The sequence below is a fragment of the Corvus cornix genome, chromosome 5 (assembly GCF_000738735.6).
Source record: "Corvus cornix cornix isolate S_Up_H32 chromosome 5, ASM73873v5, whole genome shotgun sequence".
Taxonomy (NCBI): Eukaryota; Metazoa; Chordata; class Aves; order Passeriformes; family Corvidae; genus Corvus; species Corvus cornix.
The window spans coordinates 35,245,108-36,254,147 of NC_046335.1; the positions used below are offsets into that span (position 1 = coordinate 35,245,108).

At 41.3% G+C, this 1,009,040-nt stretch overlaps 9 protein-coding genes and 4 long non-coding RNA genes across 50 annotated transcripts in view; 6 read left to right on the forward strand and 7 right to left on the reverse strand.

Moving 5' to 3' along the window:
- Positions 1-75,685: 75,685 nt before the first annotated feature.
- Positions 75,686-282,720, forward strand: SIPA1L1 (signal induced proliferation associated 1 like 1). 7 transcript variants are annotated; one of them, XM_039551749.1, is made up of 24 exons: positions 75,686-75,784; positions 142,751-142,841; positions 148,541-148,616; positions 158,770-158,843; positions 209,035-210,850; positions 219,081-219,211; positions 219,810-219,998; positions 226,196-226,370; positions 233,565-233,668; positions 234,860-235,017; positions 238,612-239,188; positions 240,290-240,564; positions 244,101-244,376; positions 252,856-253,005; positions 257,940-258,064; positions 260,748-260,866; positions 263,179-263,618; positions 269,471-269,710; positions 270,785-270,950; positions 273,583-273,826; positions 276,803-276,949; positions 279,181-279,295; positions 279,782-279,863; positions 280,616-282,720. In XM_039551749.1, the coding sequence occupies exons 5-24, from the start codon at positions 209,353-209,355 to the stop codon at positions 280,757-280,759; spliced, it is 5,355 nt and encodes a 1,784-aa protein (XP_039407683.1). In that variant the 5' UTR covers positions 75,686-75,784; positions 142,751-142,841; positions 148,541-148,616; positions 158,770-158,843; positions 209,035-209,352; the 3' UTR covers positions 280,760-282,720. The 7 variants fall into 7 exon arrangements, with proteins under 7 accessions (XP_039407683.1, XP_039407686.1, XP_039407682.1 ...); XM_039551752.1 differs by lacking the exon at positions 158,770-158,843; XM_039551748.1 differs by lacking the exon at positions 148,541-148,616.
- Positions 282,721-321,307: 38,587 nt separating this feature from the next.
- On the reverse strand, positions 321,308-324,070 carry LOC109144994 (inositol 1,4,5-trisphosphate receptor-interacting protein-like 1). Its single transcript, XM_039552929.1, is given in 2 exon segments — positions 321,308-321,947; positions 322,987-324,070. Coding segments are annotated over 2 exon segments (1,716 nt in total). The 3' UTR covers positions 321,308-321,315.
- Positions 324,071-330,878: 6,808 nt separating this feature from the next.
- Positions 330,879-336,403, reverse strand: LOC104683365. The gene is made up of 3 exons (XR_750807.2): positions 336,326-336,403; positions 333,645-333,767; positions 330,879-332,684 (listed from the first exon to the last, which is right to left on the reverse strand). It is a non-coding gene; the product is annotated as an uncharacterized LOC104683365 (long non-coding RNA).
- Positions 336,404-336,436: 33 nt separating this feature from the next.
- RGS6 (regulator of G protein signaling 6) lies at positions 336,437-611,530 on the forward strand. Of its 9 annotated transcripts, XR_005601920.1 has the most exons (19): positions 355,869-355,940; positions 502,397-502,496; positions 527,510-527,654; positions 535,980-536,030; positions 537,426-537,532; positions 539,810-539,861; positions 542,294-542,358; positions 545,283-545,359; positions 548,260-548,341; positions 548,848-548,922; positions 550,279-550,377; positions 551,407-551,468; positions 555,833-555,943; positions 559,109-559,234; positions 566,747-566,933; positions 582,615-582,704; positions 590,440-590,493; positions 600,850-602,267; positions 607,107-611,530. XR_005601920.1 is itself a non-coding variant. In XM_019282554.3 (18 exons), exons 2-18 carry the CDS (start codon positions 355,857-355,859, stop codon positions 598,066-598,068), a joined length of 1,656 nt encoding a protein of 551 aa, XP_019138099.2. In that variant the 5' UTR covers positions 336,437-336,530; positions 355,836-355,856; the 3' UTR covers positions 598,069-600,942. The 9 variants fall into 9 exon arrangements, 7 of the variants coding, with proteins under 7 accessions (XP_019138099.2, XP_039407985.1, XP_039407986.1 ...); XM_019282554.3 differs by lacking the exons at positions 527,510-527,654; positions 607,107-611,530 and adding an exon at positions 336,437-336,530 and having other exon boundaries at positions 355,836-355,940; positions 597,835-600,942; XM_039552051.1 differs by lacking the exons at positions 527,510-527,654; positions 607,107-611,530 and adding an exon at positions 339,675-339,939 and having other exon boundaries at positions 355,836-355,940; positions 597,835-600,942.
- LOC120410013 lies at positions 541,315-550,601 on the reverse strand. Its single transcript, XR_005601922.1, has 2 exons — positions 550,476-550,601; positions 541,315-545,171 (listed from the first exon to the last, which is right to left on the reverse strand). It is a non-coding gene; the product is annotated as an uncharacterized LOC120410013 (long non-coding RNA).
- A 24,070-nt stretch (positions 611,531-635,600) lies between the features above and the next one.
- Positions 635,601-829,499, reverse strand: DPF3 (double PHD fingers 3). 9 transcript variants are annotated; one of them, XM_019282288.3, is made up of 13 exons: positions 829,423-829,499; positions 737,572-737,732; positions 732,352-732,459; positions 708,608-708,735; positions 704,606-704,701; positions 703,539-703,577; positions 699,841-699,919; positions 699,496-699,537; positions 688,725-688,862; positions 676,651-676,779; positions 650,786-650,898; positions 649,403-649,484; positions 635,601-648,380 (listed from the first exon to the last, which is right to left on the reverse strand). In XM_019282288.3, the coding sequence occupies exons 2-13, from the start codon at positions 737,594-737,596 to the stop codon at positions 648,310-648,312; spliced, it is 1,050 nt and encodes a 349-aa protein (XP_019137833.2). In that variant the 5' UTR covers positions 737,597-737,732; positions 829,423-829,499; the 3' UTR covers positions 635,601-648,309. The 9 variants fall into 9 exon arrangements, with proteins under 9 accessions (XP_019137833.2, XP_039407858.1, XP_019137836.2 ...); XM_039551924.1 differs by lacking the exon at positions 829,423-829,499 and adding an exon at positions 804,511-804,673; XM_019282291.3 differs by lacking the exon at positions 829,423-829,499 and adding an exon at positions 794,136-799,704.
- Positions 659,752-673,292, reverse strand: LOC109143796. The gene is made up of 2 exons (XR_002044157.3): positions 672,432-673,292; positions 659,752-667,766 (listed from the first exon to the last, which is right to left on the reverse strand). It is a non-coding gene; the product is annotated as an uncharacterized LOC109143796 (long non-coding RNA).
- A 183-nt stretch (positions 829,500-829,682) lies between the features above and the next one.
- DCAF4 (DDB1 and CUL4 associated factor 4) lies at positions 829,683-843,550 on the forward strand. Of its 7 annotated transcripts, none has more exons than XM_039551921.1 (14): positions 829,683-829,725; positions 829,993-830,109; positions 831,734-831,831; positions 833,412-833,566; positions 834,901-834,983; positions 835,615-835,717; positions 836,505-836,648; positions 837,310-837,359; positions 838,650-838,729; positions 840,306-840,401; positions 840,514-840,611; positions 841,294-841,470; positions 842,084-842,198; positions 843,145-843,550. In XM_039551921.1, exons 2-14 carry the CDS (start codon positions 830,000-830,002, stop codon positions 843,336-843,338), a joined length of 1,503 nt encoding a protein of 500 aa, XP_039407855.1. In that variant the 5' UTR covers positions 829,683-829,725; positions 829,993-829,999; the 3' UTR covers positions 843,339-843,550. The 7 variants fall into 7 exon arrangements, with proteins under 7 accessions (XP_039407855.1, XP_039407856.1, XP_010388443.1 ...); XM_039551922.1 differs by having other exon boundaries at positions 829,685-829,725; positions 829,998-830,109; XM_010390141.3 differs by having other exon boundaries at positions 829,706-829,797.
- Positions 843,551-850,903: 7,353 nt separating this feature from the next.
- On the reverse strand, positions 850,904-878,842 carry ZFYVE1 (zinc finger FYVE-type containing 1). 4 transcript variants are annotated; one of them, XM_039551919.1, is made up of 13 exons: positions 878,442-878,842; positions 877,617-877,817; positions 876,944-877,480; positions 863,293-863,797; positions 860,121-860,335; positions 857,974-858,080; positions 857,056-857,164; positions 856,379-856,476; positions 856,163-856,280; positions 855,652-855,822; positions 854,697-854,877; positions 854,096-854,209; positions 850,904-853,036 (listed from the first exon to the last, which is right to left on the reverse strand). In XM_039551919.1, exons 3-13 carry the CDS (start codon positions 877,439-877,441, stop codon positions 852,804-852,806), a joined length of 2,349 nt encoding a protein of 782 aa, XP_039407853.1. In that variant the 5' UTR covers positions 877,442-877,480; positions 877,617-877,817; positions 878,442-878,842; the 3' UTR covers positions 850,904-852,803. The 4 variants fall into 4 exon arrangements, with proteins under 4 accessions (XP_039407853.1, XP_039407852.1, XP_039407854.1 ...); XM_039551918.1 differs by having other exon boundaries at positions 877,617-877,839; XM_039551920.1 differs by lacking the exon at positions 877,617-877,817.
- A 3,522-nt stretch (positions 878,843-882,364) lies between these two features.
- On the forward strand, positions 882,365-916,042 carry RBM25 (RNA binding motif protein 25). Of its 2 annotated transcripts, XM_039552345.1 has the most exons (19): positions 882,365-882,479; positions 889,152-889,272; positions 892,985-893,034; positions 894,484-894,654; positions 894,960-895,017; positions 896,181-896,341; positions 898,963-899,145; positions 901,343-901,396; positions 901,648-901,731; positions 905,293-905,573; positions 906,438-906,654; positions 906,962-907,051; positions 908,612-908,685; positions 909,396-909,546; positions 909,905-910,229; positions 911,259-911,533; positions 911,970-912,068; positions 913,378-913,425; positions 914,477-916,042. In XM_039552345.1, exons 2-19 carry the CDS (start codon positions 889,167-889,169, stop codon positions 914,567-914,569), a joined length of 2,520 nt encoding a protein of 839 aa, XP_039408279.1. In that variant the 5' UTR covers positions 882,365-882,479; positions 889,152-889,166; the 3' UTR covers positions 914,570-916,042. The 2 variants fall into 2 exon arrangements, with proteins under 2 accessions (XP_039408279.1, XP_039408281.1); XM_039552347.1 differs by lacking the exon at positions 901,343-901,396.
- A 3,017-nt stretch (positions 916,043-919,059) lies between these two features.
- Positions 919,060-962,674, forward strand: PSEN1 (presenilin 1). 4 transcript variants are annotated; one of them, XM_039551808.1, is made up of 13 exons: positions 919,060-919,123; positions 921,755-921,898; positions 923,620-923,658; positions 926,515-926,771; positions 928,101-928,242; positions 931,859-931,926; positions 933,534-933,754; positions 935,588-935,686; positions 937,002-937,085; positions 937,924-938,097; positions 940,116-940,234; positions 952,135-952,230; positions 962,588-962,674. In XM_039551808.1, exons 2-13 carry the CDS (start codon positions 921,815-921,817, stop codon positions 962,588-962,590), a joined length of 1,386 nt encoding a protein of 461 aa, XP_039407742.1. In that variant the 5' UTR covers positions 919,060-919,123; positions 921,755-921,814; the 3' UTR covers positions 962,591-962,674. The 4 variants fall into 4 exon arrangements, with proteins under 4 accessions (XP_039407742.1, XP_039407740.1, XP_039407743.1 ...); XM_039551806.1 differs by lacking the exons at positions 952,135-952,230; positions 962,588-962,674 and adding an exon at positions 940,575-944,777; XM_039551809.1 differs by lacking the exons at positions 940,116-940,234; positions 952,135-952,230; positions 962,588-962,674 and adding an exon at positions 939,749-940,089.
- Positions 948,973-959,974, reverse strand: LOC109143498. Its single transcript, XR_002043698.3, has 3 exons — positions 959,680-959,974; positions 954,263-954,500; positions 948,973-949,514 (listed from the first exon to the last, which is right to left on the reverse strand). It is a non-coding gene; the product is annotated as an uncharacterized LOC109143498 (long non-coding RNA).
- Positions 962,656-1,009,040, forward strand: part of PAPLN (papilin, proteoglycan like sulfated glycoprotein) — a 48,474-nt gene continuing 2,089 nt past the window's right edge. Inside the window, exons 1-27 of one of the 3 annotated variants that reach the window (XM_010390058.4) lie at positions 962,656-962,732; positions 974,490-974,552; positions 983,243-983,358; positions 984,828-984,888; positions 985,184-985,286; positions 986,163-986,293; positions 986,626-986,749; positions 987,474-987,554; positions 988,553-988,725; positions 989,301-989,424; positions 990,527-990,653; positions 991,328-991,393; positions 993,427-993,634; positions 995,354-995,530; positions 996,819-996,975; positions 997,604-997,690; positions 998,223-998,526; positions 998,649-998,766; positions 999,456-999,585; positions 1,000,805-1,001,456; positions 1,002,224-1,002,361; positions 1,003,748-1,003,872; positions 1,004,592-1,004,730; positions 1,006,149-1,006,286; positions 1,006,930-1,007,057; positions 1,007,622-1,007,730; positions 1,008,868-1,009,040. The exon at positions 1,008,868-1,009,040 is cut by the window's right edge and continues 3 nt beyond it. In XM_010390058.4, coding sequence (XP_010388360.1) covers positions 962,724-962,732; positions 974,490-974,552; positions 983,243-983,358; positions 984,828-984,888; positions 985,184-985,286; positions 986,163-986,293; positions 986,626-986,749; positions 987,474-987,554; positions 988,553-988,725; positions 989,301-989,424; positions 990,527-990,653; positions 991,328-991,393; positions 993,427-993,634; positions 995,354-995,530; positions 996,819-996,975; positions 997,604-997,690; positions 998,223-998,526; positions 998,649-998,766; positions 999,456-999,585; positions 1,000,805-1,001,456; positions 1,002,224-1,002,361; positions 1,003,748-1,003,872; positions 1,004,592-1,004,730; positions 1,006,149-1,006,286; positions 1,006,930-1,007,057; positions 1,007,622-1,007,730; positions 1,008,868-1,009,040 — 3,961 coding nt within the window. In that variant the 5' untranslated portion in view covers positions 962,656-962,723. Of the gene's footprint in view, positions 962,733-968,679; positions 968,906-974,489; positions 974,553-983,242; positions 983,359-984,827; positions 984,889-985,183; positions 985,287-986,162; positions 986,294-986,625; positions 986,750-987,473; positions 987,555-988,552; positions 988,726-989,300; positions 989,425-990,526; positions 990,654-991,327; positions 991,394-993,426; positions 993,635-995,353; positions 995,531-996,818; positions 996,976-997,603; positions 997,691-998,222; positions 998,527-998,648; positions 998,767-999,455; positions 999,586-1,000,804; positions 1,001,457-1,002,223; positions 1,002,362-1,003,747; positions 1,003,873-1,004,591; positions 1,004,731-1,006,148; positions 1,006,287-1,006,929; positions 1,007,058-1,007,621; positions 1,007,731-1,008,867 lie in introns of those variants that run through there. The other 2 variants (XM_019281109.3, XM_019281118.3) reach the window with 2 other exon arrangements.

The window sequence follows — 1,009,040 nt, forward strand, 5'->3', positions numbered from 1 at the left end:
ACACCCACCCACCTAATTATTTTCTTTCACTATCGCTGATCCCATGGCCAGGGGAGTGAGAAGAAACGGGAAACAAACAGCAAGAAAAAGGAAGACAAAGATGTTGGGGAAAAGACACAGGGAAAGAGACCGCTTTTGTCTTTCCAGAAGCTGGAAGAGATGGAGTGGATAGCTCCACTATAATTTTTCAGCCTCTTTCTAGTAATTCCCCTATGTGAAAGTAAACCAGAGGTGAATTCCTCAAAGTGCAAATTAATTTTGAATGTAATTCTGATTTAGTAGACATCAGTCTTAGCAACTACTAAAAGAGTTATAATAGGCCCCTTTCATTTACTCAGTGTATTGTATATATTATGGTGCATTGTCACACTCAGGCAGAATTGCAAATTAAGCCTTGGTTAAAGGGCAGAGTGTTCTTGCTCCTTTGTGATGCTGGGAATGAAATGGCTGCTGTTTCCATATGTGGTTCTTGGGAATGCATGCGTAACTCCTGTAACCCAAATAGGTATCCGTACTCCAACTGCAGTAGGAATGTCAGCTGATGAGGATCTGACTAGCCTGTCCTGCTTGTTTGGACCCCACATCCATTCTGCTGGTGTGACAGGCATTACAGGGTGTCTCAGAGCAGTGTACCATGACCCTACACAGAGTTCAGTAACTCTTTTTTGCTTCAGCTCTGGAAAGAAATGCTTGGGACCTGTGCACTTGTGAAGCTCTCCTGTGAGCCTACCTGCACCATCTGATGCAGGTGCCAGAAAACACAAGCAGCACATTGTTGTCAGGAAGTCAACACTGTCTTTGTAGAAAACAACTTTTACCTTGCTGATAAGAGCACATTTTACATGTCCCAGCCGTGGCTAACAGGGACAGGGTGACCTTCGCAATGTTCCCCAGCAACAGGAACTGTTCCAGCCTTCCTCTTTTTTCACCGTGGGAATATCAGAGGTTTGGAACAGACCAGCTCCCCCTCCCCTGCACTGTCACTGCTGTGGTACATTAACTTTTTCTCTCTTGCACTCTTTGTATTTAGCAGCACCCGGAGCAGTCAGCCCTCTGTGCTCCCTGACATCCTCTGAGGGAGAAAGCCAATGCCCTTTGCATCATCTGTCCTTGCTGGCACATTTGCAAGTTCTGTCTGTCACTCAGAGGTATGGAAAGCAAAACCAGTAGCAGCTCGTCCTTCTACAGGCAACAAGACAGCAGCTGTCTCTGGAAGAAGCAGTGCTTGGATATATTCAGGGCAATTATATACCACAGTTCCACGCTTCTTGTCATTCTTGTTGTTTGCTACTAATGGAGAGTTCTGGTGCATCAGTGTTGTGTACATCTGCAGCAAGACTGGGCTTTTTTCCTCCCCTAGAGCTGCAAAGGCATCCCTCCCAAGCTCTCTTTTGTAGCCATGGCAGAACTTAGAGCTTCTGTTTCTTGCCTTCTCCGGATCTTTCCTATGAATAACAAGGTAACCACCTTGCTGCACCCTGGTTTTAGTACTCTTCACTTACTTTTGCCTAAGGCTTGGAAACCCCTGGGTTGTAGCTTCCTGCAGCACTCTTGTCTTATGTCACTGAATCTATGAAAATGATCCCTGAAAATAATTCTTGGCTGTGGTCTGCTTTCCTGGTACCTTACTTATTGAAAAAAAAAAAAAAAAAATTGTATTTGGAAAATGCCTCGTACTTCAAGGTAGGTTGGTTGCTGTCAGGGAAGTACCTGGGTAAGATATGGCTCACTGCCCTCCAGGGAGCCTGCTGCTGTCCCACACCCCACAGTTGCGCATGCTGTATCCACCTCCCCCCTGACCCCTCTGCTTGTACTGCCCACCAGCAGACTTGACCACAGTGCCTGCCAGCCCAATTTGCCTGCTGCCAGCTCACAGGGAGCCACGTCTGAGATCTGAGACACGTTTTTTTTTTCAGTTTGGCATGATGTAGAGTGCATTAGGACCAAGGAAGGCAGCACCTGTGAGAAGAGACAGTCCTAACATCATATAAAAGTGCATCTACTGGTGATATTTGAGTCAAGTGGGCACCCTGTGCATGGACAGGTCTTCCATCTGTTGTATGAACCCTCCAGCCCAGGTAAGGATTAGGTGCCACCTGGGAGCTTGTGCCTGGATAACCTGTGCTGGTTGGCTCCCCGTGTGGGGTAGCATCATAGGCTGGCTTGTGTTGGAAGGGACCTTCAAAGATTATCTAATCCAACACCCCTTCCACAAGACCAGGTTGCTCAGAGCTCCATCCAGCCTGGTGCTGAACACTGCCAGGGATGGGGCATCTGCAACTTCTCTAGGCAATCTATTCCAGTGCCTCACCACCCTCATAGTAAAGAATTTCTTTCTAATACCTACTCTAAATTATCTTCCTTTAGCTGAAAATTGCTGCTTTTCCTCCTTTCATTAGGGGCCTTGGTAACTTGTCTCTGTCATAAGCCCTCTTAATACAATGAAAAGTGAGGTACCTGCTGGACGTGAGAAACTGGGGGCTCTAGACGTCAGAAACAGCATTACCCACTGCAGAGCTGATCAACAACTAAGACTGATGGCCAACAACCAAGCAGGACCCACCTGAGGGGTGATTCGGTGAAAGCCCTGTACATCTCTGCCTGAGCCTCGCCACCACTTCAGCCTTGCTGTTGTAGCACCTTGGAGCCCTCTGTGTGTGCCGGGCGATCCCTGTGAGCACGCAGCCGCTCCACAGCCTCGCCCCATTCTGTGCAGCCTCTCGTGTGTAGTGAGAGCTGCAAGGGACCGTGTAACGAGTAATTGGCTCGGAGCGCAGCGCTGGCCGTGACTATAAGTTCATCTGTACGCGATGTTGCACTGCACCGCTCCCTAACTATTTTCAACACAATTGATTTTCATTACGGAAAATGCTTTCCCTGAAGGAGACGGCAGCGGTGATGCGCAGTGGCACAGCAGAGCTGAACTTCATCTTGGGCACGAAACGCACCATGTAAGTATGTATCAGTGTCAAGTCTGGGGGAAATGGTGCTTTTTCCATTGCTGTTCCAAGCCCCAAAACCCATACTCACCCTTCTCTGGGGCCGAGGAACTGCCAGCACCAGAGGAAAAAGGAGGAGGGGAACAGCCCCTTGCCTCTCTCACCCCTGGCTACTGCAGCTCCTCAGGGGAGGGAGCAGATGGGCCCCTCTGAGCTCATTGTCACCCTCTTCCACCACTGGTACCCCCATTGCAGGAAGGGGGTGAATGCTGTTGTGCTGCCCCTGGGAACCCTTGACATAGGCATGTCTGGAAAACTGTATGGGGATCATCCTCCAGCTGCCTGCTCAGGTTTTGGAGGCACATAACTTACTGCTAAGGTATTCTCTTTTTTACTAAGTATTTAGCAGTGGCTGTTCTAGAGATTAGTAGAGAATGACAGGGGAAAAAACCTAAACCCCACAGATGACTTTTACAGTCAGGTTTGGTATACCAGTACTCCCACGCCTGTGTTTCTCTCCCAACAGGAGCCGAATTGCACAGCCTTATGTAACCAGCTATATAAAGAGTGCCTTGAAGGAAAGTGAAAACGCTGCCTACCCCCCACCCCCAGCACCGTCACCCCCAGCACCTCCTGCTCTCCTCCAGGTGTGTGGGCTGCCCATGGCTCAGCTGCCCCCCCCAAAGGCACCTGAAGCCTGAGTGCTGCTGCTTAAAGATGCCCAAGTGCCATCTCCATGCCTGATGTGCACCCAAATGCCCAAGGTGCATCTGTCCCTGTCTGTGCCTCGGGAAACTGCCTCTAGCTCTAGTGTGTCACTGGCTGAGGTGTTCCCATGGTCAGGGGTGGGGGGATAGAGGACAAGGAGAGGGAGTTTACACACACCATGCAATGCAAAGCATAAACTGGGCAGCGTGCTCAAGCCTTTGCTTGCCCAGCTGCAGAGGGCATTTGAGGCAGGGTGAGCAATCATTCAGCCTTGTGGTTTGTCTCTGGACCTTTCAGAGTAGTGTGGGGGCAGTCCTGGGTTTGCTAAAGTGCTCCCGGGACCTACTATTCTGTATAAGTGTGTGCGTATGTATCTATACGGACACTCACTTCTGAAACAAAGACTGCCTAACGGAGCTGTGACCTGGGATGTCTGCAGCAAACCAGGCATCACACAGAGATGTAGGCACAAAGCACGTGGGTTGCATGAGCAGGAAGCTGGAAGAAAACTGGAGCTGTAGCTCAGTGTTCCTGCCTGAGCCCAGCTTGGAGACTTCCTACAGGGCGCTCACACCTGCGCTGTAACTGCGTTTTTATTTTCATCCTGAAAATGTTTTACAAACAGTGCCTGGGGACAAGCATGGCTTTGCCGGGTCTCTCTCTCTCTCTCTCTCTCTTTCATAAACATGCAGATGGCTCACCTTTCCTAAACTGTTCTCTAAATGTTTTCCTCCCAGCTCTAAATGACACTTGGGAGGATGCGAAGGGCAGCAGTGAAGGGAGCTGTGCCTTTGTTGTGCACATAATTCCAAAACAGTCATGTAAAATACATAATTGCTGGGGCAAGAACTGCTTAAAACATGAATTCTAACTCAGCTGGCAGCTGCTGTAGCAGGGACCAAGGATGCTGTGGGAGAGGGTGTCTGTGCAGAGGTTGAAGCTGAGCAGCAAAGCACAGGGTGCAGGATTACTGTCAAAACCCTGCTGCTATGGTGACTTTTGGTTATTTTTAATTGTTTCCACCTCCCTTTTCATGCCTTCTCATAGATGAAAGCAGTTTTATCCACCTCATGAGAGAGAAGTGTTGTGGGAGGCAATTCACATATCTATATAAAAATATGTCATGCTATAAAGGTTTTTCTCATACTGATGTAGATGGAAGCTTCAGATTTTTCTCATTTTTGGGGGGAGGCAGGATTTATGAATTAACTCGGTCAACACTGAGCTAGAAGCCAGCCAGGAAAGCAGCCCAGCTCCATAAGCACTGCCATGCCCAAGGAAAATCCAAACTGCAGTTGTAGCGCCTTTCCGTACAGAGCCACAGCTCTGAGGTGGAGGCCTCTTTGCAGCCCATGCACTTCACAGGGGTCAGGAGAAAAGCCTTTGGAGTGATATAAACATGCCATGTGCCAGCATAAGTCAGGTTGCCTGTAACAGGGCTGGGGATGGGAGAAGGGTTTTCTGTGAGAAATACCTGCCCAGGGGAAGGGGAGGTGCTGCGGTTTTCACCACAGGAGCACTGTGTCTCATGAACTCTTTGCTCTGGACCTCCTTCCCTGTATAACTGCTTCTCATTTTTTCCTTCACCTCCCTTATTGTACTTTGCCGTAGGCAACATTCAGCACACAAATCTGTTTTTTTATGTTTGTACAGCTCCTTAGACAATATGTATGGCCTTTGAACACTTATGGTAACATGATTATTTTAGGGCATTGACAGCTGTTCAGATTTCCTTTATAGTATTGTTTGGATCCTTTTTCTTCAAATGTGAAAGTATTGCTAATGCAGGCTGTGCTGATAATGTAGACTCAAGCTAGCTTATTTCAATATGTATGAGATTTCTTCCTATGCAATACGGGAACCTTCCTGAAGTTGAAATGAGTCATTACTCCCTCATAAACCTGCTGCAGACAGTCCCCTCTGCTGGCAGCTGCTCAGAGCCTTCTCCGTGTTATGCCACTTGCAAAGAACTGTCTGTATGTGTGTGTGTCTCTCTGTTTTTCTTCTTCTCCCCCCTCTGCCCCTGGCTTTCCACAGTAATTGCCATTCTCCTCCATTCCCACAAGTACAGGGAGAGCTACGGGAAATTATATTGCTAATTAAGGTATGGAAGAGAATACAAAGCCGTAAACTATAAATACTCCATCTGTGTTAAAAACCGGTGACATGTATTGTCCTTGCTGGTTGGAAGCCAAGGAAGTAGGCAGAGACTTCAGGAGCAGGCAGTGCAGGCAGCATGCTCTCAGAGAGCCTCTGACTGCTGCCCCCAGACTCAAGTCACAGCATTGCTGCAGCAAGAAATCAGGATCACAAGCAAAGCCACGATTCCATGTTATCCAGGTTTTCTAAATACAAGCTGCACCAAAGTACAGGTGATGCCTGTCAGGATTTTTATATAGTGTCAGGCTTAAAGCAGCAGCTTTCTAGCAGCAGCGTAGCCCATGGTGATGGGATGAAGCTGGAAGGCTGCTCGCAGCCTCTGCAGCAGCACCCCAGCGAAGGCATGCACTGGTGCATTAGTGCACCCCAGGCCCCCCTGCACGGACCTGCTGCAGCTGCCTGGAGCATCGCCCGGGGTGCAACCTGCTGGTGCCTGTAGCAGCTGTCTGGTGCCCAGCTCATCCACACCCAGTGCCTGCTGGTCCTGCCTGGCTGGTGGGGCTGCGGGGCCTACCAGAAGGATGATGCCTCAGGGCAGGGGTGTGGAAGAGGTGTCTTGCTGGGAGCCATTAATTCCTTCTGAACACTCACTTTCTGCCTGGCACTGTCAAGCCACGATGTGCCTGGGTTAATCTGTACTTCATGTCATGGGCCAAGTTCCTGCCTGTAAATCCTGGATTTGTGCAGAGGTGTTAAAACCACTTTATGTTATTTTGTGGCTGAAGAGGGAGAATGAGCACTGGGAGTGGTGCCTTCTGCTACTGCACCCACAGACTGCACCCCAGGTATGAGTTTTTCTTTACAACCAAATCAAGTTAGGTTTGGAATAATCCACACTTTCTTGGTTCTGATGGAATTTAAGATGTTCCCATTCTTGACAGGCAAGAGATTTAAGAAAAATACTAAATATTCAGAAAAAAACAATAAACTTTGATACTTGGTGATGCTGGGTATGCACAAAATTCATGTTTTCTAGGTCATAAAAATAGGAATGGGAACAGAGATCTGATCCACAAAAGTACTTATATGATACTACTGGTCACTACAAGTGCTTCAGTTCAAAGTCTCAGTTTTCAAAACCTGTGCCAAGATGCTGAGTTGACACATGTGAAGAAGTTCATACCCATTAACCAGAGCTACAGGAGGTGCTGGCAGCACTCCTTGGCCCTAAAGTGGTGCAGGCAGCACAAGATCAATTAGCTAAAACACCTGACTACCTGACTGTTTATCAGACAGAGGGGGCCACTCCGCATTGGTTTGGTTTGGTAAATCATTCTGTTTGAGGCAGTTTTTCACAATTAAACCAATATTACACTCGCAACTATATGCAAAAGGACATATTTCCCAATGGAAGCACTCTGAGTTCAAGCGCTTACAGAAATAAAGTTGTGCTTTCCTCCTCAGCTTTGACAGTCGGTGCCTATTTGTTACAATGGTGGTTCATTACTTAATGGGGCCCTTTGGCCCATGTTTCTTGCCTAACATGCTTCATGTTGTGCAGTGAATGAAACAGAGTTTTGAACAGCCCATTCTGCCTAGAGAATGAGGCAGGTGTTGTGCGAGACAATAATGCCATAAACAGCTTTATTGTTATTTGTGTATACCAAGAAGCTAGATCAGTGTTTCAAGCAGGTTTCATCTCACCTCTGTTTAGCACCAAAAGGAAATTTGCCCCTTGGAGCTGATGTGATCCAACAGCTCTATGCTCCCTTCCCTCTGCCATGGCTCCCAGTCAAGGGACTCCCGGTTTCTGCTACCCTGGGACTTAGGGACGTTGCTTCTGCCAGCTCAGGGAGCAGAGCCCGCTCAGAGGGCTGCCAGGGCTGGTGTCAATGTAGAGAGGGAAAAGTTGGACTCCTCTCCTTGGCAGCAAGCTGTTAGATCAATGCAAGCCATAAATAATATCAACCACCCTTTCTAAGGAACAAGCACATTGCCTGAGGAAAAGTGCTCTCAGTTCTTAATTAACTGCCCAAGCTGCAATACACAAGCTCTCTTCTGCACAAAATGAAGTGCCTGTAGAATGAACTGCCCTGCTTACCATGGCCTGTTCTGGGTGAGAGAACTGTTTGCCCACAGGGCTTCTGTGTGCAGCCCGGGTGCAGCAGGATAGACACTCACCAGGCACTGATGAAGAGCAGATAAACCTGCTCACCAGGAGGTTGTTTCTCCCTGAATGCCCCCTCCCTCCCCAAGGAAAGGACAGCAAGAGAAGGCTTTCGAAACCCAAACCTTCTGGAGAAAATCCTGTGACTGCACTGAATAGTGCAGGCTGTGCCTCTTCCCCAGTGATATGAGAGGGACCCATCTTCCCCTGCACACCATAGGCACCAACACCTTTTTTCTGGGTAGCAGCCTCTGGTTATCTGGTTACCCAGTGAAGCTCAAAGCTCACCATGAGCCACTAGATTGCTGCAGTGAGCAGTGATACGTAGTTCTGCAGGGTCCCTCTGCAGTCAGTGGTGGGGGATAAGCAGAGCAAAGTCACAGAATCACAGAATAGTTTGGGTCATCTAGTCCAGCCCCCCCAGAAATAAGCAGGAACACCAACTAGATCAGATTGCTCAGAGACCTGTCCAACCTGAGGGAATATTTCTAGGGATAGGGCATCTACCATGTCTCTGAGCATCCTCTTCCAGTGTCTTACCACCCTCATTGTAAAAAACTTCTTTGTTATATCTAGCCTAAGGACACCCTCCTTTAGTTTAAAACCATTAGTCCTTGTCCTATTGGTACAGGCTTCAGTGTAAATCGTGTCCCCATCTTTTTTGTAAGCCCCATTCAAGTACTGAAAAGCAATGAGGTTTCCCTAGAACCTTCTCTTCTCCAGGCTTTCCTCATAAGAGAAGTGCTCCATCCCTTTGATCATTTTTGTGGCCCTCTTCTGAACCTATTCCAACAGATCCGTGTCCTTCCTGTGCTGGGGACCCCGGAGCTGGATGCAGCACTGCAGGTGGGGTCTTCTCCACACCCCAGCACCTCAATGTCTTTCTTGTTGGAAGGGGCCCAGAACTGAACACAGGATTTGAGATGCAGCCTCACCAGTGCCAAGTACAGGAGGATGATCACTGCCCTGGTCCTACTGGACACACTATTGTCCTTTATGTCCAGCTTTTCTTCCACCAGCACTACAAAGTCCTCCTCCACAGGGCTGCTCTCAAACCCTTCACACCCCAGCCTGTATCGATACTGGGGGTCACCCCAGTCCAAGGGCACGACCTTGCACTTAACCTTATTATTCAGCCTCATAGAAGCTCATGAGGTTGACATGGTCCCACCTCTTGAGCTTATCCAGGTCCCTCTGGACAGCATCCTGCCCCTCAGGCATCATGCTCTTTACCTTCCCACAGATGCAATTTAGTTGAATATGCATTTGCTGAGCCCTGTGTACTTTGCTGTCACGACCCTTTAGCACTTCTGGAATATAACCAATATTTCCTTAGGGTAGTGCTGTAAAATACTTTCCCTTTTTTATTTGATGGCTTATAAATGAGTTTTAACTAAACTGGATAGAAGGATAGGTGTTCAGTCTCATGGCAGCCTCCATGCTCAGGCTGCCTCCACTTTCAGTACAAACCTTTCTTGTGATTTCTCTCTTTGAGAAGCTCCCAGCTGTGCTGTGGAAGGATGAACAAGCCCTCACTTGTCCCACACAATTCCACTTTGGTAGACTGAGCTTGTTGACTATTTCCTTGCTTTTCTTTGCATATCTTAGAAAAATTATGGTCTCCTAAAAAACCATATGTGCTTCCTGAGGGTAGGAAAGCATCCCCTCTAAAGCAAATGCTGTTCAGGCTGGAGGGAAAACTAGGGGCTTCCTAGAGCAATTGCTAAAGCTTTTTCCTCTCTCTGGAGCAGCAGAGCACCAGTAGCTCAAACCCCAACCCACCATGAGCTCAATGCTGAACAGAAAGCATGTCAACGTGAGTAACTTTATCAGTCAGAGCCTTGCCCGGCAGTTTTCTGCAAGCCAATTTGAGGGACCCACAGCTGTAAGCAGGGAGGGAGATGAGAATGGTTCCCATGACCATCTTCCAACATCTCATTCTCTTAGAGAAGGGGCTTTTGGCTTCTGGGTAACACAGTTGGTCTTGCAAGGCACATGGTGTTAGTCCAGGCTGAATAGCTGTCAGGACTGGATTCTGCCTGTTGTCTGTGCACCGAGACATCACATTTTTAATGATACAGTTGGAGATGTTTTGGGGTTTTTTTTCCCCATTAGATCTTTGCTTCATTAAAAGTCTCAAGACATACACTAGGAGAAAGAATTATGGCAACACAGAAAGCTATCAGCTCATTCCTGTGCAATTTTCACATGCATGCACCTCTGTTAACTAACCTGCGTCAGCAATGCTGCATCTGTATATACATCTGCATACATACCTATATATGCATACATTTTGCATAAAGTGTTTATATCACAAGGCAAAGGTTGGAAAAAATGTGCTTCTTGTGCATGAGGATGCTTATACTGTTCTGCTAATGGAGAAGTGAATTTGCATGAGCCTGGGCATGTAATTGTATTAGGATTTGTAAATAATTTATATGCATTTTGTCAATTTAAACTAAATACTGTATCTAATACCTTATAGGTGAAGTCATTAGGCTTCATCAGGCAGACTCAAACATGATGTTAGCATAATGCAAGCTGTACATGAACAGAATAAGGACTCTGTTCCCTCAGACTGGGCTGTAAATGAGCCTTACACGAGCATGCATTTGTTTCATTTGATGGGAAGATTTAAACCTATTCGAATGTCTTTATTCCAGATATCAGGGTCTTTTAAAAGGTCTTTTATTCTTGTTGTCGTGTTTTGTACTAAAACAAAATGCCAATGAGTAAGAAAAATAGAGGCCATATGCACATGTCAGGTATGAACACCTCTAATGAGTAAGTCTGTATGTCTGTCAGGCTGGCTGTAAGAGGTTCTTCTTTCCCTCGCTCCATGGTGACAGCTTATTTGGAAAGTTGGGCTAATGTCTTCCATGTGGATAAATGCTGAAGGTGTCATTTCACAGCTGTGCTCTCTTGAGAGCTGAGGTTGGAAAGGGATGATTTATTTCCACCTGTAAATTCCTGGGTTTGCTAACTGAGATTGTACTTCTTCTCACTGGTAACTGAAATACTTATGCCACTTGTGGGTGACAATGGTGTAGCCATACATACCTGTGTGATTCATATCTCAAATCATATGAAAATCCTTTCGAAAACCCCCAAGAGTAACTTGTCAGGGTGATACGCAGTGCAGGTCTCTTAGAGAGACACTGCTGCCAAGGGCTGGATCAAATGCTAGTGACAGTTTCTGAGAAATTAAAGTTTACAGCATGTTGATGCCAAGAAAAAAGTAAAGCATTTGGCAATAAATCTTTTGGGAAAGGACGTGGCACAACTAGATAGGAAGGGATGGTATCGTGCTGGCATAATTTATGCCACAAGGTGCAGTGAGAAGTGCAAGATTGGAGCCCATGTATTCATTGCTCCACATAGGCAACCCGCTGGAGCTGCAGAGGTGATCTGGAGCTGCACTGGCACACCCCAGGATGAGGCAACCCAAGGACTGCAGGGCACCAGGTGAAAGCAGCAGTGCAGGGTTTTCATGCTGCAGGGCCAGCTTCACCCCATGCATTCTTTTGTACAGGAAGAGCAGGAAATGCTCTGCTCTCCTTGCAAAAGGCAATGAAGTTTGCATCTAGTGGGTTTTTATCATAAGCTTATCATCAAGCCTCTCACACAATTTAAGGTTCTCCCACAAAATGACAAATTTGTGAATGGGCAGGAATTCTATCCTGAGTTTTTACAAAGCAATTACTAAAATTTGGAAACTGTTTGTTCTCTGGATGACATTATTAAAACGCATTGACCTTCATGACAGTCTTGCTGACGAACTAAAATGGGCAGGAAGCAGGCAGAAATGCAGCATTCCAGTGTTGCTGGCCAGTTTTTGTGTCAGATATATTTCCTTTATTGCTCTAAAGTGGTGCAAGGAAATACTTTTTTTTTTTTTTTTTGCTGCTTTAGATATCCATCCATCACCTGAATTTTTCTTGATATCATTGCACTGCTCTGGGGGGCATCTGGCATCTGTTTATTCGTGTGCTGAGAGCTTGCTTCAGTGAACTGCTGATGGAAGAGTTCAACATCTCTCTGCTCATCAGAGCTGGTTTATTTGTTTAATCAGCAGCTCTGTGCTCTTGGTTGTCTGTACCCTGTGAAGCTGGGACTGTGCCTCCACATCAGTATTAGAGGAGGATTACATTGCAATTCAGCTTGATCTTTCCATTCAACATGCAGCTATGCTTACTTTTTCATTTGTGTTAGGCCAGACCATCACATTGCAACAGAGCTACATCAGTTTATGCTGGGTGAGGGGCCCTGCAAATGCTGTGTGCTTCAAAGTGCTGCCAAAAGAAGCCCCTGATAGATTAACTGCCCACAGCACCCAATGATCAAAGCAAACACTCTCAGGTGATGCTGTGAAGAGAAATAGGGGAAAGCCATCCTAACGACACCATTTGTTGAAGGAATAACATGTGTGCTTCTTCCTTTTCCTTGTTGCCCTCTTTGGGGTGAGCACTCATCCCTGGAGACTTGTTTTTGTAATGGCAGAAAGTTGGATAGGGAGTGTAGAAAGATTTATTGCCGGCCCTCCATTGCTTGCTTGCTGTATTTCAGAAGTCATAGAAGGAGGTGATGGTGAAGAAGAGTGTTAAGACAGGATGAAGAAAAAGATCTATTACTACCAGTGAGGGTGCATTTTTAATGGATCTTGCAGCAGACATATTAAAATGCATATATTAAAAAAGGCAGTACTGGCTGTTTTGTCTTTGTAGAAGGAACAGGAAGAAAATTACCTTCAAGAAGAACTTGAATGCAGAATTTTTAAAGGTCCAGAGAAGTTATTTCAGACAGGACTGGTAATGCCATGCAACCATAATGGATACACCCTTCTAGATGAAAATAAATAGGTCAGGCCACTTGGAATGAATATACAAAGGTTGCCAGAATAAGTACAAATAAGACAAAGATGGCTGAGGCCCATCTGGAATTAATTGCGGGCATGGATGTCAAGGACAACAGGAAAGGTACATCAATAACAAAAGGAAAACTAAGGATAACATGGGCCTGTTGGTAAATGAAGGGTGGGCAGTGATAGCACAGGCACTGAATGCCTTCTTCGCATTGGTCTTCACTGACAAGACCAGCCATCAGGAACCCCTGACCCGGGAGCCCAGGGTAAGGGAATGTTGGAAGACTTTCCCTTGGCTGAAGAGGATTGGGCTAGAGGACATCCACAAGTCTGTGGGCCCAGACAGGAGGCATCCACGAGTGCTGAGAGAACTGGCAGATACGATGCTGGGCCACTCACCATCATCTTTGTGGCAATCAGAAGAGGTGCCTGAAGGACTGGAAGAAAGTGAGTGTCACCTCAGCCTTCCAAAAGGGTAAGAAGAACCCAGGGAACTACTGGCCATCCAGCCTCACCTTAGTCCCTGGAAAGGGAAAGAGTACCTCATTCTGGAGGCCATCTCCAGCCACGTGGATGACAAGAAGGTGATCAGTAGTCAGCATGGATTCAACTAAAGGTAAGTGATGCTTGACCAACCTGATTGCCTTCTACAGTGAAACAACTACCTGGATGAATGAAGGGAGAGCAGTGGATATTGTCTACCTCAACTTGAACAAGGCTTTTGACACTGTCTCTCACAGCATCCTCATAGGCAAAGTCAGGAAGCGTGGACTGGATGTGTGGACATTGCGGTGGACTGAGACCTGGCTGAATGGCAGATCCCAGAGGGCTGTAATAGTGGCACAGGGTCTGGTTAGAGGCCTGTCCCTAGTGGTGTCCCCCAGGGTTCTATACTGCACCAAGTGTTGTTTAACTTGTTCATCAGTGACTTGGATGAAGGAACTGATGCCTTCTCAGCAAGTTTGCTGAAGACACAAAGCTGTGAGGAGTGGTCAATACCCCAGAGGGCTGTGTTGCCTTTCAGAAGGACCTTGACAAGTTGGAGAGATGGGCAGCGAGGAACCTTCTGAAATTCCACAAAGGCAAATGCAGGGTCCTGCACCTGGGGAATAATAACTCCAGGCACCAGCACAGGTTGGGGGCTGACCTGCTGGAGAGCAGCTCTGTGGAGAAGGATCTGGGGGTGCTGGTGGACAACAAACTGTCCCTGAACCAGCAGTGCCCGTGTGGTCAAGAAGGCCAATGTTGTCCTGGGGTGCATAAGGAAGAGCATTGGCAGTAGGTTGAGGGAGGTTATCCTGCCCCTCCTCTCAGCCCTGTTGAGGCCTGACCTGGAGTGCTATTGTCCCGTTCTGGGCTCCGCAGGACCAGATGGACATGGATCTCCTGGAGTGAGTCCAGCAAAGGGCTATGAAGATGAAGAGGGGACTGGAACATCTCTCTTTCAAGGAAAGACTGAGGGAGCTGGGCCTGTTCAGCCTGGAAAAGAGACAACTGAGAGGGGACTTCATAAATGTATTTAAGTATCTGAAGGGAGGGTGTCAGAGGATGGAGCCAGGCTCTTCTCTGGGGTGCCAAAGCAATAGGACAAAGAGGCAATGGGCAGAAACTGATGCACTGGAAGTACCAGAGGAACAGAAGGAAAAAATTCTTTACTGTGTGGGTGAGTGTGCACTGGACCAGTTGCCAGAGAGGTTGTGGAGTCTCCCTCACTGGAGATACTCAAGAACCACCTGGATGCAATCCTATGCCATGTGCTCTAGGATGACCCTGCTTGAGCAGTAAGGTTGGACAAAATGATCCACTGTGGTCCCTTGCAACCTGACCCATTCTGTGACTCTGAAATTCTTTGTGCTTCATTAATAATTCTCACATAGATTTTTGATGTCTGATCATTTTACTGTCTGATATTTTATTAATTAATTTTGTTCCTAATTGAGGCTTTCTATTGTCCTAGAGGATGGCTAGGGGACATGGCATGAATAACAGGGTCCACTGGGTTTTCTGTATTCATGAGGCTTCACTTGCATGAAGAGCAACTGAAAGTCCTTTTCACCAGGGGTTAATGTATGAGGCTCAGAGTGGATGAAGTTTGTGTGCTCTTTTTAATAAGAGCTGCTTTTCTTTGCATAGACACTAAAACTCCCTGAATTAGAGCGCTGCCTGAAGGGACAGGTATTATGAAAAGAGCTGCCAAAGCCTTTGTGTGTCAGTGGGAAGCCCCTGATTATCACAAGAGGATCTAAATGGAAAGGTGACATTCAAAAGACCATTAAGATAAAAGCCAGGATGGATTTCCTTCCAACCTCACTTAATATAAACTTTAGTTTAAAATCCCCTTTCCTGAGAGAATGTGTGATTTCATATACACAGCTTATTCCTTAATTGGGTACAGTCAGCTGCTTCAGAAAGCAATTGCTTAGCCAGGAGAGGTAATGAGATTAATTGCAGAGGTAGTAAGAATGTCAATATATATGACAAATATGTACTTCTAATCTTTCAGCCATGAAAGCCAAGTGGAAAACATAGTACCAGCTACTTCCAGATGGTTTTTCAGGAGAACAAGCACAGATCTGATATGGACAAAGTTGCCTCTACTACATAAACCAGGTTCCCTCATGCATGGTTTTGTGGAACTTCAGGAAATTGAAATGAAGGGTGTTTATGGTGAATTTTTGTTGTTCTGTTTTCTTGTCCTCTGAACTCTCTTCAAGACTGTTGCCTACAGTGTGCTCTCCAAGGCTCTTCATAACCTAGTTTTGAATGAAGCATGAAACTGGGGTCTGTCCTTTCTGGCTGAAAACTGTCCCATAATTTCACAGTTCTCCCTGCTTGGCCAGGGCTTGCAGCTGAGAAATGTTTCAGTTTTGTCCCATTTTCCCTGTTACAACTGTGCGATTTTTCCCAGGAAAATACACAGGAGTGTGTGTGCGTGTGTGACTGGTTCTCCCTTCTGAGCATTAACCGGATTGCAGTGTGAGCCTGAGACTTGGAAGTGTGGATTGAGGAAAAAGTGATGACAATAACTGCTAATAGTTACCATTTGTCAAGCATAAAATATACTTCCATTTTGACAGTCGTTGCCCTGTAAATCCAGTGATGCTGTCAGCCTGGCTGGCCCCTGGGAGCTACTGCTGATCAAAGTTATCCTGCAGCTTTGGGGTGACTCTGGCCAAGATCTCAAGACCCAGACTAATATCTAAACAATGCTCCTCCTGTGATAACAGTCATTGTCATCTCAGGCATCAGCAGCAGCACAAATCCAACTTGCTGTCTTTTCACTCCCATCATGTACTACCCATGTGCAAGTCCCAGTATTAGCAGAAATATTCAGTAAATGGATTGCCTAATTTGCACAGCTGGGCCTTGTAGTTCTCAGCTGTTGTTGAAGGAAATGCATGAAATGAGCAGGTCACTTCTGTGCCTGTTCAAAACTGTCACTGTCTTCAGGAGTTATGGCAGGCTTTTTCAACAACACTTTCCTTTTTTCCTGAGGGTTGTCTCTGTCTTGCAATGCAGGATCAGGGATCCACCAAACCTGCAACAGGTACAGAGCCAGACCCACAGTGTATCACATCCTGCCTTCAGTCAGATGGTGCAGTGAGCTGTTGTAACAAGCTGCCTTTGACCCTGCCTCCCACCCAACTTCTTGGCTCGCCACCGTGTTAAGGCTGCCTAAACTCAGCACCTGGCTGAAAAGCTTTGCAAAGGAGCTGTTTTAGCCTTCGAGAGTTTAAATAATTACATTAAATTCTCATTATACTAGGCTTTGATTTTGCTGACCACACTAAAGTGAAGTCCCTGTTTCTGTTCATGACTAATATTTAGCCCAGATGGGAGAAGTTTGTGTTCAGAGGGATTTGAGCAACAGGCATAAGATGAAGCAAACTTGGCAAACAGTTCCATCCACTGTTGTGTTATCAGGGTTACTCTGGGAAAGGTAGAGGAGGTGACTTTGTGTTTTGCAGGAAATCAGTGATAGAACCCTTCACAGCCCAGCCCTGACTCTCCTGACTTGCCACAAGAGTGCAGCTTTTTTCATCATCTCCTGTAATAAATTGCCTAAGTTAGGCTGCCTCCAGAAAATACTGATGACACATCTCTTTTTCAAGGGAAAGTAAAAAAGTACTTTTAAATTTCTCTCTTGCACATTCTTTATTTCAGAATTTTGTTTTGTGTTTGATTTTTCTGGATTTAGCATAGAGTTCAAAAGCAGTCTCTGTCCTCATGTTTTTTTCCTGTTCTTCATACATCTGTCTGGCAAACTGTCCTAGAATTGCCAAAGCTGGTAGTAGATACAGGCATAGCTCTGCTACCTGCTGCTCTGTGAAGACTTTTAGTTTCCTGCTTGGAAACAATCATTCTAACAGCCAGCTCCAAGGAGCTGAAGGTGAAAATAGCCTGAGTTTGCCTTCCTGCTGGACCAGAACTGTTATCTCTCATTCACTCACTATCACTTTGTCCAACTTAACTGTAAATGTACCAAGCAGTAGAGCTTCTGTCACGTTACTTTTGAGAGATAATTTTGTATATCTCACTGCCAAGAAGTCCTTCCTCCAACTCCACATTTTCCCTTCCTATCTTTACCCTTGAATGTTAATTCTATCTTGGTCTATTTTGCTAATTATGTCCTTGCTCTTCATAATATTTAAACCCTCTCAGGTCTCTCCTGTCATCACTTGACTGTGCTACAAGCATTAACCCCTTGAGCCTTAGTCTTCTGTTTGTAAGTGATTCAAGTTTTGCCATCAGCTTAGGAGACAACACCACAAATCTTCAAACCTGCTTCATAGGCAGAGTGGTGGAAGTTATTCTTCGAACCACCAGTAAAAAGAAAAAAGGAGAAAAATGTCAGCACAGAGAAATTTGCTTCCTTTGGAGAAATAATGTGTAATCAATATTAGTTCTGATGAGAAATTGCAAAATAAACCTGTTTTGTTTTTAGCAGTCCACCTAGACCTTTTTTGCAGTTGTTCATTGCATTCTGTTTAGTTTGTTCATCTACCTCCACTAACTTCCAGCTACATTAGCTAATGAAAGGTTGCTTAGCCAGGCAGATCTTTAAATGCTTGCAGCATCCAAAAGTAAGAAGGTTAATAGTCCAAATGCTCTAGCATTTGAAGATGCTTACAGCATGAAAGCTTCTTTTGCATTTTTATTGATTTAGAAGCCACGGTAGATGATTGTAAGTACTTCAAGGACATGCTTTTGGCATGTGTTGAAAGACACATCCCTGCAGTGGTGCATGTGCCATGTTTTTTGGGGCAGGGGTGAAAAGCACCAGGGTTCTCAGAACCCAGGAGCTCCTATTAACTACTCACTGCAGGAGGTGGTTGAGAGAGTTGGTCTTTACCTACAAATCTGCTTATTCAAACAGAATCCCCTGAATTGCTCTAGGGGAAAAACAGAGGACTTGGGGGTATTTAAAAGGTCATCTTCCATGACTGTGGTACATCACCAGTTGCTGTCTGCATGGAGACAGATTCCTTTTGTCACTAATTGTTCACCCTTACTGTGTTCAGAATCTGAGTATTTTTTGATCTGCTCTTCTCTATCAATAAAACACCTTTCCTTCTGCAACCCTCTCAATCTTTCTATTGCTTCCCAACTGGGATACCCACATTCTTGACAAACCATGACCTTGCATAGTACAGAGATACAGGAAAATCTGCAAATGTGGATACTGGCACATGGAATAGATTGCAAGGGTCAGGGATCAAACAGAATGGTGTTGATTGGGAATCTGCAAGGTGAGGGAACTGCAAGGCAAACAAATACCTCTCACCTTGTGGGGTGTGCAGCTGCCACTTCAGCATGCATGTACTTATGGCCAGCAGCCCCTGGGCTAGGACCTGCCATGTGTTTTGATAATGTGCTGTTTATATAGCCTAAGTCATCCATTATTCCCGTCTGTTCTGGTATTTCTTTACGTCTGGAGAGGTTTTTGAATTGCGCTACTCCCTGAATAACAGATTTTAAAAAAACAGAGAAAAAAGCTCCAAAATAAAATCTTCAGCAAGGCTGAATAATTCATATTTTTCACTTATTTATAGACAGTCCAAACCTTTTTCCTAATATCTTAAGTGCTTAAAGAAAACAATGCATGACTTCTTTGGCATCAGATGAATACGTTAGAAAACCATCCATATAAATCTGCACGCTAGTCTTTATCCCACAAGGCAGGTCCTCTGGATGCTGCCCATCTGCCTGACTTGAGCTCCACAGCAGTTGCCAGGGCTGGGAAGAAATCAGATATTCCTGTAGGACTCTGGCAAGGGGAGTATTGGGGCTGGGACCTTACAATCAGGATCGACTGACCACAGAACAGGAGTAGAAGACAGGAGTCTCTAACACGCATGCCTGTGACCCATCAGAAGGCAGCATGAAGTTGGAGACTGAGATGAAATCGCTCGTAATGAAGGAACCGCTGCAGGGGCTGGATGTGAACTAAACAATTTTGGACTTTGGTCTTCAGACTTCCCAGCAACAGAAGCTTGCCTAAAAGGCAGTTTCCTCAGAGTATAGGATAAGCAGTCTAGCAAATGTATATATGCCTCAGCAAAATGAATTTTAAATGAATCTACCATGTAGAATTGCAAGCTTAGTAGATTCAAGGAGCATCTGATATGGTGGAATATATTTGGGTCTCAGTAAAACATTTAAAAAGAGTTCATCAAAGATGATGCAAAGTGCCTTGGTTCTGACATAGACTTAGCCATTTTTAAAAGTGCCCAATGTTCTGCTAATAAAGGATAGTTGGCAGCAAGGTGGAGAGCACAAGGGAATCGGGAAGCAATGATGAGATATGCAATGTTAAATAGTCTGCAATCTATATTCAGAAAAATCCCCATGCAGGAACGAAATGAGGGACTAGGCATCACCTGGATGCTGTTCCTGGAGAGTACTGGACAGGGAGGAGCTGTAGGTTCAGAGAAAGGAGAGATGGTTAGAAACAATATGGTAAAATCAGTGGAAAATGCAAAATGATCCCAAAATATGTCAGCTTACGGGGGCAAGCCTGGGGGCAGAAACCCAAGAGTTTTAATCTTGGCAACAGTAAATGATACATAAAGCTGCAGTGCAGCAGGCTCACTATGATATTATTCTTTACTAATTTCCATGGTATCTGAGCACTGCAGAGATTATATAAATAGACACTTTCTGAAGAAACTCTTCTCTCTACTAGGATACATTAGGAATTTTATTTATCAGCTTCTGTGTTTTGCAGTGATGGGGTGGGGTATATTGAGAAGAAGGGCTTGAATTCAGGCTTGGTTACAGCGAGATTATCCCGTTCCTGCGAGAGAAAAAAGAAGCTATACTTGTAATATTGCTGGTGACACTCCTCTGTCCTGATCTCCTGCAGGGTTTGCCCTGATGCAGAAATGACCACTACCCCTGATAAATGTTGCTGATGTGAGTGCCCATCTCTGAAGCACACTCACGCTCAGGAGTTGGAGCTTGAATCTAATCTGCTACTGAAGGAACATCCTGAGGACTGCCCAAAGCACTGATATGGTACCTTCATAGCAGCGTGTGTGGGAGAACATGTGGGCTGCTGAATCTTCAGGCAGATGACATGATATTTTATTTCACTCTATTTCTAGAAACCCCAAACCTTCGTTCCTAAGTGGTGTGTGGTGCATTAGTGATGGTGGGAGGTGGCAAATGCATGATTCAGTGCTGCCTGGGTCTTTATCCTTCAGTACAGGCCCATCATAAACAGTGGGAAGAGCTTCTAACTGAGGGCTGGAATAGGCTATTTGGCTGTGAGGGCGGTCCTGAAGGATGCCCCTGGAAGAGGGGCATGTGCTGCTGCACATGCTCTGTCTCCGTCTTGTAAACCTGCCCTACTTTCTAACACATCACACTGCACCTAATTTTAGGTATGTTTTAGACCTGTTTCTTATGGAACTTCCATGGGATCTTCTGGACTACCCTCTTTGTCAGCTATATGATTAAACTTGTTAGCCAATTTCAGCCAAAAAAGGGGCTTCAAAAATAGCACTGGTCCTCTATGTTTCACCAAAAAAATTGTGTGCAGGAGAAAAGAGAAATTGTTCCCAGGATTTCCTCTGAGAGTCCCCAGTGCTGCAGCAAATGCCAGCTTGCATGTTGTCACCAAAGTAGGCTTCTGGGGAGAGCTGTAAGGCAGAAAAGCTGAAGGGCTAGAAGGAGAAAAGAGTGAATCCTACTGTGATTCACTTAGAAAGCCAGTTAACCCCAAGGCACAAACCCAGAGAGAACATGGCTGGTCACTTCTGTTATTCACTGGGCTGCTCCATCCTTGCTCTGGATTTGGCCCAGCCCCAGGCAGCTGGACAGTGCTGGCCATGTAGTGTCGGGAACTGAGGTTAGGGACAGCTGAACAAACCCCATATTTCTGCACAAAGAGATCTAAATGCAAGGAGGAGAAAGCATCAGCTGTGTCCAGGACATCCCCAGACAGTACCCTAATGTCCATGAATCATAAGTTGCTCTGCAATCACAAGGCTGAGTCCTGTCCTTTTCCCCCAGTATAATCCTATTAAAGATCACAGGGTTACAGCTCATCGTGCAAAAAGAATTTGACCTGTGCTTCCCCCCAAGCTGCCAAATGAGGTCTAGTCCATGGCGGGGGTTGTTGCTATGCTGAGGGGAAGGCAAATGAGGCAGTTGTTTGGGGAAGACATTGTGTTTTCTTAGTTTTTAACTGCTAATAAGGCAGCAGAGGAGAACAGCACATTGATTGATTCAGTGCGTCTTGGGACTGGAAACACCCTCATTTGCAGCTGCAGGAGCTACTCAGCTCTGTTAGCTGGAAAAAACCAGGACATCAGCTGTAGAAGTGCAGCTTCTGCATGTTTCCTTTCACATAAAATGACAGTGGTGGGCTTACTCTGTGCTGCCTTAGTCTAGCTACAGTTTAAGTGCCTTAGACCCCCACCCAGGAAGAGGTTGAACTGGAGCTGAAACATGAACACTTAGTGGCACAGCAATAAAATTACACTCCACGGTGTGATGGCCCTTCACAGGCACAGGCTCTTCTCAGAAGCAGCACAGTCTGCAAGCCAAGATCCCAGCAGAGGGAGTGTTTGTCGGAGAGGACTGTGCAAGTTACAGCACATCAGTCCATGAACATTAGAGGTCAGATAATACTGAGGCGCCTTTTACCCCCAAAGGCCCTCAAGTTTCCAGCCTCACAGTCAGATGCCTGCAAGGTTGTCATGCTTCATGGACACTGCCACCTGTGGAGCAGGAAAAAAGGGAGAAATCTGCCAAATGATTTGCAACCACAATAATCTAGAGATGATAAATGATGAGCAACAGCAGTGTCATCAGCTCTATCCAAACCAAGCATTAACTGTTCCTGTGAGTGTCAATAAAGGAGAAAAGATAATATTTTATGCTATCCAGGGACATTCTGCTTGCTCTTTATAAACACTGAATTTCACTTGACTTCCCTGTGTGAGGCAGCTTGTGCTATTGCTAATTCACTGCCCAAGAGCCTGGCAGGCAGCATCATAGTGCTTTGGCTAAGGCTGTGCACCCTCCAAAAGGAGGGTCTTCTGCACAGGGCCCTGTAGCAGCCACTGGTCCCCTCCCAGACACTTGGGAAGGCCAGCAGTTCATGGCATTCTCAGGGGATTTTGAACAAGTATGAAGCCCTTTAAAGCACACCTCAGCCTCTTAGAGCAGCACAACTCACAGCTACTGGGGAAAAAATGCTGTGCTCATAGAAAGATGTAGCTGAGTTAGTCCTGGTACATTTGTTTTAGGTGCATTAAAAAACTCATTAAAAATATTTTGCTTTTACCCCTTTCTGTATAGCTCCCACTCCCCTGGAGAAGTGCTAGTGGTTAAGCTGGATTGAGAAGATCCCCCACCAGCCTGGCTAGGCAGGCAGCATCAAGCATGGCAGGGAACATGTATGTGCATGTGCAAAGGGCTGCTTGAAACTTGGGGACTACTGTTCATCTTAAGCCCTTGTTCTTGGTTTTGTTCTAATGCATAAAGGAAGATACTCTTTCCAGAAATCACAGGAAACACGATGGCAGACATAGCTACTTTTTTGCATTCCCTTTGGTGAGACACCGCTCACAGACCTGGGGTAGCTGCTGCTTTGAAGTGATGGGACCTCTGCTGTTACAGTGAAGCAGTCTGGGTGCACATATTAAGCTGCAGAGAGTGGTAGAGATGACGAGGACCACGCCAGTTTTAGTAAGCAGTTGTCAAGGGCTTCCTGAGTCCATATCTCCCAGGAAACACTTTATCAGGGAGAGTAAAAGCCCTTCATTCCCAGCTATCACATCTCTTTCAGTGAAGGGCTGGGAAAGTGTGGTAAATTCTGGTGGGTTCCTGAGGAGCCAGGAAACTTGTGGGGAAAATCCATATGTGGTACTGATGCAATGCTGCTTGCCAAGCACCTTTGGAAATCTTCCTTCATGTTTGAAATTCCGTGGAAAATAAGGTCTGAGAGTTATTAGCAACTTAGTATTTTTCCACTGGAAATCATTTTCTTGCAAAATTTACTACTGTTTCCCCTTATGTCTATAGGGCCTTTATTTGGTGGAAAATGCATCTTGCCCAGTGTTATTTTCAAGTGGAGACAAACAGCTTCATGTCTTCTTAACATGACCTAAGGTTGAATCCCTAGGTCACTGTAGGTGCAGAAAATTCCTGTTTAGGACAGACCCTTGCACATGGCAGCATTTGCAGACAGAGCAATTTCAGGCTCTCAAACCAGTCACCAGCACAGAGGTGAGAGTTGTCCTTCTGCTTTTGTACTCAATTTGCTGTCTTACTGAATAACTTGGCTGCAGCTAAACTTGGGTCTGCTATCCAGACTTCTTTTAATAAACTTAAGTCTGTCAGAGTGCTCAAGAAAGTTTGATACGACATCACTGCTGAATCAACAGAAACCAGTGTTGAGTGGATTTGCTAGTGAACGCATTCAAGACCTCAGCTATAATGCCAAAGTTTGGAGTCATTCAAAACACCACAGATCCCTTGTGATTTATAACCATCTAATTAGTGCTTTAAAGCAGTTATGGACAGAGAAAGCAAGGGTGACATCTCACAAGAAGTATTTGCCCATGAGAATAGAAAGAAAATACAATGAGGTCACACCAGTTCTGGAAGCCATTTAAAGCCCTGATGTGCCTCTAGATACCATTCTGAAAAGAGATGCCCCAGAGCCCCAGACTTATGGGAATATTTGTATTCATTTTAATGGAATGGGCTCCAAAGCAAACACTCTCCTGTGCAGCCCTTACTGCAGCACTAAACCTTGGCCAGAACTAAGACAAGTCATTTGTAATTAACTGCATCACTCTTTCTCCCCTTCACTGCCACCATGTGACAGCGTCTACTCTTCCTCCAGCTCCAGATGATGTGGGCAACACTAGGCCAGTTGTTGTTTAAATGTTTCTAGGTTGTCCCCAGGGGGAAAAGTTAATTGTCATCTGAAAGAGGAAGCTGTCTTTTGTGGTTGAAGCAGTATTTCCCAACCTTGTGGTTACCAGAGTAGTTCCTGAGGGCCCACAGACCAGAGGAAAAGTGCATGGCAAGTGTAAATGGGTAGGGGAAGCTGTGTCTGATGAATATATGCTTCTGTTACTTGAATGGTAAAAGGATCTTTGTTCTTTCTCTGCCTCTAAAACACGTAGATACAGGGTTATCACAGCAGGCTGCTGCCAAGCAGCTCCCTGGGACAGCACCGTGGGTGACTGTCTTCCAAGCTGCCTTCAGATGGGGAGTGTAGGAGAACTTACCACTGGAGGAAGTGTCAGCAATGGGGAAAGAAAAAGGAACAAGATGGGGTGGGGAGGACCAAAAATAAAGGAAAAAATGCTGGAAAGTAAGAAAAAATAGAGGGGAGGTTTACAGGAAACTGAACTGAGGACGGAGATGCCAATGAACACAAGACACAGGCCAAGCAGCCAGTGATGAGGTGCTCCAGTAGGGACTAAAAATGGAATGGCACTATAGGACTGAGGTGGATGCCTGGGAGATGTTGTTCCCAGCTTACATTTGGTATCTAGGGTCAGGGTGTGTTGGAGCAGTTCACAGAGAGGAGCTCTAACATGATCAGCATCACCTGGCCACATGGTTGCTGTCTGAGAAGCTCCACGAGCAAGCTGTAAAAGCAGCAGAGGCAGGTCAGCAGCCAGATATCCAGTCCTGCTGTGTCCTGAACTGACACAGCTGCCACACATGCCAGGTCTGCTGGCAGCTCTGACAACAGCAGGGACCTTCTTTAGCTCAGGCTCTGACCAGGTGCCCTCATTGTGTTGACTCTCCCAGCACCAGCAGCTGGCTCCAGCCCCAGAGCACCTGAACACTGCACGACTTCTTGCTCCAGTGAAGCAGAAAAGAGTTAACTCCTCCTCAGTTCTCCTCCAGAAGAGAGAAGATGGAAATGTTTCATACTGTGCTATTTTTAAATCGTTCAAGAAACATATTACTAACAGAAGAACAGCATAACTGACATTTCCCAGAATCAGCTGATGAAAGTGCACAGCACAGCTCCTCTTGGGCAGTCCAGGGAAGGTAGAACAACTTAAAATAGCTTCCAAATAGAAGAAAAATATAGGAAACCATTATAGAGCTCTGTAGGAAACACCCCGAAGTCCACTTTAGCTATTAGCCATTGTACTTAAGGCAATAGAGAGAAATTAAGCAATGAGACCACTGGAAGGTTTGTTTCCCCATTGAATCCTAAAGTAGCTTCAACTCATTGCTAGTGAAAGGCCTCACAGTAACAGGGCCAAAGACCAGAGGCATCTACCCAGATGTTACATAAACCTCTGTAACAAGGGTCTTATTTAAAGGAGGGGTCCCCAGCCCTTTAGACTGTGGGATGAACACTTGGGAGCAACCTGTGACATTGATATCTCTCCACTGTGGGCTGACTTGAGACCCACAACTGGCTTCAGATGATCTGCCAAATGACTCACATTTTCCTTATGGAAGCTCACTTAGGGACAGGTAGGACAACTCATAATAGCTGCATATGCAAGGATCTGAAATGTATCGTGTAATCGAATAATTACTGCTACTCTTAAACAGCACAGTGAACAGTGTCTTTCTGAAGGCTTTTTATTTCTGAGGGCAGTTAAAGATAAAATTTGCAGTGGTTAGTCCAGACTAATTTTCATGTATAATAAATTCAGATATGAAAGAACTCGAGCTCTTATGTGGACTGCAGGAGGCAAGATGTCAGGCAAAGAAATTACTCTGGCCTCATCTGAGTTTATAGTGTCAGAAGGAACGAAGTTCCTTGTCAAAACACACCAGTGAGCAATGGTGGCAGCACTGCTGGGAGGTGTGCTGCAGTGAAAAGGTGTCCTAAAGAGCATGTGAGGAAATGCTCTTCCTGTTGGAGTGAATAGTAAAATGTCTACCCAGGTCATAAACGGGGCTTCCCCACTTCCCCTTTGTTTTCATTACAGGTTAAAAAAAAACAAACCCAAGCCTTTCTTCCTTTGTTTAAAGGAAGCAAAAATGAAATGCAGTTTTTGTGCTGCAGCTGGCTGTGCTCTCATCCTGAGGAGTGAACAGACTCTAAGGTGAGAGCCTCCTTCCAGCTGAGGAACACAATCCTTTGACAGTGCAGGATACCCCAAAGTGCTTTTGGTGCTACCTTCAAACCTGGCATATGCAGCAGCTCCCAGCGCCGTGCTGTGCTTGTAATGTCCTGAGCCCAAGCTGGGCTTGCATCATCTCCCTGCCGTGCTGCTGCAACGGTGGATGCCAGAGACAGCATCTCCCAGCCTTTGAAGAGTTTGCAGAAGAGAGCAAGCTAACAAGCCTGGGAGCAGTACAAGCATATCTACTGTGTGACTAGTTGTGCCTTCCTCACTTACAAGCCATCTTCTGTAAATATTTGTGGAGGTACCTAGCAGGAGGCAGGCAAAATGCACAGAGATAGGGAATTTTTTTCAGTCATAAGGAAGATATATTAGCAGCTACCAGTGGTAGCACAGACATGCCCTTGGACAAAATACAGGCTCTAGGAACTGCCGGGGGACATCAGGTTATACTCTGAACAGCTACTGTGCACAAAGTCACAGTTACGTTTTGATTCAATCTTTTCACTGCAGGGAACCTTTTAGATACAAGGAGCTTATCTTACTGCAGGGCAAGTGCTGCAAGTTAGTTAGAGATGGTTGTTAAAAGATCACTAACATGCTTTGTTCTCCAGTTGAAAGGTTGCATTCATCTCATGAAAGAGATCCAGGAGCCCAGTGGTGACATTTGCAGTCTGGCTGTGATGGTACTGCATGTGGAGAAAAAAAGTACTCCTGCAAGAGGGTTTAAGATTTGATGCTCTCCTTTCAGGAGGCCTCTCTGTGCAAACCCCAAGTTTTCTTTCATGGTGAGATTCTCTAAAGTGTCAGGTAAATTTGTACAAAAGGACTGGGTCAATTTTCCTGTGGTCTTCTGTTCTTCTATACGTACTCTGCCAATGCAGGCCACCAGTGGCTCCCTGGTATGATCCTGCACCTTTGATCAGGTGGTGGGGTCATGCTGTTTGCAGTTCCCCTAAGGCAAGGGTTTCAGAGCTATCTTATCCAGGGAACGGACCAGCAGGGCTCTGGCCTGGACAAAGTCTTAGTCCTTTTCTATCTAACATCTCCTACTAAAGGAGGTCTAAAACTGCTCTATGAACACTTAAGCAGTGAGAAGAGTGACAGGGTGGGAGGACACTGCTTGTCTCCTGGCCATATAGATGAAAAAGCTGTCTCAAAGAGGGGTTAAGATATTTATCTGGGGCTGCAAAACAAGTAGGCAGAAGAGTTAGGAGCTGACTCTCAAACTTCTCTGACCCAGTCACTAGAGTAATCTTCCTTCCTGGCAAAAAACCTCTAGGAAGGACAGTTCGGAAGGAGTGAGTGAGTGAGTGAGCGAGTGAAATTCTGTGTGCAGGGTAAAAATGAGCATATCCATTGTTATTCTATGTTTTGTGTGTGCAAAGGGGGAAGAGGTGGTGCAGTTTGCCTAGAGGGTGGTTTCCACAACTGGAAATATTTAATTAAGTGAATTACTTTCCTAGTAGTACTTTAGAAGGCATTAGACCTAGCCTGAGCCCCATTTTGATATGCTCAGTGGACTGTGAGGAATTTACTGTCAGATTAAGAGAGACAAAAAAGGTAGAAGTCAAATTGGTGGCAAAATGCAGTTTCTGGCTCCTTGTCAAAGCACCCACATGCCTCATTACCTTGGTTTAAATCCAACAGACTAGCTTAACAGGGCTGTTTATTATTCCCTCCCCTTCCATCTATACCAAAAATGGGGTTTCAGCTACAAATCCCCCCTTTACTAAGTTGCACTTTGCTTTTATTTTTTTTGATATATGCCGTTCCTTAGAGCGCCTCACGGAAGCGCGGCGTTTGCATACAGCTGATAAATGCCACCTGCTGAGGACGCCTCTCGGGCCATTTCAAACAATATCCCATCCCCATACCAGCTGTTTCTGCTGGGAACATTATTGTACCCTGCTGCCAGTCTTGGAGCCAAATGATCCTGGGGAGGAGGGGAGAGAGTGTTAATGAGATAATAAAAGTATACACTCACTGTTTTCTACTGCAGCATCAATGTGGCTTTTCCTTGACTTTAAAACCTGTTTAGCCACTGGAACATGGCTCTGTCAAAAAGAAACGTTGATTCCTCTTTTTATTGCAGCCCTCACAGCACTGCACTGCATGAATTGTCAGCCTTTTCTTTCCCTCTTTACCAGAAAGCATCTGTCCTGTTTTCCTTCATGTCCCATGTAGCACAGACACCCAAGCATGGTGCTCAGTTCCTTTGCACCAACCAACCTGCCATAAAGACAGACCCAGGAGATGAGTATAAATGAGGGACATAAATGCCTCTGCTACAGCAGTATCCCTTATTGCTGAGGGGATGGGACCTGATGAGTGGCTCCACAGAAAAACACAGCTTCAGGAAAGGAATTAGCTGTAACCAGTCCTAAAATTGTCTACCCATATTAGGTACAGTAAATGTTCAACAGGGAAAACAAAATCCTGAAGCACAAGTGCCACATCTGGTGCTGGAGCTGCTCAACCACAGCCCTGCTCCCATCCCTTTCTTCGCTGAAAGGACAGTTCCACACATGGGAAGGGGTCAGAAAATGGGTAGAGACAAACAAATGGCCTTTTTTTCCTGCTCATCACTCACTGACTGAGAGCTGGACTTGCACCTCCAAACTGCCAACAGAGCCATTGGCTATTGACCCCTGGGTTTTTATTCAGCTAAGTGGTTTCTCCTATAAGGCTGTGCCAGGTCCCCATGGCCAAAGCTTCTCCCTTCTCTTTCAGCAGGCTCTGCTGAGGAAGATGTTACTTAGCCTGTACCTACACCCTACTACACAGTGTTTCACAGTGATTCAGCTCCTGGTGTGCTGAAACCACTGCCTGCTGTACTGACAATACAGTCTCAGCAGTTTGTTGCAGCCTCATTCATATCTGTATCTTTCCCTTCTTCCTATCTTATCCCCAGTGTGTCAGCTGTTTGCAGCAGGAACCTTCCATGTAGGTGTCAGCCACCTCCACCACCAATGGCTCCTTAATCACAAAATACTAAAAGTTAGCAATAACAGGGAGAGTCATCTTAGGGCAGCAATATTTAAAACGTCAGAACTAGGGGTGAATAAGCACATTATTTTGTATTCAGTAATCCTAAACTTTAACAAAGCTTTGGTCTGAACAGTACTACTGTTCCTACAGTCTTTCCTATCCTGAATGATCCTTCTTCATACAAATGCAAGCAGAGCTCCCAGAGAACCAGCCTGTGAATTTAGCTAATTAGTCAGCTTGCTTGGGGGAACACAGATTAACACCTGGCTTCATCTCTGCTGATGAGCTGTCTTCAAAAACCTGTTTAGGAGGCAGGGGAGCCCTTCAGCTGAAAGGAGGTTTTAATAAGGTCTCTGCATGCTCACTCAGAGCAGGGAGGTGAGGATTTTGCTCAGCACCTGTACTGCCAACAATGTGTAAGTGGGGATGTGCGGAGCGGGATGGGGTGAGGGGCTCCAGCATCCTGGTCTGTTGTTGTCTGGCAGAGCAAGCAGCACACAGAGGTTGCTTTTCCATCCTCACCTACTTCTCTTTGGTTTTAATAGGGATTTGTTGCAGCTGTAAGTACTACTCCAGTTCTTCTGAAGCATTGTGAAAGAATGTGATGATGTAGCTTTATTATTTTTAGCCTGTGTTCCAAAGTGAATTATGCTTACACAACTATGTCTCTTCAGCCCTTCCCTCCCTGCCCCTCACACGCAAGCACTCGTAGTTTTTACACTCATATGCTAATTTTAAACAAATTTGAGAGGGAGCAGAGGTGTCAGAGCTGTGAAGGATAACTCCCAGGGCTGGCATGTGGGCAGGAGAGAGGCACACACAAACACACACACGGCTCACGAGCTTCCTGCCTGCAGGTAGGCTGGAATAGCTTGGTCCCGGACTGTGTCACAGGCGGCTCCCAGCCCGCCTGACCTCACAGGCGTTAAGGGGAGGGTGTGGAAAAAATCGGGAGGGGTCAGGCGTAGGACACCAGGGAAATTGCGGGGAAGGCTGAAGGATATAGGATGTCAATCTGTGGACCTCAACAGTGCTGGCACTGAGGAGCTTCCTGCTTTGTCCGAGAGCGATTGGCGCCCTCGTCACAGGTCTGAAGACACTTGTCTACAGTATTCCTCAGTAGGACTAAACTCTGCTTAAATGGATTAAGGAAACGGTGGTAGAACCTGCCTCACCATGTTTGCTGATTCTGGTTCTAGCTTAGACGGGACAAAAACTAACCTGAGTTGAGGGGAAAATGACTTGGGGGGGGGGAGCATCATTCACTCTTTCTATGAAGAGTAAGCCTGAAAATGTAAAAGGAAATCCAAAGTACCAGGCTTTATCCTTCCAGGTGAAGATCATTCTCCCTTATAGTGCAAGGGCTACCAAAGCTCTGAGACGTTTGTTAAAACCCATACAAAGCCCCATCCAGGTGAGAAATACTGTGCACAGCAATTGTAAAAAGGGTTGTGTGAGTGTGTGTGGGAGCTACTGTCCTGCTGGGTAAGGGCTCCTAAGCCCTGTATGATACTAGGCCAGCCTGGCAAAGCAGAGATGCTGCTGTATCTGAAGTACCTCCCAGGGATATCAACAACCTGTCTCTGGTTTTTGAGGCTTCACAAGCTGGGGTGAATGGCTGACAGGACTTTTCTGGGTAGATGCAGGGTATGTGGGTGCCTGTGTCACATGTCCTAGGCATATGATACTCAACATCCACCTGAAAAGTGATAGTCATTAGACATAAGATTTATTGTGTACAAAGGATGAGGAGATAGTGAAATTCAAAGGGCTTATGATGAGTACGTGAGGCAGTTTGGCCTTTTATTTCTGTCTGAGCATTGTTCTCCCAACATTTCCCCAGCAGAGTAGTCCTGCTGGAGAACTGGGCTCTCTCAGAGGGGTATTTCTTTGATGGTGCTGGGTACAAGCTGATAATTAGAGGCAGAGCCACAGCTAACACTGTCTGTTTTGTGGCACTAAAGTCAGACTATGTATAAGCTTATTTTTTCTATAATTCAGACTCTCTTTAATTTTTTATAGGTACTATGTTCAGTAGCCAATCTTTCAACAATTAGAACATTCTTTCACTCTATCAAGCATAAAGTTTAGAGGAAACTCAATTCCATCTGAAGTACCATAGTGTAAGAGAAAGAACCTCTTACCTTGAAAATGAGTACTACTGACTGTCAGGAGACCTGAGCTGCCTGTGGGGTCAGCCTGCCTATGCCCTGGAGAGTACTGGGATCAAGCTCTTTTCTGAGTAACCTTTCATTTTCAAAGTCTCACTATTTGCATGCCTCTCCTGAAGACTTTAATTTCTGTTGTAGAGCTTGCTGACAGTTTTCAGCTTCCATTATTTGTGGTTGCATCCAGAAATAGAGCATGTGTATAATCCTTTTATTTTTAAAATTTTATTTATTTATGATTTTTGGCTACACCAGCTTTGCATAATTATGCTCCCATGACTATATTACTGTTGGCTTTTATAATCACAAGAAGCTTGCAATGAAAGAGAAATGTAAAATTACTAAAACATCAGCTTAACTCTTATTTTTAAATGAATATGTGTCTTATATGAGACACATACTTGAAAACAGTCAACTTCCTCTGACATTGTGATTTCACAGTAGGTCAGATCCAAACCTTATTACAAATCTATAGAAGATGATGCCTTGGCCACATAAATCAGAAGTGCCATTTCACAGGAGCTAAGTGGAGTTCAAAGGCAGCCCTTTCTGCATTTGAAATGCCGAAGTCTGATATGATAATGTTTAGACTACTCATCAAAATAAAACAAATCCGCTTTCTCCACCATGACTGCAAGCTATAATAAGTCTTTTATATTTAGCCCACTTAGATGGTAAACTGCCTACCACTGGGCAATGCCATTCCAAGGGAGACAAATAAAAGCTACTAAAATCAAACCAGTCAGGTCATCAATGATTCAGGCAGCTAAAATGAAGGAATTAACTGAAAGCACAATAGCTTTTAAAGCCATAAAGCACAAGGATCAGTTTCTACCTGTTGTAGAGTATGGTAAAGGTCAATAGTGTCTTCTGCTATCATTCCTTTGCAAAAGGGGACATTCACAAAGCACCCAGGTAAGTGGGGTGTTCAGGGATCTCTTCAGGTAGTGAGGGGAGCTGCGGAGGAGCAGGTGCTTGGCCAAAGCTTGATCCTGCTGTATCCTACCCATGGTGGTTGGACCATAAGGAGCCAGCTGTGCCAGCTGAGTAGTTTCCAGGCATGAAGAAAAGGCAAGCTATTACTGCTGGAGTTGGAGCATCTGAGCTCTGTATCTAAAGTCTTTGCCTTTTAATGTGCAGGGAAAACATAATAGAAAAACTGTGTTCCTCTTGCCCTGATCTGTCCACTTGTTCCCATGCTTTGTTGAGACAGCATGGCCAGATCCAGAGACACCACTTCATGTCAGCGAAACATCACCTCTGATAGTCCTTGTGGCAAGTCCTTTGAACCAGAGTTTAGCTTCCCTGTAGTGAGGAAAAGAGGCTTATTTCTTACTAATGGGGATAACTTCACTGGAATGATATGTACTCTGTGTTTGAATGAAAAATAAGAAAACCCCCCTATAGACCTTTCCCCTTGCAACCCACATAACAAGTTTGTCTCTCTGTCCCTTTGCAATTATAATCCCACCAGTAAAGGAGCTGTAGGCTCATCACCTAGCTGCTTAATGAAGCACATTAGCAGGACAGATGGATAGTTGGCAGCAGAGGCTGAAACAGGCTAAAATCCGAAGTGCTCTGAAATATGCCCTTGGGCTTTCTCTGAAGCCTATTTGCTTTTATAAGAGGATTTTAACATTCAGGAGTTCATAAGAAGCTTGCTTGCTTCCAGAAGTTGTCATTGTCCATGGCATAGAAGCCCCAACTGGTGCTCAGAGTCTTCATTTGTGAGCTAACCCTGGTAGTTGTTACACTGCCCTAAAGATTTTAAAGTTGAGTCACCCAAGAAGCAGCACCATTAGTGCCATGGGTTGCACTTTCTCTGTCAGGAGTGGTCCTGGGGAATTCCATCGCAGAAACCCCACAGAAACCAACCACCCTTTGGACAGAATCTTCTGAAAATTGTCCTGTGGTCCTCAGACCTCAAAGTAGTAATTTTAAAAAAATTCTCTTTTCCCACAACTGTTCTGGTGGCCATACCTCTTTCTGTGTCAGGAGGAGAGGAATGTCTGCACTGATAGTCCTGACAAATACTGACATACACTGACAGGCAGCACAGGGCTATGTACTGACTAGTCAGGGGAGCTGAATCTTGTCATCCTACACATCCAACAGTCTCTTTGTTTAATATTTTCCTATAGCACATGCTGATATCCTTGGATATTTTTAATGCACAGAAATTGTCCGTAGCAATTTTTCTGCTTGCTATATAGTGATATTTCACATCACTGGCAAAAAACCATACTGCTGTTGGACTCTGCAGCAGGTGCCTTGTACAGAGATGTATGAGGTATCCTTCCACTGCCTACAGGGGCATGATGTGCTCCCTTGGCAGAGCCAGCTTTCTGCACTGTGCATGGCAGGCTGGTGCCTTCTGCCAGGAAGGGGTCTGGCTTGTTGTGGCAGTGACCGTTTCTGATGTGTATTAACTAGTAATGCCTTAAGTTTTAACTTTAGTATTTTTCAGATCCTGTACTGTTTAGTATGTAACTCTGAAACTTCATAGAGCCTGTTAGCTACTGTTCCCTCATTCTGGTTAGACATAACAAACCCTCTCTAGGTTTGCACTCCAAGGACACCTTGTTGTCCCAGGCCCTGAAATATGTAAACTAAAGCCTCTGAACGGGGGGCAAACTTGGGGTAATTACTTCATTGCCTGAAATTGTAATTGGAGAATTAACCCTGATATGCAAATGGACCAAACTTATAAAAGTGTGAAAAACTCATGACCCGGGGTCCATCTTGGGTGTAGCCTCTTGACTGCCCAAGGTGTACCTTTGAGGGCCCTTCAATAAATACCTGCTTTTATTCTCTTAATCTTGTCTAGTCTCTGTTTTCAGGTAGCCACTCCAAGGCATCAGGGACACAAAACTACTCTGCTGAATCACATGAAGCTCAGAGGCTACAGTTCAGCTCCCCAGGACGTTGTTACAAACTGTCATGAAAATAAAAGAGCAAGTAGCAGAGACAAGCTGGTAGCAAAACAAGTCTTACACAAATTCGTAAGAGAATAAGGTAGGGATAAGCACTACCCCTAGCCCCTGAGGTTGTCTTGAAAATGAGAAAGAAAACCTCAGCTTCTCCTTCAGATTTCATGTGCTATTGGAAGAGTGGTGTCCTTTGGTGTGGTTCCATCATGCAGACTCCTACTGGTTAGGCTATCTACTCCATGGCTGTGCTGGTGTGAGGGAACAGAGCAAAGGCTTGTTCAATCTCCTCTCGGTGTTGGAGCCTGCCTGCTATGGTGGGGTGAGTAGGCTAGGAAGAGGTGAAGCCAGCATCCTGTACTGATGAAGTGGAACTGACATTTGTCATTGAAGAGAAAGCACCATCACTTGAGGCTACTCATGCATATGATCTGGCAATATTGAGAACAGGAAAGAGCTGTTACGTGTGTCAGAGTGCACCTGCCACTCCCAAGGTTTCAAAAAGATTTACAAATCCTGCATTGCTGTATTAGCCTTCCCTAATTACTCTGCAAGACAAGCAAACACGACAGCACCATTCTGCAGAACACTAAAGTAAGCCATGTGGATGTTCTCCTGTAACTCACCAAGCCACGTCCCACTTGGGGCTGATGATGGATAATCCAAATGCTATTACCCAGTTCCTTTGTCATCATTTGACCATATGGCTTCTCAAACTTCCTTTATCTATTACTTCAAAAGTGTTTCTCTTTGCAATGTTAACTTGAGCTAGAGCACAGGTGTTGCCCTACTTTAGCTGCCATCTGTACACAAAACCCTGCTGTAACTTGGATCTCTTGGCTGAGATGGTCAAGTGGGCATCCTACATACACTGGGTAGGGTAGCTGCAGGCTAATGCCTTAGACCACCTGTGATCCTCCATGGCCATCCCAGAATTCCCAGCCAAGCATCCAGAAAGGATTAGGATATTCTCCCACAGTCCTATCAAAAGCTTATTACATATCTGTGATTTGTGCTAGTTCTTGTATTGCATGAAAAGGAGCTCAGGGCAAGTGTGGATCGTACAGCATTTCTGCTGTAATGGGTGCCAGGCTCACTCAAGGTCAGCAATATGACCATAAGTAACTCAAATTGCGGCCGCTGGGAGGGTGTTGCAACAATGCAGAAGGCAGAAGAACAGAAATATCGTCATGAAAGGTTTGTGTTATGTAACTTTCTTGACAAAAAAAAAAGGAGGAAATTAAGAAAAATTGTTAAAAACAAGACCACAGAGTGGATTCCTTGAAACCACAGTTCTGTAAAATACTGTATTTATTTAACCCAAGCTTACAAAAATACTAAATAAACTGAGGAGCTTGGCCTTGGAGTTTTAAGGAGTGTCTAGGGCATTTGTCTCTCTGCCAAGTGTTTGGGTGAAGTACTGAAATAACATATCCAGAAAAAAATGGAGAACTCTGTTTTACTTAGGGAGGAGGAGAGTCAGAGCAATTAATCTGCCAGAGGCCATCGTCTTCCTTACAATGAGTAAGTGTTTACTGCTCCTGAGTGGGGTACAGGTGATGTGTACTTTACAGCGACAAAGATGAATTATCTGGAATAGATAGCAGACATCTGAGCTTATGAAGGAGGTGAGGGGTCTATTCATTTTATCTGCAACTAATTCTCTACTGGGCTGGGAACACACTGGCCAGAAATTCAGTATCATGCTACCTAATCCAAAAACAGATTAACTACTTTTAGCCCTTATTAAGGCAGTAGTGTGTAACATTGGGTTGAATGTTGTCAGGAAGGCAAGGGTATGACTCATGGTTTGGGTTTCCCCCCCCTCCTCTTTCTTTGTGTGGATTTGTTTCTGAAGGAGGTAGCCATGTTGTAATCTCCTTGTAATAAACATGAGGATAGCAAGCTAAAAACAGTTTTAGGGGAGTATTTTGCAGTCTCTATAACAACAAAACATATAGATATGTCACAGTAAAGCTTTTCTAAAGATGCAGTTGTTCATGATCTAGGAAGGGACAGGTAGCAATGAAGAACTGAATGCAGTCTGTATTTTTGAAAGCAATACGTGTTTGTAAAACAGAGGATGTACTGATTGACCCTTTCTGATTTGGATCCAAAAGTTTACATTTCCCTCTGTTTCCATTAAACCTCCCACAGAATATGACCTGGAAACAATACATTTAATGTCTGGCCTTTTTTTTTTAATTGCTTGTCTCCAAGTTTATTTGAACATGGACATGAGTGAAGGCAAAATGCAACGGCTCAGACAGCAAAGAACACTATGCATCTTGTTCTAAGACTCTGTTAATTAAGCCATTAAAGATTGCTGGGGTTGGCAATACCACGTCTACAGGGAGCTAATTACTTGTGCAACTGGTAAAATACCATGACAACAACAAAGAATGGCATTTTGTAGACAAGTAACAATGACAAACTCCTGCCCTGCAGCATGAAGTTGGTAGGGTCAGCCTGTACCCTCCCAAGTCAGAGGGATGTCTCAAGTGAATAAGAGCAACTTAGAACCCACATTTTTGCTGAGAATGTGATTAGAAAGAATGCAGGACACTCTACCAAATATACAGGCTAGAGATGTGTCAGTCAGTGCAGGTATGCTGCAGCTATACAGTGCTTATGGTCGTATACTGCTTCAACAGCACAGTGGCGAGCCCAGGGACCTGCTGATTCACTTTTTCCTGGTTTTCATTTTACACCTTCATGGAGATTGTGGGTTTGGTTTAAAAGTCTCTCCAAGGGCATCTGCTTTGGTGTTCTTTTTTTATCTTTTCTCACCAATACCCCCAAAGGACTTACACTCATTTCCCTTTCTGTGCAGCAACAGCAGCACAGGGACTCTAATTTGTTTGCTGGAAGCATGTTTTTGTGTTGAGAATTACGTGCTTTTCTCTGAGACCTTTCAAAAGAGCCCACCTTGTGTAATTGCAGGATTTCAGCTGAGGTCTGACTGTTGAAGGATCTCTTTTTACTCAGTAACCTATATCATTTACTTCTTTCCCTAACTATAAGAGCCTTGATTTTTAATTAATTTCATTTTCTCATTAAGAACAGAGACTAGTTGGGGCATCTGCTAAAATCTATTCATGTAGTTTTTTATAGGAAAATAATTCAAAGCAAATTTTTGTGAGGTGGAAGCTTAAAAGCCTTAAGGGTACTGGCATTAAAACATGGGCAAATACATGGATTGAGAGCAGCCCTGAGGAGAAGGATTTGAGGGTGTTGGTTGACAAGAAGCTCAACATGAGCTGGTAATGTGCTGGCCAAATTAAAGACAACTATATCCTGCATCAAAAGAAGTGTCAGCAGGTCAAGGGAAATTATTTTCCCCATCTACTTCACTCTCATGACACCCCACTTGGAATAATGGATCCAGCTCTGGGGGCCCCAACATGAGAAGGACATGGGCCTGTTGGAGCAGGTCCAGAGGAGGGCCATGGAGCTGGAGCACCTCTCCTGTGAAGACAGTCTGAGGGCTGGGGTTGTTCATCCTGGATAAGAGAAGGCTCTGGGAAGACCTTACAGCACCTTCCAGTACCTAAATTGGGCTCAAAGAGAGTTGGAGATGGACATTTTACAAGGGCCTGTTATAGGACAAGGGGAAATGGCTTTAAACTGAAAGAGTATAGATTTAGATTAGATATTAGGAAGAAATTCTTTACTATGAGGGTGGTGAGGCAGGAATAGGTCACCAAGAGAAGCTGTCTACACAGTTTTATAGGCCTTGATCACCTTCACCCTTGATTTTCTCTCCAAAGAGAGGAACACAAGTCTTTTTGGTCTCTTTAAGGCAGCTTCTCCATCCTCTCAGCTGTTCTAGTTGCCCCTCTCTAACTCTGCTACATCCTTCCTGAGATGTGCAGACCTAAGCTGCACTCAGCTGCTGTGGATCAGGATATTACATAGCAGCAAAACAGTACCTTTTGGCCTTGATCTCAGTCCTCTTTGTGATGAGACAGAAGCATTTCATGGTACATGGTGGGTGTCTGCATTGCTATATATATATATATGTCAGGACTAATGGTACAAAACTGCAAAACTGCCTATCCAAACAGCACAAAATTCCCTGAAAAATCTATCAGGGGATATATGGATATTTCTGAAGACTGAATTAGCCATTTATTCTGGTGACTGCTGTTTTTCAAATGAGGTAAAGGGGAAAAAAATATCCCACAAAATTGAAAACCTGCCTAACACTTCTGTGGTCACCCATTTTTTTCAGCATTGTGGAAAAAGAGCACTGAACAGGGAGGGTCTAAACTCTGAATTGATGCAAAATTGCTAGGCACAATTTGAAATGAGGAATTTTTAAGTCTCTGAGGCCTGGACTTTGGCCACCTTCCTGCAGCTCTCCTTCCTTTTCCTACCCCCACTGGGCAGAATAAGGCATCCAGTGAAAGAAAGAGCTGTGGTGACTGGGGACCTAACTATAGGCTCCTGTTTGTGGACACCAGCTGGGAATCTGCTTCAGATTAATACCACTGTATTTTTCCTCTTAAAATGATTCTCCAAAAAGGCAGGAACCAGAAGCAGAACTCATGGCAATCCCACTCCACTGAAAACCTGGCTTGTGAGCCTCAGGAGGGAGGGAGAATGGTTCAAAATTGTGAGAGAGAAAGCTATTGCAGAAACCACACAGTTTTCCTGGCCTTCTCCAATGGATTTTTCCACCAAAAAGAAAAAAGAATGCTTTGGCCTAGTAGCGGTAACTTGAGGTTCTGTATGCCCAGCAAGGAGTTTTCCACACCCAGCTTCCTGTGAAACTCACAGGAGAAGCTGATCTGTTTCACACAGGCACACAGGGGCAAAGCTTGCAAGGACAGAAACACAGTGAACTACTACAAGAAGCACCCAGGTGGGAGTGCTCACAGTGCCGATTCAGCATTGAATTTCAACCACATTGCTTACTAAACTTCCTGTACCTTCAGCATGAGATGCTGTTGGTGCTCTGGAGGTCGCACGGAGGAGGATGTTTGGCTGTGAGGGTGCCGTGGCTCCCCTGCTGGCCTGTGTCTCTCTCAGTGGTGGTCAGCAGGGCTGGCTCAAGGTGAGAGAATGTTCTTCACTCCTCCACATGACTTATAAGGCCTTGCTGTGGAACTAATCTCAGCACTCCTCACTTTGCAACCTTCTTACATGTTATGCTACTTTTGGCTGGGATAGAGTTAATTTTCTTCACAGTAGCTTGTGTGGGTCCATGTTTTGGATTTGTCCTGGAAACAGTGTTGGTAATACAGGGATGTTTTGGTCACGGCTGAGCAGTGTTCACACAAAGCCAAGGCCTTTTCTGCTCCTTGTATCAGCCTGCCAGCAAATGGCTTCAGGAACACAAGAAGTTGTGAGGGCACACAGCTGGGAGAGCTGAGCCCAACTGACCACAGGCATATCCCACAGGATATGGCACCATGTGCAGCATGTAAAGCTGTAGGAAAAGGAGGCAGGGGGTACGCTTGGAGTGATGCATTTGTCTTCCTCAGAAACCATTACACATGATGGAGCCCTGCTTTCCTGGGGGTGGCTGAACACCTGCCTGCCCATGGGAAGTGTTTAAACAATTCCTTCTTTTGCTTTGCTTACACCCACTGCTTTTGCTTTCCCTATTAAACTGTCTTTATTTCAACCCAAAAATTTTCTCGTTTTCGCTCTTCTGATTCTCTCCCCCATCCCATCAGAGGAGAGTGATCAAGTGGCTGTGTGGGGTTTAGTTGCCAGCTGGGGTTAAGCAACACATATATATGGACTGGTTATACAGTCCAGGCTTTACATTCCTGCGTAAGGTGTGTATAGTGCATGTCTTACTACTGCAGGTATGGAATTTACAAATTTTCAAATGGCCTTTCACTACACAAAGGATGGATGGATGGATGGGGCTCTGCATAGCAATCTGCTAGAGACTGGTGGACATGATATTGCTTACATTAGTCATTTACAGTGAGAATGTGCAATAACATCATGAAACCTCTCTGGCTTTGGAAGGTGACTTTCATGCTACACAAGGAAAAAGGGTTTTTTTGTTTGTTGTTTTAATTCTGCAGAGTTTGTGTCTCAAAGCTTCTCCTAGTTCCCTTTCCTGATAGATCCCCATTTCTAATAAAGGAAAGGATACAGCTATTAGAGCAAAGATATTTTTTGTTGAGCTCTTTCTTTTTCTATTGGTCAGAAAGGATCAGCACTGTCTATTTAACCTTTGTGCTCAAAGACTATACCATATTTCCATACACAGAGCTCTCTCTTGGTGCTTTTTTGCCCCTTGATGATTGGCTGGTCAAAGGGATTCCCTTAGACGTTTATAAACATGTGTAAACACATTTTAGACCAATCTGGTCCATCTCATCCTGTCTTCTTTCTATAATTGCCCTAAGTGAATGCTGCAAGCTCCCAGTATCACTTTACGAGAAGCATATGAGCCTTGCACTGTGCATGGGGATGGGAGAACCAGGTTCAGCAGCTTTGAAGCTTGCAGACAGCTGAAGGAAGACAGCCATATGAAAAAGAAATCATACGAAAGAGCATATAATGCAAGAAAAAGCAACCATTAATGTTTGAGCTAAAGACTGGAAATTAGCCTTCCAGAAAAAACAGTGAAGAGAATCGAACAGAAATTGAACTCAAACTTCAGTTTTTCTATTTAAAAACACTTTTTCATTAGTTTGGAGATTTTTAACCCAGCACTTACTAAAGGAAGAGCCTTTTTGCATCCTCTCTTTTCCTATTCAAGTTGAGCACTGCATCCTGACCACAAACTACTAACGTCACATTGATTTACCTTTCTGCCAGTAGTTACGGCCTTTGCATCCACTTCTAGCTTACTAGGTGGACAGTTTTGCCTTCTGACATTTAGGGGGATAGTCCAGTGAACATAAGTTTCAGTAGATGTGAACACAAACATAAAAAAAAAAATTAAAAAAAGTAAGGAGAAACTTTAAAAAGGGAGGGGAATCATCTGCATTTAATTTCTGTGTATGAGTTTTCAGAATTCACGTTATGTAGTCTGTCCTCATGACTCTGAGGGCAAAGAATGCAGATTTTAAATTCAATCCAACTAAATCTACATGATTTCAGAACTCACCTTAAAATGACAGTGCAAACCAAAACACCACTCTTTGTTCCTCAGCTTCATTTCCAAAGTCTGTAACAGCATTAGTGGTTATTTGTAGATGCCCATAACTGTTTCATCACACAGTAACTGCAAAGAGCAGAGCATAGTGTCTCCTGGGAGCACTAGTGAGGCACTGCAAACAGCACAAAATCCTTTTTTTTTTGTGACAGCCTCTAGCACTGAAATCCTGAGAGTAGATGAACAACTGGTGAGCAACGTTCCCACGGCTAGCAAGTGTGATGAGAAAGTGGTCCAGGCATCTTAATGCCTGATTTTGCAGGGGACTGAGCAAACAGGAGAAGCTAAGTCCTTCCCAAAAGCCCTGGATGGTTGGAGATTTGGGAGAGATGCTGCCCCATCTGCTTGCTGCCAGCTCCCTGTAGTGAGGGCAGTGGTAACAGCTGTGGCTGGGGCTGGGAGCTGGGAGCCGGGATCAGCTCACCCTGGAGCCCCTGGGAGCCTGGGTTGCACAGGCACGCAGCTGGTTGGCCCTGGGGTCAACAAAGCTGTGAAAATGTTGGACTTTGGAGCCTATCCTTAGGGAGTGAGCATATTGATTGCTGTAGCATGCGAATGTGTAATTGCACTCTAGTGGCCTGTGGACAGCAATAGAGCCAGGACTGTGCAGATGTGATTACAAATATTGTCTACATGGGCAGTTACATTTACTCACAAACTCTACCACGCTTTTATATTGAATCCTTATTTTAAGGTCACCAGAGCATACTAAGCTTGAGTTCTGTCCTGCTGGAGTGTGGGGGCAGTACTCTTGCTTCCTTGTGTTCTTTGTGGGTCCTGTGTACCATAAGGACAGAAAAAAAGAGCCAAGTATTGAGCTGGTGTATTCCTATTAATACTAATCCAAGAATCATAAAACCCCCAACTTATTCTAATGTCCCTTTACTCAGTCTTATAAATGATCAGAAACTCCTAGTTTGCTTTCAGAGGCTTTTCAGAGTTCTGTTGGACTTTTCTCTAGCTTTTTACTTTTCATTACTGCCTTGTTTTATCCATCCCTAGCTCTACTTTTGTCATCGTGTGTTTACTCTATGTACATTTTGAAAAAGTTAATCTTACCTGCTTTCAAAATCTTCTTCACATGGATAAACAAAAAGAAGCCTCTTACTCGTAGTCATGAAAAGCCACAGAGGGGACTAAGTAAATCAGGGAGTTTGCTTGCTCAGAGTGTTGTGTGCCACAGAATTTGTGCCCTGGCAATGATTTGGAAAGATACAATATATACAATAAGCAAAGAACAAGCAATGGGAAGAAATGATGTTGTTTTTGTAGACATAGTCAGAAATAGTCTGCAGAATTAATTACTTTAAATGGTTAGGCAAGCTGAAACAATTTAACATCTGTGGATTTATTTTTTTTTTGCCTGCGTCTTAGGAGAGATAGCAGTGATTGGCTGGGCGTAGCACGGCCATGTGCATGTCAACTAAAGGCAGAACAGTTGTTAGCTCCAGATATTTGCTGAGGATAGGCTTTCTGAGCCATAGAAAATGATGCTGACACAAATGTAGTATGCATGAGAGAGAGATGTGTGTTCAAAGGATAGGACATCATGCCCACGTAGGACTTGCCATAGACCTTTTTTTAACTTGGCAACTTGAGGCACCAGTCTTTTGTTCCTTTTGGTAAAGAGCTTTGGGATCTCTGCTATCTACCCATGAAGTATATTGTTACAAAAGAGTTCCCTTGATTGCCCTTTCCACAGGCAGACTTTGGCCTTTTTCCAAAGGCATATTGTATTTGCATTGATCACACTGCTGACTGTATGACCTTGTCATTAGGAAAGCATGAAACATAAAATATGAGTTAGTTGGACTCCGTCTTCTAGTATTATTCATTGTTTTAATTTTTGATATCTGAAAGAGATTGCAGAGCCAGCAGGAGGTCTGTTTGAGACCCGCTGAGACCATGGAATTTGTGGTACTTTAATTATCCAAATGATCTAAACAAAAGAAGTTAAACACTGGGTAGTGTATGACGGATTGTTAGCTGTAAACTGCAAAAATTAATTTGGCAGCTGGAATGGTTACATGAAACTCTGGAGGCTGTTCCTCCAACACCCCGACTAGGGCATCAGATTAAATGTGCTGGATGAAAATAAAGCTGGAAGCATTCACAGAAAATTGTTTCTATACTCAAAAGCACTCTTTTTTCTCTGTTATATTTCTCGCAGTCATTATGGTGGGCGTTCTCATTGTTCTTCAGGTCAGTTCACAGTCCCTGCATCCCTCTTCCCCTTATGTTCCTGAGTGTTTACAGTTTTGTATTCATTTAACATGCAGACTGATGCATCAAGCCCAGCAAGGCCACATGTTCAAGAAGTACAGAGAACAGTGCTTTCTGCCATAGCACTTTAGTCTGTGGCTGTGAGGTCTGTATGTCCTGGATGCTAAAAGAAAGTCCGCATATAAAAAAACCAACCAAAACCAAATTTCTTGACTATATTTGTGGCAGAAAGGTCTGTCAAGGGTGGTTTAGTGGATGTGATTACAGCAAGGTTGAAGGAGTCCTTAAGCTGCAGCTTGCTAAAGAGTATTCTGGGAAGAATAACCCTGTGCTTGCCCTTTGCTGAGCATCCTTGAGTGGCAGTAAGACAGTGGCCTTTTCTGGCACCCTCACCTTCTTCCAGTTTTGTCCTGAAGGTGGAAGGAAGGATTGGGTCACAAGGACTTTTCCCCCTTTCACATCACTGCCAGCCTGCTCTTAGGAGCCACGTCAGGGAGTGTTAGGAAATGCCATAAACCCAAATGTAGCAATGTAGCTTGCAGCTTCTAGTAAAGTGGTCTTCTTTTTTCCCTTGAAACTGTCTTTAAGAAAAGCCACGCAGAGCTAATTACCTGAGTGCTTGCAGCAATTTTCCTCACACTCAGAACATGCAAAGCATCCTACCAAAAAATCACAGAAAACTGCCATAATGGAGCACTTACAACTATATTCTGTAGCAGGAGTTGATCTCAGTATTTATTTGTGTATTTTTAGCATGTAAACTTACGTTTGTCAAAATCTGCAGTGCTGCCAGTACCTGTGACTTTTAATTCATCTCACAGTACCAAGTATTTTTATTAGCCAGGATTGCTACAATTGACTTCTTAGGAGAATCTTCATCTTCTGAAAATAGAAACAAATGGGCGATCATGAAAACTGAATCAGAGGAGATGGGGAAGAGGAATCCGAAGCCGACATGGCAAAGAGTAAGTATTAGGAGCAAGGAAGACAGAGCTTACAAGAAATCAAGAGGCAGTGTTCCCATGGTTTAGGAACTAAACTAAGAAACTGGCTGGGATGACTAACAAAATTGTACAAGCTTCCCTAGATGGGAAACTGGGCATTAGCCAGAACATGGGTGAAGCTGACAACAGGAGCACACTTAAATTCAGACAGAAATTTGGGCAAGGAGAGGGAGAGGAGGAAGTGTACAGACAATTTGGAAAGAAGGGACAGAGGGGAAAAAATGGGTAAAGAATCTCATTCTGTAAGCAGTCACCTTCCCTGAGAAGGCAAAAATTTCTGTACCTTCCCATTGCTCCACATCACAAGGGTGAGGATTATCATCACAGTCAGTTATTTCCATAGTCTAAGTAACAGAGGTCTATGTAGGGGGACCTAAGCGTCACAGATGATGTGTAACAGCCTGATGCTACAACATGGAATTTCTGCTTTTATAATCTGAATAACTATGTACTGCACTCTCTCTGTTCTCACCAGCAAGATTTCAAAGTCAGGCCTTCAATGGTTGGAAATAGCAGGGTTAAGAATGCCTGGGTGTGTGTTAAAGGGCCACTGTTAATTCTATGGTCACACAGGACTCCACAGGGCCTTGCTTTACCCAGTGCACAAGATGGATGATGCTCATTTAAGGAGCAGCTGCTCAGTACTTTTTTCCTTCATTGTTCGGAGTGTGTCTCCATGCCTTACTGACTGCATACTATCAGCAAGCAATTACTCTCCTCATGAGTTTTTCTGTGCTGCTTATTGCTATAGTAACTGTGTGCCTCACAAATACTAACTCATCTGTTTTTCTTCTTCCCCTTGGAGATTGCAGGGCACTACCTGTGTTTCATGAATGCAGAGTTCTGTATTTCATGAATGTAGAGCTGAAGAATGGAGAGCAGAAGCTGGAGTCACTCAAGTGTCCAATACTAGAATGCAACTTCATGTTCCTTGGTGACTAACAGCACTTTGCATGCTCTAGCTCCAGCTTGCTTTACCTTTAGTTCTTCACTACCTCCTGTAATCTCAAAGCCTCGATTCAGGCACCTGGAAAATAATGAACTACTGTCCATTATTCTGAAAAGTCTGAGTGACTTAAGCTAACATCATATACAAAATCTGTGTCTCAGATTGGGACAGCATCTATTTGTGCAGCCTGATGTTCTTCCACCTGTAACCATGACACCAGCCAGTCCCTCATCTCACTCATCATGTACCATATGTTTTAGGTACATTGCCACAGATTACAGAGGCAAGGAAAGCATCAGCTAATAAAGTAGTACAGTGAACCGAAAAGGTATTGCCAAATTAATCTTGCAAACATTACAGAACAAGCCAGTAAGTTATGCATTAGCAGTGTGAGTGCTCTGTGTACTTGCACACTGTCCTTTTTCTCTTCTCTGTTATTTGTTTTAATTCTTTCTGTATCACACTCCCCAGGGTTGAGACTGTTATTTTCTGTATTTGCAAAGCACCCTTCATATGCTCAAAATTATTTGAACAGCCTTTGAGATAGGTAAATACCACCATTTTAGATGGGAGAAACTTAAAGTAAGAGGCATAAAGTAAAAGAAATAAAAGGAAGTGTTATAATGATTGCTATTTCATATTTGTTCAAGAAAAGAGGCCATTTATGAGCTTACAACTCTACTCCTGTGGCAGTTTGAACAAACAGATGAGCACAAGAATGAGGTTTTTGGGCAATTATGTGCAGAAGGTGTAAATAATTTATTGCATACCTATTTAGGAGGGTATAGACATATGTGAGTCACTCAAAGTAACATAGGAAGTCAATCAATCTTGTTATCTAATCAATACAACAAAGGAAAAATATGTTTTCCTAAAATAGCAAGCAAATAAGTCATGTGAGAGATAATACTTTAAATTTTGCTGAGAGTCTGTAAATTCCAATAAGCACCAATCTTTCTCACTTAATTAGCCTCCTTGGGGAGATACATCACAGCTGTTTTTCATTATTTTCAGCAGAAGTTTGGCAATTTCTCTTCACTTGTCTTTTCTCAGGACTAACCTTTGCTTTCCAGATGGGGATAGTTTTGTTTCTAAATTGTTTCTCTCTTTATCCCTCACACACCATTGGAGAAAAAAGCACTTTCTCCTTCCTGATCATCCTCATGTACTTTCCTGAAGAAGAAGCAGCAAATGTAGGCTGGGGAAACAGTGCTGCTTCCTGAAATCTCATCTGTTTGGATGCTAAGCACAAGTACAAATCAATGAAGGAAGTGGATCCTTTTTTCATTATTAGTAATAGCACACTCCTGGCCAGATGCAAGGGAAAATAAGAGTTTCTCGTTAGAAGGTTCGACCAATCCCCTGAAAGATTATATTAAGCTGTTTTCAAGGGCTTATGTCTTATTTTATCAAGTCACATACTCATATGCTCAGCTGCCCCCCACTCACACAGCTCTGGGTTGGTCAGTTTATCTAAATGCCAAAATGGGAGTGACCTCTTGGCTACAGAAAATACTTGGAAATGTAGTTATGTGGAACAGTCAGTCACAGGCTTTCTATGGGGTGGTTCTTCAGTTCAGGGAGCATTCAAACTCCGAGGCTGGCTCTGGTTTTTGTGATTACATCCTCTAGGGTGATTACATGGCCTTGAGGGTGGATCTCAGACCCATATTGTGTGCATCCATTCCTTTCCTCTCAAGATGCTTGGGAGTCGAAAACTTACAGCAACATTTTCTGTAAGAAAGAGTTGAAGAAATTAATGCTTTCCTTTGATGTAGGCTGGAAATTGGGTGCCTCTGAAATGCTACTCTATGCCCTGTGTTTCTAGGCATGCTGAATAAGTGATTTCTAGACACTATGGGACTTGAAACTACAAAAATATTAACGGTAAATTCAAAATACAAACATAATCCCAGCTCTGTAGCTCAGGAGTCTCTCTGAGACCCTTTGCAAGGCAAGTGAATCTCCAGTGGCGGGCATGAAGGACTATGAAGGTGGGTAAGTGTGTAACAGAAGACATAACTGTAGTCTTACAGTTAACAGAAATAGTTTTCCTTTCTGGCAAGGCCAGTGGCAGAAGGTCTGTTCAGTGAACTCCCCTGGGATCTGTAGCAGGAGGTAGTTTGGAGTGGGGTTTATCAGCTTTATCTGCAGGCACTCTTCAGTATTTTAACCCACTGACACTCTGTAAGGGAAGATTTGTTATGTTACCAGATGCCTAACTCAGGCCTTGGAGCAGGGCTTTGCATTTACAGTCCTTTCCTAGCAGGAAAACTCTCACAGCTTGTTGATTAATTAGGTTGTTTGGATTTACAGAAACACTAAGCCCTGATTTTTAAATCTGCTGTTGAAATGCTGCCACTGAAACGTCCTTGCCTCCACCTCCAAGTTTGCTTCTGCCAGTGTTAGGCGTGACATAAATCAGTGGATCTCTGACTAGCTGTCTCTTAGCCGTTGCTTTAATATCTGCATACAGTTTGGCGTGTGGGAGTGGGCGAGAGAAGACGTGTGCCTGGGATGTGTGAGCAGAAATCTGGCGTGCCCTGTTTGTTCCCCGAGGTGGGCAGGTGCACAGCTCGCTCCTCTCGGCTGCGGGTGGCTGCCACCGCCCCACACAGCCAAAGAGGCCCCAACCCTGCCGGGCACCTATGTCCCCATCCCAAGAAGGCCACGTGGGCAGATAGCAACCTGCCACCATGCTCGGGTGTTTCCAGGGCACTCCAGGTCTGGGAATCTGGATGGAGCCCAGCTGAGCTAGCCTGTAAAAGAGCCTCCTTGTTTACCATGTAATGCTGCATGCTGGTGCTCTCCTGTGGTGCTGTGCTGGTTGAGACCTGTCAGGGCCAGAATGAAACACTGCAAATTGATCACATCCACTTTTTTGAAATGGTGACATGCTTTCCTATCACAATGGAAAGAAATGGTGACTACAGCTTATTATGTACCCTTCGCCTGCCCATGGAGACAATTTGCAGCCTCTACCCTAAAGGTAAAGATACACCCCTACCCTAAGAAGAGAGATGCACATGTAAAGATACAAGTTCAGCCCATAACTACTTGATAACTACTTTGTAGTAAGGAAGTGGAAATGCCCTGAGGCAAGGTACGAGCTTTTTGTTTGGTACAGCCATTCACAGGAGCTCATCCCAGCTCTGACCTGACCCAACAGTCTCTCCTCTCTTCCTTGAGAAGTCAGAGAATCCTTGATGAAATTGGAATAAAACGCTAATCTTCATTCCTTAGCTTTTCTGGTCTTAGACTGAGCCTTTGTCACTTACATTTTTGTTCAGATTTTTACAATACATCTGATGCTAAAACCCCTTCTGGATATAACAAGACTCTTAAAAAGCAGGTAGGAAATGTTCAGGAAATTTCTGTATGGCGTTTTCTAGGTCATTTTATGGTGTTGGTAAGTACAGTGGGGAAATTAGCACTGGATCCCTCTTCGGCATTAACTGTTCATTATACAAGTAATTGAAAGAATGTATACAATATAGGGAACATATGTATGTTCACATGTATATAAATTAAGATGTACACATGTTAAATATGAAGTTAATTAGTAACAAAGCAGCAACGTTTACTTCAGTTTTCAAAATCTGTTTTATGGGATTTATTTAGGACTGTAGCAGCAGCCAGTCTACAGCAGTTAGCTTCCAGTCATTTCTAAATGAGTCATTTCCACCTACACTAACACATGTCAAAATGGTTCCTACTGTGTGTCTACCTATTGGAAATAAACAGAAAATAACTATGTTAGTCTGAACTTCTACAGCTTCTTTTATCTTAGGGTCTTAAAGAGATGTAGAAATGGAGACCTCCCAGCCCTGCTGTTGTGTTAAGGTGTTACAATTATACACATTGAGACATTTTTTAAATGGGGAAACTGAGGCAAAAAAATAGTTCATTTGCCTAATGTCACATAGCAACTCTGCAAATAGTGTAAAGCTAGACACAGCCTGCTCCCATAGCTTTGCTGCCTACCCACTGAAAGGTACTGTGATTAAATCCCAGAAATATATTTTTTTTGCTTTATTTCCAGCTGGAAGTGATGAAGGTTTTTTCCTTTCTGTTGCTTAGCTACCCCCTGACCTTTGGATAGTCTTTCTCATTGGCTGGGTGAATGCATTTCCCTCCAGCTGCCTGGACACACACGTGTCTCAGACCTCCCCCTCTGGCAGGATTTCGTCAGCTGCCCTGTCTCAACCATGTGTTTCTCTTCCCATCTTGCTGGAAGAAATTTTGTTATTTTGCCTCTAGCACTTATCAAACGGTGCTAGAAAGAATGCAGGAAAAGCCTTTGTGACTGATGTCTATTTTATCGATTCATTGTATTGCTTAACAACATGCTGTTAATTAATGCTACCCCACTAAATTCTGCTTCTCTGGACTTTTCCACGACCTACAGACCAGTGGATGTAGTAGTGGGTTGACCCTCACTGGACACCAAGTGCCCACCTAACAGCTTATGTACATTCTTGTCTGGAAATATTTTGCCAATTATCACATTTGCTGGAAGTGGAGAAGCAGCGGTTGGAACAGAAGACACAAAAGAAAGAGAAGAAACATGCCTTGTCAGGCCATTCTGTAACTTTTGTTGAATTATTTAATCATGGAAGATGACATCAAATAGACTGCATAAAATGTAGAGCCCTGTGTTAGGCATGAGCATCCTACACACAGCACAAGGCCAGAATTAAATTTTCCTTCTAATGTGACTTGAACAAATCATAGAATGGAGCTTCCTATGTTCAGCCTTTGATGAACTAGCCAAGAGCCAGCCAGGAAATGCTGAGGATACATAATCCTTAAATCCATTTCTTTGGGAGTCTTCCAGGAGGCATATTCATCTGTTTGGGATCCATTATGTATGGCTTTCCCTTTAAGAGTTGAGAGGAGGTCACCCTTTTCTTTTCCAAACTGCCAGAAGGCAAGCTGGGACCTCATTCTGCTGCAGAGCCAACCTTTGCAAAACACTGGGCTCCTGGGATCAGTTTTCACCCCAGTCAGAAGTGCTCAAAACTGTCTCTGACCTCTTACTCTTGGGAAAGTGTCCTTGCTACCAGGGTATTTGGTATTTATCAGAAATAGCCCACATATGAGAGACTGAGCTTAATTCACAGGAATCTGTACAAACAGTTGAGATCTTCTGATGGAAGGTACTGCAGAACTGCAAATTATTGTATTTAATCATAGAGCTCTTGAGACTCAGCCCTTTGGAGCCTGGAGGCTTTCATTAGCAACATCGTCTTGTAATGCCAAGCTCTTAGTTGAACATAATGAAGATATGCTCAGGATGAGGGGAGAAAAGAAGCACTGGATTTCCTCCCATGGGAGGGGGCATAAGAAGTAGATATGCAATCCTAACAGATACGTTCCTTCAGGAGAGATGAATTTGTGTATTTCTTCCAGCACCAAAAATGAATTTACCAGAAATTTTAAGACAACCTTTCCCCCCTGCTGATTAGGCTCTCAGGTTGTTTTCCTCTTTGTAAGAAAGTGCATCCTGTCTTCCTAATAGACTATGCCAAATCCCATCTGCAAGCATCCATAAACACTAGGAAAGTTTCAGTCACATTTAAATTTAGGCTCCCATGCTAGCATCCATTCTCTGGAGGGAATGTGATGCTGTAATGCTTTCTTCACGAGGATCTGCTTCTCAGCTTTGAACTGGGCTCCTCTATGACCCTACATGTTGCAAATATCTGGTGACCAAAATGGGCTCATTATTACACCAGAATCTTAGATCTGTGGTGCACCAGGAGATGAGGAAGGGACCCAGAGGCACAGTTTGTGCTCTAACCTACTCAGGCCAGAAGCCAAGCAGATGGGCAGAGAGCTGGAAGTAATCAGCAATGCAGAAGTGAGAACTATTCTCATTTTTTTTGGTGTGTACAATTGAAAAATGTGGATTTAAAGCCACTTTGCTGCAAAGAGCAAAGTGAATAAAGGAAGGTATACCTGGAGTGCCATTAGAAGTGCTGGCACAGCACAGGCAGGCACAGCAAGTGCTGGTAGCAGAGCAGCTGTAACAGCATGGCCTTCATTCTGCTGACATAAACCTGCAAGTTTTTGTTTTTCCTTAATATTTGTCATCCATCCATTCATCCAAACAAAAGAAAAAGGCTGCAAAGGATTGTCAATTGCAGCATATTTGCAAATTCTTCTCCTATCAACTAATTTTACTTCTGCAAACAATTTCTGTGCATTATTAACTTTTAAAATATAGTACACATGGAAAAATCATAACTAAAATGCACTAGTTGGGGAACTAGTCCCAAGGACACATAAATATCAATAACTCCTTTCAAGTTCAGCTGGATAAAAAATTATTGGACTAGCTATGAGCGTTCTCCTGGAAGGAAATCAGCTAGCAGTAGGACAACGAGGGAGGCTTTGTGAAATTTTTGACCTTGTAGGGGTTCTGGAAAGCAATGTATTTACTTAGGATTATTTGAGGGGCTTGGCGAATTGAACAGTCAGGGTCTTAGTCATCTTTGCGTGGGAATGGTGTATGCTCTCTGTGTAGCAGCCTTGAAATGAAAAGCCTGCCTGCCTGTCTGCCAAGCAATGGGGCTGTGAGCTGATTCAAGATGGAGGCATTGTTTATTCTGGGTCCAGATTTCTTTCTTACTTCTTTCTTCATTCTTTTGGTTTTTGTTAACCTGCAATAAATCATCCACTCTGGAAACACATATTTTTCCCTTTGCATTTGGAAACTGTTACTCTCGAGACCTCTACTTTTAACACTGAGCCACATAAGCTTATGTGTGTGCAAGTGTCACAAATTATTAAAAGTTCAGGAGATTATTTATAGGGTTTGGGGATACCTGTAGGCATATGGTCTAAAAAGATAGGTGAAGTGGCAGTATTTCTACTTGATCTTTCTGGGTGGAGACTTAGTGAGTTGAGTGGTGGCTGGTATCCCTGGGGCTGTAGGCAGTGTGCTGATGGCAGGTCTGCCAGCCCCCCATGCCCTGCCCTCTGCAGTTCTTCTTCCACTGCAGTGCTTCTGGCACCCTACTTTAAATCTCAGGGATATATTGGTTTGACAACTGCAGAAAAATTATTTCCATGGCATTACAGTGCACATGCAACTGTGTGTCCAATTTAAACTAACTTGCCTGGCATTTTCTTTCATACCTCTCTGCAAGTTGTTTTTTTCTGATTTAACAGCACAAAAGTCATCTCTTCATTATTTTTTATTCCTTAAATTGGAATGTGTTGGCTATATAATTAATAATATGGACAGGGCATGAGTATACTAACCTGACACACTTTGCTTTATATATCCCTGGCACCTGCTGGAATAAGCCTTCCCAGAATGCAAAGAAGAAAAGAGGTCTCTGCCTCCTCTGCCTCTCTTCACTGGCTGTTTTTCCTTCTTTCCTTTTTTTTTTTTCCCCTTTTTTATTTCTTTTTTTTCTTTTTATTATTAAGTGGTAAAAGTAAAGTAATTGCTCCTGTGATGCCTCTGAGATGGGATGATTTATCAGCGTTGTGTAAGGATTAGATGAATGGGTGGGTTTAGGTGTTATAAATGGGACGTGAAAGTCTGGATTCCCGGCAGTAAGCTTGGCAGGGTTAACCCGCTTGGCCCTTTGTTCTTGTTAGACAAATAAAATGAGCTTCCTCTGAGTGGGTGGTAGAAGGGTGTATTTTGGATGAAATCTCAAACATGAGGTTCTGTGTGGATGTTTAAATACTCTCTGGCATGTTGCATGAGAGGAGGGATGGGCGAGGGGAGGAGCAGAGCTCTGTGGCTGCAGGAAGCAGTCTAGCCCAGCTGCTGGAAACAGCTTTGGAAGCACCCCACCAGGCAAATATTTGACTGCTGAGAAACCCAGGCCAGTGTTGTATCCTTGTACAGTGAAAACAGAGTTTGGTCCTTCTGTGGGCTCCATCCTGCCTTTCTTTATGTGAGCAGGGAGGTCAGGAAGAAGATGCCTGAAGTTTTCTGCTCTACAGCCCACTCAGAGCAAGGCCAGCTGGGGCTGTGATTGAACACCCTGCTGTTGGAGAGGTTGTACCTGCGCCTTTTCCCTGGCTCTGGAGGGGTTATTCAGCTTCCTGCTCATCATGCTTTCCACTTGGCATGCAGCAGCAGGGACTGGGGATCCTGTGTACTGCTCCTTCCTGACCCAAGGAAGGCAGGTGCATGTATTGCCCTCAGGGCCTCTAAACCACGCTGCACAGCTGAGAGATTAAGAAAGTCTCTAGGAACCTCTGCTTCACCACCACAGCTCTACCCTCCTCATTGCTCTAGGTGACGGGAATGGGATTAGGGTAATGGGACCAGTGGCCTGGGAACAAGGACTGGAGCTTAGTCTGGTCAGCTTGTAAGAGAGTTTTTGCATGGCAAAAATGATTTTTAAAATGGGAACAAGAAGAAATGTGATAAAAATAATATTAACAATGTGCAAATCTTCCTGTAGTGTAAGAAGAAAGGGAGGGGGAAGGGGAACACACCCACAGAAGGAAGAAAATATGACGGAGAACTGAAGAAGATGGACTGTAAAAGCAATGCAATCAGTAGCTAATAATTAAGATCAAAGAGAAACAGAGTAATGTTTAACTTATTTGCAGCATGTAATTGAAGCCTAATCCTTCAAATGAAAGGAAGGCTGAGCAGAGTTCAACCTCCTAACCTTCATATATGGTAACTGGAGCCAGAAGTAAACCAATTTCTGAATTTTTCCCTAAGGGTTCACTGATTTTAAAAAACCCCAAACCCTCTGAAATCTTATTAAATATTTTGTAAATACTATGAGGCTCCTACAGCCACTGTAAAGCTTTCTTCTTGCTTTAGTTCCCAGGTGGTGCTGTATTTAAAGGAATGAGGAACCTCTGAGATCCTGCCAATCAAATGGAAACCTCCACACCCTACTCATGATGAGCTGTACGGAAGAGGAATCATGGCAGAGTTAGGCCATTTCTGTGTGCTCAGAGGGTATCAGTTTTGTTTCTGGCTCTCTCATCTGACGAGAGGGGCTCAAGCCCACTTGTCTTACTCAGAGTTGGTGCTTGAGTCAAACCAACAGTATGATCTGTGTTTCACTGCATCACCAAGTAAGTTACAGTTGCAAATTATTTATCCCAATTACAAATGAAAGAGCACAAATTGCTTCCATTGCTCTTCATCCTTAACAGCCTGCCACATTTTACTGCTGAGCATGCATGGGAAGAAAAGATGCACAAAACAAGCAGCTTAATGATTACAGCAACTAAGGGAAGGTCAGACCTTCCAAACGTGTTATCAGATGCAGTGCTTCTCCACTTCATACTGCCGAGGTTTCCTCTTGCAATGGCAACAAGCACATGAAGAGTCAGGCATTTCCTATGGCTTTTCTAAAAAGTGCATCTGTATCTATTGAATCTTTGGAGTGTTAAAAAATTGATGCTAAGCCAACTGCCACACACTTTCCCAGCAACATCAAATTAAAGGAGGGCACGGTGCCATAACTTCCCATAGCCGTTTTAATCTGTTACAAATAGAAAGCCCACTCATTATTCAAAACCAACAAAATTATAAAATATCTGAATCTCTCACACAGTTTTTAACACATAGATTACCTTTTTAAAGCAAGGCTGTAGTGTAAGATGAATGATGATCACTTCTCACTATACTAGCAATTACTTCACCAATTCCTCTCCAAATGCGTAATATACTAATACGTGAAGATCATATTCAACAGCAAGGTAGACTGAATGCTGCAAGGGAAGTAATTGCTTTTGAATATAATTTTGCAGACATAATGAAATCTCTTTTAATTTAGGAATGTTATCAGAGCTCACGTAAGCACGTCTGTTATCAGCTTTGTCTAACTACATGCAAACTGCTTAGTGATACTGCTTATACCAACAAATATTTAAAATATCTGCAATTTTACAAGATTAGTTTTGAAGAGGTACCAGCACAGTAATAAACTTTTTCAATAAAAGGCAAAACTTTAAACTACCTATTTTTTCTATTGTCCCAATAATTATTGCTCTGTGTGGAAGACAGAAGAATAAACGCAGTCATGCCTTAATAGAAAATGTCTGGCTAGAAGAGACATATTTATAATTCTCTTGACTGGAAATCTAATTTTAATAAGGGATTTGGATTTGGCTAAATTTCTTAGGAAAGTTGGTATGCTAAGTTAATTTTTTCTCCAAAATTAAAAACAAACTGAGAGACTGTTGGTCTGTGGAAATAAAAGCTCTCTTACACAATAGAGTCACAGAAACCTGTAGTAAGTTAAGGTAAGGAAATTTTCCTAGAATCATAGAGTATCCTGAGTTGGAAGGGACATACAAGGATCATTAAGTCCAACTCCTGGCCCTGCACAGGACACTCCAAGAGTCACACCCTGTGCCTGAGAGCATTGACCAAATGCTTCTTGAACTCTGTCAGGTTTAATGCTGTGACCACTTCCCCAAGGAGCCTGTTCCAGTGCCCAACCACCCTCTGGGTGAAGAACCTTTTCTTGATATCCAACCTAAATCTCCCCCAACTCAGCTTCATGGTATAGTTATTCATAGTCATATAAAAATGGTGGTGTCTACAGTTCAATTGTTATGCTACAGAAATAATGAAAAATATTTGGTAACAACACAATGAAGATTTCATCCCTAGCAGTGTGAGCTGTCACCACCCCAAGCTTTAACAAACTAGGTAGGCTCTGGCATGGTGACTGCTCTGCCTAGAAGATCCTTCAAAGAGTATAAATGAGTTGCTCAGGTGAGGTTCTGAGGGAGCTCCAGTGTGAGCAATGGCTGAAACCACTTCTCAGCTGATTACTCCAGGAAGAAGATTAAATAATGAGGTGTCTCTGAAACCTGTGTGTTGGGTTCTTCAAGTAGCCCCTTCCAGCCTGATATTCCTGATTCGGTTTTCCCTGCACAGCCCTGCTTAACAAGGAAGGAGGTTTATCCTTCCTTTGTTTTTATGAACGAAAGAGGCAGTTTACATCCTCCTTACATTCTCCTGAACAGTTCTGTCTGGGTCTCCTGAGAGCAAATTATGGCTCATGTTGGTGGAGGAGACTGCAAACCAAAGGAGAGGTTGCAGCTGGTAAGCTTTTCCTAAGCTTATCTGCAAAGATTAATATTTATTGCAACTAATTGCCATAGCACTTTGACCAAAACTGCAGCAACTCGTGCTTTTATTTCTGGAGTTGTGTAGACCAGCTGTTCTCTGTGTTGGCCAAATGTCCTTGTGTGTCTCCACTGTTTTATAAGAAAGCAAAACAAGACTGTCATGTAAAGATGTTACCTGAGCACTTTAGATTTCTGCCAAGACATATTTGTAGCATTAAATTTTGTGTTAGATCTTTTGGTAACTAATCCACACTTGCTGTGTTTCCTCTGTGCAAACAAAATATATTGAAAATAATAGAACTGTATTTTATGGGGCTCCTGATATTCTTAGGGGCATTACTTTTCAAAGAAACATAGAAAAAAGGAAATCTTTAGCCAAGTAGCTGCTTAGGTGGTAGCTTTGTGCTGAAGTCCAAAAGACTTGAACTCAGACTTCATGAGTCATCTATAATTTGTTGCATGTTGAGGTATATCTCACTTTTGGGCTTTGGGCTGAAATGTGAGCTTTCTAGTATAAATAAGCATGCAGGGATTGGCTTTATAACTCACAGGTCTTAGACTGTCACTGGCTTTGGATTATGTCCAAGTGTGACATACTGTCGGGAGCTGAATGCTTTTGATAGTTGATGTGTGTACCAGCACCACAATACTAACAGGCTTCTAAAGGCCCACAGTAGTATATTTTAACCAAAACTAAGAGGATATTCTGTCAAAATATCTATAGCAACTGCCTTAGCTCCTCACTGCTTGGCTTCCTTTTGCTCTTACTCCACTTCCTCCCTCCATTCTGCCTGTACAGCACTGGTGTGCTGGTACATCCGTAATGTCCTCCTCCAGTAACGGAGAGAGAAGCAGGCAGATGAACTCCTGCATGTAGCAGGCCACCGGGGGTCTGTAGGCCCTTGAGGAGGGCTGTGCTGGGGAGGTAGATCTCATGAGGTGGGATAGTCTAGGAGGAGAGCCACCTCTTGCTCCAGCCTTCTCCAAGGAATTACATTCTCCCAAGCTTCAGATCAGCTGGAAAGTTACCATTAGGGAGAGGAAAGGGAGAAATTCCCCATCCACAAGATCCACCTGTGAAAAGTTCACTTATTCCATCTGAAAGAGTTAATAGCATTGAGACAGCTAGTGGTATTGTGATACCGTGTTTTGTGAATTGTTACTGGGAAAGATGTTACTGCCTGTCATTACTTCTCTGTCCCTGGCAGGCAACACTCAGCACATGACAGGAAAAAGACCAGTGATTCCAGCATGGAAACTCTCCAGGACCAATCTTTCCCATACAAGAAATAGAAATCCTAGCTTGAATGCCTGAGATTACAGTTTCAGACAAATATCTCTAGACGTTACAAAAGTCAAGAGACTGACAGAAAACATTCTTCTGTGTGAGACATGCTGTTTTCCATGTGGTGAGGAACAGCATCTCTTTCCTCATCAAACACCAGGACATTTTGAGGCATACCCATTGATGCTGTTCATGGCAAATAAAGTGATGCTAAAGCAACAGACTCGTGCATACATTCAGCACTGGAATTTTTTTCCAGGCTCTTGCAGCTGCTATGGTTACCAGTCACGCGGTTGGCTGCCTTCTGTAGTGGAAGTACAGAGTGATTATGCTGTACATTGTGTGAAGACATCGGGTAGACCTTGGGGGTGTGAGGTGGGTGTGAGTTTCATACCCACTGCAGAAGGATCTGGAATCAAACTTCTCTGAGAGAAAAACATTTCAATGCTAATACTGCCTAAGTGTTTGTAAAGCAACTGTCTTTGACTTTTATATTACTTCTAAGGGAAAGAAGATCAACTGCAGATTGGTCTTCAGGAAAGGAGCAAAGCACTTTTTGCTCAGACATCATAGTATAAATCACCATGCTAATGAAAGAGCTGTTCATTTTGCCTACCCCGGGATATTCTTCCTGACTTTCAGCTGGCAGTATGCCATAACTGACAGAAACTTGAATTTCTTCTTCTTGATGACATTGCAGCTGTTTACAAGATAGGCTATTTCCATGTAGTTCAACATCCTGCCTTTTGTTGCCATGAACAAATGGTGCTGACACTTCTGCAGCTTTGATTGAGTTTTCACAAAAGCTGTCACTGTGGATGAGACCGCCTTTGACTTTTCCTTTGTTTGTCAGTGATGTCTGCTTGTGGTTTTGTCTCCAGCCTATAGTATTTCTTTGGGCTTCAGTGGCCTCCACCCAAGATTTACACCTGCCATGACCTAAGTTCAACTGCTGGTGCTGGCTCCTGTGAGCTCATTGCTGACAACAAACCCTCCAAACCTTCTCATGTTCTTTCCAATTCACTCTTCCATTTCCCACTCCTTTACTGGTATGTTAACTGGGTTAAAATGGTCATATTTTTTAGAATGTCTTACACATAAGATGGCTAGCAGCAATGGCTTGAAATCTTAATGTTTCCTGCTTTCTTACCCTACACAGAATTCTCTCTATGCATGCACACCCACATGGGCATGATTTTACTTGCACTTCTATCGCTGCCTGATATTCAGATCAGTCCATGGAAACTTAAGGTGTCCTTCCTGCAAGTAATTATGTTAAAGAAGCAACAGGGGTCCTATATATAGAAGTCCTAAATATCCCTAAAGCGGATAAGGGAAAACATGTAGAATTATGTCAACAACAATTTGCGAGGCAATAATATAGCATATAAAATGTTGAGAGACAAATGGTAATAAATCCAGAAGAGGTTTTTTTCATTTGTGAAATATTCTCATGTATTTATTTTGTCCACTCTCCCCTCTCCGTGAGGGTAAGAAAAGTCCTTCATTTAAGAAATTTTATTCTGCAAGTTTATTTTCAAAAGGGCTACTGGCAAATTGTCACAGACAGGGAACATTATGATTAAGCGAAATGTCATCAGCCTGTTATTCTCCACAGAAGACATATGAATGGGAATTAGGTAATGAACTTCTGCAAATGGACGATAGAGAAGCAGCAGTAACAGGCTGATTTCTCAGCTAGTGCAGGGCTTTGCTGAATGAATGGAAACAGTGAGATTTTCCTTTTAACTTCTTACACCTCATCAACTCCTATTATCCAAAAAAGACAAAACTCTGTCTTGTAAAAAAAAAAATCTCCAAGAGCATACAGAAAGGAAGAAGTAAATTCCTCTTTATTTAACCAAAAGTCTTGTATTTCTAAGCTTTGGGTTTTCTATTAATATTGCTGTGGCATACATGTTGCTGATCCTTTTTCCAACATTGCAAGATTAAATCATTGCAATGGTAACTGATGCATTTTCCTTTACAGTGCTAGCAGAATGCTGATGATTTTATCCCACGGGAAGCTCATGCCTGATTCAATCAGTCATTCTTTAACTTTTTAAAAATTGTTTTATCAAAGGAAAGACAGAGCAGTACATGTTAGTCTATTAAGTTATACATTATAACTTAGGATGAGTTCAAGCCATAGAATCTGCATATGAATTTCAAATACATCCAGAAAGGCCATGTCACTGTGGTGATATGGGTATATGGATGGTGTTTGAAGTGTTCAGGGGTTTAGAGGTGAAGTCTACAGAACAGTCTGCCATCCTTTATTGAACAAGATACCAAACTTTGCCAATGCAGCAACAGAGGCAGTAATCCAGCCATGTAATACACAATGGGGGAAAAGTCTCCTGTCAAATGGCAATAAAACTGCCTTCTGTCCAGAGGTTAACATATCCTTGTTGACAAGTCAGTTCCTCTGTATGTGAGGGACCAAGCTGTGCTTCAGCACCTTTTGGAATCTCTGTCCTGCATGAGGGGGCCAAGCTCTTTGTTGTGTGACAGTTGCAGGCCAGGGTCCCAACAGCCATCTGTTGGGCACAGAAGCTTTGCTGCGCTGAAGGAGCCTTTAAACTGGCTGTGAGTTATGGTTGAAAACCACCTCAATGTGGCAATGAAGTGCTGGACTGAAGAGAAAAGGCTGCAAGGCCATGGGTCAGATTCCTCCTCACATTCCCATCCTTTAGGGACACAGGCAGGAGAAACCATCTGCAAGACCACTGATAGCATTCTCAGAATGTAGTGGAGAACTCACACAGCCAATTCTTGTGACTGTCCTCATTTTCCTGCCCCTCCCAAGCAGGTGCTGAAGAAGTGGACTGCCAGCCACACACAGCCAGCTCTACAGTGCGGAATCAGTTTCTCTTTGTCTAAAAATATTTAAAAGACATGTAGATGTGGCATTTAGGGACATAGTGGTGACTTGGCAGTGTTAGGTTAATGGTTGGGCTTGATAACCTGCAATGTCTTTTCAAACCTAACTGACTCTAGTATTCCTTTGCTCCTTTTCTTGGTTGTTCTGTGGGAAAAGCATTTGCCCTGCTCTTAGCCTAATCAGTTGGGTTTCCATGTTGCTTTTTGTAAGATCTCTGTACATTATATGGGAAGCAGCCAGCTGAGCGGTCCATCATTGCCCTTTCCACTCCCCTGGAGACACACAGAGCGGTCCACACAGGCACAGGAACCAGCTACAACACAGAACAGATAGCTCCAGCCTGCAGCATTGCTGGGTTACATCCAAGCTGCTCCAGGTAAGCTGGCAGTGGTGGAGCTTTGTGAGGGGTTCCACATCTCCAGCATGTTGATGAAGTGACAAGATTAGTTGAATCATGCATTTCAAAACCTTCAGCACAAAGTCCAAGGACATGTTGCCATCTTGTAATAATAATGTAATATTTCTTCTCTCCAGCTGGAAGTACATAATTTTCCAAGATCAGAAGTGGCCCTGTAGGTCAGAGGTAATTCAGTGGTGACATCCATTGACACAGCTAAGGGAACTTCGGTCTAATTATTTAATATAAAAAGCTAATAATATTATTTTATATAATAAACTCTTAAAATAACACTCTCAAACCTTACTGGATTTAAGTGCCAAGATTCCATAAAAGGTCACTTTTTCTCTGTCAATTGCTTTCTTTTCTTCTAAGCTGTGATAATTAGAATCTAAAGAAACTCTAAACTGAATAGGGGAATTGAAATCTTGCAATTTCTCACAATCACATATCTTAGTGCTTTGAATAAGGCAAATCAATTTTTGACAATGTTGTCTTTGTGATCTCTCCAAAATGCCTTCCCCCAACCCCAGTGTAACTCTCTTCAAATATTTGTCTTTTTTTTTTTTGTCTGATAAGTAATTTTACATTCATTGGCATTGCTTGCTTGTAATCAGAGAACCATTCCAGCAGCCAGCAGATGTTTAAAGACAGTGTCTGCTGTTTTTATTCAAAATGGGGAGAGTTTGATCCCAGGAGATGTTCTACCAAAATCAGTGGGGCCGCCTGTCTGCTGTAAAAGAAATACTCAGTGGCAAGATAGGTAGAACTGAGCTGCAGAGCTTTCAAGGGAATTGAGCAGGTATTCAGAAATAATTGGTACTAGCTGATTTTGCAACAGTAATTCCCTTGATGGTACTGATGCAGGAAAGCATTTCAGATGTGTTGTGGAACAAACGGAATGACCGGCAATATTCATTGCTGCCTCCTTCCTGTATGCTGCAATGAGAGCAAGACTGGTTTGGACAAAGAGCTTCAGTTTCCTATTTCTACTGCGGTTCTTGTAATATGATGAAATAGAGTACACTGTAGCCTACAGAAAGACCAGGTGTGGAGATGGTGGAAAACAGAGATAAGCAGATCTTTGTAGAAGAATGTGGAGCTCAGATGCTACTTTATTATCTTCATGTGGTGGTGGGCTCCCAGCTAGCTGACAGCCACATCACTTCGTACTTGTGGCTGAAGTTTGTAATATGTAGCACATTGCAAAGAGGTGCTTATGTACTTCAGCTGTTGGTAAAATACATGACACAGCAGAAAATTTTAAAGATGTCCCACATAAATATCTAATGAGGGATTTTCAGTTGCAGTAGTTGTGACAATTAAACAGCAGAAGGAATGAAATGCTATCTGCTCTAGAGAACCTGCTGTGATATATTTAAAGCCTCTGCTAATACATTACAGAGGGGCCTGTTCCAATAGTTTGTAACAATCCCCTGTGGCCAATAGCACCACTCTTCAGGATTGTAATGCCCACAAGAGGCTTTCTTTAGGATGAACAGAATTTCTCTTAATCTAACTTACTATCACAAAAATATCGTTTGCTGGTAGTGTAGTAGATGCCAAATGAATAATCACTGAGTAAATTTTACTATCACTAGGTTTTAATACACAGTTTCAATTCCCTGTTTATTCAGGCTTACTACTTTGATATTTACTTGTTGACAACTTGTACTGTGATAACCAATCACATGCTAGTCTTGCTCTTCCTTCAAAGGTGTTTTATGTCCTATTAGGTCTTACACAATTTTCAAATCTCACTGCTGCCTTTCCTGTTTTCCCATATTGATTTAAGACATGATATTAGATGCACATTATGCACATGACTCCTTGTAAACACTGAACTGCCCCTTTTACAGCACTCTCAGAATGTCACTTATTTCCACTTTTCAGGCTATCAGAGAAGCAAAGGCATTTTTCTGTAAGTGACAATCAGGCCCCAGGAATCTAAGTGTGAGATCCTCTTGGCTATAGCTGTGTTTTTTAGGAGTATGATAACGGAAATAACATTAAAAAAAAAGAGCAAATATTGGCTAATCTAGTGGCACACCAGCAGTACTTTGGGTTGCCGTGCAAAAAAAAAAAAGCAGGATGTTGGGGAGACAGAGTTTCAGAGTGGTGGGAAGCCAGGCTCATCAGGGAAGACAAGTGATTTAACATGGCCCTTCACAGTAAGTGCCTCCCGCTAGCTGATTGCTAAAGCAGCATTGAGAGGATCTGTCAAGGAGATTAAACAATCAACCAGGCCAGCTAGCAAAAAGGATGCTGTGATGGCAATAGCCGTAGCAGTTTCCATTGGAAAGGAGGCTGATTCCTGCCAGTAGTGCTCTTAGCTCTCTGAAGATCACCTAGAGTAAGCATTCCTTGGTTTAGTATGCATTGCTCGGTTTACCTTGTTTGTAAGCTGTTTTAGTTTGCTGTTTGTCTGCCCTTAGAGGATTATATGAATTGTTGCTCCTTCACTTGCCTTTCAGCAATCCTTAAGGCTTTCCATTTCAGGTGCACACAGTGACTTGAACCATAAGCATGTGAATTGTAGGACAAATACTAAATTTTGTGAGACTATTCACACGTAAAGTTAAGCCTGTGTCTGTTCTCTGAGAAAAGAGATGGGAGGGGATATCCTGTCATATTTGATCAGCCAACAGAGACAGCTACAGAGTAGTTGCTCCTCAGGTAGCATTCCTAAAATCAAATAACTAAAACTGAACTTTGTGGTAGCTGTACAGGATGCTAACTGCAGACCACGAGGCAAATCCATAAAAGTATAGTTAATGACAATACATGATTTTTTAGGATAACACTTCTCAAACCACCATCCATAAAAGATAATGATAGTCATAAAGAATAGCAGATGGAGAGTGTCTTGTTCTCACCTGGTCCCAGACTTTGATATTGGAGTGACTGGCAAACACTAAACCATAAAAGGCTTGCACGCAGTTTACATGAAATACTCTGAAGGTGTCAAGATTGATTTCTGAGTAGGTTCATCAGCAAGGTTACTTGTGTCATGTAGCTTTACCATGTCACCTAGAAATCCTTCTACTGCTAGAAATTACTCTATTAATAGTAAAGGTGTGCCAAGACCCATAAAGCACTGCACAAACCTGATCCTGCTCCTGCCAGGGCTCAGATGAGTAGTAACTCTCGCTGATCTGAGTTGCGATGTGCATTAAGCTGTGACAGTATGTGCATACTGACACAAAAAGGATCTAGATCAATACAGCCACTTGCAAAATGAAAGGGATACATTGATATGGAACTAATATTAGGCAACGTAAGAGAGGAAATTTGAGCCAAAGACATTAGAGAAAATACTGAAGACAGTCAGAAGTGTTATGGGAAGTTCAGTATCCACACAGAACACAGCAGTACAGGGCTTAAGCTCTCATCTGGAAGATAACATCAGGAATATTTTACTCTATGTGCTTGCATTAATTGCATGTTTACAGTTTTAGAAGGGCATCAGGGACCTATCAAAAGCAGACAGAAAAGAATTTTCCATCATATCTTACTTCTAACCAAATGTGTTTCTCTGATGTTAGAGCAGGACTCTGATTTCTATTAAATCAGCATAAATCTCAACCCCCCCCCATCAATCTAATTTTATGTTGGTGATGGATTTCACTGAACAGTTTTTGTCTCCCCATTTCTTAGAAGTAATAAAGATAGACGAAAAAAAATGCTGGAGGATTTCCAGCAGGAAAAACCTGCTAAATTATTGCCTGTACATTTTCAGTTATAATGATCTCATACAATCATAAACTATTTGGTTGCTTGCAAAAATGTGTGGTGTTATTTGTTCCTTACATAATTGTTGAACTTGTTTCATCAAGGCTTAACATTTCTAATATAAGCAAATTTTTAGGCAGTGACAAGGTAGAAAAATAACGATTTTTTAATGCTATTTGTCAATAAATTATAATGAAGAGGTGATATAGGCATGAAATAAAGAGTGGAAAGCAAATTAGAAAAAGGTACAAAAAGTATTTGTATACAAACCCCATCTCTTGTAATTCTGAAAGTCCAATCTCAGTAAAGGCCATTTGAGTATTTAGGCAAGAAATACCAGCTAGGAAAAATGCACTGCTGCACTTACACCTATTGCCTTCAATTTGGAGAGTATTGCCAACACCATCACTTACAAGGAACTTGAGTCTGCTTGGATATAGATTTTCTAATGACTACCCCAGGGCAGCTACCAGAGAGGATGGCCACATCTAGGATGTCTAGACAACTAATGCTTGCCTATTTTTACAGTACACTTACATTTCTATTGAGCCTAAAGATCACAGGAGGCCAGAACATAAAAGTTACTAACCCATTAATGTTCCCTGTTTGTTTTGTGGGAGGGTTATGAATTCTTTCAGTGTTGAAATTGAGTGACTTCAGGGGTTATCAACAGATGTCTCAGATTTATGAGTCATAGTTACTGTAATTCAACTAGGTTGTGTTTTGGGGTTTTTTTCCAGAGAAAAGAAATTAACTCCACCAGACAGTATTACAGAAAAAATCACTGGAAATTTAACAGAAATATCTGCCTGCCAGGGCAAGAATGGAAGCTCTGTGTGTATTCTTAGTATGCAAATAAAACACACAAAATTGAAATTGTGGTGGGAAAAAAGGCAGAAATCATAGAACTTGCAAAGACTCGGTCAAGACAGGAAGTCCTGAAATCCATGTGCTTCATAAATAGATCAGCAGACCCATCGGTGTCATTAGGTGACTTAGGGGACGCTGAACTAAAGAACACACATTATTTTGCTAAATGTCATGTGAACTCCTAGGGGGTTTTTTAACACAAAAGCTTGAAATTTGTAAAAGAAGAAATTTGTTGAAACTCAAAATACCTTTCAGTGCTGAAAATATTAGGTTTTCAGGCCATCCAGAGTGAGGGGAAATGTAAAGTAGGTCTGGAGATGCTCTGTGTGTGTGTGTGTGCGCGCAATGATGTCTCTAGGATGCCTCATTAAGACAGACAGACTGACTTAGATTTTAATCTCAGGAAGGCTTTTAGAAAACTGAGAAAGAAACATAAGGATTTATTCACCAGAAAGTGGGACAGGGAATTCTACAGTTATGAAAACAGCCTGAAGTACGAGCATATCAGCTGCTCTTGATCAGAACTGATAAGAATGTCATGAACTCTTCCTCCAGGTTTTAATTGAGGGAAACATACACATACATGTAAAATAGTCCCATTAATTTCTGAATAGGTTTTGTACAGTATTATGTAGGGCCTTTATCTTCTCTTGAATGAAGATTGAAGATAAGCTTTTATTCAGTTTAAAAATCTTTTCACTCTTAAAATCAGTTTCGATAATGGATAACACTGAAATACATTTTTTCCCTGCTTTCACCAGAATGAAATGCACATTTTGGCTTTGGCTGGCATTCTGAGATATAGTTCATCAGTCCCTTGGAAACTGCAGAAGATTTTTTTCTTAAAACAGGGGTCTCCAGGTCACTTTTTTCCTTATCTCCCTCCCCCGAATAATTACCCAAGGTCCCATTTTACAAGCTCCCATGTATTTTTTTTTTCTGGTGATTCTAATACCACTGGGATTTGATAGTCTTAAAACACTGACAGTACCTCAGGCTCTCAAAGCCCCAGCTTGGTATTCATGCTCAACAATGTCCGTAGCCACATCTATCTAAAGTTTATGCAAATACACTTGGGTTTCTTCCTGTAAATAATTTTTGTGGGATTATATAGGTTAATTTAAAAACCATTAAGTGCTGAATGAACATTTGTATTGTGCTCTGATTTCTGTGCTCTGAAACCACAATTTACAATAAAAAAATTATCTTATTGATTCTGCTTGTGAAACTGCTGTGAAACTTGAAGAAGGACATATATGCAAGACTGCATTTTCGACCCTTGAGAAGAAAACATTTATTAAGTATCAAGAGAATCTTCCCACAGAATATTGTTTTCAGGCCACAGGATACATTCAAAGCTTTCAAGATTTAGCGGAGTAACCCTGGGCTAGGCCAGACACTTCTATTTTCTACCTTAGCAGCAAAAATAAATCTATATTGGAGCATTCATATTACTGAAAAGTAATGCATCATATTCACATCCTCATCAATTTACTTTAAATAACTCCTTAGTTTCTGCAATTATACTGGGTATAGGTTGATATAGGTACTATTGCAACATAACTAGTTAATAAAAAGCTTGCAACTTGTATTTGTAACTTTATGACATGTTGAAGAGTCATGGTAAAGAAATTCTATGGCCCAAGACAAGACTGCAGTTCTTCCTCTTTCATGTATTTAATATGAAATATAAAAAGCAAAAATAAAAAGGAAAAAATAACTGTGTATATACCTGGCACTTTGCCTTTACAGATCCTTGCACTCGCCCTTTAAAGACTACTTCAGTTTCCTACTTGCTCTTAAGCTGAATTCCAGATGCAGTTGTAAGTTGAATGGCAGTTGCAGTTCTAACATCCTCCTTTTTCAGTGCAGGCTTCTTAGGCAAAATATCTGGAAGATGACTTCAAAGCAGCTGAAACCTTATGTACACACAGCAACAGAAGAGGAAGGTGAACATGGAGCTTTGGATGGCACAAAGTGGTCTTATGAGGTCTTAACTTATCAGTCGCTTCTAAGTAACCTTGTAAATCCCACAACAAGATTTTCAGACCCTGTGGAAGCAGAAAGGCCAGTCAGAACCTACACATAAAAGGGTGGTGCCTGGAGCAGTCACACTCTCCATGAAAACCCTATGGAATGGATATCAGAGGAGAGGAAATTCTGACTTCCACACCTCTCCCTCCCATCCAAATCTTTCTTATGAACAGAGTGGACACAGGATGAGAAGGACTATTCCCAGCAGAAATGTTAGAATTCAAGCCTGAGATCTACAAAAGAAATCTGTTGGCCCAAAGAGATCTAGGATGAGCCATGAGGAACTGAATAACCAAAAGAGAAGTATATCTACTCAGCATAACTTGCTTCATTGAATTAATGTACTCTGTGAGTATAAATATACTTTCATAATAGGTATAGTAACTATAGGTGGCTCAGCTCTTTCAAAATAGTGTGGAAAATAATTTCATGTTTTAGCCATGCTCCAGAATCTTTTTGTCAGTTTTTGGACTTCAAAAATCTCAAAGTGTTTTTTTCCCTCTTCGCTATATGAAATCCTCAGACAAACAACAGAGTGACTAACACCCTTTGCTATGGAAAGAATGAAACTGAGTATTCAGAGAGTTGCCAAATGCAGAATAAACAAACTGATACAACCATTTCCCGTCTCTATCTAATATGGTGATCTCAGTTTGAGTTTCAACATCAGTACTGAAATCTTCAGACAGAACAGTCTTCCAAACAAATAATATCTCTTTGAATGTCATATTAGAAGAAGCGACTTACTCTTCTGAAAAGTGGAAGCTGCTGATACCACAATATTATCCTCTCATGGTAACAGTATCATCTCTTTTCATGCAAAGTAACTGTTTCTTCCATAATAATTTAAGCCGTGGAACCCTGCGACTGCAATTTGTGATTCTAAGAGAGTTCTCGGAATATATCCCAGCACTCTCAGTGATTGGCAGCTCTGTAAAAAGCAATGGCTAGCCCAACTATCCATCAAACAAATGAGTGGTAAGTAATTTGGAATTTCTCCCAATGCTATTCAGTTTTCTGTAGAATTTAATTCTGTTGTGTGTAGGAGAGGTTTCCCAAAGGTTAATAACTGTGTCATTCTATATTTTGCTCAGAAAACTGAGAGCTAGAAAACCATATTTCAGTCTAATTGTGTATAAAATACTTTAAAAAATAGTCACCTTGAATTATGGAAACACAAAAATGAAATGTATCTGAGGGCTTTTTATTTTGTATTTTCTTCAGAATGAATCATTCAAGTTTGTTTAAGAATGCTGCTCAAACTTTCTAGAAATTTCTAAGGATACTGAGTTTTGTTTTCCTCCCCTTTTAAATGAGTCTACTGTTAACATCAAAGACAGGACTAGGATATATCTCCATTCCTCAGCATTAACAGCCTAGAACTCTTTGCTGAAGAGAAATGCTTATTACAAGTAGAAATGAGAGGGCACGCTTTCATTTTGAGATGTTGCCAGCAGAAGTGGTGCTGCTCTTTTCTGCCTGGACTAAACTTTCCTTGAATACAGAGCACTCGGGTTATTTTCTCTTGGGACCATATCGATCTCCAGCTACCAGTTCCACTTCCCAGGCACATGCTATAAGCATGCTATTGTGAGCTGTTCTTGGTGGGAATGTTCTCCATGGCTGCTGCTGAAATTTTGCCATTTCCCAGAAAGGAAAGGAAGGACTTCTGGTGCCAGAGCATAGAAGTCAGTCCTGAGACAGTTTGGACTTCACATGAATGTCATCCAGAATGTGTTCTTCAAAAAACATAGAAACAACCTTTGGGCAAGAACCAAACCACATTTCCTCCTTCCAGCTCACTTGTCTTAAATATTACACTCATTTGCAGAATAAAACGGACCTCCTTCTCTGCAAAGTGCTCAGAAAAGCTACGAAGAGATGACAATTTAAATATTGCATTTGAACTCATTGTGTGAGCCCCATCAGTGAAGAACAGTCCCACAGTCCCACAGAGAAGGAAAACTCAAGGGAAACAGGCAGTCAAAAAAAAGAGTTCAGCAGTCTCATGGTAAAAGGGCAGCTGAACTGCAATTGTGTCCTTTCCACCGCTACCACACTCTCTTGCAGTGGTGTCTTTTCCTTTTAAGTCTAGTCCTTGAACAAAACTGACGTGTTTGTGCCCCTAATTCTGAAGTTCAATGAACACTTCTATCCAGAGCAAGCTGACACTGCCATTGAGCAAAGGAATCCTACCTACCTGCCCTCTTGGCTGTCTGTTTCTGTTCCTATATTTTGTCCTATCTTGTATCAAACATTTATGAGGCCACAGTATAAACTGGAAACCGATATGGCTGAACACTAGTGGTCATTTTTCCTGCTGGGTTAGTTTCTAGCTGGAGCAGGTCTCTGAGTTAGTTGGCTGTAGAGTCACATGAACATCTGTGCAGCACAAAGGTTGGGGCAGCACAGGGGCAGGAACAGGCAGCCAAGAGGAAGAAGGAACAGAGTGTGGAGTATACAGATCTACCTCTTCCATTAGCAGTGCCTGTGTATGCCATCTTGTAGTGTTACTTATGCCTTACTCCGGGGAGCCTGGGGTTTGATTTGCAGAAGTATTCACAATTACAAGTGAATTCCTGGGGAAATGTGCTTCTGGAAAAGAAGAGCTATCCCTTCCTAACTGCATTGGAAAGTCAGGCGCTAGCTATTTGATCCGTAAAAGGAGATAACAATATCACCTTACAGGAAAGGGGTAAAAAGGCATTCGTTGCTGTTTGTGAAACATTCTGTTCTGATGAACACTCCAGATCAACCTAGTTGGCAACACATCCACCTGTCTTCAGAGCTAGACAACAACAGTTTGCAGAAAGGAAGGCATGGAACTGTGCTCTGGTTTTCCAGGTTTCAGAGAAACTGGGGAGAAAGTTATACAATCATGTAAATGCAGTTTATATTGTAGAGTGTCTATGTCCAAGAAATTTCAAATAAAGGTATAAGCAGATGCTATTTGGGATTTATTACTTTTGAGTATTTGAATTTTCATCCCTAATCTTTTAATGCATGGGAAGGGAGTTTTTTATTGAATAAAGCAGTGAAATTCTGCTTATGTTGCTTTTAAATACTTGAATAGTATGATTTAATGTTTGACGTATCACATCACTTGCAAATTTGAAGCAAAAGAACCCTCTCTCCAGAAACATCCCTTTTGCTTTACCTTCTTGTCAGGCAAGGACAATTTCTAATTTTCCTTCTCTTTTCTTGCACTTTCTCCTAAGCCTGTAGCACTGTGACTACTTGACACATTATGCTGAATTAGTGTACATGGGTCTAACCGGCCATGTTCTTGCTCCAGGTACTAAATTAAAACCAAAAGGTAACATCAAAATAATATTTTTAAGTATTCTGATGTGCATCCAAATAAAATGTGGGGTTTTGTCACAAAAAACCTTTCAGCCAATGTTATTAACTGTGCCTTTACTATTGAAAAGCCTTCTTGATTCATAAAGTTAATGGCTATGTACATACCTCTGTAAATGCAGACTTGAGACATGCTCTGAATGTATGTTTTGCAATTCTTTTCTGAGGAATCTATAGCTGTCTAGGTACTAAGTGGCTGCCATTAGTACAGTTTCTGGGCTTTTTTCTCTGTTCCAGTGGTTTGGCAGACCATCAAAATCCATAAGAATAACGCAGATCCTTGCAAATTGTGAGAAAGAGGCAACTGACTGCAAAGCAGGACAGACAGGCTTGGCAGGAGGAAGCTGCAATGTGGTTGGGTGCCTCTGTGAGCCCATGTATAGCTGAGAGGTCACAATTCTGGCCTGTCAGGCTTGACACTGATCATTTCATTTTGTACTTCTTACTTGACAATCTCTTCACACCAGCCTTCAGGCACCCCTGCACACTTTGCTCCATGTGCTGCTTTGTTGCAAATGCTCCTGTATGCTTTCTTTTCAAATCCTTTTTGAGAGGAACCCTTCAGTATTTCTACTATGTTAAATATATCAAAGTCTGAAACATTTCCTTGCATTTATAAAAAAATATATTTTTCCTACTTCTAGCTAACGTGTATTTCTCATACTGAGTTTTAATGACTTCAAATACTTTTATGCCCTATTAGTAATTACCCATGCCAATTAAATGGAACAGATTTACTTCAGGATGAACTCTTATAAACTGCAGAGAGCATTGCTTTAAAATGCCTCTGAAGTCCCTTAGAGAGTTCAAATAACTGTACGAGTTGCCTAGAATTATAACTGGTGAAGTCAGGGAATGTTTATATCTACTTGATGTCAGAAAAGACCTGTTGATGAGTGAAAAAAAAGAAAAGAACACAGAAGTTATAATTCACAGGACGCTGCCTTTCCTGCCAAAGCTGGCTAAAGAACTTGCCTCTTGTCCCTGTCCCCCATGCCCAAAGCAAAACTGGCCTTTTCTTATGGCAGTATAACTGTTTATGTGCTATAAACTGGATCACTGAAATGATCCATATGAAAGACGGTCCTCTAATCCCCAGGACAATAATGCTAGAAAGCACTCCAAGAGCCTAAAGCCTTCCCCACATATAGAGACATCCTAAGAACATGAATATCCTGGAATGCACTGATCTTGGGCTCTATCAAATCATTGCTATGTGAATTGCTTCGTCTGTTTTTCTGGGGAGTTGTATATCCAAATTGTAATGCTTCTTGGAAGGGTGTGCTGGATACAAACTTTCACATGTTCATTGTTCATCAATGAATATGCACTCAGTTTCAGGGTGGTTCAGGTTCTTAGTCAGATTTTCCCTGTGCTTCCAATAGCTCCAGCCAGCTCTGCTCAGGAACAGTCCCACTATTTATCCTTTCATAAAGCCAAATTTTCAAAGAGCAACATAAATACTAATTAGTTTACACTCACCTTGCTCTTCTGAGGTAAATAACTGTATCATTTTCCCTTTTTGTTTAGAGGACAATACTAGAACAGAAATTAAGTGACTTGCCTATGGTAACACAGCAAGTTAGTGGCAGAAGAAGAGTTGATGTTCAAAATCACTGGAGTTTTTGAGGCTTGTCTCTACAGAGGGAAACCAACTGTGCATCCTTCGTTCTGTAACAGCTAGTTAAGCAGAGACTGGTGTGTGAGTACCCTATAAAAGCGAAAAGAGTATTTTTGTTCTGGAATTAGTTGTGCATTATTGAGGCAAGATAATTATTTTGGAGTAAAACCCCTGTTATCCCTCTTATTTTAGATCACCTATTCTGATGACTTTATTACACAGCCCAGGGGTAAACTCTAAATTCTCCTTCTCTCCCTGCCTCAAGCCTAATTAATAACTGCTTATTATAAAGACACAGAAAAGTTTGTAATTCCACAAAAAGAAAATAAATGAGTTCTGGATATCCTGACACCTGTGAGAACACATATTGTTCTTGAGCGCTGCTTCCCCCCTCCAATCACAGCTCTTGAGAGCAGCATCTCACACCAGCAGCCCTCACACTGGGACCCCTGCACTCCCAGATGTCAAGCTCTCTGGCCTGGGATTCAGGGAGAAACTGCAGGGGCCCAGGAGCAGGAGCCAGCTGCAGGCTGGACTGCAGGCAAGGGTGTGTGCCTCCATGGTGGCCTCATTGCAGATAGCACGTAGGCTGGGCTGGTGCTTGGTGTCAGAGCCTCTCCCTCCCTGTGCACCCCTTCTGAATATCTTCCTCATCTGAAGATCTGACACAGCAGCAGTGTGTGAAGGAAGATCATACAAACGGTTTGAGAATGTGCTAGCCTCATTAACCTCATTAAAGAACTTGCAAGCCACAGACTCACTATCTAAATTCCTCTGATGAAGGCAAATTCTGTAATTGCACACCACAGTTCCTAATGCTGCAGTCACATCCAGCGCTGTTGTGTGTATGAGCCTGAGGCCTGTAAGCTTCTTTGGACTTCCTTTTATAGGACTGGGACACCAGCTGCCAATAAAAAAGTTTTCATTTAATTAAAAACCAAAAAACCCCACATTTTTTAAAAGTAAAAAAAATCACTTCAGGTGGGTGATACAAGATAAACATATTTAAATACTGAAACTGTCCCTGTTTTTTTCCTAGCTTGTCAATTCTACTTTTTGTTCCATGCCAGAACAGCACTGGGATCAGTTCTTCATCCATCCATAATGTTTCTTCTTCTCAGGAAAATGAGATCAGGATTGTTTTTTCTGACCCCGTAACACCTGCAGGGGTCATGATTTCAAGTTGAGAACCTGTAAGAGAGTGATTGCTCTCTGGAAATCTGGGTATTTTTACAGTACCAAATACTGTGATATTTAAATATCCGTACTGAAGATCCATTAGGAACATCTTCAGAAGTTGTCAAGCCACATGGATCCGTATGTAAGTTTTGTTGGTCTTTGCTGTCCGGACATTTCTGGAGAGTGAATGGGGTGTGAAGCGAGCATCTCTGCGGCAGAGCAGCCGCTCAGCAGCGCTCGGTCTCTGTAGCTATCACCATGCTGCACACTGCTGGAACATTGCCAGTCCAAATCAGAGTGTCCTAATTTCAGGGAAAGCTTCACTTGAAGTGGTTTGACTGAGATCGTTAGCGTTCTGCCAAGCCAAGGACGGTAACAACCACCAGCAGAGTATCCAGAATGGGTTATCCATAGCTTGTTTTGTTCAAAATTCTGGCCATTTGAAAACAGAGCAGTGTTCCTGCAGAACAAGGGGTGATGTTGACGCATCTTATTTTTTTAGATGTGCCTTCCCACATCTTTAATTTGTTATCTGTGATGGATATCTAAGGGAGAATCCATTTTCATTTGACTGGCAGCAAAAGAGCTCAGGATATACTATCCGTACGGTACTGGTAGGTTTTGACTTTGTGTTAGCAACTACAGTGACCTTCTCCCTACAGGTCTCCAGGAGGCTGGAAACTGATGTAAATACCAAAATGGTAAGAAGTCAATCAAAACGCAGGTAGCTCGGCGCGGGCCTGAGCCGCCCGCTGGGCCCGGCGCTTGGCTGTTGCCACGGGAACGCCGCCGGAGCGCGGGCGGGCTGCGGGGCGGCCCCTCTCGCGAGAGCGGCGGCGGGCGGAGCGCGGCGGGGCGGGCGCGGGGTGAGCTCATCCCGGGCTGCGCGGGCGGGGAGCACCGCGCTCAGCCCAGCCCAGCCGAGCAAGCGGAGCGGAGCCGCCGGCAGCCGCCGCAGCAACTTTGTTGGGTGAGTTGCGAGCAGGAGCGCCGAGCCGAGGCGGGCTGCGCGCCGCGCCCCCTTCTTCCTGCCGCGGAGCCGACCGTGGGAAGCCGGCGTGCCGCTGGCCGAAGGAGGTGTGCGGCTGTGAGTGCGGGGGAAGGGTATCGGCCCCCAGCCCCGGGGCTGCGCGGCCCCCAGCCCGACAGCCGCCGCCCCGGGCTTAACGGAGGCGAGGGCAGCGGGGTGCGGGTGAAAGTGGCCTTCTGAGCTCCCTCCCGCCGCAGCGCCCGGAGCCGGGCGGGGGGCGCCCGCCGTGAGCCCTCCCGGGGCAGTGGGAGCCCGCCGTGCCGGCAGCCCTGGGGCGGGTCGGGCGTGGGTCGCCCCGCAGCGAGCCGTGCCGGGTGCTAGGTTCCGGATTTGTGTCTTTTTTCTCCGCAGGAAAGGCAGCCCCGAGCGGGAGCAGCGCGGCCGGAGGCGGCGGTGAGCGGCGGCGGCCCGGCCCGCTGCGTTCCGCGGCGGCGGCTCCCGCGCTGCGCGTCCGTGCGGAGGCGGCCGCGCCGAGGGCGCCCTGCGGCGGGGGACGCGCTCCCCCGCGGCCCGGAGCGGCACACGCCGCTCGCCTTCACGGCTCGCTAGATAACTTGTCTCTTGTTCGCCGCTGTAAGTTGCACTTAAGCCCTTTTTTTTTTTCCCTTTTTTTTTTTTTTAACCCCTTCTTTACTTTTTATAGCCAGCGAGGGTGTAGTCGGACTGGTTTTGTTCCGAGCCGGTGTTGAGACCGCAGTAATGATAACAATTAGGTGATTTGGTGGCAGTGCCGGTGGGGATGTTCTGAATGCGCTGCTGGCGAGGGGGGGGGTGGAGGAACAAAATGTTTGCGGGTGGTTGATTTCTTCACTGGGAGCCTGGAGAAGTGGGAAAACAGGGAATGCCTTAAACTGAATCTTATGGGAAGGAAAGAGGAGGTGAAGAAGCAAGGAAAGGTAGATGAGAAGGCGACCTTCCTTAGCCGAGTTTCTTTGCTCTTCCCCCGTTTTGTATTGCATGAAGTCCTGATGTTAACGTTCTCATGCTGTATTTAAAAATAACTGTGTTATTTGTACTGGATAGCTGTGATGCAGCTTCACTTCGTTTAATGAGGAGTGCACTCATTCATGTCTGGTAAAGCAGTGATACAAAATGGGAATTGCTCAACTTAGTGAAGATCTCCTTGTATAACCTTGGCCACAGCATCTGTATGTTTTAGATTGAGGAGGCACGTTTTAACCCGTGGAATAAAACAGAGGCATTTTTTTGGATAATATACTGCTTACCAGATCGTGTTTAGAATTTTTGCTTGCAAAATCGCTTTACAAAATTTTAGTGGTGCTGCTTTAATGATTCCGTTACTGCTTGCTGAATGAATGAGGTGCATCTGTGAGCACGGAGCCCTAGTTGATAATACAATGCAAATTTGTCTTCAGGGTAAAGGTGTCAGATTTCATTCGGTACCAGATCTGTATGGATGAACCAAGATTGGTGTTTTCTTTAGAAAGCACCCCTTTCATGGTGGAATTTTGATTGATAGTTTTTTTTTTTCTTCTTCTAACTATGGGAATTAAGCACTTGTTTCCTTTAAATTAAGGCATAAACCAGTTTTGTAAATGGGAGAAGAGTTTTTGCTGCAGGTACTAACTGGGTAGCAAGTATCTGTGTTCTCTCAGGTGGAGACTTTGGTTGTTATTTATTCGGAATGTATTGCTGGGCTAGACTCCATTCCTCTTCAGCCGAAGTGGTGAGAGAGACGTGAACGTATTAAGGTAGAAGTTTGTGGCAATTGTAATCATAGAGAGAGATCTCTAACTTGTGTTTCAATGTCAGGGCTTTTATGCCTTAGGCCATCAGATGCTGTACCAGTTATTAATGTAGAAACAGTGTGGGAACTTCACAGTAATTTTTTCTTGGTTTTAAAAGAACAACCCCATAGGTTCTATTTAGGTAAAGCTAAAAGGAGAATTTTAATGATTGAATGTTTTGTGTATATACTATGTCTCATTTTGGTGATAGGAAGCTAGGGACAGAAGATTTTTTTCACCATTTTAAGTGTTTATTTATGGCCAATTGATTAAAGGATGTGCACTTAGTTGCTCAACATTGCATTAAGAAGGTATTACTGATGCTAATAAAATGCTTAGTTTCATCATTGCTATTTGGGATAGGCATACTTAGCTCTCAGTTGTGGTTCATAAAACCTCTTAGATCATGAAGTCAGAAGCAAAATGGGATGTCAGCTCTGACTGTTGTAGGGCTGCAAAAATTTGCTTGATGAAAAAGGCTAGCAGGTGTAGAGGCAGGCACTGACACAGACCTGTGAAAGGGTGGAGCTGCAGCCATGACTGAAGACTTAATATGGGGACATGTAATTGATAATCTATTTTTTCTACAGTAAAAGGTATTATTGTCATTTCAGTTGGACACCATTGGCTCTACTTGAAGAGGTTCCCCCCCCCCCCCCACCCCCCCGCCATGTTTATCTGAAATGTTATTTTAAGGTTTGGGATTAACTTTTGGATAGCTGTTGTTTTAAAAACCATGTCCAAATGTGGCCTCTTCTCCCTTCTGCAGGTTTTCAAGGAGTTCTTTTTTCTTTCATCATGCTTATAAGCATTCTTCTGGCACTTCGGGAGCATTTTGTTCTTGTTTAGCTCTTGCTGTCTTCTCAGTTTTGTAAATCTGTCTCAAATATATCCTTTAAAATGTCTATTTCAGATCTATTAGTTCTGCTACAGTGGAGGCATTTTTTATTTCTAAGATAGGAGAACAAACCTTAAGAACATAAAATATTCCAGCTGGTTATTTTGAATTTCAGTAAGGTCATGAGGATAATGTTAGAAATACACTGGGAAAGTGTGAGGTAGGCTAGTAAGAGAAAAGGTTGAGGCCCAGTTGAATTTCTTTTCTATTCCTCTATTTTGTCCTATAGCATGTCTATTGTAGAGAAGAAAAAAGAACAGTTTTCTCCATATCAGTAGTTTAATCCCTTCAGCAAGGGGATTGCTACAAGCTATTGAGTTCTTACTGCTACTGGTTAGAAATCCTGGATGCCCTACTGGGGTAGAGAAGCAGAGCTTCTGCCTTCATCAAAATTTCAGTCACACAAGTTGATTTCCCTAATGCTGACATTTTCAGAAGTTGAAATTTATTCTCATTGACCCTAAGTGTTGGCTATTTGGCAAACATGTTGTTTCCTTGGCTTCAGGCAGATTCCTTTTATTTCTCACCAGCTCTTTAATTTAAATATTTTAGAACTCAATAAGGCATGATTTAATTATCTTAATTTTTTTAATATCTGTGCTCTGTTTACTTCTTTATCTGTCTTGTAGGTTTTATTTTATTCATTTATTCTGAAAGCCATTTGTTTAACTTGTTAATAAGTTATGACACGAATACAGCAATAGTAAGTGCAGTTATTTCTTTTATCAGTGTAAATACACAATTAAGAACTGCTAGGTGAGGATTTGTTGATCTGGCATGTAAAATTAATCATATGTTCAGTATCTTTCTCTGAGTGAAAAAAAGTGTTATATTGTTCTGTATTTTATGTTTCCAGGGAGATTTGACTTCAGGGACTTGATTTAAAGTATATCTCTCTAAATTGCAGCAGCTTTTAAATAGTCTAAGCTTTATATTTCACAGAGTGCAGTGAAATGTTTGAATGAGGACTCTCAAGCTGGAGGTTTATAAAGTGGGATTTGATGGCTCTGTGTGACTTGAGATATTCTCTAATGAATGGCAATCAATGTTTTTTGGGGGTGCAGCCTTGCCAGCAATGATGAACTGAAGGCTCAGTTGTAAACCTGCAGATTATGGCCATTGGTGAGGGTGAATGACAATAATTTTGTGGTTTTGACTAATTTTGATTTTTAATTCTTATGCAGCTGGCAACACAGTCTGTAGCAGTTTTGGTGTTAGCTTTGATAGTAGTTTCGCACTCTGGCCTTTGGGAAGCCTGTTAGGAGTTGCAGAGACTAGAACTGTTTGGTTTTTTTCACTGTGTTTTTGAATATGAATCAGCAGATAAAATGGTTTTAGGTATCTGTTTTTGCATATGTAAAGCTAAGTTATGTCGTCGTCTCAGTCTCTTTAATATTGCATTCTGTGGCACCAGTTTACTGGGTGAGTTACTTGATTTAGTTCTGCCACATGTCTTTTATGTTAAGTGTTAAGTGAGGCTAAGTATTTACAAGTCTTTGTTTTCTTTATGGAAGCATGTTTTAAAGAGCACTTCTTTTGAATGCAGAGACAGAACACTTTTCATAATCTTGATAACTTCTGAATTGTATGATTGCTAACCAGATATTTGTCATGGCTCTTTCAAGAGTCTGAGTTTGTAAGCAGAGTGGAGTTCTGCAAAGCTGTGTCTTTGTACTACTTGAGCTCATGCTGGATGCTGCAGTGCAGTAGTCATAGCTCTTGTTCCCTGCAGAGTGGATGGATGTCTCTTTTCAAGAGAGATCAAGTTCCTGAAAAATGCATGGCTGAGTAGAACAACTTTTCTGAATGTGTATAATAGAGAAGGAAGAGTTGTTACTGGGACTAGTGGTTCATGCCTAGGCCTGAGAGGCACTTAGAATTTTTTATGGTTTTTTTGATGTTTTAATACTCTTTTACTTTTGGTCTTAGGCTCTGTAGAATGGGAAGAATGCTTTCTTCAGATGGATTGTAGTGATTAGTGGAGTGATTTTTGAAGACCAAATTTTATTTTACAAGTTTTCAAAAGTTAAGAAGCTACTGGCATGTGTCATATAGTTGGTTTAAAGTTGGATTGTTCTTCATTAATCCATATGGTTTACCTTCAGTGCTCAGATGGCTTTTGGGGGTTTTAAAATTGTGTTGTTTGTTTACCTTTTGAGGTAACAGGAATTGTACCTCAAAATACTCACATAAACCTCGGAGAGACTGGTTGTTACTTTATTACTGCAGCTGTGAGATATGTGTTGACTTTGAACTTGTGCTTTAACATGGACTTTTAATTTAGTGAAAGCTTCTTCAGTTAACCCTAAAATATATCCTATTTTTCCTAATTGGTGATGTTATAGTGGATTAAAAACCCTCAACTGGCTATCGTCAGGAAACAAGTTCTTCCAGGCTGCTAGGAGGTATGGGTCAGAAGTTGAGCATAACTTCGAGAAAAGCTGTGTGTTGGGTCTGCCTGTGAGACTTAGTTATGTTTAATGTACTTGGCTGGATTGTTTTGTGGATTTTAAGGTTTACTTTTCTGGGTGGGGGAAATTGCCAAGCTTCTTCCTTTGCTCTGTAGCCTGCCTTGCTGCCTGTCTGTGTGCAGTGGATGGTGGGGTTCCAGGTGGTGCCAAGGGCTCCTTGCATAGCATGGCTCTGCTCTCTGAGTTTCTCGAGTCATGATGCGTTTTACAGCACCATCAGCTAAATCAATTGTCTTTTGACTTTTGAATAAATAATGACAGGCTTATTGTATGCTGATGTGATGAGAAATAGGATTAATACAGAACTTTTTTTAAGAGTAGCAGATAATATCTGTAAAACGATTGCTGTGGTGGCAGAACTTTCCGTATCCCGGTTGTTCACGTCAGCAGTTTTGATAGATATCTGGGGTTTTCTTGTTGGTGGTCATACAGACAGCTTTCTAGAGACTCAGACACTTTTAAGACATGCCTTTGTATATTTGACCAAAGGTTGCTGTTGTGGTTTAACCCCAGCCAGCAACTGAGCACCACAGCTTAGCCCCAAGAACATTTTTACATTGTTCTTGGAACTTTTTCAAATGATTGCAATTTTATTTTTGTGTTGTTTTTATTGGAAACTACTGGTCTTACTTGCTCACTCAAAATGAATTCACACTGTCATTGGAAGTATTTGGTGCAGATCTGTGACGATTGGTGTTTATATGAGAGGCTATTTCCTGGTATTTAACTTTTTTTCCTTTCTTTTTGTTTCAAACAGTACTTTAATTTGATTTCAAAAGTGCTGTTTATATGCATGGTTTTGTCACTTGGTCTTACTATAGCAACTAATTTGGCAGAGTAGACATGGGTCTCTGGCTGAAGGTGGGGGCATCAAGTCTCCCAGATCAAAATTTTTTGTATTTGAGTAATTTTACTTCAGACAGAATTTGGCCTCCTAAATTGGATGTTCACAACACAGATGTGGTTTGTTGGCTTGAACCTCTGGCCGTTAAGTGTTGGGCCACATTTGGTGAACTTCTGGACAGGGATTTTTAGCTTCGTTTTCTCCAGGAGAATTCCAGTTTATACACACCAGAAAAACCTATAGAACATTAACATAAATCATTCTGAGGGTGACAAAGCATTTAACAGACCACCCCGGAGTGATTGGTGAATGTTCATCATTGGAGACTTTTAAAGCTTGACAGGACAAAGCCATGAGCCACTGGGAGCACTGTGGCAGCCAGCCCTGCTCCAGCAGGAGCTTGGACTCCTGGGTTAAGCCTCCGTGGGCTCTGCAGGCTGCTAGCTGGTGTTAGCTGGAGGGCTCCTCAGAGGGCACTGCTCTTGGAAATGCTATTGTAGGTACAGGTTAAACAACTTCAAAAAAGGAAAACCATCCGTATAGCAAGCTCTTTTTTATACTAATGTGAAACACTTTTCCTTTGGTGTCCAGCCCATTTTGTGTCTCTTGCAGGGGTAGCAGCACCACCGCTGGTGGCTCTCAGGTTGCAAACCTGCAACAGGAAACCCTGTTTCCTTTATCTCTGGACATGCAGGGGGGGCAGTGGGTTGTGTGTTTACTTATTTATTTATTTTCCCTCGAGAGTCTCATGTAAGCAAAAACATAAACCTCTTGAACGTTTGCCTTTTGGCAGGGCCACAGCACAAATTTCCTCTTGCTGAAGAAACTGTGGCAAAGATCAGACTTTATTTTTTTCTTTTTTGCATTTCTGAAGTGTAACATAACTTTGTCTGCATGTTTAAAAATTAAAGAAGACAATGGGTGATGAAACGCAGACTGCAGGCTTAAACGTGTTAGTGCTATATAAAAGTCATTACAGTTCTTATCTCTGAACTGTTTAAAGATCTCTTTCGTTTTTGTGAACAAGGCTTCTCTCCTCACTTTTGGAATTACCAATCATAGTTGTTTTTTAATTTTTAAAAGCTAAAATGTTTGATACTATTTTTGGAATATTTTTGTATGTGTCAAATAGACAATACTAAACCTAAACAAATAAATCCTAGAGGGCCTTCCCTCCTTCTGCTGGATGCAGTTGAGATTTCTAGAAGTTTTTTCTTTTCAAATTGGAAGGGCTGAAATAGGATTTTATGCTTTCAGTCCATGCGGAAGAACTGCATAATTGTGCAGAAGAAAGTTATGGTTTAGCATTTTAATGCCTTGAAAATAAACATATCTTCATGAATGACATGGTACTGGCACTGATTATCTACTTTCCAAATGTGTTTAACAGCTTGTTGTATGAATCAGAATAAAATAGTTCAATAGACTGCACTGTATTGATTATACAGCAGCTGGAGGAAAGAGTGAAACATGATGCTTTCCCACAGCTTTTGTGAAAGAAAACACTGAGAAGTGAGGAAAAAAGGAGATACTTATGTAAAAGCTATTAACATAGTTTATCCTTTCCTTGGATGTTTTTTTTTTCCTTGACTCTTCCCCTTCTTTTGCCTTTCTTTTGCAGTCCTTGAAGAAGGAAGTATTGACAGAAACTCAGTTCTAGTTTTGTTTAACCCCCCCTCCCCCACCCTGACTTCTGCATTGTCTTGCAGGGTAGTCATTGACTGGTACTTGACATAGCTCTGGGAATTCCCAAATCTAGTACTGTTTATTGCATTGCCATACAGAGATGGTAGGAGAATCTTTGCTAGGATGCCTCTGTTAATATACACAAAAGGAAAATGCTAATATCATCTTAAAACATGCCATCCATTTCAAGTTGAGAAGGCTTTTTTTAAAAAAAAATTAGGTTCTGTGGGTTTTTAGGGCTTGCCTGTACAGTGCATGAATGGTTGTAGTAGTCTGGAGAAACACCTGCCACAGACAGTTCCACTCTGCTATTTGAACTGTGGGGTATGCACTGCGGAATAATTTGAGAGCTTTAAGTTAATTCTTGCCTTATTATACAATTGTCTCCCTATCCAGGTAAAGCCAGAAGATCTGCAGAACTTCACAGGGTTTTTTATCATGTGCTAAAATCATCAGGACTTTATTTGAATTCTGTACTATTGTACTTCTGTTTTCAGCTGGAAATTTTTTAAGGTTAATTAATGTGCTAGATAGCATTTGAGAACAAGGAAATATTATTCTGTGTCCAAACAACAGTATTGGAATTGGGTGTGAATGTGCAACAGTGTACTGTGTATTCTAGATTTAATCACTTGTATATGTAGTGTTGATGCAGTAAAGACTTTCAAATTTGTTGGTAATTTAAAGTACATCTCCTGTAAAACAAAGGTGTGATAATAACCAGTAATTAAATGTTGCGAAGGGTGCTCATCCTGGTTATTTTAACAGAAGTTAGTCATTATCTACTGATTGTTGACATCATTAAATATAATTTTTTAGCATATAAGTTGGTACTTTACATACCTGAGCAACTCAATTGAGGTTTTCCATTCTTGCATTGTTGAAGTATCTTTTTGTTTGTGCATGTTAAGTGTAATGACTTGCCTCAAACTGCCAACAACTTCATGCCTGCCGAGGGCAAGAGGGCACATATTGTGAATGTGCTTTTTAACTGAAATATATAATGCATCAGTTCTGAAAACAGGGGCAGGGGGAAGCAGTCATTTTAATTCATTTAATTGTAGCTGTGTAGAGCTGGCTACAGGCAAGATAATTATAGGCAAGGTAAACACTGCCTATTGCAGAAACACAGAGAGCCCAGAGATAGAAAATTTCTGAAGTGCTGGGTGAGGGAAGAGAGCTTAACTCTTCCTTATTTTTGTAAACCTGCACTTCACTTAAAAAAACTCACAAAGGAATTGATAGTAGTCATCAAATATTCCCAAGTATGGTGCAGTCTTAACTGTAGGTGACAGGTGTCTTTATGTTCTTGAAGTGGGGCTATAAGTGACTTAGGGCTAAATAGACAGACCTCACAAACTGATACAAGTACCAAAATTCAGGAGCGGTTGAAGGAATTCTTAGATAAAATCCTCATTTAATCTTTCAGTTATGAGCAATAGGAAAAAGTAATTAGAAGTAACAAGGGTCAAACTTGAAGAAGTAATTGGTGAAACAGAGATCTAGTGGACAAATTCAAATCAAGTAATGCTTTGATCACTTAGTTGTTTGGAACATATTGGAAGGTAGTGTTGTGAACAGCTGGAGAGGATAAAAGCAATCCAGAAATATCCAGAGTTAGCATGGCTAGTGCTTTTTGGTAGAGAATAGTACTGAAAAAGCAGTTTTTACACTTGTGTTTAAATACCCTAGCTAAAACTGTATGAACAAGTGAATTATATAATCTGTTTCTGCCTCTCCCTTCTTCTCTCCCTCTCTTCCCTAAGTGTTATAATTTACAAAAGAAGGATCCAGAGATGTCTCATTTTCTAGCTTTAAAAGTGAGAGAAGAGTTGAAAATCCATTTGAAGGGAGGTGGGAGAAGAATCAGCACAACTCTATAGAAGTGAAGCTAAATGCTTGAAATTCGGACTAGTTTCTTAGGTTTGGATCCTGCTTTCTTCCAGAATGCTTAGCTTTTTTTTCCCCAGGTATTGTCAGAAAACAGAACTAAATGATTGAATGCTTTTTTGAAACTTAGCTACAAATTAGAACTTTATTCCTTGTAACAGGGAAGTTACATGAGGGTTATATGAACATTGTACCTGCTTGTATGGTTTTTCATGTTCACATTTTTACATGGGGAAAAAAGAGGACTTGTGAAACAGTGTTCTCTATTTCAGTGGCATTTTACGGGTTCCAATAAAAACTCGGCTCTGCAGCAGTATGTGGCTGTTATGTGCTTGCAAGTAAAGTAATTTTATGTTAGTGTTTAATAGTACATTTGAAAATGAAGTAATGGTATATGTAGTATAATGCAAAATACCCCTAAATAGTGGTTGGTTTCTGCAGTACAGTCTTTTCCTCTTGTTGATGAAGGAGGTACAAAAACCTCTTTGTGTCAGATGTTCAAAGCTATTTTGCCGGGTTGAAAAATTCTTATGAAGGTGGTGGATTTTTTATTTTGAATCTAGTGTTAGGACTGAGTGACTGTTCTGTTGGCTTAAAAACATTAACAGCAGTAGCTATCTTGTTTGCTGTAACCTCTCTTTGTTATCACCTTAGTACTTAGCTGAGATGCCAAAGCTCTTGAAATACATTGCAACTTCAAGCAGGTTCAGTGCTTGAATACTGGCACCGTGGGTTGCAAGTCAGTGTGTTTTATTATCCCTGTGCTCAAAATTTTGAACCAAAGACTTAGGATACTATTGAAGTGCCACTGCTGTTCAGTTTATAACGATGTTAATTAGCACTGAACGTCATTAAGATGAACATATGCAGTGTTAATGAAACTACTTGTGAAATTGAGCTGTTGTCATTATGTCAGTGAATGGTTATACCAAAAAGTTGCTTGACTGCCCCATGAGAAAGATAATTGAGAGGGGTTTACAGCCTGTAGCTGTCCTTTGGGAATGGATCACCTGGTCTCAGTCACCTCTTCTGAGACACTGGATGGTCAGAGACTTGTCTGCAAGGGGAAGGACTGTTTTAATAACAACAAACAGCTTTGAGCATACTCTCTTCTCAGGGCCTTAGCTTGTCTTGTGAACACAAAGACTTGTCCCGTCTCATGATTACATGTGAGGAGCAGACTGTTGCTTCTGGTTAGGTTAATATCATCTGATCTGCTCCTTTTTTGCATCTAGGAAAGAAGGTATTTGTGTGGGGAAGGATCTGTAAATGGTTTCTACTAGTGGAAAAAACAATTACTTTTGGGATGAAGTTTGATTTCCTTATATCTCATTCCTCCTTCTCACTTAGTTTTAAACTATTCTACCTGTCTTGATTTTTAAAAAAATGAAAATGAATCAAACAGGATAATTACAATATTGACATTAGGTAAGTGTTTTGTACTTGTGTCTGTACTTTCACGGAATGGAAAGGGCCAAAGCCCTAACTGGACATCTTAGACAAAATACAGAATCATCTAGATAACTAATGTGGTGCAGCACAGTTGCATGATAGTTGTGCTGCTCTGCATTGTGTGCACTCTATTTATTTATGGGTAGTAATGAGATTGTATTTTGATGTGACATTACAGTAATTGTATTCATTCATTAGTTTACCTCACTGACTTTGTGAAGTAAGGAAATGCAGGTGCCCTTGAGAAAGTTGTTTTAACACACACATGAGAAATCTGTAGTAGTGTTCAGAGCAGAAGCTTCCTTGGGCTTTAGATTTCATCCTACTATGGACAAATTTATTTATAACTAGCTGTAAAGCTGTGCTGGAGACTCTTGAGCTAGCTCAGAGGAAGGCAGGGACTACATCTGCACTTGTCTGCGGCCTGCTTTTTTGCTCCCAAGAGTGGCTCTGCCCAGCTCAGGCTCCTGCTGTTTACTGTGAGCAGTCCCTGGCCTCATGGGATCTCGTGTACATCAATGGCCCCGTAGTAAGCTCGAACTAAACCATGGCAGTTACGGATTAGTGCTCAGACCTGTGCCCTGGACTTATTTTATTTGTTATTATAGCTTTAGCTCTCAGTGCCTACCTGGCACAATGTAACGCTCTGCTGAGTTTGTGGTTGCACGTGTATAGCATTTAATAGCAGTGGCACAGCACTGCATGTGAGCTAACCAGCCTTCCCCTTCAAGCTTAGGGACATTGTTGGGCTAACGTGGCTGTCACCTTTCTGGTTCTGGCATAAGTCCAGAAGTTTTAGCTCAAAGGGCAGAAGATCAATGGTACCAGCATAGTACCTGGCATGCTACAAATTAGAGTAATGCTGGAATAGATTGCCTTGGATTTTAATTGCCTGCTAGATATCTGTTTTAGTGAGCTCTTGAGCATCTTGACCTGTAGCAGTACAGAATGAGAAGGTCTATAAAACTGCAGAAGGAATCAAACAGAATGCATGAAAATGCATACAAATTGTCAAATCTAAGGCCATTAAAATGTATTTTAAAGTATTCCTTTAAATCTGGATTAATACCTGGTGTAGGCTCTCGAGACATCTTCAGAAAGAATTGTGTTCGAAAGTTACATGTGAAGTACTGCCTGGCTGTACTTCAGAGAATGTCTTTGCTGACACTGCACCGTGTGAGAGTCAGCCAACATGCCTCGCATTGTCACTTGCAGCTTTTCCATTTTAGTCTTTGTCTGGTTCTAGCAAATGCATGGATAGTGCATGTGCTCAGTGCTAGCTTGGGTCTCTGTGCTGCATGGCAGTCACTGCTGAGATTGCAGTTGCTGTATCCTACATTTCCAACAACAGCTTTGAGGCAAGGTTGCCCTCAAAGTTTTTGGTTTAGTATGGAAGCCAGCTGGGGTGGTTATGCTCTGTGTGTTCCTTCCAGTTTGCTTTTTTTCCTTAACACTTCTCTCTCCTCCCCTACTTCGTAAATATTTTGAATTTGCTGGGTTTTGGTTTAGCCCCTTAGATGTCTAAAAGTGTCCGACAGGTCTTTGTAAAAGCAAACTAATGAGTGGATGAGATTGAGTCCTAGCAGTGGTGAGAGCTGTAGCACACACAAGGATGTTGTAAGCTGCCAGAGAAGCTGTGTGATGAATACAATTTCATGGGAGGAACTTCAGCTGGAGTGTATGTAGTTTTATATATCAAGTCTGAGAGATTTGAAGGTACCAAGACCTTGTTAGTTCATGTAATTGCTTGTTCGGTATAGATTTCTGTCAGGTCTTCCTTCTGGAAAATGCACAGAAGATAAAATATAGTGGGTGCCTGTAGTGGTATCTGTGTTTAGGTTGCTCAGTATTTTCTGTAGTTAAATGTCTTATGAGATCTTTTTCTTTCTTCCCCCCCAGTATGGTTAGCGCTACTGCTGTGTGAGCAGCTTTTGTGGCTCTTTTGGTAGAAGAAATCACTTTGTATCAGGGAAACGCGTTCTTCCCCCTGGAGTATCTTGAAATACCACTCCCTGCCCCCCAAGTGTTAGTGTTGAAAATTGAAATACCGGTTACCAGAAACTTTTTCATACTACCTTTCCTCAAGAAGGATATTTTCATTGTGCTACCGAGATGTATGAGTGTTTTAAGGCTCACGCAAAATTCTGCGAACATCAGAGGAGGACGAACACAAACGGGATCCTGCCCTCCCACTGTCTTCCCAATTCACTCTCACCAGACACTTTTGGCTTCCTTCTCACTGCCTGTGCTTATTGGCAAGTGCGTTGTAAGGCTTGGTTGAATAGAGCTGATGTAATGAGTGTGAAAGAAGGTTTTGTTCTTGCTTTTGCTTGTCTGACCAAAACTTCAGTATTTTTTTCCTTCAGTTTTTTTTGTATTCTGTTTGAGAAGTTAAACAGGTTCATTTTGTACCTAGACAGGAGATGCAGAGGCTAATTGTTTTGGGTCTCACTGGACAAGTGGTATGAGACAACATCCAAAAAGGGCACCCTGACTTTGAGAGAAGATTGCCTCTTCTGCCCGTGTAATGCTTTTGATTGTTGGGCAGTAAGGCTGCAGGTAAAGCAGAATTTTTAATGTCTTAGTTTTCAACTCGAGATTGACTAGAAGATAGGTTGTAATGTGAGGTTCCTCCTGTTGTACAGATGCAAAACTAGGTGCTTATAGCCATCTCGGAAGGCAAGATCTTTGAATAAGCTGTGTACTGACTTTGGTTGCCTGGGACAGTGGCACCCTGTGGAGCAGTAACAGGGCCAGACTCCACTTGCTGCCTCTCGTAGCCCAGCAGCTGCCCTATGATGTGCAGTCTGGGCTCAGTGAGCTCTTGCTTCCCTTCCATTCTGTTGCTCCTGAGATTAGAGATCTTTGATCCTTCTTTCCTTTAAGAGTTGTGGAGAATACTTGTTTCTTCACCTGCACTGACTATTTGCATGGCCTAATACTGGATGACAGTGATTCACAGATCTTCTAGGGTAGCTTCTTTTTGGGGCTGCCATAACAGTTTTGCAGTTTAGGTCACAGTATCTGTCAGCCTGACCCTCTTTTAGCCATTCAGCATCAATCAGCACTGGGCTGAAGAAGTGCTGCACCACACAATGCATTTAAGTTTCTTCTTAGTAGGAGGAGAAAAGAGCAATAGCACAGAAAACCATGTAAGTTGCTGTGAAGAGTATGTAATAATATATATCCAAACTTAAGGTTACAAAGTTAGAACACTGGTTCAGTGATGCTGTAAGCAGGACTTTAGGACTCCCAGTACTGGGTCAGAAGTACAGTGGTCATATGTGAAGTGTCAATCTCATAAATTATTCTGTTGGCTATAATTAAATCAAAATACTTACCAGGTAGCAGCATGACTTATTTGCATTACACATTAATTATTTAGACAACTATGATTTTATAGTGAATTAGATATAATGCACTTTCCTACCACCGATACCACTTTGGTATCGTGTTCTGCCACACTTGATAGAATTTGAGCTTGTGCCTGAATCTCATTTGGATCAAATTGATCATGTTTGGTGATGTGATAGTGCAGAGATTTGCTGTAAATGCTTGTGAAACCAGTATTTCATCTCCTGTAACTTCTTGATGACTTTATCTCTACAAATATTTGAGAAAGTGTACTTTTCAACTTTTTTTGTACCTAACAAATAACTGATTTTATTCAGTGTTTGAATGGTTATAGATGGGTTGGTCTTTGCATGCACTGTGCAACCACTGTTGTCTAAAGTTATGAATGGATGCTTTCAGACATGGTAAACTGATCATCATTGTATTTGTCTTTTTGTTCATCATCCATTCTCAGTGTTATGCTAAACCCAAAGCCTATTTCTAATTTCATAAAAAGGAAAAAATAATTCAGTCTTAGTGAAGCAGGTTCTTTTTTGAATTCTCTTTAATCTTTTTGATAGATATGAAACCACAAGTCTTTTTATCTGGAGAATGCTAAAGAAAAGAAGGGGCCGTTAGAGGAGATGATTTTAATGGGATCATAAATGTTCTCTTTGGATCTGTCTTATTAGACATTGCTTGGAAATTTAATCTCCTTCTGAAGACATTTACATGTTCCAAGTTTTCAGTATTTGACCTGATTCTATTACGAGCTGCTATTTTTGTTTCAAGACATGAATTGGGCTCTTTTAAAGTCTTTTGACCTTTCTCTTGCAAAAGGGAAAAACATACTCTTCTAGGCTTTTGACTAAGCATATTTTTAAAAACTAAAAAAAAATTCACATAGGATCTGGGGTCAATTTTCTACGGAATAGGAGATGCTGAGGTTCATAAGTAGTGTCATGAGTGCTACAGAATGTGTCTGAATCTATGGTGTCCAGAAGCACAGGATGAAGAGATTCAACTACAACAATGTTGGGAGGTTTTTGACAAAATATTTGTTAAGGGCATGGGTTAAGGTGATTTGTTTTTATTTTGAACTATGGCAGATTTAAAGAAATTCTAATTATTTTACTAGAGATTGCATTTAAATGTTCTTATTTTTAAATTCCCTCCTCTCCCCCCAATAGTGGCATTTATCAATAATGTTTAGAAAGAGGAAGGGATATTTCTATTTCTTTCAGTGTTTCATGTGCCACAAAACAGAATTGTCTTCTGTTTACACCTCTTGCAATGGAGGAGTCTTTCCTTGCCCTGATTATTGAATTTCAGTAACTTACAGTACCATCATGTCTAGAGGCATCAAACAAAAGAGGTAAAATACCGTGCAAGTGTAGCTCAGATTGTGAAGACAGATGTTTCTGTAGAGACCCTCCTGTTTTTATGGAGGCTAGTTTTCACTGACTCTGCAGATGCAGATATTTTAATGGCTCTGTGTTCTTAGTGGGCAGGGATCTCTGGAGCTCTTCTCGTTCAACTCTGCTGCTCAAAGCAGGGTCAGCTGAAGCTGTTGCTGGGGTTGTTGTCTGGTTAAATTTTGAACATGTCTGAGGATAAGAACTCCGTAGTTTCTGTGCGACTTGTTTGAGTGTTCAGTTGCCCCTAGAGTAAACTTTCTTGATGTTTACAGGATATTTCTGATCAACATGTTGCAGTGCCTGTCAGGAGTCAAGGGAAAAGATTTTCCTGGATACTATTCAGAATTTGTTTCACTGTTTGATTTCTGCTCTTTGTCTGTGAGCTACATAGAAACCGTAAGCTAGAGCTGCTCACTGGGCCTCTCTGTTAGGTGAGGAACAGCGTGAGAAATTCAGTTTTGGTCAGATAGAACTCCTACCTGATGTGTTAGGCTTTCTGAAAAGCTTTCAAAGGACATTATCTGTGTAATTGCTGTTTTGCTGGCTTGTAGAAGCAGGTGACATAGTTCTTCTGCAGGTATGCACAGATTCTCCAGTCCTTCTGTGGAAGGCTGACACATGATTTAGATGTGAAACTTGCAGTTAAAGGGTTAATTTTGATCAATACCTGTAAGTCAGTCTGCTAGAGGTCTGTTTTTGTATATTCTGGGAATGCAGCATCTTTTTTTGTATGAAGATGGGGGAAAAAGGCATAAAAGACAATTTAGTGCTTGATTTCTGTACCTCCAGAAGAGCTTGGTATCATAGTCTGAACTACACTTCAGGGGAACTGCTATTTTGTATGCCTTGTACATTCCTTTATTTGCCACAGTTGTAGTGGTTGCTAAAAGCACAGCTTGGAATTACAGCAAAATTTACAACTTAGTTTTAGGTGATGGTTGTTTTGTATCAAATATGATGCTGTGCACGTGGTTTTGGAAACCTCACTTCCGCATGAACCTATTATTTTGTACATGTTTCTCCCTGTTGTACTATAGTAAGTCATTAATTTGAGTAATTGGAAAGCAGCCTCAAAAATTTGGATGAAAACTTTCTTGGATATTCTCAGATTTTTAGACTCATTTAGGCTAAAAGGAACCTCTGGAGGTCATCTACTGTAACCTGCACCACTGAAAGTTTGAACAGCATAAATTTTGGTGTACAGTGATATTGACTTTAGCTTAGTCTTTGCTGTAATCTCTGTGTAGGTGGAGAAAACAAGATCATCCCCCAAGTCTTCTCCAGAGTAACAAGCACAGGTATCTCAGTCCTTGTTCCTCATGTACTTCAGCCTCCAAATTGCTTGGTGGTCTCTGCTGAGCTTTCTTTAGTCTGTTTTTGTTACACTGGGCAGGCTAAAACTACGCGTGCTCATTTAGCTGAGATCTCACTGGTGCTGAGCAAAAGTCCGTGTCACTTACTGGGTTTAGACAGAGCACCAACAAGCACTCCGAGGCAGATATTTTTGACTTTCTCTTATCTAGAGCTTGAGATTGTGCATTTTCAGAAATGTCTATTTTTATGCTTAGCTGCATGAGGAACTTTGAATAATTTTTTACTGTATTACTGCTTTCAGAAAGGGTTATTTGCATTGTTTAGCTTGAAATAGACTTTCTAATTCGTAGCCAACTTGTTTCATGCAGCTGCAGATGTAATCAATATATTTCTCTGCTCTTTGAAGGTTTTACCTGTCTAAAATGAACTGGTAGTTGCACATCATTTTGGTTACCCTACTGATGCATTTTGCCTTGTGTGGCATGTTAGGTTGCATTTCTTCAAGCTAGGCATCAAGCAAACTGTAGTGGTCGTCTGACTTTGAGTGAAAAAGTAGTTTTCTGCCCTCTGTATTCTTGGTGTCAGCTTCCAGTTTATAAATTACTGTTTGTGTGATCTGCATGCAGGGATGCCCTTTGCATCATGTTTTAATGTGTCAAAGTCAGTAAAAGTCATGCCAGAATAAATGCTTCTGGGAGAAAAATGAAAGTGGGCATTCTCAGAAACACTGAGTAGGGAAATGAAGTAGTGGCAGGGAACAGAGAAGACAGTAAAGATATTTTTGTCTGATGCAAATCAGTCTTTCACATGGCCCAGTAAAAAAAGATACTTTGCCCTTGCTATTTGTATCTTTTATCATATTGCTTGTGATGTCTAACAGGCTGCGTGATGATGCCAGAGCAGAAGCAAGCTGCAATAGAGCTCTCTTGGTGCAGAGTCCAGGTCATCCAGAAACTGGATTCTTGGTTTAGGTTCAGAGCTCTCCTATGGTAATATTTTTAGTCATATAACTTTGAATTTTGCCAAAGACTAGCTAAAACTTGCTAGGACAGGACCTGCACAACATTATTTTCTGGCAGCTGCAGCTCTTGTGCCATGGGTTCTCAGCAGGTTGGATCGCTTGCTTCATTTATAAGATAGCACATAGTGTTTCAAGACATAAGGACAAATCAGTTTGCAGCCTGTGCTTGTCACAGGTATCTTGCCTTACACCTCATGGGAAAAGATTTATCAGGTATAATTATATCTCATTGAGACACTCTTGTTATCTTGCCAATGTTACTTTTTTCTGTTAATTTGATCAGTGGACACAGATGAGATAAAAATGTAAACAGTGCCTATTTGAATGGCTTTGTGCTTCTTGGATTTAAATGATTCATTTAATCTGGCATGAAATTATGTGGGTTGTCACATGGAGATTCAACTAACTCGAGTTTTCTACCTTTTAGAGTTTATTTTATTTCCGTGAGGAAGGTTTAATATTTTTAATCACTTGTACAGGATGAACTTATTTCACAATGCACCTGCAACTTGCTTTCTGTAGTCACAGGCATGGACTTTTTTAACTGCAGCTTGTTCTTTGTAGAACAACTTTTAAAAAAACCCACAGTGTTCATGGTTATCAACATTTTCAACCTTACTGTTGAAATATTATTTGTAGTAGATGTAGGTCAGTTAAACCTTACCAGACTTGTAGGAGCTTACCTTTCAGTCTGTATGTGTAATTCATGAATGCTTCAGGAGAAAGCAAGGCTGTATTTTAGGGTGGGGAGTCTCTGCCTTAACTTGAGCAAAATTATGGTGGCTTGTAGGGGGATTACTGTAGGGAAGCTGTAGAGACATTATTGTTTCTGGGTGAAAGTCTGTCTGGTGTCCTGGAAATACAAATCTTGAAATAGAAATGCTGAGGAATTGGGAATGAAAAGAGGAAAGGAAATAGTTATTGTTACTTCAGACTTGAGTTGCCTTTATGTGTGAACTGTTCTGTATGTGGAATTACCTGTTGGATAAGCTGAAGAAAATTGGGGTATAGTAAACTTGAATTAATTTTTCTTTCTTTCCCATAAAGTGCATTATTAAGCTTTTATTCTCTCCATTAAAAAGTGTGTGTTTTCAGTGGCAGAAATATGGCTAGAAATATTTTGATTAGTACCCTAAGGCACTCTTTAGTTGGAGAGGGAGGTTTGCCTGTGTGTAGGAATTATTCTAAAACTGCTTTCTGTTACTATAGACAGTGGGTCTATACCAGATAAACATTTAGAATGTGTCTTGACTGGAATATGGGAGTTAATGGCTCATTTTTGCTTTTGCGAAGAAGGTTGACTCTGCATACCTTGCTGGCTGTACTTGGCTTTCAGTATATACCAAATGTGAGTTTAATTATGGAAACTGAACCTGCTTTAAAGCAGCTGTGGCCAAGGTGAATGCAGTCCTTTTAGTCCCTGTCTTAACTGGTGAAATCAAAGAAATAATCTAGTACATGTAAATTTATTTTAGTTTTTGATTTCCTTGCCTTTAAAAAATGCCTTTCAAAACACCACCCTCTTTCCCAAAAAGCTGACAGAAAAAAAAAAGAGAAATGCCTGGCAAAATGCCTTTTCTATCTTAGCAATCATACAGAGTGGTGGTGCTGCTCTTCCCATGCTGGCGTGCTTGTGGAAGATCCAGCGTGTCTTGCTCTGACTTCATGTGCAGTGCTCTGTCAGGGAGTGCCTGGAGAAGAAGGGCTCCCAGGTGGTGATAAACCTTCACAGAAAGTACTGCACTAGCTTGGGTTGTACTGAATGCCTTCCCTCTGCATCATGCATGAAACTGTAAGGGATGCCTGTGTTTCAGGTTTCCTACACTTGTTCATAAATTTGTGTTCTTGGTTGCTTGTGACTTCATCAGACTGATCTAAATTTACTTGAGCAGATAGAGGAATTTTGGGTAGCATTGAGGAGTGGGAGGCACTGGTGGGGCATTAATACTTTTCTGCTAAGGCAGCTGGACACTCAGAGGGCAGGTAGTCAGCATTGTCGATTTTTAACTTTTTTTTATTATTTATTCATTTTCCCCCCCAGCTGACGCTTTTGAAAAGTTGTCTAAGAATTGCTTCAATTAATGAGCTTCATCTTTTTGAGAAGCCTCTCCTTTTCACTGGTGGGAGAATAAATGATAGAGTACTTGCTTGATTAGTCTTTGTTTTCATGTGTTTCAGTAGATAAAATGAAGACTGTTCTTAAAAGCTAAGCTCCACTTTGCATAATTACAGCAATACTAAGTAGTAGATCAAACAGTAATTAGCTGAATGACCGGCTAATGACCACTGGAAGAGGAGAGAAAATGGGCAGGAGGGGTGTGCTGCTGTTGAACCTGTACCAGATTGTATTCTTGTTGAGAGTCTTTGCTAGGAAAAAATGGTGCTGATTTGGCAGACTGCTTTTTAGTGTGACCCTACTGATGACCATGTCTCCTGAAAGGTAATCCTTAACTCCAGCCTGCAAAAGAAGTAAAAACTGGTACTAGAATATGTGTTCAAGGTATAATCAGATCTCAATATTTGTATATTGAGGCTAATAACAAATGTTATTAATGTTTTCACTTTTTGTACTTCATTGTCATAATAATGGCTTTCATTGAAGGTGTATGTAAGAATCCTCTTGATGTGTGCACTTGCTGGGACATAAATATTTCATTTTTAGAGTTTACTGATTTGCAGCTCTGGCTGTGTGTAAAGTAAGAAGTAGATTGAGAACTGAGTTACGAAACTTGAAGTAGCTGTGTACATCCAAGGCTGCCGCTCTACCCTGCTGAGAGGCATTGGTAAAGGTCACCTTAAGTATCAGAGGAAGGTTAATTAAGGAAAAAAATCACCACCAAGCAAAACCCCACTGGTTATGTCTTCTAATAAACATACGGATCTGGCAAATTCCTGAACCATCTTAATGTATCTGCTCCTGTGGCAGAACCAGGTAACTCCTGTGCTTGTTTAAGGTGCTGTTGCTACTGTGTGAAGTGAATGGGTGATGTTTTCAGCAGGGAAGTGTTCAAACTGTTGGTTCAGCTGAAGGATGATCTTGCCAAAAGGGCTTTCTGTGTTTTGAACAAATTGCACAAATTGATTCTTTTTGTGTACCTAAAGCATGATGGAGGCATATGGTGCATCCATAATTGAACTTGCCATGTAGTCTTACTCAGTTTATCAGTTTGCTCTGTGAATTGCTTATCTGGCTGCAACTGTAACTAAAATTTTGCTTGGTAAGGCTTTTACAAAAGAAGATAATGAGTTTAGAATGCTTATTTTGGGGGGAAAAGGGATTTTTTGGGTGTGTATCTCTGTCATGATGCTGTTGACATTAAATGAAATCTTCTACTTTTGATATATTTTAGATGCAAACTATTCTTTGGACTTGAACAGATGTTGATTCTGACAGGAATAAAAACCTGAAGATTTTTGTGAACCCACAGCTATCTAAAGGAATTGATGAGCAGGGTAAGAATTCTCTTACCTTGCATAAACCCCTTGTGGGTATCTGGCTACTGTAATGCAGAACATACCACTTCCTGCTACATAAGTGGTAAAAACAGAGGAAGTTATGAAGGATAAAGACAGCAGTCAAATTCAGTCTGTCTCTCTTTCATTATAAGGCAAAATATTACCATTTGGAGTAGTTAAACCTGGAAAATGGCAGACATGAAGTGCTTTCCACAGTACAGGTATATGGTGGCAGAATACTGTTGAGGGAAAGGAGGTAAATTTTTGGCACCTGTTTATTTTGAACCGAAGTGCCGTGTTGACAATGCAGCTTGGAGGAAGCAGTTTTTAAATGAGATTTAATATATTGAGGTCATTACTGTTACTCAGGGAGTTGCTTTAGGTCTGAAATATTCTAAAATGTATTTAATTTGAATTTAAAAACTTCTTTTCTTGTCAGATATTAGTTTTGCCTGATAATTTTTTGGCATGCAGTAGAAAGCTCACATTGTGAAGAAGTTTGAACAGAAGTGGTTGAGAAAGAAACCTTCTGTTTCTTTTGAAGGTCTGTTACACTGTGTAGTTAAACTATATCTGGATTTTTTTGTGTTAATTTCTCTTGACTTCTTTAGCTGCATAGCTATAGACTATTCATTGTAACAGTTTCTGACCTTTTGTTCTAATTGTTAATGGAAGTAGAATGACTTTTTAAAAAGTGTTGTAGGAATGTAGAGGGATTTGGATGGACAGAAAGAATCATCCTGTTGCAAAACTTGACTTTGTACAGTGGCTTTATACTTTGAAGCTCTTGTAATTTCTGCAGTGCAATACTAACATGGATTTGTCTCAGTTTTTTCTTTTTAAATGTGACTAATGTCTGTGCTTGAGACAAGTGGAATAAGGGGAATTTACCTGTGTGCAGGTAGATTTTTTTTCCATATTTCTTACAGGCAGCTGAGGAAAGACCAAAGGTGGTTGAAACATACTGTGCTGTTACAGATAAGCCAACAATAGTTGCAGTCCTGTTTGTTCCTTGCAGGTTAGAAAATTATTGAAGATGTTAATAACTTTTTTTCATTAGTGTTATCTTTAGAGGAGTACTTAGGAAGGCTCTTTAGTGTAATGGGTTCAGTTATTTTTCCTGAGAATGATTTAGACTTTGTCTTTAATTGCAGTTTGGACTGTTTTTGATGGAAGGGTATTTTGTGAATTTTTGAAGTTTCTTACATAATTACTATGTAAGCTAAATTATACAGAGATAGCACTTGTTACCCTGTTGTGTGTCCAGTGGCCCTCTTTTCTGAATATTTGTGAGCCATTCTTACATGCCCACAGGAGACCTACGTGGTTAAGATAGAATAGAGTGGGGAGCTTTTGTTTGACTGATTTTGGTGTTTTTTAATTTTTAATTTGAAAGCTCTAAGCTTACAAAAGCACCAAGAACTGGAATGTATTTTAAGTGCAGATTTTCATGGGGCCAGGGTTTCTTTCACTCTCCTTTGAAGTTCTGATATTGAGGGATGTCTCTAAAAATTTTGTTTTGACAGCCTAGGAAAGGGACTTGAAATATTACCTCATATACTTAATGATGAACTAGGATGCCTTATGTGTCAGACTTACTCCTGCAACTGCATTATGACTGGCTTCTCTTACTGCTAGATTTTGCTTGTGGGCCCCCCACCCATGTAATGTCACTGCTGCGCAGGTCATGGGGTTATGTTGCTGTCTCAGTCCTCCTCTACCTCATACATAAAATTGCGAAGACCTTAAAAGGGCAATAAGCTGCACCAAAAGATTTGCTTATGAAGTCACATCCTGAAACTAAGTGTGGTTACTTTAGGTGCTTCTGGGTGCTTATATGTTGCCTTTTCTGAAGGCCAGCAAAGCTAGCAAATACATTTTTAAAGATCTGGTATAACTTTTATCTGTAAGCCAAGAAGAACACAGGTTGTAACAAATGCAACTTTGCAAGTATAGTGCAGCTGCTGTCTCATTCTGAGAGAATTCACAGCCACAACAATTCTTTTGTATTTCTTTTGATTTTATATCCCTCTGCAATGAGGGTGTAAATTGAGACTGTTGTGGGTTGTTTTGGACACTAGAAACTGGGATGAGACAAAGTCTTTCTTTACACAATACACAGCTGTTGGATGAGAATAATCCAGTTATGTTTTAAACAGTACTTGAAATCTATAGGTGACAGATCCCTTGATTTCCTTTTTTCTTTTTTTTCCTCCTGTTGGGAACGGGTCACTCCTTTCATTTCTGAGTACAGTTCTGACCTATACGAAGCCAGTGATCTGAGGTATTTATGAATCTTCTGTGTGTTCCTGTTATGAAATGTACATTTTGTAAACTGTTTTTTTTCCCCTCTCCTCTTTCAAATCTGTATTACAGGGTGTCACTGCCAGCTCTCTACAGGGCAGATTGCTTCTGTGAATGTATTCCAACAGGTGTGTTATTTTTGTTTTCCTGGCATTTGTTTTGCAATTTAGTATGAGCATACTTTACATCTGTATTTCAGTCTGGTTCAAACAAGTTTAGCTCAAGTAGTGGTTGAGTCGTGGTTTTGATGGAATGACTGTTTGGCAGGCATTGTCTGTAAATGCTTCGGTGCTTTCAGCACATAATATTTTGGGACTGCCATAATGCAATTGCATAATCTTAAATTATGTGCTTACAAATAAGAGATGTTTTCAAGGATTGAATCGGAGCCCTGAATTGAAAATTTGGTGCATGAAAAAAAATCTTAACTTCTGGTTATCACAGGCTTTATTTTAAAAACCCCTTCTTTTTTCCTTTATGTGCAGGTTTCCACCTGTTATGAATCTTCTGATGATACAGGGGTGTGTGGGATTTGTTTCAGGTTTTATGGGGGCTCCTTAACAAAGAAGTTTGTCCAACTTTTCTAGTCTGTAGTTTCAGGTGACTCATTTGTAACCCTCGTGACATTCTCCCTTCTCCTCTGTTACAAATGGTGTCTAGAAAACTTTGGGTTGATATGAGATTCTGGAAATGCTGCATATATGTACTGAAAAATGAGAGAACAATTCTTTTCATCTTTTGAGAGTGACTTAGACACATATTAATCAACGCTGTTTTATGTCTGTCAGTTTTGGGGACTTAGATTTAAGCCTTAAACACTGCAAAGAGTGTATGTAACACACCTCCACCACCCCCGCAGTTGTTTCTAATAATATAAGAGGAAAATTGTAAGAAGTTATTACAAGCCATATACAAGATGCTACAAGCAGTTTTTACAGTGTTCTATTAGTTTAAGGACTGCCAGCATTGTAAATGACAGATTTAGGGTCTTATATTAAAAAATGCCTGATCTTTAGTGGATTCACTTCATGAATTAAACTATAATTCTGATCTTGATGTTGTCCTGTGGCAACAATTATATATTGTGGGTAAGAAAATTGCTCTTAAATTCCTTGTTCAAGTCTGGTTATCTTACTGAGATTTCATGAATCCTTGTATATAACAGATAACTACTTCCTGGTTATGTTGCTGATTTTTAGCTCTTTTTAATGCCTCCAAAGCCATAATTATCCATAATTCTTGTATGGAAGCCATGCCAGATGTTTGTCACTTTTTCTCTAGTCCTTCTGTCTTTTTGAACAATGTAAGTAGTTCAATAGTCAAGAAACAGTAGTCAAGAAAAGAACCGTGGTAGGTTGTATGGGGCGATGATTTTAGTTTTATTTTTGCTTCTACACTATTTCAGTTGTTACCACTTGAGGTTATTTTTCCCTTCTATTGCATTTATTTATTGCAATGGATTTCATCTAACATTTATTTCACAATCAGCCAGTTGCTGTCTAAACCTTCTGTGGCTATCCACCGTGACTTTCAGACAAGATGATTCTGATTGGATATCAAACTTTTTAGCTTTACAAAGTTTATGAAAGTTTCTGTAGCTGTCAGTTTATTCCATATTTATAAGTATAGGTTAAAGTGTATATCCTTGTGGAAGGAAGGTTATCAGTGCACCATCCTCTTCCCTTCTTTTCTAATTGTTGGATCAGCATTTAAAGAAGCTTACTCTTTCTGCTTGTCTCCCACTTCAGATTTGTTTATCAGTTGGAATTGCAGGTAATTTGTTGCTCTCATCCTATGAGGATTTGGTTTCTTCAAGACCCTTCGATGAGAGATCTTAGTATTCTCCTAAACCTCCATGTATGTTGCTGAACTTTCCAGATGTATTGCATCAAATAGTTTTTGTGTGCTTATTGTCTCTTTAGCAAATGCTAAGTGCTTGGACTTCTGTTTATGGAAGTCAGGGTGCTTTACTACATACCGTATTGTAAAGAAATGATGGATGTTTTTCTTTGAACAGGCAAGCAAAGTAAGATGAATAGTAAAGAGTATCTCTAGAAGAGCCAAAAGGCACACCTTGTAGTTGTGGCAATGGCATGAGAACTCTGAATGCGTTTTAACCTGTTGCATTATGCTGCCTTAGACCCAAGCTGCTGTACGGTAGAACTGGAAATATTTGACAGACACATGTTCCCTGCCAGTTTCGAGGCAACCACACCCTGACTTGCCTGCTATGCTTACAAAGGTACATTTTTGATTTGTAAACAGTTCCTTATTTTTGCTGTGTAATAAGAAGCTGATTTAATGACCTTTTTGAAAGGAACGAGAATGTAAATCTCAGCTTTTCTTAACGGGTTCTTTTGTTTGAACACTTGAAGCTGATGAAGAAAATGTGTGACTTCAGTTAAGTTTTACCATGTGTGTAGTACTGAGATAGAGCTGGGGCAGCTCTTTGTGCCTGTTCCCTGCGCTCAGGTGGTAGGGAGGTGTCCCAGGATGCTGCCTTGCCTGAATTTTCTTCCTTGCCCCCTTGCTGGCTGGGTAAATTGGTATGCTGCAAATACACAGGTGTATTTTAGAGCTGTCAGTATTCCAGTGGCTAACAGTCAGAGATGTTCTATGTGGAGAGGTATCTAGCAGGCAGGATTTGAGAGCCCGTATAGTAATGTAAAATAATCATTTGCACTAGATTTTGAGGTTATTTGAAAAATACCATGTTATGTTTCAGATAGTAAGGGGAAGATGCTCAGAATATTTCTAGTCTGTTTGCCTTTAGAAGTATTTCTGAGACTTGTAGATAAGACATAAAAGTAAATTTCTGTCTGGGCTCTGGCATTGCAAAATGCCAAAGACAAGACTTGTGAAGTATTACGTGAACTAAAATGAGTTCTGTTACTGTTGCCTTCTGTAAAAAAATGGCTTTTCACTACTTTTTACAAAAAGATAACCCATAACCATAAAGATGATCTCATAGTGTTATGACCTTTTAAGTCCACTTGGTGCCACAGAATAATTGCATGCAAATATTGCATGCAAATATGCAGATATTTACACAAGAAAGTTTTGACTTGATGAGCGTTCTACATGCATAATGAGCACAAGGATGGTTTTATGTGTAATACAGTTGTGGTGACCATGAACATATGCTTTGAGCTTTTATTTATTGCCCTAGTTTATAACTCTTTGCTTTCTCTTTGTGGGGAGCACAGTCCTGTGTTTTGTGTGGTAATTTCTTTTGCTTTGTAGTATAGAGTAGGGGTAGAAGATCTTTTGGAGCCAAACAGTTTGATCCTCATTCAGTTAGCTTGCAGGTGCATAAAAATCTGGTATGAATCTAAAACATCAGAGTTCATTTAAGAAAGAGAATGTGCTGGGTTTTTTTTGTTGTTGTGTTGGTTTTTTTCCAGTTTTTAGAAAAAAATTATAGAAATAGGAACAAGAAGTAATACAAAACAACATGAGAGAACTTGGTTCATGTGTTAAACGTGATTCCAGTAAGACCAGCTTCTACATTATTACCAAGTATATTATTATAAGTGTGCATAACCATGTATTTTATATATGTGTATATGCATATTTCGGTGTGCTTGTGGTCCTCGTGGTCCAGACAAGTTGCTGCGCACAGTTCCTGTAAAGGTTATTTACTCTCACGGCTGGTTGATGAATCTGTTTGATCGAACAAGTCCATTAGCTCCTGAAAATACCTGCTCATAGAAATCTGAGCAGCAAAGTCCATCTAATAGCTTGAGCTATGAGTTAAGCTTGCAGCTGTGTCAAAGTACTGGATTTCAGGGAATCAGCTTTTGAGGAATTGGGAAATAGGTGCGTCTCTTACTGTGTTTCATTTAATGTTTCCATACCCTGCTACTGAGTGTGTTACTCTGCAGAAGATGAGCTGAACTGAAAAACTTCTGTTGCTTACTATGCATTTATAAGTGAAAACTATTAATGTAGAGACCTTCAGTGCTGTTTTTTTATTCTTCATATGAACCAATTTTTCTGCTTGAGATACAATTCCTCATCTGTTTCCAATGTCAAAGGACAGACAAAGGGCTTTGAAAGCAGTAATTACTTAAAGGCATGTGAGAGTAATGTCTTGGAGTCTTTAGGCTATCTTTGCTTGTGCCTTCCCATGTGTGCTTTTTCAATTTCCTCTACTATTTAGTGGTTTTTTTCCAGTTTAAAATGAAATGTACAGACAAACTCTCTACTTTATTTGTTTCTTTTTAGTTACAAGGCCTTTAAAGACTTTGTTATTCGTCAAGAGAAATGAATTTTCAGAGTATGGATTCTGATGCTTGCATATATTTTATATAATAGACTTCAGTTTGGGCTAATATTTTACTGGCATCAACCTCTGTATAGCACAGAGCTGCTCTGTGAGAAGCACTGACTTCTCTGTAGCCTGCCAAAAGCTGTATGTGTGTTGGCAGCATGAATGCCATCCTTCGGATGAAATTTTTTGATGCCAGGATTAAGCCACAGAAAGTAGAAGGAAAAAACAATATTGAGTCTGTTATCTAAAAAAAAAATTGAATAGGTTAGTCTTTCAGTATAGAAGTGGTGAAAAATAAAAACCAACAGTTATGTGATGTTTCTTCACATTTGGATACTTAATACCTTTTCCAGAATGTTTTGAAATTTGTGGGTGATTTCTTTCTAAAAGAAAACAAGATTAACCATTTAGGTAGAGTTCTGAGTAAGCAGGAAATTTGGAAAGTTTTGGCTACTGTATTTAAGAGGAATTTTAGAGGTATTAGATGCTTTGCAATTCAGAGTTTGGCTTGATATCTCCAGAGGGAATAATATTAAAGTCATTGTGTTCCTAGTCCTGAAGCTTTGTGGTAATTGTGTAAGGTAGTTAGATATTGTGAGCAGAAAAGACAGCGTGAAGGGCAAATAATTTTTTTTTTCTTGAATGCAGTGGGATTTGAAATGTCTGAATATGATGTTTTCAATAAATGCCCTGTTTCCTACTACGTATTTGTCTAATACAGATTCCCCTTGTGAGGGGAAGAGGAGGTGACCACCAATGACAGGAGCTGAAGGAATGACCTGAAGCTGAAGCTGTGTCAGGGAAGGTTTAGGTTGGATATCTTCACCCAGAGGGTGGTTGTGCACTGGAGCAGGCTCCCCAGGGTAGTAGTCACATCACCAAACCTGGCAGGATTCCAGAAGCATTTGGACAATGCTCTCAGGCACAGGGTGTGACTCTTGGAGTGTCCTGTGCGGGGCCAGGAGTTGGACTCAATGATCCTTGTGGGACCTTTCCAACGCAGCTTGTTCTGTGATTTCCCTCATGGAAATGCATTTTTCTGGTACCATAAGCAAAAAAGTAATTCATGTAAAATTTGGTGAAGAGTCCTAAAATTAAGTTTAAAACCTGTATTGAAAAGGAAAATTAATCTTTGTGTAAGTTACAGAACTGACTGATTCCAGACATTCTTTAAATCTGCATCTTGTTCAAAAGTCAACTCCCACAGTGCCCACAGTTGGAGAATGTCCTGTGTAGCTGTGGTTTCAGCCAAAGGTACACCAGGGCTAAAATTGTACCGCTGCTACATAATTTCTTTCTGCTGAAGCATTCTACTTAACTTCCTTGCAGTAGTATTAATAGATGGCCATAGACAGTGAATCGCAGAAGCTCATGGATCTGCACAGATTTTTGGGTTTTGACTTTTTGGATTTTTTTTGCTTCTCAGCCAGAGGCAGCAAAGTTATTCAACTTGGTGTGGACACAAGGGAAGATCGAGGTTGCGTGGCTGAGATGCTGAATCTTCTGTCAGCTATGTTGGGTGGTTCCAATGGAGTAGTGAAATGTCAGTATTTTACTGTTAATGGTGTCATTGAAACTTGCTTTTGCATATCATCTTAATATAATAATCTCTCTCTATAAAAATTTAGCCTAGTTAGTTTCTGTGTTATGAAATCTCTTTAGAAAAGCTTCCCAGTTCTGAATAGCTCTTTGCCTACCTGCCTTCCTTCCTTTTTCTCCTTTATGAAAACAATCTGAACAATTTTCTGCAGTTTTGTTGCATCAACTTCTTTTCTGTATCCGGTCACTATTTCCAAAAAGCAGAGAACTCAGATAAGTTGGTGTATTTTTTTGATACAGAAAAATTTGTAAGACAAGAAAACCTTCTCTTGGTTGACAAGGCCTAGGCAATTAAAGTAAAGAAAAAAGTTTTTAATTTTAAAATAGTGAGAAGGTACAGTATAGCTGCATGAAAGCTCTCCTATTTTATTCTGATTACAGTGTATTTTTGAAGGGATGTATTCAAGTAAAAGTAACATTAAAAAAATCGAAATTGTAATTGCTTTCAAAACAACATTTTCTGCATCTTGAATTATTTTCTTTATATTCCTGTTTGCTATTTTGTTTTGCTTCCTATACTCCATAAAAGATTAATTGTATTGTGCCTTCTCTAAATGTTCCTTTCTGTAAAATGCGTTATGTAAGTTGTTTGTCCCTTGGCTTCCTTATGGATAGGATGTCCTGTAGTTGTTTACACTTGTGGATTGCCATACTTTCTTGTCAGTTTTGTGAATGGTATTGCATTTAATATTCTCATATATTCTTATGATAAAGAGATTTGATGATAGTGAGTTATTGGACTGTTCCATATTACAGATGGTTTTAAATGCGAGCTAGACTGAAACTGGAAGTAAGTGCAGCTAGCAATACTTCTGAAATGCGTGTTAGGATGGAGGGTTGTTCAGAATGGGCATGCATCAGCTGTGGGAAGTAAGGTGTAAAGAGGATAAAAGCGACAGCTTGTACGTATTCTTAAGGGAAGGAGTCCTTTTGTGGGGCCCTGTGTGACTGGGACTAGGAGGTGTAACAGTGTTGTGGTATAACATTGAATGTATATCTTCCTCCTTTCCTGTTTGTGCTTAAAAAAAAGTTATTTGCCTATTCAGGAGAGCTGTTTTAGGAACTAAGTATGCTCATTTGGAAAGTAAGAACAGCATAATATCTCTGAATTTGTGTTGGTTTCTCTATCCCTTCATTCCAAGTGGGTGGTTATCAAGAAATCTTGCAATTCTGTGTCTGGTAGAGATAAGAATAAAAAGCACGAGTGCTGGGAAACAGTTTAAGTCACTTATGTGAAATTTAGCTTTCGATTCTGCTTTAGAAAAAATGGCCATATGCTGAAAAATGTCAACACATGTTCATAGAAATGAGTAATTATGAAGTAGAACTTGACCTAGTCTCCCTTAGTACTCATATTCATTTAAAAAACCATAAACTTACTTTTTCTAAAGTAAATTGCTAAAGTTTGTTTGTCCAGCTCCTTAGATAATCAAGTCTTGTGGTTGATACCGAATAGTGAAATAGAAATACTGTGATTTCTAAATGAATATCTTAAAAAAACTCCCAACAGTTTTCCAGAGTACGGACATGCGTGTTACTATGAAGATGATGCAGATGCTCAGAATTGGATTATTGAATATGATGTATTCTTCTCCAATTAAAAAAAAAAGGCAATGAAATGTGCTCAGTCACTGGTGTTGAATGCACTGTTGCATTAGGAATTCAGTTTTCTCTCTCTGTTTTGGAAGATCCAGGGCTTTCTTTTGTCCTGAGGCTAAAGAGACTAAAGTGACTTTTGGATGGTGTGGGACAGATAGGTGCTTATATCCAGAGTTATCTGGCCTCTGTGTTGGTGTGGAAGGATGCCAGTAGCTTCCCCCCCCCCCCAAATTATTTGTAACAGACAGCGTGCTCTCAAAGCTACTGCCTGTTCTGGAACAGGAGGCAGGAGGTTCGCCTTGGTGTAGTACCTCACTCATAACTGAATGTTTGCATTTTCTACAGGTATTGTGAGACTCTGCTGTGAATAGATAAGGAGCAGTGAGGAGTGATGTAAGGACTGGATGCTTAGGCTTTTTCTGAGATGTCCGTGTTCATAAACATTTCCTTTTTCCTGGGGTTTCTCACGGTTTCTGTTTTAACTGCATTTTGATTTGTTATGAAAGGTATTCCTTGGGTCTCCAGCTGCTATTTAGTAATAGCTTGGAATACAGTGTAATGAATGTTGTAAATTTTTTTATGTGGTTTTTAAAGTTTTATTTGTTTTTTCACTTTGTCGGGTCACCATAAAGAAAGGGATGTTGCCTTTTAATTTTAAGTTCAATATCTGGTAAATTATGTCTGGGCATGTAGGTTTTTTAAAGTATAAAACATGATAGGACAGTGAAAAGGGGAGTTAGTCTATAAAAAGCCTTATTAGAGACTACTTTCTGCCTGTCTTCAGAAAGCTTTATGAAGGTGGAAGGACGGTACGTGGTTCAAAGTGTTGGATACTTTCATTCGCATTACCCTACACTTCTTCATTTTTTACCTTTGTGCAGGTGAGAGAGATGTCTACACCTGTTGGTTCATTCCTTGGCAGATTGTCTTCTCAAATTCTCATAAAAACATTGTATTGAGACAGACCAAAGGCATGTTTGAAAAAGGGCCTGTGCTTATCCCACCACCCAATAGCTCCCCCTCCCATTTTCCTCATTTCAGCTGCAGGGACTGTGTGAGTGCTGTCTGGGGCTGGCTTGGCTCTCGTCCCAGCCTGCCCTTATAAGTGAGACCGAGCTTACTAAGGGCAAATCCTTGCCTGAAAGCAAGTGGTTTGGGATGTTAGTATCTCCAGCTACGCTGACTGTGTACAAAGAAGTTTGTCTGGGACTTGGGTTTGCACAGTGAGGTTTGGTTTGGTTTTTTTCCCCTCTCCTTTTCAGCCCTAAGTAGGTTCTTTTTCAAATGCCTGCTCTTTATCACACAATGTGTCAACCAAAGGTCTCTTTGTTATATGCAGGTCTGACAATAGCATGTCTAAGGAAGAAAGCAAAGTGCTTTGTTTTCAAAATACAGTGTTAGGCTCCTATTGTTTTCCCATACCAGGAGATGGATTTGATGTTCCTAGTTACTAATTTTATGTAGTGTAAATTGATTAGTATTAGAATGGTTCAAGTAATGGTCAGAAGTGACATTTAAAGGTCTCAAATATTAGTCGGAATATTGCTGAAATGTGGCTTCGGTTTATATTTGTTGTACAGGTATGTTTTCATTGTGTGCGCTTTTAAGGAACAGAAGGGGCTGACATCTTAACATTCTCTTCAAATGAAGCTCATGTCCTTTGTGGCATGTTTAGCTTTTGCATAGCTTAATGTGTATTCCCGGGATAAAGAGCTTGTTTTAGCAGCACTGTTGTTAGATGTAATTAGAATGCTTTGTGTAATATGCTTTGATTGTAATACAAAGAAAACCCTCCAGCTCATTTGAACAACAGTTTTTCTGCAGTTAGATTGGTCTGATAAATAGTTTTAAAGTATGTGTTTAAATGTATATAGTAAATGTTTTGAGAGCTCTCAGAGGGAGACCCAAAAGGACACCCAGGTGGGTCCTGGGCAGTACAGCAGTGACGGCAGTGCAGAGTAGATGCACAGGTTCTCTTTGAGACATGGCATTGTCTTGGATCAGATCCCTGTCTGTAAGTCTTGTTTGGAAAGATGGAAATTACTGTTTCTTTTATAAGGCCTAACTAGATGTTTGTGAAAAGCTTTGAGAAGCTTTTGATTAATGACTGTGTGTAAAGTGATTATATCACACAGAATAATAGAGGGTAGGAGGAGTAAGAACAAAGCCTTAAGTTTTCATAATGCTTCAAGAACTACATTGCCAACCTTTTTCATGTGCTGTCTTTACATTTAAATATAAATTTTTCTGCTGTTTCCCCCTTAGTTTTTACCTCTTCCAGATCAATAACAAAACACGAGAGAAACAGGTCTCTCTTTAAAACAGGAGGAAGAAAAAGTCTAAGGTAGGTAGTTTGGGCTAGTTGTGTTGGTTTGTTTTGTTGGTTTTAAAAAAATTTTGAACTGTTTTTTCTATATTTTGTTTTTACCAAATTTGCAGTTGGTAATGCAATCCATGGAAAAATTGCTGCTTTTTAATCCTCCTTCCTCCCCCCCTCCCCCCCACCCCTTCATTTTTTTTAAGACAGCAGTAGCTGGTGAAATGGTTTGCAGGCTTTTCAGTATTGGTTACTTAACCTCATACAACTGTAGAGCAATACTGTGCCCTTCTAAGTCTAAAACTGAGGGGGTTTGAACCTTAGACATTTATATATTCTCCCTCCCCCCATTCTTTTCTGACCTTTTTATTATCCCAGTAACCTCTTGGCTGCAGTTTTAGTTGCTCTTGCATTTAACAGGCACCCAGCTCTTTCTGCAACAGAAAAGTGGTTTCTGAGTGGGTTATCTGAGGAGGTGTTTCTGGCAGCTGTGGAGGACAGATTTGGAATTTGGTTGGGAACTTGTTGGAGGTGTGGTGGGAAAGACTTGCTTAGGAGGACCAAGGACACTGCGCTCCAGAAGCTGGCTAGAAAAAAGCAGCAGGCTTGGAAATGGCTGCTCTGTCATCCATTGCATCCTACAGGGTGTGCAGTTGATTAAAATGGGCCATCCCAAATAAGAGCAGTATGTGAAATTCATCCAAAACTCTTGTTTCTAACTTCTTGTATTTAAAAAAAAAAAAAAAAAAAAAAAAAAGAAGGCATCCAGTAGGTGCAAATAACATGCTGGAGGCATGAGCCAGTGGGGGAAGTTAGGAACTTCTCTACCAAGGTTCTGACCATGGAGTCCTTACCTTGGCAAGAGTTGTCAGAGAAATGTGGTTTGTTAGCTGAATGTGGGTGGCTAGCAAGCATTTAGTCTAATGCTAGCAGTTTTTGTCAGTAGTAATGCTGGACTATAATGGAAAATAGTAATAATGGAGAGCCATCACTTTTTATGGGAGCTTGTGTGGGAAACTCATGAGAAAAACGAGACTTTGCTCTTCAGAGGTGTTATTAGTATATACTAAAATATACTGATGAAAGGAAGCAACAAGTATATGAATCTCTTGGGGAAAAAAAAACCCCCAAACCCAAACCCTTCAGCTTCTTCCTTAGCACATTAGAATTGTCTGAATGAAATGCATTTTGGTCTGGTGGTAAAATGTTCAGCTCCATTACAGTGGCACAGGTTCATAGGCTTTCTCAAAGGGTGTTTGGGTAAAGGTTGAAATCCTGTAACCTAAACACGAATTGCAGGTGAAGTAGAGGCCAATAGGCAGTTATAGGTTGTATTTTGGCAATGTTATTTAGTTAAGAAAAATCTAAATTATAGGCTTAGACTTACATCTTTGAAGATGTTTCACTGGCATTTGTTTTTTTTCTGTACTCTTTCTTCAGAGCACTTAAAATTGTTAAAAAAATAATTTAGCGTGAAAGAGACACCATTTAGCTGGAAGAGATACCATTGTGCTTTTTTTCTCCAAAGATAAGACTCCATATATATCTGGATATACTTTTGCAGGCCTTTATAGTATAAAATACACCTTTCTGCTTGTTTGGAATGTATAAATTGCAATACGTAGAATGTGCAATGAACATTTCTCTTACCAAGGGAAAAAACCAGTGAAACAAGAATTTTCAAGTAACTGCAAAAAATTAAATGGAAAATGCAACAAAAAGGAGAGTATGAGGAAAGCAGAGGTAAACTAGACTGTAAAGGTGTGGCTTGAACTGTAGTAAAGCCAGCTTTGTTTGGAATGTCTGTCTTTCAGGTTGTGACAAAAGGGCAACAGCAACAACAGGGTTATTTTTCTCTTTAAGGAACTCCAAACCTTCCTTAAAACTTGTCCATTATATTAGTAATGGAGTGCCAAGACCTGCTTTTTCTTCTGTGTTATCATTCTTACTGCCTGCATGGTTAAAGGGTTAAGATGGTATATTTCTTTCAGTGGGAGGTGAAATTCAAGGGTAGATTCACATTTTGATCCATTTAAAATTTATTCTGTGTTGCAGTAGGACATAGGACTAGTTTTTCCTGAAATGATCAGTACATTCATCTGTGATGGACGCAGCCTGTTCCTGCTGGAATTGACATGCAGAGATTGCTTTGCTGTGAAAATATGCAGGCCTGCTATAGTAAGGAAATCTTGTTCAGTGGCAGGACAATGTGTACAATAATTACAGAAAACAAAAGGTGTATTAATTCTTGATGAAAGATGTAGCTGATTATGTTGGAATTGTTTAATACAGAGACCAACAGCAATTACCAAGTCACATTTCAAGTCGCTGTATAGTTGTCAGTGCCGAAGTTCAGAGGCTGGTGGCCAAAGGACAACTCGAAGTTTATCACTTCATTTCATTGGATTAGCTTTCTGCTTTCTTTCTGACTCTTGCTAGTTTTTAAACTGAAACAGGAATAAATTGTGTGAAATTAAAACAGTGTAGCAGCCTGTTCATTTACATTGTCGTTCTCGGTTTTCTTGCTCCGTGTTTTTTTCCTTTTCTGGGAAACAAAGGAAAAAAATCATATAAGCTTTGTTTAGTTAGCCAACAGAGATACAGTGCTGTAATTTCAGTGTTGAGTTTTGTCAATTAACATATTCAAGATTGCTTAAGTCTAACTGATGTTAGCATACCAAAGTAATTGTGTACCACATTGAAAACAAATGAGTTGCAGCCATTTTTGGATGGGCAAGTCCAGGTTAGGCAGAAAACAAAGGTCAGAAAATATAATATCATATGAAAATTATTCACAGTCTTAGCAACTCGACAGTAAAATCTGTTTTGGAATATTTGGGCTTTTTCCACTTTATGAAATTCAACATAAGCAACATATTTAATAAAAGGGTGGCAGAAAATGAACTTTGTGTTTTAGCTGCTTGATACATGCTTGACCATAAACTTCAGTTTGGGCAGTAGTGGTCAAAGCTATGTGGCCAGGGAACAAAAGCAACGAGATGCAGCAGATGGTTTAATACTTCTTGTGTAATGATGAGAAATTGTCGGATTGTTTGTACTGAGAGATGTGCTTCCTTGTAAACTTCAGTTGTTTCATAGGCCAAAATTCATGTCCACCAAAATCTACCAGATGGGCTTTTAAAAAAATGAAATATTTGTTACATGTTAACAGGGAAAGATTAGATCATCCTCATGAGCAACATGGTTAGTATTGATATAATTGTAATGTGTCAATTTTCTTCTTCACTGTTAGAAACTTCTTGGAGCCCATTTGGAAAATTCGTTACTTCTTTTTATTTGGCCTTGTAGTGTTTTGCCACGTTTTGGAATGAAAAGGAGTTATTAATTTTGTCTTCTTTTAAAATGCATGTCTCCTTTTATTAAGCTCCAAGCTAGTCACCTGAAGCTACTATCACAACAAAAGCCTGAGACTCAGAGTCTGGAAAACATTGTGATTGTGACCCCTGAAACTAACTTAGTTAGTTAAAAACTAACTCTGAAAAAAACTAACTAAAAAAAACCCAACTCTGAAAGTTGGACTTGTACAGTTTTAGCTTTCTGCTTTGGAAACCATTGCTGCTTGTTTTTTGGTAAATACTTTTTTTGAACCCCTGCATGTGTAGGCATTGTGTATGTTGGTCCCTTTTTCCTTTATATGTTATGTGCTTTTTGCAGTCTGTCAGGTATACTTGTTAGGTAATATCCGAGAATCCAGTATTTATCTATTTCATATCAAACAACATTATGAGGGAATTGGAAAACCCTGCCATGACTACTACTCCCGTATCTCATCTTTCTCATGATGTTAGTCTGGGTCTGACTTGACTCTGTGCAGGTCAGCTGGGGCCAGTACAAAGATAACTCAAAAAGATGGGGTGGAGGAGAAATAAGTTGTCTGTCAGGTTATGGCTTGTGGTGATACCCAACTCTTGGGTAATGTGGCTATGATTAATCTGACTTCATCTGTTTGGGGGCAGGTGTGTGTATTTAACTGATGATATTTCATTCAGATTGGTTTTTTTAAATGTCTTCTCCAAGAAAGGGTGGTAGGAAGGAGTGCTGAAGCATTGAGAGGAGGGAATTACAGCTCTGTTGCAACAGGTGCCTGCAAACTCAGGGGTCTGGCATTATCGTTATTTTTTTCAGTTTTTACGGTTAACAGCTGTCTAAATATTGCTAGATCTTGCTAGTGTATATATATATATATATATATAAAAGATATATCTAAAAATTATGCAGTAACTTTAAGGAAATGCCACCTACCTTCATGGTACTGGGGCCAGCAGAGTATTTTGCTTAACTGAGGTGCAGCAGTACAACCATGAAGCTCTTCCGCCAGGAATTTCAGTGCTTATCACTTGGCCAAATGACTGCCAGGTGGATGTGATTTTTGTGTCTTAATTGCAGGCAGTAGTGCCTTAGAGAGGGGACTGTGTGTGAGATGGCAACAGGTAGAGGGAAGTCTTTGTAGAGGTGAAATATAAGTATTTGAAAATTCAAAGGGTGACTTTGTTGAAGTGTAGGCTAATCTGTTATTTTCCCAAACTGTAACCTCTCTTTCTCTAGTTAAATGGAATTAGCCATCAGTGTTTATGGGGATAAGCTCTAAACATGAAAGTTCTGTATTGTTGCTTTTAGATGTTACTTTCTGATGCTTATCTTAAACTGTTAAAGCACACAGTCTTTTCATTTTTTTTTTCATTTAAGTCTCTTCAAAATGCATTCTTCTATTCTGTCAAAGTTTGTGTGTAAACACTCCCAGTGTGTAATAAAAAGCCTGAAAGATAAATAGAACAGCTGCTACTTACAGTAGAAGGAAGAAAATGTGCTTTATAATTCTTGCATACATTTAAAAATTGGTTCACTGGGATTTTTCACTAATTAATCTTATAAAATAATTTGGCCCTTGGGATGATTTTAGGAGGTTGTAAATACTCAGAGTATTGGAATTTGAAAAGGGCATGTTTCATGTGTTTGTAGAACTAATTCATTAAATGTTCTTCTGACAGCTCATTTTTCACATCGTGAATGGTGGTCATAATCAATATTTTGCCTTTCACAGGTACTCTGCTGGACCCTCTTTGGGGAAGCTCCCCCACACCTCAGTTGGAATAATAGAATTGAATTGAGAGAGTCTTGCTGAGAAATTGTATACTGGTTGTTGGGAAGGAAGGTTTCTTTTTTTCTTTTTTTTTTTGTCTGTCTTAGAAAAAAATAGAGTTCTGTTAATTGGCTGGATGATGAAAGAATCTCTCTTCTTTCTAGAAAAAAAAAAAGCTCAGTTTTGAGTATTAGGACAGAGTTTGATTAGAAGATGTGTTGTAACTGATTAAAGGTAAGATATTTGCATATAAAAAAAACCCCTTAGCAACATCTGTTTTGCTAGGGAGTTTGTGAGTGGCAAGGCTTCCCAACAGCAAAGCAGAAATCATCTGAATTTTTTCCGTATTTCTTGTTCCTGTTCTTTTTCAAACTTCGTATCTAGCAGCAGGCGCTGTCACTTCCGAGGCCTGTTGGATGTGTTGAATGTGTTGCAGTCCTGCTGCATCTTTTCAGGGGAGGTGTTAGCTTTGAAGGAGTCTATCTTCAGGTGTCATAATGAGTTGCATGGCATTTGATCTCATGGTGGCCCTGGCCTCAGCTGCTCTCCCTCCCTGTTCTCAGTTAATGTTAGATGAAGTCTGGAGACATTAAGGACTTGAATGTTCTGTCTGAATGTTGGCAGCAGTATTTATTGGTGTTTATACAGGGTCCATCCTGAAATGGGATGTGAGGTAAATGGCTGCTTCTGGTATGGAAATTGGGCTGTGAGTTGGAGCTGCAATGATGCTTAACAGCCAGGGCAGAGGATGGCACTGTCCCACAACATGGTCCATTTGGGCAGTGCTGCTTGAGGACCACCAGATTACAGTGTGCTGAGGTAGCTCCTAGCGGTGCCTCGAGTTAGCCCTGGGTAACTCCTTGCTAACACGGCTCCTGGTGTCATTACAAAGTTGGTTTAGTTTGGTTTTTACCATTGCCAGGCAATGATGCCTATGGTATTTGGCTTAAGATTGGTGAAATGCACTTCTGAACATGATTGGATTGGAGGGCCCTTAAAAGCCCGAGGCTGTGAATTTAGTCATTTGGAGCAGATTTCCTCTGCTGGTAAGTAAGGTACTTTTAAAATTGCTTCCAGAAATTGCTTTTGCCTGCCTGTGTTGCTGTGCCTGAATCTTTTCTGGATCAGGTGTGTTACTAGGGAGACGATGAATTCCTGGGTTCTGACTGCAAGAGCTTAAACCAACTGAAATACGGAGATTTGCGTACTGCATAATTAAATAACTTTATAGAATTCGTGCAGATCAGATAGAAACAAGCGATCCAAACAAGGATTGCACAATAGAAGATGAACTTGTACATCCTTAACTATATGGCATCTTTCCCTCTGGCAGAAGAGCACAGTTTCAATATTAATTGCCCAATGCTTGCAGTATGACAAGTAGTTTAGGTAATTATCTCAGGAACTGGCTTTGTTTTTTCTGCACCTAGTACAAAGTAGTCCTATTTTTATTTTATTTGCTATGCACTGTGGTAATAGGAGTATTTAATAGTGTTTAATTCTTACTATGTGTGCTTTAAAATCACAATCACAGAGAATTTTCATGTCCTTTGAGGAATGTTTTGATACTCTTACTCCAAAAATCTAAGTACTGTGTTTCACAAAAAGACTGAATACTTTTATGCTACAATCTGTTTCATGTAGCTATTGATCCTGAGCATGGTGTTCACATTACTTAATTGCTCTGTGACTCTTCAGACATAACCCTTGTGCGCTTTGCTGTCTAAATCATCTGGAGGGTGGTGGGGTTTTTTTGTGGAATTCTGTATGGCATGTGATGTCAACGCATTAATTTACCACCTGACTGGCTGAAGACTGACTGCACTTTGACAGGCAGCGTAACTTGTTACATGAGAATTTGTAGCTCACCAGAAGAAAGAATTGTGATGTGCTGTATTTATTCATATACACATCCTTCTCCTGATGTTTGCCAGTGTGACTACATAATGCATTTCTTGTATTTCATTGACGCATTGAGGGGTAGTTGGGCACATCATTGCCAATGGGGTGGATTTGAGTAATAGCCAAGCCTCTCTCGGGAAGGGACCTGCAAGCTAAGCTGTTCAAAGCTGAAAGCAAATCTTCCCCCTCATTTCAGCTGACACCTGAAAGAAATAAGATTAACTGGCTCTTCAGCCCCCTTTTTTTGATTTTTAGAAATAGAATACATGAAGAAAATCCTTCATTGAACCAAAAGTCCCATAAAAAGATTCTTCTCAAGTAACACGTCATCCTTGCTGTTTCTGTTCTGTGCTTTAATGGTCAAGGTGAAGGTAGAAATGCCAAGTGGAATGGCCATTTAATGTAGTTCGTTCTCATACCCATGGGAACAAGGGTTTATGCAGTAAATTTAGCTTTGTCAAATAAGAGAGTCTTTGGTTTTATTAATTCATTTGAGATTTGAAAATAAGGGTATATGTTTTTAGAAGGTGAACCAGTGGTGTTAATTTGGTGCTCAAAGAAGTGATTTGAAACTTTAAGACATAATATGAAACATTTTTCTAATGAGCCTTCAGCACAAGAGCCTTTTAAATACAAGCACACCCTATGTTCAGGCCATAAATGGCTATGTCATGGAAAGGGAGAGAGGTAATAACTGATGCATGAAATGGAAGGTGAAATTCTGTGCTGCTCCTGATGGCTAAAAGCATCTACTTAACTGTGAGTTTTGTTTAGGATGGCTGTGCCATTCTCTGGATATATAGGAGGACCCCCAGTAGAGCATTTCTTATTTCTAGCATCTCTTCACAACAGGTAGATGTATAAAGGTAAGCTAAATGTGCTGGGAATCACAGATGGGGGGAACACTTCCTTTTCAGACTGTTTTCAAAGTCTCCCGTGTACCTTTCCACTTCTGAAATTGTAATTATTTTTAAATATTTATAATGTCTATCCTGTCTCTCTTCTGGTCTTTTATTCCAACTTGGAGAAAGAACACCATAGTTCTGTTCTTAGGATCCTCAGAATGGATACTCTTCAAAATCTCACATGGCTTTGCTTTCTGTTGTTTTCTTTTTAGAAGGCAAAATGCTTCTGCCTAGTGGCACAGCCGCACTCATTCGGCTGCAAGACTTACTTCAGGTTTGAGAGCAGCCACATTGATCTGATCTAAGAGGAAGTGCAAACACTGTCAAAACATCTTTTTCTTCTGGGACGGGCTGTTCTTATGAATTTGCAGTTTGAATGTAATTTTGTATGGCTTAGAGCTGAAGTGTATGGTCATAATAAATGTGGCACATCAAGGCAAAGAAAGTTTTATTCATAGTTGCATGCTAAAATAGTATTGTGATTTGGCACTGGAGTAAGGTACCCATTTGACATAAAGCTTCACTGCAGAGGTCATATTTCCAGAATTGTTTTGGTCTTGTTCTGTTTTGCATGTTACAGAAAGTATGCTTCATTGGTAATGAAGAATTATAATACAGTAAATGTAGAGAAAATTAATTAGGAATGGTTTCTTTTCTAATTAGTTGTGATAGAAATCACTTGACTTGAGCCTGAAAGTAAGAAGTCTAGATTTCCTTTTTTTCTGTTCATATCTTGATCAACACTTTATATTAATTAGATTGTATCTAATGTTGGTCTTGCTTTTTGGATGTATACTGGTGTTGTCTAAAGAAGAAAGTATCTGTTAATAAATGCCGTAACTTTAAGCTAGGAAAACCCATTGATGTGGTAAAACTTATAACTAATGGTTGTAGCAATAAACCTAAAACAGTTTTGGTTGATAAAGTCCAATTTGCTTTTTTCCAGGTGTTGATCGAAGAAAATCAAATAGATTATTAAGTGTAATTATATATGAGTTTACTCACAGTCCAGCTAGTATAAAGATTTGGCTTGCTGAAAATATATTTCTATCATGTGGACATTTGAAATTGAGTATGTTCAAGATGCTGAAAGAATAATGATTTTAAAGGCCCACTAATAGTCATTTAGTCAGATGCTAGGATGAAGTTCATCTGGGTTGCTCAGGACTTTCTCCAGATGAGTATTGACTGTTTCCAGGGGTAGAGTTTCTACAGACTCTCCTGGCAGCTTGTAGCTGTGTGTTCCACGTTCCTGTCCAGTCCAGGAAACAAGTTGCTCTGTATTCATTTTGGCATTTTGTTTCTGTATTCTTGCGGTCTGTGAGAACTGAATAGCTCTGGACCTCTTGTAGTGTTGCTTGTTGGGATGCAGATTTAGAAGACCTTTGGATCCGCTGGAGTTGTGGAGAAGGCAGCTGGGACTGAACCTTAGAATTCATTGGTTTGTTCAGTGCTGGTAATGAAAGTCACACCAGATCCTTTTATGTACAAAACAGTGCACGAATGGAAAGACACAATGGAGTAGTTGACTTTGGATTGCCTGTGGAATGACTTGTCAAGATTAAGGATTCCTTGTACTCTAGCACTCTTTCCACTTCACCTGAGACACTCATTTAATTCTTTACCTCATATTCTCCTTACTTTTGGTAAGTCAAGATGTATGTGATATTTATTATGAAAATATGTATTTCTTCTTATGATATATGAAAATGCAGGCTATATATTTTATTTTAGTCATAGTTGCCAAATTTACTAGTCCTCTTTCTCCTTTTACTTTGATACTTAACATCTGACTACATCTAGAAACTTTCCTGGATGCTTGTCTCTCTTCTAATGAAAAGAGATGGAGCAGCCAAAGTAAGACTGCTTATGTCAAAAAACCATATGCCTAATTATTCACTAAATGTTTCTTCAACTTCAATCTAAGCGTACGTATCTGGAAAGAGTCATTGTCGTAATACTGTGCTATTCCTTGGGTGATTGCTCCTAACATTTGGTAATTTAGTAGTTGCAGGAAGGCAGGAATGCCTACTATTTAAAGAAATGAAAAGTAAAAAGAAAATCTAGTTGTCTTGTTTCAGTAGTACTATGCTTCTCTTTACAAAACAGAAGGGGCCCTTGAGCAATATTAAGTTGCTAAGTTTGCGTTCTGGGTTGGTGGCCAGAGCATACTTGGACGCTGCTGGAGACAATGTAGAAAACCGTGGCATTCCAGCTGTGAACTCCCAGTAATTGGCTTCCTTCTTGTGTCCCAGCAAAGTGCACTATTGAGACCAATTTCAGTAGGCTGTGCTTCTTTCTTTGGGTTGTACTTTGCTGAGGAATGACTAGACTGGTGGATGTTCCTGCCCAGCAGGGGTTGTCTGTTGGTTAGAAGAAAAGGGCTTGCAGTAAATTGAAGAATGATTCTGCTATTTGACATGTATCCTATTCTTTGATTTTTATAATGCTCAAGTTGAAGATTGCTCCAACATAATGCCATTCTTAACCTTAGCCTAATGCTAAAAGTCACATGTGACTCTTCATGTATGTTGCTATTTTTGTGTGTAAACTGGGCCCTTGCAACAGAGGAGAATACTAAAGACTTTGCATCCTTTGCAACAGAGAACAGTAAAGATTGTCTAGATTGCAGAGCTGTTTAAGTGTGACTGTGTCAATGGTAACAGCCAAGAAATATTCCAAGAGAAAGGCAGTTGTTGAGCTGAGGAACAATATTTAATTTGGCAGTAAATTTAATGTTAGTAGTTCTTGGGAGCTATTAGTTCATATTGTGGGGAAAAATTGTAGTCCAGGAAACATGTGAGGCTTTGAAACTTAAGTAATGGGAGAGAGCAGATCTCCTCTGTGACCAGATGTGGGTGTCCAAGCCTGGATTCAGACCTTGTTTACAAGGTGAAAGAACCTGTCTGTCTATAACCAAGATGATTTAATCACACCATTACCTCATTTCTAGAGCTTGTCTTTTACAAGTGACTGTGGCAAAGCTCTTAAGCACTGTCTTTAATTTAGTATTACAAAAGTTTTTATAACCCACGTTCTATAGATTTGTTAAGCTTGTAATACTGGGCACTGCATTCCCATCTCTTCATGTATCTTTGGAAGCCAGAGATGTAGACAGTAAATTTAAAGAAGCTTTGCTGGTAATTAAGTCTTTAACTGTTAATTGGTCCTGTAGTAGGTAAAACTGTCTGTTTGATGTGATATATTTTTTCATGAAAACAGGATGTCTGAAATTTAAAATAGTCCTCAGTTTGATTTTTATCCCCATGCCCCCCCTTTGTAAGAGACGTTTAGTCATTTTCCAAATGTGGCAGTTCTCAAAACTGTCAATTCTCCCCTCTTTTCAGTGAGTTTCTTATTGTCGAGACTTCTTGCAGTCCTTTGTGTTAGTGTTGGACACACCACTGCAAAAGAAATGTGCAATTTAGTTTTAATTAAGAAAACGTCTTCTAGAGTGTTCTAGTCAGTTAAGATGCACGTTAAAATATAAAGGTGTTGTGTTGGATTTCCCATTTTGGCAAAATTTTTTTCTAGGAAATATTCAAAAATCTTCTTGTACTGAAATGCACATAAAAGCACTTGCATATCAAAATGTTAGATCTCTTGTGAAGGGCTTCCCTGTAATACCCTTGTTACGGAATTCCCATCTCTCGTGGAAACGTACCTGCATATACTTGCATTTCAAAAATTTTTGGTTTGTTTTTGTTATGGATGGGCTGTATGCTTGGTCTACAGACTAATTGTTTGTGGGCTAAATGCTCAAACATTTATATTTGTGCTGGGGTTGGGGGCTAGACTGACCTGGTGGTTTACTGGCAGTTTTGGAAAGTATCCAATTCAAACAACTAAAGCCGTATGGTGTTAAGGTCTTCAAGACTAAACCACAGAAACTCCATCCCTTTTCTTTAGTATCTCCAAACCCAGTTTGTCTTTATACCTTAGAGTAGCTGATTGTAGATCTTTTTCTAAAAGAGTTCTGTAATTTCTAAGCATTTTGTCATTCTTTTCAGTGAATGCTGCTGTTTCCTCTGCAGTCTGCATGTGCATTTTTTTTCTCCAGGTGTGTGTTCTCTTACATAATTGTTACAAGGGATAAAACGATGCAATAACACAGGCAGGAGTAAGCTTGCTTACTGCTCTGTAAGGCCTCTTCAGAGGTTTTGCAGAAATGGCCATAGGAGAAGGAAATCTACGATAGTACAGCAGAATGGTCATAGGGTTGTGACTGTGAGCAAAATAAGGTCACATGTAGGTTACTCCTAAGTGAAGAAAAGCATGATTTCTGAGAATTGGGGCAAAAACATGAGTGATACTGGAGCTAAAATCATCCATAGTATGATAGCACGGAAAGAATATGAAGGCTTCAAACTAGTTAGCATTAACTTGCCTGCATTTTTGGGTTTTCACAATCCAGATCTATTGGATTGTTTCTCTTACCTGTGTTCTTGTAGTCTGATCACTATAATTCTCATGTATATACTGATATAAGTATTTTGATGTAAAGGATGTTAGAAGGACCACAGCAGTTACCTTTTAATATGTATTTAAATCTCAATTCTGAGAGAAATTGTTTCTAAAAGGAGAGTGAAATACAGGCACTTAATATTTAGCCATGGGTTTATTTTTGTCCAGAGTTATATTTATTCATCTCTTTGACTTGTTTGCTTTCTTCTCATGGACAGGAAGGGAGTTTGGAATGCACAATATCTCAAAGAATGTGATGATTTCAGTGACTCATCTGTTTACTCTAAAACATACTAAATGGGTTCCATGCTAAGTGGATGTGGTATGACTTCAATGAAATACTGGTTATTTGAGAGTCAAGATCAGAAAATACAAACCCCATATTAGATCAGTCTGTGTCTTGTATGTTCCATTTCTGGAGTACACCAGAGGGAACTTATTCTGGCGCAATTATTAGGAGCACTCACTCATCATATCCTATAGCTCTGTCTTGCTACAAAATCTTCTAAGGGTCACGTGAGAAAAATGAATATGGCAGTTTCTATTTCTTCATTTCCATCCAACCACAACAGTTTAGCTCATGAATCTGAACTGCAACCATAGGGAGTGCCAGGTCTGATTGATGCGATGGACACACCCAGGGTGTATGCTGAGGGAGTATCTGGGGTTTTGGAACTCCTACTCACTATGTTTCATTAGTTTATCTTAGAATAGAAGAATTATCTCCCAGCTCATCTGTTTGTACCCTTAGCTGCCTTGAACACAGGACTGAAAAGGAAACTGTAGTTATCTTCTACAAATGGAAAGTCTGGAATCAATTACCAGGGTAAAATAGCCCAAAACAAAAAAGCAAACCCAAACTTCAGAATATTAACTACAGTGACATTTAGCTAAATTTTATTTATACAGGGCTGGGTGTAGCTGCCAGCCAGGAGGGAAGAGGGAGAGGTGCAGCTGTGCATATGAGAGCCAGAGCAAATAACTGCCCTGGTGATCCCGGTGAGACCGTGTTAGCCACACGAGCGGACCAATACTTGTCTCTGAACATACACCTGGGATCAGTAGCAGCTTGGCATCACTGAAAATAGGCTGTTTATTAATAAATTTCATCTTATTTAAGAAGTTGTTTTCACACAAAAAAGAGCAGTGCTCATTTGGACTGGTATAACTAGTGGATTTCTAAGGTCAGCCAGGAGAGATTTGGATGGCAAAGGGATGTTCCTTTGTTTGTTGGTTAGCAGTTACAAAAGGACTCTTTTATTGTCAAAACAAGTTAGAAGGTTTTAGCTTCTCATGAAAAACCTACCATAAGCTGTTTTTTAGACAGGGTGAGGTGATGTTTTCCCTGCATTGCACTGTAAATTTTTCATTTCCAATTTGTTTACTTACTAGTATTTTTTTACCAAAATCTTATGCTTATAAGGGGAAAACGAAACAATGTGCCTGAGATGTGGGTTTTTTGAATTGGGATTGGGACATAGTTTTCCACCAATGCTTTAAATGAAGTAGCTGAAATCAGTGTAATGCATTTCTCATTTGAAAAAATTGAAAACAGATTATATTGAAAATACACCAAGTCAAAAGAGACTTTGCATTCCTGCTCTAGATTAAACAAAACAGCATAAAAAATTGAAAAGGTAGGTTTTATGCTCAAAGTGTCTTCTTACAGATAGTGTTTTCCAGTAGAGCCACAGTTTTGAGAACATTCAGATTTCTATAGACAATTTGCACAATCTCTGCCTTCTTACAGAATTGGGACATCCTGGGAATATTTTTATGTATTATACAGAGCTCATTAGTATTGAGGGAATGAGTGATTATGTATTCAATCATGTTGGCAGTGCAGAAAAAACATTGCAGTGCAGTTGCAGATAAATGCCTCTTTTATTCCTTGCACACCTGTTGATGCATTGTTGTTTACCTGAAATAGTTAATTTTGTGAATGTGACTTTCTTTGTCCTGCAAATATACTTTTGGCTATACCTCTGATACCACTTCTTGTCACATGTGACTAAATACCATTGTGTTAGTACAATGTAAGTAAAAGTGGAGAAAAGAGGAAGAACTCATTTAGGTAAATTATCTGATTGATTTCTAGCTATAAAATGGCAGCCTTTTTCCTCAGGTAGTATTGCCTGAGTAGAGCATCTGGAAGTCGTTCCAAATTCCTAATATTTGATAATATTGTAATTATTTAGGGCTGACCAAAAGCAAAGATGCTTTCATTTGGCCAAACAGGAAAAAGAATTAATCTGTTTTAAAAATACGTTCCAATTTGTAGCTTAGCAGAAATTTTAATTTTACCTTAAGAGTCAGCAGCAAAGTTTAGCTAGAATTACAAGCCAGGAATAACTAGTACACAATGTATTAAGAACAAGTGAATGTGTTAAAGGTGTGCTTCAGACAATATCTGTGACCAGGTTTGCAAAATAAAACTTGATGAGGGTTTTCTCAAGTTGGATATTCATATTGTTACCTATTGTCCATTGATTTGCAGGTATTTTTTGTGAGGAGGTTGGGATCTGTTTTACACAGCGCATACTTAACATGGTCAGTCTCCAATATGATAATTTTGTGGTCACCTTTAATATTTGCTTATAATGAATGAGTCAACTTGTGCAAGACGAATGCATGAGCAGATGGGATATTGTAAGGATGTGTTCCATTCTGGATTTTTTTGTTTTAAATTTTTTCCCAACTGACTTGTTTTAAGATTATGGAGAAGTTACCAAAAGTACTTTTTTTTTTTTTCCTCCTATAAGTAACCTGCTGTGAGGCTAGAGTTAGTTCCCACCTGTAACAACATGAGGGCACTTAATCTGTGGGCAGTCCAGTTAACTTCAGCAAGAGTATTGCTGTAAGTAAAATTACTCAAGCATTTGGGGGGACTGCTTTTTAAAAAATTTTGGTTATATTATGTTTTAAAGTAGTAGTAGCATTGTTACCTAAAGTTTCAGCAATGAAAAATTACCTGAATATGTTCTGTTTGAGGAAGCCAGCGTGAGACCTGTTAGAAGCTTGTGTTCTATTCAGGTTTTGAGACATTACTGAGACGCTGAAGAACAACTGGCAAGCCTCTTGTGGCACTGCCTTCTCTTGTTGCAAAGCAGAGAGGTTATGAGGTTATCTGTACCTGACGCTTTTATTTCATTTTAATCTTGCATGAGCTGAGTGACCAGTTCTTCCAGCCACAAAAGCCAAAATCCTACAAGAACCTTTAATTTATGTTCAGACATGCAATTCTTGTTGTTGTTTGCCTCTATCAGAGGTTCAGTACAAAGCTTTCCATAGTGCATATCCTTTTCTCAAAAGACATGGAAACATTGCCTTTTGTAAAGGTCTTTTTGAAGTAGGTATTGTTTCCTGGGGTGTACCTTTTATGAGCCTTTCTTAAAAGCAGTAGAACTTACCTATGATTTTGTTGTCTTTAGCCTTACATAGCAAGTGGCTCTCTGTGTACTGTTTTTCAGCTTCCTCCAGCTGAACCTGCGTTTTCCAGGCTTCTCATCTTTACTCTGAGCTCAGACTAGCTCTTAAGGTGACAGCATGTAGCAGGTTATGAGTTGGGGGCAAAGAAAGGTCAGGCACTTGTTTCAAAGAAAGGTGTTTATGGGAACATTCCAGTGTACCAAAATACTTGATCTTTAAGCTCCAGTAGCCCCCTTGAGACCGGATAAGATTTTCTTCATTGAGCTTAGTTTGCAGAACTGTTTCTTTGCACTTCTTATCTCTTTCTTATGTTAAGATATTCCTGCTTGGCTTACATTGCAGTATTCACTTCAGTGGCTTGGTGGGTAGTGGCAAGATCAGCATGTGGTAGGTGGAAAGCTCCAGAGGTGTGGATATCAGTCTTACACAAATAGAAGTAATTTTGGTAAATGCACCCCTTTCCTTCCTGCAGATGTCTAAAACCAGGGAGGGTGACATGCCTGATTTACTTCTGTTAGTCAACATAACTGGAGTTCCATGTTAAGTTGGTTGTAAGTTTACTCCTTGTCTACCATTGTTTACCAAAGTCCCCAATTATCTCTGCTTAGTTAGTAATAACAATTTTGTTCCTTTCTTTGTTCAACTCCCATAGACATTAATGTATTCATATGTTTTATTTTCATTTCTGGTCAGCTCTCGAGAACTGACATCAAGCTATGGTTGCTTGCAAAGTCCACTAAATCCGGTGTTTACTGCTATGATTTAGCATTCTGATGTAGTTCTAGGATTTTTCTGCTTTCTTGTGGGAGGAAAGACCAAGATCACCAGCTCCTCTAATGCCATTTTTTTTGGAGTTTGGAGTTAGGAATATTATCTGTGTGGCAGAAGGATGCATTTTGAATTAATATGATTTCTACATTTCTGATTAAATATTAGAATGACACAATCAGCCTGATATCAAAATAATTTTGTGTGATTTAACTTTTTGCTGATATTTAGCCTTTCTCCCTGCTTTGACAGTAATGGCTGTATTAATGCGCATATTTGAGTCAAACTGATTGGATTGCATGAGAATTCAAATAATTATTTCCCTTCTTTCACCTTCCCAAAAGGAAACTATAAATGAGCTACAGCAGTGTCCTACAATGCACTTCAGAAATCAGTCACTTTCTGAATGTTTCTGTTTTATGCTTTAGGTAAAAAGGAAGATGCATTGTGGGTTTTATTCATGTTTGAGGAAATCTGATAAAGCTAGATAGGAGCATGGACTTAAGTCAATGTAACGAATATTTGGTTATATGAAAAAAATTGGGGGGGGTGGGGTTGGAGAAAAGTCTATTTATAAATAATTTTTTTGGATCTCAGAAATAAAATAATGTAGGAAGAAACTTTGCTTTTTCAGTGGTGAAGTGGTAGTTGACCAACCTGTAGTTTGAAATGTGGTGAGAATAGCTTGGTTGGTATAAATGGATTTGTGCAGCAGTGGCCACATGGAATGGCCATGGGCACAAATGAGAGCTGTGAATGAAATGTCTGCAGAATCTGAACTGGAAATAACCCACTGTTCCTGGACCAACTTGTCAGCATCTTGTGTATAAATATTTTTATATGTGGGTTTACAAATGTGAACAAAAGGTATTTGAGCGAAGCATGATTGTTCCAGAACAGCGAAGTTAGACAATGTTCTTCCCGCAGAATATACTGAGCGCTTCACCTCCAGCAAGAACTGAGACCACAGCTGAGCTGCAGCCTTTGTCTTGGCATGAAGGGCAAGCATTCTTCTTGCCAACAGCAAGCAACCAGGACAGCGTACATGGATCTCCTTGGCAATGTTTGTATTCGAGTTTACAGAGCTCATCTGGTGTCTTCTTGTGCTTGGTACAGACCCTTAACACTAACTCCCTGTATTTCTTGCCCTGAAACCAGAATAAAGCAAATGCTGTTTCATCAGCAAGCACTGAATATGAAACATTTGGCAAAAGGTTAGAAGTATAAGGAATAAAATAGGAAAAATGCAAAGGTTTGGGGATCAGTTTGTTTTCTATGTGCTATAGCCTTTGCACCTACAAGAAACCTATTTTTTTTCCTTGATTACTCTGGATTTGTAACTTCTATCACAGTGGTGACATTTTGTATATCTTTTAATGCCCTGTTTCTTAGATGACTTCTTTAAAGTAGTTCTCATATTAGTGTGCCCCAAAGTGTCCCTTCTATCTGGATGATGTACAATCTCTGCCTGTTTCCTGGAATCCAGTCCTCTGTCCTGGCCAGTTGTGCTGGAATAAGATGCCGTGAACACCTAACATGGGAGTAACATAATGCAGGAGTATATATTTTGATCCATGGAACATATTTCAGATTTCTGTATCTCTGATACAGTGCATCTGCTGCCAAGGTGGCCTTCTGTATCTGTGTTGCTGTTGTAGCTGTGCTCTCAATTCTTTATTTTACAAGGCTTGAAATGTGCAGATATTTGGTTCCCTTTGTAAAACCAAGTCACTCTTTAAAAGATGTAACTTGCTGTCACTAACTTCAGAACTGATAATGTCTTCTATATACTAGGAGGTTGACATGATGTGACCTGCATGGAAACTTTAAGAGCTGTGTATCTTCCCAGGGAAGCCTGCAAGTCATTTACCTGTTTCATCTGTCCTTTGCTGGTGAAACTGGTGATAGCATGCTGTTCAGGAGCAAGTTGCAATTCACTGACATAGTGTATTCTTTTTCCACCTTCCTTCTCCCCCTATACAGTATCAAGTCACTGCATACCATTACAAATTTATGACCTCTTCAGGGCATAGTAGTCACTTGATAAGATCTGCTTTGGTCTACAGGGAAATTACTGGTATTTCAATCAGTAAGAACGATACCCAGTCAGCAGTATACTAGTTATCTTGTCTAGGTCACAGACAATTAAAAATCCTTAATAAGCTTTTGATTTCCCGTATTTTAAAAACATGAATTTGTTCCCTAGAGCAAAATGTATTAGGTATTTGCAATTAGTGTGTTGTATGTGTGTGACAGCTATACTTACAGTCCAATTTGAAAGTTGCTAAAAATGTCACCTGTATCATTATTTGGTAGTTTTCTGTAGATGTTATTTTTATTTTAAAAGTAATATTAAGCTTAGAAGTTATTTAGAAATTTCCTTTTAGATATATATTAATATAGTTATTACAAAAATGTACAAAATTAATTAATATTTGGGTGGTTTTAGCAGCTAAAATGCAATTTAATGTCCATTTTAAAGGCGAAAGCCTTCAGTAGACAGTTTTGTGAGCAGTCATTTTGTGAATGGTCAACTCAGTATGCAGTAAGTCTTAGTTCATGTATTACAGTTCCTGGATCTGCTGATTAAAAGAACAAGTATGGGGGAGTGGAGGCAATCAATTGCAGTGTCTCAAATCTGAGAAATGCTTATTTGCCCTTTATAACCAGTACTACCACTCCCTTCCTGAATTCTGAACTAGCAGTGTCTGTATTGAGTGATGTGGATCAGAATCCTGTTGTTCTGCGTGAGAGGCATTTTTATTACGCCCTGCTTTAATGGTTGGATGTGCTCCGTTAGGCTCTGGTGGGGTGATGGAAGAGGATCTTGTTTGAAAACCAGATTCACTTTGGTGGTTTAGGTGGCACTGGACATAAGATGGTAAAGATGCTCAAGAGGAAGAGGAGCTTTGGAAAAAGACAAACAGAAGTGTAGATGTTTAATATTGTAGCTCCCTGGTCAATTTTAATCCAGTCTGAATTTATGCAGAAAACTGAGGTCTTGTAATCCTCTGCAGTTTTCCATATAGCCCCTTGCTAGTCTGGGAATTCTGAGAGGCATTCAGCAGACTTGAGTGGCAATTGCTTTTTCTGTCAGAGCTAACCTGCCAGAGCAGATGTGTCAGGTTCCAGCTGAGCTGGCTCTCAGTGGATCTGGATCACCACATCATCAGCTGCCAATTGATGACAGAACATGAAAGGACTCAGCGAGTGGGAAAAGCCAAGACTCCTGCCCTCTGCAGCTCCTGCTTCTTCCAGGAGCAGTATGGTACTGGGCTGTGGGTTGGCTGCCTTGGGGAGGCCCTGAGAGCGCCACAGATGCCCAGTGAGTGCCTCTGACCTTCAGTTTGCCTATCTCAGTTATGTCTCTGAAGTGGCATCATTTTTTCTTCACAAAAGGGTGGTAAGGAGGAATGTTTGAAGACTCCAGTAAGGAAATTACATGTTGAGTATGGATTAGTCCTGGCTTGTAAGGTTGAACAGTGTCTTCTGTAATCCATGCAAATCCAGTATGCTAACATAGCTTTTGTGTTTCTGTGGTTAGCCTGGTAAATTTTATGCAATTCTGACTTGCGACCTGGTTAATAAGTTGAAGACAAAATGAAAGTTTGGTAAAAAGAAGAGGATGCTTAATGAAAATTGTAGTCTGAGGACAACCAGGAATTCTTAAATATTTCATTCTCAAACCTTTGAGTTGCTGGAAATGGTTTACTCCATAAGAGTTGTTGAAACTTGCTGTGAATTACAGGAGTGTTTAAATATGACAGAGGTTGAAAGAAGGTTGTATTTTGGGGATTTAGACCCACAGAGGTATAGTATAAAAAGCAGCTTTACAGGTGTGAGTTCAGGATCAGTATTTCCCAAGTATTTTTAAAATACATTTGAATGCATTTCAGTTGAGTAGTTTGGTTGCTAAAAGGCATTGTCGAATGTTTTTATTAAGGCACCAGCTTCTCTAACGTATGAAAGTTGGTTAATAAACATCCTCTATTACTGTAAACATCCTCTTGACCGTCTGCCAACTCAGGCCTAAAAGGAAAGAGGAGGAAGGTGGAACTTTTTACTTGAGCTTGTTTAAGGGCACATATGCCCTTATGTATGTATTTTACTGAGAAACAAATGGTTTATGAAATAAGCCTAACAGAAATACAGCTGCAAAAACAAAAAATAGATTTCTGAGTCTTGCCATGTGGTATTTGTGCTTTGAATATAAGTATGCTTAACAAAATATTAACAACTGTAGTTAAAGGTAAATTGTTGGAAATCCTTAGGCTGTATTTCTCAGATATAAGGACGTATTTATAGATTTATTCAAGTCCACAAAAAATTCTGAAAAAAAATGAGGAGGCTTTAGGCAGTAATTTCTTTAAGTAATGGGTCTGGCATCTAGCTGTTCTCCCATTTTTTCCCTTTCATTCCAGATCTCTGCACAATTTTTGGTAAATTAGTGAATGTGAACCAGAATTTGGCTTGATGGAAATTCAAATGTAAACACAGCACACACAGGCTAGTAGACAATTTCTAAGAGGAGAGTTCCTATAATGTTTTCTCAATTGCCAGAGTTTTGTGTTCATTACCATACAGCCAAATTAATCTTCCATTAAGCTAAGCATGTTTTTTCTTGGTGTGAACTGACTTGGAATAGTTTGCCTTGGTTTTGCTTAGAGGGTAGGGTCCTCCAAAGAGCCTCACAGATGTCTCTGGAGTTTCTTCTCCCTGCCTTCTGCAGGGAGGAAAGGTTTCAGGACTTGTGTTGAGTGGTGAAATCATGAATCTGAAGGGTTTTTTTGTTGTTGTGTAGGCTACCTTTATTTTCAAGGACTATTTTCTTTTAGTCACATTGACATTATTTATGTCTGATGTTCATAAATTACAGCTATTTTTTTTTCCTGAAATGGTCCTTTTGTATGTGCTCTAATAGTTTTCCTCTTTCCATGCACAGTTAGTTAAGATTTGATTTGCAACATATTGGGATTTATTTTTATCACTTACTTAACTCAAAGTGTGACATGCTTGAGTGAGAAGATTGAGTCTGTGCGCTTGTGCTATCCTGGTGGCACGCTTTGGTGAAGGTAGTTTTCCTTTGAGCCTTGTACAGTGTTGATATTCCTGCCCTCTCCTCAGTGAAACTGTCTGCAGTCTGCTGCCTGGTGCAGGGATTACAAGGAGCATTCTTTTGCCCAAAAGCAAACACTCCTATCTAAAGAAGTGCACTCAGGTGACAGGTGGGTTTTCTTTTGAGGCTGATGATAGGAGAGTTTTTCATTTGTTGAGTCTTGATATGAGGAAAGGCCCTTACTTTGGCTTTGTTGAAACCCAAATATTTCAAAAAGCCAGGGAAGTGTGAGGAATACTTATGATCAAGGTATGTTGGTGTTGAAAGCAACCTAAGACTGTAAATTGAGACTCTATTGTACTGTAAGGAAAGAAGTGAGTGAGCAGCATGATAGGAGTCCCTTCTCCTCTAGAGTAAGCTTTGTGTTATTACTGACAGCTGTTCTCGGGTATCTTACCAGCTATTTTGGGTGTTTAGTGTGCAACCAATCTGTCTGCAGAGAATGTTTGTAAAATTCTTCAAAATGTGTTAAAAATTTATGCATCTTAGAGTACTGTACGGTGATTGCAATCCTGTGCTGCACATGGGTTTGTTGTGTGGTGTCCCCCCTCTGCAGTGGGGTTGTTTCCTTTGCACTTTGGCTTTACGTGGCTGTGGTGCTTGAGACTGTGGTGGTGGTGGTGGTGGTGAAGTCCTTTTAGGCCATCATGTTAACCAAGTATGTAGTGCCCTCTAAAACAGTGTAAAAATACATGTCTTCAGTTTTGCAAACATATCCTTCTCAAGTGTAACCTTTCTGTTTACTAAGCCCAAACTGGAACTGCTAATTATTCTGTACCCAGACGCTGAAGTGAGATATGGGATAGTGGATCTCTTTATTTTGGAGTCCAAACATCTTTTGGTTTAACATGTCAGTAATGCTGTGGTCTGCAAATATTTGAAACTGAGCTGAAAAATGTTAATGTAATTGCCAGATTATAGTTTCTGATCTTTCTTAAAATTTAGTTCAGGTTTTTTTAATGTTGGAAATCAAGCAGACAATGCAGAAGGCTGGCTTGGCTGAGCATGGATCAGAAGATTAGAGCTCAGGCAAAAAAAGAAATTGTATGCCCAGTGGAAGCAGAGTCTGCTGTCATGGGAGGAACACAGAGGGGCTGCTTGCCACTGTAGGGAGAAAATCTGTGTGGCCGAAGCTCAACTGGAGTTGAAACTGGGCAGTTCTGTGGGTGTCTATAAAAAGAGAAGGGTTATAGTAAATGGGGTAACATCAAGTTGGTGATTGGTCACTAGTGGGGTTCTGCAGGCCTCCATTTCAGGCCTAGTTCTCTTCAGCATCTTCAAAAATGACTTGGATGTAGGACTTGAAGGCATACTGAGTAAGTTGGCTGATGATGCTGTTGATTCCTTGAAGACAGGGAGGTCCTGCAGAGAGACCAGGACAAATCACAGGGCTATGCAGTCACCAGATGGACAAAGTTTTAACAAAGACAAGTGCTGTGATGAGGCAACCCTGGATCAATGGACAGACTGGGGAGCAAGAGGCTGGAGAACAGCACTGCAGAAAGGGACCTGGGGCTCCTGGTCTCTGGCAAGTTGGATACGAGTCAGCAGTGCCCTGGCAGCCAGGAGGGCCAACCCTGTCCTGGGGTACATCAGAACAACCGGGCAAGGGAGGGGATTGTCCTGCTCTGCTCTGCACTGGGGTGGCCTCACCTTGAGTGCTGGGGGCAGTTTTGGGCACCACAATATAAAAAACATACAAAGCTATTAGAGAGCATCCAGAGGAGGGGTAGAAAGATGAAGGGTCTAGAAGGAAAGCCATATAAGAAGCAGCTGGAGTCAGTTGGCTTGTTAGGCCTGGAAAAGACTAAGGAGAGACCTCATTGCAGGCTATGACTTATTCAGGAGAGCTACTGAGCTCTTCTCTCTGATGACCAGTAACAGGATCCAGGGGAATGGCATGAAGCTATGTTAGAGGAGATTTAGGCTGGATATTAGGAAAAGGTTCTTTGCCCAGAGGGTGGTTGAGCACTGGAACAGGCTCAACTGGAACAGGGAAGTGGTCAGAGCACCATCCTGACAGAGTTGAAGAAGCGTTTGGACATTGCTCTCAGGCACTTGGTGTGACTCTTGGGGTGTCCTGTGCAGGGCTGGGAGCTGGACTTCAGTGATCCTTGTATGTCCCTTCCAACTCAGGATACTCTATAACTCTGTGGTACATATGAATGGTAGGATTTGCTTGCTGCAGGTCAGGAGAAGGTCCATTAACAGAGTGCTCCAGTCTGGGCTTGATTTGTCTCCAGTCTATGGGACATTAGGGCTGCAGAAATGCGTCTTCCATTCCCTTTACATCAGTCACCTGCTAAATTTTTTTCAAATGTTTCTGCTGAATCTCTTGGAATAAGAGTTAAAAGTGCATCCAAGCCTAATTTTGGAGTGTATTAACAGATTTTAAGTATGTTTGTACCTGATAAAATTGGTATTTCAGCTAAAGTTCAGGGTTTTTTTTCCTCAAAGCGATGAATATTAGTGTGATGTAATTAGTAAAGCAAATAGGATGAGATGTTTCATTAGTGTGTCTTGGAGCTTAGCCCTCTCGTGGCAATTGCTGTTTCAGCAGTATTGGATGGGATCTATATTTTCCTAGCAAAATCGAGAACTTTTTGTCTGGGAAGTTCAAGGTGTGGGGGGCAGCTACACCAGCCTGGCACAAGCCCATGTAGCCTCTGGAAGGGCAGATGGTGCTTTTGTACTCCCCCAGCCTGGCTGGTCCTTCCTACCTCCTGTACTTAAAGATGTGTGCAGCTGCAGGGTGGGCTGCGTTGAGGGATCAATCCTGCCAAAAGCCAACACTCCAAAAGAAGGGGGAAGAGAGCCCTGCCCCTCCCCTGCCAGCAGCATGTACCTGCTTTATAATGGGTTTGACTGGCCCTGTATGGCCTTAGTAGGATGTTTCTGGGATCGGCTGACACTTACGGTATGTCTGGGTTTTTTTATAAACAGGATTTGTTAAAAATGTGGTTGTGCCCTGTGTTCTTGCTCTAGATTGTTTCAATTCCATGTAATGTATTACTAATGTTTTCTTTCCCATGCTTTTCCTAAGTCCATCAGAAGCCAATCATTGTGTGTTTGTAGTAATGATGCTGTCATATTGTCAAGACTGGATAAAAATAATTTAAGACCTGCCATAGGCTCTTTGTAGACACTGTCAGTGGCATCATATAACCCTATGGATTTTCATAGTGGGTCTCCAAATGTGTAGGGAAAATAAAATGCTGTTAGGTAATTCAAATTGCCACAGTGCATCTGAGCTGGTCTTCTCTACATTTTCCTATTTGTAAAACAGTTTGAAGCTTTGTCTGTGTGCTCTCTTGCAATGGAAAAATTTTAAGTAAAGCTTGTTGGATTTTACTTCAGGCATCCAGGAAAGCTTTCTTAGCTGAGTATGATGTGGACAGCATTTCAGAATGACTTCAGGTTTGTTATTATTTGGTGTAAGAGAATAACTTTTTTTTGCTTGAGACATTCCTTTATCTATGTATTTGAAGGAATGTCATGTGGAGTCCATAACTTCTACCTAACAGCATTGACATCTAACTCTCCTGTTACTGTAGCTCACTGAGTTGTGCAGCTTTCAGTTGTTGGATATAAATGGGCAAATACTTCTATGAAAAACTAAAGAAAAACGTGTTAATTTTTTCCCCTCGAGATTTATAGCCACTATGTATTTTCACATTCAACTGGTGGAATATAAACCTTTGCTGGCATGCTTATTTGGGTGAACTACTCAGACAGGCTCTTCTCAAAGCCTTTATTTAGAAGAGTGTTTATGTTCTGCACTAAAGGACATAGGGTAGCAGATGAAGAATTGATGTGTTCCTATGGATTCTTGACTGTGGTGGATTATGACTCAAATGGACTAAAGCAGAAGATGCTATTTGGATTGTGAAATTACTGAAAAAGAAACGTTCATTTGCAGTATCTATGGGTTTTACGCTTGTCTTACTAATTCTCTTTTTACATTTGAAATTTTTAGCCCGGCAGAAGATTAGAGTTTTCTCTTTAATGGAAATCTCTGACACACAGAGTGTACTGGATAAAGAACTGGATGTGGATAGTGGGTGCTTCTGGCTGGGTGAGTCGGGTTCTTCTGTGGCTGAGCTGAGCTGCTGAAAACAACACGACTGTCTTCTGGAGGAGTGCAGCTGCTGGTGGAGGTGTTTGCACCTCCTCCTCCATGGTTCTGTGGCTTGAAAAAAACCACAGACTCCCTTATTGCCAGTGTTACGTTCTTCACACACCGTTTTTAGTTTTATGTTCTTTAACATCTGTAGCTTCTGCAACTTCTGTGATTTTTTTGGTCAATTACACTGGCCTGGTGCTGGAGGTCTGCAGTTTATAACACTGGAGAACTTTCCTTAAAGAGTATCTTTTTGTAAAGGAAAAATAAACTCTGGTTTTTTACATCTAAATAAACAAAACTTACATTGTCATTATATTAAATCACTCTTCTGCTCTTGTATTTCTAGGTTATGTTTTTTCCCAGCATGAATGAACTATTACTGAAGTGTAGAATCTCAGATTGTGGTCACGTGGAAGTGTTTCATGTACTCCATTAGGAATGGATAGCCTTACTGTTCTGTTTCTTCATAATCTGATTTCTCATATAAATAATTTCCTTAGTTTGTTTCCTAGAATTGCAGTTTCATTAGAAACAAGAGTGTCTAGTATTCCTCTTACAATAAAATTGTGAGTTGTTCAGCAGTGTATGTTTTTCTCTATCCTAGGGTTTTAGTTACAAAGTGTTTTGACTGCAGCATTTGTAGATAAGCAAGTGTGCTATTTTAGGCCCCTTCCAGTCCAAAAATACAGCAAAAGACCCCTGACTTCCTTGTAGCTCCATCTCCTAACTTGGGTTCAATGTTGCGTCTTGTAATTATTCATTTGGCTTCAGACCATGGTACTTCTAAAGGTTACGGATCTAGTGTCAGGGTCAGTATTGGTGTAGTCCACTGACACTGACTGGGTAATTTTTCTGGCCTTGAGTTGAACAGTTGAAACTGGGAATGAACTTTCATGGGTTCATAACAGTAAGCTGTAATGATAGTCTCTGGATTCACAAGGTACTTTCCTATATTTCTCTTTTGGTTTGGGTTTATTAAAAGTATTATACTCAGTGTTCTGCAATTCTCTTCACTTTCTTCCCATGGATAAATGAGCATCGAGTTCCCAGAATGTAACATCTCCTTTTATTAATGAAATGGCAGCAGCTTTGAAATGGGCAAGAATCAAGGCAGATTCCAAAATTTGTCTGTTCAGATAAAAATCTGGTGTTGAAGAGTCTGCTGCTGTTCATGGCTGGGCATGCAGTTCGAGAGAAATTATATTAGCACTGAGGGGTTTTTTAATGTGCAATTTTACTAATATTCTGTGGCTGATTCTGCTGCAATTCAAATATTTTCTCATTTGAAACTGAGTATAAAATCTAATTTGTTTTTCCTTCACCCTTTCTCCTTGGAGAGCTATCAAATTATCCTCTGCTTTAAATTCAAGCTCTTCATGGAAATCAATCGTTCTGACCTCCTGTGAGGTAAATATTATTTTCATTAATAGGAAAATTGCAAAGCAGACAAGTAAAATTGCTTGTCTGAATTATGCAGAGCTTGAGACATGTGGTCAAATTTCTAGACTGCCTGTTTTCAATAAATTCTTTACAAAACTTTTTTAATGTAATAATATTGTAATAATATTGATACTGTCTAATCAGACAGAAGAATACTTTGGTTCCTGAAGCATTGTGTGACCAAGAGGACAACTATGAAATATTGTTTTGAAATGTGGATAAATGAGCTGTCTACTGAGAAGAGTACAAAACAGTTTGCAGTTTTCCTGGGGAAACAAACAAAGAATCCTTTTAAATGTTTTCTTAATCTGGCAAAAAGCATGAAGGTCCTTGAATGGGCAGAGAAACTTCCACTCTAATGGTAATGACCAGGTCTGCCAAGTGAATCAAATGGGGATGGAGATGTAAGGTGCTTGTGTCTTATAAAACAACAGATTATCAGTTCCTGTGAACTGCAGGAGAGAATATCTTGAATATCTTACTTCTGGCTTTTTCAGTAGGATGGAAATAATGAGTTCTGCTTTATCTCAAAAGCCCTGTAGATGAATTTTTTTTTTTTTTCCCTTGAGCGGATGCTTGTAACATAGCAGAGCAGAAGTTTGGTTACATATGCAAAAAGCTTTCTAGCTAAAGAATTGTCTTGTTATTATAGTTGAATTTTCAGTTAGGGATAGAAGATATAATTTATGGAGTGTGAAACTTATAGATTACTTGGATTTTCAGTTTGACACAGTTTCAAAGCTTTTGAAGACAAATTCTCCTTAACAGTGGAATTTTTCATATTATCTTGGATATTTTGAAACTATAGTATGTAGTTAATACCTCTTTTAGTGAATTTTACAGGCAGTAAGCATCTATACAACTTTCTACTGTGAAGCTTCCTTCTGTAGAAGGTGTATGTTTCTGGTGTGCTCTGAAGGGGACTGGAGGCTCATAGAAGTGATGCTCACAGTGCATTTGTGCACTGTAACCGGAATCTACAATTGGATATTCCTGGCTGAAATGCCTTTTGTAGTAAAGGGTCAAGTAGTGGAGCTTCTGCAGTATTGCAGTATGTTGTGAAGGATGGGGCAAATGTGATTTCACGTGTTGTTCAGTGGCACTTCATGGCTTTTACTTTGTTCTCTGTTAGGCAGTTCTTTGCCTTCTTGTTTTGGACACCTAATTTGTGTAGCTGATTTTGTGTATTATCAGTTTATCAAAGTGTTGCTGAAAACCCTTTATATAAAGAGAAGTCATTATTATTGGCCTTTGCCATGGGTGCTAGAAGCTGGAAGACCAATATTTTTGATGAATGCTTGGCTGCTGGATGACTGGCTCTCATTGTCCTTCTCTTGCCTTGATTTCCCTTTCTTTACATTTTATTTAATGGTATATACCTTATTTGCTAGGCACTTTGAACACATATCAGCCTGTGAAAGCATCCTAACAGCAGCATATTCTCTATGGTGCTTCCTCTGTTTTTATTGACAGCTTTAAAATTCCAGAGTCAATTAAGACACCAGCTCAGTCTTTCTTTTAACGGTAGTCAAATGGATTAAAAATATATGGGGGAAGGGATGGGAAAGCAGAATGGAAAGCAGTGAGTTTTCAAATTGGGAATGTGCAAATTCTGTGTTGAATTTGCCCTTTCTAAATGTTTCTCCAGTATTTTCTGCCGCAGACAGATTATTAGTTCTTTCTTTGGCAGCAGTAACTCATTTTATGATGTAAGATCCTGTCCATATCTTGTAGCTTAGCTGTGACAGCTAGGCTGAAAAGTAATAGAATGACTTTTATGAAGAGAAAACCTAACTTTTAAAGAAGTAATATTAGTATGAAGAATGGGTCATTACCTAATGTAAGGGGGGGAAGTGGACTCCTGGTATTTTTATATGGGTTTCTTCATTACAAACTGATGTATTTGCATTCCTTGCATTAAAGTGCTTACTGTTACCAGGAGTAAGTCCAAAGTTCACATGTTCATGGTTGTGCTCTGTAAACTCAGTGTTTCACTTCAGTTAGTCCAAGTCTGGACAAAAGCATTAGTTCATAGACAAGGAGCTCTTTTGACTTGGCAGCATCCTCTCTGTGTAGGTATTTTACATGTGCAGTTAGTAACGGTAAACATAAAGCCATTTGTGTGCTGTTACAGTCACATTGTAGAAAAACTAGAGGCTAGAAAAACTGGCCTCAGCATGGAAATATGTAAGCCATGGTGGCTGTGAATAATCAGGAAGAGTTACGACATAATTCAGGAGAATGATGTTGTGAACGTCAGAAGGCGGCTTTTCCCATTAAATTAATTTAAATGAAATTTTGTTTCGTTACCACTTTTGAGAAAAATGTTAAGAATTCCACTAATTGACTCCTGTTGACATGGCAGCAGAGTAGTTAATGAACTTAATGCAGCAGTGGTAATTTTGATTGATACTGTGTAATTATGATGTCAAAGGTATTTAACTTTGTATCAGGCTGTAAATCTGCATCAGACTTCTAGTCTACCCTTGAGAGAAAAAATGCATAAAATGGGAAAACCCAGACACTCCCCCAACCTGAGCTATTTTACAAAAGAGTATGAGAAAGTAAAAAGGTTTCACTAGTTCAGCCTACTTCCTTGTCAGTAGCGTATCTCTGAGAAACTCCTGAATGTCTTAGTGTCTGAAAAGCAAAAAGTAAATGTTCTCTGTGAATTTTGATGTCAGCAGCAGCAGTGTCCTCTGACAGTCCTCTGTGCTCTTCTAGCTTTTTTTCTTTCCTAATATCTTTAGTCTAACTGGAGGTCTTACAGCCTGAAGGTAGAAGACAGCCTTCCAGACTTCCTTGAGCTGCTCTGTTCTCACTAAGAAGAAACAAAACTTCATTTTTTTATCTAAAAGGGAAATTTATGGAGAATACAAGAGATCTGATTATTCTGGCCGTGACTCTTGAAGCAAATGTTCTTTAGCTTGACAAGCCAAGCATGAAGAGATATGCTTTCTTTGGATGTAAATTCTGTGTGTGATTCATTTGTTGTGTAATATTCTCATGTATTTTTGGTTTATTAGAATTATTGATTAGTATTGAGAGAGGTTTTATTATTGTCAGAAATAGTACTTCACTGTTCACTAGGGTGAAAGTCAAGATGGCTATGATTTCAAAGGTTAGTAGTAATCTATACACCTTATTTTATTATAAACTACTCCACCTTTTCTAGAATAAGGGATTTCAAATCTTAGAACTTTTTATAGACCATTACTTTTTGTACTTGTTTCTATATCACACTATTTCTCTTCTTGTTTCTATGTTTTTTACCATTTAATATTCATTGTTTCAGATCCTCCTTTTTCAGGAGGTTTTCCTGCTGGTGAATTTTGTAGCTCCCTATCTGTCTTTCTGACCCAGAAGTATTTGTGCTACCTTCAGGAGCATTTTATAAGTAAATTTTAAGAACTTAGTTGTGTCTATTTTGAATGTGCTCCTTTTGTTTGCCTTGTAGTTTGGGGTAGGTCAGGCTTGGTGCTTTTCAAAATCCTGTCTTGCCTCTGTGTTTCTGATGTGTATGAGTAATAGGCATTAGTCCTTAACAATCATATAGTTGGAAAGTTGTAGAAGAATTGAATTTACGTTGTAGTAACATTACTTATCAATTTCTGTCATTCAGCATCTTCAGTGACAGCATGTTTGGTTGGAGATGAAACGTAGGGACCCTGTGGAACCTTCAGTTGCAGATGGCTTCTCAGGAGTGCTGCTCTGTGGGCTGTTCTCTGTTGTGGCAGTGTTCTGTGGGTGCAGGAATTCAGTCATCTGCTAGGCACAGGGCTTTGAAGTTACCAGCCCAAACACTCAGGGGAGTTAGGTGCTGAAGTCCTGTGTCCTTGTGACTGGTGTTTGCAAAATAGGTTGTAGGCTGGTGTCCAACGCCATGGGAGAAGCAGCATCTTTTTCCTGCAGTGAATCATCTCGTGTTTATTGAAGTTCACTGGTGAAACTTGTCCTGGCTGTCTTCGTTCCCCTGGTAGTAATTGCGGTAATAATCGGCCAAAGCACGTATGTCAAAAGCCTTTTGTTTTTATTCTGAAGGGAAAGACAGAACTATTAAAAATATTTTCATAGGTTTATGATGGCACAAGAACACTTTATGTAGGCTTCTTTATTTAGAAATTATAATGCCTATAGGTGATGCCTTCCTAAGGTAAACAGAGAAGGATATTTTCCATTGATGCTTGCTCCTTCTTTCTTTTGAAAATCTGGGTTCATTAGTAAGACATCCTGAAAGACCTGCTTACTTCTCTTAGGAGATGAAGGGTATGTAGGGTAGGGAGGAAAATATTTTTTTGTAAGTCTCTATAAGAAAGATATGTCTGAACTTCTTGTGGTTATTTTTTCAGCACTTTTGAATGCTGTTAGATTTTGCTGAGATTAAATGCTAGCTATTCTCAGTGTTTTCAGACAGCACTCTCTCTCTTTATTTTTTTGAACAAGCTTTGTCTACAATTTCAGTACTTCCTAATGTTTATAATTATATAAGGCTTTCAAAGCTTTGAACTGCTGTTCTGCAGGTGACTTGCTCTTTTGTGAGAACAGCTTTGCAGGTTGTGGCGGAGAAGTGGGGGGAGTGAAGCATTCCTTGGGTAGGTGTCAGATTCTGAGATCAGAGGGATGAATCTGCAAGGATTCCTCATCTTGCTCGTCGTACTGCATATTGATAGCTGGAACACAGCAAGCAACCCCTGAATTGTCTTCAAGTAACACGTTTTGGTTCTTTCAAGGATGATGTCAGAAAATAGCCTTTTTCAGTAGAACCAAATTCTTTCTTCCCTCCCTCCTTACATACGCCTACAGTGATGTTTTTTCAGCTCTACAAGTGTGTGTTTTCTCACTCTCTCTGCTGTGTAGGCGGCCTTCCCAATCACAATTGAGCTTCACAGGCAATCTTTAAAAAAAAAAAAATCATCTCTACACAGCAGGTCTATAATTTAACACCAAAGGAAATGGAGAGTTCTGGGTTAGAATTGTGATGCGTCTTAGTAATGCTTGAATTGGCAAAGAATTTCACCCTAAAAAAAAAAGGAAATTGTTTTCTTGACCAGAAGGCCACTACCTGTGGAAGTTTTCTTTTTACATTCTACCCAAATGATTTGCCAAAATGTCAGTAGCAATCACAAACAAATAGACTTTAAATTTTATACTTGCTTCATTAGGTTTTGAGCTTTTCTATCCCGGAATTAGAATGTGATTCTAATGAAAAAGACAAACTCAGTTTGTTGACAATATGAAAGTTAAAATGCAGTTTTTCTGGGAGTGTTGCCTTATTTTAAACATGATTTTAGTTCTCTCTGCCTTTTAGAAACTGCTTTTGCTGCACTGCATGATTATTTTTTGTGTACTGCAGCTCTTTTGCTGATGCTTCTCATTTTTCCAAGGTCTTAATTTCACACAATATTTTGTAAATAAGCCTAAACTTAACTCGCAATAAAAAAACCCCCTCAGCTGTATTTTTAATTGCTCAAAAGAAGATAGCAATAATTATTTTCTTGAGCTCTGTTGATAACACTATTTGGCATTTCTTAAATAATTTTTGTTGATGCTAGTGTTCTTGCCGCCAGGTAGGTATGCTAAGTTTGTTCAACTCTGTAAAAAAAGACTTCTGGGAGGGTAGCATGGGTGACCTAAAATTTGCTTATAAACCTATCAAATTTCAGCAACGATTATTACAAATAGCACTTGTACCATGATTTTATGTGCAGTTCGTGCTGCCATTGTAGCTGAAAGGAACCAGCCTTATCTGCTTATCCTGTCTGATACCTTTTCTGCCTCATGTCAGCACAAGTGCTCATGTAGCTGTGCAGTGAATTGGATTGGAGAAAACCAGGCTGGAGCATAATCGAGGCCTTCTTCTTTAGTCTCCGTACTTAAAGTTGGATTTTAATCTCTCTTTGATATGATTCACTGTACGTCTCCTCTAACACGTGAGCTTGGTGGGAGTAGAGTAGGACAAAAATTCATTGGCAGTATGTGCTCTGCCTCCAGCTTGTGCCTCTGCGGAGTTCTCGGGACTGCAGCATAAATCTCCATGGTTACATCTGTTTGCCTGGTCTAATTTTAGAGGACTCCTATCATCTAGAGATGCAAGCCTTTTGTAGCAATAGACAGAGGTCAGATGTTAAGGGTAATTCTGAAACAATGCAGATTATATTACAGGACCTGGTAAATAGGAAGGACCAGCTTTGAAACCTTTTTTTTTCCTGCTACACTCAAACTTCTTAGGGTACTGCAGCTGGTGACTTAGATAAAAACTCCTGCTCTCCCTTGTGCTTGACATGTGTTACAGACTTTATGTTGAACAGTGAGGAAAAAAAGTGGGCCACAGCACTGCTAAATGTCCCCTTTCTTTCAGGCATAGCCAAATGTGTGTTTAATCTCTAAATGCCTGGCAGAATGCGTTCTGGAAGAAAATAACTTGATTCAGAGAAGAGGTGATAAAAGAAGGGTTGGGATTGTTGTAGTGAGAAACTTATTATACAGGCTTTCTCAGATGTGTGAGTTATGTGCAAAAAATCAATTGGTTCACAGTTTTATAAGCCTTCATTGTTGCTTCTGGCTTCTTACAAGCACATTTTTCAGAATACCCTTTACCTTTGAAAAGTATTTCATTTGATTATTTCCCACTCAAATTTTGTTCATGCCAATGATCTTTTTGCTTCTAGGTTTCACTGTGCTATGAAGTGGTTGGTTGTGACATCCACTGGGTATTTTTGCTAAAGCTGCATGTGTCTGCTTTCTCAGGAATTTGGATAGGTAAGAGTACATGTTCTGCTTTCTGTACCTTCTGACCTTTTTGAGTACTGCTAGTTGTCACAAACTGAGTGCTGTGTTTGACTGCTGATAGCGTGTAACGTTTCATGCAATGTGTAAGGGGTGGTCTCCAGAAAGAAGGTTTACCCGGTAGGCTGGCTGCCACAGAGTGCCAGACTGTATCCCAGTCTGTTGCTGAATGCTTCCTCTATACATGAGTGTTTTTCCAGGAGGGAGATGCAAGGGAACGAGATGGCTATTCCCTCCCCCCCTTTCTACTAGGTATGTGTAGAAGTGTTCGTAAAAGCAGGTTGGACTCTGTTCAGGCTGTGACAGAATGCCTGCTTTTGTCACATTTTGTGAAACACAGCAGTTCTTGTAGGTGGTTTCTTTTAATCTACTTGTGAAACTAAACTCAAGTTGTTAGGAAGAAAGGGATGATTCTTCTGGATGTGCCTGATCCTTGCAAAAGATGGCTTTTAGTACATGATCTGTCCTTTCACAGAGTAATGTAGTGTATTGAAAGGTAAAATGGATGTGGCAAGTGTGAGATGCTGCGGTTTTGCCCATGCAGCCTTGCCCTCTGCCTTGTACCAGATGTGAGTCCTTTGCAGGTGTGTAATAACCTGGTTCAAGATGGTATATGCAGAAGGCCGGAAAATTGCAGTGTGTGGGTTTGGGGGTTGGGAGGAGGTGAGATGGGGAGCAGTGGTGTTGGTTTTGCAAAGATGGGCAGGGTTGGATTTGTTTTCAGCTTCCTCAATTAACAGGTTGTGCAAGCAGTAGTGCTGCCTGAAGGGAGGTGACCAGAACTTGCTACAGACTGCAGGGAGAACAAAACCAGAGATTTCAATTGAGATCAGTTGAAACAGATTTGCAACCAGGCAGTAAAAACATAACCCCCTCCACTGAACAGGTTTTAATCATGTGTTTATTAACACATATTGAAACCTGTACGTATAGGATATGCAAAGGAAGTCCAGTCTGGAAGCAACAGTGTAAAAAACATTGCTGCCAAAGGAGAAACCCTCCCTTGTAACATTGGTTCGTCAGTCTGTTGGATGTCAAAAGAAACAAATAGGTTTCTTATGTGAGAGAATCTGCCCTGTAGTTGTTGCAGTTGCCTTGAAGGATGTTGTTGTATCAAAAGTGTCAGTTTAAAACTTCTTCTGAAACACTGTCAGCAAAGCTGCATTGTGTTGGCAGAGATTTAGCTTCTGAGATTTGACTTATGCTAGTGACAAAACCTTTCCTTCAGAGGGTGTATATACTGGAAACAAATATGTTTGTTCACAAATCTTGTGGAGTCCTTGGAAAAGGCTATTTTAATTATTTTGTCTTTCCCCTTGAATCATTTTACCTTTTCATTTGGCATCATCTTTAGTGTTGATTTTTACACACAGTTGTTATTGGGGTTTTCTTTGATATATAGCTCTCAAAGTTACTGACAGAGGAGAAAATAGTGTCCATCTCTTTCCCACTATATGAAAGTTTGTTTTGTTTTTATTTTTTAATGAAGTTTGTGGTTCTAAGAGGCTATTTTGAATCACAATATTAGTAAACACTGTAGTGGGGCACAGACAGCGAAAAAGTTACCACTTGAAGTAAGAGCACTCTTAGCTATCAATTTAACTTACTGGTGGGAAGTAAATGAGCAATTTTTCCCCCTACTATGTTTGGATTCCACAGCCTAGAGTGTTTGTCACATATTTTTCACAGAGAATGATCAGGTAATTAAACTTCATTTTGCCAGTGATGGTGTCGTCATGCTACACCACCCAAACACCAAAAGTGGTAAAATCCTTTTTATTATACACGTGCAATTTTTGAGTGGAAATTTTTTCTCAGTGGAATTTTAAAAATTTTTAAATTCCAGCCTGTAGAAAATCCATTAATATTAAATTATACTTAAAACCTAATTTATTTCACCAGTAGCAGTTCTGGTTGCTGGCTGTTTACGAATGTGTCAGCTCATGGTCCTGTAGACCCAGTCTTGTTTGCTGAAATTCTTGAGCAGGTTTTATAGTTGGGAGTTGAGCATAGCCCTATTAGCAGGCAGCTTTTTTTAGGAATAGTATCATGCTCCAATAAAGCTGATGTTTCTTTGTGTCAAATACAGAATCTTAATTGGATTTGTAAAGATATTTAGGGGTAAAACATTCAGCAGCATAAACTCAGTTTTGTTAATTTCCCACATTCTTCTGTAGATACTGACAGAATAAAATTCTGTATGAAACTTAACCTCAGACTGCTTATTTCTCCTTGACTTGAACTGAAAATGAAGAGGAGGACTGTGGGGTGGGAAGAGGAAGAGATGGCCACTGTGTGCAAGTGGCTGATGTTGACCTTAAGTTATATATGGTTGGTTTTATCTGTACTAGTCTTTTCCTGTTGACAGGTTAAAGTCCTGTGGCTTCATTTGCTCACTAGTAATAGAACTTTGTTGGGTGGGGATGGGGTTGAGGTGAAAAAGGTTTTGCCTCATGGATTCTTGCTTTTTCTCGGGGATGTGGTATGTTCCTAGCAAAGGAAAGCTGGAGCTATTTGGGTACTGTTTCTTTGAATGGCCAGGAGGAGAGATGTACAGAGTTGTATTCCTTCCTTACATTTGCAGTTTTTTTTTTTTTTTTTCCCCAGAGATGTCCCCAAGGTTTTGTTGGTGATTACACAAAGGATTTCTGTTATTAGGACTGCATAGGTTTGTAGTTCAAGTTCCTTCCCTGAGGAGTCTGCAGAAAGTTAGGAAAAACCCATGCAATTAGTGCTTACAGTCTTGGCCTCTTTATCAAGAAAGGAAGGGTGTTCCTTGAGGAGTGCATGTATATATTTCCAATGCATGTAACTGTGCACTCATGTACCTGTGAGTCAAAGGATATGGGTGTATTGGATACATGTGTGTTCCCAAGTTGGTGATTGTCTCGTGTAATGTTTTTGTACTGTGGTATTTCAATGATAAACTGCAGTAATAATCTTTAAATGGAAAAGAAGTAGAAAGTGCTTAGTCTGTTTTTATGGTTTTTTATGTTTAAAAACAGTGTGGTGAATTAGTAGAAGTTGGTATGTGATAGTTGACAGATTAGTTAATGTATTCAAGAATTGCAATAAGATTGTTCAGCAAAACTGGATAATATTCTTAATAGCTAACTATGTCCATTATTATGGGAAATGGGTGTTCATGATAAGTCTCACCTTCATTTCATTGTGTATGAGACTGAAGGAATTGGATATTCAGAAGGTAAGCGTATTTGAGTGAATGAAGAGAGGAAAGCCTGGATCCCATTAATTTTTATCTTTAAGCTGGCGAGGGCTTTATGCTTTTACACCTTTTTTCTTAGTCCAAAATGACTGATTATTTAGTGATATGGATTGTAATGATCCGTGCTCTTTTCTGTTACCTGTTGAAAAGGCAGGCCAAGAATGAGGCATGCTATGTCTGCAAACTTCCTGATTTCAGAATGGTTAGGCACACCCAAGCTAGCATTAATCTACCTAGCCTGGATTAAAAATGGATTGCAAGGATTTAACAGCATGGATTTTAGTATAGCCTGTTTGAGCCTGACTAGAAGTCTGGGTGCTTAATCACTGCAATCTTGTGCCCTGGAAATTATGAGGGTTTTGTAAAACTGAGTTCTGTCGCTCATACATGTGGAGAGCTGTTGGTAGATTAAATACGTTGGTTATTCTGTGTATGAATTTTTTCCTAGCTCTACCCTTAAAGTGGTAGTAGTGTAACTTAGAACTAGTAACTATGTACTTAGTACTTTGTATGATTACAAATGTATACTGATTAATAAACAAGATGTTTTCTGTTTATTAAACAGAGAAGCAGTTGATTCTGCTATATTAGCAGTTGATTCTGCTATGTTAACATTTTATGGGACTGGCTGGTGAAGAATGAGCAATCCTCATGTTTTGATTTTTATGCGTTGTTCAGCTTGCACATTGCTAAAGTACATTGTGCTGTGCTTCTTAAACTTGAATAGCAATACAGTTTTGCAGTTAAATATTTTCATAATTGCAGGTGAATAATAAGAATCGGCAATTAAATAAATCTCAGAAATTGAACGGAAGTGGAATCTGTGAAGCATTAAAAACCCCCTAGTAAGTTCATGTACTGAATAAAAAACCAAAATCCAACAAACAAAAAACCAAACTAAAACAAACCAACAAAAATAAACAGTCCCTCTCCCCAAATGCTCCCCATCCCCCCAGAAAAATGCACCTCAAAACCAAAGAAGCAACAAGCAAAAACCAGCAAACCCCTGACTGAAGAGAAATTAGAGTAGCAAAATTTGAACTGCTAGTGTTATTTCCTTGCTTTGTTTTTTGCCTGTAGAGAGCAAAATACTTTGTTCCTTTATAAAATGTTTTGAGAACATGTGGAACTGATACTACAACTGCACTGACCATGAGGTTTACTAAATTTATGCTTCAGAACAGAGACATCAACTCAAAATACGAAAATGTTTCTGGGAATTCAGGGATGAAGAATTCTTAAATGATTCCATCTACCTAAAAGCAAAAGGTGTCCAGTCACTGGTAGTCCTTTTATAACTCCTTGATCAATTTCCTTCCTTCTCTTGGTCTCTTCCTTCTTATATACATTTTCATTTTTTTCCTCCAGTTTTTCAGTACCTTTCTTGAACTGTAAAACCAAGTTTCTCTGTGCCAGACAAAGTAAAATAACTGCTTTGCTCTCTTAATTGGTATTCTCGCTTGTTTAAATATTAGTGGCTTGCATAAGATTAGCCACAGCTACGTGTTTTGAGTTTCCTATTGGGTACACAGATTCAGGGAAGCTGACTAGTAAATTGGAGTGATGCTCAGAGCTGTCACCTGTGAACATCAGAATTCACACTTTCCACTTGAGATCAGAGAAGATCAGCTTGCTTTTCAGCCTAATTGTATTCACTACTTATGCATAATGCAAACCCACAACTTAACTCTGTTCCATTTGATGAAAGATAAAGATCAGTGCCTGCTAGACAGTGTGATGTTAGCTTTACAGATCCCATCAGCATCAGGCATTAGTCATGAGTTTTTATGTATAAAACATAGCATGCATGTCTGTACACATCATAATGGGAATGTATAATTTTAGCATAGAATACCAGGTTGGAAGGGACCTCAAGGATTATCTGGGCCAGTCTTTCTTGGCAAAAGCACAATTCTAGACACAATGATCCAGCACTCTGTCCTTCCAAATCTTAAAGTGTCTAATGCTGGGAAATCCAGTACTCCTCTAGGGCGATTATTCCAATGGCTGATTGTTCTCAGTGTGAAAAACTTTCCTCGTGTCCAATTGGAATCTCCCTAGGAGCAATTTGTGCCCATTACCCTTTGTCTTTTCCATGTGACTCCTTGTAAGATGGGAGTCTCAGTCGTCTTTGTAGCATTAGTAGTAATGCAATTAATAAGTAGTGGTTCTTAATAATCTTACTGTGTGTAGATTTTATTGCATGTTGATCTCTTTAGTCTTATGCCCTATATGTGTAGATGAATTTACTAATATACAGCCCTTCAGTACCTCAAAGCTATGCTATTTATTATATTGACTTTTAATACCATTAATATGTCATTCTTCTGAGTCTTTTTCAGCTTATAGAAAAAAATTGTTTTTTAAGCAAAGGAAGCTTTCAATTTTCTAATTCATCAGAGTAGCTGAAAAATCAGCTTTGACTTTATGCATGGTATATTTACAGGTGCTTTATGTGTTTGAGCTGCAGTCTCTCTGATGCCTGCTGATCTCCAATAGAAAATGAAAGGGGAAGAGGCAAGGTTTGTCATTAAATCTCATCAAGTTACATTTTTGCATCTATATATGTATATTAGAAAATATACAAGAGGAGAATTTTCTCTAAACTGGCAAGTCTAGGGTGGCAAAGCCTTTGAAAGTTGAAGAATTGCTTGGATAGAATTAAATTGGGATGTGGCATGGTGAATTTTTTGGGTCTATTTCTGTTGGTATTTTGTGTGTGCACGCAGACCTTCTGAGGTCGTATGAGAACGGTCCTCTCCTTTAACCACATCAGTGTCCTGTAGTTTGTGAGGCTCAGTGTTGGGATGTGTCACATGGTCAAGGCCGCACCTAGAGCGTGCTGGCCTGGCCAGCCTTTAGTTCCGTCATTCCATCTGCACACAAAAGAAAGGCAGGAAAGCCGCTTCCTCATCTGGTTGTTGGATCAAGGTGTTTACTTTGCCGTGCACACTTGGAACTGTTTAGATGCTTCTGGTTGCTGTGACACAAGAAATGGTGGAGATGACAACATATTTTTCCTTTTCCCCCCCCTTTTCTGCTATTTTTTTTTTTAACTAGCCTTGTCATTATTGGTGTAGCATTGCTCTTAAAAACCTTGATTTCTTTGTGTGATGGTGATACCTTAGGGGGAAGCAGCCACAGTTGTTCTTGCTTCCTCTTGTTGTCTATGTTCTTAGTAAAGTGTTCGTAAAGCCTGTAGACAAGAGGTGCAATAAACTTGTATGTACATGTGGTAGTATAGGTATCATTTTTCAGATTGAGGAAGCACCGAACAATCGTGGTTTGTTATAATCTTTTCCTTTATGCTATTTCCTCTTCTATTTTCTTACTCTGCCCTTTTTGCCTTTATTTTCTCTACTGCTTTTTGGCATTTATTTTCTTCAGCATATCTTTCTTTTTTTATTAGTCTTTTTCTCTGTTCTGATACTTGTGTTAGAGCTCTTTGCAGAAGTTTGCTGGGGGGAAAGGTTGAAGTTGAGAATCAGAGTACCCTTCCCTTCTCTGAGAAGGGAGAACTGCTGCTTTGGCCTCTCTTCTCTGAAATAAGTTACTGTTGGGAGGAGGTTGTGTGGAAGAAAGATGAACTGCAAAAGCCTGAGTTAGAATCAGAAGCTTATAGCATTTTTTTAAACATTCACATGCTTAGGTGTGAGGGAGTATAAGGGGACAGACGTGTACCTTGGAGATCTTTGCTTCTTGTATCTGTTCTTGACTATAAAAGGGAAGCAGAGGTACATCTGGTTAGATTGAAAACTTGTGAGAGAGAGAAGAGCAGCTAAATGCAGGGACTATTTAATGTTTTTGCTTTGGAATTAAGTTGTGAGCCAAGTCTCTTTCTTGGATTATTCTGCAAAGCAATTGTCATTTTTTCGTTAGTAAAGGTTAATCTGGGGTTTTTAGCTTTGCTTTTATTAAAATGGCTTTGATATAAAAAGTAGTGTTGAGGCTCCTGACCATCTTCAGAGACACAACAGAGGTATTCAGAAGAGCTGGTTAAACATTTGGACAAGTTGGATACATTTTCTCATACATTGAACTTTAACTGTTGTCTTTCATCCAGAAGTCCAGCGTTACAGTTAGCTTACTCTGTTTGGTCAAATCAAAGTTCCCTCTCCACAGGGGTGTTGCTTCTGGCAGAGCACAGCAGCAGATGTAAGTGGAGGAAGATAGGATGGATTTGTAGCTGTAGACTTAATGTCTTCTAGCTCACGACTTTCTGAATCAGGAAATCCAGTACCTTTTTGCTCTTTGTTGCCTTTCTCTTACACTTCCTAATTCTGCAATAGCTTTTTTTAATTGGGACGAGCAGAACTGCATTTGGTACTGATGGCAGAAATCTTACATAGTGATATGATAGAGAACCAGTGTTGTTTTCAGAATAATTCCTAATGCTGTCAGTGTGTGGGTGTTGGTTTTGTGTTGTAGGGGATTTTTTTGTGAGTGTTGGGGGTATAATTTGATGGATACAAATATCTTCATAGTCTTCAATATAAAGAATTCTACAAGGAATTGAGAAATGCCAGGTAGTATTTTAATGGGTTTGCTTTTCATATTTGATTACCTGTTTGGTACAGTCACCTAGCAGTGGGTGCTTCAGAGCTGTAAGTCATTGCAGCATGTGAAGTATTTCAGAGTTTGGGTTCCTGTTTTCATGGTTAGGACTTAAACTTTCCTAAGCTTACTCCAGGTCAATAATACCTCTACTGACACGTCCAGAGGCATGCCTACTGCATTTTTGTTACCCATTTCAACTGTTACTCCATGTTTGCCATATGACCCTTCATTTTTTCTGGGGTAGGTGTGCAGTTACATACCTTGAATCCATAAGGGCCCCCAGAGAATAAACTAAATGATCTCGATACCCTGAGGACACTTCTGGAATTGTTCCTTTACAGAGCAAAGAGGATTGTGGCTGACCCTCTTCTAATGTTTTTATATAACCAGGATTTAAGCTGTTTTCTAATTTTGCCTATTAAATGAAAGTGGAGATTTAGCTTTTCCCTTGGATGAGTAGATTCTGAAGCAAATCAATGTAGAAAACCTTTTGAGACCCTTAAAGCTTTATTGTGCATGTGGGAAATTGCAAGAGTGTATTGATACATACTTTGAAATTTTGGTATGAAAGGGTTCAACAAACATGACTGTTACACAAAATGTGAGGGTGCTACAGAAGCTGCTTGCCCTTCTGTGACCAAAGGACTACAGTTACTGTTTTTGTTTTTCCCTGACAGACTGTTTTTGTCCAGAATGCCATTATGGCAAAAATAGGAGATGTTTCTTGTCCTTTGGTAAGCTGCCAAGAACTGACACCTTTCTCTTCCCTTTTTCAAATGAAACCAATCCTTGAGGCTAAGGCTTGGGTTTGGTGCTGCAGCTGTGAGCCTTACAGAGACTGCTGCATGTTCTATCATCCCACCTGAAAATACAATTTATCTGTAAAACAGTTTTATTCTGTGTTAATACCTGTGCAGGGCTTATGCTTCAGTTCTAAATTGACCAGTGAGGCATTGAAACAGTACATCTTGCTTGGCGTTTGGGATGTTGGTGCAGCTCAGGATCATTCTAATCATGGCTGATACGAATTGAAAAATATCCTTTTTTAATGACTAGACAAATCAGCTGAAATAAAAACGGTTTTCATGTTTTTCTTATTTAATCTGTATTTGATTGCTTTTTTACAGTTTGTGGCTTACAGTACTCGTTCGGTTTAGCACAAATGTATCAGGCCTGCCATTTTCATTTAGTGTTTGAAAAATAGTGTTTGTACAGTAACTGCTTCTGACAAGGAATTACAGAACTATATTGAAATGGTTTTAGTAGTAAGTAGTATAAAAAATGAGAAACAGGTATGTCAGAATGTGTTTGTAGTTTGTGGTAGAGGATCATACATGACTACGTGGGGTTTCTTTTCAGTTTCATAGGACCAAAATTTAAAATGTATTAAAGCACAGAAGGCACAGAGATACTACTTTTTATCTTGTGTAAAATACTCTATTTCATATTATACTGATGGTGGTCATTTGGAAAAATCTTTCTTCTGGTTTGAGCAGCTGATAAGCTCCTTTATATCTCTAACGGTTAATGTATTTTTTATCATCAATTAGATTTAATAATTATTTTCTGAAGTCTCTTTTATTAGCCTGAGGGGTTTTGCAGTGTGTGTTTTAATGCGTGATTTATATTGCTAAGAGTATACAGGGTAATGATAGAGCTGACGAGATCAGGCAAGAACAGGAGTGACCTCAGAACCATTTGCCTTTGTAACAGTACAGTCAATATAAAATGCGACACATAGACCAATATTTTTTGCTTTTCTTATAGACCACATGGAACTTTCTTGTATTTGGATAGGTACACACTTACAAATCCAGTAATGAACTAAGTTTTTTTTTGTCATAAAGGGTCTAATGTAAAATTATCTTTATTCTAACAAAATAATTTCAAAAAGAAGCTTGACTAAAAAAAGCAAACTTGAGTACTAGGGAGTTTTATTTCTGGCACTCTGAGGCCACTGGCTAATCTTTTCAAGACTGAAAACCCTCACAATGATGTAGGATTTATTTTCTGGACTTCAGTAAATGTTTGGACAGCTGTTTATTCTCTAATACAATGTTTTTCTGTTTTCTATGTGTTTTGTGGTTAAGGGAGAGGATTCTTAAAGATTTACCTGATACATAGATAACCTGTAGTCTGAAAATGGAAGTGTTGGACCAAGAGCCATGAGCTTTAAATTTGCTCTTTTAATCGCTGGGCTCTCTGCATAAAGTACTTCTTTGCCTTTTGGAGGCGTAGGGGCTTCACAAATTTCTTTATCATACCTGGGAGTTGGTTGTGAAGTTGGTCAGTAAGATCAGTGTTGCTATAAGTAAGAGCTCACCACTGTTTGTTCTGTCTCACCAGTTCCCAAACAATAACAAAATGTAGGACACAAATACTTTTGAGAATTGTTTCCTGATGGAAAATACAATGTTAGGAGAGAGGTCCGCCTTCTGTAGGGCAATGGTTTAAACATCACTATTCCCTATTTTCAATAGCATTCTCCCTTTTGTTGTAATGGTGCTGCCCTGTTCAGGTGGATATGATAATCTGTGGGGCTAACTTGTTTTACTTTTATCATGTTGTTTTATGTTTTTCTCCAATTTGTTTGCCAGATTCCTTATGTTTTCTCTTGAATGCAGATGTGAGGTTTGCTTTTAAAGCTTTACAAAATCTGCATACTTGCTGATAGGTAACTGGAGTGTTTTGAGTTCTGTTTCTGAAAATGGGAGCTAGTGCATCTGAAAACACTGCATGCTGTCCATAGTATCAGGGAAATAGCACTTTTTTTGTACGTAGGCCAGTGGTTACTTTCTTTCCTCTTGCAGTACTGCAGGTACGCTCTCTGTAAGTGGAGGAGTTTTGCATTCCTTATCATGCATGACTGTTGGACCTAGGCCTCACAATCTGGTTTCACAGATGATTTGGAACAGCCCTGGAGATGTAATCAAAGTCTTGTTCTGTCCTTCAGCAAATATTTTCACATGATATGTAAGGAGTCTTGGGTTTTCAGACAGCTTTTTTGTGTTATTCTGGCTTTTAGATCTCTGAACTAGTAAATATCCATACACATTTCTAAAGGAAAAGGAGAATACTGCCTGTTTGTGGCTTTCTGGCTCCTGTAAGAGTGTGTGTGTGTGTGTGTGTGTGTGTGTGTTTGCCACTAAGTTTCAACATGGGTTCATAGACACAAATGTGTATATGTGAAAAATGTACTATTCTTAAATTTCTGGCAGAAAAGAATATTACTGAAGGCATTGGCGTGGTGGTCGTCTAAAATCTAAACAAGAGTTTCTGAAAGTCAGTTTTTGAAAAGGCTGAAAGATGGTGTCATATTTTGGTATGTGCTGTTAACACTCCACCTCCGGTAATTGCTCAGAGTCTGATGTAAATATGTGCTGGATTTTGGTCAAGTATGAGTTAGAATATTACTGCTGTTTCACAGGACAGCTGAAAAATAAAATCAAAGGTCAAATACATGCATGACAGAGCCAAAATAAGTGTGTGCATACACAACCATTGGTAAAGTCTAAATTGTTTTACATTAATGGTGTAAACACAGTGTACGATACCAGCTGGACTCAGAATGTAACTGCTGTCTGGAAGGAAAAAATCCTCACATTGAACCTTGTTTTAAAATTTTAACTGCATTAAAAACTAATTGCAAAGTGTGAATTGCAAAGTAGAATTAGTACAAATATCAGTAGTACTGTTGAGTATGAAATTAATTCTATTTTAAAAATTCCATGTTAATAAGAGGAAACTGAAATTGGAAGGAATTTTTCTGTTTGTGGAGGGAAGGTGAAGGGGAGGAGAAATCTATTCATGTGCACTGTCACCTAAAATAAGTCGTAAAAACGAGTTCATACATAATGACTGCTTTTTTTTCTCATTTACTGTGGACAAGACACCCCTTGGAAAGTCAAATAACTATATTAAGAAGATGAGGATTTTCTCTTCCAGTTGTTATCAATCTCTTTTTAGTAATCTTAGAACTAGATTTTTAGGATTTGTTCCTTAGAATACATGAGAATGAATGTGGTATTTCAAAGCTAGGACAGTGGTGTTGACTAGACTTGAAACAGCTTAACCTCATGTGCTCAGTAGTCTTAACACCTTCCCAAATTATATTTGGCTTTCAAGATGAATATCAGGTTTATGACTCTTCAGTCTGTGATCCTATACAGCTTCTCTTTTCTGATTTATTACTTTTAATATGGCTGTTTCTGCACGTGTGTGGATTTTAATTTGTCTTTTTCAGAGTTATGATATTTTGTTTTGCTCTCACCTGCATGGATTTTACCAAGTGTGTTTTAGAATCCCTGATTTCTTAAGCTCTCTTGGAATCAGGATCATCTCCTTGATATTCCTTGCAACTTCTGCCCCCTTTCCCCCTCTCCACTGCCCCCCTAGTTTGGTGTCATTTGCAGATTCTTCAAGGGGGCCTGTGTTTGGTCACCAAAATTAATAAACTAAACAAAATCTGCTGCAGGTCAAGTACTAGCTGGACCAACCCAAAATTCTTTCTGATTTTGTTTATTTTTTTATACTGAACCATTGCTTTGGTTTTCTGAAAGTGAATTTTCCAGTAGTTACCCTTATCTACACTAATTATTTTGGATTTATAGTCTCCAAGTTATGTTGAACAGTGTCAGAAGCATCACTTACATAAGCTGCACCTGCTGCTTCAATAAGACTTTTACCCAAGAGAGAACATGACATTGTTTTGTGGCTTCCTGACTATCATTCATCTTTCTCCCCTAACTTAAATCCCTCTTCTTTTTCCCCAGCAATATGTCCAGATTTTTCTAAGCATCAGATTTACATTGTTTGTCTTGCTATTTAAGTAATTTCCCACTTCCCTAGTACTGTTATTAGACATATACTCTGTTTCATATTGCTCTGGGATCCCTGTCTTTTACTGGTCCTCAAAGCAAATCATTAATACCTTAGAAATCATTTAGACTAGTTCTTTTATGTATCATAGTGTGCATTATTGTAAGTAGCTGGATTAAACTATGCATTAATTATTCTAATTCAAACATCAGTTTGGTTTTTTTTAAGGAGAATTTATTTTGAATGTTACATTGCTGACTTTCTGGCCTCTTCCATGTGGAGCCCTAGAGTATTGGGCTCCACAAGGAAGACCAGATTCTAAAACTGGCTGGCAATGGTATGTGCCACCACAATTTTAGTTATCTTTGGAGGCTCTGACAGCCTGGGTAAGATCCAGAATCAATGTGTAGGCTGTCCAAGCCAGCACACTATTGAAAAGCTGCCATTAAGTAACTCCTCCTTAATGAACTGGAGAGCAGTGTTGGTATTTCTCAGAATTAGAGATAATGCTTGTCCTTTGTAGTGTTGTGTGATTTGTAGCCCACCGCCCCCAGGGACACCTTGCAGAGCTCTGCTGGACTGGTATTTCACTCAGGAAGGCTTGGAGGGAGTAACTAATTCTCTGTTGGTATTGCTAACCACCTACTTGTGTGTATGGTGTTTTTCTGCAGCTCCTATCTGGGCAAGACTAGGACTGACTTAAAGGTCTACTTGCCTTAGTCACATCAGTATAAAAGAGCACAGAGAAGGAGGTTCTTGGCTTGCAGAGATACAAGGCGCTGCACAAACGAATGGCTTTTATGACTATTTTTGTTGTACTATATCTGTCATTTGAGCAGACTTGCTGTAGCTTCAGGAACAAAGAGTGTTGCTAGGTATCTTATAAATGTACCCTGTAACATAGACCTTGGGGCTGCATTGCTCATAGGTTCCAGCCCTGTACCTGGCTGGAATCACTTAGTGAAGGACCGTGCTTGAAAATACCTGTTCACATAACCATAAAGCAGCTACGTGTGCTGAGAGCTGAAGCTGTGGAGACCAGAGGTGATGCAGAAATCTCTAATGACTCTTTTTCTAAATGGTTGCTGTCTGATGAATTTCTTCGTGAATTACTGAACCAGCATTGAACGTCCTTTGCTGGTGGTGCCAATTACGCAGCTCCAACAGAACACTCAAAACCCCAGCCCCCAAGTACGATACTGTATCTCTTCCTTTACTTAGTTCTATGAAATAGACTGTACGGGTAAATTTAAGACATTAAAGAGGAATGGAAGACAAACAGATGCAAATTCAATCTGGTTTAGTGCTTTTTTTTCCATGTAGGTTTTCTGATAACTTCTGCTTGACACATGGGCTTCTGTTTAATCTGTCATGTCTGGGAAGGCATTTTAAGTGAAAAACAAGTAGAAAATAATTCCAAGTGGCTGGAGGACTGAAAAGGTAGTTCTGCATCAGAGTTTTACATTACTTTGCCTGTTTTAATTGGAAAGAAAGTTTAAGGATATTTGCTAAAAATAACAATTGCAAGACCTAATCAACAGAATTATGTTACTGATCTTAGGAAAAAGTTGCACTTTTCAGTGAAGGTTGGTTTTTCTTTTTTATTTATGTTTTTTCCCCGTTGTTAATGGAATTAATCTCACTTATGAACAGCTGTTGAAATAATTAACGGTGCCACTCAAGTTGTAGTTGTTCTGTTTCCTTGAAAGTCCCAAGCAGATTTAAAATTCAAAACCCAAAGCCGCTGGAGGGTAAAGTAGGCAGCTTACACAATAGAAATTGCAAATGGGGGAAAAAAAACTAACTTGAGCTTAGCCTACATGTTCATTCACTGAATTCTTTTAAAGTGATGTCCTTTTGGAAGGGGTGGTCCTGGCTTTCCCTGTCTGCTGATTTGATGGTTGTTTCAGGGTCTTTCACCCAGGAACAGTGGGAGATGATGGGTGCATGAAGTCTGAGCTGCAGTGCACAGCACGTGTACTTGTATTGCCTTGTTAAAGTCAGAAGGCATCTCTTAGATGTCTGTCTTACTTCAGATAATCAAATATTTCATGGTGGCTTGTGTTGCAGTACAGGTTCTGATGCATTTGGAAAAACTGTCCTACAGTGTAGCTTTTGAAGCTGTTGGGATTTGGTAGAGATGTTTTACTACCTAAAATTTGTGTGTTTCTAAGTGACTCTGCCTCATGAATGGAGGTAATGTATTTTGTGTTGGCTGCCTGCAGCCGTGTGCCCTGCTGAACCGAAGACAGAGTTGCTTATCAGTCAGTCCTTAATTTTCTGAGGTTTGTATCTTAGTGTTGCAAGTCAGGTCTGCACAGGGTGGTGGTTTGTCGTAATTGCTATTCTGGAAACGTTAGTCTCAAAATCTTGACTCATCAGTCAGCTTTGGGATTTGCAGTGCAGGAAAAATACCCAGTATTTTATTTAGCTTACTCTGCAGTTTAGATTAATAACTCTAGCAGTCCTGTCACCTGGAAGGTAGAGAGGGGCTGTCATACTGTGAAGGAGCTGTCCCAATTCAAGCTTTTGTTGTCAAAGATTTTTAGCTTGGACAGATTATACGTGCTCATTCTGTGTTTACTGTTCTGGTAGCTAATTTTGCTGAAGGACCTTCATTTTGCCTCGCTCATGGTTTATAACACTGGTGAGACTTCGCAGGATCTGATGAGGCACCTGAGCTTCCCCCGGCGCCTGAGCGTGTGTTCCTGCATTGCTCCCCTCTGCAGGATGAGCCTCCGTGCACCGTAGCTCTCTGAAATGGGATGCAGGGACAATCTGTTCAGTACTCACAGTACCGCCTGTGCTGGCATCCAGTGCAGAGCGGAGGGAGGAAGCGGCTGTGATTCAAATACCAGCGGGCTGAGGAACGGAAAGGAAGGAGAAGATGCTAGGCTGGGAGACAGAGGGCAGGCTCTCAGAGGAGAGGAGCAAAGACTGGAAAAGCCAGAGGCTGTTTAAGAGGAAAAAGGGGCTACGCAAGGGAGCAGGACAAGGAGCAGTGAGGGGAATTGATTTATAAGCAGCAATGAGTAACAAAGGGAGGTTCTGAGGACAGGAAAAATGCAAGTAATTACTTGTTTGGGTTTGAAAAGTTCTGGATGGCCTGGACCAGGCTTCTGGAAAAGTACTGCAGTTTGATACTGCTGAGATTTTGTGGCAGGTGCTCTCAATGGAGGGTTTTTTTTTTTCAGGTATATCATTCTCCAGCTCACTGGCTATTTAGGTCTTGAATTAGTTAACTCTGAACAAGAGTATTTTATCTGCATATTTTGTTTAATTTTGTTTCTGTTTTACTAGCTGCTGCTTCTTTGAAGAGAGATTACCTGTGTCCTTCAAATGCCTGTGGTATTTTCAAGAGGAACCATTTTTCTGTAAGTGGAGGTCTTTCCTATGAACATAAAATTCAAAACATGAATTAGTGGAATGCATTAATAGGAATGTGGGTGTGCAGGGAAGTCTGAAATATTTAAAAACTGGATGGTTTTTGTACATAGTATGGTTTTCATGATTTGTAATTGAGAATAATGATCGATGCTCAGGGGAAGCTACTTTTTTTTTGGCTTTGGTCATTTGAAATGAATAGAATACTTCTATTATAAGCTTAGACAGTGATGATAAAAGCAATACTTGTCTCTGTCAACATTTGTGAAAAACAAGTCTCTGGAGATTTCTGAATGTTTTATTTAATGATGAGAATAGTAAATCTGTCCTGCGTAGTGTCTGGATGAGCTGTCTTATATCAAAACATTATTAATTGATTTTTATACTTTACAGCTGTGTTTTGGGAATAAGTACTGGAATGAAAGCCAAAAGCTCCGCTCTGGATTTTAAGAACCATACTGGAAAAGAGTTAAGGGATTGATTTAGTGTTCTGGTTTAGAAATTTTGAGGAGGAGGAAAAAGGAGGGACTTCAGCTGCCTATTATCTTTGTTTGCCAGCAGTCTCGAACTTGTTTGATCATCACAGGAGTATGGCTATCCATTTCTGTGCAAATATTTAGCTTTATGAAGATAGGCACCCAGTGGGGCCTTTATTTTCACTTAAACGCATTATTAACATTAAATTGTGGAAGTAGGGATTTACTGGGATTGCTGAACTGTAGATTTGCTTCTTCAGATATGAATACTGTGAAGGCCAGTTGTCAGCTTTTCTAGAAATATTGCATTTTACGCTCTGGACACATCATGTACATTAATCAGTTCCTTAAACATTGTGTTTTGTCTTTATTCTGAAACTCATAGTGTAATATCAGATGGTACAGTATGGATAAAGGACTGTGTGTGTTTGTAACAAGGCTTGCTTCAGCATGAGTAAGAGAAATTGTGAGAGTTTTCTCCCCAGTTTAGAAACACATTTTCAGGGAAATAAACAACAAATAGCTATGCAACAGGAATTGGTGGGGTAATTTGACCCTTACATGTATTTTGCCCTCACAAGGGGACATTTCTATGAAGGTTCTAATGCAGGCTAATATCAGTTTAGTTGAGCCATGAGTTTTCTATATGCTTGTGTTATATTTGCTTTTTCTTCTCCTTCTTGGAAAGCATACACTCATTCTTAAAATCTTTAGGATATAGTAAAGTTTGTTCTACTGGTTTGGAAGCTGAGTTGCTTGTAATGTGAGGAGATGACTGTAGGCCAGAAATAGAGAAGATGGGAATGGAGATGGGAGGGTTCAGTCTCCATGTTCCTGGCAGTGGCCAGCTGCCAGCTGGGCTGAAGCTGTAATGTTAAACTGCAGCTCTGGGCTCAGTGTGGGCCCCCAGCACAAGTTCTGTGGCTTCAGGGAGGTCAATGTCTGTTTTGTCCCTAACACAGATTGGATAGATCAATGGAGAGGCATTTAGATGGCTTGAGAGTAGAGAGACACATACACAATGCTGTTTTGCAGTGCAGAAACATATGGAAGTCTAGGAGAACACAGCTGTTTATTCTGGTGCTGTAAAATAATGCTCAGAAATCCTGTGGTACAACACATTTTAGGGGACTATTCAGATGAAGTAGTGAATTCTCTGGATTTGAGGCTATTTAAAGTGAGAGCTGTGTCTAGTACCATAATTATTTCCTTTTGCATGCCTGTTTTGTGATGTACCCATCTCCTGTTTCCCCAATTGCTATATGCTCACAAGGAGTCTTCCTGCTAGGACCCCTCTGTGGGCTCTTGAAAATAATAGCATTTATCTGAAAAAACAGTAGTTCCTTTGTGAGGGGACAGGCCTGCTGAGGACATGCAGCATGCACTGGAGAAGGGTTTTTCCCTTTTCACCTTTCTTCTTTCTGAAAGCCAGAAAAGTGATGCTGAGACAAGGGGAACAGGAGACAAGAGGAGTCAAATTTGGAAGGAGGGAGTTGGGTTAGATGCAACCAGAGCTGCTTCAGCTGGCATTACTGAAATTGGGGTGGGGGAGATAAAAGGGGCACAGAAGGCTGTTGGCCTGTTAAATTGGGAGGGATTAGGGTCTGGGGGTCACAAGTCAGTAACAGCCACTTCCACTGTGGCTGTGACAGGGAAGACAGGTCTTAATGTGAAGTTGTTGGGAAGTGCAGTGGCCATGGATTGATGTTACACTGCTTCTTACTTGGATTGAAGTATCTGTGGTTGTGTACTATTTTTATTCCTACCTTTCAGTAATGACTTGTACCCAGTTGTGGTTTTGTACATGAGCTAATCTTTGGAAAGAATTGTGTGAATGAGTTCTTCTTTTAATAAATAGTGGGTATTCTTTCCACTAAGTTTTGTGTAGAAAGAGTGGAGAAATGTTCGTCTTGTACTAAAAACAGGGCCTAGTCTGCTAATAGGAAGGATTTCCATCTAATATAATGTAACTGTATAAAAAAAGAAACTGAACAGTTTGTGCAGCACCTATAGTTAAAAACTGCATCTAGGTGGCCCAGACAATAGTTAAGGACTTGCCTCTCTAAAAATCAGAATCATTTGCAGACTACTCAAAACAGGAAAAAAATGGATTATCTGTACTAATAGCCCTTTGAGAGGGACTGTCCTGTGGTTATGAAAGCAGGTGTAAGAATTTCATAGTCATAGCTGTGGTACCATAAAAAGGCCAGTCATTTATTGCTTTCTATATAATTCAAATTCTAAAATTCTCATCAGGCTTTTTTGGTATATAGAATGAATGACAAATAGAGATTGCATCAACCTTCGGTGGTGAAACCTACAAATAATAGAAGCCCCCAACACAAATCCTTTGACCTTATGTCCCATCTGAAAAAAACTAACCCACCCATGCCATGAGTGACAAAAAAGTTGAAGTCTTAATTATTGGCTTAATTGTTCATATTTTTATAGAGGGACTTCACAGTATTTCAAGTGGTCTGGTTTTCAGATGTACAACTATAGGGAGTAATTTGTGAAGGATTTTGAACTAGGAGATGATTTTACAAAAGATTATTTTTAAGGTCCATTCAACAAAAACTTGAGAGCTTCTTTTTTCTTCTGCCTCCATTATGTAAACATCAGTATTTACTTGTACCAAAGCTATTTTGTTTTCCCAGTTATAATTATTACCTGCAGTTTCATCTAATCCAGTGTTACGGTCAGTTTTTTAAAAAAATGATGTAGGAATTTGAAGGGTTTTTGTAACAAATAATATATAAATATCCATCTGAAACAGCAGCCAGTAAAAATTGCTACTGTAAAGTTTATTTTGGTAAGATTTTTTTCCCAATCAGCCTCCTACGAAGTTTTGAAACATTTCAGAAACTCTGGAGTGAATCTGCTTTGTGTGTCATTAAACTTTCAGTATTTACAGCTGTGTTTAATGCTTGCAGAAGTTGAATATGGTAGGTTTATATCAAACTCTCAAAGCAGGGGTCAGTAAGAACATTTGTACCTCATGTACCTCCTTGATGCTTAGCAGCAGCATTTTAAATTGTTACAGAAAATGAAAGCAACTTCATCATTGCATTATGACAGTCAGGTTAGCAGTGATTCTAAGTAGGTATAACCAAATATTCCAGTTGTCTGGATATTTTCATATATTATCACTTTAAAATAATGTCTTCTCTTATTTATGAAGGACTACTGGCTGTCAGTATCTTTCAGGTGCCTGTCAACATATCACCATAGCTCTTTTCATGTGTACACATTAAAAATTACCATATCCATAGGGAAAATATTTTAATTGGAGAACTTCTTTTAAATTTTTTATGAGTCAAAATGTAGCCACAAAAGGCTTCGTCCTTTAAAATTGCAAATGCGATAAGATGTAGGCTAAATCAGAAATGTGGACTTAATTCACCTGAGCAATATTTCTATTTAACTGTGATATAAAATATATAAAATTTACCCTTTGAGACTAGTGCAGATTTGAGACACAGTAAGAATTTTCAAATGCAAGTTGACACAACTTGTGTCAGCATAACAGTGTGTTTTAACTGAGAATGCATTTGGTCTGTGTGAGCGGAGAACCTCAGAAAGCCTTAAAAACGACAGAAAGGACAGGACACAATCTCATTAACATACAGTGATCTGTATACTAAATGGAAGATTTATAAACGAGGGTGGTGTTGCTTTTTATTAGTTTGTTACTGCCTTACGGATTTTTGTTTTAATTTTAGTAGTCTTAAGCATTGCCTGAAAGAAGGTGCTGCATACTTCTTGTTTTTCTCCCTTTTGCAGATGTTTATTTTCCTTGGTTACATCTAGAGGGCTTCCTTGTGTCCTAGGTAACTTCAGAACTGTGGTATACAGTGTCAGTTTGAAAACATTTTTATGGGGGGAGAGTGTAGTTGCTATCAGAAAGGTGCTTGGGTTCAAAGGGGAGTCTGTGATGGCTGCAGGTCTTTTTATTTTCTTATAATTGCAATGAACTCTTGAAATCTGCAATCACAGCTTTTACTTTTCCACAATACTTCCCTTTTTATGAATTCCAGTAAAATTTTCTGGTTTGGATGCTTTAAGTTTGTTTACTTTGCTTTTAAGCTCACTTGTAATTCTTTTCATAATTTCAGAAATGTGGCATTATCAGGCCTGTTTTTCTAATATTATCCAATAATTCAATACTTTAATGCAGGTATATTTAGATTAATACAGAAATCTATAGGCAACCAGTTGGTCTGAACCAAGTATTTTCTTCAGCTTGCATAGGTGTAGAGTTGTGTGTCCATGCTGGGAAATGTCAAATCATAAATCCACTGTAGAAAATACTTGAGAATCTCTAGTGTCTTTTTTCCTGCAATTTAGAAAATGAGATCAGTCCTGAAGTAAAAATATTCCTGGTAAATAACAAGATAAATTGAAAAGTGGCTTCACCTTATGTAAGAGTAGTCATGTGCAGGGGTGGCAGTGGTTTAACTAAGTCGGTGCAGCATGATTTCATATATTCAATTGCTGTCATTTGTGTGTATTGAACTCACTTTCCCCCAAGGTACTTTCAGATAACATTTCAATTAGTTTTTTCTATCAATTTTTCCATGTTTAAGAGTATCTTTGAATATTTTTCAATTAATGAAATTAAATAATGGCTTCAAGCCAAATGCTATTATCTTTGATCTGTTCCTCCCCCTGCATGTGCACCCCAGCACACGTGCACAAAGGAGATGCTTAGCTTCATACAGTGGGATGGATTTTTGTTGTATTTGGGGTGTTTTAACTTACATATGCAGTAGTAAATGATCCTGTGATCCTGTGAATTGTGCTTTTTAACTGGCACCTGAAAGGGTTACCATCTTCAGTGCAGAATCTGTAGCTCTCCTAAGTGTGTCAGGTAACCAAATGATGGGGAGGTTGACTTAAATCAGCCACATCTAGTGGTTTTTCATGAGCTGAGAGTACACTTCAGAGTGACAGCCATACAAAAGTTAAGCATTTCACAGCTTACTAGTTGTGTTAGAAGTTGGTTTTAAAATATTAGGAGAATAATGACTGACAGAGTAAGTGACTGGTACATTGGACTGAAAAGGAAAATGGCAGTGGGGGAGGAAAATAACTTTCCTTATTGTATTTTCAGGCTCTATTAATATACAGTCTAAAAACCATAGATCTATAAATTCCAAGATTGTGGTGAAAATTACTTTTTTTTAAAAAAAGGCAGAGAAATGGGATTAAACACGGTGAATGGCTTGAGCCCACCTTCCCCTCTCAAGTGCTGAAATTTTTGTGAACTAACAAATGCAAAAAGTTGTGAGCAGTTTTTCTGTGATGCAGGTTAATGATGTTCATGTTTCCAGAAGGAAGAGGTGATGGGTATGAGAGGAGCCTTCCTTTCTCCATCTTGGAAATCTGTAACATAAGAATGTATTTGAGACTTAAGCTTTCATTTTTAGGAATTTTCTGGTGGTTTTTTCATTAAATTCTCCACGTACAAGAAATCAGCATGTTTGTCTTGTTAATTTAGAGAAATTTAAGATTCATATGAAATGCTCAAAGTACTTTCCTTTCCTTGGCAATGGCCAAGAACTGGATGGGCTGTGGAGGAGGTGCTTTGCTGGCATGGACTGGGAGGAGGCCTCTCGTTTTGACTAGCTGCTGTTACCAAAGTAATCCTGCTTTCGAGTTAGGCTGAGGAACATCTTTCCTGTCTTCACAGAGAATGCCCTAGTAACCAGCTTCCTTGTTCCTTTGGTCTCTAGCAGGTGACTCAATGTAAGAATGGGTATTAGCTCGTTCCCTGTCACTGGCTCTAAGTGGAAAGGGAAATTTTCATTTATGTTGGTTCAATAATAGTATTTCCTGGCAACATAATGAGCTTGATCATGCACATTTTCAGAATGTAGGCTCATCAGAAGTTCCTGTGATTCATGAATATAAAACTTTTAATCCAGTTCAATTTTTTTCCAACAGAGTATTAAAAAAAATACCCATACAGGCATATGCTACTGGAAGTTCCCTTTTTTACCACTTAAGCTGGAAAGATTTCTTTAGAAAATGTAGAAGGAGGGATGTTACTCACTTAAGGAAGTGTGCTTTTTTTCATATGTTATTCCTGCCTTATTGGTCAGTATCAGTCTCACTCACATCCTCTTCTTGTGCCGATTAATTATTTCAAGCTGTCTTCTCCATCTGTTACCAGATTCGGGAATGCAGCTTTCCACAGTTCACCTGTGTGTTTTTAGCCCACACTTAAAACATATAGGCCAAAAAACCCCTAACCCTTCTTAGGCTTTTTATTTCCTTTGTCTGTGTTGTTTTCTTTGTTTATTTTCCTGGTGTGTGCAGTGATCTTATCAGGAAGTTATACTGAAAATTACCTCTAACTTTTATGTGAACGTGCTGACTTCTTTCACTTTCACAAATTTCACTGTACAGCTGGAATAGCTGTGCTTCACTAGTTTAACATGAAAAAGGACTCATTTATTATCTTGATAATCTCTGCATTTCTGGAGTTAAGTCATATTTGCATCTGGTGGAGTTTGTGGAAGCCAGTTTTTCTCAGTACAGAGACCATGGAAAATGCATTGTATGAAATCTTCAAGAATATTTTTTTCAGTAAGTGTCATATACCAGATGGCTTTGAGACCTATTTAGCTATCTGTTTTTGTTAATCTTGCTTTGCTGCTTCAGACCTCAGAACTTAATTTCCCCACCTGCTGATAAATACAGGGTCATAGGAATTGCCTTATTGGGTCAGACCATCTGTTCTTTAATTAGGAGTAGTAACAGATGCTTGGGATGATGATGCAAAAAAAAAAAAAATCTACAATAGGCATTTATGACAGTAATATACTCTGGGGTGTATCTCTGGGATCCTGTTAATTTGACTTGTGTCAAAAGACTCAAAGACTTTGGTATCTATTCTAGCTCTTTGTTATTCAAATATTTTTTGTTACAATGTAATTTTATCTTCTGTTCTTCCCTTTAATGCTGCTAAACTTCTGGCTTGCAGTCCCATATCTCTTAACGGTATGTTCCCTAGGTAGAGGTATGAAGAAGAAGCAGCCCTTTTTGTTGATGGTAAACTTGTCAGCTTTCATTTGGCTGAACATCATCTCTTGTTCTTGTGGTATTCTGGAGAGGAAATGCCTCTCTGCTTTTTGTGTGCCGTTTTCTATCTTGGTGGGGCAGGGGAAATCTTAGTCTTCTTGATTTTCCCCTTCATATTGATATTTCCATGCTGCTTGTTATTCTTGGGACGTCTCTCTGTATGGCTTTTAACTAAATGGCAGTAACTGGATGATTCCGATTTCTCACCTTGTTTCAATTTAGAAAACACTGTTGGTTCCCGGGAGAGAGAAGAGAACTTTCATGCCTTTGAAAATGTATAATTCTTAGGAAGCACCTTCAGAATTTTAGCTTTTAATTGAGTTGTAATGCTGAAGATGGCTTTGCAAGGGGAATGTTGGCTAAACCTGAAACATTACCACAGGGAATTGCATGGCTGGGGCAGAGTCCCTTTTGGGGGGCTAAGAGGACGTCTATGCTTCCCTGGGTAGTCCTACATTCAAAATGAGAAGCAGCACTTTTCTTTTTCTTGAACTGAGGTGGTCAAATGTTGGGTTTTGGTAGTAGCAGCAGCCTTATTATCTAAACAGCAATTCCCAAGCCAGGGACTGTGGCAGCTACAGTGGGGCATGGAACACAATAGAAATTCATTGTTGTTCTTTGGTATCTTGTGCTGATCAAGAGCACTTGGTATAGAAACCAGCTGAGGTAGATCCAGATTATAAATACTGCTGCGAAAGGGGCTTTAGTTCATTTCATTCTTACCAGTTTTGAAGGGGGAGGCTTACTTCTTAGTGGAGTATTTTTTGGGTATTGCCAGCCTCCTTAAATTGCTTACAATAGTCTGCATAGATGCTTAGAAAACTCATTAAACCTCAAGGTGAGTGCAAGTTAGTAGTGAAGAAGGGGATAGGATTTGAGTGAGTGGCTGAGAAGGCAAGTAGGAAATTTAATGGTGTGGGGAGAGACAACTTCTTGTGAGATACATTAGTAAAGAGAAATGAAGTGTTGAACCCTGTCCTAACTAACAAAGGAATGCAGTTGTTTTTCTAACCTGCTTCTAAGCATTAGAGCCAGCTGTCTTTGTTGTGCTGTATTCAGGTTTCCAAGGAGATGTGAGATATTTTTATGAAACTGAGAAATTGAGAAATCATGGGAAGCAGAATTTTAAATGCATGTCAAACCTGGAAATACAGTGGCAGGAAGGACCTGTGTAATGTGCAATATTTTAAGGATACAACTGAAATGCCATATGACTGAAATTGTCTTTTTCACCAATGGTGATGACTTTAGTGTTTAACTGAGAGCTATTTTAGGATGATAAACAACATTCCTTTCACTTTTAACTGCTTGGAGGGGAGACCAAGTGCCTTGTAATAGATACTGTTTATTCCAAAGTGTGCAAGAATTCTTTATTCAGGATCAGAAACTCTAAAATGTTAGTGAGAATTTGTTTGTTTAGAGAATCTGCATCTCTAGTTCTTGAGCAAGCTGTTTGGGTTGAGAGCGTTCAGTTAATAGATTCTCCATGTTGAGCAGCTTGGGGATGTTCTGTGCCTAGAATGCTGAGAGCGATGTAAGATTGTATGAAATGCTCAAGTCAACTTTGTGAGGAAATTAGGGATCTCCAGTTGACAACAGCATGTGTGTTGTATATGATTGTTTTGCATGTAAAAGGTACTCAGATGCAGACTTAGAGTTCTTGGTGGTTGCAGGGAGTCCCTTGGAGCTGCTGGATGAGTGGGCTAATTTTGCTAATTGTGAAGACATGCCTGTGTTTTGTGAAAGACCTCATGAATTAGTAATCAAGAGATGGACTTCTGTATTGGTGGTGGCATTACAGTATTTGCTACAGAAAGTTTTAAGGCAGCATTGTTAAAATTAGATAAATGGAATTGCAGCAGACTTAGAAACCAAAGGAGAGACCGATTATCATTTGTGCTGCACTGCAAATTATCTATGTGCTGCTGTATGGCGTGTTTGAATTTAAGATTTATTCTAGTCATACACTGCTGTAGATTTGTGGTGGTTCTGGCTGATTTTCTATTTTTTCTGTTTATTTCAACCCTTTTGTGATGTCACTTTTATGCCCATGCTGTCGCTAAATGTGCTGATCTCTATTGTTGTGGTTACAGCAATACTATTTGTGTGTCTTTGGTAGGGCTGGCAGGTTGAGTGGGGCAGGTAGGGCATGTAACAGGAAATCATGGGGAATTTCACTATGAATCTCTGAAAATTCAGGAGAAGGATAAGCAGAAACTAAAAATGCTACCATGTGGATACGATACGCTGCTAGCAAGAATTTTTCTTGCTTCTTTCCAGTCCCCTGAGATATTTTTCTCTCTCACAGAAGATATTAGCAGAGTTCTATAAACTGTGAACACCTGTGACCTTGCAGAGCTTTGTTTATGGTACAGTAGAAAAATATTTTGATAATGGATGTTTTAGGATTTTAGCCAATCACCCCAGGGGTGGCTGATCCTTTGACCAATTAGACTATGAAGAAAAAAGTCTATAAAAGAGTTGTAAAATAATTAAATAAAAGGAATCTTGCTGCCCAATTCCTGCCTGTTGGATCTCTCTTCTCCTCCCTACCACTGCAGGACACCGTGATACTGCCATGTGGATTAGCATCTGAGGTGGAAGCCTTGGGGGGACTGTAGTTCAGGCTCTAGGTAATATTGGGGGAGGAATAGATTTAATGAACATAGGTAAAAAACATTGGCTCCAACTTTGGGATAACTAATGGTAAATCAGTCAACAGTGAACTATATGTCTATTGGAAATCAGTCTGCCTCAGACTTACCTGTTTAGGGAAGCCAGCAACCCAGAGCATTGTTGGGTCCCCAGCTGTGATAGTTCTTGTTCTTTATTCCATAGGTTAATGAGGATTTTATTTGCAAGCAGGCAATAATGGGACTTTTAAAAATACATGGAACACCTCATTTAGTTAAAAAAAAAACCCAACAAAGTATGAATTTTTTAGAATTTCACTAGAGAAAAAAGAAACAAAAAAAACCCCCAAAATGCAAAGCACTGTCTTAAACTTTTTGGTAGAAGAGTCCTCCCTTTTATATGTTAAAAATCTCCTTTATAAAAGGCTTTTAGTTGTAATATCTCTTGATGATGGTTTCATGCTGATTTTTACTTTTAAGACACTAGGTTTTGTTTTATTGAATACTCTAGGAAGGAGTTACCTACATTTACTTAGTAACATGTCAAACCTTAATTTCTTCCTGTCACCAATGAAGATATTTGAACTTTGATGTAAACAAGTGAGCTGAAAACTTTGTGTTAATGGAAATATTTGTAATAAATTTGAAAATACAGTTTTTCTTGAGAAGTCACAGAACATAATGAATTGCAGAAGTTTTGAAGAGTATGAAACTGTTAAGAGACTTCATTGATGCAGAAAACCAGATGTCTTGAAAAGCTATCACCAGTTGTGGTTTTCAGTTAAACATGCTGATTTCTTAAAGTAGGAGGCCCCTGAAACTGCTCTGGTGATTTGAGTTCTGTCTTTGCTTGAATAACATATGCTTGAGAGCAAGATAATAGAAAAAAGCTTGAGTAACTTCAAAAATGGACTGAAAACGAAAAAGTTTTGGGTTATAGTAACAAGGTTACTATATGAATGTAACTTAAGGAAAGTTACATTACCTGGAGTAGGGGAGCAATTAAGTTGTTTCTCATGATTGTGATGGCTTCAGACTTAGAGGCTAGGTTTATATTATGTATTAGGAGGAGATTCTGTGCCGTGAGGGTAGTGAGGTGCTGGAACAGGTTGCCCAGAGACTTTGTGGGTGTTCCATTCTGGGAAGTGTTCAAGGCCAGGCTGGATGGGGCTTTGAGCAAACTGACCTTGTGGAAGGTGTCTCTACCCATGACAGTGGAGTTGGACTAGGCCATCTTTATGGTTCCTTCCAGCCCAGACCATTCAATGACTTCGGCTTTATATGTGTAGAAAAGGTGAAAGTGTGAGGGGTGAATTATATAGTGGTCAACTGATGAGAAGAATATAGGGGTTTTTTCTGTTGGCATCTTGAGTGCAGAGAGTGCTTCAGTGAGCACTTCAAGTTATGCAGACATACTTTCCCAACTTTACTGTTGAGAGCAAAGTGAAGATTTTTTTTTTTTTTTTTTTTTTTTTGCAGTGAAACCTCAAAGCTAAGAGGAGTTTCAAAATGAAAATGAAATGATCATCTGTCAGGAGAGATTTATTAGCTGCTGTTCAGTACGGAAAACTGAGCAAAATGCTTCTGGCTAGCTAAATCAATATGAATGTGTTAATTTTTTTTTTCCCCTTGCATACATAATGAAACATGTCTAAATAATTTTGATTTAGGCATGATTGCAGTTGGTTAATGTCCACTTGTATTTAAAGCTTTTATGAAAGAAAATGATGCTTTTCTGAGAATCAGGGTTTTTTTAAGGAATGATAAACACAATTTTTTACATAGATGACATGAGTTCTGTCTCTTCAGTTATCTCATACAAAACTGACACCAAGTTTCATTAAAGGCGTGGTTTGCTGCTGTGAACATTTAACTTGTTAAACCTTGTGCAGACTGCACTTCTTACCTGTAGCTCTTTAATAATTTTTTCCTTGAGGATACTGCATAGGGAATCTAAAATTGCACGCAACTTGCCTAAGGGAAGGTCTTAGTTGTGGTGCATACTTTATTGTAAAGTCAGAAGAACTAGTGTCTATGGTAGGTTTAGTAATCAAAATAGTAGAATTCTGGCTACAGGAAAATGCTGTGGTCCCATCATAGGGTGTGTGTCAAGCAAATCTTCTGACTTTTTTTCTCTGATGTGAGAGAGATCTCCGCTCTTGCCTGCATGTAAGCATCATATGGCTGAATGAAATTTGGTACTCTGAATAATGATTGCTACTTGTGTAGTAACACATCAGCATCCCCAAAATGGGCCTGTGAGGTGCTGTCTCCTGTGTCTGTGTTTGCAGGCAGACTCACCTGCCCTCTGGTGTCAGAGCTGCATGCAGGGAATGCAGCAGCATTCCCAAGGAACTGTTTAATCTCTGAAGTTAGGAAGGTGGTTATGCACTCCACCACAAAACGGGGTAGAAAGGAGGTCTCTCTGTAAGCAGTGTGTTTAACATGCACAGTAGCTGTGACAGTACAGGCCTAATGCTTTTCCCTTATATCTTTTGTAAAATACTGTGTACCTTTGCACAAGCTTTCATCTTCTGTTTTCATCTGAGAGCAGAGGGAAGGCAGCATGCTTTTCACCTAATTATGTTTTACACTTTACGTGGGGACTTTTGTTTCCCGTCCAGGAGCATTTCAGAGTATTGCTGTGGCTGATGACTTCTCACTTCCAGCACTGTTGTCTTCTCTGAAATGCTGCCAGTGAATATAGATTCGCAGAATTCTTAAGTTGGAAAAGACTGCTAAGATAATTGGGTCCAACTCTTAACCTAATACTGCCAAGTCCATCAGTAAGCCATGTCCCCAAATGCCTCATCAACATGTCTTTTAAATACCTCCAATGATGGTGACTCCACCACTTCCCTGGACAGCTTGTTCCAATGCTTGTCAACCCTTTTGGGGAAGATACTTTTCCTAATATCCAGTCTAAGCAACTAGTACAACTTGAAGCCACTTCCTTTTGCCCTGTTGCATGTTACTGTGGAAAAGAGACCAGCCCGCACTTCGCTACAATCTCCTTTGAGGGAGTTTTAGGTATTCAAGGAAATGCAGTGGTGTGAGTCAATACTATAAAAAATGCCGGTGAAACAATGTTGTTAAGTAATAGGACACAATCTCCTCATGGTCTTGAATTTGGCCCTGACCGTGGGGGCACAGCATTTACATCTGCTTTTTACCTTGAGACTTCTATTAACTGTGCAGTGAAGAAACCACCTTTATGGCGCTCCATGTATAAGGTTACCTGTGCTGTTTGCATTATTCAGTTTGTAAAATGAGTGGATGTCTTTGCTGCTAATTAAACATCATCCTCCCTGGAACCAATTATCCGTAAGTAGAAACAGCAGACGCATGATCCTCCCAGGGAGGATGAAACATTTCCCTATCCAATGCTTCTGCCTTAGCTAACAAGTTATATTCATTTTATCAGTTGCGTTTACATGTGAGAGCTCTAAGCAGAAACCTCAGAGCATAGTAGTGCTTAATGTATAATAAATACTATTTGGTTTTCTTTAATGGCTAAATGAAAATGCATTTTAAGCTTTTATCAAGAATCTTTGTAAACATTTTATGAAACTTTAAAAACACATTAAAGATTAGTTTTAAAGAAGTCTGGCTAAGAAAATTTTTGTAGTAATGTTATCACTCATCTAAAGGGGGAAAAATGACTGCAGCTGAAAGCTGTTTACCAGTTTCTTAATGGAATGGTTCTAAGAAGGAAACAAGAGTAGTCTAGTAGTACAGACCTTTGGTAGTTTGCAGAATGAAGTTAATCAGTGATGCCAAATTCAGAAGGTGACTATATGCAGGTCAAGACTGAGGCATACTGATGGGTCTCAAACTGTAGTATCTGTGCACTGGTTCCAGGAGTCTGTTTCCCATTAAGTGAATCAGATGCTTACAACTTTTTACAGCTGTTTAACCTGCAAAGAGCTATTTTAACTGCACTGTGATGTACAAGAGGCATGTCACATGGTGCCCTCATTAGTTCTCATCTTTACAAGAAAATTAGTGAACTATTTGTTTCTTTCTTAAGTATTCGAAATAAATATTCTAATAAAATGTTGAATAAAAAGCCCTAAAAGCTATCCCTTGGCTATTTAGCCCATATATTTGTTTATAGCCCATATATTCACCCATGTATTTTTTTTCATCAGATCATTTGATATGGTCTCTCAGCTGCTAATATGAATAGACAGTGGAGAAAATCTGTTCCTTGATCTGCATCTGTTCCTTTCTTTACCTGTAAAGAGGTGTTAAGATCTCTATCTGTGTTTCATGAAATTTTAAAAAAATGCATGAGACCATTGTTTCTCTGTGGGAAAATGGCATTTTCATTTTCTGCTTTTAGCCCCTTGGTATGCTGCTGTTATGATTACTCACTGTTAGCCCCGCAAGGTGCACTGGTGAAAGTGTGTTTGCAGAACTTTTTAGTGCAGCTTAAAGAAGCTGCTGGAGAGCATAGTTCAGGTTTGAGGTTTTTTAGTTTCCCCCCACTAAAGATACCACATGCCTTGTAAGTGGGGGTTTTCAGCATTTGAAACAGTAGATTCTAGCAAACAAATTGCATTACTTCTGTAAAGTGAATAATCTCTCTAATGGATGGCGCGTGTTATGTCACGGTGTTAAGGAAATCAATTCCACCAGATGCACAGCTGTCTCCCAGCCTCCAGCTGCTGCTTCCCTTATGCTTCACACCCGAATAGCTTGGAAAGTGTTTATGCTAACAGGGAAGGTGGATTTTGGTGCATTTTAGGCATCTTGAACTAAAAAAAGAATTTGATGTTTTTGTGGATTTTTTTGCTTTAGAAATTGTTTGATCTGAGTCCATTTTTAAATTGGACCAGCAGCATTAGACTACAACCAGTAGCAACAGTCAAAAAGGTTTTTTTTTAATCTAGTAATGAATTTCTCTGACACATAGGATAATCCTTTTATTAATATGGTTCCTCTGTATTCTGTAAAAACTCTACAAAAGTTGTCATTGTCTTTAGAGTTTTGTATGTGCAGTTTCCCCGTGGAGCTTAGAGTGTTCAACAAACTTTTCTGCAAAATAATTTTTTTTTGCTTTCATTTAAAACAGTTGAAGCTTCTTATTGACATTGAAGCTCTCTTGTGAAATATCATTTACTTTTTTATTTACATCCAATAAACTATTATTTTAATACAGTGATGTCTTTAAAAAAAACCCAACCAAAATTATGTCCTGATTCTCTGTTACTGTCATTCTCATTGGTGGTTGTGAGGAGTGGTGCAGTAAATACTTTAATAAATTAAATGATGGCTTTAATGATAATACTGCATAGGCAATTTTTTTGCAAGGAAATTCAGTGCAGTAGTAGTGGTGTTATAACTTGGTCTTTTCATGTTATTTTGCACAGTAAAATTCACAGCACAGTGGAAGAATGAAAAGTGACAGTTGCTTGTTCCAATTTAAATGCCATAATAAAAATTATGATCCGTGATAGAACTTTTAATTGATCTTTTTATACACAAGTATTATCTTGACAAACTGCCAAAATGAAGGTGCATATGAATGAAATTACTAAGTGTTCTAGTTAATTGCATGGATTTATTTCTCAGACTCTTCTCCTTGAAACAACAATTCTGTAGAAGGCTGAATTTTAAAGATGCTTACCGGATTTGGGGATTCTTTTTATTTAAATACAGTAATTTTACAGTAGTTTTATGTATGTATTATTAGAGAGGTTCTTAAATTGGCTTTGTACATTAGATTTTATATATGGTAAAATCTGCCACCTTTTTCCCTTTTCATAATATATTATTCATTACTTTCTTTGGAGTCTTTGCCAATACTGTACTGTACTGAAATTGTTGTAGAATGGTTGCTGTATGGTGATGTTTAAGGCCTTCCTCCTGGTGGAAGTGTTCTTCTAGTTGTCCAGTGAGTTATGTAGATAATTGATCTAACAGCTACAAGGATATACCTACATAGATACATCTGTGCAGAAATATAATTGTAGATATTATGTCTCTGATACTTATAAATAGCTTTTTTTCTGAAAGTTCTCAAATTGACATCTTCAATTATTAGATTTGTCACCTGCCTAGTCTTTTCCCAGGAGTTGCAATAAATGTCAGTATCTGGTGTGCAGGAAAATGGGATGTGACAAGAGTAATGTATAGAGAATATTTTTTTAACTGCTATTACTGTAACATGTTCCTTTAATGAACAAGAAGTTATAAGCATGTCTGCTCAGACTGGAAGTTAAAGTCAACTAAAATGAGGTTTTGTAGTAGAAGTTTTTGTTGGGCTTCATGACAGATGGTGTTGGTATCCCAGCTTTTAATGCTGATGATGTATTCTTCAGAAGCCCCTTCATGATGAGCTATCCATAAAATCTTTGCTTAAAGTATTGATATGTTTGGCAGTTGACAAAGCTAGATGGGCACGCCAACATTTCACACCTTGGACTTTCAACTGGAGGAATCTTAGTTTTAAAGAGAAGAGTGTATTTGAAGTTTTGGTTGCTTCACAGTTAACTTTTGATTTCATGGTTTTGAGATGCAGATGCTGAAAATAACTATAATGCATTTACCCCTATTTCTCTTCTGCTGTACTAGTCACTTGTGGAACTTCACAGTTAACCTGAATGTGTCTCAGTTTCCTATGGACACTGTTTTCTGATGCATATGGATTGTTTTAGTGTAGCTCATGTTGCATGGAAAAGTCTTGGAAGGCAGCTAGAGACAGGGTGAAGTATGTCACGTTGGCACGGAAGTAATGCTGTATGTGCTAAATAAATAGCCACCCAGCTCATTTATCATCTTCTGCTGTTTGATGGCTCTGTCAGTTAAAACAGAGAAAGTACCCCTGGTTAAGTCTGCTGCTTTGGATACACTTCTGCCCTGTTCTTTGTGTGTTAGTCTTGTGTGCCCTTTACCATGGCTCTCTGCATTTCTCCTTGAAACACTCTGCTTGTTTCTCTGCTTTTTGTGCTTTATCTCCTGCTGCTGCTCAGGACTTTTGCACGGTGTAGAGTTACGTACCCTGATATTTGCTCACTGTTTGAATGGATTCAGCTGCCCACTTGGAACATCAGCTGTCTGAGCTGATCTGTGATGACTTTTCTCAAAAGGATTGTGCTGTGTGGTGCTTGTGTCTATGCACATTTTGAAAAATCAGTAAACTAGTGAATGGTATGCTGTGTTATATTTCAAATGTCAGTCATTTAATTTTTGTTTTGTGTTCAGATTCATTTTTATAATTAATTCTTGATGTAAACTGTTGGTAATTTGGCATCAGTTAAAAGAAACATTTGTGCTGATGGATTTAAAAGCAATTTCTATTCCTGCCTTGCTGTGCTAAACATCATAATTTTTCTGAAAATAGGGATTATTTTCTTTTTTTTACATTAGCAGTACTATAGTTCTGTCTGTGTAACTGCTTATTGATAGAGAGGATTTTGGTTTCAGAATCCTTGCACTGTATTTTGATCTTCAAACTGTGGTTTGTACTTAGTACCTTTTGTGGTCCTGTCTGGAACCTGGAGTTCTGTATCCATCTGGAAAGAGGTGGCCTAACATGGGTAGATGGACCTGCACTTGGACCTTAGATACCTAAGGCGTGTAAGAGTGCACTGTCAGGACAGAGGAGGGGAGGAAGACTCTAGCCACCTGTGATTCTTCTCCCAGAGTGTGCAGTTACCCTCAGCATGGTCACTTTTCGCTGCTGCTGTGATTAACAGAACTGTTGGCTGCATGAACACAACTGCATGCACCCGATCCACGTGGCAGGGTTTTCATCAGGACAGTAGTACATCTAGTGAAATGCTCAAAGCTTGAAAATGCAGCTTTGGTATACACCATTTTTCTTTCCTGGGTGTCCTTGCACATCATTTAACGTCTAGGGGAAAAGACCACTAGAATGAATAGAAATGTCTGTACCAAATGTCAGGAGGCTTGGGAGGAGAAAGCTCAGGCATTTCACATGCTCTAACTTTATTACTCAGGCCTTTCCTTGGGGGTAATTTCTGATTTTTTTATGGGTTTCTTAACAGTTCAGTTGGCTGGTGTCTGTTGTGATTTTCTTCCACTGTCAGTGAGTCTGCTTATTCCTGTCCAAGACTGTATCAGATGAAAATATTCCCAAACCTACCAATGTGATGCAGGAATTCAGTGTGATCTGGGTTGACAGGTCTTTGCAATGAGCAGAAGGGTGTAGAGCAGAGTCACAACTTCAGTTGTCTAAACAGGGTTGTTACTACTCTTGATGTTTTAGGAAGAGACCTATTATGAGTATTTTTATATGCCTCAAATCACCCCTTTTTTTGTCCTTCTCATACTTCAGCATCCTTTGATTTGGTGGTTTGTTGAAGTTTCTGATTTTAATCTAGTATTCCAGTAGATAAGAGTCTCAGAAATATCATGGGAACCCCTGCAACGCCCCTCACCCTCCAGGCTGATGGGAGGTGTTTGCCCTGTCACTTCCTCTCGACAGGAGTTTATTTTTGCATAGAAGGAGCTGTCATAACTTTCTGATACCTCACAGGATGATGGTGTTACACAATGATGGCTGAAACATCAAGCTAACTCTGGTTCCCTTTCGAGTCACTCTGAAAGCTTTGCATTAGAACTGCTGGATTAATGAAACTGGTTTTAATTCAGAGGGATGACTGAGTTTATGGGGGCTCATTGATTCTTTTGTGGTTTGAAGAAATGTCCTTTGCTTCAAATGAATCACAGGAATTTCCACCTTCTTTCTATCTCCCAAGGATTTCTCTCGTCTCTTTGATATGCTCTAAGCATACTTGAATCCTACATTTCTGCCCTGGTGTAGACAAGCCAGTTATGCAACTATTGCTTTATTAATACAGCTTTAGAAAAATCTGTTGTTTAATCTCCTTAAAGCTTGTGAGACATTAAAGTTGTTGGAAGCATCTCTCTCTATGATCATCATAGGTAATAACCCTTCCAGTATTTCATGAATAGAAATTAAATGACATGCCTAAATAAGATGTGTCTGCCCCAGGAAATCTGTTTTGTCATTTAGCAGACATTTCAGTTTCCATTTCAAATATTTGGCTTGTCTTGCAGAAGACCCTCCTGGTCTATTCTGCCAGCAAAGTAAATCAGCCAGGCTGTTTTAATATGTGTGAATTAAAATAATATACTGGAGTTTTTTTCTGATCGCTAGGGAAACCTCTAGAGTCAATGAAAATTGATGAGTTGTTCCAGCTTTTGCATTTTTAACAGAAGAACAAAACAATTTTTGCTGATTTTTATTCAGCAAATTCAATGCCACTATTTGACTAACAAGTGTGGCTGAACTTAATGACTTTTCCCAGCTTCTGCTGCATTAGGCTATGGACAGTTCTCTTCACATTTGTATGAAGGTATTCTAGCAAATTAGGAAAACTCAGGGGTCACCTGGGAATTGTTGCTGAAATGTCTCTCTTAATCTGATACAGGAATCCTTAGGACTTCTACTAAATAGTATTTTTCCTTGACAAAGATCTGTTTATGCCCTTGAGTGGTATACTCTGTTAATCATTTAATGATCTTTTTAGAGTTGTCTTGGCTTCTTGATCACTTAATAGCATAAGGTAAGATTCACTGAGGATAGCAGTGGATAATCCAGCTACAGTGGTTTGGGAGAAGCTGTATGGGCCAGTTCAGAGTTTAAATGGCTTAACCTTTTTTGCCAATGGTTGTTTGTATTAAGAAGTAGGTAATAGTGATGAACCTGTTCCGCCACTTCTGGTGTTTACTGTACCTGTTTCCCTAAAGAAAAAATAGTTAAATGGTCAGAGTTAAGAGCTCATATTTGAAATGTGATTAAATGAAAAAGTCAATCTCTTTCCAAGTGATAGGGGAAGGTAGTAAGATATTTGTGTAATCTGGAACATGTTGTCTGTAAGGGGACAGACAGGATGGTGTCTTCCATGATTAAATGATGAGCAGAAACTGTTTTGTTGCTTGACGTCATTTCTTGGTACACTGATTTCTGAGAGCTTTGAGAAGCGCCTTAGTTCTTTGAAAATAACTGCTTTATAAGGTGGTGCCTTTGGGAATATTGGGTCACTAGTAGTAATTTAAAAGAATGTTAAAGTTACTGGGTAGCAGTTTAATGGAATGAGTGACATCCTTAATAATTTGTGGGCTTCATTTAATTTACCTTATGTGATTTCATGTGTATGTAATTGCTTGGGCCACCAAACTGGTGTCAAGATAAACACTAGCTTCTCTCCATCCTTCACTTATGTGTAATCTAGCTGTGCTACCAAAGAACCTCAGAATGCTAGCTTTTAAAATGTATAGAAAGTACTATCTGGCAGATCTAGAAGGGTATCCAGAGCTCTGCCTAATTAATAGTTTTAACAAAATTTGAGATAATGTTATAAATAGATACATGTCAGTGGTTAAAGATTGTCTGTCTTAACAGCTGAGACACTGTTTGTAATCTTGTAAGCCCCAGAGGCAGAGAATGTCTGATGCTTTCTGTTCTTCAGTTCTGGATCCAATAATGTGACATCTTGGCTGAAAGGTGAAAATTTGAAAAATACTTAGAAATGTAATAATAAACCTTGCTCTCAGTACCACTGCTCTTAGTCACACCTGAGTCACTAGCCTTTTCCTGAGTATCTCCTTGGAAGGTAATTAGGATCATACTGAATATAAATTGTGAGCATATTTGTGATCTCATAGTTTTGCAAGGTAGTTCCCAGAATTTGTACATTTTGCTTAGGATTAGGGTTGTGTGTTGTTTTGCCACGATGACACGTGGTTTGTTTTCACTGTGGTCTCCAAGAAGACAGGAAGAAAAAAAAAAAAACTACTTTAGTAGTTTCATCAGGAACAAAAGCAAATTCTCTTTGGTCATGTCATATTGTCCTTAAGTGCTGCTTTCAAAGGCCTGAAGAATAAACTCTTTTAGAGACAAAATGCTTTAAAAATGCTGAGAATTTTTCATACTTATTATCAGCTGAGATGGAGCTCTCAAGTACATTGTTGATGTTAGTGAACTTTAATTTTTACTGCAATTTTCTGTATTATGTGAGGCAAGACTGTAGATTAGCCTTCTATTAATAGTTGTCTCTTACTGTCATGTTTCAAGGTTGGATTTGTTATTAGCATTTTTCTGTCTGAGCTACACTTGCTGAAGTGTCCTTAAGGGTCACAACTACAGATGCTGTCTTCCTTTTTCATGATTTAAATATGTTGTATTTTATCTACAGTGAGCAACATTATGCTAATGTGTTTTGGAAGAAGTTGGCTGAAGCTGTACCTAAAGTGGTGGGGCAGCGTGAATTGCCTAAGCTGCAGATATGCTGTAACCTTTCTAAAATCCTGGGTGGGTTGGAAGATGGTACATTTGGAAATGCCTTTTTTTTCCCCTTCACTGATGAATTATATTACAAGTTTGCAAAGCACATGCCGTGTACTAGGTTAAGCAGTTAAAAAACGTAGTACAAGCGATTTATTAATCAAATATTTTCCTTTTCATTTTTAATGTGTAAATTTGAAAAAAAAGGGTATGTACTGTTCTTTGAACCTAGACTGTAAGTGCTTAAAACCTCATGTAGGAACTTATCGTTTAGAAGATGCTGTTGGGGATGGGACCTTTTTCTCACTTAGGCAGATTTTTCCAGAAAAGTGATCTTAATAAGCCCCAAAAAATAGTTTGCATTTACATGAAGGGTCTCTCAAAAGTTGAAAAGTTTATCAGCAGATACAATCTCTATATACTCCGTTTCCTACTATTGTCCATACTATTAACCTGATTTCCCTTATGCAGAAGAATTGAGCATCTTTCATCATATATAGTCATGCAGATGTATTTGTTAATAATTCTCTAGTGAAAATTTTTCTGATACTTGCTATAGAGATACTGAAATGAAAGGAGAAGACATCTACTTCCAGAGGAGGTCCACCACCCCAGCCCCCGCTTCCCCAAATATTATTTATTGGCTAAAAGTCTATGGTTGTCACTTAAAACCATAAATTCCTGTCCCCATCGGTGAATCGATAAATACAGATATAGTCAAATAAATCTCCTTGACACTTTATCTCAAATATTGCAAAACAGACTCTTGATTTGTATTGTGTTAATTAAGTTTTTGGTTTTCATAGATATCAGTTAAATTGGGATATCTTTACCAAAACTTTTTAGAGCAGGGACACAGAAGGTGGAAAGAGTGGTCTTGGCTTGTCCCTCTCTTTTCTGTAGAATCCTGCAAGAGAACAGTTTTGTTCTCTTTTAGCTGTTCCAGGGGTTTGACATTTTTCCAGCTGTGGGTTCCAGAGAAATTTCACAAGGAGTTTGCTTGGGGCACAGCAAGCAAATCTGTCCTCTTTAAAGACAGATTTGGGAATTGAATGGTCTCATGGAACAGTTGATTTGGGCGACCATCCTCCTTATAGAAGAATCCAATTTTGCATCAGATCCCTGCTTCAGGATCTCCAATAACATTTTAAAATGTTTACCTACATTTTGGGGAGGAGGGGCAAGGGAAAGGAGGGAGAGAGAAGGATATGGTGCTTGGAGCAGTACTGCACCACATTCATTTGAATCTGCAATAGAGAAAAAAAAAATAAATACCTCCAGAACTTTGCTGTGGGATTTCCCCCCCCCCCGCCCCTTTTGGTTCTTGCTTCTTCATAGATACTTAGTTTCCATAAGAACACGAGGTAATTGTTAAATGCATGCTAGGGGCTCAGTTTGCTTTTGGTTTTTTTTTTTCCTTTTGCTACTTACGTTTGAAATGTATTACATGTAGAGTAAAAACCTCGAGAGCAATATGGTAATTCTGTTAATGGCTTTTGTTCTGAAACTAAAATATTAAACTGATAAATATAGTGTAATATTTGGGAATGGCATCTTGTTTTTATTACTTTGAAGCTAACTTGCGATGCAGTGTTTGTAAATGTGCAAATCTGGATTTGAGGCTAAAGGAGGACTTACAAAATATCACATCTATTGTCAGTCTTTAAAAAAAGTCAAGTGGTGAACCATCCAAGATGTTGTTAAGGCTTACACAAAGGTAGCATTGTGATAAACTGCAGCTTGAATACTTACCTCAGTTGCAACTTGAATGCTTACCTGAATGCCTTCCAGCTAATTCCAGAAAATTGCTGGTCTGAAATACCTACCCAAAACCAGGGATGAAACGGACTCTAAATTATTCTGGTTTCTGGTGCATACTGTCTGCTTTTTTTAGTGTGTTAGGGTAGAAACTGCAAATAATTGCCTTTAAGGACGGTGAGCATATTGTTGCTGATGAGAAGCACTGGTGTTAGTTAATATGCTGGACTCTGTGGCACTGGCTTGTGAGGGTGAGGGAGCACAACTGGTTACAGCACTTAACAGTAGTCGGAGCAATCCACCGTGTAGCTGAAGGGAGCGGGAGGTGACGGTGGGAAATACATCTGTTCTTCCTTGTGTGACTTTCTGGTGGGCAGTGTTGCATTGGCTTTACTTCAAACTTGCAGAAAGGACAGAGCTATTGAGAATCCAAGCCAAAATGCTAAGTTATAAAAGAAAGCAAACGTTGTGCTTCAATTTCTGCTGTGTGCTGAAGCTGAGGAGCTGACATTTCAGCAGCAGAACGATGTCTTCATAGAGATGATGAGTACAGGCTGAGTCATGTAATTTTCTGCTTCAAAAATTAAAATTAATCTGCTGTACATAAAGTTTTTCATTCCTGCCAGCTCACTCTGAAAACTTAGTTATGCCATATTGCCAGTGTAATTGCAACAATTTTGTCTGTCTTTTCTGGTTTTGTTTGGGTTTTGTTTTTCTTTTTTAAAACAGAGAAATGTATGTAGGATTTCCAGCAAACTGCCAACAGTTTGCATCTAAACAGCCACAATGTCAGCGTCTCTCTGCATTACTGTGCTAGTCTTTTATGAACTTGAGGCTTTTCCTCATAGCAAGTTTGATTGATTGTCAAAGTCCAAATGTAGGTTTTCTCTTTGTAGGTCAGTTACAGTCACTTAAGAGGTTAAACAGCAATGTGGATTTTCTTTTATCATTCTGAGATTTTAATTTTTAGTATTTTAAGCAAATGGGCAGTAATATAACGTAAAGTTTTAGGGTGTTTGATCTTTGCCTGAAATAAGGTACACCCATGGCTTTAATGATGGGATAATCACTTTGGGAAGGGGGAAATATGTTTCTTTGAGCCATATTCTATGAGCTGTAACACCTGTTGATCTGCTGTTTCTGAAGTGGATTATGTAGTGTCTTTGTACCAATAACATCAGGGTCTGTTAGAGGAACAGTTAGGGCATGATGTGGAGCTGTGTGGAATACCCTTGAAATCTGGGTGGTAGAGGGAAATAAGGGAAGATAATTCAGTGGTTTGAGAATCTCCAGTGTAGGAAGTTAGTTGCTTGTTGTGTTTCCATCATAGTTTTTATGAACAAAAGAAATTATGGGGAAAAAAAAATCTGGAGGAATTTCTAGCCATAAGAGTCAGTAATATGCAAGGTTGCTCTTAAATTCTTTTGTCAGCATTTTGGTTTATTTCTTATTCCACTTACTAAAGTGATTCTGTTTCATCTCAAGTTATTCAGAGGTTTCAAATTGCTGATGGTTCCATGTAGTGGTGGTATATGAATTTCTTGATACTTCCTTTGTGCCTGGATGATGATTCCAAATTCTTCCATGTGTCTGCCTGCTTCTGCCTCCTGTATAGAGTTTTATTTTGCCCTGGACTCAATCAGGACTTTACTATTTAGCCAAAGGTGTCTGTTTCCCATAGCACCTTTTCCAAAGTCCAGATCTGTGTGCTGTACTACTCTCTGTCGTTTCCCTCAGGTTCTTGAACCCCTCTCTTTCTGGTCACTGTAGCCAAGGCTCCCATGGCCATCCTCAGCCCGGCCAGCCTGGTTTGTGAAGAGCAGACCCAGCTGTGCATCAGCCTTGATTGGCCCATGCAGTACCTGTGTCAAAAGCTTCTCTGTGTTGCTCCGCAGTACTGCAATCAAGTTTGAAATAAAAACGTGTCTTCCACTGTGTTAAATACTAAAATGAGTCCCATTTGATTAAAAGAAAATGTGATATTGCATATAAACTGATACATTTAGTAGCCATTTGCTTTCCTGTGTAAAACAGAAATTGGGAACACTTTTTGAATGATAGTAAAATAAAGGGAATTTCTTTGCACATATCATCAGTATTTTGTGAGACAAAGGCAGATTATCTGCATCAATGCAAGCTTTAGAATCAACAAATTATTTTTCACATGTGCCACATAATCATGTGGGAGGCCTTCATTGTGAACAAGCTGCTGATATTTTTCTTCACACAATTCTGAAAAGAAATTTCTGTGGTAACAGTGACATTTGCCAATTTGGTCTTAGTTATTTCTTTCTCTCTGGTAAAATGTAATTTTCCCTAATAGGAATTAGTGCGTACAGGTCGTTTTTAAAGAGATGCAAGTCCACCTTGCAGACCATTTAACTAATTGTTTTCTGATGTTCTGGTGGTTTCCTTATTTTATCTCTGTCAGTGGAAAGTATTTCAAGAGGAAGATCATGAAGTGTAAAAGCTAGCCTTAAAAGTTGATTATTTTACTGCTTCAGTTTATCGCCTGATTTACACAAGAATTGTGTGTAATTTGTGCTTTTCAGTTTCAACTGCAGCTTCCTCTGATGTCTTAATGGAAGCTGAAGAGATCAATGAAAAGCTCACTGCCAAGAAGCGTTAGTATGGTACTATGGCAGTTTATTTGGTGGGTCTTGCCTAAGTGTAAATGCTGAGGCATAAACAAATAACCTAATGGTTCCTGTGGGATTGAAACCTTTAAGTCCTTTTTTGAAAACTTTACATCCATATCATGTGATACCAACATTTTCCAACTGAAGCTTGCACATAATGAAAGATCTCCTCTTTATATGCATTAATGTTAAATTTTAATTATGGTGCTTCTGGTGATTTTTGAACTGTTTTCTATTTAATAAATATTTCTATTGGAGATAGTTAAAAATATTTGGTAGGTATGAGACCAAATAAAAGGCACTAGAGAAAATGTTACTTGAAAGTGATGGATGTTGTTCCTAAGTAATGATTGTTAAATGTTGGTCATTACATCTCAAAGCTGAAGGGAAGGAACTTTTGGGCTGCAGTTCTCTTGACTCTTAGCCATGAACCTTTCTCTTTTTATGGAGTTGGCTGTATATTCTTCAGGTGTTCTGTCTCATCTCACCTGACACCTCCACCTATGATCTGGTGGTATCTTACTTGTACAGGAAGATGTACTTGTTGCAAGTGGTCTCATCCATGATGCCTCCTTTTCTTTTTAAAATGTAAGTTTTTCACCCAACTGAAAAACAAATGGAGTTTTGGCTGTTGTTATCCTCCTAGGCAGACAGAAATTTCCTTTTTATATTTGAGGGGGAAATCCAGACCTGTAGTTCTTCATGTCTTTTCTTAATCTAACCCACTTGACCAGGTAAGACAGTAATCGTTTCATATGATGGCTACTTTCTTTTGAGAGCAACTGTAATTAACGTAAAGTGTTTCTTCTGTGTGACACAAGTATCTTGTAGATTTGAAGGATGGAATTAATTTGGCTTGCTTCCATGAAACAAGGTCAAGGTTGTTTGTGGGGCTTTTTTTTGCATACAGTATCTTACTCATCACATGGAGCCCTTTTTTTCCTTCTGTATTTGACAAAAGATTAAATTTTTCTCACTGTAAATTTAGATTGTTTTCTTAGTATTTAACATAAGACAAAATATAATATGTATATTTTTATGTTGTAGAGTTAGACATTTTCTTACAAAACTAAATAAGTATGTGGTTTCAAAAAATGCTTTCTTTTATATATTGGCTGCCTTTGTGGTCTGATAGTTCCTGTATTTTAAAAAGGATAAGAGCAATTCTTTTGGAAGACTGATATGGTCTTTGTTACTTGCATCCTACATACAAGCTATTGATTGATGGTTTTGACAACGATATTATAGATCATATTCAGAAAAATTTAAAAATATATTTTCTGCTCTTTTTCCCATCCTTCCCTGCCATTGTGACTTGGTAAGTCTTGGTCTGCTTGCTGAAGATTCACATACTAGTGAAAATGTCACTAATTGCTGGTACAGCTTGGGGGGGGGTGTTTTGCTTTGTCATCTTAGGTTTCTTGGCAACTTAAGCTTTTAGCAGCTGCTGTACACAAATTGAGGTTGGTACTGATTATTCCCCACTGCATAAGTACGGACATTATTACTGTGTGCTAAGATACAGGCTGTAGAAAATAATAAAAGAACAAAAAGTAATATTGCATCCTGCCATTTTAGCCAGGCATCCAAATCTCTAGATACAGGATGAAATCCTTTGAAGTCTGGACATGAACTCGCCACAAGGTTGATGAATATCGCCTTCTGTCAAATAGCGGCTATCTCGGGCGGCTCGCTGTAGACGCTAATCTCCGTTTTATTTTTAGCAAACCATTAGTCTCTCACAGGGGAGTGTGGGAGTAATTGTCAAAGCTACTGAAGGACTGCTATTAAACCGAATTGCTGTAGCAGGTGTTGGGTGGGATCTCCTCCATTCTTACCAATTAGCAGCTACTGGCTTCACGTTTAAAGACATGTGAAAAGCAGCCCTGTCATGTGAAGATTTTCTAGCCTTCCTTGTGCACTGTGAGATTGGGTCTCTTGACAAGTACTCCTTTTGAAGCTTCTGTTCTTTGTCAACATACAAGAATTTTCACTATGTAAATCCTTTCCCTAGCCTGTTGGTTTAGTTTTCAAGAGGATCTCTTGTAGGGGTACTGCATTTAGTCTGCTTGCTAAGGAAGTGAGGCTTTTGTGACTAGATTTGCCTATCCATCAATCCCTTTTTTTAACTCCTCCTTCCTCACTCCAAAAGGGAAAAAACCCCCACCCACCAGCATTTTGAATATTAACTGGCTGCTGAGTTCCATCAATGAGGGGTGTAAAGTTCTTGGTATGGAGTAAGTTGTTGTGAAATTGGTGCTTTAGTGAGGAGTAGTCTAGACATTCACTGAGAAACAGCTGGGTCAAATCTAAGCCTTAGCAATCCTGGGTGGCTACACGTGCTGCTTCCCCTTGCTCTGCCAGGCAGTGTGCATCTGCAGCCTTGGTTCTAGCTCTAGTGCTTCGTGTACAGAAAGGATATACGGATACTTCTACCGGGGAGAGGAGAGCACCAGGACTGTACCAAAAAATGGCGCCTGTTGGTCTCAGCAACTACTGGTAATGTGAGTCAGGGCTGCAGGGTGGGAGGTGATGGTTAAGTTTCTTTCCATCCTTTGTGTTCTCTTCTTACCAGTGTTTGTTTCGTCCATCTTTTTTAGCCCAGTTTGTTCCACCAGTGGTGTTTCAGGAGTTTGTTCTTTCAGTTACCTTGAAAGTTGGGAGCCTACAGCTTGGTTTCATAGGAACTCCTCAGTTACTTTGGATTTATGAATGTTGGTGTGCAGTTAAAAAAAGAAGCCAAACGAACCAAAACCATAAAACCCATTGAATTTAAGAAAGACAAGAAAAGAGAGGAAAATACTGTACAAGGCAGAACACAGGTTCCTTATTTGGTGTGCTCCTAATCCTACCCAAACTGTTCCTCCTTTTGTGAGTGCTATGATCAGTACCAATTATTTGACAGGAGACTTCTGTAATGTTACTGATTCCTTTATTCCAGCCTTCTCTGAGAAGCATGTTACAGAGATGTGGATATGCAAGAAGCACAAAACAAGAGCTCAAAATAAGCAGAATTCCCAACAGGGGAGCTCCTAAGCACTGAGTTGAGAAATCTTCAGCAGAGTGATGATCCAGCTCTTTTTGGTGATGGAATCGAAGCTAATTAGAATTAATGCTGTCCTCCAGCTCATAACTGCCTTAACTTCTGTAAACAAAAAGCAGTTTTTAAAGCACATCAGCATTGGTTAAATAGTTGGTCTGAGGAGCCAGCTCCAGGACCGTGCAAATTATCAAACTGTGAAAGTTTTCAGTTTGTAAGGAATCACAGAAACAGCATTTTGTTTGGAAAAATTTGAAAGTGTAGGTGATGCTAGTACATTCTATTTATTTTTTTCTCTCTGGTTGTTAGAGCTATGGGGTATCAGATAAGAGCTGTTGCTCTGTTGTAACCTTCAACATTAATTGGATGGCCAGCACAAGTTCTGTGCATTACTGGGATTTCACACATGAATGTGCTCAGTAGGGTTTTAATGGTCCACAGGACTTGTGCTTCTGTCTCCTGAATCTCTATAGCAAATTCTTTCTCCCTTACTACCCCAGGCCAAAGAATAACCTTTTGCAAAAGGCAGAGAAAAGTTTGTTTTATGCTGTTCTCCAGTTTCAACTGGGTTTTTCCTTCTTGCTGCAAGTTCTTCATTGACACAGCCATAACTACTTGAAATATCACTGTCTTTTGATGACTCTCTTATTTCCTGCCACTGACATAGTAGATAGAGCTAGTGAAGAAAATGTAGTACAGGAATACTAAAAATTGAATCTAAAAATGGACATGGCATGATGTGTAGGATGATTAATGCCCCAATTCTCATGCATTCTAGCACCTTATGTAGCAGAATAAAGAAATTAATCTCATAATTTGGAAGTAGTAGAGGAGAAGGCTATTTGCGACTCATTGCTTCATCTTTTAAATACTTGGGTTTTATGTTTGTATTTTCCGTTTTTACTTGGTAAGTTAATCAGAGTCATTCTGTTGTCTGTTGTGAAAATCTTTGCTACATTTCAGTATGCATCCTTAGGAAGGACCGTGGAAGGGAAACCAGTTGCTGTGCAAGTTGGTAGAGCCAGTGACTAAAGTTTGTCTCTGTTTTACAGGAAACCCTGTAGTATTCTTGATTTATTTATGTAGGTGCACTTGTGTATATCAAGGATATAGAAATCAACTTTGGCCCCTGATTTTGGAGAAAAAGGAAATAACACTGAGATTTTGAGGTAATGGGAAAACAATTGGAAACAAATGTATGTAATTATATTGAATATACCTGCATGTTTTCTTCTTAAATGGAAGGTGAACTTGGGGATTGTTTCACATGGATTTTTCTCAGTCTTCCGTTACTGGCTGACAGTGCCTTACTTTCTTCCTATATATAAAAAGTAAAAAGATACAGAAGGGACCCCTATCTTGAAGAGAGATCCACACTGCTAAGATGGCTATTTTTATTTTGACTAGTGACTTCATCAGAGAAGCAGTGCATACCACACTGCATACCCCACTAATGTGTTCTCTGGCCAAAACTGTAGCTTGTTGATAATGGAAGCTCCTTAGTGATGAAGTGGTTTTTTTCCATTTGCTTAAAGAATCTGCAGTGGAGATTAGTACCTCACTATTGCACATCTTCTGTGGCACAGCCTGTTGTACTGCTTGGTTTGGTTGTGTACAAAATGATTATTTTGTAATTATTTTTACAAATTTTGTAAATTATTTTTACAAATAAATGATTATTTGTAATTATTTGACTTACAAGTAATTTTTGTTATATTAGCCAAAAAAACCCCCACTTAAAATGTGATCTTCATCCTATCCCTGCATTTATTTTATAGGTGTAACAAGAGGATTAATTATATTAATTTGTTCCACCCATAAGGGTTTTTTATGCGTAGTAGTAGAGGGAGTTTTGGTTGAAAACAAATAATTTTTTTTAATCCGGGTGCTTATGAGCCTGAAGTTTGATTTGTAGTTCTTAACCTGTTAGTTCTTAGATACTTGACATGATGATCTGCTCTCAAAAGAGCATTGAGTTGTTGGCAGCGTGTGACAAATGAGTTTGATTAAAAGGATCACCAAGTCATAATGAAGGTCTGAGTATACCCAGAAAGAGCAAAGAGAGTCTTTGTATTTTTCTTTTCTTACCCAAATCAAGGCTTTTAAAGCCACTTGTAGGAACTCTGCATTTTTGTTGAGTCACTCAGCTTGGCAGTTATAAACCTTTTGCCTGACAGCATGGAAGTGTTTGAAAAAGACTTAAAAAATTCTCAAAGCACCTCAGAATGCAAAAGAGTAATTTTTAAGTTTCTGCTACATGTGAAATGACTTTAACTGCAAAATATAGTAGTACAGTACTATCTGTTCACTTATGTTCTGCTTTGAATAGTGACTTGGATAATAAATTACTTATACTGCCAGTTCATGCATAAAAGTGCTGTTTCTTACTAAAGGGTTGTTTTCTTCCCATTCTCGTTACTACGTGTTTAATTTTGCGCAAGTATTTCAAGGTATCTAGTAATTCTCTGTATGCACCAGTGGCTTCTCTCTGCCTATTTTCTCCTCTGCTGATTAACTATTGATCATTAGCCGCAGGAATTATGTGCTAATACAGCCTCTCTGCTGGCAGTTGGGTTGTTGATTTAAAATAATACTTGTAAGGATCAATACCCTAGAAATACAGCACTTTCCTGCTGCCTCTTCTTCTCATTATCAGTCAGCATCTGTTCAGACTGCTCACCAGATTGTTACAGTACTACATATTACCAGCAAGTCAAAAACAGTACAGTAATTTGTTACCTGCTGACTCATTTCCCAGAAATGCAGGTCTAATTTTTTTGGCCTATCTGTATAGAAATTCCTGTATATCCGTGATGATAAAGGTGTTTTTACAGTATTTTAAGTACATACTAGTAGCTGCTGTGCTGATACATAACTCAGTTAAGAAATAATTTTCTTAGTAGTATTTTAAATAGTTTTCTATTTATGAACTTTTCATTGTAGTTTTTAAAACTGGAAGATAGTCTTTCTGAGTGTACTTGCAGTACCTTCACACGTAGGTCTCATGACTGCTTCTGTTTCTCCAACTTTTACTTAATCTCTGCACTGAGCACTACCTTCTGTCTTTATGAAGTTCAATTTTAGGTCTCTGTTGTTGATACTTTTGTTTTCTTCTGTGGACATACCTTAAGGGAGCTCTGACCATTTGTTTGAGGGGATGTGAGGTAGGGAGGAATGTGTTACTCTCAATGTGAGCTGAGTTCTGTTGGTATATCACTAGAGCTGTGGGTTAATGTACTGCAGCAGGAGGTGTATCGAAATAAAAATAGTGTTCATACAGTGGAAATAAATGAAACATTTGAATTTTGACTGTGTGTTGTGGTTTAACCCCAGCCAGCAGCCAAGCCTGAGGCAGCCGCTCGCTCACTCCCCCACCAGTGGATCGGGGAGAGAATTGGAAGGGTAAAAGGTAGAAAACTCGTGGGTTGAGATAAAGACAGTTTAACAGGGAAAGCAGAAGCTGTTCACACAAGCAGAGCAAAACAGGGAATTAACTCAGCACTTCCCATGGGCAGACAGGTGTTCAGCCATCTCCAGGAGAGCAGAGCCCCATCACACACAACAGTGACTTGGGAAGACAAACACCATCACTTGTAATGTCCCCCCTTCTTCCCCCAACTTTGTATACTGAGCATGATGCCATATGGTCTGGAATGTCCCTTTGGTCAGTTGGGGTCACCGGTCCTGGCTGTGACCCCTCCCAGCTTCCTCACCAGCATGGCTGTACAAAAAGCAGAAAAGGCCTTGGCTCTGTGCAAGCCCTGCTCAGCAATAACAAAACCATCTCTATACCATCAACCCCTGTGTTCAGCACAAATCCAAAACATGTCCCCATACCAGCCACTATGAAGAAAATTAACCCAGCCAAACCCAGGATACTGTACTTCAAAATAAACATTCCCATTATAATTTAATTTATTCCTATTTTCAAATGCTTTAGTAAGATAGGACTGCATTACTTTGGGTATGTAATTTAGATGAAAACACAGTGCTATGTAAGAACTGTAAAATTAAAACACTCTTCTGTTCCTCAATTTTTTTTTTCTTAATCTGTACTTGGAAAGTGAATAGTTTTCACAAAGATTTGAGATGTAACCAGGATTGCTGAAACTTACTTCTCACAGCAGCAATAGTCGTCATACTCAGTCCAGGAAGTGTAATGAACGTGAGGATTTTAGCATCATGTAACTGAGATTGTTACATGCATCCAAAGGGATGTTATTCCATGATTCCCAGATGCTTTAATCTCTTAAGTGATAGTTTGCAGGAACAGTGGAAAGAGATCCATTGATGTAATTTTCATATGTATTAGCACTAATGTAGCATCATCCCAGTTTCTTTGCATGTGACTTTCATGCAGCCTTATATTCTACTTTTTTTCTCTCACTGCACTTTCCTATTTTGCTCACATTCCATATATACTCACAAGTAAAATATTTTCTCTTGGCATACTTTGAACTGATGACTTTTCTCCTTGAAGGTAAGTAAAATAGAGTTTGTGGGAGTTGATGCAATGACTTTGTATGAGTGCGAAGTTATGATACTGACTCTAAAACAACGTGGTTTGAAAAATGGCAATACTGGTCTGTTCCTGGTGCCCTCTTTGCACAGTTCATTTAGAATATGTCAGTATCACAAGCTGATTTTTTTAAAAATTATCAGTTATACAGTACTGTTGCATAGTAGCAGTGCACAGCTCTAACATCTCCCAGTGTATGCAGATTTTTCAGTTTAAGGTAGGTACTGTTGATGGTATATAATGTACTTTTCACCTTGAAATCAAAGCTTTCTCTTCTGTTTTAGAAAGCAGGCTTTGTAGTAGTTTCACTATTAGCTGTGATGAATGAATGGATAAATAACATTAAGGAAAAGAAGGTATTAGGTTTCTTGTCTTTCCAGGCACACCCTTTTCCTTCACTGTTTATTTTCTTACTATTCAGATCCTCTGACTGCTAAAATAATCTTGTGCCTTTCCACTCATCTGTTTTTGATTTCCATTGTCCTGTTATCTCCCATGGGTTTGTCAAAAGGTTTTTTGTCTGAGAGCTGTGGGTGGACAGTGCCACTCTAGCTAATTAATGGTAGTCTAGAGAGTGTGGTTTTGTAGACTTGATCTATAATCAGTGAGGGCAAACCCAAAAGTCTCCTTTAAGGGGCAATTCAGAGATGACTTGTCTTAAATGCTTGTGTTTCAGGTTCAATAGAGTAAAGACAGGGCTTTCAAGGAAAGAGTTTTTTGTTAGAGCAATTACTGTGACAAGAGAAGTCCACAAGCTCGCCTCTAAAATAACCTGTTAGATTGTAGTCCTCATTCTCTGATTACATACACTTGCAAATTGCCAAAACATGAAAATGCTCATTTTTTGTAATTTGACAGGCAGCCTTATGAATAGCTGATCTCTGAGCCATAGGTCTTAAATGAGGATTTTGAAGTCAGTTACTACTTTTGACAGTAATTAAGTTTTCAGAAGCTGCATTAGGCTATACTAACACTCCCCACACATTTTCTGTTACGTTCCTTGCCTTTTTGTTTGTTTGTTTGTTTCAGTTTATTGGCTATTCTGACCTAATTTTCCTTTTTAAAAGCCATTCCAGTAGAGTAGCATGCGGATTTTGGGAGACAGATTTGCAATATAGAAGTAATAGCCAAGATTTTAACTGAAACTTTGGGCCAGTGTGAGTCTTAAGTCTTCAAGGGCTTTGCTCCTGCTTTTCATCTGAGATGGCAATACAGAAACATCTATTCCCTTAAGATAATTTCTGTTATTAATAAAACTTGATACTTTCATCTTAGATAAGAACATAGCCAAGAGCAGTTCTGAGTCAGGCAAGTGCTGCATCTGTTTGTATGGAAGAGAAAGGTAGGAGCAAACAGTTGTGTATCTCATGCTATGTTTTCCTAGTTTCTAGAAGTCTGGCTAAAGAACTTCCCCAACTTTGTGTTGAGCTATTTTCACTTGAAACCCCTGATGACACTTTTCGTATATGAACTTACCTGACCACTTTTTAAGCTAAGGTTTGGCATCCATACATCATGGTTATGATTTATAACTAAGTATGTGTATTTGTTGGTTGCTTTATAGAACTTTTCTGTTTTTATGGTAAGAGAACAGTGTAATGTTTCAGTGGACACACCATGATTTTCTAGCACATAACTTGCCCCCACCCACCCCTTTCAGAACTTCAAACACAGTCTAAAGATTCAAAAAGCTGGTTTGTTTCACTGTAGAATTTCTTCCAGTAATTGTATTTTTTTTTTTCTAATAAGAAAGAAAAGATTCACCAAAAATTTACTCCCTCTTCTGAAGTGAACCACTCAGGACTATCAGAAATTTTATGTGCTTCATTTCAGAGAGATTTTCAACTAGGATGAGTGCTCATTCTCAGTGGAAATTCTGGCAAGTCTGTATTAATGTACAGGTGAGCAGAAACTGATCCAAGTACTTTACTTGGAAGGAAACCAAATATTTTTATTTTAAAAGTTAGTGTTTTGAAGCAGTTCTGTGATCTTAGGAAACTGTGCTCATCAGGCAGATTTAAAACTGTGATCTTATTTTGAGCCGTGTCTCACTACTTCAAAAACTGACTTACTGATGATGACTGTATGGTTAGCATGAAGTACAAAGTAGTGAAAAAAAGAAGTATCTGTAGATTTAGCCATACAGTGCTTTTAGGTGTAACATCTTGTTTTGTGTGTGACCAACTCCAAATAGATTTGTCTGCTCTAATCTCATTGCTGTGCTCATGGTAGGCTTGAAGAATGGTTTCCTGAGGGTTACAATGCCAGTTGAACTGATGGGGTCTGATTTTTTTTCATTTTTTTTCCTTTCCCTACAGCCCTGCTCCAAACACATATGTGCACATAAGACAGCTTAATTATACTGGCATCTTTCTGTAAAATCCTAGAGACTTAAACTTGTGTAATTATTGAAGAGGATTTCTTTAGTGGGAGGATGAAGTTTTGCGTTATGATGAAAACTTGAGTAGTGCTAGCATCAGACTGTTCACTGAATCAGCTACTGAAATTGGCATAAAAACCAACCATTTTTCTGAGAGCTTCTCTCTAGGAAAAACTCCATGTTTCAATATAGAAAGATGAGTTGCTTTTAACAGTGATGGTATCATTGAGCAAAGTTTCTTAATGGAAGGAGGTTCAAAATCATCTGGTCTTTACAGGGTGAAATCAAGACCAAATTTATCTTGAAATGTAACAAGCAGATTGTGGAGCACAGGTACAATCCCTTTCTCATCAGAAATCCAACTGAGAAGTATTGCTGTGCTTCACAATTGCTGATATTTTCAAGTAGTTTTCAGATATTGATCTGGCTAACAGATAATACATGATATTGATAAAATCCCCATTTCGGAGTAATAGAAGAGTAGACACAAAACCAAAAAAGAAATTCTTAAGAAAATGCAGCCCTGTGAATCAAAAAAGGCATATTTGGCTTCAAAGTAGTGTTTGTATTCCTAAACACTCCTCAGAACTCCAAGCAGGGTCTTCAGCTTGTGAGCAGGAGATTTGTGGCTCCAGCTGATGCAATTGGAATAATTTTGACTATGTGTGAGCAGGGGGGTGCATTAGCCTTCAAACTCTGCTTTTTGGGGAGAAATCTGCAAGGACCTGGGGGTTGCAGGAGCAAGTGGAGCTGAGGAGGAGTCTGCAGGAGTCTCCATACTCAGTATAGGGAGGAGCCATAGCCTTTACACTGATGGAGAGTTCGAGCCGATTTGTGTGGTTTACAGTTGGCTGTCACGGCTTCTACAAAGTCAGGGGTGGCTGGAGAAAGTCACTCCCACACACACAGACATCAACAGTGAAAACTGGTGCAAGAATGATACTTCCCTTTTTCAGAAAGGGTTAACAAACATTCTTGCTGAACTGTTATCAATGTGATTTTATATAATGAACCATAATCAGAAATAGTATGCAAGCCTGATTAAGGCTGTTGATGCAGTGATACAGGAATACACCCACACATGTACTTTCTGTAGGTAATTTACTTTTGAAGGTTTAGTATTGGAATTTAAATGATTTCAAATCTGTTTTCATTTTATAAAATGTTTTTCATGCGTGTGAACCAGGAACAGATGTAGAGATTTCCTTTTACTTGACCATGACTGGGGGGGGAAAAAAAAATCACATAAGGCAAAAAGATTTTTCCATCATACTTCCGTAGTTTTTAATGAAAAAGCCTCAAATAGACATGCTGGACTATGTTTGGGATGTTTGGCTGGAGGCTTATTTTTGTGGTATCTGTGAGTTATTGTAGCCCAACTTACAGAAAAGTGAATAAATCATGTAAAGAGTAAGTTGGGTCTTGGGCTGGAAAGACAGTTGCTACAAGACCTGCCTGGACAGGTGGGCAGGTCAAACACACAAAAGTTTACTTACACTTTGAGACAACTGGTAGTATCCAACCATCCACCTAAATTTGCTTCTTAGGTTTAAAGATATCTGGATGGCATATGTGTGCTTGTAATAGACTGATTCTTATTTAAATTGCAAAGTGTGTTTTTAGATGTCGCTGCCACCTTGCTTGCTCTTCTCAGTTTGTATCCTGGTTTGCCAGCTTGACTGGATTCATGACTTGAATTGCTTATTTGCTTCTCCCTGGTATTGCAATTTGGTGTTGGTTGCTTCACACAATGAGTTGTGCACACTTTCACAACCACTGCTGAAGTGTTGATGTATCTGGCCAGGTAGGTGTTATTTTCCCTTTGTGGTTGCTGGAGATAACTCTCTGCCCTCAGTGGGTGACTTGTATTGCTGTCTTTAAAATTTAAATACTGTCTAGTTGGATGCTTTCAGTTGCTTTGACTGTACAGTCTATGGAGGTTTATAGAACATAATGTACTGACATCATCGAACCTGAGGGTGTCATCTACATGTTGTTCCCTGCTGAGATATCTACACAAGAGAGAATTTCTGAGTAACCTTTCTTGGTTTTCTGCATATGAAGAGTTCTTCTGTTTAAGCCTTGTGAAATCCAGCCTGAACACCCACTCCTAGCACAGCACTCACAAGAAATGAATCAACTGAAATATTTTTATCTAGCTTTATTATTTTCCAAACCATAAATGTTGCAATCATTCAGGATGCAGATTTCTGCTGAGTAACTGCAAGTTTTGGCAGGTAGGTTTTTGTCCTTTTCTACATTGTTTTATTCACCATTATTAGTACTTGAAGCATTTTAGATGTAGAATAATACTTTATGTATGAGCAGTCTGGCTTTTGCCTCATGTTTTTGTGTACATTCTCATATGGAAAAGGAGAGTGCCATTGGAATATTTGTTCATGTCGCAGAGTACAAGGTTTCTGTAGTTGTTCTCTGTTCTCTGCTAGGTTTTTAGAGCTATTTGCAGGTTTAGATGTCATTCTTTTGCATTTCACATTGTAAGCTTGAGACATCCTTTTCAGTTTTTGAAGTGGTATCATTAATGGATGTAGCACACTCATCTTTGTCAGCTGGTGATGGAACACCTAGTGCTCATAAATTCCTGTCAGCTGTTTACAGGTCCCATCCATATTTTTCTGATATATTTTCATCCCCCAAAACCTGGTGAAGTCTTATTTAAAACGGTGGGTTTTTTAGTCTTAATTTTAAATGACATTTTAAAGGAAAATTAACAAAAAAGCTATGTACAATCCTGTGTGGAGGTTGAACTCTTTATTCTTTTCTATCCATGAATATGGTATTTTGCAAAATACATGTGTAATGCATACATTTGGAAAATAAATGTGGTCGTCAAGGACAAAAAGCTTGTTGTATGTGTTTTGTCAAAAACAGGAAAGTGAATTATCCCCAGGGATCTCTGATGTCATGCCTGCTTATGTTATATAAGAGTTAGAGAAGCCTAAAAGTTGTTTTTTTATTCTGGTGGATTTATGGTTCCTCATAAAGTTAGATTTACACAGCATGTGTGTCAAATGGTAATTTAAGACAGTTTTCTTTTTTGGTCTGTGGGATGACCCTGTCTTTAACTCTGAATGAAACCAAACTAGTAAATAAACATCTTCCTTGGACAAGGGCCACAGCCTTTTTAGTTTAGGAGTATCTGTTACATTGGAGCATTGGGAGGGGTTGCCATAAGCACTGCTCTAAGAATATGTGACTTACTGACGCTGTTACCGTGCCTTCTATGTGAACAGTTTAATTGTCTGAAGACATTGTCTGGTTGTCATTTTTATTCGCTTGTATGGATAAAGTAGGCTTCAGAAAACACCAAATGTCGTTCCAAAAAGAAGGTTGCACCCAGTATTCAGTTCCCCACTTTGGGGTGGAGTATATTGGAGAACTGCAGCATGCAGTAATCCATCAATATCACTCTCATAGTGGTCTAGGCGTTTGCTAGTGGCAGTCATTTTAGAATCCTTTGCAAATTGATACATAACTGATTTTGAAGCCTATTTCAGTGTTCCACTGAAAGGACACCAGAGTTTGGCTGGTGGATGGGATTGCACATTTGTGAGTTAAATGATGGCAGGCAAAGTATGAAGCTGATGGTCTAAGAGACAAATGAAGAAAATGGAAAATACTCAAAAGTGAAGAGTTGCTGAAAGTTATTCTTGCTTTCCTATAAAATCTCTTGCTTACTAATTTTTTGTTTTGTCTTCTAAGATCAGTATCTAAAGAAACAGTTAACTTTTTAAAAAAACCCTTTATTTTAACCTACTTTTATATGGGGAACCTTATTTATTTTTACTTTTTGTTTATCGGCACTTTTAGATTAAGTTCTTTACACTGATAAGTCAGTATGTTTTCAAGAGCTTAGCAGTATAGTAATACAAAACTTGCAATTTAAAGAAGATAAGCTTGGCATATCAATGAAAAGAATATTACTGAGTTGTTAGTTTTTTTCCCAAAAGGATTTTTAGTGGAAGGCTGTGGAGGGTTCAACTGAGTGCATTTCAATTGGATGTTGCAGTTGTTCACAATCATAGCATTAAAAAAAAAAATTAAGTTTTTGCTACAAATTCATATCTTCCTTTAAGGTTTCTAATTGACTTCCTTTCTTGGTGTTGCACACTGGACGGCATATGGCAGTCATTTGAAATGGAAGCTGCTGTACTTTTTGCAAGGATTGTTTGAGAATTACATGCTTAGCTGTTCAAACATGTGAACTATTAAAAGAATCTTTCTTGCTCTCTTTAGCCCTTGTATGACTTTATAGTCTGGACTCTAGTTTTAAATATAATTATTTTTATACTGTCTTTACTTGGCTAAAGTTTGAATAATCTGAATACCTAAAAGATTTTTGCTGCAGAGCCTATTCCAGGTTATTAGAGTCAAAATTTCCTGTAGAAACATACAATGAACATTTGATGGCTTTAGGTTTAATTTTGTTTTCTTCACGTAGCAGTAGTGAATGCAGATTCCTTAAGCTCATTTACTAATGTAAAACACTAGTACTTGTGGGAAGTCTTTAAATGATATGAGGGTTGATTACCATGTTTGCTTATGTTATATTTAAGTACTTCTGTCTAGAGAAGCTTTGGAAAGGTAACATGAACATCTTGTGTGTAAATATATGTAGATGTATGTATACAAAAATATCCATGGTGTATATCCCTACACACAAAAGCAAAACATGTATTTTAGGGGGAAGATACTTCAACTTTGTGTTAAAGTCTTTGTCATAAAGGAATACTATTTAGATAGTTCAACTGACATTTTAGATAAGTTATTTGGAAGAGGAAACCCCTTTTTTGGGTGTGTACTTTTAAATGTTGTATTTCAGTAGTAGCTTAAACTTGTTTTTCACTTTGCAGGCATAGTGTTTGATTTTATCTGTAGAACTTCCAGTTGCCTTTTTTTTTTTTTTTTTTTAAATATACAGGAACTGTAGTAGATTCAAGTAATGATCTACTTGGTATTTTCACATTAGCAGATAAGGAAGCAAATTCATTGAGCATTCATTCATAATTCATTCATAGTTATTTGGAAGCTTGAAGAAACAATATTTTGTTTGATGAGATGCTCAGCTGTCTTTTGAGTGGCTTTTGTTGAGGGAGCAGATGGAGGTCTAAAATTCCAATCTGACGGGGTTTGTTCTATCCAGCTGGGGGCCATGGCCAAAGAGGCTGCATGGCAGAAGGGTCCCAGGGTTGAGAAGGAAGGATTGTGGAGGATGATTGCTGACAGTGCCATCAGTGTGGCAGAGTGATAGGAGTCAGTGTGTGACTGGCTGCTGAAGGGGCCTGGGATGTAAGCAAAGGAGCATTGGTGAGGCAGGAATGGATGAACACCTCGGGTGTGGATGTCTGGAAATAGTCCCTCTGCTTGTAATTCTTCTGTCCAGCACTGCAGCAGTACCTTTAAAGCCCAGAGCAAGAGTTGCAAGAACATCTTCAGGAATGTGTGTGAATATGAGAGGCTCTCTAGATTATTAATATCAGGGTTGTGGAAACAAAGCCTATTAATTTTAGGTAAATTTTAACTTTTGCTCCTGAAAGCTGCTTTTGTTTCTCCCTTAAACACATGACTTCATGATCAGCCAACCTATGGAGAAATAGTGCTCTGTGGACGTTTGAGAGCTGGATGACTTTCATGAAGGCAGCAGAACAGCTCCTTGCAATTCTTTTACCAAATCATTAATTTTAGGGAGAAGCAATTGCAGTGATAAAGGAATATTAATGGTGTTGAGAAAAAGGTCTTAAATGCTAGCAAAATTAGGGTTTATATTTTTTTAATAATCCTTTTATTGAATTAGTGACACAGTCTGTAGGTTTCGGGGGTTCTTGGGTCCAGTCGGGACGGCCGGACGTAGACGGTAACGGATGGAGACGAGAGATCTCTATAGGCAGGTCTCGGGACACAGCCAGTTTATTGTAAAGGGCGTGGGTATTGGGGCACTGCTCAGAGCTGCTAGACTCAGCTCTGAGCAGGCCCAAGAGAGCAAGAGAGTGAACGGGTGAGAGAGAGAGAGAGGGTGTAAGAGCAAGAGTAAGAGCAAGAGTAGAAGTGGAAGAGAGAAGTATGAGAATCGAAGTAGAAGTAAGAAGTGAAGAGAGAATGAGAATGTCTGAAGTCCTGGTTACAATACAATAAATCATCTTCTGTACTGAATATTCTAATTGTCACTAACCAATCTAATACAAGATACAAATCCTATAGCATTTACATACAGCCTATAAGAGTTCTTATATTACCATAGAGTGTTACATCTTAACTTCTAAAAACTACTCTTTGGACCCCTTCTGCTGAGCTAGTAGGGTCTGCTCTGACCCTTGGACCTGCCTGGTAGCAGAGGGTATTGTTCAATCAAAAGGGGATTACTTCAGTGGCCATACCATTGTTTTCTAGTTGTTTAGTAACTAAGACCTGGTATTTCAAAAGTGGCTTTCATTTCGATGTTGCCTGTAGTTTTCATATTCCCAAAATCTTTTGTCAGGCAATCATATTTCCAAGGCTTTCCTGTTTCATCTTCCCCAACAACAGTCCAACACCCGTTACAAGAAAAATTAAATTAGTTTTGAGTTGCACTCCAGACTACTTAGAAACAACTGGAAGTTTAGCGATAGTAGGTTAAATACCCTCTTCCTCCCTCTTCCAAGCTGAGGTCTCTCAGTCAACTCTGATGTTTGTAGCATGTTATGAGACATGCTGATGACTGTGTACTGGTTTGCCAAGTATGGCCAGCATGAGTGGAGCCAGTGGAAGCAGCTCAGAGACCACAGGCTAAGTTCTATCTCTGTTTTGGTACCAAAGTTATGCTGGAAACAAATCATGGCCACGCTGGAGGAGAAAGGATATGCACGAGCCTTTGTGCTGTGCATCTATGAGCAAGGATACAAACCTCAGGAAAGGGTATCCTTGGTACTTACTGGAATTTGCAGCTCCTAATGCTGAGCTGTACCTAGGCCAGGAAGTATCAGCCCATTTTTGGGGAGGTTGTTTCTTGGTATGGTTTTTTTGTTTCGGTTTGTGACTCTTCATAGGTAAGGTTGTCGCAGCATCAGATATTAGTCATTGATTAACTTGGACACTTGTCAGTAAAGCAACTTTTTCTAAGAGTCCATACACCAGGAAGAACAGTCTGTTTCTGGAACCATTACCTGAGAATGCAATATAGCAACAGCTAGAAACTGAGAAAGAAACATCTCTTTAAAATAAGAAAAGTGAGGGGTATAAATCAAACTGTTTCGTAGTTGGTAAAGGTTCACTTTCTTGAGAGATGGTATCTGTGAGCTAGAATAATTTGCTCTCCTGTGTTGCCACTGGTGTAGACTTGTTTCCTAGAGAGCAAGCGCTTCTTTCAACAGTAAATTGTTATCAACAAATTTGTTCCAGGAATAGAATACAGTATAGCGTGCAGTTAGACTTCTCATCATCTCTCTTTTAGATCCTGTAAATTAGCTTCCAGGAAAGGGATTCTACACTTAACTAGATGAGTGATATTGTGAATGTTGAAGTAAGAATGACCATGTGCAGTCCTTTTCTCACTCTTCTGTCTCAGTTAAAAGGAATTTTAAAGTATTTGCTTCAGCAACAGTTACTTGTACACTTGAGAATTGTGATACCCATGTCTTGATTAATGCGTACAAAATGGATGTGAAAACAGAGGATGCAGTTCTGGCTTTGAGATGTTGTGTTTGCATGATGAATAATGAGTAGGAAATCATAATGGAGCAAAATGTGCTAAAGTGCACAGGTGGGAGATTAGTGTCCCCTGTGTTGCTATATCTGTCTCAGTTTGATAGCTTTTATTATGCTTCATTTACCATCCTGTTATGTCACAGGCATTTACCACTGACTGCAGGAGATTATGATTATTGAGTGTGACTTCATGGTCTTCTGCACAGGGAGGCCAGATGGTTCACGGTGCTCTGAGCCAGCTGATGGTTTACAGCCATGGTTAGCAGGGCTCGAAACCTGGGGGAGCAAATTCTGCTGAGTGCCATGGTGGATGTGCTCAAGTCAGCACCCTTTTGTAGTGACTGCACATCCTCCGGTTGTTCTGCCATGGAAGCAAAGTGAGCTTGGCTTTGTCTGTAGAGAGGCATACTGCAAGAGTGCAGAAGTTGATGGTAGTTACAGTAATTACTATTACATCCTAAAATCAGTGTAACCTTGCCTGAGTTCATGTGTGTTTGCATCAGCTACTTCAGCAGAGAATGAAGCTAAGAATAAAGCACTGTTAAATCCTAGCAGATCAGTGCAGGTGATACTGTATGTATGGCAACAGATGGCACTCGGTGTCCTCAGAGCAAAGGTTTTCTTCTGATGGTTAGGGTGCAAGGAAACATTCAGAGAAAAAGGCAGAAACACAGACCTGCTGACATGTGAATCAGTGGCAAATTTTTTAGACACATAAATTGGTGGAGAGACAAAAGGGAGGTTGAGGGAGTGTCTGTCTATGCAGAGTTGGCAGTTACCTCAAACTTAGGTAACACAAAGCCAGCAATTACCCTAAGTTTGAAAAAAACCCAAAACAAACAAACAAAAAAAACCCCAAACCAAAAAAACCACGGTAAGTTAGTAAAATACTAAACACTCTTCTTCAAATAGATTTTCAGTTGGTAAAAACTTCCTCAGAAAGATGAACCTTTCAGCTTTCCTACAATTATAATGATGAAAGTAATCCTGGGAAGAGAAGGATGAAGTTAATAATAGGTAACCAGATAAAGTATTTCAAAAGGCTAAATTGAATTTTTCTCCTCTGTGGAATTAATTTTATGCAATTAGACATTATTTTGTACATATAATAACTTAATTGGCTGATAAATTAATATTCCCTCCTGGGGTCTGATCTGTTATAATTCAGTTAAGAGTTTGTGACACAAATAGATAGGGTTTCATATATAAAATATTTTTCCTTGTTCTCATTTATTTTTCTAGTTTTAGAGGAGCTGCTAGTTTTCAGGGGCTTATGCTGATGCCATTTCTTTTCCAAGTAAAAGTTAGCAAGGGTTGCTGCCAGTAATGTGTGTGTTGTTGCACTGCATTTCCTAAATTGACTGTATTTTAGTAAACCCCATGGAACAGAGATCTCAGTTAAGTTCTTAACAACTGCTTGCTGTTAAAATGTTACTCTGATCTCCTTATCCTACAGTTTCGGTGATTTGAAAGTATCCCTGGCAATATTTTGCATTTACCACCCTCTACTATATTTTACTGTTTGGAGTGAAGGGAGCGTGTGGTATGGAAGCTTGGCAAAAGTGAGACTTCCCTAAAAGTCAAAACTGATTCACTCATTTCCAAATTTTTAATTTTAAAATGCCACTTTTAAAATCCCACTTTTTAATGAGGGGTGATGGTGAAGTATGAGGTCTTTCCTTTGGAAATGAATCATGAATAATTTGGTGCCCCCAAATCTATCTCTGTCAACATCAGACTATTAGGATCATTAGCACCCGTGATTCCAGAATCTGGAGTCTCATCATGTTCCCAGCAGATAAGAGTAATTGCTAAATCTCATCAAGTAAGACTCAGTTGTGGGTAAAGTCACTACATCGCAAGGAAAAAGAGCATGATTCCACATAAACTAAAGCTAGGAAAAACTAATAGGTCTCTGAAATGATGTGTCAGGCATGAGCTCCTTTTCTCCACTCACCTTAACTAGCTGTTGAATTATCTTCTTTGTCTAACTGGATCCAAGATAGAAACTGATTACTGTGCAGTAGTTGAGGGTTTTTTACTACCCTGAACTGATTTGAGTGAGACATTTCTTCTTGATCAACTGCTTGTATTTGTTGCTTTGTATTTCAAAAGGTCTCTAGATGAAATCTTGACTGGTAGGTCTTCATTTTTCTGGGTGGCTGACTTCAGGCATGACAAATAAGAAATCAAGATCCTTGACTTCTCTGCCTTGTAAGAATGATGGAGTCTGCAAAACTATCTTGCAGTTCATCTACAGGGACCTTTTAAGTTTTATAAGAATGGTTCTTTGTCCTACACCTGAAACTTTGGCTTTGGAGGAGAGAGTAAAGTGATTTAAACAGATATAAATAGAAATCATAAGAATGAAGATAGGTTTGTGCTCATTTTGAGTTGAGATTAGATACACAGTCATCTGGTACTGGTAAAAACCTAAGAATAAAATTTGTCCTAATGATCTGAGACCCATTTTGAACAGATCCTTGGACTGCTTAACTAATTATTGTATGCAATCTGATAAGCAGATAATTGGTTTTCTGATTATTCTCTTAACTCTCTGTTCAGGTTTTTAATTGATAGAATCAGTACTAAATTTTCATGTACCCTTTCAGTAGTTTTTGCATGTGGTTTTCATGTACAGCTTTTTATATGTAGCGGTTCATCTGATTATTTCGTTGGCCTCCTCAGTAAGTTGAGATGAAGTGGAAAAGTGTACATTTTCATGGTTATGCGAGTTTGTCCTTGCCATATTCGGTGTGCACAGATATTCATAGCTCTGCCTTATTCCTATATTAAAATAGGAACAAAGTATGAATTGTTACTCTTCACAAATGCTGCTCTTGGCTTTAGAAGTAGGTACCATACTGCCTATCTTGTAATTGTAACTGCACTTAATAGATTGCATATTTTGTGTCAGCAATTTTGCTGCTTAATATTTAACTTCTGGCAGGTTTTTCAGTTCAAAATAACAGCTGTTACTGGTAACCAATGGTCATTTAAATCAAGTGTGATTCGCCCTGTCTCTGATGCTGTCATGTTTTGTAAATAATGAATACGAAAAAAGGTTAAAGTACAGATTGCTGTTATTGTTTATTTTCATTAAAGCTGATAACCAGTGTACCCAGGACCTGTGCTTTAGGAGTTTTTAATGTTATCAAATGTAATGTTTTCACATTATTTTGATTGGAGCTAATCAAACCTTTTACACCAGACTGTTAGGTCTCAAATTAGACACCGAGGTGGGAAGGTCTAGAGAAATAAAAATTGACAGGTGGTTGCAGTCTCAAAAAAATTTGACTTAACAGTGATTTAATTCATACAGACACAGTCAAGGGTGGAGTTCATTTCTTCAGAGTATGATATTAACTATTGCCATAATCATTTATGGCCTGTATTCCAGCTGCTACAGCAGATGAAGGAGGACAGCTGCCAAAACCTGCAGAACATGAAACAGCTGGTCCCCAGAGTGAAACATCTGTAAAGCTCAGTCAGGAATAGAGAATTTCCTTTGGAAAATACAATATGTGGTCATGTAACTAATGACAAAACCATGTATAGAATAGGTCAAGAATATGTTACATAGACCTTAGTTGTATTCTTTCATATATGATTGTATATATGTTTGTGTATCTATAGCCTTCCTTAGGATTGTTGTCCTGGAAAATTTTAAGGGAAAAAATACAATTTGGAGAGGTAGGGAGAACTGATGGTGTTTGGATGCTTATATGGTCAACACCAAGCTTGGGAATTTTTAGAATTGCTGTGTGAACTTGTGCCCTTAAGTTAATGAGAAGCCTGTACTACTAGGTTATCCATTTCTCTAGAACAGCATTTGTGGGGGAGGAGGTGTACACTTTGCTTTCAGAGATACTGATGGTGGAAGGGGAACAGAGAGGGACAAATCTTGGCTTTCACTGCAGGCTGTGGGGAGGAGCTTGTGGTAGTACATGTTTGTACTTCTGTATATTTTGTGTTCAACTCTCAGCTTGACTTTTCCCTTACGATCCCTTTTAGCCTGTTCTCCTGCCCTAAATCCTTATCAGTTTTCATTCTGTTTTCCTTCTGTCCTGCCTATAAAAACAAGCCTGTATAGATCTTTAGGAAGTGCTATGTAGTGTTGCCATTTCATGGAGGTTAATAGTGCTTAAACACTCTTTGATATGCAGTGTTGAAAAGCATGGGCAAAACATTTAGGTTATGTCATGGCACACTGTGTTTGCATTTTCCCTTCCTTGATCTGATGGTGCACAAAGTTGTTTCACCAGCCTGATTAGTTCTTAGGCTGGAGTGTGTTTGAAAATCATGAAAAGTTATAGCTGAATATTCAGTAGTTTTGCAACAGCAGCATGGGTAGACTGCCTTTCTAAAGTTTTTCTAATTATTTAGCTAGAAAAAAACCCTATTATTTCGGCAGTATTATTGACAACACGAAGCTGAGTGCTGCAGTTGACACAACAGAAGGAAGGGGGATGCCATCTAGGAAGACATTGACAAGCTGAAGGAGTGGGTCTGTGAGAACCTAATGAGGTTCAACAGGCCCAAGTGCAAGGTGCTGCAGCTGGGTCAGGGCAATCCTAGACATGAGTACAGACTGGGAGATGAACTTGTTGAAAGCAGCCCTGTGGAGAAGGACTTGGGGGTGCTGGTGGACAAAAAGCTGTACAGAAGTCAACAATGCTGCAAGTGCAGCCCAGCAAGCCAACCATATCCTGGGCTGCATCAAACTCAGCAGGGCCAGGGGGCTTGGTCTCTCCTTTATTCTGTCCTTGTGAGACCCCACCTGGAGTACTGTGTCCAGATCTGGATTCCTCAGGACAAGAAACATGTGGAACTGTTAGAGCACATCCAGAGAAAGGCCATGAAGATGGTAAGAGGGCTTGAGAAAGTCTTCTTTGAAGACAGATTGAGAGAGCTGGGATTGTTCAGCCTGGAGAAGTGAAGGCTGTGAGGAGACCTCATTGCAGCCTTCCAGTACTTAAAGAGGGCTTTGAAAAAGATGGAAAGAGACTTTTTACCTGAGCAAATAGTGATAACACAAGGGGCGAACAGTTTTAAACTAAAAAAAAGTAAAGATTTAGATTAAATGGTAAAAAGTTCTTTTCTGTGAGGATGGTGAGGCACTGGAACAGGCTGCCCAGAGAAGTTGTGGATGGCCCGTCCCTGGAGGTGTTCAAGACCTGATCTAGTGGGTGGCATCCCTGCCTGTGGCAGGGGAGTTGGAACTAGATGATCTTGTAGGTCCCTTCTAACTCAAACCATTTTATGATTCTAAGATTGTAGCAGCATTACAAGGAAAAGAGCTGCGTTTATGTAAATGGCTGTGCAAATACAGTAGTACCCTGGGTGACTCGCACCGTTCTTATGTGTGATGCAGTCAGCTTGCATTTTAAGTATTCCTCATGTGTTGAGATTTATATTAAGAGCCGCTATTTTAGAGGTGCTGTATATGGCAAGTGAAGTTTAAACGTGCTGCCTTTGGAGGCAGAAAGTTCCCTGGCTTGGTATTTAATTAGTGTGCTGCAAAGTACTGTAGTTCTGAGACTGCAGAAAGTGCTGGTTTCCCTGGAAGCATCAGAAAGCCTTGATTTTAGACAATGCTGTATTGTCAATGCCGTGCTGGTTCAGCAGCATCTCTGCACACATTTGGCAAATATTTAAAGGACACATTCTGTGTAATTGGTTCAGCCTTTGAAAATTATTAACTTCTTTGTGTTAAAGGATGTACACAGCAATGCAAGATTTTATCTTGACAATCCCATGCTTTTGTCTTCTACCAGCAAGGATGTATTTGTGGATTATTTTTTTTTTAGCTCCTCAAAGGGCAGTGTACTAAAGGCTTTGTAATCACTTCTGTACTGATGAAGTATGGGAAAGCATTTAATTTCTGTGACTTTGTGAAGTTGGATAATACAGGAGCTGTGGTAGACAAAATTTTGTTAGCCAGGGAAATAAATGAAACTTTTCATATCGAGTTACTTAAAAGTATGTGTTTCTATTTAGTTTTAACCTTCTTATATGTTGTAAACTCTGGACAGAAGTAATACATGCTTTCTGGACTATGCAACTAGTCTGCAACTAGTCTGCAAAGCACAGAATGAATGTTCTTGACAGCCATTCTCTTAGAATTTTTTACACTTTTTGCTAATTAGCTGCTTTTTTTTTTTTTTAGTTAACATACCAGCTATTTACATTAACAGGAAAGTTGAATAGGTAGTGTTAATACCTAATAGCAACCAAGGATGTATGACTTGTAAATGGTAAATTCTTTAAAGTGTTTATAAATAAAAATTGGAGTCCTGATCTGGCTCTTACATCATTTCTCTGGGAATTGTATGCTGTATGTGTCCTTAGCTGAGAAGCTCCCTACTTGTACTTTGTAACACTGTTCACTAACCCAACTAAAAAGTACCACTAATCAATTCAGAAGGAAAAATTTCTATTTGTGTGGAATCAGAATCCAGAAGTATTTTTTCAGAAGGCAGCCCAACAATATCAAGAACTCCTCACCAGCATGTAACACAATGCTGCATTTTTGAGATGATCAGTGTGATTTAAAGCACGTTTGTTAAAAATATTAATTATGTGTAATAATTACCTTAATAGTGTCAGTTACCAAAAAACGTTATATATTAAAGAATTAATGATTTTATCTCTGTTTTCTGTTCTAGGCTTAAAAGAAGCGTAAGCGATTCAATTAAAACTCTGATATTTTGGAGCACAAGTTGAAGCAATTTGAATGTATTGGAGCATGGCTACTTCTTAAAATGCAGAAGTTAAAGGAAATTACTGCTTATCAAAACCTACTGAATATCTGAATTTTCTAGACATCCTGCATTTAACTGTGTCCTTAAATGTCCATGATTAAGATCTCATGCAACCATTGTGTATTTTGGAGACTATTCTCCAAAAGAGAACTGTGCATTTAAAAAGCAGAAATGACTGTGTTTTTCCTTGGAACTTACTAAGGTTGAACGTACTGAAAGACCATGACCAGCTTGAAGCGGTCCCAGACCGAAAGGGCTGTTGCCACTGGGGTATCAGTCGGAACAGATGGCACCTCAAAAGTCCACTCGGATGACTTCTACATGAGGCGCTTCAGGTCACAGAATGGCAGCTTAGGATCTGCAGTCATGGCGCCAGTTGGACCTCCTCGCAATGAGAGTTCCCATCACGTTACCTCTACCCCTGGAGTCCCTAAAATGGGGGTCAGGGCAAGGATTGCTGATTGGCCCCCAAGGAAGGAGAACATCAAGGAGGCAAGCAGATCTAGTCAGGATATTGAAACATCAAGTTGCCTTGACAGCATGTCTTCTAAAAGCAGTCCTGGGAGTCAGGGAAGCTCTGTTAACCTGAATGCTAGTGATTCTGTCATGTTAAAGAGCATCCAGAGCACACTTAAAAACAAGACCAGACAATCTGAGAATCTAGATTCCAGGTTTCTTACACCCGATGGCTATCCCAGTTCCCCAAGGAAAGCTCTTCGCAGAATACGGCAGCGCAGCAACAGCGACATTACCATAAGTGAGCTTGATGTGGATAGTTTTGATGAATGTATTTCACCTACATTTAAATCTGGACCATCTCTGCACAGAGAGTATGGCAGCACATCTTCCATAGATAAGCAGGGAACTTCAGGGGAAAGTTTTTTTGACTTATTGAAGGGCTATAAAGATGAAAAGTCTGATCAGAGAAGCCCAGGCACAACAAAACTCGGTGAGCTCCTGATTGCCAGTGGAAGCAAGGGTTCAGGATTCTCTCTAGATGTGATAGATGGACCTATTACTCAAAGGGAAAACCTGAGACTCTTTAAGGAAAGGGAGAAGCCACTCAAGAGACGCTCAAAATCAGAGACAGGAGATTCATCTATTTTTCGTAAGCTGCGCAATGCCAAAGGTGAAGGGGAACTTGGGAAGTCTTCAGATCTTGAAGATAACAGGTCAGAAGATAGCATTAAGCCTTGGACATGTCCGAAGTGTTTTGCTCATTATGATGTACAGAGTATTTTATTTGATTTAAATGAAGCAGCAATCAACAGGCATAATGTTATTAAAAGAAGGAACACAACGACAGGTGCATCTGCTGCTGCTGTAGCATCACTTGTCTCTGGACCTTTGTCACATTCTGCAAGTTTCAATTCTCCAATGGGCAGCACTGAAGACCTGAATTCAAAAGGAAGTCTCAATATGGACCAGGGGGATGATAAAAGCAATGAACTAGTGATGAGTTGTCCTTATTTTCGTAATGAGATTGGTGGGGAAGGGGAAAGGAAGATCAGCCTTTCCAAATCTAATTCAGGTTCCTTCAGTGGGTGTGAAAGTGCCTCATTTGAGTCGACTCTGAGTTCTCATTGCACAAATGCTGGAGTTGCAGTTCTGGAAGTTCCCAAGGAGAACCTGATTTTACACCTAGACAGAGTGAAAAGATACATCGTTGAACATGTAGACCTTGGTGCATATTATTATCGAAAATTCTTCTACCAGAAAGGTAGGTAAATTTTATTTCTCCTTGAGTTTTAAGAATGATTCTTTGTTTTCCAAACACGTAAAATTCAGTTGATGCTTAATAGTATTTGCAAGAATTATGTATTTCTTTGATGGTATATTTTACTGATGGTATGTGCTATATCTAATAGTCTTTCAGAGTCTTGGAATATAAGAATATTGAGGATTTTATTGCTGATAGATGTGGTAGCGATGGCTACAAATATAAATGTCTTGAAACACAGCTTTGGGTACCCATGGAAGTGGACAGGGGTTGACACTTGAAAGATGAAAACAAGAAAATCCTAAAATATGGGAACTTTCTTCCCACTGTGCCAAGACTTGATGTACTGAGGATTTAATTGAATGTACATCTTGGACAGTTAGCATTTATAATAATCTTTGGACATACTAATAACTTAATAATCCATTTCTAAATTTTTCAAAGTAGATAATACATAAATAAAAATAAAAATCTGTCTTCCTCACTCACTGTTTTCATTATAGCTGTCACTCTAGAAAGAAAATTCTAATTTGTCAGATTTTGCAGGCGCAAACTAACACTATATAGATATAACTATATATACACACATAAATACCCATGTTTCAATGACAACAGTGTATCTGAAAAACCAGAGTGCAGTTCTCTTATCGCATGGTTCTACTCTGAAACCAAGAATGATAATTTCCATTGGATGTGTATGGGAGGGAGAAAAAAAGCCCAAAGCAACAGATCAAAGCCTTTTGACTTACAGAAAAGAGCAAATCCCAAACATTACCCAGATACTTCCCCTCTTTGTCCCCCCTGTCAAAATAATACTGGCACCATGAGATGCAGATCTCCCTCTGTTCTTCATTATTCTAAAAATGTTTTAAAAGGATTTCAGAAAAAAAGTCCTTTAAAAGAGTTCTGTCTGCAGGATGGTATTGTATTTCCTGATGGACGGAGCTGGTCTGATGACCGACCTGGAGAGTGCTTGTTCCTTACCTTCCAATGATTAGGGTTGAGTTTCTTCTCCTTAGCGAATGCAGGTCAAAAGAGCTTGTTTCTTACAGATAAAAGCAACAGGGATGCCTGGTTAGAATTAAGTTGATGGTCTGTTAAAAGAAAAACCTTCAGCTTCTTAACTGCGTGTTACTGCTAATAATCTCATTTCCCATTTCTCTCTTGCCTTCAAAATATGTTCAGCTCCCAACTCTTCTTCCCTGCATTGTCCATTGGTTGGATGGCTCTTGTTACTCTTTGCATAGTCTCCTCTTTCTGCATTCTTTCTAGGGCTGAGAGGTAGCCTTTGGTCCATGTTTTTTGAGAATGCTGGTTGCTATCCTTCGAAGACAGAGGAGTTAGGAAAAATAATGGTTTCCTGGGGAAAGTAAGCTAGATGTGTGATATAGGATAAGGTATGTTTCGAGCAGAGAGCCTGAGGTTTGTGACCTTTGTTTGCAATTATATTCTTCTCTGTCTCCCTCTGGAACAATTTGATTACCTATCAGTCTCTAGTAAGTTTTTGCAATCAACGACTAAAGTTTCATGTTACAGCTGACCTGATTTACAGCATTTAAGCACTAAGAGGGGGAGACTTAATTCCTCCCTCTTCCTTGTACCAGTTCTCTTGTTTTCAGAAAACTTGATAAGCCAGTTGAGTTTACTCAACAAGCAAGCAGAAGTCTTGCCATCATGATATATTTGGGGTTTACTGCTTGGTTGTTTGTCTCCAGTTATGGTGAGGGATATTATCTTTCCTTGCAGTCAGAGTAAGTGCCAAAGTCCTACTGCCACGTAAGGGATGAGAGTGAATAGCAGAAGAGGAAGGAAGTGTAAGTGGAATTTCAGCCCTTAGGCAACAATTTATTGATTTGCCTTCTCCTTAAGGGAAGCCACACCCTTGTGCTACTGCAGATCCAGTCACAGTTACATTTCCATTTTTTGTAGATATAATTAAGATGAATTGATAAAATCGACATAATCTAGTCCTAAGGGTACTGGTGAGGAGCAACCAGATATAAAAATGTGTGTTATGGAGTAGGTGTACTAGTTTGAAAACAAACCAGTAGGAGACACCAAGTCAGAATAACAATTTAATAGGGAAATTAAAAAAAAAAAAAAAAAAAAGGCAGAAAACTGGTTTAAACTGACAGAGTCAGGATACAACCTGACACCCTGTTAGTCAGGGTGGCGGTAGCAGTCCAGTAAGATGGTTGACTGCCGTCCTCCTGAAGCGATGGATGTGGTTCTGTCGAAGCGGTGATCCTATAGAAGGGTCTGCTCTTCCTCAGAAAGTCCAGTGGTGGCTATGTAGCTCCTGTCCTCTGGAAATCCAGTGGAAAGGGTGTCTGTGGTGTTCGGAATCTCAGATTATATCCAGGATGGAATGCTTGGTTCCTCCCTCTGGGTGGAGCATCTCACAATGGGGTAACGAGTCATGAGGCCAGGTGTTGATTAGGCTCATTAACAGAAGATAGTCCAGAGGGAGTTATCTCTGAGTCATGCAGCAGGGCATTGATGGGCAATTAACAGAAAGATAGTCTGGGGGGAGGAGGCAAGGAAACACACAGCTCAAGAGGATGGTAATAGAATACACTGCAACCTAGGACAGTAGGATTGAATGGGGAGAAGCAGCTGCAATTTTTTTTTTTTTTTTCTTAAGGAATAAAATTGGGTTTTAAATTCACTTTTCTTGTGTTCAGTCCAGCGGAGTCCAAACCAGGGGCATTGTTTCTACCAGAGATTTTTATCTGAAAAGCTGTACTTTAGAAGCCTCATTAGATAGCCCAAACCCCAATTTTCTACAAGTACAAAACACATTTTGTTGACCACCCAGAGTATCATCATTCCCTGAGCAAACTTTAGACTAAGCTGATGAGGTGGAATAGTGATAAAACTTAAAGCAGCATAATAGGGGGAAAAAAATCTGGGAAGTCAGTTGTAACTGAATTTTTTATGTAACATGAAGCAAGTAATGATGCAGAATTTTTTTTGCTTGAAGAGGATGTTGCATTTTTATGATGTTACAATTGGAACAGACTGTGCCAAAAGACAGTTTCAGTGGGATCAGCTCATCAAGTCAGTAGGCTTTGGATAATTTTATAGTCTTAGAAGTATTCTTAGAAGAATTCTGATTCAACAACAATAGCTTTTAAAGATCTCAAACCAGGAAAATTTCACAGACTTAGAGAACCCCTAGTTATCCTAGAGCTTGCAAAGAATAAAAAGCAATGTTCCAGAGAATTGTAAGCCTGAGTTAGTTTTCATTCCAACTGGAAATAAAAAAGAAGGTGATTTGGGACTATATCAGTAAATAACTGCCAGTTAAAAATTGTCAATGATGCCAGTCAGCATGATTTCATGAAAAATAGATCTTGTCACATAAAAGAAAAGAAAAAGCATAGTTAATCTTGTGTCTTTAAAAAAAAAAAAAGATGAAAGCCATTGCGTTCATGTAGTCCCTTTTAATTTCTTCAAAGTAATGTGGTGAAATGCTGATGGTGACTTGTCTGAAGTCTTCAATTATATGTAATCAATAGCTCATTTTTTACAGGTACTGTTACTTAGATGATGGATCCATCTCAAATTTTAGCAGTGTATGGAGGAAGTATAAGTGAGCTTGCACTATTACTAGCATGGTCCAAATTAATTAAAATATTTTCATCTCGTTAGTGTAAAATATTTGCATGTGACATTTATGGATGAGTCTTGTATAAGTTCAATGAATGCAAATGAATGAGTTTTTGTATGTAAAGGAAATCGGTCCCTCTACAGAGCAGTGGAATTGATAAATAGTATTCTGGCCTGGTGTCCAGACTTCTAAATGTGAAAATACTGGTGGAGACAGTTTAGTGGAAGTAAGAGAAATGATACTTACAAAAAGATACTGGGAAAAGAACTTTATAATGGTACTTCCCAAGGCTGGATTCAGCTTTTCTACTTTATATCTGGGCTAATTGTGCAGACTCCCTTTGTACTCAGTGGAGAGAAATGAACCTTGCAGGACCATATGAATTGCACTCTTTTCTCTCAATTCACTAACAGAAGCTCATGCACAGTGAACTCACATGGAAATGTTTATCCTTATAAGAAATGAATGCTACTTATGATGCACAAGATGTATTTACAAGGTGATTAAATAATGGTGTGTTTTAAAAGGTGTATTTGATAGAAAGACTTAACTAAATGTTTGAAGTCTAGACATTTGTAAGTTAAGCTAGTGCATAAAAAAGAAGGGGAGAGGACAAAGCCAGTGCAAGAACCAATTTGTGAAAGCTGCACAGAGATATGTTTACTAAAGACTTATTTATAATCAATATTAAAATCGCAGGGAGAGAAAAATTTGTTTCCATCAGCTTGTCCGAGTGCAGTTCAGAAAAGAGAGCCTATCACTCCAGAGGAGCAGTCTGTTTTCTCTGTGCCTGTAATTGCATCTGGGAATTACAGTTCTCATGGAAAGAACCAAGAGCATCTGTTTTGCTTCCATCCTCCTCATGCAGTAGTTGCTAATGTTACCATTTAGGACAAATATTAGTTACTGGCTTAGGTTGAAAGGCTTGACTGAGAAGTAAATAGTTTCCTGAACTGGTTTTATAACAAATGAGCTGTTGGTCAGCTTTCCTTTAACTGTTGGCAGCCAGTAAAAATACCCTTTGCTCTAATGCTCTAAATTGCTGCATATTCTGTCCAAGAGTTAGTTGGTGCCTTTCAAGTATATGGCTAGACTTGCAGAGCTCTCAAAATGCTGCCTGCCCTTTTGTCTCCAGAGGACTACTGAGCAGAGTTTTCCAGTACTGTAAATGCTGAGCTAGGATTAGAGGAAAATGCTTGATGCTGAGTTTCATTCAGAAGGGAAACGTTTGGGATTTTTATTTCTAGTCCAATTACACAAAATATCAGTTGAACTTGATACCTAAAGAGAAATACGATAAAAGCACAAAAGAACCTTTTCAGTCAAAATCAAGTGCATTTACTTGGCTTTCCTTTGCAAAGGAAACTCATAAATATCTGCTAGGGAAATAAATATTTTAGTTTTGGTTCTTTCACTGGAAGTATCTTTTGAGTGACATAATAAATATTTAACTATTTTTAAAAGTATGTATAGTTTGTTTTAATGACCAGGTACAATCAAGTTATTATTTCTTTTGGGTGTGGATTTATAAATTGATTTGTGGCTGTCGCTAGTTATCCTGATTGTTAATTAAGTCATTTTTCAACAGTAGTTTAAATTAAATATCAACCTTGAGAAATGTTGCTTCCAATGAGCTTCTGTGTGGTGTGGAGAAATAAGCTGTCTTCTATGGTATTCATGTTTGACATAAAGTTCTTGAGTTATGATTGTGACATAGCCCTTGTTTTCCCAATAAAATTCCTAATTAACTCCATTTAGATTGGATATTAAGCTTTTTTCACTTTAATTCTGCTACTTCTTTTCGTGCACTGGAAAGAGAAAATTGTTGGATGTAAGGAGATTCAGGATGTAGGAGAAAATCAGGTGGAGGTGCGAGAAAGTGTACCAGAAGGAAAAGTAGTCAGATACAGGGGTATATACTGTATCTTGCAGAATGAATACAGAGATGGGGTATAGGGGAGGAGAAAGAATGAAGGTAAAGAATGAACAATCCTGTAGTAAATGTGAGTAGAGGAGAGGACTAAGGATGTGCATAGGACAGCAAGAAAGACACTGCAGTGCTGGCTGAAGGAAAAGAGAATAAAAGACATTTCCTCTTAGCAGAGAAGTGTAAAGTTCCACACTACTTCATGCATTTTTCCAAAGCAATAGGAGCTAATTAAAAAGCTTAATCAAATGATACAGAATTGTATGTGTATTTTGTGTATGTGTGTGCAGCTTCAAACATTCCTCTTGCCACACTTCTTAAATGTGTTTTCAAGATGTAGAATAATTTATCCTGAGAAAATTCTCTATCTGAGTTGCAGGCTGGAATGGTTGCAGGTTAGACAAATTTTACTGTGTGGCTCTCAATATAGAAAACTAATGTAATGTTTGGACCCTTCTAGTATGCATGACCACCATAACTTTTTTCTGTAAGTTTTTCTATTATAAAAGCAAATCCACATCACTGTTTTTAAGTCACTAAGCAGTTTAGTGTGGAGATGGCCAAGTTATCTCAGGTTTTGGAAGCTATGTAATAGGCTGATTAAAAAATTAATCTTTCTCAAAGACTGTGCTGCTTCTGCATTGACCTTGTTGGCCATAAACTGTTTGGTGAGCTGTAAACACTGAAAAAAAAGCAAGCTACTTAATGCAGGAAGAAAATAAGCTAGAGTGCTAGTAAGGTAGTTTGAAATTTTAAACAACAGAACATCTCTGGCATTTACAGGGCTCATATCTGTGGGCTACTGTAAAAATGTAATTAGGCTTATATGGATGATCTAATCTATTAATAATTTGCCCACTCACAGTTTAGTCACCCAAAATTTAATGACAATATTTACAGAATATTCCACAAGATATTAGAAGAATTTTGAATTTTAATTACCTTTATGTATAGCATTGGCTCTTCATGACTTGCAGAGGGATTTGGTAGAAAGCAAGTCTTCTAATGCTGCAAGCATGTTTCTTTTATGTCATGCATGCTCTGAAATCTTTAAACAGAAAACATTGAGTGAGGGATAATAGAATACCAGACACTGAGGTATTGACTAGAGCCCCCAGGGGCTTGAAGTGCTGGACAACTGTGTGAAAGCACTCAGTATGTTGGAGGGAGGTTTTGCAAGGACCAGTAAGTATAAGTTTTAAAAGAATTACAGTAAAAATGAGGCTCTCAAATTTTTAACAATATTATTAATTGGAAAAATGATTACCATTCACTTTAGATGGAGTGTATTTCAATATCTATTTTTATTATCTTTAAAGCTGCAGTTCTTGATGATGATGTTAAAATATTTTACGTTTTGTCTCTATAGTAGAATAGCTCATATTAGACTGCTCCTAAAGTTCTTATTTAAAATTCTGGTTGTTTTAACAATAACAAGTAATCTGTATGTAGTAAAGACAATGTGGTTACATTTCCTGTTAGGGCAGTTATGTCTCTTTTTCATTCCATCGAATTTCACATCTTTGAATTGCTGAATTTTCAGGTGGTTCTAACTTTGTATTTTTGTGCATGTATAAATTCATTCATACATGCAGCTTATGGAAAATGATTACATGGGACTTATTTTTCTTGTACAGTGCTTGACTCCTTTTTTTTGAACTTTTCCCTTAAATTTTCTTTTAGGGAATATGTGTTTAAATTCAGCAGTCACTTAAGATATGTGCAGCTTTGTTTATATGTTGCTTCATTAATGGTGATATACCTCTGTCATCAGTCAAGATAAGTTCGTAATGCTCAAAAGGTTGAACAGAAGAGCCTTCAACACCAATCTTTAAAATCGTTGAGCTTTGATTTTTGTAAATGTGCTTTTCTAACTTTTTTTCATGTAAAGCTTGGCTTTACATGTCTATAGTTAGACAAATATAAAAGTGTTTCAAAGAATCTGCTGTTAAGCTAGTGAGTGATTTCACCAATCCTGTATTCTCCTCTCTGCTGCCTTCCCCACTAGACTGGTTTTCAACTCAAGTCTTAGCACTTTAAATTCACTTTTAGGGCTGTTGAACACTTCACTGTTAAATATGTATGCTAGTTATTTTATTCTTGTGCTTTACTTTTCTGTGGTACTATGATTTGATACTTTTACTGTGAACAAGCCTTTAACTTCTTTTTCAGCTTCATCAGTTTTTCCCATTTTAGAACTGAGTAACGTGTATGGAAAAAGCAAAAAACAGTCAAACAAAAATAAATAATTTACATCCTTTGCTAAGTACAGTTATTTGACATTTCTATTTTAACGTAGGTTGTTGAGTTTCCCACTTTGGTGCATTTGGCTTCCTTCCCTTTATTTTTAAGGAGGAAATTGGTTGTACTTACTTAGCTCAACGTGAATGAAACAGATGGCAATATAAAAGCTGATGGAAGAGGTGTATCCTGTTTTAGGCCTATTTAAGCAGAGATGCCATGTTGAATTTCAGCCTTTTTGCATAAATGGAGCTCACAAGAGAACTGAAGCACGAGAATGACATCCCGGTACCACTTGAAGACATGCTCTTATTGACTCCATGGAGCTGGCAGTTTATTTCCAGTGTAACAATCAAGCATGAAAATATAGAAATATAGTTGAAATATAAGAAGTAAGACAGACTTCTTCTTTTCTTTTTTTTTTCTTTTTTTTTTCCCTCATATACAAGAGCACTGGAACTACTTTGGGGCAGATGAGAACCTGGGTCCAGTAGCTGTGAGTATAAGAAGAGAGAAGCCAGAGGAAATCAAAGAAAATGGACCTCAGTACAACTACCGGATCATATTCAGAACCAGTGAGGTAAGCAGTTCAGGGGTGATAGTAAAAGAAACTAGAAGTGAGCAGGCGAAACCAGGTGTCATGTGTGGGGTTTATGTGCTTTACAGCACTGATAGTAGATTTCTGTATAATCCAGGAACCTCCTGACAGAATTGTGCCACATGTTTATCTGGCACAGAATGTATGTGAGTTATTCCATAACATCCAATACAGAGGAAAGCAAAGGTTGTTTTGGTTAAATCTTGAGAAACTTACAGGAGCTGTATTAGCTAGAAGCAAGCAAAGAGGAGGGAAATGGCTTCCTTCACTTTTATATGTGGCAGTGGGCAGACCTGAGAACTTTAAATGCTCTGCTAGAAATACTATACTAATACTAATTTTTCCAGGTAGTAGTTTCCTGTAAAACTTTAATCAGATGAATCATTTTAAATAGTCTGACTACTTTTAGCTGTCACTGAGTGACATTTTGTGTATCAGTGTTGGTCTTATGCTAACAGAAATTCCTCAGTGTCCTTGATCTTTATTGAGAATTGGAAAAGTAGTATGTTTAGTTCCACTGCTATTGTTAGTCAATCTCAGTGCATAAGTCAATATATGTGCTGTTCTTTTGTGTGCACAGCTCATGACATTAAGAGGCTCTGTGCTGGAAGATGCTATCCCTTCTACTGCAAAGCATTGCACAGCCAGGGGTCTTCCCCTAAAAGAAGTGCTGGAGTATGTGGTTCCAGAGCTGAATATCCATTGCCTAAGGCTCGCCTTCAACACTCCAAAAGTCACAGAACAGCTTATGAAGCTTGATGAGCAAGGGGTAAGTGCAGAGTTACAGAATTAAACAAATGATCTTAATCTGTCAGATTGTTGCCATGAGTTGCAAAATTATCTTTTAGCTTTATATGATTAGAGTCAGTCTGTCAAAATGCCTCATTTAAACTAAAACTCGTCATCTATAGGGAGAGTCACACTGCATTTATTTCCCCCAAGTTTTGCAGAATATTTGGTATGTATGAAATCAAGTTCATTTCTCTAGGTAGCCTGAAGTTTTAGATTGATGTTATGGCAGTTGTTCATTTAAATTGACTTTAAAAGAGTCTACATTATTGTTTTTCAAAGACTGTGGGAAGGAGGCAGTTCTGTTTTTCTTATTGCTGTTACACTAAAAAGAAAAGTCTCCCATGTTTCGTTGTAATACTGTATTGGCTAAACCACGACCAGGGTGCTGCCCATATCTTTTTGTTTTGTTGGCGTTCTTTTTTTCTTTCCCCTGGAACAAACTACATGGCAAAATATTCTAAGCCTTTCTTTATACAAATAATTTTCACTTAGGTGATAGTCTCCTGGTCTTTTAAAGATGGAACCAAGGCTCATCAGCAATACAGCTTAGACTTAGCAAAATGAAAGTCCTTGACCGAAGTGAATTTTATGATTATAAACTTCAGTAGTGACATTTTGTAGCTGTGTGCATACCTCAGTCTTCATTGGCAACCTCTCTTTCCATGCTTCTTGAGTGGATGGACCCAGGACGGGACTGGGTCCCTCCCACTGTAAGAGAAGATCAGGTTCACGACCACCTGATGAACCTGAATGTACATAAGTCTATGGGACACAATGAGATACATCCCAGAGTGTGAGGGAATTGGCTGAATGTGGTTGCCACGCCCTCTCTGAGAAGTGGTCAGGGGAAATCCCAGGAGACTGGAAGAGGGGAAACATCATACCCATGTTTAAAAAGGGTGGAAAGGAAGATCCTGGGAACTACTGCCCTGTCAGCCTCACCTCTGTACCTGGGAACCTCATGGAACAGATCCTCCTGGAAGTTGTGCTAGGGCACATGGAGGAAAGGGAGGTGGATCTGAGACAGTCAGCATGGCTTCAACAAGGACAAATCCTGCATGACCAACCCAGTGGCCTTCTGTGATGGAGTAGCTACATCAGTGGACAAGGGAGGGGTTGCAGATTTTCTGGACCTCTGTAAAGCCTTGGTCATGGTCCCCCACAACATCCTTCTCTCTGAATTGGAGAGAGATGGATTTGATGAGTGGACTGTTAGAGGGATAAAGAATTGGTCGAATTGTTGCATCCAGAGAGTAGTGGTTGATGGCTCAGAATCACAATGGACATCAGGCACAAGTGGTGCCCGTCAGGGGTCCATATTGGGACTTAGTATCTTCATTAATGATACAGATGAAGGGATTGAGTGTACCCTCAGCAAATCAGCAAGCTGAGTAGTGCAGTTGCCATGCATGAATGATGGGATGCCATCCAGAGGGACCTGGACGATCTCAAGAAGTGGCCCCATGGGAATCTCATGAGGTTTAAGAACACCAAGTGCAAGGTGCTGCACTTATGTATAGGCACAGGCTGGGGATGAACACATCGAGAGCAGCCCTGCCCAGAAGGACTTGTGGGTGCCAGTGGGTGAGAGGCTGGACATGACCCAGCCGTGTGCACTCCCAGCCCAGAGAGCCAATGGTGTCCTGGGCTGCATCCAGAGCAGCGTGGGCAGCAGGGAGAGGGAGGGGATTCTGCCCCTCTGCTCTGCTCTGGTGAGACCCCACCTGGAACACTGCATCCAGCTCTGGGGTCCCAGCAGAGGAAGGACATGGACCTGCTGGAGTGAGTCCAGAGGAGGGGGCACCAAGGTAATTAGAGGGATGGAGCACCTCTGCTGTGAGGAAAGGCTGAGAGAATTGGGATTGCTCAGCCTGGAAAAGAGAAGGCTTGGGATGACCTAACTGTGGCCTTCCAGTACCTGAAGGGAGCCTACAGGAAAGATGAGAGGGACTTTTTACAAGAGCACAGAGTGACAGGACAAGGAGGAATAACTTCGAACTGAAAGAGAGTAGGTTTAGATAAGATATTAGGAGGAAGTTCTAAGCTGTGAGGGTGGTGAGGCACTGGAACAGGTCACCCAGAGAAGCTGTGGATGCCCCATCCCTGGAAGTGTTCAAAGCCAGGTAGGATGGAGCTATGAGCAACCTGGTCTAGTGGAAGGTGTCCCTGCCCATGGTAGGGGGATTGGAGCTGGATGATTTTTAAGGTCCCCTACCAACCCAAACCATTTTATGATATTCTAACAAAACTGTGAGGTTGAATTATCCTTAGTTCATATCCTGTATGTTATTAAGCTCCCATAGTATGGTTTTCTAATACTTAAACTTTGGAAAATCATTAAGGATGAGCGATAGTTAAATTTTTATTATCTGCATCAAAGTATTTTCTGTTTTTGTGGTAATGAAACAGTTTGACACTTCTAGCAGAAAAAGATAAGCACACTCTGTACTAATTAGAAGCTGCATTTTTTCAATTCTAAGCTAACAAAAATTGGGTAACAGCTGCTCTACTAATTAGGTACACAGAATGTTGATCACTTCTTCTTGCTGAGTGTCACACTGTTTCGTTACAGCATGAACAGGTGCCTGTTTGATATAACAGATAAAATGTTTTGTAAATTTAAGAGTTAAGATTATAAAGTCACCTTAGCCTGACTTAGCCATTGAATTTCACCCAGGAATCCCTTCACTGAGCCAAATTTGTATGCATCAGTTTTCATTAGAATAAGATGTCTTTTCTATATTTGAGTGAGGTCTTAAAGCAGTTGGTTGTTTTCATATTTAAGAATTTCCACTTCTTTATTTAAATTTATCTGCCTTCAGCTTTAAGACTTCTGATATTTTTCTCTGCTACATCTTAAAAGTCATTTTGGTGTGAGATTTTTTTTTTCCAGCAAAGGTTTTTGTATGCAGTGATTAAATCATCTGTTGGTCTTGTTTATGATAAACTGAACAGATTGCACTTTTCAAGTCTTTCAGTGCAACATATTTTCTCTGAATTTCATATCACTCTTATGGCTGAGCTCTGTCTCTTCTACTCTTTCAATATCTGCATATGTCATTCAGAGTCAGAATGGGAATATTTTTCTTGCCCTAGTTTTGTACTGGTGGTGTGTGCTCGTTCCTTACTTCCTCTGAGATTGCTAGAGTGGTAACATCTGCTGTTCTGTACATATGGTCCACACTGCTTGTCACCTAGCTGTTCTTTTATTGGATTTATTAAAATGCATTCATTTGAATGGTTCTGTGTTAAACAGCAATCCAGTCATTTCCTAGGGCTGCACTGGCTTCTTTGCTAATTACCATCTACTAATCTTTGTCTTGAATGCAGACCTCTTGGTAAGTTACTCTAAGTTTACTTCCAAATATGATTTAAAAATTTGAATATTAGGGCAATTACTGATTTATTTCAGTAGAAGTTAATCTTTATGGCAATTCCTCATTCACAGAAATACTGAGAAACGTCACTTGGTTCTTAATATAATTCCCAGTTCATAATATAAACTTGCTGACTGGTTAAATCCAAGCCGTACTTTCTGCTGTCTTGACTGGGTGCTAGATAAATCCTTAAAATGCACTTTTTGCACGTATATGAATACGTAAATGCTTTCGGATTATTAAAATGAAGATGCTACTTTAGTAGTTTTACCACAACAGAATTCATGCTTCAACTTCTTTTTTAGCTTTTTCTTGTAGTTTATACACTTCTAAGGACCGTAGATTTATCAAAAGGAGGTCTAATAATGGGGACTACATGCCTTTCTCCAGATCTGCTCTTTTTGATTCAGAAATGCCAACTTGTGTTGTCCTTAGGGAAACTTTTTTTTCAAAATATAGCAAATCTAAGAACACAGCTAGAAGGCACACCCTGCTCTCTGCATAGTCCTTGTTTAGTTTCTTAGGCTGACATTTTCAAAGCAATAAAGCATGGTGGTTTGCTTGCTCATTGGTGCTGCAGATCCCATTTATGTTTATGCCCTTGAAAATACTTCCTTCACCTAAAGGTGAAACTTAAATATTGCAAGTGTGCTTCATGAGAATAATTTTCCTTGTCCTAACTTGTTTTAAGTGAAATTACTAGAAGCTATTATAATTAGCAGTACAGTTAAGGTGTTGTGGTTCCACAAAGCACTTGCATCCATCCTGTTTCTGTGGGATGGAGAAAACACATCTGAGCAGCAGATGCCTGAATGGTCCGAGACAGGACCTGCTACTGCTGGTATGGGAAGTGCTGGCAGTTGTTCCCACAGGAGCAGCAGCAGTGCCACCTCTCACCACCCTTCCTCGCTCCCCTCCTTTCTCCTCCCATACCACGTGTCTGCAGGCGGCACTTCAACAGGTTGCCAAGCTGGGCATGTCCCATCCCTGAAAGTGTTAAAAGTCAGCTTGGATGTGGATTTGAGCAGTCTGGTCCAGTAGAACGTGTCCCTGCTGCCCATGTCAGGACTTTAGGAACTAGATGATCCTTAAGGTCCCTTCCAACCCAAACCATTTTATGATTTTATGCTGTATGTGAGTTTTGTCATAAGAAATTTGGACATATTTAGAGGATGCAAATCATGTAGTGTGTCAGGTGATAAAATAAGGGATAGTCTGTAGTGGGGAAAGACTAGAACTGTGACATATATATCTGACTTCTTCAGCAGGAGTAAACAAGCCAGGTTATCTTTACCCTTCTTTTTCCCTCCTTGTTTTCCTGCTGCTAATACTTTTATCCCCATCATCATTCATCTTTGGTAGTAAAGGAAGAATATGGTAAAGTTGCAATTTCCAGAGTTTTTAAATTTTAAAATCTACTTTCTTTAGAGACAGAGTAAGACCACTTCTGAGGACCTTTAAATTATCCCATCATAAATATAATAGGTTAAAATTAATGAATTTCTGTTTCATTATGTGTCCACATCATCCTAGCAAGTTCAAAATCCTTTGCCTCATGGCTTGGGATAGAATCTTCCAAGAGCAAATCACAATATATTCAGATAACTTTCCTTCCAGTGCCCTTGCAGTAAGTCTTTTCACTTCCCACTAACCTGTAGCCTAAACTTGTAAATCTCATGCCAGCTTTGATAGATTTTCTTATGGCTTCATTCTGGTGCATGTGGTTGGTGTTTATTTGAAACTGAGCCTTTGCAAAAATTCATGTGTGGGAGGAAAGATTATTTCATGGGCAATAAGGATGCACTTCTACTGGATGAATTACGTGCATAAACTCCAAGGCTCTCCCTTGAGCTCCTTCAATTAGAGTTCCTGCCTGTGAAATTGGTTTTGGAGACAGCAGTAAATGGCTGTGGATAATGCCTTCCTTCTTCCCTTCTGTAGCTTGTCTTTCTGTAGTCCAGATGTAAATGATGCCAGTGTACTCCTTTTGTGTGTGCATGTATCAATTTGGAATTGGTGGAAACAGTTTGCTTTGAAGAATCACAATTACGGTTGGGTAAAAAATTACTTTATTCACATCTTCAACTTCTGCTGCATTAGGAAACATCAACTATCAAATTAGAGGGAAAATGGAAATAAAAAGCACAAATGTATTTGAAGAGCTATGCTAATAAATAGTATCTTCAAGGTTTCTCAATCTTCAGCATTTCTCAATTTAGCTGTTTTCTTTGTTACTATCATCATATTTAAGTCAGGGAAGACGACCAACTGAATGTCACGGAGTCTTTCAGCATTGCTCACAGGTGAATGTGCTAATAGGTGAAAAATTTCTATCCTCTCTTCGAAATGAGAGCATGTTCATTTTGTCACTTGTTTTAGAAATGAGCACATGATGTGCCCTACCCTTCTTCGTGGAAGGCTTAGCATAGGATGGCAGCCATGGTACCAGCCTAATTGAGAGTCAAGGTCCTGGCATTACTCAGCCAGCACTTCCCATGTGGCTCAGTGTTAGACATTCACTTGCAAGCTGCGGTGTTCTCCTGGAAATAAGCAGCATTCATGTGTGTTTCACTTCAGAAAACATTTTGACATCTTCAGATTAAATCTGCAATCATCGAGGCAGTTACAATAGAAAACAGTGAGAGTATTTGGAACTACACTAACTTTTGAAATTAGACTGATAATCAGGTATTCATTTGGGAATTATGGGTTTATTAAATTGTGGAAGTGAATTCAGTGCATAAGTTGCTTCATCACTTGGTATACACATAAAATTTTAATCTTTTTCCTTTTGCAGTTAAGTTACCAACTTAAAGTGGGTATCATGTACTGCAAAGCTGGGCAAAGCACTGAAGAGGAAATGTATAATAATGAATCAGCAGGTCCAGCCTTTGAGGAGTTTCTTCAGCTCCTGGGAGAGCGAGTTCGACTCAAGGGATTTGACAAGTACCGGGCCCAGCTGGATACAAAAAGTAAGACTTTTTCAGTGTTTTTTTCCCCCCCTTAAGTGAACAAAATGCATGATATGGTTGCTAACTGCCTTTTTGAAGAGAATTCTTAAAAACAAGATCTTTGCTGCAGTTGCTTAATCTAAGTGAAAGCAGAGCATGTGTGTAATTTAACTGTACTCATACGGTCTCTCAACTCAGACAATAATTAGATTTTTGTACTGATTTGGTATGAAATTATCACTAAAGCTACAACAAGAAACCAGTAATTGTGGACCAATTATTGGTATTGCAAATCCATCATCAGTGCGTTGTCTTAAGACTAATCAATACAGCTGGTATATTATTTTTTTTTAATGATATGCTTATAGATGGTCTCCAAAATGCTTTGAGAACCCACCTATGTAACTTCACCTTGAAAAGTTGATCTGCAGTTTTTCTGATGTCTGTTGCATGCAGTTTTTCTTCTAGGCAGTTTTGTCTTAGTCATCCTGTCAAATGTATTCCTCCCTCTGTGCTTTTTCTTTTTTGAGTTATGGAAATTAAACTGGATTTGGCAGCTATGTTACAGCTTTATGTTATCAGCTTTAACTGTTAAACATATTGCAACAAAATGCAGTGGTAAGATGATCTTGGGTGACCGTAACTATAAATGAAACTCCCTGCATTTGGAATCAGTCATGTGAAATACCTGTTTATCAGCTAGCACATGCTGTATTCAATTTGTAGATCTGTTTAAATTACTCAGGGAAATTTTGTCTTGTATTCCTTTTCTTTGAGTACTGGAGCTATCCAGTTCCTATGGAGATCTTTTGCCATTTTTATTTTTAGCAAAGGAAATGAAATAAGGAGTTTGATTCATGAAAGCTGAAAAGCATTCATCAGCTTTAGTGCAGCAGAAGCTGTGGTCTTGTCATGGGTCTCCTGGCACAAATAGAGTACCTTGCTGTGCTTTTATGCTCCATCATTCTGTGTATTGCCCTTAATTCCTACAGCAGTTGTGTTGCCATCTCCTCAGGCTGTTCTTGACCGGTTTGATCATCAATCTTCAGAGGGTTATAAAACCTACTTTGGTTTTAAACCTAAATTAGCACCTATTTTGCCCATTTTTAACGTTGAGCCTGCTTTTTTTAACTTGCAATACTTTTGTTCCCTCTGTTGTAGTTCCTCCCTTGAGTGCATTTCATAGAAATATAGAATGGTTTGGGTTGGAAGGGACCTGAAAGATCATCTCATTTCAATCCCCCAGCCATGGGCAGGGACACTTTCCACTAGACCAGGTTGCTGAAAGACCCATCCAACTGGGCCTTGAACTTCCAGGGATGGAGCATCCACGGCTTCTCTGGGTGACCTGTTTCAGTGCCTCACCACCTCACAGTAAATAATTTCTTCCCAATGTCTAATATAAACCTTCCCTTCTTCAGTTTAAAATCATTCCCCCTTGTCCTGTCACTACACGTCCTTGGGAAAAGTCCCTCACCAGCTCCCTTGTAGGAAATACATATAATTCTCAAGGTGAGTCTTCCTTTTGCACAGCTCTGAACTGTCATTCTATTAGTTGTAAAGATAAGCTAGGTCAAAAAGGAAACGTGTATGGAAAACAGAGAAAACATTTATTTAGCTTCTGGTTTTATATTGTGACCTTGTTACTTTGAGTAGTTAGAGCAAAATCCTCTCTACCCTTTCTTCTGGATTAGTTAAGATGTGAATTGGTGTCAGTCCATGCACACTGGTTTCTAGTACGTGTAAATGCTGTATGATTGAGTTGATTCATCTGCTCAAATATACCCAAGAAAGCTGTGACTGACTTTTAAGTACTCGTTTTGCATTTTCTTCTGAACAGCAGAATTTTCCGGAAATGTTTTGAATTCCTTTTTGTTGCTTCTGAGTCGAGGAAAGAGTTTTGTCCAGCTTTGAGTTCATGTCCTATAATCTAGCACCTACTGAATGGAACCTTTAAGTTGACTGAATCTCTCCTGGTTTTGAGGGTTATCTTCTAATGAAGGGTTCTCCTCCATGTTGAGAGCTGGCACATCTTTTTCACGTTGCCCAGTAGACTCATTCAGCTCCATTCTGTATCTAAAAACACAAGAAGTCTTTATGTGAACACTTCAGTATGAGCATAGAGGACAGGAAATCCTCTAAGTGGAAACTGCTGCTTTCATGAAGGATTTCCTACATTTTCTCTCAGTCAAGTTTTACAGGCTCACATCTGTAGAACCTCATCAGCCAGAACTGCTTAGGAACTCAAGTTGTCTGAAATCTTTCAGGTTAGAGTGCCTGCAGGATTACTGAGAAAACACATCACTACATGTGAGCATGCATGAGTTCTTAATGAGTAGGTTTAGCAGTAAATGTAAACAATGGCAGCAAACATTTCTAATTGATCTTGATGGTGGTGTGTTTTCCTTTCTGCCAGTGTGCAAAGCACAGACTGGAGATGCTGAAAGAGAAGGTGCTTTGGGGGCACAACACTCAGCTCTTTGGATAGCTGCATTTGGAAACACTTAAAGCATATTCTACACTGGAAATGGGAAAAAAAGCCACTTTGTGGTAGGGGAAATGCTGAAGACCCGAGATGGTCACAAGAGCTGCATCTCAGGTGTGGGGAATATGTGAACAGCAGAATACAGCCAGGCAGTACATTTTCCATAGCTACCCTAAGTAACCAGTTGGTCCTTTTACCTTAGCCTTAACACAGACACCTGCAAAGGAGGGGGTTGTGGTTTTTTACTGTGACTTAGGTTTACAGGCTTTGTTGAAACAGCTAGGAAGTGAGCTTCTCCATCTTCCAGCTCTGTGCTCTTCTGTTGCTAGAGAGCCCTGTCTTGAAATAGTTCTTGCAGTCTCGCTACTCAGTAAATTTTCATGTGTAAGAATTCTGTTCCGTGGCAGCACAGCTGATTGCAAAGATGTGCTTAAATCAAATGTCTGTTCACTGACTTGTCAGAAAGGTCAGATCTATATAGACTACTTTGCTAGTTTCTGTACCTTTGACAATACTTTGCAAGCTGTGGAAAGCAGTTGCATGATGTAAGACGTGGAAAGGTTTTTCTCTGTGTGGAGATGAGCTGATTTGTATATGTACTCTGGAAATATTCACAAAATTTTTAATTTATACAGATTTAGAAAAGTAAAGTTGTTCTAGCAAAAGGCAGTTTCAGAACAGTTATTCTTAGAAATTTTTGGAGTTAGGGCCCTAATTGGTAAGTATCCATGACAGAGCCAATTCCTTAAAAAGAGGAATCTCATGCATCCTATTAACTGGCAGCCTATTTAAGTGTATTGGATCCTTCAAAGGCTTTAGTTTTGGATCTCTGCCAGTACCACTGTGAAAAGGAGATGCTACTTTTCAAGTTTTGTTTGTTCATTTCTAGAATTACCAGAGGGGAAACAGTCTATCTCCTGGCAGCCTGCAGACTTTGGATAGGAAATAGAGCTTGAAAATGCCACCTATCCCAGAGTGACTAGGAAGCTTATGGGCATCACTTTAAAGTAATAAACATCACAGTGATCTTTCAAATTATCACTTCAGTCACTTTATTTTATAGTTGTAATGCATGTTTTATTTCCCTCCCCCTCACTTAGTCTTGCATCTCAGTATTTTAAATTGGTAAATGGGATCAGCTTGATAATGCTAGGCCTGGTAACATGGCATGTGTGTCCAACAGAGTGGTGGTGTGGTTGATGCAGGAAATAAGGGAAGTTGATTAATATGAGTTAGGAATTCTATGATTTATCAATTTGGTAAGATTATAAACTAAGCTAATAAAGGTAGATTTCTCTACTAGATGTTTATATACTGCATGGTTTTCTGATTAAGACATAATAGCTTCTGTTTTTATATTCTTAAGTAGATAAAAAAATCTAGGGAATGAATGGACTTCGAATTTCATTTCATTTCATTTCATTTAGGGGTTGTCAAGAAACCCCAATGTTTGTAATGAATTAATACAGATAGATTACCTTCTTAACTTGCACTATATAACATCTTTCCAACCTTGTGGAAATAATGATAGACTTACTCTTGGATCTGTGACTTTTGTTGGGAGACCAACAAATTTTAAGATGTTAAGTTGCTTAAGAAGCAGAAATAGGGATGGAGGGAAGTCCATCTGCATTTCTCTGCATTTGTGTTACTCATGTACTGTTGTATGTTACAAAACAAAAGATTCTGTTCTCATTTCTGTCTGAAAACAACTTTGGTATTACAGAAGTTCATCATGAATGCTTGGTGTAATCCTTGTATATGACAGAAAGAAGAGTAGTGTTGACAGCTGCTAACAAAGCAAAGGTGGAGGAGAGCACCATTAAGCTCTGAAAATATTTCTTCTCATGCTTCTTATTGTGAGCCTTACTGCAGTTTGTAGTAATGGTTGTCCTGCCTTATCAGTGTAACTTATTTTTTGTTCTCCTACAATTCCTTGCAATGTTTCTCTTTGAAACCAGGGAGTCAGATTTTCTACTGTAATGGTTTTTATACAGTTTTCCAGCACAGAGGTTAAGCTGCTGTAGAAGGAGGCTGAAAAAGTCCAGTGGATTCAGTGTGGTGAATTTGTCAGCACTGTGCTGGTGGTATCAGCCACAGTTTTGAGCACTACTGGTTTTAGAAACAAACCACTTCAAATGTGAGTCTGTTAATCCTTGTGAATATAGATGAGAATCATTGGAAGGACAGAAGACTAAGGTGGATTTTTAGAGATGATTAATGATGGAAGGAAAATAGGATCAGGTAACACCTCAGTTAAGTAGCCAGATCCAGTAATGGAGCAAGGCTGGGAAAGCATCGTTAATAGCTATGCCATAAACTGGTGGCCAGAGGGGATGTCTTCAGTGTAAAAAGGTGCTAATGAAATTGTAGATCTCTCAGGCTTCTGTTAAATAGAAGGAAATTGAAGTAGATTGCAGTGCTGGCTTGCAGTTCTGACCCTGAAATGATGGATATTATTCCAGTGCACAGTCTTGGATTTTATTGCAATAGCTGTGATTCGATTTAAAGCAAACACCTGTAATTATGGTGGTGTACTTCAGGAACAGTATTCTGGACTTTTAAAAATCTGAATGGTGAGAGATGCACAGTCTGTAGTGGGTGTGGACTTCTGTTGGTAGCTGGATTTGACTAGGAGAGATTTAAACTGTAAAGTCCTTGGAAATAATTGAAATTATGGAACGTGTCATTTGGATTGTAGTCTGATTATTTAGTTTGCAGAATCAGTGCTGTTCTCAGAAAACTTTTTTCTGCCTAAAATTAAATCCTGCCAGCAAAGTTGGAAATCTAGCTTAAATATGTAGGTGTTCTAGCATATTTTTGCCAGAATTGCTTTGTTCTAGTCCCCCAATACCTTTTGGGGCCTGCCTTTCCCTGTCTCACTTCCCTATCTCTTTGCACCTGCTCCTCCCCCTTTCCAATTATTTGTAATATTTTTGTATGCTCTATTTCTAAAAGATGATGTACAAATCAGTGTATTTACAGTTCAACAGATGAAGCTGTTATGAAGTTATGTTGATGTTTAAGTGACTTTTGGGTGCATCTGCCTCCTTGGGTGTGCACTGCAATGATCAGGCAGAGGACAGAGGCTGCTGTGAACACAGTGCAAGATGAAATGATCCCCTTTCAGCTGTCCTGCTCTTCTAATTAGCATTAAAAAGAAAAAAACTTAGCAGTTAACTGGTTTATCCTACTGGCAGTGTTGAGTTCTGGAAAAGAGAGCCCAGTCTCCTTGAAACATTAACTGAGAATTACTTTTTTTTTTTTTTAAAGATTGTAGGAATCTTTTATTTCTAATTCCCTTTTTATTCTAGATAAGTGATTTAGAAGTGCAAGATCTCTATGTGGCTATAATACAGAAAACTTTCAATTTCATTTTACAGATTATTTTGTGTTTCATTTGTGGTAAAGCTACCTCCATTTTATTATTCTGAATCTGACAGGAAACAAACTTCTCAAAATCTGGGTAAATAAACTGTATATTTATGTTACTGTAAATGCATCACAAATCTCAGATCTGTTGTCTTCTTAGTAACATGATCTCTCTGCTAATAAAAACTCCAAGATATAGTTTATAAAAGCTTTTTAAAACGCATTGTTATAAATAGCTGGGATTATATAATTTGGTAGCATGTTTATATATAACTTCAAATAGCCAGGATGCTTTTTTCCATATATAAAGCTAGTTATTTTTCAAATTGTGTTTGAAAGCAGGCTTTTTGCACTGTGGGCAGAAGTTGTATTTAATAGAATATACTCACTATTTTATCTTTAAATGTGTTACCACTTAAATTAATGAAACATTTCTCAAGGTCACTTTTTTTTAGAGTGAAAGAAAGTGAAAACAAGTTCACAATTCTAATCAAGTGTTGTTTTCAACCAACACTTTGTAAACTGAGTAATAGCCCCCTCTTCTTTTTTTCTTTCTAAACTTCATAATCCTAGTTTTTATCATTTTCTCTCCACATGGAAATCTCTCCATCCACATGTAATTATTTCTGTGGCCTGTTTCTGGATCCCTTCTCTTTCTTCTGTAACTTTTAAAATAGGGTGGCCAGAACTCAAAACAGGTGAGATTACCTTAGATTAATATACCAGCATCATAATGTCATTTTTGTGGGCTTTTTCCATCATCGGTTATAAGCATGTTGGCATCCTATTTGGGGTTTTGACTGTACCTGCCCATAAAGCAGCTGTTCTAGTGAAGGTGTTGCCTGATTTCATTATGGTTAATTTCAAGTCCTGATATTTATGCTTAAGAGAACTCATCCTGTTTTTATGGTGGGTTATAGGTCCTTTGCTGTTTAATTATGCATGAGCTCATGGTACTCATTTTCAGTATCTGTCTGCCTTCCTTTCTGAAGTTCTTTTCACATTCCTTACAGTTCAGTTTCATTCCAAGATACTGGGTGGTACTTGAAAATTATGTCAGACTTTGTTGTCACTATTTATGCTTAAGTAGGCTTTCTTCAGGGTCTTCTGGTATAAATTCCCTATTCCTAACAATTTTTTTTGGGAAAAGTGTGCAAAAGTGCACAGGCTCTCTTTATGCGACATTTTCTTTGGCAGGTGAATAAACTCTGAACAAGTTCTTACTTGCTGATATGTCAGCTAGGATTGAGGATGAATAAGAATTCTTGTCTTGGCTGATTTTTTTTTTAATAATAATGAAACCTAATTTTAATTTTTTTTTTTAAATAATGCTTTTATTTTGTCTTCTTTAACTGCAGCTGATTCAACAGGTACTCACTCTCTATACACAACATACAAGGACTATGAAATCATGTTCCATGTTTCTACGATGTTGCCATATACTCCAAACAACAAACAACAGGTAAGATGGGCTATGCCTATTTAGAAATTTTTCCTCCTCCTCAAGAGGAGATGAACTCTTGAGTATTTATGACAACTTTTATTTGTTACTAGCAAAAAGACACTTAAGGAATCAAAAGTGGCCATCTCTGTGTCAGGGAGATGAGCAAAGTAGATGACTGGTAGGTACATCACAGATTTTTCTCCATTGGACTATTTATTGGTTTTCTGTTTAATTATGCATTACTTTGATGTAAATAGTATGCAATGATGTCATTAGCACATGTCAGAAGGACCACAGTGTACCTGATGATTTTCAATTATTTTAAACCTTCTACAGCTAAGTCAACTGCCCTTTAGGGATTGTGTTCAGCAAATTCTAATATGCACAGAGATAATGAGTGGGTGGGCCAGTGCACTACCCAAGAATACATGAGTCAAAATCCTTCTATCAAGATCCTTTATTTTCCCTTTTTTTTTTTTTTTTAACTGTGTTATACTATTTAGGCTGAACTCCTTTGTCACACTGAAGTACCTGCTGTTGTTAAACTCTAATCCATATTGTTTTGTATGATGGATATGCATTTTATTCTAGAAATGATGCTTTGTACTTCTGCAAATAAAATAGAGATTTTCATTTTACAATAAAAGTTAACATAGAATTCTTTTTAGTTTGCTTTTGTACACTAAATGTTCTACTGTTTTGTAGCTTACCTTCTCTTGTACTGTAGTCTTGTATTTACTGAAAGAAGCCTACCGGGACATTATTTGTAGTGTGTCTTAAGGACAATGACAGCTATTTTCAACTTGAAATAGAACCTACCATTGGCTTGTAAAAATGTGTGAAATGGGGGATGTTTTCCTGCTTCCATGTATCACTGATTACTCTCGATACTAACAGAATTTGTTGTTTTTCCCCTTTGTTTAGCTTAAAAGTTTCCCTTTTAAGTTCACCATCTATGCTACATATAAAAATGAAATTCTTATGAAAACAACCATGCCTGAAATTTATTAACTAATTTATTAACTAATTCTGGTACTTGTTATATAAATCCTCAGTTGTTCAATTTTCAGCTTGAAGTATCACTTGGGGAAAGAAATTGAGCAATAGTAGTTTATAATATTGAGAAGTAAATAATTGGAAATTTATGTAAAGTCTGTGTTTTAACCTATGGGGTTTTTTTTCCATTTTCTTTTTTTTTTCCCATTAAAGCTTCTGAGAAAACGACATATTGGAAATGATATTGTGACAATAGTTTTCCAGGAGCCTGGAGCACAACCATTCAGCCCAAAGAACATTCGATCCCACTTCCAGCACGTCTTTGTCATCGTGAGAGTGCACAGTCCCTGCACTGACAGTGTTTGTTACAGGTAACTGTTGCTGGATTCGCTGAAAACATGGAATTGGAGTGCAAAGGCAGCTGGCATTCTTCTCTGAAATTCTCAGTAGGGAAACGTAGTGAAAGATGAGGGGCAGGGAGGTTTTGAGTCATGTGCATTTCAAACACTTTTAGTAAGTAAATAGACACATACAGACATGTAAATGAAACACGCCCAGTGAGGAGACTGCTACTGTCAGATGCGAGCGCACACACGTGCGTATCAAGCACTTGGAGATTATTTTAAAATTGCCTTCTCACTTCCTTTTCTTCATTAAGAATATGCTAGAAGAATATTTTTACATTGAAAGAAATAGAACAAAGGAAAAAAAAAACTCCAGTTTTTGCTCAATTAATTTGGTTATCTGAGGTTATGCTCCATTTTTGAAATTAAGACAGTTAAAAAGTGTGACTTAGCCTTTCAGGAAGAAGCTAAGCTCTCTGAAATATCTTCATGTCTTATGTCAGTCCAACACAGAAATGACAGAGGATTGTGCAGGAAAAAATCAAGTCTTAATGTGACTTTAAAGTCAATATGATTAAAATAGAAAATGGTAATTGATAGTAACATATAATAAAGAGTTGCAAGAGGAGATTCCTACTAGTAGAATTTTTAAACTAAGTTGCAAGCATATAGAAATAATGTTTTTGAGTTACACTTCTCTTTACTGTCAGTGAAAGTTCTTACTTTGTTATATAGTGAACTCTTAAGGTATTTTCATTTTTTAATGTTGACTGATCTCAGAAAACTTCTATAAAGCCTTTTAACTTAAGATACGAAATGTCAGAGCAATGGATTTAGAGCATGTATCTTGAAATGAGGTAGCCTTAGAATTAACTTGTTTTTACTGAAATACAAATATTCACGTAAGTATTTTATTAAGGCAAGTGCTTATTTAGAGAAAAATCTAAGACTGCAGTGTCTGAGTTGGTGTATTCATTGTTTTCAAGTACATATAGAAGGTTTAAAGGCTTTTCTCTCCTCAGAAGTTTTTGGTGAAGTTCACAGAGCATTTCTGAAATTGATGCTGAGCTTTGTACATGTATTAACTCTCCTGGACTAGGAATGTTTGTGTTGATACTCATTTTCCGGCAGCTTATTGAAATATTCAACTGTTGCATAATTTATGTGAACACAGCTTGTTCTTAAACTCTTAGACATATGTTTCAGGCCTTATCCTTATCCCCAAAAATGATTTTGAAGCAAAGGGAAGGTATGAAATGCATCCACAAGGGCTGCAGATGCATTTTACACTTGAATTACATACTAAAATATAGATCTGCTTTGGTCTGTTACTTCAAGTAATATGACTGCATATATTTCTTCCTTTTAAAAGGCATGGGAAAGATTTATGCTTGCTAAACTGTAGTAAATTTAAGTATCTGAGTGTTCTGTTTTTGACCTTCAGACTCCTGAATCACCTAATTTTTCAAGTGTTTACAACTACAAGGGCTGGAACCTCACTGGTTACTTAATAGTAATTTTGGCTTTAGTGTTGGTACAGGCTCAAATTTTAAGGGGAGGGGAAACAAATAGGAAGAATAGTTGGGAGAATGTCAGTGTTCATTTTGATACACAAGACCACCAGAACATCGTATGTTCTCTGTACTGTCTTTAAGATTGAAATATTTTCCTTTTCTGTCCTCTCAGTGCAAACCCTTGATTTAAATTTGTAGAATTCTATTATGAAAAGTTTTTCTAGGAAACTTTTCAAAGTAAGTTTGACCTCTTTTTCACTGAATTATTTGGAACAGTTTCATGGATTCATAATTCTAGACAAAACAGGAAACCATATAGCATAAAAACGTACTGGAATTTATGTTTAAAAACTACATAAAAGGAATAAAATCAAGCACTGTCTTGGCCAGCAATTCTCCCTCCCAGCTAAGATAAACAATATTTCAAAAGTCTGGCATCTCTGAGCATTGCTCACTTTCTGAAAACTTCTCTAGCATGTGTTAAAGATTGAATTCTTATCCCTGTGATCCATGACATTGAAAACTGAACCAAACAAAGTCTTACTGGTAGTTTCTGGTCAGTTTTCATTGCATCCAGTAATTGTGTTTAACACTTAGGTTTCCATTTCTTAGTAACAGACCCTTCAGGACCACTAAAGATGAGTCAGATAGTTGCTTCATGAGCACCCCCTGTTGCATACTTTGAGATATACTGGCATGTATTTGGAGGAAATATGACAGTAATGACATCTTTCAATATCAGTTGCCAGAATATATAATAATTAAAAAATCAAGCAAACAAACAAAAAAAAAACAAAGGAAAAAATGCCCCAAGCAACTCAGAACAGCAAAAGCAAAACAAACAAACAAAACACCCTACCACTCAAAACCAGAAGATATGGTTATAGATTGAGTGACTTAATTTTTATTTTTGGTGTTCCTATATGCCCCCCTCAAAAGATTTACTCTGAAATCTCAGTTACTGATTTTTTGGGGGAATTTCTCTGATTATGTTTAAGAATTCAGATAAAATCAAAACGTGAAAATTATACCAGCTAGTGTTCTAAGTGAAACACCACATACTTTTCTAATGTGATCAAGTTTTATCCTATGCTTCTTTATTTCCATTACCATGGTATTTTGGCCAAAGTTAGTTAATGCTTTCTCAGATCTAGTTACGGATATGTGGTAAATTCTATTTGAACTGTTGGAACATTTCTTGTCACAAAACTATCGAAGTAGAGTTGTCAGTCTCTTAGGACAGGTTGCCAAGTGAATGATACTGGATTGGAATGTCAAATCTTCAGTGGTTCCAAACAACTCGCATCTGATCTATATTAAAAGAGAATTGGCAATTGAGAATAGCTAAGCTGGCCCCTGTTGCCTAAGGCAGTCTTATTCTTGGTCCATCACTTGGTACAGAAACTAAAAGGAAGCGTTGAAAAAGAAAGTATCTGTTTCTGCTGTGTATCTGAACTTTTCAGGAGTTTATTTCTGGTATTTTTGGAGTAGTCTTCTATCAAGGGTATGCAATATCAGCTAGTGAGGTTTTTCAGTCCAGAAATGTAAAACTTAAACAGTAGTGGGATGTATACATGCATTCAGACACCAGATGATTTTCACAGCAGAACTGGCCTTGTGAGATGACTTCATTGCCTTTATCTTTTTAATGTGTTCATTTAAACTCTATTTCTAGTCTTGATCATACACTTGGCATTACTTTCAGATGAGCCTTTCACAGCATTAAGTAGCTAAATTCTAAGCTAGCCTTTTAAATAGTGTGAGTTAGAAAGTTTCTTTTTATACCAAAACCAAACAAAATTCAGAACTGCCATACATGAGGGATTACTTTATAAAAAAAAAACCCCTACAGTTTTGTACTTGAAGCTCTTTTTAAGCTGTGGTACTGGGAACGACTCAAAAATGCATATATGCAAAACAGTGGCCTTCTGTTTCTACAGCAAGGGGGGCATAGTCTCCACTCTGTCAACATTAATATGTAAATTTAGGCATATTGCTGAGAAAAAAAAGAGAAAATTTGAGGGAATGTATTGTCTGTAAACAAAAACTGCTGAATTTGCCTAGAGTGAAACACTGTGTTTCTTCCTTATTCTTTTATTTCATTTAGTGTTGCTGTGACAAGATCCAGAGATGTACCATCCTTTGGCCCACCTATTCCAAAAGGTGTGACATTTCCTAAATCAAATGTGTTCAGGGACTTCTTACTAGCCAAAGTCATCAATGCAGAGAATGCTGCTCATAAATCAGAAAAGTTCCGTGCGATGGCCACCAGGACCCGGCAAGAGTACTTGAAAGACTTGGCAGAGAAGAATGTCACCAACACACCCATTGACCCTTCCGGCAAGTTCCCCTTCATCTCGCTTGCTTCAAAAAAGAAGGAAAAGTCCAAGCCTTATCCAGGAGCAGAGATCTATAGTTCTGGTGCTATTGTCTGGAGTGTCCATGCAAAAGACTACAGCAAGGGTATGGAAATAGACTGTCTTCTAGGCATCTCTAATGAGTTTGTAGTCCTCATTGAACAGGACACAAAAAGCGTGGTGTTCAATTGCTCCTGTCGAGATGTGATAGGGTGGACTTCAACGGACACAAATATCAAAATATTCTATGAGAGAGGTGAATGTGTTTCTTTGGAGAGCTTCATCAGCAACATTGATGACATCAAAGAGATCGTCAAGAGGCTGGAGGTTAGAATGTGTTCTCTTGTTTGGTTCCCCTTCTTTGCTCTCTCCTCTCACCCCTTGGCCAAGTGAAACTTCAATTTAAATAATGCCTGGGATTCCTAAAACCGTTTCAATTGTTTATAATGAAATTTTTAAGGACTTCCCTGCTTTTATTTCTTGAACTTCAATATTGCTTTCACTTTTATCAGATATCAGCCAGCCTCAGCTGGTTGTGTGTGTGTGAAAAATGTATTAATACATTAAAAAGACCAGGTCCTTCAGATGCATAAGTTGCTCCCACACAACAAATACAGAAGTGTCATGTTATTTCTTCTTGTTTTCCTTCCCTTTCCCTGTTTTATAGGCTTGCTGTATCTTGTTTCAAATGAATGTGCAATATCTTTGAGACTGACTTATTATGTTGCCAGCAGGGTGCAGTCCCAATCCCCACCGCAACCTTCAGATATTCTCTGAATGTGTGTGATAAACTAAAAATGCAGTGAATCATGGTATCTCCCTATAAAACATCTGTCTGTGCTCATTTTATATTCAATTAAGTTACGAAAGCATGCGCTACATTTCACTGTTTTTTCCTGTAATATCACCACTGTAGTTGTGTAACAACCAGAGAAAAAGGAAATCTAGGCCCTATTAAATTGCTCTTGATGGTATTCATGCTCATGGTACGTGGAAGAGTTGGCCAGTTTACTGTGCTTAGTAGCTGCATGCTACCACATTCAGACTGAAAAGTAATTTTGCAGTTTCCAGAAACAGCCAGAAATGGAGAATGGTTTTTGGTTACTAAAGTGTAAAAGACAGAGATGCTTGTGTAACTCCATGTGTTTTTCTGTTGTGTGCTGCCATGTATCTTCTAAAATTCCTGTGGTTGCAGTAAAAATTCCAAGGCAGAGCTTGAGTAACCCAGATTCTACTGAAAATATTGGTTTGAGCAACAAGACCTATTTCAGCTGATTACGTACCTAGGACTGCAGTATATATCCCTTGATCATGTCCCACCATTATCCTTGGGAGTTGGTTGATTGTTCAAAAATGGAGCCCCCATAACCTCTCTTAGCCCTGGAGGTGTCTCAATACATTAAATGCTGTCTTCATTCCAATTCCCAGCTTGTGACCAAGGGCTGTGAAACGGTGGAGATGACTCTGCGCAGGAATGGCCTGGGCCAGCTGGGTTTCCACGTGAACTACGAGGGCATTGTGGCAGACGTGGAGCCCTACGGCTATGCGTGGCAGGCAGGGCTGCGCCAGGGCAGCCGCCTGGTGGAGATCTGCAAGGTGGCCGTGGCCACCCTGAGCCACGAGCAAATGATTGATCTGCTCAGGACATCGGTCACAGTGAAGGTCGTCATTGTCCCTCCATATGAGGATTGCACACCACGGAGGTATTGTGCAGTAGCTCTGAAATTGTATCTTGTTTTGTGGGAAGAACCATCACAGAGTGTTAGCCTCTAAAAAAACATGGTATAATTATGATACAGCATCCAGTATTTTCAGGTTGGAAGAGGAGAGCAGGAAAAACTGCCCATATTCCGTCTCCATGCCCCCCAAATATTCATTGAATACCATGTGTGAAGAAGTTCATGTAACCATGGAATTTAACATGGAATTCAAACAACTTTTTTGTCATAATTGTGTGTTTAGGATGCATCAAAATTGATCGTACATGTTCCTGCCTGCTTTCCCATTTGTTGGTAGTTTATAATGCCTGTGGATATAATTCTTGGAAGCTAGGAATAGACTTACATGCTTCTATTTTCACAATAAGCAAGGCTGTAAATGATAAGGGTTTATCAAAGGTATGGATTTGGCTGGAGAAATTGCTGCAAATGGTAATTCTTCTTTACTCCAGAAATCCTGTTGCATCTCTCTCACTTCCCCTCTGTATTAAGCCTGAAGCTCATGTCAATTATAGTGCTGTTTTTATAGTTTAAAAATGTTGCTTGATCAGAAATAAGCAGTAATGTGTGGTTTTTTTCTTAAACTGGACATTAAGTCCCTCCATCTTTCCTGAATTCACACTAAAGCTTTTATAATTTTTATGAACTCAGCGTTGTCTGTAGCCTTCAGCCACATCACCAAGTTTAATCCCCACATTCCTGACATCCTATATTCGTATCCTAGAAATGCTGCTATATGATTAAAATTGGATGATGTTTAATAGAACAAATTTGCCTGCAGGCTAGCTGAAGGCTTCTGATAGGTTTGCCAAGAAGCAAGTACAGTTACTAAAATTCAGAGGGTTCCTTGGAGTGAGAAATCGAGAGAGCATTTTGCACTGCTGTTTTTTAATCAGTCAATACCTTTGTAGGGGTATATGCTAAATCTTTGCATACTTAAAACTGGAGCTGAACTTTAACACATTTATTATATTGAGATGAAATCATGTTTCTGAGAAAAGACCTGGTACTTGTATAAGAGAAAAATCTGTGTTTGTTTTTACTGTAAGCAACATGAACTCCTTTTGTAAATGCTAGGAAAAGAGGAGCAGAGAGAAAAGGAGTTTTATTTGTCCTTTAGTTGTCAGTGGAAAATTGAATACATGTCAGGGATTAAAATGAGCAGTGGCATAAGGTCACTCATGAGGTATTTGGAAAGCTTTTGTGCAGTATTTAGCAGCCCGAGCAAATGGAAAGTTTAGCTGCAATCATCGTGAAAGGATTAGAGCAGAAAAATCAGTGTGGAAAGCACAGATCCTATTATTTCTGAACTAAATTAAGTACAGCCAAAACCAGGCTTACTTTTAGCGTATCCAAACCCATAACAGTAAGAGAAATGACTGCACTTTTTGAAATACTGTACTCAGTATCAGAGTTTTGTTGTTGCCTTGTAGTGAGCAAATGTTCATGGTGGGTTATTGCTAGTTATAAAATTCCATAAAGCAACTCTTGATCCCCCCATTTGCTCTATCCAGAATCATAAAGGCTCAAGAACTGTGTCTTGAATTTGTAGCTATCCTACATCTATTACTAGAGACTACAGTTAAGTATTTGCACAAAGCGGTTTTTCTTTTGGCAGTCAGTTTTCTGCAGTCGGAGTCCTTTTGTTGTGTCCTCTGGAGGTCACTGAGTATTTCTACTACAGTAACTTCTGCAGACCTTAACTAAAATGAAGATCTGTTCTGCTTGGAATACTACATTCCTATGGGAAGCAGTCCCTATTCTAAGAAATTGATTGGCATGAAGTTGGAGGAAGATCAGGGTGCAGTTAGATAAGCTGACTTGGCAACAGGCACATGTACAAGGTCAGTAGGAGATGCAAAAATATATCCAAAGACCCCAATTCATGTTCTCATGCCCTACGCAGAGGAAGGCCTTGTTATGGTTCAATCTCTGCTAAACCATGGTTATTAAAACACTGCCACTGAACTCATTTAGTGGACTGATTGCTGACCGTGAAGCTAAGGACACAGCATCAAGAGGAAATTGTGCATTCCTGCTTGTTAAACTGTAATTACATTGGGGGTAAAAAAAGAGAAACCCAAACTAAGTACATAAACACTAGGGAAAGAACAGCAGAGAATAAAATACGAAGAGAAAAGAAAAAATGAAGGCTATCAATACTGTAGTTCAGTCAGGAGTGGCCTTATTTCCTGATCATCCTTGTCTACCATGCAGTGGATCACATCAGAGTGGCCTGGGAGACTTTCAGATGAACTACATGTGCTTCAGAAGCTCACCTTGTGCCTTCCAACTGATGATTTAATTTAGACATCAAGACTAGAAGGTAGACCAAAGTAAAACCACAAAATGAGTATATTGTGGGCAGCAAGACCTCAGCACTGACTGTTTCACTTTATTCCTATTAGACTCCACAACTTGCTTATTTCAGTGTAGCCAGATAACAAGTTCTGTCTTGATTTTTGTTTTTGCAGGGAAGAGGTACTGATATTTCTCACCCCAATGGTGTAATTGCTTAGAGGAAGAGCTTTGGGTTCAAAGTTTTGCACTGATTTTTTATTTTTCTTTGCTTTAGAGTGTGATGTATGTTGATAAAGTAATCATGATTAAAAATATTCACTTAGTATTCACTCAGAGATATGTACATTTGTCAAGAGAAATGCCAAAATTATCCTTTCTGAAGCTGAAGATCACATCTTGTTTCCAAATACGTCATTGTATGCAGAAGTTTGCCTTGCTTCTTATGTAGACTGCATTAGCTTATGCCCTGTTCTAGTCCAATCTTTATGCTGTGCTATTCCCCAGAAAGCAATGGGCAGCTTTTGGGTTTGGAAACTACAGTTTCTAGCAAGTCTTTTCACAATGTGCAGATTTATCAACCAAGGCACTCCAAAGCCAAAGATGTTTGAAAGTTATGTATAGTTAGTACCTTATTTCATGTGACTCTTGTCTTTTAATGTCTGTGCATCAGAAAGGTATGTCTCAAAAAGACCAAACATTTCAGGTCTTATTTGTCTGGGTGCAGGTAAGTTCTAAAGCCCATGGTTTTTTAAATTAAGAAGGGGAGATACCCTTCTAAGATATCTTTTTAGCTTTTACAGCCCAGTAATTAGATGAAGAGTATCAACTTGACCAGCTGGAATGCTGCAATGGATGGCTATAAACTCTTCTGAAGGGATAGACAAGGAGAGGCATTGGGTTACGAAGTGTTTGATTGTCTAGGGCTTAATGATGGTGACAACAGGGTTGTTAGCGGGTAAGAATCAGGGGCAAGGCCAACAAGGCAGATTCCATGGTAGTCTGTTGTGGATCACTCTCCAGGACGAAGAGACAGACTCTCACCATCACCAGTCCTTTTTCTTGCGTGGGCCTTCTAAAATTTGTTAAATACATGTTTCTAAAAAGAAAAATCTCATACTTTCATATAATTGATTCAGCTTGTCTTCAGATTTCTCTTATTGTGAACAGGATATATTTTTTAAAATTTTTTATAGCTACATATTAAATTTCTTCATTTCCAGGAGTTCTTCAGAAAACTACCGTATGCCAGTGATGGAGTACAAAGTGAATGAAGGAATGTCATATGAATTCAAATTTCCCTTCAGAAATAATAATAAATGGCAGCGAAATGCGAGCAAAGGACAGGGACCTCATGTGGCTCAAGTACCATCTCAAATCCAAAGTCCAGTACCATCTAGGATTAGCTCTGGAAAAGGAGAAGGAAAAATGCCACCCACAGAACGAGCCAACATTCCCCGAAGCATCTCTAGTGACGGGCGCCCGTTGGAGAGCCGGAGGTATGTGTCTTCTTCACAAATGGCTTTTCATTGCTGCTCTGAATCTTGCCTGGAAAAATACACAGGAGTTTTATCTAAGTATCTGAAGACTGCTTTTAATCATGGCTTTCATTAGGCAAAAGACAGCATGACTATGAGTGAAACAATAGCCAAAAGGAAATACCTTTCCTGGCATGATTAACCACAGAACGAAGTATTCTGGGATGCCTCCCTGTGTTGGATGGTATTCTGAAACTGCTGTATTGTTATTTAAGTTTTAAATGAGTTACAGTCAAAGTTTTAGAGCTAAATGTTCATGAACAACTGCATTTTGAAAAAGTAAATCAGAAATTTATCTTGTTCATAGGCTTGGTGGAATCGCCTAAAGCACCCAAGGCAGAAATAGTATCCGACACAGTTTTTAGCAGGAGAATTCTGACTAGTACAGAAAGCAAATTTATCTGATTAGGAAGTGCTTAGACATTTTAGGCTAGAGGAGAAATTGTTCTAAGGGTGGTTTGGGGTTTTTTGTTATTTTGAGTTCTTTAAACAAGAAGGTGATTATTAAGATAAAAGTATCAGGTCCACCACATCACAGTATTTTCATTCTTTCTTGGAAAAATATTTGATAGCGTTTGAATGAACACTCATTGTTTTGATTATTTATACAAATCTGTCTCTGCATCTGCAATGAGATCTGTGGAGGGGAACAAGTTAATAGCTTGTATTTCTTATTTTGGACAATTCCTTAGGGAAAAAAAAGCTTTAGATAGTTTCTGATCATCTTTATGTGGATGAAAAATATGAAGCAGTGGCAATAAGATGCATATTGTAGAAAATGTAAAAGAGTTCTAATGAAACAACTTAAAATCTTTTTCACGTCCTGAAGAACTGGGGATGAAAAAACATGTTCAAAGGTGGTACAGCCAAGACCAAGAAACCACCAAGGTGAAATTGAAACTCCTGTGTTGGATTCCTTGTTTAAAATTACAATGGTTGCTAAGGACTTAATGTTCTTACTTTCTTTTGCTTAAATATATACTTTAAAAGCTCCCATCTGTGGGAGTTGGAAAAAAAATTCACAACACTGAAGGCACTAATAATTTCACAGACAACCTGACTAGATTATCTGTTAAAACAAGTTGCAGAAGCCAGTGAAATGCTGGACTTGTCTCTCTGATGATATATTTAGACCAACATAAAAATTGCATCAGGCCGTATGTGCCCTGTTAGAGCTGAAGACAGGCAGATGCTGAACTGGAAGGAATAGCAGCTGAGCTGATGGGGTTTTCTGCTCTCTCCAGTGCTGTACAATCTCCTTATGTCATTCAGAAGGCATAGTAATACCTGGGAAAAGCTTAAGGCAGTGACAGAGCATCAGATTCTGTTGAGTTGCTGGTTTTTTCAGACACTTCCATCTCATCATGGTATTAACCAGAGAGCTTAGGTGGAGTCTCAGGTTGGCTGGTGTCAAAGAGCGAGCCTTTGGCTGTCTGGAGAGAGGGGTATTAACAACTATGTGTTCCTTGTGTGTAAAGTGGTATGCAGGCATCACACACCTAAGGCATTCAAGATTTATCCAGTCTCTAGAGGCTTCGAGAGGGGTGTTATGACCTGATAAATGTTTGCAAAGTGAAAGTTACATATTCTTAGTCAGTATTTGTTTTCAAAAAGTGAAACTTTGACTTTTCATTTTCTTCATTTTCAGGGCATGTAGCTGTTTTTTTTTTTTTCTTCTCTAAGCATTCTTTTAGTGTTCTTTTTATTATTATTCAAAAAGGGTTCTTCTATTGGATCTTTCATCCTTAAAAGTATAATATCAAAGTAGCTTTTAAATTTCACTGGGAATTTTTCCAGATGCCTGAAAAATGTCTTTTCTCATCTTTCTGGTCTGCTAAACATGTTAGTCTTGGGTGAATCAAGTTTAAATATATCATCAGTTGCATAAGGTTAATTGTGGAAATGCTCACATCTTTTTACCGGCTAGGCTTGTAGTTCAATGCCTTAGAAAGTCTCGGGCAGCCTAGAGAGGTAGCACGGGCAATCCGGCATTTTAGTAGCTCTGAAAGCGCCAAATGGTAGCTGCAAAGCTGATACCACCAGCAGAAGCAAAGAGGGAGAAATATAGCCTTCGGTTTGCCGAATTCCTGCAATTAGAAGAAGCTTTCAAACAGAGACAGACACACAGATGTTCGCAGAAGGATTGCAAAGCCAAAGAGGGTGGGCCCACTCTCGGGTCCTTCTTTTATTCGGAGAAGGGGAAAGGGGAGAACTGGGGGCGGACCAGGGGTGACCGGCCAATCAGACCCTGCTAAAGAGTTTGAGTTACATTTGGTTTTGCCCGTGCTTGGAACAAAGGAGCACATGGCAGAGGCAAGTCCTGGCTTGTTTTGGGGAGGGGGAAGGGAAGCTCGGAACAGGCAGCAACAGTTAATGTCTTTCCAGTTATTGAAGAAATACATTTTTGTAATTTTAAAGAAATACTGGAGGGAGAAAAACCCCAACAATAAGCTCACTGCAAGACTTGTTTGTCTTTTCTCTACATGGTAAAAGAAAGCTTTGTTTTTCAGGAAGCTCAGATACTTCTTATTGTGTAAAGTCTTAAAATCAACAAAGATGGGATTTTCATGGCCCTCTTAACTACTGTCTAATTTAGTGTTTCACCACTAGCTTTCATATTTACCCTAAAGAACACTGAGGGGGAGGTGCTGGAATCTGTGCATGTTTTTGGTGCAGGCAGCAGTGATGGTGCTCTGCTGTGCTTTACTCCCTTTAGCCCATTTAAATATGTTAGAAATAAATAAAATCTGCATTGCCAGTCTTGAGAGCAGGAGGATTTCACTTCATATTCATCAAAACATCGTCTCCCCATGGAGGCCGCTATTGTAGGCGGGAGAGTAGGTTGCTTGACAATCCCTCATTCTGAGAAGGCAGACAAATGCCCAGTCCTGTGTCTAACCAACAGAGTACTTAAATTTTCTTTATTTGGATTGCCTTTATATATCCAACTTCTTAGCTTATTCTCCCTGGTTTTCACAGTATCCTGGATCCTTGAATGTAGCCATTATTGATGTGGGTGGGTATTTGTAGGCAGGAAAAACAACCCAAAACTTTATAAATCTTAAAATAAATCTCTAATGTTACTGCAATATTAAGACTGAAAAATCTAATAATACAAATTTAATAAATCCCACGTTACATCTTATTTCACTATATTAATTAATCCACATGGGATACTATATAGCCTATAACCCAGAATGAATATCAGAAGGATATGTTAAGGAAAAAAACAAAAAAAACAATAAACCACATACGTGTGAAGTAAACCAGAGCTAATGTTATTGGAGAACATGTAATCATAGAGCTTGTTTTTTTTTTTTAATTCCTTACCCCCTCCCCCCCAGTTTTCAGTTTTTTATTTTGTATACTTGGTTTCCACACTCTATCAAGAAATAATGTGCAAGGTAAGGAGAGGAGAATGGTAGATAATAATCTGTTCTTCATTAATTTGTCATAAACTGGAACCAGTTTTAACTAAAACTTGATTTGACAGACATTTGAAAAAGTGTGGAAATCAGTGATCAAAGCATGTTGCTGGACTTGAGCACTTCAGTCTGCAGTTGCGTACTGTTGGATAAAAGCTCACGGCTCTTAACTAGAAAATTTCTGAGCACAGTCTATATTTTAAACCAAATGGAAAACTGAATTACAGCATGACTGCAGTCACACACTGGCAGTAAAATTCCACGGTATGGGAGTATTAGAACAATATCATTGACTGGTTTTATGTCATATTGAGAACTTTGAAGCACAGTCTGTAAGACTCCATACTTACTTGAATGATGCCTATGTCGTCAGTGATAGTAATTGTGCCAGTAGTAGTTTATAGGTTAATTCCTGCAGATGGATCTAGTGTCAACTGTTTCCATATTACCTAAAAATCCTAATCTGCTGCAGTTTATCTCAGCTCAGTGATATTTTTCTGAATATAAACAAACAGGTGTCTGTGCTCATCTTGCCACCCATCAAGTCAGCATTGTAGTACACACATTGCCTGCCTCATGAGGTTTGAAGATTTGTTATTTAAATGCTCTCATGACATTCTTCAAATTAAAACGTGTACTAACATGATATTATATACCACACGCTTCCTACCAGCTCTGGGACCTAGAGCTGGGTGTAGCAGTGGAAGAATCAAAGGTTTGTTGGTATGCATGGTTGTGTGGCCAAACTCTTGTGATGTAAAAACATCTGAGAAGAGCCATGCTGTGTCATGTCATGAGTTGGTCTTTCTTGTTTGACATGGGCCAGCAGCAGGGACCAGGGAAAAGCAGAAGAAATGCTTACAAGTGTAAGGGAAGACTCTCTGCCAGGGCTGACAGTCCCCTGGCTGTCTGCTATGTAAGATTGCCTGGAGCTGGGTGCACCTGTACTGCTGTGGCTGGTATCTCTTCATCCAGGTCCCTGCTAATTGGTCTCTTGATAGTTCTAGACCCACTTGTTCTTTTGTCATGAGGGATAGTGAGTACTCATTGTTTGCTTGGTCCAGTGTGATTCATGTTTGGATGAATTGGAGCAGAGAGGATAAGTTTCTCTATAATCTCTGGAGCCATAGAACAGCCTGTTCAGTGCGTCTTCATATACAAACTGTTCTGCTGTCCCATTGCTTGCCTCTATATCTTTTCTTGTTACAATATGTGTTTTCTGAAAGGTGATGATCAAATTGAAAAAAAAACTTGAGAAGGTACAACATGATGGCACAATTGCATTTTCTGTTTCATTCACTATCCCCTTCCTCAGAATGGCTGGGGTTTTTTTCCTTTTTGAATGGAATGGATTGGTTTCCTTTAAAGATGAGACCATTTGAGACAGCGTTTGCAGGGAACTGTCGAGGCTTGCAGTATTACTAGGATTGTAAAACTCAAACACATGGAAGGTAAGCATGCCAGAATTAAGATTTGCTGTGCTTTTTTTTTCAGAACTCTTGTGTAACTATATTCAGATGCTTCTTTTGATTAAATTACAAGAATTTCTTTTAACAGGGGAATCTGCCTCATTCAGTTCACACAGTGGATGCAGCTCATTAAAGAAGAGCTATTTAATATTTTATTTTCCTCTTCATTACTCTGTCCCTTATTTACTGGATGACATTCAAATCCTGTTGTAAAGATGCCATTGCTAATTCCCCTCTAAGCTTTACAGTGATGCCCATTACTATAGTTTCTGAATGCTTCATGGGTATTAATTGAACTTACTTTTCAAAATTCTTTGTGAGAAGAGATGTCTTTGGCCCTCTTCAGATTAAGAACAAAGGTAGAGATAAATTATGTTCTAATGATTTATTGTGCTTATTTTGGCCATCTCATACTTGGAATTGTGCCCAGCATTGTTAATATTTTATATATTCAAAGGATAACCTCAGTTGACTTCAGCTGCTTTAGGAAGATTTCAGCTCAGAGATACAGTTGGGCCTTGGAATCAAGCAAGGCCTTTGAAAAATGAAAATTAGCAACAACAAATGAAAAATTGTCATTAACAGATATGGCAGTAGTCATATTGGAGTGCTCCAGCAAGTGCAAAGTAAGAATTCAGTTTGCCAAGTCAGCACTGACTGTAAGGCCGTTTTTCCTCTTCTGCCAGCCTGAGCCTCTTTTGCTTCTGACCTCTTTAGCTCTTGCAGGAGAAGTTGTAGCACAGTATAGGACCTGTGCCTGTACGGATCTACAGAAAAAGGCACCTGTGTATAATCTTGTAATTAGACTGCCTTAGGCCATAGGCACAAAGTGAACTAGACTGACATTTTTCATATGATGTGTGTACTGCATACCTATGCATGCTGAAATACATGGGGAAAATTACAGCTAATGACATGGAAATTAATTTATTAAGAGCAAGATGGATACTTTCAATGTCTGTCATATTGAACAAAATAAATGTATGCCCATTTTACTCACTGCCTTCACAAAAGATGATGTCCTTCCCATACTTGGCAAGACTCAACCAGTTCTTTCAGGATGAGCTAGATCTGTTAGAAGTAAATCATGCGTGGTATAATCCCAGTTCAATTGACTGCAATGTAATTGTATCTGTTTAATGTAATGGACGCTTGGCCTGTTTTTAAATTCAATTGTGGGACTCATGCACTTAACCATTTTGGCATTTCGTCTTAAAACTCCCTTTTGAAATAGATAAGAGCTTGCTTTACTATGGTTTTTAATTATAAATAAAAGACAGGCTCAGATTATCGTAACTGTAGGGGCATACTGCTAACACAACACAATACACCTTCTGTCTTGGGAAGTGCCTTTCATCAAAAGATTTCAAAGCAGCTCAAAAAGTCAATTTGTACTAATTTGCTCTAAAGTTCTTTTCCCTTATATGTTTCACACAAAACGAAATATCTTAAACTATTAGTGCATTTTAGTGCAATTGTGAACTGTGCTAACAAAAATATATTTCTGCTTTAAAGAAAAGCATGTCTTACCTGACTGGTTATTCATTTCTATTGTTCAGACCACATTTATAATGCAATTTTGTTTGCCCTCAAGGTCGTTCATCTTTGTAAATGTGTAACTATGACATAGTTCTGAAATCTTGGTGTTACTGCTGAACAGTGCTGTCACTTTTCGGTAAGGCATAGGAAGTAAAGAAAAGGCATAGCTGACTCTAAAATGAAAATGTAAGCATTTTTCAACAGGAAATCATTTTACAGAAATTATTTGAGAAGTAATTGGTTTCCTTGCCATCAATTCTAATTTAGTATTGGGAAAAAAGATCATACTTTTAAACTGTGTATTGCTCTGCAAGCATAACTGAGTTTAAATGTGTGTGCCTTTATAGGTGAGCGAATGCTAATGAAAGTGCATTTTTGTGTGGCCAAACTATTTTTTTTCTTTTTATAGGAGTGCTTCTGGGAAAATAAATTGCTTGCTTATGGGTTCCCACGTTTTTAAGTCTTGAACCATGTTCTTTGCAATCAAATATTTCAGAATCTTTGCTTGATAAATGTGGGATAAGTTAAAAGATGTTTGGTAGACTAGAAGGGCATTACTGGATTTGGTATAGTACTTACCATGGTCAGGCCTTAGATAATTCCTTTTTTGTCTCAGAAATAGAGCTACTGTTAGTTATATGCACTTCATGAAATTCCAGATGATCAATATGTTTGTTCCAGTCCTACTGCTCTTTCCATATTAAGATTTGTTAGTTTTCTGCTTTTTTGCAAAGTACTTAGGAGGACAAATGCACATTTGATGTAAATGTAAGTACAAATATATATACACACACTGTTTCAATATATACACATACATAAGGAACATTAGTCAGTTCAGTGGTGTTTTTTTAATTTTCAAAAGATTTTTTTAACTTTTCAAGTTTTTACAGTGTTTTGGTGAGAGCTAATTTAAAATCTGCCATCCTTTAGAGATATGGATTAAATGGCTAGGCTAAGATCTTCTAAATCCCCAGACCTGAGTTTGGTGCTGAGCAACTTATCTGTATGTTTCACTGAAGTCATTATCTATTTTTCAAATACTAAATTATTTAACTTGTGCAAATTAGTGTTTTTCCTAGATAAAATGAATAAAGGTTTTTGTTCACAGTGGGAGTTTGATGTTTGTGAATGGCATAACTCAAACTCCACTTAAATCACTGCAAAAGTTTTAAATGGCTTCAGTCATGACTGAGTAGAACAAAGAACCAGCTAGCAGCAGTGAATTCTTCTGGGGTTTGGGTAACAAAATGCACAAAGATGACAGTTATCTAAAAAAGCTTTTGACTACAGAACAGGATATGAGTTGGGCAGCATAAGCCTGCTGCTTCCAGCCATTCTGCCCAGCTGCGTGTGTTGCAGTTCTAGACTATTTATTTGCTGTATGGTTATTCTGACAGGTGAAGGCTTCATATGACTCAGGTCCGTGTTTTCAAAGAGAGTTCTCAATACGTTGAGATAGTTTTATATTAGAATGTTAAGTTTTTAGGGAGAATTTTAAGGTGGTATGTATAGATAGCATTGCATTTTTTTAGTCCTTGTGTTTTAATGTGGACAAGTTTAGTGGCATAGAGACAAGCTTGCTACTCTTCAAAGAGTTTGCATAGGCAGCCCACTACAGTTAGTTTAAATTCCAGGCAAGAGTTTGCTATGAGAATTAGGAATATTTTCTTCTATTTGGTATTTTGATGAGGAATGTCATGTTTTGTTATTCCTTACAATCAATCTGTAGCAACAGACTTCAGAAACCAGAATGTTTTCCTAGTGTGTGCCAGTATTTTCTTCACACACTGGCCTTTCTTTATTTCCTCCCATGCATCCAGGTTTTTAGAGTTGATTTTTCATGGTTTTCAGTAGATCAGTAAGGGGGAAATGTCTGATTCTTCAACTGACAGGATTTCTGCTGTCTCCATGATGCCATTCCTTGCAGCTGTGGCAGTTTGCAGGGTGTTGTTGAGCGTGCCTCGCAGTGTGATCCTGCTGATGTGATCCTTCCCTTGCTCTGAACAGGCTGTCTCCTGGCTCTGATGTCTACGTCACTGTTTCATCCATTGCCTTAGCAAGATCGCAGCAGTGCCGTAACTCTCCAAGCAACTTATCCTCCTCGAGTGAGACTGGCTCTACTGGAGGCACGTACAGACAAAAATCTATGCCAGAAGGGTAGGCACCAGACTTTTTACATATTCTGTTTTGGCAGATTTTTTGTACTCTCTTCCATTTGTCGTAATGTGTACTCAAGGAGTGCTTACGCAGGCTCCCATCAGCTGTTGTTTACATGCATTAAACCATGTCTGTTTTCAAATTTCACTGTCATGCTTCTTGAAAACTCCAGTTTTAAAAAAATCCCTTGCTTCCGCTTTTACCTTGCAGCCTAACCGCTCTCTCTGATCCTAGTCTACAGCTGCTCAGGTTACTACACAGAGGGACCTTTAAATACTTAAAAAACCTTCGTTAAAAGTGCTGGTTTCATCTGGCAAATTGCTTCCTTTCACAGGTTTACATTCTAAAATAAAAGAAGTAATAGCTTTGGGACTTTGCAGTCAGTTAATAGTTGAAGCAAAGTAGTATCGAGTGCAACTAAGACTTAGATGTATAGGCACAAAAGTGCTAATTAATCCACAGCTAGCTTCTTTTTCACATATTCACAGTCATTCTGTCTTAAGGCTTCCAACTTTCCAGAAATCTTCAAACTCTCTGAAGTGTCAATGTAAGGGGCAGCTTGCAGAGGAAGAAGTTAAATCTGTATCGTTTTCAGAGAGCACCGAAAGGACCAATAAATCAAAGATCTCCAAGCAGAGAAAAAGATAATTGGCAGCAGAAGAGCTATCTACTGCTTTCCAGATTACTTCCTATAGAGAAGATAAAGGGGCAAAACTGCTGATAGTTCACACTGCAAAGCTTCTCTCTGAAGTATTCTTGAGTACTTTGCAGGTCATTGTGTGTAATTCATTTTGGCTTGTGTCTTTTATAAAGTAGAAATATCTTTTTCTGTTTTAAAAAATATATTAGTAGTAGTATTAAATGTTGTTGTCAGGAATCGCTTAGTACAAGGCACTGTCTTTTGCCTTTAGGTCCTCTGTGTCTGTCCAGAGAACACTGTTCTGGGCATGTGTTTGAAAAAGTACTGCTTCTTGCTCCACAGCACTGAAGATTTGTCCTCCCTGTCCTTCCTGCAGCTCAGTTTGAGGTGTTATGAAGAGTCGATCTCTTCTCTGCCACACACCTTCATGAAGGCTTTGGTTTGTGACACTACCAGGCCTGTTCTGGTCATTGTTTAAGTTTGTGCTTAAGTCCTACTGACATTAGGAGATTTGCTCTTAAACTTGTTAAACTTGGCTCTAAGGAAACACTAGATACAGGTGTGTCCAGGGCTCTGCAGCTGGAAAAAGGCACTTAACCTCTTTGTCCTCTGTAGACTTTCTGGCTCATTCACATCATGCCAGCAGCATTTCTGTGTTACCTTGAGTTCTGATGAGCAGCTTGTGCTCCCTATATCGTCTGCTCTTTTCCAACTACGTCATTTGCACTACAAAAAAGGCATTGCTGCCATATGTCTTTAGACCATCACAACCATAACTGCTTGAGTAAGAAAGGATTTTCAGACACACTTGAAGGTTTGTTTTGAATTGTCCTCAGAGCACACCAGCACCCATCCCAACCCTTTTCCATCTTTTAAGTTAATTCTACACATATGTTCGCTACAGCATTCTTCAAGCATTTTGCAATTTCAGCAAAGAGATGTGTCCTAGAAACCTTGACTATACAGTCGTTTTGGGGTTGAAGTTTTAATTCAGTGAAAGGAAAAACAGTTTAAATGGAATAATGGAAGAAATAATTAATAGTGAACTTTGCATGTTCTTTATTGAATGCTCTTTAAAAACCCCCCAGTTGCTTAACTCCAATTATTTTACTATTATGTTCTATTCCTTTAAGAAAAGCAGTTTGCCTCTTATACTGTCCTTGTACACGTGAATCGTATTTACTCAGGACTTCCCAAGCATCTTCTACCAGGCTAAATGGAAAGCATGAAAAAGGCAATTGTGAAGGAATATTTTCCTTGCCTCAATAAATGATTCAATGTCTGTCAATAAAAACCATTGCAGTTCCATGTGCATCTTCTGCTGACATTGGTCTGAAAGAGCAGGTTCAGGGCAGCTAAGTAGTGATGTTTGGTGTCCCAGGTAGGGCTGGTCAGCATTACCCTGGATATGTTGTTAAAATAGGGGAGACAGATTGTAACATTCAGCTGCTAAGATGTTAGAATGATGGGCTGGAGTAAGGGCCAAGGGGGAGCCATGTCCTGAAGGTAATCTTCCAGAGATGAAGTTCCAGTGTGCTCTAGGTATGCCAGTCCCTGAGATTTCCCAGTGTAGGAAATCTCAACCTCACCATTTGTGTAGATGTTTCTTTCTTGTTACACAGTGTGACAGATTTGGAAAGTTTGTGAAATTTAACTGACCAGAAGAATGGGTGAGTCCAGCCCCTGTCAGACATTGGCGCGAACACTAATTGCTGCCTCTAGATTATTGATCCATATCCTAAGCTGGGTGTAGGCAAAACCTTCACTGCCTTCAAGAATATCCAGATTGATCTTGGTGGGTATATGTGTGTTCTGGATACTTATGCTGTGTTTGCATGTTCACTATTGCATCTACAGTAAATGGTTGTAGAATGTAAAATTTAATCCAAAACCACCAAAATAGTAAGTTTCTTCTTATGACAGATAAAAGCGTATATTTAAACAATTTCACTGTTCTTTTAATCCAAGTTGATTTCTCCTTCCTTTTTTTTCTTGGGTTCATTCCTTCATACCCTAATGGGCTGTATATTTAAGCAGTGTAGAATAGAACACCAGTTTCATTTAATATTTCTGCTTTTAAATAGATTACTTCATGAAAAAAAAATCTAAACACATTTTTTGCAGCTCAGTTAGTGGAGCAGTGACTTTAATAAAATAAAATTAGAAACATGGTGATTTTGTATACTTCTAACCTCATAAAAAAGATCCTGCATCATAAAATATGCCAGATGGAAGATTGACAGCTTATATACATATGAACGTTATGGAGGTTAGGTTAGAGCACATCACAAGAGAAAGAAAAATATTGATGTGGTGCAATTGCAATTTCATTGCACCAAGATTTGTTTGGGGCTTGGCTTTCTCTTTTAGATGCCAGCTTCTAGTTATTTTATCATGAAAATACGTTCTTCCCATGGGAGTTTACAAATCTTAAAAGTTAGACCATAGATCAGTGTTTAAGAAGTCAATCACCTTTGAAATGCTGTGTTTAGACTTTTTATACGTGTCTTGAATTGGTATTGAATTCATCATGTTTAATTTAGGTATTTGATGAGGTGAAATCCTACTTAGTCTGTGTGAATACAAAAGGAAAAACACTACTCTCTTTGCATAATTTCAGTGTAAATTGTTTATATTCAGAAGGCAGATATATACAGGTTTTACTCACTTTTTTTAATTCATCAAAATGTATGCTGGCTATATCAGGGAGCGGTCAACAAAAGGGAAGTATGGTCATGTTAGGGTGAATTTTTAGAAGGCCAAAATTTCAATATGTGCAGCATGTTCCAGGCATGTTCCAGCTTGTCTTTGAGGATGGGAGTGGGATTTTGTTGTTCTGAGTCATATAATGTTGCTGTGATGGGTTCATTTGAGTTAACAAGTGTGTGAACTTCAAGTGGGATAATCACATTGAACTTGTTCTGACAGCTGGGAAGGTGTCTCACGTCGGAGGTTGTGTGGGGCAATCTGTAGCTAGTAGAGTGAGTAGACAGCACAGTTGGGGTATTTTATTTTCTGTCATTTTATTTGACATTACAGCTAGAGAAACTCATCAATATATAGATGATATATCAGTTTGTAATTTTGTGTGTTATGCTGTGCATGTAGAGTTTGAGGATTTTCTTTTTCCTTCAGGGTATGTCTGATTTAAAAAAAAAATATCTCAGAAATGCATTATTCTTGATGAATTCTTTATCATTGATCTGCTATTTCTGAACCCAGCTATAATTCTTACAGACTTAAAAGTGATTTATATGTAACTCAGAACTGTAGATTTAAAGTTTAACAGCCTTTTAGGCATATAAGGCATGTAGACTTTGGTGTGGCACAGAGACACTGTGTGTCTCCTTTGTCATTAGCTTGTTCTCCTTGAGTTTACTCTGTTGATCTTTCTGAAATCCATCTGACTAATCTGGCAGGATTTACAAAGTCCATTGAACAGTGTTTTCATTTTGCTCTGTATGCTTTCTTTTGCAGCAATTGGTGTATGTCTCACTACTTTCTTACAGCTATATTTAGTTTGCGCTAATCCCCTTAGATTATTTTATGATCAAAGAACTTAATAATTTACGGAATTTATAACCCCCCAGGATTTGGGAATCCATAATCAATAGTCAACTTTATAGAGGCTTATTTAAAATATTTGGCAGCGTTAATATTGTCCCAAACAAATTTATGATGTTGGCATATATGTCTGCATGACCCAGAGGTATGACCTTACTACACTCTTGGTTAGAACCCAGGGAAGCAGCTGAGATGCATGGGATTGTCCTAACAAACTTTCTGATGCTTTCTTTGAGTAGTTTGAGGTAGTGCTTTGAGGTAGTTGAAAGGATCCGATCTTTACCCTATAAACAGGCCCCATTTCCCTATGTGGTTTTTATCCAGCCCTTTACATTTTACTCACTGTGGTGAATTTTCTATAACCAAGTCTGGTCACCTTTTCATGTAAACTTCTGTGTAAATAAAACCTCATAATTTTATTTCTTGATGTTTTGATCTAGTTTTTTTCTATTGTATCATTGTAACCAGCTGTTCTTGATCAAAGATGCTCATTAAATTAATATATATTGTAATCTGATGCATTAAAGCTGATAAATGGGTCTGCAGACCTACCACAAAAATGTAATGGTAAAGCATTATAAATCGCTCAAGCATTTGTGCTATGCATTGATCTGCCCTGTTGTTTGACACTGGCTTCTTAAAAGTGCTTTTTTTTTTTTTCTTTTTTTGTCTTATGTGAGATTTATGTATATTTAACATCATTATCTGCTTTGTGTTTTGGGGAGAACAGGTTTGGAATTAGCCGTAGATCCCCTGCTTCCATTGACAGGCAGAACACGCAGTCAGACGCGGGCGGCAGCGGCAAATCCACACCCAGCTGGCAGAGGAGCGAGGACAGCATCGCTGACCAGATGGGTACGTACGGAGCTCTGCACGGGGAGCGAGCGCTGCTCACCACAAGGTGACTTTGGCAATACCTCTCCTGGCAGGCAGATCCCTCTTAAGTGCAGTGTTTTCAGCGGCTTTGAAAGTTAACCTTGTTCATCAGGATGAATAATTAGGTCTGGAGCATGCATTGAAACTTCTGCAGTCTGCTTCCTTGAGACCTATGAGTATCATCTGAGGAAGAACTGATTTCATTTCCTTATTTGATTGTGGGATTAAATCTGCCTTAATGCTCTTACCTTGAAACACTCTGTCCTTTTGTAAGTGGTTGGGCAGACACGCTTATTAATTTGTCTTGCTGTTGAGGACTTGTTTGACCTTACCTACTCTCCCGAGTGGCTTGGCTTAGTTTAATTTTTGCTTAGTTTGTCTAAAGTGCTTGTGATGCTTCCTTTCAAATGGTGCTATATAAATGCAAATTGATTGTTTGATCATTGAAGCTATAAAAATACCATGTATAAAATGGAAAAACGCCAATTAAAGTTTAAATAGTGAAGTAAATCTATAGGTAGGTAATCACCTTCCACAAACATACATTTTCATTGCACGTGGCAATTAAGCTGTCAGCTGAGGGAACATATTAACTACATGAAACAGTGAGGTACTGAGAATTTATATTGTTAGGCCTTCATTGTAAATTCTTGCACATAGACTTTTTGCTACAGCTATGGCTTGACTTGAAAGGATTACCAGTAAGACTGACACCTGTAAAAACGTCCTATCTACGGACAGCATTTGTCCAACGTGATGACCCTGGCCAAGGTCGCTAGATTGTGTTTTTCTAACTTCTTTTACCCTAGATTAAACAATTCCATACATTTTTATTGCATCACTGTACAAATGTACTAGTGTTCAAGATAGAATACACTTCAGTGAGATAAAGAATTTAAGGCACATGCCGCCAGCCTCTGGTTCTGAAGATGTTCTTGGTTCACACACCTTAACAACTTCAGTAAGCTGTGCCTTGTTATCAAAGCCATCTGTCAGTCCCTCCCTCATAACTCCCCCCATTCTTCTCAATAAAAAACTGATTTTACTGATCTGCAGTTCTTGTTTTGACAGAACAATTTTAATCGCTTGTGTTTTGAAACTGTGTGACGGTAACGACACGTAAAAATGATCTTTTGCTCAGCATTACTTTTGCAGATCAACAGTTGGGTGTTGGTGCTGGCACTGAGTGGAGCTGCCAGCAAGTTCTGTTCCGCAGTGTCAGGTGTCAACATATTAGCAAAATAAATCAGGCCAGAAAGAACAGGAAAAGTTGCGTGGCCGGAGAGATGGCTCCGGCATTTGGCAAAGGATGAGAAACACATATTGACATAAAATCCCTGTGTTTTATCTCTCGTGTATTGTCCTTCATTCATAGAGTTGGAAGCTGCATCTCCAATTGGAGACTTTATTGCCAATCTGGTGAATCTAGGTGAAAGTTTGGTTTGATGACAAATAAGTACATTTCCACTTGGGATAATCTGTCTCAAGGTAAAGAAGGCTTTAGGTGTAGTGAATCCACACATTGACACCTTCCTGGTGTATCCTTCACTGCAGAATACCTTTGTTCTTTGTTCACCAACACTGCTTGCTACCACTTGCCAGGGGAAATCAAGTTTGATGATGATATTGCTGGTATTATCATTATTATTCTTTAAAAAACTCAGAACTTTTATTTGTTTTTTAAAGAGCTCGTAATGCTGCAGATCAAGATGAATAAACTGTAGCTGTGTTGGAGAAAACACTGCTGTTTGCCATGGGTATTGTTAAGTACTTGATTTTTGTAAGCATGTATTCTACTTAAGAGGAGCATTTTTAGAAGTGCAGATTGTATGTAGAAGTACATGTAAAAACTCATAACTGAGAGAGATTATTTTAAAATACTGGCCTTGGACTCTGAGAAGACAATTACCTACCTAACAGGCTGTGTCTGAACACCCTCTAGACCTCCACAGTTATCTCCTAGGAAAATAATAAGTTTTATTGGCAAAGTGCACTCCTCTGAGTGTCCAGTAAATGAGTGATTTGAATTCCATTCACTTTTGTCAGGTTTAGTTTAATAAGTATTCTTTTTGTACATCTATGCAGTTTCCACATTCACAGCCAGCAATGTTTAAAATGATAATATGTCAAGGGATTTTTTTTGCTATCTCTTCAATTAGAAAATGTTTATTTCACTCAACTTTGATAAGAAATACGTGTAGTATTTTCCCCAGTTGTACTGGGGAAAACGGCTTCATTTAAGTGATCACTGTAGACTTTTGCTATTGTCTGGCCTTGCATAGAATGCCATTTAAGGAAATGTGGGTCTTCGGTCTTTTAAATCTCTTGTCAGCAGGTATTGCGCATTTAGAGATCCAATGTCAATACCCTGTGAAAACGAACTGTTTCAATGTTCTGATGTAGTGCTGTTTGGCAGTGGGGACGTGATACCATTCAGGTTGTCCTAACAAAAGTCAGGATGGTGGCAGCTGGTTTTTGACAAAGCCTTAATGATTTATGCCAGGCAGGAATGGGCCCCCACTTCCTCACCTGTGTTTTGTCACAATATGTCCATTTTTGGCTAATGGTAGTATTGGAAAAATTGCAATGTAAAATCAGGTTACATGTTTTCTTAGCTTATAGCACTGCTCCCTTCAGTCCATGGTTGTGTGCTGTGTTGCAGAGCCAACGTGCCATCTCCCAGCAGTCTCAAAAGTATTGCCGTCCTTCAGAGAGAGCCCCAGTGGAAGACTAATGAGACAGGATCCCGTGGTACACTTGTCTCCAAATAAGCAGGGTCATGTAAGTTATCCTAAAAAAGGAATTATTTAATGTCTCGCTTTTGCTCCACAAGCTCTTGATATCAGAAGTGTTGTTCAAAGTTGTATTTAGAGTGTCCATTAAAAAAGGGAAGGAAAAAAAATCCCGTTCCCTACGCGAACATGGAGGAAGCAGTAGAGCAGGCCTGTTGTTGCCTAAATCCTACAGCACAACATATTGAAATATTTATTAGTTAATAAAGATTTGCTGCCAGTTGAACAGCAACCTCTTGTCTGTTATCTTGTGGGAAGTAAAGGATTTGTGAAAATTTGCAAAGCTATTCCTAGACCTCACATGTAAGTCTTAGAGTTTAACTAACACATTTTCTAATGCAATGCCCAGAAAGCTGCTGCTTTGAGACAGAATAGTGATTTTGGTTTTGTATTTTTTCCATTTTCATAACGTACCTTAGCCACTGTTGGAAGTCTGTTTGAAAGGTCTCCTGGAATCCTGCTGAAAAACCTACTTGTTTTATTTGTTTTGAAATTCTAAACAGTAAATTCTGACTTTCTGTCTCTGCAGAGTTAACTATTCATGCTTTTGTGGAGACTGTCACTTCCCAATTTACATACAGAGAGATAGATAAATACAGTAATGTTCATGAATTTAAAATGTCTTGAAAATTATTGAAGTCACTGTAAAAAAAGAAGCACCCTTTAAGCTTTAAATTACTCAATAAGCTGTATCACTTGTTTTTTTATTTGTGCAACAAGCTAAAATATAGAGTTGTGTTGCATGATGTTACTGAAAGTATTACTTGCATTTATTGAGATGTGAGAAAGTCTTTAATTGGTTCCAAGTCTTTAATTTGCTCCTGCTTGCCAGCATTATTCTTTCAATGCAATTGGCAGTGTTGCTTTTAGATTATTAATTCATAACAACGCATACTTATTACTTTAAAAAGATAACACCAAAGAAACCCAAACAGTAACACACCTGTCTTCATATTCTTAGAAGGACAGACTAGATTTTAAATTTAGATTGACCTGTTTTTCATGAGATTGATTTGACTGGATAGTGATGTAATAGATAACTCATTAGCTTGAGTGCAAAGTGCGACACTGGAGTTATTAATGCTTGCATTATTCTGGTTTAGTCATTGTTAAAGTAAATCTTTATTATGTGGACAGATGGATGGGGGAGTGATGAAGTTCTTAATGAAGAAAAGTAACTTTAATTGGAGATAACTAGGAGTCCAGATCATATTCCCCCATTTTCCTGTCAATTCTTGCTTTAGTATATTAAAAAACATGGATGCTGATGATTTCTTGTTCTCAATATGCATCTGTTCTCTATTTCGTTCCCTTCTGAAAACAGAAGCAGTGTCTGTTTTTTTTATATTTGTCTGTCTGTTCAGTCAAATAGGAAACTTTTAAGTCTCCTTTCCATCAATTCCCTTTTTCCCAGGCCATGTGGTCATCCAACAGATCTGTTCCCTGCTGCTTCAGTTCTGATTCTGTAGATGATCAGAACTTAGATAACTTCCATAGAATTCAAATGGTTATAAATACCTCATTTATTGCTACTAAGCAATAAATGTATGACAAGAAATTCTTCTTGAAATGGGATATTCCACCACTTTGAAATTGAGGACATCCAGTTTTTTTGTAATAGTGGGCTGTAACCAAGGACAGGACAGGACATACAAACCAGCCAGGCACTGGTATGCCCTTATGGGATAGTTTAAGAGCATTACATTAAAGCTTCTTTTCATGCAATTCTGCTTGTTGGAAAACAATTTCACATTAGTTAAATGGTGTTTCACTGGTCGTTTGCAAAGGACACTCCTGCTGAGGAGGAAAGACACCCTACTGCCAGGAGGAGGAAGAGCAGTGGTTATGTTCTTCTTCGACTTTTTGATGGGCAGTTGGATTACTAAAATAACGTGCACTTTCTGTGGATTGGTTGTTTCATGTTCTAAAACATGCAGTCTTAAAATTAGAGTATTTTTCATTATCATAGTTACAAACCAAGTCAAAGTCTCCATAGCTTAGCCAATTTCGTTGGACTGGGCTGATGAGCAGAACTATGCTTGAAAGGAACCACCACAAGGTATTTTTTGACAAAATACAAATAACTCAGGCTTTTCTGGCTTCCAAATCCATACGAAAAGTTTTTTTATGTGCACTCAGAACAGAGGATGTGCATTGTGTTGGAATTAAATTTTTAGAGCTTATTAGTCTCCTCTGTGTATCTATGCAATACCTCCAGGTAGGAGAGCTCCTATTATGCAGTGGTGGCTTTTGTAACCTTTATTTCCTCCTCTCCATTGCCATAATTTTGTTACTCTGTAGTCTGACAGCCACTATTCCAGCCATTCCAGCAGCAATACACTCTCCAGCAATGCCTCCAGTGCTCACAGCGATGAGAAATGGTATGACAGTGGAGAGCGCACGGAATCGGATCTGAACAGCTACAACTACCTTCAAGGGACTTCAGCTGATAGTGGCATAGATACCACTTCCTACGGACCCAGCCATGGCAGCACTGCCTCCCTGGGAGCGGCGACATCTCCCCGGACAGGGCTGACCAAGGAGAAGGTGGCACCGCTGTGGCACAGCTCCAGCGAAGTGGTCTCCATTGCAGACAGGACATTAGAAAAGGACAGCCACATGGACCGGAAAGCTGAATCTTCACTCAGCCTGGATATTCACAGCAAGAGTCAGCCAGCCTCCAACCCTCTCACAAGGGAGAACAGTGCTTACAGTCTAAGTGATGCTGTCTCACATACAAGGTAGTTTTCACCTCTTGTATGATTGGCTCCCCCACACTCATTTTCCCATTCTCACTCCCTAACCTATCAAAAGTGAGAAATGAATGTTGAAGAGAGAGTGTTCTACTTACGTTAATCAATATTTTGAAAAATTTCACTGTGCAGAATGCTTGAAAATTAAGACCACCTTAAGTCTTCACATCTGCTCCTGCTTATAGTATTAAAAGTCTTTAAGAGCATATTCTGTACTAAACTGCTGCTCCTAAACTATCCGTAAGACAGACATGTCTGATGTATTTATGGGGAATATCTTGCAACAACTGCAGTTCATGTGTGGATCAGAAAGGAGATCAGTCCATGTTATTAATGAACAGTTTGATATGGGGTTCATTTTTAGTCTTGCAAGTACCCATTTTAGATGTTTTGCATTTTTGCCCCTGGTCTTTGTTTAGAAATCTGCTCGCAGTTGGTATGATCAATACTGAGAGCAAGTTGCTTGGGAGTGCTAGCATGTAGATCTTAGTCTCATTCTGCTGCAAGCTTGTGGGCATGACACATTACCGTCACCTTCCCTCTCCCCTCAGTTTTGCCACCTGTAAAATTGGCAATATCAAGTATGTGTGTAATGTGCTTGAACCCCTCAAATGGAAGATACCCACTTTACAAGTCAATCAGTGCTGCTAGAAGCAGAAAATGTTTTAGACCATTTTCCTAACCCATTTTCCAAGAAGTATTCAGTGTACTTTTGAAAAATATTCCTACTCTGTCATACTAGCAACAAGAGAAAAAACATAGGTCTTTCAGGGAAAGATGTGGGATCATCATAGTTTGTTGGCCTTGTGGAGCCTGACTGTTGCATTTTTATTCTTAAGGCACGTCTGTTTTGAGAGTGTAGCTAAAATACCTGCAGACTGAAAGTCCAAAGCAATTTCTGATAATTGTCTTGAATAAAGCTACTTTGCAAGACTAGATGTTTATGAGAACAGTTCGCTAACTCCTCATACAGTAGTTGTAAATAAGGAGTTGTCATAGAGACTGCAGTGGTCTCCATGTACTTTGTTATGGTGATTCTGACTTAAGTAATCCATTAATGGTGGTCCCACTGTGGTTTACTGCATCTCTTCATTGGCCATTTTTGGCACCAAAGCTCACACTTGGTTGATAGAAATCCCACCCAAGGTGTTTGAGGCTGGTGTGTTTCCAGTAGCTGTGCATGCATGAAGGACTTGAGCAAGTCTGGAGAAAATATTCTGCAGAGGGACTTACTTAGACTCCTGGCATATTAGCATATTACCCTTTCTTGAAGATAAAAAGTCTATGTAATGGTTGTCTACATTGTTACACCTTTTATTCTATGATAAGTATGTGTATGTGCATTTTTTAACATTGAGTAGAATTTACCATGTGTCCTGCAGTACTTGTCTGAATGTAACTGGCAATGACATTAAATGTTGAGATTCTTACACAAAATGCTGATTGCAATAAAGTCAGCAGCATTTTCATCTGGAAGGATTATTTCTGAAGCGACTTAAGGAATCCTGGAAAATGTATGTAACTCTTGGAAGCTTTATCGTGAAGCCTAATGGAATGGCATCTTTGTACATCTGAGGTTCTGGTTTCTCCTTTGAGCACCAAATAGGGTTAGTTCAGTAGAAAAACTGAGAAAATTTTATAGAAAGCAACACTTAGCAGGGCAGGCACACCCTGACAGCTCTCATCTTCCATGGATATACTTTGCAACTTGACTGCAAACTGAAGTCTAGGTTGTTGTCTCATTATTTATTGTATTATAACATTGTGTCTCCAGTTGGCTTGGATTAATTGGTACAGTGTTTCTCTGATGGTATTGGAATTGCTCTCTGCTAGTAATTTTGGGGCTGTCACTGAAATTTCCAGATAAAGGTTTCCTGGCCTTTATTCTGGAGAAAACAGTTGAGGTTTCTTTTTGCCAAGTTTCATTTAAAACTCAGATGTTAATAATGCAACTCTTCACAACAAGGAGTAGTAGCAGTTTATAGAACACATGGGGCATGATACTTGAGAAATGCAGCAATGCTTGCACATAACATCATTTCTTGTGGTGGATTAAAACCAGACTTACTCATGTTCCTTCTTTATTATTTCTTATTTTTGAAGACCAGAGCATCTGTTTGATGCCTCACAATAAAACAAAGGCATAGTCTGGGATAAAATACTTTGATTTTGTTTCCTGTGGCATCTTCAGTTGGTGGTTGCACACTGAACAGCAGTAGAACCCTGGGTCATCCAGCTGTTTGCTCCCAACTCTCTTTGCTTCCTCTGTGGAGGCACAACAGCTTGGAAGTGGAGGCTGGTTAAACTGGCACTTCCAAAAGACAAGCACAGATTATGGAGATTATTATGAAGATGCCTGCTTCAAGAAGGTGAAGGAGGGGAGACAAAAGAAAGGTTCTGAACAGGCTACTTTTCATGAGAAATGAACAGCTTAATTGGTGTGTTTCTCTATCAGTTTCTAAATTGCTATCCTTTGTTGCTTCTCACTTTTTTATCTTTTGCCTGTAGATGCCATAATGTCTGTAATGTCTTTAAAGTTGGGTTTCTGAGCAAGAAGAAAAGGAATATGGCCCTAAAAAGTTCTCTGTGACAAAAGAAAAGAAAATAACTACAAATTAGAGTGTTTGTGTCTATAGAAGACAAGAGTGATAATTACTGCTCAGATCATTTAATGGTGCATAAAAGAACTTGTACCTGAGAACTGGTGGCAAAATGTAAATTATAGTGATTAACTTTTACAGCAGAGCTTCTGGCTGGGTTTTATTTTTCTTTTCCACCCCCATTCCCTAAGTCCTTCCTGATGATTGTGCAGATTTCTCATAGCATCCCAGGAGAACTGCATTATGTAGGCCAGTAATTACACAGAATCATTATAGCTGAATGTCATTAAATGAAGCAGTGTGTGCTGATGGCATGAATTCCTTACAAAAAATTTAAATCAAACTTTCATTTCTACCTAAGCTATACAGTTTCTTATCATCTTCTTACCAAAATTAAAAGGGTAGTTTTGACTATTTGTAATCAAGTACATTTTTCATTACTTCTGATAATTTTAAGGTTATTATTTATTGCAGAGTGCTTTTATGAATGGCTCATCTGTAATTTTTGCAGACAGTCTTGTAGTATTTGAATGTTTTCATAATTCAGTCCTTGGTGTCTCAATAATTGAGCTGGGAGATAGGGGACCAATAGTGACTGTGTCCTGAGAAAGAGGACTGAGTCTCTTCCAGATAAAACCTAAGCTGGTCTAGGTATCTGTTACGGTATGATGAATTCTCTGCATGCTTCCTGGTGTCAAATGTTCTAATAACATCCCATCACTACCATAGTGCTCCAGCTCTGATTTAGTTTTCCTAGAGTTTATCCAAAGTGTTTTGCTCTCCAAATATGCTCTCACTTAACAAGTGTGTCTCTTTGCCCGTCAGTATTGTGTTGGCCTGCCTGTGTGCACTGGCAGGGTGAAAAGCTTGAGTCGTAGTCACAGTTCTGTGTGTAGTCCCAAAGCAGAATATCCTCCCAAAAATACTCTATTGTAAAAACCACAGCTCAAAATATGCAATTTACCTTAAAGAAAACCTTATTTATAACTGTGTGCTAATTTCACTTGCATTTACCAGGCCACTCTTGGCATCTATTATATGATGCATATTATAATAAATATTCAAGTAATAATACTTAAAATGCACAATATGTATTTATAGCATCTTATGCAATAAATATTATATATCCATCTGCATCTTATATAAATTTTATGTCAAGCATAATTAATATCAGTTCTTACTGTTTCCCCAGTAACATTGAGGAGCAACACCATTAGCCTGTCTAGGAGCTGTTACTGGTTTTAATTAACAAACTGTTTTCTCACAATTAACGCTTCCTTGAGCAATACCTAATGGGTTAAAGAATTCTAAATGTGGCCAGAGATTCCTTTCTCCTTTTTCCCTACACTGAAGCAAAAAGACTTTTCTGCTTCTTGAGTGTATTTAGAAGGAGTAAAAATGGCAGTTTATGCTGTGGTAGTGATACCTCACAGATGGGCTGGTTTAACTCAGCATGTGTAGGAGATTTTTTTCCGTATTGGAAGAGACAAAGGGGGAATGAAGAAAAATTTACTGCCTATTCCCCTAGCTCCTTATCTTCTCTGCTTTCTTGCTATAAATTATGCTTACTTGTATCTGTTACAAATATGAAGGTTGTGCTGTGCGGCACCAAATATATGGGATGGCTGGACAGGAAAATTATCTTCCTGTGTTTTCTCAATCTGCTGTCTTTTGTATAGGCCTTTCAAATGTACAGATGGAGGGAAGGAAGAAATATAATTCTATAATACAAAATCTGTATTACTGTAATTGGATTTGTGTGCATGTGGAGAGGTGCATCTTGCCCCTGATGTGATGCCCCTGGGCTTGCAGCAGACAGTAGAAGGCTACAGTCCACCCAAGCTCTTCATCAAACTCACAGCACTTGGCTGCTGGGAATCTTGGTGTTTAAATTGAGCCACATGAAAATGAAACATATTTCAGGGTGATTCTTTAGACTCCCATATGTTGTCAATGAAGAGAGAGAAGAAACTCCAAAGCATTAATTCTCCCTGCATATCTGAGATACCTAATTTAAGACAAGCAGAATCACCTCCTTAGGATATATCTTCATTGACTACAGCAGGAACCAGACAAGTGGCATAGATTAGGTAACTGACTGCTTGAGACTAAATGTAGGTGGTATTGTTTTCCCAGGTGGCAACACAAATTTAACCTTAAATTCTTCGTTCTGTTTCAGTAAAAGGGATAGATGTGAAAATGCATTGTTTTATTAAGTTATGGAAAGATTGGTGAAGAATTTTCTGCTAAGCTAAGGAAGAGGAGATTATTCAGTGACTTTATTTAGCCTTCCAGCTAATTTTTATTTCTCAGTCAGAAACTGTTCTTTACCATGGGGCCATCTGTTTCAAGTTCCTTCACTGCAGTGTTGGATACAGGGATGAAAATGTGGATAAGTTGTGTAGAGAGCTGGTAGAAAACTGGTCTCCAGATATATAATGCTATTTCAGCATTAAAGCTAGATGTAACGTTTTCCTGTTATTGTGCTTATAAATGACTGACCTTTTAAGGTTGTTATAGTAAATATTGTCTAAGGCCTAGCACTCCTGATAGGAAGCTAGTTCCATCAGATTTGAATATCAGCATAACTAAAGAGTATCTTCCATCTAAAGCCCCTCTCCTTCTCCCATCAATAAGCTGCAGTTGGTCATCCTAGCTCCGTTTTCTGTCTTGACGAATAGTGATATCTGTTAGACACCTGCTCTAACTTCTCAATCTAAGTTTTTGGGGTTTTTTCCTTACAAATGCTACATAACTGCATTTCAGGTGAAATTCAGAAAGCCCTATTTTCAAAGCTGTATGGGTTTCTTCTTTAATTTGTTGTGGGGTCTTAAAGAGATGTTTCTTGTTGCTTAAGTTCCTTCAAAATATGTTTTCTTTAAAAGGCAGGAATTCCAACAAGAGTTTGGACTTCAGTTCTTTTTTGCTAACTCAACTAAAATCTCATGTATTACTTTTAAGCTGCCTAATGACAATGAACCCTAGATTTCCCCTTTTGTGAAGGGTGGTTATATCGTATCCTTTAGAGGTTGCTTGCAAAATTTTTCTGTTACTTATGTGAGATATTTTTAATGAAACATTGGTGGAAGGCCCTTAAGAAGAGCAAACTGGTTTTGCTACTCTATCCGCTGTTGATAAGAATAACATCTTCTGCCTAGAGTTCTGCTTAAAAATCAGGTAAACAAGACCCATCTATGCACATTTGAGGCAATTTTTGTCTTTCTTATGTTCTTTTCCTAGTACCATGAGCTCACGACACTCTGCCAGCCCTGTTGTTTTCACCAGTGCCAGAAGCTCACCTAAAGAAGAGCTTCATTCTGCCACTTCTCCCCAGCTCGCACCTTCTTTCTCCTCCTCCTCTTCCTCCTCATCTGGTCCTAGGACATTCTACCCTCGCCAGGGTGCTACTAGCAAGTATCTGATCGGATGGAAAAAGCCAGAGGGGACAATAAACTCAGTGGGGTTTATGGATTCAAGAAAGTAAGACTGTTTTTTTGTTCTCTTGTTTGATCATTTGCTGTAATTGTAAAAGAAACATTTTGATCTTTGACAGTTCTCTGTAGAGAAGAGCTCAAAACTATTTAATACAATGCTTCATTTTCTGTAGAACTTAATCTCTAATCTAGTCTTCTGGACTAGGGTTTAAATATTAGATAGTTGGCTAATCTCATTCGCTGTTAACTTGTAAAAGTTAGGGGTTTTATCATTTCTAGAAAGCTCTATGGATTTCAGTCCTATTAAAGCTTATCTTTTCTCGGGACTTTTTAAAGGTGACTCAAAATGCTATTTGAGCAAATATTAAAAATCCTCTTATTGTAGAGCCTGAGTTTTACTTAAACCTCTCATCCGTGTAGTAGTACCATGCATGCCGTGCATTAACTCTGGCATTCCACGTTGCCTTGTTAAGATTGCTGCCAGTATCCAGTCTAACCGTCTTAAAGCTTAAAGCAAGGCAAGATAGCTCAGCATTACAATATTCAAGCATCTCTTTTGGAAGAGAAATTGAGAAAACAACTTACTAGTGAAAATATTGTTAAGTATGACTCAAAAAGCAAGTAGTTCAGAAAGCCTATTTCAAAGTAATTTATTCAAACCTTCTTGACTGTTACTGAGTCAGGCACAGTATCCCTAGATGATACCAATAACTGGCTGTCAGAAGGAAATGGTGAAACTTTGTGATAACTACATTATAAAAAGCCAGTTGAAATATTAAAGAAACTTGGTGATACGCTGCTTTCTGAAGACATATTTTTTTAGCTTTGTACAGAATGCACCTTATTTTAATGGATTCAGTCCATTTTTGGGAAAATGTATTACATTAACCTTTGAATTATTTTAATGTATTGCTAGTTGATGTTTTTAAACAAGGTTAGTGCTTCCACAGGCATCCACTAAGGTGAGTCTCTGCTGTAGTAGTGAAACTTCTCCCATCCTCTGTGCCCTCTACCTAGTTTTTTTCTTTTAAAAACTTGAGGGTGCTATAATTCTTGTTTCATTCATGCCTCCTGCCCCAGGGCTTTGAGACCTGAATGTGTCTGTTCCATTTCATTTAAGACGTCACCAGAGTGATGGCAATGAAATGGCCCACCCTCGGCTGCGGGCATCGGCAAGAGACCTGCGAGCATCCCCAAAACGAGCATCCAAATCCACTGTCGAAGAAGAGCTGAAGAAATTGATAGATCTTGATAGTCCAACGCCTGAATCCCAGAAGAATTTTAAGGTATGTTAAAGAGAGAGAGACAGAATCTCTTCTATTCTCACCCATAACAGGAAAATAAAATGCGAGGCATTCCCTGAATTCTCATCATGGACAGAAAATAATCTGTTCGTAACTGATTGCTGGAGAAATACATTTGGTGAAAAGTTTCATTATTACAGTCTCTGCAGTATTAGTACAACTTTGTGTGCAGGTTTAAAGAGACTAATATGCCAAATTGCGAAGAACATTTAGTACTGCTGGGTTATGGAAAATCCTGTAGCGTTGTCTTACATATTTTAACTGTTCTTCTCTGCTTGCACCGCTAGACAGTGACATACTAACAGTATTGAAACTCCCTGCAAAAAGCACATTTTTATACCTCACTAATCCTGTTATCAAAAATGATCCCAAAACTTAAACAGATATTTTTGCAGAATAGTTAGAAACATTTCCTGATGTGTTTCAAAATACACTGAATAACGTGTAAGTGCATATATTAATTTTTAGAATCCTTAATTTGGAAGAGAATGTCTTGATTTCTAGTCTCCATGTAAAGCCAGTGCTCATCATCCAGAGCCCAAATTGTTTCCACAGCAACCATGCAGAAGAGAGAGCTGTAACTTCTTTTTTTGCTAGTAAAAACCTGAAGTGGCTTATTAAAGCTTGTAAGTGTGGGTTCCATACACAGATTATTTAAGATGTTGCTTTGAAGGCCAGAGATAAGAAAACCTTGTCATTGGCAAGATACCTTTTTCTTAGGTTTGTGGTAGTTCTGCGGGGGATTGGGACATGGGTGATGCAAACACCTCCTGTTGGTTGTTTAGAGCAAGAGAATTGTTCTCATTCCAAGATATCTTCCTAGGTTTGCTGTTTTTCTGCTTTGGGGTTAGTGAATCAGTTCTTACCCTGGTCTTTATTTCCTGGTTGCACTTTTGATAAATTTCAGCAAGTTAACAATGTTCTGTCACACCAATAAATGGCATCTTTTCCATTTTAAAAGTAACTTAATTTTGCCCACTGTATGACTTAGAGTTCATCTTAGAGAAGTAGTCTTACAGCACAAAATTTTTTGACACTTTAAAAGGAAAAAAAAAAAGAAAAATAATGATAATGGCCTGCATTAGTTCACTGCACCAAAAATCCTCCTCCTTTCTGTCTGTTGCCTGACATAGGCTTTGTTTGCCAGTAGAATTTGTTCTAGGCTGTGATTTTGTGTGTCTTGTACATCTTTGTATTATCTTCCCGGCCTTTCTTATCTCCTTACCTACTATTTGGGCACTGTATCTTCTCAGACAAGTAACTTTTTCTCTTTCCCCTGCTCTGGTACCAGAACTTTTCATTAGCAAAAAAAAAAAAGGCAGTTCAGTCTTCCATATGCCTTAGTAACAACTGTGTACCAGAAGTTGTAATTTCTGTAGTGTTAATGGTATATGCAGGTTCATAATGTGATGGGCAAGTCCTGAAGGAGGCAACACAGAGGGGAGGATTTGGTAATAGAAAACTGGCATGAGAAATGGAAAGTTGGCTTCTTTATTTCCTTATCTTCTGATGATAGCTGGGCTTTGGAAGTAATCTTAATAATTCTGATTCTTAATCATAAAACAAACATGTCCAGCAATGTTCTTATATTAAAATTTGTAAGAGGTGAGGGGATTGGCAGGTTGTCTTCTACAGTACCAACAGTCACTCTTCCATGCTCTTCTCCCACCTTGTAGTGTGGGATTTTGATCACAGGAATAGAATACTGTCTGTTTAAACATGGTTTTTCTTCTCCCCGAGAAGAGAGGACTATTTTTATGTGCAAATATGCAACTCTGTTTTTAATCGCTCCTTCTGGAAAACCCATTTTCTCCTTTTTTTGGTTTAAACTCTCTTACAGAGCAAATGAGGCTCTGTAAAAATTTCTCCATGAAAGCCTTTGGACCAAATTTCAACCAAACTGTAAAGAAATACTATGCCTTAAAGATAGCTATGTTGCTACAGGTTTCATGAAAATCAGAGTCTCTACTGGTGGGAATGGTCATGATAGCAGCTCTCTGGCACTAGCCTGGAGTTACACTCCAGGCTGCCCCAGCATTGCCTTCTCCTTTGTGGAGCATGGAGGAAGCTGGGATGATTGTGGGGGTAGGACACAAGTTCTTCCTATTCATGGGACCATTTACTTACTTTTGATGCAAATATTTCTGGAGACCCACAGCAGTAGTGAGTGTTCGTAGTTGTTCAGTAATAGGAGACTTCTAATTAGCTGGCATTTTCTGGTGCTCTGCCTGCAGGAAGGCAGCCTCCCCCAGGCAGTGGGAAAACTCTGGTTTGTGCAGCATTCAGGCTCTTTCTGTATCCGTTTCTCTGCTACACTGTCAGCTCTGGAATCAGCAAGGGCTGCCTGGGATTTCCACTTTAGGAGAAATTTGAAGGCTGTTCAAAAGTTAGAATGTGAGATAGGCAAAAAAAAGAGCTCTGTATATATATATGTTACCTAGTTACAATCTCCTTAAAAGCTAATTCCTTTAGTTTTTTCTCCTGTCCACTCTGAAAAAATGCTATGTTAATACTCAGTTTCTTATTTAAAAAAAGGTTTTAAAAGTTATTTCAAAAGCTTCTTTATTGATGATTTTTTTCTCATTTCTTTTTATTTGTGTTTATAAATGTATAGTCACACACTCTGTCCTGTCAGTCTCCCTTTCCCAGCACTCCTACCACAAGGCGTGCCTTGCAAAGGACTTTGTCAGATGAGAGTATTTACAGTGGTCAAAGGGACCACTTCTTCACCTCACGGGCCTCGCTCTTGGACCAAGCCATGCCAAATGATGTACTATTCACCAGCACCTACCCTTCTCTCCCAAAATCGCTGCCGTTACGGAGACCATCCTATACTTTGGGAATGAAATCACTACATGGTAAGTGTATTTCCCATTTTTCGACTTTGTGAGGAATCCTTTTGGAATCATCTTGGGGTAAAATGTTTGTTACAGCAATTAGTAGTTCCATCTTGGTTTTGCTCAAATTAAGAGAGTCCAGTCACATGACTGAAAATATAAAATTTATTTTTTTTTTCCCTCACTTCAGTGAGTGCAAAATGGCATGATTGGTCCTGCATTTGCCTTGTGGAGGGAGCACAGAAATTTGCGTCATTGGCTGCAAGTTTCTGCCATTTCTTCCAAGAGTCACCTAGATCAGTTGGACCAATGGACAAATAATGTATGCCTGGTTATTCACCAGAGAGAACTTCAGGTGTCAGTTCCTGTAGTGTGGGATTATGGGAACAAATTGTGATTAGGAAAATAATGATACAGAAGTGGATAAATGCTAGTGGACATTTGGATACACAGCTACAGCAGATACAGCTTTTATTGCACCAATTGTTTTTAGATTCATTTCCTTACCCTATCTATTTTACAGCACTTGAATTACTTATTTTAGTCACACAGCTAACTGGAAAAAGTTATTTGTAAAGTGCTGTCAAGAAGACACTCAGCTTTCCCCCATTAGTTTACTGAAAAGTCTCAGTATGATTATTTGATGGGTTGTGTGTTGCTGCATGTGAATGTCTCAGTTAGTGAGAAAGGGAATTTTCACAGGTTCCCACTGTACTTTATAACTGAGTTTGTTTTCCAGAGATAGAGGTAGATCTCAGGGTAGGATTGTGCAATATTTTTTGAAGTACATGTCTACACTGATTTATTCATGTTTTAGTATGTTTCAAGAGGAAAATGCAAGGCTATCAATAGATTCAACTCACTATAGTGGGCCCTAAGCACAGTCTGTATTTAGCTACACAGGCTACATTTGACAGTGAAGGCTGATCAAGAAATCTATTTTAAATTCTTTTCATCTGACTGTGATCACCAGGCATCAGTTTTCAGTGTTGAACCTGACATTTTCTTGAGCTGTTGTGTCTGTATAACGTGTTTCTTGCATAAGAGGAAACGGAGCTCTCTTCATTTCTGTTTTTTATATGCACTAAAATAACTTCGCAGACTTGGTTGTACTTGTAACTGGATGGAGGATTTGGCTTCTGAGGGCTTGGGGTCAGAAGATTAGTGATGCCATCTGAGTACAAGTGGGAAGCGGCACTTGGTCTCTTTTCATTGAAATGCCTGTATTTTCCAAAAAGAAAACTACTAAAACCTTCTTTTGCTGTCATGTTCTCTTCCACACCAAACTGATAACTCCTCCTAGCACATAGCCTTTCTACCTTTGTCAACAAAACAAGATTTTCCATTTTCTTCAAAATGTAGGGCCTGCATGATAAAAGGACCAGCTATTTGAGTGGCACACAAATTGTCTTCCCACATACACTTTGCTGAGGAAAGGATTAAGTAAGCTAGATATTGAGTAGCACAAGTATTTGTTGGCTTCCAGTTATTCAAAATTCTTTAAATTCAAAGCTTCCAGAGTACATCCATTTTTTCTAAAGAGGGAAAATGGTGAGATAAAAATGCTCATATTTACTCATCCGCCTTAACAATCCAACTCACATTTTAAAACAGGTAGCTTTTCAAATAGTTAGGTTTTAATCTAATTCTGTGTATCTTTTCACTAATTGGAAATATTTTCATGTTAACAACTTGCAAAATAACTCTTTCGAGAGCTAAGAACCGAATCCTCAGTGTTAATATTGAACCAAAATTACATTTACAAAAAGTAAATACGCACAGACACACACGCCAAAAAAAAAAAAATCAAGATTTCTGAGCAAAGAAGTGAATGCAGTGTAGCTTTTCTGGTCACTATTCCCCAGGCAGCAGTATGATTTAGCTGAAGTTCTTACAAAGTTAATTTAGTTAGTGAAGTTATATAGTTTAACTAGACTATCCGGGGGGGGAAAAAAAAAAAAGGAGGGGAAATAACACAACTCATGGCATTTTGGGATTATATCCTGCCTGTCACACTGTCTGTTCTCTCTGATCCAAGCAGATTCTTCACTATAATCTTCTCAGCAGCCTCCTCCCAGGTGCCCATTCCATCTTCTCACCCCTACATCTCTCTGTTCTAATACTACCTACAAGGTTTTCAAAACTTTTCTGATCGAGGGCATGAGAAAGGAAGTTGTTGCTGCATCTGAGCTCATACATGTGACCAGGCATTGCCCATTTTTTGATTGTCCAGCCAGTAAACTGAAATAAAGTAGATAATTCTTGTTTGACAGTTTAGTCTTGCCCTAATTAGTGATAAAAATCTAAGTGTTTCGCTTTTGTTGTTTTAATCTGCACAAAAATGATAAGGATTTTGTATCCTGCTTTCAAGCTTGCCAATGTTTTTTTTCCATAATGAGCCATGCACCAGCTTACAGGTGGGTGTGGCTATTTTTTACTAATGATCTGAAGGTTTCACTAAACTGCTGAGAGATGTGCAATGCTCTGAAAGGAATATTAAGGTTTTCTTGTTCTGATTTGTCTTGGTAGATTTAAGTCGGCTCCCATTGGTTTACAAGGTTGTAAAGAGAAAGGAAAAAAACCCCATGGTTTTGTTGCTTTGTTTTGGGTTTTTTACAGAAGCAAATAGGTTCCAGGGCTTGTAGAAGCCCCAGCAAGAGGCAGAGCCCTCTAAAGTATTTTCAGCTTGTGCAGAGGCAGGAATTGTTGGGTAGAAGAGTATTGCTCCCAGCTCCAGTGCTGAGGAGTCAGAGCTTGACTTTTGAAGTGCTCAGCTGCAAAGATTCAGGCAGGTTAGAAAGGAGCCGAATGTTCTGGTTTTAGAACACTGCTTTGTAAAGGGCTGTATCTGGTCAACTGCAGTTGATCAAACATTCTTCTGAATTTTGGTTACAAAGTGCTGTGCCAGAAAAGTTAAGAATAGGGTATGCAATAGTATTAAGAAAGGAATTTTGGGGTGTTTTTATGGAGTTTGTAATCTATTCTGCATCGCTCCAGGAGAGTTTTCTGCCTCAGACAGCTCCCTCACAGATATCCAGGAGCAAAGACGGCAGCCCATGCCAGACCCTGGTCTTATGCCATTGCCTGATTCTGCCTCTGATCTGGACTGGTCAAACTTGGTAGATGCTGCCAAAGCTTTTGAAGGTAAGTTTTCAGAATATAACACTTAGGAAGCTGGTCTTTGTGCATGTTTCTTTAAGGGCTGTGGGGTTTGTGGTTGGTTGGGTTTATTTTAATCCTGATTTTTGTTTCTGTTGTTCTTAATTCTCTACTTAGTCTGACTCTTAAGCTCATTTAAAATACCAAGTTAAGTGTTAAGAGCCTGAAACTTTGTATGTAATACTCCGATACCATTTCTTCATACTGGAATTCCTCAGTGCTATGGTTTGGCCAAATCTTTGTGAAACTGGTCACTTCTCATTTCATGTGAAGCAGTTGAAGATATCACAGCTGGTGTAGGAAAGGCATCCAGCACAGAAGTGCAAAAATAAAGTTATGTAGTAGGGAAAAAGCACACTAATGATTGCTTACTGCACTAGCAAGAAGTATGTGTAGTGCAGCTGAAGTTTGCTACCAAGATAATTTGGAAAACAGGCCTTGTTGGTATATACTTTTTCATTGCCTTCTTGCCTCTGCATACCCCAAAGACATAGATTTGCATGTAAGTGTTGTTTCATCCTATGGTATTTTCCATCTCCATGACACTTAGTAAACTGAAGAGAACTGTAAACTGCCTAGATACATTTGAACTTAAAATTAAATGCAGTTTAGACAAAAGAGAGTTTACATTACTAGAATCCAATGGAAAAGTCTTCTAGGTGTGTTAAAGAGAAGTTCCTATTCCTGATACCTGTATATATGCTGTCCCACCTTCATGGAAGTGTTTTTTCACTGATCCTGAATCTTTTAGACCTTATTCAGCATGGTTGGAGAAGGCTGTGAAGTAACTTGATTTCTTGGCTGTTTTCTGGTAGTAGCCTTACATATCATTAAGACAGTGCATGTCTCAGTGGGTGTTCAAGAGGTACTCGTGTCCTCTGCTCTGTTGCCACAGGAGTTGTAGAAGCAGCTTGGCTCATGTCTCTGCTGTGCAGTCTTGGGGAAGAGTATTCAAAGTAAGCCATAGTCCTCAAGAGGAGATGAATTTGTAGTGATGGTTTTTTCATCACCACATATGGGTGAAACTCAGGTTTTAACACGTTTCCCTGTGGTTGGTAGTTTGTCTTTAAAGGATCCCCTGTTTTTTGGTGAGATTTATTTGACTGTCCTCATTAACCTGAATCCCTCGCTTGGTAAGCCCCAGAATGACTTGTGTTTCTCTTTAGAAGTGTGAACACAGTCACTGTGGTCAAGATAACAAACTGACAGCTCAGATGAAGAAAAGCTGGAGTAATGTGTTAGCTGGCAGCTTCATCTCACTGCTGTAAAAATATATTCAGATTTGACTTGGAGAAGGATCTCAATATAATTCCATTGGTCTTTGGTTGTCTGGTCACAGTATAATCCCAGTCTCTAATCTCTGACAGGTGGCAGTAGGGATTGACACATACCAAGGAGCCTAAATTCTGATTTGTGATCCTGAACACCTCTTCTACACCACTGATTGGTGTCCTCAGCACAAGCACCTGAAGTTACAAATAGCAGTATCTGTACCAGCTGAAAGAAAAACTGCCTGGATCTCTGAGCTATACCAACCTCTAGTATAAAAATTTGCCAAACAGAAAAAAACAATGCTCTTCGGCTTCCGGTGAGAGCCCAGCAGCTGCTACGGTTAATTTATTAAGCTAAAAGTCTTTATATTTCTGTTTGTGCTAGGAGACTCTTGAGGTAGGAGCAGTCAGTAGTTTACAGTCACAGCGCACGTGACAGTGATATAGAGATGTGTAAGAACATTTGAACAGTTACAGGACAAGAGATACACACACAAGGCAGGAAAGAGGTTTCATGTTTCAATCTGGAAACATTTTATAAAGCATAAGGAAAAAATTTCAGGTTCTGAAAAATGACATTGGTCAAATTATGCACAGTGAGCTTTTCTTTCCTCAAGATAAAGGCATTCTTTATAGAGTGAAGGAAACTAAATAAAGTTGCTAAGTTATTGGATGGTATCATGCAGTCATACCCAGGATGATCTGCACAGTGCTGCTTGTGCCAGAGCCGGTACTTCTTGAATCCAGTACAGTGGAAAACCTGGTGCAAAGACTTGCACTGGCAGTTTGCATCTGTCAAGGGGACATTGGTATGTCATATCATCACTTTATCTTGCTTGAAACAGACTGAAATTGCTGAGATCCTGCAGCATAGCTCTTGTGCTGTGCATGAACAAATAATCATTACTGCTGCCATTGTTTTTCTCTGTGTGGTTGCCTTCTCAGTTCAGCGAGCTTCATTCTTTGCTGCTGCTGATGAAAATCACAGACCTGTGAGCGCTGCTTCCAGTAGTGATCAGGCTGAGGACCAGCTTACTGCACAGATAAAGCCTTATACAGGGTAAGTAAATACACCAGATGTGCAGGCTTTCCCAGCTACAAACCAAAGCAAAGAGTAGGGATATCTTTATCTGGAAGCCGTCTCCAGGCTTCATGCAAGAACTCTTCACAAGATCTCATGAAGATGGAATTAGGAGGTGAAAAGAAAGGAATTTCAAGTCCTGTTGAACCTATTTGTAAGTTTTTCTTGTCTGAGATGTTCATGAACCTGTCCAAAACAATGGTAATTCAAGGCACATACAGTAAGTTCCAAGTAGAAAGAAGTCAAGTGATGGGATGACCCCAATTAATCATGAGTTAAATTTGTTCTTTTGTTTAATGTGCTGCACGTGTTCCAGGTACTCTTTATTATGTTAATTTTGTGAATTCGTGGTGTACCCAAATGCATACCTTCATAAAGCCACTTGGTATAGACAAAGCTGTTAGCTACCCCGTGTGAAGACAGTAAATCATATCAATACCTGTTTTTGTTTTCTGCTTTCAACAGTAAAGAATCTCCTCCAACTCTCGCCTCTAAAGTGGACCAACTGGAAGGTTTGCTGAAGATGCTGCAGGAAGATTTAAGGAAGGTAAGCATTTCATCTACAGAAGGATTTGTAAGACATGTATTCAGTGCTTGGTGATGCTAATAACTGTGTAAGCCTGCTTTGCCATGCCTGAGCCTGTGACAGTCTCATCCTTGTATGAGAAAGAGACATTTCTTTGCTACTTTTCTCAGGCTTCTAATTATGCACGGCTGGGATGGGGTGTCTGAATTTGTAGGCGTTTGATTCCTCTGCTTAAATTAGGAGGGTGATTCATAGTACCTCCGCTCCTAATTCAGGTGACACTGCAAAAGGCTTGAAGTTAGTCCATATAAATGTATCCTGCTGATGAAAAGTTGACAGTGTTATCTAAACATGTAATTTCTGCTGTGGAAACTTCCCGTATTGTTTTAATGCCTACTTGGTCCAAGAAGGATCTGCTGCAGTGAGATGAAGTCTCTTAGCTGGGAAAGTGGTTTACAGGAAGATTCCCTGCCTTTTGCTTAGTTAACCATCAGGACTTGTACATTCAGAACAGGTCATGTCCAATTTTATTGGACCACGTCGGTAGCCAGCTTCTGTATTAGAATCTAATACAGAGAAATCCTGTTCATGCAAGCAAAACATGAGGAAGGAGATGTCACTAATGTCCTTTGGATATAAACCCATGTGTTACTGCACATAAAATCCTTAAAAAGAATGAGACTTATGCTCTCAAGAGATTCTCGCTGCTCTAGATAGATAGGAAGCATGACCTAAAATGTCCACTAAGATCTGTATTTTTCCTTATGCCTAAGGAAAAAGAGGACAAAGCCAGCCTTCAGGCTGAAGTGCAACATTTGCGGGAAGACAACTTGAGGTTACAGGAGGAATCCCAGAATGCAACCGAAAAGCTGAAGAAATTCACCGAATGGGTTTTCAACACAATTGATATGAACTGAGAACGGTGTATGGGGAAGGAAACTATCTGTTATGAATATTATTACTGGGACTTAAGCTTTAATGCCACCTTAATTATGACATGTGAAAGTATAGTCAGAGCAATTCCCTGTTCTTCATCCTCCAATAACCCTTTTTTGCATCTCTGCGCGCACTCAGAACAATTGCAGATCAACAATCAATGTCTGCCTTTTGTAGAAAAAACAAAGTAAATAATTTTAAAAAGGTAAAATAAAAGTTTAACTGCTAAAATGTGAATGTCTATTTTTTGCACATTGTCTCTTTATCTGTTATGTACAAAATGATTTGGAGGCCAGGATCAGGCTTGCTGTTCCATCTGCCTCTGTTTCCATTAACTCCTTTTTCTCTGTTTCAGGTAATCTGCTTTTCCTTGCAGCTTTGACAAATATTATGACATCTAGAAAATTAGAAAGAAATGTTTACTTTACTGCTCTTCTAACATTGTTTTCTGAAGTATGCCACAGACAAGGGGATGTAATGCAATGTTTTAGATGTCTCCTTAGCAATTTGCGCTTGATTACTAGTGCTACCTTCCCATACATTGCAGAGAGCGCGTGTCCATAGTGTATGGTACAGTACAACCAGCACCACAGCTTAGAGAGAGACTAGAGAGGTGAGCCATGGGTGAGGCATATTATCACACATCTACTGCATTAGCATTTCTGGTGGCCTTTGTTTCCTGTGGAAACAGTGGCTGCAAGTACCTTTACAAACAGCAAAACTAGGCATGCTGCAATTCATACCCACATCAGGCAGGCTGAGACATAAGCGATCCAGCAACAGTGCTCAGTTAAGTACAGCCCCCTTCCCTTCCAGGGGAGTCTGTTGCTTGCATATGTGCAGGAGACTTAAGCTGAAGTTGTAAAGAGATTAAGATTTTTTTTTTTCCCCCTGAAATGTCTCCATGAAAAACCACAAACCATCACTGTGTACCTGCCCTCCCATTCTGTTTCTTTGGTTTTCTCAAATCACAGCAGGTTTGAGAAAAGTTTATTCAAGTTGTGTTTTATTGCATGAGAGATCTTATAAATCCTTTACTATGGAAGATAGAGGAATATGTAAAGGGGAATTAGAGAAGTGTATTTTTTAAAGCACTGGGACAGGATTGGAGCTCTGAAATCCCCAGTCCCCAATGAAACTGTCTAGCACGAGATTTCCCAAACTGCTTCATGCCAGCAAAGTTAATTTCTTGTTCTTTGAAGGAACAGCTAACTTGCCACAACATGTTACCTCTACAGAAAATACCTTTTAGGTGTCAAAATACAACTTTTAAGCACTGCAGTCTGCTCAGTCATTGAACTGTGCAGTGTGCTGAGAAATCTTTTCTACTCCCTTCTGAGGATATAGTTACTACCTTAGTAAATATTGCCTTCCATAAAGTGCAGTGTATTTGGGGGTTAATTTCGAGAGCATCCTCTCACTCCCCTTTATCACATTCTCAAATACACAGATTAAAATCACTGGCACAGTCTTGTCACAGACTTCCATGCTCTCTTCAAATCCCTTTTTCACGCTCTTTAATCTTGCTGCACACAAGTACACACTACACTTCAACCTCAAACTTCATTTGTGATGCTAATCCCCATGGAGTTCTTCTCTAATGTTTTGTCATGGAAATGGATCTCTTTGGAACTATTTCTGGAGTGCTTTTGTAAAGGTTTAGAATGTCTTGGGTTTTTTAATGACTTGTATGAAGGAGATTTATATAATGCCTGATATTATTTGTAAATGGGAAATATTGCTAACATCTCTGAGCATCCCGAAGTCTTGCTTTTATTCTCTTTTATTTTTGTTTGGTTTTATTTTATTTCAAAAAATATTTTGGGACTTGGGGCAGACTATTTATTAGAGTTTTGCAACAGAGTTCTTCTTGTATGATGCCACTGAAGGCTACTTGTAAAATTCTGACAATAAAACTCATTTTAAAGGTTCTTCTAAACCATTTTCTGATTTTGTTGGATTTGTTAAGACTTTCCAGAGTGTCCATTTCTTCCTGCTTTCTTCTTGTACCACTTTTCTTAGTGCTTATTTGTACACGAGTTCCATTCTCTGTTAGATTCCTAATCTTTATCACTTTGAAGGCCATTACTTGTTATGTAAAAAACACTTCATCCCTTGACTTTCTACTTGTATTATTGCACAAATGTATCTTCTTCCCCCATTTACAAGGGTTTGCTGCCTTTAAGAGTTACTCTGGGCTTCACCAGAATGATGTAAAGGAGAGGCAGTGGTTTTTTATAATTTATCAGTGTTTTTGAACTTGCTTGGACTGAAGCTAATTTAGGTGAAAACCAAACTGTCCTGGCTCATCTGCCCAAGGACACACAGAGCTTTCAGTGTCCCAAAGCCAAACCTGTGAGCATGCAACATCAGGTTTTAGGTTTGGGAGGGTGGGGCAGATAATCCATTTGTTTTGTTTTCCAGATCTCCATCTTTCACTTGGGAGATGACCTTGGAAGTGTTTTTGAACAGATGTTTTTTTTGGCCCACTGGATCAGCATTCCACACAGCTTAAAAATGTGGAACTAGGTCAGTCTGCGGGAAAGTGTCTTCCAGTCCACTGAATAAATCCCTACAAGGCATGTGGGGAAAGCAAATTCATCTCTTTCTAGCAGTGAAGTTACCGAACCAAGAGAGCTCTGAAGCAGCAAGAGCAAATGGAAGCATCTGATGAAAAATTGAGGTTGAATCTTGGAAAGAAAACTAGCTGTCTTACCATTTGTAATTGGATCCTGGTAATTGAGTTGAAGGAGAAAGCTTCCTTTAGGTCAAGGAGTTGCCCTGTCCACATTCATAATGAATTCATGCTAGAGGTTCCCATGCTCCACCACACACAGCACTAGGTCAGCCTAGACCAGGGCAGGATCCAACTTGCAGGCATCTCCTTGCAGCCTCAGCAGAAGGTGAAGGTGGATGGCTGTGGGAGCAGTGTGGGTAATAGGGGCCGCCTTCCTGTTTCATCCATTTCTCCCACAGACTAATGTTTTATGTTGCTGGAAACAATTTTGTGTTCCTTGTCTACATTCCAGTGCAAAGGTGCTGTTTCCCTGTGGCAGTTTTTTGGATAGCTGGATGTGGCTGGTACAGCAGCAGCAATCTGCCTTCTCTCAAAATCCCCAATCAGGGTGTGGAGGTATCACCAGAGAGGGGCTGCAGCTTGCATGATGGATAATACCCTTCTCAGAAGCGGTGCTGGGCTGGGTAACAGGTCAGAGGGTGGTAACTGGGTGTGGTAAGGGGTGAGCTGTGAGGCACACGGTAGCAGGGATTGTGGGGAGAGGCTGGTGGGAGGGGGACTGGGGGAGCTTCTTGTTGTGGTGTTACGGGAGAGGAGATGGGATGAAATGCAACACATTCAGGTTTTACTCACCTGAAAGCGTGGTTACTGTAGGATAGCTTCTTGTTTCTGTGGGAGATGTATTCCAATTCAGTGAACAAGTATTGTGAGAGCTTTTTCCCTAGCTTTTCCTATTGAGGGAAAGGTCCCTATAAACCAGGCACAGCCTGGGAGGATTGACTGGTCTGCTTTTAAAACCTTTGTGTAATACTTCTCTCATCTCTTAGTGCCTTCCTTTGGGCTGACAGCTAACAAATCCTCTTTTAAAGCAGTTGGTTCTCTCCTGGCAGACAGTTCAACATTAGTCCTGTATGTGAGCAACTTGCTTTGCTGCAAGACAGCAGGGGAACAGAAGAGGTTGCAGTTTATCTGCTGGTATGGCATCCAAAGCTGGATTCCCTGGAGGAGAGATGGTACTGTCCCTTCTCCACTGCTGCAGCTGTAGCAGAGACATGGTGCTGAGGTGGTTACTAATGGATGGGAGCTGAGCAATGAGATGATGAGGCTTGTTCAGATGTCTTCACCTCTTCCTGATAATGGTAGTGGTGAGGAAATCCTTGCTGGGCTTTTTAAGGCAATGCTACAGAGAAAAGAAGCTCATAGAAATATTCAGAGCTCTGCAGTAAGGTCCCCTTCCCCAGCAGCTTTGGGCTGGGAGTTTGTGTGAGTTGGACTTGCTGGAGCCCCAAGGCAGGTTGTGGTTGATGGCAGCCACTTACACCCCCTTTCTGTAAGGAAGACCAGCTGCAGCCACTGTCTGGGAAAGGCAGATCCTCTCCCACTTTGTACAGCAGAAGCCTGAGGAGTCACAGTTAGCTTTGGGGAGACAGCTGCTGGGCACGTTGTGGAATTTTGCCCCACTCAGTAAGCAAGGTGTCAGGAAGCAAGTCCCTCTCTCCAGCTTCTCCTGTGCTTTCATGGACGTATCTGTCTCCTTCAGAAGGTAATTTCAGTGTATCACAACCAGCTTGGGTTTTATGTCGGTGATTTAAAGTGGGCTGGTCTGTTTGTGGCACAGCAAAGTGTGGACAACTGGAGAACTATGGGAAGTAAAACCAGGGTACTGCAGTAATCTGCACATCTTTACCAAACTGCAGGGCTTGGGGATGCAGAATTTATGGTTTGTCACAAGATAACTAAGGTTGGAAGGATCTTCATGAAGTCTCTTGTCCAGCCAGTTGCTCTGGAGTTTATCCAGCTGGGTCTTGAAGAAAAACCTCTGAGCATGGAGGTGCGTGGTCTCACTGGGCCATGTATTACTTTCTTCATCATGAAAAGGTTTCTGTTAGGGTTATTAGTAGAAAGGTGTAACCTCAGCAACAGTTGCAGGCTGCGTTTTGCCTACATTCCACCAAAAGCTCACGACACAGGAGTCTGTACCCTCCTTGAAAGCCCACAGCATGTCCTCTGCCTGGGGCCAGCAGCAGAGCACCCGCATTTGCCATTTTCCCTTTGGTGAGCCTGGCAGAAAGAACACTGCAGCTTGGTGGATGCTGAGCATTGTTTGCTCCACTCCACTGATCAACTTCCTACGGTCCAGTTTTGATTTGTTTCTAGGGATTTCTCTTTTCTGTACTCGGTACTGCTTATTCAAGCTTTAATCAGGGCCTAGATTGAGCCCCCTGGTTGTCCTTCACTCTTTGCTGCCTGCAAGAAGGACACATGTGCTGGGGAGCCACAGCTGCAGGCAGAGGATGCTCCTGGCAGCTGAAGAAGCCCATAAGCTATTGACATGCAGAGAAGTCAGAGACTGAAACTAGGATGTATTCAAGGACTAGGACTAAACGTAGTTTCCTACCCTCATGTTGTAACAGTGACAAATGCCACCAACTAGTAACTAGAAAGATTTCACACCACAGGGGCAAAAAACCAGGGACTTGTCCTAGTGCTGTGTTAAAGTTCATTTCTGTTCTTTCATCTTGCTTCCTCCCACCTCTCCTGCACTTTTCCAGCAGTTTGTTCACTTTGAATGGTGGCTGCTGACCGCTGTTTTGCTGCCCGGGATCTGATGCAGCAAGAGGGGCTGCTCCAATGGTCCTGGCAGTGAAGCTGTGTCTGCCTGTGGCTGAGCTGAAAGGCAAGACTGAGTCGAGAAACTGAAGCATTTGGCTGAATTGAAGAGCTTGACTGCTCACTTATTTTGTGAAAGGAGCTGAGGCACATTTGCATCTCTTTGTATCTCACACCCAAAAGAAGTTTGCTTAGCTGGAGCTGGGAGGCTCAGTGATAACTTCCCTTGTATGGAAGGAACAAGCTATGTCATGCTCAAATTGCAGTGTGTCAGAGATAACACCTGGGATGCCTCTGTCCACACACAGCAGAAACAACCCCTGTGTTCTTGCCTGGCCCTTCCTCCCTCGAGGCTTCTGGCTCAGTCCGGCTCTGCCCGGAGGAGCAGCCCAGAGCTCTGCAGTGCCAGCTTCTGCTACAGGCATAGCACGGATGGGAGACGGAGAACACTTCACTCTCTTGTTTCCTCCCTGACCCATCAAATTTGATCCTAATAGTGGCATAATAGATATCTACTTGCTTTTAACATTCTTTGCAGTGCCTTTATTTTTTTAGAAAAGGTTAGGTGCTTTCAAGCTGTGCACAAGCATTTGACAAATGCCATTCTTCCATGTGATGCTTCATGTCAGTAGACTGGTCAGTCACCACAACCTGCAAGTCCTAATAGCACTACTGACTAGCAGATTGTTTTGTGACCTCCTTTGCTTTATATTCTTCCTCAGGTCAGGCTCAACACACAGCCTGTTGAAAAAGAAGGGGCAGAAAGGAGTACATAGAACAGGCTACTTGCCTACTGAGTATTTGCCTCATCTTGCTTGCTTGTGTTCTGCCATACTTAGGGCTGTTGAAACTGAGGATTTTTTGCATGTGTGAAGTTTTCTAGCTGATCTAGTCAGCTAGAAAGTCCCTCATGGAGGCCAAATATCTGAGAGCTGCACCGTATTCTGCTAACTGTTCAAGCACCAAACAAGAAATTGCCTCCTTGATGAAAGCTTGATGAAGTTATGCCTATAGCATGGAAATGTGAGTCTCCCTCTTTGTGATTTTTCTTTCAGTGCTTCCCTGGCCTAGAAGCAACACTCCAACCAGCATTAGTTCCACAGCTATGGTTTGTTTGGTCTGCTTTTGCAGTTAGATCTCAGTTCCCCACTAAAACCCTGTAGTTTTTAGTCATACTTGTTTTTTAAGTGAGCCATCTTTATTACAGTCAAAATATGGGTCATAGCTTACATAGGGGAGAGTCATTGGAATCACAGCATGTAGTGTGGGTCTCTGGTCTGCTGTAAGATGTCCTCCCCAAGTCCTGCAGTCTCAGGCATGCTACCTACATCCACAGTCTTTGTGGCTGGAGTGGGCAGAAATGATGGGAAGGGCCTCAGATAAAGGTGCTGGCAGGCAAAGACATCCCAGTCTTGAGTTCAAGAAAAGGCAGACAGGTTCTTCACACAACAGTCACTGGAGGAGCTGCAGCAGTCCTGGACAGGAGCCCTTAAGGTGTTTTCCCAGCAATCTAGGGGCCAGCAGAACAGGAAAAACCAGGGCTGCTCAGTGTGAGATGCCAACCATTTCATGACAAAAAAAGAGAGAGACGGAACGAAACTGCTTGTAAGTGCACACCAGTCTCTCTCTTACTGAAGTTTCTCAAGTAGGAAATGGCAGAGTAGTCTTGGAGCATGCCTGTGGGAAACCAGAAAATTTTTCTTAAACTTCATGAGGTATTGGGGTTTTCTGGTGGGGGAGGGAGGTTAAGGGATACTCTCAGTTGAATCTGTTTTAAAATTTTTAGTGCTTATTTACAGGGCAGATTTGAAAAGATCAAGTGGCAGTGTCTAAATACAGAGATAAAGGCTGGATTGGTTTCACAAGGTGCTGAAGTGGGTTACATGCTGAATTTCTGCTGGTTTCTGAACTTCACCTCTGGCCTCACGTGAGGGGGAAAACCAGCAAGGTTTCCCCTTACATAGCTTTGTACTTATGGGCTTTTAGCCACAATGAGTTCTAATCAGGAGGTCTGAAGGGAAGGGGCTACACTTTCTGAAGTGCATCTCTTTGGGTTGGGAAAGAAAACAGAAGAATTCGAGTCCTTTGGGACCTGAGAAAAGGTTGCAAAACAAGAAAATGGGCCTGGATTTTTCAAAGCCACCACAGAGCTGGGTATGGAGGGCTGGCAGAGATCTCCCCAAGGGCCTGGAACTTGTGGGGTGCCCAGATGGCAGCAAACCCGGCAGGCCTGCGAGGAGCACAAGGCAGCTCTGTGCTCCAGTGGTCCTGGGCCAAGGCTCCAGACTGATCTCAGGAAAGGCTGGCTGACCTGCTTTTTGTCCCATTGCATCAGGTGCTGTGGCTGTTCATTAGTTCTGAACGCCCAATCTTCAAGGCACCAGTGTTCATCATGTAACTGCTACTGTGTACTCAGAGATATCCTTGTATGTAAGCCTCGTATGTAAGGCATGACCAAAAATTTCTTCCTGCAATGACTTCACAGATCAAGGCATTCAAAATTAGTAGCAACTTTTGAGGACACCTTAATCTTAGTGCCATCCACTTTTCTCCAAGTTCTCTATGGTCCTGGTCTGGTAACACACACCTGAAGCTGACAGGCAAATTGTGGGCTGTACAGCAATCCACTATTTTTCCGTACACGGCCATGGTAATCAAATTATTCAGTGCCTTGTAAAGGTATTTATCAGCCAGTCATGCAGATTTTTCTTAAATCCTAATACTGTGTTTGCACTCCTGCTATGGAAAAATGATCCAATGGATTTGTTTCCACATTTGCAGGGAATGATGTTGCATCACAGACAGACAGAACCAGGATGCTTCTGAAATAATTTTTTTTTAAGAAATCAAAATATAGAGACGTGAGATGTTACGCTTCTGGCCTGTCTGTAGCCATCTGTATATTTAACACTTTTTTGGATGGCAGCTGAAAGTTTCTGCTCCCACCATATCTATGCTGTGAGATAGTTCTGGTTTAATTTCTGAGACCAGATATATCAATAAATTAATTCTTTTTAAACTGAAAAATCTTTGTTATCTGGACATTAATAAATCCCAATAAAATAATTTTGTTTATTTGATCTAGTACTCTAGTTGATCTGAAGCAGTATTCCCCATCTGGGGCACATCTGAGCTTGGGGTTTGGTAGTACTGGATGAGGTGGAAGCCTGGTTCAGTGCTCAGCACTGGGCATCTAGGTACAGATCCAAGAACAGGGCAGGCAGACAGGGTTATTCCCCTAGAATACACTTGCAGTAATTTGGTTTAGGGACTTCTTGACCAGAGGAGTCAGAATTGCATATAAAAACCTTCAGTTGTCTCTTTTTCCATCTTAATCTGGCCTTAATCTTACTTTTTGTGCAGAAGCACTTTTAAATCTTTCCCACTGCTCTTCTCTGGGCCCAGTACTTTCTGCTAAGGCCTTCTGCAGATGCAGGACCAGAAAGTGCAGTGTCTTTGAGATGCAGATGCACTGCTGTGCTATCCTCACATTCTCCATTGTGTTCACTACCCCTTGCCAAAGTATCCCTAACACATAATTTTCTAACTGCTATGGAACATCAGCTAAGTTGACATTATTTTTAAGAATAGGCCCAAGAGCTCATCTTGATATAATGAGGTCAGCACTGTTTTTCCCGTGTCCTTTATTTTGAATTTCTAGGTTGCAGTTTTCCTGCTGTCTTCTCACCTTGTCATTTGGTAGCATATGGTTGTTTTGCAGCTCTTCATAGATAACCCTTCTGTTTTACTCAGCATATCCTCATTACACCAGGAGGTTTGTCACATTTATTACTCACTCATTTGCCAGGTAATTTAGTAAGTTCACCAAACACCGCAGCCTTCAACACTCATCCCTCTGATACTGCCCTGGTGAGCTTCCTCTGTCATGAAGGTTTGCTCCTTATTTCCAGCTTTTAATTCCTGTCCTTTAGTCATTCATCTGCTCATTCTCCTGTGAGTTTATATTCCTAGGGAACGTTTGGGGAAGCAGCTTGCTTCATGACCCTTCAGTAGGATAAGCAGGTGCTTGTATGCACTGAGCCTTTTTGTCCGTGCACTTCATAGCCACTTCAAAGGCTTCTGGTAGAGTTTTCAGCAAGAAGACAGCATGGGAGGTGGAAAGTGAGAGAGACAAGGAACATGCCAGTATTACCTCTCTTCTACAGACACGCCAGTGGGTACAGAGTTCATCCAAGATGCTGGAAGACACTGCTTCATTGCCTCCTCTCTTCAAGGGGATTTGATGTTGCATCTTCCAGGGAAGCATCCCAACTAGCAGACTATTAGCCTTGCTTCTATTTTCTCCCAGCTTTTCTTGGTAGATATCCTTCATTTGGCTTAAAATATGCATTGACTCAGGAATGGGAATTCATAGCCTGGTGACTGTCCTTTAGGTTCTATTTTATCCACTGCTGTTTCAGTGAGTATTTAGTTTCTCCAGTTGAAAGTGGAACCAATGGCAATGAAAATGACTGACAGAATTGCATGCAGCCCACACATGAGGATGATTGAGAGTGAGAGATGTAGAGCTGAAAAGGCTTCTTTCAATTACCTCCTTCAAAGTGAAGTCCCAGTCTCCATCATCCACCTGCTCCTTTTCCTCCCAGAGAACACCTAAACTATTGAAGAGTCTTACAGTGTCTTCAGACACTTTGATGCATATGGGGAAAAGGTTGGAGAGAGAACCACTGGAGTGGGACAATGCAGATATGTGCATGCCCAGAACTCCCACTATGGGGAAAGGGATGGGGACCTAACATCTAGCAGGTAAGTTGGAAGGAGAAACAGGATTACCAATCCTGTGCTGCACTTTGAGAAGTTGGAAAATCCAATTAAAAAAAACAGCACAGGGAAAAGGCAGGTTTGAGGCACACACAGTTGTCTTGGGTGCAGGACCTGCAAGCAATCCTTGAAATCAAGAACAGGCCAGCAGGCAGAAAAATAGGTGAGGAGGTGCTGAGAGGCATGAAGAGCTCCCAGCTGGTGTGATGTCCTGGGAGCCCCCTGTTAACCCCTCACCATGTCTGAGACCCCACAGTGCTCTGACAAGCTGCAAGCCAGTTTCAGCTCCACTTTTTGGCCAGTGCCTGGGCTAGATCTTCAGACCATTTCCCTTTCTTGTGGATGTCACTGCTCTGATGAGCACGTGTCTTGTGGATATTCACAACCTGCAGAGGAAGGGAAAGCAGGGATGAACACTACCAGGTGATGGGGAGGACAAGGATGTGGCTGAAACCAGGTAGGTACAGGAGGGTTACAATCAAGTCAAATGACAGCTGATCAGCAAGGAACTGTTTTACCTTTAGGTTTACAGTAATGGTGTAAAGCTCTGGACAGGGGCCACTTACCCAGCTGAGCCCGTTGGCACTTCTGTCCTTAGAACCTTGCAGATGCAAATCACAGCACTCTCTTGCCCAGGTAAAACAAAGCACTTGCACTTATTCCTGAGAGACTAATCCTGCTGTGTTCCCTAAGGATGAGCTAGGCATAATGAGACTTTTTTTGTAACTATTGCCTGTGATAAAACCAGAAACCCTTCGTAGGTTATTAGCAGATACAATGATACTCTAATGCACTTTGTAATTCACTTTTTATTCATGAGGCCTGACAGCTATTTCCACAATGTGCTTCAGGACTGTGTGGTCTCCATGGAGAGGTTTCTTCTTGCTGTGTCAGGTACTTTAGATATTGAGAGATGATTAAAAAATGTTTGTGCGTGGCAGCTTTCCCCCACGTTTTTTAAAGAGGTAGAAGAAAGCAGTAAGATATTGCCAAGGCAGAGCCAGGAACTTGGCTTCAGGACTCTTTTATTCTCTTTGGCCTCGTAATAATTTGGACCTAGCTGCTTCTCCCATCACTACTATGATTTCTTCAGATGTACTCAAAGCTCTTGGAAACTGCCAGGTCCAAGTGGCTTTTGGAGTGCCACAAGGTTGATTCTGTTTCACATTCCAGTCACTGCACTTACCAAGCATCCAGTTCTGGGAACAGCCTTGTGATGGCTGGGAGCTGCTCAGACAGTGGCAAAAGCCCCTAGACTTGGAGGATTTTCAGCAGTGGAGAGGATTTCTGATCCATGCTGGATGAAGCTAGGAAGATCTGCACTGAATTCAGGATGTGCTGGCTCACATTGGGTAGGATTTTGGCAGCTTGCATGGCTGTCAGATTGCAATGTTGTATGCCTTCAATGGCAGACAGGAACTGGGAGAAGAGCAGATTGTGGCCTGCCAGGCAGCTGGGAAGTAGACTGATGCAGTAGGAGGGATCACACATGGCTGAGAACACCAACTTGTGTAATGATGAATGGGAGGTGAGTAGGAGCCATGACATTCTAGCCTTGTCTTTAGCATGTTGTTCTGACCGTGGTCTGAAAAGGAAAAAAAAAAAAACAAAACAGGCCACTGGAAAGATAAAGAATGTAACACCTGAGAAATGCTTGGCAATCTTTGCCAAGCAATGTTTGCATACAGGGTTGAAGAGGTGTTAGAAGTATTTTTTCTGTGGCAGCTTGGTTAGGACTTCTTCTAGCTGAACACTGATGTCCAATGAACACAGATCTTTAACCTTGACCGTAAGAAATCAGGCCATATTCTGTGTAAGTGCATGTCACAGAGTGTGACCATAACGTGTTTTTAGTGCATCTCGCAGCTGCTGTATTTTAGTGGGACTGCTGCTCTGTAACAGGCTACTTTCAGTTGCTGCTTATTCAGCTGCCCTCAAGGTTTCAGGTATCCCTAAAGGCTTTTCTAGCTGGCGCTGCAGGGCACTCTGTCCTCTCCCTGCCGCAGGTAGCTGAAAGTACATGTGGATGCAGACGTGGAAACTTCTCAGTGAGACATGCAGCACTTGACCGGGCAGCAGGCTCCCGGTGGGATCAGGCGAGCAGTCCCTCCCTCGCTGTGCTTCGCTGCCCTGCGGTGGGAAGTGCGGGGCTCCTCTTGCTGTGGGTCGCAGAGTGTCTCAGGAGCGACGTGGAGAAGCCCGGCAGGGAAGATGTGCAGAGCTTCTTGGCGGCAGGGAACAGAGACCCTGGTAAGCCACGTGGAGGCCTTTTTTCCTTTCCCACGAAGTACAAGGAAAGAAAAGGGAAAGGAGGCTCCTACAACCTTCCCTGCGCTGGGAAGGGCCGTGAGGGCTGGGAAGGGGCGGAGCGCCCTCTGCTGGCGCCTGTCGCCAGCGGCAGCGGGGCCCGCCCGGCCCGGCCTGTGCCGTCACTTCGGGGGCGACAATCTTGGACACGCCGTTCCACGTCCCTCCTTCAGATTCCCGGTGAGGGCAGTGGGCACAAGAGCTAGGCTTTGTGAAGTGTTTTTTGAAACCTTCTTGTAAAAGATGTCGTGTAGGAAGCGTGCTCTCTGCTAATAAAAACCACTGTGCAGGAGCACGTTGCTGCTGGAATGATGAAAAGAGGTGGTGCAGCCACACTTGAGGACTGCGTTGAAGCCCGGGTGCAATAAATTGCTCTCCGTTGCGGACCTAAATCCTATCTGCTGGGAAAAAGATCCCGAAGCCTACAATTAGCATTTTTAATCTGTGTGTCCACATGTTACTTCCAGAATAAATGTTGCATTTTCTTTAAGAAACCAGGGCTGATTTATCTTTGTTTTTCAGCTGTGTTTCTGAGGGGTAACTGTGTTTTCCAGCAAGTAAATGCTATAGATATTACATAGCTGTCATGAGAAAGAAGATGACATGCTGGTAGTTTGGCAGCAGTTCCCTGGTAAAAGAAAGCATATAATGATCTTATTGCATGATTTCCCTCTTTTCCTCTTGTTCCATATCTTCCACAGATGCAGGCTGGAGATTAAAAGAATTTTAAAACCACGTAATGGTTTTCTAGCAAAACTCACTTTCCTCAAGAATGCTCCTTTCACTTTCTATAAGTGGCAGCTCTGCTCAATCCCTGTTTCTCCTCCTACCTTTTTAAGGCTGTAAGGAGTTTTAGATGTGTAGTGTGATTGTCATAGGCCATTTTCCTCCTGCTGTGCTGAATCAAGGCTGTAGACAGCAGAGTTTCTTCTCAGATGGTAGAATCAGGTGTCAAGTGATAAGAAATGTGCAGTTTCTGCTTTTTACATCCGCTGTTGTGGACTAATGGATGTGGTTGCTAATCTTAAAGCAGCAGCAGAAGCAGAACATACCCCAGCTGCACTTCAATGTTTCTTGGGATGAAGTTTTCTGTTGTTCAGCTGGGTATAAAGTGGAGGTGGGGTCACTTTAACCAATAAGCATTGTCTGTAAAATTGCTGCTGCAAATGTTCATCAGCTAAAAGAAAATTGCTGACTGTTTTATGATGTTTTTCAGTTATGTAAGTAAGGTAAGCATACAAATAATGCTGGAATGCTGCTTCTGTATATGAACAGCTGATTTGCTTGCAGGGTTTATGAAACAGAGCTTTTGCCTGATTAGGAGGCTCTTTCCTAGGGGCAGCTGGGTGCTGTGTGTGGCTGCCACTGCTGCCTGGGACCACAAATTGGGAGCCACCCCAAGTACATTGATTAAAAAGAAAGGGCAACAGGAGTAGGTATATCCTCTGTAGGCCTGTGCCCCAACAATGTCCTGAAGGCCAGCCTGTCTACGTCTATTGCTATCACCATCAAATTCTTTCAGCCCTTCTTCTACATAGGCTCAGAGCTGAAGCACTCAGCTGTATTGAGCTGAGCAAGCTGAAAAAGATCAAGCAGTTTGATGAGTGGCGAAAAATTTTTCCTTACAGATCTGGCTGAAGAGCATTCTATCTCTGTGGTCCCCTCCAGGGCAAGAGGAGTAAAGGCAAGACAAACAATTTAGTAATGAAGTTGTTTGTAGTGAGCCCTAGCATTCCTGGCAACACCCAGCAAGAATGGAAGACAAAACTTAATTCACCCGCTGCTGGAAGCTCATCCTTCTGCACCTATCTCATTTCTGCTAAAAGAAAATGTGGCTCAGCAAAACGAGAAGTATTCCCAAAAACTGACTTCTTTCCTACCTTCAAAAAGGAGGTGAAAGAATGCCAACAGGTAACCTGCCAAGCTACTATCTTTCTCTGATGGATTTGCTTCTTCCATCCTCATTATCCTTCTGCTTGTAAGAAACGTTTTGAGAATCTAATTCTTGGACTATATGAGAGCAAATGCAATTCCCTGATGTCCTGCTAATGCTGTTGTGGGGAAGAGACCGTATAATACCTGTGGCAACTCTTGCAGAGACCTTCCTGTCCTCCTGGAAGCTGCAGCACTTCACATCATCACTACTGCCACGATGACATGAGTTGGTCCTTATCCTACATAGTGTTTGCTGCAGCCCAGCAAGGAGGACACAGGGTATTTAAACACAGAGGTGTTTCTCTCTTCTCAGAAAATGCAAGATATTTCAGGTCCTCTAGCTGTTCTTCTTGAGCAGACCATCAGGTGCACCATGAGGAGCCAAGGGGCCTGTCAGAAGGCTAAAGGCTATATGGTCCGTAAGGCTGGTCCAGAAATCACATTGTCATTCATGACAACACATCATCTCATTTTCCTGCTGGGCTCATCCTTCCGATCAAAATGACCTCTTTAGCCACCTCTGATGGGTCATGTTCCTCTTCTCCACAGAATTCTCAGCATTTGAAACCAGCTTGAAAAGGCTCATCAGTCCCACAAGTACTTTGCAGTCAGAGCATAGCCAGCACTGCACAGTGTTACAGAGCAGAGAACAAATACTTGTGTCATTGCAATTGGGAATCTTTACACCTTCCTACAACCATTTGTTCATCAGACCAGCAGCTGTGGAGCAGTTTCATAAAACTTAACACCATAGGTCTGAAATAAACATACTTTTTGTACGTCCACATTGCCAACTGTGGATAATTATTAATTATGCAAAAACACAGTCAGTTGAGTGAATGGTCCATGCCAGGCCAGCTAGCCCAAGCTGGAAGAACTGTTCAAACCTGATGTGAATTTGGAGACGAGGAGTGGAGAGCGGCTGCCCCTGCTTAAAACTTTATTTTAATGAGGTAGTCACAGCGTGCTTGGGGATGGGTTCCCCTGGCTCCTTACCCTTCTCCTCTAGACCAGGTCCTCTCAGGGGTAAGAAGCCTTTTGTGTGGGAAAGTCTAATCCTGAAGTGATCCCAGGCTCCAGTACTCCCCCAGATCTCTGCTATGGTGTGTTCAGCATCTTTTCAGAGGCTTGGGGGAGCAGAGAAGTTGCCTGATATTGACACACCATCTATGCAGTATGAGAGAGCAAAGCATCAAAGAGCTCCAATCTCAGTTTCTGGTCAGAGAACAATTCTTGCCATGCTTTGTTATGCACCAAACTGAACTGCCTGGTGTAAGGCATTGGGGATGCTTCAAGGAGGCACCATCAATTATAAATCTGTGCAGCACCTTGTACAGTTCAGATGAACTTCCCTGATGCTCTCACAGCCATTGCAGTGTAAAGCTATCAAATAATAATAGTAACAATACTCTCCTTTAACACAGGAAACAGAATAATGTTGTGCACTCTTGGCTAAAAATACAAGGATTAGATCATGAACTAAGAGCTGTTTGGCAGAGGGTGGCCTGGAGTCTTTCTAGTCTCCTGCAAAGTATACTTGAGAGTCAAGCCTTAATTGGCTGTTTTGCATGAGGAACACAGAAGTCTTCTCTTTACATCCAGGGCTGCTAGTGAAACAACACATTTTTTAAAAATATCTCCCTTAGGTTTATCCAGTTGTAGAAAGGGGTAGGCAAAAATCCAGCTAATTCTCAGTAGCCTCTATTGTTCGGTGGTTTATTGCTCAGGCTTACTTCCTCCCAAAATAGTGCTGTACTTAGTTACAACCTTAAAGTATTTCTATAAACCGCATATGCTCTGACCTTGTCCCTCCTTTGAGTTATTATCCTCCCCCCAAGGGACTCAGCAATTAAGGTTTCAGAGCTGATGCTCATGAGACTGGCCTGGACTGCCTGCTGGGGTGAGTCAGCAGAGCAGGAGTGCTTCTGCCCCAGCTTCGCATCATCTGTTTGCAGAGGCCCCGGTATTGACTGATACAAAAGCCTGCCTGGATGTGTCTGGTGCCAAGCACATGAGAGGGAAGGACCAGGGCATGGACAGAAGCAGATTTTCCTGGCCCTCATCTATCAGTATATTGTGGTGATGTTTTATGGGAATGTGCATTCAACACACAAGTTTTGATATGCTGTACTACTCAAAGTAAGGACTTCTTTGATTCATAGCCTGGTTTCATGTGGTCAGACTAGCTCAAATATATTTGCACTGTGCTACTTTTGGTGTAACAAGCCCTAGCTGCCCCCAGCTGTGGCAGCCCTATCATTGCACCATGTCCTCTCAGCTGGGTTGGCTGACTGGGGCTCCAGGCCCAGTGGTATCAGCTTGGGGACCCTCAGGTGTCCAGGACAGGGACTGTGCAACTGTCCAGCCTTTGTAGACAGGCTCAAGGCAAGAAGCCAGCATCCAGCATTATGAGTAACACTGTACAGGGTGCAGCTCTTGTGTGGGTTCAGATCTGATTTCCGAACTGCATCGTGTCACTTGGAGCAGCTGAAGACGGGATGTGATAGGATGTGATCTCCCCCAGGGACAGGGGTATGCATCCTTTGCTCAAACACCTCCACGCTAGGTTTCCAACGCTTTTCTAAGGAAGTGTGTGGTGCCCGCTGCTTGCCCCCACTGGGTGGAGCAGCTCCCTGCTTAATGTCTGCTGCCTGCGCATCCCCGTCCTGAAAGAGTGAGTTCCAAAAAATCACAAGGAAAGGAGCGGCAGACAAGAGGCAAGGCAACACTGAATGAGGAACTGCTTCTGGCCAGCTAGAGCAAAGCTAAATTTTACCAGAAAAAAAGGCTAGCGTATAGTATAAAAACAAGGTAGGGAAAATGCCTCCATGAACAGCTATTCATTAATCAAGAGCCGGTACAGGGCTCTAAAGCCCCTTTAAATCTGTCTTTAAGAACAAGCAAGCAAACATAAAAGCTGAAGCCCTCACAAATGTTACTATTGTAAGCCCCATGACCACGTTAACTAAGTGCTGTAGCACTTAAGGAAGGGCATCAGCCACAAAGGGTTCCATGGCTATGAAAAGAACTAGTCAAGATGGTTTAATAAAAATAATTTTTTGTAAAATTTGGATATTAAGGTGTATATTTAGGAAAGTTTTACATTTTTATTTTAGCAACGAAAGTAAACAAAGCAAAGAAAATTGAAGCAATTTGAGAGGTAATTTTTAAAATCTGAATGTAGGGAGGTTGCTTTATTTATTTGCCTAATAAACCCCTGATTCCTCCATTTATTCTCCTCTTCAGGCAAAAGATTGCAGGGAATTTTTTTTAAATGTTGGCTACCTAAAAATGGCAACTTGGAGAAATTTTCTTCATCTTTATTATGATTACCACAAAAGGAATGAACAAATTCAAAACATATTTCTCCTTTCCACAGTAGGGTCAGGAAGACATCCCCACATGCATCCTGTCACAGACAGCAGCATTTAAAGAATTCTCAGGAGCTTTTACAATCTCTTCTCTTTCATTTCCCCTGAAATTGCATGAAGCATCTAGAGAAAAACCCCACAGGAGTGAATGATGCTGCAGCTACCAACAGCTCCATCCCATGGAGAAGGTGTCCAGAGAAAAAAGACCCAGGGTCCTCAGGGCTTGCTGAGCACTCTAGGATCAGTGGTAAGGAAGTTCACCTTTGGTGTTGATAAAGAAATTACTCTCCCCTTACTCTTTTCTTTTTCTGGGCAGCAGCTCTACATCTCATATCTACAGATCTGTTGAACCAGTTGTCTCTTCTTCTAGACCTTTCTATTGAAGATCTAGCTTAACTCTATCCCAGCCAAACCTAACACAATATGATAAAGCTCTTCTGATGGAACCCCATGAACTCGGCCCAGCTAAAAGGTATCTTCATGTCTCATTAAAAAGGTATAGGTAACAAGGTCTTTGAGGTGCTATGGGTCTTCATTAACAACAGTGCACATTCTGGGTCCAGAGCAACTACTGTTTCCCTGTTATTCCCATGGCAGAAGGACTATAAAAGATGAGAGAACAGCTGTAACTAGAACATTAGCATCAGGAGTGCTGCTGCTGCATTCTTCTGGCCTAGCAGTAGAAACAATAGAGAATCATATTCTCTTTGTTCAACACTGCATTTTTTTCCAGTGCCCAGGGCAAGCCAGAGAGCTGTCAGTTCCTTTCTCAGTTAAACTTCCAGCTTTAAAACTGGATTAACCTATTTGCTATCTTTTATGCTGTAGGAATTTCTAGTAACATGGGAGGAGGAAATCTAACCCACCTACAGTTCTGATTTAAGCCCTTTCAGAGCAGGAAAAAAGCTAAAAGCATTTCTTTAGCTGCAGAGATCAATGTGGAGACCATGGCAAAGGTCCATTCTGTGCTTTGAAAAAAATATTTCTTGTAACTTAATTGTGCACTTTTGTACTGTAACACATTTTAACTTCTGGAACTAGATTTTCCTGATGTGGGAAATAGGAGGTAGACATAACTCATGAATGGTCTTTACAGGAGTGAATGGAGTTACCCCAGAGTATGATGTCATACGCATGAGTAGAGAGCAGCTTCTATTAACATATAGTTGAAGGAGGCAGAATATGCAGAAATCAAAGGAAAAGGCATATCAGGGTGCTGTGTAGGAGCTTGACTACCTGGGACAGGGAGTGAGATGGGATTCTGGGTATTGGGCAGTAAAGAAGTAATTAGGAGATGTACTTCAGGGACAAGCTTCCCTTATGGACCCAGGGCAGCCACTGTGTCCTGTGCAGGGAGTAAGCAGAGACCCTCTGCATGACACTGAATAATCTTCTGGCAGTTTAGAAATGCATTTCTATTGTCACAGAACGCCTGCGTTTCAACACCTTCATCACTTATTCAAGTAATTTGGTTTCTCATCAAATCTTCCTTGAAGTGTGTGGTGCAGGCAAGGGAGGACAGCATGTTAAAATTCTTTTGCTGCCTTGTTTCCTTCAGTGGATCCTTCCCTGAAGAGCTTCTAATGAGACTGACCTTTATTAGCTAATTAGGCTCATTGAAATGGCACAATCACATTTAGATTTTTTTCCTTCTGTGCATACTCCAGATTAAGTTCTCATCATTAGGCAGGTCGGAAGGGGACTTGTAACCATGTGTGGAGGTCAGCAGTGCATAGTCCACCTCATCTCCGTGCCACAGCTACTAAAATTGGCAGGAAAGCTGTGCCACATGGTGCCAAATAATGGGTTTGACTACACAAGCGATAGTGTTAACTTAATTCTGTACCTATTTTTAGTGAGTTCTATGCTTATGTATGTGCAAAACAGTTGCTATATGGCAGAGACCAACCCAGATTTTACAAACAAATTCAGCATTAACAGTGTGGTACAGAAAAATCACCCTGTTACAAGATCAGTCCAGTTTATCAGGCTGTGCTTTACTGTCCTGCTTGAACAATGAAGTTCTGAAGGTTTAACAAGTATTGGAGTCTCTTCAAGTTGTTCTCAGTCCAGCTGCCCCACGGGCAGGCTCCAGGTTGGTCATGGTGAGCACTGCTTCCAATCTTTGATAGCTCTTCCAGAAGATTCCTTCCTGATTTCATCCATCTTTTCCCATACCCAGAGATGGAAGTGGCACACACAGTAGGGTGGCATGTAGTACTTGCCAGCTGGAAAAGCCGTATAACCATGGGATGATACTTGATTCCCACATCACCCTCTTCTGATCCGGGAGCATCAGTGTACCATGTACTGTACCATGCTTTACCACCTTACAGGGAGCAAGAAAATCACAGTGTCTATCAGATGAAACCAGTTCCACATGTATCTGCTGTTTTAGAAAAGAATTCTTACAGGATTGCCCCATGCTGAGGAAAAAAGGAAAGAAAAGGTAACATTTCCTTTTGATCATCACTGCTAACTGAAGTCTTCTGATGCTGCTATTGTTGGTTTCTTAAAGACTTGATGATTTCCTGAGGGTCTAAGCATGAATCAGTTTTATGATCCGACCTTGGCACCTCTTACTGTTGAGAAGTTTGAACTGTGCTGTAGTTTGAACTGAACACTGTCACAGGACCCCAGTGGTTGAGTTCCCCTTAAGGATGAATGGGAAATTTTCCTGTGCTAAGGCTCAGACCCAGTAAATTGGGGAACACTTCAGCCATCCACGCAAGCACTTTAAGCACACATTTAACTTAGGGGCATTGTAGTCCTCTTACCTTGCACACTTAGCTATCTTTTTTCCTTCATGAGGACAACTTATAACAATCAACTGTAATAGGAAAGTTTTCCAATAGCAAATCCATTAAAAAGAGGGAATTACAGCAGTGTAAGAAAAACTTAGTAAATACTTTGCGCTTAATAGTATGTGCCTCAGCTGTGACATACACATTAAGTCAGTCTTAAGGGAATTATTTCTCCAAGGTCTCAGTTTTTTCTCTTTTGTGCAAAAGCAAACTGTGTTTCATAAACCTTTTTGTATGTGTAGGATTCCCATACTGCTCAATCCCTTCTTTTTATCTTGTGTACTGTGGGCTATACATGGTGTTGCTTCATCAGCCTACCTTCCCCTATGCTCGTCTTGAGCTGCAGGACTCGCAGCATCCCCTTTGAAGGGCCAACACCAGTTTGCAGCTAGTCCATTCTGCCCACATGTGGCTCCAGAACATCTTCCCTGCTCTCTCCTTTTTAGGGGGTTTGATGTGTTTCAGCAGTGTTTGCCTGCTGACAGTAAGTCAGATTTATATTTATATGAATTAGTGTAGTAGAGAAATGAATAAATGTAGCTCCCAATCTGCTTTCTCTAGAACATTTGCATTGTTAATGTCATTCCCTTCCTGCTGTGTCCGCTCTTCACCTCTGGAGCATCATGCCAAGAGGGATAAGGATAGAATGTCTGAACCTCGTGTCAGCTAATGACTGAGGAGCAAGGCAGGTGGCAGAAAACCCAGGGTGTTATGGTGAGGTGACTTACAGTGTGGTTGAATTACTGTGAGTAACCGTGGTAATGTGCAGTTAGTGCAACAAAGTTACTTAGAAAGATTCTGTTAAATTTCTCTATTAGACTGATTGCTATGATTTGCTGGGGACTAGATGTACTTATGGAAGCTTTCCCAGCAATTTCCTTGCTTAGCAGCTCTACTTTTTGGAAAGGCAACAGGAAGCTGTGTGTTCAAGGAGAGGGCTGAAAGCATTACAAGGCGGACAATAAATGCAGGCCTTTTCATGACATAATCTACTAACTGTAGAAAGCACAAAGATTTCCAAAAAACCCTGGCAGAGTTCTCCCTCCATGAGGTGGGGGAACTACAGTTTCTGCCACAGCCAGTGGCTAATGCAGGTTCCTGGCAGAGCTGAGCAGCTTAAGAACATTTTACTTGCTGCTGGCTAAACCAGGGAATCATTCCACATTTGCACGTGTCCACTGGGAACAGAGAGGGATGGATTAAGGCACAGACATAGTACCATTTCAAGCACGTTCCCATTCTGGGAGTGATGTTATTTGCTCTGAATTAAACCAGCTTGGAGGCATCCTGCTGGATCTCCCTAACAGAGCCAGGAGAGCTGGGCACTGTCACACACAGATGTCCCAATGCGCACACCTTCAGGACCAGCAGCTGCCTCAGCTCCATCACGGGGACTCCTAGGGGCATGGCACCAGCTCATTCCTGACTGATGTGACATCACCTGGGAACCCCCAGAAATGTTTACAACATAGGTTGTTTTTATTTTCTTTTCAGATTTGGTATAAAATTCCTTTATACGGGCATTTGAACTCTGATATGCACTCTTAATTTACTGGCCTTCTTTATACTTATCAGAGAAGTGGAAGACATTTTCTTATTTAATGTGTGACCTGAAAGATATTCCTGCTTCGCCAAGAAAGTTTATGGAAATGGTGCTTCCTAAAAACACCAGGACAATGGCATAGACTGTCTTTATAATTTATACTCTGCACTCATTCTAACTCACACTAACCCCTGCAGCAAAAGAACTCATTTGCCATAAAACCAGATTAGATATCAGTTTGTTTCCATGTTCTCTTGGTAACACTCTACTGTGGCTATAATAGAAGTTTGTTATGATCTACAGTTTAAATTATTACCCATTCCGCAGCTCATCTTGCTGCTGTTTATTTGTGTCACCAAAATCGTAGAGCTATTTCCTGAATATCATCCATCGGTGAACCTTCTTAGTAAAAGTACCAGAAGGCAGTTAGAGATGCCATTCACCAGAGTTCAGGGGTGCAATACGTATTTTTATTACCAGGGAATACCCTGTTCACACTGAATCTTCCCGGTCATTGTTGGCAATGATGGTCGTAGCTGATTTCTTAAATGTAAGTTAGGTTATCTGCAGTAACATCCCATTGGCTTTGTTGCTTCAGTGGAGCTCCCTGTAGGAGCAAGGGATGACCCCCCTATGAAACTATGCTCTATCAGCGAGTGTTTCTCCTGTATGGAAAATTTTCTGCATGGATCTTCTGAGATCCACAACTACCAGATTACTGCTAAATATTGCTTGGGTAAGGAGGAGGTGAAGCAAAGAATCAGGCTAAGGGACACTTGTAAGAAGAACTGACAGGACTTGTGTTGGGGTTTGTATTGCTCATGTTGTTACTGCAGTAACTCCCACTTGAATGTATGTAGATTTTGGAGGTGATAGCCTTTATCTTGCTCCCTTCCTCAGTGCTCCTTCACAAAATCTGTTTGCACCGAGCTCCAAAATAAATATAGCTGATGACTGCAGGTTGACAGCAGGATTTTGTTTCTCTTTGTAAACAGACCAAGATGTGCACATGGTTCTATCTGAACATAGAACTTGGGACACAATGCAAACAGAGCTCTGCAGAGATCTTAAACTTCACACTTCACAGCATCCCTCTTTCCATCCTTTCTGTTTTAGTCTCACCACTTTTGTATGATTATTTCTTTGCTTTTTCATCTGGTTTATTTTGTATGAGTGCTAAGATTTTTGTTGTGGTCTGAAATACCTGGAAGTTAGTACTTCAGCTTAGTATATTTGCTATCTTTTATATTTACAGCACTTCTGGATGCATTCTGAAAACTGTGTTTCAAGGGTATGTGTTGAAGGGGTGGTAGAGGGTGAATACCAGAGATTCTGCATCAAACAGCTGCAGTCTTTGCCCAATGTTTAAAGAAAAGCTGTAGAAAGCCCAGGGATTTGTTCTGAGAATTGTGAGCAGCCATTTCCAAGACATATAGTCTTATGGGTTTGACCTGCCTGAAATTTTTTTGAAACTGGTTTTGAGGTCAAACTATAAATAAGCCACTCAATAGTTCAGTAAAGTGTTGGAAAAGCACTTTAGCAATCTGAGGTAAAATACAGAGCTTTGAGCTAATAAAACCTATGATGCCTTTGGGTTTTGTCACTGGAGTAACAGTGTAACACTCTCTGTACAAGCAGGTCTGGGCTACTTTCAGGGTCAACATCTAGGTCTTGGATTTTGTTCTCACCTAGAGGAAAACCTGAAATTCTCCATCCTGAGATGTCATGTTAGCATCAGCCATGTAGTTTCTGAGGTCTGGTGTTGTTTAAATAGGATGATTTAGTATTTGCTCTCTACCTGCAGTATTTGGCTACAGCACCAGTTGCACTTTTCTTCGTGTAAGAAAATGACTTGGCTCCCAGGGCAGAGAGTGCAGGTGGTGACTGGCTGGTGCACATCCTTTTGCTGCAGGAAGGCTGGGCCACCACAGTCCTTTTTCACAACAGCTCAGGGAGCAATGCCAGCCCTGGGCTGACTATGGAGCAACTCAGTGCCAGTGTGATGGAGCTGCCTGCCAGCATGTGGCTGAGGGGGTAGAAGTTCTCTTTGTCCTTTGCCATATTTTCCACCCTAGAAAGGAAATCTGGCCCTAAAAGTCAAGGATATTTGATGTGCCAGTGGTGGCAGCTGAACTGAAAGCTGGACACGATCTTGGGATAGGGCAGATAAGCTGTCGCTTATCAGACACATAAAGAGGCCCTATAAACCCTCCTTCATCCCATTTTCTACCACCGGCTGGGATAACACAGAAAGAAACGAACAAAAAAAACTGCGAATCATTTTAATTGGGGCACTAATGCTTAATAAAATGTAATGCAGAATAAATTATCTTTAGGTCACCTCTTAGAAGAGCTCACAGGTGTTCCCTGAACTGGAAAAGCATGGCTGGACTTTTTTTTCCCTCAATACACTGCTTAGCCCTGCAGTCCTAATGGGCAGTTATCTTCTCCCAGCTATCTGGGAGCAGGCTCTGTCTTCTTTCCAGCACTGGCAATAGCAGTGGCAGCTCTTAAATGTCATGAACAAATTCAGCAGGGGAATGCAGGGAAGCAGTTTTAGGGCAGCATGTGCCTGCTCTGCCTGTCTCTGCCCTATTATTTCATCTTGTGTGTTGCCTTGCTCTCAGATCCTGTGCTTCCTATATCTGCAGCAAACTTGCTTCAGAGTGGATCCCACCAGCTTCATCCCTCTGGCCAGTACTTCTGCTTTATGGAGCTCTTCCATGGCGGTTTTGCTATTCAGATAATTCTCTGAAGGGAGAGCCATCACTTTCCAAATTCACCTGTCTGCCCTCTCTTCTTTTCACACTGTGTATGTATATGTGTGTGTGTATATATATATGAATACACACACGCATGTATACATGTGCATATGTATATTTGCCCTCTTCAAATATACATATATACCCTCACCGAGGTTAGGAGCAGAAGTTTGCCAGTGTTTCAGCTGGAGCTTCCTTCAGGCCAGTAAGTCCTGGCTGTATTTTCTCCTTGTGTTGAGGAAGAATCACAGGATTCACTGGCTGAGGATGATGTTTATAACACACTGATTTGAGCAAGGGGAAAAAAAAAAAAAACAAACAACAAACACCCACAACATTTTTCTAATCTTCACCAATCAGGACTAATGTACTCTGGTGAAATGATGAGGGAAGCTGGAATGCTAAGGAACACTAAATTCACCAATAAATATTTAAAAGTGGATGTGAAATGTCATTTTTCTCAGAAGAAAAACAAATCTTTGCAGCAGTGGGTAGAAGGGGGGAGAGGGAAGGAGGAGGAAAAAAATGCATTTGTGTTCCATAAAATTTTGAGCCTTTAAAGAATATATTTCCTGTTGTGATGGGTAGGACACTGGCAGATAACTACCTCAGTGCTTTAGTTAATTGTGCTGAAAGTCCCTTCCAGTATTTACATCTTGGGTTGTATATGCATTCTTTGGTCTCTGCTTTAATGCCCAAAGGGAAATGCCTGACTCCACATGCTCAGTTTGCTGAATGGTGTTACCTCATTCCACAGTTATGACTGTAAGGATGTGTTTTAGGTAAATAAAGAACTGATTCTGTAGTCTTCATAAATCCCCTCTGTTCCAGTGTCTTGGCCAAGGGTCTTTAAGTTAAGGTGATGCAGATAATTCGTCTGTCCTGGCTTTACAAGATAGATACAAGCAAAAAGTGACAGGAGCATGTTTTATCCAGTAGCATACCATTTTACTTTTACACAGCCCTAGAAGGTTTGTTGACTATAAATATGACATGTTTTTTCCCAGTTAGCATGTGTGTGTGCAGAGTGGCACTTTGATCTTTTTTGTTCTTGGTTTGATGTCACTTGAACTCTAAACATAAAGGCATTAACTCTTTTTTGTCATGTAATCGTTATATTTGCTTATACTTATGGAAAATAAGTTTTGAGCACATACATACCTATTCAGTGTTTTCCATTCACTGCAGATGGAGGTGTGTTATGTGCTCATTTTGAAATCTCTTTGGCAAGACAAATGTCAGCCAAACACTAAAGATGATGGAGAATCAAATAGTAAAGCGTTTTTGCATTAAACAGCTTCTGTCAAGACACTTTATTACTCGGTCACCCGTACACAACACACCCCACAGCTGAAGCATGTGATCTGCTTGCTGTCTTTAGTACAATTTCTGCTACATGTTTTAGATCCATAAATCAGTCAATCCTTACCATCAGCACCTCACTTTGTGAGACCTACCTATGCTTTGTGACAGGCACACCATTTTTACCAAAAGGATTGGTCTTTCTTTCAGACCACCATGCATGCTTTTATATCTACACACTCCAAACCTGCAAATGGCTGACTTTGATCATGCTGGCACAGAGGGTTGTGACCTGCCCAAGAACTTCCCTTCTATGGTATCAGTACTGCAAAAAATTAAACTCCTAAAATTTTTTATTTCACTTTTCATTTTAAATAAAACCTCAAGCTGACAGTAGCAATGTTTTTTCATGAGTGCACGGTCTACTTTTTCACTCCCAAGTGCAATTACACATCCCTCTTTGAATATATTTTTGTGTCATCTGAGCACATGTTTCTTCAGTAATTTGTTTTGGATCTTTAAACTTGATGGTATCTGATGAAGGCAAATGACAGAATAACTGCCAAATTTCCACTACTGGCTATTTTCTGAGTTTCTAAGTATAAAATTACAGGCAGGAGGAAGGTGTGCTTGGAGGACACAGGGTACATTTGGAGACCTCCAAGGCTATTAAGGAATTAGAACCTGGCATGGTGTCAAAGAGGATGAAAATACCTTCAGGCCTCCAGAAAGGAGAAGGATGTGGAAGGTGAGAGACTGTTTTGAAACAGGGTGGCAGTGCTGGCTGTTCCGGGAGAGACCACAGAGGACCAGCAGGGTTTGACAGCAAACTGGGCAAAACTGCAATGGAGAGTGTTCTGCCTCAGCAAGTGTTTGTACCCAGAAGCAAATAGAGATGTTTCCCCACAAATTTAGACTAATCCAAGCCTCCCTTTCTGAGCCTGTGCTAGTCACACACACAGATCATGTCCAGTACTTCCTAGCACCACACAATGCCCATGGGAAACACTTCTGGTTTGCCTCCCTCGTTCAGTTCAACTTAAAAAAATTGTTAAGTGAATAGATGGCTGGAGCTCTGATATTGCTGAGTATTATGTTGCCAGGCTAGGTGCAGGAAGAGGGTTGTGTCCTGGAACAACTTGGTGGATGAGGAATAATATTTCCCTGCATATTTGTATTTCCTTTTGCGCAGCAGCACAGGATTAGCAGAGCAGACATGAGCCCTGGGATGTTTCAGCTTAAGACCACAAATACCCAGTGCATGCCCCTGTTCTACAGACAGCTTCAGGTAGCAGTCAGGTAATTTGAGGCTCTTAGTGAGCATACAGTAAGGAGATAGACTTCCTCCTGCAGCTCTTTAGCTTTCGTACAAGACAGATGACTATCTGATAGTATCCCTTCATGAGCAGGGAGTGACAGAGAGAACTGTGATCTGTAGGGTGGGAGCTGTGGCTGTTAATTACCACAGCAGGTGAGATGATAATCTTGTACCCTCATCACACCTGGTGTCCTCTTATCTGGTCTGTCTTCCTATAGCTTCTAGGGGTATTTCTTCAGCTTGGTTTCAAGTAAGTACACTGTGCAATGTGACTGAGACAGTGCAATTACTCCCATTACTAGTGTATATGCATAATTAAATCCAGAGAGCTAATTTGCTGCTTTGCTAGCTTTTTATTACCCAAGGGGGAAAATAGTATTTCCAGGCAAAGATCACTTGCAAAGTAGAGGCTGAGTGATGCAGAAAACTCAATTTTAGTGCTGCAGTGCTGAGCTCTTAGGTACCCTGATGCCCAGTGAAATGAAAAGCCTGGCTAAGTGGATATTTAGGTGCCTAATTAGAGCTACAAAAGCTACCACACAGTCAGAGACTCACTGAGATGGTCAGCAACAAATGCCAAGAAAGGACCAGTAGCCACATGTATAATTTTGAATGATGTGGGCACTTCCCTTCATTCATGCTGCTCATGCCAAGCAGCAGATTACCTAGGCAGCTGGCCCAGCTGTTACCCATCATATTCACTGGTTAGGTGAAATCCTCCTGCAAAAAAATCCCTACCAGGATTTGCTGGTACATTCAGGAGTGACAGAAACACACCACAATCACCTCTTTGGAAATCCTTCCCCTCTTTCTTCCCCCATCTTCCTTATTGTAGCAGTGGTAGTTTATAACACACCACCAGTCGCTTCCTGCAGCTCTCTGCTAGCTCTGGGTTGTTGAAATTCCCATGGGATCCCAGTTAGCAGATACAGCTGAAAGGGAATGCCTTATCTGTGAATCCCTATAGGACTGATCTTCAGTGCTGTCAGAACTTGAGTATATTTGGGCAGGCCCAGAAGCAGAAATTTAAGCAACCAGAGAGTTTTACTGATGGAATCTTAAGTGTCATGGGGATACAACCAGTGCCAAAGTCAGGCAAAAGCTGGAGAAGAGACTCTGAGGACTTGCGTTTTGAATGAAGGAAAAATCTCTCTGTAGATTTACATTGCATAACTATGCAGGATGGGAGACAATGGGGAGGCAGCATTATATTATATTAATTGTCTGAGCAAAGTGAAGACTATACTTCCCCTCAGTGCTCTTCTGTCTGTCAGGCTTCTTGTTTGAAGTTTGAAGACTGTTTAATCTACAAATGCATGTGACAAAGTCTTCCAAGATGCACTGTGGGTAGCATTCCTTCCCTGGACCTCAGAGAACTGACTGATGGAAATGAACAGGACTTCCCATTATGACCCTCCATGTCTCTGGGTCGAGATACAAGATAAGCACTACAAGTAGTTGAAATAAATAAATCTTCTGCAAATTGATTCCACTTCAGAGAAACTTAGTTGCTTTCCTTTATTCCTGTGTCTTTCAATGTAATTGCATTATTGAACTGGGATCATTTCTAGTACCAAAAGAATTTAAAGGCTAATATAAAGATGGAGTATTAAAGTCTAGATTCCTGCAGGACATAACTGTGGAGTATAGTGCTATATTGGGAACAGTGCAGTGGTGGGAAAAGCAATCAATGCTCCTTGGAGGATGGCAAAAAAAAATGTGTCTGCGAAAGACTCATTTTTTTGATGCATTTGGAATACCACCAGTTGGCTGAGGTAAAAAAAAAAGAGATTTTAGTAAATTTTTTATGAAATGAGGATTAAAGCAGATGAAATACCCGTTAGTTCCCATTAGAGATATCCATGACCAGGGCTGGCTCAAGGTCAGTGACTTGTACAAGGCTTGGCTTTGCTGTCACAGAGGAATAACTTTTTCTGCTGATTTATCTGGCAAAGATGGGCAAAGCAGGCTGAGCAGCTGTGGAGGTCAGGGTAGCTTGTTTGGTCCTGGTATCCCTCTGCCTGGGAAGCCACTGGAGCAGCACCCTCTGGCTGCTGTGAGCCTTGAGGATGTCCCCCTCGTGGATGTATGTTGCCCTGGGAAAATACCCGACTTGACCTTTCCTTAAGGTCAGTCTTTGGGGCATCCTACCACTTGTTGTCCAGCTGAGCTGTTTCACACACCAGACTTTTGGAGAGGCACTGCTTCTGTTAATCAGGTCTTACCTAGGTACTGATGTTTGGAACCTAAAAAGAGAAGGGCCCACCTTCACATTAAAGACAAAATATTTCTCTATCACATTTCCTAGCAGGGATAAGGAAGCCAGCAATGGTGGAAACTGAGCCAGCAGGTTTCACTGCCCACACTGACAGCAGTGCAGCAATAGACTGATACTAGCAGGGATCAGCAACCCTCTTCAACACAAATGAGTGTACAGTTTCCATTTCAGTCCTTAAAGATGAGCTCTCTGTGAGTGAGGATTTTCACCTTGTCATTCCTGTGCTTGGTACCACACACATTTGTATCCAGGATCTGCTGTTCTTCCATGTTGCTTTTCTTGCAGTTATGAAGTGTCAGGGGTCACTGTGCGCAAGTGGCTCTTTCAAACTAAGAAAACTAGGACAGTGACCCTCTGGCATACTGGGAGTAATGATAATTACATTTTTTTCTAACTGATTACTCAAAATTCTTGGAATAGCGTTTTCATCTGTCATATATTGTCCTCATCTGAATGTGGCTGGGTTGGTGAAGCAGAGACCATAATCTATGTATCCAAGATGAGGTTGGTGCAGGAAGCACATCACAGCTGATGCTCAGTGCTGTGGTCCTTTGCTATCAAACACTAGAAGAGGGGTATTTCTGTATTTACCAGAAATAGGAAGTAATGGCTGAAGATTATCAGAGCAGGTGGAAGCAACGTAAGTAGATTAGGAAAAGCCTGGAGGCTGAGGAAAGATGGGAAACTGAATATCCTGAAATCTTTTGATTAAAATCTTTTACCTAAAAGATTTATGGTGTTTAACACTCTTCCATGGATTAAGCCAAAACTAATGCCCAGAAGCAGCATAGAACCAAATCCAAAATCTGGGGTTTGCTTTTTGAGGTTAATGTAATAATTACTATATCTTTCCATCTACATCAATCAGTAGTTAGGTTTTTCTCATAAACAGTGTTATTACTCTGCATATTCAAGAAATTTTATTGAAAAACCTGAAGCATAAAGAAATGGAAAATACTGTGTGCTATCTACTTGGCTTCAGGTACAGTATCTGCTTTAATTAATAATGATGTATCTGCAGATCAAGAATAAAAATACCATCCCCACTATCAATCCTTACATTAAATTTTCAAATCATCAATATTAACTAAATATAGCTACAGTAAAATAGAGAAGAAGCATTTGTTTATTTATACAGGACATTATTCTGTGTGTTGTATCAAAGATTTCCTTTCAAAGTCACCTGATTTGAAAGGCAGAATTTCTCCTGACTATGCAAGTTAGCAGAGAAAGTGGCTGTATTTTATCAAATTCAGCTGCACCCTTCTTGCTGAAGCATGTTTAAAAGCTAACGGATCTATTTTTATGATTCATTGCAGTCCATTCTGCTGCTGTTCAGTTGAAGGAAGCTATTTTTGTAATTTTGCTATTTTGTAGCAAATTTACCAATTTAGTTAGTAGTGAAAAAGTTCCAGACATCTGTGGTGAAAGTTGATAAATCCAGAAGAAATCTGTTCCTCTACTAAGGGGAGCGAGCTGGCCTGGGAGACACTTGCACAGAGTTCTGAACTAGCATCGCGAAAAACAAAAGCTCTGCTTTGAAGCCACAGAAGGACAAAGACTGCCTTTTGCATATGCTGAGGCGTTTGCATGTAAGTTATTTGGTATTGTATTAATCAACCTATTGTATTTATTATAACACAGATCTTGAAATGGGTCTCCAAATATTAGTCTGTGTGTTTTAGCAAGTTCAAAGAAAAAAGCAGGGCCACTCTGAAAAATGTCTAAGAGTATCCCTTCTGGCTGCTTGAGGGACATGAAAATTTTTATTTAAAAAGGAATAGGAAATCTGCCTCTCATCAAATTTAACTACGGTGACCATTAGAGCAAAACCTAACCAGCATCCTCATGGTTGTTATTCTGTCTCCCTTGTGGGCTGAACAACCATGCCCCTTTCCCAGAAGAAGGACACCAGTTACATCACAGTTCTCAAGCCCAAGAGCAAGCAACTTGTTATCGTTCTATTTATTGAATAAGAAACCTTCCTTCTAGAGTTGTTAAAAGACTGGAGAACAGGGGTAAAAATATGTGGATGGGTTCACCTTTTGAGATGATGTAATCTACAGTGCTTCAGAGGTCCCAGTGACTGAAGATAGCTGTGCCCTCCAATTCTCTCTGCTCCCAGTAGGTTAGAGTCATGCCCGGACCTCCACAGGTAAGGGAATACAGCTTGGAAAATTGCCTTAAGGATGGTGATAACTGGCCCCTGCTGAGATGGTGGCCTTGCTCTCGGATGGGCTAGCTCAGGGTGCAGAGATGGGGCTGCAGCCTGGGGCACACCAGCAGCACTGGATGGCAGTGTTACACAAGTTCAACCAGCTTCTTTTAGGTTTAGAAATAAAGGCAAAAGCATGCCATGCCTGTGACTGGAAATGTGTGGTGTTTGGAGGGGGCATCTGTAAGTCCTGTTGGGATGTACTTGACCAGATTCCCTTCACTTCCTTCTCCTGTCCTGTCTCTATTCTTTGGGGACTACTTTCCCATGCTTGCTTTTCTCCCAGTTCTCTTTCTCTTTTTCTTAGTGTGTATTGAAGTGTTTCCCATGCCTCTTCGGAGCTGGCTGGGTACTGAAAGGTCAGAGATAAACAGCAAAGCTTTGCTAATGCAAAAGCAATATATAAAACCCAACAATCACAAACCTAACAAAAACAATGTCTTTCCCTCCTTCCAGTTCTTTATCTTTAGGCAGAAATGACCAGGAGGGGCAGAGTGCCTTGACACTAGCCCAGTAAATGTGCACTTAAGCCTGATAAAACCAAATAGACTGCAGGGAAAAACCAGAAACTGTGCAGCCAACAGTTTACTCCTGTTATGGACTTTGCCTGTCACTGCTAATAGCTCAGGGTAGCAATTCCAGGGATGATACTAAGCCAGAGCAATGTGCATGTAATCCCAGTGCTGATACACACACCAGCACTGTCCCTCCAGAGGTGTGTGGAACATTCTTCTGGCAGGGAGATGGTAAGGCAGTAAAAGCTGCTGAATAGGTATCATTGTGGCTTTGTTCCACCCGCTTGGATCCTGAGCTGGGATTTTTCTTCTGCTTTTCATCTCATTTATCAGTGTAATACCTGGGTCACCCTTTCATACAGCAAATATAATTACAGTGCAGTTACACAGTGTGACTCTGTTTCATGATATCTATAATTACTGTTCATTCATGTAGCTAGGAGGTTAGTTAATTCAGTGAACATATTACTTATCAGTCTGCTTTGAGTTACGATCTCACATTTTAATTGCAATTGTACTTTTTGTACATACATCTGAGGGTTCACTGTGTGACAGTCATTTGTATGAGGTTAAACTTCTGATTGAATTCAGCCTGTCTACAGCTACATGGGGTTTTTTTGTGTGGCAGTAGTTTGTCAGGTCAAAAAAATAAAAAAGTTGAATCAATATCCAGACTGGTAAAGCAGACTTATCAGTCCTACATGAAATTCATGCCCAGCTGAAACATGAGTGGTATGAAGAGCTTAAGAAGGGCAATGGGGTTGACTCTCAGTTTTATGACCCTCCCTGTTTCATGTGCACTGCTCTAGAGGTGATCCAGAGCTGCCTACGTTTCAAATGATTGGCAAGGATCGTGACACATGGCAAATCCTTGGGATTGAGAGAAAAGCCATGAAAACATTGCTGTTCCTCTTCCTGCCCATTCCACACAGCTCAGGTATTCTTCTGAGTATTCTTCTGCTGGATTCGGTAGGGTTTGGCTTCCACTCATGGATTATGGCTTTGCATTTGCAGTGGTGAGATTAGTTTGATGGTAATTTTTTTTGTTGTTTTAAATGAAAAAAGTTTGCCCACTTTAGTAGCTTATGAGATCAATCTCACTTCAAAGGCTTCCCAGGCTGGAGTCTTGCAGTCATTTGATGTTAGAAGGTGGCAGGAGGCAGCTCCCTGCACCCTTCCTTCCCCTCTTCTCCTGACTTTGTTCTTTATCCTCAGATAAAGTTGCTGGCAGAACCAGGAGCAGCATCTCAGACAGCAGAGAATATCTGCCATACATTGATACAGAGCTTCCTCAGCCAGCCTGGAGCCACTGCAGCATGGCCATGCCAATGAGCCTCCTCTTCTATGCTTTTCATCTGCTTCACTACCTCCCCCCAGGCCAGGACTTCCTCCCAAAGGACCTCACTCTCCCCTTCCTCTGCTACTCTGTCTTCTCTCCCCTTACCCCCTGTCCCTCTTTGCTTCCCTCAGTTCTCTGAGCTGGGTGTCCAGCACAGATCAGGGGGAAGAGGTGGCTGTGCAAATCTCCTGCACAGCTGGCACGGGAGCCATCAGAAGTTGGTTGCATCTGTTCTGTCTCAGACCCTTCAATTCCTTTTCTCTTGGAAAAATAAATTTTTCAGGCAAAGAAAAAGTATTTTTCTCCTAGGAAATTAGATTTTAAACCCAGAGACAAACTGACTCTGCACAATGTAGGAAATTGTTGATCGGTTTTTATATATTTTTTGTCTGTGACTGCAGGATTTTCAGAGGATCGGTCTTGGAGCACAGAGGCACTCACATCTTTTTAAAAGCATTGGGAAGTCATCCCCTAAATCTCTCAGGACTCCAGGACGCCGACTGAAACTTTAGGATGGCAGGTGCTGTGATACAACAGGGGGATCATGAACCACTCCAGTTTGTCATGCCAAAAGGCTTGGGTTTAAGTCTTGCCTTTCCAATTCATGAGTACCAGCTGCTTTCTGGGAAGTTGCCCCGGGGTGGAGGGAGGAGGAAGGGACCAGTGATGGGAGCTGTGCTTTAGCTAGTTTGTAAATTGTCTTTGTACATGCATGAAAATTAAGATAATTATATCTCTTATAAAAAGAGGCTGTTTGTGTGCTCTTGTTGTTTATGTGTATGTAGAAGGAAATTGCAGGCTACTGCCTGCCAAGTATATCCCCAGAAATATTTTCGTAGCTGTCATCCATAGGCATTGGATACCAGAGGCTGTTTAATCTCTTTCCCACTTTCTTTCTCTCTCCAAATCCCCATCTCTCACTTTCTGGCCCAGTTTTTGGGCAAAAAGAGTTTGGCTGTTTATTGCAGTGTAAAGACTTAGTATATCACTATACTTGTCCCATTTCATGTTACCACTAATCCAGCTGACCCATGGATCTTCAGCATTGTAAGACAGATGGATTTCTGTAATGCCTATGCTCATTCTATAGCCATCATTTGGCCGTATTCATGATTTGCATTCAAAGGACATGGGGAAAAGAAACACAGAAAGAAACCTAGAGAGGAATGTGTAAGGCAACTGAGTCAGTACCAATCCCTTACACCCACGTCCTGCAGCTTGTAGAGCCTCTGTTCATTATTACCAAGAACAGAAAACTTGAGTTCACCCAGACCTCCTGATATTCACCACAGTGAAAACAACTGGAAACTGCAACACTGAACTGTCAAGCTATACTATGGAGAAAAGTAAAAGTGATACATTGGAAAACAAACACAACCCTCTTCAATAAGCACAGATCAGTCGCTTCCTTAAAAACACAAAGAGCGTATTACTTATATTTGAAGGTAATGAAAACATGAAGTGTGATTCTAAACTGGAAGCAGGCATAGATCAATTCATTGCAAAGGTAGAATATGGAAACAGAGATCTGGCCTGCAGTGTTGGTATTGTGATATGCTACCAGGAAATCTCGACAGAGAAAGAAATATTAGCAGAAGTAGAGCTTTTTATGACATCACACATTGCCCATTGTGACTTCAGTTTCAGAAAAAAAATGAAAGGTGGCTCTATGCACATTCTTCCTTGCCCATTTCCATCTCTTATTTGAGACAGATACTCCAACATCTATTGCATTTTTTCCTATTTTTCTGTGATTCAGTGCTTCAAATGTTACTATTAGTAACTTGGATTCCTGGAGACAACAGAATCCCCAAACAAAGAGCAAGAACTGCTACGCCTTATGCTGTCTATGATGTATAAATTGTGCAATGTACAGTTAAAAGCACAATCCATCTGTACTTTGGAATAATGGGGAATTTTCAAAGGAATAAAATGGATATACCAAGTCTGTCTGAATGGGGTGAAAACTACCTAAAGAAGAGAGAGACTTAGACATTCCTACTTCTAATTGTGCTATTTTAATACTTCATCAAAATTCATTTCTTATTCCATCTGAATTAATTTGTCCATCTTTTGTTCTTTATTAAATTGCAATTCATATACTGGCAACTTCTGAATTTCTAGGTGAAGCTAATAGCTGTGAATCTTGGATCCATAATTGGTTACAATGCACAGAGGCAAAAAACTTAATGGTCTTTCTGAGGAACTGATTAATTTGCTCTCAAGAGTGGATATATAAACATTAATTATGTTCTGAAGGGCTTTAGTTATTAAAACCAAGTTAGGAAAAAATACAGAACTGTTTAAATTACCAGTTCTGCTTTTAACAGAGATGGCCAAAACCACTGGTGACCCGAGTATTCCACACAGTGCTGTCTGGCACCAAGCTCACGTTGCATAAGTTTGACATTTAAACAGTTACTCAGCACATCCTCCATACAAAACTCTATCATCAGGCTAAGGGGATTTTGGTCAGTGACAATATCTACCTTTTTTTCTGCAGTTCCAGTTTTGGAGAGATGTTATCTCCAATATTGATGTTCAATACTGTGCCTGTTAGAGCAGTTTTTATCACTATTATTAAGTATTTATTGAGTGCTTGCATCATGACTGTTGCAGGCCTTGAATAGGACAAGAAAGTAGACAGAGTGTGTACCTGCATGTATCTGCATTGCAGGGACTGGGTTTGGAGAGGTGTGGCACTAGGTCTGCCTGCTGTGCCTGGGAAGGGCCCAGTTTCATAGGGCCAAGTCACTGTGAGCATGATGAGACCCTGCAGCTCTGACCAGTAGCAACAGCTGAGGGCAAAGGCTTTTCCCTGAAGCATGGGGGCTTACATCTTTGCAAAAATCACAATTAATAGTTACCAGCCATAACAATTGCCCATACTTGTGTCTTCCTTTCCTGAATGAAAATCAAACACACCCAGTCCTCGAGCCACTCCTCTGGTGCATACACTTTGAGTAAATTAAAAAATCTTCAGTTATTTCTTGTTGGGGTTAATGAGCCTTTCATTTGGGCAAGGTGATATGTATCAGGACAGTCATCAGCTTGTATTTCCTTGGCCAGCTTGTATTTCCCAGTTCACACTGCTTCAGCCAAATGCCACAGTGGACTCTCACCTGCTGCTGTTGCTGCTGCTGCATTTGATTTGGGCCATAAGTCTGTTCTCTCCTTGGACCAGAGCTGGGTTAAGATGCTCCTTTTGTAATCAGGTCATCTTATAGTATTCCTGATTGCTTACGTTCTTTCCTCTTGCTCTGTTCTAAAGTGCATTCTTGTACTTCAAGAATATGGAGATATACTCCAGATGAATGATGTCTGTGAGATAAGAATGCAGACATTTCTCACCCTTAGTTTACTATGACAACACACTGTTGATACATCTTCAGCAAGCAGAAAAGCAAGTTTAGTTTCTTTCAGCTCAACGTTTTGCAAAATGTCAAAGCAGCGTTGAATCAGAGCAAGAGTAAGGCTGATGGCAGGTTCCCAGCCTGCCTTCTGGATGGGTGTATGGTGAGACAGGTTTTGCAAGCTCCTGTAAGAACTGGAACCTTAAGAAATGATTCTCTGATCTTTTAGGTTCTATTGCTCTCCCTGAGAACCTATTTTTTGATATGTTGTCCAAGAAAGATCAGAGCAGAATACATGTGTATTCCAGTTTTTAGATTCTCTAGAAGAGTGGTAAGAAAGAGACATAATGTCTAATACATGCTGTGTTTAATTAACCCCAAATAAATTCAAGGGAAAGATAACTGGTCTGTCCTTATAAGTAATAAAGCATGTTAGAAAATGGATCTTTATTTCTGATGGTTTTATACTTACCTTTTTTGGATGGGATTTGGGGGCCCTGAAGGGAAAAGAGGGATAGGGTTTTCCTCTCCCCAGCTACTTGAAGTACTAAAGAAATATTCCCACCCATTATGAAAGAAAAGCATGAAAAGTTCTTTTGAAAATCTATTTCTTCACAAATCTAGCACAGTATGGGGCACTGAAGTTTTATTCTAAGATATGTCTTTCTGTGACATTACAAATTAGAATGCTCACCTAATCATATCAAAGAGAGAAAACCTATTTTCCTGTTGATATATAAAGAAGGGAAATAGTTTCAGAAATAGTTAATTGCAGCTTTTCTGGGAGTGGATGCATTTATTCATCCCCAAAATGGTTAATGGGGAGGATGCCAGTGTGTTTCCATTACCAATCATTTAACCCCTTTCTCTTTAGACACAAGGAGTCTCATGCTGGTTTGCAATATTCAGGCCACAGAGATTCAGTTCCAGTAGTGGAGGGCTCATATCAACAGCCAAACACTTGCATGCTGCTTTTTGGCAGGTGGAGCTGCTGATGCTCTCAATTGGGTCAGGAAATGTGCGGGGTTTGCCAGTCTCTGCAAGGTAAGTGCAATTTTGGCCAATGTCCCAGGGCTGTGGCATCTCTGGAGGAGCTACAGCACAGCGAGGAGGGGATGTGGCACTGCTGCTCCTGACTCTGAAGTCCTTTTTTCTTGTGGCCCCATCTTATCTGCTCCCAGGCTTCTCCCTATATCTGGTAGAGAAAACTCCTGCTGAGGCTGGGAAGCCAGGGACTGGGAACCAAAAAGAAAATCACATTCTGAAAGGTTTTTGGAATATTAACTAGCAGAAAACACAGCCACTGCCCCAGGAGGGTGAGGAATACAGCTGCCACTGGAAAAATACCTCATCTTCTCCCAGGATGCAGCCCTCAATTCTGGCTACCCATCAAAATATATCTGTGAAACATAGAATGCCTTCAAAACAGGTAATAAAAACAGTTTGAAGAATGGCAAGATTTCCCTATGATAATAGATGGAGAAGGCGAAGTCTGTATATTTTACTGAGGAGGCGAGTTACAGTGTATATCATCTGCACTATGCCAAATAATAGAGAGGAAGTTCCTGTGAGTCCTGCACAAGCTTCCTGAGTGCAGTAACAGGGGAGTGCTGAAAGAACAGGGAGGACAACAAGTGAACAAGTGAAAAAATAAGAGAGAAGGGGATACTTTTATCTATATCATAAGTAACCTGTCTTCAGGTTTGTGGAGTTCAAGACCAGCAATCACTGACACAGTTCCAGTTGCTTTCCTTGGAGCATTTAAGTAATTGCATGACCACAACTGATGTTGTGACCAGCAAGGTTGTATCAGGATCCATCCTCTTTGAAAGCTCTGGAAATTATTACTAAACAGTGTGTTGGGTGATTTGGAGTCTGCTTAAAAAATTTCCCTTCTCTTGCTATTCACAGGAAGGCATGAGTTTGAAAGGCTTAAGGTCCTAATTCCAATTTAGCTGTGAAAACACATAGGAGGTTTGGCGTACTTCTAATTATTGATTTCTTGCTTTTAGGGCATGCTTTAGTGAGCAACTCTCTGCTGACATGAGAGGAGGATGAGCTTGGCAGATGCTGCCTGTGGTTCTACTCATATTTCTACAGAGGCTGAGACTGATGCTCTACAGGGGAGGATCTTCATCTCTAGCACTTTATCATCTTGAGATGTCCCAGTGACTGTCCCCTTGGAGTCAAAAGCCCATAAAATCAGTCCATCCCAGAAGTAGTCTTTTGATAACTGGTGAGAGCTGAGGCTACATGCTGACAATATTTATTCCTGCCAGTGAAAGGACTTGAACAAGAAGCATCTCTGAAGTGAACCAAAACAGAATGACTGGACTCTATGTCAGTATTCTACAGAATTTCAGGTACTTTTTACTGAGTTGTTCTTTGTGCTATAAAACATAAAATTCACCATTGTTCACAGAGAGCCCTCCTGCATCATGGTGCTTGGAGTCATCTCTCCACATAATTTCTCAATTCATCCAGTAGATGGAAGGGCAGAGGATGAGAAAAGGGTCATATGAGTATTTTTCTACCCTTCTTTTTCTGTTCTTATTACAGAAAAGTAGCCTTTGATATTTTCTTTGGCTGAATTCTTTAATAATCCTTGTTTGTAACAATGTGTCATCTCTCAGATTACAATCCAGATATTTTTCTGTCAAAAGCAAGGAGAGAAGAAGAGTTGGTGGTAGGAGAGAACATATTGCCTTACTTCTATCGTTAAAAGGAATGTATGGGTTTAGCGTATGCTCTGGAAGGGTTTAGCGTATGCTCTGGAAAAACAAGACCTTTAGATTTATCTCTGTATGTTATGGTCTTGCCCATGCTGTACTCTTTGTAGCCAGACCATCAAAAACTTCACAGACTGAGTTACCACATTTGTCCAAAGTGCTGGGTAAGGTATCCATCTCCCCTGCTTGAGGCAGACAAGACAGCTGTGTCAAGTACTCTTGGGCTTGTGTGCCTGGGAGAGCAGGAGAGCCTGCCCTATGACAGGCTATAAGCAATGTGGAGTGAGAATTGTGTGCCTTTGTTCAAAAACACTTATTAATAAAAGTCTCTACTCCCAGTCAGCCACAAATTTACAACTAGTGCAATTTACCAATACTACAGGCCTGGTCGAGTTCAAGAACTTGTACAATCCAGATACTGGAATAGTACAGTTTATTGAAGTAATAACAAAGGTTCAGGCTTGCTGAATGCACTAGAGGGTAATAATATATACACTAAATGCACTAACTAGAGGGTCTTAATATATATAGGAAATGCACTAATTACAGGGTATTAATACATACAGTAAGTGCACTAACTACAGGACATTGATATATATACAGCATCTCTCAACAGCTCTGTGCATGAGGATCTCTTTCAATGGCCACAGATCAGCAGTTGCTTGAGCCGTTGTAGCAGGTGAATGTACTCACGCCTTGCCTTCATGTGGGCATCCGGATTGCTCGCCAGATGCTGAAAGAGGTTGAGTGGTTCAGCCACACAGAATTCTGAGGGGAAACTGATCTCCATAGGAAACCTCTCATTGCCTACAACGAAGCAGTTAAGTTGTTTTGTCTCCAGTGAGCAGCGAAGGTACTTCAGGATATCCACCAGGCGCTGCCAGAAATCCCTCCTGCGCCACTGTGTCAGGGGTACGGTGCTCAGGAGGTGCATCACCACAGTCTTCAAGCTATAGCTGGAAAAACCTACACCCACCAGGATGCGGGTGAGGAGCGGCAGGCACTTGCAGTGCCAGCTGTCATGGGGGGCCTGCCTGGAAATGTGCCTGAAGAATTTTGCCTCTGCCACTGCGTAAGTCTCAAGCCATGTTGTGCTTGGGATGCCTGCTTCTGTAGGCTGGCTGCCCACAAAGATATCTGAGTCTCCTTGCCTCACCCCAAAGTTCATCTCAACCATGAAGCTTTCCTTGTCTTTGCTTAGCTGAAATTTACAGGAGCGCCCAGAGGGCTGCAGCATTAAACGCCAGTGGCAGGTCTGAGGCAGAATGTTATGATCCGGTTTAGACCCGGAAAAGCAAAGCAAGCTAAGTCTCTGTGCATAAACTGGAAAGAACTTAGAAGGTTCAAAATATTCCCAGAAATGTGATTAAAACCAAACGAGGTTAGATGTTGGTGCCAAAAAATTGATGTATTTTATTTAATAGTAAAAGAGGCAAAGAGAAGGGAAGAGAAAAGAAAGAGAGAAAGAAAAAGAAGTGTGCGTGGGGGGTGGGGGGACAGGGAGAGGTGACAGGGGTTAGGTGGAAGCATATCACCCATCTGAGGGTCCCAACGACGTCTCGTTGCTCCCCTCCATCTGGTCTGCTGGTGGTGAGGGTGCCCTGTTGCCGCTGTGGCCACGCCGCTACATGCTGCCACACCACACGCTGCCACGCCACCACACGCTGCCACACACTGCCACACACCGCCACACGCCGCCACACGCCGCCACACGCCACCACACGCCAAAGAGTGCAGAACTCCATGGATTAATATACACTTTGGGCCAGGTGGGAAAGCCCACGTGCCTCTCTTGCAGGGGCTAGCTTGACACCCTTGCAACACTGAGGGTCTGTTGCATCATCTCTGGTGCTCTGGTGCAGGGTCTGGGGACCCCTTTGAGGGGGCCCCTGTGATGGGCCATGTCACCCCTTCTGCTGTGGATAAGCTCCCCCCCGGTGAGGACCCCTCAGCTGGGCTCCTCTGCACAGTGGAGGATGGGCAGTCACTGCGCCTCTGACCAGAGGCTTTTCCAAGATACCCAAAGCCTCTCCTCCCTCCACCCCTTGGTGTGAGGGTCTGTTCGAGCCTGGTAGCTGATAGCCCTGGGGCTGTGGTCCTCATCTTGGAGGTGTTAAGCCTGTGCTCAGTGAATGTCCCCAGCCCTGAGTTGTTACTTTATCTTATCTTCATCAGCGAGCAGTGTCAGGCTGCAGGGCCCCATTCAGGGTGTGGGAGTCTTCTCTTCAGCTTTTGTAATACAGTTTTAACAGTCCTTTAAGAAAATGTTTAAGTCATAAAATATAATATTTCAGTCTCTGACACAGAAGCAACCAGGCTACTCTCATGAATTGATAGAACCAGTGGACAGTTTTCTCCACGTCTAGATAGGAGCCAGTGCAGAGGGTGTGCAGGAGGCTGGGGCCATGTTTCCTTCTCAGCTCCTCCTCAGGGTGGTGGAGGAAACATAGCAGGTTCTCCCCCAGATGCTCCCTCGTGCAGGTGCACAGCAGCTCCACATGGACATAGAAGTTCCTCTGGGGCATCCCTGCAGTGTCCAGCTCCAGGTGGAAGGCATGTCCTGGAGGGGGACTCAGGGGTACAAGCACACGGTACACAACATCTTCTGCTTGGGGACTCCAGCCTTCAAAGGCGCTGCCCACTCCAATGGCTTACTGTGGCACTGGGTAGAAACTGTTTGACAAGCCTTGTCCAAAGATGTGTGTGAGTTTGTCCATTGGGTCAGTTACCAGTGAGCAACTTTTGTCCAGGTCCAGAACAGGCAACTGCATGAACTCCTCTAAAAGGCTTCCAAGGTTACTTTTAACATTGTGGGCATCGTCTTCTTCATTTGCATTGTGTCTGTCTTCATTTCCAACAGCATTGACTTCCTCCACCTTCTCATCGTTGTTTACTTCTTCATTTGCATCATCATAGCCTTCTTTTTGTTCATTTCCAACATTGCTTTCTCTCTTTGCATCAACATTGCTGCCTTCTTCATTTCCATCATTATTGTCTTCTTCCACATTTGCATCATTGCTTTCTATTTCTTTCTTTGCAACAACATTGTTTCCTTCTTCTTCCTCCTCCAAGTTGCTGCTGGTCCTCTCCTTCTGGCCACTGTTGTCTGGATCACATCTAATATTCTTGAGTCCAAACCACAGCGCTAAGAGAAGGACGAGGATTCCAAGAACAGCCCAGAACTGCCACACAGGCAGGGCTCCCCAGGACCCACCACTCTGCTCTGGGGTCTTCTGCTCCAGCTCCTGAATCAGCCGAGTCATCTCCTGGTCCAGATACTCAGCACGCTGCTTCATGCACTCCCGGGTGGCCTCATCCAGCCCATCCCCGGCCTCCCGCGGGTACTGGATGAGGCCTTGCAGAAGCAAGAGAAGGAATGTAATGGTAACCATGGCCTAAGGAGGTGAGAAGGGGTTGAGTGGGGATGGGGGGGAGGTGCTGATAAGGGAAGTGGGGACAGGAGCCCCAGGGATCTGAAGGCAGGAAAGAGGGGGCCAGGCAGCTGGCAGGCTGTGAAGCCTGTGCCACTGCCCCAGCAGCAGGACCTGCCAAAGGCACTCCTCAGAGGGACTGGGCTCTGGATGCCTGGTGAGAACCAGCTCCCCGGGTACTCGCATTTCTGCCCTGGCCCTCATTCAGTGTTCAGCACAGCGTCCTGTCTGTGTGCACGCTCACCACTTGCCGAGGCTGTACTGGGGCAATGTTACCTGCTGGTTCTGTTTCTAGCTGCCCCCATTGTAACACTTGTCCTGTAATGTCACATGTGCCAGAGTGCATCACAACCAGGCCAGCCCCGCCCTCCATCTCTGCCTCAGCTCAGTGACTCATAATGGCCCCAGGCAACCAAAGACCTGATACATACAAGTGAAGGGCAGATCCACGGGTCATAATCGACCCCCAGGGATTCCCTTGACAAAACAGGCAGAAGCGCCCCCAACCCTTTTCAACTCTGAAATTGGGTGACATGACCCATGAATGCTTTGTTTGTGTAAATCTCCTGCTGTGAGATGGAACTGGTTCCCTTGGTGCTGACCTCTGTGCTTGTGGGGGTGCTCTTGGGACCTAAGTGACACCCCATGGTGCATAGTGGTGAATATCCTAGTGGTGGCATGGATGGCACCATGGCAGGATCTCTGTTCCTGCTGTGACACTGTGAGAGAACCTTGACTCCAAAGAAATGTTTCCCAGGGGTGATGAGCAGGTGCGGGGGGTGATTTCCAGTGGGTAACTCCCACAGCCGACAGAGCACGGTGTCCCGCATGTCCAACAAGTTCATTTCTGTGGCACCAAGGCCCTGGAGAGTGTCTGGGATGAGCAGAATCTTCACTGTCTCCCCAGTTAACCCAAGGACTCACAGCAGTGGTGCCTCTTGCTTGGTCCCTGCCCAGCCAGAGCTGCCAGGGAGTTTCAGAGCCCATGTGAAATGGCCAGCATGGCCTGAGAGTGCAAAGGGAACATGGAGCAAAAATCATCTTTATAGCCACCATGGTCTTCAGTGGCTGCTGCACCAGGGAGACCATTGAGAGGAGGACTCTGCTGCACAAGGATTTCCCTTTCCTTGCTGAGTCCCACATCCTCCCCTCTTTTTGCCTGTAGTATGAGGCCAAGTGAATGCCCTCCGCTCCCAACAGCTGCTTGGAGGTACATCTGTATTCACAGAAGCCAAAGCCTTGAGTACTACCTATGCAGCCAGGCATTTTCTGTTCAGTTCATCTTCTCCTTCCCGACCCCCTTACCCCTTTCACTTGGAGGTTAGGGGAAAATATGGCCTGTAGTTATCATGTCTTCATGGACTCTACAGTCTCTGATGTTTCTAAGTTGCCTTACCACAGTATTATCAGAGCCTGCATTGCAGAGTAGGAGTGGATGATAACCTCGAGGGTTTAGCAAGCTTCATATCCTCTCAGTGATGTCATGTGTGTGAGCTCCTGCTGGGCAGCAAACTAACTTGGAGAAATCTCTTGGATGGTGAACAGGTGCTGTGGCACCTGTCATTAAAGAATCTCCAATTGCTAACTCCTGAGGTGCTTTTCCGGTGGCACTGTTTCTAAGATGGATGGTGGGGATGAGTGTGGCTCAGCTTTAACTACTTGGCTTTTCCTGGATCAGGTCTGTTTCTCAGGTCCTCTGAATTCCCCAATCCAAGATTACAATGTCACTGCTGGTGCTCTTCTTCTAACTGCTGCTGACATCCTGACAACTCTGTTTCTTGAGGCAACAGCAGAGCCCTAAGAGCAGGACGTGGAATAGAACAAGAGCCCATACCTGCCGCTGCTTCAAGCCATTTCTGAGCATGGATCCCCAGGCCACATATATCTCGTCCAGGGTTGTCTGCACCATGTGCTGTACAGGACAATTCATCAGTTGTGCACAGCTCTAAGGGGTGACAAATTTTCCCAACTGCCCCAGGACAAGTGAGAGAGTCTTATTTACAGCATCAGAGAAGCCAGAGCCCACCAGAGCATCAGTTCTGCTGAAAAATGCAGTTCTGCTGCAGGACCCTCTGCCCACAATTCCTGACAAAGTGATGCACAAGCACTCACAGACACAGTGTTTGTTCTAGCACAACATTTATTGGGAGCTTTGTACCGAGGGAAGCTCCCAGAGGGAGCAGCAGCAACCCCCTGAGGGAACAGACTCTCTCAAATATGGAGGGCATTCAGTGTCCAGGTGGTAACGTGAATCTTTGGTTCCAGGGTCCTTGCTACGGCCTCTTCAGGATTGTTCTGTACAAATGAGCATTGCAGACAGAACATAGTAATTTGGTGAGGGGGAATAGAAACTATGAATTTTGTGGTTATGAGCTGTATTTCTCTATGATGTATTTATTGCATTTATTTACTTTGTATTTATGAGCCATAGTTCATATATGAACTATGCATTCTGAATTCAGAATATGAATTCTGCAGACCTAGACCCAAATCTGTGTTAAGGAATGTTACAATTTCTGGACTGTAAAGATAATCAATGTGTAAGCTTTTCTAGAGCCAGATTTGAGACATGTGTTATTTTCTTGCCACATCAGCAGCAGAGTTAGCAGTTTTCCTGCAAATGTGATGTACATCTTCCCATTTCTTTTCAGAGAAATGCATCATTCCATGCTAACTTTATGAAAGAAATAACTTACTGGACATGGGTGCCACAGTTGTGGCAAGAATGAGAATATGACGGTTGAAAATCTGAGCACTTCACACAGCAAACAAAAGTGTTCAAGGGATCTCCTTTTATCTGAACTTTCCCACATTTATTATGGTGTCTGATGAACAGAAAAGCAAAGGTGGTGCTGTGCCACCATCCTGTGGTCTGTCTGAAGTCCTGACATGATGTATAGGAGTGTCAGGAATGGCAGTCCATGCTTTTATCGAGGTATGGAGGGTCAGAGCCACCCCTTGGTGATGGGGAGTGGGGATGGGAGTGCACATGAACAGGGTAATATCTGAGGAGAGCAGAGGTATCATGGCAATAGAGAATGAATGAATGAATGAATGAATGGTGTCATTCAGACTGAGCTTCAATTAAGAGACTTAATTAAGAACAGAACTATCTGCTTTTGAAAAATAAAAGGAAAAAATTATGGCAAACAGCATTGCATTTGCTTCCCAAAGAAAGAATGAGAACACAAAAGATAGAAAGATAGAATGACAGAACACAAAATTAGTTGTGGTCTTTATTTCTGGAGAGTTTTAATTGCAGTAAACAGCAGCCTACATGCAATGTCCCGGATCTGTGACAGAACAGTTTAAGTAGGGATGCTAATTTCTTACAAAAGAGACATTGCAATTTTCTTCTTAAGAATGAAATTGTGCAAAATGGAAGATGCTGATAGCCTACATACATATATATTTCCAGAATTTGTAGTACCTGTTAAAACTAAGGCAGAAGCACTGAAGGAAGAAGAGACTGAGTAAAGCCTGTGATACTCCAGGAATTTTTTCTAAAGGAGTGGTATTTACATGTATTGCAACAACCAGATGGCATAACACTTCTCAAAAGAGTATTTTACTCTCCATTCTTTTTCACTGGCTCTGGATATTTTTCAGCAGTTGCTGTAGAAGTGTTCTCTGCATAAATTTGTGCATAAATAGAGAAGGGGTGGTTTAAGACTACAGAACATTCCCATGGCCTCTATATCCCCCCATGGTATTTTTCCCTGCCTAAGGCTGTTTAAAATCTTAATCTGGCTTGGACCAAAAATGCTTTCACCGTGGAGATGCGTCTAGATGCTATATTAAAACCAGATAATCTCCAACTATTTGAAACTCACTGATAAAGCAGACTCCTAAAATATTGCCAAAATTTTCTTCTTAAACTGCAATAGCTAAAACTTCAAGACCTGCATACAAATATTTTTAAATGTTGGTCTTATACAGGGTTTAGACACTACAGTGGTGAAAAAACAACTTTTCTGGTGAACACTAGGTAGATATTGCTCTACAGTGAATTATATTGTAACCATGAAAGGATGGCCCAAGGCAGCAAGTGAATGAGTCAGGAAGATGGAAACTGAAGTTTTATTAGTCTCTCTCAGTTGTGTTTTCATCTCTCATGTTTTCTTTGTGGCTATCAGTTTTACTTTTTGGAAGCTCCTTTTATAGTCCAGTGGTTGTAACTGGCAATGCAGTGTACAGGCACTGAAAACTCTCATCTGCAGGATCGGTCACAGAGAAAAGTAGTTTGGTATCACTGGTAGACTAAGCCTGCAGCCAGTGCTGTGTGCAAGAAGTATCTCTGAAGCTGGTCCTAATTTTTCCTACTTGGAAAAATGTACTCATGTTGCTGTGTATGTCATGCACTAAACTGCTGGCCTCATAGTCTTATTTTAGTGGTGACTGCAAAGCTAGAAACCTTGGATTTCTTGATATCTCCTACATGACATCTATAAGGATGTTGCAATATTGGGATATTTTTGCATTTTCCTTCATAATTTTTACAATTTTCTTTTAAAAATATGTAACAGGATAGGTCATCAAATATCAAAAAAGAAGGTTTAATCTCCCAAGAACTAGGTGTACATGGTTCAGCCCAGTCTTTTTATGCTTGGTATCTTCTCATGTTTAGGAAACAATTCTACAGGGTAGTGGTTTGTGAAAAACTTCAATGTGAGTTCAGAATGCTTTGTAGGCACAAGTCTCTGAGTTTCTTCTCCCATCATCTGAGTTTCTTCTCTCCCAGCTCCAATCCTTTAACAGCTGGTCTGAGCTGGTTGTCCAGACTCTCACCAAAAGAAGGAAGAGATAGTGTCAGCTCCAGAGGGCAATATATCCTGTCATCAAATCTGGATCTAAAATAGGTGAATTACTTGTCCCCAGGTGACTATAGAGGAAGTCTGGGAAATTGTCTTAGAGGAGAACATTATGCCCATCAGAGGTCATGAGGTGAATCAGTCACTTCATGTAGGAGAGAAGTCCTACTAGCTGGGTCTGTGAACCATCCCCATCATACAATATAGTCCTTCAAGGCTGAGCTGGAGAATGAGAAGAGTATTTTTACCTTTGTTTGAAATTAATTTCTGATAATGTAAATTACTATGAAATTGACTGGAAGATTAACTTACACACTGGTCTAGCAAAGACCAAACAAGTGCCTCTGTTTTCAAAAGATGCATTGCCAGGGATGGCAGTGCAGAACCAAGGCTGGGTTTTGTCATGTGGTATAGGATTTTAAACTGTAGATGAAAAATGAAAACTGCTGAAAATAATTTTTAAAAGGTAACTTAAAACATGTGGGCAGGGGTTTATGCATGGAGGGGGCAGGAAGGAGATAAATATGTAGAGAGAAGGCAGAGGTAGACGTTTGAGTTGCATCTACATGAGCTAAAACCTAGTAGCCAGTTTCAAATGCAGTCTTGGTCCCCTGTTCCAGCTGCAGTCATATTCATTTACTACCTTTGTTTTCTATGGCATCTGCCAGCCAAATGGACCTGTCCTGTAGCTGCGTGGCCACTAGATCATCTGATGGAAGCGCAAGGAATGTGTGTAGCCAGGCCTTGGGTGAAGAGAGCATTTTGGTAGCAGATGGCTGTGTTAGATAAGGTGTACACTGAACTTGTGCTCCTTGCCTTGGTGGACTGTGAGTTGGACTGATTGTTGGAGGCTACATCCACAAGGGTAGTACTGGGTGAACACACAGCTCCTTGTAGATGTGGACAGGATGGTAAAATTTTATCGTCATTGAGAGCTTTCAGAGTTACAAAGCAAAAAAAAGCATGAGATCTAATAAAGAACAGAAGCTTGGCTGTTGTTTCAAGGCGACAAGTGAGCTCCCAGCTAGGCTGTATCTCCAAAGGTAGTTGCTACACTTTTTATTTGTGGTACTGTGCTTGAACTATGCAGTTTGGAAAGTCAATGTATCAGACATGCAGAAGCAATACTCAGCCTGCTCAAGAGGTAGAGACACTAGAAATACTTCCAGGTTTTCCTGATTTTTCCAAAAACAGAATGGTTGAGCATCTAGGAGGAGAGAGATTTTCTTTTATATTCTGAAAGGATGAAGAGGACCAGCTGATTATAACAGGGTGAATAGAGCTGTTTTTTTAGCTTGTGTGGGTAAATTATAGCTCACAACCACATGAGCTGATCTGTGACCCTTTTCTAAATATGTTCTCCCTGTCATGAAGGGTATTATTCATTTGGACATGTGATTCAAAGGAGCAAAACTTAGCATAAGATCTCCAAGTCACTGCAAATACAAAGATTTTACTCAGAGCAAGATGGCTCAATGGAGTACTAAGGACTTTCTTTCTCCATACTCCAATACTTATGCTTTCCCATATGTTATTGCCATCAGCTGCTGAGCTAAATTTGAAAAAGGCTTTTGGGAGGGAGGGCAGTGAGAGACGGGCAGTATCTAACAGAGTGACCATCTTCTGTGAATACTAATAAAAGTGCACCTCAGGATATTTCCCACAATTATGTATTTGAATGAGACATGAAATTTGATTTACCTCTCCTCAATCTCCTTCAAAGTCTGAGTTCTGTTAGTATTTTAATAAAAAAATTTCCTGGAAAAAAAGATTTAAAAAAAAAGAAGAAGAAAGACTGAGTTTTAAACAACTATTTTGCAGAAGGTAAATTGCGAACTTGTAAATATTTGTACTGAAAATATGTGCTGAGTCGCATTAGCAGACCATGCTCAAACAGCTACAAATACTTCATTGTCAAAATGTAAGGATGCATTCCATGAAGGTCCACAGAGGATTGCTATAGGTCTGGTAGTATTTATTAATGAGTTGGGTGATGACACAAAAAGAATCATTATTAAATTTGAAGATAATGTCAAGCAGCAAGAGACTGCAAGTATTGTAGAGGAGATGATTAAAATACAGTGATCTTGATAAACTGCAGGTATGATCTTAAAATGTGGGTAGCATTCATGATGAGTAAGAGCTACATTCAGACAGGAACAAGAAATTGCAGAAACACAGGACAGAAAGGAACTCTTTTCAAAGCAATTCTGTGGGCAAATACTTAGCAGGCTTCCTAAAACACAAATTCAACAGAATGAAATAATGCTGGGCTAGTGCAAAACAGGAGGATGCTGCCCTGGGCTGTCTTTGCAGGTGCAGAGTGCTCTGCTCAGCACTGGTGAGGCATCAGCAAAAGTGATGTGTACGCTTGTGGACACAACAAAAATGTGAAACAGCTGGAGGTGGTCCAGAGGAGGGCAATCAGGGTGGTGAGGCATTGAAAAAACAGGCTGTAAGGGAATAAAAGTGATAGTGCCTAATCTGACATGGAAAAATGGCTAAAAGACTTTAAAAATGTGAAATTCTGCTCCAAAGAGAACAGTGGTAATCTGCTTTCTACATCTATGATGGAGGACAAGAAATAATGGGCTCCTGTTTTAACATGAGATTCATCTTCAATATCAAGATGGAACCTTCTACAGATAATATTTCACTAAATAGTAGAATAAATTTCCTGGAGTGTCTATGGCATCTCCAGCACTGAATGTCGGCAAGGACTTGTAAACTGAGGTATAGTTGAGCCTACCCTGAGCGATGAGACAGACACAGTGATTTTCAGTCGCCTCCTAGGCTACAAATTGATAAGAAGCAGACCCCCACATTCTACTGAATAATTTACACAGTTAAAATTAACTATACTATTCTGAATGTGCATCACTGCAATCAGCTTCTGAGGAATTTAGCCTTCAGTCTCTAAGAATGTAAGCAGTAACAAGTTTAAAATTTCAGAATTTGTAACTTGTCAAAATTTGGGCAGATTTTCACAGAATAGCATATCGTTGTCACCAAGGCCCATCTCCCTGATACATTTTTAACAATAGTCTCAAACATGGGCATTCAGTTATAAAAATATATTTAACATGGGCAAAAGCCTTTTTTCATCAAATCTGCTTGAAGCCAGTTAAACTGATTTTGCTGAAACATTAAAAATAAAAGAAAAAAGAAAATAAGAATCCAGCCTTTTGCTGATCCATAAAGTGAAACACTGCAGCCCAAGCAGTTGAAGATGGAAGATTCTCAACTGTGCCTGCCATAGTTATTTACTTGAAAGTAGATTTGAGGATTCACTGTTTCATTATAATTTATAAGGCATTTTGAGATCCTGACATGATGTGTATTACATCTTTTAAAGCTTTGTGGAGTCGTTAATGGCAATGCAGATTTAAAGCAGTTTCTTGGATAATTACGGGAAAAAATAATTAAACTCATATTTTTTTTAAATAAGCCTCATGCATGATTTTGAATTATACCTTGTGCAAGTGTTTTGTTCTCACATTCTAGTTTAATAGAGCAGACCAGTTTGAAATGTGTTTTAATTGAATTGGGTTGTATCAGTCTCTTTACTGTAACAGTTAACAGGCTCTGCATTGAAGTAAGGACTGTGTTTCAAGGAGAGAGCTGGTGGTGGAGTTGTTCTGGCTGGAGAGGAGGAAGATGAGACCAGAAGAGAGCTCTGGGATCCATCTCATATTTCACACTGCTGAGATTTGCAAAACTGGCATCTGGATTCCTGGCTTTGTAGGGAAGGGAGATTCACAAACCTAGGAAAGGATGACAGCACTCCAGTGAGACAAACTCTCTTATGGTCTTCTTGTGCCCAGCAAAGAGAGAGAAGGATTCTTCTTGTCACAGCTATGAGCATCTGAGGTTATGCTCCAGCTTTGAATCTCCAAGTTTCTTTTCCCACTGTCCCTACTTGTGAGCCTAGAAAAATCAGGTTTCCTAGGCTAATACATGTTTTTTGAGTCCTTCTGCTGCCCACTCATTTTAGTGAACGCTGTACAACTGACCCCGACTCAGTCAGATCTCTTCCCTGTGCAGTACTTTCTTAGCAGCAGACAATTATTATAAATATAATAAATATGAATTTATAATATGAAAATTATTATAAATATAATAAATAAATGTTAATTGTCACTTGAATTTGAAGGCGAGTTTAAGGACTTTTCTTATGCAAAAATGTAGAAATATTTGACTGTGTACAGGTTTAACTGCTGTTAATAGGAAAAAACCCCAACAAAATGAAGTAACTAAATATTCACCAAAATCATGTCAAATGTTAAACTTCCCTACCAAAACCAGAACATGCACTGTGATGTTTAGCTACACAAATTAGCCAAAGAGGGAGAAGTGGTACCATCTGATTTAGATAAATCATCAACACCCTGCACATTTTTTGTAACTATTAGAGAAAGATTTTATATTTAGAAATGCATGTGTACATAAAGTGAACATATATAGATAGATACAGAAACACAGAGACATGCATTTCAATACTTGAACTGTGTTGGTGGGTACTATAAATCATCCAAGTACAGAAAAGAAACATGGTTCATGGTGATGTTTGCAGTTTCTTCCATATGGTAAATGCTTTTTCAAAACCATGAGATGATATAGTTTCTGCTGTGAAAAATGCATAGTTTAATAAGACACAGATAAATGCTGGTGAGAGAGGGATATAGCATATGAAGAGTATGATCAGGGCTATGAAAGGCACATACCGCATCTTTCTGGATTTAAGGGTTTTTTTAAACATATTTCATGCCTTCCTCCACACTTCAGGTTCTTCATTCCCACCGTGCAGCAGTTCCCATCACAGCTTATGTAATTAATCATCGTAAAACCTATTTCAAACAGAAAAAAAGTCCAAAGGAAACTTTTGCAATATCACAGAAGAAAAAAGTCAAGAATGTTACGATTTATTCAAGGTAAGTACTACTTCTGCAGCTTTTCCAGACCAGTAGGTAAAGGCCAGCTGGAGAAAACCTGAATTCTATGGGCATTCACACATTTCTGCCACTTAGTGCCACGAGTTTTCATAACATTTGGCTACCTGACATGGCAGAAGTTGAGGGTCTGCCACGTTCAGGAAAACTTTACAAGTTCAGATCAGATGGATGGAGTGCAGCCAGAAGGCTGTTCTTGACTAAAGGACAGAAAAGAATAAACATTGATAGATATCAAAAAACTGATCTCCTGAGGAACAAAAAGAACACGTGGAGAGATCTTAGCAATTGATAGATGTTACAGAAGAACTTAAAATCCCCTCTACAGTCCTCTCTTTAACACAGGAAAGTATGAGACGATGCTAATTTCCTCACTCAGCCAGTGCTCTGACTTGTTCAGATGTGAGATTGCCAAGGCAGAAGAGAAAAGGATGCCTCTGCTGTATTTGAGCAAGAACCTGGATACTGAGGGAATGGAGTCCCTCCTCTTCTGATTAGGTGTATTGCTCTTTGTCCATTTTGGGACTCCAGGTAAGACAATGCAAAGCAAAGCTTCTTACACAAATCTCTTTTCAATACTTTAAACAAACAGGGTCTTCCAGACTTTCTTAGGAGGATTTAAAAAGACTGTGAATTTTACTTTCCCACAGTGTTCTTTATTGATAAAAATGAACAGAAGAACTGCTACTAATGCTCTTCTGATGTCTTTAGTTTTATCAAAGAAAAAAAAAAAAGATTCTCAATGCTTTTGGTTTTGTGATTTTCCTAGATTCAGGACACAAGTTCTTCCATTCCTGAAATTCACCACCATGGCTTTTTTCCCTGATGATAACAAGTCACTGAGAAGTTTGTTATAAGTCACGCAAAATGTAAAAAGCATTAGAGCTGGCACAAATTTCATGTTTGTAAAGGCAGCTGAAATCTCTTTGCACAAAGGGAGGAATTAAGTGAAGCTCAACAAGGCCAGTACATGCTGGCTCTGAATGGTTCCTATTAAGTTGTCTTTGTTCTTTTAGCTTGCATGATCCTTGTAGGTGTAGAAGTATACATTGGGCTTGACACTGTTTAAGTCACTGCTCAGAAACTGCCAGTGTACATTACTTGCATTTTTCAGTCTGACATGTTCAATTTCTGCAAAACACGTTAACATGGACCAATGGAAACCTCTGTGGGCTGAGATCCCCACAGGAAAATTCTCCCTGTAGAGAAAGCACTCACACTCATATAAACCTGGCAGATGTAGCATCATCTCCTACGCTGTGTTTCCTTCCTTAAAGGGTATGCACGAAGGACTCAGCCACAGCAAGGCTCCTCATGCTTGACTCTTGAAGGATAAAATTTCATGAGAATCTCTGAGATGGAGGTGGAAGGAAGCACCATCTTTCCGAAGACCTGGTGTGTTTTGGAGCTGCATGGCTGAATTATCATTTTTCTAATTGCTCCCTTTTTCTGCTGAATCCATACGGAACACAGCACAATCAATAGAGATTAATGGAGTTTTTAAAGAACACTTCCATGAAGACAAGCTAGGAATCACAGAGGGGTACCATAAAACAGTATCTGAGAGCACTGTATGTAGCACACAATGAAAAAGAGAACAAGCATCACTTGACCTGCTGTTTATTAGTCACAACGACAGGATGCACAATAACTTTTTTTTCTGGTGGGTGAAGTAAGGTAAGTAAAATTAATGGCACCCCACAACTTGCTTCTGCTGAAAGCTGGCATGAGTCTGTACTGCCTGTAAATGTCCAAATTTGCTAGTCAAGCTAGCCACCAATTTAATACAGTTAATTGAATGTTTACAAAACAAAGGATCCTTCTGTAAGAAGGCTGAGGAATTCAAGAGTGCCTCTGCAGTCTGATACATACTCAAAAATGTACCATAAAGTAAGCAAAGGGCTTTGAGCTGACATTTAAAAGAAAATCTATAATAGGTGCCATAAAAGACGTGCTAAAACTTCTTTAAAACTACAAAGAAACTATAACATAACGACTGCCTGAAACAAAACAGGAGAGAAGAATTAATCCACCCAGTAAGGCCTTATTTAGTTTGCTTTAACAAAATCTGTAAAGCCTATTGCTCTGCTGTTCTAATGATGTAGGCTAAGACACAGGAGATAGGAAAAGCCGAGACACGAAAGCTGTTGTAAAACTAGGTCACCGTTAAATTAAACATTTTATGAAAAAGAGAACCTGCCTTGAACAACTCTGAAAACCTCTTTGCTTTTTTCATGCCCTCTGACAGAGAGAGACACTTACTCTGCTTTATTGCCTTAATGAGAAAAAGCACCACTTTAGTGACGTCTCAGCACCCACCTCGAGCCAGCAGCTCCATTTTTTCTTGTAATTAACAGCTACTGAATATTTATGAAGTAAGTGCTACGGGGTAACACTTACTCATTCGATCAACAACGCTGCTGGTTTGCAGACTGAAAGGAAAACACTGGCCCTACCTCAGAGCACCGCTACCACTGCAGCTGCAGCAGCTTCTGCTTTTCCGAGCTTTTCAAGCACCAGGAGAGGAGGATGCTACTGGCAGAAAGTTAGCGATATCTACTCCTCCTTTCTTCAGATGATCACAGGGGAACATGCTGCACTGTGACTCTTCACCATGTGAAGAAGCTGTTGGAATACCCTGGAGACTCCCACTGTTGAGCTGTGAGTAAGAGTTAGCACAAGCCCTGTGAGCATGTGTAACTCTAGTGTCAGCCACGATATGCAGGGGTTGAAAGCTGTACATTTTGAAGCTGATAAAATGACCTCTTTACAGCAATGAGGATAATACAACTTTGGGACAACATTACTAGGCATCAGGAAAATTTTCTACCGCTGCAGTCTTCAATAGAAGATACGATAATTTTATAAAAGGTGTGTTTTTGTCATTGAAATCAGTCTCTGGGATAAAGAAAAGCCGACCAAATATTTTCAGTAGGACATGTTAGTGAAAATTAAAATCTAGCTCAGGTTCTTCAGTTTTAATGATTAAGTTTTAATCATTAAGGACAGGTAATGTTCCATACCTGGTGTGGAGCATGGTGGTCTCTTCTGGCTTTTAGATCTCATCATATAATACAGTGGAAAGGGAACAATAAAACTCTGCCCTCCTGGGCAGAAAGATGCATGGCAATCGCTTCCCATGCATTCTTCCCCAGTGCTTAGTGAGCAAAGCAGTGCTTCAGATGCACAGTCTTTTTCTGCAAACACTGCTGTATGTGCGTAGTTCTACATCAACTTGAGATGTCCCACTGATCTAAACGGAACTGCTTCTGCATCTCTAATCATACTCATCAAACTGCTGGACTCTCCCGCTGGGAAAGAGGCTAAACTGAGAAATGATTGCTGTGATGAACCAAGTCTGACTACATTGTTTTCAGCATGAGGATCAATGCAAATACAAAGCTAGCCTGGTTTTATCTGGTTTTAATTATGTATCATTTATTTTAGTAGTTAATGCATGAAAGTAAAAAATGTTGCTATGCCATTTTTCTTCATACCATTTATTACTTCAAGGGACCAAAGAATCGTTGTTACTTGAGAGAAGCCACTAGGCAAAGATGCATTTAATTACAGTATAAAATGGAGAAATAAGGCATGAAATATTATCCAAACCTAAAATACCATTTAAATTGTATTTATTTATCATTTGCCTTTCCTTTTATTTGTACTTTTTGGTTACAATTTCTTCTGCTGAGCATGATTAAAATAAGCATGGAGGTCACTTTTGCTATAATGTCTCAATTCAGCTTCCTTTCTCAGCATTGTGTGCTGCTGTAGTATGGTAATACTCAGCCTGGATATATTTCCAGGGAACATATCGGTAATTTCTTTGAATTGTAGTGTTAATACGCATGTGAAATATTTTCTATCTATCTTGTACTTTGAAAAGAGCATTTCTGTAGAACTTGCATTTTAGTCTGAGTTAACCTGATATATTTAAGCACTTAGATTTGTTGACTACTGCATGCACACTCCTTTGAGGGAGCTGTGAGAATGAAGACCGTGTAGAGTAGTCTTGAAATAGTTCTTCTTGAACAGACCTAAGACACTGAAATAGTTCATCGTTGATATTACATGTAGTCATAACCCAGCATAACTCCATATAACTACTGATTTAAATTGTTTGCTGAGAAAATCTCTGTAAAAAAAAGAGATCTTTATTTCATAGATTGCCATTCTCTCTTTCCTCCCTTTGCCAGACAACTCTGTGCAGCAAATAATATATAACATGCTTGGGTTAATCCAAAGGGAATGAAAATTAATTTAAATTCAAACTTGATATAAAGGGGAAGTATTTTTTAGATTATTTTTATTTCAAAAAAAGTATCCCAAAAATATCCTGTGGTGTTTGAAAGGTGCATTTTCTTTGAACAAAACAATCAGGGAAGGTTCAGCAAGATCAAAATGTATTAACCTGCCACAGATGTATTTAAATTCCCACAGCTGAAATCTGAACCAAATCAATTGAATCAACACCCTGTAAAGTCTAATAAGGGTCAATGAGCTTGTGTGAGGCATAACTGCAGAATTTTGCCACTAGGATGCAATTTTGAGTGTGACAGGGAAAGAAATGTATCTTCTGTGTTGATGAAGGACCTTTTTGAAGAAGCATGTACAAATTATGCAGGCTAGAAACTGGCATTTGCAAGACTAAGGAAGGAGTAGCCACTAACAGTAAAGATGGAGATATGGATCCAGTAGAAATGGAAGTGATGCACAGATGAACCACAAATAATTTTTCTTTTGAATTTAACATTTGAATTACTGCAGCAGTTTAGTGTACCAGACATCACCAGAAATTGTGCTGGGCAGACTATAGCCATAAAATAACAGGACATCCCTGAACATGATAGCTTTTGGTGTCAATCAGCAGGCTTATGAAATACAAACCTAGTTTCTATAAGATCCACGATGTTAGGAAATGGAGGGAACAGAGGCACCACACAAGGGCCTTTATGGCAGGCTACACGGGTAGGTAAGGGAGCCTTTCCCCTGTGCAGCTGACAGCCTCATCGTGAAGAGTTTCAACTGCCGTAATGAATCTGATGTGTGGGAACCAAACCTTGGCAATTCACACACTTTGGCACAGAGATGGGTGTGGGTGCCTCCTGTCAATGGTCTGTCCTAGTGCATCCCAGCACAGGACTCTCAGACCTGAGGGTCAGTTTTGGGCAAGGTGAGCTTAACTTGCCTTCTGGAGAAAAAGGAATAAAAATTTCAGCCAATAGAGAAATTGGTGGATTTCCCCTAGGAAGTATGCAAGCTCCTTTGCTCACCTAGTTAATTTGTGGAAACTCATCCTAACTAACGGCAATGTCTTTTGTCGATGGGACAGGTCTGTGTGAAAGAGCTGGGTCTCCAAGCTGTTTTGTTGGAGTGGTGGCGCCTGTTAAGATTGATGACGGTGTGCAAAGCCCAGGTGTTAGTTAGGGAATCCTGACTTTTGGAGGACCGTGACCAAGAGATGAGACTTTCCTGGTTTCAGTTGGAGGACTTTTGCCAAACACTTTAATTGTGCGACTCAACACATAACCAAGATTGCAAGAGATAGAAGGCCTGCCTTCAGCTCCATGCCTTCCTTCGGGGCTGCGCCGAGTGCCCCAGCAGTGGCCGGGGTGGCGGGACACGGGGGCTGAAGTTCCCCCACGTCACCGCCAAAGGGCGGCCGGCTCGGCACTGGGGGGGAAGCGGCGGCGGGGCGGGCGGGGGCGGCGCGCCCGGGCTGCCCGCAGCGGGCGCTGCTGCGGCGGGGCCGGAGCCGGGGCCGTCCCCGGCCCCGCCCGCCCGGCGCGGGCTCGGCAGAGGGTCGGGGGGCGGCAGCGAGGGGCCGGGTCGGGCGGGGCGCGGTGTGCCCGCCGCGCTCTGGTCGTGGCAGCTTCACCCCGGCCGCCGTCCCCGCCGCAGCCTGAGGGGGGCTGAGGAGAACGGGAGGTTTTTGGAAGAGGCGCATAGAGAAGCCCCGGGCTGGCCGGCGGCCCCGCCCGCAGGCTCACGCCATGCTGCGGGCGCTTCCCCGTCCCTGAGGAGAGGCGAAGGGGCGGCAGGGGACGGCGGCGGCGCGGTTGCCAAGGTAATGGGAGTGGGCTGCTCTCCTCGCCGTCTTTTTCCTGCTTATCCGCATCTGTGTAGCGAGCGGTTGTCACTCGGCTCTGCCCTGGCAGCGGGATCCCGGTGCTAGTCCCGCCGCGGAGAGCCGAGCCCCGAGCCCCCGGGGTGGGAGTTCGCTCCCCGTCGGTGGTAGCGGACAGGTGCAAGGCGTGTGTTCTGCGTATGTGTTACGTGTGTGTGCCTGTGTATGTGGTGCCCGGCCGGGGGGAGGCCGTGCTCTGCTCGGGCCGTGCGGACCCCCGAGAGCACCGCGGCTGCGGTTTGCCCTCCCGCGGGGTCTGGAGGAAGGGGCCCGGCCCGCAGGACGCAGGAGGTGCCCGGGCGGTGCGGGGGTGCCCACGCCCCGCTGGGCGCGGCTCAGGGGATGCGGTGTCCCGGCAGGTGTGCGGGCAGCGCACGGGAGCCGGAGCTCGGTGGGGACACAGGACAAGAGTTGTGGTGCCCAGAAACCGCAGGTCTTTTCGGGGGAGGCCTCGGAGAAGGACTAGGGGGAGCAAGCGCTGGGGTACAGCTTGAAGGGGGGGCTGGTGCCCTGTGGGAAAACTTGGAAACTGTTTCGCTTCGATAGCGTATTGCAATAATACACTTCCATCCGCCGGCAAAGTGCGTTTGCATGAAGACAGATCGGTGTGTGAGAGTAAAGCTGCCAGGCACTCTCATCCCAGAATCTTAATCTCCTGTGACACTGAAAGCCTGCTCTTAGTCACTAGCAGTGATGGCATAAGTAGAAGAGTGTGTTGCAGGGCCAGTAAGAAGCTTCAAGTGTTTTTTTCCCGAGGAAGGTGCTGGTTTTTGTATAAATAACGGCACGCTGCCGCTTGTACGCTGCAGTCATAATAGCAGCCGGGGCGGCCGCTCCCAGGAGCTGACTACGCCTGTGGCTCTGAGCTTGGCGTCCCGTCTGCACCGGCACTGCCCTCGCTGGGACGGCCTAGGTAAGTCAGGGCTTCCTTCAGCTGACCGGCAAGGGACTTGCCAGAACTGCATCCCACTTGTAGCCTGTGTGCTACATGATGCTTCCCTGAAATTAAAGATACGCATAATTTGCTCTTGATTGCATTTTATTTGCTGACTGCTAGTGTGTAGGGATTGGAAAGCAGGAAAATTTGTCTTTCATAAATAAAGTCATACTGTAAAACTCAGCTTTGTGTTGGCGTGTTGCAGTAGATATTGGTGGTTTCCCACCCCAAAGAGAGCTACTTTTCCTTTGTGTTTCTGGAGGAAGTGCTTTGTGAGCTGTTAGAGTGAAAAGCGCTTCGTAAAGGTGTAGTGGTTTTTGGAATTGCTTGCCGTAGAACATAGTTAAAGAGGTTAACTGTAGTTCAAAGCTTTGGGGATTTTAAGATATTTAGCTTAGGGGATTTAAGATATTTGATATCATCCTGAATATTCTCCACATCCAACTGGGATTTGTTTTTGAGTAGAAGTATATTTGATATCATAATTTTCCTTCTTTTTTTTTCTTTCTTTTTTTTTTTTTTGGTTTCCAGATTTATTCTAATCTTGCAGATCAGAAGAACTAGGAATTGTTTACTGTGAGGTTATGATCCATAATACTTTCTCACCAGCTGATTTGGAACACTTTCACTATACTTCCTTGTAAATATGCTTTAAAAGAGGTCAGATGTTGAAGAGCAGTTACTGACTTGGGGGCATATTGTTACAAGCACAGAATAATAGTGTTCATTGCTTGAATGTGTGTGTGAAATGCTGAAGAAACTGTTTAGACTCAGCCAATATTGACTTTATTTTTAGATGAGCTGTTCCTTTTTCTAATGATCTGACTGACAGAACAATTGATGACGAACATTCCAATTTCCTTCCTAACTGGCTACAAGTGTGATGGGTTAGATAGCCCTTCTTTATTCCATTCTGAACTGTATTAGAGGGGAAAATAGTTATTTGCTATGCATCTTATACTGAGGTTTATGGTAATAGAAGATTGCTGTTCAACTGATTTTTCTGGTTTTTTTCCTTGGTTCCATTGCCTTCAAAGAAAAGTTGCAGTAGGTTGCTGTATAGAGTAATTGTCAATGCTGCTTACCTTAGTTTCTCCCTGATAGTTCCTGTGATGCCGGTGGTACAGATACCTGTTTTAATCAATGATGCCCACGGATAAGAGGAAAAGGTGTGTCCTCTTAAAGCAGCAGCTACCTCCTTGCTAACCATTTACAGGGTGTTTCACTGTCTAGCATGTAATTCTGGTGAGCACACTGGTACAGCAGAGGTGAGCAGAGCACTTTTCATTCGTGGCAGTAACTCTGCTTTTGTTAATGCTTCTGAGGCAGCTGAGGAAAGCTGAATGGATGGACAGGAAGTGCTAGGCTTTGTTGTCGTCCATTTGAGCAGGCAAGAAGGGGAGAAAAGGAGAGGGCAGTCCTGTCCCAGCAGACTGCAGCAAACTAACAGATGGCAGGGAAAGAGAGGAAGCTAATATATATGGATTGGCAGGAAGAGAAAATAGCTGCAGTGTGTCATTTTAACATGGTACGTTGGGATGCTGTGTTAGTCTGTGGTGGAACTTTGGGATCTTGCAGTGCCATGGCTCAGGCTTCCTAACAAAAATGCAAGGGTGTTGTGGGGTGATGATTTTTTTCTTTCCTTGATAACAGTATGAGTCCTCAGCTTTTCAAGAACGAGGGATAAATAACCCAGGGGCTTTGGCTGGGTGCACCTTTGATATCTAAATCAAGCACTGCAGTTGTATAGTGGCAGAACAAGGGCGAGCTCTCTTCCCATGCCCAGTGTTACAAGAGTACAGTTTTGCCCTTATGATGGGTTATTGTGTTGTTTGGGCTCGTTACCTGGAGCTTCGGTTTCTGGAAGCTGGAAACACCTTCAGTTTCTGGAAGCACACCTTGGCTCTCTAGAGGGGAGATTATAGGAACAAACAGGTCCACTTCACTGAGCAGCCCTGGGCTGTTTCAGGTAACAAATACTGCACTTATTTGTCAGAATTGAAGTGCTGGTTTGTCCTGGGACTCTTCTCAATATCTTCATGGCTGCATTATTATCTATGTCAATTCACACCTCAGCATTGTAATTACAAAGAAAACCTGGGTAAAATAAGAAAATTATGTTGATCATTTGGAAGGATGTTTCTTCATGTCAGACTTTGAACTGCTGTCCCGAATGTGGTGTAAGATAGCACTCTGCCATGTGAAGTATCAAGCAGCATGGTGGCCCTGTGCTATTACTGAAGCTGTAGTGGTACTTTTAACCCTGTTCACTGGCAGCTCCTTCTGCATGAGGAAAGCTGACCAGAGCTGTGCTGGCCAAGCACATTTCAGAAACTTCTGGGTGGCTGTAGTTAGTGATGGTGGTTTTTTTCAGAAGCATCTGGTCAGTCACTTTGTTCCTGTGGAGTTACACATCTGACTTCCTCAGGCTACAAAATTTTGTCTTTGCATCTTTGAACACTTACATATAGTTGAACATCTGTCTTCATATTCTAAACTGAATTATTATGTTCTTACATCTCTAAATCTATTTTTTTTTCTGCAATTTCTGCCTCCATTCTTCATCTTTTAACTTTCTGTCTGGTGACTGTGAGAGCAATACTTGCATTTTTGTGGTGGTGGGTTTATGGGGGTTTAGAGGTGGATAGAGTACTTTGAAAAATTTGGTGTGTCTTTATATCTTTGAAAATATAATAATAGATATATCATGGAGAGTTCTAAACTGTTTGATTACAGCTTTCCTTTAATAATGTAGTGGATTTTAACGTTTATAAAGGATGATATTAGTGTTCCTGTATCCACAGTGTTTTCTTAATCTATATAAATTTTACCATGAAAAGACATTTCCATGATTTCAGTTAGTGTTTCCAGCTGGAGTAATAGCATATTGTGGTGACTGAGGAACGAGCTAATTTCTGTTGTTGTGCTCTATCTATGAAGAGGAGCAAGAAAGAGGAGCTAATTTGTGTTTTTCTTGTTGGTTGTCAAGCTCTAGAAAGATTGTGGAGTCAAGAGAGACTGCTGCTACCCACTTGTGTTGCATCAGATCTCATACTATTTTTTAACATCTCTGTAGCGGGTGGCAAAGAATGTGGAGAGAAGGAAAGAAAAGAAGATTAAAATTTCAGTGAGCAATAAGGTTCTGACACTCTGATATCCCAGGAGCTCTGCATTGTCATGCTGGAAACAGCTGTCTGTTCCTAGGCTCAGCAGCACAGGTACTGCCCTTTGCCTGCACAGGAGTGGTGCACATGAGACAGTGAGGAGGAATTAATGCTGCACTTTTGCAGGAATCTTCAGTTACACACTATAAACACTGTGCTTATAGAACCTGGCATCAGCAGTGAAGGGTTCAGGGGGTAGGTAAAGATCCTCACACTGATTACTGCGAGCCTACTACGCTATGGGGATGTGTGTTGAGCAAATGATAACTAATGGCTTGAAAGTCAGGGTTTAGGTGTCCAATTTATTGCTCTGTCATTTGTTGTGTCAATGTGGGAAGTCACTTAATTTCTCTGCAACTTAGTTTATCATTTTGTAAAAGAAAATACTATTTGCCTGTGTCACAGATGAGCAACTAGTTTTAGATTATGTGTTCATCAGTGTAAGAGCAATCTGCCAGACACATGTATTAGCTCAATTAAACCAACAGTCTTTATAGGAATATTATAGTATAACAGCAGCAGTAGTCAAGTATATTCCTATTTATAATGTATGTAGCCTGTATTGGTATTCGTAGCAGTGCAGGTATGGCATTGTGAAGTTCAGGTTAAATGAACCACAGTACTGGGATTTGTAGGCTTTGCTGAACTGTGTGGATGTGTGGTGTATGGACTTGAGCTAGCTAATTCAGGAGTGGCTTAAGTGTTTTTTACATTGCAATTACCGAAGTGATTTGTGTGTAATTTGCATCTGAAAAGGCTGTGTGCTGTTGTGATAAACAGGAGGGCAGTGAAATCATAGTATATTGCATCATGTCCTTGAACTAGGTGGCATGCAACCAGTTGTGTTCATTTGCACCAAGGGTATTTCATGGTGGGTGCCACGTCTTCAAGGACACCTGTGCTTTAGGGTAGCAAATTTCCCATTTTATTTGATTGCAGGGTAGTTGCAATTTTCCATCCTCTTGTGAATGAACAACCAGCAAGAACTCTCAGCACTTTGGGGCATTTTAAATGAGATTATACAGTCACTGATCAATGCGGGGCTGGATTGGTTCTATCAACTTGCATAAGACTGCTTGAAGGGAGCTTCATTTGAGCAAGCTCTGTTGGGAACAGGGAGTTTAGGTGGAGTAAATCTGAATCTGGAATCTAACAAGCACTGAAGCCTATGTTTTGTCTGTTCTTTTTTTTTTTTTAAATTTTAATATTTTCTTGTCAGTTTGTGTTAGAGCATCCATGATTTTGTGCATCTTCTCATTCAGGTTTATAATTGAATCAATTTTCTTCAGTTGTTTTCAGCTTACTGGATACAATGTAAAATACAAAGTGCAGCCCATCCCCCAGAAGTAGCTTACTGTAGTTGCAACTAGTATTTTCTATGGTACATAAAGGCAAGGCACTTTCAGAGATGGTGCATTTGATGGACCAGCTTCAAAGAACAGGATGCTCTTAGCACACCTTAACTGATCCAGTGGAAGATTTATATTGGAGAATGGATTAGAAGTCTACCCTCAAGCTCTGAATTATCAGTACATTTACCCATTTTCCACAGGGAATGATTCTGGCCAATAAGTTGGCATTGTTGCAAAGCAACAAAATACAGCTTCAGCTTTGTAACTGCTGCTCCTTGCAGGCTGATAGTGCTTAATAAATACTGCTGTAGTTTGGGATCACCACTTCACATGAAGTTCAAAGTTGAGTTATAGCTATCTCTTTGCATTTCTAAATTTGTATAGCACTGACACTTGTTTTAGTTAAATATTCAGCATATACTTGCTATCACATTCTTTGTAGCTATCCTTGGTAACAGCATGTTGGCTCAGAGCCTTTGCAAGAGTCCTTGCGCTCACAGCAGTATTATTTTATTGGAAGGGAGATTGATTACCAGTGAACGCTGCATTTTTTTTTCTGAATTCTTTGGAAGAGGCATGGGTGTATTGGAGGCAGTTTCTTCCTGGTATAACATCATTCTGGTCCATTAAAAGTAAATTTAGTATGCAAGTGCCCATTTTAACAATTGATTTCATAAAGGGAAAAAATTGCCTAGTTAACCAGCAATTCATATGTCAATATTCATTACCATCCATCTCCATTCCATTTTTCCTTCTGGTTATCTTGGGAAGTCAGAACCTAGTCAAAGTTAGATGCCAAAAGTTACTTTATATTGGCTTTCACCCCTAGGTTTCCTGGATGTAACATCCAGATCCAGACAGTATTTTCAGCATTCTAGAATAGTTAGGAATATCTGCAGATTTAGAAATACATAAAATCAAAATGGAGTGTGTGGCAACCTGGGGAAAGGGGAGGAAAGTGGTCCATTTATATGGTTTATCAAGAAGCAATCTGATCTCCTGCCAGGTGACTGAGGCAGATCGCCAGTGGCTCACACAAATGGAGCAACCGGAACTGTCCATCCCGAGTGTTGTCTGTTAGACAGTTATGTGACAGTGTGACATGTGTCACAGATGGAGAGAAAATTGCTCAAGACCATGGAGAACACCCTTTTTGGAGGTTGTGTGAGGCCTTGGTCATCCCTGGTTAGCAATATTGTTTATACCACTGCACCATGAATATTTACTCTTTTTATTAACCAACTTACATAATTGGGAACAGCAAGTGATTGGTGAGAAGTACCTACAGACACCTACACATTCGATTGCTCAGGGGCTTAGTTTAAACTTGTGTCTATTTGCAGGAAGCCAAGTAACTTGGATTGACTCATGTCTGAGAGCTAGTTTGGTCTAAAAGATGGGTGTATCCATATTGCATATCCTTGGCCAGAGGAGTCTCAAACCTCTGGCCCTCAGCTGGTATCTTTGTGGCCTGAGGATACAGTGATTGTTGTGGATGGTTTTTTTCCAAGCACAGTGTTTTTAAAAAAGTGAGATTGTCCTGCAGCCCTCCAGAAGGATGAGGTTATGCATTGTTGGACTTGGGACATACTGGGAAGCTGTATGGTGTTGCAGAACCTTTTGGGAGACTGATGCAGGCATGGATAAGAAGTAGGAAGCCATACCCCGTTTAAGATCATCCATGCTGACTCTTGAGAGCAAGTGCTGATGGTGGAGAACTGTGTTCCCAAACCTGTATCCACTTAGGTTTTGAGCTCTACAAAAGAGAACCTGGGAGCAAACTAGCAGTTAAGCACTGTGGGTGATCGGGAGCCCAGAGCTTGCTCCTTGCCCTAATACTGTGTGGAAATGCAGACATACCTGAAGGATGTTTTGAGGCAAGTTTTCCACATGAGAAGCACTTAGTTGTGGAAGGGCGCTGCACCTTTAGGAAAGGCTGTAAGAGTAGTAGAAATTGGAAACCCCAGCCTTCATCAGGATCCCAGTTTCCCTAAAAAGAAGAGAAAGGGAGTGTCCTGGAACTAGGTCCTTTCTTTCTGCTCTGTCAGAGTGAGGCAAAAGAGTCTTGGCTTGTTCCCTGGCCTAGATATGTGCCCATCCTTCATCCTGCCAGTTGTAGAGTGAGAAAAGTATTGAGCTCTTGTGCTGCAGCACAGGGCACCCTGTGAGCTGGTACCTCAGAAAGAGGAGGAATGGGGTCCTTTAGAACCCTTGAGTTCTCCCAGTGTGAACAAAACTGCTTTCCCACAAACAAGGAGGAATTTTTTTGGCAAAAATTTGAACATTAAGTGCAGCTGCTGGAAGTGTTTATACTTTGTTCCTTAAAAAAGGCAACAGACTGAGTATTGTTGATAGTACTGCAATGCTCAGCACTTGCAAGGAGGGGCAGAAGGTCTGGGATAATCTTCTACTAGGAAACTCTTTTCGGAGTAACTTCAGTTATAATTTGATGTCCAAAATGGCCGTTTGAGGGATTTTTAGATGCTTTGGGAGTGTAGTTCACTGATTGAAAGCAGACTTCCTTCTCTAGCCGTCCATGCAGGGGAGCAGCGCCATTGTATCCAGGGTGGGGCCAGACCTTCTCTCTGTCACTGCTGCCTGTGGTGTGGCTCACTGTGTGGGGATGCCCCGCCCTTGCTTCAGTAGCCCTTATGTCCTCCTCATCTGGCTCGGGGGAGGAGGACATGCTTGCCAAGTCTTGCCCCACTGGGCATGGTGGTGATGTGCCATGTGTAGTACCAGTGTTTCCCCCTCCTCACCAGAAAGGGAACTGGTAGAGATGGTGGAGTTTTGATTTCAGCTCCAGTCTTCCTGGCTTTTGTCTGTTCAGATGGGTGTTGTATCTGTTCCTTTTGGGAAAGTTATTTCGCTAATTATGCAGGTTTACTTCTGAAGGAGGAGTAGAGGTGAATTGTGCAGTGGTTGGACTGAGGTACACCAGTCAAAAGCAGAGTATATCCCAGGTAGGACCTGGGGATCCTCTGGTTGGTGTATTAGCCTTGGTCAACAGGATCAACTTAATAATAGGCTGTATATTGCCTTCTGGTATATACAGCTTGCTTGGCATGCCCAAGTCCTGGTTTAATGAAGTAATAATTAACCAGAAAAAGAACATGAAGACAAGTTTCTTCCCAGTGCAATTTTAGAGAGATTTATGTAATAGATGTAAAATATCAACTTAATATTAATGAGGATTAATTGAATTCAGAGTAAGTGATTTTTTCCTTCCATCTCTTCCCTCCTGTCACCTTAATAACCACCTATTTGATCTAAATATTCTAGCAGATCAGGTAGAGATTTTTCCTATTAGGTAATTACCAGTTCAGCAAGGAATGTGGTTATATGATTTCTCAGGCACGTAAAGTCATGTAGTCTAGTTGTATTTCACTAATTAGAAAAAAAATTAACCAGGTATTAATGACATGAAATTGTAATTCACTCTATGATTGTGTGCTAAAGCACTAAATCTCTCATGGTTTGATATTAGCACTACATGTCAATTATAAGCTGCCCTTGAAATATATTGATTACATAGCATAAAGGTAGTTTTTACTTACTGTCACCCAAAATTATATTTCAGCTGAGCAGTCCTGATAGGTATCTCCATGGGAATTCATTTAGCAGATTCTGTTTTCTGTGATTCAGTTTCTCCCTTTTTAACCAACTATCTTGTTTTATCTCAGATGTGCAAGAAATGTTTTTCTTTTTCATTTTCAATGTGCAAATTTTGCACATTGACAGTTCATTTATTATAATGGAGAATAGGAATTGAAATATGACCTTGTATTAGTTTGTTAAATCCAGATGATATTTTCAAGAAATAGTTTGTTTTTCAGGATTTCTTCTAATGTACTTCTTTCTTTCTCTATTATATATAAACCCCAGAGTCTATAAGGACTCCTAGATGTGCTAATTTCTATGAAACACATGGGATTTTGTGTCTGTAAGAGGTTTCTTACAACAGTCTTGTTTCCAATGTTTTTTTCTGACAGCAGTCAAGACGTTTGATAGCACTAAGGGTAATCTCTTAATTTACTTCTCAGATGTTTTCATTGAATTTACACATACACAGAGATTAAATTCTGACAGTATTTATGGATTAAAATGTAAAGGTTGTATTTGAAATTTTCTAATTACAGTTCTGTATCAGAAACTCTAAAAGGTAAACTGGAAAAAAATTTTCTTGATTTTCAGAGCATGTTTTTAATTGGTTGTTCTACCTTAAAGTTCACTGATCCTTTTGTGACATATGGGAGCCTTATCTCTTTGCAGCTTCTGGTTTTTGTGAGAGTGAGGAGCCTGATCAGATAAGAGAGAGAGAGGGAACTCTTACTGTGATTTGGTGCATTTTGTCAGCGGCTGCCTGTCTAATCCAGTGTTCTTATGTTTCTTGGGGGAAAAGCAGAAGTGTTCTATAATAAAGAATAAAACATAAAAAGGAAAAAATCAGTGAGAGGCAAATGTACCCTCTCTTTTTAGCGTATTTTTAGGAATATTTTTCAAAGGCTTAATAGGCCATCTTATCCATAAACAAGAAGTTGAAGACTGCTGATTTTCTCCTTGTGTGTGGCAGAGAAAGAGAATGACTGGCACAAATGGTTTTCAATTTTTACCACTTTTGCTGCTGAGGAGTCCAGATTACTGCAAGCATGGCTATTGTCAGAAAAACAGCTGTGGGAAAACAGCATCTTTGAACATGAAAGTTGAAATTTAGAGACCATTTATTTTTTTGAAGATGTGCATTTGGATTTAGATTGCTGGTGTGTGGCTGCAGGCTGGGGTGAGTTAGCCCCTGATAATACACCAAACTGGCCATAGGAGGGAGGAGCTGACAGTACTCTTCAGATAGTAATTGGTGAGGTTCTTAGCTGGAGGCTGTCTTAATTAAGCTGGAGGCTTGATCTAAAAAAAGCCTACATAAAATCTTTGTTTTCTCTTCTCAGCTAAGTGTAGCTGAAATTTCTTTATAAGACCAAGTTGGATTCATTTCTGGCTGATACATCACAAACATGTGCTTAGAGAAAGGTTCAGAAGGCAGATTCTGTTTTCAGTCTGTATAGTGTTGTAGGGTTGACTTCCTGCTTGCATCTGGAGTAGACTGGGCTGACAGCGAGGAGAAAACTGTGTAGGTTTTTTTGATTTGTTTTTTAACAGAGAACTGTGCAAATTAGATGTGGATTTTCACATACATTTATATTAATTAAAGGGTTGCAAATGCAGCATATTAACATAGTATTAGGGTAGAAAAAAGCTGTACTTTGACCATGGGCAGTCTCATTTTTGTTTGCAGGAGGTAGCCTGCATCACTGGAGCCCTAACTCTGGGGTCTCTTCCTGTCTCCTTGGTGGTCGTTTCCCTGGCAGAGATGGAGAGGTGCTCCCTTGGGGCTATACCAAAGTTGCTTCTGGGTCAGAAGTATTATTGCCATGTAGCCAGCAGTTTGTCTGTGCTCACTGAGTGTTAAGTCAGTGCCACCATCCCCAGGCTATTGAGACTGTCCCATCAGAGAACTGGCTGGAGACCAGGCTTTAGCATGGTAGCAGTACAGGAAAGCAATCCTAGAGGTTCTTGGAAAGCCTTGACTCTGTCTGGTACAGTTGGGGAAGAATCAATGAGGAAAGGTGTGCTGTTGGACAACTAACTAGGACAACTAACTAACAAGGAAGGTCTTGTTGGAAATGTGAAAATTTGGGGCTACCTTGGCTGCAGTGACCACAAGATTGTGGAGTTCAGTATCCTGCTAGAGGAAGCAGGGCAATGAGTAAGATTACGACTCTGGACTTCAGGGGAGCTAAGTTTGGCCTCTTCGGGAACCTTCTTGGAAGGATCCCACTGGAATGTGCCGATGGGAAGAGGCGTCCCAAGAGAGCTGGTCAATATTCAAAGATCATTTCTTCCATACTCAAGACTGGTGCAGCTACAGGGAGAAAGTCTGGAGGAAGGAAGACTTTCCTTGGTTGAGGAGGGTTGTGTTAGAGACCATTTAGTCCAATTTGACATCTCCAGTCCATGGGGCCTGATGGGCCTTGTTAGCACACACGAGTGTTGAGAAAACTGGTGGACATCATTGCTAGGCTATTCTCAGTCATCTTTGAAATGTTATTTCAGTCAGGAGAGGTATTTGAGGACTGGGAGAAAGCAAATGTCTCCCCAGTTTTCAAAAAGGGCAAGAAGGAGGACCCAGGGAGCTACAGACCAGTCACCCTCATCTCAGTCTCCAGAAAAGTGATAAAATGGGTTACCTTGGGGGCCATTTCTAAGCATGTGGAAGACAAGAAGGTCATCTGGAGTAGTTAGCATGAATTCACCAAAGGGAAATCATGCTTAAGCAACATGATTGCCTTCTGTGGTAGGGTAATTGTCTGGATAGGTGAGGGGAGAATATTGGATGTTGTCTACCTGGACATTAGCAAGGCTTTTGACGCTCTCTCGTGATATCTTCACAGGAAAGCTCAGGGAGTGCAGACTGGACATGTGGACAGGGAGGCAGTTTGAGAGCTGTGTGAATGGCAGGTCTCAGGGGATTGTGATCAGTGGCACAGGGTGTGGTTGGAGGCCTGTCGCTAGTGGAGTCCCCCGAGGTTCAATATTGCATCCTTTATCATTTAACTTGTTCATCAGTGACTTGGATGAAGGGACAGATGCCGTTTCAGCAAGTTTGCTGATGACACAAAGCTGGGAGGAGGAGCCCCAGAGCTCTTTGCAGCTCTTCAGAAAAATCTTGATGGGTTGGAGATTGGAAAGCAGCTATCTGGAGAAGGATCTGGGGATCCTGGTGGACAACAAGCTGTCCATGGGCCAGCAGCCCTTGTGGCCAAGAAGGCCAATGGTATTCTGGGGTGCATTAGGAAGAGCGTTGCTAGCAGTTTGAGAGAGGTGATCCTGCCCCTCCTCTCAGCCCTGTTGAGGCCACATCTGGGGTGCTGTGTCCAGTTCTGGGCTCCTCAGTACCAGAGAGACATGGAGATTATGGAGCAAGTCCAGCAAAGGGCTATGAAGATGAAGAGGTGACTGGAACATCTCTCTTACAAGGAAAGACTGAGGGAGCTGGGCCTGTTCAGCCTGAATAAGAGAGAGCTGAGGGGGGACCTCATCAATGTATTTAAGTATTGAAGGGAAGGTGTCAGAGGATGGAGCCAGGCTCTTCTCTGGGGTGCCAGAGCAAAGGACAGGAGGCCACAGGCAGAAACTGATGCACTGTAAGCTTCACCTGAACATGAGGAAGAACTTTACTTTGCAGGTGAGCGTACACTGGAACAGTTTCCCATAGAGGTTGTGGAGTCTCTGTTACTGGAGATACTCAAAAGCTGTACTCAATCCTGAGTAACATACCCTAGCGGACCCTGCATGAGCAGGGAGGTTGGACCAGATGACCCCCAGTGGTCTCTTCCACCACCAACCATTCTGTGGTTCTGTGAAGCAGTCCTGCATCACTGGATGCTGAGTTCCACTCAACTCCCGTATGTTAAAAAGCACAGGTATAATGGAATCCATGGGACCCAGCATTGCTGTGCTTTCACCTTGAAGAGCCAAGAACATGGCCATGTCATATCACTGTCGTATTTTATCTGTAGTATTTTTTTCTTTTTCCTTGTAGAATACCAATGAGAAAGAATTCCATGTTTTTAAAAAGGGTATAAAAGAAAGAGAAAAAACTTGGACAATGGTCAGAGTCCTCACAATTCCTCAAGGGCCCGCGTGGCCTGCTAAGGTTTATCCCAGCAGCAGCAGTGCCTTGACTGTGTGGAGGGAATGCCCACACTTGTCTCTGCTTCAGGGTGCACCTCAGTCCTACCTTGTCTCCAGCCTTGTTCTCTGAGATATCCATCCTGCTGTCACTTCTGCAAGGTGGCCCTGCTCTTGCTGCTCCTGACTGAAATCCAGCAGGAGATGCTGGGCACTAGTGGGAGTCACTTTTGCAAATTTCTGACCTCCAACAACAGATTGGTTCACTTGTACTGATTACCTTATGTAGATGTTATGTAGATCTACATGTTAGGCTTATGTAGACCTTCAAATTTAATGGCTCCCTCAATATCACCATGAACAGCATGCCAGGTACTACTGTGTGTTGTACATGATCTTATTGTCGTGTTGCAGTGGAGTAGATGAAAAACTTCAGTGCTATGGGGGAAGATATGGAAGTACCAGAAAAGATCAAGTGAGCTGACAGTATAACAAGAACAACAGAATTTGTAAATGTGGATGTTCCGAGTGAATAACGCAATGGGTGAAGTACAGCTAAGTAATGCTGCAGAGCGCTTTTTGGTTAGAAATTGTAATTTTGTTCTTTTAAGAGCATTTCTCAAATGAAAGTTAGTTGCAATTGTTTTCTTTTAAAGCATGCATGTAAAATCTCACATAATATAAGTGGTGAATGTGGTCTTTATATACTGTAGGTGAAGCTGAAACTTGTATGACTTGACATATGCTTTCAACTCTGCTTTGTAATTGCCTTCAGAAAGTTACATAAAATCTCAACCCAGTTCCTGCTCCATTCAATTGAGTGATGATAACCTGGAGCCTTATTCTTCAGTGCCTTGAAATCATGACCAAGAAATATTGTGAAAATGCACATTTGTGTAAATAATTTGAAGTGCTGTAATTCAAAAATGCTTTACCCTGCATCATTTCTGCTGGTTAATTGTTTCTGCATCTAATAATTTTGCTTAGAGAATTTATTCCATTTCCTTTTTAGCTCACAACCTGGCACAACAGTGTAGAGTCTGGGCTTCTAGGAAGACACGAGGTTTAATAGGGGTTAAAATAAATTTATGTCCTTTAAATATAAAATAGTGTCTAAATTGGTCTGAACATGCCTTTAAAGGGTGATCTGTATATATATTTTTTAACTTGATCTTGAACTGTATGTATTACTGAGTTTCAAAATTGGTATATTCATGTACAAATGCATTTGTGCCCACTTGTGTGTGTGTGCATGCATACCTTATAAAAGAAAGAAATGAATGACTTTGTATTGACATAGATTATTTAACCTTGGTCTCTTTTATGTCTTCTTAAAGGGGGTATCTCAGTTGCTTCTGGTTCTAGTGAATGGTGCCATGTTACAGCAGTAGCCTTTTCACTGCTGAGAAAGGACAGAGCTGGGAGATGGTCTGAGCTTGTCTGATTCTAGGCTCTTGACATGTCCTTGGGAGCTGATAACTGACAGCTAGAATGGCTCAGGGCTGTATTATACATATAATGGTATGGTATGTATGTATACTATATGCTGGGGCACTTTGTTGCCTGTGGCAATGTGAAAGTGGGTGAAGGAATAGGAAAGCATCTATTTCCTTAAATAAGGGAGACAGTTTAGTGGTGAATTGTGTTTTAGAAATTAAAGGCATAGGTTATGCTTGTTTGAACATAGATTTTTCTTTTGTTCTCAGTTTTTAATGAAATATGTTGAGATGGGATGTTTCAGTACTTTCTATGTTAAAAAATTGAACTTGTCAGACAGTTTTAATGCCAATGTCTGTACGAAGCAATGTTACTTTTTAGGTTAGGAAAGGTCACCACGCGGCTCCACAGCAGCCTCTAACTTAAATGTAACTTGTCAAGTGTGCTGGTGGAAGAAAAATTGAAAATATAGCATTTGACTTAGAACTTAAAGTGTCTTCCGTGCACCAGGCCCCTTGGGTTGTTTTGGTTTTTTTTTTTTTTTTAAATAATACTGTTGCCTCAAGGCTGGCATGACCTGGAGGAGATGAGGCAGCAGTTCTGTGCTTCTAGAAGATAAGGAGTATTGTGTGGTTCTCTGCTTGTGTCCTGCTGCCTCTTCCTGGCTGTGTCATGAGAAGAGATGAGGGGAAGCCGTTTACTCTGAGCAAGCAGCTATGCCTCCCTGGTTCTTGGCTGCTGCTCCAGGGTTGTGGAGAGCTGGAAGTGGCTTGTAGTGTCTGCAGGCGACAGCCGTCAGTGTGCCTGACAGTCTGCTGCACCTGCCGATTATAGTGGGGTTTCACTTCGCCTCACAGCAAGCCTTCTTAGCTTTCTGTTTGCAGGTACCTCAAAGCTTCTAGAAAAGTCAAAGCTGTTGTGCTATATAGCAAGGAAAGGAAGTGTGTGAAGTATTAATTGGATATTCTTCTATCGAATGAGGGCTTGTGATAAAAGTTCAGAACTGCGGGAGAAATGTGTGTATGTGATGACCCAAACCACAGCTGTGTGTGACTTAGTGGTCCTTGTTCTCTTGGGGTGTTATCCTGTAAACCAGTCACTTCTGACACAGTGTGATAAAATCCTGCATGGGGTGAAGTCTGGAGTGTGATTCCCTCTGTACCGTTCTTGTCTGTCTGCCTGCCTGGGAGGCAGTTGCGTGTCCTTGCCATGCTCCACTGCAGCCTGGAGTGATGCTGACTTTTGCTCCTGTCCTTGCAGTCTGAGCGACGAGAGGCAAACATGGCCCAAGCACCCACTGATCCGAGTAGTGCAGAAACTGCTGACCCAGAGGAGAGTTCTCCAAATATGATCGTCTACAGAAAGGTAAGGATTTGGAGCTGTGTGCAAAAATCCCTTTTCTATGTGGTTGTCTTGTGGAAGGATCCTATGCGCCTTTTGAAGTCAGAGGTGTATTTCAGACTGCTTGGATGCATAGCCGAAAGAGTTTTCAGGAAAGTAGGTGTTTCAAACTATAGCATTTGATAGCTTGGAAGTTGAGTTCTGTTCAGTGGACGCACATGAGCTTCTTAGTATGAAATATTTGATGACAAGTTTGAAATCTGTAACTTTTTTGTCATGTAACTCTAGGTAATCGTTCAAGTTTACCACAGCTAACTAAAATAAGCGTACATATCTTCCAAGTTTTATCATACTAAGCACAAAGCAGCTGCCATGCAGCAATCTTTTGGTACTTCTTTTCTATATTCATATTGTGTTTCTTGTTGCATAATTAGCAGTTTGATTCTTTGTAGGTCCTTGTTCTTACTTCCCATTGCCTTGCTTAAATTAAAAAAAGAGTATTTTCTCAAGTGCTAGGGAAAAATAAGTTAGAGGTAAAATAACAGCAATGTGTGATGTTAAAGAGCATTATTTCACCATGATAAAATGTCTTATTCTGAAGTACTTCGGAGGTAGCATAGAAGATGAAGGAAAGCTGTCTGTTGACCCATTTGCTAAGGCATTGTTTTATTCTGGGGTAGGTATATCCTTAATCTTTGAAATTTAGTATTTTTGTAGTTTAATGAAATAATGTAAATGTATTTTATTTAGCCTGCAAAATATTTCTTATGTAGTATGCAGAAGTGCTGTATGGTTCTGACAGAAATTTCTTGCATAGCTTAAACAAGCTGCCATTCTGTTATCTTAAGAGCTACAGTGCTAGCTCAGATTAAGTTTCCTTGATCCTGGGTAAAATTACTGAAATATGTTGGGGGTACATGGTTAAGTTTTCTGCTTGCATGACTGCAATCTTGATGACTTTCATATGCTGAGAAAATAATTGAGGTTTCATATGGAGCATGAGTTGTTTAAAGTGTTACTTTTTGATATCCATAATTTTGGTTTAGTTGTTGTGTATTTGGTTTGGAATCTGGAATTGTTAACATGGGAAAAATTTCTGGGTAATGTGTAGGCTTGTTTGTTTTGAATGTGTTATGAAAACACTTTGGCTCCTAATTTGGAAGTAGCACTAGTCGGTTACTCAGATTTTTTTTTCCAACCTGTTTCCTGAGACGTCCAACACCCCAGTAGGCTGAAGTAGATATGGGGTATGAAAGAAGTGCCTGGTTGTGTGATCTAGAATTAGGGCATTAAATCTGTGACTCTGCAGAGTATCCACTTACTTGTTCTTGAAAACACTGTTTGATTTGTGTGCCTTACTTCCTGTTCATCTCATGGCATTTCTACTTTATGATTTCTCCACTTCTTTGCCTTTCAGTGTTTCATTATTGTCACGTAGAATAGGGCTTGTGAGTTCTGTGGTATCAATGGGGAATATGCTCATACTATTGGATTCATCTCCCCTTACTGGTTTTCCTCTGATGTCTGTATTATCAGCCCCTCATAAGACAGTCACCTGTCAAAATACATAGTTGTCTTTTAGAATACCATGCCCCATGCATTGTGCAGTTAACAGTGTATTCTGTATTGACAATGTTAAGCTAACACATCTGTCAGGTTTTTTTGCTGAGTGTTTCTGTTGCTTTATGAATAAAAAGCATTGATCTTACCTATTTTTCAGAGTAAATTTTCATTGGTGATTGACTTTCTAAATGTAATTTACATTATTTTAGATAGTAGTTTTAATATTAGCATTTGATATTATTTGATATTTTGATATTAGTTAGATGTATTACGCATCAATTTTATCTTCCTTAGTGTTGAAAAATCATATGCAAAATCTGAGACAAGACTATTATTCTTTTGATTATCTCTCCTCTCTCCAAATGAATGTTTAGCTCTTCATCTCTCATTTCCTTTCAAATGGCTTGATTGCCAGTAATGAATGAGAAAAACACTGCACTGGACTCCCTGAAATATTGAACACCATCTGCCAGAATACCCTACACTTCAGGGTTGGTATTGTCACAGTAGAAGGAAAGGTTTGCTTCTCACAGCAGGGATCCTGAGATGCAATTGTTGATCCCCCTTAGGAAGAGTAAGTAAGGGTGGTCTTCAATAGTGGGACCACAGTAAATCCTGCTGTAAGTGTGAACTATTTTGTTGCTTATCATAACTGTCATGTTTGTGGGTTTTGAGGGAGGAAAGCCCTGGAAATAGAATCCCAAATAGTTAATACTTTCTTTACTGGGAGTCTCTGAGGTCTTCTTGAAGTTCATGTGCCAACAGCTTGGTTGTAGCCTGGTTTTCTTTTAGTCACTGAGAGACTCATTTACAGGACAAACCAGATCTTAGGTGGTATTGAGTGTCCCTTTGGAGCAACCTCTCCCTGTTTCGTTTTGGAGAAGAGCCTGGAACAGGCTGTGCTCTTTATTTAGGTAGGTAAAACTAAGTGGGATGGGTTTTGGCCATGCAGAACAAAATAAACTAATTTATTTTGACTCAAATTACTTCATGTTATTCTCTGTGGACTCCTGCAAGCAAATGAATTCTAACTGCTTTGATTGCTACAGCAGATGGTCTCAATGAGATAAGTCTTATTTTCTTTTACCTTCAGTGTTAACCTTTCAGGGGTTGATATCTATCAATTTGTGAGATGCGTTATTTTTTTAATCCAAAATACTCAATGTTGATCCACTGTTTTGGATGACACCTGTGTGTGAATTAAGTAATGCAGATGTGTTACAGTAAGCAGTGTTTAGGGTTTGCTTTGCCTCATCCCACCCTTATTAAAATAAATTGTACCCTAAACTACATGAGCTGTGTTGAGCAGGTCTCCAGTGACAGTCATGGGTATCTAGCTGTCAGGTGCCTATGTCATAGGATAGACGTTTATAATTCAGCAAGCTGCATTCCACTCCTTGGACTTGTGCGCCCTCTCATCTCTGTGTGTCTCAGTGCTGAGCCCGGGGCTCTCACAGGGCTGCAGGTGGTGCTGCAGTAAGGGTGTGCTGTTGTTTATCTGTGTGGCACAGTGGTACCCAATGGAAGTGTAAGGGTGCTGCAGATACTGCATTGCCATTTAAATACTCCGTGGGTACAGTCAGTCTGGCCACATCTGGAGAAGATGTATTGATGGGGATTACTACTGGAAGAGTGGTGCACAGTGCTTAAGACAACTGTTTGAAATGCACTACCCTACTTTTCATGGGAGCAGGGAGTGACATCCCCATCCTCACTTCAGTCTGTGAGCGTTGTGTGGGTGCTGCAGCATGGAAGGAGAAAAATGCAATAAAAGCCAGTGAGAGGAGAAAAAACACTACTAGCAAACAGTAACAAAAAATATAAATTGATTATAAATGCCGGTCACATTCCCTTGAAATCCAGCCGTCCTTGATTAGTCTGTCTTGCAAGTGCTGGTGACTGTGTCTCAGGGGCCCTTTGGCTCATTGTTACAATAATCCATGTCTGAAAATACCTCTTCTGCAGACAATATCAAAAGACAAATGGTTCACGGACACCTCCTGACATCAGACCTGTTAGGTGACCTATTATCAAAATAATTTGGCAAATCAAATTTTCTTACCAAAAGAATGGTGGAAAATTGTCATGTCATTGTAAGAAAAATCAAAATGTTTAGGTCTTGACTAAATAAGAACTGAAGATACAAATAAGGAGGAGTACCTGGGGAATATAACAAGAAGGGTGAAACCACAGAAATTAAAATCTAAATTGGATAGCCAGGTGTACTTGTTCCTGAGAGAGATCTCTTATGACAGGGTAGAGTTTGCAAACTGTGCTGTTTAGAGATTTTTAGAACCACGGGAGCATATATGTTTTGAGGGATATCAAAATATATTGTCAGAGAAATGATCTGCATTATCTGATGGTAGATTTCCATTTCTGCTTAATTTTTGCCCCACACATCTTCTATATCTGCTTGATAACATCGGCACTTAGAGAGTTAAATTTTGAATTTTTATGGTTGCTCATGGTAAATCTTTTGAACAAGCAAGAAAATCTAATTTCCAAAGGCAATTACTGCTCTAAGTAATGTATAACAAACTTGCAGCTGCCACAAGATGCTTTCAGAAAAATCTGAGTTGTTTGCTACCTTCAGTACTTGGCAGCCTTAGTGTCTTTTTAAATGCTGATTTAAGATCTGAATTGGAATAATTAAAAAAAATAAAAAAAGCAGCCTTACACTTGCAGGTTTTCTCCAGGCAAATTCCAGTGTTCCAGTCATGTCAAGTAGCAGGAGTGTAGCTGTCAGACCTGGCCGAATGTGCTGATTGGGCAGGAAATGAGAGAACAAGCAGTTGTGAAGAACAAGCAGGCGTATGCATGCAAAAAATGTATGGACCATGTAGCAGAAAGATGGGGGAAGAGTCCGTTGTTAAATTAACTGTTCACATTAAAAAATATGATACTGGCATTTTGAGCTAGTCAGAAAACCAAGACTGCAATTTGATTGCTCTTAAGTTGTGCTGTGAAAAAGCATCTCAACAGGACACTGTCTAAGCAGCCAAAAGCAGATCAACCTCACAAGGGTATAGTCCTAATGATGACTTTTTGTAAAGAAAGAAAAAACTAAAGTGTTTTAAAGTGAGATGAATTTCACGCATACAATTAATTTTTTTATTAATAGAAAGTCTGCATCATTTTTTGAGGCTTCCTAACCCCTTCAAGGTTCCATGCTGTTTTTATGAGAGGCAGCAGAACCTAAAATGTATTTAAACTGTTGAATACTTTGGCCATTCTTTTTATTTGAGTCTCTTGAGTTATATTTTAGGATTCTCCTGCATGTGAAGGCCTTCTGAACCTTATTTTTGTACATGAAATCTGAGTTTTTCACACAGTCAGTTCTGTTTTTTTAACTGGTTCTTTAACATAAAACTGTAAATTGGTGATGATAATGCATGAGTTGATAACACTGCAGATGTCCAAACTTCAATTTTTACCCAAGGATTTTTCTGTACTGTCATTAGAGATTACTTTATAGCATTTTAAGTCATCTTACTCTTAACATTTCCTGATTTATTTATTTATTTTTTAAACTGTTTCCGACTAAAAGCAGTAAGCCAAGATTAAACTAGGACCGAATTCGAGAGCATGCATTTGTACTTCAGGAACTGAAATATGCACAGTTTTGCATAAATAACTTCCAAAATGTCATTGTTACTGCTGGAAAATAAATTTAAACCCAGTCTTGTTACCAAAATGTATTGACAGACAGGTTAGGCAGCAGGGAAACTTTAACTCTGCACTTCTTCATTGCACATTTTCAAGGAGGTTTCAGTTAATTTATCACTGCAAATACTCATGTGCCTTGCTTGTAAACAGAAGCTGGCCACTTCTTGAAACCTTGCTAGTTTCTCTATTCAACTGATTTACTGTGTCAACAACTTTGACTGCATAGGATGTTGCATAGAGAGGGGGAAATGCTTGTATTCAGGATGGGCTGCTTGTTAAATTGTGGCTGTAATTACGACAGAGCTGGCTGCTTTTTATCTAGGGGATTCCCTCTTGGCATTTCCTGTAATAACAGGAGTAGCATTCACTTATTCTCCTTTCCATGCCTCATACAGTAAAATCCTGGGGATAGTAATCACAGTAGGGGCATTAAATTTAGTTTTATAGAGAGAGAGAGAGGCTGTACGGTGGGGGACAGAGGTGGGGATGGCTGTGTACAACAAGCCTGTCAAGTAGGAGCAGCAGAGAAGAGAGTCTGGAGTACAGTGACAAATCATAGGGAAGTCATAGTCCAGTACTGAGAAATGGCAATGAAAATCACAAATATAATCCCAGAGTGTCTTGGAGAAATATTTCCAGGGCAGGGACAGGTGTCAGCAGTATCATGCAAAGGGCCAGTGGTATGGCCTCTTCTAGGTCATGGTGTAATCTTCTCTTTTGTCATCTCCTGTCTTCAGAAAACATGTCCTGGTTGCACAGCATGAACTAGAAACAAGTGGTGTATTTAGCTGAGCTAAAGCTACTACTGGTGCGCACACAAATTTCGATAAATTTGTGATGGGTATAAGCAGTCTTGGAGTTAGGGGGTGGTTCCTAATTCTTAGAAAAGTGGAGTTCTGGAACAGTCACTGCAGGGAGTAGTGAGGCCCAGAAAGCCATATGGTTTTAGGATCCCTGTAGGCATGTTTTTGAAGAGGCCTGTATGACATGGTATTTTGCAGAAGTAGAGAAGGAGACACAGTGAGCCAAGAAGTCTCTCTAGATTTATGTATACCTTCTTCAGATTACCCTGAATAGGTAATAATACCTAAAATACCTCCTTATTTTTTGTGTATGTATATATATGAAGTACCTTCAAACATCCTTTATTCATGCAATAGCAAACAATTTGTACTGCTGAAGTTTGACACGTGTCAGTGTCCTTGAACAAAGCTAATGCTACTGACCTTGACTGTAGCTGCCAGGGAAGCCTTGTGGTAAAGCGGGGGTCTGTGGGTTTGATTTCCGCATCAGTTAGATGATATGAATGATTAATGATCGAAGGCATTAGTGTAAAATTGCAAGCAGTTAGTTCCTGGAGGACTTCAGAAGCTGACTTGCATTGTTGTGTAGATGCAAATGAGGCTGTCATAGGAGTGGCAAAAAGGTGTTTTTAGAGTCAGGTGGAGGTCATCCACCTGGAGGAAGGACTTTTGGATGCTTTATGGTTTGTTGTTTCTTTCCATTATTTGTCTTGCAGTAACAGTTAAGATTTACTTGAGGTTAAAGATTCAGATTAGTAGGCAGTGTGCAAAGTTACAAATACGGAAATATGTGTTGTGGTATGTAGGTAAAGCCTCAAATAAGTATTTTCATGTTTGTCTTTTTAGGTATATAAAAGCATGCATATATAGACACACACATGTACTTACGTGCTTTAAAGTAATGAGAAAGAACAAATAACCCTTATTTTATCCCGGCTGTATGGTGTAGCCTAATATGCACAATATAGGAGATTTGTTAAAACCTTATATATAGATGTATGTATGATGCCCTTCCTTGTATCTCTTATGTGCCTTAAATCTTTCTATTAAGATAACGCATACACGGATTCACTGGTTTGCTTTTCACTCATGGCCTTAGCCCAAGTGTAGAGCTGTCCTTAGCTCTTGTGTGTTGTATACCTCTTTGTAGTTAGAGGTTTTGGTGATAAGCATATAGCTTTTTTTTTTTTTTCTTCTCTTCATATTCCCCTAGCAGTTGCCTTATTTAAACTTCTTTAATTTTCTTCCCTTTCTGGCTCATAATTTCTCTGTTCCTGTTTGTGACTGAAACAAACTGTCTTTTGCACCCATAGAAGTCTAATTACAGTGATCTATTACTTTAACTGTTCTCAGAGGCAGAAAAAAGACAAGCCAGGACCAATAGCTATGACAAACTTCAAAGTATATTTTTAGCAAAGCAACTAGTGCAAATTTAGAATACAGAGATAAAAAGGGAAGGTTCAGCTAGAGGGTAAGATTATGCTATTCTAGCTGTAGCACTTAGTGCTTTGCATATTTGGAAACGATTCTCTTTTATTCCCCTAGTATTTTTCTCATGCCATTTGCTTTGTATGTGTTGTCAGCATTTTAAGTGATAGTCTTGAAGTATTTGCACTGTGTTTGTTGATTTACTTTTGCATGTTGTTTTGGGCAAAATGCTGAATATGAGCATTTTCTTTCTGCCTAAAACTTTGTTTTAGCCATGGGGTTGTTTCGTTTATTAGAAACAAACCAAAATGAAGTAGTGAAGCAGTACGGAGCTGCCAGCCTGACTTATTCCAGGAGGCAGTTTCTGGCTATTTCAGATGCAATCTTGAACCTTAATATTAAGACAAAATAGTTTGGATGGAATGGAATGAAATGTGCATGAAACTGTGTTTTTTGTTTTGTAATAGAACTTCAGCTAAACCCTTATTTTATCCTGATTAATAAAATATCACTTCAGGGGATTCTGAACTTATTTCAAAAGGCTCTGCAATAAATTTGAGTGGGAGGATTCAGTTCAATAAATAGAATTACATATGCGGGACCATGAAAATATGCAAATGAGGTTCCATTAAAAAACTCATCTTTTGCATCCTAAGACATTTTGAAGCATGTTTCTCTTTTTCATGAGAAGCTGTTATACCACATTCAAGAGGCATCAATTACTTTTCTCTTTGCTTTATCACTGCTGCTGTTGTATTGTATCATATTTTTCCTTGTCTCTCCAAAGTTAACTGAAATGAAGAAGTGGAAAGTAACCAGTTAACCAGACACTGAAGTGCACAGATATGCTTAATGAAGAATTGTATTCTAATTCTTGAGTATATTCAATATTTTAGTTCAAAGGCTACATGTCTTTTGGGGAGGAGGGGCAAAAGTGTTAATTTAAGTTAGATGTCACCTCTCTGTACTTTGCTTTCCTTAAGTGTTAATGGAGCTCATTAACATTACCTTGCATTAAAGTGTTTGGAAATTATACTTTGGACCAGTAATTAAGAGCCTCTGAAGGTAAAGTGTAATGTACTCGTGGCATATACAAGAATAAATTGCAAGATACTGTATGAATTTTTTTGATGGTTTAATTGAGAGTAGAATAAGTGGAATAGGTAGGAAGAGAATTTAATCAAGGAGCACATTAATGAACTCATCAGATCTATTTCTTGTTTGAGAGAGAAAGCACATCAACTGCAACTTCATTCATACTTCAGTTTTGTGAAAATGTGGTTCTGTGAGATAGAAGTCAAGTAAACGTTTCTGTTGTGTTTTTAAGCTCTAGGTGGAAATCGTTTTGTGTATCAGAGTCTTTTCAGTTTAGTGCTGGAGGTGTCATTTCTGTTCTCTACCATGTCATCATTTGATGAAAACAGGTGTGGTGGCTATTGCATATTAAGAATTTTCCTTGTTGGTTCTCTTACCATTTCACATTTCTTCCTTATGTCTTGCATTAGTTGAAGTTTTAGCAAGGAGACCAGAACTGGAGGGCTGCGAAGACTGTTTAACAACCTCTATTTGTGGGCACAATTCTCCTCTGCTTGTCAGCATGACTGGCGGCAGGGGCTGTTTTGGTGTGATGGCCCAAATAAAGGGAATATTTCATTCACTGGTGCTATAATTAGATGCCTTTCCCTGTTGCGGTGACCCACCCCACTGCGGGGCTGGGGCAGCATGATGCCAATCAATCCCAGCCCATCCCCTGGATCGAGTTTCCCGAAGAGGCAGACTCAGAGGGTGGGTCGAGGGGAGGCTCAGAAGCCTAAGCTGCACCCCCTGGGCAGTGCCCAGGTACAAGCCGCCTCCTGCGGTTCGGGAAAATTCCCGGTTACTCGGTTGTTCATTGGTTCCCTGTTATAACTCCCACCTCTCGGTTTCCCCCAGTGACTCTTGTTAAATTGTATCCTCCCCCTGGCGTGTAACTCATTGGTTGTTTTCCCCTTTCACTGCGGTTTTCAAATTCCCTATAAAACTGAGGACAAGCCTCGGGGGAGGCTCCCATTGCATTCCATCCCTTCCGAGCTTGTTCAGGTGGCGAAACTTCTAACAATAAACCTGTTAGAAGCCAGGCCAGAACAGCCTCTCTCCTCCTTTTTCTCCGAGCTAACGTGAGCTGATCCCATTGGCTCCTGCCCTGTTCCCTCTGCAGAGAAGCCAGCGAGCTAGCCCAGCCAGCAGCCCTTTTCCCGATGCCGAAGTCGCTTCAGCGACGCGCAGAAGTAACGCAGCTGGACTCGCTCTGACCGGGGGCACGCCAGAGCTCGTGCCTCGAGCACAAGAACTGCGTTATTTCCCCATCAGTAAATCCACCCAATTTTGTTAAACGTTGCTTGTAGCTACGTGCAAATTAGTTAATTTGGTAACTTGCGCAAAATGTCACGAAACCATGGCAGCACTGGGTTCTTGCCACTTTCACTGTCACCTCTTAGCTCCTAATAGTAAAATTAACTGGAGCTCTGTGAATTATATTTTTTCTATGGGTAGAAAAACAGAGCTACAATAATGGCAGTACTGTTGTCTGCTTGTATGCTCAAGATAGTCCAACCATTGGCTTGTATCTGGGAAGTTATGTGTGGAAAAACAGCGATTAAACACACATTTTTTAATAACAGGAAAGCATCTGTTTGGAAGCAGGGGGCCCAAGTGTTTTTTTTCCTTGGTCTTCTTACCAGGAAAGGTTGATGTACTTTGGTAGTGATTTTTTTAAAAGTATTTTTTACTTCAAACATTTTGATCTGTAACAAGTTTTCCTTTCTACATGCAAGAATGAAACCTCCGTTTTCAACAATGAAAATGGTGTTTAAGTCATTCATAGTGTGTTTAGCATCAATGGTGCTCTCTTCCCACTCAACAGGTGTTTGAGGGTTTCAGGGGGCATAGGGAAGACCTTGACCCACACCTGTGTAAAATTGTGACAGACTAAAAGTTTTACGGGATGGTCTGTGCTCTGGTTTGGTCTTTGCTAAACTGTTGTTTTTCTGTGCTACACACATTTGTGAGTGATAGTATTTGAAGGGAAAAATAGAGGGTTGAAGGATAATGCACCAAAAGTAGGCAGAAAGGATAGGTGGTCAACTGGAAGGGTGAAACAATTTGGAGAGAGTGTTAAGACTCAATATTGATTTTAAAATAGCAGTATTTGCTGACTTAGAATTTCAAGAGATATTTACAGAATCAGGAAGGTTGGAAGAAATCTTCAAGATCATCTGGTCCAGCTGTCAACCTAACACCAAGATAATCACCCCTAAGCAACATCCCCAAGTGCCGTATGCAGACCCCTTTTGAACACTTTCAGAGACAGTGACTATACCACCTCCCTGGGCAGTTTAGTCCAATGCCTAACCACTCTTGCAGTGAATTTTTTTTTTCAAATATCTAATCTGAACCTCCTCTGGCACAACTTGAGGCCATTTCCTCTTGTCCTGTCACTTGAGACTTGGCAGAAGAGACTGACTCCCACCTGGCTACAGCCTCATCCGTTCCCCACCCCTGAGCCTCCTCTTCTCCAGACTAAACAATCCCAGTTCTTAAAGCACTTTTTTAGTAGTCTTAGAAGTATTTGAGTCCACTGTGGGCTGCATGCAAGCATTAATGTAGTCTGTAGATGACGTTAATTGTCTTTAATTGAATAAATTTGATTTGTTTGAGGAACATTTGGCCATAGAATGAGGCCCTGAGTCACCTCTGAGGTTTGGGCAAAGGCACACAGGAGCTGCATGCTCCTACACCATTTTGCAGTTTCCTGCCTTTTTTTTTCCTCCATTAACTGTTTCATTTGACAATCTGGCCATTCTCACAGTGCAGCTATTTTAAGTTGGTGAAAATTAACTGCAGGCTGAGTGCCCTTTAGGCCACTGTTGTCTCAATATCACCGAGTTCATCTGCCAGGCTAAGGGAGAGCAATGAAAGGGAGACATGGTCGTATACTGGCGCATATACCCCATGATGGACAATGCTTTAAACTCCTGATTCTGATGCATTCAGATGAAGTACTAAGAAATAGAGTCAGTGACCAGAGAAACCATTTAAATATGTCAAGTTGCAGAAAGCTTCCTGGGGCGTTCAAGGACAAGCAGCTCAGATGCTTCTTTCTAAATTAATTACAAAACCATGCAGGAATGGAAACAATGTCTTCATTACTTTAATTATTTTCTCCATAGTATCTTAATTTTTTTTTCATATTTATTATGGCAGTTGAGCAATTTTCTCTGTGACAGCTGTGCCACTTCAAGAATATTTTGAATAGGGCAAGTAAAATCCTTGGGATGGGAAACTGGTTAATAGATGGAGATTGTAATGAGAGAGGAGGTGATGTTTTTAGCTTCTAGGCTTACACCTCACAGCCAGATGTGATCCAAAGAGTAAGAAAACAATTATATTTTGCCACCTTTTTCTGGGTCTGTTGGAAATCAATTCATTCTGGTTGATTTCGTGGCAGACAGATACCCCTTGTTTGCAAAAGAAATTATCCTGGAGACCCTGAAGTAGTATGAATTGAGATGTCCAGACAGTACCAGTCTGTCTGTCTTGGCACTGACGGTTTTGGGTTCTGTATTCACAGGAACTAACAGTTTGATTCTGTGGGAGATTGGTGGCTTAGAAAGGAAGAAGCCCCTTCAGTGCAAAGGAATCCCTCTGGCTCGCGAGACATCTCACCATGATTAACTTCTGAAGAGGCTTTTTAGGTGTTCTGTTTGTCCCCCTTGTGCTCAGCAGTTTGGATAAAAGTCATACCCAAATCTAAAGTTATCTTGCAATTTCACTTCAGGCAATTTTAAGGAGAGCTCTTGAAAGGGTAAACACCAACCCTAGATTGAAACAGGAGATTGTGAGGTGCACAGAGAACCCCTTGTTGTCTGTGTTGTTGACATCCAGGAAGCCAAAGCTTCACTAAGTTGCCTTTGATATTAAAAACCCAAACCAATAAGACACAAAAAATTTCCAAAACAACAAAACAAAACCCATAGAAAAACACCTCCATCAACTGAATAGAATGGGTGAGTATGGTGGTAAATGCCTAACAAAGTGATTTGGGATTGCTGGAAAAGGATTGTTCCACTGACAGTTTAATAACTGTTACAAGCAAGAAGGTGACAGGCAGTGTGGCTGCTTTTACCTGGAGCACTGAATGTTTTATCTGTTTTATGATAGTCTGTCTTTGGTAATCCAGTGACCTCACTGTCGGAGTCCATATGCATTTGCTAAGTTTGGGGTTGTTGCTTTGGTTTTTTCCTTGGAACATTGCTGCCTTAGATTGCAAGCATTCATTGCAAGTGCTGAAATCTGATCCAAGAAATGTCTTTTTAAGTCTGTGGAATGCTTAGTGTACAAAACTTGAATTACTGCTGACAAAATGTTTACCTAATGGAAATCAGTATTATCTTCCTGGATTCCTAAGGATGAGACCTCTGAAGGAAAAACATCTGAAATGTTTAATACGAATTTTTATTCATTGTTAGCTCAGTAAGTTTGCAAGCAGCTGAACAAATAGTTGAATTACTATAAAATGGCTCTATAATTTACAGGGGAACTAAATGCTGAAAGGTACATTTGTTTGGGGATGTGTTTTGTTTTGTTTTGTTTTTTTAAATTTAAATAAACTGCTTAGGAAATCTTGTGAACAAGATACCAGTAAGGATTTTTATTGGGTTTTCGGTGGTATGTTTATCAAATCCAGAAACGGAGACCAAGACTAGCTTAAGTATTGCAGTGTTCCCACCCAGCATTTAGATTTAGATTTATTTAGATTCTTTTGCCTCTTCAGTGAGGGCAGGTATTGCAACCCAATCCTGTGGCATGAGGTACATAGCTCAACTCCTGACTTCTCTTGACATTTTTCCTTCCTACCATAATTTTTTTTTTCTTTTTAACCAATATCTTTTATGTTTTGTGAAATGAAAGAGGAGAGGTATAGGAACTTAATTTTTATCTTATTTCCAGTAAGATCAAGAGACTGGGGAGCCTCAATGTGTTTTTAATTAATATTCCAGTTAAACGACTTCTTGATCTTGGAAGTTTTTCCGGAATCATCACAAGAAACAGATTTTCTTCTCTGTGGCTTCCTGGCTAAAAGTGGAAATGTGCAGCAAACCATTTAGGCTCATGTCTGAAGCTGTCCTCTGGATCTTGCCAAACACAGCAGGTCATGGAGCTTATTTAGACTATTACTAATTGTTTACTCGAGACCACAGAAAAGAGCTTGGAGCAGGGCAAGTGGCCTTGCATGTTGGAAGAGCAGTATCGCCAGAAGAGATGGGTTAAAGAAGAGTCTCAGACAAAATCAGTGCTCAGGAAGGAGAGGTGGAGGAACATGCTTTTTCCCATCAGATTATTTGTCGATTCTGGCTTAGAGTAACTTTTAATGTATTGTTCCCATCAGAGTTGGACATTTCCATTTGGTATGACTAATGCTTTTGTGCTTTGTTTAACCTACCTCAGACTTCAGAACAATACAAGCATGTCTGTGCTGAAGCAGGTAAAGCTTTCAGGATCGTTCACCCCCTTCTTCTTGTCCTAATTAAAGCCAGAGTGCTCTTTTTCTCTTAGGTTCACACACAAAGAAAAAAATTTCCACAGAGTTCTGTAGTGGAAATGCAGCTCTCATATATTGCTGTGGAAATTAGGTTAAGTAAAAGCAGGAGCTCTTGGCCTCTTTTATACATGTTTCTTAATTGTGACTCCTGTGTTTCTGCTATTACTTTGGGTCAGAGCATGAGTAGCCAGGCAGTGGGTATGGAATTAGAAATTTATTTTTTACACATTGCTGAAATAAAAGCTTCTCCTTGCTGAAAAATTAATTACTGAGTGTTCCAGCACCTTATAAGATATTTATATGTTCTCCTGAGTCCTGTCTCTTCCTGTTATCAAAGTGCTGTCTTGAGAGCAGTTCAGGCGAGAGAGCTGCTCAGCTGCGCTCCGTAGTCTTCCTCTCTGCCAAGGAGTCTCAAGACGGCACTCGAAAACAAAGAGACATACTCTAGGGAAAGTATGAATATTAGATCACTCTGGTTTAATCATTTGGGATACAGTGGCCTCAATTTATGCATCTGACTTTTTGGGGGTTTTGTTGTTGTGGTTTCTGTAATGTGTCTCACAATTGTCAGATTGTTGAATCAAGGGTTCTTAGAGGCATTGGAAATCCCAGAAGGGTAATGCTTTTGTGATACTGTTGTCCAAGGTCTGTGTCCAATGTATAAAGATTTCGATGAAAAAGGCAGTTGTCTCTTACTTTAATGGCTTTTTGTAACCTTTTCATTGTGCTTTTCCCCCCTTGTCTTTAAAACAGAGAGAAAAGAATAATTTGTTGGATTTGCTTCATTTGGGAATGCACAGGATAGATGATGTCCTGATTAAACTGCATCCTAGAGTTGCTCATTCTTAAAGGGGAAATACTTGCTGGCCTCAAATCTATTACTTAAACATAATGGTTACTCCATTGCTGCAGCAAGGGCTCTCCCGGGGCAGACAGCTGAAGGAAATGTGTGTGAAGCCCAGCTAGAGCCTGTGCTGGTGTTCATAGGTGCACCTTCAAAGTTACTGTCTTGAAACCTCATGTACAAGTGAAGGGAAACTGAGGTCAGTGGCTTTTCCTGCTTTGAGATGGTGTAGGGAATGTCAGCTTAGGACACGCACATGTCTCTGCTTCCTCCGGCTTGTCTGTGCAAGAGGATCTTTATAAATAATGTTGCATAAGAATAGGAGGATCCAGGAGGCTACTTAGTCTGCATGTTTGTTGCTGACCTCAGTGTCCATCTGTGCCTCATTTGGTTCCTGGGTGGTGTGGGGGGAAGCTGGGGACCCATTTTAAAGCTCACAGGTCTTTCAGCTTTTATGGAAGTTTGCTCTGTGCCTGTATTGCAGTGAAAATGTTTGAAGTCCTTGGTAAGAAAAAGCTGGCACTATTTATTTGTATGCAAGACAGCTGAAATATCAGTCATACTAACAGCATCAGTAGTGCTGATAATGTGACTCTGTCAACAGAGCCTTTCAGAGCAAAGCTTCAAAAAAAATAAATGCAAAAAGCTTGTGTTGCAGTCTCTGAGTAGTGAATGTGCTGAAGGGCAGTTGAGGAATTTGACATCATGGTGATGCTGGAGACAAAGGATGGCTTTTAATATTGGGAATGGGGTGAAAGGTTTGATATTTTGATCAGGGTAAATAAATTGTCTTCTGCCTTCTATACCACTTGTGCTTTTTCTCCCTCTCAGTCACACTGCCATCTCGGTTCTGTCACCTGCATTTTAAGTTACTATGTTTTTATTTATGATTTGGGTTGTTTGTTCAAAAACCACATTTGGGTGCCTTGTTGTGGCTGGCTGAATGAATATTTTTGACATCAAATTTACAATACGAAGCTACAGAGGAAATTAGGGATGTGGCGTTCCAGATTATTCTTTGTTTCCTCTCCTTTTTTTTTTTATTGTAATGATTTTGGGAGTAGTGAACTAATTAAAGTGGCCAGTCTTTCAGTATGTAGTTTAGTCTCAGACAAAATTAATATCATGCTTCCACCCCCTCTAATTTCAGAGAAACGTAGTTTAGTAGTAGTAATGATAAAGAAATCAAAGCTAAGTTTGCTGAATTGGATGTATCTCTATAGAATGGGGCTTCTTTCTAACTCATGGATTCAAATTAAAATGAAATAAATACCCATAATATTTCTGGAGATTTTAATTTGGTAATCATTTCATAGACTACTGAAATTCAGCCACTCTTGCTTGAGTAAGTATAGAGCTCAGAGCTGGAAGCTGCTTAATATTAAAAGCTGAAAAAGTGTTCTGTGTCTGAAGATGCTGTGGAAAGATTCAGCTGGATCAGAATGTAGTAACTCAAATTGGAATTTATCCCAGATGCTGGGACTGATACCTTTACTATCATTAAAAAAAGTAAGTATTCAGTCAGTAGCTGACATTAAAGTCTGAGAGATGCCTTAATACTGTACTGAGCAAGGGATTTGATGTTACCCAGTGTATTACCAGCACAGCTTCTGAAGCACACGATACCTACTCTGGAGTTCTCCCATCTACTAATTGGACTTGTTGTTGCAAAAATGTTAATTCAGATTGAGCTGTCTTTAGGATTGTTAATGTCTCTACCCAAAAACTGTGAGTCATTGGATATGCTCTCCTTGCCTTCAGCAAGCTTTTGATCAGAACTTAAGCTGCTATAAATGAAAAGAGTCACTAGATTTTGCCTGAAATATTTTTTTAATGAAGAAAAGCATGTGTGTGTGTATGTTTGTGTGTGTGTTTTGATGTTGGCTGAGCTATATTTATTTTTGAGTGGCAGCTGTAAATGAAAAGAACAAGTGAAAAAGTCAAAGTCTGTTTTTACCGAGAGGCCACACTGAGTATGGTAGGAACTTGGATATTCTTGGGTGTTTTTTAAAGTTAGGGCAATATGATTATTAAAACTTGAGATCTGCCACCACAAGGAAGTAAAGCTGGTTCACTGGAGAGCTTCATGCCTGAAAGCACAGGCTACCAAGATGGTCAGGAGCATAAAGCAAATGTCCCATGAAGGCACACTGTGGGGGCTAGGTTGTTGAGCAAGAGGAAATTCAACAGCAGCCTGCAGAGGATTGAAGAGGAATTACAGAGCTGAAGGAGCCAAACACTTCTCGGTAAAGCCAGATGATGTAACAAAGAGCATGGGCTGGGAATTACAGTTTGGGAAGCTAGGACTGAATGCTAGGGAGAGAAGATTTCGCTGGAAGGGCAGTGCTGCACTGACTGTTACCAGAGGGGCAGGACGTGATAGCTGAGGAAGTTTTGTGACCATGGTAGCCTGTTCTGGAGGGGAGTGCAGGTGGAAGGCCCTCCTGTCCTCCCTCCTGGCCAGCCTGGTTCTCTAGGTATACTTCTGAAAATGGGCAGAAGTGGCTTGAGAAAATAAAGGCTGTAGCACCTTCTACTATCTCTTGCCTGTTTTGTCTCACCTTGTGGGAAGGGGTTGGCAGCTGCTGGTGTCATTCAATGACATAATTCTAATTTGTTTTATATAATAAAATTATTTTCTCTTTGATTGTTGAATCCTTCTAGATATGTCCAGCAGTGGTATAAATTCTTTCCATAATTTTGCAGCAGAAGACTGTGAGAATTTTTTTTCAATTATATAAGCCTAGGTCCTCTATATGCAATTTCTAAATATTAATATGGTAGAAAGTTAACCAGGAAAAGGAAATTTGAGTAGTAACCATTGAACTGTTAGATACAAGCAGTACAGAAAATGTCCTCTATTAGTAAATGTTGTATACATATGGGCAATATTCATATTTCGCATGTAAAACATGAAAGTGTGTGCATATATATGTGTATAGCATGCATTTTATATGCATAGGGTTTTGCATAAGCACAGGATATGAATATATGTGTAGGATTTATCATATTTGAAAAGAGAGGGAGAAATATCCTGTGATGTAGGTAGCAGAGAGACATTTCACAGATCTGGGATTCTGTTTTTCTTTCTTACTTCAGTTCAGTTGACTTCACTCTGCCTCAGTCCGTTCAATGAAAACTATTAAAAGTACTGCTTTTCCTGTATCATTCCCGTCCTCTCTCAGTCACGACTTCTTGCTAGTACAGTTTGCCAGAAGATAACTCATGTTTTGTTTTTGAGAAGGCTTTGGCATTTATTTCTGTTCTGATGCCAGGGAAAACCAAGACACTATAAAAATATAAAAAATGAAATGAAGATGCTCCTCTAGAGCCATCATCCTGGAATTAAAATAAAGTCATAATTATATTGCATGAAAGCATTTCTGCACTTACCTGGTATAATCTTATAAACTGAAGGTAATAATAACATTGCTGTAAGTTTTGAAGAATCAGGTAACTGACTATGTGAATACCCCACCCTAACTGAAGCTTGCCCCAAGTGCCAGGCCTGGTTTCCGCTGGCCCTGCAGGCAGGCACTTGGGTGGAGCCCAGGGTCAGCACTGCAGGAGAAGTTCTGTCCCCTGGCACAGCCCCCTCATTGTTTTTAATGACCAGTATAAATCTATATAAATAAATGGAAGACATCGCTCCCTATTTTTGTACCTTTTTGTGTCTAAGCAGGCTAAGTCTAGCCCTTAACCTGTTGGTTTGCTCTGTCAAAGCTGAGCTACTCAGTTCCTGCTGCATATTTTTTTTGCTTTTGTCCGCTACCACTTCCCTTCATGCTTTTCCATCTGATGCTTCTTTTTGCCCTATCTTACTTAGGCTAAAAGCCTTAACTTCTAAGGGATTAAGAAAACCCACAAAACAAAACAGACGAAACTGAAAACAACTGCAAAAGTCTGTTAGCATTACTACATCACCTCTGGCGTATTTTATGCCTATTCTTTAGAAGAGGAATGTCCTTTCTGCCTGTGCCTGCACAGCGCTTACCCTAATGGCCCAACTTGAACTCAGTCCTGGTTCTGAACTGGGGAGAAGGAGCCCCATCCCAAGGGGAGACACTTTACAATACTTCAGTTGTAACTGTCTTGTAAAATGAGAGTAGCATTTGCCTCCTGATGGATCATAATGTTTTTTATTGCTTGAGATACACATATGGTTTATCATGTAGATGTAATTTTTAAAGCAAAACAAAGTGTTATTGTATTCCTATAGAACTAGAAATCAAATGAAAGATGAACTGAAATCCTGATTTAAAAAATAGCTTATATTCTTTCTGCTAGACAAATTTAAAACATAGCTAATTTGACCATCTGTCTCCTGTGTAGTGGTAACAGAAATCTGAAAATTTAATTATCTTTGTGTTTTGAATAACTATGGTTTGTGGAACTGCATTTTAAAGCCAGTGGAGCAAACAGTTGTGGCTTACTGGGATTAATTGACTCTGTTTCTGAACCAGCCTTTTGGCTTGTGGAGCTGCCCTCTACCAGCTGTCTCCTCTTCATCATGCCTAGTGCTTAGCAGCCAGCCGGTGTATGTACTCCACTAGGTCTTAAATATTCCTGAATGTTCTGCTGAGTCCCTGCTCTTCAGTGGCAAATAGTATGACATTATAGTCTATATATATTTTTTTTTTTTTGAAATTATATATTTTATAATTCTAAATGAGAACCTGTGCTCTAGAAGAAACTAATAAATGTTTCTCCTACAGTTTGAACTGGGCCTGGGCTGCCTTGAGGTGTGCAAACAGAAAGAGGAGACAGTACCAAGTTCCAGCACCTGCTTTCTGGTTTTTTTCTTTCCCTCTTCTTCAAAGTATTAAAATATTGGTGGAAATTTCTACTGTGCCAGTGTTTGAGTTCAAAGTCCTCTGATCAAACATCTGTGAGTTTTCCTTCTGTTGAGGTTTGCCTTCCTGTTTGTATTTTACAGTAGATGGTTAGTTTCCATTTCCTACCAGTCCCTCACTCTCCTCTGAGACTGACAGATACAATGATTCACATGGTAACTCAGGTGTTGCAGTGTTGGTGTTACACTGCCTCTGATTTACACAATGGCAGCCCCACCAAACCAGGACGTTCTGATTAGCACTTGCTTAATGAAATGGAAATATGATTTTTTTGTACTTACCCTTTCAGTGCCAGACTCCAAGCAATTATAGGGAGATTGAAGGCTATATATATAACTGTGTTGAATTGTTTATTTTTACCAGTGTGGTGTGTTCCTGTCCAGACCAGCTGTCTTCATTTTTGCTCTGTTTGAGGAGAAAGAAACAGCGTCAACTAAATCAGAGGAGAAAACCCACAACCCGATAAAGTGTTGTTTTCAGGCTTCTAGAGTGGTGTTTATAATTCTGTGTAAAGTGGAGTCATTTGAAAGATAAGGCCTTCAGTTTTCATAATTTAGATGGCTATCTATTCTGCTGTTTTCTTGGACTATGTTTAAGTAGCTAAAACTGGCCCCCTCCCACCATGCTTGATCTGAGTAATGAAACAGCACTAACTTTACTTTGTTACGGACTCGCAAGTCAGGGAACTCCAGCAATTCCCTGTTTTGGTCATTATTCTTAAAGAAAATGTTGCCATTATCAAGGAGGATCAGTATTTTGTTTTAATATTTATAGGAATGCATCAGTAGAACAAAAAATGGAAGGACTTTTAAGAGAGTCATGGATAGATCCCTTTTCCAGCTTCAACAGAGTTTACTAAAGACTCCTGTTTTATAGTCCACATTACATATGATCATTATTTTTAAAATAATGACATCTTTGTCTCTATTGCCCTAATTTATCTGAAATCTTAGCATAGTATATCTGTAGGAGACTTATTAACAACATCTTAAAGAAAACAATGAGCTGCAGGCAACTTTTTCAAAATTTTCTTTTATCTAATGAGTCTGAATTTACCACGGAAGAATTGGTGCAGGCAAATTACCTTCCTAGCAATGGTTTGCCTCTCATCTTGCTTCAGTTATCCTGAAAGGCGAAAGCTTGGCAATTGAACTGCAGAGCTTATTCTAAACTCTTTGGGTGTCACCTTAAACCATCAGTAGAGCAAAAGAGATGAAGGTTTATCCTGTAGCCAGAATTTTAAAACAGCACTCTGAAAAACTCAGCCCCCAAGTTTTTATTAGATATCCAGGTATTGTAAAGAAGTGATGCCTTGGAGATCTAATTGAGTTTAGAAAGGAGACTCTTGAGTGTTGTTTTTGAAAATCAGAGCTCTTAAGGTCCTGAATAATTAAAATCTCCTCAATGTCTAAATAAATGCTTTAAAATTGGTAAATGCAAATAAAGACAGTATTTATAATAATTGAGTTGCATAACACAAAATACACAGAATAAAAAAGTGGTGCAAGGGAAAGCATTTCTTTAGAGTCAGAGAGAGAGATGTCAGCATGCAAAATCAAATGGTGGATACTGTAGGACTTGGCTGAGGTATATGACATCTAATGACATTTTACAATTATATTGATTATTCTGTTGCTTCTGCCAAGGTGCAACAATGTTCTTGCCTGGTTTCTAGCTGAGCAAGCAGACTCAGTCTGAAATCTACTTTCCCCCCTTTTATTTCACCCCTTTGCTTTTGTTACATATTCTTTGCTCTTACCTTCTGTGTGTACTCAACAAAACAAATGTATAAGGAACTCAAACTTGTTAAATGGGGAGAGGAAAGCCTGAAATTTTAACAAGTTTTGAGATCTTTAAAGTTTAAGTAAAAGAATGGTATTTTTAGCATGTTCAAGGTTCCCATCATCAGATCAAACGCAGTCTAGTTCATTCTCCTCTGCTCACATCTGAATACTGCCTAATCTCAGCCCCACCAAGGCTGTGGGAGAACTGCCAGTTACTGCTCTAGTCAATTATTGTTTGTGTCAGTGTGGGAACTGTGTCATTGCGATTTTTTGTCTTGCAGTTTCTTCCAGAACTCCATGGATGGGTAATGAAGAGACCTAGAAATGGCACTGCCCTGGTTTAAGTCTTGATGTTGTCCTCGTTGTTCCCATTCAGAGGCCTGGGTTTAATTTGAGAAGTTGCTGGGGTACTCTGCCAGGGTCTGGGAGAGGAAAGGAGGATTCATTTGTCTCGTATTCTCTGAAGTTCCTTGTGCTCCCAACCTGGTCTTTCATGGTGAGGAAAATAGCATTTTCATCTGCCATTGGCAGTCTCTAAAAATAGAAAGGTCTACTTTGCAAGCAAAATTTCTTAAATTTCTTTTGCTTATGTTTCTTTTGGTGATACTTCTTTTAGGATTTTGAGATTGAAAATGGACAAAGCAAAGAGAGCTTAGTAATAAAAAAAGTTCTTGTGGATCCACATCCTGCTTTATCTTAGATGGAAACAACTTGAGAGGAATGAATCATGATGTAAAAAATCCCTTCCACCAGAAAGGTGATAAGCTATAGCCAAAAACACGTCTGCATGTATTTGGCCCTGGTTTCTTACAGCAACAAGTCTTTTATAGAATTCTCATTGTGGAGCTGAGGATCATAATCCTTCCTACATCAAACAATGAACAAATCTCTGTTCAAATACAGTCTGTCACCTTCAAAAGTACTGCCTCTAAATTGTTTATACTGTGCTGGATGTGCCATGAAGAGTGGGGGGAGATGGGGGGAAGAGGATGGAGGGAGATTAGCCTTTGTCTGCTGTCTGAAGAAAAGAACAAAGTCCTACATTGCATGTTAAGGGAAAGAATTTGGATTGTGTAAAATAGGTCAGAGATGTATTTAATTTTAAAAGGCTTGGGTTGAGAAAGGAGACAGTATAAATTTTTCCATAATGGCAATCAGGTAACCCTGAAATGTAGTGGTTATGAAATAATTACACCCCAGAGGGATTAGAGGCATCCGCCATTGCCTGTTGCGTTGTAATGCCTCGGGGATGTGATTAACTTATGATAATTAAAGCTCTTACAGTGGAAATACAGTATGAACACACAGAGTCTGAAGAAGTTTCAGGGTTGTGGCTCAGTACAACATCTGATGTTCCTGTTAACCTGTGCTGTAAACATCCACTTTCTTTATACATGTTTCCTTGTTGTTTTACCCTTTGTGGGTGGCTTGAGTATGTTTCCTGGGACCTGAACGATTGTTGAGTGCCTTGGATTGCATTAACATGGTGCTACTGCTAGAGTGATTGTCTGAAATGCAGATACCCTTGATAAGGGCTGAGATAGCTTCCCTCCTTGCTGGTTTTAAGCAGCATGGAGGTGAGGATCATACTCACTGTGGTCTTCAGAACAGTAAAGCTGTGGAAGGCATGTATACTGCTTAGGAAGGACAATGTCTGTGTGGCTCTAACTTTTGTAAAGGTTAGTTGGTACTAAGTCAGAAATGTCCCCATTCTCATTTACTTTGATCCAGTGTGGGCGCATGCGTAAGTGGAGGTCTGTCACTCTCCGTGTATAGACCCATGAAACATGTTGCAGTTTACTCTATTTAACAGCAGTGCTTCCATCAGTTTTCTTTCAGCTCTGAGAAGATGATTCCAAAGAAAATAGTTTAATTTTTCAAAGTATTAAGAATGCTGAAAGAAGGGGACCTTGTCTTCACAATACAGATGTGGATATTAAGAAATCCAAGCATTGAGAATTTATTTTAGGATTAGTCCCAACCTAAATACTATGCTCACTTTTTGTAATTTTGTATAATCCATTTGAAAATTGGATAACTCCTCTTAGACAAAGAAGTTAGTGTGGAATTAGAGTGTCAATATGAAAAGGATTGGCATTTAAAAATCAATTTTCTGGATTTTTTTTTTCATAGGTAATTCTTAGACTTTTCTCAATCATTCCTTTCTACTTCATACTAACAGTGTGTCTGAAATATGAAAAGAGAAATGCAGTTGTCTCAAAGTACAAATTTTCCATGCATGAAATTCTGTGAAGCGCTTTTTCTGTTTTTACATTTGCATTGCACCAAAGAATGTAAACCCAACCATCAGCACAACAGAAGTGCAGTGGGCATTTGCAGTGGCTTTTTTCATATGGTGTTGTCAGTAAACTCTTCTGAAGAGACATCTTAGTTACTTTTACAAATAGAAAAGTGATGTATTACAGACTAGGCGGTAGTGCAAGACATGTCTTACCTACGTGTTTTAGTTCCCTCAGGTGTGTACTAGTGGTTTAGGTTTTTTGTGACTTAAACACAGTGGATATTGTTTGTAGTATTGTGGGCAATAGCAGGTTTACCAGAAGCACATATTGCTCAAGAGGATAGTGTGAGGATGGGCTGCTCCCTCAAAGGCTGTGAGTAGGATGACCATGAACATTTGATGTTCTCTATCAGACGTAGCAGTTGGCTTCATTGGCACTATGTCAAGTGCTGGGCTCTGCCTGCTGGTCAAACCTTATGTGGGTGACTTCTTTGGTGACAGATGTCTGTTGTGAAGCTATCATCTACTCAGAGAGAAATAACTGAGGATTTTCTTGTAAGGCTGAAGATGCACTGCTGGTGTCTGCTGACCTCTGCATAACCTGCTGAGGATGGGGTAGTCATGCTTAGTAAATTACACAATTTACTTATTACTTATGCTTCAAATATGGGCTAATTTCCTTATGAAATCTGTGTAAGAAAGATTCAGGCTTAGATGCTTTTGACTACTTCAAAGTTAACGCTACTTAGTTTATTCAGAAATGTTTTTGTGTTTCAGTTGTTAGTGGATTTATCAAGAATGTGTATCTTACCAAAAGTGACACCTGACTATCTTATGTTGCATTTCCTTTTCCCTTGATCTAATTCAGTACTCTGACATGTGTATGTCATTCAGTACAACTAGGCTTATGCATGTCTATGCAAAACAACATGCTTCTATGCTTATTTGTGTTTATTGACTACAACATGAGAAATCCGTTGTTTTTGAACAGATGTTTGTGTCCATTGTTCGTCTTCAGCAATTCCTTATTTGTGGGTTAGTTGAGTACATAATAAACCTTTCTCCTTGAACTGTGAGGAAGAAGGGTATAGAGGCATGACTTCCTACACAGTCAAAGTGTACTAGTTGTTACCAAGACTTAAAGGAGCTTGACTTGTCAAATCATTATTATCTCATTTTCTTTCAGTTAGTTACTTAGTGCTTACTGCTAGTTCTGGAGATATGTTGAAATCACTATGAAGAACATTTGAAGGGCGTTTTCTACTTAAAAAAGTATGAAGATATTGTTCCCCTATAGTGGAGACCACCAGAATGTCTGAAACTTAATACCTATGGAGTATCATGTTTATACCTTTTCATACTTCTTCCTACCCTGGAGCTGAATTAGATGAGATGGAAGCACAAGGGGCTATTTCTTGTCTGTAGCAATTGTGTCCAGCTGATCAGTACAAACAGCTTCTTATGATGGCCCTCACAGGAATGAGACTACCATGCAAATAAGCTTTCAGAATAAAAGTTACCACATTTTAATATAAGAATTTCTTTCCTGTATTCTGTGATGCTGGTTGATCTTGGTGCTTTGTGCTCTTCTGCCCAGGTAAGGTAGTGCCCAGTGTGGTGGGGTAAGGTGTGAGCTCACAGAGCCTTAGCTACCTTTCCAGGAGCAGTGCAGGAAGCCCCTTTGCAAACATGTTTATTTACTTCCCTTTGAAAGCATCTGTGAGTATGCTTGGGAATTGGTGAAGAAGAGGTAGTGAGCTGTAAAGTTGCTCATCAGCTTGCCATTCACTAGTTTACTGTGTCTTCAGGCCCCACCACATGTGCGTGGGCTGTTTAGGAAGAGTGTGGCATCTGAGGCCCTGGGATGTCTTACAAGTCAAACCACCAGTCCTTATTCAATTTCTTAATTTGTTTGTTAGGTAGGACAACTTGGTGTTTGAAGGCACTTCTTCTTTCTCCCTTTCTCTCCCTTGCCTCTTTCTCCTCTATTCCACCTCTCTCTCCCTTTCTTCTGCTTAATAATTTTTAAACATGTTTTATTTCTGTTGAGCAGAGGGTAGCTCTCTTAAGCAGTATCAAGTGCATTGCTTTCCCACAGGGCAGAGGTTAGTCAGTAGTTTCACTCAGCTCATCTGTGGTTCTTCCTACTCTCCTAGGTGTGAAGATCTGAAAACTCTCAGATTTGTATAATATACTGGAAAAATTGTTTTACAGTGACCTTTTAATAAGGATACTAGACCATTGTTTACCTAAGCTGCTCATGTATTTGAATTAGTTGAAGGTTTTGGTGGTTTGGGGTTTTTTGTCCCATTTTTTCAGTGAGACCGAGGCCAAGAAATCTCTTTCAGAACTGTCTACAAAAATGAGCTCTGTTTTTTGGGAATGAATCAGTTATACTATTCAAATTTTGTTAATGAAATTGTTGGTGTTCACTAGGTGCTCAAATACTTTTATGAATTCTAGCTGCCACCCAGCACAGTTTCTTAAGTCTGAGGATCCTTAAAAGAAAAATTCAGCAACTACAGATTGACTCAATCACCTTCGAGCCTTTCGATCAAGATAACTCTGTTTTCATAGCCTTCATGCCATGTTTAACTGACTCTGGATTTAAAAAAATGCATATTGACCTCCAGGCAGGCAGGAAAGTTTCGTCAGAAATACCATCACTGAAAGCTCATCTTACCAGTTATTTGCATGAGGCCTGCGAAGAGTTCAGCTATTTTGAACAGTAGAAATCCTACAATGTATAGTCTTGGAGTATTTTATCAGATATTTATGGTTATCTTTATTTCCTGAACATTGTATTAAAAACATAAAGAGGAGCTCTTTTTTCCTGCATGGTATCTGTCTTTTTCCCTCTGGAGAGACCTGAAGGTGGCCAGGCTTCCCATGAAGGCTGGAGAACTGACAATTCTACTTCACAGGAAAAAAAGGAGAAGTTTAGAAATATATTTTCTTTCACATTGATTCTCCAGAAAACTTAGTTTGAATGTGGCATGATATATCCTTTTAACAAGACTAGCTTACCTAATTTCAAATTTTATGCATATTGGAAATCTGTAATGGAAAGAGTAACAAGATGATTAGTCAGGAGAAACTCACCTGTGCTGCTAAGTGCAAAACTCTGTTAAATATACCTCTTGGCATGCTCTTGTTTCTTGTTCATCTGCAATTTATTGTGTTTACAATGTATGTCTTTCTGAAAGGAAAAATGGATTTTTCTGGAGGATGTTCAAGGGAGTGTTGCTTCTGTCCTGGGAAATACATCTAGGAGCCACTTGTTCTGAGATGATGTCCAGGTGTCACAATGTGCCTTGCTCCGTGGTCCCCAAAGCAATGGTGAAGGGCTCCAGGCTTCAGTGCTTTGTCAGGATGGGTTGCATCTTTCACAGTTACCGAAGGCCTAATTTGGGATTGCTGCTAAGACAGACACTGCTGCAAACTTTCAGGCATAGTTTATGTTTCTTAAGTCAGCAATGAATGCAGAAAAAAAGTTTCATCATTCAGTTTTACATATGGTAACCTAGTCTTGTTACAAAGCAGCTCTGATTTTATGCCCTTGTCCCTTCCCATCATTGTCTACCTAGGATTTGACTATATATATAAATACATGTATATGTATATCTATATCTATCTCAGTAGATTGTTAATGTTATAACAATGCTACACCATTTCCTCTTTTTCTGAGACAGTGCTAGGGGTTCATAAATGCAACTGCAAACATAGTAAGATCTTCATTCAAGTCGTGGTAGATCTACATGGAAGTGCTCTGAGAAAGAGAAACCAGAGCTGAATGGGTGGTTGAAAGGGATAAGATTATGTCACAGTGCCAACAGAAAGTTCAAATTTTATCTTTTGTTATCGCTTTTAAAAATTAGATGCAAACCCAAGAGGTATGTTAAAGGAAACAGAATGGTGCCAGTGGCAAAGTGCTTCCCCTCAAGGCTGGTGAAAATTCCACTGATGAGTGGTTCCTGATGAAGACCTGAACAAATAATTTGTGGTTTAGTCCTATCCATATTTCTGGAAGAATTGAAAGGATAGGCATAAGACTGAATTTGGCAATTTGCCTGCCTACCGTAACTGAGTAAACAAAACAGCTTTTGCATACCACAGTTGGCTAAAAAAAAAAAAGCATGTAAACATTTTGCTATATTAACCATCTTTAATATTTGAGTTCCAAACTTTTGGATAAAATTTCCTGATTTTCTTGTTCTTGTCCAGGAAATGGAATGCTTTTGCAATGATAATGTTACCCTGCATTGCAAAATATTTATGCAGGCACAGTCTTTGTCCTCCCTCATAATGTCTTAGGAGTACTCGTGTTCAAAAAAGGATATAGTAATCCCAGATTTTAAGTCAAGGCTTTAAACATGGCCTGCTAGTCACACTTTGGTGATGAAATGTTGAAGAAAGTGTCTATGATGTTGCAAGACCTGCTGACCTACATCTAAATTTGTCTTTCCTCTGCTTGTCTAGAAATGCTGAACTTTTATGGGGAGCTGATCAGCCTCTGCTTATTATCCTCTTAAATCCTTTTAACTGGGCTATTGCTTGTAACCAGGATAGCTAAGTCGGGAAACTGCAGCAGGGCCTGCTTGTATCTTGGAGGTGGCCCTTGATGTAATGAGCTGAGGTTTGGACCTCATATTGTCAATGAGAGAAGTGACAACTGCTGTACACATGCACTTTACTCTTGACTTACTGTTGTCCTTTAACTTGAGGCTTTCAATTTGGTTTGGTTTATGTTGGCTGTGGAAAGCGGCATTAAGAAGAGAGAGCTCGCATTAGTGCTTATTATGATCACTTGAATGCTGAAGGAAGAGGCAGCAGGCTCAAATTTCTATTGTTGCCACTTCTACCACTGACCAGCTCAAACATCTTCAGTAAGTGATTTCACTTGTTTTCTTTCTGTTTTCTTAGCTCTTTTCTTAGAATACGTGTAAATTGTTGTGAGTTATTAACTATTGAGAACTGTTCTTATGTAATACTAGTCTTGCCATTTGCTCTTTTACTGAATCACCACAAGATTCAGCATTGTGAGAGCCAGGTCCTTAGAAGGGAATGTTTCAGTATGAATAGGAATAAGCATGAACAGCAACTTAGAGTTAGTTTGCAGAGCTGACCTATTGTATTCAGAAACATATATGAGCACAAATATATGGAGCAAGTGTAGAAGTGGATTTATATTGCAAGTAACGTAGTTATGTTCTTAGGAAACAATACAAAGCTGCATTTTTGACAGCCCAGCTGGGTACTTCTATATCAGATATAAATTAAAGTTTCTGGCGTTTGATACCATGCTCAGAAGTGTGCTGCACTCAGAATAAATGGTACTGTTACTCTTTGGACTGCAGCAGTTAGCATTTCTAAATCTTTAGTAAGGTATGCCCCTGATGACAGAGCACTCAGTGCTGGCTAAGCTTGGCAGGTTTTCTGCTTGATGGAAAACTGGGTTGCCCAGAGCTCTCTAAATATTTGCTAGCTAGGGATCAGCGAGCAGCACACAGTGATAACACGTTCACTGATGGGAATGTACTCTACCATACTGACTCGTTCTGTGCAGGCGGATGTGAGATTGAGCACCCAGCTGTGAGGGGCTGGTGCAGTCCAGTAACATTGTTTCTAGTCTATCATGAGCCACAAATGAAGCCTGGCTGTAATTTTTATAACTTTTTACTCTGATTATTTGCTTCCCATGAGTGTAGATGCCAGCAACCTACCCTGCTGGGATGTTCATAAAATCATAGAGTATTCTGAGTTGGAAGGGACCCACAAGGATTATCAAAGTCCAGTTTCTGGCTCTGCGCAGGGCAGCCCTGAGAATCCTACCATGCACCTGGGAGCTTTTTCCAAAGGTTTCTTGGACTCTGTCCTGGTCTCTCTTCAGGATGTCTCTGATTTCAAAGTAGCCAACAGCTCCTCCCAGTTTAGTATCATCAGCAAACTTACTCAGTATGCCTTAAGTCCTGCATCCAAGCTGTTTATGAAGATGCTGAAGAGAACTGACCCTAAAATGGAGCCCTGCAGAGCCCCACTAATGACGGGTCACCAGCCTGAAGTCACCCCGTTCACTATAACCCTTCGTGCCCAGCCCGTGAGCCAGTTGCTCACCCACTGAATGACATGTTTATCCAGCTGTTTGATGGACATTTTGTCCAGAAGGATGCTGGGAGAGACAGTATCAAAAGCTTTTTAGAAATCCATAAAGATTGCATCAACTGGCTTCCCTTGACCTCATTTCAGCATTTCAAGTTGAAATTAATGTGTTTAGGGAACTGAAGAGCTTGTTCACCTTCATGTTGGTGTTGAATACTTAAAAATGGGGTTTATAAGAGAACAGACCAGAACGCATAGACTAAAATATGGTATGGAGAGTGTCATGCAAGTATTTCGCTGCTTTGTTAGTAGTTTGCTTTTCAGAATTTCTTTAATGTTTATTTAAAAAGTTGCACTAAATGAGCACACATGCTCCATTACCATTATTTTTACACTGGCTCTGTGCAGTGTTTTATATTTTTGTTATTTTAATTTTTAATACAAACCCTGTATTGAAAGTGCAGTTCTTAGTACAGAGCTAACAGAACCTAAAGAAGGTTGCTCCAAGTTCCCAGTGCACATTACCCACTTCTTACTGCTTGTGTTCTAGTTGTAACAGTTTCACCTTAAATTACAGCAAATAAAAGTAAAACTGCTCTGGAAAGTTCTGAGACTTTGTCAGAGAGCTCCATATTCATATACCCTGGGCTTCTGGGAATCTGCTGTTAGTCTGCCCCAGAGTTCTTGATTTTTCTATCAGTGCTTGTGCTTGAAAGAGGGGCAGGAAGAGCTCCCTGAAGGCATGTATTTGTGAGAAAAAAAGATAGGGAAGACTTCAAGAGTTCCTGTTGCTTGAGAAAGCTATCTTATTTTTCCAAAGGGCTTGTAAAATAAAACCATAGATGCTTCCTCTCTCTGAAATTTAATGTGATCAGTAGGAAGGGTGCAAAAAAAGAGGAGATCCTTATTGAGATCCTTAATCCTCTCATTACTGAGAGTTCCTTGGCTTTTCTGCTGGGAGGTAGTGAAAGGGACATTTTGCTTTTGTTGCTGTATTTTTTTCTCATTATCTGATTCCATGTCCATATAAATTATTTTTGCTTTCCACTAGTTTATAGAAAATTTCATTTTCTTTAACCAGATTTTGTCTGGAATAGGAAAGCAGTCCAGAAATAGTTTTAGTATCTTCTGCCGAGAACCGCAAGTTCATACACATGATTGTTTCATCTTGGTGCAAATGTGTTGCTACAGTACTTGTAAAAGAAAATGCTGCAGTAGTCAGATACAGAACAGCACAAGGGAGAAAAGCTATGCCACGCTATTGCTGGTTTCCAAGCATCATCCAGGGCTTGCAGTGTCAGCCAGAACGTGTTGGCTCCATACAGAGTCCAGGATAAATCTCCTCAACTCTTTAGAAGCTCTACAAGGCCTTGGTCCTCTCTGGGGATGGTGAAGGAGCAGTTTGCTTCTGCAGACTGGCTCCACACCTGCCGCTGCTGTGCGTCCCCACCCCAGGGCATAGTATTGTATTTGTTAGGAGGAGTGAGCTGCTTTGGGCCTTCTTCTACAGATGGAGATGTCTGTTATCTTTTTATTCTGTTTGCTTGTTTGTTTTAACTAAAAGTGATGGGTTTGGGTTTTATGGTTGTGTGGAGGGCTTTTTCCCCAGCTTCCATAAATATTAACTATCAAACTGCTCTGAAACTTTGAATGTTAAAACAGTCCTGATCAGGCTGGACAAGGTAGACAGGGATTCAGGTGGTTTGGTCAAAGGAATGTGCTTAATGCAGATTATATTGCAGAAACAAAAATATGTAACATAAGGATGTCCTCTGTCACTTGTGGGTTGAGTGTTTCAAAAAGTATTCTTAGTAATTATGGATTGAGGGCAAACTGATGGAATACATGAGAGGTGCCGTGAAGCATCCTAAATGGTTGGTTCTGAGAGCTTTTGTTCCCTGTGAAAATCAATTTTTAAGTTACAGGACTTCATTATTTCCATGCAAGTGAAAAATACCACTTGATGGACATGCTGCATATCCTCTTTGGTGCTTCAAAAGCATCCAAGCACTTTTGAAGCACTTCATGAGATGGTCAGGAACAGAAATTCCAGTTCCATATGAAAGCTGTTTTCTAAACCTTACTTTTGTGTGTAACCTAAGACCCTTCAGATTTATTTGTTTGTTATTTATTCATTCATTTATTTTATTGGGAAATAAAATTTTTGCCCTGATTCTTATGATACCCACATGAACCTGGGAGACGCAGGTCTGTAGCCTTGCAATGTTCTGGTTAAATGTCCTCGCATTAGGCTGAGAGAGTCTGTTTTCATCTTTCCTTCTGGAACTGCTGCACTTGGTATACATAATTAAACAGTCCTTAAGCAAGAGAAAGGCTTAGGTCCTGGTGCGTGAACAGGTTAACCCTTGGTGAGTTGAGCTGTCCTGATTTTAGAAATCTGTCTGCAGCCATTATTTGCTTAGTAGTGTCACAAATCTGTCAGATATGAAAAAGGGTTTTACTTCATCTTTCAGATAGCCATTTAATTTTATGTCAGTGGGTTGATAGAGAAGCCATGTTACATGATGCTGTAATAGTCTGTTGTTCTTGATTGCTCTGTTACAATAATGAGTGAAAATAAACCAACTGCTGTAAGGTTTGTAAGCTGCTAAATGGGCATTTAATTTTATGTGAGACTGTCTAGAGAGACGTTGAACTAATATGGCTTATGAATTGAGCAGTGGTGCTGTTTAAAGGTGTCTGCAGAAATAAAAGGAAATGAAGATGTTTATAGCAAATGTCTGTCTGACTGACAGCTTGCATGTTGGTGGTAGGAATTGCTATTAACTCTGACAAAGAGGAGAGTCGTAGCCTTGTAAATGGAGGAGGCTTTCCTCAGCTGTGAGTTACATCAGAAAAATGGAGGATATGCAAGAACTTCAGAAACCATTTGAATGAATCAAAAATATCCTATTAAGGCTGCAACTATTCTTTAAAAGAGTAATTAAATCATAAAGTGAATGAATGGTACATTTCAGGTTTTCTTTGTCTTTATTGATTAATGTAGATGCCCGAGTCTCACCATGGTCTCATCTGAGTGATCAGCAGCACTTTGAGCACTGTGGGTCACATTCTGACATGTAAGGAGAGGTTACGGTTCTTGCTGTACTCCGAACAGTCTTTTTGCTCGCATCAGATATGAATTTGGCCTTCTGCCTCTCATCCCATTGCAGTTCTTCTGTCCTGAACTATCAGTGAGTAATTACAGCAAGGGTGCTGTTCTGTTGATTTTAAACCCTTCATGAAAGAAGCTTTTTTGAAGGGTTTTTGGTGCAGACTCATTTAAAATCCTTTTTTTTGGTTGTTTTCGTTTTTGTTTGTGCTGAGCCTGCTGTTACTGGTCTGGTGGTTACATGCTGGTCCCCAACAACCAAATCTGTCTGCTGAGCTTCACCAAGAGCAGGGGCTTCAGAGCTTTCTCTCACCTTATGAAGCAAGAAGTAGTCTGAGAAGACAAACACAAGGCAGGGGGTAAGAAAGATCCCAAAACGTCTCAGTTTTATATGAGCTGGGCCAGACTCGGTGTGGCACAGACTTTGCCTCTGGCTAGCTCAAAAGTTTCAGACATGGTCTCTTAAGTGTTTGTGGCTGCTGTCACGCTGCCATGGGTGCCTTTCTGGAGGTAGATCGGGATTTATGGGTTCCTCTTCCCTGCCATGCTTTACGTGGAGGAATGGATGTCACCATTTAGTACTTGGAGAGTGGGGAGCAGCTGTGCAACCTTGCTGGATACAGACATTTGATGTCTGTTGAGAGTGCAGGGGGCCAGGGCTCCATGTGTGTTGCTGGCTCACAGTCATTGCACTGTAACCCAGTGCAAAGCTCAGCTGGTGCGAGGACATGCTTTCCCCATCTTTCCTTGCAAAATGTCCTCGTGCCTGGCATGCAACAGGCAGGATTTTACCACTGAATCACAACTCTGTGTGTGAACATCCTCTGTCAGCCAGTGTCAAGTTGTCAGTTTTTCAGTACCTGTCTTGTTCATTCCATGAAAATGAGGTGCATGTAATACTATGTAAGCAGTAAAATCACTAGGACAAAATTTCTTATCAGTTGATTGGGGTCTTTCTGTTCTGCTTGTAAACTATTCTTTTACTCTGGAAAGATCATGGGTCACCTCAGTGTTCAGCTTGAATCCATCCCTTGTGGGTCCTTTGCTTCACTGGAACTCCCTTTACATGCAGGAAGCATGTAAAGGATGAAGAAATCAACAGGAGCTAATGGTTGCTATATTTGCACAGGCCTGAGCCTCTATGACTTCATTTTAAACAAATTTGAAATGTAGAACCTAAATAATAGCTAGTGCACATTAACAAAGTGCTTTCCATTTAGCCATAGTGTAGAAAAGATGTGTGGTAAGTGTGGGGTAATAAATGGCAAGTGTGCATTCTTCCTGGCAACATCTGCCAAGTGCAACACAGGTTGCAAAGTGTTTCATTACCTTGAGTCTTCTCACCTTTCAAAAGGTATTTTCTTCAGCTATCCTGATGTGGATTAAAGTACCCACTTACCAGAAACTCATTAACTATATAATTTTACATCTATTTTTGTGGTTTGAAATAAGTATTGATTTTTAAGAATATGCATGCTAATAATAATTCTGTGCAACTGTTTAATTTTTTGTATCTGGAATGCTATATTTAGAATTTATAATGGCTTTATCTGTTGCTGTCCTGAAGAGCAGTTTCACAAAGGCTTCAGTGTACTGTTGATTGCTGTGCTAAGTGCAGAAAGGGTGGGAGGAAACCTGGGGTGAGAATGAGTTTTTTCTTTTATCGTGGTCTTTTTTTTTCAGTGTAAACCGATGATTGTTGCTTTTTTTTTTTTTAATGTGGAGAAAATTTACAGTAACAAAGTGTTGATGTTTTGAATGAAGCTGTTCTACTGAATATTTAGGTATTATCTAGAAATGGTCTCATCCGCTGTGTCATCATTAGCAGTGAATTAGTGTGCTGAGAATGAGCTGTCAGTAACTCAGATGTGGAGTTAGTGAAAGAAGTAATTCCATCCCAATCAAAACATAAAACATATTGAAATGCAATTTCAAGCTCATATTTAAGTGTCATTTTTTGCTGTACTCCCTTAAATACAGAAATAAAACATTTATCATAAAAAGTAAAGGTTGAATGCAAAAGAGAAAAATAAATATTTAACTTAAACTTAACTTCAGCAATCTTTTAAGTTTTTTCCTAATGTTTATATCTGCTTTTGGACATGATATAAGGTAGTCTACTTCTGGAAGTACTGCAGTTTAAAATCAATTTATACTGAAAGACTTTTTGCCAGGATATACCAGTTCTATAATGATATATAGCAAAATAGCCCATCATTCTCTCCTTTCCCTTCCTTTTTGGGGGATGGGAGCCTTGGATGACTACATAAAGCACTATAAGCTATCAATTTTTTTAAATTCTGAAATGGAAAATGTGACTGAGGTGTGTTTTCACTCCTTATCATGCAGTGAAGCATTTGGGGTCAGATCCTTTGGTACTTGGAGTTGACAGAGCAGTTCTGGAGTTGATCGGTGCCTGTGCTGAGGTGGTCATAGACAATTTGGATTAATTTCTATTTTTTGGTTCATGTTACGGCAAGGAGATGAGTAGGCATTTATCCTAAGAGTAGGTGACTGTAAATTGGTGATATAATTTCTGGGGAACATAGAGTGGGTTGAACCTCTCCGCCTTTTCTCTGAAGTTAAAAAGTACTTTACAGAAGACCCATTCAGTGAATTTTCAGAAGATTGGCAGTCCTTCCCTTAAAGCAATTAAACAATGAAATTAAAGTAGCATTATAGGAAATCATGATGAATGACATCAAAATATATCCACAAATCACTTCAGTGTGGATTTTCTTGCTGGTTCAAAACATACCATTCCTGTTTTCTAAAAAACTTAGAAAATTAGGTAATTCTCTATTAGTCTGAGTTTAAGGAATTAAATACCTATATTAAAGAAGACTGTAGGATAGGTTTTCTGAGAGGCACAAATTCCGAGATCTGTGCTACTCTGATAATAGTCTCATGTTCATGTTATATTTGAAACTTTTCCAGCTTATTTCAGATTATTCTAAGCAGCAGGGCTCTGTACTATTGCTCTAGTAGACTGCTGAAATATTAGTGTTAGCAAACATTTCAACTTGCTCGGCTGTCCTCCAGCTCATCTCCGTAACATCAGCAAACAGTTTCTTTCCCTTTGTTGGTATGATGCTATACAAGCCTGTGATTCCCATTAGGAAGAAGGATAAATGGACTGTGATTCATGCAGTGCCTGGAAGTCTGGTGCTGTTATGAGAAGCTGTAGAACAAGGGTAGGGAACCTGGGGCAGGAACCTGTCTGCCTTTGGCCACCTGAACATCCTTGCTTCCTTTTCTGTACTCTCTGGTTGCTGCTTGGCATTAACCATGGATACTGCACAGGTGGCCACTGGATGCATCGGTGCACAAATAATTGTGAGCTGCACCAGACTCCCTGTGAAAAGGGATATTGAGGAAAGGTCGTCCTTTTTTCCCTATCCCACAGGAGAAGAGAGGCCTTTGCAAGCCCAACCAAAGATGACTGTGAAAGAGGAAGGAAGGTGTAGGTCTTGATTTTACCACCAAACACTTGAGATTTATCCCTCCTCAATTGGAAGTGAAAACATGAGGCCTTCTGACTTCTCCCCTGCAACTGGGTTACAGAAGGGGAATATCCTGGGAAGCGTAAAGTTTCAGGGAGAGTGAGAGTGAGCTGTGTGTTAGTCTGTGCTGACCTGAATGTGTGCTTCTTGTGAGCTGCCACAGAGCCATCTTGGATCTGGAAGCCATAGATCAGCATCTCTGTAGACACATGCTGATTGTGCACCCACCAAAAATGTTTGAAACTCCAGTATGGGCTTTGTGATGGCCATGCCTCACGTGGGGATACTGAGGTTGCACAAGACATCTGAGATTAGAAAGGAAGTTGCAGTGATGAATAGCCTGCATCAGGCATGTGTCTTCTAGTTGAAGGTGGTAAGTTTTTTACCATCACCTGTAGATTGCCAGCATTACTGTTTTATTGCATTGTGACAAATGGGTTTTGGAATGGAAGCTAGATGGAAAGGAAAAAAATACTGATATTATTTATAAAACCTACTTGCAAGATTTACATTCTCTGTCCTATTTCTGCCAGTGATATTAGTGTTGATGAATTCTTGTTTGGAGAAACAGATCTTATTATATCAAGGCGTAAATATGCAGTGTGATGTATGTTAGCTGTGCAAGTCATTGTCTTTGACATGCTGTCTTTACCACTGTTAGTCCTTCTCAGCAAAGGATCTTTTCTATATTTAGGTAATTCTAGCTGAAGGAAAAATGAGATGGTTACCATATCCTCAAACCTCTTCTAATGATTTTTGCTAAAGTCAGAATAGACCTGGTTGTATGAAGGAGCTGTTTGCTAATTTTGAGCATATATTGTACAACTGTAAAACAGCAACTGTGATGGTATTAGTTCATCTCATTTCTCTGGTGTGGTGACAAAGCTAATAAAAGGCTAAATCAGATAATGATTTTTATACAATACATGTCTGCTGCTAAACAGCCCACTGACAAAATGACATGGTCTTTTAAAGCCTTTTAGCACATGTAAAGCCTCCAGGATTTAACTGATTTGCATGAGACTGAATCTTTCCCAGAAGTTTCCCCTTACGACCACGCTTCATTTCCAGAAGGTAATTAAACCCTTGGAGACAAGCTGAGTAGCAGGAGCTTTGTGCCACAGAAAATCCTGGAGGTGGGACTACCTGTCACATGATGATAGCTACTCCCCTTAATGAGCTTCTTACTGCCAGCGTTGGTGTGTCCTTGGTAAATTCCATTTGTAATGTTCCTTGCACCCAATGATGCTCTGGAGGGGACTTGCTAACAAGAAGGTATTCAGTTCTGCCACTGCAATGACAGAAAGACCAGGGTGATTTTCCTTTTCTTGCTGGAGTTCAGCTTTGCTGACTAAAGTTAAATCGCTATGCCAAGGATGAATCATTGGTAGCTCGTAAAAATAATTTCTCCACAGAAAATTTTTGGCTTCTGAAATAGGCAAAGCTGTGGCAGGATTTCCCTGAGGTGAGGCAGTCCTTTCCAAGCACAGGGCTTTACCTTACTTCCAATTATCCAAGCTTGAGTGCTTTTACTTTGCCTGTTTATCTAACAAGTTTCAGAGTAAAAATGTTCCTAGTAAAATGCCAAAAAATTGAAAGTATTCTTCATCACTCTGTCACTGTCTCTTAGGATCTAGCCTAACCCACAAAGAAGTGGTCTTTTTGGGCTTCTGTTTTTCCTCTCTGCAAGCACTGCTGTGTCCTTGTCTTCTGTCAGGAAACTACATTAGGGTTGGGGTGTAGTGTTCATGGAGACCCCTGTTTTGGTGTCTGGGCTGCAAGTTTTTTCTGACTTCAAGAGCAAAGGTTTTTGTAAATGTCTAAAAACTTCCACAATATTTGACTGCTGCATTTTGTTAATTTGATTTTCCTTTTAAAATTACTTCTAACAACAATCCATTAAATTCAGCCCTTCCGATTCCTAAGAAGCCAGTGCAGTGTGATACAAAAGCAGAATGAATGCTTGGTCTAATGTTTGTTTATCTTTTCATAAAAATTTGTGAAGCACAATGCTTGTTATTTTCAAGGTGTTTGGATTTGGTTATGTGAAATCTTACCTTATGCCTAGCTGAAAAAGGCACCAAGATGGAATTATGAGGAAAAGTAAGGATGTGTATCAGACAGGTGAAAGACAACGATGTACCTGAGGATGCTCTTGGAATCATTTTTAGACTGCAATTAAACTTCAGAAGCCTGTGACTTCCAGTCCTACACTAAAAAAATTTGCTTTCCTGAATTAGATTTGCAAAGATGCTACTGTTGTCAGCGGCAGCAGCTCCTGGCCCTGTGCCTAGTTGGGCTTGAGCTCAGACGAGATGTTAGGCTCTTGAAGCAGTGTTTGGGTACCACTTTGAGGTAGATTGTGGTACAACTGTTTGGGAATCTACTATAGCTATACTGGATCTGTCACATCTTTGGCATTTTATGAAAGAGGAGTGGGAAATATAAAGGTTGTGTTTCTGAAACCCGTGAAATGTACTGGTCTGGAGAAAAAGTAGTTTTTATCTTTCTTTGAATTCGATGGCTTCTGTTGCAATGTGAATAAAACAAGTATACTACTGGTACAATGGTAGCACAAATGCACACAACTCTGAAACCTTGCTGAGAATTTCTGTTGAAGCTTTATTTCTTCATTAAAAGCACCTATACTTTCTGCTGACAGAATGCATCTTCAGGGGAAGGGGGATAATCTGCTGACTTGCCAAGATTTGACAGTTTGAGTTAGCCACAAAGTGAAATTTGCACTGTACTGGAAATCACAATGTTTCAGGTTTTTCTATTCAGAATTGGAAAGAAAAGCTGTTATCTGCTTCTGTCCTAACACACAAACTTGTTTTAACTGTCATGACATGAAATGATGCAATAATTGAATAAGAAGGGTGACAGTAATAATGAATCCAACTGTTTGGCTGTCAAAATATTTAGACTCGTTATATTATTTCATGATTAATTTGGATGCCACTTCATTGAATATTTGCTGAAATCAATGTGTATTCATTAGCCTTTTGCATGCCATCCCATTTTTACTCTCAAATAAACCACTTGGAGACTTTTAACGCCACAAATGTGGAAAGGTCACCGTCTCTATGGCACTAATACTGGCTTGGACAGTATTCATTGCTGTGGGGCCCGGTGCTGCCCTAGGTCCCTGTGGTAGAAGGATGGCTAAGGGAATTGGTGAAGGATGTATCATTTTTAGCCTGCTCAGGATTGAGTAAAGGACCATAATGAGGGAACCACGCTTGACTTTGAAATGCACTTGAGATTCATGTATTTTGGCTGCTGGGACTGCAAGATTTACTGCAGTCCCTTTAAAGAAGGATTGGGTGATGTCTGCCTATTAGGTCTCATGGTCTGGTACTAGAAAAGTGATGCATGTTTTTAGAAACTACTAAAATACTTCTTCTCTTGATAATTGGAAATGCATATCTCCCACTGTGTCCCAGCTAGGGATTCACAATGAGCAAGGGACAATCCTTTAGTGTCAATGTGAATGGGGCATTTTGACAAACAATGGACCAACACTTGTCCCTCTGTTGTTTTTGCAGGCCTGATCATCGAGTCTAGAAATGAGACAAGGGCAGCCAAAACTGTGTCACTGTCTCATGCAGCAGAAACTGGAGAACTCACTGCTGCTTAATCTTTAATTTTTACCACGTTATTAGAAGACTTTGTAGCAGCAATGCCTAATATGGATCACAAGCGGTAGCACCGTTTATCACAGATGGAAACAAACTCATTTCATGTTCAGTAGACTATGAAATGAGTCACAGCTGTTCTTCCTCTGTTGCACAGTGGCACACTGTTCTTGTTAGAGAGCATCCATGCAATGGCTCTTCAGCCACTTCAGCAGCCCTCGTTCAGCACACTTTCCTGAGCAGCTCTCTGGGAGTCAGAGGCAGTGGATCAGCTCCTGCGGAAAGGACCAGTGTGGTTCACTGGTTTGGGGCTTGGGTAAAGGACTGAGGATGGTTTTGTTTATTAAACAGTAATTAATATACTTTTCTGTTCAGAAATTTGAGTGTCATAATACAACTGTAATGTGCAAATACTCTCCAGTGAGATTTTTTAGTGATTTCTGTAGTGTCTCACAACCAAGTGTTATTCTGGTGTGCTGAATGTGGAAACTACAGCTCCTGGACTGGCTATATCCTAGACTGGTGTGGCCTCAAAAGTCTTAAGGCCCTGGGCAAGAGTTTTGCTGCTTTCCACCTTTCTTGTGCTGCTGTTGCTGCCTTTACTACATGTGATAGTCCACAGTTTAATACTTTGCCTATGGCAGTTTTAAATGCCGACAGAGGCTATTCCTGTAATTTTCCTTGCATTGCTGCTGGCACAGCTAGCTCTGTCACACCACCTGTGAAGCTTTCAGTAACAACTGGAAACTGTTTCTCCTTTAGGGGCTTATTAGGTTCCTAACTAATACACCTCAGGAATGATTTAGTTCTGTTACAGAGCAATCCCAGCTCCTCCGGGTCTGAGCAAACCAGTGAAGACAGTAGGGTGATACATATTAACCCCAGCTTGTTTAAGCAGTATTCAACACACAAGCAGAGATTGTGAAGAGCCGTGATGCTTTGCCAGAAACGCTCATGGGTCTCTATTTTCTCTAATTTTGTTTCTTCTTTTACCTCAAGTAGTCATCTAGTCCTATTTGTCTTTTAATGAGATAGGCTTTTGTTCTCTATTGGAAGATCAAAAATAATCACAGTGAAATAACATCCTGATTGCAGCACCTGCTGCTACATACTTGGTCTTGAAAACAGGGGAATGACAAGTATTGCCCAACTTCATACAGCTACACAGCTAATGAAGTTTTATTATCCAAGCTGTGCCATTTTACTTGAAAAAGAAAGTAGTACGGAAATCATTCTACAGTTTGAGGCTGACCTTGTGATACAGAGTTCATCCTGTGTCGTAGAACTGTAGTCTGAATTTCCAGTTTGTTTTTTTTTTCCTTAATTACTCCTTATGCTTTTGGGGAAAAAAAAATCCAAAACAAACTTGAAAATATGTACGATCTGTAAAATGCCTTGGAGCATCCAGTCTGCAAGAAGTCTGAAGCAAAGTGTCAAGGTGTAAGCTCTCCAGGTGATCTTGCAGACTGTAGTGTGCTGCACTGATGGTGAACATTTTTCCAGCAATTGAAAAATCAAGAATTCTTGTCAGGGCCTAGACAGATCCTTGGGTGGTTTTGATGGCAGTGCAGGCTGCCCTCCTGGTTTCTCAGGAGCTGGACAAGAAGACACAAATCAGGAACTGGGCTTCAGGTGGTGGCTGGGGTCCTTGAGCAGCCTGGGCTGCCCGGTGAGCTGAGTGTGCCTAGAGGAGGCAGGAGCCCCAAGGATGCCCATCTGCCCATTTCTTGACCCAGTGAAGAGAGAGAAGGAAGCCCCAATCTGAACTACTTAAAATCAGCAAAGTATAGGAATGTAAGGACTTTTGACTTCAATCCCTGGTTTTGCATCTCATATATTTCATATAGTAATCAATCTCAAGTCTAAGCCTGTTTAGAAATTCTCTTCACAACTTCGGACTAAGCTTCTTAAGGGGTAAGTTTACACCCATTTACTCCACTGCTTTTATTGTCCTTTGACTTAATCATGCTTCTCCCCACCCCAATGATTATGCTGGAAGAGCAATCCTGGCTTTTCTTGGCTTTCAGTCCACAGGACTAAACAAGTCAAGCGTATAATCTCTGGTAAAAATGTTCTCTTCATTTTTCTGATTATCCTCAAATCCTTTCTCGGCACCTTTTGCAGTTCAGATACTTCTGGGTTTTTTTTTTTTCCCCAACAGAAGTGACCTGATTAAAAAGTATTTCAGATGGGGCTTTGCCAAAGTGTTCTGTGGTAGCATCTCTTTGGTGCACCAGAAGATCATGTCTGGCTGGCAGACAGTATGGGCTCTCTTTTCATGTTTATATACTGGGTAGTGTTATCCTCTCTGCATGATGGCTTGGGTGAAAGATGCAGAAATGACATCTCTATCTTCAGAATGAGAGTTGTGGCATTGGCTGTTAATTCCTCTGTGCCAAAAGTCTGGTGGCATCTAAGGCTGAAGGTCTGCGGGCTATCCTAAGGTTAATTGTAGGTTGTCTTTATGGCCAGCCAGCCTACTGATTTCCTGTATAATTTTGGTGTGCTGTTCTTAGCGGATACATCAAAATCTTCCAGTCAAATATTGGAATCATTAAATGCACTGAGCTCGAGATTGATGCAGTCTAAGTCACTCGACTATTTCAGGTAATGAAACCTCAGATCAAAAATGTACATTCATATTATATGGTGAGAGCTGCTGGGTATCTTTATAGCTTTATACAATTGTCCTCCTTTATAAAGGTCACTCATTTCAGTAACATGGATATGTAATTCTGTAAAGTTTTGAGCTATTTTTTTAAGTATGCTTTTATGTCTTCATTTTCCTTATGCGCAATCATTCCTGATATAGCATAGGATCATTAACAGAAGCACTTCATAAAAGAAATATAGAGGGATTAATAAGTAATGGCATACTCAAAATTCAAAATGAACCAAGATTGAGCACTTGCATTTCTGTATCATTAACCCAAGAAATTGCAGGGAGAAGGTACTGTGTTGGTTAAGTTTGGAAAGGCCCAAAACTCTGTCTACAGCAGGCATATATTATAGACTATGTATTATTTATTTATTTATTTTTAATTTGTAATCCATCTTGCTCTATGAATGCTGTAGGTTTGCCAGTTGGCATTTTATACTTTGAATACTTTTTCTCTAGATACTTCACTTGATCAGTTGCCATCTTCCAATGTGTGGGATGACATTTTGAATTTTCTTTTAGTAATTTTTCTTTTTTTAAAGCTGCACTATATAAAATGATGTTTATATTATTATGACATTGTTTACCTTTATCTTGCTTAATTATGGGATAATGTTCACAGTGGAGGAGTATATGAGGCAGTGAATGGTGTTTGCAGGCGATTAATTGTACAATGAAGCTGAGACACTTGATAATTACAAAACCTGTTGGTTGTGACTGTATTCTACCTCTGTGAAGATTATACATTTTATATGGAGAGGGGCAAGAATAAGGTAAACTGCAATGATATTTATGCCTTTTTTCAGTGCTTGTATTGCTTTTTCTTTGCATTTGTCTTGGGTACTACTGTAAGAGCAGGTGGGTTTATTAATAAAATACATATTTTAGAAGTTCAGGAATTTCCATTACAGGTTAGATCTTTAGAAGTTTTTTCCTTGCCTCAATATGAAACTGATTCTTCTTAAGCTGGGGAAAAATGTATAATACTAATTTTTAAGAAGTTATACTACATAAAATTTGCAGTTTTACAGGGAAAATGCTCAATTTCTCAGTTTTAAAAATTTTGCTATCCTTTTTTCACAGTTCCATATTCACTATACTAAAATCTGCAATGCTTGTCAAATACAGCTGGCAAAATGGAGTGGATGTATGGTGGTATTTCCGATACAGCAAGACCACATGGTTAGATAGAGTATCACTCTCAAAAGGGAAATGCTGTGAGTGGTGCACAGCTTCAGTTTAAAATGTTTGGTAATGGGATTGGTGGACTAGGGGAGATTTTATCAAAACTTTTTTTTTTTAGGTTCTTTTCCCAGGTGGCGGTGGTGGTGTTTTCTTTTGACCAAATTCCCAAATTTTCAGTTTTTCATTTAATCTGTTTTGCACATTGCTTTCAGCCATTTCCTTCCCTGTGCATTTCCTTCTCCTTCCCAGATCTTTCACCGGAATATCTGCAGTTTCATGCACTGGTGCCTATTTTGGGAGCTTTTAGTTGAACACGCTTCCAGCTCCTTCTTGGGCACCACACAGCCGCTCTGTAGCTTGTAGTTATTGGTAATGTCAGATACTTCTCTGCATTTGGGTCGTAGCACCAGAGAGAAAACATTTGGTCAATTGCAGTGAGTTTTCTTTCCCTTTTGGCATTTATCCCTCTCCCAGCCCCATGCACCCTATAGAGTTTCTTAGCTGCTTTTTTTTTTTTATGTGACTTACTGAAAGAAGACTCTACCAGACACTCTAGAAGGCTTTTGTCTCCTTGAAGTAACACTTTATCATCCGTTTCTACACCCCCAACCCACTTAGACTGATGCGTATCAAGACATAAGCAAATAATTCGTAGCATAGAGCTTTCTGAAAAGTGAGAAGATAATTTCCTGGGTAGATCTACCTAACCTAACCAGGTTGAGAATGGCTTTCCTCTTCAAATTAAGCGTATTACTAAAAATGCAGTGCTGTTATGTGAACTAGTTAAAATGAAATATTGAAATTGTACATCCTTCAATATGGTCCACATTTTCTTTCTAATACTGCAAAGCTGAGCAAAGAAGTCCTCAAAGAATGAATTTTATTAAGTAGAGAATAACTTTGCCTTGAGACTTCATCTGTTTTTACCACCTACAGTAATTTTAAATATAGTGGCGATCTAAGTTATTTACTGATTCATTCTGAAATTTGACATATTTTTTGTAGTAATTTCAGTGGATGGGTAATTTCTTACATTTTAAGACTAGAAAGGGCTGTGAGGTGAGCTGATTTGACCCCTTGGGTATGACAGGCAAATATATTTTACAAAATTAATTTCTTATATTAATCCCTACATTAGAATAAATCATTCCATCCTCAGGAGATTAAACCCAGTAAGAGGATAGGAGAAGTGATGCTGCATAGAACTTGTTGATAAATGAGCCTTTTCAAGTACTGTTTTGGAGGATAATATCTCTCAGGTAATAATTTCTTCCCAGCAGTTCATTAGGCTATTTATGAAATCTTGAAAGACTTTTTAATAACATTAAAATCGTCACTATGAATTTTTTGTCTCTCTGTTGCTTATTTAATCCTTCCATGGAACAGCAGCAAAGCTACCCTGAAAGGAAGTGTTTTGGAATAGTTTGGCATGCTGATGCTGCCGTTGATGGATACAGTCAGAGTGGTCTCAGCAGCACCTTCTGTGTTCTAAACATGTCTAGGGATATAGCTGAACTGCCAGATCTGCTGCACTTCCCATCCACGCCATTTGGCTGAATCTGGAAGTGACTGCTCATTGTCAGTGTTCAAAGAAAAGTTCCTGCAAAAGTTGTCACAGGTGAATTCTTCTGCCTCACCTTGGTCAGTTGAACCTCTGCCAGTACAAGAGCATGTTTCTGTTAGTGACAATCCGTGTCGCAGCAGTCAGCAGTGTCACCTGCATCTTCTCTGGGATGTCTTTAAAATGACTATTTTTTGCAATACCTGCATGACTCACTAGATCAATGGGGAAAACCCCCGTGTTTTACATTAGAAAAATTTCTAATTTATGGTGGAGGGATTCCAGTGCCTTCTGTCCAGGACCTTCAATGCTGAGCAAAAAAAAAAAAAAAAAATCCACATAGAAGTGGCAACAGCAGACACAGGAGTACAAGTTTTGGGTCTGGAATGGTGCAGGCTCATTTGAGACCAATGCAATTCTGTGTGGATGCTTCATAAGGCAGTATGAGCATTGATAAATCTTAAGTAGTTATGACCCTGCAAAACCAGTCATAGCAGAGCCTAAAATAAATGAAAGATTGCATATTTGGTTTAAGTTTTAGGGTTACTAAGAAACATAAGGGACATACTTCTAAATCATATGTGACAGCTGAGCATCTATTTTTTTTTAGTGTTCGTCTTCTCTAGCACTTTTAAAAGCTCCATGTGAGTTTTCTCCCTATATTTTTTAGGCATTTAAAATGTTAAAAATATGGCCATTCAAGTTTAACAAGGTTGTTATCACAGGAGTAAGAGTAGATATAAGCATTTTTTCTTGGTTTTGCCACAATAGTGAAGGTGATACAGTCTGTACTGCAGATTCCTGAAGGTCTCTGCCTGCCTGCCTACTCAGTGCCTGCAGTCAGCCCAAGCACCTTTTCCTGGCTATACCATGAAATTAATGTAGGCTTGTGCCTTTTGGCAGGATATCATCTCTTGTGGAATGAGACATCTGTTTGGGAACACTTCATTTTTTCAGTTCAGAATTAATTTCTTTCCACTGTGGGCATGAGCTAACTGTTACAGGGAGGTAATGAGCTCCTGGGGGCTCCTTATGTTGTCGTGCAGTGGAAGGTGTCAGGTGTGTGTTTGTAGCTGGTGTGCAAACCGCTCATCATGATCACATCAGTCACTGTGAGCTCTCTCACCTGCAGATCCCTTAGTTCCTAACTTCTCTTTTCTTTTATGGATACCTGCAGAGGTGTGTTGCTTTTTAGGGGTGACCTTTTTATCTGATTTTTTTCTGCTTTCTGATTCTGAAGTGTTTTCTTATTTTTAGACTGATTAGGTGGCAGGTTGAGCTCTACTGTGTGCTCTGAATCATAGATTTTGTTGTGACTTCTAACGTTTTTGTTACTTTCCAGCTGGAGAAATATGTTCTTGTATTGTTTAGTAACAGTTGTTTTTTATTCTGCTGCTACAATCAATACTTGTTTTTGAAGCTGTGGAACAGTTTCTAGGGATATACAAACACTGTAGTCACAGGCTGTGCTTCCCTAGCACCTTGTCAGAGGTGACAGCAGTGCATGTTCCTTGTGGCAAAGGCCACAAGGTAGAGGTGCAGGCAAAGCATCACTTTCTGTGATAGAGCTCCAGTAAGAAACCAGACTAGGAAAGAATGAAGCCCTATATCTCTCCTTTCCTACTCCCGTGTATATTCAAACCATGTCCTGCTTGTACTGTCTGAAGAATGTGTAAGAGAAAGATGTATTGCTAAGAGTAAGTAAGAGTGAATAAAGTAAAAGGCAAATGTTTTGTTTTGTTTGGTTTGGAAAGACAAACAGTTTGACTACAAAGAATTTGTCAGCTGCTTACTGAGTTTATTGCACAGAAGTCAGGAATTGCCTTCAAGGTCTGCAAGGTTTGGGGAAACATTTTGCACAAACTTTTTCATTTATTTTCCATCTTGTCTAGTTGTCTTGAATTGATTTTAAAATTACATTTTGAGTTTTTAATAACTGTAAACCCCAGATTTTCTGGTTTTAAACTCTTGAGTTCTGCCTGGCCATGGGAAATTTATGTTAGGGAAGTCTCAAGCATTTCTACCTTAAAAGTCTGGCTATGTTGGGGTTTGGCTGTGGGAGGCAATAGGGTCATGTGGCAACAGGATTATGAAACTGAGCTTCCAAGGAAACTTTCATCTACCGACCTTGCAGGCTGAATCCTTGGGGAGTAAGTGCAAACCTCTCATGACTTGAATACTGAAGAGTTCATTTAGCTCTGTTTGTGATTACTGTGTAGAAACAGGCTACTTAAGAAAAGAGGAGCAATGCTTTTTATCGCTTTTTTGTTTTGTTTTTTACTTTTAAATCAGTGAAACAAACAACTGCTTGTCATGTCTAATTCTTTAGTGCTGGTTTGGCCTCTGAAAAGTTTGGGGTTTTTTTTATTAATTCACATTCATATGGTGCTGTTTGTGTGCAGCACTAGACTTTATAAGATGGAATATACCAGTTATATAAGGTGGAATATACCAGTTAGAATAGTACTAATTATTTAAAATAATACTTTAGGCGTGAGATATTGTCTATGATATGGCTAAACAGGCAAGTAATAAGAAAGCTTTGTCATGGATTCACAGCTCATTGATGACACCACAATTCCTGCCTCTCTCTTTGTGTACCTTTTGCATGGTAAGTAGTAGGTAGCTTACTCCACTTTGGGTCTTGCATTTATGATAGGGTAAGAGTAGACTGAATGTAGCCAGATCCCCAGAAGCATACCCAGCAAATCCTCTAAAAGCTGTAAACTTTTTCCTCTTCTCCCAGACTGCATCACTGCCCAGCTGCAGCAGAAACCTTAAGAACCCCACTCAAACAAAATAAACCCAAAAAACAAACACCCTCCCCCCCCCCCCCCTCCACTTTATAATATCTTTATGAAAGTAAATAACCTTGTCTGGACTAGAAAAGGATGTTTCCAGCAGTGACAAATAACATGTGGATAGTTTATTGCATGTGCAACTTGACCAATCTCTGTCTTGAAACTTCTGTTGTAGGCAGGTTTGTTCCAGGTCTGACAAATGTGTAATAAATTGGTTTTGCCAAGCTGCACTATTGTAGCAGCAGCTCACTTGATGTCTGCAACATTTTAACTGTTGTTATTGCACAGTCGCAACTCCTTGTTTCCATTACTGTGGGCATTTGGTTATTTTCTGTTGCGTGATTAAATGAGACCTTAAATTAATTTTAGAAATGATTTAATATTAATTATTAATAATAAAATTAATAAAAAAATATTTGGTCTGGTTTGGTACCTCCGTTTACTTATTGTGTTGTGAACATCTTGCATTTGAATGAAGCAAAAGTGAAAGAAATACTTTTTGTACTTAAATTGCACACATTTTGGATTTAATTTAAAGATGTCTCAGAGCAGACCAAATTCTGATACATGCTGCAAAGGGAGATGTGGACATTACAATAAGAAGTTTTAAAATAGCATTCCCAGGACACTTTACCAAGTGTGCTTCCAGAAACTGGAGAGAAGCTGGTTGACCAGACTAGATATTAGTCTAAATAATTGGGGTTCCTGGTTGAAAGCAGATATAACAATAATATTGGTCACTGGAAATTAATCTGCACTTCTAGGTAATTTTTTTTTTAACCTGAAGGAGTAAATCTGTTTGTTCCAGCAAGCCTTCCAACCCTTCTTATCCAAAGTTCTTGTTTTTTGCTTGTCTATTCCAGGAAAGAGTTCCCCAGACATTAGAGTTCCAGTGTTTCTGCTCTGCTCTGCTCTGGCTGCAAACTGCACTCTTTTTCCTTTGGGTACATTACTGACCAAACACAACAATAATAGCAAGTAGATAAACACAGGGGGAAAATTACTAACTAAAGGACTGTAGATAGTTCTTTAGAAACTATTTTGTGTGTGTGTTTTCCTTGATGATGTGAGTACAAAATGCTCAGACAGTGCAGTTCTAACAGCTGTAGTCAGTATGGGAAGGCACTGAAGGATGCTCTGACAAGAACTGGATAACCTTGATGATTAAAGCAGTAAAAAAACCCAATAAATCTATAGAACTGACTGGTACAAGGTGCAAGCTGGTGCATGTTAAATCAAAACCATTAATTTCTTCTTTCAGCTGCAGTAAATGCACTTCTTGAAGAAGATCAGAGTATAGTAGTCATAAAAGGAGTCAGGAAGGACCCAGTGTGACCTAAAAAACCAGATGAGAGGAGGACTGCACAACCTTCTAGTTAAGGACTGAAAATGTAAGACAAAGTTGCTGCACCCACAGGCTCATGTTTAAGAGCTCATGTGTTCAAGAAAAGTAACTAAAGTTGGAATTGATGCAGAAGAGGGCTTGCAGGAAAGGCAAGGGTCAGAGAACTGGAATGTCCATGTGCTGAGAGCTGGTAAATGCACAGAGAGAGCAGCCTTTCAGTTTAGTACCAAGTGTGGCTGCCTGGAAATTGATAGCTGTAAGAAACTTTGGGCTAGATGTTAGAAGACATTTCTGAGGAGTGAGCTCCTCAGGAAATTTTGAGTAGGAGGAACATGGAATTTGTAACTTCCCTGAAAAAAAATAGTCTGTAAAAGCACAGGACTGAATTAATAGACTCACGAGGTTTCTTCTGGTTTTCTGTCCCTAAAAATACATAGCAGTTGTTGAGCAACCTTTGCATTTGGTTGAAAGTCTGTGTTTAAGTTTTAGTTAAGGGGTGTTGGAGGTGTTGGGAAAATGTGCGCAACTCATTCTGTATTCAGTTAATTACATCCTCTCTGTTTTCTACTTCTCCTGCAGCAGTTTGTGTTTTACAAGATTGGCCTCCTTCAATGAAACAGTTGAAATAATGTAATTCCTGACTTCTTGTTGTGTGGAGAAACAGTGGATGCTAGGATGTAGCAGGTTCCTGTCCAAAAGCATCTTCTGCTGGTGCAGACCACAGCCTTTGACCTTGCTCTTCTGTACACCAAGTTCTCCACTGGTTTGTCCTAAACCAGATGTGAAACTGTATTTCCTACTATGGTCAGGGGGGCGAGGATGAACGCAGTGAACTTTTGCATTAGCATAGATGATTATGCGAGGCTCCTCTCTCTTCTGAAAGTCCTTGTAACCTTGTGATTTAGGGTATGTTCAAGATTTCAGATGTGTGTGCTCCCTCATTCTGGAAGGAAGACCTCTAGGGCTGCCTAGATACTGGACGCCAGGTGTCTAACCATTCCTCTTGACATTTGGAAACCTTTCAGGTGTTGACCATTAAAAGGTATGGTTTGGAGCTGGCTCAGAGCTGTTTGCAAGACGACAGTACATGTTTTTGTCCCCTGGAAAATGTCTGTAGTTAGTGCTCTGTCCATTGCTGCTCTTGTACCATCTGTGAGAGTCATTACCTAGGGGTACCAGAAAGAGTAGCATGGTAATACATTGACAGTATGTGCAAACTTAGCCCCTGCTTCTAAGATTTTGCAGCTCAGAGACTAAAAACTAGGCTCCTCTCTCACTTCAGAACCAGTTGTTCTCGCAGTCTAAGGCATGTAACAGCAGCAGCAGTTCCTTAGAGATATATGGATAGCGAGGCACTGAAGTCTGGGTCTGCAGAAATCAGTCCTACGCCAGGGGCAATTTGATTTTCAGATCTGCCAAGAATAAAGACAGTGTTTACTGAAAATGGTAATTTTATGAAGATACTAATTTTTCATCTTTGGGGATGAAAGCAAAATTCTTTCATGGTATAAATATCACCATACTGCACAGGGGGAATGCTGGTTCCAGTGTTCTCTCTCTGTGTGGGTTGTTTTTAGGCATTGTGCAGGAGTCTGCCCAATATGGTTTATTTTCTCGTCCTTCTACCCAGTGGGGATTCTTAGCAACTCTATGACTCTTTGTAGTCATTTTTGATGTAAAGGTTGTAGAGTTCTGCTTGTACTTTTCTGTAATATCTGAAGCTGTGTTTCTTGTTTGAGTGACATTTCTAATTAGAGACATCCTCAGGTTTTATTAAGCAGGACTTGCCTTTCATAAACCTATGCTGGCTGGGCCTGATCACCTGTGTGTTGTCCTACACATTGAAGCACAGAATATTCTGAGTTGGAAGGAACCCACAAGGATCAGTGTGGGGGCATGCGAAATTATCTGCTCCGTGACCACCTCTGGCACTGAGGTCAGGCTGACAGGCCTGTAGTTCCTCAGATCCTTTTTCTGGCTCTTTTTGTACATGACCATTACATTGAGTAACTTCCAGTTGACTGGGACCTCCCTGGTTAGCCAGGACTGCTGGTAAATGATGGAAAGTGGCTGGGTGAGTGCTTCCAGCAGAAGTTCTTGCTTAATTCCAGTAAGATATATTGTTATCTTTATTTTGAAGTAAAAAATGAAAGAAAATGTGATTAACACTCACGTGTCCTCCCCCAAACAAACCTAAATGTTAGAAGTTAAAACAGCAAGAGCAAAGCTGTGGTTGGGGACATTCTTTTTTTTTTAATTAGCAAAATTCATAGATTCTTTTTCCCACGTTTTGCTTCCTCTAGGTGCCAGCTGTGTTTAAAGACAGGAGTTTTAATTTGAAATACACTGAAATTAATCCCACAGAGAAGGAAGAATATCTCAGGCATGAAGGATAATAATATTTCTTCACTGTAGAGAGAAAATGGTTTTGTTCTCTTTCTAAGAAGACTTTATTACTGTGGCTCCTAAGTACTTTATGAAAGAAGTCACAATCTTGTCCTTCATGCGCAAGAAATTCTATGTTTCCTGTGATTATTGTCTTTCTCTAATCCAGTTCATTATCAGCTATTGTGGGAGGAAAAGAGCAGCAGGGGTTTTTGGTCTTTCTGCAGCTAAAGAAATGCCAGTCTTCAAAGGAATCTTTCAGGCAAAGTAGAACGTGCAATTATGGTAACCATCTGGTCCTGGTTCAGTGATGGATGGGAGCCCTTTCCATCTGCTCCAAAGAACAGCCATTTCCCATGACCAATTAATTAAGCCTGCACCAACATTGTTACTGGCCCTGTTTGCATATGTGGGCACGGGTGTCTGTTTGGAGCAGAGGAAATTGTTCTGATCACCTCTGCAGTGATCGGTCTTCTTGCAGAAATGCTGATGACTGGTGGTGTTTTAACTGGATATGTGCAAATGTTGACTGGACATCTGCATGGTGGTGGTAAACCCTGAGGAAATGTTGGCACATCTTTGAACTCCCACACCAGTGATTCATTTTTCTGCATGCTGGGAGAGCAGAAGGGGCCAATCCAATTTGTAGGGTCCTAAGTCCCTCCTTAACACTATCAGAATAGCAAATGTAGATTAATTGGTCCTAGAAATAGAGGGCTTTTGCTGCTGGTAATTACTGTGCACTTGCCTCCTTCTACGGTTTGGTTTGAGGGGTGGGCTGCCCCAACACAGAGATTTTTGGACGTGCCGTCAGCTCTATGCTTGGGGACCTTGTCTCACACTGTTGGGGTCTGACTATTGGGAAGATTTTAATCTGTTTGGTATTAGCTTAGAGTGAATTCTAGTGCGTGGGTATGGGAGGATTCTTTTAACCTTTTTAAGGGTCATTAAGTTAGAGATGGATGCAGAGTCCTTAAGATAATAATCATTACTTCTGGAGGTATTAGCAGGAGAGCTGTCTCTTCCCTGACAGCACAATGATTAAAAAATGAAAATGTCAGAGTATCCTAGTTGGCATCCAAAGTGAATGAGTCATTCCTAATGCTACTAAAAAGCTAATTCTGCCTTGACTTCAAAGAGAAACATCAAAGATGAGTTTGCTGTTTATCCAGGTGCTGAAGGAAGAGCTTTTCCATGCCGCTGCTACTCTGGCTGAGAGTACGGAGGAGTGTTGTGCTTGCTCGCTATTGATATTGAAATCATTACATTCAAATGACGCTTATTGAATGCATTGCTGACACAAGCAAGGGAACTACACCAGCAGTTTGACAACTGCTCTGTGATTTTAACAGAAGAAAAAACACAGAAGAGTAATTAGATAAGACAGCAGGAAATTAGGAGGTGTTCCCTGATTTTCCTAAAGAGCAAAGATAATATTCTTCATGGGATCTGTTCCATAACTTGCTGTTATTGCATGTTTCTTATTTCTCCGTTTTTACACCCCCAAAGCTCCACAGCCTTCTGCATCGCTGGGTCTTTATTCATACACTGTGTGTGGCAGTGCCCACCAGCACAGAAATAGCCTGCTTGGCTATTTCTCCAGACCCAGGGTGGCTGAATTCACCACGTGACTGCCTGTATTCACTCACTGTATGTGAGGGCTCTTGATTCACTTTTGAAGGGAAGATTAATTAAAGACACAAAGCAAAGTGAAAAGTGGCATTTGGACAATTCTTCCAAACTACTTACAGATTTCTTTGAGAATCAATGAGTTTCTATGGAGAAAAGTGTAGTAGTGCTTATCTTTGTGGACTTCATTAAAGCATTTGAAATGGAAAGGGTGGAGACTAGAAGGTGACAAGATGCTGGTCCCCTGAAAGGATAACACTGGTTGGAAGGAAGTGCTTGCTAGAAGGAGGTTTCCTAACAAAACTTGTCAAGGACCAGTTTTGAGAGCAAATGTAGTTAGTATTTTCACTTCTAACTTTTGAACAAAATCAAGGAATGTGTTTGGTGAAAGTTGAATTAGCAACAGTTTAATGATTATTTCATTTAAAGCTATATACTAAGGAAGTGTTTTAGTTAGGCTTGGGTAGTTTCCTGGAAGGTAGTACTTGAAAGGCCCTGGTCAATTAGAAGGAGAAGATGATGGTGGTGAGAAATCAGTAAAGGAGAGCAGCAGGTTTCTGATTTAAGCTAGGGCTTCACTCAAACACTGGGGCTAGTAATGTATATGTTTTCTGGAAGAAATGTAAATTATGAGGATATAGGAAAAACATCCCTTACGTCACTCGTTGTTTCCTCCATAATTTATAAATGCTGTCCTTGATTAAAGAGCTGTTGGGATAAAACATTGTACTTTTTCTGCCTTGCCCTTTTAAATGTATTTTAAAGATTTTATTTGTTGAATTTTTTCTGTTTTTCTGACTTGTGTATTTTGAGAAATTGTGTGCAAACATAGCACTCTTGAAGTGAGAAATTTTTTTGTTGCCTGGTGCATGCAAACTATCTGCAAACACAGTCTATGCTCCCATCTTCTAGATTGTCTTCTTGCTGAACGGTAATGTAAATTGTTGTTTTAGTGCACTCAGAGATGACCCATAGTGCCACATTGATTCTGTCATCTTGGTGACATTTAGACTGAGCTCACCATACCATTGTTCATGTTTCCCTTCACTCGTGACCTAGAGTTGATTTTGAATCTGATCCATGTGTTGAATTGCGTCAATCCTCTGTGCTCTCCCTTCTCTTCAGCCATCTGTATTCAAAATCCTTTATACTGTTGAAGCTTTTTGGAAGAGTTACTGTTTCCGCTTTATATCATTAGCAACAGAGGCATAAAATATGTTCACAGAATGAGTGAAAAAAGCAAATGTCATGTTAGACAAAAGCATTTTCAGCCAGTGATTTAAATCAAGGATGGGAGAGTTCTGAAAAAATTATTAATAAAATTGAATCTGCCTTCATCTCTTGAAGGTAATACTACTACATGCTGCAAGGGGGTCAGATTTTGGCAATGCAGCTGGGGAAACCTTAGGTCTTACCAGTGCATATAATAACTTCGGAAAAGTTATATTTCTGATCTGTACTTCAGCTTGCTTATCTCCAGATTAAGGGATAATATTTCCCAAATACCTGCTGAAAAGTATCAGCTTTTTGCAGAATCTTTGTAGAAGCTCAACTAGAGGTAGTCTGAAAACTTCAAATTCAGTGTCACATCTCCTGTTGTAAAGTGAGCTTCTACTGCTCTAAATTCAGGGCATGGGAAGAAAGCTTGCCTGTTAGAGTCAGGAAGAATGAAGCATACGTGGACTCAGAGGCATTTATGGATATACTTCATTGGAGAGGTTCTAAATAAAATTGGTGGAGGAAGGAGCAGAGCCAGCCAGTCTCGCTATTTAGTTTCAGTGTTTCTCACACATCCTGGCATGTAAATGAGCAAATAGTACATTTCTGAATAGGTCTAAGCTTCATTCATGGTTTCCTGAAGCTTGCTAGACTCAGGAAGCTTTTGAAGCGCAGATATGCTAGCTCTGCTTTTTTGCCCAATTAATTGTATTTATGTCTGTAATGGTTTTTACTACTTGAATTAGTCTGAAATTTGTAGGAAAAAAGTGCCTGAAGGGTGTCATTCTGTGTTTGTCCACATGCCCACACTTGCATATATACTATATATACACACTCTATTCTAACAGAATTTGCCTGCCTACATCAACATCACCTATAACTGCATCACTCCTGATGTACTTTAGTTTGCCCTCCCTGTCTCCACAGCTGCATACAACCTGAGCAACACACACCGACCTCGTAATGTTCTTTATATTAGAAAGGGATTTCTCATGTCTCCCTTGTGTCTGGTGACCTGCTCAGAGCTTGTTCATTCTGCCCAGTCTCAAGGCAGTGGGGAAGGGTGTGGCAGGAGGAGAGAACCAAGTGCTGTGGGCTGCAGTGAGCAGCAAAGGAGTGTCAGGGTCCCTGACATGTCAGTGCCATGTAGCCCTGGGAGAGGGGCCCTGGGACAGACACGGGATTTCCCTGCCCCTGGTCAGCCTCGTTCCCCATCGGTTGTTTTGTGTTCCCCTGTGTGGGCAGGGACCCTCGGGTCCCGTGATTGAGCAGTTCCTCGGCAGAGCCCCGGCCCTGCGGCTGGAGAAATAAACATCTCTGAAACATCTACCAAGAATAGATCCATATCTATTTCTTTTCCACGGGCCTCGTTGTCTGATACATCGTGTTGCAGAATCCCCGCTGTAACAAAGGAGAATGTGTCCATGGCATGTGGAGTGCGCAGGAATGAGAGGAGAGCATGTGGAAAGGAGGGACAGACATAGAGAGATGGAGCATCTCCAATGATGCACAGCATAAGTGCAATGAAGGAAGGCTTTGACGTCTTGCATGCTTCCTATACACATTTCTGAATTTGAATTATGCTTTTGAATTATTTGGTAAGTTGCTCAAGTGGAACTGCTTAACTTAGTTTGGTTGCCCAGAGGAGAGTCTTCCTGCATGTAGAATATTGTCTGTGTTGGGAGTTAATTATACAAACGGAATAACTAATGTTCATTTTTGGCAAATCAAATAAAAATAACAAAACATTTCTTCTCTCTCTGGTACAGTTTATGTAACAGAAAATAATTTCCATGTACAAACAGGCAAGCACAGCAGAAGAGTCAGGATATCACGATGTTTAAAATCATAAAAAGCATGTTGTTTTTTTAAATCCAGGGTCATCTCAGCATTGTTCTCACTTCAGTAAATGTGCATGGTTATGCTCTTTATTGCTGTAGAGGAGAGTTAAATGATGAACACAAAAGGATGTTTATGATCGCAAATGCATTTTCATACATACAAGGCACTAACAAAACCACCAAGTGTAAGAAAGAAAGCTATGATGAAAGCAATTGCATTTTCCCTCTCTTGAATTGTCTTTTATCACAGTATCTCAGTAATACCTGATGTGGTATTTGGCAAGATCATCACCTAGAGATGAGGTGTCTCAACTGTGCATGTTTCTGTCACTTCCTATGTCCTAATGTTAAGAAATGCAGCCAAGATCACTGTTCATATCTTATCAAAAATAATCCTGGTCATTATTTTCATTCTTTTGAGAGGTTTCTGCAGAAGAATACTAATGCTGGAGAAGTGGCTAGCAGCTTTTATTACTCCTTTCTTTTTGTAGTGTTTTTATTTTTTGTAATTTATCTATATTTTAGAATTCACAGAATGTTTGCAAAAAAAAATTTACAATCTATAAAATACTGATCACATTTTCAAGCTTCAAAGTGATGTTGTTGCCAAATATATATATATATATATTTAGGGATATTTCTTAAGGGATACTTTATATTATATGGCTTGCAAGTACTCCTCTCCCAGCACTTTAGCACTGACAAGCTTTTTTTTGGGTCTGTTTTGAAAGTAATATTTTTGCAACAGTTTCTACTTCTGAATTGTATTCTCTCTGTGAGTTCTCTCATGTTTTTACTCTCAACTTTATGACATTCCTCAGGCGTTTGTAATTTTATGTTGAATCAAGCTGTACCAGTCACCTTACTGTTTCTGCGTTGCTCTGGATGCAGGTGCATAAATGCTCTGAAGCAGGTACCTTGTGGGAGTGACTCGTGTTGAAAGGTGAGCATCTCTCTGCCTGCTTAGTTCCAGTTTAGGTCACTGTGTCTGCTGTGGGAGAGCTCTCAGCAGTACCCTGAGCAGACCAGAGCAATCACTGCCTTAATACATATTGAAATAAATGCCTTTTGTGATCAGTTTTGGCAGTCTATAAAAACAACACCATAATGTTTCTGAGCCAGTTGACTCCTGCTCATTCTACAATCTTAGCAGCTCATTTTAAATACAAAATCTGTGTCTCTGTTAGAAAGGTGTTGTAAGTGTTTAGGAACAGGCAGAAAAGATGTGTGCAATCCCAAAGCACTATTGAATCAAGGTCAATTTAAGAATGTTACTAAAGAGTATTTCATTCTACTACTGTTCTCTTCCCATTCCTTTTTCTCTTTTTTGCTGTGTCCCCAAGCAAACACCACAAACAGAAGCAATCTAGTGGACACAGTGGTGTCTGTTGCACCAGTGAGAGCACAAATTCACAGCTGGGAAGGGGACACAGCACCTTTCCTCTCACAAGCGCCTGCAGCATCCATCAGCATGGAAACTCCTGCCCGTCTGAGGCTGAGCAGCTCCAGGGCACCCGGGTGGGTGGTTCTGCTGCAGCACCAGCAGGATGCATCTTGTACCTCTCAGGTATTGGTGCTGTTGATATTACTACAATGTACAAGTCTTTCTGGGTTAGTTATGCCCTTCTGGGATCAGAAGCTGTCAACTGAGTGCTGGTTTCTTTGTATTTGATTTTTTAAAATACCTGTTTGCAAAGAATAGTGTTTAGTATGTGTTCTGGCAGCTGTCTATTCTTGTATCTCCTGTTTGGTGAAAAAACAGTGTCATTATAAATGGAAGTATTTAAGCAATTAAAATTGAGCAGTACTATTTTCATGCATATATTAGAGAAAACATTTCACCTCCAGCTTTAGAACATCTCTTAGGAAATCTAAGGAACTTCTTTTCTACCCAAGCAGAGTGTGCTGGGGTCTGGCAGGTAAACATGACACAGTAATCTGCTACAGAGATGCAGTCCTAGGCCTGTGTAATGAGGCCATAGAATGGTTTGGCTTGGAAGAGAGACCTTTAAGGTCATCTAGTCCAATCCCTATTTTGTTTTCTCTTTTTCTCTGTCACAGTGGTTTCCTTCCATTCCCCTCTCAGCTGCAGAAGACATGACACTGTGCGGTGCTTTCTTTTTACCCACAGTAGATGGTGGTTTTAGCTGTCGACTAAAACATGGTCCCTTTGAGGTACTTGGTATGAATCACATTGTTTCAGGAATGCTTTATAGCTTGTCCCAGGGTAGTGCTTTCAGTGAAATACTCTCACATAACACCTATCATTTACAGCTGCTTGCTTATTTTTGATAGGGGGAAGGTAGAGAAATTATGTGTACCAAGTAGATTTTCATGCTGCACATTGTATAAGCTACTGAGTCTTTCCTCAACAATCCAGTATCAGCTGTACAGTTTTCATTGCTTGATCTGGGCTCTTTAATCCAAGCAGCTGGAAATTTTCATTCCCTCTCCCCTTTGTACCACCTAGCAATACGTTATAATAACATTACGTTAGTGAAAACTCAGTTAATGTTCAGACACAATTCTAACTGACACTGAGTCAGCTGTGTTATTTGGGGTGAAAGGAGGATTTTTTTTCATGTAGTATCTCTTAAGTGTTACTACGTCTTAATACTCCCACTCCCTTCTATATATAGATACTGCATTAAACCAAGGAACACATGTGCTTTTCTCTCATTTGAGGAGTTTGTGCTAGGTGTTTGTGAACTGTGCTGCCTCTTACTTGTAGTGATACAGGAAATACTTTTTTAAAGGAATTTTTAAAAAAAATTTTTAAATTATTCTATTACAGAAAGGAAATTTTTCTGTGAGTTCTGGTTTTATTACAGTTCTACCCTCATCAAACATAAAGCAAGTTTAATAACAAAAGGATTATGGTGTGCTACTCCTGGCTTTTTCACTCTTCCTGAGATGTTTGCTCCTGTCTATTGTCAGAGGGAGCAGTATTGCACTGGACAGATTTCTGCTTTCATGGGTGACTACTCCTGTGCTTCAGTGCTTTGATGCCACCTTTCCTCTCACCCTCTGGAAAAATGCTGACTTTCTGAGAGATTGCTTGAGATCCAGTTTTGGTTCTTTATATTTGACATTTCTGAATTTTACACAGATTGCTATGAGTGACTTGGAAATGGATAGAGGAGGAGAGTGGGATTTAACTTCTCAGATGACAGAAATGTCATTGTGCTGAGCAGATTTCAGATAGATCAGTTTATGTTTTCTTTCTTGATGAGACTTGGAAGTTTTTCTTATTGTAAAGCTTCTCTAAACTGCAACCAAACATTTAACATGTTAAACTGACAATTGTTTGGTTTTCACTTTAAGTTTTTAAAAAAGGAAGGGATTCCAACCAACTAGCAAGAAAATGTGGTTTTCTTTTATTAAAAACTCCCAAAATCTCATTGATTTTGATGAATAACTAAATTGCAAAATATTAAAAATCAGATTTGAGCAGTCTTTGTACCTGAGGAACTCCTCAGTCTTGTTGTACAAATGAAAGGGGGAGTAGGAGCAAAAAAAAAAAAAAAAAAGAGGGGGGAGCAATTAAAATGAAACATCTTTTTCATTTTTAAATTTAACCTCTTTTTTTCCTTTAATTGTTAAAGCTAACTAGGACAACTCTAAAGGATAAAGGAAAAAACACTTAGGTTGTTCCTAAGTTGCTTACATCAGTGTTTCATCAGTGTCTCAATTCAGGTTTGTTTCTTCTATTGTTTTTATCAGACATCCATAAAGAAACAGGAGAAGTGTGTTTTGATTTCTTTCTGGCCTAATAGTGTTGGAAGTGGAAAGATATGGCACTGAAGGGTAGGAGCTCAGAAGGAGAACTGAGATCTGGAAGGCACTCCTGGGCATGCAGGAGTTCTGCATGCAGGTAGGGTAGGGAGCTGCAGTGCCAAAATTCACTTTCCAATTCACTGTGCCAGTCTGCCCTGCCTTGCCACTTTCTCTGTGTGAGAAATTCTCCATCATTCAAGGCTAGAAAAGGTAACAGTCCGAGTAAACATTTCTTTTTTTGTTGTTGCTAGGGTTGTTTTTTGTGTGTGTGTTTTGTTTTGTTTTTTTAATATAAAGAAAATACAAATGAAAGAGAAGCTGTCTGCACAGGCATGCTTGTTACAATGTTTGTTCTGTGCCTTTTCTGTATACTCAAAAAAACCATGCCAAGTCTCCAAATAAAAATGGGAGGTAAACCATCCAGAAAGGACTTCTCTCCCCAGTCTTCCTCGATACTTACGTGCAAAAGACTTTTCTGTAGTCAGATTTGCTGGGAGTAGATTGGTAAGCTACACATTATGTGAATAGCAACCTTAGTTGTGTGGATGTGGTGTTAGTTCCCTCACTTTCATAATAAACTCATCAGTTTCACAGCACTCAGCACTGTGAAGAATTCAGAAGGGCACTGTCTATCTGCACAAGATCACATGTGAGCAGATGCTTCTGGCAGTGGGACAGCCAAACAGCTGACCAGAATCCTGGGAAGCAGCTGAACTGTTGGTGTGTCTTTAGTGATGATGCCTTTGGCTGCTCTGCATTACTGTAATACTGGGACACAGTGATGCAGGATGGTAGAACCAGGTGATGGTGCCGGGCTGCATCCCATGTCCTTTCCCCATTTGGCTGCATACTCTGCTTTTCAGTAAAGTCACTGTGGGTACAGTTTAAAGTTCCATTCATTTAAAAGGAGATTTTTTAAAAAATGGAGTCCACTGCAGTTTGAATATAGACACTAGTTGTGTTCTTGCAAATGTTCAAACAGTGTAAATTCCTCTTAATTTTTTGCCTGAATGGTTTCCTGTGGCAGCAAATCCCCCTAGTTAACCATCTGCTCTCCTAATGATTATTATGGTTTTATCTGTATCCAAAGTTGCTGCCTTTCAGTGCTCCCATTTCAGGTTTCTCTGTAGAGTTGGTGTTTGATTTACCACTTGATGAGAAATATCTTTGCCTATGGAAAACAGACTTGAATTTGGCAGCAATTGCAGTGGATGTGTATAAAGTCTGCACAGCTACACAGAGCTGCACTTGCACTTCTGCTACTCTGTGCAGGAGATGGAATACTTCTTATGAATTAAATACCTTGAATCAGGAGACAACAGGAGCCTTTTTGATTTTCTGCTGAACAGCAATGATAAAAATCTGTATTTACGCTTAATGTGTTAAATCATCTATTCCTGTTCACCTCATGCGCTGAAAATAATAATGAAGTATTTTTGAGGTTGGCAAATGAAAGGTCTTGAATGAAAGTGCAGCGGTTTTTCAGACATCCATGAAATAAGGCAAAATGGATGCATCTTACCTGGTCCTAAAATGATTCAGGCAGCTGGAAATGGTCCAGAAGCCTGTCCAGAAATGCACAGGTGTTAGTTGAGATGCCACATGGTTTTCCATTGGCTTTAATGTAACATCCACTAGACAGCATGTGACAGAAAAAGTTCATACCCTAAACAAACTGTTCTGTGGTGCAACAGCTTGTCAGAGGGCTTCGAAAGACTTGTATTTGCCCAGTGAGCATATAAGTGCTCTCTTTGAGGGGGAAAGAGCCCTAACGCACAAAGTAACTTAGTTTCATCTAGCTTTAAACATCAGTGTGACAGGTGTTTGAATATTCCCACTTTTATTTAATATAATTTTATTGTGTTTATCTTGTATTCCTGTATATTGAATGAAAAAGAGAAAGAGGCGCATTGAAGAGCTTCTCCATCTGACCCCCTTTTGCTTCCTGCAGGAGGAGCAGAGATGAGCAGCTGAGGTGTGAGCTTGCAGGAATGGCCGCCTCGCAGCCATATGTGCCAGAGGGCTGTTTTGGGCAGCAAGAAATATCTGAAGATGTTAGGAGAAATACACCAATAGTAATGATCCTGATGTGGACTGGTGGCTTCGTGGTAGTGCACCCTCCTTCTCTCCCTCCCTCCCAGGTGGTGCTGTTGTGTTTATTCCCTTATTTTTGGGGAGGGAGGATACAACTGGGGAATAATTAAGTAGTGGGGATCAGAATAGAGGATGCTTTACTTTGTACTGATGATGCAGCTCCAAAATGCTCTCTTTATGTCCATCAGTGCTTTTGTTCATTTTTTGCTCTTTGGATCCTTGTGTAGCTATAAACAATCATCTTGTTTCTTCTTGCACTGTTGTCTTGTCAGAGGCCTGCATAGAGGTATTTCCTGTCTTTGATTTACGTTAACTTTTGTTTATATGTATCTTTTCTTTCTCTCCACACAAATACATGTGAATGTGTGTGCTGACATGCATACTCACAGTGTTGTGGTGCCTGGCCATCTGCTTTGAATTACTGGAAAGGAAGTTATATATAAAAGGCCATCCAGGGACTATTAAACAGGGAGACGGAAAGAGTACCCTCTAATCAGCAGTTCATTAGGTAGCAACAACTTGTGGCAGAATTGTGCATAAGAGACCGCTGAACACTTTAGGTATCCTTAATTGTTTAAAGTGGGAATTCGAAAATTTATTAGGATCTTGGATATCTGCTGCTGAATTATCCAAGAAAGGCAAGGTGAAAAACCTTATCAATATATAAAGAAGTGACATATAGCAAACAAGGTAAAACCATGTCAAAGAGAAGCATAAGTATTTAGGAAATAGTTTAAATTAGACGTAAAGGGCAGAAATCACATAGCAGCAACTGAACAAAAGATGGCCCTGATGCTGTTTGTCTATGGACAGATTTATGAGTTTGTGAAATAAACCTCTTCGGGGAGTCACAAAGGTGCTGTGGGATAGGAACATCTACAAAGTAAAAATAATAATCAGTGAGCCAGGCTTTCCTGAAAGTAAGTCTAGTCAACGATGCAAAGCTGTATTTTTAAAAATCAAGTGACACACTCAAGGTTATAATATTTGCTGTGTATTTTAGGAAGATAAGGGTGCTGTAGAAATACTGCTTTCAAGTTTAGAAGGAAAAACTAGGTCACAAGATTTTCATCCTTCCTTTATTTTTACCCTAAAGGGATTATCTAATTTAAATCTAGCAAAGCATACACTCCCATAGTCTACAGAATATTTTATGTAGAAAACTGTAGTATTTGTACCAGCAGCATTTATTCTCAGTCTCTTTGTTTTGAGAAATATATGCAGTAGATGAATACTGAGTCATTAACTCAGCCTTAATAATGTGTTAATAGCCACCTTATGGACCTCAGTTTTGCAGATTCTTATCTGATGCCAGAAAGTCTGAAAGTTCAGACAAAACAAACAAGGAATACTGTACTCCCAAACTGCCTTAAATAGAAATTCTGAAAATGGGATTTGAGGAAAAGACTGAGGTTTTTTCAGTACACAAAATATAAACAGGATGAAACTTCAGGGTGGCAACCTTAACTCTTGCTACTCCATCATGTTTTTATGATGTTGGCCATAAAAGACCGTATTTCATAAAAGCTAAGACCAAACTGTCAAGCGTCAGTGTCTAAACCCAGGGAACTGAACGAACAGCCTGGCTTTCTCAGAGGTACTGGCTGAAGGCTTTCTTCTTGAATTGGCTTTGAACTGAGGAGAGACAGGTGCCTCTTGTTTTTCCCCCAGAACAGGATCACTTGCATACATTTCCAGAAACAGGTTTAATTGCAGGAAGCTGCAAGCTTCAGGCTCTGAACACATGGAGTGGCTCTTTGGGTGGTAGTAGGTTGTGTTGCCTCTACACTGCTGAGATGTAGCACCACACCAGCTGTCAGGACCTTGGCCAATTTGCTGGGTGTTAAGGTGTGATTCTGGAGACACTGCCTGGGTTTGTCAGCAGGAGAAGAATCAATTGAGCAATTTAGAGGAGAAGCAACAGCTAGGGAAATTGAGGGGCTTGGTATTTTCTGTCCAGAAGCTTTCTTCCAACTTCAAAACTAAAAATATGTTGGTAGGATTTCTGGTCTTCCCTCAGGTGTTATGTGTAGGTCTAGCAAAGCAGGATGTAGGGGTTCTTCAGGAGTGGTCAGAAAGGTTTTGAGGAAAAAGCAATTTGCTCCCATCCTTCTTAAATTTGCATATTTCCTCTCATGTCTGAGGAACCCAAAACCACTTTGCAATCTCTCTTTTGAAATATTCAAGGACTAGGAAATCTTGTGTTTATGTGAGAGCATTGCTCTGGCTACCAGGCTGCTTGGCTTGAGGAGCTGGGTAGGAACATTGCTGGAGACCTTCCAGCCATGCTTCCATAAGCAGGATCTGCTGCTGTTCTGTGAGTTACATTGCATGATGAATGCATGCTCAAACTCTGCAGTGCCACCAGTCTGATCCTTTGGGATGCTTGTGGATTAAAAAAGATAAGCAGATTCAGACTGACAGGTGGGCACTTCCATTTTTGGTTGGTGGAGGATTGTTTCAGTGTAGCTATTGATAACCAGAGTGATAACATGCCCTGGATTTATTTGTGAGAGCTCATACGTTGCTGCTTAACTTAGTGATATGTGATACAATCTTTTCCATATAAACGGGGTCAGAGATGACCAAAGGACTGTGGATTCCCTACATGGCAGCCCCTCCTCCCTAGGGAGGAGGGGACATGGGTTTTATTTCACAAATGGTCTGAAGTGGTGTCACTTTTTACTGTAAAAATCTGCAAATTCTACATGCTGAGCAGTGGGGGATGTCTGAGTACCCTGCTTACCATTTCCCTAATGCGAAAATGGTTTTGTTGCAAGCAATGAAGTCAAACCAGCTGAGTTGCAAATAGATTGCCTTGATGATTTAACTTGATTTCATCTTGACAGTGGTGAACAACACAGGTTGTACGGTAAACCATACAGTGTTTTCTTACAAAAATAATAAACTGAGATGCCCATCATCTGCTGTAGCAAATATTGAAAGTTAAATGGTCATCATAAAGGGGGAGAATTGTTATTGATCGTTTCTGTCTCCCTTGAAGGGTCAAGGAGATGAGCAACTGTAGTGCAGGTAATCATGTTCCTTTGGGTTTTTTCCTTTAAGTCACAAAATTTCACAGTTTCAGTTAGCACTGACTGGTGCTGTATCTTTGGCAGATGAGAAGCAAAGGTTGCTCCAAGCCCAGCAGTCCCTCCTTGTCTGAGGAAAGGCTAAAGAGTTTCACTGTCTAGCAGGTGGCTGCAATTTTGAAAATAGCTTCTTAATAAAATTTTCTTCCCCTTGGTTTTTGTCTGACATGCTAATTAAGCTCACCAGGGAAGTGAGTGGCTTGGATTCCTCCTTCACTCTCAGGCTCCTGCAAACAGGCAACAAATGTAGATGTGCTTATTCCATTGTGGCAAGGGGGAAGGCATCCAAATTCTTGACCTGTGAATGTACAGGACTGTTTAATCCAGAGAAGGAAAACAGGGGCATGCTGTTCCTGAGGCACTGTGGGCAGGGCAGGGGTGCTAATGAATTGGAAGAAGAAAGCTAGGTGCCCCAGAAGAGAGTGGCAAGAGTGTGACAAACAGATTGTGTGAGTAATTACTTTGCATACCTTCCTGACCATTATCAGCAGGACTGGATTTTTGATGGAAAAACTTAATTAAAAAGTTTAATTTTTTTCCTCTTAAGAAACCTATGTGCAGGGACTCATTGGTGGGTGGAATTTAGGACACTGATTAATTGCTTTCAAGAGAGCAGCTCTGTGAATCCTGCTAAGATGCAAGAAACATTAAAAGTTGGCAACCTGCTAAGCTAATGTTACAAACACTTGAGCACCATTTCTAAAGTAAGGCTTTTCTGAGGTCTTCACCATCACTGCTGTTTTAGGAAGGCATTTGCTTGTAGAAGAGGTAGAGAGGACTCCAGTGAGCAGCAGCAGCACCCTTTTTAGTCTTACATCCCCTGATTGTTTCTTTATACTTAGGAGCCTTCCCTGGTGCTAACCCCTGTATAAGGTGCTGTGCAAATGCAGACCTGGCATCTTTCTTCTGTAGTAATGCATGGCCCCCTGGCCTGGTTGTGTGATTGACTGTAGCACGGGGCCTTGGAGCAGGAGCCAGGTTTTAATTGCATGAGGTTCAGGCTGCACTGCAGACGGATGGCAGGGGTGCTGATGTCTTGTGTCAGATGTATGGGATTTGACAGATCTGCACATACCAGGCAGAGATCCTCACTTTAAGACCTTGCTGCAGAACAGAGACTTTTACAGGCACTGGGACACTGATTGCAGTTGTTTTCATGTCTGTGCTAATATGGATGTAGTAATTAAAAGAGATAATAAAACACAGCAAGGCTGTGTGTTGTACATGGCATATGCTATGACTGCGTGGCAGCACCAACTCTTGAGAACCATGCGTACATTTTTGGTTCATTTAAAATGTTGTGGCATCAATCACTCTTCGTATGGGTTCTTGTGGGTACAAACCCCACCATGTAACAACATAGCTAGCCCATGGCAACTTTAAATGTTTGATTCTTTTTCCCTAGCACAGGCAAAAGGTGAGACTTGAAACATACGATAGTTTACAGCTGCTCAGTTTTATCTATTCAGTCTATTTATTGAAGACAGCTGAAGTACGGTTGTCGCTTACCTCCAAGTGGCACTCTCACATGTCAGAATGAGAACCATAAATACTTGCCAGACTTCACACAAAGAAATTGGGAACTGTGGTCCCCTTTGATACTGGTCTCTTGCATTACCTTTCAGCTTTCCAAACTGGAAGACAGCTGCCCGTAGAGGGGTGAAAACATGAGTTGTCTCCAGTACCTTCTGCAGCTTTCTCTTCCCCACACCTGCTTCTTCGTTTCTCATTAACATACAGCAGCAAACTCAGAGAACCCTGAGCCCTGGGGTGAGACAGAAGGCAGCAAGTCTGCCTTTCCACTGCTGCAGTGCTGGCATGCAGCACTGCTTTCTACATGGCCTTGCCTGGCTGCACCCATTGCCCAGCAGCTGCATCGCTCTCACTGACCCACCCTGCCCCAGTCACCTTTTGCTAGCTGGAAAGCATAATAGGTGCCTCCCAGTAGCTCCAAGTAGCTCTGTAGGAAGACCCTATCTTATCCTCTCTTCCATAGCTGCATTTCTAGAGTTTGCCATCTGAGACTGTTTAATTCTTAATGATTTATCAGTCTGTGCTGCCGATTTGTGAGGAATTCCTGTTATTCCAGAGCAAGGGACACTTGACGGTATTCCCCCTGTGATCAGTCTTCCTAAACAAGCTCTCTGCTGACAGCAAAGAGTGCAATTTGGACCTGCAGGCCAAGGCCTTCTACACTCACATATCACTAAGTAGCCAGTGGCCAACTGGGTTAATCTGACTGTATTACTAGAGGCACTGCAGTTGTTGCCTGGTGCTTGCAGGGAAGTAAGTCTACGAAATCCAGGAAGCAAAATATTGCTAAGAAGCAAAACCTAGGGGTGTGAGAGGAGAAGGGCAAAGAATAGAAACAGAAGGCTTGTGCATTCACATCAGTAGCAAGTGATAGCCAGAAATGCATTTTGCTTGGAGTGCCTGGAGGGGGGAAGCTATGACTGTGTGCTGTGTTACTTTTCATAGCAATGGGGCTGTGGTGCAAATGACACAACTCTTGTATTGCATTTACCCATCATCCCTCCTTAAACACAGTGGAGACTTTCCATTTGCTGCCTTACAAATGCTTTGGATGCCCTTGAAGTTTTCAGATAGCAGGGAGTGGTAATGGGGTAATGCAGAAAGGGATCACTTCTAGTTGGGGATTATTGTTTCTGTAATGCTTTCAGTGTCACTGGGATGAGGCTCAGAGATGTGGAGTTTTAAGTTAGAGGAATGATGAAGGAGTGCAATAGTTTGCATTTCACATGAATAGAGAAATATTGGAGAGCAAATGCTTTATGTAAATCCTGTGTGCTGCACATACTGCACTCTAGATGCTTATGGTGAAGTCAAACACCTTCTGAAACCCAACTCACAATGGGAACAGTACATATTACATGATGAATATGAAGAAGAAGCAGAAAGGATGCCTGTCCTATAGCTTGGTTTAACAGTGCTTGAATATATTAGTCATGTAACAGTGGTAAAGAATCTTCCTTCTAATGCTAGACAGAAATTCATTATAATAAAGCCCGGAGCATTATTCCTCAGGCCAGACTCTTTCTGCTTGCCAGTGGAGAGATTAGAGATGGATTTTTCAGTATCTTACTCATGCACGGCTTCTCTGCTGTTTTGTTTTTAAATACAGGTGATTTTAAGATATTCATTTTTCCTCTCCTACCCTCAAAAACCTTGCTAGACTGTTGAGAGATACTGTTTAGCATGTCATCATCCTATATTGTTCTTGCCGTATGTCTCTCCACCTTTTTTTCTTCCTTCATCCTTTCCTTGCATATTCTCCTTTACCTAGCAGACATTGTGCTTTCCTTCTTCAGGAATTACATGTAATGCACAGTAGCAGTGAGAGCTCAGCATTTTTGCATTAATAGTGCCAAATCTCGGTACTTGCACATCCCATCATGCTTGTCAGTCACTCATTTCAACCTACTTTCTTCATTTGAACTTATCCTCCTAAGAGAATCCTGTCTTTGGAATGTGCAGGCTATTTTTTTTGCGATGAGCTTCCTCACTGTGACATTTCCTTTCTCATTCATTACCTCAAAATTTTTCCTGATGGAGTATTCTCTTCTCACTCCCACTTTCTCACTTGCATTGCTGTACTTAAATATCTTTCTGTTTGGAAAGAGTTAATAGCACTGGGGAAGAATACAGTTCTTGGTATTCCAAGATTAGAGTTTAGTCCATTTCACGCTTGCCTTTGTATGGAAACACTAGGAAAAGAGAATTGCAGTAAGGAGGCATAGTTTAAGATTCTGGTAATAAAGTGAGTGAGCTAAACAGCAGTCCAGATTCAAAATTCAGAGTATACCCTCACTGTTCTCCTACCTCTGTATGTAAGTTCCCCTCATCAATATATATAATATAATGAAATACATCTCTTGTGACTGATGAGTGTTATTGTTTGTTGGAAAAGTATTTCTTCCCTTGTTCTGTTATCTTGCTGATTTACAGAAAATGTACTGTATCCTTAAGGCTGAAAATCAGAAGTTTTTAATATTCTGAAAATAACTTTAAGAGTCTAGCTCATACTGCAGATAAACTCTAGATCTGGCAATGCACTTTGGAGCATGGAAAAGCCTCTTTATGTGGGGAAGGTATGTTATTAACTAATCCTCCACTTCTTTTTCATCCCTCTTCTTTCCATCCATTTCCTTATGATCTGCTTTTTTATAGCAAGCCCAAGGAGAGATTAGTGACTTCCATAGCTGCGGGGGCTTGATCTGAATTTCGAACTGCATAGGTGCTTGTATTAATCAAATCAGCTAAGCTGAAATTCTCTTCAGTATGTCTGATGATAAGCACATTTCAGTCAAACTTAAGGATGCAGTTACATATAGAATAAGTGCACTTTGCCTCTAAGGGTACACAGGGAACCTAATGACAAATTGGCAAACCTCATTGCAACTTCAGTGCATTTGGGGAAGCAGCACTAGACTAGTAAATCTGATGCTTCCGGGATTGTTTTGTCTTTTGAATAAATTGAGATGCTAGACAGTTCTGTTTTTCTCAGACAGTAATTCAGAGCACAGAGTGATCATAAAAGCTTGGTGAGTTACTTTTACCTATAGTTGCTGGCTAGCAAGGTGGTACTTAAGAAGTTAATTAATTAGATTAATTCCCGTCTAGAACAGCCTACAATGAAAAGCCATGTTTTGGAAAATTAATGCCTTCAATGAACTCAAGCATGTCAGCATTTTATTTGGTGACATCCCACGTTTAGATTTTAGAGTCACTGCTTGTAATACTTGACTTTGTGTTGATGCCACTTGGTCTTATAAAAAATGTTGGATTTGTCTCTGTAAAGAGCTGTGTATCGAAAACTCCCATTGTAAAATTGGAAAGGACCTCCAGAAGTTATCCTCCAGCTCCCTATTCAGAGCAGAACTGATGTCTTAGATCAGATTTATCAGAAGAGACCAAAGAAACAATAGTGTATTAACATGTTAAGGACTGGAAAACACTGATATACTATCTGAGTTTCCTAACTGTTAAGACTGTGTTTTCAGGTGTTTAAAATTTTAGTCACGTGGGAGAGATATCTTCTCTCCCACATTTAAATATTTTCCTGAACTTTCATTTTAAGAACTAGCGGTCCTGTGCTTTGGAGCAGGAATATGACTTTCAGCTAAGATCTTGGTTTTTCTGTCAGCTACATGGAAATCCATACACTATGTTTTAAATTCTTTTAATTTAAATAACTAAGATTTCACAAGACTGACCATCACTGTCCCTTCTTCTGCTGCCCAGGACTCCAACTGACTCTCACTGAGTCTAAAACCAACACTGAGGTGAAGCCTGTTTTATTCCTAAGCTCCCTGGGTTCCTATGCAGTGTCTAGGAAAAGGTTATCTAACTCAATTGCAAATATCACAAGATTTAAAACAGAATTGGGTATTGATTTTATGCCTCATAACAGAATCTTTGGGCTTTTAAAAAAATTACTCAATTAAAAAACCCACAGAACCTCCTGGATTGCTATGCAGGTAACTAGGTAGTTCCAAAGAATATTATTAAGGTTATAAAGGCCAGTGCTCAAAAGACTGTGAAATGCTAGAAGAAAGGTTATCTCCATGCCTCTGCATTCCCCACTGTTGTTTCTAAATTGTGATAGTCTTTCTAACTCGATAATTACACTCTTGAGTTTTCCGCAATACTTGGGTCTTGTTTATAGTACAGAAGAGAGGCTGAGAAATGCATAACAACTGAAGCAAGAGACTGCAGGAAGAAATGGTACCGTTCAAGACAGCTGAGAGCTGTGCTGCCCTGGAGAGCTGCATCCTGTTTCTGCCTGTTGCATCATTTTCCTAAGGTGCCTTAAACCAAACTTCCTCACTTGTTACTATAAGATCCTCTTTTATTGAATGAGATTTGGGTCCTGGTTTGCAGAAAGGTTAAGCACCACAGCCACAAATTAAGTCACACTTAAACTAGAGGGATTGTGTCCTATGCTTCTCACTGGAGTTCCTGAAAGTCAGTGGATATAGTTTTTACCTTGATCAGTTACAAATATATAAAACATGGATGCTACAGTGCAAAAAACCCCCTAATATTTGTGAAGCAGTTGGGCTCAGTTGTGATCATAACACAGACACAGTCAGCAGGAAATTAATTCTTCAGGCTTCTGAGCAGAATGTGAATAGTGTACGGTATGCAAGACCTGTGGGTAAATGAAGAAGTATGATGAGAAAGCAGTCACACTTAGTAGTTGTCTAGAAGCTATAGAAGCTATAACTTCTATGCACTGATTGAGGGAAGGACCCTGTGGAAAACTTAATGAGCGTTTAAAGTTTGTATTCCAAAGTATGCCTGATAGATGGATTTAGGCTGCTAAAGCAACTGTAATTTAGACATCTATTTAAAGCTTTAAAATGCAGGCTGTAAGTTGCAAGCTTTAAACTTGCATGGTCTTTAATGGAGAGTTCTTTTAAGTTGTTCCATGTGGAAGATGTTATTTGTGAGCTTTATGAAACAGTCTTAGTAAAGACTGACTCTGTCCAGTCTAGTGTCTTCTTCCAATACTAACTTTCTTTTTAATATAGAGGCAGATTTTTAATCTTGTACTTGGTTTGGGGGTTTTTTGCTATATATATGCCTGTGTGTTGTCCAGCAGGTTGAGTATACTGTTACTTCCACAACACAAGAGCTTTACACTCAGACATTTACAGGAGATGGCTATGTCATGTGGGTAAAATGCTACTACATCAAAGAAGTGGTTCTACAGTCCATCAGTATATTACTTCATGCTGATGTAAATGACTGCAGAAGATACAAGGCTACAGGGAGTCAAGTTCCATATTCTAGAGCAAAACATGTAATTTTGCTGAATGTGATTTACAGGCAGAGTTTGTTTATGCTTCCCCTGCCAACAGTGCTCTTCTGGATGCTCCGTCAAACACTTGGAGGTTTCTAAAATATTGGGCTTGTTGTAACAGGAGACAGGCTCCTTTTTTTCATTTTAGAGCAGCTAGCAATCTAGCTTCTTTCACAGATCCATATCACTGCCTGTCTCTATAAATTTTAAGTACGCTGAAGGGGAGGAAAATTTTAGCTTGTGCTTGGAATGTCCTCAGAAGTTTGTTGTCTAGAAAAGAGGAAAAGCCCTTGTTTCACATTATGCATAATTATCTTTTGCTTAGGGATGGAGACAGGCTTGAACAGTGTGGGACTATCTCCCTGCCTTGACTCCTCTGAATAAATCACAACTCTGCTACTGTTTATCACTTATAAAGTTGGAGCTATATTACTTAGCTCACCTGGATTGAAAAAGTTTTTGTTTGCATAAAAGACGGTGATGGAAAGCAGTTCATATTGTTAATCAGTTTTAGTTTCTTGAATGCATTGGACTGGCAACATAAAGAAAAAACTGCACCCCTAAAAGAATCTAAAAGAATAGAAGCCAGTTGAAGGAGAGTGTAACATTAACCAGGGACCATCCAGACTCTTGATTTTCTTTCTTCCCTTAACTTTTTTTCTTTTTTCTTTTTTTTTTTTTTTTTTTTTTTTTTTTTTGAGGGCATTTAGGTTGTTGAGGAGCTTACACCTAAATGTCTTCTTAATCCATTTTCTCCTGTTCGCTGGCCTCTCACACCATTTGTGGGAACTTGTTCAGCACAGGTGGTCACCTGCATGGCCCAGCCAGCGTGGTGTGCCAGGAATCAGCTTGTGCTGGTAAGGCGTGCCAAGTCCCTTCCCTTCTCTTGGAGGAACGTTCAGTCTTGGAAAAGCATTTTTAGTGTGGAGCTACTTAGAGCCTGCTGGCTGTGAGGGGAAGAGTTTGGAGGAAGTCTTGGGGCCAGACACAGTCTCCAATCAGACTCGACCATTAATGTAGAGTCCCTCCGTGGGAACTGAGGACTGATATGAGGTAGGAATTTCTGAAAGGGAAATATGTCTAATTATTTCATTAACTGTGCATGCAGAGCCTTGAAATATTTCAGTTTCTGGCATTTTTTTAATCACAAGAAAGATGATCTCTATGCCTCTAGTCCCTAGCCTCTGTTCTTGCACACATGCATCTGGCAGAGCAGTGAGGTAAGATACAAAGTAGAGTACAAAACCCAATAAATAACCTAAATAGTTAATTACTATAAAGTTACAGGTTACTTTTTGGTAAAGTTGTATTGAAATCTGAAATAGAAAAGTTCACTGATTCTTAGTAATTGTTCAGGTGAGTAGTAAAACTGTAGGGTCAAAGAAAGTATAAAGTAGGTATTGATGTGCTAGCAGGGAAACTTTATGAAGTTTCTGTAGAGGAGAAAAGCCTGCCCTTATTTTAAAACTGGGGCCTATCTACTGACCTGACCTGACCCATAGCTGAAAAATCTGTCTTAAACATAAACATGTATCTGTGTCTTAAAATCTTGTTAGAAAATAAGAACATTCTAGTTGAAAATGTACCACTTGCAGTGTAAGGTCTGTTTTTACATGTAGAAATACAAGTGAATATGGATCACACGGTGAGTGGCCTGTGGCTGGCTTGTGGAGCAGACTCAGTGTGGTGGCACCGGTGAAAGCAAGGGGAATGGAGTGGCTGTTCCTTCTGTTCTCACCCAGATGAGACAAGAAGTGCTCTGCTGTATGAGATGGGCACAGTTTCTCCTGTGCAATGGGCACTTCTGTCTGTAGCATTGCCACTGATGCAAAAGAAGCCTGTGGAGATATGGTTACACTGGTTGGACCCACATCTCTCTAATCTATCTGCACTTGGAAGTGTGTTTCTGCAGGTTTGGTTTTGAGGCTGCATCTGTGCAACACAGGCTCACTGGGAAGTGAATTGCACTAAAAGAAGTTGCTATTAGTAAACAGTGCTTGTTTGTTGGGTTTTTTTGTGCTGTTCCTCAGAATTCACACAGGTCTGTTGCAAAAGAGACACTTACTCATTGTCAGGAAGATTTCTTTTCCCTGAGGCTTCAAGGATCAAGCTCAGTTCTCCTGATGAGAACACTGCTAGGCTGTAAGTGCTGGTTTACTCTGGGAAGACAATCATGTTCAACAGCAAAAAGGAAGTTGATCTGAAACTTTCTTTTACACTCAAGTCTCAATCAGAAGTGTTTGCCCTGCAGCTACCAGAACTGGCTACAGCTAATAAGCAGTCCTGCCAAGAGTAGTGGGAAGGGTTTGGTAGAAATAAATTTCCTTACTTCATAAACATTGTGAATCCAAACCTCTACGGCTGTTTTACCCAAGAAAAATTATGCATACATGGCAAACTAAGTAGCATTTCACTGTCCAAATGCAGAGATATCAAGCCACATCTCACAACATGGAGAAGTGTTGGCCACTAGAGAATTAGGATGGTTAAAACAGTGCAGTTCTGTCCAGAGTTTTATTTCAAGTCGTTCTGATTGTGGCAGTTTTTCACAGAATGAAGGATGAGAAATAGTTGGCACTGCTGGTTTTTTTTTTTTAATTCTGAGTTGGCCTAACAGTGCCTGTCATCTACCAGGGGTATTTGTTTTGGGATAAAATCAATTTTCCAATTTCTCTCAGAGAAAGTAACTTGTTGACATTTTAGTCCAAACAAGTATACAGACTCAAATATCCAAAAGGGTGGGCACAGTAGCACTTCTCCCATCAAAGTTTTCAGCTGTTGAAGAGATAACTCTACTGTTTTACTACTTCTGTTACAATGTGTTGTATCAGATTGCATTTCTCTTGGAGATCTGGAGGCTGAATAGACCAATGATTCTAGTTAAAAATCTGTTTCTGTTTCTGACACTACCTCTAGATAAGTGTCCTGGGGTATTGGTTTGTTTGTGTGGAGTGGCTGTGGGTACAAGGTGATAAGGACACTGGTGTGATCGAGTGGAAGTGGTTGAGGAAAGAAGGTCCTTTGGAGAAGAGGCAGCCACAGGGTTGCAGGGACTGTGGGATATGACAAGCTGGGGAAATGCAGTGCGCTTGGACTTCCTTGTTTGGCACGTATCTTCCAGTGTCTGGTGACAGAGCTTCAGCAACAGAAAGGATGGAACTGCCTCTGTGAAATGCTGAATCAATCTTCCTTCACTCTCAAAGAGAAAAAGAAGTATGTTGGACTTACTGCCTTGCCTTCTGTAGATCCAGCCATTTACCTGCAGATGCTATTGCCACTGAAGTCTCCATATACACACATCTATAGAGGCTCCAGGTTTCTGGGTGTATTGCTCATGGAAGGGGGTTTCTATACAGCTGTTGTATGCTTTGTCCTGAAAACACAACCAACTGCTTTTTAGAGATCTTGAAACTAGACCACACATTTACTTTACAGTAATGCAAGAGGCCTTACTTACTGAGACAGAAAGTTCACTGGTCAGGAAACTGTCAATTTTCATTGCCTATGTATTACAATGCTTGCATAATTAAAAAAAGCCGGACTGCCTTCCATCTTGCAAGTGATGAAGTCTTATTATATTTTAAGTGCCTTTTGTGTTGTGTGACTCAGAACATGAACACTGCTCTGCCATTGTGCAGTTTTTGCTTCCAGCTTCCTCTGACTCAATTGCATTTGGCATAGTTTGACCAATTTTGTTTTTGAGGTTTGATGAGCACCTAGCTAGCTACCTATCTTTATACATCATGTTAAAACTTTGGCCTGGATACAGAATAAAATACACTTGTCTGATCAAATATATACAAATAAATCAAGATGAGTAGAGCAGGAATCCATTGCAAAGCTTGTTTAGTATGATGTATACCACTTTCCAGATGTTATCTGTCTCTTGATAATGACTTTAATTCTTTGCTGTATGCCATTAAGAAAATAATTCATCAGAACTGAAGAGAAAGAAAGAAAAAAGAGAAAGTAATAGAAGATTCTGAAGTGATGGAGACTTGCTTCAAAATAAGGCATTTGTGTAAGCTGCCTGGCTGCTCTCTAATCCTCAGGCTATAGAACAGGGAGGATTCTTGTGCTGGCAAAAAGTACCCTATGAAAATAAAAGGGGCTGCCATGGTAAAGGAGAACAGGTGGTTGTGATCATTCCTTCCCTCTGCCGCCTACTTTTTTGCTTAGAGGTAGAATAAAGTATAAGCTACCTTCAGGACATCCACCAACTTTTGGATGCATTAGTCATATCCCAGCTTCTGGTCTTGCAAGTGTAATGCCTCCAATTACATCTGCAGCTGTGCACCTTCTGCTTTCTTCTTGGTCCTGCTCTCCAGACTGCAATGGCATCAGTCAATGGAGAATTCTCAGGTTGGCTCCCTCTTCTGTTTCTCTGCTCTCTAAGTTGTGCCTTGGTGGATTCTTCATAGCAGCAGACTGACTCTTAATGTTTGGACCACCACTATAAGCACTTCAGAGAAGATCAAAGTGGACTTATCAGGCCACATTGACCAGCTGGAGGAGGCCAGGGATGGAGAGAGCTGAGGGAGGGCTGGAGGCATGAGGGTGTCTGGGACAAGAGCTCTGATGTCTGGATTAGGAAGTATTTTATGGAGTAAAGGGCTTTGAGCAATGGGGGCGCTGGCTTGAGAAGCCCAGGTTGTCTTTTTTCTCATAAGGTTCTCGTTGTGACTTTGCCATTTACAACTTGTATGTAAATTCAGAAGGAAGGTGTGGAAGAGTGGTATGTTCCCAAGATTCCACAGAAGTTAATTGTTTTTCTTCTTCAAGGAGCTCTTATCATACAGAAGTAGAGAAGTCCCACTGGAGAACTAAGTATTTGAGTGTAGCCTAAACACCAGCAGAATGCAAAATGTTTTGGATGAAGAAAGATAGTGTAAGCTTGAACTCTTACCAAGCTACAGACAGGCTTGCTTGAAGTAGATCACTGATGCTATTGATCTAACAATGCAGAGATAAATCAGGCATAATATTCCTGCATCTGACATGAACAGTGAGGACAGCGCCTCCAAGGGGTTTAGGGCACCCGGAGCTACATACTCTGTGAGACGATGTAAAAGGAAATGTTTGCCTTGTGCAGTTTTCAAGCTCAAATAAGTAGGTTTAAAAGCTGGGCCATTAACACTCTCTGTTCCAGCTTGTACATGTCACAGACCATAAAGCTTCCTGTAGAGAAGTAGAGAATCTGTGGTTTCATTTGATTCCAGAGATTATTAGGAAGTGAAGATTGAGGCAGGGGGTCAGATTGATTGTAGTCCACCTCTGCACATTTGTGCGTTCTTCCAAGGCTACGCACGGTGGAGCCTTTCTGGTATTAGAGATAGGATAAGATATTCTTAAATACTCAGAATTTGTAATTTCAGAAGTGCTATTTTTAGAGAATGCATGGGTTTTTTAGTGGGTTTCTACGAGGTTCAGGAGGACATTTTTGTACTTTGGACCCAAATGCAGTTCAGTGGTTACACACATTTAAACACAGGCCCTGGGTGTCTCTGCCTAATCTCCTGCAACCCTCTGTGGAGTTGAGAGTGTAATTCTGAGCCTTAAAACTGCTTTTTATGTAAGGAAGGCTGACATTGCCATAGCTCAACAAAAACCTTTCATTAAAACCTGGTACCTCTTTTCCACACTCCCCACCCTTGGCTTCCCTGCGGATATCATTGCAAAGCTGGCATCTGAATCAGCTTGTGTTCTGTATCAACTTACACAGATTTTTGACTAATGGTCAAAATTCTATCCTCTGTGATTCCAGTAATTTTTCCACTTGTAATTTTATTTTTGTTTGAACCCTGAATGCAAAATGACCCGTGGTCAGGGGACCATTTCGGCTCTGTGCTTTTGTGGATTGAAATCTATGCTGTGGGCAGCGTGAGAGAGAACCTGATGAATTTGATTTCACAGGGGAGTAATTTTTAAGTTCTGTTGAACCAATGTTAGCAATATTGAGTACTTTAATGGAGTGAGCCTGCCAGTTGCTGACAAGGTTTTCAGCATCCTGCCATCTCGCTCAGCCAGAATCATTTAAAATTGACATGGTGCTGAAAATGAGGAGGCTAAGGAGTCTGGATTTGATGACATATCCATATGTGGGCATGTTTTAAATGTATCAGGATAATCTTGTTTGAAGGTTCTGTACACCAGTGGTGCATGTTTAGTGCATTAGAAAATGGGATAATTTTGTATTGGGGCAGTTGTTTCTGGAGATATCAGAACAAGTACTTTTCTGAGCTATTACAAAGCATATAAGCTACCCTATGTTGGAGGTGGTGCACCACATTGCTTAGCTCTGGTGATAATGGAATTACCACTTCCATTTTGCTAGGAAAAAGCTTTGGGGGCTAGAGATTGTGTTCATTTAACCTATAATAGCTAGGAGATCCTGTGCACTTTTGCCATGGGTGTTTGACAGTGAGCTTCTTACTCTGTCTTGTGCGCCCTGTTTTTCAAGGCTTGATTATTTTATAACCCTCAGATTTTTGGCTGGAGTAGTGATTTTTAATATTTTTTTGTTCTTCGTCCAAAAAGTGTCCAGTGGATCTGCAGGCTACTTGGGAAGTTTCATCATGAGCAGTTTTCAAAGCATGAAAGGCTAAAATAGGGGTTTGGTATTTTGAGAGGCCTGAAATACGGGAAAACATGCTCCCCTGGGTTTTACATAGAAAATCACAAATTTGTAGTCTTTCTCAAAGGAGTATGTGCAAGGGATAGCTTAAGACTTGGGTGATGGATATGAATTTGCCTGTGAGGCATGACACATGAGGTTCCTAGAAAAGGCAAATCAGAGAGAGAGATTAACTTTCATTGTTCTCAATTTTCGCCTTGGAGCAGCCTCTCTCTCTCCAGTGACAAGAGAAGAAGCTGGCAGATTAGCTAAAGTCATTGCAAATGCATCCTTTTATGTCCTGAACATAAGAAATGGCACAGGCATTCCTTCAGCGTGACAGTAAGGATGCTCATTTTGGTATCTTGGTCATGCTTCACTTGTGATAATGGTATCATTGATTCACCTCCTGTTTCAATTGGGTGCATTAACTTCCTTTGCATGAGGGGTACTGAATTGTGTAACTGCCTAGCACAGAAAGAGTTACAGGATCAGTCATGGAGAATGGAAGCTGTAGCTTATTTTACTGCTGTGTACTGAGGGCTGTACACATCTATCGGGAAGGACTGCTCTGGTATTTGCCTGGTGGTAGCAGACAGGTTTGGGAGCGGAGGCTTGGAGAAATAGGAGAAGAAAAGGGGGGAGGTGGGTTGTAGCTCAGTGATTAAGAAAAGATGGATGTGACTCACCCTCTTCTAACAGAGCTGGAGAGGCAGAAGGAAACCAGTCCTTTAATCCTTCTCATTGTTTCTGTGGCTGCCCTTGTTCTTGGAGGTTTAAAGTAGAGGACCAAATGTGGAATCTGAGAATTTTTCCAGATACACTTTTGAAGCACTCTTTGACTGTTGCAGAATTGATTGCACTAAGCAAAGTGCAAACTTTCTCTCCTTGCACTAGAGAGTTAACACTTCTGGCTGGACTTACTTATTCCCAGTCTTGGATTCTAGCTATTTTCCACCAGAGAACCCATATAGTTCTGAATTGCATCCCAGCTGTCCTCCCCAAGTTCCTGTTGTTCACCATGGCACATGTCTGCTGTCCTGCGTGGGTAGATGGGGGCAGACAAATACTTAAACATCCCCTGAGCAATATAAATGCTGCACAGTTAGTTATTCATTACTGCTGACTTTCTAAAGCAGCCTGTGTTAGATGTATCAATGTGCCTGGCTTCTTTTTTCTCATCTCTCCAGACAGAACAGCCTGGCTGGGCCAGAGACTTTTTGTTGCAAAAGGCAAAATCACCTGCCTGAAACATAAAGTTCAGGTCTTGGATATCAGGTCTCATAAAGAAACTTTGTAAATAAGAAAGTTTTAAAACTATAGGTGGGTCTGACTTCAGTTTCATATTAATTTAATAAAATTTTGTGACACTTTAAATTACTTAGGGTGTTCTACAAATCTGATGTTAAGCAGCTGCATAACAGCACTCTATTGTAGTATAATCCTGGAAGTAATTTATTTTGAATGATAAGTGATGTGGTACCTACACAGGTCCCCCAGCCCCCCCCCCCCCCCCCGTCTGTCTCAAATATGCACATTTATAATACTTTCAGAACATCTGAGAGAGTGGATTTAACTTACCTAGATGTAGACAGTATCATTTTTGTTCTCTAGGGATTTCTGGTGATTTGCTGACAGAGATGGAGCACTCAGTGCAGCACAGTGCTTTTTGTTTCCTGGCCTGTGCAGCTATGTCACTGTGCTTGCAGAACACACTAGGAATATGCAGCTCCTGTAGCATCACTCCAGACAGTGCTAGACATAGAATGGCATTCAAATGAATACAAACATGAATTGTTTCTTTGATCTCCGTAGACTTCCCACAGGCTGCTGTTGCAGGTTTTTTTCAAGGTCATCAAGTGTTGGTCATAAAGAAAACGCTGGCTTTTGTGCCTGTGATTGGCTGGCTAGAAAACATATTAGTCATTGAGATAATGGGAAAAAATCACTTTGTTTAGATCAGACACTCTTTGAGCATGGTGAAAAATAATTGAGGACAAATTGTATCTTCTGGGCATTAGAACGGGCAATAGCAACCAACCTACCGTACAAATAGTTCTGAAGTCTTAACCACTCTGCTGAAATCAGCTATGGTTTCACTAAATCATGATGCAAATGTCCATTTAGTTTTAAAGCTTAGGTGTCCTTAAGAGAATAAACATGTTTGGCAACACAGTCCAATTATCCTACTCGGATTTATAGCCATACAGCTTCAGCTGAATTTTACCACTGAAAAAACAGGATGGAAACCAGGGTATTCATGTGTTCCCAGATGTTACTGTGAGATAACTCTTATTCCCAGCTGTTATCAATTCTAGCAAAATAGCCTTTTCATTCAACCTAGCCAACAGCCTTTAAGCCAGAGATGAGACTTCAGTTGTTTTATTAATTCAAAAAGCACAGGGATTGTGTCTAAATGCTAGTTTGAAGAAAGACAGAGTAGTTCTATTTAACCAGCAAGTCATGGTGCCACTGAAGTCCCTCTCATTCAAGTGAAATGTCATTTTCCAATTGTACTTGCAGTCCTGGAATTGCTAAACAAAAAGTCTCTTACAGAGAATGGGCTGATATTTGTAAAGCACTTTGTGATTCCTGGAGGAAGGATGCATTATAAATACATGTATAATTACTAGCAAAGTTTATTTATGTGCTTTGAAGATGCTGTTTGTCAGAACTGGATTGCTGCAAGGCTGAGCTCACTGTTCTGCCCAGAGTCATGATGGCTCTGGGCACTGTCATGTTGCACTTAGCTCAAGTGGGTTGGCGCTGCCTGGGGTCCTTCTGGCCAGCTCCATTTAATCACCCAGTGAACAATCACTGCTGAACTTGCCAAGAACATGCTTGTGCAGTGTAAGTGCCCTGAATAAGGTATGTTGTTTGAATGCCTAAATATTTCCACGTATTTGTAAAGACAAGCCTAGAATGACAAAGCTTAAAGGAGAAATTTGTGGTTTTCTTCAGGCTTTGGTACGAGTGGATGCAAGGCTCAGATCCAGAATTTCTAGGGGATGCAGTATTCTTCCCATTTTCTTCTGGTCTCCTTCCCTTCATACAAGGCTTTCAGATTTGAACATGGAGCCACTGTCAGACACCTTCTAATACTGCACTATGGGTAGAAGACTCCAATAAAATTTGTGGTGTTTCTTTTAAATAGATTTTTTAAAAAGGAATGGCTTAAAACATTATCTTTGGCTGCAATAAAAGAAAATGCTCTCCTTAGATGTGTTCCTAACAAAAAGGTTGCAGTGTTTTTTCAGTGAGGTTATTGAAATAAACTTTTACATGCAGCACATGAACAAAACCCTAACTTAAACTCTATTGTTTTGATACTTGGGAAGAAGCATAAGCAAGATATGAGAAAGACCAACCAAAGTATTTTAAAATATGCATTTTAAAGTAATTCCCAAGTAACCAAATAGCATCTTTTTAATCAATAAGTACATGCACTCTACTAATTTAATCTGTCTTTAATGGGTTTCAATGTGATTTCATCTTTGTTTTTAATACTAGAACATTTAGGTATTTTTAAGCTTGGGGTTGCCAGGATGGGGGTGGAGGGATTCCTTTCTTTTCCTCTTGTCATTATCAGAAATCATTTTTCTGGCTGCAGAAATTCTCTCTTGGTGCATCCTGAGCAGCTTTTTGGCAGTTGAAAATAAACAATCAGCTGGTTTTTGTAATGCGTTGTGGTTTTTTGTGTTCAGCCAGACTGAAATTTACTGCCTTGAGAGCAGCAAATACTTATATTAATTCATCTCTCTTGTCTGTGCGGTTCAAGTGACATCAATTCATGCCTTTTCCCATTTCATGTCTGATGAAGAACTACTCCTTCCAGTGTAGAGCTGGAATTGAGGAGCTAGGATTTTGTTCCTTGGGAAGAATAGCTGTGTAATGGATCAGGATAGTAGTTAAAAGCAAGGGAAAGGATAGTTTCTGACTCTCAGATAGTGACAATATTTTTTCTATAAACAGCAATTAAAAGTAGCTCTATTTGTAAAAATGTATTTGCAAGTTAATTCTAAAGCATGTACAAGCATGCCAAACATAGAGCTATAATTCCCAGAAGAGATCTTCCTGTGATATCAAAGAAACTTAGAATCAAGGCAAAATATATGTAATACTGCTTGCACATACCTTCTATGAGGATTTCCAGGGAAGGCTTATTGTTTGCACTTTCTAGTGTATTCCAGGCCAAGATTTCCGAAGGCGGCTGCCCTGCCTTGTGTGCCTATGCAAAAAGTATCTTTTGCAGTACAGGTGTTCACATATCCTATAGGCAGTGGTCTAGGTCAGGTGTTAATAGAACTTATTGTAACTGTGCTGTACACGTACAAGGGTCCCGGACCAGGACTCTTCATTACTTTGCTGCCCTCCTATGTACTGCTCTCTTTCTAGCAGATCTCAGGCTGTGATTAGCTTTAAACTGATGCTGTGGCTTTTTCCCTGAGAAGAATTTTCCATCTTAAAATCTGTATTGCTTTCAGATCCTTTATCTAATTGTAAGTTTTAATGATAAATTTTGTGTGCCCAAAGGGTAAAAACAGCAGCTGTATTTCATTGACTGGCATTCTTCTAAATTAAATTTTGCAACCATAGCAGAAAAGAAACTTCTGAGTTTTATTTTCCTTCTTCTAGTTCTTGTATTTAAGACTGGGGATAGTCATATTCTGCTAAGTGATTCATATGTTCTGTGATTTACAGAGATAAGATAAAATGTAAGAAAATAAAATAAACTAAATTAGAAAATATATCTCCTAATACAGTGTCTTAGCCATTGTTACGGCACCGTAACTGCAAGAGAAATCAAGTTAACATTTTAACTTCTAAAAATGAATGCATCTCTTAAAAGCACAGAAGAGAAAAACAAGTTCAGCCTACCCTAAAGACTCCATAGAAAGAGCTGAAAAGTTCTGCAGTCCTACATCAGATCTCAGCCAGGGCCACACACACACTGGCACAAGGTGCTTGCCCTTGACGAGGTCACCAGGCAGAACCAGGCAGGATGGAGCAGTTCTCCAGAAAAGATCTGACTGTGCTGTGCACCTCAGCACCTATGGCAGGACATGCTGCCTTAAAGAAAAAGATCTCTTTTCTCTTACTGTGGTTCTTTCTCTTTGCGTCACTGGACCTGTGCAGTGTGATAACTCACATGTGGATCCATCTCCATGGCCATGATTTGAAGTCACACCCCAGTAAAAGTCCAGGTTAACTGGAGAACAATGGCATATGATAAAAAAAATACCTGTGGAAGCCAGGAAAAGGGCTTGGAATCCCATACCTTTCTGTCATTTGCTTAAAGCTGCTGTAGTTCCCCTGTGACAGCTGGTCATACCTGTATTGAATGTGTTTCATGGCTCTCAGTTCCTGATTCATCAGGACAGCAGATACTCTCTTTAAAATCAGCTCTTCAGGTTATGGCTGAGTAAAAATCTTTGGCCTAATGCACAGAGGGTTCACCTCTTGAGAATCTTGACCATAAACCTTTGTCTGTATCCTTCATTGCCATTCTAAGGTTATCTCTCCAAAGCCAGGGCTAATTATGTATTCTGAATTATTATAATGTCATGTTTACCGGAAAATGAAGTTAGAGTGAGAGCTGTTCAATTAAAATTCTGGTAGCATACTGAGTCCTGAAAGAGACAGCTACTAAGGCACAAAGAACAGAAATATATGTTATATATGTAATATCTATTTTTTTATTCTGTAACAGGAGATTAATACCAGGCAATATATCAGCAGCAGTTACCAGCTTTCACAATTAGTTTGACAGATTACTAATTGCTCTACTTCAAGCAAATGTTTTCAAAGTTGATGACACAAATAAGTGACTTTTGCTGTTTATTTGGAGTCTGTTTCTGTAATCTCAAGTAATTTGAGGAACACCCAATACTGGATGGTTAAGACAGTAAGACAGCTTTATTTTGTGTAAAAGATTTCATGCAGACTGTATCCCCAGATGCCTCACGGTTTTGTCATATGGTCTGTTTAAAAAAAAAACAAACAACAAAAGACCAAAAAGAGGTGAACCCAATCTTAAAGACCTGGGTTTTGGTTTATGTGTCCATAATTTTGAAGAGGGTGGTTCACGACAGCAGTAAATTTAGGAGTACTTTGGCTGTGAGGGACAAACCTGCCGTATATGCAGTGGTATCACTTTCTCAGTGATAAAGAAAAGAATTTAGTTTCAAGCAAGGGGAGACAAGATATGCTTCCAGATTTTTTCAAGCAAGTGATTTGCTGAAACATAACTAAAGAACTGTTCCAGATGGCAGGATTTGCAGAGAGAGATGCTACTGTATTTAAGAGCAACAAGATTAACTGTATGGGCCAACAAGAACCAAATGTTAAATCAAAATGGAGAGCAGAGAGACTGTAGAAGCTGAATGTACAAACAATCATGAGCTACAGCTTGAAATTACTGTGTGACTTGACGTTCAGTTGTGATCAGTTTGAGAGTAGTGCACCATGGTCATGCTTTTGTGCAAAAGGAAGAATGAAAGGTATGACTGTTTATGAATACAGCAATCTGAAAGGGAAGTGGAATCAAGAGAGAAAAGCAAGGTGATGGTAAAGTTCAAGACCTTAAGATACAGAGTTGCAAGCATGAAAGTGAAGGAAAAAATAGTGGTCTTTGTGTTGTCAAGACTTGTAGGAGTTTTTCAGTTTACATTTAAATTAATCTACATATCTTTGTCTTGAAAAGTCGTAAGAGAGGCTAAAGGTGATCACGCACATCATTTAAAAGTTTATGATGTCTTCCAAACCCTGGTGACCGGTGCAGCCACTGAATGGAGCAGTGCTCTCAGCCCTTTCCCTCCTTGTTGACATGTTTGTTTGCTCATCATAGTCAGAAGATTTGGGGGTTTGAAATGAAGTAACCAAATGCCATAACAGTCTAATGGAAGTTGTCTTCTAACATCTGCGGGTCTCTCAAAATGTTTGTATAGGAATGTAGGGGGCAAGGCAAAGGCTGCATTTTCTACAGTTGTCTTAGGCTAGAAGGTGAGGGAATTCCCCTGTCCATCTTCCTACATTTGTGTGTGCAAATCAGCAGAAGCACAGAAACAAAGTTATATATGAGAAAGGGCTGAAAGGTAGAGTTACCATTTTAATGCCATCAAATAGAAAATGTGCAGATGAAAATGTTGTGCTGTGGCAGTATTTGCACTCTCTCTGATTTTTCTTCTGTTCATTTATTTTGGTGTCTGGATCTATATGAATTGCTGCTACTCTCAGAACTGTTTCATCTTATACGTCTGAACTGTGCATTCATGCCTAGCCTAGATCAAAACGTGAGGTCATTACTATCTGTGAACTTTCTTGTGTATTTGGCTTATTAGTGGGCCGGTGATCTGGCCCATAACTGCCAGCACTGGTCTGTAAATTACCACTGCACTACTAGTAGAAATAATTGTAGGTAGTAAGGCTGGTAATAAACTGCATTTTTATATTATTCAGTGACAGCAGTGTTTTATCACTCATTTCTTGAGGAAAAGTTATGAAATATGGTTCCTGCCAAAGACACAATATGCAGTTCACCATTGATGTGTAAGTAATACATCAGTTTATAATTGCGTAGGGAAAAAAGGTAGTTTAAAGGATATGAGTAATCTAATGAAAGATTTTAAAAATAAAACCAGATCATTACAGCAATATACAGTCTGAAATGTATGGCCTTTGCCCTGACATGGAGAGCATGCTTCTTTCTTCTTCTGCCTCGATGTAAGCTCTGTGTGTTTCAGTTCTGTGCCTTGCAGAATTTGTAATGATTTCTAAAAGACACAGCAAAGAAAACAAAAAGCCTCAGGAGTTCATACAGATGGCAGGAATTTTCACTACTGGCACTGTGAAGAATCCTGATTGATTTCACATCCCCTGCCCTCCCAGGAGCACTCACCACATTACAGAGTAACAGCTGACAAGAACCAATTATAAGTGTAAAAAAAAAGGCTTTTATACGTTTTCCTATGATAAGCAGAACAAAAGAACTTATGATATTCATGCATTTTGCCAAAATATGGTCAAATCTAAAAATGAAATGTTTTAACTTGTTACCAAGTTAATGGCCTGTCTATAAAAACTGGGGCTGGGAAGCTGTTGTTTGTGGCCAAGTTACCTCTGAAACTGTAGGCTTTATTGTGAGTTTGCTGAACTGCAGTGTCAGTAGTGAGAAACAAGGTAATGAATGCATTTTACATGAGATGTTGTTAATGAAACATTACTCCATCCTTTTTTTTTTTTAAGCTGTGCTGTAAGAAGTCAGTTCTTGCTGTCCTGCCCTTTCTTTAGCTATTAGTGGGACAAATGCCTGGTGCTATTGGTGTGACAAGCAACTCCAACAACACATTTATACCATCTGCTTTCTCATTGAAAGGCCTTGTGTTATCTCCACCATGACCTGCTGAAATTGTAAATGCAGTAGATGTCAACATGTGGTCTCTTGGGGGAAAAAAAGTTGTTGGCTTGTACCAGAACTTTGTCTCTGCTAAATTCCCCAGTATCTGTGGCAGAAGTACTGTCATAAGGGACAAGCTGTGGGTTCATTTGTTTCCCTGTATCCATCCACTGAAACAAACCCTTGCTTCTAATGTTACCAAGGAAGAGAAGGAACAGATGCCATTCAGGACACATTTTGCTCCTGAACAATATGTGCAGGAAGAGCAGAAACCAGATTAATGTCGTGTATCTTCTCCTTGAGTGATAGTGGTCCTAAGATGGAAATACTGTTTCAGCAGACCACGTGATTGGTGCCAGTCTCATGTTTGAGAGCATATGCTGGTGCTCTGTAATAAGAAATGATAATATTCACTGCTGTAAAAGGCCTTTCTCTGAACTGTTGGATCATTTAAATGCCGACATATTCAATGATGCACCAAGATTAAGTCCAAGTGGGTTTTAGACAGTTTTCTATGAAATTACGTTAGAAGAGCTATACTTGGTAAAGTCCTTCTGCATTACTTGTGCCTAAACTGTGGAGTATGAAACCAGCAACTGTAACTGATCACATATTTGGAGTAAAGTTTTACTTTATGGCCTATCTGAAATGCCAACATGGGAATGTTAAGCCCCCTGTCACAGAGACGGTTGAAGTCCTTGTCCCCAGTAGAAATGTTAATCCCTGTTGCACGATGGATTCACTTGTCTTGGCACAGCACTTGTCTCTAGTGTGTGGTGGAGGAAAAAAACAATCCATCAGTGAATTTACAGTCATTACAACATGGCAACTTAAACCTGTCATGTGGAGTAAGGCGTGTGTTTGGTGACTAAATGTATAGGTACTCCTGATTGACCAGGTTCCCATCTCTTCCTTTCCAGAAAGAAGGTGGATTTCACAGCCTCCACAGGCCAACCTCTCACTGGGAAAAACTTGGCTCAAATTTCATGATAACCACTTCTTTCCTGCCCTGTTTGTCAGCTTACACTACATAATGTTGTAACATGTTCAGTAAAATTCAGCCTTTGGAATGTTGACAAACTTGTTTCATTTTAGCTGAGATAAAAATGGGAAGGTATTCCAAGATGACCTATTTCTAACTGCAGCACAGGACCATTTCAGCCATGTGTTCATCATTAGAGTCCAACCTCATTTTCACCTGGCAGAGCTCCTTAATAGTGCAACTACACAAATGAATAAATTAATGAAGAGAAACCCAGCCATTATGAAGCAAATATACTCAAATACCTTCTGATACAGGTTTTATACAAGAAGCAATATTTCTCATAATTTCGCTAAAAAATTCTTCCCCATGAGGACAGTCAGCCAAGGAACAGATTGCCCAAAGAGATCATGCCATGTCTCTGTCCTTAGAGGTTTTTGATCTCCAAGGGGTCAAAGTTCTAAGTAACCTGGTCTCACCTGACAGCCAACTCTGGCTTGAGAAGATTGTGCTGGAGACTTGCTAAGGTCCCTTCCCACCTGAATTTTCCTGGAATTCTATGAAGTTCTTCAAAGTAAATGAAAATAATATCTGCTTAAGAAGAGATGTGTGTTATGTCCATGAACTGAAAAATTAACTCAGGTTACAGTTTAGAACTGCAACTTCAGTAAAACTGTGTATCAATTTCATTCTACATCAGCTTTGCAAAGCAAGACCTGAGGACTGATTTTTGATGCTCAAAGTAGTTTCCACATTACAACCTTCCTGACTTGTACTGCTCAGTTGGCAGGGCATGGTGATTTGTTCTGTAATGACTTCAGAAAGTCAGGTGAGAGAAGTTGCTATGAAACAGATTTTAACAGTAGCTGGATTTAACCTTTTTAGGAGAGCATTTGGAGTGTAGGTGGGCTGCTGACTTTTCTGTTTAAAGCAGGGAAAGGGGAAAAACCCATAGAATTATAGAATATTCCGAGTTGAAAGGGACCCACAAGGAAAATTGAATTCAGCTTCTGGCTCTGCACAAGACAGCACCAAGAATCACACCATGTGCCCGAGAGTGTTGTACAAACATTTCTTGAGCTCTGTTAGGCTTAGTACTGTGACCACTTCCCTAGGGAGCCTGTTCTGGTGCCCAACCACTCTCTACATGAAAAACCTTTTCCTAGTATAGAGCCTAAACATCCCCTGATACAGCTTGGTGTTTTCTGAGCCCTCCAATTTGTCAAGATCTCTCTGCAGGGCTTCTCTGCCTTTGAGGGAGTAAACTTGGTGTAACCCAATTTACTGTAACTTTTTGTGCCTGACCTGTGAGCCATGTCCTTGTCACCTGCAAACCCACCCCATTTATCAAGCAGCCAGTTGAAACATATTTTAAAATTAACAGACTCTGCCATTAGTAATATTCTCTATTTTTTCTAATGCTTCCCTTGCTTTAATTCTATTTTGATATTTTCAATTCCACATTTATGAAACATTTGTTTTCATCCTAAGGGATGGTCCATTACGTGACTCTTGTTTTCAGGGACATGTTGGGTCAAACTCTCCATGTTAATTTTTAATCTGTCCTTGCCAGGTGGTCCCTTTTGTGCCTTTAAATCATTTTTTTTCTTCCAGAAATTGCCCCAAAGCTAAAAACTTGTACTCAAAGCAGATCCTTTAATGTAAGTAAATGATAAAAGGGAACGAGGAAGCTCTGAAACCCACAACATCTACAGGTTGTTGTTGGTGGGAACAAACTGACACTTCTCTTCGCACAAAATCAAAGTTGCCTAGGTGCATAAACAGATTGTGTTTCATCTTTGGTGAATAAAATTAGTAAAATGGTAACTTTAGTGTGATGATCATGATGAAAGTTACTGTGTGATTGTGTTCTTTACCATTAGTGGTTTTGTTCAGGAGCCAACCTAAATGTCCTTTGAGAGATAAGAAGACAGCCACTGTGGCATGCTTTGAGATAGCAGCAAAAGTTCACTGCAAGTCTGCTAACCGTTTGTACCATAGTGAAGAAACATAAGAAGATAATTTTTCATAACACGGATCTCAAAATGAGGCCAGCGTTACATACCATGCCCTGCATAAGCTGCTGGATGCTTTGCATGAATTAGATGCTAATGAAGTTGTTGCCCTCCATTTTTGCCTGACATGGAAGTGAAGCTTACTGCTTTCTGTAATGTTTCACAAAGCATTTATCCTCCTTCCTGCAGGCAGATCAGCACATATTTCTATTTCCCAATAATGGCCCTTTTGGGAAGCCGTGTGAATCCTTAAGGGGCTCTCATTTCAAACGCATTTCATTTAAGCATGTAACAGCAAAATGTTTCTCAGAAGTGCTAACAGGTTTGCAGTCTGAGGAACAAGAGTCCTGGGACCATTGCAGGTCTCTACTTTTGGCTTTCTCTTCTAACAGGATAAGGTGTAGGACATGACAGAAGTGAAACTGCACAAATAACTGAGGAAACGCACTTGCCTGTCAACAGAATTGGGTGATTAACATCCAGAGATCCTTCTGTCATAAGTATTTTAGAGCAATAATCCAACCTCACTGAGATAAAAACATTTGTATATGTCTCTATATATTTATACCTATATATAAATACACATACATATGCTCATTTGAAGATCCATAAAGCAAGAGAGGAAGTTTACACTGTCAGAATTTTTTTTTATGGTAGTCTCAGTGGCTGTACAGTAGCAGAGGCAGGTCTGCTTTTCATTTCCTAGAGCAAACTTTTAACCAAGCATGCAGTGAAATCCCCATTCCTTTTTGTTCTGAGCTGTTTCTGTGTAAAACTCCAACTGGGGGACTTCTGCTCCTCCTCCAAAGACTGTGGTGATGAATGCAGTCAGAAAACTTCAATGAGCCATAAAAAGTGCCAGTGTGACTCAGTATATGATTACGTGCCTTGCCTTGGGATCAAAGCTGTGTTTGGGCAGCAAACACAGCTCTGGTCATTGGCCAGAATTCTGGTGTACGGGGTGTATTTGCACATTTCCCAGTGTTAGACATGAGATGGGAACATTTCATACCCCTCCCCACTCCTCCGGAAGATCCAGGGCTCCCTGTACATCCCTAGGGACCTTCCCTGGCCCATATGAAATGCTCCAGCTTGTTTATAGCACTTGAGGAGCAGTGATAATTTGAGGAGCTTCACTGGAAACATGGGCTTTTCTAATTCTAGGAGAATGAAAATTAACAGAAGAAGGAAGTGGGAAACACCTTCCCCCTCTCTCCCACATGTGACTCTCATCTTTTTCTGTGCCTTAGCTTGGATATAATACAACAGGTGTTGCTGAAACTGTTAAACATCTCTTGAACAGTTGGGCGGTACCAGGGAGCCCAGGCAGTAGTGTGGTGGGAGCAGGAAGGACCAGTTCTGCAGATGCATTAATTAATCTGAAAACACAGTCTATTATTTCCTTCACTAAAGTCTGCTAGCTGTTGTGATGGAAGGCAATTTCCATTTGTATGTCCATGGACTATGAAATGAGCCATGCATTTGTTTGGAGGCAAAACAAGTAGAAAAGCATAGTAATATTGTATAATGTGAAGTTAAAATTAGATCTCTTGAGAACTTATTGAAATAAACAAAATGTTTTGCTTAAATTAAAGCCACAAAATGATAATACATTAATAACAATAGACTTAAACTAGATGGGAATTTTGTGTCTACTTTCTATTTCTCTTGATTCGTTGGCTTGTACGCCAAGGATTTGGCCAGTTTGTGTTCACTTCTAACAAAGATGTCCTGAGCATGACTTACCAATCTTCTAACTACCAAACATCCCCAAAAGGCATCCCATCTTTCAGTCCTGTGTTTTTTCTCCTCCTCATGGGAGGATTGCATATACAACCCAGTAAAAGTTCAAGGTTTGCAGTTAGGATCTTCACTGTATAAAGTTATAAAGTCTGCCCCTGCATTACGAATTTCTCTCTTTTTCAAGCTCATTGGGCAGTTGCTTAAGTGTTCTTAGTTTGTTTTCTTCTGTGGCTCTGTTGCTGTACCCTTGAAACAATTACGGATATGAGGATGACCAGATTCAGCAACCATGGTGCTTGCTAGTCTCAATCTGTGTATGGTCTTGGGCATCTCAGTGTCAGTTGCTTTCCGTAGCAACCTTGGGTGTTTGAGTGGGCTGGAGGCCACAAGTTAAACCTAAACTTAGTTTCGTGGCACTGTTTTTCATGAAAGAAAAAAGCAAGGCAGTCCTGAAAGCATAGAGGAACAGAGACTGAGACTATTATTATTTTTTTGAGAAGTACTGCAGTATCTTCATTTCAGAAAAACATGTGGAAACAAGTGACTAAGAGTGAATATCTTGTACTTCTATGGCATCCTTGATCTTCAGTGACATGAATTTTGCAGTTGTTTATCTCTTTAACTCAAAAGCATCCTGCAGGTATTGACAAATATTTTCACAGAATGATAGAATAGTTTCAGTTGGAAGGGATTTTGAAGTTCTTCTAGTCCAATCACCCTGCAATAAGCAGGGACATCCTCAACTGGAAGGTTGCTCAGAGCCCCATCCAACCTGACCTTCAATGTTTTCAGGGATGGGGCATCCACCACCTCTCTGGGGAACTTGGACCAGTGTCTCACTACCCTTATTGTAAAAAACTTCTTCCTTATATCTAGTCTAAGTCTACCCTCTTTTAGTTTAAAACCATTAGCCTTTGTCCTATTGCTATAGGCTTTGCTAAAAAGTTTGTTCTCTTCTTTCTTATGAGCCCATTTTAACTACTGAAAGGTCACAGTAAGGTCTCCCTGTAGCCTTCTCTTCTCCAGGCTGAATAGCTCTGTCAGCCTTTCTTCATAGGAGAGGTGCTCCAGTCCTTCCTCCGATCATCTTCACGACCCTCCTCTGGGCTCATTCCAACAGGTCGATGTCCTTCCTTGTGCTGAAGATCCATCCCTTTAGTAACCTTCCTCTCCAAAATTCCGGTACCCTGTTTCTAAAGAGCTTGGCAGGAGTAGGTCTGCTGTCAGAAAGTGCTACATGAGGTGCCAGGCAGGCAGAGCAGTCCCTGCTTCCTGTAATCTGTGCCTGCAGACAGCTGCCACTGTGGATCTTTGCCTGGGTAATGTATTTTGCCCAGTGGAGAGCCTCCTGATACTGATTGCTGTTGCAAATTGCTCCCTCTTCACTGGCAAGCTGTCGACCACAAGGTTGTCTTGGGGGGGTTAGGACTAGCTTTGGCAGATGGCACTGTTTTTTTTTTTAAACTTCCACATTTAGGACAGAAGAAAAATAAGCAGAAAAGATTGCTTGTATTATCGTTGACATTACATGTTTCTTTTGCTAGAATATTTTTCTGATTTTTTTTCAAGGTGTTGGCTTTCAGAGGTTGCACAGGTCCAATCTAATTTTATTCTTGAGTAGATTTATATAATTACTGTGTCTTTGGTGAGATGGAGCTGCTAATACGCAGAATAAGGTGAATACTTTGTGAGTAGTAGGAAATCACCACCTTGCTATGGTAGGGAAAAAGGAGAAGGAGCATCACTTATCATTGGGTTGAATACCTGCAGTGTATGGTTGTGGTTCAATTTTGCTATAGTACTTGAAATTTGCATTCTTCTTAAAGAGGATAACTAAGAAATAGTTATGTGAGGCAAAACTTCCAAAGCCTCTGTTGACAGTAATTATCTGACGATGCTAAATTTTACATTCCCCTCCCTGCCTTTCCCTCAGTGTGCAACTAATGGAGTTTCCCTTGCGCCTGGTCACTTGTATTTTCCAAACACATCTATAAGCTTGGCATTTTTGGGCTCTTACTGTTTAACTGGATTGAAATAGGCCAACTGATTGAAGAGGTCTGGAATACACACAGGCCCATCAGTAGACCTTTCTACCACATTAGTATTGCTTCCTCAGGAACAATTGAGTCTGAAAATAACTCCCTCGAGGAGAGATTTATTTGCATAACTATTCAGATGACATACCTCTGTGATAATTGTAATACATTTGATAAGATCTGAAGAAAGACAGTATCCTATCCTGATTCACTAGAAGTGCAGCCAGTCAGGGAATCTCCTTTGGGAATGAGAGACTTGTAATGGTGAGGCTGACAAAAAAAATGAAGCTGGAATGAAACTTGGTGTTAGGGGAAAAAAACCAATTTTGAGTCATGCAAGACTGAGGACTTTAATGGGGAAATAAATTCACAGTTTTACTGACAATACCACCAGATGGATACCAGCTTCCCCAAAGCTGTCCTTCCTGTTTTACTTAACTGTGACCACTTCAAGGGGTGGCAGAGATGTCAGCATGTTTAGACCACTCCATATTTCACCACCCTGCAGAAGCTGACAGTCAGAGTACCAAACATGGAGATAGATTCAGAATCATATCACTGTTCTTGAACTTTAAAGTGCTACTAAAAATAGCTTGCATCCACAAGAAGAAGTTTGATGCCTTGCGTCTGGCATTTGTGACCAACCCCTCTGGGAACATGGGCTAGCAGCTGAAACCAGATGCCTGACACTGAGTGAGAATTTTTCTCAATCCTGCCTAGAGGCTTCTTGTCTTTGAATTTTATACATCTGTGTGTTCTTTTCTGTTCTTAAGGATCATCAGGAAGGCCCCATCAGCAAGGCCTGTAAGCATTTTGCTGTAGAGATGGGAGATGGAAAAGATAGTGGGTTGTTAACACCAGAAAGCTTCCTGGTGACATGCAGGGCAGGATATCAGGTTTGCACCGTTTTGTGGTGTGCAGTCCCATTCCAAGACCGAAATCAAACTTGCTTATTTGAAGTCACATCCATGTAGGTGTGTCTGTAAAGACATGTTTCACACAGGGTACTGAATAGGCTTTTATTGGTTTTAAGTGGACCTACACTGTAAGTTCACCACAGCAAGCCACCGTGATATTGAAGTACTCTATGCACATCTATGCACACCCTTGAGACGCAGTGGTATGTAGAAGTAATGACTTCACATCTCTAGAGTGTGGACCTCTAGACAATTTTCGTAATAGCATTTTAACAATCCACTAAGAGCCTCCAATCTTTTTAGCAATAAAATCCATCACTTGCTCAGCATGTGTCCTTTAATGCAGCAGTCTTGCTTAAAATCACTACTTATCCAATTTTTTTTTTTCACATGGTTTACAGCCAGTGTCAAAAAGTATAATGTCCACTTTCCAAGTAAATATAAAAATCCTTCTGCCTCTGTTTCCTTTTGCCAAGTCTAGGATATTATCATTGCATTGGGGCTTTTTATTTTCCTGGTAATAGCAATGTTTCAGTTCGCCTTCAGGTTTAAATACAGCTGGAAATTCACATATTTGCTAGTGTTACTCAGTGAAGTGTGTCATAGTGTTTGTTTTTCATATCCAGCCACCTAGCAGTTAGGAAGCAGAAAAGTTCTCATCTTAATGGTACCAACAGTTGCTGGAAGAGCTGATCACCCCTTTAAAAAGAATCAAGTGGCTGTATTTCACCTCATATTTGGTGCTCTGCAATCTGAATCATTAACAACAAGACATGTCTGATGTTGTTCCATATACTAGTTCGTAATTCTGAGTTGGAAATAAAAATGGAGGTGATGCATTTTCACATTTATCTGGGGGTTCTTCTCCTGAATGAAGGGGGAGAAGTGAGCTCCCTCCCAGCAACATGGGCTTGGAGCTGAGCAGTTTGTTATGGTCCATGCAGGTACATGTTATTTTGCAAGCAATTGGAAGATGGGGTGGCTGAGATCAAAGTTTTGTTCATAACACATAAATCCCATCCTTATTTCAGTGTTTAGACAAAACACAAATTAAATGATGGGGAGCAGACAAGGTTTAGTGAGGCTTCAAAAGTAAGATCAAGTAAGATTCCTCCTGATTTCTTTAAATACTTATCTGTATGATTGGGTACATTTATATGCATTTACTTGCCATGTTCTAATGCAGAAATACTGCTGAGATGTTGTCATCCAGCAAAGTGGTCCCCTATTATCGCTCTTACTGTTTGCAGTTCGTGGGTCTCTCCATCCCTTTTATGGGGCCTTGTGGGGAAGGCTGCCATGGAAAAGCCAAGAGGTGTTTCTTGCAGCCTCTCACCATTTGTTCTCTGCTCTCCATCATCCCAGGCATATTCCTTCACTGTGCCCCAGGGAAACACTGTGATAGTTCGTCCCATACAGCCTGAGTCAGAAAAATACTCACTACCTCAGGTGGTCACTGCTGCTAAGATGCAGGGAGCAACCCAGCTGGCAGCAGTAAATGTTGCAGAAGAGCAATGAGCAGTCAAAGATGACAAGGTTGCATGAATAATTTTGTTAAAGAGGAGACGGAAATATTGGCTTGGAAACCATTTTATCTAAGAGCCAGCACAACTCAGTAACAGCAAAGGAAAATGAAAGGACAGAGGAACGAGCCCTAGATTATAACAGTTCTCAGTCTGAGACTAGGGTAGATCTTAGAGCCTGTCTTAGTCAACATCTTGCATAAGTGCCTTCAGATCTGCTCCTTCCATATGTTAAAATAAACAATAAAAATGACACAGCATGATTTTATCAATTTTTCCCCTCCTTCAATATTTTCCTATAAATATGCCCATCCATAAAATAATGTTTTTACCTGTCAGATTCTCATATTCAGCCTCGGATCTGTAAATGGAAGAGGCAGTTGGGTTTTGGTGTGTGGGTTTTTTGGCTTTTTTTTTTAATTATTGTATGTGTGTTCATTATTGTCAGTAATAAAATTACCTCCATAATGTTTTGTGCCATAGTTACAAAAGATACAGTAATCCCATTTTCATGCATTGCTTGAATACAGGTTTAGGAGCTTTCACTTATTTCAAGTACCATATGTTTCATTGTATGTTTTGCTTTGAGTACTGTGAAGTCATCCCCTGACCAAGCATTCAGATACCTTATTTGCATACAAGTTGTGGTTCTTCAGTGAAACAACTTACAGCTCAGGCCACAGGAAATGGGGCTGGGATTGGAGAGCCACTTGGATGGCATTTGTTCCCTTTGCTAATTGAAAAGGAAATATAAACTCTAGTGCTTCACTGTTCATTAGTATCATCTGCCAACAGAGTGGCTGTTTATCTGTGTATTCGGAGCTCTCTCATTCTCTTTTTAAAAATTATATTGCTTTTATTCTCACATTTTCCATTTAGCTAGAATAAAAGCTACTCAGCAGTATGTCAGAGCATGCCCTGTCTTTCCCAGGTCACTTTTATGGTGATAGGTTGATGTGAAAAGAAGTATTGGTCTGCTGTGGGAGCATTTATTAATGTATGCCCTGAGTCACTCCAATCAGACATGCTATGACTTTTTGTACTGTACAAAGTGCTGCAGGACATGAAAAGCAAAGCTTCTGTATATTCACGCAGTGGTTCAGAACTGCAGAGGCTAAAAATTAGACAAATCCACTAAGCCATCTTACCAAGTCCCCTCAAGCCAATCCATTTTGTTCCTTGCAGTCTTGCTTGCCTCTGTTTTGTGTAGTCTCACCCTGAATGCATCACATCCGGAATCTTGCTGCTCTCCTTTGGAGGTCACAGCAGAACCCAGGGCGTCTTGCCATTAGAGCGCTTCGGATGATAGCCTCTGAGAGCTGTGCTCCTTAGCTACTGTGCGGCTTCTCTGCGCTGAGCACTGCCCACTCATTTCAGGTGTAACTGCAGAATCTGCCAATCTACCAGATTAGAATTCCTTGTTTAAAATATGCTTGGGAGGAATTGGTTCAAAATATGGATGTTATACATTGTGTCCTCTATTTTTTTAAGGTATTGTTCCAGTATACTGTAATTGTCATCTTTAAATTTCATTATGAAATTAATGTTGAGTTGCACTTGCCATTATCACTCAAACCAACCATAATTCTATCCTTTCCATCTGTCTGTGTAAAGAGTGGGGGACTCTGAAGAACCTCCTGCCAAAGTAGCTCTGTGTGCAGATATGACTGCAGGCACATGCCTAATACCAGTATTGGAAAGCTTCTTGTAATGACAAAGGCATGTTAACCAAGGGAGAACAGTTTTCTTCTCTCTTCATCCTCCTTTATCCTTTTGTGGAAATAATTACCACTGAGCTGTAAACCAGCTGTTCTTCCTTTTTGAGATTTTGGTAGAAGAGAAGTGTTTTGTAATGATAAGGCAGAACTATTTTCCTTATTTTGTAGCTGGCAGAAGTAGTCTGCATGTAAGTGGGGCAACTTAAAGAATCCATTACATTTAGTTCTTACTAGTAGTAATAAGAGGAATAAAAGTTATGTTAGCCTTTAAAGATCCTAATCAATACTTGTGGCTTTACTGTACTGAGGACTTCACAAAAGGCTATGAGTTGGAGTCTTGATTCAAAGGGGCAAGGGTTTGAAGGATAGGAAGATGTGTGTAAAACACGTAAACAAAGAATGTGGCAAGGAAGCAGTACAACTCCATTATGGGGTAGGAGATAGAGGTGAGGACTGTGGGAGTAGAAAAAGCAAAAATCAGGATCATGTGTCACCTGCTTGAAATTTGAGCTTGAGTATCTGCTAAGGAGAGCAGTAGTGGACTAGTTGTGCTTATAAGCACAGCACAAACACAGAGCAAAAGCTAGTCCTTGACTCAAGCAGCAGTGCAAGGAAATGTGGCCATTGATGCTGTTCTCCTCCAGTTAGTCTCTGCAGGAACATCTCTCTGTTTATACTTTCTTGTTACCACTCCATTGCTTTCCTTTGCTTCCTTTTCCTGGAATGTAGGAAATTAAGGACGGGGAAGGTCTCCAAGATACACCAAACTCCAAAATGAAATCAGCTCAGGAAATTTCAACAGAAGCTTGTCTAAACAGTTCTTTAAACCTCCAGAATGGAATGGATGCTATTTCCAGATCCCTTCCAACTTGGGTTGTTCAGTGGTTCAGAGATTCTAATCCACACAGCCAGGGTTGTTCTTGCCACTCCTATGCTCCTTCTTATGAGCCAGTGGGTCATCTTTATGCTGCTGGTTTGTGACTAACGCTAAATGTTGCTCATATGCAATATAGTTGGGGTACCAGAGATGCTTGAGCTTATTACTGCACTTGACGAGTAGGAGATTGCTAGGTTAATTCATATTTCATTTAATGCACTGCATTCCCTTTACATGACTAAATGAAGAAACAAAGACCCCTTTTACTCAGAGGTCATAAAAAGCAAAATTAAGGTCACCTCACAGAAGTTGTAGCTGTGAGCTACAATTTTTTGAATTTCAGGCTGAAAGTCAGCCAAAACCCACAAGAGCATTTGATCAGAAATATGCTAATTTATTCCCAGGCTCATACGGAGGCAGGAATTTTTTAACCTACATCTCCATGAAGCATTTTGATTTCTGCAGCAGTGAAGTGCTCTGCTACTGTATTGTTAATGCTGCTTTAATTGGGCAATTCAATAGCCTTGATTCACTGAAAAGCAGAATAGCTCATGCAGCTTTCTCCACCTGTAGCAGAGATTCAGCACCTTCATCTTAATGAGGAAGCCTGCAGTGTGAGAATAGTGAAAAACTGGAAATTGATGAATTAGGGATTTCCTCTTCTGTGTGGCAAATTACAGAACAAGCCCATCTGCCCTACGTTAAAACAAATGCTTCCTACTGGAGGAAATAATTTTTAGCATGTGGGCATGAATTGTCTGTAATTCTGTGAATTATTTCAGTCCAACTGCTCATGGCACCAGAGGTCAAAATACAGTGATACACATTCTCTCAGTCCATGTGCTCTACCAGTGCCAGGCCCTGGGGACATGTAATCTGCAACCACACAAGTACTTATTATATCATCTCTCCTGGCTCTCAGAATTACCATCAGGGTGAAACCTAAATGTCTGTGTCTCATATAACTAGTCTAGTTTGCTGGACAAACTATTATTATCAAGGGTTATAAAAGGGTCCTGCTCAGAATAGCTGATGGTTTGAATTCAGTCCGTTGAACCCAGATGAACTGGTCTCAGGACTTCATTGTTTTCTCTCAAGAGTTTAAGGTGTAGTTCCCAGCTGCAGCACACAGTCTTGTGTATTTCAAATGCCATAGAAAGGTGAATACCCTCTCATCATTATCTAACAAGTATATTGGTATGTAAATTTGTATAAAAGGTTGGTAAAAAGTGAACAGTTCCAAAAGTGTGATTGATAAGAATCAGAGAATTCATAGAATCACAGAATGGTTTGGGTTGGAAGGTACCTTAATGATCATCTCGTTCCAACCCCCCTGCCATGGGCAGGGACACCTTCCACTAGACCAGATTACTCAAAGCCTCATCCAAACTGGCCTTGAACACTTCTAGGGATGGGGCATCCACAGCTTCTCTGGCAACCTGTTCCAGTGTCTCACCCTCACAGTAAAGAATTTCTCCCCAACATCTAATCTAAACCTACACTATTTCAGTTTGAAATCGCTACCCCTCACCCTATTGCTATACTCCCTGACAAGGAGTCCCTCCCCATCTTTCCTGTAGGCCCCCTTTAGGTACTGGAAGGCTGTTATAAGGTCTTCCCAGAGCCTTCTCTGGTCCAGCTCTCTCAGCCTGTCTTCACAGAAGAGGCGCTGCAGTCCTCTGATCATCTTCACGGGCCGTCCTTTGGACTCGCTCCAAGAGGTCTGTGTCCTTCTTGTGCTGGGCTGCAGAGCTGGACACAGCACTGCAGGAGGTGTCTCAGCTCCCTCACCTTGCCGGCCTCACTGCTTTTGGTGCAGCCCAGTTTGCAGTTGCCTTTCCAGGCTGTGACATTGCTGGGTCATGTCCAGCTTTGTATCAACCAATACCCTCAAGTCTTTCTCCTGAGGGCTGCTGTAGGAAGCTCTTTGGCCATGTGCATAGACTTCCCAGGGGAATGAAGCACACCCCTGGTGCTGAGGTTTGGCTAAGCACATAAAGTGGGCTTCGAGGAAAAGCTTTTTTTGTTATTTCCACACTGTTTAGTGTAGTTGTTGTTATGGTCTTTCATGTTAGTTGTGCTGAGAAGCTTGAACAGAGTGAAAACACTTCTCTTTGCTCTTTTCCAAAGATAAAGAATCCTCTAAGATAGACAGAATGGCATGGCCCAATACCCATTCCTCAGCACACCTCCCATTACATGCCCTGGAAGCGAGTGCCAGCTATTCCTTCTGCCCTGCTCTCTGTACCTGGAGCTAGTAAAAGGTTGGATGTAAACAGCATTAATCTGAACAGGGAATGTAAGTTGCTCAGTAAATCATGTTCCTTATTTTATCCGAAGAATATATGGTCTTGTGTGACATACCAGTTCCTTCTCTCTTCCCTGCCAAAGGATGCCACCCCCAAGAAAGAAGCATGATGAATTGTAATTTTGTTTTGAAATCTGAACCACTTAATAAATTCATTGCTCTCTGAGGCAGCTGTCATGGAATTGCTTACTGAGGTGGAGTTAAATTTTCCTTCTGCATAAATGCAGTTTCCACTGTGTGGTAGGTCATGCAGATTAAGAAACATTCTCAGAAAGCTGAAAAACCACTCAGAACATTTATTCCCTGCAGTTGCTATAAGGGCTGACAGAGTTGCCAGCGAGGCTTACCTGTGAGCATCCTAATGAGGGCAGTGAGAACAGTGTCTCCATGTGTGCCGTGCAGCACAACACAGTGACGGAGGCAGTCAGACCTCATCAAGAAAAGTGACAACTGCTTTCGTATTTTTAAGAAGAATCTGGAAGAAAATGTACCTGTTCATGATGTTTGCCATTATTTGATTGCAGTCAGTAAGTGTGTGTTTATTTAGCTTGGGCCTACTGCTCTGAGTAAGACTGATTGTCTCATGAAGGAAAATGAGTCAGTGAGAATATTTTTTAATCATTTGCTATGTAAGTGGTGTCACTGTTAGCAGGTAGCTGTTAGTGGTGAAATAAAAGGACTTTTGAGTATGAAAGCACAGTGGAGATGCAGGGAATACATAAATTCTCAGTGATTACAGGTATAGGCCAGTATTCCTGGTTCTTTATTCTTACCTATGACACTGATTCCCTCTGTGAAGATGGGTAAAGCACTTCACTTCTCTGTGCCCCACTGCAGTAGCAAATGGCAGGTAGTGCAGGGATGCTAAGAGCTGCATCACTACATACAGCATTTGCCATGGTTGTGCCTGAATTGCCCCACAAGTATTTACAAAACAACTATTAGTCATTCTGTTCCTTTTTCTGAAGACCAAGAAAAGGGTGGAGCAGTGACTACTTAAATTAACGCTGAAACATGGCAACTGCCAGTCGTAACAGTACCTGCTAGCTTCCCTCCTTGCTTTTTTTCTGCCTTCAGGGGAGCAAACAATCCTCAGTGTTGTGCTTGTATGAATTTGTGTGTGTGTATGCATTTAACTGTGACTTCAGACAGGTAATTCACAGAAAAATTACTTTTATATGTTGTCCTGAAAATGGGAAAGCCTTGACAATGTTTAGTATTTAAATAGATTTTGTACTGTATAAGGGCCACTGGAGTTGACTTTTTGATTGCTTGCAAGCAACATGTACAGAGATTGATGCCTCCATAGAAATCTGACATCTGTCTGAGAGAGAGGCATGGGACAGAGGCATGGGAGGGAGAAGTCCCCTTCATGGATTCCATACCATGGTGTAGCAATTCTAATAAGAGCAAGGAAGTACTTTTTAAGGAAGTGAGGTTCAGTAAGTTTTCAAGGCCCTCCTGGAAGGCTTTTAGAACATGCATTCTTCTAGTTATTAATGTCTGAATATTCAGTTTCTTTTTAGACAGAAAATGCATCCTCCTTCCAGTTATTAAACTCCGAATATTCAATTTCTTTTTAGATAGAAAATGCATTTTAATCATATTAGTTCAAAAAAAACCACTTGATGTTGTTAGAACTGCATCTCTTGGCCTGTAGTGGGAGCATAAATTCCCTTCCTGTGTTGACTTAAAATTAACAAGGGCAGGAAACTAATAAAGCACTTTGATTTCCTCAGCTGCAGTGTCTGTTGCTGGCTTCAGCGTTCATCTGTCCCTCTCCCAGCTCAGGAGTTAAGGTTGATGATAGATCAAGATCACCTTTGAGCCTAGGCCCTCAGCAGGACTGGTTCCACTGGCCCAGTAGTAGAAGTCAACAGCATTTCCATTGCTACTATTTATAAACCTTGGTGTAAAACACCTGTATTGGAGATCAAGTTCAATGTTGTTGGCAAATCAGCACACAAGAGTTTTCACATTTTGCTTCCCTTAAAGAAACACTAGTTAAAGCTTTCCAACTGTGTAAAAATTTTATTCTTTTGTTATCGTTCTATTGCATTTTGTGAAAGAGGGCAGTTGGAAAGCAAAATAATAATGAGAAGAGAGGTCTCTTTTCCCTTTTGCATGCCTCCTTGCCCATCCCTTCTCCAAAAGAAAAGGTTGCTTAATATACAACAACTCAGCAACAGAGAGGATCTCCTGCCATCTTTCTGTGCACCTGTACTCATACAAATTCACAGAATATGGAGGTTTGTAGAAACAATAAATAAAGCTATAGAAAAGCTTTTAATAGTAGAACATGAAGCTGAAGCATCTGGGATAGATAACACTAGAGCCATGGCTCAAGGACACCTGGAAGATGGTGTCTGTGAAACAGTCTAGATTTTTGAAGGCTGTAAGATGCCAAAGCATTGCTGTTCCTTTCAAACAAATCCTGTCTTGCCTCAGTGTTGGTTTTGGCTGAGGCAGTGTGTGGCCCTGCTCAGCCAGAAGGTAACATAGTATAATTCTGTTATATTAAGTGGGAATACATTACTTGCTTTTGAAGAGTGTGAATCGTACATGACAGTTCTGTTATGCAAAGGGATTGAAGGGATGTCAAACTGTAAAGGCTACAACTTGAAGTCGTAAATTCAGTGTGGGGAAGAGACTGGGCTGTCTGATTACATCTGCAGCATCCAAAGGATTTTCAGTCCTTTTCAAATACCAATAGTAGTCAAAGAGCAGAGGAATCCTGCAGTGATGCTTTAACCTCCTGCCTCAGTTCTTTTGTTTCAGGCTTAATGAAACATTTTAAATTAGCCACTAACAAACAAAGAAAGAGATACCAGCACAAGTCTTCAAGATGCACAAACCAGATTGCATGTAACCCTGATGATAAGGAAACACTAATTAACATCTGTTATAAATAAGAATTGTTTGATTGCAGGAGAGTGCAGGAAATTACAAGCTTGAAGACAGCTCTGAGCTGTGTCAAATTTGGTGGGCTTGGTGGGTGAGTGATTTTTTTCCCTTGTTCTCATGATGTGAGAAAGAATGAGGGAAAGGTCCACTGGGGGTGGGAAAGTCTGACACATACAATGCTCAGAGTCCCACGTTAATGATGGGTTTTAGATGAGCATGAATAAAAATGCCATTGTCATATACCCCCAATCCACAGAAGCCTCCTGTGCCTGTTTCAGCAGTTAGCTCATAAATTCAGCCTGTGTATGCCAGGAGCATGAAGCTGGCTCCTGCAGTCGGAGCAGGACTTGCTGCAGTGTCCACATGTGTATGCCTGGCTGCATGAGGGCAGGGGTGTGTATGCATACAGATAAATTTGAGGGTGTAAAGCAGAGAAATGCTTCTAGAAGTGGTCTCAGAGTCTCTTCACATGCTGGAGAGATCTACCAGCTTCCCTGGAGAAACAGCAGGGATCAGCTTTTGTGAGGGCCTCCCAGACAGAGAGGGTCAGAAGAGAGGATGAGGAAATGTGTGCTGCTTTGGGCTGCAGAAGCTTTTAGCTTCAGTGTGGGATTGCTGTACCTCTGGAGATGAAGGCTGAGGGCTTTCATTACAGCTTTTTGCACAATTACAGTTTGTCTAATAGCTGCGTATGCTGTCTGTAACAGCAAATCTTTCCTGCTTCCGTCTCTTTGCCATTTGTTAAATATAAATCTCTTTTCCTTTAAACAAAAGATTGGCCTCTGTAAACCTAATACAATGATTTGTATAATGAGTTTATTTAAATTCGTCCCATGTTTTATCAAGTTGCTTCTTTATCTTTACATTGCAGTTCAGGTTTTATATTTTAATATATCAAGTGGGAAACTGAATGTGAGAAAAAGTCATCTAGCTTGTTATCTGCAAAGGTTTTTGGAAAGCAGATGCTGCATTTAAAGAAAAGTATTTTAATACATTTTTGCTAAACTTGTGTTAAAAGGAGCTTAGAAAATGTCATCTGAATTTTAATTCCTACATAATCACCGATTCTAGAGCTATAGAAAAGCAAGAGTCCTAAATAAGAAGCATGAAGAGAAGCAAAATCTGTTGTGCCCCACATTTTGTCAGTTCACAGAAGTAATGTGGCTTTGTTGTTTCCCTTGCCTCTAGTTATCTTCCGGGCAGAGTTCTGGTCTGCTGATTGAGATTGTAATTACAGACAAGAAATAACCTTTAGAAACTAATATTTTTGTTTATAGTTTGAATTACTGTAACAAGTAACAGGTAATATTTATGAAGGGGAAATTACACTGAGTATGTTCTGTGATTTAGGTTCCTGTCAATGGATATTGTGTAACATAAATTTCCCTTTCTATATGAGTCTTCCAAAGCCAGAAGCCACACCTGGCCACAAAACAGCTGTAACACAAGAAAATCACAGCATTTTAGTACGTTATTTTCTGAACATTTCTTGTACATTCTTATGATAAATGTATATTTTTCCCCAGCTTTGAAGGGGAAATAGGTATAGTGAGGTGTGTTTTTTGTGAGCTGCCAGCCCTAGAAACTATTGATATATGACTTGTTGGCCAGAAGATTTGCTTTTTGCTAGAAAATGTTGTGTTAATTACTGTGTTGGAACTGTGTGATCAGTGTATACATTTTCAAGATGGCACGGGAGTGTTTGTGACTTTTTCTAGTTTCTGTGGTGGATGGTCTGGAAGATAGGGATTGATACAGGTGGGGGGACAGCCCTGTGACAGCAGGAGGCTTGGACACTAGAGATTTTTTAAAAATTCTATTTAGATGTCCTCAAATTGCATATCAACCCAAAATGCTCTTGCTCACTTGAAGAAATTCTTACTTGAAGGAGATACCCAGCCTGCAGGGAAATGAAGGGAAAGTGCAGTGAGGGCAGCAAATACTTACAGTAAGAAATATTTGCAAAATCTGGTTTAATTTTAAACTAAGATCAGTTTGCTGAAAACAAATTATACCAGCTGCAGAGTGAGGGCATTCCTGCTGTTCTACAGTAAATTGTAAAGTTTATTTGATGGGGTTGAATCGCTTGAGAATACCCACCCAGTGTGTGCACATTGAAACTAGGGTCTAACTGCCTGTTTTGGTGGTGTCAGACCTCAGTTTGGGAAGGGAGATAATCCAAGTTACTGCAAGTCAGCTTCTGTTCCTCTGGAGACATTTCTGACTTTGTAAGCTGGGCCAGGGCTCTTTAACCTGAATTCTCTTTCTCAGTCTTGGTCCCACAGGAGTCTGGCTAATGCCAGAGCAGCTCAGGCTCTGAGACTGCTGGAGGGCACTGCAGCCCCATGGCTCTTCCTGGATGCTTGTAAACACCTCAGGTGCTGTAGTGCATGGTCTCCTGGACTCGGAAATCTGTGAACTGCAGCTCAACACCAACAGCACCTCATAGCACTGCTACCACGGGAACACAGAGGTGGCAGTGCCAGATGCATGCTGCTTAGGCTTTCAGTGGTAGCTGGCTAGTGCCTGACTTGCAGCTCCTTCCCCATTTCTTACTGTCTAAGCAACAGAAGCACACCAGTGTTGCAGGAGGAAGCACTTTATTTGAGAGTATTTCACCTACCTTCCGATGAGAGGCTGCCATAACAGAAGTAACAAGCCTGAAGCCTGTGGTGGCCAGCTTGTGTTCAGCAGCTTGTCACATTCACAGTCATTTTTGGAGGACGGTAGTGACTTAACACTTCAAACCCCAAGCATTGTCCTTTATACTGTTTCTTCTTACTCAAAAGGGTCTTATAAAATACAGAATCCAAGAATTTCAGGAGTCCACTGACTAAAAATAAAGCTCTTGTAGCAGGCAGTGCCACCTGGGTACAACCTGCTCTTGTGATGAGTGCCGAGCACATCCCCATGGCCGGGGGAATTGAGTGACTCCAGTGGGGACCCTGCCACAGGTGGTTGGTGGTGTTACCATCCACGCTCCTACAAGAACTTGAACTATTCCCAGTATTTCTGCCTGTGCACAGTCAGGATTTATCTATGTATGTATACCTGGATAAATCACGTACAAGCACGCCAGCTAAATGCAAATAGCTGCTGTGCCTGGTGGGCCATATACTGACCACCTGGGAGCACAGTGTGCAGGGCTGCCATTGCACAGGTGCGGAGCTGTCTGTGCTCTAAATGTCACTTACTTGATGCAGAGTGGGTCAGGAGGGGGCTTCAGCTGAATCAGGGTATTTGAAAGGCAAGCTTTTTTGGCATGAACAGATTTTCTGCTGGCTGAAGGAAGGTAAATTCATTAACATTGCTCTTCTCAATGCTTCGAGAAATATGTACAGTATCCAAGTGCTGAGGTCTGAAGTTTGACATATTTGAATCCTGATAAACTTACTCATCTTCACTATTGCGTCTTTACAAAGATCATGCAAATTGTTTCACTAACAGGAAAGCAGCAAAAGATATCCAAACATATAATGTTTACAGTAATGGCAGTGTTTTCTCTGTTGTATATACCTAGTTATGCTTCAGTCATTTTTGTTTTGAAGTTTCTTTGTCCCAGGATTTTTTCCTGAAGTGCCTCAGTGCCCACCATTAAAAAGAGATGTAAACACAGGTCTAATAGCTTACTTTTCCCACCAATGAAGTGCTTGTGTTTGGTGAACCAAATGCAGTGAAACATATTATTGCGTCAAAAGGTGCAATAATATTTTAGCAAGCGAACAGTGTAAGAAATGAAACTGTTGTGAAAACAGTTATTCTTCAGTCAGACATCTCTTCTTTTTATCAAAACATCATAACTTTTCTAATTCTGGAACTAAAATGGACAAATCCTTGCTCACTATTGATAGCACCTCACTTAGCTCTGTCTCCCAGGTGATTAGGGGTACTAGATGTTTTTTGCAAGGTGTCAGCTGGAGTAACTGAGAGCTTTATAAGGATTAGCAACACACCCAGTCCTCAGAAAGGAAACCCAGAAACAGTCTTCCTATATGAGCCTGTTTCTGACAGACATAAAGTAACCACCTCTGTTTAGTGTGAAGGAGGTAAACAGCTATCTTTTCATCAGGAATTGATGACATGTCAATTTAGAAAAATAAAACCTCAAAGTGGGTTGCTTTCTTCAGCACAGAAAGACAGCATTTTTACTACGAACTTCTGGGTTGCTGAGTAGCAGGAAGGCACGTATCAGGCACGTGAGTTAAATTAGCAAATAAATAAACCACTGTAAAGAAATAATTCCAAGGTTTAAACTTTCATTCTATAATTAACAGCTTCCTTTTAATTAAACAGTAGAGGATTCACAAATTAGAAATCCAGATAAGTATGACAGAGGAGCCGGAGCAAAAATTCCTGCCTCACAAGACAGAAGGCAACAAGGTTGTCTTTTCCAGAAGAGACAGTATGAATAACCTCCTACCCAGCCCCTGGTCTGCAGGATCACACCACAAATATGGTAGCAAACTCAAAATCCTGGGTTTTGCAGAAAGTCTCCACAAACAAGTGTGGGGTCATATTTATTATAAATGTATTAGTAGTCCTTAACAGAAAGCACTGGTGATGGGGTGGAGCAGCAGCCTGAGTGAGGACCCTGGATAAAGGCTATCCCTGGCCTTTGTGCTGCACATGTCCGTGGCCAGTGGAGTGCTGGGCAGGGGATATCACTACTCAAACTGCAGCTGCTGAGCCCCAGGCAGAGCAGACACACTTGTATCCAAACTTTACCTCTGGAGAACTGTAAGGAAGGAGAGGTACAGGCAGAGGTTGGGAAGGGTGCAGCTGCTCTCCGTGATCAGTGAGACTTGGCATGTGTAATGGCAGAGCTCCTGGTGATGGGTGGTGGATCCAGCCAGGGGCTGCCTTCTTCCTCAGTGGATGTTTGGGTTGTGTTCTGTGTTCATTTTCCTCAGTCTTGTCTTTCCAGATTCACACCTAGAAATCCAACCTGAATTAGTCTCTTCATTTTTCTGCTCTGAAGCCCATTGGGTTGTGGAGGGACTGGTGGGGGCAGGAGAAAGCAGAGAAGGAAGAGAAGGACAGGTGCATTTCAACATCTGCAGAGCCCAGAGGAGGGAGCGAAGTGTCGCGTGTGCTGCAGACATCGCAGGGACCCCAGAGGAACTGGGGGGCTCCTGCCACTCTGCTCTGCCTTCGGGGAGGGTCTCTGGGGTTAGAACTGAGCTACCCATGCCAGCTTGTGGCAACAAAGCCAAGGCTGCTCCCCAAATCATGCCAACTATGGAGTATGGCAATGAACTACACTGTTTTAAAGTCTAATTTATGCAAACCCCCACATTTAAAAAATAATTACATTGGCAATTCTGTGCCATTGTAAGCACTATGTAAAATCAGACTGCGGCAGAAAACATGCTGCTGAATTCTTAGCCTTTTACTGTGGTGATGTATTACTCCCAGAGTATTGCAAGTTACCTGGGAGCAATAATATCATCAAGCAAACTTAAAAAACAAAGAGGTAAAATGTCGCAAAGTGGTTGCTATTATTGCATGCAAAGCTTCAGTCAGTATTACACAAGGGAAATCTAAAACAGCCAGTGGGAGTTCTGGGTAGTGCTGAAAGATGCCTTCCCCCCGCTACTCCAGTAGCTATACCGGTTGTGGATTGGGAAGCTCCTGTTTTCTGCTTAAGGGGTGCTTTGTTCTTCTGACCTCTCTCTGGGAAAATGCATCCTCACTACATTTATGAAAGATAGAAACCCTTTCCTCAGTCTCACTTGTATTTCTTCTGCACTAATTTTCTGAATATTTTAAATTACATAAATTCAGTTTTAGAAGCACTAACAGTTTCTACCATGTGTGGCTCTTTGCTCTTGCAGTTCCCATAGCTTCTCTTTTAGGATGACTTTGGGGAGGTTTCAGCATCTTTCAGATTACTGCTATACTTTCTATACTTTTACAAAGTGGTTTTTTTATGTCTTCCCAGCACCTAATCAAACTTTAACTGGCCATCATAAAATAAGTAATAATATAGATGACATTCCTGGTATTTATATGATTTGCAAAAAAAAAAAAAAAAAGTGGCCCATTACCCTCCCACTTAGCATTTTACTAATATCACAGGGATTATTATAGTGATGTGGTTCTCTGACTGTCCTGTATTTCACTTGTTTATGACACTTGAGTCAATTAAAATGACACATTTTCATTGCTGCTAATTAAATTTATAGCATAATCATTAGCAGTTGTTTCTGATGGGTTTTTCATTATTAATTCTGTTGATGAAAAGTTCTAGTGCTAACTATTTCCACCAAGAATTACAAGGTCTAAGCCTCAGTAGAGGGAAGAAATACTTGAATAAAAAAGTGTTTTACTATCAATTTGGAGGTTTTAATGCTTGGATGGTGGTTTGAGAGTCAATCATTTCACTCAATTTATGACTTTGGTTTACATAGTAATTTTCATCACTTAAGGAAAGTAATCATGCCAAATGCCTCAAAATTAATCTATATTTATGTCCATTTGCAATACATTTATTTGTAGCTGGTGAGCAATTAAAATGTTTTTAGGCAGAAACTTCAAAACAGAGTAATTGCAAACCCTCTGCTTCCCACCCTCCTTGCAAAGCCATCTTTAAAGAGGGGCACACCTTCATGCAGGTGTATCCATGTATGTATGTATATATGTCTATATGCTTGCTCATCCCCTGTGCTAAGCTAGGAAGCTCCAGGGGAGCCCCTGCAAGTACAACCCATTCCTTCAGATCCTTTAAGTCCCTATGCTTTCATGGCTTAGCACTACTCCAAAATGTGCTCCAAACTCAAAGAAGTATGGGGGAACTTGATTTTCCTCTCTCTTCTAGCACAGCAGTCACAAAATTAGCAATATTATGTAGAAATGTTGTACTGGACTGAAGTTACTTTTTTTACTTAGCAGACAGTTTAGGAGACAATTACCAGCATGGCTGAGGAGCTGGTAAATCCAGATCACATCCATGGTAGATATTATTTATTTGTGGAGTGCAGATAATAAGCAATGGTTCATCAGCCTTTTTAAAGTGAAGTATAATTTTTGTGAACAGTAGCACTCTTGAAAAATATTTTCACAACTATGAAATGGGTTGCACCTTTTTAATGAGGTATCTGCCAATGTGTCCATACAGCTATTCTAATAAAGATGTTTCCCAAAAAGCCCCTTTTTTGAGGCCTGACCTGACCTTAGCTTGGCAACTTGCCACTTGAAGACAGCCCTTGGTTAAATAATTCTCAGCTTTGTGGGAACATCATCCTCCAGTGCTCAACCACCCCCAGGGTGGAAAAATACAGTAACTGACCAGACCTTTACTGTGGTCCTAAAGACACTATTGCAAAGCAGTACAGGTTATTAACTTAGCAGTTCCCACCTTATCATGGACGGGTAATCAAATTTTGTAACACAGCAATGACAGATGAAAAGTACATAGTGAATCCAAATACTGTCTCCTGGTTGGAAAGATGCACAAGTTTACAAGTGCTGTGTGATGTTTGAGGCTTCCGTGGGGATTTGACTCTTAGTTTAAGTTTGGAACAAATTAGTAGTGAGCAGTATGTACTTCCTTATACTACCAGTAAGTCCCGAAGCATAAGTAACTGAGCAGGAAAGTGCTAGTGTTGGTGCCAGTAAATGCTGTCACCTTCTGTGGCAGAGGAATTAGGTTAAATTTAACCTGCCCTCCAGTCACAGAAAACCAAAATATTGTTAATTAGCGCTTTGAATTTCAAGAGGCAAAAACAGAAGGTGTCCTCTGGTAATGTAACATTGTTTAGAATCTTTCAGGATTGCATTTTAGAGGTAGATGTGGCCCTCTGAACAGTTTAAAATGACCTGTACTTCATTCTTCCTGGGCGGCTACCTAGAGACATCATCTCTAGGAAGGTTCCTGGTGAGCAGTTGCTCAGGTGAAATCAGTGCAGGTTGATTAACCACACCGTGTTTCTGGGTGTGGTTAAGTTTGGTATTTACTCTTCTCCACTCCTTGCCCTTTTTTTAATTTGGCATGCTCTGTGTATGAGCTGTTGGCATGAGCTGTGTTTCCTGGGATCTCAGTGGTCTGGATGGATGTGCAGGTGAGATGGTGTTAGTCTTGTCAGTTCAAGAATTGCCTTTCAGACTCTGTATGTTGTAGTTAATATTTTGTAAAAGATTTTTAACAAACAAAAGATAAATATTAGCAAAGACTGCCTGCAAATAAGCATGTGAGAAAGGACTGGAGAATGTTCCAGATAGGAGGTTAAATTTAATATTCAGGAAAGTAGTCTCCTCTGTAAAAATCCCTTGACTTGATAAAAAAAACATTTGTGAAGCAGCAAAATAGAGTCTATTTAACTTGGTAATATGTAAGTAGTGCTATCAGTTGCATGTACAGTATTATCTGAAGCATAAAAGAGATATATTCTATGCTATGAATTCTATAAATTATGGGGGTTTTTTATTTAGTCTTTTGAAATAAGAGAGGTATTGCATGTAGCAAAGTGAAGGACAAACTGGAGAGGAGGTGGAAGGAGAAGGTTATAGAACTAAGCTGGTCGAAGATAACACAACTGTCTTGCAATTCAGACAGCAGCAGAGTAGTCAGTGTTTGAAATTGTGTGCTTTTGAGAGCAAGGTTAAACTGTCCTTGGCCAGAAACCCAGCTGTTGGAAACCGGGGACTTGAGAAGTGCAGATTGTACATGTCTTAGAGTTTTTTGCCTTTCAGATGAAGATATAGTGGTGGCTGTTGAGTATGACTGGCTGGATAAATACAACCGTACTTTTGTGGTAGTAAAACACTTTTATTTTTTTCTGTGTATAAATTTAATCACAGGTTTGGGTAGTTCCGAGTTAAACCCCAATTACTGTACAAGTGAATCTTGGCTCCTCTGAGCCCTTTGTTTTTCCAGACAGCCTGGATTAGAACATCTCCTTGCAGCTTTATTTATACAAAGTACCAGAGAGATAATTGAAATGCCTGACAAGCAAGACAGTGAGGAACATACCTCACTGTTAAGTTTCACTGTAAGTGACACTGCTTCTCCTTTTGGATCTAAATTACACACAGGTCACATAAATCTACTTCAGTCCAGCTATTACAATATCCTATTATAAATCACATAAGCAGACCTGCTTTTGAATTAATCCAGTGTGCTTACAAATTAAGCCAGAACCTACTCTTTTTTCCTCTCCCCAAACCTGCATCAGTGCTTGACATAATGAATTATGGTCTCAAGTTTGTGACCTAAAGATACAAGAGGGGGTTTGAATTTTCTTTCTCTGTGTAAACAGTAGGAGAATGAACTTCCCACTTCATGGTTCCCAGCCCCTTGAGTTCATCCTTTGTCTCCAGCAAATCAGGTTGTTGTGCAAATATCAACTGTGACAAATTTGCTGGTTTTGCATCTATGCAAAAAGCCTTGTTTTTCCCCACTGCTCCCTTTATATTTTCTTGGAGAGGGGGAGGGTATAACCCAGTTGCAGTTTCTGAAATCCAGCTGCATCCAGTCTGGTCTTGAGAGTATTTTCACTAGGTAAAGTTCACTCTGTGCTAAACTACCCTCACTGCTGACAATATGTGTCAGCAGCAGATTATCCTTGTAGAGGAAACAGAGCTGGAGGGAATCACAGATTTTTGATAGAGATGACAATAGGAAAACCAGCAAATACTTTCGCTCCTAACATGAAGTCTGTGAAAGCTAGTGCTTCTGGCATCTACATCTCAAGGCTAGTGGAGCTCAAGAAAATAAGGAGAAGAGCAAATAATCAAGGACATAAAGCCAGCTGTCTTCTAAGTTGATGCTGAATTGGCCGAGAGTCCTCATCTTGGAGAGGAGGTTGAAAGAGAGTTGGTTATGTTTGATGAAGCCATGAAGGCAGTGAATAAAATGAGTCCAGAGTTACTACTAGGCTCTTCATTGATCTGACTCTCTGTGGTCTTTCCATGTGGCTCTGCTGCCTTTATCACTCTGGATTATCTATTAGTGCTTGCATCCTTGGGAGGAACAGATTCAGATGCACTAGATTTTAAGTAGTGTATGTGAAACTTTCCTCTGCACACTTAAACAGGAAAGAAATGGTATGTTGAGTGAATTTAACTTACAAGGAGAAGCTAGTAGCTCTCTCCCACAGAATGTGATGCTAAAAGGAATAAACAGTTTTCAAGTTTCCTGAAGTCTTTCAAGTGTGTTCACTTTTCAACAAAGTCCTCATTGTCCGTTTAAAATAAATTCCACAATCCTAGCAGTGCAGGAGTTTCTTAATCGGTTGACATTGTAATTGTCTTAGGGTAATCTGTTTTCACATGCAAATTCAGTTCAAGATGCTGAAAAGGGGTTCATGTAGGCTGCCAGAAAATGCATGGGAAACACACTGTAGCTTTTCCAAAACACTTAAGCAGAAGAAATTCTCAGGCAGTGGGGGAGAAACTTCTACTCACAAGATTTTTGTGCCAGAAAAATCTGTATCAAGGGCAACTACCCCCACCCCCAAACCAATATATACAGTGAGAAAATGGTATAAATGTGCTACCAAGCAGTTATCTATATATAAAAAACCCACTAAGATAGCAAAGTTGTGGATTGAGTCCTTGCATGTCTTCCTTCGTTTCAGGTGTTCTTTATTATTGTGCATACTGTGAACATTAGATGATGTGGTATAATAGAAGACAGGCATAATGTGAATGAAGTAGTAAAGTTGGAAAATATAAATTGGCCAGCTTAGGCTGTACAAACATAATACCTTTGATATACTTGTCCTTTAAAAATTACTTTAAGAAGCTCAGTGTATGTAGTCTGAAAGGTCCATATATCCATGATAGCCCATGAGGTAATAAGGAACAGTGTGTCTTTCTAGGTGGTTGTAGCAAAAGCAGGTGTGGTGTAGCCTAAAAGCTGGGAGTCCTCAACCTTGTGTGTTCCTATGAGTAATGTTGCTTCTGCAGGGAGGCAGCTGGAGCGTGTGGCATTTGGGTTCCCTCTACTGGTTCAACTTAAGGCCCTGCCCATTAGCTTGTGTGGCAAGATGGTATTCACGAAAGACCCTGAATTAGTTTCCTTTGTGGTTACATTTTAGGATCTTACGTAGTTGGCACACCTGCAAACTAACCTTCTTTGAAAGGTCTGTTAATGTACACCTGCTCCCCACATAAGTGATTCAGAACATAAGCAGGTGCTTGAAGTTAAATGCATACTTAAATTCTCCACTTACTAGGAGTGGTGAAGGTATATGCTTCCATGCTTTTCTGAATGAAGATCTTAATGATGGCTTTGTCACTGGGCAGTTAAACAGGCAGTACTCAACACTTCACAAAGCATTAACTTGCATTTGTCACCATCCATAATGTCACTGTCTATACAGCCATGAAAGTGGCACTGTCGGGCATAATGTGAAAGCAATAACAGTCTTTAGTTTCTCTAGCTTTTTTTTGAAGGCTTCATGAGTGAACTGTAAAAGTAAGGAAAGACTCTGGTTTAAAGGCAGAATTAAAAGTCTGAAGCTATGGACTTTTAACTTTCTTGCTAGCTTTTCTCATAGTTGTGGGCAGGTGATTCCCTCTCCCTCCAGCTTTATGAACTGATTTGAGCGCTGGAGGGCATACCTTAAATATGAAGGAGCATGAAACTATCAGCTGTAACATTACTGTGTTACAAGGGGCAGTTGGAGCAAGGATAATACTTGCTCTATCATGTCCATACCTTTAAACATGCTCTTTTGCAGTCAGTGAAAGGAGTCCTTTAAAATAAAATAATAAATTCCCTCAAGGAGTACCAAATAGATTTAGAACTACTATCTTCACAGTCACCTAGTTCTTGCACTTTTGTCTAGACACGTTTATTGATCAGTCTTTTAGAGATTTCTGGTCAGACCCTGCACCACTGCTTTGTGTTCTCTTCCCTTTTATGCAGTAAAACACAAATTCAAGAAGTCACCTATGAATTCCCCTTCTCCATCTAGGTCTCAAGTGGAGAGGACCCTGTGGGCTGTGGCAGTGTCCTGTATCCCCTGGGTACAGGAGCACAGCAGCATTTAATGTGACCCCTTTATAGCCCCTGGCCTCTGTGCTTCTCTTTCTTCCTCTGCAGGAAATAGGTGGGAAAGGTAATCTGGTCCCTAATGTCACTTACATAGTTCCTCTTATTCTAGAAGAATTCTATTGAATAACATATGGGCATAGTTATGGCCCAATCTCCAGTTTTGAAAATTCCCAGCTCCCTTTTAGAGCTGACCTGGAGCAAAGTGCTATTGCTCCCAAACTGTGCTTTGCTATATTCACCTGAAACAAGCACCATTTCTGCCAAAAGGTTCCTACTCCTCAGTTAAGTGTGGGCAGGTGTTGGCAACTCAGAAACAACTGCTAACTCTTTAGGGCTCCTAGTATAGCTGTAAACATTTTTCCATAGTTCAGTCTACTGTGTGGAAGGTACAGTGCATAATTCCACTGGAAAGTCTCTGAAATCATACAGTCCCTACACAGACTGTTTCCAGACATCTGCCTCCTAGTGTGCATTCAGTCCTTAGTCCTAAGTCTTAACTTCACATCCCACAAAGAGCAGGATTTTGTGGAGACTACTAAGAACTTTAAAATGTGAACAGCATACAGTTTGGAGATGGAGCTTATTTTATCTGTTGCTTCTTCTATAGACCAGAGCCTGTTCTCCCCGAAGAACTACAAAGGCCAGAAGTTGTGTGTTTCTCCCTCAGGCTCTCCTATCATCCCTGGCTTCACCTTGGTGGTAGTGCCCTGAGGGGGTCATCCATCAGCTGGGAAGTGGAAGATCTCATCTGAGTAACAGCCTTCTTCCACTTGGTGCTGATAGCTCTAAACCTAAAGCAGAACTAAAGGGAAGAAAATGGTACAAGTAGACCAGCTGCCATGTGGAAAATTATTTGCTGCAATGCTGCATTTGCACAGAAGGGAGAAATGGCCAGTTACTTTTGGAATGCCCATTTCTTGATACGAGAAACATATTTGTAGTGTGCATCCTCAGTACAGTGATGTGATGAGAAAAAGTGCAGTTTCTGAATTCTATTCTTATGCCAAATTCTACTTGATATTTTGAAATTGCTCATTTGTTTTAAAGAGCTAGAAAATGTTTTAGAGTTATTTGAGGGGATTATGCGGCTGGCAAACCACCATCTACCCAGCAAAATAATTAAGTTGTTCAGCTGTAAAGAACTTAAAAACTTCTAAACCCCGCTCCTCTCCCAGCTTAGGAAAACAAGGAGTGGTAGAGCTTGGTCTTCTGTGGAACTGGAGTTCGGAAGTTCCTGGATTTATTGTTGCTTCAGGCTTGTCTGAATCTGAACTAATTCCAATAAAACCAACAGGAGCTGATCAACAAGAAATAGGAATCATATGCTTCTAAATCAGAACCTATGACATTTAATCAGTGCAGGGACTGTGGACATGGAATGTTTATGGTATGTAAGGGAGCAAGGGTTGGGCATCCAGCCACAAGTGGGAAGCGGAGGCTGCAGGGTATGGTCAGTGCTGCAGGGCTCAGTACCTGTTCAGCTGGATACAGTGCCATAGGTTCATGCACAGCTGACTTCTGGTAAAAATCCTAGAAATCTCAGTGTATGACAGGCCCAGGTATCCCTGTATTCCCTTGGTGCATGTGTCCTGAGTTTTAGCTTACCTATGCTGATGCAAGTTTGGAGTACTTTGGTGTAAGTCCATAAAATACTGGTGATGTGCCATGAATACGGCAGAATAATTTCTACTGTTTCAGCACTTTTTGGAAATTTGGTACCAGCTACTTCTAACAAGAATGGTGGATGTTGTGTCAGGAGCTTGCTCTGCTAGGTACTTTTTTAAAATTTTGAGTGCCAGAAGAAAAATACATTGATTCGAAGCACGGTAACTCAGATAAAAATCAATTTCTTAATATTGCAACTATGTTTGCAAAAAAAAATTAGTGGTTGTGTAAGTTTCCCTACAAAATCCAAACTGAAAAAACATTGATGGAAAGTTTTCTCTGAAATGCATTTGTGAGAAGATACGGCTTTGATAAAAGAAACTTCCCTCTGCTAAGGGGTGACAATAGTAAAAAGAACGACCTAATTTCAGAAACTCAGAAGAAAAAGCCTTAATGTCAGCTGTTCCCAAGAGATGTGATCTTGGAGCTTTGACAGGAATTCTTACAAGTGCACTCTCTCCAGAAAGTAAAAAACCTGAATGTTTCTGTTACAGGTTTCAGCGCTGGCAGACTTTAATAAATGTTCTCTTCTCTCTTGGACTCTGCTTAGCTGACAGTTCTGCACTTTTTTCTTTTCAGAACAAGTGCCTGGATTATCTGCACAGACCAGGGGAAAAAAAAAAATCTTATGCTATTGTATTAGTTCTTTGTACCCACCATGGGAAACCACCTGGTCTTTGTCAGGATATGAGCAAAAGAGCAAAAGTCAGGTATTCATAAGAAGTATTTTCCCCATACTCTCTCATTTCACTCTCTCATATTAGTGAATAGAAAGGGACTGAAGAACAGCATAAACGTAACAATCCACCATGAATCCTCTAAGCTAATTTGATAAATTAATCCTGTTTTTTCTAGAAATTTCATCAGTGGTCTTAACTTTGATTTATCCATGCAAACCTTATGACAGTTTGTTTGACATGGTGCTAATAAGGAATTTGGAACAACTCTATCCAGTGGGTATTTTACACTGTGCCTGGTTTTGGTGGGATTTTTTTCTTTAAAACTAAAATTATCATGTTACAACTTGGCTGGCAATTTAGGAAATAACTGGGTAGTTAAACAACATTGGCATTAAAGTCTTTCTCTTAAAGTTTTAGATTACTGTGAAAATGATGGAATATTGTTATTGTGATTAAAATAAGAGATCCTTACCATCTGTGCAGTGATATTGCCATAAAGAAACAGGTACATTTTTCCGTTCCACTTTCATGTCACATATTATTCATATTATGTTGGAGAAGTAAAATTCATTCTTCAGGAGATGTTTCCCATATAAATTTTACCTGTTAACTATTGTGAAAATCTGATAAATTTTCACTGTTTATTTCACACTTGCTCATTTAGCAGAGGAGTATACTTTTTTAGTTGTGTCATAGCTACAATCAGTCTTTTAATGGGAGCATAAACAAAACCTGCATGTAAATAGTTTTAATCAACAGACTGTGAACGAGCTCATGTTAAGTGAATCTTAAAAATAGAGAAGGTGCAAACTAGAACATTTTTTATCAAGTTTCTCTTAATATTTCATGGAACTTCAGCCTTTTCCATTAATTGGTTTTTATTAAAAAAGAAGCAAATAGAGGTGATAAAAAGGTTCTGATAGTTTTTTTTGTGCAAATTAGTGCCCTACATATGATTTGACATAATTTGATTTGGCCATATTTGTAACATCTATTTCTCTTCCTGTTTTGGAGAAAGATAAGAACAACTGTTCATAAAACACTATGGGCAGGAAGTGCTCTCCACATCCCCTAGGCAATCATATAGTGCCTTGAAGCATGATTAACCTGTCACATTGTATAAGATTGCATAGCTGCGAATTTTATTGAATAGTGGTAATTGCTTTCGTCAGTGCCTGAAAGCAGCTTAATATCTCTTACCTAGTGACTTGGAGAACTGCTAAGTCCTGGTGTTGTGATGCTGGGGAGATGCAGCTGTGATGTTTTCAATATGCAGAGCAGCTCTTGGGTTTTCTATTGGAGTTTGGGGTAAATGTAAAACCTAGTGCAAGACTGACACAAGCTTTGTCTTTTGGTGAGTTTTCATTTCTCATATTTGTCCCTCACTTGGCAGTGCTTCCTAACTGTTAGTTAATTCATAGTTAATAGAGAATAACACTTCATTCTGGGCTGCGGGGATTGACATGGCTGATTTGTTCTCATCAGCCCCTGCTCGTATCTAGCCCTGTTTCCTTTCCTCATCTCTCTCAAGTTTTGAGTGTATGTGTCCAAGTCTGATGAACAATTATGGATACCTAGGAGGCTCTGCATCCTTCTGTTCTGGACATCCTGATTTCAAAGGATACCTTCACCTATTGTTGGGATTGACACCTCTGTCAGTTGTCTGCTTATGGGTGAAGTGAGTCTCTATGTGAGACGTGAGCCCAGCTGGACATGCTCACCCTGCGTTCAAAGCTGGTACCTCACCTGCACAGGACAGCACAGCCCCATCAGCTCTGTGCCCCAGCTTTGGAGATCCTACTGCTGACTGTGAAATGGTGAAAATTGTTTTCTAAGCTCCAGTAGGTTCATACGGGCATGGAAATACTTTTCCATGAAGAGAGAAGGAGTAGATGATGCCCCTCCTACATGGAAACAGAGCACAGGAAGAGAAGATCCACAAGGGCAACATCAATGCAATTTTCTTTCCTTGTCTCTTCTGTAGGGAGTGGTGGGGAATAAGTAGTAGCAGCCTGTTCATTTGACTTTTTTTTTTTTTTTTTTTTTTTTTTTTTTTTTTTTTTTTTTACATTTGGGATTCCTGATCTGATACTCTGAATGATAAATTACCAGGATCATCCAGTAATTTGTCAGCATATTAACTACTTCCAGTGCAGATCTGATTTGCAGAAAGGGAAGAATACTGGAAAATTACAGGAAAATGCAAACAAACACCAAGCATATATTACTTTATAGACTATACCTGAAGTCTTACTGTCTCTGCCTGGCTCTGTGGGGCGTACACGTGTCCCCACAGACGCACGGGTGGGTTCAGTAATACAGTCGGTAGCAAAGAGTCGAGAAGGGCGTTTGCGTGCCTTCCGGCAGGAGCGTTTATTGCTGCTACACTGTCCAAGGGTGCAGGGGCAAATACAAACATGAGCCCAAAACCCAGTTTTATCTGGGGGCGGGGAAAAGGCAGGACTAGGGAACGGGGACCAATGGGGAAGCTCTGGGGGAGTGACGATGAGTAGAGGCTGACAGCCAACCGGGGAATCCAAACTGGAATAGATTAACATAATAGAACAAGCATCCCGGGAGAAGCCCTTCTGGTCACCCTAACCTAAGTGGTTCTTATGGTACTAGGGACTTGTTTTTCTGAGAGCTCTCTGTTCCTTGTAATGTATGTTCACCGGCCACCACACTGAATGTCATTCAGCTCAAGTAACCTTAGAGGTTGCTAGAGAGTATAGTGTATGATCTGTCTTATTCTAACGTGTGTTACAATTATCATGTTGTAGATAGGACTTATTGCAATCTTAGTGTCAAGGCATCAGAGAAAGAGCACCCAAATTAGGTTAAATTGACTGATGGCCGTGCTGTAATCACTGCTGAGGTAAAGCTAGGTTGCAGTGTCATGAGTAACACACCACAAATTGCTGCAATGCCCAAATTCTTCTCTAAGCCTGTTTTGCACTGCAAAATGCTAACTAAAGCATTAGCTTGGTTTTCATTAGTGGTATCTAAATATTTATTCTTGGGTGAATTGTACTGGGAAGACACAGAGTTGAAGCTTCCAAATGCGTGTTTTTTGGAATGTGCCTGGCAGGCAGGCCCCTACGCTAAGAGAAGAGTTAGCAGATGCTGTGGATGCTGGAGAAATGCATTTATTGTGAAGTCCTTCTTTACTGTAATTACAGCTAGGATGGCAATCTCCAGGAAGGCATTAAATTGGGTCAACAGCTAAAAAGGCTTGAGAAGAGACGTTGATGACAGCAAGTGGTACATATGCAGGAAATAAATGGCACCGTGGTGCTGGGTGCAATAGGCTTTTAAATGTTGTAAGGGTGCCATTAACATATAAGTAATAATACATTAGAGAAAGTATGGTTATCATGAGATGATGAATAATTCTCAGATGCCTTAACCAGCATTAGGCTCAGAAGACTGCTTCTAATCCTGTGGGATTGATTACTCTGTAGTAGCTGTATTCCCTAGAATCATCTTGTACAGTAGCTATTATAAAATATCTTAGTTGTTATTACTTGAAGAAGCTATGCAGCTGAGTGCTGTCATCACTAAAAGACTGCTGGTATAAGCTTTTCAGACATTTGCTTGTCCTCCCATCACCCCCTGCTAGGATCTTGCAGAGCCAAGCTGAATCCTGGTCTGTGGTTAAAAAGTAAACAAAAATCCTGTGTCAGGTATTCACATTGATGTGTGGGGCAGAGCAAGGCTGTTGCTTCAGATTCGTACTGTACAGTAACTGTGGGACTGGAGTTACTAAAATATGTTGTGTTTTTCGATTGGAGTTAAAATAGATTGACAAGTAATCTATTTTAAAGGTGAGGAAGAGTCACCTGCCTTGGGGCTGCCTTTCAGAGAAAGAAGATAAGATTTTTGTCAGGAAGTAGAAATTTGGAGGAGCCAAGGCAGATAGGGTCACGCCAGATAAGTCACTGGGACTGAGCACTGTTTGCTTGAAGACTCCAATCTCCGATCAAAAAATTTAAGTGCTCTGCATTTACAGGCAGCTTGCCTCCCATGTGACACATGGGAACAAAGGAAGTCTCAGCAGCTCTGATAATGTGTTTGAGTGTCTGTCGGGACTGATGGTTTAGTATCTGGGACCACACCACACCTCCAGCACCTACTGACCTTTCCCTTGTTGAGAGCCTGGCCTCTCATTTTTATTCCCAGGCTTTCTGCAGCCTTGCCTGAAGCTATGGGGTGGTGGGCTCCTAGGGCAGCTTTACCTTCTTTGCCAGTGCCTGCCTCACTGTCACCATACCCTTTTTATTTTGTTACTTCCCAGTGAGATCTTTTCTTCTGTTTACTGCTGATGTGTGTTTGGGGCTCATTAATAAATGTGACTTTTTGGTATCAGTAGAAAAGGTCTGTAAGTGATCTTGGAGAATAATGCAGATCATGGAGGAGCATGCTGTGCAGAACACTGGGCCTCTGCTGCACTTCTCCCTGCACTTCCCCCCATGGTTTATTTTTATTGAGGTGCAGCAGTTAAAGGGTGGTAATAATGTATATCCTAATACTTCTCTGATGCCTCTGCCGTATATGAAACTGCAGGTTTTGCATATGCTACATTCATTGTGAATGATGAGGAGAGGGTTGCTTACGCTGTTTGAGTAAGCCCAGTGACACAGATACTGTTCCATGTAAGTTGCATTTTATGTTATTCATGGAAATGTGACTACGAGCTCCAAGTCAGACACAGTGTGGGTAGCCTATGTGCACAGTTTCCTTCATAGCTCTGGCAATGCATCTTAATCCTGATTTTTAGAAATTTCCTGTGAAATTTCAGTCTTGGACCTCCTCCCCATCCCGGCCATTATCAGGCATGTAAACATGCATATATGTACATGGCTCTGACAGTGTGCCTTCCTTGTGCCACATTTCTATTCCAGCCCAGGCTTCCAAACTGATCTGACAACGTAACTTGGATCTGATCTGCAGCACAGCTTATTGCTGCTCATAAATCGCTGCTGATGTTCAGGTCTGCAGTACTTTGGCAGATTAATGTGGAGAGGAAAAGGGTTTTATTAGCCTAAATTAGTTTAAATGTACACTTATTTCTTAAAGTTGTAACAAAACTTTAATCTGGAATGACTGGGCACTGCTCTTGTGGTAAGAGGTGTCCAAGGAAAATGCAATGCTGAAATTTATGCTGATAACAAAATGAAGCAAAGTAGCCCTCCTTAAACTGCGTGTTCATGTGTTTGTTCTTTTATTTATGATCAGTGACTGTAGCACAGAAAATGGAGAAGGGTAATATTGATCATTTACAGTGATCAATGATCAAAACAGTGCCTAGGAAAGAGAAAGTGTTGCTGAATAGTCAGAGTACATTTGGTGTGATTTTTTTTTTTTTTTTTGTTCTGTGCTCTGAAACCTTGAGAAATCACTGTTATGTATGTACTCATGGTTCAGTTCTTGTAACCGAAGGACAGAAGAAATCCTGGTAGAACCAGCTGGCTTTCACCAGCTTTGGTCAAAGGAGGCATGGGCTGGCTTTGGGCTTTCCAGGTCTTGCTGAGAGACACTGGGTAAAATTCTAGCAGAGAACAAGACCTTGATTTTGATTTGATTTGATTTGCTCTGGTGTACTGAGTACTGCCAGTAGTAATAGATTCAACAAATATGCTTTCTTAGGTCAGTCCTGCCACAGGAGTTTGAGTGCTTTTTAAATTGTCTCTTCTTCCATGCAAATGGGTATAGAGCTTCAAAGGTACTTCTTTAACTCTACCATTTTTCATTAAGTTTTTAAGTAGTTAAAATAGATGCTATTGTCAAATGGACCAGAGTTTGATAGCAACATCTGTTTTAGTGTATTCTTCAATAGTTTGAGGTATCTTTTAAAATAAGTATGCAATTTTCAGATGCTGCTTTGAATGAAGAAATGCCTGTTATCTAGGTGTTGAATAAAACAAGAGTGTTCAGGGTAATATAATGCATATGTAACTACTTCCTTTGCTCTCAGTGTTAAAATGACCACTTAAAGTAAAAAAAACAAACCCCAAAACTATTTAGAGTGGGAAGAAGCTGACAGGTATGGAGTAGTGACAAAGAAAATAAAAACAAAAACAAAATACAGCACTTTTTTCATCATCCAAGCTGTCAGGGAAGAGATGCGACCAGCAGTCTTACTGTAATCAGATAAGAAGTCGCTTCTCAGAACACTGTCATAGACTCTGCTGCCAGATCTTTCCCAAAGGCAGTTTGTACATTCCCCACAAAATGCACAGCTAAAGAAAATTAGCAAAGCCTCTGAAATGGGGGTTCCAAGGGAAACACTGGATTTTTGCTAATGCAGGCTTTTTTTGATGACCTGAACGAATTGCTCAATAAAGACTTGTACTTGAGAAAATTGCTGAAGTTGTGTAGCTCAAAGTTCAGGTGGCTGGAGGCTCTGTGTGGAAGAAATGTGCCCTCTGTGATACAAGAGGATCCTAGACATTAGCCATGGTTTGGAATTTTTGTGAGTGTGCTCTCAGCTGGTAGGCTTTCTCCTGGCGGACAAGATAAGTGAAGGGTCTCACAATGCAGACACAGTTGCTCTACTCTGATCTACCCAGTCTTCTGAGGCTTTCAAGTTACTAAATTTGGGGGTTGTGCCACTTGGGAACCAAAGTTACCTGACTACTCTGACTCGCTGCTTAGAGGCTGGTGTTTCCAGAGTCACCTGCACAACAAGAGGGATGCTGATAGCTACACCTGCCACAGTCTGATTGCAAGTGGTTCACAGCTGGAAAAGAGGAGAGCTAGGGGTTTTAGCTGGTAAACTGTAACCCTTCTCTAAAACACCACTGCAGTGCTAGAGGTCAGATCTAGAGGAAGAGCAGAAGATGAGCCAACAGAAATTCTGTGTCTGCAAGTGTCCACTGCACGTCTTGCATCCTCACCTTGCCATAGCCTGAGCTTGAAGGCAGCCTTGCTAGAGTGGCTTCAGGTGTTATTACTCTGTGTGTTACCCTCTGCACAAGAGACTGGAAAGAGTATGTTGTCTAAGCCTTAGATGCACCTCTTCAGAGCCCAGTGTAATACATTAAAGCTGTTCTGAAGTGATGTTTGCACTAAGACACAAGAATACAATCTGCAGCCGGATTTGCTTCTGCAGACTTTTCTGGGGGGAATTTGCAAATCCTATCACACACACAGCTGAGGGCACTGATATCCTAAACTGCTGCAACAACCCCATGCTGTCTGCAAATGTTCCTCTTTGCTCAGGGAAGATCACGATCTTGGAAACGCTGAGCAGATCCCCAGCATGGTGGGTTGGAGACAGGGCAAGGCAATGCAAGAGCTTTTCCTTTGCCACACAGTGCTATGGCTAGGGCAGCCTGCCTCTTTCAGCTGGGACATTCCTTGCTACAGAAATACCATTTCTTAATTTCTTGGAAGAGCCTGTCAAAGGAGCTGTGGGGAGCAGAGCTGCACACAGGACTTGGCCAAGCACCCTGCAAGAAGCTGCTGCAATGGTAGCATGGGCTCTTGGAGAGCTCCAGGTTTCCTCACTGTTGCTGTCTCCAGAGTGCTCTTGTGAAAGGCTGATTGCAATGAGCAGCTGCTCCTTATGCCCTCTTAGGTAACAGCATGTGCAGAAGGTATTTAGTTTTATTAGCTAAGATAGTTGCTACTAATTAAAGATTGTAAAAAGCTTTCAAATTAGGTGCAAATTCAATTTTCTTTTTAAAGTCTCTAATGGAGGTGTGTTTCTAATTAAAGATACTTAGCTTGGCTGTGTAAGAGTCATTTTATGTGCCTTGTCTGTGCAGGAAGCTGCATCCATTTCCATTAGCTGTCCTACATGCATGGATGGGTGAGTCAAACTTGATTCATCCACATTAATACGTGCAGCAGGTTTGAACAGGACTGAGGAGGCACAGCCTGTCCCCAGGGGCCCAGTATGCCTGTGGCAAGAACTGGGGTCCACCTTGTCCTTATCCAGAAACAAGTGCTTTTCTTTTTAAGATGCTGGAAATGCTCACTCGCAAAAAGCAACCAGTCTTAGGGAGCTGCTGGAATGGTGGTGGCCTGTCCCCCTCCCTGAGGCTGGCTGAGGCAAGGAAGGAGCAGGGATGGTGAAAGCTGAGGTCTTGCTCTGGGTTTTACCCGTTTGAGTGATATTTGGGCATTCAATTTTAATTCTGTTGAGGAAGCATCTTTAAAATCCAAAAGAAGATAAGCAAATAATTCTCCTCTTCATCTCTGATTGCTGTCTGTGACTTGAAGCAAACACCAGGTTTAATTCCCTGACCGATGTCGGAGTCAGGGAGGCTCTCTGTCTTCTTGGACTTTGCTCTTCTGCAACTCCTCACCCAGCTGTGAAGGTCACTGAACTGTTGCCAGTCAGGTAAGGGATAGGTTTGTAAGGCAACTTTTCTCTTCCAAAATTTTATGGTTTATGCTCACTTCTCATTCAGTTAATTAGAGCAAAAATCAAAGGTTCATGTCAGTTGCAATTAGTAATGTCCCTGGACTAAGTTTTGGACTCCCAGGGCTAGTAGTAATAACAGTTGGTGTTAAGGCTTGCTTATGCCTTAGTGATGGTAAGACCCAATTCATAAATGTAATAAAATCTATTAGTGTAATATAGGCACTAAAAATTTGTAAGAAATGGCATCTTCTAAGATGCACAGTCACAAGTTATTTTAAAAATTGTGCAGACAGATGAAGCTGAAAAGACAGAACATACTTTTCCTAGGTTTGTTTTAAAAGAGAAAAACATCCAAGTCACACGTTTCTACAATTCCTTGAGATCCTTAGTGAGAAAAATAAAAACTTGTATAAGGGCTGCTACAGGTTTAAGAGGCCAGATTGACCTGAGAGTACAAGAAAATGGAGCATAAGAATGATCCCTCAACAGCATGCTTTAAGAGACAGCATCTCAAGTCCAGCTGCTGCTTGCACAGCCCCGTTTGACCTGCTGTGGAGGGCGGGGAAAGGGGGGGGGGTTGGCAGGGGAGCTGTGGCTCTATCCCCACTTGACCTCAGACCTGAGGCTGTTTGGCTGAATAACTGCAGGAAAGGGAGAGATTTCTCATCTTGCTTTCCACAGGAGGAAATTCTGATAAAGAATTAGCAGGAAAGGAAAAGCAACAAGGACAGGAATACAAGTGTAGGGGAGACCAAGTGCAGGCTTTGAAATACATTGTCCCAAATTTGTGATGAAAGGTCTCTTCCAGCATCCCACTGCTCACCTCTGCTATGTCTGCAGCCACTGACCAAGTGTCTCGCCTCAAAGAAGGGGAGAGAAAGATATTTTATGCTAGTTTAGTTTTCAGTTCCCAGAGGTCTCAATCTAAAAAGGCAGGCTTTTTTGATACTTCTATTTAGTGCAGAGCTATACAGCAGCAAACCCCTCTTAATGCATACATCACTAAAAAATTGGTTTGAGCTCAGCAACTAGGGCATGCCAAAAGTTGCCTTTAGCATCATTCTGTTGAAGCAAATGCACCAGGTTACACATAACATTTTTGAATGACTGAAACATCATTAATTTTAAATAACACAAGAGATCTGAGGAAGGCTGTAGTAAAGAAAAATCCAGCAGCAATTCAGAATAATGCTGCTTGTGGATAATTAATTTCTATACTTCCTTGTGCAGAGCATATAGCAATCATTGTTGCTCAAAGACTTTCATCAGCCAAAGTATAGCTGTTGGCAGTGGCAACCAGTCTAGTTCAGTGGTTTGGCATGAGTGTATTCCTGCCTCCTACTCATAACAGATCCTCTAAACTGTTCTGTTCATCTAGGTAATACTCAGCATACTGTAAATATCTACTTAATAGTTTGTCAGTATGTTCTCAATAAACTGGTGCAGAAGTGACCTGAAATTTTCTGTATACCTATGACTGACTTACGTAAGAACAGTGCTGTGAGGAGTGAACAAACTGTGCGCACAACTCCAGTGGTATGAGTTATTGCACTTTCATAGAAATGCTTGTAAACACTAATGAAATGCAAACTTATCAGTGAAAATGATCAGAAAGTACTTGGAGCTGTGAATGTAAAAATATATGGAAAACCTGAGATTGTTATCATCTAGAGGAGTTTTTTAATAATAAAGGAATAACAAAATATGTTATGGTATGGTATTTTATGGAGAAAAACTTCATGGCCAAATGCCTGTTTAAACTCCCATGAACATGAAAAACCTCTCAGAATTAGAAAGAGAACAACTGAAAGATACAGTATGGTAACTAAGCAGTTTAATTTCTAATAACAGGGAGGAGCTGTTGGAGATGTCACAAATTTTGTGTCATTTGTTCTTAAATCTGCCACATGAAAAGACAGTGTGAAAAGTGGGGGTGAATGTGGGGTGTATACCTGTGTTTGTGCTGTGTAGTATTTCAGCAGATATTGAGTAAAACTGCAAATATGGATTCCTGCGGTGTTTGAAATCTCTAGTATGGTTCCCTTAATGATAAGCCAACATTAACTTGGAGGTACCCAGTGGCACTTAACCTATTAAGGTGATAGTTCCTTTTTCATTTGTGATTAAGGTACAAAGCATGTATTGTTCTATTGAAAACAACGTAACTTTTGCTATTGTCTGAAGTTGAGGAAAAGCTTCCTGTGAATTTCTTAACAGGCAACCAAATACATTTTAAATAATGCGTTTTTCCTGTGTCCTGATTCACAACTAGTTTGTTGGAACCTTGGCAAGGGTAGCAAGCTCTGAAGCAGAGGCAAGAACAAATAGCCCTGAACTGGGATGGAGGCATGTAACTGGTGCTGGTCTTGAACTGGTGAGAGAGGAAAGGCCTGTTAGGTAGTCTGGAGAGTAACAGAAACACAGCTTCTCTCGGGTTTGCATCTCCAAGTTGACTGCAAGTTTTAACAGGAGCTTTTCCCGTCTATCTGGGTCGTACATAAGGTCTCACTTGTGTGCGTGTTGTCTGAAGACAAATAGATGTTCAGCACTCCCTGCAGGAAGGATGAACTCTCTCTAATATGTAACCACTTGCTTTTGTAGAACCATAGAATTGCAATTGTATCTGATATGTCCCCTCCCCACCAAGTGTGGGTGGGACAGTGGGTTCAAAAGCTGTACGAGCAGCAAGTTTCAGAGGGAGCATCAAATACATAGAGTAAGACTGAATAAGCAGAGGTTTTTGGAGTCCTCCCCCTCCTGAGCATGTTTGGTACTGCCCAGAGAGCTCTCCAAGCTTGGGACTAGAGAGTGACAGGTTCTCGTACTTTCAGAGGAACAGATGTGTGGTGGGGAGAAGGATGGCAAAGGAGATGAGGAGACTGAGGCACTTGGAGGTAAAGATACAGCAAGGTGGGAAGTAACCTTTTCTGAGGTCCAGGAAACCAGTAAAGAGGAGCTGCATGTTCTGAAGTAAGAGAATCCAAGTTACTCTCTTACTACATCTGGAAAGCAAAGGCAAAATGCTTGTGACAGTCACTCGTTGCTAGTAACAGGATAGTGGGAAGAACTGAAATCTAGACAAGATGGGAAACAGCAAATAACAGGAAGATGCGCATTAAACCCTCAGGGTGACCTGAAATTCAGAGGCTGACAGTGCAGTGGTTGAATGACACAAATCTTTGCACCCAGGTATATTGAAGTTGATATTACATTGAAAAGGCTGTTGCTGACTCTGTGAATTCAGGATAGCAACAGAAGTGACCAGACAAATGATACATGGAAGTTGGTGGTGAATGTTTTGTCTGAATAAGGACTGTGAGCAGAGAATAGAGACCTATGATTAGTGGTCTTTTTGTTCTTTATTTTGTAGCATATTAGTTGCCTGACCTGGAAACCTGCCAGTAGCTTATATATCAGAAGCCGAATTCTGATAGCAGTGTTAAATGTGAGAAAGCAGTCAGACCTCTCTGCATATGAACTTGATTCCTGAATGTGAAAGGAGGCAAATTGGTGTTGAATTTCTGGGAGAGACTGACCCATCTCAGCAAGCATGCTGGAGAGCTGCTCAGGTGTGGGATGCAGTCTAGAGTAGGCCCCTTCCAGCAGCTCATTTATGTGCTGGAAGACACCAGCAAATACCTGCTGGCCACGCGCACATTAAGAACCTTGAACACTCTCTAGAACGACAGCTTTGAAATCATCATGCAGTGCGCAGTCCCTTCGCCTCCGTCTGGCTGCTCAGCCATGTATTATTGATGGCCTTCCACCCTCCTCTTCCGCCCTGCTCCCGCAGAGCTCTTGTGCACTGCTGAGCTGAAGCAGGTGCAGAGGCCAGCGTGGAGCCAGAGCTGCTGATCTCCAGGCTGTCGGGTCTTGTTTCTTTTCATGCATACTTCCTAGCACTAATAGGGGCCACTTGATATTGGTACAAAACTGAAGAGGGCTTGCAGAGAATCTTTTTTTTTTTTTTTAAAACTTCTTTATCCAGTTATTCAGTCATTACTAATTTTCTTTTGAATGTCTTACTGGTTGGTGAGAAATGCAGAGCTGTGTCTTGCTGAGCTGTCTCCAGGTATAAGGATTCTGTCGCCCCACAACCCTGGTTAAATAACAGATTTATGCAGTCTTGTGTTTCCTGCCTTTGTGCTTCAAACAGCAAGTGTTGTGAGACATGTTAGATGGAGGATAAGTGTCTAATTCCTGTTGATTTTTCACTAGTGTTGCTTTTATTTGGCTTTTTTAATGAAGTTGTTAGCATTCAGTACCAGATCTTGCTCCCTCACTTTGACTTATGGTAAAGTAGTGAAAAAAACCTGTCAACACTACTTATTTCAGAGGATTTCTTTACTTTCTCAGTCACATTTACATAGAACATAAAACATCACTTTTAAAGGAATGCTCTGTATTAAAAAATGTGAAGAGAAGTAGTTCACTGTACACCCTTTGCATTTAGTCTTCGTTGTGAAAACGTGAATAGACCCAGCATTCAACTGTGGTTGAGTAAAAAGAAATTTCAGTTGACTCATGCTCATTCATATTTGAAGTTTGATTTTTTTACGGCGTATGTGTGCATACATGCATATATTTCCCATTAGCCAAACATGCTCACATGGGTGAGAATTATGTGCATCTGTCCTTAGAGAAGTGTTTTACTTCAAATAAGTATTCTTAGCTTAATGCAAGTTGCAGGGTTGATGTATTAATAGAAAGATCCACATTTGGTCTTTCCATCTTAACAAAAAAAGACATCGTGTCAGAGCAAGAAACTGCTCAGTTTGTAGAGAACAACTGGCAAGACAGGAGAGTAACTGAACTGCTCCGAAGAGTTACTGAAGCTTATTGAAAAGCTCATTACTCAAACTACCTGAAAAATGTAATAAAGTTTTGGCTTCAGGAGCTGGTCAAAATGAAAAATGTTCATCAAAGCTAGGCTGTAGCTTAAGCATCTTTATCTGCTCTCTGCTAGCAGGTTAAGAACCAAAGTCGCCCAGAAGTCTATAATTAGGATGTTTAGACATGAAACATCTATTTATGGTGTTCAGCTAATTAAAGGGACAGACACTAAAACTAGTTTTTGCTTATTTATTTGTGCCAATGTCCTCTGCTAACAGACACAGACTAATACCATCATAAGCTTCCCAAACCCAGTAAGCAGAGTGTACAGCAGCACTGAGCTGAGATCCCAGCCTTTTTTTTTCTGCTGCCCAGTGTTGGACACAGGCAACCCAAGTCACTTCTCTTTCCCTGTGACTGATGGTTGAGTGGCTGCACCTTTGGTTCTGCAAGTGTTTTCTCCACCTACCATTTCCTGTCACAGCACCATCTTCAACCTCAGAGCGGCAATCCAGGAGGGAGCATTTATCCCCTGCAGCACTGGTGTGAGCTACCACATTTGGCTTTCAGTTTGAAAGGACTTATGGTTACTGTGCTCCCCTCCTTCCGCAGAAAAGGTTTCAGATAGAAGGATCCTGAACTGCTTATCTAGTTTTCATGTGTGGAAAAGTGAATGATAGTAAAATGTGGCACCATATTTCAATGCAAACAGCACTTACCCCTTAAGAGTTGCATGTCCTCAAGTCCTTGGACAACTGCACAAATGAAGGGCTTAGGGCGGAATCTGGAAGTGGGGTAGAAGATCAAGCCAGGATGGATAAGAGGTACAGCAGGTTGCTGAGGAGGGAGGAACATGAAGGAAAAAATACTCTGGAGTAAGTTTTTTGGGTTCTTTTGTTGTTGGGTTTTTTTCTTGCTGTGTGAGTTGGAAAAAAAAGTTAAGAAAACCCAACCTACTGTTGCAGAACTACATGGTTTTATTTTAGGGTAGAATTTATGGTTAAAAATATATTATTCTTAGTGAGACAAGGAAGCACTAAATAAATTTTTCTGCAAGGTTTTTTCTTATCAACAAGAATCATTATTGTACTTTTGTTTCTGATCTTTTTTTGATCGACCTATAGATATATTGCTACAAAAAGTTAGTGCACTGAAATATGAGTTGCTGGAAAGCATGCTAGATATCTTTTAATTCTGTTTTAGAGCTAGTTTTGTTGCTTTGTAGTTGGACAGAGAAAAAACTTGGGAGATAATACCTTAGAAAAAGGAAATTATAGAATAGGGAGAGTTTGAATCTGCCTCAACAGTGAATAAATCAACACTTCAGTGACCCTATCTGGTAGGAAGATGATTTTATAGTCAAGTGAAACCCCCTCATCCTCTTTCGTTAATGATTTACCATGAAATACTAGTGTCAGGGTTGGCACTAATAAGATTTAACAGCATAAGGGTACAAGTCAGGCATGCTAACCTGTAACTCCTTTTTATCTAAAAGTCAGTCATATTTCTGAGGATCCTAAGTGTGTTTATAAAAGCTGGAATGGAAAAGCAATTTAAGCATCATAAAACAGTGATCCCTCTGTATTTAGAAAACCATAAAATGTATTTCCCATCTGTGTGTAGAATTACTTTCATTCCATCGTGGAATGAGGAAGGTAAATAATTTTAATGTGATCTGTGATTTATATTGTAATTCTAGATGCTTAAAACTCATGTTATTTATGTGTTGTTCTTAGTATGCTACTCCATTTCAGTAATGAAATCCATGTGAACTACAACCAAATACCACATCTATCTCTCAGCTGCCATTCTGCAATTTAAAAAGATCAACCCTTGTAACATAGTTATGTATTTAACAATTCCATCTTTTGGCATCAAATATTAACATTAAAAATGTATTGAAAAGATATTCTGGCTAACTATTCTTGTCCAGCTGAGATGTATAGGTGTTTAACTTTTTTTTCTTTAATCAAACAATATTCTACAAGCAAAGTATATTAGTGCAGAAGCCGTGGGTTGGGAAGGTAAGGTAGAGTTGAAGTCAAAACTGTGTTGTATAACCAGTTGTTCCTGCATAATAAAATTTAGTATATTTATGGTGTTATTACCTGTGCTAGATGTTTTCCTTCCACACCATAAAAACAGAGCTAATTGAACACAAAATCTATGAGAAAAAATTATGTCTGATGCAAAAGTATTATTCACTATTTATGTTTTGGAGCTAATACTTTCTGCATTTGAAAGGAAGAAAATCCACGTGTGTATAGATAACAGTTATCATATGACAGTGATATAAAAAAGGGTAAGAGTAGCTGTTTCATATTCTGGAGGCAGCTCACTCTCCCTCATTTGATGTGTTCACATGTTGGAACAGCCACCAAGCTGTAGCCACAGGATGCAGTGTCTGCTCTTTTCATTCTGTCCTGTCCTTTCTCAGTGAGTAAAACAGCAAGTTGACAATACAGGGCCGGAGATGGCCTTTTGTGTTGTCTGCTGGCAGGAGAGGCAGGCGACAGCGCCTTGAGTTCTGGCTGGGCAATTCTGTGTTGTGAGCTGTGTCTTCAGTTGTCTCTTACGCAGTCCCCCTGGAGAGAAGATAGCAATAAAGTACCAAAAGTAAGCAATACCTTTCTTTGTAGAGTTTCTGACTTTGAGTCCACAGGTAGCTCTTCCCATCCTCTGAAATTAGGAACAATACTGGTTAGGTGTCAAGAGGTAAAAGTCTTTAAGATCAGTGTCTCTGGCAGGGTTCATTTTTAGTCATTTCTGCTCAAGAAAAGTTCACGAGTGTTCTGCAGAGCTGGGACACCTATGATTCCCTTTGGAAAATTTTCGAGAAGTATTGTAAAATAGGGGGCTAAAACAGCAGAGCCCCATTTGTGCATTAGCTGCATTAAAGGCCAGAGTTGAATCAAACAGCAGTTTGATGCCGAGATTTAAAAACAAAGCTGACGTGTCATCATTTTTATTAAATGCCACATGTTTACTACAATGTGTTATTTGATATATTATTAGAAGGAATTTGGAAGGAGAACTTGGGAGGGGGGATTTCTATCCCTTTTTATATGAAGAAGGAAAATTATTCTTTTTCTAAGGTGTTACAAATTTTTTTGTCTTTGGCAATATCATTACTAAAAAGTTCAGCGCTAACAGCAATGGAACCACTGAATAAATCATAAAATTGGTGCTGAAGTAAATAACTTCGTCCACGGTGAGGACTGTAATTGAGATGTGGCAGAACTCATAACTGCTGTTTGATTTGCGACATTTGCTTTGCCAAAGGGAAAGCACCAGTCAATCTTGGTATAATAAATGCTAGTTTTAGTGCATAAAAATGTTAACAAATCCAGTACTGATGATCCTGTTACAAGAGTCATGTGCATTTTTAATTCATGCATTCTGCTGAGCGATCTGTGAGGTTTGGGTTTTTCATTCTAGCAATAGCTGCTATCAAAGTCAAGGACCAAAGCACTTGAGTGGCTCGGTTAAAGAACCTCTGTGAGTCCTGTGTTATGCAAACTTTCCTATCAGCCTAATTTAGCATATTTGGATAAATGAATTGCCAAATTAAGATAACCTTTGTCAGATAGTATCCAATCTGTTTCGATTAATGCTCAGATTTTAGTTTTATCTAGTATTTTTCATTTTACTGCTGCTCACTAACACATCAGAGAGTGAAGTAGACTACTTGAAAAATGTTTCTTCAATAATTGCTAACTGCCTAAAGGTTATCACCTTGCTGAGAAAATTGCATCTGTACTTTGCAGAGTGTTTAGCCATGGTGTGAGTGGACACTGCTTTTTATGGGGAACTCCTTCGCCAAGTTATTACAGAAAGTCTCACAGTGCTAAACACTTCAACATTGTCTCTTTGTGGGCTAAATCAAGGTGTTCAGTTTCCAACACTGGTAATCTTGTACATATTTGTATATAAACCAATCCTTTTTTTTTTTTTATAAATGCATTTAAAAGGCATTAAAAAGCAATATGAAGAAAATACATGGGTTTAGAAGTATCAAAAAAATTTAAATCTACATTCTTTCACTCTCCAATGAACAAATCTTTACAGAGCCTCTGTTTTCCCTCTGTTCTGAAATTCAAAATAAAATTGCATTTACTTTTGTAGTGGTATCTTTTCATTCTGGGTGGTGGAAACTTTGGTGGGTTTTTCTGTGTCCTTGCCTTTCTTGTTTTAAGTAATTTTTTTGTTTTAGTGTATAAAAACAATATTAGAAATTGCAACATGACACTGTCACAAGGAGAGGAAGAGAAACCAAATACAACCTTTTAATGTTGGTGTATAGGGTTTCTTGTCTTTCCTGTAATTTGTAAACTTCTCTGCTTTGCACCTTCAACAGCATTTGGGGGCAAGAGGGATGTAGCTAATCTTTATTGTGGTAGGGCACTTTGCAGTGCAAAGAATTAAATGATGCATGAAATGACTTGTCACGCTGTATTATGTGTCACAGTGTTACATACACAGAGGAATGCTTAAAAAGAAAGGTAGGAAAAAACTCCTGAAGCCCTACTTTGTTGTTATTTTCTTTAAAACATTTGGTTTGTTAGCATGTATATATATTTCTGCATAATTTATTTTAGCTAAGCCACAGAAGCCCTCAACTACCGAAATAGAAAGAAGAGATATGCTGGATAGTTTCCCTCATCAATTCATTAGGAAAGGTGATGGTGGAGATTTGGTGCCAGTGCTACAACTTCCCTGCAGGGAGCAACAAATCCCAGCTTTTCTGTCTCATGCCGGAAATAACTTGTGAACTATTTCCTGAATGGCTCCAAGTATCTTCACTACTGTGGGAGAAGTTAGGAACATCCTTATGAAGCTTTGCAAAAAGAATAAAAAATGATGGTACACCGCATTTCTTACTAAATAATAATATTCTCAAGTTTGTCCTACATAGCTTCATCTTGTTTTACCTGCAGTTGTTAGTGCTTTGATGAAGCTCAGATTGAATCAAGAAGTCCACAGTGTAAAAGTCTTGTCTTACGATTCATATGTCCTCCTTTTCACTACAGATACCTTTCTGCCCTTTCACGAGGATATGGACACAAGTCTCCCCTCAGCTCTGGGGCCTAAATCAAAGTGCAAATTCAGATCTTACCATTTTAAGCAGAAAATAGTCACTTTAAATTGGATTGGGTTTCTTTGTTTTCTTCCCCTGTATGCAGAATAAAGTCAGGAATGCAGCAGATAAATTTTTTCCCCCTTTCAACTACAGAGTTCTCTCCCTGTTAAAGATTTGTTAGTGGGGTAGAAAATCTACTTTGCATTTTAAAAGTGAGACCCAGAGAACAACACAGCCCTCCCTGAGTGTTTGAGGTGATACAATGACATTCCTTGCTCATCGTTGCTCAGATTTTTAAAGACAGCAGTAGCAATGCCAAAAATTTTGATTGAGCATCCATCAACTGCATCCCAACTTCTTATCTGCTTAATATTTATGCCTATGTATTTCATTTCAATAAATAATATATTTAATGAAATACTTCAGATCAGTTAGGTAGCAGTTGCTGCATTTTGTAGCAAAGGGGGAAAACACTCATGAGGAATAACTTGTCTTTCTACCTCTCCTCAGCATTGTTCAAAGTAATTTTTGCCAGGCCCAGGGATGGCCTTTTCCATCCTGTTGCATTGAAGGCTCACTGTCACATGCCAGTGGTGCTGGGAAGAAGGTGGCTGGATAGTCCCTTCCTCCCCTGCCTTGCATTGGAGCAGCTGGGCTGGGAGGTGGGCAGCTCTATGATTCCAGCTCCCGAGAAGGATGATGGGCCTTGGGAATATTGTCCCATTCCCAGCTTTGGAAGGTGTGAATGTGATTTCACTTGGGGTTGTGGATTTGGTTTGAAGTGATTTGGGTGCAGTCCTAACCAGCTCTTCACTTTATCAAGATTTGGGGAGCTGCAAGTTCCTGCATGGTAACAGATTAGTGACCCACCATTTTCTGGCATTTTTCTGTCTGGAAGTGCCTTGTATTTGATGCTCCAGAGGAAAGTGAACTTCCTCTTCAAGGACTGTGTTTATAGATCTTCGGTTCAGCATCACACAGGGAGAGAGGTGCTGCTTTCTCATGCCAGGTCAGGCACAGACCACAGTGTAATACTAAGATTCTTATGTGCTGCTTCTAAACTGGATTCAAAAACTGTCCTTGGATGATGTTACAAATTGGAGACTCCACCCAATGTTGCTGGAAGATTGAAGATTTCAGGACCTTTCTCAATTGTTTTAGAATAAAAAAACCTCAAGTTTCAGCATAGTTTTGTCCTGCACGAGAATGATTAGTTGATGGCCAGAACTCAAAGTGAAATTCAGGGTGTGGGAGCTAACCCCCAAAAGAAGCACTAGCAAAATCAAAGCTGTTAAACTAAACCCACTCACTTTTGAAATGTCCCAATTTGAGTGGTTTGTGCAGGGTTATTTTAGATGGCAGCAGGGTCACAGATTGGCTTTTGAGCATTCCTGAGGTTTGGTTAATGGCCTTATGCCTGCAGTGGGACCAACAAGGGGCCTGAATGTTTGTGTGTGCATGGGAGCAGGTGTGTGAGGGAGCTCTGCCAGGTCATGTACAGCGTTCAGCCCTTCTGCAGCAGTCCCCATGTGGGCTGTGGTAGCATGTCTGCTCCGCTCCTCATTTGTCACCGTATGAGCAGTCTGGAGACCTGCGGAGTTTTGCATTCAGGGCAGTGATGCAACAGAAGAGAAAATCTCTGCTGTTTCCATGGCAACTTGTGCGTCGGACCCTGGCTGGAGCGAGGCAGCAGGATGCTGTCAGTCCCTGCAGTCAGTGACTTCAGTAAACCACATCAAAGGAAAGCACCTACTCCTATGCTCCCCCAAACATTTCTTGTTATTAGTATATGGGGACTATGGTGATTATATTACCAGAAGTGCAGCTCTAGATTTCCTGTTATAACTTTACTTCTTCATATTTCAACCCATGCTGCTGCTTTGTTTTGATTCAGTCTTCTTTCCACAGATAGTCATTGCAGAGCACTTCAGGATTATCCATTCAACTCTTGCTGAGGATGGCATGGTCAGATGCAGTTAGTACTAGGTGACTGGTGACCTGTGAAAAATGATCTGGGAAGCTCTATTCTGTCACTAGCTAGCAGATACCAGCAGCCCAAATGGTGCCAGCACCAATGCCTTCCCTTAGCAGCACTGTTAAAAGAACACAGGCACTAACTTCTTCCTTTTCTTCCCCAAAGTGGTGGTTCCTCCAATTCAGATCACACGCTGAGAAACAGTGTGTAGATCATTCCATCCTACAGGTTTCCTGGCTGAAATGATCTTTGAATTTATGTGTTTTTCTGTGCATAGATTTGCATATTTCGTAAGTTACACAAAAGCCACATCTAGTCAATAAATACTGTGTGGCAGAGGTGGTTTTTTTTGTTTGTTTGTTTTGTTGTTTTTTGTTTTTTTGTTTTTTTATACAAAAGTGTGACTTTTGTAACACCTCTGTTGTAATTCTGTGGCTGCTTGGTTTCCATTGGAGTTTTATTTAAAATTCATATTGTCTTTTCATTGGATAATTATGATACTTTCCTACAATTTTAAAAAGCTTAACACTTCTGCTTATGGAACAAAGTAAATATCTGGTCTATTTTGGAGCTAGCCTTAGAAGGTTTTAATTAGAGCAGTTGTTCTTTAAATGGTGTAAGATCTCTCAAGCTGATTATATGCATATATGTGGCATCTTTGCCATAAAGGTAGAAAGCATGTGGGAGAAATGCAGCACTGTTCACAAGATACTTCTGTTATGATGCATAGTGGAACAGAGTCCCAAGCATTTGCTGCTGTAATTACAGTAGCACAATCAATAAGCAAGAGTTTACTTTTTATTTTTACACAGCTTTCTAACATGCCAAAATAGCTTTCTCTTTTAAGCAATTATAGCTCATGTAGAATTTGATCTCATCGGGAGTTGTCTGTCAAAATGTTTTTAATGAAAAATTGAGTTTGCATAACACTTGACACATTGATGTCTTTTGCTTCTCACTGTTGACACTGATGGGCTAAAAAGCTCGATTTTTGGGGAGGGAGAAAATTGCATTAGTTCAGCTCATTTGGAGAATCTCTGTTTGCTGAATTAATTTGCTATGCTTTGTTTTTCTGCTGAATATTAAACCCTGTTTTCCAACTGTGCATATAGTGCCTGAGGGGAGTAGCTCCAGCTCTCATTTTCCATGACTACGTTTTCTTGTAACACAGCCCAGGCCTGAGCTGGGGGCGCCATGCAGAGCTGACACTGTGGGCTGTGTTAGGGAGGCACGGTCTGCTCAAAAAACTGCTGCCTGGTACTTTTCAGACTCTGGTGTTGCACCTCAGCAGCTCAGTAAGCGTCACAGTTTTTCCCTAAGGTTTGTTTTGTATAATCCAATTGATGTGGTGAAACCTGTCCTTCGATGTGATGACTTGTGAGTAGATGCTCACTTTTGTGAAGCTCTAGCTGGATTAGCAGCAGCGTACAATTAATCAGGACAAATGCCTTGGTGGTTGTTCTTCACTGGTACCCTCCTACTCACAGCAGAGATATATAAATGCTAAAGCATGTTACCAGTTCCGAGGTAACATTATTAACTCTGTTTCACCATCCCATTCTGAAGATCACAGTTATTTTCTTTCCTCCCTGAAACACACTCCCAATTAAGTGAGATATGTGGCATACTCTGCCTGTATCTGAAATAAGCTCTGAAATTTTAAAAAGAGGCAGAGACATCTCCCTCAGGAAGAGCAGAAGTTCCAGCAGTGGCCTGACTTCAGCCGTCGCTGGGTGTTGGTCAGGTGGGAAGCAGCCAAACGGCCCTGCCAGCTGATGCATCCGTGCTCTGCTGCCACTTGGTTTTGCTGGGATTGTGAAAGGTTCTCAGAGATGGGGAATGTATCTTTTGTAGCTGTGTGGCATCTGCTATCCAAGACATTCCTACTCCTTCTTAGACATCTTTGAACTAAATCTCAGCACCCCTGTGTAGTTTGGTATTATCTCTGTTACGCAGGAGAGGAGACTTGGACAGAAGCAGATGATGCTGATTGCTGAAGGCCACACCACAATTCTCTGGCAGAGCTGCTCTGCCAGTTTCCATCATTGCCTCAGAGGCAAGGTTGTCCTTTCTCCCTTGAGGGTGCCAAAGGGAGCTGTATAGCCCTTATTTTTCAGCCTTTTCTTCTTATTTTTTGAGCAGAGTGAAATTGACTGGACCAGTGAAGCAAGCTGGCTTCAGGCATCTTGTCAAATTAACTTTCCTTGTTTGTGCATGTGTGGGCTGCATGGCAGGAGTCAGCAGGTGGAGAATGCACTGGCATGCTGATAGTGTCAGAGACACTTAGGGGAGTAAGACTTGGCACTGTGAGGAAGTGTCTCTTTTAAACTTATACTTCAGTGAAAAGATCAAATGTGCTTGTAATTATTGCCATCATGCTAGCTGATAACAGCCTGATCCTTTGCTCCATGTACCATCGAGCTCCCCCAGTATGCATGAGAGCTGTTGTTGGCCAGGTCAGAGAGGATGTTTGCAACTGCACAGTGTTCTCTCTAACCCTGTATGTTTAGTGTTGGCACTGATGAGTAATGCTTGGAGATTCTCCAGCCACAGGTTAGCTGGTGACAGGAGGCCCCAAGGGTAAGGTGGCTGCTGTGAGTAATCAGACAGGCACCTGGTACATCCTGAAATATTCACAAATAGGCAGCAGGAGCTTTCCTGCAGGGTCCAAGGGAATATGTACATCTAACTCAGATGCTAGAATTTGAAAAGGGCACTGTTTTCCTCACTAGCTCACAAAGTAAAATGGCAAAATGGGACCGTGAGGGCCTCTGACATCATTATGTGGTCATCACTCAGTCTCATTGAACATGTTCAGCCAGGGAGCTCCATTAGCTGCTGGTGGTGTTTGGCTGTGGGAGGTGGGAACTGGTAGCTTTTCTTTTCCATGTGTAACTTGTCCTTCTCTCAGTATGTCACCTTCAAGGTCAACCTTGACCAGGGCTCAGTGAGGCTGTGTGTGCTAACTTGAAGCAGAACCTTGCTTTACCTTGGTGCTGGAAGAAAGAAAAGCTACTGCGAAGTTAAGAGTCATTTTCCCTCTTATAATGGTAATGGGATGTTAGGTGACACTGACCCAGAGTTGCCAGGCTGTGGTTGTTACATTTGTTGTTGTATTATGTCACTTAGTTATTCTAATGCATCAACAAATGCAATCTTTTGTTCTCTCCTGCCCCAGAAAAAGGACTTCTCATCTTCCAGTGATAGACATCTTGGCTCTGACAGAAATTCAAGGTCTTCTACTTTGCGCCTTCAGCCTCCTTAGGCCAGCAAAAGTGCTGATAGTGGAAAAGAAGGTCTAATGAATGCTAGCAATATATGCATTGAATTCCCAGCACATTCTGTGTAACAGAATATATTGGTAGCCTCTCATAAGCTACCTGCAGTAGTTTATGTCTCCACTAATGTGTTCCTGAAGCCAGAAGCCCTTTTCAATGCATCGAGAGTGGGATAATGAGGAATAAAAAACATTCTGGACAAATGTGAGGAGCAGAGATGTCAGCAACCAGTCAGGAGGAAAAGCAGATCTAGTTTGTTAGGCATACATTACAGTGTGTAGCTAACGGTGACAGCAGATACATGAATTCCTCTGGCTTTCTTGTGAAGATACTGACCCAGAATCCACTTGGAGAGAAGAATGACAGTTCCCTTTACAAAATCAGACTAGATTGAAATAGCAGTGACCCCCATCATAGAAAAAAAACCCAAAAAGCATTGCCCATTCTTACCACGACTTTTGTTGGGCAGAATTTAGTTCACTGAAGCTTGCTCATTTAGGAGAGATAAATGAAGAATGCTTTGTTGCACTTGTTTCTGCCTCCTAGCCTGATGAAATGAGCTGTCCAAGGACTCTCATTCCCTGTCTGCCAGAGAGGGAAGCCTAAGGGGTATTTAATGACATGCAGAAGCTGAAGAGAGAATCATTAGCACTCAAGTGTCTAGGTAACTCTCTTAAAAGTTAAGATTAAAAGCTTTCATGAAAGTGACCTTCACACTTCATGTTCCCTCTTTGCTTTTCTCTATGCTTGAAGCTCTAATGATCACTTTTTTTCTGCTTTGTCACTCTATCTCTTGTTTGTGAAACATTTCCATAGCTCAGCAGGAATTTGGATCCAGGGTGGTAATATCTGCAAGTGTTGGGTGGGTGCAAAACAAAGGATCTACAAAAGGTCAGATCTTCTCTTTGTAGCGAACTGAACAAAAACTGAAAACAGGTTGCTAGATACAGGTTTTTAATATTTTAATTAAAACTTGATTGTAACTTTAATAAAGGATTAAATGATTGTCAAATGTTTTTTTGAGTATGCCATGCTGTCCTCTTCAAGCAGTGCAGAAATTTGCTGGAGAGCACAAGAAAAGCGTGTTGGGAATGGAAAGAGTGTGTACAACCAGGGTCTTGTAATCCTGTGGGCTCTTGGGCAGCAGACTGAAAATTCTGGGCATGCTGTAGGAGGATGACATGTGTAGTCATGTCTGGATCAGATGAGAGAGAGGAAAGAACGGAGGTGTGGTATTTGAGTAGAAAGGAAAGGAGAAAAGAAACATCCAACAACTAGAAATAAGGAGAGCAGTAAGTGCCCCTAGTGTAGTCAGGCTAGAAGGCAAGAGTAAGAAGGAGCCTTTTGGGAAGGAGTTCTCTCTAGGGTAGCTTTGTTTATTTTTTATTTAAAAATGTAGTAGGTATTTGTAATTGTAGCTGAAACTGAAATTAATGACCCCATTTGAGACACCAGTGCCTGCCTGATTGCTTGAAATGTGGAATAGTTTACATAAAAATAATATGTCTTTCTTTTAAGCTAATTAAAGTTTTATTTTGCTTGAAATTGAACTTGGAGTGTTAATGGAATAAATCATGCTGGTGTTCCTCTAGCTTATAGTGAGCAAAAGAGTAAAAAGTTAATTTTCCTGCATTGAATTAATTATTTTATCTCATTTTTCATTCTGAACTTTTCATTCAAATAAAAAAAGAGAAAACAACAGTTTTACCAAACATTATTCTCATGATTCTTGAAGCCTCTAAGTGTTCCTTGGAGACATAGGGTACTCATAACACATTTCAAAGTAGCTTCCTCCTAATATGCATGGAAAAATCTTTCTCTGATGTCAGCTGCAAGTACATACAGATGAAGACACATAAGTAGTTGGTAACACAGAGGGTTTTTCATTGCCTTGCGGAAGCAGTTCCTAGTCTGGCTGACCTTCTTGGATGAAGTTTAAGACTAAGAATGGAGTCAGGCTCTTTTCAATGGTGCCAAGCAATAGGGTAAGAGGCAATAGGCAGAAACTGATGCATAGGAAGTTCCACCTGAACACGAGGAAAAGTTTTTTACTGTGTGGGTGGCTGAGGACTGGAACAGATTGCCCGGAGAGGCTGACCTGTGTCCCTCACCAGAGATACTCAAGAACCATCTAAATGCTATCCTGCGCCATGTGCTCTAGGATGACTCTGGTTGAGCAGGGAGGTTGGACCAGATCACCCACTGTGGTCCCCTTCAGCCTGACCCATTCTGAGATTTTGTGGCTCTTGGTCCACCCTTCACAGGTGACTGAGCTGCCCTGTCACCCGATAGGTCTGATGTTGGAGCACTGTAGCCTTGTAGGTCTGGGTTGCTAACAACTCTGATAACAAGTGATGCTGTCAGGCTCCTCTCAACAAAATGAAATGCTTTTTGTCCACTCTTTAGTGGAGCAGTTACTTTTCCAGATACCCTCCGGGTATCAGAGATGAGCAGTTACTTCTCCAGATATCCTCAGACTGGGAAAAAGCCCAATGCTTTGATCAGCAAACTCTGCATGAGGCTCTGGCAAAGGAGAAAAGGAGTATTAATTTTCATAGTGATTCGTTTGAGGGAAAGTATCATTATTTTATCACAAGTTAACTGTGTAAGTACCCAAAGCTCATGTAATATATTGAATATGTCCGGATATTTTCATCTTTGTGACTTCATTCCCACTGAGAATTTGTTCACGATGTGTTAAATTAAAAGTAATATATAAACAAGGTGTGAACAGTTCAGTTAAGTGGTAACCTGAGGTTAAAAACACAGTGATCAAATTCAGTGCCTGAAGTTGGCTGGGAGATTGTCTTACCACCTCGGGAAGACTTGAAATTAAACTTGTTTTGAAATGTAGGTGTTAAATCTGTGAAAAAAACTCACTTGCATATGTAAATGAAGTGGCTTCCCAGAGATGGAGAGAGCATGTTGAGCTCTTAGGCTGTGCCTGTAGGAGAGAGAGGGGCTGTGCTCCCATGGTGTAACCTCTCTGCTGTGGCTCTGTTCTGTAGCATCTGTGAGCAGGAAATCTTTAGGTAAAATCAGAGCTGTGCTCCCTGTCTGGCTGCCCTTGGCCACCTGTCAACAACAGTGGGTGGGGCTGTGCTGTTGACTGCTTGAGCTAACAGAGACAACAGCTTTGGGCCTATTTTTGTTGGGCTTCTGAGTCCTTATTAGCTTGAAGAGAATTTTTGGAGATACTGAATTTCTGCACTGTGTTTATGTTCAGCTTTTTGTTCTCCCTGGCATTGCCTTTGAGTAAATGCATGGGGAGTAGCCTTAAAAGAAGCAAAAATCCCTTCCCATTTCAGAGTAAGCAGGAGGAGGGTTAAGCTCGTTCCCCCAGTAACTGGATCCTCTGATTGCCATGGCTTTTGAAGATGATCATGTTTTTTTCTGTATGTGGTGGGTTATGTGTGTGCCTGGGAACTAAAAGGTAGCTTGGCTGTGGAAATCCAACAAGTTCTTCTCTACAATCATTTTGCTTTTGGTTATTTACTTTGTATGCTGACCATGGGCATGTACCATCCTAGCAAACAAAACGAGGCAGGGGAAGTCCTCCTGCAGCTGTTCCATCTTCCAATCTTCTCAAGCCATAAGCAGTTGGTGACTGTCTGGGACTCTTTGGAAAATGAAAGCTCTCCTAAGGTTATAGTATTGAGGATTCAAACAAACGTGGGAGCAGAGGGGAAAGTGGATTGGATGTGAACCTCCTTAAACTGGTTGAAGTGCAACCCAGTTCATCTGTGGAGCAAACAGCACCTTTCTATCACCACTGGTCAGCAAAAGAAGTGCAGTTGCAGTTGGATTGTCAGTATCTGACCACTGCCTTCAAAGCTAGTCTATGTTGTCTCATGGTTTCTGATCTCAGGGTTTGAATTTGGGCAGGTAGCTGTGTCTCTACCTGTGTTTGTGCAGTAATACACAATGGTGTATTTGAAGCCCATTCTACCAGCAGGGCTCCAAAGCACTCATGGTATATAAGCGTTAAAGTCACCATATTGCATAAACCACCAAGTCTTCCCTTTCTTTTGACAGATTGAAGACATCGTTACAAGAATGCAGGATGACAAAACAGGTGGAGTTCCCATCCGCACTGTCAAGAGCTTTCTGTCCAAAATCCCCAGTGTCGTCACCGGTAAGAACCCCAGCTGGCAGAGAAGAGAATGTGAGCTGGTACTTGCTGGCTCTAAACAAACATATTAAAGCCACAGAAAAGAAGGAATGTGAGGAAAAAATGCCCCCCTCTGCTTAATTTTTCTATATGTCATTCTGTTACAGGCTGAAGTATTGAACAAAGGTGCCTTAGTTCTGTTTAGTAAACAAGCATTTATATTTCTTTGGAGTGAGTTATTAAAAAGTGTTATGTAGTTTTTGCGGCTATCAGAGTATGGCCAGTAAGTGTCATTCCCTATGACAGGGGAAGGACAATCTTAGAGAAGAGGTCAGGAAAGAAAGTTGAAATTGTTTCCTCACTCATACCCGGATTCTCTTACTGGACTTTGATCACAGGTAGAGGAATAAGAAATACCTTCTATGCATGTGTGCTGCTTTGATAAAGCTCTATATACAAAAGTGTGGATGGTGCAGAAATGGGGAGTCAGAGTACAAAACCATTCCTCCATGTATTTCCAGACAGAGTATCTTCCAGTACAATGAAGATCTGTGCCATTGATAGGTGATGAGTTTATTCAGGGTGATGTAAATTGTATGGAGGCATTGTACTTGGGTTTCTGGTACCTGTTTTCACTGACTCAATTGTAGTATTGACTACAGTGTTACAAAACTACTATTTCCCCTCTCTCCACCAGAAGACTGTTGTCCAGTGTGAGATATCCAGCTACTCCTGAGATTTACAATGCTGTGTATCTTTGTAAAACAAATACAGTTTTCTGTTTTGCAGAGTCTCTTTCCAAATCAGACCAGATACATACACTGTCTGTTTAGAGAAGTTTCCCCTCCTGTTCTGAAAAATGAAGGGCATCATTCTCTGTGACTGTGAGTTCGCTGCAGTAAAATTCAAATGGTCACAAAAAATGCAAAAGTTGCGTTGTTCCATATAGACAGCACCAAAAACTGAGAGAAGATGGGCGATTCAAAGGGACTTTTCTTGTTCTTGGGATTTTTATCCTTTTGTAATGTAATGGGGAAATACCTCTTGTCAACAGGGATGGTGGCAGTGCAGCTGCTGCCAAGCCATTGCAGAGGGGTGTATGTGAGCTGAAGGACTTAAAAATTTTTTTGCTGTAAAAATGGTTGGATTGAACGGAGTTTAAAGTTGTTTTGATTAATTCAAGAGTGTGTTTTGATTTCCTTGTAAGTCCAGCTTAAGCTATGGGAATGGAATACAAATCTACACGGTTCTTGGGGATAATCAGTGAATATGGAAATTGGACTGACGTTTATACTTAAATGCATCTCAGTGTCAATTTCTTTTTATTGAGCAACAGGCTCTTCTGATTGAAATTGATTTCAGGGTGGTGACTCTCTAACTGGCAGTTGCACAGTTAGGGTTTTACAGTGGAAAAGAAACATGGCTCTAAAAGGAGATGTGAAAATTGTGTTACTAAATTCCAGGTTATGGCTGGATCAAGTATGAACTAAGTGTTCCTGAAGGTTCCTGGGGAAAATAATCATTTATCTGATTTGAAAACCCATTCCATAAGCTCAAGTCTGCAATACACAGACTTGATGTCTTAAGATTGACTCAGCTAAAAGAGGTTTCTGATATTCCAGTTAAAATTCATAGCATTATAAAGGTAATTGATCTAATCACCAAGCCACCACGTGTTATTCAGAAGGAAACAGGAGGCCTCACAGCATTTTTAAACCATGGTTAGCAGCTCTCTGGTGTGATGAAAACTGCTCCCTTGCACTCAGTTTTGGAACAGCAGTTGCGATTGCATCATCTTGAAATGGCTAGTTTTCACAACACAAAGAATTGTGTAAAGATGAAGATAAAATAAGAACAAAACCTCTCTTCAAAGCCCATAGAAATTCTCAGATTTGGAGGGGAACAAGCTCAGTACCATTCCCTCCAGGTTATTTTAAGGCAGCTCCCTTGTGACACATGGACAGTGCATGAAGCCTCTGAGTTTGAAAAGTATGGGAAAGTAACAGCCCAGTGGAGAGCCCAAAGTTTTCACCATTTGTTATTTGTCTTTTCAGATGCGTAGAGGTGCCTATTTGTAGACCAAAACCAAAAGAAATGTATAAATGTTATCAGTGACTGTGATCGATTGGTGAAGAGACAGGAGCACCTACATTTGTATGGAAGCTGAGGACATGAGGTTTGTTCAGTCTGGGGAAGGAAAAGCTGTAGGGAATGAGAGAAGACAGGGTCAGATCCTTTCTCAGGAGTGCATGGTAAAAGTACCAAAGACAATGTACACAAGTTGCAGGGAAAGAAATCCCAACTATATTTGGATATAGGAAGAAAATTGTTCATGGTCAGAGCAGCTGAGCATGGGCCCAGTGTCCTGGAGAAGCTGTGGAACCAGTGGTTTGCAGCTGTTCAGAAACCCCTGGGCCTGGCTGAACTGAGCAGTCTGACCTAACTGTGCATTTAGCCTTGCTTTGCATGAAGGTTGGGCTAGGCAACCTTCAGAGGATCCTTCCAACCTGAATTACTCTTACGGTCATTGGACACTCAGTTTTAGTGCTTGTCTAATTCCACACAATGTCATGAACACAGGAGAAGAACTTGTATTTTCAAAAACTTTGTACTTCCTCTTGGGAAGAGCTCAATTCTAGACCATGGCATTCTCACACAGTTTTTATTTCTACCTGAAAAATGGAACAGCAACTCTGAGATGTGATTTACTTGGCAGGCTCACAGTGACTGTGATTAACAGGAATGTATTTTTGCTTGACACTTCTATTGTAATTGCTTTTCACAGGAGAAATATAAAATCTTAAAGGAAAATAAATATTACAGGAGTGCCTTGATGCTCCAAACTGGCAGCTCTGTTTATAGTACAGTGAAGTGGGTGTTTGATTTAAAGTTTGAATACCAGGGAAAGAGCTGCTCATCTCTGTTTTGCTTTCATCTGTCCTGATGCCTTAGGTATGAATGAGGTATTGGGTAACACAAGGAGAAGGAGCCTTAGGGAGTTATCAATAATGGCCCTTTCTTGACAACAGAAATCTGGGAAAAAGGATGAAAAACTTTTTTTGAATGTATGATGAGTCTGTGTGGGGTTGCTGTGCCAAAGACACATTTCAATCTGCATTGGAAGTAAACTTGTGTATCCCCTTCCCAGTCTTTTGACTCGAAGTAGGTCAGTCAAAGGAGCACACATCACACTCTTGTCTTCTTGGTTAAGTCTTCACTTTTACAGGCAAGCCATAGAGAGTGAAAGTAGGATGGGACCAGTCTGTGTGGCACCTGTGTGCGTGTGACAGACGTTGTCCAACGTTCAGAGTATGGAATGAAAAAATGCCTGAGGGCAGGGTTTGAGTAGTGCTGTGATCCGTGCCCAGAATGGGTTGTCAGCCAGTGCACATGATGGCAGTTGCTGCAATAAATGGAGTTGCACATTTGTCTTCTGGTGAGAAAGTTTTCTCAGTAAAGATTTTGTTTCTGTAAATGAATTGTTAATTCTATTTTCCCAGTCATCAGACTCTTGTAGGAACATTTCATTATACTAACCAGCAACAAAACTGGCTTTCTCATCTTTTTTTTGATTTTCATATAATTGCATCTTAAAACTAACCTCATTTTTGGTAGGAGGACCAAACACATACAAATTTTCCTCCCACTGGTTCAGACTTGGTCTTATACAACATTGCCAAAACAAGTCAGAAAGAAGTCAGCACTGCAACAGCTGAGCTTTCCAGTACAAAAAGCCTCCTTCATGCTTCCCAATTTGCCCCACATTCCCAACCTCACTGTAGTGTCTCCTGGGTTTTTTGTACTGGCTGATCCTGTGTACCAGCATCTTTGCTACCGTAATCCAAGGGAGGCATGCAGTCTAAAATCTTTGCACTATTCTGCCCTCCTCCCAAGAGGTTTTGATACAGCTTAGTTCTGATCCATACCCCATGACTTCAAGCGTGGCTGTCCCCACAGCTCCATTCTGAATGATACCTCCTCCTCCCAGCAGCAGTCCCATGGCCGGTCCCTTGCTCGTGCTCTGCTCCTGACCCTCACCCCAGCACTCACTTGTCCCCTTGCTGTGCTCCCAGCGCTGCCTCTGTGCTGTGGGTGGATTGATGGATTGTGCCCTGCCTGTACTGGCTTGGATTGAGAGCTGCCACGCAAGCTTAGTGCACACAGCCCTGCCAGTGCATTTTTCTCCTGTCCTGCCATGTCTTTCTTATATAAGCCATGGACCTCTCTCAGCAGAAAATGCCAGTTTTACTGAAATGTGCCAGATGGCCTGTTGCTACTCGAGACTCATGAGCTAAACCAAGTTTAAACTGCTGTGTGTCTCTGTCTGAAGAAGCCAGCATGTGTCTTGGCAAATGCCTATGGAGTTGTCCCAGAACACATCAGAATGTCACTTACTCAAAGAAAGCGCATTTGGATGGAATATGGAAATCCCACGGTGTTGTGAAAGAGAGACTTCATTATTGATAATGTTCCCTGATGATGTAGTTCAAAACAGACAAGTTCTGCTGGAGAACTTTGTACACCCATTGTGAACTGAGCTCCCTTGGGGCCAGTCTGAGGGTGTTGTCTTTTCCCTTCAGAGGAGCTGAAGCACACCTCTCATGCAGATATAGCAGCCAGAGGCCCAAGGGAGAAATAAGTTTCTCATGTCCAGAGTTTGAAAGGCCCCTGTTCAGGTGAACTGTACAGAAAAATGTTGTTGGGGCATGGGGAGCAGGTCCAGGACTGGAAATAGTGGTAAGAGCCAGCACCCATCACCTAGCAGGCTGCAAGGTCAGTCTTGGCCAGAATGTTTGCTTTCTTAATGCTTCTCTTCTGGGGTAGAACTTGCCTTGGTGCTTTTTGGAAACTACTGTCACTGGGACCAAAGCCTCCATGAGCTTGACTACCAATAGGTTTGGCTTCCCTAGGCTGTCTGTCCAGCTGCTTGCATCACCTTAACACAGGGCTTTCACTGCAGGACTGAGTCTGATAAAGATTTCCTTCAACATTTGGGTAGTTTCATTCTAGATATTTTGTCTTTGCTATGTAGTTTTGCTTTGAAAAATAGGACACTTGAAATGTGGAACTGACTCTATTTCAGGCAAAGTTAGTAGATGTAGATAGTCCCAAATCTAAACCAAGTTCAATCTTTTGCTAAGCATGAATGAGTCTATTTAGTTAAAATAAGCAACAAAAAAACACGGACAAACAAAAAAACCCCCGAAATTTAAATCAATATCCAAGGTAATACTGGGTGTTCTCAGATTTGTGTAGGATATAAAGAACATGCTCATGGATTAAAATTGACATATGTTTATATGTACATACTGTATAATTTTTGATGGTTTTCCACATTTCTATAGAGCAGATGCTGCACAGTAAATTCAGCAGTTTAGCAATTGCTTGGTGGAAACTGGTTTGCCAAACACTGGTTGGACATACAGATCCATTTATTTCTCATTAAAAAATCAATTGTTCTGAGCAAGTTGCATTTAAACTAATTCAAGTCAAGACTGGGCTTCTTCATAACAACTTACATTTCCTTCTTTTATGCATCTCTTCAAATTGCACCCAATGGAAATGTAATCCCTCCATCCCTCAATAAGAAGTCTATTATTTCAAAGCTGCCATGAATCACGCAGCGTTAGACATGTCAGCAATTACATGAGTAGCACATGTCTTGCAATTATTTTTTTTTCCTGTAGTTTTCTCTTAAGCTCTACTTGCATGCCAGGAGACAAATTAACCCAGTTAAGGAGTCAAAGTCTTATGCTGTCTTCATCCTCAGCTCTGTCCTCCCTCCCTTTTTCTCCTTAACTGCATCCAGCTTCCTACCTTTCAAATGGTGAGAAGGATGAGGGAGGAAAAGATGAAAATCAGCTCCCTGAAGTGTAGCAATTTTGTGCCTGTTGTAACGATGCAAATCACCACCTTGTGAAGCAAAAGCTTGAAGGATTTGATTTCAGAGTACAAGGGGGATAGCAGATAGTTCAAATAGGACGTGGTTGTCAAATAAATAGGAGAAAGCCATTTTAAACAGTGGATATTCAATATATCTTTCTGTCCATCTGCACATGTGTACACCTAAATATATGTAAATAGTGCACAGTTTTTGGTAAGAGTAAGCCTAAGAGCGGTAAGTGTTGCATGCTAGAAATAACCAAGGACAAGTTTCTGCATTTGTAGGTGCTGTGCAGAGCGAGGACTGCTAGTGTTTGTGTATCACTGCCCTCTGCTGCAACCAAGCTACAGCTCACATCATGCAGCTGCTCACTTCCTCACAAGTGCTGTGTCTGTGTTGTGCTTTCCCAGCTCAGGGGGCATTCATTTGGTGCATTTTGTGTCCTGCTTGTTCCATCATAGTGGTCCTTCCTTGCTGTGTGGCATAAACCCAGCCAAATATTGGGGTACGTGTGACTTGGCAGCTGCTCTGAGCTTGGAGAGGAAGGATGGTTTTCACAGCTGGCTGTTGATGCTACTTCCATGTGTGTTGTTCGTAATTTTGCCATCCTCTTCAGGACTGCTCATCTCCAAAAAAGCATGCTTGTACATCACATGAAGCTTACATATCCCATAAAAAGTGTATGCTTGCACTATAGGATAAATCCTAAATCATTCAATAAAATTAACCATCACTTAAAATTACCAAAATTGAACACTCTTCATATGTTTCATATGACAGCACTTGAAAGTAGCCACACCTGAGATGAAAAATACTGGAGGAAGTGTACGTCACAGCAGGGGGTTGCATTAAAATCTGGCTTAGGCCACTGAAACACTTATGAAACCAGTCCTGAGGCTTTAGTATTATTTCAGTCAATAAAAAGGTTTCTTAAGTGCTAAAGTCCAGAATATTATGAGAAGTTTAACTTCTGTACATTAGAATTGTGAAGGTACTTTCTGGTCCTACTTGTCCTTGCTGTGATTTGAACCTCTGCATCTGTCAAGTGAAGCTATGCTGAATCACAAACTTAAATAATTATGCTGCTTGGATATTCCTGTGGCCAATAAAACTACAATGAAAAATCACCCAAACCACCAAATGGTCCAGCTTTATTTTTCTGCAGTGACTTGTCTGCTTTTTCCGGACAGCAGAGATGATGTCAAAAGGGAAAGTAAACCCAAGACAACCCTCCAGCCATGTGGGCAGAAACTAGAACACAAAATTATAATTCTTCTTATTGATGAGCATGATCATAAAATTTGCTGGAGTGGAAAGCAATAAATGAAAGCTATGAGCCTGGAACAAAGCAGATCTATTAAAAATGGCTTTATTTTTTTTTCCCCTACCAACATTTGCTTTTAGGCCTTTTCAATCTTTCAGTTGAGACTAAAAGCTGGAATAGAGACAGATTTCATGACAAATTACCTGTTGAATTCCAGTGTTTAGATGAATTGGTAATTCAGCCACAATAAATAAAAAAAAAATTGGATATTAAGAAGGGTCTTGTTGCTGACTGCATTTTTATTCTGAAACACAGCATTTAGCTGATGGAATATTGTGGCTAATGAATAAAGCATTAAAAAGAAAAGTCAACAATATTTCAATGCCTGTAGAAATACGTAGGGATGAATGATCAATGCTTTTCTGCATTCATCTCATCTTCAAAAGCATAGCTTTATTACAGAAGGTTGTTTCCAGATCTGAATGACACAGCAAAAGAGCAGAGATTAATTATAAGAACTGTGTGGCTTTGTTTTTTGGATGTGAGTGTTGAGCAGACTGCACTCAAGCTGCAGTACTTCACCTCTCCTGTCTTCACTTCATAGCAACCTGGGAGTTGTGTGGTGAAGGATCTACCAACACGGTTTTGTTTTTTCACACATCTTGCTTTGTTTCTGCCCTGCCTCCAGCATTCCTGTGGGCTGCAAAGCATCCTATTCACAGCAGAGCAGCTTTGCTCCTGCTGTGCCCGAGAAGCCACATCCGCCCTGAGGAGCATGGGGGGATCTGACCCTTAGACAACCCAGTTTTACTTTGAGGTAGTGCAAAAGCAACAATATGTAAAAGCACAATGATAATCAATAGCAGTGTGAAGGCACAAATCTTTTGAGTGTAGATTGACAGCCATTACTTTGAATCTGTTGCTTTAATTCAATGCTATTCCAACCATTAGAAAAATAACCCACTCACATTACTGGGTGAATACCTCTGCCTCTTTATTCCATGCATAGATTCTGTTCATTGTTATCTGGCATTCTTTGCCTTTTTTAAGTCAAAGTAATTTTCAGGGTATTATTTATTGAGGAGATTCTTACTTGCATTTTACCTAAAGAGTTTATTTTGCAAAAAACCTAAGAGTTTCTTCTAGGATTTAAATTTTCTGACTTTAATCAGTGTGTTGTTATAAAGAAATGCAGAAGTTAGCTTCTAAACTGTAATTATAGAAGTTAGCTTCTATACTGTAAAATGCAGAAGTTAGCTTCAATAACTGTAATTCCAGTCTCATAAATAATTTTTACATGTTAGATTTGATAGGTGAGTATTGTATGTTTGATATATCTCAGTTACCACACTAAAGTTACTATTAATGTAGCTCTTGGGGGTGAGGTGAAAAGGAAGGGATGGGTTTGCTTTTTTGCTTTAAATAGTACCAGGAATTACATAGACCACCAGCTTATTTTTACTAGCCATAAATAGCCAGAAATCACTGTAGCTGAAAGCTGCACTGGGCAGTGAGAATACATCTCCACAAGAGGCTGTAGGCCAAGGGGGTTGGCATAGTTCTAGATTGGACAAACTGTATGGCCTGGTTCATGTGGATACCCTGAGTGGTCGATGAATAGCTTGTTTTATTCTGCCTGTTCCAGTAGAAATACACAGCTCTTTGGTCTGTTGTGTATTTGCACCTGAAAGCACCATAGAATTGGCTTTAGAACCTTCTATAAGAAAAAGGAAAGGGACAACAAAAAGCTTTCAGGCTTTCCATGTATATCTATTGCTATAAATATATACATTTGCATGTTTTCTTTGGGTTTTTTCTTCCTGCGTGGATAAATCTCTCAAAACTGCATGCTGGCTTCCCATGGATTTGTTTTGAGTATGGTGTGAACTGATGAGCTTGGATATTTTTGATGTATGATTCACTACCACATGCAGAGAAGAAAATTATATTTTGGTCCTGCAGAGCAATAAAACTAAGCAATTAGGTCTTCGTTCAGTTAATTCCTGTTTGATGGCTGGGTGCTTTGCTGGAAGAGAGTCTCAGGATTCAGCTCCATTGCAAGGTCACTTACACTGTAAGAATTTTCTCCATGTAGATACCTCCACAATATGGTCAGGATTGCAAACTAACTCTTACCTAGGAATGAGTAATAAAACTGACAGGAAACTTTGAGAAGTTGGTTAATGTAATACACTAATTATGTTCACAGGCAAAAAAATAACATAGGCTGATGAGGAAAGTAACGTGTTTCTAGCAGTGGAAGGTTTTACATCCAATTATTGTAGGGTAGTGTGTGGTATTGCATAGAAATTCTATTATTCTTGAACCTATTTTATTGTGGATCGGATTGTCTCTCTTGGTCTTTTCCTTTTTTATTTTTTGGAAACTCAGTTGTGTGCTGGTTGATGCCAAAATGATTGTCAAATTCACCGAGTGACTAATTTCTGATGGGCTTTTTCTTGCATGATATTTTACTTTTGCCCTAGCTACTCAGTACGTTTCACTCCTATTTTCCTGAGTAGGTTTGACTGATGGGGAACCACACTTTTTAACAAATGAGATCTGCCAAATGTCCAGTGTTTTGTTGAATGTTGTCTGTTTTTCTCCTATCAGAGAGAGAGTGACAGGTGAGCTTTCTAAGGAAGCAGTAGTGGCTATAGAAAATAAAAGTTACTGCGTTCTGCTAAAATTTTGATCACAAGGCTATCATTACTGAAGCAAATGAATTGGATAGTGGCCTGTTCATCAAAGATTATTCTTTTGTCAAGCAGAAAAAAACAGAATCTGAAGACTAAATCTTTTAAGATATGATTTGTAATTTTGCACTGTAGCATCTCATGTTCATCATTTACGTCATTGCTACATGGGTAGTGCATTATAATTTGATACTGTGTTTGTTTGGTTTTTTTGAGTAGGAAGAGTTGATTTTAGAGCTCCAAAGAGCATTGGGTTTTTGAAACAGGGGCTTGCTTTCTTGGAGAGCTGTAAAATTGTCTAGGTTTGACACACAGCTTCCCTGGCTCAAAGCCTCTTTACATTTGTAGATCTTATGGGACAGTATCCAATTTAAAAAATGCCTGGAGTAAAAAAAAATCTTGCTGTCACCTTAAAAAAGTTACTGTCACCCTTCAAAAAGTAGTAACATGCCCTAAAGCTGTTCTTTGTTGCTGGTCTGACTTTGTCCAGAGAAGGTTCTGGTATCGAACCTGGTGTTATGTTTGACAATGAAGATACTTCTTCTCCACAAAAAATACTTAGTCACTGCAGTGAAATAGCCACTTCACTTTCTGTTTGTTGAAGTTTTTAATAAATTGTGTCTCTGAAAGCATGCCTGACTTCAAAGCACCTTTCCCACAGCTTTAATTCTTCTTGTGCTTCTCCCCTGGACCCTTACCCAAGCTTTTAACAACCTTTTTGAACAATGAAAACCGGAATTATCTGAAATTTTCATTAACAGCTGTGCTAGTGCTAAGTGCAGGGGTTATGTAACCTCTCTGATCCTGCTTCACAGCCACCCTCTGAGGTGAAGCACCACACTGACCACTCATGGTACTCATTTGCCTAGTGGAGGACAAGTGTGCAAGAGGAAGATGCTTATCAAGAAAGGATTCCAGTAAGCTCTCAGTTACCTTTGTTATTATCCATGATACATAAGCAAATTAATGAGTTTCTGTTTTTAAAGTATGTCTCGTAGAATTATAGAATATACTGAGTTGGAAGGGATGCACAAGGATCATCAAAGTTCAACTTCTGACTCTGCACAAGACTTCCCAAGAATCACACCAAGTGCCTGAGAGCATTGTCCAAATGCTTCTTGACACTTGACAGGCTTGGTGCTGTGACCACTTCCCTGTTCCAGTTGAGCCTGTTCCAGTGCCCAGCCACTCTCTGGGTGAAGAACCTTTTCCTAATATCCAATCTAAACCTTCCCTGATGCAACCTCATGCCATTTCCTCAAGTCCTGTCACTGATCACCACAGAGAGGAGATCAGTGTCTGCCCCTCCTCTTCCCCTCTCAAGGAAGCTGTAGACTGCAATGAGGTCACCCCTCAGTCTCTTCCAGGCTGAAGAAGCCAAGTGACCTCAACCCCTCCTTATAGAGCTTCCCCTCAAGGCCCTTCACAGTCGCTGTAGCCCTCCTTTGGACACTCTCTGTAAGTTTTATATCCTTCTTATATTGTGGTGCCTAAAACTGCCCCCAGCACTCAAGGTGAGGCCACCCCAGTGCAGAGCAGAGCAGGACAATCCCCTCCCTTGCCCGGTTGTTCTGATGTACCCCAGGACAGGGTTGGCCCTCCTGGCTGCCAGGGCACTGCTGACTCGTATCCAACTTGCCAGAGACCAGGAGCCCCAGGTCCCTTTCCGCAGTGCTGCTCTCCAGCCTCTTGCTCCCCAGTCTGTCCATTGATCCAGGGTTGCCTTATCACAGCACTTGTCTTTGTTAAAATTTTGTCCATCTGGTGATTGCACAGCCCTGTGATTTGTCCTGATCTCTCTGCAGGACCTCCCTGTCTTCAAGGGAGTCAACAACTCCTCCCAGTTTAGTGTCATCAGCCAACTTACTCAGTATGCCTTCAAGTCCTGCATCCAAGTAGCTTTTGAAGATGTTGACAAGAATTGGCCCTAAAATGGAGCTCTGGGAAACCCCACTAGTGACCAGCTGCCAGTCTGATGTCACCCCATTCACTACAACCCTTTTTGCCTGGCCCATGAGCCAGTTGCTCACCCATCACATGGTGTGTTTATCCAGCTAAGTGCTGGACATTTTGTCCAGAAGGATCCTGTGAGAGACAGTATCAAAAGCTGTACTGAAATCCATAACGATTACATCAGCTTCCCTTGATCAACTAGGTGGGTTACCTTGTTGTAAAAGGAAATTATTGCTGTTGACAAGCAACAGATCAAGGAAGGCATCTTTCCTAGTCAGCACCCTTAGTACCTGTATCATGAAGTTATCATCCAGTGTTGTAGGAATCTTTGGAACCTGTTTGTGCCAGCTGTGGGGTATTCCTGAAGTATGTTAGCATATCTTGGCACCATCTCTGTCAATGACTTCCTGCTCATTTGCTCCCTGCTCAGCCCATTAGGCTGAGGTGCTTGAGGCAGAAGTGTTACTGAAGCCAGCATCACAGTGGGAGAACATCCCCCTCACAGCTCAGCAAATCCCCATGGCCGAGTGCTGGCTCAGAGCAGGTCGTCTGGGAATAGACATGAAGCCTTGAGCTCCCACCTCTCTGTGCTGGGGGAAGCCCTCTGGCAGCCTTGATGCCTTCCTGAGGGCGTTTGCATCATTATTCTGTAATACTGCTCTACCTTCCCGTTCCTGGCACATTTGTAAGGGTTGTGACATTAAAGTTGGTGAAGAGGGGGAGAGATCAGAACTGTATCTAATGCAATCAGGGGAATAAGGCTCAAGAGAGTTCTTCTTGCAGCCTCTCTACTGTAGTCAGTCAGCCTGCCTTTGGAGCCCTGTGCAAGTTAGATTTGAGCATGACTTCTAATTAGGTATCTGGGTCATGTTTGACATGCTCTTGGTTTGGCATTGACGTTTCTGTGCTCCTACTTAGCTCTAAATTTGCCAGCTGTTTTCCTTAAATAATTCCACTTTCCACTAAAGGATTGTGTATCTTATATAATTACACCCACGGTAGTGTGAGGCCAGTCATAGGGACACAGAGGTAGAAATAGCTCAGCATTTTACACCAGCCTTGGCATTCCTTAATTGTATCATTAAAATCTGGATTCCTGCCTCTGCTGTGACAAGCTTCTTTAGCTCTGCTGAGCTCTCATTCATAACGTCTAGACTCTGTCAATTCAGGTGCAGCTCTGGAAACAGCTGTCCTCTGTTCCACTGAGTCCTCTAGGGCTTGCCTGTCAACTGTTTAATCCAGAAATGTCAAGATTAAATTCCCTTTCATTACTTCTCTTCAGCGGTCAAAGGATTTGTTACCAATTTGGATAGATTCAGGGATGAGTTTTCTTCAAATAGTCTCAGGCCATGAAGCACTTTCTGAAACAGGGATTCACATTACGTGAGCTAAGCTAGTCACAGCACTTTGGGAGCAGATTGTGAGAGCGCTGGAAAAGTCATGGGGTGTAGATTACCAGACTAGGAAAAAACTTTGCATGTGCAGTGTCAGGCTAGAGCTTTGTCATTCTGAGAGTACTTTCGTTAAAGTATGGTTTGTTCCATTAAGGGTCCATGCTGTTGAAAGAAAGTTAAAAAAAAAAAAGTCTGATTTTGTCAACACCCACTCCTCTTTCCTGGGATTCCTGGGCTATTCTGTTCATAGAAAAGGCAATGCCCATTTTAGGGACAGTTTATGTGAGAATTGCATCTGCGTATTGCAGTAGGTGTCTTATTATTCCATTTTGAAAAATGCTTCTTTCGAAATTAAGAAATCCTGATGCTTCTCCTAGTTCACCATTTGGTTCCAGTCTGTTCTTCTTTCGTGGTTGTGTTACCTCCCACCATTGGCAGATTCTGCAAGGCCCCACCCACATTTCTTCAAGCCCACCTCTGAAGGGAGCCTGCAAGAAGGATGGAGAGGGACTTTCTGCAAGACCATGTTGTGATAGGACAAGAGGGAATGGCTCAAACTAAAACAGAGTAGGTTTAGATTAGATATTAGGAAAAAAATTCTTTACTGTGAGGGTGGCAAGGCTCACAGTAAACAGTTTTCCCAGAGAAGCTGTGGATGCCCCATCCCTGGAGGTGTTCAAGGCCAGGTTGGATGGGGCTCTGAGCAACCTAGTCAAGAGTATCCCTGCCTATGGTAGTGGGATTGGAACTAGATGATCTTAAGGTCCCTTCTAACCCAAGCCATTCTGTGAGTCTATGAAAATAGTCCACATTTCTCAGGGATTAAAGCCAACATGCTCTAATGTGTGGCAAGACAGCACACAGGAATGGGAACTTGGGGGGTATGTGAGGAGAGGTTGAAAAGCCGTCACACCTTGATTGTGACAGTCATCTGCCATTGCGTATTTAAACCCATAGGTTTGCCCTGCAAAACAGGAGGGTGTCCTTTGCAGATGATACTGAGAGAGGTGGATTAATATGCTGCCACAGTGAGAGGTAAAAGCTGCAGATGCTTTGTGTCAAGTCTGCATGGGTCCATGGAGCCACCGTGCTGGCTTTGCTAAATTAAAGTAAGGTAGCATCTGCTCTTCAGCTGTGTCAATTGGCAGTACCTGATCAGCTTGACTGAGTCTCTGAGCCTGTTCCTGCCTGTGTCACAGTTCATCCTGTCTTGTTCTGTTGCATACCAAATTTTATTTCTGGAGAGGTATTGTGGAATTCCACTGTCTTAATGAAAACCTATATAGATTCGCACAGTAACATGAATGGCAGCTGCTGCATTTTGTTTTGTTACATGAATTTATCCCTTTTTTTATTCTTGAACTTTGTATGTTAAGCTTTTGGTGATGAAAATGGTAATTTCATGGTAGGTTTTGTGGGCACAGGATAATATACGACCTACTCTCTGTAAATAATCAGAGGTGCCAGGTAGGGTTGTAGTAATGATGATAATGTGCAATACCATATTTCGAGTGAGAAGTTGCTGAAAGGCCTTTGGCATGCAGAGGGGCCTCACTGCATCTGTTTAGGGAACTTGCTGCAAATGCTCTGTTCTGAGGGGTTTCTACAGAACAGTTGTGAGCGAGACTCTGCAGGATCCCTGCTGGTGTTGGGATACAAGTTTTCAGAAAGGGTAGCTTCCAGCAAAGCCAGGCTACGGTGGGTATCCCTGCATGCAGCTGCGCTTGGAACCATTGTGGCGAAGACACTAACTTTGCAAGCTCCCTGTAGGTGCTGGGAGGGACAGAAGGGCATGTCCTTTCCAGGTGTGTCCCTTTTCTCCTGCTTCTGCTTTTTTTCCTCATACCCCGCAGCTGCTGAAGGGACTGGTCTCACCTACTGAGATGAGAGCATACAGAAGATTTCTCTAAAGTGACACTCTTGGCTAACATGGAGCAAGTTGGCAGATGTGAACTGCAAAAGGCAGGCTCTAAGTGGTATAGTAAGGGTGCCCACTTTGTGTCAAACCAGTGGCCACCAGCAACCCTCTGGCCATGGATCCTGTAGTGGCTATCTAGGGTACTATATAAGAAAAAAAGCAATGTTTAGCAATACTGTGGAGGGATGTTCCTCAGTCTCCAGCTGTCTGGACTGAGCGGGACATGGTGGGGGGGGTCATAGTCAGATGTTTTGCCATTCTGCACTGATTTGATTGTGTTTACATTTTTCAGCTATATGGAACAAATGATTTTACCTCACAGTAAGGAAAAAAAGCCTTTTATGAAGTAGTTTGGAATGTAATTAAATATTTTCAGCATTTTACATTGACATACATAAAATCCTGCAAATGTACACATAATGTACTGTTTAGCTTGAGTGTGACAGACACAAAGGTGTACTGTTATAGACATGGATTTTGGTGTTTGACTGGAACAAAGCAGTCCTTTGCTCCTTTCCTAATACAGACTAATAGTTGGACTACATTAACATTGTAGGTCCCTTCAAAATGAAGTATTCTGTTGTATACTAGTCAAATAACCATCCCAGTTGGCTAGCTGAAGAGACTGTCTGAGAACATGCTTTTGTACTGCTAGTGCCATGGAGAGCCAACTGCTCTGTGCAGAAGGTCCTGCACTGATTACTTTCAGCTCCCAGGATATCTCACCCTTACTGTCTTGGCATGCTTGAAGGTTTCATCTTTCTCTGCAGTTCAAGAAAATTAGTCAACCTTCTTATCCCATCACATCCCACCTGAACATGCTCAGCCTGTTACTATCCTTGTTTGCCACTTTACATCACTCCTGTTTTCTTATCTCTGAGCTATGTTAAAGTCACACAGGTGACTTTAGCCATTTATGCTTATTCGGGATCATGATGAATGGTGGCATTTTGATACAAAACTTGTTTGTTTGGCTTTCAGTGTTTTTTTTAGATTTTGGATGTATAGATACAGCTGGACTGTACAAAAAATAAAAAATCCACCAAGTGTGTGGTTTACAGTTAATCAAATATATGCCCTGCAGAATGTTTTGTCCCTTTAATGTTGCATTACTGAGTACTTTCATGAAAGAAATTACCCACTTACCCTTAAGGGACAGTTTTGATATATATAATTGGTAATTTTAAAAGAAATCTCTACAGTACTGGAAGACTGATGTGAATTGTATAGCTCTTTATTTTACTGTGTACGAACTAAAGTGTTCCCACATAGTGGATGGGGTTTTTTTTAAATGTAAAATTTTACAGGTGAAGGCGTAACTAAAGAAAAAAATGTGCCCAGGTTTTCCTATAAATCTTAAACTGTTTTATAAAATTTTGACTGCTGAATTGTAAGGCAAAAAGAAACAATCGGATGAATTACAGAATTTATTATGGGCCTATATGCCAGCTCAAGAAAGAGATGAGTGTTTGAAACCAGGCACAGGCTCCTCCAGTTATCTGTGTGGTAAGGTGAAACACTTGAAGTGCCCTTGAAATAAGCCTGGCATTAAAAAATGTCTCTAACCATTATGCCAATATATCTTGTCGAAAGCTGGTTAGATGTAGGCTCCTGAGGGCTTTTCAGTTTTGAAAATGGAACAAAAGGCTCTAAAGTAATTTCTGAAACTGTGTCCAGTATATTTTTTAAAAATTCAGGAAGGTTGTCTGTAGGACAACTTTTTGTTGTGTCACTCGTTTGTCTGGAGTTGATGTCCTTTGTAGTCAAGAGATGTAACAAATCTGTCTGGGGTAGTTCTCAAAAACACAAATGGTTATTAGCCTGCCATGGCCCAGTTTTAGTCTGAGGGAAATGTCCATGTCTTTTTGTATTCAGGGAGGCAAAAGGATGCAAACAACTAGAGAGAAGAAAAGGAGAAACAGGCAAGGAGGTGCATTTGTTTTGCTTTCATAATTACTACTATAAAATACCAGATTACAGACAGCATACAAATACCCAACGATTTAGTTTCATAAAAGGGAGCATTCTAAACCAGCATAAACATATAATTGCTTCAAAATAGGTTTAAGACAAAAATGTGCATTTAATAACCAGACGATAAAATTGAAGAGATCTTAATGGAAAAAATTGCAGTTGAATCTAAGCCAGCTGGGGACCTACTTATCTCCATTCCTGATATCCTGATAGCCACTAATTATCCATCCTGCTAAAAGGTTAAAAGCCCCTATTATTTTTTTTTTTCCAGATCAATTTTTCTTACATTATTTTAATACCAAGAAAGTAATTAAGCCCCATCAACATGTGGCTGTTTTCATTGGCGTGTGCTTTGGCAGGGGCTGTTGTGGGTTTGTATGGAGCTCTCAGTCTGCACAGTGAGGGACTCACTAGTGGTCAAACTGGTTTGTATTTAGAAGTAGTTCTGTTCTTCCCTGATACCAGAACTTAACCAGGATGCTGTTGCCCAGCCATGACAGCTTGGTGTGGGGACAGGTCAAAGCATTTGCCAGGCTAGCAAGGCAGCTCTGGTGCTGCGGAGAGGGTAGACAGGGTCATGCCAAAGGCACCAATTTCCTGACCCTGTATTAAAAGCCTCAGAAGTGAAAGAGTTGGAAAAGTGATTAGCAGCTAGAGGTGCCTCCCGTGGTACCCGCTTCCCCATGCTGGATTGCTGGCCCTCATGGCAGTCTGGCAGTGCAGGCACTCTTTCTCCTGCAGTCAGGGATTCAGGTGATCTAGAAGCTCCTGTGCAGGGAACTCCTCCAGGGTGGGAACCCCACTTGAATCACTGGTGTGCCACATGGCCCAAAAGGCGCTAACTGGCCATCCCTGCCCATAGTGCTTCAGATGGGCATTGCCAACAGCTGTCTAGTTCTTGACCATCTGCAAGTGCTTGAATTTTTTCTTCTTGTTGTTGCCCATGGTAAACCTCCTGGACACTCTTCTGCTCTGCTTCCAGGACTTGATTGCATATCCTGAAGCAGTTTCTTTACACACTTAATCTGAAGTGGTAGTGAAATAAACACATCATTTCTATTTTGTGTTTTCATTTCAAATAATGGAAAAATCTGTTCTCCCTTATAGAATCTTTCAATTTTTTAGGTTGTAAAAGATCTTTAAGACTACTGAGTCCAGTCATTAACCTAACACTGTCAAGCCCACTGTTAAACTATGTCTCCAAGTGTCCCATTCACATGTCTTTTAAATATCTCCAGAGATGGTAACTCAATCACTTCCCCGGACTGCCTGTTCCAATGCTTGATAACCTTGTCAGTGAAGAAATTTTTCCTAATATCTAATCTTCTAGCCTTACCACTTTTTACATGAGAGAAGAGGCCAACCCCCACCTTGCTACAACCTGCCTTCAGGTAATTGTATTGTAGAGTGTGATAAGGTCACCCTGGGTCTCCTTTTCTCCAGGCTAAGCAACCCCTCAGCTTCTTGTTTCGATTGGAGGCCAAGAATTCTGTTTCCTGTGGGCTGCAGGAAGAGCAGGAGAACAGTTTCACCATGTTGAAATCAATATCTTAAATTGTGTTCTTTTGATCTGTTTATGGTCTACTCATAAAATGCACAGTCACTAGGGAGAGGTTAGAAGTTTGTTGACTTTTTTTGTATTTTTCTGGAGGTTTCTGTGATGTCCATTTTGACTGATGTATTGTAGCAGGCTGACCCTGGCTGGATGCCAGGTGTCCACCAATGCACCATCATTCCTCCTCCTTAGCTGGACAGGAGAAAGAAAATATAACAAAAGCCTCACAGGTCAAGATCAGGACAGGGAGAGATCACTCACGAGTTACTCTCAAGGGCAAAACAGACTCAACTTGGGGAAATTAATTGAATTTATTACCAATCAAGTCAGAGTAGGATAATGAGAAATAACCCCAAATCTCTTAATAACCTTATCCCAGAGACACTATAACCTCCACTGATGGGCTCAGCCTTGGCCAGTGGCAGGCCTGTCTTGGAGCCAGCAGGCACTGGCTCTGTCAGGAACAGGGGAAGAAGCTCCCAGCAGCTTCTCACAGAAGCCACGTGTGTAGCCCTCCTGCTGCCAAAACCTTGCCATGCCAATCTGATCAATGTGCATAAAATGCTTGTTTTATACTGGGAACCAATAGCCTCAGCGAAGCCTCGCAAGAACACACTCCAGACTTGGACTCACAAGACCCGCTAAGACAGGTATTTTTAAGATCCGAGTCTAAATCTAAGGAGAGTTAAAGTCACAATACCAAAAGCATCTTTGGCAGAAACACAGTCAGTTTGCCAGACCAGCGTTCTGGGCTTTTATAAGTGTAATTTGAAGAAAGGTTTTTTTATTTTTGGTGGGACATTGAGGGAAAGCTGGAGATGCTGACTGTATCTTGTAATATTGGATACTGGGAGGGTGTGTTGAAGGATGAGGATAAGTCATTGGCATGAGACAAGTTTCTTTAAGAAGTAGGTCAATAATTTGTCATGCTGTACTGCACTTTATAATAAGGCTGTCATCTCCACATCTGTGACATGACTCTCTATGTGTTTTCAAATTTAAATGCATAAAAGACCCCCTCATGACTTTAGCAAGCAAATATCTCTTGCTTTAACCTCTTCTCTCACCAGACCAGCTCCTGGCAGCAAATTGCTGGCTTAGCCATAGTCTGGCAGCCTTTGCTTGGATTTTGCAGCAGGTGTGGTCAGAGCCATGAAGGGAAACTGTTATTGATTGCGTCCTTGGTTTCAAATTTGCATGACCTTGTTGTAGTTTGATCATGTTTGCAGAAGACAGTCTGTGAGTAAGCTGGTGACAGAAGGTAAATACTGCTCTTTCAATTTGTTCTCTCAATTTGGAAACAATATTCTGAGTTACCTGCCTTGGGACTACTGCAGTTTGCTCTGAAAATAGTGCTAGTAAAATTTGCATGGCACTGGCAGGTTTCAGTCTTTGAAAGTAAAACCAGAAATGAGCCTTTAATGAGCAGGGACTCTGCACAGGGGAGTAGGACTGGGGGGACTTTTTGGGCAGGAATTGGTATTAATGATCAACATTATGAAGTTGAAAGGCATTTTATGTTTTCACAGTGTTAAGTAAACATCAATTTATTAATCTTTGCAGCTCTCCTAAAAGACATTGCTACACTTTCTTCAGCCATATATTTGTCCTTCAGGAACATTATATAGTCTTTCCCAAGCCATACAGACATGTGCTAGAATGGAACTTGGGATATCCCGATGAAGACCAGGTACATCCAGTAGCAGAAAAGAAGCTTTCCATCTTTTTATGTTTCTGACTTGCATGCAGGTATATGTATGGACTATGACAGAATTCAGAGGAAAGCACGGTTCGTGTATCTTAGATTAGCATTTGACCATTTCAGTTCTGTAAGCGCAATTTATTTTTGCATACCTGTCATCGTTTTCAAAATCCATGTTCTTACTCCTTGGGCCTGTTTTGTACAGGCTTATCCTCTTGCTTTTTTATATTTTCTCCATCAACTTCTGCCACTCTTTCTCCCTTCTAACGTGCCTCTACATGCAGCATAAGCTAATGGAGTGTGAACAGGCTGAGAAGTTTATTTCAGAATAAATCACTATGTTGGACAGAATCTGCTGAGCTTGTGAGATACCGTGGTTGTAAAAAGTGACCTGACATGCTTTCAACTGGCTTCATCAAAGTTGTGACAGTGCCATTATCAGTGCAGTTGGTACAATATCCAAAATGCTGGATACAGCAAGGGGAGGGGAGAAGGCACAGCCAGCCCTGGTGGGGTGACATGACTGCAGTTGTCTGAAGAAACTTGGCAATTTTTAACCAAGGAATGTGAGGTGTGGCCATAGTTATTCTACACACATTACTGTGTGGAGGAGAAGGAAAGACAGTTCCTTTCCGGTATAATTCTGGGTTTCAGACTTGGTAATTTTATGATTTCATAGAAAAATGTAATGCTACTTGGGATGCCTTTGCTATGTCAGAGTTAATTTGACCTGCAATTTTTTTATATGACCTTTGGAAGAGTATTTTGTATTGATATTGATGTAGTGTTTGCAACATTATATATGTATTCACTATTATTCCACTTTATCTGGTGTCACTGAGTTACCTTGCTTTTTGTACAGTGGGATTTCTGGTCCCACATCCTCCAAACATCATTTTCATGCTTGTTCTTGCAGAGGGAACCATACAATGAACAATCCAGCAATTAATCTCTAAATTGTGTTCCTGAGGAGGGACTGTATGAGTATACAAAGCCATGGATTCCTGTATTTTTATCTAATTTTTAGTGCCTGCTTCTATGTGACAAAACATCTTGTTAGACAGAAGTGAATTCTTTACAATATTTTTCCCCTCAGTTTAACATGATCTCTTTTGGATCTGACTTTCTTTACTTGCTCTATTGCATTGCTTTGCAGACGAATTTGCTGTAATATTTCCAAATTTTTTTTTCTTCAGAACTTTTATTTCTCAGTACATTCTATGTCTTTTGCTGCTTACACTTCCCCTCTCTTGATTCAGTTTAATTCATAAGGTCATGGCTTTAACCCTTTTGAGTGGTTAACCTGTTTTAGATGTTTTATTTTCCTCTGGGAAAACAAAGGAAGTTCAGGTTACAGATGTTCAGCCATATGAGTTTTCTTTTGTGTTCAGGCTTTGCCTTTGCCTCCCCAGTGCAACATAAGTGAATATGTTCATAAAAGAGAAACTCTATAGAACAGTAAAACGCTCAGCATCCCCACTCTGTCTTGCAAATATTTCCATGGGTATCTGCCTTTATTCTGGGGGCAGGCCAGTGAGCCGGCTGTGCTGAGACAGGCAACTGCTTGGTGGCTCTCCCAGGCCAATGGTACAGCGATCTGAGTGCTGTGTCTGCTTTGTTGTCGTCTTTCTCGGGGACTGTTGATGCGAGATGCTGGTGACTTGTTGGGGAAAAAGAGGACATCGCACACCTGAGTGTGTTCCTCCTGAACACGTGGTCCTGGGGTGAAAGTGAAAAAGAAGCAGAAGACAAGCAAGGCATTGCCCTGCTCTGCCTTTGCATGCCTGGTCTCGGATGCAACCTGATGGTGTGACCTGTTGTATTTTACCGTTTTATTGTAATTCTTGTCTTGATTGCCTGGAACCTTTTCCTCTCGTTTCTCTTCCCTGTGAGTGACTTCACTGGACACAGCGTTCCTCTCTCTCTCTCCCGTGTGTCTCCCGGGGCGTGGAGAGGACAGGATAGTCCCCGCTCCTTTCCGCCTGGAGTTTGTTTTTGCTGTCCTTACCTGCGAAATCAGCTGCATCTGAACATGATGAGGGGTGCGCGCTCCATGTAGTTTTCCAGCGGCCTCGCCTCCCACTGCAGTTCCCGGGGAGCCGGCCCCGGGCGGGTTTAGGGGCAGATACCGGAGCCCGGGGCAGGCGCTGGCGAGGGCGCGGCTCCTCCGCCCGCCCACGGTCCCGGCCCTGGCGCTGCCTCCCATTCCGTGGGCAACACCACCACCTCCCGGCCGCCTGTCCGCCCGGCCCCTGCCGCAGCCCAGCCCGGCCCCGGGGCTGCCATCGGGGAGGGACGCGGGGTGATCTCAGCCTCCCGCCGGGGGCTTGGGGCAAGGAGGAAGGAGGATGGACAAAAGGTGAAACGAGGGAAGGAGCGATATGCATTTTAAATGAGAAGGTGATCGGAAATGAAAATGATCTGAAAGCATTGGAAGAATGTTTGTAATACCAGGAAAGGTTTGTTTTCCTTGCAATAGGCGTTGATTTTCCGTAAAATCCAGGTGGTGCGTCCGGCCTCTGTGGTCGGTACCCGGAACTTTCTAAAGAAGGTTTCCAGCAGATGTGCTCACACCTGTACGCTAGCCTTGGGTGTCCGTCGCTGCCCCTCGGGACGGACCTGTCAGTGCCCCGTGCGCTCCCCGCTGTCGCGATGGGACTCGGACGCGCGGCCGGCGCTGTCTGTGCTCTTGCAGCGCCCGCTGGCGCGGCCCCGCGGCATCGCAGCGTGAACCCGAGCCGGCCCTAGCGACTGCGGGGCAAACGCGCCTTCAGAGCCCCAGGGAGATGTATTTGCTTTTACTTTATTTTTCATTTTAGTATTTGCGGGAAGATTTTTTTTTTTTTTTGCTAGAGTATTTACATTTTTCTAGTTTCTACAATCACTCGTGGAACTACTCTCTGAAAGTGTTTTAAGAGTTGTCTCCCAGAACTTCTGAGGAACAAAAATACTAAGACCTTACAGGACACAGTGTTGCTGCCCCAAGAAAAAGTTTCTGCTTTACATGGAGAGGATTTTGAGCTTTACTATTCGGAAACTAAAAGCAGCACGCATGTGTTTTGCAGCACTACAAGGCTGTTCTGTGCAAATCTGCCCAGGCAAATTGTGCCTGCTGAGAAACGCCGTAAGGTCCGAGGTTGTTCCTGCCACACTCACCAGGACACGGCTGAATTCAGAGTGCACAGAGAGGCTGATGTGCCCAGGGATATATTTCTAGAGAGCCAAATCAGACTGGGTTTGTCAAGAGTCTGTGGGGGCGGTGAAGAACTTACTCTCACTCTTGTGAGGTTTCCAGAATGAAGTGAGTGAAGCTGCTGGGTCTCAGACTGGGGCGCTGTTGGATGGAAGTAGGAAAGCAGCAGCACTTCGGGTTTGTTCCAGAGCTGTCAGGTATTGCACTGCAAAACTCTCTAAAACAAAAGAGCTGCTCTGATCAAGGCTGATCCTCACTGCACAGTGAATGGCTCTATGAAGGCTATGCGTTGTGCATGCGTAGCAACCAAATACAGCACTGTGCCCATCCCACTGTCAGAACTTGTTGCTATCAGAAATCATTGCAGCTTTGGAGCAGCCCATCAACTTTTCCAAGTCTAAACCCATACTTACATCAAAAGGATTTAAACAAATGTTGGTCTGCAAATTCTTGGAGGGAAGAATAAAACAAGGAAAATATTTTCCTAGATTCCCTCTATCTTAGAATGAAAACAAAAATACTTTCTAAAATTCATAGACAGGTATTTTGCAGTTCTACGATACATGGTGTTTTGACTTTAAATTCAATTATTTAAACTGAATGGTAGTAGTTCAGCGCTGCTTTCTGCTTTTCAAATGCTTCTTACTTTCAGAGGTTATTTGGTAAAATAAACTTGAAGGATTTACCAGACAGGAAATGTGATTTTAAAATATAGGTATTTAAGAGATTATGATTGTTGTTTTTACTGCTTGTACTATGCACAACCTTGTGAAATAAATACAAGAAAGAGCAAATAATTTACCTATTTTGAACTTGTTAATTATGGCTAACAGATTTTTGCTTGTTGGTTGTGTCCTCATTAAATTGTTCTGCGCATTGAAAACTCCTACTGTTACATATCTCTGCCCAAATTTGAAATGCAGGAACAAGCTTGCCAGCAAAATCAACTGCTCCTTGCCAGTAAAATTCCCTTTAACACATGGCTTAAGGAGCCCTGTTTAAAATACGGCCTCTAGTGTTAGTGCCAATACTGTCTCTTTGTTTTGCATGGCACTAAGTAAATTGTCAGCAATTGCTATAGAGTTGTAATTCATTTGGCATTACCCTCGACTAAAAGAAATTACATGTGCAACCTTAATCCCGCTGGAGAATTGTCCCTGATTGACTGCTGCACCAGTACAGTGAGGCCAACTGCACTCCAGGGCAGCTGGCATTACACATGATTGAAAGACCTAGCAGGAAAAAAGCTTCCTTTGCTGGGAAAGCTGTACGGTATTGATTATTTTCTTTTAAGAACAACAAAGTCCTGGAGGGAAGAGAGTTACAGACATTGGGTCATTTAATTTTCCAGGTAATGTGACTGTTACTGCATCACTGCAAACACTGTGTGTGGTTCTCAACCTTTCCTAAAGAACATGAGGGGGGAAAAAAAAGCAGCAATGTGTCAGGAGGAAGTTGCTTTCTTACAGAATTTGATGAAGGTAACTACCCTTCTCTGTAATAGAGATCACAGGTGATCATGTTGCTGCAGTCAACACAGAAGTGTGTGATCCTGGGAGAGATCTGTTGCGGCCAGCGCTCTGTGGGAGGTTTAAAGATTGACTTTTGCAAACAGAACTACTGCAGAAATTCACAGGAATCTGGCATAGGTGAGTACTACAATGCCAGATCTCTTAGTAAATAAATATTGTGCGAAAATCATTAAAATGCTGCAGCTTTCAGAGCACTTTACTGTCTTGCACCACTTGGTGACATTTGCACCTTTGCAGGGAAACTGTTATAACACTGGTGAGGGAAAGGGGGACCTTGATGTAACAGCCTTTGAAACTCAGTTTGTGAATGAGGACGTGGTGTGAAGTGACCTGATAGTCGCATGCTGAAATACACCAGTCGCCTTGTATGTTTTATTAATTTTCCTGTTTCCTGAAGAAGAAAATTAGCTATTAAAAATATTAATATATGATTGAAATGACAGAAACATTGCCTTTGGTTTAAAGGCTGTGCATACGAATTGAATAGAAGTAAAAATGTTTCATCCCTAACAAGATCTGACACAGGAATCTTCAAAAGCCTCAATTCCAGCAGTGCTCAGAGTTGCTTCCTTTGCTGTTTTGTTGCCAAATCATTTTGACAACGTGAGGAACAGTGCCTAAACACTACTATATGGCAGAGAGCCAAACTGCTAAGCTATATGAGCCACTTCAGTAGTCTGAGTAATGCAAAGGCAGAGCACCCTGAAAAGCAGCTGGAAATATATGATCAATTGTAGGTGTAAAGGTGCATCTCAACACATCCTCAGTTCAGATTTGTAAAAGGTAGTGATTTCAGATGCTACTACGAAGTGCTGTTACTAGTGCTGCTGGGAGGCTGGGAGTGCAAGGTATCACTTTCCTGCCTCTTGTACACCTCTATGAGGGCTCTCAAGGCATTGTGCTCATCTTCTGTGGGTGTTACAGGAGGCATGGGTTTGAATGACACAAAGTGTGGAACCACTAATTCTTTTTGTTTTGCAATTTTGTCCTGTACTTGTAGTAACAGCAGTTTTATCTGAGTTGTATTTGAGGAGAGAGTAAGATTTGGGCACAGGTCACACAGTACATCTCTAATTTAGGTCAAATTCTAGCAAATGAAACAACAGCAGTGGGGATTGCACTGGGGTTATGGTATATCCTGGGTTCTGGAGGGTGTGTGCATTCGGGTTTACCAGTGTGTCTTTTGATGCCAGGCCTGTCTTTAGGTAGCACAGACACGATGGCAGCTCAGGTTTTCCAAGTCCCAAGGTGAGGGATGTTTAGCACAAGTAAATCAGTCTGGCTGCCCCTGTGGTAAGGCTACAGCTTGGCATGTCTCAGTGTGAGCAAAGGCCAGTGTGGATCAAAGGCACTGAGGGTCAGGTGTGAGGGCTGCGCCGATGGGATGCAGCCCTGTTGAAGTGCAGTGAGAACAACACTGAGGCTGGCTTAACACCAAACCCTTTATGAGCTGGGCAGGTCAACTGGAAAAAGACCTTTTGCTGGTATCACTTTTTTTCCAGTTGAGGACCTGGTTTAAGCTGTCCTGGCAGACATCTTTCACTGGGATTAACTGTGCATCCATTAAGAGGTTTGCTAACTCAGCCTTACTAACGCCCCTGAAGAGCAGTCATTTTAAATCCAGGGCTCTCGGTTAGTGGCATCCTTCTGCTCCTCAGCACGGCTGCCTGCTTCTAGGTGCTGCTATGGGAGGGTATTGCAAGCCAGCAGCATGTCTTCAGGCATGTCTGCTGCTACTTCCTTTCAGGCCTTGTGAAGCTACCTGAGCTGTTTTTAGATGGGCAGCCGTGTAAGGAAAGAAGTCTGGCTGTGGTATCTCTGAGATCTTAAGATCTAATTTATCTTTGTTGCCTGGGTGAATTAGCCCACACAGAGCTCTGCACCATCATGTCATTAATTGATTCCTGCCTAGTGAAAATCTCCCTCTGCAGGTCTGCATTGTGGAAGATACATGTGCTTTGGTAGCCTGACCAATATGATGAGAAGGCAAAAGTTCCTCCGAATAGCAGGTCAGAAGAAGGAGGTATCAGCAGGGTTGAAAGTACACAGGAATTTGGATTTTGCATTTCTAAATTTCCATCCTTCAAATTTTGTATTCCACTTTCCCACTAAGCCTTGTTCTTACTTCACACAAAGTACTATGCTTTCAATTTTTTTATTACAAGAGAAGTAAATGGTAAATTCAAACTCTCAAGTTTACAATGAACAAAAAGACTCCTTAGAAACTTTGGCAGCATTGATCAAAAAGGGGTAACACTCCTGCTGCTAATGGTTGTTAATAATTCACAAACAAGATTTAAAGTGAGTATAACATAAAGGAAAACTGCTATTGCTAGGATCTCTGAGCTGTTGTAGCTTTGATGATGCTCCTTAAGCTGTTGTAGCTTTGATGATGCTCCTTGCTGACACTGAGTGGTGCAATTACCACATGCTGATGAAGGAGAGCTGCAATTACCACGTTTTCTGAGTCAACTGCTGAGATATTTTTTTAGTTGGCATTGGTATTTATTTATGTGCTTATTGTAGGTAAATTTTATAAAGTGCTTCCCCAGTATTTTTAACAGAGTACTAGAGAGAGACCTAGATATTCCTCTTTTTTTCCCCCTACCATAAAAATTGTTGCTTTGTGTTAAATCCTTAGTGTGAACAGTAGTCTGTACTTCCAACTTAGCTGAAATCACTGTGGGAGTCAGTGGGGGGCTCTGTGTAAGAAGAATTGTAGCACAGAGTGCTAGAGGCCTTGAGAAATTTTGTATGAAACCGTTTTGCCCTTTATCCTGGGGGATGTTGATTTGTTTATTTTTGCAAGCCCAGTGGTAAAAGTGGAGATAATTAACCTTTTTGTCCTAGATTTACCAAGGACTCAGAACTGTTTGGGGAAGGACCCAAGACGTTATTTTCATTTAATAGTGTGATTGCCATGATTGGCAGCGTAAAAAGCAGCTTGAGTGTCTGCTTGTACACCTGTGCATGTATTCTTATGTCATTTCAACTGCTTGTGATGTTTTTTTTTCTCTTGCTTTTCTGATAGAAGTATTTAAAGATTTTTCTGAGTTCAGGAGCAAATTGTTTGGAAAATTTGGTGCTAAAATGGGTTCATCTATTTTCAAGAATGAGGTGACAGGAAGGGGGCGTATTTCTACCCTTTCATCAAATGACTGTCTACACAGTGAGTTTGGAGGTGATTGACAACAGAGGCCAGGCACGTGGCTTGCTTGCCATGGAGTGTGTAGATGAGGTCTAGGAAGCAGCTGAACAGTTCACATTTTTCATGGAAAAAAACCAACAAAACAAAAAACCCTACCCCAATCAGACCAAATAAACTCCCCTGCCATGCAAAAATACTTAATATTTTTTCAAACTATCAAAATATGTTCACAGAATATTAGAGTTACAGTAACACTGAAAAAAAGACAGGAAATAACTAAGCAATCTTCTGTATCCTTCTGTAGACAAGTATGTATAACACATTCTTTCATGTTATGATCAGATGGTTTTTTAAAATGTTTTTAAGACCTCACTTGCTTCAGTGATACTATCTGTCAGTGTGGTGTGAGGCTGTGAATGATACGAGATCCAAAGTATCCCACCCTACCAGCTGATGGCATCCAGTGATCAGGGCTCAGCTTAACAAGCCCTATAAGACAGGACAAGCTTCAGTCCTTGGTCACTGGTGCCTCACCTGGCCACACAAGATGTCTCATGTCAAATCCCACTCCACTCATAGAGCTCCACTTGTCAGTGCTTGTCAGCTCTGTGATCTCAGGACACAGCAAAAAAAGCAGTTGTCATATCAGGCCTAAAAAGAAAAATAAAGAGGCACACATTTGCTGAGGTTTCAGGAATACTCTTGTATTTTTTATTTGTATACATATATATGTGTGTGTACAGGTGTAGGCCTTGTCAGGGACACGTTTAGTCCATTGGATGACAAGCAGACCCCAGTGGTCCTGGTTGCTTTGCTCAGAACCAGAGGTACAGACTCCACTCCAGGCAGCAGATCTTTAGAAATAGCTAGAGGAGGTTGAGTTGTCCTCTCTGCCTCTGTCATTTCAGCATGTGAAGGATGGGGAAATCTGATTATAGATAGGTCTACATTTTCTAGAAGAGGTAGAACAACATAGGTTGAGTAGATAAGGTATCAAATACAGGGGTGGTGATTCACCTCACCAACTGCATCTTGCCAATGGCCTCACACCTTGTGAATTTTTTTAATTTAACTTTGAGTGTCTGACCACTCATTTGTCATGTTGACAGGCAATGTCCAGCAGAGAACCAGCTACTATTATGGGGTCACTGAGGCGTAAGAGAAAATGTAGAAAATAGCAATAAATATAAAACTGCTGGTCTGTCTCTAAACACGTAGCAGGATAAGTGGTCATTGTGAATATGTTTGCACGTATAAATACAGCTATTCTGTTGCTGTTAAGTAACTTCAGCTTCAAAAAAGAGCCTAAGGCAAAAAGATATGTTTCATCATAGATGAGGAGGAAATAGGTGTTCAAAGGATGTTGGCTATCCTTGAGCTGAGCATTCTGACTCAGAGGAAATGTAGATGTATAGAGAGGAGCACGGAGAAGAGGGAAGCTGTTCCTCTACCTGGATTTAGTAACACTTCCTATTATGAAAACATGCCCAACTATTTGTTTTCAGAAGATTCCAAATGCCCTGGTAGCATATAGTGTAAACGTGTCAGAGTCAAGGATTTTCCCTGGGTATGCTCTGAAAGAGCTTGTGAAATGTGAGAAACACTCAGAAAATACCTTTCTGGGAAGGTGAGTTGTGTGAGGGCCATCCACCAGGCTTAGTGTAAAGGAGAGGTGAAGATGATGTTTTCTGGAAAACTTACAGATAGAGGTATCTGTGTCTTGATCTGGCAGAGGACAGTGTTGTAAAGGAATCACTCAAATCTTCACTGTGTCTTAGAAGGATAAATCTAAATTTTCTCATTTGAAGAAGGGCATAAGTAGTATTTTGAGGTGGGCAAAAGTAGGTTGCAGTGATAGAAACAGCCACAAGCAAATGTTTAAGGGTAACCCTGAAAATTGAAGGTGTTACGGGAGATGACAGTAAAGAGTTTTCATTATGATTGAATATTAATTAGTGACATGGCTATTAACGATGACAGTAATTAACAGAGGAAGGAAAGACTTGTCATTGTCCCAAGGGTGAGTAATCAGTCTTGGCAGGTGATAAATAATGGTTCAGCAAACTCAGCAGAAAGATAATCTGTCTGCCTCGGGACAACTGGAGAACAGCTACAACATCTTCCAGGCTCTTGGCAACATTCAGGAATGACTTCATGTTTTTAACAGAAACAAATTAAAATTCCTGATCTCAAGTGCTGCTTATACTCTGGAGTGGCTGATCACAGGAGTTCTGGTTGAGTCAGTGCCTTCAGTTTACTTACCCCTTTAAACCCTTCCTGCCCATTTAAACCTTTCTTATGAGGGGTGAGAAGGACTTGGGAACCAGCTTTCAACATTACTTGAATTTTTCATTGTCATTTGATGGAAATTGAATAGATTCCTCAGAAGTGTCCTAGAGCTGGGGACATGATGATTCTATGTAAAAATGGAGTGGGACTTAATCCTGCACTAAGTATTCCTATACATCTGGAAAGGGGTCATGCAGAAAGCACTTTACCTCCTGTGAGCAAATCGAGGCAATACTGTAGATGACTGTCAGGTATCAGCTCTCATGTCACTTGGCAGTACAATGCCTAAGAGATCACTGCAAGTCTGTAACTAGAGACCAAAATCAGGAGAAATGGTGGATTTTTTTGTTTGGGAGATGAACTGAAAAACCAGTAATATTCTAGTTTCACTTGAACTAAGACAGCATTTTGTGAGGTTTTGTTTCTAACAATACAGAAGCACTTCAGTTTGAATCTTCTTGAATTAGCTTTCTAATCGTAAATGTTGTGCTCTGTCTTCAAAATATTTTTGTTTTGTAAAAGGTAAAAGGGAACGTCCATGTTTATAAAATAGTGTATTTTATTAACAAACTTGTCAAAACAACATGGCTTTGAACATACTCTCCATATGTTATTCAGCTAGCAGTGTTCACTAGATGCCTTCTCATTTAGCAGATAGTTTTGGACCACTTGTACATATTTTTCTGAATAAATTTATTGTTCACAAAAAAATGACGTGACATCAGGATGCATCTGACAGGGTGGTTTCAGTAGAGAAAACAAAGTGCTGGCACCATTGCCACGGGCATTGGTTTGCCGCTGTGCAAGGTACTGCAGTTTTGGTGAGCTCAGTGCAAAGAAGTTGGTTTAAATTTACAAAGTTGCTGAAAGGTAAAGTACAGGGAGAGGGAGAGACCACCTTAAGAGGACATAGGAAGAGTTGGGTTGGTTTAATGAGATGTAGGCAGGCAGACAAAGTGTCAGCCCTCTAAAGAAACACTCAGGAGAAACCGTCAAGGAAGAAGAATCATTATTTTCTTTCAGTGATAATATGGTTATAAAATGCATATAAATTGCACATTAACAAACTTAGGTTGGAAAGTTACAAGAAGAGTTCAATCTATCAAAAAAAAAAAAATAAATTCTGGAATAACTTTCCAAACAAGATAGTGGCAACTGAAATTCCTAGGTGAAGTTGGGAGGTGTGGAGAATGACCGTACTGCTGAGAGTACAAGATTGTGAGATTGGTCTTTTAGTATCTGGTTCACTGATACCTTCGAGGCAGGGTGAGAGAATGCCCGGCTGCTGCTTGTTGGTCACATCTGTTTGCCCAGTATTTAAGTGAAATCAGATGCTTCCCTGATCTTCAGAAGCTCTGCTGATTGTCTGCAGGGGACCGGTAGGTTGTGTCACCTGCCTGAGGTGGGGGATGAGAGAGGTCAGGTCCATATTGCTGCCTGCTGCTGAAGCCTGACTGAAGAAGGTTTGCTGGTGCTCCTTGAAGTGTTGTGGGTCTGCTTCCATTGTCAGGGGAGTAGGAGCTACTGTCCTCTTCTGTGTGGGGTAGAGCTCACATTTCTAATGGGAATTTCACCTGTATGGGAGAGTCAGACCTGCAGGTACTTGCAGGGACCTGGGGCAGTGCCTGGTGTCTCTGTGGCACATCGTGACTCCTGGCCTTTATTATATTTAAGATTTTCTGAGGGCATGGGGGTGGTCTGGGCCAGTGGCAAACAAAATGTTCTTCTGGAACAACCATTGTGGTTATGCTTTCCCTTGAGGTCCCATCCATGTCTGAGCTCAGAAGTGCTCCACACAAATAAGATCCTCTGGGATTTGTTGAGTAAGCCTGAACCAGGTTGGATAGGGCTTTGAGCAGCCTGGTCTAGTGGGTGGCATCCCTGCCCATGGCAGGGGAGTTGGAACTGGATATATTGAGGGTGCCTTGCAGCCCAAGCTATGATTCTATGAAGTGTTACTGGGGCTATTAGCCTACTGTATGTGAATGCAAATATTTCTCCGGAAACTGACTGTATGCTGAGAAGGGCTTGGTGTTATGTCCAGACATGGCATTGTTAGGTTGTGCTCAATGCTGTTATAACTTAGTATGGACTTGCTAAATTGCCTCCAAGTGTCTTTGCTGATTGCCTTTGACTTTGGACAACTCCATTTAGCTCACTTGTACACACCATTATGTTTAATTTTAAGCTTAACCTTCTGAGTATGTGATTTAACTGAATTTTGCTGCCCTGCCACGATGTATTTTGGTAACAGGCCTTCGTTTCTACTGAACAGTGGTAAGTTTTCCTCTTCTTTGATCTCCATGCAAGCAACAGAGGTTGTATACATACAAAGGATCAATCCTAGAGAATTTGATGTTCTTTATGAGATAGCAACAACTTTCATTATACATGATGGGCCCTGAAAACCTAATGAACTTCCTGATGGACCTTAAAGGTTCTCTCCTCCCGGCCACCATTCCATTTGTGTGATCACCACCAGGTGACCGCTCCCAGGGGCCGTGGTTACAGGCACTCTGAATGCCGCTTCCTTCTCTAAGTCGTTGCTTGTCTTTGACATGAGCAAGGCCTTCCTCTAACTGTTTTTGACTGATGTTTCAGTTCTATACACATTACAGGTGTGAGGTGCCAGTAAATGCTTCTTCATCTTCTTGCTAACTAGCGCTTGGAGAAACTTAACTCTTTATGCTGAGGTGAGAGAGAAGAAAATGAGAGAGAACAGTTACATGGAACCATTAGAGTAATACCTGATTTAAGCTATATCAAGTCTCCTGTTGCACAGAAAGCTCCATGGGACTTAGTACCTGTCAGTAACCATGTAATTGCTGTGTGGCACAAGAAGGAAAAACATTCTTAAACCTCAGTGGAAATAAGAAGGAAAATGGAATTAAGTTCATGTCAGTTCTATTGTATCTATCTCAATGTTATCTCTCTCTAGGGCTCTCAGACCCTGTGGTCTCAGTGTCTAATGCTTTCTTAAATTTTTGTTTTGTTTGTTTGTTAAGGTTCTGATATTGTGCAGTGGCTTATGAAGAACCTCAACATTGAGGATGCAGGTAAGGTGACCACAGCTGGGGAGAAACAGGTGCTCCATTTGTATTGTGTGTACCATTAGACAGTAAATACTATATTGCTGCAGTCTAAAATGCCAGGAGAAGAACATGGTTGATTTAAGCATTGGAGGGAAGGAGAAGGAAAAGAGTTAAGAGTCAACGTCTTAAGTCTAATGCCTTATACTGCAACACGCTGAAATGCCATTGCAGGAATTTTAGCCTGACTGTGAAACTGTTGCTACCTACAGAAGACTGATTGAATTTAGTTTTGTTCCTAGAAAAAAGTTGGTGGATGTGTATAGTTAAGCAGGCAAATGCAGCATCAGGTTTTCATGGCGTGAAGAAAGATAGCCACAACTGACATGACGTTGTGTCTGTGTCATTCTTGGCCAGGGCCATAGAATCTGGTAATGGTTTTTAATTTATTTAAAAGAGCAAATAGATAAATCAGCAGATAGATAAATGGATAATCAGCCATAAAGAGTGATCAGTGCATGGGCACAGTCCAAATAGTTCACTCTTCAGAGAAACCAAAATAATTTAGGCAAGTGAAGACCTATTGAGAGAAGGGAAGAAAAGATCTGCAGGTCCAGAAGTTTCTTTTCCTTTTCAGGAAAGAAAAAAATCCAGAATCTCACCTACCAGTTTTTAAGCTTCCTTACTGTCACCATGTAAAAGCAGAGATAGAGGTAGTGTTGAATCACCCAGCAGGGCATCCCTATACACAAATCCCTGCTCATGAGTCCTGTCAGGTCCCAAATCTGAATTTCAGCTGCAGACAACAGCTTTATTATCTATCTGGACATGCACGAGCAGGTGATTTTTCAACTCTGAGAAAGCTGATGCAGCTTTTGACAGCTGGCATTGCTTGAAAATCTGCGCAGATGTGCCTCTGCACTGGGGAAGGTTGCTTGGGCAGCACAATTACTGTTGTAACTCCCCTTTGCAACGTTTTTTCTAACAAATGGCAATGCTACAGTGTCAGGATGTGTCTTTATGAATAAATATTCTGCTAATGAGCTGGTGTTGCAGGTGCTTGTTGGATTTGGTAGAGGCAAGAGAGGTTTATTGATGGAACGGGCTTCTTGTCAGCTGTCAGCTGTGGTGGATAATGTGCTTTGGAATGAATTTCATACTCTAGAGCTGAACTGGTGTGTGAAATTCTGTAAATAAAAAACTAACGGGTTAAACATTTGAGCACTCCTTCATCTGTGTTGTAAGGCTGATTTCTGCACTCCTGCTTTGCATGGTTTGGTTGGAGGTGGTAGGAATGTGGTGTGGGTACAGAGAGGCATGTGGGCACCAGATTTCACATGAGTCATCTCCAGAGCTGCTATTGAAAGCAGAGTGCAGTGCATGTCTTGTTGACACATCCCTGCTGTTTTTTCTCTTTGACAGGGGAAGCAATACACTTGGGAAGTCTTATTGCTGCACAGGGTTATGTCTTTCCGATCTCAGACCATGTCCTTACCCTGAAAGATGACGGGACATTCTATCGTTTCCAGGTTGGTAAGCACCCTGACTCCCTTGTGGCCCTCTCTTCTGTCCCTGCAGTAATACTGCTGAAATCACCCACTCTTTATGCCTAAGCAGCCATTAGGTCTATGAAGCCAGGGATTGAGGCTGTCTTCATAGAGGCCCTAGGAAATTATGAAGTCCCTTCAAAAGGTTTTGCTTTAGAATCCCAAATCACTCTCATCTACCTCCTGACTTAGTTTTTTACATAAATGAATGGCTATGTCTTGTGACTATTTTTGATATCTGAATTCAAGGCTGTTTTACTCAGATTTGAACTAAACCAGGAAAAAGAAAATTACTTTCAAGCCCTAACTCTGATGCAGAATTAAGTAGCCATTCTCCTGTTCAAAATGGGCCAGGACAAACTTAGGAGCTGGATATTCAAGCTCTGGCACAGCAGAAAATTCACATTTTTATAATCTCTTGCTTACGGATTGGTATGGGAGAGGGCACGCTTAAGGCTTTGGCTCTTCTACAGAGGATGTGTAACCTTGGCAGTCACCTAAACTGGGACATCTCTATGCCTCAGTGTTTCTGTGCCTCCAGATGTCCTGAATTTTTAAAGCACCCTGTGCTTGAGTTCCATGCCCTGTCCAAAATCTGCCACTGTCAACTTGCTAGATAACTGAGTGCTTGTGCTGCAACAACTCCTTCTGAACTGATTGTGTAACTTCAGAAGAAGCAGTAAGTCCAAACTTGGAGTCCTACTGCCTAATCCTGCTGGCTGAATTTGTGTTTTTCTGTCAAATGATCCCAGCCAGCTCCCTTATCTTTCCTGTCACCTCTCTTCTGTTCACTCTCCTGTTCCTCCTTTGCATTTTTTTCCTCTTTTTTTAGCTTTTATTTGAAAAGCCAGTTCTGCTCTTTGCATCTGATGTTGCAGCTGCTCATGCTCGCTGCTAATGTGGTATTGTGTTATCATGTGTGACCAATGTCATGGTGAAAAAAGAAGCCCAGGAGATCACAGACCTCCTCTTATCTCACCCCACCTTCTGGTTGCAAGGCATCATTCAGACTCAGATTTTTCATTACAATTCCCTTTCTTTTCTGAAAGACACGACAGAAGCAGGGCTAATACTGGTTGCCCATTTAGCTGTATTTTTCTTTGTTTTAAAAGAGTGACACTCTAAGAACTTGTCCTGTGCAGTTTTCAGGAGCTACATTCCGATATAATTTAATTTCTTTTCCTTCTTTTAAGCCTGTGTAAACCACATCATCAAAGTGTCTGCTTGACTTTTCTTTCCCTTTTCGTACCATTTTTGCATATTCTTTGCCTATTACCATTTCCTGAAACATACCTCCTTAGCTGTTTTCTGCAAAAATAACCTGATAGAATCATGCTTCCTTTCCATTACTCTCTTCTTGCTTCTTTTTACCTCAACATCAGTCCCTCCTTTAACAGTAGCTCTTTAGCTTCTGAAATTCATAAGATATATGTCAGTGAGGAGCATTGAACCCTGTATTGTTTGAATCCCCCATGTTTTCTCGCTATACTTCGGTGCAAGGAATAGTCTGTGTATAAATGTCCTATGCCCATCTATAGCATTACATCAGTAAAGCAATGTGTAATCAGTAAAGGATCAGTGTTCTGTAATTTCTGTGATCACCAGCACATTCTTTTTCATTCATGTTAAAACTGAAATACGGTCACATATAGTAATAGCTTGTAATTAATTGTAGCAACTGCAATATGCAGACCTGGATAGAAAACAAAAGCACAAAGTTTAACAGGACTTCTGCTTTCAGAATGACTCTATGCAGCTGAGTTTTGACCTCTGCCATCTGTTACAATTAAAAAGGAAATTGTTTTGTAGTCTGCCAACCACACTGGTAGCTGCTCCAGAAAAGCAAGGGGTATGTAGCATATAGATAAGACCATGAGGTTTCTCATGCTCTTAAAAAAAAAAAAAATTCAGGTTGCCTGTGCATTCCTGGGGAAAGAGGACGTTCTGGGGATAAAGAATTAAGAGGTCCACATTCAGATGAGCTGGCAACAGTGTCTGAAATTTCATCAGGATGCTGGACATCCTCCTTGAGAGGTGCTTGCATTACAGCATCTCTATTTACCTGCAGTGAGGAATATTAAAGGTCATACCTTCCTGGAAAAGCATCCTCACTTTTACTGAGATCTGTAGCAGTGTTTTCTCTGAGGGCAGAGACTGGCTGGTAGATTTTGTGATTCTTCTTTTTGTACTTGTAATTTTTTTTGCATCTGAATTGGTTTTCATCTCTTAAATTACAAAACTCTGTATGTTTTTTCCTAGGCACCATACTTTTGGCCTTCAAACTGTTGGGAACCAGAAAACACAGATTATGGTGAGAGTATAATTATTTTACTATAGAAAGTTAGTTTGTGATCCAAAAAATTGTCCTTAAAATAATTACTGTTGGACATCTACACCCTTCATGTAGAGTGCACCCTTCATGTGCAGAGTTTCTTGTCAGATGGCAGCATCAGGGGCAGATATGTGCCCATCTCAAATGCAGGAATTTGAAATCCTGGGGCATCTCAAGCCCCTGGAGCTGTAGCTATTGAGCTCAGTGGGGCCAGGGTTTTGCCTTCTGCTACCTTCATTCTCCCAATAGCCCCATTCATTTCAGTAGGATTTGTGGCAAGCAGAATACTGGTTCTTGGGAATCTTAAACAATACCAGTATTTCTTTTGTGGGAGAACATCCTCTGATCTGTTGCTGAATCTCTTATGTTGATCAATAAAATTTACTTCATCTGGGCACTCATCTGACTGATCAATAAACCATTACGTAACTAACAGCAACCCACAGTTAAATGTTCTCTGATACATGACATCAGACTTATTTTCCCATTTTTTTAAGATTACCAGATGATAGGGTAAAAGAGAAGACTGAGCATGGTTTATGAGCTAATAAAGTGCAACGTGGTGTTTTAAACATGTGAGTGCCTGCAGACAGGGATAATACATAAAGAAGATATGTCAGTGTTGTTATCTTTAGCTGTCTGCATGCAATATTGCTGTCTCTTCCAGAACTGCACTTCTTTCACAGTTAAATGATAAAATTAATTGTTGCATCCTGGTGTGGCTTTGGAAGAGGAAGCGTATCCATGTGTGCAGTCATAAAATGGGGGCTTCTGGAAGTCCTTTTATCTCATAAGATTGGTTTAGAACTCTTCTCTGAATAATCAGTTTGGGTTTTTTTCCTTCTTGTGCAATAATTACTCATCATTATGGATTCTGGAAGTTATTTGCTGGGGTAAAGAAGTAGCCTGCAGTGGTGTGTGTCATGATAGTTCATTTGCAGTCCTCATCTGCAGAGGAGCTAGCACAGACTTACATGTTTATCCCAGTGAGGGAACTGCTTAGGAGAAAACATGATGCTGTTTTGTATATGCAAAAAAATTCCATATTTTACAGTCACCCTAAATCACTGTGTGAACTGTGCCTAATATGTATTCTGTAAATACCAGAATAATAATATGAAAATGGAGATTCTGTTCTTTTTCCTGCAGTATGAGATAAATAATTGGTTTTTGCAGTCAGATTATTGTGCTGCAGAGGCATTGAGTGGAGCAGTACATCCCAAAATAAAGCCCTCCATGAGCTGACCCATAGCTGGACAAGCTTCAACTGCATTAGCTCTGAGCCCTGTAGTGGCAGATTTTCATCTGTCCCAGAAACCTCTAACATATGCTTATAATCAGACTTTGCATAGCAGAGGCCTGTACAGATGGAGTCTTCCCAGGAATTAATCCCAAACCAGCAGTAGACCCAAATAAAACTGAAATCCCAGCAGCACTTCATACTTTTTTTTATTTGCATGTGTCCACTTACAGGAGAGGAACTAACTTGCTAATGGCAGGTCACTGCCTTGCGTGAAAAAACGCTGTGAGACAACTGACTCACTTCATTTGGTGTCGTAAGTGCCTTACAGAGGAAACTGCCCTTGAGATGTGTAAATATAAATGAACTGGTCTGCTCTGGTTACAATGCATAAAACTGGCTCACTATATGAATGTTAAAATTACAGAAACAGCGTAGAATAGAATTTCATGAGTAGCACTGGGCCTCTATTATGTTCAGACCTGACTATGTACCCAGAGTGTGCTGTGGACCTTGTGTTTCAGCCTGTAATGAAAATGGGATGACCTAGCAGATCCAGGTGGGGCTTTCCCAGGAGTTAGCCTGGGACTGGTTTGGTGGTGTGCACTGGGCTCATCTTGAATCTCAGAATCCCAAACCACATCAGTTTCAGCAGTCTGTGCCTATAGCGAAATGTGACAGGGCTTCTCTTAATCATTTGAAGTATGTAAGAATAAGTAGATGGAGCTTATTAAAAAATGCTCAGATCATACCTTTAAGATCTGGCCCTTATTTCTGTTTTCGCATCAATATCCTGATTTATTTTTATTTTTTCTTAGCAGAAAAGAAATGCAGGGATGGTGACTTCAGCATGCATATTCCCAACCTGCTTAGGGGAACAGGTTGCTAATGCTATATCCAGAAGCAATTGTGCCTTTTTTGGACTTCTTGTTAGGTCCTGGCATCTGCTCTCAGCACTTTTAAATGAGATGTCCCAGATGTTTAGGGCCTCTGAGATGAGCTGTAAGCAATGTCAGCTGGGTGTTCAGCCCTCTCATTCCTTGATTCATGTTGGTTTCCGATGAAAACGAGCTGTCTACTTTTTTTTCCTTCTTTTTTTTTTTTTTTTTTTTTCAGAATCTAGTACTAATAATCTGTCTGTAATTGTTTTCCATTCTGTTTCTCCCTTTAGCCATCTATCTTTGCAAACGGACCATGCAGAACAAAGCTAGGCTGGAGCTGGCGGATTATGAAGCCGTAGGTACACTGCTGCTAGAGTTTAAAGCTGGGGGGTGCAGGGATAGCTTTGCTTGCTAACTGAATGCTGCCATTTTGTGCACTGGGGACAGCCTTTACCATATCTTTTTCTTAGTTGGCAGAACTGTGTGAAGGTTGATGTGGAGACAACATCAGGACCGTGATTGATGAATGTCCCTGGCTTTGCAGTGTCCCACGTTAATGCACCTGCTGTATAATGAGCCCTTCATGGGGCGAATTACACAGAAGTTCAGCTTGGTGTCCTGTTTTCAGATAGGAAATCCTGGTTTATATAGCAGATTTCAGCACAGGGAAATGATGGATTTTCAGGTGTGCCATTGGGCAATTAAATTGTTGATGAGACATCTAGTTACAAAAGTTCTCAGATATTAGACTTGGAATGTTTTCAATATGCCATATGAAAAATATCACTGAACTTTATTCAGAGCGTGTTTTCTGATATGGAATTACTGTGAATAAAAATATCCTAAACTTTAGTGTCAGACATCAGGGTGGAGAGGAGTGGGAAGATGGAGGCAGGAAGGGCAGGGCTGTGTATTTCTTTGAATACCAGCAGTGTAGCACTCTGAGCAGCGAAGCTTTTCTGTCATACTGACTTTCTTCTGTTTACTTGTTCGACAGTGTAATAGCAGAATTTTATACATGGAGTTTTTAGTTGGAGGGTTTGTTTACAAAGTTGGTTCTAGTGGATTTCTGTGGTCATGTTTGTTACAATGAAAACATTTATATTGCATATAATCACATATATTTTAGAGTGGGATTTTTTCTTCCAAGACTGGAGTTTTTCCTTCTTCCTTACCTTCCCCATTTTGGAACATCTGTGCATGTGGAGAAATATGTTCATGCTATTCTGTCCTTTCAGTGCAGAGCATGCAAAAATTGCCTCTTATCTAGTCTACCCGGGAAGTGCATTCAGACTTCCCAAGAGTTCTAATCTCAAGCAGGCACAAAGGAAGGAATATAATAATCTGCATGCACGTACATGTCCTTTTGCTGAGTTTTCTCTTCTGCATATTGTTGATTTCATGATTAAAACCATTAAAATTGCTCACATCCAACCAATTAACTGTAAGTACTCCAAAGATCTATCATAAAGCAACAAAAGGCTGTTCAGCAGTGCACATACTCCCACACACATGCAGTGAGGCTAAAGTACTTTTGCACATTGTTGCCTACTGAGAGTAGCAATGCTCCAGTGATGGTAAATAATTAGATCTTGGCAGTCTCTCATTTTTCTTGTGAATATTGCATTGCACAATTAGAAGTTACTTCTGCATTCAAACTTTGTTCTCTTAATTAGAGACATTCAGATAAGAATGGCACCAAGTCCTCCTAAGCATTATGGGAGCTGAAGCAGATCCAATAAGGGATGTAAGCTCAGCACAAGTGAGAGAAACAGGCTTGCAGGAGTGAGAAGGAGCCCTTCTCACAGTTTTGGAGATGGAGCTGGAGAATGCTTCTCCATAGGTATCAGCAGTGACCTGGAGCTTTAAAAGAGGCTCTCTACAAAGCATGTCAGGGGACATCTCATTTTTAGGTTCTGCTTGCAGCATTCACAGACAATCCCCCAGCCCCCATTTATACTGAGTAGAGCAGGAGTCTTGATGATGTGATTAAGCTTGTATAGTTGCATTCAGGTTTTTCTATAATTGGTCAAACATAAGCACAATTCAAATATAGCTTCAGTTGGTGATATTTGATTGGCCTTAGCATATGTACTCCAGAGGGCACATGTGAACGTAATTTAAAACAAAATAAAAATAATGAAAAAAAAATTTCTTTTACAGATAATTACAAGTTGTTCTTCCTTGTAGCCACATTTAAGGAAATCATCACAGTTCAGTACAGCTGTAAATCATTTGTTTAACTGTTTTCCTCCATGTGTACAGACTGAAACCGTTACGTGGACTTGGTGGTAGCAGGGCCAAGCTTTATGTTATCTTGTGTTATACAAGAGTTTAAAGTAAATAATAGTAAGATTTCTTCTTGCATTGAAATGCATGTGCCTCAAGTAAGTTTCTTGAAATAAAGGTGATAAGTATAAAAAAACAGTAAAACTACAAGTGTTTGTTTTCAGTGTAAATTTGAAAGAGTTAAACCAGCTGTAATGGAGAAGAGCATCCTGTTGTCTCACAGGTCTCCATTCCTGGGGAGGGAGTGGATATGTAACTTAGGGGTGCCATTTAAGCCTGAAATTCTGGCCATGTTCTGAGTTTAACCTTGAGCTGTGATGAAGCCATATCCCCATCCAAATCCTCTCTGTAACGGGTCTGGACCAGAGCTCTTACTTCAGATGTAGAGCAAAACTGCATCTGGAGCCATTCTTTGCAGTAACTGTGTTCATTGTTCAGGAAAACAAGCTATTTCCTTTTGTGAATCATCCTGGCAATCCCCAGCCTTCAGAACTGTGCAGCTGCATAATGCTCCCAGCAGTGACCACGACTGAGCAAAGCAGGGGACGCTCTGGCTTTGCACCTTCACAAAAGCCTGAAGAGAAGAGAACAGTGCAGAGAGGAAGGGAAAGTGAGGATGAGAGGGAAATGTGCAGCTGGCAGCCATCTGCTATCAGAAATGAAAGTCATCAGCTTCACAAAGCTTCTCAGTGTTATCTTTTGGGAACAAGTCCATAATTTTTTTCATAGTAGAGCTCAAGCTGTCTTCATCACACTCCATTACTTATCTCTGACAGGGCCCTTTGGGTTGCAGCCCAAAAAGATGTGTAACAGCCTTGCTTTGCCTGCAGTATAGTTCACCTGAAACCAACACTGACTTCCATGTCTTTAGTTTCTCAGCTTAAAAAAAAAAAAAAGAATAAAATAAATACCCACCATGCTAAATGTGATCTCAAGCATTTGTTGTAATTACAGAAATTAGTTGTTCTTACTATTTTAATCTTTCAACAGGAAAACTTAGCAAGACTTCAGAGAGCGTTTGCAAGAAAGTGGGAATTCATCTTCATGCAAGCAGAGGCCCAAGTGAAGTGAGTAATCCTGGAGCACTGAATTGCACCAGTATTTAGAGCTGTGAAGGGAAGGGGATTCTGTACAGATAAAACTTTTTTGTCAAAATCTTACTGTGACTAAGCTCAGAAGGTGTTGGTGAATTTTAATCACTGGCAGACTAGAAACGGGAGAGAGCCAATTTTGAAGGTGTGTGCCAGAAACTGAAAGATGGGTTTAATTATCTATACATGGAAATGTGGGTCAGGAGCTCCTAAGCCTGTATTTGCCATGGGACTCTGGGTAATTCACAAGCCCATTGTGCTTCTACATTTGTGTAGTATTTTTGTTTTGTATGAATGGAAAGAACAGAATTTTGTCATCTGTGTTATTCTATGCTTGCAGAGTATTTCTGAGTCTAAAAATAGTGTCACTTCAGTGTCATTATAAGGGTGGTATTTACAGCAGGTATTTCTTCTCATCTTCTCTTATGAGAGCAGTATGAAGCCTCATAATGTTTTGAGTGTGTTTTCATTGCTGCTGGTAAATGGGTATGGTCCAGGGTCTGTGTACTGTTGTCTACAAAGTAATACCTAGAACTCTGAGGGTCCATTTTGTGCATGTCATTGTCACCTATAAAATGGAAGGGTTGCTGAAGGTGACACGTGAGGACACCAGTACTGAAACTGTTCCACTGGAAGGAATTTGCTCTTTCAACATTAGATGCTAAAAAGTTAAGGAATATAATTTCTTGAAGGTGTGGCTTGAGGTATATGTCTCTATCGTTGATTAACCCGTTGGAATTTTGATGAATTCTTTGCTTAGCAACATTGAAATTATATACAATTTAAATATATGGTAATTATCTTTTAAATTACAAGGTAATTAAGGGATTTTTTTTCCAACCGGAATAGCAGTGCTCCGTTTGGAAGAGAAAATTAGAACTTAGGATAGCAATTGTACTTTCAGTTACTTAAAGGCTATTGCCAAGATTAAAAAAAAAGTGTAAGTCAAAACAGAAGTCTGCGTTCTGTCTAAAACATATAATTATTATCTAAGAAAGAAATGTAAATATCAGACTCATTGTGGTCATTGTTGGTTATTCATCTTTTCTCCATTCTGTTTTCTTTGAACCCTAAGCATGCATAAGCACTATCAACTTTTTTTGCTGGCTGGTTTTAGCTTCTTAGTTCACAGTTCACGTGATGGTTCAGTCTTCAGGTTTCCAGAAAGGCAGGGACGGAATTCACATTGTAATTCACAGTAACTAAAAGTTTAAGTTAACTAAAAGGGGGGGGGGGGGAGCCAAGTGGGGGGGTGATACCTGAAAACATTCCTCCTGCTTACCAAGTTTTGCTTTGCTTTCCACATTTTTGTTTGCACGCAGGATTTCCATTGCTATACCCACATTGCTCAAAAACTGCAGCCATAGAGCATCTAGCTGCTTTGGGTCTTCATAGTTTAAAATGCGAAATACTGAGTTATCAGTAAGTTCGGAGACAGGAGCTGACAATCTGGGTTGAGCACAAAGTGTCGATGAAGAGAATTCATGTAGCCTCCAGAGAGGCTTCCAATTTGTGTGTGCTGTGTGTGTAAGATTGGAATAGGCTTTATCTTCCCCTTTGGCCAGGTGTGAAGGACTCACTCAGAAAGGTAGTTTTGGGCTGGGTGTCCTCAACGCAGTACAGTATCTGCTCTGTCTTTGTGTGGGGACAGAGCTTGTGCCAGAGCTTATTTCTCATTTCAGCCTTGCAAGGGGGAGATTCAGCAAGTGATGTCAAACTGTGGAGAATTTGGTCTTTTTGTGGGGAGGGGTGCTCAGAAACTTCAGTTTCAGTCCCCTGCTTCCTATCCTCTCGGTACCTTTCTAGCACAGACTTAGTCAAGGGTCCCTGCCCCTCAAAAACAAAAACAGGTGGGAGAGAACCTGGTGATCAGAAATCACAGTTGGATTGGGTTTTTTTCCTCTCTGCTTTGATTTTCCTGGTGGCAGCAATGTGGGAACCCAGCACAGGGACACTGAGCTTTATTCAATCCTGCTCTGGAAGTGGAGGCTGTTCCTCCTTCCATGTGCCTCCTCCAGTCCCTATGCAGATATATCTTGAAAGCTGGTGCTTTGCGCTCATGTGTAAAGCTGGGTGAGGTGCCAGATGTCACTTGCTCACTGCTGCCAGGAGTTGCTTTGAACAACCTCTGCTGGCCTTTGGGCTGTGTCCTTTGAGTGAGTTGGTTCACTGGCTGCATCAGGGCTGGAATTACTGAGTTCCTGTTGTCCCATCCCAGTCACGTCTCTCTTGGGTGGGTGCTGGTTTGTAGGGGCCGGGCAGCAAGCTCAGCTCTGGTCACCTGTGCTGTCACCCTTTGCTCTGCCAGCATAGGGGCACACAGGCAGAGCCAGTCTTTGGGTTGAAAGCTCTAAGGAGAAGTGGCCACAAGTGCTGCCCATGCTGTTGCTGCTGGGAATATCTGGGACAGGTGCTCCTTTGCAATCTGTATTCATGCCAGTGGTGCTGCTGGGGTAATGGGGTGCAATGAGGTCTCCTGATGAGGACCTCAGTCCAGCACCAGCCAGGAGCGTCACCTGGAGCAAACAAGTCCTGGTGGGTCTCCTGACACAGACAAAACTACAAACTTTTCCAGCCTGTCAAATCAATCAGAGTATGGGAACAGGGTACCAGGAAAAGTTTTCCTCACCAGATGAAAAAGAGCTGTTAAATTTTAATTAATAGGAAAATCTCTTTTGACCCATGCTGGAGTAAACATCAGTGATAATTTGTTCATGGCATGTGCCCTTGCAAGTGCAAGTGTGACATCTCTGTACAAAAAAAGTTGATCTCTGAAACTTTCTGTCTTGGGGTTAAAAACCACAGCTAGGAACTATATCAAAGAAGAAAGCATGACTTGTACATTGACTCATGCTCACTTATGCTTTTGTTTTCAGAATCGACAGGAAAAAGGATAAAACGGAAAGAAAGATCTTGGACAGCCAGGAAAGAGCTTTCTGGGATGTGCACAGGCCTGTGGTAAAACTATTTTTGAATGATGAGACTTTCCAGGTTTTGACAGGAAAAGTTTCATTACTAGTAAATGTTTTATGTACAAAGACATTGCCTTTACAGTGACCACATGGATTTTCCTCGCAGTTCAAAATACACCAAGTGTCTACAAGATTATTTGAGACATTCTGGGCTTGTGCACCTATGGAACTATTGATTTGGAAATACGTGACAAATATGAACTTTGGAAAATTATTTACTGGGCTTGTGAAAGAAAAGCAGCTTACTCAGTTTGGCTCAGAAAATGCTCCCCCATGTTAGCAATTTCCTTCTGGTGCCAAAGTTAGCAGTAAGTGGATTGAATGCTGACATGGCATCCTTGGGTATATGCAGTATCTTGTTTAGCAAGAGTAATTTATGGAACGCAAATCTCAAGAAAGAGTTTTGGACAAGATCTAATTGTATATTTTATAAAGGTAAGGTAGGATGAAGATTCTAAACAGAGGAGTAACATGATAACCATCTCTTTTCAGCCAGGCTGTGTGAACACCACAGAAATGGACATCAGAAAGTGTCGCCGTATGAAAAACCCACAAAAAGTGAAAAAGGTCAGTTTGAGTTCCTGATTTTGGTTTTTGCTTGTTTGGGGTTGGTTTGGTTCACTGGTTTTGTTTTCTTTTAATGTAAATCATACTTGACACATACAGTATATGAGATTTACCCAATAGGAACAAAAAAAAAAGTGTTTTGATAGTATGAGTTCTGTTATGTTCTCCTTGGTGAATTTATTATTTCCATTTTACCAGCAAAGTGATACTGACTGGGTGATGGGTAGAGCCGAGAAGGGCATTAAGGAGCTCTGTGTCCCAAATGTCTGATGGCTCTGCACTCCCATAAAATTAAAAGGAATTGGAAATAATACCTAGGTTCCCATGTAAGAAATTATCTAGGCACAGATAATAAGGTGTTTACCTGCCTTAATCATTTTAAAGGCTGGATCATTAGCAACTTGGATGACTTTGACTTCCAGCAAGTTTGAGCTCTTCTGTGTGTATGAAGTCGTAGAAACGTTTAGATTGAAGAAAACCATTAAGATCAGTGACTCAAAACCTTAACCTAACCAAGTCCTCCACTAAACCATGTTCCTGTCTTTGAAATAAAACCTTCAAGGGTGGTCACTCAAAAACATCCCTGAGCAGCATTGTTCCATTTCTTGATAACCGTTTCAGAGAAGAAATTTTCCTAATATCCAGTCTAAACCTCTCTTGGCACAGCTTCAGGCTGTTTCTTCTCGTCTCATCACTTGTTACCTTTTTGGACGGGGCACTGAACTCCTGAACTTCCATAGGAAATTAAATTGCAGCAGAGCTGTTCACATGTCTATTAGACATTTTACTGAAAAGCAAAAGCACTAAATGAAAGGGCAAATGATATTACTTTCAGTGCAGGTGTCTGTCCTGAAGATGAATGGCTACAAGTCAGTCTGCAAGGTTTTTGTTTAGAGAAGTTCACATGAACTTGACCCTTTGACTTAACCTGGTTAAGTACTTTCTTCAATATGTAGTTTTACATCAAAAAATTAAACCAAGTGAAAGACAGAGGCATACAATTGGGTTCTAGTATTTTCTTTTGCCACTTGGTTAACCCCAGTGACAGTTCCCAGTGTTTATTCTGCAAGTGTTAATGCACACAGCCTTCAGAGCTCCTAAAAATTATCAGCTGCATTTTAACATTTAAAACAAACTCCTCTCTTAACATGCCTACAGGCCTTCCAAGCGCAGGCATCAGCAAGCACAGTCTGATCTGTAAATTTTGCTCCGGGCCAAATGATTATTGACCTGTGTGTGTATAAACAGTAGGAAATTGCTGGCTTGTTACCTTACTGCTTTGCATACCTCACTGTTCCTCACTGCGTAACAGCAAAATGCTGCAATCCCATCTGTTTGTTCCTTGGTTCCCCACAGTCAGTATATGGGGTTACGGAGGAGTCTCAGCCCCAGAGCCCTGTACACCTGCCCTCCCAACCGGTGCGCAAGACAACAAAAGAGGATTTCCGGAAGCAAGTAAGTAGGTGGCTGTATGGCAGCTCTTCTGAGAACTGCTACCAGAAAAAAGCATATGAAGTTATTGAGATACCAGCAAAAAAAATTGTATGTTTTACCTGTTCTTGATCCTCACATACTTCTCCTTGATGCTGCCTAATGTAAAGTGTTAGTAAGTATTCATTGAGCAGTGCAGTTATAAGGTGATCCGTATTATGAGTAACACTAACATTTGAATCTGCTGTTACTCTGTGGACCAGTAGACAGGTTAATTTCCAGTTCACTGAGGATGTCTGAAAAGTGGGCAGTGGCAAAGGCCAGCGTAGCTATGCACAGGCTGGGGACGAGTGCTGAGGAAGGGCATTGTTCAGTGCATGAATGTTAGACTGTACAGTCAGAGCTTTTAGGAAACTAGGAAAAAGTTTTTTGCACAATCACGCCAAGGAATGACCAGCCAGCTCACATATCCTTGTCCTGGCATGAAGAGCTCTCCCTCAAAATTATTTTGCTGCAACAAGCAGCCCTCACTGAAAGACAAACAGGAATCACTAGATCAGCGTTTTACTAAAGACAGCTTTAAAACTTTTTCTTAGGCAATCTTTTTTTGGGTGGTCTTCTGAACTAAACCTGGATGCTACATTTCTTGAGCTTTTTTATCATAGGCTGAAGAACTGGTTCATAGCAGAATGAAAGTGTGTTGTAAAACTGTTACAGGTCTTGTGATGCTGGTTAGTCAGAGAAATGGGAGAGCAGAATGTGGTTGTAAAAAGATCATATTGCACCCTGAGTAGTCTAGGAACCTTGGCCCTAAATATGTGTCTTTCCTACTTTAATTATGTCTTCTGAAGCTTCCCCTAGGGCTTAGCCTTTGGAAATGGAGACTCCTATTGGAAGCAGTTAATAAGCTTCTGATACCTAGGGAAGGGTCCCATTTCCTTCTGAGTTACTTTCAAGCTGTTTGGAAAGAGAAGTCAATAGCGTGTTGGGATATTGTCAATGCGTGCTGTAGAACTCATGGATTGTTAATGTCCTTGTTATCTCTCTCCTCAGATAACTTTTCTGAACATGCAGATAGAGAGACATTGTTTAAAGATGTCCAAAGTAGCAGAAAGGTGAGTGTCCCCATTTTGATGATTTCCCATTCTTTCCTCATCTCCAGTTTGGCATTTCTAGGAACAGAGCAGGCAGCAAAGTGCAAAGACTTGATCCCCTTTCTGTGCATCAATCCTTTTCCCTCCTTTCCCAGCTGTGCTGCCTATTTGCTGGCTGCTGACACTTCTGTACTCTCTCTTCTGCCACTGAGCAAAAATAGGTAGAACATGAGGACCTGTAATACTGCAAAAGAGAAGAAGCAAAAGAAAAAACCCTTGCAGGACTTGTTTCCCACCCCTTCACTACCCTAGGGTTTACTTTTAGAAAAATCATTCCTATTTCGATTTGAAAACACCCTTATTTCCCTTTTTGGCTGAACTCTCAGTGCTCATCTCTTGTTAGTCTGGCACAGCTCTAGGGAAGGAGCTGTTGGCATTTGTTGCACATGGTGTTCACGTCTCTGTTCATACTGGGATTGTAGGGCCAGTTCCTGCTCCCACTTACTTAGAGAGTACTGGGGTTGTACCTGGACTACTGAAGGCAGTATTTTAAGGAGTGGATTTCTAAGAAGCAAATCAAGGCGCACAATTTGACTTGCAGAATATTTAGTTTTGGTAGAAAAGTATGAATAGGTGAAGAACAAGCTCAAATTTAATTGAGTATGACAGTTCATTTACTTAGGTACTTGTAAGTTACGCGCATTTGCAGGGTGGTCACTGAGGTGAAGGTAGGGATAGTCATGCTCTTCAGTGACATCACTTTTAAAGCAAAACTGTGTTGAACATGAGGAACATGATAAGAGCTGGTTGCTTCTAGAAAAATAATAGAGGAATTTTAATTTAAACAAAGTAAAACAGGGTTACCCTATGAAATGTGCTTTGCAGTGCCTGCACCTGCGGTTAGCATGCGTGTGCTATACTAGGTAAATTAAATGGTGAGAGGCCCAATGTAAGTTCCTACTGGCTCATGAAGTTTAACAATTAAAATGAAAATGTATCCAATTAAACAGAAAATATTCAGAGCCTCCCTGAAATCCTGCAATACATTGTATGATTGAAATGAGCACATTTATATTTATGTTTTGGGCTTTTGGATCTTTTTAATTAAGAACATATACTTCTACTTTAACAAAAAAAGTCATTGTACTGGATTTACTTACAATGACCTTAATATACTGAGACAGTAATAATTTTCCTGGTTTGAAAGGGCTTTCTTTTTTTTCTTTTTTTAATTGCTCCCAAGTTGGAGAAGAAAATGTTGCTATCAAAACCTGTGCAAAATAATAACGAGGAGAAAAGCAAATAAAATGAGAACAATCAAATTACAGAATCACAGAATATACTGGGTTGGAGGGGACCCATCAAGATCATCAAGTCCAACCCCTGGCCCTGCACAGGAGAGCCTCAACAATCACACCCTGTGCCTGAGAGCATTGACCAAATGCTTCTTGAGCTCTGTCAGGTTTAGTGCTGTGACCACTTCCCCAAGGAGCCTGTTCCAGTGCCCAGCCACCCTCTGGGTGAAGAACCTTGTATTTCTAAATAATTATTAATTATTATAAAGAATGAAAATCATGGTTGTGGTCTTCAAATCTTGTGAGGAGGTGTTTGGTCATGTGATGACTTTGAATATTGATTTGAATATTGGCAATATTGATTGAGGGTCCCAGGACTTCGTGTGGAAAGTGGTGCAGCCTGGATGTGGATCATTGCAGAGCAGGTAGGAGGGAAGTAGAGGGCTGATGGGTCGACTGGCTTTGCAGCGGTGGGGACTAGTGAGGAGGAATGAACATGGGTGACCTGACTTGAACAATTGCCTGAAAAAAGCCCTGTGCAGCCTTCAAAGTCCCATTAAAACACTGAATACAAGCACTAGGAACAAATTTGCTGTGTAAGGAGATGCTGTTATTATCAAGTCAATTTTCGGACTGGACCCTGCTCTCAGGACAGTTGAGGTGACAGTGTGGCAGATCAGGGTACAGGAGATGACTTCTTGGCATGCTCCTTTCAACAGTCAAGCCTGACAGTGGCACCACCTGCCAATTTTTCAGCATAGTACAAGGGCACTTTCAGAGAGGATGAGGGAAGTAACAAGGAGCAAATAAGTCAGGAAGCACTAGGGCAAACAAGTTACAGAAATAAGATGTAAGTTCTTTCAATAGTAATTGATCAATTGTATTTATTTTCCATTAATTCACGCTATTCTTGGGATAGCCCTTGTCCATCAGAAGAGAAAGGCTCTCCAAAGGGTATCTCCAGCTTCTGTGAGACAAATGCTTGCTGCTAAAGATTTTCTTTCCCTTCCTCCCTATTCCCCTTCCAGGAGTAGATCTGTACCAACTGTGGGAACAGGCATCCCTCAGCTGCCCCACACACCTTGGAAATAGTCTTTCTTCCACGTCCCCACTTGGGACCTGCACACTCTCAGTTTTAGCCGTTGAGATTTGAGAACTGTTGAGCAAAACTATCAGTATATTCTACCTATTGTTTTCCCTGACTGCATTGTGCAGTGTTAGTATGATTTCATTAGACACAGCATCACCGAAATGGCTGGGGAAAAACGAGCATCTTCCTGCCAGAAGCAGTCTCAGCTCCCTAGATGAAAATCTGTGCTATCCTTTCAGCTTCTCAAAGTTCCTGTGAAGGCTCAGCAGGCCCCTTGATTGAGAGACAGTTGTATTCTCAAGGCAAGCTCTGCACTCTTTGGTCAAGTGTTCCTATCACCTCTTCTACCGGATATACAGTTTATCACCCAGAAGGCCAGGTCTGCATTTTGACAAAAATGCTTTCCCTTAGGAGTCCCCTGCCTATAGCCTCCTTTAGACAATGAGGCAATGATTCTGCTGCTGCCATTATACTGAATCAGCAAAATGTGCTTAGAAATTCCCCCTTGTTTCATTTTAGTTTTTTCCCCCTTTCTTTCTTGCTAGTACTTGTATTAGTACCTCTGATGCCTTCTTATTATTTTATTAGGAGCAATTCAGGTTTCACAGCAGATATCTCCTGATTGATCCTTTTTGGCTTTCTTTTCTTTTTTAACCAGCCCTCTCTTTCATTGATGTCTAAGGGGACTGCTGCTGCTCTGTGAAATTGGATGCTGCTCCCTCCTCCAACCCTTGACCCACAGCAGTCATGAAATGTAATTAATGAAATGAGATGAGACAGCCCCGAGTGCCCTCAGGGGCAATGGGAACCTGCTGTGGTTACAAAAGTGTATGATTTTAATGCCTCATGATAAGAGCTAGGACAAACAAAAAGAAATAATTACTATAGAGCAGGTCAGGGAAACTTTCTGCCTTTTATGACCCTTTGTTTCACAGGGTCTTTTCGTTCGCCTGCCTTTTTGAGATGTGGAGGACCAGAGGTAAAGTTTAGCATGGACAATCACAGTGCAAGTACATTAGTTGTTCAGTATGATGAGACATAATTAACTTAGTTAATTACTTGGCAGTAGTAGGCAAAAAAATAAAGTGCCTTAGAGTATTTCCAGTATAGACTAGGAGAAATTTCTTTTGATTTATTTCATATATGCTATCTTTCTTTTGTAAAAATGTGCCCTTAGCCCCAACCCCAGTGGAATTTCTGAATCGTTTATGCAAGCAGACACAGTCCTTTTCCCAGAAAGCTCTTTGAATCTCATCCTAGAGAGGATTAGAAGCTATATGCCTTAACTGACTCACCATGAAGCAAGCCAGTATAAAGGCCAGGTGTTTTTCCAACATGCATATAATTTGTTATAGTCTAAGTTAATTATTACTGTGGAAGTATTTTACAGTAGTGCCATTAGTATAAATACTATATCAACATAACTAAAAAATGATCTATAGGCAAAGCTTTGATGCTCAGGACTGTGATCCTCTGAAGATTTAAACATATTTATAGCTGCAGCCCATGACCCTATTTAGGTGAGTTTCTCATAGTGCATAAATTTATGTAGGTGCAAAAGTTTGCAAAAATGAAAAGGGTGAGAGGCAATAGTAATATGTAGCAAATGAACAGGATGACACATGCTTCATATTCTTCCCATGGCTCTCTGGGGGAAGTCCTGCCATAGCAATCCACTTGTTGCCTCATCAGGCTTTTTGGGGGCATCTGAACAGAGACAAGCTGGAGGAAAATGCTGCTATTGAGGAAAACACTGCAGTGAGCTGGTGGTTGTTTGTGGAGAAATCCTTGCATGCATCATCCCTGGGAAAAGGGTCTCCTGTGGTTGCTGAGAAACTGACTAATCCCTACAAATAAAAAGAAGCACACACACAAAAAAATCCAAGACAAAAAAACCCCAACAGGATAAAAAGAAAAGCTGTACCTCTCTGACGTGTGACTGAGCATTCAAACCCTTTCTTTCTTTTTTTTTTCTTTTTTTTTTTTTTCTTACCTGCCAGTTTAATAGCCTACACAGAGCAATATGTGGAATATGACCCCTTTATAACTCCTGCTGAGCCTTCCAATCCCTGGATAAGTGATGATGCAGCATTGTGGGACATTGAAATGAGGTAAAAAATAATTGGTAGTTTTAACTAATGTGAAAGTTGTCTTGCCATTTTTTTTATATGCTCTTCACACTGCCCTGTTTGGAAAGGAAGTTGTATATCTGTAACTACAAGACTCAAGAACATAGCTAAAGTTTATCACTGGTGTCTGTGAATTATTCAGCCCTTCCACTTCCATATGGCTTGATGTATGGTGCTCTGTAAGTCAGGTAATGGATGTTCTCATGCACATGCACAGGCTCATGTCTAGGAGCCTACAGCTATAGGATACTGCTAAGGCAAACTTGTTCCAGCATATTCTCATTTGACCCTTGAGAGCCTGCTCCTCCCTAGCTGCAATGCTCCAGCTTTGCTGATGTCCTGGAATCCCATGAAAGATGCTGCTGGCAAAATGGGATCAGTTATAGAGTAGTGGTCATTCCTGCTGTGCAGAAGTGAGTTTGGCACAGGAGCCAGAAGAATGTGACCAGTTGTTGAGAAGAATGTAGCTCATGTGAGATGTGTGAGACTTGACAGGTCAGAATTATAATAGGCTGATAGAGTGAGTTTGGGCCTCACCTGTTGGTGAACAAGCTAGTTTGTCTCTGTTATGGTGTCAAATAGATGAAAAGAGGGAGGAACGACTGTAGGACGTTCAATGCCTTGCACCTCAGAAAGTTTCTCAAAAAAAAAAACCAAGCAGAACACTGTAACAGAGATCACGTTTTGCCCATGTGACGCTGGTGCAAGGGAAGTGTGGCCTGTGTCTGTGTCTTTTACCTTCACAGGCTATTCACAATCCTTGTAAAGGGACTTGAATTGTCCTGCCTGCCACTATGCCTAACAGCTCCCACAGCAAATTTGAATGGAATCACCATGTCCCCTATCACCTTCACTACTCAATCACATCCTGTGGCAAACAACTGTAAGGGCTCAGCAGCTTCTCCAGTGTTTAGCTGCTGCCATTTGGCACTATCTAATCCTGTGTGTTATTGAATAATAATTCAGAGATGCTATTGGCCAAGAAAACTGATTCATAGGCAATCAGTGTTCCAAGAAAAGGACAAGTTTTTTGCCCCATTTAAAAACTACGTAATTTGGGATGTGAAACTTGTTTTTACCTGCTTCTCTGGTAGTCCCAGAAATCCATTACTTTCCTAATCTCTGCCCCTCTTCACATAATTTTAATATTTGGGATTTCTTTTTTAGCTAGCTTCTTTCATTTTCTCCATCCTCCCTAGGAGGGCTAGTACCAGATACAGCCCTTGCAAAATACTGCTCTGCAGAAACCCTCACCCACAAGGTAATCCAGACATCCATTATTTCTGCATCTGTTGAGGTAACTGCAAATCCCAGGAAAGATGTCTGTGTCCCTGAAGAATACAATTAACCTGATGTCACAGCCTTACAGGAATTTAAAATAAATGCTTGGCTTCTGCTATGATTTTAGAGTTAAGGAAGGTGATTTCCTGCTGATGAAAAAGAGAAAGCTGTAGTGTGGGAAGATGGAAGAACAAACAGCTCTGTATTTCCATTTTTTTCTCTATTGTAAAAAACCTCACTGCATCTGCATCTAGTTGCAACTTGCATGAATAATTAAATGATCCCCGAGATCCCCTTGTGTTGCCTGCAAAGCTGTTTCCTCAGTTAGGAAAGCAGAGCCCTTGCACAGGAAAACAAAGAGCCTCTCACTTCTAGTGGCAAGGCTGGCTGCAGAGTATGGGCAGCCCCATGCCACTAGAGTTCATCCTTCATGGCAATCAAGACTCAGGAAATGCCATGGAAAGCATTCTGTCTTAGACAGCACTTTGGCCTTTTTTTTGTGCTAGAACATTGTGTAGCTGCAAGAAGAGCAGGTACAGATCTCTGGATTCAGCAGGAAATTCCCTGAGCTTAGATTGTGCGTGGCTCTGCACAAGCATGGCTTTTGTGTCCCTGTGTCCAGGCTGGCTCACATAACGGGTAGGCTGGATCTGCGCCCTTGTCTGCAGCACTGCTGGCTCCTGAGGGAGCGCAGGAGGAGCCATCCCAAGTGTGCTGCTCCTCAAGTGAGGACATGCCTATCAATTTTGCTTAGCCTTTCCACCAAGAGAAAATCAAAGCAGGCATTTTATTTACCCCTTTGGCTTATTTGTCTTCAGCACAGATCGCCACTGTCCCCTAAGGCTCCATGATTAGGAATCGCTGTGGACATGACGAGACGCACAGTTTAATAGATATGTACTGTTAACAATGGCTCTGCTGTCACAAATGTGAGCAGCTGAGCTGTGTTTTAATGGTTGTCTCATAGTATGACGCCATCACACCAGAAGCTTTCAGACACTTTGTGAGCCCAGATTACGCTCTGATGCAGACTGTCTCATAGGATCCTTGTTGTGATTCCCAGGCACCACATCCCCCTATAGGCATCTCTGCAACATGTCTGGCAATTGAAACAACAGCTTATGTAAGTTGGGCTGTATTAAGAAATAATTAAGGAGAAAGGTTGCTAGTGATTTTGGGTGCTTCTCTATCTCAGTATCCCAGCTGAGACACAAAATAAAAGTCTGATTATCATGGAGAGTAGGAGGAAGATGCTTTTTAGTCTTCTGAGACTTAGGTATGCAAAAATCAGAGGCACTGAAAAATAAAAGACTACAAACCAGTAATCATTTTAGATACTTTGTCTGCATTGCTTCTTAGTGGAACTGCTTTTCTAATGCAAATGTGGATCTGAAAATCTGAAGCCAGTTCCAAGTGACCAGGCAGCACTGTGTGGGACACAAGGAAATGCTCTGGAGCTCACCAGTGACCCAGGGAACATTGCTGGAAAATTTCTGCCTTGATGTGTAAGAAATCCTAAGGTAGATTTGAGGAGATATGCAAGAAGTGCATAATGAATAATCATTTAGGTATGGTATGCTGTTTTTCAAGTGAAACCTACCAGAAACTAAAAAAAATATCATTCACAGTCTCTCTTAGTTCAACATGTATGTAGCACCCAAATAGTACTGCTGCTTTAATGATGACCTTGGTCTTTATAGCTTCTTTGTGTTATTTGCTAACTTGTATTTCTGCAAAATCTTGAGAAAAAAACAACATCTCATCTGATAATCTCCCTCCCTTCACTTAGCAGAAACAGCAGCAGCTGCTCGGACAGCAGGCAGAGATGCACATTCCATCTGTTTTTACCCTTCTCTCTCCAAACAGCAAAGAACCTAGTCAGCAGCGTGTGAAAAGATGGGGTTTCTCCATGGATGAGGTGCTGAAGGACCCAGTAGGACGAGACCAGTTCCTTCGTTTCCTGGAATCAGAATTCAGCTCAGAAAACCTCAGGTGAAACCTTTTCTGACTTGACTAAATGAATGGGACCAATCCTACTCTCTTGCATAGGTGAAATGCAATGTTTGGTGTGTCTTGAACTGCTAAAAACACCCATTTGAATAAAGATGAGAACGGCAGAATTTGGCCCACAGCACTGCTACAGATGCCTATATTAGACCTATGTAAGTAATCTCAGAAAGAGTGTTTAGCAGAGCCAGTGTTGTCAGGTATCTTACACAAGGGCTTGCAGACTCGCATGATGTGATGAGATGCAGCACATCACCACTGAGCTCCCTATCAATATATAGGATTTACACGTGTCTTTGTGGCAGGGCTTGTGTCAGGGAAACAGTATGGTCATCATGTGGCTAGGAACTGTTGCAGTATTGGCACTCAGCAAGTCAGGTTTGCAACAACTGCTTTTAGTTTTGGTATCTGCTAGCTGTCCAAGAGCTTGACTCACCTTAACAGGACTCTCTGTGTGGGGATTCTGAGTACCTGATTTCTCAGGTTGTGAAGAAGTCAAAACTTTATTTATGAAAAATTATGTAGACACCCACGTGATTCTACATCAGGCTGAGAGCCAGTAAACCCCACTTTTTTTACAGTCTGAATTACACTGCAGAGGTTTTGTTGCGGTGCTGTGGTTGTGTCTTAGCACATGGATGGGTACAGGGACAGGTTCTCGTGGGGTTTTTTTGGGCAGAAGGTGTTCCAGAAGGCTGAGTGAGCATTTGCAGGGAAGGTGAGAGAAGCTTTCAGGTTCACTGGCAGAGCTGAGCCTCCTCTTGGGCTGAGGAAATCTGCTGTCCATGAGCACGCGGTCAGTCGGGTTTTTGCCTTTGCTGGTAGTGAGCAGGCTTGATGTTCTCTTTTTACACCAGATAAGAACCTGATTGCACAGCCTTTTTTTAGTTCGTGTTTTTTTCATTCTTTTTCACTTAGAAAATCAAATACATTACTAAAGCATGTGGACAATTGTCACTGTAGTGCAGTCTGCTAGCCTGCAAGATCTGAAAGGGAAATTCCCCCGAAAGTGATTTTTAATGAGTGGAACTTACCATCCTATTTATCAGGTTTCCCTGTCCAAGGAGAAGTACAGAAAGCATGCCAGCAGAAAAACAGTGAAAACTCAATGCACTTCATTGTTTCGAAAAACCTGAAAGTTAACCTGTAAGAAAACAAGGGAGTGTTACTAATTACATAAATGAGCTTGAAATTTTATTGCTAAACAGGTGCTGAACTTGCATATGCTTAGTGAAGTTATGTACAGCGGCACTCATTTGCAATTAAATTGTAGTGATGAAGTGCAAAATTAATATACTGTATTAAAATACTCTTCAAATAAGTGTTCTGAAATAAATCTGGGGTTGTGCTAATGAAATCCATCAGGCTTTATGACTAGCGTCTGTCCCCACGTTCATCCTACTCAAACAAATGGAGAAAGTTTGATTATGAGAAGGCAAACTTGTACCTTCCTTGGTCAGTCAGAGCTGCTCTTCCTGCTGATGCACATTCTCTTTGATTTTGGGATGTAGTGAAGGGAGGTGGCAAATCAGTGGGCTGGCGTAGACAGGTAAAATCCTGCATCCTTTGTGGAAGACATTGGCATCATTCTTAGTATGGGAACTTTGCCATCGTTCTTATGGTATCATTATGATGGTACTGGCTTATGTGGTAATATTATCTAATACTGGATAGCATTAGCAAGCCTGCTTAAAACTTTAAATAACAGGCTGCAAAGGTAGAAAGATTAATGAAGAAAACTGGAATAGAGTGGATTGTTAGCAGTGGTGCTAGAGAGAGGAAGCTCAACAGCGAAGTTGGGATCTGCCTCACCTAAGTTGACAGCTCGGAAGCACATGCCTTCTTCTTATCCAGTCTGCCTGGATAAGAAGAGAGAGAGAAGAGAAGCTGAAGAGGAGTCAGTGAATCACCTGAGAAGGATTTGTTTCAGCTCTAAGTGGAAGCAAAACTAAAAGCATCTAAAATACACTGTTAAGCGCCTATCTCTTGTTACCATAAGCTTGGAGAGATTGATTCAAATGACGGTGTCTGCATGGTAGACAGTTCAGTGAGATGAATCCCATCCAAACCCTGGGGAGCTGTAAGAAGCTTTCTGAGGGCAGAGCATTTAGCACCTTGCTAGAAGAGTAACATTCACATTTAATCTTTTCAGGACTCTCTTCCCAGTAACTACCCAGAGATCTCGGAACTGTTGCAATGGGAAGGTGCTATCTCTTGGGAGTATCAGTAGGACCTTCATTAACACTGGCCGGAGCGCTGAGGCCCTTGTGTTGAGCTTAAAGCAGATCGAGAAAGTGACTGCTGGAAAACCTAGAAATTCATGGTAGCACTAGAAAAAATTCTGTGATGTGTGTGCTTGAGAATGCCTTGAAATGAATGTAATTCAGTAATATAGCAAGTAGACCAAATTCTGCTCTTATACCCAGTGGTGCGAGTCCCAAATCACGGGCCTGATGGTGGTGAGGTATTTCCATATCTTCCTAGCTGAGGAAGAATTGGTCCCGGTGGGGGTCTTGGGTGAGGCACTGCCAGAAATAGCAGGAGACTAGACTCGATGACCTCCCAGATAACCTTCCAGCTGTGTTTCTGTCTTCTAGTAAACTTGCAGGATCATGTCCACCAGTCTCCTGGGCTTGGCTGAGCCCTGTAACTTACTTATTTACTTGCTGTCCATTATTTATGTGGGAGCAGGAAAGCCAGTCAGTTGGGTATATTTCTCTCTGTTTTTATTTTAACTCTTTTCCTTGCTCTGTTTTCTTTCTTATCTCTGTTGCTATCTTTCATCTACAATTTGTTTTGACTCTGGTGCTTTTTTGAAGTACCCAAAATATAGCAGTCAAAATGCCAAACTTAAATTTAAAATAAAACAAAAAAGAAATTATAAGAAAAGAAAGGGCATCAGAGAGTTATTATACATTTTTTATGACCTGGGAATCTTCTGAGATGTCATGAGATTGCTGAGATGTTCATCTAGCTGCTGGATTGAAATTTTTTCCCCCCAGCTTCAAAGAGTGTCAGCTGGAAAGAGAAACAGCAAAGTGGAAGTACGGGATATGGGAATTTCACCCGAAGGGAAAGGAGGCTGCACACCTGTTTATAGACCTCAGTGGGAAACACATGACACTTGGTGGGAATGCATTGTGGAGCTGGCGATGCATGGATGCAGGCGCCCAGGGCCCTATTGATTGTGAGCATATGTTGAACATGGAGTTCGCCGGAAAGGAATTTTACCTGCAGAAAGTGTTTATATCCTACATGACCCCTAATGGTTGAAACTTGTTGCCAATATTTTTTTTCCCCGAGTTTTCAGGAAAGGAGAAGTTCAGGCAGTGAGGAGAGCTCGTATATTCAGTAAATACACCGAGCCCCCCCAAAGCCCCGTGTTCCCTAAATAGCGTTTCCCGAGCAGTTCCGAGGCAGTGCCAGCTCAGGAGGGGCTCCGCGGGGGTGCGGGCCAGAGCCGGGCGCGGGGCAGGGCCGGGCGCGGGCAGGGCCCGGGCGCGGGCCAGTGCCGGGTGGTGCCCGGCAGGCGGCGCCACCGCCCCGCGCTGCGCGGACCTCGCGGAGCCGAGCGCGGGCGCGGTGCCGGCCCCTCAGTGGGCCGGGCCAGAGCTGCACCGCGGGCGCTGCTCACGGCCGGCGGGCGCTGCTCAGCTGCAGCGACAAAAGGGCTTTCCGGCCCCGCAAAACTGAAAGGCAGCAGAAGGAGGGAGTTGCACCATGGACGCCGGGGTGCACCGCGGGGGAGGGAAGGGGAAGAAGGGTGAGGGGGAGGCCTTGCGGGACGCTTCTCCCGTCCCCACCGATACTGCGGTCTCCTTGGCAGGCCCTCAGTGGCCCAGCGCACAGCCTTGCAGTATCTGTCTGCCCCCAGCTTGCTCACCAAGAACGGGTTTTTGTTGGTCTTGGCCACGCCAAGCTTCCTGTGCCGAAGATCTGACCATTAAACAACACAAAGATGTGAATATTGCCCCTGTCTGAACTGCATTTTCATTTCTACCTATCACTTTCATTCATTTCCTTTCCCAGCTGAGATGTTCAAAGATACTTCTTGGTGAATGGAAGATTTGTGAATGGTTAGAGATCTGAGATGGGAGGTGCATGGGACACTGGCATGGAGCTAGTGAGGCAAGGAGAGAAATGTGCTTGGATTCCAACCTCAGTCACTTGATGAATTCACTGTCAAGCTAGGGGTATCGTGTCCATCCCCAAGATGGGGATACAACGCTGCCCTTATTTTGACAGTTGTTTCTCTGTTTCTGGAGTCATCCATTTTTTGCCTCCTGATCGGGATTTTAAATTAATTTTTGTTGTACAATGTACCTCAAAAGCAACCACTCCCCCGCTACCACCCTGTCTTTCCCCAGCAGCCTTTTCACTGGGGGACGTCTTTGAACAGCAGTGACCGAGCACCTCTGCAGTGCTCTGCAGGGAGGCAGAAGCACACACGCTGGGGTCCAGGAGCTTTCTGTGCTTTGGGGGAGCTGTGGAGGATAAATGCCATTATGGGATATCTTCTGCAAGTGACAGCAGTTTAATTACAAGCTGGATGAGGCTGGAATGGTTTATGCCACTGACAACACTTTAGGATACCCTATTATCAGCCTTCTCCAGACCTTACATGCTGTTTTGTAAAGGACAAAGAACCTGTGATCAGTGCTGCTGTTCCCTCTGTGCTGACAGTCCCTGTGCCAGTCCTGCTCAGCTTAAAGGGCACCTGTGGAGAGGACACACAAGGACATCTCCCTTCCCCCCTGCCCCCATGCAAGCGGTGTCCACTGGAAATCTGTCTCCTACAGAAGGAGAGGAGGCAATGCAGGATCTTCACTTTACTCCTCATGAACTTGGGGCTGAGCTTGTACTTCAGAAAGTGCAGGGATTCAGGGAATGCATTTGCACTTTATAATTGAGCAGAAATTCCAGCACAGTCATGTGTGTCTGCTCCTTTCCTAAGCAGAAATACCTGCTTCTCTCTTGCAATGCTCTAAATCCCATAGGAAGCCCTGCTTATGCATTGTTTTCAGGATGATTCCTTGTGGCAGAGAATTTGCCTTGGAGTTGAAGCTGCGGGGCTGCGTACCCCTCTTTGGTATTACTTGATTTTCAGATGCCAGCTATAGTGAATAGCTTTGAAATTTACCAAGACAAAACTCCCCTTTGCCTTGAAGAGGAGATCCAGCCTTGGGCATGAATTCACGAGTGCTTGCAGTAAAAAGAGCTTGTTCTTGTTACTGTCAGGTTGGTCTGGTTGGTTGGTTTTCAGACTGAGCCAAATGGTTATTAAAATGGATGGTGCTCCTATTCTGGCAAGCTGTCACTTCACAGCGTTCCCAGTTCTCTCATGAGAGTGCTTTCCCAGCCCGCCTCCCCGGCTCCAGGGGCAGAAGATAAGCCAGAAGAAAAGGTTCTCCCTAGCCAAGTGTTTGTCTGAAGTGTCCCAGCTACTCTGGAATGATTAGCATCTTTTCTCCCTATGCCTTTTCTGCATTCATGTGTTCCCATTGCATCTGAAATTGAATGATAAAGTATTTTCAAATAACGGAAGCCGCATATGGCATCAGATTATTGCACTGTGAGTGCCACCCTTTACTCTCTGCATGCATGTGATAATTGGGGGTGTCACTGTTCAAATAACAAGACAGGACATCAGGTGCACTTAAACTCTCAAAGATGGAAAAGGACCAACCATACACACCCCACCACCAACCCCAGATACTCTATTTCAGCTATAAAATCAAACGTCACTGTCTTAGAACCACAAGTATGTGACTCCACAGGTATTGATGCAGCGTTTGAGTGTACCTCAGTCTGTTTTACTGAGCCTGCCAAGGAAATGGGAAAACCATGTTGAAGGCATATAGTCAAGTGGCTTGGGTGAGTCAGGGCTGTGGCATGAGGTCGCCTGATGGTTAGGAAGAAGCAGCAGACAGGCAAGGAGGATTAAGCCTGGCCTTGCATGTAGTGTGGTTGTCATTTTTTTCCCAAATTGACTGTTTCTACCCTCAGGTAGGGTACCAGGCTAAATGGGGTAGCAGCCTCATTTGCTTGCAGTAACACCATTTCCAGGGTGTTTAGGTACTGCCTGCAGCCATTAAGGAAGCGAGGGTCAGGAGGTGATAGGAGTCACCAGGCTGCTGGCTCCTCTACCTCCCCTCACTGCCATTGGGATTTTTGTTTGGGACAGACTATATCTTCCTCCTTCCACCACGAAGGAATATTTGCCTTAGTGGCTGCACACTGATGCCACTGAATAATTTGGGGTGAGAAATCAGGACTTCAGATAAAGTTCAACTGATTTATAAGGGAGACACAGGATTTTCCAAGTTGTGCAGCTCTTGCGGGTGCCCTGAGCAAACAATGACCCAGACAAACCCTGTCCCCTCTGCGCAGTCTGCCCAGCAGAGGGAGTGCGTAAGAGCAGTGCAGGGCAGGGACAGCCAAGGCAAACCCTGCCCTCCTTGTCATCGGGCAATGGGCACCTTTGCCAGGGGGTAGGAAAGAGCTGGTTATTGCAGGTGGCTGCAATATCTGTACCTATTTGCCCTGTATCTCTCAGCACTCGCTGCAGAGCACTGTTGTGCTTGCTCAGCCAGGTTGCAGGGCCCAGGTACTCAGGGCAGAGAGCCCTCAGGGATATCTTCTTGCTGGAAGATAGAGTTGACCAAAACAAAAGGCTGCTGGGCACCATGTATCTTTTGAATTAATCACCTGAAAGACCGTATCTCTTTCAACAATAAATAAAAGTAGCACCAGCACCAAAATGTCTTTTTCCTAGGATAAAAGACATGCATGTTACTCTTGTGAAAATATTCTGTGGTCTTTCTTTTCACAGATCAAGATATGGATTATATCCTTAGCCATCAAAGAGATTATCTTCTCAGTGTTTATGAATTTACTTTAGTCTGTAAGCATAGTCTAGTCAAGAAAATATCCCTGTAAAATTGGAGTATGGCATGACAAGTGTCATCTTTTCTCATGGCATCCATCTGAATGCTGGTCAGTTTACAAGTAAAAAAAAATACTTTCTGGAAATGGAAGCTATATTAATATTAAGTTTGAAATTATATGGAAATGATATTAAGTTTGTTCTTTGTTTTGCATCCCCTCTGGATGACTGATCCTGCAGGCAGGAATGACCAGCACATTGCAGCAGGGCTGTGGGAGGCAGAGCCTGCTCCCCTCCTCCAGCTGCATAGCTCTGGACCATTTCCTGTTTGCATACCTAATCTGACACTTCTGCAGGGGCAGATTGAATAAGAATGTATCACTTCTTAAAGTCAGTGTTCTGATCTTAGCCAAAATATAAGGGGTTGGTGTAAAGTACTTCACCCCTTCCCCTTGAAGTCATGCTTACGTGGAGAGTCTTCAGTGAATTCTAATAGACACAGGATTAGGTTCTGTGTCTGTTTTGGGGCTCTGCCTAGGCTTATTCACAAAATCTTACCTAGATGTCTATCTTTTTCTCTTTTCTGCCCTTTTAATTTTTTCCTAGTACAGGTTTTGGTTGGCTGTCCAAGATCTCAAGAAACAACCTTTACAGGATGTGACCACCAGAGTGGAAGAAATCTGGCAAGAGTTTCTAGCTCCTGGGGCCCAAAGTGCTATCAACCTGGATTCCCACAGCTATGAGAAAACAAGCCAAAATGTCAAAGACCCAGGGAGATATACATATGAAGATGCACAGGTTAGTTTTTGATTTTGTGGAACTACTGCTAATGAAACTCTCAGTTTTAATATGACATTCCACTATCACATTGTCACTGCTTAGTCGTAAGAAAAAGGAGATGCACAGTTTGAAGTGACTTTGAGGATATCTATTCAAGCTGGGTAAATTATATTTTTGTTGAATCTATCTGTTGTAACAGGCTAAGGTTTCTCTGGGAGCAAATGTTCCAAAATCTACAAGTCTGGAAGGTACTGCAAGCTGGAGCCATGTCTCAGAGAAAGCACGGGTGAAAGAGTGCTGTACAGTTCAGCCTGTCTCTCTGTACTACCTGTCACCAAAGTCTGGCATATTTACAGAATGGCCGATGTCATATCAAAATCTTGGCTAATACACTTTTTCTGTAATGTATTTATTTATAGCTAGTTATATCCTCCTGCCAAACCCCAAACGCAGCAGCTCCCTCCAACACAGCTAGAAATTTGTCCACCAGACAATACCTTAGAGTAATGATAGGACAGTAGGCAATGCAGTGAGCTTAATCCTTCCCTCCTAAGGCTCCAGCTTTATCAGGGAAATTTCACAGATAAACCGTACACAGAAAATGCCTTGAGGAAAACAGATAATTTGAGAAAAATTGTTACAAGCAAGAATAAAGCTGCATAGCCTTCTGGAAAGTGAAAATATAATTTTGTAATTTTTAAAAAAGAAAAAGGAAGAAGGGATCATTTAGCAAATATTACTAGGGACACAATTAAAAGATATCTTCCTCATAATCATTTTTATCACAAGATGTAGTAAAACCAACAGCAAATGAAAAGAATTCCTGGGTTTTGGTGTGGTTTTTTTTTTAAATTGACATTCAAAGGTAATTCTTCAAAATACTCCACTAACAAAATACTTTCATCTCAAGAGGAGATGTTGTGGACCACTTATACAAGGTTAGGCAATGAATTTTTCAAACCAGCATCAAATACTCTATTTTCCTGAATGCGATCTTGCTCCTTGGGGCTAGCATAGAAGGAATGTATGTGAAGTTTCAAGGCAGTCCCCTGTGAATATCAGGCAACTTAAATGCCCTTTTTAGAGCTGAGAAATACAGGAGTATGAAGACATTCTGGCTAAGATGTATTCTTTGCTTGGCAGTTGTAGTGAAAAAGAACTTCTGCATTACCTGAAAAAAGTGATGATGGCAAAATGCAGGCTAGAGCAGAAAGGTGAATAATGGGGGAATTGATTAAATTGATAGGTAGAAGTACTAAGAATAAGATGAATGTTTAGATGATGAGTATTTAATTAGAAGAAGACATGGAGGGTTTAGCCTTGAACTGATCAGTTCACAATGTAATTGCCATTCAGAGGGGAGTTGATACAATCAAGCTCTGGAGCCCTGGCAGTTAGACTGCAATTTTAGCTTCTTGGGTTAATTTTATTTCAGTGGATTTTTACACTGACAGATGTCCTCAGTTCATCTGTTGTGGTTCATGGACACAGAAATATGAGGCAAAGGTAAACCTTCAGGGCCAGCTGTGGTTATCTTGGAGGTTGAATCTATGCCAAGAGAGGATAGCACAATGCAAAAGGTGAACCCAGTTACCTTCTTGTGCAGTGGGCTTCTGGTAGCTCTCCAGAGGCCAAGCAAGCTGTTTGTGGCTGCTTGACTGGATAGCTGCGAAGGCTGTCTAACAAAAGAAGGAAGAAGAAGGACACTGCTGAAGGGTGTAGCGCCCTGGTAGAGCTGGAGCAATGTTGGCTTTTGCTGGCTTATCCTGGAGAAGGAACATTTTTGTTTGCACATCCACTTCATGGTAGCCAACATAGATCGCCCCAGGGTGCTCTAAATCTCCCAGGTACTGCCGCAGTGTCTCTCGCAGGTCAGCCCTGCCACCACAGAGGCTCTTGTCCATGAATCTGCAGCAGCTGCCTTATCTCAGCACCCTGGCATCAGGAGCCCATGGGAGCTCCCACACATCCCACATTCCTAGGCACTCAACCAGACACAACTAGTCAAAACACCCTTTGTGGGAGGGAAAATATGAGTGTTGTCCTGTCCCGTGTAGCTTTAGCACAAAGAGGAAAACAACTGAAATGTCCTTGTAAGTAAAGAACAAGAAAAAATTACTTTACTCAACAGCACATTCTTTGAATGCCTGCAGCTGTGAGACACTTAGAGGAAGGAAAATTGTTGGCTAAACTGAGAAAATTAGTTTGGTACTCCTGCGATGGAAGAATAGGAGAAGGTGATGTGGCACTCTAGTCATGACTTGAGAGATCCACAAAATGGCAATTCTGTATAAAAAGCACTGGAAATGGACACACTGCTGTACTTGGGAAGGGCAAGGTATAGCAGAGCACATTCAGGCCAGCAAATGCTTTATAACAGGAAGTTGAAAGCAAAGCATCGTTTGTTATCAGGTTCTTAACAGTCTATGCTGGTGTGCTTCTTGGCACAACCTTGGCTCCCAGCCCCAAAGAACTCTCCCAGATGCTGCTCAACCATCTGGTAAGGCAACTAGCCTAGATAAAAACAAGGAGAAAGGGGCTCTTGGCAAACATGCCTCTCACTTCAAACCTCTTTGTCCCTAGGCCAGTCATGGTCTGAAAGCAAATGGTTCCTCTGTTTAAGAAAATCTCAGCTCCAAATCTGAGTCCTCAAAGGGCTCCTAACTCAAACCTGAATTTGGTGTGTACTTATTATTTCAGAGAGACCTCTCTCTGAGATGGATTCCTGTACCACAGAAGCAAGTGTTTTGCCATTTCCTCATCTCAGCTTAGGATACTTGCCATGCTGTATGTCCCTCAGTGCTGCTGCACTCCACAGTCCTGCACTGCTGGGCTTGCATAGAGCTGCCCCTCTTGCTGTGGCTCCCACAGGTGCCGTTGCCCACTCCATGCCTGGCTCAAGCTGTGCCAGCACATCTCAGCTCTGAGCAGAGTGTGCTGTGCTGGCTCAGCCTGCACTCCCCTCCCCAGCTGTCCAGTTTATTGGCATCCCCATTCTCACGCAGCCCAGTGCTGCTCCTGGCTCTGTCCTCATTGTCAGCTGTGCCAGCTATATTGGTCCGCAGCACCTTCTGTCATTTTAGTGCTGGGCCCCTCCAGAGGGGAGCCTACCAATTTAGCTGATTATTTTCTGCTCTTAAACAACTGTCCTCGGAGTAAAATATTATGATTATCAAACCATTTTCACTGGGGAGTAAAGCAGCTTTTAATACAAGGGGCATCATCAGGAAAGGTCAGTTCAATTAAACAGTGAAGTACTTAGCCGGATGTAAGCTCCCACAGGAGTTATCAGCATCATTGAACAACCAATGTGGAGCCCTGCAATATGAAGCAGGCACCGTCAGCTCTGGAAAGTAAATAGGTTTGGGTCTATCTGAATGGCCTCTTTTGGCTAATGAAGCTGCTGACAGCCAAAGTAATTCATCTTTACATGGAAACACAGAGCTGTGAGTGTGACAATTATGGCTTATCTGTACAACACATTATTCGTTTTTTAACCATTCTCCCCCTACCCCCATCAAGCATGTCCTTGCCTCCCCTGAAATGTCTTTCTGCCTTCAGAAGGTCTTTAATCCCTTCCTCAGTCCCTTGGTGTTGGAAGCTAGGATCACAAGGATGCATTGTGTTTCCTCAGTAATGTTTTTAGGGACATTTAGTCTACGTTTACTGGTAGGCTTCAGAGCCAGGTGTACTAGAGTAAGGTAAGCCACACAGTTGTGGAATTCCTTTCCTGTTTTCTTTGTTTATTTTTATTCTTTAATAAATAAAATAGAATTTTAGATTGACATCCCTTTACCTGAAGTAACTATGAAGATGATTCAGGGAAATTCAGTTCTAATCCAGGCTCAGTTAGGGATTTTAACTGTTCTTTGCAGATCCTTGGCTAATTCCAGGGCAGATTTAGACTATAATGCTAAACTCCAGGCAGCTCAAACCAGAAATGTACCTGTACCAGATTTGAAACATAGAATAATTTGGGACAGAAGGCATGATCTTTAAAGATCATCTAGTCCAGCTTCCCTGAAATGAGCAGGGTACATCTTCAACTAGATCATATTTCTCAGAGCCCTGTCCAACCTGACCTTGAATGTTTCCAGAAATGGGGCATCCACCACATCTCCGGGCAACCTGGGCCAGGGTTTCACTATCTTCATTGTAAAAACTTTCTTCTTTAAATCTGGTCTTGAGATTTGAGCCCAGTTCATGCTCTCAGCTGCCCCAGGTGTAGTTCAGTTTGTTCTGGACTGTGACAGAGATATGAGTCCTTGCAGGATTCATCAGTGGTCAGTCATCAGTTTGCATTCTGGTTGTAACAAGAAGCTCAAGGTGTTGACAGAACTTGACAGGATCCTGTTGAATTCAATACCAAACTCCAAGTTTATGCAAGGATCTCTTGGAAGTGAAATGTCATTTTGCGCCAAGAAGGGAGAATGAGGTGTGGCTTCTCTTGACTTTGTGTTTTCAAGCATGCACAGGATGTGAAAGGCCTGGTGTCTATTCAGTGGCCATACAGAACTCCATTTGTCGGTCTGGAGCAAAACCATAGCATGGAAGGAAAATGTGAAAATAATCATTCATTGTGTGTCTGTATCATCTTTCATGTAAGAACTTGAAGAAACATTATTCCTATTTTCTTAAAGTTTTGCCCAGTCACCCTAGTTACATGCATGCCTGTAAAGGACGATGACTAAGGATGGAGAATCAGGGTTACAGCAAAGCAGCTCTGGTTGGCAGTGCAGGCAGCCAGCAAGGGGGCATGGGGCAGACCAAGGTGCTCTGCCTCTAAGAGGGGATCAAGTCCACCTGAGCCAGTGCTGCTCAGAGACCTTGAACCTGCAGTATGGGGAATTGAAAGCACTGCGGCACTGCATCAATATTTATACATGAATGGTGTGCCCAGGGCTCCTGGAGGCTTTTGACAGCCTGCACCTTCCTGTGGAGGTTAGGGACTGAACAAGGAGACTTGACCTTTATTCCCTTCTCGTTCTTTGGCTCTGATTCTGTGGAGCTGGAGGACAAAATCCTTCCTTACACTGCACTCTGGTTGTCTTCCTTGTATTTGGGTTATGGTGACTGTAGAAAACATACAGAGTCTCACTGTTGTGTATTTGTTACACTTAGCAGAAAAAATTGCAAGCTCCTGCACTTGTGGATTTCACAAAACAACCTACAACCAAACAGAATATAAAATCAAGAGCCCCACAAATACAGCTGGAAGAGTAGTCTGGAACAAAAACAGCAAAGTGATGGTGGAGGCTTATGCTGGTGTGCCTGATGTACAGAGCAGGAAATAAAAGGCTTGAAGCAGAAGTTTACATAGGAGCAGATACTTTGTGTTATTATTTTGCTGTTTTGGTTTGTTGGGAGTTTTTTTCAAAATGCACATATGCACCACACATCAGAAAGTATTTCTTTTCATCTTTTGCCTTCCATTTTAATTTTTGCTTTAGCAGTCATGTTATATGAAAAACATCTACCATTCAGCCTTTGTCTTGCTGTTCCCTTTCTGTCTCTGAAGGCATCAGGGATCAAACTACTGTCTAAGTTAATGTCCTTCTGTCACACACAAGCAGGAAAAAGTCACGAGTGACCTCTCTCCTTGCAGACACAGTGACAGAAGGCAATAGATCTCTCCAAATGAAAGATCATGGGAATGGGGTAACAAGAACAGTCAGCATATTCCCACAGGACAATAGTCTGCCTGTTATTCAGGGTGCTGATCCTGCCAAGCTGTCTAAAACTACATGCATGAGTATTAACAGTGCCTCAGTGCCAGACGTTTCCTACCTCCAAAAAATACCTTTAGATAGATTACATGGGAAAGTCTCTAGCTTGCTCAAAAATTGAATTCAGCACTCAGACTCTGGGACTCTTGTGTCAGTAGTGTGCACTGTGCTTCTTGAAAGCAAGAAACAACTGCATGTCAGATCCAGAACAAGAGAATTTCTTCTTCATGTGAAGGTCAGGAAGCTGCTGATACTGTTTCTTTTCTCCCAAATAGGGAGTGAAAGTCCTTGCAAGTGCATCCTTTTATCTAATCAAGAAGCCAGAGCTCCAGGAGGCACTTCTCACAGACTTCAGGGGTATGGTCCCCTCCCGCTAAACCCATGCATTGCAGCAACACTGTGGTCTTTAATTTTTTAAGGTGTTGTTACCTCTTTAAGTGTTCACACTTCTAATTAAAAATTTAGGAAAAAAATCCCTGGGAAGATCTATCAGCAATGCATTTCACATCTCTGCTCAGCCCACAGCAGGTATGGGCTGTCAGGATGGGGTTTGTTGGCAAACAGTTAAAAGATTCAATATACATTTAGACTCTGAGATCTTGAGCTCAACCACTTAACAGCAGCCCAAGATGACATAGCAGCAGGTATCTTACAGTCAAAATGTTGATGAGGCATGGAAAACTGTTTATCTATCCAGTACATGTTCTCTAGGTAGGCATCCAAGCAGGGTTGGTGTTCCCTATCTCAGCATTGCCACCTTTACTCAGAAGCTGTGTTCTGCTTGTTTCTGCAGAACTGTATCCTGCTCTATCACCATCTCCTATGGAACACAGAATGCCCCACTGAAATAGAATTTTCTTCTGCTGTGTGCGGGGTTCTGCATGTTCCTCTCCATGGTACAGTTCAGCTTTTTGGCAGGATTTTTACAGAGAAAACAAAGAGGAAGCTGCTGACAGCCTGCAGGTGTCAGGGTGTTAACCAAAAGTAGTTACACCTCATAGCTGTACAACAGCATGCACAAGAGGGAAAAACCTCATCTTCATTGCTGCAGCTCCTACATATTGTATTGTTTGGAAAAGAAATGCCAGTCTCCCAAATGCCACAGGAGGTTTTCCCCTCCTCCCAGGCAAAATCTTTTCACTTGGGCTTTTTGCCAGTAGCCAGGATTTGGCCCATATTGAGAGAATCAGCCTCTTAGCCACGATCATTGTTCTCAAAACCTAAAGCTGCTCATATGGCGTTAGACTCCCGGCAGCCCACTCTTGTCTCCCAGGATAGCCCTTGCTATATTTAGGACTAAATCCTCCTGCAGTACCAGGCTGACCCCTTAACTGCACAGCACTCAACAACCCTTTGCCTCTAGTCCTCTGCACTGTGTCTGCCATGGACCCTCGACAGCTCTGCCCTCACATTTGTGTTTGAAGATACGAAGCAAACCAGTTGTCTCATCAATTTACAGAGGAGCCATAGCTAAATTTATGTGTTACTTTTATCAATGTGCTTTTCCATGAAAGATTTACATTGTGTTTCCAACTATGTATCTACAGGGCTAAACAAAGGATTTCTGTGTATTAGTCAAAATGAGCTCTCATTGCTTACAGTTACCCCTCTTGCTAAGGCTCTTTCTTACATTCCTGTGCCTTCAGCCCTGTGTAATTTCATTTGTGGGCTGAAAAAAAACTTTATGCTTTTTAGTTTAGCAGGGAGGTTAGTCTATATTACAGGATAATTATTAATCTTTTTTTTTTCCCTTAATAGTAAAAGCAACTTGATTGAGTGTGAAGAAAATGCACCAGCTAAAACTCAGTGTAAATTATCATGTCCCTTGAATACTTGAGTGGCAAAAAAGGTACTGCTCAGATTTTCCAGAGCAATTCACTTTTAGGCCAAGACCCTTATGTGCCATTTGCCAATCTGAAGCATTTCTTTTCCAACTATAAATCCAGGAAAGCCTCGCAGTCCCACAGCAGTCGGAGCACCCAGTATCCCCTGGCCCTGCTAGATGGCAGCACTGCCGGGTACCAGAGAGGCTCCGGGAAGGGGCTCACCCTGGTTAATGCAGGCAGGGAGCTCAAACAGGCACTACAGCATTTTTGAGAAGAGTGAAATCCTAAATGCAGAGACCAGAATAAGCAGATCCAGAAGCGCTTTTAGTGGGGATTTGGAAACATGAACGGGAATTGGAATAAAACATACGTGTTTCCCTGCTTTCTCACCCCCACTGGTGTTTTCCCATCAAGTTCAATCAGGGCAAATGTGAAGGTCTCTTCTGCAGCTTCTTCACTGTTTGCCTCATCTCAGCGGTGCCTGCTACCAACTACTTCAGCTTTCAGAGCTGAAGCAGCAATTTTTACTGCTTTTTCTAAAGTGCATTTTGGCACCATCATTTAGGTTGAATGCAGTTGATCATAATTGCTCCTAAAAAGTGTTGCATTCAGTTTTGGCACAAGTAACTGCTAAAGAGGAGTAGGTGTCCTTTCCTTTCTTTGCCTTTTTGGAAGATCCTGGTGGTGGTATGGTAGGTGGTCCTGCTGGTTGAACAGGATTCTTGAGGATGACCTGGGAAGAGTACAACAGAGTTAACAGGACACATCTCTAACAACCTGTGGATAGCAGGTTTTGCTGGCTGCAGTATGTGTGTGTGCTGGCACAGGGGTTAACCTCAGCTCCTTTGCCACAAATGTCTGTGCAGAGTAGAGGTGCCAACAGACAGGCACTAGGCTGCTGCCAAGTCTAATTGGAAGGTGCAGCAGTCACACACCATGTGTTCAGAGAAGCGTCTGCTTTCTTCTTCCCACGTCTTCTTTGTGCTATAGAGACAGCTCTTCCAAAAACAAACTCCAGGCAGGTTCTCAGCTGGCATCTCTTGCCATCCTTCCAGCAAAGGCCACAAGACCTTCACTCAGGCAGCACTCTCTCATGTGTGAATCTGCAGTAAATTCCTCCCCAGTGTCAAGCATACAGGTAGAACAAATATTAGCATTCACTGCACTATGCTGTTATTTATTTAGCTGTTTAATCTACTGCTTTACATTGCTTGTGGCCTTTTCTTCTAATGGATTTGTCTGACATGCTGCAAATCTCCCTTGCAGCTGGCCAGAGGGTTGGCTGCATGCTTGCAATACAAAAGGGGTCTCCAAATCAGCTCTCACTAATTAATACCAGGTGTTGGTGACAGGGTGAAGGAGCCCTCCAAAACAGTCCAGAAGATGTTAGTGGAATAGCTACAGCAAGGAGGGTAAAGTGGGCCTTTGCAGCTCAAGTGCATCTCCACAGCTACCTAGCCTTAGTGTAAACCCCCCAAAATTAGCTAAACATCGTGGAACAGAATCATTAAGATTGGAAAATACCTCCAAGGTCATCAAGTACAATCTATGACTGTACACCAGCATGTCAATTAAATCATAGCACTAAGTGCTACCTCCATTCATTTCTTGAACACTTCCAGGGCAGGTGACTCCACTGTCTCCCTGGGCAGCTCATTCCATTGCTTAACCACCCTTTCAGTGAAAAAATTATTCCTGATGTCCAACCTGAACCTCTGCTGGTGCAGCTTGAGGCTGTTTCTGCTTGTCCTGTCACTGGCTGCCTGGGAGAGGAGGCTGACCCCCACCTAGCTACAGTCTTCTTTCAGACAGTTCTAGAGAGTGATACGGTCTCCCCTGAGCCTCCTTTTCTCCGGGCTGAACAACCCCAGCTCCCTCGGCTGCTCCTCATATGAGTGACTTTCTAGACTGTTCACCAGTTTCGTTGCCCTTCTCTGGACATGCTCCAGCACCTCAATTTCTTTCTTGTAGAGAGGGGCTCAAAACTGGACATGGGAATTGAGGTGTGGCCTCAGGAGTGCTGAGTACAGGGGGACAATCACTGCCCTGGTCCTGCTGGCCACACTGTTCCTGATACAGGCCAGGATGCCACTGGCACACACTGGCTCATGTTCAGCTGCTGTTCACCAGCTCTCTCAGGTACCTTTCTGCCAGGCAGCTTTCCAGTCACTCATCCCCCAGCCTGTAGCACTGCATGGGGCTGTTGTGACCCAGGTGTAGGACCTGGCACTTCACTTTGCTGAACCTCATACAATTGGCCTTGGCCTGCTGATCCAGCCTGTCCAGATCCCTCTGCAGAGCCTTCCTACCCTCCAGCAGATCAACACTCCCACCCAGCTTAGTCTCATCTGTGAACTGGCTGATGGTGCACTTGATCCCCTCATCCAAATCATCAACAAAGACATTGAAGAGGGCTGGCCCCAATACTGAGCCCTGGGGTCACCGCTGGTGACTGGCTGCCAGGATCTAACTCCATTCACTATCACTCTCTCGGCCCAGCCATTCAGACAGCAAAGAGTGCACCTCTCCAAACTGTGGGCTGCCAGCTTCTCCAGGAGAAGGTCATGGGAGACAGTATTGACAGCTTTGCTGAAGTCCAGGTGGACTAAATCCACAGCCTTTCCCTCATCCACCAGGTAGGTCACCTGGTCATAAAAAGAGATCTGGTTGGTCAGGCAGGATGTGCTTTTCCTATACCCATGCTGGCTGGGCCTGATCACTTGGTTGTTCTGTATATGCTGTGTCATGGTAGTCAAGATGATCCGTTTCATAAATGTGCTAAATGGAAACCTGTGCTTGGAGGGAGCAAAGAATCTGCCATTTCCCCTTATTCCCCATCATCTAAAGTTTGCAGCTGTGTTTAGGCACAAACAGGGGAAAATTTCCATCAGCAAGTTCAAATTTAAGGGCTTTCTGGAATCTAGCTGGTGTTCAGAGTTCATGAGAAGATTGTGCTTGGCCTTCACAACTCCAAAAAAATCCCAAGCCTGTCACAGAATATCAGGATGGGTAAAAAACTGGTGGAATTAGGAATGGATGTTTAGCCAGCAATTCTTCTCTTATCATATATACACAAATCAGAGGAGAGAACCAAGGTTTTCTGCTAAAAAGAAATCTTTTTAACAGAGAACATAATTCCTGGGATCTACCACGTGCCTTGGGTGAGTCAGAGGTTATTATTTTTTTATCATTCAGGTTTTTTCCCACATTTTTCTTGAGTGTTCCCAAGGTCCTGTTTATCTGGCAGCTGTGCCCTGCTCAGGGTCATTGTGCTTTGACTACAAGGGGGAAGAGACACCTGAGATCACATTGCAGCACATCGATTTGAAGCAGGCGCAGCTTTGAAATGGTTTCTGCTATCTCAGCCACCTCCCACATTCCTGTCTGGAGTGCAAACTTTCCTTATTTTTTCCTCCCCCTTTCCCCTCTTGTCAGGAATAATTTACAAAGCCTGTCCTTCATCTCTTTTGAAAGGTAAAGCTTGTGGAAGGAAAATAGCCAAGAGATGCTGAACCTTATCAGGGTTTATTTCCCTGCACTTAAGCTGTCAGCTCGCAGGGGTGGGATCTCCTGTTGATTTCACATAGTTGTCAAAGAGAATTTTTTTGTGATTTAGCTCATTGGTTCCTTTTTTTCTAGAAGGGGCATTTCCCCCTTTTAAATGTACTGTTTGTTCTTCTTTATATCGTGTAATGGTTGTGGCAAGTGGAATGGTTATGCTGTCTGAAGTGTAACTCTAGTGACAGAAGACTAGGTACAGAGAGTGTGCTCAGTGAAGCTGGACAGCCCCCAGGACCACTGTGTATTTTTCCCCATGATGGAGGAGATGTGATTCAGGTGCATAAGCACAAAAGAGGGTCTACCTTTTTCTCATGACAAGATGCAGGCAGATCTCATTGCCTCTGTTGCCTTGGTTCAAGAAATGGGAAACAACAGTAATGAGGGCGTTTGATAGCAAACCCGCACTGCTTGCAGGAGTCTTGTAAGGGAATTGTTTGCTTCCTGGAGATGAAATCCACTGCACTTACAAAAGCAGGTTCTTGTGTCACCCTCCATGTTAGACTGACATTTCCCAATGTGTATCCATCGTCACAGGGGAGCATCAGTACAGCCAGCACTGATCAACAGCATGCTGTGTGAGGGACTGAGTGACTGGTCAGCTCAAAACGCCAGGTTGCCAGGGCTCCCTCACACTTGTCAAGTCAGTCCCTGTCTCCACTTGCAGCTGCTACTGCAGTGGCCTGAGATGGCAGCTTGGTGCTCAGAAAGAGCTGGCAAGGCTGCAGGGGAGACCAGTGGGACACATGATGCCTGTCAACTGCTGGCCAAATCTTGAAAGACTTTTTTTTCCTGCCTTTTATCTGGTTTTATAAGCTACCTTGTTTAATGGTTTAATAGATCACTTGGGCAATTTTGTTAGATGATTGTTCTCAATCCTCGGGTTTGCAATGTAACTCCCTAAAGAATTGCTGTCTTAGGACTGGAACAGGGAGCTGAGACTGAGCCATGCTTGGGAAGTAGCACACAGCAATAGCTGGGAGAGGCTGCACTGCCTAGATGAAATGGTTCTCCTGCTCTTGTGCAGATAGGGCACAGGAACTTCCCATGGCACTTGTAAAGAAGTGTTGCAGTGATAATTCTGGACAGACTACTCACAGTGCAAGAGACTGGAATGCCCAGAGCTGCAGCTGCATAGTTAAAAATTACATGGGTAGTGCATTTACTTTTTATATTTAGGGAACCAGCAGTAGTGAGCTCATTACCCTGTAATAAGCAACTTAACAAAAAGGAGAATTATCTCAGTATAAGGATGGAAAGGCTCAAATTTCTTACCAGCACTGTCAGGTATGTCAGGGAGATTGTGCATGTTCATAAAGTCCATTGCACTGGAAGATTTCAGCCTTTAATGTGGGTGTCCTTTCTCCCCACCATGTGACAAAAAGGTGGAAAAAAATAGCTGCTCAGTAAAATAAAAAGTGAGAGACCAGTGGGTTGCAATGATCCAAAGTAAGCTAAAAATCTGTGACAGAGAAGGACAAGACAATTTGCACAAGTTGCATAGAGCAGCTAAATCCAAGTCCACACCTCTGCCTATTACTCAGGTTTCCACAAAAGAATATGGTCAGTTGTTAGACCTCCAGTAGCTTTCAGTGTATTTCGGAAATGAGGAGCGGCTAAACGCTAGCTGTAGGTTCTCCCTAGGAAGTTGCAGATTCTGGAAAGCATAAGAGAAAATAGCTTGGTGGCAAAAAACAGAGTAGGCTAAAGATCAAAACAAATGTCCCAGCCACTGGCGTTTCCTGTCCTGCAGCGAGATTTGTTGTGTAAGTGGGCCAGACACACACCGCAGCCACAATTTTAGCAGAAATATTCATGGTGCAGTCTCAGTGGGGATTTTGACTCTAGCAATGCAAGCTGTCCTCTACTGTTGCAAATTGGAAGGCAGTCTTTGCTGATCTGAGCAACTGGCTCAGACTTCCAGTAGGTGCTTCAGAAATGCAGTGTTGTAAAATAAATTACTAGTGTATCATTCATGCCTTCAGTCCAGAGCTTCTTGAAAGCAAGCCCTTTGAATTCTTACAATTAAAAAGTAAAGTTTGCTTCTGAAGCTATGCATGTCCCTCCTTTTCCTATGCCCAACCTTCTTTCTTCATTAGCATTCAAAGCCTAGGAATAGTTATTCCCTGTTTGATTATATCTTTGGTGAACAGCTGAAAGGTAGTGGTGTTGCTGTTTAGTGATTCCAAGATGTGAAAAGCAGAGAAAATGCTTCATACCAATTAGCTACTGCAGTGGCATCAGGGCGGTGGCTGTGCAATACTCCCATTGCAGGGAAGGGATTCAGTTAAGAAGTCAGCTTGTGGTTTATTTCATCTCAGGATCAAAGCAATTTTTTCTGCTTCTGACCGCCAAATATTGAGTTTACATTGTTTTAAGGTCAAATACATGAAGTCGTCTTGACATGAGCAAGAACGATAGTTGTCGCTGGCGTGCAGGTGGGTTGTATGGCCAGTCTCATGTGTTCTCCTTTGCCTCATTGTGTGGCAATGAAAACTGGATGTTATTTTCCAAAAATGTTATCATCATGTTTCAGACCAGACCTAGTTGTCTGACCACAGGTAAAAGAAACCATTTGGAGCCCAAAGACAGTAAAAAAATTAATGACATCTAGAAAAATGTTAATATAAATATCCCTGTCAGCCACCACATTGCCTCAGCCACAGCACCTTCCTGCCCACCTCAGCACCTCACCCACCAGCACCCTGCATGTATTGGCTGCTGCAAAGAGGACCACTAAGAGAATGAGGGCTCTGGAGATCCCTCAGGCCTTTGATGGGCTGTTGATGGGCTACAAGGTGCCCACTTACTCATTAGTCTCCTCATGGTCCTGGAAAAGCACCAGTTAGGTGGGTTTGTTTCCCAGGTAGTTACGAAGCACTCATTAGGAGGACGTGGAGTCTTCTTGGAAACTTTAAGAGGTAGCAGCACAGGTGAACTGATTGAGGTGTGGTTGGGTTTAAATCAACTGAGTCCTGAGTTTATGCTAATTGAAGTATTTAAGAGAGAACTGATGTTGAAAATCCTTATTCACACGAGAGAATCATATCCATGATGTGCATTATTTTCCCCCTTCTTGTCTTAAGGCATCCTTGGCTCATTCTGTCCTGCATAAATAGAACAAATGTCCCACAGCTGGATGTCAATTCTTATGGCAATGCTGTACATGAGGAATATGAAACTGTGCCCTCCCATGTGTTTTTTCTGAAGCAAGAAGGGTGGCGGTTGCTAAATGGCTTTATATGAACAGTTCTATTGCAAAATCTTGTGCTGTCCTCTGGATAGGTAGAGCTGCACAAATGAGGATCTGTCAAGAATAAAAGCAAGTATGGAAATTAACCAGTAAAAATTGTTCCACACTAGGATGTAGCTCAAAGGATACATTTATGCTGTGTCAAAGAAAAACCGGTGGCCTTCATCAGACTACACCAAATAGTGTAAGAAAGCTGAATTAAGCAGTTCTTCTGTGTATAGATGGGTCATTGCTAATTACCCATGATGGTGAAGATAAGGGAATTCTGCTTGGCTTGTTAACACACTGAAATAAGCTATGCGACTTCTGTCTGGTTTGGCTCTTCTAAAGTTTCATGTACAATGGCTTTAGGGCAGGAGAGAACATTTCACATTGTATAATTAACTATAGATAAAACTACTCATTAACTCTATAAAAGTGCTTCCTTGGGCAAAGTCTAAAAGAAAGGTCCAAGGTGCCTGTTTTCCTCTTGAGCTCCTTTAGTGTGTTCTCAGTCATTATTTGGTCAAAGTATTTTGATTTGATTTTCATGGTGCTTGGGATAATATCTTTTGTAAATCCAGGGATAACTAGGAGAAAAGCTGACTGTGTTAGGGGATTCTCAGCAGGAAAGTAAAGCTTAGCAAGGAAATAGAAAATGGTATGTAGTAAGTTCTGCTGCAATGAAACACTACTTTGTAAGTTTGAAGATACACATAGTAAGTGCTCTCAGAGCAAACTGGTAACAGTACATACAAGAGAGAGACTCATCCAATGTAACTTTATACGTATGATGTAGCCATCCACATCTGAGCTAGTCATATAACTTCCTGAACAGTCACCACAGATAAGGGCTTTTTCAGGACACTAACATGTTGGCTTGCTTGAGTGCATGTCTAAAGTGGACATAAAATGTGTCCAAGTATCAGTTCCCCTCCATGAACAGGAGGGGAATGCTGGGTGATTGTTTCAGTATCTGTAAGTGCTAAAACGAAACCTAATCTATGAGACAATTTCTGGTTTTTATTTCTTCTTTCCAGGGTAGGCACTTTCTTATAATCTGGGGACATCAGAGAGTTGCAATCTTTGCAGAACAATCCTGATGAGTGAATAATATGTGCCCGCCTTTGGGGTGAGGGCCATCTCTTTTGTGTTCGTACAGCCCCAGACACAGCAGGGTCCTGCCCCAGGATGGACCTCATGTACACTACCACAACACAGATAATCAGTAATAGCAGACTTAATTAGAACTCTGATCAGTCTCTCTTCCTTCCCATTCTCTGTGTTTTAAGTCCCTGTGATGTCTAAATGAGGTTTGATAACAATTCTCTTTCTCTCGTTTCCCGCCGTCCCACAGGAGCACATTTACAAGCTGATGAAGAGTGACAGCTACGCGCGCTTTCTGCGTTCGAATGCTTACCAGGACTTGCTTCTGGCGAAGAAGAAGGTATCTGTTGGAAAGGACATGCCTGCATCTCTTAGCACCTCTTGATTCTCGCCTGCTGCTTGCTGCTAGTGTGAAAGTGAAAATATTGTTTCCTTTTTTTTCCTTTAAGAAGGGAATGAGCACTTTTGTCATCTTCACTGGGGGCATGGCATCCTTGTGCACAGCTTCAGCATGAGTTTTGGGGGAAACATGGTGACCCAAGGTAAAAGTAATACGGAAAGGTGTTTGTCTTGCACAGTTGTCTCCCAAACTCAGTGCAGACAATACAAATTGTATTGCCTCCTTCTCATGGAAAAACGGTGTGTGATATGAGAAGCAGAACCCATCAGTCTATTCATTACTGGTGCAAAATTCACCTGTTGAGATTTTCACCTCCCTAGTCTCACCATGTGATATTCCCTTTGGATGCCTTGCCTAGAGATCCCCCTGCAGCAATTCCCATTCTCCTTTCCCTTGCTTTTGCCTCCCCAGAGATGTTTCCTTTTCCTCGGAGATAGGAAATAATTGCAATGCATGTAGTAATCAAGAATTCCAGCCACTCTCACAGGAAATCTGGGTTCGAGCTCTTCTTAGCATTTTTGGTATCTGCATGAGCTCTGCCAGCACCATGATTCTGTCAGGAGGCTCCAGATCAGGGTAGCAAAGGAGTGGTTACATAGAGTTACAGCTCCTGTCCCCGAGTCCCTTCTTTCCAAGGGGTCTAGGAGATAAGCTACTGATTTCTGCATTTGTGGCTGTGCTCAAATGCTTCCTGCAACTCCTGACTAATTCCCATAGCTCTCTGTGTGTGTCTGTGTGCATGTGCATGCCATGTACATATGTATATGTCTCACTTGCATTTGACTCCCAGGACTGTACATAAACTGACTCCTGACTCCTGCAGCCTGAGCATGTGGTTTCCCATCACCATCTTCCCTGCTGTTTTTCTGCTGCATTCTCTGTGTGCTGCCAAATTACATTGCATCGGCACAATACAATGAAATCCCAGTGGTATTTTTGTCCTGATTGTCATTGTGTGCCTTAAAAGCATGCATATGGTGACAAAAGGAGACAAGCCCCTCTGTCTGCTGTGCCTGAGACTACTGGCAGGTGGATTAGGGAAAGGTAGTGGAGGGCAGCAGTCAGTCTTCTGTTTCAAAATGTCTCGTCAGTGACAGCATAAACCAGTGCTGCTTACATTTAGAAGGGTTAGACCTGACTTAGTTCAGAGGCTGGGAAATGAAGGAGGTGCGAGGCAAAGTTTTCTGATGGTATAAACCATAAAAGCCTCTGCCATCTCCCTACCCCCAGCAGCTTATGGTCCCCCCCCACCCCGCAGTCTCCATTGAACACATGGGAGTTCATGTGCTTGAAAGACAGGAGAGCTTTCTCCTCCCAGCTAAACTCATTCAAACCAAAGGTTTATTTTTTTGCAATCCTTGTTTGCTGTCAGATCAAGCCCTGGATGTGTCAGCATGACATCCTCATCCCCTTGCAAACTGCCGCAGGAGCAGGTTTTGGTGTCATGTTAACACAGCCGTGAAAGTAAGAATCAAGTTTCTTTAAGAAAGAGCTGTGGGTGCATGAGTAAACATATGAAGGCACAAAAAAGGCAGGAGTAGATCTGCGCAGATGCGCTGTTGATCAGCTTCACATTATGCAGGAGGGGAGTTGGTGCTGCTCCAGAGTCTGTAAGGCTCTTTGCAACCACATTGCATTGTGTTGTGCAAGTGAATGTTTTGGAAACAGTGTAGGTACAGAGATGATGATAGAAAGAATGTGACATTTCTATAGGCTGAGCTACATGGTCCAATCTTTAGGACCTTTGGTGAAGCTTTGAGAGGCATCCTTTTAAAATTCCTCTAAATAGCTGGAAAGCAAGGGAGGAAAAGAGGAATGCAATAGCATATCAGAGCCTGCATAGATGGAGGATTTGGTTTAGAGCTGGCAAACAAAGTCCTGGATTCAATGATGTGAATAGAAATTCACTGCAGTTCTTTAAGTTGTGACGAGTACATCTCTCTGAGGCATGTCTTTCCCCAAAGTCATTATCCTCACATGGCTTGTATACCACACTGATATGACATAGCTTACTTTCATTACTGAAAATAAGTTCTGTCAGAAGCACAGCATGATGGACGTGGGGTAAAAGAGTTGCTTGCGCTAAGCAAATGAACTATGGCTTCAGATTCCCACATTAATGTTTTGTGGGTAAATTTGTGTTATTTGGGATCTTTTGCCCTCCAGCACTGGGTTATGGCAAACTGAGAGGGCAGGAAAAAGGGAAAGGCAGACTGTGTAGCTAGAGTACAGAACTGGGAACCATAAAATCCATATGCTTCCCCTGGTTACCCCACTTAACTTCTTGTGTGAGCTTGGGGAAAAAAGTTCAATTTTGCCTGCCGTATATCCTCCTCTTTTTCAAAGGGCAATGATGATAGTGACCTGCTCAGCAGAGAGATGCCAAAGCTTGATTAGTGCTTCAAAACATGCTTCACATTTCTGGTATTTGTAAAATACTGTAAATTTGAAGAGTTACCTTCTTCCACACCATACAATAACCACAGATGTGGGAGCTTCCCCTCCCTGCTCTGGGAGTGCAGTAATGGAGGGGAAGAAGGGAGAAGAAATTATGGGTCAGGATTGAGATACAATGACAGAATTATGAGGGGAACGTATTGTTCACACCACTAACTGATGCAAGACAGCAGACATAGGCTGTGTACAGACCAGACATACATACTTTGTTAATCCATTTTAGATGTTTTTTCCCCCATTCTTCCCAATGTCATTATTGCAAGTAACCACAGTATTATTGGCCTCAATCCTGCAGATTCATGGTGCTCAGCAGGGAACATGAGATTGGCCTCCAGCAAGGGTGTGATTGGAAGCAGTGAGCTGCAGAGGGGAAAAACTGGGTGTAGCCTTCTGCCTTGAACAGAAGGCCTCCTCTCTGCCAAGCTGGAGAAGAGGAGGGATGAGAGCACAGCCCTGTCCTCAGGAGGAATGGCCATATGCCCAGCCCAACTTGAGCTCTGGGCCTCCATTCCCAGACCCCCTCTGCAGCAGGTAGAAATCACGGATCTGCTGAAAGCGTCTGGCTCGGCAGCAAAGGGCTGGATGTGCTGAGATCCCCGAGCGACTCACTGTGTTTTATTTGTGTATCTACCCAACACGCCCCACTGGTGCTGCAGAGAGTCAAGCACTGACCTGCTCCTGTTTCTGCTAATATGCACCTTGCTGCAGGGTACCTTACAGCAGGTAATCACTGCTGCACTGCCCTCCAGCCCTTCTCCGCAATAGCCAAAATGGTGGCTGGATGTCCTTAGACAGCAGTGATCCACCTGTCAGGACAAGTGCTGTGACGAACCTCCTCAGTCAAGGCAAGAAGGCATTTTGGCAGGGTGACTTGGCTGCAGAGCAGGGGTTTATTCCCTGGGGAAAGAGCAGTGCAGATTAGTTAATGCACCATGGAAGGGGATGCAAGTGCACAGGAACTTTTGTTAATGGTAAAGAAGCAGCCAGACATGTGCTCTGCTAGTTATTTTTGCAGAGAAGGGAGCAAAAGGAACAGAAAAGACCTCGAGGTACTTTCCATTGCTCACTGTAAAGGTGAAACAGTGACATTGGTTGGCATCTCTGCATTAGCTGAAGGGGCAGCTGAACTGTCACAGTGCTGGTGTTCGTGTCAGTTTAGCATGGGGTGGCTTCCTGCTATCCGGCCCTGCCCGTAAGCAGGGAAGCATCCTGGAAAGGCAGCCACAGCTGTAGTGCAGACAGGCTGCGAAGCTATGAGAGTGAGCCCTGCGGCATTGAGGGAAGAGCAGGTTGGTATTTTCTTGGTTTAGAGCATTGTTTTGCTCTCCACCTGGTTCAGAGAAGTGTGAATTCACCGTGGTCCTGTTCAAATGAACACACAATATATGCAAAATACTCCGGCCACTTGGTGGCACTGTACATGCCCTTTGCTTTCTCACTTTGGACAGGTAGATGTGACTGCCTTAGAAGCCCAGGACCTGCTCCTGGCCTTTTCTGCACCCAGGGTCAGGGATGTTATTATCCTTTGTTTTTATCTGATGCCATTCCCTCTGGAGCACATTATTTTTCACCAAGTTAAAGTTCAAAATAAACCCCACTTCACACCCCAAAGTCTCATACCAAAATAAAGGATTCAATAGCCAACAAAATAAATTCAGGGAGGGAGGGAGGTAGAGAATTTTGCAGACCTTATGTTCAGAAGACCAAGTTTCTGTATGTATTTCCCTATCCCTTTTCAGATCCCTGGCAAGAAGTGTCAGCAAGGGGATACTTAACAGCTTCATGCCATGAGGAACAGGCTGCATTTTCAGCACACGCCTTTTGAAGCGTTGCTTTTAACCAGACCCCCTGTGCCAACTGCTCTGTATTGTCCAGGAAGGTTCCTATTGCAGATTATGCCTCCTTCTCAGTCCCATCAGGGCACACATGGCCAGTTTGATTCAGTCGCAGGACTTGCCTTGAATGTTGTAAAGATGTTGAGCAATTTTCTCATAATTATTTTTAATAGTCAGTGTCAGCTGGTTAAGTTTTCTTCTACTTAATCTCCATTCAAGCAGAATCTACACAAAGGAACTTAAAGTTTGGATGGCTGGGTAAATGATTAATCAAGAAAAAAAAAAAGGAAAATTTGAAGAAGCTAGTCAATAATTAGTGAATGGTTTCTATGTGGTGAGCTCTATTTTTATGTATCTGCCTGGGCTGAAGGGTTTTCATCTGCAGTAAGGATGGTTGTTTCATATTTTATCCAAATGCATATGTCCTTTGCCATTAGCTGATGGAGTCTGTTGGTGTACTTACTGACGAAGATTGCATTTTTTGCACCTGGGAGGACTACATGACCTGGCTTGCACATGAGTTTCTCTGCCTTCGCCCCTTTGCACACGCAGTGTATGTTTGGGCAAAGGCTGCTGTGGTGCTGCAGCAGGAATGGCTCCAGGGTGCACACCCCAGGTCTGTTCCCAGGACTGGGATAGGTGTGACTCGGTCTTTCTATTCTTTTTTTTTTTTTTTTTTTTTTGCACTTTGTTATTTTTAAATTTCCTTCATCTAGTGTGCAAGGCAGCCTCCCCAGCTCAGCACCGTGCTGGAGAGCTGTGGGCAGGCGTTCCTTGCACGGCAGGCTGCCAGCCACACGGGCAAGCAGACAGGAAGCGCCAGCAAGCTGTACAGCCAGCACCCACACCCACGGACATTCAAACTGCTCAAGCAAGCTCATCACTCTGCAGCCAGCCTGCCTCAGCTGCTTTTTATTTTACTAGAAAATGTCAAGCTTTGACTCAGAGCTGGATGCTATGGGGATGAGCTTTCCACGCATCCAGCCTGCCACCGCCATGCCAAATGTGCAGAGTGACTGCAAACCGTGCTTTGCAAGGCGCTTCTGTGAGACACTGTCGGTGCTCTCTGTGGCTGCTTTCCCACACGTCTTCAGCTGTGGTAGGCAGCAAACAGCCTTGCGTGGGGCCCCCTGTGCCAGACAAGCTCTCAGCAGCTCAGCAAGGTGCTCATGATCTTTAAAGACCACCATCCTACCTTTCTGCTGGGTGGGAAGGTGGATCACCTTGCCAATAGAAAAAACAGACACTAAATTTTGACAGTGAGTGCAGGGGTGCAGTGTGGCCAGTATAGCAGCTCATTCTCCTTTGACCCCAATGCACACCAGAGCTCCACTTCAAAGTGCAGTTGGGTCAGACACTGATTTTCCAGCCTGCAGCAATGTGATGCTGCAGACTTCGAGTGCCTTACTCCCCTAAAGAGCCTTGCAGTACACTCAGTCTTTTGTTCAGGTATTTCTTCTCCTGAAATTGTGTTTTTAACTTGGCTGCTGGTGGGTCTTGCCACCCGTGCAGGAGACCAACGCAGAGGCCCAGTGCCCTGCTGTCCTCAGTCCTGCTCACTGGTATGTGTTCAGCTGAAGTGGCAGGAATGCAGCTTCTCTCTGTCACCTCTGCTGCCTCGGCATGTGGGGACACCTCTGAGGCTATTTCCAAGAGGGAATCTGTGACACTCTGAGCACTTGCACGGCTCTAGTACTCAGCCAAAGACTGAGGCTGATGTTTCTTTCCCCTTTCCTCTCCTCTCACATGCAAGGAGAGGCAACTAACCCTTGGGTTAGTGCGTGTTAAATACTCCTTTGGGGAACATTGGACTGGGTACATTACTGTTTTCCTGCCAGCCGGGAAGGCTGCTTTATTGCTTGGCTCCATCCTCTGTGTGGGCTAAAATGACGTGCCTCTAGTGTTCACTTTTGATACCACTTTTGGGACATCAGAGCTGATGCTGTAGCTTCCTCGAATGGTTGTAAGTGTGGAGGTTGCTTGTTTCTTTCTTCTGGATAAAGAATATTGCTTATCTTAAAAGAGCCTTATGTTTTGATCTCATCTTTGGTGATGCAGCAGGGACGATCTGCCCCATCTTTCCATGGGATGCTTAAGACTAACCTTGTAGACATCAGAGAGGTGTGAAAGCTGTGATAAACATGCAGAAGAATCAAAAGGCTTTGCCTAGACTCAGCTACACGAGTTCTCATCCAATTTATCTGGTATGGTTTTGGCTTCTTTATGTCTTCTCTATCTGATTTTTGCACTGGTGCTTTGTCCTGGGGGTTGTTACTGCAGCTGAATCTGCAATAGATGATATGTCAGGTATGTGCCTCTCCAGTGCAGTGCTTATTTCCAGTGCACCTTCATGCACCATCATTAGTGTGGTTTTCCCTCACATGTAGCTCCTTATTCCCTTCATGGCAGTTTTACTTCCATCTTACACCCCCATTTTGCTGGCTCACCACATTAAAATAAGTGTCTCTCCTGGAAATCAGCAGTGCCCACAGCTTTCTGACTGCAATAAGCTTTCTTTTGTATCATTGAGTTTCCTCTCTTCTCTATAACAATTTTTTTCTCTTAGATATTCCAGCAAATATGCCAATAAATTATTTAGTTCTTCCTTGTTAGTGGCGATTAGATCTCCCTTATGCCAAATGAACAAAGTGCTGCAGTGAGCAACCTTCTCAGGGATATGTTAATAAAGCCATGATGCACATGCTTGTCTTCTCACAGTGCAATTGAATGTCGTCTTCTTGCATATGAATAGTCCCGTACTCAGTGCCCCAAACTGGCCTGTATCTTTCTGTTGCCTTGCAAAGACATGCATATGCTGTCTTGTGTTTTGTTGTAGCCAAATTTACTGGAAATATGCCTCTACCCTTTGGATAAATAGAAGAGTGTAGGTTCACTGGCAAAGAGTCCAGTGGTTTTCTTCCAGTGCTGTATTCACTCACACATTGCTTTTTAATACTGTGAAAGCTACTGTGGTTTTTTTCATCTCTCTACACAAGTAGCTGGGAGCCTCCGATAGCTGTTTGGCAGATGTTAACCAGAATCAGACGTCCCAGCTAGAACAGCAACAGAAGGAAAATTCAGTGAAAAAGAAATCAATACCAAGAGCTGTAAGACACAGCAATGCACAGACATATATGAACCATTCAAAAAACTCACAGGAGAAAAGTGACTTTCTCTGAGAGTAAAAGTACTGATTTTTCTCATTCTTTAAGGCATTTTGATTTCTTATGTTTGCTGTTGCAAACATTGATTTCTGCTTTTTACATTTTTTTACAACTTTTTCTTCTTGCTGCTTCCTTATATTTTGCTGCTGTTTTGAAAGACTGCATTTAAGCTGAAGGGTTTTTTTCTGTATTTTTATCTTATTTTTGTTCCCTGTTAAGCCAGAGAATGAGCAAGGTCGTAGAACTTCTCTAGAAAAGTTCACTCGCAGCGTGGTAAGTTCCTTTTCTTTTCCCTCCTCCCTTTCCTCAGAACTTCATTTTCAGTTGGGGGAAATGTGGATGCTTGACTTTTTATCTCATCCTTTATTTTTGCAGCTAGCATCTTTGCAGCTTCTCTCTTAATACCGTAGCTCATCTAAATAGTAGCTCTAAAGAAGGGACTGGGGGGGAGGGGGGGGCAGGGGGGGAGAAATGGCATAATGCTCATTCTAGCTTATCATCATTGCAAAAGCAAATTGATTTTTGTCTAGAATTAAATGCAAAGTTTTGCTACATTCCCACTACAGTATTTGTTGTGGCTTTTCCTTGCACAATGAAGTAGAAGAGCATGGTTCTCATAGCTCCATTGCAACAGTATCCGTACAGTTCCATCGTGCATGGATAATGATAGCGTCACATACATATCCACCCACAGCACTGCAGCCACTTCCTCCGTGCCCCCATCTGTCAGTGCTCATGTAAATAGTGATGTGCGATACCCCTTGCCTCGTTCGTGATACTGGTACCGGAAAAGGAGCACAGTCACAGCAAGAAACATAACACTGTTAAACCTTTTAGACAAGGGGACAGTGGGACCTCAAGGGCAGCAGGCAGATGTCCTCTGTCTTTTGTCCTTCATCAGTCTCCAACCTCCAGCTGGTCTGTCCAGAGCTTGGACAAGACCTGCTTGCCCCACTTGCTTTCAGGGATCTGTCTGTGCAGCAATTTTTCTACAGAACAGGAAAAGCAGGGAGAAGGGGGCAGGACCAGAGGCAGATACTGCGAGTGGAGTAGCAGGGATACTGGGCAGCACAGGCTGTGTTTTGAACTGCATCAAAAGCAGCGTGACCAACAGGTTATGAGAGGGGATTCTGCCCCTCTACTCTGCTCTCATGAGACCCCACCTGGAGTGTTGCATGCAGCTCCAGAGTCCCCAGGACAGCAAAGACATCGACCAAATCCAGAGAAGGACCACAAAGTTGATTAGAGGAATAGAGTACCTCTCCTACAAGGAAAGGCTGAGAAAATTGGGTTTGTTCAATCTGGAAAAGTGAAAACTTTGATGTTACCTAATTGTGGCCATCCAGTACCTGAAGGCAGCCTACAAGAAAGACAAGAGGGACTTTTTACAAGAGCACAGTGAGAGGAAAAGGGCGAATGAATTCAAACTAAAACAGAGTAGGCTTAGATTAGATATTAGGAAAAAATCTTTGCTGTGAGGGTGGTGAGGCACTGAACAGGCTACCCAGAGAAGCTGCAGATGCTTCATCCCAGGAGGTGTTCAAGGACAGGCTGAATGGAGCTCTGAGTAACCTGGTCTAGTGAAAGGTGTCCCTGCCTGTGACAGGGGGCTTGGAACTAGATGATCTTTAAGGTTCCCACCCAAAGCATTCTATGAGTCTGTGATACTCTTGCATGTGTGTGTATAAATGTATATTTATATGTACACTACATACACACATGGTATATAAATATAGCACCTTTGTATATACTGAGAGAAACAGGAAGCTGTGCAGGTAACTGTGAGCTGCTGTAGAGCAAATAAGCCGAAAGCAGTTCTTCCTGACGCTGCTGTGCTACTGCGCAAGCAAACCCAAATGTAATATACAAAGCTTTGTAGTACATCCACTGGCAGACTTCCTGGGGAATGTATTTATATAGCTAATGCATATGCACACATTTAAAATATGTTGATACAAAATATATCACTATGCCCATCTGCATATTTACTACTTTCTAAGAGTCTGCCAGGGAGAGGAGTAGGAAAGAATTTTTTTTTTTTTAAACAAACTATGCAGAAATATTTACACCGAGTGGTAAATTCTGCTCCCAGATTTGCCAAGTACGTGGAAGAGTAACTCTCACTTTACTAGACTGGCTGGGTTTATAGTTGCATAGCCAAGGATGGATTTTTCTCTTGCATTTGATTTGAAGGGTAACTTGACAAGCTCAGTTTGGGATGCTATGATTAGAATGTAAGTAGCTGTAAAGAAAATTATTGTAGATTGGTCGGCACTGTGGTTCATTTTTGTCTTACTGGCTAGCATACTGTAAATATTTTCTTTCTCCTAATACAGATATAAAATCTCCTCTTCTGATGGCATGGTAGCTACCAGAACTAGGAAGGGTCTGAATTTTTTATACTTTGCATTATGGCAGTTTGTGATTGCGATCAGATGAGAAAATAGTCACTACATTGACATGTCCTCAGAGGACAGCATTACCAAAGTGAGAACTTTATGGCATACTCAGGGGACTGAATTAAGACAAAGTTAATTCTGTATGCTCTAGTTCTCCAAAATGCACTGCAGCTCCCCAGCTGTGTAGGAGTGGAGCAATTCAGCAGTCCATACTTCCAGGGCTCCACTGTGCTTTAGTGGTTGCTCATTACAGGATCACATGTTCAAGCTGGCCCTGCACAGTTAAATGCATGCTTAAGGTTTGGCTGGAACAGACCCCCAGTTTGTCTCCCCTCAAGGGAGGAGCACTGAGCCTATTTTGGAAGCAGATTAAGATGAGGTCACATTTCCAGTGATGGCTGTAAAGAGAAATCTCAAAAACAATAAGGGCTAAAAGTTTATTTGCCTTAAAGAGCCATAACTGAGATGAAGTAGTCTCCCAGATTGACTGAACTATTAATTGCCTGTGGATCTGGGCCGTCTCTAGACTGTGCTGCTCTGTTTGGCACTGGGAGGACCAGTTGACCCCTGGGGAAATTTTCAGATTTGGCTGTAGCATGTCACCCAGCATTTTGGGAAATCACAGAATTGTTACAGTTGGAAGGGACCTCTGGAGATCACCTAGTCCAATTCTCCTGCTAAGGAGCAGGAGAGCAAGTTACACAGGAATGTGTCCAGGTGGATTTGGACTGTCTCCAGAGGGAGATTCCATGGCCTCCCTGGGCAGCCTATTCCAGTGTTTGCCACCCTCAATGTAAAGCAGTTCTTCTTCATGTTGAGGTAGAACTTCTTGTGTTTCAGCTTAAGGCCATTTCTCCTTGTCCTGTCGCTGGGCACCCCTGAGAAGAGTCTGGCACCATCCTCTTCGCACCCACCTTTGAGATATTTGTATGTATTGATGTGATCCCCTCTCAGTCTCCTCTTCTATAGATCAAACAGGCCAAGGTCCCACAGTTTCTCCTTATAAGAGAGGCTCCAGACCCCTCGTCATCTTTGTGGCCCTCCACTGGACCCTCTCCAGTAGCTCCTTGTATTTCTTGTACTGAGAAGCCCAGAACTAGACAGAGCACTCCAGATGTGGCCTCAGGAGGGATCACCCTCCTCAACCTGCTGGCCACACTCTTCCTGATGCATCCCAGCATACCATTTGCCCTCCTGGCTATAAGGACACACTGACAGTTCATAGTCAGCTTGTCATCCACCAAGACTCCCTGGTCCTTTTCTGCAGAGCTGCTCTCTAGCAGGTCAGCCTCCAGCCTGTGCTCGTTCTTGGGTTGATTCCTCCCCAGGTACAGGACCCTACACTTGTTTTTGTTGAACCTCATTAGTTTTCTCCAGCCTGTCAAGACCCTGCTGAATGGCAGCACAGGCTTCAGGTGTATCAGTCCCTTCCTCCCGTTTCATATCATCAGCAAACTGTTTTTGGGTGCATTCTGTCCCTTCATCCAGGTCATTGATAAGCAAGTTGAATAAGATTGGACCCAGTATTGATCTCTAGGGAACACTGTCTACAGGCCTCCGACTGGATTCTATTCCACTGATCATGACCCTTTGAGCTCTTCCATTCAGCCAGTTCTTGGTCCACCTCACTGTCCATTTATCCAACCCACATTTCCTGAGCTTACCTATGAGGATGTAATGTGAGACACTGTCAAAAGCCTTGCTGGAGTCAAAGCAGATAACACCCACCGTTCTCCCCTCATTGACCCATCCTGCCATGCCATCATGGAAGTCTATCAGATTGGTCAGCATGATTTCCCCTTGGTGAATCCATGCTGACTACTCCTGGTGACCACCTTTTCTTTTACATGCTTGGTCACGACCTCCAGAATTATCTGTTCCATCACCTTTCCTGGGGTGGAGCTGACCAGCCAGTAGTTTCCCAGGTTCTCCTCCTTGCCCTTTTTGAAGATGAGAGTAACATTGGCTTTCGTCCACTCATCGGGTGCCTCTCCTGTTCTCCATGACTTTTCAAAGGTGATAGAGAGTACCTTAGCAGCAACATCTGCCAGCTCCCTAGGCACCTCTGGGTATATCCCATCAGGGCCCATGGATTTATGGCACATAGGTCTGCCTAGCCAATCTCTAACCCAGCCCTCTGTGTCCAAGGGGAAGTCTTCCTTTCTCCAGCCTTCCTCTCTTACCTCCAAGGTCTGGGATTCCCAACCTCAGCATTAAAAACTGACACATTCAGTAATTGGCCAGGCCTTCTCTGTGTCTTCTGTCACCAGGACATTTATCTGATTCAGTAGCAGCCCCACATTTTCCCAAATTTTCGTTTTGCTGGTGATGTACTTGTAGAAACCCTTCTTGCTGTCCTGATATCCCTTGCCATACTTAATTCCAAATGGACCTTGGCCTTCTTTGTCACATCCCTACATACTCTGACTGTTCCTTTAGTCCTCCCATGTGGCCTGTTCCTTTTTCTACATCCCAGAATCTCTTTGAGATTTGCTTGAAGCTCCCTGCTCATCCAAAGAGATCTTCTGCCCCCTTTGCTTGATGTTTTGCACATGGTGATACACTGGTCTTGAGCTTGGAAGAAGTGATGCTTGAATATTGACCAGCTCTCTTGGACCCCCTTTCTTCTAGAGCCCTTCCTTTTACATCATTGTACTCAGATTTGGAGAACTTTGTTCCACTAACATTGCAGGTGGCATAGAGCCAGAGCAGGAGCATGGAGGTAGAGGTTCATGATCCCTTCCTTGCTCAAAATACTGTACTTACAGTGTTGCTTTCCATATCAGAGAATGCTGACTTGTAGCCAGGAGGCCAGACATGCCCAGCTTCTTAGTGAGTCTTCACCTGAGTGAAAAAAAACCAGACTCTCTAAGTTTGCCTGTTCTGGTTGCTTGGGTCTCACTATCTGTTGATTGACAAAGACAGGAGAAAATACAACACTTCTGAAAGAGAAACAGTAAAGGTTTGTGTTGACAAACTGGGAAGAGTATTGCAGGCTTTTTGTCTCTTACTTGGATTAAGCCCCACCCCTGAAAAATCTTTCAGTGCTTCCAGATTGGTCCTCTGCACTGGGTGGAAAGCAGTACACTTGGCTTTGGGAGCACAGACTTGGAACAAGTGGAAGTCATCTTACCCACAGGGCTCCTGCTCATCTGAGAGTCATAACTCAGGAGACATGGGTTAGCTCCAGACCATTTGACACACTTCAGCAAGACACCATGGAGTTCTGCTAGCCAGCCAGAGGCTTTCCACCTTCACGTGGATCAATGGGGAATAAGAAAGAACAGGGCTTTACATATTTTTTTATACCAGTCTTCAATTCCTTCAAGACCCACTGTCTTGTCTTCCTCGGCTGGATACTTTTGAGCAACAGAAGGCATCTCATGACTAACAAATGCACCCAGCTTTTGCACCAAATCTTTCTGAAAGCCAGGTGCTTTCTGGTCCACATTAAGCATGACACTAACAGCAAGATTTTGACAGGGCAGTTTTCACCATGGTGATGGTTCACTTTTTGCTTCCAGGTCCTTACAAAGTATTAGCTGCTACCTTAGTGCAATAGCCAAAAGGGGGTTGTGCCCACTGTGGTCAGGTCCTTCTGTACCAAAGGGCATGGTTTGCAGTGCCTGTCTGGGTTCCCCTTGGAGTGACGGAACATCTGTCTGATCCAGCCCCCAGCAGGCCAGGCATCCTCAGCCTCCTCAACTCACCTGACAGAAGTCTACAGCTGTGATGTCCATGTGTTTCATGGCAGTTTTTTGGTTCCAGGACAAAACATGGTCATCAGTCATCTGGTGAGCATCAAAGGGCCACATCTGCATGGTGGAGCAGAACACTCTCAGGGCACGTGCAGCCCAGCACTGCTGGAGAAAAGGGGTGGCAGATGTCTTTTCTTCTCTCTTCAGGTTTTGAAGAGTCCTCAAAAATACATAGGCGGCACAGTGGTAGGATAAACATCACAGTACCTGACCCCTTTGGCCCTATGCCAGGCTCCTGTGCTCTTCTGGAATCACAGGTATAAAGCTAGGCTGGCTCTTCCATGCTCTCCAGGATGCCCTGGGGAACAGTCGATGTCACGGACTTGTAGAACTGACAGTCTATTGCTTTGGAGCACTTACTAATCCACCTCATTTAAAAAAGGATGGCACTGCATGTGGTGGCAGGTTTATCTTACTACAATTCTCCTTTTGAATACAACAAGGATTGACATTATGAAAGCAGAGTTAGCCTGTCTTCTCTCCCAAGTGAAGATAAATGGCATCATAAAAATCAGACACCACGTATCATATATGTTATAAATAATACCTAGTATTGAGGTAATAACTTAATTTTAAAGACACACATACACACAAATCCATACATCTACATCTCTCTCTTCTGTCATATTTCATCATCTTACTAATTAAAAGGAGCCTGCTATACTATTTTTAGCCCTGCAGTCTCAGCCTAGCTGTTTAAACCACTGTAGTTTCCCATCTGCTTTAGAAATTATTTAATAATCAGATAGACAGGAGCTTAGTTCTCATAAGCTGAGATGATCCTTCAGGGCCAAGAGTAGAAGGAAAATATATTTTAATGAGTACATTTAGGGGAACTACTGCTCCTTTTTGTCTCACAGAGGAAGCCACCAAGTCTCTGCCTAACTTGCACTGGTAGCCATTTGCATTTAATAAAGGAGGAAACAGGAGGGGGGTCCTTTGTTGCATCTTGAGCTTTATCTCTAAAAGCAGCAATGGGTACTCCAGCAATAACAGTCAGGGATTAAACCTATGGATACCAGTCTGAGCAGGTAACTTAGATAAGTCTGGGCCATGATACCCAAACTTGAATTCAAACTTTCCTAAAATGACTGTATTCCAGGGAAGGAATTTTCCCTGGAAGAAAACAGGTGTTAAAATTTCTGACTCAGTATCCAAGTGGTGACTCAGTGCTGAGACCTCTGGATTTTATCCCCAGCTGGTATTTCTTTAAGAACAAAAGGCACTCCCCACACACGTACCACTTTTGAGGGGATAAGAGGTCTCCATCTTTGTGCTTTAAAGGACAAGATAGTGGCCAGAGTAGTGATCTGTTCTTTAGGCAGAATTTTTACAAATTCTGGCTGAACTGACTGTTGTGGAACACTGTTAAGCATTAGGTTCCTGGACTGGAAAAGGGTCTTTACATGAAGAAAGCAAAGAATCTCTTGTGTGTCTCTTACACTGCCGGAGGACAGGAAGAAGAGTTGCACAACCTGGGAGAAGCAAAAGGAGTTTGCTGTCCAGGGCCCCTTGTGAAACTCAGCCCAAGTGATGGAAGGACCTGTCAGCTCCAGACAAAACCAGCATCAGCCAGAGAGTGCTCCACAGGACTGAGGAAGGCAAAGATGCAAATGCCAGATTTCTGGCTGGATGCTGGAGTCTGTGGGAAACGCTTTTCCTGTGTTTTCCCTGCCTCCTTGAAGCCATAGTGGTCCAGTGCAATGTATACAGAGGTGTGATGTGCACAGGCCTGCTGTGGGTGCCTGCAGTTTGCATGTGATACACTGCAGGCTGTGCTTTATCTTTCATATTGCAATCTGTAAAGAGTGCAATACTTAACAGGAAAACCAGCGCTCCTGCTAAGTCCTGGAGGAAATGTGAGTATGTAGTGAGACTAAAAGACTTGGGATATTTATTTCAAAGTTAGTATACCAGGAGACATCAGATACAGAGGAGAGATGTGTGAAATGTATCAGGGAGTCAGGTATGAAGAAACAGGAAGCTTTTCCAAGTGGTAAATTCAACACAGTGCTGGAAGAAAATAAGGTGAAGGATGAGAGGGTCTGTGTTTGAGCTGTGTGGGAAGCAGACTGTAGGTTAAGGACACAAGAATGAAAGTTTTCAAATGACCCTTCTTCAAATAATCCTGGACATTTTAGATGGAGCATTTTGTACAGCAAGTCAGTGAAAACTGAAGATTGTCTCAGTTCCCAGGCACAGGGTAATAACTGGATCGACAGACTGGCCCAGCTTCACTAACCATAGCAGGCAGAGGTGCCACAGGCAGAAGGAGAAGCTGGGAAGCAGGAGCTGCTTGTGTTAGCAGCACCAGCCTAGTGATTTTGTATTCTCGTCCAGAAGCATTGTAGACAAAGTCCCACATGACATCCTAAATGGCTGTGGAGCCAGTGCTCCACCTCGATTTCTCATGCAAGGATAACTCTTCCAGAAATAAGAATGACTGGAGATCTTGTATTCAATGTATTTATCATGCTCCATGCCCAAGATGCTTTCTGTCTGGAGCCTAAAATACCCTCCTCCTCCTTGCAGTGATGAAAACTGGCATTATCATGGTAGCATTTCCTTTGCTTTAGTTTTCTGGTATCTTTTGGTAATTTCATACTGAACAATTCTTGTCTCAGGATGTAAATGCATCCCAGTTCAGTGCCCAGAGAAATCCACAGTTGCATGTTTCATTTCAGTTCCATATGTATCTGCTCTCTTGCATTATACAGGTATGAAAGCCTTTGTTTCTGCCTTGACTGGCTGTCCCTTCCTTGATGTTCTCAGCTGTCTCCCAGCCCCATGTTGTCACTTTTGTTTTTCCCTACTGCTGCTTCCCCATCTTCTTGATGCTGAGCTTCACTCCTTGGCCACTGCTACTGCCTCATGCTGGTTTTTATGTCTTCTTGGTTTGCATACTGTTGGATCAGAGTCCAAGTCAAACTCAATCCTTAATTCTTGAGTATGGTGTCACACATGTGAAGTGTGTTGATGGAATCTTATCTTTCTCAGGTGAACTGTGTGATGTTTTGCACAGCTGTGTCACTGTGATGTCTTATAAATAGTAACCATGAAAGCAGTGAAGAAGGTGTAAGGCTGGAGAAAGAATTGCTGCCTGATGTCCTCTTTTTAACTGGTTTCTTGATAATCTCGTAAAGCTGTCATATATTTACCAGCATTCCCACTTTTTCACTTTCCCAGCTCTACCAGCTTGGGTAAATAGATCACAACATTTGAGGATATGGAAAGTATTCACAACCCGCAATAGTGACAAAGGTTTAAGCTGTTATTGGTAGAGAATAGTAGTTGAAAAAGTGGAAGGTATAAAAAGATGATACACTGACATGCTGGTGAAGTGGCTATCAGAACAGACAGCTAGAAGGGAAGGGATACAGGAATGGATTCCAAAGTTTCTTCGATTTGGCATCAAGAAAAGACATCTGGGAAAAGGGTTATTTTTATCTTTGGAAGATATTTTACTTTAAAGGAAAATGTGCTTACTTCACTCCAATCATTACACTGGCTTTTACTGAGAAAAGGAACTTGCATTACTTAGGTGATGGGAAGCATCAGAATGTACCCAAAGCACAAAGGGAATGCAGCCCATGTTTGCAGGGTGCCATGTGATTGTTCCCTTACTGTGACAGCCAGCCAGTGTCCACAGCTGGGGCTGCAGAGGCCCGGGTGCATGGCCTGCACGCCGCATGCACTGACTCGCCACTGCGGGCGGGAATGCACCACGTCTGCTCTTGGGATCATCGTGGTACCTTACCTGCTTTGGTAGGGGGTAGGTTGCAGGTGTCACACGTGAGCTGCACAGTCTGCTCTATATACAGGGGCTCCTTTAAAGGGTAAGTGTTCATTGTTTCTAGTCAGTAAGTTATCCTTCACTCCTTCCTAAAAGCACTGCTGTGTAGTGCTGCTGGTGCAGGATGGCAGCTTCCTTTTGCCCCTGCGAGGGCAAAGTGGGTGAGTGATCTTTGTGCATACCATTTGTGAAGTGCTTGGGAACCCTTCTGGATGAAAGGCACTATACAGAGTTCAGAATACACCTACTATTAATTTCATGTATTTTATTAGAGCCACACACAACCTCTGGAAGATAAAAGCTGGTAACTTCTCACTACAGACAGGTCTAACTGCGGATACTAAACCATGACCATAGCAAGGTGTTTGGGAGAGAGGCTGTGCTTAGCCCCTGCTGTGATTTCAGCCAATTTTTTTTTGATACTCCAGAGAGATTTGATATTTCAGTGGTGCTTCCATTTTCCTCTGTGTGAGATATTTACATATCTGGTTCCCAGTCGTGCTGAAAGCTGTCAAACAGGCTGAGTCCTTTCCACAGAATCACACCCTGCCCAAGAGCCAGACCAGCAACATGCAGTTAGGGCATTTCTGAAGTGGCATGAAAAAACAGCCTGTTACATGATTGTGTACTGGCTGCAGTGATCCATCTGCTCCTCTGTCTTCCTGGGTTTTTGTCAAAGGGAGAAACACATCCTGGATTTGCAGTCCATGGACAGCTTCAACTAATGCCAGAATTGGCTCACTCCCAGCTACAAGGAGCCCAGACTGCACCACAACAGAAGAGGATCTTCTGGTGGGATGGTAGAGGAGGACTGCAGCTATTATGAAGCTGTGGTAGGAGTGGGTGAATATGGAGGTCCTGGTTTGTGCCATATGCAGTGGTGTACTGGTATTTCTCCAAGCAAAGTGCAATGCCTCATTTAGGAAGTGTAAGAAATCCTCACAACTTAAAATAGGAATAGATTATACTGGTTTTAATTGGACTGAAGCTCTGAACTGTTCCCCTAAGTGATATGAGCTAGAAGAGCAAAAAAGCAGTATCAGATGTGGGAATGTAACCCATGGTGGTCAAGCTTCACTGTGATGGGCAAGAATGGCAAGAAGCTCAGGTAACTTGTCAGCCAAGCCTTAGAAGAGGAGTGGGGCCCACTCTGCAGGAGTTTGGGGGTAACTTATGAGACTGTGCTGGCAAGAACAGGTGAGAATCCTGCATGCTGGGAGTATCTGGTCCCATCTTACCCTCTATAGCCACTTTGCAGCTCCTGTTTTCAGTCTGTGTCAGTGTGTAATTGGTGGTACTGTCTGCCACATTTTGTGTGTTAATTTATGTTACTTAAGTTCATAGTTATGTGTCTGTGTTTATTTTGTGTTGAACTAAGTAATTTTCCTGTATTGTTTGTTTTTAATTCAGTTTCTTATTTAACTTCATTAATTTATGTTTATCTTTTGTTGACAATGTATATTTTAATTTAAAAAATCTAATAAAAAGAGTATTTTCAAAATGGCACCAAAATAAAGCTTCCCCAAGATCTGCATTGTAATATAACATTGAAAACCAAACAGTGCTGGCAGTGCAAGGGCCATGGCAATCTCTTCAGGAGTAAAATTTGGTTGCAGGATGTTGTCAGCCCACTGCCAAATTTCTTGTGGTATGTTAGCTAAAAGATAGGAGAATGGAGCAGTCCCTGTGATGATGTGAAAAACCTCAGATTCAAGCCGATGGAAGGAAGATTAGCTCACCTCCAGTGGAGATGCAGACCAGCCCCAGCTGTCTGCAAAGGGGGATGGGGGCAACAGTGCTTCCCAGGAGATGACTTCTCCTGCAGGAAGGTGATCTTCTGGTTGGAGCAAATTGAGCAGCAGACTGGGAAAAGGAGAGTCCCGAGCACAAAGGAGGGGTAAAAAGAAAAGAGGTGGGGCCAGCTGTAGCAAACAAAGCTCCAAGCTGATGTGTGGAAATCGTGGAGGTGAGCAGTCAGTGTGAAAGCACTTTGGTCTGTACTGACATGACAAACAGGAGCCTGTGCTGCTATCCCTCCTCTCCCCTACTGCTGCAGCCCCAAAGCTCCTTATGGGATAAATCCAGCTGGATGTTCAGGTAAGTTGTTGACAACACGCATGAGAGTTCTGGCTTGTGCATGCTGGGGGTGAGGAATGTCTGCATGCTACATACTGAACTGTGCTGTGCTGGGCAGAGCACATCAACATTGTGTGAAGCCACAGGTAGTGGACAGAACTAAACTTCCCATTTAACATTATTTTTAAAAGATAGTTCCCACTCTTTGCTTCTCTCCCAGCTGTGCAAAGTGCTGGTTTTCGCAGATAAAAGCAAGGAGCAAGATGGAAACTCTGGTGGCTCATACAGGAGGTTTGAAAGGAGTGCTGTCCCTTTTTTGTGTCAAATCCCAGACACTTTTTTTTCCCTCTTGGCTTCTTCCCTATGTTAAATTGCTGAATTTTGCTTCATTAAAATAATTGCTGATTGCATTTTACACTTTAGCTTAGTAGCTGCTCAGCAAAGGCTCAGCCACTAAAGATGCTAAGCATCTCCTGTGACCTACAGGTTAATCTTTATTTCACTGGGCCTCAGTGAGCCCTGATGGTCCACAAGTCCTCTCCCTGACACATAGCCAAGCAGTAGGATGGCCACATACTTGGAAGTAATATTCTGGGAGACAGTTTCATTAGGTTTATTAAGAATTCCCTGATGTTTTCCTTAGGTTACTCCAAATTCAGATTTTACACTGCCTTTAAGAAATGGCTCCTTTCATGGGGTTGTTCAGGGGCAAAAAAAAAAAAAAAAAAAAAAAGATTCATTCAGCAGCATAGAGAGAACTGGACATTACCAGATGCAGTGAAGCTACATGTCATCCTTGCCTGTAAGCTGTGCAACAGCTCAATTGCTTGCAGGATGTGAGGGAAGAGGAAGCCTTCCTTGCATCCAAGACGACACACAACATATGCCATACAACATATGCCCTACTGCTTGTGCTATGCTGTTTGAGTGACAACAGTCTGGGCTTTTAATTGTCGTAACCCTAATTAGTAGTGACAAATATTTTGGGACTGGAGGACTAGGGATTTCTTTATAGGCTTTAGACCCCATGTAAAAAGTTTACTCCTCACATCCACTCTAATCTTGCCTTAAGTTATTCAGCATATACATGTGACACAGTAAAAGAAGCACTGAAGTGTGCTGAGCTTGAGATGGTACACTTCCAAATCCCCGGCCAGCACAGCTTAGATGAAATTTCTCCTGGAAGTATGGCAGTTGTTGTTGACATTCTCTTTCAGTGGGGAAAGGAGAGGTAGAAATGTAGGGGCAGCCACAGGTTTAATGCTAAACAAAGACGCGTGGAAGGAAGAAACAATTTATTTTGGTTGAACGTTTTTAAATAAACTAGGTGTTGTTTGTGCCAAACTTTCACATCATAATAACCTGAAACATCCTTGCTCTGTCAGAGATATCCCCAAGGGAATTCCATCCATTCCATGTGGTAGATGAGACCCAACATGCCCTCCTGGACCTGAACTTTTTTGGCATGTATTGTACCCAATTAAGAACTATTTCAGCCAGCTCCACCTTCTCAGAGCAGCCTTTCACTTGACTGACTCAGGCACTCACACCATGCCAGTCTCAGGGAAGGGTTGTGGGATCACAAAAAATACAGGGGTCCATCTCACCTCTGCTGTCTTGAGGTGGACACAGGCCACCCTCTCCTGGTTACCCAGACACCTCTTTTCTGGACACTAAGCAATGACACTAAAGCATGCTGTTGCCATCCTGGACTCTTTGGTCATGGACACCCTCTTGGCAAGCAGGGGCAGGTAGGTTTGAATGGACTGTCTGGGGGTCCTGGCTGCCTGGGGAGTGAGCCGCTGCCCCTTTCCAAAGGAACCATCATGCGTGCTGCAATTAGGCTTTTCTCAGCCAGCTGATGCAAACCTTTTGTGTCTCAGGATGGGCTTTGTGCCTTAGAAGCCCTGGAGGGCTAAACCTGAAACAGCGATACCATGGGCCAGCCCCTCCACTGGTGTAAATCAGCAGCACTTCTGTGAAAACAACTGAGTTATGTTGATTTATATCAGCAGATGGATTGCAGATCCCATCCAGCTTTTCCACCTGTAATACGTTTTGCTCCCTTCTTGTTCATTTTAGTAATAGAAAAGAGATGCCAGTTTTCCTAATGAAATGCAGTTTTTTCCTGATCCTCCTTATTTTAACGAGGATGTCTAAGATGGGAGAATCCCAGACCAAACACCTGCATCCCACCCAACTCCAGCCTGCCGATATCTGTATCACTCAGACCCATGCTGCAAGGCTGACACTTGGCCCTGCATTGGGTTGAAACAAAATCCCCTACATCAGTATGCCTCTAGTTGAGGGCCAAACATTACAGCGCTTTTGCTTGTATTCAAAAATGTCACAGCATTAATCCTTCTATGCAATTTCAGGGATCCTTTTGCCATCTGTCCTAGCACAGAGGTGAACACAACAGCCGAGCAGACAACACTGCTGCTTGCTTCTTGCTGATTTAAAACAGAGCTTCTTGCACCCATCTGTTTGCATGTCCCTGTGTGCGAGGCTGTTCTCTGGCACGGTTATCCTCCCAGACAGACGGGCTTTGCTCTGGGGACTCATCCCAGCCTGCAGGCGGGAAGTTTGCTGCAGTTCCCAGGGTAACGCCTTTCCCATGAGACGGGGAAGCTGCAGATGGAGGCCACTGCCTTTCCCCGCAACGGGAAGCAGTTTCCACGGGGAAACCCGTAAACGAGTTGTTTTTTGCTCTGCGCAAACCACGGCCATTGGCTCCGTTTCCAACCCACCGCCTTCTCCAGGTCAGCTGTTCCCTCTCCTCAGCCTGGCCCACTACCGGCGTTTCTCCTTCCTGCTTTGAACACAGGAATGTTGAAATGGGGGCGGGATGTGGAACAGTGTTTGCTCCTCGGCCCTGCTGGAACCTGACGCAGGGAGCTGGCGTAGCCCCAAGCCACCTGCCTGTGAGAAGATAACAAGAGGAGCTGCCTGGCGCAGATTAGTTAGTCTGACAGAACAAGGCATTATATAAACCAAGGCTTATTTGTTAATTTTTTTCCTAAGGAAGTACCCAAATATTGGTGGAAACTAACTTTTTTCCCCCTAAATTTAGCCATGTTATTCTTCCAGGGATTAACATCCACATCTTTACCTTCTTCCTATAAATAGGATTCAGGAACTGATAATTCCTTTGCACTCTCTCTGGTATTCCTTAACAGCAACAAAACGACAACCCAAGCATCACAACAATGCATTTCAAAATAATAATAATCAAAAATTTTATTGATAGTGAAAAAAAACCAAACCAAAGATATATCTCTTAAATGGTGTGTGTGCAGAGCTCTGGGATGGGGCTGGCCATTCCCATGCTGAGCCCTGCGTGTGAGGCACAGAGCAATGGCTGTGGGTCTCTCGTCCCAGACAGGAGAATTGGCATGATGGCAGTGTTTCCCACAGCCAACTGCTCGCATACAGAACACGGACAGATTAGGCCGTGTGTGCTCATGCAGCTGAACAAATTATTTGGTGAAAGTCACACATCTCAGTAATGAAATGTGGCTTCTGTAGAGAACAGCTACATCCTCCTGGAACAGCCCTACATGGAAAGAGATTAGAAATCAAAGGGAGTTGGGAAGTGTTTCTTTTTTCCTAGAGTGTTAACTTGTTTAAAAATATTTATTTCAAGTAGCCTGCTAATTTTTACATTTCAAATTTTTCTACATTTTGCACATATTTTCACTGTATAATCCATTTTTCTTGCTCTTTTTGTGGCTCTTTCTTTGAAACAGCAATCAGTAAGACTTCCTCTTGCAAAGGAAATCTTGGCTAAATATAGTAATGAAGAGGAGGTTGTTTAAGAGCTGCTAGGTATTCTGCAGCTCTCTGGTATTCCCTGAATGTTTATTTCAAGCAAGACTTTTTTTTCCTTTAAGAAAAACATCATTTTTCAAGAGGAAAGCTCACCAAAGAAACACAGCAACTGGTGCAATACCTGAAACAGTTTTTCACTGTTTTATCAGTAATTGCAAAGCTATCCGTATTCCATATGGGGATATACCCTGTCTGCAGGGTATACCTGTCTGAGACTCTAGGTCTCGAAATAGGTCCTGTATGTCCTTTGCTCCTGAAAGCAGGTGCTGCATGGTCTAAGCCAGGGAAGGGGTTCAGATGTGCAGGTGACCTTCCTTCTTCCTAGTCGTTGGTCCTGCCGGTCAGGGGGAAAGCTCATGGGGATGACAGCAGGGCATGAGCAAGGCATGCATTGGTGGCTTGGAGGAGAGTACAGGGAGAGCAGGGAGGCCAAGTAGGAGTGAACAGGCACCAACCCAGGAGGCAAGTGACCAAGGAGTGTGAAAAGGTGAGTGACAGCAGGGCAGGAACAGGCTAAACTGTTTCTGAAATTACTTTTTCCCTATTCCTGTTGCTGATCGATGCTGTGCGGGTGATACTGATTCACAGACTGTGGGAGGGACATCCCAGTTTTCACAGTAGCCTCGGCTGTGCATCCCTCCCCAAGCTGGGGTAGAGCTCTGCACCAGCAGGATAGTACTAGGCAGAATGAGTAGCAGTGAGTGTAGGACAGGGCTTTGCTTTCACCAGTTCCCATGGAACTGGAGAAGGAAACATCTTCACAAAATAGAGTCCCAGGGCACAGCCTTGAGTGATAGCCACTGGATTTCACTAGGCGCAACTCGTCCTTGCCAAACCACTTGCCTGGGGCAAAACTGCAGGCACATTTAATGCTGGGGGCAGGCTCACCCCACATCGCCTGCCTCCCTTGTCAGGAGAGCCTCATGTCCTGCTCTGGGGGAAAGCCCCTGCCCCTCACTCCCAGAGAAACCATCCCGTGACATCACTTACACCTCTGGGTCTCTTCTGTCTGTTTGTCCCTCCCTCCAGGGAAAGTCTCTGGCAAGCAAGCGCCTCACGGGCCTGATGCAGTCCTCCTGACAGCTCCAGCCGACTGCCCCGTGGGAGAGACAGCTGGGACCACTGCCGGGGACGGGGCATTTCAGGGAGAGCAGGTCCCTGCAGGGTAGACAGCCTGAGCAAGTGGAAGCAGACAGCCGCGCGCCAGTGGAGCACCTCTCTTCACAGTTTACAGCAACACTTCTCTGTCTGCGCAGCTCTGTAAGGACGCTGAGCTCTGTGCAGGTACTTTGTTTCCAACTGAGGTTTGGAGGAGCACATTTCACCATACACTGGAGGTTGACGAGGCGAGGGCTTGCTGTCTTGTTATTTAAGGAAACAGACCCAAACCACAGCTTGGAGAAAGAAGAGCTGAGAGAGATCAGTGTTTTTCCACATCTCTTCCTGGCACAAACGTGACTGTAATAAGATGGCGCTGCAATCTCACTTGCTCCCTTTCGTGTGGCCATCTGGATCCAATAAAATATCTGCTGGAAGCTGCTTCTCCTTCTCACAAAATCCCCAATGCATTTCTCCTGCAGATTCACTGACTTTAACTTTGTTTTCCTTTCCTATGTTTCTTCTCCTTTAAAGCAATGGAAAAACTAAAGGCACTATTTAAGTTCATCACTCATTGTCCTTCCAATAGCATGTAGCATGTCCAGAGATGATGGCCAGATCCTCAGCTGAAGTCAGGAGAGCAGGAGTGGTTTTCATCACCTGAGGATCTTCCCCCTTGAGTCAGACTCCGATCCTGGTGCAAATTCTCTGACGTCGGCGGAATCGTTCTGCATGTGCGCGTAGTGCAAATGTGATCAGACTCCGCCTGATGCTTAAAAAGCCATGTTTGAGATGTGCAATGCGCACACGAGAGCACACACACAAACACACACATGGTACTTTAAAGCGAGTTGGTTTATATTTTATTTACTTTTCTATTTATTTAAGGTTTTGCATACCTAATCAATGATGGATGTTCAAGCTTTTCTCCAAGCAAACCAAACCAGACTTCAGCTCTCCAATCAGAGAGGGCCAAAATTCACTCATGTATCCAGGGAAAGGCAACTCTGATGTGGGCAGGTGTCAAAATTCAGCCTACAGTGAGGAGGGAATTGATGGAGATGGGACCAGCAGAAGCAGGATGTGAATGGGCAGGGTGCTGGGTGCCAGGTGACCCTCCCTAAACAGCAGCACACCCAGCTGTGATATCATGCTCAGACAACTGACCCTGCTGAGAAACATCATTCTGAGAATGAAATGGTACCATTGGAGGAAATGAGCTTCCACTAAAACTCATCTGACCTACAGCCCATGAATGCAACAGCAAAAGATGACCCAGTAGCTTGTTTCAAACTGTTGGGGGTATGGAGGTTAGGATGAGGACAGGATTGAAGTGACTTTAATATAAAACCCACTTATACTAGCTGCAGATAGGAAAATGGCCTCCATTCATATACAGTACATTATCTATATATGAAAAGAATTTCAAGACTCAGCTGACTTAGTACCACAAAACCTCCTATATTTTGTAAGCAGTTCAGATCTGAAGCATACATGAAACTAGACATTTCTTGGTCTTCTTCACTCATGCCAAGGCAAATTGGCTTTTTGTACAGGTAGTAGAAACTGCTATATAGCTACAAGTCTGCATTCCTACCTAGGCAAAACCATCTAGCTAAGTAGACAGCTGGCTATCAACAACATTCACTTCTGACACAAGTATTATTCTAATATCTAAGGCCTATGTATGCAAAAAAACATGCCAGCATAGTTTCTGTCAGAAAAAGGACCTTCCTCTTTGCCCATGACAGCTCTCATTCTGGTATCTCTTTTCTTTCCTGCAGAAAAGTCCTAATATCAATTATACCTAAGGTCCATACACCTGCATGAATGTACAGTAGAATACTGAGTATGATGTTTGTTCTTTACACATGCCTATACTCTAAACAGCCTGCTGTCTGAGGCCTTCAGACCAAATTCATCCTCCATATACATGACACAAGTGAGTTCCAGGACTGCATAACCACCATGAATGTCCCGGACATTCATGTGGTCCCCTGCCTCTGAAGAGGACATTTTGTCCCCTCTAAACTGTCACTTAGCTGTCCTTGCAGGACCCATTTGTCCTCTGTTGCCCACCCAGCCAAAGGGTCCCCTTGGGAAATAGCAGGTCTTTGTGTAATAAGCTCACTTGTCCATTCATGCATATGCATATGTGTCCCCTTGGTCATCCCTACGAAAATGCAGAGGTCATCTCTTCTCAGAGCCTTGTCGATGGTGTTTTTATCTCTGTCAAACCCACCAGTGCCATGCATCACTGGAGCTCTGTAAGCCAACAGCTGCTCACACTCTGAGCTACTCTGCTGTCAGTGCTGCCCAGCCACAAGGCATTTCCCATGGGAGGTCTGTCTTTTGAACCCTCAAACTGGTCTGCAGAGCATTCCTGAGGAAGATGTACATATGAAACATGAAACTGGTGTGTAGCAAGGAGCAGGGATGGTAAAGTGGTACATGTGGGTCTCTGCTTTGCAGTGAGTTCCTGACACTGGAGAGGTCGTCTCCTGGGGGAAGGATGGGGTAACTCCATGGAGGTGTCCTGCGGCATGGGGGCATATGTGGGCAGGACTGGAGGATGCTGGCAGGTGATGGGAAAGGTGGAATTTGGGTTATGGTCTGTGCAGGGAGCAGAAATACCATACTTTAACTTGGGGATGGGCTGCTGCTCTGTGAGCAAAGCACTCTGCTCTGTCTTTCAGCTTTATTCCTCCAGGATGGTCATGTTGGCTGCCACAGTATTTTGCCTGTGGGGAATATTCCGTGTTTGAACAGTTGAGCACATGGAGGGAATTCTTACAGACATGGAGAGCATGCATATGGGCGTGCATCAGGGGGCCTGGATGCTGAACAGCTTGCCATTTAAATGCACACTCGTGCAAACTAATCTGCTCAGCAATGGCTAGCTAAGCGGACAGAGCTTCATATCCTCTGGAGGGAAGAAAACTCTGCTCTTCATTTCCTGACTAAATATCTCCAAAACAAACATGAGAGTAGACAAGGCCTTCTCCTGGGAATATGTATGAACTGTTCTTCATAAGTCTTTTACTTCACATATGGTGATACTAACATGTAACTAGTTCCACATGAACTGCATCCTTGAATTATTGCTTTTTAATGACGTTGCTTATTCCAAGTGATGCTACTCTTGTACACCCAACAGTATCCCATTGAGCATTGCAAGCAGTAATCTGCTACTTTGTAAGTGTCCACTGTCTTCCAACTACCTCGTCATGCTGAAGATGAGTTAGGAAATCAGCTTTCCACCTCTGTTTATGTTCTAAATGGCATCAATTCAAGGAAAGACAGTCTAGAAAGCTTTTACAATGTCCATGCTGTACAAGCTAGCTACAAAACTTCCCATACTTATAAGGCTATGGCTGTGAAATATGGCTGTGCACTGTTATTTGGATAATAGAGTATCCAGAGTATTCATGGCTATTGTGGCAAAACAGCAGCAGGACAAGCACTAGGAAAGGTTCGACAAGCCAGTGTAGACAGCGTTAGGCTGAAGCAAATGGATTAATGTACTCTCAGTATAACTCAGCACTAACATCCCATAGAGTACTGTAATAAAATGGTAGCAGGGCAGCCATAAAAAGTGGCAGTAAGCTGACATAATAATACCAGAATAAATGTAGCAATAAGGTAACACAGGCCGCTGCAGTAAAGTAGCATTTTGATAATGCAGCAATAAGACACAACAGGATGCTGCAGTAAATTAGTTTGGGGAATAAGGCAGTAATAACAGCGTGTGTAGACAAACAGTGGTACGTTTGTACCAGGTACTGCAGCAATAAAGATAACACAAGGTGTCCTAGTAATAAGTTACTACAGTAACAACACCATGATGCACTGTAAAGTTATATCAGGATGCTTCCATGCTGCAGTCAAATCCTACAAGAGGTGGTAGTGAGACAATGAAGACAAAATATACCCCGTTTCAGACTGCAGAACTTGAATCAGTTTTCTGCACCATAACCCAAATTCTGGAATAATCTCAGCAATACCAATCCTCTCATTCCCACTTTCAAGGAAGCTGAGGCAAGACTGTTTCCCCATCCAGACTATTATTTTGGTCTAAAAATACAAAATTGACTCATTGTCTCTTCAGCCAACTTGTCACAGACTGTGGTGAAGTTCTTTGTTTAGTCCTACTCAGGTGAAACCCTGGTTTTGGTAAGTTTTTTGCCTTTGAAAGGATTTGGCTCTCTCATCTTCTGGCATGGGTGATGCTTTTAGCCTAAAATTATTTCTGGTTTGGGTGGGAGAAGGGGAACCCAGGTACAGAACATCTGACTGTACCAGTCTGTTTCCTAAAATGCACAAATAAATGGAGCATCCTGGAAAAGTCAAAGCAACAAGGACCAAATCTCTTCTGTCTGTCATGCAGTCATGCACACAAGAATAATCCTCCTGGAATCAGTGCAAGCCCTGGATGCATCCATGGGCAGGCCTTGGCCTAACCCTGTTCTCAGTGTCTCCAGCAGAGTGACAGAAGCAGTGTGCCTTTCCTTTCCTGCTTTTCTGGGGTTTTTTTGTTTTTTTTTTTTAATCTAACCTCACCCTCTGTATAAAATGGCCTTAGAAAAAAATTTGTTTGCCATAACACAATATGCAGCACGATGGGCAAGGAATAGGTCTGTCCAAGGAATTTGCTGTCTTTGTACTCTTCAGTAGAGAGGTAAAGCATTCTGAAAAATAACCACTGTTATACTTGATAATCATCAGGCATAAGGGTTTAGTCAGAGCATCTACATCAACAAGAAGACTTGAGTGGAGTGTGTGTGCTAGATAACAAGATGGTCTCCTGGGAAAAGGATGTAAATAGGGCACCACTGCAGAGTCTTGACTAGCAAGAGTAGCTCACAGCTTCACAAGTCCCAATGGATACAAATTTTCTGCCACATCTTTCTGACCCTTTGCACAACGACTTTGCTTTCCCTTTATGTGGCTTCCTCTGTCTCTAGCTGACTGCTCAGTTCAAGTTTGGAGCAGTGCTCTGATACACCTTGGCTTGGCTCTTGCCTTAAACTCCTTGGCTTGCTTTTATTGTGGTTTAATGATTAAGCAGGATTATTAAAGTAGAGCTCACAGTAGGGTAAGATAGGCTAGGTTATCATGATTACATCGATTAAGCTGTGAGCAATTTTGCAGCTTCCCAGCACTGTTTATAACCTGAGACGGAGAGCAAGCGACGTGGCTGCTCAGCAGAACAGTGAGCTGGTGAACAATACACTATCTTCATGCCCACACGTACTTTGAACTTACTGCTGAGGAGAAATGCTTTGTAGTGAGAAAAGTAATCTCACGGCAGGGGAGAGTCAGACCCGATCAACTTTTTCATGTGATACAGATTTTGCTTTGCCAGCCCCTAACATCTGCAAAGCTTGCAGCTAAAAGCCAGCAACCTCCTAATCCTGCTGCTAAGCTTTGGAAACAAGCTTTTCAAAGGCTGTCTTTACACAGCAATGTTATTACTTGAAGCCTTTTAATGTGAATTTATGGCTATTGCCACAAGTGTCAGTGTAGTTGCCCTCTGTATTTGCAATAGGAAATAGTGGATTCACCCCACACAGAGGGTGGATGTTAGTGGGCAGAATTTAGGGATTTACCAGTGCATTCCTGTCTGGGGGACCCAGAAGACATGCTGAAACATCTCATCTGGCAGAGGACAGCTCTCTTGTGGGCAATGGAATTGTTCCTTGGATATTGCTATCTGTCAGCAGAGATGCTAAACTGAGCTTCTCCCTCTCATCTTTGGGGTCTTAAACCATGCCATCTATATAAATAGTAGGTGACAGCTAGCCCTGAGCAGCACCTTCTGTGGGTAGACTAGGAAGTGGAGTAGTGTGGACTGGGATTTCAGGAGGATTGTTTCCTTTTGGATTCTCATGTCCATCCATGTGCAGGTTATTCCCACAAGTTGCACAGCTTCACAGCCCAGAACTATGGGTGTCTGGTTCTTGCCATGGTTCTGCATGAACCTCATGCCATGTGGTTTAAACCACAGCAGATAAAAAAAAATATCGAATGATGCTTTATACAATGCATCATTTCTCCTAAAAGCATCTGGGATTCTGAAATTGCTCTCTGGGGGTCATTTGGGGCCAAAGGAGGCACAGTGGGATTTTCCTCTACAAGGGAAAAATTCTGAAGGGCCTTCTGCCCCTGTGGTGTGACTTGGAGGCAGCCAGAGCTTCTTCTCCCCAAGGCCACATCCCATTGCCAGCAGCGGGCAAGACGCAGGGAGGGCGGAGGGGGGCCGGGAGCAGTGGCGGTGGGTGGAGGGGCGCTCCAGAGGGCAGGTCAGGTGGGCTCTGTGGGTCTGTGCTGCATGTGGGGACACGGGCACCATCCTGCAGTGACCCCGGACTGGAGGGGCAGCGGGGCCGGGGCTGGACGGTGCTGCCGTCGAGTGTATCTGGGCTCGCACAGGCACGGAGCCGCTCAGGGGCTGGGCCTGGGCCGCCCCCGGGCAGGGCCCGCAGCCAGCTGGCCGGGCCGGGCCGCAGCTGCGGCGCTGCGGGAGCGGGGCCTGGCTGCCTCGCCCGCGGGCCTTAACCCTTCCCGTGGAACCTCATCGTATCCAGCCGCATAGACAGTGTCCAGCCGCAGCGAACACCGAAAACAAAGGCTGCGCGCCGAGCTTGGAAGCTCTGTCCCATGCCGGGGGCTGCAAAAAGCACCTGGTTCCCTGCAGCACACGTCCGTGCTGCTCAGTGACCCTCATCCTGCACCCTCTGGCACCAGCACCCGAGGCATGGCTCTGCTCCTCCCAAATTAGCCGGAAAGCCGCGCATCAGCAAGCTGGGCGCACTGCTTCACAGGAGAGCAAGAGCTGTGGCTCTATGGTTTGGAAGGTCCCAGAGCCGAGCAGTGTTTGCAACCCAAGCTCTCCTCACCAGCAAAGCCAGGCCATGCCCACCTGCAGAGCCTGGAGGTGTGACTGCCAGCGACCCTCCTCGAGGTCTGTGCTGCTTCCCAGATCTGCCCGTGACCCCTCCACGGGAGCTCAGAGCTGCTGGGCTTACATCCTTTGGAGCATCTCTGTTTTCTGTGTGCCACTTGTCTTTGCAGGATGTGTAACATTTGCTGGTTTTGCAGCAAGGGACCAGTACAGGCCATGGAAATCATCACCTTCCTCAACTAGACCCTGTGCTTAGCGCACACGGAGTCCATCGTTAATATCTTGGGAATCAGACTCAGAAAGTTGCAATGTGCAGTCCCTTGTCTTGCTTGACAGGCTTATTTGCTTTGTGTGTTTGCCTTCAAGCCATCCTGCAGCTCTGCTCATCAGAGCAACAGCGCTCCTCCACTCATCATGCTGCCAGCACACCACATCACCATTGCCCTGGATCTTCCCCACATCCCCTTGCTTCAGCATCTGCAGTTCTCAGCTGCCTTTCCTTAACTCTTGTTTTCCCTGATGCCCTCTTAGAGAGGCTGGTCTGTACAAATCATGAAGGGATTGTCAAGCTAGTATTTTCCTATGAAAGCTGGCAGAAGAATCAGTCTCTTCACTAAAAGAAACACTCCTCAAGGGCTGCAATGTGCAAGGCTACTGATGCACTTTTGCATCAGTACTTTTGCATCAGATACACACCCCTCACCCCACTTTTTCAATAAAAGTGCATCCTGAGCTCAGGCAGTGGCAGCACCTTGGCAAAAGCAAGTTTCTAGCATTTGCCTGCACACTGTGTTCAAGACTGCTTGGCTGAGCTATCACCTCTGGGACAGCTGGAATCTCTGACACCATTTTCTTTATGTTTGTCTGTCAGTGCAGCTGCATATTTATTTATACATATGGTAGCAGGGAAGGCTGCAAAACTGTCCCTCAGCTGATGCCTGATACCATATGTCAGATCCTCCATGCCAGGACACAGACAGATCTGGGGCATGGTCTGGAAGAATCAAGCTAACTAGAGCTTTCCACAGTCTTAAGAAAGTTTGTCTTGCTGGTATCCTCAGCCAGCCCTGTACATACACTGTCATATCCAACACATGGGAAAAAAAATGTCTTTTTTGTGCTTATTATGATGGATCATCCACTGGGGGCTACTTGCAAGCCCTATCTTGTAGCTAAACTCCTGAGCTTCTGCCTGTCATGCATTTTGGATAGGTAGCACCCTACCCAAAAATGCCTGTCCTTCTGTGATAACCTGCTTCTGGACATGGAGATGCTCTGCCCTGATGCTGAACTCCTCAGCTGTACCCTGCCTTCCCCTGTGCAAAACTGCCCTCACAGCCAGAGCTGAGCAGAGCTTAGCTGCCTTCTGCCATCCTTTAATTAGACAACTGTCAGAGCTTTATGAAAAGCAGCACAGCAAACCACAGACTTCTAAAATGTGGAAGCAGTGTCGAGAGCAGTGCTAGAGCTATCTGCATCAAATAGGAAATTAAATTGGTAGTGTGGGTTTTCTCCTTCTCACCTGGGGTATTATTGACCTGATGAATATGGTGGCGATCCTGCGTCACTCTAGCGGTGGTTTGGGGGTGACCTTTCTTCTCATCTGCCAAAGCTTTGAGGTCTCTAATGGGTCACAGGGAAGATGTGTGTGGCTGCAGGTGGAGGGACCTGGATCAGCATCCTTCCCTTGGCTCCCTGCCTGACTGTCAGGGCATCACTGGATCCGACTCTCATGGGACTTGGCCTTCCCTGCCTGACTTTCTCTTTTGACCCAGCAAGCAGCTCCCAGAAAACAGTAAAGTTACTGTATTAAGGTGATCCTGCCTTCACTATCTCTTTGTTTCTGGGGAGTCTTAAGCAAATCAGGTTGCAGAGTATACACAGAACACCACAGTCTCTATGTTAAATGAAAGGACAGTCCAAATGGAGAGAGAGGGCAAGAGAGAAAGCTCTATGTTTGCATTCATCTCTGACATGATGGATTCCCCCTTCCTGGAAGCAGCCTTGGCATAAATAAAGCCAGGAAAGGCTTTTATGCAAGAACTCCCTTCACTACCAATAGTCCTGGAGTCATAGATAATAAAAGACCTGGCAGCTCATCTTCCACTGCTCCCTTTAATCAGCAGGATTTTCCCTACTGAATATTCACCGAGGTTGCTTTATCTAGCACACCTCTGAAACCTCAGTGGATGGGACCTTAGCAGATGCCCTCAGGAACACATTTTTCTATACTCTAAACATTTACTGCAAGGAAAAAAAAAAGTCTGAAATACAACATAAAATGTCATCTCTGAGTAAGTTTAAAAACAGGGAGAGCCATCTGTAGGCCACAAATAGCAAAGGTGTTTAGCACAATAGATTTTTTTTTTCCCGGAGTATTTCCCTTAGTGTATTTTTTGCATAGTCTTGAGCTTATTGCAGTTCATATCAACATCCATTCCTCATCATGAAAAGTGTGGATATTTGTGGACTGTCATGTCTCTTTTCAGCCTTATCCCCACCTCACACTGTAATGGCTGAGGCTTTTCTCATATGCCAGTTTCTCAAAGACTGCTATCGATTTTGCTGCCTTTGTCTTTCTTTAAAAGATCGCTCAGGAAAAACATAGTGATGTGAAGACAGAAGGGCTGTGCTTGTCTGTACGGCACAATTACTCAGTCATTTGCATAAGTGAGGTATCATCCTGGCATTGTGCTCTTCATGGAAACTACATGCATGTGTCACACATGTTGTGGGGCGACATATTTGTTAAATCTATTTATTCCACATCTTTGACCACTTTACCTACCTTCATCCCACACTGCCATCTGTTCTGTGGCTACCACCCCCCATCCACTCTCCTGAGTACCTGTGGAGGGCTGCCAGGAAAATGGTTCCTCCTTTTCTTGCCAAATTCAGAATTTCAGTTGCAAATTCACCCTAGCAAGAGTGCCAAGGGGAGACAGAGTCAATGCCAAACCCACTGTAGCTTTCCTGTTGGGCACATTTTCAATTCTGTCACAGTAGCTGAAAAGGGGAGCTGACTCCCATCAGAAAGGGGTCGTGCCCAACACTGCAAGAGGAGTCAGCAGTTGTGCCCAGTCCAGGAAGGGCAGGTCATCAAAGGCTTTAAAACTGTAAAATCTGTAGCATCTGAAAAGAATCCTATTATTGACATCCATGACATTCTCAAAACCCTGTATATTTGTCTTCACAGAAACAAGTGCACCTGGCTGCAGAGTGAAGGTCTTTTTGAAAACAGTTCCAATAAATGTTAAAGCCATCTACATAACTCCTGGAATCGTTTTTCCACAGAAAGGTCTTGTGTCATTTCCACAGAGAATTTTTGTTTGCATGTAATACAACCATTCTGCAGTCATGTTAGGAGAAAGCTTTATGTGACACTGCTATGTAAAGTATTAACCATCATGCTTAGTCAATACATACACATGAACACAGGCAGATATTTCCAAAATCAATGGAAATATTGGCATGGACTTAGTATGCACAAGTTCCCCATAAAATAAGACAAATGTGTTTTTTCCTATAGTGTGTCCTGCAGGAGTTCTTGCAGGAAGATACTGTGTGCTCCCCTTGGTGCTGCACAAGCACTGCAGCCAGGCAGAGACATTGCTGAGATTCCCGGCCTGCTCCTGGTGACTCATCCCAGCCAAGCAGTTTGTGTGGGGGTGCACTTGAAATTATCCTGTTTACTCATTCTCCTGGAAGACCACAGGAGCACCCACTGCAGTGGGGTCTCTGCCAGCAACAGATACAGCAGAGGGAGCAGAGTTTCACTTGGTACAGCAGACTTCACCTCAGCAGGGCAGAAATAGCTGATGGAAGATCCCCATGGAAGAGGAGGAGGTTGAGAAAGAGGTCCCAGTGAGTCAGTCCCCTTCCCACTTTCTCTGTCCCCATCCTTGGAGGCAAGGACCCGCTGATGAGCTGGTGGCTCAGAAAGCCCTTTGATCTTCGTGGCTTGCTGACTTCTCACCATCTCAGCTCCCTCGAGGCTGCTGAGCTCCTTCTTTTGTAAATCTTGGCCATCACCTCCTGCCTCTCCAGCATGCTTGGATAACAGCCTGGAATACAGGATCATTTCCTTAAGATACCACTTCCATCAGGGATGCAATTCATGATTGTCACAGAGGGGGATACCATCATCTGTAGTAGGCTCATTGCTGCTCACAACAGTGATGATGGGGGACTTGAAAATGCAGTCAGAGCACAACAGCACAAAGTGTTAACCTCAAACATGATGAAGACAACCTGTCCCTGCCTCTGTCACATCCTGAGAGTTCACATACCAGCTGACCTCCTTGGTCAGGTGGGGGCCATGCACCAATTCCGTGATTTTACAGGGAACTTCAAAGCATGGTGCAGAGTCTGTGTGGGCCCAGTGGAGGGTGAATTTGCTCCCAACAGGAAGTATTTTCCATCCCCTCGGCTAAACTGTAAATTTAAAAGCAAACACAAATTGCAGCTGGCTGTTTTCAACATCACATGCCAAAGAGCTGTCAGGGTCTGTGATACCACGCAGAAGTAGTGCCCAATATTAGAGATGGAAAACTAATTTCTATTAGCCTATGAGCTTGTCATTCCTGGGCAGAGATATTTTTGACGAACTCTGTTTCTTCTGATGTTAACAATTACCTGCAAGTAGATAGCAGTATCTCCAAGATTTATTCACTCTTTGAATATAATTGCCAAATATTTACTTGCCAGACAGTTATTCCTGGGGAAATTGTTAATCTGCATCTCATTCACAGGGTTTGCTACCAACATGGGATAGTTGAAGTGCGAGGAACTTTGTTTAGTTTTTCTTGGACATTCAGGCCACCTGGTATTGTCTCTGACACCCAAGAATATGGATTCAACTGTTACAGTGGGGTTTGCTCAGTCTTTCTCTGATACTTGTTTTAATTCTACCTTCCATAAACATTCTTCTTTCTAAGTCAAGTTCTAATTCAGAATATTTCTGGAAAGAAAAGGGATGTGAACACAGTCCAACCTAAATCACTGTTTGTGCGTTTGCTGAAAAACTGTAGTCAGTATCAGTCTCTGTGCTCCAGACGTAGGTGATATACAGGGCTGTATCCAGCTGCAGGGTAGGTGCTTCCAGTATTTATGCAGCTAAAACTTCCATGAAAGTTGTTGAGTCTCCTTGTTTGGGCAAAATCAGCAAGCCTGTATTTCAGCCTTGCCACCCAGCTGTTTTTTCATTTGGACAGATAATTGTATCTTAAGGCTACTAGAAAGAGCCAATCCATAATTAAAAGGCTGCTGGGTTTAATGTACAGGCCTACCACTCACTTTAAAGGTATAGAATAAATCAAACTGCATTTTCTTGCCACTGGCTAGCACTTTATTTCTTTGAGAGCTGGCACCACTCCAACACTAAATTTTTAGGTGGAAAAGAGCAATTGCTGGCCCCCTGGACTTCATGGAAAAGGTGGTTCATTATTAAAAAAAAAAAAAAAAACCAGAACAGAAAAGCCCCCCATCATATCTGTTAAAAACAAGTAAAATATCAGGTATCTCAATAATTTCTCTTGTTTTATTCCATCCATCCGTCCATCCATCCATCCATCCATCCACACTCTACTCAAACTTAGGATAGGCACTTAAGAAGGAAAAGAACCTGTTCTCTCAGCATTTTGAGGAAAAGCATGTTTTCCTTAAGTTTCTTTGGAGTTAATTCCACATGTGTGCTAATCTGTTTGTGTGTCTGACTAAGAGCTATTTCATAGCTATGTGCACGTACTGCTCCTGTTTTACTGGAACAGCCAAAACTGACTTTGGGTATCGGATCAATTCCTGCTCCCATTTGTTACACCAGTCATTAAAGGGATGTAAGATACAGTTTTAATTACTGTTGTGCTGAACCAGCAGCTGAGCTCTTGACAGTGCGATCAAGTTAAGTTTCAAATAAAAGGCTGAGACGCATGGCCCTTCCCTGGTAGAGCTTCTTCTGGCTGACCTAGACCTGCTTGGTTCCCAAAAGGACATGGCAAATCCTTTTGTTAGTACAGTCCTACAGCCCTACCCCACTTACCTATAGTAGCTGTGAACCTGAGCTCCCCCTGCAGAGGAGCATATGCCTTTCTCCTCCCTGTAGTTAGGAATAGATATGTTTTTGTCTTGATCTCTAAAATATATATGCTTGTTGTAAATTAGGAGAGCTTTTACAGAGACTCCACCAGAAGGCCACCAGACTACATGGCTGTTGGATGGTGGAGCTAACTTACTTGCAAATGTGGAGGATGCAGACAATAGAGCTGATGGCACAGCTGACTGGAAAAATGAGAGGAGCAGTACACCCAGAGAGGAGCAGTACACCCAAAACTGGAAGTATATAAGCAGACTGCTGTAAATTAATGGTAAAGAAAGAATGGTGTGTAATTTCCTTAGCAGTGGAGGAAGCATGTCTTCTGGAAGCTTCCCTTACCCTGGGCATATGGAAGGACTTGCCACAACTGCATGTTGCAGTGAGAATATGAATGGAAGTGTTTCTACAGAGTGTGCACATAACCTCTTTAGGCTCTTTCATGAGCCCTCCCCAGCAAGGCACCTGCTTTCTTCTTCCTAGAAGGGGAGCCAACACTGGCCTCTCCTGTTTTTTAGTGTATTAACCATTAGGCAGAACTAAAATGGCAAATCCTCCTCTCCATACTACTGAAGGTGTCACCCAGTTTTCACGTGACAAGTCCCCACCTGGAGGTAGTGCCACTCTCCATGGTTCCTGGTTTTCCTTGAGCTTCATTGGTGAGGCAATATCTAGCCCTCCTTGTCATTGAGGATCAGCACTCACAGGTATCTAGAAAATACCTGTGTATTTGCAGGGCTTCCACAATTATGCCAGCTGCACAGCCTTTGATGCCAGCAAGGCAGAGGGGGTGACTCTCAGGTTAGCTCCCTAGTGATGGCACATGTAGTGACAAGACTGTGTCTGCATACACTAAAACATTTAAAACCCTTATTTGGTTGACATACACTGTCTGGCAACATGATTTCAAAGAGGTTCTGACTAGAAGTTTGTGATTTATTGGCTGCAATGCAACCAACTCATTTCCTCAAGCCCTCTGTGAAGGCAGCAGGCACTGAACCTTCCTTTCCAAATTTCCCTATAAGAAGTAATATATTTAATATTACTAAAACATCAGTATTTTAAAAGTTTCATAATTAAATGTCTTTTACTGGTGTGTGCAAATAATTTCACTCCCTGTGAACCAATGTACTTGTTATTGTTCACCCCAGAAGGAGGGCATGACTGGATCCTGTAGAGCTGGACAGTGTGTTATGTACCAGCTGAATACAGCCAATATGAAGAGTGGCCCTCTTTCCTGTGCATACAGCAACTGGCTGGTGGCAGAGGTTGATACAAGAATGCACATTGGTACATTGGCATTGGTACAAGAATGTACTCTGCAGCAACAGATCCACAGCCTGGATTAGCCAGATTTATGAAATCATAATTTGATTTAGGAGTTTGTGTCCTGGAATATAGCAAACTCCTAAAATGGAGATTGTGATTGTGGACACTTTTGTATAATCAGAGCTTCAACTGTGCTGTAGGTGATGGAGCAATATTTGTTTCACCTGAGCATCCTGGAGGAGGTTGTGAGAGATGATCTGTAGATGCTGTTTGGGTGCCTGTGCTACCTGAACCACCTAACAAAGTCTGGCCTCTCCAAGTCCTGTCCTGGTATGCTCTCTCTTCCCTGTGGAAGTATTTCAAACAAGAAGCTGCTTATTATTTCTGAGGTTGTCCTTAGGGTGATTAATGTGTTTATTCTTTTAGAGGAATAAACTTAGCCCAGTTGGAGGTTGACACAGATTTAGGGAGTTCCTCTGAATAAGTGGCACAGGTTGCCAAGGAGGTACAGAGATCAGTTAAATCCTAAATAAAAGTTCTGTCAGTGGCACTGCTTATGCAAAAAACCTGTGCCAGATCTCACCACCTTTCACACATGCCCCCCCTCCAAATCACAAACACAAGCTGGCAAATCATGTGAGAAGCTGTGCAGGAAAAAAATGACATTCAGGTGGTGGTCCAGATGGTGCCAATTTTGAGGAAGACATGTAAGTGCATAATTGAGCCCTGCACGCTCCAAGGCATGAAGGGCAGTCCACTGCTACCAGCACAGGGAACCAGCAGAGCAGCAGCCACACGAGGCATAGGGGGGAGGCCCAGACAAGAGGTTTAGCAGGAAACTTCACTGCAAAAACATCTGATTTATATTTCCTTATGCCTCTAGTTTTCCACTGGTTTCCTCTTGCCTAAGGAGGCACTTCTACTTGTTCACATCTTTGTCCAGCAGCTGTAAGACAGCCCATAGTGGGGGTCAGCATTAATGTTCCTGCTGCCTCACAGCAGCCAGGCAGGGCATCAGCTTGAAGTCTGCAACTCACCCTAAATGCTTCATCCTTCCTTTCCCTCCTCTCCCTCAAACATACTGCATCCACATTCCCACCCAAAATGGAGCATGGGACTTCTGAGTGGGTCAGTGAGAAGCAAAAACCACGTTTGGAGTTTCACATCCAAGCAGAAAGCCAGCTAAATGAGGAGCTGACAGGGTACCAAACCAGAAGCCACCATTTCTGAAAAACCCTTGTAAATAATGTAAGGATGAAGTTCCAGGAAGGAAATCAAAAAGCACCCAGGGAGACTGGAGGATTCCTCAGTGTGGGTGCCCACTTCACTGGGCCTTTTCCCATCCAGTTGCTCTTGCAAGTAGGCAACACACATCTGAGTGAGAAAATAAGAGTGCTTACATTTTTGTAAGAGAAAAGGTGAGAATTTGAGTAAAGTTATAGTAAAAACAGGAAAATCTCAGCAAATGCAGTGGAGGAAGCCAACGTTCCAGGGCTCAGCCTCCTGTGGCTCTAATCCTAACCCAATAACTTTTCTCCACAGACAGGAGTTCATTTCTGGTCTGAAGCTTCATTGTGCTTCCTTATGTGTCCTGTCATGTCTGAGTGGCTAACAGCGAGGTCTAGGAGTAAAAGGCATTCAAGAATGAATTTGGTTTTTTAAGTGCAGCCACTCTTTCACCCTCTGCCTCTGTTGGAACAAGAGACACCATCCAGTAGGATGGACAAAGCACTTCCTTCCTAAGTCGGAGAAGGAAGTTCAGTCAAGGTAGAAATGGTTCACTATCACTAGGAAATAAAGAAATCTTGAAATTCTACTTCTCAGATTACTTGAAAAGCATACTTTAAAAAAAAATAAACAGGGAGGTTATCACTTAACTAAGGTGTTGATTATTGTCAGCAAGTTCGTGAAAAGATAAATCACTTGCTCCTCTTCTGGTTGCCACCATGGCTCACTCAATCTGTCGTCTTTGCTGAGTTTGGTTAACTCATCTCATAGTCACTCAGGAATGAGCAATGATATGGAAAAATGCAGCATGTAATGGAAACTGTGACCTGTCACCTCATGTGGGCTGGTGCCAAGGAGGCTGCTAATTATAGCCTGACATGTAAATACTCCTGGAAGATGATTGTACTTATTTGGACTAGTGCAATATTAATTAAAGACTTTGATTATTTCTGAGATAGTCTTTGGGAAAGAGGGGGAGGTGTTGTCAAGGGAATTAACCTTTTAATTGCTGGGAATAAAGTTGTCCTCTTCAGAAACTGCAGCAGAAGGCTATGTTCCTCCTTCTTTTCTCTGTCCTTCTGTCTTTGACCTACTCTTTTGAGAGCTCCCATCATTCTTCTGCTTGCTCTTGCTCTCCCCTGGCTCTGTGCCTCTGCCACTTCCTCAAGATCATAACTCACTTGCCTCCTTGAGCAGGGACAAACCTAAACGGCAGGGATAAGGAAGAGCTTCTGGCAGGGAGCCAGGGTGGCTCTTGTCTGAGCCACAGCCCCTGGCCATCCAGCCTTCTACACTCACAAAATTTCTAACCCAGAAACAGCCCACTTCCAGCTCCTACATTGGGTTCCCCATGCAAGTACCAACATAAAATCGTGGCTCAAGCTGCCTGGAGATAGGAGAGGGAAGGGAAAGCTGGTGCAACCCAGAGGAGCCGGGACCACCTCAGCAAAAAACTACTGAAAACTTCAGTGGGTTCAGAAACATCAGGACAAGATGCCACTGCCTGTCTGACTCATCCCTAGGAGTAAAGAAACAGCAGTGGCATTGCATAGCAGAGACAATAAAAAGAACAGGAGATGTAGTGGAGCCAAGGAAAATACGCTTGGCTTTTTTACTTTCTGCAAGACACAAAGCTAAGCTCAGGCTCAGCTGCAGGCTGTCTGGGACTGATGTATGTTTCATAGGGGGCCTGGGTTTAAAGGGAGCCCAGGGCTGCCTTATAAGCAAGTCCACTCAGGTGGAGGCAGGCTGCAGTCAGCACTGGCCCAGGGTGTTGGGCAGAGCAGCTCAGCGTGGAGCTTGGCTTCCCAGCAAGCCTCAGGCCACATTTCCCATGAGCTTGTTGTTACCTTCTGAACAGCTCAACAGGAGGTGTTGAGCTGTTGAGTCCAGCAGTATCTTTCAGTGACCTTGGGGACAGTGTTTTCCAGCAAGTCCTGCATTTAAAGTGAGCCAAAGCTTTGTATTGAATGACTCCTCTGTTACACTGTGGCCTTGGGACAGTCACATGTTTGTGCATTCAGCACGGACTGAACCTGCTGTTCCTGTGCCACTCTTGAGGCACACCATGGTCTCCCTCAGTCTCTTTCTCTGCTGAGTGCCTGGGCAGTGTTCCCTGCTTTGCACATGTGCAGCACCAGAAAAGCAGGCAGCATGCAGGAGCCGAAGTCTTGCACCTCCCAGGGATTTTGTGCCTAGAGGAGGTCCTGCTCATTTACACATGGCCAAACAGGCACCTGGCACTGTTCTGACAGTACCAAAACCAATTCTTCTGGTTTTCATCAACATACTTGAGTGGGAGTACTGAGGGGGAGCTCAACCTGTGCCTCTGCAGAGAGCATCACAGCTCTGCTTTACCCAGGAAACAGCCCTGGTCTCCCGTTCATCTTTTCATTATAGTTTGTAAGATTGGGGAATTCAAGCTCTTGTCTGGAGCAGACTAGTAAGAGATGGTTGTGGGTCAGAGCTGCCAATAATGCCACTAATGCACTCTCAAGGACTCTCCACAGCTGCACAGCATCGTCTTCAAGATGAGGGGAAACGACAAGTGTTATTTCTGCCCCAGGAAGGCAGAAGACATTAAATCAACATACTGAGAGCTGATGAGAAACAATAGAGGCACCAGGACAGCACAGAGAAAGGGAGAGTTATGAGACCTTGGTGCTGTGGGCCCAAGAGGCACAGGGACATGCATGCTAATTTCTCCTTTCTCCTGCAGTCCTGAGGACTACTGCGTGCTGCTGGGCCATCGACTCTGTAAAAGTAGTGCTGCTGGGAAAGGATGGTGCTGTGCTACTGCCAGCTGTACCCCTGCAAGAGGTGGAGTGCCAAGTTCCCCTGCTGTGGCAGGATTTCCAGCAAGGGGATGTGCTAGAGGATGCCCTGGCTGAGGGATGGCTGCAGACTTCTCTCCCCTCACCCCCGCAGGAAGCACAAGCCCTGGAGGCTGTTGCCAGGGAGGGAGACACATTTCCGTGCAGGCAGCAGAAGCTCTCTCTCTGGATTGCAGCTTTGCCAATACCCAAGGCGAAGGGCACAGAACTGCTCCCTCACATTGTTTTGAAGAGTTCAGCTCTTGATCCAGGTGGTTTCCTTGGGGTGTATTCCCTGGACAGCAGTGCCTTCATCACTACCCCCTTGAAAACACTGAAGTGCAGGTTCTTCATGGTTTGTATGTGAGTGAGAGCAGGATGAAGCACGGGAAACCAGTACAGGCCAAAAACAAAAGCCCAGGCTCAGAAGGAGGTGAAGAAACACCAGGCATAAGCTTGGAGATGCCGTGCTAATCCTAAATGCCTCAGATGGGGAGGTGGAGGGGAAGAAAGGTTTTTTTCACATAGTCCTTTTCAGGAAAGAGCAGACTCAGTTCAATGGCTAGACTTGAAGTTAAAGGGTTACAGCCTCTCATGGAGGCAAGTGAAAACACAAATTGATCAAAGCTGCCATTTTTTACCGATACCTTCTTTGTTCAGAGGCACTATCCACTTTTCATGCTGATTGTCTCACTGCATAATCACCATCGGCAGCTTCCCTCACCCTCTCCTAAAGAGATCCTTTTGCATGGATTTTTCCTTTGCAAATGCATTTCCGGGGACAATAAGAAAGTTGCAGCATAAATTAAACAAGATGCCTGGAGACTCTGAATCAAAAATAATGTAGAGGAATCCTGAGTGAGAGGGGAAGAAAGAGGGAAGCTAAATGCAGTGCCTGCCTGCTGGCTTCTCCCTTGCCACACTCACACCAATTAAGTGTAGCAGCACAGACAGGGTGGCCAGGGGAGTACCTTTGTGCGCAGATGCTAATTTGTTCGCAGGCTGCAGAACACAATTAGTGAAAGTGCTGCTCTACACATTCCCAAAACCAAAGAAGGAATATTTGGGAGCACAGAGAGTGGAAAGGGCACACACATGCCTGGATCAACAGCAAGCTGGATTTAGGGAAGATTTCTCTAAAACGGGTACTGTTCACCTGGCACTTGCCATCAGGATCACCAGGCACTACAAATTTAAGTCCTCTTTTGTAATTCAGAACTGTATACTGCCATTACAAAATAAGCAGAGGGGAGAAGAAACTTCTAAAGGCAGGTGAAAGAAGTGCAGGGGCATTGAACTTAAATCAAGGAGAAATGGGCCTCACAAGTCTTACACAGAGTCCTAATGTCAATACGGTAGAGACAGGACAAGAGGATACCTGTTTTCGTAGTAAAATACTGGGTTTAGCTGTGACAGGTGGATGGATGGATAGATGGATGAATGGATGCATGGATGGAGAGTCAGATTGCTGTTTGTCTGCTCCCTCCCTGCTCTTTCCCCTTTATTAGCTTAAATGTTGGGTTTTTTTAAAGGATAGGAGCACGCAGAAATTAAATGCTCACTCTCAAAATGAAGCTGACATGAGCCTCTGGCTTTGAGGATGGATTAGTTTTGAAGGCATAGTAGGCACAAAATGAGGCCGGTGAGGGCTGGCGGTGGAATTCCCAGTAGGGACAGGTTCTTTTAAAACACAGATTAAACAGGGAGGAAATGCACAGCGTATGAATATGAATTGATGCTGGGCCTTGCCTGGTCTCGCTTCATTTGATAAAGCGCATTTCCTTATTGCATGTCAATTATTTACATTATTTAAATATGTATCATCAGATGAACATGTCAGCCCTGAAACAGATACACAAATGCACACGGAAACACACACGTGCACCAGAGCATGAGGCAAGGAGTCACACACCAGTTCATGGGGCAGATAATGAGCGGACACTCCTGTGCTCAGTGGGTTGTGAGGCACAGGCACCCCTCTGCCCAGTCCCTGATGCATTCCTTGTGCTGCCCCTGCAGAAGACTCGTCTCTCCTCAGAATAATTTGAATGCAGGCTCTGCTCAGCGCCGCGGGAATGTCAGCACCCTGCAGGAGCCCTGCTCCTCAGTGGTGCCTCTGCTAATCTCCGGTACGTGGAACTGCTTGTCTGAGAGATAGTTATTCCTCTTTCATCTGCACAAGTTCACAGCAAAGGAAGCACAGGAGAGCTACATTTAAATTAGATAAAATCCCTGTGCCCAACGATTCTCCAAAGTTAGTGTTATTAGTGAAGATGCTAGTTGTCGATATCACACTGTTTCGGCCTCTGCCAATGTATAAAATCCTGCTCTGAATTCTTCTGAAACAAAATTGTTTTTTTTATGTGATTCCCATTCTTACAAGGAATTTCTGTCCATGGCTTCTGCTCCAGGTGTATGAAGGTATGGCACAGGTTTGCAGCAAGCACTGCCACCTCTCAGTTCTGCTGTTTGCCTCTAACTCATGAGGCAAAGTAAAACTCTACTCTGAATACCCTGACCAGTCATCAGACAAAATGTGGACCCAAATTTGCAGTTTGACTTGGCAGAACGGCCTGGCTACAGAAGGAGTAAAATTTTTCCGAGAGCAATTTGTGCTCTCTGCACAGAGAGCGTTGTGCACAGCTCTTGAAACACTGAAGGTTAGGGCAAGGTTGAACTATGGACATATGGACAGGCCCAAGACAAAAAGTGGATTCTCCTGAGCTTTCCACTGTGTGATTCCTCTCCCCCAGGCTCCTCCCAGCTCTGAGAAAGTTCAGAACAACAGGGATGTTGACTGGAGTTAGCTAGATCTGGTGAAATGTTCCTAAAAGAGCAAGTAGGGCGTGGTATAACAGGTAATTTTGCTGGTAATTTTACTAGCAAAAGAAGAACTAAACACTTCTCTCAGCACAAAATTTGATGGGTCAGACTTTTTGGCAGGTGTGAAGCAGCATAGCAGACTCAGTGGAGGTACTCCAGTATGAACCAGCTGAGGTGTTTCCCAGAAAAGCTGACTGAGGCAATTCCATTTCCCCCTATGCTCTCAGCCTGCTGCTGCCCACTGTGACAGGGGCTGCAGCAGCAGCCTGGGGAGCAGCCAGGCATCCTCAACCAAAACAGCAAACCCAAGGAAGCACTGCACATCAGGTACAGGTGATTTGCGTAATCGACACAAAGCAGCATCCTGCTGTACAAATCCTCTCCCTCCAGTCAGGTAATCTTCCATTCCCATCTTCATCCTGCAGTCTCTTTGCTCCTACTTTCCATCCTGTTAAGCTTCCTCCTACTCACCCATCGCCATCTTTCATTCCCACTCAGGCCCTCAGCTTCTCTGCACACCAGGAACCCAATACCTCCACTGCATCTCTGCACCTCTCTGCTCTTCCAGCCACCTACCTACCACTCCCACAGGCAGAAAGAAGATCCTTGAGAAATGAGGACACTTAACTAGCTGAAATGGAAAGGAAGGGAAGGGGGAGACTTTCAAACAGTTATTAGCCATCTGAGCAGCCTGCCAAACTCCTCAAGGGACATTGCAACAAAATCTGTTGCTGGAGAAACCTACCTAGAGGCTACAGCCATTGGTTTCAGATGGCAGCAAGGTGACAGTCACGTGTAGCATCTCAAAACACAAGGCTTTGCCTGGAACTGAGCACTCAGCCCAGCCACAGTGGTGGCTGTTCTCCCCAGGCACAAGAAAAACTCTCTGTGCTCCTGAGATCAACCCAAGAAGTGATACTAGAGGCATACTGGGTAAAACATTTGAAAAAAACAATTAAAAAAAAAACCAAACACAAAAACCCCCTAAAAACTAACAATAACACAACCATTTATGCTTCAAATTCTGTGCAGCTACAGCAGGCCAGATCTAGAGCCAGGATGCATCTCTCTACCTCTCTGTCTCTGTCAGTGGGCATCTCTGCCTGCCGGTGCTCAGCGCCTGAAAACAGCTGGTGTGTGCCCATTTGTTGCACTGACATCTGTCCACAGCCACCTCCTTCAGCTGGAGAAACTCAACTCCTGTTCATAAATAATTGCCCAAGCAGATGCTGGCAGGTCTGGGGAAAAGAACTCGGGAAGGTCACAGAGCAAATGCAGAGCCTCCTGCCGAGCGTAGATGTGTCATGCTCCATGTCTGAGATATATGGACTCCTCCAGGGCCTTACTGGGGCATAACTCCCTCACCACCAGGGGTGGTAACATGCTCAAGTCTCCCACTCCTTGTACAAAATACAGAGACAGGATGGGATGACCTCCACTGCACCTGGTAGTGCCATGGGAAAGCAGCCCTGGGCCATGCCATCCCCTGGCTGAGGAGCAGAGGCTGGTGCTGTCCCAGGAAGATGCCAAAGGACAGCGTGGCCCTTGCTGTAAGGGTCATGTGGTGTCCTACATCAGGGAAGGTTGGTCCATGGTAGTAAGATCTGCCACCTTCTCCTGTCTCCCTATCAGAGCCTCTCAGGCAGCAGGAAGAGGAGATCTCCTGCAGATGAAATGCCTCTTGTTTCTCTTCTCATCACCTGAACTGCCATTGGTTCAGATCAGCTTGAGCTCCTCTGTGGCCTTTTGTCACTGTCCTTTCTTTTAAAAGCACTCCCAAGGCTCCTGCTGCTCAGGGAAGCTGCTGGGGCTGGCCAGGAGCAGGATCTGACAGGGCCTTATGGTGGGGTGGGGCGGTTGGCACTGGAGAGACCAGCCTGAGGACTCCTGCCTGCTGCCTGTGTTTTGGGCAGGAGCCCACAAGCCTGAGCCTTTCTCAGGCAGAAGAAATAGAGACCCTTGCTTCTGGGTTCCATGCCAGTGCTGCTCAGCAGCTCAGCCCAGCTCTCTGGCTGGCAGAAGCACGGGGGATTAAATACACCATCATGTGTAAATCCTGTGTTTAAACAAATAATTCTCTCAGAATAACAGGCAGGCTTTTCCACATGAAGCAAAGCTGACACCTGACTCTTCACCTGACTTCTCCCAGGAGAATATTTTAATGAGGCCCACAGCTGTAATATCACACAGAGAACATTAACAATGCTAATTACCTAAAGTTTAGCCCATGAATACTCAAACAACCATACCTTGGAGATGAATTGTTGTTTTGGCCCAAATGAGGCACCAATGGCTTGCACCAATGGCTTGCAAAGTGAATCAAGGCTTGTGAGAGCATCAGAGACAGGCACACAGAGCTGGCAAGGCAGCCTCCACAGCAGGGGTGGTAAAGAAAACAGGTGCCTGGACAGAAGGCAATCTGAGATTGCAGAGAGAAATTGCCTTCAGGTGGCCAAATCCCTCCTGAGAAAGCACAAAAGGTGTTGATAGGTCTCTCAGCATCATCTCATACAGGATCTGTGCAGAGAAAAGGGGGGGAATATTGAAGGAATTCTTTGCCATGCAGCTGTGGCTGGCACCAACTGAGCCTGGCACTGTGCTAGGAGAAGCCAGAAGTCCACACAGATACGCAATGTGTGAGCAAGGTCTTGCCTGGAAGAGATCCAGGGCCTTTGCTTTGTGCCATATGCGCAGCCATCCTGCAGCTTCAGGTCACCACGGAGGTGCCGGGGTGTGCAAGGATGAGTGCTCTGAACCCACCAGCTCCGTGTGCTGTGCCCCCAGTGCCAGAGCTCTGTCTGCAGCACCGTAAACACAGCAATGTGTGCTCTGCTGCACGGAGCTCAGCTGCCACCTCAGCCTTCAGCCCCTCATCACAAATGCTGCAGGGCAATGCACAACAAGGGCCATCGTGCAGCAAAGGAAGCTTAGTCCACCCAGGTGTCTCTCGGAGGGAGATGGGAATTTTGAGCAGTCTGTGTTGCTCAGCTCTAATTGAGCACAAAAAATCACATGGCAGGCAATAGCCCATTAGCAACACTGCATGCTGAGGGGCCTTTTAATTATTTTTGTGTTCCCAGAGGACTACAGAATGCTCTTCGTAAGCATGGTGTGGGAATGCCAATTAGGTGGCCTCCAGCCCTGCTAGACAAGGTCTGGTCACATCACCTTGCGTCACAGGCTGAACCCTGCCCTCCATTTTCACCCCAAGTCTGCCGTTCTCTGCCATGAAATATTTATTAAAGGGAACTGCTGCCTGTCGCAAATGGTGATTCTCCTGTCTCCTTGCCAAGGTCAGGCTGCTGGGGAGGTACCTTTGCTCTCCATAGCTTCTCTTTGAGACTGATGTGTCTTTCCTCCATTCAGCACAGACAGCCAGCCTTGGGAAGGAGGCTCTTTCAATTCCTATGGGTTCTTATTTCCCAGGAATAAGGTGGGCATGTAAACAAATCACTAAAGCAGAGGCTGTGCAACAGTGAGCTATTGTGGTATCAGAACAGATAGATTCACTAGGCCATTTCAGGACCACGTAATAAAAGGCCACTAAATCAATTTCTGCTGTGATGAAGAGCCACCTTCATTCCTTGCAGTCACTGTTGTATCTTCTCAGGAAGCTTCTACACTTAGAGATGAAATCCTGGTCCAGCATGTCGCAGGTTCGGTTTGTAACCGGGCGGAAACACCAATTTAGTGTAGTGGTTTGGTCCAAAATACTCATTACTGTTTATCTGCTGTGAGATAAGAATTAGGAGAAATGCAAAGCAGGCACCAAACTTGAAAGAATATAAAGAAGTTTATTAACAGACCTAAAAGAAGAAAAGAAAATTATACCACCTTCAGAACTCTCCTCCTCCCCCCACCTTCCTCCCTTCTCCCACTGACAATGTGAAAAGACAACCCTTAAGATGTTCAGTCTGTTTACCACTTCCATAATAACCTTGTTCAGTCCATTTAGAAAGAGAAGTCTCTTCTTGCTCATGCTATGAAAACATTATCACAACGAGACAGCTGCCCACTTCCAAATATTGTTCAGTCCATTTAGGAAGAGGAGTCTCTCTGCCTGCGTGTGAGTCCCTTCCCCCGACTTGCAGCTTTTCCCGCAACTGCTTTCGAGGGTCCACTCTTGAAGTTTTTTGGGGTACAATTTTAAGGTTGAGCCGTTCAGAAACAAAAACAGAGGCCCTTCTCCTTCCCTGGGAGCAAAGGGTCTTCATCATCTTCATCGTTAGGACTATCTCTGGGAGCATCTCTAGGGACTGAAGTTTTCTCCTTTCCCATTTGGAGCAAAAGTCCTCATCTGGTTCATCTCTAGGGACTGAGGTTTTCTCCTTTCCCATTTGGAGCAAAAGTCCTCATCTGGTTCATCTCTCCCTGTCCAAACTTCTCATGAAATTACAGCTGCGTCAGCATCTGCCTATCTCAAATTGGTGTTTCTGCCTGGTTAAAACCGAACCCGCGACACAGCAGAAGAGGATGGGAGGTTCACCCTCTACTGATGTAGTGCTAGGTTTGCACCCACCTGGAGTTTAGCTGTGGTTTGCTGAATTTGGATTTACTGTTTCATGCAGCTTTTGTACCAGAAAAATGGTGAAGGCTTCAACCACAAGCTGTTTGATTATCTTTTATCAACTGTAGTGAATGAAATAAGCAGGCACAGCTTATCTTGCTCAAGGAACTATGGTTGAAGTGTCAAATAGATTTTCTCCCTCTATGGACAGATACTAAAGGGGTAGGAAAATATATCTGAGATCAGGGATAAATCTATTAAAATATGAGAACCAAAGTATGGGATTGCCTGTGGAGATAACTGTCCCTAATAGTGACCTGTAAAGGAGGTTTGTGGGCCAAAAATATGAGGACCAAGGTGCATATAGAGCATGCACCCCACAGCTGGGCTGTGCCCACTCAGCTGCAGGGAGCCAGATGCTTCAATACGTCTGGGGCTGGAAGTGCAGCTTGTTCTCTGCGGCGGCTGGTTCCTGGCAAACCTGCAAACCTGTCTCTCCTTTGCCATCTCTCTTGACAGCCAGTGAGTCCCAGCACACTCGTTCTCTCCTTGCATGGCAGCTGTCCCATAGCGCCAGTGCTTTCTTGCTGTCCCCTGTGCCTGTTCTTGCTTTTTGGGTGTGTGCTGGGCTGTGGGGATGGGAGGGTGGGAGCATGGAGAAGCTGCAAACACCACCCAGCACAGGACCACACTACAGATTTATGCAGAGACTTAATGATGTTTTCTGTTTTGTCTTTTTTTTTTTTCTCCCTTCCTAGTTATTCCTAACATTTTAGTTGCTTTTTTGACACCTGCTCAGCCTTGACCTGTCATTTTCTCAGAATTAGCGATGATGCTGAGATCATTTTCCCGTGCAGTGATGGCTGATTTAGAGCCCCTCATTATGCATGTATAATTAGGGTGGTTTTTTTCCCCAGAAGCATTACTGTGCATTTATCGACAGTAGATTTCATCTGTCATTTTACAACCCAGTTCCTCATTATCATGAAAAACTTCACAGTCGACTTTTGTTTTGACTGCCCAGAACAGTTTTTTATTCTCAGTAAACTTCTCACCTCACTTTTCCTCTTCTTTTCCAAATCACTTTTTCAAAGATTAAAAAATACATGTCCATCTTAGATCTTTGGGTAATTTTTCTTCATCTGTGAAAACATATTGTTTATTTACATCTTTTGCTCTACTATTACAAATACTTTGTGTCTTTTATTGGAACTACTCCACTGGCAATCATACTATTATTCAATAGCATTGCACTGGAAAAAGTGGGGACAGACATACAGAAATAAAACAAGCAGCAGTCCCATTTTTAGGACTTAGCAGACAAGGTACATTTGTTTTGATCTGTGATTTTAATTATCTTGTAAATTCCCATCAGTAAATTTCATCTCTCACTGTATGTAGTGTGTAATATAGCTTGCTTTTTTTTTTTTTTTTTTTTAATGCACCCATTTCAAAGTTCATTATGCCATTCCAGAGACTAACGCTGATAAAATCCTCATCTGGATTCAAGATATTGGCAGAAAGACTAACTCCTCAAGTCTCTGGCACCAAGGTAACATCTTGTCATAAATCCATAGGAAGCCAGATTTCATTACTTCCCTTGGTCGTGCAATTAATTGTTTGCTCTGGTGTTGAGCACCTGAACATGGCTTTGGGCAGCAGGAAAACCAGAGGTATTTTAATGTTGTTCCTTTGCTGTGTTTTACTTGATTTTTGTCTCAGGATTATGAGATGCCAGGGATGTAAAACAGCTACCGGGAAGATAACAGCTGCCAGAAACAGAGCCTTCTGGTTTGTACTTTGAGCTGTGCATACTGTGTAGAGTTAAAAAAAATAGTGCTTAGAATAATTTAAAGCAGAAATCTGTTTAGTTCCTTCAAAATAACCCGTGCTTGGTTTAATAGATGCTGGATTAATTGCGTGCTGTCTGAGAGCTTTTGTTCCCCTCCAGAGTGGCTGTGGTCTGTGCCACAGAGGTGAATGCTACTCTACTGTATGGCAAATTTGACATTGAAGGGCTCTTTGTAGAAATAAGACTGCCATTCTCTCCCATTGTCCCTTTGATTAAACAGTGCCAGCAAAAGAGACAGTTCTGATGGTTGTTTTCATATTATGGGCATCTGGCTACTAAGAGCTGGGCTGAGATCACCAAATCACAAGCTGCTTTAGAGATGTCTGTTTATGCACGCTGATCCCACAGTGATGTGATCCAGAAAAGTATTTGGATATGCACATTGAGGGGGGGCAGGGAGGAGAGAGAAACCATTTCTGGGATGTGTGGTGAGGACCATTTGTTGCCTGTGTGTGCTGCTGTTTTCCAACTCCTCTGGTACCCAAACCCACAACTTTGCTATACTCCTGAAATAACCCTGGACTGGGGATGTTTTTTCTTCACTTTCACGTGAACAGGCTTCCGGTGACCTCTGAGGTACTTTGCGATAAAAATAAAGGAAATCTAACATACTACAGAGTGGACTCATTCATTAACTGCTCCCCAGGTAAAACTTCTTTTGTAGATACTCACAGCTGTGTGAATCACCACTCAGTGATGGCCTGGCCATCCCTCAGACTCTTCAGCTTTGGTCGCAGGGATTTCATAAGATTATAATGTCTTCTGGACTAGGTTGCTGGCACCTTCTGTTTGCTGCATAAACTTTAACACCCAAAGTTCTTCCCAAAATTTTGACCATCTCTTTTGGTTAGTACCAAAGCAAACAAGGAAGAGGGCACTCCCATCTCATTCCACTCATGTGTTATCCAAACAGATACAAAGGTACAACAACGGCTACAGGAGTATTTTTCCTTGAACTTTTAATTGAAGTGCTTTAATATAAAAAAAACAGTACATACAAGTTCTAAACTCCTGTTTTCTGCAGTTGTTTACACTTTTTCTAAGTTGCAACAGAATATTAGCTATGTAGGTAGTCAACACTGCTAACAAACTACAGTACAAGTTACTAATAACAGTACAAGATGCTTGGAATACATTCTTGCAAATGTGTATGAATACCAAAGAAATCCTGAGAAGTTGAGAGGTTTCCAACACCCATTTTCCACTCCTCTCAAACCCCCGTAGGATTTCGCTCACAGGTTTCCTAACCACCAAAACATGGAAGGGCCGGTCCTTGGCTGGTGCAAGCTGTGGTGGCTCCAGTGGCATCCACAGAGCAGTGTGAGTTGCCTTGATTCACTCTGTGCTGCACAGCCGCCTTCTGGCGGGGTGAAACACCATGCAGGTTTCCATGCGTGACAAACTGATGGGCCTTCTTGGTCAGTGCTGGCTTAGCGCATTAAGCAATATATTTTTTTCTGAGGGTTTCAAGGCTGATCTCTTTCTCCAAGAAGCAATCAGATCAGGATGAGTGAAGAACAGTCAAGAGCACCCCAGATTCTCATACTGCTCTAGGTAAAGCTGGGCAAATTTCCCTTAAAAAAAGCCAAGTTTTGAAGCCACCCCATCACCTCTCCTCCCCCAGAGAAGGCTGGCAAAGCTATCAAGCACTTAATAAAACTGAATGTGAGATAAGAAGAGCAAAGGTCCTCCACACAAGCCATGTCAAAACAAATCTCTACATACAAACGTTGTAACAATACAGTCACTTCAGAATTCCAAAGAAAGGTTCACACTTTACAAAAGAGGGAGAGGGGGAAAAAAGTAACACAAGAAGCTGTCCTTACAATTATGTACTGGTTCCCAAACCTGTAACCTTAGTCTGTGGCCGCCAAAAGTAAACAAATACCAAGCAACATAGTGTAAACTCCAATGAGGCCTCACAGGGTGTAGCAATAGGCAACCTGGAGGCGTGTACAGAGCTGAAAAGGAATTTGAAAGAAAGACAGGCATTTTTCTCCTATTCTGGTACATTTATATAACCAAAGACACAGTGACAAACATACTACAAAGATGTGTCTCTCCAGCCTTTGAGCCCACCTACTTGTCACCCAGGATTGGTCACAAAAGGGTTTTTCCTCTGAAATGAGAGTGGTATGTGAGATTTTCTTCAGGCAGAAGCCCTTATTTTTTTTCCCCTGACTCAGTTGTTTTGGCTTGTCCCTGTACATGCCATGTGACTAATAGGACATTTGGGTTCATCTGACACTGCTGAGTTTTTCTTACAGGCATCAATACAAAACCTCCTGGCCCTGGAGACCAACATTTCAATGGCATGCTTCAGTCAGCAGCAGCCAAAACTCCTCCAGGCTATTCACCAACTGGCATTGCATTATTTTGCTGGGAAGCTACAGAAGATGACGAACCCACGACAAGGTTAGCACTTTGATTCATCAGCACATTATGAAAAGACTGAACACCACTGTCTCCAGTTCAGAGTACAAACATAAAATTAAAGTCCACTTCTGCTGCAAAAAGGATAAAGGGCTATTTAGAGGATACAGAAGCTGGCATATTGTGGACAACATGGTGGTGGCTCACAGTAAGAACTCTTCAGCTATATTGCCTTTTCACTGACTTTGATTTTCTATTCAGGTTAATTTGCAAGTATAGTTTTCTCCAACCACATTTTCTTGACACCACAGTTATTGCATTACAAAAGCCACTACGATGCAATCACTCAACATACACATATATGTTGTATAGATAGGGGTATGTACAGCCAGGAAGTGGGGCAGCTTCCACCCCACAATTTGTTTCCATAAGGGCAAGCAGATCCCAGTTAGGTGAGACAGAAGTAACCTAGAGCATCCTCAAATGTTGAAAAGAAGGCTGTGAACATACAAACAGATAGAAACCCCAAAACCTAAACAACAAGAATTAAGGCTCATAGAACATCTCCTGCTTTGTAGCTAACTCAGTTGCTCTAAAATGATTCTCACCTCAAATAATTTTAAGATGCAGAATGTGCAGTAAGTGCAAAGAGGTGCCCTCCCCTGTGACTGCAGGGAGTGGATGTGCTTTCTCAGTATTGCCTAGAGGTTACCCAGTCCACCTGCTCTTCCCTAGCCCACTGTCTTTATGACAATAAGTCTTTTGCTAACTTGTAAGACTAGACTATTTCATTATGAACAAACTTCAAGGTTAATGTATTAGAAGACTGGAAACAGATACCCTGATACTTTTAAAACAAATAATGCATTGTACACTTCGTGCTTCTCTGAATCCTTTTTCCACAGAGCAAAGCATCGCAATGGCAAGCTTTCCATCAGTTCTGAGCTGGCACAGCCAGTTCTAAGAGTTAAAATGTAGATCAGGCCTTCATAGTCTTCCCTGCCAAAAATGCTCCCTGTCCCCTGGAGAAACCAGTTCATTCTGAATATTTCTCTGATGTAGGCATTTCTGCTCTGGGATCCACAGCAGGTCATCAAAAGCTCTTATACTGGCCAGTCATCAGGAGCATTTTTTCATCAATTTCTGTATTTCTTAAACTATGTGCAATAAAAATACAGCTATGCACAATGAATTTGAAAGCCTTTATTCCATAGCCAAATTTATTCATTAGACTGGGAAAGAGCACAGGAAGGTACTCAGCTCCTCAAAAAGTTCTCAGAAATCAAGTCAGGAACTTCTGATGTTGTAGGATGTTTTTTCATCTTTATGCTGAGCCAAGCTTTAGCACTGAACTGTTGTGTGTGTCACTGACATGGCTTTACACAAGAAACAAACTTGCTGATTTCATCACTGCAACATTGAGCATCATCCCAGGTAAATGACACTCTGAAGACCAAAAGAGCTCTTGGGTACATTTGTCTAACAACCTCATCTTCAGACCTTCCATGACCCATATAAAAGCCCTTCAGTTTTTTGCAGAGGGCTTCCAGGACACAATCTGTCAACAGGAGGCAAGCCACAGAAATGGGTGATGCTGTGGCTGGATACACTCCATGGTTCTATCATCTTTGATAACAAGAAGTAGGATGGGAAGAGTCCAGCTGGTCCCCAGAGCTCAAAGCTAGACTTTGTTCAAAATACCTTTTTATTTCCGAAATGAGGCGATGTGATAGCAAAATCAATAAGGTACCCCAAATAAAAGCCCTCAAGTTACTTTTTGAAGGCATTTTTAATGATAAACCAGTGCCAGATAAAGGAGTAAGCCTCTGAAGTCAGAATCCAGTTCTTGGATATATTGCTCTCCGATTGAATTATTCTTAAAAGGGGGAGTAACCTAAGAGCCTTTACAGTCTATTTTTAAATGAGATGATATTTTTCATTTAAGTCTCTGTAACAGAATAATTTGAAAATAACTGAGGAAACCATGCAATCACAGATGATCTGTGTTCAGTGTGCTCTGCTGAAGCTGCTGTGACTCCACTGCATTAAGAAAAGACATACATTATTCTGTAGCAATTGTCCACGACACTGAGGCTTACAGCATAAATATTGCAATACCTCATCCAGTTTCTGTATGACACACCAAGTTTTATTGCAGTAATGTCTCATAATAGATGAAGGTGCTGCAGGGTCCTGTTTGGCCAATTGCTATAGGACCCTGGAGTACATTTCATAAGCAGGGAATATCTCCTATGGGAAGGGAGTTAAGATGAGGACTAGATGCCAGGAGAACTAGCTAAAAGCTTCACGTACGGTCCTAGAAAAATATTTTCTGTGCCTCACACCCCCACCTTCTCCCAGCCCCTCCATTAAATGGGAGGTTCATTTCCTTGCTTGCAGATAGTACTGGATGCAAGATAATGGAGCATGGCCCTGCCACGCACAGCAGAATGCCTCTAAATCAAGAAGCCAGTGTTCTTTGCCAATGTGACAGATTGAAAAATGCTTCTGGTACTTCCATGAGTGGGTTACTAAGCAACACTTTGGCTTCCAGGGAGTAGCCCTGCTGGATGTGATCTCATGCACCGGCAGCCTGACCATATCCCCAGCTGGAGCACTGGGGAAAGGAGGGCAAGTGTGTGCCGGCAGCAAGGCTGCATTTCTTCCCTTGGCTGTAACATAGGTTCCTTTGGGATGAGCTGTAACCACAAAGGAAAAATACCCCAGAGGTGACCATGGGCCCACTCATGGGATGGCTAAAAAGCAAAGACACACTCTCAGGACATACCGTTGGGAGAGAAGTAAAGCTTGGAATGTTTAAACATCTGTGGTGTATCCTGGGTGCCCGTCTCAGAGCAAATGATGCTGAAGAGGACTGACTCCAGAGAGAGATGCTAAAAATGAGAGGGGCTGGAAAAGATTTCCACATGAAGAGACAGAGAGATAGAAAATACTAGAACAGATTAGAAATGCGTAAGAGAGGGGAGGATAGAGCTGACTGAAGTGAGGTCTCATACAGGTAGGGAAAATAATGTGCTGCTGTCCACTGTTTCCTGATACAGCAGTGAGGAGTTGTTTACAGAAAAATCAAAAGGCAGTATACTGAAATCAGAGAGACATTTTCCCTGGTTGCTGACTGTTCCATCATTATCTTGTGCTGAGATTTCTCACTTTCCTTTGGAGCTTGTGATGTGGCATCACTGGAGCCAGAACAGGGCATAAACAGACCAGACCAGACTTAGAGACAGAGATAGAAATAACTGTTTTCTTGCATGTGTTGGGTGTGCTCAACTATTAAGCAGCCACACACCTTTTCGTAAAGACTAAAGTCCACGACTTAGACTTGGCCTCTTTAAGGATACCAGGCAAACTCCTTAAAGTCAATGGATGAATGTTGACTAAGAGCAGCTGAGAATCAGTCCCACTTTTTAGAACATTGGTTCTCTTTCATGTGTTGATAAATCATGTTGCAAATACAACTCAGATTAAGTTGTAAGCGGTAATGTATTGCCCTGTTTTGTTAGAATGCTGACACAAATTGCAAAACAAGTAGGATTTTCTCTTTCCTCCTTCTTTAGTAACACTTATTATAAGACTCTAGATCTATTCCTGATCAGTGAGCAATGTTTACAGTAAATAACATTATGATATACATATATATATGTGTGCATATATACATGTATATAAATTTGTATATATAACTTAAAGTCTCCTAATTAAAAATCAATACTATAGCATCACACAGTAAGGCTCTGCCAATGCCATTATTCAGAGATCATGACTCCAGCATTTTAAAAGTGCACTTACAAGTTGATGACAAAACAGCTTTTATCTGGGAGAAGAGCTATGATGTCACAGATTTATCCTCCTTCTATTTTCCTTTAGAATAATGGGGACAATGTTGTCCCAAATCAAATAAAGGATCAACAGCAAAGATTGTAACTCTATCTTCCTCACCCCCAATTTTAATTGTTGATGTTTTTCTTTTCAACCACTTCTAGTGAAAAAAAAAAGCATATACCAATGGCACATTCAATCTGAAATGGGAGGTGAAGAAAAGGTGAACCAATAAAGTAACATGTACACAAGCCTCTGGTTCTTAGGAGATCTGACTGAGTAGCACAGATGAGAATTTACTTAAATGCTCTTGAGCTTCTCTTTACATCTGCAATTCAATGAAATAAATTATTTCCAAGACTATCCCCATCACTTCTGACCCAGGCTGCAGTGCTGGAAGAAAGTTTAAGTAAACAGGAAGGCTGCTGATCTCTGCTGCAGCAGAAGAAATGGAAAGACATCAAGGTAAAGAGGAAACATCTCTTACTTTTTTTAAAGAACATTTTATGACTAAAAAGTCTTTATGAACTACTGTATGACCTTAATGCTGAGTTGAGATTAAATAAACACACAAGCTTGATTCCCTGCAATGATCAAAGGTTTGTTGAACACTTCTAAGGGAGAGATAAAAGCTGATGGTTTGATTTGGACCTATTTCTGAATTGTTCTAAACCTTTCAAATCAGTTCTAGTATACACTGTCTCTGAAATATTGTGAGAAAAAAAAAGAGAATGAACAAGGCAAGATGTTCTGTAATGAAGCTCAAAGGAGATGACACTTGGAAATTCCTCATGCACAGCCTTCCCAAAATGCAGGGACACATCTCTAGTGTTACACTCCTAGGAGAGCTATGAAGGAAGAGTAGGTTAGGTATAACATTCATGTCTTGTTCATTGATTTTCAGCAGATACTTCCTTTTTAGTCCTGCTCGCAAATTCTGCACTGGCAGTACATTGTGAACATCCAAATGAGGTCCTGTGTCCAGCAGAAGCACATGTTGAGGCTGAAACAGATCTGTGCTCCATCAGAGTTCATGGGCAGCAGGGGGTTTGGCCTTCCAGGCAGAAAATCTTGAGAACTGGAAGGGAAGTCCCTATCTTGTAGGCACAAGGGTCGCTGATGAGAATTAGCAGGTTCAATGGCTTGTATGGCAATAGCAGGAGGAGTTCTATCCAAGTGGACAAAATACTGGACTGTGCTTTCTCATACAGAGGTGAGTCATGGCAGCAAAGACCTTTCAGACTGCTATGGAAAGGAATGCCCTCCCAGCCAACCAATGCAATCATTCAAGATGTGGAACGGAGATGAACATGAAATGAACATGTCATCCTTTATCAGTCTTTCAGAATACAAAGAATAAACCCTGCCCTTCTCTCTCCCTAGCTTCTGAAAGTGGGAAGAGATGAAATATTTCCTGAGTCACCGTGGAGGTGAAACCTATAGTTTGTTACAATGAACTGAATCAGATGGATAACTAGACTGACAGGAGTCTGAAAGAAAATATCAATACCTGAAAAATCAGCAATTTTCAGGTATGAAGTGTTTTGTTTTTAACTTCAAGCACACAAAGGGCAGTAAGCTGATCTGAAAATAGTAGTTTCCTCATTTCAAAACAGCAGTAACAACATATATTCTAAATGCACTGATGTAATAACTCTTTACATTTTCACCCAGCATGGCAGAAATACACAACAAATATTAATAAGCTGTTGGCTTGATTCCCCAGCTGCAAAATGCCTGGCATTCTCACTGGCATACAATAAAAGGGTAAACCCTGAAGCCCCTTCTGTCCCCCCATGTTACTTGCTGTTCTTTACCTTCCCCCTACCCCTCAGTTATGTGCCTCAATGCACAGTGCTGGGGGGACTGTCCAAACACGCCGGTGGTGCAGCTGGAGAGACAGGACAGTGATGCACCTCTCCTCTAACCTGTGCTGAGGCTTGGCCATCAGGACAGCAGAATTGTGCTTGCACAACCTGCAGCCTGCCTCCTTCAAGACAGCCACTGACCCCAAGGGCCGAGGACACTGCCTGGGAGCGTCAGTCACTCTCTCCCTTGTTTGCAGCGCAGTGAGACCTTGTGCCCCTGCCAGCACCACCAGAGACAGAGCTGGGACAGTGCCAGCACTCTCTGCAAAACTGCTCCCCGGGAGTGGGGACGTGATGTTTTGGCCCTGGATGATGGCACCGGCACTGGTAGAGTGGGGACACTGCCTGAGCCTGCATAGCCAGGGGAACATGATGGGGAGTGGGCTGGGCAACTGCACTTGTAAAACAGTCCCCTTCAAACCAGAGACACCCGCCTCCTCTCCCTGCCCCTCTAGCAAATCTGAGTTTATCTTATGTAAACCAGACCAGATTTGGTGCCTGCCCTGAAAAGCCATTTAACTGCTGCTGGGGCTGGAGGTCATTGCTAGTAATTGTATCACCACTGAAGATGGATTTGGGTGCCTGCCAGTTACAACTCCTTCCCTCTTTCACCAGAGGAGAAGCACAGACACTGTAATTAAACTTTTTTGCTTCATCTGCAGGGTCTTGGATCTGTCACACCCAACTCCTGGCTTGTCACCTGTTCCTATCTCCCAGGCAGCATCGTGGGCCTGTGGCTGGCAGAAATAAATGGGGTAAGGAACAGCCCAGAAGAGCTGGTTCTTCTTGCTCTGCCACATCCTGGGTCTGCATCACTGTGAGAAACAGCAGCACTTGGGGCTTGCACACTGTTTGTAGGCTCCAAGTGCTTTGCAAAAGCAGCTAAGAATTGCCATCCTGCCTTTTCTCCAGAAGCGAGGCACAGATTTGAGTACCTGCCCACAGCAGTGCTGCAGTCCGTGTTGTAAGAGGAAATAAACCCCTTGCTTTATAACTCCACATAGGTGGGGCATGGGGAATGTGCCGCTCCCTGACTGGCTCAGAGCAGCTGAGTGCCCCTGCGATGGGCAGCCAGGCACGACCCACAGCACTGCGGGACAGGCTGTCCCCCACCCAGGTCAGTGGCTGGGAACTGAGCTCTAGGTTTGGCCCTGAATCTGTGAGCATCCCTGCCAGTCTGGCTGGGGGCCCTGTCTGCAGACACCCCCTGCTCCTGCCTGGCAGCCGTGGTCACCCTGCTCAGCTGCACGCTCCCCTCGTCCTGTCATGCAGTATATCGTGCAAAAGTGGGAGATGCTAAGATCATAATGAACCCAGAACTAGTTAGAGAAGAGGGCTTTCCTGTCCTGTCTGCCTGCTCCTCTCAACAGAACTTATTTTCACAAAATTATAGAACTGGTCAACTGTTGAAATGTCAGGTGACCTCCTCGTGATCATCCCACAGCCTCCCATAACAACACTGAAAAGATAATCCATCTTTTAATCATGTCCTCCATAAGATTTACATTTTCTTTCCCCACATGCTGGTGCCAGATTTTTCCCAATATAAATTACATTAACTTTAAAATTCAAACACTGAAGTGATTCTTTCTAAAAAGATTGAAACAATAATTTTCAACTCTTCTGATATTTCCCCCATAGTTTTTGTATGAAATAATTTGCCAGATTGGACTTTGATGTATGAATAATTATGGTTCTCTCAAAAGCACATTTTTTAAAAATAAATATATTCCACACAGAAAAATCATGCCCAGCTCTAGCTGGAATTTTCTTGCACACAATGCACACTATCCCTCTGGCAGTGACAAGCTTAATTAATATTCCTTTCTACCCCCATCTACTCGTCACCTCCCAAATGACCCCTGTCACAACACATGCTGTAGGTGTAAAGAAAATGCTACAGCCCCATAACACTGCATGGTGCAGGAGAATCTTCCTTTGGGGCAGAATTGACTAAGCTCCTTTTAAAGAGAGATGAAAAATCATTATTTCAAAGTTATTTAGAGTAACATTTGCTTCAGAAGAACACACTTGATGGTGGCTTTCCTAGCTCAAGAACTGGTCTGAGGTATGTTTACAGAATGTAAACTGTGCAACACAGCTATGGCAGCACAGTTTGGAGGCAGATTAGGACCCATCTCGTGTTTCTTAAACGTATTGCCCTTTCCAAGCTATAGGGGAGGCTCTGTGATGGCAACATGAGTTGACTTCCCCAGTGGTACCACTTGGATGCCCCTGTTCAGTGATCATTTCTCCACCCCTCTGGTTTCTGAGTCTGCCACCACACTGCTCTCCTCCTCAGCAGTCTTCCCACCATGGAGAGGAAACTGGGCAGCGCAGCACACAAATGTGATGGAGGGAGAGCCAGACGCAAGCCATGGTTTCACACAATACAGCTGAATTGTTCAATCTCTGGAACAGCCCGAGGTAGCCAACACCCAAGGAGATGCCATTGTGGGCATGAAGGAAGTAATGTGCAATTTACTGTATCAACAAAGATGATCTTCTCTAACTGACCTTTTTTAGGTTATCCAAAAGGAGTTGCTGCCAAAGTTACCTGAAGCTGCCTGGCTACACAGCACACAGTACAAAGCTGGAGAGATGAAACACAGCTGGTCCACTGTGGGTAAGCACCCTGTCACACTGATCTCAGATGGCAAACACCACTTTGGCATTGAAGATCTAGCAATCTGTCCTTCTGTCATACCTCATTAGTGATGAGCCTTCAGCAAGGCCACGGAGGAGTATTTCTGAACATGAAAGATATTGCTGGCTGCAGAATAGTTGTGGGAGGAGAAAACAGTCAGCACTCTGGATCAAAAGCACAAAATAGGAAAGCAGGTGTGCACAGAGAGCACAGCTTCTTCAGCAATGTCTCTGGCATAGGGATGGAGACCACTGAAATTCTGCACCAGCTGGTCCCACCAACCAGGCTACCAGAGACTTACATGATGAGCCATCAGTGTCTGCTTAACACGCAGGCCAAAACAACATGCATTTCCTCTCCATTTAAGAATGCATTGTTTTACTCCCCCAAGGTCAGTGTAAACATCAGGAAACTGGAAGGCGATGGCCATTTTTATGATGGAAGTCTCTAGGTCCAGCAGGACTGGTAGCTGAGGACCAGCCTGAACGCTAGCCCACATCTGCTGATCCCACCACCAGCACCACCATAAAAGTTTCCTCCAGCATACACACTTCTCAGCTCCAGTCACTCTTGCCAAAACACCCATTTTCTGTGAGAGAGCCCAGTGGTGTCTCTGGTGAATACACACTTGCACTCCTGGCCACAACAGCCACAGGATTTTGTATCAGACTGAACCATGTGATGATTCCAAAGTGCCAGATCAGCAGGGTTCAGCCACACCAACAGATGGGTGTAAATGCTCATGCAGATCAGCTGTGTCCTCCAAGGGCTCCCCAGGGCCAGGGCAGTTCCAGGCTGGGAGGAAGATTGTTTATTTTACATTTGCTCTAGAGCCTTGTCCCAACAGGTATCAGACAACTGATGCAAGTGCACAGGCTTCCACTTTGCTCTCCCCAGACTTGATGCTCAAATTTCTTTGTGCTCTCAGCTCATTCAAGGACTGTCACATGGAAAGCATAAGGTATTGAATGAATTTTACAGGTAGCCAGTGCAGCTGCTCCAGGAGAGATTTGGTCCAATACAATTAGGATAAATACTTCCTACGTTTTTTTGTAACAGGTTAAAGTACTCCTGCTGCAGCCTGAGAAGAGGCTGGAACAGTAGGTGGGAGAATCCAGTAGCTGACACAGCTACTTTCGGTGTGTAAGCTGAACCAAAGGGGAAGCAACTAGCTGAATAATGAGGAAAAGTGCACTAGGTCAGTATAGCTCATTCTAACTAAGTGTAATTAGCAGGAGAAGGAAGAAGGAATCGCTCACCAATACTGTTTCACAATGTCTTTCAAGTATTCAGGGACGTTTAATTTTGCAGAAGAGTTTCAACCAATATAAACGTGCCAAATATAATCTTCAGTGTCCTCACCTACTTGTACCAGCAACATGAGTCACATGCTGCTTGGGACTCTCAAAAATTTATATTATAAACCCACTTAAATCTATGCATAGAAAGTGATATATATCATACCCAAGAAAATGGTTATTCTGGGCTACTTGGCAGTTCAGGGAGTGGTAGGTTTTTAACCTTAAAGATGTATCTTGTAGAAAATATTTGATGTGCTCATCCTCCTAGTAATGTCTTAAATTATTCAGAGAGATTCAACTGCAATATATTTGTTTCAATGGATGCTCTCACTTAACATTTCTTCATTTCACATGTAAAGCTTTGTTTAAATAAAGTAGAACTATTCCTATTTAAATTTTTAGATCATTATGAAAATTCTTCTTTTCATATTAGGTTCAACAAATTATTCTTTTCTTTAGAGCTGGGGAAGGTTTTTAGACAAATTGTGTCATTGGCCAAAAATGCAGTTGTAGAGAATTTGGGGGAAAAATTATTTGGAAATTCAGTTATATCTTGATAATTACTTTGACAAAAAACAGTAACACTTTGGAAATGCTGAAAGCCTGGATTAGGCAACTCCCAGAAAACGCAGCTTTCAGTTGCAGAACATTTTAGTTTAGAAATTTCAAAAAATTAATCAAAGTGCTTCATTTGACCTTAAGCCAAAATTGTTCCTTTTTGCAACTTGTTAGATTGCTCAGAAAACGGACAGTTTTACTTTCTATGATCAACTTAAGATGACAATTTTTCTTTTATTCAATTTTCTGAGCTAAACAAAAAGTCAGTTACATACATAAGATTTTTCACTCAGAATTTTCTGAACAAAAAGAAATTACATGTCTGGACGGTATGCTGGCATTGCAGTGGGACAGTATGCCTGAATATCCTGAAATACCAAAGGCAGTAGGCCATCTGTGTGTGTACATACCAGTACTACTCTTCCTTCAGATACACTTAAAACAGATTCCTAATGATCTGCCAGATCAGGGCATTTGATTCAACGGAGGAAGGGTCACCCCATAAAGTTTTGATCAGTGCTTCTCTCAGTGACAATGTGCTCTTCATGAACTGGGAAGTACTGAACTAAATGCAACTCTTAGAGCACCCCTCTTAAGCCCCCATTCATATACAGAGTGGTTGCAGTAAAGAGATTTCCAGTCAAGCCTGTGAAGAGAAACACCTGGTGCTGCTCCCAGCTGAAGTACTCACCAATAATTCCTTGGGAAATATCTTACTACTTTTTCATTTAAAAAAAGACTAAACAGAAAGCACAAGGCCACACAAAATTGACTTCGCCATGTCAGTATAACAACCCTCCCCCTTCCATAATGCATGTGAGCCTGTTAATGGCAAGCAGCAACCATGCATAGCAGTGAAGAGATTTCATCTGGAGCATTGGGCAAGTACACAGTCCTAGTAGAGCCCAGGAGGTCTGGCCTTAGTGACAGTGAATACCACAGATACCTCTTCCTGTATTTGAGTGTCCATTCGTTTGGATGTGGGTTGTGTCTTTGTGTTCTGGATGGGAATTGTGTGCTGGTATGGCAACACCAGGAGCAAGGTGTTTCTTGACTGCTGGAGCTCCTCAGGCCTGGTAGCCAAAAGCTGATGCTCTCTCTCTGAGCAGCTCCTGGCACAAATGACAACTCCAGCTCCCTGCAAATAAAGAAATCCTTCTTAAAGGAATAACATAAAACCCAGGCACTCAGGGTTTATGTCAAGATTGGCTTGAATAGGATATCAGATATTCCTAATATTGGAGTTGCCTGTACTTTTCTGAAGCAGCCTCTGCTGCCCTCACTTTTGTGTCCATATGTTTTCTACATGAGTTACAATGCTACTGGGGTGTGCATTGCAATGAGGTGTTTTATATTTTCACACTTTCAATATACCACTTCCCAGTGGAACAAAAACCTTTAGCTAATTATTAGCTGCATTTCAAAATTTTCCCCTCCTGATTTAGCTTCCTTTTTACCAAAGTTACAAACATTAGCTCCTGATTTGTAATTATTCTTGTCTTGCCCCTCGTGTAAACCGTGGTCACTCGCACTCACAGATCTCCTTGTCCAATTCTACTGCTCTCTGAGGATTTTAGTCAGAGAACCTATAATGGTAAGAGACTGGTTCCTCTGCTCCACAGCCAAGTGACAAAGCCCAACCAGTCGTAGGATAGTCCGATTGAACCCCCTGCAGAGGTCATAACTGCATACCAAAGGTAGTACTGACCACAAAACCCTCACCCTCCATGTCATAGAGTGAGGAAGGTAATTCCTCTTAATCCAGTCTCCTGACAACAGGCTCCAGATGTTCCAGAGAGGACCTCCCTGTCTGGGGCTTTCTCTCTGGGACTTAGACTTCTTAGGAAGTCCAAAGTCCCATTTCACAGGCGCCCAATTCAGTTGACTAAATTGAGGTGAGCAATGACATGTGGGACATCCAAAGGTATCCATGACCCACAAAAGAGCCATGTCCTGGAAGAGGAGGAGACCAGGCAAGACTTAATAGGATACCACAGATCACACTAGACCTTCATATCTATTCATTTTGTTTCTTTGTAGTGCTACCTCCGTTTGCTTTGCTACTGTTTCCTTAACCCTGCATAACACCTTTCCGAAATTCTTCCCTTCTCCACAAAGACTTTATTGTGATTTTCAAAGCAGACTTCAGTCATATGTTACCTTCTGGGGGCTCAAAGACTGGTGGATTCAAGCAATACATGTGATAGCCACGGTCACAGTCGTCACAGAAGAGCAGCTGGTCCTGAGGCAGGGTTGTTGGAGAGACAGTAGGGAGAGAAGAAGAGGAGAAGAGAGAAAATGATGTAAATTAATCTCTTGCCAAGATGAAAACATAAGTAAGGTAACCAGCAAAGCTCAGCTGGGAATTCAGAGCTGCAGCAACAGAGACTAAGAGACTACTGGGAGTATAAAGGCTACAAGCATCACATTTGTTCATCCATGATCAACCACCATATTCCTCAGAGGCTGCAGAAAGCCTCTCTAAGCACAAAGGCAGTTCAGTTTCTAACTAGAAAATCACAATGAGAAGTGGAGGAGTTCCTGTCCAAGATGGCCTCATGATGCTAGAGTAAAAGCTGTTATGCCAGGGATATGCTGTACTGAGAGAAGAGGACAGGCTTTGCTAGGCTCCAGTGTCACCATGTGCTGATTTAATTCCTTCAGAGGAAACCTTTGACTTAGTTTCCCAAAACTCAGCTGAGTAAATTTTTTGTGAAACAGATGGAAATTACATGACCCCACCATGTGGTCTGCAGCTCTTTCATATATTTGGGGTGAAAAAAGTTGCTCTGAAGTATCCTGTGATTCCTAAGGCAGAACAGCTCCCTAGTTTCAGATTATTTTTTTTATGCTAAAACAAAAATGAAATCTCAGGCCTCAAATTTATTCTGCTGTAGGGAATATAGTGTTAACTAATCACCTCCAAAGCTCTCCAGCCACTGTCAATTTTTCAAGGTTCTCACGGGCCACCAAGGGCCCTTAGCATCAGATTTTAACTGCAAACCTCACAGGGAGGACATTGCTCAGCTGCAGGCTCTGGAAATCACTGGAGTAAGTGATTAGGTGAGGCCTAGCCATCCCAGTTCAAATGGTTTCATGTTTCCCAAGTCTTGTAATTACATTTAAAAAATCATTAAAGAAAGTAAAGAAAATCAGGGACAGAAGAACATACTTCCCTCTCTTGGGTTATCATGTATTCACATCTGCCTCTGACTATCGTACTGAAAATACTACTTTCTTGCAGCTCCCTGCAACAGGAATTCATGGCCCCCAGCTAATTTCTATTGAAGAAGTACACAAACCACAAGTATCAGCATCTTAAGTGGCCCTGTATGATACCCATGGTAATTTCAGCACAGACCAGTGGCTGAATGGGGACACTGGGGAGAAGCCCATCTCTGCTCTCAGGGGTGGCTCTTCCTTGGAGATGCATGGAAGCAGCAGTAAAACAGCGACCCACACCATTGCCACATGCTTCTCAAGGGTGGGCACAGCAGCAGCTTGCAGTGATGCTTATTTGCATGAAAAGGTAAATAGACTCACATCGTTCTCTGAGGTCCCACAAAGGCTGCAGGATTTGCACTCAATGCATTGCCACTGATAGGTTTTAACAGCCTCAGTCATGTTTGTGGTGAACTGCAGGCAGGTCGGATGTCCTGAGGAAGATCGGAAACAACGGTCATTGTTAAGGCTCACTTATTGCTTGTTAATTAACCGGTATTAAATTTGGGAACAAAACACACATGGACATGGACTGATCACAACATGGGCTGCAACTAACAGATACCAAAGAGGAAAGCAGGCATTAACCCTTTCGCTGCCGGGCACAAGAGAAAATCAGAGTCATCTCCACCCATTCCCCATCAGCAAAGCAGTTTTATTCAGAGCTCTTAAAAATGGTTTGGCTTTCAGTTGGTTTTCGCGGGGGTTTATTTTTTTTTTTTAAAGAAAACAAGAAAAAAGATGAAATCAGAAACAAACCCAATTTCAGAGAGAGACCATCCGTCTTAATAGAAATTGGACTACAGTTTCAATTAGTGTTGTTTCGACCGGAACGAAGGACCTGGTGGAAATGAGGTTATTCTCCATTTCACAGCTTCCCTTCCTGGTGTCCAAATGGGTGGAGCAATTCTGTAAACTTTGCTTAAATGGAAGCAGTAGCGTACAGAGAAGACACAAGACAGGATGGAAGGATATAGCTTTTAATTTTTTTAAGAGCTCTGCCACTAAAGTTGGTTGGCACAGAAGAAACCAAATTGCACAGCTAACCTTCCAGGATCAAAACAAGAAACTGAAAGGAAAAAAAACCCAAGCCAACTCCCACAATGAACTAAATGAAAGGAATAAAGAAGGGAAAGCTAGCAGAACAGTCACATCTAATTGGGAAGGACAAATTGCCAGAGTTACAACCCCCGCCCCTACATGCGTGTCGACTTCAGCTTTGCAAAACAGCGGTATCACAGTAGCAGGGTCAGCAATGGGCTTTCTGGAGGGGAAAATACAAACAAACAAACAAACCAAAGGTAGGATCAGTGTTCCTTCTGCAAAACAAAACAAGACAAATACACCGCTGAAATAAAGTACTGTACTCCCAAACCACCCCTACCAGGCTGAGACATTGCCTAAGTCGCCTGCAATAAGCTCCTGCCTGCCTTCTTGGAAAGCCTCATTATTAGAATCCCTCTCTGACACACGTAAGCATTAGCACTGTGCATAGTCAGGGCAGGGAGAGTCAACTGCTCGTGTGTAGAAAAACTAGGGACACAGGTATGCACATCCAGCACTGCTGCCTGCTACCTCTAGAAACTGGCGCCATGAGTTGTGTGGGGTTTTTCACCTCTACCCCACCTGCTGTTGTTAGACTACAACCAATGGATTGGAAAAAATCTTTTCCACTTCCACCAGCCTAAGTGCCTTTTTAAGAGAGGAGAAAGAAAGGCTGTTTCTCCAATAAGAAAAAAAGGCATGTGTATGGTAGATGTGGGCACAGATGTGCCATCTTCATTACCAGACCTATCAGCAATATTTTGCTGTGTCATCACATCGCCCGTCACTACCCTACAAAAAGTTTCTTTTTCAAGAAAGTCAATAGAGTATTTTCCAGCTAGTGAAGCAAACAGTTGCTGAGAATTGCTGGATAAGGGAATAATGCTGTAGGGAATATATTTCCTTTATGTGTCCATGATACCACCAAATGCTGTAATAAGAATTTTTGTTCTCCAGTTATATTTGCATGGTTGTGATACAACAACTAAGCCTGTCCAGCAAAGAAATGTGTACACATAATTATTAAAGAAATGGAATAGAAAATAAAGGAGATATTTAGAGAAGGAGGGATCAATGAAATTGTTCATATCACTCTTAAGCCTTTGGATAAAGAAACATCTTGACAAATACTGATGAGCTCAGATGGGCTAAGAAGATCACTGGGTTTTGAAGCCCTTGAAATGTCAGCACAAAACAAGTGACAGATTTTACTGAGATTTACAGTGGACCAACTAAAGTTCTGGGGACCTTGAAACTACAACTATTCAGAATGAAATGTGACAAGATACCTTTTCTTGCTGAGAGGACCACATATACTTTCTGATACTACCAAACTTGCAGAACCTGACATGACACTGAAATGTTCCTCCAGATCTGATTTACACTAAATGCAAACCTTATTCCAACATCAGTAAATAGAACAAATGTGCCACACTACACATCAAGGAGGAATTCATCCCAACAGCAGAGAGTTGCTTCCCGAAATGTTGTACAGTGCTGGAATATATCACAGAAAGCAACTCATACAGGGAGGTGAATTAATCAGAGTTAAATAGCTTCAGTCACATTTGAAAAGAAACAGAAAGAATGGAATCAAACCTACAGAAATAAATCCCAGCTAAATGCATGTACATCTTTACGTGCTCACTTGGCTGTGTACACACATTGCTCGTTGCAGAGACTCCAGCTGAAGACCCTTCCTTTCTAACACAACATGAGGGTCAAGGTCCTGTTCACTGCTTTATCTCTGTCCTTTCACAGCCATTCCTGCTCTCTTCCAGTTATCAGTCTTGACTGTTTTGTTCATCATTTGCCTCAAAAACCCCTCTGCAGATCTCCTGTGCTGCATCTCACATCAGTGGTGCCTCATCATTGAAGTGATACATCCCATATTGCAGAGCACTTCTTAAGAACCACAAGCCTAAAAGAAATGGTCTCTTGTGGGCTGTGGATTCTTTAGAAAAATTAGTAGTAGAGCAAGGGCCACAGTGCTTTCTTTTTAGTAGCAATGCAGAAATATTTTGCAAAAAACATACCAATTTATTCACTCCATTAGGCTCTCTCTCCAAGTACTGTGACAACAAGAGTAGAGTCTGTATAGCTGCAGGTTGCTCTCTGTTAGGGCTTATGCCATGTGTAAGGCAAAAACAATGTCTTTCTTTGGCCTCTAAGTCAGATGCTCTTTCACATTAAGCAACATTCCTTGTGGTGCCATGACCCCAACTTAATATCATTGGAAAGACTATTTTTACTTATGCTATCAGCATGATGAGGCACTGTAGTGTATGGCAAGCACGCCATTAGATACTCAAAATATTAAAATTCTTTTTCCTTCCCTCCCTGTTTTCTCCTTCTTCACAATCTCTTTCTTTTCCTGCTACTTTTGTTCAAAACCTAGTGTTTTACATGCTCTGAGAACATTCACACATCCAAGACTTCCTGAGGCAGTGTTAGTGAATGCCATCCCTGCTCCATATCACAGAACTTCTTAGCATTCCTTCTGTGTCAGAATACCTGAACACAAAGCCCTGTAGCTGCATGTGGCAAGCTACTACAGGTAGATTCAAATTCCCTTTTCTTCCTCCCTAAAAAAAAAAAAAAGAAAAAAAGCTAGTTCAGGCCACAGGCCACTTCTACACACAGGGCAGTCCAAAATGCAATTCAAGTTACGGACACTGTGGTAGCACACAAGCCAGAGAGCTGAAAGTCTTCTTGCTATGTGTTTAAGGTGGAGAAACAGTCTTATTTCACCCAATTGTGTGATGAACTGCATTTGCTGTGGCTAAGGTGTGCAGCAGAGTCTGCAGCTGAAACTCAGTTAATAATTCAGGTGGTGGCTCCACCCTGGGAAGCCCTGGATCACTCTCACAAGTCTGTTATCAGCTCTGCAGATCTAATGGGGGAGGAAGTAGCACGTATTTATGGTGTCACCGAAGTCAATAGACAGACCTCTAAAATACAGCGTGGGAGCAGTTCTGTTGAAGGAGAAGGCAATATGTTAACACTGACAGTTTCTAATCTACCATAACTATTCTCCACCTAAACTTTTGCTATGCTGCAATAGCTATAAACAACAGACAGAGACAATAAAACTCGCAGTGAGGTGTTCAACACCTCTTCCCTTTGTCTTAAAACAATATTTTAAAGTGTGGCTCAAGTTTGAAAGCTCCCTCATCTTTGTCAAAACTCTCTGGATCTGAACTCTGAGACCGAGACCATATTTTATAGAGACATCAGTGTTTCACATGCCAATGGCTTTAATTGTACACTATGTCTACCAGACATCTGGTCAGAGGAATGGGGAGGTGAGCACATTCAGAGACCATTTCTTGTATCCTGCACCTGGTACAATTGCAGGCTGATGGGTAAGATAATTTTAACATAAATACCCTAAAAAAAATCTAAAAATCTCTTCTGCTTACACTGGCTGCATAACACTAAAGACCAAAACTGACAATAAAGGGCAGGAGCAATCTGCTGCTTCCAGGCACTCTGTGACCAGTGAAGGCCTTAGAATGGCTCATTAGTGCTTTTTCAATAATGGATTCTGCACTGCAAGATTAATTGCAGCCATGTGCTCTGTCACACCCGCCACAGACTATTTAAGTTAACAATCCAATCAATAACCTTTTTCAAACAAAGGCCGAGATTATGTTGAGGAGGGAAAAAATAAGCAAATACTCTTTTTTAAAAATAAATGTGAAATTATTCATACAGAGTAAAAGGAATTTTTATCCAGTTTCCATTTCTTTCCATTCTCTTCACAGTATAGTGGTGGGCTTTTTAATCAATAGCATGATGAAAACTCACAGCCCTCCTGGCTATATTGCATCAGAATTTATTCCATAAACTTTCAGGTCTTCAAACGACTATAAATACATATTACAGATATAATGACCTATGTTACGGGAGCCCCATCCAAATAATGGAAGATTAACATGGAAAGAAAATGCATAATTTCCTCCTGCTAAGACTGAATGAGGATCGTTGTGGCCACTGCCATCATTAGACAGAATTATTACCATTATCTGTGCAAAAGAAGGGAAAGTTGTAATTCTAATAAGTGATAAGATTTTCTGGTTATGATTTAAAAAGGTACCCCTCATTTGTCTGTCTAAGAAGGGATGCTTACAGATATGCAGAGTCAACAACAGATGGATTAGAAAGGGCCCTTAAAAACTCAAACTACCTAAGCACACTGAAGGGCTTGGCTCTGCCAGAATCCCAGGGCTCAAGAAATTGCAGCTCCCAGAAAAAGACCAAACATTCCTAAGGGAAGAGGTTGGGGAGCTCTTGGCATTTTCCTGGCCCTTCCCATCTTGCAATGTGAAGGTGTTACAGTGTAGAGCCATATGCCTGCCTGCTCAAATGGAGGTACTCATGAACAGAAGCCTTCAAAAGTGTTGGGGGGGTGAGGATCCAAGGCACCACCTGCCACACTGTCTCTGTGATAGGGGAAAGCAGGAGTATTTCATTACAGAAAAATGTAACAGCTTTCCTGGCGGCCAGGACAGGGGTAGAAGTTGGAGGCTGCAGGTGAAGAGCTCTTGTCTCACCCCCATCAGCACAGGGCCCTGCTGAATCCAGCTTCTTAAGAAAAACATATAAACAAACTAAAGAAAGTCTCACTCATTGGCACCACACTGGGGTTTGTTATTATCAGACAGGAGAGGAAATATCACCACTGTGAATTTCTGTGTCCTGACTGACGTGAGAAAACCTAGCTGTTTCTCCCAGTGTGTTCCAGCAGTGCCAACTCTGCTAAAGAAGGGAGTCCAAAAGGACTCAGTGATTCCACGGAATAGTCTGGTCAGTCTGATTTGGTCAGAGACCAATGCTCCTCTATTCTAATATGCCACAACATGCCAGTAATTGTGGAAGAATTAATCCCTTTAATAATTGATGGATGTCTGAAATCACTCAGATGTAGAAGAGCTTATAGTTCCTATTATTTCATTTTCTGGCCCTATAGTTGTTCTGGCCAGCATGGACAGAGCTTAAACTGAGCCCACAAAAAGAGTAGGGGCACTCTGCTGCATTAGCACCAGGACTGGTGGCCAGCTGCACCCCAGAGGTGGTGGTTTGCTTCTCAGTACTGCCAGTTCCAGTGGAAGAAGTTATATAAATTACAAGCAATCGCTCAAATATTTGGCACTGGTACAAGAGAGCCCACTTTAATAGTTCACCCAAGGGACAAATAAAACCCCTGTGCAAAAGGTAGTGGTTCAGTCCCAGCTGCAGTTTGGCAGGTGTAATTGGAGTCAATGGGAACTGAGAGCAGGACAGACCTGTGTTTGAAAGCAACTAATGCCAGGGATATTGGGGAAGTTATAAAATGGTGGTGTGTGGCAGGTGGCACTTGCAGCTCACTTTCCTGCACTGCCCTGCTGTTCCTTTAGCCATGCAAACACCAAAGGGCACGGGGAGCAAAGGAGTAAGCTCCTGCCAAAGCACCCCTAATCTCCAGGCACTCTCCAGAAAATTTCATTGCCTGAGGAAAGTCCACCCACCAGCTCTACTCACTCCCAGCTTTGACTCTACAATGCCACATAATTTCCTCTGAAAACTTTTTAAGCATCAAGAGCATCAGCTTGGATAAGGAGCCTGGGTTACAGAGGGTATATGAAGAGCAAAGCTTGGCTCAGGCCACTCATGTGCATAAACAAAGTGCACCCAGGGAGATCAGCTGTGGACAAGGCAGTGTAACTCTGTCTGGCACAGGGTGGCAGGAGGAACTGGGTGGGATTCAGGGGTGACCTCTGGAGCATGCAAAGGGACAAGCCAGGAGTGAGTTATTCTGGGCTTCCTAATGGTTTGTCAGTCAAATCACTCCCCACACCCCCATCCCTGTGGTAGCAGATGCCCATCTTACAGGAAAACTACTTGAGAAATGCTTTAAAACAGTTTTACTGCAATAGGTCTGTGTGTGCCTGAGTACACCCCTTCCTCAGCATGCACAATCCAGCCATACATATCTCAGCAGGGAGAAATGAAAATAAATAAATTACAGATTTTAGAAGTCTTTAGAAACAGCCAACAATTAACTTTGGTACACACAAATCACTGCCCTGGGAGAACACCCTGATTTGGGCTGGTGATGCTGCAGCCAGGCCCTCTGCTCTGTCTTCAGGCTTGCCAGAGGGAGGATGAGCCTGGCCAGGGTTTCTGCTGCTCTGTGGGTGTCCCCGCTCCGGCCAGGGGGACAATGCTTGGGACAGGCTGAAATCCGCACCTCCATTTCATATCTGCCAGGGGTTTGGGCTGGGGCAGGTCTGGGGCAGAGGCCTGTCCCTCTGTCTTCCCCTCTGAAGCCAAGCACTGGGGACTCAGGCACGCCTGACACACGCTGCTCTTTTCTTTGCAAAGATGCTGTGATAATGCAGAACTGAAGCAGCAAACTGAGCCCTGTGCATTTGCAACCTGGGGGATCAGAAACAGCACCCAGCCTTAGAGCCAAAGGAGATGCCACGTGCCCCAATGCCTTATCTCAAAACTAGACAGTACTCGGCTCCCTCTTCTTCCAGACTGGCCCCTATTAACCACTGTTGGCTGCTAGACAAAATGGCTATTTCTTGCCTAAGAAAAATAATGTGGAAGCACTCAAATAACCCTGTACTGAAGCATCAGCTTGTTAATGCACTGGTAAGTCATGCCAGCTCTGTACAATTCCTGGGGGTGAATTAGGTCAGAGTGACCTCCAGAAAAACCACCAGGCTGCATCGCTGCGTGCTGCATTATGGGTAACGATCTGCTAATTGCCAGGAGGCTCTTGGGCTGCTTACCAACACCAACAGGAAGGAAACCTGCCTGCAGGCACCGCACGGACTCCATATGCCGGGGACATAGCTCCTAATAATGAGAATAAACCCATTTATAGAACATGAACTGGCCAGGAGGACAGGCACTGAATGCTAATGCTGCCCAGGCACTGCAGCTCACCGGGGTTGCTGCCGGAGACCCCCAGCAAAACCCCTGCGTGGAGAGGGGCTGGCTTTGCATTTGGTTGCACAGCAAAGTAGGGGTGAGGTAGATGGAGATGAAAATGCAGGATTGGAAGAAAGACTGCTTATCCAGGCAAGATGAATCACCATAACCTGGAAAGCCAACACCCCCTTTGCCCCGGGGACATTTTCGTTACCCTTCAACAAACTGCAGTGGAAAAAAACCTCCGGCACAGCTTCGACCTCGTCGCTATGCACTGCAGGCTCCCCAGCCAGGCCAGCTCACACACCACAGAGCCTTCAATCAACTGGCAGGCTCACTAAACCCTTTCAAAATGAGCAACCAAGCAAAAATACTTGGTCATAAACACTAAAAATAGGAATGGAGGATTGGGTTTTGTTTTGCTTTTTAACTTGGTGAAGCCAGCTCTTCCTAGTGCATTAAATCCACCTCCCTGGCAGCCCATTTAGAACATCTCCTCCCCCCTGGGAGAGCCAAAATCCTCAGCTATAATGAGAGAAGTAGGGTGGTGTTTAAAATGCTAGGGAAATGGCAGCCTGAATAGCCTTCCGCAAGCACACTGCCTTTGTTAAACCCCCCCATAAAACAAGATATCAGCACTGCCCCTCCTCCCCTCCCTTTAACATGACCAAGGATTCTGCTACCTGCTTGAACCCATATTACTGCCCAAATACCTGGTCCTTCCCCAGTACCTCTGGTGTTAAACTGCCCCGCTAACACAGCCACAGATGGCAGCATGCCTGCAGGGATGCCCAGCGCTGTCCATGATATCAAGGCAGCATTTGAAAAGACTCCAGTGTTTTCACACTGACCCAAAAAAGGGTGTCTAACCTGAGCCAATGGCAGCAGTGGATGAGATGCATCACTTCCCCAGAGCACTCCGACAGGGGCTTCTTTGCTGGGATTACGTGGGAGAGTGCGACGAAGGTGATGTATCGTGACATGGACATCACTAAAAACAGGCCATGTTCACCCAGTCAGTTCAGAGAGCATCCAGACAACCCCACTGCACCATTGTGCTCCTCCTCAAGCATCAAGGACCATGGGGAGAACTTCAGAGCTGATTTCACCCATGAGTCATGGAACAGACATCTCACAAACATAACTGCCACTTGGAAACAGGGTAAGCTGATTAATTTGGGGAAAGGAAAGGGGAAAAGGAGAGAGTATTACAAATCTCTGGAGTAACTTTTTCTAGAAAGATTAAGGAATGACTCTAGAGTAATTCCCTGCCAGCACAGTTCCAGAAATTTCAAATCAAATGGCAAACTTCAGAGAAATTATTTAAATGTCATCATTTTAATACTAAAGAAACTAAACAATGCAGAAGACACCATGCCATTGCATAGACAGTGACCTCATTGGTCTTACATGAGGTAACCGCATACCATCTAGGTAAAGATACTCAGCACATGATGGATAAGTGACTGATAATCGATGTGAACATGATGAAATGCAAGAGGTCTGTCTTTCTCACAGAAGCATAATTTACACTGCTGTTAATGTGACTGTATATTCAGACATAAGTAGAACTGCCTCGCCCAACACAAACAAGACCAATTCCACGCAAGTTACTTTGGTCCCTTGTTGAGTTAAAGAAACCCTTTCAGCTGCCAAACAGGCAGTGATCCCCATGCACACTCTCCATTGTTTGTAAGGCAGTGTCAGAAGCTGGAAAACACTGATTTTTTTTTCCCTTCTCTGTCAGTCAAAGCCCCTGTTTGGTTGGGAATTTTTAAGTGCCAATAGAGATTTCATCAACAAGAGAGCCAGTTTTCACTTCCCCACCAAACTCCCAGCAACATCAATATCTAGAGGGAAGTAAAAGCTATAACCACATGCTGAAGAGCATCAGTGTGAGAGTGGTAGGAGGGAGTGAAATTTCTTTGTTTACTCTCTAAAAAATGCAGTTTCAAGGTGATCTAAACATCTGAGTGAAGGAGTGAATTTGAACAAAGTAGTTTCAGTCAAAAGTAAGTAGGACGGAAGAAAGGATTAAGAGGTGGCAGGGCGAAAAACTGATTTTCAGAAAGGTTGAGACATTTTGTACCAATGTCTCACAAATAAGAAGTTGGACTTTCATTTTGGAGCAGTACCTTGCTTCAAAACTGAACTCAAGGGAATTGTTTTTAAGAAAGAGAAAAAATAGTCACAAATGAAATGTTTCATTCAAGCCTGTGCGCAGTTGGCAGAAGGAAAGGGCCATTTCATTGAGAAAGAGAGATTGTGTTTCATTTCAAATCAAACCAAAATCTTTTGTCCTCACTATGGTATTTTTCAGTTCAGTTATTTCAATGGCTTTTTTTGTAAATGTCCAACAAAATGCTGCCAGAGATTAAAACAGTAGGATTTTCTTTTTTTTTTTTTTCAGTGGAAAACCACCTGATTAAAATCCATGATCTCTTTTCTTAGAGCTCACCAGACCTTCCACCCCAGATTAGTCAAGTCAAAGTCCTGGCCATTCCTTAACCGGTAACAAGTGAGCAGTGCTGCTTTAACCTACACAACCAAAACTTTATAGCAGCTAAATATCACATCAGATTAAACAAGAAATTAGCTAGTTCCACGGCAGTGGACAATAATGTCCCTCATTAAACAGTTCACTAGTCTTGCTATTTTTCAGCACCAAAGGAATCGTTCAACAAAGCCTATACAAAAGTGGAATATTATTGTATTTAATTCCAGAAAATGACCTTCCACAGTACTACAACAATCTGTGACTCTTCTGACCCTGCTCTTAGCTGGCTGCTCCATTGGCCAGCAGGGCTGTTGCTCAGTGGTTCTGTTAATGGCCAGGAAGTTGGGAAATCCTCTCCTACAGGTTGGTCTGACCAGGCTCTGGGTAGTCCAAGTCCTCTCACTTTTAACAGCTGTTGAGAGTGTTCATCACCTACAATGTTCTCTGTTAGGTGGGATCCCACCACCCACAAGATGTCTGGAAATTCTCAGTGATAGCTGCACTGAACCTAATGGGGACTAATTCTTCTTCACATGATTCCAGACCTGTAAATATGTAAACAGTCACAGAGGAATATAATGGCCGTGGATGTCCTTAGAAAATTCATCTCCATTCTTTCAGCTCACTAAGTACTTGTAAAATCTCACCCTTAATGGAAGTGAGGAAAGGGTCTTGGAGAGCTAGTTAATGAAGAGGCTGCAAGGGAAATGAAGCTCCCTAACCCAGAGAAAGTCCTTTTCTCTAGAAGAAGGAATGTACAACTCTTGGCCATCTGCATGCTTGAACACTACAACAGCAAATTCAACCTAGAGAGAGTTTGTGGACAGTTAAAAACTATCCTAAGCGCCTAGGCTGATGGACACATTCAGAGACACAGTCAATATAGAAAGATCTGAGAAGTCCTGGAACCTGCTCTTTAAGAAGCCAAAGGCCAGATATTCCAGCAATGGATGAGACTTCTGACCCAGAATTCACTGTACTGTAAAACAAGTTGTTGAGCCTGGGGAAAGGGCTTCCTTTCCTGGGGAAAGGAAGGCTTTAGTGTTGTTTAACATATTTAAGCCACTCCCAGCAGAGCACTGATGTGAGGCAACTATGATTTGTACCAACAGGGGAAAATTAATTTCTCAAACATAGACTTAAAACCATTCCATGCAAACTCCACTGCACGAAGTGCTACATGAACTTGAAAGCTTTGTCACACTGGTTGACACTAAAATAAAAGTACCCCTTTACTGACAGCACAGCTTTCCACTATTTCACATCCAATGACTTCCTCTCACCTTGGAGAGTTGGCCTCAGTACTGATTCCTGAAATCGTCATGTGAAGAATTTAATGGCTGTTGGCTAGTGAAAGAAATACAAAATAGCAAGCTAAGTCTGCAGCAGTGCTTGACAAAACTATCTCCAGCATTATTTAAAATCTCTATTCTGTTTCAAAAAAGGAGGCTGTATTGAAAAGATTTGGTCTTTTCACTTCCTGCAGTCCACAATGAAGTCACTGATATGAGGACACTTAACAGCAGAGACTGAAGAAATGTAATGAGAAAAGGCTTCAGTCCAAGTAAAAAATTACTCTTACTATGCAAACCTAGATATAAACTAGATTTTACTGAGAATTGGTTATGGAAGATGAGCAACACTGAGAAATTAAACCCCACTCCGAAAAAACCCAAACCAGTGTTAAGCCATTGAAGGGAGGCTGTGTCTGTTCCCACTCAAGAGGTACCATCCATCAGCTGAGTTGCCAAAAAAAGAAGTACCCCTCTGCAAGCTCTCTCAGGCAGGCAGCAGAAGTTCCAAGAGCTTCAGCCCACTGCCCAGCTTCAGTGTTCAAAGCATGTTGCCTTTTCCTTAGCAGTGCCATTGTTGGCCTGTAGGTCATTCAAAGTTACCACAGCTGTCTTAGGCAACGTCAAGCAAACCTGTTTCTAATTATGGATAGTAATATTAGCCACAACACCATGCTCCAGAAATCTCTGCTTTCATGAAGGTAAATGCCATCCTTCTCCCACCATGGTTCACCCACCATGGAACCATGAAGAATTAGAGGCTGCAAAGACAAAACATCATGAAGTAACAGATGAGACAGTAGAAGCTTCTAACACACACTGCAAGAGCATTTGTTGAAACAGCATAAAATGTAGTTAGGTCTTCAAAAATATACTGGTGAGATGCCACAGATGAATGGCTCTCATATTATGTCATTAAAATCAAAGTTAGGGCTTAACTGTGGCAAATGTCCAGCTTTAGTGCAGCAAACAAAATACAATCTCTATACAATAATTTCCAAGGGATAATGGAGATCTTAAAAACATCAAGCCACAATTTGGACACACCCAGCCAAAGCTGAGGGCAGTAGTCATTGCTTATGTGCTCTGCTATGCATGCCTTATGTAGCTGAGGTCTTACTCATCCATCTTCAACAGCAGGGATGGGACGGGGTACAGAGAAATCTACATCATTGCTAATGAGAATTAAAAGCTTTGGTTTAGAGAGAAAATGTTATGGGGCTTTTTTATCACCTATAGGCTGAAGGAATTAAATACAAGTAGGGCTCACAGATCCAAGATGGAAATTTAATCAGATTTCTTTTCTGACTGCAGGCAAAAATTCGGAATAAATCTTAAACCAGTGCAATATTCTAGCTCAGGCCAAAGCAAATTAGCTGACACTCTTTTCACTCCACCCAGAGAAATCAGGATTCCAGCCCTCAGCCTTGCCAGGCTTCATCTCGGTCTCAGCCGGGGGAAGCACAGCTTTGGGGGCACCCATTAACTGCTGCACTGCTGAAAGACATTTTTAGTTCCTCCTGCTGACATCTCTCACTCTCACTGGCAAGAGCCATTCTCCAAACAGGAAAATAAGATCTATTTATGTCAGCATAAATCTGTTCAGGGGCTTATCTGTTCAGATAATTTCTGCAAAACTAAGATTTTTTCTTAACATTTCTAATTCCAGGCCTGTGGCTTAAAAAACTTTTGGAAAACAAAAAAGAAAATAAAAAAAAGACACAAAAATGTTCAAAGTAATAAGACTTGTGTAGAGACATTCCTTGGAGTATGGCAACCTGTAACAACAGCTCTGCTGTGGTGGGAAGGATCCCATTCATCTAAATAAGGTGTTGACAGACATCCATAAAGGCCAGTTTCAACACACACATTCACTCTGGCTACCTTAGCAGGAATGTCTCGTTCTGCACTCTGCATCCCTCACACTGAGGACAATGCAAATGTCAGTCCAACATCTGCATAGGTCTCTCTGTCCTCTCCAGCACAGCAGAAAGCTCAAGAGGGGCTTAGAGAAGAACAGAAACAGCAGCACTGACCAGGAGCCATCACATACCCTCCCCTCCTTTCTCTGCTTTCGGGTAGGAAAATATTACCTGCCCCCACGAAATCCTTATAAAAAAGTAGTTCTCTAAGCCTGCAGCTCAGATCATTGTAAGAATATCTGACATCAAACCACAAAAGGAAAACGGAAGTTTCTAGTAAAAGCAGCAATGCTATCACTCAGTGTGCACTCTGAAGAGACTCTCACGGCTGCCTTCTCAGCATGGCTCAGAGATAGTTGGCACCTGCCCCACCTTTTCAGCTGCCTCTGGTCCCCAGTGCACAAGTGAAAAGGAAGGAAACACCTTTTTAGCCACAGAACAGCTGAGGACAATCCACTAAGGAGTCCATGAGCTGCTCTATCAGATCCCAAACAGGTCGCAAAGAGTCACAGTAACTGAAGACAGGAAAGGTAGCTGAAACTGCCTTTTTGATTCCTCCTTCCTACAATGAATTGGCCAAAGGCCTTGCATGGGTAAAGATTAGGTCTGAAGGCAAGCAGTGAAGTTTCCAAGTTGTAATGACTCGAAGAAAGAGTGAAAAAGCAAAACACTAATGGAAATTGAAATTACACCTGTGAAAAATAAAAATTTACATGGAAAGGCTATAAAAGAAGACCAAGAATAGTTAATTATCTGCCATGAAGACACACAGTCTGTCACACCCAGATGTTAAGAATCAGGCAGGTAGGAGCCCATCTGTGTGACAGAGCTTTATAAAAAATAACAGCAAGCCATATTAGGGAAGAGGTCACACAGAGAATTTCCTAAAAAGATAGCATCCAATCTGAAACAGTATTTCCTCTTTCTCTTTTCATTCTATACAGACATATCATTTATCTAATACATGTAAAGGGAAAGGGAAGGTTAATGCCAGCACTGTGAAAGGCAAAGGGAACCACAGTTTCCTGTTACTCCAGTGACTGGATTGGAAACAGCATAGGTAGGGGCAGAACTCCTTAAGGCAATGTCACTAAAATCTATGCAAACAGCTATCATATAACTTAGACTCCAGCTTTGACTCCAAATTACCTTAATGCAACTCTATTCATTTCATGAAGAAGGCTATTAAAATACAAACACATTTAGGAAGATCCTCTATTATCACCAAATGATAGAAAACACTCTTATAAAAAGTCCTATACAGAAGCACTTTTTTATTTCCTGCCTACCTTCACTATAGCAAGTAACAGGACCATTTTCTGCAGTCCAATGAATGGAGAAGAGAAAGTAAAAGAGAAAAATTAAGATAATTCTTGGTTAATGTCATGGTTTGTTAGGAAATACCAAACAAAATCCAGGGACAAAAGTCACAATTTACAAAATGGAAAAGGGAAACAAAATCAATAGAGGAGGAAGTTTTATTTTAAGCTTCAAAGAGAGTATTATAAACAATGGAGAGCTTAGAAAAGTAAATGTACATGTATGTTACTCAACAATGTCTTTTTAAAAGAAGATTATTTGTACTAAAAAAGACTTTGTGGAATTGCTTTGGGAAAATAATATTTACAGAGGAATATACAGTAAGGAACGCTGGAAGCAGAATTTTTATTTGGAAGGAATATTACACAAACTGAACACAGACCCTACAATGTTCAAATCTTCATTACAGTTGTGCGTCTTATATTTTGATGAAATGAAAATTTATTTCTTTTTTTTTTCTCTAGAGGCAGTTCCCCACTGCAAGTTTAGAAACCAACAACATGAGCAAAGCAAACCCATCCTGCTAAAGAGCCCAATTAGGACACAAATTGTCATTTAATTTAGTTGGAGCAGGACTACTTTACATGGTTATTTTTGACTTTATGTTTTAATCTGGGAAGATTTAATCTGGGAGAAGGGAAAGAGAAGAGTGAAAAATCTGCTGCTACTGACACATGGAAACTTGTCAATGAGATGAGTTTGAGTTTTAAGTGTGCAGGAAACAGAACACAGTACCAGGTTTTTTGTCAGCTTCACCTGTCAGCATGCATTTTTGTAGACATTTTTTTTCATTCTGAAAGCCACTGTAAGCCACATTAACAAAACTACTTTTTTTCTGCCTATACCCTGAGGGTCAATCCCAATAATTGTTGGTATGGTTTGCCCTCAGTTTGCTTCTCCTCTGTAACAGGGGTGCCAGGCAGAGTGAAGTCCAACACTCTTCTCCTAGGACACAAGGCTGTCCTGCATCCCTACTAGACTGCATCACACCTGACACTGAACAGACCTGTGCTAACCACTGTGAGCAGATCTGGCAGCCAACAAAACCCTCCAGTGCTTGTACGAAGGAGAACACCTTTTTCACCGAGAAAATGCCTAACAACTTAGAATTTGGGATGTGACCATCCCTCCCCACTGCCTCACAGGACAACTTAGGATTGCAGCTGTGGGAACTTGTATTTTTCTCCTGCATAGTAACCCCTGTTGCTTATTGCAGACATGTGGTTGCACCTGTATGCTTTTCCAAGTCCACTACCACTTCAGAAAGGGCTGAAGTACACAAGTTTTCTACACATGAGATCATCCTTGACAGGAAGATCCATGCCAAGAGCACTTAACATTTAGATACTTCCCTTACTACCAACTCACAGTCAACTGTGGAATTACCAAAGCAAAAAATTATACAAAAATGAATGGAGTTGTTTTCGATTTTTAAACCCCTCTTTCAGCAGAAGTATTTCACAGAGTTGCTCAAGAGCAAACCTCTTTTACCATGCAGAAGAGACACATCAATCCTACTGGGAGAAGACAGTCCTTTGAAACGGACACAAAATCCGAATGATTTTGATGAACAAAAAAATTCAACCACTGAGCCTGGTCTTCACTACTCCAACAGTTTTTGTTCAGATTTGTGCCTAACACAGTACAGTAAAGTAAGTTTTAAGCATCTAACAGGATAATATTAAGGAGAAAATAAACCAGAACAATCTTCACTTACCACATCCAATTTTCAAAAAACAAAGATACCCAGCACATGTATGAATGGCTTCTTTAAAGTAAGAGAGAGAGCAGAGTTGACCTTTATTTTCATTATTTAAAAAAAGTTTTTTCCTTAAAGTAAATATTCAGTCTTTATTTTACAGTAAGTGCTTTTTAAAATTTCATGTCTTCACAAAATTGCATTTAAAATTTGAAGTAAAATGTATTTCAAACAAAAATACTGTGCAACTTCAGCACTTCTTTCTTAAATATTGAAATAAATAAAATAGTTGTCTTTTTCAGTTTGTTTGTTTTTCAGTCAGTTCTATTGTAGATCAATTCCAGTCTGACCTGGGTTTATACACACACTTAAAAGGAAGTGAAATCAAGACTTCAAAAAACTTCTTTGTATTGCACCAGCTTAGGGCATCCCCAGAACTTCTCTCAACAGCCAACTTCCCACAGTCCAGGCTCCTGTGCCAGATGGAACATGGGTACGGAAGAGTCAGGGCAAGGAAGGAAGTATCAAAGCATCCTGGCTTCTCTCAGTCTTCTTCTGAAATGTCTTGCTTGAAGGCTGCTGGAATCCATGAGGGCAGGGCTGACTGCAGAGGGAAAGGCAATACAAAGTAAAACTAAACAAACTCAGACAACAAAAGCAAGTGTTCAGAAAAAAACCAGAAATAGCACAAACCAAATTTCCAACACTGCTTGCATTCTAGTTCCTTGAAAATATAGCTCAACAGACTCAGCTTCAACTGACTGTGGAAGCCATAAATGAACACAAAGCAAACAAATCGATAAGAAAAATCATATCCAAAAGAAAGGGACTGAACACTGTCAATCTTTCTTATTGGGAACATCATTAAATAACCTTCATCATTCAGCTTAGATAGCTGTCTCTTCAGTCAAGGTTAAGACCTTTGCTTATGAAATCCTGCTCTAATTACCTTGCTCTACTACTAATTATTTGTAGGGAGCCACAAGTGTACGCAGCATGGCACAAAAGACATTTTCAGAAGGCTAAATGATACACATGGGGTGGCAGCAATGCGATAACTTCTGGAAAGAATGAAAGGTTGCATTTTGCATTGCATTTATTCTGTGAATTGACTAAGTTACATACTGCTAAGATCCTGAGCAGGATTAGATAGCAAATAAAATAATCTCTTCATTTCCACAAAATGCAAGTGCCTCTTCCCATGTCTTCCCACATCTCTCATATCAGTTCTGAACTACATAAAGGTCCAAAATCTTAGGAGCTGCCAGAGACCAAAAGAATATGAACTGGCAGCATCTGCTTAACAGAGCTATCAGGCCTGGAAGTCCCAAGAGCTGGAGTTTTTTTCTAAATGTTATTACAACTTGTCTTCTCTGAAATTGGCAACTTAGCATTCATGGAAATACAGACAGGGACATGGAAATAATTCTGATTCAATTTCAGTATTCTATGGTATTTATACAGGCTGGATTTTTTCGACACTGGTAGATGTCTGGCAAAGAGAACAAAGATTGGAAGGGTTTATTGTAATGGCTTAGTCAGCAAAAATTCATCCTGGCTGAATTCCTGCACTGTGAGGTTTATCAAAACAGCCCCATGACAGCACTGAACTCATGTACGTGCCTCATACTTCACTTACAGCTACAAATTTCATATAAATTTTAAAAAAAAAACAAAAAGGAGACTATGAAATGGGTGTTTATTGGAAACATCTATATGTGTTGCATCACAAAACACACTGGGAAGATTTTGCAGTTTTTATAATGAGATGACTCCCAGAGGGGTCAATAAAATGTTTGCTTGAGGAATTGATTCAGTAAAACGGCTTTCCATGGGGAAGAAGCAAATTGCATGAAGAGCCAGGCTTTGAAAACTCCATAGTTTTATAGTATTTGAACTATTATTTTAGGGCCCATCTCAAAATATCATTGCAAGAATTAACCAAAGAAAGGCAGAGTGGGCAGGAGAGAACACAGTGGTACCCCAGCACAGTCTGGACTCTGACTCTCTGGGTGCAGTTCTTGTTTGCTCCATGCATCAGCAGGCAGCAAACTGAGTCTCTGTCTTCAATCAAGAGCCTTAGCTGAGGTCTGTAAAATGGCAAACTGGAGCTCAAAATGAATAACTAATGTAAAAGCTCAAAGGCAAAACAATGTGGGGAGGGGATTCTAATAACACATTCTGCTGAAACAAATGGCCATCTCAGAGCTTGTCTACACCATACCAGCAAGCGTATTAACCGGGAGGTTTCATTCAATAAAAGCAGTGGCTAAGAAAGCCCAGTGGTAATCCTTCTGAAGTCAGTGGTAAAGTTCTCTCTGGCCCTTGTTTCAGCAGCCTGGGCTCATTATTTATGACCTTACCACATATATACGATGTTATTCCAAGCACATTACATATTCAAGAAATAAATATCCAGCCCACAAAACTGGAGGGTGCCTGGGTGAAAGGAAGAGATGCAAAGTGAAGCAAGTCAGATTTCAGTTCCATTCCTGTTCCATCACATGCCTGGTTCTCCTTTTATTTTTTAATTTCTATGCCAGAATCCTGTATTTTCTTAAAATTTTCTCAATGTATATTATCATGATTGAAAATTTATACTGTTTTCATGAAAGAGCTGAAGTCTGTCCCTGCTAAAATTTCAACTAATTAAATGCCTCAAAAGGGAATAGGCTAAGGATCAGTGCACACTCCGTGTAGCCTTTCTTCTCCCTTATCAGCTGCTCAAGCAGCATGCCACTTCCTTTATTCTCCTGCTCCCATCTGTGAATCAGAGTTAGCAGAGGACAACTCAGGAAACTATGTGTGTTTTCTAATATCCTTTAGTATGGAGCACTGGAAAGGTGCCTGAGGAGACAGCTTATATGATTAAACACAGAAAAGTCTGCATTTAGGGCCTGAAATGAAACACCCCTTTATTCACATTTCACATTGGGGTTGTCTTATTTTGGTTCATGGTTTGTGTGGGAGCATGTGTTTCAGGAGACTCTTTGGACAGGCTTGTGCCAACCTCCCTGTAGTAAGGACATCTTTGGAGGAGAATGGGAATAGCCAGGGTTCTGATTAGTTGAAGGGCTACACCTTTGAAGAATTTATGAAGAACAGAAAGTTTCATTGAACTGCTGAAATCACTGGGGAATAAAGAGCATCACATTTCTTTCTGATTTCAAAGATAAATTTTTAGTTACAATACAGAATTCAAATTGCAAATTTTTTTTATGCCTCCCTAGTTTGGTTTGGGACCTACATGCCCTTTAAGATATATTTGATACTGTGCAGTTCCCTCATTTCTGAACTGGTTATGTTAGTGTCAGACTCCTTTTTTTTTTAAATTGCATTTATGAAACCTTCTCCTATATATTTGCTGCCTCGTTGTCATCTTCCCCTCATGAGAGGGTCTTGTGTAGCAGCCCCTTTGCTTTGCTTTCATCTTCCTTCATCTTAGGAAGTACCAACCTTCTTTCCCTGTTCCCAGCCTTCACTCAAGCACTACATGTCCTGAGAATATTTCATTTCCATGTCAACACTCCATGCAATATTCACCATTAACACTACTTTACAATCTAGACTTAAACAAGTACTCTTTTATCTTCCAACTCTACATCTTAATTTCCTCGCTATGATCAATGCCTTCCTATGGTCAGTACCACACTGCTCAGCCTGCTGAACTAAACTCATGTTGGTTATCTCAATCCAATAAGGCATCTTGAGGAATCTAAGAACTACTCTCACTCCATAACAGTGAATTAATTTTACCTTACTTGCTCTCTCAGGACTATATTGAACGAGTGAGCATTCATAAACACATTAATGACATAAATAACTGTGAGGATATTTTCTATGCTATCTGTAATAAATGTCAGCTGGCAATTCGTATGCACTTTGTGAGCTGTTGTGGTTTCTTTCTGAGGGTACTGTGCTACTCAGTTGTCACAAAGATGGGTGGTTTGGTTGCAAAAGGATTAAGACTGTATGCATTGTTATAGTAACTGTATTTGTGAAACTAAGTCAAAACTTAATGAATTACTGGCATCTGATTATTATTTGTATTCCAAAAGAGCCCAGAATGCATTAGGCATGGTTCACAAAAGACAATGTTAAGGACTCCACTTGGAAAAACTCCATTTAGAGTATGCCTCTTCTGCAGTTTATGCAGTGATTGGAGTTCTTCAGAAAGATGTACTTGGGTAGGTTTCAGCTACCTAATTCAGGTGCTGCAAGGACTGAGCTTTAGTAAATACAGAAGAGTAGCAAGACATTATATATTTATCTTGCACTATTTCAGAGGAAAAAAAGGACTGGTTGTGGAAGAAATGAATGTTTTTATCAGTTAAAGTACACTTCTCATTGACAGGATTATGTCACAATATAATTGATTTGACACTTGATTGATTATAATAAATCAGGAGAAACACAATAGCAACAGAAAAGGATTATCAAAATGGGGAAAGCTTAAACGAGGCTTTCTCCTGGCAAGTATGCATGGTTCTGGCATGCACTGTCCTTTGGTATACACATACTGAGGTACTTGTAATGTTTTCTAACAGCATCCTGAAGGCAGATTATTAATGTAATCTAGACATCCATTGTTTTATAGTCTGGATTAATGCCTGTACACCTAAAAGCAGAATTTGTCCACTGCTCATTCCATGTCTAAAGAGAAAAATTAAAAAATCAAGAGGCTGAATTGTTTCTCTTTTTTTCTACATGGTTGGAGGCTGGGGGAGGGAGTTGAAATTGCTCTCAGAGACAGGTTACCCTAGTAAAGAAACAGGAAAAATGGAGTCCATTTGGTCTGGCTTCATTCATTACACATATCCAAATTCTTTATTGCAAGGCTGAGACTTTTACAAATATCAATATCACACACCTACAGTTTAAGGATTAGGCACTGTCCAGAGAAATATCTCCTTTGCCTTTGCTCTAAATCAGGTCATGATTTCACCCTGTTTGCATTATATACATCAGTAAAAATAGGTCTTTAGAACTTAATCTAGCCCCTGCTCCAGGGAGATTTTTGCCTGCATTAGGGCAGCAAAACGTAACTACACACTGACTCCTTTTGCATCACTTCTGACTGTACACAAGTCTGGATCCTGCTCCCACAAAACTTCCATTGGCTTCACCAGGGGTGTGAATGTGGCACATACTTATAATACAATTTAATCCATGGGACTTGCTGCTACAAAAAGCTCAGTCAGGGGTCTGCTGAAAATCCAGGGCACAGAAATTTCACAATTGAGTGAAAGACATTTCAGCTTGGACATACCTTTCAGATCCTGTTGCATGTTTCCTCCTTTCTGGGAAAGTTGCTAGGAAGGGAGTCACTCTCTTCTCCATTGCCCTTGGAACTTTAATTAGTATTGCTTTGGTTTATTTCAAAAGAAGCAATTAAAAAGCAAATAAAGTGTCTCATGAGACACTACAGAGAGAAAAAACAGGGCAACACAGGAAAAAATGCTGTGAATTGAAATTTAAAAATGGAAAGAAAAGTATAGGTGAGGTATTTTTCCGTGTCATTTCTTCCATGATTCTGCTTCTCCATTTGTTTTGCCTGTGATGTCTATGATTTGCCATTCATATTCCATCCCTATGCTTGGAAATTGCTGTCCATCAAGTGAAAGATGAAGGAAAAGAAAAAAAAGGTAGAATGGTGCGGGGAAGACACGAAGGGCTGCAGGGAGATCTACTGAGTGTAAAGGTGTCCAAAGGAGATGGAAATGTGCTCCCCAAGGCCATGGTCTTCAATGGTGCTGCTTGTATTTTCAGGCTGTAGCATAGCAGATGTATGAGAAGAGCCAGACTTCACATGCTACAGTAAGTGCAAAATCTCGAAATGCAGAAGCCATCACATCAAGGGTTTCCTTGTCCCCTGATAGAGTCTGCCCACAGTGGTTCTCTAGAAACAGTTCTATTATCAAGTAGACATCCATTGCTTTTTTGTTTTTTTTTCTATTTTTTTATTTAAAAAGTAGTTTTTCTAATAATATATAGAATATATAAATAATAATAATTAAAAAAAACTATTTGGGTTTACTTTCTGTTCTCCAACCCATCTGTATTTTTTGTGGTTTGCTGATATATATATTAAAAGACAAGAAAATCAACTCTGCTCACTATTAAAAAAAAATATTAAATCCATTTTTTATGTTTCCAAAGAGAAAGAGAAGGAGGGGAGGTGGGATAAAACCAAATTAAAATGAAAAAAAAACCTAAACAAAAAAGGAAAATCAAAAACCTTCTGTCTCTTCAAAGTAGTTGTCAAGAGCTTTAAATGCTTGTGCTTTCAGTGTATGCCCCACAGGGAAAACATAACAAATATAACAAAAAAAAGGGGAAAAAAAACCCAACCAACCAAAAACTCAAGGGGACCTAAAATTAAAAAAAAAAGAAAAAGGTAATAATCTTAGTAGTAAAAAGGACAGCAAATCGCTCAGAGTCTCTGTGTCTTTTTAGTTATTTTAGCAGCCGCCCTTTTTGTCTGCAGAGGGAGAGCTGCCACCACAGCCACCTCCTCGGCTCGAGAGAGGCTCTTCTGCATCGTCCTCGTCAAAGCCATGAAAGGTCGAGGTGTCGCTTTCTGACGTGGAACCGAACAAGTCCTCCGTAGTGCGTGCTGGCGCTGCTTCGTCCCTCCTGCCTTCTCTTCCCAAATGAGCTGACATGTATGATGAATATATCAGCACATGGGTTAAGCAACAGGCATCATCATCATCATTTTTTTCATCATTTGCATTATCATTAAACAAGTCAGACTATCAAGCTCATAGGTGTGTGCTGGTGTTTGCCCGCGCACCCCAACAACATAGCATAGGTAGAACTGCAGTAAGAAAAATAACAAAGGATCAATTTCTCTTTCGAAGGAAAAAATCTACAAACACCACAGGTGCCCATAGCTACAGCAGCGAAAGGGTTAATCATGTTTTCCTCTCTTCAAAAGACCGTAAAATATTTCCCCGTGATTACTTAGATCAATTTTTAAATATTTTTAGACCATATAAGTAATGAGACACTGTTAGCTCTAAGCACAATGGCATCAACAGTCACAAATTTTCTGCTGTAGAAATGTAAACCACTAGATACCTCACCAACCTCAGGACTACTTTTTATCCCCGTTCTTCACCTGATCCTAAAGAACCTCCTCTGCAGACAAAATTAAATACATTTTGAAGACTAAATGAAAGTAACCTAAACCAGTACTTTAATACAAATTTCATGGTGTGTACTTAAAAAAAAAAAACAACCAAAAAAACCCCCAAAACTAATATATACAGTTCAACAACTAAGACAACTGGAGGAGTAACCCATCTTGGGGAACACTGAAAAGTTCAAATTTGTGTGAGTCAATCCAACTTTCAAGATGGAACAGGAAATTCTCCACACAGAATATCAATAAAGGCAACAACAACCATAAGAAGACTCTTAAAAAGAGAAGTCAAATACTGAAACCTGTGAAATTGAGGTTTGTTTTCTCTCCCAGTCAAACTTTTTATGTGATTAATAGTACGACCTTCAAATTCCCTCTTCGGGGAAGGTAGACAAAAAGATGTCTTTTGTGCCCCAGCAAAACTGAAGTGTGAGATTTTAGGGAACAGCTATTTTGTTATTCACAAACAGTAGCATGGTATTAAGCAACCAACTGTTGGTTCCCTGCTCCGGCTACAGGAATCAGCCATATAGCAAGTACACTGCATTGCTTGAGACAAAAAGAAGTAAATCCTGTTCACAAAAAAGAAAATGGATATAACAAAATAATTGGCAGTAAACCATATTGTAGAAATGTGATTTTACTGACTTTGTGAACAGAATAAACAATATAATTTCCGTGACCTCTCTTTCAGTGTAATGAAAATGTTCTCCATTATTATAAAAGAGAAAGATGGCAAACACCAAAGAGGGTTCGTTGTTTTAGTTTAGAGATTAGTGTGTGGTTATACCTTAATCGCTTTCATCGCACATCAGTCACAGCATTGCAGACCCTATGAATGACCCAAGTGGATCAGAATTTGTACAAGGATAGCATTTAATGGAACTGATTTTGCACAGTTTAGGCTACAGGCTGATCTACTTGTTCTATCACACTAAGGAATCAAGGGAATTAATGTATTTGTGTTGCATTCTGATATAATCACCATAGCAGTGTTTGAGTAGCAATACAATATGGATCCATCTCACTGTGCCATATCAGGAAATGCTGAAATTAGTTATATGGAAATATAACACTCAAGGCGAAGGGCAATGATCTTCCAAGATGGCACCACAGACCCCATGGACTTCCCCCTTCAGTTATTAGAAGCAATCGCATATACACTAAAAGGTCCATGTCTCAGACGGCACAGCATTCATAAGCACGCCCCTGGAGAAACCCACAGGGGTTGCCATTGATCCTCTGGTGGCCAGTATAATTTCACAATATCTTCAGAGGTCACAACAACTGCAGAAGGCAATTTCAGTGAGAGTCTAATCATTCTCCCACTGAATGTGGTAATAGGCTTACTATGAATTTCAGCAGGAGCATAAAAAGGCCATTTCCTTGGCATGAGAACATTCCACATCACATTTCAGCCATGAAGCAACAAACATCTTTCAGTGACTACAGTATAGAAGGAGCAGCATTCATACTGAATTTCAAGGCCTCTTCGGTTTTCGGATTTCTATATAATCATTTTATTACCACTAGTATCACCACTATACAAAAATACCACAAGTGGAAACTTGGACCAAAGCTGGAATATGCAGTTGTTAAAGGTCTCCCATTCCCTCTACCACCATCACTACCTCCTACATGAGCTATAAATAACTGTTCAGCTGGTATAAAATTTTCCAAAAAAAGAGAAAGGAAAAAAAAAAAAGAAAGAAAGGAAGGAAGAAAACAACAGCCCAGAAATAAAGACAACTCAGAACGATACAATTGTCTACATTTAAAAAGAGAGAAGGGAAGAAAAGGGAGAAATAAAAACCTCTTTAAACAAAACTAATGATAGTCATCTTGTAAGAGGATAATTCTTGACAGCTACCCCCATACCTACCCTGTAATTTACTCCCTCTTTCTTTTTTTGGATGGAGAAATGCATGAAATGTGTAATCAATGGGAATGCTTGTCATGCAACTTTCATAAATCTTGTAAGTAATTTATAGTTGTAATTGCAGCATTTAAAGACAGAGACCATTTTTTAAAATTGTCATAGGATTTTCTCCTTCCATGTGAAGAACAACTAGCATATGTACCAATGTTCCCAAAAGCCAATAAATACATTAAAACTTCATTATTTCATAAGACCCCATTAGCTTAAAAATGTGAATCCAAAAATGGGGTTTATGATATAAAATTTTTCAGTCATCCTTTCCCACAAACACAGAGAAGAGGTAAGATTCCATCTTCTGTCCCTTCCCAAATATGCTGCCTTTCTTCAAAATCTTCAGAAAGTGCGAAAACCAAATCACTCAAATGCCTTTGTACAAGTAAGATGCAAGAAGGAGTCACCTACCAGAGCGCCCACAGTCTGAGCATGATACAAGTTCCTCAGGCCGGCCACTTTTTTTGTTCATATTGGAGCCTCCGAGGCAGAAGTCACAGTAGTTATTGGGAATGATGACCCCATCTGGTCCTTTCTGGGCTGTAGTTGGGTTAGAAATCAGATTTACTCAAAGAGCATTCATTTGGACATTTCCCCCTTATCCTTGATATGTTGTTAGCTCAGTGAGTTTGCAGGCCACAAACTTCCCAAAACATTGTCAATCAGAACAAAAAGTGAACTGCATAAACCACCTTCATTTTAAGTACACCCTGGGTTGTATCTATTTTGCCTGAAATGCCCTTCACCATTTCCTTTACAATCCCAGCAAGGCTGCTCCCTCTCAAGGACATGCTTCCAGATGTGCCTTTACAGTCCAGGCACTTGTAACACATACAGGTATAGAGACAATCCCTAATGCAGCATAAGATTTATGTTGTCAGTAAGCCAAACTTGGTTTTTCAGGCAGCCGTCATCATCATAAACCCACAAAATACAAATTCAGAAAGGAAAACTACAGTCTATAAAACTCAAAAATCAAGAGTGGGAAGATGGGGGAATAGGTACCCTTACTGGTTTTATTTATTTCAAGTAGCTTTTTAGGGGACTACATCTCTAAGTAGCAGGGTGTCCTTAGTCAGAAGATTGGTTCAAAAATCCTTGAATATTCACAGACAAAGCCATTTGGGGATGTTTCACCCAAGACTTAAGCCATCTGCAGCAGTCACGTTCCCTGGGATGAGCAGGGAGGGTCCAACACTACCCCAGCACCCAGCACAGGTGCAGAGTGAGCTTGGGGCAGACATCCCAACCAGCAGAGTTAAAAACTCTTTCAGACAAGATAAAAGGAGCGAGATTATATTATTATTTTCCAGCTAGGAATACTTGGAAAGGAGCAAACACACACTGATCTTAAGTAGAGGAGGAGGCAGATCCCTTAGGAAGGTGAGAAGGGCAGAGGTCTTCTGCATTCCTCTTAGTTGAGCAGAACAGCAATGTCCTTTTTTCTTGCTCACAACTGCCATTTTCCTCCTCTGCTCTCCAGAGAGGGAAAACATCTTCCTGTACACTCTATGAACTGGGGAAGGCAGTGGAGGTAATGGTTGGTCTTTGTCTTTGTTTCTTCTCTTTAAACTTAAAAAATCTAGTTATATACCAGCAGGTATACCTGGCCTAAGCCTACCACATCAAGAATTTTACAAATGAGAAAATTAAGAACTTTAAACAGTACCATCTCTATTTAATTATCTTTTTAATGCATATTTTGTAAGTTGCAAATTTTTAACAGATGTTTTGACAGCCTTTATTAATGATCTTTTTGTCCACATTCAAATTTCCCCCAAAGAACAATGACATTCTGAAGGGCTTCTGGTAGCAGTCCAAGACATACACTTAAAATTAAAATTTCCTCCAAGTTCAATCTGCTTTTCTGGTTTGGGTGTATCTGCTTATTAATTTACTTCCAGATGTTGATCAGCTGAACTTTTGGAGATTGGTAACTGCAAGATTCCAGGTAAGGTGAAATTAAGAAAATTAAAATCCATAAGGCTGCAGATACATCACTCTCTTCCTCTGTGGTCACGGAAACCCTGAGAGTATTTACTAAACAATGGACTTTGCTCTGAAATGGTCCTGGTTAACAGATCCCCAACTCTCTCAAAACCAGAGAGAAGGTCCCAGTGTTAGATTAGCATTTTGTCTGTACCAGAAAAGCATTTAATACATGCATGCAAGATATGCAAAAAAAGAACAGGAACCAGGTGGAAGCCTAGCACACCGGCTCATTTTAAGACCTGTAACAAAATGACCATAAAGTTGCTGCTTGTACATATTTTGTGTATAAAAAGCAAACCTCCCTAGCATTTATATTTCCCACTGCAGCCCCATTTTGAAAAAGTTAAGTATTTACCTCTTTATATTATTCTGCATCTACAGACAGGCCACATGCAATGCAAACACAGCAAGCTCAGCATTCAGTGACTTTTTTTGTTGTGGTTCCTTATTACATTATTTCACCTTTCATCTAAGTGTTTTAACATGCCTTACAGATATTAAGATCCTATTATTAACCTTCAGTGAGGTCAGAAGCCTCTTTTGCCAGAGACTCTAGCCAAAGTGTTCTGGACTCTAATTAAGTCTTATGGTGAGGTTGTACTGCATTTTAAAGCTGAAAGACTTGGAGGTAGAGTGGTAAACTGGCTTATTCTCAAACACACAAAAATTCAGTGGTGAGACCACAAATAAAAACAAGTAGTCAGGGTGCCAGCCAGCAGACTTAGGAAAGAGCTCCACTTCTACCACTGCTCATAATGGTATAATTAACACTCTGCATATACTGACTTAAATTTTTTCAACATGGACTATGACCATAAGATCCACTGACTGTCAAACTGGAAATGGGAGAGGGGAACTTGAAAATGCATACGCTGATCAATTCATCTGCACTGTGTGGGAGAGGTGGAGGGTATTTGCTGAGTGTGATAAAGCTGAAGGGATTCTCCCAGATTATTGGCAAGGGAATAAACCTGGGGTTTGATCTTCTCTTTTCTCTTCTCTTCTCTTCTCTTCTCTTCTCTTCTCTTCTCTTCTCTTCTCTTCTCTTCTCTTCTCTTCTCTTCTCTTCTCTTCTCCTTTTTCCTTTCTTTTCCTTTTATTTTCCTTTCATTTCTTCTTTGTTTTCTTCCAAATTATTTAATTTTTAATGCAAGTGTCCATGTGCTCACTTATTAACCTGGCTCAGTGGAGTGTGATAGAGATACCAGGCAAAAGTCATAGACAGATGAGAAGTTCCTGAAGTTACATCAATGATATTTTAAATGATGTATCTCTACAGCCAAATAAGCCAGGCAATGTTATTCTCTCCAATGTTTTCTTTTTTGTTCTAACAGGTGTGAAAACTAGAACCAAACCTGACTTAAGCTTATTTTCTTGGTCAGTACCATACAGTGAATTAAGTCACAGGCTAAATCACAGAAGGTTTGAGAATAAAGAGATTTTCAGATGATAGGAAGCAGAAAGCTTTTCAAAGGAACTTTTTTTGCATATATCCTCCGAGTTTCTAGTTCTATTTTACTGTCATTCACAAATGATGAAGGAATTAAGAAACAAAGGAAAAATCGCAAGATTTCATATGCAATCTTCATGAATACGGTATCATGCAGGAAAAACCCAACCCTAATCTCACCCCTAAATCAATAAAACTACTTACAAAAGTAACTATGGGAATGGATTCACAAGAAAAACAATTAATTTCCTAGGCACTAATGTTGCTGCTTTTCATCTGAGACATAGTAATTAACTAGGTATTCACTTTTTGCATAAGATAATCAAAAAACAGAAGGTGCTAGTTTAAGCCAAACAGCTCAGCTAGCAAGAAGTAACTCACTAGCAGAGAGTTGAATCATTTAGATCAGGTGACTGCCTCCAGGAATTTGGTAAAAAGAAAAAGCTCACCCAGAATTAGAAACTGTTTTAAAGCAAAGGCTTGAAAACCAGCCATGGTCTTGTCCTAACTTACTCAAAACTCTTCTGATTTTCTTTTACATTGCAAACTGCAACAAGAGATCAAAAGCTATGAGGAACTTTGAGTATTGCCTGAGCTAAGGTGTGCTCATAGAAGGTGTATTTAAATCAGTGCCTCTCGCCATTTCAACTCAGTGTTGTTTTCAAGCTTCATCAAAGGCCCTGTCTTCATCTAGATTTCCCCCAAAACTGAGTATACAATTTTTTAAAAGTACTTTAAAAATGGATTAAGGGGAGACATGAAAAGATCTGCACAGTTCAAATAATAGTTTCACTGAACCTGAAAGGTGATTCATGTGAAGACAGGATGCAGAGTGAAAATAAAGTCAGCATTTCCAAATAAATTTGATGTACACTTATTCTGAAACTTTTTTTTTCTTCTTAGCCTAATCAAGTTAATTTCAAGCTATAACAAGCTAAGCAGAAGAAATAACTACTTAAAATATGGTATCATCATTCACAGTAGTCTTTTTGCAAAGTAAGTTCAGTAAATTAAATAAATTATGTAGTATATCACACTGTAACTTTGTTCTGTAGACAAAACCTGAAAATTAAACAAGTTTACTGAGTTTAAATATACAAAATATCTTCTGTGCATTCTTGATTTTGAAGGCAGGGGCTCTAAACAGAATTCTAGCTTCCCTTCATCCCTCCCAAGTAACAAAAAACCCCCTGTAAGTTACATATAAACTATATATACATAAACTATCCTTATAGTTTCAGTTTAATAAAAAAAGCAAGCTGCTTATAATGAAATAACATCAAGAAATAAGGAATTTTCTTTTCCACATCATCTGCTGGAGCCACATGACTCAATAAAAATCTCAGGTTTCTACTTCTCAGAGAATATCTTGAATGCAAGGCAAGTTCAGAAGAAGGAATTCTTGTCTCTGTTTTTTAAACAGAAAATTCAGAATACAGATATTTTAAATAGTTTTTCTTCAAAATGTGACCCTTAAATACATACAGACAAACCCCCAAATAAATAGAATCTTGTATCTATCTATTTTTCTGATTTCTAAATGAAATTATTTTGATGATTTGAATCACAGTCTTCAAAAACTTGGGAGGTGGAAGCAGTGCTTAAAAGAAAAACTGTTTTTCTGTTCCTCGGTAACAAATCACAGTCACATATATTTCTTCAGCCTGTAGGTAATACAGCACAATACTGAACCATAATTTAAGATATGCATCTAGGTTTGGCAACATTTTATCCCTGTTTTTTGTCGTATCCACATTACTGGGAAGGCAATGGAGAATGCATAGAGTGCATGCATTGCTGCTGGGGTGTGGAGCTGTGCATCATTTATTTCAATGATTACAGTGAATTGGCTACAGTCAGATATATGCACTCACAAAGGGATTTTTCCTAGCACATTTTGTCCAGATCTTACCTGTTTCTCCTGGGTTTGATCCAAAACCAATAAAGCCTGCTGGAGGTTTTCAATTCAATTCAAAAGGCTTTGAATCAGGCCATTTACTCTGTTTGCAACATGGATCTTCAGAGCACAGTAGAGACCACAGGACCCTGCATGTAGGCCTGAATCAAGTCAGTACACTTCACAATGGAGGAAAAGGGGTAGATTTGCTTTTATTGTTGGGGTTTTGCCTGTTGGGATTTTTTTGTTTAATTTACAAGACTCTTTGTCTGAGACAGAGCCAGTTTTCCTTTCCAGCTCCTCCCTTTTTCACCCTGACAAAGGGCAAGCAATGTCTGGCCGCCTGAGCAGGAGAACGCCAGCCAAGAGCCTGCGCCTGCGGTCGTCAAGCCCCTTGGAGGCCTCGGTGACACATAATCCCAACCTATGGCTCCATGTGCCTGTCCTCGCCCCCCCTCGCTGCCAGCGCTCCTCCCTGGCAGGCCTGGCCCGTCTCCATGGTGACCATGGGCCCGGCTGGCTGCCGCTGGCGTTGCCACCTGCTATCGCCTCGGCCCTCCCGTGTAAGGAATCGCAGCGCGGCCCCTCCGTCTGCTGCTCGGAATGGCTCAGTGCAGGGGAGGCAGGCTCACGCGAGAAATTACACTGTGATAATTAAATGAAAACAGGGCTTTAAGGAGAAGGCAAAAGCAAAGCAGTGCCCGGACTGTGGCTTTCCTTGATGGAAAGAGGAGGGAGATGGCTGGCTGGGCATGTACCCCCTTCTGCCCCTGTCATCGCTGGGTGCAGCAAGCAGTGGTGGGGCAGAGAGGTGGACTGGGGAACTGCTTCTGTGCTCAGGGCTAGACCCTGCCCTGGGAAGGAACAATAAAAGAACACAACTGCTGGTGTGAGGAACAGGCCACACACAGCTGAAGTGGGCTCAAGGCTCTTGCTCTCTCACAGGTACGCAGCCAGGCAGGGATGTGCACGGCCATTTCTGGGGACTCCTCACCGTGAATTAAGTGCATGGGTTTTTCATTGCCGTTTTTCAGGAAGAAGTATAAATCAAGCTGAATGAGAGGAAATGGCCAGTCACTTTTTCTGTTGTTAAGACCAGAGATAAGAGTGTTGGCTGGCCCTAAACCAGGAAGTGTTGGGGGCTGCAGGCGCAGCTCAGGCTGGAGGCGGCACATCTGTGTTGATGTGGTGCTGTTTTCAACTGAACACACTTGGAACTTGGGTGTAACGCTGGGAAACGGCTGGTGTTCTGTTCCCAGAGTCGTGCTAATCAGCCTTCACAGCCCCATGGCCTCCACTAGCTCCGGCTCCCCACGCTGCACTCCCCCGCATGGGATGGGCATGCCCTTTGCTGGCAGCCAGAGATGCAGGATATGCTACTGAGAGGTGCTGCAAACCACCCACACAAAGTATTGCCAACTCTCTCTAGTAACTGGATTTTATCTCCTTTTTTGAGTTAGCTGGTAGTGTGGGGATAGAAGAAGCTGTTGCTTTTGAACAGCTTTTAGCAACTCTGAAAGGTTTGCCTTTTCTACAGCCGCTGCTCAGAGAGAAGCACAGCCAAGGAGCACAACAAGAAGTGCTAGGAGAAGGAGGTACACCTGTAAAAGTCAGAGGAAACCTCTAAATGGGGGAAAAGGAAGATCATTTGATCATCTCTTTTACAGGAATCAGTGTGGACCTTAAGTTGAACAGCTGATGAAAGAGCTGGAAGGTGAGCTAGGTAGCTGGAAGGTACAGCTAGGAAAATACAGCGTCAACTGATTGGATTCAGTACATTTGGGGAATCGGTATTCCTCTACCTTAAGGCAGCATTTCATACAAATTCTGTACACTGACCTTATAGAGTCTTCTGCAGGAACACCTAAAGCATCAGCCAAAACCCCACTGCTCACAGTAAAACATTGTAACTGTCTAGTGCCTCATGATGATAAACAGTAGGAGATAGAATAGGAAGACAGACAAAAGAGTCTGACATCTTAACATACATCTAACACTTCCTGACTTTGAGGGGTGCCTCTCTTGAGACTTGGCACCTGGCTACTGAAACACATCATTCCCATTGGCTAAGGGAATATATCCTGCCTCAAGAAGGAATTGTAATGCCCAATATACAGCCCCATCTGGCAGCATCCCTCAGTATTCAAGTGAGAATAGCCAGTGCCATGAATTGGGTCCCTGCAACATCTTGTAGGCTTTGGATCTGGAAATTACTCACTGGAGGAGTGTGAGAAGGCAGAGAGCACCTATTCAGTTCAAATTCATTCAAAGCATTTGGATTTTACTTGGTTCAAATTCTACATGGAGGAGTGTAGGAATCCAGAGTGCAGAGAAATATTCTCTGCACTCTGGGTTCCTACATCGAGGAAAAATAAGCCAGAAAAAACAGGGAAATAGCAGAAAAAGGAAAAAATATAAATACAGAAATGGTACCATCCTATCTCAAGAGCTGATGTGCTGTTGAAACAACATGTGTTTATCAAAAACTACTTAGTCAGATTGGAAACATTTTCCCATAAACTACTGAGAAGCACTCAGTGCTTCTCTTCAATGACAGTTGCACATCAACAGCAACATTTTAGTCCGTGCCCAGGCAGTATAGAAAAGAAACAACAAACTAACAAAACAACCACCCCACAACTCCAAACAAAACAACAAAAAAAAGTCCCCTTTGGGTCCCTGTATATAGGAGACAACTATGCCATAACTCTAAACAACTAATTGATTTTTTAACTCAGCATTGCAAAATACAGGCACAAAAGTCTCAGTAATTTACAGCCACGTTTAAGAGAAATCTTTGCATAGTTCAAACTCTCCAATCACTACTGTTTCTTTTAGCATTCTGAGTGTTTTTGCTTATGAAAACAAAATCTGAAAAGAGAAAAACCCCGAACGGATTAAATGACTAAGAAGTCAACTCGAGGTAATGTACATATTTTCACTGAAAAGCACCTGCTGCAGGGTATCTTGTTGCAAGGTGGGCATTGATGCATCCTTGCATCCAGAAGTAGCTCCCACCATGGCCCCAGCAAGGATCAGCACTGAGGCAGGGAAAAAGTAGACCTGATGTAGCTTTTCAAATTGATGCTGCTTGTGGAGAGGAACAAACAGCTCATCTCCAACTGAGGGGCTGACTCTCGTCATTTATTCATGGCCAGCCCCCTGCCTGGATGGAAATAAAAATGTTTCAAAGATGACTGTGTGGGGGAGCTGGAGGACAGCTTGGAGGCACACTGAGGTTAGCACATTAATTTTTTATCTCTGGAGACCGGGTATCCAATTATGCTTAGAGTACACAAACAACTTTGGCTGGTCTCTCCAGTAGAGATTTATCCACATAATAAAATCTGTGATGGAACTGGGCACAACAGGCTGATGCCATGAAATAATGTACACAGGTGGTTTTGCAGGGCGGATGCTTAAGCTAGCAGAGACACAGGAGGACACAGGAATGCATCCTCCTTAACTACACGTATTGCACAATAGATCAACCTGCATTCAGCAGCAAGGCCAGCAACAGCCTGCACAGTGTACTTTATTTAGGATTGTCACTGGCCAAAGTGCTTGTGGGCATAAGATCCTGTTCAGTTGCTGTTTCTGCACAGCCGTCTGTAATCAACATTTCACACAGCAAAATGCCACTGAAAACTCTTCTCCTTTAAAGGAGAGGAAGTTTTTCTCCATGTTGACACACTATCCTATTCTCTCAGGAATTAAGGAAGAGCATTTATACTAGTACACTCATTCACAGACACATTTCAATAGATAGAAGTCTAATGTAATTCCTATATCAGAAGTGTCTCAAAATTTGTGAGCACCAGCTGCCCCCAGAGCTGGCCTGTACCCATGGAGAGAGACAGAATAAAACAGCAGGTGTTTTGTGGCAGGCTTGGATGCACCCTGGGCTCACAAATCTCACGGTCTCGGTGCCAACATGTAGAGGAAAAGCCAGCAGAGAAAAAGTCTGAGAATGGTGTGGGATCATTTATTTTTTCCAGTGGAGTTGAGGAAAGGGGAAGTTGACTTTTTAAAGGGTTTTTTATAATTTCCTTTTCACAGTTCGATACTCAGGTAAAAAAATCAGAGAGTAGGTCAGAAATAAATGTGTATATAGCAGAGGCAAGACTAGACACTGAGGGAGGGTTATTTATTTGTGTCAAAGGGCCAGATAAAGCATACAAAGCAAGCCACTAAAGCTCAAACAGAACACAGGCTAGGGTGTTTTCAGAAAGGCAAAGGCCAGAGAAGACTGTTGAACTATCTTTCATGTTGCAACAGGTAATCTATACGTGAGAAAGAAGGACAGAAGGAGAGAGAGATGTAAAGAGATGTAAACAGACAAACGTTCTGCACAGTCAAGGACAGTGAGATGTGCCAAGGAGGTGAGACTTGGGCCAGTCCCAGTTCTCTAATATGCACCTGTTCAATGGTTCTCAGTTTTAGGTAGGTTCCTCCTATCGACATCTTTTCCAATTTCTGGATCATTTTCTGACTTACTCAAACTGGTCTGTGCACGAGATAGAGGGGACTGAATGTGCAGAAAGACAAGAGGCTTTCAGCTCTTGACCTGGCACCAGTTAAGGCATCAATAGTTGAATCCTGCAGAAGCCCTGCTGTTACTGCAGCTTCTGCAAGGAGTGGGAGCTGCAGAGGAGACGCGAGTACAAAGGAAGGAAGTTCATACTGCAGCCGCCCGCCTGAACTTTACTGACCTGGTGCTCACCTCCCACAGCACAACAAATTCCAAATGGCTGGTTTGATTTGCCTTGCCTTTTCTAAATCAGGCTGCTCATATCTCTGACACACTGCTAGGCAAATAACCAGATCCTACTCTACACCATATCTCTGGTCCTCCTGTTCAGTGGGTTGTGGATTAGCTGTTTGGATTAACATCCCCCTGCCTTCCCTCCCTCCCACCTCCCCCAGCCCCCAAGCCCATGCAGAGAGGACTCTTGAAGCTCAAGACCTATGATGCTGCAGACCTGTCAAATCTAATTCATAACACATGCCTAGCAGTTCTTAAGGGAGAGGAAGGATCTGATGCTCTGGCTCCCCACCATCCCCCTGTACAATGGGACCATTTAATGACTGCACATTAGCAATGTGGACAATTAGCATTCACATGGAAGATGAATGGCAGCATAAATTAAATATTGCCAAGTGAAAGAGCCAAGATGCAAGATCTGAGCTCAAGGCTGTAAACAAAGAGGCAAAAAGGAACAAACAGCCACTGAAACAGCTAAGCCATTTGGGACGGTTACCTTCCAGCATCTGGGACTTTCCCCAAGGCTGATCTGCACATTTGCACGCTGTTGCCCATACCTCACTGGCTCCTGGCAGGTTATTATTTCCACTCAGGAATCTGGGCATCAGAGAGGTTTACCCCAACGATTCTAAACTTCTGCCTGCTTGTGCATCTGTGCATCAGCAACTTCCCTTTGCCGCATGCACCCCTTAGGAGCTCTGTGGGAGCACAAGCCCAAGCAGCTCTCATGCTACTCCTTCCTACAGTGTAGAACACACCTTTTTTATCCTGGGCCAAAGTCAGCTGCTCCTAACCTTACCACAGCTTTTCCATTTCTTCCTCTTGCTAACTTCTATCATTTCCTAAGCACCAGAGACACAAGGACGGAAACCTCTTGGCACCTATGTCAAACTGAATTCAGGGCAGAGGACACTACCTTTCTTTTTTTGGGCATCTATTGCAAGGTATCAATTTAATACAGATTGCAATATGCCTCTCAGGTATGCAACTATTACTGACTACTGCAAGCACAGGAAAAAAACAACCAACCAACCAACCAAACAAACAAACAAAAAAACCCCAAAGCTGATGTAAATGCTAAGTAAACAAAAGCTACTGGCTGAACACTGACATTCCCCTGCCTGCCCAAGCAGTCACTCTTAGTGCATTGACAGTTTGAGTTTATCAACAGATGGAGGAGTCAAAATTACTTTTGCTACAAATCTACAAAACATGATAACTAAAAGGTAGAGCATAAAAGCGACAGAAACATAGGGCATGCCAAATGGGATCACACTAAACAGTCCTTCAAGCTCAGACAGTGGCTAGTAGCAGATGCTTTGGAGGAAGGAAACCCCCTCCTACAGCTCCCTGGGGACAATTATCAATTATCCTGCTTAGAAAGAAAATGTTTTCCTACTTCCATATTTCTTGCAGTTCATAAGGTATTACAAAGTGTTTTTCTGCATATTTTTCCCTATAAGCATTTTATTGCTTTATTACTTTGAACTAAAATAACACAGATCACATGATGATCCAAAACAACTTTTTGAAAGCAAACAAAGCTATCTACACAAATCCCAAAGTCACAGCAAACATCACATAGTATTGAACTCTGGAAAACTGAGAAAAAGGGAATTAGAGACTTGCAAAAATCAGTAATATAACACAGCCTCCTTGCCTTTCTGTTCTGTGCCTAAGGAGCACAGAAAGGACAATCAAACAGTGTGATGGACCTTATGCTCACACTGAGTATATGTGATTCATCACGTAAGAATTCAGACCACTAAGATTTCTTTCAGCGTTGTACCAGTGTGGGGAATTGAGATACATTCTCCCCTCATGTTCCAGCTCTTCTCCCTGCAGATCAGTACTAATGTGTTTTCATAGCTTTTGTCAAACTGTAACTAAGAAGCAGCTTTTAGCAAAGTTGAAGGTAAGCTGTTTGTGCAGCAGGTGAAGGTATAAGGGAGAAAGGTGCTGTTATTTTCATACTGAAAAACTGAGATATTGACACATACCTCTTATATAAAGGCAAAACAAAGACAGCCCCCTGAAACTACTGGACTTGTATTTCCTTGACATCCCTAAGAGCCACTGGGAGGCTGCTTGATGATGGGCAGGTTGGGCATCTCTTATTTTCCCCCCTCTCCTTGCCACTTCCTCCCCACAGGAGCAGTAATGGAAAAGTGACTTGCTGCAGAGATAATGCTGGGTTTGAAATGAATTTCTGACTAGCTGAGCCAGCACCCGTGTGAGCTGTGGCTGATTAGCTCCAAGCATCCAGGGCCCAATCACTCACAACTGAGTCAGGCAATAACACCAGCCTCCACAAGGCAAAGACAGGGTGAAGGCAACACCCCTGGAAAGGATCTCAAAGGCAAAGGGAAAATCCTACTCACGTTTGTGGTTTTCATTTCGGTGGACAGGGGAAGAGCGGGTCTCCTGCTCACGGGCTTCATCACCCTCTTCACTGGCAAGGTGAGTGTGAGCATAGTGGTAGCTCAGCCCAGGCCTGTTCTTGTAACGCTTGCCACAGACTGGATGGAAAGGAAATATGAGGGAGGGGAAGAGAGAATGGAAACATCAGTGTGATCAACAACCACAGCAGCATCCTCTCAAATAATGCTCCCTTTTCCCCTGAGAATGGCACCACACACTCCATGCGCCTGCCCAAAACCCTTCCAACCGGCACTGGGGAAAGGTGACGGAGGGCAGCCCTGCAGCTGCAGGTCCCCAAACAAGCTTTCTTCCCACCACGCTGCCAGCAGTCCTTCCCACAGGCCTAAGCAAGTGCACATTCAGTCCCTCCAGATCACAGAGCCCTAATCCTCTCTGCTAAGACTACTAACAAGACTGCATATAAAATTAAATGAAATGCCAGTTCCAATGGTGGTGCTGCACAATGCACAGCAATGGAAACAAGACTGAGAAGAAAGGACATTTTCTTCATTACTGATCTCTGAAAAAAAAAGGAAACAGCTGGGATTTTTTAAAAGACTTTCTCTAAAAGGTTAATAAATAGCTGTATTCGCAGATTCCTAGTTAAGACAAGGAGATGGAAATAATTCACAGTTTCTTGCTAAAAAAACATGTGGTAGTGATACTTATTTGCCCAGGTAAACTTCATATTCAGCACCCCAATAAATAATAGAATGTGTGACAGAGAATCCTGCTTCTGAACTTCCATTTATTTTAGGACTAAGTCAACAGATATTAAGGACAGAATCAAACAACTTAGGATGATGAAAGGTCTACACTTCACAGGGAGTGTACAGCAAGGGCAGGCAACAGCATAAGATTCATTACATATGAATTGATTTTCTATATAGTTTTTAATTCATGCTATTGTCTCAAAAAGTAATCACTTTTCATATTCAAAGCATTCTCTGAATGTCCATTTTCTTTTATACAGCTATTTTGTCTACCAAATACAAATATTACCATTTTAAAATATTAGAAAACAAAGACAAAAAGCTTAATGCCCTTCCTGCAAGTTTTTACTCCCAGAGACATTTATAGTCACTTTATTACCTTAATTAACCTCAAGGATTTCACACAGGAATAAATGTCACGTCCAGTAGTCTGTCCTGCATAGCTTGTTTAGAAGGCCAAAGGCAATGGTGCCAGAAGAGAGAACAGAATCCTGTTTTTAGACCCCCCTGAAAAGGATCTCCGAGGGGTAAGTGACCATCCACTCCTAAAAACTTAATGGTGTTACAGGCCCCAGTATGTATCCTGTAATATATATAGATACTTGACTCCCCATTCTCCAGGTACCTGGGTCTGGGAATGTCAAAGACTCCACAAATAAATTTTTAAAAAATTAAAAAAAAAAAAAAAAAAAAAAAAACCAAAACCCACACAACAAAAAGCAACAACAACAACAAAACAAACAAACAAAAAACCAAAACCAACCAAACAAAAAAACCAAACCAAAACAAAAAAAACCAACCAACCCTCTCACCCCATTTATTCATTTACATATAAATAAAATGTCAAATTTTATACCTTTCTGCTACTAGTCAGAAAATGCCAATTGATGTTCCACATTTTGGAACAGATTACAGAAAATTGTAAATCAAAGCCTAGTACAATAACATATTTCATTCTCAATCTCTTCTAGCTGATTTACAAACTCCCTCAAGGAAAATACTTTGTTAGAAACATGTAAAACAAGCTCATGATATGTATGAGTGATGTGGAATATTAGGTACTTTTATCCCAGTTCTCTTCATTGTGCAAGGTTATGATCACAGACTCATCATAACAAGATAGAAGTTTTTTTGAAATGTAATATGTCCTGTCCTCAGTTACAGATTTTTTAAGTCTTTGAATGGCCTTGGTTTAGAAATGAGACCTCCTGCAGGAGGGAAGAGGCAATGTTGAGAGAAATAAAATACTCATTTAGATATGCATATCCATTCTTTGAAGCATCTGCCTTCATTTTTCCTATGTAAACCTAACTCCATTGCCAGACATTTTGAAGAACTAGACTGTTGTTAGATGCATGCTCTCCACAAAACATCAGTTCAGTCTCCCTTCTTCTAGTACCATCCTTGTTTTCTTCCAGTGCATTCTGGAGGGGGAAACTACTCCTCCTTCTCTGTGGTCCTGCAGGGCAAAGGACAAGCAGCGGAACAGAGTCTGAACAAGAGTCAAAACAACAAGATATCCGCAGTTTTGTATGACTTTCCCCATGTTTTGAATAGTAGAAGAAGCATAACACTTAAGTAATCATCAACCCAGAGAGAGCTCACTGCTTAAATTCTTTCAGAATGGTAGCCTCCTCTAATTACATAAATGTTGCAGTGTTTCTTAGAATGGAGAAAGAGATTTACATTTCTAGCAGATTGACCATCTGCTAGATGAGCTGGATCAGCTCATCAAGTATCCTACTCTATCCCACTTACTTTTGTGTGTTTGAAGAAGAATGTTAAAGAATAATTCTATTGCTATGAATTACCAATACTGCTCAAAGACTCCTGTCAAATTATTTCCAGAACACTATCAGATGATCAATGCCCAAAAGGAAACTTGCATTCCCTGCAACAACAAGTCCCAAAACTGTGGTGTTTACTCCATTCCATACAGGATCCTGCAGGGATTTTAGCTATGGAATTTAGGATGACATAGGAAATCAGATGGGTCTTCAGACTCATCCTTCTTCAGCAAAAAAGTATCACCTCACCAGGAAAAAGCAAGCATTGATATAAGCTGAGCCAGTAGTAATTCTGCAGCTGAGTCCTTCCCATTGTGAGGACTTCCAGGTGGCCTGCAAGGGTGACAGCAATGTGACACATGCCTTGTGAGAAATTGATTTGGAGGACTTTATAATCAGAACTGAGGCAAAGGAGTTTTGTTTATATGGTCCTAGCAGATCCTTTGTAGGACCAAAGATTTGCAGTTCCAGCAGCCTTTTTTATTGGTGTCTAGATTTTTCCATTTTTCACATTCATGTTCTGTCATGAAAAAAGTCTGAAGCAATGCCATGAATTGAAACTGGAGAGAGTTCATGTTCCTCAAACAAATTAGATGCTTGCAGAGGGGAAAGGGTCATGATATTAGTCAGGCAAAAGAACCATTGGCTTCAGTGAGACTTTGCTAGAATGAAAGCTAAATCAGAACTTCATGGTTTCTCCAACACATTGAATCTTCCTGAATTCACCCTAATCTCTTGTTTTCCAGGTAAGAGCACATTTTATTAATCGACCGTATCACTGTGCTAAGAAGTAGTTTCTATAAAAGGGTGATCATCAATAAACACTTAGCTCTTATATAACTCTTCCCACTGCAGACTGGCTTTTCAAACACTAATTAATCTTCCTCCACATTCCTGAGTGGGAAATACTATCTCATTTCGGTTCTGAAAAAAGAGAACTGCAGAGGGGCTGAGCTGCCCACACAGTGATCTTTTTTCATTACCAGGACTGGAATCCATGAGTTCCAGCATCCACACCAGTGCTTACACCACATCTTTCTCATTCTCAGAGCTGACAAAAGCATAATGAGGACTGGTTCTTCCAGTCTGAAATGCATGCTGTCGATTAGTTTTTAACGCCGTGCAGCTCACACATAGCAAGTGAAAGTGTGCCTTTCATGAACTTTGCCGAGTGGCCTTCCTTTCAGCAGCTTTGACTTTTTTATCTTCAATTTTCCTTGCTGGATAGGCTCATCATCCTTGCATGTGGTAGATTTCATCCTGAATCTCAACACTGGGAAGTTGACTTGATCTTTAATTAGGTAGCCAAGCTCAATGAAAACAGTGGGAGTTTGTAGAACGTAACCCACTCCAATTCCTCCTGCATTCAAAGGATGTATTTTTCCTATGAGCTGATGTGATTGCTCCCTTAGGAACAAGCTGGGTAAGTAGGCAGTAATACAGCAGTGTGGACCAAATGTCACAAATGGGAAAGAAGGATTGTTTTATGAGACCACCAGACAGTCTCCTATGATGAACCTTATTTTCCTTCAAATTTGAAGACTGATACGAAGATGTTACACAATTGCATTATGGGCGGGGGGGAACAGTATAAATGCAAGCATTGAGTGTTTCATAAAAGAGAGCTCTCTTCTAAGTTCTGGGCTGTAGCACCCTGCAATCCTTTGGATAAGCAAATTCTCACTCTATGTTTCTCAATGAGTAAAATTAATATAAAATACTTCCCCTGTTAAAAAGGGGATTTGAAACCTATGACTTAAAAGACTTCCTCATCAAATATCTAATGGCTGTGTTGCTGTCATTTTGAAATAGTTACACATTTGGTCCTTGGCAGCCTGTGAGCTATGTTCCAGCCAGCTCTCCACATACATTTTGCACAATCTGTCATCAGTATGAGACAGAAGGAAACAATCCATGTTTTTAGTGGAAACAGGAAACTGGAGGAGTACATGCTGCTTTTTTTTTTTTTGGTCACTAAATTTTGTCCCCCTCATTGTCTTTCTTTGCTTTTCTCTGTTGCCTCCTGTTCTTTCTTCTCAGCTGTGCTATGTCAAATACTAAATCTTGAGTTAACTTCTGGCAGGCAGTCATTCCTCAAAGTTACCTTCCTGTCCTACCACTCACTCCACTCAAAAAAAAAAAAAAATTAAAAACTGCCCTTGTTTTGCACTGGTTTGGTAATATATTCTCCCCTGTTACAGTTGTATATGCACTCTGGCACATCTAGAGATCTCAAACATTAACAGTGCATTTTGACCTCCACTGATAGAAAGACATTACATTCATCCCTCTTTGATCAGTACTGTCACACTATACACTTGTAGTATGAGAGCAGCTATTTAGTAACCCATTCCATAGGGAATTTTCTGTAGGTAGAATAGGGAGGTAAATAGTCCTTGTTTCAGTGCCCCCAGAGGACAAGTCCCAGAATCTACCTGCTGTATTAAGATCACAGTAACTTTGAACCCCAGTGCAAAACATACACAGCTCAACAGTACACCCGTGCACATTTCAACAAATGGCTCGCTAGCAGGAGCAAACAACTATCCTACATGAGTAGAAAATGTTCAACTATCAGAGTCAACTCTGTTCCCTTCTTACCATGTGCTCTACTCCACATTTGTGTTATTGAGTATTTTAAAAGATTTTTTTTTAAGTGTCCTTACCTCTCTAATCTTGTCTTTTCTACCAATAATGTAGTCAATGGATGACAAGTATAGCAGCTATGGTGGGAGAGTTGTTTGTTGAGTTCATCAGAACAAGCATCTTATTCTAGATCTTATTGCTTATCTACTTAGGGATTCACTAGAAAGGATAATACCAGAAGATGATTTAGGGCTTAAACTGCTAATAGTTTAAAGGGACACTTTAAAAGTCATGCCAGAGATTTATGAGAAGCATGTAAAAATATAATGCTATAATCAAAGCATTTTCAAATCAGCTTGTAATTGTGATATTTAACCAAAAATCTGCCCTAAGCAGCAGCAGTTAGTAGTGTTGGTCTTGTTCATAGTATCTGCCAGAATTAAGACAAGAGATTGAGTCTCAGAGAACTGGTAAAAATCAAGTTAAATCAGGATTTATCTGGTAGGCCTTTTGTATTCCAGCAAAACTTTCAGAGAATCAGTGAGATGCTTGCTAATATGTATGACAGGATCAGGACCGTTTCAAGGAGATGACGAAGAAGACAAGGTGAAGTTAGCAAGGAAATTACTAGGGCCGTCATTTTTTGAACAAACACAATGAAATAGTTCCCAAAGAATAGGCCTCAAGGACTTGCATTTGGCAAGTCATGCTAGAACAATATAACATTTAACTGGGATTTTCTACGGAAACTAAAAGAGAGAGATTCTCAGTACCAATTGAAACTCAGTGAAATCTGTTCATGTTAAATCACTAAAGCTATGTGAAGGCTCCAGCCTTTTGTTGGCAGAACTTACAATATGGTTAGAAGAGAAAGGGAATGGGGAAGAAAAAGTTAATCTCAAAATAATGAAAAAGCAGGAGGATATTTCAAGCTATAGTGATTTGGATGTAGGGTCAAGCGTTTTTAAAAGCAAATCCATGTTCTGAATGATTATTAGTAATTCAAAGACATGTTCAAAGTGTTCACTTAAGCTCCAAGCTTTATATGATTTGTAGGCACAACAAACAGAACACAAGCAGATAGGCATTTAATCTGATATTCAAGGAAACAGTTTAGTTTTACCTTCAGCTGAAATCAGTGAGAATTAGGAGCCTAATTTTTTTAAACTTTCAGAAGGCATCTTTCTGCTTCTTCAAGCACCTGAATGAGTCCTGTTTGAACCCAATGCTTGCCTCTGGTTTTATCATTAATTTGAAGGGTGAAATAGAGAGTGAAAGAATCAAACATGCAGAGAATGGACTGTCGATAAAAATATTGGAAAAATAACAAAAATATATCATATGAGATTCATTATCAAAGAATTATTTTAAACAGCAATGTAATTAGTAAATATTAGTATGACGTCTAATATAAATAAATAAAACACAGTATAAACAGGACAAAGCAGTATATTGAAGAAACTAAATGTGATAGATAACCTGCCTGAGTAGAAACAGATTGAACAGGGAAGGAACAAGAAGCAAATGGTATATTACATATGAACTCACATGGTGGACAAGGATGAAAGCTCCTTTGCCACTGAAACAGGACACAGCACTGGAGAGGAGCTCCAGCTGTTCATCTTGCACTGATGAAGGGTTTGCTAAATAACCTGTTAGGTCAGCCATCCCTGTGCCTCTCATGGATACATATCAGAGCAAGTTGCATAAATCCGATTTCTAAAAGTGACTGTAAGTACATGTAAATGTATCAACTACTCATCTTTGGAAATGTTTCTATCCTCAGAATAGCACGCTGAACTTAGTTGTGGTCACTACTACTTTTAAAAGGCCATTTGGAGTTTTTCAAAGTAAAAGAAACAAGCTTAGTAAAAGAGCTGAAGAAAACTCAGCAGAAAGAAGTCCCAGTAACTGTTTACAGACATAGAAGACATTGTTATCTCTTGAGAACAGTGCAAGGACTGCTACTCTTGGACTTCAGCAGAGAAAATGTAGGTTAAATAACTAGAGAAACCTTAAAATTAAGTTCTTGACAAAAGAATCAGCTTCTACAAAACACTACAAGATCAGTGTCTCTGGGTTCATACAATGTTGCGTTAGTCACTGATCCAGCAGAGATCTTAAGAAGGTTTCAGTCAATTCTCATTTTGCGCAAGGAATGGATCTAAATGCATAGTTCAGTCTCAGAGGGACTACAAAAAAAGGATATGATACAAATATAAGTTGCTACTTATATTAGGAGTTTATATGGGAATAAAACTAAAAGGAGACAAGTACATATTGGTAAAAGGAAAAGAAAGAAAAAATTCCTTTTAGAGGTGGGCAAGGGAAATCTTCCATAGAGGAACAGAAAACAAAGGTGGAACTATGTACATAGTCCCATGCCTCCATGGGAACTTGAGAAGAAGAGAAGAATAAAAGCATACAAGTGAGGAGAGGCAGCAGGAAAGTTAGTGTCTTGCAGAGATTCAGCACAAACTAACTTTTCTGGCTAAAGGAAGTAGACATTTGGAGTCATGGAACTCAGGTGCTACAACTGATTGCAACTTTTAAACCAGAATACAAGTTTCTAGATAAAACTTCAGAGAAGGTTTTTCTTTTTATAAAGTAGTAAATAATATATAATAAACACTATTAAAATAGTAGAAGGATTTTTAAGAAGACTGCTTGGTAGAAATAATGGTTCCCCAGCTGAATATTTGACAGGGACATAACATCAATTCTTATTAAACATGTAGGTATTCATTCATTTGTTCACTCTGTCCCTCCTTTAAAAATCACATGCCCAGTTCATCATGGACAGTGGTGGTGGTTGATCTTCCACTTGCTTGACATCAGAGGCTTTGCATTAGTCTTTAAGCCCTACTTTCCACTTTTTGTTGAGGCACCTGCTCCAAGTCCTAGCCAGCTGCTCAAGCTATGTTTGGGACTGCACTCATACAGCTGCCGAGCCATTTGGCTACAATACCATTTCCAGCCTATAGCCATCTCACGCCAGTCTTCCCTGCCACTGTCATTGTTGAAGCTATCCCAAGGGAGCTCAAGGCACAACACTATCCAGTGCAACTGCTTGAAAATCTGACCAACAACTTTTCTACTTGGTGATTTGATGAAACAATGCATTTCATGATTATCCTAGCGATTTTACTGATGTTTTGGTCAAACATTTTATTCTGAACTTCTGATACAGTATATGCTCAATAAAACCAGCGGAAGTATTTCAGAATATTTCATTCCACAAAACAGGCATCCAACCACCTCGTCTTAAAAACACAGGATGACAAAACATTTTGAGCTTTGAAAACCTTTACCACATTGAAATTGCATGTTTCCAGTCAGTTTTAATACTGGGACCAAGTTTAATACTGATGTATGTCTGAATGCCTCTTACAGAAAAAGACAGGTCTTTTCAGAGATTACATTGCTGTTTTCCAACACAAGGGGCAGCGCCAGCTGGGCATCACCCTTGCATCATCTTACTGACACACAGCCTAGTTTTTTTCCTATAACCTTTTTATTACTGATGAAATCTGTTTATATATTCTTGTTTCCCATAAATATGACTGTGTAAATATGATAAAAGAGCAAAGTAGTTCTTGACCACAAATCATTTTTTGTGCCCTTGCAGTTTTATAAGAAAATTAATTTGGTTTAGCTATGTTTATACTTTCTTCTCTGTGGTCATTTTCAAAACTCAAATATCAGAATACTTGCAGAAAAAGCAACCTGGAGGCAAATTAAATAAACTACAGAAAAAGCAAACTGTTGACCCATTAAGGTAATTATTCATACCAATAATGTGATTGAGGTAATAATGCTTTCCCAAACAGGAAATACATTCACTGTGTTTCACCTGCATGTTTCCATGTAAAACAAACCTATCTGCCCAAAACATCTGCAGAGGGAGTACTGCAAACCAATTTCTAATCTATCACAATTAGATTTTTATCTATAAAAATATTCAGCAAATAATTTCAAAGAAAAAAATTAATCCAAGAAATCCACCCAAGCAGGATAATAAGCCAATTACTCATAATTAATTTTATGTAATGTTTCTATAGAAAGTTAACAAGGGCAGGATATTACTTCTGGATGATGACATTAAAACTGGGACAGTTCTTCCCTTCTGCTCTAAAGTCAGATAAAAGAGTTCTGCTATCATATAACCCTTTTCTCAGCTATATACAAGGGAAAAGGAGAAGTCACCGTGCAAAGTCTGGATTCCAAAATTCCTTATGACTCACCTGTAACTGTAAGTTTCCTAAAAGTGAAAGGTGTCAGCCAAATGAAATAAGGAAGTTTATATTTCTGAAACCAAAGGTGAAATTTATGCTCCAAAATGTAAGCCAAGGCAAAAATGTCAATACAACAATGTACAAGAGTCTTGACTTTAGGCCAGATCTCTGCTGCCTGCTTTGATATCTTTGATGTTTAATCTACTCTGTGCAAATCACTACTATGCATGTTGTGAGTGCTCAGTAAAATCCAAAAGCAATGCAAGATCAGACAATAAAGAGTCATTGTGTTCAAAATGACTACCACTGGCAAGCATCCTTGGATTTAGAAGGATGTTCCAGGGAAGAGATAAAGAAAGATATGCATATACCAGCAAAGGAAACCTGTGGATTTCAGCAAGATACGTCCTGGGCTCTCAGAGAAGCCTTAGAAGACACATTTTAGTTCTTCCAGCATACTAGGACTGCTATTTAACCACAGCATAAATCTTCTGACTCTTCACATCTTAAAGGGCTCTTCCTCCTTGACCATGTTTCTATCATGTGTCGTGTCCCATTCATATGCAAGTCTTTCCGTTTCTGGTCATGTACAGTCACCTGGTCTCACCATACAAGAATATGATTTCATCACATGGAATACAGTTCTTATTTACCACGCATGCTCCCTATGTCCTCATGTTTTTAAAAATCAGCAGAAAATACCCCCATAGATTGTTATAGTAAGGGTTATTCTATTAAGGTCAGTAACGTTGCAAGATAGAAAAATAGTAGAAAAAGGGGGTTCTAGTTGTCCTCAAAACCACTAGTTTTGGATCACAGAAGTGAAGACCTGCTATTCTCCTACTTCTATTAACTTTTGTTAGGTTATTGTTTTACAGGCTAGAAGGCACCTGGTAGCACAAATTAAAATTGTATGTATACTCTACAGTAAGCCTTAAGATGGGATGCCTCAAAAACATGTGGGTAAGATAAGTGCCCTTCACAGAAATGACATAGTGAAGCAAAAAAGAATATCAAAAGAAGAAGGAAAGCATCAAGGACTAGACTGCAAAAAACCCCAAACCATTGTGTAACAAATATTGGACTCCTCCCTCATACTAGAACTCTGGTATCCTCCTTCAGTGTTGGTGCTGGGCTGTAGTATAGCTTTTCTGTTCAGACAATGCGTTACTTCACTGCAGTCCAACTGCAAGATCCCAAACAGCAGGGCTGTATTCAAAGGGAATATCTATCAAAACAAAGCATTCAAGATGTTACTTGTTTCTTAGAAGGACTCAACTTTTGATGATGCTACAAGAGTACTTTCTGGTGAGGGATAAGACCTTCAGAATTTGGCCCAGTGAGATTTTAAAAGGATTGAAGGGAAGAGAATCACCAAATATATCAAGAGATACAACAAGGGTGAAGTACCTTTGTCGGAGATTTTTGAGTTATGCTTTTGTTTGTAACTATCTGAAACAGAGAAGAAATAGAGGGTGAAACTTACATGGGGGAAAAGAAGACAAAAGGCAGAGAAGCCAGAAAAAGAGAAAGAAAATATAAGAGATTATTTATTAGAGGGCAAAGGAAAGTGGAGTCTTGCTGAGGACTTAATTTTATTTCCCTCATGCAAAAACACCAAGAGCAGCAGCAGCAGGTGGCAAACATGCAAGTCAGAGAGCAGCAGAATATTTTGCTGTAATATATGAAGCCCTGAGTGCACTGAGCTGGTAGGACCAGGCTGGAAGCAGAATAAGCTGTCTGGTTGCTACTTACTGTCACAAACATAGGGTTTGTCATGATCATCCTGGGAGGCAGCATCATTCCGTCTCCTGCCACCTCCAGATCCCCGAGCCTGCAAGGACAAGAGGATGTTAGCATCATTCCACTACCCCTCAGGTCTCCTTGTGCCCCACACCCTCCTATGAAAAATGTGCAGTATAAACTAAACAAATCCTCAGCTTCCATACAGGTTTCTCAAAGTGGTCTTGACCCTTCTCCTAAGATGTGCACTATGTTAATGGACCTTGTAATGCAATGGAGATCCTCTCCACAGACAGCTCAGACTGTTCATCCATAGCAGTAGGTCACTGCCAGCACATATTCAGTCAAGTATCGTCACACATTTATTTCTGAAGATGTTCAAACACCTTGCTGAACTGAATATGAATATGAATGAATAGATGAACAGGTGTTAAAGGATAAATACAAACATTAAATCAGCCAGAAAACAGGCCCCAAATAAAAGAGAGGTCAAATTATTTCCTTCAATATTTTCAAAGGGGCGTTGTTTGTGTTGTTTTGTTTTGTTTTCTAGCTGAAAAGCAATGTTTTGAAATGGCCTTCTGGGACAAAGATACCATGGGTAATTATAAAATAGAGCTTTGGTCAGTTAGGGGAAAAGATTAGATAATGTGGCTACCTGCAATAACAGAAATTACCCAGAAAGGTCTCTCTGCAGTTCTGTGTTCCTACAATGGACCGAACTGGCAGCTATAGAAACTGAAAAGCTCTGTTTCTCCACAGCACAGACTGCTCTGTCTTGAGCTCCAGGGGTGAGAGTGGAATTCAGCATCAAAACTACTTGATCCTGACCCTTCTCAGCTGAGATGCCAACAAGGGGACAGCTCATATCTGTCCATCAGTGGAGTTGTGATGTGGAACTGGGAACTGAGCCAAGGCCTTCAATTCTTTTATGTTCACTAATGTACAGCTTGTAAATGACAATAATTTTAGATTTGATCTTTGTTTGAGGAAGTGATCACGGGTGGATGGCTAAATAGTCCTTTATTAATTCTGCTAGCTACTCTATTCCTGGATAAAAACAACAGAATTGCTTCTGCTGCTCCTCTTATTAAACTGTTCATGTTTCTCACTCTAGACAAGGCCGCCTGACTCAAATCCTGCAAGCTTTTGCATGTGAAAATAAGAAAGGGACAGAGCTTTGGTAGGTAAAGCTGAAGAAGGTGTAGAAATCCTGAGAATATTTGCACCCAGACATAAAGGGGCCATAGAAACTCCATCCCTCTTCTATGAATTTGGAACAGAACTAGCATGATTAGAGCTGTGTTCCACTGGATATCTAAAGAGAAGTAATAAGGAACAGTTTTACGCTGGCCTGACAAAGTCTGTCAAAACAGGGACTTAAAAAATTTCACATGTTATTTCCCTGGGATTGCTCAGGTCTAGCTCTTAACACAGTCCCAAAGGAAAGACATGGATTTGCAGCTATCTGGATGGGGTAAACACTATTAGGTAGGACAAGGATAACTCTGCCTTCTGCAATGACCTCTGTGCAGTCCAGCACACATGTGCAGAGCAAGATTTGTAAGGGTGAACTGAAAAGCAGTTTCCCCCTAGAAATGGCCTCAGCAACAATTGTTTGGTGGAAGCTTCTTTACTGACCATATCACATAAAATCATCTTACTAGTCTGCAGTATTTTCTCTCTGACTGCCAGCTCTGTAAACCCCCTCTGGGCAATGAAATCAATCCCAAGCTAGTTCCTTTCTCCCCTCACTACTGCAAGACGTGCTGCAAGCTGAATTTCAGTCCATGGCAGCTCCTCCACAACCCTCAATTCATCAGGGAGTCTTCACACAGACAAGTGATTGGCCCTTACAAATATTTCTGCTGGTACCGGGATTAGGATCTAATTTCCCTATCCTACCAGCTGCATTGGCTTCTCAGAACTATGAAAAAGATGTAAAGTCTTATATTTGTCAGTAGTCAGTAGCTCTGACTCTATTCACACACTGGGAACATACCTGTTGAGTAAGAAAGTAGTATTTTTACATAGGTACGTTTCAGAATATGATAGTAATTTAAGGTTTGTTGCTCAGAATTTTGCTAGTCTTACAGCCAGCTGTTTCCCTTCAGACTGTTCTCTACAGAAATGCAGGGGCACAGCATTCATGGCATGACCACATGTCAGATACACTTTTTCATGCAATGAACACAGAGGCAGAGATTTTTCAAGTCAATGACTTTCAATGGGACTTGGGTTCCCAAATGTCTTTGGTGCTTTTGAAATTGTCCCACGGGATATCCAGCTGATGAGCAGACAATCTGTACAGGTGCAGCTGCGAACATCTCATATCTCCTAGCAAACTACCCTGCTCAGCTTCTACCACATTGTCCCTGTCCAGCAAAGACACTAAAAATTTCCTTCTGTAAATCTACCTCTTCAGCCTTCAGTGTCCTTCCCATGCCCCCATGATTTCAGGGCTAGCCTTGAGGGGAAAGGAAACCAAGCAACTGCACCAGAGGCACTAAACTGAATGCCCCATGCTTGCTGTCTGCACTCCAGGCTGTTGAATTCAGTCATCCTTGACTGCCTTTATTCTCCTGACAGGATGCAGCAAAGACTACGAGACTTGACATGAAAGGCCTGGAAGCCATGGCCCAGCAACCTTGAAGCAGCCCTGAAGCAGCCAGAGAGAGTAGCCAAAGGGACAGATGGAGAGTCCAGGATTAAAAATAAATCATGCTGTAGGGAAAGGAAGAGGCATGTGCAATTTGGAAAGTCCAGAGCAGTAATTCTGTTGCATTAATCCTGCATTTATGCTGTCAGTCCTTCTCACTCCTTTCTCTGAATCCCCAAAGGTCACACTCCACAGGATCTAGTTTCCTATGCATGTCCTTCCCCTCTTCTGCCCTCTAAAAATACCCTAACCAAGTCCTTCCCAGAAACAAAGAGCTGCCCAGGTTTCATGTCCCCTAATTTCAAATCCTTAGCCTCGATTCCCTATACTGGGTCAGGCTTAAGTTAGAAAAGGGCTGCCTTTAGAAAACTGGCAAAACACTTGTGACCAGATGCAATTCAGGTTTACCAGTTTTCAACAGCTAGATAACCTGGCCCTAATTTTGTAATCCTAATTTCTACCACCATTTTACTTTGATTATTGATGCCATCAAATAAAACTAAAAATTGCTCGAAGTATTTGGCACTATTCAGACTTCTCTTTTTTGCACTGAAAGAAGCCAGTGCACTAGCAGAGCAGGAGTGAGTTGGAAGAAAAAGGCAAGAGATCCTGCTTCTCCTGTACTTAATAGGGGGCCAGTTCCAGGGCAGAAAATAAAACAAATGTATGCTTCAAAATGAATGGGACACCTAGTACCCTCCAGCTCCTTTCCCTACAGTAACAGAGAAAAAATTCTGGAACATTTTCCTGAACATTTTCCTGAACAGGGAAGCAAAATCTTGCACATAACACTAACTTCAGGATTTTGTTTGTACAGGTCTGGGACATACGAATACACCAAATTCCCTTCTCCGGAGCAGTATATCTCTTTTAGCTATCCACTCCCTTTCATTCACCCTAACCAGCGTGTGCAATTTATGTGAGAGCAACTTATTAGAAAAGAGTTGTTAGCCTGGGATATTAGTTGATTGCTACAGTTAAGCTTGTGTGCATATATTGATTCTATCTCCTGGTTTTGGTTACTGGTTCATACAAATTTTCTGAAACTTACATTTTTCTGGAAAATTTTTTTCCAGGTGGGGGTCTTTGGCTAAGAAAGAAAGAAAGAAAGAAACTGGTTCAGGTGATTTTGAGAATAAGGAAGGTGAAATATATACTTATCCAATTATTAAAGTGCTTGATCTTATATTAAAGGACTTACGCTCCAAAATAAAGAGGAGCAGAAAACTGAAACAACACAACAACAGAAGAAACAAAAAGAGAGGGTCTGATGCATAAGTACATTGCAAGTATTCAATGTGGTTTCATGTCTCTTATTCAAAAGCTATTATATTCTGTTCATTTGGCCTAAAATGTGGCCCCTCTTGCTTGACTTCTATAAACACATCAAAAGGTACTTCTAGAGCTCCTGTGCCCCTGCAGCATCCACTGGAGCCAAAGAGAGATGAAAATGCTCAAAACTTCTGAGAATTGTGCTCACGTTTATTTAGATGCCTACCTTACAGGCCCACAATTGAAAATGTTGATTCCAAGTTTAAAATGTTGGCCTCATTACTTAACTGGTACGTTGATGAATTGTGAAGACATCTTAGGTAAGAGAAGGGACACAGAGTCCCCTAAGGATAAAATATTGCCCTTTTTAAGCAAATGGAAGATTTGCCATGGGCCCAAGAGAGCCAGTGTCAGCCACAAAATGCTACCCTGGAGAAAGCTGAAAAACTTATTAACACAGTTCAAGTTACTTTTATTAATACTTTTTTGGCTGTCACAACTGAATTTGCTGCTTTTCTGTAATTAGTAAATGTTGTTTTAAGAAGCGTTGTAATAACAGGATGTCATCATAATTACTACAGTTTACATTACAATTGTAAATACAACACTAAAGTAAATTTACCCCAAATTTTTGCTCTCAAAATAGTCTTTTGTTTCATGGCAATTCACAAAAATAAACTGAAAAATATTAAAAATCTATTACATATCACTGAAAATTACCTGTGGTTTTATCACTATCATATATTCATGGATAAAGACTTTGCATACATAATACACGTAAGAAATATACACTAGAAAGCAGAGGTTTGCTTCCTTCCTTTCCATTCCAATATACTCTCCACTTACCCGTCCTCTAGGCCTGTTCTTTCGTTTTGGAATATCTTCTTCCAAGTCTTCTTCCTCATTCACTTCATCTGCATTTTCATCATTTTCTAAAACCCTCTGTGGTTGAACAATAAACAGGAATGGTTAGAAGAAAAAAGGACACATACAACCAGCTACTGTTTACCAAAGTGACTGTGGGTTATTACAGTTGATACAAAGCCAAATCAGATCCCAGTACCCCTGCTTCTCTCTACTAAAGCAAAATTTGTTTTCTTTTCCACCCTAATATCTCCAGGGAATTCCTACTAAAAAATACCACTGGTATAAGTCAGCTATGATAAAAAGGTCCCTAAGAAAAAATAGTGGCATCACTGAGCACCAATATTCCAAGACAACACAAGTATTAGTATGCAAAATGCAGGCCCTGTCTGGGAATTTGTTTGACTTGGTTTTTTATTTTCATTTGTTGCAACCTAAATTGTTTTGTTTTCTTCTAATGTTGAGCGTGCACTTTAAGAATACAAAAATCAGTGGTTTTCTCCTTGGTAGCTCACAATCTTCTTTCTTTAGCAAAAATAGAGAAAATTCCTCCATACATTCCAGAATGGATCTAGAAAGCCATGTCTTTCAGGGCTTGCACCACAGGTACAACTCTAATCTGGAAGCAGGAGGTTTGTTGCATGAGAATGGTGAGGAATTACAGGTCTCATTGAGGTTAACAGCACCAACAGCAATAATTCATTCAACTAATTATTTATTAGGAACAATACTTCATCAGCTCACATAACTGTGAGATGCCTGGGCCAGGGAATTTCAATCCTTTTAACTCTATCTTTTGAAATGTAACCTCTATAGAACCAAACGCAGGCTGGCTGTCCTGCATGAAAACATGCACAAGTCAGACATCACACGAAAAAAGGCCAGACAAATCATCACAACACTAATGTGGGAAGAAGTCCCATTGAAATTTCCCCAACTCTTGGCATGTCTGCTAGAAATACAGAAATTGGTCCGAGCCACTCCTGCCATTTATGGTGCTGGGCCATTTTGCAAGGGACTAATCTGGAATCACTAACTTACCTTTGCCATGCCAACATTCATTTAAACTACAGCCACGATGCAGATTCAGATCAGTGACATTAAACTGATGGGAAGGTTTTCAGTCTTACTCTATTTGCCCCTTCTCTCTAATTTCTACTTAAAAGCTATCTGAGAGCCAGCAGAGGGAGAACAGGAGCAGATCAGTTTCTTTCTCTTCTTTCAACATACCTCAAGCACCAAATTCTGAATTTGTGGGAAAGAATACAACAGAAATTTCACATTTCAAAAAGCCTGTATTTAGAAGACCAGTTACAAAAGTTCATTCTTATTTTATCAGCTAAATTTCCATGACTAATAGTGGTCAGTGCATTACAAACAAGTTGTAGCACATGACAGAGGATCAAGTCTTCATCTAATTTTTGCTCCTTCTATTTTTGAATATGAGGAGGTTATTAATGACCTCCAACTATCATGAAATACAAATTCACATAATACTGGAGTACTAAATACTAGAGGGTGTAAAAGTTAAGCAGGTTCCAGTTCTGCACACATAAAATGTTTCTTCAAAATTCATACAACTGCATACATTAATTGACTTCATCTTAGGACTGAAGTGCTTGAAAAATATTGTACATGAGGAGACTGTAAGAAATGTAAGGATGTATGTAAGAACATAAGCAAACTTACTGACGTGAGTCTGTATTTTTACATTGTTTCGTATCTTAAATATCTCAAAAAAAACCTCAAAACAGGGGCAACCACATTGTATGTGGGAGGGAAAGGAGCTAATTTACAACAATGACACTACACAAGAATTAAGAGAAATATTACAAACCACTTTCTTCCTTTAAAATTGAAGCACCGATTTAGGAAATAGATAATATGTAACCAAGTGTGAATTTGGTGACACTGCCAGAGTAATGACTTTAATCCTTGATAGAAGGGGCATAACCTTTCTGCTGCATGGTCAGAAGGCTACTCTAACTCTTCTCCATCAAACAATGGAGACACACATTCAATACCAATTTACCATAGGGCAAAATCATCAACCCTGTTTCATACCAACTGTAGAGCAGGGTCCAATGCCTGCATCTATTTAGCAGGGGAGCCCTTAGATGTTTTAGCAGAGTAACTTTTCTTTTCCTATTATGTTTTTCTAAAACAGTTTCCCAGCCCTATGTGCTTTGGTGCAGCCAAGCACCAAGTCATCTTCTCCTGACAGACACGATGAATTTGGGAGGGTGGCAAGTGGCTGGGACTGAGGTGGGAATTACAATTATGTGTATCCCACCTGCTCACTCTCAGCACTCTTGAGGCTGGGCCCTTTAGAGCTACAGCACAGACAAGTATGCAAAGGAACGAAAGAGAGATTTGCATTCTCTTATTTGTCGTACTGATAAAGGCACTGACTGTGATTTTGATCTGGTACAGTCTAGCTGCCAGGTGCCAAAGTACACACTGAAAGCTGCCTACTAGTGAAGGCTTTGGCAATCATTGTTCTACAGACTGAATCCAGATAAGCTGTGCTTGCATAAAATAAAGCAGCAAGACATGCCTTTTGCATCTGTTCTGAGGAAACCAGCATTCAGGTGACAGGTCACAGCTACAGCAGTTTAGCTGAAAATTTGTTCTATTTTTTTGCACCCCCTCCCTGCTCTGCAAAGCCTGGATTTATGTCAGTTCCAACATCTCTGAGGTCTCTTTCCTCTGACTGCTGCTGGGGATAATTTGGGAGCTCAGATCACACAGCAACATTCAAAGGCACTTGTCAATTTCATAAGGATGCTGCACCATGACTTCTGGTGACCTTGGAAGCAAGTAAAAACAGACCTTTAGCAAGAGCTCTCAGCTTCATAGACCCAGATTTACTACTGAAAAAGCAAACACAGAGCAGTTCTAATGCAAAGCTTTTCCCCAATCCATGAGCATGGGATGCTTCCTCCTTGATGGTGCTCTTTTACCTGTGCAACTGGGAGTGGGAAACCAAATTTTGCTGCCTTTACCTGTGTGAAATTTCTAACAAATAGAGCAGTAGAACTGAACTCCAGGTAATACAGATTTGATGCCTATGTTTTTCTGTTTCATTTGGCATGGGACTGACCCCTCAAATTTTTACTACTTTTAGGTATAGATGCAACATTTTGTATCTCAGCCAAAATTACCAAGTTTGACACATCGCTAATAATTCTCACTAACAATCTCTAAAAAGACTCATGGCACAACGGTGTTTTAGCATCACCAAAGATGTGCTGCTGTGGGAGAGGCCCACTTTCCTAGTGATTTAAGATGTTTTAAAAGTGACATGGACTTACAGAAGAACCCTTTATATTAGCAGAATTGCTTCTATAACAGACCTATAATTGTATTTTGGCTTTTAATTGTTGAAGGATGAAATAGAATCTTGACAAATAACTTTCAAACCATAATGCATGTGAAGAGGCAATATTTCTCATACTGCATCACTTATAATAACTGAGATATTTAAAATTACAATTTTTTAAGTGGTTTTTCTTGTATACTTCCAGAAGGCTACCTACTATTAAAAAAAACCCACCAAAACACAAACAACAAAACAGGTAAGGCAATGACATGTTTTTTTCCATGGCAGATGTGAATCCAATTTGAAATCCATGTCCAAACTCATTTCAAATATGAGTCACTAAAATTCAGTTTATAGTTGGGATCCACCTCAGCTTCTCAGATTTTTACGTAATTATCTCATAGTGCTGCAAAATAAATTCCAACACAGGACCCGTGCAGAACACAGTCAAACAACAGAGATTCTTGTGACAGGAGAAGCATGTGAGATACTGACATCATTTTGAGCATCACAGTGTAGCACAAAGGTTTGATAACATTTTGGCAGTAGAATGACACAGCTATCAACAGATGCACTGTTCTGCCACAGGACAAAAGACTCCTAGACTTAGAGACAAATTGTAAAATCCAGCCCTGATGTCAGGGCATGGGGCTCTCCTTTACCTGGATTTCTTGTATAGTGTCTTCCTCTTTAGTGTCTGGTTTTTTCTCTATTCCCTCTCCACGCAGCAAGGCTTCCAGAGTTGTACTTTCTGAGGTGAACCCATCTTTTTTCAGAGGCAGATCAACTTCTGAAAAACAAAACACACTCACTGTGTGTCTCCCCCAAAGAGCTAACAGGAAGAAGGACAGAGATGTCAAGCAGATGATGAACAGACTTTCAAACTTGTTTCTGTCTTAAAGGAGAGCTCTTCAAGTTCATTTAACCACTAAGGAACTCCATATATGATTAATTTCTATCTTACTGAAAACCTGGTATCTTTTCAATTGCCGTGCTTGCTTGCAGAAAAAAACGCTGGATATATTTTATCAGGAGGAAATAAATGGGGGAAAAATCCTTCTCCTTTGCGTAAACTCTCTTTGCTTCAAATAAAGAACAAAAACAGGACTTCTTAAGATACCGAAATAACAAATATGAAGAATCTGATCTCCTGAAGAAGAAAAGTAGCTTAATGCAATTTAGCATCTGGCACAGTTTAAATAGTACAGCTTCAATCCTCTTTCTCCTACACCAGGGCATGTTCCACATGTGGGAAAACAGAAAGCTTGTGTGGGGGGCCAACGCTGAGACCTTATGTTGAAAAAAAAAGGGACATGTCTTGAATTTTCATGTAATGTTGACTAGATAAAATCTCCACTTGGCTCCAGCTGGCCAATACCAGCAAAGAAACACAGTTATGAGTGCAGAATCTTACCTATAAAATGGGATGACGCCCAGTCACTGCAGGAAGAGCCACAGGCTGGCTCAGGAACAGGCTGGGGACAGAGCTCCAAAGACAGTATGGATTTATGAGGAAGTTTGATGCAACTTGCTGGAGAAGTGAAGGAACAGAGCCTGATTCCCCTTTCAAATGCTGCTACTAGATTATGAGGCAGTGCAGCAGACAGGCAAACACAGCACGTTAACTTTAGCAAGATGTTAAAATATACCTGGGCAATAATCCAGTTTTCCTTGTAGATCCTAGCCTCTATACCACTCATACAGGGGCTCATTTAGAGCAACCCTATGGCAGGGAAACATCCTGCACATGTCTTTACCTGACAGTGCCAGGTATGGATTTCTTAAGTACTCCTTCCCTTCTAAAATGAATTCCTTTCTCTAGACCAGTATATTTAAAAGTAATAAATATACAAGAACGACGCTTACAAATCAGCATCTGGTGTCTGTATTTCAGAGTCCTGTCTACTTCTTATGCTTTAGAATTGTGTTTTGTTCCTCAGTCTGCCTGAAGCTCCCTGCATTTCTATCACCATGATTTGTAAATTCTGCAGGGCAGAAATTCATGTGTTTTTAAAGTCCCAAATCACTCCTGAAAAACAAATAATGAATGAGTACTTGCACCTGGGACAGTAAAGTATAATCTGCTTCTTGGGGTCAGTTGTGTCCAACTTTAAGCTAGCAAATGATTCAGGGTCTCCAATCAGTACTTCCACAGCATGCTTACTCCGGTCTTCTGAAGTGAGAGAGCATTGCTTAGCCAATAACCACAGAAAATCCAGCAAAAATTCCAGGAAAAGCTATTCTATTCATGGAGGGAAAGGCTGGGTACAAACCATGCAGAAAAATCAAACCACTGGGATTTTAAAGGAAACTCCCAGAACAATCCACACAATGGGATGGGGTCAACTGTGAATTGATCCCCCTTCTCATCACAAGGAGCTCTATTCAATCAGGCCTCTGTTTTCACCATTAAGTTTGGCATACCCACCCCATTATGGCCCCGTCCCCAACTTCTCCCTTGCTTGAGCTATAAAAAAGACAGAAGAGTCAAAAGAGAGTCCCACAGATTGAATTTCCCTGTATGAACTCCTAGTACCTCCCTCTGGATCCAGACATTTCAATAGAAAGAAGGGATTTTTGACTTGATTTATGTGCAAATCCCAACACTTGGATCTGAAGTCATGAAGAAATCTCCATAATCATCTCTGGATTTGGGCTTGGCTTGGGTTCAAAGTCCTGTGTTTGGGTGCAAAAGGGCATTTGCTCTGTATTTAGAACCTTGTAGGACTGCAAAACCCAAGGGGTCATCATACATTCAGCAAGCGAAGAAGCTTCAAGGAAGCTCAAGGGCATTGGAAACAAACATGTCTTCACTGTGACAAGCTATGTATGTCTCTGGATACCAATACATTCAGCAAATGAATGCATTAGAAAAGGAAATGAGCAAGGAAAGGATGAGGGATAAGTAGAACATATATGAAGGTAGAACTACTCCCCATTTGTTCCAGATATATCGAACATGAAGTTTGAAAAGAGGGAAAGGTAGGTTTTAAGGTCAAAACAGGCAGCTGTCTTTAATAGGCATGTTTGTTCTGTGTGGCACTGCTACTTCCCAACAACAACACTCCAGGAGGACTTTTCATCCAAAACTCTCAGAGCATTTCCTAATTACTAAATTTAACATTCCACTGACAAGGCGTTGTAAGGTAATATTTTTATTCACACTTTACTGATGGGGAGACTGAGTCACCAAGAAGTTACGTTAGTGAGCTGGGAATCCAGCGAAAATAAACCCAGTGTCTGTCTCCCATTTGCTCACTAAGCTGACTGCCATTCAACTCCTTCACTTTCTTCTCCACTGGTAGCTTCTATGAACCCACTTTAATTCTTAAATAGCTCTAAAAAGGGGGAAATGGCATACTCTGTCTTATCTGGAATGTAGAGTTTACAGTATAAAAACTTCAGAGGTCCAAAGACAACCCCTTGTAATGAATTCAATCACTGTCATTAATTCAATCCTTCCTGGAAGATGGCTAGTCTGTAAAGGATACAGTAATAAAGACAGGAAATTATGTTTCCAAACAAGTTTTTGAATCCCCAGAGATGAAAGTCTTCAAAAATCTAAAAGATAGTTCAGTTCACCTACAGAAATAGTTAAACACTATAAGGGATCATTAAATTCATTTCACTAAATCCCTTATTTTCTCTTTCCTATTTAACTATCCATGATTTTCCCACAAAAGCAAAAAAAGTATCTTTTCTCTTATGCCAGTACCCTAAAGAAAACTGAGGAGCCAACTCAAAAACTGAAATGTAGTTTTCATGTGAAAGATCAAGGCCTTCCCCAGACTATGAGAACTGCTGTTTGGAAGTAAGGTGCGGTCTGTTCCACTCACTGTCCTGCTTATAAAGGTGCCAGCCAGTGCCTGAAGCTTCAAACAAGGCCAGAGGGAGACTCTTCTGGGTTTAAGGAATTAAGCTGTGACCCCGTGCTTGCCTCTGCTTTGATATTGGTCATGCCACACTGTGCAGTCACCTCACATGTTGCAGAAGAAGCTGTGAAAGTCTGTCACGAGAGAAATGCAAAAACTTACCTACCCTAATACTGCATTGCATCCTGAGAGATAAATGCAGCATCCCTTCCAGTTATCTTGAATCTGGCTCTTGTGAAAATACACAGAACAGCCCAGCCCTTTCTGAATTTTGATACACTTTTACCCTTGATGTTTTCCCACCCGATTGAGTTCAACAGTTAAACTATGGTTTGAAAGAAGGAGTGTTTCACTTTATTTATTGCCAGCCCCCTTGTTCTTTCTGGGGAAAATAGAAGTTCTTGACCAAAATGTTTGTAATTTCTTTTTATTCCTCTCCTTTCAAGGATAAACTGTCACAATCTTTTCTGTTATTCTGCTGTGGGAGGCTTTCCATATGGTCCTGACAAACCTCTCTGAACTTCCTTTTATTATACACCAGTCTTCCCAAGATGGACCTGTACTGCATCTGGTATTCTCAGACGAAACCACATCCCCCATTTAAACAAATTAATTACAATATTCTTTAGATTACTCCTCAGGCTGTGTCTTTCAATGTCCAGTTACTTACTAAGCAGAAGAATTAGGAATCTTGTAATGGGGACAAGAACTTCCCATAAGGAATACATTCAAACACACAGGTACCATATTAAAATGCCCATCCCTCTGCCCACGCCCCAAGCACATTCATATCTCCCCAAGGTGCTTTGCACAGACCTTCCCAGCCATGATTGCTCTAAATAACTTCATATTATGTGCAAATCTTTGTAGTTGACAAGGTATTCCCACTCTGCAGCTTGTTCATTACTGTATTACACACCAGTGGACCAAGCACTAAACCTTGATGCACCAGCTGTAAGCATTAATCTATAATGAAAGTTCTTTCTTCCACTATCTTTTATTCTAAAAGTGTTGATCCAAGACAATTCTTTGTTTCTCTTTGGAGACATACCAAAGGTCTTCAGAAAGTTTAGGAAAATTGTCAACCTGCCTACCTATTAGTTCTTTACATATCATGTAAAGAATTTTAAGAAAGTGGTGAGGCATGCTTTTCCTTGGTAGGAAAAAATGTAGTTGGTTAGAACCTCCTATATCATCATTTCCCAGGTGCTTTACTGCTTATATCTAATAACTGTTTCAATCAATTTCTCAGATGTTCATGTAGAATTTATGTGTCTTTAAATCTTTGAATCACATCCAAATACTTTTTAAATATAGGTAATAGCATTTGCTACCCACTAATTTTTCTAAATTCTTTGTAATTTCTGTTTTGTATCACAAGCTCTTCTTCAAACATTATAATTTCAGAGAACATAATCTTTATTACAAGTAATAACTACCAGTAAAGGCACTATAATTAAAAGCTTACTCTTTTGTATGAAAATTTTAAGAAGGTTTGTAGATAAATTTCCTTTTGATTAGTACCACAAACATAACAGCACATGGTTAATGTAGCAGATACAAGAACTAGTTAGAACTATACAAAATGGAAATGTCAAATCACCAAAAATCATCAATGAAAAATAAAATGTTATTTAAGAATTCTTCCTGTTTTAGTAAACCACAGTAGTCTTGGTGTCACAGCTAAATATTGTGCATATATTATAATTCAAATATGTGTGTGTGCATATAATTAAAATTTATGTTTCTTAACTTGGCAGAGTCCCTTTCATAGTGATTAAATTAACATGGTTATTTCTGCTTACCAGCCCAGTGCAGCAACCTCTCTATTTATTAAGGTCCTGAGATTGCAGTGGTAGAATCTGAACTAGCACCCATGCCAGTGTCATTCTTGTATCTGTTTTCTATTGAACTGCTGCCTCCAAGAGAAGCACATTTTCACAAATCCCACAAAATGGTGGGCTTTTTCGAGTTTTGATTTGCCAAAATAGCAAAATAGCTGCAAATTCCTGTCCTTAAATAAGCTACGTTTACAACGCATTGAGAGCTAAGCAACTTTTCAGTGTCTCTTTGAAACATAAATTTAAAACAATAATCCCTTTTTCTATACAGTGCAATGTATTTGTTTTACAATGGATCATTTCCATCTCCACAGTAGCAGCTGCCACCCAAACCATCATCTCTGTGCACTCGTAAGCAGCTCCATTTCCAGTTCTAATTGGGAACAGAGATACTTATTGGGTGAGTTCCAGCATGATCTATCACGCCAGAGACAGCTACTATGCAAACCAAAGCAATCCAGCTTCCAAAAACCCTCTTAGACAAACACTGACTTTGCACATAGATTCTTGCTTTTTTGTTTCTTGGTGCCGTTTTTTTGGAACATAAAAAGAGCCAGAGGAAACTATATGTTAAGAGTCCAAGAAGAGTTGTTTAGGATGGATAAATCCAAGGATATTACCTTAATAACCACTACCTCTTTAAAATCATATAGGTGGTCTAAAAAAGCCACCTAATTCACAGCAAACAGAACTACTGCTGAGTGAATGCAGCCACTAAGCTCATTAAGAGGATGTGGCAGGATGTGTCTGAAAGTGCAGTGCAGTGGCTCAGCAAGCAATTAAATCCCATGACAGTTTAAAATGAGAATCTATCAGTGTCACAAGAGTGTGAAGCCTCAGCATCTCTGTTGTTCCCACCCCCAGCGTTTTATTTATTATGGCGTATTGGGAACATGGAAAGTCAAAAAGATTATAATGAAATATGCCATATAAAAACCAGATTAAGCCTGCTCTTCTTTGGGGAAATATGCAGAGAGAGAAGCTGTCTGTTAGCTGTCGAGTTTGCAAAAGATACCATCTTTTGGGATGGTGCTCTCTGCCAGCAGACAGAGTGCCCCAGGGGAAATGGTGGTGAAAACCCAGACAAGCAGCATCCATCCATCCATCATACGCTCATCTCCACATCTCCAAGGCACAAATATAGTGTTAGAGTGCAAAGGGTGGGGGCAGGGGGATGGAATCCCTTAAGAAAGAATGGGGAGACAATGCCTTACATGAATAGCTGCATTTCGTAGCTTTTCTGTGCATGCACAACCAGACTCTCCTTAGCTTGCTTGCTTGCTTGCTTGTTGTGTTCATGGCCAGTATGGTGACTTGCTAGCATCCTTGGAACTGATACATTCACAGCAGTGACCAGAACCAGGGGTACTAAAGGCAGGGCTCTGCCTCTGCCAGCACAGCGCAGCATGGACCTTCACTCCTCCTGCAGATCCGGATCTCCAAAACCCTTCTTTCACTACGCCACATCCTGCTCTCCCAGGGGTAGATGCTCATGTTATTGCTATTATGATTTAATGCTATCCCACTCTTTAATGCCCCTGCTATCCCACCCTTTTCTCCCAACTCGACTTCAATTCAGCACCCATCTGCAGCAAACTTGTCACTGCCAGTTCTACACATACATGGTCCACAGAACCTCCTGCCTGCCCAGCCCTGGGCCTCCCCTGGGACAGATTGCTGATAACACAGACTCTCACAATGAGTCCATAAAGCCAAACAAATGTCCCTAGAGAGTAGTAAACATCAAATTCACTTTTTTTTAAATCCAAGCTGCAATATAGCCATGCTATACTAGAGGTTGTAAGGCTACTCCAGTAATTCTTTGTCTTCCCCACAAATCCCACTCTAGACCTCATGTATATTATTGCACTCTCAAGGTAAACTGGGCTGTGGTGAGAACAATAATCCAGCCAAAGACAATGTTAAACCACTTCTAGAAACGAGACCATTTGAAAACATGAGAGTATTTGTTTCCACAGAAAGAAACCATTTTGAGTGGAAAAAATAGTTTGGGGGACTCTCTGTCCTATAAAGCTCTGAATTCATCTTAGCAAATGTTTGAAATTTTAGGCACTACTGAGGCTTGCTCTAGGGAGCACAGGGAGACTGGAAAATCCCAATGTGTCCCTAGCACCTACTCCTGGAAAGCTGCTAGTCTTATGACTCGGTTGGGGTAGGGCAGAGGGTAGAGGAGAAAGTGAAGACAGAGGAGAGATGAAGATCTGATATGGGTGGGACTGTACACTTCCAGTCTTTAGCTTGGGCATAAGTGCAGAAATATCAGAGGACAACTTTAAGACTGGGATTCAATGGAAAGCTTCTATCAGCCCCTAGTTAAAACACATCCTAGGAGGCTACAAGACAACAGAAGGGAGAAATAGGGCTGCAGAAAATTGCAGAGGCCCTTAAACATACAGCTAAGCACTGTTTAGTTTAACCCAATAACAAAATGTGGACTTTACCAGCAGCTGTATTTCTCTGGCAGACTAGAATGCCCCTATAAAATCTCTCTCAAAAAAAACCAAAAACAAAACAAAACGGTCTTCTTGTCAGTTGTCTCTTGGAAGTTTTCTGCAGATTTATTTCTCAGCACAGATATAAATCATTGTCACATATAATAAGCTGTACCTGCTTCTCAAAGACTGCCAAATTACAATATCAGACTAAATGCTGGATCAAGTAACTACCCTCAGGGCTGAAATCGTCTCCATTCAGAAATATCTCCATTCAGTAGCAATTTTCTAGCACTCATTTGTGTTCTGGTCACTCTTGCATTTGTGTTCTAGATGGGCTCACACTGCACCAGGACTTCTGCAGCAACACTGTAGGCACTATCAAGGGACAGAGGCAAGATAACTGCTGCAATTTAAAGAAAATTATTAAGTAAAAAAGCCTATTCCTTTGGGCTTTGTGTCACCCTAACAGGGTTTCTGGTCTGTTGGGAGTAAAAGAATAACCTGGGGTATCTATCTGCAAATGGCCATATAGAATCACTCACACAGATAGATGATGGGCATTTTGACCCCTCCAAAGCCCCAGAATTAAATAATTAACCAGACAGTTATGAGCTAACACCAGTCCCCTCCTCCCCACAGGTGGGATAGTCATGTCCACATTGCACACTCTGCAAAGGGTAACAGGGAGTGGACCTCCACTGCAAACAACTGCACTATATGTGACAGAACTGAATAAAAACACTTGTACTGAATACAAACTCATACATAAACCATGTGTAGAGCCAGCCATGCCAACCTTCCTGCAAATTCTGTGAGATTCTGCATAGCTTCTCTTCCTTATCGAGGACAGTGGAGGGGATACCTTTAGTAACAGATAAATCTCTGTAATGCAGTTATCTCTCAGCTGCAGTGCACAAGCATCCCAATTAATTCAGTCCAGGCCTAGCAGAGCCGGCACTAAGCCAGAGCTGATAAACCTGCCAAAGCCAATCTGAGTCCTGCAGTGATTCTTGGGAACCTGCTCTGTGCGTTCTGCTGCTCCGGACTGAGGGGGTTTATGTGCTCAGCTCTGGCTGGCACCGCACGGAGCAGCAGCTCCGCTGATGAGGCCTTTCTAACACCCAGAGTTCTGGGGAGCAGGCAGAGACACCCAGTCACCCCAAAGGCATCAGCAAGGTGTGGCAGGGCTTATTAGCACCGCTCAGCCAGATGCCAGCTGGCCCAGCCCTGATCCTGCATGGCTGCCTGCAAAGCTCCCACACGCGGGCAGGCCTGGGGAGCAGCACAGCCACGCTTGCACGGGGCCATGTCTGAGGGTCAGCCATGCCAGGCACACCTGGGCCAGCATCCCTGGCTCAGCGAGCACTGAACTGCATAAACCAATGCAGAACAGAAAGGCCACAGCAAAGTGGCAATCATTTTAGGATGGGATAGGGAGCAACCACCCCAGATGCTGCCTTTGGCATCTCTGCTCTCCCAAGTGATCCTGGGCCAAATTCTAACAGAGGCACTCTCTGCTTTTCCATCATCTGTCAAATGGAGATAGTCTTCACCTATCCTCTGGGGTTTGGTAAGGCTTGTTTAATATTCATAGGCATTCAGGCATTCAAATAAAAAGCACCAAAAATGCAAGGTGGTCTTACAGGCTCTCACAAAGACAGATTTAAACATAGTTTCTTTCCAGCCAAGAAAAACACTGAAGAAGTAGGACTATTTCCACAGATACCAAATTTCAGGGGCCGATTCACAAATTCCAAAGGACAAAGATAATATTTACTCCTATGTTAAGATGCATCTGACAGATGAAGCTATATAAGTGAAAAATGTTATTATAGGAAGGAAGGCTTGTAATAGAAAAAAGGGATGAGGTGCTAGTAGGTATCCTTTCAGAAATGGGAAAGAACAAAGCAAATTATCTCTGAGATGCTCAGATCTCTTGCCACAAAAAGGCAAGCAATTCCAAGAGGCCTATAAAGGGTTTAGACAAAAAGGTGAACTCTAGAATTAATAACAGAATGGTAAACAGGAAGATTAATGGCACCAGAGAAAATGCAGATGGTGAAGCCCAGCCTGCAGGCTCAGCAAGACTCTGAACAGGGAGGGGAAAAAAGGCAAGGTGTAAACAAGGTGACCTTCAAAGGCACGGGAATGCCTGCCAACAGGCCAGCCAGAGGGCATCCCAAGACACAGATGTGCCATCTGGGGTAGGCTGTCTCATGACAACGTGAACGAGATTTGTCTTTTTCAGAATTTGCAGGGAGGCAAAATGGGTAGTGGCAGAAAATATGACCATTCATTCAAAAGTGGCACAATTAAATGCACAGGTTGGAAAAGGATGCCATCCATTTTGTAAAAAAAATACAAAAGAATTCCCTGAATATCCCCGCTCAGAAAGGTCTTGTGCCCACTTGTAAAGCCTGCTCATGCAAGGTGTGGGGGAGGAGAAACTGGTTTTCACCAAACAAATGTTTTCCTTGAGGGTTTATGCTTTAAGTTTATGGTAAAAAGAAAGAAAAACCCTCAGCACATACTGCAAAGCAGCTCTTTAAACCAATGATGGTATAAATTTTCCCCATCTTGGCATAAGTCTGTTCACTCCAGATGGCACATTTGAGTTGAAAGCAGGTAAAGATTTCTCAGAGATCTCTATGTCCAGTATTTACAGAGTTCCCTTGCTTTGCCTCAATGCTTAGTTGGTCCTTCTGTGTGCCTGGGAGATCTCAGTACTTTGCCTACAGTAAAAACTGGGAGAGAGAAATCTCCTACCATAGTTCTGCAGGGAAGCCTGGCTCTGTCAGGCCTGATGCTTAGATCATTGTGATCAACCAGGAAAATTAAAAAGTAAATGCAATCACACATTTTTTTCAATGCATCAATCAAACAAGACAGTGGGGCAGTGCTAAGGGAAACAATGCTATCTCTAAACAAGCCTTCTACAGAATAAGCCAAACATGAACTGTTATGATATCCAGAGGCAAGAATATTAGGGGGAAACAGAATAAGCAACATTATAGCTCACTGTGGAAAAAAAGCAGACCTTAGCTATGGGAGTCCAGCAAGCAGTGTATTCACACACCTTTTTTTCCTTTCTGCCTGGCTCAAAGTGCATAAAATCTGAGTATTTCAAGCAAAACTGGCCCATCTGAGTTCAGTGCTGAAACTGGCTACTTCAGTGCTAGGAGCACAAACAGACATATCTGAATGTGTTTTATTCTGATGGGCTGCATACCAGTGAAGATATTGCCATGACCTCTGGTTTCACAGTAGGAACCACGGGTGCTGGATGAGGTCAGGCAGCTCCTGCAGAGCCTGCACAGCCCAGTGCTATTACATCAAGAAGGCTTGACTCAAGTGAGCTTGATTGTTGGCAGGAGCTGCCACCATGGCTCTGGGCATCAGCACACACCTTTATCCAGAAAGTCCCATCATGTGGCTCTGTTGGTTGCTTTTTTAATAGAACAGGAATGGAGAGATGAAGAACACACCTGAAAACACTAATGTGGCAGTGAGGAAGGAATCAGGAAAACAAGGGAGAAAAACAGCAAGATGGAGGAAAGGTACTATATTCCTTCTCCTCGTCTGCTGCAGCTAACTAGGGCATCCTTGTTCTGAAAGCTGCTACAGAAAAGTCTCAAAAATGGAAGCCCTGGGCCTTGAATCATGTCTTTTCAATATCTCTCTCCTTTCTTCTCTCTGCTAACAGAGAAACACTGTAAACTCCCAGACCCTGAAAATATCTATTTCCACACCTTACAAAATACAGTGAAAATAGATGATAATAGGGAAGAGAGAGAGATAGCCATGCAAGGAGAAAATAAAGTGAAATAGAGAATAGTTGCTCTTCTCTCCTTTCCTTCTGCTCAGCTTTAATTTCCCTTTGTTCATCTAACACTGAGCCAAACTAAGCCAAAAGGAGCTGCCATGCTGGGCTACAAGATTGATGGCTGCAGGCAGACTCCACAGTGAAGAGACGGATGACTGGTCATTTCCCGCGATGCACTGAAAAACATCCATCCTTGCAGCCATGCTGAGTCCATTTGTGCTCCTTTTGAAAAGAGAGATAAACACAGGCAGCCAGAGGCACCTGGCTGTCCTTCTCCCTCAGAAGGACACAGCTATAGTCCTCTGGGTTCCTTGGGAAGGTCGCTCTGTCCATCCCTGAACATCTGGCTGTGGGATTTGCTAACTCTCTCTCTCCCCCGGCAATCATCCATCTATTAGAGCACAGTGCAGGTTGGAAGAAAACAGTGAAGAGAATGGTGTGACAACCTCATCAATCTACAGCTACACGCTTGGCTATTTAGTTTTCTTTACACTATTCCTAAATGCGGGGGGGGGGGGGGGGGGTGGAGGAGAATTGCTACTGGTATGAAGGAGGGAATTGCGGAAATGGCAGTGTGGATTGGAGTAAGTCCTTACGACTATTAAAATGTTGCGCATGTACTAAAGCAGTAGGGAACTAATTAAGATTCAGGATTGAAAGGCAAAACAAAAAAGTTGGATGCACTCTTGTTCCATCTGTAGCACTGACTGAGAGTTCAGATGTACTTGGGGCATCATCTTTAGCAGAAAGAGGTTAATTTTTTTTTTTTTTTTTGCCCACTCAGATATTAACAGAAAGCTCCCTGGAAGGATATACTGTAAGTATATTTATAGTGCCAGCCCTGGTATAGCAGCTTCAGAGGCACAAAGCACTTAATCCTGAGTCCTTTCTATTTAGTTAATAGTGTCTTTGTTGCTGATACTGTCCTGGTCTATAGCCCTGCTCAACAGATACAGCCTCTGTGTTTCCAGTTCTCCTGTTGTGCTGCTACCTCACTTAGGCAATGAGCATTACATGGCAGATGTATCCATAGCATCACTTACAAATTAGGATCACTCCAGAAATTCCTGTAACCACGAACCTCACTTTGTCAGAGTAGCACATATCTGTAACTGTGTCATTTACACACATTTCACCAAGGAAATCATGAGAAGATAAAAGCATTCACCATCCCTCAAAAACACAAAGAAATGAGTCACTTGCTTCAAGTGTTTATATGTAGTTTTAGCACTCTACCTGAGCCAGCTTTGAAAATTTGTCTTTTATTCCCATCATGCGGTGCCATTTATTTTAAGCCAACAATAAAAGGATTTTCACTACAGCTCTTTAGGACATACATAGGATATTAATCATGACCGTATGTTTTCCTAAGACATAAACCCCATACTTGCCAAGGGCAATCACTTGCATTCAGAAGAGCATAATTTCTATCAAGAGGGGCAAAGTTTCCATCCTTTCTCCTACATCAAGAACCATAGCTTTAGCTGATGGAAATTGCTGCTTGCTGTTACCTTTATCAGAACTACTCACCTACAACAGTTAAGGTCCCAGCCCTTAATTACCTGGTTTGTTTAAGGGGAACAATGTTCCAAGTGCATCCTGAGTGAGACCTCTGGTCTAGAAGACATTGCACATAAAAGCCATATCCACCTATTCCAATGTGTTGCATCAAACCTCCTTCCCCCATGGAGTTCATTACTGGGAAGGGATGCTATGGGAAACACCAATGGTGTCAGAATCATGAAGAATAAAACACCTGTAATAAACTATTAGTCAATCAAATGCAAAATACAGGGAATATTGAAATTAATCATAATCTAGTAAAAACATACTATTATCTCTCAGGTACAAGATGATTATGAGGCCGTAAAATGTTTACTACAGAGAATGGGAAGGGAAGGTTGGTGGGAGGTACAGGGATGTGGGAGGGGAAGTCATCATACTCTCTCCATTCTACTCTCAGCAGTTCTATAATGCTTGGCTTTTCAGAGTTGAAACTGAATATTATATTAACATTCATTGCTCATTCCGTTATATTATGTACCAGGAAAATAACACCTGCTATAAATACTATAATATTTCATGGTACAAAACAATTTAATTTGCTATATGTCAGGAGAACAATAACATTTAATAAATAGGGTTTTAAAAAGCATATTTTAATGTAATTATATTCTATAATGTCTTTGCTGGTTTTTGTTAACATTTTCTTCTATAAAGCAGTGCATAGGTTCTACCACACCATTGACCTAGTAGGCCAGTGACTTCACTGGGCTCTATGCAGGATGCTGAGTACCAAACCTGCAAGTCTGCTCCAACCCAGTACCTGACACGTAGATTTAACTTTAGGCATGTGACAAGTCCCATTAATTACTAAAGGATCACTCATGTTCTTAAAGCCCAAGCTCAGGTGCTTTCCTTCGCCGGGGTTAGAGAGCTTGGCATCTTATGAGACTAAGCCCTGGGGACTTGATCCTATAAACCCTTTTTCATGTGATTACCAGAGAATTCCCAGAATTACTCATATGGACACACAAAATAGATGCAATGAATTAGATTAAAAATACCCATTTCCCAGGATCTTGTCTAGTACTTGCATCTGAACTGTACCTGTGCACTGCAAAAACCCTTTTGACGATGTGGATTATCCTTTTCAAGCATTTTTACTTGCGATACTTAGAAAAGGGGCAGTAGGTTTGCCAGCAAGGCTGTTCAGGTTCCGTTCCAGCTGTAAGATTCCTACAGGGCAGATGGCTTCCTGTCTGCCCCTCCCCATGCTGGAGAGCTGGTGATTTGTGCCTTGAGGGAAATGGGTCTGACAGGTTCCAGCATTTCCCCAGGCACCATCCTCTGGGGCTTCCCAAGTGGTTCCCATAGCCCTTTCTTCTGGTAAGCCTTCAGCTTACCTTCACTCCCTTCATTTTAAGGTAAAATTTGTTTATTTAATAAATAAATAATCCTGATGGTTACTTACAATCATCAATGTTAACTTCATAGCAAGGAGATAAATCCCACAGAGCTGTACCTCTCCAGGAGGAATAATTTGTCTCCTAGAGACATGGCATTCTCAATCAGGCCTTGGCAGCTTGAGAGGCACATGCTGAATAACCTCTTCCCAACGACGTGTCCTAGCAGCCACATGTAGGTCAAACACAGTAGCCAAGAACAGAGAGAGAGCAAAACAATGGGCTGGATAGCTCAGAGAGGGTGGCAGCACCACAAGTAAGCTTTCTCTCAAGAAGCCCAGGTCTTTCAAGCCAACGCCATCTCAGCTGCCTGAGCCCTCCCCCACATCTTGCAGATCAAGCCCCGAGAGATGACCTGCAGTCACACTGCAGAGGCTCCAAGGAGATCAACAGCACAGTTCATTCCTTCAATTTAATGGCCTACTGTAGTGACCGAAACATTTTTTCAGAACAGCCTGGCTCCAAAGTCATCATACCTCTATTTTCACAAATATACTAAGTACAGCTAAGATGACACAGCAGTGGAAAAATTACCTTTAAGTGGCTGCACTGCTTCTGAAATTACAAGAGCCTTGTGTCTGTGGGATGCTGCACATGCAGCCTCTGTTCCCATTCCCAGTGACGAGATCCAGAGAACTCAGAAAAACAGACTTAACAGCTCACAAAATTGCCTTATCTTGTTCAGTTGCTACTGCTGCCTTAGCCTGGTGACTAGAGCCAGAGGGGTTGGCTTCAGTGGGCTTTTGATCAAAACCCAGAGAGGTTCCAAAGCCCAGTAGCTTCTTCATGCATCTCTCTCCTAATTATGCAAACTGGCTCAGCCACACAAGAACCAGGAGTAATCCCAGGTGATTCATAGCCATCTTAGCTAAACAACAGAGTTCTCCTGGTAAAACTGTGAATATAAAATACATGTAGTGACCTGTTCCAGATCTTACAAATGAAAGAGAAACTATTTACATGAAGTTAATCCTGTAAATTCTACCAGCATGACTGTGGAGTTAAGCAGCAGAAACAATGTTTTTGTTTTCTTGACTGGACTATTTATAGAATATTATTTACTTTTCTAGAAATGAGTGTTTTACTTCCGTAACTGCAAAATCATGAAATTCCATTTGGGGAAAAATACACATTTACTCACAGTCACTGAGCTGAATTAGCCTAAGAATTTGCAGCTTATCACATGTAACAACACCCAGCAAGAGCAGTGCATGATTTGAAGGAGAGGTTACCACAGCACTGGCAGCCATGACATACAGAAGGCCAGCTCACCAGTGGCCAGAAAAACAAAGCAAGAAGAATTATGCTGTGCAAAACTCGAGATATCTTTCCAGCAATTACACTGCACAGCCAGCCTTGAAAAAACTGGCTCAACAATTCACCTATGGTGAGTCTCTTTATTTGTATATATGGGTGCGTAACAAATTGCTTATTTTTTCATCATCCTGGTACACATAAGCCCAGGCTGTGGACCAGAGCTGGTACACTTCCATACCAGTTTTGCAAGGCTTTCTGCTGATGGCCAAAACATTTAATCCTGGCACTTTGAAGGCTTGGTAAATGCCATGATTCATTCATTTATTTTTATTTAGAGGTATCCCATACCCCTCCCAATCTCTCTCAAAGTATTTATTAGATATCTGTTAGGCACTCCTCTGAGTCAGACAGGTGAGACTGACACCTCCATTTCACATACTGAGAAGCTGAGAGAAAAAGGCATATTCCATTGTCCCTGGTACTGTGTGTAGTCCTGTGTGGGGCACAGGCAATGCAAGGATGTGATGGTGTGGTACAACTTGAAGTGCAGAGATGGGCACCTCTACTGCAGATCAGCAATGGGACAAATACATATTTCACCGCAGGACTTCTATGTCATGATTCTGGTTCTTAGTGCCATGTAAGAAAAAAAGCAAACTTTATCTGGCCAGAGATCTGGACCAGCAAAGGTCCCTGTTGTAGGTAGAATTTAAAGGTGAAGGATGAGATGGAATAAACTGTTTAAATGTATAATAGAAAGAAGCTGATTTGCAAGGAGATCCCACACTGATGAGTTTTCTCTTGGTGACAGAAAGTCACTTTTTCTAATCCAAGTCGTAGTTGGATGTGTAAGTGCCTTAAAGCAGCAGCTCTTGCTTGTGGTGCCATGTCCTGCTGTGAAGACAAGATTAGTGGAGAATTGGAGCCTACTGTTTCAATTCAGTAGCATTGATGGACTCATCTGTAAGCTGCAGGCTTAGCTGATGAATAAACACATACTTAAATTTAGACCAGAAGTCCAAAAGAAAAGGTCCAGCAGAATTCAGTATTCATATTGGTATTTAAAAAAAAAAAAAAAAAACCAACAGCAAAGAAAAAACCCAAATACCTTTCGGCATCCCTGCTCCCAGATTTGGATTCATAATGTAAAGCTTCATTTTGTTCTGAAGTGCTATGGAAATGTGACATAGATAGGTACATGATAGACCAAGCTCAGGACTCAGCACGGCCAGGGTGTAGATGTGCTTTCTAACAAATCAAATGGGAACCGAAAACCATCCACCCTCCCTGTGACAAAAAGTTAAGGGGTATTTTTTGTTTTCTTCTACATGAGGTGACAAAGATAAAGACGGGTGAGGATGGGTGAGAGTGAGATCTGCTCTAGGCTCAACCCAGCCCAGGTGCCGCTCCCAGCAAACGCCGGTCGGAGCGCGGGCCGTTCCCGCCGCGGGGGAGCCCCGCCGGGAGCGGCCACGGAGCGGCCCCGGCGCGGAGCTCCCGCTGCCCGCCGCGCCCTCTGCCGGCCCCGCCGCGCCGCTGCAGCCGCCGCGCCCGCCGCAACCGCAACCGCGCCGGCACCGCCGGCCGGCGGGACTGAACATCCTGAACCCAGGCCTGTTTTAAAGGACCTATTACAAAAGGCGAGGAGAGTTGGGGGTTTTGTTTGCTTTTCAACACAAAGGACTTCAGAATGCAGAAGCACTTGAATAAAAAGCAGATTTTAAATGACATTTTAATTTCGGAATTTTGCAGGGCCAGGAGCAGAACTCACAGAAGTTTGCTAACAGGCTATTAAAGTTCATCTTATATGAGAAATCCAGACCAAATCATGAGAAAAACAAACCTGCTCCTGTCAAGTCAGCTCAACCCCAAATGCAGGGTTCATCATGGCAAATGTTGATAAAAGCCATGAACAATTAAAAAACCTAAAATAAGCTCTACACAAAAGGTAACTTTGGTAAACTCATATCTGCAGAAATCTTTCAGAAGTCTGAACAGCTGACATGTTTATATTATATCCTCCTTCAGGAATATTGTATCCAATTCATCTGCATATTACAGACATACTCTTATCAGGCACCAGAAATATTCCGCTGATTATGATCCTAAGATAGTCTTAATGGACCTTAAAAGGAGCCACAGGCAGGTTTTATAACATAACATGACCTTTAATTACAGAGATAATAGTAGAAAAACTGTCAAATAGTAGGAAAAGGGTTTTTTTAAGATGTGCCTCTCTTTACAGTGTTCATAGCGAAACAACACTGCTGTCTTGTAGTACAGAAGAGGAACCAACATGTGATTGTGTAGAAATTGCTGAAATCAAAAGTGAAACTAGTCAATATTAATTGGCCTATGGGAGAAAAAAATATAAAAGGAAATTTTCAATAAATTAAGTGTTTTGAATTTTTTATTTTGGCTCTAATATCTTTGAGTGAAACTGGGCATGGCAACCAGAAACGGAAAAAATAATACGGAACTCAGTAGGACTGTATTCTTTCTGTGTTCTTGGGTTTGACTTCCAGCTGTACCACAAACCTCTGCTTAAACCATCATAGAAATAATTCGTTCCCTTTGTCGCTCATTTCTCCATTTTGGAATCAAGCTACCTCCTTCACTATATTTTGTATATCTGGACTGTAAGTACATGGCTAAGAAGACTTCACAGCAACCCCTGGGATGATGGTCTAACATGCTGCTTGAGTCTCTAGATGCTATCATACAAGTGATACTACTGCAAATTCTGTTCTTTGGTTTTTAATGTCATCTTAACTTTATCTTGGTGAAGTGCCCCATCTTAAAGACCACAGACCTCCACAGACATGCTGAGCATCTCCCCCAGGAGCTGGGAGCACTCCTCACTTCCCAGGAAATACACGGTATCTTGTACAATCAGTCACAGTCTCCACAAGGTAAACTGAGATGCTTTAAAGAGATAACAGCTTATCTGTAAGGATTTTGTTCATTCATTCACAAGCACATTCACCTAGGTATACCCCATATGCCAGATTAAAAACAGATCAGGGATTGTTCAACTGGAACTAAAAATCTGTTTTCAGTACTTTCTTCAAACAACTTTACCATGGTTCATAATAGCAAAAGAAAAATATTTTTGTTTGTTTTTACTATTCAACAGCTGGTAAAAAAGCCCATTTCTGTAGCTCAACTGAACACTGGACTGCCCAGACATAAGTAACAGGACAGACACTACTAGGACAAGACCCCAGCTCATTCTCAGCACAGTAGTAGCATAAACAAACTCTACTCCACACCCTCCAGGCAGGTGGGAAGGCTGCCCACTCTGAAACCTCACTGTGGGCTTTCAGTCCAAAACCAAAGGACATCAGCAAATTGACACAAAAGCTTTACAGTCATATTCTTTAGACTTACACACCATGTGAAATAAAAGCTCTGTGGGTATGTATGTGTGCATCTATATTTAGCCATCTTGTAAGACTGAAGTAGGACACTACCAATTTAAACTCCACAAGGTTTTTGGCCACACTCACTGTATCTGTTCTCATCTGCATAGGTGCAAAGCTTGGGTAATACTTGCCTGTCAGCAGGGTTTACTGTAGGCAGTACCACTTCCACAATTTTGATAGCTGACCCAACACATAATCATGATACTTCCCAGCACCACAAAACCACTAAGTATATAGGAAAAGGATCAATTATGATTTCAAGGGGCCTCGGGTCTAATCCAGGATCTCCCTCTCGTTTCTAACACACCTCTGTCCAACTGCTCTGATTTTACCAAGGGCCAGAACCCTACTGCTTGCCATCACAGCACCTGCAGTTCACAGTGGTGGTAAGAGTTAAAAATTCTCCTTTTTCTCCCACTCCACTGGAAGAAACACTACCTAGCTCAACCCTCCCCCTCACCCATTCCCACACTTCTCAGGCTCAGGAGCTCAGCTCTGTTCTTGCTCTTTTACTGGGCAGGAGAGCAGCCAGATGAGTGAACATGGAAGCACAAGCTGCTTACAGCCCTCCCACTGCTCTGTGCTGAAGTGCCATGCAAATACCACTGCTCGACTCTGCAGAGAACCAGGTTTCCCGTACTCGGTTGAACAGAAGTCTAGTTTCACAAATATTCTGAGAGTATCAACACCTAATAAGTTTAAAATTCTGCACCTAGGAAATGTATCTGGGAAAACATAATCCAGGAGTGCAGGACAGGATGGGATCTGCCTGGCTGGGGAGCAGCTCTGTGAAAAGGGACGTCAGTGTCCTGGTGGACCATAAGCTCAATATGAATGAACAGTGTGCTGCTAATAAAATAAAGCCAACAGGATACTGGGTTGCATCAGCAAGGGCATCACCAGCAGAGATAAAGAAGTCATTATCATATTCACTGCTTGTCAGGCCATACCTGGAATACAGTACCCAGTTTTGGTCCCTGCTATACCAAAGAGAGGTGGACAGTCTGGAGGGCGTCAAGGGAAGGGCTACAAAGATGATCAAAGGCCTGGGAAGCCTGCCATATGGCTGTCTGAGAGAACTGGGTTTGTTCAGGCTTGAGAAGAGAAAGCTTAGGGGAGACTTTGTCACTGTGTTCCAGTATTTAAAGAGTGGCTACAAAGGTGAAGACTCCCTTTTTACAGAGTCACATGAATAATATGAAGGCTAATGGGTACAAGTTACTCCTGGGGAAATTCCAGCTAGACACAAGAGGAAAATTTTTCACATTGGGAACAATCAGCCATTGGAATCATCTCCCCAGGGCAGTGGTAGATTCCCTAACACTGGACAGGGTGCTGAGACATCTTGTCTAGTCTGTGCCAAGGAAGGTTGGACCAGATGATCCTTGAGGTCCCTTTCAATATGGTATTCTGTGAACCTAAGACATCACAGTATTAGCAAGATGTCAATATATTGCCCATGGCCCAGGATTTGTTTCAAATCTGTACCAGTGTTCATAGAAGTCTTGACTGCTACACTGTAATGACTCGTGTAACAGCTCATACCCATTACAAAAATGAACTCTAGGCTGCACCTGAGCCATAATGCTTGGTTTTGATAATAGGAATATAACTTACAGATGAAAGATGAAGACCAGGCCATATGAAAGTAAATGTCAGGAATACTTAGTGAAATTCCTGAAGATCTGGTCATATTATTGACTGTATTGTCAGTAAAGGCACTATCACAAGTAAGTATTGGCAATACTTTATTTCTCCTGCATGTCTCCTGGATAGGCTACTGGATGGGACGGAGGATGCTTAGAAATAGCACAAACATGAGCACTGCTAGATGTTTGAACAAACCACTTTACTAGGGCAATGCATGCATGTAACTCTGAATATGGTGGCAGAGGAAAACAGGCATCTAAAGGCTGCCTCAGCAACTCCTGTTCCAGTGTTCATACCTTTACAACTTTGGCTGTAAATATTCTTAAAACCAAACACCTTCATCTTAAACCAAATAAAAGCAACAGATAAGGACAACAAAAGCACCATCTTGTATTAAGAAGTAGGCGTCAACTGATCCCAGGAGAAACATTATAGTGCATCTTGCATTTTACAAAAAAACAGCAGACCTTTGGAGCATGATTATTTTCCTCATTAGGTTTTGGTATTACCAAATGTGAAACTCTCACTCACTGAGTTGTGTCATGCACTACATAGACCTGTAAAAGTAGGTTAAAATTATAAATGCTATACTATTACCAAATACTTTATTGTACCCTTTAACTGCTGGCAAGACAGTAGTTTGATTCTGCTTACTGACCAGCCAATGGCTACCTATGACTTACCAAAACAAAAATCCTAGGTCTGTATATCTCCTGACTTCTGAATACAACTTATTGCTATAATAAGCCACTCCAAAAGCCCAGGCACAGTCCAAGCAAGTATTCACACCCCTGGTGCCAATCCCATTGACTGCTGGAATGGCAAATTTTGGAGCAAAGATCCTCATCTGTGTTTGTTACAGTGGTTGTCTCACAAGAAGTACTTCTACACTGTTAACATAATACAACTAAGGTTTAGCCCTAATTTGATGTTGTAGATGTGCATTGCTTGTACATGCCATAAAACAATTATAAATATACATAAAAATATATCAAGAATTCCACAGCCTCCTCTATAAAAATCAGCTATTTGAGTATTAACCAAGCACAAGCACTCTCTAGCTGCTGAGAACAGCTCTAATGAATGGAATGCCCAAGCCCTATGTGGAGTGAAACTATGAAACATTTAGATTAGATTTCTTTCAAATTTATTTTACATGTCCTTCAGCTGTCATCTCTGTGCCACTTAAGAGATCTTAAATTTCCACATCTTTGCCCCACACAACCATCAGATGTTTAACTGAGGACTAAAGAAGTCAGCATTAGGTAGCTTCCTAGGTTCAGCATTAGGTTTTATAACAGTATTCCCCTCCAAAACCTACAGTATTTCTGCTGTCCATATCAAAAATAAATTATATTCTCTTTCTCCCAAATTGTCAAAAGCTACCTTTAAATGGAGATCCAATGTTTTCCATAGGTTTTATACTTTCAAATCAGAGAAGGGAAAAATCCCACTTTTGGCTAGTGAGTATATTCTGGATATGCACAGATGGAATGAAATTATTTTGTGGTATAACTGATAAGGAAAGTTAATCACTAGATAGAAATTGGTTGGAAAATAGATTTAAATGGCAGAGCAATATAACTCGCCTTATTTGGTTGCCACCGGCAATGCAACAAAACTAGCACTCCTGAGATGCAGAGGAGATGTTTATAGCAGGGAAAACAACACAGAGACAGACATGCTGAGGTCTCTTTATCTGATAACTTTGTGGTAATTGCCTTTCATGCCCTGTGGCATGTAGGATGCACTAATTTGGCATTCAGTGAGTACAGCAAAGAAGAGGAATACAAGCAAAAAAGAGTCAAACCCTCCCCTACTGCTTTACCTTACAAAATTACCAAGGCACAGCAGTACTGGCATCATCACAAAGTCTGAGGTAGGCACTTCTATGAGCCAACATCATCCTCTTCCTAGAGTCCAGTCTCATTTTCATCAATGTACATGACTGATTTCATCAGCTCTTTCCAAGCAGCTCTGCTGTGAGGTCTAGTTCTATTTGCTGGCTGAGACTTTGCCCTTGGTTTGAACCCCAACTGAATGTTATAGGCATTTCTTCCTCTTGTCCAACTGTCCGCTGATGTCTCCTATATTGAAGGTAGGGAGTTTTGAAAAACTATTTCTACCAGAATCAACAGAAATTTTGCCTCTGATTTTAATGGGTTTAGAACTTGTCTCTGTTGCTCTTTCCTCTCTTTTCACCAACTCCTGCATAGAAGCAAAGTCATCAGTATTGCTGAGCACAGCTCAGTTCCCAGGCACCTTCTTCTGTCAAACAGGTTTTTTTAAATATTCTTAATTTACATTTGGGGCTTTTCTCCTGTACTTTTTATACTGACAGTGTCTCACCTCTTAAAAACCACATACAGCTGTGAGTATATGTGTTCCCTCTTTCTCATAATAGCTGACCCCAGAGACAGCAAGCTTTTATTACTAACTTCAGGGAAGAATGCACAACACTACATTCTACCTGACACAGCTGCAGCTCCTCCACATCTGCTTTACAGTCACTCATTCAGCATCCAGACTCATCACTTCAAGTAGTTTAATTGTGGGAGAAGAGTAGCAAGGACAAGAAGAATGAAAGAATAATGGACAAAGGTACACGTACAGGCAGAAAAAATACACAAATGTGGCATATGCTCACTGTTTTTTATTATTTGTTGTTTATAATCTGGTCATACCCCTTGTCACCAGCCTCACTAAGAAAAATCTTATCAGCGTACTTACTGTTCTACACACACAGTGGTTTTTTTCACAGAGATTAGGCAGCAGATGTCAGTGAGACTTTGTATTAGTAATGCACTGAAGAAATAATTAGTAATACATTGATTCTTTGCATCCTTATGAATTTGCTAATAGAAGCCAGGATTCAACCCTACAGAAGTTAAATTCAGCTTCCATTGTGCTCAATACAAGTTGTTCACATTTTCATAAGGGATGAGTTGTATGCAGCGGGTTTGGTGGTTATGGTTACAGCAAATCAAGTAAGATGCAACAGATGCAACGAGAAATGGTTGGAAAGCAGCAAAGATAAAGTCCAAGGTCTAAATGCCAGGTTTGCATGTATGCCAGCTGTTCTGCAGCTTGGGAGAGGCAGGCAAACAAATACTTACCAGGTTTAATTTCCAGCAGCTTCAGCCTGGAATCCTCAGGGGGATGCAAACGCCTCTTTTTGCGCCAGCAACGTGCTGGGTATGTGTACAGCTGACCTGGGGCCAGGCCTGAAGATTAAAGGCAAAAAATTAATCACATTTCAGTTTGGAAACCACAAGCACTCTCTAGCATCTTTGTTCTTGCCCTCCCAGCCTCTCCTTGTTGGAGGGTTCAATTCTGCAAATCATGAGGCAGAGCTACACACTCAAGGCATCCAGTGCTCCTGAGGCTTCTCAGCACCTCTTGGGATCAGGCCTACAGAGAATCTAGGTCTCACTTAGACACTTCACTCAGCTCACTGAAACCAGAGCTGCACATAAATAATTTGTGATTTCTTCAGGGTAAATAGAATTTCAGACTCTCCTGGGTCACAAGGGCGATGCCTCCTCCACACGCAGAGAAAGCCCCTTGAGAGAGAAGAGATGAAGTTCTGACATGCAAATCTTGAGCCCCTGATGCACAGAGCAGCTCAGGAAATTTGTGTCTTCCAAATGGGAGCAAACCAAGATCCAAGAGGTCTGACTCTGTATTTTTGCTTACATTCTGGACTTCTGTCTGAACACCAGTTCTTCATTTTGACTCTTACTTCCTCATGCCAGTATGCTGAATGAGGGAGGAGATACAGCAATAATGTTTATATCATTGCACATTCCCTTAAACCACATTTGGCATCACTGGCTTTTGAGTTGCCCTGGCTCTCCTGACAGACACCCTTCAGCCAGTGTTGAAGCTATACTTTGCTTTCTTGCATTCAGGACACAGCAGGGCTTTGTGAATGCTTCACTAATAGGGGCACAGAAGCACACTGGCAAGTGCTTCAAAGCATCCTCAACTGCCGCAGATAGTCATGACACACAGAAATACCCAGCAAGACAGAGAAAAGTTGGAGGAATTTAATTCTCTCCTCTGCTTTCCCTGCCCTCTCTGTCCACCAGTTGCTTTGGCTCCTCTGCCCTTCTGCTGTTGCTGCTGTCGTGAAGGAGCTACAAAGCATGACTGCAATTCCAGACTCATTGTCCTCAAAAACCAGGTAAGACCACGTAAGAGAGAGGAGAGGAGTGGTGTTGCTATATCTGAAACTGTACAAACAGTGAACAGCTGGACAGCATCAGGGGGGTGCCAGTAAATCAGAACAGCTCAAGGGCAGGAGGATGGCCCAAGAGTTCTCTCCTCTCTTCTGATGCAGCCAGGAGAGACTATCAGCTTGGGAACAAAAGTGACTCACCAGACCAAATGAGGATAATGAAAAAAAACCATCCTACTTACTTGGGGGTGGTGAGGAAGACACAATAACATAATTCACCTCGAGGGCATGTGCTAATCAAATTCTGCAAGTGAGTTCCTGGGTTTTAATATTTCAACTGTTGGGAATGCCAGTTCAGACCCCAGCACCTTCTACCTACTTCCAAGGCCTTGGAGCATCTACAGCATACTGCCCGAGTATGGCCAAGAGACGGAGTATTTGCAGAGCTCCTGGCTGTCTCAGGGCACAGAATGCTATTGAACTTGGACTTTTCACGCCCTTCTTTCATAGATGCCCAGAAAGCTGGGCATTGTGCCCATCTCAGGAAGGACACATTTCAGAACAGGTTGCTTAAGACCAGTTTGGGAATAAAAATGTGAATAACTAGCACTTATACAGTGTTTGGACACCCTTCTTCATGCCACTTTGCAAACATTAACCACTGCAACCAATTGCTATAATGATGAGGTGGATTGTGCCTGGCTCTGATGTGAGTAATTAAAGAGGTGGAGGCAAGAAGCCCCACCCTTTCACAGCAGGTCCTGTACAAGGACTTGAATGCAATATTGAAATGGCAATTGCCAGATCAAAGCAATAGGACAGAGAATCCATTGCCCAGGCCTCCACAGAGGAGCCATTTGAAAGAATAAGTACCACGGCTTTTGTCCCAGACAGAGAGGAGCAAAGATCTACTAGTTTTGGGGGAATATCTGCTAATGTGAGCACTCTTACATGAAAGAACAGTTCTGGATTCAGCCAGGACAGTGAAAGCCAACTATATACTACATGCTGAAAGCCCAACTAGAAACTTGAAAGGAGAGAGGTAGGAAAGCCTCTTCCTTAGAGGGTGGCAGGCAGATCAATAAGAGACGGATGATCCAACATCCACCTCCGCACCCCTTGAGGTAAGCCCTCTGTTCCTACTCACAATACACCTGTTCATTGATATGCTGCCATCCAATGAACTTAAAACACATACCAGATCTTCACTTCATTGAACCCATCAATGCTACCTTCATTTCTCTACCCTGTTCTCCATCTGTCTCTGTGTCAGCTCACATGAAGTGTAGATCTTACACAAAGGAGAGGCAACAAGGAAAGGGTCAGTGCTGAATGCAGCTCCTTCACAGGCGATCTTGCAGTGAACGTGGAAGTAATGCATGTTACTTTCTTCAGTCCTCTGTGGGTTGTCTCTCCCTCTGGTACCTTATAGGGCAACCAGAGAAGGCTCCAACCATTTGCTTACAGAGGAAATAGCAGAACCTGCAGTGAGTTATGTTGTTTATCTCATTAGTGTAGGAGAGTCATAACTCAAAGCTCATGTGAAAGGCCAGGGGAGGAGGGGAAAAGGAGGGAGTTATGTGCAGTATTGTGTGAAATTAACCCTGAACTGTTTATCATGAGATGCAGATTTCTGACTCCTTTAACAAAGAGGACAGCAAGAACTCAAATTAATATGCTGAGTTTCTGACTCTCCTCTGTTTTTCAAGTCTGTGTAAGTGAAAAGAGGTCCTGGAGCTTTACCATTTGTCTTTATCTAGTTTTTCAGGTTAGGGATAGTAAATGGTAGTGAGCACAGCACACAAGACAGATACCAGGATGGCTGGCAGAGAATTTTCAGAGCCCTTTAGTATGGGCACAAGCACATTGTGTAAACCAAAACCAGGCATGCTAAAACTGCAGAGGGATGCCTTGACTCACCATAATACTACAAGAAATAGATTTACGCGAAGACACTCAAGGGAGCACTAAATGGGCTAATAAAAATCAAGAAAGAGGAAAGCAAATATGGGGGAGGAGGGCTGTTTCATTTCACACTGATTATTCTAATTCAAAATAACAAAGTCATCAGATTTGGTGGCCAATGCAGATGCAGGAGACTTCTTTCTCTTGATACTCTCTGACGAATGGTCCACCATTAGTCTCCAGCGCACACCTGCAGGAAAAATATCACCTAGTCCCTTTTGGAGGGCAAGTTGCCAAACAGCTCACTATCAGAAGTGCAGAAGGAAAGATTTGCAGAATGAATTTGCTCAAGATAGGCCACAGAGCTTATGGCTGAGAAAGGCAAAGCAGGACATCTTGGTTCCTGGTGTGATGCTGTAACACATTTATGATGATTCCTTCTGTAAGTGCACAGACACCAATGAGACCCACACAAGTCTATCTCTCTGGAAGTCTATCTCTCTGGAAGTCGCTGTTGACAAAACATTACTTGTGAATATAGTGGATGTACACCTGTAAAAATATATATATATATATATACACACACACCTTCTGACTGTGTTCAGAAGGATAAAAATAGCAGCACCTTACTCATAACAAGAGGAAGGAAAAGAAGAAAGAAAAGAAAAGAAAAGAAAAGAAAAGAAAAGAAAAGAAAAGAAAAGAAAAGAAAAGAAAAGACCTAATTTTGCCAAAGCATAATCTCTTAGGAAGGTGGAATTTTCAGCTGAAACAAAAAACTCGACTGTGGTTATGAAGCAACCCTAGAAAAGAAGGGTTAGTGCAGAAGTTTAGACAACTCCCATCTTGTGAATCACGTTCAGCAGTCCCAAATTACCCCAGTAGTTTTGGTAGCTGAAATATTCTTGGGGTATTTTTAACGCTGTAAAAACACCTGTTGTCTCCTCTGCCAGAAGTGTCTGCATTTTACTATAGAAACAGTTTTCTGATAGTACTGCAAGACAACACGAACTCTACTTTTGATATTTTGGGAATAGGAGGAGTGCAAGGATCCTTCCTTTAGTATATCCTAGGAAAGGGAGAAGGAAAGTTTCAGCTAAGACTCAGCTAGGCACTTTTCAGAAGCAGCAATTGCTTTCTTAGCCCTAGGAGGGCAAAGGAGCATTCTGTGTGTTCCTCCTACTTCACCTCCTGTAAACCAGACAGTGGAAGAGATTAGAGCAGGCTGCACCTTCCCATAATTTCAGATCTAGAATTTGAGGGGGTGGAGGGTGAAGGTGGGAGGGTGTCAAAATAGTTTAGAGAACTGGCATGTATTTATGCACGTGTGCATGTTATACTTCCAGTGCCCATGTACCCTAGGTCCCTTCCTGCCTGGATTCTCTGGGCTGCACTAAAGGGGAAAAAAAAAAAAAGGTAGAAATCCATTTTGGTGCTGTCAAAATATCTGTTCCTTCAGCTAATTATTGGTCAGATACTGAGCTATAACCTAGCCAGATATCCCCAGGGGTTCAGAAGGACTTCTGTCTGAGCAACATCTCCTGTCTTCCGACTGGTGACTGTCGACTGTCCTTTGCCTTTCAAAAAAGGATTTCAGATGGATTTAGTCTAACAAAGGAACAACTGACCAAAGTCTACAAAAATAACAGTGCTGTTTTCCCTTGAGCTTCACTGAGCTGTGGAACAGGCATTAGCTAAAGCTCCTTAAGGAAATATATCGACTTCTTTCTGTACCCAGGGGACCTGCAGCTGCAGAACAGATACCCAAGTTAGCTTGTCCAAAGCAGAACCAGGGCTTATAGGTATATTTCTAACCACCAGAACAATGTTCATTCCATTAACTGGACTCTCCTGTATTTTACTTCAGTTTTATATCCTTCCCAATATAGTTCCTTATTTTCAGCATTCATCTCAGAAACTCCCTTCTCCACCTTGGAGGTAATTCCAGTCCTGCTTAGAGCAGAGCATTGAGTCTTCTGCTCCAGACTGGGATCGATAGTTTGAAAAGAGCTACAATGATGCAGCCTTAGAAACTACCATGTCAGGCACTTCTTTGCGTAGAGTAATTAGCATGAGCTCTCTGCAGTTACCCAAGGAAATCCCCTGCAGGCACAGAGGTTTAGGAGGTTTAGGCAGTTTCTCTTCTGTGTGGCCTGTAGCAGGTTTGAGCTCCTATTAATTAAACCCCATGAGGGCTCAGTGGCCAGCCCTCCATACATGCACATGAATGCACAGACACAACACTACCAACCTGGTCCCCTGTGCCTCTTCTCCATCCAGATGTAGCAGTTGTTCTGAGCTACACCAGTCTGCGAATCCAGGAAGGGAAGGCGGACACTTCGCTCAGCACAGAGCCGGGAGTTGTAGCTGCGACAGTGCTCAATTGCTTCTTTGTAGAACTGGTCCCCGAGTCTGCCAAAAGAGACAGGGCAGACAGTGAGAAAGATTGCACTGCCCCCTCCAACAAGAGTAGAAAAAGGGGCATGAATGGTTGGTTGGTTTGAAAATGGACAAACAGAAAAACTTTGCCTGGACAGATGCAAATGTTGGTGACACGAGACACTGCTGAAGCAGATCATGCAGAAAGTGATGTCAAATTCACCAAAAGATCAGGCTGTCAGGAACCAGACACAGATTTTTTCAGTAGCAGTGTGGCTACTGAATGAGCAAATGATGCAATCACACTGGCCCATGACCCTGGGTCAGGCCCATGTACACCACAGTGAACTCATTTGATTGTTTCTCTTCCCCTGTAGTTTGTCCAGCCAATTCAGCAAACCAGTCATTTCAACCCCATGTTACAGAAGCTACTGCAGTATGTTTTGAGCAACCAGAAAGCCAGCCAAGTTTAGAAGAACTTCACTCCATCATTTCTGGTGTCAAAGACCCCATAAGAGCAAAGACCACAGTCCTCTTATTGTGTGCTTCTGCGACATGAAAACACTCCTTAATCACTGGAGCCATATCTGCAATGGTCATACCAGATGTTTTGTCATAAGCCTTCCAGAGTTTTCCTGGAAGGTGACAAGAGCAGCAGGCTACAACCAGTAGCGACCGGTAAGACCCAGCATGGCAAATGCTGCTTTTCTCTGGAGTCCAGTGGGAAGAACAGTTCTAAAGACAATGTCACTTAATAAATAACTGTTTGTTAAAAAATTCTGTAGAACCTTCATCTTCCATTGAGAAAGGTTTAAAAACCCTGCCTGCTGGAGATTACCAAAATCCTCCCTCCAAATTTCTCTAAACAGGGAAAAGCATCAAAGTAAACTACCCTGAAGACACAAAGCAGCTGTCATGCTGGAGCATTGCAAAGTAGGTGGGCCACACTGCTGAACCTCATTCTTGATCTATTGTCAAGGTGAAATTCAGTCGTGACACGAATAGCTAGGAAAGCTACCTGTTAGGGGTAAGTTCATTAGAAAACAGGAGCAGAGTGATAGATACCATAACTTGCTCTGACCCTGATATTCATTAGTGTGCGAAAAGAGTACAGCACATACAGCAAGTGAGCCAAAGGGATGCATGCACAGAGATAAAAGGGAGTCCCTTTCCTGTTCTATTAGTTGTTTTGCCCACTATCCTCTTCCATAGGCACAACTGGCATTTTAAAATTTTGCACACCTCTGAATGTCAAATCAGTGCAAATTGCTCTGTTTTACCATCTGTATCTTTTTTGTGACTCACATCTTTTAAGTGACTCCTCAGTTGTACGTTATGCTTTACATGAGAGTCAAACTCTTTTCGTCTTGGCTATGCTGGACCAATAGCCTATCACTGACAGGGGCTAAAAGCAGAGGCTTAGGGAAGAGCACAAATACAGCAAATACCAAGAGAGACACCTCTAGTTCCCCCTTCTCAATTCTGATAATCGGAACTTAATTTACCCAAGTCTCAGGTTATCCAATGATGGGGAGATCAGAACATCCTTTGGCTACAGAGACTTCGTAAGGGTTTTTCAGAGGTTTTGTGCAGCAGTGAACATCTGTGTGACCATGGTGCCTCTCAGACTTGTCCTCCCCTGCTGACCACCAGCTCCTGGGCAGCTGCCAGTGCAGGGATCTTTGGAGGGCAACTGAAGGAGAGAGCTCTCTGGACTGTGTAAGTGGAGGGTACAGCCGTGGGCAGAGTGTGTACAGCAGGATCCCTGCAGACACTGAATCCCCTGCAATGACCCCAAATGCCCTTTTCCATAAAAAGGCAGGGGGGGAAGGGAAGGGGACCAGGGGAGAAAGGAAAAGATAAGCTGCACTACTATACAAAGAATGTGACTAGGAAGAAATGAAATCTTATTAAAAGCTGTAATTAAAGTTGTACACTTGTGTAATCAAAGTCAGTAACAAGGAGACCCCAGCTGATCAAAGACTAACAGCTCTTTCCACAAACACATGAGTTTCCTCAGAGCTATGTCAGATTCCTTCTATATTAAACCAGGGATGCTCTCTAACTCTAAGGAGTTTACTGAAAAGAAAAGCATAGCTGTGTGACAAAAAATTGCCACCACTGCATAAGTCTTCCTTATGCCAAAAATCACTTCAGTCATTAGAATATGCGCACCACAAAGCATCCATATTAACAAAGACAATACATCTCAGCAACCCAGATATAGGATCTGACTGGAGATTGCTTCAGTTTCCACCTTGCTCTAAGACTGAAAATAACTGTAAGTCTTCAAATGTAAAATATTTGACTTTAAATCACATTATCAAGTAGAGAAATTTTCACATTTTTCTAAGAGGGAGAAAAGAGGTTTTGAGATCCTAATGGCAGAGAAGCAACCAAGCTAATAGGTCAAATTCACTCTTGACACAATCTTGCAGTCTAGATGTTTCATTACATTAATTTTAAAGATTTTAAATATGCACTTTTTGCCTTAAAGAAAAATAACAATTTAGAAGTATTCAGTCACCTCCATATTTTAAGAAAGCTTGCCTTGGCTCCACTACAGAAAGCATGATCAAAAAAATGCAGTTTTGTAAGTATTCACTGGAAAGATATTCAGATACTGAGACCTTGAGGAATTGTCCTGGCCTTAATTATAAATTGAATTTTTTTTTAAAAGTGACAAATAATCAAATATAGGAAAGTAAAGAAACGGTATTTCCTTGTGACACTCATATATCAGTGGTAAACAGCTTCCCTGAATTTACTTTTGAGTGCCTAGTTGTTTTGTTTTACCATTAGTCTTTATTGGAGGGATTCTGACACATTCCTAACTTCAGTTATTTTTTTTTTAAAAGAACTTCAAACTTAGCGATATTTTTTCATTTTTTGTGCTACATATCTAAACACAGCATGTTTTATTTTATGCAGGAAAAAACAGAAAGTATATTAAAATAAGGGCAAAAAAGGGGGAGTACGGTCCTATTGTTGTGTTCATCACTGTGGAGTCAGGGAGGTGGGACAAATCCCAGCCCCTTCCCAGGAGGTTTACAATGGAACTGGAGAACAGACAAGGGTGGGAATAAGACCGGAGAGCACATGAGCTCAAATGAAACTCAAACAGATCTGTTGAGTTTGAGCAAGTGAGATACAAGAAGAGAAAAAAATGAATATTATAAAGTGTATCATATGTCAGAAAAAAGATTAATTATCTGTTTCATGCTTCATAGTTTTCCCAAACTGTGTTGCTATGGAAGACTTACACTTCAACTCCTGAAAAAGTATCTGTAAAAACTATGGGGAATTTCCGCATTATTTTTATGAAAAGTATGTATGAGTCAGTGCTGTGCTGTGACTGACTGCAAGGGTCAATTCTTCCCTTTGGACAGGGGAGTTAAAGGTCACACAGACTTGTCTAGATTGATATTAATGACACAAAATCATCAGCATATGTGCAGATTTTAAAGATGCTGGGGAAAAAAAAGCAAGGAGTAGACATGAACAACTGCTGGACAAGGAAGGCAAATCATACTGAAGGCAGCACAACTGGAAATACAGAATACAGCTGTCAGCACACTGTGAAAAGCACACAGCCGTTCAGTACAGAGCCCCAGGTGAAACCCCAGCTGTTTGGGGCAGGCATGCCAGTGACACTGCTGGCATACACACAGGCTTTGCACTTACATACCAACCCATGCACACTAAAATAACTTGGTTCTGGCTGACTGATAAAGAATCCCGGACTTGGAAAAGAACAACCTATGCTATTGCATACTTCTGCAAAGCTGCATAGGAGAGGGAAATGTTTAGTGGAGGTTAGAGGCTCTTTATTGGTGCAAAAAAAGTCGGACTGAAACTAAACAGCAGGCTGGGAGCAGTGGAAGCTCCGTGTGAGCGGGGAGGTGAGCACTCTGAAAGCACCAGCAGCCCTGTGGGGGCTGGGACAGCGATGTGAGCCTGGTGCAATTCTGTGCAGCCTTGCAGGTAGTCACTGCCATGACAGCAAGCACCAGCATGGAAGATCACACTCTGTGACATCCTTGAGGTCACTGTTCTTTTAAGTGTTAAGAAACTGAGGGTTTCTATCATGGAAACAGGTCAGCTAATAACGAAGTCAGGGAAGAAAAATTCTTCCCTTCCCTCAATCTTTGCCGGCTAGCTCTAACTAGTCCATAAGATTTCTAAGCAGACTCCAACTTACTACTTTTCTGTGTAGTACCTAGTGACATGACTCTGCTGTCTAGGCATGCCTTCAATGAGGGGAAAAAAAAAAAAGAAACCCAAGAAGTTGCCTGTCTTATAAGCCCATAAATTAGCAACAAGGACCAAGAGCTTGACTTCATTCCAGATGTTCAAGATGTTTGTTTCTGTGCTGACAAGGGATCCTGATGGGCCCTGAAAGCAGCGGAGCAGCTCTCCACCACTACTTCACAATCCATCCTGCAAAGTCACATATTTTTGAGTGCACTTACACCTTTTTACATTGGCTATAAAATAGGCAGAATCCATCAGGCCCCTCCTGCAGTGCCTAACACAATTCAGGTTAGTACCCAGAGAAGGTGAGCACTCGCTGAAGACCTATAACCAGCCATGCTCAACCACGACTACAGGTCCACATCAGCCCAGGAAAACTTGTATAACAAAGAACCAGTCCTCCTTAAGTGCAGCTCTTAAATTTCCACCAGATACCTCTGAGTATGAATCCAGATTGTCTCCAGTTCTTGAGGCCAGGCCTCTTTCTAGTCATTTCCCTCTAAACCCATGCTCACTACATGACTAGACAAGTAAAAACCTGATAGCACAGGAAGAAATGACTAGTCATGTAACAGAAAGCAACACTTTTCCTTCTACAGTTTGCAATGGTCCTCAGTCACAATCAAAAATGTGGGACTTGCTTTCCTTAAGACCATGGAGTTTTCATTTACTATTATTAGCCTCTAGTCTTACATTTTAGATAATTTGACTCATTTGATACTGTGAGGAACAGTGAGGACAACTGGAAAAGACCTTTTAAATCAGAACTTGTTATTCAGCAGCACTGCCATCCAGTTTCAAACTGGGTGAGATCTGAGAAGTGTATGAGAGAAGTGGTACAATGCAGCTTCAAAAGATACTTTTTATTCTCCTTTTGGAGACACTCATGAATGAGTCTGGAAATGAAGCACCAGTGTGGTCTCAGGCCTTCTCACAAAGTTGAGCAGAGACTAAGAAATCAGGCAGGCACTACCTGAGCTATCAGTTGCCTGTGACACTGGAGACCATCTTGGACAGCTACACGTCTTGGCAAGTGTTGAGAGAACTGCACTGAGCTGGCTATACTCATTCCTTTCCAGCAGGTCCCATGAGGCCCCTGACAGGCAGCTGCTCCTTCTCTCTATGACCTGTGACATGAAGAGTGCCACAAGGCTCAATTCTTCAACCATTTCTATTTAATATCTATGCAAAACCTTCAGGGAATATGATGAAGTATCTGGGCAGCAATGCCAGCCATTACATTGATGACATGCAGCTTTATGTATCTTTTTCCCCCTCATGCTGACAGCACTCTCCCAAACCTCACAGTGTTGAAAGCAAGGGCAGCATAGCTGGCAGAGGCTGAAGTCAGAAGAGAGTGGAATGAGGCTGACAGGAAGTGGGAAGTATTACAAACTACGCACTAACACTATTAATACGACAATCTTATAGACACAATCACCAAAAGGACCTTCCTCTCCCTCTCCAATCAGCGTAATTCTCAAGCTGCAGCCTGGCTATTTCATGTGTGTTTCTCCCATCTGGACTGGCCTACTCTGACTCTCCACCTCAGACTAGAAAAGCAACAAAGACAGAGGTAGTTGCAAAACTGTGGTACTTACCCTATCACAAAGCAAGCCAAAGTCCATAGTCCCCTGCCTGTCCTCATGCCTTTTCCTCACAGACCCTGAAACACCATTGATTTTCATGAAGGGCACAGTGGACTAAGTTCAAGCTGCTTGAATGCCTGCTTCTCCTTTCTAGACCCAGATGCAACTGGAAACCTGTTCTTAACAGAGTCCAGTATCACCAGGCTTCTATAACATCTTCAGACAGCAGACCCTCAGCTTCAGAGCATCTTCCCTGAAGAGGTAAAGCATTCTGCTTTGCTCATCCTCACATTACATTGCAAGATGCTAACATAACATTCATCAAAAGATCCAAGCAAAAGAAAGTATGACATATTCAAGAGTGTCAGACAACTATTGAGCATTGAACAAAAAAGGGCTGGCTAGGCCCCTCCTTTGGCTGTACTCTCTGGAATTTTTACTCAGTAGGCAGTGCCTAAATGCTACAATCATGCACCCTTTGCAACTGCAGAAAGGTAGGACATGGAGATTCAAGAGGAATAGAGAATGGCTTCCCTGGCGTTAGGTAAAGCATAACAGACTGCTCAAAATCCTACCACAAACTCTAGTGGCAAGCCAGAAAGTGCAGGAATGTTCAGATTCAGTTTTCTCATAGTGGTCCATTGCAACTGTCCCTGCACAACATTTTCTAATGATGTAAGGGGTGTTAATGTGAGCAAAGGCAAAACAGGATTTCCAGATGTGCTACAGAATGACTCAAACTTTCTGGGCTTTCAGTTTTTTAACATAAACTTGGCAGCTTTCTAAAGACTCACAAACACATGTCTATCCTACACTCTCCAAGAGCCAGAGTCATTGAGACAGCTATTTCATTTCTATACACACTGAGTGATTTCACCTGATGGACAACAGGAAGACTGTATAACTTTCCCCAGCCTGGGAGTCAGAGAAAACAATGGCTAGCAGGACTCTTTTTGTGGTAGGTAGATGACAAAAATCAGACCACAAAACAGTACACAAAGAAGACAGTGTTGTTGCTAGAGCAGCAATGATCCAAGGGTAAACAAAGGTTCTTCCTTTCATTGGAATAACTCATGCAGACAGGTCAAAATAGACAAGCTTCTAGCACTTGTTCACTGCTCTGTGGCAGGTGCAGAGACTGTGTGTGGTTCAAGGGATTAGGAGCCATCAGAGATCTGATGATAAGCTCCTGAGTCAGCACTGGCACAGCCCAGACATTACAGCAGTCAAGAAGATGCCCTGATGCAAGATGCTCAAGTCTAGGTTGAATCCCAAATCAGTGTAAAAGCAGTGTGAGGTTTTTCAGCACCCTCTTCCAAACACCCAGCATTCACCCGTCTTCTATGCAGAAGGGCAAAGAAATCCCCTTTTGCAGGTATTTACCAGCAGACTTCCCCTAAAGGGTTGGAAATCCCTGCTGGCTACTTGTGGCCAGAATCAACAGGGTACTCACTGCTTGAATCACTGTGTGATCCTGATTTGTAACAGAGAGCGCGGCCTTGTAGAGCGAGCTACATTCATTACTCTGGAAACAGGCTTAGGCTGTAATTTAATCCACTGTGAAACTACTGGTATCATCTCATGCAAAAAGTCTGTCTTTGAAGAAAAATGACAAAAGGTAGGCTTAACTTACAATTTGAGGAAAATTGATCTGATTAGCCCCATCCTCACAGGTATTGTAGAAGTATGAGAGCTCTGCTGGCATTTCCATTTAAAGAAAAGAAACAGCAGCACAAGTTAATACTGCCAAGAAGAGTGTGGTGCATGATGGTATCTTGCTGACAAAAATCTGGCTTTCAGGGTCAAGAGCTGCAGCTGTCTCTGTGCAGGAATAAGGATCAGAACTAGAGATGCTCCTCTTCCTGCAGCTGTGCATGACCCCACTCAAGGCCTGCAGCCTCATTCCCAGCTCTCAAAGCCAAAAAGGTGGGATAATTCTGCCCATCTCACTCAGCTGTTAACATGCAGAGTTGTTGGCTAGATATAACAGCTATCTGTGTATGGTACAAGCTGATGTGTACTTATGAAATCAGGTATTTCAAAAGATTAAGTTAACAGCCCCATTCAAATGTACTGGACTGTGAACAATTATACTACAGTGCATGTGGTAATTTGTCCACATCTTCTCTTACTTTACTTTCATTTCCATGAAGAGGCATCAGCAGCAGTTTCCATGCCATACATCAGGCAACCTAAGTTATTTCCAGAGACAGACATTGCATACAATCTCTATTAGACTCAGCACAGTGACCAATTAGGTTAATCTCAGAGGCAGACTCCTTGGGGATGTCTCAGAGCATCTATTCTTTCTCAGGCCAGAGTTTCTGTTTTAAAGAGATGCAGCATCATCCAATTAAAGGAACAACAGGTGTGAAAGATAATAACCTAGACCTCTCTTGTGTCTGAATTGCACTCAGAATTCAGCTTAGTCCTAACCTCCCCTAAAAGGTCAAAAATTCTTTCCAATTACTAAAGGAATGAACTAATGAAAACTTCAGCAACAGTATTAGATTGGACATGACAACATCTAAGTTATTTTTTAATATATATTTTTAGAAAAGCAACTCAAGCTGCTGGGGCTTGGGGTCACCAGAATTCTGTTTGGCTTAGTGCAACGATAGTCTTAGGGGCCAGATGTAGTCAAAGACAAAGTCTATCCACTCAGCTCCCATGGTTCTGATTTCCCACAGTGGTCCTATATTTTGCATTCCTGGTGAAAATCATAATCTATCACCCAAGCTGGCACCAGCAAGACAGCAAACCAGACTTCTACAAATTACTCTGCCGTGACTTCCTTTGTAGCTCTAACAGTTCCCCTGCAGAACACGGGTAACACCCTACACTTACCTCACTAATAAATCGTGTGCGTTACTTCAGGCACTGTCTGTACTAAAAAGATGTTCAGATCAAGAACAGAAATCCTCTCCTAGCTCTAGCTGTGCCAGCTAAAAATATCACCCATTCCCTCCTACCCTGCTGCTTTTCACTGCTTGTCTCCTAGAGCTTACTGCTCCCACACCTCCTGCCACTGGCAATACTTGCATGAGCACTCCCTGACTCAGTTCAAGCAAGGCCATTCGATCTGTTTGAGCAAACCCAGCTGACATTGCCCGCAAGAGCTGAGGGCAAGCTCACAAAACCCCTTCTGCTGCCAGAGGTACCTCCAGCAGTACAACCAGCTTGGGTTAGTCTTCAAGTGGCACACTTGTTTGTTTGCAATGGGAAGAAGTCTGTCCACCATCAGTGGTGACAGCTAGGTCACTCAACCAGCACAGCCCTCTTGGGAGACACAAAAAATGCAAATGGAAGTTGTTCCCTACTCCAGTTACATCATTGACCGAAATGATATCAGCTAAGCTGACAAGAGCATTCCTTTTCATGTGTGTCTGAGTATCACATCTTTCATGAAGCCACATATCTCCACCAGAGCTCAATAGGCAGTGAGATATCAGGAAAGACCATGGGGGTTTTGCCCCATGCTTTAAGCCAAGTCAGAGTCCCAGCTGTCCAAGCTCTACAGCATGGTCCTGGTCTGAATGACCTCTGTTAGCCCTCTTGGAAGTTCTCAGGCTGGGATTTCCCCTGCTCCTTGCGCAGTTAGTTAGTAGACAAATATACAGTGCCATTCAATCCAGGTGGCAGAATTTAAAGATTAAAATAAACATGCAAGTAGAAGAGTAGTACAAATGTTCCTAAATGGTATGCAAGCTTCCCCACTACACTGAACTGTTATTACATTAATATTTTAGGTACTTCCTGTCCTTTCTCTAGAAAGAGTTAGTAAATTCACATTTTTCTGCTGACTTGTCTCTTTTGTAGGAACCTTGTATCTCCTGATGTAAAGGAAATGCCACTCTAGGAAACAATCCATTTGGCACAGGTGAAAATGATCCCACAAGTAGCAAAGCAGAGATTTATATAGATCTAACATAAAACCACATAATTATTAGAGTTTACTTTGCCCCTGAGGTCAGCCTTGGGAAAAAAAAAATCAGCTAGAGACAATATTTTAAAGTTACTAATATTGAAGGGGTAGCACTTTCAGATCCTTGGTCACAATCCATGTGTGACAAACTGAATACACATGTAAGAAACCACTAAAATCCACTGTACCCAGTCAATAATTATCAACCACACAAAACAAAACAGGAAATTATATTTTCTGTTCTCTACAAAGTCATCTCATTCCTAGAACTAAAGTTGTGTTTCTTTGAGTTATTATTTCTCTTAAATACATAGGAACAATCATTCCTATCAGGAACAATCATGTTGCTTGTGTAAATCTACTGGCCTTGGCAAACGTACAGCAGGGATATACTTGACTCATGCTACATAGGGAAATTCCCAAGAGAATTGTAAATTAGATTTCCTTTTCTCACCTCCTTCCCCCAGCTCTACCCACAAATGGAAGTAGGGCAGATTATGGTCATTCTTCTGGTGAAGTATCATTATTACTCCTTGAACAGTAACGATAAAAATTATAAGAGGCGAAACAGATGCATCCACCACATCATCTTACAGCTTCCCCAGCATAAAGAAGACCCTGTATTGAGAGCACACTGGAACTAACTCAAAGGTCTAGGCACAGGATCTTCTGCACCTGGAGCACATCCCATGGGAGCAGAGCAAACCATCATTGCAAATACTCACATATAACTCTGAGGAGTGATGTTTCAAACACCTGTGCCCTGGTTTCTGTAGATTCTTATGCGGCACCTAAGAGGAACTCTTTAATAAAGCCAAGAAAAAGTACTTGCCACAACCAGCTTTCAGAAACTCAAATATCTGATGGTTCTTCCCATACAAATGGACTTTCCTTGCACCTCTTTTTCTTCTGACTTGCTTCCTGTTCTCAGCACCACCTTAAGTATCAGATTGAGGTGGTTATTACTGTAGAACAGTTAAAGCAAATAGAAAAGCCTTGTAATTCACTTAACAATTAGCAAACCCTGTAATACTGTTTTGCTGGAATTATCACTGCAAAATAAAGATCCTTTCTTCTGCTCAAGTAACTTACTCTTTTGGCAAGTCTGAAAGACTCCACTTGTTTAATGCATATCCCCATCATGCTAGGGCAGACCTCAGATTCATTTTTGGCCCCATGTGTTGACAGAGGTCTTCAAACACTTGTGATGAAACCTTGCCTGCAACTAAGCATTAGGTCCCAGTTCAGCACAGCACATTATTGAGTGTGCAACTCCCCATCAATTCAAAGTTAGGCAGATACTTGAATATCTTGCTGAACAGAGATGGCAGCTGAACAGAGAGCACATGCTTCAGTGCACTTTTAGAATGAGGTCTTAGAAGCAGGTACACGTGGGCAAGGCTGTTCAGGTCAGTTTATCATGTTTTCCCAGCTGGAACTAGCCAGAGCTAACACATTGGTTCCATTTTCTTTCGGGGATGTAATACACTGCAGTAGTTAAAACTGCAGGTCACAGAAGTGTAATCTAGGGATCATGAGACAGTCATTAATCAATCAACCAGTGGAAATAGGAGCTGGGTAGATATCATTATCTCTACATTACAGATGAGACACGGAGAGTTTGCATAACAAAGCCATAGAGAAAGAGAAGTCACTTTTCTTATTTCCCAGTTTTGCTCCATCTTTTCCTCTGAAATTTGTTTTCTCACTCTGCAAGACTTCCTTCCCCAACTGCCATCCAGCAACCTTCTTGATTCAGAGACAAAGCTGACTCCATGTCGTGCTGAAAGCTAGTTGAAGCTCTTCTATACAAAAATCAGTTAAAGTACAGGAGTAACCTTTCTTTTATTTCAGATATCCTGTAAAAGCTACCTGAATGCTGCAGTGACAATGACAATGACAAGCAAAGACAATGACTAAACGAGTTTGGACATGGAACTAAACTGCGTCCAGAGTCTCCACTTGTCTGCACCCCAATTAGTACAGAATGGAGACAAGCATCACTGTGGTCTATAAACAGGACAAGACTGACAAGCAACTGAAGGAAAAGAACTGCAGGAGTCAACTGTCAGAGCAAGGAGAGGTTACAGAAAAAGAGAGAGAGAAAGGTTAGCCCACTGCCCTGGAGTAATGGCTAGCCTTTAACACACAGCCTCTGCTCCTGTCAGTATTTCTTCTTGGACAGGTTATCTCAGGAATTTATGCTTTCCAATAATTACCTTTCAGAGGGCTCTCACTTATCTTGCAAGAGGAATCCAACAGTAACCTGACCTGCATTGCTCATGCAATCACCATCCACCCCCTCTAACCTTACATCCCATCTCTCAAAGCAAAAGCAAGCAGCTCTTCCCAGACTTCCAGTGCTGCATCAGCAGCAGTTGATAAAATTGCTTGGCGAAGTTGATAAAAACAAGAGTTTTAATGCTTACAATGTTATATAAACATTGACGAGCTTGCAGGCAAAGCAGTAAAATATTACCAGCAGGTTAAAATACCTCATGTGGTAACATTATATTATCCAGAACTCAAGATGAACAGTTGTCTTGCACCACCATAAGAAGCATTTTTACCTGAGGGCAAGTTTCATTATTTTACTGCAGCAGATCTCAGAGCCAGTTAGCATTGGCTTTAATAAATTCTGGGATTCACAGGGCCATCTAATTAAGCTCTCTTCCTGTTACCCTTCCAATCTACCTTTCTTAAACTATGTGAATTGCTTTTCTTCTTGAAGCATCAATGCCAAAGAGAAGCTTTTGCTTTTGGCATTCACTCCATAGCCATTTCAGATGAACTTGTGTATCTTTGCTAAAGTATATGTTATTACACTCAGTTTAATTATACTCCCATTCATGCTCTGATCAAGGCCCTCTCTGGTTGGCTTTTTGTATAAGAGACTCCATTACATCCAGTACAAGCTGATGGGAACCAATTTATTCCCATTACCACAGCTGGAACAAGGAGAAGGATTCTTATTTTCTATTTTGGATTTAATGAGATATCTCTTCAGCCAGTCAGTAGTGATAAGGAAATACTTCATCATCAAGTTCTGAGAAAATACCAGGCTTGATAAAAGAAGTAAAAAGCCATATAACATTCATCATGGGGGACCCTGTCATCAGTCCAAAACATATGGTCAGGGCACATAAGACGTTAAATTTCTGTTGCAGAGTGGATTTCCCTCAAATGGGCTTGCAGCCACTTTGGGCAGGTACCCAGAGGAATCTCTCTTTCTTTTTCCTAGACTGGCTACCCAACTAACTTCAGCCTGGAATAATGTCCACGCCTCACTCTGGTTGCATTATTTTAAAGGAGTCACATATTGCATTCAGACCCATGAGAACTTTGGACAAATGCTCTCACACACTCTCCCAGGCATTCTCATACTCCCAGAGGAACAGGATGGCACCACAAGAAAGAGTTTGATGTGGGGAGAGCATAAGAGAGGAGGGCAAGAGAAAGCTGCTCTTCCCTCATTAAACTTTAATAGGTGCCTAGGCCCAGCAATGCTGCACTACAGTTTGGATTTATGTTTCCCAATTAATGGAATTCACAGTATAAAGTTTTCTCTTTCTGTTTTGAAGGGGGAGGAAGAGGAGAAAAAACACATTCCAACCATTTGGCACAGCAAACTTCCCCAGCTATCCTCTGGGAACAAAAAGGGAGGGAAAAAAAAGGCTTGTCACCACACAATTTAAAATAACCCATCTTTGCTGGCTCCACTGTGTCTCAGGGGTAGATCCAAGTCTTAGCCCCCACCCAGTAGGGCTGCAGGCCCAAAACACTTGACATTCATCAGGAGAAGCAAAACAGCTCCAAGGCAATGGGAGGGGGAAGGGAAGAGTGCCTCCATGGGCAGGAGTTGAGAAGGGAAGAAAAATAAAAGATCTGCAAAAAGGTCACATGTAAGGAGGGTATGGAAGTCTTCTGCTTCTAAGGAGTATCGTGCACAGATGAATCCTCTTGGTGTAGCTGCTACCAAGCACAAAGCTGGCAGGTAAATGCCTCCTCTGACCTCTGTGGGGTGATCTCCTTTGTCGTTAGCTTGGGAACTGTGATTCTTTGATAGCAGCACTGTTGGCTCTATCACTTGAACAACAGAATGATGATCTCCTTTCCCTCCAAAGTGTCCCCTCTTCTCCCTAAAGAGAACCACAAGCCACATGCATGGAATGCTAAAAAATCTAATCATGTTTGGTGAGGGTTATGCAAGAAAAGCCCTTCAGATACTCTTTGGAGTTTTTGTGTAACATACACTCATCAGTTACACACTAAATCTTTCTCAGCATAAAGAGAAAAACCAGGAGACAGCACCATATGACTCAGTGAAACACAGGACACTTTTTGCAGAAAATGGAAAACAATCTAATGTATTACATAGCTCAGCCTGAGTTCCTTAAAACATCACATCTGGGTTCTGAAGGAATCAGTACGCCTAATCAGAGCCTCTCTGCTCAACAAACAAGAAGGCTTAGCCAATATTTCAAAGAACTAGTGATTGTTCTTTACTCTTTGATGTAGTTAAAGAGAGAAGCAGAAAGATGGAGAGATGGAAGGCAACTCTTCTCTCCAGCAGTCAGGAAGAAAACACAATTGCAGAGCTCTACAAGCTAATCACAGTGACGACCTGACAGTGCACTAAAGCACCTGCTCACAGCTTACCATCAGCACGCAACAATGATGACAAAGCATCAACCACAGCACAGCATAGGAGACCACACCCTGGTGATTATGTTGCTCCCTCTCAGTCCATTGAAGAAGCAAACTTTTCAGGTTTGACTATCGCTCATCTACAGCACTGCCTATGCACAGATTGCCTATATTTACAAATTAATCACTGCCACATGGACTCTTGGTTATAAGGCTGCCGTGAATGACTTTGAATATTTTACTTAAGAGGAGCTATAGGAACACATATATGGGTTTTGAATACAAAGAATGCCTGGTGTTCATTTGACTTTTTATGTGTTGATGCAACTCTTCCAGGTCGTTCTTGTTGTGAGGGTAATGGAGAGCTAGGAAATCTCAAAACTTGATTTTCATGTGACTTCTTGCCAGAGAGAAGTTCAATTACAAGAAAATTATACACTTGTATGAATGATAAGTTCATGGCACTCTTGTACTCCTTTTGGTCTAGCAAGCCAGAAGACTGAAGGAAAGAAGGCAAGTCCAAGTGCAGAGCATACTAAAATAAAATGAACCTTCAGTATGAAGCGAGCTGATAAACAGCTGGCATCTGTGTCTTCAGCCAGTGGCATCTTAGATGAAATTATGTCTGTTCCTACTAAGTAGCTCCTACTCCATTTTACCCTTCATAAGTTTGTCCATCAGCTGATGAGGTTCCTCAGTTTTGTCTGGTGCATCCAAAAGTGGAGAAGCAGCTGGAAACTGCTGCAGCATCTGGAAAGCATCTGTGGCAAAAATTCATACAGGATTTTGAGGTGATAGCTGGTATGGCTGTAATTTACTACAGGATCACATGGTTTTGAGATTGTTTCTAATATCCCCAAAATGACACTTTACAGAATTTTTATGCTGCATGCTTGTGCTTAGGTTTGTTTGCTTCTCTGTTTTCTGTTAATTCTGCCTGCATAAAGGAGAAAATCTTGATAAAATACTGGAGAAGAATCCCAGAACACATGGTTCTACAGAAAGAAGAGGACTAAGTTCTAGCAATATCCATCTTTTAGAGGGTTGTTAGTGTTCCAAAAACAGCAGTAAAAATACAGCTTGTCTCTGCAATTGTCTGCTTCCTTCAGCGTTCCAGGTTCTATAGTCACTTGAGGAACATGTTTATATAATGTCCTGAAGAACCAAACTGGCTACTGCAGTAATATCTTTCCATGTGATTGTAACTGTCAGTACTTTTTAACAGAGGAATAGTACAAAAAAATTTTAAAAGGTGGAAGCAGAGAAAATACAACTTGCTTTTGTAAAACATTTAATATTTTAATAACAGGTGAATTATGACAAATTACAATTCAGCTTCAGTCTGGGCTTAAGGCCTGAATCTGAACTTCAGAAACATCATTTCCCCATGCCATTGTACATTTGGTTGTCATTAAAGCTTGCATAGACTGAGAACTCCGTTTTGATTTCTCCTTGATTTACACTCACTATACTAAGGTAAAAAGCTGCACAAGATGGAAGAAGAATGAGGCCACAGCATTGGTGTTGGTATTTGCCTATGTATTGAGGAATTTTTTCAAAGACTGTGAGGTTGAAAAGACAGGTATCAAATCAAATCAGTCCAGTGGGGAAACTTTTAATCATGGCTCCCACTGAACAAAACAGCAATACCATTGGGAATGACAAATTTGAATAAGTAAGGAAAGATGGCAAAAAAAGACTGAAAAGGGAGCAGTAAATGGAACAGCACACAGCAGGGACTGTGTGTCTTTGAACAACAAAGGACTGGAAATTACAAACTTAAAAATAGAGCCCAGTCTCTACCAACCCCACAAAATAATGTACAAGGCATTTAGCACACAAAGGTCCACAAAAACAGGGTACAAATTTCCAGTATGCTAAAAACACTTAAGTAAAAAAAAAATTACCAGGACCCTCAAGTCCTATAACCTGCCCCAGAAAGACAAAACTGGCATCACCAGTGTTCTAGGGCATGCAAAATTCCAAGGGATTTGTGGGGCAAATGTGCTTAGATCATGTCAGGAGGTGATCCATACCCCATGCTACAGAGAAAAGTAAAGAAGGAGACCAAGAAGACACTAGCTGACAAAGCATCTCTAAGACTGTGGACTCCTCCTAACCATCCTTCTTTTTATATCACAGGGCATACAAGGGATGATCAGACCTCAAAATGCAATAAAGGCCCATTCCAAATGATAAAGCTGAAACATGGTAGAGGGAAGCAAGAAAAGGCAGGTCAAGTACAACTCCACATCTGCCCAGATTTGGAAGCTTTGTGATGTAGCATTTGATTGGATCTTTGCCAATAGGTTCCATCTTAAACTTGAGATTCAGGCACATCTGTTTTAACTGGAAAAGTAGGCAGGAAGGGGACTAAGTCCAAGGCCATGCAGCTTAACCCCTAACCTATGGGAAATAAGCCTTTTTTATCCTGATATTCCCACCTTTCTTCCTGTATTCCAGCTACCACCCCCACCTGGTATTTAACAGAATCACAGAATGATTTCTGTTGGAAGGGACCTTAAAGATAATCTAGTTCCAAGGCCCTACCATGGGCAGGGACACCTTCCACTAAACCAGGTTATTTTCATATTTTCCTCTTTCAAAGTAGTGAAGTATTTATAGTATTTCCAAATCAAACCACTCAAAAAATCTTGAGTTGGGTCCTGTTTCTGAACTGGTAGATTATTTTAGGTGTAAATATTTCTACAGCCAGCAGAGACAGAAATTTCAGCAATAAAACTGAAAATCTCATGTAGTCCCCTGCTTCTAGGAGCTGGAGTTGCTAAGAAAGCAACATATTTTGAAAACATTAACAAAATCACTGTCAAATGCCTAGATAGTAAAACCAGAATAATACTAGTATGTTAGACACTTGCACACATCTTAGCAAAAACTGGCAATTTGAGTTGAAGGAAACCTCTTTCTCCACCAGGAAGGTCTCCCTCAAATAAACCAACTCTAACTACAGTCTTTTTTTCTCTTATGAAGAAAATGCTCTTCTAGAAGAGGACTGAATCAGTTCCTGTGTACTTCAGAGTACTTTTGACTTGCATCAGTGCAAAAGGAGAATCAGGACACATTGTACTCTTCTTCCATAGCTCTGTAACAACAGAGGACATTTCAGAGGGACTGACAAGACTTTTTAAAGGGTGTACTAAAGGAGACAGTTTAGACTACGAAAATTGAAGTAATTAATCAATGCAAAGGTAATGCTCATCATGTAACTTACGCCTTCACAGACCGTGAAACTTAAATTTTGCAATCTGTTGCAGTCCCTTGGAGCTTGATTCTGTGTTGAATAAGCCAGAAAAATAAACCATGGGCAGAGCTAGAAGCAGCATCTTCATACCCTTCCTGTATTTCATTCACCCCACTTTTATTCACCCATCATGCCCTAAAATTTGCTGACAAAGTTGAAGTGTCAGGACACAGCATAAGTCCCATCCCACTACATCCTCCAATGGCTTCCCCACAGCTACAGAGTCAAGACTGGATATAAAAATGGCTGCTCTTTTCTGATCAAAAATGGCTTCTCAATTTAGATCACAAGCATATCTTTGATTTCCCTTCTCCCTTTCTTGAAATCCCCCAGGTAGAGGGTCTGAAAACGTTGAGTCACTCCAAATAGTAAATGTAATTGTTCCCAATTCTACCCCACAGAAAATCCATTTAATAGCACAGGGCTAAACAAGGGTGGACTTTGTCCTACCTTTCTGCTATAGATAGCATTTTACTGTCACTGAGGGAATAAAATAATCATAAGAGCATAATGATAGCATGTGTTTTGCTAGCTGCTTGCTGTTCTTCACGTGGGGCAATCACTGGCAATTCTCAGATTTAATCTCTCCCCTTCCCCAACCATGCAGTTGATTACCGCTCTCATTCCCAGTTAAAAATCCTTGATCAGTGTAATGCACATAAAGGAATCTCTGACCCCAGCTAAGGGAACCACAAGAGATGACATTTGGTTCTTTGAGAGAGGAGTAGATAAAAAGGAAAAATGACAGCTGGAGTCAGGAGGAGCTAGTTAGTGGATTGCAGGCCCAGGAGGGTGCAGGGTGGGGGCCCACGAAAGAGAAACAATAAGAGACTGCAGCCAGACTGTTTCCTCTCCTTCCCTGAATCTCCTTTGAGTCTGTGAGAATGACTGCAGCAGATGTCAGGACCCATGGGGGATCACTCCTTTCACTTTCTTATCTCTTAAAAAAAGTAACCTAGAAAATAGAAGAAATATTGGAGAAAAAAAAAAAATGAACTAATATCTCGGCTTTGACATGTGGGAATGAATACAAAGGTGAGCACCACCTTGTAATGACCTGTGGTATGTAAATACACTGAAGCCAGCGGGAGGAATTTTTCTGGGTCTGGTCCAACAGGGGCAAACATTTACAGAATCTGACTGGGATTAACCTGTGGTTTCCACTTCAGGATACAAAGGGGAAATACAATAAGCAAGCACAAGGCAAGCAGCAGTTGTGAGGAACATCCCTGTGCTTCTCCAACACATGCAACACGGCCAGAGCTGGCTTGCAATCCCACCTGGCAAGCGCCTTGGTTCTGGGAACATCCCCAGAAAGCACTCAATGCGTGTGTGTGGATGCGAGTGTGCTCATACCAGGGGGTGTTTCTCACCATGCAGCACTGAACACACAAGGGTTCATCCATTTCTAAAATACCAAATCTGATTCAGCATTACTCAGGACACCAGACAGAAACCAGCAAGTATTAGTCAAAGGCATTTTAGGCTAGATTCCTTTGAAGTCCATGGAATTACACCAGAGAGAAAGAGCCTGGCTGCTTAATATTTGTGGCTTGCCAAATTGTACATATGTGTTGGTTCTTTTGTTTTGGAGACAAAATTCTACAAATTGCCATTATGAAAGAGGTTAATTTTTATTTTAGAAAGACCACATTCTCAAGGCATAGGAGGAAGTCCACTTCCATCCTCTAAGTCTGTTTTACTTCATTCCACACACCCAGAGATGGACACCAGGCTTTTTCAGACTTGCAAATATGTTAAGGTATACAGACACTGATGATTTTAAATGCTTCACAGTAGAAGTCACTCCCTGTCACAGAAGAACCTAGCAATGACAAAGTTGGATGAGCCTTCAGGTCTTTTCCAGATTCATGTAAGGCATTTTAAAAGAAATATTCAAGTTGAAACCCTGTGTTTTGGCTTTGTGCATCTGGAACAAGAGGAAGCCTGGGAACTGCAGAAGAGGAGTCCAAGTTCTGACCACAGAACACACCTGTGCCCATTTACAGAAGGGAAGCTGCATGTACTCAAGGCACACTCATTGCTAGCAGAGAGGTTTTAATCCAGATTTTTCCAAAATCTGTAATCCCCTCCTTTATAACAATAGGTTTCAAAAACACAATCATTTGGAAGTTTCCCATTTCATCATTCTGGTAAACCCACTCAAAGAGAAGGAAGCTGTGTGAAATCCTGAAAAATAAAAAAACCAGCCCACTACTGTTTTACTTCGATGGGCAAGTCAGAAACCCTCCCTCCAGACCACTTATTTGACTCAAAAGTAAAAAGTAGTTTACAGCAAAATACACAGCAGCTAATCGAGAAGAACCTAGGTTAAAATACATCACCAGCTCTGAATATTATTTGTCTTGGAGGTGGCAACAATAGAAAGCAAGCAACTGATGACACAGCTTCTCCACCAATTAGGAACCAACACTGATCTCCTGGGTACAACAGCCAAGATTAACTGGGCTCTTCAGCCTCTCCTTAATATTTCTCAAGCACCCAATAATATCCTCAGCACCTTGTCTAGCAAACACAGCGGAAGACCCTGCACCAAACGCACTGTACAACACTCAGCTGCAGTCTCCCACACCTGCACCTGGAGGGCAAAGACGAATCCTGTTACAGAAAAACATGTGAGCACTCCAGTCAGGGACCATGTTGGTACATGTTTACAGTGCCTTGTGCAGCAGGGCCCAAACGCAGAGCGGAGCCCTTGGGCACAGGGTAAGTTTCTTCTTCTTTCTGAACTTAGGAAAAATCATGCAAGATAACAAAAGAGACTCAACTAATATGGTTTAGGAAAGAATAATTTATCTGCTTTCTCTGTAAGCACCAGTAACTCATTACTTGGTTTTCATGTTATTTTCATCTGAAAGGCAAACCTGCTATGATGGGAATGAACTCAGCCAAAACAAAAAAAAACCAGGGCACCAGTGTAACTGGGAAAAGAGACCAAACATCTGAGAGGGGGAAGTACTCAGCATGTACCATGGGAAGGAAAATAAATTAAAATAAAAAAGGAAAGGCAAGGAAGAACACTAATTAAAGACACAATGTGGATGCAGGAGAACACACAAAGATCCCCCCCACCTCACCCCTGCCATCCATATGACAGTGCTGCTTTGTGGAACAGAACAATAGGTACATTATACTAACCTATAATTACCCCAAGAAGAATGATAGCAAAGTCAAGGCATTACATGAACATTGGAATATTGGATACAATCCCATAAGAAGCGAGAGGGTGGAGGAGGAGCTTTAAAAAGAGATTGAAACCTTCCCAGTACAGAACATCAAAGATGAAATTTCATGTTCTCTTCACATTTATTTGGGTTTTTCTTTTATTTGATGTGATGATTTAAACACAGTTCCCTTTTTCATGTATTTCTTGGCTGCAATTGGTTCCAGCACTGTAACATCCTCCTTCAGCAGCATGGTGGATTTGGCACTAGCAGGAGCTCAGCCCAGTGCATGACTGCACCATGTGTATAAGCAGTAGGAGGCAAGAAGGGTGGATCGAGATGAACGCCAGCTCCGGACAAAGAAAAGCAAAGGGGCTGGAGATGCAGTGAATGCATAATCCAGGGTAACCAAGGCACAAGGCACACAGGCATACAATACCTGTGCTCCCATTCCAATCAGATAGCAGGGTTTGAAATACAGGAAGCAGTGAGGCACAACTCTACACCTGTTTAAAACATGCCACTTGCCTTCGTAGAGTTATGAAATATTGGGAAAATACTGAAATAAAGACTTGGACTTGTGTGGGTTTTTTGCTTCTTCTGTCTGTTTTTAAGAGACAGTATGTTGCATTAGACACATCCTTGACCCAAAAAGTGAGGAGTAACCTATCTATTCTGCAAAATCTAAATGTTCTTTCTTGATTTTTCTTTTAATACAGTAGTAACTATGACAAACTGGTGTAAACAACTGTATCACTTGGTTCATAGACAAGGAAGCGGTATGCAGACAAACATAAGCACTTCTTCCTTTGGTCATTCTAGGTGAACTCTGCTCCTGCCTGTAGATACTACTGATTGAGCCCTTGCTTCCTCCAGAGAGAATGTCCAATCACTCCAGCACACTGTGTCTCCAAATAATGAGCAAAGATTTTAAAAAAACTCCTGAAAACACTGAAGATCAGCCCTTGTAGGATGTTGCCACATGGCTTGTACTCAGCTGCACTCAATCCTGTGTCTTCCTTGTGAAGGCCTCCTGCCTACAGCGTGGTCAGACACGCTTCCGATGAGTTACAGGGTGGTTCTGCACTGTAGCAAGGAAATACCAATGCAAACAGTTATTAAAGGTATTTACAGCCCTGTAGTGACAGGCTACATTGCAGGGTAGCACTCAAGCACTGTTCCCTAATGGATTCAGACCTCATTATTGTGCAGTGTTGGAAAGGGAATACAGTAGCACCTACTTGACACGAAGCAGGACACCTCTGACCAGCCAGCTGATAGTGTTTAACCTCTGTGGGAAGAGCTCGGAGCTGTTGCTGAGTCCATGTAGGCCCAGAATGGTTAGAGGCTGGGGCAAGGACCAAACTCAGCAGAAACCGTGTGGCCCTGCAGCAGTGCAGGAAACAATCAGCACTATCTCACCTCTGTGAGAGAAGGAATCCGGGCTCCTGTGGGGCTAAAAAGGCAAAGGGAACTGGAAAGGACTGTTTTGCATTGAGCTAAAAGTTCAATTTGCCCTGCTCAAGGGAGAAGCTCCCAGGCTGGAAATAACTTGGGTCTGGGCTACTGGCTCTAAAGAAGTGAGGCCTTGTCCTTCAGCTGTGTGACCATCAGCCCTCTGTCTCTGTAATTGGGGATCAGCTCCTGAGCCAGCCTACTCCAAGGGGACATAAGAGTGGGGCTGTCTGAACTTGGCAGGCAGCCAGCAGAACCTGAAAGCAGCTTTTGCACACCAAAAGCCTCCAGTATTGTAATTTTGGGAAAAGAAGCTAGGTGTATGTATTCTCTCTGCATATATCCCACTTGCAGCCCTGCCTGCAGCCACTGCCTAAAAGTCAGATCCCATGCTCAAGAAAATAGGAGCTTATTAAGCATTCTCCCACTCACTTTGCTAATAGGTCTCTAATCCCCTCTCATTTTGTGCTGTCCCAAACCAGCAGGGAGAGGAATGGAAAAGATATGATATGTTCCTGTGCTTCATCATGCTTCCTCACACCAAGCAGACAAAAAGACAGTAATATGTGCAAGAAAGATAAGCCACTCTCTGTCTCCATTCAGCAGAGTGGGGGCCTCTCTGTTCTTGCTAACAGGTGTTAATACAGCAGTGACCAAGAAGTGCTCTCAGTTGCACTGCATTAAGAAGAAAAAAATTATCATCACTCCATTGACTTGGGAAGAATAGCTCCTGATGTCATGCTTCTGAAGCTGTGAGCAGAATCTGGCATACAAGCAATTACAGAAGTAATTTAGAGAAGACAGGAATCATCCAAGACAGCCAAAACAACAGGGCAAAAATACAGCTTATTTAAAGAGAATGCTGGATAGGGCAGTGCTGACCCTTTTTTTCACTCTAGAACAGATAACCTCAATAACTACAACCATTTTTATTTGGACACTATGTAATGGAAAACTTACCCTTGCCATTCACACTTCTCTCACTACAGACACCCAGCTGATCTCATAGCACTCCTCCCTCTGCCACATCCACACATACACAACTTGCTTCTCTGGGCAGAGCAGCGACTCATATTTCATCTGTACCACGGGCTTCATTTGTAACTCTGCCCACCGAGTGTTGTCAAAAAGCTGGAAAGGATACTGGAATGAAATCTATGCAGCTCTTTGGCCTTCTGAATGATTACAACTATGACACTTAAACCCGCTAATGTGCTATGCATTTTCTAGCAAAGCTGGTGGGTTACTACGGTATTTTGGGAGGGGGCAGGAGCTTGAAAAGATGTCTTCCTCAGGGAGGAGGAGAAGGAGACAAAAATCTAACAAAGTGAATTGCTCAGCAGTCTGATACTCAGCAAACTCCTCAAACTTGCTGTAACAAGGGTTGCATTTCAAAGATCCAGAAACAGCTTCCCAAGACAAAAATAAACTTGTGTGTTCCTGCCAGGTGGATACACAGGACTGCCTTTTGATGAATGTCTTTTGATTTTCTAGAAGTAGTAATTCCCTTCCTCTTGCCCTGCTCTGACTTTAGTCAAAGCAATGTCTTGTAGGTTTATTCTCACACTTTCCATTTTTTTTCAGCAGAAATAACTCTATATTTACATCCTTTTTTGACTTAAATCAGATGAGAGCCCAAGAGGAAGCCAACCCAGAAGCACCACAGGCTTTGCTGTGTGGAAAACCTCCTGGTCTGAAAGTGCTGACCAACTGCTCGCCATTCCTACTAAAGCAGGGCAGGTTTTGCTGAGAAGCCCGGCAAGGCACGGGGAGTCTGTCAGAGCTGCAGGCAGGCACCTCATGCAGGATGCCCCCACTTCTCATCATGTCTCCTCTTGTAAGAACTTTTGTACATTTCCTTCTCACCCACTGTTCCTATACATTCTTATAAGAACCACAATATTGAAGAAAAAGTGCTAAACTGTAGAGATAAGGAACAGCCAGAAACAAAAGTACACCAAATACTACAGTATTTGACATCCACTCCACTCAGACGTGTAATGCCGGAAGAAGGGAACATCTCTGGAACAAAAGAGGTGCAAGCAGAAAGCCAGGGCTCACTCAAGTTACATTAGTGAGCAGGACAGTTTTGCAAAGTAACAAAATTTCATGCTTAAAATTTTGTTATGGCCCATCTATTTGACCAAAGGGGAAGGTAAAAGTGCATTCGTTATATGACAGGTAGCTAACAAGAGACAAAATTTGTCTTCCTTGAGGAAGCTAGTTTACGGCGTGGGTTTCTTCACCCAATTAACATGGGGCAGGAAGAGAGGCAATGGCTTCAAGTTGCACCAGGACAGGTCTAGGTTGGATATTTGGAAAAAAAAATTTACCACCAAAAGGGTTATCAAGCACTGGAACAGACTGCCCAGAAAAGTGGTTGAGTCACCATCCTTGGAGGTATTTAAAAGACACATAGATGTGGAACTCAGGTGCACTGGGTTAACAGTTGGACTCAATAATCTTAATGGCTTTTTCCAACCTATATGATTCTATGACAGTCAACATTATGTGCAAGAGTAGTTTCTGACCTGAGAATGTTAAAATAGTAAAACAGCACAGAACTGATTAGTAGCACTGGAAATATACAGAAACAAACTTAAGAGTCAGTCTTATTGCAAAACCAAGACCTCAGCTTTTTCTTTAAACCTAGCATGTTCTAGAGGACATAACAGCCTCTCTTTGCCATCTTTAACTGAAACAGATCTAAACAAAATTACTGCCTATGGCAACTTTTAGTGGGCAAAAACCAGGAGTAAGCCAAAATGTCTGCTTAGCAGAGCTACAAGGAAGCAAGAGAGGAGCAAGTAGGCCCCTTCTCCAGACCTCTGTGCACTTTCATTGATGTTACAATAGTCCCCATTTGAAATAAAATTAAACACCACCTCTTTATGCCCCTCAACATCATTAATAAATTTTTCCTGCTGCCACTGTGCTTTGTTCTTCCCCTTCTGGAGGGTCTGAAGAGTACACAGGGCCTAGGGGTATATACCAAAAAGAAGCAAACGGTAGGAAATTTCATTACTGAGACATTTCAGACCACATCCTGCTCTTGTTCTCCTGACTGAGAGGCTGCTAGATCAATTGCTTTGTGCCATCTCCCTATCATGCAGGTGCTACCTGATATAACCTACTTAAGGGTAGAGTCTCAGTGAAAGTCAACACTCCGCCACATACATAAGGACAAATATGCAACACTGAAGGCTGCTGAGCCCTATTTTTCATCACTGAAAGCTGCAGACCAAAATGTGCAGCACAAACCCAGCATTACAAAGTGGCAGTCCCAATTTCTGAAGAAAGGTCTGCACCAGGCCAGAGAAACTTGCTCGCTTCCAGCCAAGTGTAATTCTGCAAATTGGTCAACAGGCACCTGGTTTCAATCTACAAACACTGCCTATCTCTATAAACCTCTCCTTCTGAGGGCTTTACTGAATTATACCCCACAGGAGCCCCTTGAGGGATTTATCTGCCCTTCTGCTGATAGAGGAGCTAAAGGCATGGGGAGGACATGAATCGTCTCCAAGCACAGGACCTGCTACATTACCTTCAACACCTGCACTATTTTAATCAACCAGACATGCTTTATCTGCTTCCTTGCCTACTACATGGCCATTCTGTGCCACAGTCCCACAATCAGTTAAAGACAGCAGTAGCTGGCACTGACCTTAAAATAAATGTCCTCTACCCTTCTCCTCCCACGGTTCCCATAACGTCTGTCTTCCCCCCTATGCCACACAAGCTCTCATACAATCACTAAATGTAAAAGAATGGTGTAAAAACAAATCAAATTTTTTAAGCGCAGTGGGTTCTCTTGCCTTGATCACTTCACATCTGGTACAAGGAAAGGCAGTGTCAGGTTGGGACGTACAGTCAGGAACTGCTGGCAGACAAGACTGCAGCACTGGCTAAAACCAGTTACGGACCTACACCATCGGTCAGCAAGTCCTGCACATCCTGCACTGATCCAGTCTTTTTTTTCGTATTTTGAAAGAGATGGAAACAAGGAGGCTTTAGGAGTTGTCTCTGTTGTTTCAATGTATCTCAAGGATCTTCACCCTCACTCTCAGAAGTCATTACCTTGTTAACTCAGTCTCATTTTACTCTGTTAGCCCCTTCAAAGTTTCTGCCATCCATGCTGCAAAACAAGTGTGATCATACAGACACTCTGAACAGGACAAGACGGTTTTCTCAGGAGCAGTCTAGTCAATGCTACTGTGCCCACTACCTTGGGCTTTCCATGAGGCCACAAAGTTCAACTTTCCTGCTATTTTTTCTTGCAGGGCTGTTACTCTACCCCTCTCTTCTCTCATCCTGCACTACCAATCATACATCCTTCTATCTATCCACTCTGTCCAGCTCATCTCTTTGTATGCAAGCAAGACATTAACGCACTTCCAAGAGCAAATAAAACACATGGCTGGATCTCTCATTAAGGGACTACCCTTGACAGAAGCCCACATTTCTTTGGTTCTTTGTTCACCTAGATGATATTGTAAAGGTGCACCAATAGAAAAGCCTCCAAAGAAGAAAGAGGCAGTGTTTAGTGGGAGCATCACCTGAGAGACAGAACAGAAATTCCTTCAAAATGGATAGTCTGCACAACCCTGCCAACAGGAAGCACAATTACTCTTGTGCATTTGTCAACATATCAGTAAAAAAGCATCTCTCTTTCAAAAAGAACCATTCATAAGAAACAGGCATAAGCCTTGTGATATTGCTCACAACGGATGCACCATAGCAGAATATGATGGAGCTTGACTCTACATGTACTGTGACTTTTTAACACCTCTCTCCACCTTTGCACACTACAGAATCCCATTATACTAAATCCCAGTGGTGATTCAGAAAGAAAAATTTATTCCGTTTCAAATATTGTTGCTGCCAGTGGAGGCTACGTAGGCAAAACAAGGCTTATATAAAAAACTATGAAGGGAAATGACTTTGTTGCATGTCCTCTAAGTGCCACCATGGTACATGGAGAGTCTGCCACTTCCCACTTCATCCCCAAAGCCTTAGACAGAAATTACTGCCCTTACCACGAGCTAAGGGGCTTGTGCAAGCATTCCCTAACCATCAGTTGAGACGAACTCAAGTAAAGACACCTACTGCTTAAATTTTTTGTTTATGCTAATCTAAGTTACTTTTTAAAGAGATATCTAAAAGGAGCTTAGGTGGCACACCAAGGGGCTATTAACTTTCAGCAAAGAAGCAAAGGCAAGCTGAAGGAGCAACTGCTTCAGCTGCACAACTGTACATGTATTGCCTTGGCCTACAGCCATGCAGCGTGATGCAGATAACTAGAGTCACATGTTCAGTTCAAGTGTAATGACTTCAGCTTTTCATCAAGCTATGATATGTAAACAGTGTGTCTATAAATAAATAAATATGCCTCTCCAATGCTCTTGGTAGCCTCAACAATCTTCTGTTATGTGTTAAAACAAACAAACAGAAAATTTGCTGTTCTGGATCAGCTCACACTGCATCCAGTGCTTGTACACCAAGTACTTGGTGATGTCTCAAGTACCTCACCAACAGAAGGATCTCAGAACAACCCCTAACTACCAAAGCCCCATTGACTCAAGAAATAAATCAGAATCTCCTGGGATGCTCTGCAATTCATAAAAAATCCCAGGCGGTACAGAGTGCATAGCTGGTACTTCATGAAGCAACACTCTGCCCTCAGTTCTGAGTCACTGTTGAATCAAAGCCCACACTTGATATTAATGGAACACCGTGCAGATACCCAAATCACCTCTGAGGTGGAGGTCCTGACAGACCATGATTGCTTGAGATCCTGTAGAAATTATCATATGAGTAAAATGGACACCAGGGGTAGACCACAGTCCACTAAAACTCATCAGTGAATTTGACCTCATGAAAACAAAAGACAAACTGATTCCTATAGGGAGAAGGAAGAGGATCTGTGTGGTGATTTTGTAATACTCATGCTAGGCGGTGAGCTCTCCCGGGAAAAGCACTCGCTTTCTGTTCCATCCACAAGAAAAACCTCTCTACAGCGGGGTGGGAAGGGTGGAAATCTCCTGTAACAAAGCTTCCAGTAAAAGGAATACAACCAACTTCAAAGTTCATATTCCTATCAGGAGGTTTTTAACCTCCTGTTAACAGAAATCATACTGAAGGTCACTGTACTGAAAACACTAGGAAAAGAAAAGCTAATGTACCTCTGTTTGCTTACACTGCAGTTTTGACAGTTCCTTGCTTAAATCTGGATATTGCCATTTTTCACAACTTTCATACAAAGAGATGAGGGAAAAAAATAATTAAAAACAAGTAGAAGACAAATCTAATACCTGAGCCTTCTGACTTTGAATTTCATGCTAGCAGTCCCTTTTAATGCCTCTGGTTCGGAGTATTTTTCCATCTTCTTCCTCCAAAACTTGTACAGCCAGAAACAGACAACATATTTCCATGTTGTAACTATCCTTATAAATATTTTACAATGTACATGTACTTGAATAAACCCTATATAAGGAAATTCATAACTAAATTTTTCGCCTATAGATAACTCTGTGACCTAAAATAAAATACCTCCTCTCAAACACCTGCAATTTGGGGCAGGCACACAAAGCTGGCTAATTGTTTCAGGACTAATTTACTGCTTTGGGAGGTTTTATTACATCTCTCTAGCCAGCCACCTTGGAATCTCACTAGCAAATCGTTTCAGTTGTGATTTGGACACAAACTGCCTGGTCTGGCACTGCCTAGTCTGAGCTAAGATTCCACTTGAGCACAGCCCTGCTCTGGGAGAGCAGAAACGTCTGCCTGCCCTGACGGCTCACTGTGCCACAGGAGCACTTTCACTCTATTTTTGCTATTCTATTCCTTTTTGCAAGCTGGAATGTAAAAGTGATAAAGGAAGTAGTTTTTATTTTTCAGAAATTTGCCATCCAAGATAGTTCAATTCTAGTAAAGACTCGATTTTCTTGTTGTTAAATCTGAACTTATTTTGCTATTCCTACCTCATGTCCCCTAATGTACAGTACAAAAATGAGAATTTTCACAACTGCCTCTGCCTAGTGTACCTAACTTTTGTTCTTTATACTGGTGGGACAAGTGAGAAGTGAACACAAAGTTGTACTTTATCTGTTAGATGCCAAAGTACCATCAGCAGGTGCAGGTCAACAGACACCTTGACCATCATATTTTTCTCTGTGTGGTTCATAGTTAACTATGAAGATCCATTAACAAAAAAATTACTGGCAAGTAATAGCATCCTTGTGAAGCATGAAAAGCCCCAGTTCTGAGACATTTAAATCTGTAGTGAATACTAACAGAATTCAAGATTTTCAGCCACATTTTTAAATAAAGAGGAGGAGGGAAAACCACAAAGAAATACTTCGAGAGAATTTAATAAAACTTGCATCCTTGCATAGTGTCTTGGGAGTCTCAATCCAGTCAATAGCAGTCAGATTACAATACCATCAGCACCTCTACTACAGTAAGCCTATTTCTTCAGGAACACATGTGCCGAAAACTGTTCTGAAGATCAAGTTACCTAAGGAGATTGTACCAATGTCTGCTGGGCATAAAAGTCCTCACCTAGAATCAGGTGCAATGGTGATGGTACCACTGTACCAGAGGTTACTGACCCAGTTTTGTTGAAGAAGGTTTCCAATTTTCATCAAGCAAAAGAAATTGGGTTAGGTTGAATAGTTTAAACTGGTGGCCAGAACTACACCAATTGATGCCACCTGAAATGAAAGGACGCAAACTGCTCTGCTAGGAGGCTGTGGCAGCAATAATTTCTGGAAGCAAGGAAGTCACAAGTCACTTATAATTGCAACATCACTCATCAAATGGTGTCTATTTCTGGACTAATTACACTGGTTAAAACGTACATGTTTAACTCAGTGTATTTCTATATGGCTTTATTTTGCTTTAGATAAGTAATATATTGATTTACCTCAAATCAGCTGCACTCCAATTTACTTTCTACCTGAAACAATAAGAAGAATCCAGTTATCTCACATATTCAAGGCCTAGTAATGGTACAGATTGGCAGGATAGCCTGTGGGAAAGCTTCCATTCCTGATGACAATAGTGGACAAGCTCTTAAGGAAGAAGATTTAAGTCAACAGATCTGTAAATCCAGCAACAAGAACTAAGTTCAGTCAAATCTACTTAAACATGGAAAAAAACAGGCCTACATGGCTACTAAAGGCCTGTAGTAAATTGTGTTATCTAATTTGTCCTAATGAAGACCTTGCCTCTGATGTGGAAAACATTTACAGAGCCATGGGGTACAAGATATTCTAATGATAAATCTTTGATCCATTACTTGGTTTCTAGAGACAAAATTTGTTTCTGATGTAATTCCACTGAAGTAAGAGTTATGCCAAAGATGAACTCTCTGGTTAAATATTGTTTGGAGAAAATACCATGTTACAGGAGCAAAACAAAAAGAGATTTCACACAGTGTAACTGTTCAGTATCTTTTCTAGCAGGAAAAACAGGGTTGTGGAGAAATTGAAGTGGCAGCTGACCTTAGGAAGAAAATCAAGGTACGTGTTAAGACTTCAGCACTTGCTTTGCAGAATATCAGAGTCACACTTGTTGTATTAGCTAAAAATACTAGGTGAGAGCACACTAATTGAGCTACATACTTGAGAATATGAACTCTTGCCTCTTGCTAAAAAAGCAAGACCTGTTCATAAGAATTAAATGGATGGACCACTCACTATTCAGAAGTGACTGAAACAATAACCAAGCCTGTGTTTTGCATTTGCTTCAATTCCCTCAGTGGCCATTCTTGTCCTTGGCTCAAACATGCTCTGGAGCTTGTGACTGGCTCTTGCTAAACTCTGGTCTCTCACACAGCAGGAATCCCAGCCTGGTTGAAATTTTTTACTTACTCCTGTGTTACATTTTGTTCCAGTGCAGATCCCAAGGACAGTGAGTGAAGCTGTTTCTCAGGTGAACATGAGCCCATCACATGAAGACACAAATTCCCAATCAGTCATCCAGTGCTTTCATCCTGCAGTATCCCTACAGGACAGCCCATGGCCCAGGGTCTTCTAGCTGTAGATCCCTGACTTCCCTTCCCCACTATGTTCATGAGTACCTTTATGCTTACAAGAGATGTACTGAGATTCCTGCTGGAAACTGCTTCCCAACATTCCTTCTTAGATTACGCAAGACTCTCACTCAAGGGCTGATGTGTAAATGTGAAGTAATTTGTTTAAATACATATTTCTTTGGCCAGCCTCGTGCTGTGCCCTGTCATTCAGTAAAGCCACATTAGATTCCTGTCTCAGGCTTTTTTGTTGAGTTTTTTCTTTCCTCCCTGGAGTGACAGGCTAATTAAGGAGTGACAGAGAGTGTCTCAGAAGAGTCTTGTTCAAATATCAAAGCAACAGATGCAGCAAGACAGACAGACCTTCACTGCTAGCTGAAGCAGCTCTATCCCAGTGCACCATGCCACCACTGGCTTGTCACATAACATGAAAGAGACTCTGGTTTTCTTTTATCACCTCTCTAAGCTAAGAGAACTGTGCAAGTTGTAGGAATTAAACCAGTGAAATCCAGAAAAAACAGGAGACTCAGGTCTTTGGTGTTTTAAAGTGAACCTTAAGCAGAGAAAGAAAAAGAAGGGGGAAAGAAGTAATCTCACACGTATCAGAGAGGAATGTTGGCTTTGTTTAGCCAGTGACTTCAGCAAATTAGCTTGTGATAGCTGCAAAATAAAGTTGAATCCATTGTGCCATTACTAGCCAGCAGTATCAGAGTTTGATGTAACCAGAATACAATGCTCTGTAACCCACAAAGGGCATAGGCCACTTACTAATGAACAAGGGGGTGAACAGCAGAGTCATGCAGCTCCCCAGAAACAGCCTGCTCTGCTCCCCCACCTCCACTCTGAGCTCTGGCTGTACAGAGCAATTCTTGCCTCTTTCATTTCAGCCATAACCACCACTCATTACCTCATTAGGACTGCCTGAGCCAAACCTACTGCTCTCCACAAAACCACAGCTACTCTAAAGCATTATGTCACTGGGGTGGCTGAGGCCTTTGAGGATTCACCTGAGACAGGATATAGGAGACTGTGCATAGTACTAAGAAAAAGCACAGGATGGCTGCTTGTCCTCTTGAATAACACAGAACCACAGTGAACACTTGCTGGAGGCCATACTGAGGTTAGTCCTGTGTGCAAATTTTCAAAGGAAAACTACATCTGCCCATACAAAGAATTTTAAGGATTTGTACCCCTCAGCCTGGCACGGATACAAAGGTGAGGAACAAAATGTTCCTTCACAGGCTTCTGTTCTGTACCTTACTGTGGTCATTGCACCGTCACACAGTGAAGCTAGACTTTCCACTAAGATCCTGACCACTGCCCAGAGATTTCCTGTTTGGTACTATGAAAAGGTGATTTATTTATGATTTTTTTTTTTTAATTGCTTAAACTGGGTAAAATCTTCAGAAGACTACATCTTCTCCTTGAGTTACTACATTTGCACAATTCCATAGGTGGGCATGCCACACTAAGGACAAATGAATCTAATGTGAGGAATTCACAATCTAAATTAAGGATAGCACAGCAAAGGTGACAAAAAACAGCAGCATGGGAGGACATACGCCTCAACAGCAAGAGCCCACAGGATCTGTTCAGCAGGAGTAATGAACTTAATGATTCTTTTTCTCCTGTCATTTCACTCCCCACTTCCCTCCATTCATAATATTTAAATCTGCAGACAGTGAACTCAGTCTCCATCTCAGTGAAGCAAATGGCAACATTTTAAAATACTTCAGTAGCATCAGGATTTGGCTTCATATGTGGCATAAAAGACTGGGGTGCAGAACATCAAAGGAAGGCTAGCCTAAAAGGAGTGGATTTTGTGAATGGTTTGGAGGAAAGTTGAGCAGCACAATGCACAGGGTCAAAGAGGCATCATTATATGATACACAAAAATGCACAGAGACATTTATGGCAGGAGAATGCTGGAGCAACTCAGCAAGCTGAATTAGGAGAAAAGCTGGCACAATAAATAAAGCATTCAGATACAGGAGGTGAAATTCTATTCCTGATTTCACCTATATAAAGCCACTGACAACTGCAAAGAGAAAAGTATATAGTTGAAAGGAATCAGAAAGGTCAGGAGAGCGCAATGCAGTGTATTGAAGACAGGGATGTGGTGCTAGATTTGGAGGAGTCCAAAAAACATCACGGGGGTCTGCCAGGTGTGGGCAGGAGACACTGGTGGCCCAGGGGAGAGGAAGATGTGTTTTAACAATCATCCTGTTGTACTTGTAAGGGAGGGGGAGGCCCAAAGGATGAGAAAAGGGGCACTAAAGAATGGGCTAATTAAAAATGGCAATTAGTGGTGCTTCAGCCTCTTAATTGAAACAGAAAGCAATAGAATGACCTTTGTTATATGTAAAGAGTCAGCATTTCTGCTTGAAAAAAATGTAAGTACAATCAAAATGGGAGGATGTCTACAAAGGTAAACATGCAGTGGGTGGGAAAGTGGGTGAATGTCTGTAGGAATGCAAAATAATATAACTTACAACAGTAATGAAAAGCAATATTCCCCAGGCTGCAGAGAATTCCAGACCACAGATCTTTGGGACAGGTTGGAAGGGGAGGTGAAAGAGCACAGCAAAAAGAAATATAATCCTAATAGGATCTTAAAAGTCATAAACAAAAGACAATAATCAACTGTGTGTTCTCCTCTCCAAAAATACCACAGGGAGTTTCCAAGGTACAGTAGAGGCATCAGGGAAGAGACCTCAGCTGTATCAAGAGCCACCATGGGAATTAGCACCATCTGCTCCACAAAGCAGAGAAGGAGGAGAAAGGGGAAGGGATGGGCAACACGCGCTGAAACTTGGTAACAAATTGCATCTCTACCCTGCAGAACTGCTCGTAGAACGTCAGCAGCACCACTGAGGAAAAAATAGGCAAGCAAGTATTTTGCAGAATCACAGAATGGATTGGGTTGGAAGGCACCTCAAGGATCATTTAATTCCAACTTCCCTGCCATGGGCAGGAAGCATCAGTCACATATAAATACTAAAAGTAAAATAAAATATACATGGTGGTGGTGCTGGTAGGGAATAAAGAAGGAGAATGATCCCATTTGTTTCCTTGTGTACCCTGGAACACTTCCAGCAAAGTCCATAAGGTGACCAGGATTTACAACAGTTGTAAGGATCTGGTCCAATGAGTTCACTTTCTTGCACTGCTGCATTATGAATTTAACAGAGTAAGTTGCAGGGAAGGGTCCTGTCACTATTACTTTATTTGGAATCAGCAGCATTAGTACAGAGGTTCCCCAGTTGGTGTAGACATCGTGTTTACACCAGAAAAGGAGAACCCGTAGAGGTCACGTTTTGTTTAATGGAAAGAACACAACTCTCCACACACCCAGCCAAATGTTATTAGTCTCTCTTAGCTGAGTAGTTCCAGGATTGCCGATGAGAGCAAGGCGCCCCAAAATACTGGACTTACTCACCTGAACAGTCTCACTGACTTCATCCTCACTCCAGATTCATCTACAGATAGCAAATGACTGGTGGTAGTGGCTACTGTGCCCAGTGCTGGGCTCCCAGCTGCCGCATGGCAGCCGCAGCGTTCTGCACTAGCGGGCACGGCACTGCCAAGGATTTGTGTGTGCTATTTAAATGGCTGTAGTGCACTAGGAGGGCTAGCATCTCCTGATAGACCAAGGAAAAGAAGCATGAAGAGGTTATAAGCCTGGAGCTGGAGCTGCTTATCACTTTCATCCTATGAAAATCTTCTGTAAGTATCTAGTTAAAATATACATCTTTTCCATTTCTCCCAGGAAGCACAAAAGCCTGCATGGACCAAAGCCTGAGTCATCTTAACACAGATTATGTGAAAGGCCTAGAAAGTATCAAATGTCAGAAAGAACTTTGTTTTCAAAATATGTGATGGATCTGCATAAAATCCCAGCCTGGTCATTCTTCAAACTTGAGAGTAACAAAATATTAATTTTAACTAGATCTCAGCTTCAAGAGGAGGCCTATATTCACTAAGGCTAAATGCAACAGCACAGGTAAGCATCTGAGCATGCATACAAACTGCCCTGGAGCCCAGACTGGAATTTTCCAGCAGCAGAGCACTGTTAAGCCAATTTTCCACTTTAATCCCTGACAGTTATTCAACTGGATTTGTAGTCTTCTTCCTCATTTCATAGAATCATAGAATGGTTTGGAAAGATCATCTCAATCCAACCTCCCTGCGTGGGCAGGGACACCTTCCACTAGACCAAGTTGCTCATAGCTCCATCCAGCTTGGCCTTGAACACTTCCAGGGATGGGGAATCTGCAACTCCTCTGGGTAACCTGTTCCAGTGCCTCACCACCTACACAGTAAAGATTTTTTTCCTAATTTATCTAATCTAATTCTGCTCTCTTTCAGTTTAAAGCCCTTGCTCCTTGACCTGTCACAACATGCCCTTGTAAAAAGTCCCTCTCCAGCCTTATTGTAAGTCCCCTTTAGGCACTGGAAGGTGCTATAAGGTCTCCCTGGAGCCTTCTCTTCTCAACAGTGAACAAGTCCTACTCTCTCAGTCTCTCTTCACCAGAGAGATGCTATGTTTTCTTCATTAGGAAAACACTAGTCCAAGTCAAAGCTCTATACAAGGCATTTGCACAATTAACACATGTTATCAGATCAAGGTAAACTCTAAGTTTCAGCCAAGGGATCTACGTAACGGTTCACATGCCAAAAAAGCCCTAATCCTAGAAACAGAGTTAACAAGGGAAGGCCCCCAGGCAGAGCCAGGAAATTGAAGCATACCAACTGTTTTTTTCCATCTACTTCATATCTCACACAAAACAAAGGATCACAAGAAACAAAGAGAGAGATGACACTGGTCATTTCAGTAACCAGAAATTGAAACTCTGCAGCTCCTCCTGTTTGTGTTGCTCTGAAACACTTCAAAAGCACTTATGAAATCATGCTAAACTTAAAGAAATGCCAGAAAGGAAACCTAGTCTCACCCCAGTTTTTGAGGCTGGCCCCAAGGGGAGAGCGCCTGAGCACTTCTAACGGAGCAGGGTACTAGTGCTACAATGCAAGGCTATCTTTAGCTCCAGCAAACTGAGAACTATTTGCTGGTTATCAAAATAGTGCATGTATAAATGAGAGAAACAGGATGTGGCAAAACGACCAGAATCATTTAAATTTTATTCCGAATCAAAACTCTGCCAGCCTCGATGCCATATATGGAACATTTCCCCTGCAGGTGCAAGAGGTTTCTGTAGGATCTGCTCTTGCATGTAGTATCCCACAGACTAATATTTTAATAGATACAACCGTTGATTAGTTGAATACTTTTTTTTCCGGTGCAGGGGGTGGGGAGGAGAGAAGGAAGAGGAGGTGGAGAAAGAGGTATGAAAGCTGCAGGTTTGGGAGGGTTCTTTCCCTTTCAGAGGCCCAGCTGTATAAACCACATGTAGCAGTATAACAAACTACCTGGTCAAACCATGAACAAGTTAAAATAAGAGTTTGAGGGGGGAAGACACGAGGCATTTCACAAGGGAATAGTCTATCTCACACAGGGATGGGAGAATTGATTTTTATGACAGGAGATAAAGCACAGCAGATAAAACTGGATAGTGTTTGATCTGTCCAACAGAAAACAGTAGCTGAAATGGTGACCTACCTGAAGGAGCAAGGATCAGTCTGGGAGAGCAGCAGCCAGGCAAGTGCCATTCCAGCAGCATGCTGCAAAGGCACCAAGGGAGGAGATCCAAACTGCCCCTCCGAAAGGAACAGGGGTGTTATTCACTCTACATCAACAGCAGTTCCCCATCACAGCCTCCACAGTGAGCCTAATCTTTAACAGCCACTCTGAAAACTAAGTTGCACACAATGAAGTGTATGTTTCCAAGAGAACCTTGTCAGCAGGAATAGTACTTTAATCACTTGTCTTTAGATACAACCATAAAAAAGGGAAAAGGCTGTCTGCACAGTGTCCCCAGGTCCCCCCTCTGTCCTACCAAGCATATCTAAAGGCTTTACTTCCATGACTGAGAAGCTTCAATGAGCCCAGAGCCTGTGATAAAGATGTACCATCATTTATTGATTCATGAGAGATTTAGCAGAAGACAGTTGCTCTCTGCCCAGTTGTGGTCTCCCTATGACCAATTCTCTGTCCCTCATACAGTCTCCAATCCAGTTTTACCTCATTTGCTCATTTGGGTTTGGAAGTTGGCCCAGCACAATGCCAGGAAACATCCCATGAATTGATGCATCCATTCTGGTGCCTTCTGTACAAAATATTGAATCTAAGCAAGAAATCTCTGACTGTGGAGGGGACTGATTTGCATGTGAGGAATGAGGAAAGAGAGGAAAAAGAAGATAACTACTGCTGGTCCTCATTTGCCTGACCATGAGTCAGAGTCGTCTACAGTGCAAAAGGCGGTTGAGCAGATAGTTCAGTGTGTGACCTCGTATCAACTACTCATCTTCTTTGCATATTTTTGTTTATTGATCATAAAGTGGGGCAAAAGCAGGCATCTTTACTAAAAAAACAAACAAGCTAGCTTCCAAACCAGGTGAATAAGTTATGGAAGGTTAAATATATTCTGGCAAGCATGAAAGAGCTTCACTTCGTTTCAGTTTGACATAGGTGGTCATCACACACAAAAATGAGCCAGTCAATAAAATCTGCATGAATCATGTTCTCTTCGCAATGCCAGGCAACTTTATTAGGAAGAATTTATTTTCACATGCCTACTGTGTAGTCAGTCAGTCCATAAACAGGAATAGTCAAGAGCCTACCTTGATTCTCAGAAGCTATCAACAGTTCTCAACTCACTTTCAGTATCAAATAAGTATAAAGCAGGTCTTACCAGTTCCCACGGATTGATTTCATGTTTTGTGCAGTGTAGTGTTCTTCCTCAAAGTCCTACTTCAGAGTCTTATGATTAAATGGCTGTAGCTTTCATAGGTATAAAAGTGTTTCTAACTCTTGGGTTTGCAGGCAATACCTTGGACTTTTAACATAAAGGCTCAAAACCCAATATGTAAAGACAAGCATTCAAAAAGGCACCATTTTAAAAAAATGGTTTTTAACCTTCCTGAAGAGAAGGATCAGTCTGTGTCACAATTTTCAGATGAGCAGTACTGCAACCCAACTCAATGGACCTGAACATGCCCTAGCAGTGTACCCAGGTGGCCATGAAGGCCAGTGTCATTCTGGCTTGGATCAGAAACAGTGTGGCCAGCAGGACCAGGGCAGTGGTTGTCCCCCTGTACTCAGCACTGGTGGGGCTGCACCTTGAATCCAGTGTTCAGCTTTGAGCCCTTCACTGCAAGAAGGACATTGAGGTGCTGGAGCATGTCCAATGGAGCTGGTGAGGGGTCCAGAACGTAAGTCCAATGAGGAGCAGCTGAGGGAGCTGGGGTTGTTCAGCCCAGAGAAAAGGAGGCTCAGGTGTGGCCTTATCACTCTCTACAACTCTCTGAAAGAAGACTGTAGCCAGGTGGTGATCAAGAAATGACTGGACATGGCCCTTAGTGCTATGGTCTAGTTAGACAAGGTGGTGGTTGGTGTGGTTGGCCAAACATTGAACTCAATGACCTTAGAGGTCTTTTCCAACCAAAGTGATTCTGTGATTCTGTAAGCAGCAGGGGTCCTGGTTATAATACAAACTTCTGATTTGTTCAACATGGCACAGACAGTCAGAGAACTATGATTAGAACTCCTTGGTTTAACATCTCTCATTTACTAAATCTGTTTGCAAAATTATTTTCCCACCTCTGGTGATCTGGAAATTTGTTGCCCTCTCCCACAACAGCACAAGAATCTAAAAGTCTTAGAAAAGGGCATAAACTGACAATACATGAAAAAAACGTCTTTAAGTCAATTACAGTGCTTTGCTTTGATTTTAACCTCTGGGGCCTTGTGAATTATTAAGTAATTTCCACTTAGAAATAAATCAGAAAATATCAAAATTGAATGTTCCTACATGCTCTAAAACTTTTCTGAAAAACAACTTCAACCATTTGATTTAGGAAATTAATTCAAAAATCAACTGTGTTCTGCAAACTGGATGGGTTTTGATGAATTGGCATACTCCACTCCAAAACACTCAGTGAAAACACTCCCCACCAGTCTTCTCTAATTTCCAGATAATTACCCCACAAAGTCCCTGGTCCCTTTATCTACCGCACAAGTTGAGGACACAGCATTCTGTTATTGGTCAAACCCTAAAGAGAATTCAGGTAACTCTTCAGTAAGAAGGTCCAGTCCTGCATTTATATGTGTCTTAGAAATTCTCTGCTTATAGACATGTGAACATCTAAAATTTTCAGTTAAAGAATAAAGCAGTGTTTCTTTGAGCTCTTCCATTTCTTTTCGAGGTATTGGAAGCAAGAAAGTTAAAAATACATATGAAATCCATAGAAGGGGAAAGCTGCCCTACTAAAAGACTCCACCTTCAACCACACCTTTCATTTCTTTGTACTTCTTCTCCAAGATCAGTAATACCACTCAACTGAAACTAAGTCCACACTTTTCTATTAAACATCTGTTGTAGAACTTGGGTTACCAAAATTCGTCTTTGCCTTTTCCACACAGCTTTTCATGACAGTGACCTACTCTTGCATGTATGGTATGCATAGCATAGCATTTGTAAACTGGAGCTGTGAAGTGCTTCAATTTAGTTTCCTATGGACAAGCAGCCACATCACTAGAAACACCATTAGAGCTACCTCCCTTGGAGAGAAGCCACAGGCTTAAAAGGCTTGTGGAGCATAAAATATCTTTTCATTCCTTTGAATGAAGGAGCCCTTGATCTTTCTAAGGCAAGGTGAGGGAGTCTTGTAAGATCTTGCCTGTAAGCATGCTGTAGATAAAGGAAAAAACCTGCAACCACCAAAACACAAGGAGGAGGACTTCTTTTCCTCCTTCATCACCCCCTCCTTTTCCAAAAGTTAATACTTCAGTAAATGTCAACTCCCACTGAAGCAAGTAATTTAACATTAGCAGAAGACTTCTCCTCCACCTCCAAATCTCAGAACTCCTTTTTGAATCTGCTGTTGGGCAGGTGCCCTCAGCAGACTGTGTACCCGAACCAGCTGTGTGCATACACGTACACATACACATGTAGAAGCAATCTCAGCTAACCATGAGGAGCAATCTCAGGTAATCATGATGCACATGATAATTACAGGTTGTCTCTCAATAGGTCCTTCTAAGGCTTTTTACAAGTATGCATCAACTAACCCTTAAACACTCCTTTAGTGCATATGAGATTTATTGTTTTCCTTATATAGGAAACGAAACTGAATCCATGAGCAGTCAAATAACTTGTCCAAGGACACCAAAGATGCAAGAAACACAAGTTGGTTGTTCTGACTCATGATGCCTGAAATCCAACTGCTAGGCATGCTTCTCATTCTAGTTTCTCCAGGCAGTTCGCAGTGTTCATTAACATTTTCAGGAAACACAGAATCTGAATTGTCCAACTTGACTAGACAGAGAAGAGGAAGGAGGGTCTTCTTTTTTATATATATATATCTCAGCCTCAGTTTTCCTGTCCTAATAGTATTCTCTGGGCTTGAGGGAAAAGAGAGACAGGTTTCTAAGCTTTTTGGAACCTCAACCTAGCAAAGGAGAGGTGTCCTCTTACAGCTTCAGGTGTTCAGTGATAAGTGGAGAGTCTCATGCTGTATAACTTTAGCAGGTGTCAGGTGAGAGGGTCAGAGGTTCTGTTCCTGTTTAAAAGCCTTGCTTTCACAGAAAATGGGAACAGCTAGGTGACAGGTTCAAAAAGTAACACCAGCTGGGGCAGAGAAGGGTGAAGGGAAGCATGGTACAGATTTCATAAAGTTCTTTTCAAATTAGGAGCTGCAGGCAGAAACCATTATCACTGCATTGCTACCTCCAGTGTAACCAACTCAACTGTTACTACTCTATTGCTGTACCCTTTATTTCTGGCATTATGTTTTCCTTAGATTATGACTTTTTCTCTGTACAGTGCAGTTTTTCCAAGGATAACTTTGTCAAATTCATCTTGCCACTTCAGAATACATGATCAAAAATGACAAATACAGCATCCTGTCCCACGCAAAACCTACTGCTTCCAGAACTCACTTAAAGTATCTCTATAGACACCTGTGACAAGGGTTTCAGAGAGGGTCTGATGAAAGTATGCAGTCAGGTGAACCTGTATCGGGAACACCTCAGTATGGCTCTTATGAAGCTGTCTCCGAGATGACTGACAGTCATGAGGAATTGTAATATGCATATGCATATAAGATTACATAAATAATATCCAGAGAGAGGCATGTTTTGTCATGCTTAACACAAGTATAGGGGCCAGCAGCTCCTAAATGCTATGTAAATCTTTCTCAAGTCCCAGGTGTCTGAATTCAGTTCACTCTTCCGTCTCTCTCTCTTTCATTTCCCTAGTTTTAAAAATGGGAATACCATTATATGGCGTCATCACAGAAATTTTCACATTATAACTGGTGTTGTGCTTTGAAGATGTGAACTGCTACTCTGAGCACCTTAATTCAAGGCATGAAGAGTGGACAATGAGAGGCATCATAATAACACACCTTTTTGACTATTTCTGCACTACACACAGAGTCACACAGCAGTGATTAAACATGCAAAATCCTGTACAGCGTGGACTGGATTCAGCATAAAGCCTGGTAAGTCTTTTCACTGGCTGCACAAAATTCATCAGCACAGTTCTTGAAAATAGAGTTGCTTTGTTGAAACTACTCTCCCACCCATAGTTCCAGTCGATGCAGTGAAACTCACAGTAGTATTTAAACAGTGACTGTAAGAAGGTGTGGTTCCTTACCACCAAGTCTGTAATGAAGAGAAGCAAATATAGGGCAGATTGTGGCTCCTTTCTTAAGGAGGTGTGTTAGGATAGTGGCAGCAGAGGAAGGAGTCTCTGAGGCACATTGCACAGGATACAGTGGTCTCCTGCTCAGGGCTGCTGTGGTCATCAGCACAATGTCCACTGCCAGTTTTGAAGCCCTGTCCTGGACAGGGGACAGAACTAAGCAGGGCAGTAAAGTCATCCACCAAACTTCCACAAGAAATTTGTGTGGCAAACTTGAACATTGTGTGTAGCAGCTTGAACAATTTTTTTTTTTTTTTGCACATAATAGATGAGCATCATTTCAAACCATAACTGTAAGACAATGTCCTTGGGACCACTGCAAATACCAACCTCCTAGAAAACTTTTCCTAACACAAAACAGCTTTATTCATCCCCCTTGAAGATGAACAGCACGATGCCTACATTCCACTTTTATGCACTTGTGACTCATGGGCAAGGCTTTTCCATCCCTTTGTCTTTCATGTATGATGTGAAAGACAAGAATATGTTTTCCTTGTGTGTGCTAATCATTACTGCAAAAACAAGAGTGCAAGGGTGAACCAGTCATTTAGGGCAACATGAAAGTTCATTCTTAAGCCAATATTTTATGTATCAACAGAGCCTGAGTCACATCTAACCCCCCCTTGGCACACCTTGTGCTGTTGTTAACACCTGGTCAGAATGTGACAGGTTTCAAAATGAAGTATTTTACATGCTCTGTTGGTGAACAAACCACCATGTCAGAAAAGTGAATGAACCACCATATCAGGAAAACAATGGAGACTGAAGCTCACTTACCAGATTCTAATTTATCCTGGTCAGTTTAGAATAAAAAAAGCACAAAATAGGGAACAACTCAAATTACTCTAGCAGAAACGGATGGCAAGGGTGGGAGACTGCCTTTGTTGTGTTTGATGATGAAGTACATTGAGAGCTGTTGTTGGACATTTAGGACTAAATGCATCCAGGTCACAGAAAGCCCACAGGATCTTTAGGAGAAAGTGTGTCTGAGAGAAGCAGGGAGGGAGAAGAGCTGGTCAGGTCAGTTTAGCTGCTCACAGGCAGGCAGACCCCAAAGGAATTATTCTCAGGCTTCCCCTCGAGATCTCCTTGCCAGACTCAGTGGGCACAGAACCTGTGAGCCAATGAGCAAAATAAATGGGACTACATTTCTCAGTCCCTACCAATTCCTGAGAGAAGGAAGTGGGAACGGGAATGGCACTGGAAACGGAATCTATTGGAGCATATCACCTGCATACACTGTCTCTTTAGCCTAAACAATTGGACTCTCATGATAAAGCTTTCACTCAAGACCCCTAGAAGACATTTAAAATCCAGCTTCAAAAAATGTTGCCAGAATAAGACTCTGGATGAAGCAGACAACAGGTCTGACTTGGCATGACAAATCCTGCTTAGCAACCCAAGGGTTAAGTCTATGAGCCAGAGCAGCAGGCTCTTTGCTTCTGCTTCCTCCCAAAGCAGTAACCCACAAAGCTTCCATGAGATAGTTGTGCAGTTTGTGTCCATGCTGCAATACCCTGGCGCAGAGGGATCCCTGACACTCTCTTGCCCTTTCCTGCCTCCACTCTTCACTGGAAGGGGTAGGAGGAAGAGGGATTTCCTTCCATTACTAGTGGGTGGAAAAGCAATCAGATGCCCCAAGCCATGGTACCCATTTAGTCTACAGAAACCTGAATGCACAGCAGGCCTCTGCCTCACACCTCCCCTCAGAAACAAGAATACAATTATCACCAGCTTTGGCCCCTGCTGCTGAAGATGTGTTTTACTCTCTTTTGCCATGGGAGTCCTCCCACTGTTCCCACTGCACCCCTTCCCAAACTGTCTCTTTCCACTTTTTCACATTGGGTCTGGAAAAGAAGTCTTGTTCTTGTTTTTCCAGATATGAGCCTTCTCCTCCAAAATCTCAACCTTATGCCCAAGGATATCACAGTTATCCTCTCCAGAGAACACTGTGGATAGCTAATTGCTCTCGTGTTCTTCATTTGCTAAGGTATGCCATCCCAGTAGTTCTCAGGGACCAGGACCAGTGGTAGCTGCCAGCTGGAAGTTCTTTGGGTCAGAAACTGCTCAATTAGTACAAGGAAATCACAGCCTAGTGGGAGCTACTTACAATACTGATTTTTAGTTAATAGTAATTTTTAAAGGAATTAATTAAAGGAAATGTCTTTAATTTGTATTACAATCTGTCTTTGCGGGTCTTCATTTCCCTTCTGGTCTACAAAACCTTTTTTCATACCTTGCCACGTCTCTACCATGCTTCCTATTCATTCTCCAGCATCCTTTCGCCAGTCACTTCCCCAATCAGGGCCTTCCCTAATCAGCCCTTCTTCAATAAAGCACTTCTGCCTTAGAATCCAGGCAACCATCTTCTTCAAGTTTTCTTGTGTCACCATTCCTGGTATCAGCCTTTAGATTTCTTTTCACACCTCCAAATGACTTGCTCCCACCACCACTGTCTTATTCTTCTTCAGTATATGAGGAGAGCACTGACACATGAACTTACGTTTTAGAAGAGTCCCTATTACAACTACAGGGAAAGCAAGAGATTAGTGAGGGAAAAAACCTGCATACATGCCCCTATCCCATGAGAATACCAGTTTCTTCAAATCAAAAAGCTGCAAACGTTTTAAAGGATCCTTATCTGCAGTCCTTTTTTTGACTTATTCTCAAAGCAAAGTAGCACACACATGTATGCACACTCATTTTCTTTCCAATCCTTCCCTCAGTCCTGACCTCTTGCCCTGCTTCAGTAGTGGTAACTCATCACTTCACTTTGTCAGGGGTTTGCCTATCTTTCTCCATCTCATTTTGGCCTTTCCAGAGATTAAAGAAATATAATACCTTAAAACCTAGACATATTTCTATTTTCTTCCACCAAAAATAACATCAGGTGAGGAAAAACTGGGATTGGGCTTAGAAAATTGGCAAGGAGACTGTTCCTAGGCCTCTTAAAAAGAAGGGTTAAACTGCAGGAAGGGACTCAAAATTAACCCTTTCACGGTATTATCAACAGCTTTCAAACTTCTTGATGATGGTTTTCAGAGACCCAAAAGGTACAGAAAATCTTTAACTAGCACTGGAATTGCACACAGATGAAGGAAAGTGAAACTAAGGTACAATACTCACATAAACTGAAATATTAGTACTAAATTAGCATTTGTTTTTCTATTTTAGTTTAACATATTCTGCTTATTTTCATGGGCACTTCAAGTGTTTCATACACCCTTCAGTACTTCACTCAAAAGTGGCAAATCTTCAACTAGAATGTTTGTTTTCTTGGGGGGGGTGGGTGTGGTGTGTGCTGGGCTTCGGTTGTGGTTGTTTTGGCTTTTTTAATCTGTGATTCTGCTTCATAACTGGATGCCTTTTGTCACTGGGCAGAGAGTGAAATAGTGCAACATACACAGACAATCAGAAGTAACATTAGCAAGGGAAGCCTGAGACAAGACCACCCTCTGAGCACACTCCCTGGCAAGCCCGGGGGGCTGGATGCCCTTTGCACAGAGCTACTGTTTGCATTGCATAGGATATCTGTTTGCTAGGCCATGTTTAGGTGCCTCTCTACACTTATGCAAAGAACAAGAGGGCATGGTGGCCTTCATGCAGAATTTACATGCGGGCAAGAGGAAACTACATAAAATTGAGAGGAAGACGTCATTCAAATAACCATTTTTTTCCACATCAAAAAGTAGCTGTAACTGGCACACAAGCAGCTTAGAGTGTAAGTGGAAACAAATTCCAGGGTGTCATGGTTTAATCCCAGCTGGCAACTAAGAACCACACAGCCACTCACTCACTCCACACAAACCCTGCAGTGGGGAATAGAATCGGGGGGGGGGAGGGGGGTGTGAAAAAAAAGTAAAACTCGTGGGTTCCCATAAGAACAGTTAAATAATTGGCACAAAATAAAATATAATCATACCAGTACTAATTATTTTACTTCCAGTCTCTCCTCACAATCCACACGTCTTCCTAGCTGCCAGCTGCAGCGGCCCTGTGAACCCACCAGCAAGCACTGGAAACATGCAATAATATCAAGAAGCAATTGCACATCTTTTGCCTTCACACTTGCAATGTAGACTTGCATTTGCATTGTGACTGCCCCCGTATCCGTAGGAGTATTCCACGTGGAAGCACCAAGCAGATACATTAATAGGAGCTGCTGATTTCTTCTGCTGTGGTAAGGTTCTCCATAGGAACCTGGAAGTCCCAGCTATTTCATTTGAAAAGTGTTTAGAAGTTTATTAGTCAAATGTAGAGGAGGTTTGCACAAGCACCTGGGTCCTCTCCCATACTTCCTGACCTGCAGCAGCTTTGAGGCAGAGAACTGACGCAATCCCAGCACATGAACCCCAGTAGTAAAGGCGATCAGGTAGGTCTTCTTGGTCATGCTGCCAAAGTTTGTGTTTCATCTTTAAAGATTTCTCAAAACCATGGTATCTACGAGCTCAAATGCTGATACATAAAAGGAGCACATCAGAGCTTCCTCCCAACTGTAGAAAGCTGTGTGAATACCTAGTTAGCACACTGAGAAAGATGGATTTTGTTATGTCTTTTACCCAATGTGTACAGTGTCTTGGAACCATCTACAGATACCTGATCTAGTGCCTAATATGCAATTGTTAATCATTCCACTGAATACCTCTAATTTTGAACAAGAGAATCTCTGTCTTCCCATCAGAATTCAGGCATGCTACTGCACAGCATGAAGAGAGAACAACCACCTTATGTGCAAGTGCCATCAGTTGCCTTTCATTATAAATATTAACTTATAAGACATGTCTGCAAATGGCCACAGGAGCAGAAAGAGAGCCACATGGAAGAGCAAAGGTCACCCATGATTATGAATCTGAGACATGACTGGAAAATTCATTCCACAAACAGTGACCTAGTGAGAGCAAAAAAAAAGGCAAAATGAAACTGCAATAGGACAGAAAAAACAATAAAAATAGTGCTTCCTCTAGTCAGATCAGACCACTGCAGATTTCCCAGGGGTTCACCCTGACAGCTTTGACACACACACAGCAAACAAGTGAGTGACTAATAAATATAGAACAACTAATTAAGATTTTCTTCCTCTAGAATAAATCTGAGTACAGGTTTTAATTCATATTCAGTCTGAGTGAGAGGACTATGAACAGACATTAGAGACAGTAAATTTCTTAAATGTAATAGCCATTAAAAAAATCAGCATCAAACACTTTGCATTCACTCACAAGTTTTCACACTTATTTAGCAATTCGCAACCATATATCTCAAACTTCTCTTTAAGAAGAGACATAAAGGATTTTATGTATTCTTTGCATAGGGAAACACTAAAGCACAGGACTTGTCTGAAAATACACAGAGAGTCAGTGGTGCAGGCAGAAACAAAATGCAAGTCTCTGCATTACCAGTCTGGATCATGCCATTTCCTCTGTACAGAAGCCAAAGTGTATGTTTATTAAACAGGTTGTCTCAGGTTGTTGCAAGACCTGGGTGAACTGGCACACCGACTTCCCCCTAGGGTTGACATGCAGGAGCAAACATTGCAAGAACAAAATAAAGCCCTGGTTATTCAGCCAGTAATCATAATTCCATCTTGCATTTGTGGGTCTCTTATTTTGAAACTTCTCAAGGCCCTTCTTGCAACACTGCTAAGTACTATGAGACTGCCAGAGACCTTGAAACAAAAATGGCCGTATCAGGTCAGACCAAAGGTTCATCTAACGCAGTCTTAAACTTAGGCCAGTAAGGAATCCCTAAGGAGGCACACAAAATATGGATATAGTGATATTCTGCAGGAAACATTACTTGTATATCCTCTCAGCCTCTGACGAACTGTATCAAGGAATTCAATAGCCATTGAAGGATCTACCTTCTGTAAAGCTGATGTTTCTTGAGCCCAGGTAAACTTTAATATCCCATACATCCCCTTGTAATGAGTTTCAGAGGTTTATTTAACATTTAGCAAAAATGTATCTCCTTTTTTTCCTTTTGAACCAGACTCTTGATAATCTCATTTGATGTCCTAACTTTTGACTTCAAGAGGGAGAATGAACACCCACCCATCCCCTATTTGCCCCTTCCACGATGCTCCTGATCTCGGGAACCTCTCTCATAGAGAGAGACTCGGAAATCTTTTTACAGACTGGAAAACCCAAACCAATTTAGTAATTCTTCATACAGAAGTCGTTCCTTTTGATCTTCCTTGTTTCTTTCTCAGTACATCTTTCAGCTTATTGTATCCTTTTCAACACAGGCAGACCAAACTGCTCACAGTATTCCAGCATGCTTCAAACCTTGGACTTACATAGAATCACAGAAATATAAAATCATTTATGTTGGAAAAGAACTTTAAGATCAGTAACGTGTCAAATATAGTCTCATAGTAATGATGTTTGTTTTCTTTCCTTTGATACTAACTCCTAACATTCAGCCTGCATCTCTTCCTTCCTCTCTCCCTTTCTCTTAAGTATTACCTTATTATTATCTTTACCTATTACTGAGCACAAATATCGTATTTTGGTAGATCTATTATAACTCCAAAACTTTTCTCTTCAGTGTCAGTAACCAATTATGTCCCCATTCCTGTATACATTAATTTGGGATATTTTTCCCTTAATTTACATTTATCTAAACTGAACATAACCAGTCATTTTAATGACCTAAGTAATTCAGTTTCCTGGGGTTCTTCTTCAACAGTTTGCAGCAACCTTGTGTTCTTCCCACATGGAGCTCCCTTAGTATTATCAGCTTAGTTTGCCACCTCCTCTTCACATTCTTTCCCAGATCATTTGCAAATATCAGGGAGTACAGGCCCAGTTACTGATCCCACAGAGCCTCCATGGGTGACCTGACCAGTTGCTGCTAGCCCATATTTCGAGGGTTTTAACCAAATATGCCTCAGGAGCACTTCTCAGGGCAGCTTAAGTTCTTTAAAAGCTTCAAGAGAAGAACATTATCAAAGCCATTTGCAAACCAGGCTGAGCGTCCTGGTGGCTGCCAAGTGGGAGTGGCTGCCACTGGAGGAAAGCTCCCAGCTGCATGTGCCATTCCCATTTTCCCCACCCTCCTGGCTGGAAAAAGAGAAGCAGAAGTCATCCTCCCCTCGTTCTCCATTCCTGCTCTTCCTACTTCTTCCTTCCCCATAACTGGAATAGCACTGGCCTTGACCCCTTATCCTTGGAGAGACAAAATGCAGCTTTGCCTGCACTGCCAGGAGGCCCCAGATTCCCTTAGAGCACAATCATCTGCAGTCCCAGGGAGCACTGGTGCCACTAGAGTAGGTGATGTCCTACGTAAGCATGTTGATGAGTGATTTTGTAAGAATTATTGCTAGAGAGGTGTGTGACCAACTTAAAGCAGAGAAAAAATGCTTCACACAAGCACTGTCCCCCACTGTGTGGCTACAGTTTTATTATAGTGTAACTTTCATCATCGTTCAAACGATCTCCAACTAAGCAAAGGTGTACCAACCTCAGGACTCCCTAGTGATACCTTGGAACAAATAAGGATTGGGTCCGATATCAGTCAGTACAATTAAGTTCACTACCACATTTTATGTTTATACACATGTAAAAGGAAACATTGAGTGAAACTCTGAGCAAGTCTGTCAGGAAACAAAACCATTTAACTCTTAGGTAAGAGATACTTCCTAGGGACCAACAGCACTTTTAGCTCCTCACTGATCTAAGTGTATCCCCTTCCTAGTGTGAAAACCCATTGATTTCCCTTTCTGGGGTCAGGTTCTAATCTGCACACAAACTCTTGCACAATGATTCTTTCCCATTTTAAGTTCCACACATGAGAAACTGTTAAGAAGTAAACAAAGAAAACAACAAAAACCTTCCTAAAATAAAGTGCAGATTAAATATAACAGTAGAAACAAGGAAGAATTCAAAATATTTTAAATTAAAATTTACTTGTGCCTTCTCTATCTGAATTCTAACCTCCCATGAAGATGCAGCAGCAGGTCTAGCTGCATGTCAGCCTGTTCCCAGCTAGAAACTACCCAAGGGAGCACCATTTCACCTGGGGGGAGTTCTTCCCCCTCCCTATTTACTGGGTTGGTTTTTTTACTCCCTTAATCCAAAACTAGTTTAAGTGTGATCCAGTGGAGACTTCCAGTGCCAGCTGTCCCCCTGGCACTAGGTACCATTACTTGTAGTGCTCATTTATGGATGCTCTTGGTCTTGTTTTTGTCCTCTTAATTTTTTTTTTTTTCTAAATCCTTCACAGACAGAAAATAATCTGAGGATATATGGCATCCAAAACATCACAGAGTAGCTCCAAATCTCACACTAGAAAGATGAACATTTCTGAATAGTACCATCCTGAAATGGCTTAGTGAAGCACAGTGCCTGCAACAACTTCTGCACAGGAATGTACTGGGAAATTTAAAGGCAGCGGCTGCTCTTTATCATCTCAGTGTAGGGAACCACTCAGGATGAGCACAGCTCATCTGACAGAAGCGGTTTTGCAGGTAGTTCAAACTGGAAAGTAACTACCATGCAGGGTTGTAAGGCACAAGAGAATCATTTGACAGAGAGAATTAATTGTACAGTTGGTATTAGCATATGGATGAAACATTGCTTTAAAAGTTCAAACAGCAACTGTCAGCTGAACAAAGTTGGCAGAAGAGTAACAAATGAGTTTTGCAATTGTGCTATTTTTACTATGTAATACCAATACTGTATAAAAGAACAAATGTTGTGTATAAGTTCAATGCCAAACCTAAACCATTGCTAACAGTGTTGTTATGATGCAATTAAAATGTCACCATCACTATTTGCTGAAAAGGATTTTATCCCCTTCCCCAAGCAAGTGTTTTCATTACTGGAGTTTTACTAGGCATGTTTGTGAGAAAGAAAGGTGAAGGAATAACCCAACTCAAATATTTAAAAACATTTAACCGTTCTGGCTCATTGACAACTGTATGCTCTCCCTGTGATTTTTTAAGAGCTGCTGACGCCTCATGGAAAAAACTTTGAAAAACATATTATTGAAAAACAATTTTGCCAATGTGTCATATTTTCTGTCTTACCCGTTCTCTTGCTTTTCACTAGTAAAAGAATCCACATGAAAACAGAACCTTGATTCTTTAGGTAGACCAAATTTGGATCTGAGCTCTGCCAAAGCATGTGGGTGTTTGGATCCTGTCCATTAAAGACATTTAACTTCAGATCCAGGTTCAATCTTCAAAGCTCACAAGAAGTGCTGAGATCCAGGATTTTGTTCTGACCCACCCCTGTTACTAACAAGTTATCTGCTGTCTGTCCTGTTAAGCTATAGGCTTCTGCTAAGGATCGCATAGGTGGCTATTGACATCAATGTTTGCTGCCAAATTATAAGCACCAGGCGCTACTGAATATCTGAGAAGGACAGAGAGCCTGAAAAATTAAGGGGAGGAGGAGGGTGGGTGGAATAAAAGGAATTTTCTCTGGTAGCACAGTTGTCTTGAAATAACATAGACTTGGTTTGTGTCTCACACTGGCATAACTTTTGGACTTCAGTGAAATCACACTGACTGAGTACAAACAAAAACCACAGTCTGTATGAAGCTGAAGGGGTTTTTTTCACATTCAGTGTGTTGAAACAACACATTCCAGCCCAGACATAGAAGCTCCTGCTGCCTTGTAAGCACAGAAAACAGATTCACCCCAAATCTCCCACTCTGCAAAATTACTGTGAGTGGAGAAGAAGAGCAAGACAAACTTTTTCAGCTCAAAAAGATGCCAAACTGGACATAATTTCAAAGTAGAATCATATTTCAGTATGGCTTTGGCTCTTTTCCTGATTTAGCTATGCTGGGCAGAGCAATGGAAATGCTGGGTAGATACCTTCCTAGGGAATGTGCAAGAGGGCATGCTTTTCATGTGACCTTGCCCCTCTTTTTATCAAAACACTTCTTACTTTCACTGACATTTACCCCAAGGACACTGAAGCAAAGTAAGAGAGGAAAACTAGCATGCAAACTGCCTGCCTGCTCCACGAAAAGCTTTCCATCAGTGGATTTACCAACAACTGGGATATCTGAGGATGACTGACAAAATTGTAAGTTCCCATGATTTGTGTTTTATTGTTGCCAAGTCATGAGACAAAACCCCCAAATCTAGGAAAGGACTGCAAAACTGGAATTTTGTGAGGGGCAAGGTGACACCTGCCATATGCATCGGGAGAAAGAGGAAAACAGCAACATTACATAAAGCAGCCTGCAGATTCCTGAAGTGCCATCCATCTGCCATCCTCTTATATTGTGTAGTATCACAGTTTTAGACAACTTGTCACACAGGCTTCAAAGGGCTACTTAATTTAACTAGAGGGAGATGAATTTGTTCACAGAACTCCACTCTGAAGAACCAGTGACTAGCAGCAATTGCTAGATGAAACGGAAAAAAATTACCAGCAACTCTACTTCTAGTTCTCCACTGTCTTGCGCTTCATGTGGTCATTTACATCCAGGCAAAGTGAATGTGTAACACTTCCAAACCACAGAAGCAGTAATTTAAACTCACTTCCACTGCATTAGGCAGAAGACTAAAGAATCAGGCCCTCTCTTACAAGCAAAATGTCCCTGACAATGAATGATGAGTAAAATACAGGCTGTGTAATTCCACTTGTTTTGGAAAGCAGTCAATTTAGAAAGGTTACCATAAGACAGCAGCAAAAATCTGCCCCTGAACTCCCAACATCTCAAGCCATAGCCTTGTCAATAATACACAGGGTGCAAAAGATTATGGCCAGCTCAGGCCATTAGTTTCCTTTCTGGGCAGGAATCCCAGCATAACAGATACTTATGCATATTCTGTCCTCATTTTATCTAATTACAAATATCTCTCTAGGGATGGGGAGGGGAGAAGAGGTTTGATCACACGATTTTAGGTCACTTATGCAAGGTCTTGCTGGGATATGCATTGATCCAAAGACTGCTATAATATTTTAAAAGTTCCCAGAGTCCTATAGTGAAAAAAAAAAAAAAAGATTCTATGTCTCATTTTTTCCTATTTATATGAGTTTGTGAAACTGACCAGTAGAAAAGACTTGAATCATGTACTGCTATAAATCAGTAAGGACCATATGGAAATGTTTAAAATGCAAGGACATTGACAAACGAACAACACCATGTTTTCCTAAACACCATCTGTAAATACAGTTTTTCTTTCCTATATTATGCCTAAGATAGGTATGTTTGTGTGCATGCACACTACACACAGTTTTCTCTGAATAAGACCAATAACATCAGAGAAAAATGGAATAAGGTAATTTAAAAAAAGAAAAGTCAACTTTACCCAGCTCATTTGGATCTCAACTCAATGGTTGCAACTCTAGTGAAAGATACAACATTGTTTCACACTGATGAAATCTTAAAAGCCACACTTAGGCATGATATAATTAATTAAACAACTTAATATTAACCAGAATCACCCCTGCTTTCCCTAGATCAACATGGCCTAAGTCTTCTGCAGTCCAAAAATAGGTACAAAATTGTACAATAATCATCACCATCACAAAGTATGTCAAACCTGTTCCTTATACATGGGAGGAAAGGAATACAGCAGAACTTTGGGAATTTCTTTTAGAGAAAAATACAAGAATTGCTTGAAACTCATTTGGAAAGACTGAAAAAGTTATTGGCTGAGTAACTGCCTTGGAAAAGGACATCAGAATTAAACAGACACCCTTCAGGAGCAGAAAACAGTAGTAACAAAAAATTTTAAATGGATCTTAAAGGTCAGGAAATATAGGGAGAATTGCCAAAGTCAAGAGTTAGAACTTGCAAAAGCTATTAAAAAACAGCAATACTCTTCAGGCCTCAAAAAAAAAGTGATCAAAGAAAGTTCAGCTGTTTTGCAGTTAGAATGGTACATAGATTAAATGCAATATAGGTACAAGCCAAGAACTAAAGGAATGCTTTGCTTCACCGGAATGACCAAGGTGGAAGCCACAGTGACATCTGTGCAGTCATGGCATAAATTCTGGATAATCTCTGCCCAGGAACTGAGACATGAAACCACACATCTACTAGCAAGTTCTTTAAACAGATACTGCGAATCATGGTTGCTACTATATTACCAGAGTATAACAAGCAAAACAAGATACTCGTTGTTAACTCACAGAACACAAACCTTGTGAATTATTTCAGTAAGGCTAACTGAGCTAGAGTTTACTCATATGCAGTTTTCCAAGTGCAAAACGATCAAGAACAGTCTTGAACAAGGAAACATCAAAGATGCAAGACTGATACCTTGTGACAGAGTAACCTGACATCTTGCTTCCATAAGATACTTCTTAGCTCTGTGGACTTCTAGAGAATGTTTCATACAGCAGTATATGAGAAATTACTGGAAATTGAGAAGATGAAGATTATTAAGAGAACGGTGAGATGAATGAAAAACTACTGAAAGAGGGTTGGACACAGTAATTGGCTGATGAGAGGTTACTTCTGGAGTTTTGGAAAGGATTGGTCTGGGAGCTGAAATCAGTATTTCCATTAATGACCTTGGCACAAAAAGTGTGTGTGTTGAGAAAAGTTAGCCACTTACACAAGCTGAAGGGACACCAAGGAAATTAAAAGCATCACACAAGAATTAGATGGAGTGAATTCGGTATAAATTTCACTTAATAACTCGCAGATCTTCCTCTCAACAACAACTGAAAGGACAGAAGAAGAAACATAACAGTATCAATCTACCACAGGATAACTATGAACCAGCAGCACTATATAACCACAAACAAATGCAAAAGCAAGGCTTTCCCAGAAGAGGTAAAAAAATAAAGTTATTGTAGAGGGCAAAACATCACCTGGAACAAAGTACAGCTCTGTCTACTCACACTCAAGAAAGCTGAACGCAAGTAACTCAAGCTGGAGTAGAGACGACAAAGACAATAAATACTTCAGTGACCAAAGGGAAGGAAAAGATAGCACAGACAGTTTAGTATATCAAAACAAAGACTGACAGGGCTTATAATAGTGTTGCACAAATGTACAAGTCATAGTGGAGAGGAAGACATGGAAGGAGCAATAGTGTTTAAACTAACAACTCCATGCTGGCACCAGAACAAATGGGAATAAACTGGTCACAAGTAGGGCTAGGCTAGGGATTAAAATGCTATTTCCAGCAACCAGAGCAGTGGGTTCTGGAACCCTCCCAAGAGGAGTAATGGGAACAAATAGTCCAAGTGGGGATTTAAGACAAGGACTTTTCAGTTTATGAAAGAGATTATCTGACATGGTACCAGAGGACTGGACATGAGACCCATGAACCCTCTTTTAAACCTACATTTCCATTAACTGAGTCACTGTGGCAAATTTGGGCTTTGTCTTCGTTGTCTGAAAGTGCCCACACAGGACCCAATTAGTGCCAACTAGGATGGCAGCCCTTATGATACAGGAACCTATAGAAACAGAACCAGGCTTACCCATATGCTCAACACAAAAAGCATAGACTCCAGCTTTAATAGGCACTCTAGCCCAACCTGACCTCTGGTCATAGCACAACATGCAAGGAAATCATGTTCAAGCCACTCATGGCCCCTCAGGTGTTTTGCCAAGGGACCACTAGAGCTGGCATACAAACCATTCTTCCAGCGGTGGGTGGAGAACTCCCTTCAAAGCTAGTCTATATCAAACCCCAGGGCTGAGCATCTCCCAAACACTCCAGCCTCTAAGAACTCACTACTCTTTCATGAAATCCTGTTAGTCAGGTACTCAGAGGAGAACTCTGCACTGCGGGTGCTGCCTGCAACAACCACACAAGAACTACCGGCCAGCTTAATGAGGCCTTTTGGACAAGCAAAATTAAAACCCAAGGGAGGCAAAATGACAGAAAGCAAAAGAAATATCCAGGTTTAGCAGAATCTCCTCACACTAAGACTGAAATTTTCATGCAGCTTTGGGCCCTATTGTAAAAAGTAGTACTTATAAAGACAAAAGCAATAGGTCAAACTCCTACAGCTCTGAAAACAGATGCATTGGAGGGAAAAAAACTGACAGGTCCTGATTGATAACCATGCTTGAGGGAAGCTGCTCAAGGAAAACTGCAGCAGCAAAGGCTGCAGGGAGTTACTGCTTCAAAACCCTGCTACGGCAGAAAAGGCACATGTGGCTGCTAGAGCAGGAGATGGACATGGTTAATTGACTGGGAAAGTTTAGCAGAGATTAAATTAATGCAAAGAGCTCAGAGCCCAGGCGTGCAATTCTGTTACCAAGGGAAGGAACCATTCGGCTGGAATTGCAATCCATTTTCAGGTCAGAGCCTTTCCCAAAGGCAGAGTGCTCACCCCTCATCTGTTCCTCTTCTTCTGTTCTGAGGGGTGCATGGAGGAGAAGGTAGATGGAAACAGCAGCCTGGGAAATATATTGTCCTTTGAGGGCCAGCCGTGTTTCAACTTTGCATGGTGAGAGTGTTTTGCAGTGAGAAATTCAGAAGATGTGTCAGGAGATAGTCTCTTCTAACCCTAGAACTCTGTGGATAAGTTAGCTGTGGAAACAAAACTAGAAAGTTAGTAATAGGGGAGAAGTGACTTTACTTTCAGATCTACTCAGCAGAATGAGTACCTGAACCAGGTATGTTTGCAATCTGGTCAGGTGAGAATGCCAAGAGTTAGTTCCTGTGGAATCACAGCAACAACACAAAAATATATATTCAAACAATAATTTTTTTAAAGTAAAGCTGACTGCAGAAGATAGGAAAGATACAAACACAAACCACAGACCAGGTGACGCAGGTGATCTTACGCAGTGATGTGCTGCCAACATTTTGGTAAGTAGCACCCACGACGGCATTCCTTTCAGCTGGTGTCTCATTTTCCTCAGTAAGGGAGGACTAGATCTGCGAGCTTCTTGATTTCCTCTGCTTTAAATACACATATTTACAAGTAGCCACATAAAACTGTTCTCACACCACCGACTTTGAAATCATACTGAACAGACTGTGGCATAGCATTTATGTTTTGAAATGCGAAAGTACTTGCCACTTGGTTCATTTCCACGGTAAAGTCTTTGCATCCCAAAAATGCCTTTATCAGCTCTGGGCATAAATCACTGCCATTAGAGATGGTTTAACAATAATTTTTGGTGAACTTCTTCCATCAGAACCAGGCAGACAGTCTTAACTCACTTTTCCACTCCTCAGTTTGGTCATGACAGTGCTATCAAGGAAGGATTCCCACTCGCCTTCAACACATCACTCAACACCAAAAGCAAAGCAATCTTGAGTCAATGGTTGATGGTGTGACTAGTGTGACCATCACCAAGTCAGACAGTGCATGCCATTCTTCCCACAGAAGAATGGAGGAAATTACACCACAAAAGGGACTATGATGCTTAATTAAAGCATGATTATAAAGCATTTTTCTGGCACAAAAGTGACCCATACTCTACATTACAAATAGCATACTTTTTCTAGTTCTTTCATGCTGGAATCCCCTGAAATCCTCATTGTAGGATATGTAAAGAGGAAATTTCATGTGGGAGAAATTTCATATAGCTCCTTTCTGCTCAGTTTGAAGAAATCTCACTTGGCAGAGGTATTCATAGCAGGCCAAGGTAGACTTTTGCAAGTAAAAAGACACTCTCCTTTAGAACTGTATTCATACATAAGTTAACTACATTTTAGCAACATTCAGGCTAGTCAGGCTGAGTAGAGAAAGCGCTAGAGTGAAACCAGACTGTGACAATGAGTTCATGACTTATCTATGTCATACAACAAGTCAGGGGGCAGATTTAATTTAGTAGGCGCTCGTCTGCCATGCTGCAACCACAAAACAAAGCTGCCTCTCCCTGTGCATAGAGGCAAGTCACTGAAATGAGTCTGGTTCCAAGACAGCCCCAAAGTGAATCACTTCATACTCCCCATCCATGCATCACCTCATAATCCCCATCCTCCTCCAAAACACTCAGGTAGATCACAGAGACTCAATCCTTCCAGTCCAGAAGCCATTGAAGACTTTCCTCCTCATCCTGTATGAGGGACCTGAAACAAACCTTTCATTTTGGGAAATGACTCAGGAAGAGCACGTGAGGAAGCAGAGCAACAAACAACACATAAGGTGGATATAAATCCAGATAAAGTATTATAATCATTAAAGGGTTGCTGCTCCCTGAAGGTTGGCAAAACGAAGAGAGTTAATTAAAAGCAATCTCCACACAGTGCTGAGCCAGCCTGCCCTGATAAATCAGCAGGCAGGACTGCGCTCATAGAGGTCAATGGGGGAAAGAGGTTGGGAGGCAGGGGAAAGCAAGGAGAAGATAAAACATTTAGCTGAGACTACTGACAAAAACAAATTGGATCTGGTGACAGAAAATGGAGAAGAGTTTTCCACATTATTTCTCCCAACGACACTATTTTGTTAGATTTCGACCTCGGGAATGCCTGTTTGCCACCAACATAACACCAGTAACCTGACTGAGTTCCCTTTCATTTGTATCAGCACAGGAGGAGAGAGAAGGGAGAAGCATTTGGGGTCCCATCCTCCCTGGGGAGGTGTTAACATCGCTTTCATCCACATGCAATTAGATCACTGGAGGGTAACATCACCAACGTTAACAGAAGCATCAGTTTTGAAGAAGCACATCCTAAAAACTAAAGGATCAGTCAGATATGACGAAGCAGTAGAAGTTCCCATCACCAACCCTCACCCATCACATCTCACATACCTCATAACTTGTACTACCCCAGCTATAAAAGGTACTAGTCTCCAAATTAAAATTGTAATCCTGATTTAATCCACATTTCCCATCAATAGGAATAGGTTAATGAACTGAAAACTTTGAGAATAAACAACCCATAGAAAACACAAAAAGCTACAGTCTTCAAAGCAGCTTTTAGTAGTTCAGAAAAAAAAGGCAAAAGTAATCAGGGTAAGCTTGTAGATACAAGTGGGTTCATGATATGATTTCTGACATTGGACACTGAGTAGTGATTTTTCTTAACACTCAGGAGAGCAGCCTCACACACTATGCCCACCAAAGGAGTTTAGCAGTAAAATAGCTTTATGAACCACTGTTTCCATTATTCCTTATTCAAGCTGTACAGGTTTTAAAGTAATCATAAACATAAAATATATTTGCCCCCATCATTGACTAAACACAGTCTTTCAGGAATCAATATTGAGACTAAACTACTTGAACAGTCACAAATCCATGGATTACTTTCTTCAAAACTGTTCTTGAAGTGGAAGTGGAATGAAAATATAAACACTACTTTTCCCTCGAAGAAATAATATTAACTTTGTGTCTCCACAGTAAGTTTCTTTATCACAGTGTTCATTGGATAGTGAATTATCTGGGCTATAACTCCAGCCATTCTGATTTTTCTCCCAACTCTGTGACTAGTCATGTGAGGTTGTAGATCCTTAGGAATTCTAGAAACTCCAAAGTTCCTAGAGCCAGACTAAAAACTTCACAGCCCTGCGACACAAAGCACTGAACTGGTGTTCACTTACTCTTCCAAAACATGAAAAGCACCCAAAACATTTTCAAGAGGGAATTCTGTTCCAACAGCCATAATCTATCTTCTTGTGGCTCTCATGAAGCCAACTCAAAGCATAAAAGCAGCATAAGCACTGTACTTTGCATTTTGGCAGAAATAGCATGCCCGCATCTGATCAGATCAAATCAGCCCTGCCAGATGATGCGGTAGGGCAGGCTGGAATTAACCAACTCAGGGCATGGCCTTATTTCACTGCTCTGCACCTGATTTTCTTTGTACTATTTAGATTTTTGAGAACTAAAAGGCAGGAAGCCTTAAACCATGTGTTGGTAGAAAATTTAGCACGATGTCTTAACAAAGGCTTTGTATCTTGTATCACAAGCAGGAATCTGAGAAAAAACAAAGGGGAGAAACTAGAAGTTACATAGAGTTCCTTTCTTTTGCATACTAAAATTTCATATATGTTACAGTTGGAATTTTATATTCATTCATGAAAATTATCAGAAAGCAAGTAGAGAGTATCAGACTAATAGAACTCGAGGTTTTATGTGAATGGAGAGATGATCCTCAGGTTGGATCAGTTCTGTCACAACAGACTGTGACATTAAATATCACTTCCAGCCTTTCTCACCAGAAGAACACTGATGTAGTCAGTGTCACCATCAACACCTGAGCAGGAGACTCTCTCTCAGCTACAGCTCAGCAGAACATTAAATTAATGTATCAGGATTTGGCAAGCACACGCTGCTGATCACAGCCACCTAGTGCACACTCATCAGTACCCATCCCTACCCTGCTCTTGATGCTCCACTGGCTCCCTGTGAAGCCTCCCCTCCGACAAGGCTGGAGTGCCATTAAAACCTTCCATGCGGCTGGAATCATAACTCTGACCGCACCCGGCTCAGGCAGGTAACCTGAAAACTGAGACACATGCTGACATACTCCTGCTATTCCCATACTGGAGAGGATGGCGGTGTGAGAAGGATATTTGCCAGCAGCCATTGAGACACTGCATTATTCTTTTCTGAGACATATGCTGAGAATCTGTGGTTAAAATATGCTCTGCTAGGAAATAAACCATATATAACAATTTTTTTTTTAAAGTATCATGCTTCTAACAATTTAGGCTATTAAAGATAAATAAGGATTTAAAATTTTCGGTATTCAAGCACTCACTTATGATATTTGTGTTACATGTCACTCAGTTTAGACAGTAAAAACACACCGTGCAGTTCTCTTCTTTCTTTTGAAATAAGAAAGAAGAAAAGAAAAACACTTTCTGCTTCTCATGTACTAGTCCAGCATATGTGGGTTTGTTCCACAAATTGTAGAGAAGTTTTAAAAGAAAGAAAGAAGCACTTCCATCTGAAAATTTTTGGTTTTAAAAAAGAAAAGTATTCTGAAAGTATGATTCCTTTTAGATTTCATTGATGAGATGACTTTCCTTTCAAGAAACAAACCAGTGCAAAAACTGAGACCTGCACTAAGGAAGTGATTAACACTCCTCAGTCTCTGCATCCTGGGCAAAATTGCCAGGCAAAGCCAGAAGAGCAGCACAGTCCTAATGAAGCCCTCAGAACAGGCCTCAAGCAACCTTGCCTTGGTGCTGCTTCTCTGCACATGGGAGTATGTCACCCCAGACAGGGAAACCTCAGATCAGAGGTTGGTCTCTCCAAGGGAAAAAAACATCAACTCCCGGAACAGATTCATTCCACTCCTACAAGTCCTCGGGGATAAACAATACAGGAATGGTTCTTGCTCAAGGCAACATCACATACAGACAACACAGTGATGAGCCCAGAATAAATACCAAGATTGTAAAATTGATCTACTGAGCAAAGAAATTCAGCTCTGACATGAAAGACAAATCAGAGTGAGAAAATTCCAGATTCATCAAATTACAATCCTAAAAAGAAGGTTTATTCGCAGCCAGTGGGGGATTTGGAATGCCTCATTTCAGAACAGCAGAGGTACAGCCAACTGTCATAAGCTGCAGAAGACAGATATACAAGATGGACAAAGTCTGCTCTTGAGAGCAACCTTCAAATACGATGCTTCCAGTTTTAGGAAAGCAGAGGAAGAAATCAATTTTCATTAGGCTCCACAAAGGATGAGCCGCATTACCTTCCCCATGACTCAGACTGACACAGATCCCCACTTTGCTTTGTGTACCTTTCTTCTGTGTAAAGTATTCCCACTTGGACACTGTGAATCCTGTCTAATGGGTATCATGCATCCAGCCCATTGGACATGTGCTTACCTTGAAATTATAACACCCTCCAAAAAATCATACCTTTGGGCCACTGTAGCACAACCCAGACAGTTCAATATTGCTTTCACACAGCACAAATAATATGTTTTAAAAACTTTTTCTTCAGTGGCAATTTTGAGATACAACCTCCATCCATCCACACAACTAGACAGACTGTGAAAGACTGAAAGACCAACAAAACAAATTACAAAAGCACTGCAACAACTAATCATGCATAAGTGACTGGTGGAACCAGACATAACACTGTAACAAGCAACATGCCATTTATTAGAACCTCTCATATTAAAACCAGCGTATCCTCAGGTCTTCTTAACCTGCCTTTTCTGCCTTCCAATGACTTTGGTTTTATACTTATATTTCCCTGTGTAAATGCAGTAACATTCTTCCCGTTTTCTCTGAAAGCTGCTGCTGAGATATTAGAAAATACGGTTTTCATGTGGACAACAGTTTTCATTTGAAGTGTGTCACACTAGGGCTCATTTATGTTTTTGAGTAACATCAGAGCCACACTGGAATTGCTGTAGAGATTTTGGTACGTGGTTTAATGTGCCCAACAAACCCTGTTCTGTCAAGCAGAAGAAAATTCCCTTCTGTAAGGCCACATTAAAATCACCTCCACATCACTTGTAAACACTGAACTGGCAACCTGTCTGTCTATTTTATTGCTTCCACCTGCTGAAAGCAGCACTGCACATTATACTTTCACTTTAATATTAAAAATCAGCAACCAGATACTTATGCAACAACATCCAAAAAAAAAAAAAAATCAGTCTTCATCAGCACTTAATCAGGACATAGGGTTGTTTCAGGGATGTGTAATGGGATACAGGACCTTCCAGTTAAGAGTCCCCAGCCTGAGTTCAAGCCAGAATAATCACTAATGAAATATTCTTGCCATACAAGACCCCAAGACCCATGCTGGTCTCTTGCCAATGTGAAACAGGGATGCGAACACAGACCACTTCTTCACAGGTGTCTCATGACACAGAATTCATCATCACAAGGAAGGTCATTTGGCAGCCCAGAGGTCGGAGTTGGCTGTCAAGGCAATTTTATCTGAGAGGGTATAGCAATTGAAAACCCAACTGCTGCTGTGTGTTTGCAGTGGGAATGCAGAGACAGAACAGGCCTGGTAGATCAGCTCTAGCACTGTACACAAAAATCTGCAATGATCTGTTCCCCAAACACCTGGCAGAGAGTAAGTGTCCCCAAGCACGTCAAAGTTATCCAAGAATGCAGTCAGCATGTAAGTGAGCTAGCCTACAGCTGAGCCTGAGTTAGCTTTTGTCCCAGAGGCTGTCCTGAGCAAAAGGGAGAGCACCAGCACTGCTGAACTACTGGAAGGCAACAGCCCCTCTGGTGAGTGTCCACGCAGAGCGCTATATGGCATGAGGTATCTCACATGCTGAAATGGCAACAACCTAGCCTATGTTCCACTTAGTGTGTTTAATTGACAACCTGAAACAAAAGTCATTTGTGGGAGTAAAGACAGAGAAGGGGTGGGAGGAAACCAGCTCTGCTTCTAGACAAGACTGTGTAAATTACAAGGTCTTAATTACATTAAATGCATTACGGTACCATATGCACATCACTAATAAGGCAGAGATGGAGGAAATGGGACTAAATGCTAAAACTGGAAGCTGAATGCCTGCATTCTAGACTTCATCATTTAGAGACATTCTGAACCACTTTGTCCTAGTTTAGCCATCCATAAAACAAAGCCAATAATCCTTTCTTCACAGGGGTGTTGAGAGGTTTAATTAATTAATGTTTACAAAGTCCACTGAGATTTCTGACTGACATTTGAAGTAATTCAGAATACTTTTTAAATGCATTTGTTTCTTCTACTGCACCATTCAAATGTCTTCATATTAAAATATCCAAAGGAGGAGAAGATGGAAACAAAAAATATGGAGATATGTACACAAACTAGTGGGAGAAAAAAAACAACAACAACAAATTCAGCACTTCAAATCCACTGCTGTCCCATCAAAGCTGTCAGAATACTGACATTTCTACAGATGAAGAAGCATGTGCTTGTCCGAACACCTGCCACCTTTACCTTGCAGATCTGTTAAACTTAGATCTCACATATTTTTGTCTGTAGCACCATGTTGGTAAACAACAAGCTACTAAATGGCAGAAATAACAGGCAGTCACATCAGGTTGATTGGCTCACCGGAAGAAGTGAAGAGGAGAAGAGCAAAGGGATGAAAGCACCAAAAGAGAACCAAAAAGTGATAAGAGAGCGCTGGACAGAGAAAGAGGCAAGTTGAGTAAAGAGAAGCCAATTATTAATCAGGGACTCCATGCACAGAGCTATTCTATGAAATGCATTCCCACAGATGCTCAGGTACTGGAATACATTATTCAGAGAGACTAGTCTAGCATGAACAAGGCCACACGTGTGTCCAAGTGCCAGAGACAAATCGAATATTGGACACTCTTAAACGCACAAGCACACACAAGGAGCTGCTTGATACCTGAGCTGGGATTTCTCAGTCCCTACATTGTCCCCCATCTCGGAGCAAAACCTTTGTGTGGCCGGTTTCTGTAGGGGGCGTTTGTGGGTTCTGAGATACAATCAAAACGCAGACAGAGGAAATGCAAATGTCATTCAGCTCCCGTTCATTGTCAGGAAGGACACATGAGGATAAAAAAACTGTGCACCGCATCCCTCCCTTATTATGTGTCCTACTGCTTTTGTCCTAATTTATCCCATGCATAATTTATTTACATGTGTATTGTTTCCCGATCAGCAACTTTAAAGAATAAGTGAAAATTATAAAATGTTTTATTAAACAAGTTGTCAACAAAATTGCAGATGGTGTCAGCCAGCCAGTACCAATTCTGCTTCCTCCACATAGCCTTAGTACTTAAGGCACACAGAGAAAAGCGAACCCAGCACTTGATGTCTATTGTTTCCTCCTCTCACACCCCCCAGGGGCGAGGGGAGGAGAAGGGAGCTAATTATAAATGGCCTCATCCTGTCCTCCCCGACTTTAGCAGCAGCGGGATCGGGCCCCGATTCATTTCGGCACAAGCAGCCCTTGGGCAGGATCCGCCGCGACTGCTGGGAGCCCCACGGTGCCACGAAGTGCGAGGCGAGGCGGCAAGGTCCCGTCCGCCGGCGGGGAGGGGGGGGCCGGGGCCGCCAGCCGTGTTCCGTGGCCGTGGCCGCTCCCGGGAGCTCCCCGCCTCCCGTCCGCCGTCCCCAGAGGCCACCGAGCCCGGGCTTCCCCGCTACCGGCAGCAGCCGCGAACGGCGCACACATCCGCGGCTGCTCCGTGCCCAGGTGCGGAGCCGGGCGGTGCGGCCCCGGGGTGCGCTGCCAGCGCCCGGGCAGCGCCCGGCGGTCGGAAGGGGCACCGGGAGAAATCGCTCCCGCCTGCACAAGCGTCAAACCTGCCGTCGAACGGGGGGGAACACGCTGCCTCTTCAGCGCGGGTTTCAGAGCGCGTTCAGTCCCTCGCCACCCACCCACGAGGACACTCGGACTTCTTTGATTAACCCCCTGCAACTGCGCTCCCCTCTCCTCGCGGATTGTTATACGCGAGAGGGCGAGTAAATGAAAGCAAAGGTTTTTCTGCCAGGACGGAGCAGGAGAGCTGATAAACATGTCAGCACCCCTTCCCAGCTCGAGGCTTTCTTTTCCCTCCGGATCGTAGAGAGACAGCGGCAGAAATCCCTGGAAAAACCTTCAAGCGTTTTTCCAACTCCAGCCGGAGAGACTCGAGTCGGAAAGAAAAAGAAAAAGAAAAAACCTCGCAGCCCTAATTTCATCTCACAAAACTCAAAGGTATAAAAACACCCACTCAGCGCAGCCAGAAAGTGCAAGCGAAGCGTCACCGCCAGGTACTCTGCTTCCCTGCTTTACTAGCAAGAGCGCTGCCCCCGTTAGCAGGGAAGTCGTTTGAAAAAAGGTTAAGACAGCTCCGCTCCCCACATACGGTGCCAAATCCCACTCTCCCTAATGCCTTCGGGGATTAGCGGCGTGCGCTGCAGACCACAAGGAAAATAAAGGACGCGATCCAGAAGACGACAACCGGCTCCCGCGGTGCCACTCAGAAATCAGCCTTATTTCCAGACCGGGAACCCCGGAATACCTCCGCAGCAGAAGTACCTGCCCCCTCCCTTCCTTCCCTCCCTCTCTCAAGCTGAGGTCAGACCCCGTCCGTGCAGCCCTCGGCGGCTTGTGCCCGCTCTCAAGATGGAAACACAATCAACTCTCTTTGCCACTTTGAAAAGCGAAAGCCTGTCATATGCAAAACAGATCTCCGGACTTCCTGCCCAAAATCAGCGACCGGCAGTCCCGAGTCATTCATTTCACCCAAGTCTGCTTCCCTCCCTCTCCTCTCCGCTCCCTCTCCTGCACGAGCGCCGAGGCGCACGGGCAGAGCCCCCGCTGCCCCGCTTTCCGACCACCCAGCCGAGAAGCGAGGGGGGTCGCTTCGTCAAGACATCCCAACTCCCCAAAGATTGCGGAGGCAACTCCGAGCCGCCGTGGGAGCGCGGAGGCACCGCGCACCGAGCGCCCCCGCGGGCCGGTCCGTGCCCCGCCGAGCGCGGTGGCGGGGCCAGCCCGCCGGGGCAGCGGGGGCAGGACGCTGTCAAGTGCACGCACCCCCGCGGGACGCGGCCGCCGCCGACCCCGCGCTGCACCCCGAGCGCGCCGGGCGGGCTCCCCGCCGCCTCCCCCCGCCCCGCCGCCCCCCGCCCCGCGCCCCGGCGCCAATTAACCCAACAATTTTTTCCTCGTTAATTTCGGCGCGAGCCGCGGGGATGTGTTGCACAAAAAACGAGCGAGTCGCTGGGGCAGAAAGGAGGGCGGGAGGAGGGACCCGCTGGGAGGCTGCCGGCACCCGGCTCCGGCTGGCAGCCGGCGCCGGAAAGGCGCCTTTTTTCATATTTAAACCACGCGGAATATGTACATTTTTGATTCCTACTTACGCTTTCAGGGGGTTGTGAATGACAGTCGCCATTTTGCTACAATGTAACAGAATATTGTGTCTCGGAGTTCTAAAGGTTCGCTCAGGGGAAGCGGGCAGCCAATGGCAGCGCGGCATACCGGCCCGCCGGCCAATGGCGCGGCGGGGGCGGGGCCCGGGCGCTGCTAGTTATTAGGGGAGCTGTCAAAGCCCAGAGGTCACTCCCTCTCCCTGGAACTGGCGGCGAGCAGGTCTTAAAGGGGCAGCGCCGCCGCCGGGGCCGCCGCCGCCGCGCCGGGGGGCACCGCGGGGTCCAGCGCGGCCGGGGCGGCACTTCCCCACCCGCGCTCCGGCCTCGGCTCGAACGCCCCGCGCCGGGTGAGGGAGAGCCGGGCTCGCTCCTCGTCCCCTCGCACCGCCGCCGCTGCCCCCCTGTTTCCCAGGCGGCGTGCCCCGCCGGGGAACGACCCCGTGCCGCCCGCTCGCTCCGCTCGCTGCCCGGCAGCGCCCTTCCCGCGCTGCTTCCCTGTCTCCACAGCCGCGCTCCCCGCCAGCTCTCCGCGAGCCGCCGGTTCTGGCAGCGGCTTCAGGGCAGCGCCGCTCCCGCTCCCCCTCCCCCAGGAATTTCCCTCTCCCTGTCAGTCATCCCGGCCCGCAGCCCCTGCGCCCTTACATAACGCGCGGCGGCCGGACCGCCCGCCCGGCCCTACACAGCCCCGCTCCTCTCTCCCACAGAGCAACTTCTGGCGCGCCGGGAGCCGGGGCTCCGTCTCCGTCCGGCACAGGGAGCCGCGGGGAGAAGAGCCCTGACCCGCGTTTCACCGGACATGCAGCCCTGTGATGAGACAGGAGCCGGAGGCTGGACCCCGGAGCGCGGCAGGGAGCAGGCAGAGCCCACTCCTGGGGAGGCAGCGAACTCCAGGAAGTCTGGGCTTACCTGCAACTAATTAAAGGAGCTTGCGAATGAATGATGGAGCATGACCCAAGTGATTTAAGAGGTGTCAATCCTGATCTCACAGTCAGAAGTAAATCCACTGAAGTTCACGAAATCGCTCCAGTGTAAATTAGGCGCCAACAAGAGCAGAATCAAAGAATGAAGTTTTCTCCTTGTCTGATAGTAATGTCAACTTTGTCAGCTCATACTTTTCTCCCTCTCTCAAAGGTCTCGTCTCCCTTCAGGCATCCTCTATCCCTCTAAAAAACACAAACAAGCACCACCAAAACCAAGCTTGCATCCCCATTCTTTGCATCTATACAACCAGAAGAAACTCAACTAAAGACAATTAAAACACACGACTGTCAAAGCAATAAAAGGGAGGAAACTAGAAAAACAATTTTATTCACAACAAATAAAAGAATGGAAGTAGAGATGTTTGTGAGTTGCTAAGAAAAGCAGATACAGCAATCTTCTTGAGTTTGTGGGCTGAACTTGAAAAAGTAAGGACAACCAAAATCTCTCTTGCTCAACTTTTTTACAAAATAAAACTTTCCAGTACTGGGGCAAAAGAGAAGAGGAATGGAGAACAGAAAGATTATAATTATTACTCACAGCGAGGACAGGGATACAAGTGTAATGTAGCAGTTTCCCATTCATTAAGGATTCATCAGAAGCTTGCAAAAAAGTTAATATTTAAGGTCTGTCTAGGGTCCCTCTTTCCGAAACATTGCCTATTCCATCTACTAGGTCAACTTAGGTACAGTGCCAGGCATACATCCCTGGAGGGAATCATCTCTTCCATCAAAGCAATCTAAGCCATTTGGTTACAGGCACTGCTTAGGAGAAATAAGCTTTCTGTCAGCTGGAGAGTTGCCAAGATGCTGAAATCTATCCCAAAACAGTTCTGGGAAGTAATCTTTAAGAACATTTCCATTATCATATTACATTATATTATTTAATATCGTAGTGGTCCAGGTGACATTGAATGCGACTTCAGACCCTCCTGCTCAGTACTCTCACTGCTCACAGGAAAAGCTAACCACAAACTGCCGACTTGTCATAAGCACACAGTTGATGTGTGCGCTGCAAAGAAACAAACGGCATAGCATGCACCTGAACTGGCGACCATGGACTAGCAACCTACACCCCCCATCTCGCTACTACGAGGGTTTCTGGTTCGACTTTTCTTGTTGCCGTGATATTCGCTTAATGGAAAACACTTGAGCACTTACTGTAGGATGGACAATATTTGCTTGTGGGATAATAATGATTTTGCTTCACACATAAAAAAAAAAAGTAGTCTAGGACTGCATCACACTGCAGAACAGTAGACAGATTTGTGTTACTGAGAGAAGGTACCAAAATCCAGCCAAGCTCTAGAAAGCCCTGAGATTTTCTAATGCAAACTGGTGACATTTTCAGATAATTAAGAAACCCTGTTTGAGGTCATTTTTAGGAGTTTAATGAGTCCCTCTGGTCCTGTTTTGTTGGATATATAGGCCCATTTCTGCTCTGCAGGCAAAGAGCTCTTGGTGCAGCTTGGCAGGGAATGTATTGCAAAAACGGGATTAAGCCACACATGCTTCCCTGGCTGCTCCTGTTATTCAGACGTTGGGCCTTTATCAGCTACCAGCAAAAGCAACAAACAGTGAGAACAGGCACAGATGACCTTGGATTGTTGACAGCCCTTTTCCCAGGCAGACCCCACGTTCCTGGCTAGGAGAACCAGTCAACAGCACTGCCTTGCTCAGAGGAATCTCCAGGACACCCAAGGACAGAGCTGCCATATCAAAGCAGTGGGAAGTCTCACCCGCGGTAACAAAGACATCAGGCTTCACTCACGTGTCCATGTAATTTTCCCATAGTGTGTTTCATGTAGAATCCCACAACAGTTAGATTACCATTTTAGCTGAAAGAAAAGGCACAGAGCACTGACTGGCATTTCACTTGTAATGAACTAAACTACTTGTTTATATGTTCACTATTTGCAAGCAGGGGGAACATCACAAACCTACATTAATAAAATTTTTATGCCACACCATAGTTACCTCCATTTTCACGTAAACACCAGTCCATCATTGGTAGGTGATTTATGACCTAAATTTTAAATCAATTTCACTCCTGATTTTAGCATACTGTAAGTCACTAATCAGTAATATTACTCTTGTTTTACATCCTACAGGACCAACACAGCTGAAACACACTCAGTTACATATACACTAAATTATAACTTCAAGATTTTTACATTTGTACTTAGTTACCGTTAGTTTTATTCACACTCACCTGAAACATAGCAAGGAGGCTGCAAGAAAATGTAAATAATTTAAAAGTATATGGCATAAAAAACCCTATGTGGGCATATTCTTAACAAGAGCTTGCCAAATGTTTGGACAGCCAACACATAAATTTTGAAAAAGTAGGGGAAGTTTTGACATAAATCTATTGGCGTAACATCTAGAGTGTTAACACAAGGCCAAAGCATGCTGGACCTATAGGGTTAGAGTGAGCAGGGCTTCAGAAGAGAGTCCACCACCTCACCTCCAGCCCCTCTTACAGAACTGCAGCTTGTCTCTACCCAAGTAGAAGAAACACAGCGTCATACCTTCTCAGTGTATTGGGAAGTGCCATGTCTCACGGATCATAACATTGCTCTTCTGATCCACCTCTGCTCCAAACATTTTTACTATTTACATAACACAAGTGCATTGATACCTTTTGTGAGGTCTCAACAATATTCCTGTTCACCCTGAAAAGCCTTATATTAGCTGACAATATTTCAAACTGTGAGAGAATTTTTACCTTGTATTTATTATCTTCTGCTTTCCTTTTTATCTTGTTAAGTTTCAATGTAGAGTTGCTATTTTCTGGAGGGAGGGAAAGTTAGGTTCTTATTACACATTCCTCAACTCTTGTGAATTGGAAAGTGAAACAAACTAGACACCGACATTAAAAGCCACAAATCTAATTTTGCTGTGGAGGGAAACATAAAAAACAAACCTGAAAAAGAAGTGGCTTCTGGTAGTTTAGCAACTGTTTAATATTCTCAGATATTTCCGGTGATTTACAATTTTCTTTTATTCATATATATTAATATTCAAAGTATCAGATTCATATAGATCTAAATAAGAGAGTGTGCTGTAATGTAGCTTGTTACAGCAAAACAGGGCCCCACATGCACAGACATCCTGCAAGAGATTTGAAGCCTTAACCCCTTTTTATTTATTAAAGCTGTGCAGGCATCTCTCATACACTGTTTCTTGTCAGCCCTCCTCCTCCCTTTCTTTGATCTTTACCAATAGTTGCTTAGAAGAAAGAGGAGGAAAAGATATCAGAGTATCAATGTTACAGACTCAACACCAGCCTTCTACAGACACATCTCCAAAAAAATTTACGTAGTCAGCATAACAAAGAGAACTATGCAGCTATACCGTGTAAAATTGGCGCCAACAATTCATTCTTCACAACTTTGGGAATTATATTCATGAAAGGGACTTCAAATTTTAAATTGTTTTTTAAGCAAAATTTCCCCTCTAAACTATAGCAACAATTCTTGGATGTCGTTAGTCTGTCTTGATTTCAGGCCTGATTCTGATTACCCAGCTTTAATTTTTGTATGCACTATTCAGTTTTCTATCAAGTACACCTGAATTACTTGTATGCTGATGTCTGGAATCAAGCCCCTTTATTTTTTAACGGGATGTTCCAATAAAATAAATACATTTTAACACTTCAGAAGAGTCTCTACTAGTAAGAAGTACATGGGGGCCTCTATCTGAAGCTTTCAAAAATTTGGAGAGACAGAAGTTGTGTAAGTTTCCAGAGTCTGGCTCAGGTCTGTCCCCAGTTTAACAAACTGCTGAAAATCTACTTAGTGTGGCTGCCAGAAGATTCTTTGTCATGCATTGTTTTTAAATTTCCCCAACAATAGGAAATAATGTTATGAACAAGCTGCTTCAAAAGGAGAGTACAAGTCTTTCTGGTAGCCACTGCAAAACCACAGTAATAGCAAGAAAAGGAATCTAATAAAACAGACACACGCTCTGAAGAACACACATTCAGTAACTACAGTTGCCCTCTCCTTGCGTGGAGTCATTGGTAAAATTTAGATGGGACAAAACTGAGTTCCCATCATGAAACACATGATTTACATGTCCAGAGACATGGGTCTGTCTGCCTTATTCCTTGAGTAACTAGCTGGGGAGGGGATAAAAAAAGGAAAAATAAAAGGAAAAAATAATAAAGGAAAATAAAAGGATAAAGAAAATAAATAAAAGAATAAATTAAAAAATTAAAGAATAAAGAAAAAGGTGAACCCTTTGGGAGTCCTTTTCACTCCTTCCTGCATTAAAGGTAGGAAAAAATGTTTTTACCTTACATCCATCAATGGGACACAGAGGTGGCACCTTGATTCATCTGAAATTATGCTCTCTCCATCCTCCTATTCCTAGTGCAAGGATAAAAGTGAGTTTCTAAGGTGACTTAAACCTTGGAGGAAGCAGGTGGTATAGTTTGGGCAACAATCAATAGATGATCTGACCTCCCCCAGAAAAAGTTCCTCATTGCTCCTCTGAATGGAGTCCAGGGATAGTGTCTACCTAAGGCTTTAACCACCTTTAAAAAAAACTTCAAATGTGGTCCCAAAAATGGTACAACATGACTTCCTCTTGCCCATGAGGAGAAAATGGAATGTAATACCTTGCTAATCAATATTATCTCTAATAAGCACAGAGCACACAATATAATTATGATTCTAAGACGGGTTTAACATTTGGTTTGAGCATAATGACTAGCACCCTACCTGAGAAAATTAACAGCTGAGAAAAACAAACTGCCATACCCATCCAAAGAAAGTGCTAACTTTGAATCTGCTGTTGATTTGAACATCTTCACCTTTCCTTCCTTACTGATGACACCACCTCAAAGAAAGGAATGAGTATTTTGCTGTGACTATCTGCTTACTCCACTATGGAGATTTTTTTTTAATAGAGTAGGCAGAAGTGAGCTGTCCAGACACAGCTTAAATGTAATGACTGCAATTGTGTTTTTTCAGTATTCAAGCTTTCTTGCTTACAGAGTGAATTTTGGTCTTTGGAACAAACACTATCATAAGTAGGCTGCTTTTGTAGCACATGCAGGAGTTATACAGCTAACAATAACACCAGTCTTTTTAACTACATGGAAAATTAGATTCAGCATGAAAATATCTCACCTGCTAATGTTTGGGGGTTTTTTTTAGTTTAATATTATTTGTGAAATGCTTTTAATTTCAAGGGGGTTTTAAAATAATTTTAATAACACCTTCAATGGTTTCACCCCCTCTTCCCTATAAATACAAAAGAATTCTAGCACTGCATTCTTTAATTTTTTTCTTTCCTTGTTTTGTTCCATTATTTTCAAAACAATCTGCAACTTAAAATATCTTCCACTTTGTAAAAATTTAAAGTAAGAAAAATAAAATGTGATGGGTGGTTGCAGTGGAAATAAAACATCCACATAAACAGCAGTTTAGAATTAGTGAGGGGATAAGAAGGCACTAGCTCATTTTATTGCATTGATTGGCCAAACACCAGAGGAAAATGGTAGTAAGGGGGAAATAAGACTATTTTAGCTATGTTTTAAATCCTGTTAAATAGAAACAGCCTCAAACTGTCACAGAACTGTTCTTCCATTTCCCATCCAACTTTACCTTGATAGAGGAAAGAAACAACAGAAAGCTGTGGATTGACCTGCCCAAAATACCAGTTTAGCTCAACTTTAAAAGTTGATGCAAATTCAGTGAACAAAAGCAGAACTGGTATAACATAAAATGATCCTGGGAACCCATCAGAGTCAGTTATTGCTGTCAGCGTCACAAGGGAGCCAGCCCTGATTTACTTGCTCCCAAGCCTCCCCAGCTGGAGCCTGTGGAAGTGATCTGATACAAATTTCTCCAGGCCAAACAGGATCCCAGGTCAGAATTCAGAATAATTTTGCTGGACTTTTTAACAGAGATAACCACATTGGTAAAGTCCCTTACATAAAACCAGCATTGCCACACGTAGCGTGTTATTTGTTGGGCTTTTTTGTTTGCCTCTTGTTTGTTTGTTTTTTAAGCAAAAGTGGATCGGCTTTGCTGTCAGGACATCTCCTTCGAATGCAGTAGCCATTCCTCCAGCAGGAAGCTCTGCCACACAACTCTTGCTCCAGCCACTCTTCTCACACATCTAAGCCCTTGTGTCAAGGCTTCTACTTGCTCAGGCTTTTGCTAGAGTTGACAGGCCTTTGCTGACACTGGTACTCTGTGCTGCCTCAGCAGAAAGCACCTAAGAAGAACTTGTCAAAGTTTATTATGAAATTCCAAGCAACAAAAAAGGCTGATGGGATACTGCTTGATGCAAGGCCCAGATTTTTGCTCCCACTGATGATGCTTATTAGGCTATTTCTAAGACTGTCCTTAGATATCTGTGGAATCCCTGTGGAATCCTTGTGCCATTCCAAGAAAGACTCCTAGTACAGGATTTACCAGGCAGATTCTCATCTTTCATGTACATTACCAATAGGGGCCAGTTTCCAGTGAGCCTAAATAGGCTATAGAGGCTCCAGCTTCCTAACCAGTAAGCCCAAGAACCACACACTCCCTCACAGTGCTACAAGTAGCACTCACACATACCTATTTAACCCATCTTCAGATCCCAGGCTGACAGGACAGAAAGGATTCCTACCCAAGAGCTGAGAGCAGAATACAAGTCTAAACACAACATCATCACATAAAACTCCATCAGGCCAACTGTGCCACATGCAGAAAATCCAAGTTCCCTGCCTTGCTATTCCTTCCAGTGCCTGCTTATGATGGACCTTTTCTTGTTTGTTTTAAAGGTCAACAGCCAGCTAGGAGCATGCCGGCCTGTACATTTGAGAAAAAAAACCACAAGCATCTTCAGCATCATAAAAAAACCCCAAAGAAACCCACGAAAGGAAACCTTACAGCACTTAGAATATTTTGGCACCTGTCATGCCCAGGAATGATCAAGCACTACAGTTTTTAAACTGGGCAAAACTTTGTAACTTTGTTTTAAACTGGGCAAAAAAGCTGCGTGTAAGATCAGTCACCTACTAAGAACAGTGTCTTATATATGTTGAATTCTGTACTCACTTGCAAAACCCAAAGGGTTTGCCAATCTCACACATAGCAGAATGTTTCTTCCCATCTGATGTCTATGGCTAAGGTCCTTATGAAATACTATTTAAAAGCATTAGAACAACTCTGATAGAATAAAAACATCTACAAAGAATACTGCAGTTGCTGCTGCAACACTTCAGCTTGCAGAAAGTAGAATAGCTTACCAAATTATCATCTTAGGGAGGATTCTCCCTGCTTGGCTCCTGCAAGCATCAGCATCTCACTACAAAATGCAAGCAGTGGGAATCCAGCCTTCAGGAGCCCTGTGCAACCAACGGCCACAAAATAAAGCCTTATGATTGATTAAAGGTTATGACACTTTGTAAATGGCATAGCAAGCATAACTGACCTGCAATCTTTTCCACTCCCCTTTGGCGCTGCAAGAGCTTCTTATTCTTTCTAAGCCATTGGCTAGTTCTTCTCCAAGTTCTTTTTATTAAAACCTTTTATCTCCCCACACAGTAACAATTTCTCCTAGCAATCATGACCATCCACTCTCATCAATTTTCTAGACAGAGGCATTGGCCAAATCCACTTTGGGAGAAGTGGAAGGATAGCACAAACAGTCTAAGTTGTACTTGCATTTGTTATGGGAGAGAGGTGCTTATTGCTTAAGATCACTCTCATAATCAGACAAGCAATGGTTTCCCTTACTCTATTTATATATTTGGAATAATTCACTAGCTAACACTTTTCCCAGCTAAATGCATGCCAACCTCCTGAAATGAATTCAAACTTCTGGAGCACAGAGGTTACACAACAAGGGTCAGTATGCAAAGCCTAGTGCCAGAGATATGCAGCTGTTTCCCTCACTCACACTCCCTCCTGATTATTGAACATGAGAATCCCAGTTGTATTCCAGACACAAATGCAAGCATGTTATATTCCAAAGCTGGGCGCTATTCCAAATTGGAGTGCTGGGGACATCCAGCTTTAGCCTACTTGTTAGCATAGCACCCAGAATGCTGGAACCATAGGAATTCATTTTGAAATTGCTGTATATTTAATTTCCTCTCCCCCACCCCAATATATACTCTAACCCTCCAGCAAAGCTTTGTTTCCAGTCAAATTCTTACCAAAAAATCCTAAAACACCGCCTTAAAGGCGTGTGGAAGCCCTATGCCATTTTCAAAAATCATATCAAGAAAAGTAGACCCTAGTTCAGCAAAACACCAAGACATTTGTGTACACATAATCATTGATACCATTCATTTGCTAGAGGAGAGCAATACTATTAAATACCTTGTGGAAACAAGCCTGGGAAGAGAAGTCACACAGCTATCAGACAGGACTGGAAAATAACTTAGGAAGCAATGGCTGCTGAGACTTGGATATTATAAAGAAATTATCAAGATTTAGAGGATTCTATGACTAATGCCAAGTCACTAAGTCTAAGAGCCCATAACAATAGGACACCTTGGAAAAGCAGACAGGAATATTTTAGAGTGCTGCAATATAGCTGTGTAAGCCTCAACTCACATAGCCTAAATTCCATATGGGTCCCTGTGTCTAGTGTTTCCTATTAGGTAACTCGGAGAGTTATTGGATTCAGGGGCCTAGCCTTAGTCTCCTTAAGGCTGAACGTTTGGGCTACAGATGTTAAAAACAAACAGAAAAATCCCTGCCAGTCAGGTTCTGTTCCCATTTTTAATATGCAATTCTAACCTAAAGGCTTGGTTCTGCCAAAGTCGCCTTCAACAGGAGGAAGGGTTGTCCAACATTGTCACAATCAAATCCAATTTATTCTGCCAGTAAGATTCATTCTGCATTTATAGTGGTATAAACTAAAGCAGAACATCATCTATGCTTATATAGAGCATTTAAAACATGCATGTTGCTGTTCAGATCTTCTGTGCAAATTTTCATATACTGTTCTCAAAGTCAACCCAGCGGAGAAAGTGGCACTATCTAATGTTAGTGTCAACAGTCGTGACCTCAAAAGAATCAGCATTTCTTTATATCCGTAAGTGCAGAATTTGGCCTAGATACAGTGTTTCGTTATGAAAGAATGGGCTTAACAAAAACAAAAAGACAGTTTAAAGGAAACCTGCTAAGAGCGACGTGCACGCAATTCTGTCCTGCTACACAGCCATTGCTTAATTTATCTGTTAACTCCCCAAATACACAATACGACACGGCGGGTGTGTCCGACTTAAGACGCGATGTGTGTTACGTACGGCGAGTACGTCTGGGCGTGAGGCGTTTGAGGTCGCGGAAAGCCCTGCACAGCACTTCCCCGCCTCTCTGCCCTTGCTCCTCCCCGCCCCGCGCACCTGAGCCCGGCGGGCCCGGCCCCGGGGCGCCCCCGCGCGGCCCCGCCCGTCGGGACGCGCCGGCGATGGAACGAGGGCAGCGTCTCCAACGCGGAGAGCGAACGAGGCGCCTGAAATTCAGCACTCATAAGGTCGAGTGACTCTGTGCCTTCGTGGCCTCGAAATTCTGATGTCTCGGTGAATTTGGTGCGAGGTGTTTTGTTTTGCAAATTTTCTGTAGAAAACACCCGCTAACTGCCTGAGCCATGAAAAACTAGCACCAGAAAGCTGCTGGGACGTAGCAACCAAATTCCCACGGATTGCACCTGCATTTCTGCGGTATTTGTTCCTCATCCGGAAGCCACACTGGCAGCAGGTAGCGGGGAGGAAGACCAGCACACTTTGGCTCTGTGTATTTTCTCTGCTAACATACAAGGGCAGCAGGGCAGTGGGAGAAAGGACACAGTTTTCAGTTGCAGGGATGAATTATAATGTAATCCAGACAAAGGAGTGGAATTAAAGCTGTTAAGAAAATCTTTGTTCTGGCATCTCCTAATTTTTTTAATTTTTTTTTTTTTTTGGGGGGGGGAGGGGGCTAGACTTTGACACCATAATATTACTTCTATTTTTTAATACGTTGTATATATGGTATCATATCTATATATAGCTGTGATGGAGTATTGTGTACCACTCTGCTTTCCCCCACAACCCTAAATATATGTCCCAGCACTAGGACAAAGAGGTTACACCTCAAGACTTATATTTGAACCATTCTTTTTATATACACACACATAAAGTCCCTCTCCAGCATTTGGGCATGCACATGCAAGCATGAACACACATCCAGAGACTATCATTTAACCTTTGAAACCATGCTGGAAGCCTTGGGACAATCTCAAAACTACATCTGAGAACAACTTAAAAAAAAAAACAAACAGCAGTATGTACACAGCATTATTAGTTATTTTCACTTTGCTCTACTGGTACAGAGAAGCTCCTTGAAAGTCATTTTTTGAAGTATTTTGTCTGCTTTTTCTCTGTTCACTTGAAATCATAGTCCTGTTTGTAACACTTAAATTATTCATACAGCAGCCAACTCTGATTTTTTAGGGATGATGATGATGCTTCAGGTGAAAAACAAAACAAAAGGATCAGAGGAACACCTACACATAAGGCAGTGTTTTCATGCCAAAATTTTTAGTCAAGAACAATCAGGTAAGAGAAGAATGAAAAACATACAAGACATCTCTATAAAGTTTAGTATTTTTTCACCATACAATGATCTTTAAAAAAATATTAACAACCTGTATTCAGGATCACCCTGGACTTATAATGAATGTCTCAAATAACATGTGACTTTAGTTACAGCCTATAGAGCCAAAGAAGCCTACAAGACATTTATTTAAGTCTTCAACCACAAGGAAGCCAGTTATAGTATTTAAACTGACTTTTCATAAATATGAGTGTGTCATTCAGTTTATAATACTCTAAAAAAGCCAAAACCAATAATATCATCCAGTGGAAACGCTTTACAAAACCAAGCTTATGATTTCAAGATCAGATCTTTTTATTTAAAGAGTTCATATATTATAGCACTGTTTCCAGTCATCAAAGTAGTTTCAAGCTTATTAAGGAAAGATTATTTCCTTAAATCAGAAAAAATAACCCATCAACAGTTAATGCTTTTCTTTCTTTTTTCCTCCAGACTACAAAGAAATCCACCCAAACTCTTCCTCCAAGAATAAAGATAAACAAAACATTTACCCCAACCAATTGTCTGCAGGGGAAAAAAAAATTTAGCATGCTGTTTCAAGCCCTCCCACTTAGCCCAACTTCAACTGAAGTGGACACAGCTTGAAGGACAGCCCTATGGAAAGGGTACTATGGTGAAACAATTTGTCACTGGCCTTGGCATTAACTCACCTGGTACTACTCTCTAGCACTCTGGAAGCTGGGCAGGATACCTCTGCTGTCACGCTAATAAGGAGCAAATCCGTCTTTTCCGCTCAACCCTCCCAACCCTTCCCACTTCAGCCAGCCAGTGGTTGGTGACAGGGTAAGATGACATCTACCTGCCATCCAGCCTGACAAGAAGCCAGTGACAGTAACCAACCCAGACCACTATCCCTGTGTCCAGGAAAAGGCATGTGCATGTGAAAAGTCTCCTACAGGAAAGCAGGTGGTACAACAGGTTGAAACAAAATGCAGTGAAAAAGTCAAATAAATGAAGACTTGTAATTTGTCCATTAACATCAGAAGTATTAAAGGACATTCTCAAGTTACTGCACCCAAAAATAAGACAGTGCCCGATTTACCCCTCAGATTAGTTTAGGTAGTCATATCACAAGTCTGACCCAGAATACTTATAAATTACCAAAAATTGTAACATGCATATTATTTTGATGCTTTAAGTCAGTTTGGCTCAGCAAAATGAACTGAAGTGCTATGTTTTGTGCCTCTCAGGAGATTTGGTATTCTTAGATAAGAAACCTTTAAATGCTATTCCAGGATTTAGCACCTAATCCCCAATCCCCATTCCATAAAAATAATTCTAGAAAATTAAATAGGCTTTGCATCAGATCTATCAGGGTGTGTCTTCCTCCTCCATGGCCAGTCTTGCCTACTTGTTACCTACAAGTACCTACCATGACGCACAGCTAAACTGGGGCTGTCTGCAGCTTGTCTGGCTGGCAAGAGGAGCGCGCCAGGCCAAGTTACCCCAACAAACTACAGGAGCCAAGTGTCCCACTTCCTGTAACCTTCAGAGATGAACAAAGCTGTGTGAAACTCAGCACAAGAGAGGAGCAGCTGGGCCATCAAACAGGATTTACTGTCTTGAACACTGTTCCACGCAGGTGTAGAAGTGCCACTTACACAGCCAGAGGTTTATGCTGGCCAATTCCTTCCACTGATGCTGTCCATCCTAAAGTTGTCATGCAAACACAACATAAATACCAGGCACATCTCTGAACTCAGAAAACAGAAGCGAAAGCAGCTGATTTCACAAGCCAGCACAGCTTGTTAATGTTTTAAGGAATACTACTGAGGTGACTTTAAATTGAAACGTGTATGAGTTCATTCCTCCTAATGGGTAGGATGAATCTAACGTGTTAAGACTAGTACAGTTCAGATAAAAGAGTATCTGTATCCAGTTGCTTATATCCTTAGATTGTATCTACTGTAGCACCACTAATACAATGTATTCATGGCACACATTCAGGGAGCAATCAGAAAGCTGTGCATTTCTTCTATGCCACACCTTGCATCCTGCAGCTTACTACAGGCCAGCAGCACAAGAGGCCACCAGATTCTGCAGCACTAGCTAAGCCTGAATAAATTATTTTTAACTGCAACTACCAAGCTCTTATCTTCTTTAGGGACAGCCACTTTTTTGTGTATGTGCTGCATACAAAAATTTTAATAACATCTTTTCCAGTCCCTGCAGCACTGCTTGCCAATACCAGCAACAGGCAGAAAGAAATCAGGGCCACTTAGTAACCTCTTTCCAGTGAGACTTTTTCTTTCCATCAAATCATTTTGCAATAATTCAGAAAGTCTGTAACCATTTACTTCCAGGCACATTACATTTCTAGTGTACTCCAAGTTATTTCATCAGCTCTAGAATTGGGAACCTGGAAGTAATGGATTTTTTTCCAAGCTTTCCCCTAAAGCAAGCTCCCCTCAGTCCACCTACTGAAAGAGCACTGTAAGGTGGCAGAGGGTTTCAGTGACTCTTTTCAATTAACCTGCAGAGAAGCTTTGGAACTGAACTTTATTCTTCCCACATAATTGAACTCAGAAGGAGTCATCTTTCCCATTTTTTGTTTTGGAGGTTTTCAGAAGATGAGAGGATGGGGCAGAGGGAAATGAGAAACTGACTCATAAGACATTAAATGGCAGATAAAATGTGTGACAAATTGACATACTTTAGAAAGTCCTAACACTGCATGTACTCCTTCAGCCTCTGAATTACTTATTGCCAGTCAAGAACAAGATCTTGGGATATAACCAGGAATTATTTGAGAGCAGCTCACTATTGAACCACAAGTCAAAGACGACACACTCTGGGCACTGTGCCACAACATAGGAATCTATAATGTGCTTAATTCCTCAATACTTTGTACAGTTTGTTAGAGCTAGGAAAGGCACAAAGAAGGATAACCAGGATGCTCAAAAGATACAGAATAATTTCTGTACAGTCAGTTTGTCCAACGAAAAGTAAGAACAAAAGTCCTGACAACTCAGACTGGAAGAGAGGGCTGAGGTGGATTACATGAGAAGTCTATAATGAGGGATATAGCACTTGTAATCTGTCCTAAAACAGATTTTTGTGTGTGTATGTGTCAAAATTTCTAAAATAAGGTTCAAAATTAACACAGGAAGTATTTCTTCTCATTGTGTAAAAGTTAAGGAATTCCTTGTCAGAATGTCCTGGGTCTGCAAAAACTGTGCATGAACAAAAAAAAAAAAGAAAAGGTTTCATGCATTCAAAGTATATCAATGACTTTCTAAGTCTTCCTGGATGAAAAATTTTTAAATCTTTCCAAACGAGACCCTGGGTCACTAGATGCACGAGACAAAAGAGAGCAGTTTACATTGAAAGCATCACCATCTTCTCTGTTACTGGTAATGGGCAGAAGCAACACACCAGCCTAGATGGAACCGTACACGTAGGTACCATTATAGTCTACGCTGTAAAGGCAAGGCACACAACTTTAATAAATTTAAAATTTTAATTTCATTTCTGGAACCTGAGACAGTTTTCCAGAGAGAAATGTCTACTTTGCAACCTATCACCCACTGACTTAATCAATACCCACTATCTAATTGGAAGATCCACAGACACATACGGGTTTGGAGAGCTGTGGGGTTTTTTGGTGCCAACTCCACTCCCCCCCCTCCTACACAGACAACTGCAGTTTTGATTTTTAGTAAACTTTTTAAGTATCCCTCAGTACAGTCACCATTTACATTACTTATTCTATAACTACGTACAGTATGTATGCTGTTCCTAAAGAAAAAAAAAATGAAGTAATGGGTCTACACCTGATTGTAACATTTATTTCTGAAGCTCAGATTTCAGCTGTTTGCTAAACTTTTTTTATCCTCCTGTTACAGTATATTCCCATATCACATATATCCAATCCCATAACAAGTATATCCAACCATTATTACAAGAATCATTGCTTTAGTGAGAGTCTATATCATAGAATTCAATCCGAAGAAATTATGCTATGTAGGGCAAAAAGAATTCCAAAACAAAATACAGGTGACCATCCAACTATTTTCACTTATTTCTTTCATCTCCATTTAAGTTGTTTTTTTCTTTTTTTTTTTGAGAAAGAAACACATCAAAACAGTTCTTTAAATTTCTTCTGAAATGATCCTCCCTGATTTCACAGGGCTGATGACTGCATGAATGTATGTGACTGTCTGTAAAAAACGTTACTAAATACCTGCAGTCCTTCCAGGAGAAATTTTTAGTGGATACTCTCCTCAAGTTAGAAGTACTTCTCTATTGGGCACAGTAGTATGTGCAGAACTAGCCACACTGTATAAAGGCATTAATCTGTTCTTCTAATTTTATCCAGAACACATGGGAGCAATTTTATTCCACTGATTTATCACTGTACAAGGCTCACCCTTTATGTTACTTCTCTCTTAGAAGTTCTCCTAGACTTTGATCTTACACACAATTCGGTGATAATCTGTATTTTCCTTTTCTTCCACACTTCTGAAACAATTTGTTTCAGAAGGGATGTTTTCAGCTGTTCTGAAACATCATTCTGAACAAAGATAAAATACCTTCAAGTACCCAAAGTGAAGATGCTCTACCAGCTGACGTAATCACATTTAACTTTAGGAAAGCAGGCATTTTCTATAAAGAAAATAAGTAAACACTCTTAGTCAACTTACACTCAGTTTTTACCCACTTAGAGAAAAGGAAAAAAAAACCCACAACAAACCAAAAACTACACACCACACACAATTAAATCTTGCTGGGTAATTAACACAGATCAAACCCTGTAGCCTGGTACTCTCTTAAAGGCCCTGGAAGCTCTTACCATTTCATATAGACTTCTGTCATCCTTCCTGATTTCCCACAAGGTTATAGTACAGAATTTATAGTATCCTACAGCCAGTTATTTACCTATTCTTTTTTCTTGGGACCTTCAGAGCTTTCCAGCTCCCAATTAGAAAGTGCTTTGCTCAGGGAAACAATAGCTCAACCAAGCCCATAAACCATTTTCTATATCCTACCTCTTCTTTCAATTTCCATTCAATTAAGCTGAGAGCTAAAGTTTTGTTAGTTTGTCTTGGTTTTGTTTTGGAACTGCAAACTGATATATTACATCTTGTATGTGAAACAATTATTGCTTCAGTTCTACAAAGTACATAAGCAGTTTCAGTTGTCTTCAGACTTTAGAAGATCATCTTACAAAACAGTGCTAAGACTACCCTATATGCAGTGTTGTTTTAATTTAGTCATTTATATATTTCTTCCCAGAAACAGTCTTATTGTTTTCATTTAAGTGTTTTATGTCTTGTCTAAAATGTTTCTATTTCATTATTTTCCACAGGTACACAAAAATGACAGACCATAAACTGTGCAGAAAGTTAATTTTATTAGTTTGTACCAATGGGAGAGATCCTGCAGTGCTACTCCCATGGGCAGACTTCTGCACTAGGCACCTGCTTTGAAATCTACAGGCTGGTATCTATATTGGTAATTATATGCAACCACAGCTCCCTATTCTTGGCTTCTATTCAGTGCCCAGAAGAGCAGCAGTTTGAAAACCAGGTCCTAGAAGGGCTCCATGAAGCAGAGCATCTATGGAGCCAACAATGAAACAGGCAGTCCAGTGGACTGGAAGGCAATGTCACCATCCATCATAAATATCAGGGTATACATGCAATTAGAATGACCAAAGGCACAGCGGTCAAAGAATAAAATTTAAGACTGAGCCACAGTGATACATCTGGAATCATCCAGAACATATAAATATAAACAGTAATATAAATTACTGTTTATATTATTTATCACCATATAATATATATTACTATATATTATTATAGTATTACAGGCATATAAATAATAACCAAGACATGAGTAGACAATGTACACTAACATTATGAGACCAGGTATCTGCAGATTAACTTTCCTTCAAACCCTTCCCCTCCCACCAATCAAAGAACCCACATATACCCTCTACGGAACACACAGATATATGGAGACTACTTTCCCATGGTAACCTTCCCTCCTCCCACCCCTCTGCCCTCAGGATATGCTCCTGAAAGTCCTCAAAAGAAACTTGCTCTCCCCACCTTACACATCAGTAACAGGAAGCCTCCCACAGCAGTCTGCATACACTGAGCTGAGCTTCCTCCTCCTCCCGCCATGTTCTCCCTGAGAGAGCACTCAGAAGAGAATGAGAGAGGAATTCTTACCTCATAAAACTTTCATTCCCTTTCCTCAAAAAAAAAAACCAAACCAAAAAACACACACAAAAATCAAAACAAAAAAGACAAACCCAAAAAAACCCCAAACCCGTGAAACAAGAAATTCCAACACACATCTTCAAAGATGATAAGGTGGGGAGGAGGGAGACTAAGCAAGTCACTCCTGCATCATTCAAACAGTACTTTTACAAAGGGAATATCTACAGCACATAATGCATACAAGACAGCTGAGGAAGCTCATGCTCCAAAACAGCACTGTGTTCACTTTCTGTCCACTTCTGAGAACCACCCTCATATGATTATAATGCCTCCTTGCATACAAGTCTCCCCAGTTACTTGCTTTCCTTTGGATATGGGCAGAATATAGACTTTGAGAAAAGAGGTGTTAGCAGCCTTGTAACACTATGTCTTTAGTTGCTATGACATTCAAAGATAAAGTTGTTTTCTGAAAGCAAAACACTGACTTCTAGATTGAAATTTCTGGAGAAAGGTTTTTCCTGCAATATCATCGGTCTCCACATCCGTTCAAAGCTTCATGTATTTAATATGGAAGTCTGCTAAGAAAGATGATTCCTATGGTGTGTGTCCCAAATTTTTCTTCCAGTGGGAAATCAGCTGTCAGAACCCTGACATCTGCTATTGATGTGTAAAAGCAAAACAGTTCACCTCTCTCTGTATAAAAGCACAACCTTAATACCCAAAACAGGCAAGGCAGACTATGAAGTAGCACATAAGATTTTGACCCCAAAAGAGAATACTTCCTTGGAGATGCTGACTAGTTCTTTTCCTGGCAAGTTTTAAATACAAGACTAGAAATCAATCTTGTAACTACAAGCACTTTGTGTATTAGAGGTCCATAAGCTGAACAAATGAGTTTGGAAGAAAAATGAAAAAGCTGCTAGCTGCCACTACTCTAAAAACAGTATTATTTACACCAGGAACTTGACCTTCCAATGGAAGGTCTTGAGTTCTCCCCCTAGAAAGGGGCAGGATAGCATTATTCAAACAGGTTTCTTCACCATCAGGATATTCTACTCTACAACAGCTCTGCAAGGAATATAAGGTCCAGTTAGCATTCTGGCAGTGTAAGCCTTGTTAGCATTCCTACCTGCTTGAAAGATCACTTTACCATCTGCAGACATGACTTCTTACAAAAAAAAAATTAAAAAAACACAAAAGCAATAAAATTAACAAAAGCAATAAAATTAACAAAAGCAATAAAATTAACAAAGGGGCCAGTTTTTGTTTTGAACTGACATGTCAGATCTATAGCATCATAGGAAACATGGCAGAGCACAGACATCTCTGTGATCAATATCACTTTCAAATCTCATGCCTTCAAATTAGCATTCTCCCCACCCATGCACTGAAATATGTGGTAATGAAGTTCTGGTTTTGTAGACAGAGATATGTTCATCTATGTGTATACACACACAAACTTCATAAGCCCACACCACCATCAGGGCAGGTGAATATTGTTACACATTTAACAGTCCTCAGACTGGGCCCGCAAGCAATAATGATAGAAATCACAAATCCACAAAAGATGTTTCAGAGTGTTAAGTAACAGTTCATGCTGCACATAAATAATATATAAGATATTTAGCTAAAACATCAAAAATGTTCAAAAGGACTACTCATGTATCCAGCACTTTGCCATTCAAAAGACACCATGCTATTTTGAAAGAAAAATGTAGTATGAAAATGCAACCACTTCTGGAACAGTGCCTAACAAAACCTAACTGGTGCACAGAAGCCTGTGCTGCATCACAGGAATAACAAGTCTGAAACACAATGGCAAAGTAAATCATTCTTCCTACAGCAAAAAGTAAAGGATCTTTAACATCCCTTTCAAATCAGGGTCAACAAGAGCTCATTTAAGATATACACAGTTATAAAATTTAGCATCAGGGTTTGGATTTCAGCTTGTCTTTCTAGGGAGAGAGATTTCATAGAATATCCTGAGTTGGAAGGGATCCATGAGGATCATCAAAGTCCAGCTCCTGGCCCTGCACAGGATCACCCCAAGACTCCACAGCATGTGCCTGAGAGTCTGAGACATTCCCAAGACTATCCAAAAATCACAGAGAGGCCTTGCAATGACAGCAGCTGGCTCTTCAGAGTATTTTCAGATTAATCCCCTCAGGCCCCATAGACCTATAGGGAGCCAGCTGGCACAGCAGATCCCACACAACTTCAGGGTCAGCTGTGAGTTTATCATTCACATAGCCATGGTCTTCCAGCTCAGCACACTGGGACCCCCGACTTGAAATGTGGATTTTAAATTAAATCCACATATGCGCAGTGGAAGAGAGCTTTGTCACAACAGAGAGCCTTATCTTCTGAATTCCTAATCTTGCACTGCTTTCTCATTCTAGAAAGTAACTCAGTAGACCTATCACTTTAGTAATTTGATTTTGACTATGCAGATTAGAGCCAGACTGCTGATATTAGCAAGTATGGGTTCATGTTCTCTGTATATCTCAGACCATGCCTGTCCTGCAATAACTCACTTTATACACAAGCATGGCAGCCTAGTATCGATACACGTTGGATTCTTGGGTTATAATACTCATAGGAGCTACACCAGGAAACTCCCATGTGTGATAAACACTTGCATTTCTCTACCAGGTTGGCAACAGCAGCCACCAGATTTGCCATTCTGCACTCACTAATTTGCTGCTACATGGATCAGGAGTCTCTCTTCAACTGTTCCCCTACTGTCTAATAAGATTCAGGTTTGGATTTTTTGTTTTGTTGTTGTGTTTTGGGGATTTTAGTTGTTTTTTTTTCTTCTAAGTGGCAGCAGCAGCAAGACTGTTCTGCCCTGGGCTACTGCAGTCACAGGAAGACACGTGCAGTCCCTGAGGTGGCAAACACAGCCCAGTCATCTGTGCCTCCCATGGGAGAGGGCAGACCATAACAAACAGAAGGTCTCAGATGGGCTTTTACCAGAGACCATCTCTTGGAATGTGCCAGCCTATCTGATGAGACCCGTAACACCACAGCTCCATTTCTATCCATACACAGAACCATGAACACTGTTGGCACCCACTCATGCCTGCGTGCTCTGCAGTCCATTTTCTGATTATAATCAGAAGTCATAAAGTCCCTCCACCAGTGCCAGCAAAAGTATAACCTAAATATTTTTATTACTGTCTCTTAGTGACACCTTCCTAAGTACCCAAATAATCTTTAAATGCAACTAATGCAATCTAAGCATTTCTATTATGAAAATTGACCAGCATTATGTCTCACTCCTAAAGACACTTGACTGGAAAAGACTTCAGATGTAGTGTCAGAGCAAAATTTTAATTTATATCACTCATATATTTTATATATTGTATAAATAAAATATATTTTATATTAAAAAGGCACACATATTTAAAAATACTAAGAGCTAATATATATCTCATAGGGGTGTTGTTTATTACCTATAACCTGCAAGGTAGACAAAGCTGATACCAGGAGAAAGAAGCTTCACCTTCTTACTTGGAGGGAAAGCCTGGCTAAAATATGCAACATCAGTGTCCCTGGATTTTAGAGCTATAAATACAAACAAATACACTTTCAAGTAGTATTGCAAATGGATTCGTTGGTGTATTTCTGCTTTTAAAATTGATTTCTATAGGGATTCAACACTTGGTACAGAAGACGACCCTGCAAAGCCAAGACATAGTGGTTTTGTGCAAGTGCACTGCTGCCCTCTCCTGGGTCAGCTCCGATTCGCTCCCGTACTTACACCACCCAGCAAACCCTCAAGGGGAGCTGCACCTCCAAGACCGTCAGGACGGCTTTGGGAGCTCGAGATTTAAACCACATAAAGTAAAAAAGTGAAACACATGCACATGCAGAATAAACGCAGAAAGTTACTGATCATTATACAAACTGCAACAATTCATCACCTTAATTCCTTAAATTCTACAGCAGTTTGTTCCTTTGTTTAGATTGAAGGCATCTTTCCTAATATCCACCAGAAGGGTTGTCAAGCATTGAGACAGGCTGCCCAGAAAAGCAGTGGAGTCATCATTCCTGGAGGTATTTAAAATATGTGTAGATATGGCACTTGGGGACATGGTTTAGTGGTAGACTTGGCAGTGTTTGGTTAATGGTTGGACTCGACCGTGTTAAAGGTCTTTTCCAACCTAAATGATTTTATGACCTAATGTCAGAGAATCCAAAAGTGATTTTCTGCATTAACAGCAGGGCATGCTGAAAACTAAAATAAAAAGGCAATCAGCAACTTTTACAAGAGCTTTGAGACTATTACTGCATGACTGCTGCAGCTCATAATGCAGAGTAAGCACAAAGTTACAGAGACTCTTAAATTGCTTTGATTTCAGCAGTATTAGAACAAACACAAATTTTACTATTACACAAAATCCTGCTTTTGATTACCCTGCACAAACCCAGGGTAATACATGGGCCCAGGTATCCTTCCCACTTACCAAAGCTTAATGACTGGCCTTACATAAGCTGAGCTTTAACAGGCAGAATGCAGGTTTATCCCCAAGAAGGCATAAGACAAAACACACAGCTTAAGCCTCAGTAGAAGAAGAGCATAGACAAACTACTTTTAATTTTGAGATGCAACTGCTAAGAATGAACACAGGCTCAGACACTGCAGTTCATCTGAAAGGCAACTCATTCAAACCTTAAAGTCTAACGTTATTGATAAAATTTAGTATTTTCAGAATGTTTTAATGCAATTTACAATTACATTTTAATCAACTAAATAAGCATAGTCTGAACATATGAATTTAATCAACTACACAGGTATAAACCCAGTCCCTCAGGTCAAGGAAGCAGAAAAATAGCCAAGGTGGACACAGTGGCAGAGTGCATTCCACAGGGCAGGATGGCCTGGACTAGTTCAGGAACCAGCTTGAGATGAGCAGCACTCAGCTGTTACCAGCCCAAGCACAGCCAATTCCACTAACCTGGACTGGAAACAACTGGTCACAAAGTAGTTCTCAAACAGATCAAACTTCTGACCATAAGCTTCATGGAAGTTAGCACTGCTGCACAGCTGTAGGACATCCTACAACTCCAACCTGGTGCAGTCTGCAAAACAAACTCTGCACTAGGAAGGCCTCAGCTGAGTAGTGGTATAGCCAGTTTTTAGGAACACACTTCAAGGAAAGACCTGTTCTCCATGAAAAGGGTCCAAAAAAGGAAGCAAGAATCATCAAAGCTAAAAGTTGTCATCTATAATATCCTAGTGGAGTGGTATTCTTGAGGCACTCTTTAATCTACAGGGAAATATTCAAAAGGGATAGCAAGCATTTCCACATTTCAAATACAGAATACAGCTGCAGAGAGCAAGGTAACAAATTGTTTTCTATATCCACCGACGGAAGAAGGAATAGCAGTAATGTTTCTAAATTGCAGCAATAAGGTAACACACCAAGAGACCTTTCCGTGAGAGGTAATAATAAATAACAAAATAAAACAATCTGAATAAACCAAACCAAAAGGCTTTAAGAAGAGGTTAGACAAACAATTGCTAAGGAACAATGTATGGGTGAATGTGTGGGGTTTAAGTATATATTTGTATATTTTATTTAAATGCATACATGGAAAACCAGTGATCTCCAAAATATCTTCCAGTCTATTCTTTATTAACTTTCATAGTAAGTATCTGCAATACAAATGAGAAAACAAATCATTTAATATACTTCTTCCCCAATGGTAACTACTTCAGTGACATGAATTCCACAGCTTACAAGCAGCATATATTGGTCACATGACCTTGAATATTGCTCACTGGCACCAGAAATTAAACAGATGAAACAAAGTCAATGCACGAAGCAGAGTATGAGAGTACTTGAGAAACATTAGACATTCTGGACTATTACCCACAAGCCAGCAAATACCAGGAAAAAAACACTCCCTAGAACCCTGTGCATAGGTGTACGAGCATCAAATTTACATACAGATCAAGTACCAATGCCACATAAACCATCACTTTGAATCCAGTCAACACCAGTGCGTTTTAGAAACAGTTCACAGAAACTGATGCAGCTGATGCAGCCCTTTCTGTAGGCGCTTTTCTTCTGTTACTGTATTAAAATGCAAAATTATTTTGCAAAAGCTAAAGATCACTATCACGAAAACACTATGAGAAACAAACCTAATCAACAAAATATGCTTTAGAACTAGACCATGCTGGTGGTCTACCTCGTAAATACAAAGAAATAGAGCTCACAAACTATATATGCAAGCCACAGGTGATTTCTCCAGCTGTTTGTATCCTTAAGTGAATACTTTCCAAGGCTACTTTAATGATGCATTTTGAATGTAAAACACAGATGATGCGAGTGAGAAACAAAAAAATGCTATCTCCCAAAAACTACTCTCCTGCCAAGTAAGACAGCAAACTTGTGCAAAGTCTAAACATCCAAAGTAGCAAAAATCCATTGCCTATTTTCCCAGTACTGGCACTTCTTATTTAAGTTGTTAAAGCAACCAAAAAACCCCTCAACTTTCTGGAAGCAAAAAGGCTAAACCCCTATTCTCCCACAATTCTTTTAACTATAGCTCTTTGTTTGTTTGTTTGCTTGTTTTAACCTTAATCATTCATTAAAGAAACAAACTTTTTTACAATACCGGTTATAACGTGTTTTTTAACTCCTAGATGCCGTACAAGCAGGACGGGGAAGGCGACTGTACAAGAACTGCTTAAGGACACCTTTAATAAACGATAGAGAAGGGGTTTCTTGCTCTGAGTGCAAGGAGCTGGTAGCTACCACCCTTCTGGCGCTCTGACCAACCGCGGAGTTGTTACTGACTGCTGCAGCCCGAGCTTTCCCTCCCACCTTGTGCTTCAACACCACCCACCCAACTATTCACTGCCCACCAGTAGAAGGCTCAAAATAAGAAAAAAATAAGCATCAAGAGGCCTCAGCCGGGGGAGTCACTTTAGAGACATTATCTTTTCTGAATTCTTGGTAAGTTCAGAGAGGTTGTAACAACTTTTAGCTGCCCACAGCCAAAGGATGGCTTCGAGGGAGCCGGCGACATAAGAGAAGGAAGCTGCGGGTAACCTTTCGGTGTCCCCTCAAAGCACGCCACCTCCCAGCAACCCCCAGGCTGCCTTTTCTCGGCCGTGCATTGCTTCCCTACCGCGCTAGGCGACCTCTTCCACCCCGCGCTGCTTCCCCGCTGCGCTAAACACGCCCTTTCGCCCGCGCCCTCCGCGCCCTCCGCGCCCTCAGCGCCGCACCCCGCCCCGTCCGCCCGCCCTCAACCCCGCCCCAGCCCCGCCCCCGCGCGGCGCACGCGCCGGCCCCGCCTCCTGCGGTTGGGCGAGCGAGCTGTCCGTCAAGCGGCGGGCGCGGCTGAGCGCCAGTGAGAGGCGCTCCTGGGCGCGTGGGCGGGGCGCTGGCGGCAGCGCGGACGCGGCGGGCCTGGCGCGGGCCCGGCGCGGTGAGGGACGGGCGGGGGCGTGTGGTTGTCACTGCGCTTTTACCTGTGGGGTTTTGGCTTCAGCGCTGCGGGGTGAGCCGCGGAGCTGGTCCCGGACTAGCGGGGAAGTCGACAGGCGTACGGGGGCGCCTGTGCTCCGGGTGGTTGGCGGGCCTGGTCGTTACAGGTTGAAACTGTTTGAAAAGAGGCCGCATTAAGAGACTTGTCTTGTATGCTGAGCTGTTCCAGGCAAGTAGGGGTGAAGTATATGTGTATGTTTGCTTTAAGAGTAGAAATGAGGAGAAACTACCGTCGAGGCAAGGAGGGGCGTGGATGGAGCAGTCACAAGCGCAGCCACCACCCCCACGGGCACAGAAGACCCAGCCACAGCAACCGCGCCGAAAGGCAAGTACAGGCAGCTCGGCTTGGCAGGGGCTAAGGCGTTGGATCTTAGGCCTCACTAAATGTGCGGAATGGTGACTTTCTAGAACCGAGAGGGTTGCCGCCTGAAGATCTAGTAGATAGTACTTCTGGTGTATCTGTCATCCGTACTGGGAGTGGAATTGCATTGATTTCTGGTTTATTGTGTGTTCACAACGGAACACTGATTTTAAACTGAGATGCGGTTCCGTGAGCCAGTCCTTTCAGCTGTGCATTATCGTCCATAAACCCTTCATCAATATGCAAAGATAGTTCAGGGAAGAAAAATAAAATTACTTCATTCTACCTGCCTGTGTATTTTAAGCCTCTGTGTTTACTGGTGTAAACTCTGTCATTAGAGGATCTTCCTGAATGTTTGAAAGCATGATAAGTAATGTGGTAATAATACCACATCTAGCAGATCAGGAAAATGAAACAAGGCCTCAGGAATAATCCCCTGCCTTGAAAACTGATCCTTTGAGAAAAACACGTTTTATACTTTAGAACTTACACTTGCCTATGTTTGAGCTGTTTTTATGGTTGCTTTTTCATTCCCCTGTTCTTTCCTTAGTGCCTCTTGCAGGACTAAAAGAAGACTTTGTTTTAATACACTAAACTTTTTTTTTTAAAAAAAGAACCTTATTTTTAGGAAAAGAGACACACATATGAGTTGCCACACTAGTTGCACTTGTGTAAGAAAACTTAGAAACGCAAATGGGCACTACTTCAGTGAGCAGAATTAAAAGAGTTTTCTTACAAAGCTTCAAAGTTAAGTGCCTGGGTTCGATCTGGGGTGTTTTCCCCCTTGTATACCTGTTGTGTTCTTTAACCATTTTCAAAGTTGTGTAATGAAACCGCAGCGGAGCTGGTATTAGAAATAGAGTTTCTTTGTGTTTTCAATAAATTATGACTCTTGCAAAACATCTTCACCTACTGCTTTTAAGATGACATGTAATTGGACCTGTCTTAAAAAGTGAGAATTGTACAGGTGATTCAGAAAACATCCCAGTGGAATTTTGCTCATCAGTACTGAATGTGCTCATGTATATTAGCTCAAAAAGAGGAAAGCTGCAGTTACCCTCTGCAATGTTTGTTAGAAAAGCAGAGGCTTTTCTTGGAATTTTCATTAAACTTGTGTTTATTTTGCATGTTTCTGAACTCATCAATGAAATTCTTATTATGAAGATAATGGCAAAATATTTTTGACCTGACATCAGTGTTTTACCCACACTGTCTCTTGCTTTGTGCTGCGAAGACTTGCGTGCTTTTAGGAGTGGGTTGTTCGTTTAATGTACAATTGCCCAGTAAATCTTTTGCTAAAAAGAGTTAAAGGCACTTGCAGAATCAACAGCCACGTCTAATGTATTAGCAAGCAATTTAAGGCTTTTAGGATGCTGGTTTCACTAACTTCCTTGAGAAATTTTTAAGCTGAATATTTTCACTGTTTGATTTTCACAGTTTAATGTATGGTGGGTGATATGCAGAGTGTGCTTAGCACTGCAAAATGGTACTCCATTGATGTCAGTAACAATCTGCTTTCTAGATTCTTTGTGGGAAAGATGTGTAGGACAGTTGTGAGCCTGTCTTGAAGGCAGTGCTGTTTTTTCAGTCTGGAACAGGAGGAACCACAGACCACAGTGAATGCAGGCCCCAGCAGCAGTGAAGATCCTTCTTCGTCCAGTTCAATGCAGAACTCTGTAGCACCAGGTAAGAGATAGTGTTTATGGGTCAAAAGTCAGTTCCTATATGCTGCTTGTATGAAAAAACTAGTAGTAGTAGTAGCTGCATTAATAATCTGGTGTTATGGGAACAATACAAACAGTAAAGTTTCTGGAGAAAAGCAACATCAGGTGATACAAAAAGATGTAGTAAGTAAGGATCTAGAGAACAGAGCCAAATCACTTTCAGGCCCACAGGTGCTTCTCATGTTTGAAAACTTGTGTGCTTAGAGCTGATATAAACTGAAAAAATACAATTCTGTTTCTCCCTCCAGAAATGCCGCTTTAGGAAGAAAATGAACTACGAAGGAAGCAAATAAAATGAGAGAGCATATAAAAAATTACAGCTTGTGTTCAGTTACTCAGTCTTCTGAAAGGCACAACAATCCACCACTTTGTGGTGTGCCTCTCTTGTGTGATGTATCTCTCTTTATGCCTTCAGTGTACATTGTAGTCTGTAATAAATACACTCTGGCTAAGTATTTGTTCATTAACAACAAATGATGAAGTAGCAGTGCTGTTGAAAAAGATGTCCTGTTCTGGCTTCCTAACTGGTTAAACAATGCTAGCATTAACTAAGCCAGTGGGAACATATATTTCTGTACAACAGGAGAGTCCTGAAACAACCCTGAGTTCAGGGAGATGGTTTTTGTGTATCACTGTTTTGTGTTGTGAGCATGTGTTTGGAGATGTATCCTGCAAGACATTTATTCCTGTGTAATTAGATTCTGTATGCTAAATGTAGTGTGCTTTTATAAACTTTACTGATTCATTGACTAACTTTTTAATTTTGCTGACCTGAATAAATCTTGGTCACTTGTGGCTAAGCTGAAACCTAAAAGATGCAGAAAAGGAGCTGAATGGTAAGCAGCTGCAAAAAGAGATTACTTAAAATGAAATTTCTGGTAGTAGATAGAGTTTTAAATAAAAACTCTTGAAGTGAAATGTTAACAATTGCCTCTGAATGAATTTCTTTCTCTTGAGACAATCTTTCAAAGTATTTTACTTGTCTGCCTCTGCATTCACCCAGACAGGGAAGCACTAAAATTGAGTGTTTCTCATCCCAACTTACCTTTGGAGGGAGCCAAATGTACTCTTGATTTAATCTAAATCCCTCCTATGTGCTGAAGAAAAAGTGTCTTGTTCTGGGAAGTGAAATACTTTATTTGGGTTTATTTGATACCTCATTCTTTTTTTTGCTGTCCTACCAAGTCTTTTAACTAAGAATGTCCCCTCATAATGTATTTATGAGGAAAGACCATTTTTGTTCTGCAACAAAACCGTTCTTTTGTGCCTTTCTGATTGGTCTGAATTTCCTCTTGGTCAGCGGTGACATCCCTTCTGTATCAGTGTAACAGCCTTTGAAAACTATAAATAATCTTTTTTTCTCTCCTGTAAGTGGCTCACCTTCTCCTAGTCTGTGTATCATGCTTGGGACCTGTTGGGAGCAAGAGCTTTGAGTCTCATAACTCTGACATTCACGTGAAGACATGGAATATCAAAGAGCAGTAAACAAAGTTACCCATCTGATTTTGCCTCTTTTTCTCCCTGACTCCTCCCACCCTGAAGAACTGCCAGGATTTTATTATGACTCAGAAAAGAACCGCTATTTTCGTCTACTGCCTGGACATAATAACCACAACCCACTCACCACGGACAGCATTCAGCACAAGGCAATGGAGTGCAAAAGACTGAGGCTCCTAGAAGAGGAAGAAAAACAAAAGGTATGTTTTGAAAAAGATTGCAATTAGGCTTTATTGTACTGTGGCCCAGGACAGATTATAAACTAAAATCTTCAAATTCTGACAATTCAGTTTCTTTTTCTGCTAAGAATATATAGTCCTTGAAGCCTTTTGTTTGGCTGTTCTAGACAGGAATGAAATCAAGTCATTACAAACAGAAAACCTATAAAGATGCAGGAACTGTGCTGAGAATTGCAGTTGTCCAACAGTTACACTTGAGTCAGGGTATTGAATGCCAGGTTTCAAATTCCTGCCTTGAATTGGCAAAGTGGGGTCCTGATTTTAAGTTTCTCACATTTTTAATAAGTTGATTGATCGTATTCCTGGACCTTGAAGAAACAATACTAATCACAGTTGGTGGAAACAGCTTTTTTTGAAGAACTTTTTTGGACAGTTAAAATCAAGGCAGGTCTTATGTTTATGTCTGGAAAACCTGTGTGCTTCTCTTCATAAAGAGTTACAGTGAAATTAATGCTGATGTTGTGTATTTGTAATCTGGGTGAAATATCTGTCAAGGATGCTTTTTCATTACCTGAAAAACATGTCTTAAAACTTTACAAGTAACAGCTTAGCTTAAATATGCTGTCACATGGAAGAAGTGAACAGTGTTCTTTTTCTTAAGCAATGAAGTTCTCCAACCAGCTATTCAGCTCTTCAGTCTTTGCTGTAAAGAACATTTTGATTCTCAAACACTTGCTTTGTCTGAGTATTATCAAAAAGATTTCTTACTCCATAATTCTGCAAAATACTTTATTCCTTGGTCTACTCAGAAAGTGTTTCCATTAAATTCTAAAAAAAATGCAAATCACGAAATGGAATCGTAGAATGACTTGCATTGGAAAGGACCTTAAAGATCATCTAGTTCCCAGGACTGTGGGGGGAATGGGGAGTGGAACTGGGATGGAAAAGCAGTTTAGTACAACAGTAAGACTGCATGTTTATTTGCACTCTCATTGTGAAAGAAAATTTTGCTGTATAAGAAGAATTTCAGGCGTTGTAGTAAAACCAGAAGGTAGTTTACACCTCCAGGTAGTACTGCTGCTTATGTAGATTGAAAACAATGGCTGCTAGGGTTTCGTATTTTTTCTCCAGCTTCTGTATTTGCAGAAGTGCTCCACATCTCACAGGAATATATTCTTGTCTACTTATTGTAGTAGATCAGGATGGTGTTGCAATGTGTTCTGTACATTCTGAAAATTTTAATGTATGTAGGCTAGAGGAAAAAGTTACCTAAACATCCCAAACATCAAAGACCCACAGCCATGTTTGAATCTTAAGTAAATAACTGAGTACAGTTCCACGTTACTCTCTTACAGAAAACAACAAGGGCTGGACTCAACTCATCTGTGCTGTTACAGAAAAGGCAGCTGGGTTTGCTCAGCTCCACAAGTTATTGCAGGTACAATGATTTGATTTGTCTTCTGTTTGCAGTTCAGTTCTGCTGTTAGTGCAACTGTTTCTGTCAGGTTTTCTTGCATTTCTTACTGTTTCATTGGGATGAGGAGGAACATATTACTTAAAGTTAGAAAAAAGGTTATATTCTGTAATAGGTTACTAAAATGATGAGAATTCAAATGAAGTTGTTTCCCAATTTTACTTCAAAAAAGTTCACTTTACGTATGTATACGGATATGCTGGTTTGCCGCATTGTGCTTTATGAGTACAGCACAGCTATTTTAGGATAAATGCCTTTCAGTGGATGTGACCCCCATTAGAACAGCTAAGGTAGCTCAGTTTCAGTAACAGTGCAGGAGGCAAGTTAAGTCAGTGACTTACTGTGTTGTTGTTTCGGCTACTAAAGATGTGCTGGGGTTCAAAACAGCGGGATGAAATTCCATGACTGTGGAAGATGCACGTGTTCATGGGTTATGTAAGTTAAATTTCAGCATGCTAGTTATTCAGGCATTTTCTCTTCGGTGATTGAGAAGCAGTTCTATATCCTGGCCAGAATTATTTTCTTATGCATTAAATTTAGGCTTGCCTGAATTCTCCTCTCTTCAACCCCCTCACCCACCTACCTGCTTTTACAGGCTAGTCCATGAACTAAAAGTGAACTGCATGCAGAGGAGGAAGATAGAAATACACAGTCCAGACTCCTCAGTTGCTGGAACCAACAATTTTAAAATCATTGTGGTATGTTATGAGAAATGTAAGTCTTTAAGATAAAGAGAGCCCATCTTCAGAGAAAATTCAGGCTCTTGTAGTCAACTCACATAGGTCAAATTTTAGCTTTTAAAGATAAGTTATTCCTGCTCTGTCAGTTCTTAAAATTTGTGCTCAGTAACTTTAAACAGGTAGGGAGAGGCTGTTCCTTTCCTACAAAGGAAAATTATAAAAAAGGTTGGATATGAAAGTGGGTTTTTTTGGTTTGGTTTTTTTTTTTAATCTGATCACCATGTTCTTTTGAAAGTAAATAGGAGTTGAGTGGATCATTATTGTGGGGCTGGGAAGAGGAGTGGAGAAGATCAAGAGAAAGAAAAAAATGAAAGAGAAGAGTTTTGGGAGTAGCAAAGCCCATGGTTCAGAGAAGCTAAGTAAACGTCAGTAATCACTTTACATTTAATGATCTTTCATAGACTATATAGGAAGCTCTCCAGGACCAGCTCCTGGCCTTGTAAACAGAGCACTGCATAGGTAGCTGAAGCCAGAAGGGACTCAGAAACAGTGTAAGTGTACAGAATTGTTAACATTGGAAAGATCATTTATTGTTAGCCAGGGACTGAATCCTTTACTATCCCTGTTTTTTCTGTGCATGCATTTAAAATGAGTTGGCCACTGATTTTAGAGGTGAATGGAAAGCAGGTGGTGTTAGAGGGATCAGAATTAATGTGTTGTTTCATTTTAGACCTAATGCAACTCCCTCAAGCTGTTTCTCCTGTAAGTTTCCAGTAAGTGTGACTGGTAAGCTTTTATTTTACAGGCAGATGTTGCTTGTGAACGAATATTCACTGTGAACGATGTAGAGCATGGAGGATGTAAATATGGTATCATCAATCTCAGCGGTTTGGGGAAGGAGTCTCTCACTGTGGAGATGTATGACAACCTCTACTTCACAAACCGCAAAGTACTATTTTCTGTTCCTCCTTCCTTTGGTGGTTGCATTCTCAGAACACTCTTCTTGGGAGGCTCGTGTGGAAATGCCATGAGGGTTGGGGAAGGGGCTAGGAGAAGAGAATGGAAGAATCTAGAAATGGGAAGCTTGGATAAACACAGAGCCACAATAAACCTGTCTCTGAAAGTGCTCAGTACCAGGGCTCGTTGTCAGGAATGTTATACCACAATTGGCATGGAAGACTACATAGAAATACCACCTTCCAAGGATAGTGCTTACTTCAGACTTGAACTGTAGCTGGCAAAACTAATGTTTTGCTACCAAAACTACCAAGATTTGCATGCTCTTTCTTAAAAATAATTTTGGGAAACTCTGTTTACCCCTAAACATGAGGCATATTTAAAACAGGTTTTCATCAGATTCTTTTAAGGATGGTCTCTTGAATAATAGGATGTGCTTGGTGCCTCAGTCTGTGTTTGGTCAGACTTCTCAAGTGCTGCTCTGTCATTACAAGATGAGTATGAAGCTAAAATGCTCATGCCCTGTTACTGAGTTATTTAGTGGGCTGAAGAGTTGTGCCCAGTGCCGAATTCTATGTCATCTTTGCATGGAAATAATCTTTGCTTAATTGAAAAACAAATCACAAGAATAGTATGTCGTCTTCTCTCTGAAGGTGAATTCTGTGTGCTGGGCATCACTGACTCATCCAGATTCTCATGTTTTATATCCTTTTAAGAAAAAGCAGAATTGTTGTTCAGGTTTCACAAGTCTGTGTCATGCTTCACAGAAAAACTTAACTTCAAGGAATACCTCTCCTCCAGTTCTCCCAGAAAATAAGTTTTCTGGAAAACTGAGGAAGTAATAAGAAATGAAATATGTTGGAATTAGTGAGACAGATGTATGGTTCTGTTATGGATATATGTAGAATTGTTCCCATATTAATGATAAATGAAAGACCATGTTTTCTGCCCTGGAGAATTCCAGCTTCACTAATAGTGTATGTAAATGCCATATCCAAAATGATCTGATGTTTAGAAATTGGCTGAGGCAAAAGAGGAGCAGAGGGTTAAGGCAACAACCTTTTTCTGAAGTGAACCTCTTTGAAAGTGGAGTGGTTCGTTTGTGTTTAAAACCATCCCCATATTGGCTGCGGTGAGAGGAGAATGGAAGCAATTCAATAGCACCACCTGCAACTTTCAGAGCATGTTCTGCAGGTCTGACTCAGAAGAAGAGGAACGTTGGCGGTGTAGCAGAGGAACCAATAATGAACAGTGCAGAGCCCAGAAGAATGAGGGGGGAAAAATTGAATTTTGACGTAGGAGAAGGCAGACAACAGGTGTGCTATTAAAGTGCCAAAAGAAATTACATAGAAAAATATGGAATGGCCTGTGTGAAAAGCCAGGCAATTCTAGACCGACCCATCAGGGGGCAGGAGCTCACCAGGCACGTGCACAGCGGGGGAGGAGTTTGGGATCGCTTGGTTTGGTGGGTTCGTGCTTTCCCCTAGTTGTGTTACAGATCTACCCCACTGAACTTGAAATGCAGCTTCCAAATTCTATATATACCTGCTATAGTCTTCATAAAATATTTAAATGTAATTTAAAGTGAGTCTTCCTTGCCTCACCAATGTGTGCTCCCCTTTTTCCAATTTATCACCATGAAAAACAGATCTACATTAATGCAGTGTCATCAACATGAAAAAGTGAGAAGAATGATCTCTGTAGGCCGTGCTTCTTTTTTTCTTTTTCCTATCACTAGTAAGATACAATAGTATTCTCTTATCCTTCTAGTAGTGAAAATACACAAGCAAGAATTTGAGTTCTTTCTACGTCATTCCTATGAAAGAAATTAAGAGCAGGACTTAGTTGTAAACTGTAAAGCACATCAGACGTCTCAGGGAAAAGTGTTGTGAGCTGTGGCTGTGTCAGGGCAGCTTGCTTTTCCCACTTATATATATAAGGCAGCTTGTTCCATTCTAGGGAGAAATCAGTTTTCCTTAACTCACTTCAGCAAGCTGTGTCTCATGGGAATTGCAGAAACACCAGGCTGTGCCAGTCTGCTTCCAGCATCATTGTTCAGCAGCACTAACCCAGGTAGGGTGTTTTTGTTGGTTTTTTGTCTCCAATTTTTGGTAACAATTATGGTATGAAAAGAGCACAAAAGAAAGATTATTTTAACTTTTTTTTCAGTAGTTGATGAGACTGTTGTATTCCTGTAAGACTAAAACAGCTTAAGAAGTGAAATGATGATGAAAGAACTTGAGACTTAATTAACAAACAGTATTCAAAGCCCTGGTTTATTTTTAGCTGCTGCGGTGCTTGACTTTGGCAGGAGGACACCTCACTTGTAAAGCAAACACTTGAGATTTTTCATGAGTAGCTTGGCCTGTAATTAATACTCGTAAGCTGCACACAAGAAGTACTCACATTTCCTTATAGACTGTCCAGAGTCACTGCAGAATCTCATAGCAGCTACTCAGGTATGCTCAGGGGATTAATCAGAGGTGCAAAGCTGGTAAATATCTCAGCCCATAGCTCCTTGTACAAGCTCATGTTCAGTTGTATGTAAACCTGACTGACTGGGAGAATACTATGTCTTAAGTCTGGTTATAGCTGATCTTTTTTGTTAATGTTTTTGGGGGCAGGACTTAATTGATTGGACTTTCTTGATAGATGTTAGAACCATGCTTCTTCAAGTCACAGAGTGCAGTCCTCTAATCTGGTATCCATTCAGATATGATCAGTTAAGTTTATACAGAGGAAATCTGTGATAAGAGTAATGGACTCATTTTAAATTTTTGGTGTCTTACTATTTAAGCAGCCATTAAAGCAATATGCATAGAGTCAGCATGAACTTGAAGAGTCACTGAGGGTGGATGGCTACTAGGCCAGCATACCCAGTTGCTCTGTAGAAGATTTTAAGCCTTTCACCATAATGAGATGCTGTGAGTTCCACCAAAGTCCTCCTGTGTAGCATATCCTACTGACTGTTTAGGTATTTCCAAGTTTGACTTACTTCACTCTCCTAAATACGTGGTTTGTGGGAGCCTTGCTGAGTAGATGCTGGGAGAAAAGTAGAACTTACCCTGTCTAAAACTATGTTATCCATCCATTCTTGTCTGTGTCACCTCTGCTACCTGACGTATGTATGTATGATGTCCCATGAAGGAAGTGAAAACTGATGATGTACTCTGCTAATTGGCATTAATTTTGTGCAGGAGCTACATGAGTAAGAGTCAAATCTAGGGTATTGTTACTTAATTTTTTTTTTCTTTAAATAGGCAGGCCAAGAACTTACAGGTTAGGTTTTGGCTGATCTGTAGTTTATAAAGTAAATGTTTTTTATTTCTAGCCCACTCATCTTTAAAAAATGGCTTACTTAGTGCTATAAGGCAAGTATTACTTTGTTCTTTCCTGCCATGGTCAGCCCTCTGACTACTGAATAAATTTCACAGTCTCTCGATATCATCTATTTATGGTGTCCCACTTACAGTCATGAACTTCCATTTGTTTCCTGTCTCTTGGGTACCAAAAAGGACACCAATTGGGTAACACTTTCTCTGCTTCAGATTGAAATGTTAAAAGAAGTATGGCAGTCTAAGAACCTTTCTGAGTTATCATCCTGTTCTAACATTTTATGAATACTTCATGTGTTTCTCCTGTCTTCTAGGAGATAGACCTGGGATGCTGTGCAGTTTCAAGATATCCACTGCCTGGTCCTGTGCTTGGTGCCTCAATCCCCAAGCAGACAACTGCTTTAGCACAGGTGATCTATCTGCAAGGCTAGCAACCCTGTCTGTCTCAGTGGGAAAGACTTGCATTCATCTCCCAGCTGCTACTCAAATTACAGCTAAACCAACATCATCTGTCTTCCTTAGGCCTGACACGACGAGTTCTTGTGACCAATGTAGTGACAGGGCATCGGCAGACATTTGGAACCAGTAGTGATGTACTGGCACAGCAGTTTGCCACGCAGGTACAGAGAACCATACGCCACCGTATTTTCAGAGCACTGCCTCATTGGTGGGCTCTTTGTTCTGTTTGGGGCAGGACTCCGCATGCTGTACATGAGGTTGTGATGACAGCTGCTGTTGGATGGGTGTTCTACAGCAGAGCTGATGTGGTCTGATGCTTGCACACAATTGAACGGCAACAAAAAGATTAACTGATTTCAATCTGTGCCAACAGGGGCGAGTTTTGTTAATATTACAGAGGTTAAAAGACAAGGAAGTACAAAGAGCACAGTAATAGCATGTAAAATTGTTTTGGTTTTGTCAAATAACGTAATTTTCATAACACTCAGTGTATTGCCTCCACCAAGATGGAGAAAATCCCTATAAAATACTAATGGACTTGTTCACAAAGAACTAGAATGGTGAAATAGGAATTCCAGTTTCTGTTTCGCCATTATGTTAGACTGAGTTCCTGCTTACCTAGCCAAACTTTCCCAGCTAAATAGTTGAGGTTTGAATGGAACTCATGAGTTGGCTGAAAAATGTTGCAGTGTGTAATTAAAATTCTATTTCTTAATGCATGTGTTAAAATAATTTGACAACTACACCATAGAGCTCAAAAGCACGATACAGACTCTGTCTGTGTAAGTTGTAAGATCCTTGCAGATGTTACACAATGCGCTTCTTTCTCTGGGATTCTCCCAGACCCCAGTGCTGTACAATGGCTGCCGTTCAGGTGAGATTTTCAGCATTGATGTGCGCCAACGTAACCGAAAGGGGCAGAGCTGGAAAGCAACTCGTCTCTTCCACGGCTCAGCAGTTACATCTATTCACCTTATGGAGGCTGAACATTATCTTATGGCAGCAGATATGGCTGGAAAGGTATGGTTTTGTTGTGTTAGGATATTCTGTTCCTTTTAGTATCTGGGCATTTACAGGTACTTATCCCACTCCCAAGGGCAGATGCCTGCTCTTAGTATGTAGTACGGAACTGGGTGGCAGTTCCATTTATGGGTCTTCTTCCAGAGCCAGTTATTTTTCACAGAATGGTTTGGGTTGGAAGGAAACTTAAAGCTGGTTCCAGCTCCCCTGCCATGGGCAGGGACACCTTCCACTAGAACAGCTTGCTCAAAGCTTCAGCCACCCTGGCCTTGAACACGTTCAAGGATGGAGCATCCACAACTTCTCTGGGCAACCTGTTCTAGTCACTCACCACCTTCACATTGAAGAGCTTTCTAATATTTAATTTGAATCTACGCTTCTCAGTTTAAAGCCATTCCCCCTTCTCCTATCACTACATACCCTTAAACATTGACCCTCTCCAGCTCTCTTGTAGCCTCTTTAAGGTACTGGAAGGCTGCTTCTGGAGGCTGAATTCTCTCAGCCTGTCTCCATAGGAGAGATCCTCTTACTCTCTGACCATCTTCTTGGCCCTCCTCTGGATGTGCTCTCTGCTTTAATACAGCCTCTCTCAAACAATTCCTTCAACTTGCAGATAAAACTGTGGGACCTGAGAACAGCAAAGTGTGTGAAACAGTACAAAGGTCACCACAATGAATATGCTCTTCTCCCTTTGCATGTAAATGAGGAGGAAGGACTTCTTATAGCAGGTGGGTTGACTTTTCCCCCCTCTACTTGTAGAGTGTATGGTAGTGATTTTCTTATGCCTGAGGGGTGTTTCTTAGATACAGCTGTTAGAAGCTGTAAAGCTGTTAATTCTTTAAAATTCAGAAGAAATTTAGCCTTAGACATACTGTAATATACTATGAAAATGAAGAAATTATGTTATGGATGCACAGCTACTGTAATCACTTCCATGAGGCACTTAACAGCTTTATCTGCTGTGTCCTACAAAAGTTGCATTATCCTTTCCACAATATGTCTCAAGAGTAGAGCAGAAAACACTTGATTTTGAAATTGAAGGAAACAACACGTGAACAGGAGATTTGGTAATAACTTTATATAGAGACTGTGTATATGTTTAGTTGGTGCTTAAGTGGATAATGTGGTGATGGACTGAAGCACTGGCATGTGGGCCTGACTCCTTATAAACTGTCTATACCACTCAGGTTCATTTTGAATACTCCCAGGTACACTCAGCTTTTTGTATTGTTGTATTTGGGGTGGGGAGAGGAAAAGTAGCAACAGATGAAGCAAAATCCTTGTAGTGTAGCCAAGCTTCATAAAGTTACTGTAAAGACAGTGACCTCCTTTCCTTGGATTTGTCAGTAAGTGATGGAATAGTAAGAAGAACTTTTAATTTGACTGAATTTTTTTCCCCTTTTCTTTAGCTTAGGAGCTTGATAAAGAGAAAAGCACTCTTAAGTACTGATTTATCATACTTTTAATTACCTAATAGGAAAGGCGCATTTTTCCCACTTTTGTATTATTCAGTGTAAAATTTTGGTTTCGTAAAGTATGGATAAGCACTTTGCCTCTTGTGGGTGTAGAAGTAGTCGAGTTGTTTTCCCCATAGACCTTCTGCGGTGATAATCTTGCAGAACCATGTAAAATCCTTTTTGTGTAATGTTGAATTTTGCTGTCCTTTCCTTCCAGTTGGTCAGGATTGCTACACCAGAATTTGGAGTCTCCAAGATGCTCATCTGCTTAGAACCATCCCTTCTCCCCACCCATCATCCAAAGATGCCATTCCTAGTGTGGTGTTTTCTTCAAGACTTGGGGGCAGCCGAGGAGTTCCTGGTTTACTCATGGCTGTCAAACAGGATCTCTACCACTTCTCCTATAACTGACATTTTATTCTCCTCAGACGTGGTGTACAAAGCTGCCAAGCAAAATGTGACTTCAGAATCTTTACACCAGTCACCCAGCTGTTGAGTCATTATGTGCTGCTGTTGCATCTGTTCTGCCCATCTAATTGTGAACCTCCTTCAGCAGTTCAGCAAATCTTGCTGTATACATCTCAGAGTGCTTGTAAATAAAAGCTGAACACTGATGAACTGTAGGCAAGATTCAGCCTCTCTGAAACCTAGCTGTAAGCCCGTCAAGCTGGTAACTCTGTTGTGCTAGCTGAATTTGCTGTCAGAAGGCTGCTCTAACTTAATCCTAGTTTGGTCACATAACCTCTTAGCTGTGGTCACATCTGCCTCAAGAAGTAGGCTGGCCCAGCAGAGTGAAGCAGCTGCTGTTGAGACGCTGAACACTGTAAGTGTTCTGGGCCTTTGTTTGGAGTAGCTTTGGTTGGGGTTCCTGCTTCAACTGCCACTGCTTCATGCTCCATGGTGGAAGCAGTTCAAGGAACAGCCGCTTTCCTCACCCACACTGTCAGTCCTTTTTGCTGGCTCATACTAAACTTTGTCCCTTTCAGATGATGGTAGTGTGCAACTGCCCTTCCACCATCCCCTGTAAAAAGCAACAGGCATGGAGCAAAGCCCTTTTTCTGGTCCAGTAGGGAAGCTGAATGCCCCTGTTAGTTTATCATAGTGTTTCCAAACCAAGTCCACACCCCTAACATGGAGTTTGGTTAGCAGTCTGGAAGGGCAGGCTTGCTCGTGCAGCTGTAGCAGGACACAAGCCCAGTTGTACAGACCACATCTTTGGGATTTGGGATCACCTGTGCAAAGTCACACCTGCATACAGAGGTACAACTGGGCCCTCACCTTCACAGTTGTAGTACCAGCTCACAGTAACTGGATGATACCATATCTGTATTTGAGAACAGTTACTATCCCATGGAGCCTCTTCACCTCCTGCCTGGTAACCAGTCTGGGTTGGGCAAGACCATCCTGCTCTCAGTTATCTGTAGGGAGCACTGACTAGATCAGGAACCTATGAGAGGGTAAAGGCCCATGAACTAGGATGGGCTTTACAGGAAAGACACACTGCACTCAAGTCTTCCAAAATTCTTACTAAAGGAGTGCCAGAACCATCTTTTCATCCCGGGATCTGCTTGGAGCATTCACATGTAGTTGTGAGATCAGAGATGCCACTTCCCCTGGGGTCCTGCTAGCTCAGTGGCTGAGTGTCCAAATGGGTTCTAATGACAGCCATGCTGCACAGCACGTTAGGAGGGCTCAGTGAGATGGCCCTGTCAGAGAACAAGGCTGGGATTCCACATTCTGAGTGCCTTGTGCCAGTGGCATGGGCTGCACATGCACACAGAGATGAGTGCTGCTGCTGTCTGCAGGTGTGGCCTTTCTCAGTTCCTAGGGCAGCACTCTAACCTGGGCCTGTGTCTTCTCTGGAATGGGCTGCCACCCTAGAAAGTCCCTTCCTTCCAAGTCCCACACTAAGCAATCCTCTTTCTGCCTTCAGAGTAAACTACCACCAGCACCCTCTTAGGCATTGTCACAAAGGTTTCTAGCTATCTCGTTTCTTAACAGACATCATTACTCTTTTGCACCTAAAGCTTTTGGCCAGAGCAACCTATTTACGGGGGGATTGTACCCTGCCACCTTCATCCTGATGGGCCATCAGCTTTGTTTAACCTCACTGCACACTGCATGTGCAGGGAAGGCTCTTACTTTTTACTCCTCTTTATCAGGAGTATTTGTAGTTTAAAAAGTGGATTAGTAAAACTGTTCAACCAGTCACAAAATGTTTTTCCCAGAGGAGGAGAGAGTGAGCTGCAGCATGAGCACAGCGCTGTTAACAGGGATGAAGCACTCAGGGTTGTGGCATGAGCTCCCCAAGAGTTCATTGAAGACTTGGTGGTTCAGCCAATTCATCCCTTTGCATCCCTGCTACTGGCCTGAGCTCACTGAACAGACTTCATGAGGGTGTCTCTGGTTTCCAAAAGGAAGCCTCAGAAGTGCCCTGCAGTGCAAGGCACTGTGCAGGGAGATCCCCTCCACAAGCCCCATGAAAACCTGAACATAGCCTGTAGGCTTTTGTTTCTTTCCGTTGCATTCCCTTTCCATTTTTCAAGTGACTTTGGATAAGAGGGAATTATTCAAATACAGGCACCTGGAAGGGTAGGCCCTGGTAAAAACCCTCTCTGATCTGCAGGGCTCCACACTCATTTCTCCTGTTGTCTCACAAGGTTCAGGCCTAAGCACTGTGCTGTTCCAAGAGACTGTGTTCTCAGGAGCTCTTCTTGCTCACCAACACTCCAGTGTTATGTGTGGTGACCTCCTAACCTTTCTTTGTATTTCATTTACCCATTAATCTATAGAGAAGACAATAGAGAAGGAAAATGCTCCTCGTGGGGGCAATGTCACAACTTTACAGTGTCAATATATTCTGTAAGAAACAGCTGCTGCAAGGGTAATCAAGATGAACCCCAGCAAATACTCAAAACAGTTTCTTCCTTCTCTGAGTATACATTCAAAACCCCCAAATCTTTCTTCTATCCCATTAACAGCCAACTTCTGTTTCCTCATGGGCAGACTGAGCTGTTAATTCCTTACAACTATGGTTCCACTCATACCTCTGGCTTTAGTGTTCCTCTGCAGAGCCTTCTTTCTCACACAAAACAGAGTGGATGCTGCTCACAGCATACTCTGTGCTGCCCCTTCTTTCCACAGGACAGTGTTTGTGAGACCAGGGGATCTCCTGCTCTCCTAAATGGTAAGTCTTGCAGGCCGTTCCCATTGCCTCTACTACCCTTTGATAACAAAGGGACCTAACTCCCGGTTGCTTTGCTTTTCAATTTGAGAAAATACTCCGCAATTTGTCTTGATTGGTTATGTTGATTTTTGACATTTTCTGTTGCATCCACAATGATAAATGCACACAGCACAACTTTCAAAAGCATTTGCATTGCCTTAGTCAATAATGCATCTGTTCAGAAAACAGAAGTGTAGTTTACCCCATCTCACTGCAAAGTCCTAACATTACATCTGATAATCAACTCAGTTGCAACATACTTTATATTGATCTTCTTGCTAGTAAACATGTGTGGTTCAAACATTTTCAGGTAGCAACCTACAAAGATCATGAATTCCCTTAAAGCAGAATTAATTCCAAAATTTAAATCAGTTTAGACTCTTTTCAGTGCTTTTAACTCCAGTAATTCCCATTCTGCAAGAACAGACTGTGCAACAATTATGTCCCAGTTACCGTGGGAAACACAAACTAAGAATTGTGGCAGAAAGGCATCTTACATAACTGAAGATAGTTTCTTCTCTTTGTTCCTTTTAGGCAAAACTCATAAAACAAAAGAAAATAATTTCCTTTCTGTTGTTTCCAAGAACCAAATGCATACACATGCCCCTGCAAACCCATTCACCCAACTAGTGCTTTTGCTGCCAACACTTATAATTAAGCCTGCAAAAGCTCTAAAAAAGGAGAGGGGGAAGCAGGGCAAGAAGAGAGGCAATTTGGCTTCAGTGACAAATAGCAAGCAGTTTACAGGCAGCAGCTAAAGTATATTAAATTATCTCTTTCATTATGCAGCAACAGCAGGACCCTAAGGCAGTTAAAGAGGAACTGCAACACTCTTCCAGTCTGCTACAGTATCAAAACACAGTATTTGTCTCAGCTTCTCAGCAAGCACTAAACTAGTGGGAAACTTGAGAAAGGCCAGCCCTGTGTTCTCCAAGATAGGTTGCAGCATCCCTCGTCCAGCAGACACCATTTCCTTGGTCCCTTTGGTTCCCTGGAGCATGGCACAGCACAGCCCACCCAGCTTTCCTCACTGGCCAAACTGCCAGTGCCTCCCATCAACACCACTCTCTCATAAGAGTCTGAGAGTCTCAGTCTCAGCCTTGCTCGGTCCCGTGTCCCCTGCTGCTATCGATCATCTCTCAACCCTGATTAATAAAGCTCTTTACACATAAACCCCTTTAGGTCACAAAAGGTTCTTAGACATAACAGGTAGAAAAACTTCAATTTTAACTTGACATTTCTAAAGCAGGGAGGAGAATTGCTTCTGGGTCTTTTGTGGTGGTGTTGGTCATGTCTGTCTGTTGGTCCCAATTTACTGCAGTACATGGATTCATGGTCTATTCTCCTCTATCATCCTGATGAATAGTGAAACTAAGAGGTTAAAAAAAATCAACTTACTAGTCACAAATTCACACTGGCATTTTTGCATTTTTGAGTTTAAGAGGGACCTATTCTAACAGGACTAGAAAATTAAGTATTTGGTGTGAGAAAGGGAGAATTCAAACCCAATTATGTACGTAGTCTCAAGGTATCCCCTTACAGAAGCTGCTTTCAGAAAAGTTACAATCTAGCAGTGGAAAATTCAGCTTTGGTCCCCAAAGCTTCAGTCACTGGTGGCTGCTTGCACACACTATATATACTACATATACTGTGAGCTGAATCCAGCAGTCAACACCAACCCAAAGTACTTTCTAGACAGGGATTCTGCAGTAAGGGCCTGGGGGTTGAGAGATGCTTGACCCAACTGTTTAAAGCACTTTCCAAATCAGTTTAATGTTTCAAAAATGGAAGCCAAGGCACAAAATTGATAAACCTTTTTGGGTAATGTCTGAAAATATAATCAAGATCACCTGCCTTTTCTTGTTGAAACAACTTCTTTCCTATCTGCAGTTCTGTTGATACCACGGTGGTTGTGAAGCACTCTGATGCCTTCCTGACAAGTCATCATCTGCACATCACCATCATACATACGCTATTGCTTCTCTCCAGTGCTGCTGAAAAACTGCCTTTTAAGCAGAAACAGAAAGATTTAACCAGCTTTTCAAAATGTTAGAAATCACTGTGCTTCAGAATCTCCAGGCATTCTTGAAATTAGAATTTCTGTAATCCCACAATTACACCATCTCCTACATAAGGACTTTCACATATATCTATAAATCACTGGTATAATTTTTTTCTGCTTGAGTTATATCCAACAAAAAGAAAGTTAAAAAGCTGAATGCATTTTAATTTTGGCTTGAGATAACTAGCTGCCATTCTACTTTAGCTTTGTTTTTGTCACGTTATACTATTGATTTTGAAAGCCCTCATAGCAAACTTTTATTCATTTTGGCATTGACATGATTTCATTGTTGATGTACCTGCACTACAAACAAATACATTTTATGACACAATATATGTGCTGTGACTGACAGAATATATATGTCAGCATTGCTTTGCCATGAAAGAGTGCCCAGCTAAAGTAGGGGATGGGGATGAGACCTGGATGACAAAAAGCAGACAGTTCTATCACTTGTCCAAATCACTCTCTGTTCTCAAATTATTGGCAAGCAAAGACATATTTGTTGGTGCCAAATTATATTACAGCCATCAGTGATAATTAAATGCAAGGACAATGCCACAATATGTGGCATTACAGTGACTGACAATGTCAGTTGACAAATGAAAATGATGAGAGGCTGCCAAAATTGAATTATATTAGTATTTAAACCTATTTGGGCTGGTTATGCTGAAAGCAAAAATATGGAGAACAAAGTCTGTATAACCAGGTGGGAAAAGCCAGAGTCCTGCAATGTTAAAGCCCAGGCTCCCAAAGCAACAGGGGCATTTGTGAATGTCTCAGCACAGTCACAGCAGACACCTGGCATAAATGCAAGGCTGATCTAACTTAATGATGGTGTTTATTTCCACAAATGAACTCTTGTTGATAGCAACAGCTAGCAAAGATTGTCTTGTTTTCCAGAACACAACCAAAGGTCCAATTCCTAAAGGGACACAGATAGGAACATACAGGATAACTTGGCCAACTTCAGCCTGTGCAACTTCCCCTGCAAGGCACCGGGCAGGAGAATGAATGAACAGGAAAACCATTGCAGGGGGTGGAAGTGCAGGAGGGCAGGGAATGAAGGACAAAGCAGTTTTTCTTGTGCAAGTAACTCCACCTTAGAGGCTGCTCCTACCCTGACAATAGCTACACGTTGCAGCCATGCTGTTCCGCCATCTGTCCCCTGGCTGCAAGTCCCAGGTATACATTTCAGCCAAGAATGGCCTACAGGGTTTGGATAGGGAGTCTAAGTAAAAGTGTCCCCATCTATAAAAAGCTCACATATATCTGCTTCACAGAATGACAGGGAAACCCACATCACCTATGTGAAGATGAATCTTCATGTTGAATTAGCATAGATACCCACAATGGAAATAAATCCATCAGAACAGAGCAATCAACAAGTCTAGGCTTGTTTTGTGGTGCTTTGGGTAAGGAATTAAGTTTTTCATGGGGGCACACATCTTTGCACATTGGTCAGTTCATACGGTTCTTATTTTACTCAATGTTTTCCATAGCATTTCCTAATGAGAAGAGGTGCAGATGCTGCTCGATCTGTCAATAATCAATCTGACATAATTTTTCTGGCAAGAGATTTGCATCAAACAGTCAACTTCAATCTAACTCAGAACATGCTTTTATCGTGTCACATCTCAGACCAACTGAATTCATTATCCTATCAAGTGTGGCAATTTTAACTGCTAAGATATTAACATTACAGTAAACTTCAGTTGACCCAAGGGACACATTAGCATCTTGACCAACTGCAACTTCATGGTAATTTCTCTTCAGTGGAACACACATAGTGATGATTTCCTAGAAATTTCCTGAAAAACAGTCTCCTTCTCTCTTTGCCCTTGTCAATACAGAAGACTTTTTCACACAGGAGCTGTATTAGTGTTGGACCTGTCTCATACTGCCATTATGAAACTCACAGTTTGTGCTTTTGCATAGCTCCAGCAATGCTGCTGTTAACTTTTGACAGGTTTTCCAAAAACTCACTCTTGTTAGGTGCTACCCATAACACAAAGCATCTCTCCTAATAGTTCATGAATAGAACTCTCACAGGTTTCTAATGACAGTCCCACCCCAAGCACAACATGCTCCCATGTTGCTTTAGGGTTTTTTTTCCCCAGGATTTCCATTTCTTTCATTTAAATTTTCTGTAGAACTTTCTGTCCACAGACATCCTTTAGGGCTCTTTTGTTTATTGAATCCTAATGCATTAACACTGAATAGCATTGGACTCTGCCAACATCTATTCCCTATAAGTAGCTAAGCCATTTAACAACCCTATTCTATTCTGTTGTACTCACAGCACCAAATAGTATCAGAAAAAATAAAAGCTATTAAAAATAAAAGCTATTCTGTACAGGAAACAGCAGGGAACTTAAGCCTTAGATCTTTTTTTTTTCATTTTGAAAAACAAAGAACCCAAATACACCTCTCAGCATTCTCCAGAAGGGGTAACACCAAGTCTGCTGCAGTTTAAGCACCACATAAGACTTTGCTCTGTAGAGAAACATCATAGAAGATTCAGCTCCAGGATAATCAATCAAGAATGGACTCTGATACTGACAGAGTATCAGTTGCTAAGTTACTTGCTAAGTTACTAAGACCACATATATATTAAAAATGTTTAGACAACATTTTCTTTTTGATTGAGTAGTAGTTCTTGCTTTGACAAGAAAAAAAAAATCAGACAAGTTGAAACAGATGCCAAAGATTTTATACAAGGAATGTCATGGCTGCTTTCTCTTTGTGCATTAACATGGTAGTAAAGCTACATGCATAAACAGCACACAAGGCACAGCCTACAAACCAAGAACACACTGCTCACCCATTAAAAAAATAAAGAATACTTTGAAGCACAGAATTATGCCAGATGTACAGAATGTCTTTTAAGAGAGGATTTCTACCTACTCATGCCCTTACTTGGACAACTGTCAGTTTATGGCAGGCTTTTGCTTACAAAAACATAAGACCATCCGCAGTAAACTTGGCCAGTACCAAAGGTGTCCTGGATCATCTTCTAAGTCTACTTCCTTGTGTAGATTGGATGTAGCTGTGAAGGGACAATCACTTTGTGAGCATGTTCTTTCAGAGACAAAGTGAGAACCGCTTGTTACAAGGAAAGTCAGTACGCTTGTTCAGAAGATAAAGTTCTTTATAGCAGTTAATTTAATAATACAGTCTTAAAACAGGGTGTTGGGCACTCATCTACACAAGAGCACATTTAATAAGCTGGGAAAAAATACCACAGTTCCAGGACACTGCATTAAACTCCAGCCACCCCAAGAGGAGGCAACTCTCATGTGGTGAAAGAATTCTTGTCTATGTAAGCCAAGAAGGGAGAATTTTAGGCAGTTTAATCCACAACGGTCTCTTACTTCTTTTAAGTGGAACCACAAATCCACAGTACATGACAATATAAGTTAGGTTAAGTGGTGCTTTTCATAATAAAATCAGTGAATTCATTGCAGTGCTTTCATAAAAGGATGAAGTCCACTGAGTGCCAGTTGCTAGGAGCAAAGAAGAAAGGTTCCCATTTTCCAGGTTGATTTGTAAGTTCATATTATTAGAAGAAAGTAAGTCAAATCTGTGCAGTTTCTATGCAACCATATCTGAGAACACAGAGGCTTCAGAGACTACAGGATCACTTAAAAAGTGGGGGAAAAGGAAAGTCATCACAACCCAAACAACTCAAACTTCGTATTTCAGAGTTGCCTACAAAACTTGTTCTTTTGTTCTGCTCTGGACAAAACTTTTAACTGTAATGATCTTGCAGAGAAACTTGAAGAAAACCTGAGTACATGAAAATATTGTCAGGGAGAGCAAGACCCTGCTACCTTTTGATCTGGTATTGAAGTTGAAATGGCAAAATCAGAATGCTTTGCCTCGTGCCATAGGATTTGCTTTACCTTTCAGAGCTCTACCGGTCTCTGCCAGGGAGTCTGTGTTAACTTGATACCTCTTGCACTGCAAGACCATTGCTCATATCACAGTTCAAACAAACTTGCTAATTAAACTAGGTTTAATCTTCCATGGCCAGAAGGGCAGCACCTCCAGATGTAGAGTTGGTTGAATTACCAGGTGTAATTCACATATCAACATTGGAGATTCCTGGCAGCACAGAGTCCAAACCTTCCTCACAGGACATCACGATCAGCAAGACATTCCAAAAGAAGAATTAGAAGGCCATAATTCTGATCCAATACAGTAAGGAACAACACCATCCATCATTTGAACTAGGAATACTCAAAGCTTCATTATTCAACCATATTCTTAATATACTAAATTATACATAGTTGAGATATATATATATATATATTTTTTTTTTTTTTACTGGAATAAAATACACGGGATTTTGGTTTGCTCATTTACAAGGGAGCTCCCTCCCTTTCCCAGTTAATTTGAAATTAAAACCTAGAGGCTGAATGTAAGCTCATTCCCAGTGTTCCAAGATGGATATAACATGAGAGGAGGCCAGAAACTGGAAACATGCACTCTGGCTGCAACAGGTTAGAAGGTGAAAGGGAGACCAGATATTTTCATTTGTAACCCTGAGAACATAAGGAATTGCAAAGATCTGGAGAGCAGCCTGGGGTTAAAGGTCACCAGGCTTTTTATTGCAGTTAAAGCAAACTCGGACTGGGTGATCCCATCCACGAGAGGGAACCGCTCTGCGGTCGTGTGAGCACTCATCACAGAATCCCTGGCCACAGGCCCGACAGTGGTGTTTGGAAAGTTTGATACTGAATTCCTTCCGGCAATTGTGGCAGTGCAGGATTTCATGATCTGGTACCCAGTACGCAGGTCGGGCAGCATCTTTTACCAGACCTAAGGAGGAAGTGAAGTGGGGGGATGAGAAAGAGGGAGAACAAAATAATCCATGAACGCGAGCATGTCAGGAATGTACTCCAGTGGAGGCACTCACACATTGCAAGTCATACCACTGCCATTAAGGGAGAGCTGACCTACTGACAGAATCCAGAGCAATGAGTAGCCATTTAGGGCATTCTACCATTCTCCCACATTCTGCCTATTTTCAAAGGTAAACTCTTTAATAGTGGCATCTTGCCTTACTCAGACTCTTCTAGAGGTTAAGACACTTGCTTTTCCCTACCTTTAGTTTCAGCTGTGGCCAAAAAAACTACCAAGTCACCAAACCAAATAATCAGAAATCCATGTACTGTCTGAACTGAGAAAGGGATTTATTCTGCCTTTCATTGAGTTGGAGAGAAACACCCGCACAGGTGATGGCCAGACATGCTGTAGGCAATGTGCACAATGAGTAGGAAGTCACGTCCAACAACAGAAAATTCAAATGTGAAATGTTTGCTGACATACCTGAACTGCCACCCAGCACATGAAAGAGCAGCAGAGGTTCCCTGTACTAAGCTCACCCTTAAAGATCACACTACTGAGTACCTCCCCATCATTACCAACCTGGACAGCTTCAAATTCTCAGCCCTTCCCTCAGAAGTACCAAGTGCCAGCAGTATCCATGAATACACTTAAAAGGCACTCAGCATCTCTGGAAGAAAACCAAACCTGATAAAATGCTTTCTTAATTTGGCCAATCTTTATGGAACTCCAAATGGCAGGTCACTGCAGTGAATGCATCAGGAGAGCGTGAATTACTCACAGCTTGGTGCAGTTTTGCATAATAGGGTGAAAAGAGAAAGTGTGATCTGCAAAAACAACATGCTGAGCACCAAGAAGAAACATCAAGCAGAAGAGGTCCAGAGGGCTGTAGAACTCTCAACCAACAGTAGTATCATAGCAGAGGTGCCAGCCTGTGACACAAACTCTTGAAGTTCAGTAACAAGTTTTGCTCTTTGAAAACAAAAATGCGTTTAGACAAAAAAAAATCCATCAGAAGAGAACAGAACTCACCTAAGGGAATGTCCATGGCTGTCACCACCGCTCCAAGTGTGTTTTGCACAGCTTCCCCCACCTTCCTGGCAATAAGTGTCCCCCCTTCCTCATCTGAAGGCAGCTCAGCCACATCTGCATGACACAAGAGTGAAGGGGTCAACACCTAAGTCCACCACCATTTCAGCCTGTAACTGAAAGTTTCAGTTAATTTACATTAACAAAACCAGCAGCAAACCCAAAAGGCAGGTTGGAATCTCTCCTCAGCCTTTATGTCCCCCATCCACAATCTCGGATTGCAGGGTGTTCATTTTATCAATAATGGACAAAATATATAGTCTGCTGTAACATAAGCATCCCTTCTCTGATGTTAGCACCAGACCATCAGCAGTTGCTAGGAAAACAAAATAAAGATACAATTAGAAAATAATTTTGTCAGCAGGTCAGGTATCTAGTAGGGTCATCTTTCCAAAAGGTATTGAGCTCTTCAGCTTCCTTACCAAAATTTTATGGAAGCCCAGCATGTCTACACCCATTGGGAATGGTTGTGATCCAGAAATCAGGGACAAAGACTTCAGGCTATTGCCCAGGGATAGTTCTGTCACAATCAACTCAAGATTACCTAACTGGATGCCCCTGTTGTCATAGCAGTTATCACACACGCGCACTGGTGCTGGTCCCCAGCCTCGCTCAGGCACTGGACGGGTCTTGGAAGAACAGCCATCACAGAAGCCCTCTCCACAGGCCCGGCAGTGATGCTTTGTGTCGTTATCTTTGAAAGGTGTGTTGCACTTCTTACAGCTCTAATCAGAACAACACAGAAAGAAGAACTGTTAGTTTGATCTTCCTTAAGTGAAAAATAGAGAGCAGAAGCCCAGCATGGCAAGTCTCAGACTGAAATTGTGAAAAATACAGTTACACACAAGACTTGGGTGCTATCAGCCCCACAACTTTACCCCAGGGAAGTGATTCAGAATGGTAGGTGTACAGTGGTTAAGCCAATATATTGCTATGATTCCTTCGTTCACAATCACAAACACAGGCACATCACACAGGGCTGAATGATGGACATTTGACCTTTGTGTGGGGTAAGAATTCAGAAGGCAGTTTTCATTGAAGAAGAATCTGTTTCCGGCAAGACACAAGGAATCCTTTCCTAGTTGAACTGTTTGGGCCAGCTTTTTGTACCTGGTATGAAACCAGAGTTTAATCTCTGCACCCATAAAAATAGTACTATCAACTGCAGTAGCCATATTTAAGATGTTGGTTCTTTGCTTTAAAAAACAAGTTCATGCAAGCCAAGATTTTCTCTGATATTGCAGGGAGAGTAGCTCACAAAGAGCAGGGAGAAACAGTCTCTTTATCAGGGCTGGGCCAAGTCTCTGTTCATACTTCCTCTGGCTAAGTCAAGAATGGGAAGAGGAGAAAGCACTTCAGTTTTCTCAAAGTTGTAGGAGTTGGGATTGCTGCAGTAAAAGAAGAAGCATTTGGAATCTGCAAAGTACTGTATTACTTAAAGAGTAAGGAAAAGGGGTTTTCGTTTTGCAAAGCCTTTCTCTGTAGCAGCTGCTATTTACCAGAATCTGAGAGTTGGGTCTCCAGTAAGATGGGGCAATCTGGTCTGTCAACCAGGAGGTCACAGCTTTTGTGGGTCCTAGGCTAAGTTCAGATACTGATTGAGCCATGAAATTCATGCCATCCAACAAACGCTGGGCTGCATTGTTGTTGTCTTTCAGGAATCCATCAGTCTGGAATGAAACAGATATTAATTTGAGAATAAAAAGAGGGAAACCACCTTTTTTTTTTTAAAGATGCAGATGGCTCTGCAACCCATTGCTCCTGTTAAACTGAAGGGCAAGCAGGAGAAAAAGATTCACCAGCCCTGCTTTGAAAGACAGAAGTAGGTTGGCAACTTAGCCATTTCAAGATAGCCAAAAGATGTCTGAAGGCCCTTGCAAAGGCTCTTTCGAACAGCAGGGACCAGCTTAATGAAAGGCTATCTATTTTCTCCATCAACGTCCAGAACAACCAAATTAGCATGTGCATGGCTGCACACATACACAAGGACTATCCAGCAAGCAGACTTACCCCTGGCCAGACATGCTCAATTTCTGTCCTCACTACAGTGTTCACAGGATCTTGGTTGCCAAACCAGTACTGCCGGCTGCGATACACCACCCCGCAGTTGGGGCACTCGATCACGTACCTTGGCAAGAGGAGGACAGGTTACCTCTCTGGCAAGTCCCAAGCACCAGGCAGTGCAGAGACCACAGAGAGCAGAGAGATCTCAGCTGCAGTACTCACCCTGACCAGGCATACTTGGCAAGGCCCAGCCAAGGGGAATCTGTGGAAGCAGAGGTTTTTGGCACCACGCTGACCTCCATCCCTCGTTCATAACAGGCCTACAACATAAAGACTCAATGTAGTGGGTTGAACCCACATTCTTGGGAATCCAAATCTACATCTGGCTGCTGTTTGTCCACGTAAAGCATATAATTAGCATACAGAGGTCCACAGCAAAGGAGCACTCATCAGAACTCATTTAAAAACAAAGCAAAATCAAACCCATTATCAATGATGGACATCAGGGAAGTATTTCTACATCAATAAAGACCATGATGGTAGCCAAAAATCTTCCTGTCTCCTGCAGACATCCTTCAGAAACATTGGCTAATACCAAGCACTGGGCATAAGCATATAAGAACAGTAACCATGTCAAATATATAAAAGGTCAGCATTACCCAGGTTAAGAGCATCAAGCTTCACAATTTAGCTAGAAAATGACACATAGCACACAGAGGTGATGAACTCTCCAAGCAAACATACAAGTCAAATAAGGATCAATTTTTCTTGTCAAGGCTATAAGCACCTCTGACATTAAAAAAAAAAAAAAAAGGATTAAAACAGGCACATGCCTGTCATTTACTGGGTCATCCTTTCCTTTATCATTCTTCAGACCTTGTCCTTGTATCGCTACTCACCTTGCAAGTGTAGACTCTGTTATCATACTGGTGAGAATATCTGCATCGACTTTTGGATTCATGAGGGACTCCTTCCTTTGCATGGTTCATGCTCTTCTTACAGCCACACCTGAGTATTCAAGAGCAAACCATGAGTTGCTGCTGTTAGACACAGGACAGATGTCAGCAAGATTTCATTTTTACTGCTATCTTGTATTTTTATAGATGTTGGCCCTCAAACCATCTTCACAACTGTACATATGGCAATGACATAATTTATTATTGAAAGGCAGGCTCTTCAGAAGGAACTGTAGCAACTGTTTCACATACAAAGCAGCACCACACAACAGTTCACTGCAGAAAATGCTCGGCATCAGAAAAGAAGCATAACCAGCTACAACATCATGCTGCTATACAGCTCCCAGATTCAGAGCACTGACTGTCATCTACTGCCCTTCCAGGCTCAATCTTTGGGCTCTTTCCAGAGAGCTACCAGCCAAGATCTAATCAAATATGGAACTCCACTTAGACCTACTCACTGAATACAGCCCCACTCCATGATGTATGCTTTAGGACTGCTTATACTGTTTAGGCAATAAATACGTCAAGAGAAAAACACGGTAGGAAATGTCAGGGGATTTATTTAGACACTCCTTTCTTCCTGCCCTGCTTGCATTTGGGAAAAGATATGGGCAGCACAGGTTTGTAGCCATGCACAAAAACAGAGTGGGCAAAAACCATGCATCCAGCTGGGATGTGGCAACAGTGGTTGTCCAATTCACATAAGAGTTGGATTTCAAGCTAATTCTTCCTGGAAGTACTAGCTGAGGATAGCTGATATCAGGTGTCAAGATGTCACAGAAACTTTACGTTCTGTGGCTGCAGGTTGAGGCAGCACTATCCCCTAAAAGGATGGAGAAGCATTTCTCATCTACTTACCCACAGCTGAGGCACACAGAGGAGCATGTGAAATATTCATCTGGAAAGAAAGAGCTGTGAGCCATCTGGTCATCGGGGATCTCCCCACTGAACCGGTCACTTAGAGCCTATGAAACAAAAAAGAATGAACTGGAAAGGAATTAAGGGCAATGAAGATATTTTGCAAGAAAAAGCATGAGTTCCTCTACTGGAGGGAGAGGCAGAGAGAGTACACAGCTAACAAATAGTGTCTTACTAGCCTGGAAACCAAAACAAGGATTGGAAACCAACCAAGAAGGCAATCTTGCACTTGTATGGAAGTGACCTGAACACTAGTAAGATACTCTTTTTCTCTGCTTTCCTGTCCTCCTGTCCCTACTTTGAAGTTTGTAGTAGAAATGGGTGGTAGAAGATTGCACCTGGATCACTGTGGATCCAATCCCTGCTCAAAATAGCAGGGTTCTTGCTAAAAGGGCTTTGCATTCTGAAAACCTCTGAAAAGAAACTCAGAGGATCATTTCTCATAGTTCATGAGAACACATTTTTTTGCCCCTTGGCTCAGAAAGTGCTGCCCTGAGCTTTCCTCCAGCCACTAGAACAACTGCTCTTCTCTGGTGAAATGGTAAAACTGAGACAAAGGGATTTGTACCCTTTCCTAGGAACATCCATTCTCAGATTAAATCAGTCCTTAGCCTTGGCACATTTAACTTTTTAAGTTCTTTCAGGTGTTATGCTAAGGGAGAAAAAAAAAGCACTGGAACAAAGCAAATGATTACAGCTTTTCTTGATGGAGATCTCTCACGGCATGAGATCTAGCTGAAACTCTTCCTACAGCTGAGGTTAATATAGTGGCTGCCTGCCTTTCTCTTCCTCCCTCTCCCCTCAAAGGGTTGGGGTGGGTGGAGTGGGTGCATCTGTGCTGTTTAACAAGGGTTGACTGCACATACACACAGACGTGTATACCTCTTTCACCACAGCTTCCCTCAGATAAGTCCTCTATTTAAACATTTTATTTCACATAATTTCAAAGAAATTTGCTTTACATTCTCCTGAAAGCTTGACTGATACTGGCCAATGAATTCAAAAGTTAGAGGAAGTGGAGATCTCTAGCAAGTCTTGTGTCCTCAGCAAGTGAAGCAAAAGAAGTTAGTAGTGAAATTTGTAGTTAGTAGTGATCTGAACACAGCAAACACTCTACTGGACATGAATTTAAGTACACCAGCAGCTATATCTGAAACCAGGTTACTTGATTATTGCAATAAAGTCCTAGAAATTAAACTAAAATTAATGATTCCAACTGGTTTTCCTCTTGCTGCCTGTCTGCTCCCTAATGCAAAGAATTGTGTACAGTACATGTCAACCTGACACTTCCCTCTGTGCTTCAGCTACCACTAATGCAGAGCAGCCAGAATTATCTGTTCCAACAGCTGTGACTAACATCAGAAAAGACTGCTAACACTACCTTCTTCTGCAGATATGCCCCAGCTCTGCCTGCCCCTCCCCAGTGACAGCTGTGCTCTTTGGGCCAAAGAAAATATGTTGTTAATCAGGTAGTGGTATGTGGAAGCTTGTAGGAAGGACTGCAAATTTAAAGACCCAAAAATCCCTCTGACATCCTAGCAAAGTGAACCATCTGAGAAAATCACTCGCTCTGAAGTAATACATCATTTGGCTTGATCCCATCCCTAGCTACAGCACAATTCCTTCCTCCTTTTTGCCTCCTAGCCCTTGGGTTACACTGTGCAGTGCTAGGTCTTGCCAACTATTAATTCCCTTCAAGTCTCTTGCATTTTCTCCTCTTGTGCTGAGGCCATCTTTAGGAATTTTATAAAAAACACCTTCTAAGGTCTCTCTTTGTAAATCACTGTCATTAAGTGCTTGTCACTCACAGCATCAGTTACTTTTTTCTTCCCAGCTCAGTTTTGTGATTTTGTTCAGTTTGGCTCTTTAACTTTTCTTGACCTTCCATGGTCTTTACCAAAGTGTTTGTTTTAAAGTAAAAAAAACTACCCAGCCTCCCCAGCTGTTACGACAAAATTATCACTCTCATGGAAGACTTGCATACAAGTCTGCATCACTGGTTCAGGTGCTCTGCCGTTATGAGCTGCAGCTGAGTTTTTAGCAACAGTGGTACAAATAAAGACTGTGACAAACTCTTCTGCACTTACTTTCAGTGCTTTGTAGATAACTCCGGGCTGTCTAGGTGACCGAGTAGTATTGTTCTCCAGCTGCTGCTCCACAGCTCGCCTAAGCCCAGAGAAATCTGTTGGAGGATTGTATGTCCTTGTTCCCTTGTAGTGAATTGAGCTGAAAGCCTCAGGAAAACAGCTTAGCTTCCGAAACCGATCCTGAATGAGCTTCTCAGGAACCTCCGAAGGATGATCTATATATAAGAGTATCAGCAAGTTCATAAACAACTGATTGTTTAAAACAGGACTTTATTGCATAGTACTTTCATATGCAATATAGTTCTAGTTTTCTTAATTAAGTCTTCTAATACATCTGGAATGCAGTTATCATTATATTTTAAGACAAGGAAAAGAAACAAACTTTCCAAAAGCAGCCTCTCTTTTGTGATAAACACCTTTAAATTCTAAGACCAAGTTTCTCAGGTAAAACCAGGCACATCTAGATTTCGAAACACAGATATCCAGATTAAGGAGCAAATTAGGACATAATACAAGGAAACACAATATCAGCACATTTGTTAGTTCTTCTCACCAGACCATAACTTGGTATAGCTATTCCTAGCACCTGATAACTGGAGGGCATGAACCTTACATGGGCTGCCTGTTCTCCATGCCAGCCCTGTAGCAAGGAAGACCAAGCCTTTATCAACAACTGCTACATGGCAAAGCACTTCAGAACTGGCCACATCAGGTCAGACTCCACAGCGCCAACCACATTCTCCTGCCTGCTTCCAAATACCTGCTGTACATTTCAGAATTAGGCAGGCCCCATCTTCCCTGTCCTAAAACTACATAAACACACTTATCTCAATTATCCATTGAGACAGATGGTTACAGCTTTCTGCATATCCATATGCTAAGAGGTTTCTTTCCTATTTCTATTGTGATGAGAAGTGACCATAAAAATATATTTTTTTTATGACCCTGACTTTGCATACAGGTGCAAAGTGTCCTCATGAGTCACTAAAGGCTGAACTGATGAAACAGTGTATGTCAACAACTTTATGAATGGCTGAATTGCTAATCAGCAAATTGGCATATAAGAAAAGGAACTGCCTTACAGGTAAGGTAAAGGGTATAAAGAAGTTACTCTGATAATAACCAGAAAGAACGTCAAGTTCTTCCACTGGTTTAAAACCTCACTGTTTAGAGAAGCCAAAATGAGAATGTGGGCCAGCAGGACTGCTGAGGTATTTATTACACAAGAGATGACTCCTAGATGCTCACAAACAGCAGGACTGAGCCTCAGTCACTGCAGGCCAATTCATTACGGCTCTTCCTTATCAAAACACCAGATCAAATCAAGAAAGGTTTCACCACGCCTTTTGAAATACACAAAAAATGAGAAGAAACTGTACAGCCAAAATAAAAACACGTCTCTTCCATAAGACAGTGTATTTCACTCAGATATACAAATAAAATACACCATTTAAATATGAATAATCCAATATCACATAAGCTAAGTTAAAACTACTGTGAAGAACACTGAAAGTGGTGGGAATCATAGTCTGCAAGTCTGCTCCTTTGGTCTTATCAGATACTTGCACAGAGAAACGTAGCATCAAATCAAGTCATCAGCTCCGTGCCACCACAACCTCAGTCCCAACCTCACATAAGCCTCAGAATGATTTTGGTTCACAGAATTTAAAAAAGTAGAGTGACGTTCATCAACGTCATAATTCTTGCTCCTCCTAGTTTCTACACAGAATTTTATCTTGGTTTTTTTTGTAACAGCATTCTACATATCCCTGCCAAAATCCCAGGGTATGTCAGTTGTGTTGGGTTTGCATGGCCAGGTTTTGGCAGTGGGGGAGCTACAGGGGTGATTTCCGTGCGATGTTGCTGGAAGCTTCCCCCATGTCTGGCAGAGCCAATGACAGCCAGCTCCAGGATGGATGTGCCACTGGTCAAGGCTGAGCCCATCAGGAATGATAGTAATGCCTCTGTGATAATATATTTAAGAAGGTAAAAAAAAAAAAGATGTTCAGATGTAATTGTTGCCAGAGAAAAGTGGGTGTGAGAATACGTGAGAGGAACACCAAGGTCTGTGGAGGAGGAGGAGGAGTTGTTCCAGGTGCTGGAGCTGAGGTTCCCCGGCAGACCATGGTGAAGTGAAGCAGGCTGTCCCCCTGCAGCCCATGGAGGAGCCCACACCAGAACAGATGGATGTCTGAAACAGGGCTGAGAACCCGTAGGAAGCCTGTGCTAGAGCAGCTTCCTGGTAGGGACCTGCGGACCCACAAAGAGAAGGCTTCCTAGTAGGACTTGTGACCCCATAGGGGACCCATGCTGGAGCAGGCTGTGCCTGAAGGGCTGCACCCCATGGAAGAGTGACCCATGTTGCAGCAGTTTATGGAGAACTGCTGCCCGTGAGATAGATTCATGTTGGAGAAGTCCATGGAGAAGTGTCTCCCATGGGAGGGACCCCATACCAGACCAGGGGAAGGACTCCTCTCCCTGAGCAGCAGCAGGAACAACGTGTGATGAACTACCACAACCCCCATTCCCTGTCTCCCTGTGTGGCTGGTGGGGGAGGAGGTAAAGCTGTGAAGGAGAGAGGGATGAGAAAAAGGTGTTTCTAAGATTTATTTTACTTCTCATTACCCTGCTCTGATTTTATCAGTAAAAAAATTCAGTTAATATCCCCAAGTCAAGCCAGTTTTGCTCATGATGGTATTTGATGAGTGATCTCTCCCAGACCTCATCTCAACTGATGAAACTTTCATTATATTTTCTCTCTCCTGTCCACTTGTGGAGGGGAGTGATAGAGCAGCTTTGGTGGGTGCCTGGCATCCAGCCAGGGTCAACTCACCACATCAGTTTTCACCTTCATCTGCCATATCACCCATACTCGTGAACTTGTATGATAAACCCTCCTCTGTTCTGCCCTCTGTGCTGGCAGAACTCATGACTATTCAGTGCTGATGTTCAGCTGGCTAAGAGGATTATTCTAGCTGATTTGGAATAGTCAGATCACCATAAGGGAATGCTCTTCTAGTTCCACAGCCTGGTTCACAGACTGAAACCAGTGAGAGCAAAACCCAAATCATGTTTTTACATGGTAGTAAAGAATGCTGAATATTCAATGCAACCTGATAATTTACAGACAGTGTTTAGCACATTGTTATTCAGTTTCTTATTGCCTACTCACCAGAGCCCAGTAGCTTGGTGTACACAGTCTCATGAAAGATGATGACACCTGGACCCAAAGTTGACAGAGGAACATCTAGGCCACAGCGGGCTGTGGTAGCTTTCAGCTCCTTGGTGAAGTGTTTTAAATAAGCCTCCGAGGCATCACCGAGGAATTTGAAGAGGTCATTGTGGAGCCTGTCAGCACGAGTACGGTAGATGACAAGGTCAGAGATGGCCAGGACCTTCAGCAGCAGCCGTGTTCTCTGGCTCAGGTTCACAGTGGCCCCCAGGAGACCCTCTGTATCGATTACCACCACTTTGCGGACAGGGTCATAGGCTGCCCAGACTCCAACTGTGCATGACTCCTGGGCAGGAGACGTCTTGAAGACTTCCCGGCCATAGAAGAAAGTGTGGTTAAGGGTGTGAGACTTGCCATCCCCTGTGTTCCCAAAGATGGACACTACCTTTAGATGTTGGTCAGGACTGCAGTCCAGTTTCTTAATAAAGTCTTCTTCATTCCTTACCTTCCAAAACGAAAAGAGAAAAATATTGTAACTATGTAATTGAAGTAGACAACACCGAAAACACAGCTGTTTCAGGTTTCATAAGATTAGAAATCTTCAGATTTCATCATTAAGTTTCTGAAGCACCAAGAAGTACAAAACAAAATACTAGAATGCAGTTTTGTAAAATGTACATATTGATGGATTTATATTGTTCCATCATGTAGCTGTTTTGGAAGTGATGCCTCACTGTGATTACTTGTCTAGTCAACTCTAATATCTCACCCCATTCTCTGAGGCAGTCCTTTCAGAGAAGGGGGTACAACACTACTTCCAAGTCTGACAGAACAGCTACCTGGAGCACAGCAGACTTTCTCAGTAGCAACAGTCTCCTGGCAAGCATCCAAATTCAGGCGTGAAAGAGGGGATTGCTTTTGCCACTTTAACTTGACTCATCCACAGAGGCTGAGCACCTGTTTGGGTAGAAGAATGTCTGCCATGCACTTGGGCTGCATCTATCCACAGCCAGGGGCTCACAGACACAGACTGTCCTATTCCCACTGCTCTCCAGCTGATCAATCTTTCAGCTGGAAAAGGGGAGCAGAGAAGAAGCAGCAAAGTTGTGCACTGAAGTCAGGTGCTTGAAGCAGGTCAAACTGGCTCTCACAGAAGTGCTACAACTACCTCAATGATCCATTTTGTAATTTACTGTATTAAACTTTCATTTTAAAAATAAAACAAAAGAACACACATACAAAACCAAGAAGTAGTGCAGGTAGCTTCTCTTTGGCTTTACAGCTTAAGTGTCAAGCATCATGCTATCTAGGCTAAAGAACAACACATTTTCTGTTCAGACACTGGAGTAACAGGAGCAGATAAAGTAGCAATGAAATGGGCTAGAGCTCTGTACAAGAGCCTGCCCTGGATTTGTTGCAGAATATGTTCACGGCTTTCACAGGTTTCACGCTTCATGCGTTTGTTTCGGCCTTGCTTTTTCATCTTCCAACAGGTTTTATTCATATATTATATGATGGGGAAGAATATGACAGAAGGACTTTTTGAGAAAGATTAAATTCACTTCCTTCATCCCAATTCCCTTTTCAAGGAATCCCCATCAACTGAAAGGAGCAGGGCTTCCAGCCCCTCTCACCTGCCTCTTAACTTCTGGAAGCTCTTAGCTATTCTCCTCCTGCAACTACAGTTGGAAGATCTCACAAGCTATGATCCAGAGAGGCAATGAGGTAATAAATGGTTTCTTTGAACAAGTTTATTTTTAGATCAGCAAATTAGTTTAAGGCTCAGCCAGCCCCATTTGCTTTGGTCAAATCAATCAGCAGCATGTAGACTTTGAAGGAAAATAAAAATCAGCCAGTGTGCCAGATTGTGGTTGGGAACAGCATTCACAAAGAAAACCTGTGGGCTGTGAGCTTGCAGTAGCTTCTCACAGACTCAAACTATTCAAGTCAGCCTCATAGCGTAGAAGAAAACAGGAAACAAGAGACATCAAAATGATCTCAACAGAATCTTTCCTGGTGTCTGTGGGAGAACATCAAGATACACTCAAGTTACAGATACACAAGAAAGGGTCTGCTTCTTTGGTAGCTGTGATTACTAGCTTATCATCAGGAAGGTAGCTTAGATGATAGATGCAGTTTTGCTTAGTGTCTCTCAAGATGTCTCTGTGGATGAAAGGAAGTTACTGGTTCACGGAATAGCTCCTAAAAACATTCACAGATTTGACAATATGAAAATGTTATGTGTACATAAGCAAAAGGGAATATGATAATGTCTTCAAAATATTTTGTTTTTAACTCCCACCTCCCAAACTTCTCACTAAAAAGGTGACAGATCCTTTTTGCCAGAGTCAATGGTTATGTACTCCCTGGGCAACACAAAAAAATATCAGTTTTCAAACAGCTGCTAAAGTATTGGCAGGACAGCTAATGACTAAGGTCTTTTAGTCAGCAGTAGTTATTACTTTGGTAGCAGTTTGGGAGAGCTTGTGGAAGGGGCTGAGTCAGTAATGTCAGAAGACACAAACGACACTCCCTTCTAAGTTATCCCCTTCGAGGCTCTTGCAGACAGAACTTTCAGTCCTTTCAGGACAGAACTCAGGAGTGATTCAGACAAGCAAGTTACCCAGGAGCACAAGAACACACCAAAGTCTAGCTAGTCCAATGTTGTCTCACAGGACTTGGTAATGAATGAGGAAGAACTTAAGACATGAAATGAGTAAATGTTTCCTAGCACACTTTACCAGTGCTCAGAAGTCAGATGACCGAGAACTTCCTGAGCAGTGGTTGCACCTAGATGCTCATAGCTGGTAGAGAACCAGCAGACCTATCCTCCTTTTTAAAACCTAGTCATAATTTTGGATCCTGAAACAGCCTTACAACAAATTCCATGTAGGGGGAGAAGCGACAAAACCAAAAACAAGCCGAGATGACCAAAAGAAGCCCTTCCCTTTGAAACTGAATATGCTTGTAAGTCATAGGGTGCTCCTTGTTCTTGTGCGCTAGTAGACATTAACCAATGCTGAGTACAGGAATGATACTCTCTAAGAACCATCCGCAACAATCCCCAGATCAGTAGTCAAATTTACTTCTCTTGAGCAAGTTCCTTCAAGACATTTGAAGTCAGAGTGGGTGCATTAAATGTCAAAGTACTAACCCCACTTCTTTGTTTTGCTTCTCATCTCTAAAGAAATTGATATGGTTCCACCTTCTGTTGCATGTGCAAAGGACTCATGTTTCCATACCATGTCCACTTCTGCATTGCCCAAGAGTTCCAGATCTCTGACATTCACAGCAGAGGGTAAATACAAAACCTTCCTTATGTTGCACAGCAATGCAAATTAAGAATGAAAACTGTATGTCTAACCCAAGACAAGAGTTGTATCTCTTGAGTGCCTTCTTAACTTTGCCATTTCTAGTATCAGAGACTCATTTACACTTTTGTTATAGCTCTTAGGAGACTCTCTTCTAAAAAGAACAGTTTTTACTCCATCATATGTTAGAATCCTGGTTAGCTTTCTTTTAAAGTTTTAACTAGGTTGCTCTTAGCAGCTGTCATCCAGCTCCCCATGCAGTCCCTTCACCCAAGTTCAGCTGAACTGGAGGTGAAGGTCTTCAGTGGGAAAAAACAGAGAACTTGACAGCTAAAGTCTTCTATAAGGCAGACACAAAAACGTATACATACTGCGGTGGAGCACATTTGGAACTGAAGTCTCTTTATCACCTATACTTGGAAATCCATTGTACCTAACATAAGTTTTCTAAATCTGACCCCTAAGTAGAATTGTTTAGAAACAGAACTCCTAAAATGAAACAAGAACTGCTAAACAAGAGAACTCTTCTTAGGAATGGCTAAAATTACATTCCTACCTATGAACCTCTTGGTAACAATGTTATTTAAAAAGTGTTAGAAAGCTACAAAAGTTACAAAAATCTGTAAAATAGAACAGAGTTTCAAATGACCTGTTACTCATATAACTTTAAATCTGCCTCCAGCAAAACAAACACATTAAGAGAATCAGATATTTTTACCACAGTTTTCTCCTTTTAAGACTCTTTACGAATCCTTTAGGGGCTGCTAATATTCATGGAAGTGGTGCACAAAGCCAGAGCTGTGCCACAACGCACAATAGCTCAAAACAAGAATCAAGAATGCTTGGCATAGTATTCATCAGAGCGTCTTCATTTGCTAGTCTTACACTGTCGTTTTGACTTATGTTGGTACTTTTGTTGTTGTGTTTTGAAGTCTTACCCGTTGCTTGACCTGGTTTTAAAGAGTATATTTAATAACAAAAATATATTTTCTGCAATTAAGAAAGAGACCATCATATAAATAATTAAATTTCTGAGTCAAGGGTTATCAGGCATAGGAACAGGCAGCCCAGTGAAATGGTGGAGTTACCATCCCTGAAGGTATTTAAAAGACATGTAGGTGTGGTGCTTAGGGACACAGTTTAGTGGTTGACTTGGCAGTGCTGAGTTAACAGTTGGACTTGATGATCTCAAAGTTCTTTGCCAATTTAAATGGTCTATGATTAGACAACCAGCACAAGACAGTATCCTCTGACACACAACAACTAAGTCAATAAGAATGATATAAATTTAACACCCTTCTCAATGAATGGAAATGTAAGGTACAAGATTCCTAACAGCACATCCAAATGTATACCAGCATAAAATTACAAACATCTGAGACAAATCAGTACAAGCAGTCAAAGCAATCAAGTGGAAAAAAAAAAAATATTTACCTTAAAGCATTACTTAACACTGGCAATACAAGTAATGCTGCTCACAGTTCAGAAAATATTTTAAAAAGATAATGCTTACAAGAATTCAAACACCTTAAATCAGAAGGAGAAATGACAAAGCAAGCTAAAAGAACATCTGCAACCTTTTAAGGAGTCCTGAACTTCTAAAACAAAACAGACAATATTAGGTAATTGATCTTAAGGACAGAGTATCACATCAATCGCTAAACCTGGAAATAGAACAGATCTGTCAGATCTGCCCAATGCAGACCAGTTCTTTAAAACACTGCTTCTAAATCTGTGTTTTAACTCTGAAAAACTGAGCTCCTATCCAGAGATAGATTCAGAAAAAAGTGATTGGGTGCATGTCTAAAGCCCCAGCTCCTACCTTTAGGTCATTAAATCACAATTTCAGTGTACATTGAAAATAAGAGAGAAATCTATAAAGCAGATTTCTTCCTTTAACCACAGCCAGTTAAACTAACATAAGAAGAATAAGCTCTACCACAGCACAGTGTCACCACCAAAATTCGCATCTCTGCAGGGCTCCTCACAATCACTCCTGAAAAGGCAATGCATGAATGCAAAGAAGCATAACTGGCTTACCCCCGCAACTCAAGTGCAACAGGCTACTAAAAATGCAACTGGAAATTACCTGCTTTTGCCCCAAAAGAAATTTTTGTTGATATCAACCCTTGATAACAAGTGTTTCTTGTTATCAAGTGACAAAAAAGATAGCTCCCTCTGAGGAAGAGAAACTCTGCTGTGAAACACGTGACATCAACAGAGCTGTGAGACAGGCTCTAAACCACAGTAATTCAAACCTTGTTTCCTCTAAGATCTTAGGCTAATACAGGTTGAAAGTGACCTCAGGAGGTCATTACTTCCTCTGACTTTTAGAGTCTTCCAAACAAGAGAGAAGATTTTGATCATAAGCAGGTGCTCAAGAAGAATCAAGGCTGACTTTTAAGTACAAGCATCTCTAGTTTTCTACCTTAGGTTGTCTCCTATACCTTTTCTTTTGCATGACTTTCCATGGAAAATATAATTTATGCCGTTACTCAAGTCTTCCACATATAACTTAAAATTCATAATCTAATTACACCAATTTGATACAGAAATAAGAGCCTCTAAAAGATAAATTTCCTAAAAGTTTGATGAAAATAGACAACAGAGTAGAAAAGAAAGACTCTAATAACCTTACTGAGGAAAGAGCATGTCTCATGTCTACTCCCTGGAGCCTCCAAGACAGTAGTAAGCTGAGCAGTCATACCCATACGTGCTAGCCAGTAAGCATGCTAGCTGGTGCATGACAGCACACATACTGCTTCTTACTCAGAAGACAGAAAATGTGGACAAGCACTGGATAATGAGAAGAAGACATCTCAGAAATTAGACTTCATTAATTCTATTGGTTAAAGAGTTACTTGTTACTACGTAAATGTTTTACAGCAGCCTGAGAAAGTTTCTGCAAAGGGCTGTGTCAACAGATTAGTTGATAAAATTGTGAATGTCACACCAGTAGTTACAATCTGGCACTCAGAAGTAAGTTATTGATCCAGAGAATACTTAAATACATTAATCATTATTGTCCTCAGTGATCTCCTAGCCTTCAGCCAAGCTGACAGTGGACATCAGTATTTTCAGGACTGGAGTTCTACAAAGCCTCAAGCCAAAATTGAAGGACCTGACACCAGATGCAGGGAGGGCAAAATAAAGGAGGGGACAGACATGTCTAAGGTTAGATTCTGACATTGCTCCTCAGCTTCAGCTGGTTTTGATCTTATTCCTCCTGGCTCAAGCAAATGAAAGCATTTGTATTAGGGGTGTTTCCTAACCTGAAGGGGTTTTTCCTATTTATTTGTCTCCAGTGCAGTACCACCTATGGGCTCTGTTGAGATCTGTTATTAGCCACAGTACATACCCATGGACAATACTGTCCCTGAACTGAGTATGTTTTTCAGACCAAAATTATCCTGTTCCTTTCTACAGCTCTGGCATAGGAATTCAGGTTCAATATTTCATGGGTTTGTATGGAGCTTAACAGCACGAGTCTCAATAGGACTTACACCATGTCTATCTATTACAGAACTCTTTCAGAGGCAAAGACAGAAGAGTTAAATCCTGCTTAACAACCCTACCCAAAGAGATCCTATTTCAAACGTTTTAAGACAGTGGTGGAAAAAAATTAAGGTGATTGGAAGTAATCCAACTTGACTGGACTCTCCCTAACCCAAGGGGGAACACTGACTGAAATATTGCTATTATCAATAGCAAGTTAACCTTGTAGACAAGTGAGTTAAGTTATATCAAACTTCTGAAAGCAGAAATAAGACTACGAAGTCCACTAAACTGTTAGCTTGCTGAAAAACTATTTTTGCAAGAACTGAAAACAGAAAAGTAGTAAAGACTTTGAAGTAAATGCAGCTGCTGAAAAAAAACACTAACGTAATAGTATCATCTAACTCTAAAAGAGAACAGTAAACAGTGATGCAGAAATCATGATTTTGTATCCTAAATACCTTTCAAGTTCCTGTAGATGTTAATTTGGCCACAGCACTACCAATTAACACCCCAAAGTCACAGCTATAGCAGCAGAGACCACATCCACGTGAAGAGACTTGCCCAGAAGACAGCAAGTCAAGGAGCAAATTCACACTGTCTTCCTAAATATTAAGAGTAACTAGATTACCTTTGTGGACACTACCTATACCACTGTCCTTGCTAAGAGGGGCATTTACAAATTTACTTGTACAACAGTTGCATTCTTCCTAGAAAACAATTACTCTGGTTATTTTCCCAATTCCAGGGTGTTTTGACAGGCAGGCCAAAGGACTCAATCTTCTGCCTCTATGTGATCCTACAGCAAAGGTTTAACAGCCCAGATAAAAAAGCCAAAAGCATGTGCTGCAGTGACATCTGCCTCCCAGTGACTGCTGCAGAAAAGAGAAAGTGGAGGCAATGGAAAGGACAAGAAGGACTAGAAGACAGCCAGCTGATTTTTCTTTCTTGAATGTACCCCAAAGCACTCACATCCCATTCCTACTGGCAGCATCCAAGAGACCAAAAAGATTCACTGGAAAAGTGCAAAGAGGGGTACAGCAGGGGAAGCACTAAAACACCCCATCTACCCCCACCCAAGACTATTTAATTCAGAAACGGAACTAAGTTCAGGAAACTAAGTTCAGTTTCATTCATTTCTTGAATGAAAGTGTGGGTAATTCCAGAGTGGCCTGCTACCAGGCTCTCTCACCTGTGACATGCTCTCTTCTTTCCACACCTGCACTCATGTCAGCATATGGACAAAAGAGACAGGAAGGAAGCAAAATATTTGACTTTAATTAATGCCCAAGAGTACTGCATCATGAAGAAGGTGCAAGACTGGTTCCAGGGAAAAGCACTATTTATAAGTGGCTATGTTAAAAATTAGCTAAGAGTCAGCCTGAGACTGTCAAAGGATCTGTGTGTTTGTTAAATGGATGGCTCTCTCTCCTACCTTCTAAAAATACTCTTCAAAATACTGATATATGTCCAGCAGAAGAAGGAACACTCCTAAACAGCAATTGCTAAGTAGTTTCTCTACTATGTTATTCCAAGGACAGAAAAACAGTGCACTTAAATGTAGGTGAACTGATAACAGACTGGGATGGGAGGAATACTGAAAAATAACAAAGTAATAAGAGAAAAATTCCTAGAGTGTAGGACAGTAAACTCCCAAAAATACTTTGGCAAGAAAACCTCTCGAAAGCACAAAGGGGAGGAAAACTCATCTATAGCACATCAACAGTACCAAGGGACAGAAATTACACATCCTGATCCAACAGATCACATTAGCCTAGAAAACTCAGATCCTTCAACATTTTTCTTCCTCCTTTATATCCATGGCAAATATACTAGCTGTGACTCCTTACGTTACAGGATATGGACTACATTTCCCAGAAATTTACAGCTGATTGTTCTACCCTAAAGCACAAAAAAAACCCAAAAAAACCACAAACTACCAAAAGCACATTCCCCCAACAGCAAATCAAGCAAGAGTGTCACAAGAACTAGCACTATTTGCTAGACAAACGCAAGCAATCAGACTTAAGAGATCATGACTTTCTTTCATAAGAGAACATGTTAGCTCCCATTAACTGACAAAGAATACTTGACAAGAACAATCATTCCTAGAGACTCCATTCTGTCATCCCTAGACTTCATCCAGGCTCAAATCAGTAGATAATAAGGAAAAAATCACAGTACTTCCATCGGGTTTACAGCAGGAGTGAGAAAAGCAAAGCAGCTAGCAACCCTGCAGAGTTATCACTATATGTATGTGTAACTTTTTAACAGGAGGGGATAGAGGAGGACACATAGACTATTATGCTCTTAGCAACAGCTTATTTAATGATTGTACAAAATGGTCTGCATTTAAATAAGGGCTATGGGTCCTTTTGCATTACCTTAACTGATTGCAAAGCAGTACATAGATTCTGTTCATACTTGCTGAGGGGAAGACCTTACTCCTTTAGGCATCTAGACCTGCTAGAAGGAATAGAAAAAGCCTCAAGGAATGGGGCTATACTTAGAAAGTTGAGATATTTAATGGCACAACAAAAAGACACTGCAAGCTGAAGAAAGGGAGCTCTTATGGGTATCTCAGGGGAGACATAGCAATGCATGTATGCTCCTTCTCCTTCATAAAATTACACAGCTGGGGAAATTATTTTTGTGACTAGAGGGAAATTTTTCTTTCCTTCTAGTCTCCTTAGTAAGTCAGGATACAACGTCAGTACCTTTTATTTTTCTTTGCAACCCACAGATTGGATAATGCCTTGTGACAGAGCTAGTTTCTGGTCAAAGATGAGTGAACTCTAAGGCAGATTATTAATAACCAAGTATGTCCTCTATCTTCTGGAGTCAATGAAAGACTGTTTCTACTTCTATTAAGCATATGTGCCAAGTCCTTAATTAGGGCTTTGGACAAAGTGTTATGATCATAGGAGCCATTAGTGACACTACAACCAAGTTCTGATCTTGTAAGAACTCCCAACATCTGTTCCCCAAGATAAAAATACCAAGCTGTTGTTATGCATTGTGAAGCATTCAGCCCCGCCTCAGAAGTAGTAATAAAGCTCATTGTACAACAGATGCATAACTCTGCTTTATGCTAAAGAGCTCTTTTGCAAGCATGCATCATAAAGACAAAGCAAAAATGGAAACTGTTCCAGAAACTGCATAAATATAAGTACAAGATACAAAGACAGATCCAGGTGAGTTGAAAAGTTCATAGGACAGTAAGACAGCCTCAGGATTTGAACCAAGTATCACAACCTGAGTCATGTTTTTATTGTTGTATTTCACTGTGTTTTTCTTAATAGATACACAAATACCAGTTAAAAAAACCCAATTAATTGATTCTGTGACTTCTTATGGGAAGTGCCTCCTGTGTGCAAGGGGCAGCACTAGTGACAACACAATGATGCCTCTTTGAGAATCCAGGAAGTTAGAAGTAAGAAAGGAAAGCTGACATTTCAGCAGAGCAGATCAGGAGATTCAGTTGAGGGCCTTACACATATAAAAAGAGAAGGCACACAGTTTGAGTCTAACAAGGCAAAGAGGAGATGTGAAAGATGTAAAGAGTGCAGTGACAAGACCACAGTGATTTACTGAGGAAGTAATCCCCACAATATCATTCTCAGATGAGCAAGGAAGATAGACTATGTAGGAGCCAATTAACAAACAGATGCTGCAGTTATCAAGAACAATTTGATTGAAGCCTCAGCTTTCGATATCCAATCGATAAGGCCAAAAGTTTAATACTGTGTAAAGAGAAACTGCATAACAGAGCTTGAGAAAGAGAGCCTAGAATGGGTTTAAACTGCAGGTGATGCTAGTTTGTAAAACAGTCAAGGTTTGTTTACTGATAGAAGTCAGTAAGGTCTTATGAGATGCAACAAGTCCCGGAAAAACAAAAAAAAAAATTCATCATGTAGGTCAAGATGCCTGGGGACTAACTCACAAGAGATGCACAGCGTTGCACTGTGTGGTGTGAGACAGCTGGGGCTGGACTCCATGAGGAACAACCTCCCTCTCTGTTCTTCCACAGACTTGCAGTGCAAACTTGGATTTACCCTTTAAGGACATTTTTTAACGTGAGATAGCCAATCTCTTTTTGAGGTGCTCAGATATAGTGCTGTTATGATGAGCATCACAGAGAAGCTTGTATTTCACAGATACAAACTTTAGCTACCATCAGTTTTCTACAAACAAGCAGTGGTTTAAAATGGGACCTTTTCTGTCTATGTGGATTTGAACAAGCACAAGAAGTCCTCAGCTTTCTGAGCCTATGGTTATGCCTGCAAAGCACAAAAAGCTTTGAGCAGGCCAGCACATCTGTGCAACACGGCACAAAGACAATTATGCAGATCTCAGAATTATCACAGCTGTATCTGTGTAGTGCTGAGCCCAAACTGAGAATTTCCACCTCTCCCCTGAACCAATTTGCTCAGGCACAGCTCCTTATGGATTAATCCACATTGCTTCTGGATCTAGAACGAGATCAGTCATTTGCTTACACACTATAAATGTTCTTCAGTTTTAGAGCTACCACTTCCAAGAAGCCAACAGGAACAGTGAGATGAAACATAACCACTTGAGCTTAACAACTCCAGGTTCCAAAAGAAACTAAAAACCAAATCTTTTGGCCCTGTGTCCCCATCTCATTGATCCACTTTCAAGTTAGATGTTTGTAAATAAATATACATCAGTGATTGCCTCGATCCATCATCTCCTGTTCAGCAGCATAAGTAGTTCCATCTAACTGCGGGGGGAATGGGGGGGGGGGGGGGGGAGGTGTAGCTTTTAACATTTGTAATTTTGTAGCTTTTAACATTGCTATGGCAGAATCTACCATTGATAGGAAATCAGCAGTTTCCTCTTATTTCCCAACTAATGCAACAATTTTCAAGTTCCAAAGGTCATTAAACAGTTAAAGATAGCTGAACTAGGTAAGTCCGTTAAATTCTTATCCTGTCTGCTCAAGCTTAAAAAGCCACACACCCTCAAACTCTGCACCTCCATATTTCAAGTTTTTGGCATTTTTGGACAAAAAGCTGGTTTAAATAAAGAATATTCTAATGATTACTCCTCAAGCAATGAAAAGCACAAAATAAAAAGCTGATGATCACTTTCCTATAGCAAAATAGGCTCCTCAGTATTAACAAGAGCAAAAGATGACTACTTAGCTCTGAAGACATCTTCTGTGGCATCTAACAGGCCTTTCGAAATAAAGGTCCTCATGTCCACTAGCAGAATTATCACTATAATAGCAAGCACTCTTTAAATTCCAGCTGCCAGAAAATAATTTAATTGAAATCTCTCAGACTGCTTTGACACTGGCTGTGAGATGTCACATATATATTCAGCTGTGAGAGAGAGAATACCACTCCAGATGGAAGAACTCTGATTCAACATCTTGATAGTGAAATAAGATCATTTTTGGAGAGCTTTTTCAACCCAACCCTGTTCTGACCAATTTGCTATGATCTGATAAAGGACCACTGCTGCCTCAATAAGGAAGTTGGCTTTATGGCCCATGACATTTAAATAGCAAATGCACTTGGCTTGCAGGAGGCAGCCAAAGGTCTACCTCAATAAGGCTTACAGATTCATGAGTATAAATATAACTTAAACTAGTACAACCACACACAGACACAGTTCGTGAGCAGCTTTCCAGGACAGCCCTATTCCAAGGCATTTCAGAGCCTGCTCTAGTAGCTAAAGGATTATTGAGAAGTCTGTATCTTAAAGTAATAGTTGCATCTGTCACACACTACAAGGAAATGAGTGTGTGCTTAGAGCTTGAAGGCATACAACCTTAGGACTGCTACAACACCTGAAACTCAAGCACTCAGTTTACAGTCACTGCTGTCCTGCATAGTGTGCTCTCTATGTCAGTGCACCATAAGGACTGTAATCCTTTCCTCCCTTTCTCCTTCAAAAGCCATGAGACTTTAGCAATCAGTACACCTGAATTGACAAAAATATGACCCAAGCATTTTGAGACTATCCTATATTACAGTTTAATTACTGTGTACATACACATATACGTATGTACACACACTTCTATAGTATAGAATAGATATGAGATACTTAAGTCACATTTTCTTGTGATGCATGACAGGCACATTGACTGTTACTATCATGGATACAAATAACTATCAAAAACAAAAATATCACCACAATTATTTTTAATGATGGTAGCATGAGTATGATAAATTAGAGCAACCAGATACTGAGTCTCAAGGTGACTACAAATTTTCTTTCAGTCTCCCGAACAAGGTTTAACAGCAAGGATGCAAACTGGAAGTCAAAAAACAAAGTTCAATTTTTAGTTGTGTAATTAATATGCTATGTGGCTTTCACACATTTTGCCTTGTACAGTGCTTACCAAATGTAAGGGCCAACAGAAGAGTTCTATAACTGCATATCTTGAATGCTAGACTTTCTAAAATAGGGCCTCCTGAGAGGCTATTCTTGTCAACTAGTTCCTATCATTTTTATCAGCAGGCCTACCCCAGTGGCAATTCCCCCTCTTTCACCAAAAGGCTAACATCTAAAAATATTTGTGACAAGCAATATAGCTTAACCATGGTGTCTGCAGGACTTGGATGGAACACTTTGGACACTTATTTCTATTTTGTCCTACTCCTAAAAACCAGATGGATTTACTGATGCTAAATGGTAGCAATGGGCTGTAGTCTTGCATTAGCACTATTTGGTACAGTCAAATACCCTCTCCTAGTCATACAGCAGGAAACTGTCTGCCAGCACTCCCATTTGCAGGATACCTACTGCAATACAATGTATTCAATTTTGTTCAGGAACCTTGCTGGCTCACAACAAACCACAACAGTTCTTACCTGAATCTCCTCAGTTTCATCGACCAAGAGGAAACTCACAACCTTCTCTGTCATCTTCCTTCTCTTGGTCTCCTCATCCATCCCCTCCTCCTCTTCCTGTTCTTGGGCTTTGCCAGCATGGTACACAGTGACGGGGTGCTTCCTTCTGTTCCCCCCAGCATGTGTTCTCTTCTGACACTCCACACAGAGGTTGATTTTGCACACCTGGCACCTCACTGCTGCTATCTGCCTTGAGCCCGTCATACTGGCATGCATTATGTTCCCATTGGCACCTTTGCAGGAGTCACAGTACGGGACGTGGCCGGGTCTTATACGGGTCCGTTCATGATTCCGCAACCTTTCTGGCTGATGCAGCTCTTCTTCACAACGCTGGCACTGTAGGCTTCTGCACTCATCACACTCAAAGATTGCTTCATCTGTCCCACTGCAAACATAGCTTTCCTGGCACAGGAGTGTTGTGTTCTGTCCTTTCTCCACAGTTTGCGTATGGGCACTCATCTTCAGATTTCTTTAAAGCAATGTTTTTCCTTCCTGTTTCTGTTTCAAACAATGAAATGTATAGAAGTCAGTTGTAAATTTAGTATTTTCACAACAGAAAGAAACACAAGAGGAATGCTGTCTGTACTTGATTTAAAATAATTAATATATGTTTCTGTAAGATTCATACACTGACCTGCCTCACAAGAAGAGTGCTGTTAAGTGCTAATGAAGTTTTCTTTCTCCAAAATAAACTTAGACAACGTGGCTGGTTTCATGTACTATTATACCCAAATGCTGGTATACATTCTTTCTCTCTTTAGCTGTTTAATGTACTTTCAGTGATGAGAAAAAAAACCCAGCCTGCTGTACTTCAGCAGATACAGCAAGTATTTCCCTGAAGATGAGAACGGAGACAGCTGGTGACACAGAGACAAAAAAGGCATCAGAAACGCACAAGTGCATATACATGTACACACACACACACAAAAGGACCGTGTCAAGACTAGAAAATTCTCTGCTTTCACTCCACAGCTAAGCTCCTCCTTCAGAGAGTTCACAATATTTATTTGCTGGGAATTTCCTGATGTGCTTCGCCAGATAAACAAAAATCCGCTCTCTTTGTACGCTCCTTCTAATAACACTGGAAGACGATCGCTACCGCGGTCAGGCTGACAGACGACGGATTTTTTCCCTCTCCCTCTGCACCCCAAGTTGCCAGAGCAGAGCCCCAAGACCAGCGCCCGCTGAGGGCAGCCTGCGCACCCCGCCGCCGCCTTTGTTTCGACCGCTGCCTCCGGGCCGCCTCCCCTGCTCCCAGCCAGCGCGGAGACCCTCTCGCTCCAGGATGACCCTCGGCACCCCCTCTCCCCGCCAGTCCCGCGGCCCCGGGCAGGCGCTGCCCCGCAGCAGCCGCACTTGTGGCTCGGCCGCCCGCGGGGGCTGCAGGCGGACCCCGCGACCCGCCCGCGGTTACGTAACGGCGGTGCCGGCCGGCGCCTCCCCCCGCGCCCGCACCTACCTGGGGCTGTGCCCGCCGCTGCGCCGGCCGGGAAGGGGGAAGCCCCCGGGTTCCTCCCGCCGAGCGGCGGCAGCGGGCGGGAGCCGCGGCGGGGTCGGGAACAAAGGCGGCGCGGCACGGGGCGCCGCTAGCCAGGCTATTGTTTACAAACCGGCGGCCACCTTTCTTCCCCTTCCTCCCGCCGGCAGCCGGTGACTAAGGACTCGGGACCCGGCCGCGGCTTCCTCCTCCCCCCGGTCCCCTCCGCGCCTGGGGGGGGTGTCCCGGTTCTCCTCCCCCAGGGGCCGACCATGCAGTCGGGGCGCCCGGGGGAACTGAGTAAGGCAGGGCCGGCCAGGACCTGCGCCCCCTCCGCCCGCTCCCCTCGTTGTCAGCCGGGATCAGCTGATCGCGGGGAACTTCGGGGTTATTTTCTCACCGCGGAGACGGGAAGGCGGCGAACTGAAGGCGGGGTGGCGCTGGCACGCCGGGAGCTGTAGTCCGGGAGCTGCACCGCCCCGGGCTCGCCGCGGCGGACGGATCGTGCAGTGCCCGTGGCGGGTCGGCGCGGTGACCCCGAGGTTTCCTTCCCCTCTCGTTTTGTTTTCGCCCCACTGTCTCACACGTGCCTGGGTTCCCCGAGGAGCTGCGCCGGAGGAGTGTAAATAGCCCCCAGCAGGGTTTAAAGGGGTGAAATTCGTAGCGAAACTCTTTCCTCCCACCGCCTGGACAACGACCAAGCGGCTGCTCCCCGGCTTCCAGGTCTGGCAAGTGAATGGTTCACGGTGTCCGGCTGAGGAGAGAGCACTTGGCACCCAGATCCCATGTGCTACTCGCGGGTTTAAACGAAGTCTCGACAAGGAGAGCCACTGGTCACTGTCATTGCAGCTTTTGGGGTTTTTTATCATGACTGTAGCTTCAACCTATGGGTGAACAGCCATCATTTATATAGCTGAAAGAGACTGCAGGTCCGAAATAGAGCCACACATCTGCCAAAAAATGGCAGATGCACTGTCACAAACTGGAGCTGTGGGAAGGGGAGGTGAACGGCAGACAGAGATGGTCAAAGAAACCACACGGTGAGGAAGTAACTTTGGCCAGTAGCGGCTCCAATGAGCTGTTGGCTCATGGGGTGCTACAAGAAAATAGTGAGTTATTTTTCATTGGCTGATTTAGATAATATGCAAAAATATTTTTGTTGTGACATAGCCAGTGCACAGGCAATTTCTCTTCTGAAGTAACAAGAGTTTTCGGCTGGATGTTTGGATCAAATGCTAATGGTTACTTCACCAGAGGAAGGATATGCACTGTTTTCCTTCAGTGGATATTACATGTTGATAACCACTAACAGACAGCTATAAGGTGCCCCATCCTTTGGTCCCCTGCTAAAGTTTTAGACAAATAATTTCAATAGGGAGCCAAATTACACAATTGGATATCCATGTGCAAGTTTACCTTTGAAGTGCCATCATTTCACAAAACGGAGTCAGCAGGTCCAATTACTGTGAAAATGAGGCATTGGTGAATTTTCTAACACCAGGAGTGACCGAGGCCCTCTCAGAGTTCAAGCGTATTGCTGAAGTACTTTTGTTATACTAGATTGTACTATCTATATATTTGTGTAGGCATATACATGATTTAATTATTACTCTTTTATGCAGCTTAGTGATGATGAATGACTGAAGACTGGCACAGTAACTCTCTTCCCTGTTCTCTTTCATGCTGTCACAATAGTGTATTTTCGTTTGGTATTTTGCATAAAAGATTAATTTAAGAGATTGACAAAACAGACTTGACATCTATAGGAACAAAGTTTTGGAAAACCAAATGTCTTCAGACTGAAAAAAATCCCGAATAATGAATATAACTAATACATATGAGCTAGAAACTTTTAAATCTCACAGTGCTATTCAGAGGAGCCAAGGAATTAGATCAGTGAGTCTGGCATCTAAGGGAACTTCCTCTAAGTGGCTGTATTTAGACTGGTAATGTGATAGAGGGAGCAATTAAAGGATATGAGGAAGGGAAGACAAAACACGTATAAAATGTTTAAAATGCATAGTCTAGAAACAATGTGATCCCTATACCCTGAGGTGCTGCCTAACATATTTGGGATGATTTCTCATCCTTGAAATACAAGGCAAATTGGCAGACAAAAAAAGCACCTCTTTTAATTTTAACCTTAATATGCACTCTTCAGGACTGGCTTGAGCATGAAACTCTGGAGTTTGCAGGGAGAACTGAAGAAAGTGAACTGTGGACAGTATCTGGAAAGGGATCTCAGTTCCATAACTGAAATGCAGGAAGATAATATAGGCACTAGGGGTGGGTAATTCTAAAATCCCATAGCAGAAAGAGTAAAGATGGGGAAGCAACTACATTTACTGGATGCTGCTTCTGCTATTCTTCCTTGATTAAGAAGGATACAGGAGGCTACAGTTGATTTGTATAAGAATAATAAATGCAAAATAGCCTGTTTCTTTGGCTGAAAAAACAGATGAACCTGTACGTGAGCAAAGCCTTTGCAATGTTTCCTGTAAATAAAAAATTATTACAGCAGTACAAGTACAAACAAAGAGTTTGGGATTCACATTTCTTTTTCAAGCTGAGCTGTTGTTTTCTGAGACAACAACACAGAAAAAGATTCTGGAGATTTTTGTTATGCCCTTTCTCTTTTCCTTGGTTTTCCTAGGTATGCTTTTAAATTATTTTAAATATTAACTGTAGTCAGTATTGCAGTTACTAAATTTGTATTAGTTAGAGGGACATATGCAGACTGCTTGGAATAAGCTGTAATTAATAGAAATTAAAAATGCTGTTTCTGGTGGGGGGAAGGAATTTCATTCAAACTTAGAAGTATTTCTTAAATCTGCTACTGCTGAAATATTTACCCTTACACATCATCTTGTAAAGCAAGGTGATGAACAGGACCGTAGTTCCATGCAGTTGTTGGCTGTTCAGTAGCAAGTATGACATCAGCCAGATAGTTTTAACCTGCTTTGTACTGAAGAAGTCAGTCTACTTCAAATGTTTTTCTTGCCATTACAGGTGGAGGAAATTTTGTCATTTGACTATTGTCTTTTGAGCGCTTTTCTTTAAATAATGGAAAATACAAATTCTTTTCCTTAGCTGAACATAAATAAAGTTTTAAACAGCTTTATGCACGTATGTTCATTTTGTGGTCTACCTCATAATAATCTGTAAGATCACGTTCCTTTCATTCATAGTCACCTCCTCTTTCAACCTGCAACTCCTTGCCATCAGTGGTGTAACTACAGCAATTACTGTCTCGCATGTCATGTTGAAAATTGTCTCTTAATGTAGTCTAAGTGCTGGAAGTAGGTCAGGGAAACTACCACTTGTAGACCACGGCTAGGCCCAACAGCACAGTGACATCTTTCTGATGAGCATACAGCTGCTTAAGACACTAATGTTCGCTCCTTTTGGTGTGTGAATCCTTAGGTCTTTTACAGTAGATAAAACCTTCCATGAAAGCCAGTTGTATCCTGGGCTACATCCCAAGCAACGTGAGCAGCAGGTCGAGGGAGGGGATTCTGTACAGCCCGACCACTGTCACGGGCGGGTCGCAGCTCAGCCTGGCCTGTCTGGCTGAGGGGGCCATGACGGCTGACAGACGGGCCAGGCTCCGTGGCACCCACAGCCGAAGCCTTTCCAGAGGCTTTCCAGGGCCTCCAGCCGCCCCAGCACCGAGCGGCGGCGCTTGACCTCAACATGGCGCAGCTCCGGGCCGGGTGCCGGCTCCGCGCCGCCGGCCCGCACCAACGATGGCGGCAGCGCGCATGCCCTTTCGTTCACCCCGCCCTTCTACCCGCCGCCGCTCTATGGTCGCCCGCGTTACTGCCTGGGGGCGCTCTGGCACGGCCGCCTCTGTGGTGGCGTGGCGCGGTGCACGCCGGGCCGCTGGCGGAAGGGGCGGGTCACATGACCCCGCGCGGCGCGGCGGCAGCGGCGCGGCGCGGCGTGTTCGCGGCCTAGCGGGGCCTCAGCCGGCCCAGCGCTTCCCCCGCGCCATCCCCCGCCCCGCTGCGCGGCCAAGGGGTGAGAATCGAGGGGCTGCGGGGGGAAGAGGGAGGCAGGGAGGGAGGGCACGCGGCGGTGGCGCCTCGGCCGCCCGCTGGGCGGAGGCACGGCCAGGGCCGGGCCGAGACCACTGGGCCGCGGCGGGCGCTCGCTGGGGAGGTGGTTCGGGCCTGGACGGGGCGTGGAGCGGGCGAGCGGCCTCGGGGCGGTGCTCGTGAGGTCTGTTCGCTTCCTCTCCCGCTGGGGCGCCTGGAAGTCCATTCCGCCGACCCCGGCGTGAGGGACGGGAGCGGCCCCGCGGGAAGCGAGGGGAGCCGGTCTCACGCCCGGGACGAGAACCTGCGCGAAGCTTTGCTGGCGCCCCACGCTGCTCCCCGGGCCGAGCCGCCTCGGACTGCGGGTGGGATTTTTACTTTTCCATGTCGGGGAAAGCGATTACGCTAGGAAACGCGATGTATTGCGACAGGGAAGTTATTGTTCTTAGTGTGGATTGGGGTGGTCATCTTAAAACACGTGTTAGCAGGTCGTACGTAGAAGAATCAGGAGTGATTCATCCCTGTCAGTAGCCGTTGTGAGTGCACACTGCGTGTTTTTCTCATGATGTCTTTTTCCGTTGTAGAAAAAGACCTTTGTCTGGCTGAAGGAGAGTTTTTTGTTTAAACACAGGGAATATCTTGAACACAACTAACGTTTTTTGGTTTTTTTTTAGTGGCTCTTAAACGGCCTTACAGAAAGTGAAATCTCAAACGTTTTATATTTCCTTAGTCCATTCAGACTAAAATACACCCACCCGGCATTTTAGTCTGTTTTTCTGTGTGTGGCAGGAAAGCATTGTTTCAGGTAATGTATCAGCATTTACGGAGAGGGCCCAGAGCAAATTAGATGGAAGAATAGGACAGTTTCTTACTTCCCCTCTAAAGGAGTGGCGTTGTACAGGGTGCTTTGCGTTTCTCTGCATCTCTGCCTCCAAGTGCCCATTCACATAAGTGTTGTAATGCCACAGCCATGTTTCTGTTTTGGGAGGAGTCAATAAAGTTAGAATGGAGAGTCACTTATTTCACTAACTGGGGCTTTATATGAGTGCAGAGGTACAGAATTAGGAATTAAATCAAATATCTTAAGGTTCTGATGACACGCTTAACAGAGCCCTACTTAAAGGGGTTTTGGACTGAGGCTTTGGTTTGGATAAACACGTTGCTTTTTGTGTTGCTTCATAATAACAGTGTGGGATGCAACTATTCCACAGCAGTTACTAAATGCTTTCTAGATCACCTCTGAAAAACAAGCTAGAGCAAATACTAGTCATTTTGTTCAGAAATATATATACTTAGAAAATCTGTAATATTTTTTATCTCTCCCCATGTTGGTTGTGTTTAACATTTAAACCTTGCTTAGCTTGCAGGCCATTTTGGAGAAAACTGTAGAGGTCTGAGAAAGTGGTCATTTTCACTGGGGAGACCAGTTGGCTTGGAATAGAAGATTTTTCTTTTAGGGAGCTTTTTTGGATGACAAGAAGTAATATAAACAGCACCTTTGTTGGGTGACAAACTAGGAGGTTGTTTTTGGCTTAAATATCCACACATCATGTAGAGACCAATGCACAAGCCTGTGTGATAGTACTGACTTTAACACACAGGTTTGCCGCATATATTTTCTTCAGCCTGCACAGCTGTTTTGTGCAGCTTACTCTAGACTAAGGGTACAGACTTTTTGTGGTGCAAAACAACTGTTTTGGGAAAATATTGAAGGGAAGTTAAAATCAGATAAAATCAAATCAAACTAGATCAGCCGTACTGTCACTGTTCCTATGACACTTCACATATGTATTCTTAAAACACATGAAGTTTGTTTGTGCATTAAGACTTGAGGGGTTTTGCAGTAAGTTTTAACTTTGTTTAGTGTAACAGTAGTAAGTATTGTAACTGTTTGCTTCATAAGGAACGTCACTGTTTTAGAAATGGTTATGATGCTTTGCAGGTTTTTAAATAAAATGTCTGGTATGTAAGCAGAGATACTAAGGATATTAATCCTGTGACACTGGTAGAATTATGACGCTGCCCTGAGTAGATGATGGAATTGTCAGTTTAAAACTCATCAGTTACCAGCAATTTTTATTACACTTACATTCTACTTACGATATATCCCTTCACCCCTTTATTTAAAAAAATGGGGTTAGTAAAACAGAAGGTTAAAAGAGTACTATGATTTAAAAAGAAATTACAGCATTAACGGACAGTACACTGCAGCCAGGACAGTACAATCTCAGTCCTTATTGGGACTTTTAGGAGTCAGAGATGATAAAGAGCAGGGCAGCAATGTCTGGGTGATGGTGACCCTTGTTTCGTAGTAGTTGTGAGTTCTGTGTCATCTCAGGGCTGGAATCAAGTGTCTAAGGCCATCTCTCTACATTTGCTTAGTTCTAAATCAGAGCCAGCGTGCTCCTGGTAGACAAAGCTCCATCCCAGCAGGGATCGCACCATGACAGGATTAATGAGTCTCAATGGATTTTACCAAACCTTAGAACCATACAGATATCCCTGTACTCTCTCCAAGTTTCAGAAGATCGGTGCAGATGGCTCTGCATGTTGCTTGGTTCCACCAGGACTTAAGTCAGAAGTGCAGTGTAGAAAACAGCTGAGCTCCTTCTGGGCCAAAGTTGAACCTGGAATATTATAGCCGTGTTTATGTAGCGCTTGCCTTAGTTAGTAGCTCAGGCTGGTTTTGAGCTGGGTCTGCATAAACTTAGACGTTTTGCCATCCATCATACAATTAATCTGCAGCTTGGAGAAATGGCTCAAGGCTAATAAAGTGTGCACCTATGTTACTGTGTTAACTTGGATCAAGGGTGCGCTCTTGAAGGAAGTCTGACTGTCGTCATCACTTGGGAAATTTATTTCCTGTTGGTTTGCGCTATTCCAGTGGATAAGCTGGATTCCTTTTGGATGAAAATATATTGAAAAATGCGCTCTTACCTACAAACTGGTATTTGGTTTAGTGGGGCAGACATGAGGGTCTCATTAGTTTTGTTTAACAGACTTGTTCCTATTGTATTGCTTGCTGGCACAGACACAGTCTAAAATGACTGCACTTTAGTCTGAGACCTGACATAAATGCATCATTTTGGGGGTTAAAGATGTCACTATTTCAGTATTTTGAGTGGCATCAGGCCAGCTGATCACTGCTTTTCTTTCTCCTGTATTTTTGTGACCACTGTAACATTCACAGAGATTAAACTTCTGCTTAAAGAGCTGCTGCTAGTTAAACTGCAGCTGTCAAGAATGCTGCTTACATTCATTTTCACTAGAGGTAATACTTCCACAAGTCAGCTGAGGCTTTAAAAATATGTCAGAACTGTTTACTTTCTTACTTAGACTTTTGAATAAATCGGGGGAGTTGGAACATCACCATACATATTACTGACACCACAGTAAATGTATCAGAAACTGATCACTGAACTGTACTGGCAGGATAGGAGGACAGTGTGCAGAGAAGTTCAAGGTGCTGTTCCTGAGATGTCTACAAGTGTGTTCTACATAGATCCAGCTTAGCATCTCCTAACTTTTCATACCTAAACTTACATTTGTAGTTGCTTAGAAATTTGATGCAGAGCCCCTTTTACTGTTGGAAGAGTATCTAGATTTCCGGTGTGTTCTCTAGCTCCTGACAGAAAAGAATGTGTTAGGCAGTTCCCTTCATTGTAGCATCTTGGATGCATCTTCCTCCCTTGTCCAGATCTCTCACTTCTCCAGTGAGCAGTTTCATTCCTGGTATCTGTTGATCCTCACAGCTTTCATAATGGAACAGAATTAAACTGTTCTCTCTGCTGGTTTCACATCAGTAGTTACACAGAGTAGCGAGAAAGAGACCAAGGCCTTAGTTGTAGTTTTGATCTTAAATGCCACAGGCAGCAGAGTTGCTAGGATGGACCCATGTAAGAATTAAGTCAGTAAGAGGGCAGCTTTCTAGCTGCTGTGCAAGTAATTGTACAAATATTGGGGGCGTGAGGGGAGAAAGAATGGAGTGCTTTGAAATGAACTGTAGAAGCCCTATGTATAACAGTGTTTCACATCATCTGCCCGGAACACTGAAAGACTAAGTTTGTTCTCTTCTTACTGCCTTTTTCCTTTTATGCAGTAACAGTTACTTTGTGGACTGCTAAATTTTTGCTTTTTAAATTTAAATTATAAAAAATACCCAACCAAACAATTGCTTCTCTGTGCATATGTAACATCCACTGGGTATGGTATGTTTTAGCATCTTTTAATTTAAAGAACTGTTGCACCTCTTAGTTCTGAGGCCTTTTTTGTTGGCATCTCCAAAATGGTGGCTCAGATAAAGTGCTTATCAGAGTGAGAGACGGGATTGCACCTACAGGCAGCCTGAAAAATTACTTCCCCAATTGTTCTTTTATGTTTTACTGACCATGCCTTAACATCTTGTGGACCTCTGATGGTGTAACTGTCATAGCCTGTTTAGAACCATTTCAGATGCAGTAGCTTATTGTTTGTACCATCTGCCCCAAAAGAGTTTTGAATTTTATCCATTTGTTTTACGATCTTGTAATATAGATAAGAACCGAGAGCCTTAAAGATCTTAATTTTGGGCTTTTTCTGTTGGTTTGTTGTTTTTTTGTTTTTTGTTTTTTGTTTTGTTTGGTTTGGTTTTTTTTTCATGTGAAAGTTTCAAGTAGTGATACCAAGGCAGATAAGGGAGTTCTGTTCCCTTCCATACCATACAAGTTCCGGATTCTAGATGAATATCAGCTGATGTGCACGTAGTCTGAAGAGACAATAAGCAACTTTTTAAAAAAGAAAATGGTGTACATCTTTGCTGCTTTTCTTTGCCTATACAGTTTTAAAAATTCAGGAATTACAGAAAGGAAATGTGTTCTTAGGCATATGAATTCTAAAAGGGAGGGGAAGTTTTATGTTTATTATATTGCATTAAAACTTTCTGAACTGTGGAAAAAATGTTTGCATTTGTTCTCTTGTTTCTTCTGCCATCTTAGACCTTGTGTCACAGGAGTATTCATTGTTTTGCCTGGCGAGATACTGATAAATGCCCTTTGGGGCCAATTAATGAATGCCCTCATCACATACCTTGTGTAATTGATGTAGTTGTAAATGTTTCCTTGAATGAATTATGTGATAGGGTTATATATGTGTTCTTAGACCAGAATAAATAAGTTCTGATGTTAGAAGGTATTACCAGGTACATTTGGGTTTCTCTTTAATCCTTTCCAGTCCATTATATACGTTGATCTCTTATAGCTGTTTCCAGAGTGTGAGGGAACAAAAGTTTTTTCTGTGTGATTCTGTTACTATAATTTTTTAGATCTTTCAGATGTACCTACTATTATGGTAGAGTACTGATGGTATCTTTTAGTTCTAGTGTTTAAGACTATCATTAGTGGCTTGCTCTTGAGGAAATCTGGGAGGCACATCTCTCTTCAGCAAAACTTGATTTCTGTTCTTTGTGGGTTCAGTGCCATTGTGTTCCTGGCTTGAAGAAAGCACATTATAATCTACAGTTCTGTTGTATGTATCAGAATTTTGCTTACCATAACTCTGTTTCTCGAGACAGCCTTGCTTCAATTTTGACTCCTAGCTGCCTGTTAGGAAAGCAGTTGCAGTGCGGATCTGATGCTGGAGGTTGTAAGGCAGCCTGTACAGTCCAATGAGAAACTCAAACGTTTCTGCCAGCAGCTAACTGGGTTCCTCTCACTTGTGATACTGTGTCTCTGTGATTCATATCCACATGATCCACTGTGTTTGAACTTCTCCAATGCTTCCTCACTGCAGTGTGAATGTACGTACATGCTCGGCAGTAATATTGTGAGCAGTTTGGGGTTTTTTAGAACTGAGGGCCAACCTTCTGTGAAGACTTGACTGTGTAAGGTTACTGAAATAATATTGGAAGCAAGAATGCATGCCTTAGTTGTATTAAGGGTGATATTGAGTGCTTTATGACTGGGTGGTGTCTGTTTCAGGGTCAGTAATATGCATATAAAATAATAACAATCTGAATAGAAAATGGTGTTTGAAATGATCTTTACTCTCCATGGGGGCATGTTGACACTCAGCTCATGGGCTAATGTCCAAGTTGTGCTCTAGGAGATTGGTGGACTGGTATGTTAAAAATAGATCACAGAACCCTCTTTCAAGCTTTTAACTCTCTCTCTGCTGGAATTTGAGGATGTCCCCAATGTCATCTTAAATACAACTCCTGTTAGTGCTGAGCAGTGCAATGGCCCAGTTCTTCCTGGCGTCTTGTTCTACAGTTGTGTTGTGTGTGATCATTTCTTGTACAACAGAACTACTTGCTTTATTGAAATTGTATTACAAGATTACTTTTGCTTTTGTATACTGCAAACATAGCTTTATTTTAAAGAAACTGTGCAAACTGTTCAATGCTATTTATTGGTATGAGGAGTCAGATATAGCTTTGTTTTTCACTTCATTCTGAAACACTTCCTTAGAAGTGCTGTTTTTAATTGAGAAAGAAGACTTCTACTACATCTGTAACTTAATGAATAGCTGGGGGAAAGAGAAGTTGAAAAATAGTTGTAGTTTGTAGTTGAATGTCCATATAAATATTTAAAATCATTATGGACACTTACCACTTTACTGCTTTTGTAATTCACATTTGAGAACTGACTAGTACAAGTTTCCTTTTCTGTCTTTTTGACAGACTGCGACTGCAAGAATGTCTTTTCCACCTCATTTGAATCGCCCTCCTATGGGAATCCCAACACTTCCCCCTGGGATCCCACCTCCACAGTTTCCTGGTTTTCCTCCACCTGTACCTCCTGGTAAGTTATTGTAATATATGGAAGTGTTGTAGAAATTAATTTCTTTATATTATTCTGAATTCCTTTAGAAGCCAGGAACTTTTGTAAATAATGTATCTCAGTAACTCTGATTTGTGTACATTGCAGTTGAGTTTCTAGTTTTCCCACAGATCATGTCATGTGAGCAAGCTCCTTTTGGTCTACCAAAAGCTGTTTACTTTTGACTAGAAATGAAATACTGGACTTTTCTTGAGCCTTGATTCAAGACTGAAGCTAAGTGGTGATTTCTGTTAATATTAGGTGTTCCAAAGCCACTGTTTTGACAGTAATCCATTGTAATAGCCTTTGGAAACCCTTGGGTATGCTGAGTATGTGTAATGTGAAAATAGAGGAGTAACTTTCAGAGAAGGTCCAACTTCTTGCATTGTTTTTCTGCATTTTTTATGTCCCACTTTCTTTTATTTTGCTTCTTATGTTCTTTCCTCCACACATCTTGCAAACTTACAGTTACCTTTATCATTCCTTCTAATCTTCCCAGAACTATTCCTACCTTTTTTCTTTGTTGATCTGTAAGATCAGCCTCTGCTTTTGAGTTGAGATTTTAACTTGTTGGTGTGGAACAACTTTCTTTCTGTACATTGCGAGTATACGTAATGATGACTGGAGGCAGGAGACCATAGAGCAAGTGAGAGAGGGGAATACATCAGAGAATTACCTCTTTAGAATTCATCACAAGGGCTGCAGAAAATAATTCCTGTCTGTATTGTCTTAAACTGTGTTGTGCAGGAGTGTTTTGTAGACAATAGAGGCATTCAAAAAACAGATGGCTGAACTACAAAAAGATTTCTGCATATCATTTATCAGGCTAATCTTTACTTGCATTAATTTTTCTAAACATTTTTTCCTGAGAACCATGAGATGTTAGCTATTTCCTGCTAAAGGCAGAGTTCTTGTTTAGGTAGTATCCTGCCATCAAAAATGTCAGGTTGAATTGTAAAATCATACCTTTTATCTTTCCTAGCTCCAGTTTATGAATCCTAGTGTGTAAAACACCAAATACTTAAAAAAATAACTTTCTGAAATAGATTTTTAAATGCCTGATACAATTTTCTGCTCTGAACATGTTGCTTCTTAGTATGTGTGACAAAGATCTTTTTGTTCTCTTGCTGTGTTTAAATAGTCTCATTTTAGTATTAGGAATCTGAAGGGTATGTAGAGTGGAGAAGCCTGGTCTTAGGTGAGAATAAAATTTTTCTCTACCCAAGAGAAACATGATTTGCTTACCTGTGCAGAGAACATTTTGACGTGTAGAGTATATGGATCTTGCTTCTTAGCATAAGCACATCAGTAGAGCTGAAAATGCTACAGAGATTTTATGAAAGTCTGCTCTGAACTTAGTCCATATGTAAGATCACAATTTTAGTGCCTTACAGTTTTATCTTTAGCTAACTGTTTGGTCAAAATTTCACGTCTTAGTTACCTCAGCCTGTAATTTTTTGAAATGTTTCAGCTGGAGTAGTTTGTTTGCATAATAATGAAGTTAGGAAAGGTGTTTTGTTTTGCTTAAAAATACAGTTGTTAAAAACAGGAAGTTCTAGTATTTCCCAATATTAGTGTGGAAGATTTGATAAGGAGGTGATTCTGATAAATCTCTAAAGATTATTGGATACCACTGAGATGTAAAAATCTTCATTTTGCATGCCAGAAATGCTGTAGTAGGTCAGACCTGCAGTCCATATAGGCTGATGCATTGTGTGGGCAGTGGGACTAGAAGGCGGTATGTAGGATGGGCATGTATCCCTGTCTGCTTTCTGAGTCTGTTGCCTCATATACCTGTAGTGTTAGGGATTTTGGAGTATGATCTTTCGTTTGTTCTTTATCTTTTTCTGGACCTGTCATGAACGTTTGGTATTTTTTGGCTCTTGATTGATATTGTCCATCTCCACTGTCACCTCTTAGACCAAATTTGAGCAGTTCATTAACTGCTGTGGAAAGTGCTGCTTTCTTACTCTTAAATCTGCCTTTAAACTCATTGCCTACTCAGTGTCCCCCTCCTGCCCCAGTTCTGATGTGGGAGTTGGGCAAGTTGTGTTTTGTGGTTTTGTACACCTCAGCCATGTTCCATGCCTTGCAAACCTCCACACTTGAAGAGTCTCAGAATGTACAGCCTTTCCTCATAAAGCAGCTGCTTCACCAGTGAAGTCATTATTCTCTGAGGCTATTCTCTGAGGCTGGGCGGTCTTGCGTTGCAGAGACCATGTCTGTAGGCTGTAGTCAAAAGTGAAGGTGCACTAAGCTTTTGTGTAGCAGCTAAATGATGCCTGTGGTCATTATGTTTCCTGATGATGCCCAATATTTCAGTGGATTTTTGTGGCTTCTGCTGAACGTTGGGCAGATAGTTTCATAGAATTATCCATGATAACACAAGTGTGTTTACTGAGTTGTAACTTTAAAAACCACTGTGATAATTATAATAATTATAGGGCTGTACAACTGGAGTCTTGTCAGGGAGTAGTTGCTACAGTCTTTGGGATGCCATGGTGTATTAAAACTGAAAACATGGGAGAGCAATACACTTGATTGTCTGAATGGCCTGGAGGGACAAGAGGTAGTATGACCTTAATATGAAGGGACTGAGGAAGAAGATTGAGCGCTGGAGAAAATAAAAAATAACATAAATAAAGCAAAACCAGAGTGGATGAGTAAAAAACTGGAGAGGGTGTCTGAGGAGAAATGTTTTTAGGACTAAACACTAGAGAGTGTGGGGGAACAAGTCCAGGAACAGTAGATTGCAGAAGTTTGTTTAGTATTTTAGGAATACAGCAGTAAGAGAGATGGAGAAGGAGACGATTGAGAGGGAAAAATGATGGAAGTTTTTTGTAGAATGAAAAGAAAAGGAGATGTAGGATCCCTCTGAAGAACGTGAGACTGACTTCGTTATTCTCAAGTCTCAGTGTGTCTGCTGACCAACCAGTAGTTTTGATGAAATCCCTTCACGTAATGTATTTAACCTCTAGCAGCTGGCAAGGGAAGACAAAGAGCCCTTCTTATGATCAAATATTGGCTCATGATAGTACTTAAAGCTGCCAGTGAATTTGGTAGTGTAAAAGAGGTATCACATGGTTTAATCTGATTAAATATTAATGTAAATTATTATTATTTCTTATTAATTAATGATTATGATTTAAATTAAATATTGTTCTAAATTAGGTGTTGGAGACTCCCAAGTGAAGTATTCAGTAGCTTCTCGATAGAGGTTTTTTATGCTGCCTTTATTAAGCTGTTCCATAAATAGGGGCATGAAGCCTGGTACCATGCTCTACAGGACCTCATCCCTAAGCCACATGCAGAAACGATTGTGCTGTGGGAATTGTGTAAGCTGGGAACGAGATCATCTGTAGGACATCAGCTGCCTTTGCTCTCAGGAATTCCCTGCCTCATTCATCACACCACTGTCTTCTAGAACAATATTGTGGCTTGAATATGGTCTGAAAATAGATTTGTTTGTGACAAAGTTGAGATGGAAATAGGAGAAAGTGACCAGGATGCCTATGGTATGTTAGTGTACTTAGGCTTTGTTTGGATGCTTAAGGAATTAACTGGTTATCATTACTGTGAAATTCTTATTTGACCAAAATTGCTGTCTAGTTTGAAAATCATGTCTGCAATCATTTCATTTGTATTCATCAGTTCTCAACAGGGCAGACTAATATTAATGTGTTGTCTTTCTCAGGGACCCCTATGATTCCTGTACCAATGGGCATTATGGCTCCTGCTCCAACTGTAAGTATTACAGTAGGGATGAGATTATAGCCAAATAAAATGGAGAGTAAAATGTAGTAGATGTCAACAGTGTTATTGTTTTGCTCTATTCCCTCAGAATTCTACTATGAAAGAAAATGCTTAATTTTAAGTGCAACTATAATGCAAATGTTATGCTAATTTCTGACCTAGACAAAATTTGAAGTAATGTCTGGAGCTACCAGCTGCAGAGGTGAAGCAATTATTGTTCTTACAAGAAGACATACTTCTCTCAAATACAGTGGTTTGAGCTTTGCCTTTGGATCATTTGTGCTTTTCCTGTGCAGTACAGTTAGATCAGGGAGATTCCAGGTCTTTTGCTCTGGAGTTTGTAGCCCTGACATAGTACTGTGGAGGCATTACCTCATCCAGGTTTATAAGGCTATCATGCAGCACTGCTGGGTTGTCCAAAAACACATGCTTTGACAGGCTTACAGATAAGCTTGCTGTCTACATGATGCAGGAAAAGGAATAGTTGCATGTAATATCCATCTATGGAAGAGCAAATGAAAAGTTTCTTTGTCTATCTTACTAATTTCTAGTTGGAAGGGAAGTTTATGATTTTGGGGTCAATAAAAGTGTGCCTTAAAATATAAAGGTTACTTCTTGACTTAAAGGTGAATTACCAATTGTGTGATTATGCAGAAGTGAAATCTCCCCAAAATACAGAATTTTTGGATAGCTTGTATTATCTCCTAAAGGAGGTTCATGGTAACCAGTGTGTTTAAGACAAATATACTGAAACATATTTATTATTCATGTATTTATTCATTCAAATTAAGTATTTTAAAATAGTTTTTAGTAAGTGACACTTCTAGAAAGGTGTTCTGAGAAGAGAGACTGTGCATAAGGACTGTTAAATCTTAGGTGAAAGAAGTGCAGCAAAGTGGAGCAGATGATCATGCCTATCTTTGTACAGTTAATTTGCAGATACTTGCTCCTTAACCTAAAGAGGCTTTGGGTTGTGTGTTGATTACGTAAAGCAGTACTGTTTATTCACTGCGTGGAAGCTTTAAGATCATGTGTCTGTTGAAGCCTTTGAGACAGAGTTACTTTTCTATTCACAGCTTGGTTTTTACACTGTTAGGTAAGGTAATTCAACTTCCAACGACTCAAATGTTGCAAACTAGTTATTTGTAGGAGAAATAATACCTAACGTTACTGGATGCTCACCTTGAGTCTTCCAGTGGTTGTGTTCAGTTACACCTCTTGTTATCTTCCTTTGCCAGAAAATGGCCATTTTTTTTGTGTTGTAGCAAGTATTAAAGCCTGAACTGCTTATTGGTGTCTTACTCCACAAGCCTAACTAAGGTTTGTATGAAAATTCAAATTTGAAATAAATGTGCATCCCTAAGTCTTTTGTCTTACGTATTTAAATGAAAATAAAGCATTGGATTGGTTTGGTTTTCAAACTTCTCCTTCTCTTTATAGGTGTTAGTTCCTACCACAGTGTCTATGGTTGGAAAACATTTGGGAGTCAGAAAAGACCATCCTGGCTTAAAGAACAAAGAAAATGATGAAAACTGTGGTCCCACTACAACTGTTTTTGTAGGCAACATTTCGGAGAAGGCCTCAGACATGCTCATACGGCAGCTTCTAGCAGTAAGTACAGCAGACTGCTTGTTAAATTTCATCCCTGGCTGATGAATAAAGTAATGACCCACAAGCAGTGTATTGAAACTAAAAGCAGAACTATTCCCACTCACTGGAATAGCAGCCCACTATGCCTGAATTCAGTACGTGAAGAGTACAGCTTTTTTACACTATAGATGCCTGTGAATATATAGACCTATTTTATTCTTAGTAGTGTTTACCCTTTCTTAATTTGATAATCTGCAAAAAGTGGTTAAGTTTTTGTAATGTTTTGAATATAAAATGAAAATTAATGATATTTCTCTGAATTGCAGAAATGTGGATTGGTTTTGAGTTGGAAGAGAGTGCAAGGGGCATCTGGAAAACTTCAAGGTAACTGTTCATGCTTTTCAAAATCTCTAGACATACTCTTGTTTTTATTACCTGGCATCTGTTTTAATATCTTGACACATTGCTATTCTTAATCATTTTGTATTTTAAGATACTGTAATATGATAGCTGCTAAATACTTTCTAGTAAAGGGCTAGCATTTTCTGGAATTGAGACGGAATAAAATAATAAAATTGAAAAAGTTTAAATGAAAAATGTCTTGGGAGCTCTAGGTTTGCTTACCTTTCTTTTCTGAAACGGAATGATTTTATAGACTATTCCTGAGAAAGGTTCACTGGTTTGGACTTAGTCCCCAAAGGAAGATACTGTTCTAACACTGTTACAAGTCACTTCCAATAATATGTGTTGTCCTTCTCTATGAAGGAGGTTTTCCTGATGTAAAATTTACCTTCCTTATTGTCAAGTTGAAATGATTCATTTTTTGTGACCCTTCTCCAGTGATTGCAGGAAACAGTTTTGGTTACTGTTTTTTTGTTGTGTTTTCATATCTTGCCAGGCTTGTGGGGTTTTTTTTTCTTTTTAAGGATGTAATTTAGTTCCTTCAGCTTTTTTATGTATCACACATTTTTATTTTGCTGTCATAAAATGTTTTTCTCGTTTAAAACTTCATGTAACTGTTTTGAAGACCCTGGTTTGAAATACCCTTCCCTCTAGGTTAACAATGAGCTGTTGATTGATGCCCCCTTGGCTGTCAGACAATTGCAAATCCACCTGAGATGTCATCATATAGACTACATTTCTTAGTTAAGACAGATATGTCAAAAGCTTTACAAACATAGTCATAGAATTGTTTCAGTTGGAAGGGACCTTTTTAAGTTCATCTAGTCCAACCCCCTTTAAAGAGCAGGAACATCTTCAACTACATCAGGTTGCTCAGAGCCTCATCTAACCTGACTGTGAAAGTTTCCAGGGATGGGACATTACAATGTGTGTACTGGTTCCATCTGATTTACTGGACTGTTAATTATATCAAAGATGAGTTCAGTGAGTGAACTTTTGAGTTTCTATGATATGTACTCCTGGCTTTTAAAAAAATAAGTGCCTATGTTCCAAGGTTATTGATTCAAAGTAAGTTAATTGATTCAAAAAGTAATTACCTGAAGAGCTTTAATGATTTTACTTCTCATTTCAATCATCCGTTTCAGCCTTTGGATTTTGTGAGTACAAAGAACCAGATTCCACACTACGAGCACTGAGACTACTCCATGACCTCCAGATTGGAGAGAAGAAGCTGCTGGTCAAAGTTGATGCAAAGACAAAGGCTCAGCTAGATGAATGGAAAGCAAAGAAAAAGGCATCTAATGGGGTATGTATATAATGTGTGATTTGCATCCTTTTGGTAGGATGTCAGTGTAATGTACTTGCTAGATCAGACTGTGAGCATGTCTCAGTTTCTACTCCTTTCTGTGTCTTTAATTCCTTTTAGGATTTTGTCAGAATCACATTAATGAGTCTGAAGATATGTTGAAAGGCAGAGAAGTGTAAGCTTTTAATTCCGTAGTGTTTGAATTTATCTGCAAGCTACAACTACATCTCTAGAATCAATTCTGTAATTCATTATAAAATATAGTAATAGGTGCTATGTATTTTGATTCTCTTGCATCATTTTTGTTTAGAAACTCTTGAAAGTACTTAAACCCTAGAAGAAGTTACTCTGTCAGTCTGTAAATTGGCTGTCTGAAAGGAATTGAGGTTTCTTTCCCCTCCACTGATGATCTTCTGGAACAAATCAATGAAAAGGAAAGAAGTAGATGATTCAGTAGAAGAGACAGTTATCAGGCAGTGGGCAGCTTCCAGATATTTAATAGATCGGAAAATTAGTTTTGTATTATTCCTTTCTAAAGCTAAGGATCTGTTCTGGTATAATTGCAGATAATTTGGTATGTTGGATTCTTGTTGAGATTCAAAGATACTTAATTGACAAGTTTGCATTGAAATTGATTGTGTCTGTTTCTTTGCTGAAATAGTGTATTTCAACCCCAATCAAGTTGGGCTTTGTCTCTAACTCCTAAAGTTTTTCATGTGCCTTAATATATCACTTAAAATTTTTTTCTGTAAAGTCAAAGTGAGAAGAGCTCTTGTTCAGAAAACTAAAAATGCTAATCACACTGTAGCAGGTAAATTTTTAAAATTCCAGTTTGGAATTTTCTTAAATGTATGTAGACTATAGTGGAAACACAGATACTTCTATTTCATTTTACGTAACCAGAAGTAGAGGCATAATGATGACATGAAGTACTTGACATGTCTTTGCATACCCCGTGCATGGGATTAAATGCAATGGCTTAGTAAAACAGAGTGCTTTACTGCTTTACTTTGCGATGTTTGAGTGGAGTACTGTACCAGCTCCTTGCCTAGGTAAGGGCTTGATTTGACTGCCTTTTCATTCTGTACTTCCTTGTTTCATGTTGGCGTCACCTGTGATACTGTACTTCACAGCTGATGTTATAAACAAGCTTAAAGTATTTCTGGAGTTCTTGTACATCTCTCAGGAATTTTGTTTTCTGTGAGCCCCTGTGAGTTACGGTCAGTCTGAGGGGATTGATTGTAATAGAGCAGCGGGTACTGTTTGTGGCTTAGGTGAAGGCAACTGTATGAGCCCATTCTCTTGAACTGTAGAATGAGATTAACTCCATGTTTTTTGTTGGGTTTTGCTGGATTTGGTAGGGTTTTTGCTCTTTTTTTTTTTTTGTTGTTGTGGTGCAGAGAAAGGATGTGAATTGCTGAGGAGTATTGACGAAGTGCATTGTAATCAAACTGCTTGTGACTCCTTTCATGCCATCATTGATGTGCTGGTGCCACTTGGATCCAAAAGTTGCAAATTTTTGTGAATATTTTCAATTAAGAAATCAAACATGTATACTACAACACAATTTCATATAGAGACACACCAAGCAAACCTTCATCTAATTAGCTCCTCTCCCTGATCACTTCTCCCTGGATCTCTTCAATTCCACCCCCTGTCACTACCTTCTAGCTCTTTTCAGCCTGCTCCTCCTTGGCCTGGCAGCTTCTTCAGCTCCAACTGAATCCTCCCTTCCCCCTCATTCTTAGCTGCTGCTCCATCAGACCCTTCCCTCCCCCTCACTCCACCCACCAACTTACCGCTTGACGGGATACCCAGCTGGATTCTCAGGTGAGATTCCATTTTTCTAAAAGATTCAGGGGATCAAGAGGTGGGCTACCTTGCTCAGTGTGCAGATCATCATTCTACCCTTTCATGTTATATTTAGTGAAAGGTACTTCTTTGTGTTCCTTTTCCTCCCTACAAGGTTGAAAGGGGCAAAAAGATGAGGAACTGCGAAGTACTTGATCAACAATAATTAAAAGTATAAAAAAGTTTGTCGTGCAAGGAATGTTTTCCCTAATGATGTTTCTTTAATATAGTTCTCCCATTTGAAGTTGCAGCTTGGAAATTTTAGGTAGGCATTTATATTGCATGGCACTTTAGAAGGCTTTGAGGAACTGCTGTTGAAGTGACTTGAAGTTCTGGAACATAGAACACAAAACTTTTGACCAAGAGCTGCACTATAGTGATTGCCTTTCTGGGAGCGTGTGGGTGCGCTCTCTTTTCCTGTCTAGTGCCTTAATCACTGTTTTTCTGTTCTGTTTTATTATGTTATTATGCAATCCTATACTTGCTCTCTGCAGCCATTCCATAAAACTGTGCAGTAAACTGTGGTATTGCCAGTGCGAAAAGATCTGACTAATATAATGCAATTGATAATTACTTGTAGGTGGTTTGGTTTTCATGTGGTGAGTTGTTTTCTTTTGTATGGGTTTGTTAATCTTTTTTTTTGTTTGGGGTTTTGTTTTTTTATAGTAAATACTGTAGGGGCATGAATGTGATAATGAAAGGTGAACTTCTGATAAAGCCATTATTATTCTCAATTTGTTGAGTCCTGTTACTTTGCCATTTTTCCGTAGAACTCCAGACCAGAGACAACAAATGATGATGATGAAGCACTGGATGAGGAAACGAAGAGAAGAGATCAGATAATTAAAGGGGCCATTGAAGTCTTAATACGAGAATATTCCAGCGAGCTCAATGCCCCCTCCCAGGAATCTGACTCTCACCCCAGGAAGAAGAAAAAGGAAAAGAAGGAGGACGTATGTGTTTTGATTTTGGACAAAACAGATTTTTTTTTCTTCAACTCACCTTTATATAATGGCCAAACCTTGTGCAAATACTTTAAACCTAAACTTCTGATGAGAAAACAAATCAACAAGCATTGATGTCAGCAGCAGTTTCCTTTTTTTTTTTTTTTTTTTTTTTTTGAGCTGAAAGCTAGTCAGTTATAGACACCATCCCTTCAGGATGGTTTAGGCATTTAAGCACCTAAACTTCTTGGAACAACAGGTTTGAATCTGGGCAGGACTGTGAATCGACCTTTCATCCCTCTGAAGGTGGAAATACTGAATTTAGTGCAGTTTAATCTGTATGTGCATGTAGGGTTTTTCAGATAAGAACTTAAAAAACAACTGTAAAGAGTTCCTGCATAACATCCACTTCCAGTGAAAGGTGCCAGGGCACTATTGTAATGCCACGAATTCGGTAGTTTTTGACAAAATTCTCTCTGCTTGTAGTATGAATTCTTGTAGTGTGCCTTGATCCAACTGGTTGCAGCTGTCTACCCATATGTGGAAGCACTTCATTAGTTGTGAATGTCCTTGAAGGGATCCTTCAGGGATGAAAGGCATATTGTAATCTTCCTGCCGTACAAAATCACTTTTATACACGTCTCAATTTGGCTGGATTTGGTCAGCCAGCTTTCCTATCTTGTGCAATGCAAAAAAACCCACATTAAGTAGGAATGAATGTTCTGGTTTAGACCTGCTTCTGTGAATGACCTTTTTATGGACTAAAACAAAATGGAGAAGGGGGAACAAGGATAAGCAAACTCAGGCTTAGCTTTTCCAGCGAAGTTTCTAACCATGGGAAAAAAGGCTTTCCCACCTACCATTCTGCACCTTATATGAAAGAGATTGGAAAATTGTTTGACCAAGATTTTTACCTACTTAAGTCTTCTGCAAAGTACCTGTTCCAAGGCAATGATGCAGTTTCAAATGCTTATGGAGTTTGTGTGGTGCAAGAAACATCTCCCTCAGGGAGCAAGTCTATCTTACCACAACATTGTTAGTCATGGCCGACCTGAGGTATAAAAGTGCTGAGCTGAGAATTTGTTTTTCTTTCCTCTCCCTCCCTTTGGGAGAAGATGTTTTCTTCAATGACAATTTGAAAATGAGTCACTGTCTAATGCTGTCAGCTGTATTTTTTTGTTACAAGCACTGTTACAATGTGTATTGTCCTGTGGGTAAAAAATATATATATCTATATATATATATGGCCATGAATAATGCCAGGTAGTTAAACATTGTAAGAGACCTTTGCAGTCGTGGAAGAGCTGGGTGCTATGTCCCTGTGACAGAGCATTATTTTCTTGGCTCTGTGTTGTGTAGAACTTTACTAATCTGAGCTAGTCAAGTAGCCAAATAAGCTCTTTTAAAATACACAGCAATTGTGAAATTGCACCCCATCATCCTTCCCATACTGGGAAGGAAGACAAGAAACTTGGAAGTTGCCATCTTTGGCCTGTGTGGATAGAGGTGGGAGTGAAGAGATGGTACTAGCTTGTTCTCTTGTCCATAAAAGAGAGGGGAGAGAAAGACTGTTGAGGGTGGGGGGAAAGGGAAGGTGGATGCAGATATTGTGGGGGTGGTGAGGGGGGTGTGGAAACTCACCAGCTTTGGGGCTGTTGTCCCCTGAAGAGTGAAGATGACTCCCGCTGGTGTTAGCAGCAGAGGCTGTTAGTTCTTCTGGGTGAAGGCATGACTGCTGTGGGGGAGTTGAAAATGTGTGCGGGGAGCTGAGAGTGAGTGGAATCTGGTTTTCTTTTTCAAGCACGGGGGAACCTCGCTAATTCGCGCTAAATATAAGAGCAGGTGCAGTCTACCAAATTCTGCGAATTAGCGAGTAAGTAAAATCAAGACATACCCACTGCAAATACACTTATTTATTTTGGCAAGTGTAGCTTAGCCTTGTTTCTGATGCTACCATAGCGTACTAATATCCTGTAGTACACTTGTAATTCAGTGAAGTCTTACTAACATGAGACATCACTATGTGTTTTAAGTAGTGTTCAGCAAAGGGAGAATTAGCGAGGTTCTTCTGTAACTTTGTTGAATCAAAGAAATGAGATCACAGCAATACAATATTGCTTTGTAGTACAAACATACAAAACATTGTTTTTCAGAGTAGTGTGCAATCTATTTTTAAAAAAAAAAATCTCCGTGGATTTTTCCGCAGATTTTCCGCAGATTTCCAGTGGCCCCACTGATACCTTATCCACTCATCACCAAGGTTCGTTTACATTGTAGGCTTTGACAATGACTATGTTTACTGCTAGTTGCCAGATTTGTGACTTTTGTCCATCTGATTTTTTTTTTTTTCCACTCATTAACATCAGACTGTCAGGTTTGGTACTGCAGAAGGACTTTATTTATCTCTTGCAAGACTGGTTGAAAACTTCTAACCTTCAGCTTTTCTCTTGTTCTCCTGTGTCTGTACAGATGGCTGTTAATGCTTTTACTCCTGTCCCCCTTGTTTTTTAGGAGGATATAAATGCTATAGAAATGGAGGAAGACAAAAGAGACCTGATATCAAGAGAGATCAGTAAATTCAGAGACACACACAAGGTAGTATTCTTGTTTTTGCACTTGATACAATTAGGCTTTTTCAAAATCCAAAAAACCACTATTATAAAATTTAGCAGTACATTGCAATATCACTTAAAATGATGTTTATATTAGGTTTAATATACATGTAGTTCTTTACAAGTCAGAAAAAGACAGTTGCCACGTTAAAGTGGCCCGTGACATCTTTATGCTAAGACATTGATTGCTACTGAGTATTTTTCAGTCTTCTCACTTCAGCATGAAAAAAGGCAGCTTAAGTTGCTACACATACATTAAGTCAAGATATTTATAAGTGAAGGCTAAATGGGGCTGCAGTATAAGACATACACTTGAGTGTGTTTCTCTAGGTAGATTTGTAACATTATCCAAGATTTTTGAAGAGATGAAACGTGAATTAAATTAAAGTCTTTTCTTTAATAGTTCTAAGTTAAGAGTGGGGGAAGATTAAAACTAGGTCAGTGGTTACCAGACTTACCAAACTTTAGATGCATGGAAGAACTGTAAATTCCCATAAAGCTAATCTATTCATTGACCCCCACCATTATGATAGAGATCATATGGTGACTAATGCAAGATGAAACTCACAGCTTGGAAAGTAACATGGAATAGGATGTAAGTATGAGTTTCTGTTTTTTATTATACTTATGGATGCCCCCTCAGAAAAATATGCAAAGGGGTAACTGGCTTGGAAATATTTGTGCACATCAAGTCCCACCCCAGGGTCCCCACTTACAGAAGTTTCCACTAATGCTAGTGCATCTGTGAATGTTTCTGCTTTGGAAAGTGATACTTGCGGATCGGAGAGCACAACTATGCATGTGATGTTCTTATTTCAATGCTTAGCTTTAAGTTGGTATTAATTTTTCCCCAACAAGATTGGACTGGTCCTTGGTCTAGGAAAGTATCAACAAGCTGCTCTTTTGAGCACACACTTCTCTTTCAAAGTACCCCCAAATCAACATTAAAGAAAATGTTGAGGATACAGCAAGGTGAAGTGTGCCTGTGTTGTTTGGCTTTACCACTTGCAGTCACTGGGGATGGTACCATGTTTTCATGCAACCGTATCAGTATAAACACAGGTGACTACACGTTATTGTATGTACATGTATTCAGTTTTTCTCTTGACTGAAGTTGTTCAAGATACAAACCTGGGGGGAAAGAAATCTAGAAAAAGTTATCTGGAGAAGCTCAGCAATTGAATGTGAAACTGGTTAGTGGTGAAACTTCAGTAGAATTACGTTCAATTCCGAGCCCCGAGTTGTCACTGATACTAAGATGCAAAAAAGTAATACTTCTTTTAAAATTGCAAACAAAATAAACAAAAACCAAGCTTCATTGTTTCAGAAGCTGTTGGGCATTTCACTGCCTTTGATTTGTATTATTGGGGGACTATTTTGGGTTTCTTAACATCAAAAATCAACTGGAAGTAGTCATTGTGTGTATTGGATATGTTTAAAAGGGGCTGTTGAATCCTTAGCAGCTGGCTAGTGAGCCCAGTGAACCTTTGCATGTTTTTGGTATGAGTTTATAAACAATAACGACAGACTGTCAGGGTATCAGCATTGCAGGGGGCGTCCATTTACAGCACGGACGAGTCTGAAGAGAGCTCAAGGTAAGATTTATAATTCTTCTACCTGTTCATTTCTGTTCATTGCTTCAGTTTATCTGATACTGTTCCCATCCCATTACCCTTTCAGATCCTTTTATTTAGGTTTACAGAAGTTGATTGAGGTCAGATTTTGATTACAAAACAAACCAGTTTATTTTTTCAATTGGATTTTAAGAAAGTGGACTTAGGAAATGGATTTTAATATACCAAAACTTGTGTGTGTGTATTTACACTTGTGTGAATATGTTTTTAATAAAAGAAAGAAACCCACTCTTGAGAAATCTTACCACAAAGTTTTTGAGAGTGGCGAAAAATCAGGAGTTCAACTAAAGAAATTTCTATTGGAACATCTAAGATAACCTGTAAGTATCAACCACTTCAGTATGTAAACTTTCTTTAAAAGTATATGAAATTTGAGGTAAGTTGTTTTTAAAAGTTGACAACCTAGTTTAACCTTTGACCCTACTGAGGTTTAACACTGTAAAGCTCCTGGATAATACAGTCCTTAGAAATCAGTTTTTCAGCCCAGTGTATATTATAGGATCTAAGTTTTATTTTTTTCACATCAGTTTTCTACCAATTCCTACCATTTTTAGTCCCTTTTTCCTTTTGTGATTTCAATGTATCCAACATGGGGTTGCCTGTATTGTGCTATCAATGCAGCATAGTTTCACTGGATACATTAATCACTAGTGAATTAGCTTTATTTCTGTAATCCTTTGTCGGTTCTCTGGTCCCTGTGCCTATGGCAGAAGAACACTAATCAGGTAAGATTGCTTTTTAAAGTTGTCTTAAATGCTTTGTTTAAAAGAAAAGAACAAAAAAAACACAAACCAGAGAAAATGCTGTTTCATTGTTCCAGTTTTTAATTTCATTTCAGTGATGGTAAACGTGGAGCCAAAGGGGATAAACCTGTTTATTCTGCTCAATATTTGTTCAAAAAGTGGTATTCTGGCATCCATCAGGTTGCAATTTGGTATATTTGGTTGTTATTTGGTATATTTGTGAACCGTGTACTTGCTCTTCCTCCCAGAAACATAGCTAATAGGCAAGGTTAATCCAGTGTTGGCGGTCCATGTCCTAGCACAGCATCTGTAAGTTAACACATAACAATTGCTTCCAAGGATGGATTTATCTATCATTCTGTTGATGTATTTTCTATTGTCTTATAGGAATTCTGGTCATAAGAACTGTTTCTAATTGAAAAAAGTGGCAATTTTGTACAATTTTTAGTAAAACTGTAGCAGGTAACCTTTAGTTTCTGTGTTTCAAAAGAGCTATTTCCAACCTTTTTTTAACTGTCTCCATCTTGCAGTCATGGAAGTAAAGATTCCATTCTGCAGAGTCCAGTTCTTACCAGTGAACACTTAGACCATTTTTAGGGAGGGAAAAGGGGAAAAGTGTCAGTTTTCTTCACTATTTAACCGCAGGCACTGTGTGTAAGTGGATATGTTTCTTTATCCGAGTTTTCATCTAGGATGGTTTTGGTGTGCCAAGACTTTTTGGGAAACAACTCACTGTCCCAGTAAGCATTCCACTGAAATAATACTTTCCTAATTGAACAGACTTAATTTTGTCAGCTGGAAGTTCACTTTACTTGTACCCAACTGGCTTATAGGGCCAATGGAATTTGGGTCCCACCTGAATCCTGACTGTAGTGCACTCTGAATGTGCAGTTTAGTCAGCTCATAATACAAGGCCAGCCCTACTCTGCTAAGGTTGGAGATTGCTGGTCTGTGTAGATCTATGCTTTTGCACGAAACTTAGTCTTGTGATTGCTGCATTTTTATTTCATACTTATGAGTTCCAAAAACACCCACCAAACCCTATTTAACATTTTTAAATTAGTGGCGGTTTTGGTATTTCCATTACCAGCCTTGTGTGTTGCGCCGGGAGTATCCACTTTGTGTAACTACAGAATTAACTATGAAAGTTCTCTTGTTGGTTTTTAGAAACTGGAGGAGGAAAAAGGCAAAAAGGAGAAAGAAAGACAGGAAATTGAAAAAGAACGCAGAGAAAGAGAAAGGGAACGGGAGCGTGAACGAGAAAGGAGGGAGCGTGAAAGAGAGAGGGAGCGTGAACGAGAGAAGGAGAAGGAACGGGAGCGTGAACGGGAGCGAGATAGGGATCGTGACCGAACTAAGGACCGAGACAGAGACCGCGAACGAGACAGAGACCGTGACAGAGATCGTGAAAGGAGTTCAGATCGCAACAAGGATCGGAGCAGATCAAGGTAAATGTACTTCAGTTACTCTTCATTTTGCTTTTTCTTAGTGCCGTTTACTAAATGCATATAGTCCAGTAGATCAGCTGCCATTCAAAAGAAAATGATCCTTGCGGAAGATCATAGTCAGCAGCAGGAATTCCAAACGGGAGAATGCATGGTTTCCCCCACAGCACAAGAATATAAAAACTGCAATATGCAGTAAGCAACTCTCCACTCATGATTTAAGCATACTGTTTTTATCTCAAATCTCTCCTATTTTTCATTATTAGCTTTATTCCTGTTTAGGCTTATCTTACATTTGTGGTATTTTTTAGCTTAAGCAGGTTTTACTATTTCCTTTGTTACATGGTTGGCTTCTTGGTTGGATTTTGGGGGTTTTTTTTCAGTTGGTTGGGTTTGGTTTTTTGTTTGGTTTGTGGGGTTTTTTTTAGTAAAAGCAAGGGGATTACTCTTTCAAGCGGTAATTAATCATATCGTATTCCAAGTGCTGCTTTCACGTTAAATCATCTTGTCAGAAGTGTTAAAATTGTCTCTAAGCCACATAAACATGAAAGATTTCTTAAGGATACCCTTTATTTGTGGTGGTTTTGGCTGTGGAGAACTGCTAACACAGTCTGATTAAGAAATTGCCACGTGCTTATGCTTTGTTTCTGTAGGTACTGCTATTTAATGGTTAGTGCTCAAACAACTACTTTCACATAAATGGGTTTTTGAATACCATTAGTAAGTGTTGATTTTATGCCCATTTCTATACCAGCTAATCATCTTCTGCAACTGCAGAACTAAAATAACCTCTAAGATGCTATTAATCATTTAACTGAATGGAGAGGAAGGGTCTGTACTGAACTCTGGGGTTTTTTCTTCCCGCAGAGAAAAGAGCAGAGACAGGGAAAGAGAACGAGAACGCGAGAGGGAAAGAGAACGAGAACGCGAGAGGGAACGGGAAAGAGAACGGGAACGGGAAAGAGAACGGGAAAGAGAGCGGGAAAAGGATAAGAAGAGAGACCGAGAAGAAGATGAAGAAGATGCCTACGAACGACGAAAACTAGAGAGGAAACTGCGTGAAAAGGAAGCGGCATATCAAGAGGTAGGTTGGAATTTTTAAGGTTCTTGAAATAAAAAAATGTTTTTGAGAGTTGATAACAAGGCCTCTAGTATAAAATATATCATTCCTTCTCCTTTTCCTAAATATCTTTTAAATCATTTGAGTACATGATCTGGGGCAGAGTATGTAAGTCACTGTCAAAATAGACTTTTTATTCTGATGTTTTAAATTAAAATAATGCAGATTATTTATAATACAGTTGTTTTAAACAACAATCCAAACTAACTTTAAAGTAGTATTGCTGTTCTTCATGTTCTTGAGGATTGGAGTGTATTTTTTTCTGTTGCAGCGTCTTAAAAACTGGGAAATCAGAGAACGAAAAAAAAGTCGAGAATATGAAAAAGAGGCTGAGAGGGAAGAAGAAAGAAGAAGGGAAATGGTAAGGCTTATAGTTTTACATGTAGTTTTCCCTGCGTTGTTCTCTTGGTCCCATTTAGAATGGAATATTCTACTGTTACGTTTATGGATAGTAATAGAGCTCTCATTTTGTATAAAAGGCTGTGGTTTTTACTACCAAAAAAATACTCAGTTAATAGACTTGAAACAGAAGATGTCTAGTAAGTGGGAGTACTATTTAGAGTCTGGGGAAAAAAAAGCCTAGTGGCTTGGTCTTGTGAAGGCAGAAGAGTGAGAAGTCGGCAGCTGCAAAATACTGTCGTCTGATCAGCATGCACTGTTACATCTGTAACTTTTGTCAGACTTGTGACAAAGCCTACTGTGTGTTCTGTGTCATGCAGGTGGAACTAGACCTATTTTTTTAACTTCCAACCTGCTCATGTGCCCAAACCTTCTGTGAGATATGATACAATATTCTTTAATGTATCTAAGCACTTTATAAACTCCTGTCTTTAGTTCACTAGTTGTGCAATTATCACAGTTATCAACGTAACACTTGGAAGTTTTGTTCAAAAAGACACCTTTGCAAGATAGATAATTCTGTAATCTCATAGTTCTGTGCTAAAGCATAAGGAAGTTATTTTAAGTTTTAGGGGTGTTATTTCACTTCATAGTTTCCCAGAGAAAGCGAGAAGATGTTGAGAGAGTAGACAATGGATTAGGAATTGCTTCAAAGCCATATATGCAAAGAAACACACGGGATTATAAAACACATTGTTTCATGTGGAATCCAAGTTTTCCCTCTAAATGCATGAGGGGAAAAAATGTTTGAAATGGACTCAAGGATATTTTCCATTCCTAATCCTCCTGCATGCTGGCTTTGGATGGCAGTTATAGAAAGCAGTGTTAAATTTTGTGCTGAAATTACATCCATAATCATAATTTGTTTCTCAAAGTCATTAGCATAGAAGTATCTTACTGTTGGTTTAAGGATGTTGCTAAGATACAGGTTATAAGGTCCTAATTTAATTTTCCTTAAAGAACTGGGGGTTTTGCCTTTTTATTTTATCAGAGGGGGAGAGAGTCTCTCCTCTTTCTCCCTCACCCCCTACAGTGTTAGGCCTGTACATTAGTCCCACATGGTTTGTATCAGTACCACAACAGGAGAGTGCTTATCCTAGGAGCAGCCATCAGCTTTGTTTCTGTGCATGACTGTCTTAAAAAAGCCTCTTGAAACAAAGCAGTACTGATAAAATACACTTAGGCCACCATGTTGAAATACCCAGTGCTAGACTTAAAGGATTTGGAGAACAGGAGCTTTTGATCCTCTTCATCTGTAATGTAAAACAAAAAAACCCAAATAAATACGGGGGGGAGGGGGGTGTATGTGTGTATATATATATATATATATGCAAATCAGTGACACAATCCCAGTGGACCCTCTGGATGCAATACCAAAACTTTTCCATAATCTGTTTGGAAAACTCTGTATTTTTAGTTTGAAGCAGAGTAGATCTACAATTAATTTACTAATAGTACTAATAAATTTTAAACTCTTGGAAAGGAAACCAGAAATCATTATTTAAGTTTCAATTCCTTGCAGGCAAAAGAAGCCAAACGGTTGAAAGAATTCTTAGAAGATTATGATGATGACAGAGATGATCCAAAATACTACAGGTATGTCTTCGTATTCCTAACACCAAAATCTCCATTGTTCATTTTAACACAGTTGTGGGGTTTGTTGGCAGATGCTTATGGAGTTTATATTTAACTTGTAATGTAGCAATAAAAGGGTTATAATGACCTAAATTTTTTAAGTGTCACTTGATAAGTGACAGAGGGAGAAGGGAAGCTCCTTACTTCTACTTGTTAATGCTTGGGAGCAGCTGCTCATTCCTATCACTTTACTTTAGGGTGAGGCAGGGCAGAGGTCAGTGTAATGTCAAAATAAGGTGCTGAGAGCAGGGAGAAGGGAACAAACATGCCTCTAAATAATTCACTGCAAAGAAGCTGCAAATAGTATGAAGAACAAGCTTGTTAATGTAAATGATTGGGAGCATCCTTCAGCATGGGACTAGCTAACATTTGCATTAAACTAATTTAGCACAAGTGGTTTTTGTCAAAACCTATAAAACTTGATTCTTTCTCTAGAGAGATCAACAACCACATTCTCTACTTATGATTAATGTGGTAGGGTAGATTCTGTACAGTAAGGTTGAGAACTGGTATCTTAGATTCTTCTGTTACAAAAACAGAGGATGCCAGATGCTCTTATGAATCTTACTTTCATTTAGTGTGAGATATATCTGTATGGAGTTTTTCTTGTACTGTGGTACAAGCCTCTCATTGAAATGTTCTTTCAAGTACAAACTGTGTATCTTTTGTAGGGGTAGTGCTCTTCAGAAGAGGCTACGAGACAGGGAGAAAGAGATGGAAGCAGATGAACGAGATAGGAAAAGGGAAAAAGAAGAATTAGAAGAAATTAGGCAGCGTCTTCTGGCTGAAGGACATCCAGATCCAGATGCAGAACTCCAGAGGGTGAGTTGCTGTTGGTCTGACAGGAAGAAGAGAGAGTCCATTGTAATCTGGTTGTATTGAGCAAAATCGCGTAAGAGATCTGATATTTACTATTTTCTCTATTCACTTTTTCTTAAAAAGAAGTTCAGATAAACAGTAAGAACAATGGAAATGAAAAATAGCTTTCTAGATCAACATCCAGATTTGATGGAGTTTGAAACCAAATTTGAATTAATCAGTATTCCTTACAATAATGCCAGTAATTACATGTGTTTTTCTTAACTAACAGTCTCCTAAAGAGGTGGATCTTTATATTCTTTTCAAACAGTATTGGTTTTGAGAGAGCTGCTATTTTTGCTAATTGTCTCTCTCATTGTAGATGGAGCAGGAGGCTGAGCGGCGTAGGCAGCCACAAATAAAACAAGAGCCAGAATCTGAGGAGGAAGAGGAAGACAAGGTGGAAAAAGAAGAAAAAAGAGAAGAGCCAGAGGAAGAGGAGGAGGAGCCTGAACAAAAGCCCTGCCTTAAACCAACTTTACGACCCATCAGTTCTGCTCCATCTGTTTCTTCTGCTAGTGGAAATGCAACTCCTAACACACCTGGTGATGAATCTCCCTGTGGCATCATTATCCCTCATGAAAATTCACCTGAACAACAGCAACTGGAGGAGCATCGACCCAAAATAGGACTTAGCCTCAAATTGGGCAAGTTTACATTTTATTTCAATCTTTCCTATGGGATCAAAATGAGAATTGTCAAGCTGAGTAGCCACATGGTTTTCCAAATATGTCATGTGTTTTGATGTACTTATATCAAGTAGTTGTTATCCAGATGCTGTGCTTGAGTTGTCCTATCCAGAAGATACATTTTATAGAGCTCTCTTCATCCAAAACCTTGAGGGCAAAAAAGGAGGGAAGTTTATGAGCTAAGGAGGCGTGTTCAAGAGCTAATGTTTTTTAGGAATGTTCTGAGTTGGGATTGGTTACTTTCACAGGCTTTTTCACCTTAATGTATCTATAAATATCTTTTTTAAAACTCATTGCTACTTTTCATTGGTATAAGCATATGTTAAATTTAAGACCTAGGTAGTTCTTATTTTTACTTAAGAACCTTTTAAAGAAAAACAAAATTAGGTTTCTTTTCTTCCTTTTAGAATATCACACTGAACTGATGACAGTTGTGAGTGAAATTTGAGCTTAGAGTTCCTTAGTACTTTAGCAAGTTCCTGCTGTTTTAAAAAAAATTAGTTCTGAGCAGCTGAAATAAAAATATTTGTATTCCAGAAGGTTTGTGTATTTATTATTTACTATTTTGATTAAATTATGCCAGGCTGCACTTTGAGCTTACACTGTCTTATATCTTGAACGATGAGAGACTGTATGGTATCAGGCTGATTAACACTTTTCTTATGCATTACAACCTTTCACTTCTGTGTTCTGTCTTTTCTAAGGTTGGAACTCAGTGATTGTCTTCCCTCAGAGAGTGCTAATGGTTTTCAGGGCAGAGAAGGAAGACCCTATTTTTCAAAAGGCTCAGGGTCTTGAACAACCTCCATTAGACAGCTCTACCTCTTTTCCCACTTTTATAACAGAGTTTGAGAGATTAAAAGCCAATGCCAGGCATTCACAGACATTTATGTAGCATACAAACCAATATTCCTCAAGTAATGGGGGAAGAGCAAACTAGCTTCAGTTGCAGTTGATGAATATGTTACTCTGTCTTTTGGGTTGCAGGTGCCTGCAATAGTCCTAATCAGCCCAATGCTGTAAAAAGGAAGAAGCTTGCTGTGGATAGTGTTTTCAATAAATTTGATGATGAAGACAGCGACGATGTGCCCCGGAAAAGGAAACTTGTTCCCCTGGATTATGGAGAAGAAGATAAAAGCAGTATCAAAGGCAGTGTCAATACAGAAGAAAAGCGCAAACATATTAAGAGTCTCATTGAGAAGATTCCCACAGCAAAACCAGAGCTCTTTGCTTATCCTCTCGACTGGTCAATTGTGGATTCAGTAAGTAGATTTCATTTAATCATTCTTAAAAAGGCTTAATTTTTCCAAGTAAATCTTACAATTTAATAGAAAAACAAGGTTACTGGGACCCCAGTGGATTGGAGTATCATCATCAAGTGGCGTCAAACTTGAATCCTCTATTTATTGTTCATACATAATCCTTATTCTGAAGTAGGCCTGCTTATTTTTGTTTGGTCTCTCTTGAATTGCCACTACTAATTGTCAAGCAGTTTTATGGAAGGAGAAAAACATGTTTTTACAGGGCCTTTTGAGTGGCTCTCAGAAATACTTGCAGATGCCAAATCTCTAAGGGTTATATCATTGATAGGAAAATGTATCTTCTGCTAAATAGCTGTTTGAGATGCCTGTTGGGCAATTGTTGCAACAGAGTGAAGTTTAAGGTAATTATTCATTTTGGTTTTGTGTTTTTTTCCAGACACTAATGGAACGTCGAATTAGACCATGGATCAACAAGAAAATAATAGAATATATTGGTGAAGAAGAAGCCACACTAGTTGACTTTGTTTGCTCTAAGGTTCGTATCTTCCATGTTCTCTGTGAAGTTTGGAGTTTGCTCCCTGTTTAAACTGCAGCAGTGACTGCTGGATCTGTATTTGGAAGCAGTCTGTTCTTAACTTCTCAGTAATCTGTGATACTGGTCAGCAGAGACAGTTGGTGTACTTGGAATCAATGTGTACCCTAATGTTTTACAAGTTTACCTCCCTTAATGCCTATGCACCATATGTACATGCTAGATGCTCTGATATCTGTTAGAGAAACATGGAACCAGAGAAAGAAATAATCCGTTGACAGGAGCAGCTGTTTTAACTGATGGTTTTATCATTAGATTTCAGAGTTAGTATCTCATTTGCTACTAAAATTTTTTAGCTTAAAAATAGGATTTGTGTAAATGTAGGAGAAAAACAGCTATGGTTTTTATATACCTTTTTGGATTAACTAGATGAATTTCTTTAAAAGCTTTTTAGATGTTGTTCCTTTAGTAGTAAGCAAATAAGTAAGGTTTTAGAATTAGCATTTGAACTCATTCCTTTTAGCCATTGCGTGACTTGTTTAAACTAAAGTCTGTGTAGCTTCTTCCAGCAAATTACAAACTAAATTCTTACAAGTTGCCTTTTTTAATCTCTTTGGACAAGTCTGTGGTTTTTTATCAATAGGGAATTTTGAAAATTCTTCGGTTTTCATGGTACTTGTGTTTATAATGGCTTGCCTTGGTTTATCTTGTGGGGCTACTGTATGAGAGGCAAAGCAAGTCCTGAGGGTTTTGTTACACAGTTGATTAGGAAAAAGTCAAAAGCAGAAGTTGAATATTTGCCATGCTTACATTATATATGTGTGTGTGTGCATATATATAAAAAAATTAATGGAAGTCTATGGTATTGAAAGACAACTTACTTGGTTCTGAAAAAAAAATTAAATACTTAACCAGGTAGGTGAGAAATCCAGTTATGAGGAGTGTTACAGGAAGAGCTTTGCCTTTGTTTTCCATTAACAGTTTATTGTTGAAGGAAGGGAAGCTTTTGCCTTAAATTAAGAAAGCATAATTGGAGATGTTAGAATAGCCAGCAAATACAGGACCTGTGAATCTCTGGAGCTTCCTGGAACTTGTTCCTCAGTAATTGGCCGTAAGCTACCACTCACTATGATGGATTCTGATGCAGTTTAGTACTAATTTTTGCCACGGCTATTACTGGAACCTAATGAACTGCAAATACTTCTTGGATGTGCAAAGCATTCAGAATTCCTTGGACATAACTGGATTTTGTCCAAAAATGTGTATAGGGTTTATTCTAAGTTTTCAGTCTAAAAACATTTGTTTCTTTCAGGTTATGGCTCACAGCTCACCACAGAGCATACTGGATGATGTTGCCATGGTAAGCAGAAATTCTATAACTGATACACCTTCTACATTTTATTGAAGCTAGAAGTCAATTATGCAAAATAGCAAGAGTCCATAACAGAAAACACGCATTAGATATGATTAAGCACATCATGCTAGCACAGGCATTAGTTTGCAGTTATGATACCTAGGTACAAATTACTGACTCCTCTTCAGGATTTCTCAGTATTCAGAAATGTGGAACAAAGATTTTTGTCCCTACGAGTAGATGTCAAAATCAACAATAACAGAACTGTATCAGAAAGAAAAACTTTTGTTCCTTCTTGTTCTTCTAAATAGATTTGTATTAGTGGTTTAGTGGGTCCTTTCCTAATTAATGAGCAAAAGGTGATTTTCTGTAGAAGAGTAAAAGCTCTTTTTTGCCTGATGTTGGAAGAGAGAGACTTCATGAAATAATGCTACTGTTCCACCATGTTTTCATACACTGAAGGATGAATAAACACTAATTGTCCAGTCTCTTCCTGTAAGGAAACTTGGAGGCAAAGTTGGTAGGAGCCACATGCATAGTGCAAGATAGTAGATAAGTTTTGGTGTGACTATTAGGGACTTGGGGAACTTCTGAGAGATGTTGTGGACGCTAGAAGTTTGTACGGATTCAAGAAAGCCTAGATAGTAAGTTCAGGGAAGAGAAATCCATTAAGAGTTTAATAAATATCTAAGGAAGTTCCAAGCTGAAAATGAGCGGAGATTAGGAGTTAATTTAAGGGAAAATACCACATGTGAATGTCCTGTTCTTACATTCTTTCTGAGCCTGCCATTTCCCTGCCTCTTCCCAAACCACTTTTGGATACTAGTTTACTGCTGCCTTTATCTCTAAGTGCTCAACAGCTGCACTATACAAGTATATAGTTAGAGCCTGGTTACTGATGCTGGACAGATGAACTTGCCAGAGTTTTTTTTAGTCCCTCCCTCAAAGACTTGTATTATGCTACCTGCACTTTGTAGTTCTGATGTATCTACAATTAGTCTTTATAGCTGGAATGCATAACCTAAAAAATAATCTATAAAATGTGTATTTCCTACAGGTACTAGATGAAGAAGCTGAAGTTTTCATAGTCAAAATGTGGAGGTTGTTGATATACGAGACAGAAGCAAAGAAGATTGGCCTAGTGAAATAAAGCACTCTCCTTGCTTCTAGGGTTCCACTTCAATTTTGGGCTTTTTTTTTCCCCCCCATTGTTCAGAGACATTGAATTCTCTCTGTTCTCAGAGACTTGAGACCTGTATTTTTTTATGTAGAAAATGTGAATTTTTTTGTCCTCTGCTCTGAGGCCCCTTTTACCCTTCTCAGTTAGTTATCAAATCCTGCATTGGTTCTCTTTATAATACACGAGGTACAATTACCGGTATGTTTTATAAGCTGCAGCTACTGTACATGCTCTTTGGTAATTTTGTTATGTTACTCTGATTCTTGTAAATACTAAGAAAAAAAAAATCCCCTGTTTTGCAAAACATTTGCACTTAATGTGGAACTATATCAGTTACAGATGAAGACAAAGGATTTTACTGCAAGTTTATCAGTGTTTTTTTGGGGGCATACTTTCCCTTTTTTTATTTAAGGAATGATCAAAATACGATTTAAAAATAAGTATCTTGAGCTGTTTTTAAAGAACAGCTTTGTGTGTTCATTTGATCTCTTCATCTGACTGGAAAAGGAGTTCCTTCAAACTTCTCTTTCTAATGTGAACCAGTAGTGGTCTTGGTACTTCGTTGCCCATTAAGAATTACTAATGAAGCTGGGAACTTAATCTCTTGCAGATGCTCTGCTTCTTTCTCAGAAAGTGTAAATCACAGGAAGTTTTTTATTTAGTCAGTTAAAACAAGAGCAGGACCTAAATTCAGTAAGTGCTATCTAATGGTTTCTGGTTTTTTCTTCTGCTCAGTTTCATTCTAGCCCTTACCTACTATCCCTGCTGTCTCCAAAATAATCAGATGTCTTTTTTTGAAAGAAATTATTTTTTAAAACTTTTTTTTAGTATTTAGAAACAAAACAAACAAAAAGCCCTGTTTGGATGTAACTGTCTCTTAAAAAAAACCAACCATGAAAACTAAACTGTAAGTTTTCAAACAAAGCTGAAATCTTGTTTTTATCCATACTGTTAAACTAGCCCTGACTTTTGTTTTCTACTGTATGCCATCTGTTGTCCACAAAAAGAGGGTAATATTTTCCTGCCTTGTTTGTATGTTTTTTTATAAATAGACTGATATGGTATAAATGATGACATGTACTGTAAACTGCATTTTTTTTATCTCATACCTGGGTAAGAAGTCAAATCTATAATGTGCTGTGAGCTGTTTTGATTGCAGGAGGACTGTGTTCCAGGGAGCAAACTGTCTCAAAATTATTTTTAATTTTTAAAACACAATTCTTAATAGCAAACAAATTAAGTAAAAGTGTTCCAGTATCTCTATATTGTATTTAACTGAAGGATACAGGTTGACCTGTTCAGAAAACATAACTGTGACCTTGAGTTACTAGTTCTTTGTATCTGGAGAGGACACTTGAAAACACTGTTCTTAACAAACGGGATCGTGTAAAGGTTCCACCATGTAAATATTTCAGATATTAAAAATGTATATATTTGATTTAAGGGTTGACATTCTTTTGGAGTCTTATGCAGCATGCAATTGTATTTAACACTGCTTACTGAATCAACAAGTGTTCCCAAATTAGGGATGGGGGTTTTTTTAAAACTACCTCCTGCTTGTATCAGATGACTAGAAGCCTGCAAATTTAGACATCATCCTAGTATGTTCTTTCTCATCCCTGTGGTACTACACTACACACCACAAAATGTTCTTTTTTAACTTGAAGTGTCATGCTCAGATGTTACTTGTATGTTGTGCTTGAGTTTGCATGAGAATGTTTTTGTTTGCATGCTTATATGTTGCAATCTTCCTATTTTTTCTGCAACTTGATGGTTACAACCCTAAGAAATTATATCCCTGTTCTCCGTATACAGTTCTGCATTTACCATTTACCAAAAAGTTTTCAAATTCTAAATAAATTCAAAACTTGCCCTGTTAGTAGAAAATACAGAGAATAGCAAGAGTGAACTTCATGAGTGCCTTTTGACCTCGTAAATGGCATTCTCTCTCATTAGTAGTAGTTAAGCAAGACAAATGTGACAAACACATTGTAATGCCACTGTGTGACAGATTGCCCAACATCCTTATACAGATTCTTCAGAGAAAGCTCAAGTTGTGAAACTTCCATTTATTTCTGTCCTAAACTAAAGCTGTGTGTGCAATAGATGTAAGCTTGTACTCTTCCTTTCCTAAGGAGACCGAAGGTGCCTGGATGAGAAAGACATGTAGACTTTAAGCTGGAGTGTTAATAAGTATATAGAATCATTGTGATATCATCAAAACAATTTTGTAGAAGTTGAGATTTTCTTCAGTAGAGGAATAAGAAAGGAATGTTCACTAGATGAACTCTGGTTTGGCTTACCAGCTTTTCATTTTTCAGAATGCAAGTATAAAGTCACTTCTACTTTTACCTCTTAGTCAAATTACTGTTATTATGTCTCAGTGATATTATATTTTTTGTGTGTCAGTGGTGCTGGGGAGTAGAACACAGATTATGTATTATCAACATGCAGTAACAGAATTATTTCAAGATAAATTTGGAAAATCTGGGGTAGAAAAAGCCTTTTTTGCCAGTATTACAACAGTTCACTGTCTGGAGGTATGATTTAATACACTGTGTTATGTTAATGAATGCACAGATCGGGAGTATGCTCCAAATGAGATACATGAGTAAAGTATGTATGTTGCCACCAGGTACTCAGTGCATCATGCCATAGTACCACCCATACTGTGAGGGAGGTACTCCAGAAGTTCCACATACTGTGTAGTGAAAAAATACCACTATTTACACAGCAGGACTGGATGTACTTGTTTATCTGGACCGTACTGTGGAGTAAGGCTTTAAAACTTGACATGACACATGCTCTTATTCTCCTGATAATCATTTTGTGCAACTGCCATTCAGTGTTTGGAATATGTAAGTGCAAAATCTGAAGTATCATTTTTCTTTATTAATATGCATTGAAAAGAAATGGGAAGCAAGGAGCAAGTAAGATCCATCAGCAAGAATTATATATTGTTATATTTAAGCTGGTGCGAGACTTTTTTTGTTCTTAAGAGTATTTAACCTGCTGACCTATTGATTTGGTCTTCCTAATCTTGGCTGTTTCCTTCATTCTCTTTAAGCAGGAACCTGTACTGAAAATAATGATCTAGCTAGATGGTCATGGCTCTAAATGTGGGCAGGGGAAAGGCCTCAAACAGTGAGTTTAGCTTCTTACTGAATTCCTGTGTCTCACTACTAATGCTTTCCTATTACTGAGAGGGAAGTAGACCTTTCATGCTTAGTAAATAGAGTTGCTAGATAGCTGCTTGCAGGAATAGTATTTTGGAAAATGGACATGCTGAAAACTGCAAGCTGTTGGTTTTCATTTTACATTGAGTCACACTTTTTCATATTATATACATTATCATGTGTAGGAACATTGGGTACAGAATTAAAAACAATCATGCGTGTGAGGAGTGTAAGGTATTGTTTAATAGACATTTCATCATGGATCAGACTGATACAAATAATAGAAGATAGTTTGGTACAGCTGTATGCCCATGTTTAGTTGGTTGAGTTTTTTGTTTGGGTGTTTTCCCCTTTTAAATTACAAGTAGTTTTATTTGATTAATGGTTAGACATCACTTTCAGTCTAAAAATGGCTTATTTTAAATGCATTTCATATGCCTGTGAGCTACTGAAAGTCAGTATTTGTGTTGCAATGCTTACATCAAACCTTTTAGGTGCAATAGTTCTGTCTCTCTTAGTTTTACCATAGATCTTCCTATAGCATAGTCAGATACTGAAATACAACATTGTTTTGAAGATGGAGAATTACATGCTCCCTCAGATTTTACATTTTCTATATTCAGAGTGGTTATATGTCTCATAGCATTTGCTATAAGTTACTAACCCAATTGATTATGCACTCGAAAAGGAATTGTGGGTTACCCTTCAACTATGAATAGCAAGGTAAGTTTCAAATTTGGAATTGACTTTGTTATTTTTTTTTTTCCACTAACCAGTCACAGCTGTACTTAGAGGCTTCTTGAAAAGATACCATGTTGACTTCTAATACTGTCTTTATTTTGAAACGTAAATATTGCTTCAAGTTATTTTCTTAATTCCTTTTTTTGTGGGACCATTTTAAAACAGGATTACTGGCATATATGACTTGCATTTAAAACAGCCAAGAAGTGTATTTTCTCGTAATACCTCTCTTTATCTGGTACTAGGTTAAAAAGGTCAAGCTAGATTTCCTTTTCGCGATTCCTCGTTGCTGGAGTTTCAGCGAGTGCTGAAACTTCCCACCCACGCGTTTTGGTTTCAGGCACTTGCTGACGGCAGAGCTTTCGGCGTGTTCCTTCCGAGGCACTTCCTCGTGCCCCCTGCGCGCCGGGGTTGCCGGGGCCGGCCGCGGGTCCGCCCCCAGCCGGTGCAGGGGTGCGGTGCGGCGGCTGCCCCGGGCCGGACGCTCCGCATCGCCCGTCGGAAGTGAGGTGGCGGCCGAGGGCGGGGCGCGGGCCGGAAGCGAGCGGGGCCGGGCTGCGGGCGGCGAGGAGCCGGCGGCGGAGCGCGGGCAAGGGGCGCCGGGCAGGTCCGTCTGTCGGCGGGGACGCCGGCGCAGCCCCGGCGGGGCGGGCGAGGGCGCGGTGCCCGGCGGGCCGGGCAGCGAGGGGGGGGGGCTGGGCGCGCTGCGCCACTGGGGGCGGGCCGGGCCCGGTGTTTGGGCGAGCCCTGCGGCACACGCCCACGGGCCGGGAGGGTCCCTGCCGCTCGCCCACTGCTCAGACCGGGGCTGGCTTCGGTGTGGCTGCGCTGGGCCTGGGCAGCTGGTGACACCGAGTGGGGTCGGGCCGGGGCCTCACCCGCAACCCCAGCACTGCGGAGGCCTCGCAGGGGCTGGGACCCCCGTGCCTCGGCTGCGACGAGGCTGCTCCGGGCCGGGGTAGGGCTGAGGGCGGGCTCCGCGGGGCGGCGGGGGTGCCCCCAAAGCGGTGGCAGCTGCTTCTTGCTGTTCACTTGAGGGAGGAAGCAGGGGTTAACCGCGCCGCGTTTGTCTGATCGATACTTGCTTTGCTTTCTCTCCTGCAAGGAGCTTACTTGCGTGTCACCTCTGTTTATTAGGCTAAATGTAAGCGCATGACAGCGACAGTTGTAACTCCCGTTGTTCTGACCTAGGAAAGCCAAAGGAAGCAAGGAGGAACTTTTTTAGACAGGCTATTTTAACATTAACAGCTTCATTAGAAAAAAATGTTTTGGTGAGTCCTTTTCAGGTAAAACAAGCAAAGTTTTAGTTTATGTCCATTTATGCGCAGTTCATTTATAGATTTCATTCATTCATAGTTATGATTCAAATACAAATTTCATTTATTTAGAAATATTAAATAAAGTTGTTTGGGAAGATGTCCTGAATCCATTTTCTGAGCTCTTGAATTTTAAAAGAAACTGTTTTAACAAATCATAAATTTTGAGGTCTGTCATTCAAACTTTGGAGTAACTCTTCCCTCAGTTACTCTTTCCTGTCTTCTGGTTCTCTCTGCTCCTCAGTAGCTGAAGGTTTTTTGTTTGGTGAGTTTCTGGTGGTTTTCTTTACCAGTCTGTAAAGTAGGATTTTGTGATTGGTGTTTCATTTTGGTTTTCTCTCCAGTAGTTTAATTAGAATTTTGACATGCTGCTATGTGAAAAATCTCGTTCTGATAGTCCACATCTGGATGAAAATTCTCAGCTTTTTCCATTGTGGTTGCCCTGGCACTGAGAATTTCTACCAATAGCAGCCTTGAAACATCATTGGTTTTATTCTGTAGCCCAACCAAAGAATTAGAGTAAAATTTTAAAAGAAAGAGCAATGTAATTCATATTTATTTTCATCTAATCTTACATTTAAATTATATTTTAAATTAGATGTGCCTTATTTTTAGTAGCAAAAGTGGAAGGGAGCTATTGTAGTGAATATTACATTCACTTTCTTTTTCCAAACAGTTTGTATGCTCCCACTAGACTTGTTAAATTGGTGTTGCTTCCTATTGGCTCTTCAGTGTGAGCTTCACTAAGTTAGCTGCTGAAGTTAGTAAGCACTGTGCCCTAGTCTTGTTTGATACATATTTATTTGTAAATAGAGAAACAGCTTCTGTTCTATTTATGAAAATAGGCTTATCTCTCTAAGTAAGATACTCTCTTGCAACAGTTGTGTCTTGCTGCTGCCAAAAGTGAGAGGCTTTGTTTGGTGATGTCCTCCGTACTGATCCCTCAGTACATTCGCTGAGTATACTAAAACAGCAGAAAAATATTATTGTTTTCCTGGATTTGTTTTCTTCCATTTTAGTCAGTAAAATTTACTGTAAGGGGGACTGATGAGTGCTGGAGTTGGCACAAGGTAGGAGTAAGAGCCATTTGGGATGGACTGGCACTCCACCCTTGAGGTGTATTCATTATATATGTTTTGTGTAACCAAGCCTATTATTTATCTAGGCCTGCTCATTGTCTTTTAAAATTATGGGGTTCTTTCCTGATATTTAGTTAGGTCAGTCAAACTTCCTCTTACCCCTATCTTGCTTTATCCCCTCTTGTTATGGAGCATGTTCACGCAGTTAGTGTAGGACAATTTTGTTATCTGAATTTCTTATGGAAGAACATACAAAGCTGTTACACGTGGCATGTTTATGTAGATGTAGCTGGTACACACGGGGAACTGAATGCATGTTAGTTCTTGAGGCTCAGCTGAAATACTGTCTTGTGTAGCACTTAGGTACTCTGTGATACTCTTGCAGCGTCACAGTGTTAAGGATATGTCTGGATTTTAAATAATCAAGTGTAACTCAGTCATCCTTGAAAATGACTGTTAAATTTATCAGCAATCCAAAACTGAACAACCTGGAACCATTGTGCTCTGATGAGATAAAATCATGGAAGTTTTGCTCTGAGCAAGTGTGGAATGCTTCTCATTTATTGCACAAAAAGAAATGGAGAACTGCTTGAATTATTAGTCTTGTTGCTGTCTGACTTCTGTAGCTGATGAACTAATTTGATAACACTTAAGAGGCTCTTATTTTTGTGCTGGAAAATCCCTATTATTACCTCTTAGTAGATGTGATACAGTCTGGTATCATGGTTAGATACAAAATGGTTGTCTTTGGTCTATGTGAACTCCAGAGATTGGAGTAGGGAGGGGAGGGAGAACCTGGTCATGTTAAGAACAAAGGCTTTTTACACATCTCTTTCCTTTCAGCATCCCAAGAGGAAAAGTCCATTTGGAGTGGAAATAAGTGATTCCCAGAGGACTGTCCCAATGACAGAGCTGTCTGCGCATTTACCCCAGTTTCAGCATGGGCAGCTGACAGAAAACTTCCCTGATACCCACCTCAGCAACACCGTATGTAACAAACAATTTTACTACCTGGTAGCAGTTAAATGGGGATGAATAGTTTGTTGGGATTAATTTTATCTTTCTGAACTGTTGTGGTGATAAGCAGTGCCAAAAGAAATATGCTGCAAAACTATCTGATGTTCGAAACTAATTTTTATGTACAGATAAGACTTCCCCAGTTTAAAGAGGTGTTGGAGTGACCAAGCCATCAAGGAGGAAAAAAAAAAAGAATGGGGTAGAACACTGGTATCAAACACTGACATTTACAGGATTTAGTGAGCTCTCTTGATCTAGCCTGGCTGTGGTTTGCTTGGTTCACAGGTTTCTCAGTCACAGAATTAATTTTAGTCTAGGTAGAGCTTGAAGCCTGGGTTTTGTTATTGCTGTTGCTGGAGGACTGTTCCTCTGCAGGAAGAACAGCTCTGTCTGGTCTTGTGAATAATTCTCAAGGTGCTCACATGGTTCTTGAGGTTTTGGGGGAGGAGGAACTCAAAACATGAAATTTTATGTGAGTGCTTTGAAAGACCTAAGTGCATACTTGTTGCTAAAATTATACCATTGTACTATATGTATTTTGGTAAAATCAGGTTTAGATGATCTACTTGGGTGTGGTGCTCAGGCTCTTAGACTTGGCACACTGTTCTTTGTTCCTGCTACAGCTCTTGAATATCAGGTTTCCTTGTGACAGAAATGCTCTTGTGAGGCTGGGCCACTTGTAGCCATGTCTGTGGCAGTAATTCAAGAGAATGTTGTGATTCCTGCTTCAACTCTTCTATACAATTGAGCAGTTTAAATAGAATTTTGAAAAGTCCTCAGATAAGCATCATGCTATATCAGTAAAAATATAGAACATTTGAAAAATTAAAACAGAAAAGTGGGAACTTTCCTACTGCATCCTTTCTCCTTTTACTTCAGAGGGAATAAAAAAGGTTTATTTTCCTCTTGGACAGGTGAGAGATTAATTTTTATTGAACACTTCTGCCAGATTAAAAAGGCAGAGCTCAGCGATAAACTGTGGGCTCACCATCCTTACATATAACTTGGTGATGCTCCTTACCAGCAAGGGGTTCTATTTTCTTCTCACTAACAGACTGTACTGATGAATAATTGCCACTTACGCTTTTCCTTTCCATGATTAAGTAACTGTAGTTTTGATACTAAGTTGTAATGATGTTTCTCCCCTTTACACATCTACTTTGTTTTTGTACATACCTACTAAAGCCCTTTCCTGCTTAAGTATACTAGCTTCTGAGGCTAACAGTCAGCATGTGAAATCACTAAGTGCTATAATTTGCCATCTCTTCTTGTAGTCACACACAAAGAGTTCAGCCCAGTCTTCAGTATCTGCCACTGCATAATGACCTTTTAACATCAGTGGTGTATGTGAGAACTGATTAAGTCCATGCCCACTGTCAGTAATGGTGGTCTGCTTCTGATGGATAAATCTGGATTTAATAACTAAAAACTTCTTATCAAATATGCTAGGTCTTTATCTCTTGGTTCAGGGGCAGCATTGGTCTGGGTTTGCTATTAACTATTTTCCCGATAGGGGGAAAAAACACTATCATTTGCTTCTGATATTGTTTATTCACCTGAAAGCGCGTAGTTCATAACTTACATTTGCTTACGGTGTTACAACAGGTGTTACTGACTTTTTAGCTTCAGAGTTTTCACTTTTAACTATGTCTGAGGAAAGTGAAGAGTCTGTTCCTTTGCTTCCACTTCAGCAAGAGTCCATGGCCTCTGCTCTGTTTAATACTGATCAGGTAGGATATAAGTGCACTTTGTTCTTTTAAGCAGTGGGGCACGCGCATGTCACGTTTAGCTACACTTTAGTAGCCTGAAAGGACAACTTATTTTCTAGCTTTAACTGCAAATTAGAGAATAACTCATGTAACTCTTGATTCTGATCTGATTTTCATGCACTGTGTTTTAGTATGTAAAGGTCTTTTTTGGTGTCTTTGTCCCTTACTAGTGAAGGGAATAAAATAACACATGTAGGTCTAATTTTTGCAGTTTTTCTCTTTTTGTTTGATAATACAGGTTTTTGTAGTGGTGTTCTTAGTTGATCAGGCTTTTCCTTTAGCTGTTTTTGTGTCTTCTCTGTGAAGCTGTAGATTTTTAATTTATTTCGTATATTTCTGTTCCAGAGATGGGGTAAGTGCTCCCTCGTGCAAGACTGTTATTACAGCAGAGAAAAAGCAACGCATTCAGCAAGTGTGCAGAAACTTTAATACTCAGTCTGCTCCACTTGTGCAGCGTTCCAAGGCTCTGTTCATCTCCGCTATAGTGTTACTTATGATTATCTTAGGTAGTTTATTTAGATGGTTAAGTGTATTGGTGTCCTCTTGTAGACTGAGAGAAATGAAGTATTTTACTATCCAAGTGAAAAATGTTACATTTCTGCTGTAATCTGTACAGAAATGGGTTTAGTTGTAGCCAGCATTTCAGGTTAATTAAACATGATCTCTTTATTTGCATTCTCCCATACTCCCATTTCTATCTGACTTTCAATAATTGTATGCGAGGACTTTATGCAAGATGCCAAGTGATTTATAATAAATCTTTCATTAAGTAAGAAATAATTTTGAACCCACCATCTTTTTCAGGTTATATTTCAAGTAAATGATACTAAATTCAAACTAAGGTTAAAACTTGTAACTCTAAAAATCTGGTTGTGTCCTAGTTTTAATTGTTTAATTTAGACTATTTTAGTTTGGGTTTTCTTTCTCCTCTTACGTTCCATTTCCTTAATGAAAAATGAAACAGATTTTCTTAGAAGACAGATCTTGAAACTCTGCTGAGCTTGTTCCTGAGGATATCACAAAAAAAGGGAAGAAATAGGCAGAGCATTTGGTGCATATTGTTACTTTGTACTGCTTTGTAAAAGCAAATTTTTCATGAGTTGGGGAAGTTGTAAAGCTTCAACCAGGGTTTTAGCAGTGTCAGTATTTACAGTTTAAAGTCCAGGGACTTGTGCTCCTTAATCACTTAAGTGCTTTTAAAAACCCCACTGAGTTTCTGAGTGTGTACTTAACGTCTTCGCTTTTCTGAGGGTGGGGCTGGGAAAATTCTGTAGAAAGAATCTCTAAAATTGCTATTGATTTGTTGAAAAATTGCAGTGAATAATGAGGTACAAGTCAGCAGTTATGTTTGGAAATGCTAGTGAGATCAGGTAATTGGACTTCAACATCGCACATTTAAGGAAACAAACTACCTGAGTAAAAATACTTAAGGAAAAACAAATTATGTTATTTTCAGTGCCCTGTCTTATGTCCAGATCAATTTTATGGAAACTGAGTGATATTTTAAAAGTATTGCAAAAGATATCTTCCTTCAGTTTGTTGTACATTTTAATCTAATGCTGCTTTAGTGCACTTAGTCAACTTACTTCACTTAGCATGAAGCAGTGCAGAAGAAATGAGATAAAGATTTTTGATTCCTTACAAAAGTATTTCTTTATCTCCTATATTAAACCTCTAGAATTTGAACAGTATGGCACTGATTTTGGACGTGGTAACACACTAAAAAAACTAGTGTTCTGTATGAACTGTCACATTTTAGTGCTTGTTTAGAGTGCCTGATAATGGTTTTGTTTCTTTGTAGTCCAGAACAGGTAAAGCGTAGAACACTCACATATTGTGTCCTCTGTATATGCACACAACATATGAAAGGTGAATGCTCCCTGCTCTTGGGGCTTCTTGAAGAGGGTACAAAAGATTTGTGACACAAGGAGCTTGGAGTGCAGGCCTGATCATTTACTTGTAGGTGATCCCAGTTTGTGCTTTTGCTTCCATTGGAAGTTTACCACTGTCTTGGTGTTTGAATTATACCCTTGATGTTTCATGTATTATGCCCTTCATGTTTCAGTATTAGGAAGGACAGGAAGCTCTTCCATATTTATTGGTAAGAGTGGTGGAATTCCTTCAATGTCAGTGAAAGGATGTGGCTGTAGGTTCCTTGGGAAAGAAGAAAGAATCGGCGTGCTTGACTTACCACGCTAAAACTTTGGGATCAAATAGCACTCTAAAGACTGAGAATTACCTGAGTTTCATCACCATTTCTGTGTCATTCTTACTAAAAATGTGAGAACACAATACCTCATGAAAGGCCATTTTAATATATATTCTACTTAGTGTGCTGTAGTGGCAGTAACATAGTAAAGGAAGTAGACATTTTCTTGCCATTTTCATGGAGAGGGGATCATAAATGTCTGTTTGGCATTATTCTTAAGGGTCAATACAGTTAATTCTTGTCAAGTTACAGGCGTTCTACTGTCATGCATCTTTTTACCAACTGTGGTTTGAACCAAGGGAAAAAGATGCCTTTATTCACCTTTTGAAATTCTGTTTAAAGGAAAGGTGACACAGGCTCTTAGATGCAACTAGCCTACTTTTGACTGTTGGTGTTTTTAATGTAAATGTTTCTAACGTGACCTTGTGCTCCTGTTCTTTTAATAACTGTGATGCAATTAATTAGTACTGTTCAAATCCCTGCTGTAGCAAGTGTTCTTGGTAGTAAATACTATCTTACATGTTTCCTCCTCAGGGTCATCTTAAGCTTAATGTATCAGCACATGATTGTGGAGAGTTGCTGAGGAAGCTGGTTTTTGTGTATTGCAGAATGACAACAGTGAAAGACGTCGCCATGATAATAGTGAGCGCAGAAGAAATGACAATGCCGAGTCTGAGACTAATGGGCAGCCACAAAACAACATTCAGCGAGTGGTGGAGCAAGATGAAGAAGAAGATGAAGAGCTAACACTGAAATATGGGGCAAAACATGTGATTATGCTGTTTGTGCCTGTCACACTTTGCATGGTGGTCGTTGTTGCAACTATCAAGTCTGTCAGCTTTTATACACGCAAGGATGGACAGCTGTATGTATCAATATTTTTCCCTATCTTTCTAGTGGACTTAGATAAATTTCTTTAAACTGCCATTTCTGCTGGCGTCTGATTCAAGCAGTGAATTTCCTCTTGCCTCCATTTTCTCCTTCTCCAGTCCAAAGATAGTTCTGTTCTCTTCCTTCCAGAAACCAGACTCTTCTCTTTGGGGTACTGTTGACATTTGTGGGATAATATCTTGGTTGTTACTGCTTAATTCAAATCCGAGTCCTCATTTTAATACTTCATCATACTCTGTAGTATTTATAAAATAAACTCAGTTGTGAGCCAAAGCCATTTCATGTGTACTATGCAAGAATACAAGCATTTTGGAAAAGTAGCAAAACTACTAGTGTAAATGAAATAACATATATGCCATGTTCTGGTTTGCCCATGCTATTTGATAAAGAAATTCAAATGCAAGGGGAATATAACTTCAAGAGGTTCGCTTCTGGTGAAGTTATAGAAACTTCCCTGGCAGATGTCTCTGTAGATTTTTTTTTAGATTTTGGTAAAATATTGATTTTGAAAAAAAAAAAAACCCAATTCAAGTGAAAGCTGATTTGAGAGAAAGAGAGCAAAGGAAGAACACTGAGCCTGTCAGAAACTGCAGCAAGCCATAGAATCACAGAATGTTAAGGAGTTGGAATGGACCTTAAAAGTCAGTCTAAATGTTCCACTGTGAAAACATTTAGACAAAATGATTCAAAGTGTGTTTGGCTTTGAAATGTTTGTATAATACAAGCATGTCATAAATTGTTTCAATAAAACATGAAGTTCTTTACTTTAGAAGTTGTTGATCAAAGAATTTTATTTTTTTGAGATTTTATTTATGGTGTTTTCTCTCTGCCTCGCCTTCCCACCCCACAGTGAAGTAGTTGGCCCAGGAGGTTGTATTTCTTTAGGAAAGAGTGAGTTGAGCCTGTATGTTGTTTTGTTGAAATCACCAGGGAGCCTTTCATGGTGAATCCATAAGTGAAACTCCAGCTGCACTGGCAAGCACGAGTGGTGGCATGGGAGAGTGGCAGTGAAACATGGCATGGGAGTAGCTGTATTGAACAGCGGGCAGTTGCAGGCTTTATCTGCTTTACAAAGCAGGTAACAGTAGTAATCTAAGAATGTAGGAAATGCAGGTCTTCTAAGGAATTCAGATTTGCCTAGTATGATACTATGCCACCTTTCAAGTTTTGCCTTAGTAGAAAATAGATGTTGCTTCTACAGCTCTGAAATAAAAGATTACTGCAATTTTGTTTGATGTTGGCCTCACATACCAGAAACATCTGTGCATTCAGTGTCATTTCAGTTGACTTTTTGTTTTTGTAGCATCTACACTCCTTTCACAGAAGAGACAGAGACAGTAGGACAGAGAGCCCTGAATTCTATTCTTAACGCGGCCATCATGATCAGCGTTATCATTGTCATGACCATCCTCCTGGTTGTGCTTTACAAGTACAGGTGCTACAAGGTGAGTAGCTTTGCTAGCTTTATTTGTTAGTACAGATTATTTAGAGAATGGAACAAAATGAAGGCTTATCAAGGATGAGTGAGCAAAAGTAGCAGAATTGGTGATTTAATTCACTGTTTCAATTTTGTGGCTTCTGTTCGTTTGACACAAAGCAGGGCAAAAGGCCCAGTGCTATCGCTGCTATCTGTTCTGTCAGTTAGAAATAGGGTGACATTGCTTTCTATTCTTTTGAAATGTTCATGCACTGAAATCTTTCTGTGGTCAAGAAATACAAAGGACAGACTTGGTTGTACTTTGAGGGCTCCCCTCTCCCACCCTGTCCCCAGTACAGACGTCTCCTATCAGTGTGATGCATGTATGGCTGTACAGACCAGGCAGTATTCTTACGGCAAACACAGAGACTCTAAGGCTCTTTGTGGAAGGCTTCCGTCATGTAATGATGTCATCTAAGCAAGTCCAGGCTTAGCATAATTAATTGCAATGTCACCTGCATGGGAGGAGTTGTCCATGAAAATTCCTTGTTTGTTTTGGTCTTAATAATCATTTGACAAGGCTTAGCCTAATAAAATTTCTCAGTATGCAGCCAGAACCTTTAATCTGTTTCACAGTTGTAAAACAAGTAGTGGGATTCAGAGGTTTGCTTCATTTCATTTTGTTTTCAAGAGGGAACAATGGTTTTGGTCTTCATGTCTGTGGGCGAAATCCCTTTATAAATTATCTGTGGAGTGACTGGAGAAATTATTTTTGCCTGACTCGACATACATGGTGGAATACTGATTTTTAAAGAATGGACCTTCACTTTTATCATAGTGTGGTGTTACATCTGAACTGACAAAATGTTATTAAACTGGCAGTTCTTTTCATTCTAATGAAGCCAAACAACTACGGTGCTACTGTAGCTGGATTCCTTAGTAGCCAGTTGGTTCTCCTCAGATGCTCAAGGCATCACCTAGTTTTTACTAAGCATTTTACATTTCTGGTTTCCTTCTTGATCTTTTAAGGCACAGCACATTTTCCTTACAAAAATACTTTTTCTACTAAAAATTAGAATTATTAGATACCAGAAATGTCCTGTGGTTATATTTTATGCTAATTACACTAAATAATTAACTTATTTTTAGATCTCCTAACAGAGTAGTTCTATGCTGATGTATCAGAATGCTGTGAACTGTAGCTACCTGTCCATTGAGTTCTATTTTACATGCAGTTCTATATGTAGATTGTAGTCTAGATTACGGGGAATGAAATTTATCATGAAAGAACATTAGGTCTTCATCCAGTAGCGATAATTTGCTTATCTTCACAAGATTTTTATCTGAAAACTCTTTTGAAGAAAGGAAATACTACTTCAGCTTCATTGTTGTTAGTTTCCTGTGGTTGTCCTGCACGATATGTTAAGCATGATCCTGATTCTAGCTCCTCAATTTAACCAGAAACAGCATCTTTGAAGCAGATTGTATTTGATTAGCTTTTTCTTTTTAATTTATCATTCTCTGCATTCTTCATTGTTTCAGTCTGCCTAACCAAAATCTGACTGCTGTAGCTCATTTTAATTCTCTGCATCCTGCAATCCATCCTTAATTTTTATTCAAGTTGTAAAGCGAAACTTGTACCAGCAATCAGTTAGTGTTGAAGCTGTTGTTAAATGAAGAGTGAAAATTCTTTAATGAGAAGGCAAAAAACCTGTTGTGGTAACCTGCTAAGCAAAACTTACAAGAAGTACGTTGGAAAAGTCACTTGTAAGAAAAGAGACTGGTGATCTGGAAAATGCTATAGTAAATGAGGTACATACTGAGAATAAAGTAAACATCTGTGTGTAAAATGCCATCTTAGGTGAACTCTTGAAAGTGCCTCCTCTAGTTCTGCTGACAGTAGTTATGCAAGGTGTATGTAGAAGTTTGCTGGTCTATGGCCTTGGTGTTTGACACTGTTAGCATTTACTATTTTTTAGGATGAAACATTACTATACACTTTATTTTTTTAAGTGATAGGAGTTTAAGAGCTTATATTACAAATAGAAGAACTACAGGTAGAAGTCATGAGATAGCTTTCTTTGCTGTTTTCTTAAAATAGTTTCAAGTAATTTTACAGAGGAATAAAGTTACTCTTGTTAGGTCCCTACTTAGTAGCTTTACAAGTTGTTGGAAAATTTGGTTCTGTTTCAGTCGATACCTACCAATATTCACCTTTGGAACAGTTTGTTCTCCCACTTTCTGTGAGTGGTGGCAGTTTGATGTACCAAGACAGATACTTTGGCAGTTTTCCTGCAGCATCTTTATAGGCACCGTGCTTATTACATGTGGGGATTTCTTAAGTCTTTTTGAGAACATACTAGCAAAAGCCAATCTCTTAGATTAGGAAGTTAAATTACTGGTTTTATTAGGTTGAAAGTTAAATTTGAACCTCTTTTGAGAGAGTGTGAAGGAGGAGAATGAATGTTTCAAAAATGGCTGAGAATTTTAAAAATGCCCATGAAAAATTTAGCATTAGACTCAATGTGCTAAATTACTAATTGTAATGGCTGGATTCTTAATTTGCCAGAAAGTCCTGGTTGCGTCATGTAAGTGTGATTCCTTTACTCTGTCTGCATATGGACTTTAATTTTAAGTTAACTTTTGCTAAATATTCTAAGAACTATAGCATAAGATGCATTTTACTACACATCTTTAAGAAGAGGACAAAGAGATAACAGTTTTTTAACAGTTTCTGAATACTTTGATCTGGTATACGTATATAGCTAATTTAGCCAGTTAATTTTCCACTGAGTGTGTCTGTACAAAGCAGGATTCCTTGTGTAGCTTTGATTCCTTGATGATTGCTTCTGACAGGTTGTGTACTTGCAATACTGGGTCAGGTTTTGTATAAGAGATTCTCTGCTGGGACTTGGACAAATACATGTTCATTCTCAGTTAAGAGATGTTAAGAGATTACTGGAGTTAAAGGGGTCTTCAGTTTGGGTTTTTTCATTTTGCATGATAAGTACTACAAGAGTGCACTTCTGTCAGCATAAAGTCTAAGTGCTTGTCATTTCCAGGTGTAAATCTTTAAGTGTCCCTGCTGAATACAACACTCAACAGGGTTTTTTATTAAATTGTTGGGCATGTATGTCTGCCCTCATATCAAAATTAGGGATTATGTCTATAGATGGCTGATAGAGAATATAGAAATCCTTATATAGTCATTCATTGATGGCATTTCAACAGATAAGCAGTGAAGGTTTTTCTGGGTTCCAGCATTTAATTCTGTAACTGCATTCTGAAAATTATTTGAAATCAGAGCAGCACAAAAGTGAATCATGTTTTCCATCTGTGTTCATGATTCTGCTATGTTATAATGCCACTGGTATCAAAATGGTTTAAAAATATTCAAGCAGTTGTTTTCAGTAGAGCTAAAGAACATCTACTGAAAGTCCACAAAGCACTTAAAATTCTTAAGTGTAAAGTGAAATACACCAGTGTGCATGGAGTAAACATGAATGTAGCAACAACCAAAGAGAGATTTTTTAAAATAATTTTCTTGCTTTAAACAAAAGGAAAAATAACCTTAGAAGCATTTTTAATAGACACTAAATTTAAAATAAGTCTAAAAACATCTGTGTTGTTATCTTCTTCTCCAGGTGATCCATGGTTGGCTTATCATTTCTTCTCTTTTGCTGCTTTTCTTTTTCTCATTCATCTATCTGGGGTAAGTAAACTAAAGTATTAATATGCTATTTTACATGTATCACTTTATGTATGTATTTATTTTAGAACAAGGCCTTGAATCCTAAGAGGAATGATAGTGATTAAGCTATTGCAATAAAATTTTTAGTTTTATGTAGGCTGATAGAGTACACGTAAGAGAGAGTGTGATTTATGGGTTTATAGTGCATCTGATTAGGTACAGAAGCTGTCCATCACATGCATCACCAGAATAAGCACATCTTGCTTATCAGAATAAGCATATCTTGCACAGAGGAGCTTGTTCTGCTGGCATGTCTTCTGTTAACTTAATTTTTCAACATACGACTCAAGGGCAGTTATTTACATCATGGCTTTGATTGTTAGCTGTATATGCAAAGGCTCTTTGCATGGGAGTTGTGGAAAAGAGTCAGCTGAAAAGAATCTACTATCTCACCAAAATATAATCAGTGCTTTTCTTCTCAAATTTGGAAGCATGCCCTTGTCCAGACATCAAGAAAATTCAGCCAGAATACTCAGTGTTGTCTAAAATGAGCAGCCTCCTCAGGGTTTGTAACTAGAGTTATGCCATTAAATTATTATACTCTGTATGTTTCTATGCCAGTTGATGACAAACACTTCTCTTTGAAGAAGCTTGTTTAATTTGTTGTCTGGAAGGAGAACGTGGTCTTCCCTTCAATCACAGATTTTTTGCTAAAAGTGATCTGTGATGCTTTTTGTGGTCAGTAGTTGCTCTAACCCTAACAATGGCTTTTGAAGTACAAGGCAATTCCTTTATCTGTCCTTCCTGCCTCACAGCAGTGCTGGCTTCCTTTTGCCAGAGGCTCAGAGAGTGAGGGAGTTTGTAGGCCAATTATACACGATGACAGTAAGGGACATCCTGTTAACACTGTACATCTCAAAGGTCAACTGACAGCTGCAGAAGACAAATTTCCTGGAGGAAAGTATTATGCCAATGATAGGGTTCTTAGTGGCTTGATGAGTTGGTAGCAGCAGATTCTGCAAAAAGCCATCACAACCATTTCTTCCCTGAGTCAGCAGGAAATCACCTGTGACTTGGTGATGACATTTGTCTATTTTGGTTTTACTTATTGAGGGTCTTAATTAGTTCATAGTATTTGGTGTGACAGAGACATGGTTCATCCAAAAATAAAGCTTTTTACTTCAGTGTGTGTGTGGAATAATGGAATAAATGTGTTCTCTTTGAAGTTAGCAAATCATTCCACAGGCAGCATGTAAGTAGAGAGAGATCTTTGTGTGCCTTTAAAGATTCATTATAACCTCACAAGTTCTGATTATCGTGATTTTTAAAAGTTCTGAGTATAATCAAAATGATTATGGCAGTAATGTCCTTTCCCTTGCTTTGATTAAGAAGGAAATAGAACATTAAGGAAAATTTTCAGAAGAGGAAAAGAGTTGGTGTGAAGCAAACACTGGCAAAATTAATCCCATTGTGAAGAATCGTTAAGTACTAACTGGAGAAAGAATTTTACATTTATGCCAGTACATTGAATATGAAATTTTTTTAAAGATATTCTGATGTTTTCATCTGTTATTTGTTTCCATTGTTTCAAGCAAATGCAGTCTATATTATTTTCCTTTTTTTTTTAGCGAGGTTTTTAAGACATATAATGTTGCCATGGACTACATTACGGTGGCACTCATGATCTGGAACTTTGGTGTTGTGGGAATGATTTGTATCCATTGGAAGGGTCCTCTTCGGCTCCAGCAGGCATATCTCATTATGATAAGTGCTCTCATGGCCTTGGTGTTCATTAAGTATCTTCCTGAGTGGACTGCATGGCTTATCCTGGCTGTCATTTCAGTGTATGGTAAGTCTGGGAGCAAGGCACAGTCACAGGTCCTGTGGTGGAATTTCTTTTATTCCCTGACTTTTCCACTTGTCTGACTAGACCTTAAAAAAAAAATTGTGTGTGTGTGTGTGTGTGGGTATCATCCAAAGCAGCAAATAAGGTGATTACAGACTTCATAAATAAGATCATGATCCTAAACTGAGATCAGTTCCCTGCAGCTGAGGGCTTTGTGTTACTGTATGATCCCATCTTCCTTCTTGTTTCCTGGACTCTCTAGATTCTTCAGGGAGGAGACCTGAAGTAATTCAAGAGAGGAGGAGATGAGAGAGACCCATTTTGATCTTTTTTGTGAAGGTGGAAGACTTTCAGCTTCCCATTTTCCCCAAGAATCTTTGGAAACTCTTTTACATTCAGAATTTAGGAGCTTGTTGTTTCTGTACGGTCCCATACAAATATAGATCCGCCCAACCTATGAATTGCTCAAAAATCTGATCCATGCCTGTAATATAGTGAGAAAGAAGGAAGGAAGGATTACGAGCAGTTTGTGTTGCTCAAAGTCATTTTATATTTAGAAGTATATAGTTGTGAGATCTGTTTCCTTGGCTTTTTTTTTTTTTTTTTTATTCATTGTAGTTGTTGCATACTGCTCTTTTCCAGAATGATGGCTGACAGAAACCTAGATGTAGTTTTTCCATAAAGCTTTAGGGGGCACTGAGCACTTGGTAAGAAGATCACTGTATCCTAAATACTGATTTAATTTCCAGACTAAAAGACTAAAATTCAGTTGCTTAGACACAATCAAAACATTACAGCTAAGTGAAGGTGTGCTCTTAAGTTGAATTTTTTTGGAAGCGTGTAGGTGTGCTGAATGTGTACTCTCAAAGTCACTGATCATGATAACGACTGAGAATCTGTCCAGATATAAGTGCAGGGGTTAATAAGATTTGATTAGCTCTGATACATCAGTGTACTCCTTAAGTGTTCTCTTTCTTCAGGAGGAGGAAAATTGTCCCTTGTGTGTATGCTCATGGATCACAAAGCACATTAAGAAAATCTTCCCATCCCTATGCCCCATTTCCACCCTTCATACAACTGGAACAAATCTTGAGTGCTCCGAGCGTTCAGCTTTTATTCACTGATAGCAGAACAAAATTACTCTTGAGATCAACTTCCAAGACCATGATGTAGTTGCTTTGAGTGAAGGGGATATAAGTTTTCAAAGCCTGTGACCCCACACCAAGAATTCTTTGAGTGGAATCAGCAGTGGTGCCAGGGCAGTTGGCTCAGGTGCAGAAGGCCTCCTCTGAGCAACACACAGCTCCTGACAAGTCAGCTGTTCCTTTCAGTGTTAGATTCAAATTCATTTAAAGACATCTGGTGAGTGGACAAGTGTGGAAGTAGTAGCAGTGTTAGAGCTCTCTACCCAGATATACCTGCTTCATAGGAATTAAGTAAGCCTCACCTGTTGTGTTTTAGCGTTAAACTTAGGTTACAGGAAAGCTTTCCTAATAGAAAGTAAGCTTGGGTATTTCCAAGATGTTAGTTGGAGAGTAGCTTTCTTGAATTATTCACAGGTCAACATATAGGCACAGATACATTTGTAGTTACATAATATCTTAAGTGAGGAATATTATGTTTTAAAATTTGTATGCATATTACAGTGATATGTAAAATAGGTTGCACAACTGAGAATTTTAAAAAGCATTCCTGTAGGATACTGAATTGTGGCCAAAGGCTGTCTTTGAAGTCTGTGTTCAGGATGCATTTTCTTGCTACAAGTCTCTCCAAGTGTTATAGAAAAAACTTAACTGTGTCTGCAGGGATGGAAGATCTGTTCACTCTTCCTTTCAGATTTGGTTGCTGTCCTGTGTCCTAAAGGTCCTCTTCGTATGCTAGTTGAAACAGCTCAAGAGAGAAATGAAACTCTCTTTCCAGCACTTATTTACTCCTGTAAGTACGTTCTGTTAAATTCTTCAAGCTTGCAGTCACCCACTCATCTGAAGAAATTTTCTCCTTTTTCTGGGTTTTAATAAGATGCTCTTTAGCTGGAATGCTTGATCTGTTCACTTGGGCCTCAGTTTTCGTTTCACTGTTGACTCAGAAATGTGGAACATCATCTGACTGAGACATTTCAAGATAAAAACCAGCATGTTGTGTTCCAAAAGACAAACAGGAAGAATGGTAACAGACCTTGTTTTGGACGAAATAGTATGTCCTTAGGCTATGAATTAAGCCTGTTCAAAGGGAGCACTTGTTTTCAGAAAATATTTTCCAGCTTTCAGTCCTTAAATAACCTGTGTCTTAGTATAAGGAGTGTGAGAAATTGCTAGAAAAAGGTTTGTGTGACTGTTTTCTCAAGAGCTTGTCCTTTTTGATAAGCTTCTTTTTTGATTTTTGATAAGCAGTTATGAAAAATAACCTATTGAATTAAACTTGCAGTTGTGACCTGTGTATCAATTAGTACGTAATTCCCCTGTTTCTGTAGTTCCATGTTGCTAGTTGTAGTCATGTGGATAACAGTAAAAGAGGCTAATCGTAAGTCATTATGCTACTGGTGCTCCAGACAGGCCTGTATTTGGAAGCAGGAAGTGTGCTGCAAACCAGCCACTTCAGGGAAACCTTACAGTGGAGAAAGGGGAGGGCTTTCTTTATCTGTCACTGGCTCTTTATCTATCACTCTTGCACGATTATCAGTAAAACATGGCATAGCTGCCTGTTACTCTCTTTTGTGAGAGGAGAGGTTAACACTGAGACCTTGAATTAAAACACACCTTTTACTTGTAACAACATTTGGTTACCTCCAAATTGGAGAATTTTTTGTGATGGTGGAGGCAGAAAACAATTAACTTTGATGCAGATACTGCCTCTGAATTGACATAGCTCTATAACAGTGTTAAGAGACCTTTTTACTTGCAGATAAAGGAACTGATTAATGAAAATAAGTAAAGAAATTGTTGATTTTCAGAGCGAGCCTCATATGTAGAAGTAATTTGTCTGGGAACAGCTGTTGCCTTTTTTTTTTTGAAATCTGGTAGGAATAAAATTTTATTCACCAGTTTCTGTAAATGTGTTGTAGTTTGTACTGGCTGTGTTCCAGATATTACTGTGCTTTAATGAGGGTAAAATTGCCTGTTGGAAAAGATAGTTGTATCAAAAAACCCTATGAAAAATGAGAAATAATGGATTGATGCTAACGCTATCTCAGAATTGCATACATCTGAAGATAAAATTAGCTATGCTGTTGTGGTTTGGATTTTTTTGATAGCAACAATGATATGGCTTGTGAACATGGCTGAGGAAGATCCAGAAGCTCAACGGAAATCCAAAAACTCCACCTACAATAAACAAGGTAAGTTTTGCTTCGACAAACCTTTCACTTTATTGGAATACATCTTTATGGATACATGTCTTCCAGTTTTTTAAGAGTCCTGGGTGCTGTAGAAGAGTGAAAGCATAGAGGCCTAATTAAGAATGATGAATCTGTCAAGACTTGAAAAAATGTTTGCTCATTGTGCAGTTAATATTCATGCATCCATGTTTCTGGGATCTGGGATGTTGGTGTTGAAATGACTCTCAGTATAAAACTATTAAGTGAGCTCAACTGCTTGTCAAATTGGGATGATATAGTGTAATACCAACTCATTTATATTTGTATCAGACAGAAATATGCCTAGCCCTTTTGGCTATGCAGACAGTGTTTAAAACATGGCGTTTGTTTATTGATATGTGTTACTAAAGCAGAGTGCAGTTTCTGAATTTAACACGCTGGAAAGCGTCCATGTATATGTAACTTTCAGTAAGTTTTCTATTTTACTGAAAAATTAAGCTGTCAATGTTGACTAAAGAAGCTAATTAAATATTAGATGAGAGTTTATTCCTTAAATTGTGATCTTTGTTAGGTCACCACAGAACTTCCACTTTCATGTGGATGTACTCCTGAATATTAGGACTTGAGTGCAATGTGTAGATGCTGTGACTGCAGAGTGTACATTGACTCCTGATTGTTTAAGTAAATATTAAAATCCTAAGTGAGGATGTCTTGTGATTGCGAGGATGTCTGCTAGTGTTAGATGTTGCTAAGTATTAGGGAATATCTCTTTTTGTCTTGCTCTTCTATGATCTTGTATGTGGAGAGACTTTTAAGTTTTAGAAGGCACGTTTTTGGCACATGCCTTTCTTCCTTTGAGCTCCGGCAAGCCAGACCCAGAATGAAGATGCTGAAGCAGATGATGGTGGCTTTAGTCAGGAATGGCAGCAACAAAGGGACAACAGAATAGGACCCATTGAATCAACACCTGAATCACGTGCTGCTGTTCAGGCTCTACCCAGTAACTCTCAAACAAGTGAAGACCCTGAAGAACGTGAGTATGGACTATTGTGTCTGAAAAGCTTACTTAATCTGAAGCTAGTCAGTCAGGCATCCTGAGTGCACAGAGACAGGATTCTGTGAGCTAATAGCAAGCTGAAGAGATGCTCTTGCTCAAGATCAATACTGATATGCATCATAGGAATAATGGTGTTGCTTTTTGGTAGCATTTCGTTTTGTTGCAGGAGTAATACTGGCCAAAATGTTCTTTAGTTTGATACACAGACTCAAAACTTTTGTTGCACAATCTGTTTTCAGACCATTACACAGTCAGTTGCATTAGCCTTTGTCTTTTTCATGCAGTGTTCTGCTGCGTATCACCTCTTCTGGATTTTAGGCCCTGTAAATGCAGTCACTACCAGGTGTTTTTGCCTCAAGATTAAACTACTGTAATCCACTTGGTAGGAAGCAATGTTTAAAACCTGATTGGAGACTGGAATGAATGCAGAATGCAATGGGCTTGCTTAGTTTTTTCCAGCATCTAGCTAAGGTGAAGTATCTTTTTAGAGTGTATGATATCAATATTCAGATACCTGTTTTAACAGACTCATGGTTTCCAGTTGGAGTTTAAGCTGCTATTAAATTTGCAAAACTCTAAATAAATTAGGGTGTGCCTGTCTAATAAACTGCTCTCCCCATGTGAAACTGCCATATTTTAGCAGTTGCAGCTACTTCCTCTGATTATCAGGTGCTCCTCTGTTTAAAAATACAGAGACTTCTACTTTAAGAACAGTTTTAAAATTTACTTTGTCTCAGTAAGTCCAAATTCAGCATGCTGCAAATCGTTTTTAATTTCCAAAGTGTAAAAAAATAACATTATGATTCAAAAATTTTAGCAAGGTGGCTATTTTAGTTAGTTAACTTTTTAACTAAAACTCTTGTCTAGCCAGGCTAATAATTTTCTCCCTCCTGTATTCTTGCAGTGAGTAGTAATGATCCAGTCAGACTTGTCAGCCAGCATTAGTTTACTAGAAGTTTGGAGCATCCAAGGTCTGTTTCAGCAGTGAAAGGGTGTTTTAGTGCTTAAGAGCTTTTAATGAACACACTGTTCTAGGCATTTATTGGAGGCCTGTCGAAAGAGAGTAGGGTTGCCTTTTTTCTTTTATGCATTTTCTCCCTTATTTTCTTTTTCCTTTCCCCCTCCCCGCCCAATGATTAACCAGGCATCCACTTATGTTTTGATGTTCTTAGTTCCTCTTGGAACTCCAAAGTGAACGTTGGGCTGGACTGTAGTGAGGTGGGAAAGTAATCAATAGGCCAAATAAAAACAGCTGGTCACCTGATGTTGGCCTTTCTTAATTAACATCTTGGACTAAAAGCTCAGAAAGTGAACTGGCATTCAGAAAATCTTACTGTACTTGCAGAAATAACTGAGTGTTGTGCTTCCAGAGTTGTCACTAAGATGGTAATTACTATTTAAAAATAAGAGATAATGAATTTTCCTAATCCTCACATTTTGGACTAAGTATGTTGAGTTTTTGCATCTGTGATATGCTCTGTACTTAAACACAAGTGCTTTTAAGAACCACCTTCATAAGAATTTGGTAGGAAAATTGGGAAGGCAGTGGAATATTTTGCAATGTATGGGTTTCTAACTGGCAAAGAAAATATCACCTGCAGGGAATTTATTTTTTCCCCTCCCTCAGCCAGTTTAAAGGAATTGCTCTTCCATATTCTGTTGAATATGACAAGACACCCAAAAGTGGACGCCCCTCCACAAATAAAATTACAGGTATCTCAGTTTGTATATACTGCATATATATGTCCAGGAAAATAGGAGTTTAAGCAAATTCTAATTAAAGGGTGAATTAATTGAGTAGTATAGTATTTCTAAGCCATCTTGTTTCACAGGAGGTTATTGCTTGATTCAGGAGTGGTACTAATTTTGAAAATTAAATGTTATTTTTAGCAAGTTTTGTTAATAGTTAATGTAAATGTAATTATTCTTTGATAATTACTGATGTGTAATATTAGTAGACTGATACTTAATGCTGCCATACGTTCACCTTGCAGGAGGAGTAAAGCTCGGTTTAGGAGACTTCATTTTCTACAGTGTCCTTGTTGGCAAAGCCTCTGCAACAGCAAGTGGGGACTGGAATACAACTTTAGCATGTTTTGTAGCCATATTAATTGTGAGTACAATGTAAAATTATAATAGGGATAATTTCTAATGTTCATCAGGGACAAAGTTGTAGCTGCTGCATTTTGTCTTTGATTTTGTTTATTGGGGGGCCAGACTGAAAGCTGGTGAGGACCTTAGCTGTGATTTTCATTGGCTGTACATCTGTCACTTAAGTCTTTAGTTTAGGAAGACATAAAACATAACCTGTAGAATTAATATTTTTTTTATTTTATATATATATATATATATATATATATATATATATATAAAAAATATATATCTTTTGCTTGTCAGAGTTCCCTAATTTCTCCCTATGTTTTTCGTGTTTTGTTTTTTTTCCTTCCCCTCAGGGTCTGTGCCTTACACTTCTGCTTCTTGCCATCTTTAAGAAGGCCTTACCAGCTCTTCCAATCTCCATAACCTTTGGGCTAGTTTTTTACTTTGCTACAGATAATTTGGTGCAACCCTTTATGGACCAGCTAGCATTCCATCAATTTTATATCTAGCAGACATGATGCTGGAATGGATATTTGTAGCAAATCTGGGAGGAGGAAAAATGGTTTTCCCTCAGTTCTCAAGCGAGACTGAAGTTAAATACTCAAGATTCCAAGCCTGAATCATTTCAACTTCCTCCGATGGTGGTTTTTGGTTTGCTTTTTTTCCTGAGACAACTGCTGCACTGGGCACCATATGAATTTTCCTGTGTAAAAGTGGCTTCTTCCTGATGGCCAGTCTAAGCCAGGTGCTGTTATATCAGAGGTAATCTGGTATGCATATCTCTGGTAAGGACCGCCTGTGTGAAAATTGCTAATGCTTCCACCAGCAATGTGATCTCTTATCACAGGCTGATTGTTTTCACAGCACTAAGGGTGCTCAGGACTTCCTTGATGTTAACAGAGGAAGCTGACAAATCACATGGAACCTGTCCCTGTAACCGCTTGAAGAGAGCAAGCCCAATCTGGACTTCTTCAGCAGTGATTTTTTGACAGTGGAGTCCCAACTGTGTAACGGGAAAGGACTTCATAGCAATTGGACAAAGGGAGAAAGTACTGTCACTCTAAGAGTGCTCCATGACTTCATAGCCTCTGTGCCTGAGTGTGTTTGGTTTAGTAAATTTAAAAGCTTTTTCTTTGTTTTTTTTTCCACACTGGAACTAGAGCCTCTTCTCGGTTTCAGTACTTCGTATTCTCAAGCATGGAGTGCACCTTCTGTACACCTGCTCCAGTTTATGTAGCTGCTTAGACTTGGACTGAATTATTTGGCAGTAGAGGATCATAAGGTCCTGATTTGGATCTTACATTCTAAAAGGTTAATAAACTGCATGAAAAAGCAATTTCGGGACTTACTCTTTGTGCTCTTGCAAATCGTTTTGCTAGAACACCGTTTCAAATCCTGCGTTTGAAAATAGTCACTAACAACACAGCACGGACTGCATCACTGGTGGATGTTCCTTCTGTTGGCATTCTTACGAGATAAGTAGGAGTTTGCAGCAATCCCAGATGGAGTTTAGCTTGCCAGATCTAGAGATCAAAGTGCTATTAGGAGCTCTTCTAATGCATCACTGAAATTCTTGCTCATGAAAAATATGGTTCAGAGTTCTGTTGACCTGAGTATTGGTCACTCAGCCATCTAACACCTCAGGCTGGCAAGGATTTTTTTTTGTGCAGTGTCTTTATTGGTGAGGATACTTAAGTTAGGTGAGAGATTGCTTAGTGTCACCAAGGAGCAAAATTTGTGACCCTCTTCACTTTAATTACCTCTCATGAGGAACTGGTGATTGGCAAAATGAAGGACAGTTCAGTATCACTGAAAAGAAGATTGGAGATTTTGAACTTCTTACAAGAAGAAGAATCTATTTGAACATTAAAACTGCTAACCTCTGATTTCTTCTTCATTTGAAAGAACTCATTTATGAATAATTGCTTGGAAATGAGATGGATGAGATGAAGTTGGTTTTGCCATAAATTCTTACTGTGTACAAGTAATGTTTTTTCTTGGGAGCCATGGGGAGTGGATGGGCATTCTATTACACTTGCATCTTGATACTGGAGTCCTTTCCAAGTAGAGCAGCTGTCAAAATCCTGACACTAGCTCCTTTTACCTTTTTTTTCCTGGGGTTTTGTTTCAGTGCCTAATGGATTCAAAGGACTGAAACATCAGAGATGCTCACCAACTATTGCCCAAATAAAGAAAAAAGGCTGTGATATATAAATCTGCTTTAAAACCAAGAAAGGCTTTCTTTGATTGTCCTTGGTAATGTATGTCTTTTGGAGTATGACTTGTTAACTGTAGTGTTAGCATTTACATTTTCATAACGTACATTGTCTTGTGTCATCTAAAGTACTTTTATTCATCTCATTTGTGGGCTGATTCATTGTGGATAGCATTAATTAACTAACTATATCAAAATTGCTTACAGTGACTTTTCAAGTCAAACTTGTTTGTGTTTTCTAGCTTAAATTACTGTTCCATATTTTGTTGCAATGAAGTCTGACTTAAAACAGGTTAATTGGTGAGGGATTTTTGGGATTTTTGTCGTCATTTTTTGGTTGGTTTTTGTGTTTGGATTTTTTTTTAACAAGACTTTGAGTTGTTTATATACCATTGTAACTTGTCCCTTTCCTGAGCATTATATCTAAGAAAATTCCCCCATGTGTTTTATTGGGCATCCCAGCTATAGTTCCATTGTATAGAACAGGTTTGCTAAGAGTTGGCATCACTAGCATTTGTGTATCTGAGCTGGCTCTCAGTTAAGGGTTGTTACTTAAATGCAGAAGCCATCTCTCTTATTTCTTTTTTGGCTTCAATATGTATCAGGGAAGCATTAGCTCCATTAAGACTTGCTTTAGAATCTGTATAAATGTACAAAAGCCTTTTCACATACCTGAATGGGCATTAGATGTACAACCTAAGGAAGAGCTCAGAACCTTCAAACACTAAATTGTCAGTCTTCCACTTCCCAGAGCTGCTTCTGTTACTCTGAAGTTTTAATTTCTGAGCTGGTGTAGCGTTACAGTGATGGAGAAACTGTTTTTCACAGAAACTGTTCAAGTTTGTGTTTGAATCTCAAAATCAGAAGGGAATTTGCTTTTATAGGCAACTATATGTTAAAAGTACACTGCTTATTACCAGGTCTTAAGTACACCTTCAAAAACCAGATGAAATTTTCTAATTTGCCCTCTCAGGCCAAGTCATAGTAGCTTGTATTTCAAATGATATCTTGCATCTAAGGATTATCTCAGAAAGTAGGTCCAAATAAGGTTCAGTTGCCAATAGTTTTTGTTTGCATTTGGGTTGTTACTACACAAGTGTGAAGGTTGTGTCACTTTCTCTCCTTTGTCTTGAAACACTGATCTAATTTGAGGTTGTGATTCACCTTGGTTAGATTGTTGTAACTGAAAGATTTCTCATAAGTAGTCTGCGTTTTTGAGAGAGTTCCCATTATTACTAAATTAGTATGTTAATGACAGCACATTAGACTGTAGCTCTGAAAGATCTATTGTGTAACCCAAAGTAGATTCATCTCTTCTGTGCTCAGGCAGATTGACTGGTAACTGTTGTGTGGCTGTTTCAGTGTTCATACTTTGAAACTGGCTATCACAGTAGCTTTCTCTGCCCATTCAACTTATATCAATAGGTCTTCTTTGACTAAGCTTCAATTCAATATATAAATATGAAAACATAATAACAAATTACATACTTTCCTAAAATCTAGGCACTTCCATTTGTCTCTTTTTTTTTTTCTTTTTTTTTTTTTTTTCCCCCCGTCTGTTGGGGGATTTAATCCAGGGCAAAGAAAGAGAGATCCCTGGAAGGTGGTCTTACAGCAAAGGCTTAGGATACTGTCGTATCTGTGTATGGCTATTATGGTCACACTCAAATTCAAATGTCATCTGTGTGAGCTGTGTCCTGAAGGTGTAAGCATGTGATACTGCAACACATTCAAGATAGTTCTGGATGGGTAGATGATGACTTCTTTGAGCCAAAAAAATCAAGGGCTGTGCTCCAGTAAAAATGGCTGATCTCAATGTACAAAGCAGACATGGGCTATTTCAGGCATAGGAGACTGGTGCTTCTTGGATATATAGATATATATCTGTACCTATGGAGATATAGATTCATGTACTCTGGACCGGTAGATGACAACTCTTCTGCCATTAGTACAGTCAAGGAGTAAATACGCAGAAGTAAATTTTGGATGGATGGTACTGTTCAACAAAACTTATCAAAATGTTTTATTTAAATAATTACTTTTGACAATGCTGTTGAAACAAGTTTAATAGATTGTGGAACACGTCTGCACTGTGATTGCATCTCAGTGGTAACTTGGTCATTGGAAATGTTGAAACATGAACTAGAATGGAATTCTTCTACACTCAAAGCATTTGCTGTTTTCTTTTTTACAGACACTGGTTTGTACATAACCTGAATTGAATGTGAATGTTTTTTAAACACCTTTCTGGTTCTTGATAAGATACAGTTTTGATAGATTATTGCAAATTTTCCTGTGTTTGTCTAATTATTAAAATAAAAGTTGCATGGATCCTGGTTCATCTTGTCTTTACTACTTTATTTTAAAGCCATCACTTAAAGCTCTTGGAAGCATAAGCACTGTAGTTATTTTTATTCAACATTTAATGAGTAAGATTCCTTTCTTAAGGCATTTAAGTAGCTGCCTTATTTCCTAGCAGAAGAGCTTCAACTGATTTTTGTATAATTACCTTTCTCCTAAAAGCTACTTTTTGTGTTCCTTTAAAGAGTCAGTCAAAGCCTGTTTCAAAAGCACCCATAAGGTATAATTAAGGCACGAAAAATGAGATTATACTGAAACACCAACTGGGACAATGAAAATTACCAGGAAAAATACATAGGATGTTCAGAAAGGAAACACTTCATGAACAGTGTTGTGTATTGTTATTTTGGAGTTGATTTCTTACCAATATGATTGAAATGGAGCTTTTTTTTTTTCATTGTTTGGAGAAGTATTCACTGCAAAGTTCAAATTTGTTTGAGTTGACTAACTTCTACTGAAGAGGTTTTTTTGGGGGGTTACCTTTGTCTCTGCATGAAAGACCTAAGTAGAGGTTCATCCTGAGAAGTAGAAAGTAAAGTACAGGTGGTGGGAGGCCTGTGTGGATGAGCAAGGAGCTCCTAACTGAGCCCGAACAGGAAGTGGAGAAGAGGTGGAAGCAGGGGCAGATGACCTAAATGGAGCATGGAGTCGTTTTCTGATCTTGCAGGGATAGTGTTAAGAAAGCCAAGGCCCCTCTGGAATTGCATCTGGCTAGATATGTAAAGGGCAAGAAGAAGGGAGACATTCTACAATTATGGGAAGACATTTTACAGTTATATAATGGCAAAAGGAAGACTTGGGAAAGAAAGGTGCCCCTTCCCCCACCCCTGCTGAATGGGGAAGGGGACCTTGTGACAAATGACTTAGAGAAGGCCGTGGTGCTTATTGCCTTCCTTGCCTCAGTCTTTATTGGTGAGACTGGCTTTTAGAAATCCCTTATCACTGAGACCAGAGGGGAAGTCTGGAACAGGTCGATAATCTTGGTGGAAGAGGTCAGCTTAGGGAGCTTGCAGGCAAACTGGATGTACTTAAGTGTATGAAGCCTGACAGGTTGCATCCATAAGTGCTAAGGGAGCTGGCTGATGTCATTGCAAGGCTGCTCTCAATTGTCTTTGAATGGTCATGACAGTTGGGAGAGCTTCCTGGAAACTGGAAGAGAGCAAATTTAAGTGAAGAAGAATGGGAGAGCTACAGGTCATTCAGCCTTGCCACTGTCCCTGGGAAGCTGACGTGGAAAATCATGCTGGAAAGCACTTCCAAGTACATGAAGGACAAGAGGTTGATTGGTAGTAACTAGCATGGATTTGCGGAGTGAAAATCATGCTTGGCCAACCTCTTTGCCTTCTACAATGAGCTGGATGCCTTGCTCAGTGAGGGAGAGCAGCTGATGTTGTTTACTTAGACTCTTGTAAAGCTTTTCACACCGTTTCCCATAACCTCACCATGGACAAGCAGATGAAGTATAGGTTAGATAAGGGGATAGTGAGATGGGCTGGAAGCTGACCCAGTGTTCAGGCCCAGAGGGTTGTGATCAAGCACAGAGTCCAGTTGGAGGCAAATCAGTGGTGTATCACGGGGCTCAATACTGAGGTCAGTGCTGTTCAACCTATTCATTTGTGATTTGAATGATGAAAAGGTGTGTTCCCTCAGCAAGTTTGCAGATGACACAAAAATTGGAACCAGTGGCTGATAGAGCAGATGACTATGCAAAGATTTAGAGGGGCTTCAACAAGCTGGAGAACTGGACAGAAAGCAATCTCATTAAGTTTAACAAGGGAAATACAAAGCCCTCCATCTAGGGAAGAGTAACCTCAGGCATCAGTACCTGCTGGGGTCTGACCAGCTGCAAAGTAGTAGAATTTTATCTTTAGGCTAAATACTCAACTTGGAGATAGAATCTAACACACTAATTATCCCTGTGTTTTCTTACTTCCATTTTTTAACGTAATCTTTTGGGAGTAGGTAAATAAGATTCCTTTATAGACAGCATCAGGTCTCATGGAGAATTCAGCTTGGTCCATAGCAGTTACTACTAGGTATTTTTTAATTACCAAGAAATCTCAATAAAGTTATGTTTAAGGCCACATTCTGGCCTGAAATGTCACAAGTTTGTGGACTCTATAGAGAAAACAATCAGCCTTCATGGGCAGGAGCTAACAGAACTGAGAACTGGGTAAGGAAACAATCATTTGCTCCTTGAGTTTAACAACCTGTATTTGCTTCTCTTCTCTTTAAATCATGATATGCTGCAGAAAGATGATTTCAGCTTGGCATCAAGAGACATTGATGGATAGTACCAATGTAATTGGATTCAATTTGATTTTTCTTTGGTTTGAAATATGCTTTTAATCTAAACTGGCTGGAATAATGAATAGACTTCTGTGTTCATATTAATTTTCTGATTTCAGTAGTGTTAGATAAGGGTTGCTCACTTTGATCTGGGGTAATGCTGCTGTCAGAATTAAGCATTGTACTTCTTGCTGGCTTTGTTGTACAAGTCAGCATGAATGTGCTTGGAGAATGCCTCAGCACAGCTGGATGTTCATCGAGTGTAGCAGCTGCATATTTGGTTGGATCAATGGTTTATTTAACCATCCTCAGCAACAAAATACTAACCACTGATACAATAGCATACTCAAGTGAAGAGTTCATGCTACCATTTAGTTATTGGCACACTTAACACCCCAGCCCGGGCTTCACTGATACTGTTTGGTAATGAATTGTGTAACAAATTCTACTTCCAGTTGTTACTACAAGGGAGGAATTCATTCAGCCTTAGACATGACAGCATACCTGTGGGCATAAAGGGGAACATTTGTAAGGACAAAAATGGCAGCATGGAGCAGATAGAGGTCTGATGAGACCCCACCGTGCAGAAGTGCTGCAAGGGGGCGTCACTGTTTGGGGGCAGTGCCTGTCCTGGCATCTGCAGCTAGCACCCAGCAATAAGCACTTCTAAAGCTGTAATCACAGCCACATGGCAGCACTGTGCCTTTTTTACTGCTTTCTATTCTTAGTGCTCGTAACAAGGGATTAAAGAGCACAATAAAAATATACACTTTAAAAAGTAGACTGTTATAAAATGGTTTCTTTCTGGAGGGCTGTATTTAGTACATGATGAATCCTGTAGGGGAGGCATGTATGCATTTCCAGTCACTGCTAAGGTTTCGAAACTATTTTAAGAACAGCAGAACCTGGCTGTTGTCATAGTAGCAATAAACCTTTTAATCCCACTTCCTCTGGAGATGAAGCTGTTGTGTACATAATCTGCTTAAATATTGTCAAGGCTGTTTATGTGACAAGGAGCTAGGGATACAGTACTGAGAAGATGCTACTTGTTGCCCCCAGAAAATTTAGTATTTTTTGTCTACTTTTTTAGTGTTTGAGATTTGCTGAGACACTGATCTTATGACAAGCTGGTAGGAGAACAGTCATCTGGGGAGCCAGCCTTCATTTATACCAGTGTTTTGGCATTGACAACTTGTCATGATTAAATGAAACTGTTCCTAGGTAGTTCTGGGCAAGGGCTTGCTGATACCGTGGTTCTCCCATAGTTTAAAAGCATCCTTTTTTGAGAAGTCCTTTCATCCTCAATGCTTCCATTCCTTACAGTCTCTGAGGCTTCTGAATTAACATTCAGTCATATTTTTATATTGCTGAATAGTGAACACAAAACTTCCTTGAAGTGTTTGGGTAACGCAGACTGATTTGTCTTAAATGTACAACAGGTAGTCAAGAGAAATCCACAGACAACTGACAAGTTCTTCATCTGTGTTTTGCAGATTAGCTTGGTAAGGAGAGTTTTAAATGTCATGTCAAAATAATCATTGTAATAGAATTTGGCATCCTGAACCAAAAATGATGTGTTTGTTCACATGTATCTAGAACTAAAAGAGGCCTTTCTTCTCACCAGATCAAATTTCTCAGTAATTACTGACATCTGCACCACTGCCAGTTTATTTGGTGTAGTCTGGTTACAGGACCGGATTGCATAACCCCAGGTCCTGCAAATAAGCAGTGTGCATCTTTTCTTTTCTTTGAACCAGTATTTCAGTTCACGTGTACTGAACAATAGCAACAGTTTGGGAATTTTTACTTGTTTGCTTTCCTGAAGTCTGCATGTTCTGTCAGGATGGACACTTAGTCTTTAGGAAAAAATCACACTACAGAATAAATGAAAGAATGTTTCTAAGATTATTTATTTGCAAATATATATATATATTTGCTCCTCTGTAAAGATTATGGATAATTGTTTTCTGCTCATTCCCCTCCTTTCCAGCAGCCCTTAATTCAACATGACATGGAAAGATGTATTAGACAAACCATTGACTGTTATGTTGTCATCAGATCTAATTACTCCTCGGGCTGCGTTGCTCGCTGACTTACTGAGACCATCATTTGAATCCTGTGCATTTGATCTGTCCTTGCAGGCTGTGGAGATGCTGGCAGGCCCCAGTCCTTTCTGAGGGACAGGGAAGGTGTTTCGTTCTTCTTTCCCCCTACTTCTCACAGTGTTGACTTCAGGCCTTATGGAGAGGGTGGCCAAGGAGGTTGGTGTGGGGATGAAAGCCTCTTGGACAATCCCCTGTGGTCCCCAGGAGGTGTTCTGTGTATCTCCTCACCAGAAAGCTGGTTAGGTGCCATGGAGGATGTCTTCCCAGCACAACTCCTTGTGTTACTGTCTAGAGGGGCTTCGCAAATTTTCCAGTTTGACACTCTGAACAAAACAGTTTCTTATTTTAGGAAGAGCTTTTGTTTTGAAACATTCTTAACATTTAAAAGTAGTCATTAATATTTTTCACTCTTTGCTTTAATCTGAAGGATTCATCACTGTCCTGCTTTGGAAATTTTTTCACCTCAAATATTAAATAGTTTTATGACATGTGGGACCTGTTTCTTCCTCTTCTTAGATCATAAAAATCCTAGTAAAGGGTTGGAGGGGTTTTTTTTTTAAAGTTTGTATAAGCCACCTCTCACTGCTTGGTATTTTTGTTACCCAGTTGATTTCTTAAGGAGAAATCAACCCAGTTTGGGAATAACTCTGTTAAAGGTACCAATTTTTTTTTTTTTTTTTACTGAGCTGTATTATGCTAAATTAATTGTTTTGATCTGGCTGATGAGTAGATGGAGGCAGAATGGAAAAAGGTACCTCTGTATCCATTAATACCTCTCTAGACACCTACACTATTGAGACTATCATTCTTATTTGTGTCAAAAGGATTTTGATCACAATTTTGGTAGGTGTCCTTTTGGTGCAATATTTTAGATCAAAACCTGTAAATCATGTAGTTTTATGTGCAGCTAAACTCAAGTTCTGCCAAATTGCATGAGATATGGCTGATGCTTACAGTAGTGGCAAAAATTAAATCTCATGGTTTAATAGGAGAGCAGATTTTATCAATAGTCTCTAAACTCTGCAGGATGAGATCATCATTACGTCAATGTCTTACACAGTGCTGAGTATTTTGACACTGGAACAATGGTGTTTGTCTTTTATTAGAAACAAATTGAACAGTTGGGGACAAAGGTCTCCCACTCTGGTGCAGGAATGGTCAGTGCCTCCAGGTGCTGCTTGGTCTCTGCGTGGGTTTTTGTGTTGTTTTGGTTTTGTTTTGTTTTTTAAAGTGGTTTTACTATGAATATAGAAATGAGAGCTTTTATACTTCATCTTGTAATGGGTTTGTAAAAAATGCATTTACCCAAGTAGACTTCCTAGATGGTGAAGCACAGAGCTTGCAAATGCCGCACTGGCTGCTAGACACACCACTGGGGAGAAATCAGGGATGAGAGAAAAGGCTGCAAGAAAAAACAGATTGGAGGGCTCTAACACTTTCACTACAGTTAGTGACATACTATATGTCTTTAAAAAAAATTAGTTGTTAAAATAATGGCCATTGTTAGCTGGGGATGATAACCTTAAGCTATCTACTAAGAGACTACAGTGCTGTCTCCCACAACAGTTGTGTGAACGTTGCATTGTACATTTGTGTCTGTGACTGGCAAAACTAGAATTAGATACAGCAATCTAAGTATGCCTGAGAAGATAAGGTATGCGTAGCTTTATTTTGCAGGGTTTGTACCAAGTGGCTTGCTTTTTCAGCCTGAGCAGTTATTTAAAATTCTAGGATAGTGAATTGTCCCTCTTGTGTTGCTGGGAAAACTTCAAAGAGAGAGTGAGGTAGCTTAATGCTTTTTTCCTCAAATGTTCCCAGGGCCCCTGTTAAATACACTAGAAATTGGAATGCCTGTGGTCTGCTTTCAGACAGATACTCAAAGAGTATGATTTTTGTGTCTCCTCCTCAGACTTTTAGAGGTATGAACGTGATGGGGAAACTGCACTTCTGCCTTGTGTGTGCCTCTGGGTGAGAGGAAGGGTTGATTCTCTTTGGCTCAGAGACCTGTGAAGAAGCACAAGTATGTCTCACATGAACTATCCTCAGCTTGGCAGCTTCATACTGTCATTTGCTTCTAGTGCTAAAACCAGCGTAGTTGAGTGTGGTGGTGTAGTTAGATGTTGTAGCTCCCACTCATTGTGGAAAAGCATGAGAAGTTTCACTTCTACCAGTGCCACTTTCTACAATTTTCCTGCCGTCCACAAGAGCAGGAGTGGGTGTTCCCAGTGGTTGCTCCCCTGTTTTGTTCTTAACTAGCTCTGTGTTTCCTTCTTTCATACATCTCAAACCCATATGCATAAAGAATATGCACAAAAGAGCTGATAGATTTGTCAATGGTGTCTCTCAGTGTAGCATGTACCGTAGTGAGAAGTTCAACCCCAATTTTTCCTGATTTAAGATGGCTATGAAATAACCTGAGGGGCACCATTTGGCTAAGAGCACAGAAATCACTGATGTTTTCAAAATTACAATTGCACAGTCAGGCCCTTAGTAATTACAGAAATATTCTTCCAGCTGAGCTGTCTTCCCTAGAACATGCAGAGAACCCGGGCATGATTGCAAAACAGTCCTAGAAATATCTTGCCATGTAGTTTTCAATCCTTCATCTTAAACCTGGTTCACAGAGTTCACATTTTTTGACATCAGCATCTTCTCTGAACACTTGTCTAAGTTTCAAACTCTTTCTTGGCCCCTTTATGACAAATGTCCAGAACAAAACATTGCATTTCCCCTCCAGCAGGGTGGAGGGAGAAGCTAGAGATACCACATTCCCTCACAGTGCACTGCCTCTATGTAATACATTCTAGCGGTGCTTTATTATTTTCTCTGCTATGTTGTCACTAATTTTTGTCTTAACATGCTATATCCCCAACACTCCTAAGACTGCTGTTTGCTGTGTGTCCACGTGCACTGAATTCTTGTGGTTTGAATTGTTTTTACCAGGTATGCTGGTTCTGCATTTTTCCCCAGCTGAATTCACTCTTGGTGTTTGTCTTCCTCCAGTTTGTCTGCAACAGTGGAGTCCTGCAGTTACTAAAGGTAAGAAACTACAGTTCAAGTTAGTCTTGTTGCAGCAGGTCTAGTGATTTTTGCATCATTCTCCCACTGCAATCTTCATGAGCACACTTTTAACTCTTACTTCATCAAATACTATTTTAAATCAAACCAAGCGTAGTAACGATTCTCATTTCTCTTTGTAGAAACTCCTCTCATGCTACTCCTTGTTTTCATTTTACATTGTTATTTCAGTAGTGTCTTACCCCGTTTCTGTTGCCAAGATTCTGTCTGTATCCAAGGCACCTTAAATAATTTTGAGTAAGACAGTGAGAGATGATGTATCAATTACTAATATCCAAGTAGATGGCCTCTGTGGCACTCCCTTTGTGCATCATTGTAATTCTGCTTGATTTAAACTGTTTGGGTGCAGCGTGTACAGTTGTAGAGATAGGGAAGATTCCTCACTAATGAAGACCTGCTGTTTTGTAATGCTACAGCATGTTCCAGCCTATTCCAGTGCCATGTGCATCACGTGGGATCTGGGCTGACAGCCAGTGCAAATGTTTCTTCAAGGACTTTAGGACATATTCTAATTATGTTTAGATTCTCCCACTCTCTTTTCATCTGAAGGATGTCACTCTGCTCATTTCAAAGTGAGCTGCAAAGTGCTCCATCTGCCAGGATGAGAGGGGTCTGCTGGTGCACTTGTGTGAGAGGCAGTAGGATAGCTGGCTTTGTGAGCAGCTCTTTAACCTCCAGCTGTGAAAAGTCCCAGGCCATTGAACACTGTCAGGGCTTGGCCAGCATCCAGCAGTGTTTTCATCCAGTGCTGGAGGAGATGTAAAATTTCCTGGAAGAAAGAGCTTCATTTCTCTGAGCCTAGCAGGGAAGAAGGGGCAATGAGTTGTGGGATGAAGCATCTGAAAAAAGCAACATTTTGTGGAGAAAAGTGAAGGAAAAATATATTTGGGGGACCTCTGCACATGAACACATGTATTCTCTCTCAATCTGGTATTTAATGTATGTGATGGCACTACAAGATCCTTTTAAGGGGAACTGGAATTGCAAAACAGCATGCAAGAGTAAAGGCCATTGTGCAATACTGTGCACTGAAATGTAATTCTGTGAGGTGAATACACTGAGGACAGATCTACATCTATGTGCTATGTGGCAAATGAGACTCTGCCTTTCTGTGGGCGTGTGGAACAGTCTGAAGGCTTTTGAAAAGGCGCAGACTCTGTCTGAAGGAAATTTTCCTCATGTGGGGAGGAAGCAGAGAGGCACGCTTTTCTGTCCTTAGTTTGCAAGTTCCCCAAGGGCGAGCCTGCATTCTTGTCTCTGCCATGGTGTGTGCCCCCTGGCCAGACAGTCAGCACTAAACAGCATGGGTTCTTTCTTGGGGAGCCATATGCAATATCACCTCAGACAAATTAATTTCTCAAGGGTGATATTGTTACATCAGATACTTGGCTAATTAATGATTCTTATGGTCTAGGCAAGTGCATTAATTAACTGGATACATAAGAAAGTCTGGGTCAAACTTCAGAAAGTCGGCCAGACTCACGTAATCCCTTGTGGCTGCTGGGATCACCCTGCTGTCTGATGTGACCTGAGTAATCAGGGTGTTGAGACTGGCATGTCTCAGTCCTGATTCTCACAAGTTCAGTTGTGCTCAGCAGCCATTTGACAGTGTTGTGAGTGGCAAGTGTGTACAGGAGTAAGTTTTTGTGTGAATTCTGGGACCAGTGTTACTTATGGAGCTAAAGGCAGGGAAGGTAAAGGGTTTAAGATTTCTAGGCTGCATCTCCCTAACAGAACACAAGCCACCTTCAAGTGGTACATGGCCCAGTAACTGTGGTTGCCACTGATTGTGATAGTCATTGTGAATGCTTTCAATAGAAGATGAGGCTGTTGCAGCATTTGTTGTTGGATAGATCTTCTCCTGGAAAAAAACCAGGAATTTTATATTTTGTTCCTTCCATCTTGCTCAAACATAAGATTAGGAGAGAGGAAGAGAAACTGAGTTAGTTCTCTTTGCCTATGCATGATTTGTATTGCTGTTAAGCTTACTTACCTCAATATATGTAAGAAAGTCAGGCTGTGCTCTTGGGACTGGATGCACAGGACTGGAGTAGGCGTCTGGCTTGAAGAGGTTTCTTTGTACTTTAATGGGTACTGCAAGGGGTTCCCAAGAGAATTCTTCAGATGAAAGCTGTTTTCTGTGGACTCTGTGCACAGAGTCTCATTATTGCTCTGGCTTTTGCTGCACAGCACATATGTTACTGCAGGGCTGTCAGCCCTTCAGTCGATTTCTACAACGCAATAAAAATAAGTAGATTAACCAAGCAAAGAAGATTAGAGACACTTTGGGGAAGGAAAGGGAAGGGAAGAGGATGAGCAGCAGAGAGTATAAAAAGAGAGCACAAGACTGTGATTGCCAGACGTCCTGGTGCATGTTGCACAGGGTGGCTTTCTTTGTCCCTTTCGGGTTTGGGTTGGGCAGACTGAACAGAACTGATCCTGACACCATGTCCAGAGAGAAACTGGAGTCACTGGTCAAGAACATGGAGATCATGCTCTCTGAGGTAGAGCAGCTGAAGATCCACTGCACCAAGCAGACGGAGGAGGTGAACCAGGTGGTACAGGAACTGCGCCGAGAGAACAGGGAGCTGACGGAGAAGTACGAGCTCATCTGTCAGGACCTGAAGGAGGCCAAGGAGGCCATTGCCCAGCTGCAGGACACCAAGTTTGCCTTTGAGGCAAAGGAGCGGCAAGCACAGAAGCTCAACCGGCAGCTGTGAAGCGGCAGGAAAGAGAAGCAAGAGATTTCTTACCCTGATCTAAGAGTAAACAGAAGCCTTTAACAGCTGCAACTGAAAATCCCTGGATTGGTAAAAGCAACCCTTTCCCTTTCTCCTCAGAAAAAACCTGTGTGCTGGAAAAAAGTCATCTCTGTGGAAGCAAGATCTCAGGCGCAGCTGGAATTCTGCCCCAGAAGGGTCCTTTGTTAATGACTAAAGACCTCATTATGCTGGGAGAGAACTCTCATTCCAGAATCCCTTGTCAGAGATCTGAGCCATAAGCATATGGAAACAGCTGCCAGGATTTGGGCATCTTCTCATGCCCCGTAGGGGTTGCACAAGGACAGAGCCTGGGAAAAGAACTGTCACTGCCTTGAGCCACTGGAGAGAGCTGTGCCACGAGAGTCTGCTGAGATGGAGGGAAGGATCATTGTCTTGACAGCCCCTGTTGCTCTGTTTTGTTGCTAACTTTTCTCTGCTGGGCAGCGAGGCTGTAATGCTGTCCTTAGTAGGGTGTCAGCTTCCTTGCTGACTGATGCTGGAAGACATCAGCAAGAGCTTATGTCGTGCCTCATGCTTCCAAATACTTTCTACCAAGGGCATGTTGGTCCAGAGGATCTTTTAATGCTATTACAGTCGGTGTTGTCCTCCTCCAATTCCAAAGTGAAGTATAAGAACTGGAAAGGTTTCTGTCTTGATTTCCATTTCAGTAGTGTTAAATCCTAATGACTCCATGTTTAGTATGCTAGAGTTAAAACCTCTGCTGAATGTAACACTTTTTTAACCAAAGAGCTATGTTTTGGCACCAGATTTACTTTTCTTTAGCGGAAGTAATGTGTATAAGTGAACCGGGAATTACGAGGGATAAATGTATGTGGGCATGGGGGTGAGAATTGCTTGTCAGAGGTTTTGCTTTCAACTTTTCTCTCTGCTCCTGTATCTCCTAAGCAGCATTTGGCGTAGTCAGTGCCAAGCCCAGCTAAGAGCAGGTGACTTTAGACTCCACAGTGAATAGTGTGAGATCTCTGGGGAGAGTGTGGAAAGAGTGCTGAGAGAAAAAGCCTGAATGTTTAAATGGAGAATAGCTGGAATAGTTCCAGGAGGATCTTTCTTCATGTTGGCTGTGAGGTAGCCAGCTTCTTTCTTCCCTCCAAAGCTTTGCTGTATTGTTATCTCTGCCTGGCAAGCTCCCTATTCCCAGCAAGGGCTGATGTTTGGGAGAAGCAGAGGAGCTGTTTCCGTTGCTGACAGCCTCAGGGTATGTGTGGCACCAGGAGCCCAGGTGCACTCTGTGGGGGGAAAGGGAGTCAGCTAAGAGGGAAGGGAAACCTGTTGGCTTTAGTTTCCCTAAAGGTTTGGGCAGGGCAGAATAGTTCAGCAAGACTCAGTCCAGCCATGGTGAAAATAACTGTAGTTTTGTCAATCATTATAAAATACTGAGATCGGGCCTAGAATTGGCTGGTTATTGTTCCTTCTTTGCCCTCCTCTCTGCCACATCAGTATTTGCCTGGTCTAAAGCCTTTGGAAATTCAAATCTTCCCATTAATTTGACTGAGCTCTGGGCAAGACCTTCTGAGCAAAAGGCTGATGTTTGTGTGGCATCCATGGGGAACAGGTTTTTCTGGTTTTGTTTCATGTGATACCATGTTTTGTTAAATTTGTGTGATCTAGACTTTTATTTTTTTGCTATTTTGGGTGGAGCAGATTAGATTATCCAGAAAACATTTGGGAGATTGGAGACTGTCCTTTATGTTTTCAAATGTAATCTGAATACAAATGGCCAGCCCTGACCCTTTGCTCCTTGCTCACCAGTGACAGCTTGGGGAGCACAAGAAATCAACATTAATCACCATATTTGTTTGTCTAAGAACTAAAAATGTTTTCTCTTGAAATCAGTTCTCTAGCTCAAATCTGCTTACCACCTGTGATTTCTTCTACTTTTTATATATCATTAAAATGTAAAACCAAAATAAAAGGAAAACAAACAGCTGAGGGAGTGTCTGTTCTGGATAAGGCATTGCCTCATTTAATGTATGTATATGTTACTTTTTGAGTGTGTGTGTGTGTTTATGCTTGCTGAATATAATTATTCCTGTTTAAATCCTGTGCATCAAGGAATGGGCAAGCAGAGACCCCTCCAGATCTCTCTGTGTTCACAGATTAATCTGTCTAAATGAGATTCTCTGTGTGGCTGCCAAGTTTGCCCTACGCAGTATTTAAATCCATGATACAGAAAAAGAAAATGGGATTGCAGTGTCCTTGTGATCAGTTTCTTAATAATTAGTAGGATTCAAAGTGTCTACTTTTAAGGAAAGCTGTAGGAATGATTTCCTGTAAATAACCCAGGATTTGGGGTGGGACATCAGAAAAACTAGATGTGCTATCCAGTGCTAGAAAAAATTAACACCACTTCCCTTCCAATAGACTCAGTTGTGTCCTGGTTTTGCTTACATGACTTAAACTCAAGAGCAGTTGGGCTGGTTTAAAAATAATGTTCATTCCATTACATGTAGTTCCTCTGGTTTTTTACAGGCAAATCTTTGTGTATCCAAGTATAGTCTTAGCAATGGAATAGTGCCTTCACTTGTATCCTGAGGTGCAGTGTATTGGAGTGCCTTTCACAACAAAGTTTGCACAGAATTAGTCACAGCACTTTGAAGTTGTTTTTTGCTTTTTGAACACTGACATTATCATTACATGCTGCTTTTCTTCTTTAAACTGCCTAAGGATGAAGAGCTGAAACTTGGTGTAGCATTATCAACTTGTTTAGAAAGCTGGCCTGAATAAAAGTCTCGCCTGATTTGGGTGAGAATCAAAATAAATATGAAGTGACAGGCTTGCCATTTCACTCACCTTGGAAATGGATGAAGAGAGGTATCTAATTCTTTGAATACAAAGAGTAAATTTATTTGAAAGCTCTCTTGGAGAGCACAGCACAGGAATTGGCTCAGTTGTTAAGAAGGGACTAGGAGAAGAGAATCCTGCCAGACCAAGTGCCTGTGAGTTGGTCTGTTCCTGAAGCAGATTATAGCAAAATACTGGTGATTGCACTGGTTTCCACAGTTCTGAGCTGCATTATGTGAAAGTGTCCAAGAAGGGAGACTGGGAGCAATGAAGCTGATACCTCTTTACTCTCTTGCATTGCTGACTTCAGTGGCTGCAAGCTGGCAAACCACAATAAAATCAGCTCTGCTTGTAGCTGTATCTGTACAAAAGTTACAAAAGTTGTATGGGTCAGCTCCTCTGCAGCAGTCCTCAGCACCTGAGAGAGTTCATGTGTGGCCTGGCCTCTGGAGCAGGTATAAACCAGTGCAAGAGATACTGCAAGAGGATAACAGGCTTTGATGCAGTTAAGTTGTACAGCAGAGCCCACTGGTATGTAATACACTTTCCACCCTTCCTCTAAGGACTTTGTAATGTCTCCTGAACATGAAATTGAGCTGCTTTTCCTGAAGGGTTGACAGGATTCATTCTGTATACTGAGAAGCTGTCATTCAGAGGACTAAATGACATGCCTATCCTGCAATAGTGAGTGAGAGTCTGGGAAGAATGGAGTTATTGGTGCACTATTCAAGTTTGAAAAAAGCTCAGTTCAGGTTGAATCAAAATATACTGTCATTTCTTTAAAAAGTAATAAATTAAAAAATCAGTATGTCAAAAGATTTATTGTTTTGGGAGTAAGCTGAAGCTTCCTATTTTCAGACCCTTGTGCAGCTGATGGACAGAGAGACATGCCACAATGTCCCCAGTAGCAGTGGACTTGATTTGGCATCCCAGAGACTCTTATTCCTTTACCTTCTCATTCAGCCATCAACACACTTACCTAGGATGTAAGATTGCTGTTCAGTATTATTCTGTGCTCAGATATATTTGAGCATATCCCCTGGATAAGATGCAAGTAGTAGGCTAAAGTATGTGAATGGCTGTCCATGTCCCTTGAAGAGGCCGCTGCTCTTATCTAAGAAACTGGATATTACTCTGAACACAAAGCAAGGCACACATCCCATTTTTAAGCATGTGACCCAACCGTAATCACAACACCCCAGATCCTTGCTCTTTGGCTAAATGACGAAGTGAGCAATCAAGAACACCAGTTTGTAATGTGACTATGCCATGGTTTCCTGATCACTGTAGTCTCCTGGGAGGTTCAGACTTTGAAACCAAACTGAACACAGATTCTTCTCTTCCTTGCATGAATGCTCAAGCTTCTCTTCTGGAAACTTTGTGAGTCTTGCCTGAGTTTTTTGGTTGCTGTTCAGGGGGAGAGGACAGGAGGTAGAAGAGTTAGGTGTTAAGTTCCCCCTGGGGAAGAAGCAGGGTGTTTTGGTTTTATTTCTCAGTAATTAATTTCTCTGAAGTCAAGTCTGTTTTGCCCATGACAGTAACCAGTGAGTAATCTTCCTGTCTTTATCATGTTTGACAAGTTTTTCCGTCAGTTTGTTTTCCTCTGTTGTATTGAGGATGAGGAGTGATAGAGCATCTTGGTGGTTATCTGGCGACCAGCTAAGGTCAACCCTCTACAGTGCTGTAAGTGTTAAGACAGCCATAACTACTTAGACAGGAGCTCTGTCCAGTAGAGCATGCAGATCTTTAGATAGTCTTTGGAAACAGCCTCTGGCAGTAAGGAATCCTGGTAGTTTATTCCCATGAAAGGTATAACAAAAGAGAAAGCAGAAGTCTTGCTACTGACCTCTGGCCATGTAACTGTTGAAATCCCAATGCCACAGCTCCTGTAGAGGTTGCTTCTTGCCAGAGGTACTTCACTGATCAGGCTAGAAAGGATATCATGTTCGGCAGTATCCATTCACCATGCATTCACCTCAACTGTTTCTTCTTGACCTCATCTGGGACACCCAGATGCCAGGCTAGCCGCTGGACTGATCTAGTAGCAAGAGGCAAATGCCTGTGGTCCTGCTGTGTTCATTCCACAGTGACCTGTCAGTGTCTTACCAAGAGATGAGAAAGGTCTTGAATCAGTGGATTATCTTGCTTTCACTAAAGGGTAAGTGATGAAAACAGTTTCAACACAAGGTCACGTCCTTTCTCCCAGAGGAAAGGTACATATGCAAAACTTCCTGTGAAACCACGGGGCAAAGGTTTACTTCATATTTGCATTGCCTTTGCATTGCATTGCCACTAAGCACTGGCCTTGAGCTCAAATCCTACACTAACAGCTTGATTTTGTCACATCTCTGCTGGAACCAGGAAGTAGGAGCAGATTATTCTTTCCTTTTTTTTTTTTTTAATAAAAGAAATGTAATTAATGTTTCATGTTGCTTAGTTGTCACAAAAATCTGGTCACTTCTTTTTTTTATTTCAGCATCTCAAGAGCTCATCAATTAAGTCTCTATGGGGTTAAAATTAATCCAGATGTGTTTACACAGTATCTGCTTTAATGCAGTAGGCACAGCTGGTTTTTGGATGTATCCTGGCTAGATTCCAACATGAGCAGTCACATTTTCCCTGTCTCTGTACTCCCTTGTAGTTTATCAACAAGAACACAAAAACTACAAGAACATTATTAAGCTTGGTATTTCAAAAAAACATTAATTGAGGTCCCACTGCCATGAGAGGCATTTTAATGATTGGGTATTTATAAATTCATCTGAAGTTGTGGGGTTTTTTGCCTTCCAGTTTTTGAACTTTTGGGATTGGATTTCAAGTCTTTTCTTGCCAAGGGGATAAAAGCTTTAAACTGATATGAAAGTTTGGTTTATTCATAGAAGGCCAGGAGTTCAGGTTTTGGTTTGATCAAATACCATGAAGCTTAGGATATAAGGTGACAGCTGGCAGGATGACATTAGCCAATGGCTAATTGAGAGTACAGGTTGAAAAAGAAAAAGCACATGCTCATGTAACTTCTTCCTGATGGAAAAGGAGGGACCACAGCTTGGCCCAAGGCCCAAATTTATTTTTCTTAAAAGAAAATTTGAATCTAAAGGGGCAGGACAATAATTTCTATATTGTTAATTAGGAATTAACAATATCCAATTTTTGTTTCTCCTGACAAGGATAACAGAGGTAGCCATGCATCTGCACTGCCATCAGATGTTGTTCTGAGGTGTATTGTGTCTTCCAATATCTTGTGGTTCCCTGGTTGCTTGGTGGAGATGTTGCCATTTTGTGTGGGCTTCCTGTTAGAGCTTATCCTTGATTATTGTTACAGAGTTAGCTTAGACCAGAAAGTACAGGATTGCTTTTGCTTGTGGAAAAGATGTAACTTTTATTTGAACTCTGTTCCCTGTGGGATGTGTAATGGTAGGATTTGAGTACTGTGTACCTTTCATGGCTAGCTGCTAGACAGGGATTGAACAGCAGGGATGAAGCGAGCCGTATCCCTGGAATAAAATTGCTTCTGTGTCACCTGATGCATTTACGAGTCTGCTAGAAACTTCCATTTGGAGCTGCGCACATCTAGGCTTGTCAACAGTTGGCAAGGATATTGTCTCTTTTGATCATCTAAAGCAGCAGCATGGCCAAGAAGACAGTAGTAATACCAGTTCTGGAGATTCCATTGCACATCTTGATGTCTTCCTTGAAAGATCCAACATGTGGAGTTACCTGAAGGTAGAAGCTTCATCTTTCCTTTGGAAAGCAAGGTTCTCTCTCTTATGGTTACAAATGAACTACCAATGTAAAAGGACTCTAAAACTGGAAGGCAAAACATAAAAGATCAACCCAAACTTAAGACTTTAAAGCTATTCTCATAATCTTGGAGACCTCGGTCATTATATTAAATACGGTTAAAATGCTGGTAGCTGTTATAATTGCTGGACCAAAATCTATTTTTCCAGATCTGTGGTCTCTGTATTTCGTTATTTATTTGTTTTATACTAAGCAGAGAACAAAATCAATGGGGGGCAGATTTATCTGTTTGCAAAATAAAACAACAGCAACACATAAGTTGTTATGCAATGTTTTCTCTAGTATCCACATGATTAAAAACACAAGTTTTTCCTTGTAATGCATCCAACTAGATTCCTTTTCCTTTAACAGTTTTTATGATGTTAAGTTGTCCTTCACAGGAGTTTTCAGGGGGTTTCTGAATGCATGGCATTTGTTAGAGGAAACAAAAATTGAGAAAACTATGCTGCCATTGTCTGGTTAAATTCATGTCTGTATCCGAAGTGCTGCTATTTTCAGATTTTGGAGGTCTGCTTACCTTTGCCTCCACTCCAGTCTAGCTGTGAATTGTATTTAAGTTCAAAGTTTCTTTTGTCAAAAGCATATTTGTGAACTGTGATTCAGGCTGTAGTTTTAAAGTAAATGTAAAGTTAAGTATTTTTTTCAGAGTTAAGAACTTACTGAAAATTAATACCGAAGGGATCTGTGGATAGCCGTCTCTCTTCTGATGTGATGCCTACAGCTAAAATAAAACTAGTTACAAAGGGCTCCACCCCTGCAACAACTTTAGGCACAGTTTAGAGCTCATGTGTGTGCTCACACACAGACTACAGAAGCTAGAAACAATTCCACGGCAGGCGTGCCTGTGTGCATGCTTACGACTCTGGCTTTCCAAAGCAAAAGTGAAAACTCTTGTGAAGAAACCGAGAGGCTGAAGGGGTTAAATGAAATACAACTCTGCTTTTCCTGTGCAGTAAGGATTAGTAACCAAACAGAAGCAGGAGAGGAGAGCACTGAAGTGCCACTGTTTCAACAAGATCGATTGGAAAGAGGGTTCTGGAGCTTGACTGCAGAGTGTCTCCAACTTTTGTGCTCACCTGTCACAGGCACATGCAGAAGGTAGGAGTTGACTTTGTGTTCTGGGCTGTTTCCTGATCCCTCTACCTGGATATCTATTCTCTATTAGTCTTTTCAGTGCTGTTTGTGCTCTTCAAACTATTTTTCATTTCCCACCATTTTTCTTTCAGTTAAAGGAGTACAGGGGAGAGGAGAGGAGAGACCAGAGTCCTTATGAGTGCAAAATTTTATTTCTTAGGAGGGAGGGAAGCAGATGCTCTATGTGTTCGGTGAACACGCATACCTTTGACACGCATTTACTCACAGTGGGACCTCATGTGCCCGCAGCTGCTGTTCCCGGTGTTGCGGCTGGGGGGAGCAGGGAGTGCCCGGGAAGGCCCTGTCCGTGTGACACGGTGCCGGGCGAGCCCCGTGGGGTCAGACGCACATGCTCTGTCAGCGCGCAGGGTGCGAGGCAAATGGAGCAGGGCTATCGACTGGAGAATCGGAGCTTTTGCACGCGGGCACAAAGGCTGTGTGGGCGCTACGGCCCTTGCAGCCCCTCGCTGTGCTCCCTGGAGAGCTCCGGTGCCAGCAGGTGCTGAGGGGCACCGGGCCGGTGCTGCTTTAGCTGCGTGAGGGGAGCCGTGAGGGAGGCCCGGCCAAACGATGCCGTCAGAGCCAACAGACCTGTTTGTGAAAGGGAGGTTTTCAGCACCGGGTCTCCCATCCCTGAGGGAGCCTGACATGTGAGGCAGGCCAAGGCAGCAGCTGCAGGGACCTGTCCTGGCATGGAGGAGGTGTAATGCTCTGGAAGCAGTGTGGAAGTGCAGTAGATATGCCTGGTAGACTGGATGTTCCTTGTGGGTGGATGGTCACATGGAAGTAGAGGAGCAGTTTGAAAATCAGTCTCAAGGCCTTGATGGGGGTAATATTAGCTTTGAATGGAGACCCTAGGACTAGGAATAACTAGTATTAGTACAGGAGTTTAGTAAGAGGGTATGTTTCTTTAGGTCTGCCTGTAGAAACCTTAAAGTGACTTTGTAAACACCTTTGTTTGTTACTTTGGAAAGTGTCTACACAAACACAGGTTTACCCTTCCTGCATTGTACTTCCAAGGCCCTTCAACAGCTTCTTTGTAAACTGGCTTGCAGCCTATATGTTTTTATCCCACCTTCTCAGAGATGTACCACACACTTTGATGCCAGAGCATCCCCAGTCTCTGTAGACAGAGCAGCCATGAAAATCCATTGTTTCTGAGGTGCAGTGTGAGGATGAGCCAAAGTGCTACACAGCCATGTGTGTATTGGACAGCTTCACTCTGGGCTTCCAGGACAAATGCTCTGCTCTTACAGGGAGCAAAGGGAGGTGTTTGTGATGAGGAACAAGGGTAGGTAAAGTCACACGTCTTTGGTATGGCACTAACTAAAACTAATATTTATTCATGTCAGTGAATTAAATGATTGATAAAATGAAAAAAATTAAAACAGAGCAAATTTGCTGTCTCTGGAAGTTTTGATGCTTTTTTTCTGTCCAGTGTGAGATAACTGAGACTTCTTTTTCGGGCCTATTTTCAGATTCTTATACAATGTGAAGTGTCCTGACACCTCAAAGGTGTTTGGTTTTGAAATATTGTGCACTATGAGTGTAAGTGCTTGATGGCATCACAGAAATGCTGGGTTTGGGGTAGTGTCTTTGTAGCATTTGCCTAATCCAAATCTGTTCACTAGTAAACAGTCTGAAGGTAGCATTTGATAGAAGGTGTGTGATGAGTGATTTGAGGTGATTTTCAAGCAAGGATGTAGAGCTCTGTTTGGTGTTTTCTGTACGTATGTTTAAAAGAATATTAGGTAAAAACCAAAATTGTCTCAATTTTAAGGGAAAGTAGCCACCACTGTGCTGTAAAGAACTTAGAGAATGGATGATCTGAAATGTTGCTGTTCAGTAAGTGTAAGTAACTTCTGATGCAGATCACTTCACTTAGGCTTTGGGATGGACTCTCTCAGATCCAGCTGCTTACCAGCTTGGTAAAGGAGAATGCAGGTAGATCTCACCTAATCTAGCTGCTTCAGGGATTAATTGCCTCTCAAAATTCTTTTGGAGTCTAGGAGAATGGCCGTGTCCAGACTTGCTAAAAGGAAACAGGAAAGCAGTTACGTTGTTGCAACTGGCTTTCTTGGTAGTACTTTGAGTCAAAGGTGCAAAGTTTATTCTTTTTGTTCTGTTAAAATAGGAAACCTGGGAGAAAAAACCCACCCCTCTGATCTTGATTGTGGACCGCTTCTTCTGAATATAATGTAAATCAGGCAAAATACTGTTCTGTGCCTCAGGACAGATTGAGCTTAGGCTACCAGAAGGCTTTCTCTTTGTTCTCTGGGGACCTTAAATGTTAATAAAATGTTTACCATTTTATTCGTTCATGTATGTGCCTAGTGACTTATAATACACAGCAAACAAATAGGTTTTTTTTAAGAGGATGGGAGCTGCTGTTTTGCATGAGAACAGCACCTAGAATACACAGGATGCAATTACAGTAGTCCTCACAATTAGCATTATAGGCTCATCCTTAGCTGAGTGAAGGGGAAGATGTTTTCCTGGTGGCATATTGATGCTCAGTGAACACCAGAGGAAACAGGTTGCTTTGCTGTTGGGTCTGTGGGAAGGATGATACAAAAGTGATGTAAGCCCCACAATGTACCTGGCATAGCTGCTGAGCCCAGGCAGTGACGGATGACTGCTTGGATTCAGGACAGTCATTTGCAGTTATGCCCATTGTATGATGGACTTGTCAAAAGGACTTATTTCTCTCAAAATGATAGTCTGCTGGACACAGCTTCACAGTCTCATTTTTTATCACTCCTGGATCTGAACTGCGATTTGTTGTGGTCCAGTCTTGTCTTGGACAAGGAATAATAAGGGCTGCTAGACGTTTGGGAAGGGATTTTTATATTGAAGTACTTGAGTGGGTGTCTACTCATATGCATAGCCTATGATCAAATCATTTGTTTATGCTTTCTCACACAATAACAAGCTCACCTTCCTGACATGCAGACATGATGTATAGAAAACAAGTGCCATCCACAGATTGTTTATTTTTCTGCCTAGCCCTTAAAGCAGTAATTGGAGGCTCTGGTTTGGGCATCTGTGGGAGAAACCAGCTTCAGAGCAAAGAACCAATTTATTTTTAGATCACACCGTTGTCATTTTGCTGTGATCACACCGTCGAGCATGTGCTTCCTTTGAGAGCTCTCCAGGCACTGCAGTGTGATCACACCCTCCTCAGATCATTTTTTATGAAGTTAATTTTTAGTGACAGATGAAAGATGCTAGGGCCAGTATTCTTAGAGACAGCAGCCCCAATTCCACTAGCACATACTCTCCCTCCTAAGTTTGTTAGTCTAAAGTTCTGGTTTAGGTTGTGATTTTGTTCCATTTTTGTTTCTTTTAGTTCACCTCATGTTACTCATCTTTCCCTTGCACAGTAATGTAAGCCCACAGACTTCTCTGGGGGAATTTCTGCCTCATACCACTGAAGGTGTGTCTGCATCACAGTCAGTAGGGGTGATTCCTTAGGGAAGAGATGTACCTGTACAAGCGTGGTGTGTTTGACATGTTTACACATATATATATATATATATATATATATATATATATATATATATATATATAAAAGACTGAGTTAACTTTAGATGAAATAAACTATTTTAGGTTCCAGAAACAATGCAGAGGCAGCAGCAATCAAAACCCACATGAGGTTCAGGGTAAATAGTCTCATGTTTTCCTGTCTATTATTAGTCCCCAAGCAAATTTATTTAAAGGTTTTACAGGTGTTCCTTCTGCATATATACTACAAGCATACTGTTGAATGTAGTGTTAACATCCTCTCAGTGAACAGAGATGTAAATCTTGCAAAGAGAGGCAGAGAAAAATTTACATTGTTTTAAAATCTCCTCTTGAGATAACTCTAGGTTTTTATTTTTATTTTTTAACCCATTGCGCAGCACAGAAATTGACATGTTTATATTTAGGATGGAATGAAGTCAAATAAATTTGAAGCCGTCTTCTAGCATGAAAATCCTTTAATCCTTTATTTTCCTAAAGAATTCTCAAAAATTTGAATTGTAAGGGATTAGTCTCAGCTGGGTAACATGATTAGGTAGGGGTTGGAGAGTGAAGTCCCTCCCACTGTAAGTGAAGAGCAGGTTTGAGACCACCTCAGGAAAGAGAATAGGCACAAGTTTGTGGGGCCTGATGAGATGCATCCCAAGGTCCTGAGGGAACTGACTGATGTGGTTGACAAGCCACTCTCCATGATATTTGAAAAGTCATGGCAGTCAGGCAAACTCCCCAGTGACTGGAAAAAGGGAAACATTTTTCCTATTTTTAAAAAGAGAAGAAAGGAAGACCCAGCGAACTAAAGACCTGTGAGCCTCCCTTCTGTGCCTGGGAAGATCATGGAGCAGATCCTCCTGGAAGCAATGCTAAGATGCATGTTAGGAGACGTGGGAGAGGAGGGGACAAGACAAGGAGGGGATCCAAGAGAGGCCAGCATGCTTCACTAAAAGCAAATCCTGCCTGCCTAGCCTGGTGCCCTTCTGTGGTGGAGTGACTGCAGTGGTTGACAAGGGAGGACTGACTGATGTCATCTACCTAGAATTCTGTAAGGCTTCTGACATGGTCCATATGAAGGACTTGGCAGTTCTCATGGATGTAAAGCTGGACATGAACTGACAGTATGTGCTCATAGCCCAGAAAACCAACCACATCCTGGGCTGCACCCAAAGCAGCGTGGCCAGCAGGGCAAGGGAGGGGATTCTCCTGTTCTACCCTTGTGAGACCCCACCTGGAATACTGTGTCCAGGTCTGGTGTCCTCAGACCTGCTGGAGCAAGTCTAGAAGAGGCCACAAGATGTTCAGAGGGCTGGAGCACCTCTTCTATGAAGAAAGGCTGAGACAGCTGGGATTGCTCAGCCTGGAGAAGAGAAGGCTCCAGAGACACCTTATTGCTGCCTTTTGGTATTTAAAAGGAACTTAAAAAAAGATGGTGAGTGACGTTTTATGTTGGCACATAGTGATAGCACAAGGGGTAATGGTGCTAAACAAAAAGAGGGGAGATTTAGATTAGGTATTAGGAGGAAATTCTTTACTCAGAAAGTTGTGAGGCACTGAACAGATTTCCCAGAAAAACTGGGAATGCCCCATCCCTGGAAGTGTTCAAGGTCGGGTCAGATGGGGCTTTGAACAACCTGGTCTAGTGAAAGGTGTCCCTGCCAATGGCAGGGGGGTTGAACTAAATGATCTTTAATGTCCCTTCCAACCCAATCCATTCTATTATTTATAAACAGCAGCAGTGCTCAGTGTCAGTTAATATTTCAGGTCAGGCTAAATAACTCATAGAAATGAAGCTTAAGCTGTGACAGGGCAGTCACAGCTTAATATAAATATAATATAAAGACTGTTAGCCATTCCTCTTCAATTTGTGTTTGGGGTATTTTATCCTTGTCATGTATTTTCCATAGGCAGTGTGTGGCTTCTTTTTGCAGTGTCTAAATCAGTCTGTGTGCTTGTCATTATCCCTACATGCTCCCAGATTTAATTAACAGCTAAGCACAGTGAGACTACCAAAATAGAAAGCAGAATCCTATCTTTACTCCTTATAATAAATCTCTGGCTGCAAATCTAATAGTGGGAGGCTAGTTGCATAAAATTGAATCTGAGCTGATATTAATAGGTAGACAGAAAATTGCCCTCATGAAATACTCCATTAGCTCCTGCAAAGGGCTGGCATAGTGATTAGATTTGCTTGGAAGACGCTGCTTCACTGCCCTAAGCCTGAGATACATCATTGTGGATTTTGGAGAGCAAGAATAAGGCAGGTCTGCATCTTCCCCACCCACTGATAGGGTATGGTGTGAGGCCTTACTAGAATCTGTGTGCTGATCTTGCTCTTGAGCCTGATGATTTTTCAGCTACTGTTTTGTGTGATTTCAGTATTCAGAGGCTGCTGTGGCTTCCCCAGGTGTTGCTGAATCTTGCTTTGCTGTAGAAGTCCTCTGTAGAAAACAGTCAGTCTGTGTCAGCCACGTGAAGTGATGGCCTAGTGCAGATTAATGTGCCTGTTAGGAATCAGGCTGAAGGCTGAGTTGAAAACCATTGATAAAGCAGGCTTGAAGATGCTTCTGTGTTACCACTACTCAGTTCTCCAGCCAGCTGGTGCTCTGCTGCTGTGCTTGTTAGTAAGTTTTTCTGACTTTTTTTTTCTTTTCATTTAACAAGGTGAATTTTAAAGTTATTCTAGCTGAAAGTTTGTCTGTCATAATATGCCTAACATGGCTGAAAGTATATCTCACTGGGATAACTTTCTTGATGAAGATTCTTCAACTTCTAACGTATTTAGAATTAATAAGTAAATCTGGATACCAATGGTAAAGACACTGCCGTAAAATGTCTGCTCAGACAATTTGTGCTTTCTTTATTTTCTCTCCTTTCCCATTAAGCCCTTTCAGCCAGTCTTGTGCTTAAACTCATTTATAAACATTTACCCCTTGCTTTGTATACAAACAGCTCTTTATGAATGTGGTTCATTGCATGGTCAAGACAAAGGCAATTCAGCATTCTTCTGTTTTAACGGGCACATGGACATTATTTAGCTTATCTGCCCCAACCCAAGGACATAAGGCCCAGGATCTTCTTTGAAAAATTGTCGAAAAAAGGATGGCTTACTGTGGTTGGGGAAGAAAACAGGCATGTTAAGAAGTATCTTGAATGTGATATCATCTGCTTAAAGTGGTGATTTGTTTCCTGGTTCCTCTAGGCTGTATGATGTCATCCTTCTGCTCTCCCCACTCAGCTCACATCCTAAGCAAAGGGAGGTTTTTCCCTGTCCTTGATCCCTGCTCCATAGAGCCCCTTTCTGTCCCAATCGTCATCTCAGCTTCTTTCTGTGCGGGTATGTTTTCCCTTTTTAATTCTTCCAGCAAAAACTTAAAAGGTGCTTCTCAGTTGTCAAGACAAACAAAAGCACGCTGGAACAAAGATATGCTGGATGTTTTTTAAAGCAAATAAAAAATCATAATGTCTTTAGAAAATGTAGTGAATGTAAAAGCTCGAAGACTTTGCTCTGAGTCAATGACTCAAAAAATTTATGTCAGTGAATAACCAGGCAACATATCATCATCCTTTCTGGCTTCCCACCTCCTTCAACCAAACTTCTAAAAATAAAACATCAAAGTGAGATCTGATCTGTTAAAGGGGAGTGGAGGAAAGGGAAGGAATTTCTGAAAAGGTGTGAGTAGTAGGATCCCTGTGGCAACATTTGCTTTAGTGCTGGATGTGCTAAACTTTACAATAAGCCATTTCTGTTGATATTGCAACAGGTAAATATTTATTGCCAGGATGGCCAACCTGTATCTCACAAGCTGTGCATGCAAAGGCAGCTTTCTGTGTCAGGGTTACTTCAAAGGGAATGATAGATCCATACTGGGTAATTCAAATTCCCATCAGGGAGATGAAATGGCTTCTAAGGACCTGCCAAAGTCAGTAATGCTGGGTGGCTTTGCCACTTTCCCTGCATGTCCAGATAAATCTCATCTAGATTAGGCAAGTGGAACCCTGAAGGGGTCTTCTGCCTATGAACCACTCCTAGAACAATCCCTGACCCACACCTGTGATATGTGTCTTTGGCCAAAGATGATTTAGAAATGTGGTTCACAGGCCAAAGAAGGCTGGTCTGCCTTTTGTGCTAAACAGAAAAGAACCACATAACACTGGCTGTCCAATTATTTTCAAAAAGAATAGAGAAAACCTGATAAATGTGTAAGTAATGGAACTCATGAAACTTGTTTTATTCTGACTTTGTGATCTGATTCTGTAGTGCCTAAACAGCTTAAGTTCTTGCTTACACAAGGCTGAGTTATTCATAACATTACTTTTAAGTTTGGATTTCCTTCCTGTTGAAAAGAAAAACTCATCATCTAAATGGATTAAAAGTTCAACACATCTCTTCATCCTGGTCCAGTATCTTTTACCTCAAAATGTAACTTTATTGCTTTTGAGACCCTGAAATTAGACAACTGATTCAAAGTTGTTTTTTCATATATATATACAGGCAACGTAGGTCTTGTTTCCCCAGGGACATGGATGTTAAGAGGTTGTTTGGAAAAGTGGCCAAGTTTAAGTAAGCAATCTTATTTGTGCATTGGAAGGCAGGGTTTACACACGTGAAGTAAACATAGGAGTCATTAAAACTATCCTTGATTCTAAAACATACTCTTGGTCTCCATGAAGATTTGACTGATCTTGCTAAGTCTGCCGGGACCTGGACAAGAGTTTCTAAGTAAATAAAATATTTTTACAGCAGCTCACTGCTGGCTCCACTATAGAGAAGTGTCCAAGTCTGCCCATTTTCTAGAACTTCTGTTTATAAAGGCAAAAACTTCTTTCCTAAGTGGGTTCAGCGTCAAGCCCTGAAAATAAGGGTGCTTATCCCAGTTTCCAGTGGTAGTGGAGTTCTTGTGTTCTGTTCTGTTAGGAAATTGCAGCTATGCCCTCTGTAGTCCTTTCACCCTCCCACCCTCCTGTTTTGGAATAGAAGGTTCCCAAGTTGCTAAAGTTAGATTCCAGTTTGAACTTCTTCAGTGTTTGGAGAAGCTTGGGTCAGCATCTTTTATAGAAAACAGTCCAGAGCTGAACTCTGAAGCCAGTTCTTTTTGACCAAGCTCACAGATGGCTGGAACCACTCCTCACTTTTTAAGTCTTTTATTCATCTCACACGAGCAGTTAATGCCAGATGTGACTGTCTAGACAATTTGAATTTCTTCTGGTGTATGAGCAGAGATTTCAGCTGGGCATACTTCTATTTTTGGTTAAAGATTCTGGTTGCTCCTTACTTGTGAACTCATAAACCCTCTCCCTGAGATAACTTCATATTTTAGCACTATGGCAGGAATTCCTCCTTGTGAGCTTTCCAGCAGCTGTTCCATAGCTTGAGCATAAAGTCACCATTTCCCCTCAGGCCCTGCTGCTGTTTCTGGGTGGAGGAGGGGTGGAGATGCTGTTCTAGCACACAGTGGGAAAAGGAAGCTGGGGAGGGTTGAAGAAAACTGGAGATGGGCAGGAGGTTCAGGGAGCAGCAGCTGCTGTTGTTACAAGTGAAAGCACAGTAAAACACTGTCCTTCTCATTTCTTCCCCCTGCATGTCCAGCCTGCAGTGAGAAGAATGGCAAACAAGCAGAATAAACATGTGCTGCTGTACCCCAGGTCCTACAAGGAGTTAAAAGGCCATTAAATCCAGAAACAGAACTTGACCCATTTTTTAAGGTTTCAGACAGATTCTTCAGTCCCATCTGTTGTGGTTGAAACTAAGGTGAAAGGAATCAATGCTGAATTCTACATCTGAGGAGGATTTTAAAATAACAAGTTTGTTGATGTTCAGATAATCAAATACAATATTTGTTTTCCAGTGGGGATTTTCATAGGATACAGACAGCCCTGTTCTTCCTTCTGATGATGCTTCCTGGAATCTCATGACTAGTTTAATAGGGCTGGATGGTCTAAACATTTTAATGCTAAATTTGGGACATATGATAGCAATCTCCATGCAAGTGCAATGGCACAAAAGTACAAGCAAGCACCAGAGCTATAACCTCTTGCTGCTTTGATGCACAGTGTTGCCCCATACATTGGATTCTGACTATGGTTGTCTACTCAGAGAATCTTTTTGTCCTAACTGGCTAAAAACGTCCAAGATAGTAACTACCTGGGGAATGGGAGCCCCAGTGACGTGCTCCTGTAGCCTCTTCTCCAGAAGCCTTGTGTGGTTTGGTCCCAGCTCCCTGCCTGCCTCTTGGTTCAGATGCTAGAAATAGCTAGCAGACAGTTCATTAGCAGCAGAACAAGGTTTAGATTTTCAAGGTCATATCCGTGGACCTGAGAGGTGCCTGGAAATGGAATATGTGAGAGAGGAGAGCTGGGGAGGAGATTTTTCTTTTTCCTCTGAGTAGTAGGAACAGGAGCTGATCTCAAATATTTACCTCTGATACCAACACCATTCAAGGAAGATGCTGCTTTCACAATGCCTTTTCCTAGTGCTGTGGGCACATTATAATGTCATTCAGGAGAACCTGGCTATTTGTGTGTGTGGATCTTCTAGCAAAAGGATCTCTTCTTGCCTGTGCTTCCCCTGAGAAAGGATATGACTTGATATGCTTGGTAGGGTGTGACACAGATCCAGCCTGATTTGGTCATTGGCCTCTAGCCTCTACAGTACAGAGAGCATTCTTTACCTCTTCTGGAGGGTATCCCCAGGTTGTTTCTTCTTTGATTTGAATAGGAAGAGTAGTAGCACATGTGGGTGATAGAGGGTACATAGTCTTCCCTCAGTTTCCTAAAAATGATTAACTGAAATTAATGAAAGTCTTTTTATATAAAAAGCTCCTATATTTTCATTTTCTTATGAATCTTATGATTGGCACTCAGTATTTAGGGAGAGAAGTTTATCTGTGCTTGTTTTCCCAATTCTGTTTCCCCTGTTCATTGCTAATTTGCACACAGAATTTGATGCAACTGAACTTTTTTAGTAGCTTTTACATCTGAAAGAGAAAGTCTTTAGGAACAAGCTTTTTATTCTCAGCATGCTGAATGTTGGGAGAGTTAAAATCCATGGTATATATGGACTTGGAGAGTTGTAGTAAGATCTGTTCATTGAGGCCTAGGACTGTAAGAAAAATGGCTGCCCATCATAAAGTAACCTGAAATACTCAAATACCAGATGGAGTAAGTTTCATTTTGGTTATTTCTTGGTTGTGATGTCATTTTCTTTCAATGTTATAATTGTTAATAGTGATACACATTCTGTATTTTATCTGGATTTAATAGGCCAGGCTAAAAGAGCTATATATGAAGTTTTAATATTAAAACAGATGTTACAAGGACTGATGAAATAAACATTTCTTCCTTGATGCTTCTGTGTGCTGTGAAAGGAAAATTTCTCCTTTTACCTTTCCTTTCCAAGTTAGAAAGAATCTCAAACTAGATAAAACTGTGCTAGAGATATCCAGTCCATCTCTTTTTTTTTTTTCCTGGGCTTAACTAGTCACAGGACCATGAGAAATGGTGATGAGAAAGAGTCAGTCTGTAGTGGCTGAAGTGTCCCTGCACAGCTGTGAACACTGGTGAGTGGTGGTTGGTGTGGGCTGCAACTCAAAAGAGGAAAGATTAAGTAGAAACAGGGAGTACCAGCAAAATATTGTGGTCCCATAATGCCCCAAATTTAAGAACAGTTGTATTCTGCCTTACCAGCCTACATGACCTGATCTCCTCTCTAGCTCTGCAAAGGGGATATAACTACTCATGGTGAAATCTAGCTATGGCTGTCCATGATGCATTGTTGGATTTTAAACAAGCACAACCACACAAGATGAATGTAGGGTACAGAAATGTTAATTGTGGAATTTTTTACCCTGGGTTGGTTGAAGTCATTGCAATCTTCAAGTGTTTTATCAGGTGTATACATAAAGGAGTGGGAGGGCAGACATGCAACAGCATGCACCTTCCACTGTGCCTGGGGATGGTGTTCTCATAATACCAGAGGAAAGTTCAGGGAAATATTTACTCTCAGTAATTATATCCTGGCTTTCTGTGCAGGGTAATTTCAGTCTTTGCAGATGCCTTCATCTATCCAGGGAGTGTAGTGATAAAACTGCTTTTCTTCTCTCCCTTTTATTTTACTTCCACCTCCATTTTTACTGCATGGTATGGTAGCTTTTCCACTAGCAGCAAAGAAGCAAGCAATCCTGATGAGTAATTTTTCTGTTCCCACAGGCAGAGATGAAGAACTTATTCCTTCTGCTCATGCTAACAACGATGTCACCTTCTGCATTTTCAGTAAGTAAATGCTCTTCTGAACTCTGTTACAAGAAATGAAAGATACTTCTGTTAAGAATTGTGAACATCTGTAATTCAAGTGCTTTGTAGAAAGTATTTCTGAAAGAGCTAATAGGTTCAAGTCATCAGGCCTATTGTGGTACATCTTATGAAAAGTCTAACATGGCAATTAAATAATAGAATTCTGGTAGTGCCTTTAGTTCCAGGGATGTTATCTGCAAAGCAGTAATTGCTGTCCCCTGCTTCAAAGCTAGAGAGAGCTATCACTTGAAATAAAGAGAATGGATTTTTGGTTAGCTCGTTTTTCTCTTTTCTTTGGACTTAGAAGTATTAGCCATGTGGTTTAGCTTTACTGGGAGAGGTTACTTTATGTTAAACCAATTTGATATTATCAGAAAAAGAATGCAGCTATTAAGAACTGGGATTCCTCTTCCTTTCTGAGTAAGAAGCAGGATCTTTCTGAAGTAAATGCAGCTTGAGAACAGTTTTTCCCTGACTTGAAGTTAAACTTTGGACATCTAAGGTAAAAGATGACCTGCAGAGTAGAGTGGAAGTGTTAGCAAAGGAAGATATTACATGTTTGTTAGGTGTAAAGGAACAGAGAGTACAGGGAAGAAAGAGGCAATTATCACTTGGAGTAAGTGTTTTGCTTTCTAGGCCACCTTTGAAGATAAGGGATGAGAGATCAGAAATCAAGCAGAGTTAGTTGCCGTATTTTCTCTTACAGATGGAAATATGCTTAAATGAGTGTTAGCTATCTCACATCTAATAAAAAAATCATACTGTATGTTAAAAGAAACAGAAATGGAATATATTACATTCTGTTCATCTGTTCACCTGCCTATCTCCAATTTGGAGATTTTGGTGATTTTTTTAGAAGGGATATGTCTGAAATACCCTGAGACTATGAAGGCTGACATTTCTCTGTAGCATTAGACTCCACCCCCTGCATGCAATCAATAGTTCCTCTTGAAGCCGTGCTGAATGAAAGGAGAAGCTTTTGCTTGGCCACCACTTAAGTTCAGTTTCCCTGACATTCTGGATCTGTCCAAATCATGAGGAAGCAGGAAGATCCAGCAGTACTGAGGCACTCTGCTGTAGTAATTCTCCATTTTGTTTCTAGTAGAGAAGTGAGAAATGGTGTTTGTTTCATGTGGGCCATTCCTTACCAGATGCTAATGCAATCAGGCTGAACCATAGCAAGAGATGGTCCACTTGCAAGAGCTGGAAATGTCAGGACTGATTGTAGTGATGGAACTCAGGTTTGTACTAGATCAAGCTGGGCACCAAAAGAATAGTGGGGCTCCCTGAACTCCCCCAGATGGGACAGCTCTGAAAAAGCAGTGCCTGTTTCACCTTTTATGATCTTTAGGCATTAGATCATGTCCAATACTTACATTTGATCCTAGATTGTACTGCCAGTGTGCTAAAGTGAAGGCTGGCTTGAGGCTTGGCTGAAATTCATACTCAAATACATTTCCTCTGAACACCATTTCTTTCTATGGATCTGCATTTCTAGGTTGAAATGCTGGATTTCAATTTATTGTAAATAAATCAACATTGTTATTGTTTAAGGTGTTAATCTATTGAATAAACTTTTAGATGCCTTAACCAGGTTTGACACAAAGGGCAGAAGGTGCATGAGGACATCAAAGTTAAGGTCCTACAGAAACAGTATAAATTACTGTGAGGACAGAGAAAGAGGAGATTTTACTAATATTCCTATGGAGGGAAAGGTAGAAAACATGCACAAGACTAATTGTACCAGGTAGGACCACTTTATTTTGCCCTGTATCCTCTCTCCAGCTATGTCACAAAATGTGTCTAGAAAAAAACATTAAAAGATAGGCAAGTACAGTTTCCCCCAATACACTTCCAGTTTATGAACCCTTTGAGCTTGAGATGTCGCTTTCTCTTCCCTGAATTTGGTCAATGCCTCCTTGAAGCCATAACACCAAGATCCTACTCTTGAGAGCTAAATATCAACTCCCATGTAGTGATTTATTAATGTTAATTAATAATTAATAAATAATAGCAATTTGGGATAGGATTTGTGTTTTCTCCTGTGCATCACTTAAGTTGCCTACATGAAATCTCCACTGTCATTTTAGTGATAAATCACTTATACTATGTTTTTCCATAGTTCTTTGCAGTATGTCTCTGGGTTTCTGTTGTCCTTTATTACCTTGTATATTACCCTTATCATCTGCTTTCATTACTTCAGTGGTTTTGGCATAACTAATAAATGTGTTGAGGCATTCAGGCTCCTTATGGAATTCTGCTGCTAATGTCAGTTCTTGCAGTGGAGGAAGATTTTACTCCTGCTTTTGTCTTTGGGCCACCTGCTCATTATCCATTGAAGAGCTGTCCTTCTGACTACTTAACTTCTTCAAAGCTTTATTTGAAGGATTGTTTTGAAAGTTCATTGGAAATCTGAGCGTATCTGGCATGTTACCCTTGTTGACATGTTTGTGAATTGAAGAACTGCAATATGCTTAGAAGGATTTGCCTTTAAAAGCCCTATTGACTTTTTCCCAAACATCCTGTATTTATGCAGGTGCCTGCTAGTTCTGTTCTTTGTTATAAGTTCTATTAATTTATCAGCTGACGTCAGTTTTATGCTCTGTGAATGTACAGTTCTATGGGTTCCCCTGGGATCATTTTGTAAACTGGTGTCAGATTTTCCACTTTCCAATAATCACATGTTGAAGTGGATTTAGCTGAGAGGGTTGTCTGCTAGTATTAACAGTTTATCCATTTCAACCTTGAGTTCCTGTTAGGCCCCTTGGATAAACAACTTCTGGTGACTTCATACTGTGTGTTTTGTCCACTTTTCCAAACAAGTTTGGGGTCATAAAGTTAACTTACAATCATCCTCTTTGTAGAATTTTCTGAATGTGCTCCATTTCTTCCACAAGGATTCCAAGAATTAATTTCACTTCTCTGCAATGGCTGTATCTTTTCAGAGTTCTTTAAATTCTCTCATCATCTCCAGGCCACCCAGAGTTTGTGGAAGTCTTTCCACTTCTGAAAAGTCACTGGTTCCTGCTCTGCCTGCTGCCCAGCAAGCCAGCACAGTTCTGTAGGGCAGCACACCCCGGGCTGTGCAGTGCACCGCACCAGCCATGCACCATATCCTGCCCAGCTGACAGGAAATCAGTGGGTGTGGAAGAAGCCAGCTTTAGGGTGGGACAGCCCAAAGAGAGGTAGCACAGTGAGGAGTGTTGAAGAGTTGAACAGGGAACATGGAAAAGAGCTGTGAATCATGAGGGAGCGGGTTCAATGGTGTAGGGAGAATCTGAAGTGTTTTGAGAAAATTAAGATGTCAGGGAACTGCTGGATTTTACTGGATTTGTTAGAGGGGATATGCTAATGAGCCATGGCTAGGGTGAGAGGAGGATGAAAGGAAATGTACATAGTGAGTGTAAACCACAAGCCATTAAAACTGATGAAGACTGGATTTTTTTTCCTTGTCTTCGTAAAGCAGCTTGTCTTAATAAGATACTCAGTTCTTCTGCACCACTTTGTATTTCACTTCCTGCTGACACCATCTTTTTCACTTTCATTCTTGTTTTTCTAGTTCTACTCAAATACAATTCTTTGATTGCTTATTCATTATTCATAAAAATGATACTTGGCATTATTCACCTTCAAAGCTCTTTGCAGGCCTGCTGTGTCTGAGCCAAGATCAATGGTTAAGACAGAATTATAAAAAAATGCTTTGCTGATGTGGTTTGGATTAATTAGCTTATTTTTGGTAGCATTTTTGGCTAAAATCCTAGCCGGTTGCAGATGGAGTCATCTTGAAAATGCATATTGGCATAGCAGCAGATATCTAAATTATAAACACGTAAGATATACTGAATATTTCAGCTCCCTTTCAATTAAGTTTGAGGGTTGGATACCACATGTGCAGAGCTTAGCTATGTGGAAATATATTAGAGGTGGTCATCACTGTAGTACTGGGTAGTTCTTCTGGATATAGAAAGGAGAAGGAAATGGTTCATATCCCAAAGAGCACATGGTCTAAGAATACGCTCCATGTGGGTTGTTTTTGTTAGGGCCCTGAGGACACTACTAGGCTTTACTGGCCCTGACTGGACTCTCCACACCCAGCCCATTGCCCAGGACCCCCTCGTAGCCTCCTGGGGCTGCTGGCTCCTGCCCCAGTGATGCTGCAGTGAGGATCTGCACAACTCTGCCTGGCCAGCCATGGACCCTGATGAGCCAGGCCCACCTGCATTCCCATCTCCCAGCCTGGTTTCAGGTGGAGGTGCCCAATTCCTAGGGCTGGGGCTGTGCCCTGGCTTGTGCTGCTCCCTGTCTTGCAGTGCTGTCCTGGGAGAGCATCCCACTACTGGCCCCTAGCCAAAAGAGAGCAGCCAACCTTTGGGGCACCCTGACAATTTTCTTTCTTTTTCCCTTTCTGTTATTAACTTTTCTCTCAGCAATTAACTTTTCCCTAAGCACTTTTTATTCAAAGTTAGCAAAGCTGCATTTTTTCACTGGAGACTTCTTACTTGCCAAGACTTTGGCAATGAAACCATTACAGAAGTGATAGTGGTGATAGTTTTCTTTTGTAATGTTGGTTTTCACCCTTCTTTCCTACATGTTTCCTAAATTAGGCTATGGTTCAGGGTGTGTCAAAATAAATATTAACCATATTTCAGAAATGATAAACACCAGAAAGTAGATATTTATTAAATAAAATGATGCAGTGTTATTTCAAAAATACTAAGGTTAAAGAGAGAGAGTCTGGTTTTGACTGTAGTTTTAAGCCGTGGAAACACTACATAATATAACTGTAACAGCATACTACTCATTTTATCATTGTGAACAATATCTGTTTTCTGTGGGTAACAGCTGTACAGGGCCTTGTCGTCAGCCTCTATTTCCCGCCACGTTCTCCCTGGCAGCACTGAGATTTGTATCTGACCCCAGTGGAACCTAGCAAGCATGTGAAGCTGCCCCAGAAGTCACAGTAACAACGTTTCGGTGTCCAAAATGATGCTTTAGTTGCATCTCAGTGGGCCAAAGTTATGCAGCCTGCTGGGCTAAAGGTTGCAGTGGCCTTGTCCGAAACCTCTTGGGCATGGCGTGGTTATAAGTAACCAAGTGCTTTGAGAAGCGACTGTTGGAGTGGTGTAACAGGATGTTTTGTTGCTGCTCGTCAGTCTGGAAAAGCAGCACCAAAAAAAAAATCACAAAATAATTCAGGTTGACTATCTCTGAGTCCTGAAAGGTGCCCAAGGAGCAAGGGTAAGAATTTGCCTGAGATGTAGGTTGTCTGGACGTGTGACTGCAGAACTTCACTGCTCACTTGGGACTGGATAGTAAATTGATATTTGCTTTGATAGCTTGCTAGTATTTGAGTTGCAACAAGGCACTAGGAAATTATTCCCACTGAATCACTTGTCCACAGTTGGTGATATGAACTTTGTGGATCACTGCATGCCTGCAATGCATTTGTCTGGGAAGCACAGTCCTCTTCCCATGCATAGTTTCCTATCCATCTCATCAAAGTGACTGGAAAGTTTTTCAAGGGCCCCTTTTAAACTGTTCCTACATAGTGACAGCATTTTCTGTCTTTCTGAGTCAAGTCCCATTCATAGCTTCTCTTCCAGTGCATGTTTCATACACAAAAATAAGCACTGAATGGTATATAATAAGCTATCTAAGACATTTTTTCAGAATTCTTTTGTTTGCATGTGATGCATACTGGGATTGTCTTTGTAGATGAGGTCTGGAGGTCTAATGACTCAGAGGCGTAGCTTTTTATGTGCTGATGATATCAGATACAGTTGGCCTGGTAACAGCAGATGCTGCAACTACATCAGCAGTTTGTCTGTCTAGGAACTGATGAAAGCAATGCAGTGTTCATAAAAATGAAATCCCTGGCCTTCTAAACTTCTATACCACAGCAGCCTGTATGCAAATGAGCCCTGAGAGCATGCAGTGCCAGAGTCATGGGCAATATCAATATTCCCAGAAAGGACGCATTGCTGGTGTCTTAACTGGCCATAAAGCTGGACAGAGCAGTTGGGCATTAACTGACTGCTCTTTCGTGTGTTTTTAGAAGTCAGGGAAGATGGTTGTATGCATTTTCTTATTTCTCTTGAAACAATAAAATATATATTTAATGCAGATAAAGAAACTACATTCTTGTAGGCATGTTAGGCTGAAGCAAGGGAAGAATGGAACCAAATGAATTTGTAACAGTGATGAAGATTGTAGATTTTTCATTCTGAAATCCATGAGGAAATGGAATTCAGTTGTCCTGGCTGACATGAGATAAAAGCATTCCAGAGTCTGAAGAAAGCAGAAGGAGGCTTTTGGAACAGAAACTGGCTGACAGCATCTAAAAATGTCCTGTTATAAGGTTATGTAATAATATATTTATTATTTATTATAAATATGCAGCTTTATATTTGCCTGTACACATGTGTGCAGTTACTGAAGTAATGAGGACCGTACACAGATTTGCAAATATGTGAGTTGGGCCCCTATTAAAATGTTTCTCTGGCACTGTACAGCTTTGGGAGGATTCTTTTATCTGATGTTCCTTTCGGGGTGTACATAAATGGAGTGATACTGAGAAAAATGATTGTTCCTGCATTCTGTGGATGCATAAGCCTTACAACAAAGAGTCCCTGCAGATTTTACTCTCTATAGAAGGAATAAATAATGCTGGTTCTGTAGGAGAGATATTGGAATATTTATCAGGGTGGTGTGTGTGTGTCAAGGAAGGGTTTTCTATCCTAATTGCCTTCCAGTAATCTGACTTTCAAATGCTCCTCCTTTGGATTTTTATCTACATGTTTCCTTCTCCCTTATGCTGACTGAAAGGTCCCTTGTTTCCAGGGTGAGCTAATACTGCTCCTAGATCAGTCAGTTGATACAGAGGAATAAGACTGCCAAGAAACAGTGGTGGCATATTTTATTCTTTTGAGGGTAAGGGAGGAGGGATTACAGGGGGAGGAATTAGGTGTCTGAAAGCAAAACTTGGGAAAATAAGATTGCTGAAAAAACCTTGCTGAAAGCTAAAACTCTTGCTGGGATTATGCCCAGAAAGGCAAATGAGAATGCGGAAGACAAACAGTGAGCTCAGTATCTGGAATGAAAGAATGGGAGAAGGGTTTGGCACAGGGTCAGGGAGATGTTGACTTGGCCAAGAGGAGGTATGTAGAAGTGGCTGTAACCTGGGTAGTGCCATTGAATGAACGGGGCGAACACAGAGTTAGTCTGAACCAGAAGTATTAGAAAAAATTGCACAGAACTTGTGTGAAGGAAAGTAAGTAGCTGGGCTAGGAAGAAAGTGTTTCACATTAGAGGAATATAGGTAATAGTTTGGGGTGACTCTGCAGCTAGATCGTTGTGGGTAATTTGGTAGTAAATGCATAAATATGATTGGCTAATATTTCTGACAGTTGCTCTGCCAAAAGCAGGGAATTATTCCTTAAAAGAGGGTGAAGTAAAGAAACAAGACTGTAACTTGGACATACAGTAAGGCAAGGAGTGTGTGTGTAAAATTATAAAACCTGTCCAAATGACAAGGGAGGGTTAACCCATGCATCTTGCCTGAGATGGACTCACTGGATGATTTATTAGACTAGCTCCTATTTCTAGCAGAGACTTGGATGTTTGTGTGTGGAGGCTAATTAGATCACATCACAACAATTTTTTACCTTTTTTTTCTCTGCCTGCCCACACTTCACTACCACAAATGTCTCAGTGCCCAAATGGCATGCACTGCCTTCTCAGCTGTACAGTTGTATACATAAACTGCCCTACAGGTGCAGCTGCACAGCAAACCCTGTTTTTACAGCGTCACTCACCATGTAACCCTGCACCTAATTTCTTTTTTCAAGCAGAATTAATCCTGCTGCATCTTGCAAATATAAATTTTTTCCTTAGGATATTGCCATTCTTCCCACTAACCACACATGCCCTGCTGTATGTGGATCCCATCAGCTGCAGTAGGCCTTTTTCCCCTGAAAATATGATATTTTTATATTTCTAAGACAATGTATTTTGGTTGGTTCCATCACACTTGTAAATTTTTGTTTGTATTATGGTTATTTCTCTTAATGTTGGTATCCAACTTTCTAAATACAAGATTAATTAAGGCTGTAGCTAATGATGGCCCAGACCTTGACATCATCACTGGACACAGTTGGGTAAGGGGAAAAAAGGTCCATATATGGAATTCTGTTGCAGTAAAAAGTTTGTGCTGGGGCTTTTCTTTCTGCTTCCTTTACTTCTCTTAAGTAGTGGACTTAGAGCCAAGGATTTGGGTTTAAGTGGCTCTATTGATCTGGTGTGCAGTGACAGTGCTCGTAGTCCCTGAAGTAATGATTTGCCTTTGCTGCCTTGCTGAGAGGAAGATGTTATCCTCTTAGATCATTATTCAAAAGTGCTGAGATTCTATGAATAGACAAACAGTAGCAGTTAAGGGAGATTATGAAGCTGGATGTGCTATATGGCTTCAGGGAGCTAATATTCCTAGATACTAGAGGCCTGGTCTTTCTGATGTATTACTCTGTGCTACTTTTCATGTTAGGAATACAGAACAGCAAGACAGCCTTTTTGCAAGAGAGCACATAGGATCTCTGCTTCATTTCCCTTTTTTTTTTATTTTTTCCTGCATTGCCATGTCTTTTTTCTATGTCTGTGGGGTTTTTTATTTACAGGGCCGCCGGATGAAACGGCAGTTTGATGTCTGGGGGAGCTGGGGTGAATGGGGCAAGTGCAGTCGGAGCTGCGGCGGTGGAGTCAGCTTTCGGCAACGGCGCTGCTATTCCCAAAGGTGAGGGCTACCCTCCTTTTCTTTCTTTTCTTTCTCTTCTTTCTTTTCTTTCTTTTCTTTCTTTTCTTTCTTTTCTTTAAATGTGTTGTACTGTTACTGAGCTCCTGCAGATATGTTCCAATATACATCCAGAAAAAAAAAGACTTAGTGTTTGATCCCAGGGGAATGAGTCCACTTTGAGATGAACCTCAGTTTCAGTCTTGTCACTGCTGTTTTGAGTAGTGCCCTCTTCAACACACGCTTGCTTGGCTCCTTTGATAGAGCACAGCAGTTTCTGTGTGAGATTTGAGGCTGTGCAATCAGGGGATCGGCATGGTAGCAGCTGTTCAATCAGGTCTAGTGTGGCAGGCCTTGAGGGAGATGGAGAACAGACCAGAGCAGTTGGTTTCTCTCCTGAGAGGTGGTGACAGTGCTGAGGTTTCCTCAGGTTTATGATTCCCAGGATGGTAAATTGCCCCGGAAGAAACAGAAGAGTGAATTTGGCTCAAGCAGTGTTAGCACTGTGCCACCTCATTTGCAGCTGGGTTAGCTGCATCCTAATGAGGATGATGACTGGTACTGCACCTGTTAGGAATGATGGACCTTAGAGATCCTGTTGTGGGTGAAAACAAAGCAAAGGAGGAAAAAAAAGCCAGACTCTCAATAATATCCTGAAAAAAAAGCCTCTTGCTGTTTGGAGAAAGAGAGGAGGTTTTGTAATAGAAGAAGCCAGAGTTATTAAGCACTGCTGCTTCCCACACAGAATAAAGAAAGGTCTCTTTTGAAGGCTGCCCATTATGGTTTATACTTGCCAGAATCTCTGGAGGTCTGTCTCTCCATTTTAGGAACACTGAGGTGTTAGGCATTGATTGACTTTTTAGATCAATTTCCTTCATAATTGTTACTCTCCATAATTCTCAGCTAGGATCATTTTCTTTCTGCTTCCTTTACTTCTCTTAAGTACTGGACTTACAGGCAAGGATTTGCATTTGAAATATTTGAAATATTTGGGAATAAGGGTGTTGCACACTTTCCAAAGGCATGTTTAGCTCTTCCTAGTAAGGGGCCTATTGTGCACAAAAAAATCAAGATAGATGATGCACAAAGATATTCTGAATTGGCCACTATCTTCCTGCTGCTCATAACATGTTTCTCTTTCTTGTATGGACACCTCAACCCTTTGCTGGTGGACAGTGGACTAAAATCTCAGCTTCCATTATTTAGTTGAAACATGGCCCTGAAGAGATGTACTGCAGTTGTTCATGGTGTGTGTCTCATTCATGCCAGAACATGAACCATAGCATAAAATACCACTAGGAAATGCCAGCTTGCTTTAGTGGTGAAGAAGTGCATTTTGGTTATTTTGCCATTTCAGGGAATTCTGTGAGGGTGATATGCTTGGTGTGAAGGTGATTTGTAACGTCTGCCATGAGATGACTTTTTGCTTGTGTATTCTTCAGAGAGCTCCATGTATTTTCTCTGTCTTCCAGGACAGAAGGTCCTTCCAGTTGTGTTGGACCGTCACGAAGCTATCGGTCATGTAATGTTCAGGTATAGTGCTCTGGTTTTGGGTTTTCTTGCCTGTTGCTTCTTTTCCCCACACAAACATCATTCTTATTTCTGACGTTTCCCGACACAAACATCAGAAAGAAGATGTGATCATTAGTTCCTGTTTCTCTGATGTCACTGGTGGATGCAGTTCATTAACAGTACCCCTTCAAAAGTACACTGAATTATGCCCCAATTTAAATGGGAGGAATAAGAATAAACCCCAAATTTTTATTGTACATTTTATTTTCCTCCTTTTTTATAATAGTCCAATGCAAACATTTTCTCTTCCAAACAGAACTGCCCGGAAGGCTCCCGGGATTTCCGGGCAGAGCAGTGTGCAGAGTTTGATGGGACAGAATTCCAAGGCAAGAAATATAAGTGGCTTCCATATTATGGAGGTAATGATAAACATGTGGGGTTACACTTCATTGATACCTATCAACAGTATGTTTTGAAGTGACTAATGTTTTTACTGTAGTATCCCTGCAGGGTACTTCCTTAGTGGGAGTGGGGGGCAGGAGTTGGCATGGAAAAAATCCTTTTGCCAGCTGCAAAGCATTGCTGTCCTGAAGACACTGGATGCATGGGCCAAGAGACAGCATTGCAGCAATACGTACTTGTCTCTTGTAACAGCCACTCCTTCAGAAACATTGCTCAAGGAAATCTGGAATTGATTGCAGCTAGGTTCTGAAGTATTAGAGGAGCAGAAGTTCTGCTGTATTTTCCAATATTGGCAAAAGAACATTAGCAGGGAACAAGAGAAGCAAATGTATATAATTAATGAGTGCTTCAGAAAATGTGACATCTCTTCAATTGGCCCATGCTTTCTTGAGGAACCAGCTCAGAAGGCAGGTGTGGGAACCAGGGGTCCTTGCTCTGAGCTTTGATATGGTATCATTCAGAGTTGGTTAGCAAATTATAAGGGATTTAAAGATGGATTTAAAGGGTTTTTTGTTGATTGTTAAAATAACAATTCTGTATCAACACTTGTTCTGACTCTTGAAAGCCCTGTACTCCAAGGGAGTAGAAGAGCAATGCTACTAAAGAAAAACCAAATATCCACTTAGACCAATGTCCCCTGAGGAAATATATGCATACAGTGAGGCTTTACCAGGGTATTTTTCCAGCCTCCAGCAGTTTGTGACTCAGAAATTCGTTCAATATCTGCCACTTAGAATCAGTCCACCCCTCTGTCTCTGCTCCTGTGATCTAGAACTAGGCTCCTGGTGCAGTATCAAACTATTATATAGTGTTTCTTTTTTCTCTCCTGCCAGCACCTAATAAGTGTGAGTTAAACTGTATTCCCAAGGGAGAAAACTTCTACTACAGGCACAAGGAAGCAGTGGTAGATGGGACTACCTGTGAACCTGGCAAGCGAGATATCTGTGTAGAGGGAGTTTGTCAGGTTAGTTATTTTGTTACTTCCTTCATTCATCACTGGGTCTGTCAATCTTTCTGTTGCCTCCCTTTGTTCTACTTGACCTTACATAATAGCATCAGAAAAGGTGAATCGTTCAGTTTCAAGGTGCTGAGGAGCATGTGGACAGCATTTATCTGGCTCTGGATGCAAAATAGCAGATTTCAGCTTTGTTGTTTCTCTGTCAACTCCTCTGCCCTATCCTGGCTTTCCAGGCTCCCTAGATTTAGGCTTTCTCAATAGATGTGTTCAGCATTTGGCCTGTTTTTTTTCCTCTGTCATTACAGTTTATTCCTATTAATGCTCCTGTGCTCTGACAGGCTGTTGGCTGTGATAATATGCTGGAATCTGCCAAGAAGGAGGACAAGTGCCTGCAGTGTGGAGGAGATGGCAGCACCTGCTATGGTGTGAAGGGCACTTTTGATGTGGCCAGCCTCCCCAAAGGTACAGATGATCCTAGGTAGTTTGGGCAGGTGAGAAGGAGAGAGTTAAACCAAAAATCAACTGCTACAAGGGCTGGTGGGGACACCTGCTCATGCGATTGTTATAGGCATGCTTGGATGTTCACTTGAAATATGTGTATGGTGTGTGACCTTAACATCAGAAAAGGTACTGTTGGCTTTATCCTGGGAATCGCTTCCTTAATCTGTGTCCATACTGAAGTACTTGCTGTGATGCTGGTGTCTTTCCCTGCTCCCTCTCCAGCAGGTGCTATAAATGCACCATAATGACATCACCATACACCGCCTTTGTGAGGCTGTCCAGTGTCTTGATAGCCCTACCAGGACACATACAGGGCTAGAAATGGGACTGCATCTTCTGCATTTGGCCAATTTTGAAAAAATTAAAGATGTCAACTGCACTTGTGGTCACATGTCTCTATGTTGAACTCCAATATGATTCTTGCTGAAATTCCAAAGATTTTAAAATGTAGAAACCAGACTTTTCTGAGGTGTCATTGGAGTTTTTTACACATGGACTGATCTGTGGATAATGTAGGCTGAGGCTATTCAGCATGCAGTTAAAGTGACAATGGAAATGCTTCATGTCACCAACAAAAAGCTCATCTAGTTGTTCAGGCACCAATGAAACCATGAGCATCTTTGGCACAGAAGGGTGCTGTGTGCCATCCGCAGTCAGATATTGAATAATCCCCCTTTTTTTTCAGGTTACAATCAAATCTTTATTATCCCTATGGGAGCCACAAGCATCCAAATTAAGGAGGTTATGCCCAGCAGGAACTTCCTAGGTATGATTGATGTCAGAATCTGTGTGTCAGTCCATTTGGATTCCAGCCATTATGCTAAAATCTGGTTTTCAGGTATGGGGTTTGGGATGTTTACCTTGAGGGCTTGATATGGCAGAGTGAAAAACTGAATATCAGGATCTAAATGTTGAGCATCCTTGAAATGTGAGTGATGCACAACTCTGGGCTTCACATTTACCTCATTTTTTCGCCTGTGGAGATCTTGCTGTTGAGTGGGGAATAAAAGTACCCAAACCACATCGAGACTTCCTGCCTGTAACTTAAAAGGAGTCTAGTTGATATAGCAAAATTTGGCTATGACTTCAGTTGTTTGGTAAATGCAAACCCTACCTACTCCTGCCATCTAGAAGTCTGGGGTGGGCTTCTTTTCCCCATAGATTACTTATGGGTATTTGTACAGCCTCAAACTCTGGTCATTCTGCAGAGGGTGAAAAGGAGGGAGAAAAGGCCTTGCCTAGCTTTCTGGGCAGGGCTGAGGAAATTCCAGTGGAGAAAGAAGATACTCTTCTGCTTTCTGAGTGTTCCATCACTCAGCTCTTGGGACAGATCAGTCTGGTGATGTTTTCCTTTGTAGAAAACTGGATTCAGCACACATCTTGCTTTCTGAATAGAGTATCTGATGAACCAGATAGTGGTGTAAAGGCATTGGAGTGTGAATCCCACATCTTAATGGCAAGCAGGACAAAAGCTGACATCAGCTGTGCCCCAGCAAGTAACAGTGGGGAATGCAGAGGAAGGGCAGGAATATGCTGGAGGCATTTGGCTGTGCAGCAAAAAAGCGCTTGATCTGCAGCAAAGCTGGCAAGAACCACTGTTTGAATGTGGAGCAGCTTCTGCTAAAAAAGCCATCCAGGAAGGGAAGGTCAGCATTGATGGAGGATGATGGTCACCCTCATTTGCTTGTGGCACAGTACTGATTGGAAACAGGAGCAACCCTGTGGAGTTATGATCCTCTTTCTCTGACATGTGGGTTTGTCCAGCCGTCAAGAATGTGCGAGGGGAGTATTACCTGAACGGGCACTGGACAATTGACTTCAGCCGGGCGCTGCAGGTGGCCAGCACGGTGCTGCACTATGACCGTGGCTCGGAGGGTGATGTGGCACCAGAGCTCCTCCATGCCCGGGGTCCCACCACAGAACCTCTTGTCATTGAGGTGAGCAGCTGTGCCTTCCCCTGCTGACACTCTGCTCTCGCTTTGCGCAGTGGGAATGCGCTGGTGGGTACCACTCGGGAAAAACTTAAGATGTAACAGGGCCCTCAGGAATCTTACAAGGCTGTGGGCCTTCAAGCTAGAACAAGGTGGTTTTTTGCAGAAATAGCACTTATTGCTGGTCTCGTTCTAGTGCCCAGAAATGAGCAGTGCAAGGCTCGATGTTGGTTTCCTGCCTATTCCTTTGGGCTCTGACTTTAAGGGAGGCAAGAGTCAGCACCAAATGGTGTTGGGGCAGGGACAGGCTCCAGGACACTGCTTGTTATACTGTGCTGTAGGGCAGGAAAGATATTTCCTGTGCCAGGAGCAGCTGGAACTTCTAAAGCCAAGAGGGATTAATGTTCCCTTCTCTGAAAAATAATGCTCTCCAGATTATGATAGAAGGCAAGGAGAAAATACAGTGCAGAGAATTGGTGCTTCTCGAAAGGGAGGGGTGCAAGTCAGCTCAAACCCTCAGACATGGTGGGGAAATGCTATGAAAAGTGTAATTTCCCTGATTTCCTCCCATGCTTTTGCAGCTCATCAGCCAGGAGCCAAACACAGGGGTACAGTATGAGTATTACCTGCCTCTGCAAGGACAGGCCTCGGGTTACAGCTGGAGCTACAGTTCCTGGAGTGAGTGCAGCTCCGAATGTGGAGGAGGTAAGGTGAGAGGACCTGATCCATGGTGGCTGGTGTGGGGTTTATAGCCACACCCTGCAGGCAGTGTGACAGTGTGCTGCCCTCTGCAGCAGCTTCCCAGCAGTCTTCTGCTGGAAGGCAGCACAGGTATCTGCAGTGTATTGCTAAGGTTTTGTCAAGGGAGGGCCATGCATCACAATCACAACAGGATTGTGCCCCATTCCTTATTCTGTCTTATTTTCCATTCCCTAGTCCTCAAACATATTACTAGGACCTGTTAAGAATCTTCATAGATAGCCTTTGTTTTGTTTTGCTTCAGGTCTTCATAGTCTTTTCAACCACTTGAGAGCTCCTCTCCAAAGAGACCTGGCCTACATTAGTGAATCACATCATTCTCCTCTGCTACAGCCTGGAAGATTCCCTCTCTCCAAGAGGACTGTCAGATCTCCTGGGGTGTCCCATCATATTCAGTTTACAGATTCCTCCATGAGCAACATCATGGATTTTAAGCTTAAAAGAAAAACAAACCAAAAAACTTCAGTCAAACAAACAAAAAAACCCTCTCCAGCTGATTAGTATATAGAGTTCTTATCAGCCTCTTCTGGGCTTCTGTTCTAATGGCCATTTTGGCAGCTTTTGCCATACTGACATTGTAGGTGCTAAAATTGTCTTTGTCTAGGCACTCAAACCCTGTAGGAAGAATGAAGAGTTGCAAGTTTTGCTCCCATATCCAGTCTTCACAAGACTGACCTTTAAAGTCTAACAGGAGACCCCCCCAGCTCTGCTGCACACTGCACACATCTTGCAGGGCTCCTTCATGAGCAGCTTATGGGTAGGGCACTTCCCTTGTGGGCCCCGATCCATAATATAACAGGAAAATTCCCCTCAGCTACACAGAACTATGCTGTCTCCCTTGCTCTTCCCGTAGGATCCTATACTGTGGGAAGGCATCATTTGTCCATATAGTGAGAGACAGAGAACTGCACCTGTCTCTTCTCCAGAATGGCTGGGACAGATGTGGGTTCTACATGACTTTAGAAACTTGTCTTGCCAGCCCCAGTGCATTGCAGACCTAGTCCTGGGTAGCTTGTGTTGATCAGATACTCTCTTGCTTGTCCTCTAGGTTTCCAGTACCGCTTGGTGTTTTGTACCATAGACAATGAAATTTATCCGGACTATATGTGCAGGAATAAACCACAACCAGACAATAACCGGACGTGCGGTCATCAGCCTTGTCCCCAGACAAAACGGTACAATTTCTTTCCTTCTTCTGGACTCTGATTTCTTCTCGAGGTGCTTTTGGAACCGAGAAAAAGAGTGACCCTCTCACTTCTGCCCTCCAGCATGGTTCTCTCCGAGGAGGTACTTCACTTCTTAGAGAAAGCCAAAGACAAAAGATGGGGATAATAACACAGTGAGGAGCATGTCTGTATGCACAAGGAAAGGGCTTAATACGTCCTGTGTTCATTCTGTAGACCAATTAAATTTGCCTTCCAAAACAGGATTGTGGAAGACAGTTGTCTAGCCCATGTAGGAGATACGAAACAGATTCTCTGGCTTTTCTTCTCTTGAGCTGGAGCCTACAAAGATAGAGTAGAAGGTCTGAGCTGGTGCCATTTTATGTCATTTCTGCATTCCCAGTGTCCTTTCTGTTAGAAAGGGATGAATCCTGGAGTCTTTTCATTCTCTGGCATTTTCAAACCCTTTCACCCAGCCATTTCCACCTTGTCCCTCACAGCTGGCTTCACTTGGCTCTTAATGCACATCCAGAGCTGTAACATGAGCATTAGCTGCATATCTGTGTATCAGTGGAGGCCTCTGAGAGTGCTGGTGTGTGTGAGAGGGCACCTGGGAGCATTTCTGAATACGTTAGCCTGTAGCTACTTGTTTTAAGTTCTTTAAAACCTTTGTTCTATATATAAAGGACTTCTTACATCTACCTGCCGCAAGCCTGGAGTCACAGCAGCGCTCGGAGCTCTCAGATGAAGAGGTAACGAGGAGAAGGAAGTTACAGAAAGCACAGGGAGGCAGCGGCTCTCTTCTGCTCTCCACCTAGTTGCCCGCTGAAGTCCGTGGGGGCTTTCCTCTTTGGCACTGGTGGTAGAAGTGGGTGTTGCTTTGCTTTTGATTCTTGCCAGTGAAAGTGGTGGTGGAGGGTGCTGGCTGGCAGCTTTGCTTCGGTGGCTGCTCGTGCCTCTGGAAACTTGATTCTTAGTGGACTGAGAAGGGGACAATTTCTTCATAGCTTCTGGCTGCTTATTCTCATGTTTTCTCTGGAATCAGGGTAAAGAAGTCCTGGAAGATTTTTTAAAAATAAATTTACTTATCAAGAAATATAAAAGAACATAAATGAAAAGAGAGCATGATCGATTGGGCAATTGTAACATTGGCCAGCATGCTGTAGCGAAAGCCTTAGGGTTTCTTAAAAGCTCTTCTTTCTTTGGCATGGGCCCTATAGCAGGCAGAAAAGAGCCTGTAAGGTGTGATGAGTACAAGGATGCGACAGATACAGTAATGTACACTGAGATATGAGAAGTTAAAAGTATCAAAAGCAAAACACTTGTCCACCAGCAAGCTGTTAATAGCTTAGGACTGGCAATTTTTGCCCTCTGATGAGGGTCCCAGCCTTATGGTTGACCTTGTCTTACAAAGGAAATGAAACAAGCGTCAGAGATGTCTTGACTCGCAACTGAAGGAAGGTGTAGGTGATGATCCCATCTGGTTGATACAACCTTTCCAAAATGGTATATTTGCTTTATAGGAGGCAGAATACAGGTGTTGGGGGGAGTTATTCCCACTGGAGCTTTTGAAAAAACTTGACCAATTAATTTGTTATAAGCCCTGCAACCACATCATTGTAAATGGCTTCTACTGAATGTATTTGTTCCCTTTCCAAAGGAAACATTTTATAGTGAAGGCCATTCAGTTTTGGGTTGACATTTGCATCTTTAGCAATAAAGAAGGGTGTGTTTAGGAGCTGACCATGGCAGAGTCTGCTGTGGAATTCCTGTTAGGATGTGAATGTGAATTGTCTGGCTGAAACTCGGTTAAGGGGTGGTTAAGGACCAGACTAGGGAAGTAGCTGGAATGCTGGGGAAGAAAACATGAACTGGCTTCACTCCCTGGCTTGGCCTTACCTGGCTGCAAGGGGACATAGCAGCTGGCAAAGCAGATCACCATGATGCTACCCCTCCACAACCAGTGCCTTTGGACTGCACTACATGCTGGATTTGGGGATGAAACATCATATTATCCCTGAAGCCAGGCCATGCAAGCTGTGCTTCCAGCTACCTGGCTAGCTCTGAGAAGCTGGAGTGGCCATGGGCAGAGATTTTAGCATCTAAACAGATTGTTTTGTGGACATTCCTCTTGTTAGCAAGTGCGTATCATTTCTGCAGCATCTTCAGCAACCAAAGACAGGACAAAATCTATTTACGTTTTTGTGGGCTTTTTGTATGCATGCCACAGTTAGAGAATTTGACTGATGGGAGGAATAAACCAGCTTTCTACTGGCTGTCAGTGAAAAGTTAAGAACTTCTGAGAGTGTCTGGCATGGTTTGCAGGCAGAGTGAGGACTTGGCTTGGTTTTACTGTTTCTGATAATGTCTGGAGTGTATAGTGTGGGGTTTTAGGCTGTTGTGGTAGCTTTTCTTTTAGCTGATCTGGATTGTTTACTTTGAACTTTTTCTTACTTTTTCTTTGATATTCTATTCCAGGCATAACATTTTTGCAGACATCAGGAGACCAAAACCCATGGAGAGAGATCTTCCCCTTCTGGGAGAGAGCTCTGCATTTCCAGAGAAACAAGTGTTTTGTAGATGGATTCTCTGGAGTGGGACTAATGCTCTGCATTGCCAATTAAGCTGGGCATGCTTGGTCAAATGGGAACTCGCCTCTGATTCTATTCTGCAAAGGGGCATCATCCCTGTTTGATTTCTGTAGGAATGTGGCAATGACTCTTCTGTGCCCCCTGGCAGTTTGGCTGGGCTTACATTTTTTTTTGGCTGATTCTGTGACCTGCAGGTGGAAAACGGGAGAGTGGGGATCCTGCTCAGCTACCTGTGGCGGGGGCACCCAGACTCGCTCCGTGTACTGCGTGGCCTTTGATGGGCAGAGCTCGCAGGGGGTGGTGGATGACGCCGAGTGCATGGCCTTCGCCCAGCAGCCGCGCCGCAGCCAGCCCTGCAACGTCAGGCAGTGTGCCAGCTGGAGCACGGGGCCCTGGTCCGAGGTCAGTGCCCCCGGGCAGGTAACAGCCTCTCGGCACCTATTGGAGGCGGATCTGCCAAAGCCTGGGGAGAAAGAGACAGGCTCCTATTCTGGGACTACAGAAAGCACGTGTCCCTGGATAGGTGGTGTACAGAGAACTTGCCCCTGCAGCCTCTGATGCCCTCCTATGAACACATCCCTGTTCCTCAAAACTGTGCATGCTCCTGCACCTCTGCTCTTCTCGTTGCATATTCTCTCTTCTCTGCTCTGCCAATCATTCCCCACTGCTGTGTTTTTATCAGACCCCCCACACCTGGCACTGGCTTGGTTTCTGAGCCAGGCCTGGCAAAGGTGGAGGGTGGGCAGGAGAGCTGCTGTCCATCAACTGAGGATGTGCAGTAGCACACCCTCCTCTGTGAAACAGGAGCTCATGGCTTCTGCCTGTGCTGATTATTTCCATGCATTTTGCTGCCTCAGCTTCACCAGCCCAGAACAGCAATACCACCATCACAACCCCAAGATACTCTCGAAACACTGGTGACCTGCTGTTTGCTGTGTGTCTGCACAGGGCTTCTCCAAACACAGCCATATGGTGCGTTTTTGATGCTTGTGTGCATTTATATCTGCAGGAGTGGAAATGGCTCAAACTGTGTGTGCTCAGTGCAGCCAGATAGGCTTTTAGAAGGCATCTTACATTCCAAGGGCTTAGAAAGTAAAGAGAATGTCTACTCAGTCCCTGAAGTACAGGTGAATTTTCCTCTTTTAGAAGAGGTACATGCATGCTTGCAACATTTGACTTGCAATTTTGTGGTTGTACTTAGACTGTCTGAGTTGCGCAAGAGCAAAAAATGCAACTTCGAGACATGATCACCTAGACTGGAAAGTCCTTCCACCCCCTCTTTTCCCCCACCTTGTGAGATGTAAGGTGTGACTTTGGGGTTGTGGAGTAAGAGCACTATTTGGGGAAGGCACCAAGAGTCATGTTCTTACAAACTGATTCCCAAGTGATTCATTCCAGGATTCTCAGAAGTGACTGTGTTTCGTATACTCTCAGAGTTAAAAGGTTGCTCTGGTAAATGAATGGTTGAAACTCAGCTGGGAAGCTCATCTGAAGTGATTCAGACTGTCCCCAAGTTAATGCTCTCTGTAAGATACCTTAGTAATTCATGTAGGAGTAGGTTGGATTCCAGGAAACACTGCTGTGAATTTAAGAGGGCATTGAAAATGTCACAAACTAGTATAGAAGTTGTCACAGCTCCATGCTGTAAAAATAGAGCACAAGGTCTTCAGGCAAAAGACATAAGTAATATGAGAACCTAACCTTTTACCTTCCCTAAAATTCTTTACCTTGGATTGATTTTAATCAGATGCAAATAACATGAGTTTCCAGATATTTTCAACCATTTTTTGTTCTTGGGGTATTCTGCAGTGTTGATATCTTTCTAAATTCATCCTCCACATCTCCTTTGGGAAGAGATCAAGAGTAATTATATGACTAGGCCAAAATCATCCAGTGAGCTCCAGATCTCCCAGACCCTATCCCATGCTCCCATGCCTTATTGTCTCCTCTACAGTATAAACACCTACTCTGCTAACTCCCACCCCAGAAAATTATTTTAATGATAGCTGGTTGTTTCAGGCAGTCCCAAAATGGTGCTCTGCTCTAATGACAGGGAGCCCAGCCTGGAACTGCAAGAGGAAACCAGGTGCTTCTTTGTAATTGTTGGGCCCCTCTCTGCAGTGCTCAGCCAGCTGTGGGGAAGGAGTCCAGACCCGGACTGTCACCTGCAGGACGCAGCAGGGCTCTCAGGCTCAGGACTTCGCTTGTCTAATGGAGCCAAAGCCATCAGCCACCCAGCCCTGCCTTAAGGAGAACTGCATCCAGGAAATCGGCTGGCACGTTGGAGACTGGGGTCTGGTGAGCACCTCACTGTCATGGCTCAGAAATTACTGATTGTGTTGCTATGCTCCTCACAAACAAGCTTTGATCCGTGCAGTCTGCACTCTGGCTGAGGCTGGGAGCAAGTACTGCTTCATTACCAGCCCCTTGGCTCACAGTTGTGTTGTAACTGGCAGTGGTAATGCTCCAGTTAATCTGATGCCTGCTTTGTATGCAGCTGCTACAAAAATAAATCCTTCTGAGGGGAGATTATCGTTTCAGTGACAGTGGCAAAATGCAGCCAATAAGCTCAAACAATCCATTCTTGCTGCTTACTCCCAATTCTTTGCTCCATCGCTGTGGGCAGCAGAACAGCTCTCTGGCCAAATGTGGCTTAGAGCTCTAGGCTTCAGGACTGGTCATTGCACTTGGTGATATGCTTTAAAATACATTTTTGTAATTATTCAGATAAACTGTGCTTCAGATGGATTAATCTTGTTTTTGTGGTGGAAGCCAGACTCTGTTCAACCTGGGAAAAGTGTTGCGGGGTACAGATACAGGTAGATCCAATGCATCAGGTGACTTCCAAACACACTTTTTCACTTCTGTGCTAGCCAGACCAGCTTGTTCTGAGCTAAAACATGTTACATCTGCTTCTTCATGAGATGTGGGCCAAGTTTTAGTTACAGCTAGAGAAGTTTCATCTCTTAATCTGATCTTTCTCCTGACTTTCTGATATCAGAAGAGCTCCTATCTGCCTCTCTGAGTTAGAGAAATACTCTCCCAATGTTTATAGAGCTTGCCATGAGCCATGTGGGTTACACAGACACCTCATGCTATGCCCTCCTCTGAGCCACTGCTCTTTGCTCCCTCTCATCCACAGCTTCCAGTGAGACAAACTCCAGTTAGCTGCTTACAAGAAAGCCACTCATTGGCTTTCCAGTTGTAATTTGTTGCTCTTGAATGCAAACTGACCCACTCACAGCTGGTGGATCCCCAGAGAACTGAGGTGCCTTCAGGCTGAAATGATTCTCTCCAGCTGCCTGACACACCACTGTGGGTAACAGCAGCTCATCTGGATGTTACAGGCTGAGTGTGGCACAGAGCCTAATGCTTCAGGGCTGGGTGGAACATGTGGTAAAATGGTTTAAAGTATGGTTTTCTAATTGTTCAGATGATTCCAGCTGAAATACTGTTTGCTTTGTCTTGGTGGAGGAAGCTGTGCTCAGCCTGCAGCTAATCATGCAGCTGTTCCCCACTTCTGGTCTGTGGGGTTTCTGCATTCAGCCTTTTGCTGCCTACTCACTGCCTTGTGTCTGTGCCCAAGTGTTCCAAGAGCTGCGATTCAGGCATCCGGACACGCCAGGTCATCTGTGCTGACGGCGACTCCAAATTCTACAGTCCTGAGACATGCAAAGCAATCCAGCCACAGAAACCAGCCACCCTGGGTAGCTGCAACGCACAGCCCTGCTACCTGCCACAGCGTGAGTGGTATTGCTGCACATCCTCTTCTCCCAACATGCTTTTGCTTAGGAGTAGAAATTCCCAGCTCTGCAGCAGCTTATGTTCTCAGCATTTTGCCTTCCTGTCTCCATCCTGTGAGTTTGCCATGGTTATGAGCACAAAGTATCTTCAGAGTCCCAGTACCTGCGCTGTTTAAAATGTATGCAACAGGCTTGGGAACAACATTGGTGTGTGTCCATTTTGAATCCAGTATTCTGTGATGGCTCATCCAGTGTGTGCTGCAGACTGATCTCAGGACTCCCAGTCCAGAAGGAAGGTAACTTGGGCAGGCTCAGTAGCTAAAAACTATAGCCAGCTCTCATCCCTCTGTGTACTGGCTCTAAAGGAGTCACAACTCTTCAGAACATTTTGCTTCTTGTCTGTGTCTATTCTTCATGTCAGAGCTGCATTGCTGACTTCTGTCTGCCTGCCCATTGTAGGTCGCTTGTCCTGACAATTCAGTCGAATCCAATTGCTGCTTAGCAGCTATTCCACAAGAGGAACATTTTCATCAGCTGTTATCTCCTGCTGACTCCTGGATGTATTTGCAGTTATTAGAGCATAGGGCTGGACTAACTGCACTCCTGTTGTGTATGTCTCTCTTTGCAGAGGTCCCCAGTATGCAGGACACTACGGGATACAATGTCACTCGCCAGTCCTTGCTGACACGTTACTACCCAAACAGCCCTGCCCCAGGTTTGGAAGAATTTTTTTCATCTGGGGGTTTGATGATGGGTACTTGGAATAGGGTGTGGTAGGGAAAGGGATTGTTCTTTTTTTCATTTCTCTCATTTTTTTTCATGGGCTCCTAGAAATTCCAGAAGTCAGGAACAAAATTCTTTGTCAAAATTCTTTCTAGATTCTTTTACACCAATAGTAAGCAGTATTTGAATCTATCCATGCAGAAGACTCTGTACAGTATATGGATCCCAGGTTCTGTCAGCATGACTTAAGTGCTGGCTGGAAGAATTGATGTCCAAAGCAGATCATAGGAACATGAAAGGGTGATTGTGAAGGGACCTCAGCAATGTGACAGGTGGTTTCTCATGGAACAGCAGAAAGAATGGTCAGGGCAATGAGCAAAGTACCTCAGCCAGATCGGGAAGGATGGGCCAGAAGACACCCTTAGAGGTGATGCAGAAAATCCTGCTGGTAGCCTTGGACAGGTGAAAGAGAGAAGAGAGGAGGAAAACTGACCAGATTTTGATGCTCACCTGCATACTTTAAGGAGTTCTCTCCCCAGATTCTGATGAGGGAAGGATGCTCCCTGGGAACACCATGATCCATAGTACCTCAGGGAATCAGCACATTCCATCCACCAAAGACCACGGCATCAACTTGTTTCCTGTCCACTGGGAGCCCCAGTCACACTCATCACGTTCCTATCGGCTCAGCTTCTCTCAGGACCCCCCTGCAGGGGTCAGCTCCCAGGACTGCCACCAGAGCCCGCACGGCTGCTGTCCAGATGGGCACACTCCGGCATCGGGCCCTTTGGGGAGAGGTTGTCCTTTCAGCACCTGCCACCAAAGCAGGTAGCTGGAAGTAGATAGGCCTGAGCAGGGAGGCACTGCCTTTCCTGGGGGCTTCCTGAAACTTGTAGCCCATGCCTGTTGACTGGGCAGGCCAGGTATTACTGCAGCCCTTCTGTCTGTAGGTACGGCTGCTGCCCTGACAGACTATCAGCTGCCCAGGGCCCAAACAACATGGGATGCCCACAATATTACCGTGACATTCAAACAAGACAAAATCATCCTACTGTGACCACTCCAGCAGTAAGTACAAAAGCTCTTTGCATTTTAGGCGTTATCAGATACAAAGATTCAGATTTGACCCTGCTGATTCACATTGTGGATTCTGTTGGGCTTCATCTCTGCCAGTAATGCTGAGGAACCAATGCTCTAGGCATGGCATCAAGCGCTTTGGCCCACCTTGCTCCTATTCAGTCTGGAGTATCCACCTGCAGTCCTCTATAAGCAGGGTACAGAGCAGGTGGTGGGGAGATGTCTGAGAAGTAGAAGGCCATCCTATGTAGAGCTGATTGAATAATCCTGAGTAATGAAATTTCTGCTGGTCGGAAAACTGCTATCCAATTTCTAGGAAAAAAAAAATGGAAAAAACATGGCTTCTATTAATTGCTTTTGTTTGTCAACTCTGCAGATTAATTCAAGGCAGGGAGGTGATCCCTCCCATAGCTTGGGGTGCTTGTTAGTGCTAGCAATAGGAACTGGCCTGCTACTGGGCTGTTTAGGTGTGTCTTGCAGAGAAGTGCAGCCCCGGTTCCGTGGCTGACAACCAGGTTTCCCACCCCTTCCCAGCACAAAAGCCTCTAGGAGGCAACAAGCAAACAGCGGTGCCTCTAACAGTGGGCTGTGTGCAGCCAATGCCTTGCACACAGTGTCTTTCCTGTGCTGCTGTCCTCATGTGTGAGGATAACTCTTGGCTTTCCATTCCTGTCTCCAAGGCAAGCCAAGCCTTGTCCCAGCAGCATCCCTCGGGCGACTGCCGCGGCTCCGTGTACGGCTGCTGTTTTGACAACGTCGCCTCGGCCTCAGGTCCTCGAGGGGAAGGATGTCTCAATAGGCCCAACTACCGTAAGTGATGCTTTGGCTTCTTAGTCCAGAAACACAGAAAGAGTCCGGTAGCATATAGAAGCTTCCTGTGTAGAAGCTCTGCTCTCTGTGAAATGTAGTAAATTATCTCTCTGAAGAGAGTTTCTACCTGGTGGTTGGGGCAGCAGAAGCTTGGAGGGAGTGTAGAAAAGCAGCCTGAGGATTCAGGTCTGTCACCTGCCACAGAAATTCTTATTGTTCTCTGCTGATAGTTGGACAGAAGTGTTTGTGTGATCTCAGTCTGTAGGACTACTTGGGAGCTGTTTGTCCCTGAGAATACACTCTGATGCAGCCTGGAGTGCTCCAAATTAATTACCCAGGTTTAGGAGGAGTAGGGATCCCCTGAGGAATCAGGGCAGTGCTCAGCCTTCAGACAGCCTGTGGACAGGGGAGGAATGAGAACTACATGGGGAAGGAGGGGTTGCTCAGGGCTGCATGGATGCCCTCAGCCAGTAAAGTTTAATCCAGTGCCTGCTGTGCTATGAGGACATGAGAGCTGTTGGGCAAAACATCTCTGCTCCTTTAGTGCCTAGCTGTACCCTCGGTAGACACATTGCTGCTGCAGTGCCTTGCCCTCCTACTGCAGCACAGAGATTGCTCAGTGGCCATCCCTGCAGTGCAGCCTTGGGGAAGGCTCTCTGGATCTTCTCTGCTGAGCCACAGCTTGACAAAGCACCTCGCAGCCAGAGCCCTGCATCCAGTGTTTGTCAGCATGTGGCTGTGATACCTGTGGCTCTGGGTTTGTAGACACCTTGGGCCATGCTCCTCTTTACTTCAGTGCGTAGGGGGTATTCTGTGATGCACGAGTCTTCTCCACAGCTGGGTCTAAGCCACTTGCTTTGTGGGCTGGAAATGTGCAAATGTGTTCCTTGCAGGAGAGGAAGCCCCAGAGCCTGCCTTGCAGTTGCATAGTTCTCCAAGCAAGGCTGTAAAGCATCTGTCTAGACATCTAGATTCAGAAATGTCTCCAAGGATGGTTTTTCCATCAGAGGCCAAACTGAGGCAAAAAAAAAAAAAAACCCATGTGAGAAGTTTCTCAGTTTCAAAGCACAGCTGGGAAGGACACCCAGGTGTCCTACTTTCCCACCTGCCCTCTGCCCACAGAGCCATCAGATGGATCACCTAGGCAGGTGGCTTGAAGCCCCTGGACCTTTGTGCTTTGTGACCCTCACATCTCCCTCTGTTCCACTCTTTTTGGTAGCGTACCCTGTCATGTGCCTGCTGCCCAGTGCCCATGGCCCCTGCACCAACTGGACCACTCGCTGGTACTTTGTGGGAGTTGTTGGCAAGTGCAACCGGTTTTGGTATGGCGGCTGTCAGGGCAACAAAAACAGCTTTGCCTCAGAGGAGGAGTGCATGAGAGTGTGCCACAGCTCTGTGGGGGTCAGTCATCTGGAGCACCAGCCCTCTCCTGGCACAGGAGCCCTGCAACACCAGCAGACTGGCTCCAATTCTCATACAGGACGTGCTCAGGGTCAGCAGCAATCACCCACAAGAGAGACTGCAAGTCACAGCCAAGAAGGAAGAACCTATGGGGCTTCACACCCCACACAATACAGCCACAGACAGGACAGCTGGAGAAGGGACATGCTGCCAGAGTCCTTGCCAAGGACTGGTGTGCTGGAGAGCCAGCGCTGGGGCACCCAGCGAAGCAGACTGGACATCCTGGGCCAGCTGCGCCCCTGGGAAACAGCAGTGCCTGGGCCCTCGGACAGGCAGAGCAGCAGTGGCCAGCAGGTGCTGCCCCGGGAAGGCAAGCAGTGGCGTGAAGTTTTTGGAGCAGATGTTTCCATGACAGAGGGATTTGGGCACCGGGAGTCTGCAGACTTGTTCCCAGCACAATCTCTGCACAGGTGATGATTTCCACCCACCCCCTCCCCTGTTCTGCCAGCTCATTGTGAAGCATCAGTGTAGCTTTCTCTGGAGTGAAAATGTTGTCCCAGCTGGGACCAGCTAACTGGGAATACCATGTGATGGATTAAGTACACATGTGGCCCCTTGGTAAATCAAGTCATTGTTATTCATGCCCTGATGTTACCTACCATCTCTTTCCTTGCATGCTCCCTAGTCTCTGACTGCACTGAAGTATGATGTGTGAAAAGACTGCAGAATCCTGGGGTCTCTGTCTGGGAGGCCTTCTTACACTGTAAATGAGAATTGATAGGTGTTTTTCTTGTTCTGGCCAACAGATTAAGCTGACTCTCTGACTTCAGAGCCTTTATCTCAGCACTGCATAGAGCAGCAATGAGGTGTTCTAGGAAAGACTTTCAAGATGTAGGGTTTGAGTCAAGATCCAGACAGTGTTACCCTGAAAATCAGGAGTGTGTAGAGCTAGATCTAAACATGTCTGCACTGGATCTGTGTCTGTCTGCTGAGCTGAATCTCGTTCCTTCAGAAGAGAGGGTTTTACAGGCCTTTCTTCCAGGAAATATTGTAGCATTCAGTCTGTCCAGAGCAGTCTTTGCTCTCTTAGGAGGGGGCTCCCCATGTTGCCTGGTGCGTCTGCTCAGAGCTGAATGGACAGCTGGTCGTGCTTTGCCTTGTGGTTGTAGAGTCACATGAGAGGACACAGAGGTGAGGAGGGCAGCAGAAGTGCCTATGGAATCACTTTCTCTCTCAGAACAATCCTGGAGGAAGCCAAGCCCTCTCTTGTGACAGCAGTTGTGGGACAAAACATCCAGCTGGTCTGCAAGACAGGCATGTCTCCCCTCTCCAGAGTGGAGTGGATGAAGAACAGCCGCCCGGTCTCCTCTGACAGGTGAGCTTAGCTCCCTTCACTGTAGAGCAGATGGGCTCCTTGCTGGGCAGAGTGCCAAATATGCAGTCCAAAAAGGACTGTCATGGTTTCACCCCTGCTGGCAACTCAGCCCCTCAGAGCCGCTCACTCACCCCTGGTGGGATGGGAGAGAGAATCAGAAGGGAAAAACTGAGAAAACCCATGGACTGAGATAAAGACAGCTTAAAAGATACAACAAAAGCCATGGGTGGAAGCAAAGCAAAACAAGAATTCATTCACCACTTCCCACAGGCAGGCAGGTGTTCAGCTGTCTCCAGAAGAGCAGGGCCCCATCACACATAACAGTGACTTGGGAAGACAAACGGCATCACTCTGAACTCCCCCTGCTCCTCCTCCTTTCCCCAGCTTTACATGCTGAGCATGGTGCCATATGGTATGGAATATCCGTGTGGTCTGTCAGGGTCAGCTGTCCCAGCTGTGTCCCCTCCCAGCTTCTTGTGCACCCTCAGCCCACTGGCAGGTGGGGTGAGAAGCAGAAAAGGCCTTGACTTGGTGTAAACACTTCTCAGCAGTAGTGAAAACATCAACACTGTTTTCAGCACAAATACAAAACACAGCCACATACCAGCTACTGTGAAGAAAATTAACACCATACCAGCCACAACCAGCACACTTTTTTTTTTAAGAAATAAAGAAGCCCACATATTCATCTAAGGGCATGAACTGTCCACCTGCTCTGTGCATAGCAGAAACAGAAACAGTCTGCAGCAGTAATGAGGTGTTGGCTAGAGTTATGGGGCAGAGCAAGTGCTGTCCCATAACACTGGTGGAAGGCACTGATGGAAGCTGACGTGGGTAGTGAGACAGAAAAATGTTGCTTCTCTTGGGTTCATCTTGGGGCAGCACTAAGCCAATAGTTGGGGGTGAAACTTGTAGCCTAATAACCCAGAGTTCCTGTGGCTAGAAATCTCTGGCACGGTTTTTTTTTTTAACTACTTTTAAACCTGTTTTTCCTGGGAAGTCTCTTTCCAGCAAGAGTCTGGAGCCAGTCAGTCCCTTTGTGTTATGAAAATCACAGTTAAGAAAAGCCCAGTTATGCTTTTCTGTTTGCAGTTGACTGCTGGGACTCAAGCTCCTCCCTAGAAGGGCTGTTTGCCTCCTCATGGGAGAGGGTCACTGAAAGCAGTTCCCTGTTTTCCATCTAGTTTTTCCTCTCTGTTCCTGACCTCCTTTCTGCTGCAGTTGTTTTCCCGGCCTGTGACTGCTGTCTGTGGTCAGCAGGGCTTTGTTGTTATCCAAGCCAGGGAGGGCACTACATGGGGATGGTTTGCATAACATCAGCCGCTGTGCCCTGGCCGGTTGCTGTGGGTGGCCAGGCAGGGGCAGCGCTCCCCACACCTGTTGCAGGCACACCTACCAGTCCGACAGCTCCCTGGTGATCAGCCACGTCAAGCCCGAGGACGCTGGGACCTACACGTGCCTCACTTCTGACGGGAGGATGGAGAGCCGACAGATTCAGCTACAGATCACAGGTGAATTATCTTCTGCTCAGGACCGGAGAGGTAGCTCAGGGCAATTAATGGTTATTGACCACAGGCTCGATAAAGCCAGCTGCAGGAGCAAACTTCCTCTGCTGCCAAGAGGGAGTGTGGAGGCAGTAGGGTGCCTTTTGGTGTTGCCTCATGATAAAGCCTTAGGCCTAAAATACTTCCTTCCCTGCAGGGCCACCCCATAGCTGGAGCTGTGGCTTGCCTGTAACCCGCTCAGCGAGTATGTCTTCCTCCCTGACAGCCATCAGCTGCCTCCTGATCCAAAACATAACTGCTGGTGCATTTACGTTTTGTGTTTTGCCCAAACAGGTCCTGCTGGGTAACAAATGATTCTCTGTTCTGAAAAATGTGCCTTATTTCAGAAACAAAACCAAAAAAATATGAAAGACTAGTCTCAAAAGATGTAGCCTTCAATCTCTGAAGTGTGCTTTGTCACAGCAATGGCACATGGGGCAGAAGGCACTATGGCCTAAGGGATGTTGCAACGTATTCACTGACAGAGAAGAAAAAGGAGTCTAAAATTGCTGGCCTGCAGGTCTGTGACTCTCATTAGTACACAGTGCAGGTTTACTGCACTAGCCAGCCAGAAAGCAGATGGCTGAAGGGCTCTTTGGCTTCAGTTCAGCAAGCTCTCCCAAGCTCACAGAAACCCTATGCAAGAGGTCACATTTTATTCACATATGGCATTTTGTTTTGAATAGAGCACCAGAGCACTGTTCTGGCAGAGGGTGAGAGAGGTCGGGTCCTTCACAAGGCAGATCAGCAGTACCGAGGGTTATCCAGAGGCAGGCAGGCTGTGCAGGCATCCGGCTCCTCTGTGCATCAGCAGCTCACGTACAGGTAAGTTCACGTGCAGCAACAGTTTGTCCACCGTGCCCAGATGATGAACCATATGGCATCTCTTCATGTAGAAAAGCTGAAGATTGGAAAGGTCCTGGGTCAGCTGTTCCGGGGCACGGTTGGGAAGCAAGCAGTACTGAACTGCTGACAACGGGAACGGGAGAAGATCCCAGCTGCAAGCTGTCTTCTGCCCTCCCCAAGGGTCTCTTGAAAGAAGCATACTCTGAGCAAAGATGCACAGGAAGCTGGCAGCAAAGGAGCTGGGTTCAAACAAAAGAAGTATCAGGGCAACATCAGCTGCTCATGTTAGTGTAGGCAGAAAGAGAAACCTGTTCTGAAAAAAACAAAGCAAATAGGAGCTGTTTAACTAGCACAAAATAGATGTATGTATATTGAAAAAAACTTCAGTTACTTCAGCCTCCACTAATTAATTTCAAATATTTTGTGAACAAACCGGCTTGACCCAAAACTGTCTCCTCATGTAGTGCATATTTTGTAGCTTCTTTTGTGGTTTTTTATTGCTTCTAGACCCCACAGAAATAAAAGCGGACAAATTATTTTTGCCTTAAATGCAGCATGTTGGGATTCCAGATTAAATAGGGCCATTATCTGATCCCTCTCTTTTTTTGAGTTTACAACCTAAAAGCCAGTCAATTTGCTGCAGTCTGCAGCGATCTCCTTAGATCTGCTTCTGCCTAAAAGCCGTAATAAGTGATTCATTGAATTAAGAACACTGAATTAAGGCTCTTTAGTTTTGTGTTTTGAAATCAAGAATTCAGGTCAAAGAATGGGGGTAGGGGAGATGACATCTTATTTAAGTGTGGGAACATCATGGTTTAGTTCCCTTCTAAGACAGTGTTTAGCTGGAGTTATAAGACAGCAAAGAACATGAGGAGATGAGTGATGAGAACCTGGCCTCAACATTTCTGCTGCATGAAGTGGACAACCAACTCCCGGACCTTGCGTGCAGTCAGGTGATTGCAATAGGCTCTTCACACCCTAAAAAGGCTCATTTTTGTGTGCCAGATAAGCACCTAGAGGGAAGCTTGCTCAGTGCCCTATTTAGGACTTTGTACTGTTTGCCATGTGTTCACATTGTTAATGCTCCCTCAGCTGTTATCCAGAGGGTTGCTGTAAGAACCAGAGGGTTGCTGTCTGTAATGGGTTAAGCTGGCTGACAGGAGTGCAGCACCATGCTGTGCTGAACTGGAGCAGGATTTCATGGAGGCTGCTCTTCTCTGAATATTGGGAGCGAATGCTGGTAATGGCAAGCATCAGAGCTCTGATGGGAGTGCAGAGACCTCCCTTTGCTGTTGGAGGCAAAAAGTAAGGCTTGTGATTAAAAAAGCCTTGTGCTGAAGGTCACATGCTGAGCAAGGAAGTTTCTACATCTTTTGCTGTGCTTGTGAACTTTGCAGGTTGAAAATGGATAAGAGCGAGCCCACAGTAGTGGAGGCCAATGTTGGGGAGAGAGTCAGACTGCCCTGCACAGCAGAAGCATCACCAGCTCTCACCATCGAGTGGCAGAAAGATGGGCAGCCCCTCTCCTCTCCCAGGTGAGCTCCCAGGTGGCTCCAACTGTTCACGAGAAGAGCCTCCTCCTTGCTTTTCCTTCCCTGTCTCCTCCCTGAGAGAACAGAGCTGTTGGCCATGCAGCAAGGGTCTGTCTGGCTTTATGCTGTGTAGCTTCTTCCATCAGGGCCAGGCTGTACTGCTGGACTGCCCTGTCCTCCCTCCCTCACAGATGGAAGTTTGAATGTTGAACCCTTGAGGGAACAGCTGTGACACAGGGTCCACAAATGAGCCAGGGCTCAAATTTATTCAGCTACAAGGTTAGCAGAAAAAGAACACATGGCAAGCAAATTTGCCAGAAACCAGCTGGTCAGTGAGCAAGGGCAGAGGTTCACAGCAGAGAGAGATCAGGGCATCTGCAACAAGCTTCCACAGCTACTGGTGCTGCTCTCCCCTCACTCTGCTCCCAGAAATCTGCTCTAGCAGCAAGTTTTTCCAGAGTCTACAGCATCAGTGCTGAGACTTGAGGACTAAGGGTTGCACTACAACCCCTGCAGCATTTGTGTTGCTAAACCTTTGCTGAGTGGTACTACAAAGTTGTGCACGAGCCTTAGCTTCGTCTCTGCTGGCTGGAGTCCCATCCTGCCCCAAGCACAGGCTTGGGGACATTCTGGGTTTGCTCCCCAGGCACAGGCAGCAGTCGGACGGGGCCCTGGTGATCAGCCGGGTCAGCTCTGAAGACATCGGCTTCTTCACCTGCATCGCCTCCAACGGACGCGACCGGGACCAGCGCCAGGTCCTGCTTCGACCTCTAGGTACTGGATGGGTGGAAGCACGGCACACGTGCACAGGAGTGGGAAACGGGGAAGGCTGTGCAGGGACAGCGTGGATTCCTTCTCTGGCCATGCCTCTTTGCTTCACACCTAATGTCTAATAGGCATCTCCAGGGCAAGGGAGGAGTGAGTTGTTTTACCCAATGGTCATCTGCCTGTGTCCAGCATATCGTGGTGCTCCAGGCAGCTGGGAAAAGGGAGTGATGGCACAGTAAGAGTGACTCTCAGGACCTTGTTTCTGGGACACTACTGTGGAGTGAATATAAAAGCAAGAGAAACTAAGGAGATGGTTCTTCTGTGCATGTGTCCAGCTGGAGGAAAAAGCTCTTGGAAGCCTCTGCTACTTGTCCTTTCTTGGGCCAAAGTCCTAGGAAATCCACATTCCTCAAAGCAGCAACAGCCCAGCTTCAAACATGCTGCTTCAAGGCCCAGGGGCTTGTAGCTCATCATGGGATGTGTTGGACTTTTCCCATGAGGGAATGCTCCTACTCCCAGGGGGAGCATGGCATTGTCTTCCTGCTAGTGATGATTTCCCTTCTGGTCTAGGAGAGCTGAGGATCACTGGTCTTCTGCCAAGCATCACGGTACCTGAGGGAGGGACTGCTCATCTTCATTGTACAGTGACTGGCAACAATGTGAATATAAGGTGGTCAAGGTGAGCAAAAATGAGGCGGAACTTCCTTTTCCTTCTCTTCCCAAACCTCATCATTTATCCTCTGAATACTAATGCAGGGTGCCTGCCAGGAATGGCAGAGACCACAGTTATCAGCCACAACTAGTATCACCTACCCTTTCTTAAAACAACTTGGATGTTACCCAAAAATCCTGGGCAAGATCCCTGTGGGGTGTGGGGGTCATCAAGTTCATGTTCCAGCCAAATAAGGAGGAAAGTAGACGTTAAACTAAGATTTCATGGAGTTCAGAAAGACACTGTGCTGGAAAACTAGCAACATGAAAATAACAAGAACTAAAATGAGCAACCAGCTGAAAATCTTTAGTTGCTTTTTATAAAGCCCTCTCTGCCTAATCCTCACAGACATTATAGGCCCTCTTCTCCTAGCTTCCTGTTGCAACAGTTATCTCTGTTTACTGTCAAGTAGGAGCAAAGGAGATTTAGAAGCGTTTTAAAGTGAAAAGCTGTGTCCTCTTATCTTGATAGTTTTCTGGGAAACTCTGAATTTGTGCACATGTTTGGTGAAGGTTGTTTTTCCTGTTTGAAAATAATCAGTTCTGCTTTGGAGCCTTCTTACAAACTATCCAGAGATATGGACTGGTTAAGTGTTGAAATTCCAAGGGTTAGGACTGAAGCGGGCCATCTCATGCCAAGAGCTTTTCTTCCATACATAAGTTTGGCATTTGAGCTAACAAAATGATGCATGTTTCAGAGCTTAAAGGGAGAGAAGAGAGGGTGCATTGTTCACTACCCCATATGCTCATCAAGCAATATGTGCTGCTATCAATGCCAGCCAAACAAGTACTGCCAGACCACAACCTGGAGAGAGGGAAAGGCACATTGGATTTGTGCTAAGATCCTCAAACCTCAAGAATGTACGCTAGCAGAAAGGGCAAACACAGACACAGCTACCTCCCACACAGACACTGGGCAACGGATGCAGACTTGCTCAGGCTCATGTTACCCAGTTGTAGGGCCAGTTTGTGCAAAAGATTTCTTCCTTCCTGCTGACCTTGTAAAAATTCACCCATTTCACAGAACATCATTTTCCAAAGAGCACAGGAAGCTCCTTTAGCCCCCATGGGTGGCAATAGTGAAACATTTTGTTTTTCACCACAGGAACGGAGTTCCCATGCGGGGGGATGGCCGCCACATCCACCTGTCCCAGGATGGAAGCCTGGCTATAAGCAACGTCCAGGAGGCTGACGAGGGATCCTACACGTGCAGTGCCTACAGCAGCAGCAGCTCTGTCAGTGCCAGCACGGAGGTGAAGGTGCTGAGGAGCAGGCCTA

Excerpts from the sequence above, each read along its gene's own strand:
- DCAF4 (XM_019282353.2), top strand. The coding sequence starts at position 829,973 with ATGTGTATGTTTGCTTTAAGAGTAGAAATGAGGAGAAACTACCGTCGA. Across the intron at positions 837,360-838,649 it reads CATCCAGATTCTCATGTTTT|GCTGTGTCTCATGGGAATTG; the intron begins ATATCCTTTTAA and ends TCACTTCAGCAA. Across the intron at positions 842,199-843,144 it reads GGAAGGACTTCTTATAGCAG|TTGGTCAGGATTGCTACACC; the intron begins GTGGGTTGACTT and ends CTTTCCTTCCAG.
- SIPA1L1 (XM_039551749.1), top strand. The coding sequence starts at position 209,353 with ATGACCAGCTTGAAGCGGTCCCAGACCGAAAGGGCTGTTGCCACTGGG. Across the intron at positions 233,669-234,859 it reads CTCCAAACAACAAACAACAG|CTTCTGAGAAAACGACATAT; the intron begins GTAAGATGGGCT and ends TTCCCATTAAAG. Across the intron at positions 276,950-279,180 it reads TGCTGCCAAAGCTTTTGAAG|TTCAGCGAGCTTCATTCTTT; the intron begins GTAAGTTTTCAG and ends TTGCCTTCTCAG.
- DPF3 (XM_039551924.1), bottom strand. The coding sequence starts at position 804,626 with ATGCCGCGCTGCCATTGGCTGCCCGCTTCCCCTGAGCGAACCTTTAGA. Across the intron at positions 708,736-732,351 it reads GCTGCTGGAAATTAAACCTG|AAGTTGATCTGCCTCTGAAA; the intron begins GTAAGTATTTGT and ends TTTGTTTTTCAG. Across the intron at positions 703,578-704,605 it reads AGAACAGGCCTAGAGGACGG|CCAAAGACCCCCACCTGGAA; the intron begins GTAAGTGGAGAG and ends TTTCTTTCTTAG.
- ZFYVE1 (XM_039551920.1), bottom strand. The coding sequence starts at position 877,441 with ATGAGTGCCCATACGCAAACTGTGGAGAAAGGACAGAACACAACACTC. Across the intron at positions 856,281-856,378 it reads GCCAAGTATGCCTGGTCAGG|GTACGTGATCGAGTGCCCCA; the intron begins GTGAGTACTGCA and ends CCTCTTGCCAAG. Across the intron at positions 854,210-854,696 it reads CAACAGGGGCATCCAGTTAG|ATGTGGCTGAGCTGCCTTCA; the intron begins GTAATCTTGAGT and ends TGTGTCATGCAG.
- PSEN1 (XM_039551806.1), top strand. The coding sequence starts at position 921,815 with ATGACAGAGCTGTCTGCGCATTTACCCCAGTTTCAGCATGGGCAGCTG. Across the intron at positions 921,899-923,619 it reads ATACCCACCTCAGCAACACC|CAAGAGTCCATGGCCTCTGC; the intron begins GTATGTAACAAA and ends CTTCCACTTCAG. Across the intron at positions 926,772-928,100 it reads ACACGCAAGGATGGACAGCT|CATCTACACTCCTTTCACAG; the intron begins GTATGTATCAAT and ends TTGTTTTTGTAG.
- RGS6 (XM_010390240.4), top strand. The coding sequence starts at position 502,425 with ATGACAAAACAGGTGGAGTTCCCATCCGCACTGTCAAGAGCTTTCTGT. Across the intron at positions 502,497-527,509 it reads AATCCCCAGTGTCGTCACCG|AGATCACAGGTGATCATGTT; the intron begins GTAAGAACCCCA and ends TCTCTGTAATAG. Across the intron at positions 536,031-537,425 it reads CCTCAACATTGAGGATGCAG|GGGAAGCAATACACTTGGGA; the intron begins GTAAGGTGACCA and ends TCTCTTTGACAG.
- RBM25 (XM_039552345.1), top strand. The coding sequence starts at position 889,167 with ATGTCTTTTCCACCTCATTTGAATCGCCCTCCTATGGGAATCCCAACA. Across the intron at positions 889,273-892,984 it reads TCCTCCACCTGTACCTCCTG|GGACCCCTATGATTCCTGTA; the intron begins GTAAGTTATTGT and ends TGTCTTTCTCAG. Across the intron at positions 909,547-909,904 it reads CAGATGCAGAACTCCAGAGG|ATGGAGCAGGAGGCTGAGCG; the intron begins GTGAGTTGCTGT and ends CTCTCATTGTAG.